The 1,091,437-nt window shown below is 36.5% G+C and overlaps 3 protein-coding genes and 4 long non-coding RNA genes across 18 annotated transcripts; 3 read left to right on the forward strand and 4 right to left on the reverse strand.

Moving 5' to 3' along the window:
- Positions 1-10,283: 10,283 nt before the first annotated feature.
- On the reverse strand, positions 10,284-485,299 carry LOC149789932 (uncharacterized). 7 transcript variants are annotated; one of them, XM_089971998.1, is made up of 23 exons: positions 334,642-334,890; positions 222,451-222,510; positions 217,229-217,385; positions 208,059-208,847; positions 205,689-205,723; positions 190,485-190,620; positions 185,206-185,288; positions 164,642-164,720; positions 140,578-140,666; positions 104,646-104,722; positions 100,645-100,862; positions 98,823-98,908; positions 87,042-87,124; positions 66,546-66,722; positions 62,234-62,448; positions 55,744-55,856; positions 54,526-54,666; positions 45,599-45,680; positions 35,831-35,959; positions 27,787-27,958; positions 17,212-18,080; positions 14,636-14,919; positions 10,284-11,863 (listed from the first exon to the last, which is right to left on the reverse strand). In XM_089971998.1, exons 3-23 carry the CDS (start codon positions 217,296-217,298, stop codon positions 11,648-11,650), a joined length of 4,143 nt encoding a protein of 1,380 aa, XP_089828124.1. In that variant the 5' UTR covers positions 217,299-217,385; positions 222,451-222,510; positions 334,642-334,890; the 3' UTR covers positions 10,284-11,647. The 7 variants fall into 7 exon arrangements, with proteins under 7 accessions (XP_089828124.1, XP_089828126.1, XP_089828125.1 ...); XM_089972000.1 differs by lacking the exons at positions 222,451-222,510; positions 334,642-334,890 and adding an exon at positions 485,211-485,263; XM_089971999.1 differs by lacking the exons at positions 222,451-222,510; positions 334,642-334,890 and adding an exon at positions 221,598-221,626.
- On the forward strand, positions 241,896-260,750 carry LOC149789933 (uncharacterized). The gene is made up of 2 exons (XR_016423770.1): positions 241,896-242,264; positions 260,223-260,750. It is a non-coding gene; the product is annotated as an uncharacterized LOC149789933 (long non-coding RNA).
- LOC149789934 (uncharacterized) lies at positions 342,012-935,269 on the reverse strand. 3 transcript variants are annotated; one of them, XM_089972007.1, is made up of 17 exons: positions 935,187-935,269; positions 930,834-930,996; positions 921,947-922,735; positions 919,594-919,628; positions 902,409-902,487; positions 893,576-893,842; positions 878,745-879,323; positions 877,606-877,712; positions 876,766-877,014; positions 866,054-866,175; positions 848,236-848,396; positions 831,020-831,144; positions 802,958-803,521; positions 801,965-801,995; positions 360,647-360,774; positions 356,212-356,377; positions 342,012-345,223 (listed from the first exon to the last, which is right to left on the reverse strand). In XM_089972007.1, exons 2-17 carry the CDS (start codon positions 930,904-930,906, stop codon positions 345,156-345,158), a joined length of 3,543 nt encoding a protein of 1,180 aa, XP_089828133.1. In that variant the 5' UTR covers positions 930,907-930,996; positions 935,187-935,269; the 3' UTR covers positions 342,012-345,155. The 3 variants fall into 3 exon arrangements, with proteins under 3 accessions (XP_089828133.1, XP_089828132.1, XP_089828134.1); XM_089972006.1 differs by lacking the exons at positions 342,012-345,223; positions 356,212-356,377; positions 360,647-360,774 and adding an exon at positions 781,017-783,339; XM_089972008.1 differs by lacking the exons at positions 342,012-345,223; positions 356,212-356,377; positions 360,647-360,774; ... (2 more) ...; positions 930,834-930,996; positions 935,187-935,269 and adding exons at positions 781,017-783,339; positions 908,908-909,042.
- LOC149789935 (uncharacterized) lies at positions 360,782-410,315 on the forward strand. Its single transcript, XR_016423771.1, has 3 exons — positions 360,782-362,444; positions 395,263-396,262; positions 409,489-410,315. It is a non-coding gene; the product is annotated as an uncharacterized LOC149789935 (long non-coding RNA).
- Positions 380,172-450,491, reverse strand: LOC149789936 (uncharacterized). 2 transcript variants are annotated; one of them, XM_089972009.1, is made up of 12 exons: positions 450,450-450,491; positions 438,440-438,584; positions 422,617-422,958; positions 420,621-420,974; positions 419,727-420,092; positions 418,804-418,914; positions 414,422-414,724; positions 405,107-405,178; positions 401,245-401,291; positions 391,359-393,546; positions 387,208-387,625; positions 380,172-381,326 (listed from the first exon to the last, which is right to left on the reverse strand). In XM_089972009.1, exons 1-10 carry the CDS (start codon positions 450,474-450,476, stop codon positions 393,241-393,243), a joined length of 2,073 nt encoding a protein of 690 aa, XP_089828135.1. In that variant the 5' UTR covers positions 450,477-450,491; the 3' UTR covers positions 380,172-381,326; positions 387,208-387,625; positions 391,359-393,240. The 2 variants fall into 2 exon arrangements, with proteins under 2 accessions (XP_089828135.1, XP_089828136.1); XM_089972010.1 differs by lacking the exons at positions 380,172-381,326; positions 387,208-387,625 and adding an exon at positions 387,756-387,774.
- On the reverse strand, positions 452,250-464,320 carry LOC149789937 (uncharacterized). 2 transcript variants are annotated; one of them, XR_016423768.1, is made up of 3 exons: positions 463,932-464,320; positions 453,972-454,161; positions 452,250-452,385 (listed from the first exon to the last, which is right to left on the reverse strand). It is a non-coding gene; the product is annotated as an uncharacterized LOC149789937 (long non-coding RNA). The 2 variants fall into 2 exon arrangements; XR_016423769.1 differs by lacking the exon at positions 463,932-464,320 and adding an exon at positions 455,531-455,763.
- Positions 487,638-504,989, forward strand: LOC149789938 (uncharacterized). 2 transcript variants are annotated; one of them, XR_016423767.1, is made up of 3 exons: positions 487,663-487,893; positions 503,245-503,850; positions 504,114-504,989. It is a non-coding gene; the product is annotated as an uncharacterized LOC149789938 (long non-coding RNA). The 2 variants fall into 2 exon arrangements; XR_016423766.1 differs by having other exon boundaries at positions 487,638-487,893; positions 503,245-504,989.
- Positions 935,270-1,091,437: the final 156,168 nt, after the last annotated feature.

Genomic DNA, 1,091,437 nt, shown 5'->3' on the forward strand with positions numbered 1-1,091,437 from the left:
GTCAGAAAATTCTTCACCGGCTGGTCATTTCCAAGACGAAGACAGAAAATAAAATCTACTTTTTTACACCATTGTGATTTTAAAGTTCAAATGTATGCGCTGAGTTTTGTGCCCGTTCAGTTTTTTTCTGAAAGAGCCATTATTTAAAATGCTCAAGGTCTAAAAGTTTTGCTGACAAAAGCAAATTATTCACCAATATAACATAATCTCGCACTCAAAACTGGCTTCCTAAGAAGCCATATATTCATGTTTTGTCCTAATGATTATAATTTAAAGTACAATAAAAAAATGCAGATATTTTATCCAAAATAAATCCAATAAGGTCATAAATGATTGCGAAGTTTTAAACATTCTACCAAACGAAGCAAATTAATTGCCACTAAAGTTATTAAAGTTGGTTGACACCTTCGTGAGCTGCCATATGCTCCAGTTCCGGCCGGGTGATTATAATTTGATGTCCAGACATACCACTTCTGATATGTGATCAAAAGGTGGACCATTTGTGTCGTAATTGTTTCTCTTCCTCCATAATAAACTTAAAACGTAATCTCAAAACGGTTCAATTAAATTCAGTCGCATCAAAGCGTTAGCCCCGCCCAGTTCATATATATCTTCCATTGGTACGATATTATTGGTTGTCAAGGTGTAGACTGTTCTTGAGTAGATGTCAATGAGTGCCTCCTACAGCAGATTTATTATGGACAGCACATTCATAGTAAGAAACTAAGCCAGAGGTGAACCAAGGATAATTAAGACTGATGCTCCAGCCCATATCTATGCGCATCAAAGAAAAAGCACAAGTCAGAATTTTGGGTAGCACGCTAAAATTGGGTCATATTTAAATTCCACATGTCAAAACACATCTATTAAAAAACCTGTAAATATTAAAACAAATTCGCAAAGAAACAAATGTTGTTAAGTGTGAGTGAAGTATTTATAAATTCACACTTAAGCAGTGACTAAATAATAGGCACTGTATCATATATGTCAGTGACAAGTTTTAAATTAATACAGTTTTGCTGATCTTTCATGCAGAGATGTCCAGGAATTCCAATTCAAATCCACTACCCAACTAAAGGTTCTGTAAGTCTGGATCATATTTTCTTCAAACTGATGGGCCAGTTAGCATGCTGGCACACACTGTAACCAAAAGAGTGATGATGGGAAAAAGCGTTCTTTCTTTTTCCGAAAAACCATGTTTACCAGAAAAAAAGTATATTTAATCTGTGGGATCAAATAGGGGAGGGATGGGAAAGTTGTATCATTTTTGCCAGATTATAGTGAATTTGGCCCAAAGACAATTCGACCCAACTCGAAATACAATTCGGCCAAACTTAACAATAGTTTGTACGTTCTTTTTCTTCAGCAAAAAAGTAGATGCTGTGTAAGATAGGTTTTATACAGAAAAAAAACTAAATTTAAACAAACTACTTTGATATTCTTTGAAAGAAAATAATCATACTTCGTAACGTACATATTTATGAGAGAAAACAGAAACTGACATATCTTGCTTGTTCTAATTAAAATAATTACATACATTTTTTATGCTAAAAAATATATGCATCTGCACAACGACATTCTCACTTTAAGTCTTCCGGTCAAATTATCAATAATCGTTTATAAAACAAAAATACGTAACAGATAATATTCTAAATAATATGTATACATTTTGCTAATGGTAGTGTACATGAGATATTATAACAAATATGCTTAATTTTAGGCTTCACTTTGTAACACAGCTGCATATAATACATGCTAGATTACACACGAGAGAGAGAGAGAGAATACCGTTGAGCATTTTGTCAGTTTTTAGTTGCTGCAATATGAAGCTCTTACCAGTTAATTTTATTGTTTGTTTTTATTTTTCAAGTTGTCTTAGTGTTTGCGCGTGTACATTGAAAGCTTGTCATTGCTGGTCAATAACATCAATCATATTTGCTCCATTATTCCATACAAATTAGAAAGGAAATACTTTTGTGTTAGATTAGGCCCCCTCCCCCCACTCATGGTACAAATTAAATTGATAAACATACACTTGTTTGAAAATAAAATGAAAGAAATTAACCTTGCACTGTTATCATATATTCCTTCTTTTTTCATCATACGAAAATTATTTTAAAAAATATATATCCAGGAACTTCTTATATGTAGCGGATGCCGGCTTGCATATGCATCTTTAGTGTAGTATGCATCGCTTATGTCAAATAACAAAATCGCAAATGAGACGAAAGTATCACCCGATTGCTTGAAGGCACCTGCCATTTACACATGATAAGTTACTTATTGCAAACCGACCCATGAGTGTATTGTATCCTGGTTAACTATAAATCGGTATCTCGCAAATAATTTTTAAAATATCATTTTTTTTAAAATACATTTAATGTGAGTGCAAATGATAATGTTTTTGCTAGCATGGGTTACAAAAGTATTATTAAAGGAAGTTATTATTGTGTATACTATTTGCCCTGCAAACATCAACTATGATTACATATGGCAAACAAATAGAAGCCTGGGTGATAACCATAACTAGCAGGGAGCAATGAACTCATTGTTTAAACTAAGCGACAAATACAAAGGATATTTTATTACAATGCAAACCAACCCAGGAATCTTGACTTTGGTATCTTTTTAGTGTCCAATTTTTCTTCTGTTCTGAAGTCGGCAGACAAAAGGAAATCAAGTTTGGTTCCTTTGGATTCTTCAAGTGTGTCGATTTCTTTCATCTTTTTTTTAGAAATAAAGTCTGCCGACGCAGGGAAGCCAGCATTGATTCTTTTTACCGGTATTAACGGGAATTTTGAAAATAAACTGAAACAATGGAACAGATTTGAAAGTGACAAAATCTAGTACTTCCTGCACGCATACCAATATAAGGCTGAACAATAAATTAGATTTCATTAGTTTCACCTAAATATTCCCTTTCCATAGTTTATAGTGTTTTATTTTTCAACAACAAGAAGCATGTACTTCGTCTTGTAGGGATAAATGTACGTAATTTCCTGTTGTGTCCTCTATAGGTGGGAAATCGTAACTAAGGGGACGTAACAGCGTTGTATACTTCTATTTTGAGTAATTAAATTATTATTTCTTCTTTACACTTGATAATTTTTTTGTTCTTTTTGTGCGAGTATAAATATTTTTAATCATGTAACGCAAATCTGATATAAATAGGAAAATGTTGGAGCATGGCCGGTGACCTTTTAATGGAATCTGCCCAAATCCTTTCAGAAGGTCAATTTTGGTGATATACTTGGCATTCCCAATCGTATCGATACAGTCATCGATTCTTGGTAATGAGAATGAATCGGATTTTGTCACACTATTCACCCTCCTATATTCAGTACACATACGGAAAGTTTTATCTGGTTTTGGAGCAAGTATGCATGGTGAACTCCAGTCACTTTTACTGGGCTCTATACAATTATTCTCCACCAAATATTGAATTTCCTTTTTCATGCATCCGTTTGAGAGGGTTCATTCTGTGCGGGTGTTGTTTGACAGGTTTGGAATTTACAATTTCAACATCATGAAAAATTGTGTTTGTCCTTGTAGGAATATCTGGAAATAAGTGCTCATATTCAAACAATAACTGTTTAAGTTCATTTCTTTCTTGCTCTTGCAGATGTAAAAGTTTCTAGTCCAGATCATTCATAATTTCGGAATTCCGAAGATTTATCACTCCAATGTCAGTAGAATCTGATGATATTCCTTCACTTAAATCTTCATTGAGTGGGGCAGGTACAACTAAATTAATTGCATGTTTAACCTGGCTATCTCTTTCAATATACGCTTTTAGCATGCTAATGTGACAGTGTTGGTGTTGTTTACGCCTCCCAGGAGTATTTATGATGTAATTTAAATCATTTATTTTCTTGTCAACTGTGTAGGGACCATAATACTTGGCCTGAAGAGGATTTTGTTGTATTGGCAAGAGAGCCAGGACTCTATCACCAGGCTGAGAGTTCCTTTTCTTCGAGTTTTTATCATATCTTGACTTCATTTTGGATTGAGTAGAGTGCAGATTTGCTCTTGCAACCTCACAAGCCTTTGACAACTTGTATTTAAAATTAGAAACATAATCAAGAAGATTATTTCAGAATCTTCATTAGAAAGAAGTTTCTCTTTCATAACTTCAATGGTCCACGCACATAATGTCCAAAAACTAGTTCAAAGGGATTGAAACCTTATGATTCTTGAACTGATTCCCTAACAGCAAACAATAGTAAATGAACACCTTTATCCAAATCTTTACCTGTATCAGATTAATATGATCGAATCATATTTTTCAAAGTCTGATGGAATCTTTCTAAAAACCCATGTCTCTCAGGGTGATGGACGGAAGATATGAATTGTTGGATGCCTAATTCATACATAACTTGCTGGAAAATTCCAGAAATTTGAGCCCTGATGAGACTGTATGGACTTAGGAAGGCCAAATTGAGTAAAAAACTTATCAAAGCTTTTATTATTGTTTTAGATTTTATATTTCTCAAGGGAATGGCTTATGGAAACCTTGCTGACGCACATATAATGGTCAACAGGCATTGGTTGCCTCACTTGGTTTTGGGTAAGGGACCAACACAATCTACCATAATTCTACTGAATGGTTTGTCAAAGGCAGGAATAGGTTGCAGATGAGCTTTGGGAATTTTCTGATTTGCTTTTCCTACCATTTGACAAGTATGACAAGATCTACAGTATCTGGCAACATCACTTTTGATTTTTGGCCAATAGAAATGAGTTAAGATCTTGCGATAAGTTTCATTGATCCCTAAATGACAAGCCAATGGAGTTTATGGGCCAGACTAAATATTTCCTGTCTGTAAGGTTTTGGAACTACAATATGATAGTTCATTGACCATTTGCCATCAGCAGGTACCTCAGGAGGTCTCCATTTTCTCATAAGATTTCCTTTTTTTAATGAAATAACGGACATGAATATCAGTAGCTTCATTTTCACTAATGGCCTTCTGAAACAAACAGGAGATATCATGCTCTTTTTCCTGTTTGACGACAAGTGATTGTCGTTTATCACCCTAATTAGAATAAAGAGACTGAGTCGTTAAAAGAGGATCACTATGATCAATACCTTCTGACTGATCCAAACAAAGAGTGAAAGTGACCTCATCAAAAGCCTGACCAACACATGTGTCAGCTAAAGGAATACTGCCCTTATCAACATCATTCTCAAGAGCTTTCTTTGCCATAGCTCTGGTAACTGCAGAAGCTGGAAATATATCAGTGAATTCTGTTTCAACTGGATCGACTTTCTGATCCAAGCACGGCTTGTCAGTTACAAGTTGATTAACCACAACCTTGTCTCCAGCTAGGTCATTCATTGCCTAGTAATAAATGAATGCCCTCAATGGGTAAAACAGACTGTTCCGACTGTCATGGGTCCTGAGACTAAGTCTGATGACAAATTTATACAATGGAGAGCAGGGTTCCCATGCTGCTGGGAAATTAGGAAAAAGTCGGGAGAAATGATAATTTTTTTATGCCAAGTTTTGTCTAGTCTGTCAGCGGATTAAAGACATAACGATTAAAATACTTGCCATTTTGGAGAAAATAAATAATTTTCCTATTAATTTCAAGCAGCTATAAGTCAATATAACATAGTTTAAATTTGCTAGGCCCACTGGTAAGCTATCTTACGGTGGTGAGAGATTCCAAAGTTTGTATATGTAATTGCTCTGAACCCACACTCCATCCTAAATGTCCAAATGTGAAAAATGGGGTTGGAATATTCGGAGGAAATCCGAATTAGACAAGTTTTAACCTCTGAGCTGAACTTTGGTGCGAAACTATTACACAGTGACATGAATCTTCAAGCATTGGTTTCAGATCTTAAAAAGAAATGATAAGAGCCCATGGATCAATACAGGTTTTGGGACTGGTTTATTGAACTACAAGAAGACAATTTTATTTTACAGAAAATTCAGTCCCTTTTTTTTTACAACAATATATAATTTTGAAGGTCTTTTGTCAAATTTTAAATCAATCCTTTTGTAAATGTCTTTAAATTATGGATTTTTTAAAATCAAAACGCGTTAAGGAGTTTACGTTGGTTGAAAAATTTTGAGATTTTATTGGCACATAAATTCAGGGTTAAACTTTTTCGTTACAAGATACGATTCTAATACTTTGCATTTATTGTTTTTTTTTCATACTGTGATAGGAAATATTTACTTTGTATAGCATGCACATATATTGCTCTAAAATTCTTTAGAATGAAAGTTTTGAAAGGAAACAAAATAATTTATGCTCGTTATGTTGTTTCCCAGTATGAACATAATGAAGGTCAGTAAAGTAACGTTAGAATTAGTATTCTGTACATCGAAGTGGCTTTAAATTTATAGCAATAGTCAGATTTGTTTCGTGTGACTCATTTTGTGGTTTTGAATATGATCATCTTTTCCGACATATGTTTTGGAGAGTCTTGAAAGAGAAATATCTTCAGATTTGGAGAAGGCATGTTTTATAATCCAAAATGTTCTTTAATTCCATTCAGTAATGGTCGTATGTTAACATTGAAAAAATTAATTTCTTCCTGGAAAAAACCTGGAAATTAGTATTCAGAAAAGCGTGGGAACCATGGTAGAGGAACATTAACAAAGCTGCACTCTACTCCTTGAATAAGAACACTCTCATTAGAAGAAAACTTCTCAGAAAAAAGGCAAAGTACCTGATTAAAAAGACTCCGAGAAGCTCCTGTGTCCCTTAAAATTTTAATAGAGATAGGATTGGCTGAATCACCAAAGAGTGACATATAACCCTTCGATATCAATGGTTCATAATTCTCCATATTCAAATCAGACACAGGTTTATTAGACCCAACAAATCTATTGCTTTCAATACATGACCGTGACCTTGACCTCTTAGAAATAAGAGCATTTGGAAAAGGTATGTCTTGATTCTGATGCCTATTTTTCAGTTTGTATCAATCAGAAATAATGTGTCCTTTCTACTTGCAATAGGTACACGTAGGAAGAGACAAAGATCTAGAATCAATCTTCGCCAAAGTCTGATTTTCAGACGTTGAGCCAGTCCGAGTTTTAGAAGGGAATGTATTAGGCTGAAATACTTTTCTGCCAAAGTCTTATTTACAAAAGGAACTTTATGAGTTAAAGAATAGTCATCAGCATCACAAGCAGCATTTTCCAAGGTATCAATCTGATGCTCATCAAGATAAGACTTAATGGACACAGTTTTTGTTTGAAATCTTCAAGTAATATAAGTTGTTTGAGACTTTCATAATCGTGCTCAACTTTCTTGTCGAAGAACCATCTATCAAATAATTGCTCTTTTTCTCTACCAAATTCGACACGAGTTTGTCCAACTTCTTTTCTATAGTTTCTGAATTTTTGCCGATAAGCTTCAGGATTAACTCATAACCCCTTAGGATGCAATCTTTAACCACATCATAGTCACCACTTTGGTGAGCTGACAGTGAATTATAAATATCACTAGCCTTACCAGTGAGTACACATTGTAATAACTGAGTCCAGAATGAAATATTTGTCTACTTCTCTTTCTCTGAAAGGGGGAACTAACCTAATGTTCTTTGCAAGATCAAAACTTAAATCTGAATTTGAAGTACGAATGTGTTTTTCACTTGCCAGTTCCATTTCTTTCCTTTTACATTAATATTCCCTTTCTTCCTTCTCTCTCTCCTTATCGATTTGTTTTTCTTGTAACTGAATTTGCATCGGTTCTTTTTGTAATTCCATTTGACTTTCTTTTTTCTCTCTTTCCTGTCTCTCCTCTTTTTCATATTGTAACTGCAAATGTTTTTTCTTGCTTTCTTTTTCTTCTGCTTGTAATTTCATTATTTTCTTTCTCTAATTTCATGTTCTTTTTCTTTTACCAATTGCAACTGCATTTGCATTTGTTTTTCTCTTTCTTTTTTCTGAAGCTCCAGCTTCCTCAACTCCTATTCCATCTTGTATTTTAATTATAATTCCTTCATTCTGTGTAAGAGTCTGATACAGACGTACTGACTGAAACCAAAGCACTTTTATCCAAACCATTCTTTTTAACAGAATACTGAACCAAAATATTTATTTCCTGTTTCGTTAAGAAAGCCTTTACTTCAGAATGATCATATTTTCTGGCAAGTTGAATCAAATCATCTTTTTTGAACAGATCTAATTGTTCCTGGGTAGGATTTGGAAGAAAGATTTCCTTTTTGATGCCATTTTAGAACAAGCTTGTCGATCTGATGACAGAAACAGTCCAAAGTAATATATTTCATTTCTATAGCAAGATGGATAAACATTACATCATTTCAAAGTTATGCGCAGAATAGGCCGACATATCGCGAGTCAGGAAAACAGGGTGGTGGTATCCCCTGTGTCCAAAATTAATATCATTTTTAACAGAATATTCTGGTGACAACTGCATCTTTTCAAATGGTAAGCATTGCTGTATTTTATTTTTGTCAATCGCTCAAATTCGGTATGCGTTTTGCTTCAATATTGTTAACGAAAACCTTAGGTGTGCAGAAATGCCCGACAGCAGTGTAGGCCAATTTATAATTTTTTAAATTATTGGAGACTGGAGTATACAGTAGTGTACTGGAGTGAAAAGACGCGTCCTATTTTCGTTGTTATTAATGGCTTTGCTGCTTACTGAAGAAGAAAAGAAAACTGCCGCAAATGCAGTCACTCGTAACATTAAATTTGGGTATGCAATTCATCCCGCAGTCTAACCCTCGATATTTGCTGATTATCAAGTTCTGCCATTATTTTGAGCTCATACGTAAACAATCACATCCAGTAGAGTTTCGGTTAAATCACGGAACTAGTGATCGTGGTCTACCCACAGGGGTTCGTATCGTTGCTTACAATTGACCTGTCATAATGTACTGTGTAGTTATTATATAGTAAATGTATGACAGGTCAATTGTAAGCAGCGATACGAGCTCCTGTAGGTCTACTACTAAGCACCTTTCAGCCATTTTATTTTTTACCGACCATGTTTATGCCATAGATAGAGAGCCATAGCGAGTAACCAATATCGATAAATACGACTTTACAAAAGTACGATAATTCATTGCAACATTTAATCCGCTTACCATATCCGATAGGCCCAATGCATCTTCATGTCAGTGCAACGCCATAACGTTCTTCTAGCCGCCGTAACTTTTAGCGTATCTACGCATGCACGATGGGGACCACCCATTTGGTAGTTTGTACTAAACACGGCGGCTGATGTTCAATTTAGGATGTTTGTGGCATGCAAACTTTTAAATTTTTTAATACACCAGCTGTCATTGTTTGCTTTTCATATTTTATTAAGAAATTACAACTAATAAGTATTTCCAAAATTTGTTTTGCAGTTATATAGCGAAGTTTTGCTCTAAAAAGTGTTTTTTTTTTTTTCGAGGGCTCGTAAGGCTGCTTTATCGGCACTCTCTGATATATATTGCCAGCATTTAGCTCGAATAAAAGATAGGTAAACTTTGAATAACAATTAGACAACCACTTTAATATTAAAATTACATCACTATAGATGAAGTAAAAGCATAACAGAATGAAATTAATCCATACCTGTTTGCATAAGAACATTCCAAAACTTAAGGAGACCAGGTTTTGGTCGCCCTACAACCATGGTCTACTTAAGGATGAAATTTATTTTCTGCTGGTCTCTCTTAGTTGCATTTCCGGGTTATATATATATATATTTATATATATATATATATATATATATATATATATATATATATATATATATATATATATATATATATATATATATATGCAAGCAAATTCAAGCAACAAATTGTACTAATACATGACTTAGCGCAATTATGTCTGACACAAATAAAATAAATATTGACGATCATATGAATCCATTACCTAAAATGATTATACAATTGAGTACACATTTATTTTATATAAACTAGTTGCAAGAAATACACTGCTGTGTGTTTGTTTAACTATATATGGAACTTTGAAGAAATGGAAGCACTTTATTTCCTGCAGTGATTCTATGATTATTCATCTTTTGTTTTTTTTTTTTCTGAAAAATGAATATGACAAGAAGGTTGCTATTTTTGCATAGGAGAATATGAAATTTTTAACTGAGCTTTACTACAATGTTTATTTCTTGCATTATAGCCCAGAAAAATATTGTCCAAATTCGTTCCGTTAAGGCAAGAAGTTATAAAACGTTAATTTGGTAAAACTAGATTTGACTTTGTAAAAATATATGTTCAAATGCGGAGAAAATATATGTGTGCCGAAAGTAAAAATGAAAAAACAAAGTCAGAAAATCATGAATAAGGAACAGATAAAATTCTTTATTTCGGACTACATGGCCCATACATGTACAATAAAATATGAATTTATTTTAAGAATAAATCTTTAAGCATCTTATTTATAAATATAGAAACACATCTGCATCAATAGATTTTCATTCTTTCTTAGGACCTATATAACATATTTAAATAGTAATTTATTTCATATATCTATAATCGGAGAATTGAAATGAATATCCTAGTTCCACAGTGATTTTAGGATATAATTCTTACTAATGGATATTCCTGTCATCATTGAAAATACCACTTTCTCATTATTCCTTCAAGTTTAAATGCATTATAGTTTGCATGCATGGTAGATGCACTAGGGTTAAATGTTTAAAAAAACACTATTGTCATAAACAATGACTAACTGACCATGTATGCATTCACTAAATTGCATCCACAGAGGTGTGCAATAACCTGCAGTACTACGGTTTGATATTCAAAACACCATTTCTGTATTTATATAAAAAACACATTTTGTCGAGTTCATCAAAGTCTTAAATGTCTCGTCTTCATCATCTGACCGATTGGAATTTGAAACATGACCCAGATATGTATAAATGTACAACAAAATGTCTTTACATAGCTGTAGCACAATATATTCAACTATTCATACTAAGTGTCATGATAGATATAGATCTATAATTACTTTCGTTTGCCAAGTTACCAATTTCGCTATCCAAAAGTGTGATTGTTGTACTTTGTAAAATCATCTGTAATATAATTTTGTACAAACATGCAATTACATACAATTGTTATATTTAACATTAATGGAGTAGGATTTAAATGATTTGTCCGCATGTGTTGAAATCACCTAATAATGCCAGGAAAAAAACATCAATGTGTTGAAATCACATAATAATGCCAGGAAAGGGATATCAGTGTGTTGAAATAACCTAATAATGACAGGAAAGCAACATATCGTTATTGTAATACGTGTACATTAATCGTATTGCCTTGCAGCTAAATCAAAATAATTTAATCAGTGAAAAATATTGGCCTGACCTGTGAACTTGAAATTTGTAATGATATAGGCCACTGGTCCAAGGTCAAATATATGAGTGTGACCTATCTATAGGAACAACTTATACAAAAAAATATGCATACGGTACTTGTAAAAGACAATATGTATAACACTCCCTTAATTTAGATAATGAAGTGAATCAATATATACAATAAACACACGTGATTTCAACAGTTTTGTTATCCTCCTATTTAACAATTGTATGTTCATATCAATTAGCGTAAAAGTTTCTAACATCAGTGGCAATAATACCCTTATTAGAATCAGGTTTTGACATGAATTGGAATTCAAAGCCAAATGTTTCTAGTATTGCTATATCATTCTATTGTCAAAATAGAGAAATTAGTATTTAAACTGAACTTCAGCACATGCTCTTCTCGTCCTTCAATTAGTGAAAGTTCATGTATGGTACGTATTGTCTTCATGACCTCACTGATTAGAGTCTTGTATGGGGAATTTGCTGCTGCCTGTTGCATTACCCTCATCTGCTTTTCAGCCATATTAATCGTTTTAATGGGTATCTGAATACAACTCTGAAAAGAAATCAACATAAAGAGTTTTTTCTTTCTAAATATAATATATCTGCATGTGGGTGTAAGGCAGATGATTTGATTCGATGTGATATATAGATAATGCGAGTTCAATTACTTTCTATGTGATTAATGTACATGGTTTTGCAATTAATAACATTTTCATCAGTAAGTCAATAGATTCAGGAAGGAGAACTTCCACCAGCACGTATTGTCCATTGTATTTTGCTACCAAGAAATCAAACCGTCTTGGTTCATCATGCAATATAATCATATAATCAATTCACAATATGAGATATGGAGTCAGATGTCAAATCTGCCCCCAACGGGTAGAGTTTGCTTGAGAATGACATATTTGCATATATATATATATATATATATATATATATATATATATATATATATATATATATATATCTGTGTGTGTCTATGTGTGTGTGTGTTTGTGTAACAGTGTGTGCTATTTCATTAGATGTGCAATGTAATGCATGCCGCCATCGTATACATATCAAAATAGAGATTAAACTTTGATATATTATCAAAACCATAGGGATAATGCAGCCTTCATACTTTAAAATTCCTGCTTTGCAGCTGTGCCATGAAAGTCTCTTACATATAATGATATACACTCAATTGATTGCTAACCCTTTCTTTTGTAGGTCTACGAAGACAAGAACCCAATAAAAATACCGTTGCAATGAAGATTATGTCAGAACTCAAAACATAGGAGCATCTACATATGTGTTTCAGTCATCACCCAAAACATCACGCCTTTTGTAACCTAGATGAAATCTATCTATACATTTTGGCACAAGTATATAATGTACATATAGCATAATTTTGCATAAACCATTTTTCTCCTTTCAGAAAAAGTGACCTTGACCATCCACATTAGACTCTAAAAATCAATGAACGTCTTCTAGTCAAGGTCAGTGATGTCTAACGAACGTTATTCTGCGTAAACCATTACGACTTTCTGTCACAGTGACCTTAAACTATTTGATTGACTTTTTTAATAAAGGTTTTTAAAAGCAGATGGTGGAAACGCAATGTATTATGTACGATTGAAACAGGGAATATAAAGGCATACAGACCAATGGATATAATTATAGATGGCTGGACACAAGGATGTCATTGCTTGATACGTTCTGCAAGCATTATCATAATAAGAAGGTGCCATTTAGTACTCTTGTGAATGGACTGAAGGATTCAATATGCCAAAAGTTGATAGAGATTCCAGTTTACGAATGAAGTAAATTATAATAATAATGTTACTCTACAACTACTACGTCTACTACTCCTACTAATAATAATACTAATATTAATAACAGCCCTTTATTTACAGATGGTAACTAAATAAACTCAAAGCTATTCATCTTTGGGGCCTTCTAATTAACTAATCTGATGCATAATTATACCCATTTATTCACTGTTTCTACATGAAATATTCCATAACAAAATACACTGCCAGAAAGCATAGAAAAAAAATGAAATTAAACAGCATCTATTTTTTTGTGATATCTATGCTGTATTTAAATTATTCATAACTTGCGAAACCTTAAAAGTTATAAAAAAGTTAATGGTGAATAGAGAATTTCGCTACAAATATACTAATATCCTTACCGCATCAATACTAATAATAAGTGGATAAGTGTTTCAGTCAAACAGTTATATGTAGTTAAAATGCTAAACTGGCATATTTGCAACATTTAACAAAATAATCCTTGGTGGCAAAATCTGTTATATGTTGATATTTTTGTTTTCGCACTTTTCTGTTACATAATTAAAGACGATAGAGTTGTAACGCAAGACAAAATATTACTCTAAGAAAATGTTACTTTTCTTACCTCATCTGCACTAATAATAATAAGTTGATAAGTGGATTCATTCAAACAGTTTTTTTTTGTAGTTAATGCATACAATTGGCTTGCTTACAACTTTTAACAAAATTATCCTTTATGTCATGTGTTGGTCTCAAGGAAAGCAAACAATATAGTTAGCCTTCTAAACAGTTTTAATGTATTACAATACCATCCACTTATTGAACGCTTAATAATATTCAAAATATCAACCAATCAGATGTGTTTGCCTAAATCACTGACAATCACGCAGAGTTTTAAAGAGTCACAAGCACTTCCTAAATCTTTCACAACAACACTGTTCTTAAAAAAAAACCAGGAGCATAACTGAATCTTTGACAAACACACTGAATCTTAAATAATTAGAAACTCTTCCTGGAACCTTTATATCGCTTTTAATCGTAAACCATAACACGTAATCATTGCATTTCTATCAAACAATAAGAAGCAGTAGCTGAATCTTTATTAATCACATTGTATTTTAAACAATCACAAGCACCGCTTCAATCATTGATAGCCACAATCAAACTTAACCAATCACTAACACTAACTGAATAAACACCTTGAATCCGATGAATAAAATCACATCCTAAATATTTCACAATCAAACTGAACCTTAAACGATCACATGCACTAGCTGATTCTTTGCCAACCACACTGAATCGTAAACAATCCCAAGTGCTGCCAGAATCGTGGACAATCACATTGAATATATAAAAAATCAAAGCAGTAACTGATTCATTAGCAATCACAAGACATCTATGACAATCAAATTGAATCTCAAACAATCAGAAGCATTAAATAAATCTTTGACAATCACACTTTCTCAATCTTTAAAAATCACAAGCGAATAAATTCATTAACTGAATATTTACCATTGTAAAACATAAGTAAGTCATCAACAGTAATTTTGTACCTGATTGATTTTTAAATGATCGTCGTCAATGCTTGCTCCAGAACTGGTGACCATTGTAGCATTGATATTGTTTAGCTTAACCGGGCCATTTGAAATTCCAGATATATTTTCCCGCACTCTTGCCTCAAGATCACGGCCGCAAGACCTGGCCTTGTAAATACTGTCCAAAGTAGTCAATTCACAGTCTTTGTCCCGGCCAAACTTTGGGCAAATGGCTATCAGACGGCTTGAGTTCAGACCACAGCTGGGATCCTGATTTAATACATCAGACCAGCCTATCTTCACTAAAAAAGGAACAAAATAAGTATCATAAAAATTGATACATGCATATTATTATATTATTTTTTCAGCTGGAACAAAATATGATTTAAACAACATTAAATTTAAATAAAATACTTTTCTTAAATTAGAGCATGACCAGTTAAAAATGAAAATCTATCCATAAAACATAGACGATCAACAGTTCTAATCAAATACAATTTTGCCCAACAACAATAACAAAAATCAGACTGATCCTAGATATTCTGATGCAGAGAATCATACCAACTTTGATCTTGTTCCCTAGAGTAATACAACATTTATTGAGTAGAAGTAAAAATACTATAGTATCACATATTATTTTGGGCTCAATTTTTGAGGTTTTGTAAACATACTCCGCTGTAAGTAGTGTACATAGATAGTGTTTCATTAATACTAGTGTTTCAAGAAATATTTATAGAATTTTACAGGATTGTTGTTCTTTTGGATTAAAAATGCATGAATAAAATGAAATGTGCTTTCAGAAGGATTTAAGTGTTTCAACAACAGTTGTACTCGAATGAAGGATCGATGTGAATAAGTATTAAATGTAATTATAATTGGACAAATTGTTGAACGGCAAATATTTAAGCAATTACATTTGACCATAAAAAAAGGTACATTTGGTCTTGTTTTCATCTTCTTCGCAAATGCACAGCTTCGCAGGTGGCTGATCTGTACAATTTGTGTTTAGATATAGCTAGGCAATAAGTGGTTTAGTATAAATCCTATGCAAGCGCCACCATTAAAGAAAAGGCAGTTGTTAAAACAACATTTTCCAAGACATCTACCTTAGCAGAGAGTTGGAGGTCATATGAGCACCCACTTCATTCATACTGAGTTACAACACTTGCTTTACTGTATTTATGAACATCCCAAATCAATTTGCCTATCCACTCAGGACCATGCCTTTAATTAGTGGTCTGGAGTAAAAAAGACTTTCAATGTGGCTACCATGGATGCATTCAAATCCTTGACCTCAAACAATTAGCATAAGCAATACAATCATTAAATTAACACAGTTAGCACGAAACCTAGGCGTCACTCTTGACAGTATGCTCACGTTACACCTACATGTAACAAACATGTGCATGGCTGCATATCTGGAGATGAACTACATCTCATAAATCTTTAAGTGAAATTGTAAGAACAAGATTTTTTGAGGTGGTTGTTATGATGCCCATATTGGAAGTCTGATTAGCAGCTCATTTAATATAGAAACAACTACTTAAGAAATCAGTCAATGGCCACCACCGTGAAATTACTAAATGCCACATCGGCATCATTTGTATCTAGGACCAACTTGGTATTGTAAGTTTATTTAGACATTTTGATTCCACTTTACCCACCTGTATAGGAGGAGCAGTGATAACAGTATTTTCACGTTAACGACTGAAGCAGCCAAATGTGGTTGTTATCGGCATAATTTGCAGATGAGTGTCTACTTATAAAAATTAAAATAATGTTAGAAAATCTTGCTATAAAGGATGAATTAACAGTTAAGGTCTAAAAATATAAACGGAACAATTTTAAAAAAGTGGAAAAGGTAACAACTTTCAAATAAATATATATAAGTACACCTTAAATGAAATAAAATATATCAACATGTAAAATTAAAAAATATAAAACCAATGTTTGTTAAAATATTTCAGAAACCCTTTGGATAAAGCACTTTCAACTGGAAGTCAAGTATGTTTCCCAACTGAAACATCAAAAAGTAGCTTGGATAATAGGTCATCACATAAACTCTTCTTTTCCAATTCCAGCACGTGTTAGTACACTTTCATTGCGCTTTCTGGGTCCATGATTAGTGATACATATGTTTTGTGAAGATCTGGTCCTTCTCAGAAGCTAGAATAACTTATTCTATAAATTATTATTAAAACATGCTATGTCAAGTCAGATATACTTAGTTATTCCAATTACCATCAACAACACACATCCATGCATCAATCCCATGAGTATAGCATTTAGATTGGTGAATATATATAATGGTCCTAACGCAATGTGGCCTGTCAAAAGGTATGAATGGCCTAGTGGTATAAAGCGCTCACCGTTATAGATCATTGTCATCTCACCCCTGTGTGGCTTCGAGTCTCGGGCTCGGCCAATGTGGGTATGTGAGAAAGCTTGTCAGTAGCTTCTCGTGGGGCAGTGGTTATTTCTGGGGTATTCTGTGTTTCTTCCTCCAACATTTATAATGACCGATATGTATAGCCTATATTGTGCTGATATACTGCGTTAAATCCTACACTAAGAACAAGAACAATACTGCTTACCTTTGTGATTCATGATGTCTTGTCTGAGGATATCCATTGAAACTGGTCGAGAGCGTATGTGAAAGCTTTGGGATGCATCACAGCCCTTGAGATGAATTGGAATATGCAGTTTATAAGGATTGTAATATGCCAGAAAGACCTCCTTTTCCCCTTGAGCATTGAACACTGTTGTCATGGTCTGAGGGTTACTCCCATCAGCCTTTTGAAGATCAAAATGACCTTTTATGAAATTCTTCATTGTATAAAATGATACACAATTATCACTCTGACAATAGTTATGAAACCGTCCACAAGGTAATGTGCTATCAGTTTGGGGAGTTCTTCGCTTTTCGCATTCTTCACAGAACTTGACTTTGTCATCTTCCATCGTATTCAAGCCCAGAAGACCCTGACAAAATAGGTTGGTAAACTTGCTACCATGGCCTTCAGGTGTCGCACTGGATTTCTCATATTCGTCACATGATGACAGCTGTACAATAGATACCTTTTTATTTTTATTTTTACTCTCTTCAGCACTCAACCCTTGGGTAGAAGTAAAATTTTGAGAGTCGGCATGGCAACAATCAAGAACAATCCCTATTTGATCTACTGCAAGCTCCTTGTGTAGCATCTTCTGTATCCAAGTTGTTGAGGCTTTAAGATTCTCGTCTGCATCTCCTAGTTGCAGTCCCTTATCTTTAGAACAGTGACCGCTGAAGTAAAACAAGAAAAGAGAATTTGGAAGTCTGTCCTCTTCTGGATTTAATTTATTTTCCTTCATTGCTTGTTTGATGGTATCGTTGATCTCCGTAAAGGCTTTCTTTATATTTGGCTCCATTTCATCTTTAGTCCCAGGCTCTTTTGGAGCCACAAGCTTTAAATTACTCTCGCTGGAAAGTGGAAAAAAACGGGTAAACGTCTTCTTTAAAATACTATAAAGAACACAAGGACAGTAATGTATAAAATTGTATTCGAAATAACATTTTATTGTTGCTACAAACAAAACATTTAAACAACCAGTGAATAGTTATAATCCACAAATACAAATACCGCAAAAATTGACATGTTGCAACAAAACCACAACAGCTTATACCCTTGAAAACCTTTTCTAATGCACATTAGAACTCATATGCAAGCACCTAATGGACAGTGAGGAAACAACATATTTCCCATTCCACAAATGTAAGTATACCTAAGATGACAGGTTTGTGCAAACCATGAAAATTGATACCCATGTAAACTAAACAAAACAATTTACAATAATTCTTAGAATATTAATCCAACACCCATTACAGGTTTATGGAAAGCAAAGAAAATCAGACAGCATATTCTTGTCGATAACACAATAGGATTTCGTTTTAAATAGCTATGGAAAACTTCGTCAAAAGAATAATGCACTCAATATGATAACGATAGTTTTGCTATGCTCAAGGTTCAAAATGAATATATATATGGATCCAATCAACAAAATCAAGAAAATATTTATAATCAATTTCATTAGCTTGGCCTCTATATATCCGAGTAAGAAAATATGTTTGGAAAGATAACACTGGCAACAACAAAATGTTGATCGTATCAAAGCAGTTGGCCAAGTAAATCAGGACAAAAAGATTGTCAAGTATATGTAAGATCTGTTCAATTGTCATGACCTATATTTTCCACATGGGTTAGAATGGAACTGCGGATATTTGAGTTAGAGATAGAGTGTTTTGGGATTTATATCATCTCTCTAGGACGATTAAAATTGGACTCGCTGTTGAATCCATCGTAATTAATACCATATATGATCCTCTTGCGAGCTAGAGATAAACATAATACCAGACTAATTTGTTTATCGATTGTTACTGATAAATTAATTCTTACATATTGAATCTTTATCATGACAGTTTATCAAACTTTTTCATGCATGTCTGTTTGCTAAGTAAATGACGAATCAACAAAATGGAAACTCTCTTCAGTCTTCATCTGACATGGACAACAAACTTATATTTTCATGTGTTGCTTGCATTGCTTTTAAACACACACACACACACACACACACACACACACATACATATATGATGGATAGATACAAATCCATGCATCCATCCACTTATTATAGGTTTTAGATTGATGAATAATAATAATAGTCCTGGATGAAAACTAAAGTTTATGCTATAATTGGTAAATCATTGTTTCTTTCTTTTTGGCTATTTAAAATTGAATCCCAGGCACAAGACTGTTGTAGTCAAACTCATATGGGTTGTTGGCAAAATGACGCACCACATTTCTTGTCTTCAATGAAGCATATACACTGAGGATATATATTGTCCATATTCATGTAGTAATTTTTTTTTTACCCAATGAGAAATATGCTTGTACAAGTCCAGCCATAATTTGTATCGTCTCTGCATAATCTGTCACCAAAACTCTTAACTGGTCAAAAGCTATGATTTTGCAACTCTCTCAAGGCATTTGTCTACGATTCTTGCTAACATTGTTAATCGCTCTACATGTCAACTGGTTATATCCTTACTAGATTACAACTAATCGAGCAGCTCCATGTACCAAGTATTAAAAGATGCAAACAGCATACAAGGCAGTATTAAACTTAATGTTTACCCCACTATCCCTCTTTGTAGTCCCTGTCACATGTACGCGTCTCTATCCTGCATGACATAATTAGAAAATACTTTATCGTTTCATATTTAACAATTTTATTTATGTACAAACGTCACCCAGCAATGGGTGAGGGGAGAGCCTTCTACGGATCCTAGCGCCCCTAAAGCTCCAATGGAGCGTGGTCTAAATCCAGGAAATGAGAAAATGTACTGGTACTAGCAGCTAATGTTTTTTCCATCGACACTTGGGCTTTTTGTTCGACTTTGATTGTTTGTAAATTTGCCTATTTTGTTCATAATTGTCGGTGATGTTACTTAATTTAAAGCAGAACATAAAAATCAGCTGCACTAATTTTTTTAATCTTCTATTACCAGAGAATATAGTTAACTGATCGCAGTGAGACTTCTTCGTGTAACTGCAGAAATTCGGAATAGATGCGTATTTGTGAATAGAGTCTGATCAAATTTAATTTGCTAGAAGCAACAACGACATCAGTTATTATCGATTAACTCAGACAAAAATATCATTTGGTGCAACTTTGACGGTTGATAAGGCCGTGATTCCAGTCAGACCAAGACCACCAATAGTTGCGGTGCCAGGACTGCTAATAGCATCTACAACTAAATAAAAGCGCTTGTATATCAAGATCAGTACGGTTATCTTGGTAATTCCTCTGCTTTGATTATTTGTTTCACATCTGACACATTGATGGTCCATCATAGTTCTTACATCAATATTACAACCGCGTATTTCAATTGTATGACAGGCACACCCTGTATAGTTTCAGCATCACACCCAGGCCCAATTCGCACACGCACTTCTAGCCTATTATCGGGACTGGTTTTACCGGTACAATTGTCATGCAGTTAAGAATACACTGCCTCATGAATACTTAAATATCTGGCGAATGTGCATTCCGGTGGCCTGACACCCCTTTTGTTCAAACACACACTTATTACACATGCAACTTTTGCATAAAATGATAATCTTTGGCCAATTTCTGCTACCGGAAAGAGTGCATACTTGTTGAAGAATAGTTGTTTTTATCATGTGAATTTGGTCAACATTGTTGTAAAACAATCTTTGGTGAACCTAACAGATTAATGCTACTTTGCCATTGTAATAGCTCCGGAGGCAATGTGCATTTGCTTCAGCAATTATAGCTTTACAGCATCAAATTCAGATGCAATGATTTCAAGACGACCTCTAGCTGGATTTTGTACATCAAAGTGGGTCCAACAACCAATCTATACTTCGTTCTTGAAACATCTATATGACAATTCATGCAAAGGTATGGTTACACAACCATGACGCCAATATTCTTCAAGACGTTGCACAAAATTGGCATCAATCTTAACATCCGCTGCCAGCTGATCCAACAAGTAATGTATGGTAAATTCTGCAACTGCATCAATGTGGTAAGATTCCATTACTTAACGTAATGGTAAACTCTGATATAAAACAGAAATTACATAATATTAAGAATCCATTTGGATAAACGTGAGGTACTTCGAACTGAATGCAATGTTCATTTACTAATGGTTTTATTTGTGCAGATGTGTAAAAATGTTTGGCAGTATCTAATATTGATAAAGTATAGCCAAAACACATCACATCATTTACCAACAGCATGTTACTCCACCCACTCTGAATTCCGGTTGGGTTCATTAAGTATGATCTGGCCTCACGCAAAGCCATTTGCTCTAGTACCGGAAATAAGTCGCCTGCTTGCTATTTTATTTTTACTTACCTGTTTCTTCTCCTTTCATAAATATTTTACTAATTATGCTCCAGAAAGTTAATATCCGTGCTGGTGGTAGGAGTGGTCTTTGTTATTTGTTGATCCACACATTATTTGTTATAATTTTAACCGATACATCGATGTCACTAATTGCAATGTCGTCAGTTATATCTGTCAGAATATGTACTGTAAAGTGGCTTTTTACCTTGTCAATGAGATACTGAAAGTCCATGTTTTTGGTTCGATAGTTTGATCTTCAACTTCACAAGCTTACATGGGTCAACACCAATAGAAACACGACTAGTAAACTCTAAACTATCTGCTCTCTACATCAGCCTCATGTTAACAGACATGTTGCATAATACTAAACGTACTTTATGTGAAATCAATTAGTATTTGCGAGGTTGGTGAATGCTCGAGTTCACACAATGCCTCAACATCAAGGTAACTGCAAATGGAACATTCAACCGTGTTTGTATGGGTATAGTAGAATTAAGCAACAGTTGTTGTTTGTTGTTATTTCTTAAATAAATAACATCTTTGTCAGGTGAAGCATGTCCATGCGAGTCAAAATACAAACGATGTTGAGATGTTGCAACGAATGCAACACGTTGATTGCCAGATATTGTTGTCAAATCCATGTTGACGATACCAGTTTCGTATGTGCTTGCTACCACCTTTGAAAGTTCATCTCGCATGAAGACATCAAGAAGTTGTTTAATCGATTTTGCTCGAATCGCAAACAAATGACAAATGGACAATGCATGGGTCAGAAGCTTGTGTTTCTGGGGGTAATCGATGGCCTTTGCATCTGTATTATACAGAGTAATAAAAGTATCTTTCCATTTTTTACGCTGACCAAAGTTTAAAAGTCGATCTTGATACAGTTCATAAGTCCATATCACTGCAGCTTTTACAATAGCTGAAACCACTGCTAATAACAATACTGTAAAGTATGCAAGGAATACAAATATTCTACCAGACTTTTTGGCTTTTTGTCACTTCTGGCTTGGTCAATTTTAATGTCACTGAGGTGCTATTGTGTTTAACTGACTTAAGCAGAGCGAGCTGTCTTTTTGCGAACCACTCAATGACATAGCCAGTCATTTTTTTCGGAGAAAGTTTTAATGTGACCCAACAGTTCTTTTCATTGCATTTTGATAGCCTTAAGCTGGTTTTCAGTAATGCTGACCCTCATACCATGATAGGATATTATTATCTAAATATGTAGCAGGTTTAATTATGAATTATATGAATTGTTCATAATTGCAGCGATGACTCTCAAGTGACAACCAGGAAGCTCAAAAAAGTGTTTTAGCAGAACGTATCACATCATATCATCTATATTTAAATAGCACAACGTATCTCATCATAACATCTGTATTTAAATAGCACAACGTATCGCATCGTATCATCTGCATTTAACACCTGCCCCATCTACTTGTGCATGAAAATACAGATCGACAACTGATTGCCTGAACAGGACAAGGTGTTACAATGAAAAGAAATTGGGAAATCTGCAGACCTGTGTTGATGTTTTGATGCCTGACCATATACGACCACATGCTGTTATATGCAAGTGCAGTATGATTGGTTGCAAAGTTAAACCGAATTTCTTCAGATGGTCCATGACGACCTTTAAACAGCAAAGAGACGCCATCCCCTTGTATGTAGTCAATATCATTTTAATTTGTGTTTGGTCATTGTTGCGAGTGTTGAGCCGAAATGATACAATCATGTTTTGATGCAGAAATATCATGCTTGAAACAAATATTGTCAAGTAAATTGTCACAGAATAACAGTACGTGGATAAGCGTCAACAATGAATTGTTGCGTCGGACGTCATCATTGATGGATATAATGTCATACGTACCTGTAAGAAGATATAGAATACCACATGTTGTTCGATGATCTGATCAAAACACCACAGAGTTATTTGTGGGCACATCACCAAATGGTTGTCATCCGATATTAGGTCAACTAAAGCGATCTCATGCGTATGTATTTCACCAGCAGTAATAGGTGCAAAAAACATCACACTGATTTTTTTGTTCTGTGGATGAGACTGTATTGTTTGGCGATTATATCATGGGTCTCTCCAGTGTCAGCATTGTATTATTCGGCTTCTCAATTGCCTGTAGTAAACGCGTAATCGTCTCCAAAGTTATTTGCTGTTTTTTATGATATATTTGGGGCGTTTGATTATATTACGAACTTGACCCAGTGGAGTCCACCATTAACACAAATCTGTAAATCAGCTTGTCAAATAATCGAGTACGCCTATTTCAGGGTACTCATACCAAACTTCATTAGAAGCAGCAAATAAAATACTTTTATAAATTAAGCCCGCATAAATAACCTCAACGTACCCATCACTAAAGAAGATGCCAACATGCGTCTTGTTAAACTGCTGTACTTAACCAATAATGTGAAACGACTTGTAAATTTCATCCAAATTTTTGCGGCTTTTAAATTCGGTGATAGCGTTTACGACTTTTCTCACGTATTTGTGTCAATCACTTTTGTATCGTGATATTTTGTTTTGTAAAACATATACTGTAAATTGGAGAGTTTGGATGGCATTCTGATTTGTATGACCCGAAAGCTTTTGTTTAATTAGTCTAATTAACTTCACTTAGTTTAATCAAGAAGGTCACTCCCTTCAGACACATTGTGCATGTTATCTTTCTTTTGCGGGTGTGCTTTATATTTTCCTAAACAATCTGCTCTAGTTTATTTTGTTCCATTTCTAAGATCATTCCCAGTTTACAACTATAAATTAATTTTGGTCAGGGAAATACATACAACATTTTTTGTGCATCCTGGATAATGCTGTGTGATGCCGATAAAGCGAGATCAGTGTATCCCTTATGCGTTTGATATCCCGTTATCTTGACAGTTTAATGCCACTAATATAGACTTTCATCAATTCTTTTATTATAGTTTATAAATTTTTCGACTGACGATAGCCTAATATTTGAATAATAACGACCGTAAACATTTCTTTGATTCGAAAATATTCACAGCCTACCTCAATTATATCTTTTCGCTAGTACAAAATCAGCGGGCAGTGCATATTCCATGCTATAGAGACTATACCATGGAGCAAATCAAAATACAACCTCTGTCGATATGACACAATGAGAAATACAAGCATGTCTGCATATAGAATAGATTTAAACATATTAAGTGCTACCAATACATTCACTTATTACATGGGTCTGTCCGCAGCGTGCATTGATCGGTACCACATTTGTGAAAAAGCACAATTAGTTTCAAAGTCTGGTTTTTGCACACCCTTCTTGTGGCACTGAGTACGAGAATGTACCCCACCAATGACTGGATCATTTGTTTTCATAATTAAAATTGCAGAAACATACAATGGTCACATATGGGCTTACTATGTGATGATGATAGAGTCTACGACGGGTGGCAGACATCCCAAAGAGGGTCAAGTAGGGCAAATTACTCACTGTCATACTATCTACAAAAACTAAGATGATGTCATTTCGTCGGGCCAGCTCAAAACTCAATGTTCTGTTGATTTACATATTAGCTATTGATATACATACTACTTATGGTATGCATGGTGTACCTTACTAAACGTACACATTTGCATTCCGTGTCGTTTGTCTTACTCTGACATAGTTAAATCTGATCATGTACGAAGACACCGTGTTACAAACCCTACTGTATACATGCAAAAACAGGAAGATACACATACTCCGTGCCAGGAAAATCAGTCATTTTGATAAGAACTGTCTGAGTTAACTGATGAGGATAGCATGTAGTCCTGATAGGTGCACATGGGCAGGCATTCCAACATCTGTGAAATCAAATATGAGATGGGCTGGCTAAATGAGTGACTACCAAATAAGAATTTCTACAGTTGAAGATCACTATATTGCATGATATGTGGACTGCCTATGTTAACAGTTCCATCAAGTCACCCTTGAAAAATTGAGTTTTTAGACGATCTTGCACATGAACCTCCCAACCTGGTTTATCCTTGTGTTGATAAATACAGAGGCAGTACATAATTACTAAACCGCAAAGTAAAACATAGCCTCCTACTTCTATTGATCAATCAGCCCCTAGTGCATCTCCAATCCAGTGTGTCACTGATGGTCCAGAACATAAATTCGCCTAATCGTCGATGCATATGTTGATAGAAACAAACTCAGCCAGTGATATCATGGTTATCTATGAAGGCAATGGACCAAAACCAACACAAGCTATATGCTTTCATCTTCATCATATTGTTCGTTCTGATATACACATGTGTACACTAATATTTTCTGGATATGCGCATGGAATCATTATGTGGTATGACTCTACAATACCTAACAATAAGTGCAGTTGTTTGGAAAAATTATCATTAAAATAACATGCTATTCTGTATAAGTTCTGTTAACAAACTTATATCTAAAGGTCAATTGTCTAGCTTCAAATTGCTTTGTCAGCATTAACAGTAAACTATCCGAAATGAATCGATAGGTCCTGCATACATGACAGTTATGAGTATGTGTGTTTATATTTACTTTGTAAATGCTCACAAGTGTAAAATAATATAAGCCATTTGCAAGTATATACATGATAACCTTAACAATAAAACAGTTGCAAAAACAATATTTTTATGAAGCTAAAAAACAATGAAACCTTGTTCTTCGAATGTATTGTCCACTGAAATCTCCAAGCCATAACCTAGAGATTTGAATAATCAACTAAGATGCTACACTTCGATTCAGTTTTCCTAATGTCTGCTTATAAAACTGGTATACTATATCATTACTAAAAAAGATTATGCCTTTGAAGTTCATAATATTTGGTGCAGTCCATCCTTCTAAGCGCCTGTGTTAGCACAGATGCAAATTTCAACATTGTAGTCATATCCAAATTGAAACTAATTGGAAGAAAGCTGTGTAAAATACTACAATAAAATACTACAATTCATTGCTGTAACGGAGTATCATGGACATGAAAACAAACGTAGTGCTGAACAATTTGCTCAGGCAATATACCCTCTTCCCATACGACAAGTCTATAGTTAACACTGAAACATGTGTGAATTAAATGTCTGATCACTATGGATATATTCTGATTATGAACAAAATATGAAGTATGTTTGGAAAAAGTTTCCAGATGCATTAAAAATCATGCCATGTCACATTCGTACAGACTTTAGGAAAAGAATAAACATATTCTACAGAACAATAAGGATAATTCAGGAATGGTAGGAATATTACGATTGTCAAGATGGTCTATGTGTCAGTCATATTGGATGTTCGAACACCATTATCATATATAACACATTAGAAAATGACATGTATGTGTGCGTATATATACATATATATATATATGTGTGTGTGTGTGTGTGTGTGTGTGTGTGTGTGAGTCATTCATGGCAGGACACTTTATATCCATATTGTCAAATTGTGTTCAGTGGTTGTAGAAGTGATATCATTTAAATATCTTCCTTCAGTAGTTGCCATAATTGGTACGAAAGGCGCACATGCTAGAAGTTGAATACAACAACTGTCGATGGATGATGCACAGGCATTTTACGCTTTCTTAGAATCAACTAAATTTTAATGGTGTAAATGCCACTATGCATTCTGTGGAATTTGATCAAATTAGATAAGCTGTATTTTATCAATTATTTGAACCTCTCTCCTTAATAAAGTAGTGGTAAATGTGCATCCCGACAGATCAGAATTAAATGTAAAAGTAAAGTATAATCCGATTCTCTCTGAAAACTTTATTCTAAATATGTTCAATGTTTGATTTTTACAATGTTCATTTTTTTCTGATGGACCATTGATGAGAGATAGGCACATAAGAAGCCAAACGCTGTCATGTTAGATTTGTATCTAGTATCTCAGTTTTATTCCTCTTGATTTTCTCGAAATGTATATGCTTAAAGCTATCGGGCATTGTTTAGTTCAGTCCATACAGTAAACATTCGTGAAATAACAAATCGCCAGTCTTGATGGCTGTGAAGGAATACAGCTTAATCAATGCATACGAACACTTAATGCAAAAACTGGGTCTAATGTTATCTTTGGATCAATACCAGCTTTTCTATGTATATCCTTATCTGTTCATAGATGATGTGTGTATTCAGACTATGGGGGTCCTTCCAGTGTAACTCTTCACCTTAGATGGTCATTGTCTGATGATATAAAACAAACACTAACGACAAAAAATGATTGTTAGTTTTCAAAATGTAAGCACATGCCAAAATTAGAAATTACCTGACTCCCAAAACAAATGGATGCCTTGATATTAGGATTTGACGAACCTTCTCAACATCTCCCTTGAACGTCTCTGCAACGGTTTTGCCACGGTGTTTTCCTTGCATACCTGTAAGATGTTGTGCATCATGAACATCGTTCCCAGCTACAAATACACCATATACATGATCACCTGAAAAACAAACAGTGAACTTTGCGTTGATGGGAAACACCCATAAACATGGAAAGCAAACATCAGCAAGCAAGAAAATGATATGACTCAAACTTACAGCGAACCAGCTACCCGATTATGAAGATTTACTAGAAGTAACAAGAAGAGAACAAGTCATATTTTGTAGTAAAACACACAAGACAACTCCGAATACTTGGCCATCGTTGCAAAGGAAAGATTGCAAAAGCCTAACAAATCACATGATATGTAGATTACTAATGTGATACAGGAAGAACATATACTGCAAATATCTTGTACCATAATAATGTATGCTGAGGAAGGGGGGAGGAAGACTATGTGGTTACATATTAAAAGTGTTCACTTCTATTTAAAGTAAAGAGACGAGTCATTCAGAAATAGTTATAACAATTTCAAGATGACCACTGTGGCGGTCCTGATTTTCATTTATGACAAACTTATAGCACAATAAAACGTTTAAGCAAATGTCCAATGTTTACGCCAACATGTATTTAGGAAAGGTAGCAACAACAAGATTTTCATATTATATAGGCATGTAGCATAATTTTATTTGTGATCAGCAACACAATGCCAATACAATGCTCCTTAATCAGTAGTAGTAACTGTAATACGGTTTACATATTAAGAAGTCTTTCAGAAAATAAAATGACTCATGTTGATATAAATATCCATTCAGCAAGAGGAGCGACAACAATATTATCAACATTGCCATAATGACTGCTATACTAGATGTCAGTGCAACAGTTCTCATCTTGGAATCATCATTGAAGAAGACCAGCGATGCGAAAATGATCAAGGTGAACACTGTGATGACAATACTGAATATCTGGCCTCAAAGATTTTCATTAATAACCAACGAACTCTTTTAAGAAAATACTACATTGTGCCCATTCTTTTCGCAAGAGTAGCGATATCAACATTTTCAAGAAGGCTGTTTTGGTTGCTAGTTTTGATGTCTGAGCAGCACCATTTTCATTTCGGACCAGCTTGGTGATGGAATGAAGGTGTATGCATATTATCCCGGCGATCACCCAAGTAGGTTGGAACAGCAGCGATTGCAAATTTGTGTTAAATGATGGATGGATGATGTACCAGTTATAACAGATCATATAATCTCCTCTGGTATATAACTACCATTGATACAAGTATATCCAGTCTGATTCCTTCTTAGATTTAATTTGGAAAATGTACTTAAATGCTAGTACCTGCCACAAAACAAAGAATATTACACACAAGATTATCCAACTGAGGCTTTCATACAATTAACATTTCGTGTCAGTTCCTTTGGAAATTGTTAGGTTTGCTTTAATGAATATCGGAGTAATGAAATGACTTATCTCTTTAATTGCTTTCCTTTGAGAGGTGCGTGTTTATCATCAAGTGTGTTCTTATTCAAAATAATATTCACATAGCTAAAGAAAGAAGAGTTCATGGGGACTGGAGTGGATTGACTTTAAAGATATAAGAGTTCATGGGGATTGGAGTGAATTGACTTCAATGTTGATCTCAACAATACTTAATTGTACTTCATGCCTAACACGAGTTCCTGAAAAGGACTGACACTCAAAAGTCCAAACTTAATTTCCAGGGACTCATTTTTTCCTAACAAGTATCAGATGTTTACATTATTCTTAATAATAACCATAGCTATATATATATATTTAATAACCTTATAATTCCAGATGTTGTAGGTAGTGAAGAAACTAGATTAATAGTGTCAAGAACCTATATGCAAAGATAAGAGACAGTTAAATATCTTGAGGGATAGTCTACAAATGGAAAGCCATGAACGAACATACAAGTGTATTTTATATAGGTGGGATGGACAAAACTGGTGAATGATTTTGGTAAAGGATGTGATATAGAATGACCATGACATCAATAAGTCACGAGTGCGAGTCATCTGGTGTATGAATGCACATTTAACCCCCCTAGAGCCATTGGTTCAGTTCCCATTGTAATTAGATTATGTTGACGGATCGATAGGAAACTACTGTTACCTTGTACTAATCAGATGTACGTTTTAAAGAAACAAAAACAAACTTACCCTCAAGTTGTGATGAACATATATAGATGAAGACAAGCTCAAGCGTATATAATTAGCAAAATTGAAAACGTTCAAATCACAATGAGGTAGAAAACTATGGATGTATGGTTGAAAACTAGGAAGGCTGCCAGATAGAGTTAAGTGAAAAGAATTATGTAGTTAATGAGCTCGAAGTGTCAGCGCTAGATTCAAAAGTATTTGATATCAGGTCATTTTCACAGTCAAACTCTGAACTGTTTTCCTTTTATCAACAAATATGTGTAAAAATTAATATTCAGAAAATGTTACTTTATGAATGGGATCTATTATCTTATTTTCATTCATTTTTTATAAAGGTTTCTCGGATAATTTGATTTGAGTATTGTCAAACAAATTATAAATATAGTAAGCTAAGTGACACTTATAATACGCTTTGGGATCTGATGCCTTGACTTAAAATTTAATGCTAAAAAAAAAGCACATGTTAGCGCAAAGATGGTTTAGAAATGTATTAATATTCCAATATAAATATGCTATATTATTTAAATTATGCTTTCTATATTTCTGTTAATGAGAGAAAGAAAATTATAAATTGTTAATCTCTAGCTTTGCAGTACAATTCGCTTGTATTAGTTATACATTAAACTTGATCAAAATAAATATTTTATTTTGCTTATGTTCAATTACAAAAAAAAAAAAAAAAAATTTGGTCACAAAATTCTTTACCAGTTCAATACATTACAATAAAACATGTAGCGACTATATGCGCTTAAACAAAATAACAAATAAGCAAACACTAAAGTATTGGTACCCCTGTAGTGGCCTTAAATGTGGATATGTGCCAACATTATTTTGATGTATCACTAAAAATGCAAATTATTGTTTCTGTCAAGCAGTAATATTAATCACTAGTGAATAATTGAAATATTTAAACCCAAATTAAGAAATGAACACAGAACAAATTATTCTGCTTCAGATGATTTAGCAAAAAATGAGTATCGTTTCTAATAAAAATCATTGTATAAAATCAAATACACAATAACAGAATTAGGATGAGGACCAAAGGTTCAATTCTAGAACAATGATGTGAAGGATATAAGGACTATACTGAAATCATAACAAGGAACATGACAAACATTAAGAACACCAGTATTTCATGGGGAAAAGCCAATGTCCTTGATTCAGATTAAGATAAACATTATTCTGTTTACAAAAGTCAATGCACCAAGTCATGTCCACCATTAATCTGGTCTTCAACTAAGGTCAATACGAATTACAATTACACACTTCATATAATCATCATGAGAAGCCAACATTAGAAATTATATAGCCCAACCACCTACGCTCATAAAGCAAAAAATGTACAAATCGTTCATTAAACTATTAGCCAAAAAATATGCACTTGATTAACAATTACATCAGATGAAGTCTTATACATAAACATTAAAAATGTCATGCTTCTATATTTTTGAAAGCTAATCTGCTTTGAGAGTACATTTTCAGTTCATGTGCCTAATGTAAGTACCGTATTCCTGTAAAATCAAATCACACCTAAGAAATTTCTACTTTTTGTTTTTCATCTTACCGATGAAAGCAAAGGGTTGTGTTGACTTAATATCATAATCCGAAAAGGAAAAGGATTAATATATACTTCAAAGTGTTGCAATGCCAATGTCAGGCCAAACATTCCTTCTCAATTATGGAATAATTTCCCTGGTGTTTCATAATTTGTTAGCAAAAATAGCAAACAGAATCATCCATACCATTGTCTTGTTCTGAAACAATACCCTGCCAAACCTACCATCACTTGCATCAATGGACATTTTATATGGCTGACTGAAATTTTATAAATCTAGTGCTTCCTTAAGGACGGTCCTTAACTTATTAAAAGCTTCCTGAAATTTTTCAGACGGATGAAACTTTGTTTTCCTACTTAATTAACTACTCAGGATTTCATCAATAAGAGAAACATTTGAAAACTAAATTCTGATAATATTCAGCCGTACCCAAAAATCATATCATTTGCTTTATACTGAGAGGCACACAATAGTCAGAAATAGCATTGACCTAAGATATATAGGTTAAACCTGTCTGTGTCCTTTAAAATATCATGAAAAGAAACAAGCACGTCGAAACTCACGTTTAAATTAATTACCAAATTTGTGTCAGTGAGTCAAAAAATTTCCAGAAGGTTTGCAAGAGATGTATCATTGATGATGAAATTATCGAAGAAATTATCACAGTTATCTAGACCAAGTATAGTCATGCTCATGCAACATTGTAAAGCACAAGGTGAACATTTCATCCCGAAATGGCATAATTTTATTTTGACAAAGTCCATCTGGAGTTACTAATGTGAAATTTCCTATGCGTTTTCTATGAATGGAATTTGCCACACTCCATTCAAAAGGTCACACTTGGTGACATACTCTGCATTTCCACTTTGGTCAACGCAGTCATCGATTGCAAAAAGGTGAATAAGGTTCGTGTCAGTTTACAGTGAAGGCACTACAGTTGATAACGAAAATAAGATCTTTATTTATTTATAATTAAATATAGCAAACCTTAAACCAGACACATGCACATAAATTCCAACATTGTATTTTTAACACAATCATGTGCACTCATTTCAATAACTGATATAACGAGAAATGTATCTGTTCCGAACTGAAAGGAATCATAACATGTACTGTAAAACAAATACTCTAAACGATGAACGGAATGTAATTAAACAGAGCTTAAGCACAGATTTAAACAATGACTAATCAATAAAACACTAATCGGATCATGTTTCATTCCACTAATGATGATCGTGATTCTCTAAGAGACATATCATTACCACACAAATAATTGAAATAACGATTGGCACTGCAATGTTGATAAAATAATTTCAAACAACATTGACAATGACTATTTTTCTTTCAAATGGTGGTACATGAATATCAAGAAACGCATGGCAATGGTAATGATTCACTCAAATAGTGATATATGGTTTTCACACATATAGTGACAATGATTATGAGGATAGATTGAAACATGTATCTTGTGGCGTCCCATTCACAATCGCAAGGTGTTTTCAGCTCCACTGCTCTGCCGGATGGTCGGAGAGACACTATACATGGTCTGCCCCTCCCGGTTTGCCTAAGAATATGTTGAATACCCTTTTTCCATGCAGACCCATTGGTTCTGAAGCTCTGTTCCCTCACCACAAAATTACCAATGTTCCTATGGGCAAAAGACACAATCGACAAGAGCACTCGGATATATACATACCCAAACAACACTTTCAGCACCATGCGTAACAGCATAGATAAAACATAGATCTGTACACATCAATGTCTCAATGTCATGCATTTTGCACCACAGTTTCCTCGTTTGTTTATCATCCTTTTTTGTACAGCTCTAAACGCATCTGCTCTATTAGTTCTTAATTTGTTCTAAGTTTGTTAAGTATCATCCCAGCAGAAGCAGATTTTTCCACTAAATTTCATCTTAAATGCCTTATTAATGTATATCACTTTTAGATAAAAGTAATGTCCAACAAAGCCAGCGCATGAGCATACAGTGATTTATCGTTAAGACCTTTGAATATCAGACGTGCATAAACAGTTTGTTATACTGTTAAAGATGTAAAGTGTTGGCAACTGCTCAGTCCTTCTTGTTACTACCTAGTAAAGTGTTGGCAACTGCTCAGTCCCGTATGTTTAAATAACTAGTAAAGTGTTACAACTAATCAGTCCTTTTTGTTACTAACTAGTAACGTGTTGGTAACTGCTCATTCATGCATTCTACTAACTACTAAAGTGTTGGCAAATGCTCAGTCATATGTGTTACTAACTGCAACTTTGTAAGACTGGAATTTGGCGAAAGTTAGAATCTCTGAATTAAGTGTCATTGACTTTTTCAACTATGTTATAAGTTAAGAAAAAGGCAACAATACCTGTATATACACTAAACACACACACACACACACACATCGATTTATATGTATTTATAGCATATGTAGAAGTCTTCCATTTCTCTATTAACATTTTGTTGTTTGTATGCATGAAAACACAAAAAATGTTCCTGGATAGCATCTGAGTGATATGTGCTCATGTTTCTCTAGAATGGTGTGCATCCAGTTCTTTCATCTCTGAAGAACTAACGTTCTACTTGAGAAATCGATCCTAGTTAAACATATTTAGAAGTGCTGGAGTCATTGACCCAATACTGCTATGTACTTTGAAGTATCGTAGTCATAGCTTCATCTACCTTATGACGCATTTGTCCAACACAGTAAACATATTGCTTCTTCTTGACACAGGTTTACTGTTATAAGAATATATAGGTTTAATACATTGCATTTGTTGACATTCAAAAACATAATCAGTTCCATTTGCATAATCATTATTCTGCTTAGGCTTTTGATATAGTTGAGAAAACATTTTATGGAACGTTTTTATTATATCTAAGGCACTAGAACTAATTTCACCATTTGCAGATGAAATGTCTTGTGTCGTATGAGTGTATTGACTTCGTTTTAAAATATCTGTCTGGGTCGTCTCTCTTTCCCTCATTCATGAGAGTACACCCCGCATCTGTTTTCAATTAAGTGATTTGCAATTACTGAGTTGTAATCATGACCTTAAATACAATAGCAATGTAACAATAATACAAGAAGAAATAAAATACATTAATGAATACAACTTTCTGACTGGAATATCTTAGACTATTGGTCAATAAATCTCTGCAGTAAAAGGCGTGTTGCACGCACCAGGGTTTCCATAGAGTCATGTATTTAATATCTCTACGTAAATAATATACTAATGATTTGTTTTATTACATGCATTATTGTATCGATTGTAGAGGATTGAAGCTTACTACACCATCCAAGATGCTACTGTATTCTACTGACATGAGTATTATATGGGTATAGCCATACTGAAACTTATATGAGGGGGTATTTAATCTGAGAGATGTACAACTCAGAGACAACCAGTTCACATTTTCCTCCTTAAGAATTGTAACCACTTTTATATATTTAGTGTAGTTTATATACTATTAGAATTTCAACAGCGGGAAAAGGGACACTCATTATCTTTGTTTTTTGAACTACTTGCTTTATTCAGTTTCATATGTTTGAAAACATGGTTTATAGTCTGAGCCCCTGCAATGATTATAATATTTTTCAGCTTTGTTGCCTTACAGTTATCACGGGAACATAGTGGGTATCATGTTCACTGTTCCACATACAAGTCAAATTCGTGTAGGCGTGAACAACCTGGATTGCCAAATGAACATTCATTGCTTGTTTACAAATAAGACTTATATATATATATATATATATATATATATATATATATATATATATATATATATATATATATATATATATATATATATATGGTCCAATATTCTTCTGGACAAGTGTATTTCCTTCTAAAACTGTACTATTTTAATGAACTTGATGTTCTTGATTCTTAAGCGTATGGCAGACATGTAACAAAAAAAACGAAAAGCATTGAAGGTCAAGCGTTTGATATAACAAATCATCCTTTATCATTTTTAAACGATTTTCATTTAGACTCTCATAACAGGACATATCAGAGGGCATAAGGATGCATCAGGTCTATTTTCGTCTCCAATTTTCAAGTAATTGTGTTTATATGAATTGTTTTATACAAACCTTCCCTTATTTCAGCTTCTCTCAAATATAATGTAATCAATCACTTAGTTAATTGCTTCTGGAAAGCATTCAGATTATACATGCACATCATTAAATTATATTTGCTAAAAAAGCAAGAATATAATGTATGCCAATTATTCAATGTAGAGTAATTAATTACCAAAAGGAGGTCTGGTTTTTCCGTGTAGTGGACACACAAGAGGATTCAAGTGGTGATTCATCAGACAGTGAATACAAAAATACTGGCATTGGTTCTGTATGCAGGATCTACCCTTGGTAGATAATTTTGCTGAAGTGATTGAATAAACTGTTCTCAAATATATCCTAATTGTTTTATTGGTATACTATGTAATTGTTATCATACATAATCATAATGTGCATTATTTTCTGTCAGCAAAATCTGAATAATAAATGCGCATGTGAAAACAATGCACATAGGAATTCGGATAATATGATACGAGTAATCAGCAAGTATGTTTCATACAGAAATGAAATGTATAATGTGTAAGTCAGAAATGTATTTTATAACATTCATTAGATTTTAATTCAGTAGTTACCTCAAGTACTCACACATGTACACATGCACCTTTTTATACGACGCTGTATGGTCTGGTTGATAAATATAAAATATCTGGAAATGGTATTGTTGTTACTAACTTTATTCAGAATATACACAATCTAAATGCCGTGTTATTTTAAATATGGCAAAATGAATGTCCTTGAAAGACGGTCGCTAGTTGCATTACTCCTATTCCATATACAATGCCAACTTTTCAGAATGGAACAAAACACAAATGCAGTCCTTTTATACATTACCTGCACTTTCTAAATTGTTTCCACATATTTATTTTACTTGTCAGTTTTGAACGCCTTTCATGTCTTTTTTGTTGATTTTTAAAGTGCATGTGCATCAAAGAAAATTACAATGGATATGTCATGTAGAACAAATCAATAGTTCCAATCTGGATGATCACCATGAAAACACGGACAGCAGATATATAACACACTCCAGATTAACCCTGAAATATTGAATTGAATCTAAGACCACATATCAGTACTAAATAAACACAACGTCTTCTAGTCTCACTAAGTTTATGCAAGCATTACCTATATTGTATCAAAATCCTTTGATGTTAAAATATATGCAAAGTGGAGAATAACTTCTAGCGCATCTTGAAAGTACTCCCTCCCAACGGTGAACTCAGTGATTGAACTGTATTAGGACATGCCTGGCTATCGAAACAATCAGGTTTGCAATTGATCAATTAGGCTGAAATTCAGTTTCATAAATAAGACACAGAGGAGTCCTAGCTCTGTATTTAAGGTCATCAACTGACCTCTTGTCATAACAAAAAAAACAGTAAACTAAGAAGCACTGATATCACACTTTCTAATCTAATCCCCAAACATAGAAATTGTCCACAAGTTGTGAGGAAATAAAACGGTCCAGTGGGTTGTATGTTCTAGTTTGTATACAGTATATACTAACTGAAAAGAATTTGAAAAAAAATAATTTAATTGTCATCTTTCAGTCATCACAGTAATTTTTGTTGAAGGCAACTGGATATTACTATATTGAAAGAAGCTACTTATTTGATTTCCAAAAAGACTTGTTTGAAAACGTAAGAGCCATCAACTACAAACTGCCGTCAACCAGGTGACCATATTCTATTTTCCATAATGTTTTGCTCTAGCTCATAACAATATTCGCTTTTCTGTTCTCTCTCATATTAACAAATGCATTCTAGAGGCGAGATTTAAATGTATGCATAGATGGTATTAAAGGTCACAAAAGGTATGGGAAAACAACATTTTACATGACCAAATTATTGTCAATAATATCGCCAACATTCTGTATGTTCATATCAACTGGGTAACAAAACCTTGATGTAAGCAAGTCAAGGTACAACGGAACTTGTCAGATTAGATAAGTATATTTCAATCTAGTTTTCAACCAATGATTCTGAAGATCATATACGAGTAAATTGTATCAAAAAGATTTGGAAATATATTTCGCAAAATAGCTACACGAACTTAATAAATGGATGCAAGAACAATGAACCAGTTTGTGTTATAAAAATTAATCAAGTAAACAAACTAAAATAAAACCCCTCATGGATGGATATTTGATGGTAGGAAATACAATTGTCTTATGAATTCTCCATTTTGTGAATCAGTGATGGTTTGCCGGCATTATTTCTCCAATAATGAAAGTCCTTTTATAATGGGATTTATTAGAAAGAGTAGAAATCAGGTCTTTTATAACTAGATGCTGTGGTAGTCGTATACACATTGGTACTGCCATGGGCTAAAAACACCATTTTAGATCCGGCCTCGGAAATTTCCACTAAGTAAATTTAAATTATTTAGTTAAAATATGGCCTAACTTTAGCAAATCAGTAGACATGAGGAGAGGGAGGTAGAAGCGGGGTAAACTAAATTACCCGGAATAAAGGTATATACAATAGTGCAAATATCTAATTAGCATGAATCTATGCTCTTGAATGTTGTAATGAAAAATATCGACAACTAACAAGTTCTGTAAATTTTACCAAGTAACTTCTTTCCTTAGATTATAAAGTGAATATTGCGAAAAGAACTTACTTTATTGTGAACTAAATTCCAAATAATCCTAACATTTCTAACTTAAGTCATAAGTTTTTAAAGTTCTGAATAATGTTATTGGTATTCCAAATATATCCAATGCTGGAAGTTTTGATGCATCAGTTATTACCACTGTCGTAGGGAAGTGTCAGCTGTATTTTTGGTGAATAGCGATAATACAATCTAAGAATACATTTTTATTTTGAATTTAACTACAAACCCAAGTCTCTATTTCCATAGATACTATTTCTGAGCACTTTCTATTTCCAGATAAGAATATGGTGCACAAAATAATTTGAATAACTAAATTCAAGCCAAATAAGATAATGGACACAAACATAATGCAACTGTTTCTGCTTACATCGTACAGCACAACGAACATTTTTACAGATTCCTCTTCGTGATCTCGGTTAATGTTAGCATTTGCTGAAATAAAATGTTACTAAATGGCATGTGTGTATATGTATGCAAGGCCGCTTCTCCTGCCATTTTTTGGTATGACTCGGCCGGGGCTCGAAACCGCGACGCTCTAATCACGTATGATACAAGATTGGTCATATGAAATTCTGAAATGTTCCAATTTTTATGCAATGATCTAAAGTCAAACACCTGCAGAAAAAAACAAAGCTACTATTATTGATTTTCTAGGACAACAATGGCCAAACATAAGCACACGCCATATTACAAAAATAACAATATTTTATAAAGCATCCATGGTGTACACTGCAACATAATAATTCCAATTACAAAAAAGAAAGACTTTACATTTCACTTTAAATGCAAAACAAACTGAAATAATCTAATTAATTACAATGCAATTGAAGTCTCAGATATAAAAATAAATTTAACAAGGGTTTACACAAATATTTCACTCCAATAATAACCCACCTTTAGTGCTACAGATCAAGACTGTATTGTCGGTCTTTACCTTTGCTCTTAGCGTCAACTTCTGTTTTCGATCTGTATACTGAATTGCTTATTTAGATTCCTTTCTGAAAAGTTTCCGAAATTCCATGTCATGCATCTATTGGTTCTACTTGGCCTTTGCGACCCAGGATATTTTCGAGGTCAAAATATATGACTGTGAATATCTTCTAATCTAATCTATCCGGCTCTAGCTATCGCCCAAAATCAACACATATTGGGATCATATTTCTAAATTCAGGAAATAAGGATTTTTTTACAATAAACCAAGGGTATAAAGCATTTAATCCTGATCTATTTTTAGTTCTCCCAAAGAAGTCCTGTAACTAATGAGACCAATTTATCATCGCATTCGAAAGAGCTACAGTTATACACAAAAACACAATGCATTCTTGGAGCGAATATTTAGTTATATAGAGAGATAAGATTATTTAAATTACAGTTTTGATTTGCTTGAATTCGTTCCATTTCGAAAATACGAACTTCGTTAAGTAATACAGCATTACACTTTACATTCAGCAAACATAATTTAAATTGTTTTAAATGAAGCAAATTCTGAATGCCCCTTTAATAAGTGAAATTAATAATGTTTTAGAAAAGAATGCCATTGAGGATAAATCACATCACTAAATCTATCTTTAATGGAACGCAGTTTAAACAGCGATTTCATTTTATACTTCATATGTTTGCGTTGCAAACAAAACCCAAATTTCTCTTAAAAATGCTTAAAGTTTAAATAGCTTTTACTCCCTTATTACGTTATTTAAACTAAGCCAAAATCATTTTGGAAAGAGATAAAACCTTCATTTTAAATTGGTACACACATTTTATCCAGTACAAATTTTCGGTCCGGTATTTCTTCCAGTAAAAATCGTTATTTTGATTGATCTAGTGACTGGGAAAATCGTCGTTATGTGTATATGGGGTGGGGTGGCAAATGTAAAGGCATAGAAAAGCGTACCTGGGGATCAAAGAGTTAATATCAGTCATTGTGGAATCAATTTCATATGTGTTCCAATATAATATAAGAGGAATGTTTTATTTAAATTATTCATTGGAATTGCAAAGTGGTCTGTGATATCTATGACTAAACCACTAGTGTGGAATTATTCCGATTTCATTCAGGGACAATATAGATTTCATTAGTGAAATGCATTATAACTGTTAGAAGACAGTAGCATTCAAGATTATTGGTACAACAGCACAATCAATATCTATTTTTAATTCATAACACTTTATTCTTTTGGATAACTTTTAGGTTTGGAAGGGATTTAATTCTCAATACACAGATTCATTTTCAATTTTTACTTTGTGTTCTAGGCAAATTAATTGAATTTTACTAAGCTTGATGATTGTGCTTTTCCGTTACTTAGCTTACAGAGTCGTCACACTCATATGAATTGGAAACAGTAATACAGACAAACATGGGCATGCAATAGAGGCAGTTACCTATATCAGAAACCAACACTGCGTATATGATGAAACATCGACAGCAAACACAATCGTGATGTCATAAAAAGATTCAAGGGACTTTTATTTTCTGTTAGCCTGTCACCTCAGAAGTTTTTATTTCTGTTCTGCGTTGTTGGCAATTTTCCATTACCACAAACAACATATCGAATTCAGCCATGCTAATTATGTTATGATCGATAGCCAACCAATGCAGTTTGTTAATTGTATTGAGAATATGTTTAGCATCTGGAAGAAATTCTAAAATAGACACATATTTGTGAATGTAATCATATCAAATTATTTTAAGTGAACTACGCATAACATTGGTAACTATCGATTTAGCTCCAAAAAAACACTGATTGGTGTGCCACTGTGACTGCGTATATCCCATACCCAGACCTCTGCGATTCTAAAAATTGTATTTGTGCCATGCAGATTTGTATTTCACAAGTAGCACGGTTCTCTTAGTGATTTAATTTTGTAGTTTTCGATCCACTTCAATTATTATTTTAAACGTCCGTAGCATTTAGGGTCTATCATAGTTCTTATATCGATAATGTAATTGAATATTATAATTAGGAAGACCATGTCAAGAGTCATTACCGACAGGTGCAATATGAAAACACAATTGTAGTTATTTACTCTTTTTATATGCAGAAGTGTCATTGTTTAATTCATTCTCTTTATATTGTAGTCTGGCTGGTCATAGGTGCTCCAATATTAACCTTGCTTTAATCTCTTTCCAGTTTGCACTGTTCTCCACTGCCCTATGGGACATTGCAATGTCCATGACTGTCTACTCTTGGATGCTATCTTTCCAATTTTGTTATGTGTGCCTTGGTTTCTCTTTCTCCTCACTGTACCCTACTGGATTGTCTTTGAAATGTCACATGAGCATGAGACATGATCATGTCATCTTAATTTGAGTTTCTTTACGGCAATGAGCAGAGCTTCATATGGTATAATTGCATCCTGGTTTAAGATACGTAACTCCACGTTAGGGATATGGTCTAAGTATGAGAGTATCTCGTCTCTAAGGCATGTATTTTTCTCGTTAGTTCATCAATAATAGTCAATGGCTCACAGTCTGACGTCTGTATGACACTTGAACCATGTGAGACAACTGTCATAGTCATAGAAATCTCTGTATGAAGTATATTTCATTCTTCAAACAATTATACCATTCTGGCATTACAGTCATTTAGAAATATATTGGTTGCCCCATAGATTTGTGGATTGAACGAATGTCCTAGCTTTTTCCAATAACATTTCACATGGACACGTATTCTTGTTGAAGAATAGTCTAGATCATTATTTTCTCAATTGAATTAAAGTTGCACTTTTCATATTCATTGGTATCATATCCTGGTTTGATTCAGTGGTTGTTTCAACTTCTACATTGTAGAAAGAAACCTGAGTATGTTCGCGCCTAGTGGTGCAGTCCATGATCTGGTATTTGGAAGAGCTAATGTGAGTATTCCTCTAGTAGTTGAAAGTATGTCAGAATGGTTAAAAAGAATAATTTAAACTTGACCTGTACCATGATTATATTTCAGTATATAGGATGGAATTGGTACACAAGGATGGGTCAAATGGTTAATTTCAAATCGATCTTTAACATGATTATAGTTGAGCATATATTAGTGAATAGTAGCACAGATTTGAAGAAGATATTGTTACTGAAAAATTCAGTAGACTTCAAAAATTAATCTGACAACTGGAGATGATGGTCTGTATATTGTAGTTCTAACAGTGTCGATGTACCAACGGTATCTTGTTGAATCACAAAAATATAATTTCTGGTTTAAATACACAATAAATTCCAGTGAAGAACTTTATTCAAACACTTTTGTATTTCCATTGAAAAAAATCAATTGAATTTAATAATGTGAAGACATAAAATTCAGCCCAAGTATACACAACATAATACAACTTGAAAGTGCTGGATGTTAAAGTTCAAATGACCAAGTCCACACAGTTACAATATTATATACGTCACTAATTTACTGCATGTCACAATTAACATTTTCTACAAAAGAAATGCATGACCTAATGGAAAATAAGCATGTAGAATGACCTAATGCTTACAAAACAATAAGCTGGTTTATGTATAGTTCATTAGGAACTTCCAAAGCCTAGACCCAGATAAACATATTTAATTATTATATTATTGATAATAATACTGATTTTGATCCCATACATATAGATAATAATTTAGCTATTTGAATTAGTTCTTTACACAGAATAAAATACAAGCTCAGTTTGGGTCAAGCAGAAATTAAATCAATTTTGGACAAGTTCAAGTCCAACAAACAATAATACATTATAATTGTATGCAATACAAATCGAAGAAACAAAGAAGGGATATTAAATATACATAACAACCCACTGACAAGTAAAACAAAATCACCATAACCTTTAGCATCAACTAACTATATGTGTGATATCCGGTCAAACAAATCCCGCAACCTCATCAAATAGATCAGAATCCAATACACATATAATGCTACATGTAATCTTAAACATAAATACCTAAAGCTACTGAAAATATGCTGAGCCCTTCAACCTGAACGTCATCTGCAACTACCAACAATACTATAATTGTATATTGAAATGCTTTTTGGAACCTTGGCAGGGGAACACGTATTATAAATTCTGACGACTAGATGTCATCTTTCAGATCCCCACCCACAAGACAAACTGGATAAGATGAATGAACGTAAATACGATCCAGACTTGCCACCTTTAATATCTGACATTTAAGTTTACTCAAAACCATTCATGCTGTAGTAAATATGGATACTACTAGTTTATGGTGGCAGGCGTTTCTTCCTTTCCTTCGCTGATTAAACTGTTATGTATGCTGTAAATGAACTTATAAATGGTATTGGTGGGGCCATAAATACGATCTGCTCAACAACGTTTAGTTTCATCCCAACATTAACAATATCAAAATATTGACAGATAAACGAACCAACACACCAGTTCTTGATTTCCCCATTGTATGCGATCTCAGCTAGTTTCTTTGCAACCTAACAACATCTTCAGTCTAGCGTTGTTACGTTTGCTATTTACTAGTTCAATTGTCAAAATCGAACTATCACCAAGGTTGACATCAATAGCAACAACACAGCTAATACACTTTGTCAAAAGCGTTTTGATGGCAATTCTGATTTGATCAACATGACCATCGCATCCAGCTGAATAACGTTCATAAATGTTAATAAACATGTCTTGGCTGGGTCAAGTTTCCAACAAGTGCATACAATGATTTAACTCTAAGATGTCCACATATTGGCCTTTATTTGTTTAGATAGCCATTTTAAAGCCATTTCATATTTTTTCTAACAGCCCCTAAGGCGGTTCTTTTGCAACCACTAAAGCCCCTTTCTGCCAACAAAGCAGTAATAACTGCAAGGAATATAAATAGTTCACCTGCGTTTTTAATAGCAACACATCTGATTTTCATAGTTTTTATGTAAGAGGGATGATATTTTAGTTTGGCCGCACTTAGCTGATTATCTTTCATTTGGGTCATCCACACTCCAGGTAATGTTGTTTGCGAAACTTTCAATGTTACCCCAGAACTGTATATGGTTTCTTATACCAACTGCTTTGCACTAAGGTTGAACATCACATCATAATCTGGCATTGTTATTTATAGTGATACTAAGCTCAGTTACTTTAGCAATTTACCACAGGCACATCAAAGATCATCATTTGGACACCCGTGCCCTTAAACAATATTCCTTATATAAATATATACAGCGTAATACATGTAATACACCCCCACATATGCTTGAAATTAGATGTCAGTAATGGATTTCCAGATCAACTACAGATGTTCCAATTAAAACTGGTAAACTGGGTGTAATGTGTTAAATATTTCATGGGAAATTTGAAAACCAGTATCGATTCAAATATGACCACACATTGTAATATAACACTCAGTATAATTTGGATATATTATGTATAGCCAAGCAAAATTGCTTCCCAAGGTTCAAAATGACGGCTTAACCACAATAAATCCTCAATCACCTCAAATGTCATCTGAATTTTTATCTTGAATCACATGTTGAATACTTATTAACAACTCCCGCAAAATAGTACTTGGTGTGTGCACATGTATGGCATGTGAGAAATATGACATGCATTGTATTGTAAATTTATAATTTAACCAGTTTTGATCGTGCTCTGGTCACTAATAGTTATTGTTGATCTCGTTTCAAATTTGCTGTTCTGCAACAACATTGTTGCATATAATGTCAACGTGTTTAGTGATTGAGGCAGCAACATTGTAGCCTCTTCAAAACATATATGGGCAACCAGTCTCGGTTGCGTAATGGTATATAATGTGTTTTCTTGTATGAAAAAGTAGATCTCTAGTATACAGTTGTATCAGCAATGTTTCACCTTGAAGGTCTAATACCTGCCGTTTCAGACCTGATTTCATAACAAACAGTGAGGCTGTCACAGCCTGAATTGATCTGCATCACTCAGGTACTTCTAACAATGACAGGTGCGAAATTATATGCCATGAGTAAACATCGTCTGTCATCTCAAATGTCGTCATGCAAACCTAAAACTTATCTTATTAATGACATTTTAATGTCAAGCCCACATGATAGAATCTTTGGGGGCCACCAATGTGATTCTTTCCCGAATTTCTTCATTGATCGTTTCTAAGTTGACAAATGTAAGTGCAATGAGTCCACTTTTCAGTTTGCTCTTTGCTACAAAATTGTTCATTGGATTCTAGTGAGAATGAATGAAAGCAAGTCTTCTAGATGTTAGACAACTGTACTGTATATAGTGCTAAATTACGTCGGATTTCGATTGAAATTCCTCAGCCAAGTTCTGTAATAACTGTTGGTTGTATGTTAAATTTATCCTTTAATACAGATTTATCTGTGCTGAACTTACAATCTTGCTAAGTTTGAGTACTTACCTATTGGGTTAACACAGCATGACACACATCTTTCCAGATTCTTAGGCTTTTGGTAACGTTCCACTTCAATCAATCGCATCTTCTGTGAAGAAAGCATAACCAAAAAGTCATCATACAAAAATTATGGAAAGAACAAAATATTATTATAGTTTCTTAATATCACTAAATTCAAGTCATTACTACAGACACTGATGGCAAACATTAGTCTCAAAAGTAAGGGAATCTTATTTTCACATAAGCGCATATTTGTTTTAGCAAAAACAAAGATTCTTGCACAAATTGGCCATTGTATCCAGTAAATAGATGCCTACACATGCTAATAACTATTATGCATTACCCATTAATATTTTGTTAACAAATTTGACAGGAAAATAAATCAAGAAATTAAGATAAACTCATCACTTCATTCATAGTTCTCTTACTGACCTCATGCCACAATTAGCATTTTCTAAGCGAATTCCCGTACCTAATGGAAAATAACCTTCTAGAATGATCTTGCTCTTTACAAAATCAAAAACATAACCTGTCAAATTCACATAGGACATTCCGAAACCCAAATAAACACATTTACTTCGTCTATTAATAATGATTATCAAATTAATCTCATAAATATAGAGAATAATTCATCTATTAGTTTTTTACATAAAATAAAAAAAGAACTTACAATATTCCACAAAATTCCAAGAATTATATACGCAAGTCCTAGTAATTTAAATTCCTGAATACAGTTCGGTTAAAGGAGAGAAAATATTCTAGAACTCAAGTCGATGAGGTGCCTGTGGTAGCTATTAAATTGCTGATGACCACACCGAAGGCCTAATGGTTAGAGTGTCCGTATTGGAAGCGGGAGGTCATCGGTTCGAACCCCGGTCGAGTCATACCAGAGACTAACAAAATTGGTAATAACAGTTGCCTCGTAAGGCGCTCAGCATTAAGACATTAGTGTTAGGACTGGTCGGCCCCAGAGCTAGACATCACTATAAACTACCACACTGCAGACATCGTAACGATATGACTTAAACAAATGTTAAAGTTATGTTAAGAATCCTAACTACACACACATTCACAAGGTGGTGATATGTGAAGAGTCATTTTTAGAATCACATAAATATAATTCCAGGTTTGAATATACTATAAATTCTAATGCATATCTCTTCCAAGAATTGTATCAGCATTTTCGCGCTATCAGAGAAAATAATCACTTGAATTCAATAATTAGAACAAAAACGATTCCAGCCAATATATGCCGGTCACAACACATTATATATATAATTTGAAAATACTATGTCTTAAACCAAATCATCATAATCACAAGATTGTATAGTTCTCTAACTGACCTCGTGTCACAATTAGCATTTCCTAAAGAATTCCAGTACCTAATGGAAACTAACCTTCTAGAATGATCTTGCTCTTTAAAAAATCAAAAACATCATAAATATAGAGAATAATTTAGCTATTAGTTCTTGACTAAAATTATGATATAAAGGACAACAAGTTCAATAGAAGTGACTTAAATTTTGGACAAGGTAAGTCCAGTAAACAATATTATATTACAACAGCATGTAATGAAATAAAGAAATTTTAAAATTAGAAAGCAAACAATTAAATAGAGATAACAAAGGTGACAAAAGTTGTTATAAGTACAAAGGAGAATGCAATATCAAATTGACACAAAGAATAAAGAATTGACAGTTTATACAGACAAGGGAATATATAATGTAAACGTTGTAATCTGTACTCTCTGTTTACATTATGTAAGCGTTTTGGGAATATAATTCTAATTTTATTTACTATCCATTATATCATATACAAACTCCAGCACACACATTTTGATTACTATCCTACCAAACAAAGAAAAAGTTAAATAGATTTGATACATACAATTTTGCACCCAGCCATACCATCATACCATCCAAGAAATCGAAAGGGGGGTAAACAAATACATACAAGATATGGGGTAAAAAAGATTTTAAGCTTCAGGTGTTAACATCATGCCCAAACAACAACACGTATGTTCCGAAACATTAAGCAGGACATTATTTTGGCAACTAATATTAGTATCTCTGTTCTCTAGGGATTCAATTAGTCTTAAGAAGGGCCTCAAGAATTCACCACTGTTTTACACAGTGGCTGCATCTACTGTGACGGGTGACGAACGCTTCGCATCTATCTCTCTCTCTCTCTTGCACCCTCTTCTCTCTCCTTATTCGCTCTCTCCTTTGCCCTTTTCGCCTTTAGTTTCTAACCTTCTACACTCATCACCTATTTGACAAATCCTTTGGCATTTCAGAAAGAAAAGATTTCCCTCTTTGGATAACTCTTGCTTGTGTAACATTCCGATCATCAGATCGGACATCCAATCCAGGCTTGATATACTCTCTCAATCATGTTAATTGAATCCAACAGTTTTCCTGTTCTGAGGTCTTGGCTAATAATGATTCTTGTCACTGAATAGCATTCCTGATCAATGAGCAGCTAGCAAAGCCGGAAGTACGTACGTGAAATAAAACATTCCGCACACAAAATACAACTCACGAATCTGGCCTAAATTAAATCATTTCCCTATCTTTTAGACATGAGTAAGCGAGTGTTTCTAAATACACTCTATAGTCTAAATCCACGCAACGGTTATATTTCGCTCGGAAGCGAATTATATGCAACTAACACATTCATATGGTAATGAATTTCTAATTTTTTGATAGTGAAAATCAAAGACATGGACAAGCATACAACAACGAACACAAAATGTTTGGCTAAACAGTTATTATCTCATTTTTGAAGCATGGTTCTGTTTTGTGAATGTTCTCAGTTTTAATATCTTGCAGAGCGGCCACTTTTGACTACAGATCTCACAACAAGAAAGGACTTGCTCCTTCTACCGATCCGGTGGCCTAGTGGTTAGAGCATCAGCCTCGGATGCGGGAGGTCATGGGTCATACCAAAGACTTACAAAATGGTCATAACAGCTGCCTCGCTTGGCGCACAGCATGAGGTCAGTGTTAGGACTGGTCGGCCTGGTGTCAGGATAATGTGACTGGGTGCGACATCATGCTGCGGCATGATGCCCCAGTGCTAGACATCATTATAAACTGCCACACTGGAGACATCGTAGCGATATAACTGCAAAATTGTTAAAGCTATGTTAAAAACCCAGACCACACACACACGCACTCATTTTGGTGCATGCCCATGATTTGAGTACAGTTGTTATTCATCTCTCTCACACACACACACTTACACACGCTCCTTCTAAAGAAGAAATGATATGAATTTATTACAAATTCGTTTCCCCCTCCTTGTTGTTGTTGGTAGTATTGTTGATGCCTCTGCTACTGTTGTGGTCTCTAATGCTGTCTACAGTCTCTCATTCCAGTCGTATTTTTCCTCAGTTATATCTTATCACATACTATCACCTAATATGTTATGTGCTCCTGTTATAAAGATGGTATTCTGTCAGGGCTCTTCAGTGGCGTTAGGGTACGGAAGGGTTCTACTGTCTAGGTGCAACATGACGACGATTAAACTCTTAAGTCGTTGTCAGATTTTTAATAGTTGATGACTCAACCGCACATGGCAAGACTGGTAATATGGAATATGCATATATGTAATTGAAAGCATTACTCTGACTTGGTACGCAGACTTAAAAAACAACATTATGGAGATAGATAGTGTGTGTCAGTGTGTATGTGTATGTTTGAAATTTTAATGTGGCTTTAACAGTTTGAGTCATATTGTTAGGATGTTTGCAGTATGGCAGTTTATGCTGGTGTCTAGCACCGGGCATATCATGCTTCATTCATGTAGCTTCATGTTCCACTCAGTTTCATTATCCTTACACCATGTCCACCCTCCAAAAACTGAGCGCCATGCAAGGCAGTTGCTAGTCCCATTTTTATAAGTCTTTGGTATATGAAGATCAATACAGAGAAATGTGAAAGAGCATGTCCAAACAATTTTGATTTGATCAGAAAGCATGACGCCATTTCATTTTCAAAATAAAACGTTTTTAATATTTAAATAATAACATGATGCTTCTCAAATGTGAAATACGAATACAAACAAACACACGAGCAACAACTAAGATGAATGTATATGAAAGGTTGAAAATGTTGTATGGTCAAGCTTTACGTTCAGTGATCTAATCCACCCTCCGTTTGCTTTGATTCACGCGTCATTTCTTTGCTGCACCCGATTATAATAATATTCAAGAAAAAGCGTTATATGTTATCATCATTTCTGAATAGCTACGATGTGGTAGTAGAGGCTACGAACTTATTATGATACCTTGCCATGAAATATATAAAACTGTTATCAAAGATAGTAAAAACTTGTGCTAAGATCTACTATGTTACAGTCAAGTTATAGTTGTGTGCTTATGTCAACCATTCCTTGCCACCGAGACAGCACACGATTCTATCCAAGTAAGGCTGGCCACTTGATATATGTATATTCTACGAAACATTATTCAATGTATGCCTCATATACTATGATAAATCTATTTTCAAAGACGCTACAATGCATGTATATGGGACAAAAAAAAAAAAAAAAAAAAAAAAAACTGAAGTAGATCTGAGTTAAACTCATATGAAAAACCATCCAATAAAAATGAAGAATGTAAAATCAATTTTCTACCATGAAATACAGCAACTCTAGTATTCAGTATGATGATTATTTAATTTCCTTCAGTGTATGATTTTAAGATGTTCAAACGTTTTGACGAGATGATACGAGGTTGATACGTATAAGGTCAATTCATTATCTCGTCCACAAAGTACGGGTACAAATATTAGCATTACATTTCTATAGCACACACTATCAAATAAAAAAACTAAAATGTCTAAGGGATATCACATAATGTGTTGATGAATAAACTGAAACAGATCCTTTTAATTTGACACTAATGACTCTAGTCTATGCAAGATGTATTCTCATAATGAATCTAGTCTATAAGTCTATGCAAGATGTATTCTCATAATGAATCTAGTCTATGCAGCATGTATTCTCATAATGAATCTAGTCTATGCAACATGTATTCTCATAATGAATCTAGTCTATGTAGCATGTATTCTCATAATGAATCTAGTCTATGCAAGATGTATTCTCATAATGAATCTAGTCTATGCAAGATGTATTCTCATAATGAATCTAGTCTATGCAAGATGTATTCTCATAATGAATCTAGTCTATGCAAGATGTATTCTCATAATGAATCTAGTCTATGCAAGATGTATTCTCATAATGAATCTATTCTATGCAGCATTTATTCTCATAATGAATCTAGTCTATGCAATATGTATTCTCGTAATGAATCTAGTCTATGCAAGATGTATTCTCATAATGAATCTAGTCTATGCAATATGTATTCTCATAATGAATCTAGTCTATGCAATATGCATTCTCATGATGAATCTAGTCTATGCAACATGTATTCTCATAATGAATCAAGCCTATGCAAGATGTATTCTCATAATGAATCTAGTCTATGCAAGCTGTATTCTCATAATGAATCTAGTCTATGCAACATGTATTACCATAATGAATCTAGTCTATGCAACATGTATTCTCATAATGAATCTAGTCTATGCAAGATGTATTCTCATAATGAATCTAGTTTATGCAAGATGTATTCTCATAATGAATCTAATCTATGCAACATGTATTCTCGCAATGAATCTAGTCTATGTAGCATGTATTCTCATAATGAATCTAGTCTATGCAAGATGTATTCTCATAATGAATCTAGTCTATGCAAGATGTATTCTCATAATGAATCTAGTCTATGCAACATGTATTCTCATAATGAATCTAGTCTATGTAGCATGTATTCTCATAATGAATCTAGTCTATGCAAGATGTATTCTCATAATGAATCTATTCTATGCAGCATTTATTCTCATAATGAATCTAGTCTATGCAATATGTATTCTCGTAATGAATCTAGTCTATGCAAGATGTATTCTCATAATGAATCTAGTTTATGCAAGATGTATTCTCATAATGAATCTAATCTATGCAACATGTATTCTCACAATGAATCTAGTCTATGTTGCATGTATTCTCATGATGAATCTAGTCTATGCAAGATGTATTCTCATAATGAATCTAGTCTATGCAAGATGTATTCTCATAATGAATCTAGTGTATGCAGCATGTATTCTCATAATGAATCTAGTCTATGCAAGATGTATTCTCATAATGAATCTATTCTACGCAGCATGTATTCTCATAATGAATCTAGTCTATGCAACATGTAATCTCATAATGAATCTAGTCTATGCAATATGTATTCTCATAATGAATCTAGTCTATGCAAGATGTATTCTCATAACGAATCTAGTCTATGCAACATATATTCTCATAATGAATCTAGTCTATGCAAGATGTATTCTCATAATGTATTTAGTTTATGCAAGATGTATTGTCATAATGAATCTAATCTATGCAACATGTATTCTCATAATGAATCTAGTCTATGTAGCATGTATTCTCATAAAGTTTACGATGACGTCTTCCAGAGGTGGTATGCCTTAGGATTACAATTGTTATATACTGTGATCGTTGGTAATATATATACGATTATACACAAGGATCCTGGTCGATAACTGTCGTCTGTGTAATACACAGGCTTGATTGTTGTAATGTTTATGATGGGGAAAATCGTATATGGCACACACGATATACTTTCAGGAAGATGTGCATGTCCTGAGATTCAGAAGGTGATGAAGTATATCCTTCTACTCTCTTATTTTTGTCCAGTTTTATTAATATTTATCAACACTTTCTCTTATATACACGCAGATTGTCACTGCGCTATGCATTACTCAAAAGGCTAATTTAAAGGTTACGATGTACTAGTTTTGGTATGGTGGCGCTGCACCCATCACAATGCATCTACATGGTTACGACCTCTTTGGCCAATAATGCTAGAGGATCTGACCTAATGCAAAACTAAACTGAAGTCAAAAATGTGAAGACCTTAATTCACAATGACCCATTTTTGGGAAATACGGTGCTGTATTTAGAACGTTAATAACACATAGAGTTGCATTACTCTAAGGCTAACAATGCACAGGACACTAATAAAAACGCTAAACTTTGGGAAACAATCATTCGAAATGGAGAAATGGAGTCAATAACACTAACCCATAAAGGTAGATAATGTGTTACCGAAATACAGTGAGCTCACTTAAACATATCCTTTCAAACATACCTGATAGAACTAAACCAGCAATAATAGGCATACAAGAAATATTAGTTACATTTCATAAATGACAAGGAAATGCTGAACCTCATCCAGTCACGAAAATTAGAAATTAAAATAAGATTTTTCCTTAACTGATATACAAAATGTGCATGTAACAAATACAATGACTACATATTACATATTAAATCTCATTTTTCTGATATGGTCCGACAGGTGGCAAATTTTGTAAAATATATCGCATATAGTGATGTGTTGGTCATCCCAATAGTTTTCAAGTTATGAGCAAGTTAGATATTACTCCCTGAATGGCAGCTGTATATCTTAAGTTGTCTTACATGTGCTATGTGTTGTTGTTGTTGTTGTTGTTGTAGGATTTAACGCCATTTTTCAGCACACGATAGGCTATACATGGCTGCCAGTATTAATAGTGGAGGAAGAACCCGGGAAAACCCCCAGAAAGAACCAATGACCCACGAGAAGCTACTGGCAAGATTTATCACATACCCACGCTGGCTGAATCTGAGATTCGAACCCACGCAGACAGAGGTGAGATGGCAGTGATTCGTAACGGAGAGCGCTGTAGACCACTCGGGGCCCCCTGTGCTACGTCTTGCAACTGCCATATACAATATTCAATTGAAAATAATGTGCGAATTTTGTCATTTTGAGTATTTCACTCGTTCTTAGAGTTCAATATTGGTAGATGGGAGTAAAGGTAAGACAGGGGATGAAGCTAGATGCAAATTATATACTTAGAGCAGTGCCACATTTTGTTCTTATAAAACTATTACTTCAGGTATTGTCAATTTCTGTTACGGAGCTATCAAAGCTGGTGCAATTATTGGAAGACTGATTATGTCACAATATTCTTAATATTGTGTCTTGAGTATTAAGACCAGGGTAATTCATCGCAGGAAAATGAGTAATACATTTGCACAAAATTTAAAATACAGCTAAAAGGACAGTAAAAAAAAACAAATCACTACGCCCACCAGAAGACTTTGATTTAATGTGTTCGATTATACAGTGTGTGTATTGCATATTTAGTAAAATCTGAGTTATGTGTCATATTTTGAATGTTACATTTCTTTTGTGGGGAAAATATTATTTACTAATCTGCATTGCTTTGCTTAGAATTTTCAGCATGTTGTTCAGGCTAAATGGGACAACTAATTAAAACAGTTATTGGCTATATGAGACCTTAGAGCCTTCTTTTGGAGCAAGGATGTAATTTGCTTGCATTGACACAAGTCCTGAAATCTAATATTACTGAATCAAGCTAATTAATAAGACAAATATATGTTGGTTACTAGTGTAAAAGCAGTTATGCCCATTGGTTTGCATTGAGAAAATGATAACATATTAAATATTATTTTCACGACACAAAAATCAGCGATAAACAAAGATAATCAAACATATTATTAAAACATCATATCTCGTCAACCAGTTTGATGTTCATTATATCTTTAATCCATGAAAATTAGAGTCACAGCGCATTAGACAACTATTGACATTTTAGTGGCTACTTTATTTGATTAAAAGTTGTTCATAACAAAGATTAAAATTATATGTAATTTCAGGAAACGAGGTCCACCTAACTTATATATGCATTTTATTAGAATCCGTTTAGGCAAATAAGTCATCCCTTATAATACTGTGTTCCATGATGAAATGTGCATTAGTTCATGCATTTAGGAATTTCGTTTTCGGTTTTGCAACTTACATCAGGTAATGTCTGCAATAAACACGTTTTATTTTGCTGACTCTCATCCAAGTCAACAGCTCGCAATGCGAAATCTGCAAATGTGTCTCTGAATGTTTCATTAGCCCAAACTGCTGCCTCATTTTTAACAGTTGCAGCCCTCTGAAAAGAAAGAAATGTACATATACCTAAAATGGTTTATTCTCTTGATTAACACGGCTGAGATAACGATTTTAATCATACGGGTGGCAGGTGAAATATCCATAATAAATGGTTTGCTCTGAGGTGGAAATTATTAAACTAAAGCCATTGTCAAGTTCGGATTACTCACTTTCAAATGTTATTACTCTGTTACCGATGACTTTATTGCCAAGAAGTCATGGGTTGATTGACCGACGGAAACGATTTAATCAAAAATTGGGACCGAAACATTTGTCTTAAATAATGTTAAAATGAAACCTGAAACTAATGCTCACAATTGAAGAATCGTCAGTATTGAACTAAAAAACATAGAATTAGAATAATAACCTTTGTGATTTTTTTCATTTATTTAAAATACTATAACATGTAAATTAACGACTTTCTCTACTAAGTACGATGTATTTGATATGCATGCTTTGAATATGAGTGTCGATCGAAATATGTTTTGAAAATAAAGACGAGAATTTTCAAATATGATGAATACGCTTGTTTGATCGTTTGTTTTGCTTTTTTTTGCCTTCTTTGTTGAGGTACCAATTCCCATCGATTTCATAGTTTATTTATATCACGAATATAGAGGCTATTATAAAGAGAAAATGATAGTATATGGTCCAGATTACATGAAATTAAGCACCAAAAACAAAAACATATGAACACAATAATTAATTTCTCATATGAATTCATAACGTCCAAATATCTGAATATTAATTCCTAAAAGCAGATTTTGCTGTTGCATATTTATAAATGAACAGGTCTACATAAAAAGCAGCATGAAGCTTTAATATGTTCATCAGGTTCACATTAGCCTGCAAGCACAATATCAGAGTTGATGAATGGGAACACGAATCTGAATATATTGTTTTACTACCTTACATGAAAGCCAAACTCTTGGTCCCTGACATAAGTACGATAAGACAAAGAAATTACTTTTCAATAATGTCTAAAACTTGATAAACTTGAAGCTATGTCTCTTCTAATAACAGTTCAAGACATTGACATAAAATGTGTTTGACGGTAAATTGTGTTGTCTCTACTCACGTCCTCTAAATCAGTTTTCAAGTACCGGTCATTTTTCAAGTTATGCTTCCTATAAATATAACGCGGCTCTGTATTGAGTTTGGCCTCAAGTCCTGTTAGAATTTCTAGCACAACTGAAAAGAAATGTAAAAATAAATTTTATATAACTTTTCAATTCACACGTTGTATCCGTTGCTATATATATATATATATATATATATATATATATATATATATATAATAAAAATAATCATTGATAAAGTAAGAAATGTAATTCAGTTGTATCTTATTGTATATGTGTAAATAATAGGCATACATAAAACGCCAAAAGAGGGTCTCACATCAATGTCTCAGCTTAAATTGACTTTAGAGCAAAATACATAAGGGTACTGTTATGTATATGTAACTTAATTGTTTGTCTGTTAGTTCAGAAACAATTTCATTACCTGTTTTTGTAATGTAACATCGTTTACCAGAATTGATTTTGTCTAAACTTGAGTTCAGTTCTGTTTGACCTGACTGACTTTTTTATTTCATTGATGTAAACAACTAATACCAGCTTCAATATCCTCCGTGGGTATGAGCTCATTGACCATGTTATTAGTCAGGTAATCTTGTTAGTTTGGGTTTTGTGGATTCTAAAGTGAATTCTATTGGGTATTATGATTTAGATAAGCAAGGTTCATTAAATCATCCTAGAAGGTTATTTTCCATTAGATAATGATAATTTGTGAACTGAGGTTAAACAGAAAATATATTATCTTCTGAGTATGAATATTTTACCAGTTGTGCTTTAACATCTGGCAAGTTTAGATGTATTATGTTGTGTCCAGTTTGGGCTGAATTTTATTTTCTTCAAATGATTGAATTTAAGTGATTATTTTCTCTGTAAATAAAAATGCTCCCTGAAAAATTTCTTGGATACACACATTAATTGGAATTTATACTGAATTTAAATCTAGAATAATATTGCTGTGATTAAACAAGAGACTGTTGGCACATCAGTGCAATCCAGTCTAAAACAGACACGTCATCGCTTTCAGCTTTAAATCTCTTTGGGGCTTGAATTGAATTGTATTGGGAACTTTGTATTTCTATGACTTGTGTTTCAAATTCTTGGATTATTTTTGGATCTAATTTACAAAACCGAAAGTTCATTTCTTTTTTTTTTGCTTTGTATTATACGGGAAAAGTATTTCTCAAGTTTTACAAAGCTTATTTCTTCAATTTTTTTCTGTTCGATTCCTAAATGTATTAACTCAAATGGAGTCAATTTTTAGGTAGTATATTTGGAGAAGTTGTCATTCTAAATAGTAACCCATTTGTTAATACCAGTGGCTGTTTCGGAATGCAAATTAACGTTACCTGCACAATCCCAAAGGTCCTTATACCGCAATATATTGTATCCACTTTAAATCCAGTTAATTTTAGCACGTTTTGTAACAAAAACATCTGTACCTCTTTGAGCAATGCCAACCATATTTGAACGTATATCAGTATCATTTAAATAAATTAAAGACTTCATGAACAAAACTTGTGTCAAATTTGAAAAAAAAATTTTTGAGAAAGGGATTACATGTTACGTTATTTCTATTTTGTTATGGCACAAACCCCTTATTAGTAATATAGGTACTGGTAAATATTTGCAGGTATTAGAGAAAAAGTAAAAAAGAATTTATATTTGTAGCACCCAAAGTCTGCCACAACCTGAATCTTTTGCTAAACTCATATATGTATATTGCGAAAGGTAATGCGTAGCATGTTGACTTTTAAAAACAATATAAGATAATCTCTACCAACTAAATGTCTCTGCTTTTTAGGTTCCTACCACACCCATGTTTGGAAGTAGATTACTCAAATTCATTAGTAAAGAGGGTTTCCCAATTAATAGTTATGTAATAGTTAACATAATATAATTTATAAGCAAATTACAATTTTTCTGTAAACGAAATTTATATAAAAAAAGCACTACAAATATAAAATGAAACGGGTTTGTTAGAAGAGAAACACATCGATTACTACAAATGTAAAGGTTCTGTTCTCAAGGTCAAATTACATCTATCATAACACAGACGCCTTTGAAATATTATATAAACTGTCACAGGTAGATCTGAGCAATACGAAGATGACAAGTGCATTTTTAAAAAATAGAGAAACTTATCTTTGAGCGAGAAGTTAATTCAGCAGATGGATAACGTCATAATACCAAATGTAGAAATATATTGGGGCTAACGTTCCAAGGCAGGACTGTAATATGGTTGGAAGTTGGAAGGGTAAATGTTTGTGTTGTTTGTTGTGGACTGGCTATAACTGTTCCTATCATGACCCAATTAAAGCAGCATAATGTCACTTGCCTAAATGGTGCTGAATTAAATGTTGGAAAAATATATTGGTTAAGGATTGAAAAGGGAACTTTAGGAAACTAAATCTTCCAAATAAATATAAACATGAACTTTTCAAATATAAATAAACAAACACACACACAGACAGATAAATATATATATATATATATATATATATATATATATATATATATATATATATATATATATGTATATATATATATATAACCAAAATCTTCAAGAGCACATGATTGTTGTTTGTTATGTATATTTAATGTTGTATTGTGTGCTTGATTTTTGTCAGCAATTCAATGTTAAGGATGACAATGTTCATACCTGACACTTGTCACGATCGCATGCTGTAAGCACGATGTTTACTAATTATTGAGTTTGAAATCCATGTATGTTTACGACTTACTGAAAATTCCCATTGAAATTCCTGAACTTTCATCGTAGGTCATATTTTAAAAAAAAAAACATGTAAACAAAGCTGTGTTTGTAATTCAATATTGTTGTTGATTGACCTATTGGAATCCATTAATTGTATAGTTGTCTGCTTGTATTCATAAATGATACAGCAGGAATTTATTTAAATTATTCATTATTATTGTTAAAAGCTAATTTATTTTGGATTAAAACCGTATTTTTGATTTATTAAATGGCATTATTTCATAGCAGGACATTGATGTCTGCTGGTATTTCAGGACTCTCAGACTTGTCATTCAGTGAGAAAATGTTATATTCTTGAATGCTGTGTTATGACATTTAAGATTATTTAGAATTTAATTCGCAATGCTTTAGCATTCTTAACATTCAAGGGAAATGAACTGCTTGTTCAATTTTACTTGCATTACATCTTCACTTTATTTGTGTTACATATGCTAGGACCTAGAAACAGAAACGGGGCGGCTGATCCAGGTTATGAATTACTTGAAAACATTTCAGATACATAAAAGAAATGTTTTAGAATTTAAATTGATATTGTTTCAGAATAATCATTGCCAGACGACACTAAAAGGGCACTATTCGCTTGGTCTCTCGAGACTGAGATGCCAACGCTGCTGATGAAATAAGCATTGAATTTGGCATCTGAAGTCTCTTGGAAAAGATTGGGATGATAGTCTTTATTTAAAGTTGTCTTCTGTTCAAGCGTCGATAGGGTTTAGTCCTTTTGAACCGTGTTTTGTATATACTTTCCATGGACAGGTATTGAAAGATAATCTCAAATAAGTTGTCAAAAACATGTGAAGTAGCAAGGTTATTTTTTTTAAAATTCTACTCAGTGAAAAATTAAATTATGTTCTAACAGACGTGCACAGGAAAGGTATATTCATCTTGGTGATAGAGGTCTGGCTCTCTTGCTCTTACTTCAAAGTGGTATTGGGGTTAAATTGTATGGACCTTAATTTAAAAGAATGAAATGAGTTTAAGTACATCATATATATATATATATATATATATATATATATATATATATATATATATATATATATATATATATATATATATATATATATATATATATATATATATATATATATATATATATATATATATATATATATATATATATATATATATATATATATATATATATATATATCGCCTATTCCCTCTGAACCAGAATGACCCTCGTTCTATTTTGGCACCAAAATAAAATTCATTTTTCAAGCCTTAAGTGCATTACCTTCGCAACGTTTTGTTTAAAATATGTGATTCAGAACTTTTGTGATTGTACCAAGAGGAAAAATCAATTGTTCCTGGGTTTCGGTACCGTCTCCATGACAAAGTACATTTTCCCTCAAAACCAATCAGCTTTCTTTTCCCAGTGTGTAAATCATGCAAAATCTAAGGTCACTAACATTATTTAGGTAAAGTTACCTTCAACTTTGACCCAACATGTTCAATCTCATTCATTAACAGACTAACAAGCTGTTTTCCAGTTTGGTTCTCAAATTAATAAACAGGAACCACTATTCTGTCATCAGTTCAAGTGACCTTGACGTTCATATTTTAGACCTTGAAGTAAACTGGGGTCTTCATTATGCACTATGTAAATCATTTCGTAAGTTTGGTAGCTGTAGATGATAAATGGGTGGTCAAAATGGCATTCTGTACCTATATTATGTTATGTGGATAAAAAAGGCGTATGTTTCCATTTTGTACGTTTATTTATATTAAGATGCCGTAATCATGGTTTCAAGTCATTGGATCAATCCCTTCATGTTACTAATTTGGACATTTTATTTCTTTATGAAACGTATTAACGCACTCAATATCAATGCCATTTAGGGAAACAAATGAAATATAATGAGCTAGTTTTGTGGTCGTATGGATATGTCCTGATTGCATTTTCAAGCCATCACTTGAATACTTAAATGTTTGGACTAACATTTCTTGAGAAAGTCTTGTAAGTATATCTTAGCAAATGGCTTTTGGGGTAGACAATTTAAATTAATATGATATTTTTTGCACGTATATTTCAACAGTGATCCATTTCTCATTGTTTCTAATACAGTGCCAAACATTGTCAAATGAGATGAAATGTCTCTGTACCACAGCTATAGCTTCTCCAACATCATTCTCTATTATTGATTCAAAATCGCATTCCTATTCATAGAATAGGCTTTCCTTTTCCTGGTCTTGTCCATTGCGAGATTAAATGTCATGATTTCATCGTAAACACAAACAACAATGAAATTACTTTTAAATCTTATTTCACAAAATGTGACTCTATGCATGATGCAAAGAAGAAACTACCTGTTATGGGATGACTGCAACACATTACACAAGCGGTGGTGAGTTAAAATGACATAATGCTGCTCATTCTTTATGTCATCCTTTGCCATCGCGATGTCAATTAACAATCGTCAACAGTAAGGTAATCTTAAGATTAAGGCACTGTCTGCTGTGGTGGTTTTAGTGGCATGCGTACTAATTAAATAGCTGATACAAACCAATGACAATTATGGCTTATTAGTGATATGACTATAACTGGCGTTTATTACTTGCCTGAAAAAAGTGGCTAATTAGAGATAATCTGTGACTGTAAAACGATTTCTGGTAATGATCAAATCAAGTAAAGTAGTTTTGATATAAAGTTTTTAGTTGACAGATGTTGAAATTTTTAATGTTTTCTTTCTTTAAATTTAAGTTTTATAATTTAGATTATGTGGCCATATTATCATTACTTAATTATTATAACGCTTGCGTTATAACGTTTGAGAGCTGAAGTGGAATGGAACCCCAGAACAATAGTGGTTGTGTGGAGCTTTTTAAAAGAAAAGTTCGTAAAATGTAAAATGATTAATCGCACAAACGCTTTCCCAGTGGATTCCTATGGGATGTTAACAATTATGTCATTGTTTGCAGTGGGATCCGATAGCACCGACGGCTTAGTGGTTAGAGCTTCCGCTTCGGATGCAGTATCGAGTGGGTTGGAACCCTGGCCGAGTCATACCAAATAATTTAACAATAGAAGTAGCAACTGTCTCACTTGGCACTCAGAAATAAAGGGTAAGTGTTCGGATTAATTGGCATTTTATCAGGATAAAATGGCTGGGACATGATGCTATGAGTCTGCTGAATGATGCCTCAGTGCTAAATATCACTACAAACTGCCATGCTGCAGACATCCTAGCTATATGATTTAAAATGTGTTTTAAAGCTACGTTATAATCCAAACACACACACACATGCACGCAGTGGGATCCAGGATCCAGGATCTAGGTTGCTGTTTCCTGAATGCATCAACTGTTACTTATTTCCTAATGGTCGGTTCACAATTAGAATGCGAAAGATAGTGATAACTAGAAATATGCCAATGTTATTAAATTAATTATCCTCTAGGTACACTTCTCAAGTAAAGTCTAACCAATGTGTTGTAATGATGGTCATATTTAATGGATAGTTTATATGGCATTGTCTTTAAATGTTAGATGCTACATTCCATCACTGATTTTGAGTGGTCTACAACATTTTCAAAACACATGTATCATTTCGTTAAGAAAATAATCAAATATAACTGGATTGTTTTGGCATGAAGTGAGGACTAAACGGCATCAATATTTATATGATGTATAATGCAAAATCCTTGACACACAAGGTGTGTACCGCAATGCCCTAATTTTATTTAACATTGTGGTTAGAAAATTAAAAAATTTACTTACCAATTCCCAGACTGAACACATCATACGATGCATGGTAATTATTCGGGTCCATATTGGGAGGATGGTAGCCCTCCGTGCCCATTATTCGAGTTTGTGTCGCATGGGTTTTATTTCCTTTGGCTTCTACGGCTATTCCAAAATCACCAATTCTCACATTGTAGTTTTTATCAAGCAGAATATTGCGGGATGTAAGATCTCGGTGAAAGATTGGATCCCTGTAAAAGTAAAATTTTCCATTATTTCAGAATACTGCATTCAACCGTGCTTAATCTTACAGAAAAAATATAAAGATTTTTAAGAAATTAGACTTAAAAAGGCAGATATCAACTGTCAGTAATAATTTGACTTTCAAAATTTAAATAAATAAATATCTTGTTGTAATTCTAGTCAGTCCACATACATATACACGTACTTTACAAAAAGCCCTTATCAAAATGAACGTTGAACTAGTTGTGTTTTCCATAAAATACCACACTATCGTACACATGGTAATAGGAGTCGAAGAGCAGAGATGTTTACTCCTATCAGAAACAATCACACTCGTTGTGTATTACAAATCCATGATAACAGATTGAATGGATGTTAAAGTCTGTCGTGTATATTCTTTATCACAACTGTATAGCGACGATGAGTAAATTGTATTTGTATTGTCAATCTTATCTCTACGGACTGAACATGGTCACGGAAGAAAGTTGAAAACATGTCCGGAGGTCGGCAGGAGAGAAATTCGTAGAAATTGACTTACATCAACTTTTGTCATATAGTTTGTTAGTAATTTCTAAGAACTATCAGCAGCTGGAACTTTTATGTGATCTTGTTAATATAGTAGTTTGTTTCACATACTATTTTTTATATTCTCTTAGCAGATTCATAGATCAGTTTATGAATAGCGAGACTGGTGGAACCGAAATCTCCTCAGGCTTAGGAAGTTCTCTTTTATCAGTGCTGAGCAGGTCCCTAAAACTATTATGCCATAGATAAGTCTTTTGATACGATGCATTAGGTTGTCGGAGCATGTCTGTCAAGCAAGAAGCGCATGCACTTGTCAAGTTGTCCTGCTGAAGTGGGTACCGAAGTTACTAGGTTTGTTTTCGTGGCATGCATTTGTTTAATTCTTTTTATCATACGGAGGTTCTTCATAGTAGCAAACATAGATGGCCAGAAAGGGAATGATATGTTGAGATTGCATATGACGCAAAGGTGATCTGATGCAAGCTAGTTAGATGCCAAAATGAAGACTGTATAATAATAGTATCATGTCTATAAAGAATCCAGTCTAAAATGTGACAATCGTTCGACCATGCGCAGGATTGTAGAGGCAGAAAAATGGACCTACCAAGGTTCCGTTATGAGCGATGCTTGAACCAGTTCAAAAACAATCAAAATTCGAATTTAAAAGTTGGATTGAACTTAAGACGGTGAATTATGGACCTAAATGACAATGAATCGATCTCCATGGGAATGGCGTGAGAATAACTGTATGGAGTAACCGGAAGGTATACAATCCACTAATTTTGGAACATTGCCTGACATTTTTAGCTGTTAAGAAAAAGACATCGATATCCTAACGATATATAAAGTTCACAAGTCGTGTTTGCCCGTCCGGTGGTCTTACTGATCGGCCGTTGAATAATACAATGCACACTGGTTGATGATTGTTCAATGTTTAAGATGAAATTGAATTAAGTGTTTAAAATTAACGTTCGACTTTCCAAATTGCTTTCTAGGAAATGGCGAGAGGAAGATAATAGGGATGTGTTTTCCTGTTCTAAGCTGAGCATACTTTGAAAAAACAATTTGTTTTTCATTGCCATTTACATTTAAGTATATATTAATTTAGCCCCAGGTTAAATCTAGTGCACATTGTTGTATGGATCACACAAAGCATATCTTGATGCAGTTAGCAAGGGTCCATCATAACACAATCGGTTGATTGGCGAATATAGCATGATGATGGGATGTTCAGAACAAAAGATGAATGCAGTAATGATGCAAAATGACTTAGAAAAAGACTGATAGTTCTCCTCTCCAAGACAAGTAAATTAAGAAACATTATCTAATACAACATCCAATGCATTATGAGATCATTAATGTGTCAGAATACTGTCAACAAACACGTTTTTGTCATTAAAAAATGCAAACCAATCCAAAGTAGCTGCTTTAAGCATGTTAAGCAATTATATTTATTTCGAACTGCCTCTAAATAATTCACTGATACTATAAGCTGAGTTCCTTTATAAACCAAACAGTCCACTTAGCGCCAAGCTAATTATTGCATACATGTATAATGACATGCATCTCATAATTGTTTTAAAATTGACCCAATAATAAAACGTAGCTGTGTATATTTATAACCAAGCTATTCTGGAAAATGTATTCTTAGCTTAATCTGTATATTCAGAACATTATATTGATTTAGATTAGATAAGGATAATTTTTATATATGCAGAATGTATATATACCTCATTGTCACGTGCCCTATAACAATGAATATTAATGGACCACAATTAGCAAATCATTGACTATCATGCAAATAACTTAATGGATTGACATACACACTTTACCTCACTGTCCCACCACATAGCAGGTTACACTGACCTTCATTCAACATTTCATCGAATCAACTGAGATACAAAAGTAACACTAATGACCTATCACATTACTGGGATGCCGACCTTCATGGAAAAGTTACCTGATAAGACAAATGATCCCCAACAACGTTTAAGACACTGATTTTCATACAAAACTTAATTTATTCAAAATGCAGACAAGATAACTATAATGCATGAGAGACTTATGTAACTAAATGAATGGACAGACAAACCTGATACGCCCAATTCATACTTACAGCGGGACATAAACTAACTAAATAATGTTAAGTAGATATACGGATAAATATATTTTCTTTGAAACATATGAAGACTTTATCACCATCAGATTGTCAATGCGCTCAAGCAAAGTATTTACTCAGATTATTTTGCATATTGTTGATTATTATATACCCCATATTTTTTCTTACATTTTATGATGTGGAAACTCACTCATGATTGTGACCCAGACATATTTAATACTTGTTCACCTATAGGATATACCAAATATTCAATTATTCTAAGTTCATTTTAATGAAAACGGGTCTCTAAGAATTAAATAAGGCTTATATCAGCCTGATTTGATTCAATTTGGGTGTTGTAATATTTATACAATTTGAAAATTCAATCTGATACGAAATTGAGTCAGATTTAGATGATCAGTTCTAGAGATTCAAATGTTAAAACTCGTGTCTTCTAACAAAGGCTATGTTTAGATGACAGATGAAAATTATACGGATTTGCATGCAAGGATGATTATTTTTCAAATTCGTGTAATTTATTTTTTAATTATTCAATTTTTTGGGGGAGTTTGATGTAGTTGCTATGTTTCATCATCATTTAAATTTGCTATAAAGCTTATTAAATTTATTACATTCTAGTTAGCAGTTCTTGAGGTCTTGATATCTTAATTATTTGCATCTCTATGGAAGATGACAGATCTGCAACTTTGGAACAGATATGAAAGGGCTTCATCCCAGGATGCCTGCTTTCAGAATAGTTTTTTTATTAAACAAATTCATTATAGGATTACGTAAGAAGAATACATTATTTTTTCTTTCTATTTCTGTAATGATTATTTATAATGGATAAACATCATTGAAATGACTTTGAAAGAAATTTATGCCTTTGTGTTTTGTGTAAAATGTGGCCAAAGTCTGACAAATGGAGTTTGTGTGAAGATAAAGATAACAACTGCGAATGGACATTACATGCTAAAGGATGCCTAGTAGGTGATGATGCTTAGAATAAGATCACATGACCTTATATCAAAGTGAGTAAAAAAGAAGACAAAGAATTTTTATATTTCGTTCAAATGTGTTCTACTATATACTGATGATCAGTGATTCCTAATAGGATGAAAATTGTCTAACCTTGAACACGAGTTAAGTTTTCATGTTTAAACAATTTTGTTACTACAGGTCCAACTCGCATGTCATAAAAATAGATATAATTTTTAACTTCAATTTTCATCCCATTCAAAAAAGTTGATGTCTGTTCAGGAATGTTTCATCAGCCAATCAAAGCATCATTATTATGAAATAAATCGACAATTCCTCGTTTTTTTAATCTTGGTGAGTGTCTTTTCCACTTTCCAGTAAAGGAGGTTATCCTGCATAATGGTATGCATTCCAGTACAGAATGAAAATAGTATCGAAATAAAAGTCGTTGTTTCAGGTAAACAATGACAAAGCAATTGTCCCTTAGCTGTTCACAGTACATACCTCACTAATGGAATAGACATATGAAGGAAATCCACAGCTTGTACCATCTGATGTATACATCGAATCCAAATTCGAGAATTTGTATCCTTGGCACTCAACTTCTCCCCTCCATTGACACGGTTAATATTATGACGGAGATCTCTGTTCTTCATGTAAGGGTACATTATGTAGCAAATGCTGAAAAACAAGAAGTGTGTCAAGCTTACACTTATTCTGCTATCAGTAGATCATTACTAAAAGATCCTAGTTTAAAATTGCAAGAGAAAACTTTCCGGTCGACCAAAATGCATAGTTTCTGTACATGCAGAGTGGAGAAAACCCTATTTAGTTGTTTAAATAAAAAAAACTGAAAATGAAAGTCAATCATAAAAGCAGCAAGAGGAGGCAAAAGTGATGTATACAACGAGTCCAAATTTTATAATTTGACTCCTTGTGACTCAACTCTTCCCCTTTATTGACGGAGATCTCGGTTCTTCATGTAAGGGTACATTATGTATCATATGCCGAAAAAATGAGTGTGTCAAGGTTACATCTATTCCGTTATCAATAATTCATTACTGAAATGTCCTAGTTTAAAATTGCATGAGAAAACTTTGTGGTCTACATATCTTTTGAGGGAACACATTTTAAGGATCAAAAACGGTTAAATTGCGGTAGCTACAGAGTGGACAAAACCCCATATCGTTGAAACTGAACATGAAAGGCAATCATGAAAGCAGTAATAGGAGTAAAAAGCGATGCGAAAATATGGGTTAACGTTTGTTTATGTTAAGCCATTGTTCTGATAAGCATTAAGTCAAAATTGACTTCAATTCATTCCGTCGTTCAAGAAATATATACCTGACATACAATCTATAGTGATTTGATCAATTTCAAAGTCAAAACAGGGCTATAAGTTGACGAAAATGTGTGGGAATGAAAGTATAAACAAAACTTGACTGATTTCTTCTAAACTTTAATAAACCTCACATATATAACATAATTCGAACGTTATGAGGGAGAAACAAACTGTATGATAAAAATCAACTTTAAAAAGATGGGTCATTACATAGGCAAATAGTGACAGAAAAAAGTTGAAAATCAAACTTGACCTGGATCTTTGTTCATATCAAGTCTTTTACCGAAAAAATAAATCAAAAACGTTTTGTTATAGGGTGTTAGTGAAGTTTTTATTTTAAGTTATGTGCGATTGTGTTATAAATGTTTCTTATATTTAAATGCCTGACGACATAGCTTATATTAGCTGTCACATAAGTTTCCAAGGTCACAATAATAGGTGTACTGAAAGGAAATGCCGGATCTTAAGAACAAACAAACAATGTACATAATGGACAAAATTATCTATTTAATATGCTGTATTCAGTAAAGGCAGGTGTGTGTAGCAGTCCTGTTCTACAGCCATGCGTAAGTATTTTGAGTAATGCTCAATAGTATTCGGAGTTATTTCAGAAGAAGAAGGAACATTAAAAGTAACGAGATTCTGAGAAATAGTGAACCTGATTATTGTGTTCGTAAGGGTGACTAGGAATGTCATCTAACATTTGTAAGTATCAATTCCTCTAATCTGTATCGCTGGGATATTATCGGCATATTAGTACTGGCGCCCCAGAACATGATTGCCATAGTAGTGATATAATAGCACGCGGAATAATACTGACCATTATTGGTGATCATTAAAAGTTTAGAGTTTATCAGTGTATACTTGTATGAAAAGGTTTCGCCTCCAATGGAGCTTTATTAACAAGAAACACACCAGCATTCTCATTTGCTTTTAATACAAGTATTAAAATGAATTATGAGTATGATGTTATTTATTGTGCAAGCATATTTTAATATCCGGAGTCATAAAATGGTGGGGTTGGACAGGCAAAGGTGTACCCAATTAAATACTATTGAAAATATATAGATATTCTACCGCTACACAGTTATATTATGCACGTTTTTGTATCCTCCAAGTTGCAAAATCAATTATCATGTTAACAATGATAAACTGCAATTGTGAGTGAAAATTGTCACTTAGTTGCGTTCTTGCAACAACACGACTTTCAATGCAGTAACCAGAGAATGACATCAATACTTCATAATTATGCAAATACACTTGTTGTGTACTTAAAACAATCATCAGTCATTAGTTACCAAATTTGTTTTAATGACTAGAGTCTAAAGGTATATACTCAATTACCACATTTGCTCTCAATTTAACCTCAGCTAATGGTACAGATTCAGTACAATATGACCATGGACAAAATTTAGACAACTGTCCGAAGTAAATGACTGCCACATTTCAACAAGGATATATATATACATCTCTCTCTCTCCCTCTCTCTTTATATATATATATATATATATATATATATATATATATATATATATATAGGGGCCCCGAGTGGCCGAGTGGTCTATTGCGCTCTCCGTTACGGATCACTGCCATCTCACCTCTGTCTGCGTGGGTTCGAGTCCAGGATTCGGCAAATGTGGATATGTGAGAAAGCATGCCAGATCCTTTTCGTGGGTCGGTGGTTCTTCCCGGGGTTTTGCCGGGTTCTTCCTCCACCATTAATATTGGCCGTCATTCAAAGCCTATCGTGTGCTGAAAACTGGAGTTAAACCCCACAACAACAATATATATATATATATATATATATATATATATATATATATATATATATATATATATATATATATACACACATATATGCAAGGCTGATTAGAAGATAGTGATGCTAAATATCCTACATCAGTGAATTTGAGTTTAAGATACAGTTTAGATAACGCAGATATAGTTGTGATGCGTTACCTAACTCACTGTATCTCAGATAACTAAACTACACGCATTAGGGCATGCCAATCTGACTTTGTCAAATGAAAGGACCACTGAAATGTTGTGACTCCTAAGATTCGATAAGCCCCCATTGATTACGCTAGAGGAATAAGGAAAAATATCACAACCTAGATATTATAAAAAAAAACATATTCACGACTAACTCTGTCAACGCCTTATACTACGAAGGCAGAGCTTCTGATGACTGGATCATGATATCTACTATCCATCTAAACGTGTTCCAGTAAGTTTACAAATGGATCCACACATTTTCAAACACTGATTTCGAAGGACACTTTCTAAAAATACTTTCTAAACATTTTCAAGTCTGGAATCATGAATTGCTAGCTGTAAGATGAATTTTAATTATGACATAAAAGTCCTTAATTGGTTCAATTAATACTATTATAGCTGTTATGTACATGATGTCTTTAACATCTGACTTTTTTTTGGTTGATAAACTGCTATCTGATATGCAAGGGAATTGTACTTGCTAGCTTTATGATGAATTTCAATTATACCATTAAAGTTTTAATCAGTTCGATATTACCATTATACCTGTATTTTTTAAATTTTTAAACGGCTGACATTTCATTGGTAAATAAAATATTATCAGACATACAATGTATATACACGCCATGTGGTTGATTGTCATTTCAGTTTTATTGCATAATGTATCCAACATGTTAATTTAAACTAAACTTCCTCCATTATATACCATTCATATTAATTTCATCTAAGTAATAGTTACCTATCATTATTACTTTTCTTTCACTTTCCCTGCTGCGAATCACTTATATTCTTTCCTCTAATTAGAGTCGTTGAACAAAACTAAGCAATGTCGTTGCTACTTAAATCATTAGGAATATCTTTGGCCTGGACAAAGACTGAAAGGATATCAGACATGGCAGGTAAAAGGGAATTTCGTGATAATATCTGGCAAATATTGCATTGCTATTTTTGTCAGCCCCAAAATAATATATTAGTCATCCTAATGCATTTGCTGACGTTTCTTGGCTTGTGGAAGGCTAATGGCCATAGTATTAGCTGTGAGAGAGAACATATCATCTGTTTTCCGTACAGCACTCTGCTGCTATCTGGAAAGTAATTTTTGTGTAGCCTTCTACCTTAGTTTAATTGGACCTAATGTGTTTGCCGTTATTTTGGTGTTAAATGTAACGAAGATGGGACAAAGACAAGATGGAGTGAGATCATGAGAAGGCCATTGCTTTTATAGCAGCCACGAATATGTCATTAAGGGAGTAACTAGTAAGTCCATTACATTGTCAGAAACAATATAGATTAATAGCTGCCACAATTGTAGGATGACATTTGTAAAATATATAAATTTTCTGACTCTCCTATCCAATTCGATTTCTCAAAATATAAACATAAGACTTTAAATTTGAATGTTATTTTAACATTCCCTAGAAAATATCTCACTAAGACTATGGGAGTCAATTTGTTTAGGTGCTAAAAAAATCTAGATAAACCTTGGCCAGATAACTGGGCTGATATAGAAAGGAGACTGAGGCGAAGCTGCAAATTTAAACGCAGACAACTTTTTTGCACGGTTTGGCATGAATTTCGCTTCTTCTCCAGCTGAACACTACAGGAGGAAGAAAATACTGTATGGCTCCTGAAGGCAGCCTCATTCAAACATTCATAAGGTAGGTTTTGTAACACATGAACGGTTCGGCCAAGGTGTTCATAAACAAGAGATGCTCAAGCTACTTGATCTGTTTTGTAAAATGAGGTTCAGATCCAAAGGTGTAGATCATAGGACACATAATGAGTAATGGAAGGTCAGTTCAAGATCCTATATTGGTAAGGGCTGTGCTGTTATAATTTTGTTGAAAATGGGAAACACAAATGTGAGCTAAGAGAAGGGCATTAATATATGGACTAAATAATACCATCCACGTGTAAACCTTTGAAGTCACTTCCTACTAACATCGGTAATCAAGTATTGAACCCAGACGATAAACTATATCTTTTTGATACAAGTAGGACTTGAATATCACGGTTTTGAAAAACAAATTTTGAGATAAAATAAATACACTCCACTAATTCATTAATTTTCTTTTCCACGCAGATAAGTCCTCGGTCCAAGCTAACATTCTTCTCCAATTAGTAACTAGTAATTGGAACTTCTGATTTGAAATGAAATCGATCCCAGTCTGCTTTCTGCATTATATTCATTATGTGAAATGCCAAAGATCTGAACCAAGACTTCATGATATCAGAACCGAGTGAGAGTGCAGACTACTGTGAACTGGAATAAGGCACCTTTGAAACTTGTCTTCCTGTAACAATAATGCTCTCTCAATATATTACTTCAATATGATGAGTTACTCATTTTCAGGTAAATATCCCTTCTATGAAAACCCAACCAATCAGAAATTAATTCACCTGGTTTTCCGAGGGGAAAATCCATGACCTGAACTTCAATCGCATCATATTAATCAGCACGATTTATTCTGCACATTCCAAGGTAAAAAGGTCACAATGATATGTACTGAAACGAATTAACCTCATCTAAAGCAGAAACCCATAATGTACATAATGGAAAAAAATATTTCATATGCTGTCTACTAAACAACCTTGATAATATACAATCATGAATACAATATAAAACATATAAGATAATTTAGGCAAAGACAAGATGCTTTTCTCTTAAGTTAAACATACATTATGTGTGTGATTCATGATTACATTTGAGCATTCTATCCACAAGGATATTCGTTGCACATAAAATATGGCAGAATCTTATAGTGATCTTTCTAAGACTGTTCCAGTCTTCCATACAAGGCGAATGAGCGCATATACACTCTTGATGTCGGACTTATTCTATTACAGATCCTATTGCAAGTATGCCTTATGAGGTCGATGCACCCCTGAGAGACATGAAACACTACCAGCTTTTACAGATTGTTTAAAGAGAGTACCTGGACCACAGTCCTTGAGGGTTATGCCCACTTTAGTTCCCGATGTGCACCTCATCTCTAATCCGATGAGTCTGCGTATATCAAGGAATTGGGTTCGGGAGCGTGAATCAGGACTCTAGTCAGAAACCGGTCCTAATCTGCATTTGGGTGCAATGGAAATCAGCCTCTTGTGAAATCCAAGATTGCAATATCTCCAGGTACTGTCTTCTCATTGCAAAGAACAAGAACTGCACAGAGCACAAGGCATTAATTAATCGAGATCAAAATTTCAAGAATACATTTACACAAAATGCTCAAATGGATACAGTCTTACTTCTCCGCGTCATGGATTATGAAAAGACGAGTCAAGGGACTGACAAATGAAGCTACGGAGATAATGGCATGGGAGGCCATCATCACTATAGTACTATCCATAGGCTCTAAGACCGTCAAGGATTTGACAGAGACATGAGCCAAAGTCTTAGCTGACTTCCATACTTGTGATACATCTGAATCAAAGTGGGGGAGGCATTTGGCACCATGCCAGGGAATGCACCCAATAGCTAGAATCTTTCACAGAATTGTGTATTCATAATATTTATCTAGTATACCTAAACTAAAATGTCTTCAAATTTCGTTGCCATATACAGTATTTCAAAACACCAAAGTTCGGTTCACCCCATAGTGCACAATCAAAGTGCTTTCAATGAGAAAACCAATAAACGTAATCTCTCTTGTCATGGAATGCACCATAGCCAGGATACTAATAGACCCGAGTTAGACTGTAATGTCACTATTCAAATTCTTGCGTTAGGGAGCTCTCCACTGAATGAGAGCAATCTTTAGCTGTTGAGGAAGGTGAGCTATATATTTGCACTATCTTTTCGCTATCCATTTGATATACTGGATGTACCAGTATTTATTCACAATTTTAAATGCTGAGACCAAGTCTCTTGTCCTATAAGGAAATAGTCAGCCGTCTGAATTTGGATGTCTGGATATGACCATGTGTCTCAACTTATAGGTGTGATTTTGTTAGGAATATCCAGCTGTTGTTGAGTATGATCTTGATATAGTTAACAGAATCAGCTCTGCGGAATTGATCCTTAAGTGGATTACCCACCCGATGTACTTAGAAAATTCATGGTAGCACTTTAGTCATCACAAAGAAGTAAATCATGTACTGCCGAATTCTTTTTTCACAATCGATGAAGCTCCTATTGCTAACTATCTTGATTCCAGTGAGACTAACCTTATTGCTATGACGATGCGATGCTTGAACAAGGCATCCCAGAGAGCACATTTTAATGAGGGCGATGCAAACACACAGATGTAATATATGCAACACAATGCACATATGCGTAAAATGCTCACAGAGAACTGTAAAATGCTAATGATATTTTATTGGCATTGATACACGTTATATTGAAAACATTTATCGGACTTGGAGAGCCACCGACTAATTGTGGGTTTTGTAATATGCTTGCGTAAGATCCTCAGTATGGATTTGACCGGTGAACCATGCAAGTATCATTCCGGTTCAAAGACGAATGCACCTTACATGAACATGAATGACTCAAGAAGTTATCTAGCAACAATTCGCTAACCAAATATACACACAGTGATGATATCTGCCAGTGTTGCCGTATCAGGGTATGTGTATGGACGCGTTAAAACTGTACATCATAAGCCTAAGCATTCACACAGAAACTGCAGAATGTGCATATACTAAAAACAGTGGAAAAGATAGCATCGCTAACAGGAACAAACAGGGGACAGGATAAAATTCATAAAATAACCAATGTACCAAACATATTAAAAATACATGAGCCCAAGAGTAGAGAGAATCGAATGTGTGACACGCACAATTCACACATTTCAAGAGGGCTACATCAAGCAAATGCACAAGTAAGTTGGTGTGATAGCACAATGGACGCAGGATATAGATGATAGAGTCAGGGAATATTTCTACAAAGATGAAGTTAAGCTGAGCAGCAAATCAACCTGGGATGCATTCCAATTTACTGCATTGCAACAATATTGATTCAACCAAGAAGAGCATAAATCTTATCTGTTATTCACCAGGGCTCACTTGTTCATGTTAACAGTCATTGGAAATAATAGCGATCATTTCAGACATTAAGCACGTATTCAATGTTACTTAGACCCTCAATGTTATCGAAGCAAACGGTAATTGAAGGGGAACAACAAATGCCATATGACAATCATTTTTTGTAAGAAAATAAAAACCAAAATGCAGGAATTCTGTCTTGGATTTATTGCTGTGTTTGATGAGAGAACTCCTGAACTTGGCAAGGAAAGATTCCCGACCATCACAGCTAGTATAGGTGCACCAATATGAATTGCTGCCGCAGGTATATAGATGGTGACCTGTTTGGCAGATGGTATTAATGAATAATTTCACTGCAATGACATCACCGAAAACGTGTTTATTCGAAGATAATCTCGATGGCTATTAAGAACAAGACCATAACCACACGGTAACTCAAATATTTGGGTACAACACATCCTCTGCCCAGCCCTAGAATCTCGTAAGAAATTATTGGAGAGACTTATCGCTACTATAAAATGTGATAATGTTGATAGACGTTCCAATTAGTACCCCAACAATGCCATTAGCAATTGACAATGTCATCATGTCACAAGGTAGTGAAAATGCTAGCAAATTTAATACCAGCCATAAATATATCCCTTAAGTAATATTTGAATGGACATTGTACGCCGAATGATGGTACAGACAGATCATGATATAGTCCAAAAGAAGTGAGTTGGGCAGTACATGCAATCCATCTTAAAAGTAAAGTGATTTCTCAGTCACTGAAATTTAAAAGAACACCTCTGGATCACAGCAAGGACAGACGTTTATACATTTCTAAAACAAAAAGTTGACACTCAGATGATGCAAAAGCGCTTGAAGGCATATATATATATATATATATATATATATATATATATATATATATATATATATATATACCGCTCCAAAGGCCTAGTGGTTAGAGCGTCCACTTCGGATGCGGGAGGTCGTGGGTTCGATCCCTGGTTGATTCATAGCATAGACTTATAAAAATGGTACTATCAGCTGCCTCGCTTTGGGCTCAGCATTAAGAGGATAGTGTTAAGACTGGTCGGCCTGGTGTCAGGATAATGTGACTGGGTGGGACATTGTGCAACATATCTCCGACATGATGCCCCTGTGCTAAGGATCACTATAAACTGCCACACTCAGACATCGTAGCGATATATGACTGTAACATTGTTAAATGTACGTTAAAAATCCAAATCACACACACAGATACATATATATATATATATATATATATATATATATATATATATATATATATATAATCTAAAGATAGTGAAATACATGTTTACTGTACAGTAGCAAACAATCTTTTAAGACCTGTGTGTGTCAGCGATATATCTACCCATGCGCCAATTTAGTGCACATACATCGTCTCCAGTACGTAAATTGACGCACACCAATATCATGTTTTATTGATTAGCAAAAACAAAAACAAAGGTTCGGTCTAACAATCGTTGATGGTATTTAAACTAACACACCCTAATATTATGTGTTGCTGTTTAACACAAAATAAAAATTTGGTCTAACTACACTAATGGCAAGATTACAACTCTCCTAAACAGGGAAAACGCGCACATCAGATTCTTACGCTAATGTTATCATAATACATAGGTTTACAATTGAATGTCGAGCCCTTATGTTACCTGTAACTGTCACATCATTTGTAGCAACTAGATGTAAGAACCGTATAGTCACCCCACCCAAGAAAGAAGTCAACCAATGAAAAACAATTTCCATTCGCTCATTTGTATGCCTTGCGTTGATTCAAGATGATGTCAGCATTTGACTTAAAATGGCATCCAATGCTAACAAATTAAAATAGTTGCGAACCAAATGAAAGTACACTATGGACCGCATTTATGACCGAGCGATGATAATGTTATTGTTATCGAAACAGTGGAGCCTTTATCTTCCGATGATGAGGGAGGTGTAACTCGTAAGATAAAACGTAATTTATGCAGCAATGGTTGAAAACACAACTGGTTACATTTTCAAAAAGAAGTTAAGTCGAGTGAAGAATGTGACAGTGAAGATGCCTCTATGTGTTGCCATATATGTACAGAGGCTGAAAATGACATCCATGACCAAATGGGCAAAAAAACAATACATTTCAGAACATTACACTGGCAAGGCATGCTAGGTTTCCAAACCACAATCTGCTGATTGAAGGTCTGCTACTTACGTCTGTACATGGGCTGCGTCTAGAATACATCCCTTTTTAAAATACAGATCTCTTCTGAACTGACTACACGACTTGACAGCTGAAGAAATTTATGATAATGGCATTTTGAAGAATTTTGCAATTCATTATACCTGTTCAGTTATTGGCGATCGTATCAAACGTTGAGTATAGTCTTATATGTGACCTACAAATATTGCCAATTGTTACAGCTATTGAAGTTGAAAGCACTGACATAGACAATATAAACGACTTGTCATTTATGCTCAGATTATTTATGATGGCATGAAAATATCAACAAGGTTTTTAACAAATATAGAACGTTCAGATTGTAAGCTTGTTTTGCAAGTCATAACGAAAGCATTTACTTATTTTAAAAACATATTAACATCACGATCTATGGGAGCTGTATTAATTGTAGATAACCTTTATTTAGTACATCAAGAACATATCAAGCAGATGGAAACTAAATTGTAAATCATGTCAATTTTACTAATCTTAGTATTGTCGGAAAAAACATATTGTTTCCAAAAGGCACGAGTCTTAACAAAAAGACAAGTATCAACTGATAACAAACATATGTAAAATATTATGTTTAGATCAAAAGACGTAAAATTCTAAATAAGCCTTAGCCTAAATGATTGCATTGTTATTATTATTATTATTATTATTATTATCGCTATGTAGACATCACACTTATTACTAAACCTAAAACAAAAATTATAACATAATCTTTTTTTTACCAACATGGGACCAACTCAATAATGAAATTCATTTTTCGGAGGGGCAAGGAAGTGCAGCGAATCAGATGCAATAATTTTACCTCATGATAATACTTTATTTTACAGTCATGAGCCCCTTTGTATATATATATATATATATATATATATATATATATATATGGAATTAAAAGTGGAAACATTGTTTCTCATGTGGTACGCAATTCATCTTAATAAATTGAAAATCACCTCAATTATATATGAAAGTCTTTCTAAACTAAAATTAAACTCAACTGATGTCTTGATAATTAACTGATTTGTTATCACCAGTCCCTAGAAAGGAATGAGACTCTACTGGCTGAAAACAAATTCCACTAATTCAAGGTTTGACCATTTCTTTATTTAAAGGCGGAGTGTTAAAACCATCTCTGATTGAATTTAGTGAAAACAAGATTTAAAGTTACTTTCAGTGGTGGATATATGCGATGTCAGATTTGAACCAGTTTCATTTAGGAAGAAGAAAACATCATTCGTTATGAAGTGTTGAGGTGGAAACCACATGCTGGTATGACGTTTCCTTTTGGAGCAGTAATTTTCAAGATCAGATTCTATATTGACACCATATCCTTTTAGGACCATAATACGTCTTGTGGTGAAGACACATGGTTGATATGACTATCGTTCAAAGAGAGGAAATGATAACACCATTTTCAACATAGCACTTGTGGGAACCATATTTAAATTCCGAACAGCAACATTTCATTTATGTACAGCAAGACATCATAATATATTGATCATCTATTTAGAAGAGTAGCTAAAGCTGTGTTGGCTCCTAATCCGTATTGCCATGGGGCGCCTAGGTGTTGGCAATCTCAGCCAAACAAATGCTAGATCGCCCCCAAAACAGGAAACAATTTCTGCCAATCTAGTAAGGGCTTACCTATGCAAATGCATTTACTAACTTTAATCAAAACTCTACCAGGTTTTGATAACATCTTATTTATATGGGTTTGCATATATCCAATATATGAGTGCTTGATCACATAATCATATATTTGAAGACGATTCAAAATAAAATCCGATATATGGCCTCCATAGTGGTAAAAAGCTCAATCACAAAAGCAAGACCACCTAACTAGTATGCAACGATTTCGGTCATTACTGAATTCATCCGAGAATTTGATACAAGTGTAGATTTCAAATCTGATTAAACCTGAATGAAACAGATGATCATTAGCAAACAACCGCCATTAATCATATGCATGATCTCCTCATTAACAGGTGTGACTTTCACTCATTATTAAGCTCAACCCAGATTGTAATTATCAATTGTCTTTAATTCAAGTTTAATCCAAATCAGTTCAGAAATATAGTCTTTTGGAAATATGTGATGTGATGTGATGTGATTTGGATTTTTAACGTAGCTTTAACAATTTTTCAGTCATATCGCTACGATGTCTGCAATGTGGCACTTTATAGTGATGTCTAGCACTGGGGCATCATGCCGCAGACATGTAGCATGATGTCCCACCCAGTCACATTATCCTGATACCGGGCCGACCAGTCCTAACACTAACCTCTTAATGCTGAGCGCCATGCGAGGCAGCTGTTAGTACCGTTTTTGTAAGTCTTTGCTATGACTCGGCCGGGGATCGAACCCACGACCTCCCGCATCCGAGGCGGACACTCTAACCACTAGGCCACCGGAGCGGTCTTTTTTGGAAATAAAGTCAGTCAATAATGTACAAAAATAGTGCATAATTTCATTAATGATTTTTATAGTACCCCATAATTCTAATTATACATATTCCTCTTGGACTGTTTACTTGTAATTTCTAAAATCAACTTACTTTATGTTATAAGTTGTTAGTTTAAGGATTCTATAAGTTTCTGTAAATATTGGTAATTATGGCCAGGTGAGTTCAAAGGATAGATTGATTTGCATTCAGCATATCACATTCATGTGTGTCAAGTTTGAAGACTATTTATGATTTTAATCTGTGGAATTAAGTGTGCAGGCAAAAGGAATGCCAGACAATACATATATTAAATCCAAAACAACTGATCAGAGTTTGATGGCGAAATCATAAACACATGGTTATGTCAGGATCACAAACAAGTTTCTCAGCAGATATAAAATAGTTCCCCATTTAAGAATTAGTTTAGCTTTGGAACTAAGTTTGGAGACATGAAGAATCAAATATAGTACATAATTTAACTCAAAAACTATTCGTCAGTGTCATGACGGAATCATATCCATATGATCCTGTTAGGGTCCATACTATGTATCAAGATTTAAGGATATTTCTCAAATGTTGTGGAATAATGTTGGTATTAAGAATTATTATATGATGAATATAATTCTGAATTTAACAAAGAGGGGGTCAGGTATAGAAAAACTCTGCAGAGCATAATGCCAGAATGATATGCACATGTTCACCTGATTTTGGTAATGTACGCCAAGTTTCCGCATAGTCCATGGAATACGTCAGGAGTAGTTATATTCACAAGTGGTCTGGAACGTATGTACATACATACATACTACATATAATCATTACAATGTTCTTGACATTATGCTAGGAAACAATGTACATACATATTAAATATAACCATTGCGATGTTCTCACCATTATGATAGGAAACCATGTACATACATACATACCAAATATAACCATTACGATGTTCTCACCATTATGATAGGAAACCATGTACATACATACTAAATATAACCATTACGATGTTCTCACCATTATGATAGGAAACCATGTACATACATGCATATCAAATATAACCATTACGATGTTCTCACCATTATGATAGGAAACCATGTACATACATGCATATCAAATATAACCATTACGATGTTCTCACCATTATGATAGGAAACCATGTACATAAATACATACCAAATATAACCATTACGATGTTCTCACCATTATGATAGGAAACCATGTACATACATGCATATCAAATATAACCATTACGATGTTCTCACCATTATGACAGGAAACCATGTACATAAATACGTACCAAATATAACCATTACCATGTTCTCACCATTATGATAGGAAACCATGTACATACATGCATATCAAATATAATCATTACGATGTTCTCACCATTATGATAGGAAACCATGTACATAAATACATACCAAATATAACCATTACGATGTTCTCACCATTATGATAGGAAACCATGTACACAAATACATACCAAATATAACCATTACCATGTTCTCACCATTATGATAGGAAACCATGTACATAAATACATACCAAATATAACCATTACGATGTTCTCACCATTATGATAGGAAACCATGTACATACATACTAAATATAACCATTACGATGTTCTCACCATTATGATAGGAAACCATGTACATAAATACATACCAAATATAACCATTACGATGTTCTCACCATTATGATAGGAAACCATGTACATACATACTAAATATAACCATTACGATGTTCTCACCATTATAATAGGAAACGATGTACATACATACATACCAAATATAACCATTCGATGGTCTTACTGTTATGATAGGAAACCATAATGCAAATGCAGCTGATTTTATTGTGCTATTATTTGTTTTAAGTATACTTTTTATTAATTGTGTAAACAGATGACAAACGTACCAGGTCATACAAAATCACTGTTTATTGAGGTTACATTTTGTTTATTTAACTTACGTTAGGTCACACACACACAAACATACATACATACATACATACATACATACATACACACACACACACACACACACACACACACACACACACATATATATACATATATATATATATATATATATATATATATATATATATATATATATATATATATATATATATATATATATATATATATATATGTATATATATATACACAAGATTGCAAAAACCGACAGCATGAAGTTAAAAAACAAAAACATGTGAATATATAAGGTTAACAAAAAATTGTTTACTCTTAAGTATATCTTGAAGTCGAAATATGTGAGTTGTACAGACCAATCTTGAATGCTGTCATAATATTGATGCACCTATGTTTAACAGTAATTCTGTTCCAGATAGCTGGGTACTGTTAAGTAAAATGACTCTGTTCACAGGGTTTATGCTTCATGAATGAAACTAATGAAACGAGAATACAAGTATCGGAAGGGGAGCATAAGACTCTAGATGGGGTGTACTGGCTTAAGTCAGATATGTGTTTTGGACCTGATGCAGGTAACAAAAAATATCAATGAGAGCACAATCGTAACCAGGTTTGGGGGTATAGGGCTGGGGAATGAAGTCTTGGTTTTTGATAAACTACTAATGATTTGAACTGCTTAATTTTAAAGTTTTTGAAGTTTTGCGATTCTATGGTTTTTAGTAGTCTTAAACAAAGGAGCAGAAAAGAGTGAAAATGAACAAGTTTTGTAACATTCAACAAGCAATTTATTTCCCAAATATGCAAAGTGAAAAAGTAAAAACATCTTTACCGTACTGTGAATTAGATACCAAATAATCAAAGCATTTCTAACATAAGTCCTAAAGAATGAAGCTCTAATTAAATTCCAGTGGCATTTCAAATAAAATCTAATGCTGAACGTGTTACCCTACCTGTGATGGCGTGTAACGTGGACATGTGCAAACAGTCTTTTGATGAATCACAGTAATATAGTCCAAGATTTCCTTGTTTGATTCGCTATAATTCCATGTCAAAGTGTCTTTCCAGGAATATAATTGTGGACTTTGTGATTCCAGAGAAATAATTTGAAATTAATATCTGAGCATAACGATTCTGCCTAAAAAAGTTATATCCATAATAAATATTTTTCAAGTTAACAAGATTATATTGAAAACTTAGACACAAGAATAACCTGTATGAGGATTAAAATTTCATTTCAAGAACAATCTAAGTTATACTTAGACAAGGTGTCACTAAGTTTGTAATAAAGAACATGGTAATCATAATATCCTTGACTCAGACTAATGTAATATTAATAATTATCCTACTCTTAGAGAAAAACTTGCTTCAAACATGTAAACAACGTACTTGATTTTGGACAAGGACGGTAGGAATATACAATTAAACATGGCATATAATGAATACAAAAAGCAACAAACAAACAGTGTAAATTACATATACATGACAATGGACTTAAAGTAACAACAAATAATGTACAACCTAAAGGTTAAATAAAACTGTAATATATATTTTTTTCCCCAGGATATAAAGTGAAACTTTAAAAGTAACTTACGCAGTATTGTGAATTAAATCCCAAATAATTCCAGAAGTTAAATCTCAAGTTTGAACGATTAGTGTTCCGAATTAATGTAATACCTGATTCAACTGGCCTTGGATGAACTCATGAGCCAAACAACGTAATGCTTATGCTTCACGAAGGGACGGGAAGGAAAAGTTATTTTTTGTGGTAACCAAAATAGCTTCAGTTTTATAATTATGAATTTACAGCTTCGTAGAAATTTATCTATTTTAGGTTTATAACTTGTGTATATATGTGTATCATCAGCGTACAGTTGCAGAGACACAGAATGACGATATATGACACTTGAGTTAATAAAATGAAGACAATAGGGCAAAGTAGAGATCCATCAGGTACAACAAAATGGTTCAAAATGGCAGGAATATTTATAGTTGTGTTGTAGCAGCGAGAATTTTTGCAGATATCAATGAATTTTATAGGTGTTGTTGTCACAAATAGCATTTTAAAGTAATGTATGTCATTTAAATCCATGGCATGTTTGTGGATGCTCATGTTCTAATAAATACTGTTTGAACATCATTGACTCATAATGAGGTTCCATTTGATGAGTTTGTCAGGCAAAACTGGTCAATGGTTAAAGATATGATTTTGTTTAACAAAATGCAAGTGGTTGAAATGTGGCAGAAACAGTGCTTGTACTGAAAATTTGCTGGATCGGTTTCGTAAGACAAGCAGGAAAAATGTGTAATTTTCTAACTCTGGATAGGGCGTCTGTCAATAATATTGGTTAGATAAACCTGAGTTCTGATGAGATAAATTTATCATTGGGTTGTTTTCACATGTGTATTTTATAAATGTCTTACACCATAACAGTAATCCAATTATTTGTAGGAGATGAAACAGTATCTTTTCTCTGGGAAAGGTATGAAGTTCTCCTTCGTACTGATTGTCCAAGGGAAGTGTAGTTGGAAATCTTTGAGTTACAAGTAAACATGGTGCAAAGAGACGATTCTGCTAAAAGGGGGAAAGAGAAGCAAACTTCAAAGCAAGGACAATAACTTCCACATCTGATATTATTATGAATTCTTCGACAGGAATAAGAGTAACGACTGGAACAACAGTGGACGACCGGTAAGTGACAACGCAGAAAGAGAGAGAGATAGCAATAAATGGTGTGTGTGTGTTTGTGTATGTGTGTGTGTGTGTGTGTGTGATTTGGATTTTTAACGTAGCTTTAACAATTGTTCAGTAATATCGCTACGATGTCTGCAGTGTGGCAGTTTATAGTGATGTCTAGCGCTGGGGCATCATGCAGCAAACTTCTAGCGTGATGTCCCACCCAGCCACATTATTCTGACACCAGTACGACCAGACCTAACACTAACCTCTTAATGCTAAGCGCCAAGCAAGGCAGCTGTTAGTATGAATTTGTTAATAAGTATTTGGTATGAATCGGCCGCAGATCGAACCCACGACCTCCAGCAACCGAGCGGGCACTCTAACTACTAGACCACCGATGAAGTGATAGAGATAGAGAGACAGACTTACAGACAACAGAGGTCATTAAAGTCAGCAATGCATAATGAAGCTAGAGGGACTAAATTGACCCGATTATATTACCAGTGTTGAATCTGGAAAGTGACCAGGTTATGCATAGACGCCAGATCATTATGTTAGAAATACTCACTCAATTCCATCATGAAATTTGTAATATCAATGTAAATGGAACTGCAAAGGGCATTTTAGAACTCTATGAATGATTCTAACTTCTGTGTTTTGAAACTTTTGAAGTGTTGTGATTATATGGTTTTAAAAAAGTAATACGAAAAAGCAAATGTTTAGTAAAATTCAACAAATAATTTATTTCCTACAATACGAAGTGAAACATTAAAAGCAGCTTACAGAACTTAACTGTGAATGCAATCCCAAGTAATCCTAACAGTTCAATCTCAAGTCTGAAATAATAGTGTTTTGAATGAATTCAAGTCTTGATTGTTTCGATATCTCAGTAGTTTTGGATGAACTGATGTGACAACATTATTGATGTATCACAGTGGTATAATAAAGAATGTATTTGAATGAATTCACGAAATCCCCAAATAGTGCCTCAATTCAACAATCAATAAGTACTTTGTAATTTCCAATTAATAATTTAAATAAACAGGTCCTCTCACATTATAACAGCATACAATTAAAATAATGATTTCCCTATACAGATGTTAAAATAGCAGTAAATAATTATGTCGCTTGAAACTTTTATGTAACAATCTTGGGTACATTAAGAGGATCAGCATTTTTATATCAAATTTATAAACTAGGTCTGTTCAGTTTACTTACATTTTAATAAACTACCAGAATAAGATAGTTTGCAATGTTTTTTCTTTCCAAGGGGAATTCCAATGCCTTTCACTCGAATCAAAGTAAACATGTTTACAAATATTTTAAAGTATTAGTCCACAATGAATGACATAATTTAGTTATTTATTTTGCTTACATTTGACCATACAACCTATAATGATGGACAGACATTAATCCCACAATACAGGCATACATAACTACATAACTTATATTTTTGTAGCAGATACTGAGACAAAAAAAATAAAAGAGAATTACAATAGTCCCATCTAAAGAGTACTGAGGATCAAACAAGTTCTTAACGTGGCTCCGAATGAAAGAAACTACAAACATATTTGATACGTATCGGCAGTAGATATGCAACCGTACGTACCATATGTTAATGACATGTTCATGTACTGTAAGAGCATGGCATCTAGGTCATGATATAATTGTGCGAATTTAAGTTTGATGTTGTTAATATTTATTGTTTGGGGTAAGGGATGGGAATGAGACATTGGTTGCGTGGTGAACGGCATAAAGTCATACATCAGCAGCTTGTTCTATGTCATCCATTACTTCGCATCGGAAATACATCTATCTGCTCCTTGGATGTTACCATCAACTTCATCTGGATGGCTAATGTGCGCCTATTTGGTGTCATCAGCGAACAATTGGTGAGACACTGGACGATAATCTATGACACGAGAGTACAGAACAAGGTGGATGGGAAAATGTGGGACACCAAACATAGTTTAACTGAGCAATAATGCTTTTTACTTACATACATAATTAATATCCTCTTGACTGAGTAGGACACGGATGAGTGTAAGGCAAATGCCAAATACATGCTGGAGACAGTATAGTATTATATCATAGTCTATTTTGTCACATGCAGGAAACGAGACAAGGAAGGTGATTAATTTGATATGTCCGCTATCCAAAGAAGACAAGTTATTAACTAGTTTCAGAAGGGATGTTCGGTATTGTGGTTTATGGCAATATGTAGCTTGTAAATCGTCATAAAGACTGCTTAAATTCACATGTGATACAAGTTGGGACAGAACAATTTTTTCAAAGATATTTTACATGATGGCTTTTGGTGTGTTCTTCATGACTGTACCTAAAAATCCGTAGAGACATGGACAAATGTTATTAATGGTTTTGTCAATTTTGATATAACGTTGTTGCGGTTATAAAGCAATTGAAGTTGTGTAGTAAAGCGGATTTCTAATGGTTTACTTGTTGTCACATTTGAAATTTGCACACCTGTCCGGAAGTTCAACAGGAGAGAAGGTCGTTGGAAATAGTGTGAATTTTTTCCTTGACACAAGTTTGTTATCAATGAGCTCTTAATACCTGTCACTTTTAGTGTCTTAGTTTGATGTTGCAGCATGAACTAAGGCTGCCATATTCTTCTTAGTGGATTCAACGGTTCGTTTAAAACATTCTCATGCATTACTGACAGTTTGTAAGACTACAAAAGATCGAGAACACTTCTTCATTGATACTCTGCACTTGTTCGCTGGGACATGTTTGTCAAGCAGTGAAGCCAACCACGTATTAAATCAAATTATTATACTGTAGGATAAGTTGATAGGTTTGCTTGGATGTCATGCATAATATATATTGTGCTGAATGCACCTAACAATTGTGGACCTGTGGAATATTTGCCTGATTATTTTACACCATATTGACTGAACATATCTTTCATACTTGAGAGGCAATCAATACTCTGCACCATTTGCACACAAATACACTCAAAACAATGATCAAATATTGCTACAATATTGAAGCAAGGACATCAGACCTTAACCTACAAAGTGTTTAATATTTCAGTTATCAATCTAAAATTGCAGAAAATTCACAGAGAATTGCCATAACCTTGCCTGACAAGAGTACATCTGCCAAAGAATGAATTATCAAGTTGGTGATCACACAACCTCATAATCTGATTCTAATCTCCACTACTTTGTGCACAAGTATGATAAAGCAACACAATGGTTTGCATGCATCCAGTTGCTGATATATTCCACCACAACCCCTCAATCCTTTATTTTACTTGATAGACATCAACTCAAAACGTGTAACACTGATAATGATGGTCTTCATTTCCACAAATGTGATACCTTTGTTTCAACATGCATATACAGGTTAGACAAAAGTTAAACGTAAACTTTCTTACCTTCCTGACATGGTTTCGTCGCTTTCAGCACGGGCAATAACAGGGTTGATGAAGGGGTGGAGAATCCTTCCATTATGAATTTCCTGAATAAATATAAACACCATCCCAATCATAACAATCTCAACTTTAAATTGTAATTATCTTTGCCTTATCATTTTATATCCATAGATATTTTCTACTGTTACATGCCGGAAAAAAAAAAAAAACACCACTGTTATTGTCAGTGTAATTTAAAAGCAAAATGCCAAACTAGGCTTACAATTATCACCTTCATCACCCTGATATACGACAATGGCTAAACACCCAACCTGATCATTGAAAGCAATGACATGCTTTTTAACCACAGTTGGATATTATCAATACAAAGTGATGCTGTTTGGTATGAAAACGTATCTAGCAGTGTTTGATGAACATTATAACATCTGGTTTAGATATTTGTGATACGTACATCGATGACATTATACCATACAGTGATACCTGGAAAGAACATTTTGAAACCATTCGGAAATTATGTTATCAATTCAGTTTTGCAGATTTGACAATTAAGTCCAGTAAAGGTGAGTTTTCCTATCCTTGTGTTACATTTTAGGACACATTGTGAGACATGGTCAAGTAAAAACTGAAGTTAAGGTCACGTTTATCTCTGAATTCACAGGGAATAAAAAGAGGCTGATTCGATGTTGAGTGTCTGAAAATTGTCGAAAATTGTGCACAATATTTTCATTAATTAACAAACCTTTAAAACTGTTCTAAGTAAGAAATCCAAGTTAAAATGTTCTGAAAAATATCTAAGGAGTTTGTTTTATAAATTCAAGGCCACAACAATAGATGCACTAGCTTTTTCTCGTCCAGAGCTTCATATGAATATCATATGAATATTTTACTATTATTAGAAGAAAACTTTATTTTACAAAATCTTTATATTTCCTTATGAGAAGTTATAGTGTGTGATTGCCATTGTAATTGGGAGTCGATATCTGGGCCTGCCTAATACCATTTTTTTAAAAATGTGTCTACTTGGTTCTGTGTTCAGGACCCTGTTTTTCACCTCTGCAATTCCACTGTCTACCAAACTATGAGATGTTTGTATGATGATAATTTATTAATTTTTAGCTTATGCAGAATTCGATGATTTTGAATTATTTTAGGTACGTACTGCCAGTTTTGCAATGCCGTTTGTCTGTTAATGAACATTAAGGAATGAATGGTGGTGTTGTCAAATAATGTAATGTCAAATTATCAGGCTTAGTCAGTGCCAAACACTTGGATAGGGGTGTTGTACATGTACCTTGAAATTAGGAGGCAGAATTAATCATTATTGATCTTACTTGCTGTCTTCATGGGGCTTTTTGAAGTATCACTGAGCATGAGCAAAACTATTCCTATTGGTTGGCATTGGCAGCAGAATTCAAATAGCCAACCGAATTAGATAATCTAACGTAACATTGCATGATCATATAGGGTACCATGTGATCAGTCACATCTCTGGTTTTTCCAAGATATAGACAATGAATGTATATTTTGACTTCTCTGACTTTTCAAACATATAGACAATGGATATGGAGTCTCTGGGCATTATATTAGCCTGTGATTCACGAAATATAGTCAGTTCATTTATTCATGGAATGTAGCATCAACAATAATAATAATAATCAACTGGTTCCACTGGTCAACAGTGAAATCATTACTGACTTGAAAAGGCCCTAATCTGTAGTATTTTGGTGTGCCGAACACGAATATAACCGTGAAAAATTTGTATTGGCTCTCGTTTTGAAGATATTCATATACCTCATTTTCTATGTTTCACTGTGTAAATTTCTCCAGTAGGACTGCAGCAACATCCGGAATAATGATGTAACATTGCATAATACCATCATGCTCACATCATCCACAGTTGATTGCATCATTTTCTGATGCAATGCAATACTAATGCCATGCGGCTGCTGAAGTAAGTTGACGTCAGCAGTGTACTATACATGTGTAGGCCTATTATACTAATGCCAGGCGGCTGCTGAAGCTGACGTAAGCAGTGTACTATATAAAGCCCAATCAGATAGGTTCAGCATTTAAAATATTTTAGACGTTGTGAGAGACAGTTCAAGCTACTGTTACATAAAACTTATTATTTTATCCATTTACGTACAATAAAGAACAGTAATGCCTCGAAAGTGTGTTAATACCGCGGACAATTTTTGCTATATTTGTGGGGAAGTGACATTTGCCAACCAGAAGAAAAGTATCAATTCTCAAGTGAAGAAGGCATATCATCTTTACTTCGGATGCAAGGTTGGTGACCAAGACAAGCCTTGGGCTCCGCATATATGCTGTGCTACATGTACAACACAGCTTTCACAGTGGTTGAATTGCAAAAGGTCATCAATGCCGTTTGCAGTCCCAATGGTGTGGAGAGAGCCAAGCAACCACCTAAATGACTGTTACTTCTGCTTGGTTCCTCCACTTTCCGGCGGAATAACGAAGCGAAAGAAGTCGAGAATAGTCTACCCAAACATTCCGTCTGCATTGAGACCAGTTCCACATGGTGAGGGACTTCCTATTCCAGAACCTCCAGCAGAATATTCTCTTGATTCATCTGACGAAGACAAAGGTGAGTCGACCTGTTCTTCTCCTGGTCCATCAGCATGCAGTGATCCAGATTTTCACTGTGGTGCATCATCAACCCCACACAGAATAACACAGGAAGAACTAAATGACCTGATTCGTGATTTGGACTTATCAAAGAACAAGGCAGAATTGCTAGGATCAAGACTCCAACAATGGAATCTTCTAGAAGAAGATGTCACAATTACTGCATATCGAAAGCGCCACCAGCAATTGGAGCCTTTCTTCAGAAAGGAAAGTAATCTGATATTCTGTTCCGATATTGAGGGCCTCATGAATGCTTTAAAAATCACTCATGACCCACAAGAATGGAGACTATTTGTGGACTCTTCGAAACTGAGTCTCAAGGCTGTGCTTTTGCACAATGGAAACATTCTTCCATCTATTCCAGTAGCGTATGCTGTCCACATGAAAGAGACATACGATAACTTAAGGCAGCTACTGAATTCCATTGAGTATAACAAGTACAGCTGGCACCTCTGTGGTGATTTGAAGGTAGTTGCCCTTTTAATGGGACTGCAGCAAGGATATACAAAATACATGTGTTTCTTATGCGAGTGGGATAGCCGAGCAAGGGAAATGCACTACATGAGGAAGGAATGGACTCACAGGCAGAATGTAGCCATTGGAGAGAAGAATATCCAACACCCAGCTCTGGTTGAGGCTCAGAAAATCTTGCTACCACCCCTTCACATCAAACTAGGTTTGATGAAGAACTTCGTGAAAGCCATTGACCGGACTTTGCCAGCATTCCGATACCTGCATGAAAAATTCCCTCGACTCAGCGAAGCAAAGATTAAAGAGGGAGTTTTTGTGGGTCCTCAGATTCGAGAGCTTTTCAAAGATGACCGGTTCAACAACTTGCTGGAAGGTGACGCGAAACAAGCATGGAATGCTTTTCGCCTAGTTTCTACAAACTTCCTCGGAAATGTTAGGGCAGAAAACTATAAGGAACTAGTAGAAGACATGTTGATGAAGTATAAGAAACTTGGCTGCAATATGTCTCTAAAGATTCACTTCCTTCATTCCCATTTGGATTTCTTTCCTAGCAACTGTGGTATTGTTAGTGATGAACACGGCGAACGTTTTCATCAAGATATCGCAACAATGGAACAAAGATACCAGGGAAAATGGTCCACTACAATGCTGGCTGACTACTGCTGGACACTCCTCAGAGATGCTCCCGAACAGCTGTACAAGAGACAGGCGAAGAAATCTAAGATGTAGTCAATGACTTGATTTTTTATAGGTAGGCTATTACAGTTGACCTTTTACTATTGGAATGCATTTCGTTATGTAAACATTAATTTCTTGCAGATTACAAAAAAACTAGAGCCAATTTTGCAATTTGACTGTCATATTCGTGTTCAGCACATAAAAATTGATAAGAATTGACTAATTTTATTTCAGTAACATGACTTTTGTAAAAATTTGTTGTCCAGTGTTCTCGGAACATTTTGCCCATGCACAACCGGAAGTGCCTGCAACACATACAAACATTTTGAGAGTGATCCAACTGTCGAGGGCGATGGTGGTGTTGCAAAATACTATTTGCTATGTTTTCTGAAAGTGTTTCGCTCTTTGAATGATCCTACGAATATTGGCATGAAGGTAGCACGGGCCAATCCGTTACGCTATTCATTTGGGCATGCATAACCATTGTCACCGGATGCCCCCGTCATGGACAACAATGCAGCGTTAGGGAAAGACAACTTCCACCCCTTCAGTGACGGTCATAATATATGAGGTGGAATCCTTGCCATTCATGGAGACAGAGCATTAGAATCCTCACCAACAAATTCAAGAAGGTGCACGGATTCCTCCAGCTCTCACCTAATGCAGAAAAAATCCCATAACATGTACCGAAACCAACGATATTAACGAATGGGAGTAATATAATTGTCCAATGTAGAACTGCTCTTTCTCCATGTTCCATGGTAGCGTACAGGCACAGTTGGAAACACTACATCACTTTTTTTCAATCATTTAAAACAATCCACAGCACTATCCTTTTATTTCAAGTACCAATGTGGCATTTTGATTTCAAATCTTTTAGAAAAAACACTCTGAGGCATTTACCATATCTACATATGTATCAGCTATTGGCTATGTACAGAAGACAAACAGCAACCCTGATCCAATCAATTCCTTTCTTATTCAAAAACCTGCACACCTTATAAGCATTTGATGCAGACTACCATTGATACATGTATTCTACATAAATTCTTTCTAGTCCTGCCTAGATTCACTCATAATGCTTTATGTGTGACTCTATTTAAGTTCATGTTTCTCCTTGGATTTCATGCATTCTTGAGGTATGGGGAAATGACATAACCTAGTTGCAGTAACCAAAGCTTCAGTTATTTCAGGTTCAGATCAGTGAAGTTGGTTTAGTTGTCGAGTTTCCACATTACAAACACTCCATGCGTACCCCTTTTGCCTAAGTGTCATGCCACACAAAGTACAATACCAGTGCCCTGTCCATGAACTGCGTCACTATTTATAACTACTGGGTTGGCATTTGGGACCACACTTCCTTACCTCTTGTGGATGTGTGCCCAAAACTAGGCAGGATTTCAACCAAGCCTTGTACACATCGCTCGTGCTATACAGTTTCAATCCTCAATTATTTAAACCTCACACTTTTAGGAATTGGGCAGCATCAGGGTACTAAGCATCATCTATCAGACAGTATTATTCGGATATTGGGTACGTGTCAGACATATCCATTTGAGAAATATATCCAACTGAATCAGCCAGAGCGATACGATTTCCAGTGTGTAATGTTGTCCTGACTTCTAGTCGTTTGGCACATCACCATAGCATTTCATATTGACTGGTTCTGTTTTTCATTTTATTTTCTTTCAAGTATTGTGCGTGCAAATACTAATACAAATGTCCACATTTGTTTTCAGGTCGTGGGGTAAATAATCCTTTATTTGTGAATTCCATCGGCTGTCTTTATAGCAGAGAATTTTTTCTGTCGTACTTGATGCTCCTTCTGGCACTCATAGGATATGATGGGCAAAAACTTTTCTGATCATTCGTTTCTATGTATCGTTCTTTGTTTTTCTATAAGGCTCTGATGAACTAAATATTGTTCGTTCCCATTGTAATATCTGTTTCTGTGGAATTACATTGTGTTGTGTTCAGTATAACTTGAGAAGGATTATTTATTCAAATTGTTCATTGGAGTTACAAAGTGTTTTTTGGTATTTTGTACTGAAACACTGTTAGGGATTATTACGAATTCATTCAAACACATTCTGGATTATACTATTATGATATGTCAAGGTTGTTGGTGTGTCAAATTATTCTTGACTAATGGTATATCAGCACATTCAAAACTCTTGAAATTCATTTGGAATAAAAGGTATTTTTGGATTTGTGATACAACATTTAGGATTTGGGGTGGGAATTTAATTCCCAATGCAGAATATTCGCCTTCAATTTTCATTTTATAACCTTGAGAATTAAACACTTGCTGATTTTTCTAAACATGATGGGTTTGCTTGCGCAGTGTAAGACCATACATCCATCCATACATACATACACACACGTATAAGACTGTAGCGCTGAAACCGTCTTTAGAACTTACATACACACACACACACACACACACACAAACACTCATATACACATATACATACATACAAACATACATACATACACACACACATACATGCATACATACATGCATACATACATACATACATACATACATACATACATACATACATACATACATACAAATATACATACATACATGCATACATGCATACATACATACATACATACATACATACATACATACATACATACATACCATACATGCATGCATGCATGCATGCATGCATACATACCTACATACATACATACAAATATACATACATACATGCATACATACATACATACATGATTCCCTTACTCCCTGCTTCACCTTTGGAATCCGAGGTGTTGTAGGGTAGGTGTATGCGTTCAGGTTAGGAGTTTGGCATTCGACCTTGAAGCTAACTGATCCACCAATGGTCGATCTCATTTGGGTACAGATCTGAATGAAAACTGGGGGATGTAGAGACCATTCTTTCTGTCCTAGTTTATTGTTAAGTGATGTAGAGTCGGCCAGTACATAGAGCCGTCCAGATATAGCAAATGTGTATGTGGATTTGTTGATGACATCATCACTTCAGATAGTCCCACATCTGACGCAAAGATTTGGGCAGAATAAAAACTCCCTTGTCATGTAAATATTCTTTCCAACGGTGAAAGGCCTTTCGTATTGGCTATCCTCTTCATTGTTATGAAGATGTTCTTCCTGGGGACAACGTGTACCGCTGGCTTCCCAAATGAAGTTTGTAGGTGGGCATGCCCGGGGGTATTCGGCGTGGGAGAAAATAAACAACGTTCCATCTGTTGGAAGATAGCCACTGCAAAACAAAAGTCCAAGAAAAAGTCATGGCAAGGAACATGCTCCCTAACTGCTAAGTGGCATTCAAAGGCCACCTGAATCCATACGTACTGAGTGTGGTTGTGTCATCCCCAAAGTGTCGATGTCACTATCAACTGCTGGGGTTACCGCATGAATGGCTCAAGAGGGGCAATATTAGACCTTCCGATAATGAAGGTGGGTCTGATTGTCTGCAACTCTCCCAGACAGTGGAAGTAAATTAAGTCTGACTCTTCCATTTGGTCGTAAGATCAAAGATGTGGTTGCTCTGGTCCAAGTTGTTGATAGAGTGAGAGTTGGAGGACTAAATTCCGGGGGCTGAAAACATCCTCAACAGAGGAAAGGATGGCTAAATCTTCCCGTGCCCTCGCAAAGAGCAAAATATACTACATCACTGGAGAACAAACAACAGCATCATAGTTGCATAAGGTGAGGCTAAGGTCCCCTGTAATATCTGAGACATAGCTGGCAAAGAATGACCAGGTCTGTCACTCACTAAACTCGTAGAATACCCCGAAGAAGCCGTGGCTTCAATACATTGGCCGATTATAGTCTATTCTCATGTCTGAGTGTAGATAAATTGCGATGCGGCATTTGCTGAAGCGTGATGAACTATTCGTGGAATCGTTACAAATGAGTGTCTCGAGTTGGTAGGAGGGTTAGACTGATCCCTGTACATGTCTGCAAAAAACGGGTTCCACATACTTGGAGCCGGGCTGTTATTGGTTGAGTCTGTAATAATGATGTTTGGCGCTTCATGGTCCCGAGTATAAGGCCTAGGCTTGTCGCAACAGAAATAGGCCATCCATGTGAGGAGGATATGTTTAGGACCATCAGTTGAAATAGATTATGGTATATATGATCCATATAACCTGACCATCTGTATGCTGAATGAGAGGGAACTTAGCAATTTGTTAGCTTTGTCCCTCGTTGTTCTGCAAGAGGAATCAAGTCTGACTCCAAGGACGCAAAGTAGAGGGGATTCAGAAAAAGCTGAAGCCTATGGTGGTGACGTTGGTGCCAGAGTTGTTTCAGATCGTCCAGTGCGTCGTAGCTGAAGGGTAAGAATAATCATCTCCCTTTCCCCATAAAGTTCACACTGAGAAAAAGTCAACATGCAGACTGGTGATATGCTCATACTGAGCTGTATGTTTTTCGCGTTTGTTTCTCCATAGTTTTAATTTGTAAGACAACATAGCGCAAAACGTATAAGACTGTAGCGCTGAAACCGTCTTTAGAACGCAATGTCTGTGCATAGCAAAAACATTACAGGGTGACCCAGAAATTGATAACAGTCTAATAAAGCAAGGATGCATACATGTAAAATATATAGACAATGGCACTCTTATAAGTATTTGGACCCTCAAATTCACCGGCACAAAGCTATACAAAATGATAGTTACCTGGAAAAGTGATAGCAGACAGTCTCAATTTCCATGCTACCTCTAGGGATGGTCATGTATGACCTGTACATATAGAATTATCGAAAACTGGCGTTCCAAGCATAAAGATAGCGCGATAAACGAAACTTGCCGGTATATACCAGAAGAAGCAGACTTTTACATATATAAGGTGTTTCTTAAGAGCATAAATTCAGAAGCAACTGAATATACCATGTATACAGCGCTGACCTATAGTTTTCCAATCAAAGCGAAAGAATTACAGAAATGTACATGAGTGTCTACATTACAGCCAAAATTAACCTTCACATAAAAGCAAACTGAGGCACCGTTAAAGACATACAAATTAGGTGCAACAATATCCGTTATGAGGCAATATTTGAAGGGAAAAAATGTAGTGGAATATATTCCATGTAGCGTGTGGTTTTTGCAATGTCTCTCGTGACGAAAGCATGCTTCTTGATACGAGTGAAATCAGTAACTGAAACATGATTAGACTTTGCCGCCAAGTCTTACACCTGAAAAGAGATCACTCTGCACGACTGCTGCATAGGTCGGCAGATATCCCATAGCTCCCGTTAGCTAAAGGCAGTATATGCGAGAACTGGATTTGCGAGGTAGTAGTAGTTCTCTTAAGGTATTTGGAATGGGTAATATATCTAAAGAAGATTAATCGTTTCTATAATTTGTCTAGTCTAATCAGTCCTTTAATTGTGTTCAGTTATAATTTAAGAACTTTTATACAGTTACACTATTCAAGGGAATTACAAGTCGCTCACTGATCTTTTGAACTGAAACAGTATTTTGGGATTTGTAATAATTCATTCAATGACAATCAGGATTATATCATTGTGATACATCAAAACTGTTGACACAATAGCACATTCAAGGATATATGCACATCAGCACAATTAAGATTAAAGTTCATCTGTAACACCACTAGAATTCATTTGTTACACTCTAAACCTTTTGGACTATTTGGACTTAATTCATAAAACTGCAAGTTCCTTTAAGTTTTCAATTTTGTTTTAAAGGGAAATGTATTATTTGTTAAATTTTACAAAACATTTTGTTACTTAGTTGGAGGCCACAGAATCATAACTGTATGATTATTATACCTTAATATAAGAAGTATTGGTTATATTGTATGTGTATTATTTTAGTTTTCCACTATTATATTATTATTATTAGTAGTAGTATTAGTATTATCAATTATATTGTTATTAGTATCATTAGTATTAGTAGCATTATCACTAGTATGATTAAATTATTGTTATCATTTTTCCTATTGCTATTATTATTACTTTTTATCCGCATCATCACTGGACAAAGCATCCAAACAATGAAGACATTTTACTATCTGCCTTGATGATTCATGTCCTAATAAATATTATCACTTTTTAAATGATTTTCCTTCAAAAATCGATATGTTATAGTCATATTTTGTATCTTTTATATATTTTGTGCCAGCAAATACACTTTCGAAGTCGATATATGTTGCATCAGTCCTTGCTTACTGTTAAAGAACATGCACGTGCTACTTTTTCCACGTTCTTTGTATAAAAAATGAATTAAAGCTGTGTTTATTGTGTTAATTTTGTTGTAAACATACGACATCCTGTGTATCGTGTACATGTGTCGCAGTTGGAGATTCAAATCCAAATGAACATATATTATACATTTATTACTGCAGTGGGCAAACTTTACATTTATTCATGCTATCTTGCCTTGGAAAATCTGAATGATGGTTCATACGGTGCTTCAAAAATGAATCGATCTCGACAGTACATCTCCATATATTGACTGCCATGTAATTTGAATTTACATGTTCTCAGTTTAAATTGTGCGATAACGATTATTTTTAAATACCTGTTTTGACTTACAGCTCTTAATGTAGAGGACGTGAAATATAGAAAATATTTTAAAAGTACATTTTGATTTCTGAAGATCTATGTGTAAACAAACCACTCCAAAATAAATGATTTATAGAAATGTAGATGTATATTATATATATGTGTTGGAATATATACAGAATGTGTGTTTGTGTTTGTGTGTGTGTGGTTGTGTGTGTGTGGGTGTATGGGTGTGGGTGGGTGGGTTGGTGTTTGTGTGAGGGTGGATGTGGGGGTGGATGTTTGGACATGTGTGGGTTTGTGTGTGTGTGCATTGTTAGTTTATGACCAAAATTATCAATATATATGTCTTTGGGATAAAGGCTTCATTTCCTAAACATATCCGTCTAATAAATATGTCAAACTAAAACAAATCCTAATTGACCAATATAGACAAGCTATGAACCCGATATGAATGACAAAATGAATTAGAATTAGTGTTTGTGATTTAGAATGTTAACGTAGCTTTAACAAGTTTCAAGTCATATCGCTACAATGTCTGCGGTGTGGCAGTTTGAAGTGATGTCTAGCACTGGGGCATCATGCCGCAAACAGGTAGCATGATGTCCCACTCAGTCACATAATTCTGACACCAGACCGACCGGTTATAACACTAACTCTTAATGCTGAGCGCCTAGCGATGCAGGTGTTAGTACCGTTTTTAGAAGTATTTGGTATAACTCGGCCGTAGTTTTGAACCCACGACCTCCCGCATCCGGGGTGGATGCTCTAGCCACTAGTGCCACCGGAGCGGTCGAATTGAGATTAGAAAATTATCTAGTAATCTTGCCAAGAAAGTTGCATCAGGTACTTAGAAAGTTACGAACAGAAAGTAAGTTCGAATAACAATGGATATTGTAAAACGAAAACATCGATATCACAAGAAATTTGTAATTTTGTGATGTACAATGCAAATGTCACAACAATCAATACGTGTATGCAAAATAATAATTTAACAAAACGTAAAGCACTTACATGTTTGAAAAATGTTGACTAAATAATATATATATATATATATATATATATATATATATATATATATATATATATATATATATATATATATATATATACATATATATATGTATATATATATAGAGAGAGAGAGAGAGAGAGATTTTCTAAAAAATATTAGTAATTTTAAATCCTGTTTTACAGCTCAATAACTACATGTACCTATTTGTAGTGAAAGTATTATAAGTTACAGATCTTTATCAAAGCAATGCTTTATTCCTTACTGTGCCTTCTTTCTTTAATGTTTCATGTCTTGGCCACTTTAAAAAAATAAGAAAACAAAAGGCAATACCAAAATAATGGTATACTTTGCATGCTGTACACAAACTATTTGGTTTAAACTTATTAAATCTCTTGCATATTTTTCTCTTATGATATGCTGTATAATCTGTATGGAATGCAATAATACCCTGTCATAGGACTTCTTAAAGCATTCGGCTGTGACCTGGATTTGTTTGATCACAAACTTGCATGTTTCTTCCTTGGGCATCTTTGCTGAAAACAAAGAAGATAAGCAGAGTTGTACAAACGGTAAACATAAGGTGATCTCAGGATGGTTTACGTCATCAAGGCAACACAAGTGTGTTGCTTGGTTAAGCCTGTCCAGTAGATAGCGAGTTGTTATGTACAACTCTCAGTTTGACAGGATGTATCAAACCGACATTAATTTTTGGATAACACTTCAACAGGCTTAACCGTATGGCCATGAGCAGTATATTCATAGGGCTTCGGTAAATTTAGTGGAGCTCAATCTCATAAAATTCGATATACGTTCTTGGGATTTGTTAATGCAAACATCAAAAGGTAATCTGCACTGTCATGAACTAAATACAAAATAATCTTTCTCATAAAGTATGTGTCCTAGCAACTAAATTATTTTTGTTTAACTTATCTACTGTATAATACTGAAAAGAACATCCGTCAACCTCAGAACAGGACAAGAATTCTTAGCTAGTGGCAGTATGACACCCTGACAACTGGTACTGACGTGTGTATTTAGCCTAATTTAGCTGTAATGATCAAAGCTTGGAGAAGATAACCGCTTTGCAATTCGTTGTTCTGTACAGTAATGCAAGGAAATAAATATATGTTATCATAACACAGCTTTGAGGTAGGGCTATTCCCATAACACAGCATTGAGGTTGGGCTAATACCATAACACAGTTTTGAGGTAGGGCTAATACCATAACACAGTTATGAGGTAGGGCTATTACCATAACACAGTTTTGAGGTAGGGCTATTACGTTAACAGTTTTGAGGTAGAGCTAATACCATAACACAGCGGCTGAATACAACAGTTTTTACATCGTACTGTATTTAATAGATTTTAAATTTATGATTATGCTTATTTTTAGTTTTTGTTTTCAGGTGGGACAACCTTAGTTATAATAAAAAAGATTGCATTGTGCCTTAATAAAATACACTGCATGTACATTTTAACAGTCACTTTGTTTCTTTTTGCAACGTTCACCCAACCTTGATTTCTGAATTATTATAAAATATTATCATGAGCCTAATCATATATAAAATCGACAATCAAACGATTTTTACCCATACATCTAATATAGAGTATTACATTTAATAATGTATAGTTTGTTACAAAGTGTACCAAGAATGGATGACACTGAATATAGAAAGAAGTATGTCAAGCAAATAGAACAGAATATAATTTGCAGGTTTCACATAAGAAACTATTTAAACTTAAAAAAAAACATGTTATGCGTATAAATATTAATAAGTGTCTAAGTAGCTCGCAATACCAACTGTTTGTATTTCCTACATATACAAATATAATTGCAAGTAATAAGCTTTGCATGACAATTGATTCTGAAGAACATTATAATATAGAAGTGATTAAGATATGTGTTTGCGAAATCCGGAATGGTCCGCCCTATAACAATTGATTATTTAAAAAATGGGAGCAAGAGTATTTGCAAGTTCTGAGATGAATTGATCAGGTGACTTGTGAATGAAGTTAGTTATGTTAAATCAGTTCAAACTTATATGATCAAAAGATTCTTAAATGAAATATATTCCACCAGCTAGTATTAACAGTAATATTACATGAAGCTTACAGATCTGTAGATTGTACAAACATCTAAACAATGAATCAAATTTAAATCAATACTTACGGTACTATAAATTGTTATGAATGGAAAAAAAATAGTATTTTCTTACCTAACAAGTAAATTATCCCAAATATTATAACTTAAAAATCACACAACACATACCTTTGAAAACTGTCCCAAATGCTCCCCTTCCAATGTTTTTGTTGTTGTCAATGTAGCCTTTCATTTCATTAACATTCATTGTCACGATCTGGCAATTTCTAGGATTTTTCGGGAAGAAAATCTTCTGTTCGTTTATTATTGAGAATCTGTTACAAGCTTCTGATATCATGCTTTCTCCATGCACTTGCGATTCAGGAGACTTTTCTCGATTCCTTGGGCTATTAAAAGATATGTAAATAATGTTGAATAGAACAAAACAGTAAAAGAACTTCAACATAACATGAGATTCCCATTTTGTCCAGACCTCTTTATAGTCGGATTCAAAATCAAGACTTTTATGCTAATATTAATCTAAACAATTTAACAATGACCACGATCTAGTAACACGATGAATACGTTGATGTACAAATGGAGTAAGACCAATAAATTGCTTTTGAACGTCCCTTGAAGAAATAATTATAAAAAGCTCAAAGCCTTCACAAGTCTAGTATTTTACAAATTGTATTATGTGTGCATGTATTTGTGGGGAAATAAATTTTAATTATATGATAATGTCTTCTTTTCTGGGAACCTAGCCCCCTATTAAAACTAATTAGTCCTGGAGGACCTGAATTTGAAACAAAATTATCCCAGTATGACTCCTTAGTTACAGCCATTATATACAATACCAATCACTAACAACCAACACTTAGATTACAATATATCCCAAAAGTCATGACACGGTACCTTAAGTATCTAAACAGAGGTTTATAACTTGTAAAAAATAACGTGATCAAACCAATGTCAAATGTGCAAGGGAAAAGAACAACTACTTGACTGGCTGTACTCAGTCAAGAATGCTGAACAAGGCCAAGATTATGATCACAGCAGACAGCTCACAGAAGGTTTCAAGCACTGCGTCAATATTGATGTTAAGAACAATCTTGATGAGGAGACACTGGAAACTACACATTATACAACTCTTGATTAATTCACAAATTTTAATTTCCACTCAGCAGTTATTTTGGAAATATCATCTCTCCATTATGAATACTAAACAATTATGTCAATCTAGCACAACTTTTAGAAATCACACTTCTGATAAGAGTCATCAAACCTCTTATCATGTCCTAGGTGCACTTACTCTACAATGAAAGGACACATCGTTTCTTGTTACTACAGGTTGAACATAAGCAAAATAAAAAGACAGGACACTTATAAATGTTTTTATTTGAAATGTCATGGTTTTATATTGAACATAATACATTGGTTAGGTCTAACAAACCCTTCTGATTGTATTATGGAGAATTATGAACCAAACATGTCAAAATATTCTGCATCAGTTATTGCTGATTCTGCAAATACTATCCCTATTGTATTATAAGGACAAAGGATATTGTCAGAGTCTTTTGATCTGGCACTTTGCTTTGGTCTGTGTATAGTCTTCTTCTTGATAATGTGTAGAGTGCAGCTCTATTAATGCTCCTCATCAAATGCATCAAAAGACATTTTGAATAATTGACTGAAATTTGAAGCGAATGAACTGGTGCACCTTTGCTGTAGTTTTTACTATGTCAAAAGTTTTCTCACACTTGTCAGACAAATACAACATGGATTTCTAACTCTACACATTTTTCAGAGGTACAGCAATTACTTAAGAATTTGAACAAACTTTTCGACAAAATCCAGCCCTGCTTATTGTTTGTCTGTTACTGATAGGTAAGGTGAATTCTGATATAATTGTGGCCTTAACTTCTACAGTTTTAATTTGACCGTGTTTCGTCTTATCTCCTAAAGCATAACATAAACATGGCAAAGCTCACCTTTACCGAACTTAATTGTCAAATTTGCATCAGTGAAATGGTTCATCATCATGCTGAGATTGAAAATTCCGCAGTACACCTATTAAACATCATCCTTTATAATTTAGAAATGGTATTAAGTGGTACTCATTTTTCATGCGATGTCTTGAATTGTTTCCGACTATTTGCTTCCAAATTATTATGTCATACACATCTTGTCGAAAAGGGCAATAACTCTGGAAAAATGTTTGCGAAAAGTAAACTAAAATATGTATATCTTCATGTGGTGACCATATAAAAAAATGCAGGACTAGATCCACTTTTTAGATTTGTATACACTGAATTAAGTTACAAGATAATGTGTCAATAACTCTAGCCCGAGTTTAAGAAAGAAATTGATTTCTCAAAATATAGATGTCAATAGTGTTTTTCTCGTTCCTTGAGCAATCCATCAATAATGTGGAACTATCGTTACTTACAAGATCATATCATATGCGATGCTTTATTCCTCAGGTGATAACTACAGTATTTACAAATCTGCATGGTAATCAACCAGGAACTGCAGGATTACCTCAGCTAACGAGAGTGTGACATACATTTAAATAACATGCAAGAAAGCAATATTGTCATTATTGGTGCATTACAGACCTATCCCATATTTATCAGTCCTCTAATTAGGCAAGGCTGAGCAACATGTCACAGTGACCTATACCTTTTACCAAGGCATGATATCAAGTGAAAGAAAAGCTTACAGAGCTGGAAAATTATTTTCTTATTGGACTTAAAATGACCATTTACTCTATCCTTTAGACCAAAAAATATATATGTTTCCGTATGATCTAAGGGCAAGGTTATCAAAAATGTAATCAAGGAATGTACGAAAGAACAAAAGTTAATATGAGAGATTTTCTTTCAGCCACAATACAAGTACTAAGCCTATGCCATACCTGAAGTGAAAGCCCTTCGTAACATTGGTAATTACGATTTGTCTACGGCTTCAGTTATTATACAAAAATAAAAAAAAGTTTTGTACCAATAAGGCTCAATTTTAGCCTATTGTGATAGTAAGTGTTCGATACCTTTCTTGTGAGGTGAATATTTTTCTTCTTCTGATACATGTTAACATTCTACGGCTTGACCCCAAACCGGTTAGGCTTCTTCCTTTATATATATGCAAACAATCAATAGTGCTATGTGATGAAAAATTAATGTTATTGCGCATAAATCATTTGTTTGTTCCAAATTAGTAATCTTGACGTTAAGACATTTAAGTCCTGAATTGAAAAGCTTCTTCCTCCCAAGATCAAGATACTCAACAAGTATGGTAACTGTACATAGTTCAGAACCAAGTTGATGTACAGTGCCTTGACCTTTTTGACCCACATAGTTTCTTTTTCCTCTATATGCAACCATCTACAACATTTTGAGCTAACAAAATATTATACAAAGTGTTGCAGTGAAACTCTATGTCGGTGCGAGTATAGACACAGCAGCGCAATAACAACTAATTAGTACAGATATAAAGGAAGCAAAGAGATTTGCCCAGGGATACACCACACTTGCATACCTGTCTTGTTCAAAATCTGTGATATCTGGCTTGCAAATTATGCAGTCTTGTGTTCCATGTTCAGGTTGATTACCAATTACAAGAGTTTGAAAATAGCTACCATTTTGTTAAATGCTAAACTTAGAGCATGAAAAATTCGAACCCATTTTGTTTTAAAACCATAAATTCAAAAAGGGAAGCACAAACAAGATGTTCAATATGACTGTAATGTTGGCCATATTGGATAGGTTTTAGGGGGAAATTTTAATTTAGAGCCAACAGTACCATAGAGAGAAACTGGGTGCTGCATTTGGTAGCTTCCATCTAGCAGAAGTAGCAAAGAGCATAAAACAAACTCCTGACAACAGGTCATAATTCCATGGTATAAAATTATTTTAGTTTTTGACCTGTAAAGCAATGAATGAATTAGAAGACATTAAGCCCTGAAAATGCGTATGTTTCTATGGACTATGGTATCTTAAGTATGATAAATAGGTATTATCCTGGATAGAGTTAACAGTTATTGTGAAGATCCCTTACTGTCAGCTGAATACGGACCGTAATTCTGTCAAAAATGGAGTTCGAAAGACAATACCATTCATAGGACATTCACATCTGTACTCGCCCTTCTAATACATTGTAAACACGAAACATGATACACAAATTCTACGTACGTGTCCAGTATGTGCCTCCTGTCACCCTCATGTTTCTCTGCATCCGTGTAATCTTCTTTTCTTCTGTTCAGCTGCTCCTAGTAAAACACATTTATAATATTGTCACTATACTAGTATCGCTTTAACATATGACTCTTATTTGGGTATCACAGGCATGGTAATGTTACTTGTGACTTCTGTGCCTTGAATTTAGTCTCTATATATATGACTTTCTATTCAACCATGAAGTAGATCAATTGGAAGATGGAAATATTACAATATATACAGTGTTCAATCACTGTACACATTACAGTCACTAGCAATAGTTTCAAAACAAAATTCAAATTATGAAAATGTTGTCATTTATTGTGGTCACAGTTTAAAGATTTCATCAGGTTGCAAACTTCATCTCTACTTTTGACGTTTTGACCTAAGCATGCAAGGACTGAAACCGAATGACAATTTAAGATTCACAAAATAATCCACCCATGAAAGCAAGTAATTTTAACATGTTTGCTGTAAAAGCATCAAACATCAATTTCAAATATTTATTCAGCAACCAGCCTTGCTTAAATATTGTATTCATCATATAAAGATTGAAAATCGTTTATGTGGTCAGGGACACTGCATCTGCTGTAAAGTAGTCATGACTATTTTGTCTTAGTAAGTGTTACAATGTATATACTATGTAGACTCTTAGTAAGTGTTACAATGTATATACTGCATTGGTACAGGACAAGCTGTGTGCAGACTCTCAGAAGGGGATGCAAATGCTAATGTGTAGACAAGTATAACGTGTTAACCACTGAAAACTGTTTCTTTATTGAAAACTGATTTGTGTCCTGGGTTGTGCACAGTGCTATCTAGAAACTATGTACAAGCTGTAAATGTCACAGTTGTAAATGGTGTCATCGTAAAAAAAAGTGACATTATCTAGTGAACAAAAATGATTCCTTGAATATCACAAACACAGTCAACTGTCACACCTAAAATGTAATACTTAGCATAAGGAAGACCCTGAACAAGTCACAAACATCTTTAATGTAACCAACAATAATGAAGAAAAAGGAGTCTCAATCCAAATGCAATTATTAAGTTAAAATTTCAGTTAATTCTTGTCATATTCGAAACAAAGAAATATTAGTTGTCAACATTTATATTATTATTTTTCTATTGGCAACATCAGTTATTACTATATTGCATTTTACCCATTTCTGATTGACATTTTTATAAATATAATTGTATACAAGATAGTTTGGACTATTGCTCTTTACTATATTTAATACAATTATGCATGCAATTTCACCATTAAAGGTCAAAGTAGCTTTTGAGGCACCAACAGAGTTTACAATGGTAGCTGCGTGTAGTCCACGTAGATAACTGTGGATGCACACGAATTGCCTCAATTTCAAACAAACCATCCGGGAAAAAATGGGACATGTTATAGTTACAGGCTGAGCTCAGACTTCACCGATACAAACACATACAGAAGTTGCAATGGTAGCTGCGTGTAGTCCACATAGGTAACTGTTATGAATAAAGGAAACGTGGATACAAGTGTGTGTTTGATTTGGATTTTTATAAATATAATTGTGGCAGTCTATAGTGATGCCTAGCACTGGGGTATCATGTCCCAGACATGTAGCATGATGTCCCACACAATCACATTACCCTTACACCAGGCCGACTAGTCCTAACACTAACCTCTTAATGCTGAGCGCTAAGCGAGGCAGTTGTTAGTACCATTTTTGTAAGTCTTTGGTATGATTAGGCCGGTGATGAAACCCACGACCTCCACATCCGAGTTGGATGCTCTAACCACTAGGCCACCGGAGCAGTCACACAAGCGATCCTGGAAAGTAATATAGACACCCGATCTCTTTTCCTAGAACGGCACCTATTGTTAAGTGGTAATTGTTAGATTCCTGATGACATACATCGGGTCAGCATTGCTACCCACATAACTGGATGGTCGGTGCTTGTTGCCTGCTACTCTGTGACCAGTCACACAGACCCAGTGACTGGTATTTAACACATTATTTAATGGCTGGCGACCGGAAAACAATGACTGGAATACTGTCCTCGGTGCTCCGTATTAGCTGCCAAACAAATTAAATTTAAAAATTGGCAATGACATGCTATTGATCTAGATACAGCAATCTAAAAGATAAATACCTTTCAAGGGAGATAATCTAGATATTAGTTTATGACATAGAAATTAACAGTCATCAATTGTGACAAAATGTACTTCATCTACATTTTGAGATTAGAACCAGTCCTAAATCTCAAAATACTGTGATTCCAAAAGATCTGCAAGACATTGTATTCACTTGTTCTACAAGAACAACATATCCATGTGAGCGACATATTGCTAATATAAAACAACACTAATACAGTGCTCATTTAGAAAATAATATTCTTGGACAGAGACATTCATTGGGATTTTTCGCGAATTCAAATTAACATTTTTATTGATGATTCTTTTGGGGAATACCACTGGAATTTAGGTGGAATATTCATTTGGACCTTAGATATAAGTTTTTGGAATATTCGGAATCCAGTTCACAATACTATAAATTCGTTTTATATTTAAGCTTTGTGTTTTAGGGAAATACAACTTATTTTTTGAATTTATAAAACTGATTTTTCCTCTTTTCTGACATTCACTTGAAGACCACAAGTTGTAACTATATATATATATATATATATATATATATATATATATATATATATATATATATATATATATATATATATATATATACATATTCATATCGTTGTTTGTTAGTTACGTTTGTGCAAAGGAAAAAAGTGTGTTCCTCAAGGCATTACATGGCAACAGACACAGCTTGGTATGTACTGCATAATAGGATTCCATCACTTTAAACACCATGGTACACACTATATTATATTCATTCACGTAACTGCATTTCACGTTATTTTTCAGTGTGTTAGCTATGAATCGTTGCATTTACTTAATACACTTTTGTTTATTTCAGTTTCATAGCTTTGCTTTTAGCTTTAAATGCATTGCATTTATTTAGAGGTGCATTATACTTTAATGGGTCTAGCTCATGTTTTAACTTTGCATCTTTTGTTCTAGAATTATACCTTTTAAATTTTCAAAATAACTGTTGTACATTGTATTGCTAGTTATATTTGAGATAAGGGTCTAGGATACATGCATAAAGTTTAAACAATTGTCTTTCTCTCAATTGTAATCATATACATTTAGACAGGTTATTTTATGTTCAATGTGTATCATTTAAACAATTTTGATTTCAAGCTTTAATTGCTTTATTTCAAGACTTTTCAAACTCATCAGTACTCGATAAAAAATATGGAAAGCTTTTCATAATCTGAGCAACAGTTGCGTTCTAGTTTTCCTAATGGCAGAACACTTTGAAATTGTGTCAGCATCTTTTTATGAAGCAAGGAAATATCTCTGCCAATATTTTTTTTCTCAAACTGAACAAATTAAATTTCTAAAATAAGTTATCACTTTGTGAATGTTAATGGCCTAATCTGCATATATTTCAAAGTCCTTGATAATGTTTAACACAGTTGGTCAATATTAGTATGGCAGAACTTCATTCATTGCAGAAGGATTCTTGTGCAACGAATTATGCCTTGAGTTTACTTGGATTTTCGGCCAGATTAAATCTCATCAGGTTTGTTGTCCTGAAGATATAGCTCAAATATAGTAGTGGCCTATTGACCTTTAGACCGAGTCGGGCACCATTTCAAATGAGGCTATAGCTATTAGTCAGGAGGCTCACGTGGGCTGCAATTGTTCATCTGACTCTCACAAATGCACATGCTAACATTCTGTACATAACCAAATGTCCATGTAATTGTATAATAGAGGCCAAAGGAGATGCTTGAGAGGTCAATAAGATTAACCTTGAGAAAACCTTTGTTATACATGGCATGTGAAATGTTCCTACAATGTTTTCGTACAATGTTCAACGAGCAATTTGAGAGGAAGAAAAAGAACCAACTGTTTCCAACTGTTTATGTTAGCCAAATGTTTGTAAGTGAGGTCACAAAGGAAACAATTCTGATGACTTGTGTTCTATAAAAAGATGCTGGAAAAGTAATTAAAACATGTTATTTGTAGAGCACATTGTAGAAACCATTTATGTAATGTTTAACTACTATCTACTTCTACTTAGTTGACAGGGAAACTAACATAGCAACCCTTTAAGAAACTTTATAAAAGCTATGATCATAATTCATTTAGTACCATTGAATAAGAATTAGATGTACATCTATGATGGACACATGATAATCAATGTACAAATAAAGCAGGCGCATTCCTATGCCATATTCTCACACACATTTGACTAGGTCGAAACATACGATCTACATTCTTAACCAAAGAGACAATGAGCATCATAATAAAAAAATAATGATTTCAGTGACACTAAAGAAAAGGGACATAACTCTAAATTGCACTTGAATTGTTTCTCTAAACATGTAGTGCTAACCTTCCTTTGGGTCATCTCGAGTTACGTCCTTGTGTGCAGCAATGACACAAAATAGCTAATTCCCAAAATTACCATTCAGGAGATATATATCCATCTCTCTCTCTCTCTCTCTCTCTCTCTCTCTCTCTCTCTCTCTCTCTTAGTTTTATCAACGATACTGAGCAAATACAACAAATTGCTAACTACTTTAATTTTTTTTTTTGAAACTGCTTTTAATTGTTATCATTCTGATTTTAAGCACAACTATATTTATCAGGAATGTTTATCTGTTGTATCAGGTCAAAGTGCTTTCTTTCTTGTGTCACATCAACATTAAGAATGATGTATTGGCAAGTCCCAAAATAAATTGTTGATTGTGATGGATATAATCTGTTATGTTATAGGGGCATACATTTGACTAGATCCGCTTGCTGACGCTTAACCAGTCAAATAGAGCGCGGTGTTAATATGACCAAAGGGATTCTAAGTACATATGAGAAAAGGGAGTTTGCTGTGTGAAAAGTAAAATATATAGCAGTACCAATATCAGATGTCTAACTAGTAACATGTGTATGAATATGGGAATATCAGAAACATATGTGAGGGAAACAATAATAAATCTGGGAAAATAGGTCAGCATCGTAAAAACTAATGTAAGTTGCGTGTGATAATATCAATAGAAGTAAAGTTTTAGGGTTTCAGGAAAGCTTTGAAAAATCTGGCTCAACAGGTAAGCATAATGACATATCTGGATAAGTGGGCCATATTCCTGCTGTTTGTAGCACCATTAAATTATGATATGAGCTGGGGGAAGGGAGCTGCCATTCATCTAGTAATGATTAGCCAATTATATTCTGAATATGGAGAAAGGGTGTGGGATTACGATATGTGTATACAGATGGATACAAGATAGAATGTGGGGTAGAAAGCAGAATCACACAAGGCAGAAAGAAATGCAGAAGGGGGGCAGAGAAAGAAAAAGGGACAGCAGAGATAAGATGTAGCTGGAAATAATAATCAGAGATATACAAGATGAGGGTTCAGAGAAGGGATACATAATATACATAATGGAGTGATATATAGGCATTCTGAGAGGATACATATAGTGAGAAACAATGTAAGTAAACATATAGTGTCGAATTTGGAGAAGTGGACATAACTTAGTATGTATATTGGATATAATTAGTAGATTACAATAGGACATAGCATTGTAATTAGTATACCACTGTTCCCCGCCTCACCATGAAGTCAACAGTAAGACCCAATAGGTCAGACGGACTTCACCACTGGTCAGATCAGCATGAGGTTATAGCTGTAAAGTGCCATGTGAGATTAACCCGAGAAGAATTTTAGGAAGTTGTGATCCGTTCGAAACAGGTGTTATGAGATGATATTTCCCAGAATAGTTATTAATAAAGGTGGAGTAGAGAGAATGTTCTGGCTTCTATACGACTGATAAAAATTCTGGCGTTAAATATAACAATCCTGACTGGCCAAGCTAAATGAGGTTGTGTTTCCTCTCACATATTTCAGGTGTTTTGAAATAGTCACCTCATAAAACTAAGCAGTGTAAATTTATGTGGGAAGGCAAAGCGTTCTTGATTCCGTGAGAGCAGAACGTGTTCGCCTGTTATAAATCATCAAATGGAAAGCTGGTCTGTGAAATTTATGATAACTATCCAGACCTCAGTTTAGGAAATACTTTAAGGTTAAGTAAGAGAAGGGCTTGGAAAGGCACAAAGACACTGTCTCGATTGCATGCAATGTATACACATGGTTGTAAGTAAGTAATTTATGTCGAATTTTCATTTTATAAATTAAACTCATACTTCACTTTTCCTCGAGTTCAGCAAAACTGTGTACATGCTTATTGTCGCTGTTGTAAGAATGTCTTTTAATATTTCATTTTATACATGAGTTCAAGTTAAGAGGTTTGGTGTGTAAAAGTAATCATGTAGTAAGATTTCATGCATTTTTTCTTACCCAAATTGTGTGAACATGTGGATAGCTGGTAAGGTACGGTCCACATGGGTGCAATGATGGTTTATTTAAGGGGGTCAAGGCATGTCATGTTATCAGTTAAGAACGCAGTGGCCACTTACAGGACATAGATTTATGATAACATATTGTTGTGTTTGTATTGTGAGTGACCTTAGCTAGTGCTGTTGATTTTGATGGACAATATCTAACACAAGGCTAGAGTGGTAATCTTGGTTGATCCAAGGAGAAGGAAAACAGACACGTATTTCGTTTGGTTGTTATCTTTTGTATATAAATAAAATAGCTCTACACATATCTGACTGCACAGCGGGAAAGAGGGGCAGTCCTCAACTAAGAGGTCATTGACCTGAAGAGGCTAATAAAGAGACAGAGAAGGAAAGTTACGAAAGACGTTGACGGGAAACACTAGGTGATACAGTCATGCCGTTATCTGATGTATAGCTGTCACTCAGTCATATGATACAAATTGTTTTATGTAGAGCAGAACTGCAAAAATAAACTTTGCATAGTTTGTTAACTCAGAATAAAAATTTGCATAGATTGTTAACTCAAGAACAAAATTTGCATCGCTTGTTAACTCAGACAGGAACATAGTTTGTTAACTCAGACATGAACATAGTTTGTTAACTCAGACAGGAACTGAATCATTCACAAGCCATTTTTGTTTTTGTACTTGATCAATCTGTTGCATTTTATTGTACGGGGCTCGTATTATTCCACTATATATCCCTGCCATGTGCACTGTGTTTTCATGCCTTAACTTCATATTTTATTTTATTAACTACACACGACACCACCCAGTCCATAACACAGTGCTCAGACATTTTGAAATCACCAATGGTAAATCGCAATGATTGTTACCCATTTTCACACACTGTATAACAAAGCAAGATGGCCAAATAAAATTACCTGCCTAAACAGTCAAAAAACTACATCAATATATTCAGTTAAGGTTGTGATTACAGACGTTATCTCCAATTATTGAATTAATGTAAGAGAGTTCAGTCACGGTATTGCATAATTAATCAGGTGGTCGTTAGTAGGTCGCCTACGGCAATGTAGTTTCAGATTTGCTGATTGATTAGAATGCACCCCAGCCACATCAATACTTACAATTACTTGCTTTCTATATATAATCATTTAAAATTCTGAATTTACCCAACGTATATTGTTCAAGTTTATACGGCATCTGTAAATAGTTCTTCAAATACAGTCGCTTATATGTGGTGTCCATAATGCTTATTCACTTAACCCACTGGCCAATGTATGTGCATCATGGACCACCAAGTTGTGATGTACTTAAGTATGTGTCATCTGTGTGATATGGATATTTAGCATAGATTTAACAATGTTTCAATCATATCACTACGATATCTGCAGTGTGGCAATTTATGGTGATATTAAGGACTGGGTCATCATGCTGCAGATATGTAGCAGTATGTCTCACCCAATTACATTATCATGACACCAGGCCAACCAGTCCTAACACTAATGACAGATCCATATCAAGCATAATGTGCACCGATCTAAATAGCCTGACGTACACAGTTATCAACAATGAGAAACGTGGCTAGCCCATGCAGAATAGCAGTCTAGAGGATTATTATGACTGAAAGCTGATTCGACCCGTCAGATTAGTTAATAACTATTTCTTCGTGATTCCTACTGAGTGGAAAATAAAAAGTGAAATGCAGTTTATTGAATGATATGTTTCTCCGTTTCATTTAAAAATGCGAATAAAACAATTTTCAACAACTGTTTATGTCTGCGTGGCTCTGTGTTCATCAGTGGAAATGTAAACAAGCTATGTGTGTGTGTGTAAAAGAAAAGTAGTGCAACATCTTAAATGACGTGATTATATCCAGTACAACATGAATGGTTCTTGTGTTTGGCTTCAACAATTCCTTCCTCATCTGGTTATTCTGTTAGAATCTGTTCGTGTTAGACTATTCGTGTGGTCATAATGACAATAATTCAGACGTTTGGAGCAAAATTGGAATAAATATACCAGCAAGTATACAACAATACAGAAAACTGATGGAAACAACTATAGGAAGTTCTAACAGAGTGTCCTTGATGGATTGTTGCCCTTTTATCTGAAGTGGAAGATGTGGCAACTAGAAAAATAACGCGATTGATGTTGTTGGAAAAGTTGATGCATGCATATACCTAGAGCGCTCTCAAGGGAGTTCTGATGGAACAGATATTGTATCAAGAACATTCCGACTTTAGGAGCTTTATATAAAAAGATCATTTGCCTATGTTTTTTGTACACTGTCATCGAAACATCTGGACATGTGTCTTGGTGCCATATTTCAGTTTAAACTATTTGCCACCGTATTTCTTCAGGTAGATTGGATACTATAAAGGGTTGGTATAAAATGGTAGGTAGTGCTTTCTTGTCAAATGGTCGTATTAAAGGAGAAAAGCAATATTGATGGCAACATGAAGAATTCATCCTTTATTTCTGATAATGAAGAATGTGACGAGGATGGCGAATTTCGTCATGAAAAGTGAAGGGATTCCGGGGCACAAATCCAACATGCTAGTGTATCTAGTCACCGTTTCTTTTGCTAGTGTGAATCATCCCTCAATGCTACATAATGTATCACATCAATGGTGATCTTCTCGATAATTGTATGTCAAATTTACACCTGGTCATGCAGTGCAAAAATCTGAAACGTGGATTTTCAGGTAAAGATGCAAAAAATTGCAAATTATTGAAACCATACAGGAGACAAATGAACAAATCGGATGTCCATCAAAAAAAACAGCTAATGATCTTAACATTCGTTCTGGAAAATCCATTGTATATGTGCTGGAATGAGAAAAAGGGCGCTGTCCAAATAAAAAATGTCCTGTTCACATTTCGGTATAAAATTTAGAATATTCCGGTCGTATAAAGTTTGGTATAGTACCACATCAGACGTCGATCATATCGACGATTATTAATTCCTGAACCAACCAATCATGCATCACTACTACAATTTGTACGAGACAGGATCGAATCATATTTAAAATGTTGTTCTATGTGACATAAGCGTATTTGGCAGTTTTTGTTTTTGCTTGCAATTTGGGTTCTTTATTTTAGCGCTAGTGTTAACTCCACACCAACTCCTGACATAATAAGCATACAAACGTTTGTATCACACCCGCTGATAAGATTCTTGATGTGGTTAATGCAATAGGTACATGGTCATCACAGCCAGTATCATCCTGCATCTGCATTTGTTTTACTTATAAACGTAAGTTTTTATATGATACTGTCTATACAACTCGGTGTGTTCCTGCTTGATTTCACGATCGAGCTGTATGCTGATAAAATTGAAATCGATGATCGGACTCATGCTATAGTTCAGCGCCAACTAAATTGTGTAAGAGTTCCAGTAACTGTTTGGTCAAGAACGTCATGCGCTAGCACACATCAGTTGTTTTAAATAAAAACAGATAACTAGTTGTCTATTTAGTGTGTACTATACATCTTGCATGCCCGCCTTGAATTGTTTGATTTTCACCAGGGCCTCTAGCATACATGAACTGACTTGTAAATCAATAAATTCCAGATAAGTATACATCCGAGTAATGCGCCTTGAATGGCATAATCTATTTTTGGAGTACTTGTAAATGTGGAATAACACAGGTGCAGTGCTATTGTATTGTAAACTTAGCACGCTATCCAGTTAACCATAACTGACTGCTCGGGATTTGATTGTGCCATCCACGAGTGGTGTCGTGCGTATCCATGATCAATATGCCCTTACACGTAGATGTTTCCTGTCATCATGCCAATTAGTGTCCTGTGCGATTTCAGCTGGCTTGTCATGAAGCAACACAGACCAAACACGATGCTATCATCATTCGTAGCAATGCTGAGGAGATCCCGGAAATGTGCCGACTTGGATTTGACGAGAGTTATATCCCCAGTGCTTTTACACACTGTCTTTGGTTTATTTTATTCGCCGTGTAAACGTCAACACATTATCTAACACGATGACATAATTGAATATGTCATTGATCAAAGTGAATTTACTCAAAGACCAAGCCATGCTGATCAATACATTTCTGAAGCGTGCAAAGCGATAAAACAGTATGTTGGCAGAGCATGTTGGCGAACAGGAGTTTCAAAGTGATGTGAAATTGCGTTTATTTGCCCAGGTGATAGAGGAGAATAAGAAGTCCAGAGATATGGCGACGGAACACGTTTTAAAACAGGATGGTGTGTTAGCAGCCACAGCGGCAAAGCAGCAACTATAGCGTGGCTCATCCATACAACGCCGCCACAATTGGGTCATCTCACAGATGCTCTTTGGTTTGCTGATGATGTACATGCCTCATTAGATGAGCTCTAGGAGCATCAAAGAAAAGTGGGACATGGTACTGAGCATATCTGATAAGTACATCAATGTGACGTTGAAGACTGCCATGGACGTCATAGTAGCAAAAAAAAAAAGAATAACGCTTAAGAAAATATCTAAATTACAAATAAATGTAAGTCATCGGCGATGTAAAAGCAAAATACCAACCCCGAAAGATCAATCATAACATTAAAACAATGCCACCAGAATCACCAACACGATTAGCAGCAACTATCAATAAAAAAGTACAGACCTCCGATCCCTTCTTGGTGTTAGATATATCAAAGTTACCCATCCTAGGTAACGATAGTTAAGGTGGTATCAAGTACTATCAATCCAAGAGTTAGTGCAGCGATTACAGCTCCTCGTGGAGTAAACTTGCTGGAAATTGTAGATCATTTAGCAGCCTCTGGAATATTATGATGTATTTCATTAGGATTTAGTACACTAGCCAACCATAAGCTTGCACATTACGGCTAAAGCTCACCCAGGGATGCTTGGATCCCATACAAGCACACTACCATGGGTTAACCCACAATCAGCTAGCGAAGTTACTGTACGTGAGTTTAATGTGTCAAATTTTGAATAAGTATTGAACATTAAAATTGAATACATAGAATATTACAATTTTGTACAGTCAAGCCAGCAAGGTTTTATGTGAAGGGTTACTTCGACCGTTTCCCATGTCAGCTGGTATATTTCGTAGGGGAGGGGAGGCCAGCATTTACGGCTAATTTAGAATTGACCCGGGCAGCGAAAAGCTGTCCTGGGAAAGTAAACATTAAGATGCCGACCATGTTCTCTTAATGGGAACGTCATGTCGAATAATCATTTAATAAAAGAAAATTGGCAAGTGTAATATTTCTCAGATTCGCTAAGATGTCAAAATCTGACGGATGTATTAATTATCTTGGGGAACAATTAGGAACGGCTAATTACGACTGGTCAGTTTAACTTAAGGTGTACACACTGGAAGAAACGTTGAATTTAAAGTAACGACTTTGGGCGAATTTCCTCAGTCCGTGATTTTTCCTGCAAGAGAAGAGATACTCGTTCAACTCCCGGGAAAACTAAAACGTAGTTCTTTCTCGTTAAGACAAGTAAGGTGACCAGGTGGCTGACTTGTAAGCAAAGACAGGCCGTTAGGACGCACATTTTCTTGGGCAGAACAGCATTAAGGGAAACAGCTCTCTGGAACAGCCTGGGACAGTTCAAAAGAAGAAGTCCGGGTAAGAGATCGAGCAGTTAGGATAGAAAGAGTAAGAACGCTCCAACGTATACATGTGAAGGAGGGAAGACGTTGGATACACGGAGACGAAGACGGGAGTCAACGCTATGTGATGCAAATCCGTCGCGGACATTGTATTCATTTCACAACTCTCGTCATCATGATGAAATTAATCAAAATACTGCTATTGAAATTATGTAACGTAACTTTGCTTGAATTGAATCTGACACTAGCAGTGTATGTCACTATTTTAATTATTATTCTTTTGTATAAAGGGGGCTCCTATTGTCTTTTTTCTTCTCAATAGTTATGCAGAGTTCTATGTTGCTGTTTAATATATCCACTCACACCGGACAATACAATCGAGGGAGGTCATCCTCTAGATAACAATAGCCAAATGTAATTACCCACCCCTCTTTACCAAGAGGGAACATCATTACAGTGAGTAAACTCATTACCATTTGTATCTACTTAAGGGTTGTATACCAACCATATCAGCCGTCAACACTACTATGTTATCTGATTCCAAATACGTTGATGCACTCAACAGTACTAACATAAACGAAAATTTTACAGTGCGTTATCCCATGCCGATTTCGCTGGATAACGTAGGCAATATGAAATCGCGTTAATTTGTGTCTAAATCTGGAATGTATTTTATAATGTGATCGATAGCATTATCATTTTCAGGTATGATATCGCATATTCCACAGGTAATGGCGGTACCGATGGCACCACTGCAGGTACATTTTACACGATCACGACTACCACTGGAATGTATAAAGTGATCGATATCGCTACGGAAATAGGTCTATTGACTGTTAATAATCATAACATAAACAATATTAAAATAGAGCCTAATTATTCTACGATAAAATCCCGGATCATGTTATTGATGGATACAGCATTGACTTACACGTAAAAACTTTATCGGATCTATTATCGGTATTATTCAGTGCCAAATTAAGTCTAATACCAGCTGCTAGCAGCACCAGTACCACCATGGTGACAAAAAAGAGACTCCCCCAGTGACGATCAGCAATGCGAACAGTTTACTCATCCACCGATCGATTGCCGAATGATCATATGATACCCAAGGTGGTTCCAGTAGCCTGATTTATATTTTTCTTTCAATAAACCCACTAAGGGTGCTTATGACAGTGCATCCTTCTCCGATGATTTATTACTTGGTCAATAATTTCAAAAGGATCCCTGCCCCGACGATGTCAATCAGGACATCCGTCAGATTTTAACAACATTGTCTCCAATAACAGAAAAAAGAACTTATACACGCTAATTTACGATGAGACCTAGAAAACTTCAATGGCAAAGGATCATTGGAGGATTGTTATCCATGTTATTTTCCAAGATCACCTCGGTGTTACCACGATTGGCTAGACAAGTTTTAAATCGCATTTGAAGTGTCCAATATGGGGCGAACGCTGTGGCATTTGCAGCGAGAAAACTAGCAGCGAATAAGTTTCAGAAATAATTGTGTGTGTCACGGATAAATAAAAAACCATTGCAAAAGTAGCCCCTTCAGCGCTTCGTGACCGCTACAGCAAAAATAATTTTATTCACTCGAACCCGCCAGTAAACTTGTTGAATACAGAATAACCCCAATTATGACATTTACTTGATCAGCGTTAATTGTTTTATGTAACAGCGTAGTATAATAAAGTTATCTCAGTACACTCGGGATTATTTCAAGTTTTTCCACAAGGACTTTATATCACAGTCCTGGAGAATAACTGGAAGATTATGACCCTTCCAAAAGTCAGTCAATTCATGAAGGCATAATTGTGTATAAAGGAAGAATATCATTCAAACAATACCTGCTGGAAAACCCACACACAATCTGGCATATAAAATCTGTGAAAACCCATCTCAAAACCAGCTATGTCCACAAATTGTATGTATATGTTGGTAAACATAATGGTCCATAGAGAGGAAAAATGACAGAAGTATTATGAGCTAGAGTAGACAGAGACTTTAGGAGAAAAATAAAATAAAGGAAAAATGAATAATAATAGCAAAAATTTAAATAATGAAAGCACATGCATTAAAACTGTGCAACAAATATTGTTTAATTAAAAGTATCACTATATGGGAAAGCCTAAGATACGACTCCCTACAAGAACAAAGGAGTAAAGAATGTACAACAAATGCAATACCACAAATACACATCATGGGGACAAAAGTGATAAAACTTAACAGACCATTGGGCAAAAGGTCACTTATTGATTTAAAAGGAAAACAGACCAGGAATCCAGCCAAACACAGTCTTGCATGAAGGAAAATGAATGTGAACCTAGAAATATGTGCTGCATTAGCCATATAACAAAAGCTAACAAAACTAATTAAAACAAAGAATACTCTTGATTCAAAATTATGTTTTCCAAATATTTTTACATCTTTAGATAAAATACCCAATGATCAAATAATCTACAGGGATAAACATACATTAAATTGAGAAAATGTCAGGGGGAATCCCTTAAGCTTTATGTGCTGGGATGGGGATGTGTGGTGTCCAGATATATGGAACATACAGAGCTAAAATATGAAAAGGAAATTTCATCTTCAAACTTTCATAATAATTAAATTTTGGAAAGTTGTAGTAGTAGTAGTGATATTTACCACTCCAGTAGCCTAGTGGTTTGAGCATCCACCTAGGATGAAAGAGGTCGTGGGTTTGAACCCCGGCCAAGTCATATCAGGCACTAATAAAAAAATCGGTACTAACAGCTGCCTTGATAGGTGCTCAGCGTTAAGGGGTTATTGTTAGGACTGTCTGGCCTGGGATCAGGAGAATGTGACTGGTAGGGACGTTATGCTACATTACTATAAACTGCCACACTGCAGATATCAAAGTGATATGACCACAGAATTGTTAAAGCTACATTGGAAATCGAGATCACACACACATTATAATTATTATTAATTATTGTCTTTATGTATTTATATTATTATTATTTCATGTATGTTTAGTTTAATTGCTTGTCTGTTAGTTTTAATTTTTTGTATCAGTTACATCCCGTACAGAAATTTCTCATGGATTCCGTATGGAATACTTATGGAATTCGTACGGAAGAGATATGGACTGAAAAACTTATGGAATCAGACAATTGATTCCATATCAATTCCATAAGTACTTCACAGCAAGTGAAAATTCCATATGGAATAAAGTTGCAACTTTAATCCATTAGCACTTTTCTCCATATGGAAAGCAGGCTCGTGTATTATAGCATTATTGAAAATATTCTCTGAAGAATTAATAACCTAAACTATCCGATTCAAATATAAATATTGGTGGGAGTTAGAGTACATGCATATGTCAGTGTAGCTGATGTGGAAGGATGAATATATACTCATATAAATTTGAAGAAACAGATGTATGTCAGTTTTCTTTAATTTATTTCCAAAGATGTTTAAAAACAAAGACATGACCAAAAAAGTAGGGAAAATGTAATTATGATCAGAAAATTAATATCTGGTAGTACAAGCATAGATGAATCTTTGGACTTAGAAAATTTGGTGCAAGGTGGATTTTGGGCTTGATCTAATGTTTATTCCGAAAAGTAATTGTGTTGGCTTCCTATCAAAATACGCTCTACAAAAATCATACTCTTGTGAAAATGTGACTTAAATTTCAGCAAAATCAATGAACATTTCTTGACATTCACTTAAAGGTCCTTTTTCACTTAAATTAAGGTATTTTAGGAGATTTTACCAAAATTTCTGAAAATATCAGTGAAATTTTGTAATTGAAATTTCACTGACTCTCCCAACATTTCTGAAAATATCAGTGGGAATTTGAGATTGAAATTTGAGTATGTCAAAAATTCTAAAAATATAGTGACATTTTATGATTGTAATATCACTGACAATTTAGTATAAACTTATCAATAAGATATAAAATTTATTTTTGTTTCTTTGATTGATTTTCAGCAGCATTTATATTCCTTGTTTCTGATAGCTGTAATTGTATTGTTTATTTTGGGAACAATAACTTCTTTCCACATCTTTCTGTATTATATTTCTTTATCAAATTTTGTTATTGTTGTTGTACTTTTTAAAATTTAAACTGGATTTAAGTGCCCTCAAACTAGTTTTCTTGTTTGCTGTTTTGAATCAGAATTTCGTTTTTCTCCTGACCTGAATCTGATTTTCCTCGATATGGACCCTTCTTGTAATATCGTCTCCGAAACTTTTTTTAAATAATGCTCTATCCGGTCCCATTCCGCATCGGGCTTTCTAATAAGTATTTGTTCCGTTTATTATTTAAAGGATGATCGTTGTAAAACGCTTTCTGATTGGTCAAAATTTTGTACTTCCCCAGTGAATCGTTGCCTAACGGAAACTGACCGGAATACGAAACATGGCGATTCGAGCGGGATACAAGTTTGAATAACCATTTGAAATAATGTTCGGCAAAGAGAATAACTTGAATGCAAAGTCGATGGGAGCGTAAATTAGTCAGTCTGTATGAAAACTGAACGCCAGGACTAGCATTTTGCTTTTTGTGCCATAAACAGCTTTACAGTAGCGGCTAACGTGCTAAATAGGACAAGCAACTGAACCAGGTTGATTTCGATAACTCAAAACTGATTAACTTCCAGGATGAATTTAAGGAGGACAACGTATAGTTCACTGGTGGGAATTCTTGCGAAATACCCATGTCTATCAAAGATCGTCATATCTTTGCGGAATTTTCTTGGCCCACACGTAGAATCATCGTTCAATATCGTGAGGCATTATTGTGTATATTATCAAAATATTCTAGGTGTGTTGGAATTCAGTGTAAGATATGAGTATTTATATCATGATAAACGTTTGTCAGGGATGCTTATGGAACAAGGACTAATTCAAGAGACCACAACAGTATCATTAATCAAAAATCAAACTGCAGTACAAGTGACATGGTAGGCTTTTAGAATTTCTTCTTTTCATGTTTCAAACGGATGCTTTTCTGTATTTTTGCATTATTTTCACAGTTGAATTTTTAAATGGAGATTATTTTATATATGTTTATGTGTACACAGATGACTGTGTATGTATTCCAGGCTTGATACTTTGATTTTTAAAATCACTTAATTATTTAGTGTCAAGCCAGATTCTTCACATGTTGTATATACTATAAATATCGTACATAACAGATAGAATGCCTCAAGGTAGATTAGTTCTGTAATTAAGTTACCTTCTCTAAATAAAGTCATTATTATTATTATTTTTATTAGTATTATTAACTCCCATATCTCTAGCCTTGGATGTCTTATAATTAAAACATCTGTAAAAAAAAAAATCATGCAAATTTAATATCACCTTGGTTAATAAAGTCCTGTTTAAGTCATATTCATTATTGATCTGAAACCTTCTGAAATGTATGAAAAACTTCTAAAACTTCAGTAAAATACTATATAGTGATCAAACTTTTAGTGATATCTCACAAATGTTTTAGTCAAATATTTGTGAAATCTCACCAGACTTTTCATTGAAATGAAAAAGACTTAAGTGATGCCATCATGGATTAGGCTTTGTATTTGAGAAAGAAAATGAGGACAAGAAAAACCTAAATCTTATTTGATAATGTCTGTCAAAATTTATGATCCATTTTAAAAATTGTGGTGAATATTCATCATTGATTCCCAGTAATGTTTAAGAATCATTAGGCAGTTTAATAGAAACTGAAGCAGATTTTTTTTATGGTTTAGACAAAGCGCTAAAAAAAAAGTTTGAAATCGCCTTAAGTAGGCATCAAAATTTTGTTATGGAATGAACTATTACCAAATTCCATATGAGCTATTTTCAAATTCTATATGGACCATTTACAAATTCCATATGGTATATTTGTCAATTCCATATGGACTATTCACAAATTCCATACAGAGTATTGCCAAATTCCATATGGATTATTTACAAATTCCATATGGAATATTGCCAAATTCCATATGGAAATTTGATTTTATTCCATATGGACAACCTACAGATCTCATGGACTAATTAGTATAATCCATGAGATTTTCCATACGGAGTACATACGGAGTCCATAACATTTCCATATGGACACACTGAAATCCATAAGAGTGCTTCAACTATAGAATCGAAATGTCCATATGGATATTTCTGTAAAAGTACGTATGGATTCCATATCCATTCCATGTGGAAAATTTCGTACGGGATGCTATATTAATGTAACATTGTTTACTGGACTTTGGTACATGACCAAAATTGAGTTCATTTCTGTTTGACCTTATTGGCTTTGTTGTTAAAATTGTTTCATTTAATTTAGGTAAACAACTAATAATAGCTTCATGATATTCTATGTGTGTGAGCTCATTGACCAAGTTATTATTCACATAAACAAGAAGGCATAAGCATGTTGATCAGGGCAAGGATTTGCAGATCCCCATGCAAATTTAATAGGCTATTGAGTTGTAAGTCAACAAAGATCAATCTAGTAAGTTATTTTCCATTAGGTAATGGTTGTTTGTAGAAAATGCTAAAGTGACTTGAGGTAAAGCAGAGAACGTATTAACTTGTGGCTGAGAATTTTACTAGTTTTGCTTTAACATATATCCCAGCAGAACTGATCCAAGCTGGGGGAGAACCAATGCTTTGCACCCTCACAAACATCTGCAACAAGATCTGGCAAACAGGAGAATGGCCATCGCTGTGGACCCAATCACTGATCATCACCCTGCCCAAGAAAGGCGACATGTACAACAGTGTCAAAAGCACACTCAGTTTTATAAGCGATGCTTGCAAAGTCATGTTGTGGATACTGCTGAACAGACTAAAGCCACAGGCTAAAAAGATCATGAGCGATGAGCAGTACAGTTTCAGAGCAGGGCGCAGCACAGCAGAGCAGATCTTCAACCTCAGGATATTGTGTGAGAAGTACCTCTATCACCAGCAAGATCTGTATCACGTCTTTGTGGATTTCAAGAAGGCATTTAACAGGGTAGCCTTGTGGGCTACCATGAGACTGTACAACATCAATGCCAACCTCATCATAGTAATGGAGAACCTCCATGACAAGGCCACCAGTACAGTATGCTTCAACGGCAGTATAGAGGACTGGTTCAGAATGACAGACGGAGTCAGACAAGGCTGTCTGCTCTCTCCCACAGTATTCAACATCTTTCTTGAGAAAATCATGGCCGACACACTTGAAAAGCATGAAGGGATGGTCAGCATCCGAGGCAGAACAGTCACCAACTTACATTTTGCTGACGACATTGACGGACTAGCAGGAAAACAGCAAGAATTAGCTCGCTTAGTAGAGAGCCCCAGCAAAACATCTGCAGCCTACGGCAAAGAAACAGTGCAGAGAAGACCACAATAATGACTACCAACACCAAGGGCATCATCACTAACAGCAGGGCCCAAGGTACGGAGCTAGAACCAGTCCAAAGCTTCAAGTCTTTGGGGGCAAGTGTACTAGATGAAGGATCAAATCCTCAACTACTCTCCAGGATTGCACAGACAACAGCAGCACTGACAAAACTGAAGTCCATCTTGAACAACAAGAACATCACACCCAGTTCAAAGGTCAGACTGATGCACTCACTGGTGATCTCCATATTTCTCTAAGCCTGCGAATCATGGACCATAACAGCTGACTTAGAGGAAACGACACAGGCTACAGAGATGAATTGTTTCCGAAAGAACCTCTGCATCACATACAAAGACTGTGTCACCAATGAGAAAATATTGCAAAGGATCAGACAAGCCATCAGGCCTCAAAAATGTCTCCTGATTGCAGTGAAAACACATAAACTTCAGTGATATGGTCACGTCTCACAAACATCAGGACTTGCCAAGACAATCCTGCAAGACTCTGTACAAGGAAGAAGAAAGAGAGGCAGGCAAAGAAAGAGGTGGGAAGATAACATTCGTGATTGGACAGGCCTGACATTGAGCGACTGACTGAGAAAGACGTAAAATCGAGAGGAATGGAGGAAGCTGGCTGTTTGGTCTTGTGCGATGCCCTGACTTTTTAACAGACTACAGGACTGATGATGATAATGATGCTTTAAAATCTAACACTGTAAGTTGTGTTATGTTGTGACCAGTTTGGGCTGAATTTTATTGTTTTCAAAGTATTGAATTCAAGTGATTATTTTCTCTGGAACTATAAAAGTGATCTGATAAAACTCTGGGATAAAGACATTGACTGGAATTTATGTGGAATTCAAACCTGGAATACTATTTATTGACTCAGCAAGAGACTGTTGACACATCACTTTGTTGAGTATAAAAGACATCATCATCTTGCAATTATGATCTCATTGGGATTTTATTTTAATAGGACTTGTATTTTTAATTCTTGGATTATTTTTGGATTTAATTTGCAATATCGTAAGTTCTTTTTTCTCATTTTTCACGTTGTATTCTATGAAAATAAATTATTTGTTAAATTTTACAAAGCTTGTTGTTCTCACTTTTTTCTGTTACTTGCCTTAAGAGCAGAGACTCGTAACAGAAAATTGGGTCCTCATTCTTGAGATATGATTTTTGTCAAAATATTTAACAAAACTTTGTTTTTTAACTATAAATTCCCCTAGTTTTTTGAATTGTTTAAATCTCAGGTATTATTTAACATTTTAAAAATCATTAGCGAAATCAGCAGGCTTTGTACAATGTTATCAAAAGTGGAGATCTTTATTTAAAAACCGACTCAGACTATTTAAAAAAATAATGAGTTGCTAAAAAAGCAAAAATTACAAGAAAATATATTAAACTTACTAGCATTTCAAATTGTACTAAATAAAACTAATTTGATTATAGTCTAATTCAGACAAAAGAAGGGGAAGTAACAAGTAAATTCAGAGCATGTAAATAAATTCTCTAACAGGTTAAAAGGCGAGATTTTCCGCTTTATTTTATTAAAATCCAGAGATATGAATTTACATCGTGAAGAGTTAGAATAAGAATAAAAGTGCACCTATGCTAGGATATAACAAATCTTTAATAGGTTTTAAATAAGGAAATATTTTAAAAGTAATTTTAGAAAACTGAAAGTCATTGAAAGAGATTTCCATGAAGATGGTACAGACAAGGTCCTATAAACATCAAGGAAATAGGCCATGTGAAACAATTTCTGAAAGAGTGGACTGGATGACCATTGGAATGAGTGCAATTATGATAGATGCAAGAAGTTGCAGAGAAAACCATTTTGCTTAAAGTACAGTTGACGTTGTTAACAATCCTACTTTTTAAGCTACCTCTATAATGGATAATGTGGTGCCAGCTGGGGAATGTGTGTTGGGTCATCATAGCAGTTTATGAAATCCAAGAGCAACAGTATATTGAAGAATTATTTATACTGGTGTTATTCCTAGGGTTAGAGATGCAGACAATGTTGAGGCTTTCTTGTGACAGTATATGGAACCAGCTGTCCAGGATTTAGACTTACTTAGCCAGAGCTACGAAAGCGATGGAAACAATGGTATCCAAGTTAGGAAACACTTTTATGGGTGTAGCAGATAGCTGCAAGCAGCTTTGTAGAGAATTAATGCTGATTAAAGGAAAGTTCAAAGAGAACAAAAGACCACATATCACAAAACTGTTGAGAATTTTGGACACGGTGATGATAATAATTTCTCTGCACCAAGGAAAGCAAGTCAATACTCGCAGAGAAGCATTAAAATGTCAAGACCTGTCCAAAGAAATATGCAATTGGGAAGTCTGTCATTAAAGAGTGATATCAAATCGATCTACACATCTAGTGTACGTAATCACAGCAGCATTATAAGGCAAAGGATGAGGAAAAGCACAAGCCTGACATTACCATCCATTACTGGAAAAGAGAGCTGGAACGAGTGGTTCAACAAGTTTGATGAAGTTGCCAATTGTCAGAGGTGGAAATCAGATATAAAGCAGACAAATTACTTCCAAGGTTAGAAAGTGCTGCATATGGATTTGTGTATTGACTATTGTCTCACAGACTACATGCAAATTATGAAGCATTACATAAAGAATTAACCGGTCAAACTATGATTATTTAAACTGCAGAAACGTATGACACCCTGTTAGTCACAGAGACCATAAATATGGTGAGATTGCTAAACGTATGCAGTCGAATTAAAGAGGATATACGACAAGGTCCATGCCAAGCGTGATGAAGAGACCAGACAAGATTTACTGAGAAGATTACTTGACAGGTTGACAGATGATAAAGCTCAATTTCACTTTGAGTACCGAAAGTAAAGAACCGAAGGCCAGATGATACCGTCTTTCAAATAGTAAATCTCCAAGAAACATGTAAGAATAGAAACAAGAGTGCAACACAAGCAGTCAAAGAATACAGGTGTTCAGACACTGATGAAGATGGTAGTTTAGAGACAGAAGATGAAAATCAGTCTACAGAGAAAAGAGTTGCAAGGGCAGAAGGAAAGTACAAGAATACAATCTTTAAGACAAACATGCAAGAATCTGCAAGAGTTGACAAAGGCAACACTAAGAAGAAAGATTCAAAGACAGATTCATTTGATTTGGATAAGGTGAGGGAGGTTGTACAAGAAAAGATAAAGAAACAGACTGCTAATTTAACAGAGTTCCCATGCGAGCTCATGGAAACCAACATACAGCAGGTTTGATAATGGTCACATAAGAAACAAAGTTACCCAAATGGATCAAAAGGTGAGAGGCAGAGTTACAAGTCATACAATAAGGTTGTTTTATTTGTGTTCATCCTTCTCATTTCAAACGTGAATGTCCAACAGACCAGAGGAGATATGATGGAAAGCCAACAACATATAAAACCACAAAAGACAGCTCCAACTTAAGGGCATACAGCACAGGAAAATGTTTAAACTAATGGGAAATTACTCCACTGGCCAAGAGACAGTCGAGGCTTTAAAGGAAAATGACCTCATGATCAAATTCAGAAATTGACCAATTAGCAGATTTTAATATATATGCTAATATACCTGTTCGTAGAGGTATATCAAAGTTAAAGGGCACACATGTTAAGAGTTAAGTTACAGGGAGTCCCAGTTAAATTTGTGTTGGAGATTGATGCTGAGAAAACTGATCTATGTGAACATGCATACAAGAAAACAGAGGAGTCTGGAAGAAGAGAATTAAGCATCAAAGGATGTCTTGTAAATGCTGCAGGAGAACCAGTTTCGGAGTATGGGATGTGTAAAGTCACTTTACAACTAGACACTGTCACGATTGGTAAAGTAGCTATTGTTGCTAAAATCAAAGATGATGTTTTCCTTGGTATTGATGCAATGAAAAGATCTGATCAGAAGCTAGCATTCATTATATTGAGTGAGAATACAATTTTCCTTAATGGCAAAGAGATAAAGTGCCAACAAATTGTTAGCAATCGAATCAGAAGAGTTTGTTAAGCTGATAATTACATCATACCTGATTTGAGAGAACATACTGTAGATGTGTTTTTTGATCGCCATAAAACTGATGATCCGAAAGGTGAATGTGATGTTTTGATTGAACCAATACTGCATTATAAAAAAGGTATCCCCTTGTGATGGCTTCCAGTCTTGCTAATCTTAATGCTACTGTTATGTATATTGAATTTATTTGTATGTTAGTTTTAGTATTTGTTTTATTCAATTTTTTAGAACGTAACATTGTTTGCTGGACTTGACCTTGTCCAAAATTAAGTTCATTTCTGTTTGACCTGACTGACTCTTTTTCTCTTTATGTTTGACTCATTTAGACAACTAATAATAGCTTTATTATTCTCTATGGGTATGATCTACTCATTTAGACAACTAATGATAGCTTCATTATTCTCTATGGGTATGATCCCATTGACTGAATTATTACTCAAGTAAACTAGAAGGCGTAAACATGTTGACCATGGTCAGGATTTAGGAGATCCCAAGTGAATTTGATAGGTTATTGTATTGTAAGTAAACAAGGCTCATTAGATCATGCTAGAAAGTTATTTTACATGAGTAATGGTAACAAGTTATGGTTGTTTTAAGAAAATACTAATTTGTGGCCATAGGTTAAACGGAACTATATTATCTTTTGACTGTCAGGATTTTACAAGTTGTACTGTAATATCTAGCACTTAAAGTTATATTATTTCATAACCAGTTTGGGATGAATTTTATTTTCTTTAAATTACTGAATTCAAGTGATTATTTTCTATGGAAATATAAAACAGCTCTTACAAAATTCTTGGATAAAGACACTTATTGGAATTTGAACTGAATTCAAACCTGGAATAATTTTTCTGTGATTCAACAAGAGACGGTTGACACATCAGTACTTCACAGGCTATAAAATACATGTCATCGCCTTCGAATTTAAATCTCTTTGGGACTTGAACTCAGTTTTAGTCAGAAGATTGTATTATTAGGACTTGTGTCTTTAATTCTTGGATCATTTAATTTGCAATACTGTAAGTTCTTTTTTTACTCATTTTACACTTTGTACTTTATGGAAATAAATTATTTGTAAAATTTTACAAAGCTTGTTGTCTTCACTCTTTTCTGTTACTTATTTTAAGAGCACGGATTGATAACACTACATCTACCACAGAGATGCGGTCTCACTGAAAAAAGGAGCTGTGGTTGGCACAAATGAAAAAGTTTCACCTGGATCGGTCGTAAAGGTGTTAACTAGAGGAATATGAAAATGAGAAAGGGAATGACATTGCCACCAGATGTATCAAGCTAATAGAGAAAAGCATTACAAATACAGTGACACCAAGCAAGCTTCCAGATTATATAAAATATACTTGTAAAGAATGGAAACTCTAACAAGAAAAGCAAAGCAAGCCCCAAAAGTACAATGACGAAAATTCTAGACAAATATATACCTGAATATTTGAAAGCCATTTTTATAGAATCGTCAAATGGGAAGAACTCAAGTAAATTAGCAAAACTACTCATTGATTTCTAAGATGTTTTCTCTCAAGATGAGAATGATCCAGGACTTACTAAATTTGAAGAACACACAATTGACACAGGGAATACAAAATCCATAAAGCAGTCTTTCATATGTGTACAACTGGCATTTGTAAATGAAGAGAAAGACGTTATAGATGAACTGAAAGAACAAAGTGCAATTAGAGAATCCAGCTCTCCATAGGCGTCTCCAATAGTGTTGGTCAGAAAGAAAAATGGTTCTGTCTGTCCATCCATGTGCAGATTACATGAAACTGAAAGCTGTGACAAAAGTGGATGCTTTTGCTATACCAAGATTAAATGAATACCTTGATGCAGTTACAGGTGCAAGATTGTTTGCTACATTACATCTTACGTCAGGATCAAGTTTTTGCAACAAAAAGAAATTAGCAAAACTACTCATTGATTTCCAAGATGTTTTTTCTCAAGATGAGAATGATCCAGAAATCTTGACGAACACACGATTGACACAGGGATACAAAATCCATAAAGCAGCCCTTCATATGTGTACAACTGGCATGTGCAAATGAAGAGAAAGAAGTCATAGATAAACTGAAAGAACAAAGTGTAATTAGAAAATCCTGCTCTGAATGGGAATCTCCAATAGTGTTGTTCAGAAAGAAAAATTGTACTGTCTGTCCATCCATGCGCATATTAAAGGAAACTGAATGCTGTGACAAAAGTGGATGCTTTTTACTATACCAAGAGTACATGAATGCCTTGATGCAGTTACAGCTGCAAGATTGCTTTGGTACATTAGATCGTACATCAGGATATTTTCAAGTGCTAGTTAGGGACAAAGATATCTTTAAGACTGCTTTTGTGACTAAGCATGGTTTATTTGAACTTACAGTTATATCACTGGGTTTGACCAACAGTCCTGCAACTTTTCAATGAATGGTAGAGCTTGCATTGAAAGGATGGCAATATTTTTCCTGTATCATCTACTTAGATGACATCATAGTGTATGGAGCTACTTTATGCAAACACATGCAAAAACTCAAAGCCGTATTGCAATGCATATGGATGTCCAATTTGAAGCTAAGACCTAATGTTGCAGAAATACTCCAATGGAAGGATCCAGAAAATGTTATTGAAATTCCATCCGTTATTGGGTACTTGTTCCTCCTAAGACGCTTTATTTGAGATTTTTCAAAGATAGTCAAGCCATTGTTTGTCTTAACCAAGAATGACATCCCAGTGGAATAAACAAGATAGTGCCAAGTAAACTTTAAATCGGTTGAATGGGTTTAATCAAGTTTGGAACTCATGGCTTTTCCAAGACATGAAGGCACTTGTATCCTTGATACAGATGCATGTGATGCTGTAACGTGCAGCCTTGTCCCAGATTTAGAATGACCAAGAACGTGTCATCACTTATGCAAGTCGGTCAGTGATGTGTGATGTGAATTTGATTTTTAACGTAGCTTTAACAATTTTTCAGTCATATCGCTATGAAGTCTGCAATGTGGCAGTTTATAGTGATGTCTAGCACTGGGGCATCATGCCGCAGACATGTAGCATGATGTCCCACCCAGTCACATTATCCTGACACCGGGCCGACCAGTCCTAACACTAACCTCTTAATGCTGAGCGCCAAGCGAGGAAGCTGTTAGTACCATTTTTGTAAGTCTTTGGTATGTGTTACGAAATGCCCGATATGGCTCATGTAGTCTTCCATACTTTTCATTTAATCAGGTTGTCTTGTTTCACGCACCGTAGTATTTCTGTAAATGTAATTTTTCGTCGTATCGCGTGACGCTTTTATTGCTCGCGCGGCACGTGCGAAATAATGTATTATTGCGCACTACTATATATATATATATATATATATAGGGTAGAGATATTGAAAGACTAAGCCAATATAGAGGGAAGCTCTTAAACATATTCAGCTGTCGGGCAGGTGCTATTGTAATTTAGTTAGAGCCAAACAGTTGGCTCGCCGGTTATGAGCAGCCGGATGGGCTTGTGAATACCATGACGTCTGGTGTACCATTACTAGCATGACCCACCAATTCAGTGCCAGCGTACGGGTACAAGTGCGGAAGGGAAAGTGACCGTGCCAGAGAGAAGGCCGTGTCAACGTATATCTTCCAATCAAGTAGTCTTTTGACTACAGGTAAAGCACAATAACAAGTAGTGTTTTGACTACAAGTAAAGGACAATAACAAGTAGTGTATTGACTACAAGTAAAGCACAATACCAAGTAGTGTATTGACTACAAGTAAAAGAATAATAACAAGTAGTGGTTTGACTACATGTGAACTATGACAGTAGTGTCTGACTACATAAATGTTTGCAACCAGTAGTTGACTGTATGGGTTTGCAACAAGCATTTGTCTATATGAACGTTTGCTAGGGATATTTGTGTACATGAAGTTTACATGAAGTTCCTAGAACTTTTTGACTACTTCAATCTGACATAGTAGCCAAAGTATATCTCATATGTGTTTCATATTCATTTTATATGCTTTTGTGTTATTTTCATATCATTAGTACCAGTGTTTAATATATTGTCATTTTGTCATCCACGAACGTGTTTATTGTTTCTTTAAAACTCTGCCCGGTCTCAAAGGGTCAGCTCGACTACGTTACAGTATGACTCGGCCGGGGATCGAACCCACGACCTCCCGCATCCGAGGTGGACGCTCTAACCACTAGGCCACGTCGGTCAGTGAACAAGTCTGAATAAAACTGCTGTTTTACGGGTAATGAGTTGCAGGCCTTGCGGTAGAAAAAGAAGATTAAAAAATAAAACTGCTGTGTTACATGTACAGAGTTGCCGGCCTTGCGGTAGAAAAGAAGCCTGAATAAAACTGCTGTGTTACATGTAAAGAGTTGCTGGCCTTGCGGTAGAAGAGAGAGTCATGTTCCAGCACTAGCACAGGGACAACATTATCATTATGTTAAAATGAAATGATGGACAAGGTGGGCAATGTCACCACTGGCCTTAGCGTGGCAATGGGTGTGGCCGTAGATGCTTTAAGAGATGGGCTACAGTATTCATACAAGGTGTCTCGATTAGTGACAGAAGTTCAAAGGAAGCAAACAAATATATTTAATGAAATGAATGTAACCATGGAAGAGTTGTTACAGATTATCACAGAATTGTGTACGAGTTATATCAATATGTATATGTTGTCAAAATGTACTGAGTGTGGCATATTTTTTCGGCTCGTTATTTCGAAATACTGAGCGAAACTCAGACCATGCTGCAGGTGCGAATTTCCTGCAGCGGGAAAAGGTAAGTACCAAGCTGCGCATATCTGTCACAGCTAGTGTTCATATAGAGCAAATTCTCTATAACCAAATTATATTACGACTTGTCTTGTCAGAAAGCTTACCCCTTTACGGGAGCAAATATCGAGCTGTATAGCTGCTTTATACATGGTTTGGTGTGGAGCCACATAACTCGTTATGGTTTCCTGTGACGTATACGCTGTATCTGGTGACATTGGATTGGAAAAGTGTACTGGTTTTCTCGATGCGAAGGACCAGGGCTTCGTTACCATCGGGTCTGTGATTGATGTGAGGGCTCTCGAGGGAACATTCAACAGACTGAGAGGGGCGGACCATGAGTGAGTGCTTCTCTGGCAATTGACTAGAGCGAGTGGAACGGGAATTATATCTTGGACGTCAAATGGGCGCCACAATGGTTATATAGTTTGTTTTCCACGTTGTTATTTTCACTATTGCTATCTAAGCAAATTTACCTGAATTTCAATTTCATTATATGAACGATACATTCACATTTACATGCAATTCAGTGTCGTTATATGAAGAACACATTCAAATTTACATGCATTTTAATATCGTTGTATGAACGATACATTCAAGACTGTTTATATTGGGATGTAGATCATAAACATTTATTTTGTTGATCGATGATAGGACTTAATTCCCGTCTGTTTGAAAGTCCATTTGTTAAAATCATGTTTGAATTTTTTTATTGAGTTAATTCTTGTTGATAGTTCCGTGTTAGGGACTTTATAATTCTCCTCATCTTTTTGTTTATAATGGTGTCAGATTTGTTAATGTTTAATTTGCGTTTATAAATAAACATCTTATTAACACAGTTGCTTTAGATGTCTTCCCTAATCCAGTCCCATAACGGCTTCATCTTGTGACACAGATCAGGAAGAAATAATGCGAGAGTGACGGAGTGATATATCAGAAGAACCTGGTAGAGAATAAATAAATAAAACATATTTGAAGAGATGAGACATAGTAGATGACAGAGATTTGAAGGGGAGAAATGAAATGCAAAAGCATACACATTAAATTAACATCACAATATTACATATATAAAGAGAGAGAGAGAGAGAGAGAGACTGAGAGTGATTTGTTTTTGTTGTATCATATCTGACTTGGACTTATACTAAAATTCATTGAAATTTGTTTTAAGTACTGGAATCATTATTAATCTGGACCGTACTGACAATTACAACCTTAATGATTTTGACATTGAGTGATATTTAAATTTTCTATAGAAACAAACTTTAACAAATATTTATTTAGGGCCTTTGCAAAGTAACTGAATTAAATATTCCCATGTAATATATCCCATGACAATGTTTACAAAAATATATTTGTTTGAAATGTTTTAATTAATGTTCTCAAGTCATTTTCCATAAACGCAATATTTAAAATATCCATGCATTTTGGATGATGATATTCAATATCAAGTTCAAATTTCATCGATCAATGGAATAGTAAACAGTGTTCATATTGTACACATTGGATCAATGTAATATTAAACAGTGTTCATATTGTACACATTGGATCAGTTTATGTTGGAAGTTATATGCTCAGTTTCTTTTCATATGGTTACAGTTGTCATGCTATTAATAGAACTACTGCATCTTATCTGTTGATGGTTGATACTGATTGACTGTTTCATTTAACTGCTGTATTAGCTTATTGACAGTTTGTGTTCTTGTTCTTATGATGTATGGATATAGCAGTAAACAAATACATTTGTTGTATAAAGTAATTAGCATATTTTGACATGGCTACATTTATATTTACACATGATTTGAGTTCTCACGACACAGTCAATATCATGGATACCTTTCACTTATTGTTGATATTTTACAGATACTGATTTATTTCTTGAAGACTCACAGTTGATACTGTTTGCCGTGTTATAACCATTGCATACACCATAATCAAGTATATATCTATTTAAAAGGTTATTTTTCTAACCAGGGCATGCATACTGTATTGTAATTGTGTTATGTTTGACAGAACACTTAATATATTAAGAAGAGGGGTATGTGAGGATTTTGAATGCTTACAGCAGTGTTACATATGTGGAGGGGGCCGTCGATATGTGATAAGCATGTTTTTAAGAACAATCAGCAATGAAATTCGTTTGCTGTGAAAGCATCCAACTCTAGTGTTATAAATACCTGTATCTGCAATATAATTTTCTTACTGCTTATTGTTTTGAGCCTGCAGTTGTCATTTATTTTCCTACTGTTACTTCTTAGTCAAATACAGTGTTTGACATTATGCAGTGACCTCACCTAGTTTTTGATTTGCACTTTCAAAATATCTTAAGTTTTCTAGCCGACTTTGTTGTTATATTTATTCCAAAGAAATTGTGTTCCATATAAGTTAATTATTGTTTAATGAATATTATTACATTGTTTTTCATTATAAACATACAGATTTAGTTTTCATATGGCAAAGATTAACTGCCCATTTGAAAGTTTTGTGATTTGAAATTGTCATTACATTTTTTGAAATTGAGATTTGAGTTATCAACCAAAGTTTTATGTTGCCTGTTTTACTGTGACATTCACCCCTGTGCCAGTATAATCAAAATAAAATGATAGTTTAAATTATTTTTAATTCTTAAGCATATTGTTTAATTCCATTTTTACATATGTTATTCTTGAGTTTTATTAAATTATTTTTGGAATAAAACTGAGGAACCTGAAATAAGAATTTGGTTATTCAATTAATTTTAAGATACCTATACACACATGCATTCACTTGATTGCACTACAATTGCAAATAACTACATACATCCATCCACAATGCTGAGAGTCACATATACACATGCTACCAAAGGACAACACATTATTCGTGATTTGCAAATACAATGTAAATCTAATCATTTACTCAATTTAAAAGATTACATTGTAATTGAACCCAGTCTGCTACACACATACATAACACTGGTTCCTGTGTTCTTGGGTATATATGTTACCTCCATCTATACCTGCTGTAAAAGTGTGACAGAGACTGGGCTAATGGATATTGATTGGATATCAGTATGTGCTTTTCACCGTGCAGGAACATAATAAACAAAAGAAAGATGCACAGTGATAGTAAGATAACTGGTTCTCATATTCTTGATTTCATTTGCTGTATAGCCATGCTGTTATTGTTGTCGTTGTTATATGACTTAGCGCCACTTTTCAGCACGATATAGGCTACACATGGCAGCCTGTATAAATGGTGAAGGAAGAACAAGGGAAAACCCTAGAAAGTACCACCAACCCACGAGAAGCTACTGGCAAGCTTTCACATGTACCCACATTGGGCGAGCCCAAGACTCACACGCGCAGTCAGAGTTAACAGTGATCACTTTAGACCACTCTACCACTCCGGGACCTGTTTAGCCATGTAATTTGTTCCACACTTCACCCCTCTCCTAGAGCCATGGGTTGCTGAGTGGTCTAATGCTCTCAGCTTTACAGATCACTAATACGTTTCAGCTCTGCATGAATTGGTTTTGGCTCAGTCAATTTAGAGTGTAAAAATCCTTGTTGATAGCGTTTCATGTTATTCCTCCACCAAATATACTGGCCAGCACATATATGGTATCATTACGAAAAAATAGTGTTAAAACCCATAAACCAAACCAATCATGTCTTCTTCTAACCCGAACCCCCAGGTCCTGTACTAGATTTCCTGGCTAATGGCTTATATGGAACATGGAACAGATACCACCCACCATGCAGTTATGTTACAAAGCAGGTTAGCATGAAACGGAGGGTGATTAAAAGCAAGGCGTGCATAAGAAAGCAAAAAGCAAGCATATAATTAGCATGGTTTTTATTTTGATGACAAAATGGTTTAACAATGAAATATGTTGCAAACAAAACACTATCTACCGTATACATTGTGTGACCCGCTAACTACATGTACAAACAGTGATGTATTCAACATAAAACACGCACTTATTTCTTAATAACGCGAATATAATACATTTTTTATGCATCAACAAGTTAATCTTATTGGCAGGCAAAAATCAAGTCACACTCTTTAAAACGTATGTATATAAATATTTGGCAGTATTTCTTTCAAAACTGTTTGTCCCAACCATGCCATGTCTGTCTTCAATCTGTTCAGCACTTTTTTTTAAAGAAATTAATATTTCTATAGCAATTTTGGCTGTGAAAAAATTATAATGTCTTCAGCTATTTTTGTTCACTACAGCATTTTAAAAGCTTCCAAAAATAACAAACAAAAAGTTATGAGTTTCAAATAAAATACAATGTATCCACAAATGGTTATGCAAGATACAATCCATATAATAATGGTCAAATTGCAATGGAATGAATGTATTTAAAGTTATATATATATATATATATATATATATATATATATATATATATATATATATATATATATACACAAACATAGGTTAATATATCACAATAGTTATATAAACCCATACAGTAGGTGAGTATGTACTCGACTCAAATTTGTTCTTTCTCTAGACTTTTATGACCACTAAATTCATGGACACTTGATTTCAAAATCTGCTTATTCATAGTATTTGTGTTGTAATTTCAAAATTAGAGGTGATCAAAACTTGAGTAGAATATACTTATGGTTAAGAATTTTGGCAAAAGCTAGGTCTGTCTGTGACAACATTTTAAAGCCTGCAGAGCTCTTAATATTCAAAATACATTTAGTCAATATATTTTTGTGAGCTGGTAATAATCATGTAGCAATTTAAAATAGTCATATATTTATAATAACTAAAGTATCATTAGTAATTCTAACAAAAATTAGCAGCTCAGCACACTTGAGGAAGACTCAACATGAATATACTTCATTTATATCTCACAAACCAATTAAAATATAGCACTTCAATGGCTATTACTAATAAAGATATATATATATATATATATATATATATATATATATATATATAAGCTATAACATTGCATTGTTTGATAATTGATGCTGCTAAACAGCTTTAAACTTTAAATAATTCCAATACATTTTACCAAAATATTTTCATCTTTATATTGAATATAAATTCATATGGAACATAGAAAATAATTTTTAAAAATCTTCAGAAACATCAAAATTGAAAAAACTTTCAGTGGGAAAACTGATTTAAAATGTCAGCCATGGTGGCCACATTAGATATCATCTTGACCTAGTTTTCATTTTCACTAACTACATTATGATAATAAGTCTTCTCTTGAAAACCTTATATCAATACAATTTTATGTTTAGGATGAGTAGCAAGAAAAAGATTTCACAATGGCCTCATTGGAGCCATACTGGATGACAGAAGAGCACAAGTTTTATTTTAGACCAACTACACAATGCTAGTCTTCTCTTAAAATCCCTATATCAATACAACTTTCTATGTAGCATCAGCAGCAAGAACAAGATTTCACAGTATCTGTAATGAAGGCATACTGGATGACAGATTAGCACCATTTTCACTAGGACCAACAATACGTAAAAATGACGTATTTTGTGGAAAACCGCCTGTTGATATAACTTCAATTATAGATAGCGATGACAAGAATTTCAAGATGGCCAACATATTCAGAGTCAGATCAGCACAATTTTATCTAGGACCAACAAGAGATCATAATGAGTATTCTGGTATAAAACCACATGTATATGTGATATTTCATTTGACAGAAGTAACAATAATATATTCAAGATTCCACCAAGACAGCCAATGATGGATATCCTTTCTAGTTAGTATCACGTGACGTGTTGGAATGTTCTCTCTGCGTGATGAATCTTGCTTTTCTAAATTGTTGCGACATCAGCAGATTTGTGGATGTTCTTGGAATAAATATTGAAAATCATGGGTCATCTTATTGTTTTTCACAAACATGACTTTTATTTGATATTTTTGATATTTTGTGCAACTTCATTGGGAAGGAGGCTTCTGTTGCTCTCACATAAAATTTGGACCTCTGATGTCATCGATGTATTGGATGCTAGACTGAACTGACCAACAATGAAAAGTTTAAACTAGAAAGTACTATGTACAATTTTGCCAATACGAGTTTCATCTATTCTGTCAATAAATTAAAGACATAATAAAAGTTTAATTTGAATTTTTTGAGAAGGTGAATTTTCCACTAAGGAAGAATTTATGAAATATCATCCAATTAATTCTTGTAAGTACAGGTAAATGTAATGCCATTTAATTTTGCCAGGATTATTGGTAAGCAGCCACCTCAATGTGGTTTACGTGAATTCCAACTTTCTGATGGACAATATCCCATAGCCAAACATATATTGAAAAGAATCGTTGATGTAGTGGGAAAGATCAGAGGGAACTATGACTAGTTGATATAACTTTCTGTTTAGAAGGAGCACCAAAATGATTTAGATGGTGGCCGCCAAAAATCGCTACATGTTTATTGGATGCCATTTTGATATCCGACCAAATTGACATTGCAAGTGTTTTAGTGAAAATCTGATGCTGATATAATCATCCATTCCTAATTTCAAGATGGCAGTTGTGGTGGCAACATTGAATATCCAAATGGCAATGTTTTCATTTAAGATCAGCTAGTGTTGTTCCGATTATCGGTTATAATCGATCATCATTTGCTTGAGCAAATCAATAAGATAATCGATTGGGACACTCCCTAATCGATTGTGTGTGAAGGGCGATTACTTCTTTTAAGTTGTATACAAAGCACAAAGGCAAGTAAAACTTCCAGCCACTAAAGTTGATCTGAATTATTATTCCCATTTATAACTACAAATATACAACCATCGGATATTCCACAGGTGTAAAATTTCATAATTTGGAACATAATGTCATAATTACATTATCAAGCTGACACATTGTTGAGTTAATAAATGTAAACATATTCTGATGATTTGTTTCAGTTTAAGAGTAGAATCCTTTGTAGTTTTGTAAACGATAACAAACAAGAATACCACGTCCTTCTATGCTCTAAATTTAGACAAATCACATACGAATTAAGGGATTTGAGAGGACTGCTACAGTATTTCAGTTACATATGACTTATCAGCCACACAACATTGCGTTCATGTAACAAATTTGTATAACAAAAATAACACAAACTATAAGAAAATGTATTAGTATTATCAGGTTCAAGTATACATGTCATTCAAAGAAATTACTCCTGTACATTTATTAACATCTGGAACTTTTGATCAAAGATATAACAGTAAAACAAACAAAAAATTAAAATTTGCTAGTAGTAACCAATTATAATCCATTACAAGTTGGTTAAATGGAACCGTTTCTTGATTGTAAAGTTCTGTCTGATTCATCTCACTAAGATCAACTATATCTTGGTATGAATATGTCAGTAAGTTTTCATGGCAATTCTCTTTGAAGTTTGGGAATAGCATCAGATGATGGGAAAAGGGCCATCCCATTGAATATCTTCTGGGCTATACCAGTAGAATGAAGTAAAAAATTCATGCCAACACATTGACCAAATGAAATTCAAGGAAAGTCATTATTTTCCAGCTCCAACTTTGTCTTCATTTACATCCTGTGTTACTTTAGCAAATTTTCCCTGACTTTCAAATAGTGAGGGAAATTACTTATCCCCCTAAGTACTCAATTCTACTGTAGAGTATACCCTGATTTAAAAGTAAAAATGCTTGATTAGTAGTAAATGTTTATCATCAATGCAGATCATACTTGAGAAGTTCTGTATTGTGACAGAGTCATGCTGGAAGTGAGGTACCAGTACACAGTGTGGTAAGCTATATGAAATGCATGTATGAAGCACTTACATTTTCCTGTCCTATCTGTATGGCTGTCTCCTCAATGACAGGATGTCTTCTTTCATTGCTCACTTGGACTTCTGAAGCTTGATGACTTCCTACAGGAAAAGAAAATTTGTCCCAGCTAATTAGCAATACAGCAAAACATTGAATTTGAATGAGGTATTTATTAAAATCGGTACAAACTAAAGTTTACAGTAAAATATGTCTGGGAACAATTCAAATTTCATAAGACAGCAGGGGGGCTCTACTGGCCAAAATTATTTTAAGCAATTCCAGATAAGTTCTTTTGTGTTCAACCTGCTAAATACTGAAAGCATCTCAGAATGACCATTGGAACTGGGGTGTTCTTAACCATAACTGTCTTACTGTTTGTGAAGTAAGCCAAAATACTATCATTGTATTGAGGTACAGAATGGTATATGATAATTTCACACAAGGTCACTGTACACATTAGCACAATACTCATAGTTCATTATATTATTTCTTCTGATGAATGAAAATTATAGGAGTTACCATATCTGGATTTAGTTGCGATAATGTTTACTACAGAATATAAACTATCAGTTGATTGCAATATGTGAAATGTAAAATCTGCAAGGAAAACAATTGCTTGACTTTGCAGTTTATAGCATAATTGAAGTAAATTGATATATATTGAAGTAAATTGGCTGTCAAATTGGTGGTGAAAACACTCACAATGACTTAGATACCTAAGACATTATAAAATAGAAACATAACTTACGTTTTATAGATTGCTAGAATAATCAAGTATTTTTGGACTGAATGTCAGGTCATTAAGGAAATCATCCTCTTAAGAACTTTTGTTATAACTATAATTTAAGAAAAGGAACTATATTGTTGTAGAGAAAATTATATGTGTTTTTAGCTTCATAAAACTAATGAAAGAGATCCAGTTTTCTTGTAAAAAAATAAATTAGAAATGACTAGAATGTATAAAACTTGGAAGACAGAAAGGAATTAAAAATAAAACATAAATAAAATAGATACAAATTGATTTGTACTTAAATAAACTTTCACAACAATTTATGTCCAAAATATTTCTCAGTTCCACATAAACTGGCAATCGCCGAATGGTCCGTTAATAGTCTATTAATGCTAAAATCTGAAGAAATGCTTGCGAAGGTCAGTAAATCACTAAGGATGCAACAGCAGCACAAATAAATAATTTGTTGATAGACAATGTACTGCCAGACATAACTGTAAATCTTACTGTGGACAATGAGCTTTGTTCAGCTAGTTCTGAATTTTGCATCAGTGCCTGCATTTGGCGTTATTGAACGTGTAGACGAATCAATGCGCAATTAACAATATTATTATCATGCTCATGTGCCAAACAAATGGGGCAAGCATATAGTTCTAACCCACTGACGCATTTGTTGAAGTTGAAGGAATTCTTATGAAAATCAGTGGGAATCCATATACTGCGGGGAAACAAGGTAGTTTTGTTAACAATGAAATAATGACTCTTTTTTTTTAAAACAAAACACCAGATACATCATTGACATCAAACAAATTGTTAAATGCCATGACAAATTCAACGTGACAATTATAATAATTGGTCTGGGCCCTAAATGATGTTCACCAAGGACATCACATATAATTCTGATGGTAGATCACATTTTAAACTACAAGTTGCATGCAATACGTTTGTTGATCTTAAACCATACTGAATGATAGTGCGACGTGCTGCTATTTTTGCTATCCAGGTGAACACTATTCCCACATTCATCCAGGGTTTCGCAGGGTTGTCACGAAAGTTATTTGGGGGCTAAAGACGTGGCAATGAAACCCATGTAGCAGACTGAGGGTGCAAAGGCAAGAGAAACTGGTGCTAAAAAAACTCTGACAAAATTGGTACTCTGGATGCCCTCAATAACACTGTCACTGGTCGATTAATAACAACTCAGTTTTATGAAAAGCGTTGGTCAGTCAATGTTCACATGGTTGACAATGATGCCAGATGCGGTTCAACATGCAACCTCAAAGTTATTCATTAGGCAAATTAGTGCACAGCAGGAAATTTCAGTGCTGCCAGATGTGATCGTAGCGTTCCACAAATATTTGATGGCCGAACTCGCAGACAGCAATTCCAAAGGTGACCATCTTAACAGATCCACATTACCGCTGCGACTAAACGGGAATGAAGAATCATATTAAGAATTCCTGGTAGATTTTCAGTAGAAGCATATCACACAAGCGTGCAACATACTGATGAGTTATGGGACTCGACAATAATGTTGACACTGCACTATCAGTGTCAAACCAATTCCTCAATGTGATCTATGATATTGTAAATTACTTACCTCGTCTCTTTTATAGTATAATATACAGGGTCCTAAAACAGAATGTGTCATAGCGGTAAGTTCAGAGGTCACTGCATTGATGAAATATTTTTAAAAAATTTATTTTCAAAAAAAGATGGGAGTGAGTCTCTTTCAAAGGTCTTAACTTATAAAGTGGGTAATTTCATTGTTTTCTTTTGTTTAAAGATGTAAGGTAAGTAGTCAATATTTTGACCAGGTACATGTAGCTGTAATCTATTTCAGTGGATGGTACCTGTCTCTAGAAGATGCAGGGGAGGAAGAAGGATTTTATTCTGATAGGATTTGTTTAGAAGTGGTTCAGTATATTCAAATGGCTAACACTCCTGTTTTTCACCTAATAGTGGACAGTTTGAACAGAAGTAAGGGGAATGTAACCAAATGACAGAATCCTTGCTCAACTGGAGTTCTATATGAATATGAAGTAAATCTTTCTAAAACCATGCAGAAAAAATGTGAAGATATTGACACATATTCCAGAAAATGGCTGAGAGAAATTCCTCAGACTGAGGAGCTTGCCTTTCGGTGTAGCAGTCAGAATTTCTGAAATGTTCCCTTAATACATTGGATATGATCTTGCTTATGTGAATTTCAGTTTGTTAGATTCTATTGGTCATGTGAGTTCTACTTAATTTGCATGTTAAAATGAACACAATACTAACATGAGTTAGATCTCATTTGAGAATAATGTGTGCAAAAAGGTAACCTAGAGTACATTCTTGTTTTATATGATCTTCAGAAACTGGTAATTTAAACTAAACTGATACCGCATTTGCAATCTGCACAACATGACTTTGCATTCCATAACGTATTATGACAATTCCAAATACAAAACCTGAATACGCACATTAATGGTCCAATGTGTTTTATAGTGTTTTTTTTTTCTGGTAAATACAGTATCTGACATGTCTGGTAAATGCAGTATCTGACATGTCTGGTAAATGGAGTATGTGTAAATGGAGTATCTGACATGTCTGGTAAATGCAGTATATGACATGTCTGGTAAATGCAGTATCTGACATGTCTGGTAAATGAAGTATCTGACATGTCTGGTAAATGAAATATCTGACATGTCTGGTAAATGCAGTATCTGACATCTCTGGTAAATGCAGTATCTGATGTACGTTTTCTGATATGTGCTTTTTCGCTATGCAATACAGAGAATAAGACAAGAAATTCATATTTTCTAAACATCATTTAAAAACGTTTTACTTGAGAGAAGGCAGTTTCAAGGTGTGTTTAATGTTGTCAAGAAATCTGCAGAGAAACATAGTTGAAATGTGTTCATTCATTTCAGATATATATATATATATATATATATATATATATATATATATATATATATATATATATATATATATATATATACATACATATATCTATATATGTGTATATATTTATACATATATATATATATAATTTATTAATAAATAGAGATAAACAATTTTAGTAATATTTGTATTATGTATGATACACGCTTATTAGAGGTATAGAAAATAAATAACAAAATCAATACAAATAAAAACAAAAAAATTCCCATAAACTGCAAGATTTCTCCTTCCAACCTATTGTTAAAGCTGATTCTGAAATGGAACGTCTACTAAAGGAAACTTATTGGATTCACCGTCTTAATTCGGTATATCCAAAAGGTCTAAATTCAAAAACACTATATGACATTTAGTAATTTTTTTTATTTTTTTAATTTTGTGTCTGAATTAAGTCCCCTGTTTACAATTAGATATGAATATTTCATATTATTTTACTTTGCAGAAAATCTTAATTGGTAAAAGTATAATCTAATAACATAAAAATAAGTTCGCTTATTCTTTAAAAATGAAAGTGAATTTGTAAATAAATTTTCAATATGAAATAATTAATTATTTATAAAATACTTGATAGTATTATATATATAGTTATCAGTAGAGATATATGTATCTTTAAGATCCAGTTTTATATATTTTTATGTCTTAAAATATTATTGATCTGTGCTGTATATGCACATCTCCATGTAAATTAGTCGTTAAAGTATAAGATAATTACGTTAAAAATGTAAGCTATGACGTCATCTTGTTTATGTCATTGTTCATTTCATTGATCACTTAGAAACAACATATTTAATGACGTAAGCAATGATTTTGAATTCAGTTTGATGAAGCATTAAATCGAAACCGGTCACACATTATACGTGTTGGTGTTGTTTATTTTATAATTTATCATATATATATATATATATATATATATATATATATATATATATATATATATATATATTAACAACAACAATTTTATCATCATAAACAGTATTCTAGACTGGTCTGTAATTTCATTATTCATGCAATATTTGTATGGCAAGGAACCTTGCATAATCTTGTTTGTCTATGTGTTCATGCAAGCTTGTTGTTAATCCTTGCAAGCTTCTGCCAGCTAGCAGTACTTATTTAATATGGTTAGATATTTTTTTCAGTACAAGACTTGCACTTTTGATAAAGAGCTTGCAATTTCGATTTGTGATCCATTCATAAGCAGTAGTGATAATACCATCACAAGAATTTCAAGATGGCTGATGTGGTGGCCATATTGGATACTATACAAGCATCTTATCACCAGATGTACATGGGCCAGTTGACATTATTAATTTGTTAGGAATTTTGATTACATGCATCAATATGAAATCACAAAAATACAAATAATGACATCATTAATGTTGTTGTTGTTGTTGTTGTAGGGTTTAACGCCATTTTTCAGCATAGGATAGGCTATACATGGCTGCCAATATTAATGGTATAAGAAAAACCGGGGAAAACCATGGAAAGAACCATCGACCCAAGAGAAGCTACTGGCAAGCTTTCTCACATACCCACATAGGCTGAATCCAAGACTTGAACCCACGCAGACAGAGGTGAGATAGCAGTGATCCGTAACGGAAAGCACTTTGGACCACTCGAACACTCGGAGGCCCCACATCATTAGTGTATTACTTTCATTTACACAATATCAATGGACACTAAGGCTTCACGTTGGTGTGGATGTTCATATGGTGCGTAATCTGCTTTTAAGCTTCATGGCCTCAATAATCCATCTAATTGACCTAAACAATCCAATACAATGATAATTTCCATTCCTGTGGAACCTGATGTAAATGATGACTGCCAGTTTATTGGAAATTTAATTAAATATGTGATTTCCTTCTTTAATATGATTCCCTTCCAGGTTAAAAAGCTGATGATGCACACAACCATTACAATTGTACATTTTAAATGGGTGCATACACATTGCATTGATGTAAATTTGTGTTCATAATTAAATAATGCAAGTGATTTTTAAAGGAGAGAACATCTAAAAGAAGTAGTCAGCAAATAATATATTCATCTTCAGATATGAAGACATTTCCTGATTTTGAAAATGCATTGCTGCAGTGTAGTTCGCATTCTCTTTCTTTCTACATGTTTGAATAGATAGGTGTCAAAGTACTTGTATTGCTATCTTAAATATTTTACAATATTTAAATATAATCTAAATACACAACATTAAAAATAAGTAATAATCAGACATAATACATATATATACTGCAAGGACCTGACTCCATAATCCACCACAACAATATCAATCAGTAATTATTATATGTAATACAAGGACTTGATTCCATAATACGCAACAATATAAATCAGTAATTATATGTAATACAAGAACCTGATTCCTATAATCCACCACAACAATGTCAGTAATTATCATATGTAATACATTTACCTGATTCCATAATACACAACAATATAAATCAGTAATAATTATATGTAATACAAGGACCTGACTCCATTATCCACTACAACAATATGTCAGTAATTATTATATGTAATACATTTACCTGATTCCATAATACACAACAATATAAATCAGTAATTATTATATGTAATACATTTACCTGATTCCATAATACACAACAATATAAATCAGTAATTATTATATGTAATACAAGGACCTGATTCGACAATAAACATCTATAGAATAAATAAGTAACAACTGTATGTATTTCAAGGACCTGACTATATAATACACCACAACAATATAAATCAGCAACATGTAATACATGGACCTGACTCCATGATATACCACAACAATATCAATCAGTAATAATTACTTGGACCTGAGTCCATAATACATGATGTCTGCAGTCACTGCTTGGCAGTTGATAGTGATGTCTAGCACTGCAATATCATTACGTAGGCATGTAGCATCATGTCCTACCAGTCGCATTACCTGACACCAGACTGACGAATCCTAACACAACCGGGTAACCCCTTAATGCTGAACGCCAATCAAGACAGTTACCAGTACCATTCGCATAAGCCTTAGACTCGGCCAGGGTTAGAACCCACAACCTCCCGCATCCAAGATGGATGATCGAACCACTTAGGCCACCAGAGTGGTCACAATCTAAACTAAACATAACCCACATCATGATATTAACTTTGCAATAACTAAGGAGACCATGCATATCTATATTAAATAATCTGCCTGTATCTTGAACCCATGATTATGTAAAAGACCAGCTGTAGGGAAACCAACTTTCTTAGCACAAAGACAAGTTTTCCATTGTCAAGTTTATGGAATGGAGAATTTGGCAGATACACAGAAAAACATGTCCCTATATATGTTCGAAGAAGACTCAAATGTATGTTGTTGGACAATATTTCATTTTGGTACAAGTAGATTTTCAATTATTCATGAATAAAAGGAATGCAATATAAATTTCAGGCAACATTTTGTAAATCCAGCAGTTTGTATGGAAATACAATGCTAGCAATTTGCAGAAGCCTAGCAGTGATAAAAACCTGAACTGGGCCCTAAACAATTTTTCTAGCTGTTGTTGTTAGTTGAATGCCCTTGTTAGCACATGATAGGCTATACATGGTGGACTGTATAATTGGCAGAGGAAAAGACCTAGATAACTACTGTAAAAACCACCAACTCGTGGGAAGATACTGGAAAGCTTTCTCACCTACCACCTTGGTTGAGCTCAAGAATCGAACACATAACGACAGTAAAGACAGGCTCTTCAGACAAATGGCCACCCATGGACCCTTAACTGAAATAAGGTAGTTCATGTTTATAAGTCAATTCCAAAAATAGCGGCCTCCCACTTGAACGGCCCCCTGACCAGCGGCCACCCACTTCTATCGGCCAGAATCCTTTGGCACTGATGGGTTTGTGTTCAAAGTACCCCTCTAACGTGACCAGCGACCAGCATATTAGTACAAAATGTAAAATGTTCCCCTCATGGGCCACTTATATTTCAAATGTGTCCAGAAACAATAATTCCTATGGTGACACAAGGTAAGTAATCAGATTATCTCCATCATCAATGCCGGTCTCCCAATGTCAAGTTTTCGTTACTGAAAGAAGTAAAGCACATGCAACACTAAGATTAATATTATATCATTATATAAAAGTTGACGTTTACAGGAATTGGGCTCAACAATGTTACCATAGAGTTTTAGGCTTCATAGTCTGTTGAGTTCTTCTCTTTGATGATTACAACCGGACGTACTTGTCAAGACCATAACATAGTCAGAATAGGCTAAACATAGATGTTGTGGATTAATACGCAAAGATATTAACATTGAACATTTGGGTACCAGACAAAGATCAAAAAATCATGCGACAATATGTTTATTGCTTTCTTTACGAAGAAGGCATTTCGTCAACTCTACCAAAAGTTTCATCTTCATATTTAAATAGCATAAAGTTAACAACATCCAAATAAATCATTATGAAACATCAACATGTCAAATAAACAAGGAAGTATTACTTAGAAGAAAGTCGTTTATTTATTCAATGATATCCGGTGGGGTGGGGAGGGGGACTTGCCGAAGAATTGCATATAGAAAACACTAGAATAAAACAATTTTATGCCGAAAAGACTCAATGAAGATATTAAATGCTTTGATGTAAAGTGTATGTAGCTTTCTTACTATGTACATTACATATACGTATCACAAAATATTTAGTCCCCCTCTGGAAAGGCCACCCGTCTTATAAGGCCATTTTCCTGGCATATATAAGAGGGGGACTGCTCTATCAAATTATGTTTATTTAATTTATAATGTGTGTTTGACTTTTGTCCTTGATAGAGAGTACAATTTATGCCCATCTGTCTTTGGTTATGTTGTCTACTTTAATTCAAGTTTAAAGTCCAGCCCTGTTTATAGTCACACTGGAATTCCCATTGTTGCAGTCAACTGATATTTTGTATATAAAGGGTTTCATAAACAAAATTATTAACTCCAGTCTCGTGATCAGTCTCTGAGAATCTATTAAGCTTAAAGTTGTATTAATATGTAATTTGAGAGGAATTATTTAAACCAGGGGCGCACTGGATTTGGCCCACGAACATGTTCTGTCTGGCCATCAGGGCATTTTAAAACAACACAGAAATCTGGTCCATGAACAGTAATTATAACGTGGCCCTCAAATGGTCTTAGAAAATGTAATCTGGCCCTTGGCCAAAGAAAGGTTGTGCACCGCTGATTTAAAACATTCATTGGAAATTACAAAGTGCATCACTGATACATCAGGAAACGTTTTAGCAGCATCGCAGGAATAAAGTTTCATTTTGCTGTCTTATAGCATAATATTTGTTTCTATATTATGAATATGCATTGTGTTCTTTTGAGAAAGTCCACTTTCCATCATTGAGGTAGTGGGGGAGGGAGATGCTAGGCTAATCTGAGACTGTGCCATTAATAAATAATGTTCCATGGACGAAAAACATGGGAAGTATTCAAAAGGATGTTTAGACACGTGCTACTTAAATGTTTCATCTATACAGCCAACTTTTAATCATACAGCAATAATAACTATTTTGTCTTTATGGCAGCACTCTATATTCAGTATACACTTCTGAGAGAGGGCCTGGTATAATACAAGTTGTTTGTATTGGCAACGTACACATTGGAGATTGTGACTTTAATTTCCCTACATCTGTGGTCGTGCCTTAACTCATTCGGCCCCAGCACTGTTTTCAGTATCTCTGCTTTGTCTAGCTGCTTGTGCCCCATAGTTTATACCTGTTTGAAAACATTGTGCACATGCATTCACTCTTACCTTAATTTCTCTTCTCATATCCAAACAAAATCCAAGAAATTTTCACCATTTATTTCAAATGATAAAACACATGCACCATCCAACCTTCCCGATAGTTACATCCATAGACTGTGCCTTGTGCTACAGTAGTAACAGATATGTTTGCAGGCTTTGCTGCCAGGTCTTTAACCTAAGTGGAGATCACTCTCTCTGACTGCCACATAGGTCAGCAGACACCTTTTAGCTCCCTTTAGCTAAACGTAGTATCTGGGAGGGCTGGTTTTGAGCGGTAGTAGCAGTTCTCCTAAAGTATTATGACTGGGTAAGTATTCCAAAAGAAACATATTTTCTAGGAAATATTGGTTTCCTAACAGAAGAAAGTGAAGTAACATTTTTAACTCATTCGGCCCCGATCCCATCTGTAATTGTGATCCGGTTTCTGCATTCATTGGCCGATCCGGCCTGTAGTCATGAATTGTTTACTGCATTCAATGGCCGATCCCATCTCCAGACGTGATGAATGTGTGTTAGATACAACGTATCTGATTGGTTAGAAAGTGTTTATTCCAACTAATTAACTAATAAACCAATCAGAAAGGATTTTACTTTCATTTGTGGAAATTTGAATTGTTCAGAAGCCAAGGGCTAAAGTTTGGGAGCGATTTAACTACACGTGTTCTGTTCATGAAAAATCGTAATGATGGCGGGCGGAAGAGCGATTTTTGATGACAGCAAAAATGTGGAGTTTCTCGGGTTTGATCTTGAAAATATTGAGCAAGCTGAGGAAATATATGTTCAGCAGTTGGATAATTTGTGAGATTTAGATTTGGACATAGATGTTTCTGAGATTGAATCGTCCGAAGATGATGAAGCTGACAGCGATGATGATGGAGTTCTTGCGGATAAACGTTGCACATAATTTTGTAAATACTGTATAAATAAGTTGTGAAAGACTTCGACAAATAGGGAAAAATTAGATCAACATATTTTAATAGGAAAAATTGGTTTCTTCTTCAGATAAGTTATCCAGTCATAATATATTAGGAGAACATGTAAGAGGTGGAAGTAGGTACATCCCCTTACCCATGTGATATCCCCAGTCCCCTAAGGTTGAGACAGCTTCTAGATAAACCGGCTGGAAGGGACTCCATCTAAGAGGCACGGTTTCAAAAGATAAACACCCACCCACCCCAGCAAAATCAAGTGGAAATAGTGAAGCCGCATGTTAAGAAGCTGTCAATCGATCTAAAAGGGTGACATGTTGACCTGCAAATATAGGTCCTACCATTTAGAACTGTGCCCACTGGGATGGCAAATCTTGATGATAAAAGCCAGAGAGAGAATGGGCACTCTGATGTCCATCCTACAGCCTGAAAGATTCGGTTAATGAACAGTTCTGGATTAAATCTCACTTAATCGCAGTGTGTTTATTCCACTGACAGATAAGATGAAACTATAGTTTTGATGAAATGTGACCTGGTTATTGCCACTGTCATTGCTAGTCACATGACCATAATAGCAGGTCCAACTTTCATGTGATATCATCAATAAGCACCTTTCCGATGTTGTTGTAGAAAACTTTGAAAATATTAAATAGATATCACATATTGTTTGACAAATTACAAAAGGACTCACAATTCTCAACATATTGACAATGACCAGATACCTGTCACTGTTACAACCTGGACAAAGCCAGATCCATCCAGCAGTGAGCTTGTCACGGTTGTGTTGAAGGGTCAGGGAAAACTATGTATGTTCAAACTTGTATCTGACGCCAGTCATTATTGTGGAAATACAAAAGAAGCAGTTAAGCAAATAGTGGTACATGTACTAATTCATGACTGAACAAAGTGAACTACAAGTTTATATAAAATGAAACCTTAAATTAGCTATCCCACAAATATATTGTTGTTGTTGTTGTGGGATTTAATGCCATTTTTCAACACACAATACATGGCTGCCAGTAATAATGGTGGAGGAAGAACCCGGAGAAAAAAAACCAGGAAGAACCACCAACCCACAAGAAGCCACTGGCAAGCTTTCTCACATATCCACTTTGGCCGAATCATAGATTCGAACCCACACAGACAGAGGTGAGATGGCAGTGATTCATAACGGAGAGCATATTACACCACTCGAGGCCCCTAAATATATTATTGTAATGAAGCCAGTGATGTGTTTGTATAAAAAATATCCCTTTGTCTAAAAATTAGACACACTCACATGTCAAGTATGGTGCCATATTTGTTCTCGGTTGTGTCGATTCGATTGGATAAAGGGTTTAGTTCATTGATATATCGACTTGATACTTCAGTGTATTATCTATGAATATTCATGGTAATATATTTTCTGTGCAAATGAAACTAAGACGACAATATTAACTTAAGTCACTTCTGCATTTATCTTTTGCTCACATATATTGTTTTATGGGGGTTGTTTCAAAAACAGGTTATACATCTTTCTACTAATACATATATCTATATATATTAGATAGATAGATAGATATATTTAAGATGGTAGTTGATTAACTGTTTTGAATAAATTGCAATCACAATACTGGAATCATGTTACTTCAATCTGTTAAAATTAATTGCTATCACTATCATTGGTCTCAACTGCCAATGGACATTGAAACCAAACATGTTCTGGTGTAGATGCCCTGCTTGTGCAATGTTTGTACCATCTACACCACCCTTAAAAAGCACAGAAGCTAGAAGAAGAAAAAAACTGGAGGCCTCATGACATGGTTCGGATCACCTATTGTTTTGCAAGAATGGTTGGTCCAATCTGATAAAGGTGAGTAGTCAGGTACCTCAGGTGGCTCACCAGAGTATGTGGACGTGAGTGTACCTGTGGCAATTGATGGAAGAAATGGGGAAGGAGAAACTCTGTTCCTCTCTCTCCTCCATGACCATATGTGAAAATAGGGCCAGATGATATGACACTACTGAAAATTGACACAGTAAATCATCTGGCAAGAAAAACCCCCTTTCTCACGTATGCTCCCTAACAGGGTCATGCCGAAATAGTCAACTAAACCAGGGGCACTTTTTTTACTCCAGCTTTCTCACCTCAATTCAATGCCCTAATAGAAATGAAAACCAGAAGGGAGTGTGTGCACAGGAAAATAGCAATGATTCTTAGCAGCCTTTCTGCGAACAAAAAAAATGTGTCAAGTATGGAAGAAGTTAACACAAAATTCCCAAGTTTGACGTGTCTTTAAAGACATGTAGATGCAATGTATTAACTTCTAGATAAGGTATAACATGGAGAGAAATTCTCCGTATGTGACTTTTTACCAGTGGGTGAGAAAACAGCATGCAACCAACTTGCCATAAAGAAGCTATTGTGTCACCTGGATTGAAAATGCTCCAACAAATACCCAGTAATTTTTGGAATCATTAGCACTTCTGAGATGATTCTGTTGTTGTCATAATCATCTATATCTAAGGAGGCGCTGAAATTAAGTAGAACTTATTAAAGGTGGAGGATGGCACTTGAACTATTCAAAATCTATAGATTTCCTCTATAGCTACCGTAAACTGGATTCCGTGTATTCCGTTGTCAGACCAGCATGTTCTGGAATTTGATTCATCACCTTTTATCAATGGGAATTAATCATGAAGTAAAATCAACATACATCATTTTGCCCAATTTTGTATATATTTATATGCCATTATTAGTGGTAATATTATGGAATGCTGGTCAGGCATGAATGGTTTGACTCGATTGGACAGCTTTATAAGTAATGCTGGTTCTCTATGAATTTCATAGGAACGATCATTTCGATCAATCAGTTGGCCAACCCACCCGTCAGATAACAGGCTTTGGCCAACTGTAAATATAACAAAGTTCATTCATATGGATGGAATTATTTGTTGGCAGTCAGAAAGGCATACCAAAGATGGTATATGCCTTGTGGTCTTGGCTGACTGGTGTAGCATGGTCTATGGTTGATACGGCTGGCCAGCTATGTGGTTTGTTTGGAAGGATGAATCACAAGTTGGAGCAAACAGAGAAACCTTGCACAGATCTTTTGCATGGTGAGCTTAGCCGGCAGTGGAAACAGCATAACAAAGACAATATATGCTTTACATTCTGGCCAGCTAGTGCAATTTGTTTTGTATGGTCTGTCCATTTGTCATTACTGTATTGATCAAATTGCAAATCTTCATATCCGGCTTGTTTTCTTAATAATTGTATGCATGTACAAGGTAAAGTCCTCCTGCCTCATGGGCATGGTGATATATAATTGTCAGTCATCACGCTTCATGCGCTAGCAATGGACACTAGCTTCTCAACATTGATTACACTCAAGATGTGTATGGCGCAAACTACTATTAATTCTGTCAACGGAAAATACCACAACAATATTTTTGTGTAAGAGCAAGAAAACTGAACCACATGATGTTCTTTTAGCGTCCCGATAAATTCAACATGTCATGTTTTTATTTTATTTTGTCATCTCGTTGATAGCCAGTAAAAAAATTCTTGAGGTTGGTTATAACCGTCCTATGCAGCTGAGATATTTTTTTTACTATATATACTGCCAGATAAACCAAATTTGACCAGTGGACTCGACAGACAGAATGAGTGTTTGCTAGGTCGCCGAACGTGGTATCGCCACAAGAATATTCTGGCGATGTGAATCCACTGGATCACAATGTAGTGGAACTGGCAACCAAGAAATATTTCCTGCTGAAGCTCAAATAATCCACACCAAAGTGAAATGAGAAATATTTTCCTGAATAACCTATCACATCATTAGGACGCTGTAAGTTCCAGAAACCATAAATCGACATTTCTTGAATTAAACTGCACATAATCTCACATTGAGTCCTGTGAGGTTGAAGTCTAATTAATGCTTTTAGATCTCTCTGTGATTCATTGCTGACCCTGTGGTCTATAAAAATCTTCTAGTAAACGTTGACACAATCTCTCAGCCATTTATCTGTCAATTCTCCTGTAAACGAAGGAGGTTGCCCATGATATCCGCACATATAGTAGTATATTTTGTTTCTAACCAACCAGGAAATATTTATAACGTTTCTTTGCACACGGTAAATATTTCATCCTAAATTTTGATTTTATGAAAATGTTTCTCGTCCATACAATTAGAAGTCCATACATCACCATGTCATCGAAATAAGATGTGATAAGTCACTGCCTTAACACCTCTCTGTATCATCTCCCTAGCAAGTCAGTGAGTGGGTGTAAGCACAACCATATCAGAATCCCTAAATAGTTCTAATGCATGCACTGTTTTACAAAAACCACCAGGACCATTAAGACAAACAGTTTTATGTCATGTTATAGGATCATTCACTGGTGGGGCCACTGACCGTCCTGATAATTTAGCATTATAGTAATATATGCCAAGAGGCTTATAATCTGCGAATTCAGAATAATTACGTATTTTCTCCAAAGACTCCACAAGCAGAATTGCAGTCAATATGCATCACTGGAAGATTTTTTAAAAGATCTAATTTTGATTTACTTATAGAAAATGAATATGTGGCAATATCATCACTGGAAATCAGTTAATCACATATAACAATTTTACTGATGTGCATTCAAGCATCAAATATCTCCACGAGTAAACTAGGTTGAATCACCATCATAGTAACGGATGATGGTGCAGACTCTGATTCTTTTTGGTAGGTTTGCACTCTTCCCTATTACAGCGCTTCTCTTTACCCTCATTTGTGCTTCAGGGACACCCCAAATTTTAATCTGACCCCCAGTTTTGATACCAAAGTGTATCATTTGTTCAAACTGACCCCAAGTTCTGACACCAAGGGGATTTTTGACTCAGACTGTCACCCCCAGGGGATACAATGCTTGTAGTAACAAACCTTTTGCTGATGTATATGTGATTATAATACCAAGTTCTGCTTGCTCCGTCATTAACCTTGTGCAACAGAACTTGTTAACAGATGAGCCACAATGGGTAAAACTGGCCATTAATTTGTTGACTCATGGCTTTTGCAAACGATATATCATCATACCCTGACGGCCAGACCTTTTTTGTGACCTATATGAAGTTATTGCCTCACTCACTGTCAGCAATGTCAACATCCACTTATGCACATGTATGTTGATAGCACCACTGGAGCCCAACCATGTTTCTTTTATTCACAGCAGTCTTTCCATGCATCTGGTTTATTAAAATGACAACCAAACCAAACTAGAATAACCTGACCAATGTTTACTGCAAACGCAATCATGCAATCTAGGCAAATCCAGTTAAATATGCTGGCAGAGGACCATTTTGTAACTTGGGTCATTTCGTGTGTTGGATGACCAAACCATGACAAATGTGGCTCACATTCAGCAGCTCCGAGAAAACTAGTACGATAACAAGCTATAAAATCAACAGAAATTACATCATCTGGATTATATTTAGTGTTCAAGAGATCTCCATCTCCTTAGGCTAATTAAATACATGAAAGCGATATAATGAGAAATTCCCCAGGAATCGGGGCCTTGAATTCTTTTGTCGGGCGACACAAGAAACTACAAACGAGATTGAAAAACAAATATTACTGACTCATCTACAACATTTATGTCATCGGTATATTTTAGCGCCACATGTTTAATCTGCATATGAAGAGATTCTTTGCAATAAAGTTAACCCAACGGCAGCACAAAATGATCAAACCTAGATCCGCTGGATCCAGATTCTGGATTACTCTGAAAGAGCCAGAATGAAACTGGATTGCTTTTACTAATAATATAAACTTAATCAAAAGTATTACCATGGTAAAATCTAGTAGCTTTTCTTGGCATACAGTTTGTTACACTGGCAGTCCATACAATATAGCCTGTCAATGCCCGTCAGCAATCCTAGTGCAGAATTTTTATCTGCAACGTCGATATGCAGCCCACGTGCTCGTGATTTCCAAACATAGTCAAGTTTATCCTGGATAATCCATGTCATGCCATCACAATAGCCACCATCATGTTCGACAACAAATTTAATTCTAAATAAATACTTTTTATCACCAACTAAATTATCAATTCATACCCTGTGGACATTCATTGTAGGATCAAAGAAAATACCACTGTGATCTTGGAACATTGACCAAACATGATCTGCACATTCACGCTTGAACTCATCCATAACCGTTCTGATTTAATTATGTAACTGTAAATCTTATGGTGAGTGATTTTTCTTATTTGCTACTCTATCAAAATCAAACCTTATGGCCAATGGGTTAATGATCTTGCAAACTCCCTCACAGTTTCTAACGATTTAATTTGATCTCAAAATTTTTCGTCTGCAACCTTTGGTCTCAGAAACTGAACCTTATTTCAAGTTAGCTGAAAATATTTATACTGCACTAGTTTTGTTACACTCCGCTTACTCGTTATATAATTAAGGCAAGTTTTTTTTCTCTATTTAAAGATCATCCCAGATTATAATAATGTCATGAGCAACAATTTGGTTGTAAGTGGCTTATGATTGGATCAACAACACCATGTGGCAAACCTTGTTGGAAGCAGAATTGTGGATATCATTTAGCACGTGTTTGAGAGGGGAATTTAGGGCCAAAACCATGCATGAGAGACAAATAGCCTGGATGTGATTAGACATTGTTGACTGCGAAGACATCTTGGCTTGAATAATAATGCTAGTTACCTCATGATTGGTGCCAGCAGCACGAATTATCTCTTGCTCTGGTTTGTTTATTAATGTTTTAAGGGCAAAACAACAGTTTTGTTATTAACCAATATGGTGATAAAATTGATAATCATTTTGAAAATCTTCAGGCCATTAAACAAGATAATAACAAATGGGGGAGGTTCAGGCAATACAAAAAGATTGTGCGACAACTTTGTTCTACAAATTAAAAAGACAGACGAAAGAAGAGAATTTCCATCAATATCCGCTGCTGGAAAATATTTAAACTTTCATCCAAATACAGTAGTTGTTGGTATAATCAAAACAAAAAGATTTCAGTATATACAAGATAAAACAGGCATGTAATGTACTTTATTCTTCCAACAAATGAACCAATACCAGGACCTCATGAACTGACCTACACTGCACTGCTAAAAATGACATCAAATTCCACTCATGTATCACGTTTAATGTCCTGATACACTTCATCATCACCATTATTGTAATTATTTTCAATAACACTACTGATGCATGTATATTTATCAAAACACTGAGCATTTACAAGATACAAGTAATGTACCATTTTTTAAAAACCCATGAACCAATGCCAGAACCTTTGTGTGCCGATTTATGTGATGCTTGCTAAAAATATCAAGGAATTATGAGTGATGTATTTAGTTCAATGACCTACTGCACTGCTAAAACGTCGTTTTAGTAGTGCAGTATATATCACAATGCATTTACAGTACATCCCCCAGGGGTGTAAAACTGAGAGTACAAAAAAACCCTAGGTGTCAAAACTGGGGGTCAAATTAAAAATGTGGGGGTAAAAAATGCACTGACAAATTTTCATACGATTCGTACTTTTTCAGCTTGAAATAGGATATTGCAACTTGCACAACCCTCTCTCTCTTTCTCTAAACATACAAATACACCAACATGCACAATTAACAAACAAATGCATTGTCCATTCAAAGAATATTTGTATTAGTTCATTTTTATGTTAAAGTCGTACTTTTAACAGTCTCCTCAACAATACTATAGCCCAACACATTACATATAAGCCAATACAAAAAGCCAAATAAATCTTTTTAACCAAATGTGATTTAATTTACTGTCTTTCATCAAATGTGTACTATCATAGGTTTCATTGTACTTCATCCTAGAACACACTTATCCAAATATCAAGGAGGATACTGATTCATCTTCTTTATAATAAATTACACTTGAACTTTAAGATCTTTCTTTTATTGCAGTAAAAGTTAAAAACCAACATAATCTGCAATGACACTCTGACTTTGTAATCCGAATAACGCATTTGTCTCTGCAAGTTTACTGATTTCTTTGTTGTGAAATAATGTCTTAGGTTATAATGTGTTCTCCAGATATCTTATGGTGAACGAGGGCCTATTTTTAAAAATTCTAAAATTCTGTCACGAAAGGATCATTCACTTTTGCAGTCTTTGCAATCACGTGATCAGAAGTCACACCGGTAATCATAATGAATATTCCAGTCAAAGGAATAATTTTCTCCATTTTTCATTAAAGTTAGATCCACATTTACTCTTTTGTGTTCTGCTTCTTTCACTTTCTTCGCTAATGCTTTTTAGTGCATGACGTTTTAATCTGGAGATCACTTTCTAGTGCAATGAGCCTTGATGTTAAATATATAGAACAGCTTGCTGAGCTCGATGGAAATCGCGAGAAGCTCGCGAGATTAGGGGAAGGTACTCCATCAAAACATTGCCTATGCTAGTCTGGTTCATTGTTTGATATGTTCCCTGCGTTGCACTTTGCTATACCAATAGAGGAGCACAAGGCAGGGAGCAAACAAAGAGGGGAACCAGTCAATGCCTACACGCAAAGTATGTACGATGCCATCCATCGTACAGTGCATTGGGCATTAAATATATCATGATCATATTATGAAAATCCTTTGTGTCAAAAAAACGCATGGTAACAACATGTGTGCATCAATTTTCTCCAGCACGCGTCCCTGACGCACAAATGTGCGTAAAGGGAAACACTGCATTTAGTTAGGTTAAGGCACACAGACCATACCGCAATTATAATTATTTTCATTAATACTATTGATAAGTGAATATTTACCAAACTCTAAACTACATTCCTAGTTTTAATCAGCACAGGGCCGATTGCATTGCATACAAGTTCTTGTATACATGGCTGTTCTCTATTGACCAACTGGGATAGGTTGGTGAAGTCAGTAAATCACTGGAGGTCTTACACTTCAAGGCACAGAAATCAGCCTGTGTGTGAAGGCTCATTTGGCAATGCAAATCTTTCCTAGGGGTTTGCTAGCAAATCCAGCAGGAATCCCTCGCCCAACTGAAATTAGCTTGCGTGTGTGCTATTCAATAAAGCTAATGGGGAGATATTTCTTAATTGACTTTAGTCATTGTCGAGCTAGTTCAATTGTACAAAATTCCATAGCTAGAGTAGAATCACTCATTATTAGCTGTTGTTGTTGTAGGGCTTAACGCCATTTTTAAGCACAAGGTAGGCTATACATGGCAGCCAGTATTAATGGTGAAGGAAGAACCCGGAAAACCCCCGGAAAGAACCACCGACCAACGAGAAGCTACTGGCAAGCTTTCTCACATAACCACATTAGCCGAATCCGAGACTCGAACCGATGCAGACAGAGGTGAGATAGCAGTGATCCGTAATGGTGAGCGCTTTAGACCACTCGGCCAGTCAGGGCCCATATAAAATACTATGCAACTATGTTTATTTACATAAACAAAATTAAAAGGGCCCCTCTCATTATTAGTATTATTAAACAACGGCTAATTGCACATCACCTGTCAGTGATATACTGAAATGCACATCAAATTCAGTAAACATGTCAATCATAGCAACCAACAATTTCTTTGGGCACCTGCTGGAGTCTGCATCGGAACATACTGGGCATTGCACATGTCGCGAGTGATTGTAGTTCTTCAGTTTTAAAAAATGGTTGGGCCCTGTGGATTTCAAAACACCACCAAGATCTTAATAACCAGGCTTACATACAAGGCTCAGGACAGCCTTAGGCAATTAAACACCTCAACATTTTTCCAAGGCCCGGATTGTAGAATCGGAGCCTTGGTACCCCCACCCCCGCACCAGGTGTGCAGGGTTCGACACTAATTCAGGTACACTGGCCCAAGGCCACCAGATTTTAGGAAGGAGCACCACTTTCCCAAAGATGGGTGGTCTTTCGGGCTAGCTATTTTAAATTGTGGATATTACACATATATTTATCCCATATTATAGGATTGTATAAATATTTCTTTTAATTATAATTGTCAACCATGACAACAATCAAAAGGGAAGGGAAGTTAAAAACAATAAAACAAAGATCTTACATATGCCATTTAATCCAAATTATCAGTGTCATATGGGTGCTCACCATAAATTGTCATTTGGGTGCTTACTTTGTTAATCATATAAGAGCATCAAGCGTTTAGGCAATTGACTTTTTGTTACGAGGTTTTGCGTGTATGAAACGTGGAGATTTCTTGATATCTCTTCCCACAAAAGACAAGAAACCCAAAATATGTGTGTAACAAGCATGGATGTCCATTATATGATATGTGAAATTATGTGACTTAGACAAGGTTTGGAAACATATAATACACCACGCTGAGCACCAGACCGTGATCATTGCAGAATTTCTGTTCACAATCGTTCAAAGTTACACATGAAGACTAGTTGAAATGACTGCTGAATACAAATACATTTTCAGTGTATTTTGTGTTTTATTCTGGTTCTAATCCATGTGGATTTTGCCCTTCATGACAAGAACATTGACTTTGACCAGATGCAGAACCAGGTTAATCGTAAAAATGTCATTTGAAAACGTCCTGTAATTCTGGCATGTAATATAAAGATTAGAAATTTTACACCCATATTACGCTTTTTTCCACTTGTAATAGCAATAATTACGCTTATATCTGGGGGGTATGTATCATTTCCACCCGGCAGTTTTTGTCAGTTATTAGTAACCATAATGCCTCCATGTCTAACAAAGAGGCAGAAATGTGATGTATCATTTCCACCTGGCAGTTTTTGTCAATTATTAGTAACCATAATGAATCCATGTCTAACAAAGAGGCAGAAATTGTATGTATGCGTTTGAGTGCAAAGTGAAATGTTATTAACTTTCATTTTATACTATTGAATTTAAATCATTAAACCAAGAATTTAAACTATTATGCCATAAACCTAAATTTAGATCCATTCCATTTATAATGGAAACTTTTAAACCACCAATTTAACTTTAGATCCGTTCTAGTTTATATAATATTGTTAATTCAGTAATTTAAGATTTCAATACTTTCTTAATAGGTTTAAACTCACTCTACTGGTATAGAAAATGTACCCAAGGTATACAGTAAAACCATCAGTCGTGTTATAGTGTACCTTTACTGGTATAGAATATGTACCCAAGATATACAGTAAAACCATCAGTCGTGTTACAGTGGATCTTTACTGGCATAGAAAATGTAGCCAAGGTATACATCAGTCGTGTTATAGTGGACCTTTACTGGTACAGAAAATGTAGCCAAGGTATACAGTAAAACCATCAGTCATGTTATAGTGGACCTTTACTGGTACAGAAAATGTAGCCAAGGTAAGCAGCAAAACCATCAGTCGTGTTATAGTGGACATTTACTGGTATAGAAAATGTAGCCAAGGCATACAGTAAAACCATCAGTCATGTTATAGTGGACCTTTACTGGTACAGAAAATGTAGTCAAGGTATACAGTAAAACCATCAGTCGTGTTATAGTGGACCTTTACTGGTATAGAAAATGTAGCCAAGGTATACATCAGTCGTGTTATAGTGGACCTTTACTGGTACAGAAAATGTAGCCAAGGTATACAGTAAAACCATCAGTCGTGTTATAGTGGACCTTTACTGGTACAGAAAATGTAGCCAAGGTAAGCAGTAAAACCATCAGTCGTGTTATATTGGACATTTACTGGTATAGAAAATGTAGCCAAGGTATACAGTAAAACCATCAGTCATGTTATAGTGGACCTTTACTGGTACAGAAAATGTAATCAAGGTATACAGTAAAACCATCAGTCGTGTTATAGTGGACATTTACTGGTATAGAAAATGTAGCCAATGTATACAGTAAAACCATCAGTCGTGTTATAGTGGACCTTATGTCAGAGAATTGTATGGAATGAATGAATGAAACAGTTTGCTGGAAAGAGAAAGGATGGTGCGTCAGTGAAGTTGATGTTACTGATAATTATGCTGATCATAAATACAACTGACAAGATTTGTCAGCATTACAAAACAAATGATACAAATTGTTGATGAATTTAATATAAACTATAATAAAATACAATCTTGTACGAGTGTTTTATTTATTGTATAGATTACACATTTTACAGTAAGTATATCCGTAAACGAGAAGGACCCATTATCAATCAGATGGACTGTCAGTTTTCAAAAGCAGGAAGTCATGCGGGTTTAACTACCCTGATAACTCGCAAACCCGCTTATAATGTGGGGTCAAGCGTGGATCCCATTGCAAACCAGACAATACCCACAAAAAAATGAAGTCCTATAATTTGTTACATTTTCTCTCCAAACAACATTAATAATACACCATAATTACTGATAATCAAGGAAATTTCTATCAATGAAAATGTTAGTGGAGGCAGTAGATACTTTAATTAATAAATACCAATTAAATAATTTTTATCAATTGAAATTTAGGTTCTAGTTCTATCTTTCAGTTCCCTTTAAGTGTAATCATACATGCAATGTATTCTCTCATAATTAAACATAAAATGTGTCAATATACTTCTTATGTCTAGGAGCATTTCTCTGAGAACCTAATTAAGTACTGACCATGTTTTGATATCGGACTAGTGAAAGCATTTGTTGTATTGTTGCACTAAATAAAAAGCTGGCCTCCTTTTATATTATCATGACAATTACGTCTTTTGAATCAAATAAAGGAGGTGGAATTAGCACAAAAAAAAACCTCATATGTTGGTTCCCTCACTTCAGTTGATCAATCGAACACTGTTATTAATGTTATTGTCTGGGCCGATAAGAGGACATGGGGAGGGGGGGGGGGGCAACCAAGGATATATTCCCAAGGACCAAGCCAAACAACATTCTTTAATTTTATAAAAGAAAAATTTTGTTTGAACAAGACAGGCCCGGGTGTATCTTACCACAGGGTCCATGATCGCTCTCTACGGTTCTGGTTATTGTGTAAGTAATCTGAATAAACTACCTTACAATAACAGACTCGTTCATAACTGTAATAAAGGAAAACAAGGCAAACAAGCAAAATGACAACCTAATAAAATAAAGAACTTTGTTTTACAGGTACGGATCATTGTGGGGAATAGAGTTTCAGAGAATACCAGAATCTGCATGAGAGATATCTTCAAGAATGATTAAATGTTTCACTGTTATTTGCAACGATATCACGGCATCCTATTTTACTAACTGAACAATACAAAAATTGAGTTTCAACATAGATAATTGTCTCACAAAATAAATGTTGCATGTTTTGATAAAAAGGAATCTTGTTTTGTAGTGTAACAACAGTTAGTCTGGTTCCCTGCTTAGTGGACTCCATGCTTTGCACATAAAAAAGTATACACCATTAAACGACCCAAACTGCTTAAGAAAACAAAAAGCAGTGATGTTATACACAAAAAGATTTGTGTACCATGTTGGTTGCTGAAACCAGGTGGAACCAGGTTATCGATTCTTCAGATGACAGATAGACATTTTGAAAATAAATGCAATTTATACAGAATAACAATCCGCAAACTAATGTAGTATCACTTTACTTTTCATATACTGGTGGTATGCAATAAATGCAATAAACTGTTTTTTGGTAAATCGGTATGCCACATAAATATACCTAATATAGGCAAACCCTTACAATTAACAATTTTTTCTAAACACTCAATTAAGGATAAAATCCTAAATTCATCAAATCTTATACATGTAACAATGTCGTGTAGTTACAGTTACCTTGTTTGTCTTCGGAATCCCCAGGGTATGGCACAGATGGAGGCATTTCTGTCTCTACACTTGACTGCCCTTTCTCTACCTAAATGACAAACAGAAGAAACCATTAGCACACTTGAAGCTTATAATGTTTATCAATGTTCTGTGATGTGATTCTGTAAAATGTCAACATTTCACTTTACATCTGGCACCAATTCTTAAAAAATACAGACTGGTCCGCTGGCTACCTTGATTATCAATATAACAAATCTTCAAGGCAAAGTTTTAAATTTAAATTAAAAAATCTGCCTTCTTTGAAATGGGTCATATAGAGTTGCTATAAATATAAAATAAGGACAGGTCTAGACACACGAGTCTGATGTTTTATCAATAAAAAAACAGACAAGGTCATTTTATGTTGTCACATATTTCATCCTATTTTATTGATAAAATATCTGACTTATGTGGAATGCAATGGAAAAAAAATAACTCTTGCATTCTTCTGACAAAGCAATATTTCATTTAACAGTAATTCCAATTTTTATGAATTGACAGCGTTTTCTTCGCAAATGATCACGTGATACTGAGTTGGAATTTTTCACTCATCGATAAATTCTGTGAACTACTTTTGGTTCCTTGTTACCAGCTCATTCGATGCGAATTTTTATCTATATCAATGCCTTACACCGTAATAATAATAACAACAAGCTCCCACCCACCCACTCCTGTGATTTCCGTTCAAAACAGTATATCACTGGCATGACCTGCTACGACATTCTACCCAGTATCGCTGTACATAGAATCAATGAATCTTGGCAAGCTAAGATAGGGATGTGTATTCTATCGCAAATTTACACACCAATAAATACCCAACAATGATCATCTAATCCTATAACATTTTCAAATTAATATGATGAGTGGGATTAAAGAGATGATAATAAAAATTAAAAAAATATGTGTTATGGCTTTATTTTTATTTTTAAATGTACTGGAAAAGCATTATCCATATAGTCAGGCAAGAGTAAGATGTATTTTGGTGTAAAAAAAGTGGGATATTTCACCAAAAGTATAATGGTTGGCATGTGCAAGTCATGCCAAGACAAAGAAAACAGATGTATACACAGTTTCAAAAAAGAAGTTGTGATAAGTGCTACGATATATCTATATGCATGACTTGTGTCGAGACGAGCAGTTTGAAGGTAAATGGCTGAATAGCAATTGTTGTACAGAGTGTATTTTCATATGCACAACTTTAAACAAATTTGCTGGTGTTCTCAGCCGTCACTGGTCTCCAAATGTGCAAATTCATACGAATCATCGCATGCACTGTAAATATCTTTCCTTTGTACCAACAACTATCCCCATATTGAGCACCAGAATATATCGTTCTAGTGACACTAAAGGGACATAATTCTAAAGCGCACTTGAATTGTGTTCCTAGATACATAATTTTAACCTTCATTTGGTTTTATTTTACATCCATGATCCTTGTGAGCAAGAATTATGTTAAATGTTCCAAAAGTATTGCATTATATATATATATATATATATATATATATATATATATATTTTTTTTTTTTTTTTTCAAACATGAAAACTAATGCTCAACTGAAGGTAAAGAAAAATCATCCAACCTTGGAAACCTTTATTTTATCATTGATATTTTGGCAAACAAATCAATTTATTGACTACTTCCAAATTTTGGGAAAATGGCTTTTCATTTTTATCATATTAATCATTCTAAACATCAAGAAATATGCATGTTAACGATTCGGGCTACAATACGTAAAGAGTGGTTTCCCTTTATCAGAACTCTACGTATGGAAAAAAATGCATTTCCTATTGCACTGGTTTTAAAATTATGGTTGGCAACTTCGAAACCTATTTTAAACAATGTGATTGTAGTTTGCTGTTGTTTATTTTTTTTATTTTTTTCCGTTTTGTTCTTGTTTTTGGTATTGTACTTTTTTACCATGGGGAAAAACTGTTACGGTAGCACTGAAAAACAAGGATGGTCGGCCGACTGCAAATATATTTTCTTGCCTCAGAAATATCAGAAATAGTAGCGCCATGTACAAACGAGTTCAGAAACTAATGAATGGGGGAGGGGGGAGGGTGCATAGCAGCAAAGAAATTTTTATCATATTATTAAACTAAAATAATTAAATATTTTCTTGCGGAAATGTTTCTCTTTAAAACGCGTGTTATAATACACACAGAATAGGCTGTCGTCATTTTAATTATTGAAATAAATGTTCTCCAGTTTACTCTTAATGTTATGCCTCAACCTTGCGTCTTCTCCCGATCAGCTGATTCTAGTAGCACGCATTGTTATTGGAGTAATATGCAAACATTTTCAGATGACCCCTGGTAAAACGACGTGATCGTTAACTTGTGCATATCTTGTACAACATGCAATAGTGTCAAATATAATTACCGCCTAATCAGTCAAAGGTTACATCCAAATATCCGGGCAAGGTTGTCATTGCTGATGATATCTCCGATTAATGTAAGAATTTTGGTGATTTAAATCACGGTTTGCACTATGTGATCAACATGGTAGATCGCGCTCCCACAGCATGGTCGTTTCGGATTGGCCGATTGATTGTCATGCTCACCAATCAATGCTTTGTAAACCACAATACGTACACGTGCTTACTGTATGTACATCGTTGAATGTATGCACACATTGCATAGTCAAATTACAGAAGTTCCAAATTTCGGACTTGAAAAGAATGGGTCGGTAGAGCACAGGTTTAGACCGATATCCAAAATTTCAGAAAAATCAGAGAAATAACATGTCTTTGTTACTATATGTGGTAGCGACTGTAAGTCTTAGAATAAGAAACCTGAAAATTTTAATTAAAATCCCAGTATAGCACATGAAGAAAAAATGCTGCAACAAATGATTACACTAATTTCATAAAAGACAAACAATCATATCTACAACCTATGAATTATGGAAAAATACAGTCAAATTGGTAAAGCAATAATGCAACTCAGTTGCCAACTGAATTACAAATGAACCATTCTTAGACAGAAATATTATTAAAAGGAAAATAGGGAATCGTGTTGGACTCCAACCAGAACTCATAAAAACAATGCACAAAAGCATTAGGAATAACATGGTTACAACCACAAACAAATGAATTTGTAATTTTCAGAATATCCTTTAACAAAATTCAAAAACACATTCACTTGGAAAACAAGACATGTAGAAACTTTGTGTTATACAAATTGCAAAATAATTTCATTATAACACGCGTTTTAAAGAGAAACACTTCCGCAAGAAAATACGGTATATCTTATATAATTTGATATTAATACATTATTTGACATAGAAAAAAAATGATCCATAAACATTTATAAGGGAGAGAGGAATCCAATTGTCTAAACAAACCATATATAAAATACAAATGAACATGTAATCAGTCTTCATAAATTAATAGGATAAGAAATGTGTGAAAAGGATAAATTATTTTTGGACATCCTAATGTGTATATTGAGTTGGGATTAACCTCAAAACTTCATCAAATTTGCAAAATCAATCCCTCAAGATGTTCAAAAAACTAAAAGACTAATAAAAGAGAATTTTGGATCCTAAAATATAGGAAATAGAAAAGATGAAAATATATGCAATTAGATATAGAAAACATGTTTTGGAGAAACTAAAGCGTAAGGTAGCATCTTAAAATTTAAATATAAAATTTAAACTAGCATGGACAAAATATTCTTTGCTAAATAACAGCCACTAAAATTCAAGCAATATTACTAAGATGCCTACATGATTCATAGTGGACAGGGGAAATAACTTTATACGACTTGAAAAATTAACCCCCATGATCACTGTGTAAGAACCAGCAGGATACAAAACTACATGTTATAATCTAATGTGAGTAACAAACATACAAATTCATAACACATAATTCATGAATCAACTATAGAAGATATTAATGACACAAACATCTATACTATATATAGATATAAAAGCATGCATAAATAATTTCTAGAAAAACAAGATTATATAGTCCTTTTTTGACCTCAGGTCACAATTAAAGTTTCCTAAATAAAACTATTACCTAATGGAAAAGTTCATTCTAGAAGGTTCTAAATGTTGGCAAGATAAAATCCTAGTTATAATTAATAGGTTTGTTTCGAAAATTATAATATAAAATGTAGTATAGAACAGGTAGACATAGCAATTCATGGGTTATTTCCAAAGTTCTAGACTTAGAATGAGATAAATATGTTGTTTACAAAACCAAATTCATTGACTCAGGTCAGATAGAAGATGAACTTAATTTTGGACAAAGTCAACCCACAAATTTATACAATGTTACATAGCATATAATTAATAAAAGTAATCTAGCAAACAAAGCAAATTAAATATACATAACAATATATATGAAATCATCGATACAAGAAGGGGAGACATAATAAGAAAAACAGAATGGAATTTACTAAATCAGGAAAGATATTTTTAACACAGCTTAATCAAAATGAAGAAATTTAATTCATGCAAGGGGAAAGGGACAGTTTAGTCTTCCTAATGTCCTAACAGCAAAATATTCTAAATACTACCCAAATAAATGTTTTAATCAAACACGAGATAAACTGGAAATTAATTGATGGGGAAAACATGTACTTCAGTTCAACAAATATTAAGAAAAGTAACTCAGCCAGGACAAGGACAGTTGTATTTACCTTCTTAATGAACCATTCCAGTGCCCTAGTGGTTAGAGCATCTGTGTTGGATGCGGGTTCGATCCCCAGCTGAGTCATACCAAAGACTTACAAAAATGGTACTAACAGCTGCCTCGCTTGGTGCTTAGCATTAAGAGGTTAGTGTTAGGACTGGTCAGCCTGGTGTCAGGATAATGTGACTGGGTGGGACTTCATGCTACATGTCCGTTAAAGCTACGTTAAAATCCAAATCACACACATATACTTTCTTAATGGGTATGCGTGTTTAACGGGATGCTCCATTCTCATCCCTTTGGAGATGAAATCTAAGCCAATACCCAACAAACACTTCTTGATTAAGTACTACAAACCAAATGCTCAAAAAGTATATCCTTCCTTTTCAGATCAAACTCTTGTCTTGTTCATATTTCAGATTAGCCATTACAGTTATTTTGACAAGAATTCTTGAGGGAAGGACAGTAATATTTCTCCCTTAAGATAGTTTTCCATAGTGCAGGCCACATCCTCCCTCCCACACACAACAACTTAATGACATATGCATAAAGGATAACATTGAATCTTACTTAACTTCAAACCTTACAGAATTAGCAGTGCTTTTCAATCATTTATGGGGGCCTGAGTGGCCAAGTGGTCTAAAGCGCTCTCGGTTGCGGATCACTGCCATCTCACCTCTTCTGCATCGGTTCAAGTCTCGAATTCAGACAACGTGGGTATGTGAGAAAGCTTGCCAGTAGCTTTTCATGGGTCAGTGGTGCTTTCCGGGGTTTTCCCGGGTTCTTCCACCACCATTAATATTGGCTGCCTTGTATAGTCTATCGTGTGCTGAAAAATGGCGTTAAACCCCACAACAACAATCATTTATGCAGCACAAACCACTTCAATGTAGTTTACAAGTCCAGGTCAATAATTATATTTTTTCATTATCATATTAATCAGAATTGTCAGCAGAAACTTTGCAATGCATCAGGAGATAGATGTCAGTTGTGGTTAGTTTTTTAAATCTTTGTCTTTTTAAGGTGTAAAGCGTATATAATTTCAATCCAATTACTGTTTTCCCTCTACCCTCATTTGTGCTTTAGAGACCCCATATTTTTTTTATTTCACCAGTTTTGATACCAAATTGTTTTATTTTTTTTACTCAGGTTGACACCCAGTTTTGACACCAAGGTGATCGTACAGTTGTCAAACATACTATTTAATCACATATGTCTGCGTGGGCTTGAGTCTTGGATTTTGATCTATGTGGGTATGTGAGAAAGCTTGCCAGTAGCTTCTTGTATTGGTGTTTCCTTCCGGGTTTTCAACAATCACATCTGAGTCAAGAGTAATTTACACCCATTTTTGAAATACCAAAGTTTGACTAAGACCATAAATTTCAATTATGTCCATGCCAAAAACATTTTCCATCCCTTTAACGCACTAAAGGTCCAACATTTTCATGTTAATATCTTACAATCCAACTCATGAATTCAGCAATCTTAATTTGCTCTTAATCACCAAGCATAAATATTTATCTGCACTATCATGTTTTCAATCAAGTCAATGTAAGAAACACGTTTAGTCAACAAGTATAGACATTTCTCTCCACTACCATGTTTTCAATCAAGTCTGTATAAGAAACACTTTATATCTTTCTTAGGACATTTAGCTCATAAGATGTAGCAGTATTAACCTGTCTTTTAACTTGAACATAACCTAAAACAAAGAACAAGTTCCATTCTAAAATCTGTTTTCCAAATTAGTTAAGGTAAACAAAGATGGATTCCAATTCAAGATATAAGCCAAGGTTGAATGCAAGTGATATAGAAGAATTTAATTATATATCACTTTTAGAAACTGGATCACTTATTGATGTCAGTCCAGTTTCAACACATTAGATGCAAGTGATTTTAAATTAGAAATTACAAAGGAGGTCATGGGTCCACTTGCACAATGGAGTGATGGCTTCATGTTCACCAACTACACCGAAAATAAACACGTGATACGTCTTACATTGTAATACTATAACATCAAGGAGATGTGGGCATTTGTTGGAATCTACATTGTCATAAGCATTATGCAGATACCCACATATCCCATTGTCCGGATGGCATTTTGGGATCCGAGTAATACCAGAAATCATGAACAGAAAGAGATTTGAAAAATGTAGGCAAATATTTACATATCAATGACACAAGTTCCAACCCACCCAGAGGCCAACCAGGGCATGACAACATTTGCAACATAAAACCTTTCTATACACAGTCCTGCTGAAATGCCTGGAAAAGTATGACCATCTAAAAATTCAGTTAATCTATGAAGGGATGATTGTATATGAAGGAAGACTACTACTGAAACAATACCACAACATTTGGCATAAAAGTCTGGGAAAGACCATTCCCAAACCGGCTATGTCTATGAACCAGAGTGGTGAAAGGCCTTACAAGAAAAATTGTAAACAAGAACGGTTTCAAGAATCCTAGTTATTTGAAGATTTACATTAGGATGGTCTTTTATGTCGTGGACTCAACGAATAACCGGGAGACTAAACAGTAAAATGCTAAATTAATTAGGTATACCAATGTCTCTAGATATCAAGCATCATTTGTAAATACAGGTCCAAGTCTAACCTTGAAAACACATTACACAAAAAAAAAACTGTACCCAATGTTTTTATAACATTTAGTATAATAAATAAGTGTGTATCATCTGATACCTCTGTATAAATGTTCTCTTTGTCATGAAATGTGTTTTTGTGTGTTTATGAACTCAAATCATGCTGTATTATTAATATTATTATTTACATTTTTACAGACCCACATACTTGGAAGAGTTACTGTTCTTGCTAGCAAAAGATCGGTCCAAGAATGTGATATCAAATAATATCCAACAAAGTTAAAATGAATACACAACACAAAACTTAAATTATTGAAATAATCCATAAAATGAAAAAGGTAGATCAATCCTCAACGAGTCAACAAGCACCAGTCAAAATTGCATGGTCTTCTCCAACTACACTCGCCTTAAGGTGTTGCATTTTACAGTAACGCCTGAAGAGCTCCGACAAAAGTAGTCACATTTCCGGTTTCTGGAACAATATAAATTTAAGAAATTTTCCAGAACTGTTTAGTTATTTTCAAATTTTGCCAGACCTTTTCCAAGTCTGGAAAAGCAATTTTCACATTTAAGAATTACAAAAGCATGTCGTGAAATAAAAAAAATGTAAAACTAACAGAAAAACAATTAAATTAAATATACGTAACACAGCTCCATCCCCTAAAAGAGCAGAGTAGTAAAGAACATACAACAGATGCAATACCACAAGCACCACATCACTGGGAACAAAAGTAACAAAATATGTCAGACGTTCGGGAACAAGGATACTTAATGATTGAAGGCAAGGAGACTGGCACAACACAATCATGCATGAACGGAATAGAATATTGACATAGAAACCTATGTTGGATTAGCCAAATACCAAAATAAGATAAGGAAAATAACATAAAACTCAGAAAAACCTCCATTACAATTGTTTTTCAAATTATTTTCATTTTATAGATAAAATATCCAATTATCAAAAACATTACAGGGATAAACAAACAAAAGCCTTTTTTTTAGAAAACATGAAGGGACATCCCTTAAAGCTCAGTCTGATGGGATGGGTATGTGTGGTGTCCAGAGCTACAGAGGTAAAGATTTGAAAAGGAAATTTCATTCACAAAATTTCTTAATCATTAAATTTTAGAACCTAATTATTTATCGTCACAAAAGCAGATAAACTTTTCCTGTGAATTTTGAGTTAAGATAGTGGGACTTTAAACAAATTATCCCTTTAAATACTAAATTATTAACTGTTTACAAATGGACCAATTCATTGTATGAAATAAGAATTCATGAAACTTTTGAAACAGTGGATAAATACCTGATAAGTTAGTACATGTATACGTATCAGCTAACTGACCTCAAGGTTGGTTAGTTCCATTACTCCCCGCTGCTCAGTACCCTACACTGGCTATCCATTCGTTCCAGAATCAACACAAAATTTGTTCTATGCTATGTTTCATTGACGGACTCCAGTCCAACATACCTATCTGACCTCACCCATGTGTACACACCAGCAAGGTACTTATGCTCCTCTTCTGACAATCGTATACTCAGTATTCCCACTAGGAAAATTAAGTCATAGGGACAACATTCTTTTGCATACCAGGGCTCAGCAACATGGAATGATATGCCCACTGAACTTAGACACAAAGATCCCATTCAAGAGTGTTCTTAAAACTCACTTATTTCGACTGCGAGAACAAACTTAAAGACCTAATAATGTTTCCTACCTTAAATATTTTCATCATATTTTTTATGTTTTTGAATTTCATGGTGGCTTTTTTTGTAATCCTATCATTATATGTGTTTCTTAAATTATAGGTGTTTTCTAATGTTGTAAAGCACTTCAAGAGCTTCTAAAGATTAGGCACCATATAAAGTCCTCATTATTATTATTATTATCATTATTAAATAAAGTTTGTATTATTATTATTATAATTATTATTCTATTTCTGTGTCTATGACTCATTAACAGGATCTAGAATATTATTATTATTATTATTATTATTATTATTATTATTATATGTGTGGAATTATATTTCTGTGTTTATGATTCAGCTTGTGAATTCCAAAGAGATTACTTCTTTTCATATCATCATGAGAAAATAAATACGATAAGATGCCAATCTGACATCAGTCAAATCCTTTTCCCAGTTTTAAGTTCTGGAAAGTCTAAAAATCCTGACTATTTTCCAGATCAAAGAGGTTCTAATAAAAAAGACCTCCCAAAACAAATTATACTTGAAATAACACTATATTTTGTTTTATTCAGAAGCAACTACATATTTTAAGAAATCTTTTGATGTAAACCATGTCAATGTTACTTTCAAATAAGGAGTAGCAAGATATTTAATATGACTGTCCAGGCAACCATATGTGAGGTCTTATCTACATTTCATTTAGAGCTAAACAGATGTCATAAGACGTGTTCAAGTGAAAATTCAAGTGAATAATATCCAGTCAAATAATGAAAAGTAGAAATGACAACATTTTCATTTAGAACCAAACAGATAATACAAGAAGTCTTGAAGTGAAAATCCAAAGTTAGTTATGTCCATCCATGCATGAAGAGTAACTACCTCCACCTGATAGTGTCAAGTAGTCAGACTTTGCGACCGTAATAGTGAAAATAAAGGTTACTTCACTGGATTACAGTTATGCGATAGCCATACAAGAGTTATGCATTGGTAGGTTACTGAATTTGTGTAGCTTTTCAATTTTTTGGCGATTCTAATGTGATAGAAGACGCGTGACAAAAGTCGAATGGAGCGGAGGCTGGTGTCACGCTTGCACTCCTTGTGTTAAATTATAGCAGAGATCAACAGACACTGTTAATTGCTATAGTACCGATATCAGAACATGCTATACAAGCCCGTTATTTCAATACTAAGACATAACACTTAAACAAAAACTGATTGAAAAGGAAAGTCTTATGATTTTACTCAAACCCTTTCCATGGCATGAACAAAACAGACAGATTAACCACCTGAGCTATGCTGAGTATTGCACACACAATCTCATATGGTATTTTCTAGTTATTTTTTGTCTTTTTTATTTTTGTCTTTTTTCATAGCCTTTTTTCATTTTTCCTATTTTTTACAATTTTGTTTGACAATTGTTTCTGTGAAACAGTTTTTTGCACTTAGTGTCCTTTGCCTTTTGCAAACTGCACAAATCTTTTGACCTACACTACCGCCTTGTTTTCTTAAATGTTTGCAATTTTTGTTTTGCATTAATCCCAGTAGCGGTGTGAGACCACCATTTTCATAAATTAGCTCTACTGAATTTCACTCAATCTCCCTGAATGGACCAGGAATTAGTCACAGTAGGCCAGGGGCCTGCACAGTCAACTGGAACGAAACTAAATACCTACTTTCACATCCAAATTGGTTGGGAGTGGAGGATACTTGAGACTATTGGCTTTCGACCCCTTGGGGTGTCAGACTATTGATCATGGCGATATTTCAAACTGCCTCAGACAGTCTGAAATACTAATGGCACTGATAACTGTAGGCATTGAAAATGAATCCATTGATGGACTTCAAAATGCATGGAAGAACAAATGTACCCAAAAATGTATGACACTCCACTAATTAAAACTAACACAAGAGAAGTCATAGGACAAACAGCAAAGGCCAACAAAGATCAGCCAATAGTTAGAGAGGTAGAGGCCAAGGTCACCGATGCTTTTATCTCCAGCCTCCCTGTTGAAGTGGACAATAAAGAAGTAGTGGATAAAATAGAAACCAAACTAAAAACTTAAGTTAGGGGAGACAGAATGGCCAGTCTGATGTTCCGCAAAGTCAAATCGAGTGTAAGAGTCATAACAGTCTTAAAAGAAGATGCTAAAATAATCCCTACTTTCTTCTATGTTATTTTTTGTTTTTTTTAATGAGGTCATGGTATATGGGATGTGAATGGGACAGAAAATGTCCATGGTGCAGTCAAGTGGTGCATGGACCCAAAGATTGCAAGAATCCCCCAGCAGTGCCTACCTATGCCAGTATGGTTGCAAGCACCCACCCCACCCCCAATTGCAAATATGGAGGAGCAAGAAGCCAGGCCACAAACACAAATAGGGCAAGCAATTCAGCAAATGGTAGAGATGTGTAGAAAAGAAAGTGAGGAAACTAAACTCGCTGAGGAAATAGAAATTCCATTGTGAATGAACTTAAACTGTCCAACATTGATGAATCAGAAATCAAAGAGGATGAAAGTTCCCAAAATTTTCAAGGATGGAGAGAGTACTTAATCACCACAAAAACAGAGTTGAATACCCCATACAAAGAAGGGCAAACTAACCTGAAGAAGGTTTATATAAAAGAGAAGAGCTATGGAAGGGGGGGATATGGAAAAACTGAGGGATACCGAAGAAGAGAGCTAATGGGGAAAAACAGAAATACTAAACCATATTAAAGATTTCTATAGCAATCTATATAAATTACAAAAAAAAACAGAACCTGAAGCTATAGAGAAATATTTAGACTGAGTAACATGCGACATGATATCATCAGAACATAAAAACTTACGTGATGATTTCATTTGAAAGGAGGGAATAAAAAAGACCATAAATCAGCTAACAAAAGGCAAATCCCCAGGAGGAAATGGACTCAAAACAGAAATCTAAAAAAAAAATCCACAGTGAGTTGTCGCCCATTCTAAAATGGTTATATTACAATATACTTGCAACGAACCGAAGGCAGAAGTTTGCAGAATCAAAGCATGTGGGCCAGACGTCTTACTAGGTGTTACATAATTTTGGATCTCTAAATTAGCTTCAAAGGTAGTTAATCCTTTTGCAAGCGGGGCTTCTGCTGAAGGGCATATTTGAGTCGGATACTCAGTAGAGCACCAAGATGGTGTGATGAAACCTGGATCCAGGTGGAAAGAACATTAAACGGTGGGCGTGTTCACTAATTAGGGATGAGAGAAACTATATCTTCCGCTGGGAGGGCCTAATACTTAGGCAGGAAAATGCTTCAATCTTAGTCATAAATGCACACAATGAGATGCAAATTATCGGGGAAGAGAGATGTATTGTCTAGGAAAGCAGGAAGCTTATGTTGAGAAGGGAATTTTAGTTAAATGCCACTCCAAGACTTAACTCATAAAAAGAAGGGAACTGAACTGGGTAAACAAAATTCTTACAGGTAAAACGGTATCTTGGCCGAGTGTTTGTGCTTGATTTGAGCAGATAGTTGAATATATTAGAATACTGAATCCTCATGTATAGGTATTTATTTTATTAAATAATTGAATTGTGACATGTACTAAACATCTATCAGAATGTAGATCGAGCACTATGCAATATTAGATGGAGTTGGATTTATGTGCATATGTATTTATATGTATAATTCTGTAATTCTTAGGATGCATGCAGTAGGAATGATTACATAATAACGATGGGTAGATACAGTGTGAGTGTGTTAATAATATTAATGAATAATGCTATACGTGCGTAGAGTGCAAGGCATGAATCCGATAAGTGGAAATTTATATGTACACAGGGCCTGGTAAAATTGTTTGCCCATTAGTCTGATGGAAGGTCCGTGAGAGAGTGGTTAATTTTGAAGAGTAGAATAGGGAGACAAAGGTGTACATCCCTTATATTTCTTCAGGAAGCTTCCAGGGTGCCGTGGGAGTCAGTGTTGAGATATTCCAGGGTGTACAAAATGACAACAGCGAGAGAATAAGACGGAAGCCGTGGAGACTTCCAGTGTGTACACAAGAGGCACAGTATACAGAAGGAGAAAGAGGAAGGAAGGAGGAAAGAAGAGAAATTAGATGAGTGTGACTTGGGAAAACTCACCGAACAGAGACTCTCTCACAATAGGACAGTAATTTCTATATGATGAATTAAAGAGTAAAGGGCATTTGGTCAACCCGGCCATTATTGTATTATGATATATTGAGCTAAAGATTTATGTCCATGAAATTATTGCATTCATATATTTGATAAAATTATTTATTCAACTTTGAGTTATTATATGTATTTAGAGAGTTGGAACTGCTGACTGGGGGCTCTTGAGTAATTAAATTTTAATGCATACCTTCTGCAGTATTATTTATAATATTGTAGTGGATCAGTATTATTTATAATACAGAAGCGGGGTTGTGACAATACTTCTCGTAATGAAACGATGACAAAAACAATGAGGGAGGGATTAATTACTCTAATTTATAAAGGAAAATGGGAGAGGGAAGAACTAAAAACCTTGAGGCCCATCTCCCTCCTAAATACAGAATACAAAATCCTACATATAATTTTAGCTGAAAGAGTTAAAAATGGAATGCATAACATAATTATATCCAAACTTGTGGAGTGAAATGAAGATATATCCAAAATAATATTCTAAGGTTAGAAACGATATCAGACTACTTAAAAGAAACAGGTCAAAAAGGTGCCATGGTACTTTCTGACCAGGATAAAGCTTTTGACAGATTAGAACATAATATATACATTATCCTGACACAAGTCCAACCTGTCCTAACACTAACCTCTTAATGCTGAGTGCCAAGCGAGGAAGCTGTTAGTACCATTTTTGTTAGTCTTTGGTATGGCTCAGCCGGGGATCGAACCAGCGACCTCCTGCATCAAAGGTGGACACTCTAACCACCAGGCCACCGGAGCAGTCTAGCTCTATCCAGCCCAATTTTATTTAAATGCACTGATATTTTAACCGGATTTAAAAGCATTAACTTGAACAAAAATCGCCTTGGGAGGGCCTCTACATATATTCAAATGCGAAATAGAGGAGATATGTACAAAAAATAATAAATTAACAATAAGATTAGAAGTCCCAAGAAAATTCAGAAATATTAAGGATGTACTAGCTAAATATATTGATAGGAGGATTTATTGATACAAGACAAGAAAAAAACATATTGGATAAGAGAGGAAATCACAAAAATTAAATGTAAGGTAGAACAAGAAAATCTTGCAATAAGCTGGGATAGAGCATGGGGCCACTGGTCCAAGCTAAGCTCCATAAAATTACAAAGCCTCGGTTTTAAATACATGCACAATGCATGGTTGACAGGAGAGGTGGCGGTGAGATGGCATATGATCAGAGTATTGCCAAAATGTCCACTGTGCAAAAAAAGCACCATTTAGCAAGTTCCATACTATTGTGCAATGTGGAAAAAGACAAAAGAAAGACTAGAAGTTATACTAGAAAAAAACAAGAGAGAGAGGTACCGGAGGGCTAATTTACTATATTTCTATGAAAATGTTTACAAGAAAACATTATACAAAATCACAGAATATATAATTGGTACAATGATGGCTTGTGGACAGGTTATCACAATTGGAAGATGACCTGGCCTGGGCAACATTCCTACTCGCGGGAGGGGGAGAGATGGGGAAGGGGTTTCACTTTACTGCCCACGTAGGGGCATGTACCACAAAATGTGGGCTAGAGCCCCCGGCCTCATCTCTCACCCCAGAAAATATAATTTTTTTCAGCTAAATGACTCTTTTTTTCTTTATTTTATCTAACCAATGCATGAAAACAGAAAGGGTAACTCACAGAGTAGGGAACTAACAAAATAAAAAGGTTTAAGTCTTAGAAGGGAAACAGGGTACATTTATGTGGATAAAGTAGGATGCGTAAACATCGCAGGGCTATGTCACAAGGCACCACGTGAAGTGGACAGGCCTGCAGAACCATATCAGAAAAACCCACATGAAGTATATATTTTTGTTGTTGTTGTTGTTGTTGTAGGATTTAATACCATTTATCAGCACACGATGGGCTATACATGGCTGCCAGTATTATTGGTGGAGGAAGAACCCGGGAAATCACTGGAAAGAACCACCAACCCTCCAGAGGCTACTGGCAAGCTTTCTCACATGACCATATTGGCCGAATCAGAGACTCGAACCCATGAAGTATATAAACACCACAACAAAAACATGGGGACTAATAAGTTACCCACTACTAACCCACTAATAAATTTCTAAACCCTTTTGGAATTTTTTAATTTCATAATGTAAATAATAACGAGGCCTAACTAGAGTCGGGAGAAACACAATAAAATAAAGGAAGTGTGGAACCCGACTCCGATACAGCCTGCCTCATGTTGTAATAATAGTTTGTTTTTTTTTTAATACGAGGAAGTCTACAATAAAGCACTAGGTTTTATTTTATTATCATTTGAAGTGCACCGTTCACTCGCCAAAATTATAAAATGCAAATCAAATTTAATTTTTTTTAAACCATGCTAGGGCAAACAAATGGACTTGAAAAGTCCCTATACTCACACAAAACAATATATATATATATATATATATAATAATAATAATAATAATAAGACAACTGGGGAAATTTGACAAAGATTTTTGCTGTCCCTACATAGGGACTATATAACATACACACACTACAGCATTGACACACAAAGCACACACGGGACAAAGGAGATCCTTGGCAAAGATCACCAAAAAAATCAAGGATAGAAAACCTTGAAATGGAGATGACACCTATGTTTCAGACTACTACCCTTTAGAAAACACTAGGACTCAATAAATACCCCGTCAAAATTTAGTTAAAAACTAAAATTTTGATCAAAATTCTTTTCTAAAATAAAACAAGCACGCACACCTTGGGGGATACAAAAATACATGAAAACACTTTATTTTTTAGTTAAGTAGGTTAAGTGTATGGTGCTCCCCCCAAAAAAATAAAGAGAAAAAAAGAGATTAAACAAAAACATGTGCTATGTCTTACATTGTAGGACTATTCACTAGTCACCCTTGTGTTAATTTATAGTACATGTACCGATAAGGTGATTTTGTGTTGTCAGAGATTTCATCGAATTAGGCCTAGAAAAGGCTATATTGACAACACGTAAGACTCCTGTGGTACAATAGGGCCGCCAAAATGCTATCCAGCAAATGGGTGAAATGCAATATAATGTTTGATTTTACTCACCAACATGATAACTCCATGATATTAAATTATCTCTGGGATTCCATGATCAGTTGTACATGTACTGGCATTGCTTGCAATGAAAATTTCCCAAATTAATGAGCTAAATTGTGACCGTCCAATTTTTAAATTGGTTCCTTGGCCACTTTTTCAAAATATGACTCAAACGTGTTCTATCCAGATTTAGATTTGTAAATCAGTCTGAAGACTGAAAACAAGGGAATTAACCACCGCTGATGTCAAAGCCGAATCAAGCCTCTGTCGCGGAAAACCATATTTCATCTTGAGTGATTTTATTATTTGATTTATTTTCTTTCTTTATTTAATGAAGAAAGCAAAATTCATTTACTTCAATTCAGAAAATTGGCAGCTTGGGAAGGCTCTCTCTCTCTCTCTCTCTCTCTCTCTCTCAGGAAACATAATTATATACATTTAAGTTTTTATTTAGCATAAAAAGAACTGTCAGTGATTTGTATCTTCTGGCAGCAGAAAATACTAATAATAATACTACTACTACTAATAATATTTCACACTATTTCACAACAACATGTACAGTAATAACAACAGTGACACTTAGTATTTATTGTTCTGAGCCAGCAATTGGCAATTGCTTTCCTTGCTCTTACTTCTTAGTATAGTAAAGTGTTTGACCTCATGTGGTGACCACGCTAGAGTTCACTTCCAGGTCACTGCTTGTTTTTGTTTTAAGTTTTGTAGAAGACTCTGTTTTTATAATTCTCCACAAAGAAACTGTTTTCTTTGTGAAGTAATTATTGTTTAATAAATATTTATTAGGTTACTGTAAAAATAATGTTATTTTTTCATTGAATATTCTTACTTCCTTGAACATACTCAATAGTGGGGGGTAAGATTTTCTGCCGTGCTTTTCCACAGAATTCTGTATGAATTCCACAGAATGGTATGTGCTTTAATGGTATGTGCTGGGAGGATGGTCAATCATTTATCTTAGGGATCCATCCTCATTTTAGGTCAGAGATCATAATTTTAGGTACATATATAAAATCTGTTAAGTGTCTCAACTTGTACTAAATGAAACCTATTTGATTACAGTCTATTTCAGTTAATGGGAGGGGAAATAAGTAAAATCATTTCATGTAAGTGATTTCTCTAAAATTATAAGCATATAGCTTTAATTTTCATATAGCAAAGATTTTCTACCCATATAAAAGGTTTACTGATCTGAAACTTTCATTTTAAATCCATCATATTTTTTAAACTGGTGTAATTGAAATTTTGCTCATTAACCAAAGTTTAATTTTTTCTGTTTTACTGTGATATTCACCCATGTGACAGTATAATCAAATAAGATGATAGTTTAAATTATTGTTAATTTCTTAAGCATGCTATTTAATCTCATAGTTACATCTGCCATTGTTGAGCTTGATTACATTATTTTTTCAATAAAACTGAGGAACCTAAAATCTGAGTTTGGTTATTCAATTAATTTTAAGATACGTATGTACACATGCATTCACTTGACTGTATTTGAATTACATATAACTACATACATCCACAATTATAGTTGCAAATACAGTGTAATTATAAATAATTACTCAATCACACCAATTGCTTTATATTTGAACCCAAGTCTGTTACATGTATGTAAGACTTTGGTTCATCTATTCTTGGGAATATATGTCACCTGCATTTATACCTGGGCTAAACATGCGACACAGAGATTGAGCTAATGGATAGTTACTGGATATCAGTATGTGCATTTTACTGTGCAGGAATATGTGAAACAAAAGCTGCATTAGTGACTGGGGAAAAATATAACTGCTTATCACAATATAGATTGTATTCACTACACAAACCATGTAAACTGTTCCACACTTTATCCCTCTTCTGGAGCCATCAGTGGCCAAGTGGTCTAATAATCTCACCTTTACAGATTACTTGCACATCTCATCTCTGCATGATTAGGGAGGCTCATCCAAGTGGGTATCTGAAAAACTTGCTGGTAGCTTCCCAGGTTATCCCTCCACCAAATATACTTGCTAGCACGTATATGCTATCATTACTGAAAAATGATATTAAAACCCACCATGCAGTTATGTTACAAAGCAGGTTAGCATGAAACAGAAGGTAATTAAAAGCCAAAGGGTGCATAATAAAGCAAAAAGCAAGCATGCTGTAGATTGCATATACTTAGCATGGATTTTATCCAAATTACAGCCTGCACCTTGTGATTCACTAAATATAAACCATGTATTCAACGTAAAACAACCGCTCCGGTGGCCTAGTGGTTAGAGCGTCCGCCTTGAATGCGGGAGGTCGTGGGTTCGATCCCCGGCCGAGTCATACCAAAGACTTACAAAAACGGTACTAACAGCTGCCTCGCTTGGTGCTCAGCATTAAGAGGTTAGTGTTAGGACTGGTCAGCCCGGTGTCAGGATAATGTGACTGGGTGGGACATCATGCTACATGTCTGCGGCATGATGCCCCAGTGCTAGACATCACTATAAACTGCCACACTGCAGACATCATAGCGATATGACTCAAGAACTGTTAAAGCTACGTTAAAAATCTAAATTACACACACGCACACAAACATAAGACACATTTTTTTAAAAAGCAAAAAGAATATATTTTGTACATATCAACATGTGAATCATGTTGGCATGCAAAAATAAAGTCACATTCTGTAGGAAAGGATATAAATAAATATTTTGCAGCATTTCTCTCCAAACTATTTGTCCCAACGGCCCACATGTCTTCAGTTTTGTTGAACACTTTATATGAAGTTTATCTTTCTATAGCAGTTAAGTTGAGTAAACATTACAATGTCTTCTGACAGTTAAGTTCATTACAACATTTAAACAGCATGAAGGAACAACACATAATGAGTTATGAATTTCAAGTCAAATGAAATTTATCTGCAAATGGATATGCAATATAAAATCCTTGAAGATAAATTGTTTTTTTTAACATATAAATTTGCGTTCTTACTTTCATTTTCGTTAAGTTTGATGATAATATTTATGTTAGTAAAGTGATTTCCTAATTAAATTTATTTAGAAATCACTTTGTGCATCTTGTGATGTAGTCTAGAACTTATAGGTCAGCTTATACGCGAGACATTCACTTTTTAATATTTTTATCTATTCCGCTAATGGGTCGGCTTATACGCGAATAGCTTTATACTCGAGTATATACTGTATTTCAGTCATTCAAAAAACTTGGCTTAATCACTAAAACCTGTCCAAACACACTTTTTTAGTTCCTATTTTAACTGTTTGAATATTAGATGAATTTCTCAGAAAGGTTGATTGGGATAAAATGTCATACCTTGTTGGCACACTTAACCAAGGTAAAAATACAACATTTTCTGGACATTCTGCGACACACTTTTGTGGTACACATAATACGGACTTGAAGAACACAATGAAGTTCTATCTGCATCAGGTTTAAACAAACCCTGATTTTAATTTCTACTTTTACCATAACTTTAGAATGATTAATCTGACCAGATACCGATGTATGTAGTAGCACTAAGCATGATTAATCTGACCAGATACCAATGTCTGTAGTATCACTAAGCATAATTAAACTGACCAGATACAAATGTCTGTAGTAACACTAAGCATGATTAACCTGACCAGATACCAATGTCTGTAGTAACACTAAGCATGATTAAGCTGATCAGATACCAATGTCTGTAGTAACACTAAGCATGATTAAGCTGACCAGATAACAATGTCTGTAGTAGCACTAAGAATGATCAAGCTGACCAGATATCAATGTCTGTAGTAACACTAAGCATGATTAAGCTGACCAGATACCAATGTCTGTAGTAACACTAAGCATGATTAATCTGATCAGATACCAATGTCTGTAGTAGCATTAAGCATGATTAATCTGATCAGATACCAATGTATGTAGTAGCACTAAGAATGATTAAGCTGACCAGATACCAATATATGTAGTAGCACTAAGCATGATTAAGCTGACCAGATACCAATGTCTGTAGTAGCATTAAGTATGATTAAGCTGATCAGATACCAATGTATGTAGTAACACTAAGCATGATTAAGCTGACAGATACCAATGTATGTAGTAACATTAAGCATACAAAGTGTCAGTCAAATCCACTGCAATCACAAGTATTATTTTCATGCTTTATACTTGTCTTTATTGTGTCCTGTTATATTTCAAAAATTTCTTCCAGTCATTCAAATAGAGAGGGGAAATTCTTGAATACAATCAGCCATATAATTATGTGAGTATGCTTGAATAGCATTATATTTATATATTACCAATCCAAATCACAGGTGTGTTGTGATATGTTGCATATGAAGTGAACTAACATACAGGTAAACTATCTGATACATGCATCAATTAAGAAGTACTTACAATTTCCTGTACAATCTGTGTGGATGTCTCCTCAAAGGCAGTATTTCCTTCATCACTCATTAGAACTTCTGTAGCTTTATGATCTACAAATGTAAAAATAACATGCCATCTTCCACCACAACAATGAATGAGGATATTTGTTAAATTAATTATAAATCAATGACTACAGTTTATTTAAATTTAAATGGCAGCAAACACATATTTCAAAGCTAGCCAGCAAAGAACAGGGAGACAATTACTGTTATCTCCCTTAGGCCCAACCCTTCACAGCAGTTTGAAAACCTGACCATTACTTTGGATAAGCTGAATTCGAATTCCTCTTCAATTTTCAACCTTGAAATCTGAGCAACTGCTGTGTCTTGCACTATGCGATGCCAAATCAGTAGGACCACCAGAAAGGCACACATACACAGTCAACTTTATTAATGGCCAGGGTATCAATGTCTTTCTTCCTAACATTAACATGACTAAACAAGCCAAAGTGTGCCCATCAAATACCATCCTGTTACTCTATGAAGTTGTTCCCATGCCAATCCCGATGAGGTGGGAATGCTCTCATTGCAATGAACTCCATAATCCATGGATTACACTACAACTTTCGATTCTGACCAAAAATCATTTGAAATGCTACAAACCTCACAACGACACAAAGGTTAGTCCATGCTGTCTGCCTCTACCAACCTCCTCTACTCAGAAAATAAGCTCAATGAATACATTTTACCTCCTGAAGTATGGAAATTCAAAAGGTGGCAGCACATTTATTCTTGGCGATTTCAAGTTTCAATTGCACTGTTCTTGAAACCCATACAAATTAAAACTAGTCTATTTACATTTACGACATCAAACAGTCAATTAGCCAAATCTCCCATAAACATAAACAAGGTCACATTTTAGAGTGGATTCTTAAAGACTGGATGATAATATTCTACAGACTAAACTGGTGTCCATGAACTTTAACATATCACCTTCGCATCAAATGCCATCAATACATATCTGTAACTCCTGTTTGGTTAAGTGATATGACTTCATACTTAATGCCAGTTGACTATGAATTTAATAGGAATGGTCAGTTGAGTCAATTGGTTATCCACCCCACCAGTCTGAAGTAACAGACTTCTGTAAAAGTACATGGCGTCTTCATTTGGATGGACCGACTTGTGGTACAGTTAGTAATGCCAGCTTGCTATGTGGTTTGTTTATATGGATCAAGTCATACACGGCTTATTCATATAAGACACTATATGCTTTGCAGTATATCTGGCTAGTGCGTTATGGTTCCCACAGGCTGTCTGTCCATCTGTACCATATATATATGCATACACACTCATGATACTAATGAATGCTTGTGCTCTATTCAAGGACTGATCACTGTGTTCAGATCTTTCATGGCAGGTGGAGAGGACATCTTGACATCATCCATACAAGTAATCAATCACTCCACTGTATTCATGGAAACCATTTGTTTTGGTTCTGTTTCTGCATCTTAGGAGGATGACAAGGGCATATTGATATCATGAGACTAATCAATCTATCAGACACGAATAATGCTGCAATGCAAAATTAGCCTATTCCCTAAGTGAGTTGTTTTGTTAATGTATGTTACCTTACCAAGACCAAGAGTTACTATTATATAATGGTTACTATTATATAATGCACAGGAAGACCACGACCAAGATCTACAATTGTATAATGCATGGGACGACCACGACCAAGATCTACAATTATATAATGCACGGGAAAACCACAAGAAAGATCTAGAATTGAATAATGAACGGGAAGACCATGGCCAATATCTACAGTTGTATAATGCACGGGAAGACGAAGACCAAGATCTACAATTGTATAATGCAAGGGAAGGCCACGACCAAGATCTACAATTGTATAATGCAAGGGAAGGCCATGACCAAGATCTACAATTATATAATGCACAGGACGACTACGACCAAGATCTACAATCGTATAATGAACGGGAAGACCAAGACCAAGATCTACAATTTTATAATGTACTGGAAGACCACAACTAATACCTATGCTCAGTTTTGCAGCCCTGGCGCTGCTGTTCAAAACACTGGGATGGATATTTTCATGTGTGTACAAACAAGCAATTGTATGCATATATATGTCTTGTCTCCATACTCTATGGCCTTAAATATTTACACTACTCACACTTGGTTGTCATCTCTTTAATAATGTGTGGGGGGGGGGGGCACAAACAAGTGCAAACAAGAAATATATATTTATACAAAATGAAATAAAATTGAATGTGTTATTGAAACAACTTAGAAGTCTAATAATTTATAAGTAGTGTTAACTTCAAAACTATTAATTTCACCAGATTTTACAAAAATGTTGTATGCACCATATACAAACTTTATAACTTACTGCACTACTGAACAAGAAATGTGGATGATTAAATTTAAGTTAAAAACTTGGCCACTGAGCTGGTAGAATGGGAAGCTAACCTGTAAAAGTTGCTTCCCTTCTTCTACATAATATAGAAAAATACATTTTTCATCTTTATGGCAGGGCTGGATACATATGAGGCAGAATCTGTAGTTATTCATAATGTAATCTGATCATGTAATGTGTCTGACAGAAATAAGCATTCAATACTAACAACTGCATTCTAAAAACTGACATAAACACCAATGACCTTGATTTAATCCTTTGTAATGCATACTAATGTACTTTCAATAAATGCTTTTGTAATCCGCAATGCCTAGGTTGAATGGCGTCTTCGTCCTTGTCTATAATTCTATCGGCTGATAATCATTTTCTGGGCTTGATTGTCATTATTGTCACTGGTGACAGCGATGATGATGATACAAAAAAGATGCCAGCAAATAGACTGTCTTGCAATTTACCTATTTTGTCAGAAAAGTAGGGTAGTGGTCACTAAGATCAACATTCATTACATCAGCATATGCCACACTGTCTGGCAGGTTGGTATAAATGTGGTCAAGAAAAGCCCTTAATATTTGTGTTAACGTTGTGGGTTGATCTGTGGTCAAGGAGAGTCCTTAATATTTGTGTTAACCTTGTGGGTTGATTTGTGGTCAAGAAGAGTCCTTAATATTTGTGTTAACCTTGTGGGTTGATTTGTGGTCAATAAGAGTCCTTAATATTTGTGTTAACCTTCTGGGTTGATTTGTGGTCAATAAGAGTCCTTAATATTTGTGTTAACCTTGTGGGTTGATTTGTGGTAAAGGAGAGTCCTTAATATTTGTGTTAACCTTGTGGGTTGATTTGTGGTCAAGAAAAGCCCGTAATATTTGTGTTAACCTTGTGGGCTGGTCTATCAGCTGGACAAGGCCTAATGATTCAATAACTTGCAACCAGTTGCCACTTACATGGGTAATAAGTATGATGATAGTGATGATAATGAAAACAACCAGTTGTCACTTACATGGGCAATGAGTAAGATGATAATGATGATAATGAAAACAACCAGTTGTCACTTGCATGGGTACTGAGTAAGATGATATTGATGATAATGAAAACAACAAAGGTGTCGGCAAATTAGGTTTAACTCACAAAGGGTGTGATAGTATAATGTACTTGTGCCTGACGTTAAGAATCTTGCTGACATTAAAATAACAGTAGACCAAAACAGCACCCATCATGCACAATTCTGGCAGCCAGGTCAGCAATCTGAATCTACCAATAGACAGGAAACTATAGAAACCTTTTGGTGGACTCTGTAGAGCTATACTGACATTGCCATAGAGTTGTGCTGACATTGCCATAGACATGTACAAACATTACCAGTGTACTGATATTGCACAAGTTGTATATACATTGCCACAGAGTTGTACATACATGGCTTTAGAGTTGTACAGACATGGCCATATAGTTGTACAGACATTGTCAGAGTTGTACAGATGTTGCCATAGAGTTGTACAGATATTGCCATAGAGTTTTACAGACACTGAACTAGAGTTGCACAGGCACTGACATAGACTTGTATTGATATTGTCATAGATGTGTACAGACATTACCAGTATACTGATATTGACCAAGTTGTACCAGTGTACTGATATTTACCAAGTTGTACATACATTGCCATAGAGTCGCACATACATTGCCATAGAGTTGTACATGCATTGTCATATAATTATACAGACATTGCCATATAGTCATACAGACATTGCCATAGAGTTGTTTTGATATTGTCAGATTCTGATGGAGACAAAAGGGTCATTTCCATTCTCATGGAAATTCAGGCTGACACGAGAAGTATGAAGGGGAACAAGTCACTGTGAAAGGACTGACTTGCTGAGTTGATATACATATTTTAAAATTAGAAAATGTAAACTTGTTCAACAGCTTTAATTTGCTTTTTTGCCATTTCCATATATGCTAAAAATCAGGTTGAAACCATTCTCCCTCTTTTAAGGTCAATACTTTCATTATCTGTCTTTTCTGTCCCATGTATGGTTAAAACCAATTAGCAGTCATCATATAAACACTTCTTGTAAAATCTGACGTTGAGATGACTTTCTTTCAGAAGACGTGGTGATAAGATTTTCAGAAAAGCTGCCATGACAGCTATACTGGATATTATGGCATAATTTTGCCTTAGGACTAATTATATATCATTAGAAACCCTGTAGTAAAAATGTCATGTTAATATGACCATCCAATCAGTAGCACCATTCTCATTTAGCAACAACTTATACCAAATGATGAATGTGTGGATACAGTTTCATAGCAATCCTCCATGATGAATGTGTGGATACAGTTTCATAGCAATCCTCCACGTAGTTTTCGGTGAGTAATAATAAGAAAACATGTGCTCATGGACAGATTACATGTCATCTTGTTGTTGATGTTGTTGTTGTGGGTGTAATGCCATTTTTAGCATACGATGGTAGCCAGTATAACTGATGGAGGATGAACCTAGGAAAACACATGTAAAAACATTTAAATTGCTACCTAAACAATTTGTAATCAAGAGTTTTTCTTAAAAAAGTGTACCATTTGTCAGTGAGTGTAATTGTTATATTATATGCACTTCAAAATACAAAATAGAATACCAAATATGGATTGATGCATATCAAAATAATGGATGTCTAATAAATGTTTTACAAACTACTGTATTCCCCCTGCTTTACTTTCATATATTGGTTGTATGCAACAAACTGTATTTATGTAAGTCACATAAATGTACCTAATATAGGCAGGCCTGTACAATTCTCAATTTGTTATACACAATTATGGTGAAGAACCTAAATTCATTGAGTCTTATACATGTAACAATATCATGTAGTCACCATTACCTTGTTTCTCATCTTCAGAGTCCTCAGGGACTGGTCCAGATTCAGAGTCCCCAGGGGCTGGTCCAGATTCAGTGTCATCATGGTTTGGTCCAGATGGAGTCATTTCTGTCTTTACGCTTGACTGCCCTTTATCAACCTAGATGTCAAACAGAAATCACTGGTAAACTATGGCAAAACTTAATGTACAGAATCACAATGCTCTGGGATACAACCTCAGTGTTTGCATCAATAATTCCAGTTTTACTCATATAACTTGCTTGAAGCACATGCATTCAGTGGGAACTACAAACAACATCAATCAACTGCAATTGGCAAATTCATTCCATGGCATTTACTTTTGAAGTTTTTAAACTGGATTCAACTGAACCGACTCATTTGTATTCTAAATAAGACACATTTATCTAATTGCAGCTATGAAGAAATCTGATTGGCAGTGACAGATGGTAGTTTTAAAATGTATCTAGTGTTATCAATTGTCCAGGTTGGGGACTGTCATGGAAATACAATTGTGGAAGGTGAATAGAGACATTTTAATGTCAAATCAGTGCTGGAAAGAAGAGAAAAATAGCTTACCTATATTAATGGCTAAACGACTGACATGTATTCAGGTGCACAGTGAGCATGATTTTCCCATAATTCTTGTCTGAAAATGCCATAAACACTTCATGGGCCAGATTTGGCACACCTCACCAAAAAGAACACTTTGTGTCAAGAACTGTCCCCATAGAGACCATTAAATTAAACCAAACCATTATTGTAGTGACACTAAAAAAGAGAAATAACTCTAAATTGTGTTTGTGATTGCCTTCCCTAGATGTATAATTGTAACCTTCACTTGGGACATCTTGTGTTATATTCTTATATGCAGCAATAACTAAGTTTCAAAAGTATGACAGTATCTAAGAATTGATATATACACTCCTAACAAGAATATTGATGTTGAACTAAAGGTATTATTTATTGATACTTTGCAAATCCAGCCAATTTAATACATTTTGGGAGTAAATTGCTTTTAATTGTTATGACAATCATCATTTTAAATATAAACATATTATCAGAAAATATGGCTAAAAAGATGGAATATTATGTAAAGAGTAGTTTCCTCTAATCAGAACTTTAAGCATGATCACAGATATAACATCACTAGGTAAAGGTGGATTCAAAAACTGCTACATACTTTTTTTCATAACAGCACACAAGAGTTGATTTTCAACATAAATTCACGAGGAAATGTTCCTTTAAAAAACATTTCATACCACGTACTGAGTAGGCAGTTGTCATATAAAATATTGAAATACATGATCTCAAATATACTGTTAATGCATATCATACACTGCTATGCCTCCAATCAGCTGATTTCAGTCTCACGTGTTGTAGTCGTGCAGAAAGATTTTGAGATGACCCCTGGTAAAGGGACATGATCCTTCTCCGTTTTCATATTTTGTACATTAACGCAAGAGTGTCAAATACAATTACCTGATCAGACGGTCAAAGATTGCATCCATATATACGGCTAATGTTGTCATTACAGGTGACAGTTCCATAACTGTATGAAATTTGGTCCATTCCATCACAGTATTGTGTGTTTCAGCAACTTGCGATGTCACCAACAATAATTTCGTTTCAGATTAGCTGATTGTTTATTGCCCAACAATCCATGATTTGTTTACCACAAACTTGCACTTGCTAGCTTTCTTTATATCATAAATCTGAATAATTTATATGTGTCACCGTTTCAATAGCTCTTCAACGCCTCTGCGGCTTACATGCAGTGTTGATATAACACTTGCTTACTCTATACTGAGCATGTATGCTTCTACAGTATTCAAAAACTACTCGAAATTCTAGATGAGAACCCCATTCAGCATTGTTAACTAAATGTTGATTGGCTGATAGTACCGAAGTTTACATATCTTAAATTATCCTAACCAACAAGAGACCTCTTTACTCCAAAATTTGTTTCACATTTGAAACGTAATAATTTAAATTTAGACACAGGAAGTGCTTTCTTGCACTTTAGAACTCTTGTGTAGTTAAGATAAACAAAGATGGATTCTGATTCAGATATGAGCGAGTTTCAAGGTTTTAATTGAATTATTTAATGGATCAATCTTTAAAACTGAATCAGTTCTTGGTGTTAAGTCCAGTCTCAACACCAGATGCAAGAGATTTTAAAAACACCTGATGGGAATGCTATAGACATACTTAATGGATTGATGACATCGCTATGTTCGAGATCAACAAGTGTGATTCTGATGTTTATTCAACTACAGAGCTTAGACCATTAAGCAGTGAGAAAATAATTCTTTAAAAAACAATTCTTATTTTTTTCCCCTGAATCTTTGGTGGTAAAGGTTGTTAAATAAACAGCTATCCTGAGAAAATGGGGGAAGAAAAGCAAGACCCAAAATAATGCCAGCATAACGGAGATGTAGATATTTCTTGGAATCTACATTGTATTGTCATGAGTGCTAGGCAGATACTCAAATACCCTATTGCCTGGATGGCATCCACATATTTTGGGATCTCGGGAATACCGGACATCATGACCAAAGAAACCTTTGATAAAAGTAAGCACATATTTTCGCGCCAATGGAACAAGTGTCAACCCACCCAGAGGCCAACCAGGACATGACAATATTTGCCAGACATGACATTGTTATGTCAGAATCCTTGAGAAATGCATGGAACAGTATGACCATCAAAAATAGCAGTCAACTGATGAAGGCATTATTGCATATAAAGGAACAGTATGACCATCCAAAATAGCAGCCAACTGATGAAGGCATTATTGCATATAAAGAAAGAGTATGACCATCCAAAATAGCAATCAATTGAGGAAGGCATTATTGCATAGAAAGGAAGACAATCATTCAAGCAATACCTGCCAGGAAATCCACAACATTTAGCACATAAGTCTAGAAAGTACCTATCCCTAACACCACAAATTTAAGGTATATATATATATATATATATATATATATATATATATATATATATATATATATATATGGACAGCTTCTTTTCAAGTCCCCAGTTTTTGGAAACTTTACATCAGGATGAATAGTTCTCCATAGTAGAGTCCAAGCAAATAGAAAATAAATGCCAAACATTTTTTTATATAAAAAAAAACTGGTTTAAAAAGCTGGGTGACACAAAAAATTAGGCAAATGCAGAAGCTGGTCTGTGTTGCCTGGAAAGATGAAAAAATTGCCCATAATTGTATTTTATTTAATAACATGGATCCCACAGAGCAGTTCTGTGTAACTCACAAGGAATTACTAGGAGGTGAAAGATAGTTCATGTTCAAAAGGTTGCATTTGATTATTAAGAAAACAATAGGGAAGTGGATACTGTAGACCATTAAGAAAACAGGGAAGTGGATACTGTTGACCATAATAAAACAATAGGTAAGTGGATACTGTAGACCATAAGAAAACAATAGGGAAGTGGATACCGTAAACCATAAAAATACAATAGAGAAGTGGATACTGTAAACCATAATACTACAACAGGGAAGTGGATACTGTAGACCATAATACTACAATAGGGAAGTGGATACTGTAGACCATAATACTACAATAGGGAAGTGGATACTGTACACCATAAGAATACAATAGGGAAGTGGATACTGTAGACCATAAGAAAGCAATAGGGAAGTGGATACTGTACACCATAAGAATACAATAGGGAAGTGGATACTGTAGACCATAAGAAAACAATAGGGAAGTGGATACTGTAGACCATAAGTATACAACATGGAAGTGGATACTGTACACCATAAGAATACAATAGGGAAGTGGATACTGTAGACCATAACAATACAATAGAGACGAAATGGAATAAGTACCTATTGGAGATTCTAAGCTACATTTTTAAATATTGGATTTATTTTGTGTGATTCAAAACACTTAATATGACTGATTTCATATTTGAAGGGATGCAGGAATATATCACGGAAAAATATAGTGATAACAAACTGTACAACTTGTAAGCTGTTTTTTTATTTCATTGAAAATGGTTGTAGAGCAGGATCCAGAACTTCAGGAAAATGAAATAACAGGAATGAGTGCTGTCTGCATTATAGTATGTGATAGGACTACTGACTATGTATAAGCCTTAGAATGAGTGAAGTAATAGGGATGAGTGCTGTCTGCATTACTGTACGTGATAGGACTAATGACTACGTACGAGCCATATAACAAGAAATGATTACAAGAGGAATTCAAATCCCCAACAAGAAGTGATTACTGCACTGATTAAAATAAGACACACTATCATATTCAGAAGCAAAGAAAGAATACAGTCAATTTGGCAAAACATCTGGATCACAAATAAACAATTCTAAGACGGAAATATTATCAGGAGGAACATATAAAGGGATTCAACTTTGACATCCACCAGAACGTTTTTAAAAAAACAAAGGAAACGCATTAGGAATAACATAACACATAAAACAAACAATTTCAAAACTGTATTCAAACAAATTTCAAAAACAAAGAAACAAGAAACAAATATGGTACAGTATGAACTTAAGATTGAGTCAGTCTATATATTCCTAACTATTACCAAATGTTTTAAAAATAAATTGATGGGATAACAAGATCTGTGAAAAGGAATATAGTATTTTGGTTAGGGATAAACCTAAAAACATTCCCAGGAATTTACTAAAAATACAACTAAGACCCTAGACCCACCCATCTGATGTAAAAATAAAATACTTATAAAAAATATTACTAATATAATATAATTTTTATCCTAAAATATGGACATAGAAAAAGAGGAAAATACCACAATATATACCGACACATACGAAACAAAATTAATTTGTAGAAAATTGCATATACTGTAAAATCTAAAGACTTAAATAACAATCTGAAACTAGTTATAGAAAAATCTTAGCCATATAAAAACATTAAAATACAAGCAATATTACTCTGATGCCAACCTGATGCATGGCAGACAGGGGAAATAACTCTCAGAAAGAATGTACTGAGATAAACAATCCATGTGACCACTGAATAAGAATCAGAATGATACAAAACTGTTTTTTTATAAGCCAATGTCATATGGAAGTCGTATACAATTACCTTTGCCAAGACATTAACAGAAAAGAGTGAAGACAACAAGCGTTGTAAAATTTAACAAATAATTGATTTCCCTAAAATACAAAGTGAAAGATACGAGAGAAAAACTTACGGTATTGCATATTAAATCCAAACATAATCAAAGAGGTAAAGACAAGTCCTAGTAATAAAAAGTCCTGAAGATAACTGAGTTCAAGTCCTGAAGTGATCCAAAGTTGAAGGCGATGATGTGCCTGTTATAGTCTATTAAGTACTGATTTGTCAACAGTCTCTTGTTGAATCAAAGAAATATTCTAAGTCTGAATTCAGTATCAATTCAAATGACTGTCTTTATCCAGGTATTTTTAAGAGCACTTTTGTATTTCCAGGGAAAATAATCACTTGAATATGTTGAAGAAAATAAAACTCAGCTCAAATTGGTCATAATACAACTGAAAGTGGTAGATGTTAAAGCAGATGTGTAAAATCCTCACAGTCACAAGATAACATAGTTCTCTACTTGACCTCAGGATACAATTGGCATTTTCTAAAAACAACCATTGCCAAATGGAAAATTGCCTTCTAGAATGATTTAATGATCCTTGTTCATTTACAATACAATAGCCTATAATATTCACTCAGGAATCTCCAAAACCCTGACCAAAATCAACATATTTACTCCTCCTTGTTTACCTGAATAATAATGTTAATAAGCTCATACACATGGAGAATAATGAAGTATTCTTAGTTGTTTACATCATGAAATAAAAATGAAATGAAAGAGACAATCAGGTCAAGCAGTAGTTAGCTCGGGTTTGGACAAGGTCAAGTCCAGCAAATTATGTTACATTATAATAACATGTCATGAAATAAAATATTTAAAACTAACAGACAAACAATTAAATATACATAACACAACTCCATCGCATAAAAGAACAGAGTGTAAAGGACATACAACAAATGCAACACCACATCATGGGGACAAAGCAACAAAACTTATCAGACCTTCAGGCTCAAGGACACTTAAGGATTTAAAAAGGGTAAAGTCAAGAAACCCAGCCAAATACGATTACACGTGAAGGGAATAGAATATGTACCTAGAAACTGATGATGGATTAGCTAAATAACAAAAGATGATAATGGAAATGTCATAAAACTAAAACATAGCTTCATTAATTTTTTTCTCCAAATTATTTTCATTTTATAGATAAAATACCAAATCATCAAAAACATACAGGTACAAACAAACATAAAAGCCTTTAATTTTAGAAAACATGAAAGGGCATCCCATAAAGGCCTATGTGATGGGATGGGGATGAGTGGTGTCCACAAATAACGAGGCTACAGAGCTAAAAGTTTGAAAAGGAAATTTCATCCTCAAAATTTCATAATCATTAAATTTTAGAACCTAATTATTTATTGTCACAAAAATTGATGAACTTTTCCTGTGAATTTTTAGTTTAAATATTGGGACTTTAAACAAATTATCTCTTATATTTCTTCAGGTAGCTCCAAGGGTACCGTGAGAGTCGGTGTTAAGATATCTCAGGGTGTACAAAGTCACGAAACCAAGAGAATAAGAAAGAAGCCGTGGAGACTTCCAGTGCGTACACAAGAGGCACAGTGTATAGAAGGAGAAGGAGGAATGAAGGAGGAAAGAAGAGAAATTAAATGAGTACTTGGGAAAACTCATTGAACATAGACTCTCTCACAATAGGACAGTAATTTCTATATGACAAAGTAAAGAGTAAAGGGCATTTGGTCAACCCGGCCATTATTGTATTATGATATACTGAGCTGAAGATTTATGTCCATGAAATTCTTGCAATCGTATATTTGATAAAATTGTTATTTATTCAACTTTGAGATGTTATATGTATTTAGAGGCTTGGAACTGCTGACTGGGGGCTCATGGGTAATTAAATTTTAATGCACACATTTTGCAGTATTATTATAATACTGTAGTGGATCAGTATTATTTATAATACAGTAGCGGGGTTGTGACAATACTTCTCGTAATGAAACAGTGACAAAAACAATGAGGGAGGGATTAATTACTCTAATTTATAAAGGGAAAGGGGAGAGGGAAGAACTAAAAAACCTTAGGCCCATCTCCCTCCTAAATACCGAATACAAAATCCTAAGTATAATTTAAGCTGAAAGTTAAAAATAGAATCCATAAAATAATTAATTATATCCAAACTTGTGGAGCAAAATGAAGAGATATCCAAAATAATATTCTAAGTATAGAAAATGTATCAGACTACCTAAAATAAACAGGTCAAAAAGGTGACATGGTACTTTTTGACCAGGAGAAAGCTTTTGACATAATGTATACATTATCCTGACACCAGTCCGACCTACCCTAACACTAACCTCTTAATTCTGAATGCCAAACGAGGAAGCTGTTAATACCATTTTTGTAAGTCTTTGTTATGACTCAGCCGGGGATTGAACCCACGACCTCCTGCATCCAAGGCAGATACACTAACCACTAGGCCACCGGAGCAATCTAGCTCTATCCAGCCCAATGTTATTAAAATGCATTGATATTTTAACCAGATTTAAAAGCATTAACTTGGAACCAAAATCGCCTTGGGAGGGCCTCTACATATTCTCAGATGCGAAATAGAGGAGATATCTACAAAAATAATAAATTAACAAAATGATTAGAAGTTCCAAGAAAATTCAGAAATATCAAGGATCTACTAGCTAAATATAGAGATAAGAAGGATTTATTGATACAAGACAAGAAAAAACATACTTGGATAAGAGAGGAAATCACAAACATTTAATGAAAGGTATAACTAGAAAATCAAGCAATAAAATGTGATAGAGCATGGGGGCACTGGTCCAAGCTAAGCTCCCTAAAAATACAAAGCATCTGTTTCAAATACGTGCACAATGCATGGCTGATAGGAGAGGTGGCGGTGAGATGGCATATGATCAGAGTATAGCCAAAATGTCCACTGTGCAAAATAACACCATTTAGCATGTTCCATACTATGGTGCAATGTGGAAAAAGACAAAAAGAAAGAGTAGAAGTTATGCTAGAAAAAAACGAGAGAGGTACCGGAGGACTAATTTACTATATCTCTACGAAAATTTTGACAAGAAAACATTATACAAAATCACACAATATATAATTGGTATAATGATGGCTTGTGGACAGGTTATCATAACTGGAAGATGACCTGGCCCGGGCAACATTCCTACTGGCTGGGGGGAGATGGGGAAGGGGCATCACTTTACTGCCCATGTAGGGGCGTGTACCACAAAATGTGGGCTGGGGCCCCTGCATCATCTCTCACCTCAGGAAATATAATTTTTTCAACTAAAGGAACTTTCTAGAATCGGGGGGATGGCGGATCCAGTTTACCTCCTGCTTAGGGGAGTTGTACCATCAAGCATGGGCTGGATCCCTATCCTCATCTTTCATCTCATGGAGGAAATTATAAACACAAATAACTAGACTTTTCTAAACCCCTCTGGTGCCTCTAAATGGCTCTTTTTTCTTCTTTCTTTATTGTATCTAACCAACACATAAAAACAGAAAGGGTAACTCACAGAGTAGGGAACTAACAAAATATAAAGGTTTAAGTCTTAGAAGGGAAACAGGGGACTTTTATGTGGATAAAGTACGATGCATAGACATCGCAGGGCTATGTCAAAAGGCACCACAAGAAGTGGACAGGCCTGCAGAACCATATCAGAAAAACCCACATGAAGTATATAAACACCACAACAAAAACATGGGGACTGATAAGTTACTAACCCACTAATAAATCTCTAAATCCTTTTGGAATTTTTTAATTTCATAATGTAAATAATAACGAGGCCTAGCTAGAGTCGGGAGAAACACAAATAAAGGAAGTGTGGACCCCGACTCAAATACATCCTGCCTCATGTTGCGAAAATAGATTTTTTTTTCAATACGAGGAACGCTACAACATAGCTACTTAAATAAAACACTAGGTTTTATTTTATTTTCAATTGTAGTGCACCGTTCACTCGCCAAAATTATAAAATGCAAGTCAAATTTAATTTTTGTTTTATAAAACCATACTAGGACAAACAAATGGACTTGAAAAGTCCATATATATATATATATATATATATATATATATATATATATATATATATATATATATATATGTGAATGATAAGACAACTGGGGAAATTTGACAAATTTTTTGCCGTCCCTACATACAGACTATATTATATATAGCATGCACACTATAGCACACACGGGACAAAGAAGATCCTTGGCAAAGATCACCAAAAAATCAAGGATTGAAAATCTTAAAATAGGGACGAGACCCATGTTTCAGACTACTACCCTTTAGAAACACTAGGACTCAATAAATACCCCATCAAAATTTAGTTGTAAACTAAAATTTTGATCAAAATTCTTTTCTAAAATAAAACAAGCACGCACACCTTGGGGGATACAAAAATACATGAAAACACTTTATTTTTTGGTTAAGTGGGGGGCATGTGTCTGGTGTCTCCCCGCCCCCAAAGAGATTAAACAAAAACAGCATGTGCTATGTCTTACATTGTAGGACTATCCACTAGTCACCCTCGTGTAAATTTATAGTACATGTACCGATAAGGTGATTTTGTGTTGTCAGAGATTTCATCGAATTAGACCTATATTGATAAAACCACAGGAGTCTGACGTTTTATCAATAAAGTACGGCGAAATCTCTAACAATATGAAATCTCCTTATCGATAATATAAATAATGTTTATTTATATTATCGATAAGGGGATTTCATATTGTTAGCGATTTCGCCGTACTTTATTGATAAAACGTCAGACTCCTGTGATAAAACGTAAGACTCCTCTGGTACAATAGGGCCGCCAAATTGCTGTCCAGTAAATGGGCAAAATGCAATATAATGTTTGATTTTACTCACCATCATGATAACTCCGTGATTTTAAATTATCTATGGGATTCCATGATCAGTTTGTACATGTATTGGCACTGCTTGCAATGAAATTTCCCAAATTAACGAGCTAAATTGTGACTGTCCAATTTTTAAATTGGTTCTGTGGCTACTTTTTCAAAATATAACTCAAGCGTGTTATATGCAGATTTATATTTGTAAACCAGTCTGAAGACTGAAAACAAGGGAATTAACCACCGCTGATGTCAATGCCGAATCAGGCCTCTGTTGCGGAAAACCATATTTCATCTTGAGTGATTTTATTATTTGATTTCTTTTCTTTCATTCTTTAATGAAGAAAGCAAAATTCATGAACTTTAATTCTTTTCAGAAAGTTGGCAGGATGGGAAGGCTCTCTCTCTCTCTCAGGAAACATAATTATATACATTTAAGTTTTTATTTAGCATAAAAAGAACTGTCAGTGATTTGTACCTTCTGGCAGCAGACAATACTAATACTACTACTACTACTAATAATAATAATAATAATGATATTTCACACTATTTCACAACAACATGTACAGTAATAACAACAGTGACACTTAGTATTTATTGTTCTGAGCCAGCAATTGGCAATTGCTTTCCTTGCTCTTACTTCTTAGTATAGTACAGTGTTAGACCTCATGTGGTGACCTCGCTAGAGTTCACTTCCAGGTCATTGCTTGTTTTTGTTTTAAGTTTTGTAAAAGACTCTGTTTTTATAATTCTCCACAAAGAAACTGTGTTCACTGTGAAGTAATTATTGTTTAATACCATGTCCATTGTGAAGTAATTATTGTTTAACAAATATTTATTAGGTTACTGTAAAAATTATGTTATTTTTCATTGAATATTTTTATTTCCTTGAACATACTCCATAGTGGGGGGTAAGATTTTCTGCCATGCTTTTCCACAAAATTCTGTATGAATTCCACAGAATTGTGTATGCTTTAAGGGATTTAGAAGCTCTGTGACACTGGGAGGATGGTCAGTCATTTATCTTAGGGATCCATCCTCATTTTAAGTTAAAAGTCATAATTTTAGATACATATATAAAATCTTTTAAGTGTCTCAACTTGTACTAAATAAAACTTATTTGATTACAGTCTATTTCAGTTAAGGGGAGATAATAAGTAAAATCATCTCATGTAAGTGATTTCCATAAAATTATAAGCATACAGCTTTAATTTTCATATAGCAAAGATTTTCTACCCATATAAAAAGTTTACTGGTCTGAAACATTCATTTTAAATCCATCATATTTTTTTAAACTGTTGTAATTGAGATTTTAGTCATGAACCAAAGTTTAATTTTTTTCTGTTTTACTGTGAAATTCAACAATGTGCCAGTGTTATCAAATAAGATGATAGTTTAAATTATTTTTAATTTCTTAAGAATACTGTTTAATTTTATATTTACATCTGCCATTGTAGAGCTTGATTACATTATTTTTTCAATAAAACTAAGGAACCTAAAATCTGAGTTTGGGTATTCAATTCATTTTAAGATATGTATGCACACACGCATTCACTTGACTGTATTTTAATTACATATAACTACATACATCCACAATTATAGTTGCAAATACAGTGTAATTGTAAATAATTACTAAATTACACCAATTGTTTTGTATTTGAACCCAAGTCTGTTACATCTATATAGGACTTTGGTTTATCTATTCTTGGCAATATATGTCACCTGCATGTATACCTGGGGTAAACATGCAACACAGAGACTGGCCTAATGGATAGTTATTGGATATCAGTATCTGCATTTTACTGTGCAGGAACATGTGAAACAAAAGCTGCACAGTGACTGGGAAAAAAGATAACTGGTTTTCACATTCTAGATTGTATTCACTATATAAACCATGTAAACTGTTCCACACTTTATCCCTCTTCTGGAGCCATCAGTGGCCAAGTGGTCTAATAATCTCACCTTTACAGATTACTTGCACATCTCATATCTGCATGATTTGGGATGCTCATCCAAGTGGGTATGTAAAAAAGCTTGCTGGTAGCTTCCCAGGTTACCCCTCCACCAAATATACTTGCTAGCACGTATATGCTATCATTACTGAAAAATGATATTAAAACCCACAAACCAAACCAATCATGTCTTCCTCTAACCCGAACCCCCAGGTCCTGTACTAGGTTTCCTGGCTAATGGCTTATATGGAACATGGAACAGATACCACTCACCATGCAGTTATGTTACAAAGCAGGTTAGCATGAAACAGAGGGTGATTAAAAGCCAAAGGGTGCATAAGAAAGCAAAAAGCAAGCATGCTGTAAATTGCATATAATTAGCATGGATTTTACACAAATTACAGCCTGCACCTAATGATTCACTAAATATAAACCATGTATTCAACGTAAGACACACTTTTCTAAAAAAGCAAAAAGATTATATTTTGTACATATCAACATGTGAATCATTTTGGCAGGCAAAAATAAAGTCACACTCTTTTGGAAAGGATATACATAAATATTTTGCAGTATTTCTCTCCAAACTATTTGTCCCATCCATGCCACATGTCTTCAGTTTTGTTGAACACTTTATATGAAATTTATCTTTCTATAGCAGTTAAGCTGAGTAAATATTACAATGTCTTCTGACAGTTAAGTTCATTACAACATTTAAACAGCATGAAGAAACAACACATACTGAGTTATGAATTTCAAGTCAAATGAAATTTGTCTGCAAATGGATATGCAATATAAAATCCTTGTGATAATGGTCAAATTGCAATGGAATGAATCTACTCAAGTCATATATCATGATGTCAATTCATGTATGTGATTATTAAATAAGACAAGGTCATATCAACAAAACATAGGTTAATATATTATAAAAGTTGTATATACACCCATTCAGTGAGCATGCACGTACTCATATACTCGACACAAATGTTCTATCTCTGAACTTTTATGACCACCAAATTCATAGACAATTGCTTTCAAAATTTGATTTTTCATTAGTATATTTGTTGTAATTTCCAAGTTAATGATGATCAAAACTTGAGTAAAATACATGCTCATGGGTGAGAGTTTTTCTGAAACCTAGAGCTGTGTGAAAACATTTCCAAGTCTGAGTAGTGAGAACAAGTGTGTGGGTGTGATTTGCATTTTTAACATAGCTTTAGCAATTTTTCAGTCATATTGCTACAATGTCTGCAGTGTGGCAGTTTATAGTGATGTCAAGCACTGGGGCATCATGCTGCCGACATGTAGCATGATGTCCCACCCAGTCACATTATCTTGACTCCAGGCCAACCAGTCCTAAAACTAACTTATTAATGCTGTGTGCCCAGTGAGGCAGCTGTTGTTACCATTTTTTATAAGTCTTTGGTATGACTTGGCCAGGGTTCAAACCTGTGACCTCCCACATCTGAGGTGGACATCCTAGCCACTAAGTCACTGGAGTGGTAGTAGCATGAGCAAGATTTCACAGTAGCTGCAATGATGCCATATTGGATGAAAGATGCAATGGGGTCATATTGGATGACAGATGCAATGGGGCCATACTGGACGACATATGCAATGGGGCCATATTGAATGACAGATGCAATGGGGCCACACTGGATGGCAACTACAATGGGGCCATACTGGATGACAGATGCAATGGGGTCACACTGGATGACAAGTACAATGGGGCCATACTGGATGACAAGTAAAATGGGGCCATACTGGATGACAGATGCAATGGGGTCACACTGGATGACAGATGCAATGGGGTCACACTGGATGACAAGTAAAATGGGGCCATACTGGATGACAGATGAGCAAAACTTTCATTCAACCAAAATACATCAAAAGAAGTATTTTGTTGAAAACCTCCTCATGTTGATATAGCTATTATTAGAGATAGTGATGACATGATTTTCTAGAGGGCCAACATATTCAAAATCAGATCAGCACCATTTATTTAGGACCAACTGGAGATTAAATTAAGTCTTCTAGAATTAAACTCCATGCAGATATGGCTTTTAATTTAGAAGAAGTAACTAGAAGACTGTCAAAATTATACGAAAATGGCCATGCTGGATATCTTTGTAGTATTATGTGACTAAATGTTGAAATGTTCTCTCTGTGTGATGCATCTGACTTGTTTAGCTTGCTGAAACAGCAGCGAATTTGTCATTGTTCTTGGAATAATACTGAAAAGTATGTATGAACTTATCGCTTTTCACAGACTTCTTTTATTAATTAATTTTGATATTTTGTACAACACAGTTGGGAAAGGGACTGCCATTGGTATCACATGAAAATTGGACCTCTGATGTCATGGATATATAGGCTGCAAGGCTTTTAATACCATCAATGAAAAACGGAGAGTACTAGGTCAACTTTTATCAACAATAATTTCATATCTTGCATCAAAAAATAAAAATGTAATAAACATTCTATTTGCAATTTTTGAGAAGATAAATTATCTTCCATTTCATTCTTGTAAGTACCGATAAATGTAATGCCATTTAATTTTGTCAGGCTTATTAGTAAGCAGCTACCCCAATGTGGTTTATGTGACTTCCAACTTTCTGATGGGCAATGCACTCTGACCCCATACCCCAACCTAAATTACAGAATATCTAAGATGTGGTGGGTAAGACTAGAGGAAACTGACTAGCTGGTATGACCTTCTGTTTAGGAGTTCTAAAAATATTTAGATGGTGGTTACCAAGATGGCTACATCTATTTTGGATGTCATATTGATTTCAGACCAAACTGACATCACGTGTGTTTTAGTGAAAATCCCTTGCTGATATGATCATTCATTCTGAATTTTAAGATGGCCAATGTGGTGAAAATGTTGGATATGCATGTGGGAACATTTTCATTTAAGATTAACTATATCTTGGCATGAATGTGTCAGGAAATTTATTCTCTATGATGTTTAGGAGTAACATCAGATAATGTAAAATGGCCATCCCACAAAATCTCCTGGTCTATAAATATACCTGCGATGGTTTATAAAATAAAATCCATCACTTTCAAACAGTGAGGGGAATTACCCCTTCCCCTAACATTTTGTTTCTACTGTAGAATAGACCCTGACTTAAAAATAAAATTTTGCAAATAGTATTAAATTTGTATCATCTATCCATATCACACATCAGAGGTTGTATAATGTGATACTATTATATTGGAAGTGAGCTATCAGTACACAATGAATAAACACTATATGATGCATCAATGAACTACTTACATTTCCTTGTTCTTCTGAATCTTTATGACTTCCTACTGCAAAAGAAAAATTGTCCCAGATAATTGGCAATACCACCAAAACATTGAATTTGAATGAGGTATTTATTAAAATCTGTACAAACTAAAGATTACAGTAAAATATGTCTTGGAACAATTCAATTTTCATAGACATCATGGGCTCTACTGGCCAAAAGTATATACAGGAAGGCCAGACAAGATTGTTCCTTCTCGTTCAACCTGCTGAGCACTGAAAGCAATGAAAGCATCTCAAAATGACCATGTGACGGGGGATGTCTTGAAATAACTTGAGTGTCCAGCTCAGCAAAATTTCCGGCTAATGGGCTCAAACCCAACTGCATGTAATACAAAAATCAACAACAGTCAGGCTTATCTTTACAATTTTTCATTTAATTATGTTTGTTTTAGAATCTCCACATTTTGAAAAAAATTTAAATAAATTATAATTTACTAGATCGGCAAATTAAATCTATAAAAGTGGGTGGGATGGATATTCTTTTCTTTCTTCCTTTTCCTTCACAATTATTTTTACTTCAAAATTATATGAGAGATCGCTAGTTTTTGGGGAGGGGATTAAAATATCACACTTGCATCTAGGTTGATGAATAAAATTTAAAATTATGACTGACTTCCCTATATACCCCGCAAAAGACTTAATTAAATAAAATAAAAAATAAAAAAGCCATAGCAACGTTGCACAAAATAATTTCATGCATCAATTATTTATAACTTCTAACCTGACTGACATCACTGGGTTATAGCCCTGTTATCCTGTGTGTATTTCAAATACATTGGATGTTCCTTAATAGCATGGCGTAATATTTGATCTACTGAAATATGTGTGTGTGTGTGTGTGTGTGTGTGTTTCTTGAAATAGACTGAGTGTCTTACTCAAAATGAGTTTGAGACCACTGGGCTCAATCCAATTAATTCACACAAATCAACTTAATAAAATAACAATCAGACTTATTTCATTTAACTAGGTTTTTTTATTGTATTTTCATAAATTTATTCACCACCTTTTCAAATTTAAATCAGTAAATAAAATCTATAAAAAGTAGGTGGGGTGGATATACAGTTCTTTCTTCCTTTCCTCCTTTTCCTTCATAAATTTTTTTTAACCACCCCAAAGCAAAATTATTTGGTAATTCGGGGGGGGGGGGACTACTCATGTCTAGCTTGATAAAATGTATTCTTGTTCTTTTTGGAAATTAGACAATAATGGTTTGCATCTTTAAGCTAAGTTACCTAAAAAAACAAATATTGCATTTTTTTAAAATTAGAAATTTAAAATTTCCTTAAAATGTAGCAAGATGAAAATTGTTAAAATTATGGATAATTTCACTCTACACCTATCCACATATTAAAATAATTCAAAAAGAAAGAAAAATTTCGTATTCTTGGAAACAAATGCACAGAACTTCCTCATTTCATTCATCAACTTAAAATTTATAACCTACCTGTCTTCTAGCACTGTTACCTTTTGTGTATTCCACATACACGTGATTTTTCCTTAATAACACGGCCTAATATTTACGTGGGCGAGTCCATGTTTTGCCAGACAAGTGAGACATTGTTCGTCGTCTTAGATAAATAATTCCTTTCATTTTCGTTATATTAGAAATTTTGTACCTTTAGTGCGCTTGTGTTTTTTCTAACAAATGGTGGTAGAAATATTAAAACTGTGTTGCTGGGAAAGGACAATGACCTCTGACTGGTTCATGACAACATCTTCCGTTTGGTTTTAAAATCAGTTTATTTATTTTTTTACTGACTCTTGTGATATAAATTTCCAATTTCAAAAAATATAAATAGAAATTCATTGTTAAAGCAAGGGAACATTAAGACATGGACAAAAATATAAATGTGTCAAGAAATACGGTGTATAGAACAATTGATTACATCAAACGGCCATCTTTGTAATCTATATTTAACCAGATTAAATGGCACGCGCTTGTAATGAAAGCGACACCTGGTGGATAAACTCGATATGACATGTCGTCGTCCTTTTCAGTCGTTGATAAAATATGTCTATAAAATGTGTTGTTTATTTATTTATTTTTATTCACATATAAATAAATATATTATAAATAAATAGTAAAAATAAATGTAAATCAATTAACAATATTAAAATGAACTTAATATAAATTGTATAACAGCAAAATACTGTTTTATTTATATGTAACTTCATATCAACATGACAACTATGCGTGACGAACCTGTCATGTTGACATTTTGTTTCCTAAATTTAAAATGAAATCTTTGAGAATTTTCAATAAATGAAGTTTGTAATTTTATTTATGACGTCATTAAAAGTTTTTTATGTCAATAAAATACAAGAAATATGAATTACCTTGATACACGGGTTGTAATACAGTAATGACATTATTCCATTTGCACGTGGCATACAGACGTCCATTGTCCCAGAATATGGCTTCGAGACGCCATGGAATTCCCTGTGTGAAAATGGCGACAAGTTGACATGAAGCTGTAAGTTGATGAATACAGGGATCACCAAGGAATCCACGGTTACATACGAAAATATTCCCGTCTTCATTTATAACGATTGATGTCGGGTCTTGTAGACGTTGATGTTTGTATGTATATTTACATTGACATGGATTCAAAATGTCGAATCCATATACACCTGTATTAGGGGATTTATAACCAGCATCACACGAGACATAAATGATGTTGTCTTTTGTTGTCACTCTACTCATCCATCCGTCCCCTTCACAAATCCGGTGAATTGTGTCAACATGTCCGTCGTCAAGAGACACAACACACCAGTACATCGTGTCCCGTCTTACACCACTGACAACAATACTGTCATTCAATCTGACAACACCATGATATTCATCCATTACTCCCTCCAGACGTAAAGTCCTGGTCGTTTTAATATCACGTGACATGTCTGTAGAATGAATGGCCATCATTGTTATCAGACCGTCTTTATGAAGGACACAAATTGTCATGGCGTCTATCAGACACATGTCACGTGGTAATGACTTCAGTTCGTCTGACGATGCCAGGAATTTTCCATCATGAAGTCGATGTATCTGGACTTTATACGTATAGAAGTCTAGGACGAACATCTTGTCTTGGCAGACGACAATACAGATGTACCAGGGGTACTTGATGGCTGTGGAAATAAAGTGATATAAACATCAATACACATCTACACACAAATATTAAACATATATAATTACATTAAAATATGAAATAACTTGTACATTTGCAGTGTGTAGGTATTAATACATTAATAACAATTTAATTAGTTATATTTATGACTTTAAAAATTAATTCCTGTTAAATTTATTATACTTATTCTATTGTTCTAAATTTAGCTCTCACAAAATTGCAATGCTCACGGTGGTTGTCGTCGTATATATTACTAAATTTGCATATGTATATTTATATTAAAATACTAAAATAACTTGTATATTTACGTGATATAAACATTAAAATAATTCATAATATAAACGTTGATACAAATCTACACAAAAATGCCATACATGTATAATTTAAATACTAAATAACTGACCATTACAATTGTAGTAATTTTATTATTATTACAAGAGAGATTTACAGCAGACATCACACAGACCCAGTAATCACACCATTATAGTTCTGTAGAGTATTTTAGTAAACTGAAGATACCAATAATAGTGTGTTAACAGGTTCTGTGTGGAAACTGCTATCGTCTCTCATTTTTAATCATGTTACGTACGTGCATTCGTACGTGTGTATTAATCTTATACTCCTACAAAAATGGACAAGACAAATTAAGACACGGAGTCCATCCTTACATTAAATAACTCTGTGTCATTCCTTGAAAGCTATGGAGTGAAGGTCGTCATCACAATACCACGTAATAACTGATCACAAAACATGGACACACACCAAAATGGGGGGGGGTTTACATTTTTAAAATAAAAAAGGGATTTTAGTCAAAACGAGGAATAAAACGGATAGACCAGTTTTGCAAACAGAATAACGGCTGTCGATTTTAACGAGTACAACACTAAAAAAAGCATGATGGCACACTATATTAAACAGCCAACTAAACTTACCTTTGTTAATAAAACCACAACAAAATTAGAAACACTTCGTTAGTTTACAACTATAATAGTAACACTTAAAAATTTCAATTCTGTTTCAAATTCCATTAAAAGCCGAAAAAATGTAGAAAATATAAAGAATTTAACCTGATGAATATCAATGTTTTCATTCTTTGAAAAGTTGTTTAACCATATTATTGGAGTTGGCCATGCAAACGGGGAATCGCGGAGAAGGGCAGGTGAACGAAACTCACTAGATAATAATAATAATAACATAATAATAACATAATAATAATAATAATAATAATAATAATAAATCATTCATCAAACATTTCCCTGTCATACTCAACATTTAGTCGTTACCATATATGTATGTACTACACTGAGTATTTCAATGAAAGTCCTTGTTAATAAACGTCTTCATTCATTTTCTTGTCTGCTGCATTTTCTTACATTGGGATGCCTGCCTTGGATTATGACGTCTGCACTGACAAGAACGCTGGCGGAAACATGCAACATGGAGAAATGTACTTATTTACAAATCCGCGAAGCCCGATGTACTAAAGTTTACCTGACACAGGGGTCAAAACAGCGGTAGCGATTTATTCTGACAGAGTTTTAGTATCAATGTTTGACAGAGCGCGTGTCTTCAACTGTCACACAAACTCCGATTGCAAAATAACTCTCTGGGAAAAATAAAAAAAGTCAGACAAACATAACGGAAAACAGATTATACACATGTTTATGTTTTGAAGATTGCATTTATTGGCAAATTAGGCTACTTTTAATATAAAACAAAATATACATCGTCAGCTTTTAACCAAGAGGTTATCATGGTTGTTAATGGTGTTAAGTGCAAACTCCTGGCAAACATTTGCAGCTATCGAAGTAATAATTTTGTAAGATGTTTAAACATGGGCAGTGTAAATGTGTCTGGGGTTATCACTTTTTTGTATAGTAGTTTTGATGTTAATTTATCATCTTTTTCAAGAGAAATATTTACCAGGCCTGAAGTTCCGAACTCCATATATATAATTATCGATGTGTCCGGTTTTATTTCCCTAAAGGGCCTTGCACCATTTCATCATGTTCAAGAATAGTAAATAATTAATCATGTCAAATGTCGTGCATGTAATTTCCGTTATGATTTTTCACGAAGACAACTGTTTGCGAAGAAAGTGGCTATTTTCAGGAGGAAAGTAAAGGCATTTTTAATTTTAAACGCGTGTATCATGGCCGTATATATATATATATATATATATATATATATATATATATATATATATATATATATATATATATATATACTCATGGATAAATTATTATGACGAGTTCCGTATATTCACGAAAATAAATCACTGCTCTTAAATGAGAAATACACTTTCATATCTGATGACGTGTGTTTTACTAACACAATTTATATACTTTTTCTTCGAGTTTCCCTTATCTCTTTACGTAACTTCACAGCAAATTTCTGACAAGCTAAAAGCAGTGCGGTAATTTTGAGGGGGGGGGGGGCATTTTTTAGATGCTCCCTGACATTACAAAATACCGTTTCCCAGTGGAATGTTCTGCAGCAATGTTACATTGTATATATTTTTACATATATTTTTACACAACCTCTTTTAGAAAAACCGTAAACATTCATATATGTAATTAACACACACACACATGCACACACAGACACACACACACAGACACACACACACACACACACACACACATATATATATATATATATATATATATATATATATATATATATATATACATGTATATGCCATTTATAAATTCCACTTGGATGTTACACAATATTTTATTTGAACATAATTATCCAAGTGAGAAGATAGCATTCTCATTTCGATAAAGTCCAAACCTTTACAATAATTCCAAAAAATTACAAACATTGTGATTAACAAACTTTATACTCGCATTGTTCATTCTAAATTAAACTTTATAACTGAGCAAACTATTGTTACAGCAAATCATAATTTATTTTGTTATACATGCATAGTTTGGCAATATATTGCAGAGTACATATTACAAAACTTAGACTTAAACAAATTAAATTGCAAATTAAAATAAAAATGTCCAAATTTAGGCAAAAGCCTCTCCCAGACACTTGGAACAGCGAAGGAAATGTACAGCGAAGCCAACACATTTTGTCATTCTTGTCGTCATATGAAATGAATGTGTAATGTCCAATCCCATAACTCAGAAACTATAGGTAATGATAAAAGCTGATTCGATTGAGTCTACGACGTCCTATTACCGCGTCATGCCTATTACTGCATCATGCTTACCACCACGTCCCATAACTCAGAAAGTACAAGTAATGATGAATAATATTGATATTACGACGTCCTAATACAGCGTCATGCCTATCACTGCGGTGTTTGAGCGTATAAAACAACCGCTGTCATAATGCATCGCATATTGTTACGGAATCATATCGTTAAAATCGCTCTGGTGGCGTACTGGTTAGAGTGTCCGCCTCGGATGCGTGAGGTCGTAGGTTCGAACCCTGGCCGAGTCATACCCAAGACTTTTTTTTTTAATAAAATGATACTAACAGCTGCTTTGCTAGGTGCTAAGCATTATGAGGTTAGTGTTAGGACTGGTCGGCCTGCTGTCAGGATAATTAATCTGGGAGGGACATCATGCTACATGTCTGCGGCATGATGCCCCAGTGATAGACCTCACTATAAACTGACTATTAACTGCCTCATTGCAGACATCGTAGCGATATGATTGAAAAATTGTTTTAAGCTGCGTTAAATGTCCAAATCATAAACAAATGCACTTTAGAATCATACATACATACATACATACATACATACATACATACATACATTTTATGATTATTTCTCTTTATATGTTAACGATAGTACAAGCAAAAATTTTACTCGTTTAACAATTCCAGTATAATATTCATCCCTTATACATTTTAGACTTGTCTTTTAAAATAAAGTTCAAATGACACTTCTATTTCAAAATTATTTTAGCCAGCTATGAAATCGCATTCTGTTACGTTTTTCTCTTGAGTCGTTATAGGTCATATCGCCGTAATAGAAGAAGTAAAACATAATAAAAAAAAAAAAAAAAAAAAAAAAACTAGTCTTTGACACAACAGATTTCCAGCTTAAGAAGTTAAGTACATATTGGATGAGACTTGTTCGCCTGCCTTCCATATTGCTGACAAGTCTTCAAATATTACTAAATAATATTGAACTTAAAGTTCGTTCCGACTTCTGTGTGTCTGTTATTTCGTTTCTTTGCCAGTCTCGAGTAAAGAACTACTCCATATACCAGCCAATCTTAATCCCCCGATTCCATCAATACATTAAATGGTAAAACCGATCAACAGAAGTGGAAGCTACGGTTTCAGGTAAATCAACCCGTGAGAAATAAACACATGCAAACGTCATCTGTTTCACAGCTTAGGAAACACTATTATACGGCTTTACATAACAGTCAGTCAGGGAATACGTTGCACACAGTTATACCCACTGTACCGTATCCCTCGACAAAGGGTAAATGACACGGATTATTTTCTTATGCATACGAAATCTTTCTAATCAATATGTTTGCAAAACTACGGTGCCCTTTAAGTGATATACGTTATAAAGAATTACTAAATCGAAAAACGACATATCTTGTTTAATGGAATTATTAGTATGTATGAAATCAAACAATATCGTTCTATCAAAACATAATGTGTCGATAAATCGAATAATATTGGTTGTCAATAATTGTGCACAACCGTCAATAGGGTTTCATCCTTTTGAGAAAGATCAATATATTGCCTGAGATATTCAATACTTATAATTGCTAATCGCACCGACGTTGACATATGACTTTGAGTCTATTACTTGTCGGCAAAAAAAAATTTAAATAATTTTTAAATTTTTTTATTTTTTATTTATTTTGCAGCCAGGAATATTAACTGAGTAATCTTTTATAACACAAATATGGCCCAAAAAATTATCATTTCTTTCCAAACAAATGGCCAAGTGAGTTTACTTCTTTGAAGATAACGAAGGCTATAAGAAATAGCTTAAATAACTAAAGGAGGTCTAACTCGAATCAGGAGAAATACAAGGAGAATGAAGACATGTGAATCGAGCACAGCCTACCTATATATTTAAAGAACATATTACGAGGAACGACACAGATTAACACTTGAATAAAACATAGAATTTTTTTCTTAAACTAATAAAGCACACTTTTCCGATCGCTAAAATTCTAAATTGAAAATAAATTAACGGATAAATAACATAAAATATATTATAATGTATTCTATACCCACAGAATTGAAATAAGATAACTGGGGGAAAATTCTGACTTATACTTGCTGTCTCAAACATACAGAAAATATAGCATATACACAATATAGCATTAACACAAATAGCAAACGCTGAGACTTAGGGGACCTGTAACAATACATTCGTTATAATAAAATTCTTTTTAAATTAAACATAAAACATATCTGAGGGGGAAACTTACAAACATAAAATACATTTTATATATTTTTTGGAATGGGGGCATCTGTCTGGTGCCACCCACCAACCACCCAGAAAAGGATCTTGCCTGACTCACCAAAATAGAGAGAGTAGGTAGTGGGCACCTTTCGGATATTTTGATATTTAAAAATAATTTTGTTTTACAACCTAATTATAGGTTTAAGAAAAAAACAACAGCAACAAAAGCAAGCATTAAATAAATTACAGTATGTGTGTGCCTCATAAACAAGAAAATTACCTTATAATTTCTACAGATTATTGCGAATTTGTATCACTGATATTATGAACACTGTAGATAAATCCCACGGAAAGTGTACACATACCGTTACAACTATCCAAGTTATAGTAGGCTACTTGGTTAAGGTTCAGTTTCAAATAAGTTTTCTCTCTCACTCCAGATTCCTGCGTACTCTGTCCTTTATGAATAAGGTGGGATGCTGGAAATTCTTGATATTTGTTTCGTTATTTTCGTACGTCACTAGTGATTAATCAGTGATCAATGGAAATTCGTGACCGATCTATAGAATTGATGACAGGGTCGAAAGAATGTTTATAAATGCCATAGGCGGATTAAAATTTAATAAACAATACCTTACACACGCACGTGTGTGTGTGTGTGTGTGTGTGTGTGTGTGTGTGTGTGTGTGATATGGTCCAACCACAGGAGTCTGACGTTCTGGCTGACGATAAAACGTGACTTCTGTGGTCCAAGCGACATCGAACTGGCTGGAGGTCAAAGTGTTAAATGCGTGTATGAGCCTCTGATTGCACGATTCAGAGTGTGCTTGACCAGTCCACACTGACGGATTGTAACCCTGTTTGATGGTTGCGCGAGTGGGGTGATTATTAAATCGCTAACTTCCTTCAAATGTCCAAATAATAACATATAATATGCTGGATACAACCCACGAGTGACGGTTTGTTGGGTGGGAGATTATTCAACCTCTAACTCTACACATGTCAAAATAAAAGCATATTCTTGTATTGGATAATAACCCTTGTTGACGGTGGGGTGGGTAGGGCAATTACCGAACCATTGTCAGACTAATATCGTTTTTATAATATTCATAGATAAATCGAAATATTTTGATCATCGAACCATATTAGACCAGGTAATATGAGGCGCCATTTTACCCTTTTCCCTTATTGTATGATATTATATTTATCTTGTGATATCATTTCATTTTATTATATCGATTAACTGAATTAGTAATTAATAATGACGAGTATAAAATCTTAATTAATTAGTGTACATGAAATTCCCAAATTTAAGTTTTAGTCGCGAGTTATTTCTTCACACTTGAATTCTCTTTTAAATATTGGGAAATATCGCCTATATCCAACACATTTCACTCAGTTCGGACGTCAATGTAAATCATTCATTAGACAAATTTAAGATATGCATCTAATTAATAAAACAATACATTGAAAGAAATATTAATATAATGAATTTAAAGTTATGCTATTATACACAAGACTATGTATATAATACGCCGAATGTATTTTACAGCATACAATAATAAAACGGCACCTCATATGATTACACGATCAATACAGCCTTATGTTGCCCTCTTCCGGACTCATGCTTGTGATAAATAAAAATATTAATAACAATACAATTTTGAGATTTATGCCAACACAGTAGACTATAGACTAAATTATACTGGATTTGGAAGACAGGATTTCTTTTACGAACGATCTTGCAAAACATGTTCTTGAAGACCTTAACTAGAACATTATTCCTCAACGTAATTCGACTCAAATAGGAACAAAATGAGACTCTTTGGTTTAGATATTTGTTAGCTGGAAACATACAAATACAAAGTTTTATTTTTGTGACGTCTAATTTCCAACCTGTTTGTAACGTGCATGCATAAAATTTGTATGTTTTCTTGAATCTATTTTGTGCCAGAGACAAACTACATCTGTTTGGGGATGCTTTATCAACAAAATCGTCGATATCTATTCTCCGTAAGAACAGCATAGATAGTTGACCCTTTTCTTACAAAAATCTCCAAAGGGCAGATATTTTGGCGCTATACATAAAGGTAAATAATTATTTAAGCTTGTTAAGAACAAAACCTATCTTCGCGGTGGTAAGATTACCTACCAACAGTGACAAGAACATGTTCATACCTATCAACACGCAGTCACAATCGCTATCGGTCGGTTCATATTGCATATGAATAAACATTATTTAGGAACACACTACACTGAAGAAAGAGAGTGTTCAGTTATTCATCTCTTTTATATGTGTATGTATAGCCACCAGGCTATGTCATCATACAGAAAGCCAGTATAATAGGTGTCATGGTGAAAGCTTACACGCATGACCAATGAAAAGACTTGCATTGCAGCCAGTTGGAATATCGAATTACCAAACAATGAGATTATAGTTTTACATTATAGTTTTAAGGTTACTTAGTAATTCCATATTTAGGCTTAGCCAACTCTGATGTGGTTCCCACTGGCTGTTGTATTGCTAGTACACACAGTCATTCCTGTCTTTCCTTTCTAATACATGTATTAAAAACATCTGTATGCAGGGTATGAAAATATTTACTGACAAATTTCATTAAGTATTCCCGACAATAGGTAATAATAGAGTATGAAACTAAGATAGAAATTCAAAGTATTTACTGAAATATTCGAATAAATATGCCAGACTTATGTAACAAAGACTACGAAAATATGAAATTATTAACTGTCATATTATATTACATATGCCACACTTAAGTAACACAGACTATAAAAATATAAAATTATTAACTGTCATATTCCATTAGGTATGTCAGACCTTAGGAAACAAAAGAGTATAAAATAGAAACTGACATTTTCCACCATGTAATGAATATAGTACAAGTATCCATATGCAGATGATGAAAATATTCATTGACAAACTCCACTGGATTTTTATATGTAACTTATGGATCACTTACTGGTTTCAAGTGTCAGAGTCCCAACTTTGGCATGACTGTAACGAACTTTTTCCTCTCCTCCTGTAGCCATTTTATCTTTATATATGATTGTGCCTCAGGGTTATTGACTCCAAGTCAAAGGAGTTTTCAACCTAACAATGCTGACACGATGACTGGGCTGCAAAATATATAGACAGGACTATTCTAGCCGTATCGATGCAATATAAATAACTAATATTTAGTACAGAGATCAACTTGCTTGTGACATGAAATATCTATACAAATGAAATCGCGTAAACATTTTGGTGTGTAAAGAGCTAATCAAACCTGCAATTACATATACTAATTTGTACACGCAAAATGTAATCATCTTTAAGTTCCCTAGTCATCTTAGTGTTTTGTGATATTGATATTTATTGATATTGTGCCATCTTAAAGGTGTTGTGTAATCTTGGTGATTTTGTGTGATCTTAGAGGTGTACTGTGATCTTAGTGGTTTTGTGTGATCTTAGAGGTGTACTGTGATCTTAGTGGTTATGTGTGATCTTAGAGGTTTTGTGTGATCTTAGAGATGTACTGTAATTTTAATGGTTTTGTGTGATCTTAGTGGTTTTGTGTGATCTTAGAGGCGTACTGTGATTTTAATGGTTTTGTGTGATCTTAGTGGTGTACTGTGATCTTAGTGGTTATGAGTGATCTTAGAGGTGTACTGTGATCTTATTGGTTTTGCCTGATCTTATAGAGGTTGTGTGATCTTAGTGGTTTTGTATGATTTTAGAGGTGTTTTGTGATCTTAGAAGTGTTGCTTGATCTGAGAGATGTTGTGTGATCTGTGATAGTGTGCCATCTTAGAGGTGTTGTATGATCTTAGTTGTTTTGTGTGATCTTATAGGTGTTGTGCGATCTTAGAGGTGTTGAGTGATCTTACTGATCTTCTGCCATCCCGGAGGTGTTGTGTGATTTTAGAGGTTTTGTGTGTTCTTAGGTGTTTTGTGATCTTAGAGGTTGTGTCTGATCCTAATGATACTGTGCCATCTTACAGGTGATGTGTGATTTTAGAGGTGTTGTGTGATCTTAATGGTTTTGTGTGATCTTAGAGGTGTTGTGTGATTATAGTGGTTTTGTGTGATTTTTGAGGTGTTGTGTGATGTTAGTGATCTTGTGCATTCTTAGAGCTCTTATGTGATCTTCGTGGTATTGTGTGGTCTTGGAGGTGTTTTGTGACCTTAGTGGATTTGTGCGATCTTAGTGGTGTTGTGTGATCCTAGTGATCTTGTGCCATCTCTGATGTGTTGTATGATTGTATTGGTTTATGAGATTTAATTGGTTTATGTGATCTTACAGATGCTGTGTGATCTTAGAGGTGTTGTTTGATCTTAGTGATCTTATGCCATATTCAAGTTGCGTTATCTTACTGGTTTTATGTGATCTACAAGGTTTTGTGTGATCTTAGTTAATGTATGTTGTCATAGGGGTGTTGTGTGATCTTAATTAATTTATATGATGTTAGAGGTGTTGTATGATCTTAGTCAATTTATGTGATCAGAGAGGTGTTGTGTTACCTTAGTGGTTTATGTCATCTTAGTTATCGTGTGGCATCTTAGAGGTGTTACGTGATCTTAGAAGTGTTCTGTGATCCTAGTGGTATTGTGTGATTCTAGAGGTGTTGTGTGATCTTAGTGGATTTATGTGATCTTAGAGGTGTTGTTTGATCTTAGTGATCTAGAACCATATTGAAGTTGTGTTATCTTAGTGGTTTTATGTGATGTTAGAGGTGTTGTGTGATCTTAGTTGAAGTATGTGATTATACAGGTGTTGTGTGATCTTAGTGGTTTTATGTGATCTTAGTGATCTTGTGCCATCTTAGAGGTGTTGTGTGGTCTTAGAAGTGTTGTGTGATCTTATTGGTTTTGTGTTATCTTAGAGGTTGTGTGTGATTTTAATATGCTTGTGTGATTTTTGATGTGTTGTATGATCTTTGTTGTGTGATCTTAATGTTTTTATGTGATCTTAAAGGTGTTTTGTTATCCTAATGTGTTAGAGATGGTGTGTGATTTTAGGGTAGTTGTGTGATCTTAGTAGTTTTGTGTGATCTTAGAGGTGGTGTATGATCTTAGAGGTCTTGTGCCGTCGTAGAAGTATTGTGTGATCTTAGTAGTTTTGTGTTATGCTAGTAGTTTTATGTGGTCTTAGAGGTGGTGTGTGATCTTAGTGGTTTTATGTGATCTTAGAGGTATAGTGTGATCTTGTGGTTTTGTGTGATCTTAGCTGTGTTGTGTGATCTATGTGATATTGTACATATTAGAGTAGCTAATTATAAAAATGACTGGACGAAACATCGTACCTTTGTGTTTGGGGAGTTATTGGTTAGTGTTAGTAATGTAAGTGTGGAGTTATTGGTGAGTATAAATACTGTTGACGGAGAATTAGAGGTGGGAAAATACTACAGATTTTGAGTTAGTGGGTGTAAATGATGTGGACGGGGAGATCAATTTAAGGGATAAATACTGAATTATATGAGTTAATTAGCGGTAGGTAGAATATGGAGCTAATGGTGGTGGTGTGTGTGGGTGGGTGATTTGGATTTTAACGTAGCTTTAACAATTTTTCAGTCATATTGCTACGATGTCTGCTGTGTGGCACTTTAGAATGGTGTGTGTAAATAGTGTAGATGGGGAGTTCGTGGTCTGTTCAAATAATGTAGATGGGGAGTTTGTGGAGTGTGTAAATAGTGTTGAGGGGGATTAGTGGTGTGTGTAAATAGTGTAGATGGGGAGTTAGTAATGTGTGTAAATAGTGTAGATGGAGATTTCGTGGTGTGTGTAAATAGTGTAGATGGATAGTTAGTAGAGTGTGTAAATAGCGTAGATGGGGAGTTAGTATTGTGTGTAAAATGCGTAGATAGACAGAGAGTGGAGTCTGTAAATAGTTAGAGGGTGAGTTAGTGGTGTGTGTAAATAGTGTAGATGGGGAGTTAGTGATAAGTGTAAATAATATAGATGGGTAGTCAGTGGTGTTTGTAAATAGTGTAGATGGAGAGTTAGTGGAGTGTGTAAATAGTGTTGATGGGGGTTAGTGGTGTGTGTAAATAATATAGATGGGGAGTTCGTGGTGTGTGCAAATATGTCGATGGATGGTTAGTGGAGTGTGTAAATAGTGCTGATGGGGATTTAGTGGTGTGTGTCAATACTGTAGAAGGGGGTTAGTGTTGTTTGTAAATAGTGCTGATGTTGATTTAGTGGTGTGTGTCAATAGTGTAGAAGGGAGTTAGTGATGTGTGTAAATAGTGTAGATGGGGAGTTAATTGTGTGCGTAAATAGTGTAGATGGAAAGTTAGGGGTGTGTGCAAGTGGTGTAAGTGGAGAGTTCGTGGAGTGTGTAAATACTGTAGATGGGGAGTTCGTGTGGTGTGTAAATAATGTAGACTGAGAGTTATGGAGGATGTAAATAGTGTATATGGGGAGTTAGTGGTGCACTGAAATAGTGTAGATGGATAATTAGTCGTTTGTGTGTGAATGGTGTAGATGGAGAGCTAGTGGAGTGTGCATATTGTGTAGAGGAGGAGTGAGTGATGTAAATAGTGTAGAGGGGGAGTTAGTGGTATATAAATAGTGTAGATGGAGTGTTAGTGGTGCTCGTAAATAGTGTAGAGGAGTTGCTAGTGGTGTGTGTAAATAGTGTAGATGGAGAGCTAGTGGAGTGTGTAAATAGTGGAGATGTGAAGTTAGTGGTGTGTTTATATAGTGTAGATGGAGAGTTATTGAAGTGTGTTAATAGTATAGATGGGAAGTTAGTTGTGATTGTAAATAATGTATATGGAGAGTTAGTGGAGTGTGTAAATAGTTTGGGGGAGTTTGTGTTGTGTGTAAATAGTGTAGATGCAGAGTTAGTGGTGTGTGTAAGTAATGTAGATGGGGTGTTAGTGGTGAGTATAATAATAGTGGTGGTTAGCAATCCGTGTCAATACCAGTAATGATTTCTTTTAAAGAATCTTCATCTGCTCTTATTGACCTCATTGTTACAGGAAATGACGTGCACATGATATTTTTACCTTATGATCGCACTCACTAAAAATAAACAACTTTTTGTGCATTAAATAACCTACGTGTGAGTTAAATGGGATTTAGTATGTGAACATCTGACTCACTGAGACTGTTCAGCTCTCTGTATTATCAATAACATCTGTTTGAAAACAAAAATTATCTGAATTTAATTGATAATGTATCATTAACTGAACAACTCTTGGAGAGATTAGTGTCGTTGACCTTGATTTGAGTAAATATAGGACTCTGCACATTCAGTACACTCAGTACAACGTTATTCCATTTTTCATGCATTGACTCAATAAAAAATAATGTTTCATAAAAATAAATAGTAGACTGATACTTACAGAATATATATAAATCCCTTAAAATGCAAAACCAACCAATCATTACATGACAACAAGCCATGTCTTTAAGTGTTGACCGTATCTGGCAAGCTATTGGCGTGTACAGACAAATAATACAATGGATATTCAACTGACTTAGTTACAACATGCGTATCTATTTCTTCAGGTTTACTTGAGTGAACAACATGGCTGATAGAGAGAATAACTCTGAAAAAATAAATAAATTCTAATAATGACGGAAATGTGTAGCGCTGGCATGCAAGTATCAGTGTGTAATAGTAGTTACCTAAGTCTAGGTTTCCGTCAAGTTAGTTATACAGGTAGGTAGCTCAGGGGAGTGTGTTTTGGGTTGTGGAATTTTAATGTAGATTTATCGATATTAGTCATATCGATGTCAGCAGTGTGGCAGTTTATATGTGACGTTTAGCACTGGGGCATTACGCCGCAGACATGTAGCAGGTGCTAGTGCGAGGCAGCTGCTAAGTACCACTTTTATAAACCAATTGTATGAATCTGCTGGCTTCAAACCCGCGACCACTAGCATCGAGGTACTATAGCCATCTAGCTAGCTCACAATCATTTGTTTACTACTAACCACCACTACTACTACTACTACTACCGTATTCCTACTTATGGTGGTGCCCTACAGTTTCGTATTTTGCGGGGTGTGTGTGTGTATAGAATTGTAAAGAAAATAATTTCCCCGGCTTTCCTCACTAGGTCTACTGGCTATTTAAAAAAGACCTTGTGTATCTTAGGTATAAACCTTTACTTCCCTTTGTTTCGGTGTATAATTTATTGGTGTAATGTGAGGTTACAGAGTATACAGCTTGGCCTTACTCCAGATGCGTACCTTTCAAAAAAGGTGCTAGCTCCACTTGGTCATTTTCCCTTCCTGAACTTCAGAGGTAAACTGTATGAAGAAGAGCCGATAACTTTTTTAAAAATAATATTACTACTAATGCTACTACTACTAATACTAATACTAATACTGCTATCTTATTGCTACTACAACTACCGTACTGCTACCATTACGTCAGAACTATTACTACTACTACTGCTACTACTGCTACCGTATTGCTACCCTTACGTGAAAACTATTACTACTACTATTATTAATGTATTGATACTGAGATGCTGTTGCAGCTGGTACTAGTACGTGTGACATATATAAATTAACAACTGGTACATGCATACCGTTACCAGTACGAGTTACATATAGAAATTACACTCTGGTTCATGCATACTGTTATCACTACGAGTTACATATAGAAATTACCGACTGGTACATGCATACTGTTACTAGTAAGAGTTACATATAGAAATTGCTGACTGGTACATGCATACTGGATATATACTTATTCTATTTAATACTAATAAAGAGAAGGTGTGGAGAATTATGACGACACGACGAACAATAACATATAGAAGTTATCAACACATACATACATACATACATACATCCATACAATTATTATTATTGTTCTCTCGTGCCTTAATGATAAAGCGTTACCCCAAAACAATGGTTCCAATTACTTGTCGACCGCTAAAGCCTCACATCCATATAAAAGGAAATATGGCCTTCCCCTACTGGGATGATGGAGCGAATAAGGCAAAAATCACATATGACGGCATTAGGTTGTAATTGTAAGGAATTTTTTAAATATCCACTCTTTGTTATATCATTCTAATTTTGATGGCGGTATCTTTATATAAAGCATTTATTCGGATTCTTAATCGCAGGTCAGCTGGCTTATCTGTATATAAAGCATTACTTTGGATAAGTAATCGACGGTTAGCTAGGTTATCTTTTATATAAAGAATTCATTCCGATTCGTAATCGAAGGCTAGTTAGGGTGTTACCGACTAGGTAAAGCCGGGTGGATTACATCTCCTTGAGAAGGGAATTGAGGGGTCTCGTCGCTTGTGAATCGATTTGTTCGATGCAAAATCGAAAATTCCCAGGTCTTAAATAGTCTACAGTCAGAACTTAGCTAAGGCTTGGAATTTGGATGTCTTTTGGAATATGTGAACAATATTGGACAACTTGGAGCAGCAGAGAGGGCGAACAGACCATAGAATTCCGACAAACAAATAAAACAAACAAAACAAATAAACACGTAGAAGGTCCAGATTTTCACAAATAAACGTTTCCTTGAGATGATTTTATTTTTTGTTGAAACCAACCCCATCAATAAAACCCTATCGAAAAGGTAGCTGAAAAAAATAAAATATTCTACGTGTTTATTTATTTTTTTGTTTAATTACTGGACGACCAACATTGGTAGGTGCCCTCTCTGCTGCTATTAATTAAAAGATTGTTATATTAAAAATAATGGTACATCCAGAATCTCATACTGCAAGAACAGCACGAGAACGATTAGAAGCAATTAAAAAATTTCTTCCCGCGCGAGATTCATTTAGAAAAACTCTACAAGCGCAACAAGAAGCACAAGTTGAGTACGAAGAAGACACTAAAAAACTGTTTAAGCCCGTCACTACAGCTACTGAACAGGTTACAACAGTCATCAAAGAGGATCTTCTTCCGGTATCAAAACAAACAGCAGAACAAACCGAAAAAATAGTAAGAAGAACTAAACAAACAAAGAAGATTTTACGAGATCTTCCACCTGGCATAGCATGGAAATAGCTGCGGCTCAACCTCCACCTGTCGGTGAAGAAATACTTGAAGAAATTGGAAAACTTCGTGCTGAAGTCGCCGACGTGCAAAAAGAGCGTGCACATGAACCCGAACAAGTAGAAAAAAACGTGGAATTGATTGCAAAATTCAGAGTAGGAGCTGTTGAAGAAATTAGAAATACTAAAAGAGAACAATTACCCGAAAAAATATTAGATTATATATCTAACAAATCTGCTGTTTTAAACCCCCCTCATGAAAAAACAAAAGATGATAATTTTATTAAATGGATATACCGCATACATGCAAACAAAAGACGGGTTGAAAGAAATGATTTGGAATACAGAGCTCTTTATAAAGAAGTAAAAAAACTTAGAGAGGGACTGGAACAACGAGGAGAACTCTCCCAGTTTCAGCTTCCTCCATCTCTGCCACAAACAGAACAAAAACAATCTTCTTCATCGCTGTCAAAAATTAAACAGCTATTTAGAACAACACCATCTAAGAAATCAGACGAAGGAGCTACTGGCAGTGGTCTGGGAAATAATTTTATTTGTCCTGATAATATCATTAATGATGTGTCACGGTTAGAGGTTCTCATAGGAGGAAAACGTGCCGGAAATAATTCACCAGAAATAATTAATGAAGCATCTGATATTTGTCGGCGATTATTTCAGGGTGGTATCATGGATATCGGCGTTTACCGAGAACTTATCGATGAACTTGCTGATGACTAGTTGTTAGATAAATGGTAAATAAAAATAAGATGATCATACATAATAATCATCGTAAACCCATGCAGGTCAGAGCGGTGAACTCACGATTACCAATCTACAGAGCTACTTACGGAGATGGACTTGGTGATGTTGTGCGGGGATTATTTACAAAGATAGCTCCAAAAGCAACACCTATTGCAAAACAATTATCGATGAAAGCTATTGATATTGTTCGTGATAAAGCTCCTGGAGCAATTGTCAACGTTGCTGGTAAGGCGTTCTCGGCAATCAAAGAAAGACTAGCACGATTATTGCGACGAAAACAACAACCGGTGAAACTGGCAAGTACTGAAATTATGCCAGTAGATGTAAGTAAACTAATAAATCAGGCTGCAAATCAGAAACTAGCGGCGATATCTGAAGAAGCAGAAAAAAATATAACAGCAAATTTAATAGCAGGAAGTGGTCTTCGTCGACGATGATTTAGATCATCATTTGAAAAATGGTAACTATAATAAAAATGTTCAAGCGCGAATCAGACCCTGCATTTGATATGGAGGCGCCTGTCCTTAAGTATGAATCTATACGTGATTATCAGTTTTATTCTTATGACGCAAGACAACCAAATCAGCGGGGGAGAATCGAATTACAGGTTCATGATACGAATAAATATTTCTTGCCCGCTGAGGCGTTTATTGAAGTAGAGGGTAGACTTGTAACGAATGTTGTAGCTAATACGCCATATGGTGCCAATTTGCGTGTTGGTTTTGTCAACAACGGGATTATGGCGCTGTTTGATAGCGCCACATACATGATTGATGGAAAAAATATTGAATCAGTTCAGAAGGATGTTGATGTTGCCACAACAATAATTGGTCTAGCGAGATATTCTGACTACTTTACAAGATCGGCTGGTCCAACAATGATGTTTGCTAAGGATATTACCAACAACGCTGATCATGTTCAGTATGCCAAAATACGGACACCTCGAGATACTGCATCTGATCCACAACCAGTTGATTTTGTACACGCAGACAGACCAGGTACTGCTTTTGATATTGTAGGAAGCGTTAATGCGACTTACAACCTAGGATTTGCAACACGCCGAGCAGCGCTGTTAGGAAATGATAGAAATTGTTCGTGTGCAATTCCATTATCTCACATCTTTGGATCTTGCAGAAATGTTAGAAAGGTCATCTTTGGAGCTAAACACACAATTGTGCTCGTAAGAAAAGGTGATGATAATGATGCAATCTGGCGAGGTGCTGGTGTTGCTGATGGTAAAGTAAATATAACAAAACTTTCATTGTGGATGCCAGTAATGACTCCATCTATTACTGAGGAACAAAAATTACTATCTTTTATGGATCAAGGCGGTAAATCACTGCTATCATGGTTAACAGTAACCACAGATGCTGCTCAAAGCAATATTAATGGTTTATTTACATGGCATATAGCATCACAACAGGGTGTTTCTGCACCACGACATATTTTTATTGCGCTGCAAGATATTGACCGGATAAATAATCAAGAACATTCACATATGATATTTGACAATTTTGGAGTTAATGAAGTTTCCTTACGGATAAATGGACATCAAGAACCAGCCGAGGATATATTGTTAAATTTTGATCAAAATCATGTAGCGCGCATATCATCGTTTAATGTCATTCATGGGACGTGATCAAAATATAGATACTGGTTTGCAAATATCACAATTAGATTTTACAGGTCTATATCCGATTTATTATTTTTCGCTAGAACATCTTGATTTATCCAAACAATCTGTTGTTGATATACACTTTCGAGCTCATGTTACTAACCCACCACCTGGTGGTGCCTTCTACAGAGCAATCGCGGTCGTACTTAGCGATAAAGCCATGTTACTTGAAGGTGGTAGTGGTCGAATGAGGGTCGTTGATGCACCGGTGGAAAATCTTTAATCGTGTTATTTAGAAAAATATATTTTATATAACAATGTCGTATGGTCATGTTAATGTTACTCTGACTCCTGGTCAGGTAAAAAAGCTTCAATCAAAAACCGCCAACAAATGCGGAACTAAAATATCACTAAAACGAGATCAAATTGGTGGTGGTCCAAACAAATTATCGTTGACAAATGATCAGATTAAACATTTCAATAAAGCCCTGGAATCAAAAACTGGAGTTCAATTTCATCTTTCCCCGAGCGCCATCAAAGACATGGTTAAAACGGGTGGTATATTTCCACTTCTTGCGGCTATACCTGCATTACTTGCGGCAAAGATAGCCTCGCTACCTGCATTAGCCGCCGCTGCTGCACCAGCATTAGCAGGAGCTGCTGCAATGGGCGCTGCTGGAGCGTTAGGTAAGGTCGCAGTAAAGAAAGCAACTGGAAGTGGAGGTCTGAGGCTTCCACGTTAGATATTCCAGCATCAAATTTTGATTTACTTGATGCCGCTAAAAAATTAAAAATAAAAGCCTTTAGAGGTGTTTTTATGCGAGATCAATTACCAAAACAACCGAATAAGCTCGAAACAGGTATTATTAATCTCGATGAACGTTCTGGACCCGGTACTCATTGGGTATCATACGCGGTTGATCCACGTGGAATCGTTTATTCTGATTCGTATGGGTTAGCTCCACCTGCTCAATTTATCAAGTATGTCGCACCACTCCACTCTAGAACCAGTTGTAAAGTTAGGTATTCAACGCTACCCACACAAACAATGACAGATCCGCCAATATGCGGCCGTGAAGTAATTAATGTACTCGACGCTATATCAAAATCATCCAAACCACCACATAAAGTCGTGCATGATTATACAAGTAACCAATTCGTTTTGCGTAAGGCGTTTTAAACAACAGGTCTTATTATAATGGTTGATATTTACGGAAGATCTTCTTCACGTGTTAAGAGAACATCCGGCGATGTTGATCTGTCGAAGTATGCGACTAAGGATGACCTCGCTGATATTATGAGCCTGGCTGGAGTTGACCCAGATGAGGTTGTTATTTTTCAAGATCGATATGGTAAACTAAAAACGAGCAATATTAAATGGAATGATATAGTTCGACGAGTACTCGGTGCGGTTACAGATAATATTCCTGTGTTTACTGACAGCGGCAGAATCAGAGATTCGAGTGTATCGTTTAAAACTATTAGAGATGAAATTCGGAAGAAGCGTTGCTAATCGCGTGAAAAACATCGGCGACACAATGACGGGTGAATTCAGCATGAACGGAAACAAAATAGTGGTTTTAAGAGATCCAACATCCGACGAAGATGCTGCAACGAAAAAGTATGTTGACGTTAGTTATGGTACCGTAGATAATAAATTATCCACGTTACGGGCTGAGTATGATGTTCACGTAGGCGCCTTTGGAAGATTTCGAAGAAATTTTCAAAAAACCGACGAATCTATAGATAAATTCTTCGGCACTCCGCTTGTCGTTGACATAAAACTCGTTGATATCAAAACCAACATTGACACGATCAAACAAACACAGCAAGATATCAAGACCAACATTGACACGATTAAACAAACACAGCAAAACATCGTAGCGGGAATTCCTGAGATCGTTAATAAAACCAATTTGATTAAAATTCCAACCGGAATAACTCCCGGACATATCACAAACATCGTATGCACAATATCATCGGGATTTGCAACGTGGTCGCAGCAAAATAATACTATCAAATATACCGCAACAGTCACTGGCGTGTACAGGCTGTCCGTGTTCAGTGCTGCGCGACTTGAGATCTTCACAACGTTTCCATGGCGTCATTCCACGGACAGGTTTTCCGGGGTTGTATCTATTATATTAAATAGCGGAACCGAAGAAATATTTATTCTGGAAGCAACTGATAAGAAATTAACCGTAACATCTTACTGGTGGTGTTTGGAATTTGTAGCTGAAACACCTCAATTGTTTACTGCATACAAATATATGGACGGTGCACAATACAGATACAATCAAGCGCGTGAATGGCAGGCGGCGCTAAAAGATCAAGTCGAACAATATACAGTAAAGGTAAAAAAATATCGACGACGATTAGTTATCGTTGATGTGATTGTTTATTCAGTATCCGCTGTTGTTGCTGGAACCGGTGTCATATTATCAGCGGTGACAATGATGGCACCAGTAGCTGTAACTATTTGTATTTCAGTGGCAACAACGATTGCAGGTGTACTTAATATCATCGCAAAAAAAAATATGTACTTGCACGAACGAAAAATTATCCGATTGCATGATAAAATTACACACAACGACGGTAGCATACTCGAAATTATCCTCGTTGTTATCAGCGAGCCTCAGTGATGGAATTATATCCGATTTCGAGTTTTCAATGATGACTAAAATATACGACGAAGGTATCGGTATTAAAAATACAAATATTAATAATGACAGAATTACTCCAGCAGATCGTGACTAACACAACTCCGCCAAAGATAACGATGATCTCGGTAAGTTCATCTAATCCTGAATTTAGTATTAATTTTCCTACTGCAATTTCAGTAAAAGAAATAGCGTTAGCTCAATTACGGGTATATTACAGCTGGCCAAATATCAGATCAAAATCATTTCATGGTACACCAGCAAATAATTCGCTCGTATTTGCTAACAAGAACAAACCAGATGGTACTCCTGACTGGATAGATGTTGGAATACCCACTGGTAGTTATGAGATTGAAGATATCAATAAGGAATTTCAGCGTAGAATAAAATCAATAACCGGAAAAGAAGCAAAAATATAAATGAATGTTCATGAACCGACGCTATCTTCGACGGTTGAGATACATTCTCCCGATTACGTCGTTGATATTTATCAATCCACGATAAGATCCGTACTAGGTTGGCCTGAAATATCACCACCGATAACACCGATACCACCTGAACCGAAAAAATCTGATTATGTCACAGATGGACAATCATATCACAAAATTGATATAGTGTATAAAAAAACGTTAATCGATGTAAAAAAAATAGGGGCTGGTGATGATGCGGTTTTTTATTTGCCTGATAGAGATATATTTTCTTGGACATTTTACTCTGAAAAAACAAAATCCAGAATAGTTGCCTCAATTGGTATTAGAACAATTGAACTTACTAAAATATTTACAGAAATTAATAAACATCATAAACAACAACTAGAGCAACTACAACAGTACTTTCTAGAACATCTTTTTAATATAACAAGCTCACTCAAAGAAATCATTACGCGTATAGAAATATTAAATCAACTTGTTTCCGACATGGAATATCTCAACCAGCGATTAATTAATGCAGTAATTAGTGCTGAAGCAGACCACCATAGCAAAAAGCTTTTTTTAGATAAGTATAAAATAAAAGAAGCTGATCTACCAAATTTTAAATTCTCCGGATATAACGCGAATGAACTAAAAAAATCTGTCAATGATGTCATTGATGAATATTTTCCTAAAATACTCGATGCGTGGAAAAAACTAGCACCACCTCCAACTGTTTTAAGATATAATAATGATCCACATGGCGGCGGTAGACACGTTTCTCCAGGGATCGTTAATATAACCAGCACTATCGTGGTCAATCTGGTTTGTGACGTAGTCGATGGCAGCTATCAAATAGATCTCGGAAGATCAAATCAGGCTCAACAAGGATACATTTTATATAAATTTACACCACAAGTTTCCCCCGGAAGTTTAATGGTGCAAGAACCAACTAATCCTGTTTATCTGCGGTGTCACAATAATATGTTAACACGAATAAATGTTAAGCTCACAGACCACCTCAATCGCTTAATTGACATACGTGGAGAGGAGCTCGTGATAAATCTGTACGTGAAATCGTAGATCTTTGATCAAGAATCTTCGATTCTAAATTAATCAAGTAAATATTATATAATGTACCAGCACGTGAGGGTTTTTATACACGACAAAGAAGTACTTGAAAACGCCATCAGAACAGCGTTTTCACAAAACATGGAACAATTTAACGTTGATTTAGTTATTGATGAATACGGAGGTGAGGATTTCTTATTAACACAAGAACAGTTAGATGAGCTCCGTCAAAAACATATTATCGAGATCATTTGTAGCAGAGATCAGATTCTAAATTATGCACATTCCTGCATTAAAGTCGATCAACTTAAAAAAATAATATTCCAGAATGAATAAAATAAGGAGCGGATTAAGAAATATTTTATTTTATTTTATTTTATTTTATCAGAAATGTTTTATTTTATTTTATTTTATTTTATTTTATCAGAAATATTTCATTTTTCTCTGAATTTCAGTGAAAAATCAACAAATTTCATGTTTTTGATGGGTATTTTACCCATTTAGGTGATTTTGTCCATTAGATCGTAGGGGTAAGTTGCTTGATTCTCTAATTGATTTCAATTGAATAAAATATCAAAAACAGTAAAATCCAGTAAATCAGTAAAAAAATACATATTTTTTGAGATAATTTTACTGATATTTGAGCTAATTTTACTGATATTTGAGCTAATTTTACTGATTTTTTCTAATTTTTGTTGGTTTTGATATTTTATTCAATTGAAATCAATTAGAGAATCAAGCAACTTACACCCCACCATCTGATGGATAATTCAGAAAATAAAATAAATAATTAATCTGAGTACCAACTAACCCATCAATCTCAGAATAAATATATAATATTTCAGAATAAATATAATCTCAGAATAAATATAATAAATCTGAGTACCAGCTGACCCATCAAAATTGCAAATTTGATCATTTTACATAAATCTGAGTACCAGCTGACCCATCAAAATTGCAAATTTGATCATTTTACATAAATCTGAGTACCAGCTGACCCATCAAAATTGCAAATTTGATCATTTTACATAAATCTGAGTACCAACTGACCCATCAAAATTACGAAATTGATTGGTTTACCTGATTCAGAGTACCAACTAACCCATCAAAATTACAAAATAAATATAATATTTCAGAATAAATAATATTTCAGAATATAATCTCAGAATAAATATAATCTCAGAATAAATAATAATTCAGAATAAATAAAATATTTCAGAATAAATATAATCTCAGAATAAATAATAATTCAGAATAAATAAAATAATTCAGAAAAAATAAAATAAATAATAAATCTGACTACCAACTGACCCATCAAAATTATGTACCAACTAGCCCATCAATTTCAGAAAAAAATAAAATATTTCAGAATAAATATAATATTTCAGAATAAAGATAATATTTCAGAATAAAGATAATATTTCAGAATAAATATAATATTTCAGAATAAATATAATATTTCAGAATAAAGATAATATTTCAGAATAAATATAATATTTCAGAATAAATATAATATTTCAGAATAAATATAATATTTCAGAATAAAGATAATATTTCAGAATAAATATAATATTTCAGAATAAATATAATATTTCAGAATAAAGATAATATTTCAGAATAAATATAATATTTCAGAATAAATATAATATTTCAGAATAAAGATAATATTTCAGAATAAATACAATATTTCAGAATAAAGATAATATTTCAGAATAAAGATAATATTTCAGAATAAATATAATATTTCAGAATAAATATAATATTTCAGAATAAAGATAATATTTCAGAATAAATATAATATTTCAGAATAAATATAATATTTCAGAATAAATATAATATTTCAGAATAAAGATAATATTTCAGAATAAATATAATATTTCAGAATAAATATAATATTTCAGAATAAAGATAATATTTCAGAATAAATATAATATTTCAGAATAAATATAATATTTCAGAATAAAGATAATATTTCAGAATAAATATAATATTTCAGAATAAAGATAATATTTCAGAATAAATATAATATTTCAGAATAAATATAATATTTCAGAATAAATATAATATTTCAGAATAAAGATAATATTTCAGAATAAATATAATATTTCAGAATAAATATAATATTTCAGAATAAATATAATATTTCAGAATAAATAACATATTTCAGAATAAATATAATATTTCAGAATAAATAAAATATTTCAGAATAAAGATAATATTTCAGAATAAATATAATATTTCAGAATAAAGATAATATTTCAGAATAAATATAATATTTCAGAATAAATATAATATTTCAGAATAAATATAATATTTCAGAATAAAGATAATATTTCAGAATAAATATAATATTTCAGAATATAATGCCAGAAAAAAATAAAATATTTCAGAATAAATATAATATTTCAGAATATAATGCCAGAAAAAATAAAATATTTCCGAATAAATATAATATTTCAGAATATAATGCCAGAAAAAATAAAATATTTCAGAATAAATATAATATTTCAGAATATAATGCCAGAAAAAATAAAATATTTCAGAATAAATATAATATTTCAGAATATGATGCCAGAATAAATACAATATTTCAGAATAAATATAATATTTCAGAATAAAATAAATAATAATTTAGAATAAATAAATACTAATTCAGAAATAAATAAAATATTTCAGAATAAATATAATCCCAGAATAAATAAATAATTAATTCAGACAGGTGTGCTTTGGTCGTTACCCGCTGACATAATTTTTCTTAAGTATCTTATGCGGGTACTGATTGTTTTATTCGTTTCGTACTCGTGTGATAACAGCGATCTGACCTTTTCTACTGCGACAGAAAGAGGAACAAATTTATTTACTTGATCATCGCTCACCACAGCCAGTGACTGAAACATAGCTGACTGAATCCGCTTTATGAACTTATATTGAGATGATAGAACGTGCTTATTTTCGTTCTTAAGCTCTTCCAACGTTTCAAAATCAGATATTATTTTTTCAGGATTTAGTTCATCAGATATATTAATTCCGTTTTCTTCTAGTTTTTTGATAGCAGAAATAATGTCATTGATATTTTCATGGTTCATTATATAATATATAAATCTTTAAAATGAAAAAAAAATTATCCCCGAACCCCTATCGAGTCTTTAGCGAGTTCTTCGGGATGTTTCAAGGACAGTACAGCCAAGAACTCGCAGATTGCCATCGCATTCTACCAAGTTCACCAGGCACACATAACATTTAATGAATGAAGAGCCCCTATCGAGCCTTTAGCAAGCTCAGATTATGCATGGACAGTACAGCCAAGAACTCGCAGATTGCCATCGCATTCTACCAAGTTCACCAGGCACACAGAACATGTAATGAATGAAGAGCCCCTACCGAGTCTTTAGCGAGCTCAGATTATGCATGGACGGCACATATATTATGAAATGGAACCTCTATTCGAGTCTTTTAGCAGGTTCATTATGCATGGGCGACACGAACATATATTATGAAATGGAACCTCTATTCGAGTCTTTTAGCAGGTTCATTATGCATGGACGGCACAGCCAAGAACTAGCAGATTGCCATCGCATTCTACCAAGTTCACCAGGCACACAGAACATTTAATGAATGAAGAGCCCCTATCGAGTCTTTAGCGAGCTCAGATTATGCGCGGACGACACGAACATATATTATGAAATGGAACCTCTATTCGAGTCTTTTAGCAGGTTCATTAATTATGTAATGAGATGTAATGAGATGAAATATATGTAATGAATGAATGAATGAAATGAGATGTAATGTAATGAGGCCATTTTCTCCGCGAGAACACCCACCCACAATAATCAACCCGTGGGAAATACAAAAACATGTATCTACCACGTTTGACATGATAGGATGGTGTTCTCGCCGGGCCGGGGGGGGGGGGCTGGCGGTGCCCCAATTAATTATAAAAATCGCTAATATGTGTAACCACCCGACCAATTGTCAGTCATGGGATTCGATCCTGGACCGCGAGCGTCACAGTCCAATACAATACTGATTGAGCTATCAAATCTTGTTAGAAACATATGTTTCGAAAGTTAATATATAACTAAGGAACTAATTCCAAATATATTTACACTAAAATAGCGGTTTCTGAATAATAATAATAATTTCTACATTTAAATGACTACTCCTGCATTAAAATAACGGTTTCTGAATTATAACAGCGGTTTCTGAATATATCTGTATTATGCAGACTGCAAATACCTGCGAAATCAATAACGGATTGTGAAATACACCTGTACACTAACAACGGTTTCTAAGCTGATTGTATATAGCTACCTGCGGATCAATAACAGTGGTTGTAAAATTGCCCTGATTTCTCTTAATGTTGTATGATGGGAAATATTTAAAAAACATAAATATGCTTCTACGAGTAATTAATTACGACGTAATTAGTTAAACTGACCAATTACGATCATAAAAAATCAAAAATCTACGAAGAAAACTATATATTACAAAGTAATCTCCCCCTTATATAATCAAAAATTCAGTAGTGTATGGAGGACATACTGTGACATAAATTAAACAAATTAATGTAATATGGTGATGATAGTTAATAATGTGGTGATGATAATTATTGATACTGAAAGATGATTTTCTGCTTATATTTCTTTGAGAAGGCGGTTTTATATATATTTTCTGCTACTTTTTGTACTGAATGCGGGTGAATATCAAAATATTTCGCAGCAGCACACATCGAACGAAATATAATTACTTTGCCAGTTTCTGTGATTGTGGAATTTACCGCCCTTCTGGAAACTGTCTTACATCTTCCAGTATTACCACGTACATTATTCTCGCTGTGTGAGATAACTTGTAAATTGGATAAATTATTGTTTTGAGTGTTCCCGTCAATGTGATCGATCACAAGACCGTCTTTGATCACTCCGAAGAAACATTCGTAGATGAAACGATGACATAGATAATGTTTCTTTCCTCCATCGTATGTGAACCTTAGATAACCATGATTATTAATACGACCAACTGGTTTTTTTAACCTGCAATTTCTAATCATGCCATTACGATCTCATTCATAGTTTGTTATTGTGGGATGTGGGACAAATATATTTTGCTCCATTATAATAATATTATTTGTTTAAATCATTGTTTGTCTGAAATCTTGATATATAACCCTCCACGGATTTTATAGCGTTTTCACCATTATTATTTTTTTTTGTCATAATATCTTTTAAGCTCTCTCAACCGTTTTCCCCCACACTTTCCACATAATTTTGTTTTTCCTCGCACTCCAACACCACACCGCAGACACGGTATTGGTCTTAGACTTCGTCGCCGTATGCTTTGTGAGTGCATCCAACAAAATTCGCCTCTGCAGGATTTGTTGCATCGATTTACTGAACCGATCATCAACCATCTGCATTGAGACATTGTATATATAATATTTTTATTTAAATATTTGTTTTAATTATATGAACGAGTTTCAGAAATTATCCCAAGCTAGGCCTGTTAAGTATAAATTCAACCTCGACAGATTATCTTCTGACTTGCCAGTACGAGATCTGGTTGATCCGAAAAATAAAAGTCTGATCTCGAAAATTCACGACGCCAAGAAGGAATTTTACACAGATGGTGCATCTCATACATGGTCAACGTTCAAGATTATTCGCAATACTGTCAAGGACGCCACAATGAATGACAAGCGAGCGGCAACTATCATTAACTACATCACTGAATACGAGGGCAATCAAAAATGTTTCCTCAAAGTAAAATTTATTGTATTAACAGAAACAGGTAGTTGGATTATCCGTGACAAATATGATCCTGTCCTTGGCAATAATAAAACTGTCATATTAAGTAAAAATTCCAGACCTGGTCTACTGACGGGTATTGACAAATCGTATTATGAGCGAGCATATCCTGTAACAGCGGTTATTTATGGAATCTATGAGATAAATAAAAAACCCAACGTTGATAAACTAGCGCCGATGAAATTTTCAAGGTTAAATTGTGGACCAGCGCAGTAACAATATTTCCACGTGATCGAACTGTTAGATTTTACACCCCAGATATGTTTGATTTTATCAACGAAATAAGTAAAAACGATCCTGTATCGGTATGGTTATTTAAAAGTGATGAGGAAGGTGAATTTGATCAGTTTGTTAGACCAAATGGTGAAATATATCGAACAGAATCTCTGCATGACGAGATAAAAAATCTCGCGCATAAGTTTTTCGCGGAAAATACTGACAAATTACTAACTAATTGTTTTACCGTTCCATCTGTTGCGGCTCATTTCGCTAGAGAACGAAATTCATGGAAACCAACACGATTTGATTTACTAGAGGACGTACGCGCAAGTTGTGTCGAATACGGACAAGGCGGATTGTGGAATACCAAGTATAATTACGATGATGTTATTTCGGTTGATATGGTTGCATGTTATCCAGGAAGTTTCCTAGGATACGGAGATTGTTCTGTATACTTTAAAAGATTCGGTCACCCTACAAACGAGATGACGCGAGTGGCAATGAATGGACCATTACCTGATTTTGATCTGACTGGATTTGCTTGTGTTGAATCATTCGAGTTTAACGAAAATCTTCACAAGATTTGTTATGTTTGGTTTGGCAGACATTTTTGTGAAAAACATTGGGCACCTATAGTTTTGTTACGATATATGCTAGATTGTGCGATACTGACATCGTTGGTGGTCAGTGAGGCAATTATATCATATCATGCACAGACCGAAGTTTGGTTGCCCATGCCAGATTATGTCAATATTGATGAAGTTATTAGCGAGTTTAAGGAAAAATGTCCTGATGTTTCCGAAGATGATATTATCAAAGAAGCTCCTAAAATTCTCGAGATTAAACTTAAAACCGCAAAATATCTCGGTAGAAGAATTATAGGTAAATTTACTCAAGGTGGTGCATATGATCATGAAAGACATCACACACGATTAATTTTAGATGATGTCGAGTACGATTTTATAATCGCTGATACAACAGCGAGAAATATATTTGTAAATCGAGAAAATGTTTATTTATCCGACGGAACAAAATTGGGCACGATCGTTAGTTACATAAATGACGTCTCCCCACAGTATACTCATCTAAGATCTTCCATGTTGGCTTATGTTTCTATAAATTTATTATCGATGATTAATAGATTTCCTAAGACCGCAGTCAGAGTCGCAACAGATTCGTTTTATATTTCGAGTAAATATTTAGAATCTGTTATGACATTTACAAGTAATGATGAACGATGGAGTTCGTGGAGAATAAAAAAAAGAAATATTACACAATTACACAGAATCAGCAGATGTTCTAATGAGAGATTTTTATCGTGAGGGTAATAAAATATCAGAAATGTCGAAAGCGCCGCCGGTGAGTGATCCAATAACCAGATATAAGACAGAATATCTCAATGGACCTGGTGGATGCGGCAAAACGACTCGAGCGATTAATGTTTTTAGAAATTCAGATATGATCGTGCTGACACCCACACGTAGACTTGCACGCGAGATGAAACAACGGCAAGTACAACCGTGCACGTATCATAGTTTCTTTCGGTGGCTCGGAGATACGTGGACTCCTGAACGAATGGGAGAAAAATATATACCTAAAATAATTATTTGGGATGAGATATGTACGGTGTCATTAGATACATTAAAAACGTTTCTTAATTGGTTGTTGACGAAAAATACCGCTATAATAATGTGTGGCGATCATGGTCAACCACCGCCTTTTGTTGGACCATTTCCACATGATTGGTTAAAAAATTTCGTTGATTATTACGAAGAAATAGATGATGATTATAGAGCTCTCGATGCAAATTTGAAGGAATTAAAAAAATTAATCAGATTACAATCAAACAAAATTCAGTGTGAAATATTACGTGGAGTGATCTCAGAGACCTCAATGAGTAATCTTTTGAATTTATGGAGACCCAACGATTTGATAGTAGCAAGCAGAAAAATAATCAGAGACGATTTACAACAGCGGTTATTTCAACTACATAAAGAAAAATATTCAGAATTACCCATACCATTGTGTTATAGACCATCAGATACACGAAAACAAAATATTAATGTTGATATTCCAGGGCAGACTGAAAAACAGAATCTCGTATTAAATGATATTGTCGCCGTTGATATCAGTGTGGTCGAAGATGCACTACACGCTGACAAATCTCCATGACGATCCACTCATCTCAGGGATTAACTATTTCTGACACACGAGTCTGGATTGTAGACGATCACATCGCGTGGTCAAATTTAGTTTATTTAGCGGTATCGAGGGTCGGAAAAATATCTCAATTGCGTAGAATTATAATTCCTGAAATCGTTGATAAATTTAACATCATCGATGATGATATAATAAAAAAAAATTAATCGGATATAAACAATCTGATAAAAAAAATAAACGCGACTTTGATCTTGATGTTGAATTTATTATTGAGTTAAAACAGCAGCAGAATAATCATTGTACAAGTTGCAATTGTATAATGCTGTGGAGGTATTCCAGTAATGATTCAAGACAATTTACCGTAGATAGAAAAGATAATAGTCGCGGTCATACACGAGAAAATATCATGCTGACCTGTCTCGAGTGTAATCGACGTCGCGGCGCATATTAAGTGATCGCGGTGGTAGTTGTGTATTCGTGGGGATTATTTATAGTTGTTCACGTGTAAATCCACGTTGAGGAGCAGCCGAATCTAATCTGTAGATTGCAGGTCTACCTGGCGATCTTGTCACGATGGATATTTTGTGTGTGGTAACACTCCAAATAGGATCAGTCGCTCTCGCTTTACCACCTTCAAGTTCACCAGGCTCATATAAATATCTGACTGTGACATCACCCAATATTTTCTGTTTTTCAACATCTTTTCGTTGTGTTGGTATATTTTTTTTCGTAATTGCATTAATGGGTTTCATGTTGGTTGTTCGTGTGATCTCATTATTTAATGCAGCTATCACGTTTGGTAATCTTGCAACCCATTCGCGAGATCTTTTATCCTGAATAAATTCCCTCGCGTATTGATATCCAAATAACCGCTCGGCAAGTGTTCGATTAAATCGCTCAGCAATTGCCTGATCACGGTGAATTGCAGTATGACCTCGTCGTATTTTGGTATTATGTTGTTTCATCAACGATGATACTGGACCAAGAAATTCCTTACCAGGATCAACCTGTAGTAGCTGTGGCCATCGCAGACCACCTCGTGGTCCACCATCTCGTTGATAAATTCGCTCAAACGCATCGGCTACTTCAGATGATGTTTTCGTCGATAACGGTTCTGCTTCTTTATATATACTTGCAACATTAACTACGGTTTAACGCGTATTTGTATGTTTTTTCCACGCACAGCATCATGCGGTAAAAACAGAATATCAGCTTGATGAACTTCATTAGGAACACTGACATCGAAATACGCGTACTGAATTTGTTTAGGACGTGGTAGATAAATTTGCCATATTGCTTGTTTGGATAACCACGTTTTAGCAGTAGAATGTTTAACCGCTGCTGCATCAGCGAGTTTACCAATTGCTGCTTTACCTCTCCAATATCATCTCAGTGAATACTAAATCGATTCCATTTATATATTACCAGCACCAAGCGCTAATTTACTTTTCATCGCGGATCTTACTAACCAATTAGCTAATTTTTCTTTGATATTTTTATTTTTTATGGAATCTAGCGCGTGAATTAATTTCACATCCGCAATATGTCTATCTTGTAGATTTTTACTTTTATACGCAACATCATGAGCGTGACAAGCTCGATCAATAGCGTTTATTGGTTCCTCGCCTGGTTTTGGTTGATCTTGATTATCGAGCCTGATATCAAGTCTGGTACCAGGACAGCAATAATTATATCCTGGTAGATGTTTTTCTCCGCTGTATTTAGCCCATGGAGCACCTGGAAACTTTGACATCAAATTAGCAACATCACCACCGCGCTTATTAGGTAAAAACGAAACTTTCTTCCTATCGCACACAGAACATTTTCCACCATACGCTATTTTTTTATTTTTTGTTGTAACCGTAGCTAAATCAACAGTTGGAGTTTTAACTCTACAGCGTAAACAATATAAATTCATGTTATAATATATATATGGATAAAATTGATTTCTCAGCAACTCGGCGACGAGAGCCAGTTAAACACCACCCTGCGCTACCGAATTCCATCAGAATGATTATCATAGGACCATCTGGATCGGGTAAGACGCAGTTATTACTTAATCTGATAATGAGATGGTTGAAATGGGATAAATTATATTTAGTAGCACCATCCGCTGATGATCAACGATGTTATGATGTACTTAAAGATTTTAGTGAAAACGCGCGATTACTGGATGAAGGTAATGATGCTATAGAGTTTATAACCGATATTGATGAAGCACCGTCCGCAGATGTTTTAGACGGGTTTATCAATAATCTAGTTGTATACGACGATGTGATGCTAGATAAACAATCAAATCCAGCTAGAATATTTTCCCGAGGTAGACATAAAAATACAGATGTGATCTATGTTACTCAACGATATACACAAATTCCGAAAGTAATCAGGGACAACTGCAACATTTTAGTTGTGTTTAATGGTGTAGAACACACACACGCTGCGAAATATTCATCAAACTTGGTGTGGTGGTGACATGGATATAATTAAATTTAGAAATTTCTTCTCACAAGCGCAAGCTACTCCGCATGGATTTATAACAATAAATTTACATGATCCAAGAACAAGATATCGTGTGGGTCTTGATAAAATCTTTTAATTAATAGCAGCAGAGAGGGCACCTACCAATGTTGGTCGTCCAGTAATTAAACAAAAAAAGAATAAATAAACACGTAGAATATTTTATTTTTTTCAGCTACCTTTTCGATAGGGTTTTATTGATGGGGTTGGTTTCAACAAAAAATAAAATCATCTCAAGGAAACGTTTATTTGTGTAAATCTGGACCTTCTACGTGTTTATTTTTTTTTGTTTGTTTTATTTGTTTGTCGGAATTCTATGGTCTGTTCGCCCTCTCTGCTGCTCTTGGAAAAAATGTGAAAATCCTAAATCATCATAACAGGATAAACGTATGTAAACAGGATAAATATTTACACCAAAATGGATATGAAATTGATACCAGGGAAAATACTTTATTCACAATTTATCTACAATTTGCTGCTTGACCGGAGTTTGGTAACTCGTGCCGCCTTCCATACGGGCTTATTAGTCTGACCTGTCCTGCGCTTGCCCATTGAGTTTTAACAGCGATGAAAGCGACTTAGGACGGGTTCATTCAGTGATCGATATGACGAAGTCCAGTATGTTGTATAAGAAGCTGTGACATCTATTAAATATCATTTCTAATGATCATACGTTATCTCCGCAATCGGCTCCCATCTCGAAAATGTCTCCTTATCATGTCAAACGTGTGTCTTTCCAAATCATCAGGAGGCTACACGTACATGTATACGCATCTGTAATCAGCTGATCTTTGCTTCCGGCAGCCTTTATTAGGGTAATTTTAACTGTTTTTCTTCCCATCAGAAAATTGTATAGCGTTTAAAAAAAACAAAAACCAGTTTAGCCTTCCCCATTCCCGTATGACACGCAAGTGAAGTCAGATTTACTTGATTCCGTAATTATTATCAACGTATTCATTCTGAATCAATTAGGTCATCCTGATGATTACGGTATCGGTTGACTCAGGTTTTGCTGATCGTATTATACCGGGTTTGGCGACGGATTCATGCTATTTCCAAATCGCTTGTATATAGTAGTGTATGGTGATCTTGCAAGTCGTTGATTGTAGTAATTGACAAAGAGACTTGGTCCTGATTTTGAAGGATGCAATTACCGTAAAGACTAGAAAACTGCCTGTTTCATTACTCTCTAAGTTGTGTGCAGGGTCCTTGCAAAACCTTAACTAAAATTAAGAAGATGCGTTTATCTTTAATTTTTTTAATTTATTTATATCTTTTACTGAACAGTGTGTACTATTTTCTTATCATAATATGGCAGCTAAAAGGAAATCATTGCAAACTGTTTGTCTCCAATATTCTCATGATTTGTGCATAATATTCATGTTAAAAAATAATGACTTGTAATAATGTATTCATTTCAAAAGGTAAATACTAGCTTAAAGTACATCATTAAGTGTGGCACAGGTTGATGCGGAATCGAATTATTATAAAAGAGAAGAATTATTATCAAATCACCCAATTATATTTAATTTGGATATTGATGGAGTGCAGCCAGCACTGTGACTCCTCAAATTTAACAAGCTGCATAGAAGTTAATATGTGGTAAATGTCATTGATGGCACTAATTCCTGTTGTGAGTCTATGGTCTTAAACTAAGTAATGGAAAAAATCCATCATGTCATGAGTTAATGGTCCTAAACTAAGTAACAGAAAACAGCAAAACCAATAAAGTATTATTAGATTTAGCAAATGATTTATTTCCATACAATACAAAGTGAAAATTTAAAAGGCAACTTACAATATTATCTTTTACTGAGCAGTGTGTAATATTTTCTTATCATAACATATCTGAAAAGGAAATTAATGCAAACTATTTATTTCTCCAGTATTCTCATGACTTGTGTGTAATATTCGTGTTAAAAATTAATCACTTGTAATAATCTATTCATTTCAAAAGGTAAATACTAGCTTAAAGTACATCATTAAGTGTGGCACAGGTTGATGCAGCAGGTAATTAATTCTAAAAGAGAAGAATTATTATCAAATCATCCAATTATATTTAATTTGGATATTGATGTAGTGCAGCCAGCCTTCTTGTGACTCTTCAAATTTAACAAGGTTTTTTAGAAGTTAATATGTGTTAGTCATTGATGGCACTAATTCCTGTTGTGAGTCTATGGTCTTAAACTAAGTAATGGAAAAAATCCATCATGTCATGAGTAAACGGTCCTAAACTAAGTAACAGAAAACAGTAAAATCAATCAAGTTTTGTCAGATTTAACAAATGATTTATTTCCATATAATACAAAGTGAAAATTTATAAAGCAACTTACAATATTGTGAATTAAATCTCAAGTAGTCCTAAAAAAATATGTCACAAGTACAACAATTTAGATTATTCAGAATGAATTTCATTGGTGTTCCAAATAAATTCCAGTTGTGTATGTGTTATATTCCATTAGCCTGGAATAGTGTTGATTTGCTAACAGTGTTGATGTATCACAGTGATAAAATCTAAAATGTTCATGAATGAAATCACAATAATTCCATAGTGTAATTTAGCAACTGATATTAAGATATGGAATGAGTAATTCTGAAGTAAACAACTTTTTATAAAAAGCTAAGACACAACAACATAACCAGGATAATGTCCAATTTTTCTTCAAATTTATAACTAACTTGCTTCTAGAATATACCTGATTTCTAAAACAAGTAGACTTTAACCTCAGTAAAACTGTTCATCTCAAAGTAATAATTATTTTAATATGCAAATTAAAACCATAAACACGATAAAAATAATTACTTTACTGATGTTGTTAATTGGGCATAGGGCTGTATAATTAATTTGCTGATGTTAGGAATTAGTTGATTTCTAAAACAAATAGACATTAACTTTAGTAAATATGTTCATCTTAAAGTAATAATAATTTTAATATATCAGCTAAAATCATAAACAAGTTAAAGAATAATTTCTTTGCTGATGTAGTTAATTAGGCATAGGTTTGTATAATTATTTTGCTAATGTTAGGAATTCATTAGACCTAGGACTAAATCATTATTTTGCTGATGTTCAAAATTACTTATGCATAGGGCATTATGATTATTTAGCTGATGTTAGGAATTAGACATAAGGTTTTATAATTATTTGGTGATATTTGAAAATACTTAGGCCAAGGACTGTTTGATTAGTTAGCTGATATTAGAAATTAGTTAGGCGAAGGTCTGTATAATTATTTTGCTGATTTTAGGAATTAGTTAGGTACAGGACTGTTTGATTATTGTACTGATTTCAGGGATTTCAGGGATTAGTCAGACATTGGGTACAAGACACATGACCTATAGTCACAATTCATGCACCAGTAATAATGATGATGCGGTCCCTTTCATTAACCAGTAATAACTATGTTGTGGTTCTCATTCATTAACCAATAACAATGATGATGCGTTTACATAATGTGTTATGGTTGTCATGGAAATATCATGGTATAATTAGCAGTGAAAGAAAAGACCGATACAGAATTTCATAATTTTATATGGATTTTATTTTGGGCTTGCGAGTATTCAGTACCATTATAATAAATTCTAAGATGAGTGGACAGCATTGATTATCACCTCTGAGAAATGTGACCTGGAAACCGTTCATACGGCATTGATGGATAATTCAGATTTGATGAGTCAATAGAGGTCTTTTCTCAGTGTGGTATGATATGTCAAAATATTTTGATTTGCTCCAGTGTTAATTATAGGAACTATTTTCCAGGCTGAAGATTGATAATACTTATGGCGTAATTTAACGTCTGTGTGTGCTTATTGCTTGATTTAATGTCTGTTTATGCTTATTGCATGGTTCCATTCCATGTCTGTGTGTTTGTATGGCATGGTTTCCATATATGTATGTGTTATTTATGGCATGGTTTCCATGTATGTGTGTGCTTATGACATGGTTCCATTCCATGTCTGTGTGTTCTTATGGCATGGTTACCCATGTATGTGTGTGCTTATGACATGGTTCCAGTCCATGTCTGTATGTTCTTATGGCATGGTTTCCATGTATGTGTGTGCTTATGACATGGTTCCATTCCATGTCTTTGTGTTATTTATGGCATGGTTCCATGTTTGTGTGAAACCACTCCAGTGGGCTAAGTGGTAAAAGTGTCTGCCTTGGATGAAGTTCCCGGCTGAGTCATAGAAAAGAATTATAAAAATGGGACTGGCAGCTGCCTTGCTTAGCACTCAGCATTAAGAAGTTAAAGTTAGGACTGGATGGCCTGGTGTATGGATAACTTGGTGACTGGATGGAGCATGATGCTACATGTCTGCTGCATGAAGCTCTGGTGCTAGACATCATTATAAACTGCCACACTGCAAACATAGCTAAAAATCCAAATCACACACACTCTATGTCTGAGTGTGCTTATGGCATGCTTCATTATCTTTGAGCTGATGGCGTGTTCAATATCTGTTTGTGCTTCTGGCATGGTTCATGGTCTGTGTGTGCTGATGTCATGGTTTCCATGTCTTTGTATCCACATAGCATGGTTCAATGTTTTTGTGTGCTTGTGGCATGGTTTCAATGTAGGTATGTGTTTATGGAATGGCTCATTGCCTATGTGTGCTTATGGCATGTTCAATGCATGTGTGTGTTTATGACATGGCTCATTGCCTGTGTGTGTTTATGGCATGGCTCATTGCCTATGTGTGCTTATGGCATGTTCAATACCTGTGTGTGTTTATGACATAGCTAAATGCCTGTGTGTGCTTATGACATGGCTCCTTTCCATGTCTGTGTGTTCTTGTGGCATGGTCTTCTTGTATGTATGTGTTTATTGCATGGCTTAATGCCTGTGTGTGCTTGTGGCATGGTTCAATATGTGTGTGTGCTTATGGTATAGCTCAGTGCCTGTGTGTAATTATGGCATTGCTCAATGCCTGTGTGTGATTATGGCATGTCTTAATGCCTGCGTGTGCTTATGGCATGGCTCATTGCCTTTGTGTGCTTATGACATCACTCAGTATTTGTGCTTATGGCATGGCTCAATGTCTGTGTGTGCTTAAGGCATGACACAATGCCTGTGTATGCTTATGACATGGCTTAATGTATGTGTGTTCTTATGGCATGGTTCTATGTCTGTGGGTGCTTATGGCATGGCTCAATGTCTGTGTGTGCTTATGGCATCACTCAATATTTGTGCTTATGGCCTGGCTCAATGTCTGAGTGTGTCCTTATTATATTGTTCTCAGTGTCTGTGCTTATGCATGGCTCAGTATATGTGTGTGCATATGGCATGCTCAGTATATGCGTGTGTTCATGTCATGGGTCAATGCCTGTGTGTGCTTATGTCATGGCTCAGTGTGTTTATGGCATGGCTAAATGTCTGAATGTTTTTATATCATGGCTGAATGTCTCTGTGTGTATGGCATGTCTTGATGGCTGTGTGTGCTTATGACATGGCTCAGTGTTTGTGTGTGCTTATGACATGGCTTAATGTTTATTGTGTGTTTATGGCATGGCTCAATGTCTAAATGTTTTTATATCATGGCTGAATGTCCGTGTGTGTATGGCATTTCTTGATGTATGTGTGTACTTATGGCGCCATTCAATGTGTGTGCTTATAGCATGGCTCTATGTCTGAATGGGTTTATATCATGACTCAATGTCTCTGTGTGTATGGCTCTGTGTGTGCTTATCACATGTCTCAGTGTCTGTGTGTGCTCATGGTATGGTTCAATGTCTGTGTGTTTATGGCATGGTTTCTATTTATCTGTGTGCTGATGGCTTAGTTTCCAAGTCTTTGTGTCTTTATGGCATGGTTCAGTATCTTTCTGTGCTTTTAGCAGCTTAAAGTATGTTCAATGTCTGTTTGTGCTTGTGGCATGGTTAATTGCATGTGTGCTTAAAGCATGTGCAATGTCTATTTGTGCTTGTGGCATGGTTAATTGTATGTGTGTGCTTAAAGCAAGTGCAATGTCTGTTTGCAGTTGTGGCATGGCTAATTGTATGTGTGCTTAAAGCATGTCCGATGTCTGTTTGTGATTGTGGCATGGTTAATTATTTGTGTGCTTAAAGCATGTTCAATGTCTATTTGTGCTTGTGGCATGGTTAATTGTATGTGTGTGCTTAAAGCATGTGCAATGTCTGTTTGTAGTTGTGACATGGTTAATTGTATGTGTGCTTAAAGCATGTTCAATGTCTGTTTGTGATTGTGGCATGGTTTATTGTATGTGTGCTTAAAGCATCTTCAATGTCTGTTTGTGCTTGTGGCATGGTTAATTGTATGTGTGTGCTTAAAGCAAGTGCAATGTCTGTTTGCAGTTGTGGCATGGTTAATTGTATATGTGTGTTTAAAGCATTTGCAATGTCTCTTTGTGCTTGTGGCATGGATAATTGTATGTGTGTGATTAAATCATGTGCAGTGTCTGTTTGTAGTTGTGGCATATTTAATTCTAGGTGTGTTCTTAAAGCATGTGCAATGTCTGTTTATAGTTGTGGCATGATTAATTGTATGTGTGTGCTTAAAGCATCTGCAATGCCTGTTTGTGCTTGTAGCATAGTTAGTTGTATATGTGTGCTTAAAGCATTTACAATGTCTGTTTGTTCTTGTGGCATGGTTAATTGTATGTGTGTGCCTAAAGCATGTGCATGTATGTTTGTGCTTGTGGCATGGCTAATTGTGTGTGTGTTTAAAGCATGTTCAATGTTTATGTGTGCTTGTGGCATGGTTAATTATACGTGTGTGTTTAAAGCATGTGCAGTGTCCGTGCTTGTGTCATGGTTAATTGTATGTGTGTGCTTAAAGCATGTGCAATGTATATTTGTGCTTGCGGCATGGTTAATTGTATGTGTGTTTAAATCATGTGCAAAGTGTGTTTGTGCTTGTGGCATGGTTAATTGTATATGTGTGCTTAAAGCATGTGCAATGTCTGTTTACAGTTGTGGCATGGTTAATTGTATGTGTGTGCCTAAAGCATGTGCAATATCTGCTTGTAGTTGTGTCATGGTTAATTGTATGTGTGTGCTTAAAGCATGTGCATTGTCTGTTTGTGCTTGTGGCATGGTTAATTGTATGTGTGTGCTTAAAGTGTGTTCAATGTCTGTTTGTGCTTGTGTCATGGTTAATTGTATGTATGTGCTTAAAGCATGCGCAATGTCTGTTTTGGGCCCCAAGTGGCAGCGTGGCCTAAAGCGCTCTCCATTGTGGATGAATGCCATCTCACCTCTGTCTGTGTGGGTTCGAGTCTCAAATTCGACACTTGTGGGTATGTGAGAAAGCTTGCCAGTAGCTTCTCAAGGGTCGGTGGTTCTTTCCGGTTATTTTGCAGGTTATTCCACCAATATTAATACTGGCTCAAATGTATAGCCTATTTTGTGCTGAAAAATGTCGTCGAAACCTACAACAACAAGGTCTGTGGTTGTCGCATGGTAAATTGTATGTTTGTGTTTAATGCATGTCCATTGTCTATTTGTGGTTGTGGCACGGTTAATTGTATGAGTGTTTAAACCATGTTCAATGTCTTTTTGTGCTTGTGGCATGGTTAATTTTATGTGTGTGCTTAAAGCATGTACAATATCTATTTGTGCTTTTATCATGGTTGATTGTATGTGGGTGCTTAAAGCATGTGCAATGTCTGTTTGTAGTTGTGGCATGGTTAATTGAATGTTTGTGCTTAAAGCATGTGCAATGTCTGTCTGTGCTTGTGGCATGGCTAATTGTATGTGTGTGCTCAAAGCATGTGCAATGTCTGTGCTTTTGGCATAGTTAATTGTATGTGTGTGCTTAAAGCATGTGCAGTGTCTGTTTCTGCTTGTGGCATGGTGAGTTGTATGTGTGTGCTTAAAGCATGTGCAATGTCTGTTCATAGTTGTGGCATAGTTAATTGTATGTGTGCGCTTAAAGCATGTGCCATGTCTGTTTATAGTTGTGGCATGGTTAATTGTATGTGTGTGCTTAAAGGATGTGCAATGTCTGTCTGTGCTTGTGTTATGGTTTATTGTATGTGTGTGCTTAAAGCTTGTTCAATGTAGGTTTGTAGTTGTGGCATTGTTAATTGTACGTGTGTGCTTAAAGCATGTGCAAGTTCTTTTTGTGCTTGTGGCTTGGTTAATTATATGTGTGTTCAAAGCATGTTCAATGTCTATGTGTGCTTGTGGCATGGTTAATTTTATGTGTGTGCTTAAAGCATGTACAATATCTATTTGTGCTTATATCATGGCTAATTGTATGTGTGTGCTTAAAGCATGTGCAATGTCTGTGCTTGTGCCATAGTTAATTGTATGTGTGTGCTTAAAGCATGTGCAGTGTCTGTGCGTGTGGCATGGTGAATTGAATGTGTGTGCTTAAAGCATGTGCAATATCTGTTTATAGTTTTGGCATAGTTAATTGTATGTGTGTGCTTAAAGCATGTGCAATGTCTGTTTGTGCTTGTGTCATGGTTAATTGTATGTGTGTGCTTAATTCATATGCAATATCAGTAGTTGTGGCATGGTGAATTGTATGTGTGTGCTTAAAGGATGTGCAATGTCTGTTTGTGCTTGTGTCATGGTCAATTATAAATGTGTTTAAAGCATGTACAGTGTCTATTTGTGCTTGTGGCATAGTTGATTGTATGTGTGTGGTTAAAGCATGTGCAATGTCTGTTTGTGCTTGTGGCATGGTTAATTGTATGTGTGTGCTTAAAGCAGTTGCAATGTCTGTTTGTAGTTGTGGCATGTTTAATTGTATGTGTGTGCCTAAAGCATGTGCAATGTCTGTTTGTAGGTGTGGCATGGTTAATTGTATGTGTGTGCTTAAAGCATGTGCATAGTCTGTTTTTGCCTGTGGCATGGTTAATTGCACGTATGTGCTTAAAGCATGTGCAGTGTCTGTTTGTGCTTGTGGCATGTTAATTGTATGTGTGTGCTTAAAGCATGTGCAATGTCTGTTTGTGCTTGTGTAATGGTTAATTGTACGTGTGTGCTTAAAGCATGTGCCAGGTCTGTTTATAGCTGTAGCATGGTTAATTGTATGTGTGTGCTTAAAGCATGTTCAATGTCTGTTTTTGGGCCCCGAGTGGCAGCGTGGTCTAAAGCACTCTCAATTATAGATGAATGCCATCTCACCTCTGTCTGTGTGGGTTCGAGTCTCAAATTCGGCCCATGTGGGTATGTGAGAAAGCTTGCCAGTAGCTTCTCAATGGTCGGTGGTTCTTTCCGGGGATTTTGCATGTTCTTCCGCCACCATTAATGCTGGCTGCTATGTATAGCCTATTTTATGCTGATAAATGGTGTCGAACCCTACAACAACAACAATGTATGTCGTGGTGACATGGTAAATTGTATGTGTGTGTTTAAAGCATGTTCATTGTCTATTTGTGCTTGTGGCATGGTTAATTGTATGTGTGTGCTTAAATCATGTGCAGTGTCTGTTTGTGCTTGTGGCATGTTATTTGTATGTGTGTGCTTAAAGCATGTGCAATGTCTGTTTGTGCTTGTGTAATGGTTAATTGTATGTGTGTGCTTAAAGCATGTGCCAGGTCTGTTTATAGCTGTAGCATGGTTAATTGTATGTGTGTGCTTAAAGCATGTGCAGTGTCTGTTTGTGCTTGTTTCATGGTTAAATGTATGTGCGTGCTTAAAGCATGTGCACTGTCTATCTTTGCTTGTGTCATGGGTAATTGTATGCGTGTTCTTAAAGCTTGTGCAATGTCTGTTTGTGCATATTCCATGGTTATTTGTATGTGTGTTTAAAGCATATTCAATTCTTATTTCGCTTGTTGCATGGTTAATTGGATGTGTGTGTTTAAATCATGTGAAATGTCTGTTTATAGCTGTGGCATGGTTAATTTTATGTGTGTGCTTAAAGCATGTGCAATGTCTGTTTGTGCTTGTGTAATGGGTCATTGTATGTGCGTGATTAAATCATGTGCAGTGTATGTTTGTAGTTGTGGCATGGTTAATTGTAGGTGTGCACTTAAAGCATGTGCAATGTCTGTTTGTAAGTGTTGTATGGCTAATTGTATGTGTGTGCTTAAAGCATGTGCATTGTCTGTTTGTGCTTGTGGCATGGTTAATTGTATGTATGTGCTTAAAGCATGTGCAATGTCTGTTTTTGGGCCCCAAGTGGCAGCGTGGTCTAAAGCACTCTCCATTATGGATGAATGCCATCTCATCTCTGTCTGTGTGGGTTCGAGTCTCAAATTCGGTCCATGTGGTGTGTGAGATAGCTTGCCAGTAGCTTCTCAACGGTCGGTGGTTCTTTCCGTTGATTTTGCATGGTATTCCGCCACCATTAACACTGGCTGCTATGTATAGCCTATTTTGTGCTGCAAAATGGTGTCAAACCCTACAACAACAACAATGTATGTGGTGGTGACATGGTAAATTGTATGTGTGTGCTTAAAGCATGTTCATTGTCTATTTGTGCTTGTGGCATGGTTAATTATGTGTGCTTAAAGCGTGTTCAATGTCTATTTGTGCTTGTGGCATGGTTAATTGTATGTGTGTGCTTAAAGCATGTTCAATGTCTATTTGTGCTTGTGGCATGGTTAATTGTATGTGTGTGCTTAAAGCATGTGCAATGTCTGTTTGTAGTTGTGGCATGGTTAATTGTATGTGTGTGCTTAAAGTATGTGCAGTGTATGTTTGTGCTTGTGGCATGGTTAATGATATGTGTGTGTTTAAAGCATGTGCAATGTCTTTTTATAGTTGTGGCATGGATGATTGTATGTGTGTGCTCAAAGCCTGTGCAGTGTCTGTTTGTGCTTGTGGCATGGTTTATTGTATGTGTGTGCTTAAATCATGTGCAATGTCTGTTTGTGCTTGTGGCAAGTTAATTGTATGTGTGTGCTTAACGCATGTGCAATGTCTGTTTGTAGTTGTGACATGGTTAATTGTATGTGTGTGCTTAAAGCATGTGCAATGTATGTTTGTGCTTGTGTCTAGGTTTATTGTATGTGTGTGCTTAAAGCATATGCAATATCTGTAGTTGTGGCATGGTTAATTGTATGTGTGTGCTTAAAGCATGTGCCATGTCTGTTTCTAGGTGTGGCATGGTTAATTGTATGTGTGTGCTTAAAGCATGTGCCATGTCTGTTTATAGTTGTGGCATGGTTAATTGTATGTGTGTGCTTAAAGCATGTGCAATTTCTGTTTGTGCTTGTGGCATGGTTAATTGTATGTGTGTGCTTAAAGCATGTGCAATGTCTGTCTGTGCTTGTGTCATGGTTAATTGTATGTGTGTGCTTAAAGCATGTGCAATGTCTGTTTGGGGGCCGTGAGTCGCAGCGTGGTCTAAGGCACACTCCATTATGGATGAATGCCATCTCACCTATGTCTGTGTGGGTTTGACTATCAAATTCGCCCCATGTGGGTATGTGAGAAAGCTTGAAAGTAGCTTCTCGAGGGTCGGTGATTCTTTTTGGGGATTTTGCGGGTTCTTCCACCACCATTAATACTGGCTGCCATGTATAGCCTATGTTGTGCTTAAAAATGATGTCAAACCCTACAACAACAAGAATGTCTGTGGTTGTGGCATGGTAAATTGTATGTTTGTGTTTAAAACATAGTCAATGTCTGTTTGTGGTTGTGGCATATTTCTGTGTATTTGCTGATGGCTTAGTTCTGTGTCTATGTATGATTAATATCAAGACCCATGTATGTATGTACCTATGACACCTGTTCTATGTCTGTATATGCTTATGGTCAAGTTCCATATCTGTATATACCTCTGGCATGTGTTCTATGTCTGTGTATGCTTCTGGTCAAGTTCCATATCTGTATGTACCTATGTCATGTTTTCTATGTCTGTATATGCTTATGGTCAAGTTCCATATCTGTATGTACCTATGTCATGTGTTCTATGTCTGTGTATGCTTATGGTCAAGTTCAATATCTGTATGTACCTATGGCATGTGTTCTATGTCTGTATATTCTTATGGTCAAGTTCCTTATCTGTATGTACCTATGGCATGTGTTCTATGTCTGTATATTCTTATGGTCAAGTTCCATATCTGTATGTACCTATGGCATGTGTTCTATGTCTGTATATTCTTATGGTCAAGTTCCTTATCTGTATGTACCTATGGCATGTGTTCTATGTCTGTATATTCTTATGGTCAAGTTCCATATCTGTATGTACCTATGGCATGTGTTCTATGTCTGTATATTCTTATGGTCAAGTTCCATATCTGTATGTACCTATCGCATGTGTTCCATGTCTGTATATGCTTTTGGTCAAGTTCAATATCTGTGTGTACCTATGGCATGTGTTCTATGTCTGTATATGCCTATGGTCAAGTTCAATATCTGTGTGTACCTATGGCATGTGTTCTATGTCTGTATATGCTTATGGTCAAGTTCGATATCTGTGTGTACCTATGGCATGTGTTCTATGTCTGTATATGCCTATGGTCAAGTTCGATATCTGTGTGTACCTATGGCATGTGTTCTATGTCTGTATATTCTTATGGTCAAGTTCGATATCTGTGTGTACCTATGGCATGTGTTCTATGTCTGTATATGCTTATGGTCAAGTTCATTATCTGTATGTACCTATGGCATGTGTTCTATGTCTGTATATGCCTATGGTCAAGTTCAATATCTGTGTGTACCTATGGCATGTGTTCTATGTCTGTATATGCTTATGGTCAAGTTCCATATCTGTATGTATGTATGGCACATTTTCCATGTCTGTCATGTTTATCTTTTGATGAACACTTTAACAGACAAGGAGATTAAAACAGCTGTTATTTGATTTTTGGTACCTGAGGATAATTTAAGATGCCATCACAAGAGTGTACAAGCAATGGCTAAGTGAGATGACATCACAATAGTGTACAACCAGTGGTTAAGTAAGATGACACCACAAGTGTATACAGCCAATGGCTAACTGAGATGACATCACAAGAGTGTACAACCAATGATTCAGTGAGATTACATCACAAGAGTGTACAACCAGTTATTAAATGAGATGACATCACAAGAGTGTACAACCAGTGATTAAGTGAGATGACATTACAACAGTGTACAACGAATGATTAAGTGAGATGACATCACAAGAGTGTACAAGAAATGATTAAGCGAGATGACATCATCAGAGAGTAAAACCAACGGCTAAATGAGATGACATCACAAGAGTGTACAACCAATGATTAAGTGAGATGACATCACAATAGTGTACAACCAATGATTAAGTGAGATGACATTACAAGAGTGTACAACCAGTGATTAAATGAGATGATATCACAAGAGTGTACAACCAATGATTAAGTGAGATGACATTACAAGAGTGTACAACCAATGATTAAACGAGATGATATCACAAGAGTGTACAACCAATGATTAAGTGAGATGACATTACAGGAGTGTACACCCAATGATTAAGTGAGATGACATCACAAGAGTGTACAACAAATGGTTAAGTGAGATGACATCACAGAGTACACTACCAATGTTTAAGAGAGATGACATCACAAGAGTGTGCAACCAATGGTTAAGTGAGATGATATCACAAGAGTGTACAAGCAATGGCTAAATGAGATGACATCACAAGACTGTACAACCAGTGGCTACGTGGGATGACATCACAAGAGTGTACAACCAATAGTTAAGTGTGATGACATAGCAAGAGTGTACAAGCAATGATTAAGTGAGATGACATCACAAGAGAGTACAAGCAATGGCAAAATGAGATGACATCAGAATAGTGTAGAACCAGTGATTAAATGAGACGACATCATCAGAAAGAGTACAACCATCAGCTAAATGAGATGACATCACAAGAGTGTACAACCAATGATTAAGTGAGATGACATTACAAGAGTGTACAACCAAAGAATAAGTGAGTTGACATTGCAAGAGTGTACAACCAATCATTAAGTGAGATGATATCACAAGAGTGTACAACCAATGATTAAGTTAGATGACATAACAAGAGTGTACACCCAATGATTAAGTGAGATGACATCACAAGAGTGTACAACCAGTGGTTAAGTGAGATGACATCACAAGAGTGTACAAGCAATGATTAAGTGAGATGACATCACAAGAGTGTACAACCAATGGTTAAGTGAGGTGACATCACAAGAGTGTACAACAAACCGCAAAATGGGATGACATCACAAGAGTGTAGAACCAATGACTAAGTGAGATGACATCATGAGAAAGACTACAACCAACAGCTAAATGAGATGACATCACAAGAGAGTACAACCAATGGCTAAATTAGATGACATCACCAAAGTGTACATCCAATCGCTAAGTGAGATGACATCACAAGAGTGTACAAGAGATGATTAAGTGAGATGACGTCACAAGAGTGTACAACCTATGATTAAGCGAGATGACATCACGAGAGAGTACAACCAATGGCTAAATGAGATGACATCACAAGAGTGTGAAGCCAGTGGCTAAGTGAGATGGCATCACAAGAGTGTACAACCAATGGTTAATTGAAATGACATCATAAGACTGTACAACCAATGGCTAAGTGAGATGACAACACAAGACTGTACAACCAGTGGCTAAGTGAGATGACATCACAAGAGTGTACAACTAATGGCTATGACAGATTTTATTTAAAGAGACATTAGCTTGTTAGATCTATTTTACCACCTGTTTAAATGCATGCCATTTACATGCATACAAATTGCATGTATACCATTTACAAACATCCCATTTACATGCATACCATTTACATGCATACTATATACATGTATACCATTTACATGTATACCATTTACATATGTATACCATTTACATGTATACCATTTACATGCATACCATTTACATGTATACCATTTACATGCATACCATTTACATGTATACCATTTACATGCATACCATTTACATGCAGACCATTTACATGTACACCATTTACTTGCATACTATATACATGTATACCATTTGCATGCAGACCATTTACATGTATACCATTTACATGCATACCATTTACATGTATACCATTTACATGTACACCATGTACATGTGTACCATTTCCATGCAGACCATTTACATGTATACCATTTACATGCATACCATTTACATGTATAACATTTACATGCATACCATTTACATGTATAACATTTACATGCTTACCATTTACTTGCAGACCATTTACATGTATAACATTTACATGCATGCCATTTACTTGCAGACCATTTACATGCATACCATTTACATCCATCCCATTTACCTGCAGATCATTTATATGTATGCCATTTACATGCATGTCATTTACATGCATGCCATTTATTTGCAGACGATTTACATGCATACATTTACATACAAACCATTTACATGCAAACCTTTTACATGCATACCATTTACATGCTCTGTATTCACCTTGCAGAGTACATTAAAAGGATAATTCTTTGCTCTATAGTCATCTTGCAGAGTACTGTTGTGCAGGGTTACTCCATTTAGACTTGTCACATCTGTGTGGTCCAAGTCATGTTTTACTGTTTTGTAAGAACAATACATTTGGAAATCTATTAGTTTCACAAATACTGAGGCTGAGCACTGTTTTAATGCTTGGCAAGGAAATAAGTGTCACGAGTCAGGAATACTGTTCTACTGTTAGTCACAGACACTATTTTGAAGTGTCATGATTCATGAGGAGGAATATTGTTTTACTGTTAGGCATCAACATTCCTTTTCAAACTGTCATTAGTATGCGATCAGAAGTACTGTTTAAGTGCTTGTAATGGGAATTCATTTTGGAAGTATCATCACTATGGGGTTATGAATACTACTGTGATGTTGGCATGTGCACATGTTTTGGTTGTCATGAATACTATGGCACTGTTGGCATGGTGCTTATTTTGGCTGTCATGAATTCTACTGTACTGTTGGCATGGACACTTATTTTGGGTGTCATGAATTCTACTGTACTGTTGGCATGGACACTTATTTTGGGTGTCATGAATTCTACTGTTCTGTTGGCATGGCCACTTATTTTGGTTGTCATGAATTATACTGTACTGTTGGCATGGACACTTATTTTGGGTGTCATAAATAATACTGTACTGTTGACATGGACACTTATTTTGGGTGTCATGAATTCTACTGTTCTGTTGGCATGGACACTTATTTTGGGTGTCACGAATACTATGTACTGTTGGTATGGTGCTTATTTTGGGTGTCATGAATTCTACTGTACTGTTGGCATGGACACTTATTTTGGGTGTCATGAATTCTACTGTACTGTTGGCATGGACACTTATTTTGGGTGTCATGAATTCTACTGTACTGTTGGCATGGACACTTATTTTGGGTGTCATGAATTCTATTGTACTGTTGGCATGGACACTTGTTTTGGTTGTCACGAATACTATGTACTGTTGGCATGGACACTTATTTTGGTTGCCATGAATTCTACTGTTCTGTTGGCATGGACACTTATTTTGGGTGTCACGAATACTATGTACTGTTGGTATGGTGCTTATTTTGGGTGTCATGAATTCTACTGTACTGTTGGCATGGACACTTATTTTGGTTGTCATGAATTCTACTGTACTGTTGGCATGGACACTTATTTTGGGTGTCATGAATTCTACTGTTCTGTTGGCATGGACACTTGTTTTAGGTGTCACGAATACTATGTACTGTTGGTATGGTGCTTATTTTGGTGTCATGAATTCTACTGTTCTGTTGGCATGGACACTTATTTTGGGTGTCATGAATACTACTGTACTGTTGGCATGGACACTTATTTTGGTTGTCATGAATTCTACTGTTCTGTTGGCATGGACACTTATGTTGGTTGTCATGAATTCTACTGGTTCTGTTGGCATGGACACTTATTTTGGGAGTGTCTTGACTGGGGGTCAGGAATACTGTCTTGTTGTTTGGCAAGGACAGTACATATAGAAGTGCAGTTATTCTTATTCCAGGATTACTCTTTTACTGTTAATCCAGGCATTGGAAGTGTCATGACCAGAAGGTTATAGTATTGCTTTACCCTAACACAAGGACACTCCATTTGGAAGTGTCATGGCTATAGGGTTAGGAGTACTGTTTTGCTGTTAGCCATATATACTTGATTTGGAAGTGTCATGAATATGTGGTTAGGAGTACTCTTTTGCTATTAGCCATAGATACTCAATTTGGAAATGTCATGACTATGTGGTTAGGAGTACTGTTTTGCTGTTAGCCATAGATACTCAATTTGGAAGTGTCATGACTATAAGGTGATTAGTTGTTTTACCGATTGCCATAGTCACACTGGTATAGTCATGACTACGACATCAGGAATAACGATTTTTCTGTTAGACATGGAATTTCGATTTGGAAATGTCATAACTTTGGGATCATATTATTATGTTAATGTTAGGCTATTCAGCTTGTCCCAAATGTCAGGTAACTACACTAAAAGTATCACAGATCTATTTGAGCCAATCCTCTTGTCCCAAATGCCTGTTAACTACACTTGATGTATCACAGATCTATTTGAGCCAATCCTCTTGTCCCAAATGCCTGTTAACTACACTTGAAGTATCACAGATCTATTTGAGCCAATCAGCTTGTCCCAAATGCCAGTTAAATACACTAGAAGCAAGTGTACCTAGTATCAGCAAGTGTACCTAGTATTAGCAACTGTACCTAGTATCAGCAACTGTATCTAGTATCAGTAACTGTACCAAGTATCAGCAACTGTACCAAGTATCAGTAACTGTTCCTAATATCATGTGTCCTTTTGTATATGATATTCAATTGTATACAAGAAACAAACTTTGTTTTTTCAGGCTTGTCAGTCAGCTTTGGTGTATTAGTCTCTCAATCAGCTGTGGTGTAGTAGTTTTTCGCAGTCAGCTATGGTGTAGTAGTCTTTCACAGTCAGCTATGGTGTATTAGTCTTTCCCAGTCAGCTATGGTGTTGTAGTCTTTCCCAGTAAGCTATGTTGTATTAGTCTTTCTTAGTCAACTATGGTGTAGTATTCTTTCCCAGTCAGCTGTGGTGTAGTAGTCTTTCTCAGTCACTTGTGGTGTAGTAGTCTTTCCCTGTCAAATATGGTGTAGTAGTCTTTCCCATTCAGATGTGGTGTAGTTGTCTTTCCCAATCAGCTGTGGTGTAGTAGTCTTTCCCTGTCAGCTGTGGTGTAGTAGTCTTTCCCAGCCAGCTGTCATGTAGTAGTCTTTCTCAGCTATGTTATTGTAGTGTTTCCCAGTCAGTTATGGTGTAGTAGTCTTTCTCAGTCATCCATGTGTAGTAGTCTTTCTCGGCTGTGGTGTAGTAGTCTTTCCCATTCAGCTGTGGTGTAGTAGTCTTTCCCAGTCAGCTGTGGTGTAGTAGTCTTTCCCTGTAAGCTGTGGTGTATTAGTCTTTCCCAGTCAGCTGTTGTGTAGTAGTCTTTCCCAGTAAGCTGTGGTGTAGAAGTCTTTCCAAGTCAGCTGTTGTGTAGTAGTCTTTCCCAGTAGGATGTGGTGTAGTAGTCTTTCCCAGTCAGATGTGGTGTAGAAGTCTCTCCCAGTGAGCGTTGGTGTAGTAGTCTTTATCAGTCACCTATGGTGTAGTAGTCTTTCTCAATCAGCTATGGTGTAGTACTCTTTCTCAGAATGGTACTATGTAGCCTTGAAGCCATTGACTGTGGTGAGATGGAGGATGGCTTGTCAGTTTGAGAGACCATAACTTCAGAAAATGCAACATAAGGAATGTTGACATATTTTATATTTTGATCCCAAATGATAAATAACAGTTAACACATGTAGTTAAACTTAAGCCCTATCTATCTATCTATATATCTATCTGTATTTATAATATGATTGCAGTCTTCTAAACACTTTATAATATATTTGGCAGTTATACATGATGTGGCTGAAGGTGATCCATCCAGAGACTGGCTACTGTGATAAGTTTGGTATGAGACAGTGTGGCTGTAGGTGATCCATCCAGAGACTGATTATTGTGATAAGTTTGGTATTAGACATTTGTTCTGTTGTCTCACTTTAGCTAAACGAATATGACAAATATTTGTCTGGTACCCTAGCCTCCTGTGTTGCACTGCACTCAAGGCCAGCCATGACCTTTGAACGGCCAATATCTTAGGAGAAATTACAATTTTGCAGAATAAATCAAAACAATGCATTCGCAATAAAGAAATAGGATTAAATTATTTTGTCAGCTTTGTCACCACCACCTTCTTCATTGCATTAGTCAAAACTGTGTCAATTGAAAAGGTTCTCATTCTTTGTTTAAAGTATCACTATGCAGTATTGTCATTTTAAACCATTTTGTGTGAGCGAGTTGGTACAGTGAGAGTGTGGAACTGTTTGGTCATGGTTTAGCTGTGCCAGAGATGCTTTATTTGAATAAATATTTTCAGTTGTTTTTTTATTGCTTGGTTTTTTAACATTAAATTTCAACAAATGAATTGTCAGCAAATTTTCTCTATTGACAAATGAATTCATGTTTATGGATTAATGGCCATTTCTTTGTCATATGACATAATGCATTATACTGCTCCGGATCACTGTGACTTACTGCTGTGACACCACCCTCGTTGTGAGGTTTATTACATTATACTACTTTAGACCAATGTGACTTGTTTCTGTGGCACTCCACTTTTTGTGAGGTTCATTCCATTATACTACTCTAGATCACTGTGACTTGCTTCTGTGACACTACATTTGATGTGAGGTTCGTTCCAATATACTACTCTAGACCACTGTGACTTGCTTTTGTGACACTACAGTTGCTGTGAGGTTCATTCCATTATACTACTCTAGACCATTGTAACTTGCTTCTATGACACTAACCTTGTGAAGTTTATTACATTATACTACTTTACACCACTGTGACTTGCTTCTGTGACACTACAGTTGTTGCGAGGTTCATTCCATTATACTACTCTAGAACATTGTAACTTGCTTCTATGACACTAACCTTGTGAAGTTTATTACATTATACTACTTTACACCACTGTGACTTGCTTCTGTGACACTACAGTTGTTGTGAGGTTCATTCCATTACACTAGTCTAGATCACAGTGACTTGCATCTGTGACACTACTGTTGTTGTGAGGTTCATTACCTTATACTACTCTAGATTACTGTGACTTGCTGCTGTGACATTGCAGTTGTTGCATGGTTCATTCCATTGTTGCGAGGTTCATTCCATTATACTACTCTAGCTCACTGTGACTTGCTTCTGTGACGCTACAGTTGTTGTGTTGTTCGTTCCAATATGCTACTCTAGATCACTGTGACTTGCTTCTGTGACATTACAGTTGTTGTTCCATTATACTAATCTAGATCACTGTGACTTGCTTCTGTGACATTACAGTTGTTGTTGTTTTTCATTCCATCATGCCACTCTAGACCACTGTGACTTGCTTCTGTGACACTATAGTTGTTGTGAGGTTCATTCCATTATACTACTCTAGATCACTAACTTGCGTCGTTGATGCTACAGTTGTTGTGAGGTTCATTCCATTATGATACTGTAGATCACTGTGACTTGCGCCTGTGATACTACAGTGGTTGTGAGGTTCATTCCATTATACTACTCTAGATCACTGTTACTTGTTTCTGTGGCATTGCAGTTGTTGCGTGGTTCATTCCATTGTTGCGAGGTTCATTCCATTATACTACTCTAGCTCACTGTGACTTGCTTATGTGACATTGCAGTTGTTGTGTTGTTCATTCAATTATGCCACTCTAGATCACTGTGACTTGCTTCTGTGACATTACAGTTGTTGTTCCATTATACTACTTTAGATCACTGTGACTTGCCTCTGTGACATTACAGATATTCCATTATACTACTCTAGATCACTGTGCCTTGCTTCTGTGACATTACAGTTCTTGTTGTTTTTCATTCCATTATGCCACTCTAGACCATTGTGACTTGCTTCTGTGACACTACAGTTGTTGTGAGGTTCATTGCATTATACTACTCTTGATCACTGTGACTTGCATCGGTGATGCTACAGTGGTTGTGAGGTACATTCCATTATACTACCCCAGACCACTTTCAATTGCTTACATGGCATTGCCCCTGTTCTATGTTCATTACATCATGTTTCTCCACACCACTGTGACTTGCTTCTGTGACACTGCCCTTGTTGTGGGATTCATTTCATTCTTGTGCCGGCTTGAATTCTTTTGTTTGCAGATGTGTGTTCCTGTTTGATTTCATCATTTGTATTGTGTTGCAGCAACAAAACTGAACATTATTTGAAACTACATTCATATTATGTGTATAGAAATATTGTACTCAATACCTATGAATCGGCAATTGGAAGTAAATAGTGATGCAGGGTATTAACTATTGTACACTGTGTGCTCACCTGGACAATGAAACAATTATTTCCTTATGTCCAGCCCAATTAGTATGCTACTCCCATGTATCAGGGTGATGTATAGGTGCCAATTGAATGTCTTATTGTGGCTCAGTGTGCTATCAAAGTGCTAATTGAATGTCATGTCTTGCATTGGGGACATACCTTAGTGATGATTGAAAGTCTTGTCTCAGACGATGGTACTATCAAAGTGCTAATTGAATATTCTGTCTTGGATCAGAGTACTATCTAAGTGCTAACTGAATGTCTTATCGTGGATCAGGGTACTGTCTAACTGCTAATATAATGCCTTATCTTCTATCAGGGCACTACCTAAGTGCTAAATGAATATTCTATCTTGGATCAGAGTACTATCTAAGTGCTAATTTAATGTATTATCATATAGTGATAATCGAATATCATATCTTTAATTAGGGTACTGTATTGGACTAATGTAATGTCTTATCTTAGAATGTGGTACTACGTAAAAGCTAAATCAATATCTCATCTTTAATTAGGGTACTATTAAGAGCTAATTGAATGTCATGTCTTGGATATGGGACCTACCTTAGTGCTAATCAATGACATATGGTTTATCAGGATACTAAGTGCTAATTGAAAGTCTTGTCTTATATCAAGGTACTATCTAAGTGCTAAGTGAATGTCATCTTTTATCATTGTACTATCTAAGAGCTAAGTGATTGTCATCTTTTGGACCATCGACACAACTTAGTGATTTTAGACAGTTTTATCTTGGATTAGGGTTCTACTCAAGTGTGAATTGAATGTCTTATCTTGGATCAGAGTACTACTCAAGTGTGAATTGAATGTCTTATCTTGGATCATAGTACTACTCAAGTGATAACTGTAGGTTTAATCATGGATCAGGTTACTGAGTGCCATTTGTATGTCTTAATTTTAATCAGGATATTTTGTGCATATTTATTGATAAGGGTACTATCGAAGTGCTCATTGAATGTCTTATCTTTGATCAGGGTGCAATCTAAGTGATATTTCAAAGTGATATCTTGGATCAAGGAACTATCTAAGTGCTAATTGAATTGTCTTATCTTGGATCAGGGATATATCTAAGTACTAATTGAATGTCATTTTTTGGATCAAGGTACTACTGTATCTAAGTATTAATCTACTATCATATCTTGGATCAGGGTACTGTCTAAGTTCTAAGTGAAGGTCATATTTTGATTCAGGGTACTATCTAAGTGGTCATTGAATGTCTTATCTTGGATCAGTGTGCTAAGTGTTAATATAATGCTTTATCTTTAATTGGGGTACTATGTAAGCGATAATCGAATATCTTATCTTTAATTAGGGTACTATTTAAGAGCTAATTGAATGTTATGTCTTGGATCTGGGGACCTACCTTAGTGATAATCAATGTCATATGGTGGATCAGGGTGCTAAATAAGTGCTAATTGATTGTCTTATTTTGGATCCCGGAAATACTAAGTGCTAAATGAATGTCATGTCTTGGATCAGGGACATACCTTAATGATAATTGAAAGTCTTACCTTGGATAAGGGTACTACGTGCTAATTGAATGTCCTCTACTGGATCCGGGTACTAAGTGCTAACTGAATGTCTTTTTTTGGATCGGCGACATACCATAGTGATAATCGAACATGTTATCTTGGATCAGGGTAGTCTCTACGTGCTAATTGAATGTCTTATCTTTGATCAGGGTACTAAGTGCTAATTGAATGAATTATCTTGGATCTTGGTACCAAATAAGTGCTAACTGGACGTCTTGCATCAGGGTACTATCTATGTGCTATTTGAAAGTCCTATCTTGGATCAGGTTACTATGATCAAATTGAATGCCATGTCCTGGATCAAGGAGATATTTTAGTGATAATTGAAAGATTTATCTTGGATTTTGGGACTGTCTAAGTGCTAACTGAATGTGCTATCTTGGATTAGGGCACTAAGCGCTAATTGAATGTCTTATCTTCGATTAGGGTACTATCTAAATGGTTATTGAATGTCTTATCCTGGATTAGGATACTGTCTAAGTGCTAATTGAATGTCCTATCTTGGATCAGCGTACTATCTAAGTTCTAATTTAATTTTATATCTTGGATCAGGGTGCTATCTAAGTACTAATTGAATGTCTTATCTTGGATCTGGGTAATATGTAAGTGTTAACTGAATGGCTTATCTTCGATCAGGGTATTATATAAGAGCTAATTGAATGTTATTACTTGCCTCGGGGACCTACCTTAGTGATATTTCAATCTCATATCGTGGATCAGGTTACTATCTAAGTGCTAACTGAGTGTCTTATCTTGTATCAGGGTACTATCTAAGGGCTAATTGAATGTCATGTATTTGATCAGTCACATACTTTGGTCATAAATGAAAGTCTTATCTTGGATTAGGGCACTATCTAAGTGTTAATTGAATGTCATGTCTTGGATCATGATACTTGTTAAGTGCTAAGTGAATGTCCTATCCTGGATAAGGTACTACCTAAGTGCTAACTGAATGTCTTTTCTTGGATCAGGGTACTATCTAACTGCTAAATGAATTTCCTGTCTCGGATTAGGGTACTATCTTAGTGCTAACTGAATGTCTTATCGTGGATATCTTGGGCACTAAGTAAGTGCTAATTTAATGTGATATCTTTAATCAGGGTACTATCTAAGTGCTAATTGAATATCTCTTCTTTGATCTGGGCACTATCTATGTACTAATGGAATGTCTTATCTTGGATCATGGTACTATCTAAGTGATTACTTAATGTCTTATCTTGGCTCAGGGTACTAAGTGCTAATGGAATGTTTTATCTTGGATCAGGTTAATATCTAAGTGCTAGCTGAATATCTTATCTTGGATCAGGGCACTATCTAAATGCTAATTGAATGTTCTATCTTTGATCAGGGTACTATCTTAGTACTAATTGGATGTCGGATCTTGGATCAGGGTACTGTATAAGTGCTAATTGAATGTCATATCATGGATCAGGATACTCTCTAAGTGCTAATCGTATGTCTTCCTTTGGATCAGTATACTATCTAAATATGTATTACATATCTTTGACCAAGGTACTACTCAAGTGCGAATTGAATATGTTATGTTGGATCAGGTAATATCTGAGTATTAATTGAATTTATGATCTTGGATCAGGGTACTACTCAAGTGCTAATTGTATTTCTTATCTTGGATCATGTTACTAAATGCCATTTTTATGTCTTAACTTGGATCAGGGTATTTTGTGCTAATTGATAGGTCAGGGTTCTATCCAAGTACTGATTGAATGTTATATATTGGATCAGGGTACAATCTAAGTGCTAATTCGATGTCATATATTTGGTCAAAGGTAATACTAAATGTTAATTGAATGTCTTTTCTTGGTTCAGGGTACAGTTTAAGTGATAATTAAATTTCTTGTTTTGGATCAGGGTACTCTAAGTGATAATTGAACGTCATATCATTGGTCAGGATACAGTCTTAAGTGCTAGTTGAATGTCACATCATGGATCAGGTTTCCGTGTAAGTGTTAATTAAATGTGATATCTTGGATTCTATCCAAGTGATAGCTGAATGTCTTATCTTGGATCAGGGTACTGTCTAAGTGGTAATTCAATTTCTTATCTTGGATTAGGGTACTATCTATGTGCTAATTGAATGTCGTATATTGTATCAGTGTACTATCGATATGAGGGTTTTGTTGTTATGGTTTTTTTGGGTGCTCGGGATGTTTAATTAAAGTTTGGATGGAAGTTAAATTAGTGAAAGATGTAAATCTCCGAGGCTCCAGTCAGCACTGGTGACGGTTAGATAGCTAAATATACAACAAGTTTGAAATTCGATGAAAAACAATTTAATAACAATTCATTAGGTAATGATGCAAATTTCCAATTACACTCCTTCCGCTCGACCCTTTAATAACCTATTGCATCAGTTGATAGCAGTGTGAGATCGATTTCTATCTGTCCTTGTATTATACTCCTCTGTGGCATTCTTCTCCCATATTTCTCCCAATTCCTTCTTCTCCTCGACTTCTCTATACTCCTCCTCCTCCACTTTTCTCCTCCAAACCCCTTTTCCTCCTCCTCCACCATCTATCCATCTTCTCTCCACCGACAAGACTTCTGTCGCCTCCTATTGTTCGGCTAGTCTCACTTCCGTCTCCCCTCTTGGAGACTTGGGACGCAACAGAACCGGAAGTTCTCTGTCCCTTATAAAGCTTCCTTTCGAAGCTTTGTCCTCCTTAGTGTCTGCTTATAAGTTTTACCAACAAATTACGAGTGGTTTTCTCGGAGTAACCCTATTTGCTCAACAATCACCAATGAGAAACCATCTGCTTACGAGTTATGAAAGTTATAATTCGGATCTAAATTGCAAGCACACCCTCTATCTCAGTTCTGACTGGATGTCGCTGTGACCCGTTCCAATCAAATTTAGCAGAAAACGTCCTTCTTGCTTTCTGTCCACGTGGGGACGGATAAAAGCACGCCCATTCACATGTAGGTGTGATACGGCAAACATTTGTCCAGTTGGCACGATCAATAACCTCTGCCGATTAAATATTACGGGTCTCTGGCCGGTCATGTCACCTTGCGTAAGAGATTAACACTAGCCCGCGGCAGTCTTTAGACATCAAACAAATGACCGTGGTAATACTTTGAAGACAGTAGATTTATAGCTTATGCATGACTTTATAGCTGCGCTTAGCAAACGTGTCAACCTAAGTGCAGGGCAAATGTCTCATATTGGATCAGCGTACAATCTAAGTGCTAATTTAATGTCTTATTTTTGATCAGGGTACTATCTCAGTGCTAATTGAATGTCTTATCTTGGATCAGCATACTATGAAAGTGCTTACCGAATGTCCGGTCTTGGATCAGGGTACTATCAAAGTGCTTATTGAACACCTTATCTTGGATCAGCATACTATCAAAGTGCTCATTGAACGCCTTATCTTGGATCAGGGTACTATCTAAGTGCTCATTGAATGTCCTATCTTGAAACATTAGTGATAATAATTGAATGTCTTATCTTCGATCAGGGTACTATCTACGTCCTAACTGAATGTCCTTACTTGGATCGGGGTACTAAGTGCTAATTGAATGTCTTATATTGGATCAGAGTACTAACTAAGTACTAATTGAATGTCTTATCTTGGATCAGGGCAATAATTCAAATTGAATGTCTTATCTTGGATCAGGGTACTATCTGAGTGTTAATTTTATGTCTTATGGATCACGGCACTATCCAAGTGCTAATTTAATACTTAATCATGGGTCGGGATACTGTATAATTACATATATCATATCTTGGATCAGGGTACTGAGTGCTTATTGAATGTCTTATCTTGGACCAGGGCATTATCAAAGTGCCAGTTGTATGTCTTATTTTGGATTATGGTACTAACTAAGTGCTAATCGAATGTCTTGGATCAGGACACGAAGTACTAATTGAATGTCTTATCTTGGATCAGGGCAATAAGTGCTATTTGAATGTCTGGTCTTGGGTCAGGGTACTATCTAATTTGACACGGAATGTCATATCTAGGATCAGGGTACTAACTGCTCATTGAATGTCTTATCTTGGACCAGGAAATTAGCAAAGTGCCAATTGTACGTCTTATTTTGGATCAGGGTACAATCTAAGTACTCACTGAACGTGTTGTATTGGATCAGGGTACTAACTAAGTGCTAATTGAATGTCTTATCTTGCATCAAGGTACTATCTAAGTGTTAATTGAATGTATTATCTTGGATAAGGGTACTAAGGGCTAATTGCATGTCTTGTCTTGGATCAGTGTACTATCTAAGTGTTATTTGTATGTCTTATCATGGATCGCGGCACCATCTAAATGTAATATAATATATTATCATGGAACATGATACTAAGTGCACACTGAATGTCATATCTTGGATCATGGTAATAAGTGCTCATTTAATGTCTGATCTTGTACCAGGGTATTATCAAAGTGCAAGTTACATGGCTTATCTTGGATCATGGTACATTCTGTTGCTAATTGAATGTCTTGTCTTGTATCAGTATACTATTTAAGTGGTAACCGAGTGTCTCGTCTTGTTTAAGTGTACCATGTAAGTGCTCATTGATTGTCTGATTTTGGATCATGATATTAAGTGCTAATTGAATGCTTTATCTTGGATCAGGGTAATATATAAGTGCTAATTGAAGGCCTTACCTTGGATCAGGGTACATTCTAAGTGCTAATTGTATGTATTAAGTTGGATCAGGTTACTACTCAAGTGCTGATTTTATCTCTTGTCTTGGATCATGTGTATGGCATGGTTAATTTTTGGATCACTTGACCATGGGGTTTTAATTAGTGGTCTGTGTATGCTGTTTTCGAACGCAAGTTAGCGTGCATAAATATTAAACTTGACCTTTGACTTCTATGCCCATAATATACAGAATGTTTACCACCCTATGTATAAACCATCCACACATATTTCGATCACGAACCTTATTCAAGCACAAAAGCTATTTTACATAACCAGTTCTTCTTAATCATAACACCATTCATTTTTTACACTTATACACCAAATGCAGCAGGCCTCTTACATGCAATTTTTACGAGCCTCATAACTAAAACTGATACGCAAAAAAAAAACTTTAGTTTTCGGTGAATATGATTTTGAAATTTGACCTGACGACTACAAAGTCAAAATGCAAGTAATGTAAAACTTGGTGAATATGCGTAGTCAAGTACTGGATTTTTGTATAGAAACCATGTTTTGCTATCACATTCACTTTGTCCCATCACTCTTTGACTCTCAAATCGATATGTTTCTTTCTTAGCCAAGTGTAAGGCATGCATAACGTTTATGTTTGTCTAGGAATGGGAAACAACTAAATGTATTGTACGGAATTCATTTGTCTTCTTTCAGTGAAAACTAATAAAACCTTTGACCAGTTGAATACAGGTTCGTAAGTTATCGCTCCAAGTTATCTCTTGAAGGAGCATTCAAAGTTTAGTCTTGATATGTTATATTGAACTAGTTTTATTTTCCAGAAATCAGTTACTTCTTTCAGTCAAAGAGGCAGCAGCAGGGGGGGGGCGAATCCGACATTTTGTCCAATCGTCATTTGGCTTAATTAGTACTTTCTGCACTCAGCGGATCCGGTGTCGTCAGCGCCTGGTAAAAAAAAAAAACGACGACGTCATCGTTGTCATCGTCGAGGGGGGCAAATTGACAATTGTTCGGAACGTCATTTGGTTTAATTAATGCCTTCTGCGCGCCGATCCTAGCGTCGTCAGCGTCCGGTAAGCAAACGCGACGACCGCGTCGATGTCATCGCCGCCCCTGCTGCTATGGGGCTATTTACAATTTAACCGAATATTTGGTCAAGTCCGATACGATATCGTGTCCGAGGATCATGTAAATTTATCGTTACAAATCCATGTGGGGTCGACTGAGCATGACTAAAAAAGTTTCGAAAAACATTAAAGTCCATGTCACCGCCGCACCATGTCTGCCAAATATTTCGTAGCGTGTGTGTATCAACGCCGTTGAATACAGCAAGAATATTACAGTTGTCTCTGATTACTTTTGGAATCTGAGAGTATCGTTGAGTGACATATATCACGTCGGTGTTTTTATGCCTGCCTCTAGAAAATATCCTAGCTGGGTTTTTTTGATTGTCTAACATAACATCATCGTACACGACTAAATTGTTAACGTCGCCATCAATATCATCGATACCCGGTGCATCATTGATATCCGTAATAAACTCGATGACATTTTTTTTAGCGATCGCTGATGCATTCTCGTTGAAATCTTTCAACACCTCGTAGCATCGTTGATCATCTAAGCTAGGGGCGATTAAATACAACTTATCCCATTTCATCCATCTCATTATTAAATTGAGTAACAATTGCGTCTTGCCGGATCCAGATGGTCCGATGATAATCATCCGGATCGAGTTTGGTAACGCTGCAACATGCTTAACTGGTTCTCTTGTTTTAGTCGCTGAAAAGTCAATTATATTCATGTCTCTATACATAAATTATGGATCTATATTGTGTAAAGTGTAGAGTGCGTACTGGCACAAATGATATGACAACCGCTACAACAAAAAATAACAGATCGGCGCTTACTGGCAAGTGTGTACAATGCGGTACAAAGAAATTTAGATTTATTTCTATTAGACCCGGGGATGTTTTAAAAAAAAGCGAGGAGGTGATATTGCAGCCAAGTTATCAAAACTCCCCGGACCCCCGTGGGCAAAGTATCCAGGAGAAAAGCACCTCCCAGGATATAGCTACTGTGGCCCCGGAACACGATTAGATATCAGACTCGATGATCAAAATCAACCCCGGCCCGGTGAGTATCCAATAAACGCTATCGATAAGGCGTGTCATGTTCATGATGTTGCTTACAAAAGTAGCGATCTGCAACAGCGTCATATCGCGGACGTAAAATTAATTCACGCGTTAAATGCTATTCCTGATAAATCCGTCAAAGAAAAATTGGCCTCATGGTTGGTAAAATCGGCTATGAAAGGTAAATTAATGATTGGAGGCGGAGCTTCTCGCGCTGATAATTGAAAACGCTAGCGTTTATAATAACAACATGGAATCCATCTATTATTCTCCGAGAGGATACTGGAAGGGGAAGGCCGCAATTGGTAAGCTTGCAAGCGCTGCAAAAGTAACAAGGGCCACTGCGGCTAACTGGTTATCCAAACAGGCTATATGGCAAATCTATCTACCACCGCCTAAACAAATCAACTTCTCGCGCTTTGATGTCAGCGTACCTAATGAAGTTCATCAGGCTGATATACTATTTTTGCCGCATGACAACGGTTACAAATACGCGCTAACCGTAGTTGATGTTGCGAGTCGATACAAACAAGCGGAGCCGTTAAAAACAAAGTCAGCAACTGAAGTAGCCGCTGCGTTTGAAAGAATTTATCGAAGAGGTCCTCTGCGCTGGCCAAATCTATTACAAGTTGATCCCGGTAGTGAATTTCGCGGCGCTATTCTATCAACGCTGAAACATCATAGCGTCGCGATACGACGAGGTCATACTGCGCTACATCGTGATCAGGCAATTGTTGAACGATTCAATCGGACTGTTGCTGAACGGTTATTTGGGTATCAATACGCGAAGGAATTCATCCAAGAAAAACGATCTCGTGAATGGGTCAAAAGGTTGCCAGGCGTAATTGCAGCGTTAAATAACGAGATTACCCGAGCAATCAACATGAAGCCCAGCGACGCGATTAAATACGAGTATATACCCGGAAGATCAAAAATAAATAGCGTTTCCAAGCCGATTCTCGGCGATGTCACTGTTAGATATCTGTATGAACCAGGAGAGCTTGAAGGCGGTAAAAAAAAGAGCTACTGATCCTATTTGGAGTGTTACCACACATAACATATCAACGATAACACGATCAACTGGTAGACCACCGATCTATGGACTGGATTCAACTGCCCCACAGCGGGGGTTTACACGCGAGCAACTACAAGTGATACCTGACGATACTCAATTACCCCCGCGTGGTCTTAACTAGCGCCGTTGCGTCTATTGCACTCAAGACATGTCAACCTCACATTGTTTTTGACATGACCGAGACTGTTATCAATCCTGTCCACGGTAAATTGGCGAGCGTCTTTATCCGAATAACGCCAGCGCATTATACAATTGCAACTCGCGCAGTGATTATTCTGTTGTTGTCGTAACGCAATTATTAATTCGGCATCAATATCAAAACGCCGCTGTTTTTTTTTATCCTGTTGGCGGTAACCCGAGAGTTTTCTATCAATGACGCTTGCATCGATGGTGACTCCGTCACTGACTTCGTCACTGACTCCGTCAATAACAATTCTTCGAAGCTGATTTATCCTCCGTACTCGGGACGCCGCAAGATAGACTAGATTTGACCATTCGATGCGATTATCAACCATCCAAACAATTGTGTCCGTGATGGTTAGTCCCTGCGAGGAATGTATTGTTGTTGCGTATCCTAGCGTCCACGGGGATTTATCAGCACGTAGCGCGTCCTCGACGACGCTGATATCAACGAGCACGATATCATTCAGCACGAGAATTTGTTTTTTTGTCCCTGACGCCGTCGGGCCCGGGATTTCAACTTCAATGTTCTGCCGCCGTGTATCCGCGGGTCTATAACATAACGGCACTGGACGCGTTGGAAACTTTTCCTTATGCAACGCAAACAACTTCCGCTGAAGTGTGTCTCTGACTATCTTTCTACTCGCTACAATCAAATCGTTTGGTTTCCATGTTTCCCAGAATTCATATAACGGCGTTTCCGGAATCACCTCGCGGATTATTTCACATTGAATTCTATCCGGCTGTAATCTGATTAATTTCTTAACCCCGCGCAGTTGTTCATCAAGTGCTCGGTAATCAGTATCGGTTTCTTCATAATAGTCCACAAAACCCTTTAACCAATTATGTGGACCCTCGCCGACAAATGGTGGTGGTTGGCCATGGTCGCCACACATGATCACCGCTGTATTCGCGCGCAGCAACCAATCAAGAAACATTTGCAAAACATCTAACGAAACAGTACATATTTCATCCCAGATGATAACTTCAGGAATAAATTTTTCACCCATTCGATCAGGAGTCCACTCACCGCCGCTGTATCGAAAAAAGCTGTGATAAGTAACGGCGTCAACATTTCGTTGTTTTATCTCTCGCGCTAGTCTATGGGTCGGTGTAAGCACGATTATACTTGCCCGCGTTCGAAATAATTCAATTGCCCGAGTCGTCTTTCCTGACCCGCCACAGCCGCTTAAATAAACCGTTTTGTGTCTACAAATTGGATCAGAACACGGTGGTGCATTAGACCATTCTGACAATTTATCATCGCGTAGGTAATTGTTTTCAACGGTGACATCTGCTGACGGGGAATAATCGCGTCGTATTTCATTTTTAATTCTCCATGTACCCCAACTCTCGTCCGGACTAGTAAACCCGGCTACGTTTTCCTTGTACTTTACGTCAACATAAAACGAATCAACGGCTACTCTAACCGCGGTGTCGGGGAATCTATTTATCATCGAGAATAAATTGATAGCGGCGTAACCCAGCATAGACGCCCTCAAATGCGGGTATGCTGGGCTGTCTCCATCGCTGTAGGTAACAACTGTACCCAACCTTGTTCCATTGGACAAGAAAGCTGTTTCGCAGTTCACGTATCTATTTTTCGCCACTGCGTCCTTGATTACGAAATCATATTCTGCGTCATCTATAATCAGCCGTGAGCAATATCGTTTGTAGTCGCAGTTTTTTCCACCTTGTGTGAACTTACCGATTATTCTTCTACCGAGATCTTTTGCCTCGCGGTTTCGTTGGTTGAATATCCTCCTGGACCATTCGATGATATATTCCTCGTCGGCATCGATGTGTTTTCTGGATTCGTCAATTATGCTATCTAGACGCTCCGGTTCTGGTAACCAGACTTCAGTCTGCGCCCGGTATGATATAATCGCGTCACTGACAATCAACGATACAAGCATGCTACAATCAATCATGTACCGTAGCAACGCTATTGGCAGCCACTTCTTTTCAGCCATGTGTCTACCGATCCAAATATAGCAACAGCGATGAAGTCCTGCGGCGAACTCAAATGATACTATGCGAGCGAATCCGGTTAAATCAAAATCAGACAGTGGTCCATTAATAGCAACACGAGTCATTTCATGTCTGGGGTGTCCAAATCGTTTGAAATACTCAGCGGCGGATCCATACCCGAGAAAACTCGCTGGATAACAGGCAACCATATCAACGGAAATCATAGCGTCGCGGTTGTATTCAGTGTTCCATAGTCCACCGTGATAGTATTCCAAACAACTGGATTGTATAAATTCCCCCGGGATATACTTTACCGTTCTATCCCGTGGAAACACTGTGATCGCGGGCGTCCATGCGTGTTCGTTATGATCAATAATTTTGATTGGGGCCCCATTTGATTTGTACTTTGATTCGTATAATACTTCACCGGTTATCGTTGTAACGGTTATTGGAAATCTCAACGACGTTTCTAATCTCGCTATGTCGCTGATGGGTGCTCCTCGCTCGCGCACTGTCTCCTCCCACTGGTTGATTTTGCTACGTCGTAAATCAGTCAATTTGTTTCCTCGACACGCATTTGTAAAATGCTCTATTACTCGTTCTGCTACACAATTTATCCCCGTTGACTGTTTCATCGGCGCTAGTTTTCCGATATCAGGTTTCTTATTTAACGGGTATATTCCATAAACAACTGCTGTTTCAGGATACGCTCGTTCATAGTATGGTCTGTCAATTCCGGTTAACAGCCCCGGCTTGGAGTCGCGGCTAACAATGACTGTTTTCTTGTCGCTGAGAACTGGTTCAAATTTATCACGTATGATCCAATTACCTGATTCCACCCGGACAATGAATTTTACTCTGAAGAAATACTTGCTGCAGTCAAGTTGTGATATTATCATTGCTGCGCGGTTGTCGTTCATGGTAGCATCAACAACGCCATCAATTCGAAATGTTGACCAACTATGAGATGCGCCATCACGCTTGAATTCATTGATACAATCGCGTATTTTACTCAACAGGGTTCTATCGTTTATTAACGCTTTTGGTGCGTCCTTGAGGACTCTATCGAGATTGAACTTAATATTTTTCCAGGGCTTAATTGCTGCTAATCTCTCGAACTCATCCATATAATTAAAACAAGTATTTAAATGAAAGAATATAGTATAATGAATCACTGCAAATGGTTGATGATTGGGTCGACAACCCCGTGCAATAAATCATGTAGAGGTGAATTCTGCGGGTATCATTTACAAAGCGTTCGTAATGGTTCTCTTGGCCCCCTCCCGTGCTTGGTTTGCCACGTCGGTGTAAGAGGAAAATCGCAGTTGTGTATCAATTGTGGCGGAAAGCGATACAGGGAACTAAAACGCTATTATGACAAGCGAATTAAAAACGCCGTCATTGACCCCACCGCTGACTTCGTCATCAAAACCCCCAAGACTACGTTGAAAGATTCATAATTAAACCAAATAATAAATTAGACAAATAGTATTATTATATAAATGGACCAAGAATTTCAGCCGCATCCTGTGCTCGTCAATTACAAGGCATCTCGCGACGGCATTGTTAGAAACCGCAAACTGAAGAAGCCGGTTGGTACCGTAAGTAATCAGGGGTATCTGATGTTTGGTGCCGGAAAGAAGAAGTACTATGTTCATAGGGCGGTATTTGAGGTATTCAACGGATTAATCGAAAATGGACTTGTGATTGATCATATTAATAATAATAAGACTGATAATTCTCTTATAAACTTGCAAGCTGTCTCGCAGAATCAAAATACCAAAAAAGGCCAAACCGGTAAATACCCAAAGAAAGCAAAATCCGTAAAGTCATTTGATACAACAACTCACGAGGAAAAAATATTTCAGTCGATGAATGAAGCCAGTAGATACTTTGACATTTGTATCGCCTCAATACGAAAAGTAGCAGAACGAGTATATCAAACAGCAATCTCAAAAAAGACCGGGCATAGAATTCGATTTTCATATGTAAATATCAGCGAGTGACGAAGTCACCGGTGCCTATGGCGCTGACGAAGTCGCCATGACAATAAATTGTCCATTCCGGAAGAAAACGAATGTTAACACACTGCGCAGAGTTCATATTTTTTTATTTAAAAACAAGATGTTTTATAAGAATAATGAATATAAAGACATCAATAATATATTAGCCGAGATTTCAAAATTAAAAAATCAAGGAATTGAATTATCTGATGGTCTCGACAGTGAAAAAATATTATCCGATTATGAGATTATTAACGAACAATCGAAACGGGGGCGTTTTACCCTGGCCCGCGAGTACTTTTTTATAAAACGATTACAACATACGATTAATGAAAACTTGTACCACAATGACGCAAATGCATTCATTGGACTATTCACTGCCGTTGAAATAATACGAAAAAAACTCGGACGTGTTTATGAACGACGCCGGGAGATTTCTAGTAAGATCAAAAACATTAGAAGGATTATAGACGAAAACTCCGTGGAGCCCCCGATGGTACACTCGGCGGGAAATTAGAAATTGCTTCGCAATTGCAATAATGGTAGGCGAATCACTTACTACTCGGCTAGCCAGAGAGCGGCTAGCGGCGCTTAAAAAGTTCATACCGTTACGAGACAGGGTCCGAGAACAACTTCAAACGCGGCAGCAACTACAAACCGATTTTACTGTTGGAAGCGAACAACTGTTTGCCCCGGTAACTAAAGTGACTAAGGATGTTACGGCGGCAACTGTGCCCGTCCTCGATGCGCTTGAAAAGATAGCGGCTCAAACCGAACAAACAAAAAGGTCTTTAGAAACACTAGCGGCTGCTACAACACGGAGGCCACCACCACTCGCTATAACCGAACCACAAGAACCTTATGTTACAATGGCCAACGAAGAGGAACCAGGCGCCACCGCAAGAGAACCAGAAGAAGAAATACCGGAAGAAACACCGGAAGAAAAAGAGAAAAGGGGGAATATACCCAGTAATATACTCAAGAAGAGGACAATAGATCAAATTAGAGACCTCAGCAGCAGCAGGGAAGAATTAATTGATTTTACCGCCAACAATTTTGCTAAGAGCATACGAGATAAGGAGCATATCAATAGCGGTTACGAGAAAAATATAAAGTCGTTAAAGGATTGGACAAGAATAGTCTATTTAGCGAGTGAATACAAGAATACATTACTACGTGGTGATGGCCCCGATTACGACGCATTCCACAAGGAAGTTGAAAAAAGGGTAAAACAAAAAAAAGGAAAAGGATACTCTGTTGGCAAAGAATCCTACGGCGTTACCTGTCCTAACAGTGTTCTCAGTGATATATCACGGCTAGAGGTACTAATCGGAGGAAAACGAGCCGGAAATAACTCTCCGGAAATAATCAATGAGGCCGCTGATATTTGCAAGCGGTTATTTACGGGCGGTATCATGGACATTAGTGCGTATCGAACGCTCATAGACGAGTTAGTGGATGATTAAAAAAATTATAAAATTGTCGTTTTTGTTAATTTTTGGTCGTTTTTTGACCGTTTTTGGTCTTTTTTTGACCGTTTTTGGTCGTTTTTTTGACCGTTTTGACAATTTTTTGAGGGCAAAAACCCCAGGAAATCATTTAGAGAAAATCGATGTTTTTGCTGAAAAATCGAAAAAAAAAGACTATAGGCAACAAAAAACGACCAAAAATGACTAAAAATAAAAATAAAAAAAAACCGGAAAAAAACCGGATTTTTATCGAGGGCAAAAACCCCAGGAAATTTTGATAAAATTTATTCCGGTTTTCCACACGGCGGTGGGAAAGGGGAAGGGGGTGATCAATCACTGGTGATCACAATCACTAATTGAAAAACCGGTGTTTTTATAATAAAGATGATTATACATTACAACCACGATAAACCAGTACTCGTCTACGTGGTAAACTCGCGATTGCCTGTTTACCGCGCGTATTATGGAGATGGTCTCGGTAGCACCATTGCGGGGTTATTTACAAGAATGGCTCCAAAAGTAGCGCCGTTAGCCAAACAATTAGGAATGACGGCTATTGATGTTATTCGTGATAAGGGTATTAGTGCTATTGGAGACGTTGCCGGAAAGGCGCTTTCAGCCGCGCGGGACAAACTAATGTCGTTGGTGAGGAGAAAAAAACAGAAACCACCGGTGATGCCATCAACGACGGTGATGCCTGCAAATGTCAGCAAAGTAATAAATAACGCCGTGGAAGAAAAACTAGCGTCGTTGGTAAACAGTAATCAAGATGACGCCGCAAACATAATAGCGGGGAGTGGTTTAAAACGACGACGATGATTTAGATGCATCAGCGTATTATTAAATAAAATGTTTAAACGAACAGCTGACCCGGCGTTTGATATGGACGCACCAGTGCACAAGGATGATTCTGTCCGTAATTATCAATTTTATTCCTATCATGCAGTACAACCCGACATACGATCGCGAATTGAACTTCAAGTCCATGATACCAGTAAATACTTTTTACCGTGTGAAGCGTTTATTGAAATCGAAGGAGAACTTGTAACAGAGGCCGATACTCCTGCTGTACCAGCACCGTATCCAGATGGTACCAAAGTTGGCTTAGTCAATAACGGCGTAATGGCGCTGTTTGAGAGCGCAAAATATCTCATTGACGGGCGAGAGATCGAGTCTATAGAACGCGATGTTGATGTTGCTACAACAATAATCGGGCTAGCAAGATATTCCGACGATTACACAAGATCAGCGGGTCCATCTATGATGTTTGCAAAGGATACTAGAAACACTGCCGGAAACTCGCAATTTGTGGTAAGACGACCAAAAAAAAAATGCTGGTGACGCTGATGCTGATGTTGAGAATATGATTATAAACAGCGATCCTAATTTCAACATCGGAGCCGTAACACGCATATCAATGTTAACAGGACCGCGTAGATCTTTCTCATGCGCGATTCCACTGCATCATATATTTGGATTTTGTAGGAACGTGCGAAAAGTTATCTACGGAGCAAAGCATACCGTGGTACTTGTGCGAAAAGGTGATGATAGAAATGCAATTTGGAGAATTTCAGCGGATACTGCAAATCCAAATAATGACCCTGGTAAAGTCGTTTTAACTAAAATGTCATTGTGGATGCCGGTGTTGACTCCATCCATTACCACAGAGGCACGATTGCTATCCTTCATGGAGCAGGGAGGAAAATCATTACTAAATTGGCTAACAACAACAACAGATACTAAGCAATCAAATATCAATGGTATATTCACATGGAACCTCCGCGTCATATATTTGTTGCGTTGCAGGATATGACGAGAGTTGATAATCAATTATCCAGCCATATGATATTTGATCGATTAGGCGTTACTGACGTCTCGCTGAGAATAAACGGCCAGCAGGAACCATCTGAGGATATACAACTTAATTACGGTCAAAACCATATCGCACGTGTGTATCATCGATTGCTGTCGTACATGGGTCGTGATCAAAACGTCGACACTGGTTTGCAAATATCACAACATGATTTCAGAGAACTATATCCGATCTATTACTTTTCGCTGGAACATCTTGATTTAACGAGACAATCCGTCGTTGATATACACTTCCGAGCTCGTATAGCCCCGGCTGGTGTTAATTATAGAGCTATTGCTGTCATTCTCAGCGATAAATCAATGCTGTTGGAAGGCGTTGGTGGACGAATGAGAATCGTTGATGCGCCAGTGGAAAACATGTAATTGAAAGCACAAACACGTTTACAATAAATGTCGTATAGTGTCGTCAGTGTAGAGTTGACCGATGGTCAAGTCAAAAAATTACGATCAAAGTCGGCTAAACAATGCGGGACCACAATAACGCTGAAGCCGTCACAGATGGCAGGTGGTAATCATAAGATATCGTTGACGGCGCGTCAAATAAAACATTTCAATGATGCGATGAAGAATAAAAAGGGTGTTCAGATAGATTTCTCGGCCGCAGCGATTAAAAACATGGAAAAGACCGGTGGGATATTTCCGCTGTTAGCCGCGATTCCAGCGTTGATTGCCGCGGCGGCCCCAGCAGTGGCGAAGGCGGCGGTGTTAGGAGCCGTTGGTACCGCGGCGGGAATGGCGCTGAAAAAGGCAACCGGGAAAGGCTATAAAAAAAAACGACCCGTAGCCGGAAAGGGTCTAAGACTACCGGGAACCCCGTATTCATGGTACTCGGGAAAGGGTCTAAGACTACCGGGAACCGTTTATTGACCCGGGGGTCATTGACCCCTATGTCTAATTTTGATTTAATAGACGCCGCAGACGCGCTAGCGATAAAAAACTTCAGAGGTGTTTTTATGAGGGATCAATTACCGGCGGCACCAAGGAATATTGAAACCGGCATAATTAACCTCGATGGGTCCTCCGGAGCGGGAACTCATTGGGTTGCATACGCGATTGATCCGCGTGCGATCGTCTATTTTGATTCATACGGGTTGGCCCCGCCGAACGAGTTTATGCGGTATATCCGGACGTGTTCAGCCCGGGTTTTTTATTCCACGCTGCCAACACACCAGTTAAGCGACCCGCCGATATGCGGCCGTGAAGTATTGAACGTACTCGCGGCGATTTCATCATCGCGAAAACCACCTCATGTGGTTGTAAACGAATACACTAGTGGGGTCGTAGAGGCCCGGCGGGTTAATTAGAAACGCTGTTTTTTTTTACAATAACGATGATTGATATTTGGGGACGACCTATTTCGGCGCTGAAAGGATCCACGGAAACGCCCGCCACCGATGACATAAAAAAACTAATCGAGGATGAAATCGCTGATACGTTGAATTTAACAAGTGTTGACCCAGGTGAAATAGTTGTATTTCAAGACCGCCAGGGTAAATTGAAATCCAGTAATGTGTCGCTGGATGACGTTTTAACACGACGGCGTGATGCCGCCGAGGACACTATCGCGCTGTATACCAGCGACGGACGACTCAAGCCGGGTGAACATCTGTCGACGATAACATTAGTCAAAGACGGTTTTATAAGGTTGAATAGATCGGTGACCGAACTTGACGCGCAGGTGAAAAAATCTGTCACCGAGGTGAAAAAATCTGTCACCGATATACAACTCACTACCGCTAGTTTTTTCGGGACCCCGACGGTAACCGAACCGAATCTTGCAACAGTAAAAAATACTATTTCGGAGTTTACAACGCTGTCGGGCCAATTTTACACGTTACGAAAAAATGTTAACAGGATCGATGACAACTTTGATAAATTCTTTGGTAAAAAAAAATACCAAGCTGGATGAAATCACAACAACTATAAATGACATCACTGCGTATGGACAGGAAATAAAAACAATCAAAACTGATGTTGCAGCGAACAAAGGGAGTGTAGACGTGCATGAACGGGAAATAGAAATAATCGGCGCTAATGTTGCAACGATCATAAATAATGTAGACTCGCATACAGGGGAAATAGGAACGATCAAAACTGATATTGTAGCGAACAAAAGGAATATAGACGCGCATACACAGGACATAATGACAATCAGAGCTGATATTGAAGCGAACAAAAGGGGTGTAGACGTGTATAGAGGGGAAATAGGAACGATCAAAACTGATGTTGCAACGGGCAAAAGAAATATAGACGTGTATGGACAGGAAATAAAAACAATCAAAACTGATGTTGCAGCGAACAAAAGGAATATAGACGCGCATACAGGGGAAATAGAAACAATCGAACTTGATGTTGCAGCGAACAAAAGAAATATAGACGCGCATACAGGGGAAATAGAAACGATCAAAACTGATATTGTAGCGAATAAAAAAGGTATAGACGTGCATGAACAGAGAATAGGAACGATCAAAACTGATATTGTGGCGAACAAGAATAATATAGACGCGCATGAATGGAGAATAGAAACAGTCAAAACTGATGTTGCAGCGAACAAAAAAGATGTGGACGCGCATACACGGGAAATAGATACACTCATTACTAAGGTTGCAGCGAACAAAAAAGATGTGGACGCGCATACACGGGAAATAGATACACTCATTACTAAGGTTGCAGCGAACAAAAAAGATGTGGACGCGCATACGCGGGAAATAGATACACTCATTACTAAGGTTGCAGCGAACAAAAAAAATGTGGACGCGCATATACAGGAAATAGATATACTCATTACTAGGGTTGCAGCGAACAAGAATAATATAGACGCGAATTTGCGGAGAATAGAAATAATCGGAACTGATGTTGAAGCGATTAAAGACGGACTACCGAGAGTAGCAGAGCAATTCGAAAAAATAAAAATCCCTCATGAGAACATCATCAACACAGTATACACAATTCGGCATGGATCATTCGATTGGACTCCTACACAGAATACAGTAAATACTACCGCAACTGTTAAGGGCATTTATCGATTGACACTGGTTTCAATGATGCAGTTTAATATATTATCGTCGAGTTCATCCGGGTTTAACAATACAATATCAACAATTATAGACAAGAACGCAACTGAACAGTTTACAATTTATGCCGTTGATGGAAATTTAGCCCGGGCAAACATCACATGGTATGTGGAATTTGTAGCGAATCTAAGTAATTAAAAACACTAGCTCTTTTATAATAAAATGACCACCAGGGTAATTGAATCAGAGGTATCACCGACGTCACATCAATATCGATTCGATACCGCAAAAGAATTCTCCGCGAATTTGAAAACGCTTTCCGAACAATACCGCGCAAAAATAAAAAAATACCGCAGAAAAATAACCACCATCGACGCGGTCGTGTACTCGGTGTCGGGTATAGTAGCTGGCGCCGGTGTTATTTTATCCACGGTGACCACGATAGCCCCGATCGCTGTTCCAATCGCTGTCTCCGCGATGACAACAATTGCTGGAGTCGCCAACGCAATCACTAAAAAGATATCATCGTGTTTTCAGAAAAAACTCAACGAGTATACAGTAAAACATCAAATAGTATCCGACGCGTACTCGAAATTATCCTGGTTGATCTCGTTATCGATTGATAATTTGTTCGTATCCGATGTTGAATTCTCCACGATGGTCCAGTTGTATAGCTCCGCGATGTCAAAAATCGAGGATTTTCAACTGGAAGCCGGAACCACCTGGTTGTTGAAATTAGACACTAAAAACAACGAATAATAATAATGTCGCTGAACCCCGAAGGGTCTCAATTACTTCAGCGGATCGCGGAGAATACCACTCCGGTACAAACAAATATGATATCGATAACGTCAACGAAGCCAGAATTCAGTGTGAACTTCCCGTCGCCGGTTCCAGTGAAGGAAATAGCGCTGGCAAAATTGCGAGTATATCACAGTTGGCCTAATATCCGAGCGGACGCATTTAACGGACAACAACCTAATAACTCGCTGGTTTTTGCATGGACAAATAAACCCGATGGGGCCCCAGACTGGAAGGAGGTTACAATACCAACTGGGTCATACCAAATAGAACAAATCAATAAAGAATTTCAACGCAGGATAAAATCGATCACAGGAAAGGAATCAAAAATCGCTATTACGGTTCATGAACCGACGTTATCGTCGACGATTGAAATAAGCACACCGGGGTTTATGGTTGATATTTATAACAGTTCAATAAGAACCATACTAGGATGGCCTAAGAATCCACCCGCGGACGCCCCCCCCCCATCAACTATCCTCAGATACGATAACGGAGATGGTGGTAGGCATATTGCTCCATACAACGTAAATATTGCATCGGTGATAGCAATCAATCTGGTGTGTGATGTTATCGAAGGGAGTTACCAGGTGGATACCAAGCAATCAAATCAAGCTCAACATGGGTATATCCTTTATTCGTTTTCACCAACAGCCCCTCCGGGATTTTTGATCATTGAGAGTCCGATTAATCCGGTCTATATGCGATGCCATAATCGGCTTTTAACGAGAATTAATTTCAGACTTACCGATCAGTCAAATAACCTAATTGATCTGCAAGAGGAGGAGTTAGTGATCACTCTGTTTGTAAGATCATAGCAGGTTTGGGGGCGATGACATCGACGCCGTCGTCGATGTGTTTACCGGACGCTGACGACGCTGGGATCGGCGCGCAGAAGGTATTAATTAAACCAAATGACGATTGGACGATCCCCTCGACGACGACGTCGTTTTTTTTTTTACCAGGCGCTGACGACACCGGATCCGCTGAGTGCAGAAGGTATTAATTAAGCCAAATGACGTTTGGACAAAATGTCGGATTCGCCCCCCCCCCCCCCCCCCCGCTGCTGAGGCCGTGTTAGTTTACTTTTCGGTTCAAAAATCGGTTGTTTCGCACCACAAGTTCTAGCCATCCACTAAGTTTGTTACAGACACGGAAACGTTAATGGACAGATGGACAAACCAGGTCATAGTAGTATACACTCCGCCAAAAGGTAATCCCATAAAACATCACCTTGTACATCCCCCTCACGTCGATTATTCCAAAGGGCAAGGAGGGGTGGGGGTGATAAGGCTCGTCATGTAAATCATACACTGATTTGAAATATTTCCAGAATTTGACATAATTCACCATTCCTCTATGGTCTATTGTCTTTCTGTTATCTAAACAGTATTTGAAACGAAATACAATTGTATAATGGTATAATGCTATGCTGTTTTATTTTCTCTTCTTACACTGGACATAACTATGATATAACTTCAAACATTTTTTGAAAGACTCACATACGGAGCCTAGTTGGCAACTATGCTAAAACTACGCTGGACTGACAAAAAGCATAATTTCCACTGCGATTTAAATGACCGCTCCGGTGGCCTAGTGGTTAGAGCGTACGACTCGGATGCGAGAGGTCGTGGGTTCGATCCCTGGCCGAGTCATACCAAGGACTTACAAAAATGGTACAAACAGCTGCCTCGCTTGGCGCCCAGCATTAAGAGGTTAGTGTTAGGACTGGTCGGCCTGGTGTCAGGATAAAGTAACTGGGTGGGACATCATGCTACATGTCTGCAACATGGTGACCCATTGCAGACATCGTAGCGATATGACTGAACAATTGTTAAAGCTACGTTAAAAATCAAAAACACATCACGTTACATGATTTAAATAACCTCCTCCCCTACAAAGAATACACTTTGGACACATACAAGGCTTTATATCCACAGACAGAACACTGAGTACTTCGACAGCACATATGTCATATTTAAACGTTATTGGTATTGTATTCGATATATAAAAACATTTTATGTGACTGTGTTTTAAGTAGAGTGAGCACTAGGAATTATATATATATATATATATATATATATATATATATATATATATATATATATATATATATATATATATATATATATATATATATAAACTTCTGTATACTGCTATTCTTCAGGCCGGTGTAGACGCACTTCTGATGAGTGACAATTATCTATCTTTCAACTTTGACCTTTAAATGTCCGATTCCAGAATACACAATGACCTAAACGTTTTATCTTTTGCTTGTGTTGCCACATTGCAGACATCTTAGCGATATGACTGAAAATTGTTCAAGCTACGTTAAAAATATAAATCACATCACATCACATTAATGCTGAAAAGGGTTGGCTCATGGCAACATAAATGAGAAATGTTTGATCTTTACAAGCTGTGATTTGTTTCTGGCTTTTTCCAAGTAAGACATTGTTCTTAATTGATCACTATCTTGAATGTACAGTGTCGCATCCATATAGCAAATGCTCGTTTATAACGGACATTTCTGAGGAACCCAAATGAAAATCTTACTTCAATGGGTCTTTATAATGCGGAACATCTGTAGAAAATTGATGGCTGACAGTGACTTTTCGTGTATTGTGTCATCAAAGTTACGCATAGCGTCATGACCAAAAATGTGTTTGGAACTGCCATGGCTGAATCTCGAATCTCGCCACAGGTGTTATTTAATCCTAATGGATTAGGAAAAGCCCATCTTGTTTTGAGAGTTAGCTACACAGACTCCTACAAGCCAATATGGTTTTGACAGTTAACTACACAGTGGATAATTACCATTTTACACTAGGTCTCATAAAGTTACAAGTTCCACTTAACTCGGATTTCATAACAGATACGAGCTTGCTTTAGTACCTATACGTTAATGAACAGTCAACTTATAAAATATATATGATCTTGCTTTAGTACCTTTACGGTAATACACACCTTACTGATAAAACATAGATGGTCTTGCTTTAGTACATTTACGGTAATGGACAACCTACAGGTTATAATAAATATTGGCAGTATGCACATGAAAATACAGAAGAAGGGTAACAAGTGCAAATTGCCCTCACTGTCGGACTCCGGAAACGCTCGAACATGTTGTAAACATTTGCCCCTAGTACGATCAGGAAATGGTAGAATTACACAAACAACAGACAAAAAAACTTTGAAGAACGAGGCACATACCCGGAGTTACTACAAGCCAAATACAAAAACATCGGACAAAGAGGATACATTTAAAAGAAACATCAACCCTAAGGAGACTATGAATATTATACCCGCCATGTTAAGAACTATTTCTTCGACAACATACCGCCAACACACCCACCAACATCTCGATGTGTCGAAGAGAGAGAGATAGAGAGAGAATGTTAAACGAACTTTGAGAAATGTTTTTTGTGTGTTTGTGTGGATTTAATGCCACTTCCCAGCGCAAGATAGGCTATAGATAGCGGCCATTATAACTTGGTGGATGAACATTCCGTGGAAACCCGTTAAGAACCACCGACCTGCGGGCATCTTCCTCACATATCCAAAGAGGTCGCGTCTGCGACTCGAACCCACGCGGGCACAAGTGAGATGGCAGAGATAGGTAAAGAAGAGCGCGTCAGGCCACTTGGCCACCCGCGGCCCAGCTGGGGGAAATAATGTACACAATCATATAAAAAAAAGATAAAACAATAACATCAACTTAAACATAACAACCCAAACCATACTTAACCAAATGATCCTACAATTTGATTTGTGTAAGAGACGGATCGAAAGGAAAGTGAACAGGGAAAAAAGTAAATAGAAACCTAGAAAACTCACAAGAAAACATAATGACGATAACTCACACAATCAACGCAAATCCTAGGGAGAAGGGACATGTAATACTAACCCCGACAGGGTGAGAAGTAGTACTTAAATAAGATGTCAGCTCCCCAGTTCCACCACAAAGTTCGCTATGTCGAAGAGAGAACCTAAGGACAAGCGAAAATGTGCAAGAGTAAAATATCAGCAATGATAATAATAATAAAAATACTAATAAAGGCTAACTAGAGAAATATACAAAGATAACATAATAAAAAATTAGAAATTAAAAAACCGGATCACATATAATAATCTCACCTTTATATAACACAAAGAATAACAAATAGGTGACAGGAACAAATGATTAACAAATAAAAATAAACATTTCACTTTAAATAACCAAATGAACAATCATGTAAAGGCAAAATAGGCAACATCAGTACCAAATAAACAATCCTGTAAAGGCAAAATAGGCAACATCAGTACCAAATAAACAATCCTGTAAAGGCAACATAGGCAACATCAGTACTAAATGAATAATCCTGTAAAGGCAACATCAATACCAAATGAACAATCCTGTAAAGGCAACATAGGCAAAATCAATACCAAATGAATAATCCTGTAAAGGTAACATAGGCAACATCAGTACCAAATGAACAATCCTGTAAAGGTAACATAGGCAACATCAGTACCAAATGAACAATCCTGTAAAGGCAAAATAGGCAACATCAGTACCAAATAAACAATCCTGTAAAGGCAACATAGGCAACATCAGTACTAAATGAATAATCCTGTAAAGGCAACATCAATACCAAATGAACAATCCTGTAAAGGCAACATAGGCAAAATCAATACCAAATGAATAATCCTGTAAAGGCAACATAGGCAACATCAGTACCAAATGAACAATCCTGTAAAGGCAAAATAGGCAACATCAGTACCAAATAAACAATCCTGTAAAGGCAAAATAGGCAACATCAGTACCAAATAAACAATCCTGTAAAGGCAACATAGGCAACATCAGTACTAAATGAATAATTCTGTAAAGGCAACATCAATACCAAATGAACAATCCTGTAAAGGCAACATAGGCAAAATCAATACCAAATGAATAATCCTGTAAAGGTAACATAGGCAACATCAGTACCAAATGAACAATCCTGTAAAGGTAACATAGGCAACATCAGTACCAAATGAACAATCCTGTAAAGGCAACATAGGCAACATTAGTACCAAACGAACAATCATGTAAAGGCAAAGCAGGCAACAAAGAAATAAATTCACCAGGAAAGACGACGAGAGGCAACCAATAAAAAGACGAATTCATCTGGAAAGCCAGCATCAAGAAAGAGGAAATCCCAATAGTCCACTTGCAGACTAAAACAGAAAAGAAGTTGCCACCCCAAATAAATAAAATCAATTCCCAACCCCACAGACAAGGGATATACCAACCCCATTCCCGCCCCAACTGAAAAATAAGGGAAGCATACTGATACATAGCTTACACCCATCATAGCACTCACATGCAAAACAGCATTTCAACCTCACCCCAACGAAAAGGGAAGCTAAAACAATTAATGCACTCACAACACAATTATTAAATAAGGTTTTCATTCTGACCCAATGAAACCCTTTTTTAGGCGAAAACTAAGTGGCCTTGAAAACTAAAGCGGATGGCACAGAAGTTGATATTGTAAGTAGTTACTAATTTTATCCATTTTAGTCTAAACCATTGTAACTTAATTTTCGGGGATATGTTTATTTTCCTTTAAATTCTGGGACGATTTCGTCATTTTAACGTTACTTTTAGTCACATCCATTTTGTCGTTGAGCATTTCCTTGATTATAGCTATGCATAGCATCATTACAATTATGCAAATTTTTGAACACCCCAGCAAGATTTCAGGTCTTGGTAATGCTTTATATATAAATCCCACGCTTGTACTAGTGTATGTATGTTTCCGTCTCTGTTGTGTTTGACCCTCTACCATCATTGTCCCTAGATAGTCCCACCATGTTCAATTCCCCTTGACGCTATACAGATCCACCATGTTCAATTTCCATATGTTAAATTCCCTTGAGGCTATATCCCCCAGGGGTTTCCGTAATGCTAAATTTCCCATTGTCCCTAGACAGTCCCACGATCTATTCCCAATGTTAAATTCCCCTTGTACGTATATCGGCCCACAATTTTTTCCCATGTTAATTCCCCTTGTACGTATATTAACCCACGATTTTTCACCATGTTAAATTTCCATTGTACGTATATTCACCCAGGGGTCTCCGTAATGCTAATTTCCATTGTACGTATAGTGCCCCACCTTACTACTCCTGTCGAAAATTGATGGCTGTCAGTGACTTTTCGTTTATTGTGTCATCAAAGTTACGTTTAGGGTCATCATGACCGAAAACGTGTGTGGAATTGCCATGGGTGAATCTCGCCACTGGTGTTATATAATCCTCATGGACTAGGAAAAGCCCATCTTGTTTTGAGAGTTAGCTACACAGACTTTCTAAAAACCGATCTGATTTTGACAGTTAACTACACAGTGGACATTTATCATTTTTCACTAGGTCTCATAAAGTTACAAGTTCCATTAACTCGGATTTTATAACAAATACGATCTTGCTTTAGTACCTATGCGTTAATGAACACCCAACTTACAAAACATATATGATCTTGCTTTAGTACGGTTACAGTAATGGGCACCTTATTGATAAAACATATGATCTTGCTTTAGTACTTTTACGGTAACGGACACATTACTGATAAAACATATATGGTCTTGCTTTAGTACATTTACGGTAATGGACATCCTACAGGTTAAAAATAATATTGGCAGTATGCGCATGAAAATACAGAAAAAGGATAACAAGTACAAATTGCTTCACTGACTCCAGAAGTACTTGGTAAACATTTGCACCCATTACAGTCAGGAATGGTTAGAACTGCACAAACAACAGACAAAAAAACTTTGAAGAATGAGGAACATACCCGAAGTTGCTAGAGACCAAATACAAAAACATAGGACAAAGAGGATAAATTTGAAGGAAACATCGACCCTAAGGAGACTAGGCATAGTATACCCGCCAACGCAAGAACTATTTTTTCGACAAAATACCACCAGCACATCCACCAACGTCTCAATGTATCGGAGAGAGAGAGAGAGAGAGAGAGAGAGAGAGAGAGAGAGAGAGAGAATGTCAAACGAACAGGGAGAAATGTTTTGGAGTTAATTACCACTTCCCAGCGCAATATATGCTATAGATTGCGACCAGTATAACTATGTGGATTAACATTCTGCGGAAAACCGGTAAGAACCGCCGACCCGCGGGCATCTTTCTCACATACCCACATTGGCAGAGTCTGAGGCTCGAACCCACGCGGGCACAAGTGAGATTGCAGAGATTGGTAAAGGGGAGCACTTCAGACCAATCGAGCACACGCAGCCCAGCTGGGGGAAATAATGCACAGTCATATAAACAAAATATAAAACAATAACATTAACTTAAACATAACGACCAAACCATATTTAACCAAATGATCCTACAATTTGCTTTGTGCAAGAGACGGATCGGAAAAAGCAAACAGAGAAAAAAGTATATAGAATCATATAACTCATACAATGAAACATAATGACGATAACTCACACAATCAACGCAAATCCTAGGAAGGAGGGACATATAATACTTGCCCCGACAGGGTGAGAACTTGTACTGAAATAAGATGTCAGCTCCCAAGAACCAACACAAAGTTCGCTATGTCGAAGAGATGACCGAAGCTCAAGCGAAAATGGGCAAGTGTAAAATATAAATAATAATAATAATAATAATAATAATAAGCGTTACCTCAAGAAATATAGACAGAAAGATAACACAATAACAAATATAGTTTAACAAACAGGATCATATATAATAATCACGAATTTATATAATACAAAAAATAACAAAAGGTGACAGGAACAGACGATTAACAAATCAAAATAAACATTTCACTTTAAAAAATCAAATGAACAATCCTGTAAAGGCAACGTAGGCAACATAAGTGCCTTAAAAAGAAACAAACACGGTGGACAAAGTGAAGAAATAAAGAAGACCAGAAAGTACGAAGCAAAAGACGATTGACCTGACAGATAATTACGAAAATGCTAATTAGGGAGGAGAAAAAAGAAACCCACAAGGAAAGACGAAGAGAGACAACCAATAAAAAGACGAATTCATCTGGAAAGCCAGCATCAAGAAAGAGGAAAGCCCAATAGTCCACCTGCAGACTAAAACAGAAACGAATTTGCCACCCCAAATAAATAAATCAATTCCCAAACCCCCAAACAAGGAAAATGCCCCACCCCACCCCGCCCCAACTGAAAAATAAATGAAGATTACTGATGTATAGCTTACAACCATCATAGCACTCACATGCAAAACGGCATTTAAACCCCACCCCAAAGAAAAAGGAAGCTAACAAATATTGCACGCACAAACAATTATTAAATATGGCTTTCATTCTGACCCAATAAAACCCTTTTTTTAGGCGAAAACTACGTGTCCATGAAAACTAAAGCGGATGGCATGCTGCTGGTGATATCACCTAATGGCGATGCGAAAACTAAATAAAGATATTAAAATCATACGGCCACCATAAGCCAACTTCATAGGTATATATTCGGAAAACAAGCATTGTCAATACAAAATCGAAACAAAAAACCTTTTAGGAAAATTAACAACTCGGAAACATTTTATCCGGAATATAATTTATGCATTTTACGGCTTTAGGGAAGGGAGTGCCCACATAAATAGAGAACTGGACATGGAGTCGACATCTCACAACAAGTGTAACAACTGAAAGCCAAAAGAGAGGATGGGTGGACGGAGGAAAGACAATGACAACGGATCCGAAGAGCGGAGAAGGCGGAACCCGTATGACGTGTGTCACCTATGGCGGCATTAATCATAAACGGAGAATCGGAAAGATTAATCAGTGCACAAATGTGCACAAATGGGGGGGGGGGGGGGAGGGCATGCCAACACGCCTATGCGTCATAGAAATTAAAAGCAGCAGTGTCTGTGCGTTTGTGTGTTTACTGAATCAAATAGATCAAGTTTATTTTTTATATATGGGCCTCTGAATTCCGTAATCTCCGTTATTTGACTTTGGTATAAAACTTCAGCAAACAGGTGTTTAGACATGAAAAATATTGTCGCTAATTATATTTTATGAGTGGTGACGCAGTCTAGTCTTAATCCACAAGTCTTCAATATTCGTCACTTGATATCTCCTATCCCATCTTTTTTTATAATAAATACTATATAATGAAGCCCGTGATTTCATCTAGCTTATTTCTACTGTGTGGGCACATTGACATATCCATTGTTCTGATATTAATATACATGAAGTAATTTGCTTAACATACTGTCAGTTTGACCACCTACTGGGAATGCTTTATTCCACGGTACAATGATGACTTTGCCAAAGATTAATAATACGGACAATATTTTAGTTCAACAATGCCCAACATCTAATGTGTGTGTGTGTGATTTGGATTTTTAACGTAGCATTTTCAGTCATATTGCTACGATGTCTGCAGTGTGACAGTGTGACATGTAGCATGATGTCCTACCCAGTCATATTATCCTGACACCAGGCCGACCAGTCCTAACACTAACCTCTTAATGCTGAGCGCCAAGCGAGGCAGCTGTTAGTACCATTTTTGTAAGTCTTTGGTTTGACTCGGCCGGGGATCTAACCCACGACCTCCCGCTTCCGAGGCGGACGCTCTAACCACTAGGCCACCGGAGCGGTTACTCAGCATCTAATATCACGCTTCTTCTCTGTTCATTTATGCCTAAAGTACACATAGCCTAAATCAAAATTAAACTGTGTTATGTATATTTAATTTAATTATTTGTTTGTTAGTGTGATGTGATGTGATTTCGATTTTTAACGTAGCTTTAACAAATTTTCAGTCATATCGCTACGATGTCTGCAGTGTGCCAGTTTATAGTGGTGTCTAGCACTGAGGCATCATGCCGCAGACATGCAGCATGATATCCCACCCAGTTACATTATCTTGACACGTGGCCACCAATCCTAACACTAACCTCTTAATGCTGAACGCCAAGCGAGGCAGCGGTTAGTACCATTTTTGTAAGTCTCTGGCATGTCTCGGCCGGGGAATTAAACCCACAACCTCCCGCAGCCGAGGCATCCGCGCTCTAACCACTAGGCCACCGGAGCGGTTTGTTTGTTAGTTTCAATTTTTCAAATTTAATTGCATGCTATTCTAATGTAACTTTGTTTACTGGAGTTGACATTGTCCAGAAATCCAGTTCAGTTCTGTTTGACCTGACTTATTTGTTTGTTGTTGGTGATAAACAACTAATAATATAAACATTGTATCTAGTTTCTGACCTCGTTCCAAAATCAGTCAGTTATGGTAAACAACTTCTTAAACATATTCTTTCTCAGGGTAAGATTCATTAAGTGTAATCAAGACCATGCCTGGATTACGTGACAAATAGCATATATCATGTGAAATAGCTTCTATTTTTTTTAGAAGATTGACCCACATCCAGGAAGTTGTGCGTCTTAATTAGCGTATAACTTTTTTAAGTAGAAGTTTGTCAGTTGAAAATTTTATATCCGTAATCCTTCTGCCAAAATCTGTCCTAAATCATGTACGTTCATATACCATAAAGACGACACAGTGGAGATCACCAAAATTACAGACACGTGTAATTTATTATAGGTGTGTGGTATTAGCATTATAACGGTTTACTGCAGTATTCTTTTCCGGTGACACGTAACACAGTACTTTTACACTGTACCGGTACTTCGGTAGTTTCGCCGATAAGGTATGTGCGGAAGCTCCCGAGTAATCTTGCTACTACTAAAGTAATAAGAACAGCATATTTTCATTTATCATGGCAAAACAATACCATTTTTTTTATAGTTTTATTTATAGAACAGTTGTTTGTATCCCAAAATTATTTTTCAAAACTACAAGTATAATTATATTTATGATCTTTAATCATATGTTTGCTAAATATCACGTATGCTAACGTGGTGGCAAAATAAGATGATGTAAAAAGTACTCGGGCCAAATCCAGCTCTTGGAAAAACATCGGTTGAAACAACAGATAATGTTATAGTTATTTATTAGCATATGTTGTGTTAAGGACATGTATTCCTTTGCAAGACAGCGAACGAAATTCTAAGAGTTTCAGGAAAGAAATAGTTTTATGTTTGAATTTTACACAATTTCTTAAGTCCGCCAAATATTTTCTCGTCTATTAAGGACAATCTGTTTTATGTTTACTAGTCCTCTCTGATAAATTTCTTGCCCTGGTGTTGGCATCCCACTCAAAGGTACTAGCTCTCTCTGATAAATATATTGCCCTGGTGTTGGCATCCCAATCAAAGTTACTAACTCTCTCTGATAAATGTATTGCCCTGTTGTTGGCATCCCACTCAAAGTTACTAGCTCTCTCTGATAAATATATTGCCCTGTTGTTGGCATCCTACTCAAAGTTACTAACTCTCTCTGATACATATATTACCCTGGTGTTGACATCCCACTCAAAGTTACTAGCACTCTCTGACAAAATTATTGCTCTGGTCTTGGTATCCCACTCAACGTTTGCCGCCTATTATATTAAGCAAGGAATATATCAGAGTCAACAGTTCCTACTTTTATAAACCAACTCTCTAATGTTAGCATAATATCGTGTACAGTGTGCAAGTTATAGTGTAAGCTTAATCAAGTCATATTAGTTACAGGGTTTAAGTTATAGTGTTGTTGTTGTTGTTGTGGGGTTTAACGCCATTTTAAGCACACGATTGGCTATGCATGGCGGCCAGTATTAATAGTGGAGGACGAACCCGGGAAAACCCCGGGAAGAACCACCGACCCACGAGAAGCTACTGGCAAGCTTTCTCAAATACCCAGATTGACCAAATCCTAGACTCGAACCCACGTAGAGAGAGGTGAGATGGCAGTGATCCGTAACGGAGAGCGCTTTCGACCACTCGGCCACTCGGGCCCCAAGTTAAAGTGTAAGCTTAATCAAATCACATTAGTTACAATGTGTAAGTTATAATGTAAGCTTAATCAAGTCACGTTAGTTACAGTGTGTAAGTTATAATGTAAGCTTAATCAAGTCACATTACTTACAGGGTGTAAGCTATGATGTAAGCTTAATCAATTCACGTTAGTTACAGGGTGTAAGTTTTAGTGTAAGCTTAAGTCACATCAGCTACAGCTTCTATATTACAACTTGTACAAACATTAGCATACACACAGGAAATTCATCTACTATGTGATACTGAAATTCTTTTCAAGTGGGAGATATTCTTTAGTGCTGAGTTATTTTATTTTCATTTATCTCAAGATAATATTTTGAATAATATAATGGATATAACATGGTCTTATTTTGCTGTAAATCAAAAATCTATATGGACTGCTTTTGGTTTAACCTTTCAGGACCCAGCACCAGATCATTAAATTGTTGGTTTCCAATATTATTGCGGTAAACATTGAAATAGCACAGTGTACGACTTTACAATTTATTCATTGTACCCACCCCTACAGTTTATTGTAAATAAAGTAGTATTGTGATAACCGTGGGAAAAGAAAAAGTTCACCGATTTTTGTACACAGCTGGATCTGTTTGACTAACATACCCAGATCAACAGATTTGACAGATACAAGCATCGAAATCAAGCTTTTTTGTATATTTTTCCATTACTCTTTTACGTAGGTGATACTATCTTCTCATAATACAGATCTCGTCTCATTTTGAAACAAACAAAACGTAATGAGGTGCATGACCTTTAGTAACTTAAAGGTCACCGTCCACCTGTATTGTACAAACGTGTGATATTATTATAGTTATAAACAAAACGCATTGGTTATGATAAGTTGTCTTATTGATTGCGCGGGTAAATTGAAAGCTTGTCATTACTGTTCAATATCGTTAATCATATTTGCTCCATTATTCCGTACAAATTAGAAAGGAAATAATTTTGTGTTTAACTTGTGCCACCCCCCCACGGTAAAAAATAAAACAAAATGAATTGATAAACATACACTTGTTTGAAAATAAAATGAAAGAAATTAACCTTACATTGTTATCATATATTCCTTCTTTTTTCATCATGCGAAAATTATTTTAAAAAATATATATCCACGAACTCCGTATAGGTAGCGGATGCTGGCTTGCGTATGCATCCTTAGTGTAGTGTGTATCGCTTATGTCCAATAACAAAATCGTATATGAGACGAAAGTATCACCCGATTTCTTGAAGGCACCTGCCATTTATGCATGATAAGTTACTTATTGCAAACTGACCCAGACTGTATTGTATCCAGGTTAACTATAAGTCGGTATCTCGCAAATAAAAAAAAAAATTCATTATTTTAAAATACATTAAATGTGTGTGCAAATGATAATCTTTTTGTTAGGATGGGTTAGAGAAGTATTATTAAAGCAAATTATTATTGTGTATACTATTTACCCTGCAAACATCAATTATGATTACATATGGCAAACAAATAGAAGCCCGGGTGATAAACACAACTGGCATAGAGCAATAAACTCATTGTTTAAACTTACCGGCAGGATATCAAATACATAGGTTATTTTTTTACAATGCAAACCAACCCCCGGAAAATTGACTTTGGTATCTTTTTAGTGTGCCGATTTTTTCTCTGAAATCGGCCGACAAAAGGAAAGCAAGTTTGGTTCCTTTGGATTCTTTAAGTGTATCGAATTCTTTCATCTTTTTTTATAAAGTCTGCCGACACAGGGAAGTTAGCATTGATTCTTTTTACATGTATTAAAAGTAATTTTCAAAATAAATTTAAAAAATGGAACAGTTTTGAAAGCGACACAATTTAGTGCGTCGTGTACGTATACCGATATAAGGCTGAACAGTAAATTAGTTTTCATTAGTTTCATATAAAATATTTCCTATCCATAGTTTATATTGTTTTATTTTTCGACAACAAGAAGCATGTGCTTCGTCTTGTAGGGATAAATATACGTCATTTCTGGTTGCGTCCTCTATAGGTGGGAAATCGTAACTAAGGGGAAGTTAACAGCGTTGTATAATTCTCTTTCGAGTAATTAAATTAGTATTTCTTCTTTATGCTTGATATTTTTTTTGGGGGGGGGGGGCTTGTTTGTGCGAGTATAACTATTTTTAATCATGTAATGCAAATCTGACATAAATAGGAAAATATTGGAGTATGGCCGGTGACCTTTAATATAACATTCAGCAGAGTCGTCTCCTCGTCTTTGATACTGACAGCTTAAAATAAGCTGGCTAAACATCACCTGCTGGTAAAATATATTTGTCATTACAAGAGGAACGTTGTCGGTGATTACTTACAAACAACGTTTTGTTCTGATCTACAGTAAGTTTCGCAATAAACTGAATCAATGTTACAATGATGTGCACATTCCAAATCAGCCAATCCATTGTAAGTCTCCAAATCCCCACGCAACCAATCCAGTATAAGCATCCATATCCTCAATCATCCAGTCCAGTATAATTATCCTAATCCCAGTCAACCTATCCAGTAAAAGTATCCATATCCCCAATTAGCCAATCCAGTATAAGCATCCATATCTCCATGTAGACTACATTCTTCCTTGGTCATTCTGTCTCCATTCTATCCCAGTCATTCGGGTTAGAGTATATCCCAGTCATTCAGACTAGATTATATCCCAGACATTCATATGTTTTGCAGTGATATGAGTGATGTGCAATATTTAGAAATGTCTCTGTGACCCCATGGACTCCAAGATAAGACTAAAAGTCAACACTAAAAATAATGTTCTATATTTTATACGATTATTATATTTTACTGTACCTCGGCACAGCATGAGATGTGTAGTACCAACAAAAGTTAAGTTCCCAAAATTTAAAAATAAATTGCAGGAATATTTAGGACATTAAATCATTAAAAAAATCCAAGTGACTGAGATAATATATTCTTGGAGTGAATTTTAATCATCAAACTGACCCCTGGGGTACAGACGGTAGGTGACACCCAATGTGACTGTGGATTAGCTATAACTTTATCAAATTTCAAACCATTCCTAGTGTGCTTCCCCCATCCATGGCATATAACCATGACTATTAGTTCAAATGTACAATTTATTATTATTATTATTATTACTATTATTGGTAGTAGTAGTAGTTCTTGCTTGGAAGCCACGGTGGTTCATCGTGTAAAGCTCCGGACTCAAGACTGAGAGGATGTGTTGTAATAGTACCATCAGATCAGTTCAGCTTGGGTCAGCTACCGTGAGTAGTATATGGGGCCACCCTAGCGACAATGGGAATTAGCATTACAAAACCCCTTGGGCCACTCTAGCGACAAGGGAAATTTAACATGGAGAAAAACCCTGGGTCACTCTAGCAACAAGGGGAATTGAACATGGAAATTGAACATGGGAATGTCACCTGGGGATCAGTGGGAATTAAACATTGGTAACGTCATAGGTTTATAGGGTCAAAACCTTTTATAGGGTGAAATGTATTTGTAGGGACAAAGGGTTGATAGGGACAAACATAGACATACAGAAACAAACAAATACACATTGAAACACACAGAAAAGAGGACAGAAATATTCTAAAGAAAGACTCACAGATAGAATAGAGACTCGATAAAGAAAAGTCTGTTGTATGGGTTCAAAACATTTATTCAAGTACATATATACATGGGCTCTCTGGCCTGTGCTTTGGTCTAAGCACTATCCATTAAATACATAAACATTTGAACATAAAAGAAACATATTTACGAGTTGTTTAGTTATTGACTCTAGTAAACTAATGTTTAAAATTAACGTTCACTCCTTTCTAAAATCACTTCATATGCAACGAATTTACATTAAATGTTCGTTTATAAGAAAAAGTTAAAACAAAACAAGTAACAAACAATCAAATAAGAGAAAGTTCGTGTTTGTCTCTCTATCCGTTACACACGTTGTTTAAAATCTGGTCAGCTACCACTTGTGTCCCAGCATAGATGTTTCCGATCTCGTATTCCCTGTCAGACGTAAATCTGCTGTTACGTCCATCGTGCTAGGTACACTTACCGGTAAGCAGATCAAGAGCAGTGATCGTCTTCTTCCCATGGAGGTACAACATATGCCATATGAATAGTCACTTTTCCATCGGTGATGTCAAATTTTTCTCTCACCGACCGCACGTCTTCAATAGCCCTCAAAAGTTTGGAAGAAGTTATTTCTGCAGGTGTGCTAAATCCGAGACATACAGGCGAGTTCAAACTGTCGTGATACATAGATAGGCTCAAACGACCTTCATCTTTGACTTGGCAATGACATTTGAGTTCCTCTAACAGTGAGTCAAGTAGATCCGTAATGAAACCTTTAAATTTCACCGTGTAGGTGTAAGTTGTCGTTCTAAATTTTCTCGAGGTCGCTGTCTGGGTCATTTGGATGCTAAAATACTCCTTTAGGTCTATTGAATCCTTTCCCTTCTTGAACGCACTTTGCTGTGACGGTATGGTGGTGAAAGAGGTCGATGATGTTTGTTCCTTCTCTTTTTTCTTCTGCGTAGAGTTATTCATCTTTCTCGTCGCTTGTCCTCGCAATGAAGTGTTGTTCTTGGAAGTCGTCCCTTTTTATACTGGGTGATATCAGCATGTCCATAAGGTAAAGTTTTGTGGTCTGGAAGTTTCACTGGTTGCACGTAGTTTGTCATGGCATTAGTACATAACAACTAAGATGTGGTATTGCATTGGTGATGTGATCGTGAGGCATAGAATCACACTCGAGTTTCTCGTTGGACTTGAGTCTTACGCTCTATACTTGCTGTTTGAAAGGATTCAATTTTGTCGATTGGTCTTGGTAGTGACAATGAACTATTGGTCTTGGACGTTGTCCCTTTTTATATGCTGACCAATATCGATGTGACCGTACGGCAACGTAAAGTGATTGGGAAGTCTCACTCGCTTCTGGTACACGATTTGATAGATTTTTTCCAGGGGTCGACTGACGATGTGGTGAGTGGGTAAACGTACAATCTTGTTCGGTTGGTGAGTGGTCACTTTAAAGTTTCCATCCTCTCCCGATTGCAAGGCTTCTTTCAATACCCCAAAGTTGACCACTCGACTGGTACGATAATTCAGAGTCAGTCCTTTCACTTTGCACTCCGTGTGCACTTCTCCTTGTTTGTCCCGGTATTGGTAGCCGTAATTTTTAGGACCGCCACTCGCGAAACTTAGAATCTTGTCGTCGGGGTGTTCGTCTGTCCAGGCTCCTAAACGGTTTTCTTCGATGTTAGGGTGTTGCTGACCCGGTCGATCGATGTAGATGCAACTGTCCGTGTCAAAGTACAGGACGCGTTCCCCTAACAGTTCTAAAGCTTCGTACAATTTTAAGCGAGCATGAGCTGTCACGTAAGCCGCAATGATGACATTTCCAAAAGGGTCGTCTTGTACAAAGTCCAGATCTTCTTCGTAATTGACCAAGATCAAATTCTCTCGAACGACGTCCACGTGTTTCATGTATTTGGTTTTGTCGTGAATCATCTGGAAGTAGCGGGAAGGTTCTGTCAAATATTCCGTCTTGGGTAAACACGGTCGTTGTGCCATTTTACCCCACAAGCAATTTAACATCACTTTGGCAAACGATCGCCTGCCTTCGTTTTTCTCGATGTGGTCTAAAGAGATGCCTTCTTGTTCATAGTATTTCTCTTTGAATTGTATTTGGTCTTCGGGAGTGTGACACCAGGAAGGATAGCCGCTGGCTTCTTGTTTCAGTTTCAAAAAGGCATCCACGTAGTCAGCGAAAATGCCTTTCTGACTGGGATCACCCTTGTGGTATTGTTGTGTCTTGGGAAAGTGGCAAATTTCGTACACTTCTAACAGTTGGTATCCCATGTCCAGAGCTTTGAACAATTCTACGCTGACCCAGGTTCCCGTCAAGGCACGTTCTTGCTGGGTGTGCTGACAAGGTTGGTCTTGGTTGCACGTTTCGACACAAGTACGGCACAATGGAAACATCAGTTTGCCTTGACAATGGTGAGGTAAGACGGGATGGTATAGGTTCGTGGGAGGCAAAACTTTACACTTGATCAAGCCTTCGTATTGTCGAATGTTTTTCAGGTCGATGTGTTCCGTTAACAATTGCGGGTGCCCTACAGGAAAGCGACAATATTTGCACACGTAGGGATACAGCGAACACACGTCCAAGTATTTGATTTCTTCTCCTTTCTCTTCGTCGGCTTGGTACAGCAAACAGGTGGCATTGGTCCTTCCTCCGTACAAACTATCCCTCGGGTTCAGCGGGTCCATGAACTGGTAACTTTCCACGAGGCGTTTAAACTCGGGATCGGTTTTCATACGGTGATCGTACTCGTGTTCCCACATTTCCACCACTTGGTATCCTTCCTGTTCCAACTTTAGGCGCCGCTGACAAGTGTCCTGGTACAAGTCTTCCATGGTTCGTTGTAAAAACTGATTTTTAGTGCTACGATCAGGGTAACAGACGGGACATCCGTGAAATAAGCAACCGTTAAACTCGTACACGATCTTGGGGTTTTCTAAGTCCCAGCCATCTACCGAATACGTTCCGATGGTCTTTTCACCCCCTCCGTTGCGGGCATGCTGAATCCATTTGTTTTCCTTGTCGCACAAGTAATGTAACCAACGTAGGGCTTTGACCGAGTATTGACGTTTGACATAGTGGGTCGTTTGAGGGCTGATGACAGCCACGGTGTTTTCAGGCATGAATCGTTGTCGATACACTAAGGAACACGCTTTGGCAATGGTGCAAGCTTCTTTCAAAGGATCGACCCCTCCGTGTTCCATGAACAGTTCTCGAAATTTTCCACAGCAACGCCGTAAAATGTCCACGTCGGAACGACAATACTTTAGCATTTCTTCCTGAAAGTCGAAAGGGTCCGAGGCGTGAGCCTGGTACCAAGCGTAGAAAGCTTCTCGCTGTTCGGTACGCATGTTGTCGGGGTCGTAATAGTGAGCCTCAGGTAAATGGGGTAGAACGGCGTGTTGATTGGCTTCCGTATTGAAAAAGTGTGGAAAGTACCCTTTAGCCATTTCTGTCATTCCAAACGTTTTAGGCATTCGACTCAAAGGCATGGCCAAATGGCTCATCGAATCTTTAAACTGTACTTGTCCCACTTGCATGAAAATGATTTTGGCTCCGTTCAAAGTCACTTTAGGACGTTCGGTGCCATGTTCCGTATAGTATCTGAGAAGAAACTGTCCATCGTATCCGGAGAAATTGTGAGCCATCACCGTGGCATGACGATGACAATCTCCGTAACGTTCGATGTCCTCTTGGCTCCATGTCTTGTCGATGGGGTCTAAGACCCATCGAGCGAAATCGGCTAGCGTATTCGGTCCCCGAAAGATTTTTTCACGTCCTCCAGGAATCTTGCTGCAGTGAGGGCAATGACTGAAGATAGGTTCTTGAATGCACTTCTCGCACGCTCGATGAGCCACGCAGAAATTAGGAATGTGAATGCCAGTCTCTTGCATGCATTCGAAATCGAAAAAGATGAAATTGCTTTTCTTCTTGTGACCATCCTCTTTCTCTGGTTGGGGTTGGTATTTTTGCACGTAGCATTGGTGTTTCAAGTCCACGATGTGATGACAAATGTGACATTTTTTTTTTCCTGAACATACGTGTGCCTTGGTACTATTGGTACGTATGCCTTGTCCACACGTAGGGCACAATCTCAGGAGTTGACAAGCACATTTCTGCTGTGAACCTTGCGTCTTCAGATGTTGTTGGTAACAGGCAGGGCTGACAAACGTGCGCAGACAAGCAGGACAATGCAGTGGTTTTTGCCCTTCGCTCAGACAGGGTGGAGAGGCCAAACATCCTCGGCATTTCGATCCACAATGTTTGTGTTGCTCTCGATTATTATAACCACGGTCACATTTCTCACAGTAATATCTGTATCCCAGGAATCCGGGGATGGCGGTAATGGTATCGAAATGTTCATCGTGATAATAGACATGAATGTATTTTCCGTCCTTAAAGTCTTGGCCTCGAAACAACAGAGGTCCGCGCACTTCTTGAGGGTGCACTTTCAAGGTGTATCGTGGAGCTAGGGCATCTTGCAATTTTTGCATCTCAGGAATGCCACAGGGTGTGTCTTTGGACAGTCCGGCTTGTTGTAACAGGAGTTCTGCTTCATTTCGTTGTTTGGCTCGATTGGATCGTTGAATAGTTTTCCAGGTTCTTTTCCATTCTACCGTGTCGTTCTTGTTGGCATAGGTTCGTCCCACCACGATGGCACGGGCTAAACACATCTGGTCTTGAGGGTTGTTAATTCGGACGAGACTTGTTTTGGTGTTGCGAAGGTCGTCCACCAATAAGACCTTTTTGCGTCCAGTCCCTTGAGGAGGAGAGACGTGGGCCATTTTCAGTGTGGCTTTACCATCGGTGATGTCAAACTGATCATTAGATTGTTGCACGTGTTGAATCTTGTCCATGACTTTGGAAGGGGTTAGTTCTGCGGGTCTGCTAAACTCGATCCAAACAGGGGATTTCAAGCTGTCGTGATCTATGGATAGTGTCAAGAAATCGTCTTCTTTGGGTTGACATTGTCGCTTTAGTGTGGTGAGCAAAGAATCCCACATCTCGGTGATAAACCCTTCTGCTTTCTCCAATGGTACGTCGGACTTGAAATCTTTAAACTTCACCGCGTAGGTGTAAGTCGTGGTTCTAAATTTTCTAGAGGGTCGCTTTTCCGTCTCTCGAATGTGATAGTACTTTTCAGGGTTAACTGGTGGACTTTGGTTTGGAGTGGGCTCTCTATGTCTGGTCGCAGACGTGGAAGGTGTTGGTTCAGGTTTGCTCATGTCTTCGTTTTGAGCGAACACTTCTTTTCGTGTGTGAGGCGATACGTCACTTCGCTGCCTCTTACGGTCTTCTTCTCTCTCACTGAAATCGTGCGATCGTTTCATCTCGATTGCTGATTCAGAAATGATTTAACCAAGTTCATTCTCTCCATATATACCCTCTCTACCTCTTGTTGTCACAATGACTTGGTATATTTCACAAGGGCAAGTGAAAGCCAAGCATATAGGAGCCCAACGACAGCGGTGCGTCTTAAACACCTCATGCATCTTGATGACCCTTCGATTCAAACCCTACCACGAAAGAAAAAAGTTGCAAGAAAAAAACCCAGACAGTTGGTGTCTTCAAGAGAGCTAGAGACGCCGGCACTGTGTCGCTGGGACACGTACGTACTCCAGAAAACTACGCCACTCGACAACGTTGTCTCCTTCTCTCAGTCACTTCTACTTTGTCGCTGAATACATTCTACCAACCCTGTTTTAACACACGTTTATTCATCTGATATTTTTAAAAAAATATACTAAACGCATTTTTAAAAGAACTACCCTTTTTCGACAGCAGTGACGGCGTCTCCTCCTGCTGTTACCACTGTTGCTGCACAAAGATGATCTTTCCTTAAGATCAAAATATGAGACAGAGCAAGTAAGTTGTGAAGTTGAGCGGAGGTGTCTAAACAACAACTGTCAAGCCCCTATGTTCCATTTCTGTTTGTGATAATAACTTGTGATACTTCACATTTTCTAAAGTGGAAATCTTTACAAACCCTACAAAAGTTATATGACTTTGGCTTCTGACAGTTGTACAGACTCTTCACTTTATAAGTGTCACGAGAAAATAGTGTATCCAAGTTTTACCATTTTCCAAAACACCCACACACTTGCAACGTGACCAGAATCTGTACTTCTTTATTTGTGGATATCCAACAGACCCGTCCCAGCATATATAGCTGGTTAAGAACTGTAGGAATATCACCTCATTTTTTTCAGAAATATCAAAGCTTTTATGTGTATCTTCCCTGTTCCACCCTTTATTAGTGCTTAGGTATATTCCCTGAAAAACACAAACAATTTGGAACAAAATTAAATTTTGAATTAAGGTTTCTCTCTGTTTATACATTTTTTTTTTCAAGTTGTTGGTACATGGCATATGACATCCAAATACTTTCTCAAACTGAGAGGCATTTCTACACATGTCATTGCCTTTGTTAAATTCGGTTTTGTTGGTTAGTCATCGTTAATCTTTAATTCTATTTTTATGATGTATTTCTTTTTTGCTAGAAGATTTAATTTATTTATGTTGTTTAGTCTGTTGCTGCAAAAAAGAAAATGCATGTATCTATAGCAAAGTGTTTAAGTTTGTTCAGTTTCTTATTTCAAGCTCTACAAAAGGTACCAAGTTTGTTTTGCAAGGGGATTGAAACTTTAAGTTACGCGGACGTGAAGGAAAACATACCTTTGTTACTACAATTTGCTGTCTTTGTGTTCGTTCTAATCATGCTTGCCTTATATATTTTTGTTTTAGGATCATATTTTTTCTGATGTAAATACATACGTCAATGGATAGACAGCTTGGGTTATCATCCTTGAGGTTCACTGTACTTTTAGTTTCTTTACTTCATACAAACCCCAAAATCACTAGCTTGAAGGGAAAAAAATAACAAAAAACTGACACCTGGTACTGTAACACATCTGTCTCTGTTGATGTGAGTGTGCTTGACAAAATGTTTGAGTAAGATTAAAAATGTTTGTCAGTTTCAAAACTCGAACCAGTACTGTGGCCGTTTAATATTTCCATGTGGCAAGAAGAAATGGTACAATACGCAACAAAGGGATTGTACATTTACACTCCAATCTGTCTGCACTGCAATGGTAACAACGCTCTTGCGTTGACATTATTTTGCCACACTACCTAAGAAAAAACAATTCATCACTCATCATAAACGATTTCATTGGCTATACATATTTTCTTACCGCTTTCGCTTCGAATTGACTTCAGTACCTTTTCGCACAGTGACAAGATCGGACGTGTTTTTTGCTTTTTTTTAATTCTGCGGCTGGTCTCTACACTACTTGCTCTGAATTTACGACCAAACATTGTGTTACGCATTGTAGGTGACTTCATTGGGCCAACCGATATTTTACACTTCTGTCTCTATTCATGTGAGTGTGCTTGTCAAAATGTTTGAGTAAGATTAAAAATGTTTGTCAGTTTAAAAACGCGAACCAGTACTGTGGCCGTTTAGTATTTGATCTGGCAAGAAGAAATGGTACAATACGCAACAAAGGGTTTGTACGTGTACACTCTCCAATCTGTCTGCACTGCAATGGTAACAACGCTCTTGCGTTGGCATTATTTTGCCACACTAGCTAAGAAAAAAAACAATGCATCATTCATCATAAACGATTTCATTGGCTATACTTATTTTCTTACCGCTTTCGCTCCGAATTGACTTCAGTACCGTTTCGCACAGTGACAAGATCGGACGTGTTTTGTTTTTTTTTTATTCTGCGGCTGGTCGTTACTCTACTTGCCCTGAATTTACAACCAAACAATGTGTTGCACATTGTAAGTGACTTCATTGGTCAGTCGATATTTTCCACCGCCTTAGCTTCAAATTGGTTTCACTTGTTATTCGCACCGCGAGATGATCAGACGCGTTTTTCTGTACCTGACCATTTGTCACTTCACAAACAATAAAACTAACACACAAATGATCACGCCATGGGCGACTCATGGAAATTATGTTAGTCATGTTACGAAATATATCACGACTTGTTTGGATGTACTTTTCTGTGGTCACTCTTTAATCACATGCGTCTTCAGTTCACTCTTGTGATATTTTTTAAAGGGTGTATTTTTTCTATGGATGTGATTGTTATGTTCTATATGTTCTTTTATGTTTTCAGTGATTTTACTTTATATCTGTATTTTAATTTAGATGTATAGACTATGTAGTCTGAAATAAAGAATTCTTATCTTATCTTATGTAAGTGGAATGAGTGTTTCTTTGAAACTTTCATAAGGAAAATATACCGTAAAAAAACAAACGTACGTGTCGTGATATTTTTAAAGTAGGAATACATGCTTTCTCTCTCTCTCTCTCTCTCTCTCTCTCTGGTTTTGATTTATACCCTAATGAAATATGTTCCCGTTTGAAGATACCTCTCCAAAATTGTGATCAGTGGTCACCATAATTACGCGAACTGTTCCGTTTGTCATCTTATTTTTTTCAAAAGTTTAAACTCTAAAAAATTGTAGAACGATTTTTTTTCTTCCATCAGTAAATCTTTGGATAAAATAAAAGCTTGAGTTTGCACAATTCTGGTATCTTAACTTTATCCTATTTTGGAACTGCAACATGTCACGGAATGTTTTTTCTTCTAACATTAGATTTACAGTTTTTCAGAAAAAAAAAGACAATCACACGGCTTTTTCAAGAATGAAGCAAGCGACAGTGCACTGTATAACCCTGCCTATGGTTAACTCTGAATTCTAAAGTCAAAACATGGGTTCAGGAAAAAATGTAACAATGTTCGTCCTATCCTCCTAAGACGAACATTGTTACATTTTCTCCTGAACCCATGTTTTGACTTTAGAATTCAGAGTTAACCATAGGCAGGGTTATACAGTGCAATGTCGCTTGCTTCATTCTTGAAAAAGCCGTGTGATTGTCTTTTTTTTCTGAAAAACTGTAAATCTAATGTTAGAAGAAAAAACATTCCGTGACATGTTGCAGTTCCAAAATAGGATAAAGTTAAGATACCAGAATTGTGCAAACTCAAGCTTTTATTTTATCCAAAGATTTACTGATGGAAGAAAAAAAATCGTTCTACAATTTTTTAGAGTTTAAACTTTTGAAAAAAATAAGATGACAAACGGAACAGTTCGCGTAATTATGGTGACCACTGATCACAATTTTGGAGAGGTATCTTCAAACGGGAACATATTTCATTAGGGTATAAATCAAAACCAGAGAGAGAGAGAGAGAGAGAGAAAGCATGTATTCCTACTTTAAAAATATCACGACACGTACGTTTGTTTTTTTACGGTATATTTTCCTTATGAAAGTTTCAAAGAAACACTCATTCCACTTACATAAGATAAGATAAGAATTCTTTATTTCAGACTACATAGTCTATACATCTAAATTAAAATACAGATATAAAGTAAAATCACTGAAAACATAAAAGAACATATAGAACATAACAATCACATCCATAGAAAAAATACACCCTTTAAAATATATCACAAGAGTGAACTGAAGACGCATGTGATTAAAGAGTGACCACAGAAAAGTACATCCAAACAAGTCGTGATATATTTCGTAACATGACTAACATAATTTCCATGAGTCGCCCATGGCGTGATCATTTGTGTGTTAGTTTTATTGTTTGTGAAGTGACAAATGGTCAGGTACAGAAAAACGCGTCTGATCATCTCGCGGTGCGAATAACAAGTGAAACCAATTTGAAGCTAAGGCGGTGGAAAATATCGACTGACCAATGAAGTCACTTACAATGTGCAACACATTGTTTGGTTGTAAATTCAGGGCAAGTAGAGTAACGACCAGCCGCAGAATAAAAAAAAAACAAAACACGTCCGATCTTGTCACTGTGCGAAACGGTACTGAAGTCAATTCGGAGCGAAAGCGGTAAGAAAATAAGTATAGCCAATGAAATCGTTTATGATGAGTGATGCATTGTTTTTTTTCTTAGCTAGTGTGGCAAAATAATGCCAACGCAAGAGCGTTGTTACCATTGCAGTGCAGACAGATTGGAGAGTGTACACGTACAAACCCTTTGTTGCGTATTGTACCATTTCTTCTTGCCAGATCAAATACTAAACGGCCACAGTACTGGTTCGCGTTTTTAAACTGACAAACATTTTTAATCTTACTCAAACATTTTGACAAGCACACTCACATGAATAGAGACAGAAGTGTAAAATATCGGTTGGCCCAATGAAGTCACCTACAATGCGTAACACAATGTTTGGTCGTAAATTCAGAGCAAGTAGTGTAGAGACCAGCCGCAGAATTAAAAAAAAGCAAAAAACACGTCCGATCTTGTCACTGTGCGAAAAGGTACTGAAGTCAATTCGAAGCGAAAGCGGTAAGAAAATATGTATAGCCAATGAAATCGTTTATGATGAGTGATGAATTGTTTTTTCTTAGGTAGTGTGGCAAAATAATGTCAACGCAAGAGCGTTGTTACCATTGCAGTGCAGACAGATTGGAGTGTAAATGTACAATCCCTTTGTTGCGTATTGTACCATTTCTTCTTGCCACATGGAAATATTAAACGGCCACAGTACTGGTTCGAGTTTTGAAACTGACAAACATTTTTAATCTTACTCAAACATTTTGTCAAGCACACTCACATCAACAGAGACAGATGTGTTACAGTACCAGGTGTCAGATTTTTGTTATTTTTTTCCCTTCAAGCTAGTGATTTTGGGGTTTGTATGAAGTAAAGAAACTAAAAGTACAGTGAACCTCAAGGATGATAACCCAAGCTGTCTATCCATTGACGTATGTATTTACATCAGAAAAAATATGATCCTAAAACAAAAATATATAAGGCAAGCATGATTAGAACGAACACAAAGACAGCAAATTGTAGTAACAAAGGTATGTTTTCCTTCACGTCCGCGTAACTTAAAGTTTCAATCCCCTTGCAAAACAAACTTGGTACCTTTTGTAGAGCTTGAAATAAGAAACTGAACAAACTTAAACACTTTGCTATAGATACATGCATTTTCTTTTTTGCAGCAACAGACTAAACAACATAAATAAATTAAATCTTCTAGCAAAAAAGAAATACATCATAAAAATAGAATTAAAGATTAACGATGACTAACCAACAAAACCGAATTTAACAAAGGCAATGACATGTGTAGAAATGCCTCTCAGTTTGAGAAAGTATTTGGATGTCATATGCCATGTACCAACAACTTGAAAAAAAAATGTATAAACAGAGAGAAACCTTAATTCAAAATTTAATTTTGTTCCAAATTGTTTGTGTTTTTCAGGGAATATACCTAAGCACTAATAAAGGGTGGAACAGGGAAGATACACATAAAAGCTTTGATATTTCTGAAAAAAATGAGGTGATATTCCTACAGTTCTTAACCAGCTATATATGCTGGGACGGGTCTGTTGGATATCCACAAATAAAGAAGTACAGATTCTGGTCACGTTGCAAGTGTGTGGGTGTTTTGGAAAATGGTAAAACTTGGATACACTATTTTCTCGTGACACTTATAAAGTGAAGAGTCTGTACAACTGTCAGAAGCCAAAGTCATATAACTTTTGTAGGGTTTGTAAAGATTTCCACTTTAGAAAATGTGAAGTATCACAAGTTATTATCACAAACAGAAATGGAACATAGGGGCTTGACAGTTGTTGTTTAGACACCTCCGCTCAACTTCACAACTTACTTGCTCTGTCTCATATTTTGATCTTAAGGAAAGATCATCTTTGTGCAGCAACAGTGGTAACAGCAGGAGGAGACGCCGTCACTGCTGTCGAAAAAGGGTAGTTCTTTTAAAAATGCGTTTAGTATATTTTTTAAAAATATCAGATGAAGAAACGTGTGTTAAAACAGGGTTGGTAGAATGTATTCAGCGACAAAGTAGAAGTGACTGAGAGAAGGAGACAACGTTGTCGAGTGGCGTAGTTTTCTGGAGTACGTACGTGTCCCAGCGACACAGTGCCGGCGTCTCTAGCTCTCTTGAAGACACCAACTGTCTGGGTTTTTTTCTTGCAACTTTTTTCTTTCGTGGTAGGGTTTGAATCGAAGGGTCATCAAGATGCATGAGGTGTTTAAGACGCACCGCTGTCGTTGGGCTCCTATATGCTTGGCTTTCACTTGCCCTTGTGAAATATACCAAGTCATTGTGACAACAAGAGGTAGAGAGGGTATATATGGAGAGAATGAACTTGGTTAAATCATTTCTGAATCAGCAATCGAGATGAAACGATCGCACGATTTCAGTGAGAGAGAAGAAGACCGTAAGAGGCAGCGAAGTGACGTATCGCCTCACACACGAAAAGAAGTGTTCGCTCAAAACGAAGACATGAGCAAACCTGAACCAACACCTTCCACGTCTGCGACCAGACATAGAGAGCCCACTCCAAACCAAAGTCCACCAGTTAACCCTGAAAAGTACTATCACATTCGAGAGACGGAAAAGCGACCCTCTAGAAAATTTAGAACCACGACTTACACCTACGCGGTGAAGTTTAAAGATTTCAAGTCCGACGTACCATTGGAGAAAGCAGAAGGGTTTATCACCGAGATGTGGGATTCTTTGCTCACCACACTAAAGCGACAATGTCAACCCAAAGAAGACGATTTCTTGACACTATCCATAGATCACGACAGCTTGAAATCCCCTGTTTGGATCGAGTTTAGCAGACCCGCAGAACTAACCCCTTCCAAAGTCATGGACAAGATTCAACACGTGCAACAATCTAATGATCAGTTTGACATCACCGATGGTAAAGCCACACTGAAAATGGCCCACGTCTCTCCTCCTCAAGGGACTGGACGCAAAAAGGTCTTATTGGTGGACGACCTTCGCAACACCAAAACAAGTCTCGTCCGAATTAACAACCCTCAAGACCAGATGTGTTTAGCCCGTGCCATCGTGGTGGGACGAACCTATGCCAACAAGAACGACACGGTAGAATGGAAAAGAACCTGGAAAACTATTCAACGATCCAATCGAGCCAAACAACGAAATGAAGCAGAACTCCTGTTACAACAAGCCGGACTGTCCAAAGACACACCCTGTGGCATTCCTGAGATGCAAAAATTGCAAGATGCCCTAGCTCCACGATACACCTTGAAAGTGCACCCTCAAGAAGTGCGCGGACCTCTGTTGTTTCGAGGCCAAGACTTTAAGGACGGAAAATACATTCATGTCTATTATCACGATGAACATTTCGATACCATTACCGCCATCCCCGGATTCCTGGGATACAGATATTACTGTGAGAAATGTGACCGTGGTTATAATAATCGAGAGCAACACAAACATTGTGGATCGAAATGCCGAGGATGTTTGGCCTCTCCACCCTGTCTGAGCGAAGGGCAAAAACCACTGCATTGTCCTGCTTGTCTGCGCACGTTTGTCAGCCCTGCCTGTTACCAACAACATCTGAAGACGCAAGGTTCACAGCAGAAATGTGCTTGTCAACTCCTGAGATTGTGCCCTACGTGTGGACAAGGCATACGTACCAATAGTACCAAGGCACACGTATGTTCAGGAAAAAAAAAATGTCACATTTGTCATCACATCGTGGACTTGAAACACCAATGCTACGTGCAAAAATACCAACCCCAACCAGAGAAAGAGGATGGTCACAAGAAGAAAAGCAATTTCATCTTTTTCGATTTCGAATGCATGCAAGAGACTGGCATTCACATTCCTAATTTCTGCGTGGCTCATCGAGCGTGCGAGAAGTGCATTCAAGAACCTATCTTCAGTCATTGCCCTCACTGCAGCAAGATTCCTGGAGGACGTGAAAAAATCTTTCGGGGACCGAATACGCTAGCCGATTTCGCTCGATGGGTCTTAGACCCCATCGACAAGACATGGAGCCAAGAGGACATCGAACGTTACGGAGATTGTCATCGTCATGCCACGGTGATGGCTCACAATTTCTCCGGATACGATGGACAGTTTCTTCTCAGATGCTATACGGAACATGGCACCGAACGTCCTAAAGTGACTTTGAACGGAGCCAAAATCATTTTCATGCAAGTGGGACAAGTACAGTTTAAAGATTCGATGAGCCATTTGGCCATGCCTTTGAGTCGAATGCCTAAAACGTTTGGAATGACAGAAATGGCTAAAGGGTACTTTCCACACTTTTTCAATACGGAAGCCAATCAACACGCCGTTCTACCCCATTTACCTGAGGCTCACTATTACGACCCCGACAACATGCGTACCGAACAACGAGAAGCTTTCTACGCTTGGTACCAGGCTCACGCCTCGGACCCTTTCGACTTTCAGGAAGAAATGCTAAAGTATTGTCGTTCCGACGTGGACATTTTACGGCGTTGCTGTGGAAAATTTCGAGAACTGTTCATGGAACACGGAGGGGTCGATCCTTTGAAAGAAGCTTGCACCATTGCCAAAGCGTGTTCCTTAGTGTATCGACAACGATTCATGCCTGAAAACACCGTGGCTGTCATCAGCCCTCAAACGACCCACTATGTCAAACGTCAATACTCGGTCAAAGCCCTACGTTGGTTACATTACTTGTGCGACAAGGAAAACAAATGGATTCAGCATGCCCGCAACGGAGGGGGTGAAAAGACCATCGGAACGTATTCGGTAGATGGCTGGGACTTAGAAAACCCCAAGATCGTGTACGAGTTTAACGGTTGCTTATTTCACGGATGTCCCGTCTGTTACCCTGATCGTAGCACTAAAAATCAGTTTTTACAACGAACCATGGAAGACTTGTACCAGGACACTTGTCAGCGGCGCCTAAAGTTGGAACAGGAAGGATACCAAGTGGTGGAAATGTGGGAACACGAGTACGATCACCGTATGAAAACCGATCCCGAGTTTAAACGCCTCGTGGAAAGTTACCAGTTCATGGACCCGCTGAACCCGAGGGATAGTTTGTACGGAGGAAGGACCAATGCCACCTGTTTGCTGTACCAAGCCGACGAAGAGAAAGGAGAAGAAATCAAATACTTGGACGTGTGTTCGCTGTATCCCTACGTGTGCAAATATTGTCGCTTTCCTGTAGGGCACCCGCAATTGTTAACGGAACACATCGACCTGAAAAACATTCGACAATACGAAGGCTTGATCAAGTGTAAAGTTTTGCCTCCCACGAACCTATACCATCCCGTCTTACCTCACCATTGTCAAGGCAAACTGATGTTTCCATTGTGCCGTACTTGTGTCGAAACGTGCAACCAAGACCAACCTTGTCAGCACACCCAGCAAGAACGTGCCTTGACGGGAACCTGGGTCAGCGTAGAATTGTTCAAAGCTCTGGACATGGGATACCAACTGTTAGAAGTGTACGAAATTTGCCACTTTCCCAAGACACAACAATACCACAAGGGTGATCCCAGTCAGAAAGGCATTTTCGCTGACTACGTGGATGCCTTTTTGAAACTGAAACAAGAAGCCAGCGGCTATCCTTCCTGGTGTCACACTCCCGAAGACCAAATACAATTCAAAGAGAAATACTATGAACAAGAAGGCATCTCTTTAGACCACATCGAGAAAAACGAAGGCAGGCGATCGTTTGCCAAAGTGATGTTAAATTGCTTGTGGGGTAAAATGGCACAACGACCGTGTTTACCCAAGACGGAATATTTGACAGAACCTTCCCGCTACTTCCAGATGATTCACGACAAAACCAAATACATGAAACACGTGGACGTCGTTCGAGAGAATTTGATCTTGGTCAATTACGAAGAAGATCTGGACTTTGTACAAGACGACCCTTTTGGAAATGTCATCATTGCGGCTTACGTGACAGCTCATGCTCGCTTAAAATTGTACGAAGCTTTAGAACTGTTAGGGGAACGCGTCCTGTACTTTGACACGGACAGTTGCATCTACATCGATCGACCGGGTCAGCAACACCCTAACATCGAAGAAAACCGTTTAGGAGCCTGGACAGACGAACACCCCGACGACAAGATTCTAAGTTTCGCGAGTGGCGGTCCTAAAAATTACGGCTACCAATACCGGGACAAACAAGGAGAAGTGCACACGGAGTGCAAAGTGAAAGGACTGACTCTGAATTATCGTACCAGTCGAGTGGTCAACTTTGGGGTATTGAAAGAAGCCTTGCAATCGGGAGAGGATGGAAACTTTAAAGTGACCACTCACCAACCGAACAAGATTGTACGTTTACCCACTCACCACATCGTCAGTCGACCCCTGGAAAAAAATCTATCAAATCGTGTACCAGAAGCGAGTGAGACTTCCCAATCACTTTACGTTGCCGTACGGTCACATCGATATTGGTCAGCATATAAAAAGGGACAACGTCCAAGACCAATAGTTCATTGTCACTACCAAGACCAATCGACAAAATTGAATCCTTTCAAACAGCAAGTATAGAGCGTAAGACTCAAGTCCAACGAGAAACTCGAGTGTGATTCTATGCCTCACGATCACATCACCAATGCAATACCACATCTTAGTTGTTATGTACTAATGCCATGACAAACTACGTGCAACCAGTGAAACTTCCAGACCACAAAACTTTACCTTATGGACATGCTGATATCACCCAGTATAAAAAGGGACGACTTCCAAGAACAACACTTCATTGCGAGGACAAGCGACGAGAAAGATGAATAACTCTACGCAGAAGAAAAAAGAGAAGGAACAAACATCATCGACCTCTTTCACCACCATACCGTCACAGCAAAGTGCGTTCAAGAAGGGAAAGGATTCAATAGACCTAAAGGAGTATTTTAGCATCCAAATGACCCAGACAGCGACCTCGAGAAAATTTAGAACGACAACTTACACCTACACGGTGAAATTTAAAGGTTTCATTACGGATCTACTTGACTCACTGTTAGAGGAACTCAAATGTCATTGCCAAGTCAAAGATGAAGGTCGTTTGAGCCTATCTATGTATCACGACAGTTTGAACTCGCCTGTATGTCTCGGATTTAGCACACCTGCAGAAATAACTTCTTCCAAACTTTTGAGGGCTATTGAAGACGTGCGGTCGGTGAGAGAAAAATTTGACATCACCGATGGAAAAGTGACTATTCATATGGCATATGTTGTACCTCCATGGGAAGAAGACGATCACTGCTCTTGATCTGCTTACCGGTAAGTGTACCTAGCACGATGGACGTAACAGCAGATTTACGTCTGACAGGGAATACGAGATCGGAAACATCTATGCTGGGACACAAGTGGTAGCTGACCAGATTTTAAACAACGTGTGTAACGGATAGAGAGACAAACACGAACTTTCTCTTATTTGATTGTTTGTTACTTGTTTTGTTTTAACTTTTTCTTATAAACGAACATTTAATGTAAATTCGTTGCATATGAAGTGATTTTAGAAAGGAGTGAACGTTAATTTTAAACATTAGTTTACTAGAGTCAATAACTAAACAACTCGTAAATATGTTTCTTTTATGTTCAAATGTTTATGTATTTAATGGATAGTGCTTAGACCAAAGCACAGGCCAGAGAGCCCATGTATATATGTACTTGAATAAATGTTTTGAACCCATACAACAGACTTTTCTTTATCGAGTCTCTATTCTATCTGTGAGTCTTTCTTTAGAATATTTCTGTCCTCTTTTCTGTGTGTTTCAATGTGTATTTGTTTGTTTCTGTATGTCTATGTTTGTCCCTATCAACCCTTTGTCCCTACAAATACATTTCACCCTATAAAAGGTTTTGACCCTATAAACCTATGACGTTACCAATGTTTAATTCCCACTGATCCCCAGGTGACATTCCCATGTTCAATTTCCATGTTCAATTCCCCTTGTTGCTAGAGTGACCCAGGGTTTTTCTCCATGTTAAATTTCCCTTGTCGCTAGAGTGGCCCAAGGGGTTTTGTAATGCTAATTCCCATTGTCGCTAGGGTGGCCCCATATACTACTACCGTGGTTAAGTTTTAATAGTACCATCAGGTCAGTCCAGCTTGGGTCAGCTACCGTGGTGTGAGTTCAAATAGTACCATCAGGTCAGCCCAGCTTGGGTCAGCTACCGTGGTGTGAGTTGTAATAGTACCATCAGGTCAGTCCAGCTTGGATCAGCTACCGTGGCGTATCCTTGCATAGATTTGCAGCAGTTACTGAGGTAGCACAACAATAAATTGGCACATTTGTAAATTTGCACCGTACACGAATATCATAATGTATATGCCATTGCCATTCACAGTCGTCTGGATATTATATACATTGTTTGCAAATACTGACCAATACATTACATACGCAAATTTTATTTAAAATTTTAGTTCCGTTTGGATGATATGTCTGGTAGTACGTCTACATGGTTCTCTTAGATGACTAGCATTTCATTATGTCTAAATGTCTATCGTATGAAGTCCTTATTCACGGAAACGTAAGGACATGACCGACGCAACCAATCACTAATGGTATAATCCTAATTAAACTGTAAACTATTTAGGTCAACGAGGTTTAATTCTGGCAGATTATAATTAGTCTAGTCTGAAATGACGTAATATAGTCATTAGTGGTGGATGAAATAGGAGGTCCCGGAGAATACCGTTGAACTTAGATCGAAAACAACTTTGTTCTCGCGCAAGCTGGAGCCGGAGAAAGAACCCAAGACCGGAAAGATATAAAAAAATGTTCCACCGTCCCACCTTCCAGACTCCTTTATATCAAATTCATCCTTCTATGATTCCTAAAGATGTATTCCGAAACATTACTGCTTTTCTCGAGCAGCAGAGAGGGTGAACAGACCAAATTACCCGAGCAAAACCCTTGTGTTTAGACCAAAAAAATTCCGTGCTCGTTCATATAGGTCATACCACGTCTACGATTATTGTTTGTCCCAAACAAGATTGTAGACGAACCCCTAGTGTGTGTAATTTAACGAACAAGCATGAAATTGGAAAAGAAATACTGTTTAACACGGCCCTCACACCGAATAATGTGGAAACCAACATTAGAGAAGTTGACTGGGAAACCATTTGGAAAATTATAAAGAAATTCCAATAAACAAGTAAATTTATACTTATGCCTACACAATGCATGGTGGACAGGTAAAGTGGCCCACCAAAGAAATGTAATACCACATTTACGTAAATGCCTTGCATGCAAAATAGCAATAGATAGCAAATATCATATGATAATGGGGTGTAACATATATACCAACCAAAGGCAATCAATTAAAAACAAAATAACTAGGAAATACGGGAATTTTAAATATAACAATATGCTTAACACAAATGAAATCCACGACAAACAATTATGTATGGACATAATAAATTGTATATATAACATAATGGAATAAAGAAGGAAAAAGAAAATGGGCCTCAGAATTCTATGTTTAACTGCCCCCTGCTAAATAACTTTATATATGCGCTGGAGAGCCCTAAGGGCTAGTTCTAAGAACACCAGAGAAATATGTAGAGCCGTGTGGCTATTTCAAGAAAATATAGTATACTTTTGTATAAAATGACTACATGATGTTAGGATGTTTTCCATCACGTCCGCTTGATGGAAAATTTCAATCCGAGGACATGGCAACATACACTAACAATACCTGGGTGAAATCCTGAAATACAACAAGCCAGTGTTCATACAGATTTTTTCACTTAAGGCAAGTTCATGACAATTGGCTTACTTTTACAATAAAAATAAAGAACTGTCAAAACACCAAAGTAAAGTTACATCAATACTTAACGGACCCAATTACATCACACAACACACAACAGTCCTGATCTAACAAATCTAACTACAACCTCTACTATGTAAAGTTTATTCTCTAGACTTATTGACCAATTTATTCTATATCATTATATATGTTTTATAACATCATCAAACCATACATCAAATCAAGACAGGTACAGTATATAGCCATGTCACAGGGCACCAGAAATAAAATTGCCCTACTCAACAAAACGAGATTGGAAACTGTTAAGCAGAGAAGACTAACTAGAAAAATGGAAAATAAAATTAACCAGCAAAAGAATAACGACACAAAAGAGTAAACCAGTAATACAATACGGAAAGAATCCCCAAGGAGGTTGTTAAAGGTTACTTTCTAACCTCTCCTACATCAAAGGAAGTCACGCAAAGGAAATTAGAATCCAAAAGTACTCAACCAGAACCACAAGAGCCTTCACACGAAATACAAATACCGAAAAAACATACCTTGATGATGCCATAAAAAACTAATGCCACCAACAACAAAAAAACGGATTACCATACAACTGCAAGTTGATCAATATTACAAAATCACTGTTTGGGAATTATGACGGCCTGCTAGGTCTCGTGGGTTCACAGCCGTTCATAGCCCGAAAAATAAAAACCAATCAAGGCCACACAAAAATTAAATAGGAAAATAGGAATTAATCAAAACGGGACTACATAATAACATAGAAACAACCATAAAACAAGTTTTCACTCCAAACCAATAAGATAAGGAATAAAAATAAATAAATGCCTTCCTGCTCTACTCTTAAAAGTCTCCTTGTCTCTTAAACAACATCTGGAATGAAAATTAACACCTATAAGAACTAATTCACACAAACCCATGGTGACAGCCATCAACAAATACCTAGAGTTACAGACAGGACCCAAAACCAGATTGTATAATGTGGTCTTGAACCCAGACCATCAGGATCGTCCACACTAAAACAGATTAGGAACAAAACGATAACAAATTATCAATATATAAGGTGGTCTAAACTCCAAAGACTGTCAGATCCCGCAGCACAAGGCTGCAAAATAATAAACTCTTTGCTTAAGGAAGTATATCCTCAAATTGACACGTATAAGGTGGTCTAAAACCCAACTACCATCATATCCAGCAGCACAAAGCTGCAACGAAAACAACACTAATTAGAATACTAAGACCCTAAAAACCAATACCAATCAAGGTGGTCCCAAATACCCAAGACCATCAGGGCCCGCTACACAAGGTGGCAACATCAAAACCCGTGGCTGTCAACCTGGCTATCTATCTTTAACCTACTCTAAAACAGCACAGAGTTATCCTCCAAGTTATGCAGGACGACACTTTTAGATCTATACCCTGAAGCTCAGAAACGCCAAAACTGTGCCACGAACCGCCTCCCAATCCATAAGCCTCTTCCTCCTCTACTACGACCGGACACCAAACATCACGCGTGCAGTGCACGCCCCCATAGCCAAATACACGAGTGCGCGTTGGGTCCATTCCCACTCGTCTCAATCAGCAAAGCAATTCAACCTTAGCAATGAGTGCGTGCTGGGTCCAATCCCACTCACCTCGGCCATACATCCAGATCGCTAGGAACTAAATAGTACCTCGATCTGACGGCCTAATTAGTAAGTGTTCCATGAACACATAAAAGCTTGGGGGATGTGGCTCTCGTTCCTTCCCCCAGGAGTAATTAAATAGCACGCCGTGCGTGCATTAAACAGTGATACACACTCCATTGGAGCGAAAATCACGTTAATCCAACTAAGTAAGTAATATATAGATATATAAGTGACCTACTATCAAATCAGTACTCGCTCTAACTAAACACCCTACATGAAATTACGTAACGTGACAAAATCCGGCAAATCATAAGGCAAAAATAAAAAGCAGTTTACATAGTATTCTGATGGAAAATATATGCATCTATACCATCATAGATAATATGGACATAGATTGTACCATCATAGATAATATGGACATAGATTGCACCATCAAAGATAATATGGGCATAAATTGTATCATCATAGATACTATGGACATAGACTGTACCATCATAGATAAGATGGACATAGATTGTACCATCATATATACTATGAACATAGATTGTACCATCATAGATAATATGGGCATAGATTGTACCATCATAGCTAATATGTGCATAGATTGTACCATCATAGATAATATGGACATATATTGTATCATCATAGATAATATGGGCATAGATTGTACATCATAGATAATATGTGCATAGATTGTACCATCATAGATAATATGGACATAAATTGTACCATCATAGATAATATGGACCTATATTGTACCATCATAGATAATATGGAAATTGTTTAAATATTTTTTCCACACCTTTGTCTTATTATAACAATATTATCCAAGGAAAGTACTACCCCTCCGCAACATGAGAGTTTACAAAACACAAATTAACTTGAGTGCAGTTGCGCATGCTTGAAAAATGTTATTTCAAAAAGTTAAACATTGAAAGCATTTTTGAAGAGCACGAGAAAGAATGAAAAGAAGTCCCAGCAGGACTGGGACTTCTTTTCAAATGGGCATATAATGGCTTCCCTCTGGTGCACAGGCATATTAAACTTAAAAAAGTATCATTTTTAGGTCAATTGCTACCACCATTTTCAGCCAAAATACAATGCACCACGCTATTGGTTAGCTGGAATTACATGCTAAAGGAGGCAACACATGAAATCCAATAGATGTCGCTAGGACGAAGCACCGATATAGCTGTTTGATCCGCCAAGGTGTAGATAGGGTTATCGGAACCTTGGCTAGCGAAGATGCAAGGCGAAGAGACAACAAACGATTTACACGTGACGCCAAATGAGAATACTAAACAGAAGCATACCGATGATTCCTACCTACAGCACAGAAACATCAGTCGACAGTATTCTTTGACACAGTCAAAACTGATTCAACAGTGGTTTCCGGACTTAAAAAAGATACCAATAGCGTTATCCCCTAATCTGCACAAATATGACATCAGGAATTTAATGCGAATCACGTATCTACAGTATCAAGCATGTATCGGCGTTTCCAGACATGAGCATGCGTTTTCAAAATGGACCGACACGAGGAGTATGGGACCATTTTGAAAACCCCGATACATACTTGACAGTGTAGCCCAGGAATCCTTTTAAATATTATTTCGTGTGACTAGTCTTAATGACACAACAATGGATGGTCAGACACTGCAACACAATGCAGAAACAATATTATGGCAACAACAAAAAAACCAAGTGCGATCTCTTCACTATCTGACAACATAATAACTCAGATGTACCAAAAGACAGCTGAAATACCTAACAAGATGTTTTCCGTCACGTCCGTGTGAAATAAACTTCCAATTCATAATCTGGAAAAGCTAAGCAAGTAAATTCACTATAACCAAAGGAAGCTTTACCAATATGTTCAAAATAGCAATGCTCCAAACATGTGGTTGGGGGGCAGATAGAAAATCGAAACATTCAAACACACACAAACACACACGCACAAAAGCACAGCAGAATAGACACGGCATTTATTTATTTACTTATTTATTGAAAGGTTCGTACTTTTTAACATTTTTTTTTATACTTTAGTATCCATTATACCATACGTAGATAGAAGGAAACTCAGAAATATGGCCTATATAAGCCAGTCCTTCAAAGATAAAGGGGCATATAAAAAACAGCAAACACAAAAGCACCACACATTAGGACAAGCAATCCGACTTTAGTAAAACTCAAAAAGTTAATACTTCCATAATTACGGGAAATAATACCCTATGTAATTGGAGCACAAATCCGAGTTCTTAGAATACTAAAGGTTAACTCACTACTCATATAAATACGATAGAACAAAAATAGAGCAACTGGGACAATAATGTATATTATAAAATACATTGCAACTATATATTTATTTAAATACATAAACAAAATCATGAACACGACAAGGAAAACAAGATCATAATATTTAAACGTCTTTTAGATTTGCAAAAGTCGAGGAGACATCTTTAAGTCGTAACCAGCAAGATATACTGGGATGTGGCTAAGGGTTGCCTAAATAACGATCAATGTGTAAAGTCAACAGAGCCGATGTTCTGAAAGGCACAAATACAACACAAGGTATTTCAAATTAGGAAAACAATGATGTACCGTTTGAGTAAGCAAATTATATTTTATTATAAATATTTGAGTCTTTAAAGATATCCAAAATTAGAAATAGATCTATCGTGCAAAAACGTTTTTTCTCTTATTATTAACACGATAGTGTCAATTGCGTTTACGTACGTATTGTCAAGACGAGTAAGCCGTTTTTGTAAAGCCTTGTTTCCATTTAATGAAAAATGTCTACATCTTGTGGTTTATCAAAGAGACAACATACATACTATCCACATGTATGAAATGTAAAACATTATGGGTAGACGTGTGGACGATAAGGACTATGACCTGTTCAAACCGAAATGTCACAGACTGGAGGTGAATGTAGTAAATGTATTTATGAAGCGTTGATTGCATTACTGAAGAAAATATATATTTGCGACTAGTCCATTGTGAGGATACTAAATCAGTTGACGGTGGGACGGGGTAGAGAGATTAACCCAGTTGACGGTGGGACAGGGGAAAGAGATTAACTCAGTTGACGGCGGGACGGAGTAGAGAGATGAACCCAGTTGACGGCGGGACGGGATAGAGAGATTAACCCAGCTGATGGCGGGACGAGGTAGAGAGATTAACCCAGTTGACGGTGGGACAGGGGAGAGAGATTAACCCAGTTGACGGCGAGACGGAGTAGAGAGATGAACCCAGTTGACGGCGGGACGGGGTAGAGAGATTAACCCAGTTGACGGCGGGACGGGGTAGAGAGATTAACCCAGTTGACGGCGGGACGGGGTAGAGAGATTAACCCAGTTGATGCGGGACGGGGTAGAGAGATTATTCAACCACGACACAAATCAGAATAATAGCATGTACATAATATGTAGCATATAAATAATAGGTGGATATAAATCAATGAAGAATAATAAGAAAGTATGGATAGTGATGGGTTATAAGGATATTATGTATATTTAATCTGCATTGTTGTTTGTTGGTTTTTATCATTTTTTATTTCAATATATGCTATTGATAATGTAAAACTGTATGTTGGCCTTGACCTCGTCCAAAATCAAGTTCATTTTCTACTTGACCTGAATCATTGATTTATTTTTAATTCTGTAAACAACTAAGACATATCTAATATATTAAATATGTGCATGGGTTTAATACTGGGATAATTGCTAATAAAAGCAAACATATTTATTTTCGTCTGGGTCTAGGTTATTGGAAATGCCCTGCGTATAATTATACCTAGTATATACAATGCTGCCGGGCATTTCTGCACACCTAAGGCTTTCTTCACCAATACTGAAGCAAAATGCATACCGAATACGACAGAATGAAAATAAAATACTGCAATGCTTACCACTTGAAAAGAGGAAATTTTCACCAGAATATTTTGTTCAAAATAATATTAATTTTTGGACACACCGGATACCACCACTGAGTTTTCGTGACTCGCGATATGTCGACATATTCTGCTCATATCTTTGAAAATATGTAATGTGTACTAATCGGGCTATGGAAATGAAATACACTACATTGGACTGTTTCTGTCAGCATTTATGTCGAGTAATCAGGTCGGGTTTATAGCAGGTATTACAAAATGCAACGCAACATTGCCAATAAATAACATGAGATACTAATCAATCTAAACTGATCGTGTACAAATTAGTGAAGTTCAGAATTTTGTATAAAAAAGATTATTAATTTGAAGAGAACCAACAATGAATAGGATGTAATGTGTGTACAACCTCTCGTTTATGGGAAAAAAATTACTAAAGAATTTAGAAACGGACTATACTCCGGGGAATTTCCTGAGAATCCCGTTCTAGCGGCAAGTTGACATGCTGTATAGCAGACGATAGAAACAATGTGTAGGGCAATTTCTTGCAAAATTAAAAAACAGTAATTTTTAAGGTATACATTTCCATCTTTTATATAATGTATTTATTTGTATGATTCTAAAAGATACAATGCAATACTTATTTTCTGGGTTGCTAGTTCAAGACGGCCATGATGTAGGTCTTGATGTTAACATTTAGAAATCATATTTTCATATGCAGTTAGTGTATAAATTGGGATATTTTTGTACACATTCTGAATATCACATCCTCCATAAAATGACGATCGTTCTTTATTGATACAAACTGGATATTCGACCAAAAACAACACGTGATCCATTGTTTACAGGAATGTCGTATCGTTGCGCAGAATTACCCGACGCGCAGAATTGTCCAACATGGTGGGTATACCTAGCATAACTTTTTATACCGCATTCTATAATATACTTATCCTGATCTGGAAATCCAAAGTTCTCTACAAAAATAACATTCTTGGAAATAGACTTGAGTTTGTAGTGAATTTTCAAACTAAGGATATAGTCTTGTATTGTATCATTGTGATACAACAAAAGACTGCTGGGACATCATCACGAAAAGGGCGGATTTAATTCGCAATACCGTAAGCTGCTATTTTACATTTTCATATTTTATTCTAGGGAAATAAATTATTTGCTGACGTTCGCAGAGCATTTTCCTCCTTTCTCTTTCTATTACACTTTCTATTACTTATTTTAAGGCCAGAGATTCGTAATAAGGCGCAAATGGGTTTTTATATGTAACCTATGCATCATGTTATTGGCTCCAAGTGAGTTCTCAACCTAACGTAATGTGATATGAGGACTGAGCTGCAAAATATAGACAACAATATTCTAGTCATATCCAAGTCATGTACACAAATATTATTTAATTTTACAAATTGCTGTAGAGACATCGGGTTGCTCCTTAAATAAAATGTCTGCATGTCATGTACATTACTATTTACTTTATAACTTGTCGTAGATATATCATGTTCTTTGTAAAGTAAAATGTCTAAAAGGTCACATGCTAAATCTGTTCTGTAAATAGTGTTAATAATTAATTCATCCATTACACCAATAATTATTGTAGAGAAAACGCCGATTGAAAGAGAGATGTATATGGTCATGGTGAGAGAGAGAGAGAGAGAGAGAGAGAGAGAGAGAGAGAGAGAGAGAGAGGTGAAAAGAGGAAGAGAGAAAGACGAAGAGAGGGATGATATTTCCACAATGATGTATATGCATGCTGTCATCTTAAGTTATTTAGCCATCATAGATTTACTTTGTTGTCTCACTGGTCTTGTATCATATTAGATGTATATTGTCGTCTCACTGGTCTTGTATCATATAAGAGGTATCTTATCGTCTTACTGGTCTTAGATCATCTTAGATGTATCTTATCGTCTTACTGGTCTTAGATCATCTTAGATGTATCTTATCGTCTTACTGGTCTTAGATCATCTTAGATGTATCTTATCGTCTTACTGGTCTTAGATCATATTAGATGTATTTTATCGTCTTATCGTATCACATTATATCTATATTGTCGTGTTACTGGTCTTGTATCATCTTAGAAGTATGTTATCTTACTGGTCTTGTATCATATTAGAGATTTATTGTCGTCTTACTAGTCAGGTACCATATTAGATGTATCTTGTCGTCTTTACTGGTCTTGTACCATATTAGAGGTATCTTGTCGTCTTACTGGTCTTAGATCATATTAGATGTATCTTGTCGTCTTACTGTCTTGTATCATATTAGAAGTATATTGTCATCTTACTGGTCTTGTACCATATTAGAGGTATCTTGTCGTCTTACTGGTCTTGCATCATATTATATGTATCTTGTCGTCTTACTTGTCTTGTACCATATTAGAGGTATCTTGTCGTCTTACTGGTCTTAGATCATATTAGATGTATCTTGTCGTCTTACTGTCTTGTATCATATTAGAGGTATATTGTCATCTTACTGGTCTTGTATCATATTAGAGGTATAATGTCTTACTTGTCTTGTATCATATTAGATGTATCTTGTCGTCTTACTGGTCTTGTATCGTATTGGATGTATCTTGTCGTCTTACTTGTCTTGTACCATATTAGAGGTATCTTGTCGTCTTATTGGTCTTAAATCATATTAGATTTATCTTGTCGTCTTACTGTCTTGTATCATATTAGAGGTATTTTGTCATCTTACTGGTCTTGTATCATATTAGATGTATCTTGTGATCTTACTGGTCATGTCATGAATCATATTAGATGTATCTTGTCTTAGTGTCTTGTATCACATTAGAGGTATTTTGTCGTCATACTGGTCTTGTATCACATTAGAGATATCTTGTCGTCTTACTTGTCTTGTATCATATTAAATGTATCTTGTTGTCTTACTGAGTTTGTATCACATTAGATGTATCGTGTCTTCTTACTGGTCTTGTATCACATTAGATGTATCTTGTAGTCTTACTGGTCTCGTATCACATTAGAGGTATTTTGTCGTCTCACTTGTATTATATCATATTAGATGTATCTTGTCGTCTTACTGATCTTGTATCACATTAGAGGTATCTTGTCGTCTTAATTGTCTTGCACCCTATTAGAGGTGTCTTGTCGTCTTACTGTCTTCTATCATACTAGAATCATCTTGTCGTCGTACTCGTCTTGTATCATATTAGAGTTATCTTATCTTACTGGTCTTGTACTATATAATAGGTATCTTGTCGTCTTACTGGTCTTGTATCAGATTAGAGGCATCTTGTCTTACTGGTCTTGTACCATATTACATGTATCTTATATCTTATAGGTATTTTGTATTGTACTTTTGTCCAAGTTAACTAATGTATTTTCTGTAATGATTGTAATTAATCCCAAGTTAACTAGGGTTTCCTCTGTACTGAATGTACTTGTTCTCAAGTTAACTAGGATTTTCTCTGTAATGATTGTACTTGTGTCCATATTAACTAGGTTTTTCTCTGTAACGATTGTACTTGTTTCCAAGTTAACTAGGATTTTGTTTGGAATTATTGTACTTGTATCTCAGTTAACATGGATTTGCTCTGTAATGATTGTACTTGTGTCCATGTTAACTACGAATTTCTCTGTAATGATTGTGCTTGTTCCCAAGTCAACGAGAGGTTTCTATGTAATGATTGTACTTATGTCTAAGTTAACTACGATTTTCTCTGTAATGATTGTACTTGTGCCAATGTGAACTAGTGTTTTCTCTGTAATGATTGTACTTGTTCCCAAGTTAACTAGACATAAATCTGTAATGATTGTACTTGTTGTCAAGTTCAATAGTGCATGCACCTACCAAACTAGTGCAATGACTACTCAAGAAACTTCAAACGACTTTAGTTTCGACCTGCCTATTTCGCTTGTCAGATTTACCTAGTCATACAGTACGGATAAAAGATCGATTAAACCGGACACATAAATGTTTTTCAATATACGGGTATTAGTGTCCAATGCTATTATGTAAATATCTTTGTATGACTATAGACCATTCTCAGAATGTATTCATGTATTCATGTGACCCTGGGTCAACGAATCCAAAACGAGGCTAAGATAGGCACAAGCTTCATTTTACCTCGCAACCATGGCTGCTACAGTTGATACCGGCAACGGAAAAATCGTGACAATTAGTGTTGTGTTTCGTTGTGCAATGGGAATGCTAGAATTCACATAGATTTAAGCTTCCACCACATTCCATTAGTGAACAAGATGGAGCTTCGTAGAAAATGGATTGTTGCAATACGTCGTGATGAGGGGCCGAATTATAAGGTAAGAAACTGGATGATTGTTGGTGTATTTATATTTTCTTGCTACTGAATGATGTAGGAAAAAGAAATTCAAACGCAAAATAGATTCCTCGATGAAGCAAATGATTGCATGTATGTGTGTTTTATAATGACAGGTTTCTAAAAATGTTACCCCAAGTCCCATTCCACATAACGGGGTCATTGAAAACTGGGCGTACTCCCCGCAACGCATTTATATAAGAAATTATGAATTTACGTAGGATTAGTAAGTACAGAAAAAGTGAACTTTGTTACTTCGTTAAAAATTAGAAAGTAGAATGTAATTGACCACGATAAAGAAGAGAGATAGCACCAGTACAATAAAAATGATGAGAGTACAAGCTGAATGAAATTACGAGAGAGAGAGAGTGGATAAGAATTAATGAAACTGTTGCTAAAACATATTGATGTTTGTAAACGTAATGGGAAACGCACACTTAAATCACAGGCCATTGAAATTCTAAATTCTATCATAGTGGTAAGATAACGTCAGAAAAGCCCCCTCCAAAGGGAAGCATATATATATATATATATATATATATATATATATATATATATATATATATATATATGGGGGTAGGGGGGTGGGTGCGCGTGTGTGTGTGTGTGTGTATGATTTTTTCCCTCCTTTTTGTCTTCAAATTCTAGCATTTTTATTTACTAATGATATAATTTCAACGGCCTTTGCTCAAACAAATGTTTTCTTTTTTTACAACTAATTATTGCAATTAACTCATGGTTTATTTTTTCTTTTGTTAGATTGTCACAAATACAGTTGTCTGTTCTAGACACTTTAAGCAACAGGACTATAGATGGACACTCAACAGACATTGCTTAAAACGAGATGCTATTCCATCAATTTTTACTGGGACAACTGAAAGGAAAGCAAGAAAACCATCTGCAGTGAGACAACCAATTGCAGAGAAGGTGGATAACAACATTTTGGAAGAATTTCAACGAACGTAAAAGAAATATCTGGCAAACAGCTCAGATCGTTGCTCCATCAAAAGTAGGACGCCATATTTGGTTCTCAATCTGCCTATCTTAGCCTAGTTTTCGCGATTCATAAATATTCATGAGGATCTCGTTAAGAATGGTCTAATGTAACCTAAGTCCATTCGCCTATCTAGCTTATTAAGACAACAGGTGCTCGATGCGATCTTAATGTCAACAAGAGCAAGAAAATAATCATACCGGGTGACCAAATTAACTCTTATTACTCCAACCAATCGTTCCATCATACCATCAAATAGTATATTGTGATAACGTCCTAAGTCAGAAAGGGTCATGAGGGTAATCCGAGGTAATTTTGTCACTCGCTTGTAGTTTTCCTTTAGTTAATTACCTTCATCTAAATATTAAGCTTGTGTGGAGCACCTGTGACGAAACTTATCACTTTTTCATATATATATATATATATATATATATATATATATATATATATATATATATATATATATATGTATATATATATATATATATATATATATATATATATATATATATATATATATATATATATATATATATATATCAGTCTGCCCAGTCCTTTTACTGCTAATAGGATACTATGACACCTTCATGACTACTATGAATATTTAGCAGTCTATCCAGTCCCTGTACCGCTAATAGCATTACTAGACATCTTCACGACTACCACTAGTGTTTCTACTACGATGAATTACTGGTACATACAGTGTTACTACTACTACTACTACTACTACTACTACTACTACTACCATATTTACTAATAAAATCGCAAGTATTGCAACTGTTGCTCCTGTTACTATTACTACCGCTACCACTGCTACTACTAATAATTGTTGTTGTTGTTGGTTTGAGGTTTAAAGCCATTTTTTCAGCACACGATAGGCTATGCATGGCGGCCAGTATTAATGGTGGAGGAAGAACCTGGGAAAACCCCTGGAAGATCCACCGACCCAAGAGAAGCTAATGGCAATCTTTCGCACATACCCACATTGGCCGAACTACTAATAATACTGCTGCTGCTACTAATACTGATACTACTATTACTGTTACAACTACTATTGCTGCTAATACTACCACTACTGCACCTTCTACTACTAGTACTACTATATCTACTAATATATCAACAAGTAAAACAACGTTTGATTGCACTATCACTACCACCATGACATTATAAATTGATGCATAAAACTACAATGTTTTGTGTGGAGCAAAGAATTACTAGTACATACAGTACCACTACTAATGCTGCTGTTACTACCGTATTGCCACAACTACTACTACTACTACTACTCTACTACCATATATAATAATAAAGTGGCAAGTAAAGCAAGTTTTCTGCTACTACTGCTACTACTGCTACTACTACTACTACTGCTACAACAACTACTACTACTGCTACTTCTACTACTAGTAGTACTACTATATCTACTAATATAGCAGCAAGTAAAACAACTTTTGCTGGCACCGCCACTACCACCATGACATTATAAATTGATGAATAAAACGACAATGTTTTGTGTGGAGCAAGCTGGCCGAATGATCTAAGGCGCTCGCCTTTACAAACTTTCAACGTCTTACCTATGTCTGCGTTGGTTCGATCCTTATGGCAGCGAGGGTATGTGAGAAAGCTTCCTGGGGTCGGTAGTTCTTCCCGGGCTTTTCCGGGTTCTTCCTCCACCAGATATATTGGCCGCCAAATGTAGGCCGCCCATTCATTAAAAAATTACGTTAAACACAAAACACATTTTTCTATATTATTAATGGTTTTCTTTTTCAAAATCGAAAGGCTTACAAATAAAAATGAAGGTGCGTGAAAACTATGTTATACAACCTCATCCGGTCATTGATTGATTGAATGATTGATTCATTCATTCATTAATCTTCATTTTCAACTTTCTATTTCAATACGAATATAAAGAAATTGTAGAGATTCAGGAGGACATGGCGTACAATAACATATATAAATCACCAACTCATACATACATACATACATACATACATGCATATATACATACGTGGATGTATTATTATTATTATTATTATTATTATTATTATTATTCTTTTAGTAGTGGCACATCCCGATGGATGTAATAATGCAAGCCGTTCAGTTTAGAAGGCATTAAGGTCCAACTGTAAAATAAAAATTATTTACTCTGCGTCCTAAGGACAGTGTTATATCGTTACGATGTTGATGCATTATCTACGTCCTAACTAAGGACAGTGTTATATCGTTACAATGTTGATGCATTATCTACGTCCTAACTAAGGACAGTGTTATATCGTTACAATGTTGATGCATTATCTACGTCCTAACTAATGACAGTGTTATATCGTTACAATGTTGATGCATTATCTACGTCCTAACTAAGGACAGTGTTATATCTTTACAATGTTGATGCCTTATCTATGGATAAAGCATTCATTTTGGATAGGCCGGGTTGTCTACCTCTTCTTAGGAAGGGAACATGGTTCCCATTTCTGTGGCTCATTTAGCCAATAATGTTGTTAAAAGTATAATCTAAACCCATCCAAAAGAACAAGAACTGCCTTTAATATCGTAAGTGTGCCAATGACGTGCTAATAATTCTGTTTCGTTTGCAATATGCGAAACCATACTTTTAAAAATAAAAATTAAAATATCACAAGACGAGGGTTAATTTGGTATATTTAGAGAATCATCAAAATTACTAGACCTTTCATAATGAAGTGCATGTAAATACATCAGTGTTGTTTGCTAAATGTGTGTAGGTAGATAAACACATTTAGGCGTCTAGTCAGACTAGACAGAGAAACGTTAACTATAGATGACATGAATGACTCATTAAGCTATAAAGGTGAAAGAAAAAAGTATTTAGGAATAACGAAAATTGGGTTTATATTGTAATATAGTTGCGGATACAGAATTATCTGAACTGTTTACAAGAAAATGAAATTACGCCAGACTCTGATAAGTTGCACAATATATGTTGTTGTATTGCAAGTTAATATTTCTCTCTTCTATTTCATAACACACTTTGCAGAGTGAAAAATAAGAACTATGTGCTTTATTTGTGGTTTTGAAAATATGTTGACACGATTGAATTAAGGTAATGTGTCCAGGAGACTATTAGTGTGTCACGATTGAATTAAGGTAATGTGTCCAGTAGACTATTAGTCTGACAAGATTGGATTAAGGTAATGTGTCCAGTAGATAATTAGTGTGGCATGATTGAATTAAGGTAATGTGTCCAGTAGACAATTAGTGTGAAACGATTGAATTAAGGTAATGTTTCCAGTAGACTATTAGTGTGACGCGATTGAATTAAGGTAATGTGTCCCGTAGACTATTATTGTGACAAGATTGGATTAAGGTAATGTGTCCAGTAGACTATTAGTGTGACACGATTGAATTAAGGTAATGTGTCCAGTAGACTATTAGTGTGACACGATTGAATTAAGGTAATGTGTCCAGTAGACTATTAGTGTGACACGATTGAATTAAGGTAATGTGTCCAGTAGACTATTAGTGTGACACGATTGGATTAAGGTAATGTGTCCAGTAGACTATTATTGTGACACGATTGAATAAAGGTAATGTGTCCAGTAGACTATTAGTGTGACACGATTGAATTAAGGTAATGTGTCCAGTAGACTATTAGTGTGACACGATTGAATTAAGGTAATGTGTCCAGTAGCCTATTAGTGTGACACGATTGAATTAAGGTAATGTGTCCAGTAGACTATTAGTGTGACACGATTGAATTAAGGTAATGTGTCCAGTAGACTATTAGTGTGACACGATTGGATTAAGGTAATGTGTCCAGTAGACTATTAGTATGACACGATTGGATTAAGGTAATGTGTCAAGTAGACAATTAGTGTGACACGATTGAATTAAGGTAATGTGTCCAGTAGACTATTAGTGTGAAAAGATTGAATTAAGGTAATGTGTCCAGTAGACAATTAGTGTGACATGATTGAATTAAGGTAATGTGTCCAGTAGACTATTAGTGTGACACGATTAAATTAAGGTAATGTGTCCAGTAGACTATTAGTGTGGCAAGATTGGATTAAGGTAATGTGTCCAGTATACTATTCGTGTGACACGATTAAATTAAGATAATATGTCCAGTAGACTATTAGTGTGACACGATTGAATTAAGGTAATGTGTCCAGTAGACTATTAGTGTAATAAGATTTGATTAAGGTAATGTGTCCAGTAGATTAATGTGACACGATTGAAATAAGGTAATGTGTCCATTAGACAATTAGCATGACAAGATTGGATTAAGGTAATGTGTCCAGTAGACTATTAGTGTGACAAGATTGGATTAAGGTAATGTGTCCAGTAGACTATTAGTGTGACAAGATTGGATTAAGGTAATGTGTCCAGTAGACTATTAGTGTGACACGATTGAAATAAGGTAATGTGTCCAGTAGACAATCAGTGTGACAAGATTGGATTAAGGTAATGTGTCCAGTAGACTATCGCGTTGTCGGTGCTGTTGAACATGCTTCTTCAACATGACTTGTGAAGCAACATAGAGGTGACAGATTTTGCAGATCAGTTCCAGCAACGACAACTGAATGGAAGGACACTATAGATCATATGGAATAAATTGGAATGCCTTTGCCGATCGATGTCAATTTATCTTGAACTCCCCCTTACCCATGTCAACAATTGTCAAACTACTTAAAAACCCCTCCCCTACCCGTATTTTGTTGCCATAATTAATGGACGACCCCAATTCTACATTGTTGCATGCACACTTACCTCACATGAAACTGCCCTATTGTATTCACACTTACACACAACACTCTTATTGTATTCAAACTTACCCCACACAATTATACCTTGTTGCATACAGACTGACACACATGACTCAGCCTTATTGTATTCACACATATTCACACGAGTCCGTCATATTGTATTTACATTTACCCACACGACTCCGCCCTATCGCAGTTTACATTAACCGACACGAATCCGCCCTATTGTATTTATCTTTGCCCACATGAATACCCATTATTGTATTCGCACTTACCCATTCGACTTCGCCTTACTGTATTCAGACATACCCCACACAACTCTACCTTATTGTTCACACTTACCCATACTTCTCGACCTTATTGCATGCACACTTATCCGTACGACTCTGTTTTGTTGTATTCATACTTCCTAAACTACTCTGCCTTATTGTTCACACTTATCCACGCTACTCCTCCTTATTACATTCACACGAACGAATGCATCTTATTGTATTCACACTTACCCACACTATTCCTCCTTATTGTATTGTCATTTTCAGTACTATATATTTAGTGCATTGATTTAAAATATATAAATATTGTAAATTAAGAAGATAATTTGTTTGCTTATTTTCAGAAAAGGTAATTGACATCGTTTTAAAATGTTACCTTGTAAGCAGCTCAGCAATTGATGGAAATGTGGCAGTCTTTAGTTGGACACACTGGCGAGACGAACGACGATATAGTCGCAGGTAGCGGGTTACGTCTGTCGGCGCGTTCGTATGTATCTGATTTGTGAACTAAACGTGTTATCTGTAGTAAGTCATGTGAAAAATCACATGGGTGCGCATCTTTAACCGGATTCGTGTTATCGTGTCCATGTTTGTATAGTTCAGTGTTTCTCAAACTTATTTATCTTGCGGCGCACCAAAAAGATCTAAAAAAATTCACGGCACACCTGAAAAGATTTAAGAACTTTTGTGGTGAAGAACTTATTTATTTTTACATATATATTTAATTTTACATTTAATGTGAAAGATGTGCCTGCTTTCGAGAGCAAATCAGATTGAAGCAAGGCCCTAAAGGCGACAAACAAGCGCGCATTTCATGATTAGAGCGATCGTTACGAAATGAAGCAGTGAATGACAGACTGACAGAGAATGCCTTTATATATATGTTACCTTTTAACTTTTGCGACATTGATTTACCATTTAATTTTTAGATATGTTCAAGGTTTCAAAACGGTAGCAATTTTAAATATTTTTCAAAACTCCCACGGCACCCCTGCAAATCTATCGCGGCACACTAGTGTGCCGCGGCACACAGTTTGAGAATCACTGGTATAGTTAAATATCTGCTGCAAGATGGGGCCCATACCTGGCCATCTTAATGTGTTATCTAGCTCGTGTTGACGCCGTGTGTTCTTGCAACAATATATGCGGTTGTGTGTTAGGACACAACCTATACAGCTTTTGTTGATTCGATGCCGACTGTTATATAAATCTGTATACAAACTTAAACTCTCCTGTGAAACGATGGCGTAGGACACAATAATGGTAAATTTTACCTTATACATTACGAATGCAGTTTAGGCTAGGTGTGACTGTTACTGGATAACGTAGGACTGTAGTGTACGCTAGGTGTCAAGCGATACATTACAATTTAGGACTGCAGTGTACGCTAGGTGTCAAGTGATACTTTACAATTTAGGACTGCAGTGTACGCCATGTGTCAGTGATCTTGGATAGTTTAGGACTGTAGTGTACGCTAGCTGTCAATGTTACAGGATACTTTAGGACCGTAGTGTACGCTAGGTGTTTAGTAATACGTGATAATTTAGGACTGTAGGTTCCTCTACGTGATACTTTAACAGTGAAGAGTATGATATGTATTAATAATACCACTAATTCTTTACCATTAAAACTCACTGTTAATCTTGTCGCACGTTAAAAACAGTAAACAACGAGAAACTTGTTTTAAGAGCTACGGTAACAGTTCACCTAGAAAACTATTTGTAACTTATTGATATCGTGGCATTTAGCAACCCATTGGACTTGACCTTGTATAGGAGGGACAAAAATTCTACGTTGCAATTACAGTATACAAATTATTCGTGTATTCTTAAAAATGAAATACCAGTCAAGTGAGGTAGAAAATGTATTCTAGACTTTACCCAATAATTAGGCACACCAAGATTTAAGACCAATTAAAAAAAAGTAATATGACAGGAGTTAGTGCCTATTCATAACAGTTATTCATATTTCCCATAGTTATGTGAGATCTTATTTGTGTGTTTATTTTATATGTCCATCTCTCCTTTGTTATTTTCTTTCATTTTCCTTCTTTGTTGCTAATTTTCTCTTTCTTTGAGCGTATCAGTCGATATTCGAGGTTGAATATTTGCAAGCGTGACAAGACAAAGTTTCAAAATTATTGTATGGAATGTATAACGGTACGACCTCCCAATATACTGGACATACATTTAATCATATTTTCTTCCATGAAAAACGTTGAAATCAATTTTGCTGGTAATGACATTTACTACACCTACATTCATGGAACTGTATACATGAATGAGTGGCCAAAACTTCACTCTGCCCGAAACATTTTATTACTTCAGCGAATGCCTTCTGCTCTCCGCTTTTCTGGCTTTAATTTATATTTTCTTCTTAATAACCTCAAAACTGTGGCTATAGTCTATTTATTTCTTGTGTGTGCGGATATCCAGCTAAAACGAATTGTAACTAATCTTCAATAAAAGTACTAAGTATTCTTCATCCTCGGTACTACTTATGTCTGACCACGGACTTTCATAACAGTCCTACTTATGTCTGACCACGGACTTTCACAATAATATTATATGAACATATTATTATAATATATACATGAATATTTTGTGTCTGACCACGGACTTTGATATTATTATAAAGTCCTGCACATGTTGAGTGTCCGAACATAGATTTTGATAATATTATGAAGACCTAAATAGCTGTGTCTTAACACAGCTTTTGTCATTATTTTAATGACTGGAATGTTTGGTGTCTGAACACGGTCTCGATACTATTATAAAGACTTGAATTTTGTGTGTCTGAACACACACTTTGATATCCTTATAAAGACCTGTATATTTTATGTGTCCGAACATGGACTTTGATATTATTATAAAGGCTTGAACATTTTGTGCATTTTGAAAATATCACCCTTTTGCTAAAGTAATTGAATAAGGTGAATAACTGACTTTCCACTAGATGCAATTTGTCCATTTGTGGCTATAGCAACTATTCTGCTAAAATAAGTTGTAACTAATCTGCAATATCAGTATTATATATTCTATATATCACCCCTACCAACCTCTTAGTTGTGTCTGAACACAGACTTTGATAATATTATTATGAAGACCTGGATATGTTGTGGAGTTTGAAAATATCAGTCTTGGTTAAATAATTGAGTAAGTGGACTATACACAAACTTGTGCACTTAAATAAGTACATAATACACAAAATTGTGTAGGTAATATAATTAATCAAATATACAGAAGATTGTGTGACTGACTGAATAAGTTTAATAATAGAGTAACGCATGCGAAATAAAAACTCGCGCTCTGGAATAAATCACTTACGTAAGTTGCGGTGACCTACGTAACTCAACTAGGTCATCTTTGATGGATCCTATAATGATAAGGATATGGTTTCAACAATATGCCGAGTCCTTACAGTGAATTAGGTTTTAATACCTTTCTCAGTCCTGACAAGGAATATGGTTTTAAGGATGTATAAGGTCTTTACAACGGATATGATTTTACCAACTTTTAGAATCCTTACCAAGGATAACATTTCTGAGATTTTACAATAGTTACGGTTTTAAGAACTTTTGGAGTCCTAACAATGGTTTCATGAATTCCGCGGTCCAAATTATACTTAAATGGATTCCTTACATTGTTTTCATTAATTCCATTGCCCTAATTGTACTTATACGGCCAACATAAATTGATTCCGCTATGTAAACTGATGCATGTTAAGTCGGATCTTTTTCTAAATCGGTTATCGTTGATAAAACTGGATAGGTTCTGTGTACAGAGTTGAGATTGTAGGACGAGGAGTGGAGGGTAGGGTGCATGTCAAGCTGATTAAAGTCAGATCTCCGCTGTCCTAGGTAAAGATCTGTAGATGACCGCTTACGGTTTATGTTCTTGTGACCTTTGAATTAGCCAATGGAAATACAGCTTTAAAAATCATTAAGTGAATCAAATCGTTCGGTACACATTTATTCTCTTCAACCACATACTACTCAGCTTATAAAGGGCGAAGATATAAGACTTCATCTGATTGGCTGATACAGCTAGCGATTATGACAATAACATAGGTTGCCAGAACATAAATCCAAAGCGGTCGCTGTCAGATCACCATGTATAACAGTGGAAATCTGATTTTAGTCAGTTGTTGTTGTTGTTGTAGGGTTTAACGCCATTTTTCAGCACACGATAGGCTATATATGGCGGCCAGTATTAATGGTGGAGGAAGAACCCGGGAAAACCCCGGAGAGAACCACCGACCCACGAGAAGCTACTGGCAAGCTTTCTCACATACCCACATTGGCTGAATCCGAGACTCGAACCCATGCAGACAGAGGTGAGATGGCTGTGATCCTTAACGGACAGCGCTTTAGACCACTCGGGGCATAACTATTATGACTATTTGCTATTTTAGCATTGTGAAACTATTATTGTCTATTTGCTACTTTATTATTGTGAAACTATTATTGACTCTTTGCTACTTGAGTATCTTGTAATTATTATTGACTAATTGCAACTTCGTATCTTTGACTAATGAATATTACAGTCTGATAGCAATAATGAGTTCCGCTTGTTTTGATTTCTTTCTGTTTGTTTTAAATTGTATTTCTTATAGTTTTGTTTTAAACACATTTTTATTTTAATTATGGCGAGGAAATAGGAGCTAAATGCCTTTATCGGTGATGTTGCTTGTGACAGCTCTTTAACACATGACCGTCTTTATCATGGCGATGAAATAGGAGATGTGTGCCTTTCTCAATTATACACAGCGGCAGCCGAGCCGGGCTGACAGGGGCAGGCAACGAACCCAGAAACATTGCATTACGAATCCGACGCTCTATCCGCTGTGCTGTCGCTTCTTTCACCCATTTTACTTATTTGCATGACATATCATACAGTAACTGTAGATATAAATTATACAGTCAGACTGGGAACTATCATACTTATTTGTACAACGTACTATTACTGTTCATGTAAATACAATAAAATAAACAGGGCAGACAAGTGAGAATGGGTACTCGTGTAGTTTGATGATAAATTATTTGAAGAAGGCATCTTCTCTCTCAGCCGCCCAATAAAACAAAATCACGCAGTGAACACGTAGAAGTCCACATAATGTAGGACAAGGATACAATATCGATGAGATATCTACTATCGGGGCTATCACGAGTTTGTCGTCAATTATATCGAGGTAGACGGCACTAATTCGTACGAAGTGCAAACTAGGGCAGATAAAGAGGATAAAGTCACTGTCTGGGTTATCATAGCTTTAACGTTACCTATGTCGAACAAGCTGGTGCCAGGACATACAAGTTGCAGATAAAGATTATATTCATGTAATATACCCAGAGTTGTGGCCTAGATGAAGCCCAATCAGTAAATGGGTGGGTGGGTGAAAATACAGTATACATGCCGACGAATCGTCCTATCAAGCATGTACAATACATTTGTTGATACAACCATAATTTGTTCATAAACCGTTTTTTGAAACATATGATGCATTTCATACCCTATGTTAAAATAAATGATCACGTGTTTAAAGTTCTGACAAATGTTGCGGTATTCTTTGGTTCAACACAAAATGGGCATAAGCATGCTTTATTTTAGAATATTTCTTGTGACAAACAATCGGTTTCAGCTTGTATTCTTGACTCATGTCCACTTCAAGTAATTTATACACTTAGTGAGGAGCAGTTCTCAGATTATCCTGTTCCAATACCAAATATATCATCAAACTAAACGAGGTTGCCCATCAGGATGATATATCTACATGCGATGAAAGTAGCCTGGTGTCAAAGAGGGACCAGACAATTAAGTTTCCCGTGGTTCGATTGGGTGTGAAGGGAGGATGGAAATTTTTGTTGAAGAAGAATATTTTATATTTTCGTTTGCCTGATTGTTTTAATCTGGGACATTAAGTTTTCACTTGGAAATTCCTAAATGGGTTGATAACTTTCAATGTTTTATCAAGAGGTGTGTGACCTACAGTATGGTTCGATCATTGCGTCTTAGCTTTTTCTAGAATGTTGATGTCTTGAAGAATTATTCATTCTTGCCTGAAGATACGAAGCAGACAGAATCTTATTATTGTTCCCTTTATCTTTAGGGTTGATTTATTTATTCAAAATAATATTCACTGGAATTACAAAGTGCTCAATATTATTAGAACATTAATTTGGAATTATAGTGAATTCTGACGATGACATTATTGGTTGTATTAGTGTGGTGCATCAAAAGACTCTTAGCACATCATCACACTCCAGACCATTTACGTATTAGCACGTTCGAGACTACAAGCATATCGATACATTCAAAATCGGTATTTGTATCATTTATGGTTTTGGAATACCATTGGAATTCAATCGGCACTTCATACGTTTGGAATTTTGACTAATGTTGATATAATTTACAATTCTTTAAGTTCTGTTTACTTTTTCAGTTTGTGCTCTAGGAAAAAAAAATATGCGATGAATTTTACGATACTGGCTTGTTTCCCCTATATCATGTTAATTTGTTTAAGACCTTAGATTGGTAACGTTTTATATCTCACTGCCAACTGGAGATACTGATGCACTTTGAATAATGGTCGCTGTTCTTCTCACAGTTATATGGACATACATGCACGATTTGGAATAAATAGTTGTTGTATTACTTATGAAGGACTGTAAACACTGACACAACGTTGAGTTGATGGTTGGTGTGCTTCTTACAGCCACCTGGGCAAACTTGCACAGTTAGGAGTATATGGTCACTGTGGTGCTTCTCACGGACATCTTGCACACACTGGCACCATTTTGAATAAATGATCGTTGTATTACTTACGGTCAACTGGCTTAGACTTAAATTAATGGTAGCTGTATTTATCACGTCCAAATGGACTCATTGGCAAAAAATTAGAATAAATGGTCGCTGTACGTCGATTTGAACATACTGGCACAGGTTTGAATAAATGTTTCATGTGCTTCTCACAGACTTCTTGCATCATACACTCATTTTAGTTGTTGTTTTTGTTGTTGTTGTTGTGGGGTTTAACGCCATTTTTCAGCACACGATAGGCTATATATGGCGGCCAGTATTAATGGTGGAAGAAGAACCCGGGAAAACCCCGGAAAGAACCACCGACCCACAAGAAGCTACTGGCAAGCTTTCTCACATACCCACATTGGCTGAATCTTAGACTCGAACCGACGCAGGCAGAGGTGAGATGGCAGAGATCCGTAACGAAGAGCGCTTTAAACCACTCAGCTACTCGGGGCCCCTCTTATTTTAGTCATTTAATATAACTTGTGTAGAGTCCTCCAACGCTCGTGGTTATAGTTTCCGATATATGTCGTTTAAATTGGGTCCATACCATCTCAGTAGTATATGGGGCTTTTAGGGTCTATAGAAATCCCAGTCACAAATGTCCTAGGGGTTGTATAGGGTTAATGGAAGTCCCCATCAAAAAGATGTCCCTGCACTATGGGGTCTATGGGAATTTAGTATGGGTCGGCATGTATAGGGACAATGTGAATTTAACATGGAAAAGACACATGGAAAATTGAACACGACGTCATGTTGTTTACAGGGTCAAAACTATTTATAGAGTGAAATGGATTTATAGGGACAAAGATTGATAGGGACAAACATAGACATGCAGAGACAAACAGATACACATTCAAACAAAAAACATGGAAACACAGAAAAACGAAATGTTCTAAAGAAAGACTCATAGATAGAATAGAGAGACTCTAAAAAGAAAAGCCTATTGCATCGGTACAAAATATTTATTCATCTATATGCATGGTGTATCTGGCCTGTGCTTTGGTCTAAGCACTATTCATTTAATACATAAACATTTTGACATGAACCAAACCTTTTTATAAGTTATTTAGTTCTTGGTTCTAGTAAACTACTTTTTAAAACTATATTTTTGGCCTCTCTGAACATCACTTCACATATAACGTACTTACAATAAATGTTTATATAATTGCAATGCCATTAGCTGGTAAAGTAACATTTCCATTGGCAAGAATGTTACCATGTGATCAAAATGAAGTGCGTTTATTTCTGTATGAACTGTAAGGAGAACTACTTTTCTATGAATACCCACTTATATAAATAAGTCACGTGTACAGCATAGGATAAACACTGCCAGAGAAGGCAAACACGAAGTAAGCATCAAAGGAAAAGAGCATTCCAACAATTTTAAAAAAAATTGAATAAATTAGCCAACCATTGGTTGAAGGACTGATATTATGATGACCTTATTGAGATCAAGCAGGACAATCCCAGGTGCTATAAATAGCTATGTAATAGAAAACCACAAACATGTATTACTATGCTCAATCAAGATTTTTTTTTAACGATACAAACAAAATAACATAACTTACAGAACGCATATAGAATGCATTGTATTTGTGTTCATTCTGTATCGTATTTCTGTCCCAGTTAAACAAAAATAAAAAAGAAATTTCTGTCACAGTTAACACTGGTAAAAAAATCCATGAACAACGCATATTTCTGTCACAGTTAACACTGGTAAAAAAATCCATTACCTACTTGCATTTATGTCACGGTTACGTTACACACATGTAAAAAGGTCCACGACCAACTTGTATTTCTGTCACAGTTGCACACAAATAAAAAATCCATGACTATTTTGCATTTCTGTCCTAACAGTAACCTCTTCATGTTAAGCGCCTAGCAAAGCAGCTGTTAGTACCATTATTAAAAGTCTTTGGTATGATTTGGCTGGGGTTCAAACCCATGACCTCCCTCATCCAAGGCAGACTCTGGAAACAATAGGCCATTGAAGCGGTCTCCATTTCCAAATAAAAATGTATGTATACATGTTCATATGTATGTATGTAAGTATGCATTTCTGTGCACTTGTACATATATGCATGTATGTATGCATGCACATACATATGTATGTGCCTATACATGTATGTATGTACATATGTATGTATGCATGTATGTATGTATGTGTGTACGTATATATGTATGTATATATGTATATGTATGTATGTATGTATGTATGTATGTATGTATGTATGTATGCAAGCATATTTGTATGTATGTATATATGTATGCATGCATATATGCATGTCTGTATATATATATATATATATATATATATATATATATATATATATATATATATATATATATATATATATATATATATATATGTATGTATGTCTGTATGTATGTATATATGTATGTATCCGAGATCATGGCACATCAGCAGAATAACCCCCGTCATATGGTGCCAATCAAAAGCTGAGCTATATAAATATAAAACAAAAATTGAAATAGGACAAATTAATGAAATGTAAACAAGCAGTATTACAAGATCAAAAGTAAAATGTAAATAGTTTTGAAAAAATTAATGTATATACAAAATAAAAGATAAAGGCAAGATATACCATATCTTGAAATAGTGGGTCAAAACTTGTGTATATAATCATCGTTCTTTCAATAAATCTGTACTTTTCTCTGGTGGTACATCATCAGAAAGTTTCTTAATTGAGTTAACGTCATAAATGTTTTGCTTGACAATTGTAAATTAACACACTTGGGAAGAAAGCATTCCATTGTCATCAGACACTTGTCGATAGGGTTCTGTGGGTGTAAAACCATTTTTCTGCACATGATAGGCTATACATGGTAGCAAGTATATTTGCTAGAGGAAGAACCTGGAAAAACCACGGGAAGATCCACTGACCCATGGGAAGCAACACTAGCTGGGTATGCTCTGGTTGAGGTTGCCCATCAGGAGGTATGTACACATCAGGTACATGTGTCCTATGTGTAGCTGAGGTTGCCCATCCAGAAGTATGTACACATCAGGTACATCTGTCCTATATGTGGTTGAGGTTGCCCATCAAGAGGATTCCACAAGTCAGGTACATGTGTCCTATATGTGGTTGAGGTTGCCCATCAAGAGGTATGTACACATCAGGTACATCTGTCCTATATGTGGTTGAGGTTGCCCATCACGAGGATTCCACAAGCCAAGTGCATGTGTTTTATATGTGGTTGAGATTGCCCATCAGGAGGATTCCACAAGTCCGGTACATGTGTCCTATGTATGAACAACACAACACAAACCTCATTTCAGTAATTTGTTCTATACAAGGGATGCAACTCTCCATTGATGTGTCTGACATTACAAAGCTTGTTAGTGCAGTTTTCTTTTCACATATTATGTCAAGTATTTAGAATACACGGTCATGTATAATATTTGAAGTCATTATATGGAAGCTCCATACAGAAACCGGTGAATGCACTGCAGCTTTGACTGAAGGGAAAATACAACTTTGACTTGCATTATCGATTGTCTAACCTTGGAACCAATGAAGCCATTACATAAATATTAAGGCAGTTATATATGTCTAGGCAGATATTTATCATAGCCATGTAGTCTATCTCATATCATTACCACGTCTCTTGCCTCAATGCGTAGGTTATAGAAAAGGAAAATATAATCATGTACATCCATGTACAGGTATAACTTACCTGCCAATGTAAATATTTTATTCAAACTGTAGCATTTTATTCGTTTAGACTTGAGAGTGCTTTGTATATTCACTGCCTAAATTTCAATGTCACAATAAGGAATAATACAAGTTAAAAGCATGGCTATTTCTTCAAGCTGTCATGTTTTAGATTAAATATTGCATCATTATTATGTCCAACAGTGTCTGAACAACATCTTTTAGTGCAAAAGGTGTTGTTGTCTTGGTTCTGGATGAAATTGTTAGTGCCTTGGTTAGGGGTACTGCAGTTGCTGGTGTCTTGGCTCGAGGAAGAGTGGTTATTAATGCCTTGGGTGGAGCTAAAGCAGTTGTTGGTGCCTTGGTTGCAGATGTAGTTGCTATGGAACATCATCTAAAATCAGCTAAGTTCACATTAAAAGACACATTTTGGATTTTTCTGCCTGACGAGTTGAAACTTTGCCTTTGGGTGCTGCACCTGAAATTAAAATTACAACTCTCAAAGGTAATCATACAAATATGAACACACATGGCTCACAACCCTTCCATTTCTATCTCATACACTCGTCAAAGACTAATTAAAAAAAATATCGTGTGTCGATGAGGAACATGGAATTTAACAAGTTGTATCAAAATCAACACAGGCATTGTGTCTTAATCATCAGCTCTGAAAAATCTGTGAAAAGTTCTAGTCAATCCCACATAATCATTCCTTGATCATCAGTTTCAAGTATCCACCACTTGATAATCAATCTCATAACCACCACTTGATAATCAATCACATAAACACCACTTGATCATCAATCTCATATAACCGCCACTTGATAATCTATGTCAAATAACCACCATTTTATTTGATCATCTTGCATCAGAAGGCTGACTCCAGTGTGTTTTCTGAGTAGGACTTGTATTCAAAGTTTCAAGTCATGACACAACAATGGAATTACCATTGTGCTTAAAATATGATAATGTTGTTTTCTTTATTTTTATAAAAATTCAGCAATGGCAATGTTAGCTTGTATCACTAACATGTACCATGGTTCCCACGCTTTTCTAAAGATAAATTTCCGGGTCATTTCCAGAGTTTTTCCGGGACCAAACTACACTTTTGAAGGTTCAAATATGACCACTACTGAATGGAATTAAAGAACATTTTAGATTATAAAACATGCATTTTCTATATTTAACGATGTTTCTCTTTCAAGACTCTCCAAAAACATCTAAGTCAGAAAAGATGATCACATACAAAACCAGAAAAAATATCACACAAAACAAGTTTGATTACATTCATACAAACTGGCAAGTAAAATCATTTCAGTGCCCAGAATAAAAATTCTAACTTTATTTTGCTAAGTGAGAACAACATAATGAACATAAGTCATGTTTTGTTTCCTTTGAAATCGTTAATGATAAAAATTCTATAGCAATTGTATATGCATGTTAAAATTCTCGTAGAAATTAACAATTCCTATTACAGTATATAAAAAGAACAATAAATGCAAATAACTGGAATCATGTCTTGTAACAAAAAGAGTTAACTCCTTCCATGGAAAGGAAAGATACAGATATCGATCTGACTTTGAAAATAAAAGTCTAGTAGACGAATCTAATCCACTGGGCATTTGTACTGACTCAGTATATATGTTTATTGCAAGCAACCAAACGATCCATATTTGGTATATTCTGTATATTCTGGTTAGAACTCGATAAATTTAACTCAGGATCAGTTCAGTTATGACTCAATTATGCAATTGTTTCGGGCATCAAGTGGTGACGGAAAATCCTTGGGTTTTTCATGACTTACGGTCGGCAAAAAGTTATCACTTCTGCTTGCTTTTTCCCAATTTCCTGGTACCATGAGAACCCTGAAGTACATAAGCCAATGGAAAAGAACCATTTAAGATGCAGGTAGATATCAATGAGTATTGTCATGCCAATAAAGGTCTGGAATAGAACCAATGAAGTTGTTGGTGTCAGTGAGTTTGGTGTGACAATAAAGGTCTGGAGTAGAACCAATGAAGTTGTTGGTGTCAGTGAGTCTGGTGTGACAATAAAGGTCTGGAATAGAACCAATGAAGTTGTTGGTGTCAGTGAGTTTGGTGTGACAATAAATGTCTGGAATAGAACCAATGAAGTTGTTGGTGTCAGTGAGTTTGGTGTGACAATAAAGGTCTGGAATAGAACCAATGAAGTTGTTGGTGTCAGTGAGTTTGGTGTGACAATAAAGGTCTGGAGTAGAACCAATGAAGTTGTTGGTGTCAGTGAGTTTGGTGTGACAATAAATGTCTGGAATAGAACCAATGAAGTTGTTGGTGTCAGTGAGTTTGGTGTGACAATAAAGGTCTGGAATAGAACCAATGAAGTTGTTGGTGTCAGTGAGTTTGGTGTGACAATAAAGGTCTGGAGTAGAACCAATGAAGTTGTTGGTGTCAGTGAGTTTGGTGTGACAATAAAGGTCTGGAGTAGAACCAATGAAGTTGTTGGTGTCAGTGAGTTTGGTGTGACAATAAAGGTCTGGAATAGAACCAATGAAGTTGTTGGTGTCAGTGAGTTTGGTGTGACAATAAATGTCTGGAATAGAACCAATGAAGTTGTTGGTGTCAGTGAGTTTGGTGTGACAATAAAAGTCTGGAATAGAACCAATGAAGTTGTTGGTGTCAGTGAGTCTGGTGTGACAATAAAGGTCTGGAGTAGAACCAATGAAGTTGTTGGTGTCAGTGAGTCTGGTGTGAAAATAAAGGTCTGGAGTAGAACCAATGAAGTTGTTGGTGTCATGAGTTTGGTGTGACAATAAAGGTCTGGAGTAGAACCAATGAAGTTGTTGGTGTCAGTGAGTCTGGTGTGACAATAAAGGTCTGGAATAGAACCAATGAAGTTGTTGGTGTCAGTGAGTTTGGTGTGACAATAAAGGTCTGGAATAGAACCAATGAAGTTGTTGGTGTCAGTGAGTCTGGTGTGACAATAAAAGTCTGGAATAGAACCAATGAAGTTGTTGGTGTCAGTGAGTTTGGTGTGACAATAAAGGTCTGGAATAGAACCAATGAAGTTGTTGGTGTCAGTGAGTTTGGTGTGCCAATACAGGTCTGGAGTAGAACCAGTGAAGTTGTTGGTGTCAGTGAGTTTGGTGTGACAATAAAGGTCTGGAATAGAACCAATGAAGTTGTTGGTGTCAGTGAGTCTGGTGTGACAATAAAAGTCTGGAATAGAACCAATGAAGTTGTTGGTGTCAGTGAGTTTGGTGTGACAATAAAGGTCTGGAATAGAACCAATGAAGTTGTTGGTGTCAGTGAGTTTGGTGTGCCAATACAGGTCTGGAGTAGAACCAATGAAGTTGTTGGTGTCAGTGAGTTTGGTGTGAAAATGAAGGTCTGGAATAGAACCAATGAAGTTGTTGGTGTCATTGAGTTTGATGTGACGATACAGATTTGGAATAAAACCAATTATAAGCAGTAGTTGTCAATGAGTTTGGAGTAACAGTAAATGTCACTCTCTAGGAATTTGCTGTGCACTTGTACAAGGCAATGGTTATATGTTTATATTGCAATTTGTACAAGGAAAAAGTTGTCAGCTTATATTACAATTTGTACAAGCAAAAGTTGTCGGCTTATATTGCAAGTTGTACAAGGTAAAGGATGTCAGTTTATATTGCAATTTGTACAAGGCAAAAGTTCTGACTTATGTTGCAATTTGTACAAGGCAAAAGTTGTGACTTATATTGCAATTTGTACAAGCAAAAGTTGTCAGCTTATATTGCAGTTTGTACAAAGTAAAAGTTGTTGGCTTAAGCTGCAATTTGTACAAGGCAAAAGTTGTCGGCTTATATTGCAATTTGTACAAGGCAAACGTTGTCAGCTTATATTTCAGTTTGTACAAAGCAAAAGTTGTTGGCTTAAGCTGCAATTTGTACAAGGCAAAAGTTGTCGGCTTACATTGCAATTTGTACAAGGCAAAAGTTGTCAGCTTATATTGCAGTTTGTACAAAGCAAAAGTTGTTGGCTTAAGCTGCAATTTGTACAAGGCAAAAGTTGTCGGCTTATATTGCAATTTGTACAAGGCAAACGTTGTTGGCTTATATTGCAATTTGTACAAGGCAAACGTTGTCAGCTTATATTTCAATTTGTACAAGGCAAAGGTTGTCGGCTTATATTGCAAGTTGTACAAGGTAAAGGATGTCAGTTTATATTGCAATTTGTACAAGGCAAAAGTTGTGACTTATATTGCAATTTGTACAAGGCAAATGTTGTCGGCTTATATTGCAATTTGTACAAGGCAAAAGTTCTGACTTATGTTGCAATTTGTACAAGGCAAAAGTTGTGACTTATATTGCAATTTGTACAAGCAAAAGTTGTCAGCTTATATTGCAGTTTGTACAAAGTAAAAGTTGTTGGCTTAAGCTGCAATTTGTACAAGGCAAAAGTTGTCGGCTTATATTGCAATTTGTACAAGGCAAACGTTGTCAGCTTATATTTCAGTTTGTACAAAGCAAAAGTTGTTGGCTTAAGCTGCAATTTGTACAAGGCAAAAGTTGTCGGCTTACATTGCAATTTGTACAAGGCAAAAGTTGTCAGCTTATATTGCAGTTTGTACAAAGCAAAAGTTGTTGGCTTAAGCTGCAATTTGTACAAGGCAAAAGTTGTCGGCTTATATTGCAATTTGTACAAGGCAAACGTTGTTGGCTTATATTGCAATTTGTACAAGGCAAACGTTGTCAGCTTATATTTCAATTTGTACAAGGCAAAGGTTGTCGGCTTATATTGCAAGTTGTACAAGGTAAAGGATGTCAGTTTATATTGCAATTTGTACAAGGCAAAAGTTGTGACTTATATTGCAATTTGTACAAGGCAAATGTTGTCGGCTTATATTGCAATTTGTACAAGGCAAAAGTTCTGACTTATGTTGCAATTTGTACAAGGCAAAAGTTGTGACTTATATTGCAATTTGTACAAGCAAAAGTTGTCAGCTTATATTGCAGTTTGTACAAAGTAAAAGTTGTTGGCTTAAGCTGCAATTTGTACAAGGCAAAAGTTGTCGGCTTATATTGCAATTTGTACAAGGCAAACGTTGTCAGCTTATATTTCAGTTTGTACAAAGCAAAAGTTGTTGGCTTAAGCTGCAATTTGTACAAGGCAAAAGTTGTCGGCTTACATTGCAATTTGTACAAGGCAAAAGTTGTCAGCTTATATTGCAGTTTGTACAAAGCAAAAGTTGTTGGCTTAAGCTGCAATTTGTACAAGGCAAAAGTTGTCGGCTTATATTGCAATTTGTACAAGGCAAACGTTGTTGGCTTATATTGCAATTTGTACAAGGCAAACGTTGTCAGCTTATATTTCAATTTGTACAAGGCAAAGGTTGTCGGCTTATATTGCAAGTTGTACAAGGTAAAGGATGTCAGTTTATATTGCAATTTGTACAAGGCAAAAGTTGTGACTTATATTGCAATTTGTACAAGGCAAATGTTGTCGGCTTATATTGCAATTTGAACAAGGCAAAAGTTGTCAGCTTATATTGCAATTTGTACAAGGTAAAAGTTGCCGGCTTACATTGCAATTTGTACAAGGTAAAAATTGTCGGCTTATATTGCAATTTGTACAAGGCAAAAGTTGTCGGTTTATATTGCAATTTGTACAAGGCAAAAGTTGTCGGCTTATATTGCAATTTGTACAAGGGAATGGTCATATGTTTATATTGCAATCTGTACCAGGCAAAAGTTATCAGTGTATATTGCAATTTGTACAAGGTAACAGTTGTCAGTTTATATTGCAATTTGTACAGGACAAACGTTATCAGCTTATAGTGCAATTTGTACAAGGCAAAAGTTGTCAGCTTATATTGCAATATTGCAATTTGTGCAGGGATTGTTCATTTTCTTACTGTCCCTTTGCCTTTTGAAAATGATTAAGGTGTTTTGTGTGGAAAATATCTATACCCATAAAACAGAATGATCTACTCCTAAACACAACTAAGGAAAAGAACTTCCAAGTAATTTATGTAGTGTCCTAAACACAACTAAGGAAAAGAACTTCCAAGTAATTTCTGTAGTATCCTGAACACAACTAAGGAAAAGGACTTCCAAGTAATTTCTTGAGTGTCCTAAACACAACTAAGGAAAAGGACTTCCAAATAATTTCTGTAGTGTCCTAAACACAACTAAGGAAAAGAACTTCCAAGTAATTTCTGTAGTTTCCTGAACACAACTAAGGAAAAGAACTTCCAAGTAATTTCTGTAGTGTCCTGAACACAATTAAGGAAAAGGACTTCCAGGTAATTTCTGTAGTGTCCTAAACACAACTAAGGAAAAGAACTTCCAAGTAATTTCTGTAGTATCCTGAACACAACTAAGGAATAGAACTTCCAAGTAATTTCTTAAGTGTCCTAAAAACAACTAAGGAAAAGGACTTCCAAGTAATTTCTGTAGTGTCCTAAACACAACTAAGGAAAAGAACTTCCAAATAATTTCTGTAGTGTCCTGAAGACAACTAAGGAAAAGGACTTCCAAGTAATTTCTTGAGTGTCCTAAACACAACTAAGGAAAAGAACTTCCAAGTAATTTCTGTAGTGTCCTAAACACAACTAAGGAAAAGAACTTCCAAGTAATTTCTGTAGTGTCCTGAAGACAACTAAGGAAAAGGACTTCCAAGTAATTTATGTAGTGTCCTGAACACAACTAAGGAAAAGGAGTTCCAAGTAATTTCTGTAGTGTCCTAAACACAACTAAGGAAAAGGAGTTCCAAGCAATTTCTGTAGTGCCCTAAACACAACTAAGGAAAAGATCTTCCAAGTAATTTATATAGTGTCCAGATATCTGGCCTTAGCAGAAGGTACATTATACTATTTTGTACATGTCATAAAAGCTGCCATTTCACACCTATTGCAATGGACATGTTGTGTATAATGAGGTCAATGCCCATGTATGGGTTTCAGTTAAAACAATTATTTATAGAGTCTGAATTCAAGTTTCGTATGGTTTGGTTTACATTAAATGTGTACAAATATAACTTAAATAGTATAACACCGATTCAGATAGTACTTAGCACTGCTTTACATGACCTGTGTACCAATATACCTTACACAGTACTTAGTACTGCTTTACATGTGTACCAATATACCTTACACAGTGCTTAGTACTGCTTTACATGTGTACCAATAAACATTACAGTGTACTTAGTACTGCTTTACATGACCTGTGTATCAATATACCTTACACAGTTCTTAGTACTGCTTTACATGACCTGTGTATCAATATACCTTACACAGTTCTTAGTACTGCTTTACATGACCTGTGTACCAATAAACATTACAGTGTACTTAGTACTGGTTTACATGAACTGTGTACCACTATATATTACACTGTAATTAGCATAACATTACAATAGCTGTGTACCAATATACCTTACACTGTAATTTGCATTGCTATACATTAACCGTGTACCAATATACTTTACACTATATTTAGTACTGCTTCACATTAAATCTATACCAATAAAAACTTACACTGTACTTAGAACTGGTTTACAATCATGTACAAATGTAAATTTAAACTGTACATAACACTGGTTTACATTAATCGTGTACTAATATATCCTGCACTGTACTTATAACTGGGTCACCTTAGCTGTGTACCAATATATATTAACACTGTACTTAGCATTGCTTTAGTTTAACTGTGTACCAATATACTTTGCACAGTACTCAGCACTGGGCAACTTCAGTAAACTAGTGGTAGACTGTCACATGATACTAATATAGCTGCACCCATTTTAAGCTTTATGGAAAGGTCTATATTCCCCCAATACAGGCATCATCTGCAGATTCGGGTTCTTCAATTAAACATAACCTTTTCAGCAAACCTTTAACCAAACACTAATGCAAGATTTCTGTATCGTGACCTAGACACTAAATTCATAGGATAATCCAGTGTGTCATGGAATCAAGTGTAGGCATTTTCATAATAATTTAATGTCACTGGTGATTAAAACTTAACAGTTGCTTAGGAAACATTTTGTGAATTAAACACGATTACCTTGAATATATGTTATGTCCTCCCCATTTAATACCCTCTCTGGAGGTTTGGGTTCTTCAATTAAACATAATGTCCAGAAACAATTATTTCCATAAAAGTCTTGGCATAACTGTGACATCTGGTTATTTCAGCCCTAGAATCAATAGGGTTCTCTATTATCTATGTGAAAACTCCATTAACTTTAGCCACGGTATGTAGTCTATAACTAAAGCAATTGTATGAAAACCATTTTCTTTCTGTCACTTTGATCTTGACCTTTCAACCTCAAAAACAATATGTCTATTTCTAACCCAATTTGTAAGAAATCTACAAATTCTTGTGAATGTACATGGCTAGTGAGTTAAGATCTTGTGTAGAAACCATTTTTATGTTAGATACTGCCATATTGACCTTTGGCCTTTGGCTAAATTTGATAGGTTTCTTCCTTGTTGCAAGTGCAAGCCAATCACAATCTGTGGCCTAAATATGAAGTAACATGATGTAGAAATAATGTTAGTGAGCAGAAACCATAGCATCTTTTATGTCTGTGACCCTGACCTTTGACCTATAACACTGCTTTAAACCAGCATTCTTACTTACCCTATGTGCAAGCTATCTACACAATTTGGTTCTTGTATTTCAAGAGAAACTCAGTGTGTATAAGCCATTTTTCTTTCTTCAGCCACAATGATCTGGACTTAACCTTATGACCCCCACAAGGCAGTAAAGGAAAACCATAGTTATTCAACATTCACCCGAGACAAATATGGCTAGTGGAAACAGTGTTCTGGAACAAATGCCCTTTTGCACATGAAAGACTCCAAGCTCACACCAAAGAAAATGAATTAACCAATGGCTGAGCTTGATACATGATCTATTAGGTATTTGATAATGTGATTTCCATGATGTCCACAGGCATTAACTCAAAACTAAAATATATCAGCAATGTTTCAATTGGAGGAAATTGATGCTACATTTGTCATTGTGTATGGAGGCAACTATGATTATTAAGTCTGGTAAAATTCTCTTAAATATAACTTGGAATTGAAAAAATTCCATGTTTTCTTTATTTAGCATTGACACAACCATATGTAAGACAAAACAATCACTGTCATAAAACAGATAAAAGTAAAGTGTCTTCTATGCCATGATACTTTGTATTCACATTCTGTCAAGCATTCTTCAAAAAAAGTCACGAAAGGATTGTATACATTTAGTAATGGTGCCATATTTAATGGTTTGTATATATTTAGTAATGGTGCCATATTTAATGGCTTGTATACATTTAGTAATGGTACCATATTTAACGGTTTTTATATATTTAGTAATGGTGTCATATTTAATGGTTTGTATACATTTAGTAATGGTGCCATATTTGATCATAAACTGACAGTCCATACAAAGTTGATAGTCATTTATGCCAGAATGATACCTGCTAGGTCTGGATGAAACTGATCAAATCTCTTGTTTAGTGACGTTTCAAAAAGTAATTGCTGATAGTCACACTATGGATAAAACAACAAATGTGCCTGACTTGATCTAGGCCATAGAACAAAACTCTATTGATCTATATCATACCAAAACCTTACCTGATCTTGACCTTGTCAAAACTTCATCTGATCTAAACCACATCATAAGGTCAATGATCTAGGCTATATCATAAGCTTATTTCATCTAGACCATATCATAAGCTTACTTGAGCTAGACCGTATCATAAGCTTACTTCATCGAGACCATATCGTAAGCTTACTTCATCTAGGCCATATCATAAGCTTACTTCATCTAGATCATATCATAAGGTCAATTGATCTAGGATATATCATAAGCTTAATTGATCTAGACTATATCATAAGCTTGCTTCATCCAGACCGTATCATAAGCTTACTTGATCTAGACCATATCATAAGCTTACTTCATCTAGGCCATATCATAAGCTTACTTCATCTGACCATATCATAAGCTTACTTCATCTAGGCCATATCATAAGGTCAATTCATCTAAGCTATATCATAAGTTTACTTAATCTAGACCGTATCATAAGCTTACTTCATCTAGACCGTATCATAAGCTTACTTCATCTAGACCATATCATAAGCTTACTTCATCTAGACCGTATCATAAGCTTACTTCATCTAGGCTATATCATAAGCTTACTTCATCCAGACCATATCATAAGTTTACTTCATCGAGACCATATCATAAGTTTACTTAATCTAGACCGTATCATAAGCTTACTTCATCTAGACCGTATCATAAGCTTACTTGATCTAGACCATATCATAAGTTTACTTGATCTAGGCCTTACCATAAGCTTACTTCATCCAGACCATATCTTAAGCTCACTTCATCTAGACCATATCATAAGCTTACTTCATCCAGACCATATCATAAGCTTACTTCATCTAGGCTATATCATAAGCTTACTTCATCCAGACCATATCATAAGCTTACTTCATCGAGACCATATCATAAGCTTACTTAATCGAGACCATATCATAAGCTTATTTCATCTAGACCGTATCATAAGCTTACTTCATCTAGGCTATATCATAAGCTTACTTCATCCAGACCATATCATAAGCTTACTTCATCGAGACCATATCATAAGTTTACTTAATCTAGACCGTATCATAAGCTTACTTCATCCAGACCATATCATAAGCTTACTTGATCTAGGCCTTACCATAAGCTTACTTCATCTAGACCATATCATAAGCTAACTTCATCTAGACCGTATCATAAGCTTACTTCATCTAGGCTATATCATAAGCTTACTTCATCCAGACCATATCATAAGCTTACTTCATCGAGACCATATCATAAGTTTACTTAATCTAGATCGTATCATAAGCTTACTTCATCTAGACCGTATCATAAGCTTACTTGATCTAGACCATATCATAAGTTTACTTGATCTAGGCCTTACCATAAGCTTACTTAATCCAGACCATATCATAAGCTTACTTCATCTAGGCTATATCATAAGCTTACTTCATCCAGACCATATCATAAGCTTACTTCATCGAGACCATATCATAAGCTTACTTCATCGAGACCATATCATAAGCTTACTTCATCTAGACCATATCATAAGCTTACTTCATCTAGATCATATTGTAAGCTTACTTCATCGAGAAGATATCATAAGCTTACTTCATCCAGACTATATCATAAGCTTACTTGATCTAGACCATATCATAAGCTTACTTCATTCAGACCATATCATAAGCTTACTTCATCTAGACCATATCATAAGCTTACTTCATCTAGTCCATATCATAAGCTTACTTCATCTAGTCCATATCATAAGCTTACTTCATCTAGTCCATATTATAAGCTTACTTCATCTAGTCCATATCATAAGCTTACTTCATCTAGTCCATATCGTAACCTTACTTCATCTAGTCCATATCATAATCTCACTTGATCTAGTCCATATCATAAACTTACTTGAGCAAAACACCAACCTTTTAATTCTTTGGCAACAGCTCTCTCCTCTTTTTCCAGCATGGCTCTTAGATCTGCTTGGTTGGTCTTGATCAGACAGTCTTTAAACTTTGCATAGGTGTCCCGATCACTTTGTTTAATCTGTCGTATCAGGTCTCTTATCTTGTCAGATGTTGTTTTCTGATCCTTCATAAAAGAAACAAAGTGAAATGTTTTTCAATTCTCACTTTAAGGAACAGAAGATGAATACAGATTTTAAAATCAGTTCTTCAGGATGAGCAGAAAGCATAGTCATGTCCCTCCGAACAATTTCTGAATTTCCTGTTTCCAACCATCACTGAAATGTAATATTCTGGTTGCTTGCAATGGCAGGCTTCAACATCTCCACTTAAAACATCTAAGTCAAATAGAACCAGTTTTATGCAACTTGCTCTCTCGAGTAATGTAAAACATAACATGTTTAATCCTGTTGAATACCTTTGCTCATAAATACTACAGACTCAAATCCATCTATAGCTGAGAATTCTTCATGGAGAGATTCAAAGTAATATTTATTGTTTTATTCTGATTGAGTTCTTTAGTAATTCAACCATGATAATACTATTTTATCCTTATAGAGTTACAACAGCTCAGATATGGTATATTCCAAATCAATAAACTTTAAACATTGAAGCCGGATGACCATGTTGTCTGGCTCAAAGGGTGAAATTAGCAACTCTTTTGTCTTACCCTGCATAAGTCAGTTCTGTCGCATGATACCAGGAAGTATTACCCTATATTATATTAGAATAGAGCCATAATGCCAACACTATGGAACAAATCAAATTGTTCACTGATATTATTCTTTATAATGGGAGATTTCAGTCAGTGGATGGAGGGAAAGGAAACACACCTAAGTGTATGGGTAAATCCCTATCATGTGGGAGGTTCAAATGTATGTAAAAAATAGATTTATCCCTGGCAGTATTGCTGTACTTCATGAAGCTGAACTCTATTGTTTTCCTGGGATGATGAACTAGTTAATGATCCTGAATAAAGATGGCTTAAACATTGTCATCAAGGCAACCAAGTGTAATACCATTTGTTTCTTCTACATGAATAACTTTATTTGCCCATGATGTCTGAGTGTAGTGATGTCCAAATATAGTTACTAGTGTTAGCTTCATGAAACAATAGGAGAGCTAAGTGTAGTGATGTCCATTAATATTTACCAGTGTTAGATCATGAGACAATGGGAGGGATGAGTATAGTGATGTCATTAATAGTTGCCAGTGTTAGCTTCTTGCTTTAAAAAAAAAAAACACAGCAGAAAAATTGTCATCAGCTAAGACCGGAGACTGATATTTGTAAGCCATTTTTTTCATGACATCAGTAAAAAAAATGTGTCATTTACCCTCATGTTTAAGGTGGCAGCGATCTAACTGAAGAGATACTCTCTACAACAAAAGACATGAGTGTTTTCTGCATAAGGCTTGTAAGACAAGTGCCATGCACTAGGATTTTCATGGGCACATCTGTCATGGTAAGCAGATCAGTAAACCATTCGAAAGGGGCAATCAGGATTAATATGAAATTAGTGCCTCTTATTTTCTGGTTAAACTCAGAATAAGAACTGTTGGGGGATTCCTTCTCATTCGATTGAAACGGTGTTGACAGCCCATCCATTTGGATCCAGGAATGGGGGCATGAAAGTGAGCAGTTTGTTGTTACACCTAGTTTGAAGAAAAAAACTTCTACCATCAGCTGACCCCATAGGTTACACACTGTGGATGATTGATGGAGGAGCCACATTTTGTGGAGTGAGTCACTGTCCACACTTTGATAGAAAATTGACAAAAATGAAGAGCATGCCTGGGATTTGTTGTATCGGAATGCTTATTTGATGTTGAAAAGACCACCAAAGGTAGTCCCATGTCAACAAACATAGTATAGGTAACTTCTTACAGGTTATAGCCAGTCAGCGTTTTGTGCAGGCAATGCAGAATTCGTGATTGTTTACTGCAAACACCTGCATTTTTGTGCATTCAACAGCTATGTTGTCAAAGAATATCTTAAATTATAAACAAATCCTACCAAATATGAGATAATAGCTATCAAATATCAAAATAAAGTTTCAATTGGTTTGACATCCTAAATCAATAATTTATCTGCGAAAGGAAAAGAAAAAACCATTAATAATCAAACTAAAAATTGAACTGAATGAAATGATAATTAAATATATGCTGATTTACATGTATACATAAATATATGTATATTTATATCAGAATATAATAATAATATATGTCAAATACGCCAACCACTGAACAAAAACATCTGTACTGCAGAACTAGATAGCTGAAATATAGCATTATCGTTGTAAACACGTCGTATGAAATGGTAACAAATTTGCATGAAATATCTGAATGTTTACAAAAATAAATAAAAATGTAATATACATTATACATTATAACTGTCTGAATAAAACACCATGAAAAAAAAACCTGGATGGCTAACAGAAAAGGATAAAAATCCACGGATTCTCAGTGCTGTTTACGGTTTGCCTCTAAAGTTAAAACGACAGGTACACGAACCAACACCAAACAAGAGAAAGAGTGGTAATATATAAGAGTTAATTCCCTTTGTTCAAATATAGTACAGACAGATTTGTACAAGCCAATGGGAGGGCTGGATTCACGAGGAAGCAGAGGTAAATCCTAACATTATTGTGACTGAGTAAAATATCTGATGGAGAAACAGATTTTTGATGTGATATTTGTTCTCTAAAGCAATTGTGTACAGGTGTTTTGGAATAACTATGATACTTTTTGCATAGCAGATAATGCTCTAGCAGGTGTACATAATTTTATTGCTAATAAAAATGAGTGACTGGCTGTGATATAATGTGATTTTTGTTTCTCCATCAGGATAGTGCTAATGTTAAATGTAATTACAACAATACCAGCCAAGCTCCCATCTCCACACAATCACAGTTTATTCCACTAGTTCTTGAAAACCTCAAGCAAAGAATTATCTCGACTATATTTAAGTACAACTAAGATGAATTTCTTCCTTACTGAAGTGTCATGGGTCACAATTATCACTTACTTATGCCTGATTATGAATTATCTGATTTTCTTTAAGAAATAATTTTGACAATTCACTTTAGCAAAATGATCCATTTTACTACTGAACTATTTCAAGATGGCTGTGAGGTCAAGTGGCAAGTATGGCCACCAAGCATGCAAATGAACCAAGTTCAACATGGACGTATTTTCTAAGTATGGCCGCCAAGCATGCAAATGAACCAAGTTCAACATGGACGTATTTTCTAAGTATGGCCGCCAAGCATGCAAATGAACCAAGTTCAACATGGACGTATTTTCTAAGTATGGCCACCAAGCATGCAAATGAACCAAGTTCAACATGGACGTATTTTCTAAGTATGGCCACCAAGCATGCAAATGAACCAAGTTCAACATGGACGTATTTTCTGAGTATGGCCGCCAAGCATGCAAATGAACCAAGTTCAACATGGACGTATTTTCTAAGTATGGCCGCCAAGCAAGCAAATGAACCAAGTTCAACATGGACGTATTTTCTAAGTATGGCCACCAAGCATGCAAATGAACCAAGTTCAACATGGACGTATTTTCTAAGTATGGCCACCAAGCATGCAAATGAACCAAGTTCAACATGGACGTATTTTCTAAGTATGGCCACCAAGCATGCAAATGAACCAAGTTCAACATGGACGTATTTTCTAAGTATGGCCACCAAGCATGCAAATGAACCAAGTTCAACATGGACGTATTTTCTAAGTATGGCCGCCAAGCATGCAAATGAACCAAGTTCAACATGGACGTATTTTCTAAGTATGGCCGCCAAGCATGCAAATGAACCAAGTTCAACATGGACGTATTTTCTAAGTATGGCCACCAAGCATGCAAATGAACCAAGTTCAACATGGACGTATTTTCTAAGTATGGCCACCAAGCATGCAAATGAACCAAGTTCAACATGGACGTATTTTCTGATTGTACATGCACAAAACGCAGCCGAACATAAAACAGCTGACATTATCATGTGGAAGACAGTAAGAAAATGGCTATATTTTTATACATATCGATAGCCAACACATATGAGAATAAAACAAAACAATTGTCTTGCTCTGTGCAAATAACATTTTCATTTTATTCATTAAAAGCAACTATCCTCTCTGTATTATATTTTGAAAGAATGTTTAGATATACAGTCATACAGTGAAACAGAGCAGATCAGCCTTCTGAGTTACTAAATATGTAATATAAATATATAGACTCTTTCTGCTAAATAAAAATTTTATGATAATTTAATCTCAAATGGTAATGAAGAAATAGATTTTTTCACACAGTCGATGAAATATATACATCACTGACTTGTTCTAAGCATATAGCCTCTTTGCATTTTCATTGAATACATCTATATTGATATTCTTACCAAGATGTCCCGCATTGTCACATCATCAAAAAGTTCTTCTTGGAAAATGTAATCGGAGACTGTGCTAAAATTCAAATCCCTCAACAATGCTGGCTGACATCGACTGAGAACTTTCCGATGAAGTTTTCCTGAAATAGACAGTGTTTGGATTAGGTGAAATGATATTTCTTTCACGTCTAATTATCCATGACCAATGAGATGACTATCAGTTTAGACCAATGCATGCAGCTGGTTCAAGCTACGTAAAGTGTCATCATGCTGGAAATATCTACACAAAAATATTCGACTTGGAAGGTAACTTTGATAAAACACTCATAAGGCATTGTTTATTTTTTCTAGGGTACAATGCAACTTTTTTTCATAAATCTGAAATCAGTCTTTAGAAATTTTCCAAAAAAAGTGAGCCAAAAATTGTATCACTTTTCAATTTAAAGAAAATTGAATTTCCTCTGTAATTCCATAGGCATCATTAAATTAAATAGTTCTCTCCTCTACCAATTCATTTACAAATCTGTCCATTTACACAGCATCTCAAACTATGCCATTATTGTTCTGTCCTGCCTTTATGTATCAAGGAAATATACTTCTCTGTATAAAATATCTCTTTAGTTTTAACACGTTCATCTTTGGAACAATTTTATCATCATATTGGATATATGCCTGTTCGATAAGGGTTGTTACCAACCCTGACAGTATGATCCCTTGAGGAGCTCTTTGGTACGTTGAAATCAGAAACTGTGTGTGAATTTACAGCCCTATTTCTGGTGAGCAATTCTCACATTAAGGATGCATCAACTAGTTAGTTGCTAACCCTACGTGATAGTGAATAAAAAATACAAACATTTATATTTTGCATTTGTACAAATTTATACTTTTTTCTAGTTTTTGCACTCGTCAATTGGTCGTACTTGATTGGACAGGTTGATCGTTCCGGAATGGAGATGGTATGATAAACACTGATCATTCCGGAACGAATTTAATCTCCTGGATGGACAGGTCTGACGAATCAAGTATGACCGAGTGACACCATTACATGAATAGTCTTATAAATAGGGAAAAAAGTAAATAATTCATATCAAAATGACATAAATCATATTTTATTTTGCTTTATATTATTATTATAACAAAAACAAATAATAATTTGTGGGTGGAAACCGATATATACATAGAGAACATGTAAATATATATGTTGTTCGGTGTGTATTTCGGTTTTTCAGTGTATTTCGTCTAATAATACAAACCCGTTTCAAAAACGAGAATGTTTAATGTGGTAAAAAGTGTAAAGAACTTAGTCAATTCATTCATTGATTGATGGTTTCTAATCTGACTTTGAGTAGAGTGGCCCTAACACCATCATATTATGCGCGTTTCATGCTTAACGAAGTTTTCAGTACAATAGACGGACATGCTCGGATCCATTTCCAGTTTCTGGACAAGTCCATTTTCAGCAAAGGGGTGTATCACCGCTATGTACATACGTAAGTTGTCTGCTTCCGATATTTACAATGTCGATCCTAGCAAAGGAAAATGACAACTGCGCTTTTCATGTGGATTTAACAAGCGGTTTAATTTCTATGTTCATGTATGCAGAGGGATATAATTCCAAACTCTCAATGTTATGTAATTTACGCAATTATTCAGCATTTGCCTAACAGGTTTAACTACCTCATTATGTTGTCTGATGGAAACAAACTAGGCTATAGTGTACGCAATATGGCGCCGTGTTAGTATGGAAAGTCCGTTAAGCATGAAATGGTGCAGGGGATGCCAGCATTAGTGCCATTCTGGTCACAGTCAGGTTAGAAATTATAAATCAATCATTCAATTGACTTAGTTCTGTGTACTTTTTATCACATTAAACATTTTTAAATCGGTAGGGGGGTGAGCTTCTGTGTCCGAGAATGGAACGTTCACAGGTGCTCGACGCGAGCTTGATGTTAAGAGAAATAAACAATCATCTAAAAGAAAAAAAATCATACAGAGTGAAAAAATACCCTCACTATCATAATATATAAGAGAGAAGGTACGAAACTTCCAAATACTTCACTCCACCCATGACCCTCGATTTCCTTCCGCTCTAACACAAACATCGACTAGAATACATCTGAAGACTTTCAGCGCCAAATAGAAAGTTCTTTCCACACGGCCTGCAATAGACATCACATGATGATGCCCTTGTGTCCTCATCTTTGGAGGATTGTTATTTGAAAGAAGATATTTTTGCTGTCATACATGCATCAACTAAAATAAATTATACTTTTCAGCGCCAAATACCTATAGACTGGTTCTGTACTAAATATAAATTTGAAAAAAGAATCTGTGAGTAAAGATTAAAATTAGAAAACCAGCCTGTCCTCTCCTCACTAAGCCATACAGCTGTTATAAATAGAATATGAGGTCAAAAGTTTGAAAGTAGAACCAGCACGTTTCTTGGTAATAGGATAGTTGCTATAAATAGAACATACTACTCTTAGGAAAGTGCACGCAGGTCCACAGAGAAGCGTACTCTTATATTGTAGTTATGTAGAAGCCGTCTTTTCTAAAATACGGTCTGTGGGATTAATAGGATTTTAATAAAAACGAGAAAACAATTTTTTTGGGGGGAAGGTGGATATACCGAAAAGCGTAATCCATATATGTTTACGTGTAAGGCGTAATTTAGTGAAAAAAAGCATAATGATTACGCCAAAAGCATAATGGTTGGCATGTATGGAAACACCAGTCAAAGCTTGATCTATGTTAATCAAATGCTACTTTTTCATTCTCATCTTTAACCAAGCATCTACTATATGGGCTTACTGAATGTTCATTACAAAGTTTGTTTACTTATTTTTCTGTGTGAGAAATGCAGCACAGTCAATTCGTCTGTAACAATAAATGTATTATTTGTGCATTAGATAGATAACAGTAAAGATTGCAGATCCAGAACAAACACTCTGTTTCTTTAAGTGAAGAGATTTTTTTATGTGCATAGAGTATCAGTTCTTTCTTATTTGATCACTGAATATCTTAGATGTTAAGAATAATGGAAATGTGAGTTTACTCTGTATAAAACATTTTGCTGTAAAGGTGAAGAGTTTCACTATAAAACAATGAAAGTAATAACTGTATGATAAACAGTTTTCTAAAAATAATGAATCATGGGAAATGTAAAGATATCATTTTGTGAAATCGATAGTTGCAGAATAAATAAATTCTGCAAAAATACTAAGTAAATTTATGATTGAATCTTCAATAATGTATATACCTGTCTGAAGTTCTAGTCTGCATTAATGTTGTAAACTTACTATGCTTTGTTTCCGTTCTATATCAACATCGTTTTTAATTAGGCTGGAACTAGATTTTCTTCAAGGCTATCTGGTTACAACTAAACAAGTGTAAACAACTATACCCTAGTCCTACGTGACAAATAAAAATATTGGGTACCATTCTCTGAGACAACTATACCACTCTTGACAAATAAAATTAATGAATACCATTCTCTGTAACCATACCATAGCCTTACCTGTCTTGTAAAAATAATGGAGTACCATTCTATATAACAATTATACCATAGTCCTACTTGACAAATACAAATACTGAGTACCAATCTCCATAACAACTATACCATAGCCTTACTGGACTTGTACACTACCTGAGTACCATTCTCTGTAACATATCAGTCTTGCTTGACATGCAAAAGGAATTGAGTACCATTCTTTGTAACAAAAATATCATAGTTGTACTTGACATGCAAAAGGAATTGAGTACCATTCTCTGTAACAGCTATACCATAGCCTTACTTAACTTGCAATAAAACTGCATACCATTCTCTGTAACAACTATACCATATCTACTTGGCAAATACAAATATTGAGTACCAATCTCTGTAGCAACTATTCCATTACCTTACTTGCCTTGTGGGGCCCCGAGTGGCCGAGTGGTCTAAAGCGCTCACCGTTACGGATCACTGCCATCTCACCTCTGTCTGCGTGGGTTCGAGTCTCGGATTTGGCCAATGTGGATATGTGAGAAAGCTTGCCAGTAGCTTCTCGAGGGTCGGTGGTTCTTTCCGGGGATTTCCCGGTTTCTTCCTCCACCATTAATACTGGCCGCCATGTATAGCCTATCGCGTGCTGAAAAATGGCGTTAAACCCTACAACAACAACAACAACTTGCCTTGTAAAATAACTGAATACCATTTTCTGTAACTACTATATCAGTCTTACTTGCAAAATTAACTGAGTACCATTCTTTGTAACAACTATACGAGCCATACTTGACATGCAAAATGAATTGAGTACCATTCTCTGTTGCAACTATACCAAGTCTTACTAGGCGTGCAAAAATGAAATGAGTACCATTCTCAGTAACAGTATCATCAATTTCTAACAATTTGTCCGACCCAGCTTTAAAGAACTGTCAAAATAATATTGTTATCCCAATGGCAGGTTCCCATGAAAGCCTCTCACAATATTTTGCCAGACAGAGTTAAATGGATATTAGCTTGTTTTCAGAGAGAAACTTTCATTTAGTTAACTAGTGATGCAAAATGTCAAAAATACACAAACAATGTAAAACATATATGTCTACTGCCCATTCATCAAGAAACTCAAGTTACTGGCAGCAATCGTTGTGAAAATGAGTGATTTGTTACACATGCTTCATTCAAAAAGGTGAAATCAAGAACTCAAGTTATTGGCAGCAATAGCTGTGAAAATGAGTGACTTGTTGCACATGCTTCATTCAAAAAGTGACATGATTGACTTGTTACATGTACTTCATTAAAAAAAGTGACACAAGTGACTTGTTACATGTACTTCATTCAAAAAAGTGATACATCTTGTTATGATCGAATTTTGTGACACCGTCAGGTCTGCTCCTTAATCTGGTGCCATGACTCGTATTAAATCTAGGGCTTCTGGACATTTGTTCCTGGTTGCCATGACAAATCTAGCCCTTTCAGACACTCTTTTTCCCGATGCCATGACTTGTATTCAATCTAGGTCTTTTGGACATTTATCCCTGGTTGACATGACACATCTAGGGATGTTAGACATTTGTCTCTGGTTACCATGACTAATTTATATTAAATCTAGGGTTTCTGTCCCTAATACGAAGGATGAAGTTCAGTTTAAAAATAAGACCTGACAATTTCATCTCCTCTACAAGCGAGATTAATAAACAATCATAACAAGAATTTCGGATAATCATGAATTTTATGTTATCAGTAGTAGTGCACAGAATCTGTGTTTCTGATTTTTAAAATATGAACCAGTTCTTTGTCCAATTTCTGAACACAATATAAGCATATCTCTAGTTGACATTCTGTAGTAAGCATACACTCTGATATATTGAAATAGTAAGCACACACTGATCTACTGAAGTAGTAAGCAGACACTCTGATCAGTATCAGTAGTAAACACTGATCTATTGAACTAGTCAGCATACACTATGATGTATAACAGTAGTAAGCATATACTATGATGTAAAGCAGTAGTAAGCATACATTCTGATGTATAACAGTAGTAAGCATACACTGATGTATAGCAGTAGTAAGCATACATTCTAATGTATAGCAGTAGTAAGCATACATTTTGATGCATATCAATAGTAAGCATACATTTTGATGTATAGCAGTAATAAGCATACACTCTGAGGTATAGCAGTAGTAAGCATACACTCTGATCTATATCAGTAGTAAGCATATACTATGATCTATAGCAGTAGTAAGCATACACTCTGAGATATAGCAGTAGTAAGCATACACTCTGATCTATATCAGTAGTAAGCATATACTATGATCTATAGCAGTAGTAAGCATACACTCTGATCTATGTCAGTAGTAAGCATACACTCTGATCTATGTCAGTAGTAAGCATATACTATGATCTATAGCAGTAGTAAGCATACACTCTGATGTATAGCAGTAGTGAGCATACACTCTGAGATATAGCAATAGTAAGCATACATTCTGATCTATAGCAGTAGTAAGCATACTCTAAGATCTATAGTAGACCAAGTCATGGATGTATCTTGAGGAATTATACATCCAGATCTAAGTTTATATACTGTTGTAGATATAACGTGTACATATTTCAAGATTTGCTACCTTATTACACTGATCTTTACTAACTGTTCTTTACTGTTAGGCTCATTAGGACTTAGGACTGGTCGGCCTGGTGTCAGGATAATGTGACTGGGTGGGACATCATGCTACATGTCTGTGGCATGATGCCCCAGTGCTAGACATCACTATAAACTGCCACATTGCAGACATCGTAGCAATATGACTGAAAAATTTTTAAAGCTACGTTAAAAATCAAAATCACATCACATCACATATACTGTTGTAGATATAACGTGTACATATTTCAAGATTTGCTACTTTATTACACTGATCTTTACTAACTGTTCTTTACTGGTATGCTCATCTACAGGCATTGCATTAATCTCTGGCAACTGATCATTGCTCTAAACATCCACTATAGACTCAATTACATTAACCTCTGGTAAGTGAACTTGGGTTAAAAATCCACTATAGACCTAATTACAGTAACCTCTCCCATGCATTGCTTTACAAATTCACTAGAGTTTATTACATTACTCTCCCCTAACTGATCTTAGCTTAAAAATCCACAACTGACTTTATTACATTGATCTTTGCTAACTGATAAGTGCTTTTAAATTCCACTAGACATTATTAATCTTTATGGGCCCAGAGTGACTAAGTGGTTTAACTTGCTCACTGTTATAGATCACTGACAAATCAGCTCTTTCTGCATGGGTTTGGGCCTTGGGATCAGTCAATATGGGTAGGTGAGAAAGTTTGCCAGCATGGTTCATAGTCCTTTCCAGGTTTTCCAAGTATCTTCTTCCAGTAGTTATACTGGCTGCCATGTATAGCCAATGTTGTGTTGAAAAATGGTCTTAAACAAAACAGCAACAAGACCAATATTAATCTTTCTTAAGTGATCATTGTAATAAATAAAAAGACCAATACTAATCTTTCTTAAGTGATCATTGTAATAAATAGCAACAAGACCAATACTAATCTTTCTTAAGTGATCATTGTAATAAATTACAAGACCAATACTAATCTTTCTTAAGTGATCATTGTAATAAACAGCAACAATACCAATATTAATCTTTCTTAAGTGATCATTATAATAAATAGCAATAAGACCAATACTAATCTTTCTTAAGTGATCATTGTAATAAATAACAAGACCAATACTAATCTTTCTTAAGTGATCATTGTAATAAATAGCAACAAAACCAATACTAATCTTTCTTAAGTGATCCTTGTAATAAATAGCAACAAGACCAATACTAATCTTTCTTAAGTGATCCTTGTAATAAATAGCAACAAGACCAATACTAATCTTTCTTAAGTGATCATTGTAATAAATAGCAACAATACCAATATTAATCTTTCTTAAGTGATCATTGTAATAAATTACAAGACCAATATTAATCTTTCTTAAGTGATCATTGTAATAAATAGCAACAAGACCAATACTAATCTTTCTTAAGTGATCATTGTAATAAATAGCAACAAGACCAATATTAATCTTTCTTAAGTGATCATTGTAATAAATAGCAACAAGACCAATATTAACCTTTCTTAAGTGATCATTGTAATAAATAGCAACAAGACCAATATTAATCTTTCTTAAGTGATCATTGTAATAAATAGCAACAAGACCAATACTAATCTTTCTTAAGTGATCATTGTAATAAATAGCAACAAGACCAATATTAACCTTTCTTAAGTGATCATTGTAATAAACAGCAACAATACCAATATTAATCTTTCTTAAGTGATCATTGTAATAAATAACAAGACCAATACTAATCTTTCTTAAGTGATCATTATAATAAATAGCAATAAGACCAATACTAATCTTTCTTAAGTGATCATTGTAATAAATAGCAACAAGACCAATATTAATCTTTCTTAAGTGATCATTGTAATAAATAGCAACAAGACCAATACTAATCTTTCTTAAGTGATCATTGTAATAAATAGCAACAAGACCAATACTAATCTTTCTTAAGTGATCATTGTAATAAATAACAAGACCAATGCTAATCTTTCTTAAGTGATCATTGTAATAAATAGCAACAAGACCAATACTAATCTTTCTTAAGTGATCCTTGTAATAAATAGCAACAAGACCAATACTAATCTTTCTTAAGTGATCATTGTAATAAATAGCAACAAGACCAATATTAATCTTTCTTAAGTGATCATTGTAACAAATAGCAACAATACCAATATTAATCTTTCTTAAGTAATCATTGTAATAAATAACAAGACCAATACTAATCTTTCTTAAGTGATCCTTGTAATAAATAGCAACAAGACCAATACTAATCTTTCTTAAGTGATCATTGTAATAAATAGCAACAATACCAATATTAATCTTTCTTAAGTAATCATTGTAATAAATAACAAGACCAATACTAATCTTTCTTAAGTGATCATTGTAATAAATAGCAACAAGACCAATACTAATCTTTCTTAAGTGATCATTGTAATAAATAGCAACAATACCAATATTAATCTTTCTTAAGTAATCATTGTAATAAATAACAAGACCAATACTAATCTTTCTTAAGTGATCATTGTAATAAATAGCAACAAGACCAATACTAATCTTTCTTAAGTGATCATTGTAATAAATAGCAACAATACCAATATTAATCTTTCTTAAGTGATCATTGTAATAAATAACAAGACCAATATTAATCTTTCTTAACTGATCATTGTAATAAATAACAAGACCAATATTAATCTTTCTTAAGTGATCATTGTAATAAATAACAAGACCAATACTAATCTTTCTTAAGTGATCATTGTAATAAATAACAAGACTAATATTAATCTTTCTTAAGTGATGTTTGTAATAAATAGCAACAAAACCAATACAGTAGTCCCCCTCTTGAATGTCCCCTGCTCCTTACGGCCAGAATCTGTTGGCACCGACGATTTTGTGTTCAAAAGTACCCCTCACGAAAGGCCACTCAGCTCACTCAACTAGCGGCCAACATATTAGTGCAATAATATAAATTTACCCCTACAAGTGGCCGCATTTTATTTTGATATGTATCCAGAACTAGTATTTTATTCATAATGTGTGTTAAGTAATCTGATTTTGTTTCCCAATATCAGGTTTTCGTTACTGAAAGAAGTGTTGACTAAAGTACATGTACCATTAAGGTTAATATTATATCATATACACCTCACGAGAAGCCACATTTATTCCATAAAGCTGAGAAAGACTAAAATTTTACTCCATACAAAAGGGTAAGTACATGTAATCCAATTAGCCTTACTGCTGTGTTATCATAAGATGTCCGGTTTAGTCACTTCGATAATTGTTAAGATTACAATTATTGAACAGTAGTAACAAGCCGAGAAGTGGCAGCATCGTTGTATAATACACAGGTCAGCAGAAAAATGGTTTGATAGTCTTTATGGCTTCCCTTAGTAAGATGTTCACTTTGATAATTAGTGGCTAATACTATTGACAATAATTGTCAAAATTACCAATCCTAACGGCCGTGAGGTCAAATCTGCGTGATCGAAGCCATTTTGGCTTCACACACTTAGTGTAAAGAAATGTGTATAAAATCAATAGGGAACCCGACTGCGACTAATGAATCACGTGACAATATCACTTCCTTTAAAAACACACAGCAATTTGTTTAGATGCATACAAAATTGTTGTATCAGTATTGTAGTTGGCAACATGAATAACTTACTGCAAAACAATCAACATGTCATCGAGGAAAAGAACAATTATCAGTTTAGAAGAGAGAGTGAAAGTAATTCAACTAACCGAGAGGTTCGAGGGTGGGGGGGTCGAGGATCCTTGCAGAAAACTAATGTCGGAAAGACTCAGAAAAACAATATCATGAAAGATAAGGAAGCAATTCTGCAGAAGTGGGAAGGTGAAATGGACGGAGAAAGGAAGATTGTTTGAGCCAGATGTTTGTATCCTGATTTGAATGACAAGAAAAAGCAACAATTTTGTCAGTTGAATTGGGATATGACGACTTTACCGCAAGTAACGGATGTTTGCACAGATTTCAAATGCGACACAATATTAAGTGTTCTGTCCTTACTGGAGAATCAGCTGATGTTAATAAAGAAGTTGTCGAAAATTGGAACAAAAGACTAAACGATATATGCAAGGGATATGACAGCAAGGATATTTTTAATTGTGATGAGACTGGCTTGTTTTTTAGACTGTTACCAACAGAGTGAGAGATGATGTGATATGTAACATAATTATAAAGACAGATTTAAAACTATATCAATGGTTATTCATAACATTCTTTTGAAAATGATGAAACAGTTTGTTTTTCTTTTATTTCACAACATGCATGTGATATTTTAATGAAAATATTAAATGTTTTAAAATTAAATGTACTTGTGACTTTCTTCATATGTATTACTATTCACATATGTCATCCCCCTCTATAAAAGGCCACCCTCATTATAAGACCACTTCCCAGCTGCACTAGGGATGGCCTTATAAGAGGGGGACTACTGTATCAATCTTTCTTAAGTGATCTTTGTAATAAATAGCAACAAGACCAATATTAATCTTTCTTAAGTGATCATTGTTTTAATCATTATTCAAGAACGAATTACATACAAACTTCTGTATGAAAAACTGAAAAAGTGAAACTGACTTGTCTAATCATGAGTCAATAAAGAAATGCATACAAACATCTGCATGTTAAACTGCAAAAGGCAAACCAACTTATCAAAACACAAGTCAGTCAAGAAATGCATACAAACTTCTGTATGCTAAACTGAAAAAGGGAAATTAACTAACCTAATCATGAGTCAATTAAGAAATACATACTTCTGTATGAAAAACTAAAAAAGGGAAACTGACTTGTCTAATCACGAGTTAATAAAGAAATGCATGCAAACTTCTGTATGAGAACTGAAAATGGGACCCTAACTTGTCTAATCATGAGTCAATTAAGAAATGCATACAAACTTCTGTATGTTAAACTGAAAAAGGGGAACTGACTTGTCTAATCACGAGTTAATAAAAAAATGCATACAAACTTCTGTATGAGAAACAAACAAAGTTTACATGTTTTGTGCCTTAATGCTTACCAGATTCTTCTGCTTCTTCTCCTTGATTGCCCTGAAATACAGAAATGGTATTGTACTGAAACTTCATATAAAGTTTTTGGATTCATCTTTTTAATATGTTATTACCTAATTAGCATTAAGGCTTATTTATGTTCATTTAAATGTTAGGTTTTATTTGAGTCATCACTTAAATCTGAAATGTAATGCAATTTTCTGTTATTAGTTTTAATTCAATGTAAGGAAAGGAGATAAGGTCAAAGTTTAATTTTACAGAGTACAAAGCAAGTCAAATCTTAGACTTAAAAACAGTCCTTATTAGTAACTACTGAATAATTTGAACAAGAGTCCCAAGAAGGGACTGATGCTCTGGTGGCCAGAAATAATTTTCAGGAAACTCAAGATGATTCCTTCTTTTTAATTGCTGCAATTCTGCATACCAAATTTAGTAATAAAACCATGTTCTTACATTAGGTATGTTCTCTAAATGCATGAAACACCTGCATATGCAATACAAAATTCTTAATCATGAACTCTGGCCTGAATTGACACCATGGATAAAATCTATGAAAATAATACCTGTTTGTGGGAGGGGGACGCCTCTATATTACCTTACCACATCATATCATTCAATTTACACTACAGATATATCCCAAAACAGGGTTAAATGATAAAAATTCATTCCCACTCTTTTATGTTATTATGCTTACATAATGTCTCGTGTACAGTGTCCTTCTCTTTAAAATTCAATGGGTCAGAAAATATTCCCTCACTGACTAAATAGATCTGTTCATTCTTTGATGTTGTTCTCTCGGTGACTAAATTCATGTGTGCATTGTTTGACATTGTTCCCCCACTGACTAAATTGAATTGTGCATTGTTTGAAGTTGTACTCTCACTGACTAAATTGATCTCTGGATTTTTCGACATTGTTCTCTCATTGAATAAATTGAATTTTCCATTGTTTTACGTTGATTCAATGCTTACATTGATCTGTGCATTGTTTACATCTTGCTGTCTAAAAAGTATGATGACTTGCAGAGGCTGAAAATGAGTTCTAAAATTTGACTTTATGAAAAGTTAAACTTAAAAATGCAGAACTTGGTTTAGATATATACTAATTTTATTTGTGAATTTAATTTTCACATTTTTACAATTTCCACTTATTTGTATCATATGAAACAAGTAATCCTAGTCTATAGACCAGTATTAACATTCTCTGTTTAAATGTTTTAATGAAAGTTATCTGGGGCTATAGACTAGTAATAACATTCTCTGTTTAAATGTTTTAATGAAAGTCATCTGAGTCTATATACTAGTAATAACATTCTATGTTTAAATGTTTTATTGAAAGTCATCTGCGGCTATAGACTTGTAGTAACATTATCTGTCTAAATGTTGTATTGAATGTCATCTGAGACCTTAGACATGTAATAACATTCTATGTCTAAATGCTTTATTGAAAGTCATCTGAGGCCATAGAGTAATAAGACTATTCACTGTTTAAATGTTTTAATGAAGGTCAACTGAGTCTAAATACTGGTAATAACATTCTCTGTTTAAATGTTTTATTGAAAGTCATCTGAGCCTATAGACTAGCAATAACATTATCTATTTAAATGTTTCATTGAAAGTCACGAGTCTATAGACTAGTAATAACATTCTGTTTAAAGTTTTAATGAAAGTCATATGAGCCATAAACTAGTAATACTATTCACTGTTTAAATGTTTTAATGAAGGTATTCTAAGTCTAAATACTAGTAATAACATTCTCTGTTCAAATGCTTTAATGAAAGCCATCTGAGTATATAGACTTGTAATAACATTCTATGTTTAAATGTTTTAATGAAAGCTATCTGAGTCTATAGACTAGTAATAACATTATATATTTAAACGTTTCGTTGAAAGTCATATGAGCTTATAGACTAGTAATAACATTCTCTGTTTAAATGTTTTAATGAAAGTCATCCGAGTCTAAAAACTAGTAATAACATTGTTTAAATGTTTCATTTAAAGTCATATGAGTCTATAGACTATTAATAACATTCTCTGTTTAAATGTTTTAATGAAAGTCATCTGAGCCTATAGACTAGTAATAACATTGTTTAAATGTTTCATTGAAAGTCATATGAGTCTATAGACTATTAATAACATTCTCTGTTTAAATGTTTTAATGAATGTCATCTGAGCCTATAGACTTGTAATGACATTGTTTAAATGTTTCATTGAAAGTCATATGAGTCTATAGACTATTAATAGCATTCTCTGTTTAAATGTTTTAATGAAAGTCATCTGAGGCTATAGACTAGTAATAACATTCTGTTTAAATTTTTTATTGAAAGATTCATAGATGGTGAATCTGCATTTTTGAAATTTCAGTAGTTCTTGATTTTCTGTATCACTGTTACCCGAGAGAGGACATCAATATTCCAGATGTGGCATGATATATGCATTATAGAATATCTTCCTCTGTTCTTATGAGAGATATTTTATTATGTGGAAGAGATAAAACAATGGCTTTACTTTTTTGATGACCTTATCAACATACATGCAACGGAATGAAGTTAAACATATGACATACATGCATATTGTATATAATTGAATGCCCAATGAAGTACTCTAAATCCAATGACTGGCAACTTATGGCTGATGCAAATAAAGCATTAAAAGTTTGGACAAGTACAATGATGGAAAGCAGTTTGGACAAGTACAATGATGGATTAACAGTTTGGACAAGTACAATGAGAGATTAACAGTTTGGACAAGTATAATGAGGAGTTAACAGTTTGGACAAGTACAATGAGAAGTTAAAAGTTTGGACAAGTAACATGTATTATCATTGAAGAGTGTGTTTGATCATCATTTATATCAATTTATGTATATTGAATCAAGCCCACATGCACACATACTTGGATGTTTGGGAGTCTAGAGTACAAACCAATCGAGTGTACTGTGACCCATATTTGATAATATAAGAGGATGAGGCAGAACATGTGAATACATAATGCATGTATAGCTAACACAGTAGACTGGTCACAACACAGTATTTTAATTTCAGTAACTTGTAAATGCAAGTGTTAGGATGTGTAGAATGCAAAGTGATTTAGACGATGGCTGTCAACATATTTACAAGGGTAGTTCTGGCTATACGAAGAGTGTTTGGCTATCAGTCTTTGCCTGTCAACATATTTACATGTTTACAAGGGTAGTTGTGGCTATAGGAAGAGTGTTTTGATATCAGTCATTGGCTGTCAACATGTTTATAGGGGTAGGTGTGGCTGTATGAAGAGTGTTTGTATATCAGTCATTGGCTGTCAACATGTTTACAAGGGTAGGTTTGGCTCTAGGAAGAGTGTTTGAATATAGGTCTTTGTGCTGTCAACCAATTTTCCCTCTCAGCTGTGTGCACGCGGCGGCACAGCTGCTCAGACATCCCCGTGCAGTACAATCGACAAAAGTCTAAAATAAGTTGCTCACGTCACCTAAATTCTTGCACAATTCTTCGTCCATAGCACACATACCATTCGCTTCTTGCTCAGTTCTTCGTCCATAGCACACATACCATTCGCTTAGAGGGAATGTTACTCTCAACATATTTACAAGGGTAGTTGTGGCTATAGGAAGAGTGTTTTGATATCAGTCATTGTCTGTCAACATGTTTACAAGGTTAGGTGTGGCAAAAGGAGGAGTGTTTGGATATCAGTAAATAGCTGCCAACACGTTTACAAAGGTAGTTCTGGCTATAGGAAGAGTGTTTGGATATCAGTCATTGGCTGTCAACAAGCTTACAAGGGTAGTTGTAGATATTGGAAGAGCATTTGTGTATCAGTCATTCATGGTATCTAGTGTGGAGGTGTATATTACATTTAACCAGTCATAATTGGCATTTATAACACAAAGTCTGAGTATATTTATAGGTATCTTGACTGATGTGTAGGGTCTACTTTTTAATAATCAGGTGACAGTCTGTTGGTCTTGATTTATTGGTGGGCTTCCATGAAAATAATCTGGTGGATTTAGCCATCAGAACTTGAGTTTTGAATTAAAGCCTAGAGCCAGTCTGTCTGGGATGTAAGTCTTACAAATGACTCTTGATTTTGCTTACTAAGCAGGGTCAAATCTTGTATATGCTTTAGTCAGCACAATCATGTCTTCCTTATGCTTTACGCAACACAGTAATTTCTTCTTTATGCTTTATTTAGCATTATCATGTTTACATATGCTTCATTCTGCACAATGTTTTGCATATGTTTCATTCAGCACAATAATGTCTTGCACATGTTTTATTCAGCACAATGATGTCTTGCTTATGCTTTATTCAACACAATCATTGTTTGCATATGCTTTATTCAGCGCCATCATGTCTAACATGTTTTATTCAACATCATGTCTTGCATATACTTTATTCAACACAATCATGTCTTGCATATAATTTATTCAGCACCATCATGCCTTGCATATGCTTTATTCAGCACCATATTTCTAGCATATGTTCTATTCAGCACCATCATGTATTGTATATACTTTTTTCAGCACCATCATGTCTAGCATATGTTTTATTCAGCACCATCATGTCTTGAATATACTTTATTCAGCACAAACATGTCTTTCATGTTTTTCCTCAACACAATCATGACCTTTATATACTTTATTCAGCACCATCATGTCTTGCACATGCTTTATTCAGCACAGTCATGTATTCTTGCATACGCTTTTCTCATAACCATCATTTCTTGCTTATGCTTCATTTAGCACAACCAGGTCTTGCATGTTTTATTTAGCATCATCATGTCTTGCATATGTTTTTTTTAGCACAGTCATTTATTCTTGAATATGCTTTTCTCATAACTATCATGTCTTGCTTATGCTTCATTTAGCACAATCAGGTTTTGCACATGTTTTATTCAGCACCATCATGTCTTGCATATGTTTTATTCAGCAATACCATGTCTTGCATATACTTCATTTGACACAATCATGTCTTGAATATACTTTATTTGACACGATTATATCTTTCACATGCTTTTGTCAACACAATCATGTCCTGCATACTTATGCTTTATTCAGCGCAATCATGTTTTGCATATGCTTTATTCAGTGCAATCATGTTTTGCATATGCTTTATTCAGCGCAATCATGCTTTGCATATTTTTTCAGCAAAAACTCATCTTGCATATATTTTATTTAGCATCATGCCTTGTATGTTTTATTCAGCACCATCATGTCTTGCATTTTTATTCAGCACTATCATGTCTTGCATGTTGTTTCAGCACTATCATGTCTTGCATATACTTTATTTGACACAATCATGTCTTGCATATATTTTTGTCAACACAATCATGTCCTGCATGATTATGCTTTATTCAGTGCACTCATGTCTTGCATATGTTTTTTCATAACCATCATGTCTTGCTTATGCATCATTTAGCACAATCATGTTTTGTATATACTTTAGTCAGCATCATGCATTGCACATGCTTTATTTAACACAATCATATATTGCATATGCTTTATTAAGCACAATCATGTTTTGTTTTATTCAGCATTATCATGCCTTGCATATATTTTATTTTGCACAACCATGCCTTGAATTTATTTTATTCAGCACCATGTCTTGCATGTTTTATTCAGCACAATCATGTCTTACATATACTGTATTCAGTGCCATATATTCTATGTGCTTTATTCAGTCAATCATGCCTTGCACACGCTTTATTCAGCACAGTCCTGTCTTGCATATGCTTTACTCAGAGCAGTCCTGTCTTGCTTATGCTTTATTCAGTCAATCATGCCTTGCTTATGCTGTATTCAGTAGAATCCTTTCATGGATGTGCTTTCTTCAGCACCGCCATGTCTTGCTTGTGTTTTATTTACCACAATCATACTAAGAAGCAAATGAAGCCTTAAAACTGATTCTTGTCGATCATCCCTGTTTTTCGTTGCCAATATTACCAGGGTGAAATAAATTCCCTAAATAAATAGATTTGTACATCTAATTGTGATGTTATTGGCCAGCACTTGAAGTGCCTAGTACTTTGCATTTAGTAATCATTATAATTTAATTTTAAAACTACGGCAATATGAAACACACATACTTTTTTGTCACTATAAGTCCAGTGAAGCTGTTGCTTATAAGTTCAGTCCAGCTGTTGCTTATAAGTTCAGTCCAGCTGTTAATTGTAAGTTCAGTCCAGCTGTTAATTGTTAAGTTCAGTCCAGCTGTTGCTTATAAGTTCAGTCCAGCTGTTAATTGTAAGTTCAGTCCAGCTGTTAATTGTAAGTTCAGTCCAGCTGTTGCTTAAGTGAAGACTAGCTGCAAACTGTCGAGATTAATACTGCACCGGTTTATCAGAATCTATAATTTACAAGTAGATCAGAGTCTATAGTATACCAGTATATCAGAGTCTGTAATATACCAGTACATCAGCGTCTGTAATATTCCAGTAGATCAGACTATATAATATACCAGTAGACCAGAGCCTGTAATATACCAATATACCAGAGTTTGTAATATACCAGTAGATCAAAGTCTGCAATATACCAGTATATCAGAGTTTGTTATATACCAGTCGATCAGAGTATTAATATGCCAGTAGATAAGGGTCTGTAACATACCAGTAGATCAGAGTTTGTAACATACCAGTAGATCATTGTCTATAATATACCAGTATATCTAGTCAGTAATATACCAGTAGATAAGAGTCTGTAATATACCAGTAGATCAGAATATATAATATACCAGTATATCAGAGTTTGTAATATACCAGTACATCAGCGTCTGCAATATTCCAGTAGATCAGTCTCTATAATATACCAGTAGATCAGAGTCTGTAATATACCAACAGATCAGAGGCTGTAATATATACCAGTAGATCAGAGTCTGTAATATACCAGTAGATCAGAATATATAATATACCAGTATATCAGTCAATATATACCAGTATATCAGAGTCTGTAATATACCAGTACATCAGCGTCTGCAATATTCCAGTAGATCAGTCTCTATACTATACCAGTAGATCAGAGTCTGTAATATACCAGTAGATAAGAGTCTGTAATATACCAGTATATCAGAGTATGTGATATGCCAGTAGATCAGATCCTAAAATATACCAGTAGATCATTATGTAATATACCAGTAGATCAGAGTCTGTAATATACCAACAGATTAGAGTCTGTAATATACCAGTAGATCAGAGTCTGTAATATACCAGTAGATCAGAGTATGTAATATACCAGTAGATCAAAGTCTATAAATTACCAGTAGATCAGAGTCTGTAATATACCAGTAGATTAGAGTCTGCAATATACTAGTAGATCAGAATATATAAGATACCAGTAGTTCACATTCTGTAATATGCCAGTAGATCAGAGTCTATAATATACCAGTAGAACAGAGTCTGCAATATGCCAGTAGATCAGAGTCTATAATATACGACTAGATCAGTCTGTCATAGTCCAGTAGATCAGAGTCAATAATATACCAGTAGATCAGTCAATAATAGTCCAGTAGATCAGAATCTGTAATATACCAGTAGATCAGAGTGTGTAATATACCATTAGAACATACTCTATAATATACTAGTAGATCAGAGTCTGTAATATACCAGTAGATCAGAATCTCTAATATACCAGTAGATCAGGGTTTATACTATACCAGTAGATCAGAGTCTTTAATATTCCAGTAGATCAGAGTCTATGGTCTACTGATAGATCGGGGTATGTGTTGTTTGTTCTATGCTTATTCCTAACAAACTGTGAAGGCAGATCTGGGTCTATTCAGTTTGCAGTTGTATCAGAATTTGAAAAGAGAAACGTTACTGTCTGGAATAATAATACAATACATTATTATTAAAATTTGTAAACTTAAATGATGAGAAAAAAGTAAATTATTGTCCACAAGAATGCCAAGAATTTTGTTCTTTCAAAACATTTTCAGTTTTCATTGTTATAAAAAGGTTCAGGTCATCTATCTATAATGTTGCTCTTTTTGGATACATTGTTATGAGTGTAATGATTGCTTTTTCTTTTTGTAAACCAGCCTGTCACCTTGAACTGTATTTAAACTGTGTGTAATTTTAATGTTATTTTCTAATTCATTTAACGTATGTGCTTATCAAAGAAAATAGTTGTTGCTGTATGGTTCAGCGCCATTTTTCAGCATAGTATATGCTATACATGGCGGCCAGTGTTAAAGGTGGAGGAAGAACCCAGGAAAACCATGGAAAGAACCACAGACCCATGAGAAGCTACTGGCAAGCTTTCTCACATACCCACATTTGCTGAATCCGAGACTTGACCCCACGGAGAAAGAGGTGAGATGGCAGTGATCCGTGACTGAGAGCGCTTTAGACCACTGGGGGTCCCCCAGAGAAAAAAGTATTATCAGTATCTAAATCAGTTGATGATGCTATGTTTCCAATATGTAGGGAAAGATGTTTATGAAAATAGCAAAGGTATTCCAAGCATAAATTCTTTTGGACACTACAGTATTTTTGTTGTATTTTTAGAAGCCTATCCATTTATAGTCACTTTCTGAAACATTTCTTTCAAGTATGAAGCAGACATTTTATGACCTGCATTACTACATTGGTACATTTTTAGCTTTTCTAGATGTTTATGATCTGCAAGATCAAACACTTTCTGAAAATCAACGATAATGTTCCCAACTAACTAAATGTCACAGCTGAATGTCAGCCGTTTATATCTGTGGGTATTTTACACGAACATTTTTGCCTAAACCCATCCCATTGTACTAGAAATAATAAAAAGCAAATGGTAGAACAGCCCTATTTTGCTAGAAATAATATAAAGCAACTCGTTATCCTGAAATGCACTACACTATTATTTCAAGAATATGTCTGTTTACGTCTCATTATATTCAAATTCTTATTTCGAATACATGTTGTTAATGGCAACAGTTTCTTCAACTGAAACTCACTTTTTCCTTTGATTCTAAAGCTTAAAGTCTTATTTTCATATCCTGCAATTCGTCTTCAACTGTTTCTAGTCGGTTGAACCAAGGTTTTAGTATATTCAGATATGTTCCAGCGGGAATTCTGGTAACTTGAATTTGCTGAATTTCCAACAATATTTGATTATCAAAGTTAGGGTCACCACACTGTTTACCTAGGGCCTTCAGTGTAGAAGTGACATTGTTCCAACAAGTCCGGTAATCACTTAAATTCATCTTGCAAGAACTGGCATGTGCATACATTTTATTTCTGTCTTCTCTCAAAGATTGTATTAATTTATTCTCCTTCTTACTCAGTGGATGAACAATATTTTAAAACAGAGCTGACAAGAGAGTAGTTTCATATTCTTCCTAGTTGGTACTTCCTCCACCTGGTAGAAACAGGATGTCCATCTGTGATTGGTTGAGAACATTAGTATAGTAAAGATTATCAATAGAGGTCCTGCTGCTGGCAAGATATTGATCCAGAGTACAGGTAGGAGTGACTGTGTGATGTTGGAAAAGCCGTCTTAAGACCTGTGATCCAACATCAGCCAGGATATATGGCATGCGCATGAACATGTCAGTGTCGCTGGTTGATGGGGATGGCAAGGGACCAGCAGCAGCTGAAAGACAAGAAATGTTGTGTAACTCCAGAATACATACATATAGAATTTGAAGTTGTTAGTGTAACACTTTGAAATTATCATATGCGCAAGTGCAAAGAACAATGCATATGGAGCATTTTAATATACAGGTACTATTACAATGCTGAAATAAATACCTGAATATTCATTTTACTATTTGAATAGTCATAAACCACATTGAGTTAGTATTATAGTTTCTACATGTATGTCATAATATATTTACTATCATCACCACTGAGGTGAGATGAATCTGAACTCACAAAGCCATGATTTCTATAAAATAAATTACAAATAATTGCAAAACATCAAACTTGTATATCATGTTTTTCTTGCTGAACACGTTGCTGAATTACTAATCAGCTAACCCGTTTATAATACAAAATAGAGTGGTGATATTTAAAAGAAGTACAAAACCCAAAGAGGTCTCTTAGGCTGAAATATGGACTTGTGCTTTTCCATGGAAGCCGTCACTATTTTATCTGCGTGATTAATGACTGTCAGTGAATATGGAGAAAGAATAATTAAGACAACTGCATGTGTTTGTGGGGAGGCTTAATACTGTTTATCTATATCGAAGAAAACAAAGTACAGAAGGTAATTATATGTATCTGAGTGTAATCTCAAATCTATGTTCCTCCATCGATGAAACAGAGACAAAGCCTCTATACAGCGCACTACTTTCATAAAACATCTCTATTTAAATATATATTTGCCAACTCAGCTAGTACTAGTATACCTCCATACAATATTATGATCAGACATTTCATAGATAATTGTTTTTTAAAAAAAGACTATTCTGAAATTTTATATTTGAATTATAAAACAAAGGCCTAAAGTTCAATGAAAGTATTATCTGACAAAGTTCTGCGGAGGTCACATATAAAATCACTAAATTTCATTAACCCTGGCTTGAAATTCCATGTACCCAAAAGGCCATACTAGTACAGGGACACAAGTCAAATTGCTGAAGTTCAGATATGAAAAGTAATAATCGAAATCACATTAAACTGACTCGTGTCTACTGGTAGGCATAAAGAAACAAGATCAAACAGGAAATCCTATTGTGAAATACAATGGACCCAAGTGGGTAGCAATAACGAACCAGGCGAAATGAAAAGAGCAGAACAAACAAGTGTTAGCATAGATTTAATGCAACACAATAGAAGGATTATCGCTTGGTTAAAATATATAATAAGATAAAGCATTTCCTGAAAAGTAAAGAAAACAACATTTGAAAGGTTATCATGCATTGTTATTTACATGCCATGCTGTTTAAAAGTGTGATCTTCACTTAGGTGCAGGAAATAACAACCATTGATGAATCGAGATAAATTTAGAATTGTAGTGTGAGGATTCTGTCATATTTTCTAAGACTGATGATGCAGGTTAGATGTGTCAATTGTAGTGTTAGGAATCTGCCATATTATGTTGTGTTGATATGGGGTACATATAACATATTAAGCAGCATACGCTACAGTGAGGTCTACATTGGCTTGGGAAATATGCATTGGTGATCATTCTTGAATGTTATCAAACACAACCACAAAGTGAAGTGCATGGATCTATCGATGCATTTATATAGCATATATTCTAACCTATCATATACATGGATCCATTGATGAGTTTATATGGCATGTATTCTAACCTATCATATACATGGATCCATTGATGAGTTTATATGGCATGTATTATAACCTATCATATACATGGATCCATTGATGAATTTATATGGCATGTATTCTAACCTATCATATACATGGATCCATTGATGAGTTTATATGGCATGTATTCTAACCTATCATAAACATGGATCCATTGATGAGTTTGTGTGGCATGCATTCTTACCTATCATATACATGGATCCATTGATGAGTTTATGTGACATGCATTCTTACCTATCATATACATGGATCCATTGATGAGTTTATGTGACATGCATTCTTACCTATCATATACATGGATCCATTGATGAGTTTATATGGCATGTATTCTAACCTATCATATACGTGGATCCATTGATGAGTTTATATGGCATGTATTCTACCCTATCATATACGTGGATCCATTGATGAGTTTATATGACATGTATTCTAACCTATCATATACGTGGATCCATTGATGAGTTTATATGGCATGTATTCTAACCTATCATATACACGGATCCATTGATGAGTTTATATGGCATGTATTCTAACCTATCACATACATGGATCAGTTGATGAGTTTATATGACATGTATTCTAACCTATCATATATATGGATCCATTGATGAGTTTATATGGCAGGTATTCTAACCTATCATATACATGTATACATGGATCAATTGATGAGTTTATATGCCATGTATTCTAACCTATCATATACATGGATCCATTGATGAGTTTATATGCCATGTATTCTAACCTATCATATACATGGATCCATTGATGAGTTTATATGGCATGTATTCTAACCTATCATATACATGGATCCATTGATGAGTTTATATGGCATGTATTTTAACCTATCATATACATGGATCCATTGATGAGTTTATATGGCAGGTATTCTAACCTATCATATACATGTATACATGGATCCATTGATGAGTTTATATGCCATGTATTCTAACCTATCATATACATGGATCCATTGATGAGTTTATATGGCATGTATTATAACCTATCATATACATGGATCCATTGATGAGTTTATATGGCATGTATTCTAACCTATCATAAACATGGATCCATTGATGAGTTTGTGTGGCATGCATTCTTACCTATCATATACATGGATCCATTGATGAGTTTATGTGACATGCATTCTTACCTATCATATACATGGATCCATTGATGAGTTTATGTGACATGCATTCTTACCTATCGTATACATGGATCCATTGATGAGTTTATATGGCATGTATTCTAACCGATCATATACGTGGATCCATTGATGAGTTTATATGGCATGTATTCTAACCTATCATATACACGGATCCATTGATGAGTTTATATGGCATGTATTCTAACCTATCATATACATGGATAAGTTGATGAGTTTATATGACATGTATTCTAACCTATCATATATATGGATCCATTGATGAGTTTATATGACAGGTATTCTAACCTATCATATACATGTATACATGGATCCATTGATGAGTTTATATGCCATGTATTCTAACCTATCATATACATGGATCCATTGATGAGTTTATATGCCATGTATTCTAACCTATCATATACATGGATCCATTGATGAGTTTATATGGCAGGTATTCTAACCTATCATATACATGTATACATGGATCCATTGATGAGTTTATATGCCATGTATTCTAACCTATCATATACATGGATCCATTGATAAGTTTATATGGCATGTATTCTAACCTATCATATACATGGATCCATTGATGAGTTTATATGGCATGTATTCTAACCTATCATATACATGGATCCATTGATGAGTTTATATGGCAGGTATTCTAACCTATCATATACATGTATACATGGATCCATTGATGAGTTTATATGCCATGTATTCTAACCTATCATATACATGGATCCATTGATGAGTTTGTATGGCAAGTATTCTAACCTATCATATACATGGATGCATTGATGAGTTTATATGACATGTATTCTAACCTATCATATACATGGATCCATTGATGAGTTTGTATGGCATGTATTCTAACCTATCATATACATGGATCCATTGATGAGTTTATATGGCATGTGTTCTAACCTATCATATACATGGATCCATTGATGAGTTTATATGGCATGTATTCTTACCTATCATATACATGGATCCATTGATGAGTTTATATGGCATATATTCTAACCTATCAAATACATTAAGAAGTAACAAGAGTCCCTTGAAGATTCAGATGCTCTACTGTGGAAAAGAAAAAGAGATTATAGGAAGTTAAGATACATGTAAAACTATTGTTTAATTTTACCTGCTGAGTGTTGAAATCAACTCTGATATTCTTTAACAAAAGTATTGTTTTCATATTACCTGCTGTGGTTCAAATACTGCATGTCAGCATTGCATTTTATTCATTAAAACAAAGTACGCATCATAAGAACTATTCTGGTGAAAAACCCATGCCATCATGATGATCAATCCGAGGAAAATGATAACAAGATATTTATGAAAATCATCATGGCAGCCATATTGGATACATGACTGGCACCAGTTTAATTTAGGACTTTGTGACAACCCCATGCTGTCATGAATCAGGGAAACTGACAACAACATAATTATGACAGTCATCATGGCAGCCATATTGGATGTACGACTGGTACCAGTTTAATTTAGGATCTTGTGAAAAACCTATGCTATCATGAATCACGAAAACTGACAACAAGATATTTATGACAGTCTTATGGCAGCCATATTGGATGTATGACTGACACCCTATTAATTTAGGACCAACTAAGTATCATAAAAAAATCTCCTGGCAAAATCCCCATGTTGAAATAGTCATCCATGTTGGAGAGGATAAAACACCATATGTGAATCTCCTTTCAGGAGAAAAAACAAGATTTACAAGATGCCAACTGCGGTGGCCAGAGTGAACATCATATTATCACCATTTGCATTACTGACCAACTGGACATCTTACCAGTATGACTTCCTTCTCAAACAGAAGTGTGATAACAAGCTTTTTAAGATGAATGCCATTTCAGCCATATTGTATGTCAGACTGGCATCAAGTTTTTTCAGGACTGGCTAAACACTGCAAGACGTCTTTCGTAAAAACTCTACGTCGACATGACCAAACATTGAGAATGAATAACAATGATACGATTTTAATAATGACCACTATCGCAGCCATACTGGATATCAGATCGGTATGATTTTCAGCCAAATATCATAAGACGTATTTTAGTCAAAACCCATATTGATATGACCATCGATGCAAGAGGAGGAACTATATCAAAATTGTAAAGATGGTTGTCATGGCATAAATATTCTACATCAAACTGGCACTATGTTTGTTCAGGACCAACTACACATCACACAAAATCCTTGAGTCAAATTCATACTCATTTAGTATGACCATCAGTTCAGGAGGTGAGGCAATAATAAGATTTTAAAGATGGTTGCCATATCCTACGTCACAGCAGCACCATTTACATTTAGAACCAACTAAAATATTATACAAGGTATTTTAGCGACGCTTCCTTGTTAACAACATCATACACTAAGGAAAGTAGCGACAACAGGATTTTCAAGATGGCCACTTCTACGGCCATATTGGATGTCAAAGCAGGACCATCTTCCTTTTGGTCCATCATGACCTTGGGATGACCATGTGTGCACAATTTCATGGCAGCCCTCCAAATAATTCAGGAGGAGTTGAGATAACAAGCTTGTGCTAATAAATGGAAAGACAACGGAATACATATGATGAATGAATGAAGGATGAAGGACAACAGATCACCCAATAAGCTCATATTGCCTATGACCATTTGAGCTAAATATCAGTATAGAACACACCAAGAGGTTAGCAAAACGTCCATGATGTCATGTTTCTGCATATCTGACCGAAAATATTTCCAGTCATTATTGCTGTATCATTCATACATGTATCTCAATGTTTTGTTTTAAATGTATAAATTATCAGTCAGTGCACTTATAGTGAAATCAACGTTCGTGTTACAGTAAGAAATATTTTGTCTACATGCATTAAAACAAATTCAGATGTAATAACGGATTTCCTACAACTAACATTGTTACAATTTCAGAGGTTTCCTCAAATCAATCATCAGGGTACAACATCAGATTCAATTTAAAAGACATCATGTTCTGTTTGAAATCAGCAAGCTAAAATCCAAAGAACTAATCCACTCTTACTCACCTCTTCCAGAAACCAGAACGTTAGTACATCATGGGAAATAATCACATCACTCGTGTTATGGAAATGGCAGGGAACATCACCATTCTCCTGCATAGTGGCAACAAGGATCTGATAGTCTACACTGTATCTGCAAGTCTGAGGACACTGTATAGACAACTCAAATTGCAGACCCTGTCCTAGACGTACAATGATACCACAGAGTCCTGGTGAGGAATTCCCGAACCTCAATACATAGTTTATAAGATTGGTGTTCTCATTGGTCGCTAATATTGTGACTTGTAAAATTATACCATGTTCCCTGAATAGCAAGGTCAATATATGATGAAGGTCAAGGTCAAAGAGACAACAGTCACAGAGGATTCGATTTTACATCTTCTGCCTGGCAATGGGCCACTGAGCCACACATTCAACAAGAAGCCTGTGGAAGAAAGGCATGGGTAAAATCTTCCCCGTAAATAATAAGCAAATGACGGATGTATTTCTCTGCTGAGAATTTGGTCCAAGGGAGATGAGATCTTTTGGTGTTACCTGGCAAAGCATGCATGGAGCAAGGAGATAATCGTCCGCCTAAAAGACAAAACATTTGAACTTTTCTTATTTTAACTTAATGAAACTCTTACTTAAATACAGAGTTCTCAGCAAAAATTACCTTAAAAGTAATTATAAGTTGTCTATATTTGTATACACAGATTAAACTTAGCCTTACAATACAGGACTTTGGAGGCATCTATTATTTACATGCACTAGCTAAAACAGTCTTGCAATAGAGGACTTTGACGGTGTGAATTTTTCTATGCATGAAGGTTGAGTATTATTTAGATATATGAAGTCTAAGTTATTTGTATGCATGAAAGTTTGTATTATTTGTATTAATGAAGGGGTGTATTACTTGAATGAAGGAAGTACGTGTTATTTGTATACAGGAAAGTGTGTATTATTTGTATGCCAGAAGGTGTGCGTTATTTGCATGAATAAAGGTGTGTATCATTTCGATGCATGACAGTGTGTGTTATGTGTATGAATGAAGGTGTATATTAGTTATGTTTCTTAAAGTGTGAATTATGTGTATGAATGAAGGTGTATATTATTTCTATGCATGAAGGTGAGACTTATTTGCATGTATAAAGATGTGTTATTTGTATTGAAGAAGGTGTGTATTATTTATAAGGTTGAAAATATTTTATGTATGCATGAAGGTATGTATTATATGTATGCATGGAGGTGTGTATTATATGTATGCATGAAGGTGTGTATTGTTTGTATACATGAAGATTTATTTTATTTGTATGAACGAAGGTATGTGTTATTTTTATGCAGGAAGGTGAACATTATTTCTATGCACAAAAGTGTGCTTTTTGTATGTATGGTGTGTTTTATATGCACGAATGAAGATGTGTATTACATGAATGTATGTTTGTATTATACATATGCATGAAGGGTGTATTATTTGTTTGTATGAAGATGAGTCATTTGTATGCAAGAAGGTGTGTATTATTTATAGGAATGAAGGTATTTTATACATGCATGAACGTGAGTAATATTTGTATGCATGAAGGTGTGTACTGTTTTGTATGCGTGAAGGTTTGTATTATTTGCAAGAATGAAGGCGTATATTATTTGTATGAATGAAGGTATGTGTTATTTGCATGCATGAAGATGTGTTTCATTTTGTATGCATGAAGGTATGTTTTATTTCTATACAATATTGTGTGCTGCTTGTACGCTTGAAGGTGTGTTTTATGTGCAGGCATGGAGATGTGTATTACATGTATGCAGAATGGCTTTGTATTATTTGTATGCATGAAGGCGTATATTATTTGGATGTATGAAGATGTGTTATTTATACGCATGAAGGTATTTTATCTATGCAAGATCGTGTGTAACATTTGTATACATGAAGGTTGGTATTGTTTGTATGAATGAAGGCGTGTATGTTATGTGTGGATGAAGGTGTGTTATTCTGTATGCATCAGTGTATGCTACTGGTATGGATGAAGGTGTGTATTATTTAGATGTATGAAGATGCGTTATTTGTATGCATGAAGGTGTGTATTATTTATAGGAATGAAGGCTTGTATTATTTTTTATGCAAGAAGGTATCATTTGTACGAATGAAGATGTTTATTATTTTTATGAATGAAGGTATCATTTGTACGAACGAAGGTGTGTATTATTTGTATGAATGAAGATGTGTATTATTTGTATGAATGATGGTGTGTATTATTTGTATGTATGAAGGTGTGTATTATTTGTATGGATGAAGGTGTGTATTAGTTGTATGGATGAAGTTGCGGATTATTTGTATGAATGAAGTTGTGTATTATTTGTATGCATGAAGGTGTAAATTATGTATATGCATGAAGGTGTGTATTATTTGTATGAATGAAGGTGTGTTATTTGTACGATTGAAGGTGTGTCTTATTTGTATGAATGAAGGTGTGTATTACGTGTACGCATGATGGTGTGTATTGTTTGTATGCATGAAGGTGTGTTATTTTTATGAATGAGTGTCTGTATTTTTTGTATGCATGAAGGTATTGTGTGTATGCATGAAGGTGTGTATTATGTATATGCATGAATGTGTGTATTATTTGTATGCATGAACGTGTATATTATTTGTATGAATGAACGTGTGTGGTATTTGTATGCTTGAAGGCTTGTATTATTTGTATGCATGAAGGTGTGTCGTATTTGTATGCATGAAGGTGTGTATTATTTGTATACATGAAGGTGTCTATTATTTGCATGCAAGATGGTGTGTATCATTTGGATGTATGAAGATGTGTATTATTTGTGTGCATAAAGTTCTGTATTTCTACGAATGAAGGTGTGTATTGTTTGTATGAATGAAGGTGTGTACTATTTGTGTGCATAAAGTGGTGTATTATTTCTATCAACGAAGGTGTGTATTACTTGTATGAGTGAAGGTGTGTTGTTTTTTTTGCATGCAGGTATGTATTATTTGTATGCATGAAGGTTTGTATTTTTTGTGTGCATAAAGTTATGTATTATTTCTATGAATGAAGGTATGTATTATTTGTATGCATGACGGTATGTATTATTTGTATGCATGAATGTTTGTATTATTTGTGTGCATCAAGTTGTGTTATTTCTATGAATGAAAGTTTGTATTATTTGTATGGATGAAGGTGCTTATTATTTGTATGCATGCAGGTATGTATTATTTGCATGCAAGAAGGTGAGTATTTTTTGTATAGATGAAGGTGTGTTATTGGTAAACTTGAAAGTGAATATTATTTGTATGAATGATAATGTGTATTATTTGTATGCATGAAGGTATGTATTTATTGCATAAATGAAGGTGTGTATAATTTGTATGAATTAAGGTATGTAATATTTGTATGAATGAAAGTGTGTTATTTTATATGTATGAAAGTATACATTATTTGTACGAAATGAAGGTGTGTATTATTCGTGTGCATGAATGTGTTTATTACATTTATGTAAGAATGGTTATTATTTACATGCAATGAAAGTGTTTATTATTTGTGTGCATGAAGGTGTGCTACATTTTTTGCATGAATGTGTGTAATTTTGTATGCATCAAGGTGTGTTATATTTCTTTCCATGAAGGTGTGTATTATTTTTATAAATGCTGGTGTGTATTAGTTGTATGAAAGAAGGTGTGTAATATTATATGCCTGTTGATATGTTATTTGTATGCATGAAGGTGTGCATTTCCTGTATGCATGAGGGTGTATATAATGTACATTCATGAAGGTATGTATCATCTGTGTACATGAAGGTGTGTATTTTATGTATGCAATGTGGTGTGTATAACTTGTGTACATGAAGGTGTGTATTATTTTCAAGAAATTTGGTGTGCATCATCTGTGTACATGAAGGTATGTGTTATTTGCATGCAATGTGGTGAGTGTTAATTGTGTACATGACGGTGTGTATTATGTATGTTAATGAGTTAAACCTTAGCCTTGCAGGTAAACAGGATATACACGATAGAGCCTTTCCAATAATGTTAAAAATTCCCCTATGGAGTCCTTTCCAAGGCTCCATCTATGACTTTATTAAGTCCCAACAGAGTCCTTTCCAAGAACACTGCTTCCTTTATAACTTTAATTAGCCACTGGTGAAAAAGAGTTCACAAAATATACTTGTTTATATTAACTGACCTTGACTTCTTCTGCATCTCGAGTGTTAAACCTTGGCCTGGCCAAAATGTTCAACTTTTCCATGAGTTGTACAATATTCTCCTTGTTGTGATGGAAATCTGGGTGTTTCCCCTTTGTCCAGATGACATCTAGAAATAGATATTGTATCTCATAAAGATATTCAAGTCAATACAACAACATGTGTTTATTGGTATATGGTGTATTTATGCTTACATGTATATTAATGTATGGTGTATTATGTTTATGTGTGTGTATTTTTTTATGGAAGTCTGGGTTTCATCTTTTGTCTAGATTGTATCTAGAAAAGTTATTGTTTCTCAAAAAAATATTAAAGCAAATAAAACAACACAGTGTGTTTATTGGTATATAGTGCATTATACTTACATGCAGTCCAAGGCAAAACTGCTTGAGGCATGCCATAAAAGACATGCTGTCCAAAGCAACCACAGTACAGGGATACTTTAAGAGGCTGACATACTCCTGAAAACCTATGGTCCTATTGAAAGTATGACTGACAATTCATTGATATTTCATTCAATGTCTTGATCAAAATATTTGTGAGAGTTCATTGAAAATTTTGGCACGATCACATACAAATATTATCAACATTTTGGTGAGATTGTACAGACTTACCAATTATGTCATACATTTGTATCTGGTAAATTCAATAAGGGTTCTCGTGTAATTATATACAAGTAAACAATGAAACAATGATGAATGGTACACATCTGTTTCACATATGTAAAGCTGTATGAACAAAACAATACTTTGGTCACCATACATGTACATTTCATACAACTGCACTCAGAGAGTTTTCTAGATGAATCATGGACACATGTATGCATGCAGGGAAAACCTCAGGGTATTACCATCTGCTTTTGGGAATTGGGCAAAATTAAATTCTAAAGAAATCACAATATTTTCATTATAACATAAGTAAATTCACAAAGATGCTAACAGGATTGTTGTTGTGCTTGTACCAAGGCACAAACATGAAAATATTGAAGTGTTTTATTACCCTCCAAAAAAAAAATATTAATGCATTTATAAATATCTTAGGAATTACCCCTAACACTGAGATCTAAACAAACCATTCTTCGTTCAACATAAACAAAGATTTGGCTCAAAATCTTTTTAAAATGTCAGTACATATTGCAACTTAATCACATTCTCTCTTCATGCAATTGCTTAAGCAACATTCCCTTCAAATTAAAAGTATTTTATTGTTCTACTATTATCTTTAATAAATTTGTTGACTTTTGTCATTAATACATAAGTGTGTGGGGTGTCCCATTGCTGATCCAAGATTCAGAAATCTTCCGATTCATCCTAAAAGAAGAACGAATTATCATCATACAATCTTCCACCCAATAATATCAACAGGTATGGTATTACTGATATTAAACATAGGTTCAAAAGTTGTTTATTCCATTACATGGTATTTGGTGACTACAGTAGCTGATACATTGTCAGTGGTCAATGGTACTAAAATTGAATCAACTTTACGAGAAGCCCTACATAGCTGATAAATTAGTTAGTCATTTAGCAATAGTACTGAAATCAAGTTAGTGTTTGAATGCCCTACCTACATAAGCCATATATTTATGAAATAGATTTGATATTAATCCCACCTGCTCTAATGTGATAACATTACTTAGACTGATCCACTGATCTTATCATGGAAAATATATGTATATGTATAACATGATGGCATGAAGTCATTCAATACCATTGTAAGACCAGTTACATTAGTGCAAAATGTCAATATTCCACATCCAGGAATGTGTACGTTATACAATAAAATACATTACCAGGACTAAAATGGACTAGGATGTATTCTGCCATGTTTTCATGTGTGAGCATCCATAGATGGTATTTCACTTTACTTTTGTTTAGGAATGCTGCATTCCATGATGTCTCTGATATCTCTGGCTGTCTTGTCGATTTCATCCATCCCAATTCTTACATTAGCCCCTGACATTATCTTTTTTAAGATATCATAGTGTCCCACACCGATTTTCCCTTTTTCTTCAAGAACAGACAACAAGTCATCCATATTTTCAACTTTTTCCAGAGGCTTTGGATCAAGATATGTTCTTGCCATTCGTTTTATGCTCCGCAATGAGTCTCTTGTTATAAGTCCATCTAATTTAACACACAGCTCATTGTGTTTTGCTTTTGCATTAATCTGAAAGAAAATAAATACATTGAGACAAGATTATGAAAACGGAAATAATTTTAACAAAACATTGTGCATCATGGATATTCTTTTTGCATATGGAAAATGAAAGTAAGAGCTTTAAATCACTTTCAAAACAGGAACATTTACTTTCAGTCAAACTGTCATGTTTACCCCGACCCAGAGTAGCCCAGTTTGAAACATGTATAATCAAGGTAATTCTGACGGGTCATTGTTTGATGTCGAACATTGCCAAAGACGCTTGACCGTCTTGTCAGAGAATTCTACTGGCCAGGGGCCCAGGGAGACGTTAAGCGGTTCTGTCTCTCCTGTGATAAGTGCCAGAGAATGGCACCGGAAACGGCTCATCGACCCGTCCCCTTGGGGAGTAAATCCGTTATCGATGAACCATTTCGATGCGTCGTGATGGATTTAATCGGACCGATAAAACCCGCGTCGTCGCACGGGAATCGTTATATGTCGCGTACGGCAGTCGGAAGTTGTCAGCTGCCGAGAAGAACTACTCCGTATCGGAGAGAGAATGCCTCGGAATCGTGTTCGGTATATCACGGTTCGAGCGGTACTTATACGGGCGGAAGTTCATCTTGGAAACCGACCACCAACCACTTGCGTGTCTCGCGCAGGCGAAATTGTCGAATGGACGATTGATGCGATGGTCGCTGTTCTTACAACAATACCAGATGCAGATCAGATACGTGAAAGGAACTGAGAAAATAGGCGCCGCTTTCATGAGCAGGAGCGCTGGAATGGCATAGATCGCTGTATATATATATATATATATATATATATATATATATATATATATATATATATATATATATATATATATTGATGTTCGCACTCAGTGTGTAGTGTCGCGATGATGTTCTTTATTTCGTGTATTAATGCCATTGCATTTGAAGTAATTTTGAGGGAATAAAATCCCGATTTTATTCTCAAGTGTGGGGGGATGTCATGTTTACCCCGACCCAGAGTAGCCCAGTTTGAAACATGTATAATCAAGGTAATTTTGACGGGTCATTGTTTGATGTCGAACATTGCCGAAGGCTAGCACTAATCCGTTACGTGAGACTGTTGTGGCTAGAATCGAAAAACCGGACATCGGAGTTCCGAGGCGCCCGATAGCCAGTTATCACCTAGGTGTTGAAATGTTCCAAGATCAAAAGAAATTGCATGAAGAAGTGGGAGTGTCCTAACTTCTTTCCCCTGCAAACAGACAGACAGGTTGAACTGGCCGCTAAGACGATTGGACAGGGGCACAGCGCCACCTAATATGTTTGCATATTTTGAAGAAATGAGTGGATATTTGTAAAGAATTATATAGCTTGCCAGCCATCGTAAGAGTTAATATTGTAATTTACTATGTGAGTATTTTATAGTAGACTAACACATATGTTCATATGATTATAGATTTTGCCATTGTTGAATATTTGTAATGTACAGACATGCGTCTGATTTTGTCAGATTGTAGTACGATGAGATTAAATATATATGTGTATGTACTGACGTGACGCAATGTATTGATGTCTGTATAACAATTCGCTGATACTGTGTTATTACGCCATTGTTTACCCTGCAAGAAGTGTATGGGAATTTCGATGTGTATGCATGCGTGGCCGAAACAGCTATCTGATGGTTAATTGTCGTTATAGTATGAGGTGAGGTTCGATAAAACATTTGTTAACGCCTTGTGTTTTTTCACAGGAAGCTTTGAGGGACAAACCAGTTAAAGTTTGGTCCCGTTGTCTCGGATAGATAGACGGAGGAAAGGAGGGAAGGAGAAGAGGGTGGAGTTGAAGTCTGGGAGTGGAATTGGAGGAGGAGATAATAAAGGGGGAAAGGAAAAGAAAGGAGAAGTTGAAGTCTGGAGCGAAGCTGGAGGAGATAGTAGAGAGGGAAATGGAGACAAAGGAGGAGTTAGAGGGGCGGAAAGAAGGAAGGAATCAGCGGGAAGAAATAGATGAGTAGATGCAAGGACGGGGGGAATCGAACTCACACTGTAAATCACGGGATGAATTAGGCTGTCACTTGGTCGAGGGAAAGACGAGTGATTGGAAGTTATCGTTTTAAATTATCACATTTATTAAATTGTTATTGACTGAATTTCATCTTCGTGTTCTCTATAATTTAACCGTCGGCATTGCTGACTAGGGGCTCAGAGCTGTAAATCTACATCATCACTAATTTAACTTTCTAACCTAACGAGCCAGGGTGGAACTTTCAATTTAATTTAATTAAATTATATTGGGAGAACCCCACCCCAATATGACAGAAAGCAACACAAACATAAACTTTTAAAGGAGGGAGACATGTTTTCAATTATTCTCATACACCGCACAATACAGAATGATTCCCAAAAAGTTTTCTATAAGCACGTGACTACAACATGCTGTCATTATGGCCAGGTTGTCTTTATATGCAGAACATATATATTGCTTCATGTAAAAAATGAAACCTTGAACATTTTCCCTTGTAATCAGATTTTCATTTTATAAAGGTGGCACTTTCTATAGGTATTGTATTGCATTTTGTGTGATTCAGAACCTTTGTATCAATACAATTGTATGTGTGAAATTTGTTTTATAACTCAAACATTTTCCAATCATCCTCATTGCCAATTTTTATTTTCAGTGCAATTGTGCTATTCAAAATACTAGGTTTTCTGTCAAGATCCGAGAAGTTCTATGTATATAGTCCAGTCATGGTCAGTATAACGTTTCGTTTTACAGACTGTGATATAGTTCTTTTTATGTCTTTTCCACTGGGAAAGTATACTGCATTGACTATAACATACATTCCAGTCTGTAAGAGTCCTACAGTATGATGATAAACTACATGTGTTACTTCTGAATAACATTTATGCACATTTATTGTCTTTTGCAATTCTAAGTCATTTTCCTTCATATATTCTGTCTACTAAAACAACGTAATTCATAATCCCGTTTCTGCCGATTATGACAAAACATATTTCCCTTGCTATGAGTAACTAAACATCCCATGCCAGTATGTTGTCTTATGCTTTGTTAATTGAATTCAGTATGTGTGCCAGACTTTTGGCATGATCATAAGCTGTACAAAATAGTTTTTACCCACCTGAATATGTGCAAGGAGCAAGCAAGATTTTTACTATAATTGAGTTCAACGTATAATAATAATAATAATAATAATAATGAGGATTTTGTATAGAACCTAATCTTTAGAAGTTCTAAGCGATTTACAACATTAGACAAAACATATAATATAAAAAATATGTATAATGATACGATTACAAACACAAGCAAAACGAAATTAGAAATCAAAGAAAGAAACATGCTGAAAATATTTAAGGTGGGAAACATTATAAGGTCTTTAAGTTTGTTCTTGCAGTCGAAATAAGTGAGTTTTTGGAGCCCTTTTGAATGTGATCACTGCGTCTTTGTCTCTAAGTTCAGTGGGCAATTCATTCCACGTTGATGGGTCCATATGACTTTGTTTTCCTAATGGGAATAACGAGTAAACGATTGTTAGAAAAGGAGCGTAAGTATATTGCTGGCTATACACATCGGTGAGGTCGGATATGCATGTTGGACTAGAGTCGAAACGTAGCACAGAGAACAAATTATGTGTTGTATTCTTTATCGAATGGATAGCCAGTGTAGGGTACATAGCAGCGGGGAGTTTTTGGAGTAGATTTTGAGATGAACCAGACAAAATTGAGTTACAAAAGTCCAGGCTTGAAAGTACTAATTAACACACAAGTGTTTAAATGGCATCAACTGAAAGATATTTGCGAATGGAGCTGATGTAGCATTGTTTACAAGTTGGTGGAATTTTCCATTAGGAACATTGAGTTTCCTGGATATTCTATTGCAACACTGGTCAAGTGAATATATATATATATATATATATATATATATATATATATATATATATATAGTTGGACAATGATCAAATAATTTCATTGATGTATTAAATCAATATGTGGGAATCAATAAAGTTTACAGCTGTACTGAATCAGAAAAAAATCAAGATGGATTAATGAAATTAAAGAAACGCTCATTAACGTTCTGATTATTAAATTACTTCGGATCATTTAAAGACATTCTGGATTACAACAATGTCAATATCAGTCCATTCAAGAATATTGTTATACCAGGACACTGATGACTATTCAGAACATTTTGTAGCCCTGGGCAGTGTATTTAATGTTTCTTATGACAAGATGAACAGCCAATCCTGCGAAAGGAACCACTGACCACAAAAAAACGTTACTGGCAGATTTCTCACAAACGCAAACTGGTGACGCACGAGTCTTGATCCCATGTAAACAGGGATGATATGGCAGTGATCATTAAAGGCAAGTGATTTAGACCACTCTACCACCTGTATCATATCAAGGGAAAAATTGTTAGTTAAATTGTAATTAAATTGCTGGCTTATTGTTACATATGTTAAGTTCTAGAATTGTAACATATGACAATGCTTAACTTTAGTGTATCATACAATTCCACGATGAGCCGGTGTTTCTAGATGATTTTATACCTATTTTGCGGTTCTCTAAATGGTAGATTAGAACATATGGTGCAACTCATAATACCATGTCAACCAACTGTTGCAACTCTATGCCAAGTAAAAGAAACAAGCGAAATTGTCAAGTTTGTAAAACATATGAAATGACCTAACTCTCTCGATTTTACATTGAACATTTAAGAGGAACTTTCATTAGTATCAATACAATCCAAACTAACTGCATGTCAAAAAGAGCACTAAATGAATTCTAGGTATTTAATGTCAAATGTATCAATACCCTTGAATGTGCTGAAGTGCTAACAATATTGATATGTCCCAATGGCATTGCCCAAAATGTATTTGAATGAATTCACAGTACTCCCTAAGTAATAATTTAGCCTAAAGTCAATGATCAAGTTGTAATTCCAGCGAAGAATGTTCAATACATAATGGAATAAATCCTATCGGATTATATCTGAACACAACTAACAGACCGATTTTAAAATTAAAACATTAAAGGAATATGAAGAACTGTGTATGTCCTCCTCTCTACATATATCTCTACGAATCTGTTATGACTGTTGCAATACATGTGTCGCCATACCTCAACCCATGACACATGTCACATTACATTCCCTCTTGACATATGTTGAAACACTTCAACCATCCAATCAAAAGGTACTTTAAACTGTACAGAGGTTCATTTTCTAGAACTCAAACCAATGTAAACAAACTATTTACAGCCCATTATATTGTTTACAATCTTTAGTCATTGACCAAATGTTATATATATATATATATATATATATATATATATATATATATATATATATATATAGCAACACTATAAGTAAAAAACCTACATTATTTTCTGTGAGTAACTTATAATACCATGTCAGTACACTTTCATGACAATACATATTTCACATGCTGTGAAAAACTAACAATACCATGTCATTAATTGGAGGATGATCCGTTGCTCTTCTTGACGTAGGTGGTTATGGCAATCACCCCATGAGGACAATACTTGGGCAAAACTTGCCTGTTACATATACTAGGTTTTCTGTCAGTCTAAATACTAGTTACACTAAATTGTAACATGTATTACTGGAGAAATGACTGGCAAAACTATGCAAACCTGACTGCTTTGGAGCACTCTGATATTTCATAATTTTTCTCCATATAATTTAAAGCCATAATCTTTATAATACTGCAGTGAATTCATAAAATACTGTATTAAGCAAATCTTAGCTATGTTATTTAAAATGATATTTATGAAATTGTTTGAATAATATCATGGACTTTGAAGAACGTTTGAATTTATTTGATTATATAGGACTCTATATGACTTAAAAGTAAAAGACAATACATGAGTTTGAAGTATATTTGGATGCCTTGAACCCCAACTGACCTTGAAGTATATATGGATATATTGGAAGCTAACTGACATTGAAGTATACCTGGATGTCTTGGAGTATATCTGAATGTATTGGACTCGAATTGACTCTGAAGTATATTTCAATGTCTTGGACTCTAAATGACTTTGAAATACATATGGACGCCCTGGACGATAAATGAGTTTGAAATATATGTGGATACCTCGAACTCCAACTGACCTTGAAGTATATATTGATATACTGGAAGCTAACTGACTCTGAAGCATACCTTGATGTCTTGGAGTCCAACTGACATTGAAGTATACCTTGATGTATTGGACTCTAGTTGACTTTAAAGTATATCTGAATGTCTTGGACGCGAATTGACTCTGAATTACATTTTATGTCTTGGACTCTAACTTACTTGGAAGTATATTTGAAAGCATTAGCCTCTAACTGACTTTGAAGTATATTTGAAAGTCTTGGACTCTAACTGACGTTGAGGTATATTTGAATGTCTTGGACTCTAACTGACTTTGAAGTATATATTTGAATGTCTTGGACTCGAATTAACTGAAGTATATTTGTATTTTTTGGACTCCAGTTGACTTTAAAATATATTGTGATGGTATGGAAATTAAAAGTCTTATACGTATAAATAGATGCATTGGATTCTAAGTGACTTTGAAATGTGTTGTGACTTTGACACTCAGTGACTTTGAACTATGTTTATATGACTTTGACACCAAATGACTCTGACACAAATTTAGATGCCATGGACTAATACATTTCTATGTCTTAGCTGACAATGCCATTCCTGAGGTCAATGGGTGTTATGAAAGATCGGTAAAATGATCAATATTATATAGGTGTATTAGCATAAATATTACAGTTGTTATGTAAACATTAGTTCCACGATATCTATTCAATATCTATGTGACAGTCATTTAGCTACGTTATACATTATAAGATAACATTATTATTATTATGATTATTATTAATATCCTCCGTGTAGCTTTTCAGTTATCTGATTTCCTAGAACATTACAATTCATATGATATTGTATAATTATACGAAAAGTGAAAAGACTTAAAAAAAATTGCTAGTAATTAGTTCACATTATTACGATCTTAAGTACAATATATTAATCTAGCCACTCTACCTGTATATTGCTTGCAACTATACTGAATCCCCTGATATTATAACGCAAAGCTGCTTACAAATCTGATGAATAAAATACTATTCAGATAAAACACTGTTGTAATGGATCATGAAGAGACGAATTCATGAAGAACAGAAATCAAGCCACTGCTGCCAGCTATGAAGTGGATAAAATTAAATTCAAAGAACGCACAATATATTGCATTCTAACATTAGCTGCCAGGTATTAATATGCCTTGTTTCATTCAGAGTATGCAGTGGCTACAAGTGTCATTAAAACCTCTTTCCAAATTATTTCAATTCTGCATTACTATTTTCATCCTGTCTAATATATAATGCTATATGTTTGGTAGAAAAAGGATTGCTATTTTCTTTAATAAATACTGATACTCTTGTTTACAAAATAGGACTGCTATGTACAGAGGTTATATCTAATGAATACTGATTTTGGGGTACGAAATAAGATTGCTATGTTCAGAGTTTGTGTCTAATGAATAATGACTCTCATGGTATAAAATAGGACTACAATGTTCATACAAATATAATTTTCACATATTCGTTTCTATAAACAAATAACTGGAATCTAACTTCACTTATCATGATAAGGATTTCCTTTAAACTACTGTAAAAACATTTAGATCATACTTCATAATTTACTTACAGACTGTTCTTCCATGACACTACTAGTGCTTGCACTTCCAAATGTTCCTAAAATATGGATTAAATGATACAATTAAATAAATATGTGCACACAACCATGCAGACATTTTATGAAATGTGTTGACTTGTAAAAACATTACAAAACAAAAAAAACTAAATTATTCACATCTATTTAAGTAAATAATAATGACAATATAAGATGCAATTTAGCGAGGAACTAAACGTGCATTTATTAATCACATGTATAAAGAGAAATTTAACTCAAAACAGACGTTTTATATAATGATACATTTACACAAAACAAGATCCATTAAAATTAAAAACAATATTATACTTAAGAAACGTTTATAAATAGTTTTATAACTTGTGAAGGAAATATTATTTTTCAACATAATGCCTATACGCAAAATGACCACAAAAAATCTTCACTGGTTCACGCCACCAGGCGAAATGGGTGACTAAGTTTTCTAAAAAGAATAAAAACTTCGCCTTTTTGTTTGGAAACCGAATATGGCTTTTCCATTATTTTTTAGATGTGCATTGAGCGACCATTTGTTTTGAGATTCTACCTCAACTTAGCCACTAATTTTAGGTATTGTGTTGTAGGCAAGGCAAAATGTGCAGGCTAACAAACACACTCTTGTACATTCACAGGCAGAAGTTTTGATTGCTGATTGCCCAATATCCCTTTCCTGGAGTAAGTTATAGCAAAGATGTGATATATATATGTCTCTGGTTATAGCAACTATCACTGTCCAATTTCAGTAAGTTATCATGTAATGAAAAAAACTTAAAAATGTGTGTTTCAAAACCTTAACAATAATGTGTTTTAAGAATAGAATTGGTGGCCTGAAGATTTTAACTGCCACATGTGCATTTTTTTCTTCATGAAATCAGCTTGAAAATTTAAATGTTGTTGTTGTTGTGGGGTTTAACGCCATTTTTCAGCAAACGATAGGCTATATATGGCGGCCAGTATTAATGGTGGAGGAAGAATCCTGGAAAATCCCGGAAAGAACCACTGACCCACGAGAAGCTACTTGCAAGCTTTCTCACATACCCACATTGGCTGAATCTTAGACTTGAACTGCCGCAGACAGAGGTGAGATGGCAGTGATCCGTAACAAAGAGCGCTTTAGACCACTCGGCCACTCGGGACCCCGAAAATTTAAGTGAACCTGTGAGGAAGAAATGAAGCTGAACACCGCTGTGTCTGGGCAGTACCACTCTGATTGAATTGGAGACATATGCTGCAAATTTTATTGAAGGCTGGATTTTAATTGCCTTTCAACTTCAACAAAGTTCATGGCAGAAGTCTCCAACTTTGACACCATTCCATCAGTCAGTAAAATTTATGGCTTAAGTCACCAACTCAAACCACTTTTTCTGGACACAACAACCAGACTGGTAGAAAGCAAACTCCATATAGTCTTCTACTAAAAACCAACTGACACAAAAACACCAGTATCTTCTCCCAACCAGATGTCACCCAATACACTGGATTCAGAACATCCCATATAGCCAGGCACTGCAGTTATGCAGAATGCGATGATCAAACTATCAAAAAAAAAGATCTGAAGAGTTATCTGAACATTTGATTAACCGAGGCTCCAAAAATGACTACATAGTGAAGGCAACCCAAAGAGCTAGACTAATGAACTGTAATGACTCACTAAAATACAGAGAAAAGGAAAAGATTGATCAGATACCATTTATTCTACTCTAACATCCAGAGAACCCCAATGTAGGTAAACTCATTCAGAAACGCTGACCCATTGTGGACTTGTATGCCACATTAAAATTAATCCTCCTGAACAAATCAGTTGTTGCCTAACAAAGACTAACCAAACCTCAAAGACATCCTTGTAAGGGAAAAACAAATGCCAAACACTAGCCAAGACCAACCTAGTAAATATGGTCCCTGTGGCGATAAAAGATGCCAAACATGTCAACATATGATAGGTATCAGCACATTGTCTAGTACAGCGACAAGCAAAAAACTGAACATACATACTCCAGACAGAACGTGCGAAACAGAGAATGTAATGTATCTCATTGCATGTAAGATCTGTTGCCTTTAGTATCTTGGAGAAACTGAACAGTTACACACAATTAAAATCAACCTTGACAAATCTGATTGGATGATGAAAAGCTGTACAGAAATGTAGTTGCAGAACACTTCTATTCATGTAGGCTCACATTCAATGATGTAACACTTATTGCAGTTGCTCACAGCCCCAACAGAATTGTCAAACCAGAGAGAAAACTGAAATCTTACTGGATTTGTTGCCTTAGAACATTGAAACCAAGTGGTGTAAACCAAGAGGACTAGAAAAAGGAGCCACGCACAAATAAAATCATATTTGTGTAGCTGGTACATTTTTATTTAAGTAATTCTTTCAATTTGCTCATTAGTCACACAATAGCCTACAATTATTACTCAATTAAATATATGGGATATAATTTTCGATTAGGGCTGTTCCATTTAAACATACATGGTACCCAGGGAAAGCACTTTAATACAATATATATGACAGGGCACTCTGGTTACCCAGAAAATTCATCTGAAAATGATACAAAGTTCCAAATTGCATCAATGGGTGACTATCCCATATTAAAATTGCCTTCCCTGGGTACCAAGTATATTGCACTGGAACAGCCCTTCTGCACATCAAAAGCATGGCAATATGGCTTTTCTGCTTCTGGGTCAATATAAAGACTGTTTCATCATCAACATCAAGTTGAAGCCAGCTAGTTGAAACATACGAAACTTTCAAGCTTTTATTCCTGTAAAATAGTCACGTAAACATTTGTAACCTTAACGTTTTTCATATTTTCTTTACAAGACATAAGTCTGTGTTTTATATTTTCCTCTAGAGTCGAAAGTGTTTAGGATAGTTAGAAACAAGCTTTACACTGTTCTTTGTCAGTTAATTGCATTTATCTTAATCTCTTGACACACGATCCTTGCTGGTATCAAGTGCACTTTAAAGGACTGTTAATAGCCATACAATTTCTATTCTTGCTATTTGTATTCTATATACACTTGCTTTTCTTTGATTTATCCCTGTTCATCTACGTTCTGTCCTAAAGGTCACGTCTCCCTAAAATTCAAGTCTAGCTTGACCCCTGCTAGAGTTTCACGATTCTAACACAATTATGGAAAATGTAGAAATTTTTCCAAACAACAGATGTCTAGAGGTGAAATATCCAACTCTGTCCATCGCTTATATAAAGACTCCTACTCAAGGGTACTCTGTAATCATACTCTCAGTTTTTATATTATTAGGCGGTGTTAGAATACTCTCAATATAATGCTTCTGTATGCTACACTTTGTTTCCATGGTGATAATAAATATAGACTGTGGACAATTCAAAGCATTTTAAGTATTTTAAAGTAGAAATGTACTCTAGACTGCCTCCCATCCTCTATGAATCACACTATAACATATAGTGATTTCATTTTCCCAAATTTATAAATCCTTGCACTGATGAAATAAGGTTTGATTTGACATTTTTGAGGTGTTAAGGGTTTAAATATCCCTCAACTACGATGTACCTGTCCTAGGTACATGTAAATACCTATGAATACAGGAGTTGGGGTATAATTCATAATGGACCCCAAGACAGATTATATGTATGCGTGAAATACCCTGAATGAGTTGCAAGCTATTTTATATATATGAACAAAGAGATGAACTTCAGGGATAAATAGATCCCAAGCCACATAACATTGTAAGTTTAAAAAGATGAAAATGTGTCTCTGACACGACTCACATGTCAACATGGCATCCATTTGTTTGTGGAAGAATATTAATACATTGAAACTGGAGTGTAAAGGGAAGTTCAGAACATTTGCATACCTTGATGTTTTGACAAGAATTGTTTGGATTCATCTTGGTCATCACTTAATCTCCTCTTCTGTGCCTTGTTACCTACAAGGTTATATATAATTATAAATAAAAACATAAAAAATAATAGGTGACAAAACAAACTTGTAAGTCTTATGAGCAATATTGGTATAGACTTTAAAGATCAACTGACGCAGAGATACATGTTCCCTTTTCAATGTTAGCTCTGATGTCAAATAAAATAACAATAGGCATCAGTAGGAGGAATATATATGATTCAAATAAGCCCACCATATGTTCTAAGAGATATACAAATAATCAGTTAAAAAATATTTATGGTGACTAACACATATCTGAGATATATCTGAACAGATTTTCCAATATCATTTCCTTTATAGCCATTAATTACACTATTGAAACGCTCTCCAGTAATATATGTACATGACAAACACATGACACAATGTACATTGAGAGGTCCCAAATACTTATGAAGGACTATAGCCTGAATGACCCCAGTTATCCAAGACATTAAACTAACTTATTAAATACATGTCTGTAACAATCAATCCTGTGCAATACATACAACGTAGATAATAATTATATAACGTTGACATCGTGGCTTCTTTTGTTATAAGAAATACAATGGCAAAATGTTTTTTCTTAACATTCCAATCAGAGTAGTGATGTGAGAAACTTATGTGTTGGTGATGGAATTTTCAAAATAGATGTCAACATTCATTGTTTTCAATAATTCAATAGTTTTTGGTTTGGGTTTATGGGGTTTTCTTTGTCATGCTCAGATGGCTCATATTTTAAACGCAGGTATACCTCTATCATTAGTAATTAAGTTTATATACGAAGGTGTTACCATGAGTTATGACTGAAAATTCACCAGCAATGTTAAACACAAACGTGAAGGTGCACTGATACATAAACTGGCAATCGAAGATACAAAGGCAATTCCCACACTATGCATTACATCCTGAAAAGATAGATTATATTGGATCAAGAATTACTGAAATATTATCAATAATTGAACCAATATCAAGTTTTACCACAAATGAATCCATAACAACAGGTTGTAACTGAACAAAAATAATAAATAGTTGACTAAGGTGGTCACTATAAATAGTTGACTAAGGTGGTCACTATAAATGAAGCAAAACCAAAAGTTGTAACCTGTAACTGAACCATTACCTACACCTGTAGTAATTTTTACAATTGAATCAAACTTTTTACAAGTTGTATTAGAAACGTTTAAATCTTAAACTCTAATTGATCAACATCTATGCAAATATACATGAAAATGGGAAAAGCATGCATATTTAGTGGAAAGGTTTTAGTCAATGTGTCAAACATGTATGCATATTCCTAGGGTAGTTAAAGTCAATGTCTCAAGTATGTATGCATATTCATAGGATAGTTTAAGTCAATCTGTCAAGGATACATATATATATATATAATCATATTACTAGGGTAGATTAAGTCAATGTGTCAAACATGTATTCAGATTCCTAGGGTAGATAAAATCAATGTGTCAAGCATACATATTCATAGAGGAGGTTTAAGTCAATGTGTCAGGCATATATATTCCTAGGGTAGATTAAATCAAAGTGTTAAGTGTTAAACATACATATTCATAAGGTAGGTTTACGTCACTGTATCAAGCATGTACAAATATTCCTAGAGTAGTTTAAGTCAATGTTTCAAGCATATATATATATATATATATATATATATATATATATATATATATATATATATATATATATATATATATATATATATATATATATACATAGGGTAGTTTAAGTCAATGTGTCAACCATACCTTTTTATAGGGTTGGTTTAAGTCAATATATCAGCATAAATATTCATAGAGTAAGTTTAGTTCAATGCATCAAGCATGCACGCATATTCCTAAGGTAGTTTACATCAATGTGTCAAGCAAACATTTTCACAGGGTACTTTGTAGTCAAGGTGACAAGCATACACATCCCTAGGGTAGTTTAAAGTCAATGTGACCAGCATAAATATTCATAGGGGACGTTTAAGTCAATGTGTCAAGCATGTATGCATATTGCTAGTGTAGTTCAAGTGAATGTGATAAGAATACATATTCGTAGGGTCATTTAACTAAATGTGTCAGTCAGGTATGCATATTCCTAGGGTAGTTTAACTCAATGTGTCAAGCATACATATTCATTGAGTAGGTTTAACTCAATGTGTCAAGCATACATATTAATAGAGCAGGTTTAACTCAATGTGTCAAACATGTATGCATATTCCTATGGTACTTTAAGACAGTGTGTCAAGCATACCTATTCCTAGGGATCTTTAATTCCATGTGTCAAGTATGAATATTCCAGGGAAGTTCAAGTCAGTGTGTCAAACATCCATATTTCTAGGGAAGTTTAATGCAATGTGTAAAATCATACATATTCCTAGGGCAGTTTAAGTCGTATCAAGCATGTATGCGAAATCCTAGGATAGTTTTAGTCAATGTGAGAAGCATACATATTTCAATGGTAGTTTAAGTCAATGTGTACAGCATACATATTCATTGGGTAGTTTAAGTCAAAGTTTAAAGCATACATATTCATAGGGTAGGTTTAAGTCAAAGTTTAAAGCATACATATTCATAGGGTAGTTTAAGTCAATGTGTAAAGCATGCATATTCATAGGGTAGTTTAAGTCAATGTGTAAAGCATGCATATTCATAGGGTAGTTTAAGTCAATGTGAAAAGCATATATATATTCCAAAGGTAGATGAAGTCAATGTGTCAAGCATACAAATTCATAGGGTATTGTAAGACAATGTGCCAAGCATATATGAATATTCCTAGGATAATTTAAGCCAATGTGTCAAGGATACATGTTCCTAGGGTAGGTGTAAGCCAATATGTCAAGCAGGTATGCATTCGCCTAGTGTAGGTTTAAGTAAATGTGCCAAGCATGTATGCATATTCCTAGGGTAGTTTGAATGAATGTGTCAAGGATACATATTCCTAGGGTAGTTTAAAGTCAATGTGTCAATTATACATATTCATAGGGTAGTTTATGTAAATGTGAAAAGCATACATAGTCCAAGGGTAGATGAAGTCATTGTATCAGGCATACAAATTCATAGGGTATTTTTAAGACATTGTCTCAAGCATGTATGGATATTCCTAGGATATTTTAGGTCAATGTGTCAAAAATACATATTCCTAGGGTAGGTTTAAGTCAATATGTCAATCATGCATATTCCTGGGGCAGTTAAAGTCAATGTGCATGCATACATATTCCTAGGGTAGTTTATGTGAATGTGTCAAGCACACATATTCCTAGGGTAGTTTAAGTCAATGATTCAAGCAAATATAGTCCTAGTGTAGGTTCAACACAATGTGTCAAGCATGTATGCATATTCCTCATGCATTTTAAGTCAATTTGTCAAGGACACATATTCCTAGGGAAGTTTAAGTCAATGTGTCAAACATGTATGTATATTCCTGGGGCAGATTAAGTCAATGGGACAAGCAAACATATTCATAGGGTTGTTTAAGGTAATGTAACAAGCATCAATCATACATATTATGGTAGTTGAAGTCAATGTGTCAAGCATACAAATTCATAATGTATGATTCAGTCATTGTGTCAAACATGTATGGCTATTCCTAGGATAGTTTAAGTCAATGTGTCAAGGACATATATTCATAGGGAAGGTTAAGTCAATGTGTCAAGCGTGCATATTTGTATGGTAGTTTAAATCAACGTGATACTTATGAATATTCCTAGATTAGTTTTAAATCAATATGTCAGGTACACATGATCATATGATAGTTTTACGAAAATGTGTCAATCATACATATTCATTGGGTATTTTTAAATAGTTGTGTCAAATAGTTTAAGTAGTTGAGTCCAGCATATATATTCATAGAGTAGGTGTCACAGAATTAAGCAAAGAAATAACTTGGTTTTGTCTTAAAACTATTCGACTATTTCTCGTTGTACATGCGTACAACGTTATCTAGGGTGAATGTGTTTTTCCAGGTAAGCGACTGTATTAACATGTACCTAGCCACAGAGATTACTTGTAACGAGGTAACATGACTAACATGATATGCACGGGTATTCTACCCTGACTTGTACTCACTCTTCTATGGATTTCAGTAAGACCAATTTCTAAAACCACACTGGTCGTTTTTGGATCACGTCAAGGAGTGTACACTCTGCATTGTTCTCTAGCCATAGGTGTAAGTGTTAAATTTACATTTTCATTTGATATGCGAAGCATGTTCGGTTTGTAATGTCTTATCGCGTAATAATGCATTTATTACAACACATATTTAAAGTATTATCATATATCTAGAAATTATATAGAAACTATTATGACCAATTTGGTTTCATTGTAGCTGACTGTGTTTGTAGCTGACTGTGTTTGAGCTGATTCTGACTGTGTTTGTAGCTGACTGTGTTTGAAGCTGATTCTTACTGTGTTTGTAGCTGACTGTTATTGTAGCTGATTCTGACTGTCGCTGTGATTGTGTCTATGAAGTGTGATTGTCAATGTGACTGTGAATATGACTAGAGCGGTCTGAAGCTGTCCGAAGCCATCTAAAGTTGCGTAGAGCTATCTGGAGTTTCCAGAATATTTAATGCTGCGTGCTGTCGATACGTATGTATGTATGTACGTGTGTGCCACGGACGTAGACATAGCAAATTGAAAAAGGTGCTGTATGCTGTCTGTACGTGTAACATATGACTGTACTCGTGGTGGATTCATAAAGGGTGCGAGCGGTCGATAAGAGTGTGGGCCAACCCAAGGAATCGTGCGACTGTACAAAGGGTCTGGAAGCATACGTTTGGATCAACTGTTGTTCCACTGCATTTTTGTATTTATATTCAGATTATTTTGAATCTTCGTTATGTTCATAAGATTATTTTGAATCTTAGTTGTGTTCTTAAGATTATTTTGAATCTTAATAGAATTCATATTCGAGATTATGAGAATCTCTCTTATTGTGTAAAATGTAAAATACTATTTGAAGCGTATCTGCAGTCCATGAGGTTTCTTGGATCTCTGCTTCATACTAATTTAATATTTTTGGTTTATGTTCGATGTGTGAATGTTGTGTAGAGTGATCTGAGTAAATCGTATGTTGAGAGCGTGAGAGAATCATTGTATTTTACATCATATATTTTTCTTTATTAATTCATTCATAAATTTCCATCTTTCTCACATTGTATTTATCTTATTCATTTAGTCCAAAAACCCACTCGGTTGCTATTCTGCGACAGAAGGTTTAAGTCATTGTGTCAAGCTTATATATTCATTGAGTAAGTTAAGTCAATGTTTCAAGCATGCGTATTCATAGGGTAGGTTTAAGTCAGTGTCTCAAGCATACGTATTCATAGGGTAGGTTTAAGTCAGTGTCTCAAGCATACGTATACATAGGGTAGGTTTAAGTCAATGTCTCAAGCATACGTATTCATAGGGTAGGTTTAAGTCAGTGTCTCAAGCATACGTATTCATAGGGTAGGTTTAAGTCAGTGTCTCAAGCATACGTATTCATAGGGTAGGTTTAAGTCAATGTCTCAAGCATACGTATTCATAGGGTAGGTTTAAGTCAGTGTCTCAAGCATGCGTATTCATAGGGTAGGTTTAAGTCAGTGTCTCAAGCATACGTATTCATAGGGTAGGTTTAAGTCAGTGTCTCAAGCATACGTATTCATAGGGTAGGTTTAAGTCAGTGTCTCAAGCATACGTATTCATAGGGTAGGTTTAAGTCAATGTCTCAAGCATACGTATTCATAGGGTAGGTTTAAGTCAGTGTCTCAAGCATACGTATTCATAGGGTAGGTTTAAGTCAATGTCTCAAGCATACGTATTCATAGGGTAGGTTTAAGTCAGTGTCTCAAGCATACGTATTCATAGGGTTTAAGTCAATGTCTCAAGCATACGTATTCATAGGGTAGGTTTAAGTCAGTGTCTCAAGCATGCGTATTCATAGGGTAGGTTTAAGTCGGTGTCTCAAGCATACGTATTCATAGGGAGGTTTAAGTCAGTGTCTCAAGCATACGTATTCATAGGGTAGGTTTAAGTCAGTGTCTCAAGCATATGTATTCATAGGGTAGGTTTAAGTCAGTGTCTCAAGCATGCGTATTCATAGGGTAGGTTTAAGTCGGTGTCTCAAGCATACGTATTCATAGGGTAGGTTTAAGTCAGTGTCTCAAGCATACGTATTCATAGGGTAGGTTTAAGTCAGTGTCTCAAGCATACGTATTCATAGGGTAGGTTTAAGTCAATGTCTAAAGCATACGTATTCATAGGGTAGGTTTAAGTCAGTGTCTCAAGCATACGTATTCATAGGGTAGGTTTAAGTCAATGTCTCAAGCATACGTATTCATAGGGTAGGTTTAAGTCAATGTCTCAAGCATACGTATTCATAGGGTAGGTTTAAGTCAGTGTATCAAGCATACGTATTCATAGGGTAGGTTTAAGTCAACGTGTCAAGCATGCACATTCCAAGGGAAGTTTAAGTCATTGTTACAATCAGGGATATTCCTATGGAAGTTTTAGTCAATCTGTCAAGCATACAGATTTCTAGGGTAGTTCAGGTCAAGGTGTCAAGCATACATATTCCTAGCGAATAGGATTTCAATGTGTTAAGCATACATATTCATAGGGTAATTAAAGTCAATGTGTCAAGCATATAAATTCATAGGGTATTCTAATTAAATATGTGATGCATACATATTCATTAGATAGGTTTAAGTCAATGTGACAAGCATACATATTCATAGGGCAGTTTAACTCAATGTGCCAAACATACATATTCATAAGGTAGTTGAAGTCAATGTGTCAAGCAAACATATTCATAGGGTAGTTTTAGGTCAATGTGACAAGCACATAGGGTAGTTTTAAGTTAATGTGTTCATGTCAAAAGTAGTGTGAAATCTTACATGGAATGTTTTACATATGTCAAATGATGCTGATGATGGTTTTGATATATATACTTAGCTTTTCATGCAAGTTATGTATGAACAAGTACCAATGAACATAGAAGAGTGAAGATGAACTGGCAAGATAACCACTAATCAAAGGTTGGAAATAATTTAAATGCAATGATCAACAGGAACATTAAAAAACCTAGAAAATATGAATAGTAAGAACACACAGAAAATTACCAAGAAAATATCAATACAAGAATAATTATGTCTGTAAATTGTTCCATGTACTATGGACAAACACAAGTATCAAACAAAAATCATCATTCAATTAATGTCGTTGTTGTTCTAGGGTTTAACGCCATTTTTCAGCAAAAGTGGAGCTATACATGGCGGCCAGTAGAACTGGTGGAGAAAAAACCCTAGAAAACCCAGGAAGAACCACCGACCCACAACAAGCTATAGCAGGCTTTCCCACTTACCCACGCAACCCAAGTCTTGGACTCCAACCCACGCAGACAGAAGTGAGATGGCAATAATCCAGAGTGGTGAGTGCTTTAAACCACTCAGCCACTCGGGGCCCACCATAAGTCAGTAACTAAAACATGAATATTCTTGCACAGGAAAAGGACTATGTGAGGTAATACTAAGATATAGAGCAGCTAGGTGGAGTTTGCTCAGTATGTCTTCTCCAGCTTGCAAATGAACCTACAATCATAACTGTCATGGACTCTGACTGACCACATTTAAACCAACTTACTATACAATGGGGCAAATATTAAATTACCAAATATTGATCTTAGTGAGCAATGCACATTGCAAGACAAATAGGAACAATATATGCAGTATTATCCTTACCTAAATAAATTTCCACAGAATCTAAACCCAAATTTGATGAGAAGGAGGAAGGATGGGGTCAGTGGTCTAAGTTTGTAACGGAACAAATAATTTGCTTATATAGCTTTATGTCATATCATGACTTTTAAGTCAATGATAATTACATCATGACATACAGAAGCTATCGAGGATTGTCAATCACGGACAAATGAGACATAATGGTATGAACTTTTGACTTTTGTTTGTACTACATGGTACCAAAAATACTCGATTGCCTGATTTAATTACTTTTCAGGTACATGTCTCATTCGCAAAATGTTAACAATATTAACTTGATTTTCTGAAACACACACAGATAGACATGAGTATGTTTTGTTTCACGTCCACTTGTATTACATTACCATTTATTTTCTTTAAGCTTTGATAGGGAACATTCATATTAGTGCCAATTGTCATGTACTGGACAGCATTGCAAACACAGGTTTCCAAAGTATCAAAATACTAAAACTATCTATGTTACTGTTTTCTAAAGTATTACTATATTTACACTAACATTGTCACTGCATTGTGCATATAGATGTGCAGTTAACCAAGAAATGTACGATCATGTAAGACAGATGTATATTTTATTCAGTGTAAATTACTCAAAATAACCATAATTTTCTGACTTAATTTTTAGACAAGACACCTTTGGCTATCTGTTCAAAATTTATGAGATACAAATAAGTGCAGTACATTCATAGGTAGAGAAGAACATTGTTTAGTAACTGCATAGTGTTCTGACAAGCACAAATACAATGCATTTTAGGGGCATATTTTATAACTTACTATTTATAGAAAACATCAAATTGGGTAGTTTCAAAAATTGTCTTTGTTCATGCACTCAGTGCTACAGCAAGCATATACACTCACAAAGCTATGGGGGTTCTGTACATATTTAGAATTAATCAGACTAGCATCATTTTATGAAGTGTTTTGTTTCTCACTTCAACTTTCTCTATATTTTGTCATAACATGCACAGGTAATGAATATCTTTTATTGACTAAGAACATCTTAGCACAATATCAATTTTAGTAGAATCATAAAGCTGATAAGCAGCTTTACATTGTGTCTAAAGTGGGGACGACACTCAGAAGGATATGTTAGTTTACATTGTTTTTACAGCGGGAAGTTGACATTACTTTATATTGTATCTAAAGTGGGGACCACAATCAGAAGGAGATGTTAGTTTACATTGTTTGTACAGAGGAAAGTTGACATTACTTTATATTGTATCTAAAGTGGGGACCACAATCAGAAGGAGATGTTAGTTTACATTGTTTGTACAGAGGGAAGTTGACATTACTTTATTTTGTATCTAAAGTGGTGACCGTCATCAAACACTGAACAGAGGGCACCATCAACGGATACAAACTTTTCAAGAGACACAAAATAAAGATGTTATCAATTTGCTGTGTTTTTGTCACATCTTTCCAATATAGTGCAAGATTAAGCTCTAGAAAAAGCCTAACTTGTGAAAATATATGTACAGCAATCCAAGTTATCAACAACATAATTACCTGTTGTGGAGCTAGACGCTGGTGAATGCAAGACATTAGCTGTTGTGGAACGAAATTTCGGGGCTTGCATGAGACCAGCTGTTGTGGAACGAAATCCTGGGGCTTGCATGAGACCAGCTGTTGTGGAAACTGTGGACCCAGATGATAAGGTATGCGTGACAACAGCTGTTGGTGACTGTATGGTTGACACAGGCATGGTACCAAATGATGCGACTAAAGTGGGACACGATTTTGAGGCTGGAGTAAAAACTCCTGATGGTTCTGAAAGGCTGGCGGCTAAAACTGGCACACAGCTAGCAGAGGCTGAAAATAGCAAAAATAACACTATTTTGAAATTATATTAAACTGTTTTAAAGTGTGAAAATGGTTACTTTAGTACAAGATGAGATGGGTAAATGCAAAGTCAAAAATTAATAGCTGGAAACAAATTTTTAAGTTCTATACCACTGCACACTGTTTACATAAAGAGCTCAATGATGCAAGTATAAGACAGTCCACCAAGCCAGATTCAAAAGTTTGAGATTTTAATTCATGTACATGATTATCTGCAACAAAAAAGACTTAATGCTGGTTCACATTTTGATACCATGCAGAGTAGAAGGTGAAATACATACAAATCACCATCAGACCTTGGCAGGAACACAGTTGACAACTACATTGCAGAAGGAATGGTTGACATTACTTATTGATATGTAAACAGCCAAGGAATGAAGATCACCCATAGTGAAAACGACACCTCGTCGTGATTCAGTATACCATTTTGAACAATCATCCATCTTTACTTTCACAGCATATAAATCATTGAAAATGCCTTTTACGTTCAATACATATATTTTAAAAATAATGATTGACAATTACTAATAATACAACAGAAAACCGTGAATTTATACTCAAATATTAACTACATGATTTGTTCTTCAGAAGTAATGATACAGTCAAAAGGCTGAACATACACGACATCTGACTAGAATATTCATTGTTTCAAGAAAAATCAATAATCAGTTAATGTCTGTTATATACTACAAATTGGAACAAAATAGTTTTTTAGGCATTCCTCCCCTTTAGAATATCAAATTATTGTTCCATAAGATAGACTTCATTTAAAACGTGGATGTTTACCGCAGTCAAGGCAATGACCATTGTCCACATTGTTATAAAACACTGACAAGGTTCAGTAAGAAAAGATTAAGCGCGGGAAGAATGTTTTACTATCATACCAGGCCATCCAAACTGGCTTGTAGTGATTAAGAACCCAAATGAAGTTGTCAAGTTTTGGGTTCTCTCCATGGATGTATTGTCTCGTTATTTGTTCATTTATAGAGCAAAAATATAGAGGCCAAAGTAAAGAGATATTAAAGTATGCAGTTTCGTTTTGTTGAGAAAACGTATTTATAAACTAATTTCTTTATTTGACAAGTTTCTGTGTTGCTTTAAAGCTACATATATTTCATCACAGTGGATAAAGTGTGTAACTTAGACATACACATACACATATATAAAAACACTTTAATTTGGTCATGAGGTTGCACCCACTGACCGGAAATATAATTTTTTACCTCTATGATGCTATAATTTCTAGTACGGTATTACGTCTCCTACTAATTGCAAACTTTCCAGGTTTCAGGTTTTGTCTATGTGTAAGTATAACTAGCCGATATTTCAATTCTGAAGCTTATCTCAAAACAATGACATCTCAAACATCAAATCTCAAAACAATGACATGTCAAACATCAAACATGCAAGATTTGGTTGATGTTATCAAACATCTAACATTATTTTAAAACTCACACTGATGGAAACTTGTTCCAGTAATCAAATAACATTTTCATTGCCGGAATATATTTTTCATTTGATGTAAAGCTAGGCAATGGAGGAATAAGGGACCTTGTAGGTGGACTGTACATTTTGTCACATATGTTACATACTAGACTCTTATTATTACCTTCTACAAAACAATGTATCTTAGAACAAATAATATTTGTTAGGTAAAATGGTTTCACACTTTTTAGTCTAGATTTTATTTTTAGCTAAACATATGCTAAAACGATTCAATGTTTCTCAAATGACACTTGGAAGAAGAAAGCGAGTTCTACTTTCAGCTTCGGATCCAAGTGCTTGGTGAAAACTGGCTATACTGTAGTAAGTCATGACCAGATAATAATCAGAGTATAATATATAACCAATTTGATTAGAGAGAAAAACTCAAATGAAACTTGCATCTGTTCTCCATGGTTCAATGAAACAAACTGAAAGAACGTCATGGATGTGATGTGATGTGATGTGATTTTGATTTTTAACGTAGCTTTAACAATTTTTCAGGCATATCGCTATGATGTCTGCAATGTGGCAGTTTATAGTGATGTCTAGCACTGGGGCATCATGCCGCAGACATGTGGCATGATGTCCCACCCAGTCACATTATCCTGACACCGGGCTGACCAGCCCTAACACTAACCTCTTAATGCTGAGTGCCAAGCGAGGCAGCTGTTAGTACCATTTTTGTAAGTCTTTGGTATGAATCTGCCGCGGATCGAACCCACAACCTCCCGCATCCGAGGCTGACACTATAACCACTAGGCCACCGGAGCGGTTGTGATGGATGCAATCAGTGGTTACACAGCTCACATATGCTACTACTACTCTCCAGTAACCATTGAATCATACTCATAAAATTTAAACTTCCTACTTTTCTTAATAAAGATTGTTTGCAACCTGTAATTTTCATATTTGAACTAAGATATACAGTCAAGCTATGGCTTTAGCATATCACAATATACAATATGTACATTATTATTAATATGGAAACTATGCGGCTGAATTAAAAGAGTTATTCCTGCCTGATATACATGGATGTGTATGTACCTAACATGGATGAACCGACGCGAGCATATAAAAAATGACTTTCTTTATGTTAATAAAGCACACAAAGTAGGTCACAGTGACCCATGTTCTTTAAGAGTGCACAGGCATCCATTTAATATCTTTAATTTCTGGGATATAAGCAATACATAATAAGTGAACTTTCAACACTGACTTTAATATTTAATATTTAATACAGCAGTGCAACAATTGAAGAAAGTCAGGGAGCATGAAAAGTATATCACGAAAACGTCTTTTGGATGTAGAACTTATCAACATGCATCAACTCAGGAATCTAGATAGTATACATATAACATGTCTTAAACTCGTGGGATAAATTAACAAGCATAATCAAAGATAGTAAAATATGACATATGGGTTATATGTGTCTTTTTTTGTTATAAAAGTAGTAAGCGTATATGTATATCATTATTAACCTCATGATTCTAGCTTTAACTGTAACCGAGAAATGAGAAGCAAATACAAAATGTTTACACAAGTCAGTTTGTGTAAAATATGCTCAATACTGACACATTGATGAAATAAGAGAATGGACCTCATACAGATGCGTCCAATTTTTAAAATCGTAGATACTATAGGTCTGAAAATGAGGTTATGATTATTGTATCAAATAAATGATACAAAGGTTAACATAAGTGTAATAGTCTTTGAAGAATTAGGAGACTTTTACATGAAGCAAGTATACAAAAGCAGCAAAGCAGTTGATGCACATTGCCTTATCACCTGAAGAATATATCTGTATCAAAAAAGTACAAGTGTACCAAAACTGATACACTTTTGCAGTTATATGGTCTATGGTGTTGTTCTTGCTCTCTTTGTAGGGTTTGACACCATTTTTCAGCATATGATAGGCTATACATGGCGGCCAGTATCAATGGTGGAGAAAGAACCCGGGAAAACCTCTGAAAGAACCACCAACCCACGAGAAGCTACTGGCAAGCTTTATCAAATACCCACACTGGCCGAATCTGAGACTCGAACCTACACAGACAGAGGTGAGATAGCAGTGATCCGTAACGGAGAGCGCTTTAGACCACCTGGCCACTCAGGGCCCATAGAAAATACTATGCAACTACATATTCATTGAAATACATAAACAAAATTAAAAGGAGGACCCATATGGAATACGGATGATAGAAGGAACACTTGATTTATGTGATAAAAATAAGTCTATGTGCTAAAGGAAGTGACAATCTGAACGAATACCCATGGGTCTTCAATGTTTCAATGCAAATGCATAACCTGCATAGAAATCTAATTAAACGAAGATGGGTTAATGTAAAAAAAATCATTTTATTTTACAGTATAGAAAATATATACTCATAGTGAAAATTTCAAGGGTATCAGGTCTTATAAAATAAATGAAACCTACCAATCAATATTGAAATGGTTAAAAGGTGGGTACACACTTTTAGAGTACACTAAATTTCCCATATCTTACACATGATTGGCCGTGTGAAATCATTATATCGCACAACAATAGAAAAAAAGATTAACATTACCGTCATTTTTTCTGACTGTGGCATTCATTCTGGATGCGCAAAGCATAGGCTCTTGTGGATGGGTTGTCCAATCCATCTGCACAACTTCAATCGACCTATAATCCACTTGCCCTATATTAAACAACGAAATACCTAGTTGCACTGGTTTTATGACCTATAGTAAATAACACAATCAAGACTAAGTTACGATGAGTTTAATGTATGATTGATTCTGAATTCTCTATACATGCATTCATACACCTAAAGCCTGTAAGGTGTTGAATCAAGTACAACAGTGGTGTATAAGCTGTTCAGTCATGTACACCATGAACTTGTAAGGAGTTTAATGATATGCACAATGGTTTATAAGCTGCTTTTATATTTATATAAAATATTTGAAAACAAAGCAGAACCGCCAACTTTATATAAATATATAACCTAGCAGCATGCTTTGAATGTAAATGATACGAGTATCCCACTACTATTAAAGTATCCCGCTGATACTAAACATATTAAGAGCTCGCGAGGGTTTATGTATTTTTGTATGATATTGTATTTCTCAGTTACATATTCTCTTCTATTAGTGTTTGGAACCTAATGCAATTTTGCTGAATTAATTTGTTCCCTGGTCATATCTTAAATTAATATATTTATATAGTCTATGCTTTGTCAAGTGTATTCTTCCAAATAAAGTCTGATAGGTTAAAATATCACCTCAGACAGTCATGCCCATCATTAATAAAGCCCTGGCATTGAATGTGCAATCTTTATACTTCCTAAAGGTACGTTTGGGTATGGAATGTAATTTACTAAACATTTATGTTACATCAGTTAGTAAAATTGGATAAATGAATAAAGATAGTGACATTCATCTTTTCTGACTTCCTTCCAAAACATTTTTATATTCCCTGGAGTATATTTTATATTTTAAAAATGCTATGAACCTTCATCTCCAAACTGCGATGAACACTCCTGGACAGTACACAGATCATTAGCAAGTTTATCCAATCCACTGTTTCTCAAAGCAAGTACAAGAGCAGCAAATGCTTTGTTGCCTTTATCTATGATTGTTTCCAGGAAACGAGCGGCTCTTTTCCGTCTTTGTTCAAGGCTTTTGAGTCCTTCAAAAAATAAATTGTCCAAAATTTCCTTGGATACAAATGTGTCCTTGAAATGCAATGGCTCAATTTCTTCCAGGAAGGTGTCATACTGACGACTTAAATTATTTTTAATCATCTCAGGATTATCGGTGACTGTAAAACTGGCCTGCACATTCAACGGTGTATAGTCTCTGCATGGTCCATCTGCACCTTAATATGAAAGGAATGAATACAATTTAACATTGCTAATCAGTGTGAGTAAGAAACAATTTTTAAAAATCATTTTGATGAAGTTCCTATCAACAGGAGGTAAAACCTTAAAAGTTCATTAAGAAATAAATGAATTATGGACAAACATTACACTGGAACAATATACAAATTATAAGTAACATGTCGGCCATAATGCTTAATAAAGTTCACATTGTTACAATCAACTGCAATTAATTTCTTTGCTTTTACTGGCTCCTGTAGTTACCAATTAGAAATCTTAAGTTCCCCAAGTTTATAATGATAAATTCAAGACTAAGTACACACGCACTGTTTCGTTATGACATTACCTACACAGCATAAGCACTGCCAGGGACTGACTTTAATTTTGATTTTTCAAACATTATTAACATATTAAGACAATAATAATGAGGGGTCAAATCCAAATGTTGCGCTTATTATGCATAAATATCGAATGTGGCAAGACATATTCAATTCTAAGTGCAGGTACATTTTCAGGTTTGTATTTACCTTCAAAATTTGGGTCTTCATTGTAACAATGCACCTGAACATGTACAATCATTTCACCCTCAGGAAGAGATGAGAATATTATCTTTCTCGTTAACAAATCTGATACAAAGTTTTTAATTCCGTTGTGAACACAGAAAAATCTTAATCCCTCCTTTGTAAGGCTCCCAAGTGGCTTAAGACATATGATGACACTTCCAGCTTTCCATATCAGACATTGTGATCTCATGCAATGGTCAAAGATTATGCGGCCCTTGTCCAAGTAAGCTCTAGTTTTTGACTCTGCATCATTCAGTATGATTCCATCCTTTAACATCTCCAATGTGAAGGTGTAGTAGACTACACTGGTCACCATTGCTGAAATATATTTCGAAATCTTCGATCATTTTTGAGAAATACTTACATGGCGATGACATTTCCTCAATGACGCCATTTTTGTTCATATCAGACATACATATTCTTTTGCCGATTATTTGGCACATGTTTACTTTTGATGCAAGCTCAATCTATACAGTGCCAATTCAATTAAGTGATAATGTAAGATTTTGTTTCAAAATCAAGTGTTAAACATTTACCTACCACTTGAAAGCAGAATACGAATACCAAGGGATGAATATTAAGATGCATACCCTGCGGTACCTAATATAGTCCATTGTTAGATTCATATATATCTATATATATATATCTATATCTATATATATATATATATATATATATATATATATATATATATATAATCATGTGACAGAAATGTTAAATGATCTTTTAATACAGTAATCCAACTTATCAAGGGATGACAGCAATGGCACCAGTTGAAACATCCTTCATCTCTTCATCTGCATAACAATTTCCATAAGAAAGACTGACGCTATATGGAGTTTAAATATGGCATGGAAAGATTACATGGTGGTATATAATATTTTACTAATGTGCATTGGCCGTTGTCAACTAAATAATAAATGATAATAAACAAACATGTGGAAGTGTGAGCTGCTGATCAACACTGAATATATAAAATAATAAACCTTTTTCCCATGCAAAGTTACTCTACCCTTCGCAATTCTTTCAAAACAATGCTACACACACACACACACACACACATATATATATATATATATATATATATATATATATATATATATATATATATATATATATATATATATATATATATATATATATATATATATATATATATTAAAAATAACATGCCTTTTAAAGTGTTGGTATCAAACAAATTTCATATACGAATATTAGTATATCAAATTGTGATCCACCCATGGTGCAATAATAAACAATGTATCAATGTTAGTTTACGTTTCAACAGTAGGTTATCGCTTCTATATTCTCTAAATCTGTGATGAACTTCCACTGATCAATCATTAGTGATGTAATAAAATAAATATATCAAGTATCTTCGAAATGAATTAAACATGGGACATAGTTTTATTCAAATTCTCTCTCTCTCTCTCATGCATAAGAGAAAGAATACGGCGATGTCTGTGGAGTGAGAGAGAAAATGGAAACTTATGTTGTACCAAGTAATCTACAAGAACCAGGGATTTCTTAACGGTTAGATGTACACGTTCTATGGAATCTGAAAAAAGTGTTTGCGATACCTATGATAAAAAAGTTGCAATAGCCTGTCAAGACTATACAGTACATATTTCGGTAAGGAGGAAGACATAATGTAATCTAGTTAATGCTGTATTTGTTACTATTTCATTATTTATATTCATTAAACATTAGATGGGCCTACAAATGGAATATTTAATATTAAAAGATACAATCCCCGTGCCTTTCATTCTCACTGAAGTAGACGGTAAGGCATCAAATTATTCAAATAATAAACATAGGAGTGGGCTATAAATATGTGCCTTTATGATAAGTCTTTCCAAACCCCACCACCACATCTCATTACAGAAACAACATTATTAAGTACCAGACTGTTAACATACAAGCTAGCTGGTTTACACTTTGTTACCAGATATGGCCATACCATTAGTTTCTTGATCATGGCTCATGGGTTGTGGATCATGTTTCCTTTCGATTTGATGTCTCAATCCCTGCACTATTAGGTCTTGCTGAGTTTCATTCAAGGCATGAACTAAAGATGAAAATGCTTCAGGAAGCTGTGTCTTGATCCTTTCAAGAAGCTTTTCTGCCATTTGTCTTCTTCTCAGTTTAAGCATCTTTTCATTTTCTTCTGAAGACAAAAGTCTTTCCTTCTCAAAGAAAGGTAAAATAATTCCTGGAGTAAGCTCTTCTAAACTATGCTCTTCAACTGACGGCCATGCCTCAATGAGGTTTTTTACTGTGTAATTCCACCCAGTTGTCATTTCTGTGATAGAAACAAATATAAATGTATCAAAAGAATTAAGGCAAAATAGGAAGCAAATAGACAGGAAAACTTGTATTACAATAAAATACAAATGTTGACTCACCATGACCCAGTTTTAAAAGTCTTTCATGTTTCATTTAAGCAAGATGTATTTGGCTTCAGTACATTTATGTATGTCCATATTCAGTTGTACCAATCCCTGTTGCAAATGCATTGTGTGTGTATCTGTGCGCACATGTATTGCAAAATAGGGACATAAGTATACATGAACTTATAAACTGTGGACACACCAGGAAACATTTAGCATTCAGCAATAGTTATTGTCAAAATTGGTATAAAACATCATTTAGTAGAAGAAAAAAAATATTTTACATTTTAATCAAATCATGCAAAATAGTCTGTTGCTAAAAATTATTTGACATGGAAAATAAGCCACAATGACAAAAATTGTAATTCTGATAGAGCTAATCATTAGATTTGATCGTTCGCTATGATTATCCCCTCCTGTTTTTGCAATTGTAGCCATAGTGGTATGATAATGTAATTATATTCGTACGTTATTTTGCAGAATGTAGCATCTCTACATGTTGTATTTCATTTTGTTGTACTTAATTTACAATGTGTTTAAAAGATTAACTTACTATAGTTGTGTACAACTGTCATTCACATTTTGGAACTTACCGGTAATCTCATGTTATGCACTACACGGCCCCTTTTGCAGAGGGGTGCCATAAAAGACTATGACATACATCACGATGTACTTATCCATGCCTACTTGTTCACTGTGACAGTCTTGTTTGGCTAGTGCTGCTTGTACTGCCCATCATGTGTTATACAAGCGTATTATATGGTTCTCTACTGCCCATCATGTGTTATACAAACGTATTATATGGTTCTCTACTGCCCAGCATGTGTTATACAAACGTATTATATGGTTCTCTACTGCCCATCATGTGTTATACAAACGTATTATATGGTTCTCTACTGCCCAGCATGTGTTATACAAACGTATTATATGGTTCTCTACTGCCCAGCATGTGTTATACAAACGTATTATATGGTTCTCTACTGCCCATCATGTGTTATACAAACGTATTATATGGTTCTCTACTGCCCAGCATGTGTTATACAAACGTATTATATGGTTCTCTACTGCCCATCATGTGTTATACAAACGTATTATATGGTTATCATGATGACAAGTGACTTTTGGGACAGCATTTATTACCAACCATTCAGAAAGGACATTTTTTGTTTGATCAAGCCAGGTTTTTCAAACTTAGTAGAACAATATTAATTTGTTCTCCAGCCTGCTGTTCTGTCTAATGGCAGCCACGACAACTTCTTCAACAATGAGATTATAATTTCTGGAGTTTAGTCATAATTGGATGTAACAAACCGGCTGCTCTCTTTTTGAAGGTTGTCCAGCTCATATTGAAAAAACAGTGAATGGGGGTCCCAAATGTACCATCATATTCTAAACCATTCCAAAATAAATCCTTGAAAACCAGTTGTGAACAAGATGATAACTTACATCCTAACAGGCCTAATGTAAGATTTACTTGGTCATCATTGTTGAACTGGATCATTCTGTTTCAGATCACAAGTAATTGTGACTCCTAAATTATTTAATTTTAATGTCATATTCTGCTTAAGTACGTTTTACAGAATATTACAAATGTGTGTAGTCTTTTCTTCTCATTTGCATTAAGGAGCAACTTTTTCAGGTTGACATCACATGCCCCATTTTCGAGCATACTTTCCTACTGTATTAATGTAATTCTGCATTATTTTAACAACCTCCTGGGTTTTGATTGTTTTGTTACATATACAATTATATTTTAAAAAATGCAATTTCTCAATCATTTTCTATCATAATGTCACTGATATACAAGGAAAAATGCAATGACCCATGCAGTAGTGTGCCACGAGGCCAGTGTCACAGATAAACAGTTTATATGGGTATTTTACTGGATTATAAAGGTAAAATACCTAATGTATTTTCTTCCAGTATGCTTATCAACATGAATAGTAACAAGCATTCTCTCCGATGTAATTGTTAAATGAGCTTAGAATAAATCATCAAAAAACAATCAACCTGGGTACTATTTACCACTAAATATTTGCACTGAAAACATTAAAAAAGGAGTCTGGCTAGTTTTGATTGTAATTCCATAATGAAATATTTACTCTTTATTAGCAATTTATGGGGGACTGTCAAAAGAGTTTTAGGATCCAGTAATACAATGTTTCTGGTGTAATACTACTTTTAATCATGTAATACTTATATTTTACTAATCCAATGCTTTTCTTTTGTCTCCAGTCCAAGCTAATATTTCATTCTCCAATTAATGACTAAATCCAAATGAATATGATTTTAGGTTGATTCCTTATTCATGTTTTCCTCTTTTGGCTTTCATTAGGGCTACACAAGTAGAGTATGAAAAAAATATTTGCAATATTACCAATATCTTAATAATAATAATAATAATAATAATAATAATAATAATAATAAAATAATAATAATAATGAGGACTTTGTATAGCGCCTGATCTTTAGAAGCTCTAAGCGCTTTACAACTTTAGACAACACCTATAAGATAAGAAACATAGTAATATTATTACAAAAACAAACAACATGAAATTAGAAAAACGTTAAAAAAACAATAAAAAAAACATGCTGAGAATATTTCAGGTAGAAAACATTATTAGGTCTTTAAGTTTGCTCTTGCTGTCGAAATAAGTGAGTTTTGAGAGCCCTCTTGAATGTGATCACTGTGTCTTTGTGTCTAAGTTCAGTGGGCAATTCATTCCACTTTGCTGGGCCCTGGTATGCGAAAGAACGCTGTCCATATGACTTTGTTTTCATACTTGGAATAATGAGTATACAATTGTCAGAAGAGGAGCGCAAGTAACGTGCTGATGTGTACACACTGGTGAGGTCAGATAGGTATGTTGGACTACAGTCCGACAGTGAAGTGTAGCACAGAGAACAAATTTTGTGTTTGATTCTGGATCGAATTGATAGCCAGTGATGGGTACAGAACAGCGGGTAGGTGTGCTTGGATCGTGGTACTCTAAGTATGACCCAAGCAGCTGTGTTTTGAACTTTTTGAAGTTTCTGAGTAGATATTGAGATGAACCAACAGAACTGAGTTACAATAGTCCTGTCTTGAAAGTACTAATGAACACACAAGTGTTTTAGTGGCATCAACTGAAAGATATTTGCGAAATGAGCTGATGCCTCTCTGCTCAAGATATGCAGCCTTGCATATGTTTATGACATGTTGGTGCAATGTGAGAGTACTGTCCAGAGTAACACCTAGGTTTCGTACTGATTGTGTGAATTTAATGTTGCCGTTGCTGATATTTATTGCTTTAGGTAAAGGATATGAATCAGAAAGTCTTTGTGTTGTGATCAGAATGGCCTCAGTTTTAACATCATTCATCTGCAGCTTGTTACAAGTCATCCATGATTTCACATCAGAAATGCACCTCTCTACACCTTGGATGGTAGCATCAACTTCAGTTGGGTGGCTAGTTTTGTATATTTGCATGTCATCAGCGTACAATTGATGAGACACTGCATGATGATCTAGGACACTTGAGAGAGACTGAGAGTACAGAATGAAGAGAACAAGTCCAAGAACACCACAACATAGATCAACTGGGTTGGAGTGTATTCCATTTGCAGATACAATTTGTGTCTTGTTGACTAAGTAGGACTTGAACCACAGTAAAGCTGTATCATGAATGCCAAATACATGCTGGAGATGGTGAAGTAATATATCATGGTCTATTGTGTGAAATGCTGCAGACAAATCAAGGAGGGTGAGGACTGTAATAGCTGATGAAGTGAATTTTCCATTAGGAGGGATGCTGATTAAAATCAAACAAAATATGGCATGAGAAACGTAATGTTATTACCCTTGCAACAGCAGTATTCCCTAATTTAAACTTGTGGATTGCTTGGTGGCTTACTGTGCTGTCATGATTCAACCCAATAAATAAATACCTTTATTGTTGTTCATCAGAGATCAAATATGCAATGATGAGATGGTATCTATCATAATATAACCCAAAAAAGAGTGATTCAAGTCGGAACATGAAGTAGAATGGCCCTAATATCGTGCATTTTAATTGAAAGAAAGGTCCATCTCAGCTAGTGACATAAGCTCTCTTGATAGAGATGAATCCATCTGTAAATGGTGGCCATCAAACTATCAGAGAAACCATTGAGAGGTAGCATCATTATATTCCAGCCCTAACTGGACCAATAAACCTATCTTGTTCATCCACAACACAGATATGACTGAGTCTAGGAATGGAACTATTAAAGGCAAATTATGCCCATTTTGACAAAGAACAGAAAATAAATCATAGTTTCCAATGAAAATTATACATGACGAAAGCCACTGAAAAAGGCATGAATCTCACTCATTCTCCTTACTGATGTTAAATAATACTGTCTTAAGTGTAAGGATCTCAAGGAAAGCTTTATCCAAGGTTCATATTTAACGGCAAAAGAACATGTGCTAGACTCCTTGTGATGATCATCCCCTGGAAACAGAGTGCCTTCATATCACAACATTGAAGGAGCCTGTGTGATAACATGTAATTGTTGTCTTTCAATACTGCAACCCTATTGCTATTACCCACTTCCTTGCATTAGATATTGCAAACAGGTGCTGTATTTGTACATTAGAAATATATCCATGCACAACTTAATTTACTGGAATGACAATAAAATGCTAGAACGTATGGTCCAAAAGTACATTCCATTCTTATATAGGATGAGATTTACATAGTACCCTCAATATTCTCGAATGGCTAGAGCTGTGAGGCATTCAAGTTGTCTGCTGTAGTGAGCATGCTGACTACTACAAAGATTTTGGTGAAGACAAATGTGCCAAGGATGAGGCTTTTAAAACCCTAATAAAGAAATATGTATCTAATCTGTGCAAGATTCTTCCAGTCTGTGATGGCTAAAAATGACTGTCAATATGCTCATGGTCTCCCACAATTAGAAATTAGGATTAGAAGTCCTATGTGAGTAATGCAAAAGACACTTTCAAAACTTGAAAAAAATCACTCCTCTCCCATTCTTTGAATATCAAACATTAATATGTCTCTTTTTTCATTCCAGGGATAAAAAGGAAGCAACAGCAATTAGTGATTATTGGTTTTGTTCTGGTGTCCACTGTAGCCCCTAAGGTGATTTTGTCATCTATGTTAGGAGCAGGCTGGCATGTAGGCTTTGTAATTGCAACACACAGTAGATTACCCAGAGGTTTACTATAGAAAACAATACAAGACTGCAGATGACTACCTCTAATCGTCCAACCTAGGTTCTTGCTCCAATTGTGACACTGCTCCACCAGCAGAGGGCCAAGGTAACAGGGAAGCCTTCAAAACAGGAAATTCGGGCTTTTCAGGTAAAGCCTGTCATATATAAACACTAAAACATGGCCCAAGTTCAGTGATGTGCATACCTTAAGCAGTAGCAAGATAACCATTGTGCTGCTCCGGTCAGATCAACTAATCTGGACAACACACATAGACATTCAAATGGCAAAGTGAGGTTGACCTGTATGTAATCCAAGCACACTTCGTATGTATAAAATAAGTAAATAGTTGGAATGACTACTCAGCTTCAAATTAAGTGTCATGTTGAACAGGGATGCATATGGGTAGGTGTGTAAGGAGGCGGGGCACAACCTACAGCACATAATGCACAAGCCTACACTTAATTCCTTCAATTTCAGTGCTAAACATATATTATTATATGCTCATATTTTTTCTCCATTAACTTTGCATAGTCAGAATTGTTCAATATTTTTTTTTACTAAACTTGCACACAACTTCATACTGCACTCATAAAGGAACTACTTTCTATTGTAAACAAACAATGGACGCAGACACTAGAACTTTTGATTTGTAAACAAATCGTGAACCTTCGTCTAGTAAGCTCTTTACGTTTTGGTTGATAAATTTGTTTCTGAATGAAGTAAAGCAGATGTTTCGCGAAGTGCAACATATCAGCTGCTTTGGCACATTCCGTGTTAATTATTTTGATACAATGTTTGAGATTTAGGCTAGCTATATATCCTAGGGCAGTGGCAGATGCTTTATCTCCTCGGGAAATGGACACACCCACCCATCTATGAGTTTCCTGCTGCCTTGCAGGTCGGCTTTGGTTAGCCCAAGGCTAAGGGAGTAAACCCTAGAACAAAATCCGGAGTGAAGACCCTAAGGCAGCTGGACGATGTACTACATCCCCTTCTGGCAACTCCGTGGTCTGGAGAGGGATGGGCTCCGCCAGATGACATTTGCCCATGACACACTGATAATACTGGAGAAATCTGAGCTTACAATACCAGATCGGTCGTCGCCTGGGTCAACAAGGACCGTGCCTGCCGATGTCCACCAGGATGGAGGTGACAAGTGTGCTACTGGTACTATTCATACAATCAGAGGGAGAGACAACATTGCCATCGCCACCTAGAACATTAGCACTCTGGCCCAAATAGGAAGACTACAAGAGTTGACACATGAGCAGGAACACTACACATGGCACATTGTGGGACTCTGTGAAGTTAGATGAAAATCCCTAGGAGAACACCAAACCGAAGATGGGCATATATTATACTATAGTGGAGAGTGTGACAAGTCCATAATTGGAGTAGGCTTCCTTGTAAACAAAGCCATCAAGGGATCTGTCCTTGAATGCTGCCCCATATCTAGCAGAATCATTTTCATTCGATTGAAAGCATCTCCCTTTAACATCACAATTATCCAAGTCTATGCTCCAACTACCGATCATGATGATGAAGAAATAGAGGAGTTTTACAACAAACTACAAGGTGTTCTAAACATGGTCAGTAAAAAAGACATCCTCGTCATCCAAGTGGACAGGAATGCCAAAGATGGCAAAGATGCTCTAAAAGACTGGGAATAACATTGTGAACCTTCTTGCAATGAGCTTACCATTGAAAGAGGGAGACGGCTGCTCGTTTTCGCGAGCTACAACAACTTAGTACTAGCCAACACCCTGGGACAACATAAAGCTACACGATGCTAGACATGGCACTCACCAAATGGAACCCATCACAACCAGATCGACTACATACTGGTTCAAAACCGTTACTGATCTGGCATCAAAAGAGCAAAAACAAGGACATTCCCATGTGTTGATGTTGGTAGTGATCATGACCTCGTGATTATGAACTTCCAAGTGAAGCTGAAGAAAATTTACAAGCCAAAGAACATCAGGCTCAAATTAAACCTTGAACAACTGAAGGACCCTAACATTTGCAAGTCATTCCAAGCCACAATTGGAGGAAAATTTGCTCCACTCCTTGTGATGGATGGTGATGTCAATGAGATGACAAACACCTTCAACACAGTCATGACAGCCAAGGACATCATTGGCCTCCATCGACCGAAGAAAAAACTCTGGGTTACAGAAGAGATTCTGAAGTTGTGTGATGCCCGAAAAGAACTAAAAAGCACCAGACACACAACTGGGGCATTGAAATACCGATAAATAAACAAAAATATCAGAAAAAACTTAAGCAAATCAAAACAAAATTGGATTGGACAAAAGTGCATATGAAATGGCGAAGAGTCTGATAAAGAATAACAGCAAAAAGGCATTCCAAATTGGGAAAGACCTCACCAGACAGAAGCAACAATGAGTCAGTACCATTCAAGACAAAAATGGGAAAGGCCTCACAGAAGCAAATGACATTTCAAAAAGATGTACTAAGTATTGTAAAGAACTCTACAACCATCAGTCCACAGGAGACCCAGAGGTGCTTGAAGTTACAAACTCCACAAATAATGATGACTTCCCCATTCTCAAAGAAAAGGCGGAGTCAGCAACAAGAGCACTGAAGAATGGGAAGGCAGCTGGAGTAGACAACATCCCAGCTGACCTTATCATGAATGGGGGAGAATCATTGAAAGAGCTAACAAAAATCTGCAACAAGATCTGGCAGACGGGTGAATGGCCAACACAATGGACCCAGCCACTGATTACAACACTTCCCAAAAAGACAATCTCCAGCTGTGCCAAAATTACATAACTATCAGTTTGATCAGCCATGCTAGTAAGGTATTGCTGAAGATCATCTTGAACAGACAAAAACCACAAGCAGAAGAAATAATCGCTGAAGAACAGACCGGGTTCCGGAGTGGAAGAAGCACAACAGAACAAATAATCAATCTCAGGGTTCTGTGCGAAAAAGTACTCGCAACACCAACAAGACATCTATCATATGTTCATAGATTTCAAAAAGGCCTTTGACAGAGAGTGGCATGAGGCATTGTGGGCCACAATGAAGAAGTATAACATGGGTCAAAAGTTAACCAATACCATCAAGCAGCTGTACGCCAAGGCTACTAGTGCAGTAATTGCCCAAGGTGCTGTGGGGAACTGGTTCGAGACAACACCGGGAGTGCGTCAAGGCTGTCTCCTGTCACCCACGCTTTTCAACATCTACTTAGAGCACATCATGAGTGAAGCCCTGGAAAACCACTGTGGGACAGTCAGCATTGGAGGGCGCAACGTCACAAACCTCCGCTTTGCAGACGACATTGATGGGCTGGCAGGCAGTGAAGACGAGCTAGCCACCTTAGTGAAGAACCTGGATGAAACATCTTCCAGATTTGACATGGAGATAAGCGCTGAGAAGACAAAACTGATGGCAAATAGTGGCAAACAAATCTCAGCCAAGATTAAAGTCAGAGGACATGAATTGGAAACAGTGAGCTAGTTCAAATATATTGGTTCCATAATCACTGAAGAGGGATTAAGAGCAGAAATTTTGTCAAGAGCAGCACAAAGAATGGTAGCTATGTCAAAGCTAAGAGCCATCTCGAGAGACAATAATATCTGTCTGAAAACTAAAATCAGACTATTGCGAGCTCTAGTCATCTCAGTCTTTTTGTACTCATGTCAGGCATGGACCCTGACAGCAGAGTTACAATGAAGAATCCAGTCATTTTAAATGAGATGCTACAGAACCATCCTTGGCATCTCTTACATGGACCACATCACAAATTAAGAAGTGCGTAACACCATCAGGCGCGAAGTAGGCCAATATGAGGACCTCCTCACCACCGTCAAAAAGAGAAAGCTGAAATGGTTTGGCCATGTCACTAGAGTCAACAGTCTATCCACAACAGTCCTACAGGGCAGCGTCCAGGGTGGCAGAAGGAGAGGTAGACAGAAAAAAGTGGACTGAAAACATCACAGAATGGACCAGGAAAAGTTTTGGGGAGACACATACATTGGCACATGATCGGCACAAGTGGAGGGAACTGGTCAGATGTTCAGCAGCACAGTGCCTGAACGACCACCGCTGCGGTGGCCTAGTGGTTAGAGCGTCAGCCTCGGATGCGGGAGGTCGTGGGTTCGATCCCCGGCCGAGTCATACCAAAGACTTAAACAATGGTACTAACAACTGCCTCGCTTGGCGTTCAGCATTAAGAGGTTAGTGTTAGGACTGGTCGGCCTGGTGTCAGGATAATGTGACTGGATGGGACATCATGCTACATGTCTGCGGCATGATGCCCCAGTGCTAGACATCACTATAAACTGCCACATTGCAGACATAGTAGCGATATGGCTGAAAAATTGTTAAAGCTATGTTAAAAATCAAAATCACATCACGCCTTAACGACCACACTAGGTCATGAGACTGATGATGATGATGATGATGATGATATACAGTAGACGGCAGAAAGAGTACTTGCAAATAAATGCAAGTGATAAGCATAAACTGTTTTTGTTAGCTGGTAATACGAATGACAAAAACTATACTTACAGTTTTACATCCTGAATTTCCTCAAAATGTACTTTATTAGTTCTGCAAATCCGAATTGCATGAGCCATGACATATGTTCTCAATCTTGATTACAAATTTTGAAATTGTACTGTACTTTCGAATGTAAGTTCAATAATACATCCTCCTTACTGCACTCAAAATAAAATAAGCATTACATTCCACAGCGTCTTTTTGACAATTGCAATTGAAAGACTTGTTATTTTTCAAACATTACGATTTCAAACATTCAATGGCACAAATATAAACTTTTGTTGTTGTTGTTATAGGGTTTAACACCATTTTCAGCACAATAGGCTATACATGGCGTGCAGTATTAATGGTAGAGGCAGAACCCAGGACAACCCCGGAAAGAACCACCGACCCACGAGAAGCTACCGGCAAACTTTCTCACATATTCACATTTGGCGAACCCGAGACTCAAACTTACGCAGACTGAGGTGAGATGGCAGTGATCCGTGATGGAGAGCGCTTTAGATCACCCGGTCAACACGCTTCTCTCTCGCTTCTTCAATCCGATGTATTCCATGTGGAATTGTCACATATAAATCAAGTCCATAATCACTACATTTCATAGAATCGACAAAAATACAAAACTCTATTCATTCCAGATCAAATGGAAAACTTGTTGCAATGTGCATTCGTTCACAATATGCCTCCAAATTTCAATTTTAACTAGAAACGCTGGTAACTGCCAAAACCATTCAAACAATTCCATGTTTGTCGCTGTGGATACAGCATCTCCTTGGTACACTGGTGCCCAAAACACTGCTCAGCAAGATTACAGTTGACCCCTCCTTCAATTCCTTTGTGTGGTGGTTGCCAGGCACATCACACTACACCTGCACACTGTTCTTTTCTAAGAGTTGTAGCAATGATTCTGTATACTCGCAAACATGGTCAACCACCAGCAGTTTTGGGCCACTCTAACAGTCCAAGCTTATACAAATATGCCATAGAGCAGGGAAAATTGGAAGCCGCCTTTGTGGCTGAGGACCTGGTCTCTTTCTAATTACTGTGGACAGGTGGCATCATCCATGGTCTGTGCGTAACTGCAAACGTAGCCAAACGGTATTATGTTGCAGAAGATACAAGTCATCAGCCCAGTGCACCTGATTAGGTGCAGAAAGATCAAACTGCAGCTGTCATTTGATGTCATACGGGTAGCAAAACTTGCCGCTCGGCATGTTTATTGATCCATTACCCCTCACCAAAATTTTGAGACCCTTTCGATGAGCTTGTGGGCTGTACTATATTACCTAAAATTTAGTATCCACTGTTCTTATGGTTTGCTTTGATTGATGGATTGAATACTGCATTGATTGACTCACGATTGATTATATGAAAACCACCACTGTAAGGCTATTTATTACATATGTATTACATGTCAGATCTGGTGTTCGATCCATATCGCACACATGGTACCGCACAACTAAAATTTATATATCGCACACCCAGCCTTGATATGCTTTTACAAGTGAAAATAATAATAATAGTCCACTTATAAAATAGTGGAAATTACTATTTCATCTGGCTGCTGTTGCAGCTGGGGATACTAGTAGAGTAAAGAAAGACGTGAGATGGGCAGTATAAATATGTGCATTTCATGGTATAAATGTCAATGATTAGAGTCAGTTAGACAAAACAATCTTGGACAGACTGTTTGAAAATGAGTATCCAGACGAAGCTGGAGAGAGAGAGAGAGAGAGAGAGAGAGAGAGAGAGAGAGAGAGAGAGAAATAGTGAGAGAGAGAGAGAGAGAGAGAGAGAGAAAACAAGTACTTTGCTGCTGAAATCTTGTATTAAAAATTTTAAAACTCCAAAGGAAGAATGACTAAATTCAAGACTCAAGGAATGGTTATAAATCCCACGCATTTGTAGAAAACTTTACCCCCTTCTTAATTTGCATGAGACTAATCTCCACATTGCAAATCATCTAAAATACCAAACATAGCTAAAATTCATTTCCCGTTTCTGAGTTTCAAAAATACGTTATATTAATGAGCAAGTTATATTTGCAGTGTCTATTACAATTACTGATAAATCAAATTGGTTTAGTAAATAGATTTGGATTTTATTAAAGCTATTTTAACAATTTTTCAATCATATTGCTATGATGTCTGCAGTGTGGCAGTTTATAGTGATGTTTAATCTGTAGCATCATGACATAGCCATGAAGCATGATATTCCACTCAGTCGCATTGTCCTGACACAAGGCCGACCAGTCCTAGCATTAACCTCTTAATGCTGAGCACCCAGTGATACAGCTGTTAGTATCATTTTTATGACTCTACCACGTTTCAAAACCGTGACCTCCCACATTCAAGGCGGATGATCTAACCAATAATCCATCGGTTTAGTAAATCAGAGGATACATCGGAGAAATAATTGCAACATAAATAAAGATATATAGATGTATCACAGAGAGCAGCATCTGTGTTGCTTGTGACACAAATTGGTAGTATTTATTCCTTAAAGTGTTATTGAGATCATTGTGGTACAATAAGGGAACTATATTTTACATTGTAAATTCTTGTCACTATACAACTAGGAAATAAAGAGAAGGAAACAAATCAATACTGCAATATTGTTTAGAATTGTTTTGCTATAATATATATATATATATATATATATATATATATATATATATATATATATATATATATATATATATATAAATGGACATTACAAATCTAGTCTGACAGAAAGAGTGAGAGTCTTCTCTTTCTTAATAGTATGCTTAAATGTTCATGTTAAGTTACACGGATCAATAAATTCTTCTATTAATCAAAAATATTAAATAGAGAGTTTGAATATCATGAAAATGAATCACTTTCTATTTAAACTTAAATGTATTTAATTACTGTTGGTGTGTAAAGTTTGTCCTGAAATTTGCTTGGAAGTGTGTGTGTACACTGTGTGTGTGTGTGTGTGTGTGTGTGTAATTTAGATTGTTAGTGTTGGTTTTCCTGACATTTGCATGGAAGTAGAGTGTCCACTCAGCAAGCAGAGTGTACAAAGGACCCAGATAACTCATAACGATTCTACATAAAGTATGCGTATCGTGGATTATATGGAATCCATGTTCCCATAATGTAGACTTATCCTTTCAAACTCATCACAAACCAGATACAGCTGGTCATCGCGGAATATCCATGTCATGGCTCTTAAGTTGTATTGCCCTAATTTGAATATTGAATTAGCATTATTATGTAATAGTGGACGTCCAGTGAATGGCATGGAACTTACCTGCTGGTGCAGCTCAGTACACAGTGCACAATGTATTCTAATACTCAAAGACTAAACACATTTACACACGTGCTTTTGTGAGCATAGAATCATGCTTCACAAAATATGCAAACTTTAATGATAGTAACTATAATAAAATAGTTTACTTTTAACCAAACAAACGGAAAAAGAAATTAAGGGTTTAATTGTGTTATTAAAATATTTAAACAATAAGAGAAATGCAGTGATTTATGTTTTCATTCCTGTCCTTAATTTTAATGTGTTTGCTTCACATTTTCCCACACAACGAAATATATATTGAATAGCGTAAAACAGTCTCTACAGGTCCGTTTTCTTTTGACTACTTGTGACCAAAATGTACATGTCCATACACACATATTTTCTCTGGAAACGTAAGGACCGCTATGTTGGCCTAGTGGGTAGAGTGTCCAAATCATATGTGGCATGTTGCAGGTTCAAACCCAGGCCCAGTCATACAAAGGACTAATAAAAAAATAACTAGCAGCTGCCACGTGTTACGCTCAGGGTGAGCATAAGGAGGTTAGTGTTAACTGGTCGGCATGGTGTCAGGATAATTTTACTGGGTGGGACACGATGTTACATTTCAGCGGCATGATGCCCCAGTGCTAGACATCACTATAAACTGTCACACTATGACTATACTTTTTTAAAATCTACATTAAAAATCCAAATCACTAACACCTTATGCCTATCGTTTTATGCAGACTCTACGAAGGATGTAATGTTGTATTCTGTAACTAGCAGCTTAAATAATACATTTAGGATTGTTGCTCATCCGACGAGTTTAATATTACGATATTGATATGAGAAAGTGACGAAAAGGTTATATAAACTTATGCAAGCATTAGATTCGGTTAAAGGCATATTAGGGCAGAACTCTGAAATTTTTTTTAACTTTAAAGATTGTGTCGACTTACAAGCTGAAATAATTCATAAAAAGCTAGAGTTTGTGAAGATTAAATTAGATAAGCTATAAAAAAGATAGGGAAAATGGATTATGTGGGAACCCGTCTTAATTGAAACTTATAGGCCACGATTTCTTACGGAAACCTCATATGACCGTAAAAATGGACACGTCATCTTCGTCCAGTTGCCGGATTATGAGTCACATGCAAGTAATTTAAGTATATACTATACGACTTATAGACAATTCGGCCCAAAGACAATTCAGCCCAAGACAATTCGGCCCAACATGGACCGAAAATAAAACAATTCGAAAGACAATTCGGCCCAATTTTATAATATAACTAACAATAGTTTTAACAAGTATTTATTTTTAACATAACATATGTGTCATAGTGTAAAAGACGGATGCACACGATAAGTTATATATGGCCATCAGTATATTAGGATAAGCCTCGGAAATCCCCGTTAAAAAAGGAAAGCTGTTACTAGGCTTGTGCAGAGATGTCTAAAGAGGTGAGATGACAGTGTTTGGTAACTCCGACCGATAAATTGAATATAAGTCAATAATACCTTTTGTAAACCCAGATGTCTTGCATATAACAGACTTTGTTGAAATTATGTTTTGTTGTCAAATATATACTCGGCATAAAGCTAATTGATTATTTAAATTGTGTGCAACTGCAAATTAATGTGATATATAAATCATTGAGTAGTCTTCATTCATTGGGTATTTCAAATGTCAATCCATATAGTCGATCAGCCCTCTCCATGACAAAGAAGCACATGTTCCCACTCAGTTGTTATGGTGATCGGAAGGTATTTACCCAACCACTGCAGTAGCTTCATTGTGGAATTCATGTGGAATGGATTACCTCCCACATCATGATCCCTATATAAATGGCAATTTGCTTGAGGTGTATCATATTTGAGGACTATAACTATGTTATCACATAAAATCCCAGGACTCACCCAACTTCCACCCAAAAAAGCAAAAAGGTCATCCCATATTGATAGACATGTTGTGTTCGGCTTGTGCATGATACAGTACTTGTTACAATGAATAAAGAAACATGAATTAGATGATAGTCTGCGTTTACTAAACAAAACTACATAGAAAAACCTATTTATCGTACAGCAGATACAACCATAACTATCGTGAAAACTCATGTTACATGATACTAGAAATTTCGATGATGATGATGTTGATAATATGATGGATGTACATGATTCTTACTGCAACTTCATTTTTATCAGCAATTTACTAACTGACAACAACATTTATTATGTTCTGTGGAAATGCATACGTTATTACATTTAACCTTTGTTTCATAATCGTAAAAACAAAAATCAGAATCTTTGCCAAAACCAACAAATACAGTACATATTTCATTATATTTCTAAAATGTTCCACTAAACTTACACTGGCTAAATACATTAAAATTCTGAGAGATATTGTACCTGATGTTCCAGAGCCAGTACCAGCTGCATGTGTAGCCAGGCTGGGTCCAAACAGAGTACCACCGATCTGTTGTTGCTTGACCTTCTGCTTTGATGCATAGCCTTCCAAACTCAGATTAGACAACTCCTCTTCCAATCTATATCCCTAGAAAAGGACAATTGTATTCATTAATTCTGTGACAGGCTAAGTAATACGTTCATAGCATCAGTGTCTATATCTAAGATGTTCAAATGATTATTAGTAATTTCTCATACTCAGCATGTAAATACCTTCAGAGTTCAACATTTCTGGCAACATCATACTGCCTTCATCAGCAACTACTGTTGATCACATGATTTTTAATGGTCATGTGATACAAGGAAACTGGTTTAGATGGGTGGTAATTCAAGCCCCTCATCCCTGTTTAGTGCTGGCCTCCACTGTCATATTGCAATCGCCTCCTTCATCTTCCTGTTCCATGTGATGTCCAAAGATATGATGACCCTGGTTTGATTGGGAATGATGAAATGTCTCGTATTGCTACAATTTTTCACTGATGTTTTTATTTGCACAATCATTATATTTGAAATGATAAACTATACCATATTTTTTTGTTTCATCCCTCACGTGTGCAAATTATCTTAAAACGTTGTATGGCTTGTGATACGTGATGAAGCTAGTCGCTGATGAAAGCAGTGTGGTATTGCTGAAAATTTCACTCTTAAGAGATTTTTTTATTCATTATGGGAAACTTATAATGATTATTAAGTTATTCAGACCAAAGAAGCAAAATATTCAGTTGTATGTCCATTGGATTTGCATAACGGTGTTTTTTGTCTAGTTTGTGGGTTTTGATTTAAACAGAGAGCGAGTCTATGGTGCATACCATAAGCTTGAGAGGGATAAAGGCCGTTTCTTACCAAACAAAAATACATTTTCTCACATAACCATCATAACATAATCCAGCAGCAAGAGTCACCAGAAGGGACTAATACTCTAATAACAGAAAATAATCCTGAACTTCAACATAAAACCACGTCTTCCTTCTTATCGATACGTGATTTGAGAGATAACATTTGTCAAATTAACTGCAGTGCTGGATATATTGGAAGTCAGATTTACAAGAAACATATTTAGGATCAGAAATACAACATCGAGAATAAAAAGTATATATACACTATGGTGGAATCCACATACTCACATGACTGCTTTGGAGGATACATTATCAAAACAAATGTTTTTAAATGGCTGCCATGGTTGCCATATTGGATATCAGTTGGCCACATTTCCATTTCGGGCCAACTAACATTATAATTTGTTAAGCAAAAGCACAGTGCCAATAAAAGATGACTTCCAGAAGTAGCCATAAAATAAAAAAAATGCAATGTCCATTGTGATTTCTGTGTTAACATGATTGGAAGTCATATGGTCACCATATTTATGTATGATCAAATATACATCATGCAAAATCTTGTTTTCAAAATAGCATATTTATATGATGATATGTAAAGGACAAATTGCAATGGCATATTTTTAACATGGACATTAGTTTGGCTAATAGGACCAAACAGATTTTATAAGTATTCTGGCCAAAATATATGACAAATAGGTCAATACAAACACATAATAAATTCTTATATATGGACGCATATTCACTCATTATTACATACTCTAACCTCTCTCATCACATACATGATTTTAACAATACATTTTTTCTAATTTGCAAAACCTTCAGTAAACTGAATAAAATCTAAAATTAGAGTGGAGAACACAGTCCACCCATACACTTTGCATGCCCATTTAATGAATGGTCTTTCTTACAGACAATAATTACAACATGCTATTATAATGACGTAGGAGGGCATTGTGCATTATTGGTTGGTAAGCATTACACAGCTTAAATTAGTTTGTCTCCAAATAAAACTACATTGTATTAGTATTGCATATCTGACAGTTAGGTGGGATGGTTGATGTTAAGCTGATACCAAATAATTTAATTTACACACCATTTTTTGGGAGGAGGGGTCCTCTTTGTTGTGTGTTGGTTTTTCTCTGGGCCATACGTTATGCCACAACTATGGGTCCCAGAGAAGCAAGGCATGCGTCACATTGCAATGAGCGGAGATTGGAGGAGAAGGCAATATCTGATGGCCAAATCTTTGCTTTCGTGACATAATAATTTTTTAAGTAAGCTTATGACCAAAGGGATTCTTAGTACATATGACAAAAGGGATTTTAGTGTAGGAAAAAGTAAAATATATATCAGTACTGATATCTAGTTTCTAACTAGTAATATGTGGGGTGTGAATATGGGAATTTCAGAGATGGACATGAAGGAACCATGAATAAATCTGGGTAACTAGGCCAGTATCATAGGAACTAATGTAATTTGGGTGTGAGGGCATATCAATAGCAAGTCAAATGTTTGGGCTTCAGGAAGGTTTTAACAAATCTGGGTAAGCAGGTCAGCATCATGACATGTCTGGTTAACTGGGTCATATTCCTGCTGTTTCAGCACCATTTAGTTATGGTATGATCAGGGGGACGAGTAATGATTAGCCAATTATATTCTTTATGTGGGAAAAGGGTGTGTGATTACAATATTTGTACATAGATGCAACATGTAATGTGGGGTAGAAAGCGGAAGGCAGAAGGACACAAAGCAGAAAGAAAAGCAGAAACAGGACAGACAAAGAAAACAGGACAGCAGAGATAAGATGTAGTTAGAAATTAGAATCAGACTGAGATATACAAGAAGGCGAGTTAAGCGAAGGGATACCTAATAGACATAATGGAGTGATATATATTCTGAATGGACAATTATAATGAGAAACAACATAGATAAAAATTAGTGTAGAATTTAGAGAGATGGACAGATATGCGTGCGTATATTGGATATAAACAGTAGATTACAATATAACATAGTGAATTAATTAGTATACCACTGATCCCCCGCCTCACCCTGAAGTCAACAAAAAGACCCAACAAGAAAGACCGAACACACCTAATGGGTCAGAAAGCCAATGAAATAGTGTCAGTTCAAACCTCACTTGTATTTAGTTGCATACAAGAAGGTTCTCCATCTGTTAGGGATGGTTAAGTCCTTTAAATGATAATGACATTTGCCATGAAATAGTGGAAGTCGAAATATCAATGGATCCATTAAAAGGAAGAAAAGATGCTCCATCCCTTCCTTTCAGCTATGAAGGCATTGAGATAAACATGCATTGATCTAACAGGGTATTGATCATCCACAGCACAGATTGAACTGAAACTGGTCGTCTCTATAAATGGCAGAGCTACTGAAGGTAGCTGATTTTCTTGTTGGTGCTCAACTCGGTTAAAAATGGATTCAGACTTGTTCAATACAGCTAGTCTCAAGAGACAAGGTATGAGGCTCAATGTCTTGTCTCAGACACAAAAGAGTGTAAACTACAATCATATATGTATTTATCACTTTCTTAGAATCTTCTGTTAATCATATTTGCGATCAGATTTATATTGACATTATTCAATGTATGCTTATCCAGTGTCGGTTGTGCACCTTGCAGATACATTCACAGGCTCATAACTATCACAGTGCAATGCACTGAACGAGTGTCCCCAATGATATCAATATGAAATCATATTATTTGGTATACTTCTTATGTGTCTGATTCATTAAAACTAACTGGAGACCCTATCACTTGTGTTACCATCAGTAATGAAAATAGTAAGTGGTTAGATCCATGTGCATTAAAACCGTTATGACCGTTATAACAATACTCATACTTAGCTATTTTATCAGTGGATAACTGGTGCAATATATGTAAATTTCATTGCGAGCATTTGTTATACCATGTCATGAGAATAATATTGGTAGGCACTCAATTAACCCAATAAACATACTAATTTGCCATTAGGAGTGTACCAACTCATGACCACATCTTTGATATAATAATGACAGGCGGTATTTTTTCCTGTTTCAATTGTTTATTGATGGATGAGTTTTAGTAGTCCACCTGACAAAATAACTAACGACAGTTTAGCATACATTTTGAGCCCCTTAACTGTGTAATACATATAACAAGTCTAAACAAACCCAACCTGTAACATCAAGGACAGGTTGCCACCAATGGCTGTCGGCAGTGATAGCAGCAATGCAGCACTTTGACACGAGTTATTTTCTACAGGAACAAACTATATGTATTGTGATGTTAGATTATAAATCCAGATAATATAAGCAGCAAGTGAATTTGGTCCAACACCTTCCATGGTAAAGGCATTCAATGAAATATAATTATGACAATGACCATGATGATAGAACATTCAAGTTACTGAGTAAGAATCAGCTTAGTATTATAGAAGTATCTTAAAAAGCAATATAGGAAATGAGTAAATCTTTTAATTTCTTTGACAATGGACATAAACTTTTGAATGTAATAATGACATGAAATAACCTAGGAAGCCAAAGTTAACCTCATATCTCACTCAGCTTTATGATATGAAGCAGGAACAAAATAAACTTTAAAATATTCACACGTGACCTTGATCTTAAATATTGCATCCACAACACATAACATGATTTAGTCACAATGCACATTTATGCCAAGGTTCAGACTTTAGTCTCAAAAGAGATTTGATGTGTGAAACAGTTTAAAACTCTGACCTTGACCTTAATGGTAACACATCAAATCTTGTAACAGACACCACAGAGCGATTATGTACATTTATACCAAATCTCAAATGTCTTTAAAACGTTGAATAGAAGGAAACATCTTATGAAAAGTAAATTTGAGTTGATACCTTGACTTTAAAATTCGATCCCAAATGCTGTATGTCATGTGCCTTCTACTGACGGCGTGTACTTACATTACGTTTCCTCCACTGATCTCAAACAGTTTAACGTTATAAAGTGGAATAGGAAGTGATGCATATTGACAGAACTGACCATTAACCTTGATCTTAAAAAGTCATTCTTCATTAGGAACACGACAATCATACTACTGATTACACGTATACCAAATTTCATTGCTTAATCTGAAATGGATTTAAAGTTATGGAGTACAAGGGAGAGTGTGAACAAAAATATCACATTGAGTTATGACCTTGACCTTTAAGATGGGATTCTGAATAGGAACAGTGTCAGAGTGGCCTAAACTGCTCACTTTTACGATCTCTGCCATCTCACCTCTGTGTGCATGTGTTCGCCTTTCAGGCTCTTTCAATGTGGGTATGCAAGAAAGCTTGGCATTAGCTTCCTGTAGGTTGTTGGTTCCTATCCAGGTTTTCCAGGATTCTTTCTCCACCATTTATACTTGCCGCTATGCAAGAATATCATGCGCTGGGAAATGGTGTTAAAGACGAAACAACAACAGCACATATAAATACAAAATTTGCTTTCTCGAGAAAAGTAAATGCTCTTCTCATGAGTAAACTTTCAGATGAAGTACAGCAATATACCATATCATGACCTATGTATATCAATACAACAATGTACCATATCATGACTTATGTATATTGATACAGCGAGGTACAAGATATATAACATACATAACCATGTATACTGATAAAGTGATGTACCATATCATGATCAATTGATAAAGTGAAGCACCATATTATGACGTGCGTATATCATTAAGCAATGTACCAGATCATATAGTGTTTATACCAGAACACCAACATGCCATATCGTGACCATTTTATACTAATAAAGAAATGTACCAGATCATGGCATGTGTATATAAAACAGCAATATGCCATATGATGACCAATTTATACTAATAAAGCAATGTACCAGATCATGACATGTGTATACCAGAACACCAACATACCATATCATGACTGATGTACACTGATAAAGTGATGCAATATAGCATGACCTATTTATACTGATAAAGTAAGGTACCATCCTGATAAAGCAATGTACCAGATCATGATGTGAGTATACCATTGCAGCAATGTACTAGATCATGATATATTTATACGGATAAAGCAATGTTCCAGATTATGAAGTGCGTACCAATACAGCAATGTACCAAGACCTGTGTATACCAATACAGCAATGTACCATGACCTATGTATACCAATACATCAATGCACCATGACCTGTGTATACTAATACAGCAATGTAACATGACCTGTGTATACTAATACAACAATGTAACATGACCTGTGTATACTAATACAGCAATGTACCATGACCTGTGTAAACTGATATAGCAATGTACCATGACCTGTGTATACTAATACAGCAATATGCCATAACATGCTTTGTGTATACCGATAAAGCAATCTACCATACCATGACCTGCATAGACCTTGTCCAAAAATGAGTTCAGTTTCTAATTGACCCGAAATGTCTTGTATTTATTTATGTTGTAAACAACTAATACAAAGCAAAAATATCCTCTATGTGTATGGGCTTAATTTCAGGATCATTATTTATAGCAGAAGTTATTATATTTATTTGGATCAAGTATAGGTTTTGCAATTTCCTATGTGTAATTCACGGTCCTGATTCTGATTTCTAATAACTAACATTTTTATTTGTAAACAGCTGGATCATTCTAGAAGGTTGTTTTCATTAGGTAATAAATTTTTTTTTAAATATAAACTACTAAGTGTGATCTGAGGTCACGAAGAGAACAGTACAATCTTTATGCTGAAAGGACTTTTCATTCGTGTTTTAAGTTTCACTGGAATCAAGTTGTTTCCAGTATTTTTTATTTTGGACTGGAAAATATGTTTCTTTAAATTATTGAATTCAAGTGATTATTTTCTTTAGAAATACAAAAGTACTCTTATACAATTCTTTAACAGAGGTATTCACTGCGATTTATAGTGAATTCAAACCTAGAATTATATTACTGTCATTGAAGAAAGGACTGCTGACACATCAGCTCTATACAGGTTATGACAGACATATCAGCACCCTCAGCAGTGGATTTCATTTATTCAGGACTTTAAATTATTAGGAATTATGTCTGTAATTCTAGGATTATATGAGAGTTAATTTGTAATACCATAAGTTCATTTTTATTACTTTTTCACTTTGTATTGTCTAGGAAAGTAAATTATTTATTGAATTGTATAAAGTTTGTTGCTTTTAGCTCTGTTCTGTTATTTATTTTAAGACCCTAGACTCATAACACCATAATATTTACAAATTGTCATTACAATTAATTAGCAAGAAGCCCAAGCCTATTAAGTTTATTTTCTAAGGTTCAGCAAAATTCAACTGGTATTCAATATCCAGTATGGTAACTAGTTTAGTCAATTATACACAAGGTTACTTCATTAATATACATACATCTTGCTATTAATCAAATGCGCCCAAAGTATTTGTAATGTATAAATATTCAACAAATTTGATCAAAGATAAGGGTGTGTTGTAAAGCGCAGCAAATGTTACTGATGGTCACATCAATAAACTGCATGAACTCCAGTCATACTCATTTTGAACCAAGATCTCAATAACACAGGCCTATTTCCCAAGTTTGATCAAATCAGCATCAAAATGCAGTCTACAAAATGGTAACAAAATCCAGTGAATACAATACAAGTTCACATACAAACTAAGCACAATTATCGTGTCTGGATCGAAGTCTTGTTGTCTATTCGATTCAAATTCTGACAAAAGAATGGCAAAATCGGATTCAGCTAAAGTAGGCTTTTTGCTGAAATTAATAATAAAATATCAATATTGAATAATGGATTAAGCTAACTTTCTTTAATGATATGGCTATCATCCATTTCACTAATTTTAGCATTTATGGATTTCATTGCATTAGAAAAAAACTCTTTATTTGAAATTATATCCAAAACAATAATTAATTTTGAATTCAGCCACTGAACAGTTGTTATCTACCACCTCCATTTTCACAATGTCCAACATATATCGCATCACTTCAGCTTTTTTGAGATTTCTCCGTAACTCACATCCTTATTTATAGTGCAGTATATAATTTTGACCCTGTTGTGCATGAGTTATCAAGTGAAAGGTGTATATGGATTTTGCACATAGGTGAACTCAAGTGAGATCTTGATGGTCAGAAATAAGACTCGCATACTGGTAACAACCTCGGTCAATCCCTTGTAAGGTGATTTTATTTGTATGTGTGTAAATAACTCATAATTATCCAATAAAACAGGCTGAGTAACACGCGGCCATATCAAAGGAAATATCGCTTGCATTGTAATCGGTATTTCATAGACGCCCATGACCATTACTACACACAGGATTGTTGAATGTCCTTGTAAATAGGTTTCTGAGTTTCTGGTGTTTTCTTGTGTGTAGAAAATGCAAAACCAGGTGTGTCTGTGAATTAATTTATCGGTAACCCAGCAATTTCATCAAGGTCTTATGTGTATTTGTTTGTAATCAGTGCCAACTCATTGTGAAAATCTTATTTTATATAGCAGTTTCCTTTGGATAACATACATTTATTAAATTTATTTCCGCAATAACCAGTGTGTGGCAACCAGATCAATACGGGGTTGCTCTCGATAATGTTTGCAATTGATTCCTAAATGTTTTCCAGAGCAAGACTGAGATGGTAATTGCAAACTAAGTCGACCACCATACAAGTTGTGCTCCTTGAGTTTGACAGCCACTCCCTGGTTCTAAGGCCTACCATACTGGTATTGTCCAGTATCACTAAGGATCTCTTCGGTTATTGTTGTAATAATAATTGTTGTTTCCATCGCTTATTTTAAAGAGAAACCTCACAGAGTTAACACCATTTTAACGAACGCGTTCTTCCCAGTTACTCATGATTTCACGTCTTCATTAGTTTAAACCAACACCACATGAGGTATTTGTAAAATGTTCAATAGCATAAGTGACCACGCAGTTAATGTAACCAATTCTCATGGGGCTAGTAATTTAGTAATTTCTTGCCGGAAGTATTCATCACGTAAACCTCATTCACCGTGATATTCGTATTGCAGTTGAAGTCGATGCTCGTTAGCAACACAGGCAGTGTGCACGACATCAGCAAAAAAGAGACAAAATTTGTCATTACACATACAAAGGATCCATTTTGTCTCATGTATATATATATATATAATATTGCTAAACAGAGATAAACAGTTTATCAATATTTGTATTATGCTTAATGCACACTTATTAGAGACATAGAAAATATATAAATAAATACATAGAAGAAAATTTTTAAAAAAATCATAATTTAAAAAATAATAAATAAAATAACAAAAATTATATAAAAATATATATAAAATATATCTTGATATAATCTTGACAAATGTTAAATAGGTTATGTATACATACATATATACACACACACACACATATATATATATATATATATATATATATATATATATATATATATATACATAAAAGAGAAACACATACAAAGAGTTCGATATCTCTAAGAAGACATAATAATTAGTAATAACTGGCAAGGATAACAAAAAATTCGATTTTGTAGGAAATTATTATATATTTATTGGAATCATTATCAATTATTTACTGGATAATATTCGTCCTCGCCATGTTGCACCTGCAGATGAATTTTAGAACTCTCACACCAACCCACAGATCTTAGTTTCTTGCCACCATGTTTTTTTCCACAAGAGATTTGTTCCCCTTATGAAATTGTGGCAAACGTCTCATCGAACTGGGCCACCACCCTTTCACTACAAATCAGCATGCATCTAGCAATATTCATTTATACATACATGCTCCCCATGAATATCTACTTATAATTTCTTTTTCTAATCATAATTATCAATATTAAAATCTTCATAATTAATCAAAATTTCCAGAGGGGTATCAAGTCAGATATAATAGTGTGTTTTTTCTAAAATCTGAAAAAAAACCGTTCCATCATGCTTTAGCGATCTTTTGTGGGAGAGATATTAAGAAATATTACTTCAAGGTAGCTCGCCCCTTGCTGCTCAAGCTCACCAATTAGTTGCAAGATAAACATATTAATATGCATGGCTCTTGCTTATCAATTCTGAAGGAAAGTCATTACTGAATGTACCTACAACCTCATAATGGCTAAATGCAAGTGATCCGTTTTGGTACATATATATATATATCAGGTACAGATGCTCCCAGGATTCCCCCTTTATCACACAAATAAGTGGTAGCAGAACAAAACTGAGGGGAGGAGGAAGCAGCCATAGTTCAATATTACACATCACTTTAATATCCATCTCATTTTCTTCCTGATCCATTTTGTAAGAACCTTTTGAAATTAAAATATTTCAAAGATGATGCCTCTAGTTCTACAATTATTAATATGTTGACTGTTTCTGAGCTTAAACTGCTCCTTATCTGTTAATGAATACTGTTCTGTACTGAGAAACCCATTTCAGAGTCTGCCTTCTAAAGGGGCATATACATGGTTAGCTTAGCCAGCTGAAACAAGTTTGTAAACTTTCTCTTATCGGTGTTGAATACAATTTTGCACAGATCAAATGTATTGTCTTTTTGATACTTCTTCTCCAAAGTAAGATTTCATACCATGACACATTATGCCTAAGTTTAACTTTCCTGAATTAGCAATCTGCTGTTTTCAATGCCATATTTATGTTTCAATATTGCTGTATTAGGATTTCAAGTCATTGATGCCATGGTCTAAATGATCAAACATAAGCATTTTGATGAAATAAATATCTTTACTTCTTAATTTCATTATTGGATTCTTATTTAATAGTCTAATATTCATTGTAACCTTTCTGCCAGGGCTATAATTTTTTGTAGCACATGATCTTACAGGGCTAAATTGTGACAAGAACATAAATGAAAAGTGCAATGTACTTTGAAATTGTCTGTATTTTAATTTGGCAGACAACCTTTACTACATTTAATTTCGAACTAACTCTGAAAGGCAGGGTTCACCATCATGCCATATGTTGTATTTTTCATCCTTCATGTACATTGGACTCGTATTTAGCAAGATTTTGGCATCAAATTCTCTCATTGGTATCTCCAATAACACCTTCCCAACTCTAATAATCTGATTTATTTCCTACCGTTAAAAAACAAATTGTCTTCATCACTATGATCAGCCAGTATTTGCCAAAGGAATTCATCATCTAAAGATGAATCAAGGTGGGATTCAGTCATATTTGGTCTTCTAGATAGTCTGTATTATAAACGTGCATTTGTAAACCTTAATTGATGCAAGGTTCAAATTATGACAGAATGCTTGTTACAGGTCCCAATGTGCTAATAAAAGTTAGTTTAACAACTATTTATGTCAAGCCGAAGAAACCAGACATGTAACTAGTTTTTAGAAAATACACGTCTCAAGAAGTTCTAACATATTTTTACTGGTTTGACTTGTTTCACGACAAGAACATTAAGGATGAATAGCTGATTAAAATGGTATACTGCGCATAGTACATTTTCATACGCGCATCTTAAAACTAATTTATGGAAAATCTTGTGCATCGATGTTTCTCAAGTGCCCAACTCTGTATAACGTTTTAGTGAATCACACGAACGCGAGCATCTCTGTATAATGTACATAGTGCTTTAACTAGTTAGCAAAACCATTCAATTAGATGCAGAAATCGATTGTGTTACCTGTTTGGGGAAACGGTGCATGGGTCAGGAACGACAACCAGGGATAATCAGGCGACCATAGACACATATTTGTGTTGGGATTAAGAACATGAAATCAATAGGATTTTATCTTACCCTAAGCACAAACGAAATGTAGTAACTGTTGATGCTGGGCAATCTAAGGACTAGTTTCACTAACAAGACTGTGCTAGATGCAGGAAGGGATGAGCAGGTACATAGACAGAAAGACACACAGAATGCTGTATATCTGCATATTATAATTGGACGTAGAGAAAATATGTTGAGTGCAGTAATGCTACAGAAATGTAAATATTCAAGACAATGTTTCAAAAATAGGAACAGTTAAAAGGCTATGTCATATTCGTGACTGGGGAGGGAGGATGTAATCACAGTAATATTGTTGCATATTTCTCAAAAGCCACTTGATCATTATTGTATTTTCAACCCCATACTATCCCATAAATATAACACTAAAAGTTTTATACCTTCTCCTTCCCATCCCCCTTCTCCATTCTGGTCTTGCCCTCAGCATAAGAGACAGGACCTAAAATGAAATGATAATAATGTCATATACTGCATGACTTTGCAACTGTATGAATTTCATAGCAATTTATACAAAGCTTATTAGTATGACGCTGAGTATAAAAATCCAGAATTAGGTAAAATATTTCTCAGTCATTTAAGTTTGTTTAATTATGGCATCAGTACAAGGTGAACAACAATGGTACATCAGATAAGAGTAATCAATCCTTAATTTCTGATGGTTTTTAATGAATGCGGTTCGCCCCATTTTCTCATCCATGGTTCACTAGAGCTCATCTGTGATATTTAATTGGGTTTATTCCATCTGACATATCAAGCTATATTTAAAATTATATAATTTATAATGACCAATTGAGCAGGTTTCATGATTTTGAGATATTGAATGCAAATCCAAGTACGTATTGCATGTGTAAGTAAAGATACCCACTGCATTTTCAATTTAAATATTGTAATGATATTATCAGATAGGCATTGTTTTTCAGAGGCAACCGTCATATCTATATGGACACAGAAAATACCATGTACCAATGAAAATAATTTGATGACAACAGGTGGCATTCTGAGAACATTCAACTACTGTATGAATTCCTGTAATTTGCATTACATGACACATTGATATAAAACACCTTTAATAAACTTCTGTAAAACATGTAACATTTTCCTACCGAGTTCTTCCGTTTCAAAGCATTATTTCGCTTCCAAAGCATGGTATTTCGCTTCCAAGTAGCACAGGTGTTGTCCACCTGTCATGTATATGCCAATTGTTATGGTTTCTCCCACACATAAAAGTCTCACCAATTCTCACGTGCTCGTAAAATACATGTGAGAACCTTATTAATAACGTATGCAGATCAAATGTAGCAAGCTCATGTGTGAAGTGTGTGAGCCAAGGAAAAACTAGCCAAACATTCACATCTGCAGATTTAATTTCCTTACATGAGAATCTGAATGTTCACATAAGAAAATATAACTTTGAAAATATTCCATTCCATTATATATGAAAGTATGGCAGATTTCTAATTTCCTATGCAAGTTATCATGCGACAAATGTGACCTTTTGATTAGATTCAAGCTAAATGAAAAATGTGTTCTAAATTGTGATTTTTCCATGTGTGTATTTCACATGATCAATTAGGACATAATGCAAATATTGGATAACATGCAGGTCATCTAAAGTATTGTCAAATAGACATCTTGGTAGAGTACAATAATACTTCAAGACAAGATTATAATGTTTAAGTGTCCCATCTGCACATCAGATTTTCAAACAATGATACTAAACTGAACTTGAAAACATGTCAAGTACCAAATGTGCAAGAAGTTATGCCAAATGTAAAGCATCGTACATATAAATGACTCGTTTGCAAACTCACTCTTTTCAAGAAGAAAACACTGGCTCCAATTACTATCAAATGCTAACACTCAATGATCATTGCCATGGCAGACACGAAGCAAGTCATGATAAAGAATTAGCCATTTTTAATTTGCAATGACTGAAATCACACAACCTATTTCCCAAATGGAATTTGTGTTGGGCGCTAACATGACTCAATTGCATTAAGACCAAGCCTTTAGCTCCCACTTCACTGAAACTACTATCATACAAAACCGTTTCCTGATAGCCTAGTAACAGCTGCTTACAGTGCAAGCGAATTACATGCTCATTCAGTTGATCCGAATTATCTTTAGTTCAAATCAGATGGCTCAACAGTCCTCTTGGCACAGCCAGGATATGCAGCATAGAATAAGTCACCGTCAATCAGCAATCAAGGAATCGTCATACTTTCGCTCTCCTCCAGAAACAAACTCTCAAACATTGCTTGAAACGCACGGAGACAGGCCACTGCATGTGTCAACAACTCTTTCTTCCAGTGAAACCTGGAAAAGTGGTGATGTGACTACTCAAGTGCACCCTGTACAAACACAAATTCATGACTTCATGGACTGTTCATGAATGTTCTTGAAATATTCATGATTAGTACATCATTTGAGTTCATGAACAAATAATCATGAACGTTCCTCAATTAAGTTCATGAACACGTCAAGAATTTTGATGAATCATCTACTTTAAGTTCATGAACACAATGATGAGCTTTTATGAACTATTATAATATCTTTGAAGTTCTGAAATGTCATGAACTTGGTTCATGAATAATTCAAGTACTTTGATGCACCAACACGATATTTCCTAACACTGTAATGAAATTTCTATATTATTATATTCATAAAATATTCATGAAAATTCATCATACAAACTTCTCACAATATTAGTGAAATTTAAATAAAAGTGAATATTATTTAATGATATTATACTGTATAAATGTTCCTAGAGATCTTTTATTAAACAATTGTGTACCTAACGTGAGTGGTTCTGGATTAATGTGGGATAATATTTTCTGATCAGCATGAACACATGCATTTGCTACAATAGCTTTCAGTGACTTTGTTTAAACGATTTTGTCCATTACTTTCATAAACTGCATGTTATATGGACTTGTTCACTGGTTGCCAATTTGATGTAAAACCTAAATATGTAAACAACGATTATCGTGATTGGATGATTGTGAGAGAAGACGTGATATGACTGGCTCATTAATCATGTAGGTGTGCCCTCCAAAGGCTTCTCCACTGTTTCATGAATTATATGGTACTTCTTGTGATTGGGGCTCCCGTGTTCCGACATTGTTAGAATGTCCCAGGTTTGCCCGCCCTTGTGGCATGATTACCGGCTAGCACATTCGCTGTTATGCATTCTTAATGTCACCATTATATTTAATGGGATTCATTTTTATGCATTATTGATGATGCATTTTTATTTGGGACTCATATATTTATACATTCTTGATAAAACCTTTTTATTATTTGGGATTCATTGCTATGCATTTGTGATGATACCCTTTATTGATTACATAAATGTATACAAGATGGTCAACAGTCTTGATTTATTCTAAGATCCACTCATTACAATGAGAGACAGTGAGAATACAAAAATGGAACATATAAATATGGTAATACAGTCTTGAAGAACATGCACGAGGGAAGATACACTTCCCAAATGGAAAAAGAAAGTACATGTAGTTGCAGACATGATAACACCACCAAGACAATGAAAGTAGTATCGCCACTGTGGTGATATAATTTATCCACTACTTATAGATCTCATCATGAAATATATATAAAAAAGTATGCACTATTAAATACAAAATAGAATACCAAATACGCACTGATGCATATCAAAATAATGGAGGTATAATAAAATTTTTACAAGCCACTGTGTTCCCCCTACTTTACTTTCATATATTGGTTGAATGCAAAAAAACTGTATTTATGTAAGTCGCATAAATGTACCTACATTGTAATATAGGCAGGCCTGTACAATTCTCAATTTGTTACATGCAATTATGGTGAAGAACCTAAATTCATTGAGTCGTATACATGTAACAATATCATGTAGTCACCATTACCTTCTTTCTCATCTTCAGAGTCCTCAGGGGCTAGTCCAGATTCAGAGTCCTCAGGGGCTAGTCCAGATTCAGAGTCCTCTGGGGCTAGTCCAGATTCAGAGTCCTCAGGGGCTAGTCCAGATTCAGAGTCATCATGGTTTGTTCCAGAGGGAGTCATTTCCGTCTTTACGCTTGACTGCCCTTTATCAACCTAGATGTCAAACATAAATCACTGGTAAATTATGGCAACATTTAATGTACAAAAGAACACTGCTCTGTGATACAACTTCAGTGTTAGCACCAATACTTTCAGTTTTACTCATATAACTTGCTTGAAGCACATACATTTAATGGGAACTACAAACAACATCAATCAACTGCAATTGACAAATTCATTCCATGGCATTTACTTCTGAATTTTTAAAACTGGATTCAACTGAACTGACTCATTTGTATTCTAAATAAGACACAGTTCTCTAATTGCGGTTATGAAGAAATCTAACTGGCAGTGACAGATGGTAGTTTTAAAATGTATCTAGTGTTATCAATTGTCCAGGTTGGGGACTGTCATGGCAATATAGTTGTGGAAGGTGACCAGAGGCATTTTAATGTCAAATCAGTGCTGGAATGAAGAGAAAAATGACTTACCTATATTCACATCTAAATGACTGACATGTATTCAGGTGCACAGTGAGTATGATTTTCCCATGATTCATGTCTGAAAATGCCACAAACACTTCATGGGCCAGATTTGGCACACCTCACCAAAGAGAACACTTTGTGTCAAGAACTGTCCCCATAGAGACCATTAAATTAAACCAAACCATTATTGTAGTGACACTAAAAAAGGGACATAGCTCTAAATGTTGTTTGTGATTTTCTTTCCTAGAATGTATAATTTTAACCTTCTCTTGGGTCATTTTGTGTTATGTTCTTATATGTAGCAATAACTAAGTTTCAAAAGTATGACAGCATCTAAGAATTTATATATACACTCCTTACAAGAATACTGATGTTGAACTAAAGGTATTATTTATTGATACTTTGCAAATCCAGCCAATTTAATAACTACTTACATTTTGGAAGTAAATTGCTTTTAATTGTTATGACAATAATCATTTTAAATATAAACATATTATCAGAAAATATCGCTAAAAAAAACAGATTAATATGTAAAGAGTAGTTTCCTCCAATCAAAACTCTAAGTATGATCACAGAAATAGCATTACTAGGTAAATGTGGGTTCGAAAACTACTACATAATTTTTTTCATAACAACACAGAAAGCATTGATATCACATTGATTTTCAACATATAGTAATGAGGAAATGTTCATTTAAAAAAAAAAAAAACACTTTATATCAAGTATTGAGTAGGCAGTTGTCATATTAAATATTGAAATATATGATCTCAAATATACTGTTAATGCATATCATACACTGCTATGCCTCCAATCAGCTGATTTCGTCTCACATGTTGTAATCGTGCAGAAAGATTTTGAGATGACCCCTGTTAAAGGGAAATGATCCTTCTCCGTTTTCATATTTTGTACACTAACGCAAGAGTGTCAAATAAAATTACCTGATCAGACGGTCAAAGACTGCATCCATATATATGGGTAATGTTGTCATTACAGGTGACATTTCCAAAACCGTATGAAATTTGGTCAATTCGATCACAGTATTGTGTGTTTCAGCAACTTGCAATGTCACCAACAGCTATTTCATTTCGGATTAGCTGATTATTTATTGCCCACCAATTCATGATTTGTTTACCACAAACTTGCACTTGCTAGCTTTCTCTATATCACAAATCTGAATAATTTCTATGTGTCACCGTGTCAATTGCTCTTCAACGCCCCTGCAGCTTACATGCAGTGTTGATATAATGCTTGTTTACTCCCTACTGAGCATGCTACTTCAGTATTCCAAAACTAATCGAAATCCTAGATGAGAACCCCATTCAGCATTGTTAACTAAACGTAGATTGGCTGACAGTACCGAAGTTTACATATCTTTGATTATACTAACCAACAAGAGACCTCTTTACTCGATATTTCGTTTCAAGTTTGAAACGTAAGAAGTTAAATTTAGACACAGGAAGTGCTTTCTCGCACTTTAGGACTCTCGTGTAGTTAAGATAAACAAAGATGGATTCTGATTCAGATACTAGCGAGTTTCAAGGTTTTAATGGAATTATTTAATAGATCAATCTTTGAAACTGAATCGGTTCTTGGTGTTAAGACCAGTTTAAACACCAGATGCAAGTGATTTTAAAATCACATGACGGGAATGCTATTCTTCAGAAAATAATTCTTAAGTCTTTTTTTCCCTGAATGTTTGGTGAAAAAGGTTTTTAAATAAACAGTTACGCTGTGAAAATCGGGGAAGAAAAGCAAGACCCGAAATTCTTGGAATCTACATTGTCATGAGTGCTAGGCAGATACTCAAATACCCTATTGCCTGGATGGCATCCACATATTTTGGGATCTCGGGAATACCAGACATCATGACCAAAGAAACCTTTGATAAAAGTAAGCACATATTTTCACGCCAATGGAACAAGTGTCAACCCACCCAGAGGCCAACCAGGACATGACAATATTTGCCAGACATGACAATATTTGCCAGACATGACCTTGTTATGTCAGAATCCTTGAGAAATGCATGGAACAGTATGACCATCAAAAATAGCAGTCAACTGATGAAGGCATTATTGCATATAAAGGAACAGTATGACCATCCAAAATAGCAGCCAACTGATGAAGGCATTATTGCATATAAAGGAAGACAATCATTCAAGCAATACCTGCCAGGAAATCCACAACATTTAGCACATAAGTCTAGAAAGTACCTATCCCTAACACCACAAATTTAAGGTATATATATATATATATATATATATATATGGACAGTTTCTTTTCAAGTCCCCAGTTTTTGGAAACTTTACATCAGGATGAATAGTTCTCCATAGTAGAGTCCAAGCAAATAGAAAATAAATGCCAAACATTTTTTTATATAAAAAAAAACTGGTTTAAAAGGTTGGGTGACACAAAAAATTAGGCAAATGCAGAAGCTGGTCTGTGTTGCCTGGAAAGATGAAAAAATTGCCCATAATTGTATTTTATTTAATAACATGGATCCCACAGAGCAGTTCTGTGTAACTCACAAGGAATTACTAGGAGGTGAAAGGAAGTTCATGTTCAAAAGGTTGCATTTGATTATTAAGAAAACAACAGGGAAGTGGATACTGTAGACCATTAAGAAAACAGGAAAGTGGATACTGTTGACCATAATGAAACAATAGGGAAGTGGATACTGTAGACCATAAGAAAACAATAGGGAAGTGGATACTGTTGACCATAATGAAACAATAGGGAAGTGGATACTGTAGACCATAAGAAAACAATAGGGAAGTGGATACTGTAAACCATAATGCTACAATAGGGAAGTGGATACTGTAGACCATAATAATACAATAGGGACGTGGATACTGTAGACCATAAGAATACAATAGGGAAGTGGATACTGTAGACCATAAGAATACAATAGGGAAGTGGATACTGTAGACCATAAGAAAGCAATAGGGAAGTGGATACTGTAGACCATAAGAAAGCAACAGGGAAGTGGATACTGTAGACCATAAGAATACAATAGGGAAGTGGATACTGTAGACCATAATAATACAATAGGGAAATGGATACTGTACACCATAAGAATACAATAGGGAAGTGGATACTCTAGACCATAAGAATACAATTGGGAAATGGATACTGTACACCATAAGAATACAATAGGGAAGTGGATACTGTAGACCATAAGAATACAATAGGGAAATGGATACTGTACACCATAAGAATACAATAGGGAAGTGGATACTGTAGACCATAAGTATACAATAGGGAAGTGGATACTGTAGACCATAAGAATACAATAGGGAAGTGGATACTGTAGACCATAAGAATACAATAGGGAAGTGGATACTGTAGACCATAAGAAAACAATAGGGAAATGGATACTGTACACCATAAGAATACAATAAGGAAGTGGATACTGTAGACCATAAGAATACAATAGAGACGAAATGGAATAAGTACCTATTGGAGATTGTAAGCTACATTTTTAAATATTGGATTTATTTTGTGTGATTCAAAACACTTAATATGACTGATTTCTTATTTGAAGGGATGCAGGAATATATCAAGGAAAAATATAGTGATAACAAACTGTACAACTTGTAAGCTGTTTTTTTATTTCATTGAAAATGGTTGTAGAGCAGGATCCAGAACTTCAGGAAAAAGAAATAACAAGAATGAGTGCTGTCTGCACTACTGTATGTGATAGGACTAATGACTACGTACGAGCCATATAACAAGAAATGATTACAAGAGGAATTCAAATCCCCAACAAGAAGTGATTACTGCACTGATTAAAATAAGACACACTATCATATTCAGAAGCAAAGAAAGAATACAGTCAATTTGGCAAAACATCTGGATCACAAATAAACAATTCTAAGACAAAAATATTATCAGGAGGAAAATATAAAGGGATTCAACTTGGACATCCACCAGAACTTTAAAAAAAAACAAAACAAAGGAAACGCATTAGGAATAACATAACACATAAAACAAACAATTTCAAAACTGTATTCAAACAAATTTCAAAAACAAAGAAACAAGAAACAAATATGGTACAGTATGAACTTAAGATTGAGTCAGTCTATATATTCCTAACTATTACCAAATGTTTTAAAAATAAACTGATGGGATAACAAGATCTGTGAAAAGGAATATAGCATTTTGGTTAGGGATAAACCTAAAAACATTCCCAGGAATTTACTAAAAATACAACTAAGACCCTAGACCCACCCATCTGATGTAAAAATAAAATACTTATAAAAAATATTGCTAATATAATTTGGATCCTAAAATATGGACACAGAAAAAGAGGAAAATACCACAATATATGCCGACACATACAAAACAAAATTAATTTGTAGAAAATTGCATATACTGTAAAATCTAAAGACTTAAATAACAATCTGAAACTAGTTATAGAAAAATCTTAGCCATATAAAAACATTAAAACACAAACAATATTACTCTGATGCCTACCTGATGCATGGCAGACAGGGGAAATAACTCTCAGAAAGAATGTACTGGGATAAACAATCCATGTGACCACAGAATAAGAATCAGACTGATGCAAAACTGTTTTTTTTATAAGCCAATGTCATATGGAAGTCGTATACAATTACCTTTGCCAAGACATTAACAGAAAAGAGAGAAGACAACAAGCGTTGTAAAATTTAAGAAATAATTGATTTCCCTAAAAAACAAAGTGAAAGATGAGAGAGAAAAACTTACGGTATTGCATATTAAATCCAAACAATCAAACAGTTAAAGACAAGTCCTAGTAATAAAAAGTCCTAAAGAAAACTGAGTTCAAGTCCTTATGTGATCCAAAATTGAAGGTGATGATATGCCTGTTATAGTCTATTAAGTACTGATTTGTCATCAGTCTCTTGTTGAATCAAAGAAATATTCCAGGTCTGAATCCAGTATAAATTCAAATGACTGTCTTTATCCAAGTATTTTTCAGAGCACTTTTGTATTTCCAGGGAAAATAATCACTTGAATATGTTGAAGAAAATAAAATTCAACTCAAATTGGTCACAATACAACTGAAAGTGGTAGATGTTAAAGCAGATGTGTAAAATCCTCACAGTCACAAGATAACATAGTTCTCTACTTGACCTCAGGATACAATTGGCATTTTCTAAAAACAACCATTGCCAAATGGCAAATTGCCTTCTAGAATGATCTAATGATCCTTGGTTATGTACAATACAATAGCCTATAAAATTCACTCAGGAATCTCCAAAACCCTGACCAAAATCAACATATTTACTCCTCCTTGTTTACCTGAATAATAATGTTAATAAGCTCATACACATGGAGAATAATGAAGTATTCTTAGTTGTTTACATCATGAAATAAAAATGAAATGAAAGAGACAATCAGGTCAAGCAGTAATTAGCTCAGGTTTGGACAAGGTCAAGTCCAGCAAATTATGTTACATTATAATAACATGTCATGAAATAAAATATTTAAAACTAACAGACAAACAATTAAATTGAATATACATAACACAACTCCATCGCATAAAAGAACAGAGTGTAAAGGACATACAACAAATGCAACACCACATCATGGGGACAAAGCAACAAAACTTATCAGACCTTCAGGCTCGAGAACATAAGGATTTAAAAAGGGTAAAGTCAAGAAACCCAGCCAAATACGATTACGCATGAAGGGAATATAATATGTACCTAGAAACTGATGATGGATTAGCTAAATAACAAAAGATGATAATGGAAATATCATAAAACTAAAAAATAGCTCCATTAATTTTTTTCTCCAAATTCTTTTCATTTTATAGATAAAATACCAAATCATCAAAAACATACACGTACAAACAAACATAAAAGCCTTTAATTTACAAAACATGAAAGGGCATCCCATAAAGACCTATGCAATAGGATGGGGATGTGTGGTGTCCACAAATAACGTGGCTACAGAGCTAAAAGTTTGAAAAGGAAATTTCATAATCATTAAATTTTAGAACCTAATTATTTATTGTCACAAAAGCTGATGAACTTTTCCTGTGACTTTTAAGTTTAGATATTGGGACTTTAAACATATTATCTCTTATATTTCTTCAGGAAGCTCCCAGGGTGCCGTGAGAGTCGGTGTTAAGATATCTCAGGGTGTACAAAGTGATGAAACCAAGAGAATAAGAAAGAAAGCCATGGAGACTTCCAGTGTGTACACAAGAGGCACAGTGTATAGAAGGAGAAGGAGGAAGGAAGGAGGAAAGAAGAGAAATTAAATGAGTACTTGGGAAAACTCACTGAACATAGACTCTCTCACAACAGGACAGTAATTTCTATATGACGAAGTAAAGAGTAAAGGGCAATTGGTCAACCCAGCCATTATTGCATTATGATATACTGAGCTGAAGATTTATGTCCATGAAATTCTTGCAATCGTATATTTGATAAAATTGTTACTTATTCAACTTTGAGATGTTATCTCTATTTAGAGGCTTGGAACTGCTGACTGGGGGCTCATGGATAATTAAATTTTAATGCACACATTCTGCAGTATTATTTATAATATTGTAATGGATCAGTATTATTTATAATACAGTAGCGGGGTTGTGACAATACTTCTCGTAATGAAACAGTGACATAAACAATGAGGGAGGGATTAATTACTCTAATTTATAAAGGGAAAGGGGAGAGGGAAGAACTAAAAACCTGAGGCCCATCTCCCTCCTAAATACCGAATACAAAATCCTAAGTATAATTTAAGCTGAAAGAGTTAAAAATGGAATCCATAAAATAATTAACTATATCCAAACTTGTGGAGCAAAATGAAGAAATATCCAAAATAATATTCTAAGTATAGAAACGATATCAGACTACCTAAAAGAAACAGGTCAAAAAGGTGACATGGTACTTTTTGACCAGGAGAAAGCTTTTGACAGATTAGAACATAATATATACATTATCCTGACACCAGTCCGACCTACCCTAACACTAACCTCTTAATGCTGAGTGTCAAGCGAGGAAGCTGTTAATACCATTTTTGTAAGTCTTTGGTATGACTCAGCCGGGGATCGAACCCACGACCTCCTGCATCTGAAGCAGATGCACTAACCACCAGGCCACCGGAGCAGTCTAGCTCTATCCAGCCCAATGTTATTTAAATGCACTGATATTTTAACCAGATTTAAAAGCATTAACTCGGACCCAAAATCGCCTTGGGAGGGCCTCTACATATTCTCAAATGCGAAATAGAGGAGATATCTACAAAAATAATAAATTAACAAAATGATTAGAAGTTCCAAGAAAATTCAGAAATATCAAGGATCTACTAGCTAAATATAGAGATAAGAAGGATTTATTGATACAAGACAAGAAAAAAACATACTTGGATAAGAGAGGAAATCACAAACATTTAATGAAAGGTATAACAAGAAAATCAAGCAATAAAATGGGATAGAGCATGGGGTACTGGTCCAAGCTAAGCTCCCTAAAAATACAAAGCATCTGTTTCAAATACATGCACAATGCATGGTTGACAGGAGAGGTGGCGGTGAGACGGCATATGATCAGAGTATAGCCAAAATGTCCACTGTGCAAAAGAACACCATTTAGCATGTTCCATACTATGGTGCAATGTGGAAAAAGACAAAAAGAAAGAGTAGAAGTTATACTAGAAAAAAACAAGAGAGAGGTGCCGGAGGACTAATTTACTATATCTCTACGAAAATTTTGACAAGAAAACATTATACAAAATCACAGAATATATAATTGGTATAATGATGGCTTGTGGACAGGTTATCACAATTGGAAGATGATCTGGCCTGGGCAACATTCCTACTGGCTGGGGGGAGATGGGGAAGGGGCATCACTTTACTGCCCATGTAGGGGCGTGTACCACAAAATATGGGCTGGAGCCCCTGCATCATCTCTTACCTCAGGAAATATAATTTTTTCAGCTAAAGGAACTTTCTAGAATCGGGGGGGATAGGGGAATCAGGATCCAGTTTACCTCCTGCTTAGGGGAGTTGTACTGTCAAGCACGGGCTGGATCCCTATCCTCATCTTTCACCTCATGGAGGAAATTATATACACAAATAAGTCGACTTTTCTAAACCCCTCCGGTGCCTCTAAATGGCTCTTTTTTTTCTTCTTTTTTTTATCTAACCAACACATAAGAACAGAAAGGTAACTCACAGAGTAGGAAACTAACAGAATAGAAAGGTTTAAGTCTTAGAAGGGAAACAGGGGACCTTTATGTGGATAAAGTATGATGCATAGACATCACAGGGCTATGTCACAAGGCACCACATGAAGTGGACAGGCCTGCAGAACCATATCAGAAAAACCCACATGAAGTATATAAACACCACAACAAAAACATGGGGACTAATAAGTTACTAACCCACTAATAAATTTCTATACCCTTTTGGAATTTTTTAATTTCATAATGTAAATAATAACGAGGCCTAGCTAGAGTCGGAAGAAACACAAATAAAGGAAGTGTGGACCCCGACTCAAATACAGCCTGCCTCATGCTGCGAAAATAGTTTTTTTTTTTTTAATACGAGGAACGCTACAACATAGCCACTCATATAAAACACTAGGTTTTATTTTATTTTCAATTGTAGTGCACCGTTCACTCGCCAAAATTATAAAATGCAAATCAAATTTAATTTTTTTTTATAAAACCATACTAGGACAAACAAATGGACTTGAAAAGTCCAATATATATATATATATATATATATATATATATATATATATATATATATATATATATATGAATGATAAGACAACTGGGGAAATTTGACAAAATTTTTTGCCATCCCTACATAGAGACTATGTTATATATACCATACACACACTATAGCACACACGGGACAAAGAAGATCCTTGGCAAAGATCTCCAGAAAGTCATGGATTTAAAATCGTAAAATAGGGACGAGACCCATGTTTCAGACTACTACCCTTTAGAAACACTAGGACTCAATAAATACCCCATCAAAATTTAGTTATAAACTAAAATTTTGATCAAAATTCTTTTCTAAAATAAAACAAGCACGCACACCTTGGGGGATACAAAAATACATGAAAACACTTTATTATTTGGTTAAGTGGCGGGCATGTGACTGGTGTCTCCCCCCCCCCCCAAAGAGATTAAACAAAAACAGCATGTGCTATGCCTTACATTGTAGGACTATCCACTAGTCACCCTTGTGTAAATTTATAGTACATGTACCGATAAGGTGATTTTGTGTTGTCAGAGATTTCATTGAATTAGGAATATATAAGACTCCTGTGGTACAATAGGGCTGCCAAAATGCTATCCGGTAAATGGGCAAAATGCGATATGTTTGATTTTACTCACCAACATGATAACTCCGTGATTTTAAATTATCTATGGGATTCCATGATCAGTTGCACATGTATTGGCACTGCTTGCAATGAAATTTCCCAAATTAACGAGCTAAATTGTGACCGTCCAATTTTTAAATTGGTTCTGTGGCTACTTTTTCAAAATATGACTTAAGCGTGTTATATGCAGATTTAGATTTGTAAACCAGTCTGAAGACTGAAAACAAGGGAATTAACCACCGCTGATGTCAATGCTGAATCAGGCCTCTGTCGCGGAAAACCATATTTCATCCTGAGTGATTTTATTATTTGATTTCTTTTCTTTCTTTCTTTAATGAAGAAAGCAAAATTCATGAACTTTAATTCTTTTCAGAAAGTTGGCAGAATGGGAAGGCTCTCTTTCTCTCTCAGGAAACATAATTATATACATTTAAGTTTTTATTTAGCATAAATAGAACTGTCAGTGAATTGTACCTTCTGGCAGCAGACAATACTAATACTACTACTACTACTACTAATAATAATAATAATATTTCACACTATTTCACAACAACATGTACAGTAATAACAACAGTGACACTTAGTATTTATTGTTCTGAGCCAGCAATTGGCAATTGATTTCCTTGCTCTTACTTCTTAGTATAGTACAGTGTTAGACCTCATGTGGTGACCTCGCTAGAGTTCACTTCCAGGTCATTGCTTGTTTTTGTTTTAAGTTCTGTAGAAGACTCTATTTTTATGATTCTCCACAAAGAAACTATGGTCATTGCGAAGTAATTATTGTTTAACAAATATTTATTAGGTTACTGTAAAAATTATGTCATTTTTCATTGAATATTCTTATTTCCTTGAACATACTCCATGGTGGGGGGTAAGACTTTCTGCCATGCTTTTCCACATAATTCTGTATGAATTCCACAGAATTTTGTATGCTTTAAGGGATTTAGAAGCTCTGTGACACTGGGAGGATGGTCAGTCATTTATCTTATGGATCCATCCTCATTTTAAGTTAAAAGTCATAATTTTAGATACATATATAAAATCTTTTAAGTGTCTCAACTTGTACTAAAGAAAATGTATTTGATTACAGTCTATTTCAGTTGGGGGGGGGTAATAAGTAAAATCATCTCATGTAAGTGATTTCTCTAAAATTATAAACATACAGCTTTAGTTTTCATATAGCAAAGATTTTCTACCCATATAAAAGGTTTACTGATCTGAAACTTTCATTTTAAATCCATCATATTTTTTAAACTGGTGTAATTGAGATTTTAGTCATTAAGCAAATTTTATTTTTTTCTGTTTTACTGTAATATTCACCAATGTGACAGTATAATCAAATAAGATGATAGTTTAAATTATTTTTAATTTCTTAAGCATACTGTTTAATTTCATATTTACATCTGCAATTGTAGAGCTTGATTACATTATTTTTTCAATAAAACTGAGGAACCTAAAATCTGAGTTTGGGTATTCAATTAATTTTAAGATATGTATGCACACACGCATTCACTTGACTGTATTTTAATTACATATAACTACATACATCCACAATTATAGTTGCAAATACAGTGTAATTGTAAATAATTACTAAATTACACCAATTGTTTTGTATTTGAACCCATGTCTGTTACATGTATATAGGACTTTGGTTGATCTATTCTTGGCAATATATGTCACCTGCATGTATACCTGGGGTAAACATGCAACACAGAGACTGGGCTAATGGATAGTTATTGGATATCAGTACTGTGCAGGAACATGTGAAAAAAAAGCTGCACAGTGACTGGGAAAAAAGATAACTGGTTTTCACATTCTAGATTGTATTCACTACACAAACCATGTAAACTGTTCCACACTTTATCCCTCTTCTGGAGCCATGGGTGGCCAAGTGGTCTAATACTCTCACCTTTACAGATTACGTGCACATCTCATCTCTGCATGATTTGGGAGGCTCATCCAAGTGGGTTTATGAAAAAGTTTGCTGGTAGCTTCCCCGGTTACCCCTCGACCAAATATACTTGCTAGCACGTATATGCTATCATTACTGAAAAATGATATTAAAACCCCCAAATCAAACCAATCACGTCTTCCTCTACCCCGAACCCCCAGGTCCTATACTAGGTTTTCTGGTTAATGGCTTATATGGAACATGGAACAGATGCCACTCACCATGCAGTTATGTTACAAAGCAGGTTAGCATGAAACAGAGGGTGATTAAAAGCCAAAGGGTGCATAAGAAAGCAAAAAGCAAGCATGCTGTAAATTGCACATAATTAGCATGGATTTTACCCAAATTACAGCCTGCACCTTGTGATTCACTAAATATAAACCATGTATTCAACGTAAGACACACTTTTTTAAAAAGCAAAAAGAATATATTTTGCACATATCAACATGTGAATCATTTTGGCAGGCAAAAATAAAGTCACACTCTTTAGGAAAGGATATACATAAATATTTTGCAGTATTTCTCTCCAAACTGTTTGTCCCATCCATGCCACATGTCTTCAATTTTGTTGAACACTTTATATGAAGTTTATCTTTCTATAGCAGTTAAGTTGAGTAAATATTACAATGTCTTCTGACAGTTAAGTTCATTACAATATTTAAACAGCATGAAAAAACAACACATAATGAGTTATGAATTTCAAGTCAAACGAAATTTGTCTGCAAATGGATATGCAATATAAAATCCTTGTGATAATGGTCCAATTGCAATGGAATGAATCTACTCAAGTCATATATCATGATGTCAATTCATGTATGTGATTATTAAATAAGACAAGGTCATATCAACAAAACATAGGTTAATATATTATAAAAGTTGTATATACACCCATTTAGTGAGCATGCACGTACTCATATACTCGACACAAATGTTCTATCTCTGAACTTTTATGACCACCAAATTCATGGACAATTGCTTTCAAAATTTGATTTTTCATTAGTATATTTGTTGTAATTTCCAAATCAATGATGATCAAAACTTGAGTAGAATACATGCTCATGGGTGAGAGTTTTTCTGAAACCTAGAGCTGTGTGAAAACATTTCCAAGCCTGAGTAGCGAGAAAAAGTGTGTGGGTGTGATTTGGATTTTTAACATAGCTTTAGCAATTTTTCAGTCATATTGCTACAATGTCTGCAGTGTGGCAGTTTATAGTGATGTCAAGCACTGGGACATCATGCTGCAGACATGTAGTATGATGTCCCACCCAGTCACATTATCCTGACTCCAGGCCAACCAGTCCTAAAACTAACTTATTAATGATGTGTGCCCAGTGAGGCAGCTGTTGTTACCATTTTTCACAAGTCTTTGGTATGACTTGGCCAGGGTTCAAACCTGTGACCTCCCACATATGAGGTGGACATTCTAGCCATTAAGTCACTGGAGTGGTAGTAGCATGAGCAAGATTTCACAGTAGCTGCAATGGGGCCATATTGGATGACAGATGCAATGGGGCCATACTGGACGACATATGCAATGGGGCCGTATTGGATGACAGATGCAATGGGACCACACTGGATGGCAACTACAATGGGGCCGTACTGGATGACAGATGCAATGGGGTCACACTGGATGACAAGTACAATAGGGCCATACTGGATGACAAGTAAAATGGGGCCATACTGAGTGACATATGCAATGGGGTCACACTGTATGACAAGTACAATGTTGCCACACTGGATGACAAGCAAAATGGGGCCATACTGGATGACAGATGAGCAAAACTTTCATTCAACCAACAATACATCAAAACAAGTATTTCGTTGAAAACCTCCTCATGTTGATATAGCTTTTATTAGAGATAGTGATGACAAGATTTTCTAGGGGGCCAACATATTCAAAAATCAGATCAGCACCATTTATTTAGGACCAACTGGAGATTAAATTAAGTCTGCTAGTATTAAACTCCATGCAGATATGTCTTTTAATTTAGAAGAAGTAACTAGAAGACTGTCAAAATTATACAAAAATGGCCATGCTGGATATCTTTGTAGTATTATGTGACTAAATGTTGAAATGTTCTCTCTGTGATGAATCTGACTTGTTTAGCTTGCTGAAACAGCAGCAAATTTGTCGATGTCCTTGGAATAATACTGAAAATTATGTGTCAACTTATTGTTTTTCACAAACTACTTTTATTAATTAATTTTTATATTTTGTACAACACAGTTGGGAAGAGGACTTCCATTGGTGTCACATGTAAATTGGACCTCTGATGTCATGGACATATAGGCTGCAAGGCTTTTAATACCAGCAATGAAAAACGGAGAGTACTAGGTCAACTTTTATCAACAATAATTGCATATCTTGCACCAAAAAATAAAAATGTAATAAACATTCTATTTGCAATTTTTGAGAAGATAAATTATATTCCATTTCATTCTTGTAAGTACCGGTAAATGTAATGCCATTTAATTTTGTCAGGCTTATTAGTAAGCAGCTACCCCAATGTGGTTTATGTGAATTCCAACTTTCTGATGGGCAACACACTCTGACCCCATAACCCAACCTAAATTTCAGAATATCTAAGATGTGGTGGATAAGATCAGAGGAAACTGACTAGCTGGTATGACCTTCTGTTTAGGAGTTCTAAAAATAGTTAGATGGTGGTTACCAAGATGGCTACATCTATTTTGGATGTCATATTGATTTCAGACCAAACTGACATCACGTGTGTTTTAGTGAAAATCCCATGCTGATATGATCATTCATTCTGAATTTCAAGATGGCCAATGTGGTGAAAATGTTGGATATGCATGTGGGAACATTTTCATTTAAGATCAACTATATCTTGGCATGAATGTGTCAGGAAATTTATTCTCTATGATGTTTAGGAGTAACATTAGATAATGTAAGATGTAAGATAAAATCTCCTGGTCTATAAATATACCTGCGGTGGTTTATAAAATAAAATCCATCACTTTCAAACAGTGAGGGGAATTACCCCTTCCCCTAACATTTTGTTTCTACTGTAGAATAGACCCTGACTTAAAAATAAAATTTTGTAAATAGTATTAAAGGTGTATCATCTATCCATATCAAACATCAGAGGTTGTGTAATGTGTTACTATTATATTGGAAGTGAGCTATCAATACACGATGAATAAACACTATATGATGCATCAATGAACTACTTACATTTCCTTGTTCTTCTGAATCTTTACGACTTCCTACTGCAAAAGAAAAATTGTCCCAGCTAATTGGCAATACCACCAAAACATTGAATTTGAATGAGGTATTTATTAAAAGCTGTACAAACTAAAGATTACAGTAAAATATGTCTGGAAACAATTCAGTTCTCATAACAGTGGCAGGAGCTGTATTGGCCAAAAGTATTTCCAGGAAGGCCAGACAATACTGTTCCTTCTCGTTCAACCTGCTGAGCACTGAAAGCATCTCAGAATGACCATGTGTGACAGGTTTGTGTCTTGAAATAGCTTGAGTGTCCTGCTCAGTAAGATTTCCGGCTAATGGGCTCAAACACAACTGTATGTAATACAAAAATCAACAACAGTCAGGCTTATCTTTACAATATTTCATTCAATTATGTTTGTTTTATATTCTCCACATTTTGAAAAAATTTAAATAAATTTAAATTAAATAGATCGGGTAATAAAATCTATAAAAGTGGGTGGAATGGATATTCTTTTCTTTCTTCCTTTTCCTTCACAATTCTTTTTACTTCAAAATTATATGAGAGATCGCTTGTTGTGGGGGAGGGGATTAAAATATCACACTTTGCACCTAGGTTGATGAATAAAGTTTAAAATTATGACTGACTTCCCTGTATACCCCGCAAAAGACTTAATTAAATAAAACAAAAAATAAAAAAGCCATAGCAACGTTGCACAAAAATAATTTCATGCATCAATTATTTATAACTTCTAACCTGACTGACATCACTGGGTTATAGCCCTGTTATCCTGTGTGTATTTCAAATGCATTGGATGTTCCTTAATATTTGATATAATGTGTGTGTGCGTGTGTGTCTGTGTGTGTGTGTGTGTTTCTTGAAATAGACTGAGTGTCTTCCTCAAAATGATTTTGAAACCACTGGGCTCAATCCAATTAATTCACACAAATCAATTTAATAAAATAACAATCAGACTTATTTCATTTAACTAGGTTTTTTTTATTGTATTTTCATAAATTTATTCACCACCTTTTCAAATTTAAATCAGTAATTAAAATCTATAAAAAGTAGGTGGGGTGGATATACAGTTCTTTCTTCCTTTCCTCCTTTTCCTTCATAACTTTTTTTAACCACCCCAAAGCAAAATTATTCGGTAATTCGGGGTGGGGTGGGGGTACTCATGTCTAGCTTGATAAAATGTATTCTTGTTCTTTTTGGAAATTAGACACTAATGGTTTGCATCTTTAAGCTAAGTTACCTGAGAAACAAATATTGCATTTTTTTAAATTAGAAATTTAAAATTACCTTAAAATGTAGCAAGATGAAACTTTTAAAAATTATGGATGATTTCACTATACACCCAACCACATATTAAAATAATTCAAAAAGAAAAAAAATGTCCTATTCTTGGAAACAAATACACAGAACTTCCTCGTTTCATTCATCAATTTAAAATTTATAACCTACCTCTCCTCTAGCACTGTTACCTTTTGTGTATTTCAAATACACGTGATTTTCCTTAATAACACAGCCTAATATTTACGTGGGCGAGTCCATGTTTTGCCAGACAAGTGAGATATTGTTCGTCGTCTTAGATAAGTAATTCCTTTTATTTTCGTAATATTAGGAATTCTGTACCTTTAGTGAACTTGTATTTTTTCTAACAAATGGTGTTAGAAATATTAAAACTATGTGTTGCTGGGAAAGGACATTGACCTCTGACTGGTTCATGACAACATCTTCCGTTTGGTTTAAAAATCATTTTTTTTTTTTTTACTGACGGTTATCTTTTGACATAAATTTCTAATTGCAAAAAATATAAATAGAAATTCATTGTTAAAGCAAGGGGACATTAAGACCTGGGTAAAAAATAAATATGTGTCAAGAAATACGGTGTATAGAACAAGTGAATACATCCAACGGCCATCTTTGTAATCTATATTTAACCAGAATGAATGGCACGCGCTTGTAATGAAAGCGACACCTGGTGGATAAACTTGGTATAAAATGTCGTCGTCCTTTTCAATCGGTGATAAATTATGTCTATAAAATCTGTTATTTTTATTTACATATAAATAAATATATTATAAATAAATATTATAAATAAATGTAAATCACTTAACAATATTAAAGTGAAATTAATATAAATTTTATAACATCAAATTACTGCTTTATTTATATGTAACTTCATATCAACATGACTAAACTGTCATGTTGACATTTTGTTTTCTAAATTTAAAATGAAATCTTTGAGAATTTTCAATAAATGAAGTTTGTAATTTTATTTATGACGTCATTAAAAGTTTTTAATGTCAATAAAATACAAGAAATATGAATTACCTTGATACTCGTGACGGAATACAGTAATGTCACTACTCCCCCAGCGTGTGGCATACAGACGTCCATTGTCCCAGAATATGGCATAGAGATACCATGGAATTCCCTGTGTGAAAATGGCGACAAGTTGACATGAAGCTGTAAGTTGATGAATACAGAAATCAGGGTATCCATGGTTACATACGAAAATATTCCCGTCTTCATTTATAACGATTGATGTCGGCAGTTGTAGACGTTGATGTTTGTATGTATATTTACATTGACTGGGATTCAAAATGTCGAATCCATACACACCATTATTAGGGAATTTATAACCATCATTACACGAGACATAAATCATGTTGTCTTTTGTTGTCACATTACTCCATCCGTCCCCTTCACAGATCCGGTGAATTGTGTCAACATGTCCGTCATCAAGTGACACAACACACCAGTACATCGTGCCCTGTCTTACACCAATGACAACAAGACTGTCTTTCAATCTGACAACACAAAGATATACATTCATTACTTTCTCTAGACGTAAAGTCCTGGTCGTTTTGATATCAAGTGACATGTCTGTAGTATTAATGACCATCATTTTTATCTGACCGTCTCTTTGAAGGACACAAATGGTCATGGCGTCCATCAGACACATGTCACGTGGTCTGGATTCCGGTCTGTCTGACGATGCCAGGAATTTTCCATCATGGAGTCGATAGATCTGGACTTTATACGTATAGAAGTCTAGGACGACTATCTTGTCTTGGCAGACGACAATAGAGATGTACCAGGGGTACTTGTTGGCTGTGGAAATAAAGTGATATAAACATAAATACATATCTACACACAAATATTAAACATATATAATTATGTCAAAATATGAAATCACTTGTACATTTGCTGTGTATGGGTATTAATACATTAATAATAATTTAATTAATTATATTTATGACTTTACAAATTAATTCCTGTTAAATTTATTATACTTATTCTATTGTTCTAAATTTAGCTCTCACAAAAATGCAATGGTCATGGTGGTTGTCGTCGTATATATTACTAAATTTGCATACTTATATTTATATTAAAATACTAAAATAACTTTTATATTTACGTGATATAAACATTAAAATAATGCATAATATAAACGTTTATACACATCTACACAAAAATACCATACATGTATAATTTAAATACTAAATAACTGACCATTACAATCGTCGTAATGGCGTCATCATTTTATTATTATAACAAGAGAGATTTACAGCAGACATCACACAGACCCAGTAATCACACTATTATAGTTCTGTACAGTATTTTAGTAAACTGAAGATACCAATAATAGTGTGTTAACAGGTTCTGTGTGGAAACTGCTATCGTCTCTCTTTTTTAATCATGTTACGTACGTGCATTCGTACGTGTGTATTAATCTTATACTCCTCCAAAAATGGACAAGACAAATTCAGACACGGAGTCCATCCTTATATTAAGTAACTCTGTGTCATTCCTTGAAAGCTATGGAGTGAAGGTCTTCATCACACTACCACGTAATAACTGATCACAAAACAGGGACACACACCAAAATGAGCGGGGGGGGGGGGGGGGGTTTACATTTTTTAAAATAAAAAAAAGGGATTTTAGTCAAAACGAGGAATAAAACGGATAGACCAGTTTTGCAAAAAGAATAACGGCTGTCGATTTTAACGAGTACAACAATAAGAAAGCATGATAGCACAATATATTAAACACAGCCAACTAAACTTACATTTGTTAATAAAACCACAACAAAATTAGAAATAGTTCGTTAGTTTACAACTATAATAGTAACACTTAAAAATTTCAATTCTGTTTCAAATTCCATTAAAAGCCGAAAAAATATAGAAAATATAAAGAATTTAACCTGATGACTGCCAATTTTTTCATTCTTTGAAAAGTTGTTTAACCATATTATTGGAGTTGGCCATGCAAACGGGGAATCGCGGAGAAGGGCAGGTGAACGAAACTCACTAGATAATAATAATAATAACATAATAATAATAATAATAATAATAAATCATTCATCTAACATTTCCCTGTCATACTCAACATTTAGTCGTTACCCTAAATGTATGTACTACACTGAGTTTTTCAATGAAAGTCCCTGTTAATAAACGTCTTCATTCATTTACTTGTCTGCTGCATTTTCTTACATTGGTATGCCTGCCTTGGATTATGACGTCTGCACTGAAAAGAACGCTGGCGGAAACATGCAACATGGATAAACGTACTTATTTACAAATCCGCGAAGCCCGATGTACTAAAGTTTACATGACACAGGGGTCAAAACAGCGGTAGCGATTTATTCTGACAGAGTTTTAGTATCGATGTTTGACAGAGCGCGTGTCTTCAACTGTCACACAAACTCCGATTGCAAAATAACTCTCTGGGAAAAATAAAAAAAAGTCAGACAAACATAACGGAAAACAGATTTTACACAAGTTTATGTTTTGAAGATTGCATTTATTGGTAAATTATGCTACTTTTAATATAAAACAAAATATACATCGTCAGCTTTTAACCAAGTGGTTATCATGGTTGTTAATGTTGTTAAGTGCGAACTCCTGGCAAACATTTGCAGCTATCGAAGTAATAATTTTGTAAGATGTTTAAACATGGGCAGTGTAAATGTGTCTGGGGTTATCACTTTTTTGTATAGTAGTTCTGATGTTAATTTATCATCTTTTTCAAGAGAAATATTTACCAGGCCTGAAGTTCCGTACTCCATATATATAATTATCGATGTGTCGAGTTTTATTTCCCTAAAGGGTCTTGCACCATTTCATCATGTTCAAGAATAGTAAAGAATTAACCTTGTCAAATGTCGTGCATGTAATTTCCGTTATGATTTTTTACGAAGACAACTGTTTGCGAAGAACGTTATGATTTTTCACGAAGACAACTCTTTGCGAAGAAAGTAGCTATTTTTAGGAGGAAAGTAAAGGCATTTTTAATTTTAAACGCTTGTATCATGGCCGTATATATATATATATATATATATATATATATATTCTCATGGATAAATTATTATGACGAGTTCCGTATATTCACGAAAATAAATCACTGGTCTTCCATGAGAAATACACTTTTGTATCTGATGACGTGTGTTTTAGTAACACAATTTATATACTTTTTCTTCGAGTTTCCCTATCTCTTTACGTAACTTCACGGCAAATTTCTGACAAGCTAAAAGCAGTGTCTGTAATTTTGAGGGTGGGGTGGGGCATTTTTTAGATGCTCCCTGACATTACAAAATACCGTTTCCCAGTGGAATGTTCCGCAGCAATGTTACACTGTATATATTTTTCCACAACCTCTTTTAGAGAAACCGTAAACATTCATATATGTAATTAACACACATGCACACACACACACACACACACACACATATATACATGTATATGCCATTTATAAATTCCACTTGGATATTACACAATATTTTATTTGAACATAATTATCCAATTGAGAAGATAGCATTCTCATTTCGATAAAGTCCAAATCTTTACAATAATTCCAAAAATTTACAAACATTGTGATTAACAAACTTTATACTGGCATTGTTCATTCTAAATTAAACTTTATAACTGAGCAAACTATTGTTACAGCAAATCATAATTTATTTTGTTATACATGCATAGTTTGGCAATATGTTGCAGAGTATATATTACAAAACTTAGACTTAAACAAATTAAATTGCAAATTAAAATAAAAATGTCCAAATTTAGGCAAAAGCCTCTCCCAGACACTTGGAACAGCGAAGGAAATGTACAGCGAAGCCAACACATTTTGTCATTGTTGTCGTCATTTGAAATGAATGTGTAATGTCCAATCCCATAACTTAGAAACTATAGGTAATGATAAATGCTGATTCGATTGAGTCTACGACGTCCTATTACCGCGTCATGCCTATTACTGCATCGTGCTTACCACCACGTCCCATAACTCAGAAAGTACAAGTAATGATGAATAATATTGATATTACGACGTCCTAATACAGCATCATGCCTATCACTGCATCATGCTTACCACCACGTCCCATAACTCAGAAAGTACAAGTAATGATGAATACTATTGATATTACGACGTCCTAATACAGCGTCATGTCTATCACTGCGGTGTTTGAGCGTATAAAACAACCGCTGTCATAATGCATCACATATTGTTACGGAATCATATCGTTAAAATCGCTCTGGTGACGTATTGGTTAGAGTGTCCGCCTCGGATGCGTGAGGTCGTAGGTTCGAACCCTGGCCGAGTCATAGCCAAGACCTTTTTTTTTAAATTATACTAATAGCTGCTTTGCTATGTGCCAAGCATTATGAGGTTAGTGTTAGGACTGGGGCCTGCTGTCAGGATAATTTGACTGGGAGGGACATCATGCTGCATGTCTGCGACATGATGCCCCAGTGATAGACCTCACTATAAACTGACTATTAACTGCCTCATTGCAGACATCGTAGCGATATGACTGAAAAATTGTTTTAAGCTGCGTTAAATGTCCAAATCATAAACAAATACACTTTAGAATCATGCATACATACATACATACATACATACATTTTATGATTATTTCTCTTTATATGTTAACGATAGTACAAGAAAAATTTTACTCGTTTAACAATTCCAGTATAATATTCATCCCTTATACATTTTAGACTTGTCTTTTAAAATAAAGTTCAAATGACCCTTCTATTTCAAAATTATTTTAGCCAGGTATGAAATCGCATTCTGGTACGTTTTTCTCTTGATTCGTCATAGGTCATATCGCCGTAATAGAAGAAGCAAAACATAATTAAAAAAAATAAAAAAAACTAGTCTTTGACACAACAGATTTCCAGCTTAAGAAGTTAAGTACATATTGGATGAGACTTGTTCGCCTGCCTTCCATGTTGCTGACAAGTCTTCAAATATTACTAAATAATATTGAACTTCCGACTTCTGTGTGTCTGTTATTTCGTTTCTTTGCCAGTCTCGAGTAAAGAGCTACTCCATATACCAGCCAATCTTAATCCCCCGATTCCATCAATACATTAAATGGTAAAACCGATCAACAGAAGTGGAAGCTACGGTTTCAGATAGATCAACCCGTGAGAAATAAACACATGCAAATGTCATCTGTTTCACAGCTTACGAAACACTATTATACGGCTTTACATAACAGTCCATCAGGGAATACGTTGCACACAGTTATACCCACTGTACCGTATCCCCTCGACAAAGGGTAACTGACACGGATTATTTTCTTACGAATACGAAATCTTTCTTATCAATATGTTTGCAAAACTACGGTGCCCTTTAAGTGATATACATTATAAAGAAGTACTAAATCGAAAAACGACATATCTTGTTTAATGGAATTATTAGTATGTATGAAATCAAACAATATCGTTCTATCAAAACATAATGTGTCGATAAATCGAATAATATGGGTTGTCAATAATTGTGCACAACCGTCAACAGGGTTTCATCCTTTTGAGAAAGATCAATATATTGCCTGAGATATTCAATACTTATAATTGCTAATCGCACCGACGTTGACATATGACTTTAAGTCTATTACTTGTCGGCAAAAAAAAATTTTTTAAATAATTTTTTTTTTAAATTTATTTTTTTATTTATTTTGCAGCCAGGAATATTAACTGAGTAATCTTTTATAACACAAATATGGCCCAAAAAATTATCATTTCTTTCCAAACAAATGGCCAAGTGAGTTTACTTCTTTGAAGATAACGAAGGCTATACGAAATAGTTTAAATAACTAAAGGAGGTCTAACTCGAATCAGGAGAAATACAAGGAGAATAAAGAAGTGTGAATCGAGCACAGCCTACCTATATATTTAAAGAACATATTACGAGGAAGGACAAAGATTAACACTTGAATAAAACATTAAAAAAATTTCTTAAACTAATATAGCACACTTTTCCGATCGCTAAAATTCTAAATTGAAAATAAATTAACGGATAAATAATATAAAATATATTATAATGTATTCTATACCCAAAGAATTGAAATAAGATAACTTGGGGAAAATTCTGACTTATAATTGCTGTCTCAAACATACAGAAAATATAGCATACACACAATATAGCATTAACACAAATAGCAAACACTGAGACTTAGGGGACATGTAACAATAAATTTGTTATAATAAAATTCTTTTTAAATTAAACATACAATATATCTGAGGGGGAAACATACAAACATAAAATACATTTTAAATTTTTTTGGAATGGGGGCATCTGTCTGGTGCCACCCACCAACCCCCCAGAAAAGGATCTTGCCTGACTCACCAAAATAGAGAGAGTAGATAGGGGGCACCTTTCGGATATTTTGATATTTAAAAATAATTTTGTTTTACAACCTAATTATAGGTTTAAGAAAAAAACAACAGCAACAAAAGCAAGCATTAAATAAATTACAGTATGTGTGTACCTCATAAACAAGAAAATTACCTTATAATTTCAACAGATTATTGCGAATTTGTATCACTGATATTATGAACATTGTAGATAAATCCCATGGAAAGTGTACACATGCCGTTAGAACTATCCAAGTTATAGTAGGCTACTTGAATAAGGTTCAGTTTCAAATAAGTTTTCTCTCTCACTCCAGATTCCTGCGTACTCTGTCCTTTATGAATGAGGTGGGTGGGTGGAAATTCTTAATATTTGTATCGTTATTTTCGTACGTCACTGGTGATTAATCAGTGATCAATGGAAATTCGTGACTGATCGATAGAGTTGATGGCAGGGGTAGAAACAATGTTTATAAATGCCATAGGCGGATTAAAATTTAATAAACAATACCTTACACACGCACTTGTGTGTGTGTGATATGGTCCAACCACAGGAGTCTGACGTTCTGGTTGACGATAAAACGTGACTTCTGTGGTCCAAGCGACATCGAACTGGCTGGAGGTCAAGGTGTTAAATGCGTTTATGAGCCTCAAATGTCCAAATAATAACATGTACTGTGGTGGACACAACCATGATTGACGGTTTGGTGGGTGGGAGATTATTCAACCTCTAACTCTACACATGTCAAAATAAAAGCGTATTCTTGTACTGGATAATGACCCTGGTTGACGGTGGGGTGGGTAGGGCAATTACCGACCCATTGTCAAACTAATATCGTTTTTATAATATTCATATATAAATCTAAATATTTTGATCATCGAACCATATTAGACCTAGTAATATGAGGCGCCATTTTACCCTTTTTCCTTATGTTATGCTATTATATATATCTTGTGATATCATTTCATTTTATTATATCAAATAACTAAATTTGTAGTTAATATTTGACGAGCATAAAATCTTAATTAATTAGTGTACATGAAATTCCCAAATTTAAGTTTAGTCGCGAGTTTTTTCTTCACACTTGAATTCTCTTTTTAATATTGGGAAATAACGCCTATATCCAACATATTTCACTCAGTTCGGACGGAATTTAAATCATTCATTAGACAAATTTAAGATATGCATCTAATTTATAAAACAATACATTGAAAGAAATAATAATATATTGAATTTGAAGTTATGCTATCATACACGAGAGTATGTATATCATACACCGAATGTATTATACAGCATACAATAATAAAACTGCACCTCATATGATTACACGATCAATGCAGTCTTATGCTGCCATCTTCCGGAAATATGCTTGTGATAAATCAAAATGTTAATAACAATACAATTTTGAGATTTATGCCAACAAATTAGACTATAGACTAAATTATACTGGATTTGGAGGACAGGATTTCTTTTACGCACGATCTTGCAAAACATGTTCTTGGAGACCTTAGCTAGAACATTATTCCTCAACGTAATTCTACTCAAATAGGAACAAAATGAGACTCTTTGGTTTAGATGTTTGTTAGTTTTATTCTTGTGACGTCTAATTTCGAATCTTTTAATAACGCGCATGCATAAAATCTGTATGTTTTCTTGAATCTACTTTGTGCCTGAGATAAACAACACATCTGTTTGGGGATGCTTTATCAATAAAATTGTCGTCATCGTTACAAGTCTTCTTTGTGTTCATAATATCTATACTCCGTAAGAACAGCTTCTAGATTGAGATCATCCCAAGAAAGGTAGTCTAAATATCGTCCGTGGGAGAAAAAAAATACATAAATATTTGACTATTTTCTTACAAAAATCTAATACCTCTCCAAATGGCAGATATTTTGGCGCTATACATAAAAGTAAATCATTCTTTAAGCTCGGTAAAAACGAAACATAGCATTGCGGTGTTAAGATTACCTGCCAACAGTGACAAGAGCATGTTCATACCTGTCACCACGCAGTCACAATCGCTATCGGTCGGTTCATATTGCATATGAATAAACATTATTTAGGAACACACTACACTGAACAAAGATGGTAGGTTCAGTTATTGATATCTTTTATATGTGTATGTATAACCACCAGACTATGCCATCATACAGAAAGCCAGTATAATAGGTGTCATGGTGAAAGCTTACACGCATGACCAATGAACAGACTTGCATTGCAGCCAGTTGGAATATCAAATTACCAAAACCTGAGCTTATGGTTTTACATTATAGTTTTAAGGTTGCTTCAATATTTAGGCTTAGCCTACTCTGATGTGTTTCCCACTGGCTGTTGTATTGCTAGTACACACGGTCATTCCTGTATTTCCTTTCTAATATATGTATTAAAAGCATCTGTATGCAGGGTATGACAATATTTACTGACAGATTCCATTAAGTATGCCGACAATATATAATGATAGAGTATGAAACTCAGTTCGAAATTCAAAGCATTCACTTAAATATTCGAATAAATATGCCAGACTTATGTAACAAAGACTACGAAAATATGAAATTATTAACTGTCATATTCCATTAGGTATGTCAGACCTTAGGAAACAAATGAGTATAAAATAGAAACTAACATTTTCCACCATGTAATGAATATAGTACAAGTATCCGTATGAAGATTATGAAAATATTCATTGACAAACTCCACTGGATTTTTATATGTAACTTATGGATCACTTACTGGTTTTTTCTAGTGTCAGAGTCCCAACCTTGGCAAGACTGTAACCAACATTTTCCTCTCCTCCTGTAGCCATTTTATCTTTTTTATATGATTGTGCTTCAGGGTTATTCACTCCAAGTGAAATGAGTCTTCAACCTAACACAATGCTGACAGGATGACTGGGCTGCAAAATACAGACAGGAATATTCTAGCGGTGTCGATGTAATATAAATAATTAATATTTAGTTTATGAATTATTGTACAGAGATCAACTTGCTTGTCAAATGAAATATCTATACAAATGAAATCGGGTAAACATTCTGGTGTGTAAAGAGCTTATCAAAGCTGCAATTACATACTCTTTTTTTACACGCAAAATGTAATCATATTTATGTTCCCTATTCATCTTAGTGTTTTATGATATTAGTGAGATTGTGCCATCTTAGACGTGTTGTGTAATCTTAGTGGTTTTGTGTGATCTTAGAGGTGTACTGTGATCTTAGTGATTATGTGTGGTCTTAGAGGTGCACTGTGATCTTAGTGGATTTTTGTGATCTTATAGGTGTTTAGTGATTATGTGTGGTCTTAGAGGTGCAATGTGATCTTAGTGGTTTTGTGTGATCTTATAGGTGTTGTGTGATTTTAGTGGTTTTGTGTGATCTTAGAGGTGCACTGTGATCTTAGTGATCTTGTGCCATCTTAGAGGTGTTGTGTGATTTTAATGGTTGTATGTGATCTTAGAGGTGTTGCGTGATTTTAATGGTTGTATGTGATCTTAGAGGTGTTGTGTGATTTTATTGGTTGTATGTGATCTTAGAGGTGTTGTGTGATCTTAGTGGATTTGTGTGATCTTAGATGTGTTGTTTGATCTTAGTGATCTTTTGCCATATTAAAGTTGCGTTATCTTAGTGGTTTTATGTGATCTTAGAGGTGTTGTGTGACCTTAGTTAATTTATGTGATCATAGAGGTGTTGTGTTATCTTAGTGGTTTAGGTGATCTTAGTTATCTTGTGCCATCGTAGAGGTGTTGCGTGTTCTTAGCAGTGTTTTGTGATCTTAGTGGTTTTGTCTGATCTTAGAGGTGTTGTGTGATCTTAGTGGATTTGTGTGATCTTAGAGGTGTTATTTGATCTTAGTGATCTTGTGCCATATTAAAGTTGTGACATATTAGTGGTTTTATGTAATCTTAGAGGTGTTGTGTGATCATAGTGGTTTTATGTGATCTTAGTGATCTTTTGCCATCTTAAAGGTGTTGTTTGATCTTAGAGGTGTTGTGTGATCTTCTTGGTTTTGTGTTACCTTAGAGGTGTTGTGTGATTTTATTGGTTTTTATGTGATTTTTGAGGTGTTGTGTGATCTTAGTGATTTTCTGCCATCTTAGAGGTATTGTGTGATCTTAATGTTTTTATGTGATCTTAGAGGTGTTGTGTGATCCTAGTGGTTTTGTGTGATTTTAAGGTAGTTGTTTGATCGTAGCAGTTTTATTTGATCTTAGAGGTCTTGTGCCATCGTAGAGGTGTTGTGTGATCTTAACAGTTTTGTGTGATCTTAGTAGATTTATGTGGTTTTAGAGATGGTGTGTGATCTTAGAGGTGTTGTGTGATCTTAGTTGTTTTATGTTATCTTAGAGGTGGTGTGTGATCTTAGAAGTCTTGTGCCATCGGAGAAGTACTGTGTGACCTTAGTAGTTTTGTGTTATCTTAGTAGTCTTATGTGGTCGTAGAGGTGGTGTGTGATCTTAGAGGTGTTGTATGATCTTTGTGGTTTTGTTCGGCCCTAGATGTGTTATGTGATCTTAGTTGTTTTATTTGAACTTAGAGGTGTACTGTGATCTTACTGGTTTTATGTGATCGTAGAGGTGGTGTGTGATCTTATAGGTGTAGAGTGATCTTAGTGGTTTTGTGTGATCTTAGAGGTGTAGAGTGATCTTAGAGGTCTTGTGTATCTAAATGATATTGTACATATTAGATTAGCTATTAGATTATTTACAATGACTGGACGAAGCATTGTGCCTTTGTTTTTGGGGAGTTATTGGTTAGTGTTAATAATGTAGGTGTGGAGTTATTGGTGAGTACAAATACTGTAGATGGGGAGTTAGAGGTGGGAAAATACTATAGATTTAGAGTTAGTGGGTGTAAATGATGTGGATGGCGAGATCAGTTTAAGGGGTAAATACTGAATTATATCAGTTAATTAGCGGTAGGTAGATGAGGAGTTAGTGAGATATGTAAATACAATGAATATGGAGTTAATGGTGGGTATTGATAATGTTGATGCGTAGTTAGAGGTGGGAAATACTATAGATTTAGAGTTAGTGGGTGTAACTGATGTGGATGGGGAGATCAGTTTTAGAAGTAAATACTAAATTATATGAGTTAATTAGCGGTGGGTGTAAATGATGTAGATGAGGAGTTAGTGACATGTGTAAATACAATGAATATGGAGCTAATGGTGGTGGTGGTGTGTGTGTGTGTTATTTGGATTTTTAACGTAGCTTTAACAAATTTTCAGTCCTATCGCTACGATGTCTGCAGTGTGGCACTTTATAGTGATGTGTGTAAATAGTGTAGATACAAAGTTAGTGGAGTGTGTAAATAGTTATAGGGGGAGTTAGTGGTGTGTGTAAATAGTGTAGATGTTGAGTTAGTGGTGTGTGTAAAAAGTGAAGATGGAATGTTAGTGGAGTGTGTAAATAGTTAGAGGGGAGTTATTGGTGGGTGTAAATAGTGTAGCTGGTGAGTAAGTGGTGTGTGTAAATTGTGTAGATGGGAAGTTAGTGATGAGTGTAAATAATATAGATGGGGAGTTAGTGGTGTGTGTAAATAGTGTAGATGTAGAGTTATTTGGATGTGTAAATAATGTAGATGGAGAGTTAGTGGAATGTGTAAATAGTGTAGAGGGGAAATTAGTGATCTGTGTAAATTGTGTTGATGGAGAGTTAGTGTTGTGTGTAAATAGTGCTGATGGAGATAATTGTGTGTGTCAATAGTGTAGAAGGGGTTAGTGATGTGTGTCAATAGTGTAGATGGGGAGTTAGTTGTGTGTGTAAATAGTGTAGATAGAGAGTTATGGGTGTGTGCAAGTGGTGTAGGCGGAGAGTTCGTGGAGTGTGTAAATAGTGTAGATGGGGAGTTCGTGTGGTGTGTAAATAGTGTAGATTGAGAGTTAGTGGAGGATGCAAATAGTTTATATGGGGAGTTAGTGGTTATTGAAATAGTGTAGATGGTTAATTAGTCGTGTGAGAGAATAGTGCAGATGGAGAGTTAGTGGAGCTTGCATATTGTGTAGAGGAGGAGTGAGTGATGTGTGCAAATATTGTAGATGGGGAGTTAGTGGAGTTTGTAAATAGTGTAGAGGAGAGTTAGTGAAGTTTGTAAATAGTGTAGAGGGGAGTTAGTGGTGTGTGTAAATAGTGTTGATGGGGAGTTATTGATGTAAGTAGTATAGCTGGGGAGTTAATGGTATGTGCAAATAGTGTAGAGGTGGTTAATGCTGTGTGTAAGTAAAGTACATGGAGAGTTAGTGGATTGTGTAAATAGTGTAGATGGAGAGTTAGTGAAGTTTGTAAATAGTGTAGAGGGTGAGTTAGTGGTGTGTGTAAATAATGTAGATAGAGTGTGTAAATAGTGTAGATGGAGAGTCTGTGGAGTTTCTAAATAGCGTAGAGGAGAAGTTATTGGTAATGGTAAATATTGTATATGGAGTGTTAGTGGCCTTTGTAAATAGTGTATAGGGGTTGTTAGTGGTGTATAAATAGCGTAGATGGAGAGCGAGTGGAGTGTGTATGTAGTGGAGAAGTAGAGTTAGTGGAGTGTGCAAATAGTGTAGATAGGGAGTTAGTGGTTGGTGTAAAAAATGTATATGGAGTGTTAGTGGAGTGTGTAACTAATTTGGGGGGAGTTAGTGTTGTGTGTAAATAGTGTAGATGGAGAGTTAGTGGTGTGTGTAAATAATGTAGATGGAGAGTCAGTAGAGTGTGTAAATAGTGTAGAGCAGGAGTTATTGGTGTATGTAAATATTGTATATGGAGTGTTAGTGGCGTTTGTAAATAGTGTAGAGGGGTTGTTAGTGGTGTGTAAATAGTGTAGATGGAGAGCGAGTGGAGTGTAAATAGTGGAGATGCGAAGTTAGTGGTGTGTGTACATAGTGTAGATGGAGAGTTAGTGGAGTGTGTAAATAGTGTAGATAGGCAGTTAGTGGTTTGTGTAAATAATATATATGGAAAGTTAGTGGAGTGTGTAAATAATTTTTGGGTAGTTAGTGTTGTATGTAAATAGTGTAGAGGGAGAGTTAGTGATGTATGTAAATAAGTAGATGGGGTGTTGGTGGTGAGTATAATAATAGTGGAGGTTAGCAATCCGTGTCAATACCAGTAATGATTTCTTTTAAAGAATCTTCATCTGCTCTTATTGACCTCATAGTCACAGGAAATGACGTGCACATGGTATTTTTACATTATGATTGCACTTGCTAAAAATAAACAACTTTTTGTGCATTAAATAACCTACGTGTGAGTTAAATGGGATTTAGTATGTGAACATCTGACTCACTGAGACTGTTCAGCTCTCTGTATTATCAATAACATCTGTCTGAAAACAAAAACTCTGTGAATTTAATTCATAATGTATCATTAACTGAACAACTCTTGGAGAGACTAGTGTCAGTGACCTTGTTTTGAGTAAATGTAGGACTCTGCACATTCAGTACATTCAGTACAACGTTATTCCATTTTCATGCATTGACTCAATAAAAAATGTTTCATAAAAATAAATAGTAGACTGATACTTACAGAATATCTATAAATCCTTAAAATGTAACTTTCCGAAGTTCACCAGTCAGTCTTCTATGTAATGAATGTACTTGTCTCCAAGCAAAGTCATGTTATCATACACAAAACCAACCAATCATTACATGACAACAAGCCATATTATTAAGTGTTGACCGTATCTGGCAAGCTATTGGCGTGTACAGACAAATACTACAATGGATATTCAACTGACTTAGTTACAACATGCTTATCTCTTTCTTCAGGTTTACTTGAGTGAACAACATGGCTGATAGAGAGAATAACTCTGAAAAATAAATAAATTCAAATAATAATGGAAATGTGTAGTGCTGGCATGCAAGTATCAGTGTGTAATAGTAGTTACCTAAGTCTAGGTTTCCGTCAAGTTAGTTATACAGGTAGCTCAGGGGAGTGTGTTTTGGGTTGTGGAATTTTAATGTAGATTTATCGATTTTAGTCATATCAATACTATGTCAGCAGTGTGGCAGTTTATAGTGACGTCTAGCACTGGGGCATTACGCCGCAGACATGTAGCAGGTGCTAGTGAGAGGCAGCTGCTAAGTACTACTTTTATAAACCAATTGTATGATTCTGCTGGGTTCAAACCCACGACCACTAGCATCGAGGTACTGTAGCCATCTAGCTAGCTCACAATCATCTGTTTACTACTAACCACCACCACTACTACTACTATTACCGTATTCCTGCTTATGGTGGTGCCCTACAGTTTCGTATTTTGCGGGTGGGGTGGGGTGGGGGTGTAGAATTGTAAAGAAAAAGAATTTCCCCGGCTTTCCTCACTAGGTCTACTGGCTATTTAAAAAAGACCTTGTGTATTTTAGGTATAAACCTTTACTTCCCTTTGTTTCGGTGTATGATTTATTGGTGTGATATGAGGTTACAGAGTATACAGCTTGGCCTTACTCCAGATCTGTACCTTTCAAAAAAGGTGCTAGCTCCACTTGGTCATTTTCACTTTCTGAACTTCAGAGGTAAACTGTATGAAGAAGAGCCGATAACTTTAAAAAAAAATAATATTACTACTAATAATACTACTAATACTACTTTTACTAATACTACTACTACTATCTTAGTGCTACTACAACTATCGTAATGCTACCATTACGTCAGAACTATTACTACTACTACTGCTACTACTGCTACCGTAATGCTACCATTACGTCAGAACTATTACTACTGTTATTATTAATTTATTGATAATGAGATGCTGTTGCAGCTGTTACTAGTACGTGTGACATATATAAATTAACAACTGGTACATGCATACCGTTACCAGTACGAGTTACATATAGAAATTACCGACTGGTTCATGCATAATGTTACCACTACGAATTACATATATAAATTACCGACTGGTATATGCATAGTGTTACCAGTACGAGTTAAAATATAGACATTACCAACTAGTACATGCATACTGTTATCACTACGAGTTACATATAGAAATTACCGACTGGTACATGCATACTGTTACTAGTACGAGTTACATATAGAAATTGCCGACTGGTACATGCATACTAGATATATACTTATTCTATTTTAATACTAATAAAGAGAAGGTGTGGAGAATTATGACGACACGACGAACAATAACATATAGAAGTTACCAACACATACATACATACATACATACATACATACATACATACATACATTTATTATCATTATCCTCTCGTGCCTTAATGATCCAGCGTTACCCCAAAACAATGGTTCCAATTACTTGTCGACCGCTAAAGCCTCACATCCATATAAAAGGAAATATGGCCTTCCCCTACTCGGATGATGGAGCGAATAAGGCAAAAATCACATATGACGGCGTTAGGCTGTAATTGTAAGGAATTTTTAAATATCCACTCTTTGTTATATCATCCTAATTTTGATGGCGTTATCTTTATATAAAGCATTTATTCGGATTCTTAATCTCAGGTCAGCTGGCTTATCTTTATATAAATCATTAATTTGGATTAGTAATCGACGGTTAGCTAGGTTATCTTTTATATAAAGCATTCATTCCGATTCGAAATGGAAGGTTAGTTAAGGTGTTACCGACTAGGTAAAGCCGGGTTGATTACATCTCCTTGAGAAGGGAATTGAGGGGTCTCGTCGCTTGTGAATCGATTTGTTCGATGCAAAATCGAAAATTCCCAGGCCTTAAATATTCTACAGTCAGAACTTAGCTAAGGCTTGGAATTTGGATGTCTTTTGGAATATGTGAACAATATTGGACAACTTGGAAAAAATGTGAAAATCCTAAATCATCATAAGAGGATAAACGTATTAAACAGGATAACTGTTTACACCAAAATGGATATGAAATTGATACCAGGGAAAATACTTTATTCACAATTTATCCACAATTTGCTGCTTAACCGGAATTTGGTAACTCGTGCCGCCTTCCATACGGGCGTGTTAGTCTCGACCTGTCCTGCACATGCCCATTGAGTTTTAACAGCATCTGATGAAGTCCAGTATGTTGTATAAGAAGCTGTGACATCTATTAAATATCATCTCTAGTGATCACACGTTATCTCCGCAATCGGCTCCCATCTAGAAAATGTCTCCTTATCATGTCAAACTTGTGTCTTTCCAAATCATCAGGAGGCTACACGTACATGTATACGCATCTGTAATCAGCTGATCTTTGCTTCCGGCAGCCTTTATTAGGGTAATTTTAACTGTTTTTCTTCCCATCAGAAAATTGTATATCGTTTAAAAAAACAAAAACCAGTTTAGCCTTCCCCATTCCCGTATGACGCGCAAGTGAAGTTAGATTTACTTGATTCCGTAATTATTATCAACGTATTCATTCTGAATCAATTAGGTCATTCTCATGATTACGGTATCGGTTGACTCAGGTTTTGCTGACCGTATTATACCGGGTTTGGCGACGGATTCATGCTATTTCCAAATCGCTTGTATACAGTGGTGTATGGTGATCTTGCTAGTCATTGACTGTAGTAATTGACAAAGAGACTTGTTCTGATTTTGAAGGATGCAATTACCGTAAAGACTAGAAAACTGCCTGTTTCATTACTCTCTAAGTTGTGTGCAGGGTCCTTGCAAAACCTTAACTAAAATTAAGAAGATGCATTTATCTTTTATTTTTTTTTAATTTATTTATATCTTTTACTGAACAGTGTGTAATATTTTCTTATCATAATATGGCAGCTAAAAGGAAATCATTGCAAACTATTTTTGTCTCCAATATTCTCATGATTTGTGCGTAATATTCATGTTAAAAAATAATGACTTGTAATAATGTATTCATTTCAAAAGGTAAATACTAGCTTAAAGTACATCATTAAGTGTGGCACAGGTTGATGCAGCAGGTAATTAATTCTAAAAGAGAAGAATTATTATCAAATCACCCAATTATATTTAATTTGGATATTGATAGAGTGCAGCCAGCACTGTGACTCCTCAAATTTAACAAGCTGCATAGAAGTTAATATGTGGTAAATGTCATTGATGGCACTAATTCCTGTTGTGGGTCTATGGTCTTAAACTAAGTAATGGAAAAAATCCATCATGTTATGAGTTAATGGTCCTAAACTAAGTAACAGGAAACAGTAAAATCAATAAAGTATTATTAGATTTAGCAAATGATTTATTTCCATACAATACAAAGTGAAAATTTAAAAGGCAACTTACAATATTGTGATTTAAATCTCAAATAGTCCTAAAATATTATGTCACAGTACCAAAATTTAGATTATTCTGAATGAATTTCATTGGTGTTCCAAATAAATTCCAGTCTTGTATGTGTTATATGCCATTAGCCTGGAATAGTGTTGATTTGCTAACAGTCTTGATGTATCACAGTGATAAAATCTAAAATGTTCATGAATGAAATCACAATAATTCCATAGTGTAATTTAGCAACTGATATTAAGATATGGAATGAGTAATTCTGAAGTAAACAACTTTTTATTAAAAGCTAAGACACAACAACAGAACCAGGATATTGTCCAATTTTTCTTCAAATTCATAACTAACTTGCTTCTAGAATATTCTTGATTTCTAAAACAAGTAGACTTTAACCTCAGTAAAAATGTTCATCTGAAAGTAATAATTATATTAATATGTAAATTTAAATCATAAACACGTTAAAAATAATTACTTTACTGATGTTGTTAATTGGCATAGGGCTGTATAATTATTTTGCTCATGTCAGGAATTAGTTGATTTCTAAAACAAATAGACATTAACCTTAGTAAATATGTTCATCTCAAGTAATAATAATTTTAATATATCAGTTAAAATCATAAACAAGTTAAAGAATAATTTCTTTGCTGATGTAGTTAATTAGGCATAGGTTTGTATAATTATTTTGCTAATGTTAGGAATTAATTAGACCTAGGACTGTATCATTATTTTGCTGATGTTCAAAATTACTTATGCATAGAGCATTATGATTATTTTGCTGATGTTAGGAATTAGAAATAAGGCTTTATAATTATTTTGGTGATATTTGAAAATGCTTAGGCCAAGGACTGTTTGATTGTTTAGCTGATATTAGAAATTAGTTAGGCGAATGTCTGTATAATTATTTTGCTGATTTTAGGAATTAGTTAGGTATAGGACTGTATGATTATTGTACTGATGTCAGGAATTAGTCAGACATTGGGTACAAGGCACATGACCCATAGTTGCCATTCATGTACCAGTAATAATGATGATGTGATCCCATTGTTGTGGTTCTCATTCATTAACCAATAACAATGATGATGCATTTACATAATGTGTTATGGTTGTCATGGAAATATCATGGTATAATTTGCAGTGAAAGAAAAGACCCATATAGAATTTCATAACTTTATATGGATTTTATTTTGGGCTTGCGAGTATGCAGTACCATTATAATAAATTCTAAGATGAGTGGACAGCATTGATTATCACCTGAGAAATGTGACCTGGAATCCGTTCATATGGCATTGATGGATAATTCAGATTTGATGAGTCAATATAGGTCTTTTCTCAGTGTGGTATGATATGTCAAACTATTTTGATATGTTCCAGTGTTAATTATAGGAACTATTTTCCAGGCTGAGGGTTGATAATACTTAAGGCGTAATTTAACGTCTGTGTGTGCTTATTGCTTGATTCAATGTCTTTTTGTGCTTATGGCATGGTTCCATTCCATGTCAGTGTTCATATCGCATGGTTTCCATGTATGTGTGTGCTTATGACATGGTTCTATGCCATGTCTGTGTGTTTGTGTGGCATGGTTTCCATATATATGTGTGCTTATGACATGGTTCCATTCCATGTCTGGTTCCACGTTTGTGTGAAACCACTCCAGTGGGCTAAGTGTTAAAAGTGTCTGCCTTGGATGAAGATCATGGGTTGAAACCCTGGCTGAGTCATAGCAAAGAATTATAAAAATGGGACTGGCAGCTGCCTTGCTTAGCACTCAGAATTAAGAAATTAAAGTTAGGACTGGACGGCCTGGTGTATGGATAACTTGGTGACTGGGTGGAACATGATGCTACATGTCTACTGCATGAAGCTCTGGTGCTAGACATCACTATAAACTGCCACACTGCCAAATCATAGCTAAAAATCCAAATCACACACACACTCTATGTCTGAGTGTGCTTATGGCATGTTTCATTGTCTTTGAGCTGATGGCATGTTCTATATCTGTTTGTGCTTCTGGCATGGTTCATGGCCTGTGTGTGCTGATGTCATAGTTTCCATGTCTTTGTATCCACATATCATGGTTCAATGTTGTTGTGTGCTTGTGGCATGTTTTCCATGTATGTATGTGTTTATGGAATGGCTCATTGCCTGTGTGTGCTTATGGCATGTTCAATGCCTGTGTGTGTTTATGACATGGCTAAATGCCTGTGTATGCTTATGTCATGGTTCCTTTCCATGTATGTGTGTTCTTGTGGCATGGTTTCCTTGTATGTATGTGTTTATTGCATGGCTTAATGCCTGTGTGTGCTTGTGGCATGGTTCAATATGTGTGTGTGCTTATGGCATGGCTCAATGCCTGTCTGTGCTTATGGCATGGCTCAATGCATGTGTGTGCTTATGGTATAGCTCAGTGCCTGTGTGTACTTATGGCATCGTTCAATGCCTGTGTGTGCTTATGGCATGGCTCAATGCCTGTGTGTGCTTATGGCATAGCTCAATGTCTGACTGCTTATGGCATGGTTCCATGTATTTGTGTGCTTGTATCATTGCTCAGTATTTCTGCTTATGGCATGGTTTGATGTGTGTGCTTATGGCATGGCTCAATGCCTGTGTGTGCTTATGGCATGGCTCAATGTCTGACTGTGCTTATGGCATGGTTCCATGTATTTGTGTGCTTGTATCATTGCTCAGTATTTCTGCTTATGGCATGGTTTGATGTGTGTGCTTATGGCATGGCTCAATGCCTGTGTGTGCTTATGGCATGGCTCAATGTCTGACTGTGCTTATGGCATGGTTCCATGTATTTGTGTGCTTGTATCATTGCTCAGTATTTCTGCTTATGGCATGGTTTGATGTGTGTGATTATGGCATGGCTCAATGACTGTGTGTGCTTAAGGCATGGCACATTGCCTGTGTGTGCTTATGACATGGCTTAATGTCTGTGTGTTCTTATGGCAGGGTTCTGTGTCTGTGGGTGCTTATGGCATGCTTCAATGCCTAATTCAATGGGTGTGCTTATGGCATGGTTCAATGTCTGTGTGCCTATGACATCATTCCGTGGGTGTTCTTATGGCATAGCTCAATGTCTGTGTGTGCTTATGGCATGGCTCAATGTCTGTGTGTGCTTATGACATCACTCAATATTTGTGCTTATGGCATGGCTCAATGTCTGTGTGTGTGCTTATGATATTGTTCAGTGTCTGTGCTTATGCATGGCTCAGTATATGTGTGTGCTTATGTCATGTTCAGTATAGGTGTGTGCTCATGTCATGGGTCAATGCCTGTGTGTGCTTATGGCATGGCTTAATGTTGTTTGTGTGTTTATGGCATGGCTAAATGTCTGGATGTTTTTATATGATGGCTGAATGTCTCTTTGTGTATGGCATGTCTTGATGGCTGTGTGTGCGTGGCATGTCTTGATGGCTGTGTGTGCTTATGACATGGCTCAGTGTCTGTGTGTGCTTATGACATGACTTAATGTTTCTTGTGTGTTTATGGCATGGCTCAATGTCTGAATGTTTTTATATCATGGCTGAATGTCTGTGTGTGTATGGCATTTCTTGATCTCTGTGTGAGCTTATGACATGGCTTAATGTTCCTTGTGTGTTTATGGCATGGCTCAATGTCTGAATGGGTTTATATCATGACTCAGTGTCTCTGTGTGTATGGCATGTCTTGATGGCTGTGTGTGCTTATCACATAGCTCAGTGTTTGTGTGTGCTTATGGCACGGTTCAATGTCTGTGGGTTTATGGCATGGTTTCTATTTATCTGTGTGCAGACGGCTTAGTTTCCAAGTCTTTGTGTGTTTATGGCATGGTTCAGTATCTTTCTGTGCTTTTAGCAGCTTAAAGTATGTTCAATGTCTGTTTGAGCTCTTGGCATGGTTAGTTGTATGTGTGTGCTTAAAGCATGTTCAATGTCTATGTGTGCTTGTGGCATGGTTAATTGTATGTGTGCTTAAAGCATGTTCAGTGTCTATTTATGCTTGTGGCATATTTAATTGTATGTGTGTGCTTAAACAATGTTCAATGTCTATGTGTGCTAGTGGCATTGTTAATTATATGTGTGTGCTTAAAACATGTGCAATGTCTGTTTATAGTTGTGTCATGGTTAATTGTATGTGTGTGCTTAAAGCATGTGCAATGTCTGTTTGTGCTTGTAGCATGGTTAGTTGTATGTGAGTGCTTAAAGCATGTACAATGTCTGTTTGTGCTTGTGGCATGGTTAATTGTATGTGTGTGCTTAAAGCATGTGCAGTGTCTGTTTGTGCTTGTGGCATGGTTGATTGTATATGTGTGCTTAAAGCATGTGCAATGTCTGTTTGTAGTTGTGGCATGGTTAATTGTAAGTGTGTGCCTAAAGCATGTGCAATGTCTGTTTGTGCTTGTGGCATGGTTAATTGTATGCGTGTTTAAAGCATGTTCAATGTCTATTTGTGATTGTGGCATGGTTAACTGTATGTGTGTGCTTAAGGCATGTGCAGTGTCTGTTTGTGCTTGTGTCATAGTTAATTGTATGTGTGTGCTTAAAGCATGTGCGATGTCTGTAGTTGTGGCATAGTTAATTGTATGTGTGTGCTTAAAGCATGTGCAATGTCTGTTTATAGTTGTGTCATGGTTAATTGTATGTGTTTGCTTAAAGCATGTGCAATGTCTGTGCTTTTGGCATGGTTAGTTGTATGTGTGCGCTTAAAGCATGTGCAATGTCTGTTTGTGCTTGTGGCGTGGCTAATTGTATGTGTGTGATTAAAGCATGTGCAGTGTCTGTTTCTGCTTGTGGCATGGTTAATTATATGTGTGTGCTTAAAGCATGTGCAATGTCTGTTTGTAGTTGTGGCATGGTTAATTGTATGTGTGTGCTTAAAGCATGTGCAATGTCTGTGATTGTGACATGGTTAATTGTATGTGTGTGCTTAAAGCATGTGCAATGTCTGTTTGTGCTTGTGTCATGGTTAATTGTATGTGTGTACTTAAAAAATGTGCAGTGTCTGTTTGTAGTTGTGGCATGGTTAATTGTATGTGTGTGCTTAAAGCATGTGCAATGTCTGTTTGTGCTTGTGGCACGGTTAATTGTATGTGTGTTTAAAGCATGTTCAATGTCTATTTGTGCTTGTGGCATGGCTAATTGTATGTGTGTGCTTCAAGCATGTGCAATGTCTGTTTGTAGTTGTGGCATGGTTAATTGTATGTGTTTGCTTAAAGCATGTGCAATGTCTGTTTGTGATTGTGGCATGGTTAAATGTATGTGTGTGCTTAAAGCATGTGCAATGTCTGTTTGTGCTTGTAGCATGGTTAGTTGTATGTGAGTGCTTAAAGCATGTACAATGTCTGTTTGTGCTTGTGGCATGGTTAATTGTATGTGTGTGCTTAAAGCATGTGCAGTGTCTGTTTGTGCTTGTGGCATGGTTGATTGTATATGTGTGCTTAAAGCATGTGCAATGTCTGTTTGTAGTTGTGGCATGGTTAATTGTAAGTGTGTGCCTAAAGCATGTGCAATGTCTGTTTGTGCTTGTGGCATGGTTAATTGTATGCGTGTTTAAAGCATGTTCAATGTCTATTTGTGATTGTGGCATGGTTAACTGTATGTGTGTGCTTAAGGCATGTGCAGTGTCTGTTTGTGCTTGTGTCATAGTTAATTGTATGTGTGTGCTTAAAGCATGTGCAATGTCTGTAGTTGTGGCATAGTTAATTGTATGTGTGTGCTTAAAGCATGTGCAATGTCTGTTTATAGTTGTGTCATGGTTAATTGTATGTGTTTGCTTAAAGCATGTGCAATGTCTGTGCTTTTGGCATGGTTAGTTGTATGTGTGCGCTTAAAGCATGTGCAATGTCTGTTTGTGCTTGTGGCGTGGCTAATTGTATGTGTGTGATTAAAGCATGTGCAGTGTCTGTTTCTGCTTGTGGCATGGTTAATTGTATGTGTGTGCTTAAAGCATGTGCAATGTCTGTTTGTAGTTGTGGCATTTTTAATTGTATGTGTTTGCTTAAAGCATGTGCAATGTCTGTTTGTGATTGTGGCATGGTTAAATGTATGTGTGTGCTTAAAGCATGTGCAATGTCTGTTTGTGCTTGTGTCATGGTTAATTGTATGTGTGTTTAAAGCATGTTCAGTGCCTATTTGTGCTTGTGGCATGGTTAATTTTATGTGTGTGCTTAAAGCATGTGCAATGTCTGTTTGGTGGCCACAAGTTGCAGCGTGGTCTAAAGCACTCTCCATTATGGATGAATGCCATCTCACCTCTGTCTGTGTGGGTTCGAGTCTCAAATTCGGCCCTTGTGGGTATGTGAGAAAGCTTGCCTGTAGCTTCTCGAGGGTCAGTGGTTCTTCGCAAGTTCTTCCGCCACCATTAATACTGGCTGCCATGTATAGCCTATTTTTTGCTGAAAAATGGCGTTGAACCCTACAACAACAACAATGTCTGTGGTTGTGGCATGGTAAATTGTATCTTTGTGCTTAAAGCATGTCCATTGTCTATTTGTGCTTCTGGCATGGTTAATTTTATGCATGCTTAAAGCATTTTCAATGTCTGTTTGTGATTGTGGCATGGTTAATTGTATGTGTGTGCTTAAAGCATGTTCAATGTCTGTTTGTGCTTGTGGCATGGTTAATTGTATGTGTGTGCTTAAAGCATGTGGAATGTCTGTTTCTAGTGTGGCATGGTTAATTGTATTTGTGTGCTTAAAGCATGTTCAATGTCTGTTTGTGCTTGTGACATGGTTAATTTTATGTGTGTGCTTAAAGGTAAACACTAAAGTACATCATTAAGTGTGGCACAGGTTGATGTTGAAGGTAATTAATTATAAAGGAGAAGAATTATTATCAAATCACTCACTTACATTTAACTTGGATGTTGATGTAGTGCAGCTAGCCTTCTTGTGACTCCTGAAATTTAACCAGCTCTTTTAGAAGTTATATATGGTAAATGTCACTGATGGCACTAATTCTAGTTATTAGTCTATGTTCTTAAACTAAGTAATGAAAAAAAAATCCATCATGTTATGAGTGAATGGTCCAAAACTAAGTAACAGAAAACAGTAAAATCAATCAAGTTTTGTCACATTTAACAAATGATTTATTTCCATGTAATACAAAGTGAACATTTATAAAGCAACTTACAATATTGTGAATTAAATCTCAAGTAGTCCTAAAAAATATATCACAAGTACAACAATTTAGATTATTCAGAATGAATTTCATTGGTGTTCTAAATAAATTCCAGTCTTGTATGTGTTATGTGCCATTATCCTGGAATAGTGTTGATTTGCTGACAGTCTTGATATATCACAGTGATAAAATCTGATGTTAGGAATTAGTTGATTTCTAAAACAAATAGACTTTAACCTCAGTAAATATGTTCATCTCAAAGTAATAATAATTTTAATATATAAGTTAAAATCATAAACAAGTTAAAGAATAATTAATTTGCTGATGTTGTTAATTAGGCTTAGGGTTGTATAATTATCTTGCCAATGTTAGAAATTAATTAGGCCGAGGACTGTATCATTAGTTTGCTGATGTTCAAAATTACTTATGCATAGGGCATTATGATTATTTTGCTAATGTTAGGAATTAGGCATAGGGTTTTATGATTATTTTGGTGATGTTTGAAAATAGTTAGGCCAATGTCTGTATAATTATTTTGCTGATTTAGGAATTAGTTAGGTATAGGACTGTATGATTATTGTACTGATGTCAGGAATTAGTCAGACATTGGGTACAAGGCACATGACCCATAGTTGCCATTCATGTACCAGTAATAATGATGATGTGATCCCATTCATTAACCTGTAATAACTATGTTGTGGTTCTCATTCATTAACCAATAACAATGATGATGCATTTACATAATGTGTTATGGTTGTCATACAAATATCATGGTATAATTTGCAGTGAAAGAAAAGACCCATATAGAATTTCATAACTTTATATGGATTTTATTTTGGGCTTGAGAGTATTCAGTACGATTATAATGAATTCTAAGATGAGTGGACAGCATTGATTATCACCTCTGAGAAATGTGACCTGGAGACTTTTCATACAACATTGATGGATAATTCAGATTTGATGAGTCAACAGAGGTCTTTTCTCAGTGTGGTATGATATGTCAAAATATTTTGACTTATTCCAGTGTTAATGGTGCCCCGATTGGCCGAGTGGTCTAAAGCGCTCACCGTTCTGGATCACTGCCATCTCACCTCTGTCTGCGTGGGTTCGAGTCCAAGGCTCGGCTAGCATGGGTACATGGGAAAGCCTGCCAGTAGCTTCTCGTGGGTCAGTGGTTCTTCCCTGGGTTTTCCAGGGTTCTTCCTCCATCAGTTATACTGGCCGGCATGTATAGCCTATCTTGTGCTGAAAAATGGCATCAAACCCAAGAACAACAACAGAACAACAACCAGTGTTAATTATAGGAGCTATTTTCCAGACTGAAGGTTGATAATACTTATGGCATAGTTTCATGTCTGTGTGTGCTTATTGCTTGATTTAATGTCTTTTTGTGCTTATGGCATGGTTCCTTGTGTGTGTGTGCTTATGACATGGTTCCATTTCATGTCTGTGTTAGTATGGCATGGTTTCTGTGTATGTGTGTGTCTGTATGACATTGTTCCATTTCATGTCTGTGTTCTTAATGGCATGGTTCATTGTATATGTGTGCTTATGACATGGTTCCATTCCATGTCTGTATGTTCTTATGGCATGGTTTCCATATATATGTGTGATTATGACATGGTTCCAGTCCATGTCTGTGTGTTCTTATGGCATGGTTTCCATATATATGTGTGATTATGACATGGTTCCATTCCATGTCTGTGTGTTCGTATGACATGGTTTCCTTGTATATGTGTGGGACCACTCCAGTGGACTAAGTGGTAAAAGTGCCTGCCTTGGATGCAGATCACAGGTTGAAACCCTGGCTGAGTCATAGAAAAGACTTATAAAAATGGAACTGGCAGCTGCCTTGCTTAGCATTCATCATTAAGAGGTTAAAGTTAGGGCTGGATGGCCTGGTGTCAGGATAACTGGATTGTTGTGTGGAACATGATGCTACATGTCTGCTGCATGATGCTCTGCTGTTAGACATCATTACAAACTGCCACACTGCAGACATCATAGATAAAAATCCAAATCACACACACTCCATGTCTAAGTGTGCTTATGGCATGGTTCTTTGTCTTTGAGCTGATGGCATGTTCAATATCTGTTTGTGTTTCTGGCATGGTTCATTGCCTCTGTGTGCTTATGTCATGGCTCAATGCCTATGTATGCTGATGTCATAATTTCGATGTATGTGTGTCCACAAAGCATGGTTCAATGTTTTTCTGTGCTTGTGGCATGGTTTCCATGTATGTATGTGTTTATGGAATGGCTTAATGCCTGTGTGTGCTTATGGCATGTTCAATATCTGTGTATGCTTATGGCATGGCTGAATGACTGTGTGTGCTTATGGCATGGCTGAATGACTGTGTGTGCTTATGGCATGGCTCACTGCCTGTGTGTGCTTATGTCATAGCTCAATGCCTATGTGTGCTTATGTCATAGCTCAATGCCTGTGTGTGCTTATGGCATGGCTCAATGCCTGTGTGTGCTTTAGACAATGGCACAATGCCTGTGTGTGCTTATGACATGGCTCCTTTCCATATCTATATGTTCTTGTGGCATGGTTTCCTTGTATGTATGTGTTTATTGCATGGCTTAATGCCTGTGTGTGCTTGTGGCATGGTTCAGTATGTGTGTGTGCTTATGGTATAACTCAGTGCCTGTGTGTACTTATGGCATGGCTCAATGCCTGTGTGTGCTTATGGCATGGCTCAGTGCCTGTGTATGCTTATGTTATAGCTCAATGCCTGTGTGTGCTTATGGCATGGCTGAATGACTGTGTGTGCTTATGGCATGGCTCACTGCCTGTGTGTGCTTATGTCATAGCTCAATGCCTATGTGTGCTTATGTCATAGCTCAATGCCTGTGTGTGCTTATGGCATGGCTCAATGCCTGTGTGTGCTTTAGACAATGGCTCGATGCCTGTGTGTGCTTATGGCATGGCTCAATGCCTGTGTGTGCTTTAGACAATGGCACAATGCCTGTGTGTGCTTATGACATGGCTCCTTTCCATGTCTATCTGTTCTTGTGGCATGGTTTCCTTGTATGTATGTGTTTATTGCATGGCTTAATGCCTGTGTGTGCTTGTGGCATGGTTCAGTATGTGTGTGTGCTTATGGTATAACTCAGTGCCTGTGTGTACTTATGGCATGGCTCAATGCCCGTGTGTGCTTATGGCATGGCTCAGTGCCTGTGTATGCTTATGGCATCATTCCATATATGTGTGTGCTTATGGCATGGCTCAATGCCTGTGTGTGCTTATGGCATGGCTCAATGCCTTGTGTGCTTTAGACAATGGCACAATGCCTGTGTGTGCTTATGACATGGCTTAATGTCTTTGTGTTCTTATGGCATGATTCTATGTCTGTGTGCTTATGGCATCCCTCAATGCGTGATTGAGTGTATGGCATGTCTCAATGTCTGTGTGTGCTTATGACATGTCTCAATGTCTGTGTGTGCTTATGACATGTCTCAATGTCTGTCTTTGTGTATGGCATGGCTAAATGTCTATGTCTGCTTATGCCATCATTCAATGTGTGTGCTTATGAGGTGGCTCATTGCCTGTGTGTGCTTATGACATCATTCTGTGTGTGTGCTTATGGCATGGCTCAATGTCTGTGTGTGCTTATGGCATGGCTCATTGCCTGTGTGTGTTTATGGCATGGCTCAATGTCTGTGTGTGCTTATGGTCTGGCCCAATGTCTTCATGTACTTATGACACCACTCACTGTGTGTGCTTATGTCAATGCTCATTGCCTGTGTATGTTTATGACATGGCTCAGTGTTTGTGTGTGCTTATGGCATGGCTTAATGTCTGTGTGTTCTTATGGCATGGTTCCATATCTGTGTGTACTTATGGCATGGCTCAATGTCTGTGTGTGATTATGACATCATTCAATGAGTGTGCTTATGGCATGGCTCAATGTCTGAATGTGTTTATATCATGGCTAAATGTCTGTGTGTGTATGGCATGTCATGATGTCTGTGCATGCTTATGACATGGCTCAGTGTCTGTGTGTGCTTATGGCATGGTTTCCATTTCTCTGTGTGCTGATGGCTTGGTTTGCAAGTCTTTGTGTGCTTATGGCATGGTTTCTTTGACTTTGTGTGTTTATGGCATGGTTCAGTGTCTTTCTGTGCTTCTGGCTGCTTAAAGCATGTTCAGTGTCTGTTTGTGCTTGTGGCATGGTTAATTGTGTGTGCTTAAAGCATGTGCAATGTCTGTTTGGGGGCCCTGAGTAGCAGAATGGTATAAAGCACTACCCATTATGGATCAATGCCATCTCACCTCTGTGTGCGTGGGTTCGAGTCTCGGATTCGGCCAATGTGGGTATGTGAAAAAGCTTGCCAGTAGCTTCTCAAGGGTTGTTTTTTTTTTTCCAGGGATCTCCTGGGTTCTTCCTCCACCATTAATACTGGCTGCCATGTATAGCCTACTGTGTGCTGAAAAATGGTGTTAAACGCTACAACAACAACAACAACAGTGTATGTGGTTGGGGCATGGCTAATTGTATGTGTGTGCTTAAAGCATGTTCATTGTCTGTTTGTGGTTGTGGCATGGTTAATTGTATGTGTGTGCTTAAAGCATGTTCATTGTCTGTTTGTGGTTGTGGCTTGGTTAATTGTATGTGTGTGCTTAAAGCATGTTCATTGTCTGTTTGTGGTTGTGGCATGGTTAATCATTGTCTGTTTGTGGTTGTGGCATGGTTAATTGTATGTGTGTGCTTAAAGCATGTTCAGTGTCTGTTTGTGGTTGTGGCATGTTTAATGGTTTGTGTTTGCTTAAAGCATGTACAATGTCTGTTTGGGGTCCCCAAGTGGCAGAGTCTTCTAAAGCACTCTCTGTTATGGATCAGTACCATCTCATCTCTGTCTGTGTAGGTTCAAGTCTCGGATTCAGTCATTGTAGGTATGTGAGAAAGCTTGCCAGTAGCTTCTCGAGGGTTGTTGGTTCTTTCCAGGGATTTTCAGGGTTCTTCCTCCACCTACAACAACAACAGCAACAATGTCTGTGGTTATGGCATGGTTAATTGTATGTGTGTGTTTAAAGCATATTCAATCTCTGTTTGTGGTTGTGGCATGGTTAATTGTATGTGTGTGCTTAAAGCATGTTCGATGTCTGTTTGTGGTTGTGGCATGGTTAATTGTATGTTTGTGCTTAAAGCATATTCAATCTCTGTTTGTGGTTTTGGCATGGTTAATTGTATGTGTGTGCTTAAATCATGTTCAATTTCTGTGGTTGTGGCATGGTTAATTGTATGTTTGTGCTTAAAGCATATTCAGTCTCTGTTTGTGGTTGTGGCATGGCTAATTGTTTGTGTGTGCTTAAAGCATATTCAGTCTCTGTTTGTGGTTGTCATGGTTAATTGTATGTGTGTGCTTAAAGCTTATTCAATCTCTTGTTTGTGGTTGTGTCATGGTTAATAGTATGTGTGTGTTTAAAGCATGTTCAATGTATGTTTGTGGTTGTGTCATGGTTAATTGTATGTGTGTGCATAAAGCATGTTCAATGTATGTTTGTGGTTGTGTCATGGTTAATTGTATGTGTGTGCATAAAGCATGTTCAATGTCTGCTTGTGGTTGTGGCATGGTTAATTGTATGTGTGTGCATAAAGCATGTTCAATGTATGTTTGTGGTTGTGGCATGGTTAATTGTATGTGTGTGCATAAAGCATGTTCAATGTCTGCTTGTGGTTGTGGCATGGTTAATTGTATGTGTGTGCATAAAGCATGTTCAGTGTATGTCTGTGGTTGTGGCATGGTTAATTGTATGTGTGTGCTTAAAGCATGTTCAGTGTCTGTTTGTGGTTGTGACATGGTTAATTTATGTGTACTTAAAAGCATGTTCAATGTATGTTTGTGGTTGTGTCATGGTTAATTGTATGTGTGTGCTTAAAGCATATTCAATCTCTCTTTGTGGTTGTGTCATGGTTAATTGTATATGTGTATTTAAAGCATATTCAATCTCTGTGTTGTGTCATGGTTAATTGTATGTGTGGGCTTAAAGCATGTTCAATGTATGTTTGTGGTTGTGTCATGGTTAATTGTATGTGTGTGCTTAAAGCATGTTCAATGTCTGTTTGTGGTTGTGTCATGGTTAATTGTATGTGTGTGCTTAAAGCATGTTCAGTCTGTGTTTGTGGTTGTGTCATGGTTAATTGTATGTGTATGCTTAAAGCATGTTCAGTGTCTGTCATTGTGGTATGGTTAATTGAATGTGTGTGCTTAAAGCATATTCAATATCTGTTTGTGGTTGTGGCATGGTTAATTGTATGTGTGTGCTTAATGCATGTTCAATGTCTGTTTGTGGTTGTGGCATGGTTCTGTGTATTTACTGATGGCTTTGTTCAATGTCTGTATATGCGTATGGTCAAGTTCCATATCTGTATGTACCTATGGCATGTGTTCTATGTCTGTATATGCTTATGGTCAAGTTCCATATCTGTATGTACCTATGGCATGTTTTCTATGTCTGTAGATGCTTATGGTCAAGTTCCATATCTGTATGTACTTATGGCATGTGTTCTATGTCTGTAGATGCTTATGGTCAAGTTCCATATCTGTATGTACCTATGGCATGTTTTCTTGTCTGTTATATTTATCATTTGATGAGCACTTTAGATCTTAAAAGACAAGGAAATTAAAACAGCTGTCATTTGATTGTTGGTTCCTAATGAACATTTGGATCAAAAGCATGCATGATTTGATACCTCTCAGATAATTATTACACAGCAGTGTTAATTTGATACCGCTCAGATAATTATTACACAGCAGTGTTAATTTGATACCACTCAGATAATTATTACACAGCAGTGTTAATTTGATACCACTCAGATAATTATTACACAGCAGTGTTAATTTGATACCGCTCAGATAATTATTACACAGCAGTGTTAATTTGATACCGCTCAGATAATTATTACACAGCAGTGTTAATTTGATACCGCTCAGATAATTATTACACAGCAGTGTTAATTTGATACCGCTCAGATAATTATTACACAGCAGTGTTAATCGATTGTATTAAAAATCATTGCATGATGTTTGGAACACTTGTATATTATCATTTGCCCTACATAGAACAATATTACCAAGATTTTGGGATTATTAGCTGTTTTTCAGTGTTGTTTTCATATGTGTACTATTCTAATTTGTTCTATTCTACTATTTGTGCTGTTGTACTGTTTCTGCTGTTTATTGTTTTGTCATTGTAGTATTGTTCTTTTTTACTTTTCTTCTCATCTGATATTTGTACTATTTGTATTATTCTGCTATAGGTACTGGCTGTGTCATACCATAGACTTACAAGAATGGTACTAACAGCTTCCTCACTTGGCGCTCAGCATTAAGAGGTGTGAAGTATGACTTTGATATTTACCGTATCATAGGTTGCATTATTATGATCATTCTGGCCATCAGCTCCTGAACTGTCCTGTTTATGCAGGGAGGAGTCAGTAAGTAAATTCTTCATGAGGTCTCATACACGCTAATTTGTCTATGCAGGATGAACAGGATGAAGTTGATTAAGTACTGTCTCACCTAACAAGAGGGTACAGCCAAGGGTTAAATGAGATCACGTCACAAGAGTGTACAAAAAATGGTTAAGTGAGATGACATATCAAATCACAAGAGTGTACTACCAATGGCTAAGTAAGATGAGATCACAAGAGTGTACAACCAATGATTAAATGAGATGACATCACAAGAGTGTACAACCAATGATTAAGTGAGATGACATCACAAGAGTGTACAACCAATGATTAGGTGAGATGACATCACAGGAGTGTACTACCAATGACTAAATGAGACAACATCACAAGAGTGTACTACCAATGATTAAGTGAGACAACATCACAAGACTGTACTACCAATGGCTAAATGATGTTGTTGTTGTGGGGTTTAACGCCATTTTTCAGCACGATAGGCTATACATGGCGGCCAGTATTAATGGTGGAGGGAGAACCCGGAAAACCCCGGAAAGAACCACCGACCCACAAGAAGCTACTGGCAGGCTTTCTCACATGCCCACATTGGCTGAATCTTAGACTCGAACCGCCGCAGACAGAGGTGAGATGGCAGTGATCCGTAACGAAGAGCGCTTTAGACCACTCGGCCACTCGGAGTGTACTACCAATGGCTAAATGAGACGACATCACAAGAGTGTACTACCAATGATTAAGTGAGACAGCATCACAGGAGTGTACTACCAATGGCTAAATGAGACGACATCACGAGTATACAACCAATGATTAAGTGAGACGACATCACAAGACTGTACTACCAATGATTAAGTGAGACAACATCACAAGACTGTACTACCAATGGCAAAATGAGACGACATCACAAGAGTGTACAACCAATGATTAAGTGAGATGACATCACAAGAGTGTACAACCAATGATTAGGTGAGATGACATCACAGGAGTGTACAACCAATGATTAAGTGAGATGACATCACAAGAGTGTACAACCAATGATTAGGTGAGATGACATCACAGGAGTGTACTACCAGTGGCTAAATGAGACGACATCACAAGAGTGTACAACCAATGATTAAGTGAGACGACATCACAAGAGTGTACTACCAATGGCTAAATGAGACGACATCACAAGAGTGTACTACCAATGATTAAGTGAGACAACATCACAAGACTGTACTACCAATGGCTAAATGAGATGACATCACAAGAGTGTACTACCAATGATTAAGTGAGACAACATCACAGGAGTGTACTACCAATGGCTAAATGAGACGACATCACAGGAGTGTACAACCAATGATTAAGTGAGACAACATCAGAAGAGTGTACAACCAGTTATTAAGTGAGGCGACATCACAAGAGTGTATTAACAGTGGCTAAGTAAGATGAGATCACAAGAGTGTACAACCAATGGCTAACTGCGATGACATCACAAGAGTGTACAACCAATGATTAAGTGAGATGACATCACAAGAGTGTACAACCAATGGCTATGACAGATTTTATTTAAAGTTGGAGTTGCATTAAACATTGCAAAAAGAGACATTATCTTGCTATAGCTATTTTACCAACTATTTACATGCATACCATTTACATGCATACCATTTACATATATACCGATTGTATGCATACCATTTACATGCATACCATTTACATGTATACCATTTACATGCAGACCATTTACATGCATACCATTTACATGTATACCATTTACATGCAAACCGATTACATGCATACGATTTACATGCATACCATTTACATGTATACCATTTACATGCATACCATTTACAAGCATGCAATTAACATGCATACCATTCACATGCATACCATTTACATGCAGACCATTTCCATGAAGACTATTTACCTGTATACCAATTACATGTATATGATTTATATGTGTACCATTTACTTGCAGACCACTTGCATTTATATGTGCCATGTATGTGCATACCAATTACATGATGGCCATCTTTATGCAGGCCATTTACATGCAGACTATTTACATGCAGACCAGTTACATACTCACCATTTACATGTATACCATTTACATGCAGGTGAATCACATACAGACCATTTACATGCATAACAATTACATGCATACCATTTACATGCATACCATATGCATGCGGACCTTTTACATACAGACCATTTACATCTAGACCAATTACGCGACGGCCACTTTTATGCATGCGATTTACATGCTGAACATTTACATTCATTCCATTTACATGTATACCATCTCCATACATACCATTTACATGCAGACCATTTAAATACATACCATTTACATGCGCACCTTTTACATGCAGACCATTTTTATGCAGGCCATATACATGCGGAACATTTACATGGATACCATTTGCATGAAGACCATTTACATGCATGCAATTAACATCCATACCATTTACATGCATGCATACCATTTACATGCATACTGATTACATGTAGACCATTAACATGCATACCGATTACATGTATACCATTTACATGCACACCATTTACATGCATAACTTTTCTATGCATATCATTTACACGGAGACCATTTAGATTCAGAGCATGTACATGCAGACCATTTACATGCATACCGATTACATGCAAACCATTTACATGCATACCATTTACAAATATACCATTTACATGCAAACCGATTACATGCATACCATTTAAATGCATGCCATTTACATGCATGCAATTAACATGCATGCTATTCACATGCATACCATTTACATGCAGACCATTTACATAAAGACTATTTACATGCATACCAATTACATGTATATGATTTACATGCATACAATTTATATGTATACCATTTACTTGCAGACCACTTACATGTATAACATTTATATGCATACCATTTATGTGCATACCAATTGCATTATGGCCATCTTTATGCAGGCCATTTACATGCGGAATATTTACATGTATACCATTTACATTCATACCATTTACATGCATGCCATTTACATGCATATCATATACATGCAGACCTTTTTCATGCAGACCATTTACATGTAGACAAATTACACGATGGCCATTTTAATGCATGCGATTTACATGCGTACCATTTACATGCATACCATCTCCATACATACCAGTTACATGCGGAACATTTACATGCATACAAATTACTTGCAGACCATTTACATGCCAAACATTTACATGGATACCATTTACATGTGTATTATTTACATGCAGGCCAATTACATGCAGACCATTTACATGCATGCCAATTACATGCATGCATACCATTTACATACATACCGATTACATGTGGACATTTACATGCCTACCGATTACATGTATACAATTCACATGCAGACCATTTACATGCATGCATACCATTTACATGCATACCGATTACATGTAGACCATTTACATGCAGACCATTTCCATACATACCGATTACATGTAATGATATATACCATTTACATGCACACCATTTACATGCGTACCATTTACACGGAGAAAATTTAGATGCAGACCATTTACATGCAGACCATTAGCATGCATACCATTTACATGCAGACCATTAGCATGCATACCATTCACGTGTACCAATTACATGCATACCATTTACATGTATACCATTTACATACAGACCATTAGGATGCTATTTACATGCATAACTTTTACATGCATGCCGTTTACATGTGCACCAGTTACAGGAATACCATTTACAAGCATGCCATGTACTTGGAGACCATTTGCATGCATACCATTTACATGCATACCATTTACATGAATGCATACAATTTACTTATACCATTCACATGGCCACCATTTATATGCATACCAATTACATGCTTACCATTTACATTTACCATTTACATGCAGACCACTTAAGTGCATACAATTTACATTTACCATTTACATGCATACCATTTACATGCATCCCATTTACATGCATGCCATTTACATGCATACCATATACATGCGGACCTTTTACATGCAGACCATATACATGTAGACCAATTACACGATGGCCATATTTATGTATGTGATTTACATGCAGAATATTTACGTGCCTAACATTTACATGCATACCATTTACATGTAGGTCAATTACATGCATACCATTTACATGCATACTATGTACTTGCAGACCATTTATATGCAGACCATTAATATGCATACCATTTACATGCACACCATCTCCATACATACCATTTACATACAGGCCATTTTTATGCAGACCATTTACATGAGGACCTTTTACATACAGGCCATTTATATGCAGACCATTAGCATGCATACCATTCACATGCATACCAATTACATGCATACCATTTACATGCATACCATTTACATGTAGCACCATTTACATGCAGTCGTTTAACATGCAGACCATTAGCATGCATACCATTCACATGCGTACCAGTTACATGCATACCATTTACATGTAGCACCATTTATATGCAGACCATTAGCATGCATACCATTCACATGCATACCAATTACATGCATACCATTTACATGTAGCACCATTTACATGCAGTCGTTTAACATGCAGACCATTAGCATGCATACCAATTACATGCATACCATTCACATGCATGCCATTTACACGCAGACCATTATGATGCCATTTACATGCATAACTTTTACATGCATACCATTTACATGTACACCATTTACATCCAGTCCTTTTACATGGAAACCATTAGCATTCATACCATTAGCATGCATACCATTTACAGGAATACCATTTACAAGCATGCCATGTACTTGGAGATCATTTGCATGCATACCATTTACATGCATACCATTAACATGAATGCATACAATTTACATATACCATTCACATGGCTACCATTTACATGCATACCAATTACATGCTTACCATTTACATTTACCATTTACATGTATACCAATTACATGCATACCATTTATATGCTTACCATTTACATTTACCATTTACATGCATACCAATTACATGCATACCATTTACATGCTGAACATTTCCATGTATACCATTCACATGTATACCATTTACATGTATACCAATTACATGTATACCGTTTACATGTATACCAATTACATGCATACCATTTATGTGCATGCCATTTACATGCATACCAATTGCATGCTTAACATTTACATGCAGACTATTTGCATGCAGACCAGTTACATGCATACCATTTACATGCATACCATTTACATGTATACCACATACATGTGTATTATTTACATGCAGGCCAATTACATGCAGACCATTTACATGCATACCAATTACATGCATACCATTTACATGCATGCCGATTACATGTATAAAAATTTACATGCACACCATTTACATGCACGCATACCATTTACATGCATACCGATTACATGCAGACCATTTACATGCAGACCATTTACATGCATACCAATTACATCTATACCATTTACCTGCATACCATTTACATGCATAACTTTTGTATGCATACCATTTACATGCAGTCACTTAACATGCAGACCATTAGCATGCATACCATTCACATGCATACCAAATATATGCATACCATTTTCATGCAGTCCATTTAGATGCATGCCATTAACATGCAGACCATTAGCATGCCGTTTACATGCATACCTTTTACATGCACACCATTTACATGTAGTCCTTTAACATGCAGACCATTAGCATGCATACCATTAGCATGCATACCATTTACATGCATACCAATTACAGGAATACCAATTACAGGAATGCCATTTACATGAATGCATACAATTTACATATACCATTTACATGTCTAACATTTCCATGTATACCAATTGCATGCATAACATTTATATGCATACCATTTACATGCATGCCATTTACATGTAGAGCATTTACATGCAGAACATGCGTACCATTTACATGCAGACCATTTACATGCATACCATTAATATGAAGACAAATTTACATGCATACAATTTACATGCATACCATTTGCTTGCAGACCATTTACATGCATGCCAATTACATGTAGACCATTTACATGCAGACCATTTACATGTGTACTATTTATATGCAGACCGTTTAAATGCATACCATTTGCATACATGCATACCATTTACATGCATGCCAATTACATATAGACCATTTACATGCAGAACATTTACATGTATACCATATACATGCAGACCATTTACATGCATACCAAGTACATGCATGTCATTTACATGCATACCATTTACATGAATTCCTTTTACATTGATGTTATTTACATGTAGACCATTTACATGCATACTTGCCAATTACATGCATACCATTTAAATGCATACCATTTACATTCATACAAATTACATCTAGACCAATTACATGCATGCCAATTACATGTAGACCGTTTACATGCATAATATTTACATTCGTCCTAATTCCATGCATACCAATTACATGCATATCAATTACATGCATAATATTTACATGCATATGATTTACTTTCAGACCATTTAAATGCATACCATTTGCATGCATGCATACCAATTACATGGATAATATTTACATGCATACCATTTACTTGCAGACCAATTACATGCTTGCCATTTACATGCATACCAATTACATGCTTACCATTTACATGCATACAATTTATATGCAGACCATTTACATGCATGCATACCATTTACATGCATACCGATTACATGTAGACCATTTACATGCAGACCATTTCCATACATACCGATTACATGTATACCATTTACATGCACACCATTTACATGTACACCATTTACATGCGTACCATTTACACGGAGAAAATTTAGATGCAGACCATTTACATGCAGACCATTAGCATGCATACCATTTACATGCAGACCATTAGCATGCATACCATTCACGTGTACCAATTACATGCATACCATTTACATGCATACCATTTACATACAGACCATTAGGATGCCATTTACATGCATAACTTTTACATGCATGCCATTTACATGTGCACCAGTTACAGGAATACCATTTACAAGCATGCCATGTACTTGGAGACCATTTGCATGTATACCATTTACATGCATACCATTAACATGAATGCATACAATTTACATATACCATTCACATGGCCACCATTTATATGCGTACCAATTACATGCTTACCATTTACATTTACCATTTACATGCAGACCACTTAAGTGCATACAATTTACATTTACCATTTACATGCATACCATTTACATGTATACCATTTACAAGCATGCCATTTACATGTAGACCATTTACATGCATACCAATTACGTGCATATCATTTACAAGCATGCCATTTACATGCATACCATTTACATGCATCCCATTTACATGCATGCCATTTACATTCATACCATATACATGCGGACCTTTTACATGCAGACCGTATACATGTAGCACCATTTATATTCAGATGGCCATATTTATGTATGCGATTTACATGCAGAATATTTACATGCCTAACATTTACATGCATACCATTTACATGTAGGTCAATTACATGCATACCATTTACATGCATACTATGTACTTGCAGACCATTTATATGCAGACCATTAATATGCATACCATTTACATGCACACCATCTCCATACATACCATTTACATACAGGCCATTTTTATGCAGACCATTTACATGAGGACCTTTTACATACAGGCCATTTATATGCAGACCATTAGCATGCATACCATTCACATGCATACCAATTACATGCATACCATTTACATGCATACCATTTACATGTAGCACCATTTACATGCAGTCGTTTAACATGCAGACCATTAGCATGCATACCATTCACATGCGTAAAAATTACATGCATACCATTTACATGCATACCATTTACATGTAGCACCATTTATATTCAGACCATTAGCATGCATACAATTCACATGCATACCAATTACATGCATACCATTTACATGCATACCATTTACATGTAGCACCATTTACATGCAGTCGTTTAACATGCAGACCATTAACATGCATACCAATTACATGCGTACCAATTACATGCATACCATTTACATGTAGCACCATTTACATGCAGTCGTTTAACATGCAGACCATTAGCATGCATACCAATTACATGCATACCATTCACATGCATGCCATTTACACGCAGACCATTATGATGCCGTTTACATGCATAACTTTTACATGCATACCATTTACATGTACACCATTTACATCCAGTCCTTTTACATGGAAACCATTAGCATGCATACCATTAGCATGCATACCATTTACAGGAATACCATTTACAAGCATGCCATGTACTTGGAGATCATTTGCATGCATACCATTTACATGCATACCATTAACATGAATGCATACAATTTACATATACCATTCACATGGCTACCATTTACATGCATACCAATTACATGCTTATCATTTACATTTACCATTTACATGTATACCAATTACATGCATACCATTTATATGCTTACCATTTACATTTACCATTTACATGCATACCAATTACATGCATACCATTTACATGCTGAACATTTCCATGTATACCATTCACATGTATACCATTTACATGTATACCAATTACATGTATACCGTTTACATGTATACCAATTACATGCATACCATTTATGTGCATGCCATTTACATGCATACCAATTGCATGCTTAACCTTTACATGCAGACTATTTACATGCAGACCAGTTACATGCATACCAATTACATGCATACCATTTACATGCATACCATTTACATGTATACCATATACATGTGTATTATTTACATGCAGGCCAATTACATGCAGACCATTTACATGCATACCAATTACATGCATACCATTTACATGCATGTATACCATTTACATGCACACCGATTACATGTAGACCATTTACATGCATTCATACCATTTATATGCATGCCGATTACATGTATAAAAATTTACATGCACACCATTTACATGCACGCATACCATTTACATGCATGCCGATTACATGTAGACCATTTACATGCAGACCATTTACATGCATACCAATTTCATGTATACCATTTACCTGCATACCATTTACATGCATAACTTTTGTATGCATACCATTTACATGCAGTCGTTTAACATGCAGACCATTAGCATGCATACCATTCACATGCATACCAAATGTATGCATACCATTTTCATGCAGTCCGTTTAGATGCATGCCATTAACATGCAGACCATTAGCATGCCGTTTACATGCATACCTTTTACATGCACACCATTTACATGTAGTCCTTTAACATACAGACCATTAGCATGCATACCATTAGCATGCATACCATTTACATGCATACCAATTACAGGAATACCAATTACAGGAATGCCATTTACATGAATGCATACAATTTACATATACCATTTACATGCCTAACATTTCCATGTATACCAATTGCATGCATAACATTTATATGCATACCATTTACATGCATGCCATTTACATGTAGAGCATTTACATGCAGAACATGCGTACCATTTACATGCAGACCATTTACATGCATACCATTAATATGAAGACAAATTTACATGCATACCATTTACATGCATACCATTTGCTTGCAGACCATTTACATGCATGCCAATTACATGTAGACCATTTACATGCAGACCATTTACATGTGTACTATTTATATGCAGACCGTTTAAATGCATACCATTTGCATACATGCATACCATTTACATGCATGCCAATTACATATAGACCATTTACATGCAGAACATTTACATGTATACCATATACATGCAGACGATTTACATGCATGCCAAGTACATGCATGTCATTTACATGCATACCATTTACATGAATTCCTTTTACATTGATGTTATTTACATGTAGACCATTTACATGCATACTTGCCAATTACATGCATACCATTTAAATGCATACCATTTACATTCATACAAATTACATCTAGACCAATTACATGCATGCCAATTACATGTAGACCTTTTACATGCATAATATTTACATTCGTGCTAATTACATGCATACCAATTACATGCATATCAATTACATGCATAATATTTACATGCGTATGATTTACTTGCAGACCATTTAAATGCATACCATTTGCATGCATGCATACCAATTACATGGATAATATTTACATGCATACCATTTACTTGCAGACCAATTACATGCTTGCCATTTACATGCATACCAATTACATGCTTACCATTTACATGCATACAATTTATATGCAGACCATTTACATGCATACCATTAACATGCAGATCATTTAAATGCATTCCTTTTACATGCATACCAATTACATCCATGCCATTTACATGGAGACCATTTACATGCATACCATTTACATGCATGCCAATTAGATCCATACCGTTTACATGTATACCATTTACATGCATACCATACTATTTACATACATACCATTTACATGAATGCCATGTACTAGTAAACCATTTGCATGCATACTGTTTACATGCATACCATTTACATACATACCATTTTCCTGTATACCATATACACCCATACCATTTACATGCAGACCATTAACATATATATTATATACCTACATACCATTTACATGCAGACCATTTACATGTATACCATTTACATGCATACCATTTACATGCATACCATATACATGCATACCATTTACATGTATACTATTTACATGCATACCGTATACATGCATACCATTTACATGTATACTATTTACATGCATACCATTTACATGCAGACCATTTGCATGCAGTTCATTTACATGCATACCATTTACATGCAGATCATTTACATCCATACCATTTACATGCATACCATTTACATGTATACCAGGTACATGGTGATCATGTATACCATTTACATGTATACCATTTGCATGCATACCATTTACATGTATACCATTTAGATGTGTAACATTTACATGTGTACTGTTTACATGTGTGCCATTTACATTTGTACCATTTACATGCAGATGATGCGGACCATTTCCATGCATGCCATTTACATGCATACCATTTACATGCATACCATTTACATGCATAACAATTACATGCATACCAATTACATGTATAACATTTACATGCATACCAATTACATGCATAACATTTGCATGCATACCATTTTCATTTATACCATTTACATGCAGACCATTCACATGCCTACCATTTACATGTTTACCATTTACATGTTCATCTCTCATAGTGTTATTTATATTGTATTTGTATCATATGTTTGTTTTTTTGTCCCTTTTATGGTATGGATAATTTTATTATGGACTTGACCTTATCGAAAAACAAGTTCATTTTCTACCTGACCTGAATCATTGTATTGTAAGCAGTGTGTTTATCTCAATCTGAATCCATGACATTGGAAATTCAAAATGAAAGTTTCCATTAGATATTTGGTTAGTTGTTAAATGCTAATTGTGACCTGAGGTCCAATAGATGACTGTGTGACAATGTATAATAAAACTTTATGACATTTACATTAATCATAATGTCATTTACAGAAGAATTCTTTGCTCTGTCTTCACCTTGCTGAGTACATAAAAAGGAGGATTCTTTGCTCTGTCTTCACCTTGCTGAGTACATAAAAAGGAGGATTCTTTGCTCTGTCTTCACCTTGCTGAGTACATAAAAAGGAGGATTCTTTGCTCTGTCTTCACCTTGCTGAGTACATAAAAAGGAGGATTCTTTGCTCTGTCTTCATCTTGCTGTGTACATAAAAAGAAGGATTATTTGCTCTGTCTTCACCTTGCTGAGTACATAAAAAGGAGGATTCTTTGTTCTGTCTTCACCTTGCTGAGTACATAAAAAGGAGGATTCTTTGCTCTGTCTTCACCTTGCTGAGTACATAAAAAGGAGGATTCTTTGTTCTGTCTTCATCTTGCTGTGTACATAAAAAGAAGGATTCTTTGCTCTGTGTTCATCTTGCTGCATACATAAAAGGAAGGATTATTTGCTCTGTCTTCACCTTGCTGAGTACATAAGAAGGAGGATTCTTTGCTCTGTCTTCACCTTGCTGTGTACATAAAAAGGAGGATTCTTTGCTCTGCAGTCATCTTGCAGAGTACTGTTGTGCAAGGGTACTCCATTTGAAATTGTCACATCAATGTGGTCCAAGTCATGTTTTACTGTTTGGTAAGCATAATATATTTGGACATCCATTAGTGTCACAAATACTGGGGCTGAGTACTGTTTTAATGCTTGGTAAGGAAATAAGTGTCATGAGTCAGGAAAACTGTTCTGCTGTTAGTCACAGACACTGTTTTGAAGTGTCATGACTCAGGAAGCAGAATATTGTTTTACTATTAGACATCAACACTCCTTTTCAAATTGTCATTATTATGCGATCAGAAGTACTGTTTAAGTACTTGTAATGGAAATTCATTTTGGGTATCATGACTATGGGGTCATGAATATTATTGTACTGTTGGCATGGACACTTGTTTAGGGTGTCATGAATACTACTGTACTGTTGACATGGATACTTATTTTGGGTGTCACGAATACCAGTGTACTGTTGTCATGGACACTTATTTTGGGTGTCATGAATACTAGTGTACTGTTGTCATGGACACTTATTTTGGGTGTCATGAATACTACTGTACTGTTGACATGGAAGCTTATTTTGGGTGTCATCAATACTACTGTACTTTTGGCATGCACACTTATTTTGGGAGTGTCATGACTGGGGGGTCATGAATGTTATTGTACTGCTGGCATGGACACTTATTTTGGGAGTGTCATGACTGGGGGTCAGGAATACTGTTTGTTGTTTGGCAAGGACAGTCCATATAGAAGTGCAGTTATTCTGATTCCAGGATTACTGTTTTACTGTTAACCCAGGCATTGGAAGTGTCATGACCAGAAGGTTATAGTATTGCTTTATCCTAACACAAGGACACTCTATTTGGAAGTGTCATGACTATAGGGTTAGGAGTATTGTTTTGCTGTTAGCCATAGATACTCGATTTGGAAGTGTCATGACTATGAAGTAATTAGTTCTGTTTTACTGATTGCCCTAGTCACACTGTCTGGAAGTGTCATGACTACGATATCAGAAATACTGATTTTTCTGTTAGACATGGAATCTCGATTTGGAAATGTCATAACTTTGGGGTCATATTATTATGTTACTGTTAGGCTATTCAGCTTGTCCCAAATGCCAGGTAACTACACTAGAAGTATCACAGATCTGTTTGAGCCAATCAGCTTGTACCAAATGCCAGTTAACTACACTTGAAGTATCACAGATCTATTTGAGCTAATCAGATTGTCCCAAATGCCAGGTAACTACACTTGAATTATCACAGATCTATTTGAGCCAATCCACTTGTCCCAAATGCCAGTTAATTACACTTGAAGTATCACAGATCTATTTGAGCCAATCAGCTTGTCCCAAATGCCAGTTAACTACACTTGAAGTATCATCGATTTATTTGAGCCAATCAGCTTGTCCCAAATGCCAGTTCACTACATTTGAAGAATCACAGATTTATTTGAGCCAATCAACTTCTGTTGCATCAAATTGCAGTCATTAATGATTAAATCTCTAGCAAATTTTATTTTGTCTTCCTGAGTAGCTGTACCTAGTATTTCTTCCTGAGTAATTGTACCTAGTATTTCTTCCTGAGTAACTGTACCTAGTGTTTCTTCCTGAGTAACTGTACCAAGTATCAGCAACTGTACCAAGTATCAGCAACGGTACCTAGTATCATGTGTCTTTTTGTATATGATATTCAGTTGTATACAAGAAACAAACTTTGTTTTTTCAGGCTTGTCAGTCAGCTTTGGTGTATTAGTCTCTCAATCAGCTGTGGTGTAGTAGTCTTTCACAGACAGCTGTGGTGTAGTAGTCTCTCTCAGTCAGCTGTGGTGTAGTAGTTTTTCCCAGTCAGCTGTTGTGTAGTAGTCTTTCCCAGTCAGCTATGGTGTAGTAGTCTCTCCCAGTCAGCCATGGTGTAGTAGTCTTTCTCAGTCAGCTATGGTATATTAGTCTTTCCCAGTCAGCCATGGTGTATTAGTCTTTCCCAGTCAGCTGTTGTGTAGTAGTCTTTCCCAGTCAGCTATGGTGTAGTAGTCTTTCCCAGTCAGCTGTTGTGTAGTAGTCTTTCCCAGTCAGCTATGGTGTAGTAGTCTCTCCCAGTCAGCCATGGTGTAGTAGTCTTTCTCAGTCAGCTATGGTATATTAGTCTTTCCCAGTCAGCCATGGTGTATTAGTCTTTCCCAGTCAGCTGTTGTGTAGTAGTCTTTCCCAGTCAGCTATGGTGTAGTAGTCTCTCCCAGTCAGCCATGGTGTAGTAGTCTCTCCCAGTCAGCCATGGTGTAGTAGTCTTTCTCAGTCAGCTATGGTATATTAGTCTTTCCCAGTCAGCCATGGTGTATTAGTCTTTCCCAGTCAGCTGTTGTGTAGTAGTCTTTCCCAGTCAGCTACGGTGTAGTAGTCTTTCTCAGTCAGCTGTGGTGTAGTAGTCTCTTCCAGTCAGCTATGGTGTAGTAGTCTTTCCCAGTCAGTTATGGTATATTAGTCTTTCCCAATCAGCTGTTGTGTAGTAGTCTTTCCCAGTCAGCTATGGTGTAGTAGTCTCTCCCAGTCAGCCATGGTGTAGTAGTCTTTCTCAGTCAGCTATGGTGTAGTAGTCTCTCTCAGTCAGATATGGTGTAGTAGTCTTTCTCAGTCAGCTGTGGTGTAGTAGTCACTTCCAGTCAGCTATGGTGTAGCAGTCTATCTTAGTCAACTATAGTGTAGTAGTCTTTCCCATCAGCTATGGTGTAGTCCTCTTTCTCAGTCAGCTATGCACCTCTGTCTGCGGCGGTTCGAGTCTAAGATTCAGCCAATGTGAGTATGTGAGAAAGCTTGCCAGTAGCTTCTCATGGGTCGGTGGTTCTTTCCGGGGTTTTCTCTGGTTCTTCCTCCACCATTAATACTGTCCGCCATGTATAGCCTATCATGTGCTGCAAAATGGCGTTAAACCCCACAACAACAACAACAACAAGTCAGCTGTGGTGTAGTAGCCTTTCCCAGTCAGATGTGGTGTAGTAGTTTTTATCAGTCAGCTGTGGTGTAATAGTCTTTCTCAGTCAGCTATGGTTCAGTAGTCTTTCCCAGTCAGATGTGCTGTATTAGACTTTCCCAGTCAGATGTGGTGTATTAGTCTTTCCCAGTCAGCTATAGTGTAGTAGTCTTTCCCAGTAAGTTATGGTGTAGTAGTCTTTCCCAGTCAGATATGGTGTAGTAGTCTTTCCCAGTCAGCTGTTGTGTAGTAGTCTTTCCCAATCAGCTATGGTGTATTAGACCTTTCAAGTCAGCTATGGTGTAGTAGTCTTTCCCAATCAGCTATGGTGTAGTAGACCTTTCAAGTCAGCTATGGTGTAGTAGTCTTTCACAGTCAGATGTGGTGTAGTAGTCTTTCCCAATCAGCTGTGATGTAGTAGTTTTTCCCAGTCAGATGTGGTGTAGTAGTCTTTCCCAGTCAGATATGGTGTAGTAGTCTTTCCCAATCAGATATGGTGTAGTAGTCTTTCCCAGTCAGATATGGTGTAGTAGTCTTTCTCAGCTATGGTATTTTAGTCATTCACAGTCAGTTATGGTGTAGTAGTCTTTCACAGGCAGCTTTGGTGTAGTAGTCTTTCCCAGTAAGATGTAGTGTAGTAGTCTTTCCCAATCAGCTGTGGTGTAATAGTCTTTCCCTGTCAGATGTGGTGTTGTAGTCTCTCCCAGTCAGATGTGGTGTATTAGTCTTTCTCAGTAGGTATGGTATAGTAGTCTTTCTCAGTCAGCTATGGTGTAGTACTCTTTATCTGAATGGTAGTACATAGCCTTGAAGCCATCGAATGTGGTGAGATGGAGGATGGCTTGTCTGTTTGAGAGACCAGAAGTTCAGAAAACACAACATAAGGTGTGTTGACATTTTTTATATTTTGATCCCATAGGATAAATAACAATAAACACATGTATTTGAACTTAAGCCCTACTATATATATATATATATATATATATATATATATATATATATATATATATATATATATATATATATATATATATATATATATATATATATATATATATAATATGATTGCAGTCTTCCAAACACTTTATAATATATTTGGCAGTTATACATGATGTGGCTGAAGTTGATCTATCCAGAGACTGGCTGCTGTGATAAGCTTGGTATTAGACAGTAAAGCTGCATGAGATTGACCCAGAGACTGATTATTGTGAGAAGTGTTTTATGAGACAGTATGATTGCAAGATATCCATCTATAGACAGGTTGTTGTGATAAGTTTGATATGAGACAGTGTGGCTGTAGGCAATCCATCCAGAGACTGGTTATTGTGATAAGTTTGGTATGAGACATTTGTTCTGTTGTCTCACTTTAGCTAAAAGAATATGACAAATATTTGTCTGGTACCCTAGCCTCCTGTGTTGTTCTGCACTCAAGGCCAGGCATGACCTTTGAATGGCTGATATCTTAGGAGAAATTTACAGTTTGCAGAATAAATCCAAACAGTGCATTCACAATAAAGAAATAGGATTACATTATTTTGTCAGCTGTGTCACCACCACCTTTATCATTGCATTAGTCAAAACTGTGTCAATTAAAAAGGTCCTCATTCTTTGTCTAAAGTGTCACTATGCAGTATTGTCATTTTAAACCATTTTATGTGAGCAAGTTGGTACAGTGAGGGCGTGGAACTGTTTGGTCGTGCTTTAATTGTATCAGATGCTTTATTTGAATAAATGTTTTTCAGTTGTGTTTTACTGCTTGTTTTGTTTTACATTAAATTTCAACAAATGAATTTTCAACAAATGTTCTGTATTGACAAATGAATCCATGTTTATGGATTAATGGCCTTTTCTTTGTCATGTGATGGAATGCATTACACTAATACAGGTCACTCTGACTTACTTCTGTGACACCACCCTTGTAGTGAGGTTTATTGCATTATACTACTTTAGACCACTGTGGCTTGCTTCTGTGACATTACAGTTGTTGTGAGGTTCATTCCATTATACTACTCTAGGTCACTGTGACTTGTTTCTGTGACACTACCTTTGTTGTGAGGTTCATTCCATTATACTCCATTAGACCACTGTGACTTGCTTCTGTGACATTACAGTTGTTGTGATATTCATTCCATTATACTACTCTAGAGAACTGTGACTTGCTTCTGTGACATCACAGTTGTTGTGAGGTTCATTCCATGATACTCCTTTAGACCACTGTGACTTGCTGCTGTGACATTACAGAAGTTGTGAGGTTCATTCCATTATACTACTTTAGACCACTGTGGCTTGCTTCTGTGACATTACATTTGTTGTGAGGTTCATTCCATTATACTACTCTAGACCACCATGACTTGCTTCTGTGACATTACAGTTGTTGTTCCATTACACTACTCTAGATCACTGTGACTTGCTTCTGTGACATTACAGTTGTTGTGAGGTTCATTCGATTATACTACTCTAGGTCACTGTGACTTGCATCTGTGGCATTACAGTTGTTGTGAGGTTCATTCCATTATACTACTCTAGACCACAATGACTTGCTTCTGTGACATTACAGTTGTTGCTCCATTACACTACTCTAGATCACTGTGACTTGCTTCTGTGAGGTTCATTCCATTATACTACTCTAGACCACAATGACTTGCTTCTGTGACATTACATTTGTTGTTCCATTACACTACTCTAGATCACTGTGACTTGCTTCTGTGACATTTGATTATACTACTCTAGGTCATTGTGACTTGCATCTGTGGCACTACAATTGTTGTGAGGTTCATTCCATTATACTACTCTAGACCACGATGACTTGCTTCTGTGACATTACAGTTGTTGCTCCATTACACTACTCTAGATCACTGTGACTTGCTTCTGTGACATTATAGTTGTTGTGAGATTCATTCCATTATACTACTTTAGACTTGCTTCTGTGACACTACAGTTGTTGTAAGGTTCATTCTATTATACTACCCCAGACCACTTTCAATTGCTTACGTGACATTGCCCCTGTTCTATGTTCATTACATCATACTACTCCACACCACTGTGACTTACTTCAGTGACACTGCCCTTGTTGTGATATTGATTGCTTCTGTGACACTGCCCTTGTTGTGAGATTGATTGTTTATGTGACACTGTCCTTTTTGTGAGATTGATTGCTTCTGTGACACTGTCCTTGTTGTGAGATTGATTGCTTATGTGACACTGCCCTTGTTGTGAGATACATTGCTTCTCTGACACTGCCTTGTTGTGAGATTCATTGCTCCTGTGTCACTGCCATTGTTGTGAGATTGATTGCTTCTATGACACTGCCCTTGTGAGATTCATTGCTTCTGTGACACTGCCCTTGTTGTGAGATTCATTGCTTCTGTGACACTGCCCTTGTGAGATACATTGCTTCTGTGACACTGCCCTTGTGAGATTCATTGCTTCTGTGACACTGCCCTTGTTGTGAGATTCATTGCATTAATGTGCCGGCTTGAATTCTTTTGTTTGCAGATGCGCGTTCAAGTTTCCTTTCATCATTATTAATGTGTTGCAGCAACAACACAGAACATTATTTGAAACTACATTAATATTATGTTTATACAAATATTGTACTCAATACCTATGAATTGGCAATTGGAAGTAATTAGTGATGCAGGTTATTAACTATTGTACACTGTGTGCTCACCTGGACAATGAAACAATTATTTCCTTATGTCCAGCCCAATTAGTATGCTACTTCCCATGTATCATGGTGATGTCTAGGTGCCAATTGAATGTCTTATTGTGGCTCAGTGTGTTACCAAAGTGCTAATTGAATGTCTTATTGTGGCTCAGTGTGCTACCAAAGTGCTAACTGAACATCATGTCTTGCATTGTGGAACTACCTTAGTGATGGTTGAAAGTTTTATCTTGGGCCATGGTACTGTCAAAGTGCTAATTGACTGTCCTATCTTGGATCAGGGTACTATCTAAGTGCTAATTGAATGTCTTGTCTTGGAGCAGGGTGCTGTCTAAATACTAATTGTATATCTTATCTTGGATCAGGGTGCTACTCAGGTGCTAGTTGAATGTCTTATATTGGAACAGGTTACTGTCTAAGTGCTAAGTGAATGTCATTTTGAATCAGGGTACTATCTAAGTGCTAATTGAATGCCTTATCTTGGATCATGGTACTACTCACATGCGAATTGAATGTTTTATCTTGGATCATGGTAATATCTAATTGCCAATTGAATTTCTGATCTTTTATCAGGGTACTATTCAAGTGATAATTGTAGGTTTAATTGTGGATCAGGTTTCTAAGTGCCATTTGTATGTTTTAAGTTGAATCAGGCTATTTTGTGCTTATTTATTGACCAGGGTACTATTGAAGTGCTCATTGAATGTCCTATCTTCGATCAGGGTGCAGTCGAAGTGATAATTCAAAGTGATATCTTGGATCAAGGAACTCACTAAGTGCTAATTGAATGTCTTATCTTGGATCAGGGATCTATCTAAGTACTGATTTAATGTCTTATCTTGGATTAGTGTACTATCTAAGTGCTAATTGTCATGTCTTGCATCAGGGACATACCTTAGTGATAATAGAAAGTCTTATCTTGTATATTTAGTACTAAGTGCTAATTGAATGTCCTATCATGGATCAGGATACTTTCTAACTGCTAATATAATGTCTTATCTTGGATCAAGTTCCTAAGTGCTAATTGAATGTCTTATCTCGGATCAGGGTACTTTCTGAGTGCTAATGTCTTATCTTTAATTGGGTACTATGTAAGTGCTAATCAAATATCTTATCTTTAATTAGATTACTATTTAAGAGCTAATTGAATGTCATGTCTTGGATATGGGACCTACCTTACTGATAATCAATGTCATATGGTGGATCAGGGTACTAACAAAGTGCTAATTCAACTTCTTATCTTGTATCAAGGTACTATCTAAGAGAAAATTGAATGTCATGTCTTGGATCATTGACATAACTTAGTGATTTTAGACAGTTTTATCTTGGATTAGGGTTTTACTCAAGCGCAGATTGAATGTCTTATCTTGGATCAGGGTACTACTCAAGTGTGAACTGAATTTCTGATATTTTATCTTGGATCAGGGTACTATCTAAGTGCTAATTTAATGTCATATCTTGGATCATGGTGCTGTCTAAATGATAATTGTATATCTTATCTTGGATCAGGGTACTACTCATGTGCTAGTTGAATGTCTTATATTGGAACAGGATACTGTCTAAGTGCTAAGTGAATGTCATATTTTGAATCAGGGTACTATCTAAGTGCTAATTGGATACCTTATCTTGGATCATGGTACTATTCACGTGTGAATTGAATATTTTATCATCGATGATGGTAATATCTTATTGCTAATTGAATTTCTGATCTTTCATCAGGGTACTACTCAAGTGATAATTGTAGGTTTAATCATGGATCAGGGTATTATCCAAGTGCCATTTATAGGTCTTAATTTTAATCAGGATATTTTGTGCTTATTTTTTGGTCAGGGTACTATCCAAGTGCTCACTGAATGTCATATCTTCGATCAGGGTGCAATCTAAGTGATAATTCAAAGTGATATCTTGGATCAAGGAACTATCTAAGTGCTAATTGAATGTCTTATCTTGGATCAGGGTACTATCTAAGTGCTATTTATATGTCTTGAATTGAATTGGGCTATTTTGTGCTTATTTATTGACCACTATCCAAGTGCTCATTGAATGTTTTATCTTCGATCAGGGTGCAATGTAGGTGATAATTCAAAGTGATATCTTGGATCAAGGAAATATTAATTGCTAAATGAATGTCTTATCTTGGATCAGGGAACTATTTAAGTGCTAATTCAATGTTTTATCTTGGATCAGGCAACTAAGTGCTAATTTATATCATATCTTGGATCAGGGTATTAAGTGCTAATTGAATAAATTATCTTGGATATTGGTACCAAAACAGTGCCATCTGAATGTCTTATCTTGGATCAGCATAATATATATGTACTATTTGAAAGTCATATCTTGGATCAGGGTACTATCTAAGATCTAATTGAATGTCATGTCTTGGATCAAGGAGATATCTTAGTGACAATTGAAATTTTATCTTGAATTTTGGGACTAAGTGCTAATTGAATGTCATATCTTGGATCAGGATACTATCTAAGTAATAATTTATTTTCATATCTTGGATTAAGGTACTATAGAAGTACTAATTGAATGTCTTATCTTGGATCTGGGTACTATCTAAGTGTTAACTGAATGAAATATCGATCAGGGTACTAAGAGATAATTGAATGTTATTTCTTGCCTCGTTGACCTACCTTATTGGTAACTCAATCTCATATTGTGGATCATGTTACTGACTAGTGCTAATTGAGTGTCTTATCTTGTATCAGGGTACTTTATGAGGTAATTGAATGTCATGTCTTGGATCAGTCACATACTTTAGTCATAAATTAAAGTTTTATCATGGATTAGGGTACTCAGTGTTAATTGAATGTCGTATCTTGGATTAGGGTATTACCTAGGTGCGAATTGAATGTCTTATATTGGATCAATTTACTGTGTAATTGTTAATTGAATTTCATGTACTTGATCAGTGATATACCTTCGTTATAATTGAAAGTCTTTTCTTGGATCATATTACTGGTTAAGTGCTAAATGAATGTCCTATCCTGGATAAGGTACTGCCTAAGTGCTAACTCAATGTGTTTTCTTAGATTAGGGTACTATCTAACTGCTTAATGAATGTCCTATCTCTGATCAGGGTACTATCTAAGTGCTAATTTAATGTGATATATTGGATCAGGGTACTATCTTAGTGCTAATTGAATGTATTTTCCTTAATCTTGGTACTATCTATGTGCTAGCGGAATGTCCTATCTTGGATTATGGTACTATCTAAGTGATTACTTAATGTCTTATCTTGGCTTGGGGTACTAAGTGATAATGGAATGTTCTTTCTTGGATCTGGTTTATATATATGTGCTAACTGAATGTCTTATCTTAAGTCAGAGCACTATTTAAATGCTATATGAGTGTTCTAACCTTGATCAGGGTACTATCTTAGTGCTATTTGAATGTCTTATCTTGGATCAGGATACTATTCAAGTGCTAATTGAATGTGTTCTCTTGAATCAGTGTACTGTCTAAATGAGTATTGCATGTCTTAGATCAAGTGCGAATTGAATATCTTATTTTGGATCGGGATAATATCTGAGTGGTAATTGAATTTCTGATCTTGGATCAGGGTACTACTTAAGTGCTAATTCTTTTCTTATCCTGGATCATGTTACTATCTAAGTGCCATTTTTTATGTCTTAACTTGGATCAGGGTATTTTGTACTAATTGATAGATCAGGGTTCTATCCAAGTACTGATTGAATGTCATATATTGGATCAGGGTACAGTCTTAGTGCTAATTCGATATTTGATGTCATAACTTTGGTCAAGGTAATACTGAATGTTAAGTGAATGTCTTTTCTTGGATCAGGGTACAGTTTAAGTGATAATTGAATTTCTTATTTTGGATCAGGATATTCTCTAAGTGCTAATTGAACGTCATATCTTTGATCAGGGTACAGTCTAAGTGCTAATTCAATGTCTTATCTTGAATCAGGGTACTATCCAAGTGCTAATTATATTTCATATCTTGGACCAGGGTATTATCTAAGTGATAATTTTATGTCTTATCATGGATCAGGGTTCAGTGTAAGTGCTAATTAAATGTCATATCTTGGATCAGGGTTCTACCTAAGTGCTAGTTGAATGTCTTATCTTGGATCAGGGTACTATCTAAGTGGTAATTAAATATCATATCTTGGATCAGGGTTCTATCTAAGTGCTAGTGGCAATTCAATTTCGTATCTTGGATTAGAATACTATCTAAGTGGTAATTCAATTTCTTATCTTGGATTCGGGTACTATCTATGTCCTAAATGAATGTCTGATATTGTATCAGTGTACTATCTATGTGTAGGATTTTGTTGTTATGGTTGTTAGGGGTGCTCCCGATGTTTAATTAAACTATGTTAGAAGTCCCACCCTGGCTTAAGTTTGGATGGAAGTTAAATTAGTGAAAGATGTTAATCTCCGAGGCCCGAGTCAGCACTGCCGACGGTTAGATGGTTAAATATACAAAGTTTAAAATTCTATGAAGAACAATTTGATAACAGTTAAATAGGCAATGATTCAATTTTCCAATTACACTCCTTCCGCTCGACCCTTTAATAACCTATTGCATCAATTGATCAGCAATGTGAGATCGATTTATATGTCATTGTATTCTAATCATCTGTGACATTCTTCTATCCTATTTCTCCCAATTCCTTCTCCTCTTCTTCGACTTCTCTATAGTCCTTCTCCTCCACTTTTCTCCTCCAGACCCCGTTTCCTCCTCCTTCACCTTCTATCCAACTTGTCTCCACCGACCAGACTTCTGTCGCCTTCTACTGTTCGGCTACTCTCACTTCCGTCTCCCCTCTTGGAGACTCGGGACTCAACAGAACCGGAAGTTCTCTGTCCGCTATAAAGCTTCCTTTCCGAAGCTTTGTCCTCCTTAGAATCTGCTTATAAGTTTTACCGCCAAATTATGAGTGGTTTTTTCGGAGTAACCCTATTTGCTCAGCAATCTTCCCATGAGAAACCATTTGCTTACGAGTTATGAAAGTTATAATTCGGATCTAACTTGTAATCACACCCTCTATCTCAGTTCTGATTGGTTGTCGCTGTGACCCGATCCGATCAAACTTAGCAGACAATGTCCTTCTCGCTTTCTGTCCATGTGGGGACGGATAAAAACACTCCCCATTCACCCCGTGGCTTTCTTTTCATCTATGAACAAAACTTTAACATGTAGGTGTGATACGGCAAACCTTTGTCCAGTTGGCACGATCTATAGCCTGTGCCGATTAAAGATTATGGGTCTCTGGCCGGTCATATCATCTTTCGTAAGAGATTAACACTAGCCCGCGTCAGTCTGGCCGTGAACAAATGGCCAAGGTAATATTTTGAAGACAGTAGATTTATAGCTTATGCATGACTTTATAGCTGCACTTAGCAAACGTATCAACCAAAGTGCAGGCCAAATGTCTCATCTTGGATTAGCGTACAATCGAAATGCTAATTGACTGTCTTATCTTTGACCAGGATACTATCTAACTGCTAATGTATGTCTTGTCTTGGATCACATCACTATCTAAGTGCTAATTTTAATATCTTGGGTAAGAGTACTATCTAAGTACTAATTGTATGTCTTACCTTTGATCAGGGTACTATATAAGTCCTAATTGAATGTCTTATCTTTGATTAGGATGCTAAGTACCAATGTATGTCTTGTCTTGGATCAGGGTCTTAAATGCTAATTGAATGCCTTATCTTGGATCAGTGTACTATCTAAGTGCTAATTGTATGTCTTGCCTTGGATCAAGGTACTATCTATGTGCTAATTGTATGTCTTGCCTTGGTTCAGGTACTATCTCAGTGCTAATTGAATGTCTTATCTTGGATAAGCCTGCTATGAAAGTACTTACCGAATGTCCGCTCTTGGATCAGGGTACTGTCGAAGTGCTCATTGAATGTCCTATCTTGAAACAGAGACCTACATCAGTGATAGTAATTGAATTTCGTATCTTGGATCAGCGAACCATCTAAGTGCTAACTGAATGTGTTATCTTGGATCAGGGTACTATCTCAGTGCAAATTGTATGTCTTCTCTTGGATCAGGTACTATCTAAATGCTAATTGAATGCCTTATCTTGGATCAGGGTACATTCTAAGTGCTAATTGTATGTAATATTTTGGATCAGGGTACCACTCAAGTGCTAATTTTATATCTTGTCTTAGATTATTTGTATGGCATGGTTAATTTTGGGATGACTTTACCATTGGGTTTTAATTATTGATCTGTGTATGCTGTTTTGGAACGAACGTTACCGTGCATAAATATCAAACTTGACCTTTGACATATATACCCATAATATACAGAATGTTTACCACCCTCTGTATAAAAGATGCACACATATTTCGATGAAGAACCGTATTCAAACACAGAAGCTATTTTGCATAACCAATTCTTCTTAATCATAAAACCTTCACTTTTGACACTTCTGCACCAAATGCAGCAGGCTTCTTCCCTGCGTTTTTTATGAGCCTCAGAAATAAAATTGATATCCAAAAACCATCTATAGTTTTCGGTGAATGTGATTTTGAACTTTGACCTAATGACTACAAAGTCAAGGTGCACGTAATTTAAAATTTGGTGAATATCCGTGATCATGTACTGGATTTTTGTACAGAAACCATGTTTTGATATCACATTCACTTTGTCCCTTCACTCTGTGACCATCAGATCGGTATGTTTCTTTCTTAGCCAAGTGCAAGGCATGCATTACGTTTGCGTTTGTCTAGGAATGGGAAACAACTAAATGTATTGTGCGGAATTCATTTGTCTTCTTTCAGTGAAAACTAACATAACCTTTGACCAGTTGAATACACTTTGATAAGTTATCGCTCCAAGTTACCTGTTGAAGGTGCATAAAAAGTTTAGTCTTCATATGTGATGTTGAACTAGTTTTATTGTCCAGAAATCAATTATATTTTTCACTCAAAGAGGCCGTGTTATTTCACTTTTTGAGTCAAAAATCGATTCTTTCGTACCACAAGTTCAAGCCATCTGCTAAGTTTCGTACAGACAATGAAACGTTAATGGACAGATGGACAGACGGAGAAACCATAGTAGTATAAACACCGCCAAAAGGCAATTTCATAAAAAATCACCGTGTACTTCCCCTTCACCGTGATTACTGGGACCTCGAGTGGCCGAGTGGTCTTAAGCGCTCACCGTTACAGATCACTGCCATCTCACCTCTGTCTCCGTGGGTTAGAGTCTTTGATTCGGCTAATGTGGGTATGTGAGAAAGCTTGCCAGTGGCTTCTCGAGGGTCGGTGGTTTTTTCCAGGGTTTTCCCAGTTGCTTCCTCCACCATTAATACTGGCCGCCATGTATAGCCTATCGTGTGCTGAACAATGGCGTTAAACCTTACAACAACAACAACAACAAAAACCACGATTATTCCAAAGCGCAAGGAGGGGTGGGGGTGATAAGGATCGTCATGTACATCATGCACTGATTTGAAATATTTCCAGAATTTTACATAATTTACCATTCCTCTATGGTCTATTGTCTTTCTTTTATCTAAACAATATTTGAAACGAAATAAAATTGTATAAATGGTATAATGCTGTTCTTTTTTCTTTTCTCTTCTTACATTGGACATAACAATGATATAATTTCAAATATTATTTGAAAGACTCCCATACGTAGAGTTGTTGGCAACTATGCAAATCTACGCTTGACTGACAAACGGTATAATTTCCACTACGATTTAAATGACGTCATCCCCTACAAAGAACACACTTTGGACACAAACAAGGCTTTATTTCCACTACGATTTAAATGACGTCCTCCCCTACAAAGACCACACTTTGGACACATACAGGGCTTTATTTCCACTACGATTTAAATGACGTCATCCCCTACAAAGAACACACTTTGGACACATACAGGGCTTTATTTCCACAGATAGAGCACTGAGTACTTCTACAGCACATATTTCATATTTAAACGTTATTGGCATTGTGTTCCATATATTAAAACATTATATATGACGTGTTTTAAGCAGATTGAGCATTAAGAATTATATATATATATATATATATATATATATATATATATATATATATATATATATATATATATATATATATATATACATTTATATTTGTGTATACTGCTATTGTTCAGGCCAGATTAGACACACTTCTGATGAGTGACAATTATCTCTCTTTCAACTTTGACCTTTAAATGTCCGATACCAGAATGAAAACTGACCTAAACGTTTAATCTTTTGTCTGCATTTTATTTTTAACCAAACGTCTATCACATTATTAGCATTAACGATACGTCTATCACATTACTGGCGTCAATTACCTGTCTAGCACGTTACTGACATTAACGGCACGTCTATCTAGCAAATGTTTGCGTCAACCACACGTGTCTATCACATTATTAGCAGTAACGACACGTCTAACACATGGCGTCATCGACACGTCTAACACATTAGCATTAACGACGCATCTAGCACATTATTTGCGTCAGCCACATGTCTAGCACAATTTTGGCATGAACTACACGTCTACCACATTAATGGCTTCAACAAGTCCGACACATTAATGGCTTTAATGACAAATCTAACACGTTAATGTCTTTAACGACAAGTCTAACACATTAATAGTTTTAACCTAACCCGTGCACATGTAATGGCAAGGAAATGAGACCTAAGTACCCTTCCCAGTGACTTTGAGAAGCATTAGAACCGTGTTGACCTGGACAGTTATTGAACCTATCACTTCTGTATTAATAGTCCGATGCTCTACCTGGTAAGGTATTTCGGCTTCATGGCAAATAATAACTCCTGTCCCAAATCTGAATGGCTTAAAAAGAGACTTTTGCATTACAGCAACATGGAACTCTAATTAAATACCCTAAATCTAATTAAATACATAATTCTAATTAAATATATAACTCTTCACTCACCGTGTATTCCAGGAAGGTTTCCTAAATAAAAGCAACATAAACATTTATTTTCCTCAGAATCAAATATACATATGTGTTTACAATAATTGTATTAATGTCTAAAGAGAGAGGGGGAGAGAGAGACTGCAGTCCAATGGTTAAGGCAAAGCTAAACAATCCAGAAAGTTACCAGGCTCAACATCAACCTTCTAGTATATTACTACATGAACATTTGGCAAACATCAACCTTGTGGTCCATTACTACATTAATATTTGACAAACATCAACCTTCTGATCTGTTACTACATTTATATTTGACAAACATCAACCGTCTGGTCTATTACTACATTAATATTTGACAAACATCAACCTTCTGGTCTATTACTACATTCATATTTGACAAACATCAACCTTATATCAATTACTACATTAATATTTGACAAACATCAACCTTCTGGTCTATTACTACATTTATATTTGACAAAAATCAACCTTCTGGTATATTACTACATTAATATTTGACAAACATCAACCTTCTAGTCTATTACTACATTAATATTTGACAACATTAATCTTCTGGTCTATTACTACATTAATATTTGGCAAACCTCAACCTTCTAGTTAATTACTACATTAATATTTGACAAACATCAACCTTATAGCAACTACTACATTAATATTTGACAAACATCAACCCTCTGGTCTATTACTACATTAATATTTGACAAACATCAACCTTCTAGTATATTAGTACATTAATAATTTGCAAACATCAGCATTCTAGTCTATTACTCGTTAATATTTGACCAACACAAAACAATCTTGTGACAATCCTTCACTTAAACCAAAATAGTTAATGCATGCTTCAACAATTTAAATTCACGTGGAGAATCATCACATTGTTCTTTAAATGATGAAAAGACAGCTTAGGTGGTCTAGTTGTTAGAGCGTCCGCCTCGGATGCCGTACGTAGTTGGTTCGATCCCCGGCCGAGTCATACAAATGATTTATAAAAATGGTACTTACAGTTGCCTCGCTTGGCGCTCAGCATTAAGAGGTTACTGTTAGGACTGGTCGACCTGTTGTCAGGATAATGTGACTGGGTGGAACATCATGCTTCATCTCTGCGGCGTGATGCCCCAGTGTTAGACATCAGTATAAACTGGCTATTAGCTGCCTCACAGCAGACATCGTAGCGATATGACTGATTTTGTTTAAGCTAAGTTAAAAATATTAATCACATCACATCACATTAATGCTGAAAAGGGTTGGCTCATAGTAACATACATGAGAAATGTTTGGTCTTTGCAAGGTGTGATTTGTCTCTGGCTGTTTCCAAGTAAGATATTGTTTTAATCGATCACTATCTTGAATGTACAGTGTCGCATCCATATAGTAAATACCCGTTTATAACGGACATTTCTGAGGACCCCAAATGAAAATCTTACTTCAATGGGTCTTTATAATGCGGAACACCTGTCGAAAATTGATGGCTGTCAGTCACTTTTCGTTTATTGTGTCATCAAAGTTACGTATAGCGTCATGACCGAAAACGTGTTTGGAACTGCCATGGCTGAATCTCGAATCTCGCCACAGGTGTTATTTAATCCTAATGAATTAGGAAAAGCCCATCTTGTTTTGAGAGTTAGCTACACAGACTCCTACAAGCCAATCTGGCTTTGACAGTTAACTACACAGTGGATAATTACCATTTTTCACTAGGTCTCATAAACTTACAAGTTCCACTTAAATCGGATTTCATAACAAATACGATCTTGCTTTAGCACCTATACGTTAATGAACACCCAATTTACAAAACATATATGATCTTGATTTAGTATGATTGCAGTAATGGACACCTTATTGATAGAACATATATGGCCTTGCTTTAGTACGTTTACGGTAATGGACACCTTACTGATAAAACATATATGGTCTTGCTTTAGTACATTTACGGTGATGGACATCCTACAGGTTATAATAAATATTGGCAGTATGCGCATGAAAATACAGAAAAAGGGTAACAAGTACAAATTGCTTCACTGTCCGACTCCGGAAAGCTCGAACATGTGGTAACATTTGCTCCTGTTACGGTCAGGAAAGGGTAAAGTTACACAAACAACAGACAAAAACTTTGAAGAACGAGGCACATACACGGAGTTACTACAGGCCAAATACAAAAACATCGGAAAAAGAGGATAAATTTGAAAGAAACATCGACCCTAAGGAGACTAGGACTATTATACCTATGGCAAGAACTATTTATTCGACAACATACCACACACCCCCACCAACATCTATATGTGTCGAACAGAGAGAGAGAGAGAGAGAGAGAGAGAAGTGAGAAATGTGTTTTTTTTTTTGTGTGTGTGGATTTAATGCCACTTCCCAGCGCAAGCTTGTCTATAGATGGCGGCCAGCAAAACTTGGTGGATGAACATTACGTGGAAATCCGGTAAGAACCGGGGCGGGCAGCTTTCTCACATTGGTCAAATATGAGACTGGAACCTACGCGGGCACAAGTGAGATGGCAGAGATTGATAAAGGGGAGAGCTTCAGACCACTTGACCACCAGCGGCCCAGGTGGGGGAAATAATACATATAATCATATAAACAAAAGATAAAACAATAACATCAACTTAAACATAACAACCCGAACCATATTTAACCAAATGATCCTATAATTTGCTTTTGTAAGAGACGGATCGAAAACAAAGCGAAGAAGGAAAAAAGTAAATATAAACATATAAAACTCACAATAAAACATAATGACGATAACTCACACAATCAACGCAAACCCTAGGAAGAAGGGCCATGTAATACTAACCCCGACAGGGTGAGAAGTAGTACTTAAGTAAGATGTCAGCTCCCCAGTTCCAGCACAAAGTTCGCTATGTCGAGGAGATGGGCAAGGGTACGATATCAATAATAATAATAATAATAATAATGATACTATCAATAATAATAATAGTAATAATAATAATAATAGTAATAATAATAATAATGAAAAGTTCGCTATGTCGAGGAGATGACTAAAGAACAAACGAAAATGGTCATGGGTAAAATAATAATAATAATAATGATAATAATAATAATAATAAAGGTTAACAAGAGAAATATACAAAGAAAGATAACACAATAAAACTTAGAAATTAAAGACAAGATCATATATAATAATCTCACCTTTGTATAACAAAGAATAACAAAACAGGTGACAGGAACAAATGATTAACAAATCAAAATAAACATTTCACTTTAAATAACAAAATGAACAATCCTGTAAAGGCAAAATAGGCAACATCAGTACCAAATAAACAATCCTGTAAAGGCAACATAGGCAACATCAGTACCAAATAAACAATCCTGTAAAGGCAATATAGACAACATCAGTAACATATGAACAATCAGTACCTTAAAAAAGGAACACGGTGAACAAGGTGCAGAAATAAAGAAGATCAGGAAGTAAGAAGCAAAAGACGATAGACAACCTGACAGAGAATAACGAAGATGCTAAGTAGGAAGGAGAAACAAAAGAAACCCACCAGGAAAGACAACGAGAGACAACCAATAAAAAGACGATTTCATCTGGAAAGCCAGCATCAAGAAAGAAGAAAACCCAATAGTCCACCTGCAGACTAAAACATAAAAGAATTTGCCACCCCAAATAAATAAAATCAATTCACAAACCCCCAAACAAGGAAAATATCCACACCCCACCCCGCCCAAACTATAATATAAGGGAAACATGCAATCTATAGCTTACACCCATCATAGCACTCACATGCAAAACAAAGCATTTCAAATCCACCCTAAAGAAAAGGGAAGATAAAAAATATAGCACGCACAACACAATTATTAAATACGGCTTTCATTCCAGCCCAATAAAGCCCTCTTTTAGGAGAAACCTAAGTGGCCCTGAAAACTAAGTGGCCCTGAAAACTAAAGCGCATGACATACTGCTGGTGATATCACCAAACGGCGATGCGAAAACTAAATAAATGAAGATATTAAAATCATACGGCCACCATAAGCCAACTTCATTAGTATCTATTCGAAAAACAAGTATTGTTAATACAAAATCGAAACAAACAACCTTTTAGGAAAATTGACAACTTGGAAATATTTTATCCGGTATGAAATCAATGCATTTTTTTGGCGTTAGGGTATGGGGTGTCCACATAGATAGAAAACTGGACGTAGAGTCGACATAACACAACAATTGTAGCAACTGAAAGGCGAAAGAGAGGATGGGTGGACGGAGGAAAGACAAGGACCACGGATCCGATGAGTGAAGAAACGGAACCCGATGGACGTGTGTCACCTATTTGGCGCCCTTTCGTCTAGTGTCTTGCTTTGGCAGCATTAACGATAGACGGATCATCGGAAAAAATAATCAGTGCACAAATGCGCACAAATTAAGGGAGCGCGTATGCCAACATGCCTATGCATGACCTAAATTTAAAGCAGCAGTGTGTGTGAGTTTGTGTTTACTGAATGAAATAGATCAAGGTTATTTTTATACATGCGCATTTTTATACAAACTTCAGCATAAAGGTGCTTAGACATGAAAAATATTGTCGCTAAATATATTTTATGAGTGGGGATCCTAGTTTAGTCTTAATCGATAAGTCTTTAATATGTGTCACGTGATATCTCTTATCTCATATCTCTTTATAATAAATGCTATATAATGAAGCCAGTGATTTGATATAGCATATTTCTACTGTGTGGGCACATTGACATATCCATTGTTCTGATACTAATTACATGAAGTAGTTTGCTTAACATACTGTCAGATTGATCACCGTCTGGGAATGCTTCATTCCACGGTAAAATACTGACTTTGCCAAAGATTAATATTACAGACAATATTTTAATTCAACAATGCTCAACATCTAATATCACGCTTCTTCTCTGTCTTCATTTATGCCTAAAGTACACATAGCCTAAATCAAAATAAAATTGTGTTATGTATATTTAATTTAATTATTTGTTTGTTAGTTTTAATGTTTTTAAAATTTCATTACATGCTATTATAACGTAACTTTGTAACTGGATTTGACATTGTCCATCAATTCAGTTCAGTTCTGTTCGACTTATTTTTTGTTGTTGTTGAGAACCAACAATTAATATAAATATTGTATCTAGTTTCTGACCTCGTTCAAAATCACTGACCGTTTTGGTATACAACATTTTGCAAACATTCTTTATCAGGGTAGGATTCATTAAGTGTAATCAAGGCCATACTTGGATTACGTGTCAAATAGCATGTTTTCAATTGTTACAAGCTTCTATTTTTTCTAGAAGATTGACCCACATTCGGGAATCTGTTTTGCGTCTTAATTAGCGTATAACTGTTTTAATAGAAGTTTGTCAGTTGGAAAGTTTACTTCCGTAATCCTTCTGCCAAAATCTGTCAAAAATCTTGTGGCCCAGTGGTTACAGCGTCCGCCTCGGATGCGGGAGGTCGTGGGTTCTATCCATGAGTTATACCAAAGACTTACAAAAATGGTATTAACAGCTGCTTCGCTTGACGCTCAGCATTAAGAGGTTAATGTTAGGACTGGTCGGCCTGGTGCCAGGATAATGTGACTGGGTGGAACATCATGCTACATGTCTGCGGCATGATGCCCCAGTGCTAGACATCACTTCAAACTGCCACACTGCAGACATCGTAGCGATATGACTGAATTTTTTTTACAGCTACGATAGAAATCGAAATGAGACACACACACACACACACACAAACACAGAGAGAGAGAGAGAGATGACACTGTGGAGATCACTACACTACAGACACGTGTAATGTATTACAGGTGTGTGGCTTTAGCAATATAACTGTTACTGGGGCATTCTTTTCCGGTGGACGTAACATAGTACTATTAAACTGTACAGGTACGCCGATAACGAATGTACTAAAGTAATAATAACAACATGTTTTTATGCATCATGACAAAGCAATTCCAATTTTCTTGTATAGTTTTATTTACCCAACAATTGTATTTGTCCCAAAATTATTTTTTCAGACTACAAGTATAACAATATTTATGATCCTTTAATCATATGTTTGACAAATATCATGTAAGCTAAGGTGGTGGCCAAATAAGACGATGTAAAAAGTACTCGGTCCAAATCCAGGTCTTGGAAAAATATCGGTTAAAACAACAGATAATTGTATAGTTACTTTTAAGAGTTTCAGGAAGAAGTACTTTTATGTTTGAATTTTACGTAATTTCGCAAGGCCGCCAAATATTTTCTCGTCTGTTAACGAAAATGTGTTTATGTTTACTTGTCCTCTCTGATACATTTCTTGCCCTGATGCTGGCACCTCACTCAAAGGTACTAGAACTCTCTGACACAATTATTGCCCTTGTGTTGGTGGGATATCCCACTCAATGTCTGCCCGCCTATTATATTAAGCGGGATAGCAAGGAATATGTCAGAGTCAACACGTCCTATTTTCATGAACCAACTCTCTAATGTCAGCATAATGTCGTGTACAGTGTGTAACTTATAGTGTAAGCTTAATCAAGTCACATTAGTTACAGGGTGTAAGTGATATTGTAAGCTTAATCAAGTCACATTAGTTACAGGGTGTAAGTTACAGTGTAAGCTTAATCAAGTCACATTAGTTACAGTGTGTAAGCTACAGTGTAATATTAATCAAGTCACATTAGTTACTGGTGTAAGGTACAGTGTAATATTAATCAAGTCTCATTAGTTACAGGGTGTAAGTTATAGCATAAGCTTAATCAAATCACATTAGTTACAGGGTGTAAGTTATAGTGTAAGCTTAATCAAGCCACATTAGTTACAGGGTGTAAATTATATTGTATGCTTAATCAAGTCAAATTAGTTACAGGTGTAAGTTACAGTGTAAGCATAATCAAGTCACATTAGTTGCAGGGTGTAAGTTATAGTGTAATCTTAATAGAGTCTCATTAGTTACAGGGTGTAAGTTATAGTGTAAGCTTAATCAAGTCACATTAGTTACATGGTGTAAGTTATAGCGTAAGCTTAATCAAGTCACGTTAGTTACAGGGTGTAAGTTATTATGTAAGATTAATCAAGTCACGTTAGTTACATGGTGTAGGTTATAGAGTAAGATTAATCAAGTCACGTTAGTTACAGGGTGTAAGTTATATTGTAAGCTTAATCAAGTCAAGTTAGAGGTGTAAGTTACAGTGTAATATTAATCAGGTCACATTAGTTATAGGGTGTAAGTTATAATGTAAGCTTAATTAAGTCACATTAGTTACAGGGTGTAAGTTATAGTGGAAGCGTAATCGACTTACATTAGCTACAACTTTTATATTACAACTTATACAAACATTAGCATACATACAGGAAATTCATCTACTATATGGTACTGGAATTCTTTTCTATTGGAGATATTCTTTAGTGTTGAGTTATTTTATTTTCATTTATCTCAAGATAATTTTAGTAATGACATACTGGATATAACATGGTCTTATTTTGCTGTAAATCCGAGAACTCTATATGGACAACTTTTGATTCTCACACTTACTCTTTTACCACGCGTTACTCAATTGCTATAAGTCGTTTAGACTTGACCGATTATTTTTTTAATTTCAATAAGTATGTACACTGTGTACACTAAATTCAAACTTGTTCGGAAAATTTTATTCAAAATTTTTAACTGTTATAATTTGATTAATTGCAGACGTGGCTAACACATTATAAGTATATTTTGTCCATTAGTAAAACTGGACATGATTTGGAATAAGTACGGGCTGGCGTTTTGGGGAGTACATGACATCCATGGTTGGCTTTCCGAGTACCTTTCCTCCTTTACCACGCTCGGACAACGTACACGTGACAGTATGTGGAACGATTTCCACCTGCCACAAGACCAGGTGTCCTAATGTGACGTCATCGCTGCCGACCAATCGTAGCGGTCGTCACATACTGCTTGGCTTGACACCTGGGGCATTTCAATCCAACTAAGAAACTTGAGTGTGTGGTGTGACTATGCCCACTCATGTTTATTAGGCTTTCAGTCAGGTTGTTAAGGACTAGTTAGTCCTACACTTGAGTGGCTAAATTAAAAAGTACTCTGTGAGTACATAAAAGCCTGGGGGATGAGGCTCCTTTTCCTTCCCCCAGGATTAATGAAAAATCACGCAGTGCGTGAATAAACAGGTGGTACATGTTCAAAAGAACGAAAACCACTATAATCATACTAACTTACGAGGGATGTTTTCCTTCACGTCCGCGCTTTTCGTATAAATAGAAAATCGCTCTGCAGTCTAGCTACCCTTGCTGATTGATCAGCACTAGAAAATGAACACCAGACTAGCTAAACTGTTAGAACTCCAGATGCACCTGGAATATGCCAGGTGCTTACTTAATGAACTGGCCGCGGAGGCCATCGTCGAAGAGGGAAGGATGAAATAGGAGGAAGAAGAGAGAAGAAAGAAAGAAGAGGAAGAAAAGAGAGAGAGATCAGGTGTCATCCTATGATGAACCTTGTGTGCAAGGTGACACCTGAGGCAAGGACATCTTCCCAGCCTGTAGCTGCACCACAGCCACAACCACAACAGGAGGTAAGGATGCCAATTCATCCTAGAATTAGAAATAGAAGAAGAAAAAGGGAAGTCTTCACTATTCCAGAGACAGAAGATTGGAATAGTGAAGCCACTCAACCCTCCTCTGCGCTTCCAGCGACAAGGCTGAATTGGCAAGGAGACTGGAGTTGGAGATGCGTGTGCGGTGCCAGACCAGGAAGGTGCCAGCATTAGGGAGGTGCATCTGGAGTTCAAATAAACAGACCTTTTCAGAGCTAGCCAAATAAATTGAAAAGAGTAATCAATTTGCCAATGTGTGTGTGTGTGTGTGTGTGTGAAGTAGTGTATTTATAAACACTCACTCTTTCCTGTTAAGATTGTTTGTGTTTATGTATATGACTGTGTGTTTGTAAGCGCTAACGTACGTTTGTGTGGATAGTAGATTATTGGGTTTGATTTTTGCTCATTGGCGTGTGTGGATGGTATAGTTTGGGTTTGTTTATTGCTGCTTCGCGTATGTGGATAGTAGATAATATGAGATGAGACAAGTAGGGGATGTTTTCCTTCACGTCCACGCGTTTTAAGTGATGATCTAGGTAATATAAGTTTTGAGCTTTAGGGGATGTTTTCCTTCACGTCCGCGCTTTTTATATAAGAACCCCCAAATTTCGTCATTCACACCATTTTACGGAATAACCGATACAAGATGGAAGTGTCAGCGTTGTTTAATGATTTAAGAAATGTTTACTTTTGGATGATGGATGGAGAATATGCTATTGAAAGGATAGAAAGAGAATGGAAGTTAAGAAAAAGTCTTGACAATATAAATGAACTAAAATTAGCAAGGAAGATGATAGAGGAGATGATAGAGGAAGAAGTTAAGAGAATGAGAGGATTGATTCAACAAGAGTATGTCAGAGTGGGGACAATACAAGAGTCTATGGAGAAGGTAAAAGCAGTGAGATAATATTTGGAAGAGCTAGATAAATGGTCAGAGTGGAAGTTTGTGAAAAGGGGCAGTGAACAATTAAAGAAAGCGGAGGAACAGATGGAAAAGGTAATAGATGAAGAAGTGCAGAAAGTCAAGGACAGGTGGGCAAAAGATAGGAAAGAACAAGAGAATAGAAAGAAAAAGGAAGAATATGAGAGACTGAACAATAACTGGATAAAAATCCAACAGAAGTTTAGAGCGATGGGCCACCCTGACTGGATACCGGAAATTGAAAAGAGGAAGAAGAAAGGAATTTTGGAAAAGATAAGGGGATGGTGGAAAAAATGGAGGAAATAGAAGCAGAAGAAGAAGAAGAAACCCAAAGACCCTCTTCAGGGCCCCTTCATAGGCCTCGCAAAGACCTTGACTTTCATGTCTACCTTTTTTTAAAAAATGTATGTTGCATAGTGTGTTTGTGTTATATCCATATCCCCTGTTCCATTTCCATAGACCCATAAGGTTGGGACCATATTAAAATTTCCCTTGCCGCTATACAGTCCCAAGATTTATTTCCGTGTTAAGTTCCCATGACCCTCAACACTCCCATTCCCCATGTCAAATTCCCCTTGATCCTCAACAGTCCCATTCCCAATGTTTTTTAAAGTTCACGTCAAAAGTAAAGCCAAGCTCTAACTATCTAACTCAAACTACACTCAACAATCACACACCAAAATAAATGGAATCAAAAGAGCTTTGACCAAGTCCTAATATATGCAAGATTTTAAAAAACAATAACCAGTATAACCAGTGAGGAAAACGGGGACAGATTTTGATCTGAAAATCTAAACCGTATGCAAAATGAAACAATCAGAGCACCACTTTGTGGTTTTGTTTTGTTTTGTTCTTATGACCATGGTAAGTTAACATATATGTCAGGAAAGTGCTTTGTTTCAAGTTTCTGTTGTTGTTTTAAAACAAATATTGGCATATTCACCACATATTTTGGGAGTGGTCTCTATTTCATCACGTGGTCTAAAGCGCTCACCGTTGCACATCACTGCCATCTCACCTCTGTCTACGTGGATTCTAGTCTCGGGCTCGGCCAGCATGGGTATGTGGGAAGGCTTGCTGGTAGCTTTCGTGGGTCGGTCGTTCTTCCTCCATCATTTATACTGGCCGCCATGCATAGCCTATATTATGCTGAAAGTTGGCGTTAAACCATATAACAACAACAACAACCATATCGTTTGGTTATGCCAAACGGTGGAAATGGAGTTAAGAAGCTTTAGCAAGGACATGGCTGCGCTTAACGAACCCACTACGAGTGGATTACAAGTCCGATGTTGGGGTGAAATCGACGTAAAAAAACGTTTAAATATATCCTCACCACTTGTACATAAAACATACTAACTACACAAATCTCGTAGTAATGTACACATAGATTTATCATCCAGAGTGAACCTAGGTGGCCAAACCTATAATAATAATAATAATAAGCTATCTTTAACGAGGATAACATATTTGGTCATGACTGACCCATCTGCCATGAGGTCCTCAGTTTTTGAAATAAAACCATAAAAATAGAAGTTCATGCACATAACCATATATCGTCGCACACTCATTCGTACATAATTGACATGAATGACTATGTGTGACTATACTGGGAAACATACAAATATATATCAATTATGGATATGATTTTAAAGTTTTCTATTCAGAGCTTTTAATATATCATTCCAGCTGGTCTAGAAAGAATTTCTTTAATGATAATTTAAAAGAAGCAAGGGATGTTGAATTACGTATCTTCATTGGTAAGGAATTCCATACAGTAGATGCTGATACAGAAAATGAGCTTTTGTAATGATTGGTTTTCGACCAAGGAATCTGGAGATCGCTGTTTGTCGTCGATCGGAGATTACTCTCAGTATTTGATGACCTTAGTTCAATTATGTAAGAGATATACTATGGAGAAAGACCGTTTAAAGACTTGTATGTCATGATTCCTTTAAAATAAAGAATACGTTTTTGTATAGGTAGCCATTTCAGACGTGAAAACAAAACATTTGAGGGAGTCATAACATGAAGTTTCAGTATTATTCGGGCTGCCCTTTTCTGGAGTCTATCAATTCTGGACAGATTATAATTTGATGTGTTTCCCCATATGGTACAGCCGTAATCTATCAGTGGTAGTATATAACCCGAAAAATAAATTTCAAGTGATTGTGGAGGTAGAAATTTTGAAAGCAATTTTAATAGAGTTATTCTTTTGACTACCATTGCACATAAGTGATCGATATGCGCTTTCCATTCTATCCGTGGTCTCATCCGGTACGGTTATGCACATTTGGCGTAAGGCAAATCGAGTGTCCTACACGACTTATATGAATATAGAGTTTGTCATTATTGATCGATGCAGCTAGATTTAAAAAGTAATGTGCCATCACACGAGTATTTGAATTCAACTATACGTTTTCCTCAAGTACTTTAATAATAAATGGGTATTTATTGTTTTATGTTGCTGCATACTGACTCTCGCCTTAACTCCTGTCCCCTACGACTGCATAGTAGTGAGATAGCCGATAATAATCAACTTGTCTGACTAACAGCTAACAATGAACACCAAAAAAGACACATCACGTATCAAACAATCAGATTCTTCAAAAATTTGAATTGGATGTAAACAGTAAATGGAATGAATGTGAATCAAACAACATGCACATAATGCACTGGAGTGACTGTAACCAATTTAATTTACTCTCTCTTCCCCTCCCTCCTCTCTCATGTTGCTAAACGTTTGAATAAACATGGATAATACTGATGAGGTAACCTATCATGTCACACAGCTGCAACGGACAGTTATTGTAGTATATCAGCTGTGTGTAAAACTACCCAAACATCGTGTAGCTTCTCGGATACGGTTTGGGATCTGTTCACGTTGGCTTTGATGATGCTGTATTCATCCGTGTTTTTGACGCAACAAGTATACATCCATCCACTCTGCAATTAATGCTATGCTTCAAAATATTTGTAAGCTACAAGTTTTATATTGTATACTGTCCTAATGAGTCAACTAAATACACTTAGTTTTGTCCAAATTGTAGTGATGACAACGGAACTAGGGGGAACTTCAGTCTCGCCGAGTATTCCAACATACCCTCAGTCTCATCTGTAACTTGAAAATCGTTTCATTTCTCTCCCTTGAGTATCCCGTAGCGGTAATAGCTATAGAGTCTGACGTTTTATAAATAAAGCACAACGAAATCTGTGACAACACGAAATCACATTATCGAAATAATATATATATATATATATATATATATATATATATATATATATATATATATATATATATATATATATATAGTTATAGTTATAGTACAGAAAAGGTGATTTATTTTAAGGTACTTCACTGATAAAACGTCAGACTCCATTGGTAACAGTTATATACGCATGAATATAAATATCGTTGATATCGCTACCTGCAACCAGCTCCGTTGTTTTTATTAATGTTACAACACAGTATCACACGTATTTGATACATTTGAATATGAAATTAATATATTTTTAAAAATTTAAAATATTTGTAAAGCTATCGACATCGCAATCGTTTGTAGCATCAATCCCTCCCTATAACCATTTTAATTTGTTTGTGATTTTAACATCATTTTACCATATTTAAAAATAAGTATTATCGTTATGACACCACTAATGGAAGCACGATACAACCATGCAATAAAACAAAAAATAAGCAAACAAATAAATAATAAAAATTATCTGCAGTACTGTCGTTACATCGTCCTTAGATTTTACTGGAAGAGAAATTAGGTGACAATTACCAATCCGATTTGTTTTTCACGTTCACATGAATAAAATATGAATACAGATAAACTTTTCACATCATTTTACTTTTGGATTAAACATACACTTATACATTTTGAGTCATTAATCATTAGTCATTGCACAATCTGGATAAGCCGAGGCAAATTTCAATAAACTGTCCTTTTATGCACCACACACATTTCCTTAAGCTGTCCTTTTATGTACCACACACATTTACCTAAACTGTCCTTTCATGTACCACACACATTTCCCTAAACTGTCCATTTATGTACCACACACATTTCCCTAAACTGTCCTTTTATGCACCACACACATTTCCCTAAACTGTCATTTTATGTACCACACACATTTCCCTAAACGGTCATTTTATGTACCACAAACATTCCCTAAACATTCATTTTATGTACCACGCACATTTCCCAAACGGTCATTTTATGTACCACAAACATTCCCCTAAACGGTAATTTTATGTACCACACACATTTCCCTAAGCTGTCCTTTTATGTACCACACACATTTCCCTAAACTGTCCATTTATGTACCACTCACATTTCCCTAAACTGTCCTTTTATGCACCACACACATTTCCCTAAACTGTCATTTTATGTACCACACACATTTCCCTAAACGGTCATTTTATGTACCACACACATTCCCATAACATTCATTTTATGTACCACGCACATTTCCCAAACGGTCATTTTATGTACCACAAACATTTCCCTAAACGGTAATTTTATGTACCACACACATTTCCCTAAGCTGTCCTTTTATGTACCACACACATTTCCCTAAACTGTCCATTTATGTACCACTCACATTTCCCTAAACTGTCATTTTATGCACCACACACATTTCCCTAAACTGTCATTTTATGTACCACACACATTTCCCTAAACGGTAATTTTATGTACCACACACATTTCCCAAACTGTCCTTTTATGTACCACACATATTTTTCTAAGCTGTCCTTTCAGGTGCCACACACATTTCCCTAAGCTGTCCTTTTATGTACCACACACATTTGCCTAAACTGTCCTTTTATCTACCACACACATTTCCCTAAACTGTCCTTTTATGTATAACACACATTTCCTTAAACTGTCCTTTTATGTACCACACACATGTCCCTAAACTGTCTTTTTATGTATCACACACATTTCCCTAAACTGTCCTTTTATGTACCACACACATTTTCCTAAACTGTCATTTTATGTACCACACACATTTCCCTAAACTGTCATTTTATGTAACACACATTTCCCTAAACTGTCCTTTTATGTACCACACACATTTCCCTAAACTATCCTTTTATGTACCACACACATTTCCCATAACTGTCATTTTATGTACCACACACATTTATAAATTACGCCTCAAGAACTCTGGTTATATTCAGTAGCGATTGTTTCAAGAATTAACCCCCCAAAACATGCAATTACCGGAGTGTTGTTCAATAAATACACTGACTTAAAATGCTCACTTTTGGTTGGTTTTGTTGCAGGGAATACGATAAGATGTATGCACTTGCTGTACGTAAACCCCATGACAAGGAATATATTTTATTTGCTAATTAGTGGATGATTTGACCTTGATAAAATATACTATATTTTATGAATCTGATATGAAATTTTAAAGTTGTAATTCTGGCCACATGAATATATTCCACCTATCCCTTTCTCTTTTCAGAAATGGATCATAGAAATGTGTAAGCCTAACCAGGACCACGAACAGGGTAGGACAAATTCAGGGGGCCCACAACGGTCAGAGGGTTCACCGATTTAACAATTTGCAACACCTGGGGGTCTATTGGAAATCTTTTCAAAGATCCTGCGTATCCTGTCCTTATGGCATAACGTAGCACATTTCCATTTGCAAATGTAGGTGGCACTTGTGTATGGTCCTTTAAACAGAATCGCGTGATAATTGTGGGACATGGCGATCACCATTTACGCATTTCCGAATGGGCAAATTCTCATCGGGACCTTATTGATTATAAGAGCTGGAACTTGCATTTACATATCGGCATAGTGGATTTCAGCTTTGGTGGCTTTGTTTAAATAGCGATAACAACTGAAGCCGTCATAACTCACTCTATACAAATAATATACTTGAAGATTGGTGGGTCCTCCTTAATATTTACGGAGGAACTAAAGCTGTTTTCGGGTGGTACAAAGATAAGATGTGCTTTATACACAACTCAAGACCACGCGTATGTTCAACCGGGTACACTTATTAACTACATCAAAACATATTCTCTGTCTGTCTCCGGCTCTCTCTCTCTCTCTCTCTCTCTCTCTGTACCAGCTTACGTAAAGAAATTGGCCTAAGGCAGGTCGTTTACTATTGTACTTGTACCCCTTAATCTAATTAATATTATATTATCGTTGGGTGATACAAAGACTTGTACTGGGGTGATGCCAGTATAATCTCTACTTACAGCAAAACATATTCTCTCTCTCTCTCTCTCTCTCTCTCTCTCTCTCTGGGACCTACTTAGGTAAAGAAATTGATCTAAGGCAGGTCAATCCCAAATGTACTTGTACCCCTTAATCTAATTACTATTATATTATCGTGGGGTGATACAAAGACTTGTACTGGGGTGATACAAAGACCTGTACTGGAGTGATGCAAAGACTTGTACTGGGGTGATACAAAGACCTGTACTGGGATACAAAGACCTGTACTGGAGTGATGCAAAGACTTGTACTAGGGTGATACAAAGTCCTGTACTGTGGTGATACAAAGTCCTGGACTGGGTTGATAGAAAGAACTGTACTGGGGTGATACAAATACCTGTACTTGGGTGATACAAAGGCCTGTACTTGGGTAATGACTCCTAATTAAGAGCTGAAAGCTCCAATTCAAATGACTTGGTGTGATCCCAAGATCTGTACTGTTGAGATCATAGTATTATCCCTACTTTAGAGCTGCGGTGCTCCAAGAAACTGCATAAGGATTGTTGTTCCTAGCCTTCCGAAACCCATTATTCTAATATTCTGCAGACCTGGGATGATACCGTGGTCTGTACTCGAGTGACGCCAGCATAATCCCTACCGAGACATGGGCTGTTCCCAGAGGTTGGACACTGAGGGTGATCTTCTATCATGAAGTATTTAATAAATTGATAGGTGAAAGAGCTATTAAAACAGAGGCCGAATGCTGAATGAGTAGCCCCTATGACAGTTAAGCCGATGACCGGATAACTTTGTTTGTAACGTGCGTATGCCATATAATGAGTTAGGGTGGGGCCAGAGGATTGTAGTTAGTGTTTCAGTTCAAAACAGTTAGAGAATTTAACATAATCACTGCAGGTGAAATGAGCACGTAAATGAAGGTCTTGACTGACTTATCGTGAATCTAAACAATAACATCTAGTGCCCCAAATACAGAATAGTTCCTAAGCTCCAAGGTTGATTTGCTAGTAATGAAATTATATACATAATTACCTATTAGCTGTCTCCATTTTGATTGATAGATAGTGATATCTTAGTTACCATGAATAAGCACGGTGGGTTGATCACATAAATGCATAAATACATTAATAACGAAACGGATTAAATATTCAATGAAGTCGACCTTGATTGGTCTTTCATGGAGTAAATTATTCATCGAAGTCAATTCTGAGTTGACATTGAATATATCCTTAATTTGGTAGAAGTTTGGTATGGTAGAGATCATGCCTGCCAACACTGCCTCTTGTAGAACTGACCAAAACTCCGAATGAGTTTGCTGCCCAGCTTAAGTTCATGACCTCATGACTATGTTGCCCAGATGTCAGAACAGACTGATGTCGGTAAGTTTTCACCTTCCTATAGGTGTCCACTATCTGATAATACTAAAGTCCTACTATTTAACACGTATGGATAAAGTACGATGTTAATGCGCACTATAGCAACAATATATCCAGTTAACTATGCAGTAAGCCAAGGAGGTATGTAAGAATAAAGAGTTGGGTATAAATAACACTTACTAAAATTTCAATCGGTACGGCGGATTAACATTTCCAAAGTTGACTTCAGTCTGAAATCTCTCCAAAACTGTATTTACAGCCTAGCGTTGTTAATCTTCTGGCAAACATGAACCTCAGTCAGAAATCTTTGGCTGACATATGTATCAAGACTAATTTACTTATTGCAATATTTGAACTACATGGCTCAACATGCAGTTGTCACTTTTTCTACATTAAACACCCCAGTCAATTACAAATTGATCAGGTTTTTGTTATTTTTGGCTAATTTTTAAATATGTTCTTGGCAGATGGTAAGGTTTACAGAAAGACGTAATTCTTTTTTATCTTGACCTAAATCCCCGTCGTTGGCCTACAAATATATTTGATTTTGATAAATTTGGTGGCGTGTTTAATAGGACTACATGCACGTGAATTTTACACTGCACGAAGCAGGTATGGTTCCTTGTACGAATTCTAGCACCATAGCTGATCCTGGCTAGTCAGAGGGTTGGAATACAACCAGCAAACGTCTTTGATAAATTCCGAACAATCACACATAAAGGGATACGGTTAGAACCATTCGTTTACGAAATTTTATAATGGCATACACAAACACAGGACTCCATAGCTCACTGAGATAACTACGGTGTAAAAAGTAATTTGTCAATCTCGTGGATGAAGTGGCTATCCGTTTTGAAAGAAAAGTCAATATCATAAATTGTCTCAGGATGTGAACGTTCATACCACTATCGATTTTATATTGCAGGAAAATTGAAGAAATAAAATAAATTACTATTTTCAAAACCAATCTGGTCACTTGTAACGTTTAAAATGAGACATGACATTCCAACGTTGTCCTCTGAAATTTTCAGGTGAGGGGAATATATAAAGTTGCTGAATAATTTTTGTTAACTTGAGACTCATTCGATAAAGAATTTCTGATGGTTGGATGGCATAAGATGAAAGGCACGTGAACATTTGGTCTCATATTACAAATGACTTTTGACCTTTGAACATCATACAATAGAGAATTCTTGACTGTTTGACCTGATACGATAAATGGCACTTAACCCTTGAGACTGATACGAAAATGGACCGTTTGGGCCTCATGCTACACAGGGCTCCAGACTGTTTGGATTCATCTAACAATCGCGACCGTCATACCTTATACAATTGAAGGAATCTTGACCGTTTTGGCCTGAAAAGGTATATGACATTCAACCGTTGAGCCTCTTAGATGAAATACTAGTGACTATTTCGGCCTCTTAAGGTAAAGAACTCGTAAAGGTTGGCTCTCATAAGGGAAAGGATTCTTGACCGATGGGACTCGTACAAAAACAGTGTTTACGATTGGACATCATTACATGTATGATTCGTGACCGTTTGGCCTCATAAAAGTAAAGAACACGACTGCTTGATTTTTCAGCCAATATGAAACGTAAATCACAACACACGTTTTACTATTATGTATCTAAAGGAAAAGGCAGTGATAATACCTGATCTTCACAAACAAATATTTCAGCACGATTTACCGTAAAAATTATGGCAGAAAACATGCATCATGTGTATCTGCATAGCGAGGATTTTATTAATTTCTCTCTCTCTCTTTATATATATATATATATATATATATATATATATATATATATATATATATATATATATATATATATAAATCTTTATAAATATCTATAAATCAATAAAATCCGACGAACGGGTTTGGAGACTGGATCATTAGGGAAATATATAGACACGTATATGTCGACACCCCACTATAATAACCTGATTGTTTGTAGGTGATATTGCCTAACATTTAATATTTAATATGCTAATTTATACTATACAGCTGAGTTTCCTTACATAACATACACGTAAAGCATACCAGTACGCAATTAGGTGAGATTTTGATGCGTCTGATGTATGTTACATGGACACTTTTATAGCTGAGATTCTGTACATAATATATACGTAAAGCATACGAGTATGCAGTATGGTGAGATTTAGGCCATCTGATGTATGTTACGTGGACACTTTTATAGCTGAGATTCCGTACATAATATATACGTAAAGCATAAGAGTGAGATTTGGGGCAGCTGATGTATGTTAAATGGATAATTTTGTAGCTGAATATGGTTGGTTTCGTACCTCGAATTGTATTTACAATGTGAGTGCTTAGGTACAATGTTCACCTCAGTAAACACCTAAACATGATCATTTAAATCTATAATAAGAATATGTTCGTTCGTCGGATGTAGGTAAAGTGTTAGTTTACGTTGTTGGGACTGGCGTAATTATCTCACCAAGGGCCAAACAGCAGAGATTTGTATCGCCCGCCCATTTACTGTCGTTTATGTTTTTCTGGTTGGGTCGGGACCCCAAGACGACCGGTTCACATTGCACTGCTCTACCTGCTACCATGGTACTTACGCCACCGGTTATGAGCTGACATTTCGTGCGTCAGATGTATGTGAAGCGTTACACGGGCACTTTTTGTAGCCGAATAAGAGCTACTTTGTACGTCAGATATATGTAAAGTGTGACTAATACACTTTAAGATGACCTTTCCAATGCCAATATATGTAAAGCGTTGCTGTAAGCTTTAAGCTGACATTGCGTAGGTCAGATGTATCTAAAAAGTTACTTTATGTCGTACATTGCTATTGTATAGGTCATATGAATGTAAAGCATTATATAAACTCTTTTATAGCTGAATAAGAGACATGACGTATCTCAGATGAATGTAACACTTTACCTTAAAACCTTTGCCAACAGTAATGGAAGCGGTATTGGTCTGGAATTAGATACAGTACGAGGTTCTCTTTTTGAACAAAATGGACAAAGGTTTGGGTTTCTTCCAAATGTTTTAAAAACATATGAAAATGTAAAGAAAGCGGGTGTGAAAATTCCATAATCAGTTCACGCAGAATACAGTTATTTAGACTATGCGGACCGTGTGATGTGAGAGTTCTTTACACAGTTTACCCATAATACAGTTATTTAGACCGTGAGGACCGTGTGATGTAAGATTTCATTATACAGTTATTTAGACCGTGGGGACCGTTTGATGTGAGAGTTCATTACACACTTCACGCAAAATAGTTATTTAGACCGTGGGGACCGTGTGCTGTGAGAGTTCATTACACAGTTCACGCATAATACAGTTATTTAGACCGTGGGGACCGTGTGTTGTGAGAGTTCATTACACAGTTCACGGATAATACAGTTATTTAGACCGTGGGGACCGTGTGATGTGAGAGTTCATTATACAGTTCACGCATAATACAGTTATTTAGACAGTGGGGACCGTGTGTTGTGAGAGTTCATTACACAGTTCACGCATAATACAGTTTATTACACAGTTCACGCATAATACAGTTATTAAGACCGTGGGGACCGTGTGTTGTGAGAGTTCAGTATACACTTATTTAGACTGTGGGGACCGTGTGCTGTGAGAGTTCATTACGCAGTTCACCCATAATACAGTTATTTAGACCGTGGGGACCGTGTGATGTGAGAGTTCATTATACAGTCATTTAGACCGTGGGTACCGTGTGATGTGAGAGTTCATTATACAGTTCACGCAGAATACAGTTATTTAGACCACGGGCACCATGTGATATGAGTGTTTATTACACAGTTCACGCAGAATACAGTTATTTAGACCATGGGGATCGTGAGCTATGAGAGTGTGATATGAGACTATATTATACAGTTGACGCAGAATACAGTTGTTTAGACCATGGGGAACTGAATGCTTACTAAGAGTAAGGCTTTTGATTAAGGATATTTTGTTAGATGTTAGTTCTATAGAACTTAAACTTTTGCATCTTTACGTAAGGGTATATCTAGACGGTTAACATCTGTTTCATTTAAAACTTTTGTTTCTTCTTCTGTAAAACAAAATTATTAAATAATTCAGCATTGTCATCTTAGTTTGTAATTATTGAACAATTACGTTGTCGGTATGGGATCAAATCGCCCGTATTACTTTTAACTCAAACGAACATAAAACTGTTTGCAGGTTGAGCCAGTTAAAGTTGTAATTTATCATTGTTGTAAATATTTGATATTGAAACCACTTAATCTTCTCTAAGGGAGGTGATAACACATGTGTTGTAAATCTAGTTTTCGAAGGGCTTAGAATTTGAATCAGTCAAGATAAATATGTTATTTCGGTCCACTTTAACAGATTATTCAATTGCTGCACTTGTTCGAATTGATTTTTCCTTATATACATACACATGCACACAGGTATTATTTAAATTTAGGACTTGGAAACATTCCATACAATGTCACCACAATTGAAGTAGTCGTTCATAAAATACAAACGCTGAGGTGGGAGGGATAATATATCTAGTTGTTTAAAGCAATAAGGCCCATAACAGTATGGGGGATATAAAATTGCCTTAAGCATGTACAAAGATTGAGTGTCTTTGGTAAAGTGGGCATAGTATGAGGGTTTTTTATAACGTTAACTTGAGTTTAATGGATCTCCGAAACATGAGTTACAACTTGATGATGATACTCTTCTGGTAAACAAAACACTTCAATCCAAAACCGTTGCACGACAGATTTATTAGGACTTAAAACAGCTGGATCGGCTGCCAACCATGTGATAATCTTAACAGGGACATGGTGCCATAATCATCGTATTTTCTTTCTTTGTTCCTTTCTGCTTTGTCGGGATTTGGTTTGTCTATTTATAGCACTTTTAAGTCTGGACCTGGCATATGAAAAAAGGTTTACACGAATCCATATTTATGGCATTATTATCTTTTCCCCTTTCCTATATCCCTGTCAGCACAATACAACTATACTTGATTCGGTATAGTTAATGGCGCAGCCACATATGATGATCATATTGGACATTTTGTTGCCCAATGACCACCTCTGTGGTTTTTACTGGCTGACACGATGGTGACAATCGAATTGGCAGCCTTCTGAGTCCAACCATCAAATACTGTTTATTTGATAGTAAGTGAAATAAATTTAATTTATTACCATCAAAGAAGACACAAAGATATTAATCTCAATCACATTTAAAACTATAAAGATAGAATGTATTTTGCTTGACACATTAATAATACCACTGCTGGGTGGGGGTGCGGTGTGAGAGGAGTCGAATATTGAAATTAATAAAATGGAACTTTTATGATACGGCCGGAATTCATTAAGATCAATACTTGAGTTGCTTGTTTAGTTCATTGGAACGTATTACCTATATAAGGCAATATATGCGATTTACAATCCATAGTTCGTTACACATGTATTACCTATATAAGACAGTATATGTGGTTTACGATCCATAGTTCATTACACATGTATTACATATATAAGGTAATATATGTGATTTACAATCCATAGTTCTTTACACACGTCTTACCCGTATAAGACATCATATCTGGTTTATAGTACATAGCTCGTTACACACGTATTACCTGTAAAAGACACTATATGTGGTTAACAATCCATAGTTCATTACACACGTATTATATTTGATTTACAACCCATAGTTCATTACACACGTATTACCTATATAAGACAGTATATGTGTTTTACAATCCATAGTTTATTACACGCGTATTACCCGTATAAGACAGCATATGTGGTTTACAATCCATAGTGTATTACACACGTATTACCTATATACGACAGTATATGTTGTTTACAGTCCATAGTTCATTACACACGTATTATCTATATACAACAGTATATGTTGTTTACAGTCCATAGTTCATTACACACGTGCTACCTATATACGACAGTATATGTTGTGTACAGTCCATAGTTCATTACACACGTATTACCTATATGCAACAGTATATGTTGTTTACAGTCCATAGTTCATTACACAGGTACTACCTATATACGACAGTATATGTTGTTTACAGTCCATAGTTCATTACACACGTATTACCTATATACAACAGTATATGTTCTTTACAGTCCATAGTTCATTGCACACGTATTACCTATATACAACAGTATATGTTCTTTACAGTCCATAGTTCATTACACACGTATTACCTATATACAACAGTATATGTTGTTTACAGTACATAGTTCATTACACACGTATTACCTATATACAACAGCATATGTTGTTTACAGTCCATAGTTCATTACACACGAACTACGTATATACAACAGTATATGTTGCTTACAGTCCATAGTTCATTACACACGAACTACCTATATACAACAGTATATGTTGCTTACAGTCCATAGTTCATTACACACGTATTACCCATATAAGACAGTATATGTTGTTTAAAGTCCATAGTTCATTACACACGTATTACCCATATATGACAGTATATGTTGCTTACAGTCCATAGTTCATTACACACGTACTACCTATATACGATAGTATATGTTGTTTACAGTCCATAGTGCATTACACACGTACTACCTATATACGACAGTATATGTTGTTTACAGTCCATAGTTCATTACACACGTATTACCCATATAAGACAGCATATGATATGTGCTTTACAATCCATATTTTCCCAAAGCAGAGACGTATATTCTATTAAATTTATATTGCATTAATTTGAACGTCTTTTATTCTGTAGGTATAAGTCAAACAGTTTGACGGATATTTTTTTCTCAGTTACTATTCATCAAATATTTTTCAATGGGAATATTTCAAGCCTGTCTGGCAATTAGTGACCACATAGTTTGAACACGCGTCAAGTTACAATGAAACTACACGCATGTATTGCAAAAGCATATTTATAAACAGTAGTTATGAACAAGACACACACACACACACACATACACACACACACATATCAATTAGACCGTATTAATCTTTGGATATCCTTGTTTAAGGTTGCATATCGATTCAAAAATAACTGAAAACTAATTCACTGAACGTGAAAATCGTAATGAATTTGTGTTATTTGTATACGTTGAAAACGAGCTTTCTTTCCTAGACAGTCGTTAAAAGGTTACGAAAAAGAAAATAAAGTGGTGTTTTGACATAGGTCGGTCTAAACGTGTATTGTCATGGGTCGGTCTAAAAGTGTCTTGGCATGGGTTTGCCTAAAATTGTATTGGTGTAAGTCGGTCTAAAGGTTTACTGTCATAGGTCGATCTTAGTAAGTCTCGGTATAGGTCAGTCTAAAAGTGTATTGTCATAGGTCAGTCTAAAAGTGTCTTGTCATTGGTCGGTCTAAAAGTGTCTTGTCATAGGTCAGTCTAAAAGTGTACTGTCATAGTTCGGTCTAAAAGTGTCTTGGCATGGGCTTGCCTAAAATTGTATTGGTGTAAGTCGGTCTAAAGGTTTACTGTCATAGGTCGGTCTTAGTACGTCTCGGTATAGGTCGATCTAAAATTGTTTTGTCATAGGTCGGTCTTAGTGTGTCTTGGTATATGTCAGTGTAAAAAATTCTTGGCATAGGTCAGTGTAAAATAGTCTTGGTATATGTCAGCGTAATATAGTCTTGGTATAACGTCAGTGTAAAATAGTCTTGTTATAAGTCAGTGTAAAATAGACTTGGTATAAGTCAGTGTTAATATAATCTATGCTGCGGTTTGCACCAAGACAAGGAAAACCTAGTCAAAGGGTTACATTATTTGTCTCACCGCTAGGAAAACCTCATGGGGAGGCCTTTAATGTAACCCCGCGACTTTGATTTATTTGTCTAGGTGCAAACCACAACGTTAATTGTTTTTCTCACCCAATAATTTCCCCTAAAGTGAAAATAATTCGTCACCTTTGTAATATAGTTCACGCGCAACTGATTAAAAGCAGCTCATTAATACAAATACATTATTGAGGGATGTGATTGGACGTTCCATCCGAAGTACATACTTTTTACGCCTGACCCAAAAATATAACATTATAAAACGTTTGATGGTATTGAAGTATTATCACATTTAATATCTGGATGTTTTATGAGATTAACAATAAATAATTCATAGTTATTGCACGAAAATGTTTAATTTTCATCAGTTATAATGTAGAAAAGTTTGTAAATAAAGAAACGACATTGGGTACACAGCTCTATATAGACCCTAACGAAGAGTTACATATAGCATGAGTGACCGTGATTTGATTATTCATGGGTAATTAGAGATCCGTGTCACTATCGTATATAACTCCCCTTTTTATTTGAGGAGGTGAAACTGTGACATACTGGTGTTGTAATTAATACTGATTGTAAAATTACTTCCGTGTATGAAACACCCTCCAAATAAAGACCATGGCGGATAACCATGCGTTGAGCTAATCAAGTTCACATTGTCTTGGACAATTTATTTTCTGTCATGGAAATATGGCCAGTGTTGATATTAGTGGTGGAAGTATATGCTTCAGGGAAATCTGTTTTTGTATTTACGTATGGACGGATAAACGATGCCATCTGACTAGTAAGCGCATTATTTGTCATTATCGGTTGCATGTGCAAGTTTGATTCAACCAGCGCACAAAGGAGAAACAATTGCGACTTATTTCTCTGTGACCATTAAGAGCAACATATTTTCTAGCTTGTAGTCCATTTTCTTTTTTATATATCTTTATCGTTTTTTAAAACAATCGTATCTTTGTAAGTTATTTCTTACTTTCCTCTCAACACTATTTTGGTAAATGTCCTTAAGTGTCGGCGTTTGATTGGAAAACAACTCCATCAGGCCAAGCAGAAGACAACAATGCTTGTGTCTCTTGATAAAGTAGTCTTAGCGCGTGGACACCATGAATGATTTTTTTGTTGTTGTTGTTGTGGGGTTTAACGCCATTTTTCAGCACACGATAGGCTATACATGGCGGCCAGTATTAATGGTGGAGGAAGAACCCGGGAAAACCCCGGAAAGAACCACCGACCCTCGAGAAGCTACTGGCAAGCTTTCTCACATACCCACATTGGCTGAATCATAGACTCGAACCGCCGCAGACAGAGGTGAGATGCACCATGAATGAGACGACTGGTCTGAGATAACCCGACTGAGATACAACAAGTAAGGTCAGCAAAACAGATAGATTTCTCCGTCGCATGGGTGAGAAAAAAGTCTTGGTACAGGTCAATGTAAAATGTTATTGTTATAAGTCAGTGTAAAAGTACATTGACATAGGTCGGTCTTAACAAGTATTGTCATAAGTCAATGTGAAAGTGTCTTGGCATAGGTCAGTGTGAAAATATCTTGTTATAATGTCCTGGCATATACTAGTAAGGACTTCATCTGTCCTTTTCCTCGGATATTTTTTCTTCAGCGTACTTATTGCATGAATCTGGCCATATCAATTAAATAAGTGTTGTTTGAAATTCTATTAATTTTCTCTCTTGACACGACTATCAAACCCGCTGTAGGAATCTACACGCTTCTTTCAGGTTAAAACACATTTAACTCCAAGGAAAATGTATAGGCCCCTTCCATAACAGTGGATATGCTAAAAATACATGCACACGTGTGACAGTTAAATAATGGAGACCCTTTCCATATCAGTGGACATGCTAAAAATGTATGTACACGAGTGACAGTCAAATAACGAAGACCCTTTCCATATCAGTGGATATGCTAATAATACATGCACACGTGTGACAGTTAAATAATGGAGACCCTTTCCATATCAGTGGATATGCTAATAATACATGCACACGTGTGACAGTCAAATAATGGAGACCCTTTCCATATCAGTGGATATGCTAATAATACATGCACACGTGTGACAGTCAAATAATGGAGACCCTTTCCATATCAGTGGATATGCTAATAATACATGCACACATGTGACAGTTAAATAATGGAGACCCTTTGTATAGTAATGTATATGCAATAGTACATGCACACGCGTGACAGTTAAATAATGGAGACCCTTTCCATATCAGTGGACATGCCAATAAAACATGCACACGTGTGACAGTTAAATAATGGAGACCTTTCCATATCAGTGGATATGCTAATAATATATGTACACGTGCGACAGTTAAATAATGAAGACCATTTCCGTAGCAGTGGATATGCTAATAATACACGTACACGTGTGACAGTTAAATAATGTAGATCCATTCCATAGTAACGTATATGCAATAATACATGCACACGTGTGGCAGTCAAGAAATGGAGACCCTTTCCATATCAGGGATATGCTAATACAACATGCACACGTGTGGCAGGCAAGTAATGGAGACCCTTTACATATCAGTGGATATGCTAATAATACATGCACACGTGTGACAGTCAAATAATGGAGACCCTTTCCATATCAGTGGATATGCTAATAATATATGTTCACGTGCGACAGTTAAATAATGGAGACCATTTCCATAGCAGTGGATATGCTAATACAGCATGCACACGTGTGGCAGTCAAGTAATGGAGACCCTTTCCATATCAGTTGATATGCTAATAATACATGTACACGTGTGACAGTTAAATAATGGAGACCCTTTGTGTAGTAATGTATATGCAATAATACATGCACACGTGTCACAGTTAAATAATGGAGACCTTTCCATATCAGTGGATATGCTAATAAAACATGCACACGTGTGACAGTCAAATAATGGAGACCCTTTCCATATCAGTGGATATGCTAATAAAACATGCACACGTGTGACAGTCAAATAATGGAGACCCTTTCCATATCAGTGGATATGCTAATAAAACATGGACACGCGTGACAGTCAAATAATGGATACCCTTTCCATATCAGTGGATATGCTAATAAAACATGCACACGTGTGATAGTCAAATAATGGAGACCCTTTCCATATCAGTGGATATGCTAATAATATTTGCACACGTGTGACAGTCCAATAATTGAGATCATATTTAAAACACTAAAAAGCAGGACATATTATCTTTGCTAGGCAACTCCCGAGTTAATGAAATCATTTTGGACATGATAAAACAGGTATAAATGTACTACATTCGAATCAAGTACTTTACGTATAAATCATGATACAAAATTGGTTAATGAACAAATAAACAGATGAAACGTACAGTTTTTATTAAATTCGTGTAGAATCAGTTTAATTTGGCAGTGTAGTTGGAAATAGTTCTTTGTAGGACATCATGTTAGTATTTTACAGATCACATTATACCACAGATAATAGAAGCGATGTATGAATTCAAGTTACTTTCATACACGAAACTGTTTTATGGGAGCCATACTATAGCGATATGCAATATCATTATCGGAAGCGTCTATTCGCTGTCTAAACAATAGAAACAAACCTGCTTGAACGCGGACAGATCAAAACATTAGGGACATGTTCAAAATGGTTAGATTGATGTAAACTCAGCTAAAACTAGCATATACCCACCAATATCATTGCGGGTTTGGCGGCTGATTTATCGGAATATAACACACCATTTATTGGGCTAGATGCTTGACAACATCCCTCAGCCCAATATTTATAAAATATACTGCACACGTCTGCATTCATCATCATAATAATTTGCTTGACACGGGTTCTTTATATTTGGAGACTTCCGGCGCAGATAGTGTGTGTGTCTGTGTGTGTGTGTGATTTGGATTGTTAACGTAGCTTTAATAATTTTTCAGTCATGTTGCTATGATTTATGCAGTGTTGCAGTTTATAGTGATGTCTAGCACTGGGGCATCATGCCGCAGACATGTAGCATGATGTCCCACCTAGTCACATTATCCTGACACCAGGCCGACCAGTCCTAACACTAACATATTAATGCTAAGTGCCTAGCGAGGTAGCTGTTAGTACCATTTTTATAAGTCTTTGGTATGACTCGGCCTGGGTTCGAATCGACGACATCCCTCTTCAGAGGCGGGAGCTCTAACCACTAGGATACCGGAATGACCCGGCCCATATAGATATTTAACTGTAGCTCAAATAACCCAAAGTGAACACGCAACTAACATACTTCAAATATTTGCAAGTACGGAAGTGCTACACTTATAAAATAGGAACTAAATCCCTTGATACGTTAGGCATGTTGATATTTCATACATATGATACTAGGCGCCCTGCAAGCCAGATAAGTGTGTGTACTAGTTCATGTGAACATAGAGACATAGTACACAAAGCATAATCAGAGAAATAACATCAAAATATTCACAGCAATATCAAAGTGCCAAATAATATCAAAATATATACGTCACTAATATTACCATATAAAAGTACCCAAAATATGTATAATTTCTATACTATCTTTTTTACCGTGCAATAAATTTAGAAACTGTCACGTGTATCGTTTAATAGATTAATATGCTACCACATGCATCGTGTACAGCATGTATATGTTATTACATGTATCGTGTAATAAATGTATGTTATCCCATGCCTATTGTAATAATTTCATGGTGCTTTATATATTCAATGCAACAACTGTACATTTTGAATTTCCTTATTAAACACCAAATTTAATTTCTAACAATATAGAAATCCACGACCTTACAAATCACACTTTAATTGGGATTTCATTTTTATGAGGTTCTATGTGGCCACATTTAGGTCATATTAAAATGTCATGTGTGAAGTTAGTTGTAATGTGTTATGTAATCTTGTCTGAATAATCAACAAACCCAGCATTTTTATTAAAGAAGTAACATAAAAAGTTACAATTTACAAAAATAAATGTCGAATTTATTAATTTATTTTACCCAGTAGTAATGAACGCACTGGCAATTTTTAAAATTGTTTAAAATTATACCATAATTGTGTCAAGTACATATAGATTGCCATGTTCATGAAACTTCGGTGTTTGTCAGCATCTTTGAAAAATAATGGAACACGCTCTCATATGACAAATCAAATTTTGTACAATATACAATATGATTCATATAGATGGCTTTGAATATTACAATGTGAATTATAGAGATGGCATTGGATATTACAATGTGAATTATAGAGATGGCTTTGAATACTGCAATGTGTATTATAGAGATGGCTTTGAATATTACAATGTGAGTTATATAGATGGCTTTGAATATTACAATGTGAATTATAGAGATGGCTTAGAATATTGCAATGTGAGTTATATAGATGGCTTTGAATATTGCAATGTGAATTATAGAGATGGCTTTGAATACTGCAATGTGTATTATAGAGATGGCTTTGAATATTACAATGTGAGTTATATAGATGGCTTTGAATATTACAACGTGAATTATAGAGATGGCTTAGAATATTGCAATGTGAATTATAGTGAGAGCTTTGAATATTACGATGTGAGTTATAGAGATGGCTTTGAATATTGCAATGTGAATTATAGAGAGAGCTTTGAATATTACAATGTGAATTATAGAAAGAGCTTTGAATATTACAATGTGATATACAGCGAAATGGTTTTGGCAATTTTTAAAATAAAATGAAAATCAATCTTAAACAACATGAATGTTAGATGCTTAATACATGTGATGGGCTATGAATGTCAGCTCTACATCATTCTATTATTTAGTGATGAGGAAAGGTTTTTGGAATGTAATGAACATAAGTTATTCAATCTATTCCGTGTGTAACTGAACAAAATAAAACGAAATGATATTTATTTATATAGTATAGACTACATTAATCCGTAATTGTATCCACTAGGATCCAGGAATTTAACGAGAAAGAACATATATAGGCTTTGCATTTAATAAGTAAACATCCAGTACTTGAGATTAGCGTGTGAACTTTCGTAAAATCTGCATATTTTGCAATACCTGAATGCATGTACGTTCATATGTATGTATTTATTTTTGTTGGTGTATGTATATATGATTGTTTATATGTATGTATGCATGCATGCATGCACGTACGTACGTACGAATGTAAGTATGTATGTTTGTATGTGTTGGTAGGTAGGTAGATAGGTAGGTAGGCAGGTTGGTAGATAGGTAAATAGGTAGGTAGGCAGATATGTTGTGTATGTATGTATGTATGGATGGATGGATGGATGGATGGATGTGTATCCATAAACAAGATTTCATCTCACTTCAGGGAAACTCAGGCTATATAGTCCAATTAAATGCAATGTTCCAAAATTTTAAAGTAAAATACAACTTATTTGAGATAAACTCTTTAGAATGTATAAATGTATGTGTGCATGCGTGTGTTTGTGTACGTATGTACGTACGTATGTATGTATCTATGTATGTATGTATGCAGACTTTCATATAAAACTTAAACTAAACCCTATGTTTGATATACAATTTATTAAATATAATCTCATCGATTGCACATGCAACTGTGTCTAACACATTGTTCTTGTCTGATAGAGTGGAATTTGCATACTTGTTCCCAAAAGATGAAATATGGTTTGAGAAATGAATATTGTAATGGCACAACAATGTTAATATTCTTATTACATATGCCAACACACATGCATATTAAACAGCATTTACCTATTAAATAGCATTGGTCTATATTAAATAGCATTTGTTCATATTAAGTTACTTTAGCATATGTGTGACGAGTTTTCATCCAAAAAACACAATGTATAACTTACACGTTAGAAAGCAATCATGTATCAGCATAAAAATCAAAGCACCAGTAATTACACTGGTCAACAGTGAAATCATTACTGACTTGAAAATTCCCTAATCTGTAGTATTTTGGTGTGCCGAACACGAATATAACCGTGAAAAATTTGTATTGGCTCTCGTTTTGAAGATATTCATATACCTCATTTTCTATGTTTCACTGTGTAAATTTCTCCAGTAGGACTGCAGCAACATCCGGAATAATGATGTAACATTGCATAATACCATCATGCTCACATCATCCACAGTTGATTGCATCATTTTCTGATGCAATGCAATACTAATGCCATGCGGCTGCTGAAGTAAGTTGACGTCAGCAGTGTAATATACATGTGTAGGCCTATTATACTAATGCCAGGCGGCTGCTGAAGCTGACGTAAGCAGTGTACTATATAAAGCCCAATCAGATAGGTTCAGCATTTAAAATATTTTAGACGTTGTGCGAGACAGTTCAAGCTACTGTTACATAAAACTTATTATTTTATCCATTTACGTACAATAAAGAACAGTAATGCCTCGAAAGTGTGTTAATACCGCGGACAATTTTTGCTATATTTGTGGGGAAGTGACATTTGCCAACCAGAAGAAAAGTATCAATTCTCAAGTGAAGAAGGCATATCATCTTTACTTCGGATGCAAGGTTGGTGACCAAGACAAGCCTTGGTCTCCGCATATATGCTGTGCTACATGTACAACACAGCTTTCACAGTGGTTGAATTGCAAAAGGTCATCAATGCCGTTTGCAGTCCCAATGGTGTGGAGAGAGCCCAGCAACCACCTAAATGACTGTTACTTCTGCTTGGTTCCTCCTCTTTCCGGCGGAATAACGAAGCGAAAGAAGTCGAGAATAGTCTACCCAAACATTCCGTCTGCATTGAGACCAGTTCCACATGGTGAGGGACTTCCTATTCCAGAACCTCCAGCAGAATATTCTCTTGATTCATCTGACGAAGACAAAGGTGAGTCGACCTGTTCTTCTCCTGGTCCATCAGCATGCAGTGATCCAGATTTTCACTGTGGTGCATCATCAACCCCATACAGAATAACACAGGAAGAACTAAATGACCTGATTCGTGATTTGGACTTATCAAAGAACAAGGCAGAATTGCTAGGATCAAGACTCCAACAATGGAATCTTCTAGAAGAAGATGTCACAATTACTGCATATCGAAAGCGCCACCAGCAATTGGAGCCTTTCTTCAGAAAGGAAAGTAATCTGATATTCTGTTCCGATATTGAGGGCCTCATGAATGCTTTAAAAATCACTCATGACCCACAAGAATGGAGACTATTTGTGGACTCTTCGAAACTGAGTCTCAAGGCTGTGCTTTTGCACAATGGAAACATTCTTCCATCTATTCCAGTAGCGTATGCTGTCCACATGAAAGAGACATACGATAACTTAAGGCAGCTACTGAATTCCATTGAGTATAACAAGTACAGCTGGCACCTCTGTGGTGATTTGAAGGTAGTTGCCCTTTTAATGGGACTGCAGCAAGGATATACAAAATACATGTGTTTCTTATGCGAGTGGGATAGCCGAGCAAGGGAAATGCACTACATGAGGAAGGAATGGACTCACAGGCAGAATGTAGCCATTGGAGAGAAGAATATCCAACACCCAGCTCTGGTTGAGGCTCAGAAAATCTTGCTACCACCCCTTCACATCAAACTAGGTTTGATGAAGAACTTCGTGAAAGCCATTGACCGGACTTTGCCAGCATTCCGATACCTGCATGAAAAATTCCCTCGACTCAGCGAAGCAAAGATTAAAGAGGGAGTTTTTGTGGGTCCTCAGATTCGAGAGCTTTTCAAAGATGACCGGTTCAACAACTTGCTGGAAGGTGACGCGAAACAAGCATGGAATGCTTTTCGCCTAGTTTCTACAAACTTCCTCGGAAATGTTAGGGCAGAAAACTATAAGGAACTAGTAGAAGACATGTTGATGAAGTATAAGAAACTTGGCTGCAATATGTCTCTAAAGATTCACTTCCTTCATTCCCATTTGGATTTCTTTCCTAGCAACTGTGGTATTGTTAGTGATGAACACGGCGAACGTTTTCATCAAGATATCGCAACAATGGAACAAAGATACCAGGGAAAATGGTCCACTACAATGCTGGCTGACTACTGCTGGACACTCCTCAGAGATGCTCCCGAACAGCTGTACAAGAGACAGGCAAAGAAATCTAAGATGTAGTCAATGACTTGATTTTTTATAGGTAGGCTATTACACTTGACCTTTTACTATTGGAATGCATTTCGTTATGTAAACATTAATTTCTTGCAGATTACAAAAAAACTAGAGCCAATTTTGCAATTTGACTGTCATATTCGTGTTCAGCACATAAAAATTGATAAGAATTGACTAATTTTATTTCAGTAACATGACTTTTGTAAAAATTTGTTGTCCAGTGTTAATGGCAACAAATTACTTACGAACTGAAATGAATCATTTATAGGATTTATAAAACTAAAACAAATATCCACAGATAAGTACAAGTTCTTAATGCATAGTGTGTAATCAATTATCCATCGTCATGGATATTAAATTCAAACCTAATAATTACATGTAGTTATAAAATTAATAACGAATCTTAATACAAAATATAATTCCAGAACTATAATGTAATCATTGTCTGCAAGGAGTCATAAGAGGTAAATGGATACATCTCCTTATTCAAGCAAGACCATCTCTGGTCCACTAAGTTATGCTATATAGCTTTTAGATAACCCGACCGGAGAATATACCCCACATGATGGAAAGTGGATTCAAAACGGAAATGCTTTTCCCTCCCGCAGATCCAGTAGAAGCCATAAAGCCACATCCTTATGAAGCTGTCCAATAACTAGGGAAGGTAACCTTTGCGTGTCATGGCTACATGTTCCACCAGATGGAGTTCAGCCCGTTTGAATGACACATCTCCGAGATAAAAACTGCAAAAGCGCTCTCTGATCTCTATGCCACTGCATCGATTATAACAGAACAGTTCCGCCCGTATGAAATGCTTGCGACAAGTGTTCTAACTTCGTGAGGCGAGATGTAAAGCATATTAATCAATGCGTGGTTATTTCTGATATGCAGAATAAATAACCCACTGTACCCAGGACGAAAGTGTTTGTGTTGATATATCGTCCTTTCTCTCTGTGAAGGCAAGACTCGTGATCTACGTTGATGTAATAGATCTGGCTTCCTTAAGTACCACTTCAAAGCTTGCACTGGGTCCGGTAGATGACCTTGATATGAAGTGTCTAGAGTAGACAGGGACTTATTACTAAAGTCGTATTACCCATCAATGAAAATCTGTTCTTGGCAATGAATACAGAGGCCGTCTTGAGTGATACCGAACCATCGTGTCGGAACTGCATATAGACGGTCGACGAATGGGGCATGAATTCACTGATTTTGTCAACCGTTTGCCTATGCTGTGAGGAGGCAGGACTTATATGACCTGAACCAAAGACGCTTAGTGCCATTGATATATTCCCGATGAGCAAGGGTCCAATGTCATTGGATTTGCGTAATCCAAACTGGACAGATCAGATAGGTTTTTTTGGCTTGTCCGATATCGACAATTCCATGATAACGTAATGCATCAGAGATTGTTTAATGGGTTTTCTTTGAAAGTGGTGCATGCTGTTTCTCACTGAAGAAGAAAATAAAGATAGCTATTGATGTACTGACTCCTGGTGTGGTATTTTGTGTTCATGTTTGCACCACTGTGAGAACATGTTTCATTGTCTTCGAGATATCCCTACCAATGGTTGTGAGAACGGTTTGTTCCAGAAGGTGTATTTAAATGAGATCCAGAAGGGTAGGTTGAAGAACTCTGGGCTGGAATGAAATTGCCGTCATAACAGTTGTATAACTGCTGATATCTCAATTTTCTGGCGATTATTCCGATTACTGAAGGCTGAAAGATTAGTTTGGTTTACGATCGTCTTTAAGAACGTTGGTGGCCGCGAGCATTGCATCTCGTCACACCAGCGCTAAGTTCGTAGCTGATGTTACGACCATGGGAATAACATATGGTGCCTCATTATTTAAGACGTGAGTCATTCAATAAACAGGCTCCCACACATGTCCAATGCGATTAGGTGGTGGGAGAAGGTAAGCTGTGTCCCACCTATTCAAAGATCATCATAGATACTAGATTCAACATTGATCCCACGGTCGCAATGTTAAGATTCAACTGATGCTCATCAAATTAAAAAATCGGTAAGGGGCTTGTATAACTGCTGACTACAACTGAGGGAAGGCATTTGCAAGGGAACACGTCTGTATAGGCTTGGGATTTGTAATGCAAACAGCCCACACTGTCAGTAGCTGTCCGATTGTGGAAGGATTTGAAAGTAGTCAATGATCACCTGATCTTGGAAATGTAGGCCAGGCAGACGTTATAGAGGAATGATAATGAAAACACCTTGATAGGAGTGTTTGGACATTGTGTTGGTCCAAGCCTGTAGTGCTCAGTCTGCACACATAGTAAAATCTAATAACGAATAGGGAACTTAAGAGCAAACTTTCACTTTTGGAATAAGGAAGTGAAGCCGATGTGAAGTAGTTGGAGAAAAATGTGGATGATGGTAGCTCACTACCATTCTAGCACTTTAGAATTAGATATCATGACGTCCAAGCTGTCACAAAGGAGAGGCTCCTTTTGGGTGGGAAAGACTAGAGAGCAAGTGTAGAGTGTTCTCCTGCAAACCGAGGTACCAAGTTGGACGTTGTACTCCAGAAATGCCTACATGTATTATGCAGGTTCGATTGATCCACGCGAGTTGTCCACAAGAAGTGCCTTTCATCAATATGCTGGTTACACTGATCCGTGAGAGTGCTCTATACAATCTGTATGTCCGCTGGAAGCACCTAACATCACTATGCGGGTTAGACTGCTGTATAACTGGCTTGATGAACTGGATTCTTTGGTACTGAGGCACTAAGCTGGGCATCATTCACAGAAATTGCCTAGAGATACTATGCAAGTTGTCGAACTGGACATGTTCTTTCTTCTGGTAGATGATACAGTATGATTGTTTGTGGTCATGGCCCATCGCAATCAGAGTTATATGACCGAGTCTGGTCCTGCTATAACAAGGCCGTCTTCGCTGGTATGACATCCAGTTCTTGAGGTTGGGACCAGGTATGGGATATTGATTTAAATGTCCGGTCCATAATTCTGTTCGAGATGGTAACTTAAGTTTTGTTGTTGCTCTCTTTCTCATTCCTTGTATGCAATATAAACGTCTTCATTACTCAAGGTATGCGTTGGTGCCTTACACTTTAGTACCCATATACTTGCCGCCCATTGACTTCTGTCCATACTACGCAAGTCTGACATGTGTTCAAAATAACGACAACCAAAGAAAGCTGCACATGTAAGACAAAACAGAGCAGTCAAAATATACAGATATATGTATCCCACATTCCACCTATTGATTTTTTTAGGAGAGTCAGTACAGAATTGCACACTGTAACAAATACCTGTAAAGAGCGCATGTACTCTGCACAGGGATAGAATCACTAACACTCCACATTTACAGGCCAGAATTGATGTTATCACATGTAATGATATTCTAGTTGTTGTTATTGGTATAGGGCTTAACGTCCTTTTTTTCAGGACAAAATAGTCTATACAAGGCGGACAGTACAAATGGTGAAGGAGAAAACCGGGAAAACCCAGGAAAGAACCATCGACCCACGAGAAGATACTAGCAAGCTTCCACACATACCCACAATGTGGGCGAATATGGCTCAGTGATGTTCTATAATTATTAACGCATCACGTATATACATATGGCCCATTGAGATTCTATAATCAGGGAGTATCACGTATATAACTCTAAAGTGGATGCAACAAAAATAGACATAAAGAAAACTTAATTGTATGTATATGGATGTAGCATTCATTGTACAGCTATATGGTACAAATTTCCTATATCACGTACCATACCTGCACGTTATCGTATGGTTATAGCAGTGTGAAGGAATGACATTACTAGCCATGCAGGTATGTGCCAAGGGCGCCAAGAAGTGTGAAGACGGCACAGACATATCAATGAAACTTCAGAAACTTAGTTGTTGATGTATTGGAAAATTTGGAAATTTATAGCTGGAGTTAACTTCCTTTCGAAGACAAAACTCATCCAACCTGTTTAATGGTAGAAAATTTCGAAACTGCTTCATTGGAAATTTTAATCCTGTTAATATATCCTCTGTGGCAAAAGGATGCTATGCTACTCGGCACGAAAGGTAGTGACTGACGCATTAACAGTATTTGGCTCCTATCCTTGTATCAAAGGGAAATGACTCTAACTTCAAACTAGATGGAAAAAATAGCTTTTAGCTAAAACGGTCGTAGAATGTGAGGGCTCGATTTGTATCGTAGTAGTAGTTCTTTTAAAGTATTATGATTTGATTTGATGTGATAAAGTATTTGAGAAGAAAGAAAAAAGTGCATTAAGATGAAACCTTTGTGTAGGAAAAAAAGCAAATCCCAAAATATTATAAGTAATAAAACAATGCACCTGAATATGTGACGGGGTTAATAAAATATGGACAATACCATAGTAATATAATAACTACATTATGAAGAATAAACAAATAACATAAAAAACCGGATTGGTTTGTCTCAATAGTTTCTCTTAACCCTTGATACAGTTTACAAATGAAAAATACATGCTAGTCAGCTTCTAAATGCCAAATTGTTATGATAACAAACATTACACAAACAATATAAAGTAGTAAGACACCAACACGCGCCGACCTATTTCTTTGAAATGATATGAAGTAGTAACACACCAACAGCTTTCTACCAATCTCTTTAAAGAAAAACACCATGCTATAAGCTCTTTTAGTCAATAACATATGGCTGTCTAAACATGCATGACTGATGACAGACAACACACCATGCCATAAGCTCTTTCAGTATATTACAAATGGATGTCTAAGTATGGATGATTGATGACAAACCATATACCTTGCCATAAGCGCTTTCAGTTTATGAGAGATGGAAGCCCAAGCGTTGATGACTGACGACAGACAATATAACGTTAAATAATCCTTCAGTCTATGACAGGTGTTACAGATCGATGTCCAAATATTGATGACTGATGACAGAAAATACAACATTATATAATCATTCAGACTATGACAGATGGATGTCCAGGTATGGATGACCAATGACGTGACATATGAATGTCCAGGTACTGATGAATGCTGACAGAAAATACACCTGCCATAAACTCTTTCAGTATTTGACAGATTAATGTCTAGTCACGAATGACTGATGACAGACTATACACCATGCCATGATCTCTTTCCTTCTATGATAGATGGATGTCTAAGCATGGATGACTGATAACAGACAGCACACAATGCCATAAGCTCTTTCAGTCTATAATATATGTATGTCCAAGCATTGATGAATGACGACAGACAACACACCATGACATAAGCTCTTTCAGTCTGTGACAGATGGATGTCCAGGCATTGAAGACTGATGACAGAAAATACATGATGCCATAAACTATTTTAATCTATGACAGATGGATGTCTAGGTACGTATGACTGATGATAGACTATACACCATGGTATAAACTCTTTCGGTCTGTGACAGATGGATGTTCAAGCATGGATGACTGATGACGAACAATACACCATGCCATAAGCTCTTTCAGTATATGACAGATGGATGTCCAAATATGGATGACTGATGACTGTTTTAAATGCAAAATAGGGTAGTGTGTATTACGAATATTTTAACGTAATAATTGTGTCAATCTTCCTTGTAATTCATCTAGTACATCATTATTTATTGTAAAGGCGTTTCTAATAGAAAGTGAGATGTATACAATCATGTCCAGAAAGAGAGAGAGAGAAATGGTTGGTCCACAATGATGTTTATACATGCAATCATCTTTATTTTATTTAGTCATTTTTTAGTCATATATATATTCCTAAATTCATATTAGCGAATTATAGATCAAAATCTGTGTAACTAGTCAAACTCAGCTTCATAATACATACTAAGTATATTTATCGAAGTAACTTAAAGCTATAATTAAAGTGGAAACCTATTTCTCTTTTGAAGACGCGATTAGCCTACCCAAATCATGGCTGCAACATGCTTATAGCCAAGAATTATATACACTCTGGAATCTTGTCGCTTGTGAGTCTGCTTGTTGGATTCAGACACGACAATGTTCAGGCCATAACAATGTACAGTTGGAATTTAGCTTGAAAGCTTTTTTACATTTACAAGACTGTTTGGAAAATTGTTGGATATTGGAAAACTAAATCATCATTATTTGCACCCTCGATTAACCAGTATTGAAACTTCGGTTAACTCCCTAATAATTTTGCCATTACATTTATACAGTATAGGTTACAAATTACAAGTCAAACAGAATCATGATTATGGAATCGCATGCTGGTTCATTTGACCCATGTCTGTTACGGACCCAGTTGCGCGCTGATTTGAACCAGATTGCAGGTTCATTTGGACCAAGTGTCATTCTGATTTGAACAATGAAATTTAAGAAACCAATGCATCATGATTACCGTATGTTTTAGTAGTTATCACTGCAGTCGCAAACGTACTAAGAACATGCAAAAGGATGATGCTAGGACTGAAATTTAGATCGTCATGAGATTATAACCAAACTGAGAACAAATTTATATAAGCTATCATATTTAGGTTTCCAATTCCTCCCTTAGAAATTATAAATCAGTGAATGCTTTCACTAAGTTCTGTAGATTTGTTTTATCACACAACACAACTATTTTCGTTATTCAGATCGAATGGGGGGATTTACAAACAAACCGGAATGTATGCATAACCTATGAGTGTTAGCAATTTGCATAAAATTAATGATTATCTTGACGATAGATGTGCATAATAAACATATTTTTAGTTAGGGAAATACTATATCTATGTACCATGGAGTTGTTATAGAATAACAAGAGCAACAACTCTTCTCTGTTGGATACAAGCAGCTCTGAGTTATTTCTTTTTCACTGCGTCAAAATGGATCATCTTGACGGTATATGTGCATAATAACCATGTTTTTAGACAGGGAAATATTATATATATGTACCATGGAAATGTTTTAAACACCACGTTATAAACTTATCCTAGATAGCATGTTTTCTTAAGGGAGGTAAGGAAGTAAAGAGTTTATATTTTTAAGCAATATCATGAGAAACGTCACAAATTATAAGAAGGAACAAAATTCTGTGGATGTGTTATCGATGGACGGATGGTTGAAAGAAAGGCTAAATTTGGTATCACACTTTGCCTACATTTGGAATTTCGCCGTTTATCTTTCACTGTACATATATGTATATATATATTTATTTACTTGCATGCATATGTCATATTAATTCAGCCTAACAATGACACATAATGTCAATCTCATATGCTTCTAACACTACATATCCACGTGTAGATAAAGGACATTAAGAGGGTACGGAATATGCTTCTGACACTACATATCCACGTGTAGATAAAGAACATTAACAGGGTACGGAATATGCTTCTAACACTACATATCCACGTGTAGATAAAGGACATTAACAGGGTACGGAATATGCTTCTAACATTACATATCCACGTGCAGATAAAGGACATTAACACGGTACGGAATATGCTTCTGACACTACATATCCACGTGTAGATAAAGGACATTAACAGGGTACGGAATATGCTTCTAACACTACATATTCACGTGTAGATAAAGGACATTAACAGGGTACGGAATATGCTTCTGACACTACATATCCACGTGTAGATAAAGGACATTAACAGGGTACGGAATATGCTTCTAACACAACATATCCACGTGTAGATAAAGGACATTAACAGGGTACGGAATATGCTTCTAACACTACATATCCACGTGTAGATAAAGGACATTAACAGGGTACGGAATATACTTCTAACACTACATATCCACGTGTAGATAAAGGACATTAACAGGGTACGGAATATGCTTCGAACATTACATATCCACGTGTAGATAAAGAACATTAACAGGGTACGGAATATGCTTCTAACACTACATATCCACGTGTGGATAAAGGACATTAACAGGGTACGGAATATGCTTCTAACATTACATATCCACGTGTAGATAAAGGACATTAACAGGGTACGGAATATGCTTCTGACACTACATATCCACGTGTGGATAAAGGACATTAACAGGGTACGGAATATGCTTCTAACACTACATATCCACGTGTAGATAAAGGACATTAACAGGGTACGGAATATGCTTCTAACATTACATATCCACGTGTAGATAAAGGACATTAACAGGGTACGGAATATGCTTCTAACACTACATATCCACGTGTAGATAAAGGACATTAACAGGGTACCTAATATGCTTCTGACACTACATATCCACGTGTAGATAAAGGACATTAACAGTGTACCTAATATGCTTCTAACACTACATATCCACGTGTAGATAAAGGACATTAACAGGGTACGGAATATGCTTCTGACACTACATATCTACGTGTAGATAAAGGACATTAACAGGGTACCTAATATGCTTCTGACACTACATATCCACGTGTAGATAAAGGACATTAACAGTGTACCTAATATGCTTCTAACACTACATATCCACGTGTAGATAAAGGACATTAACAGGGTACGGAATATGCTTCTGACACTACATATCCACGTGTAGATAAAGGACATTAACAGGGTACGGAATATGCTTCTAACACTACATATCCACGTGTAGATAAAGGACATTAACAGGGTACGGAATATGCTTCTGACACTACATATCCACGTGTAGATGAAGGACATTAACAGGGTACGGAATATGCTTCTAACACTACATATCCACGTGTAGATAAAGGACATTAACAGGGTACGGAATATGCTTCTGACACTACATATCCACGTGTAGATAAAGGACACTAACAGGGTACGGAATATGCTTCTGACACTACATATCCACGTGTAGATAAAGGACATTAACAGGGTACGGAATATGCTTCTAACACTACATATCCACGTGTAGATAAAGGACATTAACAGGGTACGGAATATGCTTCTGACACTACATATCCACGTGTAGATAAAGGACATTAACAGGGTACGGAATATGCTTCTAACACTACATATCCACGTGTAGATAAAGGACATTAACAGGGTACGGAATATGCTTCTGACACTACATATCCACGTGTAGATAAAGAACATTAACAGGGTACGGAATATGCTTCTAACACTACATATCCACGTGTAGATAAAGGACATTAACAGGGTACGGAATATGCTTCTAACACTACATATCCACGTGTAGATAAAGGACATTAACAGGGTACGGAATATGTTTCTGACACTACATATCCACGTGTAGATAAAGAACATTAACAGGGTACGGAATATGCTTCTGACACTACATATCCACGTGTAGATAAAGGACATTAACAGGGTACGGAATATGCTTCTGTCACTACATATCTACGTGTAGATAAAGAACATTAACAGGGTACGGAATATGCTTCTAACACTACATATCCACGTGTAGATAAAGGACATTAACAGGGTACGGACTATGCTTCTAACACTACATATCCACGTGTAGATAAAGGACATTAACAGGGTACGGACTATGCTTCTAACACTACATATCCACGTGCAGATAAAGGACATTAACAGGGTACGGAATATGCTTCTAACACTACATATCCACGTGTAGATAAAGGACATTAACAGTGTAAGTAATATGCTTCTGACACTACATATCCACGTGTAGATAAAGGACATTAACAGGGTACGGAATATGCTTCTGACACTACATATCCACGTGTAGATAAAGGACATTAACAGGGTACGGAATATGCTTCTAACACTACATATCCACGTGAAGATAAAGGACATTAACAGGGTACCTAATATGCTTCTAACACTACATATCCACGTGTAGATAAAGGATATTAACAGGGTACGGAATATGCTTCTAACAATACATATCCACGTGTAGATAAAGGACATTAACATGGTACGGAATATGCATCTAACACTACATATCCACGTGTAGATAAAGGATATTAACAGGGTACGGAATATGCTTCTAACAATACATATCCACGTGTAGATAAAGGACATTAACATGGTACGGAATATGCTTCTAACACTACATAACCACGTGTAGATAAAGGACATCAACATGGTACGGAATATGCTTCTAACACTACATATCCACGTGTAGATAAAGGACATTAACAGGGTACGGAATATGCTTCTGACACTACATATCCACGTGTAGATAAAGGACATTAACAGTGTACCTAATATGCTTCTGACACTACATATCCACGTGTAGATAAAGGACATTAACAGGCTACCGAATATGCTTCTAACACTACATATCCACGTGTAGATAAAGAACATTAACAGGGTACGGAATATGCTTCTAACACTACATATCCACGTGTAGATAAAGGACATTAACAGGGTACGGAATATGCTTCTAACACTACATATCCACGTGTAGATAAAGGACATTAACAGGGTACGGAATATGCTTCTGACACTACATATCCACGTGTAGATAAAGGACATTAACAGGGTACGGAATATGTTTCTAACACTACATATCCACGTGTAGATAAAGGACATTAACAGGGTACCTAATATGCTTCTAACACTACATATCCACGTGTAGATAAAGGACATTAACAGGGTACGGAATATGCTTCTAACAATACATATCCACGTGTAGATAAAGGACATTAACATGGTACGGAATATGCTTCTAACACTACATATCCACGTGTAGATAAAGGATATTAACAGGGTACGGAATATGCTTCTAACAATACATATCCACGTGTAGATAAAGGACATTAACAGGGTACGGAATATGCTTCTGACACTACATATCTACGTGTAGATAAAGAACATTAACAGGGTACGGAATATGCTTCTGACACTACATATCCACGTGTAGATAAAGGACATTAACAGGGTACAGAATATGCTTCTAACACTACATATCCACGTGTAGATAAAGGACATTAACAGGGTACGGAATATGCTTCTAACACTACATATCCACGTGTAGATAAAGGACATTAACAGTGTACCTAATATGCTTCTAACACTACATATCCACGTGTAGATAAAGGACATTAACAGAGTACGGAATATGCTTCTAACACTACATATCCACGTGTAGATAAAGAACATTAACAGGGTACGGAATATGCTTCTAACACTACATATCCACGTGTAGATAAAGGACATTAACAGGGTACGGAATATGCTTCTGACACTACATATCCACGTGTAGATAAAGGACATTAACAGGGTACGGAATATGCTTCTAACACTACATATCCACGTGTAGATAAAGGACATTAACAGGGTACGGAATATGCTTCTGACACTACATATCCATGTGTAGATGAAGGACATTAACAGGGTGCGGAATATGCTTCTAACACTACATATCCACGTGTAGATAAAGGACATTAACAGGGTACGGAATATGCTTCTGACACTACATATCCACGTGTAGATAAAGGACATTAACAGTGTACCTAATATGCTTCTGACACTACATATCCACGTGTAGATAAAGGACATTAACAGGCTACCGAAAATGCTTCTAACACTACATATCCACGTGTAGATAAAGAACATTAACAGGGTACGGAATATGCTTCTAACACTACATATCCACGTGTAGATAAAGGACATTAACAGGGTACGGAATATGCTTCTGACACTACATATCCACGTGTAGATAAAGGACATTAACAGGGTACGGAATATGCTTCTGACACTACATATCCACGTGTAGATAAAGGACATTAACAGGGTACGGAATATGCTTCTAACACTACATATCCACGTGTAGATAAAGGACATTAACAGGGTACGGAATATGCTTCTGACACTACATATCCACGTGTAGATGAAGGACATTAACAGGGTACGGAATATGCTTCTAACACTACATATCCACGTGTAGATAAAGGACATTAACAGGGTACGGAATATGCTTCTGACACTACATACCCACGTGTAGATAAAGGACATTAACAGGGTACGGAATATGCTTCTAACACTACATATCCACGTGTAGATAAAGGACATTAACAGGGTACGGAATATGCTTCTGACACTACATATCCACGTGTAGATAAAGGACATTAACAGTGTACCTAATATGCTTCTAACACTACATATCCACGTGTAGATAAAGGACATTAACAGGCTACCGAATATGCTTCTAACACTACATATCCACGTGTAGATAAAGAACATTAACAGGGTACGGAATATGCTTCTAACACTACATATCCACGTGTAGATAAAGGACATTAACAGGGTACGGAATATGCTTCTAACACTACATATCCACGTGTAGATAAAGGACATTAACAGGGTACGGAATATGCTTCTGACACTACATATCCACGTGTAGATAAAGGACATTAACAGTGTACCTAATATGCTTCTAACACTACATATCCACGTGTAGATAAAGGACATTAACAGGCTACCGAATATGCTTCTAACACTACATATCCACGTGTAGATAAAGAACATTAACAGGGTACGGAATATGCTTCTAACACTACATATCCACGTGTAGATAAAGGACATTAACAGGGTACGGAATATGCTTCTAAGACTACATATCCACGTGTAGATAAAGGACATTAACAGGGAACGGAATATGCTTCTGACACTACATATCCACGTGTAGATAAAGGACATTAACAGTGTACCTAATATGCTTCTAACACTACATATCCACGTGTAGATAAAGGACATTAACAGGCTACCGAATATGCTTCTAACACTACATATCCACGTGTAGATAAAGAACATTAACAGGGTACGGAATATGCTTCTAACACTACATATCCACGTGTAGATAAAGGACATTAACAGGGTACGGAATATGCTTCTAACACTACATATCCACGTGTAGATAAAGGACATTAACAGGGTACGGAATATGCTTCTGACACTACATATCCACGTGTAGATAAAGGACATTAACAGGGTACGGAATATGCTTCTAACACTACATATCCACGTGTAGATAAAGGACATTAACAGGGTACCTAATATGCTTCTAACACTACATATCCACGTGTAGATAAAGGACATTAACAGGGTACGGAATATGCTTCTAACAATACATATCCACGTGTAGATAAAGGACATTAACATGGTACGGAATATGCTTCTAACACTACATATCCACGTGTAGATAAAGGATATTAACAGGGTACGGAATATGCTTCTAACAATACATATCCACGTGTAGATAAAGGACATTAACAGGGTACGGAATATGCTTCTGACACTACATATCCACGTGTAGATAAAGAACATTAACAGGGTACGGAATATGCTTCTGACACTACATATCCACGTGTAGATAAAGGACATTAACAGTGTACCTAATATGCTTCTAACACTACATATCCACGTGTAGATAAAGGACATTAACAGGGTACGGAATATGCTTCTAACACTACATATCCACGTGTAGATAAAGGACATTAACAGTGTACCTAATATGCTTCTAACACTACATATCCACGTGTAGATAAAGGACATTAACAGAGTACGGAATATGCTTCTAACACTACATATCCACGTGTAGATAAAGAACATTAACAGGGTACGGAATATGCTTCTAACACTACATATCAACGTGTAGATAAAGGACATTAACATGTTACGGAATATTCTTCTGACACTACATATCCACGTGTAGATAAAGGACATTAACAGGGTACGGAATATGCTTCTAACACTACATATCCACGTGTAGATAAAGGACATTAACAGGGTACGGAATATGCTTCTGACACTACATATCCATGTGTAGATGAAGGACATTAACAGGGTACGGAATATGCTTCTAACACTACATATCCACGTGTAGATAAAGGACATTAACAGGGTACGGAATATGCTTCTGACACTACATATCCACGTGTAGATAAAGGACATTAACAGTGTACCTAATATGCTTCTGACACTACATATCCACGTGTAGATAAAGGACATTAACAGGCTACCGAAAATGCTTCTAACACTACATATCCACGTGTAGATAAAGAACATTAACAGGGTACGGAATATGCTTCTAACACTACATATCCACGTGTAGATAAAGGACATTAACAGGGTACGGAATATGCTTCTAACACTACATATCCACGTGTTGATAAAGGACATTAACAGGGTACGGAATATGCTTCTGACACTACATATCCACGTGTAGATAAAGGACATTAACAGGGTACGGAATATGCTTCTAACACTACATATCCACGTTTAGATAAAGGACATTAACAGGGTACGGAATATGCTTCTGACACTACATATCCACGTGTAGATAAAGGACATTAACAGGGTACGGAATACGCTTCTAACACTACATATTCACGTGTAGATAAAGGACATTAACAGGGTACGGAATATGCTTCTGACACTACATATCCACGTGTAGATAAAGGACATTAACAGGGTACGGAATATGCTTCTAACACAACATATCCACGTGTAGATAAAGGACATTAACAGGGTACGGAATATGCTTCTAACACTACATATCCACGTGTAGATAAAGGACATTAACAGGGTACGGAATATGCTTCTAACACTACATATCCACGTGTAGATAAAGGACATTAACAGGGTACGGAATATGCTTCTAACACTACATATCCACGTGTAGATAAAGGACATTAACAGGGTACGGAATATGCTTCGAACATTACATATCCACGTGTAGATAAAGAACATTAACAGGGTACGGAATATGCTTCTAACACTACATATCCACGTGTGGATAAAGGACATTAACAGGGTACGGAATATGCTTCTAACACTACATATCCACGTGTAGATAAAGGACATTAACAGTGTACCTAATATGCTTCTAACACTACATATCCACGTGTAGATAAAGGACATTAACAGAGTACGGAATATGCTTCTAACACTACATATCCACGTGTAGATAAAGAACATTAACAGGGTACGGAATATGCTTCTAACACTACATATCAACGTGTAGATAAAGGACATTAACAGGGTACGGAATATGCTTCTGACACTACATATCCACGTGTAGATAAAGGACATTAACAGGGTACGGAATATGCTTCTAACACTACATATCCACGTGTAGATAAAGAACATTAACAGGGTACGGAATATGCTTCTGACACTACATATCCATGTGTAGATGAAGGACATTAACAGGGTACGGAATATGCTTCTAACACTACATATCCACGTGTAGATAAAGGACATTAACAGGGTACGGAATATGCTTCTGACACTACATATCCACGTGTAGATAAAGGACATTAACAGTGTACCTAATATGCTTCTGACACTACATATCCACGTGTAGATAAAGGACATTAACAGGCTACCGAAAATGCTTCTAACACTACATATCCACGTGTAGATAAAGAACATTAACAGGGTACGGAATATGCTTCTAACACTACATATCCACGTGTAGATAAAGGACATTAACAGGGTACGGAATATGCTTCTAACACTACATATCCACGTGTTGATAAAGGACATTAACAGGGTACGGAATATGCTTCTGACACTACATATCCACGTGTAGATAAAGGACATTAACAGGGTACGGAATATGCTTCTAACACTACATATCCACGTTTAGATAAAGGACATTAACAGGGTACGGAATATGCTTCTGACACTACATATCCACGTGTAGATAAAGGACATTAACAGGGTACGGAATACGCTTCTAACACTACATATTCACGTGTAGATAAAGGACATTAACAGGGTACGGAATATGCTTCTGACACTACATATCCACGTGTAGATAAAGGACATTAACAGGGTACGGAATATGCTTCTAACACAACATATCCACGTGTAGATAAAGGATATTAACAGGGTACGGAATATGCTTCTAACACTACATATCCACGTGTAGATAAAGGACATTAACAGGGTACGGAATATGCTTCTAACACTACATATCCACGTGTAGATAAAGGACATTAACAGGGTACGGAATATGCTTCTAACACTACATATCCACGTGTAGATAAAGGACATTAACAGGGTACGGAATATGCTTCGAACATTACATATCCACGTGTAGATAAAGAACATTAACAGGGTACGGAATATGCTTCTAACACTACATATCCACGTGTGGATAAAGGACATTAACAGGGTACGGAATATGCTTCTAACATTACATATCCACGTGTAGATAAAGAACATTAACAGGGTACGGAATATGCTTCTGACACTACATATCCACGTGTGGATAAAGGACATTAACAGGGCACGGAATATGCTTCTAACACTACATATCCACGTGTAGATAAAGGACATTAACAGGGTACGGAATATGCTTCTAACATTACATATCCACGTGTAGATAAAGGACATTAACAGGGTACGGAATATGCTTCTAACACTACATATCCACGTGTAGATAAAGGACATTAACAGGGTACCTAATATGCTTCTGACACTACATATCCACGTGTAGATAAAGGACATTAACAGTGTACCTAATATGCTTCTAACACTACATATCCACGTGTAGATAAAGGACATTAACAGGGTACGGAATATGCTTCTGACACTACATATCCACGTGTAGATAAAGGACATTAACAGGGTACCTAATATGCTTCTGACACTACATATCCACGTGTAGATAAAGGACATTAACAGTGTTCCTAATATGCTTCTAACACTACATATCCACGTGTAGATAAAGGACATTAACAGGGTACGGAATATGCTTCTGACACTACATATCTACGTGTAGATAAAGGACATTAACAGGGTACGGAATATGCTTCTAACACTACATATCCACGTGTAGATAAAGGACATTAACAGGGTACGGAATATGCTTCTGACACTACATATCCACGTGTAGATGAAGGACATTAACAGGGTACGGAATATGCTTCTAACACTACATATCCACGTGTAGATAAAGGACATTAACAGGGTACGGAATATGCTTCTGACACTACATATCCACGTGTAGATAAAGGACACTAACAGGGTACGGAATATGCTTCTGACACTACATATCCACGTGTAGATAAAGGACATTAACAGGGTACGGAATATGCTTCTAACACTACATATCCACGTGTAGATAAAGGACATTAACAGGGTACGGAATATGCTTCTGACACTACATATCCACGTGTAGATAAAGGACATTAACAGGGTACGGAATATGCTTCTAACACTACATATCCACGTGTAGATAAAGGACATTAACAGGGTACGGAATATGCTTCTGACACTACATATCCACGTGTAGATAAAGGATATTAACAGGGTACGGAATATGCTTCTAACAATACATATCCACGTGTAGATAAAGGACATTAACAGGGTACGGAATATGCTTCTGACACTACATATCCACGTGTAGATAAAGAACATTAACAGGGTACGGAATATGCTTCTGACACTACATATCCACGTGTAGATAAAGGACATTAACAGGGTACAGAATATGCTTCTAACACTACATATCCACGTGTAGATAAAGGACATTAACAGGGTACGGAATATGCTTCTAACACTACATATCCACGTGTAGATAAAGGACATTAACAGTGTACCTAATATGCTTCTAACACTACATATCCACGTGTAGATAAAGGACATTAACAGAGTACGGAATATGCTTCTAACACTACATATCCACGTGTAGATAAAGAACATTAACAGGGTGCGGAATATGCTTCTAACACTACATATCCACGTGTAGATAAAGGACATTAACAGGGTACGGAATATGCTTCTGACACTACATATCCACGTGTAGATAAAGGACATTAACAGGGTACGGAATATGCTTCTAACACTACATATCCACGTGTAGATAAAGGACATTAACAGGGTACGGAATATGCTTCTGACACTACATATCCATGTGTAGATGAAGGACATTAACAGGGTACGGAATATGCTTCTAACACTACATATCCACGTGTAGATAAAGGACATTAACAGGGTACGGAATATGCTTCTGACACTACATATCCACGTGTAGATAAAGGACATTAACAGTGTACCTAATATGCTTCTGACACTACATATCCACGTGTAGATAAAGGACATTAACAGGCTACCGAAAATGCTTCTAACACTACATATCCACGTGTAGATAAAGAACATTAACAGGGTACGGAATATGCTTCTAACACTACATAACCACGTGTAGATAAAGGACATTAACAGGGTACGGAATATGCTTCTGACACTACATATCCACGTGTAGATAAAGGACATTAACAGGGTACGGAATATGCTTCTGACACTACATATCCACGTGTAGATAAAGGACATTAACAGGGTACGGAATATGCTTCTAACACTACATATCCACGTGTAGATAAAGGACATTAACAGGGTACGGAATATGCTTCTGACACTACATATCCACGTGTAGATGAAGGACATTAACAGGGTACGGAATATGCTTCTAACACTACATATCCACGTGTAGATAAAGGACATTAACAGGGTACGGAATATGCTTCTGACACTACATACCCACGTGTAGATAAAGGACATTAACAGGGTACGGAATATGATTCTAACACTACATATCCACGTGTAGATAAAGGACATTAACAGGGTACGGAATATGCTTCTGACACTACATATCCACGTGTAGATAAAGGACATTAACAGTGTACCTAATATGCTTCTAACACTACATATCCACGTGTAGATAAAGGACATTAACAGGCTACCGAATATGCTTCTAACACTACATATCCACGTGTAGATAAAGAACATTAACAGGGTACGGAATATGCTTCTAACACTACATATCCACGTGTAGATAAAGGACATTAACAGGGTACGGAATATGCTTCTAACACTACATATCCACGTGTAGATAAAGGACATTAACAGGGTACGGAATATGCTTCTGACACTACATATCCACGTGTAGATAAAGGACATTAACAGTGTACCTAATATGCTTCTAACACTACATATCCACGTGTAGATAAAGGACATTAACAGGCTACCGAATATGCTTCTAACACTACATATCCACGTGTAGATAAAGAACATTAACAGGGTACGGAATATGCTTCTAACACTACATATCCACGTGTAGATAAAGGACATTAACAGGGTACGGAATATGCTTCTAACACTACATATCCACGTGTAGATAAAGGACATTAACAGGGAACGGAATATGCTTCTAACACTACATATCCACGTGTAGATAAAGGACATTAACAGTGTACCTAATATGCTTCTAACACTACATATCCACGTGTAGATAAAGGACATTAACAGGCTACCGAATATGCTTCTAACACTACATATCCACGTGTAGATAAAGAACATTAACAGGGTACGGAATATGCTTCTAACACTACATATCCACGTGTAGATAAAGGACATTAACAGGGTACGGAATATGCTTCTAACACTACATATCCACGTGTAGATAAAGGACATTAACAGGGTACGGAATATGCTTCTGACACTACATATCCACGTGTAGATAAAGGACATTAACAGGGTACGGAATATGCTTCTAACACTACATATCCACGTGTAGATAAAGGACATTAACAGGGTACCTAATATTCTTCTAACACTACATATCCACGTGTAGATAAAGGACATTAACAGGGTACGGAATATGCTTCTAACAATACATATCCACGTGTAGATAAAGGACATTAACATGGTACGGAATATGCTTCTAACACTACATATCCACGTGTAGATAAAGGATATTAACAGGGTACGGAATATGCTTCTAACAATACATATCCACGTGTAGATAAAGGACATTAACAGGGTACGGAATATGCTTCTGACACTACATATCCACGTGTAGATAAAGAACATTAACAGGGTACGGAATATGCTTCTGACACTACATATCCACGTGTAGATGAAGGACATTAACAGTGTACCTAATATGCTTCTAACACTACATATCTACGTGTAGATAAAGGACATTAACAGGGTACGGAATATGCTTCTAACACTACATATCCACGTGTAGATAAAGGACATTAACAGTGTACCTAATATGCTTCTAACACTACATATCCACGTGTAGATAAAGGACATTAACAGAGTACGGAATATGCTTCTAACACTACATATCCACGTGTAGATAAAGAACATTAACAGGGTACGGAATATGCTTCTAACACTACATATCCACGTGTAGATAAAGGACATTAACAGGGTACGGAATATGCTTCTGACACTACATATCCACGTGTAGATAAAGGACATTAACAGGGTACGGAATATGCTTCTAACACTACATATCCACGTGTAGATAAAGGACATTAACAGGGTACGGAATATGCTTCTGACACTACATATCCATGTGTAGATGAAGGACATTAACAGGGTACGGAATATGCTTCTAACACTACATATCCACGTGTAGATAAAGGACATTAACAGGGTACGGAATATGCTTCTGACACTACATATCCACGTGTAGATAAAGGACATTAACAGTGTACCTAATATGCTTCTGACACTACATATCCACGTGTAGATAAAGGACATTAACAGGCTACCGAAAATGATTCTAACACTACATATCCACGTGTAGATAAAGAACATTAACAGGGTACGGAATATGCTTCTAACACTACATATCCACGTGTAGATAAAGGACATTAACAGGGTACGGAATATGCTTCTAACACTACATATCCACGTGTTGATAAAGGACATTAACAGGGTACGGAATATGCTTCTGACACTACATATCCACGTGTAGATAAAGGACATTAACAGGGTACGGAATATGCTTCTAACACTACATATCCACCTGTAGATAAAGGACATTAATAGGGTACGGAATATGCTTCTGACACTACATATCCACGTGTAGATGAAGGACATTAACAGGGTACGAAATATGCTTCTAACACTACATATCCACGTTTAGATAAAGGACATTAACAGGGTACGGAATATGCTTCTGACACTACATACCCACGAGTAGATAAAGGACATTAACAGGGTACGGAATATGCTTCTAACACTACATATCCACGTGTAGATAAAGGACATTAACAGGCTACCGAATATGCTTCTAACACTACATATCCACGTGTAGATAAAGAACATTAACAGGGTACGGAATATGCTTCTAACACTACATATCCACGTGTAGATAAAGGACATTAACAGGGTACGGAATATGCTTCTAACACTACATATCCACGTGTAGATAAAGGACATTAACAGGGTACGGAATATGCTTCTGACACTACATATCCACGTGTAGATAAAGGACATTAACAGTGTACCTAATATGCTTCTAACACTACATATCCACGTGTAGATAAAGGACATTAACAGGCTACCGAATATGCTTCTAACACTACATATCCACGTGTAGATAAAGAACATTAACAGGGTACGGAATATGCTTCTAACACTACATATCCACGTGTAGATAAAGGACATTAACAGGGTACGGAATATGCTTCTAACACTACATATCCACGTGTAGATAAAGGACATTAACAGGGAACGGAATATGCTTCTGACACTACATATCCACGTGTAGATAAAGGACATTAACAGTGTACCTAATATGCTTCTAACACTACATATCCACGTGTAGATAAAGGACATTAACAGGCTACCGAATATGCTTCTAACACTACATATCCACGTGTAGATAAAGAACATTAACAGGGTACGGAATATGCTTCTAACACTACATATCCACGTGTAGATAAAGGACATTAAAAGGGTACGGAATATGCTTCTAACACTACATATCCACGTGTAGATAAAGGACATTAACAGGGCACGGAATATGCTTCTGACACTACATATCCACGTGTAGATAAAGGACATTAACAGGGTACGGAATATGCTTCTAACACTACATATCCACGTGTAGATAAAGGGCATTAACAGGGTACGGAATATGCTTCTGACACTAGATATCCACGTGTAGATGAAGGACATTAACAGGGTACGGAATATGCTTCTAACACCACATATCCACGTGTAGATAAAGGACATTAACAGCATACGGAATATGCTTCTGACACTACATACCCACGTGTAGATAAAGGACACTAACAGGGTACGGAATATGCTTCTGACACTACATATCCACGTGTAGATAAAGGACATTAACAGGGTACGGAATATGCTTCTAACACTACATATCCACGTGTAGATAAAGGACATTAACAGGGTACGGAATATGCTTCTGACACTAGATATCCACGTGTAGATAAAGGACATTAACATGGTACGGAATATGCTTCTAACACTACATATCCACGTGTAGATAAAGGACATTAACAGGGTACGGAATATGCTTCTGACACTACATATCCACGTGTAGATAAAGAACATTAACAGGGTACGGAATATGCTTCTGACACTACATATCCACGTGTAGATAAAGGACATTAACATGGTACGGAATATGCTTCTAACACTACATATCCACGTGTAGATAAAGGACATTAACAGGGTACGGAATATGCTTCTAACACTACATATCCACGTGTAGATAAAGGACATTAACGGTGTACCTAATATGCTTCTAACACTACATATCCACGTGTAGATAAAGAACATTAACAGGGTACGGAATATGCTTCTAACACTACATATCCACGTGTAGATAAAGGACATTAACAGGGTACGGAATATGCTTCTAACACTACATATCCACGTGCAGATAAAGGACATTAACAGGGTACGAAATATGCTTCTGGCACTACATATCCACGTGTAGATAAAGGACATTAACAGGGTACGGAATATGCTTCTAACACTACATATCCACGTGTAGATAAAGGACATTAACAGGGTACGGAATATGCGTCTGACACTACATATCCACGTGTAGATGAAGGACATTAACAGGGTACGGAATATGCTTCTAACACTACATATCCACGTGTAGATAAAGGACATTAACAGGGTACGGAATATGCTTCTGACACTACATATCCACGTGTAGATAAAGGACATTAACAGTGTACCTAATATGCTTCTGACACTACGTATCCACGTGTAGATAAAGGACATTAACAGGCTACCGAATATGCTTCTAACACTACATATCCACGTGTAGATAAAGAACATTAACAGGGTACGGAATATGCTTCTAACACTACATATCCACGTGTAGGTAAAGGACATTAACAGGGTACGGAATATGCTTCTAACACTACATATCCACGTGTAGATAAAGGACATTAACAGGGTACGGAATATGCTTCTGACACTACATATCCACGTGTAGATAAAGGATATTAACAGGGTACGGACTATGCTTCTAACAATACATATCCACGTGTAGATAAAGGACATTAACAGGGTACGGAATATGCTTCTGACACTACATATCCACGTGTAGATAAAGAACATTAACAGGGTACGGAATATGCTTCTGACACTACATATCCACGTGTAGATAAAGGACATTAACAGGGTACGGAATATGCTTCTAACACTACATATCCACGTGTAGATAAAGGACATTAACAGGGTACGGAATATGCTTCTAACACTACATATCCACGTGTAGATAAAGGACATTAACAGTGTACCTAATATGCTTCTAACACTACATATCCACGTGTAGATAAAGGACATTAACAGAGTACGGAATATGCTTCTAACACTACATATCCACGTGTAGATAAAGAACATTAACAGGGTACGGAATATGCTTCTAACACTACATATCCACGTGTAGATAAAGGACATTAACAGGGTACGGAATATGCTTCTGACACTACATATCCACGTGTAGATAAAGGACATTAACAGGGTACGGAATATGCTTCTAACACTACATATCCACGTGTAGATAAAGGACATTAACAGGGTACGGAATATGCTTCTGACACTACATATCCACGTGTAGATGAAGGACATTCACAGGGTACGGAATATGCTTCTAACACTACATATCCACGTGTAGATAAAGGACATTAACAGGGTACGGAATATGCTTCTGACACTACATATCCACGTGTAGATAAAGGACATTAACAGTGTACCTAATATGCTTCTGACACTACATATCCACGTGTAGATAAAGGACATTAACAGGCTACCGAAAACGCTTCTAACACTACATATCCACGTGTAGATAAAGAACATTAACAGGGTACGGAATATGCTTCTAACACTACATATCCACGTGTAGATAAAGGACATTAACAGGGTACGGAATATGCTTCTAACACTACATATCCACGTGTAGATAAAGGACATTAACAGGGTACGGAATATGCTTCTGACACTACATATCCACGTGTAGATAAAGGACATTAACAGGGTACGGAATATGCTTCTAACACTACATATCCACGTGTAGATAAAGGACATTAACAGGGTACGGAATATGCTTCTGACACTACATATCCACGTGTAGATGAAGGACATTAACAGGGTACGGAATATGCTTCTAACACTACATATCCACGTGTAGATAAAGGACATTAACAGGGTACGGAATATGCTTCTGACACTACATACCCACGTGTAGATAAAGGACATTAACAGGGTACGGAATATGCTTCTAACACTACATATCCACGTGTAGATAAAGGACATTAACAGGGTACGGAATATGCTTCTGACACTACATATCCACGTGTAGATAAAGGACATTAACAGTGTACCTAATATGCTTCTAACACTACATATCCACGTGTAGATAAAGGACATTAACAGGCTACCGAATATGCTTCTAACACTACATATCAACGTGTAGATAAAGAACATTAACAGGGTACGGAATATGCTTCTAACACTACATATCCACGTGTAGATAAAGGACATTAACAGGGTACGGAATATGCTTCTAACACTACATATCCACGTGTAGATAAAGGACATTAACAGGGTACGGAATATGCTTCTGACACTACATATCCACGTGTAGATAAAGGACATTAACAGTGTACCTAATATGCTTCTGACACTACATATCCACGTGTAGATAAAGGACATTAACAGGCTACCGAATATGCTTCTAACACTACATATCCACGTGTAGATAAAGAACATTAACAGGGTACGGAATATGCTTCTAACACTACATATCCACGTGTAGATAAAGGACATTAACAGGGTACGGAATATGCTTCTAACACTACATATCCACGTGTAGATAAAGGACATTAACAGGGAACGGAATATGCTTCTGACACTACATATCCACGTGTAGATAAAGGACATTAACAGTGTACCTAATATGCTTTTAACACTACATATCCACGTGTAGATAAAGGACATTAACAGGCTACCGAATATGCTTCTAACACTACATATCCACGTGTAGATAAAGAACATTAACAGGGTACGGAATATGCTTCTAACACTACATATCCACGTGTAGATAAAGGACATTAAAAGGGTACGGAATATGCTTCTAACACTACATATCCACGTGTAGATAAAGGACATTAACATGGTACGGAATATGCTTCTGACACTACATATCCACGTGTAGATAAAGGACATTAACAGGGTACGGAATATGCTTCTAACACTACATATCCACGTGTAGATAAAGGGCATTAACAGGGTACGGAATATGCTTCTGACACTAGATATCCACGTGTAGATGAAGGACATTAACAGGGTACGGAATATGCTTCTAACACCACATATCCACGTGTAGATAAAGGACATTAACAGCATACGGAATATGCTTCTGACACTACATATCCACGTGTAGATAAAGGACACTAACAGGGTACGGAATATGCTTCTGACACTACATATCCACGTGTAGATAAAGGACATTAACAGGGTACGGAATATGCTTCTAACACTACATATCCACGTGTAGATAAAGGACATTAACAGGGTACGGAATATGCTTCTGACACTACATATCCACGTGTAGATAAAGGACATTAACATGGTACGGAATATGCTTCTAACACTACATATCCACGTGTAGATAAAGGACATTAACAGGGTACGGAATATGCTTCTGACACTACATATCCACGTGTAGATAAAGAACATTAACAGGGTACGGAATATGCTTCTGACACTACATGTCCACGTGTAGATAAAGGACATTAACATGGTACGGAATATTCTTCTAACACTACATATCCACGTGTAGATAAAGGACATTAACAGGGTACGGAATATGCTTCTAACACTACATATCCACGTGTAGATAAAGGACATTAACGGTGTACCTAATATGCTTCTAACACTACATATCCACGTGTAGATAAAGAACATTAACAGGGTACGGAATATGCTTCTAACACTACATATCCACGTGTAGATAAAGGACATTAACAGGGTACGGAATATGCTTCTAACACTACATATCCACGTGCAGATAAAGGACATTAACAGGGTACGGAATATGCTTCTGACACTACATATCCACGTGTAGATAAAGGACATTAACAGGGTACGGAATATGCTTCTAACACTACATATCCACGTGTAGATAAAGGACATTAACAGGGTGCGGAATATGCGTCTGACACTACATATCCACGTGTAGATGAAGGACATTAACAGGGTACGGAATATGCTTCTAACACTACATATCCACGTGTAGATAAAGGACATTAACAGGGTACGGAATATGCTTCTAACACTACATATCCACGTGTAGATAAAGGACATTAACAGTGTACCTAATATGCTTCTAACACTACATATCCACGTGTAGATAAAGGACATTAACAGGCTACCGAATATGCTTCTAACACTACATATCCACGTGTAGATAAAGAACATTAACAGGGTACGGAATATGCTTCTAACACTACATATCCACGTGTAGATAAAGGACATTAACAGGGTACGGAATATGCTTCTAACACTACATATCCACGTGTAGATAAAGGACATTAACAGGGTACGGAATATGCTTCTGACACTACATATCCACGTGTAGATAAAGGACATTAACAGGGTACGGAATATGCTTCTAACACTACATATCCACGTGTAGATAAAGGACATTAACAGGGTACCTAATATTCTTCTAACACTACATATCCACGTGTAGATAAAGGACATTAACAGGGTACGGAATATGCTTCTAACAATACATATCCACGTGTAGATAAAGGACATTAACATGGTACGGAATATGCTTCTAACACTACATATCCACGTGTAGATAAAGGATATTAACAGGGTACGGAATATGCTTCTAACAATACATATCCACGTGTAGATAAAGGACATTAACAGGGTACGGAATATGCTTCTGACACTACATATCCACGTGTAGATAAAGAACATTAACAGGGTACGGAATATGCTTCTGACACTACATATCCACGTGTAGATGAAGGACATTAACAGTGTACCTAATATGCTTCTAACACTACATATCTACGTGTAGATAAAGGACATTAACAGGGTACGGAATATGCTTCTGACACTACATATCCATGTGTAGATAAAGGACATTAACAGTGTACCTAATATGCTTCTAACACTACATATCCACGTGTAGATAAAGGACATTAACAGAGTACGGAATATGCTTCTAACACTACATATCCACGTGTAGATAAAGAACATTAACAGGGTACGGAATATGCTTCTAACACTACATATCCACGTGTAGATAAAGGACATTAACAGGGTACGGAATATGCTTCTGACACTACATATCCACGTGTAGATAAAGGACATTAACAGGGTACGGAATATGCTTCTAACACTACATATCCACGTGTAGATAAAGGACATTAACAGGGTACGGAATATGCTTCTGACACTACATATCCATGTGTAGATGAAGGACATTAACAGGGTACGGAATATGCTTCTAACACTACATATCCACGTGTAGATAAAGGACATTAACAGGGTACGGAATATGCTTCTGACACTACATATCCACGTGTAGATAAAGGACATTAACAGTGTACCTAATATGCTTCTGACACTACATATCCACGTGTAGATAAAGGACATTAACAGGCTACCGAAAATGATTCTAACACTACATATCCACGTGTAGATAAAGAACATTAACAGGGTACGGAATATGCTTCTAACACTACATATCCACGTGTAGATAAAGGACATTAACAGGGTACGGAATATGCTTCTAACACTACATATCCACGTGTTGATAAAGGACATTAACAGGGTACGGAATATGCTTCTGACACTACATATCCACGTGTAGATAAAGGACATTAACAGGGTACGGAATATGCTTCTAACACTACATATCCACCTGTAGATAAAGGACATTAATAGGGTACGGAATATGCTTCTGACACTACATATCCACGTGTAGATGAAGGACATTAACAGGGTACGAAATATGCTTCTAACACTACATATCCACGTTTAGATAAAGGACATTAACAGGGTACGGAATATGCTTCTGACACTACATACCCACGAGTAGATAAAGGACATTAACAGGGTACGGAATATGCTTCTAACACTACATATCCACGTGTAGATAAAGGACATTAACAGGCTACCGAATATGCTTCTAACACTACATATCCACGTGTAGATAAAGAACATTAACAGGGTACGGAATATGCTTCTAACACTACATATCCACGTGTAGATAAAGGACATTAACAGGGTACGGAATATGCTTCTAACACTACATATCCACGTGTAGATAAAGGACATTAACAGGGTACGGAATATGCTTCTGACACTACATATCCACGTGTAGATAAAGGACATTAACAGTGTACCTAATATGCTTCTAACACTACATATCCACGTGTATATAAAGGACATTAACAGGCTACCGAATATGCTTCTAACACTACATATCCACGTGTAGATAAAGAACATTAACAGGGTACGGAATATGCTTCTAACACTACATATCCACGTGTAGATAAAGGACATTAACAGGGTACGGAATATGCTTCTAACACTACATATCCACGTGTAGATAAAGGACATTAACAGGGAACGGAATATGCTTCTGACACTACATATCCACGTGTAGATAAAGGACATTAACAGTGTACCTAATATGCTTCTAACACTACATATCCACGTGTAGATAAAGGACATTAACAGGCTACCGAATATGCTTCTAACACTACATATCCACGTGTAGATAAAGAACATTAACAGGGTACGGAATATGCTTCTAACACTACATATCCACGTGTAGATAAAGGACATTAAAAGGGTACGGAATATGCTTCTAACACTACATATCCACGTGTAGATAAAGGACATTAACAGGGCACGGAATATGCTTCTGACACTACATATCCACGTGTAGATAAAGGACATTAACAGGGTACGGAATATGCTTCTAACACTACATATCCACGTGTAGATAAAGGGCATTAACAGGGTACGGAATATGCTTCTGACACTAGATATCCACGTGTAGATGAAGGACATTAACAGGGTACGGAATATGCTTCTAACACCACATATCCACGTGTAGATAAAGGACATTAACAGCATACGGAATATGCTTCTGACACTACATACCCACGTGTAGATAAAGGACACTAACAGGGTACGGAATATGCTTCTGACACTACATATCCACGTGTAGATAAAGGACATTAACAGGGTACGGAATATGCTTCTAACACTACATATCCACGTGTAGATAAAGGACATTAACAGGGTACGGAATATGCTTCTGACACTACGTATCCACGTGTAGATAAAGGACATTAACATGGTACGGAATATGCTTCTAACACTACATATCCACGTGTAGATAAAGGACATTAACAGGGTACGGAATATGCTTCTGACACTACATATCCACGTGTAGATAAAGAACATTAACAGGGTACGGAATATGCTTCTGACACTACATATCCACGTGTAGATAAAGGACATTAACATGGTACGGAATATGCTTCTAACACTACATATCCACGTGTAGATAAAGGACATTAACAGGGTACGGAATATGCTTCTAACACTACATATCCACGTGTAGATAAAGGACATTAACGGTGTACCTAATATGCTTCTAACACTACATATCCACGTGTAGATAAAGAACATTAACAGGGTACGGAATATGCTTCTAACACTACATATCCACGTGTAGATAAAGGACATTAACAGGGTACGGAATATGCTTCTAACACTACATATCCACGTGCAGATAAAGGACATTAACAGGGTACGAAATATGCTTCTGGCACTACATATCCACGTGTAGATAAAGGACATTAACAGGGTACGGAATATGCTTCTAACACTACATATCCACGTGTAGATAAAGGACATTAACAGGGTACGGAATATGCGTCTGACACTACATATCCACGTGTAGATGAAGGACATTAACAGGGTACGGAATATGCTTCTAACACTACATATCCACGTGTAGATAAAGGACATTAACAGGGTACGGAATATGCTTCTGACACTACATATCCACGTGTAGATAAAGGACATTAACAGTGTACCTAATATGATTCTGACACTACGTATCCACGTGTAGATAAAGGACATTAACAGGCTACCGAATATGCTTCTAACACTACATATCCACGTGTAGATAAAGAACATTAACAGGGTACGGAATATGCTTCTAACACTACATATCCACGTGTAGGTAAAGGACATTAACAGGGTACGGAATATGCTTCTAACACTACATATCCACGTGTAGATAAAGGACATTAACAGGGTACGGAATATGCTTCTGACACTACATATCCACGTGTAGATAAAGGATATTAACAGGGTACGGACTATGCTTCTAACAATACATATCCACGTGTAGATAAAGGACATTAACAGGGTACGGAATATGCTTCTGACACTACATATCCACGTGTAGATAAAGAACATTAACAGGGTACGGAATATGCTTCTGACACTACATATCCACGTGTAGATAAAGGACATTAACAGGGTACGGAATATGCTTCTAACACTACATATCCACGTGTAGATAAAGGACATTAACAGTGTACCTAATATGCTTCTAACACTACATATCCACGTGTAGATAAAGGACATTAACAGAGTACGGAATATGCTTCTAACACTACATATCCACGTGTAGATAAAGAACATTAACAGGGTACGGAATATGCTTCTAACACTACATATCCACGTGTAGATAAAGGACATTAACAGGGTACGGAATATGCTTCTGACACTACATATCCACGTGTAGATAAAGGACATTAACAGGGTACGGAATATGCTTCTAACACTACATATCCACGTGTAGATAAAGGACATTAACAGGGTACGGAATATGCTTCTGACACTACATATCCACGTGTAGATGAAGGACATTCACAGGGTACGGAATATGCTTCTAACACTACATATCCACGTGTAGATAAAGGACATTAACAGGGTACGGAATATGCTTCTGACACTACATATCCACGTGTAGATAAAGGACATTAACAGTGTACCTAATATGCTTCTGACACTACATATCCACGTGTAGATAAAGGACATTAACAGGCTACCGAAAACGCTTCTAACACTACATATCCACGTGTAGATAAAGAACATTAACAGGGTACGGAATATGCTTCTAACACTACATATCCACGTGTAGATAAAGGACATTAACAGGGTACGGAATATGCTTCTAACACTACATATCCACGTGTAGATAAAGGACATTAACAGGGTACGGAATATGCTTCTGACACTACATATCCACGTGTAGATAAAGGACATTAACAGGGTACGGAATATGCTTCTAACACTACATATCCACGTGTAGATAAAGGACATTAACAGGGTACGGAATATGCTTCTGACACTACATATCCACGTGTAGATGAAGGACATTAACAGGGTACGGAATATGCTTCTAACACTACATATCCACGTGTAGATAAAGGACATTAACAGGGTACGGAATATGCTTCTGACACTACATACCCACGTGTAGATAAAGGACATTAACAGGGTACGGAATATGCTTCTAACACTACATATCCACGTGTAGATAAAGGACATTAACAGGGTACGGAATATGCTTCTGACACTACATATCCACGTGTAGATAAAGGACATTAACAGTGTACCTAATATGCTTCTAACACTACATATCCACGTGTAGATAAAGGACATTAACAGGCTACCGAATATGCTTCTAACACTACATATCCACGTGTAGATAAAGAACATTAACAGGGTACGGAATATGCTTCTAACACTACATATCCACGTGTAGATAAAGGACATTAACAGGGTACGGAATATGCTTCTAACACTACATATCCACGTGTAGATAAAGGACATTAACAGGGTACGGAATATGCTTCTGACACTACATATCCACGTGTAGATAAAGGACATTAACAGAGTACCTAATATGCTTCTGACACTACATATCCACGTGTAGATAAAGGACATTAACAGGCTACCGAATATGCTTCTAACACTACATATCCACGTGTAGATAAAGAACATTAACAGGGTACGGAATATGCTTCTAACACTACATATCCACGTGTAGATAAAGGACATTAACAGGGTACGGAATATGCTTCTAACACTACATATCCACGTGTAGATAAAGGACATTAACAGGGAACGGAATATGCATCTGACACTACATATCCACGTGTAGATAAAGGACATTAACAGTGTACCTAATATGCTTTTAACACTACATATCCACGTGTAGATAAAGGACATTTACAGGCTACCGAATATGCTTCTAACACTACATATCCACGTGTAGATAAAGAACATTAACAGGGTACGGAATATGCTTCTAACACTACATATCCACGTGTAGATAAAGGACATTAAAAGGGTACGGAATATGCTTCTAACACTACATATCCACGTGTAGATAAAGGACATTAACATGGTACGGAATATGCTTCTGACACTACATATCCACGTGTAGATAAAGGACATTAACAGGGTACGGAATATGCTTCTAACACTACATATCCACGTGTAGATAAAGGGCATTAACAGGGTACGGAATATGCTTCTGACACTAGATATCCACGTGTAGATGAAGGACATTAACAGGGTACGGAATATGCTTCTAACACCACATATCCACGTGTAGATAAAGGACATTAACAGCATACGGAATATGCTTCTGACACTACATATCCACGTGTAGATAAAGGACACTAACAGGGTACGGAATATGCTTCTGACACTACATATCCACGTGTAGATAAAGGACATTAACAGGGTACGGAATATGCTTCTAACACTACATATCCACGTGTAGATAAAGGACATTAACAGGGTACGGAATATGCTTCTGACACTACATATCCACGTGTAGATAAAGGACATTAACATGGTACGGAATATGCTTCTAACACTACATATCCACGTGTAGATAAAGGACATTAACAGGGTACGGAATATGCTTCTGACACTACATATCCACGTGTAGATAAAGAACATTAACAGGGTACGGAATATGCTTCTGACACTACATATCGACGTGTAGATAAAGGACATTAACATGGTACGGAATATTCTTCTAACACTACATATCCACGTGTAGATAAAGGACATTAACAGGGTACGGAATATGCTTCTAACACTACATATCCACGTGTAGATAAAGGACATTAACGGTGTACCTAATATGCTTCTAACACTACATATCCACGTGTAGATAAAGAACATTAACAGGGTACGGAATATGCTTCTAACACTACATATCCACGTGTAGATAAAGGACATTAACAGGGTACGGAATATGCTTCTAACACTACATATCCACGTGCAGATAAAGGACATTAACAGGGTACGGAATATGCTTCTGACACTACATATCCACGTGTAGATAAAGGACATTAACAGGGTACGGAATATGCTTCTAACACTACATATCCACGTGTAGATAAAGGACATTAACAGGGTGCGGAATATGCGTCTGACACTACATATCCACGTGTAGATGAAGGACATTAACAGGGTACGGAATATGCTTCTAACACTACATATCCACGTGTAGATAAAGGACATTAACAGGGTACGGAATATGCTTCTGACACTACATATCCACGTGTAGATAAAGGACATTAACAGTGTACCTAATATGCTTCTGACACTACATATCCACGTGTAGATAAAGGACATTAACAGGCTACCGAATATGCTTCTAACACTACATATCCACGTGTAGATAAAGAACATTAACAGGGTACGGAATATGCTTCTAACACTACATATCCACGTGTAGGTAAAGGACATTAACAGGGTACGGAATATGCTTCTAACACTACATATCCACGTGTAGATAAAGGACATTAACAGGGTACGGAATATGCTTCTGACACTACATATCCACGTGTAGATAAAGGATATTAACAGGGTACGGAATATGCTTCTAACAATACATATCCACGTGTAGATAAAGGACATTAACAGGATACGGAATATGCTTCTGACACTACATATCCACGTGTAGATAAAGAACATTAACAGCGTACGGAATATGCTTCTGACACTACATATCCACGTGTAGATAAAGGACATTAACAGGGTACGGAATATGCTTCTAACACTACATATCCACGTGTAGATAAAGGACATTAACAGGGTACGGAATATGCTTCTAACACTACATACCCACGTGTAGATAAAGGACATTAACAGTGTACCTAATATGCTTCTAACACTACATATCCACGTGTAGATAAAGGACATTAACAGAGTACGGAATATGCTTCTAACACTACATATCCACGTGTAGATAAAGAACATTAACAGGGTACGGAATATGCTTCTAACACTACATATCCACGTGTAGATAAAGGACATTAACAGGGTACGGAATATGCTTCTGACACTACATATCCACGTGTAGATAAAGGACATTAACAGGGTACGGAATATGCTTCTAACACTACATATCCACGTGTAGATAAAGGACATTAACAGGGTACGGAATATGCTTCTGACACTACATATCCACGTGTAGATGAAGGACATTCACAGGGAACGGAATATGCTTCTAACACTACATATCCACGTGTAGATAAAGGACATTAACAGGGTACGGAATATGCTTCTGACACTACATATCCACGTGTAGATAAAGGACATTAACAGTGTACCTAATATGCTTCTGACACTACATATCCACGTGTAGATAAAGGACATTAACAGGCTACCGAAAACGCTTCTAACACTACATATCCACGTGTAGATAAAGAACATTAACAGGGTACGGAATATGCTTCTAACACTACATATCCACGTGTAGATAAAGGACATTAACAGGGTACGGAATATGCTTCTAACACTACATATCCACGTGTAGATAAAGGACATTAACAGGGTACGGAATATGCTTCTGACACTACATATCCACGTGTAGATAAAGGACATTAACAGGGTACGGAATATGCTTCTAACACTACATATCCACGTGTAGATAAAGGACATTAACAGGGTACGGAATATGCTTCTGACACTACATATCCACGTGTAGATGAAGGACATTAACAGGGTACGGAATATGCTTCTAACACTACATATCCACGTGTAGATAAAGGACATTAACAGGGTACGGAATATGCTTCTGACACTACATACCCACGTGTAGATAAAGGACATTAACAGGGTACGGAATATGCTTCTAACACTACATATCCACGTGTAGATAAAGGACATTAACAGGGTACGGAATATGCTTCTGACACTACATATCCACGTGTAGATAAAGGACATTAACAGTGTACCTAATATGCTTCTAACACTACATATCCACGTGTAGATAAAGGACATTAACAGGCTACCGAATATGCTTCTAACACTACATATCCACGTGTAGATAAAGAACATTAACAGGGTACGGAATATGCTTCTAACACTACATATCCACGTGTAGATAAAGGACATTAACAGGGCACGGAATATGCTTCTAACACTACATATCCACGTGTAGATAAAGGACATTAACAGGGTACGGAATATGCTTCTGACACTACATATCCACGTGTAGATAAAGGACATTAACAGTGTACCTAATATGCTTCTGACACTACATATCCACGTGTAGATAAAGGACATTAACAGGCTACCGAATATGCTTCTAACACTACATATCCACGTGTAGATAAAGAACATTAACAGGGTACGGAATATGCTTCTAACACTACATATCCACGTGTAGATAAAGGACATTAACAGGGTACGGAATATGCTTCTAACACTACATATCCACGTGTAGATAAAGGACATTAACAGGGAACGGAATATGCTCCTGACACTACATATCCACGTGTAGATAAAGGACATTAACAGTGTACCTAATATGCTTCTAACACTACATATCCACGTGTAGATAAAGGACATTAACAGGCTACCGAATATGCTTCTAACACTACATATCCACGTGTAGATAAAGAACATTAACAGGGTACGGAATATGCTTCTAACACTACATATCCACGTGTAGATAAAGGACATTAAAAGGGTACGGAATATGCTTCTAACACTACATATCCACGTGTAGATAAAGGACATTAACAGGGTACGGAATATGCTTCTCACACTACATATCCACGTGTAGATAAAGGACATTAACAGGGTACGGAATATGCTTCTAACACTACATATCCACGTGTAGATAAAGGGCATTAACAGGGTACGGAATATGCTTCTGACACTAGATATCCACGTGTAGATGAAGGACATTAACAGGGTACGGAATATGCTTCTAACACCACATATCCACGTGTAGATAAAGGACATTAACAGGATACGGAATATGCTTCTGACACTACATACCCACGTGTAGATAAAGGACACTAACAGGGTACGGAATATGCTTCTGACACTACATATCCACGTGTAGATAAAGGACATTAACAGGGTACGGAATATGCTTCTAACACTACATATCCACGTGTAGATAAAGGACATTAACAGGGTACGGAATATGCTTCTGACAGTACATATCCACGTGTAGATAAAGGACATTAACATGGTACGGAATATGCTTCTAACACTACATATCCACGTGTAGATAAAGGACATTAACAGGGTACGGAATATGCTTCTGACACTACATATCCACGTGTAGATAAAGAACATTAACAGGGTACGGAATATGCTTCTGACACTACATATCCACGTGTAGATAAAGGACATTAACATGGTACGGAATATGCTTCTAACACTACATATCCACGTGTAGATAAAGGACATTAACAGGGTACGGAATATGCTTCTAACACTACATATCCACGTGTAGATAAAGGACATTAACAGTGTACCTAATATGCTTCTAACACTACATATCCACGTGTAGATAAAGAACATTAACAGGGTACGGAATATGCTTCTAACACTACATATCCACGTGTAGATAAAAGACATTAACAGGGTACGGAATATGCTTCTAACACTACATATCCACGTGCAGATAAAGGACATTAACAGGGTACGGAATATGCTTCTGACACTACATATCCACGTGTAGATAAAGGACATTAACAGGGTACGGAATATGCTTCTAACACTACATATCCACGTGTAGATAAAGGACATTAACAGGGTACGGAATATGCTTCTGACAATACATATCCACGTGTAGATGAAGGACATTAACAGGGTAGGGAATATGCTTCTAACACTACATATCCACGTGTAGATAAAGGACATTAACAGGGTACGGAATATGCTTCTGACACTACATATCCACGTGTAGATAAAGGACATTAACAGTGTACCTAATATGCTTCTGACACTACATATCCACGTGTAGATAAAGGACATTAACAGGCTACCGAATATGCTTCTAACACTACATATCCACGTGTAGATAAAGAACATTAACAGGGTACGGAATATGCTTCTAACACTACATATCCACGTGTAGATAAAGGACATTAACAGGGTACGGAATATGCTTCTAACACTACATATCCACGTGTAGATAAAGGACATTAACAGGGTACGGAATATGCTTCTGACACTACATATCCACGTGTAGATAAAGGACATTAACAGGGTACGGAACATGCTTCTGACACTACATATCCACGTGTAGATAAAGGACATTAACAGGGTACGGAATATGCTTCTGACACTACATATCCACGTGTAGATGAAGGACATTAACAGGGTACGGAATATGCTTCTAACACTACATATCCACGTGTAGATAAAGGACATTAACAGGGTACGGAATATGCTTCTGACACTACATACCCACGTGTAGATAAAGGACACTAACAGATTACGGAATATGCTTCTGACACTACATATCCACGTGTAGATAAAGGACATTAACAGGGTACGGAATATGCTTCTAACACTACATATCCACGTGTAGATAAAGGACATTAACAGGGTACGGAATATGCTTCTGACACTACATATCCACGTGTAGATAAAGGAGATTAACAGGGTACGGAATATGCTTCTAACACTACATATCCACGTGTAGATAAAGAACATTAACAGGGTACGGAATACGCTTCTGACACTACATATCCACGTGTAGATAAAGAACATTAACAGGGTACGGAATACGCTTCTGACACTACATATCCACGTGTAGATAAAGGACATTAACAGGGTACGGAACACGCTTCTGACACTACATATCCACGTGTAGATAAAGGACATTAACAGGGTACGGAATATGCTTCTAACACTACATATCCACGTGTAGATAAAGGACATTAACAGGGTACGGAATATGCTTCTAACACTACATATCCACGTGTAGATAAAGGACATTAACGGTGTACCTAATATGCTTCTAACACTACATATCCACGTGTAGATAAAGAACATTAACAGGGTACGGAATATGCTTCTAACACTACATATCCACGTGTAGATAAAGGACATTAACAGGGTACGGAATATGCTTCTAACACTACATATCCACGTGCAGATAAAGGACATTAACAGGGTACGGAATATGCTTCTGACACTACATATCCACGTGTAGATAAAGGACATTAACAGGGTACGGAATATGCTTCTAACACTACATATCCACGTGTAGATAAAGGACATTAACAGGGTACGGAATATGCGTCTGACACTACATATCCACGTGTAGATGAAGGACATTAACAGGGTACGGAATATGCTTCTAACACTACATATCCACGTGTAGATAAAGGACATTAACAGGGTACGGAATATGCTTCTGACACTACATATACACGTGTAGATAAAGGACATTAACAGTGTACCTAATATGCTTCTGACACTACATATCCACGTGTAGATAAAGGACATTAACAGGCTACCGAATATGCTTCTAACACTACATATCCACGTGTAGATAAAGAACATTAACAGGGTACGGAATATGCTTCTAACACTACATATCCACGTGTAGGTAAAGAACATTAACAGGGTACGGAATATGCTTCTAACACTACATATCCACGTGTAGATAAAGGACATTAACAGGGTACGGAATATGCTTCTGACACTACATATCCACGTGTAGATAAAGGATATTAACAGGGTACGGAATATGCTTCTAACAATACATATCCACGTGTAGATAAAGGACATTAACAGGGTACGGAATATGCTTCTGACACTACATATCCACGTGTAGATAAAGAACATTAACAGGGTACGGAATATGCTTCTGACACTACATATCCACGTGTAGATAAAGGACATTAACAGGGTACGGAATATGCTTCTAACACTACATATCCACGTGTAGATAAAGGACATTAACAGGGTACGGAATATGCTTCTAACACTACATATCCACGTGTAGATAAAGGACATTAACAGTGTACCTAATATGCTTCTAACACTACATATCCACGTGTAGATAAAGGACATTAACAGAGTACGGAATATGCTTCTAACACTACATATCCACGTGTAGATAAAGAACATTAACAGGGTACGGAATATGCTTCTAACACTACATATCCACGTGTAGATAAAGGACATTAACAGGGTACGGAATATGCTTCTGACACTACATATCCACGTGTAGATAAAGGACATTAACAGGGTACGGAATATGCTTCTAACACTACATATCCACGTGTAGATAAAGGACATTAACAGGGTACGGAATATGCTTCTGACACTACATATCCACGTGTAGATGAAGGACATTCACAGGGTACGGAATATGCTTCTAACACTACATATCCACGTGTAGATAAAGGACATTAACAGGGTACGGAATATGCTTCTGACACTACATATCCACGTGTAGATAAAGGACATTAACAGTGTACCTAATATGCTTCTGACACTACATATCCACGTGTAGATAAAGGACATTAACAGGCTACCGAAAACGCTTCTAACACTACATATCCACGTGTAGATAAAGAACATTAACAGGGTACGGAATATGCTTCTAACACTACATATCCACGTGTAGATAAAGGACATTAACAGGGTACGGAATATGCTTCTAACACTACATATCCACGTGTAGATAAAGGACATTAACAGGGTACGGAATATGCTTCTGACACTACATATCCACGTGTAGATAAAGGCCATTAACAGGGTACGGAATATGCTTCTAACACTACATATCCACGTGTAGATAAAGGACATTAACAGGGTACGGAATATGCTTCTGACACTACATATCCACGTGTAGATGAAGGACATTAACAGGGTACGGAATATGCTTCTAACACTACATATCCACGTGTAGATAAAGGACATTAACAGGGTACGGAATATGCTTCTGACACTACATACCCACGTGTAGATAAAGGACATTAACAGGGTACGGAATATGCTTCTAACACTACATATCCACGTGTAGATAAAGGACATTAACAGGGTACGGAATATGCTTCTGACACTACATATCCACGTGTAGATAAAGGACATTAACAGTGTACCTAATATGCTTCTGACACTACATATCCACGTGTAGATAAAGGACATTAACAGGCTACCGAATATGCTTCTAACACTACATATCCACGTGTAGATAAAGAACATTAACAGGGTACGGAATATGCTTCTAACACTACATATCCACGTGTAGATAAAGGACATTAACAGGGTACGGAATATGCTTCTAACACTACATATCCACGTGTAGATAAAGGACATTAACAGGGTACGGAATATGCTTCTGACACTACATATCCACGTGTAGATAAAGGACATTAACAGTGTACCTAATATGCTTCTGACACTACATATCCACGTGTAGATAAAGGACATTAACAGGCTACCGAATATGCTTCTAACACTACATATCCACGTGTAGATAAAGAACATTAACAGGGTACGGAATATGCTTCTAACACTACATATCCACGTGTAGATAAAGGACATTAACAGGGTACGGAATATGCTTCTAACACTACATATCCACGTGTAGATAAAGGACATTAACAGGGAACCGAATATGCTTCTGACACTACATATCCACGTGTAGATAAAGGACATTAACAGTGTACCTAATATGCTACTAACACTACATATCCACGTGTAGATAAAGGACATTAACAGGCTACCGAATATGCTTCTAACACTACATATCCACGTGTAGATAAAGAACATTAACATGGTACGGAATATGCTTCTAACACTACATATCCACGTGTAGATAAAGGACATTAAAAGGGTACGGAATATGCTTCTAACACTACATATCCACGTGTAGATAAAGGACATTAACAGGGTACGGAATATGCTTCTGACACTACATATCCACGTGTAGATAAAGGACATTAACAGGGTACGGAATATGCTTCTAACACTACATATCCACGTGTAGATAAAGGGCATTAACAGGGTACGGAATATGCTTCTGACACTAGATATCCACGTGTAGATGAAGGACATTAACAGGGTACGGAATATGCTTCTAACACCACATATCCACGTGTAGATAAAGGACATTAACAGGATACGGAATATGCTTCTGACACTACATACCCACGTGTAGATAAAGGACACTAACAGATTACGGAATATGCTTCTGACACTACATATCCACGTGTAGATAAAGGACATTAACAGGGTACGGAATATGCTTCTAACACTACATATCCACGTGTAGATAAAGGACATTAACAGGGTACAGAATATGCTTCTGACACTACATATCCACGTGTAGATAAAGGAGATTAACAGGGTACGGAATATGCTTCTGACACTACATATCCACGTGTAGATAAAGGACATTAACAGGGTACGGAATATGCTTCTAACACTACATATCCACGTGTAGATAAAGGACATTAACAGGGTACGGAATATGCTTCTGACAATACATATCCACGTGTAGATGAAGGACATTAACAGGGTAGGGAATATGCTTCTAACACTACATATCCACGTGTAGATAAAGGACATTAACAGGGTACGGAATATGCTTCTGACACTACATATCCACGTGTAGATAAAGGACATTAACAGTGTACCTAATATGCTTCTGACACTACATATCCACGTGTAGATAAAGGACATTAACAGGCTACCGAATATGCTTCTAACACTACATATCCACGTGTAGATAAAGAACATTAACAGGGTACGGAATATGCTTCTAACACTACATATCCACGTGTAGATAAAGGACATTAACAGGGTACGGAATATGCTTCTAACACTACATATCCACGTGTAGATAAAGGACATTAACAGGGTACGGAATATGCTTCTGACACTACATATCCACGTGTAGATAAAGGACATTAACAGGGTACGGAACATGCTTCTAACACTACATATCCACGTGTAGATAAAGGACATTAACAGGGTACGGAATATGCTTCTGACACTACATATCCACGTGTAGATGAAGGACATTAACAGGGTACGGAATATGCTTCTAACACTACATATCCACGTGTAGATAAAGGACATTAACAGGGTACGGAATATGCTTCTGACACTACATACCCACGTGTAGATAAAGGACACTAACAGATTACGGAATATGCTTCTGACACTACATATCCACGTGTAGATAAAGGACATTAACAGGGTACGGAATATGCTTCTAACACTACATATCCACGTGTAGATAAAGGACATTAACAGGGTACGGAATATTCTTCTGACACTACATATCCACGTGTAGATAAAGGAGATTAACAGGGTACGGAATATGCTTCTAACACTACATATCCACGTGTAGATAAAGAACATTAACAGGGTACGGAATACGCTTCTGACACTACATATCCACGTGTAGATAAAGAACATTAACAGGGTACGGAATACGCTTCTGACACTACATATCCACGTGTAGATAAAGGACATTAACAGGGTACGGAACACGCTTCTGACACTACATATCCACGTGTAGATAAAGGACATTAACAGGGTACGGAATATGCTTCTAACACTACATATCCACGTGTAGATAAAGGACATTAACAGGGTACGGAATATGCTTCTAACACTACATATCCACGTGTAGATAAAGGACATTAACGGTGTACCTAATATGCTTCTAACACTACATATCCACGTGTAGATAAAGAACATTAACAGGGTACGGAATATGCTTCTAACACTACATATCCACGTGTAGATAAAGGACATTAACAGGGTACGGAATATGCTTCTAACACTACATATCCACGTGCAGATAAAGGACATTAACAGGGTACGGAATATGCTTCTGACACTACATATCCACGTGTAGATAAAGGACATTAACAGGGTACGGAATATGCTTCTAACACTACATATCCACGTGTAGATAAAGGACATTAACAGGGTACGGAATATGCGTCTGACACTACATATCCACGTGTAGATGAAGGACATTAACAGGGTACGGAATATGCTTCTAACACTACATATCCACGTGTAGATAAAGGACATTAACAGGGTACGGAATATGCTTCTGACACTACATATCCACGTGTAGATAAAGGACATTAACAGTGTACCTAATATGCTTCTGACACTACATATCCACGTGTAGATAAAGGACATTAACAGGCTACCGAATATGCTTCTAACACTACATATCCACGTGTAGATAAAGAACATTAACAGGGTACGGAATATGCTTCTAACACTACATATCCACGTGTAGGTAAAGAACATTAACAGGGTACGGAATATGCTTCTAACACTACATATCCACGTGTAGATAAAGGACATTAACAGGGTACGGAATATGCTTCTGACACTACATATCCACGTGTAGATAAAGGATATTAACAGGGTACGGAATATGCTTCTAACAATACATATCCACGTGTAGATAAAGGACATTAACAGGGTACGGAATATGCTTCTGACACTACATATCCACGTGTAGATAAAGAACATTAACAGGGTACGGAATATGCTTCTGACACTACATATCCACGTGTAGATAAAGGACATTAACAGGGTACGGAATATGCTTCTAACACTACATATCCACGTGTAGATAAAGGACATTAACAGTGTACCTAATATGCTTCTAACACTACATATCCACGTGTAGATAAAGAACATTAACAGGGTACGGAATATGCTTCTAACACTACATATCCACGTGTAGATAAAAGACATTAACAGGGTACGGAATATGCTTCTAACACTACATATCCACGTGCAGATAAAGGACATTAACAGGGTACGGAATATGCTTCTGACACTACATATCCACGTGTAGATAAAGGACATTAACAGGGTACGGAATATGCTTCTAACACTACATATCCACGTGTAGATAAAGGACATTAACAGGGTACGGAATATGCTTCTGACAATACATATCCACGTGTAGATGAAGGACATTAACAGGGTAGGGAATATGCTTCTAACACTACATATCCACGTGTAGATAAAGGACATTAACAGGGTACGGAATATGCTTCTGACACTACATATCCACGTGTAGATAAAGGACATTAACAGTGTACCTAATATGCTTCTGACACTACATATCCACGTGTAGATAAAGGACATTAACAGGCTACCGAATATGCTTCTAACACTACATATCCACGTGTAGATAAAGAACATTAACAGGGTACGGAATATGCTTCTAACACTACATATCCACGTGTAGATAAAGGACATTAACAGGGTACGGAATATGCTTCTAACACTACATATCCACGTGTAGATAAAGGACATTAACAGGGTACGGAATATGCTTCTGACACTACATATCCACGTGTAGATAAAGGACATTAACAGGGTACGGAACATGCTTCTGACACTACATATCCACGTGTAGATAAAGGACATTAACAGGGTACGGAATATGCTTCTGACACTACATATCCACGTGTAGATGAAGGACATTAACAGGGTACGGAATATGCTTCTAACACTACATATCCACGTGTAGATAAAGGACATTAACAGGGTACGGAATATGCTTCTGACACTACATACCCACGTGTAGATAAAGGACACTAACAGATTACGGAATATGCTTCTGACACTACATATCCACGTGTAGATAAAGGACATTAACAGGGTACGGAATATGCTTCTAACACTACATATCCACGTGTAGATAAAGGACATTAACAGGGTACGGAATATGCTTCTGACACTACATATCCACGTGTAGATAAAGGAGATTAACAGGGTACGGAATATGCTTCTAACACTACATATCCACGTGTAGATAAAGAACATTAACAGGGTACGGAATACGCTTCTGACACTACATATCCACGTGTAGATAAAGAACATTAACAGGGTACGGAATACGCTTCTGACACTACATATCCACGTGTAGATAAAGGACATTAACAGGGTACGGAACACGCTTCTGACACTACATATCCACGTGTAGATAAAGGACATTAACAGGGTACGGAATATGCTTCTAACACTACATATCCACGTGTAGATAAAGGACATTAACAGGGTACGGAATATGCTTCTAACACTACATATCCACGTGTAGATAAAGGACATTAACGGTGTACCTAATATGCTTCTAACACTACATATCCACGTGTAGATAAAGAACATTAACAGGGTACGGAATATGCTTCTAACACTACATATCCACGTGTAGATAAAGGACATTAACAGGGTACGGAATATGCTTCTAACACTACATATCCACGTGCAGATAAAGGACATTAACAGGGTACGGAATATGCTTCTGACACTACATATCCACGTGTAGATAAAGGACATTAACAGGGTACGGAATATGCTTCTAACACTACATATCCACGTGTAGATAAAGGACATTAACAGGGTACGGAATATGCGTCTGACACTACATATCCACGTGTAGATGAAGGACATTAACAGGGTACGGAATATGCTTCTAACACTACATATCCACGTGTAGATAAAGGACATTAACAGGGTACGGAATATGCTTCTGACACTACATATACACGTGTAGATAAAGGACATTAACAGTGTACCTAATATGCTTCTGACACTACATATCCACGTGTAGATAAAGGACATTAACAGGCTACCGAATATGCTTCTAACACTACATATCCACGTGTAGATAAAGAACATTAACAGGGTACGGAATATGCTTCTAACACTACATATCCACGTGTAGGTAAAGAACATTAACAGGGTACGGAATATGCTTCTAACACTACATATCCACGTGTAGATAAAGGACATTAACAGGGTACGGAATATGCTTCTGACACTACATATCCACGTGTAGATAAAGGATATTAACAGGGTACGGAATATGCTTCTAACAATACATATCCACGTGTAGATAAAGGACATTAACAGGGTACGGAATATGCTTCTGACACTACATATCCACGTGTAGATAAAGAACATTAACAGGGTACGGAATATGCTTCTGACACTACATATCCACGTGTAGATAAAGGACATTAACAGGGTACGGAATATGCTTCTAACACTACATATCCACGTGTAGATAAAGGACATTAACAGGGTACGGAATATGCTTCTAACACTACATATCCACGTGTAGATAAAGGACATTAACAGTGTACCTAATATGCTTCTAACACTACATATCCACGTGTAGATAAAGGACATTAACAGAGTACGGAATATGCTTCTAACACTACATATCCACGTGTAGATAAAGAACATTAACAGGGTACGGAATATGCTTCTAACACTACATATCCACGTGTAGATAAAGGACATTAACAGGGTACGGAATATGCTTCTGACACTACATATCCACGTGTAGATAAAGGACATTAACAGGGTACGGAATATGCTTCTAACACTACATATCCACGTGTAGATAAAGGACATTAACAGGGTACGGAATATGCTTCTGACACTACATATCCACGTGTAGATGAAGGACATTCACAGGGTACGGAATATGCTTCTAACACTACATATCCACGTGTAGATAAAGGACATTAACAGGGTACGGAATATGCTTCTGACACTACATATCCACGTGTAGATAAAGGACATTAACAGTGTACCTAATATGCTTCTGACACTACATATCCACGTGTAGATAAAGGACATTAACAGGCTACCGAAAACGCTTCTAACACTACATATCCACGTGTAGATAAAGAACATTAACAGGGTACGGAATATGCTTCTAACACTACATATCCACGTGTAGATAAAGGACATTAACAGGGTACGGAATATGCTTCTAACACTACATATCCACGTGTAGATAAAGGACATTAACAGGGTACGGAATATGCTTCTGACACTACATATCCACGTGTAGATAAAGGCCATTAACAGGGTACGGAATATGCTTCTAACACTACATATCCACGTGTAGATAAAGGACATTAACAGGGTACGGAATATGCTTCTGACACTACATATCCACGTGTAGATGAAGGACATTAACAGGGTACGGAATATGCTTCTAACACTACATATCCACGTGTAGATAAAGGACATTAACAGGGTACGGAATATGCTTCTGACACTACATACCCACGTGTAGATAAAGGACATTAACAGGGTACGGAATATGCTTCTAACACTACATATCCACGTGTAGATAAAGGACATTAACAGGGTACGGAATATGCTTCTGACACTACATATCCACGTGTAGATAAAGGACATTAACAGTGTACCTAATATGCTTCTGACACTACATATCCACGTGTAGATAAAGGACATTAACAGGCTACCGAATATGCTTCTAACACTACATATCCACGTGTAGATAAAGAACATTAACAGGGTACGGAATATGCTTCTAACACTACATATCCACGTGTAGATAAAGGACATTAACAGGGTACGGAATATGCTTCTAACACTACATATCCACGTGTAGATAAAGGACATTAACAGGGTACGGAATATGCTTCTGACACTACATATCCACGTGTAGATAAAGGACATTAACAGTGTACCTAATATGCTTCTGACACTACATATCCACGTGTAGATAAAGGACATTAACAGGCTACCGAATATGCTTCTAACACTACATATCCACGTGTAGATAAAGAACATTAACAGGGTACGGAATATGCTTCTAACACTACATATCCACGTGTAGATAAAGGACATTAACAGGGTACGGAATATGCTTCTAACACTACATATCCACGTGTAGATAAAGGACATTAACAGGGAACCGAATATGCTTCTGACACTACATATCCACGTGTAGATAAAGGACATTAACAGTGTACCTAATATGCTACTAACACTACATATCCACGTGTAGATAAAGGACATTAACAGGCTACCGAATATGCTTCTAACACTACATATCCACGTGTAGATAAAGAACATTAACATGGTACGGAATATGCTTCTAACACTACATATCCACGTGTAGATAAAGGACATTAAAAGGGTACGGAATATGCTTCTAACACTACATATCCACGTGTAGATAAAGGACATTAACAGGGTACGGAATATGCTTCTGACACTACATATCCACGTGTAGATAAAGGACATTAACAGGGTACGGAATATGCTTCTAACACTACATATCCACGTGTAGATAAAGGGCATTAACAGGGTACGGAATATGCTTCTGACACTAGATATCCACGTGTAGATGAAGGACATTAACAGGGTACGGAATATGCTTCTAACACCACATATCCACGTGTAGATAAAGGACATTAACAGGATACGGAATATGCTTCTGACACTACATACCCACGTGTAGATAAAGGACACTAACAGATTACGGAATATGCTTCTGACACTACATATCCACGTGTAGATAAAGGACATTAACAGGGTACGGAATATGCTTCTAACACTACATATCCACGTGTAGATAAAGGACATTAACAGGGTACAGAATATGCTTCTGACACTACATATCCACGTGTAGATAAAGGAGATTAACAGGGTACGGAATATGCTTCTGACACTACATATCCACGTGTAGATAAAGGACATTAACAGGGTACGGAATATGCTTCTAACACTACATATCCACGTGTAGATAAAGGACATTAACAGGGTACGGAATATGCTTCTGACAATACATATCCACGTGTAGATGAAGGACATTAACAGGGTAGGGAATATGCTTCTAACACTACATATCCACGTGTAGATAAAGGACATTAACAGGGTACGGAATATGCTTCTGACACTACATATCCACGTGTAGATAAAGGACATTAACAGTGTACCTAATATGCTTCTGACACTACATATCCACGTGTAGATAAAGGACATTAACAGGCTACCGAATATGCTTCTAACACTACATATCCACGTGTAGATAAAGAACATTAACAGGGTACGGAATATGCTTCTAACACTACATATCCACGTGTAGATAAAGGACATTAACAGGGTACGGAATATGCTTCTAACACTACATATCCACGTGTAGATAAAGGACATTAACAGGGTACGGAATATGCTTCTGACACTACATATCCACGTGTAGATAAAGGACATTAACAGGGTACGGAACATGCTTCTAACACTACATATCCACGTGTAGATAAAGGACATTAACAGGGTACGGAATATGCTTCTGACACTACATATCCACGTGTAGATGAAGGACATTAACAGGGTACGGAATATGCTTCTAACACTACATATCCACGTGTAGATAAAGGACATTAACAGGGTACGGAATATGCTTCTGACACTACATACCCACGTGTAGATAAAGGACACTAACAGATTACGGAATATGCTTCTGACACTACATATCCACGTGTAGATAAAGGACATTAACAGGGTACGGAATATGCTTCTAACACTACATATCCACGTGTAGATAAAGGACATTAACAGGGTACGGAATATTCTTCTGACACTACATATCCACGTGTAGATAAAGGAGATTAACAGGGTACGGAATATGCTTCTAACACTACATATCCACGTGTAGATAAAGAACATTAACAGGGTACGGAATACGCTTCTGACACTACATATCCACGTGTAGATAAAGAACATTAACAGGGTACGGAATACGCTTCTGACACTACATATCCACGTGTAGATAAAGGACATTAACAGGGTACGGAACACGCTTCTGACACTACATATCCACGTGTAGATAAAGGACATTAACAGGGTACGGAATATGCTTCTAACACTACATATCCACGTGTAGATAAAGGACATTAACAGGGTACGGAATATGCTTCTAACACTACATATCCACGTGTAGATAAAGGACATTAACGGTGTACCTAATATGCTTCTAACACTACATATCCACGTGTAGATAAAGAACATTAACAGGGTACGGAATATGCTTCTAACACTACATATCCACGTGTAGATAAAGGACATTAACAGGGTACGGAATATGCTTCTAACACTACATATCCACGTGCAGATAAAGGACATTAACAGGGTACGGAATATGCTTCTGACACTACATATCCACGTGTAGATAAAGGACATTAACAGGGTACGGAATATGCTTCTAACACTACATATCCACGTGTAGATAAAGGACATTAACAGGGTACGGAATATGCGTCTGACACTACATATCCACGTGTAGATGAAGGACATTAACAGGGTACGGAATATGCTTCTAACACTACATATCCACGTGTAGATAAAGGACATTAACAGGGTACGGAATATGCTTCTGACACTACATATCCACGTGTAGATAAAGGACATTAACAGTGTACCTAATATGCTTCTGACACTACATATCCACGTGTAGATAAAGGACATTAACAGGCTACCGAATATGCTTCTAACACTACATATCCACGTGTAGATAAAGAACATTAACAGGGTACGGAATATGCTTCTAACACTACATATCCACGTGTAGGTAAAGAACATTAACAGGGTACGGAATATGCTTCTAACACTACATATCCACGTGTAGATAAAGGACATTAACAGGGTACGGAATATGCTTCTGACACTACATATCCACGTGTAGATAAAGGATATTAACAGGGTACGGAATATGCTTCTAACAATACATATCCACGTGTAGATAAAGGACATTAACAGGGTACGGAATATGCTTCTGACACTACATATCCACGTGTAGATAAAGAACATTAACAGGGTACGGAATATGCTTCTGACACTACATATCCACGTGTAGATAAAGGACATTAACAGGGTACGGAATATGCTTCTAACACTACATATCCACGTGTAGATAAAGGACATTAACAGGGTACGGAATATGCTTCTAACACTACATATCCACGTGTAGATAAAGGACATTAACAGTGTACCTAATATGCTTCTAACACTACATATCCACGTGTAGATAAAGGACATTAACAGGGTACGGAATATGCTTCTAACACTACATATCCACGTGTAGATAAAGAACATTAACAGGGTACGGAATATGCTTCTAACACTACATATCCACGTGTAGATAAAGGACATTAACAGGGTACGGAATATGCTTCTGACACTACATATCCACGTGTAGATAAAGGACATTAACAGGGTACGGAATATGCTTCTAACACTACATATCCACGTGTAGATAAAGGACATTAACAGGGTACGGAATATGCTTCTGACACTACATATCCACGTGTAGATGAAGGACATTCACAGGGTACGGAATATGCTTCTAACACTACATATCCACGTGTAGATAAAGGACATTAACAGGGTACGGAATATGCTTCTGACACTACATATCCACGTGTAGATAAAGGACATTAACAGTGTACCTAATATGCTTCTGACACTACATATCCACGTGTAGATAAAGGACATTAACAGGCTACCGAAAACGCTTCTAACACTACATATCCACGTGTAGATAAAGAACATTAACAGGGTACGGAATATGCTTCTAACACTACATATCCACGTGTAGATAAAGGACATTAACAGGGTACGGAATATGCTTCTAACACTACATATCCACGTGTAGATAAAGGACATTAACAGGGTACGGAATATGCTTCTGACACTACATATCCACGTGTAGATAAAGGACATTAACAGGGTACGGAATATGCTTCTAACACTACATATCCACGTGTAGATAAAGGACATTAACAGGGTACGGAATATGCTTCTGACACTACATATCCACGTGTAGATGAAGGACATTAACAGGGTACGGAATATGCTTCTAACACTACATATCCACGTGTAGATAAAGGACATTAACAGGGTACGGAATATGCTTCTGACACTACATACCCACGTGTAGATAAAGGACATTAACAGGGTACGGAATATGCTTCTAACACTACATATCCACGTGTAGATAAAGGACATTAACAGGGTACGGAATATGCTTCTGACACTACATATCCACGTGTAGATAAAGGACATTAACAGTGTACCTAATATGCTTCTGACACTACATATCCACGTGTAGATAAAGGACATTAACAGGCTACCGAATATGCTTCTAACACTACATATCCACGTGTAGATAAAGAACATTAACAGGGTACGGAATATGCTTCTAACACTACATATCCACGTGTAGATAAAGGACATTAACAGGGTACGGAATATGCTTCTAACACTACATATCCACGTGTAGATAAAGGACATTAACAGGGTACGGAATATGCTTCTGACACTACATATCCACGTGTAGATAAAGGACATTAACAGTGTACCTAATATGCTTCTGACACTACATATCCACGTGTAGATAAAGGACATTAACAGGCTACCGAATATGCTTCTAACACTACATATCCACGTGTAGATAAAGAACATTAACAGGGTACGGAATATGCTTCTAACACTACATATCCACGTGTAGATAAAGGACATTAACAGGGTACGGAATATGCTTCTAACACTACATATCCACGTGTAGATAAAGGACATTAACAGGGAACGGAATATGCTTCTGACACTACATATCCACGTGTAGATAAAGGACATTAACAGTGTACCTAATATGCTTCTAACACTACATATCCACGTGTAGATAAAGGACATTAACAGGCTACCGAATATGCTTCTAACACTACATATCCACGTGTAGATAAAGAACATTAACAGGGTACGGAATATGCTTCTAACACTACATATCCACGTGTAGATAAAGGACATTAAAAGGGTACGGAATATGCTTCTAACACTACATATCCACGTGTAGATAAAGGACATTAACAGGGTACGGAATATGCTTCTGACACTACATATCCACGTGTAGATAAAGGACATTAACAGGGTACGGAATATGCTTCTAACACTACATATCCACGTGTAGATAAAGGGCATTAACAGGGTACGGAATATGCTTCTGACAGAAGATATCCACGTGTAGATAAAGGACATTAACAGGGTACGGAATATGCTTCTAACACTACATATCCACGTGTAGATAAAGGACATTAACAGGGTACGGAATATGCTTCTGACACTACATATCCACGTGTAGATAAAGGACATTAACAGTGTACCTAATATGCTTCTAACACTACATATCCACGTGTAGATAAAGGACATTAACAGGCTACCGAATATGCTTCTAACACTACATATCCACGTGTAGATAAAGAACATTAACAGGGTACGGAATATGCTTCTAACACTACATATCCACGTGTAGATAAAGGACATTAACAGGGCACGGAATATGCTTCTAACACTACATATCCACGTGTAGATAAAGGACATTAACAGGGTACGGAATATGCTTCTGACACTACATATCCACGTGTAGATAAAGGACATTAACAGTGTACCTAATATGCTTCTGACACTACATATCCACGTGTAGATAAAGGACATTAACAGGCTACCGAATATGCTTCTAACACTACATATCCACGTGTAGATAAAGAACATTAACAGGGTACGGAATATGCTTCTAACACTACATATCCACGTGTAGATAAAGGACATTAACAGGGTACGGAATATGCTTCTAACACTACATATCCACGTGTAGATAAAGGACATTAACAGGGAACGGAATATGCTCCTGACACTACATATCCACGTGTAGATAAAGGACATTAACAGTGTACCTAATATGCTTCTAACACTACATATCCACGTGTAGATAAAGGACATTAACAGGCTACCGAATATGCTTCTAACACTACATATCCACGTGTAGATAAAGAACATTAACAGGGTACGGAATATGCTTCTAACACTACATATCCACGTGCAGATAAAGGACATTAAAAGGGTACGGAATATGCTTCTAACACTACATATCCACGTGTAGATAAAGGACATTAACAGGGTACGGAATATGCTTCTCACACTACATATCCACGTGTAGATAAAGGACATTAACAGGGTACGGAATATGCTTCTAACACTACATATCCACGTGTAGATAAAGGGCATTAACAGGGTACGGAATATGCTTCTGACACTAGATATCCACGTGTAGATGAAGGACATTAACAGGGTACGGAATATGCTTCTAACACCACATATCCACGTGTAGATAAAGGACATTAACAGGATACGGAATATGCTTCTGACACTACATACCCACGTGTAGATAAAGGACACTAACAGGGTACGGAATATGCTTCTGACACTACATATCCACGTGTAGATAAAGGACATTAACAGGGTACGGAATATGCTTCTAACACTACATATCCACGTGTAGATAAAGGACATTAACAGGGTACGGAATATGCTTCTGACACTACATATCCACGTGTAGATAAAGGACATTAACATGGTACGGAATATGCTTCTAACACTACATATCCACGTGTAGATAAAGGACATTAACAGGGTACGGAATATGCTTCTGACACTACATATCCACGTGTAGATAAAGAACATTAACAGGGTACGGAATATGCTTCTGACACTACATATCCACGTGTAGATAAAGGACATTAACATGGTACGGAATATGCTTCTAACACTACATATCCACGTGTAGATAAAGGACATTAACAGGGTACGGAATATGCTTCTAACACTACATATCCACGTGTAGATAAAGGACATTAACAGTGTACCTAATATGCTTCTAACACTACATATCCACGTGTAGATAAAGAACATTAACAGGGTACGGAATATGCTTCTAACACTACATATCCACGTGTAGATAAAAGACATTAACAGGGTACGGAATATGCTTCTAACACTACATATCCACGTGCAGATAAAGGACATTAACAGGGTACGGAATATGCTTCTGACACTACATATCCACGTGTAGATAAAGGACATTAACAGGGTACGGAATATGCTTCTAACACTACATATCCACGTGTAGATAAAGGACATTAACAGGGTACGGAATATGCTTCTGACAATACATATCCACGTGTAGATGAAGGACATTAACAGGGTAGGGAATATGCTTCTAACACTACATATCCACGTGTAGATAAAGGACATTAACAGGGTACGGAATATGCTTCTGACACTACATATCCAAGTGTAGATAAAGGACATTAACAGTGTACCTAATATGCTTCTGACACTACATATCCACGTGTAGATAAAGGACATTAACAGGCTACCGAATATGCTTCTAACACTACATATCCACGTGTAGATAAAGAACATTAACAGGGTACGGAATATGCTTCTAACACTACATATCCACGTGTAGATAAAGGACATTAACAGGGTACGGAATATGCTTCTAACACTACATATCCACGTGTAGATAAAGGACATTAACAGGGTACGGAATATGCTTCTGACACTACATATCCACGTGTAGATAAAGGACATTAACAGGGTACGGAACATGCTTCTAACACTACATATCCACGTGTAGATAAAGGACATTAACAGGGTACGGAATATGCTTCTGACACTACATATCCACGTGTAGATGAAGGACATTAACAGGGTACGGAATATGCTTCTGACACTACATATCCACGTGTAGATAAAGGACATTAACAGGGTACGGAATATGCTTCTGACACTACATACCCACGTGTAGATAAAGGACACTAACAGATTACGGAATATGCTTCTGACACTACATATCCACGTGTAGATAAAGGACATTAACAGGGTACGGAATATGCTTCTAACACTACATATCCACGTGTAGATAAAGGACATTAACAGGGTACGGAATATGCTTCTGACACTACATATCCACGTGTAGATAAAATAGATTAACAGGGTACGGAATATGCTTCTAACACTACATATCCACGTGTAGATAAAGAACATTAACAGGGTACGGAATACGCTTCTGACACTACATATCCACGTGTAGATAAAGAACATTAACAGGGTACGGAATACGCTTCTGACACTACATATCCACGTGTAGATAAAGGACATTAACAGGGTACGGAACACGCTTCTGACACTACATATCCACGTGTAGATAAAGGACATTAACAGGGTACGGAATATGCTTCTGACACTACATATCCACGTGTAGATAAAGAACATTAACAGGGTACGGAATATGCTTCTGACACTACATATCCACGTGTAGATAAAGGACATTAACAGGGTACGGAATATGCTTCTAACACTACATATCCACGTGTAGATAAAGGACATTAACAGGGTACGGAATATGCTTCTGACACTACATATCCACGTGTAGATAAAGGACATTAACAGTGTACCTAATATGCTTCTGACACTACATATCCACGTGTAGATCAAGGACATTAACAGGCTACCGAATATGCTTCTAACACTACATATCCACGTGTAGATAAAGAACATTAACAGGGTACGGAATATGCTTCTAACACTACATATCCACGTGTAGGTAAAGAACATTAACAGGGTACGGAATATGCTTCTAACACTACATATCCACGTGTAGATAAAGGACATTAACAGGGTACGGAATATGCTTCTGACACTACATATCCACGTGTAGATAAAGGATATTAACAGGGTACGGAATATGCTTCTAACAATACATATCCACGTGTAGATAAAGGACATTAACAGGGTACGGAATATGCTTCTGACACTACATATCCACGTGTAGATAAAGAACATTAACAGGGTACGGAATATGCTTCTGACACTACATATCCACGTGTAGATAAAGGACATTAACAGGGTACGGAATATGCTTCTAACACTACATATCCACGTGTAGATAAAGGACATTAACAGGGTACGGAATATGCTTCTAACACTACATATCCACGTGTAGATAAAGGACATTAACAGTGTACCTAATATGCTTCTAACACTACATATCCACGTGTAGATAAAGGACATTAACAGAGTACGGAATATGCTTCTAACACTACATATCCACGTGTAGATAAAGAACATTAACAGGGTACGGAATATGCTTCTAACACTACATATCCACGTGTAGATAAAGGACATTAACAGGGTACGGAATATGCTTCTGACACTACATATCCACGTGTAGATGAAGGACATTCACAGGGTACGGAATATGCTTCTAACACTACATATCCACGTGTAGATAAAGGACATTAACAGGGTACGGAATATGCTTCTGACACTACATATCCACGTGTAGATAAAGGACATTAACAGTGTACCTAATATGCTTCTGACACTACATATCCACGTGTAGATAAAGGACATTAACAGGCTACCGAAAACGCTTCTAACACTACATATCCACGTGTAGATAAAGAACATTAACAGGGTACGGAATATGCTTCTAACACTACATATCCACGTGTAGATAAAGGACATTAACAGGGTACGGAATATGCTTCTAACACTACATATCCACGTGTAGATAAAGGACATTAACAGGGTACGGAATATGCTTCTGACACTACATATCCACGTGTAGATAAAGGACATTAACAGGGTACGGAATATGCTTCTAACACTACATATCCACGTGTAGATAAAGGACATTAACAGGGTACGGAATATGCTTCTGACACTACATATCCACGTGTAGATGAAGGACATTAACAGGGTACGGAATATGCTTCTAACACTACATATCCACGTGTAGATAAAGGACATTAACAGGGTACGGAATATGCTTCTCACACTACATACCCACGTGTAGATAAAGGACATTAACAGGGTACGGAATATGCTTCTAACACTACATATCCACGTGTAGATAAAGGACATTAACAGGGTACGGAATATGCTTCTGACACTACATATCCACGTGTAGATAAAGGACATTAAAAGTGTATCTAATATGCTTCTGACACTACATATCCACGTGTAGATAAAGGACATTAACAGGCTACCGAATATGCTTCTAACACTACATATCCACGTGTAGATAAAGAACATTAACAGGGTACGGAATATGCTTCTAACACTACATATCCACGTGTAGATAAAGGACATTAACAGGGTACGGAATATGCTTCTAACACTACATATCCACGTGTAGATAAAGGACATTAACAGGGTACGGAATATGCTTCTGACACTACATATCCACGTGTAGATAAAGGACATTAACAGTGTACCTAATATGCTTCTGACACTACATATCCACGTGTAGATAAAGGACATTAACAGGCTACCGAATATGCTTCTAACACTACATATCCACGTGTAGATAAAGAACATTAACAGGGTACGGAATATGCTTCTAACACTACATATCCACGTGTAGATAAAGGACATTAACAGGGTACGGAATATGCTTCTAACACTACATATCCACGTGTAGATAAAGGACATTAACAGGGAACGGAATATGCTTCTGACACTACATATCCACGTGTAGATAAAGGACATTAACAGTGTACCTAATATGCTACTAACACTACATATCCACGTGTAGATAAAGGACATTAACAGGCTACCGAATATGCTTCTAACACTACATATCCACGTGTAGATAAAGAACATTAACATGGTACGGAATATGCTTCTAACACTACATATCCACGTGTAGATAAAGGACATTAAAAGGGTACGGAATATGCTTCTAACACTACATATCCACGTGTAGATAAAGGACATTAACAGGGTACGGAATATGCTTCTGACACTACATATCCACGTGTAGATAAAGGACATTAACAGGGTACGGAATATGCTTCTAACACTACATATCCACGTGTAGATAAAGGGCATTAACAGGGTACGGAATATGCTTCTGACACTAGATATCCACGTGTAGATGAAGGACATTAACAGGGTACGGAATATGCTTCTAACACCACATATCCACGTGTAGATAAAGGACATTAACAGGATACGGAATATGCTTCTGACACTACATACCCACGTGTAGATAAAGGACACTAACAGATTACGGAATATGCTTCTGACACTACATATCCACGTGTAGATAAAGGACATTAACAGGGTACGGAATATGCTTCTAACACTACATATCCACGTGTAGATAAAGGACATTAACAGGGTACGGAATATGCTTCTGACACTACATATCCACGTGTAGATAAAGGAGATTAACAGGGTACGGAATATGCTTCTGACACTACATATCCACGTGTAGATAAAGGACATTAACAGGGTACGGAATATGCTTCTAACACTACATATCCACGTGTAGATAAAGGACATTAACAGGGTACGGAATATGCTTCTGACAATACATATCCACGTGTAGATGAAGGACATTAACAGGGTAGGGAATATGCTTCTAACACTACATATCCACGTGTAGATAAAGGACATTAACAGGGTACGGAATATGCTTCTGACACTACATATCCACGTGTAGATAAAGGACATTAACAGTGTACCTAATATGCTTCTGACACTACATATCCACGTGTAGATAAAGGACATTAACAGGCTACCGAATATGCTTCTAACACTACATATCCACGTGTAGATAAAGAACATTAACAGGGTACGGAATATGCTTCTAACACTACATATCCACGTGTAGATAAAGGACATTAACAGGGTACGGAATATGCTTCTAACACTACATATCCACGTGTAGATAAAGGACATTAACAGGGTACGGAATATGCTTCTGACACTACATATCCACGTGTAGATAAAGGACATTAACAGGGTACGGAACATGCTTCTAACACTACATATCCACGTGTAGATAAAGGACATTAACAGGGTACGGAATATGCTTCTGACACTACATATCCACGTGTAGATGAAGGACATTAACAGGGTACGGAATATGCTTCTAACACTACATATCCACGTGTAGATAAAGGACATTAACAGGGTACGGAATATGCTTCTGACACTACATACCCACGTGTAGATAAAGGACACTAACAGATTACGGAATATGCTTCTGACACTACATATCCACGTGTAGATAAAGGACATTAACAGGGTACGGAATATGCTTCTAACACTACATATCCACGTGTAGATAAAGGACATTAACAGGGTACGGAATATGCTTCTGACACTACATATCCACGTGTAGATAAAGGAGATTAACAGGGTACGGAATATGCTTCTAACACTACATATCCACGTGTAGATAAAGAACATTAACAGGGTACGGAATACGCTTCTGACACTACATATCCACGTGTAGATAAAGAACATTAACAGGGTACGGAATACGCTTCTGACACTACATATCCACGTGTAGATAAAGGACATTAACAGGGTACGGAACACGCTTCTGACACTACATATCCACGTGTAGATAAAGGACATTAACAGGGTACGGAATATGCTTCTAACACTACATATCCACGTGTAGATAAAGGACATTAACAGGGTACGGAATATGCTTCTAACACTACATATCCACGTGTAGATAAAGGACATTAACGGTGTACCTAATATGCTTCTAACACTACATATCCACGTGTAGATAAAGAACATTAACAGGGTACGGAATATGCTTCTAACACTACATATCCACGTGTAGATAAAGGACATTAACAGGGTACGGAATATGCTTCTAACACTACATATCCACGTGCAGATAAAGGACATTAACAGGGTACGGAATATGCTTCTGACACTACATATCCACGTGTAGATAAAGGACATTAACAGGGTACGGAATATGCTTCTAACACTACATATCCACGTGTAGATAAAGGACATTAACAGGGTACGGAATATGCGTCTGACACTACATATCCACGTGTAGATGAAGGACATTAACAGGGTACGGAATATGCTTCTAACACTACATATCCACGTGTAGATAAAGGACATTAACAGGGTACGGAATATGCTTCTGACACTACATATCCACGTGTAGATAAAGGACATTAACAGTGTACCTAATATGCTTCTGACACTACATATCCACGTGTAGATAAAGGACATTAACAGGCTACCGAATATGCTTCTAACACTACATATCCACGTGTAGATAAAGAACATTAACAGGGTACGGAATATGCTTCTAACACTACATATCCACGTGTAGGTAAAGAACATTAACAGGGTACGGAATATGCTTCTAACACTACATATCCACGTGTAGATAAAGGACATTAACAGGGTACGGAATATGCTTCTGACACTACATATCCACGTGTAGATAAAGGATATTAACAGGGTACGGAATATGCTTCTAACAATACATATCCACGTGTAGATAAAGGACATTAACAGGGTACGGAATATGCTTCTGACACTACATATCCACGTGTAGATAAAGAACATTAACAGGGTACGGAATATGCTTCTGACACTACATATCCACGTGTAGATAAAGGACATTAACAGGGTACGGAATATGCTTCTAACACTACATATCCACGTGTAGATAAAGGACATTAACAGGGTACGGAATATGCTTCTAACACTACATATCCACGTGTAGATAAAGGACATTAACAGTGTACCTAATATGCTTCTAACACTACATATCCACGTGTAGATAAAGGACATTAACAGAGTACGGAATATGCTTCTAACACTACATATCCACGTGTAGATAAAGAACATTAACAGGGTACGGAATATGCTTCTAACACTACATATCCACGTGTAGATAAAGGACATTAACAGGGTACGGAATATGCTTCTGACACTACATATCCACGTGTAGATAAAGGACATTAACAGGGTACGGAATATGCTTCTAACACTACATATCCACGTGTAGATAAAGGACATTAACAGGGTACGGAATATGCTTCTGACACTACATATCCACGTGTAGATGAAGGACATTCACAGGGTACGGAATATGCTTCTAACACTACATATCCACGTGTAGATAAAGGACATTAACAGGGTACGGAATATGCTTCTGACACTACATATCCACGTGTAGATAAAGGACATTAACAGTGTACCTAATATGCTTCTGACACTACATATCCACGTGTAGATAAAGGACATTAACAGGCTACCGAAAACGCTTCTAACACTACATATCCACGTGTAGATAAAGAACATAAACAGGGTACGGAATATGCTTCTAACACTACATATCCACGTGTAGATAAAGGACATTAACAGGGTACGGAATATGCTTCTAACACTACATATCCACGTGTAGATAAAGGACATTAACAGGGTACGGAATATGCTTCTGACACTACATATCCACGTGTAGATAAAGGACATTAACAGGGTACGGAATATGCTTCTAACACTACATATCCACGTGTAGATAAAGGACATTAACAGGGTACGGAATATGCTTCTGACACTACATATCCACGTGTAGATGAAGGACATTAACAGGGTACGGAATATGCTTCTAACACTACATATCCACGTGTAGATAAAGGACATTAACAGGGTACGGAATATGCTTCTGACACTACATACCCACGTGTAGATAAAGGACATTAACAGGGTACGGAATATGCTTCTAACACTACATATCCACGTGTAGATAAAGGACATTAACAGGGTACGGAATATGCTTCTGACACTACATATCCACGTGTAGATAAAGGACATTAACAGTGTACCTAATATGCTTCTGACACTACATATCCACGTGTAGATAAAGGACATTAACAGGCTACCGAATATGCTTCTAACACTACATATCCACGTGTAGATAAAGAACATTAACAGGGTACGGAATATGCTTCTAACACTACATATCCACGTGTAGATAAAGGACATTAACAGGGTACGGAATATGCTTCTAACACTACATATCCACGTGTAGATAAAGGACATTAACAGGGTACGGAATATGCTTCTGACACTACATATCCACGTGTAGATAAAGGACATTAACAGTGTACCTAATATGCTTCTGACACTACATATCCACGTGTAGATAAAGGACATTAACAGGCTACCGAATATGCTTCTAACACTACATATCCACGTGTAGATAAAGAACATTAACAGGGTACGGAATATGCTTCTAACACTACATATCCACGTGTAGATAAAGGACATTAACAGGGTACGGAATATGCTTCTAACACTACATATCCACGTGTAGATAAAGGACATTAACAGGGAACGGAATATGCTTCTGACACTACATATCCACGTGTAGATAAAGGACATTAACAGTGTACCTAATATGCTTCTAACACTACATATCCACGTGTAGATAAAGGACATTAACAGGCTACCGAATATGCTTCTAACACTACATATCCACGTGTAGATAAAGAACATTAACAGGGTACGGAATATGCTTCTAACACTACATATCCACGTGTAGATAAAGGACATTAAAAGGGTACGGAATATGCTTCTAACACTACATATCCACGTGTAGATAAAGGACATTAACAGGGTACGGAATATGCTTCTGACACTACATATCCACGTGTAGATAAAGGACATTAACAGGGTACGGAATATGCTTCTAACACTACATATCCACGTGTAGATAAAGGGCATTAACAGGGTACGGAATATGCTTCTGACACTAGATATCCACGTGTAGATGAAGGACATTAACAGGGTACGGAATATGCTTCTAACACCACATATCCACGTGTAGATAAAGGACATTAACAGGATACGGAATATGCTTCTGACACTACATACCCACGTGTAGATAAAGGACACTAACAGGGTACGGAATATGCTTCTGACACTACATATCCACGTGTAGATAAAGGACATTAACAGGGTACGGAATATGCTTCTAACACTACATATCCACGTGTAGATAAAGGACATTAACAGGGTACGGAATATGCTTCTGACACTACATATCCACGTGTAGATAAAGGACATTAACATGGTACGGAATATGCTTCTAACAGTACATATCCACGTGTAGATAAAGGACATTAACAGGGTACGGAATATGCTTCTGACACTACATATCCACGTGTAGATAAAGAACATTAACAGGGTACGGAATATGCTTCTGACACTACATATCCACGTGTAGATAAAGGACATTAACATGGTACGGAATATGCTTCTAACACTACATATCCACGTGTAGATAAAGGACATTAACAGGGTACGGAATATGCTTCTAACACTACATATCCACGTGTAGATAAAGGACATTAACAGTGTACCTAATATGCTTCTAACAATACATATCCACGTGTAGATAAAGAACATTAACAGGGTACGGAATATGCTTCTAACACTACATATCCACGTGTAGATAAAGGACATTAACAGGGTACGGAATATGCTTCTAACACTACATATCCACGTGCAGATAAAGGACATTAACAGGGTACGGAATATGCTTCTGACACTACATATCCACGTGTAGATAAAGGACATTAACAGGGTACGGAATATGCTTCTAACACTACATATCCACGTGTAGATAAAGGACATTAACAGGGTACGGAATATGCTTCTGACACTACATATCCACGTGTAGATGAAGGACATTAACAGGGAAGGGAATATGCTTCTAACACTACATATCCACGTGTAGATAAAGGACATTAACAGGGTACGGAATATGCTTCTGTCACTACATATCCACGTGTAGATAAAGGACATTAACAGTGTACCTAATATGCTTCTGACACTACATATCCACGTGTAGATAAAGGACATTAACAGGCTACCGAATATGCTTCTAACACTACATATCCACGTGTAGATAAAGAACATTAACAGGGTACGGAATATGCTTCTAACACTACATATCCACGTGTAGATAAAGGACATTAACAGGGTACGGAATATGCTTCTAACACTACATATCCACGTGTAGATAAAGGACATTAACAGGGTACGGAATATGCTTCTGACACTACATATCCACGTGTAGATAAAGGACATTAACAGGGTACGGAACATGCTTCTAACACTACATATCCACGTGTAGATAAAGGACATTAACAGGGTACGGAATATGCTTCTGACACTACATATCCACGTGTAGATGAAGGACATTAACAGGGTACGGAATATGCTTCTAACACTACATATCCACGTGTAGATAAAGGACATTAACAGGGTACGGAATATGCTTCTGACACTACATACCCACGTGTAGATAAAGGACACTAACAGATTACGGAATATGCTTCTGACACTACATATCCACGTGTAGATAAAGGACATTAACAGGGTACGGAATATGCTTCTAACACTACATATCCACGTGTAGATAAAGGACATTAACAGGGTACGGAATATGCTTCTGACACTACATATCCACGTGTAGATAAAGGAGATTAACAGGGTACGGAATATGCTTCTAACACTACATATCCACGTGTAGATAAAGAACATTAACAGGGTACGGAATACGCTTCTGACACTACATATCCACGTGTAGATAAAGAACATTAACAGGGTACGGAATACGCTTCTGACACTACATATCCACGTGTAGATAAAGGACATTAACAGGGTACGGAACACGCTTCTGACACTACATATCCACGTGTAGATAAAGGACATTAACAGGGTACGGAATATGCTTCTAACACTACATATCCACGTGTAGATAAAGGAAATTAACAGGGTACGGAATATGCTTCTAACACTACATATCCACGTGTAGATAAAGGACATTAACAGTGTACCTAATATGCTTCTAACACTACATATCCACGTGTAGATAAAGAACATTAACAGGGTACGGAATATGCTTCTAACACTACATATCCACGTGTAGATAAAGGACATTAACAGGGTACGGAATATGCTTCTAACACTACATATCCACGTGCAGATAAAGGACATTAACAGGGTACGGAATATGCTTCTGACACTACATATCCACGTGTAGATAAAGGACATTAACAGGGTACGGAATATGCTTCTAACACTACATATCCACGTGTAGATAAAGGACATTAACAGGGTACGGAATATGCTTCTGACACTACATACCCACGTGTAGATAAAGGACACTAACAGGGTACGGAATATGCTTCTGACACTACATATCCACGTGTAGATAAAGGACATTAACAGGGTACGGAATATGCTTCTAACACTACATATCCACGTGTAGATAAAGGACATTAACAGGGTACGGAATATGCTTCTGACACTACATATCCACGTGTAGATAAAGGACATTAACATGGTACGGAATATGCTTCTAACACTACATATCCACGTGTAGATAAAGGACATTAACAGGGTACGGAATATGCTTCTGACACTACATATCCACGTGTAGAAAAAGGAGATTAACAGGGTACGGAATATGCTTCTAACACTACATATCCACGTGTAGATAAAGGACATTAACAGGGTACGGAATATGCTTCTAACACTACATATCCACGTGTAGATAAAGGACATTAACAGGGTACGGAATATGCTTCTGACACTACATATCCACGTGTAGATGAAGGACATTAACAGGGTACGGAATATGCTTCTAACACTACATATCCACGTGTAGATAAAGGACATTAACAGGGTACGGAATATGCTTCTGACACTACATACCCACGTGTAGATAAAGGACATTAACAGGGTACGGAATATGCTTCTAACACTACATATCCACGTGTAGATAAAGGACATTAACAGGGTATGGAATATGCTTCTGACACTACATATCCACGTGTAGATAAAGGACATTAACAGTGTACCTAATATGCTTCTGACACTACATATCCACGTGTAGATAAAGGACATTAACAGGCTACCGAATATGCTTCTAACACTACATATCCACGTGTAGATAAAGAACATTAACAGGGTACGGAATATGCTTCTAACACTACATATCCACGTGTAGATAAAGGACATTAACAGGGTACGGAATATGCTTCTAACACTACATATCCACGTGTAGATAAAGGACATTAACAGGGTACGGAATATGCTTCTGACACTACATATCCACGTGTAGATAAAGGACATTAACAGTGTACGTAATATGCTTCTGACACTACATATCCACGTGTAGATAAAGGACATTAACAGGCTACCGAATATGCTTCTAACACTACATATCCACGTGTAGATAAAGAACATTAACAGGGTACGGAATATGCTTCTAACACTACATATCCACGTGTAGATAAAGGACATTAACAGGGTACGGAATATGCTTCTAACACTACATATCCACGTGTAGATAAAGGACATTAACAGGGAACGGAATATGCTTCTGACACTACATATCCACGTGTAGATAAAGGACATTAACAGTGTACCTAATATGCTTCTAACACTACATATCCACGTGTAGATAAAGGACATTAACAGGCTAGCGAATATGCTTCTAACACTACATATCCACGTGTAGATAAAGAACATTAACAGGGTACGGAATATGCTTCTAACACTACATATCCACGTGTAGATAAAGGACATTAAAAGGGTACGGAATATGCTTCTAACACTACATATCCACGTGTAGATAAAGGACATTAACAGGGTACGGAATATGCTTCTGACACTACATATCCACGTGTAGATAAAGGACATTAACAGGGTACGGAATATGCTTCTAACACTACATATCCACGTGTAGATAAAGGGCATTAACAGGGTACGGAATATGCTTCTGACACTAGATATCCACGTGTAGATGAAGGACATTAACAGGGTACGGAATATGCTTCTAACACCACATATCCACGTGTAGATAAAGGACATTAACAGGATACGGAATATGCTTCTGACACTACATACCCACGTGTAGATAAAGGACACTAACAGGGTACGGAATATGCTTCTGACACTACATATCCACGTGTAGATAAAGGACATTAACAGGGTACGGAATATGCTTCTAACACTACATATCCACGTGTAGATAAAGGACATTAACAGGGTACGGAATATGCTTCTGACAATACATATCCACGTGTAGATGAAGGACATTAACAGGGTAGGGAATATGCTTCTAACACTACATATCCACGTGTAGATAAAGGACATTAACAGGGTACGGAATATGCTTCTGACACTACATATCCACGTGTAGATAAAGGACATTAACAGTGTACCTAATATGCTTCTGACACTACATATCCACGTGTAGATAAAGGACATTAACAGGCTACCGAATATGCTTCTAACACTACATATCCACGTGTAGATAAAGAACATTAACAGGGTACGGAATATGCTTCTAACACTACATATCCACGTGTAGATAAAGGACATTAACAGGGTACGGAATATGCTTCTAACACTACATATCCACGTGTAGATAAAGGACATTAACAGGGTACGGAATATGCTTCTGACACTACATATCCACGTGTAGATAAAGGACATTAACAGGGTACGGAACACGCTTCTAACACTACATATCCACGTGTAGATAAAGGACATTAACAGGGTACGGAATATGCTTCTGACACTACATATCCACGTGTAGATGAAGGACATTAACAGGGTACGGAATATGCTTCTAACACTACATATCCACGTGTAGATAAAGGACATTAACAGGGTACGGAATATGCTTCTGACACTACATACCCACGTGTAGATAAAGGACACTAACAGATTACGGAATATGCTTCTGACACTACATATCCACGTGTAGATAAAGGACATTAACAGGGTACGGAATATGCTTCTAACACTACATATCCACGTGTAGATAAAGGACATTAACAGGGTACGGAATATGCTTCTGACACTACATATCCACGTGTAGATAAAGGAGATTAACAGGGTACGGAATATGCTTCTAACACTACATATCCACGTGTAGATAAAGAACATTAACAGGGTACGGAATACGCTTCTGACACTACATATCCACGTGTAGATAAAGAACATTAACAGGGTACGGAATACGCTTCTGACACTACATATCCACGTGTAGATAAAGGACATTAACAGGGTACGGAACACGCTTCTGACACTACATATCCACGTGTAGATAAAGGACATTAACAGGGTACGGAATATGCTTCTAACACTACATATCCACGTGTAGATAAAGGACATTAACAGGGTACGGAATATGCTTCTAACACTACATATCCACGTGTAGATAAAGGACATTAACGGTGTACCTAATATGCTTCTAACACTACATATCCACGTGTAGATAAAGAACATTAACAGGGTACGGAATATGCTTCTAACACTACATATCCACGTGTAGATAAAGGACATTAACAGGGTACGGAATATGCTTCTAACACTACATATCCACGTGCAGATAAAGGACATTAACAGGGTACGGAATATGCTTCTGACACTACATATCCACGTGTAGATAAAGGACATTAACAGGGTACGGAATATGCTTCTAACACTACATATCCACGTGTAGATAAAGGACATTAACAGGGTACGGAATATGCGTCTGACACTACATATCCACGTGTAGATGAAGGACATTAACAGGGTACGGAATATGCTTCTAACACTACATATCCACGTGTAGATAAAGGACATTAACAGGGTACGGAATATGCTTCTGACACTACATATCCACGTGTAGATAAAGGACATTAACAGTGTACCTAATATGCTTCTGACACTACATATCCACGTGTAGATAAAGGACATTAACAGGCTACCGAATATGCTTCTAACACTACATATCCACGTGTAGATAAAGAACATTAACAGGGTACGGAATATGCTTCTAACACTACATATCCACGTGTAGGTAAAGAACATTAACAGGGTACGGAATATGCTTCTAACACTACATATCCACGTGTAGATAAAGGACATTAACAGGGTACGGAATATGCTTCTGACACTACATATCCACGTGTAGATAAAGGATATTAACAGGGTACGGAATATGCTTCTAACACTACATATCCACGTGTAGATAAAGGACATTAACAGGGTACGGAATATGCTTCTGACACTACATATCCACGTGTAGATAAAGAACATTAACAGGGTACGGAATATGCTTCTGACACTACATATCCACGTGTAGATAAAGGACATTAACAGGGTACGGAATATGCTTCTAACACTACATATCCACGTGTAGATAAAGGACATTAACAGGGTACGGAATATGCTTCTAACACTACATATCCACGTGTAGATAAAGGACATTAACAGTGTACCTAATATGCTTCTAACACTACATATCCACGTGTAGATAAAGGACATTAACAGAGTACGGAATATGCTTCTAACACTACATATCCACGTGTAGATAAAGAACATTAACAGGGTACGGAATATGCTTCTAACACTACATATCCACGTGTAGATAAAGGACATTAACAGGGTACGGAATATGCTTCTGACACTACATATCCACGTGTAGATAAAGGACATTAACAGGGTACGGAATATGCTTCTAACACTACATATCCACGTGTAGATAAAGGACATTAACAGGGTACGGAATATGCTTCTGACAGTACATATCCACGTGTAGATGAAGGACATTCACAGGGTACGGAATATGCTTCTAACACTACATATCCACGTGTAGTTAAAGGACATTAACAGGGTACGGAATATGCTTCTGACACTACATATCCACGTGTAGATAAAGGACATTAACAGTGTACCTAATATGCTTCTGACACTACATATCCACGTGTAGATAAAGGACATTAACAGGCTACCGAAAACGCTTCTAACACTACATATCCACGTGTAGATAAAGAACATTAACAGGGTACGGAATATGCTTCTAACACTACATATCCACGTGTAGATAAAGGACACTAACAGGGTACGGAATATGCTTCTAACACTACATATCCACGTGTAGATAAAGGACATTAACAGGGTACGGAATATGCTTCTGACACTACATATCCACGTGTAGATAAAGGACATTAACAGGGTACGGAATATGCTTCTAACACTACATATCCACGTGTAGATAAAGGACATTAACAGGGTACGGAATATGCTTCTGACACTACATATCCACGTGTAGATGAAGGACATTAACAGGGTACGGAATATGCTTCTAACACTACATATCCACGTGTAGATAAAGGACATTAACAGGGTACGGAATATGCTTCTGACACTACATACCCACGTGTAGATAAAGGACATTAACAGGGTACGGAATATGCTTCTAACACTACATATCCACGTGTAGATAAAGGACATTAACAGGGTACGGAATATGCTTCTGACACTACATATCCACGTGTAGATAAAGGACATTAACAGTGTACCTAATATGCTTCTGACACTACATATCCACGTGTAGATAAAGGACATTAACAGGCTACCGAATATGCTTCTAACACTACATATCCACGTGTAGATAAAGAACATTAACAGGGTACGGAATATGCTTCTAACACTACATATCCACGTGTAGATAAAGGACATTAACAGGGTACGGAATATGCTTCTAACACTACATATCCACGTGTAGATAAAGGACATTAACAGGGTACGGAATATGCTTCTGACACTACATATCCACGTGTAGATAAAGGACATTAACAGTGTACCTAATATGCTTCTGACACTACATATCCACGTGTAGATAAAGGACATTAACAGGCTACCGAATATGCTTCTAACACTACATATCCACGTGTAGATAAAGAACATTAACAGGGTACGGAATATGCTTCTAACACTACATATCCACGTGTAGATAAAGGACATTAACAGGGTACGGAATATGCTTCTAACACTACATATCCACGTGTAGATAAAGGACATTAACAGGGAACGGAATATGCTTCTGACACTACATATCCACGTGTAGATAAAGGACATTAACAGTGTACCTAATATGCTTCTAACACTACATATCCACGTGTTGATAAAGGACATTAACAGGCTACCGAATATGCTTCTAACACTACATATCCACGTGTAGATAAAGAACATTAACAGGGTACGGAATATGCTTCTAACACTACATATCCACGTGTAGATAAAGGACATTAAAAGGGTACGGAATATGCTTCTAACACTACATATCCACGTGTAGATAAAGGACATTAACAGGGTACGGAATATGCTTCTGACACTACATATCCACGTGTAGATAAAGGACATTAACAGGGTACGGAATATGCTTCTAACACTACATATCCACGTGTAGATAAAGGGCATTAACAGGGTACGGAATATGCTTCTGACACTAGATATCCACGTGTAGATGAAGGACATTAACAGGGTACGGAATATGCTTCTAACACCACATATCCACGTGTAGATAAAGGACATTAACAGGATACGGAATATGCTTCTGACACTACATACCCACGTGTAGATAAAGGACACTAACAGGGTACGGAATATGCTTCTGACACTACATATCCACGTGTAGATAAAGGACATTAACAGGGTACGGAATATGCTTCTAACACTACATATCCACGTGTAGATAAAGGACATTAACAGGGTACGGAATATGCTTCTGACACTACATATCCACGTGTAGATAAAGGACATTAACATGGTACGGAATATGCTTCTAACACTACATATCCACGTGTAGATAAAGGACATTAACAGGGTACGGAATATGCTTCTGACACTACATATCCACGTGTAGATAAAGAACATTAACAGGGTACGGAATATGCTTCTGACACTACATATCCACGTGTAGATAAAGGACATTAACATGGTACGGAATATGCTTCTAACACTACATATCCACGTGTAGATAAAGGACATTAACAGGGTACGGAATATGCTTCTAACACTACATATCCACGTGTAGATAAAGGACATTAACAGTGTACCTAATATGCTTCTAACAATACATATCCACGTGTAGATAAAGAACATTAACAGGGTACGGAATATGCTTCTAACACTACATATCCACGTGTAGATAAAGGACATTAACAGGGTACGGAATATGCTTCTAACACTACATATCCACGTGCAGATAAAGGACATTAACAGGGTACGGAATATGCTTCTGACACTACATATCCACGTGTAGATAAAGGACATTAACAGGGTACGGAATATGCTTCTAACACTACATATCCACGTGTAGATAAAGGACATTAACAGGGTACGGAGTATGCTTCTGACACTACATATCCACGTGTAGATGAAGGACATTAACAGGGTAGGGAATATGCTTCTAACACTACATATCCACGTGTAGATAAAGGACATTAACAGGGTACGGAATATGCTTCTGTCACTACATATCCACGTGTAGATAAAGGACATTAACAGTGTACCTAATATGCTTCTGACACTACATATCCACGTGTAGATAAAGGACATTAACAGGCTACCGAATATGCTTCTAACACTACATATCCACGTGTAGATAAAGAACATTAACAGGGTACGGAATATGCTTCTAACACTACATATTCACGTGTAGATAAAGGACATTAACAGGGTACGGAATATGCTTCTAACACTACATATCCACGTGTAGATAAAGGACATTAACAGGGTACGGAATATGCTTCTGACACTACATATCCACGTGTAGATAAAGGACATTAACAGGGTACGGAACATGCTTCTAACACTACATATCCACGTGTAGATAAAGGACATTAACAGGGTACGGAATATGCTTCTGACACTACATATCCACGTGTAGATGAAGGACATTAACAGGGTACGGAATATGCTTCTAACACTACATATCCACGTGTAGATAAAGGACATTAACAGGGTACGGAATATGCTTCTGACACTACATACCCACGTGTAGATAAAGGACACTAACAGATTACGGAATATGCTTCTGACACTACATATCCACGTGTAGATAAAGGACATTAACAGGGTACGGAATATGCTTCTAACACTACATATCCACGTGTAGATAAAGGACATTAACAGGGTACGGAATATGCTTCTGACACTACATATCCTCGTGTAGATAAAGGAGATTAACAGGGTACGGAATATGCTTCTAACACTACATATCCACGTGTAGATAAAGAACATTAACAGGGTACGGAATACGCTTCTGACACTACATATCCACGTGTAGATAAAGAACATTAACAGGGTACGGAATACGCTTCTGACACTACATATCCACGTGTAGATAAAGGACATTAACAGGGTACGGAACACGCTTCTGACACTACATATCCACGTGTAGATAAAGGACATTAACAGGGTACGGAATATGCTTCTAACACTACATATCCACGTGTAGATAAAGGAAATTAACAGGGTACGGAATATGCTTCTAACACTACATATCCACGTGTAGATAAAGGACATTAACAGTGTACCTAATATGCTTCTAACACTACATATCCACGTGTAGATAAAGAACATTAACAGGGTACGGAATATGCTTCTAACACTACATATCCACGTGTAGATAAAGGACATTAACAGGGTACGGAATATGCTTCTAACACTACATATCCACGTGCAGATAAAGGACATTAACAGGGTACGGAATATGCTTCTGACACTACATATCCACGTGTAGATAAAGGACATTAACAGGGTACGGAATATGCTTCTAACACTACATATCCACGTGTAGATAAAGGACATTAACAGGGTACGGAATATGCTTCTGACACTACATATCCACGTGTAGATAAAGGACATTAACATGGTACGGAATATGCTTCTAACACTACATATCCACGTGTAGATAAAGGACATTAACAGGGTACGGAATATGCTTCTGACACTACATATCCACGTGTAGAAAAAGGAGATTAACAGGGTACGGAATATGCTTCTTACACTACATATCCACGTGTAGATAAAGGACATTAACAGGGTACGGAATATGCTTCTAACACTACATATCCACGTGTAGATAAAGGACATTAACAGGGTACGGAATATGCTTCTGACACTACATATCCACGTGTAGATGAAGGACATTAACAGGGTACGGAATATGCTTCTAACACTACATATCCACGTGTAGATAAAGGACATTAACAGGGTACGGAATATGCTTCTGACACTACATACCCACGTGTAGATAAAGGACATTAACAGGGTACGGAATATGCTTCTAACACTACATATCCACGTGTAGATAAAGGACATTAACAGGGTATGGAATATGCTTCTGACACTACATATCCACGTGTAGATAAAGGACATTAACAGTGTACCTAATATGCTTCTGACACTACATATCCACGTGTAGATAAAGGACATTAACAGGCTACCGAATATGCTTCTAACACTACATATCCACGTGTAGATAAAGAACATTAACAGGGTACGGAATATGCTTCTAACACTACATATCCACGTGTAGATAAAGGACATTAACAGGGTACGGAATATGCTTCTAACACTACATATCCACGTGTAGATAAAGGACATTAACAGGGTACGGAATATGCTTCTGACACTAAATATCCACGTGTAGATAAAGGACATTAACAGTGTACCTAATATGCTTCTGACACTACATATCCACGTGTAGATAAAGGACATTAACAGGCTACCGAATATGCTTCTAACACTACATATCCACGTGTAGATAAAGAACATTAACAGGGTACGGAATATGCTTCTAACACTACATATCCACGTGTAGATAAAGGACATTAACAGGGTACGGAATATGCTTCTAACACTACATATCCACGTGTAGATAAAGGACATTAACAGGGAACGGAATATGCTTCTGACACTACATATCCACGTGTAGATAAAGGACATTAACAGTGTACCTAATATGCTTCTAACACTACATATCCACGTGTAGATAAAGGACATTAACAGGCTAGCGAATATGCTTCTAACACTACATATCCACGTGTAGATAAAGAACATTAACAGGGTACGGAATATGCTTCTAACACTACATATCCACGTGTAGATAAAGGACATTAAAAGGGTACGGAATATGCTTCTAACACTACATATCCACGTGTAGATAAAGGACATTAACAGGGTACGGAATATGCTTCTGACACTACATATCCACGTGTAGATAAAGGACATTAACAGGGTACGGAATATGCTTCTAACACTACATATCCACGTGTAGATAAAGGGCATTAACAGGGTACGGAATATGCTTCTGACACTAGATATCCACGTGTAGATGAAGGACATTAACAGGGTACGGAATATGCTTCTAACACCACATATCCACGTGTAGATAAAGGACATTAACAGGATACGGAATATGCTTCTGACACTACATACCCACGTGTAGATAAAGGACACTAACAGGGTACGGAATATGCTTCTGACACTACATATCCACGTGTAGATAAAGGACATTAACAGGGTACGGAATATGCTTCTAACACTACATATCCACGTGTAGATAAAGGACATTAACAGGGTACGGAATATGCTTCTGACACTACATATCCACGTGTAGATAAAGGACATTAACATGGTACGGAATATGCTTCTAACACTACATATCCACGTGTAGATAAAGGACATTAACAGGGTACGGAATATGCTTCTGACACTACATATCCACGTGTAGATAAAGAACATTAACAGGGTACGGAATATGCTTCTGACACTACTTATCCACGTGTAGATAAAGGACATTAACATGGTACGGAATATGCTTCTAACACTACATATCCACGTGTAGATAAAGGACATTAACAGGGTACGGAATATGCTTCTAACACTACATATCCACGTGTAGATAAAGGACATTAACAGTGTACCTAATATGCTTCTAACAATACATATCCACGTGTAGATAAAGAACATTAACAGGGTACGGAATATGCTTCTAACACTACATATCCACGTGTAGATAAAGGACATTAACAGGGTACGGAATATGCTTCTAACACTACATATCCACGTGCAGATAAAGGACATTAACAGGGTACGGAATATGCTTCTGACACTACATATCCACGTGTAGATAAAGGACATTAACAGGGTACGGAATATGCTTCTAACACTACATATCCACGTGTAGATAAAGGACATTAACAGGGTACGGAATATGCTTCTGACACTACATATCCACGTGTAGATGAAGGACATTAACAGGGTAGGGAATATGCTTCTAACACTACATATCCACGTGTAGATAAAGGACATTAACAGGGTACGGAATATGCTTCTGACACTACATATCCACGTGTAGATAAAGGACATTAACAGTGTACCTAATATGCTTCTGACACTACATATCCACGTGTAGATAAAGGACATTAACAGGCTACCGAATATGCTTCTAACACTACATATCCACGTGTAGATAAAGAACATTAACAGGGTACGGAATATGCTTCTAACACTACATATCCACGTGTAGATAAAGGACATTAACAGGGTACGGAATATGCTTCTAACACTACATATCCACGTGTAGATAAAGGACATTAACAGGGTACGGAATATGCTTCTGACACTACATATCCACGTGTAGATAAAGGACATTAACAGGGTACGGAACATGCTTCTAACACTACATATCCACGTGTAGATAAAGGACATTAACAGGGTACGGAATATGCTTCTGACACTACATATCCACGTGTAGATGAAGGACATTTACAGGGTACGGAATATGCTTCTAACACTACATATCCACGTGTAGATAAAGGACATTAACAGGGTACGGAATATGCTTCTGACACTACATACCCACGTGTAGATAAAGGACACTAACAGATTACGGAATATGCTTCTGACACTACATATCCACGTGTAGATAAAGGACATTAACAGGGTACGGAATATGCTTCTAACACTACATATCCACGTGTAGATAAAGGACATTAACAGGGTACGGAATATGCTTCTGACACTACATATCCACGTGTAGATAAAGGAGATTAACAGGGTACGGAATATGCTTCTAACACTACATATCCACGTGTAGATAAAGAACATTAACAGGGTACGGAATACGCTTCTGACACTACATATCCATGTGTAGATAAAGAACATTAACAGGGTACGGAATACGCTTCTGACACTACATATCCACGTGTAGATAAAGGACATTAACAGGGTACGGAACACGCTTCTGACACTACATATCCACGTGTAGATAAAGGACATTAACAGGGTACGGAATATGCTTCTAACACTACATATCCACGTGTAGATAAAGGAAATTAACAGGGTACGGAATATGCTTCTAACACTACATATCCACGTGTAGATAAAGGACATTAACAGTGTACCTAATATGCTTCTAACACTACATATCCACGTGTAGATAAAGAACATTAACAGGGTACGGAATATGCTTCTAACACTACATATCCACGTGTAGATAAAGGACATTAACAGGGTACGGAATATGCTTCTAACACTACATATCCACGTGCAGATAAAGGACATTAACAGGGTACGGAATATGCTTCTGACACTACATATCCACGTGTAGATAAAGGACATTAACAGGGTACGGAATATGCTTCTAACACTACATATCCACGTGTAGATAAAGGACATTTACAGGGTACGGAATATGCTTCTGACACTACATACCCACGTGTAGATAAAGGACACTAACAGGGTACGGAATATGCTTCTGACACTTCATATCCACGTGTAGATAAAGGACATTAACAGGGTACGGAATATGCTTCTAACACTACATATCCACGTGTAGATAAAGGACATTAACAGGGTACGGAATATGCTTCTGACACTACATATCCACGTGTAGATAAAGGACATTAACATGGTACGTAATATGCTTCTAACACTACATATCCACGTGTAGATAAAGGACATTAACAGGGTACGGAATATGCTTCTGACACTACATATCCACGTGTAGAAAAAGGAGATTAACAGGGTACGGAATATGCTTCTAACACTACATATCCACGTGTAGATAAAGGACATTAACAGGGTACGGAATATGCTTCTAACACTACATATCCACGTGTAGATAAAGGACATTAACAGGGTACGGAATATGCTTCTAACATTACATATCCACGTGTAGATAAAGGACATTAACAGTGTACCTAATATGCTTCTAACACTACATATCCACGTGTAGATAAAGGACATTAACAGAGTACGGAATATGCTTCTAACACTACATATCCACGTGTAGATAAAGAACATTAACAGGGTACGGAATATGCTTCTAACACTACATATCCACGTGTAGATAAAGGACATTAACAGGGTACGGAATATGCTTCTAACACTACATATCCACGTGCAGATAAAGGACATTAACAGGGTACGGAATATGCTTCTGACACTACATATCCACGTGTAGATAAAGGACATTAACAGGGTACGGAATATGCTTCTAACACTACATATCCACGTGTAGATAAAGGACATTAACAGGGTACGGAATATGCTTCTGACACTACATATCCACGTGTAGATGAAGGACATTAACAGGGTACGGAATATGCTTCTAACACTACATATCCACGTGTAGATAAAGGACATTAACAGGGTACGGAATATGCTTCTGACACTACATATCCACGTGTAGATAAAGGACATTAACAGTGTACCTAATATGCTTCTGACACTACATATCCACGTGTAGATAAAGGACATTAATAGGCTACCGAATATGCTTCTAACACTACATATCCACGTGTAGATAAAGAACATTAACAGGGTACGGAATATGCTTCTAACACTACATATCCACGTGTAGATAAAGGACATTAACAGGGTACGGAATATGCTTCTAACACTACATATCCACGTGTAGATAAAGGACATTAACAGGGTACGGAATATGCTTCTGACACTACATATCCACGTGTAGATAAAGGACATTAACAGGGTACGGAATATGCTTCTAACACTACATATCCACGTGTAGATAAAGGACATTAACAGGGTACGGAATATGCTTCTGACACTACATATCCACGTGTAGATGAAGGACATTAACAGGGTACGGAATATGCTTCTAACACTACATATCCACGTGTAGATAAAGGACATTAACGGGGTACGGAATATGCTTCTGACACTACATACCCACGTGTAGATAAAGGACACTAACAGGGTACGGAATATGCTTCTGACACTACATATCCACGTGTAGATAAAGGACATTAACAGGGTACGGAATATGCTTCTAACACTACATATCCACGTGTAGATAAAAGACATTAACAGGGTACGGAATATGCTTCTGACACTACATATCCACGTGTAGATAAAGGAGATTAACAGGGTACGGAATATGCTTCTAACACTACATATCCACGTGTAGATAAAGAACATTAACAGGGTACGGAATACGCTTCTGACACTACATATCCACGTGTAGATAAAGAACATTAACAGGGTACGGAATACGCTTCTGACACTACATATCCACGTGTAGATAAAGGACATTAACAGGGTACGGAATACGCTTCTGACACTACATATCCACGTGTAGATAAAGGACATTAACAGGGTACGGAATATGCTTCTAACACTACATATCCACGTGTAGATAAAGGACATTAACAGGGTACGGAATATGCTTCTAACACTACATATCCACGTGTAGATAAAGGACATTAACAGTGTACCTAATATGCTTCTAACACTACATATCCACGTGTAGATAAAGGACATTAACAGGGTACGGAATATGCTTCTAACACTACATATCCACGTGTAGATAAAGAACATTAACAGGGTACGGAATATGCTTCTAACACTACATATCCACGTGTAGATAAAGGACATTAACAGGGTACGGAATATGCTTCTAACACTACATATCCACGTGCAGATAAAGGACATTAACAGGGTACGGAATATGCTTCTGACACTACATATCCACGTGTAGATAAAGGACATTAACAGTGTACCTAATATGCTTCTGACACTACATATCCACGTGTAGATAAAGGACATTAACAGGCTACCGAATATGCTTCTAACACTACATATCCACGTGTAGATAAAGAACATTAACAGGGTACGGAATATGCTTCTAACACTACATATCCACGTGTAGATAAAGGACATTAACAGGGTACGGAATATGCTTCTAACACTACATATCCACGTGTAGATAAAGGACATTAACAGGGTACGGAATATGCTTCTGACACTACATATCCACGTGTAGATAAAGGACATTAACAGGGTACGGAATATGCTTCTAACACTACATATCCACGTGTAGATAAAGGACATTAACAGGGTACGGAATATGCTTCTGACACTACATATCCACGTGTAGATGAAGGACATTTACAGGGTACGGAATATGCTTCTAACACTACATATCCACGTGTAGATAAAGGACATTAACAGGGTACGGAATATGCTTCTGACACTACATATCCACGTGTAGATAAAGGACATTAACAGTGTACCTAATATGCTTCTAACACTACATATCCACGTGTAGATAAAGGACATTAACAGGCTACCGAATATGCTTCTAACACTACATATCCACGTGTAGATAAAGAACATTAACAGGGTACGGAATATGCTTCTAACACTACATATCCACGTGTAGATAAATGACATTAACAGGGTACGGAATATGCTTCTAACACTACATATCCACGTGTAGATAAAGGACATTAACAGGGAACGGAATATGCTTCTGACACTACATATCCACGTGTAGATAAAGGACATTAACAGTGTACCTAATATGCTTCTAACACTACATATCCACGTGTAGATAAAGGACATTAACAGGCTACCGAATATGCTTCTAACACTACATATCCACGTGTAGATAAAGAACATTAACAGGGTACGGAATATGCTTCTAACACTACATATCCACGTGTAGATAAAGGACATTAACAGGGAACGGAATATGCTTCTAACACTACATATCCACGTGTAGATAAAGGACATTAACAGGGTACGGAATATGCTTCTGACACTACATATCCACGTGTAGATAAAGGACATTAACAGGGTACGGAATATGCTTCTAACACTACATATCCACGTGTAGATAAAGGACATTAACAGGGTACGGAATATGCTTCTGACACTAGATATCCACGTGTAGATGAAGGACATTAACAGGGTACGGAATATGCTTCTAACACCACATATCCACGTGTAGATAAAGGACATTAACAGGATACGGAATATGCTTCTGACACTACATACCCACGTGTAGATAAAGGACACTAACAGGGTACGGAATATGCTTCTGACACTACATATCCACGTGTAGATAAAGGACATTAACAGGGTACGGAATATGCTTCTAACACTACATATCCACGTGTAGATAAAGGACATTAACAGGGTACGGAATATGCTTCTGACACTACATATCCACGTGTAGATAAAGGACATTAACATGGTACGGAATATGCTTCTAACACTACATATCCACGTGTAGATAAAGGACATTAACAGGGTACGGAATATGCTTCTGACACTACATATCCACGTGTAGATAAAGAACATTAACAGGGTACGGAATATGCTTCTGACACTACATATCCACGTGTAGATAAAGGACATTAACAGGGTACGGAATATGCTTCTAACACTACATATCCACGTGTAGATAAAGGACATTAACAGGGTACGGAATATGCTTCTAACACTACATATCCACGTGTAGATAAAGGACATTAACAGTGTACCTAATATGCTTCTAACACTACATATCCATGTGTAGATAAAGGACATTAACAGAGTACGGAATATGCTTCTAATACTACATATCCACGTGTAGATAAAGAACATTAGGAGGGTACGGAATATGCTTCTAACACTACATATCCACGTGTAGATAAAGGACATTAACAGGGTACGGAATATGCTTCTAACACTACATATCCACGTGCAGATAAAGGACATTAACAGGGTACGGAATATGCTTCTGACACTACATATCCACGTGTAGATAAAGGACATTAACAGGGTACGGAATATGCTTCTAACACTACATATCCACGTGTAGATAAAGGACATTAACAGGGTACGGAATATGCTTCTAACACTACATATCCACGTGTAGATAAAGGACATTAACAGGGTACGGAATATGCTTCTGACACTACATATCCACGTGTAGATGAAGGACATTTACAGGGTACGGAATATGCTTCTAACACTACATATCCACGTGTAGATAAAGGACATTAACAGGGTACGGAATATGCTTCTGACACTACATATCCACGTGTAGATAAAGGACATTAACAGTGTACCTAATATGCTTCTGACACTACATATCCACGTGTAGATAAAGGACATTAACAGGCTACCGAATATGCTTCTAACACTACATATCCACGTGTAGATAAAGAACATTAACAGGGTACGGAATATGCTTCTAACACTAGATATCCACGTGTAGATAAAGGACATTAACAGGGTACGGAATATGCTTCTAACACTACATATCCACGTGTAGATAAAGGACATTAACAGGGTACGGAATATGCTTCTGACACTACATATCCACGTGTAGATAAAGGACATTAACAGGGTACGGAATATGCTTCTAACACTACATATCCACGTGTAGATAAAGGACATTAACAGGGTACGGAATATGCTTCTGACACTACATATCAACGTGTAGATGAAGGACATTTACAGGGTACGGAATATGCTTCTAACACTACATATCCACGTGTAGATAAAGGACATTAACAGGGTACGGAATATGCTTCTGACACTACATATCCACGTGTAGATAAAGGACATTAACAGGGTACGGAATATGCTTCTAACACTACATATCCACGTGTAGATAAAGGACATTAACAGGGTATGGAATATGCTTCTGACACTACATATCCACGTGTAGATAAAGGACATTAACAGTGTACCTAATATGCTTCTGACACTACATATCCACGTGTAGATAAAGGACATTAACAGGCTACCGAATATGCTTCTAACACTACATATCCACGTGTAGATAAAGAACATTAACAGGGTACGGAATATGCTTCTAACACTACATATCCACGTGTAGATAAAGGACATTAACAGGGTACGGAATATGCTTCTAACACTACATATCCACGTGTAGATAAAGGACATTAACAGGGTACGGAATATGCTTCTGACACTAAATATCCACGTGTAGATAAAGGACATTAACAGTGTACCTAATATGCTTCTGACACTACATATCCACGTGTAGATAAAGGACATTAACAGGCTACCGAATATGCTTCTAACACTACATATCCACGTGTAGATAAAGAACATTAACAGGGTACGGAATATGCTTCTAACACTACATATCCACGTGTAGATAAAGGACATTAACAGGGTACGGAATATGCTTCTAACACTACATATCCACGTGTAGATAAAGGACATTAACAGGGAACGGAATATGCTTCTGACACTACATATCCACGTGTAGATAAAGGACATTAACAGTGTACCTAATATGCTTCTAACACTACATATCCACGTGTAGATAAAGGACATTAACAGGCTAGCGAATATGCTTCTAACACTACATATCCACGTGTAGATAAAGAACATTAACAGGGTACGGAATATGCTTCTAACACTACATATCCACGTGTAGATAAAGGACATTAAAAGGGTACGGAATATGCTTCTAACACTACATATCCACGTGTAGATAAAGGACATTAACAGGGTACGGAATATGCTTCTGACACTACATATCCACGTGTAGATAAAGGACATTAACAGGGTACGGAATATGCTTCTAACACTACATATCCACGTGTAGATAAAGGGCATTAACAGGGTACGGAATATGCTTCTGACACTAGATATCCACGTGTAGATGAAGGACATTAACAGGGTACGGAATATGCTTCTAACACCACATATCCACGTGTAGATAAAGGACATTAACAGGATACGGAATATGCTTCTGACACTACATACCCACGTGTAGATAAAGGACACTAACAGGGTACGGAATATGCTTCTGACACTACATATCCACGTGTAGATAAAGGACATTAACAGGGTACGGAATATGCTTCTAACACTACATATCCACGTGTAGATAAAGGACATTAACAGGGTACGGAATATGCTTCTGACACTACATATCCACGTGTAGATAAAGGACATTAACATGGTACGGAATATGCTTCTAACACTACATATCCACGTGTAGATAAAGGACATTAACAGGGTACGGAATATGCTTCTGACACTACATATCCACGTGTAGATAAAGAACATTAACAGGGTACGGAATATGCTTCTGACACTACTTATCCACGTGTAGATAAAGGACATTAACATGGTACGGAATATGCTTCTAACACTACATATCCACGTGTAGATAAAGGACATTAACAGGGTACGGAATATGCTTCTAACACTACATATCCACGTGTAGATAAAGGACATTAACAGTGTACCTAATATGCTTCTAACAATACATATCCACGTGTAGATAAAGAACATTAACAGGGTACGGAATATGCTTCTAACACTACATATCCACGTGTAGATAAAGGACATTAACAGGGTACGGAATATGCTTCTAACACTACATATCCACGTGCAGATAAAGGACATTAACAGGGTACGGAATATGCTTCTGACACTACATATCCACGTGTAGATAAAGGACATTAACAGGGTACGGAATATGCTTCTAACACTACATATCCACGTGTAGATAAAGGACATTAACAGGGTACGGAATATGCTTCTGACACTACATATCCACGTGTAGATGAAGGACATTAACAGGGTAGGGAATATGCTTCTAACACTACATATCCACGTGTAGATAAAGGACATTAACAGGGTACGGAATATGCTTCTGACACTACATATCCACGTGTAGATAAAGGACATTAACAGTGTACCTAATATGCTTCTGACACTACATATCCACGTGTAGATAAAGGACATTAACAGGCTACCGAATATGCTTCTAACACTACATATCCACGTGTAGATAAAGAACATTAACAGGGTACGGAATATGCTTCTAACACTACATATCCACGTGTAGATAAAGGACATTAACAGGGTACGGAATATGCTTCTAACACTACATATCCACGTGTAGATAAAGGACATTAACAGGGTACGGAATATGCTTCTGACACTACATATCCACGTGTAGATAAAGGACATTAACAGGGTACGGAACATGCTTCTAACACTACATATCCACGTGTAGATAAAGGACATTAACAGGGTACGGAATATGCTTCTGACACTACATATCCACGTGTAGATGAAGGACATTTACAGGGTACGGAATATGCTTCTAACACTACATATCCACGTGTAGATAAAGGACATTAACAGGGTACGGAATATGCTTCTGACACTACATACCCACGTGTAGATAAAGGACACTAACAGATTACGGAATATGCTTCTGACACTACATATCCACGTGTAGATAAAGGACATTAACAGGGTACGGAATATGCTTCTAACACTACATATCCACGTGTAGATAAAGGACATTAACAGGGTACGGAATATGCTTCTGACACTACATATCCACGTGTAGATAAAGGAGATTAACAGGGTACGGAATATGCTTCTAACACTACATATCCACGTGTAGATAAAGAACATTAACAGGGTACGGAATACGCTTCTGACACTACATATCCATGTGTAGATAAAGAACATTAACAGGGTACGGAATACGCTTCTGACACTACATATCCACGTGTAGATAAAGGACATTAACAGGGTACGGAACACGCTTCTGACACTACATATCCACGTGTAGATAAAGGACATTAACAGGGTACGGAATATGCTTCTAACACTACATATCCACGTGTAGATAAAGGAAATTAACAGGGTACGGAATATGCTTCTAACACTACATATCCACGTGTAGATAAAGGACATTAACAGTGTACCTAATATGCTTCTAACACTACATATCCACGTGTAGATAAAGAACATTAACAGGGTACGGAATATGCTTCTAACACTACATATCCACGTGTAGATAAAGGACATTAACAGGGTACGGAATATGCTTCTAACACTACATATCCACGTGCAGATAAAGGACATTAACAGGGTACGGAATATGCTTCTGACACTACATATCCACGTGTAGATAAAGGACATTAACAGGGTACGGAATATGCTTCTAACACTACATATCCACGTGTAGATAAAGGACATTTACAGGGTACGGAATATGCTTCTGACACTACATACCCACGTGTAGATAAAGGACACTAACAGGGTACGGAATATGCTTCTGACACTTCATATCCACGTGTAGATAAAGGACATTAACAGGGTACGGAATATGCTTCTAACACTACATATCCACGTGTAGATAAAGGACATTAACAGGGTACGGAATATGCTTCTGACACTACATATCCACGTGTAGATAAAGGACATTAACATGGTACGTAATATGCTTCTAACACTACATATCCACGTGTAGATAAAGGACATTAACAGGGTACGGAATATGCTTCTGACACTACATATCCACGTGTAGAAAAAGGAGATTAACAGGGTACGGAATATGCTTCTAACACTACATATCCACGTGTAGATAAAGGACATTAACAGGGTACGGAATATGCTTCTAACACTACATATCCACGTGTAGATAAAGGACATTAACAGGGTACGGAATATGCTTCTAACATTACATATCCACGTGTAGATAAAGGACATTAACAGTGTACCTAATATGCTTCTAACACTACATATCCACGTGTAGATAAAGGACATTAACAGAGTACGGAATATGCTTCTAACACTACATATCCACGTGTAGATAAAGAACATTAACAGGGTACGGAATATGCTTCTAACACTACATATCCACGTGTAGATAAAGGACATTAACAGGGTACGGAATATGCTTCTAACACTACATATCCACGTGCAGATAAAGGACATTAACAGGGTACGGAATATGCTTCTGACACTACATATCCACGTGTAGATAAAGGACATTAACAGGGTACGGAATATGCTTCTAACACTACATATCCACGTGTAGATAAAGGACATTAACAGGGTACGGAATATGCTTCTGACACTACATATCCACGTGTAGATGAAGGACATTAACAGGGTACGGAATATGCTTCTAACACTACATATCCACGTGTAGATAAAGGACATTAACAGGGTACGGAATATGCTTCTGACACTACATATCCACGTGTAGATAAAGGACATTAACAGTGTACCTAATATGCTTCTGACACTACATATCCACGTGTAGATAAAGGACATTAATAGGCTACCGAATATGCTTCTAACACTACATATCCACGTGTAGATAAAGAACATTAACAGGGTACGGAATATGCTTCTAACACTACATATCCACGTGTAGATAAAGGACATTAACAGGGTACGGAATATGCTTCTAACACTACATATCCACGTGTAGATAAAGGACATTAACAGGGTACGGAATATGCTTCTGACACTACATATCCACGTGTAGATAAAGGACATTAACAGGGTACGGAATATGCTTCTAACACTACATATCCACGTGTAGATAAAGGACATTAACAGGGTACGGAATATGCTTCTGACACTACATATCCACGTGTAGATGAAGGACATTAACAGGGTACGGAATATGCTTCTAACACTACATATCCACGTGTAGATAAAGGACATTAACGGGGTACGGAATATGCTTCTGACACTACATACCCACGTGTAGATAAAGGACACTAACAGGGTACGGAATATGCTTCTGACACTACATATCCACGTGTAGATAAAGGACATTAACAGGGTACGGAATATGCTTCTAACACTACATATCCACGTGTAGATAAAAGACATTAACAGGGTACGGAATATGCTTCTGACACTACATATCCACGTGTAGATAAAGGAGATTAACAGGGTACGGAATATGCTTCTAACACTACATATCCACGTGTAGATAAAGAACATTAACAGGGTACGGAATACGCTTCTGACACTACATATCCACGTGTAGATAAAGAACATTAACAGGGTACGGAATATGCTTCTGACACTACATATCCACGTGTAGATAAAGGACATTAACAGGGTACGGAATATGCTTCTGACACTAAATATCCACGTGTAGATAAAGGACATTAACAGTGTACCTAATATGCTTCTGACACTACATATCCACGTGTAGATAAAGGACATTAACAGGCTACCGAATATGCTTCTAACACTACATATCCACGTGTAGATAAAGAACATTAACAGGGTACGGAATATGCTTCTAACACTACATATCCACGTGTAGATAAAGGACATTAACAGGGTACGGAATATGCTTCTAACACTACATATCCACGTGTAGATAAAGGACATTAACAGGGTACGGAATATGCTTCTGACACTAAATATCCACGTGTAGATAAAGGACATTAACAGTGTACCTAATATGCTTCTGACACTACATATCCACGTGTAGATAAAGGACATTAACAGGCTACCGAATATGCTTCTAACACTACATATCCACGTGTAGATAAAGAACATTAACAGGGTACGGAATATGCTTCTAACACTACATATCCACGTGTAGATAAAGGACATTAACAGGGTACGGAATATGCTTCTAACACTACATATCCACGTGTAGATAAAGGACATTAACAGGGAACGGAATATGCTTCTGACACTACATATCCACGTGTAGATAAAGGACATTAACAGTGTACCTAATATGCTTCTAACACTACATATCTACGTGTAGATAAAGGACATTAACAGGCTAGCGAATATGCTTCTAACACTACATATCCACGTGTAGATAAAGAACATTAACAGGGTACGGAATATGCTTCTAACACTACATATCCACGTGTAGATAAAGGACATTAAAAGGGTACGGAATATGCTTCTAACACTACATATCCACGTGTAGATAAAGGACATTAACAGGGTACGGAATATGCTTCTGACACTACATATCCACGTGTAGATAAAGGACATTAACAGGGTACGGAATATGCTTCTAACACTACATATCCACGTGTAGATAAAGGGCATTAACAGGGTACGGAATATGCTTCTGACACTAGATATCCACGTGTAGATGAAGGACATTAACAGGGTACGGAATATGCTTCTAACACCACATATCCACGTGTAGATAAAGGACATTAACAGGATACGGAATATGCTTCTGACACTACATACCCACGTGTAGATAAAGGACACTAACAGGGTACGGAATATGCTTCTGACACTACATATCCACGTGTAGATAAAGGACATTAACAGGGTACGGAATATGCTTCTAACACTACATATCCACGTGTAGATAAAGGACATTAACAGGGTACGGAATATGCTTCTGACACTACATATCCACGTGTAGATAAAGGACATTAACATGGTACGGAATATGCTTCTAACACTACATATCCACGTGTAGATAAAGGACATTAACAGGGTACGGAATATGCTTCTGACACTACATATCCACGTGTAGATAAAGAACATTAACAGGGTACGGAATATGCTTCTGACACTACTTATCCACGTGTAGATAAAGGACATTAACATGGTACGGAATATGCTTCTAACACTACATATCCACGTGTAGATAAAGGACATTAACAGGGTACGGAATATGCTTCTAACACTACATATCCACGTGTAGATAAAGGACATTAACAGTGTACCTAATATGCTTCTAACAATACATATCCACGTGTAGATAAAGAACATTAACAGGGTACGGAATATGCTTCTAACACTACATATCCACGTGTAGATAAAGGACATTAACAGGGTACGGAATATGCTTCTAACACTACATATCCACGTGCAGATAAAGGACATTAACAGGGTACGGAATATGCTTCTGACACTACATATCCACGTGTAGATAAAGGACATTAACAGGGTACGGAATATGCTTCTAACACTACATATCCACGTGTAGATAAAGGACATTAACAGGGTACGGAATATGCTTCTGACACTACATATCCACGTGTAGATGAAGGACATTAACAGGGTAGGGAATATGCTTCTAACACTACATATCCACGTGTAGATAAAGGACATTAACAGGGTACGGAATATGCTTCTGACACTACATATCCACGTGTAGATAAAGGACATTAACAGTGTACCTAATATGCTTCTGACACTACATATCCACGTGTAGATAAAGGACATTAACAGGCTACCGAATATGCTTCTAACACTACATATCCACGTGTAGATAAAGAACATTAACAGGGTACGGAATATGCTTCTAACACTACATATCCACGTGTAGATAAAGGACATTAACAGGGTACGGAATATGCTTCTAACACTACATATCCACGTGTAGATAAAGGACATTAACAGGGTACGGAATATGCTTCTGACACTACATATCCACGTGTAGATAAAGGACATTAACAGGGTACGGAACATGCTTCTAACACTACATATCCACGTGTAGATAAAGGACATTAACAGGGTACGGAATATGCTTCTGACACTACATATCCACGTGTAGATGAAGGACATTTACAGGGTACGGAATATGCTTCTAACACTACATATCCACGTGTAGATAAAGGACATTAACAGGGTACGGAATATGCTTCTGACACTACATACCCACGTGTAGATAAAGGACACTAACAGATTACGGAATATGCTTCTGACACTACATATCCACGTGTAGATAAAGGACATTAACAGGGTACGGAATATGCTTCTAACACTACATATCCACGTGTAGATAAAGGACATTAACAGGGTACGGAATATGCTTCTGACACTACATATCCACGTGTAGATAAAGGAGATTAACAGGGTACGGAATATGCTTCTAACACTACATATCCACGTGTAGATAAAGAACATTAACAGGGTACGGAATACGCTTCTGACACTACATATCCATGTGTAGATAAAGAACATTAACAGGGTACGGAATACGCTTCTGACACTACATATCCACGTGTAGATAAAGGACATTAACAGGGTACGGAACACGCTTCTGACACTACATATCCACGTGTAGATAAAGGACATTAACAGGGTACGGAATATGCTTCTAACACTACATATCCACGTGTAGATAAAGGAAATTAACAGGGTACGGAATATGCTTCTAACACTACATATCCACGTGTAGATAAAGGACATTAACAGTGTACCTAATATGCTTCTAACACTACATATCCACGTGTAGATAAAGAACATTAACAGGGTACGGAATATGCTTCTAACACTACATATCCACGTGTAGATAAAGGACATTAACAGGGTACGGAATATGCTTCTAACACTACATATCCACGTGCAGATAAAGGACATTAACAGGGTACGGAATATGCTTCTGACACTACATATCCACGTGTAGATAAAGGACATTAACAGGGTACGGAATATGCTTCTAACACTACATATCCACGTGTAGATAAAGGACATTTACAGGGTACGGAATATGCTTCTGACACTACATACCCACGTGTAGATAAAGGACACTAACAGGGTACGGAATATGCTTCTGACACTTCATATCCACGTGTAGATAAAGGACATTAACAGGGTACGGAATATGCTTCTAACACTACATATCCACGTGTAGATAAAGGACATTAACAGGGTACGGAATATGCTTCTGACACTACATATCCACGTGTAGATAAAGGACATTAACATGGTACGTAATATGCTTCTAACACTACATATCCACGTGTAGATAAAGGACATTAACAGGGTACGGAATATGCTTCTGACACTACATATCCACGTGTAGAAAAAGGAGATTAACAGGGTACGGAATATGCTTCTAACACTACATATCCACGTGTAGATAAAGGACATTAACAGGGTACGGAATATGCTTCTAACACTACATATCCACGTGTAGATAAAGGACATTAACAGGGTACGGAATATGCTTCTAACATTACATATCCACGTGTAGATAAAGGACATTAACAGTGTACCTAATATGCTTCTAACACTACATATCCACGTGTAGATAAAGGACATTAACAGAGTACGGAATATGCTTCTAACACTACATATCCACGTGTAGATAAAGAACATTAACAGGGTACGGAATATGCTTCTAACACTACATATCCACGTGTAGATAAAGGACATTAACAGGGTACGGAATATGCTTCTAACACTACATATCCACGTGCAGATAAAGGACATTAACAGGGTACGGAATATGCTTCTGACACTACATATCCACGTGTAGATAAAGGACATTAACAGGGTACGGAATATGCTTCTAACACTACATATCCACGTGTAGATAAAGGACATTAACAGGGTACGGAATATGCTTCTGACACTACATATCCACGTGTAGATGAAGGACATTAACAGGGTACGGAATATGCTTCTAACACTACATATCCACGTGTAGATAAAGGACATTAACAGGGTACGGAATATGCTTCTGACACTACATATCCACGTGTAGATAAAGGACATTAACAGTGTACCTAATATGCTTCTGACACTACATATCCACGTGTAGATAAAGGACATTAATAGGCTACCGAATATGCTTCTAACACTACATATCCACGTGTAGATAAAGAACATTAACAGGGTACGGAATATGCTTCTAACACTACATATCCACGTGTAGATAAAGGACATTAACAGGGTACGGAATATGCTTCTAACACTACATATCCACGTGTAGATAAAGGACATTAACAGGGTACGGAATATGCTTCTGACACTACATATCCACGTGTAGATAAAGGACATTAACAGGGTACGGAATATGCTTCTAACACTACATATCCACGTGTAGATAAAGGACATTAACAGGGTACGGAATATGCTTCTGACACTACATATCCACGTGTAGATGAAGGACATTAACAGGGTACGGAATATGCTTCTAACACTACATATCCACGTGTAGATAAAGGACATTAACGGGGTACGGAATATGCTTCTGACACTACATACCCACGTGTAGATAAAGGACACTAACAGGGTACGGAATATGCTTCTGACACTACATATCCACGTGTAGATAAAGGACATTAACAGGGTACGGAATATGCTTCTAACACTACATATCCACGTGTAGATAAAAGACATTAACAGGGTACGGAATATGCTTCTGACACTACATATCCACGTGTAGATAAAGGAGATTAACAGGGTACGGAATATGCTTCTAACACTACATATCCACGTGTAGATAAAGAACATTAACAGGGTACGGAATACGCTTCTGACACTACATATCCACGTGTAGATAAAGAACATTAACAGGGTACGGAATACGCTTCTGACACTACATATCCACGTGTAGATAAAGGACATTAACAGGGTACGGAATACGCTTCTGACACTACATATCCACGTGTAGATAAAGGACATTAACAGGGTACGGAATATGCTTCTAACACTACATATCCACGTGTAGATAAAGGACATTAACAGGGTACGGAATATGCTTCTAACACTACATATCCACGTGTAGATAAAGGACATTAACAGTGTACCTAATATGCTTCTAACACTACATATCCACGTGTAGATAAAGGACATTAACAGGGTACGGAATATGCTTCTAACACTACATATCCACGTGTAGATAAAGAACATTAACAGGGTACGGAATATGCTTCTAACACTACATATCCACGTGTAGATAAAGGACATTAACAGGGTACGGAATATGCTTCTAACACTACATATCCACGTGCAGATAAAGGACATTAACAGGGTACGGAATATGCTTCTGACACTACATATCCACGTGTAGATAAAGGACATTAACAGTGTACCTAATATGCTTCTGACACTACATATCCACGTGTAGATAAAGGACATTAACAGGCTACCGAATATGCTTCTAACACTACATATCCACGTGTAGATAAAGAACATTAACAGGGTACGGAATATGCTTCTAACACTACATATCCACGTGTAGATAAAGGACATTAACAGGGTACGGAATATGCTTCTAACACTACATATCCACGTGTAGATAAAGGACATTAACAGGGTACGGAATATGCTTCTGACACTACATATCCACGTGTAGATAAAGGACATTAACAGGGTACGGAATATGCTTCTAACACTACATATCCACGTGTAGATAAAGGACATTAACAGGGTACGGAATATGCTTCTGACACTACATATCCACGTGTAGATGAAGGACATTTACAGGGTACGGAATATGCTTCTAACACTACATATCCACGTGTAGATAAAGGACATTAACAGGGTACGGAATATGCTTCTGACACTACATATCCACGTGTAGATAAAGGACATTAACAGTGTACCTAATATGCTTCTAACACTACATATCCACGTGTAGATAAAGGACATTAACAGGCTACCGAATATGCTTCTAACACTACATATCCACGTGTAGATAAAGAACATTAACAGGGTACGGAATATGCTTCTAACACTACATATCCACGTGTAGATAAATGACATTAACAGGGTACGGAATATGCTTCTAACACTACATATCCACGTGTAGATAAAGGACATTAACAGGGAACGGAATATGCTTCTGACACTACATATCCACGTGTAGATAAAGGACATTAACAGTGTACCTAATATGCTTCTAACACTACATATCCACGTGTAGATAAAGGACATTAACAGGCTACCGAATATGCTTCTAACACTACATATCCACGTGTAGATAAAGAACATTAACAGGGTACGGAATATGCTTCTAACACTACATATCCACGTGTAGATAAAGGACATTAACAGGGAACGGAATATGCTTCTAACACTACATATCCACGTGTAGATAAAGGACATTAACAGGGTACGGAATATGCTTCTGACACTACATATCCACGTGTAGATAAAGGACATTAACAGGGTACGGAATATGCTTCTAACACTACATATCCACGTGTAGATAAAGGACATTAACAGGGTACGGAATATGCTTCTGACACTAGATATCCACGTGTAGATGAAGGACATTAACAGGGTACGGAATATGCTTCTAACACCACATATCCACGTGTAGATAAAGGACATTAACAGGATACGGAATATGCTTCTGACACTACATACCCACGTGTAGATAAAGGACACTAACAGGGTACGGAATATGCTTCTGACACTACATATCCACGTGTAGATAAAGGACATTAACAGGGTACGGAATATGCTTCTAACACTACATATCCACGTGTAGATAAAGGACATTAACAGGGTACGGAATATGCTTCTGACACTACATATCCACGTGTAGATAAAGGACATTAACATGGTACGGAATATGCTTCTAACACTACATATCCACGTGTAGATAAAGGACATTAACAGGGTACGGAATATGCTTCTGACACTACATATCCACGTGTAGATAAAGAACATTAACAGGGTACGGAATATGCTTCTGACACTACATATCCACGTGTAGATAAAGGACATTAACAGGGTACGGAATATGCTTCTAACACTACATATCCACGTGTAGATAAAGGACATTAACAGGGTACGGAATATGCTTCTAACACTACATATCCACGTGTAGATAAAGGACATTAACAGTGTACCTAATATGCTTCTAACACTACATATCCACGTGTAGATAAAGGACATTAACAGAGTACGGAATATGCTTCTAATACTACATATCCACGTGTAGATAAAGAACATTAACAGGGTACGGAATATGCTTCTAACACTACATATCCACGTGTAGATAAAGGACATTAACAGGGTACGGAATATGCTTCTAACACTACATATCCACGTGCAGATAAAGGACATTAACAGGGTACGGAATATGCTTCTGACACTACATATCCACGTGTAGATAAAGGACATTAACAGGGTACGGAATATGCTTCTAACACTACATATCCACGTGTAGATAAAGGACATTAACAGGGTACGGAATATGCTTCTAACACTACATATCCACGTGTAGATAAAGGACATTAACAGGGTACGGAATATGCTTCTGACACTACATATCCACGTGTAGATGAAGGACATTTACAGGGTACGGAATATGCTTCTAACACTACATATCCACGTGTAGATAAAGGACATTAACAGGGTACGGAATATGCTTCTGACACTACATATCCACGTGTAGATAAAGGACATTAACAGTGTACCTAATATGCTTCTGACACTACATATCCACGTGTAGATAAAGGACATTAACAGGCTACCGAATATGCTTCTAACACTACATATCCACGTGTAGATAAAGAACATTAACAGGGTACGGAATATGCTTCTAACACTAGATATCCACGTGTAGATAAAGGACATTAACAGGGTACGGAATATGCTTCTAACACTACATATCCACGTGTAGATAAAGGACATTAACAGGGTACGGAATATGCTTCTGACACTACATATCCACGTGTAGATAAAGGACATTAACAGGGTACGGAATATGCTTCTAACACTACATATCCACGTGTAGATAAAGGACATTAACAGGGTACGGAATATGCTTCTGACACTACATATCAACGTGTAGATGAAGGACATTTACAGGGTACGGAATATGCTTCTAACACTACATATCCACGTGTAGATAAAGGACATTAACAGGGTACGGAATATGCTTCTGACACTACATATCCACGTGTAGATAAAGAACATTAACAGTGTGCCTAATATGCTTCTAACACTACATATCCACGTGTAGATAAAGGACATTAACAGGCTACCGAATATGCTTCTAACACTACATATCCACGTGTAGATAAAGAACATTAACAGGGTACGGAATATGCTTCTAACACTACATATCCACGTGTAGATAAAGGACATTAACAGGGTACGGAATATGCTTCTAACACTACATATCCACGTGTAGATAAAGGACATTAACAGGGAACGGAATATGCTTCTGACACTACATATCCACGTGTAGATAAAGGACATTAACAGTGTACCTAATATGCATCTAACACTACATATCCACGTGTAGATAAAGGACATTAACAGGCTACCGAATATGCTTCTAACACTACATATCCACGTGTAGATAAAGAACATTAACAGGGTACGGAATATGCTTCTAACACTACATATCCACGTGTAGATAAAGGACATTAACAGGGAACGGAATATGCTTCTAACACTACATATCCACGTGTAGATAAAGGACATTAACAGGGTACGGAATATGCTTCTGACACTACATATCCACGTGTAGATAAAGGACATTAACAGGGTACGGAATATGCTTCTAACACTACATATCCACGTGTAGATAAAGGACATTAACAGGGTACGGAATATGCTTCTGACACTAGATATCCACGTGTAGATGAAGGACATTAACAGGGTACGGAATATGCTTCTAACACCACATATCCACGTGTAGATAAAGGACATTAACAGGATACGGAATATGATTCTGACACTACATACCCACGTGTAGATAAAGGACACTAACAGGGTACGGAATATGCTTCTGACACTACATATCCACGTGTAGATAAAGGACATTAACAGGGTACGGAATATGCTTCTAACACTACATATCCACGTGTAGATAAAGGACATTAACAGGGTACGGAATATGCTTCTGACACTACATATCCACGTGTAGATAAAGGACATTTACAGGGTACGGAATATGCTTCTAACACTACATATCCACGTGTAGATAAAGGACATTAACAGGGTACGGAATATGCTTCTGACACTACATATCCACGTGTAGATAAAGGACATTAACATGGTACGGAATATGCTTCTAACACTACATATCCACGTGTAGATAAAGGACATTAACAGGGTACGGAATATGCTTCTGACACTACATATCCACGTGTAGATAAAGAACATTAACAGGGTACGGAATATGCTTCTGACACTACATATCCACGTGTAGATAAAGGACATTAACAGGGTACGGAATATGCTTCTAACACTACATATCCACGTGTAGATAAAGGACATTAACAGGGTACGGAATATGCTTCTAACACTACATATCCACGTGTAGATAAAGGACATTAACAGTGTACCTAATATGCTTCTAACACTACATATCCACGTGTAGATAAAGGACATTAACAGAGTACGGAATATGCTTCTAATACTACATATCCACGTGTAGATAAAGAACATTAACAGGGTACGGAATATGCTTCTAACACTACATATCCACGTGTAGATAAAGGACATTAACAGGGTACGGAATATGCTTCTAACACTACATATCCACGTGCAGATAAAGGACATTAACAGGGTACGGAATATGCTTCTGACACTACATATCCACGTGTAGATAAAGGACATTAACAGGGTACGGAATATGCTTCTAACACTACATATCCACGTGTAGATAAAGGACATTAACAGGGTACGGAATATGCTTCTAACACTACATATCCACGTGTAGATAAAGGACATTAACAGGGTACGGAATATGCTTCTGACACTACATATCCACGTGTAGATGAAGGACATTTACAGGGTACGGAATATGCTTCTAACACTACATATCCACGTGTAGATAAAGGACATTAACAGGGTACGGAATATGCTTCTGACACTACATATCCACGTGTAGATAAAGGACATTAACAGTGTACCTAATATGCTTCTGACACTACATATCCACGTGTAGATAAAGGACATTAACAGGCTACCGAATATGCTTCTAACACTACATATCCACGTGTAGATAAAGAACATTAACAGGGTACGGAATATGCTTCTAACACTAGATATCCACGTGTAGATAAAGGACATTAACAGGGTACGGAATATGCTTCTAACACTACATATCCACGTGTAGATAAAGGACATTAACAGGGTACGGAATATGCTTCTGACACTACATATCCACGTGTAGATAAAGGACATTAACAGGGTACGGAATATGCTTCTAACACTACATATCCACGTGTAGATAAAGGACATTAACAGGGTACGGAATATGCTTCTGACACTACATATCAACGTGTAGATGAAGGACATTTACAGGGTACGGAATATGCTTCTAACACTACATATCCACGTGTAGATAAAGGACATTAACAGGGTACGGAATATGCTTCTGACACTACATATCCACGTGTAGATAAAGAACATTAACAGTGTACCTAATATGCTTCTAACACTACATATCCACGTGTAGATAAAGGACATTAACAGGCTACCGAATATGCTTCTAACACTACATATCCACGTGTAGATAAAGAACATTAACAGGGTACGGAATATGCTTCTAACACTACATATCCACGTGTAGATAAAGGACATTAACAGGGTACGGAATATGCTTCTAACACTACATATCCACGTGTAGATAAAGGACATTAACAGGGAACGGAATATGCTTCTGACACTACATATCCACGTGTAGATAAAGGACACTAACAGATTACGGAATATGCTTCTGACACTACATATCCACGTGTAGATAAAGGACATTAACAGGGTACGGAATATGCTTCTAACACTACATATCCACGTGTAGATAAAGGACATTAACAGGGTACGGAATATGCTTCTGACACTACATATCCACGTGTAGATAAAGGAGATTAACAGGATACGGAATATGCTTCTAACACTACATATCCACGTGTAGATAAAGAACATTAACAGGGTACGGAATACGCTTCTGACACTACATATCCATGTGTAGATAAAGAACATTAACAGGGTACGGAATACGCTTCTGACACTACATATCCACGTGTAGATAAAGGACATTAACAGGGTACGGAACACGCTTCTGACACTACATATCCACGTGTAGATAAAGGACATTAACAGGGTACGGAATATGCTTCTAACACTACATATCCACGTGTAGATAAAGGAAATTAACAGGGTACGGAATATGCTTCTAACACTACATATCCACGTGTAGATAAAGGACATTAACAGTGTACCTAATATGCTTCTAACACTACATATCCACGTGTAGATAAAGAACATTAACAGGGTACGGAATATGCTTCTAACACTACATATCCACGTGTAGATAAAGGACATTAACAGGGTACGGAATATGCTTCTAACACTACATATCCACGTGCAGATAAAGGACATTAACAGGGTACGGAATATGCTTCTGACACTACATATCCACGTGTAGATAAAGGACATTAACAGGGTACGGAATATGCTTCTAACACTACATATCCACGTGTAGATAAAGGACATTAACAGGGTACGGAATATGCTTCTGACACTACATACCCACGTGTAGATAAAGGACACTAACAGGGTACGGAATATGCTTCTGACACTACATATCCACGTGTAGATAAAGGACATTAACAGGGTACGGAATATGCTTCTAACACTACATATCCACGTGTAGATAAAGGACATTAACAGGGTACGGAATATGCTTCTGACACTACATATCCACGTGTAGATAAAGGACATTAACATGGTACGGAATATGCTTCTAACACTACATATCCACGTGTAGATAAAGGACATTAACAGGGTACGGAATATGCTTCTGACACTACATATCCACGTGTAGAAAAAGGAGATTAACAGGGTACGGAATATGCTTCTAACACTACATATCCACGTGTAGATAAAGGACATTAACAGGGTACGGAATATGCTTCTAACACTACATATCCACGTGTAGATAAAGGACATTAACAGGGTACGGAATATGCTTCTAACATTACATATCCACGTGTAGATAAAGGACATTAACAGTGTACCTAATATGCTTCTAACACTACATATCCACGTGTAGATAAAGGACATTAACAGAGTACGGAATATGCTTCTAACACTACATATCCACGTGTAGATAAAGAACATTAACAGGGTACGGAATATGCTTCTAACACTACATATCCACGTGTAGATAAAGGACATTAACAGGGTACGGAATATGCTTCTAACACTACATATCCACGTGCAGATAAAGGACATTAACAGGGTACGGAATATGCTTCTGACACTACATATCCACGTGTAGATAAAGGACATTAACAGGGTACGGAATATGCTTCTAACACTACATATCCACGTGTAGATAAAGGACATTAACAGGGTACGGAATATGCTTCTGACACTACATATCCACGTGTAGATGAAGGACATTAACAGGGTACGGAATATGCTTCTAACACTACATATCCACGTGTAGATAAAGGACATTAACAGGGTACGGAATATGCTTCTGACACTACATATCCACGTGTAGATAAAGGACATTAACAGGGTACGGAATATGCTTCTAACACTACATATCCACGTGTAGATAAAGGACATTAACAGGGTACGGAATATGCTTCTGACACTACATATCCACGTGTAGATGAAGGACATTTACAGGGTACGGAATATGCTTCTAACACTACATATCCACGTGTAGATAAAGGACATTAACAGGGTACGGAATATGCTTCTGACACTACATATCCACGTGTAGATAAAGGACATTAACAGTGTACCTAATATGCTTCTGACACTACATATCCACGTGTAGATAAAGGACATTAACAGGCTACCGAATATGCTTCTAACACTACATATCCACGTGTAGATAAAGAACATTAACAGGGTACGGAATATGCTTCTAACACTACATATCCACGTGTAGATAAAGGACATTAACAGGGTAGGGAATATGCTTCTAACACTACATATCCACGTGTAGATAAAGGACATTAACAGGGTACGGAATATGCTTCTGACACTACATATCCACGTGTAGATAAAGGACATTAACAGGGTACGGAATATGCTTCTAACACTACATATCCACGTGTAGATAAAGGACATTAACAGGGTACGGAATATGCTTCTGACACTACATATCCACGTGTAGATGAAGGACATTTACAGGGTACGGAATATGCTTCTAACACTACATATCCACGTGTAGATAAAGGACATTAACAGGGTACGGAATATGCTTCTGACACTACATATCCACGTGTAGATAAAGGACATTAACAGTGTACCTAATATGCTTCTAACACTACATATCCACGTGTAGATAAAGGACATTAACAGGCTACCGAATATGCTTCTAACACTACATATCCACGTGTAGATAAAGAACATTAACAGGGTACGGAATATGCTTCTAACACTACATATCCACGTGTAGATAAAGGACATTAACAGGGTACGGAATATGCTTCTAACACTACATATCCACGTGTAGATAAAGGACATTAACAGGGAACGGAATATGCTTCTGACACTACATATCCACGTGTAGATAAAGGACATTAACAGTGTACCTAATATGCTTCTAACACTACATATCCACGTGTAGATAAAGGACATTAACAGGCTACCGAATATGCTTCTAACACTACATATCCACGTGTAGATAAAGAACATTAACAGGGTACGGAATATGCTTCTAACACTACATATCCACGTGTAGATAAAGGACATTAACAGGGAACGGAATATGCTTCTAACACTACATATCCACGTGTAGATAAAGGACATTAACAGGGTACGGAATATGCTTCTGACACTACATATCCACGTGTAGATAAAGGACATTAACAGGGTACGGAATATGCTTCTAACACTACATATCCACGTGTAGATAAAGGACATTAACAGGGTACGGAATATGCTTCTGACACTAGATATCCACGTGTAGATGAAGGACATTAACAGGGTACGGAATATGCTTCTAACACCACATATCCACGTGTAGATAAAGGACATTAACAGGATACGGAATATGATTCTGACACTACATACCCACGTGTAGATAAAGGACACTAACAGGGTACGGAATATGCTTCTGACACTACATATCCACGTGTAGATAAAGGACATTAACAGGGTACGGAATATGCTTCTAACACTACATATCCACGTGTAGATAAAGGACATTAACAGGGTACGGAATATGCTTCTGACACTACATATCCACGTGTAGATAAAGGACATTAACATGGTACGGAATATGCTTCTAACACTACATATCCACGTGTAGATAAAGGACATTAACAGGGTACGGAATATGCTTCTGACACTACATATCCACTTGTAGATAAAGAACATTAACAGGGTACGGAATATGCTTCTGACACTACATATCCACGTGTAGATAAAGGACATTAACAGGGTACGGAATATGCTTCTAACACTACATATCCACGTGTAGATAAAGGACATTAACAGGGTACGGAATATGCTTCTAACACTCCATATCCACGTGTAGATAAAGGACATTAACAGTGTACCTAATATGCTTCTAACACTACATATCCACGTGTAGATAAAGGACATTAACAGAGTACGGAATATGCTTCTAATACTACATATCCACGTGTAGATAAAGAACATTAACAGGGTACGGAATATGCTTCTAACACTACATATCCACGTGTAGATAAAGGACATTAACAGGGTACGGAATATGCTTCTAACACTACATATCCACGTGCAGATAAAGGACATTAACAGGGTACGGAATATGCTTCTGACACTACATATCCACGTGTAGATAAAGGACATTAACAGGGTACGGAATATGCTTCTAACACTACATATCCACGTGTAGATAAAGGACATTAACAGGGTACGGAATATGCTTCTGACACTACATATCCACGTGTAGATCAAGGACATTAACAGGGTACGGAATATGCTTCTAACACTACATATCCACGTGTAGATAAAGGACATTAACAGGGTACGGAATATGCTTCTGACACTACATATCCACGTGTAGATAAGGGACATTAACAGTGTACCTAATATGCTTCTGACACTACATATCCACGTGTAGATAAAGGACATTAACAGGCTACCGAATATGCTTCTAACACTACATATCCACGTGTAGATAAAGAACATTAACAGGGTACGGAATATGCTTCTAACACTACATATCCACGTGTAGATAAAGGACATTAACAGGGTACGGAATATGCTTCTAACACTACATATCCACGTGTAGATAAAGGACATTAACAGGGTACGGAATATGCTTCTGACACTACATATCCACGTGTAGATAAAGGACATTAACAGGGTACGGAATATGCTTCTAACACTACATATCCACGTGTAGATAAAGGACATTAACAGGGTACGGAATATGCTTCTGACACTACATATCCACGTGTAGATGAAGGACATTAACAGGGTACGGAATATGCTTCTAACACTACATATCCACGTGTAGATAAAGGACATTAACAGGGTACGGAATATGCTTCTGACACTACATACCCACGTGTAGATAAAGGACACTAACAGGGTACGGAATATGCTTCTGACACTACATATCCACGTGTAGATAAAGGACATTAACAGGGTACGGAATATGCTTCTAACACTACATATCCACGTGTAGATAAAAGACATTAACAGGGTACGGAATATGCTTCTGACACTACATATCCACGTGTAGATAAAGGAGATTAACAGGGTACGGAATATGCTTCTAACACTACATATCCACGTGTAGATAAAGAACATTAACAGGGTACGGAATACGCTTCTGACACTACATATCCACGTGTAGATAAAGAACATTAACAGGGTACGGAATACGCTTCTGACACTACATATCCACGTGTAGATAAAGGACATTAACAGGGTACGGAATACGCTTCTGACACTACATATCCACGTGTAGATAAAGGACATTAACAGGGTACGGAATATGCTTCTAACACTACATATCCACGTGTAGATAAAGGACATTAACAGGGTACGGAATATGCTTCTAACACTACATATCCACGTGTAGATAAAGGACATTAACAGTGTACCTAATATGCTTCTAACACTACATATCCACGTGTAGATAAAGGACATTAACAGGGTACGGAATATGCTTCTAACACTACATATCCACGTGTAGATAAAGAACATTAACAGGGTACGGAATATGCTTCTAACACTACATATCCACGTGTAGATAAAGGACATTAACAGGGTACGGAATATGCTTCTAACACTACATATCCACGTGCAGATAAAGGACATTAACAGGGTACGGAATATGCTTCTGACACTACATATCCACGTGTAGATAAAGGACATTAACAGTGTACCTAATATGCTTCTGACACTACATATCCACGTGTAGATAAAGGACATTAACAGGCTACCGAATATGCTTCTAACACTACATATCCACGTGTAGATAAAGAACATTAACAGGGTACGGAATATGCTTCTAACACTACATATCCACGTGTAGATAAAGGACATTAACAGGGTACGGAATATGCTTCTAACACTACATATCCACGTGTAGATAAAGGACATTAACAGGGTACGGAATATGCTTCTGACACTACATATCCACGTGTAGATAAAGGACATTAACAGGGTACGGAATATGCTTCTAACACTACATATCCACGTGTAGATAAAGGACATTAACAGGGTACGGAATATGCTTCTGACACTACATATCCACGTGTAGATGAAGGACATTTACAGGGTACGGAATATGCTTCTAACACTACATATCCACGTGTAGATAAAGGACATTAACAGGGTACGGAATATGCTTCTGACACTACATATCCACGTGTAGATAAAGGACATTAACAGTGTACCTAATATGCTTCTAACACTACATATCCACGTGTAGATAAAGGACATTAACAGGCTACCGAATATGCTTCTAACACTACATATCCACGTGTAGATAAAGAACATTAACAGGGTACGGAATATGCTTCTAACACTACATATCCACGTGTAGATAAATGACATTAACAGGGTACGGAATATGCTTCTAACACTACATATCCACGTGTAGATAAAGGACATTAACAGGGAACGGAATATGCTTCTGACACTACATATCCACGTGTAGATAAAGGACATTAACAGTGTACCTAATATGCTTCTAACACTACATATCCACGTGTAGATAAAGGACATTAACAGGCTACCGAATATGCTTCTAACACTACATATCCACGTGTAGATAAAGAACATTAACAGGGTACGGAATATGCTTCTAACACTACATATCCACGTGTAGATAAAGGACATTAACAGGGAACGGAATATGCTTCTAACACTACATATCCACGTGTAGATAAAGGACATTAACAGGGTACGGAATATGCTTCTGACACTACATATCCACGTGTAGATAAAGGACATTAACAGGGTACGGAATATGCTTCTAACACTACATATCCACGTGTAGATAAAGGACATTAACAGGGTACGGAATATGCTTCTGACACTAGATATCCACGTGTAGATGAAGGACATTAACAGGGTACGGAATATGCTTCTAACACCACATATCCACGTGTAGATAAAGGACATTAACAGGATACGGAATATGCTTCTGACACTACATACCCACGTGTAGATAAAGGACACTAACAGGGTACGGAATATGCTTCTGACACTACATATCCACGTGTAGATAAAGGACATTAACAGGGTACGGAATATGCTTCTAACACTACATATCCACGTGTAGATAAAGGACATTAACAGGGTACGGAATATGCTTCTGACACTACATATCCACGTGTAGATAAAGGACATTAACATGGTACGGAATATGCTTCTAACACTACATATCCACGTGTAGATAAAGGACATTAACAGGGTACGGAATATGCTTCTGACACTACATATCCACGTGTAGATAAAGAACATTAACAGGGTACGGAATATGCTTCTGACACTACATATCCACGTGTAGATAAAGGACATTAACAGGGTACGGAATATGCTTCTAACACTACATATCCACGTGTAGATAAAGGACATTAACAGGGTACGGAATATGCTTCTAACACTACATATCCACGTGTAGATAAAGGACATTAACAGTGTACCTAATATGCTTCTAACACTACATATCCACGTGTAGATAAAGGACATTAACAGAGTACGGAATATGCTTCTAATACTACATATCCACGTGTAGATAAAGAACATTAACAGGGTACGGAATATGCTTCTAACACTACATATCCACGTGTAGATAAAGGACATTAACAGGGTACGGAATATGCTTCTAACACTACATATCCACGTGCAGATAAAGGACATTAACAGGGTACGGAATATGCTTCTGACACTACATATCCACGTGTAGATAAAGGACATTAACAGGGTACGGAATATGCTTCTAACACTACATATCCACGTGTAGATAAAGGACATTAACAGGGTACGGAATATGCTTCTAACACTACATATCCACGTGTAGATAAAGGACATTAACAGGGTACGGAATATGCTTCTGACACTACATATCCACGTGTAGATGAAGGACATTTACAGGGTACGGAATATGCTTCTAACACTACATATCCACGTGTAGATAAAGGACATTAACAGGGTACGGAATATGCTTCTGACACTACATATCCACGTGTAGATAAAGGACATTAACAGTGTACCTAATATGCTTCTGACACTACATATCCACGTGTAGATAAAGGACATTAACAGGCTACCGAATATGCTTCTAACACTACATATCCACGTGTAGATAAAGAACATTAACAGGGTACGGAATATGCTTCTAACACTAGATATCCACGTGTAGATAAAGGACATTAACAGGGTACGGAATATGCTTCTAACACTACATATCCACGTGTAGATAAAGGACATTAACAGGGTACGGAATATGCTTCTGACACTACATATCCACGTGTAGATAAAGGACATTAACAGGGTACGGAATATGCTTCTAACACTACATATCCACGTGTAGATAAAGGACATTAACAGGGTACGGAATATGCTTCTGACACTACATATCAACGTGTAGATGAAGGACATTTACAGGGTACGGAATATGCTTCTAACACTACATATCCACGTGTAGATAAAGGACATTAACAGGGTACGGAATATGCTTCTGACACTACATATCCACGTGTAGATAAAGAACATTAACAGTGTACCTAATATGCTTCTAACACTACATATCCACGTGTAGATAAAGGACATTAACAGGCTACCGAATATGCTTCTAACACTACATATCCACGTGTAGATAAAGAACATTAACAGGGTACGGAATATGCTTCTAACACTACATATCCACGTGTAGATAAAGGACATTAACAGGGTACGGAATATGCTTCTAACACTACATATCCACGTGTAGATAAAGGACATTAACAGGGAACGGAATATGCTTCTGACACTACATATCCACGTGTAGATAAAGGACACTAACAGATTACGGAATATGCTTCTGACACTACATATCCACGTGTAGATAAAGGACATTAACAGGGTACGGAATATGCTTCTAACACTACATATCCACGTGTAGATAAAGGACATTAACAGGGTACGGAATATGCTTCTGACACTACATATCCACGTGTAGATAAAGGAGATTAACAGGATACGGAATATGCTTCTAACACTACATATCCACGTGTAGATAAAGAACATTAACAGGGTACGGAATACGCTTCTGACACTACATATCCATGTGTAGATAAAGAACATTAACAGGGTACGGAATACGCTTCTGACACTACATATCCACGTGTAGATAAAGGACATTAACAGGGTACGGAACACGCTTCTGACACTACATATCCACGTGTAGATAAAGGACATTAACAGGGTACGGAATATGCTTCTAACACTACATATCCACGTGTAGATAAAGGAAATTAACAGGGTACGGAATATGCTTCTAACACTACATATCCACGTGTAGATAAAGGACATTAACAGTGTACCTAATATGCTTCTAACACTACATATCCACGTGTAGATAAAGAACATTAACAGGGTACGGAATATGCTTCTAACACTACATATCCACGTGTAGATAAAGGACATTAACAGGGTACGGAATATGCTTCTAACACTACATATCCACGTGCAGATAAAGGACATTAACAGGGTACGGAATATGCTTCTGACACTACATATCCACGTGTAGATAAAGGACATTAACAGGGTACGGAATATGCTTCTAACACTACATATCCACGTGTAGATAAAGGACATTAACAGGGTACGGAATATGCTTCTGACACTACATACCCACGTGTAGATAAAGGACACTAACAGGGTACGGAATATGCTTCTGACACTACATACCCACGTGTAGATAAAGGACACTAACATGGTACGGAATATGCTTCTAACACTACATATCCACGTGTAGATAAAGGACATTAACAGGGTACGGAATATGCTTCTGACACTACATATCCACGTGTAGAAAAAGGAGATTAACAGGGTACGGAATATGCTTCTAACACTACATATCCACGTGTAGATAAAGGACATTAACAGGGTACGGAATATGCTTCTAACACTACATATCCACGTGTAGATAAAGGACATTAACAGGGTACGGAATATGCTTCTAACATTACATATCCACGTGTAGATAAAGGACATTAACAGTGTACCTAATATGCTTCTAACACTACATATCCACGTGTAGATAAAGGACATTAACAGAGTACGGAATATGCTTCTAACACTACATATCCACGTGTAGATAAAGAACATTAACAGGGTACGGAATATGCTTCTAACACTACATATCCACGTGTAGATAAAGGACATTAACAGGGTACGGAATATGCTTCTAACACTACATATCCACGTGCAGATAAAGGACATTAACAGGGTACGGAATATGCTTCTGACACTACATATCCACGTGTAGATAAAGGACATTAACAGGGTACGGAATATGCTTCTAACACTACATATCCACGTGTAGATAAAGGACATTAACAGGGTACGGAATATGCTTCTGACACTACATATCCACGTGTAGATGAAGGACATTAACAGGGTACGGAATATGCTTCTAACACTACATATCCACGTGTAGATAAAGGACATTAACAGGGTACGGAATATGCTTCTGACACTACATATCCACGTGTAGATAAAGGACATTAACAGTGTACCTAATATGCTTCTGACACTACATATCCACGTGTAGATAAAGGACATTAACAGGCTACCGAATATGCTTCTAACACTACATATCCACGTGTAGATAAAGAACATTAACAGGGTACGGAATATGCTTCTAACACTACATATCCACGTGTAGATAAAGGACATTAACAGGGTACGGAATATGCTTCTAACACTACATATCCACGTGTAGATAAAGGACATTAACAGGGTACGGAATATGCTTCTGACACTACATATCCACGTGTAGATAAAGGACATTAACAGCGTACGGAATATGCTTCTAACACTACATATCCACGTGTAGATAAAGGACATTAACAGGGTACGGAATATGCTTCTGACACTACATATCCACGTGTAGATAAAGGAGATTAGCAGGGTACGGAATATGCTTCTAACACTACATATCCACGTGTAGATAAAGAACATTAACAGGGTACGGAATACGCTTCTGACACTACATATCCACGTGTAGATAAAGAACATTAACAGGGTACGGAATACGCTTCTGACACTACATATCCACGTGTAGATAAAGGACATTAACAGGGTACGGAATACGCTTCTGACACTACATATCCACGTGTAGATAAAGGACATTAACAGGGTACGGAATATGCTTCTAACACTACATATCCACGTGTAGATAAAGGACATTAACAGGGTACGGTATATGCTTCTAACACTACATATCCACGTGTAGATAAAGGACATTAACAGTGTACCTAATATGCTTCTAACACTACATATCCACGTGTAGATAAAGGACATTAACAGGGTACGGAATATGCTTCTAACACTACATATCCACGTGTAGATAAAGGACATTAACAGGGTACGGAATATGCTTCTAACACTACATATCCACGTGCAGATAAAGGACATTAACAGGGTACGGAATATGCTTCTGACACTACATATCCACGTGTAGATAAAGGACATTAACAGGGTACGGAATATGCTTCTAACACTACATATCCACGTGTAGATAAAGGACATTAACAGGGTACGGAATATGCTTCTGACACTACATATCCACGTGTAGATGAAGGACATTTACAGGGTACGGAATATGCTTCTAACACTACATATCCACGTGTAGATAAAGGACATTAACAGGGTACGGAATATGCTTCTGACACTACATATCCACGTGTAGATAAAGGACATTAACAGTGTACCTAATATGCTTCTGACACTACATATCCACGTGTAGATAAAGGACATTAACAGGCTACCGAATATGCTTCTAACACTACATATCCACGTGTAGATAAAGAACATTAACAGGGTACGGAATATGCTTCTAACACTAGATATCCACGTGTAGATAAAGGACATTAACAGGGTACGGAATATGCTTCTAACACTACATATCCACGTGTAGATAAAGGACATTAACAGGGTACGGAATATGCTTCTGACACTACATATCCACGTGTAGATAAAGGACATTAACAGGGTACGGAATATGCTTCTAACACTACATATCCACGTGTAGATAAAGGACATAAACAGGGTACGGAATATGCTTCTGACACTACATATCCACGTGTAGATGAAGGACATTTACAGGGTACGGAATATGCTTCTAACACTACATATCCACGTGTAGATAAAGGACATTAACAGGGTACGGAATATGCTTCTGACACTACATATCCACGTGTAGATAAAGGACATTAACAGTGTACCTAATATGCTTCTAACACTACATATCCACGTGTAGATAAAGGACATTAACAGGCTACCGAATATGCTTCTAACACTACATATCCACGTGTAGATAAAGAACATTAACAGGGTACGGAATATGCTTCTAACACTACATATCCACGTGTAGATAAAGGACATTAACAGGGTACGGAATATGCTTCTAACACTACATATCCACGTGTAGATAAAGGACATTAACAGGGAACGGAATATGCTTCTGACACTACATATCCACGTGTAGATAAAGGACATTAACAGTGTACCTAATATGCTTCTAACACTACATATCCACGTGTAGATAAAGGACATTAACAGGCTACCGAATATGCTTCTAACACTACATATCCACGTGTAGATAAAGAACATTAACAGGGTACGGAATATGCTTCTAACACTACATATCCACGTGTAGATAAAGGACATTAACAGGGAACGGAATATGCTTCTAACACTACATATCCACGTGTAGATAAAGGACATTAACAGGGTACGGAATATGCTTCTGACACTACATATCCACGTGTAGATAAAGGACATTAACAGGGTACGGAATATGCTTCTAACACTACATATCCACGTGTAGATAAAGGACATTAACAGCGTACGGAATATGCTTCTGACACTAGATATCCACGTGTAGATGAAGGACATTAACAGGGTACGGAATATGCTTCTAACACCACATATCCACGTGTAGATAAAGGACATTAACAGGATACGGAATATGATTCTGACACTACATACCCACGTGTAGATAAAGGACACTAACAGGGTACGGAATATGCTTCTGACACTACATATCCACGTGTAGATAAAGGACATTAACAGGGTACGGAATATGCTTCTAACACTACATATCCACGTGTAGATAAAGGACATTAACAGGGTACGGAATATGCTTCTGACACTACATATCCACGTGTAGATAAAGGACATTAACAGGGTACGGAATATGCTTCTAACACTACATATCCACGTGTAGATAAAGGACATTAACAGGGTACGGAATATGCTTCTGACACTACATATCCACGTGTAGATAAAGGACATTAACATGGTACGGAATATGCTTCTAACACTACATATCCACGTGTAGATAAAGGACATTAACAGGGTACGGAATATGCTTCTGACACTACATATCCACGTGTAGATAAAGAACATTAACAGGGTACGGAATATGCTTCTGACACTACATATCCACGTGTAGATAAAGGACATTAACAGGGTACGGAATATGCTTCTAACACTACATATCCACGTGTAGATAAAGGACATTAACAGGGTACGGAATATGCTTCTAACACTACATATCCACGTGTAGATAAAGGACATTAACAGTGTACCTAATATGCTTCTAACACTACATATCCACGTGTAGATAAAGGACATTAACAGAGTACGGAATATGCTTCTAATACTACATATCCACGTGTAGATAAAGAACATTAACAGGGTACGGAATATGCTTCTAACACTACATATCCACGTGTAGATAAAGGACATTAACAGGGTACGGAATATGCTTCTAACACTACATATCCACGTGCAGATAAAGGACATTAACAGGGTACGGAATATGCTTCTGACACTACATATCCACGTGTAGATAAAGGACATTAACAGGGTACGGAATATGCTTCTAACACTACATATCCACGTGTAGATAAAGGACATTAACAGGGTACGGAATATGCTTCTAACACTACATATCCACGTGTAGATAAAGGACATTAACAGGGTACGGAATATGCTTCTGACACTACATATCCACGTGTAGATGAAGGACATTTACAGGGTACGGAATATGCTTCTAACACTACATATCCACGTGTAGATAAAGGACATTAACAGGGTACGGAATATGCTTCTGACACTACATATCCACGTGTAGATAAAGGACATTAACAGTGTACCTAATATGCTTCTGACACTACATATCCACGTGTAGATAAAGGACATTAACAGGCTACCGAATATGCTTCTAACACTACATATCCACGTGTAGATAAAGAACATTAACAGGGTACGGAATATGCTTCTAACACTAGATATCCACGTGTAGATAAAGGACATTAACAGGGTACGGAATATGCTTCTAACACTACATATCCACGTGTAGATAAAGGACATTAACAGGGTACGGAATATGCTTCTGACACTACATATCCACGTGTAGATAAAGGACATTAACAGGGTACGGAATATGCTTCTAACACTACATATCCACGTGTAGATAAAGGACATTAACAGGGTACGGAATATGCTTCTGACACTACATATCAACGTGTAGATGAAGGACATTTACAGGGTACGGAATATGCTTCTAACACTACATATCCACGTGTAGATAAAGGACATTAACAGGGTACGGAATATGCTTCTGACACTACATATCCACGTGTAGATAAAGAACATTAACAGTGTACCTAATATGCTTCTAACACTACATATCCACGTGTAGATAAAGGACATTAACAGGCTACCGAATATGCTTCTAACACTACATATCCACGTGTAGATAAAGAACATTAACAGGGTACGGAATATGCTTCTAACACTACATATCCACGTGTAGATAAAGGACATTAACAGGGTACGGAATATGCTTCTAACACTACATATCCACGTGTAGATAAAGGACATTAACAGGGAACGGAATATGCTTCTGACACTACATATCCACGTGTAGATAAAGGACACTAACAGATTACGGAATATGCTTCTGACACTACATATCCACGTGTAGATAAAGGACATTAACAGGGTACGGAATATGCTTCTAACACTACATATCCACGTGTAGATAAAGGACATTAACAGGGTACGGAATATGCTTCTGACACTACATATCCACGTGTAGATAAAGGAGATTAACAGGATACGGAATATGCTTCTAACACTACATATCCACGTGTAGATAAAGAACATTAACAGGGTACGGAATACGCTTCTGACACTACATATCCATGTGTAGATAAAGAACATTAACAGGGTACGGAATACGCTTCTGACACTACATATCCACGTGTAGATAAAGGACATTAACAGGGTACGGAACACGCTTCTGACACTACATATCCACGTGTAGATAAAGGACATTAACAGGGTACGGAATATGCTTCTAACACTACATATCCACGTGTAGATAAAGGAAATTAACAGGGTACGGAATATGCTTCTAACACTACATATCCACGTGTAGATAAAGGACATTAACAGTGTACCTAATATGCTTCTAACACTACATATCCACGTGTAGATAAAGAACATTAACAGGGTACGGAATATGCTTCTAACACTACATATCCACGTGTAGATAAAGGACATTAACAGGGTACGGAATATGCTTCTAACACTACATATCCACGTGTAGATAAAGGACATTAACAGGGAACGGAATATGCTTCTGACACTACATATCCACGTGTAGATAAAGGACACTAACAGATTACGGAATATGCTTCTGACACTACATATCCACGTGTAGATAAAGGACATTAACAGGGTACGGAATATGCTTCTAACACTACATATCCACGTGTAGATAAAGGACATTAACAGGGTACGGAATATGCTTCTGACACTACATATCCACGTGTAGATAAAGGAGATTAACAGGATACGGAATATGCTTCTAACACTACATATCCACGTGTAGATAAAGAACATTAACAGGGTACGGAATACGCTTCTGACACTACATATCCATGTGTAGATAAAGAACATTAACAGGGTACGGAATACGCTTCTGACACTACATATCCACGTGTAGATAAAGGACATTAACAGGGTACGGAACACGCTTCTGACACTACATATCCACGTGTAGATAAAGGACATTAACAGGGTACGGAATATGCTTCTAACACTACATATCCACGTGTAGATAAAGGAAATTAACAGGGTACGGAATATGCTTCTAACACTACATATCCACGTGTAGATAAAGGACATTAACAGTGTACCTAATATGCTTCTAACACTACATATCCACGTGTAGATAAAGAACATTAACAGGGTACGGAATATGCTTCTAACACTACATATCCACGTGTAGATAAAGGACATTAACAGGGTACGGAATATGCTTCTAACACTACATATCCACGTGTAGATAAAGGACACTAACAGGGTACGGAATATGCTTCTGACACTACATATCCACGTGTAGATAAAGGACATTAACAGGGTACGGAATATGCTTCTAACACTACATATCCACGTGTAGATAAAGGACATTAACAGGGTACGGAATATGCTTCTGACACTACATACCCACGTGTAGATAAAGGACACTAACAGGGTACGGAATATGCTTCTGACACTACATATCCACGTGTAGATAAAGGACATTAACAGGGTACGGAATATGCTTCTAACACTACATATCCACGTGTAGATAAAGGACATTAACAGGGTACGGAATATGCTTCTGACACTACATATCCACGTGTAGATAAAGGACATTAACATGGTACGGAATATGCTTCTAACACTACATATCCACGTGTAGATAAAGGACATTAACAGGGTACGGAATATGCTTCTGACACTACATATCCACGTGTAGATAAAGGACATTAACAGGGTACGGAATATGCTTCTAACACTACATATCCACGTGTAGATAAAGGACATTAACAGGGTACGGAATATGCTTCTGACACTACATACCCACGTGTAGATAAAGGACACTAACAGGGTACGGAATATGCTTCTGACACTACATATCCACGTGTAGATAAAGGACATTAACAGGGTACGGAATATGCTTCTAACACTACATATCCACGTGTAGATAAAGGACATTAACAGGGTACGGAATATGCTTCTGACACTACATATCCACGTGTAGATAAAGGACATTAACATGGTACGGAATATGCTTCTAACACTACATATCCACGTGTAGAAAAAGGAGATTAACAGGGTACGGAATATGCTTCTAACACTACATATCCACGTGTAGATAAAGGACATTAACAGGGTACGGAATATGCTTCTAACACTACATATCCACGTGTAGATAAAGGACATTAACAGGGTACGGAATATGCTTCTAACATTACATATCCACGTGTAGATAAAGGACATTAACAGTGTACCTAATATGCTTCTAACACTACATATCCACGTGTAGATAAAGGACATTAACAGAGTACGGAATATGCTTCTAACACTACATATCCACGTGTAGATAAAGAACATTAACAGGGTACGGAATATGCTTCTAACACTACATATCCACGTGTAGATAAAGGACATTAACAGGGTACGGAATATGCTTCTAACACTACATATCCACGTGCAGATAAAGGACATTAACAGGGTACGGAATATGCTTCTGACACTACATATCCACGTGTAGATAAAGGACATTAACAGGGTACGGAATATGCTTCTAACACTACATATCCACGTGTAGATAAAGGACATTAACAGGGTACGGAATATGCTTCTGACACTACATATCCACGTGTAGATGAAGGACATTAACAGGGTACGGAATATGCTTCTAACACTACATATCCACGTGTAGATAAAGGACATTAACAGGGTACGGAATATGCTTCTGACACTACATATCCACGTGTAGATAAAGGACATTAACAGTGTACCTAATATGCTTCTGACACTACATATCCACGTGTAGATAAAGGACATTAACAGGCTACCGAATATGCTTCTAACACTACATATCCACGTGTAGATAAAGAACATTAACAGGGTACGGAATATGCTTCTAACACTACATATCCACGTGTAGATAAAGGACATTAACAGGGTACGGAATATGCTTCTGACACTACATATCCACGTGTAGATAAAGGACATTAACAGGGTACGGAATATGCTTCTAACACTACATATCCACGTGTAGATAAAGGACATTAACAGGGTACGGAATATGCTTCTGACACTACATACCCACGTGTAGATAAAGGACACTAACAGGGTACGGAATATGCTTCTGACACTACATATCCACGTGTAGATAAAGGACATTAACAGGGTACGGAATATGCTTCTAACACTACATATCCACGTGTAGATAAAGGACATTAACAGGGTACGGAATATGCTTCTGACACTACATATCCACGTGTAGATAAAGGACATTAACATGGTACGGAATATGCTTCTAACACTACATATCCACGTGTAGATAAAGGACATTAACAGGGTACGGAATATGCTTCTGACACTACATATCCACGTGTAGAAAAAGGAGATTAACAGGGTACGGAATATGCTTCTAACACTACATATCCACGTGTAGATAAAGGACATTAACAGGGTACGGAATATGCTTCTAACACTACATATCCACGTGTAGATAAAGGACATTAACAGGGTACGGAATATGCTTCTAACATTACATATCCACGTGTAGATAAAGGACATTAACAGTGTACCTAATATGCTTCTAACACTACATATCCACGTGTAGATAAAGGACATTAACAGAGTACGGAATATGCTTCTAACACTACATATCCACGTGTAGATAAAGAACATTAACAGGGTACGGAATATGCTTCTAACACTACATATCCACGTGTAGATAAAGGACATTAACAGGGTACGGAATATGCTTCTAACACTACATATCCACGTGCAGATAAAGGACATTAACAGGGTACGGAATATGCTTCTGACACTACATATCCACGTGTAGATAAAGGACATTAACAGGGTACGGAATATGCTTCTAACACTACATATCCACGTGTAGATAAAGGACATTAACAGGGTACGGAATATGCTTCTGACACTACATATCCACGTGTAGATGAAGGACATTAACAGGGTACGGAATATGCTTCTAACACTACATATCCACGTGTAGATAAAGGACATTAACAGGGTACGGAATATGCTTCTGACACTACATATCCACGTGTAGATAAAGGACATTAACAGTGTACCTAATATGCTTCTGACACTACATATCCACGTGTAGATAAAGGACATTAACAGGCTACCGAATATGCTTCTAACACTACATATCCACGTGTAGATAAAGAACATTAACAGGGTACGGAATATGCTTCTAACACTACATATCCACGTGTAGATAAAGGACATTAACAGGGTACGGAATATGCTTCTAACACTACATATCCACGTGTAGATAAAGGACATTAACAGGGTACGGAATATGCTTCTGACACTACATATCCACGTGTAGATAAAGGACATTAACAGGGTACGGAATATGCTTCTAACACTACATATCCACGTGTAGATAAAGGACATTAACAGGGTACGGAATATGCTTCTGACACTACATATCCACGTGTAGATAAAGGAGATTAGCAGGGTACGGAATATGCTTCTAACACTACATATCCACGTGTAGATAAAGAACATTAACAGGGTACGGAATACGCTTCTGACACTACATATCCACGTGTAGATAAAGAACATTAACAGGGTACGGAATACGCTTCTGACACTACATATCCACGTGTAGATAACGGACATTAACAGGGTACGGAATACGCTTCTGACACTACATATCCACGTGTAGATAAAGGACATTAACAGGGTACGGAATATGCTTCTAACACTACATATCCACGTGTAGATAAAGGACATTAACAGGGTACGGTATATGCTTCTAACACTACATATCCACCTGTAGATAAAGGACATTAACAGTGTACCTAATATGCTTCTAACACTACATATCCACGTGTAGATAAAGGACGTTAACAGGGTACGGAATATGCTTCTAACACTACATATCCACGTGTAGATAAAGGACATTAACAGGGTACGGAATATGCTTCTAACACTACATATCCACGTGCAGATAAAGGACATTAACAGGGTACGGAATATGCTTCTGACACTACATATCCACGTGTAGATAAAGGACATTAACAGGGTACGGAATATGCTTCTAACACTACATATCCACGTGTAGATAAAGGACATTAACAGGGTACGGAATATGCTTCTGACACTACATATCCACGTGTAGATGAAGGACATTTACAGGGTACGGAATATGCTTCTAACACTACATATCCACGTGTAGATAAAGGACATTAACAGGGTACGGAATATGCTTCTGACACTACATATCCACGTGTAGATAAAGGACATTAACAGTGTACCTAATATGCTTCTGACACTACATATCCACGTGTAGATAAAGGACATTAACAGGCTACCGAATATGCTTCTAACACTACATATCCACGTGTAGATAAAGAACATTAACAGGGTACGGAATATGCTTCTAACACTAGATATCCACGTGTAGATAAAGGACATTAACAGGGTACGGAATATGCTTCTAACACTACATATCCACGTGTAGATAAAGGACATTAACAGGGTACGGAATATGCTTCTGACACTACATATCCACGTGTAGATAAAGGACATTAACAGGGTACGGAATATGCTTCTAACACTACATATCCACGTGTAGATAAAGGACATTAACAGGGTACGGAATATGCTTCTGACACTACATATCCACGTGTAGATGAAGGACATTTACAGGGTACGGAATATGCTTCTAACACTACATATCCACGTGTAGATAAAGGACATTAACAGGGTACGGAATATGCTTCTGACACTACATATCCACGTGTAGATAAAGGACATTAACAGTGTACCTAATATGCTTCTAACACTACATATCCACGTGTAGATAAAGGACATTAACAGGCTACCGAATATGCTTCTAACACTACATATCCACGTGTAGATAAAGAACATTAACAGGGTACGGAATATGCTTCTAACACTACATATCCACGTGTAGATAAAGGACATTAACAGGGTACGGAATATGCTTCTAACACTACATATCCACGTGTAGATAAAGGACATTAACAGGGAACGGAATATGCTTCTGACACTACATATCCACGTGTAGGTAAAGGACATTAACAGTGTACCTAATATGCTTCTAACACTACATATCCACGTGTAGATAAAGGACATTAACAGGCTACCGAATATGCTTCTAACACTACATATCCACGTGTAGATAAAGAACATTAACAGGGTACGGAATATGCTTCTAACACTACATATCCACGTGTAGATAAAGGACATTAACAGGGAACGGAATATGCTTCTAACACTACATATCCACGTGTAGATAAAGGACATTAACAGGGTACGGAATATGCTTCTGACACTACATATCCACGTGTAGATAAAGGACATTAACAGGGTACGGAATATGCTTCTAACACTACATATCCACGTGTAGATAAAGGACATTAACAGGGTACGGAATATGCTTCTGACACTAGATATCCACGTGTAGATGAAGGACATTAACAGGGTACGGAATATGCTTCTAACACCACATATCCACGTGTAGATAAAGGACATTAACAGGATACGGAATATGATTCTGACACTACATACCCACGTGTAGATAAAGGACACTAACAGGGTACGGAATATGCTTCTGACACTACATATCCACGTGTAGATAAAGGACATTAACAGGGTACGGAATATGCTTCTAACACTACATATCCACGTGTAGATAAAGGACATTAACAGGGTACGGAATATGCTTCTGACACTACATATCCACGTGTAGATAAAGGACATTAACATGGTACGGAATATGCTTCTAACACTACATATCCACGTGTAGATAAAGAACATTAACAGGGTACGGAATATGCTTCTGACACTACATATCCACGTGTAGATAAAGAACATTAACAGGGTACGGAATATGCTTCTGACACTACATATCCACGTGTAGATAAAGGACATTAACAGGGTACGGAATATGCTTCTAACACTACATATCCACGTGTAGATAAAGGACATTAACAGGGTACGGAATATGCTTCTAACACTCCATATCCACGTGTAGATAAAGGACATTAACAGTGTACCTAATATGCTTCTAACACTACATATCCACGTGTAGATAAAGGACATTAACAGAGTACGGAATATGCTTCTAATACTACATATCCACGTGTAGATAAAGAACATTAACAGGGTACGGAATATGCTTCTAACACTACATATCCACGTGTAGATAAAGGACATTAACAGGGTACGGAATATGCTTCTGACACTACATATCCACGTGTAGATAAAGGACATTAACAGGGTACGGAATATGCTTCTAACACTACATATCCACGTGTAGATAAAGGACATTAACAGGGTACGGAATATGCTTCTGACACTACATATCCACGTGTAGATCAAGGACATTAACAGGGTACGGAATATGCTTCTAACACTACATATCCACGTGTAGATAAAGGACATTAACAGGGTACGGAATATGCTTCTGACACTACATATCCACGTGTAGATAAGGGACATTAACAGTGTACCTAATATGCTTCTGACACTACATATCCACGTGTAGATAAAGGACATTAACAGGCTACCGAATATGCTTCTAACACTACATATCCACGTGTAGATAAAGAACATTAACAGGGTACGGAATATGCTTCTAACACTACATATCCACGTGTAGATAAAGGACATTAACAGGGTACGGAATATGCTTCTAACACTACATATCCACGTGTAGATAAAGGACATTAACAGGGTACGGAATATGCTTCTGACACTACATATCCACGTGTAGATAAAGGACATTAACAGGGTACGGAATATGCTTCTAACACTACATATCCACGTGTAGATAAAGGACATTAACAGGGTACGGAATATGCTTCTGACACTACATATCCACGTGTAGATGAAGGACATTAACAGGGTACGGAATATGCTTCTAACACTACATATCCACGTGTAGATAAAGGACATTAACAGGGTACGGAATATGCTTCTGACACTACATACCCACGTGTAGATAAAGGACACTAACAGATTACGGAATATGCTTCTGACACTACATATCCACGTGTAGATAAAGGACATTAACAGGGTACGGAATATGCTTCTAACACTACATATCCACGTGTAGATAAAAGACATTAACAGGGTACGGAATATGCTTCTGACACTACATATCCACGTGTAGATAAAGGAGATTAACAGGGTACGGAATATGCTTCTAACACTACATATCCACGTGTAGATAAAGAACATTAACAGGGTACGGAATACGCTTCTGACACTACATATCCACGTGTAGATAAAGAACATTAACAGGGTACGGAATACGCTTCTGACACTACATATCCACGTGTAGATAAAGGACATTAACAGGGTACGGAATACGCTTCTGACACTACATATCCACGTGTAGATAAAGGACATTAACAGGGTACGGAATACGCTTCTAACACTACATATCCACGTGTAGATAAAGGACATTAACAGGGTACGGAATATGCTTCTAACACTACATATCCACGTGTAGATAAAGGACATTAACAGTGTACCTAATATGCTTCTAACACTACATATCCACGTGTAGATAAAGGACATTAACAGGGTACGGAATATGCTTCTAACACTACATATCCACGTGTAGATAAAGAACATTAACAGGGTACGGAATATGCTTCTAACACTACATATCCACGTGTAGATAAAGGACATTAACAGGGTACGGAATATGCTTCTAACACTACATATCCACGTGCAGATAAAGGACATTAACAGGGTACGGAATATGCTTCTGACACTACATATCCACGTGTAGATAAAGGACATTAACAGTGTACCTAATATGCTTCTGACACTACATATCCACGTGTAGATAAAGGACATTAACAGGCTACCGAATATGCTTCTAACACTACATATCCACGTGTAGATAAAGAACATTAACAGGGTACGGAATATGCTTCTAACACTACATATCCACGTGTAGATAAAGGACATTAACAGGGTACGGAATATGCTTCTAACACTACATATCCACGTGTAGATAAAGGACATTAACAGGGTACGGAATATGCTTCTGACACTACATATCCACGTGTAGATAAAGGACATTAACAGGGTACGGAATATGCTTCTAACACTACATATCCACGTGTAGATAAAGGACATTAACAGGGTACGGAATATGCTTCTGACACTACATATCCACGTGTAGATGAAGGACATTTACAGGGTACGGAGTATGCTTCTAACACTACATATCCACGTGTAGATAAAGGACATTAACAGGGTACGGAATATGCTTCTGACACTACATATCCACGTGTAGATAAAGGACATTAACAGTGTACCTAATATGCTTCTAACACTACATATCCACGTGTAGATAAAGGACATTAACAGGCTACCGAATATGCTTCTAACACTACATATCCACGTGTAGATAAAGAACATTAACAGGGTACGGAATATGCTTCTAACACTACATATCCACGTGTAGATAAATGACATTAACAGGGTACGGAATATGCTTCTGACACTACATATCCACGTGTAGATAAAGGACATTAACATGGTACGGAATATGCTTCTAACACTACATATCCACGTGTAGATAAAGGACATTAACAGGGTACGGAATATGCTTCTGACACTACATATCCACGTGTAGATAAAGAACATTAACAGGGTACGGAATATGCTTCTGACACTACATATCCACGTGTAGATAAAGGACATTAACAGGGTACGGAATATGCTTCTAACACTACATATCCACGTGTAGATAAAGGACATTAACAGGGTACGGAATATGCTTCTAACACTCCATATCCACGTGTAGATAAAGGACATTAACAGTGTACCTAATATGCTTCTAACACTACATATCCACGTGTAGATAAAGGACATTAACAGAGTACGGAATATGCTTATAATACTACATATCCACGTGTAGATAAAGAACATTAACAGGGTACGGAATATGCTTCTAACACTATATATCCACGTGTAGATAAAGGACATTAACAGGGTACGGAATATGCTTCTGACACTACATATCCACGTGTAGATAAAGGACATTAACAGGGTACGGAATATGCTTCTAACACTACATATCCACGTGTAGATAAAGGACATTAACAGGGTACGGAATATGCTTCTGACACTACATATCCACGTGTAGATCAAGGACATTAACAGGGTACGGAATATGCTTCTAACACTACATATCCACGTGTAGATAAAGGACATTAACAGGGTACGGAATATGCTTCTGACACTACATATCCACGTGTAGATAAGGGACATTAACAGTGTACCTAATATGCTTCTGACACTACATATCCACGTGTAGATAAAGGACATTAACAGGCTACCGAATATGCTTCTAACACTACATATCCACGTGTAGATAAAGAACATTAACAGGGTACGGAATATGCTTCTAACACTACATATCCACGTGTAGATAAAGGACATTAACAGGGTACGGAATATGCTTCTAACACTACATATCCACGTGTAGATAAAGGACATTAACAGGGTACGGAATATGCTTCTGACACTACATATCCACGTGTAGATAAAGGACATTAACAGGGTACGGAATATGCTTCTAACACTACATATCCACGTGTAGATAAAGAACATTAACAGGGTACGGAATACGCTTCTGACACTACATATCCACGTGTAGATAAAGAACATTAACAGGGTACGGAATACGCTTCTGACACTACATATCCACGTGTAGATAAAGGACATTAACAGGGTACGGAATACGCTTCTGACACTACATATCCACGTGTAGATAAAGGACATTAACAGGGTACGGAATACGCTTCTAACACTACATATCCACGTGTAGATAAAGGACATTAACAGGGTACGGAATATGCTTCTAACACTACATATCCACGTGTAGATAAAGGACATTAACAGTGTACCTAATATGCTTCTAACACTACATATCCACGTGTAGATAAAGGACATTAACAGGGTACGGAATATGCTTCTAACACTACATATCCACGTGTAGATAAAGAACATTAACAGGGTACGGAATATGCTTCTAACACTACATATCCACGTGTAGATAAAGGACATTAACAGGGTACGGAATATGCTTCTAACACTACATATCCACGTGCAGATAAAGGACATTAACAGGGTACGGAATATGCTTCTGACACTACATATCCACGTGTAGATAAAGGACATTAACAGTGTACCTAATATGCTTCTGACACTACATATCCACGTGTAGATAAAGGACATTAACAGGCTACCGAATATGCTTCTAACACTACATATCCACGTGTAGATAAAGAACATTAACAGGGTACGGAATATGCTTCTAACACTACATATCCACGTGTAGATAAAGGACATTAACAGGGTACGGAATATGCTTCTAACACTACATATCCACGTGTAGATAAAGGACATTAACAGGGTACGGAATATGCTTCTGACACTACATATCCACGTGTAGATAAAGGACATTAACAGGGTACGGAATATGCTTCTAACACTACATATCCACGTGTAGATAAAGGACATTAACAGGGTACGGAATATGCTTCTGACACTACATATCCACGTGTAGATGAAGGACATTTACAGGGTACGGAGTATGCTTCTAACACTACATATCCACGTGTAGATAAAGGACATTAACAGGGTACGGAATATGCTTCTGACACTACATATCCACGTGTAGATAAAGGACATTAACAGTGTACCTAATATGCTTCTAACACTACATATCCACGTGTAGATAAAGGACATTAACAGGCTACCGAATATGCTTCTAACACTACATATCCACGTGTAGATAAAGAACATTAACAGGGTACGGAATATGCTTCTAACACTACATATCCACGTGTAGATAAATGACATTAACAGGGTACGGAATATGCTTCTAACACTACATATCCACGTGTAGATAAAGGACATTAACAGGGAACGGAATATGCTTCTGACACTACATATCCACGTGTAGATAAAGGACATTAACAGTGTACCTAATATGCTTCTAACACTACATATCCACGTGTAGATAAAGGACATTAACAGGCTACCGAATATGCTTCTAACACTACATATCCACGTGTAGATAAAGAACATTAACAGGGTACGGAATATGCTTCTAACACTACATATCCACGTGTAGATAAAGGACATTAACAGGGAACGGAATATGCTTCTAACACTACATATCCACGTGTAGATAAAGGACATTAACAGGGTACGGAATATGCTTCTGACACTACATATCCACGTGTAGATAAAGGACATTAACAGGGTACGGAATATGCTTCTAACACTACATATCCAGTTGTAGATAAAGGACATTAACAGGGTACGGAATATGCTTCTGACACTAGATATCCACGTGTAGATGAAGGACATTAACAGGGTACGGAATATGCTTCTAACACCACATATCCACGTGTAGATAAAGGACATTAACAGGATACGGAATATGCTTCTGACACTACATACCCACGTGTAGATAAAGGACACTAACAGGGTACGGAATATGCTTCTGACACTACATATCCACGTGTAGATAAAGGACATTAACAGGGTACGGAATATGCTTCTAACACTACATATCCACGTGTAGATAAAGGACATTAACAGGGTACGGAATATGCTTCTGACACTACATATCCACGTGTAGATAAAGGACATTAACATGGTACGGAATATGCTTCTAACACTACATATCCACGTGTAGATAAAGGACATTAACAGGGTACGGAATATGCTTCTGACACTACATATCCACGTGTAGATAAAGAACATTAACAGGGTACGGAATATGCTTCTGACACTACATATCCACGTGTAGATAAAGGACATTAACAGGGTACGGAATATGCTTCTAACACTACATATCCACGTGTAGATAAAGGACATTAACAGGGTACGGAATATGCTTCTAACACTACATATCCACGTGTAGATAAAGGACATTAACAGTGTACCTAATATGCTTCTAACACTACATATCCACGTGTAGATAAAGGACATTAACAGAGTACGGAATATGCTTCTAATACTACATATCCACGTGTAGATAAAGAACATTAACAGGGTACGGAATATGCTTCTAACACTACATATCCACGTGTAGATAAAGGACATTAACAGGGTACGGAATATGCTTCTAACACTACATATCCACGTGCAGATAAAGGACATTAACAGGGTACGGAATATGCTTCTGACACTACATATCCACGTGTAGATAAAGGACATTAACAGGGTACGGAATATGCTTCTAACACTACATATCCACGTGTAGATAAAGGACATTAACAGGGTACGGAATATGCTTCTGACACTAGATATCCACGTGTAGATGAAGGACATTAACAGGGTACGGAATATGCTTCTAACACCACATATCCACGTGTAGATAAAGAACATTAACAGGGTACGGAATATGCTTCTAACACTACATATCCACGTGCAGATAAAGGACATTAACAGGGTACGGAATATGCTTCTGACACTACATATCCACGTGTAGATAAAGGACATTAACAGTGTACCTAATATGCATCTGACACTACATATCCACGTGTAGATAAAGGACATTAACAGGCTACCGAATATGCTTCTAACACTACATATCCACGTGTAGATAAAGAACATTAACAGGGTACGGAATATGCTTCTAACACTAGATATCCACGTGTAGATAAAGGACATTAACAGGGTACGGAATATGCTTCTAACACTACATATCCACGTGTAGATAAAGGACATTAACAGGGTACGGAATATGCTTCTGACACTACATATCCACGTGTAGATAAAGGACATTAACAGGGTACGGAATATGCTTCTAACACTACATATCCACGTGTAGATAAAGGACATTAACAGGGTACGGAATATGCTTCTGACACTACATATCCACGTGTAGATGAAGGACATTTACAGGGTACGGAATATGCTTCTAACACTACATATCCACGTGTAGATAAAGGACATTAACAGGGTACGGAATATGCTTCTGACACTACATATCCACGTGTAGATAAAGGACATTAACAGTGTACCTAATATGCTTCTAACACTACATATCCACGTGTAGATAAAGGACATTAACAGGCTACCGAATATGCTTCTAACACTACATATCCACGTGTAGATAAAGAACATTAACAGAGTACGGAATATGCTTCTAACACTACATATCCACGTGTAGATAAAGGACATTAACAGGGTACGGAATATGCTTCTAACACTACATATCCACGTGTAGATAAAGGACATTAACAGGGAACGGAATATGCTTCTGACACTACATATCCACGTGTAGATAAAGGACATTAACAGTGTACCTAATATGCTTCTAACACTACATATCCACGTGTAGATAAAGGACATTAACAGGCTACCGAATATGCTTCTAACACTACATATCCACGTGTAGATAAAGAACATTAACAGGGTACGGAATATGCTTCTAACACTACATATCCACGTGTAGATAAAGGACATTAACAGGGAACGGAATATGCTTCTAACACTACATATCCACGTGTAGATAAAGGACATTAACAGGGTACGGAATATGCTTCTGACACTACATATCCACGTGTAGATAAAGGACATTAACAGGGTACGGAATATGCTTCTAACACTACATATCCACGTGTAGATAAAGGACATTAACAGGGTACGGAATATGCTTCTGACACTAGATATCCACGTGTAGATGAAGGACATTAACAGGGTACGGAATATGCTTCTAACACCACATATCCACGTGTAGATAAAGGACATTAACAGGATACGGAATATGATTCTGACACTACATACCCACGTGTAGATAAAGGACACTAACAGGGTACGGAATATGCTTCTGACACTACATATCCACGTGTAGATAAAGGACATTAACAGGGTACGGAATATGCTTCTAACACTACATATCCACGTGTAGATAAAGGACATTAACAGGGTACGGAATATGCTTCTGACACTACATATCCACGTGTAGATAAAGGACATTAACATGGTACGGAATATGCTTCTAACACTACATATCCACGTGTAGATAAAGGACATTAACAGTGTACCTAATATGCTTCTAACACTACATATCCACGTGTAGATAAAGGACATTAACAGGGTACGGAATATGCTTCTAACACTACATATCCACGTGTAGATAAAGAACATTAACAGGGTACGGAATATGCTTCTAACACTACATATCCACGTGTAGATAAAGGACATTAACAGGGTACGGAATATGCTTCTAACACTACATATCCACGTGCAGATAAAGGACATTAACAGGGTACGGAATATGCTTCTGACACTACATATCCACGTGTAGATAAAGGACATTAACAGTGTACCTAATATGCTTCTGACACTACATATCCACGTGTAGATAAAGGACATTAACAGGCTACCGAATATGCTTCTAACACTACATATCCACGTGTAGATAAAGAACATTAACAGGGTACGGAATATGCTTCTAACACTACATATCCACGTGTAGATAAAGGACATTAACAGGGTACGGAATATGCTTCTAACACTACATATCCACGTGTAGATAAAGGACATTAACAGGGTACGGAATATGCTTCTGACACTACATATCCACGTGTAGATAAAGGACATTAACAGGGTACGGAATATGCTTCTAACACTACATATCCACGTGTAGATAAAGGACATTAACAGGGTACGGAATATGCTTCTGACACTACATATCCACGTGTAGATGAAGGACATTTACAGGGTACGGAGTATGCTTCTAACACTACATATCCACGTGTAGATAAAGGACATTAACAGGGTACGGAATATGCTTCTGACACTACATATCCACGTGTAGATAAAGGACATTAACAGTGTACCTAATATGCTTCTAACACTACATATCCACGTGTAGATAAAGGACATTAACAGGCTACCGAATACGCTTCTAACACTACATATCCACGTGTAGATAAAGAACATTAACAGGGTACGGAATATGCTTCTAACACTACATATCCACGTGTAGATAAATGACATTAACAGGGTACGGAATATGCTTCTAACACTACATATCCACGTGTAGATAAAGGACATTAACAGGGAACGGAATATGCTTCTGACACTACATATCCACGTGTAGATAAAGGACATTAACAGTGTACCTAATATGCTTCTAACACTACATATCCACGTGTAGATAAAGGACATTAACAGGCTACCGAATATGCTTCTAACACTACATATCCACGTGTAGATAAAGAACATTAACAGGGTACGGAATATGCTTCTAACACTACATATCCACGTGTAGATAAAGGACATTAACAGGGAACGGAATATGCTTCTAACACTACATATCCACGTGTAGATAAAGGACATTAACAGGGTACGGAATATGCTTCTGACACTACATATCCACGTGTAGATAAAGGACATTAACAGGGTACGGAATATGCTTCTAACACTACATATCCAGTTGTAGATAAAGGACATTAACAGGGTACGGAATATGCTTCTGACACTAGATATCCACGTGTAGATGAAGGACATTAACAGGGTACGGAATATGCTTCTAACACCACATATCCACGTGTAGATAAAGGACATTAACAGGATACGGAATATGCTTCTGACACTACATACCCACGTGTAGATAAAGGACACTAACAGGGTACGGAATATGCTTCTGACACTACATATCCACGTGTAGATAAAGGACATTAACAGGGTACGGAATATGCTTCTAACACTACATATCCACGTGTAGATAAAGGACATTAACAGGGTACGGAATATGCTTCTGACACTACATATCCACGTGTAGATAAAGGACATTAACATGGTACGGAATATGCTTCTAACACTACATATCCACGTGTAGATAAAGGACATTAACAGGGTACGGAATATGCTTCTGACACTACATATCCACGTGTAGATAAAGAACATTAACAGGGTACGGAATATGCTTCTGACACTACATATCCACGTGTAGATAAAGGACATTAACAGGGTACGGAATATGCTTCTAACACTACATATCCACGTGTAGATAAAGGACATTAACAGGGTACGGAATATGCTTCTAACACTACATATCCACGTGTAGATAAAGGACATTAACAGTGTACCTAATATGCTTCTAACACTACATATCCACGTGTAGATAAAGGACATTAACAGAGTACGGAATATGCTTCTAATACTACATATCCACGTGTAGATAAAGAACATTAACAGGGTACGGAATATGCTTCTAACACTACATATCCACGTGTAGATAAAGGACATTAACAGGGTACGGAATATGCTTCTAACACTACATATCCACGTGCAGATAAAGGACATTAACAGGGTACGGAATATGCTTCTGACACTACATATCCACGTGTAGATAAAGGACATTAACAGGGTACGGAATATGCTTCTAACACTACATATCCACGTGTAGATAAAGGACATTAACAGGGTACGGAATATGCTTCTGACACTAGATATCCACGTGTAGATGAAGGACATTAACAGGGTACGGAATATGCTTCTAACACCACATATCCACGTGTAGATAAAGAAAATTAACAGGGTACGGAATATGCTTCTAACACTACATATCCACGTGCAGATAAAGGACATTAACAGGGTACGGAATATGCTTCTGACACTACATATCCACGTGTAGATAAAGGACATTAACAGGGTACGGAATATGCTTCTAACACTACATATCCACGTGTAGATAAAGGACATTAACAGGGTACGGAATATGCTTCTGACACTACATATCCACGTGTAGATGAAGGACATTTACAGGGTACGGAATATGCTTCTAACACTACATATCCACGTGTAGATAAAGGACATTAACAGGGTACGGAATATGCTTCTGACACTACATATCCACGTGTAGATAAAGGACATTAACAGTGTACCTAATATGCTTCTGACACTACATATCCACGTGTAGATAAAGGACATTAACAGGCTACCGAATATGCTTCTAACACTACATATCCACGTGTAGATAAAGAACATTAACAGGGTACGGAATATGCTTCTAACACTAGATATCCACGTGTAGATAAAGGACATTAACAGGGTACGGAATATGCTTCTAACACTACATATCCACGTGTAGATAAAGGACATTAACAGGGTACGGAATATGCTTCTGACACTACATATCCACGTGTAGATAAAGGACATTAACAGGGTACGGAATATGCTTCTAACACTACATATCCACGTGTAGATAAAGGACATTAACAGGGTACGGAATATGCTTCTGACACTACATATCCACGTGTAGATGAAGGACATTTACAGGGTACGGAATATGCTTCTAACACTACATATCCACGTGTAGATAAAGGACATTAACAGGGTACGGAATATGCTTCTGACACTACATATCCACGTGTAGATAAAGGACATTAACAGTGTACCTAATATGCTTCTAACACTACATATCCACGTGTAGATAAAGGACATTAACAGGCTACCGAATATGCTTCTAACACTACATATCCACGTCTAGATAAAGAACATTAACAGGGTACGGAATATGCTTCTAACACTACATATCCACGTGTAGATAAAGGACATTAACAGGGTACGGAATATGCTTCTAACACTACATATCCACGTGTAGATAAAGGACATTAACAGGGAACGGAATATGCTTCTGACACTACATATCCACGTGTAGATAAAGGACATTAACAGTGTACCTAATATGCTTCTAACACTACATATCCACGTGTAGATAAAGGACATTAACAGGCTACCGAATATGCTTCTAACACTACATATCCACGTGTAGATAAAGAACATTAACAGGGTACGGAATATGCTTCTAACACTACATATCCACGTGTAGATAAAGGACATTAACAGGGAACGGAATATGCTTCTAACACTACATATCCACGTGTAGATAAAGGACATTAACAGGGTACGGAATATGCTTCTGACACTACATATCCACGTGTAGATAAAGGACATTAACAGGGTACGGAATATGCTTCTAACACTACATATCCACGTGTAGATAAAGGACATTAACAGGGTACGGAATATGCTTCTGACACTAGATATCCACGTGTAGATGAAGGACATTAACAGGGTACGGAATATGCTTCTAACACCACATATCCACGTGTAGATAAAGGACATTAACAGGATACGGAATATGATTCTGACACTACATACCCACGTGTAGATAAAGGACACTAACAGGGTACGGAATATGCTTCTGACACTACATATCCACGTGTAGATAAAGGACATTAACAGGGTACGGAATATGCTTCTAACACTACATATCCACGTGTAGATAAAGGACATTAACAGGGTACGGAATATGCTTCTGACACTACATATCCACGTGTAGATAAAGGACATTAACATGGTACGGAATATGCTTCTAACACTACATATCCACGTGTAGATAAAGGACATTAACAGGGTACGGAATATGCTTCTGACACTACATATCCACGTGTAGATAAAGAACATTAACAGGGTACGGAATATGCTTCTGACACTACATATCCACGTGTAGATAAAGGACATTAACAGGGTACGGAATATGCTTCTAACACTACATATCCACGTGTAGATAAAGAACATTAACAGGGTACGGAATACGCTTCTGACACTACATATCCACGTGTAGATAAAGAACATTAACAGGGTACGGAATACGCTTCTGACACTACATATCCACGTGTAGATAAAGGACATTAACAGGGTACGGAATACGCTTCTGACACTACATATCCACGTGTAGATAAAGGACATTAACAGGGTACGGAATACGCTTCTAACACTACATATCCACGTGTAGATAAAGGACATTAACAGGGTACGGAATATGCTTCTAACACTACATATCCACGTGTAGATAAAGGACATTAACAGTGTACCTAATATGCTTCTAACACTACATATCCACGTGTAGATAAAGGACATTAACAGGGTACGGAATATGCTTCTAACACTACATATCCACGTGTAGATAAAGAACATTAACAGGGTACGGAATATGCTTCTAACACTACATATCCACGTGTAGATAAAGGACATTAACAGGGTACGGAATATGCTTCTAACACTACATATCCACGTGCAGATAAAGGACATTAACAGGGTACGGAATATGCTTCTGACACTACATATCCACGTGTAGATAAAGGACATTAACAGTGTACCTAATATGCTTCTGACACTACATATCCACGTGTAGATAAAGGACATTAACAGGCTACCGAATATGCTTCTAACACTACATATCCACGTGTAGATAAAGAACATTAACAGGGTACGGAATATGCTTCTAACACTACATATCCACGTGTAGATAAAGGACATTAACAGGGTACGGAATATGCTTCTAACACTACATATCCACGTGTAGATAAAGGACATTAACAGGGTACGGAATATGCTTCTGACACTACATATCCACGTGTAGATAAAGGACATTAACAGGGTACGGAATATGCTTCTAACACTACATATCCACGTGTAGATAAAGGACATTAACAGGGTACGGAATATGCTTCTGACACTACATATCCACGTGTAGATGAAGGACATTTACAGGGTACGGAGTATGCTTCTAACACTACATATCCACGTGTAGATAAAGGACATTAACAGGGTACAGAATATGCTTCTGACACTACATATGCACGTGTAGATAAAGGACATTAACAGTGTACCTAATATGCTTCTAACACTACATATCCACGTGTAGATAAAGGACATTAACAGGCTACCGAATATGCTTCTAACACTACATATCCACGTGTAGATAAAGAACATTAACAGGGTACGGAATATGCTTCTAACACTACATATCCACGTGTAGATAAATGACATTAACAGGGTACGGAATATGCTTCTAACACTACATATCCACGTGTAGATAAAGGACATTAACAGGGAACGGAATATGCTTCTGACACTACATATCCACGTGTAGATAAAGGACATTAACAGTGTACCTAATATGCTTCTAACACTACATATCCACGTGTAGATAAAGGACATTAACAGGCTACCGAATATGCTTCTAACACTACATATCCACGTGTAGATAAAGAACATTAACAGGGTACGGAATATGCTTCTAACACTACATATCCACGTGTAGATAAAGGACATTAACAGGGAACGGAATATGCTTCTAACACTACATATCCACGTGTAGATAAAGGACATTAACAGGGTACGGAATATGCTTCTGACACTACATATCCACGTGTAGATAAAGGACATTAACAGGGTACGGAATATGCTTCTAACACTACATATCCAGTTGTAGATAAAGGACATTAACAGGGTACGGAATATGCTTCTGACACTAGATATCCACGTGTAGATGAAGGACATTAACAGGGTACGGAATATGCTTCTAACACCACATATCCACGTGTAGATAAAGGACATTAACAGGATACGGAATATGCTTCTGACACTACATACCCACGTGTAGATAAAGGACACTAACAGGGTACGGAATATGCTTCTGACACTACATATCCACGTGTAGATAAAGGACATTAACAGGGTACGGAATATGCTTCTAACACTACATATCCACGTGTAGATAAAGGACATTAACAGGGTACGGAATATGCTTCTGACACTACATATCCACGTGTAGATAAAGGACATTAACATGGTACGGAATATGCTTCTAACACTACATATCCACGTGTAGATAAAGGACATTAACAGGGTACGGAATATGCTTCTGACACTACATATCCACGTGTAGATAAAGAACATTAACAGGGTACGGAATATGCTTCTGACACTACATATCCACGTGTAGATAAAGGACATTAACAGGGTACGGAATATGCTTCTAACACTACATATCCACGTGTAGATAAAGGACATTAACAGGGTACGGAATATGCTTCTAACACTACATATCCACGTGTAGATAAAGGACATTAACAGTGTACCTAATATGCTTCTAACACTACATATCCACGTGTAGATAAAGGACATTAACAGAGTACGGAATATGCTTCTAATACTACATATCCACGTGTAGATAAAGAACATTAACAGGGTACGGAATATGCTTCTAACACTACATATCCACGTGTAGATAAAGGACATTAACAGGGTACGGAATATGCTTCTAACACTACATATCCACGTGCAGATAAAGGACATTAACAGGGTACGGAATATGCTTCTGACACTACATATCCACGTGTAGATAAAGGACATTAACAGGGTACGGAATATGCTTCTAACACTACATATCCACGTGTAGATAAAGGACATTAACAGGGTACGGAATATGCTTCTGACACTAGATATCCACGTGTAGATGAAGGACATTAACAGGGTACGGAATATGCTTCTAACACCACATATCCACGTGTAGATAAAGAACATTAACAGGGTACGGAATATGCTTCTAACACTACATATCCACGTGCAGATAAAGGACATTAACAGGGTACGGAATATGCTTCTGACACTACATATCCACGTGTAGATAAAGGACATTAACAGGGTACGGAATATGCTTCTAACACTACATATCCACGTGTAGATAAAGGACATTAACAGGGTACGGAATATGCTTCTGACACTGCATATCCACGTGTAGATGAAGGACATTTACAGGGTACGGAATATGCTTCTAACACTACATATCCACGTGTAGATAAAGGACATTAACAGGGTACGGAATATGCTTCTGACACTACATATCCACGTGTAGATAAAGGACATTAACAGTGTACCTAATATGCATCTGACACTACATATCCACGTGTAGATAAAGGACATTAACAGGCTACCGAATATGCTTCTAACACTACATATCCACGTGTAGATAAAGAACATTAACAGGGTACGGAATATGCTTCTAACACTAGATATCCACGTGTAGATAAAGGACATTAACAGGGTACGGAATATGCTTCTAACACTACATATCCACGTGTAGATAAAGGACATTAACAGGGTACGGAATATGCTTCTGACACTACATATCCACGTGTAGATAAAGGACATTAACAGGGTACGGAATATGCTTCTAACACTACATATCCACGTGTAGATAAAGGACATTAACAGGGTACGGAATATGCTTCTGACACTACATATCCACGTGTAGATGAAGGACATTTACAGGGTACGGAATATGCTTCTAACACTACATATCCACGTGTAGATAAAGGACATTAACAGGGTACGGAATATGCTTCTGACACTACATATCCACGTGTAGATAAAGGACATTAACAGTGTACCTAATATGCTTCTAACACTACATATCCACGTGTAGATAAAGGACATTAACAGGCTACCGAATATGCTTCTAACACTACATATCCACGTGTAGATAAAGAACATTAACAGGGTACGGAATATGCTTCTAACACTACATATCCACGTGTAGATAAAGGACATTAACAGGGTACGGAATATGCTTCTAACACTACATATCCACGTGTAGATAAAGGACATTAACAGGGAACGGAATATGCTTCTGACACTACATATCCACGTGTAGATAAAGGACATTAACAGTGTACCTAATATGCTTCTAACACTACATATCCACGTGTAGATAAAGGACATTAACAGGCTACCGAATATGCTTCTAACACTACATATCCACGTGTAGATAAAGAACATTAACAGGGTACGGAATATGCTTCTAACACTACATATCCACGTGTAGATAAAGGACATTAACAGGGAACGGAATATGCTTCTAACACTACATATCCACGTGTAGATAAAGGACATTAACAGGGTACGGAATATGCTTCTGACACTACATATCCACGTGTAGATAAAGGACATTAACAGGGTACGGAATATGCTTCTAACACTACATATCCACGTGTAGATAAAGGACATTAACAGGGTACGGAATATGCTTCTGACACTAGATATCCACGTGTAGATGAAGGACATTAACAGGGTACGGAATATGCTTCTAACACCACATATCCACGTGTAGATAAAGGACATTAACAGGATACGGAATATGATTCTGACACTACATACCCACGTGTAGATAAAGGACACTAACAGGGTACGGAATATGCTTCTGACACTACATATCCACGTGTAGATAAAGGACATTAACAGGGTACGGAATATGCTTCTAACACTACATATCCACGTGTAGATAAAGGACATTAACAGGGTACGGAATATGCTTCTGACACTACATATCCACGTGTAGATAAAGGACATTAACATGGTACGGAATATGCTTCTAACACTACATATCCACGTGTAGATAAAGGACATTAACAGTGTACCTAATATGCTTCTAACACTACATATCCACGTGTAGATAAAGGACATTAACAGGGTACGGAATATGCTTCTAACACTACATATCCACGTGTAGATAAAGAACATTAACAGGGTACGGAATATGCTTCTAACACTACATATCCACGTGTAGATAAAGGACATTAACAGGGTACGGAATATGCTTCTAACACTACATATCCACGTGCAGATAAAGGACATTAACAGGGTACGGAATATGCTTCTGACACTACATATCCACGTGTAGATAAAGGACATTAACAGTGTACCTAATATGCTTCTGACACTACATATCCACGTGTAGATAAAGGACATTAACAGGCTACCGAATATGCTTCTAACACTACATATCCACGTGTAGATAAAGAACATTAACAGGGTACGGAATATGCTTCTAACACTACATATCCACGTGTAGATAAAGGACATTAACAGGGTACGGAATATGCTTCTAACACTACATATCCACGTGTAGATAAAGGACATTAACAGGGTACGGAATATGCTTCTGACACTACATATCCACGTGTAGATAAAGGACATTAACAGGGTACGGAATATGCTTCTAACACTACATATCCACGTGTAGATAAAGGACATTAACAGGGTACGGAATATGCTTCTGACACTACATATCCACGTGTAGATGAAGGACATTTACAGGGTACGGAGTATGCTTCTAACACTACATATCCACGTGTAGATAAAGGACATTAACAGGGTACGGAATATGCTTCTGACACTACATATCCACGTGTAGATAAAGGACATTAACAGTGTACCTAATATGCTTCTAACACTACATATCCACGTGTAGATAAAGGACATTAACAGGCTACCGAATACGCTTCTAACACTACATATCCACGTGTAGATAAAGAACATTAACAGGGTACGGAATATGCTTCTAACACTACATATCCACGTGTAGATAAATGACATTAACAGGGTACGGAATATGCTTCTAACACTACATATCCACGTGTAGATAAAGGACATTAACAGGGAACGGAATATGCTTCTGACACTACATATCCACGTGTAGATAAAGGACATTAACAGTGTACCTAATATGCTTCTAACACTACATATCCACGTGTAGATAAAGGACATTAACAGGCTACCGAATATGCTTCTAACACTACATATCCACGTGTAGATAAAGAACATTAACAGGGTACGGAATATGCTTCTAACACTACATATCCACGTGTAGATAAAGGACATTAACAGGGAACGGAATATGCTTCTAACACTACATATCCACGTGTAGATAAAGGACATTAACAGGGTACGGAATATGCTTCTGACACTACATATCCACGTGTAGATAAAGGACATTAACAGGGTACGGAATATGCTTCTAACACTACATATCCAGTTGTAGATAAAGGACATTAACAGGGTACGGAATATGCTTCTGACACTAGATATCCACGTGTAGATGAAGGACATTAACAGGGTACGGAATATGCTTCTAACACCACATATCCACGTGTAGATAAAGGACATTAACAGGATACGGAATATGCTTCTGACACTACATACCCACGTGTAGATAAAGGACACTAACAGGGTACGGAATATGCTTCTGACACTACATATCCACGTGTAGATAAAGGACATTAACAGGGTACGGAATATGCTTCTAACACTACATATCCACGTGTAGATAAAGGACATTAACAGGGTACGGAATATGCTTCTGACACTACATATCCACGTGTAGATAAAGGACATTAACATGGTACGGAATATGCTTCTAACACTACATATCCACGTGTAGATAAAGGACATTAACAGGGTACGGAATATGCTTCTGACACTACATATCCACGTGTAGATAAAGAACATTAACAGGGTACGGAATATGCTTCTGACACTACATATCCACGTGTAGATAAAGGACATTAACAGGGTACGGAATATGCTTCTAACACTACATATCCACGTGTAGATAAAGGACATTAACAGGGTACGGAATATGCTTCTAACACTACATATCCACGTGTAGATAAAGGACATTAACAGTGTACCTAATATGCTTCTAACACTACATATCCACGTGTAGATAAAGGACATTAACAGAGTACGGAATATGCTTCTAATACTACATATCCACGTGTAGATAAAGAACATTAACAGGGTACGGAATATGCTTCTAACACTACATATCCACGTGTAGATAAAGGATATTAACAGGGTACGGAATATGCTTCTAACACTACATATCCACGTGCAGATAAAGGACATTAACAGGGTACGGAATATGCTTCTGACACTACATATCCACGTGTAGATAAAGGACATTAACAGGGTACGGAATATGCTTCTAACACTACATATCCACGTGTAGATAAAGGACATTAACAGGGTACGGAATATGCTTCTGACACTAGATATCCACGTGTAGATGAAGGACATTAACAGGGTACGGAATATGCTTCTAACACCACATATCCACGTGTAGATAAAGAACATTAACAGGGTACGGAATATGCTTCTAACACTACATATCCACGTGCAGATAAAGGACATTAACAGGGTACGGAATATGCTTCTGACACAACATATCCACGTGTAGATAAAGGACATTAACAGGGTACGGAATATGCTTCTAACACTACATATCCACGTGTAGATAAAGGACATTAACAGGGTACGGAATATGCTTCTGACACTACATATCCACGTGTAGATGAAGGACATTTACAGGGTACGGAATATGCTTCTAACACTACATATCCACGTGTAGATAAAGGACATTAACAGGGTACGGAATATGCTTCTGACACTACATATCCACGTGTAGATAAAGGACATTAACAGTGTACCTAATATGCTTCTGACACTACATATCCACGTGTAGATAAAGGACATTAACAGGCTACCGAATATGCTTCTAACACTACATATCCACGTGTAGATAAAGAACATTAACAGGGTACGGAATATGCTTCTAACACTAGATATCCACGTGTAGATAAAGGACATTAACAGGGTACGGAATATGCTTCTAACACTACATATCCACGTGTAGATAAAGGACATTAACAGGGTACGGAATATGCTTCTGACACTACATATCCACGTGTAGATAAAGGACATTAACAGGGTACGGAATATGCTTCTAACACTACATATCCACGTGTAGATAAAGGACATTAACAGGGTACGGAATATGCTTCTGACACTACATATCCACGTGTAGATGAAGGACATTTACAGGGTACGGAATATGCTTCTAACACTACATATCCACGTGTAGATAAAGGACATTAACAGGGTACGGAATATGCTTCTGACACTACATATCCACGTGTAGATAAAGGACATTAACAGTGTACCTAATATGCTTCTAACACTACATATCCACGTGTAGATAAAGGACATTAACAGGCTACCGAATATGCTTCTAACACTACATATCCACGTCTAGATAAAGAACATTAACAGGGTACGGAATATGCTTCTAACACTACATATCCACGTGTAGATAAAGGACATTAACAGGGTACGGAATATGCTTCTAACACTACATATCCACGTGTAGATAAAGGACATTAACAGGGAACGGAATATGCTTCTGACACTACATATCCACGTGTAGATAAAGGACATTAACAGTGTACCTAATATGCTTCTAACACTACATATCCACGTGTAGATAAAGGACATTAACAGGCTACCGAATATGCTTCTAACACTACATATCCACGTGTAGATAAAGAACATTAACAGGGTACGGAATATGCTTCTAACACTACATATCCACGTGTAGATAAAGGACATTAACAGGGAACGGAATATGCTTCTAACACTACATATCCACGTGTAGATAAAGGACATTAACAGGGTACGGAATATGCTTCTGACACTACATATCCACGTGTAGATAAAGGACATTAACAGGGTACGGAATATGCTTCTAACACTACATATCCACGTGTAGATAAAGGACATTAACAGGGTACGGAATATGCTTCTGACACTAGATATCCACGTGTAGATGAAGGACATTAACAGGGTACGGAATATGCTTCTAACACCACATATCCACGTGTAGATAAAGGACATTAACAGGATACGGAATATGATTCTGACACTACATACCCACGTGTAGATAAAGGACACTAACAGGGTACGGAATATGCTTCTGACACTACATATCCACGTGTAGATAAAGGACATTAACAGGGTACGGAATATGCTTCTAACACTACATATCCACGTGTAGATAAAGGACATTAACAGGGTACGGAATATGCTTCTGACACTACATATCCACGTGTAGATAAAGGACATTAACATGGTACGGAATATGCTTCTAACACTACATATCCACGTGTAGATAAAGGACATTAACAGGGTACGGAATATGCTTCTGACACTACATATCCACGTGTAGATAAAGAACATTAACAGGGTACGGAATATGCTTCTGACATTACATATCCACGTGTAGATAAAGGACATTAACAGGGTACGGAATATGCTTCTAACACTACATATCCACGTGTAGATAAAGGACATTAACAGGGTACGGAATATGCTTCTAACACTCCATATCCACGTGTAGATAAAGGACATTAACAGTGTACCTAATATGCTTCTAACACTACATATCCACGTGTAGATAAAGGACATTAACAGAGTACGGAATATGCTTCTAATACTACATATCCACGTGTAGATAAAGAACATTAACAGGGTACGGAATATGCTTCTAACACTACATATCCACGTGTAGATAAAGGACATTAACAGGGTACGGAATATGCTTCTAACACTACATATCCACGTGCAGATAAAGGACATTAACAGGGTACGGAATATGCTTCTGACACTACATATCCACGTGTAGATAAAGGACATTAACAGGGTACGGAATATGCTTCTAACACTACATATCCACGTGTAGATAAAGGACATTAACAGGGTACGGAATATGCTTCTGACACTACATATCCACGTGTAGATCAAGGACATTAACAGGGTACGGAATATGCTTCTAACACTACATATCCACGTGTAGATAAAGGACATTAACAGGGTACGGAATATGCTTCTGACACTACATATCCACGTGTAGATAAGGGACATTAACAGTGTACCTAATATGCTTCTGACACTACATATCCACGTGTAGATAAAGGACATTAACAGGCTACCGAATATGCTTCTAACACTACATATCCACGTGTAGATAAAGAACATTAACAGGGTACGGAATATGCTTCTAACACTACATATCCACGTGTAGATAAAGGACATTAACAGGGTACGGAATATGCTTCTAACACTACATATCCACGTGTAGATAAAGGACATTAACAGGGTACGGAATATGCTTCTGACACTACATATCCACGTGTAGATAAAGGACATTAACAGGGTACGGAATATGCTTCTAACACTACATATCCACGTCTAGATAAAGGACATTAACAGGGTACGGAATATGCTTCTGACACTACATATCCACGTGTAGATGAAGGACATTAACAGGGTACGTAATATGCTTCTAACACTACATATCCACGTGTAGATAAAGGACATTAACAGGGTACGGAATATGCTTCTGACACTACATACCCACGTGTAGATAAAGGACACTAACAGGGTACGGAATATGCTTCTGACACTACATATCCACGTGTAGATAAAGGACATTAACAGGGTACGGAATATGCTTCTAACACTACATATCCACGTGTAGATAAAAGACATTAACAGGGTACGGAATATGCTTCTGACACTACATATCCACGTGTAGATAAAGGAGATTAACAGGGTACGGAATATGCTTCTAACACTACATATCCACGTGTAGATAAAGAACATTAACAGGGTACGGAATACGCTTCTGACACTACATATCCACGTGTAGATAAAGAACATTAACAGGGTACGGAATACGCTTCTGACACTACATATCCACGTGTAGATAAAGGACATTAACAGGGTACGGAATACGCTTCTGACACTACATATCCACGTGTAGATAAAGGACATTAACAGGGTACGGAATATGCTTCTAACACTACATATCCACGTGTAGATAAAGGACATTAACAGGGTACGGAATATGCTTCTGACACTACATATCCACGTGTAGATAAAGGACATTAACAGGGTACGGAATATGCTTCTAACACTACATATCCACGTGTAGATAAAGGACATTAACAGGGTACGGAATATGCTTCTGACACTACATATCCACGTGTAGATAAAGGACATTAACATGGTACGGAATATGCTTCTAACACTACATATCCACGTGTAGATAAATGACATTAACAGGGTACGGAATATGCTTCTGACACTACATATCCACGTGTAGATAAAGAACATTAACAGGGTACGGAATATGCTTCTGACACTACATATCCACGTGTAGATAAAGGACATTAACAGGGTACGGAATATGCTTCTAACACTACATATCCACGTGTAGATAAAGGACATTAACAGGGTACGGAATATGCTTCTAACACTCCATATCCACGTGTAGATAAAGGACATTAACAGTGTACCTAATATGCTTCTAACACTACATATCCACGTGTAGATAAAGGACATTAACAGAGTACGGAATATGCTTCTAATACTACATATCCACGTGTAGATAAAGAACATTAACAGGGTACGGAATATGCTTCTGACACTACATATCCACGTGTAGATAAAGGACATTAACAGGGTACGGAATATGCTTCTGACACTACATATCCACGTGTAGATAAAGAACATTAACAGGGTACGGAATATGCTTCTGACACTACATATCCACGTGTAGATAAAGGACATTAACAGGGTACGGAATATGCTTCTAACACTCCATATCCACGTGTAGATAAAGGACATTAACAGGGAACGGAATATGCTTCTGACACTACATATCCACGTGTAGATAAAGGACATTAACAGTGTACCTAATATGCTTCTAACACTACATATCCACGTGTAGATAAAGGACATTAACAGAGTACGGAATATGCTTCTAATACTACATATCCACGTGTAGATAAAGAACATTAACATGGTACGGAATATGCTTCTAACACTACATATCCACGTGTAGATAAATGACATTAACAGGGTACGGAATATGCTTCTGACACTACATATCCACGTGTAGATAAAGAACATTAACAGGGTACGGAATATGCTTCTGACACTACATATCCACGTGTAGATAAAGGACATTAACAGGGTACGGAATATGCTTCTAACACTCCATATCCACGTGTAGATAAAGGACATTAACAGGGAACGGAATATGCTTCTGACACTACATATCCACGTGTAGATAAAGGACATTAACAGTGTACCTAATATGCTTCTAACACTACATATCCACGTGTAGATAAAGGACATTAACAGGCTACCGAATATGCTTCTAACACTACATATCCACGTGTAGATAAAGAACATTAACAGGGTACGGAATATGCTTCTAACACTACATATCCACGTGTAGATAAAGGACATTAACAGGGAACGGAATATGCTTCTAACACTACATATCCACGTGTAGATAAAGGACATTAACAGGGTACGGAATATGCTTCTGACACTACATATCCACGTGTAGATAAAGGACATTAACAGGGTACGGAATATGCTTCTAACACTACATATCCAGTTGTAGATAAAGGACATTAACAGGGTACGGAATATGCTTCTGACACTAGATATCCACGTGTAGATGAAGGACATTAACAGGGTACGGAATATGCTTCTAACACCACATATCCACGTGTAGATAAAGGACATTAACAGGATACGGAATATGCTTCTGACACTACATACCCACGTGTAGATAAAGGACACTAACAGGGTACGGAATATGCTTCTGACACTACATATCCACGTGTAGATAAAGGACATTAACATAGTACGGAATATGCTTCTAACACTACATATCCACGTGTAGATAAAGGACATTAACAGGGTACGGAATATGCTTCTGACACTACATATCCACGTGTAGATAAAGGACATTAACATGGTACGGAATATGCTTCTAACACTACATATCCACGTGTAGATAAAGGACATTAACAGGGTACGGAATATGCTTCTGACACTACATATCCACGTGTAGATAAAGAACATTAACAGGGTACGGAATATGCTTCTGACACTACATATCCACGTGTAGATAAAGGACATTAACAGGGTACGGAATATGCTTCTAACACTACATATCCACGTGTAGATAAAGGACATTAACAGGGTACGGAATATGCTTCTAACACTACATATCCACGTGTAGATAAAGGACATTAACAGTGTACCTAATATGCTTCTAACACTACATATCCACGTGTAGATAAAGGACATTAACAGAGTACGGAATATGCTTCTAATACTACATATCCACGTGTAGATAAAGAACATTAACAGGGTACGGAATATGCTTCTAACACTACATATCCACGTGTAGATAAAGGACATTAACAGGGTACGGAATATGCTTCTAACACTACATATCCACGTGCAGATAAAGGACATTAACAGGGTACGGAATATGCTTCTGACACTACATATCCACGTGTAGATAAAGGACATTAACAGGGTACGGAATATGCTTCTAACACTACATATCCACGTGTAGATAAAGGACATTAACAGGGTACGGAATATGCTTCTGACACTAGATATCCACGTGTAGATGAAGGACATTAACAGGGTACGGAATATGCTTCTAACACCACATATCCACGTGTAGATAAAGAACATTAACAGGGTACGGAATATGCTTCTAACACTACATATCCACGTGCAGATAAAGGACATTAACAGGGTACGGAATATGCTTCTGACACTACATATCCACGTGTAGATAAAGGACATTAACAGGGTACGGAATATGCTTCTAACACTACATATCCACGTGTAGATAAAGGACATTAACAGGGTACGGAATATGCTTCTGACACTACATATCCACGTGTAGATGAAGGACATTTACAGGGTACGGAATATGCTTCTAACACTACATATCCACGTGTAGATAAAGGACATTAACAGGGTACGGAATATGCTTCTGACACTACATATCCACGTGTAGATAAAGGACATTAACAGTGTACCTAATATGCTTCTGACACTACATATCCACGTGTAGATAAAGGACATTAACAGGCTACCGAATATGCTTCTAACACTACATATCCACGTGTAGATAAAGAACATTAACAGGGTACGGAATATGCTTCTAACACTAGATATCCACGTGTAGATAAAGGACATTAACAGGGTAAGTAATATGCTTCTAACACTACATATCCACGTGTAGATAAAGGACATTAACAGGGTACGGAATATGCTTCTGACACTACATATCCACGTGTAGATAAAGGACATTAACAGGGTACGGAATATGCTTCTAACACTACATATCCACGTGTAGATAAAGGACATTAACAGGGTACGGAATATGCTTCTGACACTACATATCCACGTGTAGATGAAGGACATTTACAGGGTACGGAATATGCTTCTAACACTACATATCCACGTGTAGATAAAGGACATTAACAGGGTACGGAATATGCTTCTGACACTACATATCCACGTGTAGATAAAGGACATTAACAGTGTACCTAATATGCTTCTAACACTACATATCCACGTGTAGATAAAGGACATTAACAGGCTACCGAATATGCTTCTAACACTACATATCCACGTGTAGATAAAGAACATTAACAGGGTACGGAATATGCTTCTAACACTACATATCCACGTGTAGATAAAGGACATTAACAGGGTACGGAATATGCTTCTAACACTACATATCCACGTGTAGATAAAGGACATTAACAGGGAACGGAATATGCTTCTGACACTACATATCCACGTGTAGATAAAGGACATTAACAGTGTACCTAATATGCTTCTAACACTACATATCCACGTGTAGATAAAGGACATTAACAGGCTACCGAATATGCTTCTAACACTACATATCCACGTGTAGATAAAGAACATTAACAGGGTACGGAATATGCTTCTAACACTACATATCCACGTGTAGATAAAGGACATTAACAGGGAACGGAATATGCTTCTAACACTACATATCCACGTGTAGATAAAGGACATTAACAGGGTACGGAATATGCTTCTGACACTACATATCCACGTGTAGATAAAGGACATTAACAGGGTACGGAATATGCTTCTAACACTACATATCCACGTGTAGATAAAGGACATTAACAGGGTACGGAATATGCTTCTGACACTAGATATCCACGTGTAGATGAAGGACATTAACAGGGTACGGAATATGCTTCTAACACCACATATCCACGTGTAGATAAAGGACATTAACAGGATACGGAATATGATTCTGACACTACATACCCACGTGTAGATAAAGGACACTAACAGGGTACGGAATATGCTTCTGACACTACATATCCACGTGTAGATAAAGGACATTAACAGGGTACGGAATATGCTTCTAACACTACATATCCACGTGTAGATAAAGGACATTAACAGGGTACGGAATATGCTTCTGACACTACATATCCACGTGTAGATAAAGGACATTAACATGGTACGGAATATGCTTCTAACACTACATATCCACGTGTAGATAAAGGACATTAACAGGGTACGGAATATGCTTCTGACACTACATATCCACGTGTAGATAAAGAACATTAACAGGGTACGGAATATGCTTCTGACACTACATATCCACGTGTAGATAAAGGACATTAACAGGGTACGGAATATGCTTCTAACACTACATATCCACGTGTAGATAAAGGACATTAACAGGGTACGGAATATGCTTCTAACACTCCATATCCACGTGTAGATAAAGGACATTAACAGTGTACCTAATATGCTTCTAACACTACATATCCACGTGTAGATAAAGGACATTAACAGAGTACGGAATATGCTTCTAATACTACATATCCACGTGTAGATAAAGAACATTAACAGGGTACGGAATATGCTTCTAACACTACATATCCACGTGTAGATAAAGGACATTAACAGGGTACGGAATATGCTTCTAACACTACATATCCACGTGCAGATAAAGGACATTAACAGGGTACGGAATATGCTTCTGACACTACATATCCACGTGTAGATAAAGGACATTAACAGGGTACGGAATATGCTTCTAACACTACATATCCACGTGTAGATAAAGGACATTAACAGGGTACGGAATATGCTTCTGACACTACATATCCACGTGTAGATCAAGGACATTAACAGGGTACGGAATATGCTTCTAACACTACATATCCACGTGTAGATAAAGGACATTAACAGGGTACGGAATATGCTTCTGACACTACATATCCACGTGTAGATAAGGGACATTAACAGTGTACCTAATATGCTTCTGACACTACATATCCACGTGTAGATAAAGGACATTAACAGGCTACCGAATATGCTTCTAACACTACATATCCACGTGTAGATAAAGAACATTAACAGGGTACGGAATATGCTTCTAACACTACATATCCACGTGTAGATAAAGGACATTAACAGGGTACGGAATATGCTTCTAACACTACATATCCACGTGTAGATAAAGGACATTAACAGGGTACGGAATATGCTTCTGACACTACATATCCACGTGTAGATAAAGGACATTAACAGGGTACGGAATATGCTTCTAACACTACATATCCACGTCTAGATAAAGGACATTAACAGGGTACGGAATATGCTTCTGACACTACATATCCACGTGTAGATGAAGGACATTAACAGGGTACGTAATATGCTTCTAACACTACATATCCACGTGTAGATAAAGGACATTAACAGGGTACGGAATATGCTTCTGACACTACATACCCACGTGTAGATAAAGGACACTAACAGGGTACGGAATATGCTTCTGACACTACATATCCACGTGTAGATAAAGGACATTAACAGGGTACGGAATATGCTTCTAACACTACATATCCACGTGTAGATAAAAGACATTAACAGGGTACGGAATATGCTTCTGACACTACATATCCACGTGTAGATAAAGGAGATTAACAGGGTACGGAATATGCTTCTAACACTACATATCCACGTGTAGATAAAGAACATTAACAGGGTACGGAATACGCTTCTGACACTACATATCCACGTGTAGATAAAGAACATTAACAGGGTACGGAATACGCTTCTGACACTACATATCCACGTGTAGATAAAGGACATTAACAGGGTACGGAATACGCTTCTGACACTACATATCCACGTGTAGATAAAGGACATTAACAGGGTACGGAATATGCTTCTAACACTACATATCCACGTGTAGATAAAGGACATTAACAGGGTACGGAATATGCTTCTAACACTACATATCCACGTGTAGATAAAGGACATTAACAGGGTACGGAATATGCTTCTGACACTAGATATCCACGTGTAGATGAAGGACATTAACAGGGTACGGAATATGCTTCTAACACCACATATCCACGTGTAGATAAAGGACATTAACAGGATACGGAATATGATTCTGACACTACATACCCACGTGTAGATAAAGGACACTAACAGGGTACGGAATATGCTTCTGACACTACATATCCACGTGTAGATAAAGGACATTAACAGGGTACGGAATATGCTTCTAACACTACATATCCACGTGTAGATAAAGGACATTAACAGGGTACGGAATATGCTTCTGACACTACATATCCACGTGTAGATAAAGGACATTAACATGGTACGGAATATGCTTCTAACACTACATATCCACGTGTAGATAAATGACATTAACAGGGTACGGAAGATGCTTCTGACACTACATATCCACGTGTAGATAAAGAACATTAACAGGGTACGGAATATGCTTCTGACACTACATATCCACGTGTAGATAAAGGACATTAACAGGGTACGGAATATGCTTCTAACACTACATATCCACGTGTAGATAAAGGACATTAACAGGGTACGGAATATGCTTCTAACACTCCATATCCACGTGTAGATAAAGGACATTAACAGTGTACCTAATATGCTTCTAACACTACATATCCACGTGTAGATAAAGGACATTAACAGAGTACGGAATATGCTTCTAATACTACATATCCACGTGTAGATAAAGAACATTAACAGGGTACGGAATATGCTTCTAACACTACATATCCACGTGTAGATAAAGGACATTAACAGGGTACGGAATATGCTTCTAACACTACATATCCACGTGCAGATAAAGGACATTAACAGGGTACGGAATATGCTTCTGACACTACATATCCACGTGTAGATAAAGGATATTAACAGGGTACGGAATATGCTTCTAACACTACATATCCACGTGTAGATAAAGGACATTAACAGGGTACGGAATATGCTTCTGACACTACATATCCACGTGTAGATCAAGGACATTAACAGGGTACGGAATATGCTTCTAACACTACATATCCACGTGTAGATAAAGGACATTAACAGGGTACGGAATATGCTTCTGACACTACATATCCACGTGTAGATAAGGGACATTAACAGTGTACCTAATATGCTTCTGACACTACATATCCACGTGTAGATAAAGGACATTAATAGGCTACCGAATATGCTTCTAACACTACATATCCACGTGTAGATAAAGAACATTAACAGGGTACGGAATATGCTTCTAACACTACATATCCACGTGTAGATAAAGGACATTAACAGGGTACGGAATATGCTTCTAACACTACATATCCACGTGTAGATAAAGGACATTAACAGGGTACGGAATATGCTTCTGACACTACATATCCACGTGTAGATAAAGGACATTAACAGGGTACGGAATATGCTTCTAACACTACATATCCACGTGTAGATAAAGGACATTAACAGGGTACGGAATATGCTTCTGACACTACATATCCACGTGTAGATGAAGGACATTAACAGGGTACGGAATATGCTTCTAACACTACATATCCACGTGTAGATAAAGGACATTAACAGGGTACGGAATATGCTTCTGACACTACATACCCACGTGTAGATAAAGGACACTAACAGGGTACGGAATATGCTTCTGACACTACATATCCACGTGTAGATAAAGGACATTAACAGGGTACGGAATATGCTTCTAACACTACATATCCACGTGTAGATAAAAGACATTAACAGGGTACGGAATATGCTTCTGACACTACATATCCACGTGTAGATAAAGGAGATTAACAGGGTACGGAATATGCTTCTAACACTACATATCCACGTGTAGATAAAGAACATTAACAGGGTACGGAATACGCTTCTGACACTACATATCCACGTGTAGATAAAGAACATTAACAGGGTACGGAATACGCTTCTGACACTACATATCCACGTGTAGATAAAGGACATTAACAGGGTACGGAATACGCTTCTGACACTACATATCCACGTGTAGATAAAGGACATTAACAGGGTACGGAATATGCTTCTAACACTACATATCCACGTGTAGATAAAGGACATTAACAGGGTACGGAATATGCTTCTAACACTACATATCCACGTGTAGATAAAGGACATTAACAGTGTACCTAATATGCTTCTAACACTACATATCCACGTGTAGATAAAGGACATTAACAGGGTACGGAATATGCTTTTAACACTACATATCCACGTGTAGATAAAGAACATTAACAGGGTACGGAATATGCTTCTAACACTACATATCCACGTGTAGATAAAGGACATTAACAGGGTACGGAATATGCTTCTAACACTACATATCCACGTGCAGATAAAGGACATTAACAGGGTACGGAATATGCTTCTGACACTACATATCCACGTGTAGATAAAGGACATTAACAGTGTACCTAATATGCTTCTGACACTACATATCCACGTGTAGATAAAGGACATTAACAGGCTACCGAATATGCTTCTAACACTACATATCCACGTGTAGATAAAGAACATTAACAGGGTACGGAATATGCTTCTAACACTACATATCCACGTGTAGATAAAGGACATTAACAGGGTACGGAATATGCTTCTAACACTACATATCCACGTGTAGATAAAGGACATTAACAGGGTACGGAATATGCTTCTGACACTACATATCCACGTGTAGATAAAGGACATTAACAGGGTACGGAATATGCTTCTAACACTACATATCCACGTGTAGATAAAGGACATTAACAGGGTACGGAATATGCTTCTGACACTACATATCCACGTGTAGATGAAGGACATTTACAGGGTACGGAATATGCTTCTAACACTACATATCCACGTGTAGATAAAGGACATTAACAGGGTACGGAATATGCTTCTGACACTACATATCCACGGGTAGATAAAGGACATTAACAGTGTACCTAATATGCTTCTAACACTACATATCCACGTGTAGATAAAGGACATTAACAGGCTACCGAATATGCTTCTAACACTACATATCCACGTGTAGATAAAGAACATTAACAGGGTACGGAATATGCTTCTAACACTACATATCCACGTGTAGATAAATGACATTAACAGGGTACGGAATATGCTTCTAACACTACATATCCACGTGTAGATAAAGGACATTAACAGGGAACGGAATATGCTTTTGACACTACATATCCACGTGTAGATAAAGGACATTAACAGTGTACCTAATATGCTTCTAACACTACATATCCACGTGTAGATAAAGGACATTAACAGGCTACCGAATATGCTTCTAACACTACATATCCACGTGTAGATAAAGAACATTAACAGGGTACGGAATATGCTTCTAACACTACATATCCACGTGTAGATAAAGGACATTAACAGGGAACGGAATATGCTTCTAACACTACATATCCACGTGTAGATAAAGGACATTAACAGGGTACGGAATATGCTTCTGACACTACATATCCACGTGTAGATAAAGGACATTAACAGGGTACGGAATATGCTTCTAACACTACATATCCACGTGTAGATAAAGGACATTAACAGGGTACGGAATATGCTTCTGACACTAGATATCCACGTATAGATGAAGGACATTAACAGGGTACGGAATATGCTTCTAACACCACATATCCACGTGTAGATAAAGGACATTAACAGGATACGGAATATGCTTCTGACACTACATACCCACGTGTAGATAAAGGACACTAACAGGGTACGGAATATGCTTCTGACACTACATATCCACGTGTAGATAAAGAACATTAACAGGGTACGGAATATGCTTCTAACACTACATATCCACGTGTAGATAAAGGACATTAACAGGGTACGGAATATGCTTCTGACACTACATATCCACGTGTAGATAAAGGACATTAACATGGTACGGAATATGCTTCTAACACTACATATCCACGTGTAGATAAAGGACATTAACAGGGTACGGAATATGCTTCTGACACTACATATCCACGTGTAGATAAAGAACATTAACAGGGTACGGAATATGCTTCTGACACTACATATCCACGTGTAGATAAAGGACATTAACAGGGTACGGAATATGCTTCTAACACTACATATCCACGTGTAGATAAAGGACATTAACAGGGTACGGAATATGCTTCTAACACTACATATCCACGTGTAGATAAAGGACATTAACAGTGTACCTAATATGCTTCTAACACTACATATCCACGTGTAGATAAAGGACATTAAGAGAGTACGGAATATGCTTCTAATACTACATATCCACGTGTAGATAAAGAACATTAACAGGGTACGGAATATGCTTCTAACACTACATATCCACGTGTAGATAAAGGACATTAACAGGGTACGGAATATGCTTCTAACACTACATATCCACGTGCAGATAAAGGACATTAACAGGGTACGGAATATGCTTCTGACACTACATATCCACGTGTAGATAAAGGACATTAACAGGGTACGGAATATGCTTCTAACACTACATATCCACGTGTAGATAAAGGACATTAACAGGGTACGGAATATGCTTCTGACACTAGATATCCACGTGTAGATGAAGGACATTAACAGGGTACGGAATATGCTTCTAACACCACATATCCACGTGTAGATAAAGAACATTAACAGGGTACGGAATATGCTTCTAACACTACATATCCACGTGTAGATAAAGGACATTAACAGTGTACCTAATATGCTTCTAACACTACATATCCACGTGTAGATAAAGGACATTAACAGAGTACGGAATATGCTTCTAATACTACATATCCACGTGTAGATAAAGAACATTAACAGGGTACGGAATATGCTTCTAACACTACATATCCACGTGTAGATAAAGGACATTAACAGGGTACGGAATATGCTTCTAACACTACATATCCACGTGCAGATAAAGGACATTAACAGGGTACGGAATATGCTTCTGACACTACATATCCACGTGTAGATAAAGGACATTAACAGGGTACGGAATATGCTTCTAACACTACATATCCACGTGTAGATAAAGGACATTAACAGGGTACGGAATATGCTTCTGACACTCCATATCCACGTGTAGATAAGGGACATTAACAGTGTACCTAATATGCTTCTGACACTACATATCCACGTGTAGATAAAGGACATTAACAGGCTACCGAATATGCTTCTAACACTACATATCCACGTGTAGATAAAGAACATTAACAGGGTACGGAATATGCTTCTAACACTACATATCCACGTGTAGATAAAGGACATTAACAGGGTACGGAATATGCTTCTAACACTACATATCCACGTGTAGATAAAGGACATTAACAGGGTACGGAATATGCTTCTGACACTACATATCCACGTGTAGATAAAGGATATTAACAGGGTACGGAATATGCTTCTAACACTACATATCCACGTGTAGATAAAGGACATTAACAGGGTACGGAATATGCTTCTGACACTACATATCCACGTGTAGATGAAGGACATTAACAGGGTACGGATTATGCTTCTAACACTACATATCCACGTGTAGATAAAGGACATTAACATGGTACGGAATATGCTTCTGACACTGCATACCCACGTGTAGATAAAGGACATTAACAGGGTACGGAATATGCTTCTAACGCTACATATCCACGTGTAGATAAAGGACATTAACAGGGTACGGAATATGCTTCTGACACTACATATCCACGTGTAGATAAAGGAGATTAACAGGGTACGGAATATGCTTCTAACACTACATATCCACGTGTAGATAAAGAACATTAACAGGGTACGGAATACGCTTCTGACACTACATATCCACGTGTAGATAAAGAACATTAACAGGGTACGGAATACGCTTCTGACACTACATATCCACGTGTAGATAAAGGACATTAACAGGGTACGGAATACGCTTCTGACACTACATATCCACGTGTAGATAAAGGACATTAACAGGGTACGGAATATGCTTCTAATACTACATATCCACGTGTAGATAAAGGACATTAACAGGGTACGGAATATGCTTCTAACACTACATATCCACGTGTAGATAAAGGACATTAACAGTGTACCTAATATGCTTCTAACACTACATATCCACGTGTAGATAAAGGACATTAACAGGGTACGGAATATGCTTCTAACACTACATATCCACGTGTAGATAAAGAACATTAACAGGGTACGGAATATGCTTCTAACACTACATATCCACGTGTAGATAAAGGACATTAACAGGGTACGGAATATGCTTCTAACACTACATATCCACGTGCAGATAAAGGACATTAACAGGGTACGGAATATGCTTCTGACACTACATATCCACGTGTAGATAAAGGACATTAACAGGGTACGGAATATGCTTCTAACACTACATATCCACGTGTAGATAAAGGACATTAACAGGGTACGGAATATGCTTCTAACACTACATATCCACGTGCAGATAAAGGACATTAACAGGGTACGGAATATGCTTCTGACACTACATATCCACGTGTAGATAAAGGACATTAACAGGGTACGGAATATGCTTCTAACGCTACATATCCACGTGTAGATAAAGGACATTAACAGGGTACGGAATATGCTTCTGACACTACATATCCACGTGTAGATAAAGGAGATTAACAGGGTACGGAATATGCTTCTAACACTACATATCCACGTGTAGATAAAGAACATTAACAGGGTACGGAATACGCTTCTGACACTACATATCCACGTGTAGATAAAGAACATTAACAGGGTACGGAATACGCTTCTGACACTACATATCCACGTGTAGATAAAGGACATTAACAGGGTACGGAATACGCTTCTGACACTACATATCCACGTGTAGATAAAGGACATTAACAGGGTACGGAATATGCTTCTAACACTACATATCCACGTGTAGATAAAGGACATTAACAGGGTACGGAATATGCTTCTAACACTACATATCCACGTGTAGATAAAGGACATTAACAGTGTACCTAATATGCTTCTAACACTACATATCCACGTGTAGATAAAGGACATTAACAGGGTACGGAATATGCTTCTAACACTACATATCCACGTGTAGATAAAGAACATTAACAGGGTACGGAATATGCTTCTAACACTACATATCCACGTGTAGATAAAGGACATTAACAGGGTACGGAATATGCTTCTAACACTACATATCCACGTGCAGATAAAGGACATTAACAGGGTACGGAATATGCTTCTGACACTACATATCCACGTGTAGATAAAGGACATTAACAGGGTACGGAATATGCTTCTAACACTACATATCCACGTGTAGATAAAGGACATTAACAGGGTACGGAATATGCTTCTGACACTACATATCCACGTGTAGATGAAGGACATTTACAGGGTACGGAATATGCTTCTAACACTACATATCCACGTGTAGATAAAGGACATTAACAGGGTACGGAATATGCTTCTGACACTACATATCCACGTGTAGATAAAGAACATTAACAGGGTACGGAATATGCTTCTGACACTACATATCCACGTGTAGATAAAGGACATTAACAGGGTACGGAATATGCTTCTAACACTACATATCCACGTGTAGATAAAGGACATTAACAGGGTACGGAATATGCTTCTGACACTACATATCCACGTGTAGATAAAGGACATTAACAGGGTACGGAATATGCTTCTGACACTACATATCCACGTGTAGATAAAGAACATTAACAGGGTACGGAATATGCTTCTGACACTACATATCCACGTTTAGATAAAGGACATTAACAGGGTACGGAATATGCTTCTAACACTACATATCCACGTGTAGATAAAGGACATTAACAGGGTACGGAATATGCTTCTGACACTACATATCCACGTGTAGATAAAGGACATTAACATGGTACGGAATATGCTTCTAACACTGCATAGTCAGTTGAAGATAAAGGACATTAACAGGGTACGGAATATGCTTCTGACACTACATATCTACGTGTAGATAAAGAACATTAACAGGGTACAGAATATGCTTCTAACACTACATATCCACGTGTAGATAAAGGACATTAACAGGGTACGGAATATGCTTCTAACAATACATATCCACGTGTAGATAAAGGACATTAACAGGGTACGGAATATGCTTCTGACACTACATATCCACGTGTAGATAAAGGACATTAACATGGTACGGAATATGCTTCTGACACTACATATCCACGTGTAGATAAAGGACATTAACAGGGTACGGAATATGCTTCTGACACTACATATCCACGTGTAGATAAAGGACATTAACAGGGTACGGAATATGCTTCTAACACTACATATCCACGTGTAGATAAAGGACATTAACAGGGTACGGAATATGCTTCTGACACTACATATCCACGTGTAGATGAAGGACATTAACAGGGTACGGAATATGCTTCTAACACTACATATCCACGTGTAGATAAAGGACATTAACAGTGTACCTAAGATGCTTCTGACACTACATATCCACGTGTAGATAAAGGACATTAACAGGGTACGGATTATGCTTCTGACACTACATATCCACGTGTAGATAAATTACATTAACAGGGTACGGAATATGTTTCTGACACTACATATCCACGTGTAGATAAAGGACATCAACAGGGTACGGAATATGCTTCTGACACTACATATCCACGTGTAGATAAAGGACATTAACATGGTACGGAATATGCTTCTAACACTACATATCCACGTGTAGATAAAGGACATTAACAGGGTACCTAATATGCTTCTGACTTTACATATCCACGTGTAGATAAAGGACATTAACAGGGTACCTAATATGCTTCTGACTTTACATATCCACGTGTGGATAAAGGACATTAACAGGGTACCTAATAAGCTTCTGACACTACATATCGACGTTTAGATAAAGGACATTAACAGGGTACGGAATATGCTCCTGACACTACATATCCACGTGTAGATAAAGGACATTAACATGGTACGGAATATGCTTCTAAAAACACTTAGACAGTTGTAGATAAAGGACATTAACATGATCCGTTTTATGCTTATAACACTACATATCCAATTGTAGATACAAGACATTAACAGGATCGATTATGTGGGTCTAACAACACATTGCCTGTTGTGGATAAGCGACATTAATTGAAAAGATTATATACATTGATGTAGGATACACAAATCCCGAACTGGTGTTCCACACTGGAAAATAAGACCATATAAATATAATTGGTTTTAATGTCAACTGTATGCATACTGTGTGAGAGATGTATTATCTAGTTTGACTAGGACCATGACGATCTTATTTACGTGTGTATTTACTCATGTATTAATGTATGTAATAATGTACGTATTATGTTGTAATATGCCATTATTGTTTCACTGTACATGTATTTATGTATCTGTTTATTTATTTGCATGCATATATCATTAATTCAGCCTAACAATGACACATAATGACAATATCATATGCTTCTAACACTACATATCCAATTGGAGATAAAGGACATTAACATGCTCGGTTATATGTTTCTAACAACACATATCCAAGTGTAGATAAATGACATTAACATGATTCAAATGTTGTTAAGAGTATATTTCTTTTATGTTGTTTTGTTTTCTAATTAGGATAGAGAAGGGAAGATTCAGCTGTGTTAAAAGAGTCTCTCTTTTATATATTTCACGTTTTTGTTTGTTTTCGCATTATGAAAGAGAAGGGAAGATTCAACTATGTGTTAAGAGTATTTCTCTGTTATGTTGTTTTGTTTTCCCATTGTGATAGAGAAGGGAAGATCCAACTGTTTGTTAAGAGTGTCTTTCTTTTATATTGTTTTGTTTTTGCATTACGATAGAGAAAGAAGGATTCAACTGTGTGTTAAGAGTGTCTTTCTTTATGTGTTTTTGTTTTCGCATTAGGGTAGAGAAGAGACGATTCAACTGTGTGTTAAGAGTGTCTCTTTTTATGTGTTTTTGTTTTCGCAATAGGATGGAGAAGAGAAGATTCAACTTTGTGTTAACAGTATATTTATTTTATGCTGTTTTGTTTTTGCAATAGGATAGAGAAGGGAAGATTCAACTGTGTTAAGTGTGACTCTCTTTCATGTTTTTTGTTGTGTTCGCGTTATGAAAGAGAAGGAAGATTGTACTGTGTGTTAGGAGTGTCTCTCTCTTTTATGTTGTTTTGTTTGCGCATTAGGATAGAAAAGAGAAGACGATATGATACGGGAAGATAATTATATTAAATTATTTGATGAGACTGTGCGTACCATTATTGTTGAGAGCAATTTATATGCTACCAGTAAATGGTCATTGATAGATAAATTGTGTAATGCATGGGTTTTAGAAAAAATACGTTTTTAACACATGGTTATTGGTAAATAAATTTCCTAATACATGGCCATTGGTAAATTGACATTGTAATACAATGCCAGTGTTAAATAAAAGCTGTCATACAATGGTATTGTTACATAAAGATTGTAATACATGATAATTGGTAAATACATTTTGTTTTTATGGGCATTGTTAAATACAGTTTGAAATTCATAGGCAAATTTAAGCAATTTTGTAATACAAAGGCATTGGTAAATATAATCTGTGATACAATGCCATTATTAAATAACGTTTGTAGTACATAAGCATTGGTAAATATATTTTTTAATAGATTGACATTGCTACATTAAGTGTGTAATACATGGGCTTTGGTAAATAAAGTATTCGTAAATTAAGTTTGTAATACAAGGGCTTTGGTAAATAAAGTGTATACTACATGGGCATTGGTAAATAAAGTTTGTACTACATGGGCATTGGTGAATAAAGTTTGTACTACATGGGCATTGGTAAATAAAGTTTGTACTACATGGGCATTGGTAAATAAAGTTTGTAATACAAGGGCATTGGTAAATAAAATGTGTACTACATGGGCATTGGTAAATAACGTTTGTAATACAAGGGCATTGGTAAATAAAATTTGTACTACATGGGCATTGGTAAATAAAGTTTGTAATACAAGGGCTTTGGTAAATAAACTTTGTACTACATGGGCATTGGTAAATAAAGTTTATACTACATGGGCATTGGTAAATAAAGTTTGTAATACATGGGCATTGGTAAATAAAGTTTGTACTACATGGGCATTGGTAAATAAAGTTTGTACTACATGGGCATTGGTAAATAAAGTTTGTACTACATGGGCATTGGTAAATAAAGTTTGTAATACAAGGGCATTGGTAAATAAAATTTGTAATACATGGGCATTGGTAAATAACGTTTGTAATACAAGGGCATTGGTAAATAAAATTTGTACTACATGGGCATTGGTAAATAAAGTTTGTAATACAAGGGCTTTGGTAAATAAAGTTTGTACTACATGGGCATTGGTAAATAAAGTTTGTACTACAAGGGCATTGGTAAATAAAGTTTGTACTACATGGGCATTGGTAAATAAAGTTTGTAATACAAGGGTATTGGTAAATAAAATTTGTACTACATGGGCATTGGTAAATGAAGTTTGTAAATACATGATCATTGTTAAGTAAGTTTGTAATACAATGACATTGTTAGATACAATTTGTAATATAATGGCATTGTTAAATAACGTTTGTAGTATATAAGCATTGGTAAATATGTTTTTAATAAATTGGCATTGCTAAATTAAGTGAGTAATACATGGGCATTGGTAAATACATTTTTTAATATATGTACATTGATAAATAAAGTTTGTGCTACATGGGCATTGGTAAATAAAGTTTGTACAACATGGGCATTGGTAAATAAAGTTTGTAATACATGGGCATTGGTAAATAAAGTTTGTACTACAAGGGTTTTGGTAAATAAAGCTTGTACTACAAGGGCTTTGGTAAATAAAGTTTGTATTACAAGGGCTTTGGTAAATAAAGTTTGTAATACATGGGCATTGGTAAATAAAGTTTGTACTACAAGGGCATTGGTAAATAAAGTTTGTACTACAAGGGCTTTGGTAAATAAAGTTTGTAGTACATGGGCATTGGTAAATAAAGTTTGTACTACATGGGCATTGGTAAATAAAGTTTGTACTACAAGGGCTTTGGTAAATAAAGTTTGTAATACATGGGCATTGGTAAATAAAATTTGTACTACATGGGCATTGGTAAATAAAGTTTGTAAATACATGATCATTGTTAAGTAAGTTTATAATATAATGACATTGTTAGATATAATTTGTAATATAATGGCATTGTTAAATAACGTTTGTAGTATATAAGCATTGGTAAATATGTTTTTAATAAATTGGCATTGCTAAATTAAGTGAGTAATACATGGGCATTGGTAAATACATTGTTTAATATATGTACATTGGTAAATAAAGTTTGTTATACATGGGCATTGGTAAATAAAGGTTGTAATACAAGGGCATTGGTAAATAAAGTTTGTACAACATGGGCATTGGTAAATAAAGTTTGTAGTACATGGGCATTGGTAAATAAAATGTTGTAATCCGTGGGCATTGGTAAATAAAGCAAGTAATGCGTGGGCGTTGGTAAATAAAGTTTGTAATACATGGGCATTGGTAAATAAAGTTGTACTAAATGGGCATTGGTAAATAATGTTTGTACTACATGGGCATTGGTAAATTAAATTCATACTAGATGGGCATTGGTAAATAAAATGTTGTAATACAATGGCATTGCTAAATAATGATTGTAATGCATGTGACTTGGTAAATACATTTTTAATAAATAATATATGGGCATTTGAAAATAAAGGTTTCAATACAAAGGACATTGGTAAGTAGAGGTTTTAAAACATGAGCATTAGTAAATAAAAAAATGTAAAATGGGCATTGGTTAATTAAGTTTACAATACATGGTTATTGACAATTAAAGTTTTCAAAATATTGAATTGATAATTAACGTTTTGAGAAGCTAAGCAATTTGAAGTAAATATCTGAAGGATCACATAGATATGTAAGTATGTTGTATGCATTTGTGTATGAATGATGTACTTATATGTAAGTATGTATTATGTATGTGTGTATATATGATGTACTTACATGTAAGTTTGTATTATGCATGTGTGTATGTATGATGTACTTGTATGTAAGTATATTGTATGCATGTGTGTGCATGTATGATGTACGTATATATATGCAATATGCATGTGTGTATGTATCATGTTTATATATGTAAGTATGTATTATGCATGTGTGAATGTATAATGTACGTTAATGTAAGTATTTATTATGCATGTGTGTATGTAGGATGTACTTATATGTAAGTATGTAGTATGCATGTGTGCATGTATGATACATGATGTACTTTTATGTAAGTACATATTATGCATGTGTGAATGTATGATACATCATAAACTTGTATGTATTATTCATGTGTGTATGTATGATGTACTTACATGTAAGTATGCATTATGCATATGTGAATGTATGATGTACTTGTATGTAAGTATATTGTATGCATGTGTGTGCATGTATGATGTACGTATATATATGCAATATGCATGTGTGTATGTATCATGTTTATATATGTAAGTATGTATTATGCATGTGTGAATGTATAATGTACGTTAATGTAAGTATTTATTATGCATGTGTGTATGTAGGATGTACTTATATGTAAGTATGTAGTATGCATGTGTGCATGTATGATACATGATGTACTTTTATGTAAGTACATATTATGCATGTGTGAATGTATGATACATCATAAACTTGTATGTATTATTCATGTGTGTATGTATGATGTACTTACATGTAAGTATGCATTATGCATATGTGAATGTATGATGTACTTGTATATAAGTATATATTATGCATGTGTGAATGTATGATGGACTTATATGTAAGTAGTATGCATGTGTGTATGTATGATGTACTTATATGTAAGTATATATATTATGCATGTGTGAATGTATGATGGACTTATATGTAAGTATGTATTATGCATGTGTGTATGTATGATATACTTATATTTAATTATGCATTATGCATGTGTGAATGTATGATACATGATGTACTTGTATGTAAGTATATATTATGCATATGTGTATGTATGATGGACTTATATGTAAGTATTATGCATGTGTGTATGTATGATGCACTTGTATGTAAGTATGTATTATGCATGTGTTTATGCATGCTGTATTTGGACATTTCATTTCAATTTCAGCATATATTAATCTTCAGTTTAGTCCATCTCACACTGTTTTGTGCTATTTCTATTTCACTGTCATTATGAACAGAAAATATGTGTTTAAATATGTTTGCCAATTGAGTAATAATACCAAACACCAGACTCGGTAGTTCATTGTGCTCTAGTGTATGTAGTCATGCAGACACATTTGCGCATCTAAAATGAAATAGTACATGTTGTTCTAACAATTATTACTAGTATAGTTTAACGAATGTATATTCAGTCCTGATTAGTGAATGCTTTGCATCGTAACTGTCATAAGGACATTTCCAGACGAAATTGTTTGATGCTAAGTGCATTTACAGTGTTGGGTAGGTACTAAACTCTGTTGAGAAAGGAGGACGTCGGGTCTAATTGTCACATTATAAGTTAGTATGACGTCGGGGTCTAATTGTCACATTATAAGGTAGTATGACGTTGGGTCTAATTGTCACAGTGTAAGGTAGTATGAAGTCTGTTCTAATTGTTACATTATAAGGTAGTATGCAGTTGGGTCTAATTGTCACATTATAAGGTAGTATGAAGTCTGTTCTAATTGTCACATTACAAGGTAGCATGACGTCGGGTCTAATTGTCACATTATAGGTAGTATGAAGTCTGTTCTATTTGTCACATTATAAGGTAGTATGACGTCCGGTTTAATTGTCACATTATAAGGTAGTATGACGTTGGTTGTAATTGTCAGTTTATATGGCAGTATGACGTCGGGTCTAATTGTCATATTATAATGTAGTATGACGTAGGGTCTAATTGTCACATTATAAGGTAGTATGAAGTCTGTTCTAATTGTCACATTATAAGGTAGTATGACGTCGGGTCTAATTGTCACATTATAAGGTAGTATGACGTCCGGTTTAATTGACACATTATAAGGTAGAATGACGTTGGTTGTAATTGTCAGTTTATATTAGTGTATGACGTCGGGTCTAATTGTCACATTATAAGTTAGTATGACGTCTGGTTTAATTGTCACATTATAAGGTAGTATGACCTCAGGTCTAATTGTCACATTATAAGGTAGAATGAAGCGTTGTTTTAACATGCGTTGCTTTCAGTGTGGCATCACAGCGGTTTGAACTGGATAACACCTTTAGTTTGACCTCTTCCAATATGCACACGTTCTTTAACATTAGGTATTGCCGTATATGTTTATCGGGGAGTGTACTTAATGACCCTCCAAAGGAATATCGATATAGGAAGATCCAAATAAAGTTGTTTATGTATATTTTTTTATCAGAACGAATTTCAGTTCTGTTTAACTCGATTGACATTTATTATTTATTTCATTTATGTAAATACCTAATAATATAAATATTGTATCTAGTTGCTAATCTTAAAATAAGTGACACTTTTTGTAAATAACTTTTTAATTATTTGTACATGTCTCAAAGTAAGAATCAGTAAGTTAAGTCAAGGTCATACCTGGACTATGTGACGTGATGCACGTGTTAATTCGTAAATAAACTTCTATTTTTTCTAGAAGGATTAACTCTTGACCTCCATCCCAGAATGTTTTGCATTTTAGTTAGTCTTATAGCTGATGTTATGGTACGACTGCTATCAGTCGTTCCTTAACACTTGAAATGTTAAATTGTTTTATGTTGTGTCCAGATTGGAGCTGCATTTTCATTTTTCTTCAAATCATTGATTTAAAGTGATTGTATTCCCTGGAAATACAACGTTGCTCTAAATTAATTATTGGACAAAGACATTTACCGGAATTTATACGAAATTCAAAAATTGGAATAATATTTCTGTGATTCAACAAGAGACTGTTGACACATCAGTACAACGCTGACTATTGCATACGTCATCGCCTTCCATCGATATTTGAAATGATTCAATGGAACATTTTATTGATAGGACTTGTTTTAATTCTTGGATTACAAATTTGGATTTAATTCGGAATACCGTAAGTATTTTCTATATTTTTACTTTGTAGTCTAGGGAAATAAATTATTTGTTAAATTTCACAAAGTTTGTTAACTTCATTCTTTTCTGTTTAAGAGCATGGGTTCGTAAAAAGTGAATAAAAGCCATTTAAAAGAATTTGTAATCAAATTCTATGATAATGACACTCGTAACTGAAATGGTTGGCAATGAATGCATAAGTGACCTGTATTACATTTACTGTAAAACATGACAGACTACATCCTTTCAGCAACTTAGGAACAATTGTCGATAACTCTCATGATCTTTCTTCCAAATAACAAATTATGTCTGCATCCCTTAGTTTTAAATATGAGCAGCAGCCCGTTGTTAATTTTCTTACAATGTAGGTGTCGTCAACCACTCATGATTCATGTCATCATAACAGAGACATTTCAGGCTTTTTCACCATCGAACATTTACTGGTAAGTACTTTACTGATGATTATATAAAGACTTTTAAGCGAAGCTGTCATGTTTACTTGGATACACCTGTGTGGGTAAACATAACAATTATGTCGGCGGTACATTGACTGTGAATTGTCTGTTTTACCAAAGACTTGAGTCGATTAGTTTGAATGTATCCTAGACTTAAGTCGATTAGTTTAACTTCATCCTTGACTTCAGTGGGTTAGTTTGAATTTCAAAAGCAATCAGAACTTAAAATGATTCATGTACTGCGTGACATAAGAATATATGGAATATAACAGTGTCGTCAAATATATGTCCCATGTGACAGAATCCGTCCAGCCAATGGTTTATATTCAGCCTACCAATCCATCATAATGTGTTGCCCACTGGTTAGTGAATAACTTAGGACATGTTTGGAAAAGACCTTGTGAGGAAGAAAATAAATTGCAATGTGGCCCCTCATAAAGAAAAGGTCATATAAAACTAAATGTATCATAAATTAGGAAGTTGAATGGTATTGGAATAAATGCATACAATCATAAAATTCAGTCTACGTTAGATACATAAGTGAAGCAATAACGTATGTATCGGTTGTATATGCATTACGTCCACACTTATCGAATTACTTCAAAAGGAAGATTGATAACTTAGTAGACAGCTATTCCCGGCATTTCGTGGCGATATCAAATTCTGAAAGTCTAGTTAGCAGTGGTTTCATACAGAGTGGCAGAAGAAGTGAAGGGAGATGAAGGTACTTTCAGTAAAAACGAAGACGGACTAAGGAAATAATATGAAATATACACAGACCATGTTATTGCTTTATCATAGTTGACAGATATTCAAATTATGACCCAATACATGTACCGAATCGTCAAGATAGATTGGTATTCATTTGATCCATAAATCACACTGTCCTTGTCCGTATGTAAGATTAAATGCACATAAAACTAAAACACAACAAAACATTGTACTACCAATGTTAACATGTACTGTCTATTCATAATCAAACGTCCAGGATGAAGGACTAAAGTGGCACAGCTTTTGAATCGCCCATTTCCTGATAAAGCAACATGAATTGTGTACTTTTAACTGCCTCTACACTGGAATTATTGAGGATAAATAAAAACAAGTTATATTCCGATAGCACAACTTGCTTCTTGTTCTCTACACTGTTACAAGTTTGGAAACACAAATCTTATGAGGACGCTGTTAAGCGATAACATGAAAACAAATCATACGATGTATGACTATGTTTCCTAGTTTCCTGTTATGTTACAAACAGTTATATACATATATAAATTCCGTATTCTATATATATATATATATATATATATATATATATATAGTGCAAGCAGACGCCCATTAATTGATGTGTGAATGGGTTATTAACTTTATTATCAATAAGTGACAATTTTGCATTACATTTCTGCATCATATCCCTATCTATCTATCTATCTATCTATCTATCTATATATATATATATATATATATATATATATATATATATATACATGGTAAAAGTAACTAACCGTTCACACGTCAATGAATGGGCATATATAACACATTTAGCATATATACGTAAACACACAACATATTAGCATAAATATTCGAACAAATATAATGATTAACCATAAATATCCGAACACGCATAATGATTAACCATACATATTTGTACACATATAATGACTAACCATACATATCGGAATACGTATAATGATTAACCATACATATTTGTACACATATAATGACTAACCATACATATCGGAATACGTATAATGATTAACCATACATATTTGTACACATATAATGACTAACCATACATATCCGAACACATAAGATGATTAACCATACATATTTGTACACATATTATGATTAACCATACATATTTGTACACATATAAATTCGAACACATATAATCATTGAATATAAATTTACTAATACTATAAGAAATTTGACCTATATGTCTAAACAAAGATGAAACATTTGAAATAAATATCATAACACTTACAATAAGGTTGACATACAAATCTGAATAAACATAACATATGTAACATCATTATATGAACGCAGATATGCCAATAAACATCACTGATTTAACATTACATTTTAGGACTGAGAGGTCACATGAATTATGTAAATAAATGCCAGTCATTGTCAGTGATACACCAGAACAGGTTTTAACTTCTACTTTTGGGTGACATTAGTTTCTATTCTGAAAATTAATTAAATGCAGATATATAAATGTGATCCGTTTTATTACAACACAAATTATCCATGTCCTAATTTATTTCAGATTTCAGTTACCGCATCCTGTCCTTTCTTAAACTTTTCAAGCTTAAAATGTAGGTCATCCGATCCAGAGTGTTGAATTTCGTTATTTTCTTCCCGAATCATCGTTTTAACACAAGCAGCATTATATATCTTAACAAGGTCTGTCAATGTGGCTGTGATATTCTTCCACCTCAAACACATATCACTCTTTGTAATCTTGGTTGATTGAACACAAAGTTTATTTTTTTCTCTATATGCAGGTCCATTGTGTTCCTTTATCTGGTCAATAGCGAAGAAGAAGAGCTACGGTAAAACAATGTCACAACGTTTCACACCCGTGTTTCTAGTGAGAGGAAATATGAGATTCAGTAAGAATTTCTTGCTCATACACTGAGTTTTTCCGACACTGATACAGTCTGCAGCTTGGCGTGATGTCATACAAATGTAAAAGACATCTGAGCTTTTCCGACACTGATCCAGTCTGCAGCTTTTTGTGATGTCATATAAATGTAAAAGCCATCTGGGTTCTTCAGACACTGATCCAGACTGCAGCTTGGAGGGATGGTGTGGAAATGTAAAATCCATCTGAACACTTTGGATCCCGTGTCATCCACCAAACAATACATTCTCAAGAACTGATCTTCGCTTTTGTTGCAATAGTAGATATTACATTGGTAGGGACCGAAATATTATACATTTCTCTTACATAATATTTCTTTGTCTTTATGAAAATATGCACATCTGAAATGCTGAATTATTGTAAAACAATGAAAGGCTTTTACGACATTATTTATATGTTCATTGACGTAAAGATTGAAGTCCACTTGTTAAACTTAGCGTTTTGCTTCGTAGTCTAGTGGAATGTGTTTTCGGGTGGTGGTGTGTACTAAGTATACTGATTTGAAACAAACTCTGAATCTTATTCATAGTTTAGATTCTTGATTTTATATCTAATGAAGAACAGTGTATTATAGCCAATGCAAGTACTCATTACAACATACAAGTACAGTGGATTATATCCAATACATGTACACATTCGAATGCGCACGTACAGTGCATTAGAACCAGTCATGTACTCATCAGAACATACAATTACAGTGCAGTATAACCTATGTATGTAGTCATTAGACCATACACGTACAGTGAATTATAGCCAATAAATGTACTCATAAGAGCATACACGTACTTTGCAATATAACGGATACATGTTGTTGGCTGATTGTCTACAAATACTAAGTGTGTCTCACTATACATCTGTGATGTTCTGATTGTCTGCTAATGCTAAGTGTGTCTCACTATACAACTGTGTTGTTGGCTGATTGTCCTCTAATAATAAGTTTGCTTAAATGTAAAACAGTGTTGCTGGTTGATCGTCTACTAATACTAAATACGTCTCACTATAAAGCCGTGTTGTTGTCTGACTGTCTACAAATACTAAGTATGTTTCACTATACAAACGTGTTGTTCACTCATGTCTACTAATGCTACACGTGTCTAAGTATAAAACTATGGTGTAATCCAAATGTATATTAATGCTAAATGTGACTCACTATACAACTGTATTATTCGCTGATTGCGCACTAATAATAAATGCGTCTAACTATAAAACTGTATTGTTGGCCGAATGTCTACTTATAATAAGTGTGCCTAAATAAAAACACGTGTTGTTGACTCATAGTCTACTAAGTATGTCTCACTATAAATCGGTTTTGTTTTCTCGATGTATAGTAAGTGTGTATAAAACTGTGTTGCTGGACGATTGTATACTAATCATAGGTGTACCTAACTATACAACTGATATGTTTGATACTTGTCTACTAAGTGTGTCGCATGTTATAACTGTGTTGTTGGCCCATTTTATAATAATGCTAAATGTGCGTTACTATACAACTGTTTTGCTGGTTGGTTGTCTAATGTGTCTCACCTCAAAACTGTGCTGATGGCCGATTGACTACTAATACTAATTGTTTCTAACTATAAAACTGTTTTCTAACTATAAAAATGTTTAGCTGGCCGATTGTATATTAATACTAAGTGGGCATAACTATGAAACTGATTTGTTGTCTCGATGTATACTAAATGTGTTGCACCTTAAAACTGTGCTGTTGGCCGATTTTATACTAATACCAAGTGCGCCCATATATAAAACTGTGTTGTTGGCTCATTGTCTCGTAAGTGTGTCTCACCTTAAATCTGAGTTGTTGTCTCGTTGTATACTAAGTGTGTCTTACCTTAAAACTGTGGTGTTGGCCGATTATCTACTAAGTATGTCTCACCTTAAAACTGTGTTTTTGGCCAATTGTCTACTAATAAGTGGGCCTAACTATAACTTATGTTGTTGGCTTATCGTTCTCGGTCGCTTATGAACACTAAGCTAGAAACAAACAATCACAAAATAATCATTGTTAACAACTTGCCAGAACACCTTCTCTAAGGTAACAGAAGCAACACTTTTTACTTAATGACTTACTCTAACATGTTAATTTTAAATGAGAAGGTAAGATATAATAAACACCTACATTTGAATTCAGAACTTAATTGCATTAACGAAATAATCTAGCTGCAAGGAATGGGGGAACCAGGTTCCCTTGGTGCTGACAGATCGAGGACATATACTTTGTCTCCAAAATGGCTAAATTAGATCTTGTATTACATTGAATGTAGAGTTTATATCAAGATTGTATCTACATGAACATCTACATGCCTGTTAGTTCCATGTCGTAATATCGCTAGAACTGTCTGTATAATCAGTTTTAACGCAAGCTAGACATTCTGAGCAAGAATGGTAGTGAACTAATGAATTTATAACTATAGTAACAACTTTGGAGTATGCGCATTTAGTTATAGCGCCCCGCTTTAAGGAATTCTTAGATTTTTGTGATTATTTGTCTGATTATTGGATTTCGGTGCAACATAAATATTCCTTTGCTCGAAATAATTAGCCAATTACTTGGAGCAAACGTCACGGAGTACTGGGTAAGTGAGTTTCCATGATGCCATGGTTCACTAGTAGTGAATTGAGGTCTACACCGAATGAGTGACCCTGGAATAATAATGTCCCTATTAATGTGCGAAATGCAGACCTGCCAACTCTTATGATTTTGCTGTAAGTCTTACGAAAATTACCCTTGAAATACGGACTTACGGCATACTAGCAAGAACTACGGAAAAATTATCGCTGCCGAAAAATCCGGAAAATAGGTTCATCCGTGTTTTTGTTTTTTTGGATTTGTGTTTCATCTTAGACTTAGGGAAATTAGTCAGGGAACCAGACTAACTTTACAGCGGCCGCTAGACGCTTTAAATTGCACCTATTTGTTCATGCGAAGCGTCTGCATAATCAAACTGTCGACTGTATAATTTTTTTAAAAATGGCGTTCAGAAAGTTGTGCATGTTAAGGGGAAAATAAGCTTCTCGAAAAGTGTTAATAATCAACACAGAAAAATAAAAAGAAGTATTCGGATTCTTGTGAATAAATGCTGGATAGGACACAAGTGCGTTTATTGGACATCACGTGCCAATTTGAGTATGTCTCGCGGCGGGTGATATTATTGCTGTCGTCATGTGAAATGGAAAAGAATTTCCAAGAATTATGTCAAGTTGAGAGATAGCAACAAGCCATTGAGCTGCATAGGGTTTGGAACTAGAGTTTGTGCAACTGTACTAGTGGTAAATAAAGTCTGCACGTACTTTACAAACGTTGCAGTTGAACATAATGTCAAACTTTTATTTACGTTTTACTGCTTTACAATAGTAGTTATTGATATTTTGCTACACCTTACTGAAAACTGGTCAATCTTACGGAAACAATTCAAGTGCTTTACTGAGACGGTCTTATGAAAGTTGGTAGGTCTTGAAATGTGCCCGGGAACCATATTTTTACTGGCCTAAGGTGGCTTCGTTAAAATGGTTCCATGTGTTAAGATATAGTTGTATAGTTTATACGATGTGAATTGCTGGTGGTAGTGATAACTAATGAAGAAAAACCATGCAGATGTGCGGTTCACAGATATTTGGCAGGTTGTAAGATCTGTAGTTGCATTGATTGGGGTAAATTTATGACTTTTAGCTAGAATCGCGCCAGGGTTTGACATTGGTTCACAACTAATTTATTAATACCTATGATTCTTCTTGCAAGCCGCCTAGTATATAAATCGTGTATTAATACCAATGAATCGTCTTGCAAGCCGCCTGGTACATAAATCGTGTATTAATACCTATGCATATTCTTGCAAGTCGCCCATTTCTCTTAAACTCGGACCACTTGTCTGCCAACTTTTGACCTGTCTTAATGAACTTGTCAGATGCAATAAAAGTGGTCAGTCCACGGATCAACAGTTCAGACCCATGAACTACTTTGTGTCCGAGACGCTACGTGCTGCAAAAAATATAACAAAAGCAAATAAAACAAAGAAAATGTAAATGAACAGGTTAAACACAAAATAGGTAATTTATTATTTTCAATGTGAAATTTAATTGTGGTTTCATAAAAGTATTTGCCAAAGTTTAATCTTAAGTTTGGTATATGAACATACACATCATCATATAATTTGCTACAACATTATTACTGGTAATTGTATCTGTGTATAAATATCAATGTTACAACATTATCACTAGCAGTTGTATCTGCATATAATTATTTATGTGACAACATTTTAACTGGTAGTTGTGTCTGCATAAAAAACATCCATGTGACATCAGTGGTATTGTGTATCTTTAATGAAATATTGATGTGGCAATATTATCACTGTTAGCCGTATCTCTATTGACAGCAGTTGTATCTGTATATAAATGTTGATGTGGCAATATTATCACTGTTAGCCGTATCTCTATTGACAGCAGTTGTATCTGTATATAAATGTTGATGTGGCAATATTATCACTGTTAGCCGTATCTCTATTGACAGCAGTTGTATCTGTATATAAATGTTGATGTGGCAATATTATCACTGTTAGCCGTATCTCTATAGACAGTAGTTGTATCTGTATATAAATGTTGATGTGGCAATATTATCACTGTTAGCCGTATCTCTATTGACAGTAGTTGTATCTGTATATAAATGTTGATGTGGCAATATTATCACTGTTAGCCGTATCTCTATTGACAGCAGTTGTATCTGTATATAAATGTTGATGTGGCAATATTATCACTGTTAGCCGTATCTCTATAGACAGTAGTTGTATCTGTATATAAATGTTGATGTGACAATATTATCACTGTTAGCCGTATCTCTATTGACAGCAGTTGTATCTGTATATAAATGTTGATGTGACAATATTATCACTGTTAGCCGTATCTCTATTGACAGTAGTTGTATCTGTATATAAATGTTGATGTGACAATATTATCACTGTTAGCCGTATCTCTATTGACAGTAGTTGTATATGTATATAAATGTTTATGTGACGATGTTATCAGAAGTAGTTGTACCTGTATATACATATGGATGTGACATTATATGTGTAACTTGTCTCTGTATAGATCTATTGATTACTGGTAGTTGTATCTATGTATAAATTTTAATGCTACAACATTATTACTGGTAGCTGTATCTGTGTATAAATATTAATGCTACAACATTATTACTGGTAGCTGTATCTGTGTATAAATATTAATGCTACAACATTATTACTGGTATTTGTATATGCATATTAATATTGATGTAACATTATCACTAGCAGTTGCATCTGCATATACATATTTATGAGACAATATTTTAACTGGTAGTTGTGTCTGCATAAAAACATCCATGGGACATCACTAATAGGTTGTATCTGTATATAAATGTTGATGGGACAATGTTATCAGCCGTAGTTGTACCTGTATAGAAATATGGATGTGACATTATATATGTAACTTGTCTTTGTATAGATCTATTGGCGACATTATTGTTGGTAGTTGTGTCTGGATATCAAATATAGATGTGACTAATTTATCACTGATAATTGAATATACATATTGATGTGACAGTATACTAGTAGTTGTATCTGCATACAAATATTTATGTGACGATACTATAACTGGTAGATGTACATGCAAAGACAAAATATCGATATGACGACATTGTTATTTGTATCTGTGTAGTTATATTATTCTGACAATATTAGTACTTGCATTTGTATATGCATATAAATGGTAGTGTGAAAATATCATGACTGCTAGTTGTAACGGTATAGAAATATCGATGTGACAATTTTACCACATAAAGGGGTGTCTGTTTGGAAATATCGATAGGGCGTCTTTATAACATGGCTATATCTGCATAGAAAAAATATCGATATGATGATATTATCACTGCTAGTTCAATCTCCATAGAAATAATAATGTCTCGATATTGTCGCTGATAATTATATCAGTACTATTAAATTTAAAACATTCAGCATACTGACAAAAAATGGGCAGTCAAATATTATACGCACCGAGATATAATCCATGTCATTACATATACCCTATGCGCTGACAAATATTCCATTTCCTGACATATACAATATATGCTGACAATTATTCCATGTGTTGACATATACACTATGTGCAGTCAAAAATATTCCATGTGCTGCCATATACTCTATGCGCTGATACACACTCAACATATTGACACAACTATGCTTACATATATACTCTAGACGCTGATACACACTAAATGCTGACAAAACTATGCTGGCAAATACTATGTTCTGATATTTACTCAAGACACAGGTATAAACTTTCTCAAAATTACTATATCTGCGCTCATAATTGCTCTGTTTGCTAACAAATGCAAAACACTGACAGAAATGTGCTGTGAAGTAATGTATGTGTTCACAAATACTCAACATGCTGACAAAAATCTGCTCACAAATACACAGTTATATTTACATACATTTTTAGCTCCTGTTCTCATTGATCTTAAACAAGTTCGATCCTGTATTTACCATTTGAAGCAATTGACAGTCAAAACATGCACTTGTAATAAGGAAAGAAACCAAAACTATAGTTCTCTCCCTTTACAACAAAATCGCGTTTGCGGAGAATCGGACTTTCTTTGTTCCATTATTTTCCACATTTATCCGACAGAGAGAAAATAAAGCGAACAATATTTAAAAACATTAAATGCGAATCTGAATGCATTTCCGAGCTCGCAAATGTAAACATGAAAATATTACACAAAAAATAAATTGATACATAAATTGAATGCAAACTTAACGGAAATATAATGTATAAACCTACTAAAAAGGAATGGGTTGTAATTACTTAATAAAATTTTTGTATGGAACGCCCTCTTAATATCTGGCTTATCAAATTACCTATTAATTCTTGCTTGAGCTTTCCGGTTTTCTTGAAATCACGCCACATCTGAACGAATATGGGCGTTTTTATCTTCTTCAGGATGAAATTGTCTTCGGTGATGAGGGTTCTCAAGGTATACATCACCCATTGCGGATCAAGGATGATCTGTTTCTTCAGTTCTTCTGTCCTGAAATTGACACCAATAATTGAACATCACTGAACACCTTTTAAATAAATACGTTAGGTTTTACTGAATATATAATGAAACAATTGAGTATTTGAGACTCAAAATAATAGTCCTTGGTATACTTCAATATTTATGCCAACGTAGCCAAAGTTTAGAACTAATATAGCTTATAGTTGATAAGACCTTTATAATTAATGTCATTGTACACTAGAAGTGCATCTAGTTGGTAAATGTAAAAGCAATGTCTTAGAGGATCCACCATCTATCCAACTTTCAACGGATATGTCAACACATAAATTAATAACGCTTAAGACCTGTACCATGTATGTTTTTAAATTATCTGAATTTGAATATCCTTCCTAAATCTATAAATCTTTCCCAGTATTGCTACTGCCTTCATTTATAAATTAGCATACCCACTCCCCAGTTTTAATTCCAGAAATACCCACTTATGACCACCCCAACTCATTTTGGTATAATATATTCCCATTGAAGAGAGAATGATGATCTCACATAACAGAATGGACAATAATAGGTTAGCATGACACTTGATTATGTAACTATTCACATCATAAATCCGTCCTGTACTATAGCTTTGGGATACTAAACAGCATGACAGAGTATGCGGATTAATTAATGTACCCAACACATAACACATGACCAAGTATGCGGACTAATTACTGTACCCAACACATGACACATGGCCAAGTATGCGGACTAATTAATGTACCCAACACATATCACATGACCAAGTATGCTGATTAATTACTGTACCCAACACATAACACATGACCGAGTGTGAGGATTAATTACTGTACCCAACACATACCGAATGAGTGTAAGCGAATGATTCATTATTTTTCCTGATCTTTGAAGTACTTCAGTTTGTCACTTATTCTAATAAAAACAGCTCTGACATCCACTAAATAGAAATGTTGTATGAATATGTCAAACTTTAGAAAAAAATGATGTTCATTTTTATTCAAATAGTCGCCATCTTCCAATTATCTTACTCTTATAGTTGTACGGTTCTTTCAGTTAAATATATTGATGCATTTGTTTCTTTTAGATATCAGCTTAGTTATAACTGTTACATTGCTGGCTCGTTTGCGTATGTAGACACGGTATAAATTAAAAATACACTTGCGCTGAAATTTGTATAATTACATGCAACACGCCTTTCTATTTCAAAGTGGTTGATGTTGTTGTTGTAGGGTTTAACGCCATATTTGAGCACAATATAGGCTAAACATGGCGGCAGTAGTGAAGGGGGACACTTTACGTACAATGGGAATTAGCATTAAAAACACCCTTGGGACACTTTACGTACAATGGAAATTTAACATGGAGAAAAATCGTGGGACACTTTACGTACAAGGGGAATTAACATGGGAATAAATCGTGGGATACTATACGTACAAGGGAATTTAACATGGGAATAAATTGTGGGATACTATACGTACAAGGGGAATTTAACATGGGATTTTTTTTTTTAAAAAAGTTTTTTTAAAATTTAAATTTAAATTTAAATTTAAAAAAGGGGTAGGCAATTCAAAAGACTATCTCTTTTCGAGAAATATGGCTGGCCCTGAAAAGGGCCTTTGGGTTTTATGTTAATGTATTCATTAACATAAATGGCACCGCATTGGTCTTCTTCTTGTCCTTAGGCTGCGTCTTACTGTTGGTCCGTACATCAGCACTCTTTTCAGGCATCCTTGTCTTTCGACGTAGATCCTACGTATCCACAGGCTGGTGTTTGTCCTGTGGACAACGGTCCACTTCGATCGGACATACATGAGCAAGTCTGTCCGAAACATCATGGAAGACACAAGGGTGGATGACTCAACTGTAGTCCACATCTTGAAGCGACGAGAACAGGTGAATCAATGCATTGAACGGCGCTTATTTATAGGCGGAGGAAGGATTGAAACGGATTGAGTTCATTTACCAATCCGAACACGCGTTACAGAATTCAGTCAGCTCGCATCCAATCCGAAGAGAGCAGTCTGTGACGTCACGTAGTCAATATAGATTCGCTAGCGCTTGTGTGCAGTCAGTCTATGCGACAGTGATTCAACATGACGGAAACTCAGAAAACGGTCCATTGGGGTGCACCAGCAGGGGAGACTGCCCAAGGGAACTCGGACTTACTTTCAGAAGAGGTGAATTGGGATTTTGTGGATTTTCTCTCCTCGCAAGAATTTGTTCCGGAACCTTCGTTACTTTCTTCATTACCGCAAGTGGAGAATTTTAGACAGAGACAGAAAGAAGAATTGGAGAAATTTATACAACGACAAAAGGAAGCGGAACAGGCTTTTCTCCTACAGCAACAGCAACAAGAAGAAGAAGAAGAGGTAAGAAAAAAACAACAGCAAGAAGAAGTAGCAGCAAAGAAACAAGAGGGTGAAAATCAAACGGTCACGGTACTGTTGGACATTTTAGCGGAGTTAAGAAGTCTGAAACAAATGTATCAGACTTCTTTATCACGACCGAAGAGAATACGACCTTCCCGAGCCAAACATGTCAACCCTGTGACTAAGCCTACCGTACCACCCTTAGTGATTTCAACCCAATCATCATCATCAACATTACGCAGTCCAGAAGTAGGCCTTGGCCGTGGCAAAGGCTTAAGGCAGTTAAAATTGATTGCTTAAACTCACCCCTACACCATGAAGAAAAAAGGCCCTTTTCAGGGCCACCCACATTTCTCGAAAAGAAATACAATTTCAATTTGCCAATAACTCAAAAAAACTCACCCATGTTACCCTTATAGTACGTGTCTGTGTATGAGTGCGTGAGTGTAGCTTCTTATTTTAAAATCACAACTCAAAGACACTTACCTTATATCATTCATTTATTCTTTTCTCCATTTTTTTACAATCCAATTCACAATTTATAACACAACACTTTAATAATAAGTTCATTGATTTCTTCTTTTCTCCTTGTTTAGTCTCTCTGTTTTTTGAATTTCTTCACCGTCACACTCTTTTCCTCTTCTTCCTCCTCGCTTTCTTCCCTTCTTCTTTTTTTCTCCTGTTTCTTTTTCTTCACCTGTCTTCTTTCTTCCTCAGAAGAATCCCTCTCTTCCTCTGAAGAATCCCTCTCTTCTTCTGAAGAATTCCTCTTTTCTTCTGACTCCTCTTGTTTCTTTTTTGGGCAATCTGGAGACCAATGTCCTTTTTCTTGACAATAATAACAGGTATCTTCACTTTTGTCTCTTTTAGTCCCTGTTTTTTTTCTTTTTTGACGGTCTGGACACTCTGAAGACCAATGCCCTTTCTTCTGACAGATATAGCAAGTATCTTGACTTTTATCTCTAAAGGAAGGAGAGTAGTCCGTAGGCTGGTCTGAAGAGAATTTTCTAATGACCCCTCGCAAAGCTCTGACGAAACGTTCCATCTGGTCAGTCTCTTCCATCGTTGTGCTCGGCTTGAGAGTGAAATGAATAGTGAAAGGACAAGACACACACCCTTTTATATACGCTGGTCTGCCAGGACTATAAAGTAGTTTATGGTGTTTGAACTTGAGTCATTTGACTTTTTGCTTTCAAGATGAAACGATCCCATTCATTCGAGAAGAAAGAAAAAGAAAGTAAGAGGCAGAAACGTGATCTATCGCCTCGTACCAGGGCTGAAATCTTGGCACAAATTCATGCCAGTGATTTTGAAGAGGACATGAGTGAACCAGAATCCAAACCCTCTAAACCAAGTTCACCACCCTTTGTCAACCCTGAAAAGTACTATCACATTCGAGAGACGGAAAAGCGCTCCTCTAGAAAATTTAGAACCACGGCTTACAAATACACGGTGAAGTTTAAAGATTTCAAGGCTGAAGTGCCGTTAGAGAAAGCAGAAGTGTTCATCACTGAGGTGTGGGATTCTTTGCTCACTGCACTCAAGCGACAATGTCAACCCAAAGAAGACGATCGTTTGAGACTTTCCATACAACACGACGGTTTGAAATCCCCTGTTTGGATCGAGTTTAGCACCCCTGCAGAATTGACTGCTTCCAAAGTCATGGACAAGATTCAACACGTACAACAATCTAATGATCAGTTTGACATCACCGATGGTAAAGCCACACTGGACATGACCCACGTCTCTCCTCCTCAAGGGACAGGACGCAAAAAGATGTTATTGGTGGACGACCTTCGCAACACCAAAAAGAGTCTCGTCCGAATTAACAACTCTCATGACCAGATGTGTTTAGCCCGTGCCATCGTGGTGGGACGAACCTATGCCGACAAGAACGACACGGTAGAATGGAAAAGAACCTGGAACACTATTCAACGTTCCCATCGAGCCAAGCAACTAAACGAAGCAGAACTCCTGTTGCAACAAGCTGGCCTGTCCAAAGACACACCCTGTGGCATTCCTGAGATGCAAAAATTGCAAGATGCCCTAGCTCCACGCTACACCTTGAAAGTGCACCCTCAAGAAGTGCGCGGACCTCTGTTGTTTCGAGGCCAAGACTTTAAGGACGGAAAATACATTCATGTCTATTATCACGATGAACATTTCGATACCATTACCAGTATCACCGGATTCCTGAAATACGGTTATTACTGTGAGAAATGTGACCATGGTTATAACAATCGAGAGCAACACAAGCATTGTGGATCGAAATGCACAGGATGTTTGGCCTCTTCACCCTGTCTGAGCGAAGAACCAGTGCCTTGTTCCACTTGTCTGCGCACGTTTGTCAGCCCTACCTGTTACCAACAACATCTGAAAACGCAAGGTTCACAGAAGAAATGCGCTTGTCAACTGCTGAGATTGTGCTCTACGTGTGAACAAGTCATACGTACCAATAATACCAAGGCACACGTATGTCGAGGAAAGAAAAAATGTCACATTTGTCACCACATCGTGGACTTGGAACACCAATGTTACGTGCAAAAATACCAACCCCCACCAGAGAAAGAGGACGGTCACAAGAAGAAAGGCAATTTCATCTTTTTCGATTTCGAATGCATGCAAGAAACTGGCATTCACATTCCTAATTTCTGCGTGGCTCATCGAGCGTGCGAGAAGTGCATTCAAGAACCTATCTTCAGTCATTGCCCTCACTGCAGCAAGATACCCGGAGGGCGTGAAAAAATCTTTCGGGGACCGAACACGTTAGCCGATTTTGCCCAATGGGCCTTAGACCCCGTCGACAAGACGTGGAGCCAAGAGGACATCGAACGTTACGGAGATTGTCATCGTCATGCCACGGTGATGGCTCACAATTTCTCCGGATACGATGGACAGTTTCTTCTCAGATATTATACGGAACAAGGCACCGAACGTCCTAAAGTGACTTTGAACGGAGCCAAAATCATTTTCATGCAAGTGGGACAAGTGCAGTTTAAAGATTCGATGAGTTACTTGGCCATGCCTTTGAGTCGAATGCCTAAAACGTTTGGAATGACAGAAATGGCTAAAGGGTACTTTCCACACTTTTTCAATACGGAAGCCAATCAACATGCCGTTCAACCCCATTTGCCTGAGGCTCACTATTACGACCCCGACAACATGCGTACCGAACAACGTGAAGCTTTCTACGCTTGGTACCAGGCTCACGCCTCGGACCCTTTCGACTTTCAGGAAGAAATGCTAAAGTATTGTCGTTCCGACGTGGACATTTTACGGCGTTGCTGTGGAAAATTTCGAGAACTGTTCATGGAACACGGAGGGGTCGATCCTTTGAAAGAAGCTTGCACCATTGCCAAAGCGTGTTCCTTAGTGTATCGACAACGATTCATGCCTGAAAAGACCGTGGCTGTCATCAGTCCTCAAACGACCCACTTTGTCAAACGTCAATACTCGGTCAAAGCCCTACGTTGGTTACATTACTTGTGCGACAAGGAAGACAAGTGGATTCAGCATGCCCGCAACGGAGGGGGCGAAAAGACCATCGGAACGTATTCGGTCGATGGCTGGGACTTAGAAAACCCCAAGATCGTGTACGAGTTTAACGGTTGCTTATTTCACGGATGTCCCGTCTGTTACCCTGACCGTGGCACTAAAAATCAGTTTTTGCAACGAACCATGGAAGACTTGTACCAGGACACTTGTCAGCGGCGCCTAAAGTTGGAACAGCAAGGATACCAAGTGGTGGAAATGTGGGAACACGAGTACGATCACCGTATGAAAACCGATCCCGAGTTTAAACGCCTCGTGGAAAGTTACCAGTTCGTGGACCCGCTGAACCCGAGGGATAGTTTGTACGGAGGAAGGACCAATGCCACCTGTTTGCTGTACCAAGCCGACGAAGAGAAAGGAGAAGAAATCAAATACTTGGACGTGTGTTCGCTGTATCCCTACGTGTGCAAATATTGTCGTTTTCCTGTAGGGCACCCGCAATTGCTGACGGAACACATTGACCTGAAAAACATTCGACAATACGAAGGCTTGATCAAGTGCAAAGTTTTGCCTCCCACGAACCTATACCACCCCGTCTTACCTCACCATTGTCAAGGCAAACTGATGTTTCCCTTGTGCCGTACTTGTGCCGAAACGTGCAACCAAGACCAACCTTGTCAGCACAGCCAGGAAGAACGTGCCTTGACGGGAACCTGGGTCAGCGTAGAATTGTTCAAAGCTCTGGACATGGGATACCAACTGTTAGAAGTGTACGAAATTTGCCACTTTCCCAAGACACAACAATACCGCAAGGGTGACCCCACGCAGAAAGGCATTTTCGCCGACTACGTGGATGCCTTTTTGAAACTGAAACAAGAAGCCAGCGGCTATCCTTCCTGGTGTCACACTCCCGAAGACCAAATACAATTCAAAGAGAAATATTACGAACAAGAAGGTATCACTTTAGACCACATCGAGAAAAACGAAGGCAGGCGATCGTTTGCCAAAGTGATGTTAAATTGCTTGTGGGGTAAAATGGCACAACGACCGTGTTTACCCAAGACGGAATATTTGACAGAACCTTCCCGCTACTTCCAGATGATTCACGACAAAACCAAATACATGAAACACGTGGACGTCGTTCGAGAGAATTTAATCTTGGTCAATTGCGAAGAAGATCTGGACTTTGTACAAGACGACCCTTTTGGAAATGTCATCATTGCGGCTTACGTGACAGCCCATGCTCGCTTAAAATTGTACGAAGCTTTAGAACTGTTAGAAGAACGCGTCCTGTACTTTGACACGGACAGTTGCATTTACATCCATCACCCGATTCAACATCACCCTAACATCGAAGGAGATCGTTTAGGAGCCTGGACAGACGAACATCCCGACGACAAAATTCTAAGTTTCGTCAGTGGCGGTCCCAAAAATTACGGCTACGAATACCGGGACAAACAAGGAGAAGTGCACACGACGTGCAAAGTGAAAGGACTGACTCTGAATTATCGTACCAGTCGAGTGGTCAACTTTGGGGTATTGAAAGAAGCCTTGCAATCGGGAGAGGATGGAAACTTTAAAGTGACCACTCACCAACCGAACAAGATTGTACGTTTACCCACTCACCACATCGTCAGTCGACCTTTGGAAAAAGTTTATCAAATCGTGTACCAGAAGCGAGTTCGACTTCCCAATCATTTCACCTTACCGTATGGACACGTTGGTATAAAACATTGGTTGTAAGAGGATAGTTACCCCACCAGAAAGATGACTTCGCCACAGCAAGAATCGAGTGAGAACTCCAAGTTCAAACCCTACCATTTTCCAGTCTTCTTACCTGACTATTGTGATTGTGCCCGTCGATTGGACACGTTTCAGAAATGGCCTACGGATAGGGAAGGATTACCTTCTTCGCATGTTTTAGCTAGAACAGGATTTGTCTACTTGGGACCTGAGTCAGGATTGGGATACGAGGTACAGTGTTTCGCTTGCGGACTGAAGTTACGAATGGATCTATGTATCTATAAAGATTCAGCTATTCTGGAACATACTCGATGGTCTCCTCACTGCCCTTACCTTTCTATGGCCTTTCCACCCATTACACTACGGTACAATGTTGACGGTACCTTAGAGACGGTACCTTCCGAAACAAGACATAAAAAACGTAAAAAAGGAAAGATCTACAAGCTGGAGACTGCATTGCGACTAGTATAAAAAGGGGGCTATGGTCAAGATCGATAGTTCATTGTGACTACCAAGACCGAGCGAACAAGATGAATACTTTGAAAAAGACATCGTTCCAGTTTGGGGATTGTAAAAAAGTTGTATCTTCCTCTAGTGTGACTAATATTGGATGGATAAGACCCATGCATTGCGACGGAAAATGTCCGGAAGGAAACTGCGATTGTCCATGTGGTTACCATTGTAATTGCGTAACGGAGTTTGCAGACGAGTGCGATTGTGAGCCTTGCGATGGGACCGATGCTGTACCTTGTGACCTGAGCGATGCCGTAAAGCATCATGGGAACTTTAGTACCCCTACCCCTGTCATGGAAAGTGATGCTGTGCGTGTCAAACCTGTGGGATGCGAAAGCGATGCTGCTCGTCCTCTTGGACATTTTACTGGGTTTCGTTTTAAAGGGGAATGTCGACCTTCACGTTTACCTCCCTACGGATGTCATCCAGCCCTGAGCAAACTCCTACCCATTTCACTCAACCCTCATCGAAACGAACCTGTGAAAAACGAATATTCGTTTCCTGTGCGTTTGTCGGAATACTGCGACTTTGAAAATCGTCTTCAATCGTTCAAAGGAAAATGGCCAAAGTATCTGGGAGGACCGACCCCCGAAGAATTAGCCAGAGCCGGATTTTTCTACTTGGGCGAAGGAGATAAAGTCAAGTGCTTCAGTTGCGGTGTGTCACTTCACCACTGGGAACCGCAAGATTCGGCCTACGTAGAACATGCTCGATGGTCACCGAATTGTCATTACTTACCCTTAGTGGGACCGAGACATTGAAGTAACTTTTTACCATAATCATCTGTTCATGGATACTTTACAAGAGAACATTCGTGCTTTGCCTGTGGAGTTGAGAGAACGCATTTACCGAGAGCTGGTCAAAATACAAGTGAAACGTAAAGAACAATTGCATCCGATACGTCACCGGTGTTTGAACCACTGGTACCTGAAGGCTATACAAGGACTGATTCAATTGAAAGTGTTCCATTGGACAGACATTGATCAACGACCTTCTGGTTATAAAAAGGAATGGTTTGGTATTGACGATTCTATCTACTACATTGTAAACGTATTGCATCGAATTCCAGAGGAAGAGTTAACGAATTACAAACTTTTTGAACACAATGTCAACTTGGTGAAAGAGGAAACTTCTGAACGAATTGTAATGTGTAGATTAGTGACTCAACGATTTAAATTCGACACTGAAGTGAAACCATGTTTGTGCAAAGAGTACATTTCTTGTGTCAGACCAAAGAGGATTTAGTATGACCTATTCATGGATACTTTACAAGAGAACATTCGTGCTTTGCCTGTGGAGTTGAGAGAACGCATTTACCGAGAGCTGGTCAAAATACAAGTGAAACGTAAAGAACAATTGCATCCGATACGTCACCAGATCTTTAACCACTGGTACCTGAATGGTATAAGAGAACTGATTCGTCAGAAATTCTTTCAATGGTCAGACATTGTTCAACACTTTGAGGTCGCTAATGATCGACATGTTCATGATTATGGTTACTTCGAGATTCACCTAGTGCAATGCATTGAGGAAGACAAGTTAAAGGATTACCAACATATTTTACGTGGAATCTACTTAGAGGAAGAGGAAACACCTAAACGAACTCTGACGTTTCGGTTACAGTATGCAAGATTTAGATTCCCTACTGGAGAACGAAGATCTCTGGCTAGAAAGTACGTCTATTGCATCCGAAAAAAAGAGAATATAAAAACAGGCTGCCATGCCACGGTTTATGTCACATGTCATCCAACAGATTCCGTGGAAGGAACTCAATGACCATATTCAAACCGTGGATCATTACCATCGATTATTACAAGAACTGTATCCATTCAATTTTGGACGACAAGTGGTGTGTGTCTTAGTGACTTGTTTTCTGGGATTTCGTTTACCAGCCGATTCTTTGTGGACTCTTTACGATCAGTACTTACCACCTCCATGGCCTTAAATGGTCACGAAAAACTCCTTTTGTTCAAAGCCTTGCGTTTTCATCTGGATACTTCTCGACCTCAACAGGAAAAAAAGATTCGTCAACTTTTAGCGACCCAAGACGTGTATGACGATGTGTGTGTAGCTTGTGACTTACACCCTCATTGGACAGATGTTCGTGATTGGAAAAAGGGGGGTTTTGAGGTTTGGACCCAAGAAGTGGCCCAGTATGCACAAGAGTTGTTCAAGGAAAAAAGTTACTTTTCAACCCGTGTTAGTGACGGTGCCAGAAGAACCCGTCACCGAGAACAACCACTCGCTTCAGGACAGGACTGTCATGGACATGCCTGAAAGGTCATTCCGGGAGGACACTTGTGTGACAATACCTCATGTAGAGACTGTAAGAACATTACACACTGTCCCTAGGACATCTTGGTTAACCAAAACATGTTGTACAGACACTTGTTTATATTTCACTTTGATCGCTTTGCTGTGTTTTATATTCCTGTACATCACTATTTGGGTTGTATGTATTTTTGTCTTTCGTGTTCATATTTGAAAAAAACATTCAATAAACGTGTTCTGAAAAAGTATATAAACTCTTGTCTTGTTTGTTTTTTCGTGTCACAAGTGACATTTCTCATACCATGGCTACCTCTGCTGTCTCTGCTCCCTCTTCCTCTACTGTCAAAGTCATCGACGAACACTTAGATCGTGCCAGTTGGGAGGCTTTGTATCTTCGCCATCCCTTTAACATGCTCATTGCTGGACCTAGCGGTTCGGGCAAAACCGAATTCGTCAAACGTTTGATCGAACATAAACATCATTTGATCGATCGGCCACCTCAACGGATCGTGTGGTGTTACAAAGAGTGGCAATCGGCGTACAGCCTCTTGCGTGAAAGTCAAGGCGATTCCATCGTGTTTGTGGAAGGCATTCCTAAAGAAGACGATGGCATCGTCTCTGACTCCCGTCTAACCCATTTGGTCATTTTCGACGACATGTTAGGAGAAGACGAAGAAGAAATTAAATTGTGGTTCACGCGCAAAGGGCATCACCGTAATGCCAGTGTCGTTTACATCACCCAAAATTTGTTTCAACAAAGTAAAGCCCATCGCACCATCAGTCTCAATGCGCATTACGTGGTCTTGTTTAAAAGCCCTCGAGATAAATCGCAAGTGCAAGTCTTAGCCAAACAGTTAGGAACGCCTTGGCTGACTCAGGCGTACGACGATGCCACTCAAACGCCACACGCCTATTTACTCGTCGATTTGAAACCTACGACCCCCGAGGATTTGCGATTTCGTACCCACTTGTTTCACCACTGGTGCCAAGACGGAGGGCCTGTCCTGTACACGTCTCCGTCCTCGACTTCATTTCACTCCCCATGAAAAAATCTATAAAAACCTCAGACCCTTTTTCGTCTGTCTCACACAGTGTGAACATGACGTCCCTTCAGTCTCATCTTCCCGTCAAATTGATTCGTGCCTTGTATGGCATCAGCCGAGAAAAAGATCCACAAACACGAGCCCGTGTCTTAGAAGCTAGTCTCAAAGAAATCTTACGATGGTTCACGGTGACGGCACGTCAATTACTCCAAGGAATCATTCAGATTCCTCATCAAACCCAACGCTTTTTCGATCGAAACAAAGTCGCTTTGGTCCAACTGGCCGATCCCCGCATCGACACTCAAACCAAAAAACAAATCATTTTGAAACCTGGAGGGAGCGGTACTCTAGGAGGGGTCATCATTCGCTCACTCTTAAGATGGGATCCTAATGCCCCCAAAGTTATCCCCAAGACAAAAGTTCAACGAAGCCCCAAGAAGAAAAAGAAAAAGACCAAGTCCCCAAGAAGAATAACTTCTCCAGTGGCAGGACCCTCCTCTTACCAGACACCACCACCATCACCCCGGAAAAAGAAAAGAAGCCCCAAGAAAAAGAAACAGAGAAAAAGTCCTCAAAAAAAGAAAAGTCCACAGAAGAAAACTAGTCGCAAGAGAGGCACTTCAGCCAGGACGCAACCTTACACTCGCAAGCCACGACCTGCCACAACGTCTCCGGCAGCCTCACGTTTGTCCACTTCTCCGTTGATGTCACCAGGAACTGAAGAGTACTTGGAGACGTTGATCACACCAAGAACTTCTCCGTTGATGACCCCCAAAAGAGCTTCCCCAGTGGCAGGACCTTCCCATTTAGCAGCAGTGGCTGCTGCTCACAAAGTACCTTCTCCCAAAATCAAAGTTCAAGAAAGATCGGGCATGTTACAAAGTTTACTGGATTTGTCCAAGCAAGAACTGGCTCGATTTAGTCCGTTACGTACCCCTGCACGACGTGTCATGCCTGTCCTCAAACTGATAAAACGTAAAGACAATCAGTGGCGACGCGTTCCAGTATAAAAAAGGCCTGTGACCGAGTAGGGTATCAGTGTTTTTTAGGTGCTCCTAAAGACTCAAAGATGTCACCCTCCAGAAAACCCCAAGGAAAGAAAAGGAAAGGACTACCACCACGTTTAGCCAAACATGGGGACCTGTTATCTGTCCTGTCCAAAGCTTCTCCACCCCTACGAAAAAAACTCATTCAAACGGCCTCCAAAGAGGTCATCGATACCGTGTGCGAATGTTGTTTGAACGTTTTGAAAGGCACTATCCCTTTGTCCAAACACCAGAAACAATGCTTAGGCAAACATCGTCACGTTCTTCGGAAAATGGTTCAAAAGAAAATTCCCATTCGTCAAAAAAAGAAGATGTTGGTCCAACGTGGAGGCATTTTACCTCTCTTGTTAGGCCCCATACTGAAAGGAGTCTTGGGAACCATGTTGGGAGGACTGATGGGAGCAAGATAAAAAGGCCTTCGGAAGTCCCAAGATCTCAGAATTCACCCCTGACAACCCCATGGAAGGACGAAAACTAGCTTTAGTGCCTTACAAACGATGGATGGAATACCATCGGTGGCAAGAACAACGCACCCCGTTTTTACCTCCCAATCCCAATTTGAGCGAGATGTCCCAGTTACAACACGAATTGCAATCCTTGCTGGATCGCCAAGATTTGTCCGAAACAGAAAAATCGCAAAAGTACGGTCAACTCTTACAAAGACTGCAACTCTTTCACCAGAAAGCTTTAGACGAAACAGCTCTACCCACTTTGAAAGATTTTAAGACCTTGATGAAAAGTCCAGCACCATCACCAGTACCAGTACCAGTACCACCAGTACCCGTGACCAAGACAGAAAAAGGAAAAGAAGAAGAAGAAGAAGGGTTTCAAACTCCACCAGAAAAAGTACGCAAGTTAACAACACCACCTACCTCCAGAATTGGATGGATTAAAAAGATGATGGCCACCCCTTCTTCCTCACAAGAGAAAAAGAAAGTGAAGACAGAAGTGAAGACAGAAGTGAAACAAGAACCGATATCCCCTGCTCAGACATCCTCCTCCTCTTCGACACCTATTGCTGGCCGCACACGCAAAGCCTTGCAATCCAAGAAAATACCCCAAGAGAAAAAGAGTAGCCTCTTCCAAGAGTGGGTGCCTTATTAAGACACCAATCAACACAAAAAATGGAAAAAGTCTTAGCTAGCATTTACTACGATCCCTCCCATCCTGCAGGTTACGCACGAGTTCAAAAATTGTATCGTGCTGCCAAAACGCGACTGAAAAGTCTCCGTTTACCTCAAGTGCAACGATGGTTACAAGAACAAGCTACCTACACTTTACACAAACCCATTCGACGCAAGTTTGCCAGAAGTCGCACCCGAGTGGAAGGTATCGATCATCAATGGCAAGCCGATTTAGCCGATGTCTCTCATTTGGCCAGCTACAATCGTGGTTACAAATATTTGTTTTGTGTCATCGACGTCTTTTCCAAATTTGCCTGGGTCGTACCCTTGACTTCCAAATCCAGCAGCGAGTTAGTGCGAGCCCTGCAACGGGTGTTGAAACAAAGCGGTCGTCGCCCTCTTCGATGGCAAACGGACAAAGGCACCGAATTTCTGAATCAAGCTTTCCAAAAAGAATTAAAGAAACGTGACATTCATTTTTTTACCACCGAGAATCCCGAAACCAAAGCCAGCATCGTGGAACGTTTTCAACGCACTTTGAAAGAACGCATGTGGAAATATTTTACGCATCACCACACTCTGAAGTACATCGACATCTTACCGCACCTGGTGCAAGCGTACAACCAATCTTACCATCGAAGCATCGGACGTGCCCCGCAAGACGTGACTCCCGACAACGAAGTGCTGGTGTTTGAGCGCCTGTTTGGTACGTCCCCGACGAGGGCTGTCCCTAAGAAAAGTGGAGAGTTGGCCGTAGGAGATTGGGTGCGCATTGGCAAAACCAAACGCACTTTCGACAAAGGTTACTTACCTAACTGGACGACCGAATTGTTTCGCGTCACTGGACGAGTGCATGGCCGTCATCCTGCCGTCTATAAATTGGAAGACATGAACGGAGAAGTACTCAAAGGAACGTTTTATTTGCCCGAGTTACAACGTGTCACCAAAAAAGAAGACGACGTGTACGACATCGAAAGCATTCTCGAACGCAGAACCCGTAAAGTGGGCAAACGACGTGTCAAAGAAGTCAAAGTACGTTGGAAAGGATATCCACCCAGTTTCGATTCTTGGATCGACGCTTCGCAAGTCATCGACTATAAAAAGAAGAAGTGACCATCATGCCCTTTCACACATCAGATGCAGCTACGTCGACCAGTCCTTCTTCCCCTAGTTCTTCTGTGCAAGATTTACAAAAACAACCCTTGTGGGTGTGGTGTGGAGAACGTGTGCCTAAAACGCAAATCGTCTTTTTCTGCCAAATCTTCGTGGTGTATTGTGTCATCGGAGCAGCCATCGCCAATTTGAGTTTGCAACAAGGAGACAAACAATTGTGGACCATTTTATTGAGCAGTTGCATCGGTTACCTACTTCCCAATCCCTCCCTGAAATTCTCCTCAAACGGGAACGTTGTGTCCAGTGCCAGTGCCAGTCACCACTCCAACAACAACCACAACCAGAACCCCATTTTGGGCGGAGACACGCCTCTGACGTCCAGTAATATCCCCTCGGACAGCCACAGAACTCTGGAATTATGAGTCACCAAAACCAATTTTACTTAACCTTACCCAGTGACAGTTCCATGGAGGTGTTTCCCAACAACACGTTGTGCTGTTACACGGCCAAATTACCTCAAGCCATCCCCTTAGATCACGAAGCCCATTGGGAAGTGGCTTTAGTAGAAATGATTCACCCGACCCAAGTCCAAAATGTCATTGCCCAGCAAAATTGGTTTAAGGTGGAAGTTCATGACCAACAATTGCAAGTGGAGTTGGATAAAATTGGCACATCTACCAATAGAACCTATGATGACAAACTTAAAACGTGGACCTACAACTTGTCCATTCTCCCAGGCTATTATTTCAGTGGTCATCATTTGGTCAGCGCCATAGCTTCCAGGTTTAATGGCGTGTTCCATAAAGCTTTGAGTAATGTCCAAAAAAGTGTCACCCTGGAATACCACAAAATAGCTCGTCGCTTTCTGATGAAATTTTCTGAGGGGTCCAAAAAATTCATGTCTTTCTTATTTTGTCCTGAATTGTTTGACATATTGGGCGGTGACACGGAGATGAGAATGGTCATGATAAAGAAAAACGAATTGCCAGTCATTTCCGACAACGATATTTTTGCCAGGTATTTTCGTTTCCCGGTAGAACTGAACCAAGGACTGAATTTGATCTTTGTGTATTCCGATATAGTGGAGTACAACGTGGTGGGACACACCTCCGTGCCGTTACTGCGTGTCATTCCTTTCAAAGTGGATTCTGCCACAAACGCTGACGAGGAAGGTGGAAACACTTACCACGTTCACCGCGAATTTGTCCATCCTCACTATTTACCCGTCAGCAAGTCGTACTTGGACACGGTCAACATTACTATAAAAGGAGATTTGGGACAAAATATTCCATTCACCAAAGGAAAAGTCACGGTGAAACTCCATTTTCGAAAACGGTTCTCTCACGACTCGTAAGTAAGTCATGTATCCAGTGTACCAAGGGGTGGCTCGACAGCGAGGACACGGTTTAGGAGACATGTTAAAATCGGCCTTTCGTTCGGTGGCCCCAGTGTTGAAACCGATGGTGACACGCGGATTGCACGCCTTGAAAGATGCGGCACTGACACAAGGCAAAGAATTTCTCCAAAATGTCATCATCGACAAACAAAACCCTAAAGAAGCCTTCATGAGGGCAGGCAAAAATGTCTTGCTGCAAACGGGCAAAGACATTTTGGGCCGACGAGACACACCTATAAATGCCCTGCACGCTACCGAGTCAAGCATTCAGCAAGGACAAGGCAGAAAGAGACGACGAAGAAGAAAACACCCTTTCACCAGACTTCAAGCGAGAAAGGCCAAGAAAAGAAGAGCCGTTCGAGACTTAGACGTTTTCGATTATTGAGACACAGCAACAACAAAAAATGATGCACCGAGAGTCTTGCGCCTGTTCCAAGACGGAACTGGATCTGTTTGCCATGCCCCCCACCATGATGACCATGCAAGAATCCCAATGGGTGGAATTTAATCCCATCTCCTCACTGACCGATTCCGCTCCCATCGAATTTGAAATCAAAGGACAGCCCGAAGATTACATCGATCTGAATAGCAGTTACTTGTACTTGAAAGTCCAAGTTCTAGAAAAAGATGATAGTGGAGTAGATGACGCTGACGAAATAGCTCCCGTCAACAATTTCATGCATTCCTTGTTCAGCTCAGTGGATTTGTACTTGAATAACAAACTAGTCAGCAGCAGCATGGATACATACCCTTACCGTGCCTACTTGGAAAATCTCTTGACGTACGGAATAGATGCCAAGGATAGTCATCTCAATGCCTGCGTGCTGTGGGTAGCTGACGAAGCGGGCAAGTTCGAAAACACAGATGGAAGCAATTCCGGCTTTGAGGCAAGAGAAAACAAAATCCTAGGTAAAAAGAGTTTAGAACTGATGGATCGTTTGCATTTGGACATGTGGTTGCAAGATAAATATTTGCTGAACGGGGTCAATGTCCGCTTGAGACTGAATCGCAGCAGTGCCGCTTTCCATTTGATAGCTGCTGATCCTGCTAAGGCTCCTAAAAGCATAATCCAGGAGGCCAAACTCTACGTACGACGCGTGGAAGTGTTACCCAAAGTGGGTAACGACATCAGTCAAACGTTGAGCAGAACGACTGCCAAGTATCCCATCCGACGTGTGGAAGTGAAAACGTTCACCATTCCCGCTGGACAGCATTCCATGATCGAAGATCATCTGTTTCAAGGACAGCTACCCAAGCGTTTGATTCTTGGTATGGTCACGAATTCAGCCTTCAACGGAGCCTTCAAAGAAAATCCTTTCAACTTTCAACACTTTTTAGTGAAGAAAATCGAAGTCAGTCGTGATGGCAAGACCTTGTGTACCCGACCTTTCGAACCTAACTTTGAGAAGATGAATTACTTGAGATCGTACTTGTCCCTGTACGAAGCCACCGGTCAGTTAGGAACCAACACCAGTCACGGCATTGAGTATGACGATTATGCAGGAGGCTATGCTTTGTGGGCTTTCGATTTCACTCCAGACCAAGGCAGCGACGAGGGACATTTCCACCCTATAAAATCTGGCCAGATTCGTGTGGAACTTCAGTTTGCAGCAGAACTGAAACAGACAGTGAACGTCATCCTGTATGCAGAATTCGATAATACCATAGAAATCAACAGTTTGAGAGAAGTCATTCTAGATTATTAGAAAGCCATGGAAGACTGTTATCCCTCTTTACCTAGTGGAGAAACTTTGGAGATGGAATGTAAGGAGACCGTGGAAGGAGAAGAATCTCAAGACAAAGACGAAGACGTTTTGATGAAGTCGAGATGGCCAGAACAAGAAGCCCATTTAGTCTCCTGTTTTGCCAAACACTTGGTCGACAAAATAACGGAATTGATCAAGAAAAATTGCTATGGATGTCAAAACGATCATCCCAGTCAAATTCAACACGATAAATGCCTGATGTTAAGTCAAGAAGAAAAATTGGACGAGTATCTGGACGAAGCTTGGAGTCTCATCTCGAATAAAGACGTGTTGCACCAGTGGTATAAAGACTTGCGTGAACATTCTTGTCCAGCATTAACCACTCAAGAGATCCATCGTATCGAAGCTCTCCTGAATCAGAGTGAGGAAACAGAACGAATAACCGTTTATTCGTCAGACATTTTCAAGCAAAAAGTCAGGATCGAATTGACGACGTATTATTACCTGTGAAGAAGAAAACAAACACAAAAACAATGGATACCTGGGAACTTTATTACCTTTTGAACCACAGTTCGTATACGTCTTCTTGGAATCCTGTCGTCTGTGCTAAAGATGAACTCCCTCATCGCAAACCTAAAGACCATCAAGCTTACGTGATCAACACGGACGATAGTCATCTCCCAGGAACCCACTGGGTAGCCGTTTACTTTCCTCAAGAAGGCTGTGTGGAATATTTCGATTCGTACGGATTGCCCCCTTTGGAAGACGATATCATCGACTTTATGAGAAGAAATGCTCAGACCACCCGATTCAATAACGTGAAATTACAAGGCACAGATTCCTTGGTGTGTGGACAGTACTGTGTGTATTTTCTGCATCATCGCAGCCTGGGCTATTCCTTAGAACATTTAGTGACTCATTTTGATCCTCGTTCTTCTGCTAGAAACGATGTGAAAGTAGATCGATGGTTTTGTGACCATTATGCTTATCTTTTGTCTCAAGCTAGGAAACGTAGTGTCCATCAATGGCCTAATGATTTCCAACAGTGGAAATCACAATTTCATTCACAACGTTGTAAGCCTTGTTAAAAGTAGATTGTAATTGAAGAAAAAAATGTTTGTGATTTGAAAAAAATTGTTTGATGTTATAGAGTTGGATTATTGTTAAAAATGTTGTTGTTTAGTGTTAAGTGATTTTTGAATAAAAAATGTTGTGTTTAGAAAAAAATGCCTTTGTCTTTTGTTTAGCTATAAGAATGTTGGATTGATGCTCTTTCATTTCTTACTATCCCTCTCATGAACGTTGCGGCTCGAAAACCGTGTGGGGGATGTTTTCCTTCACGTCCGCGCTTTAACTTTAAGAACCGGGTTGTTCCCAGTCTAGCCATCCATTGTCGACTCATCCTCCTAAGAAGATGTGCTCCAAACTAGCTAAGCTCAACGAAGCCTACGTGAATTTGCATAGGGTCAGACACAGTCTGATACCGAAACCAGAAGAAATAGAGAATGTGAGAATGTTAAAAATCACTGAAGACCTGATAGAAGAGCTCTTCAGAGAAGAAATGAACAGGGAGAAAGAAGAATGGACAGAGAAGTACAGACTTCAGAGACATCAGCAACAGCAGCAACAGCAGCAACAACAGCAACAGCAGCAACCTGAAGCTGACAGAGGCTTTGTCGATTGTCGTATCGACACCAAAGAATTCTTCTTCTCTTTCCGAAGAAGCAGACCTATCGCCAGAAAGTCTATCCTCAGAGGACATCGCATTCTTAGAAACTAAAAAGAATGCCATAACAAAAAAACAAAAAAACAGCCCTTTTCAGGGCTACCCAATACTCTAGAAAAGAAATAACGATCGATTTGCCAATGTGTGAAGGTAGAGCAGTGTGAAAATAAACACTAACTCTTTTTCAAAAAATGTGAGGGTATGTGTTTGTGTGTTTGTGTGATTGTGTTTGTAAGTGATAAAGTAGGTTGGTATGGATAGTAGATTAAAATGATGTTTGTTTTTTGGGCTGTTTGAGGTGTATATTTTGGGTTAGATTGGATTGCTTTGCGTATGTGGATAGTCTATTGAAGTGATGGGTAGCATAAAAAAAGTGAGCGAGTGTTTCTTTTAGGTCCGCGCGTTGTTGTTTTTTTTTTTTTTTTGGTCATGATCTAGGTAAGATGAATTTTATGTTTTTAGGGGGATGTTTTCCTTCACGTTCGCGCTTTCAGTATAAATTGAAACTCGTTCGGCAGTCCAGCTACCCTTGTTGATTGATCAACACAGCCAGAAGAATGACTAGCAGAATAGTGAAACTGTTAGAACTCCAGATGCACCTGGAATATGCCAGGCGGATAGTAAACGAACTATTAGCGGAGGCTATAGTAGAAGAAGCAAGAATAAAGAAGGAAGAAGAGGAGAGAAGACAGAGGGAAGAGGAGGAAAAGAAAAGAGAAGAGATGATGTCGTTTAATATTCCTGAAACAGAGGATTGGGGTGCTGAAGCGAATCATCCTCCCTCTGCGCTCCCTAGAAGAAAGGTGAAAGAAGACTGGGGAAGAAGATGCGTGTGCGGCGCCAGGCCAGGAAGGTGCAACCATTAGATAGGTGCATCTGGAGTTTAAAAAAAACAGCCCTTTTCAGGGCTACCCAATACTCTAGAAAAGAAATAACGATCGATTTGCCAATGTGTGTAGGTAGAGTAGTGTGTATATAAACACTAACTCTTTTTTAAGATAGTGTGAGGGTATGAGTTTGTGTGTTTGTGTTTGTAAGAGCTCAGGTATGTTTGTGGGAATAGTAGATTATGGGTTTCTTAGCAAATGTGGAGAGTATAGTTAGGGTTATATTATATGAAATGAGAAAGTAGGGGGATGTTTTCCTTCACGTACGCGCGATGTTGGGTCATGATCTAGGTAAGATCCATTTTATGTTTTTAGGGGATGTTTTCCTTCATGTTCGCGCTTTGAGTATAAGAACCCACAGTATTCGTCGTTCAAACCATTCTGCACAGAATAAAAAAGAAGATGGCTTCGAACCACCTTGACAAAATGGAAAAATTGCAAAACGTCCTCGACAATTTAGGAATGATGGAGCAAATGTTGGTTAACCTAAACGAGGATCACTATTCATATAGTCCCCATCGAGTGAAGATGGAGATAAACAATTTACGAAAAATGAAGGTAATCATCAGTGATCTGTTGAAAGAAATAAAGGAGGAGAAGGAGGATGAAGAGGAAAAGATAAGAATAAGAACATGGAACGAAAAAATTGAAAAAGAAGAGGAAAATGAGAAGAGGAAGAAAGAAGAAGAGGAGGAAGAGAAGAAAGAAGAGAAGGAGAAAAAAAAGAAGAGAAAGAGTGTTGGAGATAAAATAAGAAGTTGGTGGAGGAAAAGAAGAAATTAGAAGAAGAAGAAAACCCAAAGGCCCTTTTCAGGGCCCCATATTTCTCGAAAAGAGATAGTCTTTTGAATTGCCTACCCCTTTTTTAAATTTAAATTTAAATTTAAATTTTAAAAAAACTTTTTAAAAAAAAAAAATCCCATGTTAAATTCCCCTTGTACGTATAGTATCCCACAATTTATTCCCATGTTAAATTCCCTTGTACGTATAGTATCCCACGATTTATTCCCATGTTAATTCCCCTTGTACGTAAAGTGTCCCACGATTTTTCTCCATGTTAAATTTCCATTGTACGTAAAGTGTCCCAAGGGTGTTTTTAATGCTAATTCCCATTGTACGTAAAGTGTCCCCCTTCACTACTGGCGGCCAGTATTAATGGTGGAGGAAGAACCGAGTAAAACTCCGGAAAGAACCACCGACCCACAAGAAGCTACTGGCAAGCTTTCTCACATACCCACATTAGCCGAATCCGAGACTCGAACCGACGCAGACAGAGATGAAATGGCAGTTATCCGTAACGGAGAGCGCTATAGATGACTTGGCCACTCAGGGCCCTCTGTTGTGTATTTAATCCATTTGTATGCAGATAGTAGCAGGGCATGGCTAAATCTAAACAGTACTGACCATGACACCAGTTGTCTTTATTTGTGTTTCTGAAAATGTCTATCGAACCAACCATTTGCAGCTTATTTCCCGCTCTTATTACTAAGTTGTCAAGCCGCCTAACCAAGCATACTTAGCTTGTTCGAAGCCTTTATCATTTAGTTGTCAATCTGTCTAACCCACCATTGGTAGCCTGTTTTAATCACTTATCATTTAGTAGTCAAGTTGTCTAATTCGCCATCGGTAGCTCAATTAATCATTTATCATTTAGTTGTCAATATGTCTAATCCAACATCGGTAGCTTGTTTTAATCACTTATCAGTTAGCTGTCAAGTTGTATAATTCGCCATCGGTAGCTCTTTAACTCATTTATCATTTAGTTGTCAAGCTGTCTAACCCACCATCGGTAGCCTGTTGTAATCATTTATCATTTAGTTGTCAAGTTGGACACTATCTGTGGTCATTGTTAACCATGATAATAATGATTTATCGCCATGATCCATGAAAGAAAGTAATTGTTCGTTAGCGACTGTTGGAATCATTACTGGCATCCATAATGAACGTTTTGTAAAACTGCTTTACCAACAGCAGCTGCATTATCACGACAAAGCGCAAGTTGATTATCACCTTTTGTTACAAGTACAACTGTATATTTGGCTCCGAAAATAACTTTTCTAACTTCTCTACAGTATCCAAAGATATGAGATAGTGGAATCGATCATGAAAATATACGATAATCGTTTAACATTGATCGACGCGCTGCAGATCCTAAATTGTGATTTGCATTCATAACCGTTACTGCACCAGCTGCGTTCTTTACCACGTTGACATGTTCGGGATGATCAGTTGTATCCTTTGCAAGCATCATTGATGAACCAGCTGATCTTTTATAATCATCGGAATATCTTGCCAAACATATTATTGTTGTAGCAACATCAACGTCTTTCTCAATTAATTCAATATTTCTTCCATCAATCATGTATGTAGCACTATCAAATAATGCCATAATATCATTATTGATCAGTTTACATATAGAGTATTATCAGCTTTCAGAATGACACCTTCTACTTCAATAAATGCTTCAGCGGGTAATATCTACCTGTATCCTGAACTTGCAATTAAATTCTTCCCCGTGCGTTAGGTTCTCGTGCGTCATAAGAATAAAATTGATAATCATGCACAAAATCATTCTTGATAACTGGCACATCCATGTCAAATGCTGTATTTGATATATGCTTGAACATTTTATTATAATTGTTATCGTCGAACACGAAGACCACTTCCTGCTACTAAATTTGCGGTTATGTTTCTTTCTGCCTCACTAGCCAACTCTGCAAGTTTTTATTTTTCTGCTTCACTAGCCAACTCCGCCAGTGTTTGATTTGCAGTTTGATTAATTACTTTACTGACATTTGCAGTGCTGGGTAATTTTACTTGCTGTGGTTTTTGTCGTATTAATCTTGCTAATCCATCCTTGATTGCCGAGAACGCTTTACTGGCAAGATTACCAACCGCACTAGAAACTTCATCACGAACAAAGTCAATAGCTTTCATTCCTATTTGTTTTGCAACTGGTATTGCTTTTGGGGCCATCCTTCTAAATAGACCTTGAACAACATCGCCGAGTCCATCTCTGTAGAGTGTATTATAAACCGGCAATCGCGAATTCACTACTCCGATTATGATTGGTTTATGATAAGCATGATGTACAATCATTGTATTTATTACTTATTTATCTAATCACTATGATAATCAACAGCTATTTCATCAATGAGAGAACGATAAATACTGCGATCCATAATACCGGTAAATGATCTTCGACAAATATCAGAGATTTCATTGATTATTTATGGATAATTATTTCTAGCACGTTTTCCTCCAATCAGAACTTCTAATCTATCTACGTCAGAAATAATGGTGTTAGGACAAGCAATAAGGCCACTTCCTTGAGTAGCAAACCACTTCCAGTAGCACCGAGAGGATCTTTTGGATCATACAATTCTTCCTTCTCCCATTTTCCTGAGACTGATTTCCATTTTGTTTCTTTCTTACCTGGTGAAGAATGCAATTCATTCATTTGCTTATTTTGTTTCTTCAAATTCCAGATCTTCTTTTTGTTTCTTTTCTCGTTCAATTTCAAGTTTCGACTTCATTTACTTTTCTCTAACTTTCCTTGATTGTTTAGATTTTTCAAGTTGCATCTTCATCTCTTCTTCTTTTCGTCTCATTTCCAACATAGTCCAATACTCTAATTTAATGTCTGTTCGAAAATATTGAAATTTTTAACATCTTCCATAGATCTGATTTGTGGAGTGTCAGCAGCGATGCGAAATACATCCCTAACCCAAAAGCAGGTCTCATAGTTCTCACATATTCCAGTTTTTCATACTTATCTCTATCATGATCTACAAACGAGGCAATATCAATTACTTGGTTTGGTCTTAACTTTGGATGTGAATTTCTCTCCAATATTATTTTTACTTCCTGGCAGAGGTTGTGGGTGAGGAGTTTGCTGGGGTGGTGGTTGAGCTGCTAGAAGACGACCATCAATATTATCAGGCAATGTTTCAGGATCTTTTTGAGTGGCCTCAGTTGCGTTAAAAATTTTCTTTGTTGGTTCGACAATTGGTTTAAATAACTGTTATCTACGTGCCGCAAATTCTACTTGAGATACCTGACGTTCTTGTAGTTTTAGTTTTTGTTTGACAGAATTGCGAACAGAATACATTGTTTGTTTGCCTCTAATCGCTCACATGCTAATTTAGTTGTATAAGACTCCATAGCTGATGCCAGTATTGATATAATAATTGATCTAATTAACAGCAGCAGAAGAAGTGCGACCTAAATCAGACGTCAAACGGGTAATCTCGCGTGAATAAACATTTTGGAGAAGGAAAAAAAGAAACAAATAAAGAAACAAAAAAACCTAACTCCCAGAGAGAAACTCCGGGAGAGACTCTTCGAGAGAAACTCTCGGTAAGTTAGAAGCTTCGGTTTGGAGCTATTGGCCTTATATTTTTCATTTGGAAGGAAGGTTTCATTCTAAGCAAATGACGTTACGGCAAAATGTATGTTTGCCCGTTCTGCTGCTGGTGTATATACAGTACATCTATGTACATGGTGTATATACAGTACAATTATGTACATTGTGTATATGCAGTACAACTATGTACATGGTGTATATACAGTGCAACTGTGTACATGGTGTATATACAGTACAACTATGTGCATGGTGTATATACAGTACAACTATGTACATGGCGTGTATACAGTACAACTGTGCACATGGTGTATATACAGTACAACTATGTACATGGTGTATATATAGTACAACTGTGTACATGGTGTATATAATAATAATAATAATAATAATAATAATAATGATGACTTTGTATAGCGCCTAATCTTGAGAAGCCCTAGGCGCTTTACAACTTTAGACAACACCTATAAGATACGAAACATAATAATATTAGTATAAAAACAAACACATGAAATTAGAAAAACATTAAAAAATAAAAAAATATGCTGAGAATATTTCAGGTAGGAAACATTATTAGGTCTTTAAGTTTTCTCTTGCTGTCGAAATAAGTGAGTTTTGAGAGCCCTCTTGAATGGGATCACTGTGTCTTTGTGTCTAAGTTCAATGGGCAATTCATTCCACGAGCTGGGCACTGGTATGCAAAAGAACGCTGTCCATATGACTGTTTTCATACTTGGAATAATGAGTATACAATAGTCAGAAGAGGAGCGTAAGTATCTTGCTGGTGTGTACACATGAGCGAGGCGAGATAGGTATGTTGGACTAGAGTCCGACAGTGAAATGTAGCACAGAGAACAAATTTTGTGTTTGATTCTGGATCGAATGGATAGCCAGTGTAGGGTACAGAGCAGCGGGGAGGTGTGCTCTGATCGTGATACTCAAAGTATGATCCGAGCAGCTGTGTTTTGAACTTTTTGAAGTTTCTGGAGTAGATATTGAGATGAACCAGACAGAATTGAGTTACAATAGTCCAGTCTTGAAAGTACTAATGAACACACAATTGTTTTAGTGGCATCAACTGAAAGATATTTGCGAATTGAGCTGATACGTCTCAGCTCAAGATATGCAGCCTTGCATATGTTCATGACATGTTGGTGCAATGTGAGAGTACTGTCTAGAGTAACACCTAGGTTTCGTACTGATTGTGTGAATTTAATGTTGGCGTTGCTGATATTTATTGTTTTAGGTAAAGGATGTGAATGAGAAAGTCTTTGTGTTGTGATCAGAATGGCCTCAGTTTTATCATCATTCATCTGCAGCTTGTTCCAAGTCATCCATGATTTCACATCAGAAATGCACCTTTCTACACTTTGGATGGTAGCATCAACTTCAGTTGGGTGGCTAGTTTTGTATAGTTGCGTGTCATCAGCGTACAATTGATGAGACACTTGATGATGATATATGACACTTGAGAGCGACTGAGTGTACAGAATGAAGAGAACAGGTCCAAGAACAGACCCCTGTGGAACACCACAACATAGATGAACTGGGTTGGAGTGTATTTCATTTGCAGATATAATTTGTGTCCTGTTGACCAAGTGGGACTTGAACCACATTTAGGCTGTATCATGAATGCCAAATACATGCTGGAGACGGTGAAGGAATATATCATGGTCTATTGTGTCAAATGCTGCAGACAAATCAAGGAGGGTGAGGACTGTTATCTTTCCACTATCCAATGCAGAATGTCATTAACTACTTTCAAAATAGTAGTTTCAGATCTGTGGCTAGGGCGATATGCAGATTGTACATTGTTAAAAAGACTGTTTGAATTTAGATGAGATGCAATCTGGGATAGAACAACCTTTTCTAAGATTTTTGAAATGAATGGGAGATTAAAAACTGGGCGGTAGTTCTTTAAATCGTTATGGTCTAGTGTTGGTTTGTTCAGCAGAGGCTATACATTGGAAGTTTTGAACAATGATGGGAATTCCCCAGATGATAGAGAGGTATTAATAACATCAGTTAGTGAAGGCAATACTGGATCTAAGCACTCAAGCAGCAGTGATGTTTTAATTGGATCAAGTTCACATGACTTTGGTGCACTTTTCAACACGATTGTACGTACGAAATCCATAGAGACAGGTTCAAATGCTGCTAATGGTTGCCTCTCAAATTATGTATCCCAGCTGTATGGTGACGACGAGTCAATTGAAATTGTGGTGTGAAGCTTATCTCTAATGGTTTATACTTTGTCACAAAAAAAATGCAAACATGTTCGGAAGGTCGACTGGAGAGAAGGTAGTTGGAAGTGGTGTACATTGGTTTCTTGACATTAGCTTGTTAGTAATCTAGAAGAGCTCTTTGCAGCTGGAACTTTCCATCATCTTAGTAGTGTAGTGGGCTGATTTCGCTGCATAGACTATATTTGTGACGTTCTTCTTAGCGACTTGACAGATTTGCTTATGAACAGTGATTCTGGTGGAAAGCCAGAGCCTCTCAGCTTTACGGCTGTCTCTAACACTGCTATACCACGGAGAACACTCTTTAACTGATACTCTGCACTTGGTAGCTGGGGCATGTTTGTCAAGTAATGAACGCAGACACTTATCGAGTTGTTCTGCGGTAGGAGGTAAGCAAGTTGTAAGGTTAGCTTGGATGTAATGCATTAATTTGGTTTCATTTATCATATGGAGGTTTCTCTTAGTAGCAGATAAAGGTGGAGGGTTTGGGACTGATACGTCAAGATGGCATAAAATGCAGAGGTGATCTGATGCAAGGTCATGGGATACCAGGGAGGACCGTAGAATGTTATCATCAGGTCTATGAAGAATCCAGTCTAAAATGTGACCATGTTTATGGGTGGGTTGGTTAACTGCCTGTTTGAGGTTGACAACATTAATGGAATCTATGAGTTTTGATGTATATGAGTTTCTGGGACAGTCAAAGTGAAAGTTGAAATCTCCAAGAACAATTAGGTTGCCACCTATCGAATGTCCGTAGTCCAGGAGATTCGGAAACTGCTCCAAAAAAGAGAGTCAGCTAGTTTGGTTTTTCTACTAGGAGGAGGGCGGTATAGGCAGAAAAAATGTACTGACCTTTGCTCCAGTGTGAGTGTGGTTTGGACTAGTTCAAACGATGTATGGTCGAAATTGAAAGTTGCGGTGTAGTTCAGACATTTTATCATGGAGTTCTCTGTGATGACAGCAATTCCACCTATGCGAGAATTACGGGGAATAACTTGATGGAGTAACCAGTGGGTGTTAGATCCGCACACTTGGGCTCATCGCCTGATGTTTTTAGCCATGTTTCTAACAAGAATAATATGTCATCACTTTCATCGATGATAAAATTAATTATTTATGTGCATTTTTCCGGTGGTCCTACTGACTGGGCATTGAATAGTACAATGCGCAGAGGTATTTCTTGGATAGATGACATAAAGGTTGACGAATTAATTGGGATTGAATTATGTTATCTAAATTAACAGTCAAAATTTTAAGTTACCTCATTTGCATTATATACAGTGCAACTATGTACATTGAGTATATACAGTACAAGTGTGTATATTCAGTATATACATTACAACATTGTACATGGTGTATATACAGTACAACTATGTACATGGTGTATACAAATTACAATTATGTACATGGTGTATATAAAGTACAACTATGTACATGGTGTATATACAGTACTACTAGGTACATGGTGTATTTACAGTAATACTATGTACATGGTGTACATATAGTACAACTGTGTATATGGTATATATATATATATATATATATATATATATATATATATATATATATATATATATATATATATATATACAGCACAACTATGTACATGATGTATATACAGTAATGTGCATTCAGTATACACTGTTCAACTATGTGCATGGTGTATATACATTACAATTATGTACATGGTGTATATAAAGTACAATTTAACTATGTACATGGTGTATACACAATACAACTATCTACACTGTGTAGATACAGTACAACTTTGTACATGGTGTTTACACAGTTCAACTATGTGCATGGTGAATATAAAGTACTACTATGTACATGGTGTATATACAGTACAACTGTATATATTGAGTATATACAGTACACTGTACATTTAGTATATACAGTACAACTGTGTAAATAGTGTAGATACAATACAAGTTTATACATGGTGTATACACAGTTCAACTATGTACATGGTGTATATACAGTACAACTGTATAAATGGTGTATATACAGTACAACTGTGTACATGGTGTATATACAGTACAACTGTGTACATGGTGTATATACAGTACAAATGTGTACATGGTGTATATACAGTACAACTGTGTACATGGTGCATATACAGCACAACTGTGTACATGGTGCATATACAGTACAACTGTAAACATGGTGTATATACAGTACAACTATGTACATTGAGTATATACAGTACAACTGTGTACATGGTGTAGATACAGTACAACTGTAAACATGGTGTATATACAGTACAACTATGTACATTGAGTATATACAGTACAACTGTGTACATGGTGTAGATACAGTACAACTTTGTACATGGTGTATATACAGTTCAAATATGAGCATGGTGTATATACAGTACAACTATGTACATGGTGTATATACAGAACAACTATGTACATGGTGTATATATAGTACTACTATGTACATGGTGTATATACAATACAACTGTGTATATTGAATATATACAGTACAACTGTGTACATGGTGTATACACAGAACAACTATGTACATGGTGTATATACAGTACAACCGTGTACATGGTGTATATACAGTACAAATGTGTACATGGTGTATATACATTACAACTGTGTACATGGTGCATATACAGTACAACTGTAAACATGATGTATATACATTACAACTATGTACATTGAGTATGCACATTTCAACTATATGCATGGTGTAAATACAGTACAACTATGTACATGGTGTATAAAAAGTACAATTTATCTATGTACATGGTATATACACAGTACAGCTATCTACATGATGTAGATAGATTACAACTTTGTACATGGTGTTTACACAGTTCAACTATGTACATGATGTATATACAGTACTACTATGTACATGATGTATATACAGTACAACTGTATATATTGAGTATATACAGTACACTGTACATTTAGTATATACAGTACAACTGTGTACATGGTGTAGATATAACACAGCTTTGTACACGGTGTATACACAGTTCAAATATGTACATGGTGTATATACAGTACAATTGTGTATATTGAGTATACACAGTACAAATGTGTACATGGTGTATATACAGTACAAATGTGTACATGGTGCATATACAGTACAACTGTAAACATGGTGTATATACAGTACAACTATGTACACTGAGTATATACAGTACAAATGTGTACATGATGTAGAAACAGTACAACTTTGTACATGGTGTATATACAGTTCAACTATGTGCATGGTGTATATACAATACTACTATGTACATGTTGTATATACAGTACAACTGTATATATTGAGTATATACTGTACACTGTACATTTAGTATATACAGTACAACTGTGTACATGGTGTAGATACAATACAACTTTGTACATGTTGTATACACAGTTCAACTATGTACATGGTGTATATACAGAACAACTGTGTACATGGTTTATATACAGTACAACTGTGTACATGGTGTATATACAGTACAAATGTGTACATGGTGTATATACAGTACAACTGTGTACATGGTGCATGTACAGTAGAACTGTAAACATGGTGTATATACAGTACAACTATGTACATTGAGTATATACAGTACAACTGTGTACATGGTGTAGATACAGTACAACTATGTACATGGTGTATATACAGTACAACTATGTACATGGTGTATACACAGTACTACTATGCACATGGTATATATACAGTACAACTGTGTATATTGAATATATACAGTACAACTGTGTACATGGTGTATATACACTACAACTGTGTACATGGTATATATACAGCACGAATGTGTACATGGTGCATATACAGTACAACTGTGTACATGGTGCATATACATTACAACTGTAAACATGGTGTATATACATTGCAACTATGTACATTGAGTATATACAGTACAACTGTGTACATGGTGTAGATACAGTACAATTTTGTACATGGTGTATATACAGTTCAACTATGCGCATGGTGTATATACAGCACAACTATGTACATGGTGTATATACAGTACAACTATGTACATGGTGTATATACAGTACTACTATGTACATGGTGTATATACAGTACAACTGTGTATATTGAATATACAGTACAACTGTGTACATGGTGTATATACAGAACAACTGTGTACATGGTGTATATACAGTACAACTGTGTACATTTCATATATACAGTAGAACTTTGTACATTGAGTATATACAGTACAACTGTGTACATTGAGTATGTATGGTACAACTATGTGTATGGTATATATACAGTACAACTGTGTACATGGTATATATACAGTACAACTATGTATAATGTGTATACACAGCAAAACTGTGTAGATTGAGTATACACAGTAAAACTCTCTAGAGAACTATATGCATGGTGTATATACAGTGCAAATCTGTACATGGTATACACACAGTACAACTATGTACATGGTGTATGCACAGTACAACTATGCTCATCTTGTGTATACACAGTATTAATATGTACATGGTGTAAATACAGTACTACTATGCACTTGGTGTATATACAGTACAAGTATGTACATGGTTTCTATACAGTACAACTATGTACATGGTTTAAATACAGTACAACTCGGTAAATAATGTATATACGGTACTACTATGTGTATGGTGTATATAAAGTATTGCTATGTACAAGGTGTATATACAGTACAACTATGTACATTGTGTGTATACAGTACTACTATGTACATGGTGTATGCACAGTACAACTATGTACATGGTTTCTTTACAGTACAACACTGTAAGTGGTATATATACAGTCCAGCCATGCATATGGTGTATTCACAGTATTAATATGTACATGCTGTATATGCAGTACAACTATGTTAATGGTATATACAATACTAATATGTACATTGTGTATATACAGTACTAATATGTACATGGTGTATATACAGTACTAATATGTACATGGTGTATATACAGTACAACTATGTACATGGTTTCTTTACAGTACAACACTGTAAGTGGTATATATACAGTCCAGCCATGCACATGGTATATAAAGTTCTAATATGTACATGCTGTATATGCAGTACAACTATGTTAATGGTATATACAGTACTAATATGTACATGGTGTATATACAGTACAACTATTTACTTGGTGTATATACAGAACAACTATGTACATGGTGTATATACAATATCACTATTTACATGGTGTATATACAGTACAACTATGTACATGGTTTCTATATAGTAAAACTCTGTAAATGGAATATATACAGTACTACTATGTATATGGTGTATGTGCAGTACAACTATGTACATGGTGTATATACAGTTCAGCTCTGTATGATTTGGATTTTTAATGTAGCTTTAACAATTTTTCAGTCATATTACTACCATGTGTGCAATGTGGCAGTTTATAGTGATGCTTAGCACTGGGGCATCATGCCGCAGACATGTATCATGTTGTCCCTCCTGGTCATATTATCTTGACACCCAGCCGATGATTCCTAAAACTAACCTCTTGATGCTGAGTGCCAAGCGAGGCAGTTGTTAGTACTATTTGTGTAAGCCTTTTGTATGACTCAGCTGGTACAACTATGTACATGGTGTATATAGAGTACAACTATGTGCATGGTGTATACATAGTACTACTATGTACATGGTGTATATACAGTGCAACTATGTATATGGTGTATATAAAATACAACTATGTACATGTTGTATATAGAGTATAACTATGTACATGGTGTATACACAGTACAACAATGTACATGGTATATACACAGTACAACTATGTACATTGTTTATATAAAGTACAACTATGTACATTGGTTATATAGTACAACTATGCACATTGTGTATATACAGTACAACTCTTTACATGTTGTATACAAAGTACAACTATGTACATTGTGTATATAGAGTACATCTATGTACATTGTGTATATACAGTTCAACTATGTACATGGTGTATGCACAGTACAACTGTACATTGTGTATATACAATACATTTATGTACATGTTGTATAGACACTACTACTATGTACATGGTATATACACAGTACAACTATGTAAATGGTGTATATATAGTACAACTCTGTACATTGTGTATGTGTGTGTGTGATTTGGATGTTTAACGTTGCTTAAACAGTTTCTATGTATATTGTATATATGCAGTACGATGTACATTGTGTATATACAGTACTATGTACATTGTGCATATACAGTACTATGTATATTTTGTATATGCAGTACTATGTACATTGTGTATATGCAGTACTATGTACATTGTGTATATACAGTACCATGTACATTGTGTAGATGCAGTACAGACATGTACATTGAGCATGCACAGTACAGACATGTACATTGTACATATACTGTACAGATAGGTACATTGTGTATATAGTACAACTATATACATGGTGTATATACAGCACCACTATGTACATGGCGTATATAGGGTACAATTATGTACATGGTGTATATACAGTACAACTATGTACACTGTGTATATAGTACAAGTATGTATATGGTGTTTACACAGTACAACTATGTACATGTTGTATATACAGTAGATGATGTATGTACAGGATATATATGTGTATCGAGTAAAGATTGAAATTCAACCTAATTGGCTTACTACTGAAATCCTAGACGCTATGAAAACAATGATTTTTTTCACCAATTCAAGGCTATGGGAAACCATACACAATAGAATGTATGGAGAAATAAAGTAACAAGTATGATTAAGAAAGCTAAGAAAACTTATTATCAGTCATTGCCTGAAAACAAAAAGAGCAACAAAAGCTTCATTTGGAAAGTCTTCAATGAATTCACTGGAGGAATACACAAAGATCACGTAAAATTCACTCACGTCTGGTAAATGACACCATAGTCACTGATGACACTGACAATGCAAATGTTTTCAATGATTTTTTTCACCAACGTTACCACAAAGTTAAAAGAACCAGTGATAGAAAACAACTTTAATGAACGGAAAAGGTTCTTCAACACAAAATCTCTCATGAGGTATGTTTCTCTATCCCACCAGTATCAAAAAACTTTGTTGAAAAGGTCTAAGTGAACTTGATACCAAGAAAGCTACAGTACTTGATCAGACTAGTCCACGACTCATTAAACCTTCTGCCTCTGCTATTGTATATAGCATATCATTGATAATTTAAGTATTCCAACCTCATCTGTCCCAAAAATATGGAAAAATGCAAAAGTAACTCATATACACAAATCTGGTTCTAAGGATGACACTGATAACTACTGACCACTTGCTGTTACACCGTAATCAATCAGGATTTAGACAGAAACATTCCTGTGAGACTGCCTCGATCTCCCTGACTGATAAATGGCTTCAAGCACTTGACCAAGGTTGAATAATATGATCTGTATTTGTAGATTTCAGGAAAGCTTTTGACATCATGGATCATGAAATCCTTTTGAAGAAATTGAAAATCTACCAGCATGATGAAAGAACAGTTTGATGGTTTACTTCGTACTTAAGTGAGGGAACACAACATGTTTACATAAGTAATGTTCTGTCTGAACCTGGAACAATTAGATACGGAGTACCACAAGGCTCAATTCTAGGTAAATTACTAATCATTTTTTTTATTAATGACCTACCACTTTTACTAAGAAGAGGCTCAATATGATCTACAGATCTCTATGCAGATGACACAACATTGTCAGACATCAAAAGCACAAAGCATGAACTCAAAATTTCTTTACAGAATGCCCTAAACAAACTGGAAAACTGGTGCACATGCAATGGCATGATGATAAATACTGGTAAAACAAAAACATTACTTATCTCAACACGGCGAAGAAGGACAAATCTGACATGTCTGACATGGAAGGATAAAAATTTGCAAATGGTCTGTCATGATAGACTACTTGGTGTTCTGGTAGATAATAACCAATCATTGACTACACATGTCAAACGTATTGGTAAAAAAGTTAATTTAAGTTTATGGCTACTCGGTAGGATAAGACATTTTTTCCCTGAAAGGCACAGAAAACTATCTTGTAACAGTTACATACAACCCTACTTAGACTACTGTAATACAGCATGGGGTAATTCAAATGATAAAAACATAGCAAAGCTGGCACATCGTCAAAAAAGAGCATTTGGGCTAATATCAATCCAGAAAGAAAGCAAGGAAAGTTCAGCTGGAAGGTTAAAAAATTTTACCTATTAAAGACCGAATCTGTCTGAGAAAAGCCAAATTAATGTACAGGATATCTCATAATAGTGCTCCTGAATATTTACAATCACTATTCCAGTATAGGCTACCTGGTAATGCTCCCACCTGCGATCCATGTCTACCAAACAGTATAAAATTCCCAAGCCAATTAAGGAGTTATTTTAAAAAAGTTTCCAATACTCTGGAACTCTGCTCTGGAACAGTATTCCAGTTGAGAGTAGAAATGCCCACTCTATTTCCTTCTTCCAAACTCAATGTATCCAGTGGCTTCAGAGATGCAGCTTAAATAAATAAATTCCTTCGTATGAGGGCCTCAAGGTAGATTAGTTTTTAGCTAATTGTTACCCTCTTTAAATAAGGTCATTATTATTATTATTATTATTGTCCATACAATAACTTTTTCCCCACAATACGATTGACAAAATAGTCCATACAATAACCTTCTTTCTATAAGATTGACAAAATAGTCCATACAATAACTTTTTTCTGCCTATACGATTTAGAAAATATTCTATACAATAACTTTTTCTTTCTATAATATTGACAAAATAGTCCATTCAATAACTTTTTTCTTTCTAAACGATTGACAAAATATTCCGTACAATAACTTTTTTCTTTCTGTATGATTTAAAAAATACGGAATAATTTTAGCTTGGTCTAAAGTCTAGCATCCTGAAAGCATTACGACAGTAGCATGTGATGTATTACTGATATCAATGCAAGTGACATCTTATCACCCACAAAATCGCAACCTCATAGCATTTGTTTAGACCTAGAAAAAGCGTTTGACCTAGTATGGACCAATGGACTAATGGCAAAATTAAACCAATTTGGAATAACTGGATGCTTGTTCAACTTGATTGGCGATTTCCTCACAGGCCATAAAATTACAAGAATAGGCAATACCCATTCAGAAGAATTTTCACTTGAAAATGGAACAGTGCAAGGCAGTGTAATAAGTCCCTTACTATTTAGCCTAATAATAAACGACCTTGACCTCAATGCAGCCTCCGCAAAAATAAACTTTTCACAATTTCAAGATGATAGTGGCATATGGAGGAATGGAAATCCTGCCAATAACACAGTAGTTAAAGAAATCCAGCAGAGCCTAGACAACACAGGGAGATGGGCGGACAAATGGGGTTTCAAAATATCTCAAGAAAAAACTGTGGCAATCATATTCACCCCCAAACGAAATAACAACCTAGTCTATCCAAACTTCTATATACAAAATCAATTAATCAAATACGTAACAGTAGTAAAATTCCTAGGAATGTTCTTTGACAACCACCTCACATGGAAACAGAACATTGAACAACTCACCCAGAATTGTAACAAAGATCTCAATTTACTCAGGAACATCACAGGGACTGACTGGGGATCCAACCAGGAAACCCTCCTCACGATATATCAAACCCTAATTAGATTAAAACTGGATTATGGTTGCCAAGCATATGACTCGGCTAAGCAACCTGTACTACAAAAAAGAGTATTTGGGCTAATATCAATCCAGAAAGAAAACAAGGAACATTTAGCTGGGACGTTAAAACTATTACCTATTAAAGACTGAATCTGTTTGAGAAAAGCCAAATTAATGTACAGGATATCACATATTAGTGCTCCTGAATAGTTACAATCACTATTCCAGTATAGGCTGCCTGGTAATACTCCCACCTGCGATCCATGTCTACCAAACAGTATAAAATTCAAAAACCAAATAAGGAGTTATTTAAAATAGTTTCCAATACTCTGAAAGTCTGCTCTGGAATAGTATTCCAGTTGAGATTAGAAATGCCCACTCAATTTCCTTCTTCCAAACCCAATACATCCAGTGGCTTCAGAGATGCAGCTAAAATAAATAGTTCCTTTGTATCAGGGTCTCACGGTAGATTAGTTCTTAGCTAATTGTGTTATCCTTTTTAAATAAAGTCATTATTATTATTTATTATTATTATTATTATTGTTCATACACAGGACAACTATGTACATTTTGTATATATAGTACAGATAGGTACATTGTGTATATAGAGTACACATAGGTACATTGTGCATATAGAGTAAATATAGGTACATTGTGTATATACTGTACAACTATGTACATTGTGCATATAGAGTACATATAGGTATATCGTATATACACAGTACAACTATGTACATTTCCTACATACAGTACAGCTATGTACATTTTGTTTATACAGTACAACTATGTACATTGTGCATATAGAGTACATATAGGTACATTGTGTACAGTTGGTTGAGCAAACTATTAAGATAATTGATTGTGAAACTCCGTAATTGATTATCTTTAGTTTCATGAAAAACGCAAAGATTAGTAAAACTCATATGTAAACGGCAAGCTAAATAGGGTTTCAAATCCAAATGAAAATTGTTGGGGGGATTGCATCTTTATTTCAGTTACGTGAGACTGATCAGCCATAAAAAGTTCCTTTCAGTTTACAAAGTTGTATAACAAAAATAACGCAACACAACAGAAGAAAATGTAATATTTTTATCAGGTTAAAGTATACATGTCATTAAAAGAGATTACTCATGTACATTTATTAACATTTGGAATTCTTGAGCAAAGTTATAAATATATAACAAACAAAAATTATAATTTGCTCTTAGTAGCCGATAATAAAATGGTTAAGTGGAACCGATCATTGATTATGAACTTCTGACCGATTCCCATCACTAGTTTGATCTTATAGTAATGTATTTGTCAACTCAAATAATTTCCACTTTTCATCCATTAGATTACAATTAAATGCATTTATATTTCTCATTTCCTTTTTTAAAAAGTTCCATATTAGTTGCCCTGATTATTGAAAACGTTTCTAACAGTCAATATATGCATTTGCAATCAATATATTACAGATTCAAATAATAACAAAGAGACAGACTGAATTGTATTCCTTGGTCTAATATTGCCACATTTCATCATGTCATGCTGCCATTATGCAAGGGGCATAAGTGACGCATCAACTTACAGAAATATAAAACCTTCACAAGATTCATAAAAATGGTAACTAGCAAATGATTTAGAAGAGTTATAAACATTTGTAATGATGAATAAATGAAGTAGTTAAATCATAAACTTGTACAGTGATTTTAGTAGTTCCTTGCAATATAGTGCAATCTTTAATAATCATGCCAAAGGCATGGCCCATGGCAGGGTCGAAGATATTTATAAACATATGAAGGCTATCCTTCTGTGGCTACCATTACCAGTATGGGTTATGACTATGTCCAACTCTCATGTACATATCTCTCTTACTTCTGTGGATACCATCAGCAGTATGGTTTATGACTATGTCTAAATCTCATGCACATGTCTCTCTTACTTATGTGGCTACCATTAGCAGTATGGGTTATGACTAAGTCCAACTCTGAAAATGGTTTCATGTACTCCAACACATTGTTGCATGTATGCTGCAAATTTGGGCATGTTCCTTGCATTTGTTTATATAGTACATTATTCTGGTTTACAATCTGTAGTGACATATAGTTTTATTATAATTAACACTATGCCAGAAGAGTCTCTTATTGTTTACTGTCTGTTGCCTGTGAATCTACATGTAGCCTTACAATAATATGCACTATGTGAGAAGAGTCTCTGGTTTACAACCTGTAGGAAGTGACCCAACATGTAGACTCAGAAAAATATGCACTATGCGAGAAGAGTCTCTGGTTTACAATCTGTAGGAAGTGACCCAACATGTAGCCTCAGAAAAATATGCACTATGTGAGAAGAGTCTCCTCTGGTTTACAACCAGTAACATGTGACTCTACATGTAGTCTAAGAATAGTATTCGCTATGCTAGAAGATAAGTTCCGATGGTTTACAGTCTGTAGCATGCAATTCTAGCAATATATCATTAAATAAATTTCTACAGTCTATCTGGTTTGCCTTATGGTCATTCACAGTACTGTATAAATAAATATTTTGCCTAAATAGGTGGTCACTCATGGCAGTGAATTATATAAAAGATAACTAATTTCAGTCACAAAGAGCAGGTGGACACTCTTGGCAGGTGTCCAATCATTGTAGGAATTGTTCAAAGCAGTTTTTACGGTGTATCCTATTCCAGTTCAAGATCTGGGTGTATTCTTTATACCTGTCAATCTGAATTGTCTCCCCTTCATTACAAGGTCTTACAATATTCTTTCTATTTGTCCATCTGAATTGTCTCCCACGAGTACATGATCTGGGTTTATTACCGATATCTGTCAGTCCGAATCATCTACCCTTGAGTACAAGATCTGGATATTTTGTTCACACTTATTTATTCTGCTTTGTAAATCCTGCTGTCCAGATTGTTCAATTCCTTTGATTTCTTCAAGTATATCATCTTCGAAGTCAGGGTCACAGCAACATTTGGTTAGATAAATCAAGTTGCCAGTGATTCTTGTCCAGTGAGTGGTAAAATCACTGCTTTTCATTCTTGCTGAACTAGTGTGTGCCTGGTATGTATTTCTATCACTTCTAACAGCTCTAATTGCTTGGTCAACCTGTGGATCAAGGTTTGGCACTAAATTGAGCAAGAGAGCAGAGGTGAGTGATATATCGTACTTTCTTTGATCTGTGGTGCCTTGCTTTGGAAAGATTTCCTCAAGTTGGGGACTGCTCAAAATCTTATTCTTTCGAAGGCCACGAATTGTTTTCTCGTTATTTTTCATGAACTGAGCAAAGGTGCAGTTTGGTGTAACTGCATAGAAAGTAAGTAAGCGCCTCAGGACTTTGGTTCCAATGTCAACAATTAAGCAGGAAATGCGGCTGAAATGCTCTCTCTCTTCTGCCTTCGATGTCAACGAGGCTGAAACAATAATAAGCATTAATAAAGTTAGTAACCATGAAAGGTAAGCATGTCACATAAATACAAATAAATAGAGTTCTGGACAATTTCTGATTTAAGTGACTTTGAACAATTAAGAAGTGATCGGATTGTATCAAATCTGTTCTAAACTGTTTTCCTTGTGGGGCCGAGGTAGCTTTTGTGTGTATCTTTCAAATGTAAAGCTCATTTGTGTCCTCTATTCATTTCAAAACGTGCACATTCATACATCTATTGGTTTACAATCTATATTACATATAGTCCATTTGGCCATTACATCCAGCTCTCACACACCAACTGTCTGATATAAACACTTGCAGCAATTGAAATTAATTAGGTACAGAATCTCTGTATACTCATGATATTTGTATAACGCTTGTAGCAATTGAAATTAATTAGGTACAAAATCTCTGTATGCTCATGACATTTTTAAAACATGTATGGAGAAAGACTCAAGAGTTTCACATAAAAAGTACACTTTAGCAACTTAGTTGATGAAAACTGTTACAAATGACTTTACAATCTACATAAGTCACTTTAGTTACTTAGTTGACGAAAACTGTTACAAATGACTTTACAATCTACATAAGTCACTTTAGTTACTTAGTTGACGAAAACTGTTACAAATGACTTTACTATCTGCATAAGTCAGTATGGTTGACAATTTTAGGGCTAGTGATTTCGTGCTTTGCAATGTAGAGAGGTCAAGAAGGTTTATTATGTTAAGGCTAACGATCTCTTGCTTTACAGTCTACCGATACTATATACTTAAGTCTGCGAGACTAACGATGTAGGGGGGAATGATTTCTTGACATAACCACAGAGGAAGTTCAATTGTAACAAAGAAATACAAAGAGTGGGAACCCTGATCAATTATATTTCTCTGAGCTTATAATACAGATAAATTGATAGAGGTCCAGCTAGAAACTGTTGTGCCACCATCCCAAACAGCCCGTGCACCCTTTTACCCATTTCAGAACACCTACTTGTTTTCTTAAACTGCAAAATTAGCATCGGGATGAACATTTTTCACGTTTCTTAACTTAAATGATTGTTTTAATAGTTTTATTTTCAAACTGTTTAAATGCCTGTAATCAACATTCACCAAATCACGTGTGTGTTGTAGCTTAAGCTTGCCCTTCAAATCAAAGGGTGTTACTACTACAGGTCTGACTTGGAAATGTCTATTTCATTAAAGTTAACGAATCACAAACATGAAATAGCTTGTTCTATCTGCCACATTAAATACAAAATATATGTCAAAGCCTAAACATCATCTGTATTGACCTATTATTAAAAACAACAAATAATTAAAATAAATCTCTATGTGAATGACACTCTATTAAGGTAAAAGAATTTCCAAAAATTCAAGAGACTACTGCTTTTTCCCTTCAACTGCCAAGTTGAATATTTCTCTGCTATCATTCAGGAATAACTAGCTGCCGGTGGACTTCACACAGACACCTCTCTCCTATAGGACATAGTATGCATCATCTTACATAATGGTTTTCACACAGAGACCTCTCTCCTATAGGACATAGTATACATCATCTTACATAATGGATTTCACACAGAGACCACTCTCCTATAGGACATAGTATACATCATCTTACCTTTTTAAGACAGCATCATGGCAGCTATACCAGCTGTATTAATGGCACCATTTCCATTTTTGGACCAATTTTTTGGCATAAAATATATACAGGCAAAAACCTCAAGTTAATATATGGGAGAATATCTAACAGATACCGTGGTGGCCATATTGGCGATAGTCATTTTCAGTTAAGACCAAGCAGATATTATATGAACTCTTCTGATGAAAATCCAATGTCAAAATGATTGTGGAGGAGTATCAAAAAACAAGATTTTCAAGATGGACAGATGTTGGACACGAGATCAGCCCCATCTTAATTTAGGATCAGCTAAACATGATAAGATGACTTTTACTTAGATCCAATGCTGATATGGTGGTTCATTCAGAAGTAGTAATACAAAATTTTCATTCTGGCCACTGTGACAGCCATATGAGACATCAGATCAGCACCATTTCACTGAGGACCAACTAGATATCATTAAGTCTTTTGGGTGAAAACCCCATGTCAATACAACTTTCCATTCAGTCACACTGGATATCACAGTTGAACAACTTTTAAAATCTCACAAATATCATTAAAAAATATTAAAATGAAAAGTCCATGTTGATGCATAAGGAGCAGCAAATTGATTTTCAAGATGGCTGTCTGGCCATGTTACCTTTCTGAATTGGCACTATTTTCACTTTGGACCAGACCTCATAGGAAGTCTTTTAGTAAATATTGTTATGCATATTTAGATCTTGTTATTGCCCTTGGTCAGTAATTCTGGGCAGAGGCCTACCTGAAGACTCATATTATTTTTGTAAACAATATACTACATTGCTAATAACGTTTTATGATTTTATTTTATATATTAAGACAGTCATTACTTGGAGGTAAACATGTTTACTATACGTTCCAGGTCTAGTTTTATTTAGAAATTATAAATGCTATAGGAGAAAGATATTTCTGAATTTGATGGGAAAATGACACACATCCTGGTTCTGTTGTTGTGTCTTCGCTTTCAACATAAATGCTGATTACTTCAAATTTACTCATTCCATATCTTGACATTGATCTTAGCTACATGAAGTTGTATTCAGTTGAGAGGATTTAATTTAAATTATTCTTTGGAATTACACAGTGCTTATTGACAAATTAATATTTTGGGCTTATTGAGAATTCCATCAAGGCTATTTTGGATTATAACATTGTGACACATCAAGGCCCTTAGCACATCAACACTATTCCAAACTACTGGAATAAGGACACATTCAATATCAGAATTCATTTGGAACACCACTGGAATTCATTCAGAATAATCTATACATTTGCACTTCTCATAGAACATTTTTTTGACTATTAAAATTATTAATTTTTCAAGAAACGAAATGATCAAATCTTGTGCAAAGCATGAAACTGTGGAGCAAAACCTTAAGACAAATATATACATCAGTGCAGTTTGATGTGATTTACTCAAGACAATGTGGCAATAATAGTGATGCTATGTATGACAATAGCTAATTATGCCAATTTTGTCTTTGCTTAGATATACATAGTTCTTTCTAGTTATGGGTGGTTTTTCTTCCAATTGTGCAGCCTTTTGAGAGATGCATATCTGAATTAAGGCCAAACTGTATACTCTATAACCAAAATCATACCTAACAATCATTCACCGAAACTAAAGAAGATACATTATTTCAGCAATACCTAAAATATTTAGTTTCTTATTTAATTAACTAGATACCCAGAAAAGAAAACCTGAGAAAGTATTTTTTTTTTAAAACTCAAACCTGTGCAAAGTACAAATCTGTAGACTAGAACCGTCAGAGAACAGCCCATGTTAATATCACAATTCATTCAGAAGGAGAAGCAGAGACAAAATTTTCAAGATGGTCAGTGTGGTGGTCATTCATGTCCCAATTGGAACAATTCTCCTTGAGAATCAACGTCATAAAAGATCTCCTGATCTTGCAACTTTCCTGTCAGAAGACGTAGTGATAAATATGTCCAAGATGGCTTACATGGCATAGAGTTGTTCAAAAATGAAAATGGTGTCACTCTTATATCCAATACAGCCACCATGGCAGTTGTCTTGAAAATCATGTTATCACTACTCCACCTGAATGGAAGGTTTTATTAGCATGGCATCTCATGGAATGTCCATTAAAGTTTTTATGTCTAGTTTGTCCAAAATGAAAATGGTGCCACTCTTATATGTAATACAGCAACCCTGACAGTTAGTTAGAATGTGAAGTAATCACAAAAAGACTTTTTATGATTCATATTGAGTCCACTAAGTGAAAATGGAGCCACTCAGGTATATATGATGGACGACACTTTAACCAGTTTGAAACATGTGTCATTGCTACTCCTTCTGAATGGACGGTCACATCAACATTGAGTTATTGCTAATGTCTGGTTGGTCAGAAATGAACTGGCATGATCTCCAATATGGCTACCACAGCAGCCATCTTGAAAATTTTGTTATCGCTATTTCTCAATGGAAAGTACTATCAATATGGTTTTTTTGACCAGAAGGCTCATAATGATATCTAGTTTGTGCTGATATTACCATCAATATTGCTATCACAACAACTAATTTGAAATTCTTTTCATAGGTCAAAAATATCAGACATGTATTCAACACTAGACATTTAAGAAAAAGAAAAGGCTTTGTCCTAATGTCTTGGAAATTCCTTCCAGCAAGAAGAGTACCATTCCTTTCCATGGACTCTTCTTACATAGTGACCTTGACCTTAAAACAAAAAATCACATTTTATTCCTAACCCTATGTGCAAGTCATCCACTTGTTAACTATAGATGGAGGAAAATGTAAAGTCATTGTGTTAAATAAAGAAATAGGTAACATATATCCAGATGGGTTGACATCATAATCTGGTATGCTCCACCTTATTGTGGACATAAAAACAGCCAGAGTATAATCAATGATTACGTATATTTTTCGTTACATTTGAAGTTTTAATCATTTTAAAATGCAACTTAAATATCAAGAGGCACTAGACAGTCAGTAGTATCCTGACCTACATCAAAGCCACTTACATGTACCTCCCTACCCACCCAGAAACCCATCAACCTACCATGACAGGGCATGCATGACGTAACAATATTAAAAAGCTAGTAATATAAGGATTAATATTATCTTTGTATTATTTTATTTAAATCATTGTTCTTAAAATCTGCTTCAAAATCTAATATCACTGTCCATCCCTAGAAACCAGATTTTACTTGCTTTTACTATCATGGCTATTGCTGCTGTTCTTATAGGGTTTAACACCATTTTTTATCACAATATAGGTTATACATGGCAGCCAGTATAGTAGTAGAGGGAGAACCCTTGAAAACCATGAGAAGAACCTCCGACCCACAATAAACTTCTGGCAAGCTTTCTCAGGTGCCCACATTAGCTGAGCCTGAGACACAAAACCACACAGACAGAGGTGAGATGGCAGTGATCTGGAAAGGTGAGCACCTTAGACCACTCGGCCACACCTAATTTTGTTGTGTAATAGTACTCCTCCAAATGCACAAACATATATTTTCATTACTGTACAAGCAGCAATGTCACCATAACTGTTTTAAGTGTATAAAGCGGTGTGATTGCTTCAGTGTAAAATGGAGGTCACCATGTCCAAGGAATTAACCCAAAATGATCCCTGAAGTGTGAAAAGTAGATTACAAATTTTTCCAGACCTAACAATAAAAAGTGTGGATGATCATGAGTGAAAAGTTGATCACAGTGAACTACTGTTGATACTGTGGTAAAGCAGTCTTTTAAATATCAGCACAGTGTATAATGCTTAGTGTCATAAAGCAGTCTTTTAAATATCAGCACAGTGTACAATGCTTAATGTCATGGAGTACTGTTTACAGTTGCATGTTGAGGTTGCAATAAAGCTGAAGGATATTTTGCATCCTGGACAATTTCAGTTATTTAAACAGAATCTTAATATTAGGTTAGATATGAATGCATGTATTTCATGAATTGTACTGTTTGTTTTCGCTGTGTGTAGAGATATCCTGTATGAATTGTACTGTTTGTTTTCGCTATGCCATTGTGTGTAGAAATGTTCTGTACGAATTGTTTTGTTTTCACTATGCCATTGTGTGCAGAAATGTCAAAAAAATTACAAAGTTATTGTGTATGTGTTTAAGTTGGATATATAATGTAGCTATAACAATTTTTCAGTCATATAGCTATGATATTTGCAGTGTGGCAGTTTATATGATGTCTAGCACTGGAGCATGATTCAGCAGACATATGTTATGATGTCCCACCCAGTCACATTACCCTGACACCGGGCCAACAAGTCCTAACACTAACATCTTAACGCTGAGCACCAAGCAAGGCAGCTGTTAGTACCATTTTTACAAGCCTCTGGTATGATTTGGCCAGGGTTAGAACCCGCAACGTCCCACATCCAAGATGGATACCCTAGCAAAGCAGGACACTGGAGTGGTCTATAAAGTTAATATATAAAAATGGCAAAATTGAATTAGGTAATCTATAAGTGTATTTGATGAGGTATACCACAGAAACAAATGGTAGTTACACAGTTAAATGCTTTATTCAAACTTAGTAAACATTTGACCAGACAAGATCAAGATCTTCACTTGACTGAAATTTTTTAGAGCCACTCATGAAAAAAGGAAACCCTTACATCACATGAGCTGTACTGTAGATAGTTAAAAGTATCATGCAAAGAATGCAATCATATTTCAGACTGATTAAACAAGATCAAGATCTTTCTTGGAACACCTCTAAATGAATGCCAATCTGTTTGATCCATCGTATGGCTAAACCATGTCACTTGCCTAGCATTTGTGTATGGACTCAGGAAACACACGAAACCTTTCATTAATTTGCTGAATTATACTCCCTGAAATCATTGCGTTTGGACCCTGTCTCTGTATTGTACTTCCCTAAAATCTTTGTGTTTGGACAATGTCTCTGTATGCTACTCCCTACAATCTTTGTATTTGGACATTGTCTCTGTATTCTACTCCCTAAAATCATTGTGCTTGGATGATGTCTCTGTATTCTACTCCCCTAAAATCTTTGTGCTTGGACATTGTCTATATTCTACTCTCTGAAATTATCACGATTGGACACTGTCTCTGGATTATACTCTCTGAATACATGTGTTAAGTCACTGCCTCTATATTCTACTCCCTAAAGTCATGTTTGGACAATGTCTCTGTATTCTACTCTCTAAATTCATTGTGTTTGGACAATGTCTCTATATTATACTCCCTAAAATCATTGTGTCTGGACAATGTCTCCTTATTCTACTCTCTATAATAATTGTGTTTGGTCAATGTCTCTGTATTCTACTCTAAATAATTGTTTGGACAATGTCTCTGTATTCTACTCCCTAAAATCATAATGTTTGGACAATGTCTCTATATTCTACTCTCTCTGAATCCATGTGTTAGGTCATTGTTCCTATATCCTACTCCCTAAAATCTGTGAGTTTGGACTCTGTCTCTGCATCAGGTCACTGTCTCTGTATTTGGCACACTAAAAGCATCATATTAGCTTTTGTATCTCAGTATTCTACTCTATACAATCAAGGTAAGTCACCATTTCTGTATTCCGCAAATTAACACCATTATGTTTAGTGAATGTCACTAGACTCTACTTTTAACAATCATGTCGTCACGGTGTCAGTATTAAGACAATGTATCTTGACTCCATTCTGTAAAAGAATAGCTCAATGTCTCTATATTCTACTCAACAAAATCATTATGTTAAGTCACTGTCTCTATATTATACTCATACAACCATTGTGTTGAGTTACTGTCTCTGTATTATACTCATACAACCATTGTGTTGAGTTACTGTCTCTGTATTCTGCTCAATAAAATCATTGTGTTAAGTCAATTCGCTGTATTCTACTCAATAAAATCATTGTGTTAAGTTAATGTCTCTGTATTCTGCTCAATAAAATCATTGTGTTAAGTCAATTCGCTGTATTCTACTCAATAAAATCATTGCGTTAAGTCACTGTCTTTGTATTCTACTCAAAAAAATCATTGTGTTAATTCACTGTCTCTGTACGTTATTCTAAAAAAATCATTGCGTTAAGTCACTGTCTCTATATTCTACTCAATACAATCATTATGTTAAGTCACTGTCTCTATATTATACTCAATAAAATCATTATATTAAGTCACTGTCTCTGTATTCTACTCAATAAAATCATTGTGTTAAGTCACTGTCTCTATATTCTACTCAATAAAATCATTATGTTAAGTCACTGTCTCTATATTCTACTCAATAAAATCATTATGTTAAGTCACTGTCTCTATATTCTACTCAATAAAATCATTATATTAAGTCACTGTCTCTATATTCTACTCTATAAAATCATTATGTTAAGTCACTGTCTATATTATACTCAATAAAATCATTATATTAAGTCACTGTCTCTATATTCTACACAATAAAATCATTATATTAAGTCACTGTCTCTATAATCTACTCAATACAATCATTATATTAAGTAACTGTCTCTATATTCTACTCTATAAAATCATTATGTTAAGTCACTGTCTCTATATTCTACTCTATAAAATCATTATATTAAGTCACTGTCTCTATATTCTACTCAATAAAATCATTATATTAAGTCAATGTCTCTATATTCTACACAATAAAATCATTATATTAAGTCACTCTCTCTATATTCTACACAATAAAATCATTGTGTTAAGTCACTGTCTCTATATTGTACTCAATAAAATCATTATATAAAGTCACTGTCTCTATATTCTACTCAATAAAATCATTATATTAAGTCACTGTCTCTATATTCTACTCAATAAAATCATTATATTAAGTCACTGTCTCTATATTATACTCAATAAAATCATTATGTTAAGTCACTGTCTCTATATTCTACTCAATAGTCATTGCAAGTCACTGTCTCTGTATTCTACACTATACATGTTAAGTCACTGTCTATATTCTACTCAATAAAATCATTATATTAAGTCACTTTCTCTATATTCTACTCTATAAAATCATTATGTTAAGTCACTGTCTCTATATTCTACTCAATAAAATCATTATGTTAAGTCACTGTCTCTATATTCTACTCAAAAGTCATTGTAAGTCACTGTCTCTGTATTCTACACTATACATGTTAAGTCACTGTCTATATTCTACGCAATAAAATCAGTGTGTTAAGTCACTGTCTCTATATTCTACTCAATAAAATCATTATGTTAAGTCACTGTCTCTATATTCTACTCAATAAAATCATTATGTTAAGTCACTGTCTCTATATTCTACTCAATAAAATCATTTTATTAAGTCACTGTCTCTGTATTCTACTCAATAAAATCATTATATTAAGTCACTGTCTCTATATTCTATTCAATAAAATCATTATGTTAAGTCACTGTCTCTGTATTCTACTCAATAAAATCATTATATTAAGTCACTGTCTCTATATTCTACTCAATAAAATCATTGTGTTAAGTCACTGTCTCTATATTCTACTCAATAAAATCATTATGTTAAGTCACTGTCTCTATATTCTACTCAATAAAATCATTATGTTAAGTCACTGTCTCTATATTCTACTCAATAAAATCATTTTATTAAGTCACTGTCTCTATATTATACTCAATAAAATCATTATGTTAAGTCACTGTCTCTATATTCTACTCAATACAACCACTGTGTTAAGTCACTGTCTCTGTATTCTACTCAATAAAATCATTATATTAAGTCACTGTCTCTATATTATACTCAATAAAATCATTATATTAAGTCACTGTCTCTATATTCTACTCAATAAAATCATTATGTTAAGTGACTGTCTCTATATTCTACTCAATAAAATCATTATATTAAGTCACTGTCTCTATATTCTACCCAATAAAATCATTTTATTAGGTCACTGTCTCTGTATTCTACTGAATACAACCATTGTGTTAAGTCACTGTCTCTGTATTCTACTCAATACAACCATTGTGTTAAGTCACTGTCTCTGTATTCTATTCAATACAACCATTGTGTTAAGTCACTGTCTCTGTATTCTACTCCATAAAATCATTGTGTTAAGTCACTGTCTCTGTATTCTACTCCATAAAATCATTGTGTTAAGTCACTGTCTCTGTATTCTACTCAATACAACCATTGTGTTAAGTCACTGTCTCTGTATTCTACTCAATACAACCATTGTGTTAAGTCACTGTCTCTGTTTTCTACTCCATAAAATCATTGTGTTAAGTCACTGTCTCTGTATTCTACTCAATACAACCATTGTGTTAAGTCACTGTCTCTGTATTCTACTCAATACAACCATTGTGTTAAGTCACTGTCTCTGTATTCTACTCAATACAACCATTGTGTTAAGTCACTGTCTCTGTATTCTACTCCATAAAATCACTGTACTAAGTCACTGTCGTTGTATTCTACTCAATACAATCATTATATTAAGTCACTGTCTCTATTTTCTACTCAATAAAATCATTGTTAAGTCACTGTCTCTATATTCTACTCAATAAAATCATTATGTTAAGTCACTGTCTCTATATTCTACTCAATAAAATCATTATGTTAAGTCACTGTCTCTATATTATACTCAATAAAATCATTATATTAAGTCACTGTCTCTGTATTCTACTGAATACAACCATTGTGTTAAGTCACTGTCTCTGTATTCTACTCAATACAACCATTGTACTAAGTCACTGTCGTTGTATTATACTCATAAAATCATTGTGTTAAGTCACTGTCTGTATTCTACTCAATAAAATCATTGTGTTAAGTCACTGTCTCTGTATTTTACTCAATACAACCATTGTGTTAAGTCACTGTCTCTGTATTCTACTCAATACAACCATTGTGTTAAGTCACTGTCTCTGTATTCTACTCCATAAAATCATTGTGTTAAGTCACTGTCTCTGTATTCTACTCAATACAACCATTGTGTTAAGTCACTGTCTCTGTATTCTACTCAATACAACCATTGTGTTAAGTCACTGTCTCTGTATTCTACTCCATAAAATCATTGTACTAAGTTACTGTCGTTGTATTATACTCATAAAATCATTGTGCTAAATCACTGTCTCTATATTCTACTTTATAAAAGCATCATGTTAAGTCAATGTCTCTGTATTCTAATAAAATCATGTTTACTTTCAATGTCCCTGCATGCTACTCTATGAAAGTATCTTATGTCACCATCTCTATATTCTACAATCTAAAATCGTTGTGTTAAGTCAATGTCCCTGTATTCTGTTCCATAAAATCAAGATGTTAAATTGCATTCACTTATATGCACATGCTATAAGGCAGATGCACCATTACAAAAACTCATAGAAATGTAAAACAAAATACAATGGTATTTTAAAAATAGTTAAGTTTCAATAATTGGAAACTTTATCATCTTTCTATCAATATCCCAAGACCGTTGAAAACAATATAGATATCTGCTTCCTGAGTATACTATCAATTATACATCCCACTTTTGTTCCTGAGATCTTCAATTACACATTCTTTTAGAGGTCCTGCGTGCATGTGTGTGTGCGTGTCTCTGTGTGTGTGTGTGTGTGTGTGTGTGCATGTCTATGGATGGATGGATGTATGTGTGGACATAAATATTGATGTATGGATGGATCCATGCATGAATGCATGGATGTATGCATGGATGGATGTATTCCAAGATTCTAACTAGTCTTAAAAATTAAAATGGCAGCAAAATAATTATCTAATTTAACAAAAGAACACTTGCAAGAGATATAACGAGTTGTGCAATAAAGAAAAGATATACATTATATTTTTTATCAATATTTTTTTCTGAATTCTGGATTTCTTGCTGCTTTAGTGAGATAGTTATCTTGGTATAGTTCACTGGTCTCCTCTCAATCTAATTAATTTTAAAAACAATTATATATATATATATATATATATATATATATATATATATATATATATATATACATACACCATATTATATAATTCACCCAATAACAGCATTTCATTCCACTCCACTTGTTTTAGAAATAAATTATTAACCGACAATTTATTCCCTTGAAAATACAAAATTCCCCGCAAAGTCATACCTTGATTAAAAATGTGCTCAATAAAATCTGTAGATGGGTGCGCTGACTAGCAGCAAACCAAAACTTCCAGGCCTTTTCCAGGTTTATTTCCCAGATGAACTTTTTTCAAAGTTCATATGTGGCCATATCTGAACATAATTTAAAAAGACGCCAACATTTTGGCTTATAAAACATGCATTTTTTAAATCAAAAGCTGCTTGAATTTTGAGACTCTCCACCAACATCTGAATCAGACATATAAACCACATGATGTATCACTAAAAACAGGTTCAAGTTCTTATAAATTTGCATTTAACTTGTTATAAGCTACCAAATTAAAATGTTAACTTTACTCTGCATAATTGCATGAGACTGGTTATATTAGATGCTCATCCTTGACATCACTTTACTCAGTATGGTACACATCTCAAAATATACTGTTACTATAAATCTCTGTGATACAAGTTGCAATATATACTCATCCCCGTCACCACTTTACGCAGCATAGAACAATACTACCATACTCTTACTATACTCCTCATGAGACAAATTGTAATAGATACCTGTCATCACTTTACTCTACATGGAACAATACTACCATATCTTACAATACTCCTCATGAGACAAACTATAATAGATATATGGCATCACTTTACTCAACATGGAACAATACTAACATACTCTTACAATACTCCTCATGAGACAAATTGTAATAGATACCTGTCATCACTTTACTCTACATGGAACAATACTACCATATCTTACAATACTCCTCATGAGACAAACTATAATAGATATATGGCATCACTTTACTCAACATGGAACAATACTAACATACTCTTACAATACTCCTCATGAGACAAATTGTAATAGATACCTGTCAGCACTTTACTCAGCATGGAATAATACTACCATACTCTTACAATACTCCTCATGAGACAAATTGCAATAGATACCTGTCATCAATTTACTCAGCATGGTACATGTATCAAAACACAAGTATACTCTTACTAAATATCACTGTCATCTGACATAGGAATGATGCCAAAGGGGTCTTAACCTGCAGTATTTACACTTATCATAATATTTTCCTGATCTGAATCCATTTTAGTTCAAGGTTGTATTGGGGGCCTGTGTAAAAAAAGCAATGTCGGATTCTTTTCCAATATGTTATGCCCTGACAAGTAGGAAAAAGATGCTTAATTAACCAATAATTAATGAAAGGTCTATGTTACGAAGCTGAGCTTTGAGCAATTTGGCAGTAGAAAATACGCGATTTTCTCTATGCTGAGCTTTGAGCATGTTGCCAGTAGAAAATACACGATGTTCTCTAGGCTGAGCTTTGAGCGTGTTGCCAGTAGCAAATACACGATGTTCTCTACGTGCAGCTTTTGCATCTCTTCCTTGCAAAATTTAACCCGATCAGGATGTCAAAAAGACAAGTGGTTTTCCCTAAGGCCTATTTCTGTCTGGTTGGTGTCCCAACTACTTTCAGAGTAATTCAACTATGGACTAAACATTTAATTCAGTCACTGTCACAATGGGATTCTGCATTGAAAATTGCCTGACAATAGGTATTTTTCTAGATATTTAGCAAGTCCTCATTGAAAGATAATCACTTGAAAGGTGAACATAGGCTTGTGACTGTTGCAGCTGACAAGAATGCTGAACACCACATAAGAAAATATACCAATGCAGAGCAAAGGGTAGCCAGCCAACTTAAACATCCCACTTGACCGGGTACATGGACTGACTAAAAAAATATGACTGTAGCAAGTACCCAAGTGATGCATTGTATCTTAACTGATTAAACAGTTCCATTTTAAAACAAATTAAATTACATTTAGCTTAATGATATATTTCTTCCATCACCAAGAAACAGCTGAAAATTCCAAGTTTTATCCAGCCTTTCATCAATATTTGCTTTTCACCTTTGTAAACAAGCATTATTTCTGTCAACTTTTCCCACTGGTTCCTTGGTAGCATGGAAACCATCTAAAAGAACCATGAAACATGTCTTAACTTAGTTAAAAATAAATCCCATGTTGATGTGGATATTCTTTCAGGAAAAGTTGTGACAACATTTTTAAGCTGGCCAATGTCTTTTAGTCAATACTCCATTCTGGTATGACCAACCATTCAGGAAGAGTATTTAAAAAAACAATCTTCAAGATGGTTGCTGCAGTGGCCATATAGGATGCCTGAACAGCATTTATGACCTACTAGACCTTGGGATGAAGGTGGGCATGAAGTTTCATGGCAATCCTGATAGTGGTTTAAAAGGTGAAGCAATGATAAACTTGTGCTAATAGACAGACATTGTCAGATTACAGACTATTGATGACAGAAAATAGATAGCTGTTTATTCAGTAAGCTATGTCCAGAATAGCTATAGAAAACAACTGCTTGCGAAGAGATCTCTATACCTCTAGAATTACAACACTGCACCTTTACACCAGGCTTCAACATGAGGATACTTATAACATTAATGCATCTAATGAAAAGTTTGTTCAGTTATTATCTCGTCATACTCATTTATCGGTGTATATTAGCTGTGTACATGATAACGTTTGGACCTATTGTGTATTTTTCAGTTTTAAATGATTTTTAAAGTAAACACTAAAACAAATAATTTAGCTTACTCTTTTCTGTCGCATTTACTGACCATTTTTTGGTGATTCACATTTTGAATTACTTCCAACAATATATGTGATTGTCTTAGCATATTTCTTTTATGAAACCTTGTTTCCATCTTACTTTTTATGATTTATTAGAAGCCAGATCAAAAGATTTAGCAAATATATCTCAAAGAATATTTCTCACAATTGATGTTCAGGATGGACTCTCATTTGGCTGGAGAAAAGCAGAAACAATTTTCGATAGAATTTTGGCATATGTTCTCCCTCAAATATTTGCATTTGAACATCTGTCTTATATTGTCTGATATAACTGCAAGGATATGCCCTATCAATTGTGGCAATGAAAGTTAGACTGGTTTAACATCTTTGTTTACACACTACAAGATGTGAATGTTAGGTTCACTTCATCAGTAAAGTAAGTTAGACCTGAAGCTTAAATCAGCTGGTTGTTTAAAGAAAGCCTTGCACATAAATTGTAGTATGACACTGGGCCTTTTAGATTTTATTTACCGATGTAGCTCAACACCTTGTACACCCAATGAATTTACACATTTATCACGTCACACACAAATGTATGTGGTATGGATAAAAATATGCAGTAAAAATAATTATTCTAGTGTAAACAATTGTACACATTAAAACTGGCTAGCATAAACAATGTAGTGAATTACAAATTCTTTAGAAACACAATTAATAATTATTTGCACAAGTCATGTGAATGGCGACACCGCCAATGCTCCAAGTTCATCGCAAGGTAAATTTGTTTCAAGCAAGAAATGCCATATTTTCCTGTTCAATCTGAATTGCATACTGGCACTATTGTCATTTAGGACAAAGTAAACATCATTATATATATGTTGGTGATATCTCCATGCCATAACAACAGTCACCCATTGAGGCATGATTGTCATTTAGGACAAAGTAAACACCATTATATATATTTTGGTGATATCTCCATGCCATAGCAATGGTCACTCATTGAGGTGAAGTAGTGAAAACAACATCCTTGAGACAGTCATCATGGAAGCCATATTGACTGTATGACTGGCAGCATTTTCAAATAGGACCAATTTTTGCTATATAGTATTGTAGCACAAGCTCCATCAGGGCTACATTCTTTCAGAATAGAAAGAAAACTTGCACTTGACTTTAAATCACTTGATTTTTTATTAGGCTTGATATCTTGCTTTTTCTACATTTACTATCGAAATATTACTGAGGGTGACCAGCATGCCATTTTCATCTATTTTATCATGTACAATGGACTTGTATTGAACATAATTTTCAGATTCAAAAGCTCTTATTGGCATTTCCAGTAAAACTTGTTCCACTAATTTGATATACTTCAAACCTTTAAAAAGCATTGTCACCATCGCCATCCTTGGCCAGTAGGTGCTGATAGAAATTGTCATCTGAAGATAATCCATGTTGGGAGTTGGTCATTTTGGGGTTTTCTTGGTAGCCTGTAGTTTAAACATGCATTTGTGAAACTTCATGATGAATGCAAGGAGCTTGTTCTAGGGCCCATTGTGCCAATCAAATTTAGCTTAACCATTCGTGTCAAGCCAAATTATCCAGGTGTAACAGTTGCCTGCCTAAAAAGAGACAGCACTAAGAGATCTCAACTTTATGCTTTTATTTAACAATTAACTAAAAAGTATTCTTGCACATCAGTACTCTCCAGTTTGTGAATTCATACGAATTTGCATGATTCTTGTAATCGTGCAGACTGGCAGGACCTTTGCAACATGCACAGCGGAGAGAATGTTGGAATACATCTATACAACTTTCATGTACTGTGACTACATTTTTTTATCCATAGCATTGAATGAATTATAAAATGAATAGAAAGTTAAAAAGTTATTGCCAAGTTTTCTTTTTCTTTTTTTTCACAATTTACCTTTGAAATCCAGAAAGTGAAAAGGACCAAGTAGAGGTAATAGTCTTTTGACAAGTACAAATCTTAAGTAAGGCCAAGCTGTATACTCACTAACACAAACTATATTGATGAATCATACACCAATATAAAGGGAATTGTGTGTGTGTGTGTGTGTGTGTGTGATTTGGATTTTAACGTAGCTTTAGCAACTTTTCAGTCATATCAATACGATGTCTGCAGCGTGGCAGTTCATAGCGATGTCTAGCACATGGGCACCGTGTCGTAGATATGTAGCATTATGTCCCATCCAGTCACATTATCCTGTTACAAGTAGTAAGCATACACTCTAATGTATAATAGTAGTAACCATACACTCTGATGTATAGCAGTAGTAAGCATACACTCCGATGTAGAGCAGTAGTATGCATACACTGATGTATAGCAGTAGTAAGCATACACTCTGATGTATAGCAGTAGTAAGCATACACTGAGTTATATTAGTAGTAAGCATACACTGATGTATAGCAGTAGTAAGCATACATTTTGATGTATAGCAGTAGTAAGTATACATTCTGATGTATAGCAGTAGTAAGCAAACTCTTTTGATGTATATCAATAGTAAGCAGACACTGGTGTATATCAATAGCAAGATGACACTGGTGTATTTCAATAGTAAGCAGACACTGGTGTATATCAATAGTAAGCACTGGTGTATTTTAATAGTAAGCAGACACTCTGGTATATTTCAATAGTAAGCAGACACTGGTGTATTTCAATAGTAAGCAGGCACTAATGTGTAGCAGTAGTAAGCATACTCTTAGATCTATATTAGTAGTAAGCATATAAATAGGTAATAATCATACTCTAAGATCTATAGTAGACCAAGTCATGGATGTAGCTTATATCTTGAGGAAACATTGAATTGTACATCCGTCTAAGTTTATATATCGGTGTAGATATAACATGCAAATATTTCAAGATTTGCTACTTTATTACAGTGATCTTTACTAACTGTTCTTTATTTGTATGCTCATCTACAGACTTAATTACATTAATCTCGGCTAACTGATCATTACTGTAAAAATCCACTGATCTTTATTAATATTTATGGGCCCAGAGTGACTAAGTGGTTTAACTTGCTCACTGTTATTGATCACTGACACATCAGCTCTGTCCGCATTGGTCTGAGCCTTGGGATCAGCAAATGTGGGATGGTGAGTATGTTTGCCAGCAGGGTTTACAGTCCTTTCCAGATTTTCCCGGTTTCCTCTTCCAGTAGTTATACTGGCTGCCATGTATAGTCAATGTTGTGTTGAAAAATGGTCTTAAACAAAACAGCAACAAGACCAATACTATTTTTTCTTAAGTGTGGGCCCCGAGTGGCCAAGTGGTCTAAAGCAGTCTCCGTTACGGATCACTGCCATCTCACCTCTATCTGCATGGGTTCGAGTCTCGGATTTAGCCTATGTGGGTATGTGTGAAAGCTTGACAGTAAGCTTCTCGTGGGTCGGTGGTTCTTTCCGGGGTTTTTCCAGGTTCTTCCTCCACCATTAATACTGGCCGCCATGTATATAGCATATTGTGTGCTGAAAAATGGCATTAAATCCACAACAACAACAACAACTTTCTTAAGTAATCATTTTAATAAACAGCAACAAAACCAGTATTAATCTTTCTTAAGTGATCATTGTAATAAACAGCAATAAGACCAATATTAATCTGTCTTAAGTGATCATCGTAATAAACAGCAACAAGACCAAATAAACAGCAACAATACCAATATTAATCTTTCTTAAGTAATCATTGTAATAAATAGCAACAAGACCAATATTAATATTTCTTAAGTGATCATTGTTTTAAACATCCACAACAGACTTTACTGCACTAAATGCACTGATCCCATTGCTTTCAAATATTTGCTTTTCGCTTTGACAAAAACAAAAACTGATTGCCACTATGCCTTATTGTTGTCATTAAACATCTACAAACTTTGTCCAAGTGCATTATTTGAGCAGTAAATATGGTTGCCTTCATATTAAAATCATTCAAGACCTGGCCGAGGACACCTGCCTGATATAATCATTATCCAAGAAAGAAATGCATACATGCGTCTGTATGAGAAACTGAAAAAGGAAAACTGATTTATCTAATCATGAGTCAATTAAAAAATGCATAACAATTTCTGTACAAAAGACAAAGGGAAGCTGACTTGTCTAATCATGAGTCAATTAAGAAATGCATACAAACTTCTGTATGAGAAACTGAAAAAGGAAGCTGACTTATCTAATCATGAGTCAATTAAGAAATGCATACAAATTTCTGTATGAAACAGACAAAGGGAAGCTGACTTATCTCATCATGACTCAATAAAGAAATGCATGCCAGTGTCTGTACGAAACAGATAAAGTTTACATGTTTTGTGTCTTAATGCTTACCAGATTCTTCTGCTTCTTCTCCTTGATTGCCCTGAAACAGAAATGGTATTGTACTAAAACTTTCAATAAAGGTTATAGATTCATCTCTATAATATGTTATCACCTAATTAGCATTAAGGCTTATTTAAGTTCATTTAAATGTTAGGTTGTATTTGAGTCATCACTTAAATCTGAAATGTAACGCAATTGTCTGTTATTAGTTTTAATTCAAGCTAAGGAAAGGAGATAAGGTCAAAGTTTAATTTTACAGAGTACAAAGCAAGTCAAATCTTAGACTTAAAAACAGTCCTTATTAGTAACTACTGAATAATTTGAACAAGAGTCCCAAGAAGGGACAGATACTCTGGTGGCCAGAAATAATTTTCAGGAAACTCAAGACGATTCCTTCTTTTTAATTGCTGTAATTCTGCATACCAAATTTAGTAATAAAACCATGCTCTTACATTAGCTATGTTCTCCAAATACATGAAACACCTGCATATGCAATACAAATGTCTTAATCATGAACTCTGGCCTGAATTGACACCATGGATAAAATCTAGAAAAATAATAATTTTTTTGTGAGAGGGGGCCAACTCTATATTATCTTACCACATCATATCATTCAATATATCCTACAGATATATCCCAAAACAGGGTTAAATGATAACAATTCATTCACACACGTTTGTGTTATTATGCTTACATAATGTCTCGTGTACAGTGTTCTTCTCTTTAAAATTCAATGGGTCAGAAAATGTATCTGATATTCACCTTTGAATATGCACCAATATGAATGAAAAAGAAATGCCGTTATAGTAACATCATTCTCATCCACCAAAATTTCCTATTATTTTGTGCACAAATAAAACTAGTCAGGTAAAAATAATCATTTCAGTCGGGGCTGTGTTACATTCTAACGAGAACACCATTAGTAAATATTTAAAATTAACCTAATGTCTACAAGACTTCTGTTTTGAACAGAAATTTAAGGGACTATTTGCATGTACTCACCTTTTCCTTAAACCAAAATTTAAGGAGTGGTTGTGACACAAGTATATGGCTCTTCTTATGGGAACGGCAGGGTACTTTTTCATGCTTTTTGAGATGAGACACTGCAATCAGACTCTCAAGACTGTCTGCATCGGAATCAGGGCACTGAACATGCAGCTGTAGACTACTGCCAACATTTCCAATTAACTCGGACAGGTTCTTGAAGATAAATTTTCTTGCTTCACGACAACGCTCTGAAGACTTATTTGTATATGTTACTCCACTTCCTGTTACCTGAGCAAAGACAACATAGTTTCTGAAATACAAGGTCAGTCTGTGATGAAGGTCAAGGTCAAAAATACAACATCCACAGTAGATTAGATTCTTAGATTCCTGTTTGGCAATGGGCCACTGTGTCAAACAGGCTCCAATAAGCCTATGAAAGACAGGTGGTGGTAGAAACTTCTCCGTAATCATGAAACAAAGGACTGATGTACTTTGATCCTCAGGGTGCGATTCAGGGGAGATAATTTCTTTTGGTGTTGCCTGGTGAAGCATGCATGGTACGAGGAAGTAATTCTCTTCCTGGAAAACAAGAAAGTGACAGAGGCTTAGAATCATGAATCAAATGCTATTAAAGAAATTAAGATAGGTACATAGCTGCCAGGCTCATAATTAGTGAAAATGTGGATAAAAAGTCCTGAATTTGGACATGAATTAGTGAAAAATACCATGACAATAACTCCATCCACTCTGACCTTCAATAATACACTATATCAAGATCGCAATATAAAACTAAACACTACATATATGCAAAAATATATCTGCATTTCTATTTATTATGGTATTCATAAACTGCACTTGTTCTTGTGGTTATTTATCAAGACATGATACTGTGGCAGACTTGAACTTCCTCAACTGCTTGATCGTAAATTCGTTTTCTAAACAGTTCAGACTTCTTGACTGCTGGTTGATCTTGGTGACTAAAATTGCTGACAAATTTTCTGCAGCTAAGGAGGCCCTAAAGTCTGTCTCATTTTCCTCACAAGAGAAAATACTCTTGTGCTGTCACTGTTGCTGTGAGGAATGCACATGAGCTGCAGCACTTTTGGTTCTTCCACAGAAAAATTTGGAAGCGATTTTCGAGTCTGGGAACATTGGTCGGAACAAATGTTTATTATGGTCTCCAGCTGATAAAGTTAGATTGTGTTCAACATGAAAACTCACAAATAATGCTTCAGCGTTGGTAGCTTGCAGGTCTCAGCTGATGGCTTAAAATATTCCAGAGCTGAAATCTGCGAATTCTTAATTTTCCCAACTTCTACGTGTTTTCTGAAACCGATGTGCTTCCTCATATGGTCTCTGGGACCTAGCTACAGTGTTGTAACCTCAACTTGATTTGTTGTTGAGGCTACGAACTGATCAAATATCATGTACATTCCAAATTAAACTTCACTTTTTGAGCAATTCATTTCTTTTTCCTTGGTGGTGACGACATGTTCAAAATCATACATGCAATGCTGAACGGTACCTCATATCAGTGTTGGTGACGCATGCGCAAAGCAAAATTCCAGTTAGGCCACAGTTTCTCTCAAAGGCATTTGTAAAACTACTCTTATACATACAGATTAAAATGGCTAAAATGCTAGCTACCGGGCCAACTGTATTAATCGGCTGTAGTTCTACTAATATCGCGAACAGCAATACCGGCCCCGTTTCGGCAACTGCAAATATCGCGACTAGCGCTTAACGGGAAATCGGTTATTTTATTAAAGATTTAAAATAATTGAGAATTGGAGAATTTGTGAATTTTTGGCTTGCGGCGTGAATCCCTGAAAATGTGAAATTCATGCCAAATTTGTGATGGTTGGCAGCTATGTAGGTACCCAAACAACCTTTCAAACAATAATTGCTTCCATGAGATATGAACCTTTATTTTACCTACTTGATAATATCAGACCTGCCAAACCTGAAGAGTCAGTCTCAGTAAGGCAATTGATTTGTCCGTAATACTGACTAGTTTTCAGTTAGGCGTAACAAAATATCAATAACTGCTATTGTAAAGCTGGAAAACGTGATTAAAAGTTGGACGCATCAACGATAAACATTATGTTCAACTTAAATGTTTGTAAAGTACGCGTAGACTTTATTTACCACCAGTACAGTTACAAAAACTCTAGTTCCAAATCCTATGCAGCTCAATGGCCTGGTGCTCTCTCTCAGCTTGACATAATTCTTGGAAATTGTTTTCTATTTCACATGACGACGGCAATCATATCTCCCGCCAAGAGTCATACACATTCTGGTATGTGATGTCCAATAAACATATTTGTGTCCTTTCCAGCTTTTATTCACAAGAATCTGAATACTCCATTAAATTCTTCTTTGTTGGTTATTAACACGTTTCTAGTTCTAGAAGATTATTTCTCCTTTCTTCTTAAAAATGCATCTCTTTCTGGATACCATTTTTAAAAATTATATAATCAACAGTTTGATCATGCAGACGCTAGATATGAACAAAATGTTCATTTTAAAGCATCTGGGGTACTGCTATAAAGTTAGTCTGGTTCCCGGGCTAAATGCACTAATTCTAAGATAAAACCCGGATCCAAATAAAACAAGGATGAACCAATTATCTGGATTTTGCAGCAATGATCATTTATCCATAGCTTTTGCTATTATGCTGTCAGTTCGTATTTTAAGGGCAATTTTCTTAAGACTTATGACAAAATTTTAAGAGTTGGCAGATCTGTAATATCATTGAGATATCAACCATTATTTTACCTACCTGATAATGTTATTGAGACATTAACTCTTATTGTACCTACCTGACAATCCCACTCAGAAATGAAACCCTATTTTACCTACTTGATAATGCCACGGATATATGAACCCTGTTTTTTTACCTTATACCTGATAATGTCAATTAGATATTAACCCTTAATGAACCTACTTTATAACGCCATTGGGATATGGACCCTTTTTGATCGTACTTGAAAATGCCGAAGAGAGATGAACCTGTATTGTACTTATATGATGGGGGCCCTGAGTGGACGAGTGGTCAAAAGCACTCTCCATTACAGATCACTGCCATCTCACTTCTTTCTGCATGGGTTTGAGTCTTGGATTCAGCCAATGTTGGCATGTGAGAAAGTTTGCCAGTAGCTTCTTGTGGGTCGGTGGTTCTTTCAGGGTTTTTCCCAGGTTCTTCCTCCACCATTAATACTGGCCGCCATGTATAGCCTATTGTGTGCTGAAAAATGGCATTAAACCCCACAACAACAACAACTTATTTGATAATGCCATCGCGATCTGAACCAGTAACATAACTACTTGTTAATACCACTGAGATATGAACCTTTGATATATCTATTCATACAGACATTGAGATATAAATATATGTGGAGTGGCCCTCAAATAACTTCACCTTAGACCTGTCACTATGTTAGAAGTATGCGATATCTGTGGAGTGACCTCCAAAAAACTTCACCTTAGATCTGTCACTATGTCAGAAGTATGTGATATCTGACGAGTGACCTCCAAGAAACTTCACCTTAGACCTGTCACTAAAGCTAGCAGTATTTGATTTATGTTAAGTATCCCCATGATGCCACATCAACATCATTTCCCCCTCATTTACAGGCCTGAACAGTGAATGCTTTCTGTTAGAGTTGATAAAATTATGCATTATTTGTACATTAAGTTGGGTAAATGTCTACTATTATGTGTATTTTGTACATGAAATAGGGAAAATGTCTAGTATATTGTGCACTTTTTAAATAAATTGGGTACATATTTTTTTACAGTAATGTGCATTTTGTACATTAGATTTGGTAAATGTCCACTATTTTGTGCATTTTGTACATCAACTTGTGTAAGTGTTAATTACATCAAGTTTTGGTAAAAGTTTATTACAATAAGTTCATTAACTGTTTACTGTTATATGCATTTCTAAATAAAGTTGGGTAAATGTTTGTCTACTGTTAGTAACAGCCACAAACCAGAAGTCATTTTTCATTTTTTTTAAATTTCTTTTAGTAATGATGGGCATTTACGACAGCCAGTAAGCACCATTTTAAAAATATTTTCTTTTCTAAAATGTATAATTCAGAAGTCTGTTCTTTTTCCTTCATCTTTTAGCAATGGTTACCATCTATGATGGCATATAATTTTGAGCCCACTTTAAATACCTTTATAATGGATTGAAAACAGATGCTTTGGTCCAATTATTTCAAGCATTCTTTGAGAGGTAATTTATAGGTTTTTCCTTTTTCTAATGGTGGCCACATTTTTAAGGTGGTCAACATCCTTTGTACCAATGCACGACAAATAATGGACAAGGTCATTGTTGTAACTTATTATATATCCAATGGACAATGCATGACAGACGCAGGACAATACATTATATGGATATAATTGATCTTATATACAACTTATATACAATGGACAATGCAAGACCGGTGAAGCACGCAACACATTATATGGATATAATTGATATTATGTCATCAGACAGACAATGCATCACAGATGAAGGACAGTACCATCATTGTAATTGGTCTTATATCCAGTGGACAATGCCTGCCAGATGAAGGACAATACTTTTATTGTAACTGGTCTTATATCCAGTGGACAATGCATGCCAGATGAAGGACAGTACCATTATTGTAATTAGTCTTATATCCAGTGGGCAATGCATGACAGATGAAGGACAATACTATTATTGTAATTGGTCTTATATCCAGTGGACAATGCACGACAGATGAAGGACACCACCATGTATGCAATTGGTCTTAAGGAAAGGTCAGCTAAAATACAAACTCAATGTGTCAGTATAATACCAAATCTAATGGAGTAACTCCCAAACCAAAATGCATCCTTGTGGTAAGCTTGCTGAATACCAAATTCTAATGGAGTAACTCCCAAACCAAAATGCATCCTTGTCGTAAGCTTGCTGTATACCAAATCTAATGGAGTAACTCCCAAACAAAAATGAACCCTTGTGGTTAGCTTGCTGTATACCAAATTCTAATGGAGTAACTCCCAAACCAAAATGCATCCTTGCGGTAAGCTTGCTGTATACCAAATCTAATGGAGTAACTCCCAAACCAAAATGAATCCTTGTGGTTAGCTTGCTGTATACCAAATTCTAATGGAGTAACTCCCAAACCAAAATGCATCCTTGTGGTAAGCTTGCTGTATACCAAATTCTAATGGAGTAACTCCCAAACCAAAATGCATCCTTGTGGTCAGCTTGCTGTATACCAAATTCTCATGGAGTAACTCCCAAAAAAAATGCATCCTTGTGGCAAGCTTGCTGTATACCAAATCTAATGGAGTAACTCCCAAACCAAAATGAATCCTTGTGGTAAGCTTGCTGTATACCAAATCTAATGGAGTAACTCCCAAACCAAAATGCATCCTTGTGGTAAGCTTGCTGTATACGAAATTCTAATGGAGTAACTCCCAAACCAAAATGCATCCTTGTGGTAAGCTTGCTGTATACCAAATTCTAATGGAGTAACTCCCAAACCAAAAGGCATCCTTGTGGTAAGCTTGCTGTATACCAAATCTAATGGAGTAACTCCCAAACCAAAAGGCATGGTAAGCTTGCTGTATACCAAATTATAATGGAGTAACTAAAAAACCAAAATGCATCCTTGTGGTCAGCTTGCTGTATACCAAATTCTAATGGAGTAACTCCCAAACCAAAATGCATCCTTGTGGTAAGCTTGCTTTATACCAAATCTAATGGAGTAACTCCCAAACCAAAATGCATCCTTGTGGTAAGCTTCCTGTATACCAAATCTAACGGAGTAACTCCCAAACCAAAATGCATCCTTGTGGTAAGCTTGCTTTATACCAAATCTAATGGAGTAACTCCCAAACCAAAATGCATCCTTGTAGTCAGCTTGCTGTATACCAAATATAATGGAGTAACTCCCAAACCAAATGCATCATTGTGGTCAGCTTGCTGTATACCAAATTATAATGGAGTATCTCCCAAACCAAAATGCATCCTTGTGGTAAGCTTGCTGTATACCAAATTTAATGGAGTAACTCCCAAACCAAAATGCATCATTGTGGTCAGCTTGCTGTATACCAAATTATAATGGAGTAACTCCCAAACCAAAATGAATCCTTGTGGTTAGCTTGCTGTATACCAAATTATAATGGAGTAACTCCCAAACCAAAATGAATCCTTGTGGTAAGCTTGCTGTATACCAGATCTAATGGAGTAACTCACAAATCAAAATGCATCCTTGTGGTTAGCTTGCTGTATACCAAATTATAATGGAGTAACTCCCAAACCAAAATGCATCATTGTCGTAAGCTTGCTGTATACCAAATTCTAATGGAGTAACTCCCAAACCAAAATGCATCCTTGTGGTAAGCTTTCTGTATACCAAATTCAAATGGAGTAACTCCCACAACAAAATGCATCCTTGTGGTAAGCTTTCTGTATACCAAATCTAATGGAGTAACTCCCAAACCAAAATTCATCCTTGTGGTAAGCTTGCTGTATACCAAATTCTAATGGAGTAACTCCCAAACCAAAATGCATCCTTGTGGTCAGCTTGCTGTATACCAAATCTAATGGAGTAACTCCCAAACCAAAATGCATCCTTGTGGTAAGCTTGCTGTATACCAAATTTAATGGAGTAACTCCGAAACCAAAATGCATCATTGTGGTTAGCTTGCTGTATACCAAATTCTAATGGAGTAACTACCTAACCAAAATGCATCCTTGTGGTAAGCTTGCTGTATACCAAATCGAATGGAGTATCTCCCAAACCAAAATGCATCCTTGTGGTAAGCTTGCTGTATACCAAATTCTAATGGAGTAACTCCCAAACCAAAATGCATCCTTGTGGTCAGCTTGCTGTATACCAAATCTAATGGAGTAACTCCCAAACCAAAATGCATCCTTGTGGTAAGCTTGCTGTATACCAAATTTAATGGAGTAACTCCGAAACCAAAATGCATCATTGTGGTAAGCTTGCTGTATACCAAATTCTAATGGAGTAACTCCCAAACCAAAATGCATCCTTGTGGTAAGCTTGCTGTATACCAAATCTAATGGAGTAACTCCCAAACCAAAATGCATCCTTGTGGTCAGCTTGTTGTATACCAAATCTAATGGAGTAACTCCCAAAACCAAAATGAATCCTTGTGGTAAGCTTGCTGTATACCAAATCTAATGGAGTAACTCCCAAACCAAAATGCATCCTTGTGGTCAGCTTGCTGTATACCAAATTCTCATGGAGTAACTCCCAAAAAAAATGCATCCTTGTGGTAAGCTTGCTGTATACCAAATCTAATGGAGTAACTCCCAAACCAAAATGAATCCTTGTGGTAAGCTTGCTGTATACCAAATCTAATGGAGTAACTCCCAAACGAAATTGCATCCTTGTGGTAAGCTTGCTGTATACGAAATTCTAATGGAGTAACTCCCAAACCAAAATGCATCCTTGTGGTAAGCTTGCTGTATACCAAATCTAATGGAGTAACTCCCAAACCAAAATGAATCCTTGTGGTAAGCTTGCTGTATACCAAATCTAATGGAGTAACTCCCAAACCAAAATGCATCCTTGTGGTAAGCTTGCTGTATACCAAATCTAATGGAGTAACTCCCAAACCAAAATGCATCCTTGTGGTCAGCTTGCTGTATACCAAATCTAATGGAGTAACTCCCAAAACCAAAATGAATCCTTGTGGTAAGCTTGCTGTATACCAAATCTAATGGAGTAACTCCCAAACCAAAATGCATCCTTGTGGTTAGCTTGCTGTATACCAAATTCTAATGGAGTAACTCCCAAACCAAAATGCATCCTTGTGGTCAGCTTGCTGTATACCAAATCTAATGGAGTAACTCCCAAACCAAAATGCATCCTTGTGGTAAGCTTGCTGTATACCAAATTATAATGGAGTAACTCCCAAACCAAAATGCATCATTGTGGTAAGCTTACTGTATACCAAATTATAATGGAGTAACTCCCAAAACCAAAATGCATCCTTGTGGTAAGCTTGCTGTATACCAAATCTAATGGAGTAACTCCCAAACCAAAATGAATCCTTGTGGTAAGCTTGCTGTATACCAAATCTAATGGAGTAACTCCCAAACCAAAATGCATCCTTGTGGTAAGCTTGTTGTGTACCAAATCTAATGGAGTAACTCCCAAACCAGAATGCATCCTTGTGGTAAGCTTGCTGTATACCAAATTATAATGGAGGAACTCCCAAACCAAAATGCATCCTTGTGGTAAGCTTGCTGTATACCAAATTATAATGGAGTAACTCCCAAACCAAAATGAATCCTTGTGGTAAGCTTGCTGTATACCAAATCTAATGGAGTAACTCCCAAACCGAAATGAATCCTTGTGGTAAGCTTGCTGTATACCAAATCTAATGGAGTAACTCCCAAACCAAAATGCATCCCTGTGGTAAGCTTGCTGTATACCAAATTCTAATGGAGTAGCTCCCAAACCAAAATGCATCCTTGTGGTAAGCTTGCTGTATACCAAATTCTAATGGAGTAACTCACAAACCAAAACGCATCCTTGTGGTAAGCTTGCTGTATACCAAATCTAATGGAGTAACTCCCAAACCAAAATGCATCCTTGTGGTAAGCTTGCTGAATACCAAATCTAATGGAATATCTCCCAAACCAAATTGCATCATTGTGGTTAGCTTGCTGTATACCAAATTCTAATGGAGTAACTCCCAAACCAAATTGCATCATTGTTGTTAGCTAGCTGTATACCAAATCTAATGGAGTTAATCCCAAACCAAAATGCATCCTTGTGGTAAGCTTGCTGTATACCAAATTCTAATGGAGTAACTCACAAACCAAAATGCATCATTGTTGTTAGCTAGCTGTATACCAAATATAATGGAGTTAATCCCAAACCAAAATGCATCCTTGTGGTAAGCTTGCTGAATACCAAATTCTAATGGAGTAACTCCCAAACCAAAATGCATCCTTGTGGTAAGCTTGCTGAATACCAAATCTAATGGAATATCTCCCAAACCAAATTGCATCATTGTGGTTAGCTTGCTGTATACCAAATCTAATGGAGTAACTCCCAAACCAAAATGCATCCTTGTGGTAAGCTTGCTGTATACCAAATTCTAATGGAGTAACTCCCAAACCAAAATGCATCCTTGTGGTAAGCTTGCTGAATACCAGATCTAATGGAATATCTCCCAAACCAAATTGCATCATTGTGGTTAGCTTGCTGTATACCAAATTCTAATGGAGTAAGTCCCAAACCAAATTGCATCATTGTTGTTAGCTAGCTGTATACCAAATCTAATGTAGTTAATCCCAAACCAAAATACATCCTTGTGGTAAGCTTGCTGAATACCAAATTCTAATGGAGTAACTCCCAAACCAAAATGCATCCTTGTGGTAAGCTTGCTGAATACCAAATCTAATGGAATATCTCCCAAACCAAATTCCATAGTTGTGGGTAGCTTGCTGTATACCAAATTCTAATGGAGTAACTCCCAAACCAAATTGCATCATTGTTGTTAGTTAGCTGTATACCAAATTATAATGGAGTAACTCCCAAACCAAAATGCATCCTTGTGGTAAGCTTGCTGTATACCAAATTCTAATGGAGTAACTCCCAAACCAAAATGCATCCTTGTGGTAAGCTTGCTGAATACCAAATCTAATGGAATATCTCCCAAACCAAATTCCATCGTTGTGGTTAGCTTGCTGTATACCAAATTCTAATGGAGTAACTCCCAAACCAAAATGCATGCTTGTGGTAAGCTTGCTGTATACCAAATCTAATGGAGTAACTCCCAAACCAAATGCATCATTGTGGTCAGCTTGCTGTATACCAAAGCTAATGGAGTAACTCCCAAACCAAATTGCATCATTGTTGTTAGTTAGCTGTATACCAAATCTAATGGAGTTACTCCCAAACCAAAATGAATCCTTGTGGTAAGCTTGCTGTATACCAAATCTAATGGAGTAACTCCCAAACCAAAATGCATCCTTGTGGTAAGCTTGCTGTATACCAAATTATAATGGAGTTACTCCCAAACCAAATTGCATCATTGTTGTTAGCTTGCTGTATATCAAAGCTAATGGAGTAACTCCCAAATCAAAATGCATCATTGTGGTAAGTTTGCTACAAATTGTATCATCAAAATATGCTTGCCAATACATTTTCGTTAGCTTGTAGAAGCTTGCACAAGCATGGCACCATTTCTTGTCATTTTTTTACCAACATCAACAAGTTTGCACAATTCGCAGGCTTTTAAAAAGCGCAAGCTTCCATATATTTTCAGACTCAATTTCTTGAAGGATTTTTGTTCACTGCTAGCTGTATGCATATAAACTGCAAATAAGTTTTAAACAATTGAGATAGCAAATGTACAAAAAATACTTTTATGCTAAAGGTGACTTAAGTTAATTTAATAATGTGGATTATTGTATTTCCAGCAATTATATTTTGTTACAATTAATATTACCAAATATATATATTTTTAATGTGGTAAGTATCAAAACTTACTACTACTACTACTAATACTAAAAATAAATAAATAAATAATAATAATAAAGTCCTTTATTTACAGCTGCAAGATAGGTAAATGATTATGATTTTATTTCCTGTCATTATTCATTTCTATACAATATCAATGCTCAAATAATAAGAATTTTTTAACAAAAAGGGAAGAAAAAACCCCCAGCCATTACTGATAAAATTCTATTGTTCTGAAGTTTTTGCTTGTCATCATGTATAGCATGTGTCCCTTTTGTTGTTGCTGTAAGTGTTGTAGTGAATTGTATGAAATAGTATCATTACTATTACTATTAGTATTATTATTATCAGCAGCCAGAAGAAACAAATTATTGCCATTTCTTCACATACTAAATAAAAACTTTAAATATATATAATTATTGTTCTCTGAGGAAGAGACAGAGAGAGTCCCATCCCCTACCAACATTCTATACAGAATTAAGGTTCATGAATTTTACTTTTCTAAACAAAAAGAAATCAAATAATAAAATCACGCAAGATGAAATACAGTGACATACACCTAATTCGGCATCGTGACATCAACGGTGGTTACTTCCCTTGTTTTCAGTCTTGAGACTGGTTTACAAACATATCTACATAAAACATACCCGAGTCACCAAAACAAATGGCAGCCTCAGTTTCAAAGAGGGTCCATTTTCAAATTTGAACCATCACAATTTAGCTCGTTATTTCAGGAAATTTCATTGCAAGCAGTAACAATACATGTGCAGTGACCAATCATGGAATGCCAGTGACAATTTAAATCATGGAGTTATCATGTTGGTGAATAAAGTCAAACATTTTGTATTTTGCCCATTTACCAGACTGTAGTTTGGTGGCCGATCATACTATATAATGGCATTATTGCTGCGCCGTGTTTGGTTACAGTACATTAGATGTCATAAGGTGACTTTGTTATCATCCTGCTGTGCCTGCCAAACTGCAGATTTCGATGCATTAGGGACTTTGTCTTCTCGAATATCAAATTTGGCAATTACCCTCTTGCAATTAACTTTAATTGAGACAAGTTCAGAGGTCACTGCATTTCTTTTTAATGTTAATTTTCAAAAAAGATGGTAGAGTCTATTTCAAAGATCTCAAAATATCAATTGAGTAATTTCTTTGCAGTCTTCTGTTTAAAGATGTAAAGAATCTATCCTTTGGCAGATGTCATATCCCTCTTAAGATGGATGGTAAAACTAGTATTTAGGATCTCTTTAAAGGATGGCCAATTTGTGTATAACATTTATAAAAGTTTCGATAACTTGTGAAATATATTATTAAAGTTGAACTTCTATGAAATACCATTGCCAAAGAGGTAAATTGTCAAATATGTTGACCAGGTTACATGTTGCTGAAATCTATTTCAGTGGATGATACCTGACTCTACAATAAGTAGGGGAGGATGCAGAATTTTATACTGAGAGGATTTTGTTTAGAAGAGGTGGTTCAGTGTAATTCAAGTGGCTGACATTCTTGTTTTTCACCTAATAGTGTAGTTTTAATAGAAGGGAGAGGAATGTAACCATCTGACAGCATCCTTCCCCAACTGGATTTCTATATGGATGTGAAGAAAAAAGTCTCTGAAGCCATGAAGCAAAATTGTGAAGATTTTCCCACATATTCAAGAAAATGGCCATGTGAGATTCCTCAGACTGAAGAGCTTGCCTTTCTGTGTCGCTGTCAGAATTTCTGGAATGTTTCCTCAATACATTGGATATGATCCTGCTCATGTGCATTTCAGAATTTGTTAGATTCTATTGGTCATGTGAGTTCTACCTAATTTGCATGTTAAAATGAACACAGTACTAACATGAGTAAAATCTCATTTGAGAATAATGTGTGCAAAAAGACAGCCAATCTTGGTGTAGTTGTAATTGTACCTTACAGTAAAACTATTCCAGAGTACTTTCTTGTTTAATATGATCTTTATAAACTGGTAATAATAATAATAATAATAATGACCTTATTTAAAGAGGGTAACACAATTAGCTAAGAACTAATCTACCTTGACGCCCTCATACAAAGGAATTTATTTATTTTAGCTGCATCTCTGAAGCCACTGGATATATTGGGTTTGGAAGAAGGAAATTTCAAGGCAATTTAAACTAAGCTGATACCGCATTTGTAATCTGAATAACATGATTTTGCATTCCATAAAGTATTATGATAATTTCAAATAAAACCTGAATACACCATTAATGGTCCAAGTTGTTTTACAGTGTATGGTAAATGCAGTATCTGATGTAAATTTACTTACAGGTGCTTTTCACAACACAGAGAATTAGCAAAAGAATTTTCTTAGAAGTTCATATTTTCATAAAACCATTTTGAGAACGTTTTACTTGAAAGAAGGCTGTTTCAAGATACGTGTATTGTTTTAAATAAATCTACTTCAGAAATAGATGAAATCTGTTCCATTTATTTCAGATTTAGTTTATATATAATGTCCTTTCTAATTTAACTACAACAATTGTATCAGGAACAGTATTCTTGAATGGTCTGTAATGTCATTCTTCATGCAACACTTTTATATCAATGAACCAAGCATAAGCTTGCACAAGCTCATTTGTCTATGCAAGCTTGAGCAAGCTCGTTCATGTTTCATGCAGGCTTGCACAAGCTTGTTTTTTTGTCTACACAAACTTGCAATATTTATTTGATGAAATACTTAAAATGGCCACCATGGTATGAGACTCTTAACCAGCTCCTGAAACATTCGGATATACAGCTGTACAGAAGAAAATATACTAGCTGTAAGTGCTACCAGGAACTAATTTAGGCAGTGCAAAAAGTGTCAGGGTAACTTAGTAAACTCAGTCTGTGGATATAAATACAGATTTGCATGAAATACAATACAGGGACATCAAACAGTTTGATGAGGAAATGTTCTTAAATGATTTAGATTGCAAACCCTTCCAATCAGTCTGCACTATAGCTGATGTCAACACTGCCTTGGACAAATGGTATCAGATGTTCAATGCAGCCTTAGACAAGCATGTCCCAATTAAAACAAAAAGGGTTAAACACCAAATTACACCCAAGCGGATTACCCCTGAGATCAATGAGGCTAGGTACCTAAGAGATAATTTCCACAGGAAAAAAGACATGAAAAGGTATAGGAAGTGGAGAAATACAACTAAGCACATGATAAATAAGGCAAAAGAGAACTACTATAAACAGGCTATTAATGAAAGTAAGAGTACCAAAACATTGTGGAAGCATCTAAAAGTGCTGAACCCACCCAAGAACAGTTGTCTTCCCCCTAGACTTAAGCAAAATGATGATATAGCAACATCTGTACAAAACATTGTGGAAATGTTCAACAATTTCTTCATAAGCATCTCCAGTAACAGTATTGAGAACCAGACTAACACCCCAATTGAACTTGATGCTCTTCTATTATTTATAAGAGCTAAAACTCATGATGATAATTATTTTTCAATAGCTAATGTTAGTGAAGCTGATGTTGATATGCTAATTAAGGTTGACATTAATAAATCCTCTGGATTGGATTGTATTGGTCCACGAATTCTTAAAATTGCTCTACCAGTAATAACAAAGTCACTAACGCCTATCATAAATTTAAGTATAATGAGTGGTAATTTTCCAGAAACGCTGAAATGTGCAAAGGTTACACTTATCTTTAAGAAAGGAGAAAAGGAGGATCCAGGAAATTACAGACCAATATCAATTCTACCTGTATTGTCAAAACTATTTGAAAAGCATGTAGCCATTCAGGTCTATAAAGTTTTCGAAACATACTCTCTAATTCATAAAGCGCAATCAGAACTTAACAAATTAATTGATCTTTGGCTGAAGGAAATGGAAAATGGACATATGACTGGGATTGTTTTCCTTGACTTCAAGAAAGCCTTTGATCTTGTTGATCATGAAATTCTGCTGCAAATGTTGAACTGTTACAGGTTTGACAATCCTTCTTTAAACTGGTTTAGATCATACCTAAACCAAAGTCTCAACAAGTAAGCATTGGCAATATTAGCTCTCAAACTCGCACTATTCATTCAGGAGTCCCTCAAGTCTCAGTTTTGGGCCCTCTCCTCTTCCTTATCTATATCAATGATCTACCATTAAATAATGAATCCACAAACACAGATTTGTTTGCAGATGATGCAACCTTGTATACATCTAATTCTCATACTGAAGTTATCCAAATGAGATTAAATTCAGGCCTTATTAGAGTCCAAAACTGGGCACAACAAAATAGGATGGTAATAGATGAAGGTAAAACAAAATGTATGATTTTGGGGACATCCCAAAAGCTACACAGGTCAGGGAACCCAAAACTATCTCTTGCAATAAATAATCATCCATTAGAAAATGTCAAACATGAAAGGCTTGTAAGTGTGTCTGTAGATACTAATTTATTATGGAATGACCATATTGATAAGCTTTGTAAAACAATGTCACCCAAAATTGTCTTCTCAGCAGAATCAAGAAATATTTACTATGGAAACTCGCAATCTATACTACAAGTCATATATTCTTCCAACAATGGATTATTGTTCATATTTATGGGGAAATTATGCTAAATCTGAGCTTTACAGGATTTATAAACTTCAGAAACGAGCAGCACGTGTAATTTTAGATGCATCTGTTGATCATCCCTCAAAAGCATTATTTACAGAGCTCAAATGGTTCACAATATAAGACAGGATAGATTTTCACAAGGCAGTTCTTTTATATAAATATTTACATGGAACTGCACCAGAGTATCTTCAGGACTTATTCAGGCCTTTTTCAACACAATACCAGTTGAGATCAATATCACATGGAAACCTTCTAATACCAAAACCAAGAACAGAGCAAATTAAAAAGAGTTTTCAATACTCTGGTACAGTTCTGTGGAATAAGCTTCCACTAGATGTAAAATCTGCTGAAATATTAGAGTATTTAAGAAAAGATATCATAAGCATGTATGTGTCTCTAATAGATAATGGAATTCAGTATTTTAATACTAAACATGCTAAAATAAACACTAATTATTGCTGTCTCATATAATGTGCATTGTTATACTCTCCTCAAGAGGGCCTCAAGGGAGAATAGTCCTTGACTAATGAGTCACCCTCTATAAATAAAGCATTATTATTATTATCATTATTATTATTATTATTATTTTATTATTATTATTATTATTATTATTATTATTATGTGGTTTGTGCAAGCTTGACATTTTGTTTAGTGCAGAATTGTGCAAGCTTTGCCGCAAGGGTACAAATACTAGTTTGAAAAATGATAGTTTGCACAAAGAGTTTGCGATTTCGGTTTGGGTTACATGGTAAGAAATGCAGTCATGTCCAAAATACAGGACATATTTCCATGAGATATAACATTTCATACATTCTGTTAAGTGAATAATGCATGTGCTTGTGATTCTGACTTTTAATACAGCTTTAACAATTTTCCAATCATATCGCTACCATGTCTGCAGTGTGGAAGTTTACAGTGACATCTAGCACTGGGACATACTACCGCAGACATGTTCTACCAGTCACATAATCCTGACACAAGGCTGATTAGTCTAAACACTCGACTCTTGATGCTGAGTGTCAAGCAAGACAGCTGCAAGTACCACTTTTATGACTCTCTGGTAAAACTAGGAGTGAGTCTGAACCCTCATTTTCCGCATCCAAGGTGGATGCTTTAATCACTTAGGCCACTGGATCGGTCTGCAGTAATATGAAGCAGTTTGAAGAATCGCAAGTCCAATACTGGAATTAAGAAAACCACCCTTCATGGAGACCTTTAAGATAGGACACGAAATGTGGAATAGGACACCTTATAGTAGGAACACAAGAATGTCACATTCCGTGAAGACTTTTGAGACAAGACTGTTGACATGGAAGAGGACAGATTATGGCGATAACACGGATAAGAATACCACATTCCATGATGACTATTGAGTCAGGACCGTTGACGTCAAACATGATACACATTATAGCGATAAAATGGATAAGAATAACACGTTCCATGATGACTTTTGAGACAGGACCATTGACGTTGAACATGACACACATTATGGGGATAACATGGATAAGAATACCATATTTCAGGATGACTTTTGAGAGAGGACCATTGACGTCAAACATGACACACATTATGGTGATAACATGGATAAGAATAACACGTTCCATGATGACCTTTAATCTCAAAGAACTCTCAATTGATGCATTGAAAGAAAATTGCATTCAGGAACATCAGGTATGTTTTCCCTCATTATAACACAATTAAGTATAGCAGTACCCTTCTGATATTGTGGTGTAAGTGTCCACAGAGTCCAAAGGTATTGTGAATAAAACACTAAATATCATTTTCCCTCATTATAACATAACCTCTTTTACGACATGGTAGTGGTAATGACAGTGCACAGGAAAGTGTGATAAAGAAGAATTAAAATGTTATCCCTCACTATAACACCCTTCACAATACCACTAAACATTATATAATGTGATATGGGTTTCAACATTAGAAGGAAAGTGTGACGGAAAACTTTAAACGAAGTGTTTCTTCAATATGTCACTACACCTTTTACATGAGTATTGATCATCAAATTATTTTTATCATTTGCGTCTTGAATGAATTTTAGTTTAGCTGCTGATGAATAAGACCCAAACACTCTCATTTGATATTAATAAATACATTACTACACTGACACTAGTCATTACATATTAATAAATACATTACTACACTGACAGTCATTTCATATTAATAAATACATTACTACACTGACAGTCATTTCATATTAATAAATACATTACTACACTGACAGTCATTTCATATTAATAAATACATTACTACACTGAAAGCCCTCAAAATGAAGAACACATTTCATATTAATAAATACATGAAAGCTTCAAAACGAAGAACCCATGGGAATCCATTTCATATTAATAAATATATTACTACACTGAAAGCCTTCAAAATGAAGAACCCATGGGAATCCATTTCATATTAATAAATATATTACTACACTGAAAGCCTTCAAAATGAAGAACCCATGGAAATCCATTTCATATTAATAAATACATTACTTCACTGAAAGCCTTCAAAACGAAGAACCCATGGGAATCCATTTCATATTAATAAATATATTACTTCACTGAAAGCCTTCAAAACGAACAACCCATGGGAATCCATTTCATATTAATAAATACATTACTACACTGAAAGCCCTCAAAATGAAGAACCCATGGGAATCCATTTCATCTTAATAAATACATTACTACGCTGAAAGCCTTCAAAACAAAAAACCCATGGGAATCCATTTTGTGGGAGGAGATTTTGTTTTGCTGAGGTTGTTAAATACATGGTTCCCACGCTTTTTCCAGGATGAAACTATTTTTTTCAAGGTTCACATATGACCATTACTGAATGGAATTAAAGAAATTTTAGATCATAAAACATGCATTTTCTAAATCTAAAATGTTTCTCTTTCAATGCTCTCCAAAAACAGTGAAGTCAGAAAAGATGACCATGTAAAAAAACACAAAATGTATCACATGAAATAAGTTTGATTATATTTCTATAAATTGGCATGTAAAGTCATTTCATTGTACGGAATACAAATTCTAACTTACTGTGTTGCATTATGTTGCTAAGTGGGAACAACATAATGAACATAAATTATGTTTTGTTTCCTTTCAAATCTTTAATTCTATAGCAATATATATATATATATATATATATATATATATATATATATATATATATATATATATATATACCACTCCCTCAATAACTCGCGCCCTGTTAACTCGCGAACCCGCTTATAACGCAGTGTCAGGCGTGGATCCCAATTTTTAACCCGCGAATACCCCAAAAATGCATCCTTATTTGTTGAACTTGAACACGATCAAAACTGGTAACGCAAACTTTGATGTATCGCTCGTTTTATTGTTGAAAATGGTAGATATGACCTGGATATTTTAATAAACACAATGAAATATCAAATTTAAAAATAACTCATACAATTACTTTACATTTTCTTGCCAAACGACATTCCTAGTACACCACAATTAACGATATGTAAGGAAATTTTGATCAATGAAAATGTCACTTACACCGAGTGGAGGCAGTACTTTAATAAACAAATACAAATTAAATGCATTTTTTATCAATTGAAATTTGTGTTCTAGTTCCATCTTTTAGTTCCTTTCAAGTGTAATCGTCATAAGTGCAATGTGTCCTTTTGTAATTAAATGTAAAATGGAGCAATCTACCGTAACAGCTATGTCCGCGAGCGTTTCTCTGAGAACCTGATTAAGTGCCAACCGTGTTTTGATAACTGACTTGCAGAAGTATTTGTTGTATTGTTGCACTGAATTAAAAGCTGGCCTTTATATTATCATGTCTATTATGTATTTGAATCAAATAAAGGAGGTGGAATAAAAGAAAAGTTAAAAGGCACAAAAATTGGACTAACTTAAAATCTAGCAGCCTCAGTCGTATGTCGGGCGAACTCACTTCATTTGATCAATCGAACACTGTAATAAACGTCATTGTGTATGTAACAGAAACTACCTTAAATTGACCAACTCTTTCATAACTGTGATCAAAGCAAACAAGGCAGCAAAGCGAAAAGAATACTTCGCAAAATAAAGAGCTTGATTTCACAGATACGGACCATAGTGGGCAAGCAAGTTTTAACTGGAAACTTGGATTAAAATGTATATTGTTTTAAGATATACATTTCCATCCTTTATATAATGTATTTATTTGTATCATTCCTAAAAGATACATATTAAATCGGATTTTCTGGGTTGCCAGTTCAAGGTCATGGAGTGGTCTTCATTTTGACATAGAAATCACATTTTCTTATGCATTTCGAGTCGAAATGCCAGACATTTTTGTACATTTTATGACTATCACTTTTGTTATTTATATTGCGATCGTTCTTTCTTGATACTAAATGGATTTTTGACCCAAAATAACATGTGATCCAATGTTTACAGAAATGACATATCGTTGTGCAGAATTACTCGACGTGCAGAATATGCCGACATGGTGGTATATATAAAAAAAACAATACGAGCCCCTGTATCAATACAGGTTTGGGGACTGGTTTAACGAATTACTAGAAGACAAGTTGATTTTACAGAGAGTTTTCAGTCCTTGAAATGATTGTCAAAGAAACATCTGACAAATGAGATGATTATAACTTTATATATTATTCCATAATGTACTCCATAATACTCCATGTAATTCATAATGTTTGAAAATTCCATCTATTTCATAATGTTTGAATACTCCATGTAATCCATAATGTTTGAATACTCCATGTACTACATATATTTGAATCAGTGTTTCCCTTTACGCACATTTGTGCCTCAGGGACACACACTGGAGAAAATTGATGCATACATTTTGTTACCGTGCGTTATTTTGACGCAAAGGATTTTTATATTATGATCATGATTTATTTAATACCCAATGCACTGGACGATGGATGGCACTGTATATACTTTGCGTATAGGCATTGACTGGTTCCCCGCTTTGTCTGCTCCCTGCCTTGTGCTCCTCTATTCGTATAGCAAAGTGCAATGCAGGGAACATATAAAACAAAGAACCAGACTAACATAGGCAATGTTATGATGGAGTAGCTTCCCCTAATCTCGCGAGCTTCTCACGATTTCCATCGAGCACAGCAAGCTGTTCTAGATATTTAACATCAAGGCTCATTGCACTTGAAAGTGATCTACAGATTAAAATGCAATGCACTAAAATAATTAGCGAAGAAAGTGAAAGAAGCAGAACACAATAGAGTAAATGTGGATCTAACTTTAATGAAAAATGGAGAAAATAATTCCCTTGACTGGAATACGGTATTCATACATTAGGATTACTGGTGTGACTTATGATCGCGTGATTGCAAAGACTGCAAAAGTGAATAATTCTTTTGTTACAGGGTTTTAGAATTTTTAAAAATAGGCCCTCGTTCGCCATAAGATATCTGGAGAACACATTATAACCTAAGACATTATTTCACAACAAAGAAATCAGTAAACTTGCAGACACAAATGCATTATTTGGATTACAAAGTCAGCGGGTCATTGCATATTTTGTTGGTTTTTAACTTTAACTGCAATAAAAGAAAGATCTTAAAATTCAAGTGCAACTTATTAAAAGGAAGATGAATCAGTATCCTCCTTGATATTTGGATAAATGTGTTCTAGGATGAAGTACAATGAAACGTATGATAGTACACATTTGATGGAAGTCATTAAATTAACTCCCATTTGGTTAAAAATGTTTATTTGGCTTTTTGTATTAGCTTATATGTAATGTGTTGGGCTATAACATTGTTGAGGAGACTGTTAAAAGTACAACTTTATAAAAAAATGAACTAATAAAATTAATCTTTGAATGGACAATGCATTTGTTTGTTAATTGTGCATGATGGTGTATTTTTATGTTTAGAGAAAGAGAGAGAGAGAGAGTGAGTTGTGCAAGTTGCAATATCCTATTTCAAGCTGAAAAAGTACTAGTCGTATGAAAATTTGTCAGTACATTTTTGACCCCCACATTATTTTTTTGACCCTCAGTTTTGACACCTAGGTTTTTTTTGTACCTTCGATTTTACACCCCTGGGGGATGCACTGTTTGAATACTCCATATAATTTATGTTTTAATTCTCCATTCAATTTATGTTTGAATACTCCATGTAATTCATACTGTTTTAATACTCCATTAATTCATAATGTTTGAATACTCCATGTAATTTATAATGTTTGAATACTCCGTGTAATCCATAATGTTTGGATACTCCATGTAATCCATAATGTTTGAATAATCCATATAATCCATAATGTTTGAATACTCCATGTAATTTATGTTTGAATATTCTATGTAATTCATAATGTTTGAATACTCCATGTAATCCATAATGGTTGAATACTCCATGTAATTCATAATGTTTGAATACTCCATGTAATCCATAATGTTTGAATACTCCATGTAATCCATAATGGCTGAATACTCCATGTAATCAATAATGATTGAATACCCCATTAATTCATAAAGTTTGAATACTCCATGTAATTTATGCTTTAATTCTCCATGTAATTTGTAATGTTTGAATACTCCTTATAATTCATAATCTTTGAATACTTCATGTAATTCATAATGTTTGTTGTTGTTGTTCTTGTAGGGTTTAATGCCAATTTTCAGCACATACTAGGCTATACATGGCGGCCAGTATTAACGGTGGAGGAAGTACCTGGGAAAACCCTGGAAAGAACCACCGACTAACGAGAAGCTACTGGGAAGCTTTCTCACATACCCACATTGGCCGAACCCAAGACTCAAACCCATGCAGACTGATGTGAGATGGCAGTGATCATTAACGGAGAGCTCTTTAGACCACTGGGCCACTCGTGGCCATCCTGAATGTTTGAATACTCCATGTAATTCATGTTTGAATACTCCATGTAATTTATAATGCATGAATACTCAATGTAATTCATAATGTTTGAATACTCCATGTAATCCGTCATGTTTGAATACTCATGTAATTTATAATGTTTAAATACTCCATGTAATTCATAGTGTAATTCATAGTGTTTGTTATTGTTGTTGTTGTTGTAGTGTTTAACACCATTTTTTAGCACAAGATAGGCTATACATGGCGGCCAGTATTAATGATAGAGGAATAACCCGGCAAAACCCCGGAAAGGACCACCGAACCACAAAAAGCTACCGACAAGCTTTCTCACACACCCACAATGGCTGAATCCGAGACTCGAACCCACGCAGACCGAGGTGAGGTGGATGTGATCCGTAACGGACAGAGCTTTAGACCACTCGGGGCCCCCATTGTGTTTGAATACTCCATGTAATATAGTTCATAGTATTTGAATATTCCATGTAATGCATAGTGTTTGAATACTCCTCTAACTTATGCTTGAATACTCTATGTAATTCATAATGTTTGAATACTCCATGTAATTCATAATGTTTGAATACTCCATGTAATTCACAATGTTTGAATACTTCATATAATTCATGTCTGAATACTCTTAGCTACGATGTCGTAGCCTCAACTTGATTTGTTGTGGTTGAGGCTACGAACTGATCCCATATCATGTAATGGAGCAAAAAAATTCGTCACTAAAGTCAGAAAAACAAACAGTGTAGAAATCAAATACATAAGTATAATCGTATTGTGGAAGAAATTTGGCTTATTTTGAATTTATTAAGCCCTTACGCGATAAAATAAATTGGCATGGTTACTCTAACCTTATCCTGTCCGCCATGACAGATAACGCGAGACTCTTGCCGTGACCCCTTTTCTACGTAAGTCTTGCCAGACCATATTTTGGATTTTCTACGCTATACAATTATCAATTAAGTGCGAATAATCGCTTCTTGGTGGAATTTCAAAGTTGCCGGTAAACCGTATTTACTTTTAATGCGCAGAATTTCTGACCCAAACGGCGCCAAAATTTTACTACGATTTGTTTACATTTCCAAAAAAGGCGCCAATGTCCTTATATAGCACACAAACAAACGAGGCTGAGAACGGAAGTAATCATTATTTGAAATAATATGGTGGACGATCTAAACGAAAATATCGGCTAAAAAAGGTAAACAAGATCTTAAAACTATTTCTACAATGATTTTCGATACTTTCGGTATTAAATAAGAGGACTACTCAATTTATTGGATTACATGCAAGGAATATGTTTAAAGTTTTATTATTAGGCTAAAGGAACGCCGGGTGTGAATCACACCCGGCTTGCTCCATTAACACGTATATGCTCATGTTAGTACCCTGACCACGAGGTACGAGTAAGGGTACTAATATTAGTACTAGAATACTCTATGTAATTCATACTGTTTGAATACTTGCAATTCATAAGGTTTGAATACTCCATGTAATTCATGCTCGAATACTACGTGTAATTCATAATGGTTGAATGCTACGTGTAATTCATAATGTTTGAATACTACGTGTAATTCATAATCTTTAAATGCTATGTGTAATTCATAATGTTTGAATAATACGTGTAATTCATGTGAATAATACGTGTAATACATAATGTTTGAATACTACGTGTAATTCATAATGTTTAAATACTTAATGTAATTCATAATATTTAAATACTCCATTTAATATATATATATATATATATATATATATATATATATATATATATATATATATATATATATATATATATATTTGAATACTCCATATAATTTATGTTTAAATATGACATGTAATTCATGTTTGAATACTACATGTAATTCATAATGTTTAAATATGACATGTAATTCATGTTTGAATACTACATGTAATTCATAATGTTTAAATATGACATGTAATTCATGTTTGAATACTACATGTAATTCATAATGTTTAAATATGACATGTAATTCATGTTTGAATACTACATGTAATTCATGATGTTTAAATATGACATGTAATTCACAATGTATGAGTACTTCATATAATTCATTAAGTTTGAATACTCTATGTAATTCATAGCATTTGAATATCCCATGTAATTCACAGTATTTGAGTACTCCATGTAATTCATAGTGTTTGAATACTCCATCTAATTTATGTTTGAACACTCTATGTAATTCATAATGTTTAAATACTCCATAGAATTCACGTTTAAATACTCCATATAATTCAAAGTGTTCACATTCCAAGGACTTCACTTGAGGAAAACAGTGTTGTCTAATTTTCATTACATTTTTCTTTACACTAACATGGCTTGTGTTTTTAAGTCCATTTCTTCTGCCAAAGCCAAATAATGCTCATCCTTACCAATCACAAAGTATCTTAATCTCTGTATAAAATCTAAAACTTCTGGGTATGTTATTGAATGACTCAGACTTTAATAATACTGCCTTGTCAGTCTCCATTGGCAAAGCATCAAAAGCAAGGCCACATGCTTACTCAAAAAAGCCCTGGTATTAACTTAATAAGCAAACACACAATGTTATGTTGATGATGTATACACAATGAATAGAATCAGTTACGTAATATTTCTCACACTGCATACATAAAAGCATTTAGTTATTGATAATTCACCCCTAATCTGGATCATCACCTCAAGGATCAGTCCACTACTATATTTGCTAAGCATAATAATAACATAATGCCAGGAATAAAGCAGGTAAATTATATTTACCGGATAGAACTGATTTTTGGTCCTATTGTACTTTTTCAGCAAAAAATTGAAAATTTGGATTTGAAATTTGCTTAGTATTCTGCAACTGATGAATGTTGGTTTGCTGGGAAATATGATACCAAAGAAGAATACAAATCAACACTAAGAACAAATTGGTCTTTGGTATACTGAAGATTCTGTTTTTAAGGACCGTACTGTATATCCTTTGTGCTTTTAAAGTACTTTTATAACAAACACTGCCCTGTTGAATCAAACAGTATAAAATTTGTGTATCTTAAAGCACTTATTTAACAACAGCCTTCAGTAAAAAGATCCTTATCTTGTAATACATGATATCTTTAGGATTCTGATTAATAGCTTTATAGAGATAGCACTCAGGTCAATATCTTGTAATACATATTATGTCTAGTATTTGCATTAAAGGCTTTAGCAAGAGATACAGTTAGCACACAGTCCATATCTTGCAATGCTTGTTATTTTTAGGACTTGCATTAAGCTTTATAGAGAGATAACACTCAAGTCCCTATCTTGTAATACCCTTTTTGTTTAGTACGTGAATTACAAGCCTTAGAAAGAGATAACATGCTGATCCCTACCTTGTAATACATGTTATATTTTGGACTCAGATTATCAGCGTCACAGAGACAACACTCAGGTCCTTATCTGGCAATGCATGTTATCTCGTCCTGTCTCACATTAGAAGCTTTATAAAGGGACAACATGTGGGTCCGTATCTTGTAACGTATGTTATCTTTAGGACTCCCATTAAAAGCTTTAGAAAGAGATAACACACAGGTCCCTATCTTGTAATGCATGTTATTGTTAGGATTTGATTTGGAACATTAGATTGTACAGAAGACGTAAACAAACCTCTTTCTGAGTTAGACTTGCATCACATATGATATTTATCTCCTAAATATGCTGTAGTTGGATTAAGTTCTGTCAGTTGCAGAGATCGGTTTATGTTCTTCTGTGAACAATGGTGAGTTCATTTACTTCCGTAAGTCCACATTTAAGCCAAGTCTATATATAGGGTGAATTCTATGCTATAGATATACCGCATATCCATCCTCACCCATACCCTCGTTATCACCTAAGCTATAACGGTAGTTTTACTTGTTATTGTTCTTGTTTTGGTGGTTTCCCATTTTTCATGTTATAATACATAACAAACACCTGTGGGGATAAACTGGCAATATTGAAACAGACGAGACCATTTTGTCCCAATTCCCTTTCGCGAGTCGAATAAAACAATGGCAGACAAAACAGTTCAATGAAAACAAAAAATTCCTGAAGGCGGGGTTACAAAGTTTTCCCATGATTGCAGCCCATCAGTAAAGAGAATACTGCGCAATAATTTCATGGGCTTATTCGGACCAATCAGAATCACATAAAGTACTATGTTGACATGTATATCAAAAAATATGAAACAGCACACACTGTAGGCAAAGTGTACTAACTATGTAATAATGCATTACACTGTAGGCAGTGTACCGACTATGTGATAATGCATTACACTTTAGGCAAAGTGTACTGACTATGTGATAATGCATTACACTGTAGGCAAAGTGTATCAACAATGTGATAATGCATTATACTGTAGGCAAAGTGTAAAGACTATGTGATAATGCATTTTTTCTTTAGGACTCATGTTAGCGGTCTTGTAGGACTAAGCATCTTGCACCTAAAAGAAGCAGAAGAGAAGCTGAAAAATTAGCAATGTGAAGAGGGCAGTGAGAAAAAAACCCTGATGGTCTAGGTGACAACATTATTGGTGAGTAGTGGCAAGGCTGACTGGTGGGCTGTCGATGGCATATTTTGCAGTACAACAAATTAAAATGTGTTGGTACACCCCTTGATGGAGAAGTATGAAATTTGTTTTAAAGTCATCTTGCTGTATTATACAATTCTATAAAATGTCATAATGATAATTCATATTAAGTTATTTATCCTGATGGGGTCCATCTGATAAATAAAGACAAATTAAGCATACCTAATCATTAGCTTCACTGATATTTTATACAAAACCCCTGCAATATGTCCATAGTTCTTTGAATTGAGTGTATAATTCTCAATTACTTAGCTGACACAAACTCTATATAAACACTGATTATAAAAGAAGCATCGAGTCCTTTTATTTGTTGTAAATTGTACAGGGTTGATATGTGTATAGTCTTTGGCATCTTTCATATACTGTAACGATAAACATCAGTTAGTCTGCGTTGTTATATTTATGTTGCATGTTGTTTTCTGTTTTTTGCACAATTCTAGAACTGTCTCACTTTCTTAAATATCACTTTCTGATTTTGTATTCAACCAAAAGTCAAGTGTATGTCTGATTTTCTTTGATACTGATTGAATCATGTCAGGCAAGTACTTTCATGACGCAAATATGGAAGTATCTTCTAGACTTAGACCAATCTGCATCAAATAGACACAAATGTTAATCATAATTGGATGAGTTGTCTTCCCACTGATTATTGCAATGTGTTACAAATATTTTAATAACTATTGTAAAATTCTCTAAGTGCAGATGGCAATTCCTGTACAACATACATGGTGAATAATTGTTGACTACCAGCTTGAACTGTAACCCCTGGGCACTACACTGAAAACTTAACTTGCATCCTTGGAATTGTACAAATTGTGTACAAACAGGGGTGAACAATGTCTGGCAATCAGCCTGGTTTGAAACCCCTTGTGACTATACTGAAAACTGGACTTGCCTTCTAGGAACTGTAAACATACCGTACAAACATGGGTGAAAATGATTGCCTACCAGCCTGAATTGAAAACCTGGGCAATATACTGAAAACTGAACTTGCCTTCTTTAGTATTAAGCTCTCTGAAATCCCAGGTTTCTTTTCTTTATGATCTGTGGACTGACATGATGTACAGATATAGTCATAGAACAATCCCTGTCCATCAACACTGCATGTCTGTTGTTCTGCCTAAATGAATTTTATGATCTACTGACTGACATCATGTACAGATGGAATGGAAACACAGCCACTGTACATCAATAATACATGCCTATTCATCTGCATAAATGAACTTTATCATCTAATAACTGACAGTATGTACAGATGGAGTGGAAACACAACCACTGTCCATCAATAATATATGCCAATTCATTTGCCTAAATGAATTTTTTCATCTAATAGCTGACATGATGTACAGATGGAATGCAAACACAGCCACTGTCCATCAATAATAATATATGCCTATTCATTTGTCTAATGAATGTTATGATCTAATGACTGACATGATGTACAGTTGGAATGGAAAAACAACCAATGTCCATCAGCACTATGTCAGTTATTCGGCAGAAAATTGTAGATGAAACACAAATGCATTATTAAAACTTCATGCTTTGTCTATATTACCTTGATCGTTTCATCATCACCATATGACCTTGGCAGGGCAATGATATTGAGCTTTTCCATGAGAAGCAGGACATGTTCTTTGTTGTCATGGAAATCCGGGTTCTCCTTCTTGGTCCAGATGGCATCTATACATGATAAAAATGAGATCATCAAAAACGTGGCAATATAATTAAATATGTCAAGTTGGCATACTATTCACAACCTTTATCTTCTCTCTACATTTCAGTCATGGGTCACAACAATTTAAAAAACAAATGACACATACATTTTGTGAACGTATTTCCAGATAGTAAGTGAAGAAGAAAAAGAAACAGCATGGTGTTAATTTCAATCTAAAAAAAAATCAATCGATTGTTAGGCATCAACTGTATCAATCTAATTAAGGTTTATATGATTCTAATACTAAGCATCACTTTCATGACTAACTTGGTCCTGTGTCGATCTAATTAAGTTTAAATTCACTCGAATACTTGACAGAACTATAATAATTAACTTAGCCCACTATCAATCTAATTAAATTCTGCCAACTGTGGAATTTCTGAGCCATTTATTTTAGTACCCTATCAGATAAAGCATACCAGCTGTTGGAGGAAAACAGTTTGTTTCATGTCACTTGTTGAAGGGAAATAATTTTGATTCATGCCATTTCTAATATGGAAACAATTTGCTTCACGTCGATTTTAGTACAGAAATGATTTGTTTCATGCCAATTGTAGTAGAAAAATAACTTTCTTCATGCCGTTTTTTAGAAGGGAAGCAATTAGTATATTGCAGATCGTAGCAAAGAAACTATTTGCTTCATGCCATTGTCAGTGGGGAAACAATTTCCTTTATGCCATTTATGGTAGGGAAACAATTTGCTTCATGCTGATTTTAGCATGGAAATAATTTATTTCATGCCTTTTGTAGAAGGGAAATTATTTTTTTCATGCCATTCATAGGAAAACAATTTCCTTTATGCAGTTTGTACAAGGAAAATAATTTGGTCCAGTTAAGGACTGTTTAATCGAAAGGCCAGTCCTAAGTGTACAACAAGCACAAACTCAAAACTAAATTTTCATCTGGCAGTCTCTCAAGTACAACAAGTACTCATAATTATTCAGTGTTGCAACTAGGATTCTATGGGAAAGGGACACTGTGCCAACTTGCCACGCAATCTGGGATGCCTCTTTGATTCCTTTGGCAACGGACAGATGAAATTTCACAGGGATGGAGAAAGATGTGCATAATGACTTCAGGAATATTTGTTTTTTAACATTTACAATATATAATGTATACATATATAACCATTTTACACACATTAAATACACACACAACTGTTATATAGTTATTGAATAGCTGTCTATGCTGATTTGACACTAAGTATTTTCCATTCTCTTTTTCTTTTGCCCTTGCCAAGGAGTACAGGTATACAATATTCTAGATATTTATAAAATTGGACTTGTATTATGCAAACCACAGAACTTCAGGGAGGCAATTCATTGGATTCTACACTAGTATATGTACATTTGATATGAAAACTAAGCATACATTAATGATATCCAACTTTGGCTACTTTCTAAATCCAAGTAATATGTTCACTTCTATAAAATCAGCCAATGTGTCAATTGTTTCTATTAACTGATGTGATGTGATGTGATTTTGATTTTTAACATAGCTTTAAAAAATTTTCAGTCATATTGCTACGATGTCTGCAATGTGGCAGTTTATAGTGATGTCTAGCACTGGGGCATCATGCCGCAGACATGTAGCATGATGTCCCACCCAGTCACATTATCCTGACACCAGGCCGACCAGTCCTAACACTAACCTCTTAATGCTGAACGCCAAACGAGGCAGCTGTTAGTACCATTTTTTAAGTCTCTGGTATGATTCGGCCGGGGATCGAACCCACGACCTCCCGCATCCGAGGCAGACGCTCTAACCACTAGGCCACCGGAGCGGTCTCTATTAACTGACCTAAAAATATTGTTTTCAAAATGTGACATCCCAAAAAATAAATAAAGCAGTCTGTTGAGCTTCATAATAAAAAAGTATATAATGATAATTCTGAGAGTTTCAATTTGAACTATTATCAATGCAGAATTGTGTGGAGAATTTTGTATGGAAAACTGTGAAGTCCTTAGTCCAATAGTAGAGACAGCATGGAACAGTATCGATTCCTATTCCTTATGAGAGTAATTCAGATTTAAAATAGAGACTCGTTAAGTTTCCATTTGATTTTAAATGGAATTCCATTAATTTCCATTTGATTTATAATATAATTCCAAAAGGTTTGCAGTCGATTTATAATAGAGTTCCATCTAGTTTATATGTGATTTATAGTAGAGTTCCATCTAGTTTCCATTTGCTTTATGATAGAGTTCCATCTAGTTTCCAGCTGATTTATAGTAGATTTCCATCTAGTTTCCATTTGCTTTATAATAGAGTTCCAGCTGATTTATCTTTGAGTTCCATCTAATTTCCAGATGATTTATAGTAGAGTTCCATCTAGGTTCCATTTGATTTATAATAAGAGTTCCATGTAGTTTCCAGCTGATTTATAATAAGAGTTCAATCTAGTTTCCAGCTGATTTATAACAGAGTTCCATCTAGTTTCCAGCTGATTTATAATAAGAGTTCAATCTAGTTTCCAGCTGATTTATAACAGAGTTCCATCTAGTTTCCAAATGATTACTAGTAGAGTTTCATCTAGGTTCCATTTGATTTATAATAAGTGTTCCATCTAGTTTCCAGCTGATTTATAATAGAGTACCATCTAGTTTCCAGATGATTTATAGTAGAGTTCCATCTAGTTTCTATTTGATTTATAAAAAGAGTTCCATCTAGTTTCCAGCTGACTGAAAATGTAATTCCATTTGGTTACCATTTGATTTAAACTATAGTTCAATTTAGTTTCATATTTAATTTAAAAAACAGTTCAATTTATTTTGAATTTGATTTAAAACAGATTTAAGTTTCCATTTGATTTTTATTAGAGTTCAATCTTGTTTCCAGTTGATTTATAGTAGAGTTCCATCTAGTTTCCACTTGATTTATAAAAAAGTTCAATTAAGTTTCCATTTGATTTAAAATATAGTTCCAGTCAGCTTCCATTTGATTTAAAATATAGCTCCATTTTGTTTCAATTTAAATTGAAGTCTGTTTCCCATTTAATATATAAATTATTAAGTAATTATGCATGTTTGTCTCACTTCTTGAGAAGATTTATACTTTCATCTTGTGGAAATTATAATTTCACATTACATTATTTCTAATTGTGTTTTTCTAAGTTCCTGGTATGGCATGATGAACCTTATAAAATTCTACAAAAGTAATATTGATATAAAATGTGTGTATGCACTTGTTCTATGCAAGAGCAAGCCATCTTCGTAAATATTGCCATTAATAGCAAATACAGACTTTTCAGGCCATTTTCTTCAGACGGATATTATTATCATTTATCTTAAGTGCATCACAAGAAGACTGAAAGTATGGCATCCTCAGTCCACCATCTTTATAGTTATTGACCAGAATGTTTCTTCCGATTCTGTCACCTTTTCCACCCTAAAATAAGTTTAAAAAAGACTGTTTGAATATGCTACATGATTTCATTTGTAGGGTAAGGAAACACCATAAATCAGTAAGCAAGCATGGGCAAAGCTAAAGATTTATTTAATGTGAACATGGACAGATTTCTTAAAGACCACTTAGCAATTAAGTTATTCATTTGATCTTTGTATAATTTAATATGACAACATTGATTTTGCTCAATTTTAATTTTATAAAGTCAAAATTTACTGAACCGATTCCAAGTAATATTTTCATAGTTTTTATTTTCCACCCCAACTTCTTTTTGAACCAAGCTATATGACCTGAGTTTTATCAAAGTTCACTTCCATCCAAGAGCAGTGGAAGAAGCTACCAAAAATATTCAATTCAGTGCTGAGTGTCATATTCTTTTAATACAAGTGAAATTGTCATCATACAGACTTGTTAGATATTCAGTGTTTTATACTGTTTATATATGGATTGTTCTTCTTAGAACAGCATCTAACTATATTAATTTACAAGTATATGGAGAAATTGGGTCACCCTGCCTGACACTATACTGTAGTGGGAAAACTGAAAGCACTGTTTATTATTTAGCACACAGCTAGATAGACATATTGTGATAAAAGGTTTGAAACCATTCCAAAATAGATGGATCAAAACAAACTTAAGACTTTTCTATAAAAGACCATTCTACTGAATCAAAAACATTCTTGAAATAAACAGCTACATGTACTGGCATATCAACTTCGTCAGGTTTTTTTTTCCTTCAACTAAATAAAATCTAAGGCATGTACAGTCACTGATACATCCACCATTAAAATACCAACTTTTGTTTCACTTATTATCTGAGGTAAGGTCTTCTTTATCGTGTGAGCATTAGCTGCCAATACAATTTATGATCAACAATAGAGACAGCTTGCCAATATTTTAAATAAAAGTTTGATTTTTGTTAATAAAATAGGTGATAACTCCTTGCTTTTATGTAGCTGATAGACTATTGTTGCTGATTTATTATTATTTTCATATGATTGATTTAGGACTCCAACCAAAATGCCCAAGTTCAATGAAGAAAGATTTATAGAACATGTAGTAAAAGCATCTAGGCCAGGTGACATGCAATTCTTCATTTTTTGTTTCAATGCGTTTAAACATTCTTGCAGCGATAGAGGGAATTTAAGTGATTCTTTCTCGTCGCAGATAGCTTGCATATAAAGAGATCTACTAAGGGTCGAAAAAAGATTTGTACAGTCAGAAGAAGGATTCACTGAGTCAAAAAAAATATTCAAATGAATAACCACACTGAAAATTTATAATGGAATAAGGTTTCTGTACAAGATTTCCTGTTCAATTATTGTGCTATTCAGATCTGCTAGTTCACTTGCATCATCAAGAATATTACTTTTTCAGGGTAATGCCTTTTTCTCAAGGTCCCAAAGAACTTAGGGCTTCTCTCCCCCTCCACTTTCCATGTTGCTTTTGCTCACAAGATCATCCCTTGTTCAAATGTGTTTTCAATATGCCAGTTTCAACAACTGTTCATTCAAGATTGTTATTATAATATACAGATGCAAACTTGACACTGACACTCCCTCTCTCCAGCTGATACGTTGTGTCTTTTTAAAAAGAGGAATGACACGTACCTTTTCCACAATATTATTAGTATCAAAGAGTTTAGAAGAAGGAAAAATAGTCAGCGTTTTTAATCTCAACTGGAATACTATTCCAGAACAAAGTTCCAGAGTATTGGAAACTTTTTAAAAATAATTCCTTATTTGGTTTGGTTATTTTACACAGTTTAGTAGACATGGATCGCAGGTGGGGATTATTGCCAGGCAGCCTATACTGGAATAATGATTGTAAATATTCAGGAGCACTATTACTGGATATCCTGTATATTAATTTGGCTTTTCTCAGATTGATTGAGTCTTTAATTGGTAATATTTTTAGCTTACCAGCTAAATTTTCATTGATTTCTTTCTGGGTTGATATTAGCCCAAATTCTCTTTTTTGATGATATGCCAGCTTTGCTCTGTTTTTATCATGTGAATTACCCCATACTTTATTACAGTAGTCTAAATAGGGTTGTATATAACTGTTATAAAATAGCTGTATGTACCTTTCAGGGGGAAAATGTCTTATCCTACTGAGAAGCCATAAACTTGAATTGACTTTTTTTGCTGATATGTTTGATATGTTCGGTCCATGATAGGTTATTATCTACCAAAACACCAAGTAGTCTATCATGACACCATTTGCAAATTGTTATCCTTCCATGTCAGACATAGTTCATCACTATCAAGATTGTCCTTTTTCGTTGTGTTGAGATAAGTAATATTTTAGTCTTACCAGAATTTACCACCATGCTATTGCATGTGCAACAGTTGTCCAGTTTGTTTAGAGCATTCTGTAAAGAAATTTCTAGTTCATCCTTTGTGTTTTGGATGTCTGACAATGTTGTGTCATCTGCATAGAGATATGTAGATGAGCTTGAGTCCCTTAGTAAAAGTGGTAGGTCGTTAATAAATAAAATAAAAAAGTAATGAACCTTCAATTGAGCCTTGTGGTATTCCATATCTAATTGTTCCAGGTTCAGACAGAACATTATTTATATAATCATCTTGTGTTCGCTTACTTAAGTATGAAGTAAATCATCTAATTGTACTTTCATCACATTATTAGAATTTCAGTTTCTTCAAAAGGATTTTTTGATCCACTATATCAATAGCTTTCCTAAAATCTACAAACACAGATCCTATTATTCTAACTTGGTCAAGTGCTTGAAACCATTTATCAGGTACGGAGATCAAGGCAGTCTCACATGAATAGTTTGTGAGTGCTTGAAGCCATTTATCAGATACGGAGGTCAAGGCAGTCACACATGAATAGTTCATGAATGCCTGAAGCCATTTATCAGATAGGGAGGTCAAGGCAGTCACACATGAATAGTTTGTGAGTGCTTCAAGCCATTTATTAGATACGGAGGTCAAGGCAGCCACACATGTATAGTTTGTGAGTGCTTGAAGCCATTTATCAGATACGGAGGTCAAGGCAATCACACATGAATAGTTTGTGAGTGCTTGAAGCAATTTATCAGATACGGAGGTCAAGGCAGTCACACATGAATAGTTTGTGAATGCTTGAAGCCATTTACCAGATACGGAGGTCAAGGCAGTCACACATGTATAGTTTGTGAATGCTTGAAGCCATTTAACAGATACGGAGATCAACGCAGTCACACATGTATAGTTTGTGAATGCTTGAATCCATTTATCAGATACGGAGGTCAAGGCAGTCACACATGAATAGTTTTTGAGTGCTTGAAGACATTTATCAGATACGGAGGTCAAGGCAGTCACGCATGTATAGTTTGTGAGTGTTTGAAGCCATATATCAGATACGGAGGTCAAGGCAGTCGCACATGAATAGTTTGTGAGTGACTGAAGTCATTTATCAGATACGGAGGTCAAGGCACTCACACATGAATAGTTTGTGAGTGCTTGAAGCCATTTATCAGATACGGAGGTCAAGCCAGTCACACATGTATAGCTTGTGAATGCTTGAAGCCATTTATCAGGTACGGAGATCAAGGCAGTCACACATGAATACTTTGTGAGTGAATGAAGCCATATATCAGATACGGAGGTCAAGGCAGTCACACATGAATAGTTTGTGAGTGCTTGAAGCCATTTATCAGATACGGAGGACAAGGCAGTCACACATGAATAGTTTGTGAGTGCTTGAAGCCATTTATCAGATACGGAGGTCAAGGCAGTCACACATGTATAGTTTGTGAATGCTTGAAGCCATTTATCAGATACGGAGGTCAAGGCAGTCACACATGAATATTTTGTGAGTGCTTGAAGCCATTTACCAGATACGAAGGTCAAGGCAGTCACACATGTATAGTTTGTGAGTGCTTGAAGCCATATATCAGATAGGGAGATCAAGGCAGTCACACATGAATAGTTTGTGAGTGCTTGAAGCCATTTATCAGATACGGAGGTCAAGGCAGTCACACATGAATAGTTTGTGAGTGCTTGAAGCCATATATCAGATATGGAGGTCAAGGCAGTCACACATGAATACTTTGTGAGTGCTTGAAGCCATTTATCAGATACGGAGGTCAAGGCAGTCACACATGAATAGTTTGTGAGTGCTTGAAGCCATTTATCAGACAAGGAGGTCAAGGCAGTCACACGTATAGTTTGTGAGTGCTTTAAGCCATATGAATAGTTTGTGAGTGCTTGAAGCCATATATCAGATACGGAGGTCAAGGCAGTCACACATGAATAGTTTGTGAGTGCTTGAAGCCATTTATCAGGTACGGAGATCAAGGCATTCACATATGAATAGTTTGTGAGTGCTTGAAGTAATTTATCAGGTATGGAGATCAAGGCATTCACACATGAATAGTTTGTGAGTGCTTCAAGCCATTTATCAGGTACGGAGGTCAAGGCAGTCAGATATGAATAGTTTGTGTGTGGTTGAAGTCATTTATCAGGTACGGAGGTCAAGGCAGTCACACATGAATAGTTTGTGAATGCTTGAAGCCATTTATCAGATACGGAGGTCAAGGCACTCACACATGAATAGTTTGTGAATGCTTGCAGCAATTTATCAGATACGGAGGTGAAGGCAGTCACACATGAATAGTTTGTGAGTGCTTCAAGCCATATATCAGGTACGGAGATCAAGGCAGTCACACATGAATAGTTTGTGAGTGCTTGAAGCCATTTATCAGGTACGGAGATCAAGGAATTCACACATGAATAGTTTATGAATGCTTGAAGCCATTTATCAGATACGGAGGTCAAGGCAGTCGCACATGAATAGTTTGTGAGTGCTTCAAGCCATATATCTGATACGGTGATCAAGGCAGTCACACATGAATAGTTTCTGAGTGCTTGAAGCCATTTATCAGATACAGAGGTCAAGGCAGTCACACATGAATAGTTTGTGAGTGCTTGAAGCCATTTATCAGATACGGAGGTCAAGGCAGTCACACATGTATAGTTTGTGAATGCTTGAAGCCATTTATCAGATACGGAGGTCAAGGCAGTCACACATGTATAGTTTGTCAATGCTTGAAGCCATATATCAGGTGCGGAGGTCAAGGCATTCACACATGAATAGTTTGTGAGTGCTTGAAGCCATTTATCAGGTACGGAGATCAAAGCAGTCACACATGAATAGTTTGTGAATGCTTGAAGCCAATTATCAGATACGGAGGTCAAGGCAGTCACACATGAATAGTTTGTGAGTGCTTGAAGCCATATATCAGATAGGGATGTTAAGGCAGTCACACATGAATAGTTTGTGAGTGCTTGAAGCCATTTATCAGATACGGAGGTCAAGGCAGTCACACATGTATAGTTTGTGAATGCTTGAAGCCATATATCAGGTGCGGAGGTCAAGGCAGTCACACATGAATAGTTTGTGAGTGCTTGAAGCCATTTATCAGGTACGGAGATCGAGGCATTCACACATGAATAGTTTGTGAGTGCTTGAAGCCATTTATCAGGTACGGAGATCAAGGCATTGACACATGGTACTGGGATCAAGGCATTCACACATGAATAGTTTGTGAGTGCTTGAATCCATATATCAGACACGGAGGTTAAGGCAGTCACACATGAATAGTTTGTGAGTGCTTGAAGCCATATATCAGATACGTAGGTCAAAGCAGTCACACATGAATAGTTTGTGAATGCTTGAAGCCCTTTATCAGATACGGAGGTCAAGGCAGTCACACATGAATAGCTTGTGAGTGCTTGAAGCCATATATCAGGTACGGAGATCAAGGCAGTCACACCTGAATAGTTTGTGAATGCTTGAAGCCATTTATCAGATACGGAGGTCAAGCAGTCACACATGTATAGCTTGTGAGTGCTTGAAGCCATTTATCAGATACGGAGGTCAAGGCAGTCACACATGAATAGTTTGTGAATGCCTGAAGCCATTTATCAGATACGGAGGTCAAGGGAGTCACACATGAATAGTTTGTGAGTGTTTGAAGCCATGTATCAGGTACGGAGATCAAGGCAGTCACACATGAATAGTTTGTGAGTGCTTGAAGCCATTTATCAGGTACGGAGATCAAGGCAGTCACACATGAATAGTTTGTGAGTGCTTGAAGCCATTTATCAGATACGGAGGTCAAGGCAGTCACACATGAATAGTTTGTGAGTGCTTGAAGCCATATATCAGGTACGGAGATCAAGGCAGTCACACATCAATAGTTTGTGAATGCTTGAAGCCATTTATCAGATACGGAGGTCAAGGCAGTTACACATGAATAGTTTGTGGGTGCTTGAAGCCATATATCAGGTACGGAGGTCAAGGCAGTTTGTGAGTGCTTGAAGCCATTTATCAGAGACGGAGGTCAAGGCAGTCACACATGAATAGTTTGTGAATGCTTGAAGCCATATATCAGATACGGAGGTTAAGGCAGTCACACATGAATAGTGTGTGAGTGCTTGAAGCCATTTATCAGATACGGAGGTCAAGGCAGTCACACATGTATAGTTTGTGAATGCTTGAAGCCATATATCAGGTGCGGAGTTCAAGGCAGTCACACATGAATAGTTTGTGAGTGCTTGAAGCCATTTATCAGGTACGGAGATCGAGGCATTCACTCATGAATAGTTTGTGAGTGCTTGAAGCCATTTATCAGGTACGGAGATCAAGGCATTCACACATGGTACGGGGATCAAGGCATTCACACATGAATAGTTTGTGAGTGCTTGAATCCATATATCAGATACGGAGGTTAAGGCAGTCACACATGAATAGTTTGTGAGTGCTTGAAGCCATATATCAGATACGTAGGTCAAGGCAGTCACACATGAATAGTTTGTGAATGCTTGAAGCCCTTTATCAGATACGGAGGTCAAGGCAGTCACACATGAATAGCTTGTGAGTGCTTGAAGCCATATATCAGGTACGGAGATCAAGGCAGTCACACATGCATAGTTTGTGAATGCTTGAAGCCATTTATAAGATACGGAGGTCAAGGCAGTCACACATGTATAGCTTGAGAGTGCTTGAAGCCATTTATCATATACGGATGTCAAGGCAGTCACACATGAATAGTTTGTGAATGCTTGAAGCCATTTATCAGATACGGAGGTCAAGGGAGTCACACATGAATAGTTTGTGAGTGTTTGAAGCCATGTATCAGGTACGGAGATCAAGGCAGTCACACATGAATAGTTTGTGAGTGCTTGAAGCCATTTATCAGGTACGGAGATCAAGGCAGTCACACATGAATAGTTTGTGAGTGCTTGAAGCCATTTATCAGATACGGAGGTCAAGGCAGTCACACATGAATAGTTTGTGAGTGCTTGAAGCCATATATCAGGTACGGAGATCAAGGCAGTCACACATGAATAGTTTGTGAATGCTTGAAGCCATTTATCAGATACGGAGGTCAAGGCAGTTACACATGAATAGTTTGTGAGTGCTTGAAGCCATATATCAGATACGGAGGTCAAGGCAGTTTGTGAGTGCTTGAAGCCATTTATCAGATACGGAGGTCAAGGCAGTCACACATGTATAGTTTGTGAATGCTTGAAGCCATATATCAGGTACGGAGGTCAAGGCAGTCGCACATGAATAGTTTGTGAATGCTTGAAGCCATTTATCAGATACGGAGGTCAAGGCAGTCACACATGAATACTTTGTGAGTGCTTGAAGCCATATATCAGATACGGAGGTCAAGGCAGTCACACATGTATAGTTTGTGAATGCTTGAAGCCATATATCAGGTACGGAGGTCAAGGCAGTCACACATGAATAGTTTATGAATGCTTGAAGCCATTTATCAGATACGGAGGTCAAGGCAGTCACACATGAATACTTTGTGAGTGCTTGCAGCCATATATCAGGTACGGAGATCAAGGCAGTCACACATGAATACTTTGTGAGTGCTTGAAGCCATATTTCAGGTACGGAGATCAAGGCAGTCATACATGAATAGTTTGTGAGTGCTTGAAGCAATTTATCAGGTACGGAGATCAAGGCATTCACATATGAATAGTTTGTGAGTGCTTGAAGCAATTTATCAGGTACGGAGATCAAGGCATTCACACATGAATAGTTTGTGAGTGCTTGAAGCCATTTATCAGGTACGGAGGTCAAGGCAGTCAGATATGAATAGTTTGTGTGTGGTTGAAGCCATTTATCAGATACGGAGGTCAAGGCAGTCACACATGAATAGTTTGTGAATGTTTGAAGCCATTTATCAGATACGGAGGTCAAGGCAGTCACACATGAATAGTTTGTGAGTGCTTGAAGCCATATATCAGATACGGTGATCAAGGCAGTCACACATGAATAGTTTGTGAGTGCTTGAAGCCATTTATCAGATACGGAGGTCAAGGCAGTCACACATGAATAGTTTGTGAGTGCTTGAAGCCATTTATCAGATACGGAGGTCAAGGCAGTCACACATGTATAGTTTGTGAATGCTTGAAGCCATATATCAGATACGGTGAACAAGGCAGTCACACATGAATAGTTTGTGAGTGCTTGAAGCCATTTATCAGGTACGGAGATCAAGGAATTCACACATGAATAGTTTGTGAATGCTTGAAGCCATTTATCAGATACGGAGATCAAGGCATTCATACATGAATAGTTTGTGAGTGCTTGAAGCCATTCATCAGGTACGGAGGTCAAGGCAGTCACATATGAATAGTTTGTGTGTGGTTGAAGTCATTTATCAGGTACGGAGGTCAAGGCAGTCACACATGAATAGTTTGTGAGTGCTTGAAGCCATATATCAGATACGGTGATCAAGGCAGTCACACATGAATAGTTTGTGAGTGCTTGAAGCCATTTATCAGATACGGAGGTCAAGGCAGTCACACATGTATAGTTTGTGAATGCTTGAAGCCATTTATCCGATAGGGAGGTCAAGGCAGTCACACATGAATAGTTTGTGAGTGCTTGAAGCCATTTATCAGATACGGAGGTCAAGGCAGTCTCACATGTATAGTTTGTGAATGCTTGAAGCCATTTATCAGATACGGAGGTCAAGGCAGTCACACATGAATAGTTTGTGAGTTGTTGAAGCCATTTATCAGATACGGAGGTCAAGGCAGTCACACATGTATAGTTTGTGAATGCTTGAAGCCATATATCAGGTGCGGAGGTCAAGGCAGTCACACATGAATAGTTTGTGAGTGCTTGAAGCCATTTATCAGGTCCGGAGATCAAGGCATTCACACATGACTAGTTTGTGAGTGCTTGAAGCCATTTATCAGGTACGGAGATCAAGGCATTCACACATGGTACGGGGATCAAGGCATTCACACATGAATAGTCTGTGAGTGCTTGAAGCCATATATCAGGTACGGAGATCAGGGCAGTCACACATGTATAGTTTGTGAATGCTTGAAGCCATTTATCAGATACGGAGATCAAGGCAGTCACACATGAATAGTTTCTGAATGCTTGAAGCCATTTATCAGATGCAGAGGTCAAGGCAGTCACACATGAATACTTTGTGAGTGCTTGAAGCTATATATCAGATACGGAGGTCAAGGCAGTCACACATGAATAGTTTGTGAATGCTTGAAGCCATTTATCAGATACGGAGGTCAAGGCAGTCACACATGAATAGTTTGTGAGTGCTTGAAGCCATTTATCACATACGGAGGTCAAGGCAGTCACACATGCATAGTTTGTGAGTGCTTGAAGCCATTTATCAGATACGGAGGTCAAGGCAGTCACACATGAATAGTTTGTGAATGCTTGAAGCCATTTATCAGATACGGAGGTCAAGGCAGTCACACATGAATAGTTTGTGAGTGCTTGAAGCCATTTATCACATACGGAGGTCAAGGCAGTCACACATGCATAGTTTGTGAGTGCTTGAAGCCATTTATCAGATACGGAGGTCAATCCGTATCAAGGCAGTCACACATGCATAGTTTGTGAATGCTTGAAGCCATTTATCAGATACGGAGGTCAAGGCAGTCACACATGAATAGTTTGTGAGTGCTTGAAACCATTTATCAGATACGGAGGTCAAGGCAGTCACACATGTATAGCTTGTGAGTGCTTGAAGCCATTTATCAGATGCGGAGTCAAGGCAGTCACACATGAATAGTTTGTGAATGCTTGAAGCCATTTATCAGATACGGAGGTCAAGGCAGTCACACATGAATAGTTTGTGAGTGCTTGAAGCCATATATCAGGTACGGAGATCAAGGCAGTCACACATGAATACTTTGTGAGTGCTTGAAGCCATTTATCAGGTACGGAGATCAAGGTATTCACACATGAATAGTTTGTGAGTGCTTGAAGCCATTTATCAGATACGGAGGTCAAGGCAATCACACATGAATAGTTTGTGAGTGCTTGAAGCCATATATCAGGTACGGAGATCAAGGCAGTGACACATGAATAGTTTGTGAATGCTTGAAGCCATTTATCAGATACGGAGTTCAAGGCAGTCACACATGAATACTTTGTGAGTGCTTGAAGCCATATATCAGGTGCGGAGGTCAAGACAGTCACATATGAATAGTTTGTGAATGCTTGAAGCCATTTATCAGATACGGAGGGCAAGGCAGTCACACATGAATACTTTGTGAGTGCTTGAAGCCATATATCAGGTACGGAGATCAAGGCAGTCACACATGAATACTTTGTGAGTGCTTGAAGCCATATATCAGGTACGGAGATCAAGGCAGTCACACATGAATACTTTGTGAGTGCTTGAAGCCATTTATCACATACGGAGGTCAAGGCAGTCACACATGAATAGTTTGTGAATGCTTGAAGCCATTTATCAGATACGGAGGTCAAGGCAGTCACACATGTATAGTTTGTGAATGCTTGAAGCCATTTATCAGATACGGAGGTCAAGGCAGTCACACATGAATAGTTTGTGAGTGCTTGAAGCCATATATCAGATACGGAGGTTAAGGCAGTCACACATGAATAGTTTGTGAGTCCTTGAATCCATATATCAGGTACGGAGATCAAGGCAGTCACACATGAATAGTTTGTGAATGCCTGAAGCCATTTATCAGATACGGAGGTCAAGGCAGTCACACATGAATACTTTGTGAGTGCTTGAAGCCATATATCAGGTACGGAGGTCAAGGCAGTCACACATGAATAGTTTGTGAATGCTTGAAGCCATTTATCAGATACGGAGGTCAAGGCAGTCACACATGAATAGTTTGTGAGTGCTTGAAGCCATATATCAGGTACGGAGATCAAGGCAGTCACACATGAATACTTTGTGAGTGCTTGAAGCCATATATCAGGTACGGAGATCAAGGCAGTCACACATGAATACTTTGTGAGTGCTTGAAGCCATTTATCAGGTACGGAGATCAAGGCATTCACACATGAATAGTTTGTGAGTGCTTGAAGCCATTGATCAGGTACGGAGATCAAGGCATTCACACATGAATAGTTTGTGAGTGCTTGAAGCCATTTATTAGGTACGGAGATCAAGGCATTCACACATGAATAGTTTGTGAGTGCTTGAAGCGATTTATCAGGTACGGAGGTCAAGGCAGTCACATATGAATAGTTTGTGTGTGCTTGAAGCCATTTATCAGGTACGGAGATCAAGGGAGTCACACATGAATAGTTTGTGAGTGCTTGAAGCCATTTATCAGGTATGGAGATCAAGGCAGTCGCACATGAATAGTTTGTGAGTGCTTGAAGCCATTTATCAGGTACGGAGGTCAAGGCAGTCACACATGAGTAGTTTGTGAGTGCTTGAAGCCATTTATCAGGTACGGAGAGCATGGCAGTCACACATGAATAGTTTGTGTCTAAAGTCTAATTGCTTAGGGAGTAACAGCAAGTGTTTGGATAAATATGATATGAATGAATCTTTAACATGTTTTTTTCAATCAATTTTGACAAGTTTGGTAGTATTGAGATTGGTCAGTAGTTATCAGTATCATCCTTGGAACCAGATTTGTGAATAGGAGTTACTTTTACAGTTTTCCATATTTTGGGGATAGATGAGGTTGCAATACTTAAACTAATTATGAATGTTATGCTATCTAAAAGAGCACAGGCAGAAGATTTAGTGAGTCATGGATCAATCTGATCTAGTCCTGTAGCATTCTTGGTATCAAGTTCACTCAGACATTGTTTAAGTTTTTTATATTGGTGGAATAGAATGAATTTTATTCAAAACTTTGTATTACAAGGACTTGTGTATTTAATTCTTGGATTATTTTTTACTTTAATTCGCAATACCATAATTTTTTTTTTCCCTCATTTTTCTATTGCAATGTAATTCCTAAACCTTGATAGGAATTATTATAAAACTATTGCAATGAAAATTCTAAACCTTGCCAGGAATTATTATAAAACTATCGCAATGTAATTCCTAAACCTTGCCAGGAATTATTATAAAACTATCGCAATGTAAAAACTATTGCAATGTAATTCCTAAACCTTGTCAATGTAATTCCTAAACCTTGCCAGGAATTATTATAAAACCATCACAATGTAATTCCTAAACCTTGTCAGAGCTGCGTAGTATTCTGATGTCCAATAGTTATTTTCTTTAATACCATTTTGCATAAACCCTTCTCCTTCTCTCAGTTTGTGCCTTTGACCTCTAAGTGTTTCTAAACAAAAATCAATTTGGGGTTCTTCCCAAGTCCAAACTATCTGAAAGTTTGGAATCTGCTGATTGTGGAAAACTAACATTATTACGTCGAATAAACTGGTACAGACAGATGAATGGATAACAATTGTTACAGACAGATGGATAACAACTAATTGGTACCGACAGATGAATGGATAACAACTGCTACAGACTGATGGATGGATAACAACTAATTGGTACAGATGAATGGATGACAACTGCTACAGACTGATGGATGGATAACAACTAATTGGTACAGACAGATGAATGGATAACAACTGGTACAGACAGATGGATGGATAACAACTAATTGGTACAGACAGATGGATGGATGGATAACAGCTAACTGGTACAGACAGATGATGGGTAACTGTTGGTACAGACGGATGAATGGATAAAAACTAATAGGTACAAATGGATAGACAACACCTAATTGGTACAGACATATGGATAAACAACAACTAATTGATACATACATATGGATTGATAATGATTGGTACAGACATATGGTTGGACAACTTCTACTTGGTAAAGATATATAGACAATCAATTGGTATATATGGGCGGAAAACACCTAGTACAAGTATATGTTGGTAGAGGGATTCTAAAATAAATTTTGGTGGTGAATCTTTTAGAATACATCCTTCACACAGCTATGCTAGTAGAGTGAATCTTAAAGGTGGCATCAATCATAACAAGATTGGTTATCAAAGGGCAGACAATCAGCAATACCTGCCTACTGCTTTAAGAAATAGCAAGCTTCTAAACCCATGCACAAGGATTTGCATGTTGATGTACATTTTGTAAACTAATTATGACTCCATGGAAAAATGGCATGACTTCTAGAATGATTATTTATATATCCTGGTGAATGTCACCCAATGTGTGGAGCAGAAAAATTAGATTTTTTCTCAAGGACAAGCGGTAGAGTGATAACACAAATTTGGACTATTAATGGATTTGTAAATAAACATTTTCTAAGGATATGATGCAGAATTAATAGAACAAGGAGACTAGGGTTCTTTTAAAAAGGCAAATATTTACAAACCTATCAATTCATGGGTGAGTTTTCCTGTTTCTTTGAATTCATACCACTTGCTAGTGATAGCAGAGTATTTCTTGACGAAAGTTTCAGCTGTGATGAGGGACTTCAGGGCATTAATCATCCACTGTGGATCCAGCACAATCTTCTCTCTCAATGTTTCAACACTGAAAAAATGTATAAAATTATTTTTATCTGAAGAAATCAAACAAGAACTGGGCTGATTTTATCTCAAGAAATCAAACAATGACAGGGCTGATTTTATCTCAAGACTGCAAACAATGACAGGGCTGATTTTGTTCTCACCCATGTAACAGAGAAATCTAACTGTCTTGCTAACCTTACTTTTCTTATCTCAGTCAGGTCATCTCAGACCAATCATCTCAGCCAAATGCTCAGAACTACTTTAAAAAAAAACCTTTGTCTTCTGCTGTGCCTGATGTAGTTATTCTAAATTGGAACAACAACAACAAATATATAAAAACACAGTAACTTAAGGTCAATCCATCTTTGAGAACACACCATACAAAAACATTCTGAGATAGGCAAAGACACATGCATATGATGTCAAGCTTCTTGGTATTATGCTAGCTCGTTCCACACAGCATGGTCAATTTTTATCCTATACGCAGGCCTAGCTCAGTGCATTTTCAGGCCAACATCATCAAATAAAGCTACCTAACTAGTTTTAAATAATCTGTAAAACATTATATACTATTAGCTACATTTAGCGATGCCAACCTGAAAAATGACTGTGCTACAGACAGGAAAAAATTTTCAATGCTGTGTGAAAAGAACTATGACAGAAAACACTGATCCATGCACATAGACCATAGACCTATACACTTCATAGCCTGCCAAGACCATAGACCTATACACTTCATAGCCTGCCAAGACCATAGACCTATACACTTCATAGCCTCCCAAGACCATAGACCTATACACTTCACAGCCTCCCAAGACCACAGACCTACACACTTCATAGCCTCCCAAGACCATAGACCTATACACTTCACAGCCTCCCAAGACCATAGACTTATACACTTCATAGCCTTCCAAGACCACAGACCTATACACTTCATAGCCTACCAAGACCACAGACCTACACACTTCATAGCCTCCCAAGACCATAGACCTATACACTTCACAGCCTCCCAAGACCATAGACCTACACACTTCATAGCCTCCCAAGACCATAGACCTATACACTTCATAGCCTCCCAAGACCATAGACCTATACACTTCATAGCCTCCCAAGACCATAGACCTATACACTTCACAGCCTCCCAAGACCACAGACCTACACACTTCATAGCCTCCCAATACCATAGACCTATACACTTCACAGCCTCCCAAGACCATAGACCTATACACTTCATAGTCTTCCAAGACCACAGACCTATACACTTCATAGCCTCCCAAGACCACAGACCTACACACTTCATAGCCTCCCAAGACCATAGACCTATACACTTCACAGCCTCCCAAGACCATAGACCTACACACGTCATAGCCTCACAAGACCATAGACCTATACACTTCACAGCCTCCCAAGACCATAGACCTATACACTTCATAGCCTTCCAAGACCATAGACCTATACACTTCACAGCCTCCCAAGACCATAGACCTACACACTTAATAGCCTCCCAAGACCATAGACCTATACACTTCACAGCCTCCCAAGACCATAGACATATACACTTCATAGCCTCCCAAGACCATAGACCTATACACTTCACAGCCTTCCAAGACCATAGATCTACACACTTCATAGCCTCCCAAGACCATAGACCTATACACTTCATAGCCTCCCAACTCTCTTAACTACAGAAAATTTAGTAATAGCTAAAAATTTGTATGTCAAACATGCTGTATTCTAATTTTGTTAAGCATCTCCATTGTGCATCAGTTGAATCAACAATATACCTACAATATTAAATGACATCATAATAATGTATTTACCAACCAGAAGGAATCATTTATCCATCAACATATTAATCCATAAGCAAATTTCACTGTAGCACTTGCCATATTTCCATGACAGAAAAATACATTTTCAAAGAAACCGTGAACTTGAAAGTTTGGCCCATTGTTATCCGCTAGGGTCCATAATTGAAGGATCTTTTATAAATGGAGGTAATTTTACAATCAATCTTAAGGACAAGACAAGTATGTCACAAACAGTTTCAGCTCCTCCAAAGAAAAGGAGTTATATACAATAGTGACACAGATCACTAATTACCCATGAATAATCTAATGCAACATGTTACTCTTTGTTACAAAGTATAACTACAGTAGAACTAAATTCCCAGTATTGTTTCATTATTTACAATATAACTTTTCAAAATTGGAACTGATGCAAATCAAACAGTTTCTTGTAATAAATATGAATTATTTATTGTTAATTCCATATAACATCCATATATTACACGTGATAATACCTCATTACTATGTGATGTTTTATGTTGTTATTTTTCTTTGCCTAAATATATAAACTGTGTACTTAGCATGGAACGGTCATACCACAGCCCTCACTGACATATCTGTATTAGTGAGCCGCATGTAAACATGTGCATGTGAACTACATAACACTAGTGAAGAGTTCATTTTACTGTAAAGGAAAATATTTGGTGAGAAAAATAATCTATGTTGGGGTTTGGACCGAGACAAGGAAATCCTAGCTGTGGGGTTACATTATTTGTCTCCCAACGAGGCAAGCCTTGTGGAGAGATAAATAATGTAACCCCTTCACTGGGATTTTTTGTCTTGGTCCAAACCCCAACATAGATTCTATATATCTCAAGACACCAAACAATGACAGGGCTGATTTTATCTCAAACAATGACAGGGCTTGTTGTCTTTGATCAATTTTGTACAGCATACAACTTGTGAGATATATAACAGTCACAATGACTGTCGGACAACTTATAAATCATTCTTGTCGGACAATATGTACATCATTTTCATCAGGGACAGTAATCATCCTGGGTTTAACAATCTTCAAATTAATTAGCAACACTAATCATCTTTTTTACATTCCGTCCACTCATGCATATCAACTAATGTATGGGAAATCAACCTACCAAATTGGCCTGTCTGTCAACTCATGCATGTCAACCAGTGTACTCGAAACCAACCTCCTATTTGGCCTGTCTGTCAACTCATGCATGTCAACCAGTGTACTGGAAATCAACCTACTTTTGGCCAGTCCGTCAGCTCACGCATGTCAACCACTGTACTGTAGATCAACCTACTTTTTGGCCAGTCTGTCAACTCATGCATGTCAACCAGTGTACTGCAAATCAATCCACTTTTTGGCCAGTCTGCCAGCTCATGCATGCCAACCAGTGTACTGTAGATCAACCTACCTTTTGGCATGTCTGTCAGCTCACGCATCATGCATGTCAACCTATTTATTGTAGATCAACCTACTTTATGGCCAGTCTGTCAGCTCATGTATGTCAACCAGTGTACTGTAGATCAACCTACATTTTTACCAGTCTGTCAACTCATGCATGTCAACCAGTGTACTGGACATCAACCTACTTTTTGGCCAGTCTGCTACCTCATGTATGTCAACCAGTGTACTGTCGATCAACCTACATTTTCGCCAGTCTGTCAACTCATGCACGTCAACCAGTGTACTGGAAATCAACCTACTTTTTGGCCAGTCTGTCAGCTGATGCATGTCAACCAGTGTACTGTAGATCAACCTAATTTTTGGCCTGTCTGTCAGCTCATGCATGTCGATTGGTGTATTGTAGATTAACCTACATTTTGGCCAGTCTCTCAGGTAATGCATGTCAACCAGTGTACTGGAGATCAACCTACTTTTTGGCCAGTATGTCAGCTCATGCGTGTCAAATAGTGTACTGGAAATTAACCTTTTTTTTGGCCAGTCTGTCAGCTCATGCATGTCAACCAGTGTACTGTAGATCAACAAACTTTTTTGGCCAGTCTGTCAGCTCTTGCATGTCAACAAGTGTACTGGAAATCAACCTACCTTTTGGCCAGTCTGTCAGCTCATGCATGTCAACCAGTGTACTGTAGCCTGTCTGTCAGCTGATGCATGTCAACCAATGTAATTTTGGCCTGTCTGTTAGTTCATGCATGTCAACCAGTGTACTGGAAATCAACTTACTTTTTGGCCAGTCTGTCAGCTCATGCATATCAAATAATGTTCATGTGGGAAACCCTATATTGTGCTGAAAAATGGCATTAAACCCTAAAACAACAACAACAACAACATCAAATAATGTTCTAAAAATCAACAATTCTTTATTCCATGTCTACAGGCAGGTGTAATATAAGCATGGCCTTCGACCTTGAACCTGATGTCATGGATCAAATACTGCTAAATCTGCCTCATATTCTCAAGACCGCCTTGCAGACACGTATCATGATGTCCCACCCAGCCACATTATCATGACACCAGGCCGACCAGTCCCAACACAAGACCTCCTTGCAGACACATAGCATGATATCCCACCCAGTCACATTAGCCTGACATCAGGCTAACCAGTCCTGACACAAGACCTCCTTGCAGACACGTAGCATGATATCCCACCCAGTCACATTAGCCTGACATCAGGCTAACCAGTCCTGACACAAGACCTTCTTGCAGACACGTAGGATGATGTCCCACCCGATCACATTATCCTGACACCAGGCAGACCAGTCCCAACACAAGACCTCCTTGCAGACACATATGATGATGTCCCACCCAGTCACATTATCCTGACACCAGGCCGACCAGTCCCAACACAAGACCTCCTTGCAGACACATATCATGATGTCCCACCCAGTCACATTATCCTGACACCAGGCCGACCAGTCCCAACACAAGACCTCCTTGCAGACACATATCATGATGTCCCACCCAGTCACATTATCCTGACACCAGGCCAACCAGTCCCAACACAAGACCTCCTTGCAGACACGTAGCATGATGTCCCACCCAATCACATTATCCTGACACCAGGCCGACCAGTCCTAACACAAGACATCCTCGATTGCTATTTGTATATCTTATGTATATGTTTGAACTGTGTTACTCATGAACCATTATATATGAAAAGATCAAGTCACAATGCCTAAAAAGGCACTTCGTCAAGATAATCTTCATATAAATCCAAAACAACGGATCTGACCAGTCAAAAGTTTCTATAACAAAATCATAGTCAGTGTAAGTCAAAAGTTTATTATAACAAAATCAATGTCAGTGCACTATCAACTTGTGTGTGTGTGTGTGATTAGGATTTCTAATGTAGCTTTTAAAAAAATTCAGTCATATCACTGCGATGTATATAGTGGAGCAGTTTATAGTGATGTCTAGCACTGAGGCATCATGCAGCAGACACATAGCATGATGTCCCACTCAGTCACATTATCCTGACACCAGGCCGACAAGTCCTAACACTAACCTCTTAATGATGAATGCATATCAAGGTAGCTGTTAGTACAATTTTTGTTAAGTCTTTGGGATCGAACCCACGACCTCCCGCTTCCAAGGTAGATGCTCTAACCACTAGGCCACCGGAGTGGAAACACTTTTTTGTAGAAATGCAAATAAAAATATAAAGTCTGGTAGACATCCATAGCATCGTTTTCATTTCTAACGAAATTCATGCTGGAGAAAGTCCTTCATTTAAAACTATACATCAATAAGATAAACCCATTAAACTGAAAAGCAATATCCCAAATTTTCTAAATATACAAATGCGACAAGAAGTGTATGATACAAGCTGAAGTAAATGAATAGTATAAGTACAAAAGGGATAGGTAACTATTACATGGAATATTCACATAAGTATGTATATTAAGCACGAAAATATAACTGGATACTATCTCCCCTTTCTTATTAATTGTGAGGGGTCACTGAATGAACCCAATATCTCTTCAGTCGCTTTTACTAGTAAAGATTTTGTGATTATTAGATAAAAAATATTTATCCTTATATCGCATGAATTTAATTCAATACATGTATCTGTGATCATTGCATTGACTCTCTGTGTGCATGTGTGTGTGTGTGTGTATATACACACACACACACAGTGCAATCCCCCCATAACACAAATTCGGATATGATGCAGTCCCACTGCTCTTATTTCTCAGGGTTTACACGTGTATAGGGTTTGCTTATGAACTTGTTATTAATTTCCTATTTTTTTATGCAAATATGTTACCGTTCTGGAAAAGCAAGTTCACAAACGCAATTAGCTCTCTGTACTTTGTGCAAACAAAATTTATTATCATTTTGGGAGAGTTGATCATGTAGGAATTTGAGTGCAATACGATATATAATACAATCATGACATGGTTCCGGAAATTTTAAATACGTGTACGTGTATTTTTCTTGTACCCGGAAAAATATTTTTTTTAAAGTACGAGAAATATCATGTAAAATGTTCGAGAATGAATTCAGATTTAATACGATTGTGGCTTGGCTTCTGAAGTATAACAATTTCACCAGGTTCTTGAAGTGTTATGCCAAAATAAACATTACCGGAAATGTTACTTATTACTGATCCATGAGTAAAGCTAGTAAGTCATCTTTGTGATTGTCTTCAATTAATTCTATAAATAATCGTTGCTCAGACAATAGCCGCAATGTGTTTCTACTTTAACTGCATACAAAACTAAGTAGCAGACAATGCGGTGGTTGATAAAAGATCCTCACAATTCAATAATCAAAAACCAAAAGCTGCCAACATGTTTGCTGGGCTTGGCAGCATTATTAGACTCAATCAGTTGACCAGTAAACAATGTCCACTTTATTAGCTGGAAATTGGAAAGGTATGAAAATTTACATGCGTTCAGCTTAAATTTTTTATATAAAAGTGACTCGTGACCATTAGAAGTCCGCGGCACTTAGTTCTCTTGTTTTTCATGGGTATGGTGTTTGTTTATGAACTCCTTATTAATTTACTGTAATTTATAAAAATATTTTACTGTTATGGAAAAGCAAGTTCACAAATGCAAGTCGATCTCTGCACTTTGCACAATGATTAGTATAGTAGTTTTCACACATTTCTTTTGCTATTCACAAAATCTGAAGTAGAAGTTATATGCAAAGAATGTGTTGATTGTCAATTATTCTTGATGTAGTCGTTTCAACGAATAGGCATACAAGCGTTAATTATTGGAAATTTGCAATGGATAAATGTCCACGAAAACTCGTACGAGAAAATTTTAGCATTACAAAATTTGTGGACTGTTCATAGACCCTGGAACAATAATGATCTGTACATGTGCTTCATCTTTCTTAACCTAATTTTGCTGTTAATTTTCCCATTGAATTCAGACACAAAATGATGTGTGACAAAATTACTGAATAGTTTAAATATGTATGCAGTTTTTGCAATGCAATTACAAATTTTATGGATTAATTGCAAGCACCGACGGTACAATGTCAGACGGCAAGTAAACTGTGTTGATACTCTGTTCATGTTGTATATTAGACGTTTAATTCAGACATAATGATCTGGGAAAAAATATTGAATATTGTAAATCTGTGTGCAATTTTTCAATGGAATTACATGCATTATAGATGAACAGCATGCCACGATGGCACAATAGCAAACGGTGTTGATACCCTATCCATCATACACATTAGACATGAATACACGGTATATGTGACAATGAGTTGTTCTCTGAAAAAAAGTAAAATACTGTAAAACCCCACATTAACGCGACCCTGATATTAATGTGATCCAATGTTTTGGACCACAGTCACACAGCAGTGCTAAATAAATCCCAGATACCCGGGTTCTAATTTCGGATCAGGCTTATCCTGTACTCCAAAAGAGGTGCCTGTCAGGATTGTCAAAAAAATAATACAATTTGCCAGATAAACTTTTGATCTCACTAACAACATGCAAAATGTATTTTCAAGATGTTGACAAACCTGCCATAATAGGGCGCAATCTGTTTAAAAGCAAGATCACCCCTGTCCTATGTGAAGAGGAGATCTGATTTTAATTAAACTATAACATGGCATGTCATGCTAAAACATGATTTCGTAATGCACCAAACTCCGAATTGGTTGTGTTTCAAGAAAACGCAATTTTATGTAATCTTCAAAAGTAAAACAAAAACCACATTCAGTATATGTCGGTTACATGTAGCATGAAGAAATGGTAAACAGTCATGATTGGAGCCGAGGCAAAACTATCCTTTAGCCAGCTTAAATAACAACAATTAAAAAGCAAAGAGATAAGGTATAATCATCTTTACCATATTACCTGATTGGCTAACAATAGCTAGTGAGATGTATATCAGACTGCTTTTTGTGCCAATTTTCATAGGTACGATTAGATTGTGGAACAACCCAATATAGCTGAATGAAAGATAATCTAGATACGTGTAGGAGAACAAAAGTATTACATATCATTGCTATAAATGAGGATCTTACTGCATATAGAAAATGCAAAGCAAAATCATTTAAATTGTCAGAATACTGAGAGAAAAAAGCTTTGAGCACTGCACAGATACAAATTGGTGATATTTTCCCCTGTATATCCATAATTAAAAGCAGGGATAAAAATCAACAGTACAAGTGAAATACCTGAACATCAGAACCTATGTCAAGGTTCACATCTCCACCACCATGACATATTTCCATGAATCTAGGTGACTGGTGGTTATTCAACTTATTGTTATGATTTACTTTAATCTTGTCTTGAAAAAAATGTGTATAGTATGCACACAAAGGTTGACTATGTCATACTTTTAATCCCGCCTAGTGCATAAGGTGTCTTTAACAAATAACATATCAGTAGCATCTGAGGTTGTAAAGTGAAAGAGAAATAAAGCACCTGATCGTCAAACATTTGTTATATCATTCTACCAAGAAATAAGAAGACTTGTATCTACTTACATTGCTCCTGTTGCCAAGTATAGTTTTATGTTCAATTCAAAACCAAATGTAAGGTCACTGTGCATGAAATATAGGCAGACCTGCATACTCTGTCGAGTCCATCTCAGTAAGGCAGTCGATTTTTTTCCATAAGACTGAGAAGACTTCAGTAAGGTGTAACAAAATATCAATAACTACTATTGTAAAGCTGGCAAACGCAATTAAAATTTTGACACAGCAATGATAAACATTATGTTCAACTGAAACGTTTGTAAGTACACATAGACTTTACTTACCACTAGTACAGTTGCACAAACTCTAAATTCCAAAGCCTATGCAACTCAATTGCATTTGCTATCTCTCAACTTGACATAATTCTTGGAAATTCCTTTAAATGTCACATGACGATGGCAGTCATATCTCCTGCCATGAAAAACTACTCAAATTGGCACATGATTTCATATAAACGTAATCATGTCCTTTCCAGCTTTTATTCACAAGAATCTGAATACTCCTTTTTTATTCTTCTGTGTTGATTATTAAAACTTTTCTAGAAACTTATTTTCCCTTACGTCTTAAACATTCATCACTTTCTGGGCGTGATTTTTAATTTTTATAATCAACAAATTGATCAAGCAGTTGATTCACATTTACAAATAAGTGCAGTGTAAAGCATCTGGGGTGCTGTTGTAAAGTTAGTGTGGTTCCCTGACTAATTTCACTAATTCTATAATGAAACCCGGATCAAAATAAAACACGGATAAACCAATTATCTGTAATTTTTGGCAACGATCATTTTTCTGTAGTTGTTTCTATTATGCCGTAAGTCCATATTTTAAGGGTAAATTTCTTAAGAATTGGCAGGTTTATATAGGTAACACAGACCTCTTTTGACACAAAAAAATGTTGACCCTATCAAGATGCATCCATTCACCAAGTTTCTTGTTTGTATGCATAACAAGCAAAATATCATGTGGTCATGAACTAAATGAAAAACCTGACCTATGCTATTAAAATAACATAAAAAATTTACATTGTACCTTTTTTGTTTTAAGACTGCGGTACTAACAGAAACACATATCAACAAGTTCACAATTGTGAAAAATAGCAACTGTGAAAAATAATCATTAAACAAAATAAAACCCAATGTCAATGAAGTACAAAAAATGGTTAATTTGGATCTACTGAAATGAGGTCATAGTTCTCATGAAGATGCATCAGAGCGTTTCATGAGTTTATACAGGATAATATGCATGCATACAGCCTAATGCATGTGGTCGTGAGCTAACCTAAACCAGTAAAATGAGAAAAACGGGTCACAGTGACATTTTCCTGACACAAGTGTGGTACTAAGAAAGATACATACAATCCAGTTTAGGGAGAACAGTATCAACAGTAAAAATGTACATATGGGTCACAGCAAGTTACTTAAGGATGGTGTAGCATTTATCAAGATGTACTCTTTTGCTATATTTTTGATTCCAGGCATGGAAGTATTATACAGCACATACAACAACATGGTCATCAGCTAGATGATTCCAGGCATGGAAGTATCATACAGTACACGACACAACAGTGTGGTCATGAGCTAGATGATTCCAGGCATGGAAGTATTATACAGTACACAATACGACAATGCGGTCATGAGCTAGATCATTCCAGGCACAGAAGTATTATGCAGTACACGACACAATAGTGTGGTCATGAGCTAGATGATTCCAGGCATGGAAGTATTATACAGTACACAATACAACAGTGTGGTCATGAGCTAGATGATTCCAGGCATGGAAGTATTATGCAGTACACAATACAAAAGTGTGGTCATGAGCTAGATGATTCCAGGTTTATAAGTATTATACAGTACACAATACAACAGTGTGGTCATGAGATAGATGATTCCAGGCATGGAAGTATTATACAGTACACAACACAACAGTGTGGTCATGAGCTAGATGATTCCAGGCATAGAAGTATTATACAATACACAATACAACAGTGTGGTCATGAGCTAGATGATTCCAAGCATAGTAATATTATACAGTACACAATACAACAGTGTGGTAATGAGCTAGATGATTCCAGGCATAGAAGTATTATACAGTACACAATACAACAGTGTGGTCATGAACTAGATGATTCCTGGCATGGAAGTATCATACAGTACACAATACAAAAGTGTGGTCATGAGCTACATTATTCCAGGTATCGAAGTATTATACAGTACACAATACAACAATGTGGTCATGAGCTACATGATTCCAGGCATGGAAGCACTATACAGTACACAATACAACAATGTGGTCATGAGCTAGATGATCTCTGGCATGGAAGTATCATACAGTACACAATACAACAGTGTGGTCATGAGCTAGATGATTCCAGGCATAGAAGTATTATACAGTACACAATACAACAGTGTGGTCATGAGCTAGATGATTCCAGGCATAGAAGTATTATACAGTACACAATACAACACTGTGGTCATGAGCTAGATGATTCCAGGCATGGAAGTATTATACAGTACACAATACAACACTGTGGTCATGAGCTAGATGATTCCAGGCATGGAAGTATCATACAGTACACAATACAACAGTGTGGTCATGAACTAGACGATTCCAGGTTTATAAATATTATACAGTACACAATACAACAGTGTGGTCATGAGCTAGATGATTCCAGGTTTATAAGTATAATACAGTACACAATACAACAGTGTGGTCATGAGCTAGATGATTCCAGGCATGGAAGTATTATACAGTACACAATACAACAGTGTGGTCATGAGCTACATGATTCCAGGTTTATAAGTATTATACAGTACATAATACAACAGTGTGGGAATGAGCTAGATGATTCAAGGTTTATAAGTATTATACAGTACACAATACAACAGTGTGGTCATGAGATAGATGATTCCAGACATGGAAGTATTATACAGTACACAATACAACAGCGTGGTCATGAGCTAGATGATTTCTGGCATGGAAGTATCATACAGTACACAATACAACAGTGTGGTCATGAGCTAGATGATTCCAGGTTTATAAATATTATACAGTACACAATACAACAGTGTGGTCATGAGCTAGATGATTCCAGGCATGGAAGTATTATACAGTACACAATACAACAGTGTGGTCATGAGCTAGATGATTCCAGGCATAGAAGTATTATACAGTACACAATACAACAGTGTGGTCATGAGATAGATGATTCCAGGCATAGAAGTATTATACAGTACACAATACAAAAGTGTGGTCATGAGCTAGATGATTCCAGGCATAGAAGTATTATACAGTACACAATACAACAATGTGGTCATCAGCTAAATGATTCCAGGCATAGAAGTATTATACAGTATACAATACAACAGTGTGGTCATGAGCTAGATGATTCCAGGCATAGAAGTATTATACAGTACACAATACAACAGTGTGGTCATGAGCTAGATGATTCCAGGTTTATAAATATTATACAGTACACAATACAATAATGTGGTCATGGACTAGATGATTCAAGGCATGGAAGTATTATACAGTACACAATACAACAGTGTGGTCATGGACTAGATGATTCCAGGCATGGAAGTGTTATACAGTACACAATACAACAGTGTGGTCATGAGCTAGATGATTCCAGGTTTATAATTATTATACAGTACACAATACAACAGTGTGGTCATGAGCTAGATGATTCCAGGCATGGAAGTATTATATAGTACACAATGCAACAGTGTGGTCATGAGCTGCATGATTCCAAGTTTATAAGTATTATACAGTACACAATACAACAGTGTGGTCAGGAGATAGATGATTCCAGGCATGGAAGTATTATACAGTACACAATACAACAGTGTGGTCATGGGATAGATGATTCCAGGCATAGAAGTATTATACAGTACACAATACAACAGTGTGGTCATGAGCTAGATGATTCCAGGTTTATAAATATTATACAGTACACAATACAACAGTGTGGTCATGAGCTAGATGATTCCAGGTTTATAAGTATTATACAGTACACAATACAACAGTGTGGTCATGAGCTAGATGATTCCAGGCATAGAAGTTTCATACAGTACACAATACAACAGTGTGGTCATGAGCTACATGATTCCAGGCATAGAAGTATTATACAGTACACAATACAGCAGTGTGGTCATGAGCTAGATGATTCCAGGCAAAGAAATATTATACAGTACACAATACAACAGTGTGGTCATGAGCTGCATGATTCCAAGTTTATAAGTATTATACAGTACACAATACAACAGTGTGGTCATGAGCTAGATGATTCCAGGCATAGAAGTATTATGCATTATACAATAAAACAGTGTGGTCATGAGCTAGATGATTCCAGGCATAGAAGTATTATACAGTACACAATACAACAGTGTGGTCATGAGCTAGATCATTCCAGGCATAGAAGTATTATGCAGTACACAATACAACAGTGTGGTCATGAGCTAGATGATTCCAGGTTTATAAATATTATGCAGTACACAATAAAACAGTGTGGTCATGAGCTAGATGATTCCAGGCATGGAAGTATTATACAGTACACAATACAACAGTGTGGTCATGGACTAGATGATTCCAGGCATGGAAGTATTATACAGTACACAATACAACAGTGTGGTCATGGACTAGATGATTCCAGGCAAAGAAGTATTATACAGTACACAATAGAACAGTGCGGTCATGGACTAGATGATTCCAGGCATGGAAGTATTATACAGTACACAATACAACAGTGTGTTCATGAGGTAGATGATTCCAGGTTTATAATTATTATACAGTACACAATACAACAGTGTGGTCATGAGGTAGATGATTCCAGGCATGGAAGTATTATACAGTACACAATGCAACAGTGTGGTCATGAGCTAGATGATTCCAGGCATGGAAGTATTATACAGTACACAATACAACAGTGTGGTCAGGAGATAGATGATTCCAGGCATGGAAGTATTATACAGTACACAATACAACAGTGTGGTCATGAGATAGATGATTCCAGGCATACAAGTATTATACAGTACACAATACAACAGTGTGGTCATGAGCTAGATGATTCCAGGTTTATAAATATTATACAGTACACAAATCAACAGTGTGGTCATGAGCTAGATGATTCCAGGTTTATAAATATTATACAGTACACAATACAACAGTGTGGTCATGAGCTAGATGATTCCAGGCATGGAAGTATTATACAGTACACAATACAACAGTGTGGTCATGAGCTAGATGATTCCAGTCATGCAAGTATCATACAGTACACAATACAACAGTGTGGTCATGAGATAGATGAGTCCAGGCATGGAAGTATTATACAGTACACAATACAACAGTGTGGTCATGAGCTAGATGATTCCAGGCATAGAAGTTTCATACAGTACACAATACAACAGTGTGGGAATGAGCTAGATGATTCAAGGTTTATAAGTATTATACAGTACACAATACAACAGTGTGGTCATGAGATAGATGATTCCAGACATGGAAGTATTATACAGTACACAATACAACAGCGTGGTCATGAGCTAGATGATTTCTGGCATGGAAGTATCATACAGTACACAATACAACAGTGTGGTCATGAGATAGATGATTCCAGGCATGGAAGTATTATACAGTACACAATACAATAGTGTGGTCATGAGCTAGATGATTCCAGGCATAGAAGTTTCATACAGTACACAATACAACAGTGTGGGAATGAGCTAGATGATTCCAGGTTTATAAGTATTATACAGTACACAATACAACAGTGTGGTCATGAGACAGATGATTCCAGACATGGAAGTATTATACAGTACACAATACAACAGTGTGGTCATGAGCTAGATGATTTCTGGCATGGAAGTATCATACAGTACACAATACAACAGTGTGGTCATGAGCTAGATGATTCCAGGTTTATAAATATTATACAGTACACAATACAACAGTGTGGTCATGAGCTAGATGATTTCTGGCATGGAAGTATCATACAGTACACAATACAACAGTGTGGTCATGAGCTAGATGATTCCAGGTTTATAAGTATTATACAGTACACAATACAACAGTGTGGTCATGAGCTAGATGATTCCAGGCATGGAAGTATTATACAGTACACAATACAACAGTGTATTAATGAGATAGATAATTCCAGGCATGTACGTATTATACAGTACACAATACAACAGTGTGGTCATGAGCTAGATGATTCCAGGCATGGAAGTATTATACAGTACACAATACAACAGTGCGGTCATGAGCTAGATGATTCCAGGTTTATAAGTATTATACAGTACACAATACAACAGTGTGGTCATGAGCTAGATGATTCCAGGCATGGAAGTATTATACAGTACACAATACAACAGTGTGGTAATGAGATAGATAATTCCAGGCATGTACGTATTATACAGTACACAATACAACAGTGTGGTCATGAGCTAGATGATTCCAGGCATGGAAGTATTATACAGTACACAATACAACAGTGTGGTCATGACCTAGATGATTCCAGGCATGGAAGTATTATACAGTACACAATACAACAGTGTGGTCATGAGCTAGATGATTCCAGGCATGGAAGTATTATACAGTACACAATACAACAGTGTGGTCATGAGCTAAATGATTCCAGGCATAGAAGTATTATACAGTACACAATACAACAATGTGGTCATGAGCTAGATGATTCCAGGCATAGAAGTATTATACAGTACACAATACAACACTGTGGTCATGAGCTAGATGATTCCAGGCATAGAAGTATTATGCAGTACACAATACAACAGTGTGGTCATGAGCTACATGATTCCAGGCATAGAAGTATTATACAGTACACAATACAGCAGTGTGGTCATGAGCTAGATGATTCCAGGCAAAGAAGTATTAAACAGTACACAATACAACAGTGTGGTCATGAGCTAGATGATTCCAGGCATAGAAGTATTATACAGTACACAATACAACAGTGTGGTCATGAGCTAGATGATTCCAGGCATGGAAGTATTATACAGTACACAATACAACAGTGTGGTCATGGACTAGATGATTCCAGGCATGGAAGTATTATACAGTACACAATACAACAGTGTGGTCATGGACTAGATGATTCCAGGCATGGAAGTATTATACAGTACACAATACAACAGTGTGTTCATGAGGTAGATGATTCCAGGTTTATAATTATTATACAGTACACAATACAACAGTGTGGTCATGAGCTAGATGATTCCAGGCATGGAAGTATTATACAGTACACAATGCAACAGTGTGGTCATGAGCTGCATGATTCCAGGTTTATAAGTATTATACAGTACACAATACAACAGTGTGGTCAGGAGATAGATGATTCCAGGCATGGAAGTATTATACAGTACACAATACAACAGTGTGGTCATGAGATAGATGATTCCAGGCATAGAAGTATTATACGGTACACAATACAACAGTGTGGTCATGAGCTAGATGATTCCAGGTTTATAAATATTATACAGTACACAATACAACAGTGTGGTCATGAGCTAGATGATTCCAGGTTTATAAATATTATACAGTACACAATACAACAGTGTCGTCATGAGCTAGATGATTCCAGGCATGGAAGTATTATACTGTACACAATACAACAGTGTGGTCATGAGCTAGATGATTCCAGTCATGGAAGTATCATACAGTACACAATACAACAGTGTGGTCATGAGATAGATGATTCCAGGCATGGAAGTATTATACAGTACACAATACAACAGTGTGGTCATGAGCTAGATGATTCCAGGCATAATAGTTTCATACAGTACACAATACAACAGTGTGGGAATGAGCTAGATGATTCCAGGTTTATAAGTATTATACAGTACACAATACAACAGTGTGGTCATGAGATAGATGATTCCAGACATGGAAGTATTATACAGTACACAATACAACAGCGTGGTCATGAGATAGATGATTTCTGGCATGGAAGTATCATACAGTACACAATACAACAGTGTGGTCATGAGCTAGATGATTCCAGGTTTATAAATATTATACAGTACACAATACAACAGTGTGGTCATGAGCTAGATGATTCCAGTCATGGAAGTAGTATACAGTACACAATACAACACTGTGGTCATGAGCTAGATGATTACAGGCATAGAAGTATTATACAGTACACAAAACAACAGTGTGGTCATGAGCTAGATGATTCCAGGCATAGAAGTATGATACAGTACACAATACAACAATGTGGTCATTGGCTAGATGATTCCAGGCATAGAAGTATTATGTAGTACACAATACAACAGTGTGGTCATGAGCTGGATGATTCCAGGCATGGAAGTATTATATAGAACACAATACAACAGTGTGGCCATGAGCTAGATGATTCCAGGCATAGAAGTATTATACAGTACACAATACAACAGTGTGGTCATGAGCTAGATGATTCCAGGCATAGAAGTATTATACAGTACACAATACAACAATGTGGTCATGAGCTAGATGATTCCATTCATAGAAGTATTATGCAGTACACAATACAACAGTGTGGTCATGAGCTGGATGATTCCAGGCATGGAACTATTATATAGAACACAGTACAACAGTGTGGCCATGAGCTAGATGATTCCAGGCATGGAAGTATTATACAGTACACAATACAACAGTGTGATCATGAGCTACACTTGGACACTTGGGGCTCCCTACAATGTACAGACCACTGTATAATAGACAATCATTATATTACATGATATACAAAAATGGAATAATTTAAGCATGCAATTTAATGCATCATTAACTTAGCAGAGAATGAATTAATAAACATTCCCATTTTAAAACTGGGAAAAATAGTTGTTATCTCACCTTAAATGACAATTAATAGACATTGCAATTCCAACAGGGAACAACAGCCTTTATGAAGAGTGAATTAATAGACATTTCCATTTCAACTGGAAAATAATAGCCTTTCTCTCACCTGAAGTAGAGGATTGTGCCCATCTCATGATGGAACCTAAGGAATAGATCCAGTTCATCTCTGTCCTCAATCCTCACAGATCCCGATCTATTCATATCTTCAATGAGACTGTGTGTTACAACCTGATGGAAAGAAATGTAAAGAGTTATTATAATCCAAGAACCTGATAACAACCTGATGAAAAGAAATGTAAAGCATTATTTAACTTATTACAATCCAACAACCTGATGGAAAGACATGTAAGGAGTTATTACAATCCAACAACCTGGTGGAAACCAAAAGACATGTAAAGAGTTATTACAATACAACAACCCGGTGGAAGGAAATGAAGAAGTATTACAATCCAACAACTGATGTAAATAAATGAAGAGTTATTACAATCCAACAACCTGATGTAAAGACATGTAAAGAGTTATTACAATCCAACAACCTGATGAAAAGACATGTAAAGAGTTATTACAATCCAACAACCTGGTGGAAACCAAAAGACATGTAAAGAGTTATTATAATCCAACAACCCGGTGGAAGGAAATGAAGAAGTATTACAATCCAACAACTGATGTAAATAAATGAAGAGTTATTACAATCCAACAACCTGATGTAAAGACATGTAAAGAGTTATTACAATCCAACAACCTGATGGAAACTGAAAGACATGTAAAGAGTTATTAAAATACAACAACCTGATGAAAAGACATGTAAAGAGTTATTACAATCCAACAGACAGATGAAAAGACATGTAAAGAGTTATAGCCTAATAACTAAAGTGAGATCCCATTAACATTAGAAAAGTTGTAATATGTAATAAGCACATTCGAGATTGATACATCCTAATCTATATTTTGCACACTTAAGTTTTCATCGTAAACATTCTGAACAAATGTTGAAAAATCAGACAATTTCAATCTCTTCCTGTGGAATTAAATATAATTATACATAATAAGAATACAATATTCCTTATCTAAAAAGCTGGAATCACATTTGAAAGCATGTAAACAGGTTCCTTTTTCATATGGAGACAATCCCAAGTGAAAGGTTGATTCAAGTCACATTGTCTTAATGGAGACAATCCCAAGTGAAAGATGGAATCAAATCACATTGTCTTAATGGAGACAATCCCAAGTGAAAGATGGAATCAAGTCACATTGTCTTAATGGAGACAATCCCAAGTGAAAGATGGAATCAAGTCATATTGTCTTAATGGAGATAATCGCAAGTGAAAGATGGATTCAAGTCACATTATCTTAATGGAGACAATCGCAAGTGAAAGATGAATTCAAGTCACACTGTCTTAATGGAGACAATACCAAGTGAAAGATGAATTCAAGTCACATTGTCTTAATGTAGACAATCCCAAGTGAAAGATGGATTCAAGTTACATTGTCTTAATGGAGACAATTCCAAGTGAAAGATGGATTCAAGTCACATTGTCTTAATGGAGACAATCCCAAGTGAAAGATGGATTCAAGTCACATTGTCTTAATTTAGACAATCCCACGTGAAAGATGGATTCAAGTCACATTGTCTTAATGGAGACAATCCCACGTGAAAGATGGATTCAAGTCACATTGTCTTAATGGAGACAATCACAAATGAAAGATGGATTCAAGTCACATTGTCTTAATGGAGACAATCCCAAGTGAAAGATGGATTCAAGTCACATTGTCTTAATGGAGACAATCCCAAGTGAAAGATGGATTCAAGTCGCATTGTCTTAATGGAGACAAACGCAAGTGAAAGATGGATTCAAGTCACATTGTCTTAATGGAGACAATCGCAAGTGAAAGATGGATTCAAGTCACATTGTCTTAATGGAGACAATCCCAAGTGAAATATGGATTCAAGTCACACTGTCTTAATGTAGACAATCCCGAGTGAAAGATTGATTCAAGTCACATTGTCTTAATGGAGACAATCGCAAGTGAAAGATGGATTCAAGTCACATTGTCTTAATGGAGACAATCCCACGTGAAAGATGGATTCAAGTCACATTGTCTTAATGGAGACAATCCCAAGTGAAAGATGGATTAAAGTCACATTGCCTTAATGGAGACAATCGCAAGTGAAATGGATTCAAGTCACATTGTCTTAATGGAGACAATCCCAAGTGAAAGATGGATTCAAGTCACATTGTCTTAATGGAGGCAATCGCAAGTGAAAGATGGATTCAAGTCACATTGTCTTAATGGAGACAATCCCAAGTGAAAGATGGATTCAAGTCACATTGTCTTAATGTAGATAATCCCACGTGAAAGATGGATTCAAGTCACATTGTCTTAATGGAGACAATCCCAAGTGAAAGATGGGTTCAAGTCACATTGTCTTAATGGAGACAATCCCAAGTGAAAGATGGATTCAAGTCACATTGTCTTAATTTAGACAATCCCACCTGAAAGATGGATTCAAGTCACATTGTCTTAATGGAGACAATCCCAAGTGAAAGATGGATTAAAGTCACATTGTCTTAATGGAGACAATCGCAAGTGAAAGATGGATTCAAGTTACATTGTTTTAATTTAGACAATCCCAAGTGAAAGATTGATTCAAGTCACATTGTCTTAATGGAGACAATCGCAAGTGAAAGATGGATTCAAGTCACATTGTCTTAATGGAGACAATCCCACGTGAAAGATGGATTCAAGTCACATTGTCTTAATGGAGACAATCCCAAGTGAAAGATGGATTAAAGTCACATTGCCTTAATGGAGACAATCGCAAGTGAAATGGGTTCAAGTCACATTGTCTTAATGGAGACAATCCCAAGTGAAAGATGGATTCAAGTCACATTGTCTTAATGGAGGCAATCGCAAGTGAAAGATGGATTCAAGTCACATTGTCTTAATGGAGACAATCCCAAGTGAAAGATGGATTCAAGTCACATTGTCTTAATGGAGACAAACGCAAGTGAAAGATGGATTCAAGTCACATTGTCTTAATGGAGACAATCCCAAGTGAAAGATGGATTCAAGTCACATTGTCTTAATGGAGGCAATCGCAAGTGAAAGATGGATTCAAGTCACATTGTCTTAATGGAGACAATCCCAAGTGAAAGATGGATTAAAGTCACATTGCCTTAATGGAGACAATCGCAAGTGAAAGATGGATTCAAGTCACATTGTCTTAATGGAGACAATCCCAAGTGAAAGATGGATTCAAGTCACATTGTCTTAATGGAGGCAATCGCAAGTGAAAGATGGATTCAAGTCACATTGTCTTAATGGAGACAATCCCAAGTGAAAGATGGATTCAAGTCACATTGTCTTAATGGAGACAATCGCAAGTGAAAGATGAATTCAAGTCACACTGTCTTAATGGAGACAATCCCAAGTGAAAGATGGATTCAAGTCACATTGTCTTAATGGAGACAATCCCAAGTGAAAGATGGATTCAAGTCACATTGTCTTAATTTAGACAATCCCACGTGAAAGATGGATTCAAGTCACACTGTCTTAATGGAGACAATCCCAAGTGAAAGATGGATTAAAGTCACATTGTCTTAATGGAGACAATCGCAAGTGAAAGATGGATTCAAGTTACATTGTTTTAATTTAGACAATCCCAAGTGAAAGATTGATTCAAGTCACATTGTCTTAATGGAGACAATCGCAAGTGAAAGATGGATTCAAGTCACATTGTCTTAATGGAGACAATCCCACGTGAAAGATGGATTCAAGTCACATTGTCTTAATGGAGACAATCCCAAGTGAAAGATGGATTAAAGTCACATTGCCTTAATGGAGACAATCGCAAGTGAAATGGATTCAAGTCACATTGTCTTAATGGAGACAATCCCAAGTGAAAGATGGATTCAAGTCACATTGTCTTAATGGAGGCAATCGCAAGTGAAAGATGGATTCAAGTCACATTGTCTAAATGGAGACAATCCCAAGTGAAAGATGGATTCAAGTCACATTGTCTTAATGGAGACAAACGCAAGTGAAAGATGGTTTCAAGTCACATTGTCTTAATGGAGACAATCCCAAGTGAAAGATGGATTCAAGTCACATTGTCTTAATGGAGGCAATCGCAAGTGAAAGATGGATTCAAGTCACATTGTCTTAATGGAGACAATCCCAAGTGAAAGATGGATTAAAGTCACATTGCCTTAATGGAGACAATCGCAAGTGAAAGATGGATTCAAGTCACATTGTCTTAATGGAGACAATCCCAAGTGAAAGATGGATTCAAGTCACATTGTCTTAATGGAGGCAATCGCAAGTGAAAGATGGATTCAAGTCACATTGTCTTAATGGAGACAATCCCAAGTGAAAGATGGATTCAAGTCACATTGTCTTAATGGAGACAATCGCAAGTGAAAGATGAATTCAAGTCACACTGTCTTAATGGAGACAATCCCAAGTGAAAGATGAATTCAAGTCATATTGTCTTAATGTAGACAATCCCAAGTGAAAGATGGATTCAAGTCACATTGTCTTAATGGAGACAATCCCAAGGGAAAGATGGAATCAAGTCATATTGTCTTAATGGAGACAATCCCAAGTGAAAGATGGATTCAAGTTACAGTGTCTTAATGGAGACAATCCCAAGTGAAAGATGGATTCAAGTCACATTGTCTTAATTTAGACAATCCCACGTGAAAGATGGATTCAAGTCACATTGTCTTAATGGAGACAATCCCACGTGAAAGATGGATTCAAGTCACATTGTCTTAATGGAGACAATCCCAAGTGAAAGATGGATTCAAGTCACATTGTCTTAATGGAGACAATCCCAAGTGAAAGATGGATTTAAGTCACATTGTCTTAATGGAGACAAACGCAAGTGAAAGATGGATTCAAGTCACATTGTCTTAATGGAGACAATCCCAAGTGAAAGATGGATTGAAGTCACATTGTCTTAATGGAGACAATCCCAAGTGAAAGATGGATTCAAGTCACATTGTCTTAATGGAGACAATCCCACGTGAAAGATGGATTCAAGTCACATTGTCTTAATGGAGACAATCCCAAGTGAAAGATGGATTCAAGTCACATTGTCTTAATGGAGACAATCCCAAGTGAAAGATGGATTTAAGTCACATTGTCTTAATGGAGACAAACGCAAGTGAAAGATGGATTCAAGTCACATTGTCTTAATGGAGACAATCCCAAGTGAAAGATGGATTGAAGTCACATTGTCTTAATGGAGACAATCCCAAGTGAAAGATGGATTCAAGTCACATTGTCTTAATGGAGACAATCCCACGTGAAAGATGGATTCAAGTCACATTGTCTTTATGGAGACAATCCCAAGTGAAAGATGGATTCAAGTCACATTGTCTTAATGGAGACAATCCCAAGTGAAAGATGGATTTAAGTCACATTGTCTTAATGGAGACAATCCCAAGTGAAAGATGGATTAAAGTCACATTTTCTTAATGGAGACAATCCCAAGTGAAAGATGGATTCAAGTCACATTGTCTTAATGGAGACAATCCCAAGTGAAAGATGGATTCAAGTTACATTGTTTTAATTTAGACAATCCCAAGTGAAAGATTGATTCAAGTCACATTGTCTTAATGGAGACAATCGCAAGTGAAAGATGGATTCAAGTCACATTGTCTTAATGGAGACAATCCCACGTGAAAGATGGATTCAAGTCACATTGTCTTAATGGAGACAATCCCAAGTGAAAGATGGATTTAAGTCACATTGTCTTAATGGAGACAATCCCAAGTGAAAGATGGATTCAAGTCACATTGTCTTAATGGAGACAATCCCAAGTGAAAGATGGATTCAAGTCACATTGTCTTAATGGAGACAATCGCAAGTGAAAGATGAATTCAAGTCACACTGTCTTAATGGAGACAATCCCAAGTGAAAGATGAATTCAAGTCACATTGTCTTAATGTAGACAATCCCAAGTGAAAGATGGTTCAAGTCACATTGTCTTAATGGAGACAATCCCAAGGGAAAGATGGAATCAAGTCATATTGTCTTAATGGAGACAATCCCAAGTGAAAGATGGATTCAAGTTACAGTGTCTTAATGGAGACAATCCCAAGTGAAAGATGGATTCAAGTCACATTGTCTTAATTTAGACAATCCCACGTGAAAGATGGATTCAAGTCACATTGTCTTAATGGAGACAATCCCACGTGAAAGATGGATTCAAGTCACATTGTCTTAATGGAGACAATCCCAAGTGAAAGATGGATTCAAGTCACATTGTCTTAATGGAGACAATCCCAAGTGAAAGATGGATTTAAGTCACATTGTCTTAATGGAGACAAACGCAAGTGAAAGATGGATTCAAGTCACATTGTCTTAATGGAGACAATCCCAAGTGAAAGATGGATTGAAGTCACATTGTCTTAATGGAGACAATCCCAAGTGAAAGATGGATTCAAGTCACATTGTCTTAATGGAGACAATCCCACGTGAAAGATGGATTCAAGTCACATTGTCTTAATGGAGACAATCCCAAGTGAAAGATGGATTCAAGTCACATTGTCTTAATGGAGACAATCCCAAGTGAAAGATGGATTTAAGTCACATTGTCTTAATGGAGACAATCCCAAGTGAAAGATGGATTAAAGTCACATTTTCTTAATGGAGACAATCGCAAGTGAAAGATGGATTCAAGTCACATTGTCTTAATGGAGACAATCCCAAGTGAAAGATGGATTCAAGTCACATTGTCTTACTCCCTACTCATTTCTCACTCAATAAAGATCATAGTTTTCAGAATCACTTAGAACTATATTGTAATGCTGTAGTTGGCTGTATTTTAATGCTGTAGTTGGCTGTATTATAATGCTGTAGGTTGTATTTTAATGCTGTATTTTGTATTTTAATGCTCTATGTTGTATTATAATGATTAGGTTGTATTTTAATGCTGTAGGTCCTATTGTAATGATGAAGTTGGCCGTATTTTAATGCTGTAGTTGGTTGTATTTTAATGTCATGTGATGTGACTTTGGATTTTTAACATAGCTTTAACAATTTGTCAGTCATTTCGCTACGATGTCTGCAATGTGGCAGGTTATAGCAATGTCTTGCACTGTGGCATCATGCCGCAGAGATGTAACATGATGTCCCACCCAGTCACATTATCCTGAGACCAGGCCAACCACTCCTAACACTAACCTCTTAATGCTGAACGCCCAGCGAGGCAGCTGTTAGTAGCATTTTGTAAGTCTTTGGTATGACTCGGATAAGGATTGAACCCACGACCTCCAGCATCCGAGGTGGACGCTCTAACCACTAGGCCACTGGAGCGGTGGTTGTATTTTAATGTTGTAGTTCGACATGTTTTAATGCTGCATGTTTTAGTTTAATGCTGTAGTTGGTTGTATTTTAGTTAGTTGTATTTTAATGCTGTAGTTGGTTGTATTTTAATGTTGTAGGTTGTATTTTGATGCTGTAGCTGCTTGCATTTTAATGCTACAGGTTGTATTTTAATGCTGTAGTTGGTTGTATTTTAATGCTGTAGGTGGATATATTTTAACGCTGTAGGTTGTATTTTAATGTTGTAGTTGGATATATTTTAATGCTGTAGTTGGATACATTTTAATGGTGTAGTTGGTTGTATTTTAATGATGTAGGTTGTATGTTAATGCTGCAGGTTGTATTTTAATGCTGCAGTTGGTTCTATTTTAATGCCGCAGGTTGTATTGTAATGTTGTATTTTGATGCTGAAGTTAGCTGGTTGTATTTTAATGCTGTAGTTGGATATATTTTAATGCTGTAGTTGGATATATTTTAATGCTATAGTTGGTTGTATTTTAATGCTGTAGTTGGATATATTATAATGCTGTGGTTGGTTGTATTTTAATAATGCAGGTTTTATTTGATGCTGTAGTTGGCTGTATTTTAATGTTGCAGGTTGTATTTTAATGATGTAGTTGGTTGTATTTTAATGCTGTAGTTAACATCCTTTAGAGTTCCAGTATGCATCACATCACACTTAGTTGAAATCACTTCAACTATATTTGAATGCTAAAATCTATGTCTGCATCACATCACACTGATTTCATAGCTGAAATCACTTTACTATATTACATAACCATCCACTGCATTGACTTGGATGGGCTGTCCCATGTAACAAGATGATTTGATGTAAATGAATTAATAGAGTCAACTACACTGGCCTAGACATATGGACTGAACCATCCTAAATATTCCAAACAGGTCAACTTTATAAATTAGTTGAAATTATTTTGTTTCATTACAGAGTCATCCATTTAGACACAAATCACAGCAATGCTGACAGGTGATTAGTAACCAACATATCCACATGAACTGAATAGAAAACTCTATTTTCTTATTATTGACTTGGTACAAGACTTACATGACTTTGTATTAGACTCACCATGACTTGGTATTAGCCTTACATAATTTGGTATTAGATTCGCCATGACTTGGTATTAGACTTACATAAGTTGGTACAAGACTTACACGACTTGGTATTAGACTCATATGACTTGGTACTAGACTTATCTTGACTTGGTATTAGACTCACATGACTTGGGACTAGACTCGCATGACTTGGTACTAGACTCATCTTGACTTGCTATTAGACTATCATAGCCTGGTATTAGACTTACCTTGACTTGGTACAGGACTTACATGATCTGGTATTAGACTTAACAAAACTTGGTATTAGATTTAATGACTTGCTATTAGACTTACATGACTTGATACAAGACTTACATGACTTGGTAGTAGAATAATCTTGACTTGGTACAAGACTTATGTAACTTGGTATTAGACTCACAATAACTTGGTATTAGACTTCCCTCAACTTGGTATTAGACTCACTATGTTGTTGTTGTTGTAGGGTTTAACGCCATTTTCATCACACAATAGGCTATACATGGAGGCCAGTATTAATGGTGGAGGAAGAACCCGGGAAAACCCCAGAAAGAACCAAGGACCCAATAGAAGCTACTGGCAATATATCTCACATACCCACATCAGCCAAATCTGAGACTCGAACCCATGCAAACAGAAGTGAGATGGCAGTGATCCGTAACAAAGAGTGCTTCGAACCACTAGGCCACTCTGGGCCACAGACTCTCTATGACTTGGTATTAGACTTACCTTGACTTGGTACAAGACTTACATAACTTGGTATTAGACTTACCTTGACTTGGTACAAGACTTACATGACTTGGTATTATACTTACCTTTAGTTGGTAATAGACTTACCTTGACTTGCTACAATAGTTACATGACTTGGTTTTATACTTATCTTTACTTGGTACAAGACTTACATGACTTGGTATTAGACTTACATGACTTGGTACAAGTCTTACATGACTTGGTATTATACTTATCTTGACTTGGCACAAGACTCAGTATCACTTGGTAACATACCTCATTTTCCAAATCCGAGTCTCGAACCCATGCAAACAGAGGTGAGATGGCTGTGATCCGCAACAAAAAGCGCTTCAAACAACTAGGCCACTGTGGGCCCCAGACTCTATATGACTTGGTATTAGACTTACCTTGACTTGGTACAAGACTTACATGACTTGGTATTAGACTTATCTTTAGTTGATAATAGACTTACCTTGACTTGGTACAATAGTTACATGACTTGGTATTATACTTATCTTGACTTGGTATTAGACTTACATAACTTGGTATTAGACTTACCTTGACTTGCTATTAGACTTACATGACTTGGTATTAGACTTATCTTTAGTTGGTAATAGACTTACCTTGACTTGGTACAATAGTTACATGACTTGGCTTTATACTTATCTTGACTTGGTATTAGACTTACATAACTTGGTATTAGACTTACCTTGACTTGGTACAAGCCTTACATGTCTTGGTATTAGACTTACATGACTTGGTATTAGACTTACATGACTTGATATAAGACTTACCTTGACTTGGTACAAGACTCACTATGACTTGGTAATAGACTTGCCATGACTTGGTATTAGATTCACAATGTCTTGGTATCATACTCACCATGACTTGGTATTAGACTTACATGACTTGGTATTAGATTTCCATGATTTGGTATTAGATTTCCATGACTTGGCCTTTGAACTTTAAACCCCAGAATCTAACAAGTTACTCAAGTGCAAGCCATACACATTACATTATCAAGGAATTTGATCTTGAACATAAGTGTGCAAAACTCCATTTGTTTGTCAAGTCACAATTTCCTTGACCTTTGACATTTTGTGCCAAAATCAAAAGTTCTCTCCAAAACTTCAAGTGCACACATTTTGGTCAAGATGCATGGTCCGAAATTCAAGTTATTATGCAAAAATCTTTCTTCTTCTTCCAGCCACAAAGACCATGACCTTTAACCTTTTACCTCCAAAATCAAGTTATTATGCAAAAATATTTTTTCATCCACTTAGTGAACATAACCTTTAGCCTTAAACTCCAATAACAGTAGAATTAAACCTTACCAAAAGAGCAAGCCAAATACAATCTTTGGTGAAAATACATGGTTGAAAAATGAAGTGTTTGCACATAAACTATTTTTATTTTTCACCTGCAGAGTCTCTGACCTCTAACCTTAAAATCAATAGGATTCTTCTTTACCACAAGTACATGACATCGAATAAGATCGGAACTAGTAGATCATGTAAAGCAAAGTTATACATAGATTACAGAAACGAGAAATGCAAAATATGGATCAATATATTAGGTGTATGAAAATGCATTGGCTTTTGGAAGGTGAATAAATGTTTTAAGTTATGGAAGATGAATAAATGTCATAAGTTTTCCAGTTAGCTTTACCTTCACACCAGACTCTTTTAGCGCCATGATTGCTTGTTCCAAGGGAATCCAGCGGGCTGGTTTTTCCTCCCCCCAATGCGACTGTTCAGATGCTAATTCAAAAATTCTTCTTTTCAGTGTTTCCAGCATAGGATCATTATGGGTGTTATCAATGGCAATATCATCCATCAGGTGGCGTATGGTTGGCTTGTCTTTCAAAATGTAGCGGAGGTCCTTAAAGTACTTGTCAATGACATCTTTTCGAGATTTCTGTAAATAAAATGAATTAAATTGTGGTCATTTCACATGCAGTTTTGTGAGTGTCATTTACATTCTAAATCAAGCATACTAATAACCACTGTTGCTTATTTATCAGCAACATGACATTCTGTGTATCAATCTATCTATTGTATACTACTCTATCAGACTGTTTACTTTTAATTGTCTGTCCCTCCAGATATGCCTGCACTTCTCTCTCAATCTATCCTAAATATAGTTATTACCTCCATATTTAAACCACCTGTCTCCAGAGACAACACATATCAATTATTGTATTATTTCATTATTCACCCTTTTTCCTAATTATTTATTTAAATACAGAAATTCAGTAATTCAGTACTAAATAATGCATTTCTACAAGTAATGAATTCTGTTGAGTTTCATTTTCATTTTAATTTCACTATTTCTTCCCTAAAATGTCCTAAACAATGGTCATGGCCAAATGATGTTGTCTTGTCAAGAGCAAATGCCTCTATAAAACTTTTCTTCATATCCTCAAATATAAGACAAAATAGGAAAATATACCAACTTTAAGTAAATCATTAATGCAAATTTTAAGAATTAAATTCTAACTTAATATACCTCTGAAAGCTTATCCACATGTGTGCCAACCAGAATCACATGAGGAATGTTGGCCTCAAGTGATGATGCACATGTGTGTATTGAGTTCATCCAAATCTCAACCAGGTCTGAAGAAAACAGAAACTACTTACTATGTCACTGTATCAAGTAAATAAATAATAATAATAATAATAATGATAATAATGATAATAATTTTAATTTCTAGATGAATTTCCTTATGGTCCTCCATTAATAACATAAATTACATAAAAACAAATTCAACAATGTTACATCAAGTCTACAAAGATACAATTAAAACTTTGGTGAAAAGTTATGTACACAGGACAGTTACACCCATTTTGGGGATGACTTTCAGTTCTGCAAGCAAATAAGTATGGAAAGATGCACATGTATTATATTTTACAACTTGTATGTATTATACCAAATATCTGACAGATTAGAATGTACAAAGCAAATATAAATACATTCTAATCAAAGATATAATCAGTTCTTTTTTACTTTTTTGATGTTCTCCACATTTAATGTAAATAAGCCAATATCCTTTATTTGAATACACATTATACATTAGTGTCAATAACCAATACCATTTGTTCCAATATGCATTATGCATTAGTGTCAATAACCAATACCATTTGTTCCAATATGCATTATGCATTAGTGTCAATAACCAATACCATTTGTTCCAATATGCATTATGCATTAGTGTCAATAACCAATACCATTTGTTCCAATATGCATTATACATGTAGTGTCAATAACCAATACCATTTGTTCCAATATGCAATATACATATAATGTCAATAACCAATACCATTTGTTCCATTATGCATTATACATGTAGTGTCAATAACTTATACCATTTGTTCCAATATACATTATACATGTAGTGTCAATAACCAATACCATTTGTTCCAATATGCATTATACATTAGTGCAAATAACAATACCCTTTACTTTCTTATGCCTTTTTTAAAACTTGTGTCAATATGTAATTTTAAAGTTTTTTTCAAAACAGCTCCCTAGAACTACAGTAGTCTTAGTTCATTACATACAAGCTTCAAGAGAAACCTTTCTCTCTAGCTCTTTGTGCACTCCCATTCTCTTGGTTTGTTATTCATGGCTAAAAGCGTCCTACTTACCATGCACTTTACATGGTTTTATCCCCTCCATATCAAGGAAACATTTGTCATCTTCTATGAGATCTGTGATCTGCCGATTGAGATCTATGACCAGGAGATACAGTGCACGACTCGTCAGAAATGTTTGATGAGTAGTATAGAAGGCATACTGCCCTGCAAAATCCCATATTGACAATGCTGCATATTTCACTGTATCCTTCTCTAGTTTGTCGGCATGTTCATTTATCAAATGGATGATTTCCATCACTGCATCCATCTTCTTCTCTTTCTCACTGGACTTTGGTTTACTCAGTGGAACAGTAACAGTGCTTTTTGTTTGGTCTGAATGTTCCACACCATGTCCACCATCCACCTTGGTAACGGACAATTCTGCTGGCTCGGAGTATTCTAATTTAACTTCTTGGTCTGGTATTGGACTAGTTGATGCATCATTGCTATGAGTTATGTCATCTTCAGAAGCTGGTTCCCTTTGGTAGATATCGTCTATATGACCTTCTTGTTCCTGGCTGACATCGGACTTCTGATCTGGTCCAGACAACAGTTTCATCAGCCGTTGAAGTCTGGACAATTTATCAGAATCTTGCAAAAGAGAAAGTGTAACATATCTGTCATATATATATATATATATATATATATATATATATATATATATATATGTGTGTTTATACACACACTGTCCAAACATTGATCTTACCACATCACATTGCCTCAAAGGATGTACCAGTGTGCCCCATTCAAATTTACTTTATAAATGTCACATATATAATGGTCACCTGGCATTAGGCAGTCAATGTGAGTTGGTTGGTTGTTTTGTGGCTTAACAACATTTCTCTGCAAGACAGGCTATATATATGGTGGCCATTATTGATGGTGGAGGAAGAACCAACAGGAAATTACTGGCAGCTTTCTCACTTAAACCCACCCAGACAGAGCTAAGATGGCAATGATCAGTAAAGTCAAGCGATACTGACTACTCTGCCAGTACAATTAAACTGAACTTTTGCTTTACAAGGAAATCATTGTTTTCATAAAGAAAATTCGTGTGAATCAATGTGCAAAACATTTATTATCTCATGCTTATGCCCTTTATCTTCTTATTTAAATCACAGGGTGTGGCATTAGAAATCACTCTTACGGCCTTTTTATCTGTCTGCTTAAACTGGCATATAACAGCATACTATTTACACAGCTTATGATTGAATAATGCAGAGTAAACAACTTTGCTGATAGTGAAACAAGAATAATAATGAGATAAACTTCTGTATAGAGGTCACCTATGTAATAAGGTAAATATTGCATTTTCTCGGGTGGTTACTTTTGACAGGTTATATATATATATATATATATATATATATATATATATATATATATATACCATGTCTTGATCTTGTCATGCTGGAAAACAAGTCCAAAAATGAGAATCAAGCCTGAGGCAGCAATTGTAAACATTTTGTTCAACTAAAAAGTTTATAAAGTTTGTGTGAACCTTAATTACTTTCAGTAATTTCAGATACAGTTCCAAACCCTATGTTGCTCAATGGATTATTGTTACATCTCAACTTGATTTAATCTATAAAATAAAAATAAATTCATATCGGCTGTCACAACCAGAGGGGCTCGTATCATTGCTTTTAATCTGCAAATCATATGTACTGTGTAATATAATATAGTACACGGGTGACTGATATTTAACTCATAAGCAACAATATGAATCTCCATGGTGGTGGCAGTGATCCTATTTCCCATCATGTGTACTGTGTAATACAATATAGTACACGGATGACTGATATTTAACTTGTAAACAATGATATGAATCTCCGTGGTGGTGGCAGTGATCATATTTCCATCATGTGAGGTGAACAAATCAACAAATGGTATCCAATAGGATCATATTTCCCATCATGTGAGGTGAACAAATCAACACATGATATCCGATAGGATCATATTTCCCATCATGTGAGGTGAACAAATCAACACATGATATCCAATAGGATCATATTTCCCATCATGTGAGGTGAACAAATCAACACATGATATCCGATAGGATCATATTTCCCATCATGTGAGGTGAACAAATAAACACATGATATCCAATAGGCTTATGGTCAATCTGTACTCAAGTTGTTTCATATCCAGTAGAAACTGATCGTTTCATACCCAGTCCAAATTGGTCGTTTCATACCCAGTAGAAATTGGTTGTTTCATACCCAGTAGAAATTGGTCGTTTTGTACCCAGTAGAAATTGGTCGTTTAGTACCCAGTAGAAATTGGTAATTTTGTACCCAAGGTGATGGTCATTTCATACCCAAGGTGATGGCCAATTCGTACCCATTATTGTACACAGTCAAATATACCGTATTCTCATATTTACCACTCCCTCTCTAATTGCAAATCTATATTTTGTCTAATAAACTGTTCCTGCCATACAAATTGCATGAGTAAAGCAAATCCCAAAAATATAATTGCCCAAGCACTGATAAACAGTTGTATTCTTTTCACTGAATAGTAGCGTCTTTCTATCTATCTATCTATCTATCAATCTATTTATCTATTTATATTCATCCATCCATCTATATTCACATTGCTAAAAAGGAAAATGTTGACCAGGTTCAACAAATCAACAAACATTGCCATTTTTCTTCGTTTTTATTCAGTAATGACTATCATGACGGAAAGAATTACAAATGTTTAGCAACAAAGGCAACTATAAATCTGGCAGTCTTTTAATAATGGGATGAAAGCATATAAAAAGGTGTTGCTTATTTAGGTTTGTCGTCTCCAATGACCAGTACTGGTATTATTGTGCAACTGTCGACTTGTTACTCCCTGGTACTCAAATTGTTGGCTATGGTAAACAATCCCGACTGACAAGAAACTGTTTCTGGACTGCCGGCCACAAAAACATACTTATGCAAGCGCCTTTGGATGCATCTACTCCATTCTCATGGAAGCGCCTTCTGACGCCTGTTGTAAACATCAACCATTTTGAGCAGGGTTTCGTAGCGCCACCTTCGGGAAAAACCCCCTATTAGATACTACATTCATTGCTGTGAATGACCATTACATCAGATCACTTGGTCGCTGTTTATGCTCTGGTCGAAATCTTCTATTTAAAGTAACTGGGTAGTATTCTCCACTAAGAATAGTTATGTCGGTCCCCGAGAATGCAGAGACTAACCTTTGAGTACAACTTAAATACTCATACGAATAAAGTAATGGACTAAAAATTATACATGTGCTGACATTTATCCTTTTGACGCCTCTACTCAAGTCGTATGGAAGTGCCTTTTGACGTCGGCTGTAAACATCAGCCATTTTAAGCTGGTTTTCATAGCGCCACCTTCGGGGAATAACATTCATTTCTGCGAATGACAAATATGTCAGGTCACATGGTCACTGTTTATGTACTGGTCGATATCTGCTATTTAAAGTAACTGGGTCATAATCTCCACTCTCCAAAATGGCGGTCACGGATTTCATTCAGTAATAATTAAGTTTTCATGATTAGAATCACAACTAAGAAAGATTCAATAACCTAGGTAAAGGCTCTGATATTGATGTAGACACAGATGAAAAACATTTTGAGTATGAGAAATGGCAGCTATGGTTGGTCACGCGACCTCACTAACATGACGGTGAACGAGTCCTCTCAAGATTTTAAAGCACATAAAAAATTCTTCCGTGATAAATAATTACACAGCTATAACAATCGGACTTTACTCTTAAATTTTTCCACATATAATAGATGTGTACCAAAAATGTAAAATGGTTAAAATTGCTGGTAAACGTAACATACACTACATTGCTTAACAGTTCACAGGCAGGCATATGTGTATGGGGTCGACTAGGTAACAGGTGTTCTTTTTATAGCGTGCTGCACTTTGTAACTATACTCTATGAGGTAAAGGGTTAAAAAATGTCCTCTAATGGATTTGGCTGTATGTTGATAGTAAAGAACTGGGTGATAGAAACACTTTTCTAGCTTTGTTCAGACAATGTCTGCAAATTCCTCTTGTTGGAGACAGGAAAAGTTGGCCACAAGGAAATTTTTATTATTATCTGAAAGCAAAATTCAAAGAAAGCCACCACTACCAGCAGGACCAGTCCGTCCAGCAGTGTACACAACCAGCCCCACAGACTACCAGTCCGCCTCACCGCCATTTAATACCACCTAACAAAGGTAATAATTGATTAATCAAAAGGGGAATAGTAAGTTTTTATTAAACCTTCAGGTACCTTTACTCTGTGCCGTTTTTCAAATTTCTATTAGCTCTACTTCAAATCTACTAAATTAACCCAAAATTATTCTAAACCATCACCGATGTAACATTTAAACTGGTTGTTGTTGTTGTGGGGTTTAACGCCATTTTTCAGCACACGATAGGCTATGCATGGCGGCCAGTATTAATGGTGGAGGAAGAACCCGGGAAAGGCCCGGAAAGAACCACCGACCCACGAGGAGCTACTGGCAAGCTTTCTCACATACCCACATTAGCTGAATCCTCGACTCGAATCCACGCAGACAGAGGTGAGATGGCAGTGATCCTTAACGGAGAGCACTTTAGACCACTCGGCCACTCCGGGCCCCTTTAAACTTGTAACTTAAATTAACATTTACCAAATATTAAATCATTCCTACCAGTTAAGAAAACTGATTGGAGAAGTTGAAATAATATTCTTTTAAAAATGCAACAGGCGCTAGGAACCATGCTAGCACCCACCTGGGTGGTATTCTTACATGGTAACAATTATTGTTAACCACTGAGATTTACCATCATGAGAAAAAAGACATCAATTCAACCGCAATATAATCAATTTCAATCTATCGTAAAATCTCTTAAATCAATATTAATGAAAACTGAATAACTATTTAAATAAAACACTAATAAGAGTATAATTATCAAACTTCAAACTAACATACAAAGTAAGTTAACTGAACAAAGAACATAAATTTTACTACACCTGAATAAACGAGACGCACGCATTAGTTTCTCAAGGTTACAGATTTGGCACCTTTTTCCAAAACATCCCCAGGCTATCAGATTAGACAAAGACGTAGGAAGGGATAATTGGCTCAAACAGTTGATATCGAGATCATAAACACTAGGTACCATACTAACATCCGCCGTAGCAGCATTACCTCAAGACAATAAAACTATTGTAAACAAAGTGATTATATCTGCATCGGGCCAGTGAAACATAAAACTAACCGTAACATACATAATTCAAATATTACCCTACCCTACATTTTATTAACTAAACCCAAGTAAAGACAATAAATAAATAACATATAAATACTTTAAAGCAAATTAATAAATAAATAACAAAACTTAAAGTATAAAAAAATTAAACACTCAAACATGTCTAAACCAGAACCAACATATAAAACCTCATTCAGTAATTTAACTTGGATAGGAGAAAAAACAACCACTCAGACAAAATGTCCAAAACCCCAACAGTAAACAGGACCCCTAATGACCCATGTGGAAGCCACCAAAAAACTTTGCCAAACAATCAACCCATAACATGTAGTGGGAGCATAGACACCAGCCCAACCACAACCACTGACACCTTGGTCAGAACATTAAATTTTACAGTCACAAGGTCACCCACCCCTACAGATGAACTCCCCCAAGCTAGCTCCATTTCAAACCTCAAATAGCAGTCCAAACTCAACTCCTCCCTTTATCACACAGGTCACTTTTCCCAAATTACACCCGAGTACAGGACCAGAAAATATTGACCTTAACGACACACTCCCAATTCTAATTAATGACTCAGCAAGGACAGAAATAACACAAGTCAAACCCTCGATAGACGAAATCAACCAAAATCTTTCATTAACACCCACTGGAAAACCATGAATCACAATCACAATTACCACAACAAACTTGCATAAGGAAACTGATAACCACACCCCAACCTACAAAATCTAAACCCCAGAAACCATGGAAAATCATACAGCAATAGAATCAATCTCTCAGTCAGCAACCTCACAATTTGACACAACTTTAAAACACAAAAAAAGTAAGGAAACCATTCATTGCAGCCAAACCCCAGGGCCGTCAAAAGACACCAAAACCATAGAACAAGAAAAACAAAGGGAAATGGCAGAATTCTTAGATAGTTTAAATAGTCAACTCTGGAACAAAAAAGTGAATAAACAAGTGACTAAACAAACATACTTAGGTAGAGGGAAGCTACCCATGAAGGAACTAAACAAAGAAATGCAACACACAACAAACCCACTAACACTGACTAACCATGAGCAAAATGAAACCAACATATCCATAAACAACACATACTAAAAGGAATTAAACAGGCAAACCCAAAATCAGAAACCATAAAAACAAAACCAATTACCAAAACACCAAACAGATAAACAGGGGACAAAATCAAACACCAAACCAGATCCAAAACCTACCCAAAAAAACAGAGCAAAACCCAAGACATAAGCAAAAGTTTCACTCCATCAATCTCACAATCTTTATCTCTAACAAGAACTCAAAATTCATCAACTTAAACCAGCAAGTAAATAATTATATGGAAATTGAACAAATTGCAAAAATTAGAGTTGCTATAACTAGACATGCAGCACTAAAAGGAAACATGAGAAGCAGGAAACCGACACTAACTGCAAACACACATGCTGAGATCAATCAAAACACAACCCAAAACAGTACGGCAACAGTATACAAAAAAAAGTGCTTAGGCTGCCCAGAGAACAACAACTCAAAACAATCAAACACCTCGAAGAAGACTTTGCATATTACGGGTTTAATATAAACAGGGTATACAAACTCAAGATTTCCTGAAAAAGGAAACACCAATTGCTATAATCAAATTCAATACCCACCCAAATCCAATGGTAAGATTAGGTCACTATGGAAAGCTATAAAAACTGGAAAACTACAAAAACAAACCACGCTTTTGTGGAAACTGCAAAGGGTGGGGCCACTTCACTGGCTCTTGTAAAAACAATTCAAAATGCGATCACTCTGAGGGCACACATAAAGGGCGGTGCAGGAGGAAAGAAATTAAATGTGCTAACTGTATAGGACCTCACTACCCTAAATCGTATGAATGCCCTCTAACTGCTTGTGAATTTGCTTTAGTACAACATATGGATTCAAACTACACATCGTATAAAGCAAGACTAAATATCACTCAAAATCTGAAAACCCAAACCCCTCAAAAAACACAATTCAGAACTGAACATTACCACCAAACAAAATAGAACCCCCCCCCCCAACAAAAAACACTCCCACTCAACGCAAATGCTTGATATTGTGGCAGTGGAACTGCCGCGGGATCATGAAGAATATACCCGACCTAATCCAAAAATAAACTCCGACAAACCTAAATCTGACATTATCTGCTTACAAGAAACTCATGTCTCTCACAGCACCCCCAAAATTCCAGGATACTCGACTGTATATACTAAAAATAGAACAAACAGAAAATGGGGGAGGAGCTAGCAACTTATATTGCTGACTCACTTCCAAACACCTCAGAAGTTACCCCAGATCAAAACCAAGACGCATCTGAACAAATAGAAATTCGAACCATCATGATTAACACTGGCCAGCGTACTATAAAACTGCTAAACGTATATGACCCAGGGGAAGATAATCCAACAGCAATCAATCACTATACGAAAATGACCACTGACAAAGAGGAAATATCTTATCATATGTGAGGATTTGCACATAACATAAGATGAGGAGGAATAATGCAAAGAATAAAGAGAAAACTACTTGAAAAATGGACAACCGAATCCAATCTAGTTATCCTTAACAATGGAGCAGGAACAAGATTAGACCCCATCAAAGGTTCACTATCAGCAATCGGCCTCACCATAGTCACTCCTAACATGGCAAAAATCTCAGATTGGGAAGTTGATCAAAGCAGCACCCTTGGAAGCGATCACTTCCCTATCCTAGTCACCCTCAATATAATGACAAAACATACCCAACTAACAATATACCAAGGTGGAAGTGTGACCAAACCGACTGGAATACATTTAAAATCACCATCTCTACAATAACTCTAGCAGATCTTTATAATGATAACATCGATCAATACAATCTAAATGTAATGAATGAGCTAATGAGGCAGCTAAAATAAGTATACCCAAAACAGGAGGACAACAACTTAAACCCACTGTCCCATGGTGGAATGAAGAAAGTAAAGTAGTTAAACAAAACTGAAAATAAAGGACCTTAATCAATTTAAACACATAAGGAACTCCAATGACTTTAGGATGTACAAAAATAGGGAAAAAGAAATGAAAATAATCCTAAATGCAAAAGAAAAATCCTTGCAAGCCTTCTGCTCTAACATAAACCTCAAAACCAACGCACAACAGGTATGGGACAATATAAAAGCAATACGGGGAAAAGCAAGCAACCAACTCCCAGACTGACTGAAAATCAAACCAACAAAGAAAAGGCAAACTGCTAGGCATCACATTTTGCAAGCATGAGCAGCAACTCCAACCATACCCAAAAATTCCAAAAGCACCGCCAAAACGTAGAACAAAAGCATCCAAACCTCTTCTCTCACCTAGGATCCAAACAATCCAAATTAAATGAGGACTTCACAATAGCAGAATGGATAGCTGCACTTGCTAAGAAAAAGGCAACCTCACCCAGAGAAGTCCAAATTGGCTATGAAATATACAAACACATCCCAGAAAACATAAATGAAATCATACTAGATCTACTTAATAATAGCTGGAGGAAGGGCCAACTACCTAAAAGTTGGAAAAAAGCTATCGTCATTCCAATACCCAAACCTGGCAAAAACCCAAATGTCATCAATGCATTTAGACCCATATCTCTGATAACATATGCAAAATAATGGAAACAATGATTAATGACAGAATAAATACGATCTAGAAAGCAACAACTACATTGCAGAAACACAAAGCGGCTTTTGCAACAAAAGATCCGCTCTGGACCAATTGTTCAGACTCGAAGCAAGCATCAAACTACCACTTAATGCAAAACGCAAATGCAATAGACATATAATCGCAGTATTTCTCAATCTAGAAAAGCATTTGATTTGGTCTGGACCAAAGGTCTTATTGCAAAACTTAATCTATATGAAATAACTGGCTGCATACATAACTGGATAGCAGACTTCCTAATAGATGGGAAGATACTGACAAAAGTAGGGGATCAATATTCAGATACATATAACCTAGAAAACAGTATGCCACAAGGTAGAATGCTTAGCCTCATTTTATTCACCATCATAGTAAATGACCTTGACACTATAATTAACAAAAATAAGGTAGATCTATCCCAATTTGCTGACGATAGTGGGATCTGGAAAGCAGCCAATCCAAACAGCAAAACAGTCATAGGGCAAATACAGGATGTGTGCGTGATGTGATTTTGATTTTTAACATAGCTTTAACAATTTTTCAGTCATATCACTACGATGTCTGCAATGTGGCAGTGTATAGTGATGTCTAGCACTGGGCCATCATGCTGCAGACAGGGAGCATGATGTCCCACCCAGTCACATCATCCTGACACCAGACCAACTAGTCCTAACACTAACCTCTTAATGCTGAACGACAAGCAAGGCAGCTGTTAGTACCATTTTTGTAAGTCTCTGGTATGACTCGGCTGAGTTTCGAATCCACGACCTCCTGCATCTGAGGCGGACGTTCAAATACAAGATAGTCTTAACCAAACAGGTTGGTGGGCAGATAAATGGGGGGGGGGGGGCAACCACGAAACGCTTTTAACAATATATAAGGCACTTATAAAAGCAAAAATAGATTATGGATGCCTAGTCTATGCATCAGCTAACCAAACATCACTTAATAAACTAGATTCCATACAATATAAGGCACTAATCATTTGCACTGGAGCAGTAAACTCAACCTCCCTAGAAGAGCCCCAAATACTGACAGCAGAACTACCAAAGCAACTAAGAAGAAACAAAGGCATATTATGATATGCCACACAAGTTTCGACCCACAAAACAAGTCACCCCACCAGGAAAATTATCCAAGAAAGTAATATTAAAAAAATGAAACCCCAACCACACGGTGCAAAATAAATTTATGAACTAACTAAAGATCTTATCCTATCCACTCTAAAAGCTCAACAATGCAGTTACCCTGACCCAACACCATGGATGGGAGGTAACCGTAATTGTAACACAATAGCCCTTACTTCTGGCAACAAATATGTACAGGATATAAGGTCAAATATATAAGCCGAGACAGAAAAAAAATACATAGGGTGCACCAACATATACACCGATGGCTCAAAAATTACAAAACCGTACAAAACTGCCGCAGCAGTAGTAAACCCTGAAACCAACACAGAATTCAGAGCTAGATTACCCGACACCTGCTCCATTTACACATCCAAATTCTGGGCCATTACTGAAGCTCTAAAATGGATCCAACTAACAAACACTAGACAAGCAGTTATCATTGGCAACTCCCTTAGCGTCATCAACTTGATTAAATCAAAGCACTATCGCAAGAAGCAACATCCTGAAGGAAACCAGCCACTTAATTAAATAAACAACAAACCTATAATAGAGTTCATGTGGGTGCCCTCCCATATCACACTAGCAGGTAACAATAAAGCAGACAAAGTAGCTAAACAATATCTCTGCGAACCTGACTCCATAGCCTCCAAGAATTGTATAGCATCATCAGAATTAAAATTGACAATAAGTGGCAATAACAACGTCATAGCAGCCAACAGGGACGCAAGCTATACTCCATACTAAATAAGTTCGCAAGACATATCAACCCACCACAACTCATTCGAAGTCAGGATCACAAACTAATCAATATGATACTAACAGGCAAAACTAAATTAGCCAGCAGCTTTGGGAAATATTTGACAATCAACATAAACTGAAATGCCCACACTGTCCACTCCAAGAAGATTTAGAACATGTTTTTAACACCTGCCACAGGTGTGGAACCCATATAACTAAACAACATAAAATAGGGTCCCCAATGACCCATCCAGATTTCCTCAAAGAACAAAACTTAAATAAGGACATTACTTACAAAAATATTATAAAACTCCTCACCAACTTTGGGAAAAGAAAGGGGGGGGGGGGGCATTTAAACAAAAGTGTATGACCCGCTAAACAATAAATAAATACCATTCAATTAATTACAACTAGGGGACAGGCTAACAAACTAAATGTAAGGAACAACAAGACCAGATGTCTTTGACACGTCTTAATGACCCGAATATTCGGCAATGATATCTGACTTATCTAAATAGATTTAGCCTGAAAATATAATAACATCACATAAATAAAACAAAATAGAAACATTTATCATAACTAGTAGACAGTCTAATACACTTAAAATTAGGGAATACATAGGATCAGAAGTCTTTGACTTGTCTTAGCGACCCAAGTATTCGGCAAAGATATGTCTTAATCAAATAGACTTTGTCTGAAAATACACTAACAACATACTAATAGCTTCATCCGAAAACCTAGGAAAATAAATCAAACATAAAGATAGATTAGCAATTACTTAGCCCAGCCATAAACCTGTAAAAAAAACATAATTAATGATTTATTTTTCTAGGGCACCACAATCCTACAACATGAAATTAAGAACACATTTTTTCCTATTGCAAGGTGACCGCAGATTGTATGTAGTACAACAAATGCAACTGCACTAAGGCACAGCCTCTCCTCAAGTCACTAAAATCAATTAGAACACCTAGATAAGACCAAAAAAAAACTAGAATATATAAGATGGTCTAAAAAGACCAAGACCATCAGGCCCATTGCACAAGGCGGCAAAGTCTATCAAGATAGGAAAACTTACTATAACCCCAAAATCAATACCTATAAGGTGGTCCAAACACCAAGAACCATCAGGCCCGGCTGCGCAATGTGACAACCAAATACCTAGCAAAACTAGTTAGACCGTAAACTTGAGAATATACAAGGTGGTCCAAACCCCAAGGGCCATCAGGCCCAGCTTGCACAAAAAGGCTCATCATCAAGCCTAGGAAAGTTTAAATAACCATACACAAATGGATGAACCCAAACCAAGAACCACCCCACTCAAATCAGATTCAATAAAGTTTAAATAAACCTATAGACTATCACTTAGCGATCACTGGTGCTGTGCTATCATAAAAAAAAATCAGCACATAATATATCTCCAAAAATCAGTCAACAGGACAATTCATTAACCTTTTGGCAAGGGAGTCAAAAGTTTATACCCTGAATAAACCAAGGTGCGTTCCTAGTGAGCAGTCTCCTCCCTGACCGTACCTTCCTCCTCGCCAGTGCCAGACATTAAATTATGAAATGTGCATAAAACATATTAAATACATGAAGGGAGAGGCACCTTTTCCTCTTCATAAACAATTAATTAACCCTCCGCATGGGCATAAAAGCCCAGGTGTCCCGATGTGACCTCACAGTGGCGATCAATCGCTACTGACGTCACATACTGCTTGGTTGACACCTAGCACAGGTAATGCAGACTGAATTGCTACCTTTAACTCAAGTGTGTGCTGGGTTTATCCCCACTTGATACAGCCTTACATTCGGGTCGCTAGGGTCTATGAAGCCAGTCATATTGGCCCTTGACCTGACGGCTCAATTAAATAGTGTATTTTATGCACAGTAATACGGGGGGGGGGGATGTGGCTCTAGTCTGCTTGGATTATAGCAGCAAAAACATATATAATGCACTCCAGGTAATATGGCATGCATCCGTCACCAGGGAAATGCCTGAAAATGAATATGTAAGAGCTTAAAATAAAATATGTAGAAAATAAAATGGTGGTCAAATTTGTACTTAAATGTGTACAATAAACGATTCTAGTTTTGTGTACAAATGACCACAGCATTGGGTACAAAATGACCAAACGACATAGGTAAGGAATGACCTGCTTTGTGTTCAATAAAACGTAATTGCTGCCATTCCTGCTATTTTCCCCAATGATCTGAATATTCCCTTTTATTATTCTGTATTGTTAAAACTTTTTAATAGGTACACTGTAACTTTCGTCTTGACCTGTAGCTTGTAAGATGAAAATTTGAAAAAAATAAATACTCTGATCAGACATTTTGTATCATAAAATATGTGCAGTTTAAAGCATCTGAGTTACTTCTGTTAAGTTAGTCTGGTACCCCGACCAAGTCCAACGAATCTAAAATGAAATCAGGATTCAAATCAGACACAGACAAGCCAGTATCTGGATTTTATCGCAAACAATTATAGTTATGTAATTTGTGCTTTTATGCTGTATGTCCATATTTTAAGGGTCATTTCCATAAAAACTTACTGCAAAATTGTAATGGTTGGCAGGCCTACAACTTATGTCTTAAATCCCACTGAAAGAATTTACCATATAAATTTACAATTCAGTAATTCTGATCAAAAGGTTTACACTGGTGATGATAGAGGTGATAAGCTTATGTACAGATATTGGTGGATGGACAGATGGAGGTGATAAGCTTATGTACAGATATTGGTGGTTGGACAGATGGCGGTAATAAGCTTATGTACAGATATTGGTGGATGGACAAATGGCAGTGATAAGTTTCTACACTGGCAGAAAATATTACTACATCCCCTTGCTATAATGGCAGGGGATCAAAAATTGCATTGCAAGTTCTTTCAAAATGTTTAAATTTATGTCAGTAAAGCCTTCGATAGATACATGAGTAATTTTGCCTGAATGCATTAACCCAGACACACAAAACATGTACACAGGACTGTGCTATGTACACAGGACTGTGCTATGTACACAAGACTGTGCTATGTACACAGGACTGTGCTATAATATTGCTGGCCTTTAGTCATACATGGTTGCAAATACGCCTACTCTACGATCAACTTAGTTTTGTAATATGCACTGTCCATATGACAAAATAGCTCTTAGAATCAGATTTGGAATATGTCTTGTTTTCTAATAAAATAAAGACTGCAAATAATATCTAAACCACTGAGTTATGTCATGCCACATAAAAAGTCTTCCTTTTGACAATCTAAAGAACATACCTCAAGGTATCATTAAAATATACTGAAAATCATGTCTCGTACAAGTTTTCCTGTGATAATCAAAACAACAGTCTTCAAGATAACATTGAAATCTCTCCATTCAGTCTTATACACACATCCAAGGTCACATCGTAACTATAAAATTGACATTCATAAAATTGGTACACTGAAATGATTAACTAGAATCTCGAGCATTTTCAGGATCTGACTAGGTGTAACATCCAAACACCAATATAGGTCATATGCATCTCAACCATTCCCAACAAATTTTACCCTGGCATTAACACCCCAACACCAACACTCAACCATTTTCAATATGTGTCCCTGGTGTAACATTACAACACCAATATATGTCATATGCATCTCAACCATTCCCAACAAATTCTACCCTGGCATTAACACCGCAACACCAACGCTCAATCATTTTCAATATGTGACCCTGGTGTAACATTACAACACCAATAGATTTCATTTGTGTCTCAACTATTTTTAAGGTTTGACCCTGACACAACATCCCAACAAAAACTATATCATCTGAATCTCAAGAAATTTCAAGATCTGACATTGGTGTAACATCCCAACACCAATATATGTCATGAATAAGATGAAGAACATAGGCTGTTGCATATTTGTTCATGTGATTACACAAAAAGTCCACAAATAGGGATGGCCTACCTTCAAGGTGTACATCTGTTCTTTGTGATTACACATAAGGTTAGCAGTTAATAATAGCCTACCTTAAAGTTGTACATTTGTTCTTAGTACCTACACGTAAGGTTCATGGACAACGATGGCCTACCTTCGTGCTGTACTATCCATTCCCCAGTGTCCAGAGAGATTTTGCAACAATGTTTATATACATTGATTCCCTCTGTACTCGTCCTCTCGGATATATCAACTTGATGTCCAAGGAGTCGCTTTGTTAATGTTGTCTTTCCAACCCCAAACTGACCAACCACCATGACTCTGCAGTTATAAACTTTCTCCTTTCCATCTTGCAGAGCCTTTTTGTACAACATAAGGGATTCATTATCCATATGAAGGATCTCCACAGGAATAATAGGGTCTGAAAACAGACATTATCAACAACATATGGATTAAGTAAGAAAAAAAAAAGTAAAACTGTTTCTTTTCATAAAGTTGTAATACAATTAAGGGGGAAAAAAGACAAACAATATTCACTCTCTTTCTAGGTACATGCACTACCGTTAGTGTTAGAAGAATTAGCAAACCCTTGTACCATTTGACCTGTTTGAACCTTATCTGGTGTATCCATATACAACTGTGAAACGTTTTAGCAACATCGCAGGAATAAAGATTCATTTTGCTGTCTTGTAGCATAATATTTGTTTCTATATTGAGAATATGCATTGCGTTGTTTTGAGAAAGTCCACTTTTCATCATTTGGTGTAGTGGGGGAGGGGGATGCTTGACTAATCTGAGACTCTGCCACTAATAAATAATCTTCCATGGACGAAAAACATAGGAAGTATTTAAAAGGATGTTTAGACGCTTGCAACTTAAATGTTTCATCTATACAGCCAAGTTTTAATCATACAGCAATAATAACTATTATGTCTTTATGGCAGCACTCTACATTCAGTATATACTTCTGAGAGAGGGCCTGGTATAATACAAGTTGTTTGTATTGGCAATGTACACACTGGAAATTGTGACTTTAATTTCCCTACATCTATGGTCATGCCTTAAAAATGTTACTTCACTTTCTTCTGTTAGGAAACCAATATTTCCTAGAAAATATGTTTCTTTGAGAATACTAACCCAATCATAATACTATCAGAATACTACTACTACCGCTCAGATCATGCCCTCCCAGACACTATGTTTAGCTAAAGGGAGCTAAAAATTGTATGCTGGCCTATGTGAGTCAGACAGAGTGATCTCCACTTAGGTATAAGACCTGGCAGCAAAGCCTGCAAACGTATCTGTTACTACTGAAGCACAAGGCACAGTCTATGGATGTAACTATGGGGAATGTAGGAGGGTGTATGTGTATTAGCATTGGGTAAGTATTCATGAAGAAACATATTTTAATAGGAAAAATTGGTTTCTTCTTCAGATAAGTTATCCAGTCATAATACCTTAGGATAATATGTAAGAGGTGGAAGTAGGTACATCCCCTTACCCATGTGATATTGTCCCCAGTACCCTACGGTTGAGACAGCTTCTAGATAAACCGGCTGGAAGGGACACCATCTGAACAGGCACGGTTTCAAAAGGGAAACACCCACCCACCCCAGCAAAATCCAGTGGAAATAGAGAAGCCGCATCTTAACCCTTTAAGCCCCGATCCCGTCTGTAGGCGTGATCCGGTTTCTGCATTCAATGGCCGATCCCGCCTGTAGTCGTGATTTTTTTACTGCATTCAATGGCCGATCCCGTCTCCAAGCGTGATGAATGTGTGTTAGATTCAACGTCTCTGATTGGTTAGAAATGGGTTTATTCCAAGAACTAACAACTGTTAAACCAATCAGAAATGATTTTACTTTCATTTGCGGAAATTTGAATTGTTCAGAAGCTAAGGGCTCCTGTTTTGAAAGCGGTTTAACTACACGTGTTCTGGTCATGAAAAATCGTAAATGATGGCGGACGTAAGAGTGATTTTTGATGAGAGCAAAAATGAGGAGTTTCTCGGGTTTGATCTTGAAAATACTGAGCAAGCTGAGGAAAGATATGTTCGGCAGTTGGATATTTTATGAGATTTCGATTCGGACATAGAAATTTCTGAGATTGAATCGTCCGAAGATGAGGATGCTGACAGCGATGATGATCGAGTTCTTGCGGATAAACGTTGCACATAATTTTGTAAATTCTGTATAAATAAGTCGTGAAAGACTTGGACAAATAGGGGAAACAAATGCATCACTGTGTAGACAAATTCATTTGCAATAAATGGTGAAACTTTCTTGGATTTTAATTGGATATGAGCAGAGAAATTAAGGTAAGAGTGAATGCATGTGCACGATGTTTACAAAATTTTTCAAACAGGTAAAAACTCTGGGGCACACGCAGCTAGACACAGCTTAGCGCTGCTGGGGCATAGCAGCAGTGATACTGATAACGGGTCTGGGGCTGAATGAGTTAAGAAGCTGTCAATCAATCTAAAAGGGTGACCTGTTGAGCTGCAAATATAGGTCCTACCATTTAGAACTGTGCCCTCTGGGATGACAAACTTTGATGATACAAGCCAAAGAGAGAATGGGCACTCTGATCTCCATCCCACAGCCTGAATGATTTGGTTAACAAACAGTTCTGGCTTAAATCTCACTTAATCGTAGTGCGTTTATTCCACTCACAGATAAGATGAAACTATAGTTTTGATGAAATGTGACCTGGTTCTTGCCACTGTCATCACTGGTCACATGACCATGACATCAGGTCCAATAGTCATGTGATATCATCAATAAACCCCCTTCCAATTCTTTTGTAGAAAACTTTGAAAATACTGTTTGACAAATTTCAAAAGGACACACAATTTTCGACATATTTATTCTGAGAGCAACGACCAGATACCTGTTGATGTTACAACCTGGACAAAGCCAGATTCATCCAGCAGTGAGCTTGTCAAGGTTGTGTCAAAGTAATACAACACAAACACCATTGTCCTGTGCTCTACAACATTAGAATGTGGTTTATTGTTGATATCACATGACTACTGGTATGCTCAGGAAAAAACTATGTATGGTCAAACTTGTATCTGACACCAGTCATTATTGTGGAAATACAAACGAAGCAGTTAATAAAATAGTGGTACTTATTGATGACTGAACAAAGTGAACTACAAGTTCATATAAAGTGAAACCTTAAATTAACTATCACATTAATATATTGCTGTTGTTGTTGTGGGGTTTAACGCCAAATATTTTCAGCACATGATAGGCTATGCATGGTGGTCAGTATTAATGGTGGAGGAAGAACCCGGAAAAACCCCAGGAATAACCACCGACCCACAAAAAGCTACTGGCAAGCTTTCTCACATATCCACATTGGCCGAATCATAGACTCGAACCCACACAGACAGAGTTCAGATGGCAGTAATCCATAACGTAGAGTGCTTTAGACCACTTGGGGCCCCTAAATATATTGTTGTAACGAAGCTAGTGATGTGGTGATATGGAGATATCCCTTTCTAAATATTAGACACACTCACTTGTCAAGCATTGTGCCATATTTGTTCTTGGTTGTGTCGATTTGATTGGAAAAAGGGTTTAGTTCATTGATATATCGACTTGATACTTCAGTGTATTATCTATTCATGGTAATATTTTTTCCGGTGCAAATGAAACTGAGACCAACAGTATGGTTTAACTTTAGTCACTTCTGCATTAATCTTTTGCTCTCATATAATGTTTTACAGGGGTTGTTTCAAAACAGGTTACTGATCTATCTATATATATATATATATATATATATATATATATATATATATATATATATATATATATATATTTAAATGGTAGTTGATTAATCGTTCTTAATAAATTGCAATCACAATACTGGAATCAGGTTACTTCAATGTTAACATTAATTACTATCATTATCACTGGTCTCAAGTGCCAATGGACTTTGAAACCAAAATTGTTCTGGTGTTGACGCCGTGCTTGTGCAGTGTTTGTACCATCTACACTACCCTTAACAAGCACAGAAGCAAGAAGAAGAAAAAAGAAGAAAAAAAATGGAGGCCCCATGACATGGTTTGGATCACCTATTGTTTTGCAAGAATGGTTGGTCCAATCTGATACAAGTGAGTAGTCTGGTACCTCAGGTGGCTCACCAGAGTATGTGGGCAAGAGTATACCTGTGGCAATTGATGGAAGAAATGGGGAAGGAGAAACTCTGTTCCTCTCTCTCCTCCATGCCCATGTGTGAAAAGAGGGCCAGATGACATGTCATTGCTGAAAATTGACACAGTAAATTATCTGGCAACAAAAATCCCCTTTACATGTATGCTCCCTAACAGGGTCATGTCAATATAGTCAACTATATCAAGGGCAACTTTTTTACTCTTGCTTTCTCCCATCCTCAATTCAACACTCTAATAGAAATGGAAACCAAAAGGGAGTGAGTGCACAGGAAAATAGCAATGATTCTTAGCAGCATTTCTAGCAAACAAAAATAAATGTGTCAAGTATGGAAGAAGTTAACACAACATTCCCAAGTTTGATGGGTCTATAAAGACGTGTAGATGCAATTTATCAACTTCTAGAAAAGGTATACACAGAGAGAACATTTCTGTATGTGACTTTTTACCAGTGCGCGAGAAAACAGCATGCAACCGACTTGCCATATTATGTCACCTGGATTGAAAATGCTCCAACAAATACCCAGTAATTTTTGCAATCATTAGCACTTGTGGGAAGATGTTGCTGTCATAATCACCTATATCTAAGGAGGCGCTGACCTTAAGTAGAACTGATTAAAGGTGGATGATGGCACTTGATACAAAATCTATACATTTCCTCTATAGCTACCGTGAACTGGATCCCGTCTATTCCGCTGTCAGATCAGCATTTTCTGGAATGTGATTCATCACCTTATCAGTGGGAATTAATCATGAAGTACAATCAACATACATCATTTTGCTCAATTTTGTATATATTTATACGCCATTAGTAGTGGTAATATTATGGAATGCTGGTCAGGCATGAATGGTTGGACTCGATTGGACAGCTTTTGAAGTAATGCTGATTCACTCTGAATTTCATAGGAATGATCATTCAGAGAAATCAGTTGGCCTACCCATCAGTCACATAACAGGCTTCGGCCAACTGTAAACATAACAAAGTTCATTTATATGGATGGAATGATTTGTTGGCAGTCAGAAAGGCATACCAAAGATGGTATATGCCTTGTGGTCTTGGCTGACTGGTGCAGCATGGCCTATGGTTGATACGACTGGTCGGCTATGTGGTTTGTTTGGAAGGTTGAATCACAAGTTGGAGCAAACAGAGTAACCATACACAGATCATTTGTATGGTGAGACAGATTAGCTGGCAGTGGAAACAGCATAACAAAGATAATATATGCTTTACAGTCTGGCCAGCTAGTGCAATATGTTTTGTATGGTCTGTCCATTTGTCCGTACTGTATTGATCAAATTGCAAATCTTCATATCCGGCATTTTTCCTTAATAATTGTATGCATGGACAAGGTCAAATACTGTATGTTCTCCTGCCTCATGGGTATGGTAATGTATAATTGTCAGCCATCATACCTCATGTACTAGCAAATGACACTAGCTTCTCAACATTGGTTACACTCAAGAGAAGTCAGTGTGAAATTTTAATATGTATGGTGCAAACTACTATTAATTCTGTCCACGGAAAGTACCACAACGATATTTTTGTGTAAAAGCAAGAAAACTGAACCGTTTGACGTTGTTTTAGTGTCACGATAAATTCAAAATCTCATGTTTATTTTTTTTTTTGTCATCTCGCTGATAGCCAGTAAATTTTTTCCTGAGGTTGGTTATAAACTCTCCTATGCAGCTGAGATATTTTTTGTAACTATATATACTGCTAAATACACCAAATTTAACCAGTTAACTTAATCGACATAATGAGCTTTTGCTAGGTCACCGAACGTGGTATCGCCACGATAATATTCCGGCGATGTGTATCCACTGGATGACAACGTAGTGAAACTGGCAACCAAGGAAATCTTTCATGCTGAAGCTCAAATAATCCACACCAAAGTGAAATGCAAACTATTTTCCTGAATAAGCTATCACATAATTAGGATGCCATAAGTTCCAGAAACCATAAATCAACATTTCTTGAATTACACTGCACATTATCTCACATTGAGTCCAGTGAGGTTGAAGTCTAATTAATGCTTTTAGCTCTCTCTGTGATTCATTGCTGGCCCTGTGATCTATCAACATCTTCTAGTAAACGTCGACACAATCTCACAGCCATTTATCTGACAGTTCTCCTGTAAACGAAGGAGGTTGCCCATGATATCCGCACATAATAATAGTAGTTTATTTTGTTTCTAACCAACCAGGAAATATTTCTAACGTTTCTTTGGACATGGTAATTATTTCATCCTAAATGTTGATTTATTGAAAATGTTTCTCATCCATAGAAGCAGAAGTGATAAGTAACTACCTTAAAATATCTCTGTATCATCTCCCTAGCAAGTCAGTGATTGGGTGTCAGCACAACCATATAAGAATCCCTAAATAATTCTAATGCATGCACTGTTTTACAAAAACCACCAGGACCATTAATTAAGACAGTTTTATGTCATGTTATAGGATCATTCACTGACCGTTCTGGTAATTTATCATTGCAACAATATACGCCAAGAGGCTTATAATCTGCGAATTCAGAATAATTATGTATTTTCTCCAAAGACTCCACAAGCAGAATTGCAGTCAATATGCATGACTGGAAGATTTTTTAAAAGATCTAATTTTGATTTACTTATAGAACATGAATCTGTGGCAACTCTAATATCATCAATGGAAATCGGTTAATCATCAATAACAGGTTTATTGATGTGCATTCAAGCATCGATGATCTCAATGAGTAAACTGGGGTGAATCACCATCATAGTAACTGATGATGGTGCAGATTGTGATTCCATGTGGTAGGTTTGCACGCTTCCCTGTTACAGCGTTTCCCTTTACCCTTATTTGTGCCTCAGGGACCCCCAAAATTTTAATATGAACCCCAGTTTTGTTACCAAAGTTTATCATTTGTTCAAACTGACCCCCAAGCATGGATCCCATTTTGTAAACCAGACAATACAACAACAAAAAAATGAAGTCCTACAATTTGTTACATTTTCTCTTCAAACAACATTAATAGTATACCGTAATTACTGATATTCAAGGAAATTTCTAACAATGAAAATGTTAGTGGAGGCAGTACATACTTTAATTAATAAATAGCAATTAAATATTTTTTATCAATTGAAATTTTGGTTCTAGTTCTATCTTTCAGTTCCTTTTAAGTGTAATCATAAATTCAATGTCTTTTCTTGTAATTAAACATAAAATGTGTCAATATACCAGTTACGCCTAGGAGCATTTCTCTGAGAACCTAATTAAGTACTGACCATGTTTTGATATCGGACTAGTGAAAGCATTTGTTGTATTGTTGCACTAAATAAAAAGCTGGCCTCCTTTTATATTATCATGACAATTACGTCTTTTGAATCAAAAAAAGGAGGTGGAATTTTAAAAAAAACGTCAAAAGGTATATAAATCCTGCATGCTTAAGAACAAGCGGCACCAGTCATATGTTGGTTACCTCATTTCAGTCGATCAATCAAACACTGTAATGAATGTTATTGTCTGGGCCAATAAGAGGGCGGGGGGAGGGAAGGGGCAACCAGGGATATATTCCCAGGGCCCGAACCAAACAACACTTTTTAATTTTATGAAAGAAAAATTTTGTTTGAACAAGATAGGCCCAGGTGTATCTTACCCCAGGGTCCGTGATCGCTCTCTATGGCTCTGGTTATTGTGTAAGTAATCTGATTGAACTACCTTACAATAACAGACTTGTTCATAACTGTGATCAAGGAAAGCAAGGCAACCAAGCAAAATGGCGGCCTCATAAAATAAAGAACTTTGTTTCACATGTACAGACCATTGTGTGGAATAGAGTTTGAGAGAATACCAGAATTTGCATGTAGAGATATCATCAACGATGATTAAATGTTTCAATGTTACTTGCAATGAAATCACAGCATCCTATTTTACTAACTGAACAATGCAAAAATTGAGTTTCAACGTAGATAATTGTCTCACAAAATAAATGTTGCATGATTTTGATAAAAAGGAATCTTATTTTGTAGTGTATCAAAAGTTAGTCCGGTTCCCTGCTTAGTAGACTCCATGTTTTGCACAAAAAAATGATACACCACTCCAGGACCCAAACTATTGAAGAAAACAAAAAGCGGTGATGTAATACACAAAAACATTTGTGCACAATGTTGGTTGCTGAAACCAGGTGTAACCATGTTATCAATCCTTCAGATGTTGGACATTTTGAAAATAAATGTAATTTATTACAGATTAACAATCAACTTCATCAGAAAAAATGCTTTATTGACAATTATTTTCTATGCGATTACAAAAAAAAGGATTCAGTCATTAAACAGCCCAGTTCCCCATCCCTAAACCCCCCAGTTATCTGGATGTCTAGTGGATTGTTTGGAGGTCTTACGGTAACTCGCGCCCTCGCTTATAGTGTGGTCTATGTTTTTGGACCCCGATGTGCACGAGTTATCGATGGAGAGGTGAATGTACAGTTCCAACAGTGATATCGTCATCGGGATAATAAAACTGGTATCACTGCTGTGGATATATCATTCTTCTCTGACTGATGTGTGTCATCATAAATGATACTAAACATGCAATGCTGCAAACTGAAATTATGGATGTCTAAATGTTTTACAAACTACTGTATTATCACTTTACTTTTCATATACTCGTGATATGCAATAAACTATTTTTTGGTAAATCAATAGGACACATAAATGTACCTAATAGAGGAAAACCCTTACAATTCTCAATTTGTTCTAAACATTCAATTAAGGATAAAATCCTAAATTCATCAAATCTTGTACACGTAACAATGTCGTGTAGTTACAGTTACCTGGTTTGTCTTCAGAATCCCCAGGGAATGGCACAGATGGAGGCATTTCTGTCTCTACACTTGACTGCCCTTTCTCTACCTAGATGACAAACAGAAAAAATCATTAGCAAACTTGAAGCTTGTTATGTTTATCAATGCTCTGTGACGTGATCCCGTAAAATGACAACATTTCACTTTACATCTGGCAGCAATTCTTAAAAAATACAGATTGGTCCGCTGACTAACTTGATTATCAATATAACAAATCTTCAAGGCAAAGTTTCAAATTTAAATTAAAAAATCTGCCTTCTTTGAAATGGGTCATATAGAGTGTGCAATAAATATAAAATAAGGACAGTATATGCAGGTCTAGACACAAGAGTCTGATGTTTTATCAATAAAAAAACCAGACTAGGTCATTTTGTGTTGTCACATATTTCATCATATTTTATTGATAAAACATCTGACTTACGTGGCCTACAATGGGAAAATATAACTCTTACATTTTCTGACACAGCTATCTTTCATTTAATAATATTTTCAAATTTATATGATGAGTGGGATTAAAGAGAAGATAACAAAAATGACAAGTACAACTTGTTATGGCTTTATTTTTAATTTTAAATGTACTGGAAAAGAATTGTCTATAAACAGGCAAAAGTAAGATGTATTTAGATGTAAAAAAAGTGATAATTTCACCAAATGTGTAATGGTGGGTATGTAAGAGTCGTGTGAAGACAAAAAAAAAACAGACGTGTAGACAGTTACAAAAAAGAAGTTGTGATAAGTGCTATGATATATCTATATGCATGACTTGTGTCGAGACGAGCAATTTGAAGGTAAACGGCTGAATAGCAATTGTTGTACAGAGTGTATTTTCATATGCACAACTTTAAACCAATTCGCTGGAGTTCTCAGGCATCACTGGTTTCCAAATATGCAAATTCATACAAATTATCGCATGCACTGGCAACATCTTCCCTTTGTTCCAACAACTATCTCCATATTGAGCCCCAGAATATAACAAATCATTCTAGTGACCCTAAAAGGACATAACTCTAAAATGGACATGAATTATGTTCCTAGATGCCTAATTTTAATCTTCATTTGGATGGTCTTGTTTTACATTAATGATCCTAGTGAGCAACAATATTATAAGTTCCAAAGGTATTTCATGAATGTGCATGATTATATATATATATATATTCTAAAATAAACAACACCAACATAGAATGTGTGACCGGTTTCGCTTTAATGCTTCATCAGACTGAATTCAATGTCATTGCTTACGTCATTCAATATGTTGTTTTTAAGTGACGAATGAAATAAACAATATGACATAAACAAGATGACATCATAGCTTACATTTTTAACCTAATTATCTTATACTGTAACGAATAACTGACACGGAGATATGCATATACAGCAAAGATTAATGATATCTTAATACATTAAAATATATCAAACTGGATCTTAAAGATACATATATCTCCACTGATAATTATATATAAAATGTATTACTAAATAGAGATAAAAAGTTTTATAAATATTTGTATTAGTATAATGCACACCCATTAAAGATATAGAAAATAAATAAAGACAATTTTTTTAAAAAATATTATAATAAATATATCTTGATATATTCTTGACAAATGTTAAATAGTTTATCAACTCAATTTATATAATTAAAAATTATGGTGTACATAACGCTTCCTATCAAGTATTTTATAAATAATTAATCATATTAAAAGGAGAATTAATTTAAAATGCACTTTCATTTGTAAAGAATTAATAAACTTATTTTCATGACATTAGATTATACTTTTACCAATTAAGTTTTTCTGCAACGTAGAATAATATAAAAATATTCTTATCTAATTGTAAACAGGGGACATAATTCAGGAAAAAAATAAGAAGAAAAAGAAAAAAAGAATTATGAATGTCATATAGTGTTTTTGAATTTACACCTTTTGGATATACCGTATTAAGACGGTGAATCCAATAGGTTTCCTTTTGCAGACGCTCCATTGTATCATATTATCAACTTAAAACTTAAATATATTCTTGAGGATATGCTCCTCTTAAATACGCGTGTTATAATATGTACAGAGTAGGCTGTCATCATTTTAATTATTGGAATAAATATTCTCCAATTTACTCGTAATGTTATGCCTCAACCTTGCGTATTTTCCCGATTAGCTGATTTTAGTCGCAAGCATTGTTATTGGAGTAATACGCAAACATGATGTATTAAGTGAGGACAGGGTCAACCCACAATAAATACACTTTTAAATATAATCAAGATGTCACTTCTAAGTTCTAACCAGTTATATATGCTGGGACGGAGCTAAGAAGTGTCAACAATAGACACAAGAGTCTGCTGTTCTATCAATTAAAAAAACAGACAAGGTCATTTGTGTTGTCATATATTTCATCATATTTTATTGATAAAACATCTGACTTATGTGGCCTGCAATGGAAAAAACATAACTCCTGCATTCTTCTGACAAAGCAATATTTCATTTAACAGTAATTCCAACTGTTATGAATTGACATAATTTTCTTCGCTTTGATTGGATGCAAATGGTCACGTGATACTGATCTGGAATTGTTCACACATCGATAAATTTTGCGAGCTACTTTTGGTTCCTTTTTACCAGATCATTTGATGTGAATTTTTACCTTAATCAATGCCTTATACCATAATAATAATAACAACAAGCAACCGCCCTCCCACTCCTGTGATTTCCGATCAAAACAGTGTATCACTGGCATGACCCACTACGACATTCTACCCAGTATCACTGTATATAGAATCAAGGAATCTTGGCTAGCTAAGATAGGGATATGTATTCTATTCTATCGCAAATTTACACATCGATAAATACCCAACAATGAAACCGCTCCGGTGGCCTAGTGGTTAGAGTGTCCGCCTCGGATGCGGGAGGTCGTGGGTTCGATCCCGGGGCGAGTCATATCAAAGACTTACAAAAATGGTACTAACATCTGCCTCGCTTGGCGCTCAGCATTAAGAGGTTAGTGTTAGGACTGGTCGAGCCGGTGTCAGGATAATGTGACTGGGTGGGACATCATGCTACATGTCTGCGGAATGACTCCCCAGTGCTAGACATCAATATAAATTGTCACATTGCAGACATCGTAGCGATATGACTGAACATTTTTTAAAAGCTACGTTAAAAATCAAAATCACATCACATCACACCCAACAATGATCATTTAATCATATAATATTTTAAAATTAATATGATGAGTGTGATTAAAGAGATGATAATAAAAATTACAAAACACGTGTTATGGCTTTATTTTTTTTTAAATGTTGTGTTATGGCTTTATTATTATTTTTAAATATACTGGAAAAGCATTATCCATATAGTCAGGCAAGAGTAAGATGTATTTTGGTGTAAAAAAAAAGTGGATAATTTCACCAAAAACATAATGGTTGGCATGTACAAGTCATGTCAAGACAAAGAAAACAGATGTTTAGACAGGTAATCATGATGCCCAAAAGGGACCTGCAGAAATCCCTCCGCCATAACAAATGATAATTCAAATAAAAATTCAAAAATCAAACTACAAATAAGGGTGGGATGCCATGTGAGAAATCATAACTGATACCCGAAAGGGACTCATAGCGGCTCACCCTCCCTTATAATCCTTTTTATATAAATATGAACTAGTACAATTTAGACCATTATGAATAGACCTATATAAATAAAGACGGGGTGGAGAATGAAAATTCATTTGAGAAAATGATACCTGAAAGGGACTCATCCGCAAACCTCTTTTTTATAAGTAATCTAGTAAAACTGAACACAAATAAAAAACGATGAAGAAATAATTCAATTAAAATATAATTAAACTTAAAAATTATATTTTAATAAAGAAAAAATACAGCACTAACTGAACGTTAAAATTGGAAAGTAAACTAATAGATGAACGGTGATGTGAGAGAGACTCCATCTCAGACGGTTATTAAAGTTTCTGATGATGGAACCTATGCCCAGTCGTATAACCATCTTACTCAAAATTTAAATCAAAACTTAAGGAAATAATTATATATACAAAAACAAGCCTGATGGACTACCAGAAACCTTCAGACAGACTCAGAAGTTTCCACTACAGAGCATCCCGCTGCTTGATGGCAGGAAAATGTTTGCCCCAACACCAAAATTAAAACAGAGCACCGGAAGGTAAATTTGCCCACGGATCATTTCATTAAGAATGACCCGGGGCAAATTCTTCAGCGAAATGTACTGAAACCAGCTTTGAACAAATAATATACAAACTCAAATAACACATTAAGATCTAGTACATGTACATAAGACCTACATAATAAACTATTTGACTCAACCAAATAAGAAACTAATGGAAATATAATACTACCCAAAAGTATACAAAATGATTAGAAACATAAGAGTACTACGGAACATCAATTAAAACCTAATATAGCTCTCAACTCCCTGTTTGACAAACGGGGAAAAGAGAACTACACCGAATTAAGATATAAACACTAAAAAGTGAAAAAAATGTAACTATAAAAAAAACACCACACTTCTAAAATCTAATATTTAAAAAAAAAAAAAAATAGTATGCGAAGACATACTACACAACCCCCCCCCCCAAGATACACAAACATACAAACATATATACACACTTTATTATTCTTATATACTTACCTAAGAGAAAGACTGGAACCATTTGATATAGATAAGCCAATACAAAAAAAACATACGTGAAACAAAATTTAAAAAAAAAAAAAAAAAAAAATGTGTATATATTTATGTATCCGCAAACTAATTTACAAATAAAATGCGTTAAATGACTCTGGCAAAGTCAACTACATAAAAAACAATACAAAGAAATGCAAAGGGGAGGAAATTGGCCCACGACATTACCATGTCACTGGGGAAATAATACGACCCTAAATCGGAAGTCCAAACTTACGGAACTCGGACCTCTAAAAAGTCCTATGGGGGTTGGAAAGTACATAAAATTTTGACTTCATGGGATTTAAAAAAACTTACAAATATGATGATACAAAAGAAATTAACCCTGCAAAATTCAAAATCAACATTATTGTTTTTATACAATGAACATACACAGATAATTTATGGGAGGACAGGGTCAACCCACAATAAATACACTTTCAGATATAATCAGGGTGTCACTTCTAAGTTCTAACCAGCTATATATGCTGGGACGGAGCTAAGATGTGTCAACAATAGACAGTTTCAAAAAAGAAGTTGTGGTAAGTGCTACGATATATCTATATGAATGACTTGTGTCGAGACAAGCAGTTTGAAGGTAAACGGCTGATCAGCAATTGTTGTACTGAGTGTATTTTCATATGCACAACTTAAAACCAATTCGCTGTTGTTCTCAGGCATCACTGGTTTCCAAATATGCAAATTCATACAAATTATCGCATGCACTGGCAACATCTTTTTGTTCCAACAACTATCCCCATATTGAGCCCCAGAATATAACAAATCATTCTAGTGACACTAAAGAGACATAACTCTAAAATGGACTTGAATTGTGTTCCTAGATGCATACTTTAAACCTTCATTTGGTCTTGTTTTACATCCATGATCCTTGTGAGCAACAATGATATATATATTTGTTTCAAACATGAAGACTGATGCTCAACTGAAGGTAAGGAAAAAGAATCATCCAACCTTGGAAACCTTTATTTTATCATTGATATTTCAGCAAACAAATCAATTTATTGACTACTTCTAAATTTTGGGAAAAGGGCTTTTCATTTTTATCATATTAATCATTCTAAACATCAGAAAATATGCATTTTAACGATTCAGGCTACAATACGTAAAGAGTGGTTCCCCTTTATCAGAACTTTGTACATCATGGAAAAAAAATGCATTTCCTTTTGCACTGGTTTTGAAATCATCGTAGGCAACTTTGAAGCCTATTTTTAAAAAATGTGATTGTAGTTTGCTGCTGTTTATTTATTTTTTTTAATTTATTTTTTCTGTTCCGTTTTCTTTTTGCTTTTAGGATTGTACTTTTTTACCATGGGGAAAAACTGTTACGGTAGCACTGAGAAACAAGGATGGTCGGCCGACTGCAAATACATTTTCTTGCCTCAGAAATCACAGAAATAGTAGTGCCATGTACAAATGAGTTCAGAAACTAATGAAGCGGGTTGGGGTGTGGTGCATAGCAGCAAAGAAATTTTTATTATTTTATGAAATTTAAAAATTAAATATTTTCTTGCGGAAATGTTTCTCTTTAAAACGCATGTTATAATTCGTACATAGTAGGCTGTCGTCATTTTAATTATTGAAATAAATGTTCTCCAATTTACTCTTAATGTTATGCCTCAACCTTGCGGATTCTCCCGATCAGCTGATTTTAGTAGCACGCATTGTTATTGGAGTAATACGCAAACATGTTGAGATGGCCCCTGGTAAAACAACATCATCGTTAACTTTTGGCGTATCTTGTACAACAATGCAAGAGTGTCAAATATAATTACCTCCTCAAGCAGTCAAAGGTTACATCCAAATATCCGGGTAAGGTTGTCATTACTGATGATATCTCCGATTAATGTAAGAATTTTGGTGATTTAAATCACGGTTTGCAATGAGTGATGAACATGCTAGATCCCGCTCCCACAGCATGGTCGTTTCGGATTGGTTGATTGATTGTCATGCCCACCAATCCATGATTTATATACCACAATACGTACACGTGCTTACTGTATGTACATCATTGAATGTCTGCATAGTCAAGTCAATAAGTTCCAAATTTCGGACTTGAAAAGAATGGGTAGGTAGAGTACAGGTTTAGACCGAGATCCAAAATTTCAGAAAAATCAGAGAAATAGCATGTCTATATTACTAAATGTGGTAGCGACTCTAAGTCTTAGAACTTAGGAATTATGGAAAAATAAAGACAAATTGTAAAGGCAATAAAGAAACTCAGTTTACAAATACATGTAAACCATTCTAAGACAGAAATATTATTAAAAGGAAAATAGGGAATCGTGTTGGACTCCCACGAGAACTCATAAAAACAATCCACAAAAGCATTAGGAATAACATGGTTAAAACCACAAACAAATGAATTTGTAATTTTCAAAATATACTTTCAAAAACTTCAAAAATATGTATTCACATGGAAAACATGATATTTATAAACTTTGTGTTACACAAATTGCAAAATAGTTTCATTATGGCTAATTATTATAATGAGTTGGAATAAACCTCAAAACTTCCATCAAATTTGCAAAATCAATCCCTCAAGATGTTAAAAAAACTAAAAGACTAATAAAAGAGAATTTTGGATCCTAAAATATGGGAAATAGAAAAGATGAAAATATATGCAATTAGATACAGAAAACATGTTTTGGAGAAACTGAAGTGTAAGGTAGAATCTTAACATTTAAATATAAAATTTAAACTAGCATGGACAAAATATTCTTTGCTAAATAACAGCCACTAAAATTCAAGCAATATTACTAAGAGGCCTACATGATTCATAGTGGACAGGGGAAATAACTTTATAAGGCTTGAAAAATTAACCCCCATGATCACTGTGTAAGAACCAGCAGGATACTAAACTACATGTTATAATAAAAGCATGCATAAATAATTTCTAGAAAAACAAGTCCTCTTCTTGACCTCAGGTCACAATTAACATTTTCTAAATAAAACTATTACCTAATGGAAAAGTTAATTCTAGAAGGTTCTAAATGTTGACAAGATAAAATCCTAGTTATAATTAGCAGGTTTGTTTCTAAAATTATAATTAAAAATGTAGTAAACAACTTGTAGACCTAGCAATTCATGGGTTATTTCCAAAGTTCTCGACTTACAATGAGATAAATATGTTGTTTACAAAACCAAATTCAATGATTCAGGTCAGGTAGAGGATGAACTTAATTTTGGACAAAGTCAACCCACAAATTTACACAATTATCCATAGCATATAATTAATAAAAGTAATCTAGCAAACAAAGCAAATTAAATATACGTAACAATATATATGAAATCATGGGTACAGGAAGGGAAGATATAATGAGAAAAACAAAATGGAATTTAGTAAATCAGGAAATAAATTTTTAACTCAGTTTAATCAAAATGAACAAATCTAATTCATGCGAGGAGAAAGGGACAGTCTAATCTTCCTAATGTCCCAACACCAAAACATTCTCAAAACTACCCAAATACATTTTTTAATCAAACATGAGATAAACTGGAAATGAATAGATCAGGAAAACATGTACTTCAGTTCAACAAATATTAAGAAAAGTAACTTGAGTCAGGAGAAGGACAGTTGTACTTACCTTCTTAATGAACCGCTCTGGTGCCCTAGTGGTTATAGCATCCGCCTTGGATGCGGGAGGTCATGGGTTCGATCCCCGGCCAAGTCATACCAAAGACCTACAAAAATGGTACTAACAGCTGCCTCGCTTGGTGCTCAGCATTAAGAGGTTAGTGTTAGGACTGGTCAGCCTGGTGTCAGGATAATGTGACTGGGTGAGACATCATGCTACATGTCCGTGGCATGATGCCCCAGTGCTAGACATCACTATAAACTGCCACACTGCAGATATCATAGCGATATGACTCAAAAACTGTTAAAGCTACGTTAAAAATCCAAATCATACACACCTTCTGAATGGGTGTGTGTGTTTAACGGGATGCTCCATTCTCATCCCCTTGGGGATGGAATTTAAGCCAATTACCCAACAAACACTTCTAGATTAAGTACTACAAATCAAATGCTCAAATGCTCAAAAAATATATCCTTCATTTTCAGATCAAACTGTTGTCCTGTTCATATTTCAGATTAGCCATTACAATTACTTTAACAAGAATTGTTGAGGGAGGGACAATTATATATCTCCTCTTAAGATAGGTTTCCATAGTGCAGGCTGCATCCTCCCTCCCACATAAAACAACTTAATGACATATGCATAAAGGATAACTTTGAACCTTACTTAACTCCAAACCTTACAGAATTAACAGTGTTTTTCCATCATGTATGCACCACAAACCACTTCAATGTAGTGTACAACTCCAGGTCAATAATTATATTTTTTTGTTATCATATTAATCAGAATTGTCAGCAGAAATTTTTCGACGCATCAGGAGATGGATGTCAGTTGTGGTTAGTTTTTTTAAATCTTTGTTTTTAAGGTGTAAAGCATATATAATTTCAATCCAGTTACTCCGTTTTCCCTCTACCCTCATATGTGCTTCAGAGATCCCATATTTTTTTTTTATTTCACCAGTTTTGATACCAAAGTTTTTTTTTTTTTTTTTTTTTTTTTACTCAGGTTGACACGCAGCTTTGACACCAAGGTGATGGCACACCTAGGGTATACACTGACAGTTGTCAAAAATACTATTCAATCACATCTGTCTGTGTGGGTTTTAGTCATGGGTATTGACCAATGTGGATATGTCAGAAACCTTGCCAGTAGCTTCTTGTGCTGGTGGTTCCTTAAGGGGTTTTACCGGGTTCTTCCGCCACCATTTATACTGGCCGCCATGTATAACCTATCCTGTGCTGAAAAATGGCAAAAACCCCACAACAACAACAACAATCACATCTGAGTCAAGAGTAATTTGAACCCATTTTTGAAATACCAAAGTTTTACTATGACCATAAATTTCAATAATGTCCATACCAAATACATTTTCCGTCCCTTTAACACATTAAAGGTCCAAAATTCTCATGTTACTATCTTACAATCCAACTCATGAATTCAGCAATCTTAATTTGCTCTTAATCACCAAGTATAGATATTTCCCTGCACAATATGTTTTCAAGTCTGTATAAGAAACCATTTCAATCTGTAAAACAATGATGGACATATGAGCATCAATACATTACAAAACAGATACAGGTTCAATACCATATTATTACACAACTTTTGGCCAGTTAATCTAAAACATATGAAAGGTTAACTTTCTTTAGTTGCAATTGCACATATTCTCCTTGTCATGTCGTGCACTCCTTCCATGCAACATTTCTCTCATGGTCCAGTTAGGGACCCTTTGTATCAAGGCCACCTGGCTAAAGGGGAAATTTTTACAAGCTCATTGATGGCTACTACTCTAAGTCTATACCATACAAGAATATTACTAAATGAAGCAGACATGCCTCTTCCATCTTGTAACCTATGTTCTGCCTTTTTACATTGATTTCTCAAAATTACTAAATAAAGTAAACTTGTTCTGCTATCTTTCTTGTAACCTACTATTATACCTTTTCTATATTTATTTATCATCATCTGAAACGAAACAGATATTGCTAATGAATGTTGGAAGCTAATCAAGTTTTTCAATAAGATAACCATCTCAAGACTTTTGTAATTTAGTGTAAAGAAAGTGAGAATTGTCTCTATTTATATGTGGGGATGAATTCAACTCTGTGTGTGTGTGTGTTGTCACTTCATACTAACATATGAACTGTTTGTATGCATGCGAGTTTGTATATTACCTATTCATACTCTTAAATATTAGAACTGTTTGTACATGTGTATGTATACTGTCACTTCATACTGACTGCTCTGGTAGCCTAAGTGCTTAGACCATCTGCCACATATGTGGGAGGTCATGGGTTCGAACCCCAGCCAAGTCAATCCCAAGATTTATAAAAATGGTACTCACAGCTGCCTCGCTTGGCGATCAGCATTAAGAGGTTAGTGTTAGGACTGGTTGGCCTATTGGTGTCGAAATAATGTGAATGGGTGGGATATGATCCTACATGTCTGCAGCATGATTCCCCAGTGCTAGTCATCACTAAAAACGGTCACACTGCAGACATCGTAGTGATATGACCGAAAACAAATTAAAGCTACGTTACAAATCCAAACCACACACAGACACTTCCTTCAAACTTTTAAACATCTGAAGTATTTTTATAAATGTGTTTGTGTATTAATATTGTCACTTCATACTCTTAAACATCTGAACTGTTTGCATGCATGTGTGTTTGTATATTGTCACTTCATACCCTTAAACATCTGAATTGTTTGCATGCATGTATATTGTCACTTCATACCCTTAAACATCTGAACTGTTTGCATGCATGTGTGTTTGTATATTGTCACTTCATACCCTTAAACATCTGAAATGTTTGCATACATGTGTGCTTGTATATTGCCACTTCATCCTCTTAAACATCTGTTGTCTAATGTTGTAAAGCGCTTGGAACTTCTCAAGATTAGGTGCTATACAAAGTCTTCATTATTATTATTATTAAATAAAGTTTGCATTATTATTATAATTATTATAATTATTATTCTATTTCTGTGTCTCTGACTCATTAACAGGATCTAAAATATTATGATTATTATTATTATTATTATATGTGTGGAATTAAATTTTTATGTTTATGACTCAGCTTATAAATTCCAAAGAGATTACATCTTTTCATATCATCGTGAGAAAATAAATATGATAAGATGCCAATCTGACGTCAGTCAAATCCTTTTCCTAGTTTTAAGTTCTGGAAAGTCTAAAAATCCTGACTATTTTCCAGATCAAAGAGGTTCTAATAAAAAAGACCTCCCAAAACAAATTATACTTGAAATCACACTATATTTTGTTTTATTCAGAAGCAACTACATATTATAAGAAATCTTTTGATGTAAACCCATGTCAATGTTACTTTCAAATACGGAGCAGCAAGATATTTAATATGGCTGTCCAGGCAACCATATGTGAGGTCTCATCTACATTTCATTTAGAGATAAACAGATATCATAAGATGTCATCAAGTGAAAATTCAATCAGTAGTTTCCGCATACCAAAAAGTGGATATGACATACATTTATCCCATCAATTCAACCTAGTCATTCAATTGTTTGATTTCCCCACATAAATGTCTATGTGATATATCTTATGATCGGGATTTTGTACAGCAACTATGGTGCACTGTGTTGCATATCGGGATTTTGTACAGCAACTATGGTGCACTGTGTTGCATATGGATGTTACCAAAAGAGTGACGATGGGACAAAAGGGTTATATGGGGGTGGGGTGTCATCAAGATGTGATGAGCATGGTTTTAAGAACAATCAGCAATGAAATTCATTGACAGTGAATCCAACCCACTCTGATGTTAAAATACCTGTATGTTATTTAATTTTCTTACCGTTAATTGTTTTGAGCCTGCAATTGGCAATTGCTTTCCTGACTCTTACTTCTTAGTCTAATGTAGTGTTAGACCTCATGTGGTGACCTCGCTAGAGTTCACTTCCAGGTCATTGCTAGTTTTTCATTGAAGTTTTGAAGAAGACTGTGTTTATCATTCTCCACAAAGAAACTGTTCCTTGTGAAGTAATTATTGTTTAATAAATATTTATTAGGTTACTGTAAAAAAAAAAATAATCTTTCATTGAATATTCTTATTTTCCTGAACATGCTCCTTAGAAGGGGGATATTTTCTGCTGAATTCTGTATGCCTTACAGGATTTAGAAGTTTGTCGGAACTGGGAAGATGGTCAAACATTTATCTTAAGGATCTATCCCGGTTTTAGGTCAGAAATCAAAATTATAGGTACATATGCCTAATCTACTAGTGTCTTAACTTGTACTAAATAAAAATTGTTTGATTATAGTCTATTTCATATAAGGGGTAAGTAATAGGTAAAATCATCACATGTAAATGATTTCTCTAAAATTATAAGCATACAGATTTAATTTTCATATAGCAAAGATTATCTGCCCATTCAAGAGGTTTAATGATCTGAAATTTTCATTTTAAATCCATAGTATTTTTTTAAAACTGGTGTAATTGAGTTTTTTGTTATTAACCAAAGTTTTTTTCTGTTTTACTGTGATATTCACCACTGTGGCAGTATAATCAAATAGGATGATAGTTTAAATTATTTTTAATTCTTAATCATATCGTTTAATTACATATTTACATGTGTTATTGTTGAATTTGAATTTTATTTTTGCAATAAAACTGAGGAACCTAATATCAGGGTTTTGTTATTCAATTAATTTTAAGATACCTATGCAAACATGCATTCACTTTATTGCACTTTAATTGCATATTACTACATACATCCACAATGATGACAGTCATTTAAACACACGCTACCAAAGGACATCACAATATTGGGGATTTGCAATTACAGTTGCAAATACAGTGTAATTGTAAATAATTACTCAGTTACACCAATTACGTTGTATTTGAACCTAAGTCTGTTACATGTATGTAGGACTCTGCTTCATCTATTCTTGGGAATATGTGTCAACTGCATGTATACCTGGGGTAAACATGCAACGCAGAGACTGGGCTAATGGATAGTTATTGGATATCAGTATGTGCATTTTACTATGCAGGAATATGTGAAACAAAAGCTGCACAGTGACTGGGAAAAAAAGATAACTGGTTTTCACATTCTAGATTGTATTCACTATATAAACCATGTAAACTGTTCCACACTTTATCCCTCTTCTGGAGCCATGGGTGGCCAAGTGGTCTAATAATCTCACCTTTACAGATTACTTGCACATCTCATATCTGCCTGATTTGGGATGCTCATCCAAGTGAGCATGTGAAAAAGCTTGCTGGTAGCTTCCCAGGTTATCCCTCCACCAAATATTCTGGCCAGCATATATATGCTATCATTACTGAAAAATAGTGTTAAAACCCACAAACCAAACCAATCATGTCTTCCTCTAACCCGAACCCCCAGGTCCTGTATTAGGTTTCCTGGTTAATGGCTTATATGGAACATAGAACAGATACCATTCACCATGCAGCTATGTTACAAAGCAGGTTAGCATGAAACAGAGGGGGATTAAAAGCCAAAGGGTGCATAAGAAAGCAAAAAGTAAGCATGCTGTAAATTGTATATAATTAGTATGGATTTTCTTTTTTGGTGCAGAAATGGTTCAAGACTGAATCTGATGCAAACAAAACCCAATTTACGGTCTGCATTGTGTGAGTCACTAAATAAAAACCATATGCACTGTATCCAACAAAAAAAAACAACACTTATTTGTTTTTAAAAAGCAAAATGAATACATTTTGTACATATCAACACGTGAATCATATCGGCAGGCAAAAGTAAAGTCACACTCTTTAGAAAAGGATATACATAAATATTTTGCAATATTTCTCTCCAAACTATTTGTCCCATCCATGCCACATCTGTCTTCAGTTTTGCTGAACACTTTATATGAAGTTTATCTTTCTATAGCAGTTAAGTTGAGTAAATATTACAATATCTTCTGACAGTTAAGTTCATCACAGCATTTAAACAGCATGAAGAAACAACAAATAATGAGTTATGAATTTCAAGTCAAACGAAATTTATCTGCAAATGGCTATGCAATATAAAATCCTTGTGATAATGGTCAAATTCATGGACAAATGCTTTCAAATCTGATTATTCAAAGTATTTTTGTAAGTAATTTCCAAATTAGTGATGATCTAAACTCGGGTGGAATACATACTCATGGTTGAGAGTTTTTTCTGAAACCTAGAGTTGTGTGAAAACATTTTCATGCATGCACTGCTCTTGAAATTCAAAAGGCATATGTTACCATTATATTCTTTATGTTTGAGATCTGGTAATAATCCTGTTGTAATTTAAAATATATATATTGAGAGAGAGAGAGAGAGAGTTTTAAAAAACTACAGTATTATTAGTAATTTTAACAAATATTAGCACCTCAGCAGCACACTTCAGGAAGTCTCAACATGAATATACTTATTTATTTCTCAAACTCGAGTAAAAAAGCGCTAATATTTATATGACATATACAGAAGTGTTATATAAATGAAATAAAACTATAACAGTACATTCTTTGTTAACTGATGTTACTCAACAGTTTTGACATTTATTTTAACCTTCAAATGATTCAAACACATTTTGCCAAATTATTATCATGCTTATATTGAATGTCCATTCACATGGGACATACCAGACATAACGAAATCTTCTACTAAAACACCCAAGTGAGGATATCTCACAATGGCAACATGTTTAAAATGTCAGCCAGGGTGACCACACTGGATGTTATATTGACATAGTTTTCATTGCTGATTAACAACGGAAGATGAAATATTCTCAAGAAAGTTGTCTATCAATACAATTTTCTGTTCAGGATGAGTAGCAAGAACAAGTGTGTGTGTGATTTTGGTTTTTAACATAGCTTTAGCAATTTTTCAGTCATATCACTACAATGTCTGCAGTGTCACAGTTTATAGTGATGTCTATCACCAGGGCATCATGTCCCACCCAGTCACAACCCTATGAAAACAAATTCATGACTTCATGAACAACCATGAAACTGTTCATGAATGTTCTTCAAATGTTCATGATCAGTTCATCATTTGAGTTCATGAACAAATTGTTCATGAAAGTTCCACAACTAAGTTCATGAATACTTCAAGAATTTTGATGAATCATGTACTCAAAGTTCATGAACACACTGATGAACATTAATGAACTATTATAATATCTTTGAAGCTCCTGAAATATCATGTCATGATTATCCCCGACTCTAGACTGACCATTCCTAACTCTAACTTCTTAACCCTAAGCTGCAATGGTGCCATACTGGATGACAGATGCAATGGGGCCATACTGGATGACAGATGCAATGGGGCCACACTGGATGGCAAGTGTAATGGGGCCATACTGGATGACAGATGCAATGGGGCCATACTGGATGACAGATGCAATGGGGCCATACTGGATGACAAGTGTAATGGGGCCATACTGGATGACAGATGCAATGGGCCTTACTGGAGGATAGATGAGCAAAACTTTCATTCAACTAACAATATATCAAAAGAAGTATTTTGTTGGAAACCTCCTCATGTTGATATAGCTTTTATTAGAGATAATGATGAAATGAGTTTCTAGAGGGCCAACATATTCAAGATCAGATCAGCACCATTTATTTAGGACCAACTTGAGATCAAATTAAGTCTTCTAGAATTAAACTCCATGCAGATATGGCTTTTAATTTAGAAGAAGTAACTAGAAGACTTTCAAAATTATGCAAAATTGGCCATGCTGGATATCTTTGTAGTATTATGTGACTAAATGTTGAAATGTTCTCTCTGTGTGATGAATCTGACTTGTTTAGCTTGCTGAAACAGCAGCAAATTTGTCATTGTTCTTGGAATAATACTGAAAATTATGTATCAACTTACCGTTTTTCACAAACTACTTTTATTAATTAATTTCGATTTTTGTACAACACCGTTGGGAAGGGGACTTACATTGGTATCACATGAAAATTGAACCTCTGATGTCATGGATGTATAGGCTGCTAGGCTTTTTGTACCAGCAATGAAAAATGGAGTACTAGGTCAACTTGTATCAACACTAGATGCATATCTTGCATCAAAAAATAAAAATGTAATAAACGTTCTATTCACAATTTTTGAGAAGATGAATTATCCTCCAGTTCATTCTTGTAAGTACAGGTAAATGTAATGCCATTTAATTTTGCCAGGCTTATTAGTAAGCAGCTACCCCAATGTGGTTTATGTGAATTCCAACTTTATGATGGGCAATGCACTCTGACCCCATACCCCAACCTAAATTTCAGAATATCTAAGATGTAGTGGGTAAGATCAGAGGAAACTGACTAGCTGGTATGACTTTCTGTTTAGGAGTTCTAAAAATAGTTAGATGGTGGTTGCAAAGACGGCTACATCTATTTTGGATGTCATATTGATTTCAGACCAAAATGACATCACGTGTTTTAGTGAAAATCCCATGCTGATATGATCAATCATTCTGCATATCGAGATGGCCAATGTGGTGGAAATGTTGGATATGCACGTGGGAACACTTTCATTTAAGATCAACTATATCTTGGCATGAATGTGTCAGGAAATTTATTCTCTATGATGTTTAGGAGTAACATCAGATAATGTAAAATGGCCATCCTCCAAAATCTCCTGGTCTGTAAATATACCTGTGATGATTTATAAAATAAAATCCATCACTTTCAAACAGTGAGGGGAATTACCCCTGCCCCTAACTTTTTGTTTCTACTGTAGAATAGACCCTGACTTAAAAATATGATTGTGTAAATAGTATTAAAGGTGTATCATCTTTCCATAACTCACATCAGAGGTTGTGTAATGTGATGCTGTTATACTGAAAGTGAGCTATCAATACACAATATGGAAACAATAATTGATGCATTAATGGACTACTTACATTTCCTTGTTTTTCTGAATCTTTACGACTTCCTACTGGAAAAGAAAAATTGTCCCAGCTAATTGGCAATACCACCAAGACATTGAATTTCAATGAGGTATTTATTAAAATCTGTACAAACTAAAGATTACAGTAAAATATGTCTGGGAACAATTCAATATTCATAAGACATCAGGGGCTCTACTAGCCAGAAGTATTTACAGGAAGGCCAGACAAGATTGTTCCTTCTCGTTCAACCTGCTGAGCACTGAAAGCAATGAAAGCATCTCAGAATGACCATGTGACGGGGGATGTCTTGAAATAACTTGAGTGCCTTGCTCAGCAAGATTTCCGGCTAATGGGCTCAAACCCAACTGCATGTAATACAAAAATCAAGAAAAGTCAGGCTTAATTTTACAATATTTCATTTAATTATGTTTGTTTTATAATCTCCACATTTTGAAAATTTTTTTAAAATAAATTTAAATTTAATAGATCGGCAAATTAAATCTCTAAAAGTGGGTGGGATGGATATTCTTTTCTTTCTTCCTTTTCCTTCACAATTATTTTTACTTCAAAATTATATGAGAATTCGCTGGGTTTGGGGGAGGAGATTAGACTATCACACTTGCATCTAGGTTGATAAATAAAGTTCAAAATTATGACTGACTTCCCTATATACCCCTCAAAAGATTTAATTAAATAAAAAATAAAAAAGCCATAGCAACGTTGCACAAAAATAATTTCATACATCAATTATTTATAATTTCTAACCTGACTGACATCACTGGGTTATAGCCCTGTTATCCTGTGTGTATTTCAAATGCATTGGATGTTCCTTAATAGCATGGCGTAATATTTGATCTAATCAAATGAGTGTGTGTGTGTGTGTGTGTGTGTTTCTTGAAATAGATTGAGTGTCTTACTCAAAATGATTTTGAGACCACTTGGCTCAATCCAATTAATTCACAAAAATCAACTTAATAAAATAACAATCAGACTTAATTCATTTAACTAGGTTTGTTTTATTTTCATAAATTTATTCACCACCTTTTCGAACTGAAGTCAGTAAATAAAATCGACAAAAAGTAGGTGGGGTGGATATACAATTCTTTCTTCCTTTCCTCCTTTTCCTTCATAACTTTTTTTTACCACCCAAATGCAAAAAAAAAATATTTGATAATGGGGAGGGGCTGCTCATATCTCGCTTGATAAAATGTATTCTTGTTCTTTTTGAAAATTAAACAATAATTGTTTGTATCTTTAAGTTAAGTTACCTGAGAAACAAATATTGCATTTTTTTAAAAATTAGAAACTTAAAATTTCCTTAAAATGTAACAAGATGAAAATCTTAAAAATTATAGATGATTTTACTATACACCCAACCACATATTAAAATAATTCAAAAAGAAAGAAAAATTTCGTATTCTTTGAAACAAATGCACAGAACTTCCTCATTTCATTCATCAATTTCAAATGTATAACCTACCTGTCTTCTAGCACTGTTACCTTTTGTGTATTTCAAATACACGTGATTTTCCTTAATAACACAGCCTAATATTTACGTGGGCGAGTCCATGTTTTGCCAGACAAGTGAGATATTGTTCGTCGTCTTAGATAAATAATTCCTTTCATTTTCGTAATATTAGGAATTCTGTACCTTTAGTGAACTTGTATTTTTTTCTAACAAATGGTGGTAGAAATATTAAAACTATGTGTTGCTGGGAAAGGACATAGACCTCTGACTGGTTCATGACAACATCTTCCGTTTGGTTTTAAAATCAGTTTATTTTTTTTTTACTGACGGTTATCTTGTGATATAGATTTCTAATTACAACAATATAAATAGAAATTCAATGTTAAAGCAAGGGAACATTAAGACCTGTGTAAAAAATAAATATGTGTCAAGAAATACGGTGTATAGAACAAGTGAATACATCCAACGGCCATATTTGTAATCTATATTTAGCCAGATTGAATGGCACGCGCTTGGAATGAAAGCGACACCTGGTGGATAAACTCGGTATAAAATTTCGTCGTCCTTTTCAATCGATGATAAATTATGTCTATAAAATCTGTTATTTTTATTTACATATAAATAAATATATTATAAATAAATATTATAAATAAATGTAAATCACTTAACAATATTAAAGTGAACTTAATATAAATTTTATAACAATAAATACTATTTATTTATATGTAACTTCATATCAACATGACAACTATGCGTGACGATACTGTCATGTTGACATTTTGTTTTCTAAATTTAAAATGAAATCTTGGATAATTTTCAATAAATGAAGTTTGTAATTTTATTTATGACGTCATTAAAAGATTTTAATGTCAATAAAATATAAGAAATATGAATTACCTTGATACACGGGACGGAATACAGTAATGTCACTACTCCCATAGCCTGTGGCATACAGACGTCCATTGTCCCAGAATATGGCATAGAGTGGAATTTCCTGTGTGAAAATGGCGACAAGTTGACATGAAGCTGTAAGTTGATGAATACAGGTATCAAAGAATCCAAGGAATCCATTGTTACATACGAAAATATTCCCGTCTTCATTTATAACGATTGATCTCGGACTATGTAGACGTTGATGTTTGTATGTATATTTACATTGACTGGGATTCAAAATGTCGAATCCATATACACCAGTATTATCAGGGAATTCATAACCAGCATTACACAAGACATAAATCATGTTGTCTTTTGTTGTCATTCTACTCCATCCGTACCCTTCACAAATCCGGTGAATTGTGTCAACATGTCCGTCTTCAAGTGACACAACACACCAGTACATCGTGTCCTGTCTAAAACCACTGACAACAATACTGTCATTCAATCTGACAACACCATGATATTCATCCATTACTCCCTCTAAACGTAAAGTCCTGGTCGTTTTAATATCACGTGACATGTCTGTCGTATTAATGGCCATCATTTTAATCAGACCGTCTTCATGAAGGATACAAATTGTCATGGCGTCTATCAGACACATGTCACGTGGTCCTGACTCCAGTCTGCCTGACGATGCCAGGAATTTTCCATCATGGAGTCGATGTATCTGGACTTTCCACGTATTGATGTCTAGGACGACTATCTTGTCTTGGCAGACGACAAAAGAGATGTACCAGGAGGACTTGTCGGCTGTGGAAATAAAGTGATATAAACATAAATACACATCTAAACACAAATATTAAACATATTATTATACTAATATATGAAATAACTTGTATATTTGCAGTGTATAGGTATTAATATGTTAATAATAATTGAATTAATTATATTTATGACTTTAAAAATTAATTCATGTTAAATTTATTATACTTATTCTATTGTTCTAAATTTAGCTCTCACAAAAATGCAATGGTCATGGTGGTTGTCGTCGTATATATTACTAAATTTGCATACTTATATTTATATTAAAATACTAAAATAACTTGTATATTTACGTGATATAAACATTAAAATAATGCATAATATAAACGTTGATACACATCTACACAAAAATACCATACATGTATAATTTAAATACTAAATAACTGACCATTACAATCGTCGTAATGGCGTCATCATTTTATTATTATTACAAGAGAGATTTACAGCAGACATCACACAGACCCAGTAATCACACTATTATAGTTCTGTACAGTATTTTAGTAAACTGAAGATACCAACAATAGTGTGTTAACAGGTTCTGTGTGGAAACTGCTATCGTCTCTCATTTTAAATCATGTTACGTACGTGCATTCGTACGTGTGTATTAATCTTATACTCCTCCAAAAAATGGACAAGACAAATTCAGACACGGAGTCCATCCTTACATTAAATAACTCTGTGTCATTCCTTGAAAGCTGTTGAGTGAAGGTCTTCATCACAATACCACGTAATAACTGATCACAAAACAGGGACACACACCAAAAAGAGGGGGGGGGGGTGATTACATTTTTAAAATAAAAAAAGGGATTTTAGTCAAAACAAGGAATAAAACGGATAGACCAGTTTTGCAAACAGAATAACGGCTGTCGATTTTAACGAGTACAACAATAAAAAAGCATGATAGCACACTATATTAAACACAGCCAACTAAACTTACATCTTTTAATAAAACCACAACAAAATTAGAAACACTTCGTTAGTTTACAACTATAATAGTAACACTTAAAAATTTCAATTCTGTTTCAAATTCCATTAAAAGCCGAAAAAATATAGAAAATATAAAGAATTTAACCTGATGAATGCCAATTTTTTCATTCTTTGAAAAGTTGTTTAACCATATTATTGGAGTTGGCCACGCAAACGGGGAATCACGGAGAAGGGCAGGTGAACGAAACTCACTAGATAATAATAATAATAACATAATAATAACATCATAATAATAATAATAATAATAATAATAATAAATCATTCATGTAACATTTCCCTGTCATACTCAACATTTAGTCGTTACCCTATATGTATGTACTACCCTGAGTGTTTCAATGAAAGTCCCTGTTAATAAACGTCTTCATTCATTTACTTGTCTGCTGCATTTTCTTACATTGGTATGCCTGCCTTGGATTATGACGTCTGCACTGACAAGAACGCTGGCGGAAACATGCAACATGGAGAAACGTACTTATTTACAAATCCGCGAAGCCAGATGTACTAAAGTTTACATGACACAGGGGTCAAAACAGCGGTAGCGATTTATTCTGACAGAGTTTTAGTATCGATGTTTGACAGAGCGCGTGTCTTCAACTGTCACACAAACTCCGATTGCAAAATAACTCTCTGGGAAAAATATAAAAAGTCAGACAAACATAACGGAAAACAGATTATACACAAGTTTATGTTTTGAAGATTGCATTTATTGGTAAATTAGGCTACTTTTAATATAAAACAAAATATACATCGTCAGCTTTTAACCAAGTGGTTATCATGGTTGTTAATGTTGTTAAGTGCAAACACCTGGCAAACATTTGCAGCTATCGAAGTAACAATTTTGTAAGATGTTTAAACATGGGCAGTGTAAATGTGTCTGGGGTTATCACTTTTTTGTATCGTAGTTCTGATGTTAATTTATCATCTTTTTCAAGAGAAATATTTACCAGGCCTGAAGTTCCGAACTCCATATATATAATTATCGATGTGTCCAGTTTTATTTCCCTAAAGGGTCTTGCACCATTTCATCATGTTCAAGAATAGTAAAGAATTAATCATGTCAAATGTCGTGCATGTAATTTCCGTTATGATTTTTCACGAAGACAACTGTTTGCGAAGAAAGTGGCTATTTTCAGGAGGAAAGTAAAGGAATTTTTAATTTTAAACGCGTGTATCATGGCCGTATATATATATATATATATATATATATATATATATATATATATATATATATATATATATATATATATATATATTCTCATGGATAAATTATTATGACGAGTTCCGTATATTCACGAAAATAAATCACTGGTCTTCCATGAGAAATACACTTTCGTATCTGATGACGTGTGTTTTACTAACACAATTCATATACTTTTTCTTCGAGTTTCCCTTATCTCTTTACGTAACTTCACAGCAAATTTCTGACAAGCTAAAAGCAGTGTCGGTAATTTTGAGGGGGGGGGACATTTTTTAGATGCTCCCTGACATTACAAAATACCGTTTCCCAGTGGAATGTCCTGCAGCAATGTTACATTGTATCTATTTTTACATATATTTTTACACAACCTCTTTTAGAAAAACCGTAAACATTCATATATGTAATTAACACACACACACATGCACACACACACACACACACACACACACACACACACACACACACATATATATATATATATATATATATATATTCCACTTGGATATTACACAATATTTTATTTGAACATAATCATCCAATTGAGAAGATAGCATTCTCATTTCGATAAAGTCCAAATCTTTACAATAATTCCAAAAAAATTACAAACATTGTGATTAACAAATTTTATACTGGCATTGTTCATTCTAAATTAAACTTTATAACTGAGCAAACTATTGTTACAGCAAATCATAATTTATTTTGTTATACATGCATAGTTTGGCAATATATTGCAGAGTACATATTACAAAACTTAGACTTAAACAAATTAAATTGCAAATTAAAATAAAAATGTCCAAATTTAGGCAAAAGCCTCTCCCAGACACTTGGAACAGCGAAGGAAATGTACAGCGAAGCCAACACATTTTGTCATTGTTGTCGTCATTTGAAATGAATGTGTAATGTCCAATCCCATAACTCAGAAACTATAGGTGATGATAAAAACTGATTCGATTGAGTCTACGACGTCCTATTACCGCGTCATGCCTATTACTGCATCATGCTTACCACCGCATCCCATAACTCAGAAACTACAAGAAATGATGAATAATATTGATATTACGACATCCTAATACAGCGTCATGCCTATCACTGCGGTGTTTGAGCGTATAAAACAACCGCTGTCATAATGCATCACATATTGTTACGGAATCATATTGTTAAAGTCGCTCTGGTGGCGTACTGGTTAGAGTGTCCGCCTCGGATGCGTGAGGTCGTAGGTTCGAGCTCTGGCCGAGTCATACCCAAGACTTATTTTTTTTTTAAATTATACCAACAGCTGCTTTGCTAGGTACTAAGCATTATGAGGTTAGTGTTATGACTGGGGCCTGCTGTCAAGATAATTTGACTGGGAGGGACATCATGCTGCATGTCTGCGGCATGATGCCCCAGTGCTAGACCTCGCTATAAACTGACTATTAACTGCCTCATTGCAGACATCGTAGCAATATGACTGAAAAATTGTTTTAAGCTGCGTTAAATGTCCAAATCATAAACAAATACACTTTAGAATCATACATACATACATACACACATACACACATACATTTTATGATTATTTCTCTTTATATGTTAACGATAGTACAAGCAAAAATTTTACTCGTTTAACAATTCCAGTATAATATTCATCCCTTATACATTTTAGACTTGTTTTTTAAAATAAAGTTCAAATGACCCTTCTATTTCAAAATTATTTTAGCCAGATATGAAATCGCATTCTGTTACGTTTTTCTCTTGAGTCGTCATATGTCATATCGCCGTAATAGAAGAAGCAAAACATAATTAAAAAAAATAAAAAAACTAGTCTTTGACACAACAGATTTCCAGCTTAAGAAGTTAAGTTCATATTGGATGAGACTTGTTCGCCTGCCTTCCATATTGCTGACAAGTCTTCAAATATTACTAAATAATATTGAACTTAAAGTTCGTTCCGACTTCTGTGTGTCTGTTATTTCGTTTCTTTGCCAGTCTCGAGTAAAGAGCTACTCCATATACCAGCCAATCTTAATCCCCCGATTCCATCAATAGATTAAATGGTAAAACCGATCAACAGAAGTGGAAGCTACGGTTTCAGGTAGATCAACCCGTGAGAAATAAACACATGCAAACGTCATCTGTTTCACAGCTTACGAAACACTATTATACGGCTTTACATAACAGTCAATCCGGGAATACGTTGCACAGTTATACCCACTGTAGCGTATCCCCTCGACAAACGGTAACTGACACGGATTATTTTCTTATGCATACGAAATCTGTCTTATCAATATGTTTGCAAAACTACGGTGCCCTTTAAGTGATATACATTATAAAGAAATACTAAATCGAAAAACGACATATCTTGTTTAATGGAATTATTAGTATGTATGAAATCAAACAATATCGTTCTATCAAAACATAATGTGTCGATAAATCGAATAATATGGGTTGTCAATAATTGTGCACAGCCGTCAATAGAGTTTCATCCTTTTGAGAAAGATCAATATATTGCCTGAGATATTCAATACTTATAATTGCTAATCGCACCGACGTTGACATATGACTTTGAGTCTATTACTTGTAAGCAAAAAAAAAATTAAATAATTTTTAAAAAAATTTTATTTTTTATTTATTTTGCAGCCAGGAATATTAACTGAGTAATCTTTTATAACACAAATATGGCCCAAAACTTATCATTTCTTTCCAAACAAATGTCCAAGTGAGTTTACTTCTTTGAAGATAACGAAGGCTATAAAAAATAGTTTAAATAACTCAAGGAGGTCTAACTCGAATCAGGAGAAATACAAGGAGAATAAAGAAATGTGAATCGAGCACAGCCTACCTATATATTCAAAGAACATATTACGAGGAACGAGACAGATTAACACTTGAATAAAACATAGAATTTTTTTCTTAAACTAATATAGCACACTGTTCCGATCGCTAAAATTCTAAATTGAAAATAAATTAACGGATAAATAATATAAAATATATTATAATGTATTCTATACCCAAAGAATTGAAATAAGATAACTGGGGGAAAATTCTGACTTATAATTGCTGTCTCAAACATACAGAAAATATAGCATACACACAATATAGCATTAACACAAATAGCAAACACTGAGACTTAGGGGACCTGTAACAATAAATTTGTTATAATAAAATTCTTTTTAAATTAAACATACAATTTATCTGAGGGGGAAACATACAAACATAAAATACATTTGATGTTTAAACATAATTTTGTTTTAGAACCTAATTATAGGTTTAAGAAAAAAACAACAGAAACAAAAGCAAGCATTAAATAAATTATAGTATGTGTGTGCCTCATAAACAAGAAAATTACGTTATAATTTCTACAGATTATTGCGAATTTGTAACACTGATATTATGAACACTGTAGATAAATCCCATGGAAAGTGTACACATACCGTTACAACTATCCAAGTTATAGTAGGCTACTTGGTTAAGGTTAATTTTCAAATAAGTTTTCTCTCTCACTCCAGATTCCTGCGTATTCTGTCCTTTATGAATGAGGTGGGTGGCTGGACATTCTTAATATTTGTATTGTTATTTTCGTACGTCACTGGTGATTAATCAGTGATCAATGGAAATTCGTGACTGATCGATAGAGTTGATGACAGGGGTAGAAACAATGTTTATAAATGCCATAGGCGGATTAAAATTTAATAAACAATACCTTACACACGCACGTGTGTGTGTGTGATACGGTCCAACCACAGGAGTCTGACGTTCTGGTTGACGATAAAACGTGACTTCTGTGGTCCAAGCGACATCGAACTGGCTGGAGGTCAAGGTATTAAAAGAGTTTATTTTCCTCAAATGTCCAAATAATAACATGTACTATGGTGGACACAACCCATGATTGACGGTTTGGTGGGTGGGAGATTATTCAACCTCTAACTCTACACATATCAAAATAAAAGCGTATTCTTGTACTGGATAATGACCCTGGTTGACGGTGGGGTGGGTAGGGCAATTACCGACCCATTGTCAAACTAATATCGTTTTTATAATATTCATATATAATTCTAAATATTTTGATCATCGAACCAAATTAGACCTAGTAATATGAGGCGCCATTTTACCCTTTTTCCTTATTTTATGCTATTATATATATCTTGTGATATCATTTCATTTTATTATATCAAATAACTAAATTTGTTGTTAATATTTGACGAGCATAAAATCTTAATTAATTAGTGTACATGAAATTCCCAAATTTAAGTTTAGTCGCGAGTTTTTTCTTCACACTTGAATTCTCTTTTTAATATTGGGAAATAACGCCTATATCCAACATATTTCACTCAGTTCGGACGGAATTTAAATCATTCATTAGACAAATTTAAGATATGCATCTAATTTATAAAACAATACATTGAAAGAAATAATAATATATTGAATTTGAAGTTATGCTATCATACACGAGACTATGTATATCATACACCGAATGTATTATACAGCATACAATAATAAAACGGCACCTCATATGATTACACGATCAATGCAGTCTTATGCAGCCATCTTCCGGACATATGCTTGTGATAAATAAAAATGTTAATAACAATACAATTTTGAGATTTATGCCAACAAATCAGACTTAAGACTAAATTATACTGGATTTGGATGACAGGATTTCTTTTACGCACGATCTTGCAAAACATGTTCTTGGAGACCTTAGCTAGAACATTATTCCTCAACGTAATTCTACTCAAATATGAACAAAATGAGACTCTTTGGTTTAGATGTTTGTTAGTTTTATTCTTGTGACGTCTAATTTCGAATCTTTTAATAACGCGCATGCATAAAATCTGTATGTTTTCTTGAATCTACTTTGTGCCAGAGACAAACAACACATCTGTTTGGGGATGCTTTATCAATAAAATTGTCGTCATCGTTACAAGTCTTCTTTGTGTTCATAATATCTATACTCCGTAAGAACAGCTTCTAGATTGAGATCATCACAAGAAAGGTAGTCTAAACATCGTCCGTGGGAGAAAAAAATACATAAATATTTGACTATTTTCTTACAAAAATCTAATACCTCTCCAAAGGGCAGATATTTTGGCGCTATACATAAAGGTAAATCATTCTTTAAGCTCGGTAAAAACGAAACCTAGCATTGCGCTGGTAAGATTACCTGCCAACAGTGACAAGAGCATGTTCATACCTGTTACCACGCAGTAACAATCGCTATCGGTCGGTTCATATTGCATATGAATAAACATTATTTAGGAACACACTACACTGAACAAAGAGAGTAGTTTCAGTTATTGATCTCTTTTATATGTGTATGTATAGCCATCAGACTATGTCATCATACAGAAAGCCAGTATAATAGGTGTCATGGTGAAAGCTTACACGCATGACCAATGAACAGACTTGCATTGCAGCCAGTTGGAATATCAAATTACCAAAACCTGAGCTTATGGTTTTACATTATAGTTTTAAGGTTGCTTCAATATTTAGGCTTAGCCAACTCTGCTGTGCTTCCCATTGGCTGTTGTATTGCTAGTACACACGGTCATTCCTGTATTTCCTTTCTAATATATGTATTAAAAGCATCTGTATGCAGGGTATGACAATATTTACTGACAGATTTCATTAAGTATGCCGACAATATATAATGACAGAGTATGAAACTAAGTTCGAAATTCAAAGTTTCACTTAAATATTCGAATAAATATGCCAGACTTATGTAACAAAGACCACGAAAATATGAAATTATTAACTGTCATATTCCATTAGGTATGTCAGACCTTAGGAAACAAATGAGTATAAAATAGAAACTAACATTTTCCACCACGTAATGAATATAGTACAAGTATCCGTATGCAGATTATGAAAATATTCATTGACAAACTCCACTGGAATTTTATATGTAACTTATGGATCACTTACTGTTTTTTTCTAGTGTCAGAGTCCCAACCTTGGCAAGACTGTAACCAACTTTTTTCTCTCCTCCTGTAGCCATTTTATCTTTTTTATATGATTGTGCTTTAGGGTTATTCACTCCAAGTGAAATGAGTTTTCAACCTAACACAATGCTGACAGGATGACTGGGCTGCAAAATACAGACAGGAATATTCTAGCGGTGTCGATGTAATATAAATAATTAATATTTAGTTTATGAATTATTGTAGAGATCAACTTGCTTGTAAAATGAAATATCTATACAAATGAAATCGCGTAAACATTTTGATGTGTAAAGAGCTTATCAAAGCTGCAATTACATACTCTTTTTTACACGCAAAATGTAATCATATTTATGTTCCCTATTCATCTTAGTGTTTTATGATATTAGTGAGATTGTGCCATCTTAGACGTGTTGTGTAATCTTAGTGGTTTTGTGTGATCTTAGAAGTGTACTGTGATCTTAGTGATTATGTGTGGTCTTAGAGGTACACTGTGATCTTAGTGGTTTTGTGAGATCTTATAGGTGTTGTGTGATTTTAGTGGTTTTGTGTGATCTTAGAGGTGTACTGTGATCTTAGTGATTTTGTTTGATTTTAGAGGAGTTGTGTGATCGTAGAAGTGTTGCGTGATCTTAGAGGTGTTGTGTGATTTGTGGTCTTGTGGCATCTTAGAGGTGTTGTGTGATCTTAGTAGTTTTGTGTGATCTTATAGGTGTTGTGTGATCTTAGAGGTGTTTTGTGATCTTAGTGATCTTCTGCCATCCTAGATGTGTTGTGTGATCTTAGAGGTGCTGCGTGATCTTAGAGGTGGTATGTGATCTTAGCGGTTTTGTGTGATTTTAGAGGTGTACTGTGATCTTAGTGATTATGTGTGGTCTTAGAGGTGCACTGTGATCTTAGTGGTTTTGTGAGATCTTATAGGTGTTTAGTGATTATGTGTGGTCTTAGAGGTGCATTGTGATCTTAGTGGTTTTGTGTGATCTTATAGGTGTTGTGTGATTTTAGTGGTTTTGTGTGATCTTAGAGGTGTACTGTGATCTTAGTGATTTTTTTTGATTTTAGGGGAGTTGTGTGATCGTAGAAGTGTTGCGTGATCTTAGAGGTGTTGTGTGATTTGTGGTCTTGTGGCATCTTAGAGGTGTTGTGTGATCTTAGTAGTTTTGTGTGATCTTATAGGTGTTGTGTGATCTTAGAGGTGTTTTGTGATCTTAGTGATCTTCTGCCATCCTAGATGTGTTGTGTGATCTTAGAGGTGCTTCGTGATCTTAGAGGTGGTATGTGATCTTAGCGGTTTTGTGTGATTTTAGAGGTTTTGTGTGATTCTAATGATAATGTGCCATCTCACAGTTGTTGTGTAATTTTAGAGGTGTTGTGTGATCTTAAAAGTGCTGTGTGATCTTCATGGTTTTGTGTGATCTTAATGGTTTTGTGTGATCTTAGAGGTTGTGTGTGATTTTAGTGGTTTTGTGTGATTTTTGAGGTGTTGTGTGATCTTGTGCATTCTTAGAGTTGTTGTGTGATCTTCATGGTTTTGTGTGGTCTTGGAGGTGTTGTGTGATTTTATTGGATTTGTGCGATCTTAGTGATGTTGTGTGATCTTAGTGATCTTGTGCCATCTTAGAGGTGTTGTGTGATTTTAATGGTTGTATGTGATCTTAGAGGTGTTGTGTGATCTTAGTGGATTTGTGTGATCTTAGATGTGTTGTTTAATCTTAGTGATCTTTTGCCATATTAAAGTTGCGTTATCTTAGTGGTTTTATGTGATCTTAGAGGTGTTGTGCGATCTTAGTTAATTTATGTGAGCATAGAGGTGTTGTGTTATCTTAGTGGTTTAGGTGATCTTAGTTATCTTGTGCCATCGTAGAGGTTTTGAGTGTTCTTAGTAGTGTTTTGTGATCTTAGTGGTTTTGTCTGATCTTAGAGGTGGTATGTGATCTTAGTGGATTTGTGTGTTCTTAGAGGTGTTATTTGATCTTAGTGATCTTGTGCGATATTAAAGTTGTGACATATTAGTGGTTTTATGTAATCTTAGAGGTGTTGTGTGATCTTAGTTGATGTATGTGATTATAAAGGTGTTGTGTGATCATAGTGGTTATATGTGATCATAGTGGTTTTATGTGATCTTAGTGATCTTTTGCCATCTTAAAGGTGTTGTTTGATCTTAGAGGTGTTGTGTGATTTTCTTGGTTTTGTGTTACCTTAGAGGTGTTGTGTGATTTTATTGGTTTTTATGTGATTTTTGAGGTGTTGTGTGATCTTAGTGATTTTCTGCCATCTTAGAGGTATTGTGTGATCTTAATGTTTTTATGTGATCTTAGAGGTGTTGTGTGATCCTAGTGGTTTTGTGTAATTTTAAGGTAGTTGTTTGATCGTAGCAGTTTTATTTGATCTTAGAGGTGTTGTGCCATCGTAGAGGTGTTTTGTGATCTTAACAGTTTTGTGTGATCTTAGTAGATTTATGTGGTTTTAGAGGTGGTGTGTGATCTTAGAGGTGTTGTGTGATCTTAGTTGTTTTATGTTATCTTAGAGGTGGTGTGTGATCTTGGAAGTCTTGTGCCATCGGAGAAGTACCGTGTGACCTTAGTAGTTTTGTGTTATCTTAGTAGTCTTATGTGGTCGTAGAATTGGTGTGTGATCTTAGAGGTGTTGTATGATCTTTGTGGTTTTGTGCGGCCCTAGATGTGTTATGTGATCTTAGTTGTTTTATTTGAACTTAGAGGTGTACTGTGATCTTACTGGTTTTATGTGATCGTAGAGGTGGTGTGTGATCTTAGAGGTGTAGAGTGATCTTAGTGGTTTTGTGTGATCTTAGAGGTGTAGAGTGATCTTAGAGGTCTTGTGTATCTAAATGATATTGTACATATTAGATTAGCTAATATTTACAATGACTGGACGAAGCATTGGGCCTTTGTTTTTGGGGAGTTATTGGTTAGTGTTAATAATGTAGGTATGGAGTTATTGGTGAGTACAAATACTGTAGATGGGGAGTTAGAGGTGGGAAAATACTATAGATTTAGAGTTAGTGGGTGTAAATGATGTGGATGGGGAGATCAGTTTTAGAAGTAAATACTAAATTATATGAGTTAATTAGCGGTGGGTGTAAATGATGTAGATGAGGAGTTAGTGACATGTGTAAATGCAATGAATATGGAGCTAATGGTGGTGGTGGTGTGTGTGTTTTATTTGGATTTTTAACGTAGCTTTAACAAATTTTCAGTCCTATCGCTACGATGTCTGCAGTGTGGCACTTTATAGTGGTGTGTGTAAATAGTGTAGATACAAAGTTAGTGGAGTGTGTAAATAGTGTAGATGGAGAGTGAGTGGAGTGTGTATGTAGTGGAGAAGTAGAGTTAGTGGAGTGTGCAAATAGTGTAGATAGGGAGTTAGTGGTTTGTGTAAAAAATGTATATGGAGAGTTAGTGGAGTGTGTAACTAATTTGGGGGGAGTTAGTGTTGTGTGTAAATAGTGTAGATGGAGAGTTAGTGGTGTGTGTAAATAATGTAGATGGAGAGTCAGTGGAGTGTGTAAATAGTGTAGAGCAGCAGTTATTGGTGTATGTAAATATTGTATATGGAGTGTTAGTGGCGTTTGTAAATAGTGTAGAGGGGTTGTTAGTGTTGTGTAAATAGTGTAGATGGAGAGCGAGTGGAGTGTAAATAGTGGAGATGTGAAGTTAGTGGTGTGTGTACATAGTGTAGATGGAGAGTTAGTGGAGTGTGTAAATAGTGTAGATAGGCAGTTAGTGGTTTGTGTAAATAATATATATGGAAAGTTAGTGGAGTGTGTAAATAATTTGGGGGTAGTTAGTGTTGTATGTAAATAGTGTAGAGGGAGAGTTAGTGATGTATGTAAATAAGTAGATGGGGTGTTGGTGGTGAGTATAATAATAGTGGAGGTTAGCAATCCGTGTCAATACCAGTAATGATTTCTTTTAAAGAATCTTCATCTGCTCTTATTGACCTCATAATCACAGGAAATGACGTGCACATGGTATTTTTACCATATGATCGCACTTGCTAAAAATAAACAACCTTTTGTGCATTTAATAACCTACGTGTGAGTTAAATGGGATTTAGTAAGTGAACATCTGACTCACTGAGACTGTTCAGCTCTCTGTATTATCAATAACATCTGTTTGAAAACAAAAACTCTGTGAATTTAATTCATAATGTATCGTTAACTGAACAACTCTTGGAGAGACTAGTGTCGTTGACCTTGATTTGAGTAAATGTAGGACTCTGCACATTCAGTACATTCAGTAAAACGTTATTCCATTTTCATGCATTGACTCAGTAAAAAATAATGTTTCATAAAAATAAATAGTAGACTGATACTTACAAAATATATATAAATCCCTTAAAATGCAACTTTCCGAAGTTCACCAGTCGGTGTAAAATGTAATGATTGTACTTGTCTCCAAGCAAATTCTTGTTATCATACACAAAACCAACCAATCATTACATGACAACAAGCCATGTTATTAAGTGTTGACCGTATCTGGCAAGCTATTGGCGTGTACAGACAAATAATACAATGGATATTCAACTGACTTAGTTACAACATGCGTATCTCTTTCTTCAGGTTTACTTGAGTGAACAACATGGCTGATAGAGAGAATAACTCTGAAAAAATAAATAAATTCAAATAATAACGGAAATGTGTAGTGCTGGCTTGCAAGTATCAGTGTGTAATAGTAGTTACCTAAGTCTAGGTTTCCGTCAAGTTAGTTATACAGGTAGGCAGCTCAGGGGAGTATATTTTGGGTTGTGGAATTTTAATGTAGATTTATCGATTTTAGTCATATCAATACGATGTCAGCAGTGTGGCAGTTTATATGTGACGTTTAGCACTGGGGCATTACGTCGCAGACATGTAGCAGGTGCTAGTGGAAGGCAGCTGCTAAGTACCACTTTTATAAACCAATTATATGATTCTGCTGGGTTCAAACCCACGACCACTAGCATCGAGGTACTGTAGCCATCTAGCTAGCTCACAATCATCTGTTTACTACTAACCACCACCACCACTACTACTACTGTATTCCTACTTATGGAGCAGCAGAGGGGGCGAACAGACCCACCTTGGGAGGGTCCAAAACCCAAAATAAGGCTTCTAACTCAAAAAATATTTCGGGCTGAACATTTGCTTGAAATAAATGATTGTCTGAACAAATTGAGGTCTCCAGTTAATTAGACCATTTATTTTCCTGATCTGAAAACTCGTGAAATGAACCAACTTGAGGTCATCGCCCCCTCTGCTGCTATAATTAAATCATTATGTTATAATAAAATGGTACATCCGGAATCTCATACTGCAAGGATAGCTCGAGAACGATTAGAAGCAATTAAAAAATTTCTTCCTGTTAGAGATTCATTTAGAAAAAATCTACAAGCGCAGCAAGAAGCTCAAGTTGAGTACGAAGAAGAAACTAAAAAACTGTTTAAGCCCGTCACTGCAGCTACTGAGAAAGTTACAACTGTCATCAAAGAAGATCTTCTTCCGGTATCAAAACAAACTGCGGCGCAGACTGAAAAAATACCAAGAAGAACTAAACAGACAAAAAGGATTTTACGAGACCTTCCAACTGATATAGTGCAGCTCAACCTCCACCTGTCGGTGAAGAAATACTTGAAGATATTGGAAAACTTCGTACTGAAGTCGCCGACGTGAGAAAAAAAACATGCATCCGAATCCAAACCAGTAGGAGAAAACTTAGAATTGATTGCAAGATTTAACGAAAGGGTTGTTGAAGATATTAGAAATACTGAAAGAGAAAAATTACCTGAAATGATATTATTTGGTATATTTAATAAATCTGGTATTTTAAAAACCAGTCATAAAAAAGTAAATGATGATAATTTTATTAAATGGATATATCGCGTATATTACAACAAAAAACAAGCTAGAGGTCCAGAATACGAAAGTCTTCATGAAGAAGTAAAAAGACTTTATAAAGAGAGAATGAAACAACTAAAACAAGAACAACTCTCTCAGTATCAACTTCCTCCACCTCTGCAACGGATAGAACAACAACAGTCTTCTTTGCTGAAACTTAAAGAGAAGTATCTTAAAAGAGCAAGAAGATCCTTATCTAAAGACACAGAGACAACAGAAGAAAGAGATCCTGACGATGATCCTCCTGGCGCTGTAGGAAGTGGTTTTTTGACTGCATCAGGAGAAAATAATTTTGTTTGTCCTGATAATATCCTCAATGACGTGTCACGGTTAGAAGTTCTCATAGGAGGGAAACGTGCGAGAAATAACTCACCAGAAATAACCAATGAAACAGCTGATATTTGCCGGCGATTATTTTATGGTGGTATCATGGATATTGGCGTTTACCGAGAACTTATTGATGAGCTCGTTGATGATTAGTCACCGCAATTAGATAAATGGTAAATAAAATAAGATGATCGTACACAATAATCATCGTAAATCCGTATCGGTCAGAGCGGTAAACTCACGATTACCAATCTATAGGGTTATTTACGGAGATGGACTTGGTGATGTCATTCAGGGATTATTTACAAGGTTAGCCCCAAAAGCAGCGCCTATTGCAAAACAATTATCGATGAAAGCTATTGATATTGTTCGTGAAAAAGCTCCTGGTGCAATTGTCAATGTTGCTGGTAAGGCGTTCTCGGCGATCAAAGACAGACTAGGACGATTATTGCGACGAAAACGACAACCACCAGTAAAACTGGCAAGTACTGAAATTATGCCCGCAGACGTAAGTAAAATAATAAATCAAGCTGCAAATCAAAAACTAGCAGCGTTAGCAGATCAGGGACTCGGTGAATCGGGAAATAATATCTCAAGTTTGATATCCGGAAGTGGAATTTTCCGAACGCGGTAATCAACGTGTTAGACGAAATAATTATAATAAAATGTTCAAGCGCGTATCCGACACAGCATTTGACATGGAAGCACCTGTCCTTAAAGATGAATCAGTACGTGATTATCAGTTTTATTCTTATGAAGCACGAGTACCAGATCAACGTGGAAGAATTGAACTACAAGTTCATGACACAAGCATATACTTTTTACCCGCTGGGGCTTTTATTGAGGTAGAAGATACAATTATAAAAACGGATGATACTAATTACGGAGGTGCAGTAAAAGTTGGTTTTGTCAACAACGGGATCATGGCATTATTTGATAGTGCCACGTATATGATTGATGGAAAAAATATTGAATCGATTGAGAAAGATGTAGACGTTGCTACAACAATAATTGGTCTAGCAAGATATTCTGATGATTATACAAGATCAGCTGGTCCTACAATGATGTTTGTGAAAGATAACTCCAATAACCCTGAAAGCGATCCGTATAATATAAGACGAACAAGAAATAATGCCAATACCGGTGATGCTGATGTGGCACCAGTGGTTCATGGTTATAATGATAATTTTAACTTGGGATTTGCAGCGCGTAGAAATATGTTGTCAGGAGACAATAGAGGTTTTTCATGTACAATTCCACTATCGCACATTTTTGGATTTTGTAGGAATGTTAAAAGGGTTATTTTTGGAGCTAGACACACGGTTGTTCTTGTAAGAAAGGTAAATGATAACGACGCACTTTGGCGCCCGGTTGGTGATGCTGGTAAGGTAATATTATCGAAACTTTCACTGTGGATGCCGGTAATGACTCCAACGATCGCAGAAGAACAAAAATTGATTTCTTTCATGGACACAGGTGGTAACAAGCACAGATAGTATGCAAACTAACGTTAACGGTCAGTTTACATGGCATATAGCATCACAACAAGGTGTTTCTGCACCAAGGCATATTTTTATTGCGTTTCAGGAAACTAATCGTTTAAACTCACAAACTCACTTTCATATGATATTTAACCAACTAGGTCTCACAAATATTTCCTTACGGATAAACGGACAACAAGAACCAACAGAAAATATACAACTAAATTATGCACAAAATGATATAGGACGTGCATATCATCGTTTGATGTCATTTATGGGACATGATCAAAATGTAGATACTGGGTTGCAAATATCACATTATGATTTCAAAACCTTGTACCCGATTTATTATTTCTCACTGGAGCATCTTGATCTATCAAAACAATCTGTCGTTGATATACATCTTAAAGCAACATTAGATACAGGTAATGCTGATTACAGAGCAATCGCGGTTATTCTCAGCGATAAAGCCATGTTACTTGAAGGTGGTAGTGGTCGAATGAGAGTCGTTGATGCACCAGTGGAAAATCTTTAATCATGTTATTTAAAAACACGAGTATTATCATAAAATGCCATATCAACACGTTAGTGTCAGTCTGACTCACGATCAGATTAAAAAGCTTCAATCAAATTCAGCAAAAAACTGCGGAATGAAAATATCACTAAAGCGAGATCAGATCACGGGTGGTCAAAATAAGCAATCATTATCAGAACGCCAGCTTAAACATTTCAACGACGCTAAACAATCAAAAATAGGCGTCAAACTCAAACTCTCTGCGGGTGCGGTTAAATACTCAATTAAAACAGGCGGTATTTTTCCACTTCTCGCGGCTATTCCAGCGTTAATAGCTGCTGCCGCGCCAGCCGTAGCAAAAGCAGCCGCGTTAGGTGCTGTTGGAACAGCTGCTAGAATGGCGCTAAAGAAAGCAACAGGAAGTGGATACAAAAAAAGGGACGCGGCTTAAGATTGCCAGGATCTCGTTGGGGAAGAGGTCTAAGGCTTCCACGTTAGACGTTCCAGCATCAAATTTTGATTTACTTGATGCTGCTAAACGATTAAAAATAAAAGCCTTTAGAGGTGTTTTCATGCGAGATCAATTACCAAAACAACCAAACAAACTCGAAACAGGTATTATTAATCTCGACGAACGTTCCGGACCTGGTACTCATTGGGTATCATACGCGGTTGATCCACGTGGAATCGTTTATTTTGATTCATACGGGTTAGCTCCACCTGTTGAATTTATCAAGTATGTTGCACCACTTCACGCGCAAGTTTGGTATTCAACGCTACCCACACAAACAATGACAGATCCGCCAATATGCGGCCGTGAAGTAATTAATGTACTTGACGCTATATCAAAATCATCCAAACCGCCACATAAAGTCGTGCATGATTATACAAGCAACCGCTATGTTGCGCGTAAAGCGTTTTAAAAAACAGGTCTTATTATAATGGTTGATATTTACGGAAGAAGATCCTCACGCGTTAAGAGAACATCCGGCGATGTTGATCTGTCGAAGTATGCGACGAAGGATGACCTCGCTGATATTATGAACCTGGCTGGAGTTGACCCAGATGAGGTTGTTATTTTTCAGGATCGACATGGTAAACTAAAAACTAGCAATATCAAATGGAATGATATAATTCGACGAGTACTTGGTGCAGTTACGGATAATATACCCGTGTTTACTGACAGCGGCAGAATTAGGGATTCAAGTATACAACCATCAGAAATCAAATTACCGCAGCTGTTGCTAATCGCGTAAAAAATACCGGTGACACAATGACAGATGAACTTAGCATGAACGTAAATAAGATAGTGGTTTTAAGAGATCCAACATCCGACGAAGACGCAGCAACAAAAAAATACGTCGACGTCAACTATGGCACCGTAGATGGTAAATTATCCACGCTGCGAGCCGAGTATGATGTTCACGTAGGCGCTTTTGGAAGATTTCGAAGAAATTTTCAAAAAACCGACGAATCCATAGATAAATTCTTTGGCACTCCGCACGCCATTGACATGAAACTCGTTGATATCAAAACTAACCTAGACACGATCAAACAAACACAGCAAGACATCGTAGCGGGAATTCCTGAGATCGTTAATAAAACCAATTTGATTAAAATTCTAGCCGGAATAACTTCCGGGCATATTGCCAACATCGTATGCACGGTATCATCGGGATTTGCAACATGGTCGCAGCAAAATAATACTATCAAATATACTGCAACAGTCACTGGCGTGTACAGGCTGTCTGTGTTTAGTGCTGCAAAATTTGAAATATTTACAACGTATCCATGGCGTCATTCAACTGATAAGTTTTCCGGGGTTGTATCTGTCATATTAAATAACGGAACCGAGGAAATATTTATTCTGGAAGCAGCTGATAAGAAATTAACCGCAACATCCTTCTGGTGGTGTTTGGAATTTGTAACTGAAACACCTCAATTGGTTACGGCATAAAATATAATGAGTGCTATCGACGTTCAAAGATTTAGGTACAATCAAGCGCGTGAATGGCAGGCAGCGTGGAAAGATCGAGTCGAACAATATACAGTAAAAATATAAAAGTATCAACGACGATTAGTTATCATCGACGTTGTTGTTTATTCGGTATCCGCTGTTGTTGCCGGAAGCGGAATAATATTATCCGCGGTAACAATGATGGCACCAGTAGCTGTGACTATTTGTGTTTGTGAAACTACGACAATTGCAGGTGTGCTTAATATCATTGCAAAAAAAATATGTACTTGCACGAACGAAAAGTTATCCGATTACAAGTTAAAATTACACATAGCAACTGTCGCATACACGAGGTTATCCTCGTTGTTATCAGCGAGTCTCAATGATGGAATTATATCTGATTTTGAGTTTTCAATGATGATCAGCGTATACAATTGCGCTGGTATTAAAGGTACGAGTATCAATAATGACGGAATTACTGCAGCAGATCGTGACAAACACAACCCCGCACAAGACCACGATGATCTCGCTAAGCTCGATTAATCCTGAATTTAACATTAATTTTCCAACAGCAATTCGCGCGAATGAAATTGCACTAGCACAATTACGAGTATATTACAGCTGGCCAAACATCAGATCAAAATCATTTAATGGTACACCAGCAAATAATTCGCTTGTATTTGCTGATAAAAAAAAAACCCGATGGAACACCTGAGTGGGTTGTTGTTGGAATACCAACTGGTAGTTATGAGGTCGATCAAATAAATGATGAATTTGCGCGTAGAATAAAATCAATAACAGGAAAAGAAGCCAAAATATCAATTAATGTTCATGAGCCGACGCTGTCCTCGACGATTGAAATAAACTCGCCTGATTATGCCGTTGATATTTATCAGTTCACGATAAGATCCGTACTAGGATGGCCTGAAATATCACCACCGATAACACAGATACCACCAGAACCGAAAAAGTCTGATTATGTCACGGATAGGCAATCATATCATGAAATTAACCCATCATACCGGGAACAACAACGTAATTTAAAAAATAAATCACTGCTTAGCATATTTGTCGTTATCGGTGATATTGAGATGTGGACTTTTAAAAATCCTGGGGAAATAACTACTTTAGGTATTCGTCAAAGTGATATTGTTGAATATTTTCAGGAAATCAATCAAGAATGTAAAAAAACAACTAGATCAACTAAATCAATATTTTAACGAACATGTTTTTGACATATCAGCGTCATCACGTGAAAAAATCATCACGCGTGTGGAAATATTAAATCAGCTTGTATCAGATATGGAATATTTTAATAACCGAATAGTTCAAGCTATGGTTAGTTTAAAATTTTTTGAAGGATCTAATGCAAAAAAATGGTTAGATAAATATAAATTAACAGAAGCCGATATACCAAATTATAAATTTCCCGGGTAATGTGTAGTTGAGTTAAGAAAATCTGTCAATGATGTCATTGATGAGTTCTTTCCTAAAATACTTAATGCATGGAAAAAAATAACTCCATCAGCAACTGTTCGTAGATATAATAATGATCCACTCTGCGGCGGTAGACACATATCTCCGGGAATCGTTAATATAACGTCGACGGTCGCGGTTAATCTAGTTTGTGACGTAATCGAAGGCAGTTGTCAAATAGATCTTGGAAAATCAAATCAGGCTCAACAAGGATACATCCTATACACGTTCACACCACAAGTTCACCCCTGGCGATTTGATCGTACAAGTACCAACCAATCATATTTATCTATGCACACATAATCAGTATTTGTCACGAATAAATTTCAAACTCACAGACCACCTTAATCGCTTAATTGACCTACGTGGAGAAGAGCTTGTAATAAATCTGTATGTGAAATCTTAATTAATCTTGTAATGTACCAGCACGTGAGGGTTTTTATACACTTGAAAACGCGCGTTTTCACAAAGCACAGAGCAATTTAACGTTAATTTAGTTATTGATGAACACGGAAACGAGGATTTCTTATTAACACAAGAACAGTTAGATGAACTCCGTCGAGATCATTTGTAACAGAGATCAGGCACACTCCTGCATCAAAGTCGATCAACTTAAATAAATAAATATATCTGATGAGGTAATTCATCTTTTTTAAAATGTTTTATTTTTTTCTGAAAATTTGATCATTTCACAAAAATCTGAGTACCAACTCACCCATCAGAGTTATAAATTGCATAAATCTGAGTACCAACTCACCCATCAGAGTTATAAATAAATAATAACTCAGAAATAAAATAATAATTTAGAAATAAATAATTTGTAAAGTTATACTCAAAATTAAGAAATTTGTACAAATTTTGTAAATTTGATGGGGTAAATGGTAGTCAAAATTAAGAAATTTGTACAATTTTGTTAAATTTCAGTAAAAAAACAAATTAATTCAGTAAATAAATAAATTAATTCAGTAAATAAATAAATTAATTCAGTAAATAAATAATTTGTAAAATTATACTCAAAAATAAGAAATTTGTACAATTTTGTAAATTTGATGGGGTAAATGGTAGTCAAAATTAAGAAATTTGTACAATTTTGTTGTATTTTGTGAAATAATTAAGAAATTCTTCATTTTCATGGGGTAAATGGTACTCAAAATTAAGAAATTTGTACAATTCTATGTTTTTGATGGGGTAAATGGTACTCAAAATTAAGAAATTTGTACAATTTTGTTAAATTTCAGTAAAAAAGAAACAAATTAATTCAGTAAATAAATAAATTAATTCAGAAATAAATAATAATTCAGTATGATTCTGAGTACCAAGTAGCCCATCAAAATTATGAATAAATAATAATAATTCAGAAAAAATAAATAATAATTCAGAAATAAATAATAATTCCGAATAAATCTGAGTACCAGCTAGCCCATCAGAGTTATAAATTGCATAAATCTGAGTACCAACTAGCCCATCAAATTCAGAAATAAATAATAATTCAGAAATAAATAATAATTCAGAAATAAATAATAATTCAGAAATAAATCTAAGTACCAACTAACCCATCAAAATTGCAAAAGTGATTGATTTGCATAAATCTAAGTGCCAAGTAGCCCATCAAAATTGCAAAAGTGATTGATTTGCATAAATCTAAGTACCAACTAACCCATCAAAATTGCAAAAGTGATTGATTTGCATAAATCTAAGTACCAACTAACCCATCAAAATTGCAAAATAATCCCAGAATAATATTTCTGATCAAAGATCTCAGTCATCTTCATCAGAATTATTACTTTGGATCGTTTCACCAACTAGGTTACTCGCTAACATAATTTTTCCTAATAGTCTTATGCGAGTACTAATTGTTTTCTTTTCCTCGTACTCGTGGGATAAGAGCGATCTAATTCTTTCCACTGCGGCAGAGAGAGGAACGAATTCCTTCACCTGATTATCTTCTACGGTAGCTAGCGACTGAAACATTGCCGCCTGAATCCGTTTCATGAGCTTATATTCAGATGATAGTGTGTGCATTCCTTGGTTTTTACGTTCTTGTAAAATCTCAAAATCAGAAACTATTTTTTCAGGATTTAGTTCATTAGATATATTAATTCCATCTTTTTCCAATTTTTTAATAGCAACAATTACATCATTGATATTTTCGTAGTTCATTATTTAGTATATATATATATTTAAAATAAAAAAAATTATCCCTATAGAACCCCTAGCGTTTAGCGAGTTCGTCGGGATGTTTCAAGGACAGCACAAACATATATTATGAAATGTGAACCTCTATTCGAGTCTTTTAGCAGGTTTAAGTATGCAATGAATGAAAGACAGTACAACCAAGAACTCATAGCTTGCCATCACATTCTATCAAGCACACGAATTATTCCTTCTACGAGAGCTTCTAACCCGTCAAACAACGGTCTAGAGGCCCAAGAAGGGGGACGGCACAAACATATATCATGGATGAACCTCTATTCGAGTCTTTTAGCAGGTTCATTAAGTATGAAATGAATGAATGAAATGAGATGAAATATATATAATGAGATGAAATGAATGAGATGAAATGAATGAATGAGGCCATTTTCTCCGCTCAACAGAACCACCTACCCCAATAATCAACCCGTAGGTAATACAAAACATGTATTAACCACCGGTGATATGTGGTTTGGGTGGTTCTGAGAGCGGAGAGGGGCTGGCGGAGCCCCAATTAATTATAAAAATCGCTAATATGCGTAACCACCCGACCAATTGTCAGTCATGGGATTCGATCCTGGACCGCGAGCGTCACAGTCCAATACGATACGGATTGAGCTATCGAATTCATCTAACACTATATGTTTCGGAAGTTAATATATAGCTACAGCATTTCTGAATTAAAACAGCGGAATAGTTTCTACATTTAAATAACTGTTTCTACATTAAAATAACGGTTTCTGAATATATCTGTATTATAACAGCGTTTTTCGTAACAGACTGCAAATACAAACCTGCGTATCAGTCCTAAGCGGTATAAATAAACCTGCATATCGATTTGTGCATAACAACGATTTCTAAGCAGATTGTAAATGCAGCATGTTCTGCCTACAACTACTTGCAGATCAATAACAACGGTCAAGTTACCTCAGTTTCTCGCTATGTTGTATGATGGGAAATACGTTCATATATTTAGAAACCATAAATATACTTCTACGAGTAATTAATTACGACGTAAATGGTTAATCTGACCATAAAAATCGGAAATTTACGACGAAAACTATATATTACAAAGTAACCTCCCTTTTGCATAATTAAAAATTCAGTAGTATAAGGGGGGCATACAGCGGCTCCAAATAATAAAGGTAATAATTCTCATTAACAATATTGAAAGGTGATTTTCTGTTTCTATACTTTTGAGAAAGCAGATCTGCATATATTTTTCGCGACAAATTGCACTGAACATGTATTAATATCAAAGTATTTGCCAGCTGAATACATCGATCGAAATATAATCTCTTCACCGGTTTCTGTATTTGTAGCCTTGATCACCCTTCTAGAAACTGTCTAACATCTTCCGGTATTACCACATGCAGAGTTCTCGCTTTGTGTGACAGCTCGAAGATTGGATAAATTATTGTTCTGAGGGTTCCCGTCAATGTGATCGATCACAAGACCGTCTTTGATCAATCCGTTGAAACACTCGTATGTGAAACGATGACAGCGATAACGTTTCTTCCCAACAGTAAATATGAGATAACCATGATCATTAATAAAACCAACTTGTTTTTCCAATCGACAATTTCTGATCATACCATAAATATTTGATTCGTAGTTTGTTATTGTAGGATGTTGGACATATTCATTTTGCTCCATATATGATAATATTATTTGTTTAAATCATTGTTTGTCTGAAAACTTAGTTAGATAATCCTCCACGGATTTTATAGCATTTTCACTATTATTATTTGTTTTCTCATAATATCTTTTAAGCTCTCTGTATCGTTTACCACCGCACTTTCCACATAATTCTGTTTTTCCTCGCACTCCAGTACCACATCGCAGACATGGTATTGGTCCTAAGCTTCCACGGTTAACGCACTGCATGTGTTGTCCGCAGAATTCCTTTTTACAGGATTTATTACAACGAGTCAATGAACCCACCATGAGCTATCTGCATTGAGACATTGTATACATAATATTTTAATTTAAATACTTGTCTGAAATATAGTATGAACGAATTCGATAGATTATCCCGAATAAAGCCCTGGAGCGTGGATAAATTCAACCTCGACAGAATATCTCCAGACTTACCAGTACGAGATCTGGTTGATCCGAAAAATTAAAGTTTGATTAATAAAATTCACGACGCCAAGAAAGAATTTCACACAGATGGTGCATCTCATGTCTGGTCAACGTTCAAGATTATACGCGACAAAAATATCATTAACGCTATGATGAACGACAAACGAGCAGCAATTATCATTAACTATCTTGATAATCGCAAGTATCTTTTCAGAATAAAATTCGTCGTGTTGACAGAAACAAATGATTGGATTATCCGTGACAAATATGATCCTGTCCACGGTAATAAAAAAAACTGTCGTAGTAAGTAAAGATTCCAAACTAGGTCTATTGATAGGTATTGACAAACCGTATTATGAACGAGCATATCCTGTGACCGCGGTTGTTTATGGAATCTATGTGATAAATGAAAAACCTAGCGTTGATAAACTAGCGCCGATGAAATTTTCAAAAATAAATTGTGTAGCTGAACGAGTAACAGAACATTTTACCGTTTCGACTCGTGGAAAGACGTAAAATAATAAACACGTGGGGAGAAATGGTTAAAGATACCGGTGCATCTATTAAAGATGTCGCTGAGTTAGAAAAAGATTAAAATTTCCAATAACCGTAGCGACGATAACAGGTGAGATTTCGTATGAATCAAAATATAGATCAAAAGGAGCTTCGATCGAAATTATTGATCATAACGCACACGCGTGGACTAACGTAGTAACAATATTTCCACGAGATCGAACTGTTAAATGTTATCCCGGAGACATGTTTGATTTTATTAACGAAATAAGTATAAACGATCCTGTGTCAGTATGGTTATTTCAGTCTTGCGTGGAAGAAAATAATCAATTTGATCAGTTTGTGAGACCAAATGGTTTTATTTATCGAACAAATCCTCTTCACGAGAAAATGAAAAATCTTGCACTGCAATATACTGATGACACTGACGAATTATTGAGCAACTGTTTTACTGTTCCGTCAGTTGCGGCTCATTTTGCTAGAAAGAAAAATTCGTGGAAACCAACTCGGTTTGATTTTCTCAATGACATAGTATCCAGTTGTGTCGAATATGGACACGGCGGACTATGGAATACTAAATACGATCACAGAGATTTTATTTCAGTTGATATGGTTGCGTTTTATCCGGGAAGTTTTCTTGGATACGGAGATTGTTCTGTGTATTTTGAGCGATTCGGTCATCCGACGCACGAAATGACGCGAGTATCGATAATAGGACCATTACCGGATTTTGACCTGACTGGATTTGCTCGTATCGAGTCATTCGAAATGTCTAAAGGACTCCATGCAATTTGTTATGTTTGGTTTGGAAAACATTTTTCAGAAAAATTGTGGACACCAATAGTACTATTACGGTATATGCTTGATTGCACGATGTTAATATCGCTGACGATCAGCGAAGCAATTATATCATATCGAAAACAAACCGAAGTTTCGTTACCACATTCGAATGAAACCGATTCGAAGGATCTTGGTAGAAAAATAATTGGCAAATTTACCCAAGGAGCAGCATATGATCACAGACGACATTGTACAAGATTGATCATGGACGACGCTGAGTTAGATTTTATAATCGCTGATACAACGAACAAGAACACGTTTATAAGTCGAGAAACAGTTTTCTTGTCAAATGGAAATAAACTAGGTACCATTGTGAGCTACATGGACGGTGAGTCACCACAGTATACTCATTTAAGATCATCGATGCTCGCGTATGTTTCAATAAATCTATTATCGATGATAAATAAGGTTTCTACGCATGCCGTCAGAGTTGCTACTGATTCGTTCTATATAAGTAAAAAAAATTCAATACTGTTAGAAAAAATTAAACATAGGCACTTATGCATCGTGGGGTTCGTGGAGAATAAAAAAGGAATATATGCTCGATTATTCCGAATCCGCTGATGTTGCGGTCAAAGATATTTAGTGCAAAAAATATCAAACGTTGACAACTTCGTTGTTACCATCGGTATATGATCCAATAACTAGACACAAAACGGTTTATCTAAACGGACCTGGCGGTTCTGGTAAAACCACTAGAGCTGTCAAACTATTTCAGAATTCAGATATGATCGTGCTAACACCTACACATAGACTCGCGCGAGAGATGAAACAACGCGGTGTTAATTCCTGTACTTATCACAGCTTTTTTCGATGGAAGGGTGATACATGGACATCTTTAAGGATGGGCGAGAAATGCATTCCAAGGATTATAATATGGGATGAAATATGCACTGTACCGCTAGAAACATTAAAAACATTTCTTGAGTGGTTGTTAACAAGAAATACTGCTGTGATAATGTGCGGCGATCACGGTCAACCACCACCTGTAGCTGGACCATCTCCACATGGTTGGCTGAAAAATTTCGTTGATCACGCTGAAGAAATACCTGATGATCATAGAGCACTTGATGCAGCGTTGAAGGAATTTAAAAAAATAATCAGACTACAACCGAATAAAATACAGTGTGAAGCAATGCGCGAGATAATTTCAGAAACACCCATGAAAGACTTTCTGCAAAAGTGGCGACCAAACGATTTGATGGTTGCAACGAGAAAAGTTTCCAACGTTGTCAGTTCCACTATGTTATCGACCAGCAGATACGCGACGGCAAAATATCGACGTTGATATACCAGGACAGTCAAAGAGGAAACAGAATCTTGTATTGAATGATACTGTCGCAGTCGACGTTGATGTTGTTGAAGATGCTCTACGTGCTGATAAATCCCCGTGGACGCTCGGATACGCGATGACGATTCATTCATCTCAGGGATTAACTATTACTGATACAGTTGTTTGGATCGTTGATGATCACATCGAATGGTCGAACTTGGTTTATCTTGCAGTGTCTCGAGTTAGAAAAATATCTCAATTGAGACGGATCGTCATGGACTCGTCAGTGATTAGTGACGATGATGTTGACGGTGATATAATAAGAAAAAAATTATCTGGTCATAAACAGTGTGATAAAAAAAATAAACGCAATTTTGATCTTGATGTTGATTTTATTAATGCGCTGTAACAACAACAGAATAATCATTGTGCAAGTTGTAATTGTATAATGTTATGGCGGTATCTGAAAAATGATCCAAGACAATTTACCATAGATAGAAAAAATAACAATCTTGGTCATACACGAGAAAATATCATGTTGACCTGTCTTGAATGTAATCGACGTCGTGGTGCTAGTTAAGTGATTTTGGTGGTAATTGTGTATCCGTGGGGATTACTTGTAATTGTTCACTTACAAATCCGCGTTGAGGAGGAGCCGAATTTAGTCTGTAGATTGCGGGTCTACCTGAGAATCTAGTTACGGTGGATATCTTATGTGTGGTAACACTCCAAATAGGATCAGTCGCTCTTTTTTTACCACCTTCGAGTTCGCCGGGCTCATATAAATACCTTACGGTGATATTACCTAATACTGGCTGCGCTGAAAGATCACGTCGTTGTGTAGGTATGTGCGCGCTTGCAATTGCATTAATAGGTTTCATGTTGGTCGTTCGAGTTACTTCATTATTTAACGCTGCTATCACATTTGATAATCTTGAAAACCCATTCACGAGATCTTTTATCCTGAATCAATTCCTTCGCGTATTGATATCCAAATAACCGCTCGGCAAGTGTTCGATTAAATCGCTCAACAATTGCCTGATCAGGATGAATTGCAGTATGTCCTCGTCGTATTTTGGTATTATGTTGTTTCATCAACGATGATACTGGACCAAGAAATTCCTTGCCAGGATCAACCTGTAGCAGCTGTGGCCATCGCAGACCACCTCGTTGATAAATTCGTTTAAATGCGTCGGCTACTTCAGCAGCTGTTTTAGTCGTTAACGGTTCTGCTTCTTTATATCTACTTGCAACATCAACAACAGTTAGCGCGTATTTGTACGTTTTTCTACGTACAGTATCATGTGGTAAAAACAGAATATCAGTTTGATGAACTTCATTAGGAACACTGACATTGAAATGTGCAAATCGAATTTGCTTAGGACGTGGTAGATACATTTGCCATATTGCCTGCCTGGACAACCATGTTTTAGCAGTAGAATGTTTAACCGCTGATGCATCAGCGAGTTTACTAATTGCTGCTTTACCCTTCCAGTATCCAATTGGTGAATAATAAATCGATTCCATCTATATATTACCAGCCCCTAATGCTAATTTACCCTTCATCGCGGATCTTACTAACCAATTAGCTAATTTTTCTTTGATATTTTTATTTTTTATGGAGTTTAACGCATGAATTAATTTCACATCTGCAATATGCCTATCTTGTAGATTTTTACTCTTATAAGCTACATCATGAACATGACAAGCTCGATCAATAGCGTTTATTGGTTCCTCGCCTGGTTTTGGTTGATCCTGATTATCAAGCCTGATATCGAGTCGAGTACCAGGACCGCAATAATTATATCCTGGTAGATGTTTTTCTCCGCTGTATTTAGCCCATGGAGCACCTGGAAACTTTGACATCAAATTAGCAATATCACCACCGCGCCTATTAGGTAAAAACGAAAATTTTTTTCTACCTCATACAGAACATTTTCCACCATACGCTATTTTTTTATTTTTTGTTATAACCGTAGCTAAATCAGTGGTTGGAGTTTTAACTTTACAGCGTAAACAATATAAATTCATGTTATAATATATATGGATATAATTGATTTCTCAGCAACTCGGCAGCGAGAGCCAGTTAAGCATCATCCTGCGCTACCGAATTCCATCAGAATGATTATCATGGGACCATCTGGATCGGGTAAGACGCAATTATTACTTAATCTGATAATGAGATGGTTGAAATGGGATAAGTTGTATTTGGTAGCACCATCCGCTGATGATCAACGATGTTATGAAGTACTTAAAGATTTTAACGAAAACGCGCGATTACTGGACGAAAATAATGATGTTATAGAGTTTATAACAGATATTGATGAAGCGCCGTCCGTTGATGTTTTAAACGGATTTATTAATAATTTAGTTGTGTATGATGATGTGATGCTAAATAAACAGTCAAATCCAGCTAGGAATTTTTCCCGTGGTAGACATAAAAATACCGATGTTATTTATGTTACTCAACGATACACACAAATACCAAAAGTGATCAGAGATAACTGTAATATTTTAGTTGTGTTTAATGGCGTAGACACACACACACATTGCGAAATATTCATCAAACCTGGTGCAGCGGTGACATGGATATAATTAAATTCAGAAACTTCTTTTCACGAGCGCAAACTACTCCGCACGGGTTTATAACAATAAATTTGCACGATCCTAGAACAAGATATCGTATTGGACTTGATAAAATATTTGGATAGATTAATAGCAGCAGAGGGGGCGATGACCTCAAGTTGGTTCATTTCACGAGTTTTCAGATCAGGAAAATAAATGGTCTAATTAACTGGAGACCTCAATTTGTTTAGACAATCATTTATTTCAAGCAAATGTTCAGCTCGAAATATTTTTTGAGTTAGAAGCCTTATTTTGGGTTTTGGACCCTCCTAAGTTCGGTCTGTTCGCCCCCTCTGCTGCTTATGGTGGTGCCCTACAGTTTCATATTTTGCGGGGTGGGTGGGGTAGAATTGTAAAGAAAAAGAATTTCCCTGGCTTACCTCACTAGGTCTACTGGCTATTTAAAAAAGACCTTGTGTATCTTAGGTATAAACCTTTACTTCCCTTTGTTTCGGTGTATGATTTATTTGTGTAATATGAGGTTACAGAGTATACAGCTTGGCCTTACTCCAGATCTATATCTTTCAAAAAAGGTGCTAGCTCCACTTGGTCATTTTCACTTCCTGAACTTCAGAGGTAAACTGTATGAAGAAGAGCCGATAACATTTTTTAAAAATAATATTACTACTAATACTACTACTACTAATACTAATACTACTACTACTATCTTTTTGCTACTACAACTACCGTACTGCTACTATTACGTCAGAACTATTACTACTACTATTATTAATTTATTGATACTGAGATGCTGTTGCAGCTGTTACTAGTACGTGTGACATATAGAAATTAACAACTGGTACGTGCATACCATTACCAGTACGAGTTACATATAGAAATTACCGACTGGTTCATGCATAATGTTACCACTACGAGCTACATATATAAATTACCGGCTGGTATATGCATAGTGTTACCAGTACGAGTTACATATAGACATTACCAACTGGTACATGCATAGTGTTATCACTACGAGTTACATATATAAATTACCGACTGGTACATGCATAGTGTTATCACTACGAGTTACATATAAAAATTACCGACTGGTACATGCATAATGTTATCACTATGAGTTACATATAGAAATTAACAACTGGTACATGCATACTGTTACTAGTACGAGTTACATATAGAAATTGCCTACTGGTACATGCATACTAGATATATACTTATTCTATTTTAATGCTAATAAAGAGAAGGTGTGGAGAATTATGACGACACGACGAACAATAACATATAGAAGTTACCAACACATACATACATACATACATACATACATATATTTATTATTATTCTCTCGTGCCTTAATGATCCAGCGTTAACCGAAAACAATGGTTCCAATTACTTGTCGACCGCTAAAGCCTCACATCCATATAAAAGGAAATATGGCCTTCCCCTACTGGGATGATGGAGCGAATAAGGCAAAAATCACATATGACGGCATTAGGCTGTAATTGTAAGGAATTTTTTAAAGATCCACTCTGTGTTATATCATCCTAATTTTGATGGCAGTATCTTTATATAAAGCATTTATTCGGATTCAGCTGGGTTATCTTTATATGAATCATTAATTTGGATTAGTAATCGACGGTTATCTAGGTCATCTTTTATATAAAGCATTCATTCCGATTCGTAATCGAAGGCTAGTTAGGGTGTTACCGACTAGGTAAAGCCGGGTGGATTACATCTCCTTGAGAAGGGAATTTAGGGGTCTCGTCGCTTGTGAATCGATTTGTTCGATGCAAAATCGAAAATTCCCAGGCCTTAAATATTCTACAGTCAGAACTTAGCTAAGGCTTGGAATTTGGATGTCTTTTGGAATATGTGAACAATATTGGACAACTTGGAAAAAATGTGAAAATCCTAAATCATCATAAGAGGATAAACGTATGTAAACATGATAATTATTTACACCAAAATGGATATGTTATTGATACCAGGGAAAATACTTTATTCACAATTTATCCACAATTTGCTGCTTAACCGGAATTTGGTAACTTGTGCCACCTTCCATACGGGCTCATTAGTTTCGACCTGTCCTGCGCATGCCCATTGAGCTTTAACAGCGATGAAAGCGACTTAAGGACGGGTTCATTCAGTGATCGATATGACGAAGTCCAGTATGTTGTATAAGAAGCTGTGACATCTATTAAATATCACCTCTAGAGATCACACGTTATCTCCGCAATCGGCTTCCATCTAGAAAATGTCTCCTTATCATGTCAAACTTGTGACTTTCCAAATCATCAGGAGGCTACCCGTACATGTATACGCATCTGTAATCAGCTGATCTTTGCTTCCGGCAGCCTTTATTAGGGTAATTTTAACTGTTTTTCTTCCCATTAGAAAATTGTATATTGTTAAAAAAAACAAAAACCAGTTTAGCCTTCCCCATTCCCATATGACACGCAAGTGAAGTCAGATTTACTTGATTCCGTAATTATTATCAACGTATTCATTCTGAATCAATTAGGTCATTCTCATGATTACGGTATCGGTTGACTCGGGTTTTGCTGACCGTATTATACCGGGTTTGGCGACGGATTCATGCTATTTCCAAATCGCTTGTATATAGTGTTGTATGGTGATCTTGCAAGTCGTTGATTGTAGTAATTGACAAAGAGACCTGGTCCTGATTTTGAAGGATGCAATTACCGTAAAGACTAGAAAACTGCCTGTTTCATTACTCTCTAAGTTGTGTGCAGGGTCCTTGCAAAACCTTAACTAAAATTAAGAAGATGCATTTATCTTTTATTTTTTTAATTTATTTATATCATTTACTGAACAGTGTGTAATATTTTCTTATCATAATATAGCAGCTAAAAGGAAATCATTGCAAACTATTTGTCTCCAGTATTCTCATGATTTGTGCATAATATTCATGTTAAAAAATAATGACTTGTAATAATGTATTCATTTCAAAAGGTAAATACTAGCTTAAAGTACATCATTAAATGTGGCATAGGTTGATGCGGAATCAAATTATTATAAAAGAGAAGAATTATTATCAAATCACCCAATTATATTTAATTTGGATATTGATGGAGTGCAGCCAGCGCTGTGACTCCTCAAATTTAACAAGCTGCATAGAAGTTAATATGTGGTAAATGTCATTGATGGCACTAATTCCTGTTGGGAGTCTATGGTCTTAAACTGAGTAATGGAAAAAATCCATCATGTTATGAGTTAATGGTCCTAAACTAAGTAACAGAAAACAGTAAAACCAATAAAGTATTATTAGATTTAGCAAATGATTTATTTCCATACAATACAAAGTGAAAATTTAAAAAGCAACTTACAATATTGTGATTTAAATCTCAAATAGTCCTAAAATATTATGTCACAGTACAAACATTTAGATTATTCTGAATGAATTTCATTGGTGTTCCAAATAAATTCCAGTCTTGTATGTGTTATATGCCATTATCCTGGAATAGTGTTGATTTGCTAACAGTCTTGATGTATCACAGTGATAAAATCTAAAATGTTCATATATGAAATCACAACAATTCCATGGTGTAATTTAGCAACTTATATTAAGATATGGAATGAGTAATTCTGAAATAAACAACTTTTTTTTATAAAAAGCTAAGGCTCAACAACAGAACCAGGATAATGTCCAATTTTTCTTCAAATTCATAACTGACTTGCTTCTAGAATATACTTGATTTCTAAAACAAGTAGACTTTAACCTCAGTAAAAATGTTCATCTCAAAGTAATAATTATTTTAATATGTAAATTAAAATCATAAACACGTTAAAAGATAATTACTTTACTGATGTTGTTAATTGGGCATAGGGCTGTATAATTATTTTGCTGATGTTAGGAATTAGTTGATTTCTAAAACAAGTAGACATTAACCTTAGTAAATATGTTCATCTCAAAGTAGTAATTATTTTAATATATCAGTTAAAATTATAAACAAGTTAAAGAATAATTTATTTGCTGATGTAGTTAATTAGGCGTAGGTTTGTATAATTATTTTGCTAATGTTAGGAATTAATTAGACCTAGGACTGTATCATTATTTTGCTGATGTTCAAAATTACTTATGCATAGGGCATTATGATTATTTTGCTGATGTTAGGAATTAGAAATAAGGCTTTATAATTATTTTGGTGATATTTGAAAATACTTAGGCCAAGGACTGTTTGATTATTTAGCTCATGTTAGAAATTAGTTAGGCAAAGGTCTGTATAATTATTTTGCTGATTTTAGGAATTAGTTAGGTATAGGACTGTTTTATTGTACTGATGATAGGAATTAGTCAGACATTGGGTACAAGGCACATGACCCATAGTCACCATTCATGAACCAGTAATGATGATGTGGTCCGATTCATTAACCAGTAATAACTATGTTGTAGTTTTCATTAATTAACCAATAACAATGATGATGCATTTACGTAAATTGTTATGGTTGTCATGGAAATATCATGGTTTAATTAGCAGTGAAAGAAAAGACCGATATAGAATTTCATAATTGTATATGGATTTAATTTTGGGCTTGCGAGTATTCAGTACCATTATAATAAATTCTAAGATGAGTGGACAGCATTGATTATCACCTCTGAGAAATGTGACCTGGAAACCGTTCATACGGCATTGATGGATAATTCAGATTTGATGAGTCAGTATAGGTCTTTTCTCAGTGTGGTATGATATGTCAAAATATTTTGATTTGCTCCAGTGTCAATTATAGGAACTATTTTCCAGGCTGAAGGTTGATAATACTTACGGCATAATTTAACGTCTGTGTGTGCCTATTGCTTGATTTAATGTCTTTTTGTCCTTATGGCATGGGTCCATTCCATGTCAGTGTTCATATGGCATGGTTTCCATGTATGTGTGTGCTTATGACATGGTTCTATGCCATGTCTGTGTGTTTGTATGGCATGGTTTCCATATATATGTGTGCTTATGACATGGTTCCAGTCCATGTCTGTATGTTCTTATGGCATGGTTTCCAATGTATGTGTGTTCTTATGGCATGGTTTCCATATATATGTGTGCTTATGACATGGTTCCAGTCCATGTCTGTATGTTCTTATGGCATGGTTTCCCATGTAAGTGTGTTCTTATGGCATGGTTCTATGCCATGTCTGTATGTTCTTATGGAGCAGCAGAGAGGGTGAACAGACCATAGAATTCCGACAAAACAAATAAAACAAACAAATAAAATCATCTCGTAGAAAGGTCAAGATTGCACAAATGAACTTTTCCTTGAGATGTTTTATTTCTGCAATGACCGATTGTACTAATAAAACCCCAGTTCGAAATAGTAGCTGAAAAAATAAAGTACTCTACGTGTTTATTTATTTCTTGTTTATTTTTTTGACGACCAACGTTGGTAGGTACCCTCTCTGCTGCTCCTCTTCTGCTGATATTAATTAAATTATTATGTTATAATAAAATGATACATCCAGAATCTCATACTGCAAGAACAGCTCGAGAACGATTAGAAGCAATTAAAAAATTTCTTCCTGTCAAAGACTCATTTAGAAAAAATTTACAAGCGCAGCAAGAAGCAAAAGTTGAGTATGAAGAAGACACTAAAAAACTGTTTAAACCCGTCACTGCAGCTACTGAGAAAGTTGCAACTGTCATCAAAGAAGATCTTCTTCCGGTATCAGAAAAAATAGCAAGAAGAACTAAACAGGCAAAGAAGATTTTACGAGACCTTCCAACTGACATAGCTGCGGCTCAACCTCCACCTGTTGGTGAGGAAATACTTGAAGGTATTGGAGAACTTCGTACTGAAGTCGCCGATGTGAGAAAAAAACTTGCATCTAAATCCAAATCAGCAGGAGAGAGCTTAAAATTAATTGCAAGATTTAACGAAGGAGTTGTTGAGGAAATTAGAAAAACTGAAAGAGAGAAATTACCTAAGATGATATTAGATAATATATCTAATAAATCTATTTTTTTAAAACCCTTTTATGGAAAAACAAATAATAATGATTGCATTAAATGGATATATCGCGTATATTACAATAAAAAACAAGCTAGAGGTTCAGAATTTGAAAGACTTAATGAAGAAGTAAATAGACTTAGAGGGAGACGGGAACAACTAGGACAAGGAGAGTCCTCCCAGTATCAGCTTCCTCCACCTCTGCAACAAATAGAACAACAGCAATCTTCTTCGCCGCAGCAAAGATTGAAGCCGGAACTTAAAAGGTCTAAAGAGCTACCTGGAAAATCAGCAGAGGAAAGATCACCCTTAAGACTATTTAAGAAAACAGCAGAAGAAGGAGCAATGGGAAGTGGTCTGGGAAATAATTTTGTTTGTCCTGATAATATCATTAATGATGTGTCACGGTTAGAAGTTCTCATAGGAGGAAAACGAGCTGGAAATAATTCACCAGAAATAACCAATGAAGCAGCTGATATTTGTCGGCGATTATTTCAAGGTGGTATCATGGATATCGGAGTTTACCGAGAACTTATTGATGAGCTCGTTGATGACTAGTTGTTAGATAAATGGTAAATAAAATAAGATGATTGTGCATGATAATCATCGTAAACCCACACAGGTCAGAGCGGTAAACTCACGATTACCAATCTATAGTGTTATTTACGGAAATGGACTTGGTGATGTCATTCGGGGATTATTCACGAGGATAGCTCCAAAAGTAGCACCTGTTGCAAAACAATTATCGATGAAGGCTATTGATATTGTTCGTGATAAAGCTCCTGGTGCAATTGTCAATGTTGCTGGTAAGGCGTTCTCGGCGATCAAGGAAAGACTAGCACGATTATTGCGACGAAAACAACAACCACCGGTGAAACTGGCAAGTACTGAGGTGATGCCCGCAGACGTAAGTAAAATAATAAATCAGGCTGCAAATCAAAAACTAGCGGCGATATCTGAAGAAGCAGAAAAAAATATAACAGCAAATTTAATAGCAGGAAGCGGTCTTCGTCGACGATGATCATCATTTGGAAAAATGGTAACTATAATAAAAATGTTCAGGCGCGAATCAGACCCAGCATTTGATATGGAGGCACCTGTCCTTAAGTACGAGTCGGTACGTGATTATCAATTTTATTCTTATGACACAAGACTACCAAATCAGCGGGGGAGAATCGAATTACAGGTTCATGATACAAGTAGATATTTCTTGCCCGCTGAGGCGTTTATTGAAGTAGAAGGTAGACTTGTAACGGATGTTGTAGCTAATACGGCATATGCTGCTAATTTGCGTGTTGGTTTTGTCAACAACGGGATCATGGCATTATTTAGTGGCGCCACATACATGATTGATGGAAAAAATATTGAATCAATTCAGAATGATGTCGACGTTGCTACAACAATAATTGGTCTGGCGAGATATTCTGACGACTTTACAAGATCAGCCGGTCCAACAATGATGTTTGCCAAGGATATTACTGACAACGCTGATCATGTTCAGTATACTAAATTACTGACACCACAAAATACTGCATCTGATCCACAAACAGTTGACTTTGAACACGCAGCCAGACCAGCTGCTGCTTTTGATATTATAAAAAGTGTCAATGCGACTTACAACCTGGGATTTGCAACACGCCGAACAGCGCTGTCGGGAAATGATAGAAATTTTTCGTGTGCAATTCCATTATCTCACATCTTTGGATTCTGCAGAAATGTTAGAAAAGTCATCTTTGGAGCTAAACACACAATTGTGCTCGTAAGAAAAGGTGATGATAATGATGCAATCTGGCGAGGTGCTGGTGTTGCTGATGCTGGTAAAGTAAATATATCAAAACTTTCACTATGGATGCCAGTAATGACTCCATCTATTACTGAGGAACAAAAATTACTATCTTTTATGGATCAAGGCGGTAAATCATTGCTATCATGGTTAACAGTAACCACAGATGCTGCTCAAAGCAATATTAATGGTTTATTTACATGGCATATAGCATCACAACAGGGTGTTTCTGCACCACGACATATTTTTATTGCACTACAAGATAATGCTAGGATAAATGATCAACAACGTTCACATATGATATTTGATAACCTTGGAGTTAATGAAGTTTCCTTACGGATAAATGGACATCAAGAACCGGCTGAGGATATATTGTTAAATTTTGATCAAAATCATGTAGCGCGCGCATATCATCGTTTAATGTCATTCATGGGACGTGATCAAAATATAGATACCGGTTTGCAAATATCACAACTAGATTTTACAGGTCTATATCCGATTTATTATTTTTCACTAGAACATCTTGATTTATCCAAACAATCTGTTGTTGATATACACTTTCGAGCTCATGTTACTAACCCTCCTCCTGATATACCCGGTCCACCAATTGTTCCCGGCTTCTACAGAGCGATCGCGGTCATACTTAGCGACAAAGCCATGTTACTTGAAGGTGGTAGTGGTCGAATGAGGGTCGTTGATGCACCGGTGGAAAATATTTAATCGTGTTATTTAGAAAAATATTATTTATATAAAAATGTCGTATAGTCATGTTAATGTTACTCTGACCCCGGGTCAGGTAAAAAAGCTTCAATCAAAAACCGCCAACAAATGCGGAACTAAAATATCACTAAAACGAGATCATATTAGTGGTGGTCCAAACAAATTATCGTTGACAAATAATCAGATTAAACATTTCAATAAAGCCCTAGAGTCAAAAACTGGAGTTCAATTCCATCTCTCCCCGAGCGCCATCAAAGACATGGTTAAAACAGGTGGTATATTTCCAGCTGTATCGGCATTCGTCGTTCCCTTGGGCACACCAGCTGCGTGGAGAGGGGGGATCTGCTGCATGGGCAACAGCTGATTCTCCATACCACCCTGCCCAGGCTTCATAGCTCCACTGGAGAGGACACTCCAGCGTCGTCGTACAGCGTCGGCACAACACGAGAAGTAGCTGTTTACCGGTTCTAAGTCAAAGCTCGATTGGCGTAGAGCTTGGCGCCAGGGGTTACTTCTGACGGTGGGAGAGATCATCAGGTCTCACTGGACAGCTACCGCCCGCCTCAAGCTGGGCAGCCCCCAGTCAGTAAGGTGCTGCCCGCCATGGCCTGCCTGCTTCACTGGGTGCGTGGAGCTTAGAGAACCATCTCGACAAGTGGGCCACAAAACTCTGCACCAGGAAAGACTAAAAGAAGAAATAAAAAGACTCCAACTCTTCGTTTTGCAACCTGGAACATCAGGACCATGTGTCCTGGATTGACCACTGACCTACAGCAGATCGACGATGCACGGAAGACTGCCGTCATTGACAGAGAACTCTCCCGACTGAACATCGACATTGCCTGCCTCCAGGAGACCCGACTGGCTGACAGCGGCACCATCAGGGAAACCAATTACACATTCTTTTGGCAGGGGAAGCCCTTGGATGAACCTAGGCATCATGGTGTAGGCTTTGCCGTCAAGAACACGCTAATCGCCTTCATTGAACCTCCATCATCAGGTACTGAGAGAATCCTTGCCCTCCGGCTGTCAACATCCTTAGGCCCGGTCAACATCTTCAGTGTGTACGCTCCAACCCTCTACTCCACCTACGAGGAGAAAGACAAGTTTTATGAGGCTCTGGATCAGGCAATATCTAGTATCCCCAACAATGAAAGCCTTTACTTACTAGGAGACTTCAATGCTAGAGTGGGAGCTGACCATGAGGCCTGGTCCACCTGTCTCGGCTTTTACGGAAGGGGAAAGATCAACGAGAATGGTCAGCGACTGCTGGAGATGTGCTGCTCCCACAGCCTATGTGTGACAAACACTTTCTTCAAATGCAAGGAGATCCACCAGGTGTCGTGGAGACACCCACGTTCACGCCACTGGCACCAGCTAGACCTCGTCATCACCAGGCGTGCAGAACTGGCCAGTGTCCTCCTTACCCGCAGCTACCACAGTGCCGATTGTGACACGGACCATTCCCTCGTGGCCAGCAAGGTGCGAATATTACCCAAGAAGCTGCACCACGCCAAGAAGAAGGGTCACCCACGTATCAACACCTGCTGTGCAAGCAACCCAGAGAAAACACAGCAGTTCATCAGCAAACTGAAGGAAGCCCTCACCAAAGTGACACCTGATGACACCATTGATTCCAAGTGGTCCCATATCCGTGACTCTGTGTACAATTCAGCCATCACAGCTTACCGGAAGAGGGAGCGAAAGAATGTCGACTGGTATGAGGCAAACTGGGAGGAGATGGAGCCCGTGACTAAGGCAAAGAGGAAAGCCCTCCTGGCATACAAGGCTGCACCTAGTCCCAGAACACTACAAGCCCTCAGGATTGCAAGGAATAATGCCCAGAAGACCGCCCGCCGCTGTGCCAACACCTACTGGCTGAACCTTTGCAACAGTATACAGACAGCTGCTGACACCGGGGATACAAGAGGAATGTATGAGGGTATCAAACAAGCGACAGGCCCCCCCAGCTACAAGACCACCCCCCTCAAGTCCAAGACGGGCGAAGTCATCACAGACCAGGGGAAACAACTGCAGCGATGGGTTGAGCACTATCTCGAGCTATATGCAACCCAAAACAATGTTTCTGGAACTGCCCTGGACGCCATTCCAGACCTGCCTGTCATGGAGGAGCTAGACACACAGCCCACCCTGGAAGAGCTCGGAAAAGCCATCGATTGCCTTGCCTGTGGGAAGGCTCCCGGAAGCGACGGCATTCCGCCTGAAGTCCTCAAGAGCGGAAAACCAGCACTGCTCCAGCCCCTACACACACTCCTCTGCCTTTGCTGGGAACAGGGATACATCCCACAGGACATGCGTGATGCCAGCATCGTCACTTTGTACAAAAACAAAGGAGACCGTAGTGACTGCAACAACTATCGGGGCATCTCCCTCCTCAGCATCGTCGGAAAGGCCTTCGCCCGTGTTGCCTTGGCACGCTTGCAGATCCTAGCCTCCCGCGTCTACCCAGAATCCCAGTGTGGATTTCGAGCCGGCAGGTCAACTGTAGACATGATCTTCTCACTACGTCAGCTGCAGGAGAAGTGTCGCGAGCAGCGGATGCCCCTCTACGTTGCCTTCATAGACCTGACGAAGGCGTTTGACATGGTTAGTCGGAGTGGACTCTTCAGACTTCTGCAGAAGATCGGCTGCCCCCCACGTCTGCTTGCTGTCATTATGTCGTTCCACGAGAACATGCACAGCACAGTGTGCTTCAATGGCGCAACATCTGAAGCATTCCCAGTCGTTAGCGGAGTCAAACAAGGCTGTGTCCTTGCACCGACGCTCTTTGCCATCTTCTTCTCCATGCTTCTCCAGTACGCATTCAAGGACTGCTACGAGGGAGTGTACATCCATACCAGGGCTGACGGCAAGCTGTTCAACATCGCCCGTCTCCGTGCTAAGACTAAAGTCACAGAGGTACTCATCCGTGAATTGCTCTTTGCCGACGATGCAGCCTTGACATCACACACGGAAGATGGACTTCAGCAGCTGGTATGCTGCCTCTCCCATGCATGTAAGGAATTTGGACTGACCATCAGTTTGAAGAAAACAAATGTCATGGCACAGGACACAGACTCCCCTCCCTCTGTCTCCATCGATGGGTACAATTTGGAAGTTGTCGAGAACTTCACATACCTCGGGTCTAACATCTCCAGCTCACTCTCCATTGATTTTGAGGTGGGCGGCAGGATTGCCAAGGCAGCAGCAGTGATGGCCAGACTTAACCAGAGGGTCTGGAACAACCCCAACCTCACAGAGAAGACCAAACTGCGTGTCTACCAAGCGTGCGTGCTCAGCTCACTTCTCTACAGCAGCGAAACATGGACCACCTATGCAAGACATGAGAGGAAACTCAACAGCTTCCACCTGAGATGTCTGCGGCGCATTCTGCACATCCAGTGGCAGGACAAAGTACCCAACACAGAAGTTCTAGAACGTGCCAACATGAACAGCATGTTCTCCATACTCAGCGAGAGGCGCCTTCGCTGGCTCGGCCATGTCAAGAGAATGGACCCAGGTCGCATTCCCAAGGACCTGTTATATGGGGAGTTAGCAGAAGGTGCACGACCAACTGGACGACCACATCTGCGCTACAAAGATGTTTGCAAGAAGGATATGAAGACAGCAAACATCAATGTCAACGACTGGGAGAGCTGTGCAAACAACCGTTCCAGCTGGCGTCTAGCTGTCAGGCAGGGAGTTCAAAACGCAGAGGAAAAGAGAAGAATAAAGCAAGCTGAAAAGAGAGCTAAAAAGAAGGATAAGCAAAAGCGTACTTTGGAGCTATGCCATCGTCTCTCGTAGACGGACGGATGCCAAGACAAGACAAGACATATTTCCACTACTTGCGGCCATTCCGGCATTAATAGCTGCAGCTGCTCCAGCCGTAGCAAAAGCGGCCGCGTTAGGTGCTGTTGGAACAGCCGCTGGAATGGCACTAAAGAAAGCAACAGGGCAAGGATACAAAAAAAGGGGCGCGGATTAAGATTGCCAGGATCTCGTTGGGGGAGAGGCCTAAGGCTTCCAGGATCATTTCGTTAGACGTTCCAGCATCAAATTTTGATTTACTTAATGCCGCTAAAAAATTAAAAATATCTGCCTTTAGAGGTGTTTTTATGCGAGATCAATTACCGGAACAACCAAACAAACTAGAAACAGGTATTATTAATCTTGACAAACGTTCTGGACCTGGTACTCATTGGGTATCATACGCGGTTGATCCACGTGGAATTGTTTATTTTGATTCATACGGGTTAGCTCCACCTGTTGAATTTATCAAGTATGTCGCACCACTCCACGCAAAAACCTATGGTTGTAAAGTTTGGTATTCAACGCTACCCACACAAACAATGACAGATCCGCCAATATGCGGCCGTGAAGTAATTAATGTACTCGACGCTATATCAAAATCATCCAGGCCGCCACATAAAGTCGTGCACGATTATACAAGCAACCGATTTGTTGCGCGTAAGGCGTTTTAAACAGATCTTAGATCCGAAGGATCTTATATAATGGTTGATATTTACGGAAGATCTTCACGCGTTAAGAAAAAGCTCGGCGACGTTGATCTGTCGAAGTATGTGACTAAGGATGACCTCGCTGATATCATGAACCTGGCTGGAGTTGACCCAGATGAAGTTGTTATTTTTCAAGATCGATATGGTAAACTAAAAACCAGCAATATCAAATGGAATGATATAGTTCGACGAGTACTTGGTGCAGTTACGGATAATATTCCCGTGTTTACTGACGGTGGTAGAATCAGAGATTCAAGTATGTCACATAAAACCATCAGAGATGAAATTGCAAAAAGTGTTGCTAATCGCGTGAGAAACACCGGTGACACAATGATGGGTGAACTTAGCATGAACGGGAACAAAATAGTAGTTTTAAGAGATCCAACATCTGACGAAGACGCAGCAACAAAAAAATACGTCGACGTCAACTATGGCACCGTAGACGGTAAATTATCCACGTTACGGGCTGAGTATGACGTTCACGCAGGCGCTTTTGGAAGATTTCGAAGAAATTTTCAAAAAACCGATGATGCCATAGATAAATTCTTCGGTACTCCACGCGCCATTGACATGAAACTCGTTGATATAAAAAATAACCTAGACACGATCAAACAAACACAGCAAGACGTCGTAGCGGGAATTCCTGAGATTGTCAGCAAAACCAATTTGATTAAAATTCCAGCTGGAATAACTCCCGGGCATATCACAAACATCGTATGCACGGTATCATCGGGATTTGCAACATGGTCGCAGCAAAATAATACTATCAAATATACCGCAACAGTCACTGGCGTGTACAGGTTGTCTGTGTTTAGTGCTGCAAAATTTGAAATATTTACAACGTTTCCATGGCGTCATTCCACCGACAGGTTTTCCGGGGTTGTATCTGTTGTATTAAATAACGGAACCGAATAAATATTTATTCTGGAAGCAGATGATAAGAAATTAACCGCAACATCCTTCTGGTGGTGTTTGGAATTTGTAGCTGAAACACCTCAATTGGTTACTGCATAAAAATATATATGGACGGTGCACAATACAGATACAATCAAGCACGTGAATGGCAGGCGGCGCTAAAAGATCAAGTCGATCAATATACAGTAAAAGTAAAAAAATATCGACGACGATTGGTTATCGTTGATGTGATTGTTTATTCAGTATCCGCTGTTGTTGCTGGAACCGGTGTAATATTATCAGCGTTGACAACGATGGCACCAGTAGCTGTAACTATTTGTATTTCAGCAGCAACAACTATTGCAGGTGTGCTTAATATCATCACAAAAAAAATATGTACTTGTACGAACGAAAAATTATCCGATTACAAAATAAAATTACATACAGCGACGGTAGCATACTCGAAATTATCCTCGTTGTTATCAGCGAGTCTCAGTGATGGAATTATATCTGATTTCGAATTTTCAATGATAACCAAAATATACGACGAAGGTATTAAAGATACAAGTATCAATAATGACAGAATTACTCCAGCAGATCGTGACCAACACAACTCCGCCAAAGATAACGATGATCTCGGTAAGTTCAATTAATCCTGAATTTAGTGTTAATTTTCCCACTGCAATTCCAGTAAAAGAAATAGCACTAGCACAATTACGAGTATATTACAGCTGGCCAAATATCAGATCAAAATCATTTAATGGTACACCAGCAAATAATTCGCTCGTATTTGCTAACAACAGCAAACCCGATGGAACACCTGACTGGGTTGTTGTTGGTATACCAACTGGCAGTTACGAGATTGAAGAGATCAGTGAGGAATTTGCGCGTAGAATAAAATCAATAACGGGAAAAGAATCAAAAATATCAATTAATGTTCATGAACCCACCCTGTCCTCGACGATTGAAATGAACTCGCCTGATTATGCCGTTGATATTTATAAATCCACGATAAGATCCGTGCTAGGTTGGCCTGAAATATCACCACCGATAACACCGATACCACCAGAACCGAAAAAGTCTGATTATGTCACGGATAGACAATCATATCATGAAATTAATCCATCATACGGGGAAGAACTACGTATTTTAAAAAATAAATCGATGCTCAGCAGGTTTTTCGTTTTCAGTTATGATGAGTTATGGGCTTTTAACAATTCCGGGGAAAAAGCAAATAGTTTTAGTGTTCATCGGAGTGATATTATTAAATATTTTCAGGAAATCAATCAAGAATGTAAAAAACAACTAGATCAACTAAATCAATATTTTAACGAACATATTTTTGACATATCAGCGTCATCGCGTGAAAAAATCATCACGCGTGTGGAAATATTAAATCAGCTTATATCAGATATGGAATATTTTAATAACCGAATAGTTCAAGCGATGGTTAGTTTAGAATCATTTGAAGGATATGATGCAAAAAGATGGTTAGAAAAATATAAATTAACAGAAGCCGATGTACCAAATTTTAAATTTCCCGGGTATAGTGTAACCGAGTTAAGAAAATCTGTCAGTGATGTCATTGATGAGTTTTTTCCTAAAATACTCGATGCATGGAGAAAATTAATTCCACCAGCAGCTGTTCTTAGACATGATAATGATCCACATGGCGGCGGAAGACACGTATCTCCGGGGATCGTTAATATAACACCGACGGTCGCGGTCAATCTGGTTTGTGACGTAATCGATGGCAGCTATCAAATAGATCTCGGAAGATCAAATCAAGCTCAACAAGGATACATCCTGTACACGTTCACACCACAAGTTCCCCCTGGAAGTTTACTCGTGCAAGAACCAACTAATCCCGTGTATTTGCGGTGTCACAATAATATGTTAACAGGAATCAATTTTAAACTCACAGACCACCTTAATCGCTTAATTGACATACGTGAAGAAGAACTTGTAATAAATCTGTATGTAAAGTCGTAAGACTTTTGTCGTAAGACTTTTGTCGTAGATCTTTATGTAATGGAGGGTTTACCAACTCACCCATCAGAGTTATAAATAAATAATAATTCAGAAATAAAATAATAATTCAGAAATAAATGATTTGTAAAATTAAGAAATTTGTACAATTTTATGTTTTTGGTGGGGTAAATGGTACTCAAATTAAGAAATTTGTACAATTTTGTAAATTTGATGGGGTAAATGGTAGTCAAATTAAGAAATTTGTACAATTTTATGCTTTTGATGGGGTATTTGGTAGTCAAAATTAAGAAATTTGTACAATTTTGTTAAATTTCAGTAAAAATAAATAAATTAATTCAGAAATAAATAAATAATAATTCAGAAATAAAATAATAATTCAGAAATAAATAATTTGTAAAATTAAGAAATTTGTACAATTTTATGTTTTTGATGGGGTAAATGGTAGTCAAAATTAAGAAATTTGTACAATTTTATGTTTTTGATGGGGTAAATGGTAGTCAAAATTAAGAAATTTGTACAATTTTATGTTTTTGATGGGGTAAATGGTAGTCAAAATTAAGAAATTTGTACAATTTTATGCTTTTGATGGGGTAAATGGTAGTCAAAATTAAGAAATTTGTACAATTTTGTTAAATTTCAGTAAAAAAAAATAAATCCTCAGTAAAAATAATATTATTAATAAATAAAATTAATTTATAATAAATAAAATTTATAATAAATAAAATTTATAATAAATACAATTTATTAGGAACAATTTGACAAGGTTAGAATTTTCTTGATTTTGACTACCAATACACGTGGTCAGCGTTGACATGGACCCCAGTTACCAAAACTTTCATTTTCATTATCACCAGTAACGAAGTTACTCTGGATCGTTTCACCAGTAACGAAGTTACTCTGGATCGTTTCACCAGTAACGAAGTTACTTTGGATCGTTTCACCAGTAACGAAGTTACTCTGGATCGTTTCACCAGTAACGAAGTTACTCTCTAACATAATTTTTCTTAATTGTCTTATGCGAGTACTAATCGTTTTCTTTGCCTCATACTCGTGGGATAATAACGATTTAATTCTTTCTACGGCGGCAGAGAGAGGAACGAACTCCTTCACATGATCATCTTCTACGGTAGCTAGCGACTGAAACATTGCCGCCTGAATCCGTTTCATGAGCCTGTATTCAGATGATAGTGTGTGTGTCCCCTGGGTTTTACGTTCTTGTAAAATCTCAAGGTCAGAAACTATTTTTTCAGGATTAAGTTCATCAGATATATTAATTCCATCTTTTTTCAATTTTTTAATAGCAACAATTACATCATTGATATTTTCATGGTTCATTATATAATATATAAATCTTTAAAATAAAAAAAAATATCCCTAGAACACCTATCGAGTGTATTAGCGAGTTCGTCGGGATGTTTCAGGGACAGCACAACCAAGAACTCGTAGCTTGCCACCGCAATCTACCAAGTTCATTAGGCAAATATTCCCTCTACGAGAGCCCCTAACCCGCCAAACAACGGTCTAGAGGCCCAAGAGGGAGGACGGCACAATCCTCATTAAACTCGTAGCTTGCCACCGCAATCTACCAAGTTTAGAGGATATACACATAACATATAACTAACTAAGGACGGCACAAGGACAGCACAATCCTCATTAAACTCGTAGCTTGCCACCGCAATCTACCATGTTTAGAGGATATACACATAACATATAACTAACTAAGGACAGAACAATCCTCATTAAACTCGTAGCTTGCCACCGCAATCTACCAAGTTTAGAGGATATACACATAACATATATACAATGAAATGGTTATATACAATGAATGAAGAGCCCCTATCGAGTGCATTAGCGAGCTCAGATTATGAATGAACGGCACAAACATATAACTTAACTAAGGACAGTACAAACATATACGCTCAGCAAAAACCCACCCACAATAATTAATCCAGTGGGTGATACGAAAATATGTATCACCCACAAGTCAATATTGTGGGTGGGAATTTTGCTGAGCGGGGGGGGGGGGGTTTGCGGTTCCCCCCACTATTATAAAAATCGCAATTATGCGTACACCACCGACAAATTGTCAGCCATGGGGGTTTGATCCTGGACCGCGAGCGTCACAGTCCAATACCATACTGATTGAGCTATCAAACCTTGTTACGAACATATGTTTTGGAAGTTAATATATAGTTAGCTATATAGCTAAGGAACCAATATTTACACTAAAACAGTTTCTGAATAATAACAGTTTCTGTATTTATAACAGTTTCTGAATAATAACAGTTTCTGAATATAAAACAGCGGTTTTCCTAAGCAGACTGCGAATCAATAATGACAGTGGCATGAACACACCTGCAGGTCGATTACCATGACAACGGTTTCTGTTCTACACACAGCTTCCTGCGGATCAATAACATTATCATGATCTCTCGTAATGTTGTATGATGGGGAAATATTTAAAAAAACATAAATAATACTTCTACGAGTAATTAATTACGATGTAATTAATTACGATGTAATTAGTTAAACTGACTAATTACGATCATAAAAAACCAAAAATCTACGAAGAAAACTATATATTACAAAGTAATCTCCCTTTTATATAATCAAAATTCAGTAGTGTATGGAGGACCTACTGTGACATAAATTAAAAAAATTAATTCAATGTGGTGATGATAGTTAATAATGTGGTGATGATAGTTAATAATGTGGTGATGATAGTTATTGATACTGAAATGTAATTTTCTGCTTATATTTTTTCGAGAAAGTAGATCTGGTTATATTTTCTGCGACGTATTTTACCACACGCGAGTTAATATCAAAATATGTCGCAGCCGCGTTCATAGACTGAAACATAATTTCTTTGCCGGTTTCTATGTTTGTGGAAATTACCGCCCTCTTTCCGATTGTCTTATATCTTCCTGTATTTCCACGTGTATTATTCTCGCTCTGAGAGATAGCTTGTAAATTGGATAAATTATTGTTTTGAGTATTCCCGTCAATATGATCAATAACAAGACCATCATTGATCACTCCGAAGAAACATTCATACGTAAATCTATGACATAGATAATGTTTCTTTCCCCCCCGCATGTGAACCTTAGATAACCATGATTATTAATACAACCAACTGGTCTCTTCAACTTGCAGTGTCTGATGATACCATTAATATTTGATTCATAGTTTGTTATGACAGGATGTGGGACAAATATATTTTGCTCCATTATAATAATATTATGCGTTTAAATCATTGTTTGTCTGAAATCTTGATATATAATCCCTCACGGATTTTATAGCGTTTTCACCGCTATTATTTTTTTTTGTCATAATATCTTTTAAGTTCTCTGAACCGTTTCCCGCCGCACTTTCCACATAATTCTGTTTTTCCTCGCACTCCAATACCACACCGTAGACATGGTATTGGTGCTAGACTTCCTCGTCGTATGTTTTGTGAGTGCATCCAACAAAATTCCTTTCTACAGGATTTGTTGCATCGATTTACTGAGCCGATCATCAACCATCTACATTGAGACATTGTATATATATATCTAATTTTCTTTATTTAAATATTTGTTTTAATTATATGAACGAGTTTGAGAGATTATCCCAAACTAGGCCTGTTAAATATAAATTCAACCTTGACAGATTATCTTCTGACTTGCCAGTACGAGATCTGGTTGATCCGAAAAATAAAAGTTTGATCTCGAAAATTCACGACGCCAAGAAAGAATTTTACACGGATGGTGCATCTCATACATGGTCAACGTTCAAGATCATACGCCCTGACGGAGTCAAGGAAGCTGTCACGGACGCCACAATGAACGACAAGCGAGCGGCAACTATCATTAACTACATCGCTGAATACGAGGGCAATCAAAAATATGTCTTCAGAGTAAAATTTATTGTATTAACAGAAACAGGTAGTTGGATTATCCGTGACAAATATGATCCTGTCCTTGGTAATAATAAAACTATCATATTAAGTAAAAATTCCAGACCGGGTCTACTGACGGGTATTGACAAACCGTATTATAAGCGAGCGTATCCTGTAACAGCGGTTATTTATGGAATTTATGAGATAAATAAAAAACCCAACGTTGATAAACTAGCGCCGATGAAATTTTCAAGGTTAAATTGTGTAGCCGAACGAGTAATAGAACACTTTACAAACGCGATGCGTGGAAATGGATTAACTGATTTAAGGCGTGAAAAAATAAACTCGTGGGCTGATTCAGTTAAGGATACCGGTGCTACAATAAAAGATGTTGCTGAGTTAGGAAAAATATTAAAATTTCCAATAACTGTGGCGACAATAACGGGAGAAGTACTGTACCAGTCGAAATATAAATCGAAAGGAGCTCCAATAAATATTATCGATCATAACGCGCACGCATGGACTAACGCAGTAACAATATTTCCACGTGATCGAACTGTTAGATTTTACTCCCCAGATAATTCTGGGGCAGATATGTTTGATTTTATCAACGAAATAAGTAAAACCGATCCTGTATCGGTATGGTTATTTAAAAGTAATGAGGAGGGTGAATTTGATCAGTTTGTCAAACCGAACGGTGAAATATATCGAACAGAATCCCTCCATGACGAGATGAAAAATCTTGCGACGTTTTTACAGTGCAAGCACGCGGAAAATACTGACAAATTACTAACTAATTGTTTTACCGTTCCATCTGTTGCGGCTCATTTCGCCAGAGAGAGAAATTCATGGAAACCAACACGATTTGATTTACTCGAGGACGTACGCGCAAGTTGCGTCGAATATTGACATGGCGGATTATGGAATACCAAATATAATTACAATGATGTTATTTCGGTTGATATGGTTGCATGTTATCCAGGAAGTTTTCTGGGATACGGAGATTGTTCTGTGTACTTTGAAAGATTTGGTCACCCAACAAACGAGATGACGCGAGTGGCAATTAATGGACCATTACCTGATTTTGATCTGACTGGATTCGCCTGTATTGAATCATTCGAGTTTAACGAAAATCTTCACAAGATTTGTTATGTTTGGTTTGGTAGACATTTTTGTGAAAAACGTTGGGCACCTATAGTTTTGTTGCGATATATGCTAGATTGTATGATACTGACATCGTTGGTGGTCAGTGAGGCAATTATATCATATCATGCACAGACCAAAGTTTGGTTGCCCATGTCAGATTCTGAAGTTATCAGCGAGTTTAAGGATGATATTCCTAATAAACTCAAAACCGCAAAAGATCTCGGTAGAAAAATTATAGGTAAATTTACTCAAGGTGGTGCATATGATTATAAAAGACATCACGCACGATTAATTCTAGATGATGCCGAGTACGATTTTATAATCGCTGATACAACGGCGAAAAATATATTTGTAAATCGAGAGAGTGTTTATTTATCCGACGGAACAAAATTAGGTACGATCGTTAGTTACATAAATGACGTATCCCCGCAATATACTCATCTAAGATCTTCCATGTTGGCTTATGTTTCTATAAATTTATTATCGATGATTAATAGATTTCCTGAGACCGCAGTCAGAGTCGCAACGGACTCGTTTTATATTTCAAGTAAATATTTAGAACCTGTTAAGAAATTTACAAGTAATGATGAACGATGGGGTTCGTGGAGAATAAAAAAGGAACTATTACACAATTATACAGAATCAGCAGATGTTCCAATGAGAGATTTTTATCGCGAGGGTAATAAAATATCAGAAATGTCGAAGGCACCATCGTTGAGTGATCCAATAACTAGATATAAGACAGTATATCTCAATGGACCTGGTGGATGCGGCAAAACAACTCGAACGATTAATGTTTTTTAGAAATTCAGATACAATCGTGCTGACACCCACACATAGACTTGCACGTGAGATGAAACAGCGGCAAGTACAATCGTGTACGTATCATAGTTTCTTTCGATGGCGCGGGGATACATGGACTCCTGAACGAATGGGAGAAAAATATATACCTAAAATAATTATTTGGGACGAGATATGTACGGTGTCATTGGATACATTAAAAACGTTTCTTGATTGGTTGTTGACGAAAAATACCGCTATAATAATGTGTGGCGATCATGGTCAACCGCCGCCTTTTGTTGGACCATCTCCACATGATTGGTTAAAAAATTTCGTTGATTATTACGAAGAAATAGATGATGATCATAGAGCTCTTGATGCAAATTTAAAGGAGTTTAAAAAATTAATCAGATTACAATCAAACAAAATTCAGTGTGAAATAATACGTGGAGTGATCTCAGAGACATCAATGAGTGATTTTTTGAAATTATGGAGACCCACCGATTTGATCGTAGCAAGTAGAAAAATAATCAGACACGCTTTACAACAGCAGTTATTTCAACTACATAAAGAGAAATATTCAGAACTACCCGTACCGTTGTGTTATAGACCATCAGATACACGAAAACAGAATATTAATGTTGATATTCCAGGACAGACTGAGAATCAAAATCTCGTATTAAATGATATTGTCGCTGTTGATATCAGTGTGGTTGAAGATGCATTACGCGCTGACAAATCTCCATGGGTGTTGGGATACGCTATGACAATCCACTCGTCTCAGGGATTAACTATTTCTGATACACGAGTTTGGATTGTAGACGATCGCATCGAGTGGTCAAATTTAGTTTATTTGGCGGTATCGAGGGTCAGAAATATATCTCAATTACGTAGAATTATAATTCCTGAAATCGTTGATAAATTTAACATCATCGATGATGATATAATAAGAAAAAAATTAATCGGATACAAACAATCTGATAAAAAAAATAAACGTGACTTTGATCTTGATGTTGAATTTATTATTGAGTTAAAACAGCAGCAGAATAATCATTGCACCAGTTGTAATTGTATAATGTTATGGCGATATTCGAGTAATGATTCAAGACAATTTACCGTAGATAGAAAAGATAATAGTCGCGGTCATACACGAGAAAATACCATGTTAACCTGTCTTGAGTGTAATCGACGTAGAGGCGCTGGCACCCTTGGCGCTGGCGCCCTTGGCGCTGGCGCCCTTGGCGCTAGTGCTAGTTAAGTGATCGAAATCACCGGAGTGATCGCGGTGGTAGTTGTGTATCCGCGGGAATTATTTGTAGTTGTTCACGTGTAAATCCACGTTGAGGAGCGGCCGAATCTAATCTGTAGATTGCAGGTCTGGAAACGCCTACATTTCTTCCAGTGGATCTTATCACGGTAGATATTTTGTGTGTGGTAACACTCCAAATAGGATCAGTCGCTCTTCGTTTACCACCTTCAAGTTCACCAGGCTCATATAAATATCTGACTGTAACATCACCTAATATTTTTTGTTTTCCAGCATCTTTTCGTTGTGTTGGTATATTTTTTTTTGTGACCGCGCTAATGGGTTTCATGTTGGTTGTTCGTGTGATCTCATTATTTAATGCAGCTATCACGCCTGGTAATCTTGCAACCCATTCACGAGATCTTTTATCCTGAATAAATTCCCTCGCGTATTGATATCCAAATAACCGCTCAGCAAGTGTTCGATTAAATCGCTCAACAATTGCTTGATCACGGTGAATTGCAGTATGACCTCGTCGTATTTTGGTATTATGTTGTTTTATCAACGATGATACTGGACCAAGAAATTCCTTACCAGGATCAACCTGTAGTAGCTGTGGCCATCGCAGACCACCTTGTGGTCCGAGTCCTCGTTGATAAATTCGTTCAAACGCATCGGCTACTTCAGATGATGTTTTCGCTGATAGCGGCTCTGCTTCTTTATATCTACTTGCAACATCAACTACGGTTAACGCGTACTTGTACGTTTTTCCACGCACAGTATCATGCGGTAAAAACAGAATATCAGCTTGATGAACTTCATTAGGAACACTGACATTGAAATACGCGTACTGAATTTGTTTAGGACGTGGTAGATAAATTTGCCATATTGCCTGCCTGGACAACCACGCTTTAGCAGTAGAATGTTTAACCGCCGCTGCATCAGCGAGTTTACCAATTGCTGCTTTGCCTCTCCAGTATCCTCTCGGTGAATAATAAATTGATTCCATTATTAATTACCAGCCCCAATCGCTAATTTACCTTTCATCGAGATACTTACTAACCAATTAGCTAATGATTCTCTAATATTTTTATTTTTTATAGAATTTAATGAATGAATTAATTTTACATCTGCAATATGCCTATCTTGTAGATTTTGACTTTTATAAGCTACATCATGAGCATGACAAGCTCGATCAATAGCGTTTATTGGTTCCTCGCCTGGTTTTGGTTGATCTTGATTATCGAGCCTGATATCGAGTCGAGTACCAGGACCGCAATAATTATATTCTGGTAGCTGTTTTTCTCCACTATATTTAGCCCATGGAGCACCTGGAAACTTTGACATCAAATTAGCAATATCACCACCGCGCCTATTAGGTAAAAACGAAAATTTCTTTCTACCACATATAGAACATTTTCCACCGTACGCTATTTTTTTGTTTTTTCTTATAACTGTGGCTAAATCAGTGGTTGGAGTTTTAACTCTACAGCGTAAACAATATAAATTCATGTTATAATATATATGGATATAATTGATTTCTCAGCAACTCGGCAACGAGAGTCAGTTAAGCATCATCCTGCGCTACCGAACTCCATCAGAATGATTATCATAGGACCATCTGGATCGGGTAAGACGCAATTATTACTTAATCTGATAATGAGATGGTTGAAATGGGATAAATTATATTTAGTAGCACCATCCGTTGATGATCAGCGATGTTATGATGTACTTAAAGATTTCAATGAAAACGCGCGATTACTGGATGAAGATAATGATGTTATAGAGTTTATAACCGATATTGATGAAGCACCATCCGTAGATTCCATAGACGGATTTATTAATAATTTAGTTGTATACGACGATGTGATGCTAGATAAACAATCAAATCCAGCCAGAATATTTTCCCGAGGTAGACACAAAAATACAGACGTGATCTATGTTACTCAACGATATACACAAATTCCGAAGGTGATCAGAGACAACTGCAACATTTTAGTTGTGTTTAATGGCGTAGACACACACACGTTGCGAAATATTCATCAAACCTGGTGTGGTGGTGACATGGATATAATTAAATTCAAAAATTTCTTCTCACGAGCGCAAGCTACTCCGCATGGATTTATAACAATAAATTTACATGATCCAAGAACAAGATATCGTGTGGGTATTGATAAAATATTTGGGTAACAGGGGTGATGATAAAATTAAATTTAATTAAACAGATATCATTAATATAATGAACAAGTGTGCGTGGCTACGTCAAGGAACAACAGATAAATGCAACAAAAGGTGCCGTGGAGAATATTGCAAGAAACATAATTATCTTATAAAGAAAAACCTTCATGCTGGTCCACGAAGTTGTGTTGGTTGTAACAACGGTGTTAGAGGATTATATCAGATTTGCAAAAATTGCGGTGGAGATCGATATCGAAGTTTGATGAACTATTACAGAAAAAGAAAAAACATAAATCCAAAAATAGAAAAACCACCATCAGAACTTGAATATTACTTGAAACATAGAACAAATTCCGAAGATTCAGATGAAGATGAAACAGATGAGGAAAAACGACAGCGAGAACGCGTTGAAAAATATTCATCAAACTTGGTATGGTGGTAAATTAATAGCAGCAGAGAGGGTACCTACCAACGTTGGTCGTCAAAAAAATAAACAAGAAATAAATAAACACGTAGAGTACTTTATTTTTTCAGCTACTATTTCGAACTGGGGTTTTATTAGTACAATCGGTCATTGCAGAAATAAAACATCTCAAGGAAAAGTTCATTTGTAAAATCTTGACCTTTCTACGAGATGATTTTATTTGTTTGTTTTATTTGTTTTGTCGGAATTCTATGGTCTGTTCACCCTCTCTGCTGCTTATGGCATGGTTCCATATTTGTGTGAAACCACTCCAGTGGGCTAAGTGGTAAAAGTGTCTGCCTTGGATGAAAATCATGGGTTGAAACTCCGGCTGAGTCATAGAAAAGAATTATAAAAATGGGACTGGCAGCTGCCTTGCTTAGCACTCAGCATTAAGAAGTTAAAGTTAGGACTGGACGGCCTGGTGTATGGATAACTTGGTGACTGGGTGGAACATGATGCTACATGTCTGCTGCATGAAGCTCTGGTGCTAGACATCATTATAAACTGCCACACTGCAAACATCATAGATAAAAATCCAAATCACACACACTCTATGTCTGAGTGTGCTTATGGCATGTTTAATTGTCTTTGCGCTGATGGCATGTTCAATATCTGTTTGTGCTTCTGCCATGGTTCATGGCCTGTGTGTGCTGATGTCATAGTTTCCATGTCTTTGTATCCACATAGCATGGTTCAATGTTTTTGTGTGCTTGTGGCATGGTTTCCATGTATGTATGTGTTTATGGAATGGCTCATTGCCTGTGTGTGCTTATGGCATGTTCAATGCCTGTGTGTGTTTACGACATGGCTAAATGCCTGTGTGTGCTTATGGCATGGCTCCTTTCCATGTCTGTGTGTTCTTGTGGCATGGTTTCCTTGTATGTATGTGTTTATTGCATGGCTTAATGCCTGTGTGTGCTTGTGGCATGGTTCAGTATGTGTGTGTGCTTATGGTATAGCTCTGTGCCTGTGTGTACTTATGGCATTGCTCAATGTCTAACTGTGCTTATGGCATAGTTCCATGTATTTGTGTGCTTGTATCATTGCTCAGGATTTCTGCTTATGGCATGGTTTGATGTGTGTGATTATGGCATGGCTCAATGCCTGTGTGTGCTTAAGGCATGGCACATTGCCTGTGTGTGCTTATGACATGGCTTAATGTCTGTGTGTTCTTATGACATGGTTCTGTGTCTGTGGGTGCTTATGGCATGCCTCAATGCCTAATTCAATGTGTGTGCTTATGGCATGGCTCAATGTCTGACTGTGCTTATGGCATGGTTCCATGTATTTGTGTTCTTGTATCATTGCTCAGTATTTCTGCTTATGACATGGTTTGATGTGTGTGATTATGGCATGGCTCAATGCCTGTGTGTGCTTAAGGCATGGCACATTGCCTGCGTGTGCTTATGACATGGCTTAATGTCTGTGTGTTCTTATGACATGGTTCTATGTCTGTGGGTACTTATGGCATGCCTCAATGCCTAATTCAATGTGTGTGCTTATGGCATGGCTCAATGTCTGTGTGCCTATGGCATCATTCAGTGGGTGTTCTTATGGCATGGCTCAATGTCTGTGTGTGTGCTTACGATATTGTTCAGTGTCTGTGCTTATACATGGCTCAGTATATGTGTGTGCTTATGGCATGTTCAGTATATGTGTGTGCTCATGTCATGGGTCAATGCCTGTGTGTGCTTATGGCATGGTTCAATGTTTTTTGTGTGTTTGTGGCATGGCTAAATGTCTGAACGTTTTTATATCATGGCTGAATGTCTCTGTGTGTATGACATGTCTTGATGGCTGTGTGTGCTTATGACATGGCTCAGTGTCTGTGTGTGCTTATGACATGGCTTAATGTTTCTTGTGTGTTTATGGCATGGCTCAATGTCTGAATGTTTTTATATCATGGCTGAATGTCTGTGTGTGTATGGCATTTCTTGATGTCTGTGTGTACTTATGGCATCATTAAATGTGTGTGCTTATGGCATGGTTGAATGTCTGAATGGGTTTATATCATGACTCAATGTCTCTGTGTGTATGGCAAGTCTTTATGGCTGTGTGTGCTTATGGTATGGTTCAATGTCTGTGTTTATGGCATGGCTTCTATTTATCTGTGTGCTGATGGCTTAGTTTCCAAGTCTTTGTGTGTTTATGGCACGGTTCAGTATCTTTCTGTGCTTTTAGCTGCTTAAAGTATGTTCAATGTCTGTTTGTGCTTGGGGCATAGTTAATTGTATGTGTGCTTAAAGCATGTTCAATGTCTATTTGTGCTTGTGGCATGGTTAATTGTATGTTGGTGCTTAAAAATGTTCAATGTCTATTTGTGCTAGTGGCATTGTTAATTGTATGTGTGTGCTTAAAGCACATGCAATGTCTGTTTGTGCTTGTGGCATGGTTATTTGTATGTGTGTGCTTAAAGCAAGTGCAATGTCTGTTTGCAGTTTTGGCATGATTAATTGTATGCATGCTTAAAGCATGTTCAATGTCTGTTTGTGATTGTGGCATGGTTAATTGCATGTGTGCTTAAAGCATGTTCAATGTCTATTTGTGTTTGTGGCATGGTTAATCGTATGTGTGTGCTTAAAGCATGTTCATTGTCTATTTGTGCTTGTGGCATGGTTAATTGTATGCATGTGCTTAAAGCATGTGCAATGTCTTTTTGTGGTTGTGGCATGGTTAATTGTATGTGTGTGCTTAAAGCATGTGCAATGTCTGTTTGTGCTTGTGGCATGATTAGTTGTATGTGTGCTTAAAGCATGTGCAATGTCTGTTTGTGCTTGTGGCATGGTTAATTGTATGTGTGTGCTTAAAGCATGTTCAGTGTCTATTTGTGCTTGTGGCATGGTTAATTGTATGTGTGTGCCTAAAGCATTTGCAATGTCTGTTTCTGCTTGTGTCATGATTAATTGTATGTGTGTGCTTAAAGTATGTGCAATGTCTGTTTGTGATTGTGGCATGGTTAATTGTATGTGTGTCCTTAAAAGCATGTGCAATGTCTGTTTATAGTTGTGTCATGGTTAATCGTATGTGTTTGTTTAAAGCATGTGCAATGTCGGTGCTTTTGGCATGGTTAATTGTATGTGTGTGCTTAAAGCATGTGCAATGTCTGTTTGTGATTGTGGCATGGTTAATTGTATATGGGTGCTTAAAGCATGTGCAGTGTCTGTTTGGGGGCCCCAAGTGGTCTAAGGCACTCTCCGTTATGGATGAATGCCATCTCACCTCTGTCTGTGTGGGTTCGAGTCTCAGATTCGGCTCTTGTGGGTATTTGAGAAAGCTTGCCAGTAGCTTCTCGAGGGTCGGTGGTACTTTCCGGGAATTTCGCAGGTTCTTCCGCAACCATTAATACTGGCTGCCATGTATGGCCTATTTTGTACTCAAAAATGGCATCGAACCCTACAACAACAACAATGTATGTGGTTGTGGCATGGTAAATTGTATGTTGGTGTTTAAAGCATGTGCAATGTCTGTTTGTAGTTGTGGCATGGTTAATTTTATGTGTGTGCTTAAAGCATGTTCAATGTCTATTTGTGCTTGTATCATGGTTAATTGTATGTGTGTGCTTAAAGAATGTGCAATGTCTGTTTGTAGTTTGGCATGGTTAATTGTATGTGTGCTTAAAGCATGTTCAATGTCTATTTGTGTTTGTGGCATGGTTAATTGTATGTGTGTGCTTAAAGCATGTACAGTGTCTGTTTGTAGTTGTGGCATGGTTAATTGTATGTGTGTGCTTAAAGCATTTGCAATGTCTGTTTATAGTTGTGTCAAGGTTAATTGTATGTGTGTGCTTAAGGCATGTGCAATGTGTGTTTGTGCTTGTGACATGGTTAGTTGTATGTGTGTGCTTAAAGCATGTGCAATGTCTTTTTGTGCTTGTGGCATGGTTAATTAAATGTCTGTGCTTAAAGCATGTGTAGTGTCTGTTTGTGCTTGTGGCATGGTTGATTGTATATGTGTGCTTAAAGCATGTGCAATGTCTGTTTGAGGTTGTGTCATGGTTAATTGTATGTGTGTAATTAAAGCATGTGCAATGTCTGTTTGTGCTTGTGGCATGGTTAATTGTATGTGTGTTTAAATCATGTTCAGTGTCTATTTGTGCTTGTGGCATGGTTAATTTTATATGTGTGCTTAAAGCATGTTAAATGTATGTTTATAGTTGTGTCATGGTTAATTGTATGTGTTTATTTAAAGCATGTGCAATGTCTGTTTGTGCTTTTGGCATGGTTAGTTGTATGTGTGTGCTTAAAGCATGTGCATTGTCTGTTTGTGCTTGTGGCATGGTTAATTGTATGTGTGTGCTTAAAGCATGTGCAATGTCTGTAGTTGTGGCATGTTTAATGGTATGTGTGTGCTTAAAGCATGTGCAATGTCTGTAGTTGTGGCATGGTTAATTGTATGTGTGTGCTTAAAGCGTGTGCAATGTCTGTTTGTGCTTGTGTCATGGTTAATTGTATGTGTGTGCTTAAAGCATGTGCAATGTCTGTTTTTAGTTGTGGCATGGTTAATTGTATGTGTGTGCTTGAAGCATGCGCAATGTGTGTTTGTGTTTGTGGCATAGTTAATTGTATGCGTGTGCTTAAAGCATGTGCAATGTCTGTTTGTGATTGTGGCATGGTTAATTGTATGTGTGTGCTTAAAGCATGTGCAGTGTCTGTTTGTGCTTGTGGCATGGTTAATTGTATGTGTGTGCTAAAAGCATGTGCAGTGTCTGTCTGTAGTTGTGGCATGGTTAATTGTATGTGTGTGCTTAAATCATATGCAATGTCTGTTTAGGTTGTGTCATGGTTAACTGTATGTGTGTGCTTAAAGCATGTGCAATGTGTTTTTGTGCTTGTAGCATGGTTAGTTGTATGTGTGTGCTTAAAGCATGTACAATGTCTGTTTGTGCTTGTGGCATGGTTAGTTGTATGTGTGTGCTTAAAGCTTGTGCAGTGTCTGTGCTTGTGGCATGGTTGATTGTAAATGTGTGTTAAAAGCATGTGCAATGTCTGTTTGTAGTTGTGTCATGGTTAATTGTATGTGTGTGCTTAAAGCATGTGCAATGTCTGTGATTGTGTCATGGTTAATTGTATGTGTGTGCTTAAAGCATGTGCAATGTCTGTTTGTGGTTGTGGCATGGTTAATTGTATGTGTGTTTAAAGCATGTTCAATGTCTATTTGTGCTTGTGGCATGGTTAATTGTATGTGTGTACTTAAAGCATGTGCCATGTCTGTTTATAGTTGTGGCATGGTTAATTGTATGTGTGTGCTTAAAGCATGTGCTATGTCTGTTTGTAGTTGTGGCATGGTTAATTGTATGTGTGTGCTTAAAGTATGTGTGGTGTCTTTTCGTAGTTGTGTTATGTTTAATTGTATGTGTGAGCTTAAAGCATGTGCAATGTCTGTTTGTAGTTGTGGCATGGTTAATTGTATGTTTGTGCTTAAAGCATGTGCAATGTCTATTTGTGATTGTGGCATGGTTAATTGTATGTGTGTGCTTAAAGCATGTGCAATGTCTGTTTGTGCTTGTGTCATGGTTAATTGTATGTGTGTGCTGAAAGCATGTGCAATGTCTGTTTGTAGTTGTGGCATGGTTGATTATATGTGTGTGCTTAAAGCATGTGCAATGTCTGTTTGTGCTTGTGTCATGGTTAATTGCATGTGTCTGCTTAAGGCATGTGAAATGTCTGTTTGTGCTTGTGTCATGGTTAATTGTATATGCGTGTTTAAAGCATGTGCAATGTCTGTTTGTGCTTGTGGCATGGTTAATGGTATATGTTTGCTTAAAGCATGTGCAATGTCTGTTTATAGTTGTGGCATTTTTTATTGTATGTGTGTGGCTAAAGCATGTGCAATGTCTGTTTGTAGTTGTGGCATGGTCAATTTTATGTGTGTGCTTAAAACATTTGCATTGCCTGTTTGTGCTTGTGGAATGGTTAATTGTATGTGTGTGCTTAAAGTATGTGCAATGTCTCTTTAGGGGCCACAAGTGGCAGCGTGGTCTAAAGCACTCTCAATTATAGATAAATGCCATCTCACCTCTGTCTGTGTGGGTTCGAGTCTCAAATTCGGCCCTTGTGGGTATGTGAGAAAACTTGCCAGTAGCTTCTCGAGGGTCGGTAGTTCTTTCCGGGAATTTTGCAGGTTCTTCCGCCACCATTAATACTGGCTGCCATGTTTAGCCTATTTTGTGCTGAAAAATGGCATCGAACCCTACAACAACAACAATGTATGTGGTTGTGGCATGGTACATTGTATGTTTGTGTTTGAAGCATGACCATTGTCTTTTTCTGCTTGTGGCATCGTTAATTGTATGTGTGCTTAAAGCATGTTCACGGTCTATTTGTGCTTGTGGCATGGTTAATTTTATGTGTGTTCTTAAAGCATGTTCAATGTCAATTTGTACTTGTATCATGGTTAATTGTATGTGTGTGCTTAAAGCATGTGCAATGTCTGTTTGTAGTTGTGGCATGATTAATTGTATGTGTGTGCTTAAAGCATGTGCAGTGTCTGTTTGTGCTTGTGGCATGGTTAATTGTATGTGTGTGTTTAAAGCATGTGCAATGTCTGTTTGTGCTTGTGGCATGGTTAATTGTATGTCTGCTTAAAGTATGTTCAGTGTCTATTTGTGCTTGTTGGATGGTTAATTGTATGTGTGTGCTTAAAGCATGTGCAATGTCTGTTTGTTCTTGTGTCATGGTTAATTGTATGTGTGTGCTTAAATCATGTGCAATGTGTGTTTGTAGTTGTGGCATGGTTAATTGTATGTGTGTGCTTAAAGCATGTGCTATGTCTGTTTGTGCTTGTGGCATGGTTAATTGTATGTGTGTGCTTAAAGCATGTGCAATGTCTGTTTGGGGGTCCCGAGTGGCAGCATGGTCTAAAGCACTCTCCATTATGGATGAATGCCATCTCACCTCTGTCTGTGTGGGTTCGAGTCGAAAATTCGGCCCATGTGGGTATGTGAGAAAGCTTGCCAGTAGCTTCTCGAGGGTAGGTGGTTCTTTCCGCAGATTTCGCATGTTCTTCCGCCACCATTAATACTGGCTGCCATCTATAGCCTATTTTGTGCTGAATAATGCCGTCGAACCCTACAACAACAACGTCTGTCGTTGTGACATGGGAAATTGTATGTGTGTGCTTAAAGCATGTTCATTGTCTAGTTGTGCTTGTGGCATGGTTAATTGTATGTGTGCTTAAAGCATGTTCCATGTCTATTTGTGCTTGTGGCATGGTTAATTGTATGTGTGTGCTTAAAGCACGTGCAATGTCTGTTTGTAGTTGTGGCATGGGTAATTGTATGTGTTTGCTTAAAGCATGTGCAATGTCTGTTTGGGCTTGTGGCATGGTTAATTGTATGTGTGTGCTTAAAGTATGTGCAATGTCTTTTTGTGCTTGTGTCATGGTTAATTGTATGTGTGTGCTTAAAGCATGTGCCATGTCTGTTTATAGTTGTGACATGGTTAATTGTATGTGTGTTCTTAAAGCATGTGTAATGTCTATTTGTGCTTGTGGCATGGTTAATTGTATGTGTGTGTTTAAAGCATGTGCAATGTCTGTCTGTGCTTGTGTCATCGTTAATTGTATGTGTGTGCTTAAAGCATGTTCAGTGTATGTTTGTAGTTGTGGCATGGTTAGTTGTATGTGTGTGCTTAAAGCATGTGCAATGTCTGTTTGTGCTTGTGGCATGATTAATTGTATGTGTGTGCTTAAAGCATGTGCAATGTCTGTTTGTGCTTGTGGCATGGTTAATTGTATGTGTGTGCTTAAAGCATGTGCAATGTCTGTTTGTGCTTGTGGTATGGCTAATTGTATGTGTGTGCTTAAAGCATGTGCAATGTCTCTCTGTGCTTGTGTCATGGTTAATTGTATGTGTGTGCTTAAAGTATGTTCAATGTCTGTTTGTAGCTGTGGCATGGTTAATTGTATGTGTGTGCTTAAAGCATGTGCAATGTCTGTTTGTGCTTGTGGCATGGTTAATTGTATGTGTGTGCTTAAAGCATGTACAGTGTCTGTTTGTAGTTGTGGCATGGTTAATTGTATGTGTGTGCTTAAAGCATTTGCAGTGTCTGTTTATAGTTGTGTCATGGTTAATTGTATGTGTGTGCTTAAGGCATGTGCAATGTGTGTTTGTGCTTGTGACATGGTTAGTTGTATGTTTGTGCTTAAAGCATGTGCAATGTCTTTTTGTGCTTGTGGCATGGTTAATTAAATGTCTGTGCTTAAAGCATGTGTAGTGTCTGTTTGTGCTTGTGGCATGGTTGATTGTATATGTGTGCTTAAAGCATGTGCAATGTCTGTTTGAGGTTGTGTCATGGTTAATTGTATGTGTGTAATTAAAGCATGTGCAATGTCTGTTTGTGCTTGTGGCATGGTTAATTGTATGTGTGTTTAAATCATGTTCAGTGTCTATTTGTGCTTGTGGCATGGTTAATTTTATATGTGTGCTTAAAGCATGTTCAATGTATGTTTATAGTTGTGTCATGGTTAATTGTATGTGTTTGTTTAAAGCATGTGCAATGTCTGTTTGTGCTTTTGGCATGGTTAGTTGTATGTGTGTGCTTAAAGCATGTGCAATGTCTGTAGTTGTGGCATGTTTAATGGTATGTGTGTGCTTAAAGCATGTGCAATGTCAGTAGTTGTGGCATGGTTAATTGTATGTGTGTGCTTAAAGCGTGTGCAATGTCTGTTTGTGCTTGTGTCATGGTTAATTGTATGTGTGTGCTTAAAGCATGTGCAATGTCTGTTTTTAGTTGTGGCATGGTTAATTGTATGTGTGTGCTTAAAGCATGTGCAATGTGTGTTTGTGCTTGTGGCATAGTTAATTGTATGTGTGTGCTGAAAGCATGTTCAATGTCTGTTTGTGCTTGTGGCATGGTTAATTGTATGTGTGTGCTTGAAGCATGTGCAGTGTCTGTTTGTGCTTGTGGCATGGTTAATTGTATGTGTGTGCTAAAAGCATGTGCAGTGTCTGTCTGTAGTTGTGGCATGGTTAATTGTATGTGTGTGCTTAAATCATATGCAATGTCTGTTTAGGTTGTGTCATGGTTAACTGTATGTGTGTGCTTAAAGCATGTGCAATGTGTGTTTGTGCTTGTAGCATGGTTAGTTGTATGTGTGTGCTTAAAGCATGTACAATGTCTGTTTGTGCTTGTGGCATGGTTAGTTGTATGTGTGTGCTTAAAGCATGTGCAGTGTCTGTGCTTGTGGCATGGTTGATTGTAAATGTGTGTTAAAAGCATGTGCAATGTCTGTTTGTAGTTGTGTCATGGTTAATTGTATGTGTGTGCTTAAAGCATGTGCAATGTCTGTGATTGTGTCATGGTTAATTGTATGTGTGTGCTTAAAGCATGTGCAATGTCTGTTTGTGGTTGTGGCATGGTTAATTGTATGTGTGCTTAAAGCATGTTCCATGTCTATTTGTGCTTGTGGCATGGTTAATTATATGTGTGCGCTTAAAGCATGTGCAGTGTCTGTTTGTTGTTGTGGCATGGTTAATTGTATGTGTGTGCCTAAAGCATGTGCAATGTCTGTTTGTAGTTGTGGCATGGTTAATTGTATGTGTGTGCTTAAAGCATGTACAATGTCTGTTTGGGCTTGTGGCATGGTTAATTGTATGTGTGTGCTTAAAGTATGTGCAATGTCTTTTTGTGCTTGTGTCATGGTTAATTATATGTGTGTGCTTAAAGCATGTGCCATGTCTGTTTATAGTTGTGGCATGGTTAATTGTATGTGTGTGCTTAAAGCATGTGCAATGTCTGTCTGTGCTTGTGTCATCGTTAATTGTATGTGTGTGCTTAAAGCATGTTCAGTGTATGTTTGTAGTTGTGGCATGGTTAGTTGTATGTGTGTGCTTAAAGCATGTGCAATGTCTGTTTGTGCTTGTGGCATGGTTAATTGTATGTGTGTTTAAAGCATGTTCAATGTGTATTTGTGCTTGTGTCATGGTTAATTGTATGTGTGTGCTTAAAGCTTGTGCAATGTCTGTTTGTGCTTGTGGTATGGCTAATTGTATGTGTGTGCTTAAAGCATGTGCAATGTCTCTCTGTGCTTGTGACATGGTTAATTGTATGTGTGTGCTTAAAGTATGTTCAATGTCTGTTTGTAGCTGTGGCATGGTTAATTGTATGTGTGTGCTTAAAGCATGTGCAATGTCTGTTTGTGCTTGTGGCATAGTTAATTGTATGTGTGTGCTTAATGCATGTGCAATGTCTGTCTGTGCTTGTGTCATCGTTAATTGTATGTGTGTGCTGAAAGCATGTTCAGTGTATGTTTGTAGTTGTGGCATGGTTAGTTGTATGTGTGTGCTTAAAGCATGTGCAATGTCTGTTTGTGCTTGTGGCATGGTTAATTGTATGTGTGTTTAAAGCATGTTCAATGTGTATTTGTGCTTGTGTCATGGTTAATTGTATGTGTGTGCTTAAAGCATGTGCAATGTCTGTTTGTGCTTGTGGTATGGCTAGTTGTATGTGTGTGCTTAAAGCATGTGCAATGTCTCTCTGTGCTTGTGTCATGGTTAATTGTATGTGTCTGCTTAAAGTATGTTCAATGTCTGTTTGTAGCTGTGGCATGGTTAATTGTATGTGTGTGCTTAAAGCATGTGCAATGTCTGTTTGTGCTTGTGGCATGGTTAATTGTATGTGTGTGCTTAAAGAATGTTCAATGTATGTTTATAGTTGTGGCATGGTTAATTGTATGTGTGTGCTTAAGGCATGTGCAATGTCTGTTTGTGCTTGTGGCATGGTTAATTGTATGTGTGTGCTTAAAGAATGTTCAATGTATGTTTATAGTTGTGGCATGGTTAATTGTATGTGTGTGCTTAAATCATATGCAATGTCTGTTTAGGTTGTGTCATGGTTAACTGTATGTGTGTGCTTAAAGCATGTGCAATGTGTGTTTGTGCTTGTAGCATGGTTAGTTGTATGTGTGTGCTTAAAGCATGTACAATGTCTGTTTGTGCTTGTGGCATGGTTAGTTGTATGTGTGTGCTTAAAGCATGTGCAGTGTCTGTGCTTGTGGCATGGTTGATTGTAAATGTGTGTTAAAAGCATGTGCAATGTCTGTTTGTAGTTGTGTCATGGTTAATTGTATGTGTGTGCTTAAAGCATGTGCAATGTCTGTGATTGTGTCATGGTTAATTGTATGTGTGTGCTTAAAGCATGTGCAATGTCTGTTTGTGGTTGTGGCATGGTTAATTGTATGTGTGCTTAAAGCATGTTCCATGTCTATTTGTGCTTGTGGCATGGTTAATTATATGTGTGTGCTTAAAGCATGTGCAGTGTCTGTTTGTTGTTGTGGCATGGTTAATTGTATGTGTGTGCCTAAAGCATGTGCAATGTCTGTTTGTAGTTGTGGCATGGTTAATTGTATGTGTGTGCTTAAAGCATGTACAATGTCTGTTTGGGCTTGTGGCATGGTTAATTGTATGTGTGTGCTTAAAGTATGTGCAATGTCTTTTTGTGCTTGTGTCATGGTTAATTATATGTGTGTGCTTAAAGCATGTGCCATGTCTGTTTATAGTTGTGGCATGGTTAATTGTATGTGTGTGCTTAAAGCATGTGCAATGTCTGTCTGTGCTTGTGTCATCGTTAATTGTATGTGTGTGCTTAAAGCATGTTCAGTGTATGTTTGTAGTTGTGGCATGGTTAGTTGTATGTGTGTGCTTAAAGCATGTGCAATGTCTGTTTGTGCTTGTGGCATGGTTAATTGTATGTGTGTTTAAAGCATGTTCAATGTGTATTTGTGCTTGTGTCATGGTTAATTGTATGTGTGTGCTTAAAGCTTGTGCAATGTCTGTTTGTGCTTGTGGTATGGCTAATTGTATGTGTGTGCTTAAAGCATGTGCAATGTCTCTCTGTGCTTGTGACATGGTTAATTGTATGTGTGTGCTTAAAGTATGTTCAATGTCTGTTTGTAGCTGTGGCATGGTTAATTGTATGTGTGTGCTTAAAGCATGTGCAATGTCTGTTTGTGCTTGTGGCATAGTTAATTGTATGTGTGTGCTTAATGCATGTGCAATGTCTGTCTGTGCTTGTGTCATCGTTAATTGTATGTGTGTGCTGAAAGCATGTTCAGTGTATGTTTGTAGTTGTGGCATGGTTAGTTGTATGTGTGTGCTTAAAGCATGTGCAATGTCTGTTTGTGCTTGTGGCATGGTTAATTGTATGTGTGTTTAAAGCATGTTCAATGTGTATTTGTGCTTGTGTCATGGTTAATTGTATGTGTGTGCTTAAAGCATGTGCAATGTCTGTTTGTGCTTGTGGTATGGCTAGTTGTATGTGTGTGCTTAAAGCATGTGCAATGTCTCTCTGTGCTTGTGTCATGGTTAATTGTATGTGTCTGCTTAAAGTATGTTCAATGTCTGTTTGTAGCTGTGGCATGGTTAATTGTATGTGTGTGCTTAAAGCATGTGCAATGTCTGTTTGTGCTTGTGGCATGGTTAATTGTATGTGTGTGCTTAAAGAATGTTCAATGTATGTTTATAGTTGTGGCATGGTTAATTGTATGTGTGTGCTTAAGGCATGTGCAATGTCTGTTTGTGCTTGTGGCATGGTTAATTGTATGTGTGTGCTTAAAGAATGTTCAATGTATGTTTATAGTTGTGGCATGGTTAATTGTATGTGTGTGCTTAAAGCATGTGCAATGTCTGTTTGTGCTTGTGGCATGGTTAATTGTATGTGTGTGCTTAAAGCATTTGCAATGTCTGTCTGTGCTTGTGTCGTGGTTAATTGTGTGTGTGTGCTTAAATTATGTTCAATGTCTGTTTGTAGCTGTGGCATGGTTAATTGTATGTGTGTGCTGAAAGCATGTGCAATGTCTGTTTTTGGGCGCCGAGTGGCAGCGTGGTCTAAAGCACTCTGCATTATGGATGAATGCCATCTCACCTCTGTCTGTGTGTGTTCGAGTGTCAAATTCAGCCCATGTGTTTATGTGAGAAAGCTTGCCAGTAGCTTATCGAAGGTCGGTGGTTCTTTTCGGGGTTTTTGTGGGTTCTTCCACCACCATTAATACTGCCTGCCATGTATAGCCTATTTTGTGCTGAAAAATCGCGTCAAACCCTACAACAACAACAATGTCTGTGGTTGTGGCATGGTAAATTGTATGTTTGTGTTTAAAGCATGTTCAATATCTGTTTGTACTTGTGGCACGGTTCCATGTATTTGCTGATGGCTTAGTTCTATGTCTGTGTATGATTAATGTCAAGACCCATATATGTATGTACCTATGGCATGTGTTCTATGTCTGTGTATGCTTATGGTCAAGTTCCATATATGTATGTACCTATGGCATGTTTTCTATGTTTGTATATGCTTATGGTCAAGTTCCATATCTGTTTGTACCTATGGCATGTGTTCTATTTCTATATTCTTATGGTCAAGTTCCCTATCTATATGTACCTATGGCATGTGTTCTATGTCTATATTCTTATGGTCAAGTTCCCTATCTCTATGTACCTATGGCATGTGTTCTATGTCTATATTCTTATGGTCAAGTTCCATATCTGTATGTACCTATGGCATGTGTTCTGTGTATGTATATATTTATGTTCAAGTTCCATATCCGTATGTATCTATGGCACATTTTCCATGTCTCTCATGTTTATCTTTTGATGAACACTTTAGCAGACAAGGAGATTAAAACAGCTGTTATTTGATTGTTGGTTCCTGGTGATAATTTAAGATGCCATCAGAAGAGAGTACAAGCAATGGCTAAGTGAGATGACATTACAAGAGTGTACAAGCAAAGGCTAAGTAAGATGACATCACAAGTGTGTACAGCCAATGGCTAACTAAGATGACATCACAAGAGTGTACAACCAATTGCTAAGTGAGATGACATCACAAAAGTGTACAACCAATGGCTAAGTGCGATGATATCACAAGAGTGTACAACCAGTTATTAAATGAGATGACATCACAAGAGTGTACAACCAATGATCAAGTGAGATGACATTACAAGAGCATAGAAACAGTGGTTAAGTCAGATGACATCACAAGAGTGTACAACCAATGGTTAAGTGAGATGACATCACAAGAGTGTACAACCAGTTATTAAATGAGATGACATCACACGAGTGTACAACCAAAGGTCAAGTGAGATGACAAGAGTGTACAATGAATGATTAAGTGAGATGACATCACAAGAGTGTACAAGAAATGATTAAGCGAGATGACATCACGAGAGAGTAATACCAACGGCTAAATGAGATGACATCACAAGAGTGTACAACCAATGGTTAAGTGAGATGACATCACAAGAGTGTAGAACCAATGATTAAGTGGGATGACATCATGAGAAAGAGTACAACCATCAGCTAAATAAGATGACATCACAAGAGTTTACAACCAGTGTTTAAGTGAGATTACATTACAAGACTGTACAACCAATGTTTAAGTGAGATGACATCACAAGAGTGTGCAACCAATGATTAAGTGAGATGACATCATAAGAGTATACAACCAATGATTAAGTGAGATGACATTACAAGAGTGTACAACGAATGATTAAGTGAGATGACATCACAAGAGTGTACGACCTATGATTGAGCGATATGACATCATGAGAGAGTACAACCAATGGCTAAATTAGATGACATCACAAAAGTGTACAACCAATCGCTAAGTGAGATGACATCACAAGAGTGTACAACAAATGATTAAGTGAGATGACATCACAAGAGTGTACAACCTATGATTAAGCGAGATGACATCACGAGAGTACAACCAATGGCTAAATGAGATGACATCACAAGAGTGTGCAACCAATGGCTAAGTGAGATGGCATCACAAGAGTGTACAACCAATGGTTAATTGAAATGACATCATAAGACTGTACAACCAATGGCTAAGTGAGATGACAACACAAGAATGTACAACCAGTGGCTAAGTGAGATGACATCACAAGAGTGTACAAACTAATGGCTATGACAGATTTTATTTAATGAGACATTAGCTTGCTAGATCTATTTTACCAACTGCTTAAATGCATGCCATTTACATGCATACCAATTACATGTATACCATTTACATGTATACCATTTACATGCATACCATTTACATGTATACCATTTACATGCATACCATTTACATGCAGACCATTTACATGAAGACAATGTACATTTGTACCATTTCCATGCAGACCATTTACATGCATACCATTTCCATGTATACCATTTACATGCATACCATTTACATGCATACCATTTACACGTATACCATTTACTTGCAGACCATTTACATGCATACCATTTCCATGTATACCATTTACATGCAGACCATTTACATGCATACCATTTACACGTATACCATTTACTTGCAGACCATTTACATGCAGACCATTTACATGCATACCATTTACATGCATACCATTTACATGCAGACCATTTACATGCATGCCATTTACATGCATACCATTTACACGTATACCATTTACATGCAGACCATTTACATGCAGACCATTTACATGCATACCATTTACACGTATACCATTTACTTGCAGACCATTTACATGCATACCATTTACACGTATACCATTTACTTGCAGACCATTTACATGCATACCATATACATGTATACCATTTATATGTATACCATTTAGATGGATGTCATTTACATGCATACCATATACATGTATACCTTTTACATGCATACCATTTGCATGCTCTGTATTCACCTTGCAGAGTACATTAAATGGAGTATTGTTTGCTCTGTAGTCATCTTGCAGAGTACTGTTGTGCAAGGGTACTCCATTTAGAATTGTCACATCTATGTGGTCCAAGTCATGTTTTACTGTTTTGTAAGAACAATACATTTGGACATCCATTAGTGTCACAAATACTGGGGCTGAGCACTGTTTTAATGATTGGCAAGGGAATAAGTGTCACAAGTCAGGAATACTGTTCTACTGTTAGTCGCAGACACTCCATTTTGAAGTGTCATGATTCATGAGACGGAATATTGTTTTACTGTTAGGCATCAACACTCCTTTTCAAAGCATCATTATTATGTGATCAGAGGTACTGTGTAAGTGCTTGTAATGGGAATTCATTTTGGAAGTATCATGACTATGGGGTCATGAATACTATTGTGATGTTGGCATGTGCACTTGTTTTGGTTGTCATGAATACTATGTCACTGTTGGCATAGGTACTTATTTTGGGTGTCATGAATACTACTGTTCTGTTGGCATGGACACTTATTTTGGTTGTCATGAATTCTACTGTTCTGTTGGCATGGACACTTATTTTGGGTGTCATGAATTCTACTGTACTGTTGGTATGGATGCTTATTTTGGGAGTCATGAATACTGCTGTATGTTTGGCATGCACACTTATTTTGGGAGTGTCTTGACTGGAGGTCAGGAATACTGTTTTGTTGTTTGGCAAGGACAGGCTATATATAAGTGCAGTTATTCTTATTGCAGGATTACTCTTTTACTGTTAGCCCAGGCATTGGAAGTGTCATGACCAGATGGTTATAGTATTGCTTTATCCTAACACAAGGACACTCAATTTGGAAGTGTCATGACTATGTGGTTAGGAGTACTGTTTTGCTGTTCGCCAAAGATACTCGATTTGGAAGTGTCATGACTATGTGGTTAGGAGTACTGTTTTGCTGTTAGCCATATATACTCAATTTGGAAGTGTCATGACTATGTGGTTAGGAGTACTGTTTTGCTGTTAGCCATAGATGCTCGATTTGGAAGTGTCATGACTATTTGGTTAGGAGTACTGTTTTGCTGTTAGCCATATATACTCGATTTGGAAGTGTCATGACTATGTGGTTAGGAGTACTGTTTTGGTGTTAGCTATAGATACACAATTTGGAATTGTCTTGACTACGTGGTTAGGAGTACTGTTTTGCTGTTAGCCATAGATACACAATTTGGAATTGTCATGCCTATGTGGTTAGGAGTACTGTTTTGCTGTTAGCCATAGATACTCAGTTTGGAAGTGTTGTGACTATGTGGTTAGGAGTACTGTTTTGCTGTTAGTCAAAGATACTCGATTTGGAAGTGTCATTACTATGTGGTTAGGAGTACTGTTTTGCTATTAGCCAAAGATACTCAATTTGGAAGTGTCATTACTATGTGGTTAGGAGTACTGTTTTGCTATTAGCCAAAGATACTCAATTTGGAAGTGTCATGACTATGTGGTTAGGAGTACTGTTTTGCTGTTAGCCATATAAACTCGATTTGGAAGTGTCATTAATATGTGGTTAGGAGTACTGTTTTGCTGTTAGTCATAGATACACAATTTGGAAGTGTCATGACTATGTGGTTAGGAGTACTGTTTTGCTGTTAGCCATAGATACTCGATTTGGAAGTGTCATGACTATGTCGTTACGAGTACTGTTTTGCTGTTAGCTATAGATACTCAATTTGGAAGTGTCATGACTATAAGGTAATTAGTTGTTTTACCGATTGCCATAGTCACACTGTTTGGAAGTGTCATCACTATGACATCAGGAATACCGATTTTTCTGTTAGACATGGAATCTCGATTTGGAAATGTCATAACTTTGGAGTCATATTATTATGTTAATGTTAGGCTATTCAGCTTGTCCCAAATATCAGGTAACTACACTAAAAGTATCACAGATCCATTTGAGCCAATCCTCTTGTCCCAAATGCCTGTTAACTACACTTGAAGTATCACAGATCTATTTGAGCCAATCAGCTTGTCCCAAATGCTAGTTAAATGCACTAGAAGTATCACAGATCTATTTGAGCCAATCCTATTGTCCCAAATGCCTGTTAACTACACTTGAAGTATCACAGATCTATTTGAGCCAATCAGCTTGTCCCAAATGCCAGTTCACTACATTTGAAGAATCACAGATTTATTTGAGCCAATCAGATTATATTGTACCAAATTGCAGTAATTAATGATTAAATCTCTAGCAAATTTTCTTTTGTCTTCCTGAGTAACTGTAACTAGTATTTCTTCCTGAGTAATTGTACCTAGTATTAGCAAGTGTACCTAGTATCAGCAACTGTTCCTAATATCATGTGTCTTTTTGTATATGATATTCAGTTGTATACAAGAAACAAATTTTGTTTATTCAGGCTTGTCAGTCAGCTTTGGTGTATTAGTCTCTCTCCATCAGCTGTGGTGTAGTAGGTTTTTTGCAGTCAGCTATGGTGTAGTAGCCTTTCGCAGTCAGCTATGGTGTATTAGTCTTTCCCAGTCAGCTATGGTGTTGTAGTCTTTCCCAGTAAGCTATGTTGTATTAGTCTTTCTTAGTCAACTATGGTGTAGTATTCTTTCCCAGTCAGTCATAGTGTAATAGTCTTTCTCAGTCAGTTATGGTGTAGTAGTTTTTCCCTGTCAAATATGGTGTAGTAGTTTTTCCCATTCAGCTGTGGTGTAGTAGTATTTCCCTGTCAGCTGTGGTGCAGTAGTCTTTCCCAGTCAGCTGTTGTATAGTAGTCTTTCTCAGCTATGGTATTGTAGTGTTTCCCAGTCAGTTATGGTGTAGTAGTCTTTCTCAGTCATCCATGTGTAGTAGTCTTTCTCAGCTGTGGTGTAGTAGTCTTTCCCATTCATCTTTCCCAGTCAGCTGTGGCATAGTAGTCTTTCCCAGTCAGATGTGGTGTTGTAGTCTTTCCCAGTCAGATGTGGTGTAGTAGTCTTTACCAGTCAGCTGTGGTGTAGTAGTCTTTCCCAGTCAGATGTGGCATAGTAGTCTTTCCCAGTCAGATGTGGTGTAGTAGTCTTTCCCAGTCAGCTGTGGCATAGTAGTCTTTCCCAGTCAGCTGTGGCATAGTAGTCTTTCCCAGTCAGATGTGGTGTTGTAGTCTTTCCCAGTCAGCTGTGGCATAGTAGTCTTTCCCAGTCAGATGTGGTGTTGTAGTCTTTCCCAGTCAGATGTGGTGTAGAAGTCTCTCCCAGGGAGCTATGGTGTAGTAGTTTTTATCAGTCAGCTATGGTATAGTAGTCTTTCTCAATCAGCTATGGTGTAGTAGTCTTTCTCAGAATGGTACTATGTAGCCTTGAAGCCATTGACTGTGGTGAGATGGAGGATGGCTTGTCAGTTTGAAAGACCATAAGTGCAGAAAATGCAACATAAGGAATGTTGACATATTTTATATTTTGATCCCAAATGATAAATAACAGTTAACACATGTAGTTAAACTTAAGCCCTATTATCTATATATCTATCTATCTATCTATCTATCTATCTATCTATCTATCTATCTATCTATCTATCTATCTGTATTTATAATATGATTGCAGTCTTCTAAACACTTTATAATATATTTGGCAGTTATACATGATGTGGCTGAAGGTGATCCATCCAGCGACTGGCTACTGTGATAAGTTTGATATGAGACAGTGTGGCTGTAGGCGATCCATCCAGAGACTGGTTATTTGTGATAAGTTTGGTATGAGACATTTGTTCTGTTGTCTCACTTTAGCTAAAAGAATATGACAAATATTTGTCTGGCACCCTAGCCTCCTGTGTTGCACTGCACTCAAGGCCAGGCATGACATTTGAACGGCCAATATCTTAGGAGAAATTTACAGTTTGCAGAATAAATCCAAACAATGCATTCGCAATAAAGAAATAGGATTACATTATTTTGTCAGCTGTGTCACCACAACCTTTTTCATTGCATTAGTCAAATCTGTGTTAATTAAAAAGATTCTCATTCTTTGTTTAAAGTATCACTATGCAGTATTGTCATTTTAAACCATTCTGTGTGAGCGAGTTGGTACAGTGAGAGTGTGGAACTGTTTGGTCATGGTTTAGCTGTGTCAGAGATGCTTTTTTTGAATAAATATTTTCAGTTGTTTTTGTATTGCTTGTTTTTTTAACATTAAATTTCAGCAAATGAATTGTCAGCAAATTTTCTCTATTGACAAATGAATTCATGTTTATGGATTAATGGCCATTTCTTTGTCATATGACAGAATGCATTATGCTGCTCCGGATCACTGTGACTTACTGCTGTGACAACACCCTTGTAGTGAGGTTTATTACATTATACTACTTTAGACCACTGTGACTTGTTTCTGTAGCACTCCACTTTTTGTGAGGTTCATTCCATTATACTACTCTAGATCACTGTGACTTGCTTCTGTGACACTACGTTTGATGTGAGGTTCGTTCCAATATACTACTCTAGACCACTGTGACTTGCTTTTGTGACACTACAGTTGCTGTGAGGTTCATTCCATTATACTACTCTAGACCATTGTAACTTGCTTCTATGACACTAACCTTGTGAAGTTTATTACATTATACTACTTTAGACCACTGTGACTTGTTTCTGTAGCACTCCACTTTTTGTGAGGTTCATTCCATTATACTACTCTAGATCACTGTGACTTGCTTCTGTGACACTACGTTTGATGTGAGGTTCGTTCCAATATACTACTCTAGACCACTGTGACTTGCTTTTGTGACACTACAGTTGCTGTGAGGTTCATTCCATTATACTACTCTAGACCATTGTAACTTGCTTCTATGACACTAACCTTGTGAAGTTTATTACATTATACTACTTTACACCACTGTGACTTGCTTCTGTGACACTACAGTTGTTGTGAGGTTCATTCCATTACACTAGTCTAGATCACAGTGACTTGCATCTGTGACAATACTGTTGTTGTGAGGTTCATTACCTTATACTACTCTAGATTACTGTGACTTGCTGCTGTGACATTGCAGTTGTTGCATGGTTCATTCCATTGTTGCGAGGTTCATTCCATTATACTACTCTAGCTCACTGTGACTTGCTTCTGTGACGCTACAGTTGTTGTGTTGTTCGTTCCAATATACTACTCTAGATCACTGTGACTTGCTTCTGTGACATTACAGTTGATGTTCCATTATACTACTCTAGACCACTGTGACTTGCTTCTGCGACATTACAGTTGTTGTTGTTTTTCATTCCATCATGCCACTCTAGACCACTGTGTCTTGCTTCTGTGACACTATAGTTGTTGTGAGGTTCATTCCATTATACTACTCTAGATCACTGACTTGTGTCGGTGATGCTACAGTTGTTGTGAGGTTCATTCCATTATAATACTGTAGATCACTGTGACTTGCGCCTGTGATACTACAGTGGTTGTGAGGTTCATTCCATTATACTACTCTAGATCACTGTTACTTGCTTCTGTGACATTGCAGTTGTTGCGTGGTTCATTCCATTGTTGCGAGGTTCATTCCATTATACTACTCTAGCTCACTGTGACTTGCTTATGTGACATTGCAGTTGTTGTGTTGTTCATTCCATTATGCCACTCTAGATCACTGTGACTTGCTTCTGTGACATTACAGTTGTTGTTCCATTATACTACTTTAGATCACTGTGACTTGCCTCTGACATTACAGTTATTCCATTATACTACTCTAGATCACTGTGACTTGCTTCTGTGACATTACAGTTCTTGTTGTTTTTCATTCCATTATGCCACTCTAGACCATTGTGACTTGCTTCTGTGACAGTACAGTTGTTGTGAGGTTCATTGCATTATACTACTCTTGATCACTGTGACTTGCATCGGTGATGCTACAGTGGTTGTGAGGTACATTCCATTATACTACCCCAGACCACTTTCAATTGCTTACATGACATTGCCCCCGTTCTATGTTCATTACATCATGTTTCTCCACACCACTGTGACTTGCTTCTGTGACACTGCCCTTGTTGTGGGATTCATTTCATTCTTGTGCTGGCTTGAATTCTTTTGTTTGCAGATGTGTGTTCATGTTTGATTTCATCATTTGTATTGTGTTGCAGCAACAACACTGAACATTATTTGAAAATACATTTATATTATGTGTATACAAATATTGTACTCAATACCTATGAATCGGCAATTGGAAGTAAATAGTGATGCAGGTATTAACTAGTGTACACTGTGTGCTCACCTGGACAATGAAACAATTATTTCCTTATGTCCAGCCCAATTAGTATGCTACTTCCCATGTATCAGGGTGATGTATAGGTGCCAATTGAATGTCTTATTGCTCAATGTGTTACCAAAGTGCTAATTGAATGTCATGTCTTGCATTGGGGACATACCTTAGTGATGATTGAAAGTCTTGTCTCAGACGATGGTACTATCAAAGTGCTAACTGAATATTTTGTCTTGGATCAGAGTACTATCTAAGTGCTAACTGAATGTCTTATCGTGGATCAGGGTACTGTCTAACTGCTAATATAATGCCTTATCTTCTATCAGGGTACTACCTAAGTGCTAATTGAATATTCTATCTTGGATCAGAGTACTATCTAAGTGCTAATTTGATATATTATCATATAGTGATAATCGAATATCGTATCTTTAATTAGGGTACCATATTTGACTAATGTAATGTCTTATCTTAGATTGTGGTACTACGTAAAAGCTAAATCAATATCTCATCTTTAATTAGGGTACTATTAAGAGCTAATTGAATGTCATGTCTTGGATCTGGGACCTACCTTAGTGCTAATGAATGACATATGGTTTATCAGGATACTAAGTGCTAATTGAAAGTCTTGTCTTATATCAAGGTACTATCTAAGTGCTAAGTGAATGTCATCTTTTATCAAGGTACTATCTAAGAGCTAAATGATTGTCATCTTTTGGACCATCGACACAACTTAGTGATTTTAGACAGTTTTATCTTGGATTAGGGTTCTACTCAAGTGTGAATTGAATGTCTTATCTTGGATCATGATAATATCTTATTGCTAATTGAATTTCTGATCTTTCATCAGGGTGCAATCTAAGTGATATTTCAAAGTGATATCTTGGATCAAGGAACTATCTAAGTGCTAATTTAATTGTCTTATCTTGGATCAGGGATCTATCTAAGTACTAATTGAATGTCATATTTTGGATCAAGGTACTACTGTATCTAAGTACTAATCTACTATCATATCTTGGATCAGGGTACTGTTTAAGTTCTAAGTGAAGGTCATATTTTGATTCAGGGTACTATCTAAGTGGTTATTGAATGTCTTATCTTGGATCAGTGTGCTAAGTGTTAATATAATGCCTTATCTTTAATTGGGGTACTATGTAAGCGATAATCGAATATCTTATCTTTAATTAGGGTACTATTTAAAAGCTAATTGAATGTTATGTCTTGGATCTGGGGACCTACCTTAGTGATAATCAATGTCACATGGTGGATCAGGGTACTAACTAAGTGCTAATTGATTGTCTTATTTTGGATCAGGGAACTACCTAGATGCTAATTGAATGTCTTATTTTGGATCCCTGAAATACTAAGTGCTAAATGAATGTCATGTCTTGGATCAGGGACATACCTTAATGATAATTGAAAGTCTTACCTTGGATAAGGGTACTACGTGCTAATTGAATGTCCTCTACTGGATCTGGGTACTAAGTGCTAACTGAATGTCTTTTTTTGGATCGGTGACATACCATAGTGATAATTGAACATGTTATCTTGGATCAGGGTAGTCTCTACATGCTAATTGAATGTCTTATTTTTGATCAGGGTACTAAGTGCTAATTGAATGAATTATCTTGGATCTTGGTACCAAATAAGTGCTAACTGGACATCTTGCATCAGGGTACTATCTATGTGCTATTTGAAAGTCCTATCTTGGATCAGGGTACTATGATCAAATTGAATGCCATGTCCTGGATCAAGGAGATATTTTAGTGATAATTGAAAGATTTATCTTGGATTTTGGGACTGTCTAAGTGCTAACTGAATGTCCTATCTTGGATTAGAGCACTAAGCGTTAATTGAATGTCTTATCTTGGATTAGGGTACTATCTAAATGGTTATTGAATGTCTTATTCTGGATTATGATACTGTCTAAGTGCTAATTGAATGTCCTATCTTGGATCAGCGTACTATCTAAGTTCAAATTTAATTTTAGATCTTGTATCAGGGTGCTATCTAAGTAATAATTGAATGCCTTATCTTGGATCTGGGTAATATGTAAGTGTTAACTGAATGGCTTATCTTCGATCAGGGTATTATATAAGAGCTAATTGAATGTTATTACTTGCCTCGGGGACCTACCTTAGTGATATTTCAATCTCATATCGTGGATCAGGTTACTATCTAAGTGCTAATTGAATGTCTTATCTTGTATCAGGGTACTATCTAAGGGCTAATTGAATGTCATGTATTTAATCAGTCACATACTTTGGTCATAAATGAAACTCTTATCTTGGATTAGGGTACTATCTAAGTGTTAATTGAATGTCATGACTTGGATCATGATACTTGTTAAGTGCTAAGTGAATGTCCTGTCCTGGATAAGGTACTACCTGAGTGCTAACTGAATGTCTTTTCTTGGATCAGGGTACTATCTAACTGCTAAATTAATTTCCTGTCTCGGATTAGGGTACTATCTTAGTGCTAACTGAATGTCTTATCGTGGATATCTTGGGCACTAAGTAAGTGCTAGTTTAATGTGATATCTTTAATCAGGGTACTATCTAAGTGCTAATTGAATGTCTCTTCTTTGATCTGGGTACTATCTATGTACTAACGGAATGTCTTATCTTGGATCATGGTACTATCTAAGTGATTACTTAATGTCTTATCTTGGCTCAGGGTACTAAGTGCTAATGGAATGTTTTATCTTGGATCATGTTAATATCTAAGTGCTAGCTGAATATCTTATCTTGGATCAGGGCACTATCTAAATGCTAATTGAATGATCTATCTTTGATCAGGGTACTATCTTAGTGCTAATTGGATGTCGGATCTTGGATCAGGGTACTGTATAAGTGCTAATTGAATGTCATATCATGGATCAGGATACTCTCTAAGTGCTAATCGTATGTCTTCCTTTGGATCAGTATACTATCTAAATATTTATTACATATCTTTGACCAAGGTACTACTTAAATGCGAATTGAATATGTTATATTGGGTCAGGGTACTATCTGAGTAGTAATTGAATTTATTATCTTGGATCAGGCTACTACTCAAGTGCTAATTGTATTTCTTATCTTGGATCATGTTACTAAATGCCATTTTTATGTCTTAACTTGGATCAGGGTATTTTGTGCTAACTGATAGATCAGGGTTCTATCCAAGTACTGATTGAATGTTATATATTGGATCAGGGTACAATCTAAGTGCTAATTCGATGTCATATATTTGGTCAAAGGTAATACTAAATGTTAATTGAATGTCTTTTCTTGGTTCAGGGTACAGTTTAAGTGATAATCAAATTTCTTATTTTGGATCAGGGTACTCTAAGTGATAATTGAATATCAAACTTGACCTTTGACTTCTATACCCATAATATACAGAATGTTTACCACCCTATGTATAACCCATCCACACATATGTCGATCACGAACCTTATTCAAGCACAAAAGCTATTTTACATAACCAATTCTTCTTGATCATAACACCATTCATTTTTTACACTTATGTACCAAATGCAGCAGGCCTCTTGCATGCAATTTTTACGAGGCTCATAACTAAAATTGATATGCAGAAACCATCTTTAGTTTTCAGTGAATGTGATTTTGAACTTTGACCTAATGTTTACAAAGTCAAAGTGCAAGTAATTTAAAACTTGGTGAATATGCGTAGTCAAGTACTGGATTTTTGTACAGAAACCATGTTTTGATATCACATTCACTTTGTCCCTTCACTCTTTGACCCTCAAATCGATATGTTTCTTTCTTGGCCAAGTGTAAGGCATGCATTACGTTTACGTTTGTTATGGAATGGGAAACAACTAAATGTATTGTGCGGAATTCATTTGTCTTCTTTCAGTGAAAACTAATAAAACCTTTGACCAGTTGAATACAGGTTCGTAAGTTATCGCTCCAAGTTATCTCTTGAAGGTGCATTCAAAGTTTAGTCTTGATATGTTATATTGAACTAGTTTTATTTTCCAGAAATCAGTTACTTCTTTCAGTCAAAGAGGCCGTGTTAATTTACTTTTCGGTTCAAAAATCGGTTGTTTCGCACCACAAGTTCTAGCCATCCACTAAGTTTGGTACAGACACGGAAACGTTAATGGACAGATGGACAAACCAGGTCATAGTAGTATACACTCCGCCAAAAGGTAATCCCATAAAACATCACCTTGTACATCCCCCTCACGTCGATTATTCCAAAGGGCAAGGAGGGGTGGGAGTGATAAGGCTCGTCATGTAAATCATGCACTGATTTGAAATATTTCCAGAATTTGACATAATTCACCATTCCTCTATGGTCTGTTGTCTTTCTGTTATCTAAACGTATTTGAAACGAAATACAATTGTATAATGGTATAATGCTATGCTGTTTTATTTTCTCTTCTTACATTGGACATAACTATGATATAACTTCCAACATTTTTTGAAAGACTCACATACGGAGCCTAGTTGGCAACTATGCTAAAACTACGCTGGACTGACAAAAAGCATAATTTCCACTACGATTTAAATGACCGCTCCGGTGGCCTAGTGGTTAGAGCGTACGACTCGGATGCGGGAGGTCGTGGGTTCGATCGCTGGCCGAGTCATACCAAAGACTTCCAAAAATGGTACAAACAGCTGCTTCGCTTGGCGCCCAGCATTAAGAGGTTAGTGTTAGGACTGGTCGGCCTGGTGTCAGGACAATGTAACTGGGTGGGACATCATGCTACATGTCTGCAACATGATGACCCATTGCAGACATCGTAGCGATATGACTGAACAGTTGCTAAAGCTACGTTAAAAATCCAGAACACATCACGTTACATGATTTAAATAACCTCCTCCCCTACCAAGAATACACTTTGACACATACAAGGCTAGTAGTAAGGTGGGATACCGTAGCCTCAATGGGAATTAACATTACAGACACCCCTGGGAACGTATAGCCTCAATGGAAATTTAACATGGAGAAAAATCGTGGGAACGTATAGCCTCAAGGGAAATTAACATGGAGAAAAATCGTGGGACGATATAGCCTCAAGGGAACTTAACATGGAGAAAAATCGTGGGACGATATAGCCTCAAGGGAAATTAACATGGAGAAAAATCGTGGGACGATATAGCCTCAAGAGGAATTGAACATGGGAATAGGGGACTGTATAGCGTCAAAAGGAATTTAAACAGGGTGGGACTGTATAGCGTCAAGGGAAATTGAACATGGGATTTTTTTTTTTTTTTAAATTGTTTTAAAAAAAGGGGTAGGCAATCGAACGTCATTCTCTTTTCGAGAAATGTGGGTGGCCCTGAAAAGGGCCTTTGTTTTTTTTCTGCTTCTAATTTCTTCTTTTTCTCCACCAACTTCTTATTTTCTCTCCTACACTCTTTCTCTTCTTTTCTTTCTTTTTTTCTCCTCCTCTTCTTTCTTCTTCTCCTCCTCTTCTTTCTTCCTCTTCTCATTCTCTTCTTCTTTTTCAATTTTTTCATTCCATTCTCTTATCCTTATCCTTTCCTCTTCATCCTCCTTCTCCTCCTTTATTTCTTTCATCACACCACTTATCATGTCCTTTGCTTTTCTTAAGTTATTAATCTCCATCTTTACTCATTGGGGACTATAGGAATAGTGGTCTTCATTTAGTCTCACTAGCATTTGTTCCATCATGCCCAAATTGTCTAGGACGTCTTGCAATGTTTGCATTTTATCCAGGTGGTTTGAAGCCATTTTCTCTGTAGAATGGTTTGAACGACGAATACTGTGGGTTCTTATACGAAAAGCGCGGACGTGATGGAAAACATCCCCAAGACATAAAATTGATCTTACCTAGATCATGACCAAACAACGCGCGGACGTGAAGGAAAACATCCCCTACTTTTCTCATTTCATATGATCTACTATCCACATACGTGAACCATCAATAAAGAAACCCCTAATCTACTATTTACAGACGCAAATCATTATAACTAAATCCATAATCTACTATCCACACAATCGTACGTGAGCGTTTACAAAACCCGAACTATACTCTCCACATAAGCTAAGAAACAATAAACAAACCCATAATCTACTATTCACACAAACGTACGTGAGCGCTTACAAACACAAACACATACCCTCACACAAAAAAGAGTCAGTGTTTATATTCACACTACTCTACCTACACACATTGGCAAATTGATGGTTATTTCTTTTCTAGAGTATTGGGTAGCCCTTAAAAGGGCTGTTTGTTTTTGAACTCCAGATGCACCTATCTAATGTTGGCACCTTCCTGGCCTGGCACCACACACGCATCTTCTACTCCAATCTTTCCAGTTGACTCGATTGACTGGGAGCGCAGAGGGAGGATGATTAGCTTCATCACCCCAATCCTCTGTCTCTGGTATCTTGTAAGCCATCCTCTCTCCTATTTTCTTTTCCTCCACTTCCCTCTGTCTTCTCTCCTCCTCTTCCTTCTTTATTCTTTCCTCTTCTACTATAGCCTCCGCGGCCAGTTCATTTAACAGGCGCCTGACATATTCCAGATGTATCTGGAGTTCAAGAAGTTTGCTTATTCTGGTATTCATTCTGGTGTTGATCAATCAACAAGGGTAGCTAGAATGCCCAGCGAATTTCAATTTATAGTGAAAGCGCGGACGTGAAGGAAAACATCCCCCTAAAACATAAAATTGATCTTACCTAGATCATGACCAAACAACGCGCGGACCTAAAAGAAACACTCACTTTTTTATAGTACCCATTCCTATTCTAAAAGATTTTTCATTAATCACTTCAATATACTATTCACATACGCAAAGCAATCCAATCTAACCCAATCTTAATCTACTATCCACACCAACTTACGTTAGCACTTACAAACACACAATCTTATACACAAACAGATACACTCAAACTATGAAAAAAGAGTCATTGTTTATATTCACACTACTCTACCTACACACATTGGCAAATCAATTGTTATTTCTTTTCTAGAGTATTGGGTAGCCCTGAAAAGGGCTGTTTTTTGTTTGCTATGGCAATCTTTTAGTTTCTAAGAATGCGTCGTCCTCTGAGGATAGACCTTCTGACGATAGGTCTGCTTCTTCGGAAAGAGAAGAAGCACTCTTTGGTGTCTATACGACAATCGACAAAGCCTCTGTCAGGTTCAGGTTCCTGCTGCTGCTGTTGTTGCTGTTGCTGCTGTCTCTGAAGTCTGTACTTCTCTGTCCATTCTTCTTTCTCCCTGTTCACTTCTTCTCTGAAGAGCTCTTCTATCAGTCTTCAGTGACTTTTAGCATTCTCACATTCTCTATCTCTTCAGCTTTCGGTATCAGACTGTGTCTGACCCTATGCAAATTCACGTAGGCTTCGTCTAGCTTAGCTAGTTTGGAGCACATCTTCGTAGGAGGATGAGTCGAGTTTCCAGTCTAACCATCCGTTAGACTGGAAACTGCCCCGGTTCTTAAAGTCAAAGCGCGGACGTGAAGGAAAACATCCCTCCACGGTTTTCGAGCCGGAACGTTCAATGAGTGACGTGAGAGAGATAGAGAGAAGTCAAAGAGCATGAATCAACATTCGTATAGCCAAACAAAAGACAAAGACATTTTTTTCAAAATACAACATTTTTTATTCAAAATCACTTAACACTAACCAACAACAACTCTAACATTTTTAACAATAATCCAACATTATAACATCGAACATTTTTTTCAAATGACAAACATTTTTTCAATTTACAGTCTACTTTAAACAGGGCTGACAACGTTGTGAATGAAATTGTGATTTCCACTGTTGGAAGTCTTTAGGCCATTGATGGACACTACGTTTCCTAGCTTGAGACAAAAGATAAGCATAATGATCACAGAACCATCGATCTACTTTCACATCGTTTCTAGAAGAAGAACGAGGATCAAAATGAGTCACTAAATGTTCTAAGGAATAGCCCAGGCTGCGATGATGCAGAAAATACACACAATATTGTCCACACACCAAGGAATCTGTGCCTTGTAATTTCACATTATTGAATCGGGTGGTCTGAGCATTTCTTCTCATAAAGTCGATGATATCGTCTTCCAAAGGGGGCAATCCATACGAATCAAAATATTCCACACATCCTTCTTGAGGAAAGTAGACGGCTACCCAGTGGGTTCCTGGGAGATGACTTTCGTCCGTGTTGATCACATAAGCTAGATGGTTTTGAGGTTTGCGATGAGGGAGTTCATCTTTAGCACAGACGACAGGATTCCAACAAGACGTATACGAACTGTGGTTCAAAAGGTAATAAAGTTCCCAGGTATCCATTGATTTGTTTGGTTTTTTCTTCTTCTTCACAGGTAATAATATGTCATCAATTCGATCCTGACTTTTTGCTTGAAAATGTCTGACAAATAACCGTTTCTTCGTTTCGTCTCCTCACTTTGATTCAGGAGAGCTTCGATACGATGGATCTCTTGAGTGGTTAATGGTGGACAAGAATGTTCACGCATGTCTTTATACCACTGGTGCAACACGTCTTCGTCCGAGATGAGACTCCAAGCCTCGTCCAGATACTCGTCCAATTTTTCTTCTTGACTCAACCTCAGGCATTTATCGTGTTGAATTTGACTGGGATGATCGTTTTGACATCCATAGCAATTTTTCTTGATCAATTCCGTCATTTTTTCGACCAAGTGTTTGGCAAAACAGGAGACTAAATGGGCTTCTTGTTTTGGCCATCTTGACTTCATCATGATCACTTCTTCCACAGTCTCCTCACATTTGATCTCTAAAGTTTCTCCACTAGGTAAAGAGGGATAACAGTCTTCCATGGCTTCTAATAGTCTAGAATGACTTCTCTCAAACTGTTGATTTCTATCGTATTGTCAAATTCTGCATACAGGATGACGTTCACCGTCTCAGTTAGAGCTTCTGTAAACTGAAGTTCCACACGAATCTGACCAGATTTTATAGGGTGGAAATGTCCCACGTCGCTGCCTTGGTCTGGAGTGAAATCAAAAGCCCACAAAGCATAGCCTCCTGCATAATCTTCGTACGTAACACCGTGAGTGGTGTTGGTTCCTAACTGCCCCGTGGCTTCGTACAGGGACAAGTACGACCTCAAGTAATTCTTCTTCTCAAAGTCAGGTTCGAAAGGTCGGGTACACAAGGTTTTGCCATCGCGACTGACTTCAATCTTGGACACTTTGTAATGTTTAAACTCAAAAGGATTTTGATCGTGGACTCCGTTGACGGGAGCTACTGGCTCGTCATCTATTACACCGCCTGTTTTATCAAGAACTTTGACTTTCAGGTACAAGTACCTGCTGTTCAAATCGATGTAATCTTCGGGCTGACCTTTGATTTCAAACTCGATGGGAGCGGAATCCGTCAAAGAGGAGACAGGGTGAAATTACACCCATTGGGATTCTTGCATGGTCATCATAGTGGGTGGCATGGCAAACAGATCCAGTTCCGACTTGGAACAGGCGCAAGATTCTCGGTGCATCATTTTTTTGTGTCTCAATAATCGAGAACGTCTAAGTCTCGAACGGTTTTTATTTTCTTTGCCTTTCTAGCTTTAGACGTGTGAAGTCTGGTGAAAGGGTGTTTTCTTCGTCGTCTCTTTCTGCCTTGTCCTTGCTGAATGCCTGACTCGGTAGCGTGCAGGGCATTTATAGGTGTTTCTCGTCGGCTCAAAAGGTCTTTGCCGGTTTGCAACAAGACATTTTTGCCTGCCCTCAAGAAGGCTTCTTTGGGGTTTTGTTTGTCGATGATGACATTTTGGAGAAATTCTTTGCCGTGTGTCAATGCCGCATCTTTCAAGACGTGCAATCCGCGTGTCACCATCGGTTTCAAGACTGGGGCCACCGAACGAAAGGCTGATTTTAACATATCTCCTAAACCGTGTCCTCGCTGTCGAGCAACCCCTCGGTACACTGGATACATGACTTACGAGTCGTGAGAGAATCATTTTCGAAAATGGAGTTTCACTGTGACTTTCCCTTTGGTGAATGGAATATTTTGTCCCAGATCTCCTTTTATAGCAATGTTGACCGTGTCCAGATAAGATTTGCTGACGGGCAAATAGTGAGGATGTACAAATTCGCGGTGGACGTGATAAGTGTTTCCACCTTCCTCGTCAGCGAGCGTGGCAGAATCCACTTTGAAAGGAATGACACACAGTAACGGCATGGAGGTGTGTCCCACCACGTTGTACTCCACCACATCGGAATACATAAACATCAAATTCAGTCCTTGGTTCAGTTCTACTGGGATACGAAAACACTTGCTAAAAGAATCGTTGTCGGAAATGACTGGCAATTCGTTTTTCTTCATCATGGCCATCCTCATGTCCATGTCCCCGCCCAACATGTCAAACAATTCAGGACAAAATAAGAAAGACAACATTTTGTGCCCCTCAGGAAATTTCATCAGGAAGCGACGAGCTACTTTGTGGTACTCCAGGGTGACACTTTTTCTGACACTCTCCAAAGCTTTCAGAAACACGACATTAAACCTAGAGCTTATGGTGCTACCAAATGTTGACTACTAAAATAATAGCCTGGGGGAATGATCAAGCGATAGGTCGTCTTTTGAGTTTCTGGGTTATATATTTTGTGATCATATTTGACGTGGGTATTTAAGTACTGTTGCATTTGCTCGTCATGAACTTCCACTGAAAAAAAATTTTGATTGGGAAGGAGATTGAGGACTTGAGTCGGGTGAATGATTTCTACCAAAGCCACTTCCCAATGGGCTTCGTGATCTAATGGGATGGCCTGAGGTAATTTGGCCGTGTAACAGCACAACGTGTTATTGGGAAACACCTCCATGGAACTGTCACTGGGTAAGGTTAAGTAAAATTGGTTAGTGTGACTCATAATTCCAGAGTTCTGTGGCTGTCCGAGCGGTTACTGGATGTCAGAGGCGTGTCTCCGCCCAAAATGGGGTTGCTGTTGTTGTTGTTGGAGTGGTGACTGGCACTGGCACTGGACACAAGGTTCCCGTGGTTCCCGTTCGAGGAGAATTTCAGGGAGGGATTAGGAAGCAGGTAACCGATGTAACTGCTCAATAAAATGGTCCACAATTGTTTGTCTCCTTGTTGCAAACTCAAATTGGCAATGGCTGCCCCGATGACAAAATACACCACGAAGATTTGGCAGAAAAAGACGATTTGCGTTTTAGGCACACGTTCTCCACACCACACCCACAAGGGTTGTTTTTGTAAATCTTGCACAGAAGAATTAGGTGAAGGAGTGGTCGACGTAGCTGCGTCTGTGTGAAAGGGCATGATGGTCACTTCTTTTTATAGTCGATGACTTGCGAAGCGTCGATCCAAGAATCAAAACTGGGTGGATATCCTTTCCAACGTACTTTGACTTCTTTGACACGTCGTTTGCCCACTTTACGGGTTCTGCGTTCAAGAATGCTTTCGATGTCGTACACGTCGTCTTCTTTTTTGGTGACACGTTGTAACTCGGGCAAATAAAACGTTCCTTTGAGCACTTCTCCGTTCATGTCTTCCAATTTATAGACGGCAGGATGACGCCATGTACTCGTCCAGTGACGCGAAACAGTTCGGTCGTCCAGTTAGGTAAGTAACCTTTGTCGAAAGTGCGTTTGGTTTTGCCAATGCGCACCCAATCTCCTACGGTCAACTCTCCACTTTTCTTGGGGACAGCCCTCGTCGGGGACGTACCGAACAGACGCTCAAACACCAGCACTTCGTTGTCGGGAGTCACGTCTTGCGGGGCACGTCCGATGCTTCGATGGTAAGATTGGTTGTACGCTTGCACCAGGTGCGGTAAGATGTCGATGTACTTCAGTGTGTGGTGATGCGTAAAATATTTCCACATGCGTTCTTTCAAAGTGCGTTGAAAACGTTCCACGATGCTGGCTTTGGTTTCTGGATTCTCGGTGGTAAAAAATGAATGTCACGTTTCTTTAATTCTTTTTGGAAAGCTTGGTTCAGAAATTCGGTGCCTTTGTCCGTTTGCCATCGAAGAGGGTGACGACCGCTTTGTTTCAACACTCGTTGCAGGGCTCGCACTAACTCGCTGCTGGATTTGGAAGTCAAGGGTACGACCCAGGCAAATTTGGAAAAGACGTCGATGACACAAAACAAATATTTATAGCCACGATTGTAGCTGGCCAAATGAGAGACATCGGCTAAATCGGCTTGTCTTTGATGATCGATGCCTTACACTCGTGTGCGACTTCTGGCAAACTTGCGTCGAATGGGTTTGTGTAAAGTGTAGGTAGCTTGTTCTTGTAACCATCGTTGCACTTGAGGTAAACGGAGACTTTTCAGTCGAGTTTTGGCAGCACGATACAATTTTTGAACTCCTGCGTAACCTGCAGGATGGGAGGGATCGTAGTAAATGTTGGCTAAGACTTTTTCCATTTTTTTGTGTTTGTGTGTTAATAAGGCACCCACTCTTGGAAGATGCTACTCTTTTTCTCTTCGGGTATTTTTTTGGATTGTAATGCTTTGCGTGTGCGACCGGCAATAGGTGTCGAGGAGGAGGAGGAGGAGGAGAATGCCTGAACAGGGGATATTTTTTCTTCTTTCACTTCTGTCTTCACCTTCTTTTTCTCTTCTGATGAAGAAGGGGTGGTCATCATCTTTTTAGTCCATCCAATTCTGGAGGTAGGTGGTGTTGTTAACTTGCGTACTTTTTCTGGTGGAGTTTGAAACCCTTCCTCTTCTTCTTCTCTTTTATCTGTCTTGGTCACTGGTAGTAGTAGTGGTGGTGGTGGTGGTGGTAGTGATGGTGCTGGACTTTTCATCAAGGTCTTAAAATCTTTCAGAGTGGGAAGAGCTGTTTCGTCTAAAGCTTTTTGGTGAAAGAGTTGCAGTCGTTGCAAGAGTTGACCGTACTTTTGCGATTTTTCTGTTTCGGACAAATCTTGACGATCCATCAAGGTTTGCAATTCGTGTTGTAACTAGGACATTTCGCTCAAATGGGGATTGGGAGGTAAATGCGGGGTGCGTTGTTCTTGCCAACGATGGTATTCCATCCATCGTTTGTAAGGCACTAAAGCTAGTTTTCGTCCTTCCATGGGATGTCAAGGGTCGATTCTGAGATCTTGGGACTCCAGAGGGCCTTTTTATCTTGCTCCCATCAGTCCTCCCAACATGGTTCCCAAGACTCCTTTCAGTAAGGGGCCTAGCAAGAGGGGTAAAATGCCTCCACGTTGGACCAACATCTTCTTCTTTTGTCGGAGGGGGGATTTTCTTTTGAACCATTTGACGCAGAACGTGACGTTGTTTGCCTAAGCATTGTTTCTGGTGTTTGGACAAATGGATCGTGCCTTTCAAGACGTTCAAACAACATTCGCACACGGTATCGATGACCTCTTTGGAGGCTTATTGAATGAGTTTTTTTTCGTAGGGGTGGAGAAGCTTTGGACAGGACAGATAACATGTCCCCATGTTTGACTAAACGAGGAGGCAGTCCTTTCCTTTTCTTTCCTTGGCGTTGTTTAGAAGAGGGGTGTTTTCTGGAGGGTGACATCTTTGAGTCTTCAACACCAAAAACACTGATACCTGACTTGGTCACACACCTTTTTTATACTGGAACGCGTCGCCACTGATTGTCTTTACGTCGTATCAACATGAGGACAGGCATGACACGTCGTGCAGGGGTACGTAACGGACTAAATCGAGTCAGTTCTTGCTTGGACAAATCCAGTAAACTTTGTAACATGCCCGATCTTTCTTGAACTTTGATTTTGGGAGAAGGTACTTTGTGAGCAGCAGCCACTGCCACTAAATTGGAGGGTCCTGCCACTGGGGAAGTTCTTCTTGGGGTCATCAACGGAGAAGTTCTTGGTGTGATCAACTTCTCCAAGTACTCTTCAGTTCTTGGTGACATCAACGGAGAAGTGAATGAACCTGAGGCTGCCGGAGACGCGGTCACCGCCTTTGCAGGTCGTGGTTTGCGAGTGTAAGGTTGCGTCCTGGCCGAAGTGCCTCTCTTGCGACTAGTTTTCTTCTGTGGACTTTTCTTTTTCTGGGGACTTTTTCTCTGTTTCTTTTTCTGGGGGCTTCTTTTCTTTTTCCGGGGTGGTGTCTGGTAAGAGGAGGGTCCCGCCACTGGAGAAGTTCTCCTTGGGGACCTGGTCTTTTTCTTCTTCTTGGGGCTTCGTTTGACTTTTTTCTTGGGGAGAAGTTTGGGGGCATTAGGATCCCATCTTAAGAGGGAGCGAATGATGACCACTCCTAGAGTACCGCTCCCTCCAGGTTTCAAAATGATTTGTTTTTTGGTTTGAGTGTCGATGCGGGGATCAGCCAGTTGGGTCAAAGCGACTTTGTTTCGATCAAAAAAGCGTTTGGTTTGATGAGGAATCCGAATGATCCCTTGTAGTAATTAACGTGCCGTCACCGTGAACCATCGTAAGACTTCTTTGAGACTAGCTTCTAAGTCACGAGCTCGTGTTTGTGGATTTTTTTCTCGACTGATGCCATACAAGGCACGAATCAATTTGACGGGAAGATGCGACTGAAGGGACGCCATGTTGACGTTGTGTGAGACAGACGAAAAGGGTCTGAGTTTTTTATAGATTTTTTTATGTGGAGTGAAATTAAATCGAGGATGGAGACGTGTACAGGACAGGTCCTCCGTCTTGGCACCAGTGGTGAAACAAGTGGGTACGAAATCGCAAATCCTCGGGGGTCGTAGGTTTCAAATCGACGAGTAAATAGGCGTGTGGAGTTTGAGTGGCATCGTCGTATGCCTGAGTCAGCCAAGGCGTTCCTAACTGTTTGGCTAAGACTTGCACTTGCGGTTTATCTCGAGGGCTTTTAAACAAGACCACGTAATGCGCATTGAGACTAATGGTGCGATGGGCTTTACTTTGTTGAAACAAATTTTGGGTGATGTAAACGACACTGGCATTACGGTGATGCCCTTTGCGCGTGAACCACAGTTTAATTTCTTCTTCGTCTTCTCCTAACATGTCGTCGAAAATGACCAAATGGGTTTGAAGGGAGTCAGAGACGATGCCGTCGTCTTCTTTAGGAATGCCTTCCACAAACACGATGGAATCGCCTTGACTTTCTCGCAAGAGGCTGTACGCCGATTGCCACTCTTTGTAACACCACACGATCCGTTGAGGTGGTCGATCGATCAAATGATGTTTATGTTCGATCAAACGTTTGACGAATTCGGTTTTGCCTGAACCGCTAGGTCCAGCAATGAGCATGTGAAAGGGATGGCGAAGATACAAAGCCTCCCAACTGGCACGATCTAAGTGTTCGTCGATGACTTTGACAGTGGAGGAAGAGGGAGCAGAGACAGCAGAGGTAGCCATAGTGTCAGAAATGTCACTTGTGACACGAAAACAAACAAGACAAGAGTTTATATACTTTTTTCAGAACACGTTTATTGAATGTTTTAAACATGAATACGAAAGACAAAAATACATAAAAGCCAAAGGCTTAAGTACAAGGATAAAAGGCACATGATAACCATTAACGTGGAATAAACACAGGTGTCTGTACAACATGTTTTGGGTAAAGTTCTGACCAGTTCTATAGTAGGGGGTAAGGTCACACAAGTGTCCTCCCGAAAGGGTCTTTCAGGTCTGTCCACGACAGTCCTGTCCTGGGTGACGGGTTCTTCTGGCACCGTCACTAACACAGGTTGAAAAGTAACTTTTTTCCTTGAACAACTCTCGTGCATACTGGGCCACTTCTTGGGTCCAAGCCTCAAAATCCCATTCTTTCCAGGCACGGACATCTGTCCAATGGGGATGTAAGTCACAAGCTACACACCATCGTCATACACGTCTTGGGTAGCTAAAAGTTGACGTATCTTTTTTTCCTGTTAAGGTCGAGAAGTATCCAGATGAAAACGCAAGGCTTTGAGCAAAGGGAGTTTTTCGTGACCATTTAAGGCCATGGGGGATGTGGTAAGTACTGATCGTAAAGAGTTCACAAAGAATCGGCTGGTAAACGAAATCCCAGAAAACAAGTCACTAAGACACACACCACTTGTCGACCCAAATTGAATGGATACAGTTCTTGTAATAATCGATGGTAATGATCCACGGTTTGAATATGGTCATTGAGTTCCTTCCACGGAATCTGTTGGATTACATGTGATAAAAGTAGTGGCATGGCAGCCTGTTTTTATATTCTCTTTGTTTCGGAAACAATACACGTACTTTCTAGCCAGAGATCTTCTTTTTCCAGTGGGAAATTTAAATGTTGCATACTGTAACCGAAACGTCAGACTTCGTTTAGAAGTTTCCTCTTCCGCTAAGTAGATTCCACGTAAAATATGTCGGTAATCCTTTACCTTGTCTTCCTCAATGTATTGCTGTAGGTGAATCTCGAAGTAATCAAAATAATCAACACGTGGATCATCGGGGTCATGGAAGTATTGAACAAGGTCTGGCCACTGAAACAATTTCTGACGAATCAGTTCTTTTATACCATTCAGGTACCAGTGGTTAAAGATCTGGTGACGTAACGGATGCAACTGTTCTTTACGTTTGACTTGTATTTTGACCAGCTCTCGGTAAATGCGTTCTCTCAACTCCACAGGTAAAGCACGAATGTTCTCTAGCAAAGTATCCATGAATAGGTCATACTAAATCCTCTTTGGTCTGACACAAGAAATGTACTGTTTGCACAGACATAGTTTTAATTCATTGTCGAATCGAAATCGTTTAGTCACTAATTTACACATTACAATTCATTCAGAAGTTTCCTCTTTCACTACGTTGACATTGTGTAAAAGACGTCGGTAATTCGTTAACTCTTCCTCTGGAATTCGATGCAGTACGTTTACATTGTAGAAGATAGAATCATCAATAGCAAACCAATCCTTTTTAAAACCAGGGGGATGCTGATCAATGTCTGTCCAATGGAACACTTTCAACTGAATCAGTCCTTTTATAGCATTCAGGTACCAGTGGTTCAAACACCGGTGACGTAACGGATGCAATTGTTCTTTACGTTTGACTTGTATTTTGACCAGCTCTCGGTAAATGCGTTCTCTCAACTCCACAGGCAAAGCACGAATGTTCTCGTGTAAAGTATCCATGAACAGATTATGGTAAGTTACTTCAGTGTCTCGGTCCCACTAAGGGTAAGTAATGACAATTCGGTGACCATCGAGCATGTTCTACGTAGGCCGAATCTTGCGGTTCACAGTGGTGAAGGGACACACCGCAACTGAAGCACTTGACTTTATCTCCTTCGCCCAAGCAGAAAAATCCGGCTCTGGCTAATTCTTCGGGGGTCGGTCCTCCCAGATACTTAGGCCATTTTCCTTTGAACGATTGAAGACGATTTTCAAAGTCGCAGTATTCCGACAAACGCACAGGGAACGAATATTCGTCTTTCACAGGTTCGTTTCGACGAGGGTTGAGTGACATGGGTAGGAGTTTGCTCAGGGCTGGACATCCGTAGGGGGGTAGACGTGAAGGTGAACGTTCCCCTTTAAAACGAAACCCAGTAAAGTGTCCAAGAGGACGAGTGGCATCGCTTTCGCATCCCTCAGGTTTGACACGCACAGCATCACTTTCCATGATAGGGGTAGTGAGAACAAAGTTCCCATGATGCTTTACGGCATCGCTAAGGTCACAACGTACAGCATCGTACCCATCGCAAGGCTCACAATCGCATTCCACTTCAGAAGCCCCACACTTGAATTGTGCCTTTCTAAACTTGTTTTGCATTCTCTGAAAGTATTCATCTTGTTCGCTCGGTCTTGGTAGTCACAATGAACTATCGATCTTGCCTAGAGTTCCTTTTTATATACAGACCAATACCGACGTGTCCATACGGTAAGGTGAAATGATTGGGAAGTCGAACTCGCTTCTGGTACACGATTTTATAGACTTTTTCCAAAGGTCGACTGACGATGTGGTGAGTGGGTAAACGTACAATCTTGTTGGGTTGGTGAGTGGTCACTTTAAAGTTTCCATCCTCTCCCGATTGCAAGGCTTCTTTCAGTACCCCAAAGTTCACCACTCGACTGGTACGATAATTCAGAGTCAGTCCTTTCACTTTGCACGTCGTATGCACTTCTCCTTGTTTGTCCCGGTATTCGTAGCCGTAATTTTTGGGACCGCCACTGACGAAACTTAGAATCTTGTCGTCGGGATGCTCGTCTGTCCAGGCTCCTAAACGGTCTCCTTCGATGTCAGGGTGCTGTTGACTCGAGTGATGAATGTAGATGCAACTGTACGTGTCAAAGTACAGGACGCGTTCCCCTAACAGTTCTAAAGCTTCGTACAATTTTAAACGAGCATGGGCTGTCACGTAAGCCGCAATGATGACATTTCCAAAAGGGTCGTCTTGTACAAAGTCCAGATCTTCTTCGTAATTGACCAAGATCAAATCCTCGCGAACGACGTCCACGTGTTTCATGTATTTGGTTTTGTCGTGAATCATCTGGAAGTAGCGGGAAGGTTCGGTCAAATATTCCGTCTTGGGTAAAGACGGTCGTTGTGCCATTTCACCCCACAAGCAATTTAACATCACTTTGGCAAACGATCACCTGCCTTCGTTTTTCTCGATGTGGTCTAAAGTGATGCCTTCTTGTTTATTGTATTTCTCTTTGAATTGTATTTGGTCTTCGAGAGTGTGTCACCAGGAAGGATAGCCGCTGGCTTCTTGCTTCAGTTTCAAAAAGGCATTCACGTAGTCAGCGAAAATGCCTTTCTGCGTGGGGTCACCCTTGTCGTATTGTTGTGTCTTGGGAAAGTGACAAATTTCGTACACTTCTAACAGTTGGTATCCCATGTCCAGAGCTTTGAACAATTCCACGCTGACCCACGTCCCTGTCAAGGCCCGTTCTTCCTGGGTGTGCTGACAAGGCTGATCATGGTTGCACGTTTCGGCACAAGTACGGCACAATGGAAACATCAGTTTGCCTTGACAATGGTGAGGTAAGACGGGATGGTATAGGTTCGTGGGAGGCAAAACTTTGCACTTGATCAGACCTTCGTATTGTCGAATGTTTTTCAGGTCGATGTGTTCCGTGAACAATTGTGGGTGCCCTGTAGGAAAGCGACAATATTTGCACACGTAGGGATATTTGATTTCTTCTCCTTTCTCTTCGTCGGCTTGGTACAGCAAACAGGTGGCATTGGTCCTTCCTCCGTACAAACTATCCCTCGGGTTCAGCGGGTCCATGAACTGGTAACTTTCCACGAGGCGTTTAAACTCGGGATCGGTTTTCATATGGTGATCGTACTCGTGTTCCCACATTTCCACCACTTGGTATCCTTCCTGTTCCAACTTTAGGCGCCGCTGACAAGTGTCCTGGTACAAGTCTTCCATGGTTCGTTGTAAAAACTGATTTTTAGTGCTACGATCAGGGTAACAGACGGGACATCCATGAAATAAGCAACCGTTAAACTCGTACACGATCTTGGGGTTTTCTAAGTCGCAGCCATCGACCGAATACGTTCCGATGGTCTTTTCACCCCCTCCGTTGAGGGCATGCTGAATCCACTTGTCTTCCTTGTCGCACAAGTAATGTAACCAACGTAGGGCTTTGACCGAGTATTGACGTTTGACAAAGTGGGTCGTTTGAGGACTGATGACAGCCACGGTGTTTTCAGGCATGAATCGCTGTCGATACACTAAGGAACACGCTTTGGCAATGGTGCAAGCTTCTTTCAAAGGATCGACCCCTCCGTGTTCCATGAACAGTTCTCGAAATTTTCCACAGCAACGTCGTAAAATGTCCACGTCGGAACGACAATACTTTAACATTTCTTCCTGAAAGTCGAAAGGGTCCGAGTCATGAGCCTGGTACTAAGCGTAGAAATCTTCTCGTTGTTCGGTACTCATGTTGTCGGGGTCGTAACAGTGAGCCTCAGGTAAATGGGGTAGAACGGCGTGTTGATTGGCTTCCGTATTGAAAAAGTGTGGAAAGTACCCTTTAGCCATTTCTGTCATTCCAAACGTTTTATTCATTCGACTCAAAGCCATGGCCAAATAGCTCATCGAATCTTTAAACTATACTTGTCCCATTTGCATGAAAATGATTTTGGCTCCGTTCAAAGTCACTTTAGGACGTTCGGTGCCATGTTCCGTATAGTATCTCAAAAGAAACTGTCCATCGTGTCTGGAGAAATTGTGAGCCATCGCCGTGGCATGACGATGACAATCTCCGTAACGTTCGATGTCCTCTTGGCTCCACGTCTTGTCGATGGGGTCTAAAACCCATTGGGCAAAATCGGCTAACGTGTTCGGTCCCCGAAAGATTTTTTCACGCCCTCCGGGAATCTTGCTGCAGTGAGGGCAATGACTGAAGATAGGTTCCTGAATGCACTTCTCGCACGCTCGATGAGCCACGCAGAAATTAGGAACGTGAATGCCGGTCTCTTGCATGCATTCGAAATCGAAAAAGATGAAATTGCCTTTCTTCTTGTGACCGTCCTCTTTCTCTGGTGGGGGTTGGTATTTTTGCACGTAGCATTGGTGTTCCAAGTCCACGATGTGGTGACAAATGTGACATTTTTTGTTTCCTCGACATACGTGTGCCTTGACATTATTGGTACGTAGGCCTTGTCCACACGTAGGGCACAATCTCAGCAGTTGACAAGCACATTTCTGCTGTGAACCTTGCGTCTTCAGATGTTGTTGGTAACAGGTAGGGCTGACAAATGTGCGCAGACAAGTTGAACAAGGCACTGGTCCTTCGCTCAGACAGGGTGGAGAGGCCAAACATCCTGAGCATTTCAATCCACAATGCTTGTGTTGCTCTCGATTATTATAACCATAGTCACATTTCTCACAGTAATAACCGTATCCCAGGAATGCAGTGATACTGGTAATGGTATCGAAATGGTCATCGTGATAATAGACATGAATGTATTTTCCGTCCTTAAAATCTTGGCCTCGAAACAACAGAGGCCCACGCATTTCTTGAGGGTACACTTTCAAGGTGTATCGTGGAGCTAGGACATCTTGCAATTTTTGCATTTCAGGAATGCCACAGGGTGTGTCTTTGGGCAAGTCGGCTTGTTGCAACAGGAGTTCTGCTTCGTTTCGTTGTTTGGCTCGGTCCGATTGTCGAACAGTTTTCCAGGCTCTTTTCCATTCTGCCGTGTCGTTCTTGTTGGCATAGGTTCGTCCCACCACGATGGCTCGGGCTAAACACATCTGGTCTTGAGAATTGTGAATTTGGACGAGGCTACGCTTATTGCTGCGAAGCTCGTTCACCAATAACATCTTTTTGCGTCCAGTCCCTTGAGGAGGAGAGACGTGGGTCATGTCCAGTGTGGCTTTTCCATCGGTGATGTCAAACTGGTCATTAGATTGTTGCACGTGTTGAATCTTGTCCATGACTTTGGAAGCGGTCAATTCTGCCGGGGTGCTAAACTCGATCCAAACAGTGGATTTCAAACCGTCGTGTTGTATGGAAAGTCTCAAGCGATCGTCTTCTTTGGGTTGACATTGTTGCTTGAGTGTGGTGAGCAAAGAATCCCACACCCCAGTGATGAACACTTCTGCTTTCTCTAACGGTACTTCAGCCTTGAAATCTTTAAACTTCACCGTGTATTTGTATGCCGTGGTTCTAAATTTTCTAGAGGAGCATTTTCAGTCTCTCGAATGGAATAGTATTTTTCAGGGTTGACTAAGGGTGGCGAACTTGGTTTAGAGGGTTGGGATTCTGGTTCACTCATGTCCTCTTCAAAATCACTGGCATGAATTTGTGCCAAGACTTCAGCTCTGGTACGAGGCGATAGATCACGTTTATGCCTCTTACTTTCTTCTTCTTTCTTCTCGAATGAATAGGATCGTTTCATCTTGAGTAAAAAACGTCAAATGACTCAAGTTTAAACACCATAGACTAATTTATAGTCATGGCAGACCAGCGTATATAAAAGGGTGTGTGTCTTGTCCTTTCACTATTCATTTCACTCTCAAACCGAGCACAACGATGGAAGAGACTAGCCAAATCGAACGTTTCATCAGAGCTTTGCGAGGGGTCATTAGAAAATTCTCTTCAGACCACCCCACGGACTACTCTCCTTCCTTTCGAGATAAAAGTGAAGATACTTGCTATATCTGTCAGAAGAAAGGGCATTGGTCTTCAGAGTGTCCAGACCGTCAAAAAAGAAAAAAAAACAGGGGCTAAAAAAGACAAAAGTCAAGATACCTGTTATTATTGTCAAGAAAAAGGACATTGGTCTCCAGATTGCCCAAAAAAGAAACAAGAGGAGTCAGAAGAAAAGAGGGATTCTTCGGAAGAAAAGAGGGATTCTTCGGAAGAAGAGAGGGATTCTTCAGAGGAAGAAAGCAGACAGGTGAAGAAAAGAAACAGGAGAAGAAAAGTAGAAGGGAAGAAAGTGAGGAGGAAGAAAGTGAGGAGGAAGAAGAGGAAAAGCCTGTGACGGTGAAGAAATTCAAAAAACAGAGAGACTAAACAAGGAGACAGAAGAAGTCTATGGACTTTTTAAAGTGCTCTGTTGTGAATTGTGAATTGGATTTTAACTATGGATAAAAGAATAAATTAATTATATAAGGTAAGTGTCTTTGAGTTTTGATTTTAAGATAAGAACGTTTTCACGCTCTCATATACACGTACTATAGGGGTAAAAAAAAAAAAATTTGTTGAGTTATTGGCAATTGAAGTTGTATTTCTTTTCGAGAGACGTGGGTGGCCCTGAAAAGGGCCTTTTTTGGTGTAGGGGTGAGTTTAAGCAATCAACTTTAACTGCCTGAAGCCTTTGCCACGGCCAAGGCCTACTTCTGGACTGCGTACTGTTGATGATGATGATGATGATTTGGTTGAAATCACTAAGGGTGGTACGGTAGGCTTAGTCACAGGGTTAACGTGTTTAGCTCGGGAAGGTCGTATTCTCTTCGGTCGTAATAAAGAAGTCTGATACATTTGTTTCAGACTTCTTAACTCCGCTAAAATGTCCAACAGTACCGTGACCGTTTGATTTTCACCCTCTTGTTTCTTTGCCGCTACTTCTTCTTCTTGTTGTTTTTTTCTTACCTCTTCTTCTTCTTGCCGCTGTTGCTGTAGGAGAAAAGCTTGTTCCGCTTCCTTTTGTCGTTGTATAAATTTCTCCAATTCTTCTTTCTGTCTCTGTCTAAAATTCTCCACTTGCGGTAATGAAGAAGGTAACGAAGGTTCCGGAACAAATTCTTGCGAGGTAAGAAAATCCACAAAATCCCAATGTACCTCTTCTGAAAGTAAGTCCGGGTTCCCTTGGGCGGTCTCCACTGCTGGTGCACCCCAATGAATCGTTTTCTGAGTTTCCGTCATGTTGAATCACTGTCGCATAGATTGACTGCACACAGGCGCTAGCGAATCTATATAGACCACGTGACGTCACAAACTGCTCTCTTCGGATTGGATGCGGGCTGACTGAATTTTGTAACGCGTGTTCGGATTGGTGAATGAACTCAATCCGTTTCAATCCTTCCTCTACCTATAAATAAGCGCAGTTCACTGCATTGATTCACCTATTCTCGTCGCTTCAAGATGTGGACCACAGTCGAATCATCCACCCTTGTGTCTTCAATGATGTTTAGGACGGACATGCTCATGTATGTTCGGTCCAAGTGGACCGTTGTCGACAAGTCAGACACCAGTCTGTGGATAGGAAGAGTGTACGTAGAAAGACAAGGTTGCCTCAAGAGGACACTGATTTATGGCCCTCGAGTAAGACGCAGCTTGAGGACAAGAAGATGCCACAGATGCCCTTTATGTTAAGGGCATATTAACATAAACCCAAAGGCCCTTTTCAGGGCCACCCACATTTCTCGAAAAGAGAATGATTTTCGATTGCCTACCCCTTTTTTAAAAAAATTTAAAAAAAAAAAAAAAAAACCATGTTCAATTTCCCTCGACGCTATACAGTCCCACCCTGTTTAAATTCCTTTTGACGCTATACAGTCCCCTATTCCCATGTTCAATTCCTCTTGAGGCTATATCGTCCCACGATTTTTCTCCATGTTAATTTCCCTTGAGGCTATATCGTCCCACGATTTTTCTCCATGTTAATTTCCCTTGAGGCTATACGTTCCCACGATTTTTCTCCATGTTAAATTTCCATTGAGGCTATACGTTCCCAGGGGTGTCTGTAATGTTAATTCCCATTGAGGCTACGGTATCCCACCTTACTACTAAGACTTTATATCCACAGACAGAACACTGAGTACTTCGACAGCACATATGTCATATTTAAACGTTATTGGTATTGTATTCGATATATAAAAACATTTTATGTGACTGTGTTTTAAGTAGAGTGAGCACTAGGAATTATATATATATATATATATATATATATATATATATATATATATATATATATATATATATATATATATTTAAATTTGTGTATACTGCTATTCTTCAGGCCGGTGTAGACGCACTTCTGATGAGTGACAATTATCTATCTTTCAACTTTGACCTTTAAATGTCCGATTCCAGAATACAAAATGGCCTAAACGTTTTATCTTTTGCTTGTGTTGCCACATTGCAGACATCTTAGCGATATGACTGAAAAATTGTTAAAGCTACGTTAAAAATATAAATCACATCACATCACATTATTGCTGAAAAGGGTTGGCTCATGGCAACATAAATGAGAAATGTTTGGTCTTTACAAGCTGTGATTTGTTTCTGGCTTTTTCCAAGTAAGACATTGTTCATTTCTGAGGAACCCAAATGAAAATCTTACTTCAATAGGTCTTTATAATGCGGAACATCTGTAGAAAATTGATGGCTGACAGTGACTTTTCGTTTATTGTGTCATCAAAGTTACGCATAGCGTCATGACCAAAAATGTGTTTGGAACTGCCATGGCTGAATCTCGAATCTCGCCACAGGTGTTATTTAGTCCTAATGGATTAGGAAAAGCCCATCTTGTTTTGAGAGTTAGCTACACAGACTCCTACAAGCCAATCTGGTTTTGACAGTTAACTACACAGTGGATAATTACCATTTTAGACCACTAGGTCTCATAAAGTTACAAGTTCCACTTAACTCGGATTTCATAACAGATACGAGCTTGCTTTAGTACCTATACGTTAATGAACACTCAACTTATAAAATATATATGATCTTGCTTTAGTATGATTGCAGTAATGGACACCTTATTGATAAAACATATATGAACTTGCTTTAGTACCTTTACGGTAATAGACACCTTACTGATAAAACATAGATGGTCTTCATTTAGTACATTTACGGTAATGGACAACCTACAGGTTATAATAAATATTGGCAGTATGCGCATGAAAATACAGAAGAAGGGTAACAAGTGCAAATTGCTCTCACTGTCGGACTCTGGAAACGCTCGAACATGTGGTAAACATTTGCCCCTAGTACGGTCAGGAAATGGTAGAATTACACAAACAGCAGACAAAAAGACTTTGAAGAACGAGGCACATACCCGGAGTTACTACAAGCCAAATACAAAAACATCGGACAAAGAGGATACGTTTGAAAGAAACATCAACCCTAAGGAGACTATGAATATTATACCCGCCATGTTAAGAACTATTTATTCGACAACATACCGCCAACACACCCACCAACATCTCGATGTGTCGAAGAGAGAGAGAGAGAGAGAGAGAGAGAGAGAGAGAGAGAATGTTAAACGAACTTTAAGAAATGTTTTTTGTGTGTTTGTATGGATTTAATGCCACTTCCCAGCGCAAGATAGGCTATAGATAGCGGCCATTATAACTTGGTGGATGAACATTCCGTGGAAACCCGTTAAGAACCACCGACCTGCGGGCAGCTTCCTCACATATCCACAGTGGTCGCGTCTGCGACTCTAACCCACGCGGGCACAAGTGAGATGGCAGAGATAGGTAAAGAAGAGCGCGTCAGGCCACTTGGCCACCCGCGGCCCAGCTGGGGGAAATAATGTACACAATGATATAAACAAAAGATAAAACAATAACATCAACTTAAACATAACAACCCAAACCATACTTAACCAAATGATCCTACAATTTGACTTGTGTAAGAGACGGATCGAAAAGAAAGTAAACAGGGAAAAAAGTAAATAGAAACCTAGAAAACGCACAAGAAAACATAATGACGATAACTCACACAATCAACGCAAATCCTAGGGAGAAGGGCCATGTAATACTAACCCAGACAGGGTGAGAAGTAGTACTTAAATAAGATGTCAGCTCCCCAGTTCCACCACAAAGTTCGCTATGTCGAAGAGATAACCTAAGGACAAGCGAAAATGTGCAAGAGTAAAATATCAATAATGATAATAATAATAAAAATAATAATAAAGGCTAACTAGAGAAATATACAAAGAAAGATAACATAATAAAAAATTAGAAATTAAAAAACCGGATCACATATAATAATCTCACCTTTATATAACACAAAGAATAACAAATAGGTGACAGGAACAAATGATTAACAAATAAAAATAAACATTTCACTTTAAATAACCAAATGAACAATCATGTAAAGGCAAAATAGGCAACATCAGTACCAAATAAACAATCCTGTAAAGGCAACATAGGCAACATCAGTACCAAATAAACAATCCTGTAAAGGCAACATAGGCAACATCAGTACTAAATGAATAATCCTGTAAAGGCAACATCAATACCAAATGAACAATCATGTAAAGGCAAAATAGGCAACATCAGTACCAGATAAACAATCCTGTAAAGGCAACATAGGCAACATCAGTACTAAATGAATAATCCTGTAAAGGCAACATCAATACCAAATGAACAATCATGTAAAGGCAAAATAGGCAACATCAGTACCAGATAAACAATCCTGTAAAGGCAACATAGGCAACATCAGTACTAAATGAATAATCCTGTAAAGGCATCATCAGTACCAAATGAACAATCATGTAAAGGCAAAATAGGCAACATCAGTACCAGATAAACAATCCTGTAAAGGCAACATAGGCAACATCAGTACTAAATGAATAATCCTGTAAAGGCAACATAGGCAACATCAGTATAAAATGAATAATACTGTAAAGGCAACATAGGCAACATCAGTACTAAATGAATAATCCTGTAAAGGCAACATCAATACCAAATGAACAATCCTGTAAAGGCAACATAGGCAACATCGATGCCAAATGAATAATCCTGTAAAGGTAACATAGGCAACATCAGGATCAAATGAATAAGCCTGTAAAGGCAACACAGGCAACATCAGTACCAAATGAACAATCCTGTAAAGGCAGCATAGGCAACATCAGTACCAAATGAACAATGCTGTAAAGGTAACATAGGCAGCATCAGTACCAAATGAACAATCCTGTAAAGGCAACATAGGCAACATTAGTACCAAACGAACAATCATGTAAAGGCAAAGTAGGCAACAGAGAAAGAAATTCACCAGGAAAGACGACGAGAGGCAACCAATAAAAAGACGAATTCATCTGGAAAGCCAGCATCAAGAAAGAGGAAAGCCCAATAGTCCACTTGCAGACTAAAACAGAAAAGAAGTTGCCACCCCAAATAAATAAAATCAATTCCCAACCCCACAGACAAGGGATATACCAACCCCATTCCCGACCCAACAGAAAAATAAGGGAAGCATACTGATATATAGCTTACACCCATCATAACACTCACATGCAAAACATAGCATTTCAACCTCACCCCAACGAAAAGGGAAGCTAAAACAATTAATGCACTCACAACACAATTATTAAATAAGGTTTTCATTCTGACCCAATAAAACCCTTTTTTAGGCGAAAACTAAGTGGCCTTGAAAACTAAAGCGGATGGCATGCTGCTGGTGATATCACCTAATGGCGATGCGAAAACTAAATAAAGATATTAAAATCATACGGCCACCATAAGCCAACTTCATAGGTATATATTCGGAAAACAAGTATTGTCAATACAAAATCGAAACAAAGATCCTTTTAGGAAAATTCACAACTCGGAAACATTTTATCAGGAATGTAATTAATGCATTGTTCGGAGTTAGGATAGTGAGTGCCCACATAAATAGACAACTGAACATGGAGTCGACATCACACAACAAGTGTAACAACTGAAAGCCGAAAGAGAGGATGGGTGGACGGAGGAAAGACAATGACTACGGATCCGAAGAGCGGAGAAGGCGGAACCCGTATGACGTGTGTCACCTATGGCGGCATTAATCATAAACGGAGAATCGGAAAGATTAATCAGTGCACAAATGTGCACAAACGGAGGGGGGGGGCATGCCAACACGCCTATGCGTCATAGTAATTAAAAGCAGCAGTGTCTGTGCGTTTGTGTGTTTACTGAATCAAAAAGATCAAGTTTATTTTTTATATATGGGCCTCTGAATCCCGTAATCTCCGTTATTTGACTTTGGTATAAAACTTCAGCAAACAGGTGTTTAGACATGAAAAATATTGTCGCTAATTATATTTTATGAGTGGTGACGGCAGTCTAGTCTTAATCCACAAGTCTTCAATATTCGTCACTTGATATCTCCTATCCCATCTTTTTTTATAATAAATACTATATAATGAAGCCCGTGATTTCATCGAGCTTATTTCTACTGTGTGGGCACATTGACATATCCATTGTTCTGATACTAATATACATGAAGTAGTTTGCTTAACATACTGTCAGTTTGACCACCTACTGGGAATGCTTTATTCTACGGTACAATAATGACTTTGCCAAAGATTAATAATACGGACAATATTTTAATTCAACAATGCTCAACATCTAATGTGTGTGTGATTTGGATTTTTAACGTAGCCTTTTCAGTCATATTGCTACGATGTCTGCAGTGTGACAGTGTGACATGTAGGATGATGTCCCACCCAGTCACATTATCCTGACACCAGGCCGACCAGTCCTAACACTAACCTCTTAATGCTGAGCACCAAGCGAGGCAGCTGTTAGTACCATTTTTGTAAGTCTTTGGTATGACTCGGCTGGGGATCTAACCCACGACTTCCCGCTTCCGAGGATGACGCTCTACCCATTTGGCCACCGGAGCGGTTACTCAGCATCTAATATCACGCTTCTTCTCTGTTCATTTATGCCTAAAGTACACATAGCCTAAATCAAAATTAAACTGTGTTATGTATATTTAATTTAATTATTTGTTTGTTAGTGTGATGTGATGTGATTTCGATTTTTAACGTAGCTTTAACAAATTTTCAGTCATATCGCTACGATGTCTGCAGTGGGCCAGTTTATAGTGGTGTCTAGCACTGAGGCATCATGCCGCAGACATGCAACATTATATCCCACCAGTCACATTATCTTGACACGTGGCCGACCAATCCTAACACTAACCTCTTAATGCTGAACGCCAAGCGAGGCAGCGGTTAGTACCATTTTTGTAAGTCTCTGGTATGTCTCGGCCGGGGAATTAAACCCACAACCTCCCGCAGCCGAGGCATCCGCGCTCTAACCACTAGGCCACCTGAGCGGTTTGTTTGTTAGTTTCAATTTTTCAAATTTAATTGCATGCTATTCTAATGTAACTTTGTTTACTGGAGTTGACATTGTCCAGAAATCCAGTTCAGTTCTGTTTGACCTGACTTATTTGTTTGTTGTTGTTGATAAACAAATAATAATATGAACATTGTATCTAGTTTCTGACCTCGTTCCAAAATCAGTCAGTTATGGTAAACAACTTCTTAAACAAATTCTTTCTCAGGGTAAGATTCATTAAGTGTAATCAAGACCATGCCTGGATTACGTGACAAATAGCATATATCATTTGAAATAGCTTCTATTTTTTTTTAGAAGATTGACCCACATCCAGGAAGTTGTGCGTCTTAATTAGCGTATAACTTTTTTAAGTAGAAGTTTGTCAGTTGAAAATTTTATATCCGTAATCCTTCTGCCAAAATCTGTCCTAAATCATGTACGTACATATATCATAAAGACGACACAGTGGAGATCACCAAAATTACAGACACGTGTAATGTATTATAGGTGTGTGGTATTAGCATTATAACGGCTTACTGCAGTATTCTTTTCCGGTGACACGTAACACAGTACTTTTACACTGTACCGGTACTTCGATAGTTTCCCCCGATAAGGTATGTGCGGAAGCTCCCGAGTAATCTTGCTACGACTAAAGTAATAAGAACAGCATGTTTTCGTTTATCATGGCAAAACAATGCCATTTTTTTATAGTTTTATTTATAGAACAGTTGTTTGTATCCCAAAATTATTTTTCAAAACTACGAGTATAATTATATTTATGATCTTTAATCATATGTTTGATAAATATCACGTATGCTAACGTGGTGGCCAAATAAGATGATGTAAAAAGTACTCGGGCCAAATCCAGCTCTTGGAAATATATCGGTTGAAACAACAGATAATTTTATAGTTATTTACTAGCATATGTTGTGTCAAGTACATGTATTCCTTTGCAAGACACCGAACGAAATTCTAAGAGTTTCAGGAAAGAAATAGTTTTATGTTTGAATTTTACACAATTTCTCAAGTCCGCCAAATATTTTCTCTTCTGTTAAGGACAATCTGTTTTATGTTTACTAGTCCTCTCTGATAAATTTCTTGCCCTGGTGTTGGCATCCCACTCAAAGATACTAGCTCTCTCTGATAAATATATTGCCCTGGTGTTGGCATCCCACTCAAAGTTACTAACTCTCTCTGATAAATATATTGCCCTGTTGTTGGCATCCCACTCAAAGTTACTAGCTCTCTCTGATAAATATATCGCCCTGTTGTTGGCATCCCACTCAAAGTTACTAACTCTCTCTGATACATATATTGCCCTGGTGTTGACATTCCACTCAAAGTTACTAGCACTCTCTGACAAAATTATTGCTCTGGTCTTGGTATCCCACTCAACGTTTGCCGCCTATTATATTAAGCAAGGACTATATCAGAGTCAACAGTTCCTACTTTTATAAACCAACTCTCTAATGTTAGCATAATATCGTGTGTAAGTTATAGTGTAAGCTTAATCAAGTCATATTAGTTACAGGGTTTAAGTTATAGTGTTGTTGTTGTTGTTGTTGTGGGATTTAACGCCATTTTAAGCACACGATAGACTATGCATGGCGGCCAGTATTAATAGTGGAGGACGAACCCGGGAAAACCCCGGGAAGAACCACCGACCCACGAGAAGCTACTGGCAAGTTTTCTCAAATACCCAGATTGACCAAATCCTAGACTCGAACCCACGTAGACAGAGGTGAGATGGCAGTGATCCGTAACGGAGAGCGCTTTCGACCACTCGGCCACTCGGGCCCCAAGTTATAGTGTAAGCTTAATCAAATCACATTAGTTACAATGTGTAAGTTATAATGTAAGCTTAATCAAGTCACGTTAGTTACAGTGTGTAAGTTATAATGTAAGCTTAATCAAGTCACATTACTTACAGGGTATAAGCTGTGATGTAAGCTTAATCAATTCACGTTAGTTACAGGTTATAAGTTATAGTGTAATCTTAATCAAGTCACATTAGTTACATGGATTAGGTTATATTGTAAGCTTAATCAGGTCACATTACTTACAGGTGTAAGCTATGGTGTATGCTTAATCAATTCACGTTAATTACAGTGTGTAAGTTATAATGTAAGCTTAATCAAGTCACATTACTTACAGGGTGTGAGCTACGGTGTATGCTTAATCGATTCACATTAGTTACAGGGTTTAGGTTATATTGTAAGCTTAATCAAGTCATATTAGTTACAGGGTGTAAGTTTTAGTGTAAGCTTAAGTCACATTAGCTACAGCTTCTATATTACAACTTGTACAAACATTAGCATACACACAGGAAATTCATCTACTATGTAATACTGAAATTCTTTTCAAGTGGGAGATATTCTTTAGTGCTGAGTTATTTTATTTTCATTTATCTCAAGATAATTTTATAAATTACATAATGGATATAACATGGTCTTATTTTGCTGTAAATCAAAAATCTATGTGGACAGCTTTTGGTTTAACCTTTCAGGACCCAGCACCAGATCATTAAATTGTTGGTTTCCAATATTATTGCGGCAAACATTGAAATAGCGCAGTGTACGACGGTACAATTTATTCATTGTACCCACCCCTACAGTTTATTGTAAATAAAGTAGTATTGTGATAACCGTGGGAAAAGAAAAAGTTCACCGATTTTTGTACACAGCTGGATCTGTTTGACTAACATACCCAGATTAACAGATTTGACAGACACAAGCATCGAAATCAAGCTTTCTTGTATATTTTTCCATTACTCTTTTACGTAGGTGATGCTATCTTCTCATAATACAGATCTCGTCTCATTTTGAAACAAACAAAACGTAATGAGGTGCATGACCTTTAGTAACTTAAAGGTCACCGTCCACCTGTATTGTACAAACGTGTGATATTATTATAGTTATAAACAAAACACATTGGTTATGATAAGTTGTTTTATTGATTGCGCGGGTAAATTGAAAGCTTGTCATTACTGGTCAATATCGTCAATCATATTTGCTCCATTATTCCGTACAAATTAGGAAGGAAATAATTTTGTGTTTAATTTGTGCCCCCCCCCCACGGTAAAAAATAAAACAAAATGAATTGATAAACATACACTTGTTTGAAAATAAAATGAAAGAAATTAACCTTACATTGTTATCATATATTCCTTCTTTTTTCATCATGCGAAAATTATTTTAAAAAATATATATCCACGAACTCCGTATAAGTAGCGGATGCTGGCTTGCGTATGCATCCTTAGTGTAGTGTGTATCGCTTATGTCCAATAACAAAATCGTATATGAGACGAAAGTATCACCCGATTTCTTGAAGGCACCTGCCATTTATGCATGATAAGTTACTTATTGCAAACTGACCCAGACTGTATTGTATCCAGGTTAACTATAAGTCGGTATCTCGCAAATAAAAAAAATTTCATCATTTTAAAATACATTAAATGTGTGTGGAAATGATAATCTTGTCGCTAGGATGGGTTAGAGATGTATTATTAAAGCAAGTTATTATTGTGTGTACTAGTTGCCCTGCAAACATCAATTATGATTACATATGGCAAACAAATAGAAGCCCGGGTGATAAACATAACTGGCATAGAGCAATAAACTCATTGTTTAAAATTACCGGCAGGATATCAAATACATAGGTTATTTTTTTACAATGCAAACCAACCCCCGGAAAATTGACTTTGGTATATTTTTAGTGTGCCGATTTTTCTTCTGAAATCGGCCGACAAAAGGAAAGCAAGTTTGGTTCCTTTAGATTCTTTAAGTGTATCGAATTCTTTCATCTTTTTTTTTATAAAGTCTGCCGACACAGGGAAGTTAGCATTGATTCTTTTTACATGTATTTAAAGGAATTTTCAAAATAAATTAAAAAAATGGAATAGTTTTGAAAGCGACACAATTTAGTGCGTCGTGTACGTATACCGATATAAGGCTGAACAGTAAATTAGTTTTCATTAGTTTCATCTAAAATATTTCCTATCCATAGTTTATAGTGTTTTATTTTTCGACAACAAGAAGCATGTACTTCGTCTTGTAGGGATAAATATACGTCATTTCTGGTTGCGTCCTCTATAGGTGGGAGATCGTAACTAAGGGGAAGTAACAGCGTTGTATAATTCTCTTTCGAGTAATTAAATTAGTATTTCTTCTTTATACTTGATATTTTTTTTTGGGGGGGGGGGCTTGTTTGTGCGAGTATAACTATTTTTAATCATGTAATGCAAATCTGATATAAATAGGAAATGTTGGAGTATGGCCGGTGACCTTTAATATAACATTCAGCAGAGTCGTCTCCTCGTCTTTGATACTATCACCTTAAAATAAGCTGGCTAAACATCACCTGCTGGTAAAATATATTTGTCATTACAAGAGGAACGTTGTCGGTGATTACTTACAAACAATATTTTGTTCTGATTTACAATAAGTTTCGCAATAAACTGAATCAATGTTACAATGATGCGCACATTCCAAATCAGCCAATCCATTGTAAGTCTCCAAATCCCCACTCAACCAATCCAGTATAGCATCCATATTTTCAATCATCCAATCCAGTATAATTATCCTAATCCCAGTCAACCTATCCAGTAAAAGTATCCATATCCCCAATCAGCCAATCCAGTATAAGCATCCATATCTCCATGCAGACTACATTCTTCCTTGGTCATTCTATCTCCATTATATCCGTCATTCGGGTTAGAGTATATCCCAGTCATTCAGACCAGATTATATCCCAGACATTTATATGTTTTGCAGTGATATGAGTGATGTGCAATATTTTGAAATGTCTCTGTGACCCCATGGACTCCAAGATAAGATTAAAAGTCAACACTAAAAATAATGTTCTATATTTTATAGGATTATAATATTTTACTGTACCTCGGCACAGCATGAGATGTGTAGTACCAACAAAAGTTAAGTTCCCAAAATTTAAAAATAAATTGCAGGAATATTTAGGACATTAAATCATTAAAAAATAATCCAAGTGACTGAGATAATATATTCTTGGAGTGGATTTTAATCATCAAACTGACCCCTGGGGTACAGACGGTAGGTGACATCCAATGTGACTGTGGATTAGCTATAACTTTATCAAATTTCAAAGCATTCCCAGTCTGCCTCCCCCATCCATGGCATATAACCATGACTATTAGTTCAAATGTACAATTTATTATTATTATTATTATTATTATTGGTAGTAGTTCTTGCTTGGAAGCCACAGTGGTTCATCGTTTAAAGCGCCGGACTCAAGACTGAGAGGATGTGTTGTAATAGTACCATCAGATCAGTCCAGCTTGGGTCAGCTACCGTGGTGTGAGTTCTAATAGTACCATCAGGTCAGTCCAGCTTGGGTCAGCTACCGTGGTGTGAGTTTTAATAGTACCATCAGATCAGCCCAGCTTGGGTCAGCTACCGTGGTTAAGTTGTAATAGTATTATCAGGTCAGTCCAGCTTGGGTCAGCTACCGTGACGTGAGTTTTAATATTATCATCAGGTCAGTCCAGCATGGGTCAGCTACCGTGGTTAAGTTTTAATAGCACCATCAGGTCAGTCCAGCTTGGGTCAGCTACCGTGGTGTGAGTTCTAGTAGCACCATCAGGTCAGTCCAGCTTGGGTCAGCTACCGTGGTGTGAGTTCTAATAGTACCATCAGGTCAGCTCAGCTTGGATCAGCTACCGTGGTGTGAGTTCTAATAGTACCATCAGGTCAGCCCAGCTTGGATCAGCTACCGTGGTTAAGTTTTAATAGCACCATCAGGTCAGTCCAGCTTGGGTCAGCTACCGTGGTGTGAGTTCTAGTAGCACCATCAGGTCAGTCCAGCTTGGGTCAGCTACCGTGGTGTGAGTTCTAATAGTACCATCAGGTCAGCTCAGCTTGGATCAGCTACCGTGGTGTGAGTTCTAATAGTACCACCAGGTCAGTCCAGCTTGGGTCAGCTACCGTGGTGTGAGTTCTAATAGTACCATCAGGTCAGTCCAATTTGAGTCAGCTACCGTGGCGTATCCTTGCAGAGATTTGCAGCAATTCCTGAGGTAGCACAACAATAAATTGGCACATTTGTAAATTTGCACCGTATACGAAAATCATAATGTATATGCCATTGCCATTCACACTCGTCTGGATATTATATACATTGTTTGCAAACACTGACCAATACATTACATACGCATATTTTATTTAAAATTTTAGTTCCGTTTGGATGATATGTCTGGTAGCACATGTCTACATGGTTCTCTTACATGACTAGCATTTCATTATGTCTAAATGTCTATCGTATGAAGTCCTTATTCACGGAAACGTAAGGACATGACCGACGCAACCAATCACTAATGGCTTAATCCTAATTAAACTTTAAACTATTTAGGTCAGCGAGGTTTAATTCTGGCAGACTATAATTAGTCTAGTCTGAAATGACGTAATATAGTCATTAGTGGTGATGAAATAGGAGGTCCCGGAGAAAACCGTTGAACTTAGATCGAAAACAACTTTGCTCTCGAGCAAGCTGGAGCCGGAGAAAGAACCCAGCATGGGAAAGATATAAACCAAATGTTCCACCGTCCCACCTTCCAGACTCCTTTATATCAAATTCATCCTTGTATGATTCCTAAAGATGTATTCCGAAACATTAGTGCTTTTCTCGAAATACTTGTTGCATCATCTCTCTCTCTCCACCGTCTCTCCTTCCTCTCTATGTCTGTGCGGTATGTGCATTTCCCTAACGAAACATCTCATGGAAGGAAATATAAAATGGAGCGAGAGGACGTAAAGAAATTTATTTACATTTTAAAATAACCTTATCGTTTGTTGGGTATTATTTCCTTCAGTCATTTCGTCTGTGTATTTTGAGCAAACGTTTCTAACGTTAGAGTTCAATAATAGCCAGTTATATTCTGTGCAAGTTGTTACGTTCTTTCATATGAACAGCTATTCTACCTGGGCCCTTAGTTCAATTGATAAAATCAGCTATAATACCTCGGTCCTTAGTTCAAATAAAACATGTTGCTGTTTGAGAAATGTTGGGTTGGTTTCGTCTTGCGCTTTCAATATCTCTATTCTCAAATGTATGTCTATATTCCAATATCTGTCACAGTGTGATTTAAGATGGCCCTTAATTCAACACAAACATGCCTGTATTATTAACCTAAAGCAGTTTGCTGAATTCCTTTTATCAGAGTTAATGGATTGGTTCTTTACAAGTGCCTTGAATAGTTTGTTGTCAGTGACGGTACATGTTTAAAGTAAACTAATTGGGTCTCACATATCTTTATTTGCACAATGAAAATATTTTCTAAAGTTATTCATCTCAGCGGGGTGAAACTTGAATATCGATTTGCCATCGATTTTAATATTTTTTCCTTTCCATTTTCCAAATACGACATTTCTTACGGACAAAGCCGTTCCGGTCCAAGTGTCCTTGACTAAATCTAATAATACTATAATAATCTTAATAAGTTGTATTTGTTACATAATATCACGTGACTAAATCTAATAATACTATAATAATCTTTATAAGTTGTATGTGTTACATAATATCACGTGACTAAATCTAATAATACTATAATACTCTTAATAAGTTGTATTTGTTACATAATATCACGTGATTAGATCTAATAGTAATATAATAATCTTAATAAGTTGTATTTGTTATATAATATCACGTGACTAAACATATTAATAATATAATAATCTTAATAAGTTGTATTTGTTACATAATATCACGTGCAAATATTGCCAATTATCGTAATACGATGTTTGTGGCATATACTTGTTTAATGGATAACCTAATAATTTTAAAAAATAATCAAAATACATTTTTTTGATAGATGCTTGTGGAATTGGCGACCTAATAATTTTAGAAATGATCCTAGTACATTGTTTTTAAATAATTGTCAAATAGCTCATCTGACAAGATCAAAAGGACTCGTGTTTGTAAAAATTGTCAAGAAGGTGGGTTAAGAATTATACATTGAAATCTGTTATGAACACTATAAAATATTTGTGTTCCAAAAATGTTTAAAAAGGATAATAAATTAAAAATAATATTCTCCATGCACATAGACTAAAATGATTGTATTTGCATATTTGGACGTACATATATAGTTGAAAACGAATTTTGAAAGAACGGTTCTATATCACGACAGAGATTTTGATTAATTTGATAAAGTACCATTCCTACATATGAATCGAACCTCTCTGGCTTAATATCATGAGGGTCGGAACTTATCTGCCTCATTAATGACACAGAGGTCGGAAACTCTCTGTCTTAATAATAATATGTAGGTCGGAATCTCTGTGACTTAATAACGATATAAAGGTCAGGACCTTTCTGGTTTAATGATGACATAATGTTCGGAACCTCTCTGGCTTAATAATAACAGAGGTCGGAACCTCTCTGGTTTATTAATGACATAATGATCGAAACATCTCTAGCTGAATTATAACATGAAGGTCGGAACCTCTCTGGTTAAATAATGACAGAGATCAGAACCCCTCTGTCTTAATAATGGCATAATGGTTGGAATCTCTCTCTCTTACGGTGGGAACCTCTCTGGTCTAATAATGACATAGGTCAGAACCTCTCCGGCTTAATGATGGCATAGAGGTCAGAACCTCTCTGGCTTAATACTGTCAAAGGTCTGAACGTCTCTGGCTTAATAATTACAGCGGTCGGAACCTCACTGGCTTAATAATGACATAAAGGTCAGTCACATAAATTTACATAAATTTGGCAACCAAAAGCTCTTTATTCAGAATTGGTATATTTTCTGGACTCGTACTGTTCATTTTGTAGAAATTCTCCATAACCACTTACAACATGTAATTGGTATATATTATGGACTCGTACTGTTCATTTTATAGAAATTCTCCATAGCCACTTACAACACGTAACTGGTATATATTATTGACTCGTACTGTTCATTTTATAGAAATTCTCCATAACCAATTGGAACATGTAATCGGTATATATTCTGGACTCGTACTGTTCATTTTATAGAAATTCTCCATAACCACTTACAACACGTAACTGGTATATATTATTGACTCGTACTGTTCATTTTATAGAAATTCTCCATAACCACTTGCAACATGTAATTGGTATATATTCTGCACTCGTACTGTTCATTTTATAGAAATTCTTCATTACCACTTACAAGGTGCAATTGGTATATATTCTGAACTCGTACTGTTCATGTTATAGAAATTCTCCATAACCACTTGCAACATGTAATTGGTATATATTCTGAACTGGAACTGTTCATTTTATAGAAATTCTCCATAACCACTTACAACTTGTAATTGGTATATATTTTGGTCTCGTTATGTTCATTTTATAGAAATTCTCCATTATCACTTACAAAATATAATTGGTATATATTCTGAACTCGTACTGTTCATTTTATAGAAATTATCCATAACCACTTGCAACATGTAATTGGTATATATTCTGAACTCGTACTGTTCATTTTATAGAAATTCTCCATAGATACTTACAACATGTATTTTGCAATGAAATAACCCGCCTCTGTTTGAAAACCTTTTTACTAATGGATGAAGAATAACTGCTGACATATTCAAACATCTTAATTTCACTGTAAAGAGGAAGTTTTAAGGTGAAAATACGAAGACCAAATAAGCAATACTATTGCAGGGCAGATGACTGGTGTACAATAATACTGCAGAGCAGATGACTGGTGTACAGTAATATTGCTGGGCAGATGACTAGTGTACAATAATATTGCAGGGCATATGACTGATGTACAGTAATATTGCAGGCAGATGACTGGTGTACAATACTATTGCAGGGCAGATGACTGGTGTACAATATTAGACTTGTGGAAAGTTAAACTCTTTATGAAAGAGAAAATATACATTAATAGCAGATGGGATATAAATCAATAATGCATAATAATACAGGATATACGTTTAATAATGCATAACAGATGGGATAAACGCCAATAATGCATAACAGATGGGATATACATCAATAATGCATAACAGATGAGACATACCTCAACAATACATAACAGCTGCGATATACATCAATACTGCATAACAGATGGGATATATGTCACTAATGCATAACATATGGGATATACGTCACTAATGCATAACAGATGGAATATGCTCCAATAATGCATAACAGATGGGATATACATCAATAATGCATAACAGATCGGATATACTTCAATAATGCATAACAGATTGGATATACGTCAATAATGCATAACAGATTGGATTTACGTCAATAAAGAAGAAATGCTTCCATATATGTCTCTTATGTAATTCCATTACGTATGTAAATTGCACACGTATAATACCTGATATCCTATTATGCTCTCTCTCTCTCTCTCTCTCTCTCTCTCTCTCTCTCTCTCTTGTATAATGTATATAATTGTGTGTTTTGTAAAACTGTGTCGAAGGATTCTGCCCTCAGCCAAATACTCTCATATTTTTCCCAGGGCAAATTATATATATATATATATATATATATATATATATATATATATATATATATATATATATATATATATATAACAGAAACTCCGGTGAAAGAAAACATATATGGCAATAAATAAAGAGGAGAGCTTCCATATTTGTCACGTATGTAGTTTTCTAAACTCTTCGTTTCTTTTGAATCACTTTCATAGGACTTACAATCGGGATAAAGTACGATAAACTTTAATTATATGTGGTCATTATTAACTAGAATTTATTTTTGTATCTAAATGTGAAGTATCCAACAATATATTCATCCATATACCTAATAAACCAGCTACACCATACTTTTGTATATTTAAATGTGAAGTATCCAACAATTTTCATACATGTACCTAATAAACCAGCTACACCATACTTTTGTATATTTAAATGTGAAGTATCCAACAATTTTCATACATGTACCTAATAAACCAGCTACACCATACTTTTGTATATTTAAATGTGAAGTATCCAACAATTTTCATACATGTACCTAACAAACCAGCTACACCATACTATACCAAATGATTAACTCCGTAGCGAGGCCTTGACCGTAACACATTTGGTATTAAAAATAAACTATTCAAATTCTTAACTAGAATGCCTCCTGCTGAGTTGAGTACCATTAGCAGACAATTAGAACGATATTTGGGACCAAGTTACGTCCTCTTCAAGCGATTCAAATTGCTTACAAGGACATGTTAAAGGAGTTTGAAAAGAACGAATATATTAGATCGGAATAAAAAACATTAGCAAACTCCTTTTTATAACTAATACAGACCTTGGTATGATTTTGTTCAAGAAAGTCTGAAATGACACTTGCAATAAATGAATAATAGACATAAATTTGAGACACCCGAAATTGTTAGGCTTGCCAGAAACAACCCATAATTTCCCCACACAACAAATTCCATGTAAACCAAGGACATGTACAAACACTATGTTTTCGGGATAATTGTTTAATTTCACAACATGAACATAACGCAAGATTTAACTCTAGTAGAAAAGTATGGTAAAATAAACACAGATAGAAGGAAGGGAGAAGAAAACCCTAAATCAGATATAGCAACATTAATGGCGGCTATATGTAATGTTTAGTATATAATAATAGAAAAGTGAATATCTGTCTATTAATTTAAAAATCTACCATCCGACCGTCTGTGACTCGGAATAGATATTCACCACTTGTTGCCCAAATATTAGACTTTCACCGTGGTCTACGTATAGTGGCGTGACACATTCTAATAAATCCGCTCAAAGTGTGCTGTAATAGATTCCTGGCAAGTTTGCTATATAACAAAATGTGTTTGTTTGAAGTAATGACCATATAATTGTGTGTGTTATATTGAATTCATTCGGAAGCTTGACGTTAGTGCCGTATTGATCGTTAGACGTATGTGTCATATTGATCCATTTGACGTCTGTGTCGTATAGATCCGCATGTGTCTCATTTGTCCATTTGACGTCTGTGTCATATCGATCCGTTAGATAGCTGTGTTTATCACGTATTAGGTATAGTTTTCCTATAGTATGTGCAGTTACATATTGATGATATTACCACATGTTAAAATATCACTTTATGTGATTCTGATTGGTCCAAATAAGGCCATGAAATTATGGTGCAGTATCCTCTTTACTGATTGGCTGGGATCGTGGGAAAATGTTTTAATAAAGACTTCTTGAATGGTTGATTTTGAATGAACATTTTTGGCGGCCATCTTTTAACTCGACTCGTGAAAGGAAATTGAGGAAAAATTATCTCGGCTGTCTCAATATGGATATGTTACCCCCAGAGGCTTTTGTTACGTCATGTATAACAATATCATAATGAGAAACATGGCGTAAAACTAAAAGACAAGAACAACAATAAGAAGTAAAACCAAGGGTATTGCTTATTTGATGCCGGGGTGGAGAGAGAGAGCGGTATATCTGTAAAATAGATATAGAATCAACCGTGTATGCAAGCGTGGTTTATCGCAGTATATATGGGACTCCTACCTGACAGAACTTTATCCAGCCACAGCATCTTTACGCAGTATATATGGGACTCCTACCTGACAGAACTTTATCCAGCCACAGCATCTTTACGCAGTATATATGGGACTCCTACCTGACAGAACTTTATCCAGCCACAGCATCTTTACGCAATATATATGGGACTCCTACCTGATATAAATTTATCCAGCCACAGCATCTTTACGCAGCATATATGGGTCTCCTACCTGATAAAACTTTATCCAGACACAACATCTTTACGCAGTATATATGGGACTCCTACCTGACATAACTTTATCCAGCCACAACATCTTTACGCAGTATATATGGGACTCCTACCTGACATAACTTTATCCAGCCACAACATCTTTACGCAGTATATATGGGACTCCTACCTGACATAACTTTATCAACCACAGCATCTTTACACAGTATATATGGGACTCCTACCTGACAGAACTTTATCCAGCCACGGCATCTTTACGCAGTATATATGGGACTCCTACCTGACAGAACTTTATCCAGCCACGGCATCTTTACGCAGTATATATGGGACTCCTACCTGACAGAACTTTATCCAGCCACAGCATCTTATATATATGGGACTCCTACCTGATATACATTTATCCAGCCACAGCATCTTTACGCAGCATATATGGGTCTCCTACCTGATAAAACTTTATCCAGACACAACATCTTTACGCAGTATATATGGGACTCCTACCTGACATAACTTTATCCAGCCATATCATCTTTACGCAGTATATATGGGACTCCTACCTGACAGAACTTTATCCAGCCACAGCATCTTTACGCAGTATATATGGGACTCCTACCTGACAGAACTTTATCCAGCCACAGCATCTTTACGCAGTATATATGGGACTCCTACCTGACAGAACTTTATCCAGCCATAGCATCTTTACGCAGTATATATGGGACTCCTACCTGACAGAATTTTATCCAGCCACAGCATCTTTACGCAGTATATATGGGACTCCTACCTGACAGAACTTTATCCAGCCACAGCATCTTATATATATGGGACTCCTACCTGATATAAATTTATCCAGCCACAGCATCTTTACGCAGCATATATGGGTCTCCTACCTGATAAAACTTTATCCAGACACAACATCTTTACGCAGTATATATGGGACTCCTACCTGACATAACTTTATCCAGCCATATCATCTTTACGCAGTATATATGGGACTCCTACCTGACATAACTTTATCCAGCCATAGCATCTTTACGCAGAATATATGGGACTCCTACCTGACAGAACTTTATCCAGCCACGGCATCTTTACGCAGTATATATGGGACTCCTACCTGACAGAACTTTATCCAGCCACGGCATCTTTACGCAGTATATATGGGACTCCTACCTGACAGAACTTTATGCAGCCACGGCATCTTTACGCAGTATATATGGGACTCCTACCTGACAGAACTTTATCCAGCCACAGCATCTTATATATATGGGACTCCTACCTGATATACATTTATCCAGCCACAGCATCTTTACGCAGCATATATGGGTCTCCTACCTGATAAAACTTTATCCAGACACAACATCTTTACGCAGTATATATGGGACTCCTACCTGACATAACTTTATCCAGCCATATCATCTTTACGCAGTATATATGGGACTCCTACCTGACATAACTTTATCCAGCCACAGCATCTTTACGCAGTATATATGGGACTCCTACCTGACAGAACTTTATCCAGCCACAGCATCTTTACGCAGTATATATGGGACTCCTACCTGACAGAACTTTATCCAGCCATAGCATCTTTACGCAGTATATATGGGACTCCTACCTGACAGAATTTTATCCAGCCACAGCATCTTTACGCAGTATATATGGGACTCCTACCTGACAGAACTTTATCCAGCCACAGCATCTTATATATATGGGACTCCTACCTGATATAAATTTATCCAGCCACAGCATCTTTACGCAGCATATATGGGTCTCCTACCTGATAAAACTTTATCCAGACACAACATCTTTACGCAGTATATATGGGACTCCTACCTGACATAACTTTATCCAGCCATATCATCTTTACGCAGTATATATGGGACTCCTACCTGACATAACTTTATCCAGCCATAGCATCTTTACGCAGTATATATGGGACTCCTACCTGACAGAACTTTATCCAGCCACGGCATCTTTACGCAGTATATATGGGACTCCTACCTGACAGAACTTTATCCAGCCACGGCATCTTTACGCAGTATATATGGGACTCCTACCTGACAGAACTTTATCCAGCCACAGCATCTTATATATATGGGACTCCTACCTGATATACATTTATCCAGCCACAGCAACTTTACGCAGCATATATGGGTCTCCTACCTGATAAAACTTTATCCAGACACAACATCTTTACGCAGTATATATGGGACTCCTACCTGACATAACTTTATCCAGCCATATCATCTTTACGCAGTATATATGGGACTCCTACCTGACATAACTTTATCCAGCCACAGCATCTTTACGCAGTATATATGGGACTCCTACCTGACAGAACTTTATCCAGCCACAGCATCTTTACGCAGTATATATGGGACTCCTACCTGAGAGAACTTTATCCAGCCATAGCATCTTTACGCAGTATATATGGGACTCCTACCTGACAGAATTTTATCCAGCCACAGCATCTTTACGCAGTATATATGGGACTCCTACCTGACAGAACTTTATCCAGCCACAGCATCTTATATATATGGGACTCCTACCTGATATAAATTTATCCAGCCACAGCATCTTTACGCAGCATATATGGGTCTCCTACCTGATAAAACTTTATCCAGACACAACATCTTTACGCAGTATATATGGGACTCCTACCTGACATAACTTTATCCAGCCATATCATCTTTACGCAGTATATATGGGACTCCTACCTGACAGAACTTTATCCAGCCATAGCATCTTTACGCAGTATATATGGGACTCCTACCTGACAGAACTTTATCCAGCCACGGCATCTTTACGCAGTATATATGGGACTCCTACCTGACAGAACTTTATCCAGCCACAGCATCTTTACGCAGTATATATGGGACTCCTACCTGACAGAACTTTATCCAGCCACAGCATCTTATATATATGGGACTCCTACCTGATATAAATTTATCCAGCCACAGCATCTTTACGCAGTATATATGGGTCTCCTACCTGATGAAACTTTATCCAGACACAACATCTTTACGCAGTATATATGGGACTCCTACCTGACATAACTTTATCCAGCCATATCGTCTTTACGCAGTATATATGGGACTCCTACCTGACATAACTTTATCCAGCCACAGCATCTTTACGCAGTATATATGGGACTCCTACCTGACAGAACTTTATCCAGCCACAGCATCTTTACGCAGTATATATGGGACTCCTACCTGACAGAACTTTATCCAGCCACAGCATCTTTACGCAGTATATATGGGACTCCTACCTGACAGAACTTTATCCAGCCACAGCATCTTTACGCAGTATAAATGGGACTCCTACCTGACAGAATTTTATCCAGCCACAGCATCTTTACGCAGTATATATGGGACTCCTACCTGAAGAACTTTATCCAGCCACAGCATCTTATATATATGGGACTCCTACCTGATATAAATTTATCCAGCCACAGCATCATTACGCAGTATATATGGGACTCCTACCTGACAGAACTTTATCCAGCCACAGCATCTTTACGCAGTATATATGGGACTCCTACCTGACAGAACTTTATCCAGCCATAGCATCTTTACGCAGTATATATGGGACTCCTACCTGACAGAACTTTATCCAGCCACAACATCTTATATATATGGGACTCCTACCTGATATAAATTTATCCAGCCACAGCATCTTTACGCAGTATATATGGGTCTCCTACCTGATGAAACTTTATCCAGACACAACATCTTTACGCAGTATATATGGGACTCCTACCTGACATAACTTTATCCAGCCATATCATCTTTACGCAGTATATATGGGACTCCTACCTGACATAACTTTATCCAGCCACAGCATCTTTACGCAGTATATATGGGACTCCTACCTGACAGAACTTTATCCAGCCACAGCATCTTTACGCAGTATATATGGGACTCCTACCTGACAGAACTTTATCCAGCCACAGCATCTTTACGCAGTATATATGGGACTCCTACCTGACAGAACTTTATCCAGCCACAGCATCTTTACGCAGTATAAATGGGACTCCTACCTGACAGAATTTTATCCAGCCACAGCATCTTTACGCAGTATATATGGGACTCTTACCTGAAGAACTTTATCCAGCCACAGCATCTTATATATATGGGACTCCTACCTGATATAAATTTATCCAGCCACAGCATCTTTACGCAGTATATATGGGACTCCTACCTGACAGAACTTTATCCAGCCACAGCATCTTTACGCAGTATATATGGGACTCCTACCTGACATAACTTTATCCAGCCATAGCATCTTTACGCAGTATATATGGGACTCCTACCTGACAGAACTTTATCCAGCCACAGCATCTTTACGCAGTATAAATGGGACTCCTACCTGACAGAATTTTATCCAGCCACAGCATCTTTACGCAGTATAAATGGGACTCCTACCTGAAAGAACTTTATCCAGCCACAGCATCTTATATATATGGGACTCCTACCTGATATAAATTTATCCAGCCACAGCATCTTTACGCAGTATATATGGGACTCCTACCTGACAGAACTTTATCCAGCCACAGCATCTTTACGCAGTTTATATGGGACTCCTACCTGACAGAACTTTATCCAGCCATAGCATCTTTACGCAGTATATATGGGACTCCTACCTGACAGAACTTTATCCAGCCACAACATCTTATATATATGGGACTCCTACCTGATATAAATTTATCCAGCCACAGCATCTTTACGCAGTATATATGGGTCTCCTACCTGATGAAACTTTATCCAGACACAACATCTTTACGCAGTATATATGGGACTCCTACCTGACATAACTTTATCCAGCCATATCATCTTTACGCAGTATATATGGGATTCCTACCTGACATAACTTTATCCAGCCACAGCATCTTTACGCAGTATATATGGGACTCCTACCTGACAGAACTTTATCCAGCCACAGCATCTTTACGCAGCATATATGGGACTCCTACCTGACAGAACTTTATCCAGCCACGGCATCTTTACGCAGTATATATGGGACTCCTACCTGACAGAACTTTATGCAGCCACGGCATCTTTACGCAGTATATATGGGACTCCTACCTGACAGAACTTTATCCAGCCACAGCATCTTATATATATGGGACTCCTACCTGATATACATTTATCCAGCCACAGCATCTTTACGCAGCATATATGGGTCTCCTACCTGATAAAACTTTATCCAGACACAACATCTTTACGCAGTATATATGGGACTCCTACCTGACATAACTTTATCCAGCCATATCATCTTTACGCAGTATATATGGGACTCCTACCTGACATAACTTTATCCAGCCATAGCATCTTTACGCAGTATATATGGGACTCCTACCTGACAGAACTTTATCCAGCCACAGCATCTTTACGCAGTATATATGGGACTCCTACCTGACAGAACTTTATCCAGCCATAGCATCTTTACGCAGTATATATGGGACTCCTACCTGACAGAATTTTATCCAGCCACAGCATCTTTACGCAGTATATATGGGACTCCTACCTGACAGAACTTTATCCAGCCACAGCATCTTATATATATGGGACTCCTACCTGATATAAATTTATCCAGCCACAGCATCTTTACGCAGCATATATGGGTCTCCTACCTGATAAAACTTTATCCAGACACAACATCTTTACGCAGTATATATGGGACTCCTACCTGACATAACTTTATCCAGCCATATCATCTTTACGCAGTATATATGGGACTCCTACCTGACATAACTTTATCCAGCCATAGCATCTTTACGCAGTATATATGGGACTCCTACCTGACAGAACTTTATCCAGCCACGGCATCTTTACGCAGTATATATGGGACTCCTACCTGACAGAACTTTATCCAGCCACGGCATCTTTACGCAGTATATATGGGACTCCTACCTGACAGAACTTTATCCAGCCACAGCATCTTATATATATGGGACTCCTACCTGATATACATTTATCCAGCCACAGCAACTTTACGCAGCATATATGGGTCTCCTACCTGATAAAACTTTATCCAGACACAACATCTTTACGCAGTATATATGGGACTCCTACCTGACATAACTTTATCCAGCCATATCATCTTTACGCAGTATATATGGGACTCCTACCTGACATAACTTTATCCAGCCACAGCATCTTTACGCAGTATATATGGGACTCCTACCTGACAGAACTTTATCCAGCCACAGCATCTTTACGCAGTATATATGGGACTCCTACCTGAGAGAACTTTATCCAGCCATAGCATCTTTACGCAGTATATATGGGACTCCTACCTGACAGAATTTTATCCAGCCACAGCATCTTTACGCAGTATATATGGGACTCCTACCTGACAGAACTTTATCCAGCCACAGCATCTTATATATATGGGACTCCTACCTGATATAAATTTATCCAGCCACAGCATCTTTACGCAGCATATATGGGTCTCCTACCTGATAAAACTTTATCCAGACACAACATCTTTACGCAGTATATATGGGACTCCTACCTGACATAACTTTATCCAGCCATATCATCTTTACGCAGTATATATGGGACTCCTACCTGACAGAACTTTATCCAGCCATAGCATCTTTACGCAGTATATATGGGACTCCTACCTGACAGAACTTTATCCAGCCACGGCATCTTTACGCAGTATATATGGGACTCCTACCTGACAGAACTTTATCCAGCCACAGCATCTTTACGCAGTATATATGGGACTCCTACCTGACAGAACTTTATCCAGCCACAGCATCTTATATATATGGGACTCCTACCTGATATAAATTTATCCAGCCACAGCATCTTTACGCAGTATATATGGGTCTCCTACCTGATGAAACTTTATCCAGACACAACATCTTTACGCAGTATATATGGGACTCCTACCTGACATAACTTTATCCAGCCATATCGTCTTTACGCAGTATATATGGGACTCCTACCTGACATAACTTTATCCAGCCACAGCATCTTTACGCAGTATATATGGGACTCCTACCTGACAGAACTTTATCCAGCCACAGCATCTTTACGCAGTATATATGGGACTCCTACCTGACAGAACTTTATCCAGCCACAGCATCTTTACGCAGTATATATGGGACTCCTACCTGACAGAACTTTATCCAGCCACAGCATCTTTACGCAGTATAAATGGGACTCCTACCTGACAGAATTTTATCCAGCCACAGCATCTTTACGCAGTATATATGGGACTCCTACCTGAAGAACTTTATCCAGCCACAGCATCTTATATATATGGGACTCCTACCTGATATAAATTTATCCAGCCACAGCATCATTACGCAGTATATATGGGACTCCTACCTGACAGAACTTTATCCAGCCACAGCATCTTTACGCAGTATATATGGGACTCCTACCTGACAGAACTTTATCCAGCCATAGCATCTTTACGCAGTATATATGGGACTCCTACCTGACAGAACTTTATCCAGCCACAACATCTTATATATATGGGACTCCTACCTGATATAAATTTATCCAGCCACAGCATCTTTACGCAGTATATAGGGTCTCCTACCTGATGAAACTTTATCCAGACACAACATCTTTACGCAGTATATATGGGACTCCTACCTGACATAACTTTATCCAGCCATATCATCTTTACGCAGTATATATGGGACTCCTACCTGACATAACTTTATCCAGCCACAGCATCTTTACGCAGTATATATGGGACTCCTACCTGACAGAACTTTATCCAGCCACAGCATCTTTACGCAGTATATATGGGACTCCTACCTGACAGAACTTTATCCAGCCACAGCATCTTTACGCAGTATATATGGGACTCCTACCTGACAGAACTTTATCCAGCCACAGCATCTTTACGCAGTATAAATGGGACTCCTACCTGACAGAATTTTATCCAGCCACAGCATCTTTACGCAGTATATATGGGACTCCTACCTGAAGAACTTTATCAAGCCACAGCATCTTATATATATGGGACTCCTACCTGATATAAATTTATCCAGCCACAGCATCTTTACGCAGTATATATGGGACTCCTACCTGACAGAACTTTATCCAGCCACAGCATCTTTACGCAGTATATATGGGACTCCTACCTGACAGAACTTTATCCAGCCATAGCATCTTTACGCAGTATATATGGGACTCCTACCTGACAGAACTTTATCCAGCCACAGCATCTTTACGCAGTATAAATGGGACTCCTACCTGACAGAATTTTATCCAGCCACAGCATCTTTACGCAGTATATATGGGACTCCTACCTGAAGAACTTTATCCAGCCACAGCATCTTATATATATGGGACTCCTACCTGATATAAATTTATCCAGCCACAGCATCTTTACGCAGTATATATGGGACTCCTACCTGACAGAACTTTATCCAGCCACAGCATCTTTACGCAGTTTATATGGGACTCCTACCTGACAGAACTTTATCCAGCCATAGCATCTTTACGCAGTATATATGGGACTCCTACCTGACAGAACTTTATCCAGCCACAACATCTTATATATATGGGACTCCTACCTGATATAAATTTATCCAGCCACAGCATCTTTACGCAGTATATATGGGTCTCCTACCTGATGAAACTTTATCCAGACACAACATCTTTACGCAGTATATATGGGACTCCTACCTGACATAACTTTATCCAGCCATATCATCTTTACGCAGTATATATGGGACTCCTACCTGACATAACTTTATCCAGCCACAGCATCTTTACGCAGTATATATGGGACTCCTACCTGACAGAACTTTATCCAGCCACAGCATCTTTACGCAGTATATATGGGACTCCTACCTGACAGAACTTTATCCAGCCACAGCATCTTTACGCAGTATATATGGGACTCCTACCTGACAGAACTTTATCCAGCCACAGCATCTTATATATATGGGACTCCTACCTGATATAAATTTATCCAGCCACAGCATCTTTACGCAGTATATATGGGTCTCCTACCTGATGAAACTTTATCCAGACACAACATCTTTACGCAGTATATATGGGACTCCTACCTGACAGAACTTTATCCAGCCACAGCATCTTTACGCAGTATATATGGGACTCCTACCTGACAGAACTTTATCCAGCCACAGCATCTTTACGCAGCATATATGGGTCTCCTACCTGACAGAACTTTATCCAGCCACAGCATCTTTACGCAGTATAAATGGGACTCCTACCTGACAGAATTTTATCCAGCCACAGCATCTTTACGCAGTATATATGGGACTCCTACCTGAAGAACTTTATCCAGCCACAGCATCTTATATATATGGGACTCCTACCTGATATAAATTTATCCAGCCACAGCATCTTTACGCAGTATATATGGGACTCCTACCTGACAGAACTTTATCCAGCCACAGCATCTTTACGCAGTATATATGGGACTCCTACCTGACAGAACTTTATCCAGCCATAGCATCTTTACGCAGTATATATGGGACTCCTACCTGACAGAACTTTATCCAGCCACAACATCTTATATATATGGGACTCCTACCTGATATAAATTTATCCAGCCACAGCATCTTTACGCAGTATATATGGGTCTCCTACCTGATGAAACTTTATCCAGACACAACATCTTTACGCAGTATATATGGGACTCCTACCTGACAGAACTTTATCCAGCCATATCATCTTTACGCAGTATATATGGGACTCCTACCTGACATAACTTTATCCAGCCACAGCATCTTTACGCAGTATATATGGGACTCCTACCTGACAGAACTTTATCCAGCCACAGCATCTTTACGCAGTATATATGGGACTCCTACCTGACAGAACTTTATCCAGCCACAGCATCTTTACGCAGTATATATGGGACTCCTACCTGACAGAACTTTATCCAGCCACAGCATCTTATATATATGGGACTCCTACCTGATATAAATTTACCCAGCCATAGCATCTTTACGCAGTATATATGGGTCTCCTACCTGATGAAACTTTATCCAGACACAACATCTTTACGCAGTATATATGGGACTCCTACCTGACAGAACTTTATCCAGCCACAGCATCTTTACGCAGTATATATGGGACTCCTACCTGACATAACTTTATCCAGCCACAGCATCTTTACGCAGCATATATGGGTCTCCTACCTGATAAAACTTTATCCAGACACAACATCTTTACGCAGTATATATGGGACTCCTACCTGACATAACTTTATCCAGCCACAACATCTTTACGCAGTATATATGGGACTCCTGCCTGACATAACTTTATCCAGCCATATCATCTTTACGCAGTATATATGGGACTCCTACCTGACATAACTTTATCAACCACAGCATCTTTACACAGTATATATGGGACTCCTACCTGACATAACTTTATCCAGCCACAGCATCTTTACGCAGTATATATGGGACTCCTACGTGACAGAACTTTATCCAGCCACAGCATCTTTACGCAGTATATATGGGACTCCTACCTGACAGAACTTTATCCAGCCACAGCATCTTTACGCAGTATATATGGGACTCCTACCTGACAGAACTTTATCCAGCCACAGCATCTTATATATATGGGACTCCTACCTGATATAAATTTATCCAGCCACAGCATCTTTACGCAGTATATATGGGTCTCCTACCTGATATAAATTTATCCAGCCACAGCATCTTTACGCAGTATATATGGGTCTCCTACCTGATGAAACTTTATCCAGACACAACATCTTTACGCAGTATATATGGGACTCCTACCTGACAGAACTTTATCCAGCCACAGCATCTTTACGCAGTATATATGGGACTCCTACCTGACAGAACTTTATCCAGCCACAGCATCTTTACGCAGTATATATGGGACTCCTACCTGACAGAACTTTATTCAGCCACAGCATCTTTACGCAGTATATATGGGACTCCTACCTGACAGAACTTTATCCAGCCACAGCATCTTATATATATGGGACTCCTACCTGATATAAATTTATCCAGCCACAGCATCTTTACGCAGTATATATGGGTCTCCTACCTGATGAAACTTTATCCAGACACAACATCTTTACGCAGTATATATGGGACTCCTACCTGACATAACTTTATCCAGCCATATCGTCTTTACGCAGTATATATGGGACTCCTACCTGACAGAACTTTATCCAGCCACAGCATCTTTACGCAGTATATATGGGACTCCTACCTGACATAACTTTATCCAGCCACAGCATCTTTACACAGTATATATTTGATGCAAATCCGACTCATAAAGAAATTTGTTTAGTCTTCTGTACAGTCTATTGTTCCAGTCAAATACTGTAGATATCCGTTCACAAATGCATTGCATTAAATGTGGGAATTTCTGCATCCAGTAATCTATTTCACATAAAAATCGCAACAATGTAACGTTTAGTTCTGCAAGTGACATTTTAGGGTAAACATGCACTCTAGTCCTACTGTTTACAGTATCAATGTGGCATCACACCGCATTAATCATTCTGTTTTGAAAAATGATTTTTTCGTTCTAAAATGTTCAGATTATTCGGATTGAAGCTTTTTCTTTGATTAATAGTTTGTTAAAATGTACAATCTACTTTTACTTGTTCAACTTTGGGACTATATTTTATCCACAACAAATGAAAGGTGCACCGTCTGTCAGAATGAATGAAATTATTCATACTTCGTTCTATCTGAATAATTTCCACTAAAATAAAATGTATGTGATAAAATGAATCCCACATGGGTATTGATTTAATATTAAATTTATGAAACTTGTTAAATAATGTCAAGCTGGACATTATTCAATTCGTTTCATAAATTCAATATTAAATCGAGACCCATTTCAGATCCTCTATATATCAATCGTTTAATGTCTGTGTTGTATCGATCCGTTCGACGTATGTGTCGTATCTATCCGTTTTGACGTCTGTGTCGTATCGATATGTTTGACGTCTGTCTGATCAATCCGTTTGACGTCTGTGTCGTATCGATCCGTTAGACGCCTGTACCAGATCGACCCGCTCAGTTTGTATTGGTTTTATTTCGTGACGGGAGATAATTATCATGTATTTAATTGCTTGAAACCACGCAATTATATAACTAATTGCACGTCGTTTTCATGTCATCATTTGTAATTTTGAGGACTAATGATTTTCTTTCGACCCGAAATATTTTGCTTTATTTTAATTAAGATTTTTTGTTTTATAAATAATATAATGGTTCATTTTTCAATAAAACAGACCAATAATATTTGTTGAAGTATTTAATAGCCAGGACATTTTTAAAGGGGATGGAATGTGATTGGGGCGCAGATCTGAAATAAATCATGAAGATCTGAAGAGCGTTTTGTGTACGTAATATGCTTATCTGATCATTTATTCAGCGACTGAGGGAGTCAAAACAGAAACCTTTGCGGAGTAAGTTAGAGTTTAATAAATCAAAAATGTATTAATCCAACTCAATTTGCCTGATCGAAGTCAGCAAATCTACAAGTTATAACGTTTGACGCTTCCAATTACTTAGACCTGATTAATCCGCCTTATCAATCATCTTGTATGAGTACTATATATGACACATATATTGATTCTAGTCAGTTTCACTATTGGAAAATTTTAAAGATGTTTATTTCTCCTCATTGGTATTACGTGTCCATGGAGGTGATATTAAAATGCATTATGGGAATTGGTATAAATGTCAACGGAAGCATCGGTCCACTTACATATCACGTGTCTTCTCCCCTCTTTTGGATTTCATCTCTGAACGTGTTTTGGCTTTCCTCAGTAAAACTTAATAGCGGATCACTACGTGGTTGCCAAGCCCCCTCCCCCCCCCCCCCACTGCCCGGCCGAAAAATAATTATGTATGCATCCCTGTGTGAAAATACTACTATAATGCATTATGCAAACTGTTATAAAGGTCAAATTAAGTGCTTTTGGAATACATTATGGAAAATGTTATAAAGGTATATAGAAGTTCTATTTGAATGATTCATGGGAATTGTTCTAATGGTTCAGGGAAGTGATGTTAGAATGCGATATATGTAATTAAATTAATTAAAAACACTCTTTCGTGGTCTTGTAGTGGCAGATCATGTCGATATTAACAGTTGGTTTGACAGAATGCTTGTAAATGATCTCACTCTCTCTCTCTCTCTGATGGACGAATTAAAGCAGTAATAACGTACTACTGACTAATGTTTCACTACAAAGTGGATAGTTTGTGAATCGACCATTACATATTTATCGTGAGTATGGGTTGGGGTGGCCTGGGATTTACTTTCAAGCCGAGATCTTTTTCTTTCATACCAAGATAACAATTTAAAAATATAATATAACGTATATACTTTTCATATAACTAATATAATGTATATACTTTTTATATAACTACTATCACGTATATATATATTTTATTTAATAATAATAATAATAATAATAATAATAATAATAATAATCAGGACGTTGTATAGCGCCTAATCTTTAGAAGATTTGTATGTGAGTGGTGTAACATTACCAATGTAATGTATAAACTTTGTTGTTGTTGCTATGAACAATTTAAAAAACTATGTAAACTTTGTTGTTGTTGCTATGAACAATTTAAAAAACTATGTATTGCAGTTATTTAAGATGCAGTTATGTAAGAGGTTAAATTTTATTTTAAGCAAATTACAGCCCCACAACCCGGATATTTAAGAAGATGGTCCTCTAGCAGTACGAAATCATGAAATACCAGTGTTTGTGTCATTGTACCGAAATGCAACGATATATATTCGTCATGACAGTGTCTGTGTCATTGAACTGAAATGAAACGATATATATGTGTCATGCCAGTGGCTGTGTCATTGTACTGAAATACAACGATATATATGCGTCATGCCAGTGGCTGTGTCATTGTACTGAAATACAACGATATATATGCGTCATGCCAGTGGCTGTGTCATTGAACTGAAAGGCAACGATATATTGGCGTCATGCCAGTGGCTGTGTCATTGAACTGAAATGCAACGATATATTGGCATCATGCTGGTGGCTTGTCATTGTACCGAAATGCAACTATAGATATGCGTCATGCCAGTGTTTGTGTCATTGTACCGAAATGCAACGATATATATGCGTCATGCCAGTGGCTGTGTCATTGAACTGAAATGCAACGATATATTGGCGTCATGCCAGTGGCTGTGTCATTGAACTGAAATGCAACGATATATTGGCATCATGCTGGTGGCTTGTCATTGTACCGAAATGCAACTATAGATATGCGTCATGCCAGTGTTTGTGTCATTGTACCGAAATGCAACGATATATATGCGTCATGTCAGTTGCTGTGTCATTGTACTGAAATACAACGATATATATGCGTCATGCCAGTGGCTGTGTCATTGTACTGAAATACAACGATATATATTCGTCATGCCAGTGGCTGTGTCATTGTACTGAAATACAACGATATATATGCGTCATGCCAGTGGCTGTGTCATTGTACTGAAATACAACGATATATATGCGTCATGCCAGTGGCTGTGTCATTGTACTGAAATACAACGATATATATGCGTCATGCCAGTGGCTGTGTCATTGAACTGAAATGCAACGATATATTGGCGTCATGCCAGTGGCTGTGTCATTGAACTGAAATGCAACGATATATTGGCATCATGCTGGTGGCTTGTCATTGTACCGAAATGCAACTATAGATATGCGTCATGCCAGTGTTTGTGTCATTGTACCGAAATGCAACGATATATATGCGTCATGCCAGTGGCTGTGTCATTGAACTGAAATGCAACGATATATTGGCGTCATGCCAGTGGCTGTGTCATTGAACTGAAATGCAACGATATATTGGCATCATGCTGGTGGCTTGTCATTGTACTGAAATATAACGATATATATGCGTCATGCCAGTGGCTGTGTCATTGTACTGAAATACAACGATATATATGCGTCATGCCAGTGGCTGTGTCATTGTACTGAAATACAACGATATATATGCGTCATGCCAGTGGCTGTGTCATTGTACTGAAATACAACGATATATATGCGTCATGCCAATGGCTGTGTCATTGTACTGAAATACAACGATATATATGAGTCATGCCAGTGGCTGTGTCATTGTACCGAAATGCAACTATAGATATGCGTCATGCCATTGTTTGTGTCACTGTACCGAAATGCAACGATATATATATGCGTCATGCTGGTGGCTGTCATTGTACCGAAATACAACGATATATATGCGTCATGCCAGTGGCTGTGTCATTGTACTGAAATACAACGATATATATGTGTCATGCCAGTGGCTGTGTCATTGTACTGAAATGCAAGGATATATATGCGTCATGCCAGTGGCTGTGTCACTGAATTGAAATGCAACGATATATAAGCGTCATGAGAGTGGTTGTGTCATTGTACTAAAATACAACGATATATATTCGTCATGCCAGTGGCTTGTCATTTTACTGAAATACAACGATATATATGCGTCATGCCAGTGGATGTGTCATGACACTTAAGTACTAGCATACCTGTGAGTCATGTTTTTGTCTGTGTCGTGGCACTAGTATATTACCATACATGTGAGTTGCACTTCTGTGTATTGGGACTGAAATACTACCATACATGTAAGTCGTGCAAGTGGCTGTGTTATGTCACTAAGGTACTGCTATACATGTTAATCATGCCAATGTCTAACTCATGACACCATACATGTGAAATGCAAGTCTTGCTATTGGCTGTGTTATGATACAGAAGTACTACCAAACATGCGAGACGTACCTGCAGCAGTGATTATGTTATAGTACTGGGGTATTACCATACAGGCGAGTAGTACATGTGGCTGTATTATCATACTGAAGTACTACCATACACGTGAGTGACACCAATGATTTTCGTATGGCACAGGGGTATTATTATACATGTGAGTGGTGTCACTGGCTGTATTATGACACTGGGGTATTACCATACACGTGAGTGGTGTGATTGGCTGTCTTATGTCACTGGGCTATTTATGCTGTACCATTAGTACAACGATATATATGCGTAATGAGAGTCGCTATGTCATTGTACTGAAATACAACGATATATATGTGTCATGCCAGTGGCTGCATCATTGTACTGAAATACAACGATATATATGCGTCATGCCAGTGGCTGTGTCATTGTACTGAAATACAACGATACATATGCGTCATGCCGGTGGCTGTGTCGTTGTACTGAAATACAACGATATATATATACGTCATGCCAGTGGTTGTGTTGTTGTACTGAAATACAACGATATAAATGCGTCATGCCAGTGGCTTTATCATTGCACTGAAATACAACGATAGATATGCGTCATGCCAGTGGCTTTATCATTACACTGAAATACATCGATGCATATGCGTCATGCCATTGGCTGTGTCGTTGTACTGAAATACAACGATATAAATGCGTCATGCCAGTTGCTTTCTCATTGTACTGAAATACAAGAATATATATGTGTCATGCCAGTGGCTGTGTCATTGTACTGAAATACAACGATATATATGCGTCATGAGAGTGGTTGTGTCATTGTACTGGAATACAACGATATATATGTGTCATGCCAGTGGCTGTGTCATTGTAACGAAATTCAACGATATATATACGTCATGCCAGTGTTTGTGTCATTGTACTTAAATACGACGATATATATGCGTCATGCCAGTGGCTGTGTCATTGTACTGAAATACAACGATATATATGAGTCATGCCAGTGGCTGCATCATTGTACTGAAATACAACGATATACATGCGTCATGAGAGTGGTTGTGTCATTGTACTGAAATACAACGATATATATGTGTCATGCCAGTGGCTGCATCATTGTACTGAAATACAACGATATATATGCGTCATGCCAGTGGCTGTGTCATTGTACTGAAATACAACGATATATATGCGTCATGCCAGTGGCTGTGTCATTGTACTGAAATACAACGATATATATGAGTCATGCCAGTGGCTGCATCATTGTACTGAAATACAACGATATACATGCGTCATGAGAGTGGTTGTGTCATTGTACTGAAATACAACGATATATATGTGTCATGCCAGTGGCTGCATCATTGTACTGAAATACAACGATATATATGCGTCATGCCAGTGGCTGTGTCATTGTACTGAAATACAACGATATATATGCGTCATGCCAGTGGCTGCATCACTGTACTGAAATACAACAATATATATGCGTCATGAGAGTGGTTGTGTCATTGTACTGGAATACAACGATATATATGTGTCATGCCAGTGTTTGTGTCATTATACTGAAATACAACGATATATATGTGTCATGCCAGTGGATGTGTCATGAGACTTAAGTAATAACATACCTGTGAGTCATGAATTTGTCAGTGTCATGGCACTAATTTGCTACCATACATGTGAGTTGTACTTCTGTGTATTGGGACTGAAATACTACCATACATGTAAGTCGTGCAAGTGGATGTGTATGTCACTAAGTTACTACCATATATGTTAATCATGCCAATGTCTACCTCATGACACTGAGGTATCACCATACATGTGAAATGCAAGTCTTGCCGTTGGCTGTGTTATGATATTGAGGTACTACCAAACATGCGAGACGTACCTGCAGCAGTGCTTTGTTTACATACGAGTCGAACCAACGTACTTGTCATTTCACTGACGAACTACCACACATACGGGTCTTGCCATTTGCAGTGTTATGGTGGTTATATGAGTCGTATAAGTGTATAGTAATATGTCTTATGACACTGAAGTACGACCACACATATGAGTGGTATCATTGCCTGTCTTATGTCACTGGAATTTTACTATACACTTGTGTGGTGTCTATGGTTGCATTATGACACTGGGGTATTGCTATACACGTGAGTGGTGACAATATCCGAATTGTGACACTGAAGTACTACGACACATTGGAGTGGTATCATTGATTATTTTATAGCACTGGGGTATTACCAATCAGGCGAGTATTGTCTGTGGCTGTATTATGACACTTAAGTACGACCGAATATGTGAATAGGTCATTGATTGTCTTATAGCCCTTGGGTATTATTATACATGTGAGTGGTGTCAATGGCTGTGTTATGACACTAAAGTACTACCATACGCATGAGTGGTAACAATGGCTTTCTTATGGCAATGGGGTATTACTAGATACGTTAGTGGTGTAAATAGCTGTAGTACGACCACACATGTAACGGGTACCATTGCCTGTCTTATGGCACTGAAGTACTACCATACATGTGAGTGGTGTCAATGGCTGTCTTATGGCACTGGGGTATTTATGCTGTACCATTAGTTTCGATTTTGTTGTAGAAGATGGGGTAAAGCGAACCGTGTGATCTTGGAAACCCGGCTTTATAACATTGATTCATGCTGATGCTTGGCGAAACATATGACACGATATTAAATTTCATAAATATTTCATCATGTCCATGGGTGCAGGACACAGGGGCAAGTGGGAGAGGGCACTTGATAGATATATATGTCGGTAGATTGACAGATGGTCGGACTGGCACGGAGGGTGTCAGGCTAAAAGACATAATGACGGACGGATATATATATATATATATATATATATATATATATATATATATATATATATATATATATATATATATATATATATATATATATATATATATATATATATATATATGTGTGTGTGTGTGTGTGTGTGTGTGTGTGTGTGTGTATATATATAGATAGATAGATAGATTTTTTATTTTTTATCTTCGTAATCAGGATTGTAATGGTACTGGTGTATTATTAGTTACAGTTGAGCATCCTGTTTATATTTAGTTATCTCCGACAAGGATATAGCAAACCTTTCCTGCAGCCTGTTCATATTCGGTTATCCCCGACAAGGATATAGCAAACCTGCAATCGTATAATAAAATGCCCATTTTAGGGTGATACTTTAGAGATTCAAATCTAGTCAGTACAATTTTTTTTATACATTTGTTTTCAAATCATGAATATCCCTTTTGTAAAGGTAACATTTTTAAATACGGTATTTCACTCAAAGGCACAATACTAAAGGAAATAAATATATTATTGTCAATCACTATTAATACAAGTAACCAAGAAAGCACGGCATTATCTTGTTCAGAGCATGATGTTTGCCCGGTCTCCATGACATTAAAGGATGCATGACTTGAAACTATTTAATGTAATCATACATGATTGTATGTGTAAATGAGTCAATGGAAAATCAAAATTTTATACCTGGAATTGATGATACATTCACATTCAAAACGGTACAAAGTTATTTTTGAAAGAAAGAGGTGGTGCTGGGTTGTTATTTGTCAGTCTAAATAAGGCATGCAAAATTTAAAATCCTGTATAACTTCACATAAAATACTCAGTGACTTTCGTAATTCAATCGCACCTTCAAACATACTTACATAAAAGACATACCCCCTCTGTGACTTTCGTACCTCAATTAAACCTTCAATCACGTACGAAAATATCTGTATACAGCTGGTTTGTTTAAACAGGTATTATAATTTGAGTACGACATTTCAAATTAAAACCATTTATAAATTCATATCGTCTATCATCTTGGATGTTATAATTATTGTCGTATATCATATGCCTTGTACATGTAATCTTGGCACGTCAATTGCGAATGGTCATATAGTACATGACAATTTATTAATTAAACTGCAAAGCGTCAGGAGGGATCAATTAAGTAAAACTAAAAACATAAAAATTGGTATGTTCTGGTGTATGTATGTATGTATGTATGTGTACGTATGAAGGTAGGTCGGTAGGTAGGCATGTATGTATGTGTGTATGATTGTATGCATGTTTGTTTGTATGTATGTATGTATGTATGTATGTATGCATGCATGCATGCATGTATGTATGTATGTATGTATGTATGTATGTATGTATGTATGCATGTATGTATATGTGTGTGTATGTATGTATGTTTGCATGCATGTATGTATTTATGTATGTATGTATGTATGTATGTATGTTTGTATGTATGTATGACTGACTCACTGACTGACTGACTAAAAATTGGTCTGTTCTGGTGTATGTATGTATGTATGTATGTAGGTAGGTATGTATGTATGTATTTATGTACGTATGTATGTTAGTGTGTGAGTATGTATGTATGTATGTATGTATGTATGTATGTATGTGAGTATCTACGTATGTATGTTTGTATGCATGTATGCGTTTATGCATTTATGCATGTAATTGTACGTCATGTTCTCGTCGTTCTCATGTCTACACCTTATATCTATGTTTCTTTCAATCTCATAAATGAAGAAATAATGACATTGAATGAATGAATGACGACTCATGCGTCTGTCTTACACAATGAATGAATGACGACTCATGTGTCTGTCCTACACAATGACTGAATGACGACTGATGAGTCTTTCCTACACACAGAGTGAATGGATGACGACTCATGCGTCTCTCTTACACAATGAATGAAAGGCGACCCATGTGTCTGTCTTACACAATGAATTATGACGACTTGTGCGTCTATCCTACACAGTGAATGAACGACGACACATGCGTTTGTCATACACAGCTTGGAACTTAAAAATCTTGAACTTAGCAGAAACTTCGACAAGAAAGAGTTCCCATTTGTATATGACAAAGTCTGGATTAGTAAAAGATGCCAATGTGGCCTAGTTTGTCTAATTGATATTTTATGAGATATGAATAGGTGTGTGTGTGTGTGTGTGTGTGTGTGTGTGTGTGTTTGCTAAGTGAGCATACCAGATTATTCAATCCTTCATGTACTTTAGCTTATTTAATTTCTAGTTTGAATAAAAAGGATCAAGCTTCTCTCGATGCTGGTCCCTGACTATGGATTGTTATCATCATCAGGGAATATTCTGGATATCATTTTCTGACCATGGAATGGTATCATCATCAGTGAATATTATGTATCTCATTTTCTGACTATGGAATGTTATCATCATCAGGGGATATTCTGGATCTCATTTTCTGACTATGGAATGTCATCATCATCAGGGAATATTCTGGATATCATATTCTGACTATGGAATGTTATCATCGTCAGGGAATAGTCTGGATCTCATTTTCTAGCTGTGGAATGTTATCATCAACAGGGAATATTCTGGATCTCATTTTCTATGGATTGTTATCATCGTCAGGGAATATTCTGGATCTAATTTTCTGACTATGGAATGTTATCATCATCAGGGAATATTCTGGATCTCATTTTCTGACTATGGAATGTTATCATCATCAGGGAATAGTCTGGATCTCATTTTCTGACTATGGAATGATATCATCATCAGGGAATAGTCTGGATCTCATGTTTTGACTATGGGATGTTATCATCATCAGGGGATATTCTGGATCTCATATTCTTACTATGGAATGTTGTCATCATCAGGGAATATTCTTGATCTCATTTTCTGACTATGGGATGTGATCATAATCAGGGAATATTCTGGATCTCATTTTCTGAGTATGGAATGTTATCATCATCAGGGAATATTCTTGATCTCATATTCTGACTTTGGGATGTTATCATAATCAGAGAATATTCTGAATCTCATTTTCTGACTATGGAATGTTATCATAATCAGGGAATATTCTGGATCTCATGTTCTATGGAATGTTATCATCATCAGAGAATATTCTGGTTCTCATTTTCTGACTATGGAACGTTATCATCGTCAGGGAATATTCTGGATCTCATGTTCTGATTATGGAATGCTATCATTATATGCTGCTCAGGCATCTATTATGGCCACCACAGAAGCCATCTAGAAAATCGTAATTTCGCTAATCCCCGTGAATGCATGGAGTTTTCACTAAAACGCCTGTCAAGATGTCTGGAGTATGAAAATAGTACCAGTATAGTCACGCATCAGACATCTTGCCATTGGTATCGCTACTACCCCCTGAATGGAAAATGATATTGAGTAAGCCAAAGTGGTTTCTTTACCAAGCAAATTCAATCCGGGAGTGAATCATGCTTAGAAGTCCTTTGTTCCCACCCCTCCTGATTTTCAAGGATTTCTCTATAAATGTTGTAAACTGGAAATTCCAACTCGGTCAGACTATAAATGATGTTCCTCTAATTAATGCATGACCATAAATATCACAACCACACATTTACATCGCAATTTCATTTGCCTGTCAACATCACAACTGCATGGGTTCTCCTCATTACATTTCCTTAACGTAGCTCCAGTATTTCACGCCGTGAAAATATATAACTCAAACACCAAATAGAGGGAACTAGTTTTCCTACTCTATGTTAGGCCAGTCAAATCCTGATTTTAAGCCTCATTTCACCTGTAAACTCTACACCATATTTACTAAATTAACAACCTTAAGTTGCGTATCTAGATAAGGAACAGTCACTTCTCAACCATTCCATTGTAAGGTGTATCAGTCCCCGTCATAAATACTGCAAATGGAGTCTCACAATCAATCCACACAATTGGAATTTAATAGGGACCACTTGGATTCATGGACACTTGTGCGGCTCTGGCTTGAACTCACTAAAACTAAACCATGCCATCATGAACTGTCAAGAACATTGCACTCTGTGACCTTTACCCCAATCAGTTGACTAATTATCCGTGCGTAGAATTATTTCCCCAACACCGACTTCCCATAATCAAACAATTAATCATGAAACCCTAAGAAATCCTTAAAATGGAGAGATGTGTACAAATGCACCTTCTCCAAATTTATTACAATATTGATAATTAACTAAACCATGCCATGATGAATTGTCAACAACACTGCACTCTGTACCATTTACCACAAGAAACTGGCTAATTATTCCCCAACACCGTCCCATAATCAAACAAGTAATCACAAAACTCTAAGCATCATAAAATTGAGGGGTGTGTATAAATGCACCTTCTCCAAATGTAGTATAATATGAACATGGGAGTTGTTCCAGAAGAATTCTTTATGACGTTGTCCTAAATACAAATGGTGGAAATGTAGTTGCCATAGTTATGTACAATGTATTAACCTCTGACCTTTGTGCCATTATTAAGTCCGAGAGTTTCGATTTGGTAGCTCTCATATTATTGTATCAAAGGTATTCCTAAATATCTCAATATGAAAACATCGCTCCAAAAATTTGCCTTCAAGAGCACCATGCATACGGGCGAAATGTTAGATCTAAAAATATACAATCGTATAGGCCGGTGCATGGAAAATAGAACTTTACGTTTATATTTAGTGTCCTGTTGAGAACACTTTTTTTGCAACCAAAATATTGCATGGCGTTCATACGAGTTTTCAAATGTATCATTTATCCCACCTTTCGATGCTTTTGATAAACACGAGTCCGTTTGTTTTATATAGATGAGATATTCAACAAGTATCATATAAACAGTGTATTATCATCTTTAATATTGTTATTAAACGTGTTAAGAGTATATATAATATTATTAGATTTAGTTTCCGACCATACGATAAGAATGGCCTTGGCCGTATGAAATTTCCTAGTGTCAAAGCATTAGATGGAAAGAAAATCAAATATTGAAATCAAAGGCAAATCGACCTCCAGCTCTGCACCCCAATGAGATGAATAACTTTAAAAAATACCTAAATCGTATATAGAATAAAAACGATATTTGAGACCCAAGTGGTTTACTCTAAACGTGTGACGTCACTAACAACAAACTATTCAAGGCACTTGAAAAGAACCAATCCATTAACTATAACAAAAGGAATTCAGCAAAGCGATTTCTGTCAATAACACAGTCTTGAATATGTTTAAACAAGGACAGTCTTAAATCACACCGTGACAGTAATTGGATAATAAACATATATTTGATAATAGCTATATTGAAATGCTAGACGAAACCATCCCACATTTTTGCAAACAGCAGCATGTTTTATTTGAAATAAGGACCCAAGTATTATAGCTGCGTTTTAATTCTCAACAGGTACATTATATAACTGGCTATTATTGCACTCTTTAGTTGAAAACGTTTGCTCAAACGCAAAGGCGAAATGACTGAAGGAAAAGTACTATGCAAAAGATGTGGTTATATAAAATCAGGAAGACAATCTATCTATCTCTGATATTTTATCTGCTTCCATTGGCTGTTTCGCTAGGGAAATAATTAGACAAGAGAGAGAGAGAGAAAGAGAGAGAGAGAGAGAGAAAGAGAGATAGAGAGAGCTCGTATGGCAGGAAACTTAACAATTATATATATTTTAAGAAGAGCAACAGTATTTTGTAAAGGGAATACTTCTTCATTAACCTTATAACATTCTCCTGCTCCAACGTGCGCAAGGGCAAAGTAGTCTTGATCTAAGTTCAATAGTTTTCTCAAGGATATCATATTTGCTCCACCACTAATGGCAATAGTAGGTAAATCCTGAGCAGTCGAAGTATAATTTCTGAGACAAAAACGTGATGATATAAAATAGTTTAAAGTTTAAAAAGGGCCCTACCATTTGGAAGTTGGCTGTGGTGGCCATGTCATTTATTTTCCTTAAATAAAGACTTCATACGATATATATATTTAGACATAATGAAGTGATCGTTATGCAAAATAATCATGTAGACTAGTTCAACCGGTCATATCATATAAACTGAACTAACATTTTAAGGACGATATCTCCGGAACGCTAACCGATGAGTCATATTGGCTCTAGACAGGAACAAATATAATATCTTATTTTGAACTAATTACCATGCATAGAGGCTGCGAGTGAGCGAGATGGGCTGGCAATGCTTTGAAAATTAAGCAAAGTTATAGCTAATCTACTTTCATATTGGGAGTCACTTAATGAATTCAAAGGACGTATTAGAAACAAAACACATATGTTTGTAACTAAATAAATCTTGCAATCTTCAATTACGGTTCATAACAACATTATATTTTTATTTTATTTTTGTATCTGGACCCCAATGGTCCGTGTGAGTTTTAAAATCCATTCCAAACAGAAATAATCTCACGTTCTTATGACATGCCTTTAAATATGTCCTATGTTTACCTCAAGACCCCTTATGTCTTACGTATGTCCTATGTTTACCTCAAGACCCCTTATGTCTTACGTATGTCCTATGTTTACCTCAAGACCCCTTATGTCTTACGTATGTCCTATGTTTACCTCAAGACCCTTTATGTCTTACGTATGCCCTATGTTTACATCAAGACCCCTTATGTTTACCTCAAGACCCCTTATGCCTTTTATCTCTTATTGTATATTCATATTACAGAATTGTAACGTCTTTGTGTTTTATATGTATTCTTCGTTTACTTAATTTAACAGTTTTTGGAAGGGTTTAATTTCATAAATGTATCTGCAATTCATTTTTAAATTATGGGAACTTTCCTTTTGTTGACACCACGCATCTAATTGTGTGCTGAGGTACAGCAGCAAACAATACAATGATAATCAATACAACATGACGAACACCTTATGAATTGTTGACCATTAATCTTGTCTTTGAGCCCAAAAGATTACACGTCCTTTATCTCACTGCAAAACAATGACTGGGATAAAATGTAGCCATAGTGACTGGAATAGAATGTAGCCTAAATGACTAGGATAGAACTCGGCATGAATGACTTTAATAAAACTTGGACTGAATGACTGGGATATAATGTGACCTGAATGATTGGGATAAAATGTGACCTGAATGACTGGGATATAATGTGACCTGAATGACTGGGATATAATGTGGCCTGAATGACCGGGGTATAATGTGGCCTGAATGACTGGGATATAATGTGACCTGAATGACTGGGATATTATATGGGCTCCTCCCTGCAAATATACAGCAGATCATTATTTCCATTTTGATTGTTTCCATAATGAAGTCTAAGGATAATTATCGTTATTATTATTATTATTATTATTATTATTATTATTATTATTATTATTATTATTATCTGTGTAGTAGAATGACAAGATTAGCGATCTTACTCCAAATATTTCAACTGTATAACAGCAGGTAAGTGTAACAGAAAGTTGAGGTTTTAGCTCCAAAAGCTAAAACATTGCACTGATCCTCATTATCGATATATGTATAAAATACATTTTATACCTTACGCTTGGGGAGGTGAAGGTACAAACTCAGGTCTTAAGCTAATACTCCTCACGGTGATAACAATACAAATGTTTGCCCTTTCTTCTATCGTTAAAACACATTCAAAACTAATTGCATCAGTACCAGGACACCGACACCGGTACGACACGGGTGCGTTGTATTACACCAGTACCAGAACACCGACACGGGCACGACTCATGTGCGTTGTATCACATCAGTACCAGGACTCCGACACCGGTAGGACTCGGGTGTGCTGTATTACACAAGTACCAGGACACCGATGCCGGCACGAATCGGGTGCGTTGTATTACATCAGTACCAGGACACCAACACCGTACGACTCGTGAGGGTTGTGTTACATCAGTACCATAATAAAGACACTGACATTTCATGATTTATTACTACTAATACTAACACATGGCACAATGGACTTTTTATCCTAACATTGATTGATTTTGATTCTTAGTGAAAACACGTGGCACAATGGACTTTTCATCGTAACATTGATTCTTGTTGATTCTTAGTGGGAAGACATGGCACAATGGACTTTTCATCCAAACATTGATTCATGTAGATTCTTAGTGGAAACACGTGGCGCAATGAACTTTTTATCCTAACATTGATTGATGTTGATTCTTAGTGGAACCACGTGGCACAATGGACTTTTCATCATAACATTGATTGATGTTGATTCTTAGTGGAAACACGTGGCGCAATGAACTTTTCCTTCTAACTTTGATTCACGTTGATTCTTAGCGGAAATACATGGCACAATTGACTTTTCATCCTAGTTTGGCTGGTGTCATACTAGATACTGTTTGGCTCTTGTCATACTAAACACAGATTGGCTGGTGTCGTGCTAAATACAATTTGTCTGGTGTCATGATAAATACAGTTTGGCTGGTGACATACTAAATACAGTTTGGCTAGTTTCATACTAAATACAGTTTGGCTAGTTTCATACTAAATACTGTTTGGATGGTGTAATGCTAAATACAGTTTGGCTGGTGTGATACTAAAAACAGTTTGGATGGTGTCACACTAAGTACAGTTTGGATGGTGTCATGCTAACTACAGTTTTTCTGGTGTCATACTAAATACAGTTTGGATGGTGTCATAGTCAGTACACTTTGGGTGGTGTCATACTAAATACAGTTTGGCTGGTGTCATGATAAATACAGTTTAACTGGTGTCATACTAAATACAGTTTGGCTGGTGTTATTCAAAATACAGTTTGGCTAGTGTCATGCTAAATACAGTTTGGCTGGTGTCATACTAAATGCAGTTTGGCTGGTGTCATTCTAAATTCAGTTTGGATGGTGTCATACTAATATAGTTTGGCTGGTGTAATACTAAATACATTTTTGCTGGTGTCATATTAAATACAGTTTGGCCAGTGTCATACTAAATACAGTTCAGTGGCATGTTCATATTCTAAACAAAATACATATTTAGAGTGATACCTTCGACAATGTCTAACATATGTGATATAAATGTATTCCCTTTTGTAATGGTTACGTTTGTAAAACTGTATTTTACTCCAAAGCACAGTGCTAAAGGATAGAAATGTATTATTGTCTATCACTATTAATACAAGTAACCAAGAAAGCATGGCATTATCTTATTTAAAGCAGGGTGGTTGCCCGGTCACCATGACATCATAACACGCGTGCCATAGCCTTTGAGTGTAGTCATACAGCATTGTATGGGTAAATACGTCAATGGAAAATCTAAATGTTAGAACTGGAATTTATGATTCATACACCTTAATAACGGATCGGAGACATGTTTGAAAGGAAGAGGGTGTGAATTGAAACTCTATATAAGACGTGCAAATGTTAGAAAATCCTTTATTGCTTAACATAAAAGACTAAGCAACTATCGTAATTCAATCGCACCTTCAATCATCCTTACATAAAGGACGTACCCCCTCTGCGAAATTCATAATTCAGTCACACCTTCAATCATCCTTACATAAAGGACGTACCCCCTCTGCGAAATTCACAATTCAGTCACACCTGCAACTGCGTGATAACATCTTTAGATAAAGTTATTTTGTATTAAAAGGAAAGTTAATTCGAGTAGGCATTTCAGATTTAATGTATTTATAAATTCTTATAAAATTCATTATCAATTCATATAAATTCATTTAAATTTATATCGGAATTATGTTGTAATTGTGGTCGTGTATCATATGAGATTACATGGAATCTTGGCACGACAATCGCTAGTGCTCATGTAGTAATGAACATTTTATTTTTTAAACAGAAACGAGTCAGGAAGGATCAGGCCAATACGACAAACAAAACAAAGCATGGCATTTCCTCGTTGATATATGTATACATTTATATGTCTATATATGTATAGATTTATATGTCTATATATGTATATATTTATTTGTCTATAAATGGAAAGATGTATTTGTCTGTATATGTATAGATTTATATGTCTTTATATATATATATATATATATATATATATATATATATATATAGATTTATATCTATATATATGTATATATTTATTTGTCTGTATATGTATAGATTTATTTGTCTATAAACGTATAGATTTATTTGTCTGTACATGTATAGATTTATATGTCTTTATATGTATAGATTTATATGTATATATATATGTATAGATTTATATGTATATATATATGTATAGATTTATTTGTCTATATATGTATAGATTTATATGTCTATATATGTATAGATTTATAAGTCTGTATATGTATAGAGTTATGCCTTAGTAAAAGTACATGTCACGTCCTACCGATTCTCACATCTGTACCTTTTGACTATGTGGACTTTAATCTCCAAAAAAAGAAATAAAAACGCATGTGTATGTGTTTGTGTGTGTGTGCGTGTGTTCAAATTAGCTCTAATTTCTCCAACCCTTAATGGACCCTAGTTTATTAAAGTTCTAATTTTAATATACTGGTTTAAGCTTGTAACAGTCAGCTCAAACCGTTCATCTTTGTTCCTTTAGATTTTGTGCTTGTAACAATGGCAATGTTTACAGGTGGGATGGTTTTGTCATGGTAAACAACCACGTAGAAGAATGACTTAACATTCCTTTCAGTGGAACACCAACATCTGATTGCACACATACAGAAAAATGAACTCATGGGGCCACTAGTTAGTTTTTTCTTGTTTTACCACTATCGGCGCAAAAACGATAGGTACAGTGCGTGATACAAATATATATCTATATATATCCTTTATTGTAACATTTTTACATATACAGATGGAAACAAAAGTGAATTAAATTTGTTTTGCAAGCTAGGGAATCAGTTAAGACGGGGACCCTGTAATGACCAGCATGATTTTCTTTTCATACATCCATTGTAATTATTCATAAGGAGACAAATAAGACGGGAACCATGTAATGCCCAGCATTAGTTCATTTTCAGCATGACACTTTTTCGTAATGAGATGTACAAGAAGGGGACCCTGTAATGAGGAGAATATTCACTGTATTATCTACATTACAGTCATTAATAAGCAATAATAAGCAAAACGATTGAATATTTTTATTTAAAGTGGTAATTTCAAATATAGTTTTGGTCTGTCTTGGGGAACGGTGTATACACCGTTTTTTGGAGGCGACTCAGATTAGGTTTGTGATGTTAACCTGGAGACCCATCAACTGCCCCAAAATTTGGTAGGAAATTTCAGACTATTAAGGTTGATCTCGGCAGCATACGCAAGCAGCAAAACAAGATGACCAGGGTGGCCGAGGGATTTAAGGTGGACCCCGTTGCAAATCGCTGACTTATCATCGGCCACTTTTGGTATGTAAGTAAGCCTGCCAATAAATTCCCATGGGTCGGTGATTCTTTCTTTGGTTTTCCCAGGTTCTTTCTCCACCAGACACACCGTATAGTATACCATGTACTGAAAAATGGAGTTACACTCACAACAACAAAAAGGCCAACAACAAACAATTTGATTTTGAAAAATCTGTAACAGTAAGGTGTGAACTAAGTCATCAACAACTCTCAGGAGTACGAATAACACAATTAATGTCACTATGTACACTTTATTACTGACAGACAGGGGATAGACAGGGTGGCCGAGCTACGTAACCGCTCGCTTAGACATAGCAATGACATCTCACATCTCTACGAGTGTTCGAGAATCGGGGTAGGCCAAGTTGAGTATGCGATAAAGCGTGCCAGTATCTTCCGTGCGTTGGTGCTTGCCCCAAGAGTTTCATGGATGTTTCCTATACCTGATATGATGGTAATTATATTGTAGGTTTAGAACGGCGTAAAGCCCCAAAACAGCCAATTTGATCTTTTGCAAACTATGACAGAAATATTTAAACTAAGCCAGCTCATGGCAACATTAAAATGATAATTAATGTTGTCTTAATATACACCTCGTTACATACATAAAATTGAGCACACATTCTACTAGTTGAATAATTCAAATTTAAAAGAACAAGTTTGTCACCAATGATTAAACTGGATTGTAGTCAAGGAAATTTTATGACGAATAATTTTGAATGAATTCATTTAGCATTTGTTAATATTTTTGAAGAGGATAATTTGTATTTTTCTTAATTTTTTATTCGATTCACCAAACCTGAAATTGGTTTTTCATTACTTGTAAACCTGCTGGTAATTGCTTATCATACAAAACAAGGGAGTTAACCCACATTTACTTATTGACATGATGCTAATGAGTGAATTTAAAAGGAATTGAAAATAAAATTGAAATAAATGCAAAAACTGCAGCAAGTCAACTACCAGACGATTTTATAAAAGGATTTCGAATGTTTAATGATAGACCAACCTGATATATCTGTGACATATGTTAGACCTACATTATATATCAGTTACATGTGTTAGACCAAATGGATAAGTGGCCACGTGTTAGACCAACGGGATACACCTGTGGCATGTGTTGCACCAACAAGATAGGCCTGTGACATTTGTTAGACCAACGAGATAGCCCTGTGGGACACATTAAACCAACTGGATAGGTCTGTGACATGTGTCAGCTCAAAATGATAAATCTGTATCATGTGTTAGACCGACAGGATAAATCTGTATCGTGTGTAAAACCGGCAGTATAAATCTGTGGCATTTGTTAGACTAACACTATAGCATTATGTTTTATTTTCTTTGGGAAATATATGATGATTAATATTGATTTATCGTATTGGAAAGGTATGTTCTAAAAAGCTAAGTTTACCTGAAATTTTTATTACTGATATATACATTTTTACTAAATGTATTCTTTTTGATTATTGTTGGATCTATAACGTATCAAAATAAGTAACAGGAAACAAAAAAGTTTTGTAAATTTCAACAAAAGAATACAAATTGAAAATATAAAAGGAATTTAGTGCTGTGAATTAAATATCCAGTAGTCCTAACTTGTATAACATGTCTAAAATTATAGAATATTCCGAACGAATTAAAGTAGCGTTACGAATGAATTCAAATTAGGAACGTGCTGATGTGTGAATATCCACGAATGTGTCAATATCCATGAATGTGTCAATATCCATGAATTTGTCAATGTGTCAATGTCCATGATTTGTCAGTATCCATGAATATGCCAATATCCATGCATGTGCCAATATCCATGAATGCGTCAGTATCCATGAATATGTTCCAATATCCATGAATGTGCCAATATCCATGAATGTGCCAATGTGTCAATCTCCATGAATGTGTCAATGTGTCAATATCAATGACTGTGTCAATGCGCTATGACCTGATGTATCACAGTAGTTTGACCAAGAATGTCCTTGAATGAATTCACTATAATTTAAAAATAGTGAGTCAGTCCTAAAACCAATGAACACAGCTTCAATCATTCTTGCAACAATCCGGGGCTGTAGTGAAACACAGTGGTGAGTCTTCCCTACAACATAGTAATGTCCTTATTCAATGGAGAGTTACCTCCCTGGAACTGTGTTTTTCTTGTCTTATGATCACCTTTCGTCGTTGCTTTATATACTGCACTTTGCACTTATCTGATAAATCATTGTGCATCTATCATATTTATATGTAATATTTGGTATCATGACAATTATGTACATTCCTGACACCTTTCAACTACCACATGGTAAGTGTCAGTATTTGTACAGTACCTGATGAATTGTATACCGTATCTAACCCATATGGGAGTACCTGATGAATTGTATACCATATCTAACCCATATGGGAGTACCTGATGAATTGTATACCATATCTAACCCATATGGGAGTACCTGATGAATTGTATACCATATCTAACCTATATAAGTGTAATCACTGCCGATAGATTTAATACCCTATCTAGCCTGTGTGACCACTGCTACAAGATCTAATATCATATCTAGCCGGTGTCTGAGTGACCACTGATATCTAGTATTAAATCTAATTTAATACCCTATCTAGCCTATGTGTGAGTGACAACAGCCACTAGATTTAATACCCTTTCTAGCCTGTGTGACCAATGCTACGAGATCTAATATCCTATCTAGACAGTGTGTGAGTGACCACTGCCACTAGATTTGATACGCTATCTAGCCTGTGTGTGAGTGAACAATGCCACAAGACGTTATAACTATCTAGCCTGTGTGTGAGTGAATACTGCCACTAGATTTAATACCCTGTCTAGCCTGTGTGTGAGTGACCACTGCCATGAGATTTAATACCTATCTAGCCTGTGTATAAGTGACCACTGCCATGAGATTTAATACCCTATCTAGCCTGTGTGTGAGTGACCACTGCCATGAGATTTAATACCCAGTCTAGCCTGTGTGTGAGTGACCACTGCCACTAAATCTAATACCCTATATTGCCTGTGTGTGAGTGACCACTGCCACGAGATTTAATGCCCTATATAGCCCGTGTGTGTGACAACTGCCATTAGATTTAATACCCTATCTAGCCTGTGTGTGAGTGACCACTGCCATGAGATTTAATACCTATCTAGCCTGTGTATAAGTGACCACTGCCATGAGATTTAATACCCTATCTAGCCTGTGTGTGAGTGACCACTGCCATGAGATTTAATACCCAATCTAGCCTGTGTGTGAGTGACCACTGCCACTAAATCTAATACCCTATATTGCCTGTGTGTGAGTGACCACTGCCACGAGATTTAATGCCCTATATAGCCTGTGTGTGTGACAACTGCCATTAGATTTAATACCCTATCTAGCCTGTGTGTGAGTGACCACTGCCATGAGATTTAATACCCTATCTAGCCTGTGTGTGAGTGATCACTGACACTAGATTTAATACCTGATCTAGCCTTTCTGTGAGTGACCACTGCCATGAGATTTAATACCCTATCTGGCCTGTGCATGAGTGACCATTGTCATGAGATTTAATACCTATCTAGAATGTGTGTGAGTGACCACTGCCATGAGATTTAATACCCTATATAGCCTGTGTGTGAGTGACCACTGCCATGAGATTTAATACCCTATCTAGCCTGATTGTGAGTGACCACTGACATATTTAATACCCTATCTAGCCTGTGTGTGAGTGACCACTGCCATGAGATTAAATACCCCATCTAGCCTGTGTGAGTGACCACTGCCACTAGATTCAATGCTCTATGTAGCCCGTGAGTGACCACTGCCATGAGATTTAATACCCTATCTAGCCTGTGTGTGAGTGACCACTGCCATGAGATTTAATACCCTATCTAGCCTCTGTGTGTGTGACCACTGCCATATTTAATACCCTATCTAGCCTGTGTGTGTGACCACTGCCACGAGATTTAATACCCTATCTAGCCTGTGTGTGAGTGACCACTGCCATGAGATTTAATACCCTGTCTAGCCTGTGTGTGAGTGACCACTGCCATGAGATTTAATACCCTATCTAGCCTGTGTGTGAGTGACCACTGCCATGAGATTTAATACCCTATCTAGCCTGTGTGTGTGACAACTGCCATGAGATTTAATACCCAGCCTGTGTGTGAGTGACAACTGCCATGAGATTTAACACCCAGCATGTCCATTAGTATTAATTATCTAACTTGAATGACCTTTACCTAATATGAGTAACGTCTTGTTTGGTTAGCATCTGCTTGAAATATTTTATTATGATAAAAAATAAATTATTTTTTAAAATTCCCAACTTTTTTAAAGTTCTGTTTTAAAATTACATTATATAACATGAGCACATTTGAATAAACGTTTTTGATATAGATTATTCCAGAGTTTAAATTCAGTTTTACTGCACGAAAATAATCCAATAAATGTAAAAGTTATTACGAATTGAATTTTTCACTTCGTGGCGCATCAGGCTGGAAAGACACACCCACCTTGCTGAGTAGACATAGCACATCATTTCAGAAGTTAGTGTATGAAACTTGGCAAGCGCATTTAAAATGTACCTTCCTTGACAATATATTAGAGATTTGGTGCAACAAGTCTATTGGTCACAGATCACAATTAACCACCCTCCCCGTCCACAGTTTGACAAAAATCAGAATGATATTCCAAAGAAACAGAACTTTGTTTGCATTGTCTGGTTGCCACTGACTTGTGATGTTGAGTTATTTATTGAATTATAAAAAAGACCTGAAACTTTATCAAATTGAATAGAAAGTTTCGTTTGCTTGTTGTTGAAGGAAAGGTAGTATGATGTGACATATCCCAGTTTTCTAAGTCATTTAAATGATTGTTGATAAATAAAAACAGCAGGATGTGAAATATGTGGGAATGCTTGTTGTTGAATAAAAACAGCAGGATTCGAAGTATTGGGATTGCTTGTTGTTGAATGAAAACAGCAGGATGTGAAATATGTGGGAATGCTTTTTCTTGAATAAAAACAGCAGGATGCAAAATATATGAGAATGCTTGTTGTTGAATGAAAACAGCAGGATGTTAAATATGCGGGAATGCTTGTTGAATGAAAAGAGCAGAATGTGAAATATGTGGGAATGCTTGTTGTTGAATGAAAACAGCAGGATGTGAAATATGTGGGAATGCTTGTTGTTGAATGAAAACAGCAGAATGTGAAATATGTGGGAATGTTTGTTGTTGAATGAAAACAGCAGAATGTGAAATATGTGGGAATGCCTGTTGTTGAATGAAAACAGCAGAATGTGAAATATGTGGGAAGGCTTGTTGTTGAATGAAAACAGGAGGATGTAAAATGTCCTAGCCAGCTTTTGTGTCATGTAAAAGCTTGATGATACTTTCTCTGTGTGATGTAAAAGCTTGATGATACTTCCTCTACATAGTTTGTTTACATTAGTAATATGCGAAAAGAAGCTGGTCAACCTATAATAAAAGCTTGCAATATTTACACTGTTGTACTAAGAGTAGTGTAATGTGCAGCAAAAAGAGGTAGAGGCCTATCAGTAACGGTAGAAGTGGCACACTGTTGAATGCTTATATATTTAATACAAGAATGAATATTGTGGTCAGCAAACAATATTTAATTTCTGTTGAGTCTGAAATACTGACAAAAGAGATGAATTTATACAATTATATACTTTGTCATTTATTAATGATTTATTAGCTCGGAAAGAAATCTAAATATAAATAAGTAGGTATTTATCATAATGAATGCTGGTAGATTACATGGTACACTAAAGTTAAATCAGAATACGTAGGTATTTATCATAATAAATGCTGGTAGATTACACTGCACACTAAAGTTAAATCAGAATCCGTAGGCATTTATTATAATAAATGCTGGTAGATTACACGGTACACTAAAATTAAATCAGAATACGCAGGTATTTATCATAATAAATGCTGGTAGATTACACGGTACACTAAAGTTAAATCAGAATATGAAGGTATTTATCATAATAAATGTCGGTAGATTACACTGTACACCAAAGTTAAATCAGAATACGTATGTATATATCATAATAAATGCTGGTAGATTACACTGTACAATAAAGTTAAATCAGAATACGTAGGTAGTTATCAACATAAATGCTGGTAGATTACTCTGTACTCTAAACTAAATCAGAATCCGTAGGTATTTATCATACTAAATGCTGGTAGATTACACTGTACTCTAAGTTAAATCAGAATACGTAGGTAGTTATCATAATAAATGCTGGTAGATTACACTGTACACTAAAGTTAAATCAGAATACGTAGGTACTTATCATAATAAATGCTGGTAGATTACACTGTACTCTTACTCTAAGTTAAATCAGAATACGTAGGTATTTATCATAATAAATGCTGGTAGATTACACTGTACACTAAAGTTAAACCATAACAAGATCCTGAATGAAAAATTAATGTACATGGTACAGTCCTGAATGACAAATTAATGTACATGGTACAGTCGTGAATGGAAAATTAATGTACATGGTACAGTTCTTTTCAGGTTAGTTATATGTACATGGTACATTTTTCAGTTTAATTACATGTACATTGTACAGTTTATTTCAGGTTAATTACACGTACATGTATATAATGCAGTTTATTTCAGTTTAATTACATGTATTTGTACATGATAAAGTTTATTTCAGGTTTATTTCAGGTTAATTACACGTAATTGTACATGATAAAGTTTATTTCCGGTTTATTTCAGGTTAATTACATGTACATGGTGCAGTTTATTTCAGGTTCTACCAGATATTTAAACATGTTGATGTTTCATTAGTTATTTGAGCACATTATAAAACATTTTTGCAATACTGTAAGTGTCCAATAGAATATGATAGTACAGAGCAAACCACAAAGTTACATTGGCAAATCAGTCAAATTAAATAAAATTCTTTCATTTTTGCAGCACTGTTTATTATATAATTTGTATTGTGTTCCCCAAATTTTGGAGAGCGGGGACCACATTGTCCGCTGTGCTTTGGACTCAATGTGCAATTCTTCCTAGGTTAGGGCTTGAAAGTTGTTAAATCTTGGTTTAAATGGTGCATTCACAGGCTCTGTGTCAGTAAATGTAAAATTGACCTTAACTATGACTATAAAGAAATGACATACCATCAGTATATAATGTAAAATAAACGATTGTTAAATCAAAGAAACTGTGCACGTATGTATTTGAACAAAGTAGTATATATAAACATGAAATAAAGGTGCTGTGGTGAGATATTGGAGTATAAAACATGCAGAACATGAAGGATAAGACACGGAACAAAACGTTTCTCATTTTTTTTAGTTTGTACATGAGCAAGTACATTGTAAACATGAGATTTCACAAGCCTAATTTGACCTTGTACTGGGTAGTCAGTGAAATGGACTTGAAAAGTCCTGCAGGTTTTAAAATGGCTTTTCTTATTGGAGGTTTTAAAATAGTTTTTCCTAGTGTTGTGTTCGAAACACTAAATTTGTGGATTTCATGCTGGATACTGTTATTGGTAATTTATATTGTGTGGTTGACTTTTGTCCATAATTGAGAGTTGTGGCCTCCCAGACTATGTCCATGCAGTTTTTGCCTATCTACATTTGTTGTTGTAATTTAGTGATAGCCGAGTCTAGCCCTCTATGCAGACTTAGAATTTTCATGAAGCAAACTTGTTTACATTATGATGCGTGTTTCCTATTGCCATGACTCGCACCCGCGAATTTCCAGAAAAGGTATTGCATCACAGGTCAGGAGACAACTACATACGAAAGGCAAACTATAAAACTCTTAAATATATTGACTAATCATCCAAAAATTGAATATGCCTGGTATTACTCTTGCAGTCTGTATACCAACAACAAAGCTAGTGAATGAACTGCAAGAACACTGTATCACCTGATGCAATATCATGAGAAAACAGGATTCTGGCGTTCTCCTACTGATAGACTTCGAAAATGCTTTAGTGACACGTTCTGACAAATGCTCTGAAATCTTTAAACTTTTGTGTAGTCCATTTGCCAGTGATCCAGATTAATTTGCAAGTTATACTGGTTAGACGTTAAATGGGTTTAATGTCAACGCTTCAAATTTATCCGTTAGAAGAATTATGTCCCTTGATTGCCTATATTTTTAACTTTGCACCCTGCACCATAACTTGATTCAATACAATTATATTTGAATATATTATTATACATCATTATTTTAATAACACCAAGACTGAGTTGGACTACCTGGCTGTCATATCAAATTTAGAAGAGTTACGGCCCATGAATATCCATCAACTTCAAAGTTTGATTTCAAACACAAGTTCCATGACATAAGGCCATGCTAAATGATTAGGGTTGGATTTATTTACGAGACAAAGAAAAATCATGGAAACGGATTTATTTATAATGTATCTATACACACTGATTCATTTGGGTCTACTCTATTCTAAAGACTTGCATGTGCATTATACTCAATTCTGACTTCTTGATCACACTTTTGTTTAAAAAATATTGACTACTGCACATATATACATATGCACTAAATACTGCAATGTCTGTTGCTGTGAATTCGAAATCAAATATTGAGAAGCATTTCCATGTTGCCCAGTTCATTACACACATTAGTTTGAGAAAATAATAAACATGAATAATAATATTATGTTAACATACATCAATGCTTTGATGGGTATGAAATAGTTTGCCAAAAAAACAAAAACAAACCTAGAATCTTACTTCCATGCAAAGTACTAGAACCTTACCGCCATATAATAACTATAAAAACATTACTTAACCTATAACCTTTCTTCCATACAAATGACCTAGAACCTTACCTCGATTCAAAGACCTATAACCTTACTTCCATACATATGACCTAGAACCTTACTTTTTGATATTAACACAAGTTGAACATTGCCCCATGATCCACTCAGCAACACCAACATTGCCAGAGACATTTAAAATACACACAACTAAACCATGAATTACATAAACCAATAGCCCTAGTGTGTTTTAGTACAAGTACCACCAGATACGATGCACATGCATAACTGAAAAAATCCTGGAGAAATATGTATTTTTTTATTATTTTTTTTTAAGAATGACGACATGGAACTGCATGATAATCAAGTGTATACATAAATATGTCTGCAATAAAAACAATTACATAATAGCCATGACACTTTTCATCCTTTACTGTATTCAACATATACAAATCTACCAAACCAGCCAATTTCAGATCAAAATAAGGCTGTTACGTAAACAGACTATGTCTGCACTTCAATAAAATATGGCAGAATGATCCCAGTCTGACATGATGCAATAAAGTAACGCCTAAACACTCATCACAACATATCAAGATTGGAAGAGGCACGATTTAGTGTGCGTCCACCTCGGATGCGGTAGGTCGCGGGTTTGAAGCCCAACCGAGTAATGCCAAAAACGTATAACACTGGTTATCAATACACATCACAATGTATCAGGATTGGCAGAGATAACCAATGCTTTAGCCATCGTAAAGTTAGCTGCTCTACTAGTGACCAGCGCAATGGAGGCTGTTGACTCCCTGGCATGTTGGTTTGATTTCGGAAAATCACTAAAGAGGCCAGATCAAACATTGAAGATGTGGCAAACTTATTTATAATGAGTTTTGATGAGGCGGGATATACATTCTTTCACCCTTTATAACAAAGCAGGGTGGATATGCTGACCAATGTGACATTGTTATCCAGTGCTGGGAGTTCAGTATGGCATGCGGTGGGATGTGTCTGTACCAGCGGAACAGGCACATAATTGGTACCTGGTTTTCCAAACAAAAAGGTTTTAGCTTTTCTCTGGTCACGTATGTTTGGCCAGCTGATCCTTAATTTTCACTGGACCTGAACAGTATCTAATCATTACTACATGCCTGAAGCCCAAGCTCATTTTGTGGTGGGGTTTATTCCGACTACACTACCAAAATATGAGGGAGCAATCCCCATAGTATCTAAATTATTGGCACAAGATGAAACAAAGAGGTCAAATGTGACCTGAAGGCTACATTAGTTGTGTATTATCTTGTACCAGTTGACCCACATGCTGCTAAAGGTCTGGTGTATCCAAAAGCGTCTCCAAGAATTCTCAGAACTGATTTTGTATTCAAATGTATACTTCGGACATCTGTACTGGTCTTGCATGCTTTTTCTTATACTCTGTACCTTTTGCTGATTTTTGTAGAATGGCTGACCAGTGTACTCTTACCACATATTGGACATGCTGCAAGGGATCGATGATGTAGGCTTTATACACACCAGGCAAGGGGTAGAAAAGGTATGCTTTCTGTATGCCATGCAAGGGATCGATGAGGTAGGCTTTATACACACCAGGCAAGGGGTAGAAAAGGTATGCTTTCTGTATGCCATGCAAGGGATCGATGAGGTAGGCTTTATACACACCAGGCGAGGGGTAGAAAAGGTATGCTTTCTGTATGCCATGCAAGGGATCGATGAGATAGGCTTTATACACACCAGGCAAGGGGTAGAAAAGGTATGCTTTCTGTATGCCATGCAAGGGGTGGAAGAGGTAAGTTTTGTGCACATGCTGCAAGGGGTAGAAGGGGTACGCTTTATGCATGCCAGGCAGAAATCGTACTTGTCTTCTTGTCTGGTATTTCATGCATTTACCACACTTATAAGACATATTTCTAAACTGATTGAGAAACAGAAACAATAGATACATTAACATGTCAGTGTGCTAATATTTTATTAAATAACATTCACTATAAATCAGAGAGCCCAAACTAAAGACGTGTGTGAGAACAGTTCAAAGTTAACGTTCATCAACAATAGCATGTTGTAACCAGGTGATCTAAAAAGGTCAATGAAAGTGATAAATTTCACAAAATATTCACTAATTCGAAAAATAACATACTACATTTTTTATTAATCAATATTTGTTCAATGAAATCCAAACTTTCGAATGGATGCTTGATTTTCAGACTAAAAGACTCGGACTAATGGAATGCTTATGTTGTATGATGCTGTGTACTGAAGTGGAGTTAGAAAATGGAAACACCTTGTGGCAGCAAGAGGAATTAATGAGCAAGATGTATTGACCTTTGCATATATGATATAGTAGGGTTGGATTCGAGAGGTATCAGTCTTTGTTCCTAATATTAATACAACTGCATTCATGGAAGAAAACCCATGTTAAAAATACTTTCAGTTCAGGAGAAGTGGCAACAAACTTTCATGATGGTATACCATGGTGGCCTTAGTGCGTTTCAGATCAACACTAGTTTTATATGGACCAATCAGACATTACAGGAAGTCTTTAAATGACAGCCACACATTGTTCCATTCACAAAGAGCATCAACCATCTATGAGCAATTACAAGAAGTTTAGGAGTAGTGATAACAAACTTGTACATATGGATGGACAGATATGGACAACATAATACCCCATAAGCTCTTCTGACATATGACCAGCAGAGGTAAAAACTACATGTTATTAACAGTCATACATTACCTCCTAGTCAGGACTGCTTCCAAAGAGGAAAAGCGCAAGATGCAGCAAAAGCCTTGGCCCGTTACAGTTGTCATACATTAGCAGTACTGCATGTTACATATTGCATATAGTAGTAATATTACCCATTACAGTTTGCATACAGTAGCAGTAATACCTATTACAATTAGCATACCATGGCAGTAATGCCTATTACAGTTAGCACACAGTAGCAGTAATATATATTCCAGTTAGCTCACAGCAGAAATACATATTACAGTAAGCACACAGTAGCAGTAATTCATAATACAGTTAGCACACATTAGCAGTAATATCTATTACAGTTAGCACACCATAGCAGTAATACCTATTGCAGTTAGTATACCATGGCAGTAATACCTATTACAGTTAGCATACCATGGCAGTACTGCCTATTACAGTTAGCACACAGTAGCAGTAATATATATTCCAGTTAGCACACAGCAGCAATACCTATTACAGTTAGCACACAGTAACAGTAATACCTATTACAGTTATCACACAGTAGCAGCAATACCTATTACAGTTAGCAAACAGTAGTAATACCTATTACAATTTGCACACAATAACAGTGTGTGTGTGATTATTGTTTTTAACTTCGCTTTTAAAAAATTCAGTCATATCGGTAAGATGTCTGCAGTGTGGCAGTTTATAGCGATGTCTAACACTGGGGCATCATGCCACATATGTAGCATGATGTCCTACCGAGTAACATTATCCCGACATCAGGCTAACCAATCGTAACACTAACCTCTTAATGCTGAGGGTCCAGCGAGGCAGCTGTTATTACCATATTTGTAAGTCTTTGGTATGACTTGGCCGGAGTTTGAACCCATGACATCCCGCTTCCGAGGAGGACGCTCTAATCACTAGTCCACCGGAGGTGTCCACAATAACATTAATACCTAATACAGTTAGCACACAATCGCAGTAATAACTATTATATTTATCATACAGTAGCAGTAACACGTATTACAGTTATCATATAGTAGCATTAATACCTATTACAGTTATCATATAGTAGCATTAATACCTATTACAGTTAGCACACAGTAGCAGTAATACCTATTACGTTTAGCATATAGTAGCATTAATACCTATTCCAGCTTGCACACAGTAGCAGTAATAACAATTAAAGCTAGCATACAGTAGCATTAATACATATTACCGTTAGCATACAATAGCAGTAATACCTATATCAGGTAGCACTCATTAGCATTAATACCTATTACAGTTATCACACAGTAGCAGTAATACAAATTAAATTTAGCATACAGTAGTAGTAATACCTATTACCGTTAGAATACAATAGTAATAATACCTATCACAGATAGCACACATTAACATGTATACCTATTACAGTTAGCACATAGTAGCATTAATACCTACAACAGCTTGCACACAGTAACAGTAATGCCAATTAAAGTTAGCACACACCATCAGTAATACCTACTAAAGTTAGCACATAGTAGCAATAATAATATTATAGTTAGCACACAGTGGTAGTAATACCTATTACATATAGCACACATTAGCATGTATACCTATTACAGTTAGCACATAGTAGCTTTAATACCTACAACAGCTTGCACACAGTAGCAGTGATACCAATTAAAGTTAGCACACACTATCAGTAATACCTACTACAGTTAGCACAAAGTAGCAATAATACCTATTACAGTTAGCACATAGTAGCAATAATACTATGACAGTTAGCACACATTTGTAGTAATACATAGTACAGTTTAACTTTGCAGTGTTCTCTATCATAAAATTCTTCAGCAGTGACGTTACAAATACTACATAATTTAATTAATAAACAGTCAACTAGCAATCAGATACAAATTAAAAAAATATCTGCTATCCTGAATATTTTAATTACAGAAGCACAACTTCATCTCTGAATGATGTCTTAGGTTGTAAGAATTCAAACAAAAACATCAATGCTTGAGTATTATTTTTATATTCAAACAATAAAACAGTCAGTTAATCAGCAAGCGATGTGTTATGTACACAAACTGATAAATTAATTGTTATCAAATTAAATTGTTCTCCAATTTTTTTTTATGCCAAAAATCACGATTTCTACTGCAATTTACTAACTGGTCCATGGTTTAGAAAGTCATACCCTAAGTTTTCATGCTCATGAGTCAATTGTTCTGCTGGCAGAAAACACACAATCTAAACCATTTCAATCAGTAGTCAACAAAAAAACTCTTCAAGTTTAATCAGTTGTCAAAGAAATATACTGGTTTAACCTTAAGAAAAATATAAACTGTTAATGTTGTATGTTCCACACATTTCCTCCATAAGAGAGGTTCACGTAATCCAGGACTTTAACCAGTTTCTCAAGTAAATTGGAATATGTCCTGACTCAGGGTCTGAATATTTGTTAACTACCTGATAGAAATAGTTCCTTCCAATCAAGTATCAAGAACATGCATGCTATTCAGTCAGCCTGGATATATTCTTTCTTGAGCTTGTACAAGTTGTCTCAGATTATTCCTTATTGTCCAGTTCTTGTATGTTTGTTGATTACTTTCCCAGAACTGTTTCTTGCTTTGAAGAACTCATGCTTAAGACTTGTTCTTAAAATTTTCCTTTAATGGCTCACTTCACTGAGGTGGTTTCTTCAGATGAAAGGCATAACAGTATGTGACTTAGTAATCTTTCAATTCAATGGTTTCACATTGTTGTGAATTAAAATGAATTCTGCGAATGCTTGTTTAAAGTAATGACAGTCAGTGACTTAGTTTAATTTATGTGATTTACTAATGTATCTAGGGTATATTTTGGAGTCAGATCCTTGAACCAAACCATCTGTTTGATTTGTTGAGGTAGGACTGAATAGATATTGCTGATTCTTCTGTATCAAGCTCACAATCATTCCACCATATGTATAACTATATCCAAAAAGATGATATTTACAAACAAGTGGAATGGTTTCTGAATCATACTACAGATCTGGTGTATGTAATTGTATGCCACTGAATTTCCTTCCAAACTCAATATTTCCTGTCTGCAAATAATTCTTTAAGACCATTTAAATCAGTAGAATCTTTTTGTCAAAGTTTCTGTCTCGTATATATTGCTTTCTTATACTGATGGATTTTTCTCCATTATTTTCCCTCACCCTCATCTTTTGTTTTCTTCAGCTCTAGAGCTTCTACCCTAGATTTCAAAGCCTGAATTTCACCTTCAGCAGTTCCTACGGATCCCTTAACTGTTTCTATTGTGCTAAACCACGTCTTAAGGATATCCAGATATGATCCAGTAGGGATTGCTGAAACTTGAATGTGCTGAATTTCCTGTGATATATCATTCTGAAAATTGGGGTCTCCACACTGCTGACTGAGGGTTGTCAATGTTGAGCTGATGCTATTCCAGCAGGTCTGATACTCCATGGCATTCATCTTGCATGACTTAGCATGTCCATACAGGTTGTTCCTGTCTTCTCGCAAATGTTTAATCATGTCCTTTTCCTGCTGAGTCAGGGAAGGTACAATATTGTTAAAGAGAGCGGAAAGAAGTGTGACATCATAGTCGTCTATGTTTGTATTGCCTCTATTTGGTGGAAACAGGATATCCAACTGAGACTGGTGTAACACTTTTCGTTTAAGAAGACTGTTAATGGTACTCCTGTTTTTGGCAAGATACTGGTCCAAAGTGCAGGTCGGGGTGACTGTGTGATGACTTAACAATTGTCTCAAAACCCTGCATCCAACATCAACCAACAGATATGCCAGACGCATGAACCTGTCTGTGTCACCAGCTGGAGGAGGTGGCATGGGAACAGCAGAAGCTGAAATATGGCAACAGTTGTACAAGGACTTAGTACACATATACACAATGTAATGGCAAATACAATTACCTCAGGTTATGTAGACTACTATCAACAAACAAGAGAGGATTTTTCTACTTAATTTAGTATGATTATAATTAACAAAGTACAGTGGATTTCTCCTGAATTTACAAAGATTATAATAACAAAGTATAATGGATTTCTGCTGAATATTAACAAAGTATACTGGATTTCTGCTGAATTTACTAAGATTATTTTATTTGCATGGAATCACAGCACAGAAATTAATATTGTAATTGCTAACACTATATTTTACATAATATCACAACACATGAATTTATATTAATTTATTAACAATATATTGTAAATGAAATCACAACACATGAAGTTCTATTGAAATTAACAGCACGATATTGTCCATGAAATGACAACACATGAATTTCTATTGATTTTACCAACACTATATTTTACATGAAATCACAACACATCAATTTCTATTGAATTTCTTATCACTATATTTTGCATGAAATCAAGACACATGGAGTTCTGCTGAATTGTACTAAAAATATATTCTATATGAAATCATGATACATGAATTTCTACTGAATTTACTAATACTGTTCTACATGAAGTCACGATACACGAATCTTTACTGAATTTTTCTAACACTGTTCGACGCAAGATGACAAGATGCACAGATTGCATGATGCAGAAAATTTGCTTTTTCTGTGGATTTAATATATTTATTTTCCTTTTCTAACCACATATCCACGATTATTATATTTTATATGAATATCAATAAATGCTAATTGCTTTCAGGTCTATTTAAATGATGTAATAAGAAATGTTTTGACCTATGTTTAAAACAGCATCTTCATGGTGCAGTCATGCTTTGGCTGACACAAACTACTTTAAGAAACCATTGTATTGCAACTACTAGTTAATTAATCACATACATTATACAGTATGAGACTGGTTATTAGCTTAGTAAACACCTCTAGAATATAGTGTCTGACTGGCTGCATGTGTATTAATCAGCTCTAGTATGCAGTGTGTGTCTGGTATAAATCGCATCCATTATAAAGTATGTGATTGGATGTTAGCTTATTATTCACATCCAGTATAAATTATGTCATTGGCTCTTAGCATATTAATCACATCCAGTATAAAGTATCTGATTGATTATTAGTTTATTAATCCCATCCAGTATGAGGTACGTGATTGGTCCTTAGCTTATTAATCACATCCAGTATAACGTACGTGATTGTTACTTAGCTTATTAAAAACATCCAGTATAAAGTATCTCATTGGTTATTAGTTTGATCAAGTACAAAAGAAAGCACACAATGTATCACATGAAACAAGTTTGGTTATATTCTAATACATTGGTATGTAAAGCCATTTCAATGTACAAAATACAAATTCTAACTTTATTTTCCTGACCTGCATTATGTTGCTAACTGGGTACAACATAACGAACATAAATTTTGTTTCCTTTCAAACCATCAATTATATTTTTTAAATATCAATATATATATATATATATATATATATATATATATATATATATATATATATATATATATATATATATATATATATATATATATATATATATATATATATGCATCTCATAGAAAGTAAACATTTCCTATTACAGTATAATAAAAAAGAACAATAAACGCAAATAATTAGAATCTTGTCTTGTAACGTTGAGAGTTTAACCCTGAATTTATATGTGCCAATAAATTTAAAAAAAACAAGATTTTTCAAACAACCTAATACCCTTAAGACAATCTGGTTAGAATTCATCATTTAAAAACATTTTTAAAAGGGTTTATTTAAATTTTGAGAAAAGACCTTCAAAATGAAATAGTTGTATAAACAATGACTAAAATTTCTGTAATATCACCTTGTCTTCTTGCAATCCGTTAAACCAGTCCCCAAACCTGTATAGATATAGGGGCTCAAATCGTTTTTTAATATATAATACAAGGGACGAAAACTTCTCATATCAGCTCTGAGATTCAACAATGTGGGCTACAAATTTGGTTTAAAACGACTAGCAGTCCGTTTTCTAACCCGGGTTTCCTACGAATATTCCCATTGATTTTTCATATTTGGATATTTAGGTTGTGGTGTTCGGTCGTTGCAATTGCATATCGAACATTTGAAATTTGCTGCCACAGTGTAGTAGCAACATATCGTAGTCACTTACCAATGGGCCTATAAAATTTAAAATTATGTTATATCGGCTTATACCTGCATGAATTCAATAGGAAAATGATTTATTTTCTCAGAAATGGCAAGTATTATAATCGTTGTCTTTATTCTGCTGATAGACTAGACGAAACTGCGGCATTGATGAAACCTGACACGGCACACACCATTTGCATTACTAGTCACTTCACAAATCTCAAACAATGCCATCAGAAGTCCATTAGTCACGTGATATTAACAACAAACTCCATTTTAATGTTGTTGTAGAGAAATTCAATTATTTTAAATGAAAGTCAGATACTGTTTCTAAAAACCAGTAATCTGGGCAGACTGATTTATCAAGCAGAGAGCACATGTCAACGTGTTAGTCACCTGATACAATAAAATTATTCTCGGTATATATAAATATGGAACATTTGTGTTCTTTCGTTTTTGTATTTTTATTACAAACAGTACATGACTTTCATTTAATACTTTTTTATTTTTCATTTGAAAATATGGTTGTTAGATTCGTGTGCTCATGCGACTAGCAATACAAATGGTGAGTACCAGGTCACATTTCATCAACTCCGATTTTAATACTTACAATTTCTGAGAAAATAATTAATATTCATATCCATTTCATGTGTGTATCACTCGATCTAACAATGCTTAAAGTTTGCTAGGCCATCCGGTAAGCGGCTTCACTTTGCCACCAGTGTTTGCCTCTTGTAATACTAGAGTGGTTTTCATAGGTTTCACATAAGGAAAGATACAGATATCGAGCTGACTTTAAAAATAAAAGTCTACTAGATGAATCTAATCCACTGAGCATTTGGACTGACTCAGCATATGTTTATTGTGAGCACCCAAATCATACATACTGCACCCGTCGAATATATTGGTTAGAACTTGGTAAATGTAACTAACGATCAGTTTAGTAATGACTCAATTACTTGATTGTTTCAGGCATTAAGTGGTGGTGGAAAATTCCCGTGTTTTTCCTGACTTTCATCAATATTTGCGAAATTCCAGGAAATTTCATGTTTGGGAAAAAAATGATAATTTCTCAAGACTTTTCATGATTTCCCGGTAGTGTGGGAACCCTGATAAAATTAATCTTTAAACACAATTGTTAAAATAGTTACAATAGGGAAGCTACCACCATTAAAAATGTTTCATTGTCAAGATTTAAACAAATCTTTGCCTTCAGTTGGCATCACAAAACTATAGGTAAATAGACCATAGATTGGAAAGGGTGATATATATATATATATATATATATATATATATATATATATATATATATATATATATATATATATATATATATATATATATATATATATATATATATATATATATATATATATGCATGCCCCAAAGCAAAATGTCACAATGGGGATGATAATATATTGTTTGAAGAATTATCTCGATTCAGTATCATGAAACATATCTGATACATTAACATAATTTAAGGAAAGGAAAACCTATTGGGCATCACCCAATGACAGCAAGTCAGAATGGGTCAATGCACGCGTTTTAAGAATTAATATAATAGGATGATTGTGCATCTAGCACAGACAGATTTATTATGTTGTGGAAAGAGTAAGCTATAAAACAGTTACATATATCTTTATCTTAGAACTTAAGAGTTATACAGATTACTGTACCACAAAATCTGCCAGGGCTGAACTGTTTCAAAAAATACATACAAGTTGCAATATACATTTAAGTCGCTTGATATTTAATGATGCTTGTCACTTTAATTTTAAACAATTACTTTCAAAATAAAAATGAATAGCGGACTGACCAGCATGCCATTATTCTCCATTTAGCACGTATACTGGACTTGTATTGAATTATGCATGCACATTGGAAATATTGTTGGCATACATCATGCTACTTTCACATGCTGTGACTAAATTCCTTTACCCATAGCAATGAATGAATTATAAAATGTATAGAAAGTTAAAAGTTATTGGCAAGATATTTTTCCTTTTTCCCAACTAACCTCTGAAATCCAGTAATTGAAGATGACTAAGTAGAGGTAATGTGTGTGTGTGTGTGTGTGTGATTATGATTTGTAACGTAGCTTTAACAATTGTTCAGTCATATAGCTATGATATCTGCAGTGTTTCAATTTATAATGATGTCTAGCACTGGGGCATCAAGCCGTAAACATCTAGCATGATATCCCACCCTTTCACATTATCCTGACACCAGGTAGACCAGTCCTAACACAAAACCTCTTAATGATGAGAGCTGTAAGTACCATTTTTGTAACTCTTTGGCATGCCTCGGCCGGGGATCTAACCCACGACCTCCCTCTTCGGACGCCGGCACTCTAACCACTAGGCCACCGGATCGGTTAGTAAAGAAAATTATGGTCTTTTGATAGGTACTTATCTTTAGTAAGGCTAAGCTGTATACTCTCTAACACCATCCTGAAGGGAATTAACAATGATTTTAACAATACACAAGATACTCAACTTTTTCATAAAAGAGAAACTAGTAAGGAAATCCTGCCAGATAGGAGAAAAACCTTCACTGACTATGACCATCCATTTAGGAGTATCAACAAAATTTGCATTTAGGACAAACTAAAAATCTTCTTTTTATACAATGTTCTTGTCATCAGAAGTAGTGATAAAAAGCTTTTCAG

Source organism: Sinohyriopsis cumingii, chromosome 10 (genome assembly GCF_028554795.1).
Source record: "Sinohyriopsis cumingii isolate HCF-2022 chromosome 10, ASM2855479v2, whole genome shotgun sequence".
Classification (NCBI taxonomy): Eukaryota; Metazoa; Mollusca; class Bivalvia; order Unionida; family Unionidae; genus Sinohyriopsis; species Sinohyriopsis cumingii.

Excerpts from the sequence above, each read along its gene's own strand:
- LOC149789932 (XM_089972000.1), bottom strand. The coding sequence starts at position 217,298 with ATGGCTACAGGAGGAGAGGAAAAAGTTCGTTACAGTCATGCCAAAGTT. Across the intron at positions 208,848-217,228 it reads GACTCTGACACTTGAAACCA|CCATCAAGTACCCCTGGTAC; the intron begins GTAAGTGATCCA and ends TTATTTCCACAG. Across the intron at positions 14,920-17,211 it reads AGACATCATGAATCACAAAG|TGAAGATAGGCTGGTCTGAT; the intron begins GTAAGCAGTATT and ends TTCCTTTTTTAG.
- LOC149789934 (XM_089972006.1), bottom strand. The coding sequence starts at position 930,906 with ATGGCTACAGGAGGAGAGAAAAAAGTTGGTTACAGTCTTGCCAAGGTT. Across the intron at positions 922,736-930,833 it reads TCTGACACTAGAAAAAAACA|CCGACAAGTCCTCCTGGTAC; the intron begins GTAAGTGATCCA and ends TTATTTCCACAG. Across the intron at positions 877,713-878,744 it reads AAAACCATGTAAAGTGCATG|ACCTGGTTGAGATTTGGATG; the intron begins GTAAGTAGGACG and ends TGTTTTCTTCAG.
- LOC149789936 (XM_089972009.1), bottom strand. The coding sequence starts at position 450,476 with ATGGAGAAGGGGGATGGGAAGGAGAAG. Across the intron at positions 414,725-418,803 it reads CACAGTCAGAAAAAATGACG|CCTCTGCTAGCTGTGTGCCA; the intron begins GTAATGTTAATC and ends TGCTATTTTCAG. Across the intron at positions 405,179-414,421 it reads AGCGTCTAGCTCCACAACAG|GTAACAAGGCACAGAAGAGG; the intron begins GTAATTATGTTG and ends ATAACCTTGTAG.